Source organism: Falco biarmicus, chromosome 1, assembly GCF_023638135.1.
Source record: "Falco biarmicus isolate bFalBia1 chromosome 1, bFalBia1.pri, whole genome shotgun sequence".
In the NCBI taxonomy this organism is placed as follows: Eukaryota; Metazoa; Chordata; class Aves; order Falconiformes; family Falconidae; genus Falco; species Falco biarmicus.
The window spans coordinates 31,334,377-32,333,644 of NC_079288.1; the positions used below are offsets into that span (position 1 = coordinate 31,334,377).

A 999,268-nucleotide genomic window follows, 5' to 3' on the forward strand; every position below is an offset into this window, starting at 1 on the left:
AAATTATTATACTCAGTCTTACTCTACTCCATTGCTATGAATTTCAGAAGCATTTTTTCCTGGGCAACAGGCTAATCCACGTAATACATTTTTTGCGTAAATGGTCTAGCTAAATAGGGTTTCTAGGGGTTTGTTAAAAGTGTAGTATATAAAATCCTCTTTCTCCCTGCCTTGCCTAGGGACTCTGGACCACAGGTTGATTCCTAAGTAATCTAAATGCTCGTTCTTGCTGATGAACCCATGTTTTCAGCATGTCCCATATCTAGTTGTCTGTGTTACTTTACTATTCAGCAAACCCTTCCCTGGGAAGGCCAGGTGTGTGCCTACCGTAACTTTAGCTCGACAGACCCCGCAGCGCAATGCAGGTGAAGCACGGTGATAAAGGTACAGGGCCAGCACGGAGAAAATGTATAGGTGCCTCTGGCAACGGCTGTGCCCACACTATATAGTCTGCATCTGTCCTTTTCCTGAGCTTCCCCCTTCCAGACCGACAGGACCCTACTAAAGCCCATTCTCCTGCGTGTAATCCGCTGACGGAAGCGGTGGGTGGTGGTGATGCTGCGCATTGTCCCCACCCCGGCCAGCCCTACCTGTGCCTGTGTCCTACCCACCAGCCTGCCTTCCACACGCACTGAAGTGTGCAGCGGGGAAAACACGCGGCTTCTCCTTGTCCTGGGAAAGATTAGTGCGCAGCTGTTGAGAAAGACTATCTTCAGCTACACCGCAGCGTGGGAGGGCTTACATGAGGATGGCCTGGGAATCTATGGATCCGAGACCTACTCCTTACACATCCATTGCAGTTTTGAACCCTTTGGAGGCATCTGACATAAATTTCATTAAATGACCCGTTCAAAACTGGTTTTCCTGTGGCCCCGCAAGCTACTTGTCACTAACAATTTACCTCCTTTCACCTAAGAAATGTTAAAAAAGAAAAGAATACCATACAGTCAAAATGTAGTTGTCAGATTTTATTTTAGTTCTGTTAACAAATATATTCAATGCAAAGGCAAACTAGGAGCTATGTAATTACCAGAGGCGCTCTCAATATAGAAAATAGCAGATCTCATAGTTAGGTATCATAGAAAGCAAAATTATTTTTTATATCCTGAAAAGACATTCCACTTCAGGCAGGAAAAACTAAAAAAACCCGCAAACCCACCTATCTAGAAATTCAATAAGCCAAGAGCCTACAGCAGAATAGCAAGAGTTCTGGTGCCACAGACTTATCTCTCTGCTCTGATCTTTGTGGCTAAGAGGCGCTCACACGAAATGATGAAGCGTGAGGGACAGTTTCAAGCCTCACTCCGTTCCTCTTACCCTGGGTCAGCTGTGGATCTCAGGATGCAATTTTAACAGCTGTAATGGTTGCCTGTGGCTCACAGGTCAAAGCCAGAGCGCAGGGCAGCCTTGCCTATCTACCTGTTTTGCATACCCTAATTAAGCAAGAACCCCTGTGCCATATTTACATCCATGGATAACCCTCCATCCCTGGAATGACCCTCTTCGGGCAATACAATTTGTAATCACTTAGGAACCACACCGCACAGACAAAACAGCACAAAATGTCCTCAGTGGAAAAAGCTTTTAGTCGACCATCGTTTACATTTTCACATGGGCAATTCGGAAAAAATAGAAGGTATATGTGCAAGAAAAATATGTTTGTTAAAAACAACAACAAAAGATAACGGAAAAAGCTCAGAATCCAAGTAATTGTTCTCAGAACCTACTCCTGACGCTGTAGCAACGGTCTGTCTCCTGGAAGCACAATCAGTTTAATTCAACCGTGCAAGGAAAGTATGACTAGGAGTGTGCAGGGAAGGTCTGTGCAGCTCGGAGCGAGAATGGCTCCATTCTTGCCAGTCACACTAGATGAATAAAGACAATAGGGAAGGAGAGGGCCAAACCAGGAGGTCCACAATTACACAATATCAAGTCCCAGGCCTTGCAAAAACGTTACCTTAGCGATAGAGAGTAAGGAGCAGAGCAATTACGTAAGTTTTCCGTGACCCTGGAAGAAGGATTTCTTCTCCTTTGATCTCTCTGCAGATGCATGCCATTCCCAGCCTCATAAAGCAAAGGTTTATGGTGAGGTTCACCATAGTGCAGCTCTCATAACAGATCTTCCTACCCACGTTATGTTGTCACTTAAACAATGGAGGAAAAGCTTCAGAGAGTGGTTAGTTGCTCTCTTTGTTTATCCACCAAAACCAAACAACGTACAACAAATGGTAGAAATTATGAAAGCAACAGTATTTACTCACGAGTTTACGGTTAAGAAACCAACACACTGTCTTCCTACTTTATGCTGATATCAAGAAGGGAGAATTCATAACACAAGCCTGTCTTTACCTCCTTCCTGAATGACTTGACCAATGGCTGTTTGATTTTGTTGTTTCAGAAAACATTCTTTCTTACATTCCATTAACTGCTCAAAATCCTGCCACATTTTAATTTGCTTCATATTTGGCCCGTGACTTTCCCGTACAACTTTCTGCTTCTCTCGCAATTTCTGTAACAAATAAAAAAAAATATTCGATTTCTGGAACAGTTCTACGCCACAAAAATTGTTTACATAGGCAGCTTGGAATGCCAAAGATTTTTATATGCTACTGAAATGTTGTTTTGTTCAAGTTGATAACGCTCCCTGCGAGTGATAAATGCATTAACACCTGCGACTTGGATCTTTGTATGGATTGACAACTATATCAGTGTTTTGAAACTCTGATATATTATTTAAGTCTAAATAATAGTTTTACCTATTTGCGAAGTTATGCTAAAAATCTGAGATCACCTCCATATAGAGCTCTTGCAGTATCAAGTTGCAACCCACAACAGATTCATATCATGAAATTATAAACGTGAAATCAATGTTTTACTATTAAACTTGCTACTAATTATTAACACTGGCAGCCCAAAACTGTAAAAAATTGCTCACAGACTGATGCATAAAGAAGGAAACTAATAAAAGGAAGATGTTCAGTGTGAATTGGTAAGCCTAACCTCGTCCGTGCTGAGCTGAGCTTCATACGAGATTAAAGATGGACAACTGCTTTTAACACTGCTGCGCCGATGATCCCCTGGCCTTTAGTAACAGCAATAAGGCTGACAGGCTCGAAATTTATTGTCTTCAACAGGTTGCTTTATATACAACATAAAATTTGAGCTGGCACAGTTTGTTATGCCCATGTTTCAGTTTCTTATCCAAATGGTTTTCAGGGAATGTGCTGTCACGTTAAGCTGTTTGACTATCTTTTACAAGCGGCTCATGCTACACTCTGCAGAAAAGCAAGCCCTGAAGCGCAAGCCTGATCTCTCTGCAGGGTATTAATTACCAATGCCAGCAGTAATGGAATTTTCTTTGTAGGCTGCAATATGCTTTTTATAAAAGACTGACCACAGCCTTTAGTAATAAGCCCCCCCAAAAAAATGAACTGTACAACGTTTTTACAAGGTAGAAAATATTCTTACCTTCCCAAGGTTTTCTTGTTCAAGAATAATTCGTGTATACTGTTCTCTAAAGGAAACATAAAATAATTTTATTGTGATTTTTTTTTAGTTCAGTGTAATTGGACAGAATGATGCAAGCACTGGAAATTATTAAAGTATTGGGAGGTTCATAAGTGAGACAGAAGAAAAAGCATGAAGAAACCTTTCTGACATTGGACAGCATATCCTTTGACATCAAGGATCAGATCTCCCCGATTCAGTTGTGCAGTTGGGAAAAGTGATACTGGATAAGATCTCTTACATTTTTGAAGCAGGCATGATTACCACTCCTTCCAGCTTGAAGACAACAGCAAGATCATCTAGATAAGATATACTGGATCCCTCTTTATTAATACATTTATCCTGCCAATATTCTGAGGTTAGCCAGTGGCCTTATTTGTACAAGTGTCAGAGTTTACAAATCCACAGCCCTTAATTGCTCTGAACGCAGTGTTAGAATGAGTGTGAAAATAAAGGGATGAAGGGGAATAGTATTTCACCCCAGGTTTGGCAAATCCAATGGGTGCGATGGAACCGCTGTGCATTCCACACTTTCAGAAAACAGACGTCACATTTAGGTGCCTAAATATAGGCTTAGAAGCATAACTGTTGACATTCATTATTTAAAAACTTGGCTGTACACCTTTGACTGTAACAAGTGGCTGGATCACCTTCTGACATATGCAAACTTGCTACATGAAACCTGACAATATAAGATGCAAACCATAACGGCATGTTTCAGATCCATTACTATGTACTTATTTTAATATTTTTTTTAAAATGTGACAGTAAAAAACCAAACTCTATACTGATTCACTTGGGAAAAAAATAATCAATGATTGTATTTCGTGTGACAGGTATGTTTAGAGGTTGGGAGTTTGCTTGCGGAATTCAAAATAACCCAGCTCATCTAAAGACCTTTCCAAATGGCCCAGGGCAGAAGACCTTCGCATAGAGAAATTCTAATTTCCAAAAAGAAGTATCAGCCTTCATGAGAGCTACAGGAGTGTGAAGGTGTGTTGGAGTGTGGCGAGCAGCCACGCAGAACCAAGGCGTTGTGTTTCTTATATTCCTCCCATTTCTACTCAGTACTCCGGGCTTTCGACTGGAACACTTGGGCCCCTGGCCAGCTGGTGCTGCCTGCCATGCTCCCTGCAGAATGAACGTGCCAGGAATGAAGCCGCATTATTTTATGATCCCTCGCTCTTGGGCAATTCTAGCCAGAACAAATCAGAGCCGTCTTGAGGCTGCTCCAAGCGCTGTGCTGCACAGCTGATCCCTCGCAGTCCTCACCGAATCAAAGGGATGGAAAGCCACACTTAATCTTCTTGTTTCCACTGGCACACAGCAGATGTTCACACACACATTTGGCCTCAAGAACATATATTTTTTAAAGTAGAGTTTTCAAAGTAATCATCAGAAGATTAGATGTCTTTCCTAGTAAGTTTTTCTTTACTATTTATAATGATGACTGGAAAGAATGCAACTTAATAACTTCCATTAAAAACCCCGCAACTTTCTATTTTTAGAGAAGAAAATTATCTTTTCACATTCCCAAGAAGTGACTCCATGTAACAGAGAGTTTATATTCAATAAAGAGGGTCAGAACTAAGACATTTTTTGTTCAATATGTTGTCAGGAAAGTACTGTTCTATTTACGGTTCATTTTTACTCCGTTTACATTCCAGCGCCTGCAGAGAAATACATTCACATTCTAAAAGGATGTCTAGAAAAAAAAAATCACCTCATTTTACAAAGATCTCTGTATTGAACTTTGTTGTAATTCATTTAAATGTGATGGGTCTGTGACCTCTTACAGAAGGTCAAAAGTGTGTATAGTCCCTGCAAGAGGATAATTTCCTGAGCTTCTGTGCCCATTAGCGAGTGAAACGGGGACAGCAGGGAGAGCGGTAACGCTCCATTCACATTCCCCTCCCCATACCTGGAATTACATAGCTGGGCTCACGCTTAATTCCAGCATTTGGCTTTGACGGCTTGTCAGGGTGAATACTGACACTGTGGGTGTTCGTGTCACAAGTATTTCAGTAGGAGCACTTTTTGCTTAGCATCTGTGAGTAAACTCCGACCCTCCCCTTCCCTGTGAGGCCGTACCAGTACTGCGCCAGCTGCCCAACCTGCGTTTCCTCGCAGCTGCTTGGCTGAGCTGTGCTGCTTTTCGTACTAATGAATATTCACGTCATCACTAAGATTTTTCTCACAGCCACTTCTCTTTTCACGCCTCTGCTTCATTTTGCTGTTTCCTCATCTTTCATTAGAGAAATATTTTATCTCCCACAGCCTTCCATTATTTTGTGAGATGGAATAGGAGGTTTTCTAGCCTCCACTCACTTCTATCTCCTTGTCCTTTTCTTCTCCCACCCTGCCATTAGTAGTTTCGATTCTTTTCTTACTCTTGTTTTTCCCACATTGTTTACTACACAGTGTTTAAACATTTTCATGCCTCAGATCCTTGCAGAAGGTCTCTGTGATGACTATTAATCAAGCACTTTGTTTCCTAGTGATCTCTGGCTCACCTTCTAGAAGAGCCGGAGACGCAGCTTCGCTGGTACAAGTGCAAGGTGCATCAGGACAACTTCTAGCTTGTGAAAGATCTGATGGAGGAAGACAACCTCATCTCTCAGTGCCTCCTGAGGGAATCCCTGGAGTTTTCTCACTCAGTTTGACACATGGCTATCCCTGCCACTGGCCCCAGTTCCAGAGCCCATAAAATCTTAATCGCCCACTACTGCCTTTTTTCTCTCCACAATGAGTAAGAAATTGCCTCTGGTCATACTGAATGACATTTGACTGATTATCAATCCTACCGATTAATGGTGCTTCCCTCATTGCCTCCACTGCAACAGAAAGGTCCAGAAATTACTCTGAAAGGTAAAAGGTCCTAGGAGGACAGATATCTTGGGAAATTAATTTATTCTTCCAACGCTTTGAGAAGTGACAGACTACTGGTTCTCCTGTCCTGTTGTGATGTCAGCATGCTGGATAGTCTGAACCTTTCAAATGGAAGATAGTATGATTGTTAATTATCTAATTTAGCAGTTTTATCTTTGCTTCGCCACTCAGTCACGCTTTTAAATTGTTTTGTGAATGGGACAAATTTGTGATGCATTTTGGCACACTGTACAGAAGACTGTACATGAAGCACAGCTCTGACATGACAGATCACACAGATCTCAAGCGACAATCTGTCCCGTCGCTGAAATACAAATGCAGACATCTAAGAAGAGGCCTCCCATCAAGGAATTACATTGCTGTGGCTTTTTAAAGCCTAAGCTGTGGAGATTCCTTGGCACAGGAACGACTACACCTTTAAGGAGACTCAATCCTCCTTCAAAACATCAGTGTTTTTCACTCTTTCCATTTGTTAAAAAAATAGAACAAAAAGACCCTTGATCAAACCAGGAAAACATGAATTTTAGAACTACTGTTCTGATAAATATTTTCATGACTGAGACAAACACTGTGGTGCAAAAGCCAAAGACCACTTTGTAAAACTAGTGACAACAATTTAAGCTTGTTTATTTTGTTGACAGCTAAGATCTAAGATATTTTTTTCCCCAAAAATAAAGCTAGCTGGAAAACAGGATTTCTATTTCATGCAGAACTCTGAAATTTTGAAAAATTAATTATAAAGAATAAACCCCAGGTATTTTGACACTTGTACCGTAATAGTTTTAAATGTTTTGATTTGGATTTTCCTGACATTTAATTTTGATGGGGCTGAACCAGCTGGTTGACTTTATTGCCTGAATTTTGTTTCAACTTTTATATTGTATTAAAAGATTGAAGATTTACAAAATTTTAAACAGGATACTTCTCCAAAAATATTTATTGTGCAGTAAAGTGTAAAAAAATCTCTATGACATGGTAACATTTAGACTTCTTAGCACAGATAATTAACCCAATACATCATTCTCAGAAAAAAATTCAATCTTTGGCAGGACTGCGTAATTTAAAATAGAAAACTACACCCAAAAAAATCATCAGCTCAATTCATATCTCTCCCTACCAGGCAAAGGCAAGAGGTCCTGAAAAAACTCACAGCATGAAGCAACTGTCTTTATATGGAGTAAATTAAACTGAGTGTAAAGATGAAAGTTAGGGTGATGGTACAGAACAGTATTCATTCTACTTCTAGTAAGAACTACAAATAGGAGCAAACCAAAATCCATTTATGGTGAGTAGCTGCAGCCCGCCATTCCTGTACCAGTGATGGCAATCACTATGATACTTGAAAAAGAGGAGCAGAATTGCCAGAAATGGCCTGAATCTAAAGGTGGCATGTGGTTGCTTTCCAAGAGGTAGTAGGTCTACTCCCGCTCGCCGGTGTCTCGGGGAAACCTGGCAGAGGCATTGTGTCTGGTCGAGCCCCGCTGCCTGCAGGACCCAGCTGAGGCACGGCCTCTCCGAGCTTGGGCCAACAGGGGCTGCAAGTTAAAGCTGCTCTCTGGGGCCTATAATCTCCAGCAGGAAGGGAAAATCTTTTGGTATGTCTGAGAGAACTCGTAGGTTTACAGCAGTATATACTGGAATTTGAGATGCTTATTTTTAGATTATTATAGCGTTTCTAAATTTATCAGGTGAACTCCTCCAGTTCAAATGCCAGTGAGAAAATTCCTGACTTCAACCCTAGTTTATGAATATCCTTCGAGTTAACACAAAGGAAATGCATTCATACACTTACCGAATTGCCTTTCGTCTCTCCTGTGGGTCTGGGGAGACATACGCCTTCATTTCTTCTTTAGCACGCTGCAGCTGTATTTCTAGAGTCTATGAAAAATTTTCAAATTTAAAAAATAATTTTAAAAATAAATAATTTATGAATAATTAATAAATAAATTAAAAATAAATATATTATAATGGCTATTCCATTTCACAGTGAACAACCTGGTCCCTCTTGTGATCTTACCCTTTTCATGCAGTTAATGTAGCGGTAGTTGCTCTCCTCCTGAGCACGCTCCTCAAGAAGTCCTTTCACTTCCTGTAGTACAAGGATAAGATTTCAAAGAACATCGTAACTGCGAGTCCACAGGAGATGCCCTGTGTTGCTATATAAACCACGAGAGTCCCTGATAGAAACAGGTATAATATTAAATTGATGATTTCTCAAACGTTTACGTAATTTGGGCTTTACAGAACTGTCTTTTAAAGAGAAAGACAATTGATTTATTTTTGGATTTGCAGTTTCAGTCACAGTTAGAGATGCTAAACGACTGTTAATAGGTGCTTATTAATATGACTGACTTCTAACGGACACTTCCCAAGTGCTGCCAAGACTCTTGTTCCTAAGCACATCTTAAGTGCTAAATACAGTTGTGAATAAGCATTTCCTGGCACACATCTAGCAAAAATGTCAGGAGCTACAGACATGTTAATAGTATGTTAATTAGCAATCAATAATTCTATTGAGGAGTATGGAGATAGTGAATTAGTCCCATCTCTAAATGATCCATACCAAAAAACCCCAATAATCCAAATGGTATTCATGTATTCTGGCTCACGGAGCAGTTGTCAACTCCACAGCGCTGTCACTATGTGATTTTCAGACCATCAGATGGAAAACTGAATTCTGCTGTTCAGCTGCAAGAGTTTGCCAACGCTCATGTCCAGCTTAATCAGTGGATGTGATTGTCATGTGTTAGAAAATGACTAAGATTTGTCTGCCAAGAAAAGCAGCCCTGACGGCTAGTTGTAAAACAGTTCTTACGGGGGGTCTACTTTACATTAGGTTCACCTACGGATTCTTTTATTTTGCCTGGATTAAGCCATATGAAGGTACTTTTAGTATAGGAAAAGAATTATCTATAGATTCACCCATGCTTTAAATGTACACCTTTTTTATTTTGAAATAGATTCCTTACATGGGCAGGCCTTGAAAAAAATCAAGTCCAGACAAAATTCACAGAAGGCGATCTAGTGAGATAACGCAGATTCATGTAAACATATTAATACTGTCCCCACCTTAAAAAAATGTGCTGGTTGAAGTACCTCCCCTCCTAAAAGCCCTATACTTCACGTAACGCATAAACTACGTACACACAAGCTCTTAACTATACCTATATGGCTGTATTTTTAAAAAAAACTTGTATGCAAGAATACAAGACAGTGACATTTAATGAAGTGTCCTTGCCATTAATTTCAGTGCATTAATTATCCATTGGACTGCTTGTTAATTTAATGGATCTGCTAAACGCATAGAAAGATTTGTCTTGATAAATTAAGCCTTATGGTCAAATTCTTTCCTAACAGATTGATTTAGGTCAGCAGAATTTCTAGCAGGTGCATTTTCTTTTACACCATCCTTGCTATCAAAACCAGATGTTGTTGGATAGACTGATGTACCCCTGAGTTCACCGTTACTATACGGAGCAGGAGATGGGTGCGACCGTAGCTCGTCCACAGCAGCTTCAGGCGTGATTTGCATAGCTGTGGGTCACCATCAACTCATTTCCACCTGAAGTGGATTTGTACTTTCCATATCCCGAGGGGAGGCAGGGAAAATATTGTACCATAGTGAATAACACGTTGCACAGCATCGATGAATGTGCATGAACAAGCCGCCGCCTTACCTGTTCCAGCGCAGAGCGACTGCTCTCTAACCCCGCTGCACAACTGTCGTATTGGATTTTTTTTTCATCACATTCTTGAGTTAATTCCTTACGTGAATAAGGGCAAAAGGGTACATAAATGAAATCTTCAATCGACTGACATGTGACATTCAGGCTGACTGTGTTCTTGTCAGCCTCACACATCAACCTCAGCTATTGGCACACTCACAGGCACTTAGATAAACCTAGCAGGCACACGGGTATTATTACACACAGGGAAGCCACTAGCCTCCACTCGCATACTGGAGGATCAGCTGTATACACCGCAACATAGCGTGCAAATTTCCTCTTTATAGCCACATCCATAGCGTTAACACGGTAGGTGAGTAAGGCAGCGTTTGCAAGAAGAAAGGAAAAATAATTATAGAGATTAAGGAAGGATTAATATACTTGCTACCTATGAAAAGCCAGCTTCCTCGTTGTACACAGCAAACACCTGAGCTGGATTTCATTTGCTGACACTTTTAATAGAACCATTAAAAGTAAGTTTACTGGAAATTTTGTTGGTAGATAAATGGATAGCTCTGCTTACTTCTGTGGCAATGAGCCAACTTAGAGCAGCCCTGGACCTGAATGACTCTTTTTTTTTTTTTTCCCCCTCAGCTCTCTGTAAAATTTTGAAAACAAATGGATAAATCTCTTGTTCCTACAGACTAATATAGGACTCTGATCAATGTATTCAACTCTCAGGATGAGATATTATTTGCAATCCATTTAAAAAGGAGCACGCTAGTTAGTGCTGAGGTGCAGAAAAAGCTTGGAAACCAATTTGAAAAGCAACTTTGCTATGTTTTGAGCCATGATTTTTCAAATTTTCCCCTGGTGTAGTGATTTTTTTAATTGTTATGAAGGACAAAGTGCACTGTCAGCTTTTATGAATTCCACTCTTTAACATGTTGCCTGTTCCAAATCCCTGTTGACCCATTCCACTATTTCCAGCTTTCCTTCAGAGCTGATTATGTCCTTGCACAGCACTACAGAGATCTGTAAATTCAGACTTATTTGTGATTCTGACTTTATTTACATAGAACAAGAGAAGTGTTTCTACTAACCTGGCACTTTTGACGCAACTGTCTCAGTTCTTTGATAACAGGAGCTAGGCTTGCCTTCTTCTCTGCCACCATAGTATTCAGTTTTTTTACCTGAGAGGGGGACAAAATAATATACATTAACACTGTGACACTAACAGTACATTTATATAATTAGGAATGTGAAAAGAGAGAGAAGTAAACCAAAATAATGGAGAGAAAAAACATGGGATGAAGCCTGAACTATATATAACGTAAGTTCAGGCCTAATTAACGAAGGGAAAGAGCCCATCTTGCAGTGGGGTCATCGCCACAAAGGGGACAAATTCTGCTCCTGTTGTTCGAACTGTGAACACCACAGAGAAACCCAGAAGGCAGGAGCAGGGGAAAATGAAGGAGTAGCATAGAGGTAAGAAAGGAAGAAATCTGCACTGAGAGAAAGGAAGAAATCCTTACGAAAACAAAGAAACCTGCATAGGTTAAATAAAGTTTGAAAAAGCTAAAAGTCACTTTAAAATATTTATACTGAAAATTCAAATTTGATCCAGCTTTCCATTTGAGACTCATTCCATTTTATATTATACCACTTTTAAAACAAAGTGCCCTAATGATTTCAGAGAATGTTATTTTGCTCTTTGCTATTATATAATATTTTCAAATTAGAAATTCAGGTTCTGTTTTGCTTCTATGGCTATGTGGGAAGTTAAATTAAAATGTGACAGACCTAAGGGCAACTGAAAATTAGGCTACAGAGAAAAAGATATTTAGCTCTTTAGGCATATTAAGTATTTTTTTAACAAATGCTTAACTCCAGTGATTTACAAATATTTAGAAAAAGATTCTGTTAAAGATCAAACCGTTCATCTCTTTCAAATAATATGCAAGAACAACTATGAAACCACTTCTGAAATCACAAAAAGGTAAAAAACCCCAAAGATGACAAGACTTAATATCCCTAATGCTTCTGAATGGGAGGAAAGTAGGATTTATTTTTTTTATAATTCTAAATTTCTTCTTCATACATTAAAAGAAATGCACATTTTAGGAAACCTTTCCAAGATTGCCTTTGCAGATGTAAACAGTTTGAAATTTTTTAAATATATAAACATAGATTAAAAGAAAATTAAAAACCCAAACAAAAATATTAAATTTGGTTTTATATGCTGAGGAACCAGGTATTCAAGTTGAGGAAATACAATAGTTAAAGACAAAAATCACCATTTCAGACATGTTATTTAGTGTCAGGCCTTTCATTTCATCCATTTCACTCTTCACTGCAGATACTCTTTCCAGCTCCTCCTGGGTGTAACTATATCCAGAAATACCTTTCTTGTCTTCAATAGCTTGCTGCAGACACAAAAAATAAATGCTGAATGCGAGTCCATTAATAAGTAATATGGCAAATTCCTTCACAGAGCCAAAATGTTGTAAGAAAGCAAAAAAGGTGAGTACTGTAATAAGTTTATTTTAAAAGTGCTTAATAGCTGCCAGAAAAACTAACTTTTTATCTAGTACCTGTACAGTAGGATAATACACTGTAAATACACTACTTGGTGATTGAAAGCCCAATGACATTAACAGAAAGTTCCCACAAAGTAAAGTGGGCTTTAGGTCAGGCTCTGAAGTTCAATGTGTACGATCCAGATAATTATTTTTTAAACAACTGTCAAGCAAAACAAAATAAGTATTGTATTCATTGTAATAATACTAACACATGTTACCAAATCCTAGCATTACATTACATAAACTTTACATTTAATTGTATGTTGATGTAATGGTCTTTAGGGAACACTTGCTCATCAAGTACGTAAGGAGGGTATTTTCTGAAATCTGAAAGCTAAGTGTTGATTTGTGCACCCACAATTTGTTAAAAAGAAAACATCCTTCCTTAAAAGTGCCATTTATCTATGAACTCTGAGTCCGTTATCCTCAAAAACCTCTTACAACCATATGTTTAAGAAAAGATTTGTCTCTACTGATAGCTACCGCTACCACGATGGAAGCATTTTGTAGACTTTAATAGCAGTGTGTAGTTTGGGAGTGCATTATGCCCAGGGCTAGAAAAGGTGTATGTGACCTACTGGGGAAAAGCGTGCACTTATCTGGTGCTAAGGACTCTATGAAGTCACAGCTCTGCAGTTTTATTAGAAGGTATTTTAGAAAAGGTCAGGCTTGAATGAGAATATACTGTTGACCATGTGCTCACAGAAAAACTTCCAGTGCTTTGCCTCTGCTGTGATTTTTCTGTGAGTGTATGTTCATTATCCTGTTGTAAATAAACACTTCAGAAGTGTTTATTCACCTTCCTTCTACTTGAGTAGCAATCATGAGAAAAAGCTCTCATCCTACTGCTTAGGTGCTTCTTTCTACCCAGGTAGCACTTCTGGTTTTACTTTTAATTAAACAATGAATGCCCTATTGAAATACCAGAACACCATCCACTGCATCTATGCGAGTATCTTTCCAAGGTCTATCCCATGTATTCTCAGTTTTCTTTTCATAAGGAAAATACTTTTCTGTTTAAAAACATGAAGTTATGTACATATAACACCACAGACATAAGATAAATAAAACCAAAGTATTTTGATAATAAGAATAAAAGTAATGGAAGAAAATACTACAGCAATAGTATTACATTTGGGATGCATGTGTATTCCCTGAATACTTACAGTTACAGATAGCAAAATCCTTCTCCTGCTGTTCTGGCTTAGAAAAAGCATTCATCCAGTTTTAGATTTGTTGCCGACTGTAAAACGCATTTTCTTCTAAATATTCTGGGGTTAGAATGTTTCCTTCCTGCCTGCCTTTTTTTTTTTTTTTTTTTAAAGTACCATTCCTATATATGTTGCAGCAGTAACCTGAGTCCTACTTGCTGTTGATAACTTTCAAAGCCCTTACTATGTATGTGGATACCAACAACTAATTTAAGAATCCAGCCTTGGATTCTCTCTAACTGGAGTTACTGAAGATTTACCACTGCCTTTAAAAAGCAGGGTCAAGCCCCTCAGGCTACAAAGAAATTGCAGAACAGTCGTGACTGCCTGTGAGAAGCAGTTGCTGAACATAAAAAAGCAGCTTAGCGTAGTCAACAGGCAAAAATAAGTTTTATAGCCTAATGACTCTTTTACTAATGACAGCAGGAGAGCTGAGGACAATACACATTAGAATCTAACAAAACAATATCCATCTTACTATATAGCCGTTACCAGGGAAGGCAGGGTGATGGACTGTGGGAGCAGTAAATGCTTGCATTACCAACTGCTGCTGAATGGCCTCGTGGCGCTGTTTTAGAAGTTCCTCTGTCCTCTGGAGGACACCGTACTCAGCTGTAATTTCTGCTATTTCCAGTCGCTTCTTTTTATAAATTGTGTTCTTGCTCCGGAGCTTATTAACATAGTGTTTAAACTGGAAAGAGAGGGAATAGAAATATCATTTAACGTAAAGCAAAAAAGGGCCTTATGACAGGCCGTTGCTATATAAAATGTAATTATCCTATTTGGACTGCATATTGAAGATTAAGTGTTTAGAACAGAGCACTGGAATTCAGGATTCCCAGGGTCTATTTTATTTTTGGCTCTGCATTTGTTCACTGAGTGAGATCAAGAAAACCTGCTCTATTGCTTTCTGTCCCAGCTCACTCATTTGTAATAGTGAGATCACTCCGTTCTGCTTGCCACCGTTTGACAGTTGGAAAAGCAATTACTCTTTGCACAATGTTGTGAGAATCATGGATAATAAAAAAGTTAATGTAATAGTAATTTGCACTTGTAAGAGAGCACCACGTCAGCAGTGCGCCCCAAAGAACTCTGCAGACCAAGGGACTTGATAAGAAAGTGCAGAAAAGTTGGAAGAGGAGAGGGCATGGGAAAAGATGATTGTTTTTCTTAAATGCTAGTTCTCCGTGGTTACAGGGTGATGTTCTCCTCCCTTGATTCTTGCAGACCTAACTGGTATCACTGGCTAAGTTTTTAAAAACAGGAAAACAAAAGCAGAGTCCTTGCATAGAAGCAGAGAAATGCAGCATCTCTTTCATTCAAAATCTAAAATACTAAAGATTTTGTATTTTTATTGAAGACTAAGTAAAATAATACATATTCTTACAGATCAACAACAGCCTTAGCTAATTCACATCTGAATATGTGTGTGCTCAGTTTGTAACACATAGGGAATACCAGGTCTTGACACAAACACAGTATTTTTCTTTGCCTTAATGTTTTCCATCTGCCAAACAGGCTTAGCTCTTACTCTTATATTTTACACGAGAGCTATGAGGCAAATGCCAGTCACAGCTCAAAAATGCATTCAGATCCAGAGATGGAAAGCAAATAAAATGTATTGTAACAAATGATCTAAGAACAGGCTTCAGAATGTTCCTTGATGAGGAGGGGTTCAGCATGTGCAGAGTGAGCATAAAACGGGGAGCCCCCAAGAGAAAATAGGAGTCCCACTACCACTGACACAAGTTTAGAACTCAAACATAAAAGAGCTTTGGTTTGGAAATTTACATTCCTTTTTCTTTTTGCAAAATTATGCCTCTCCCTTCTAAAGAATAAATCCAAAAACCCAATGTGACCACAGCCTAAGAACCCCCAGAGTAACTGTATGTTCTATAAAAAGTGTCCTGGGCAAAACGCCCAAAATGAAATCAACCCTGTTCATCTGCCATCCTGTGCAATATCTAGGCCAAAGCTGCTTCTCTCTTGCTATGCTCCAGAACTATTTTTAAAGCCAAAAGCTATAAACGTTTTTGGTGAAAGAACAAACCCACAAATTACTCAATGTGCTCTATGCAGATTGGACTATGTGTGGCTTTGGAATACCATTTTACATTGCGCGTACTACCTAGGACAAGGATAGACAAGGTCACCTAAGCCACAGCGCTGCACAGCGAAGGCAGTGTCGTTACTGTCACACTCTTTGTTATATTATTGGCACGCTTAATATAGTATTAGCAGAATTACTTCTTTTGCATAGCAAATTCAAGTATGCCCTCTAAGTTAATACAAAAGGCTCTTGGTTTTTTAATTGCTTAGACAATATCAAGTTTTCAGTGATATTCAAGTGCACTATCTCTCCTGATGAGAATTTAAGGGAAGCACAGCTGTCTGTCTTTATCAAGGAGTTCCTGAGATATTCCATTTGACCAGTGGAATGTAATGAAGAATGATGTAAAGGATTACTCTCCCTTAATATGTGACCACATACAGCTATCAAATCTGAATGATTTTCTGTCAGTTTATCCCAGGACGAAAAGCAAACGATTATTCTCTTGACTTCTATAGCTACTTTTAAGGCCTTGAAAATAGCTTGAGTGGGCGGTATATTTGCATATTCAGTATTCAAAGCATAATGTATTTTACAATGAAGTCAAAGGATCTTGTTGATTAAAGAACAAATTCCACTAATGTTCTATTATTAGTTGATTAAGTTAGGACTTTATCATAAAAATTTCATCTCAAACAAACCACAAGTTGCTCACACTGACAAGCAAAACCTGTTCATTTCAGGAGATGGATGTCTATCTTTCATCGCCATCTCTGGCTTTTTAAAAGCAAACTTAACCTTTCACATAGCTTTTATTGCAGCAAAGTAGAACAAGATATAAACAACGTTACCAAAATGATAGTAGCTGTAGAAAATCAATCAATATTTTGGCAGAATTTTCAAAAGACTTCATCTTCTACTCAAAAGCAGCCCAGATTAGCCCCCCAAAATCTCACTGACTAAAAGCTTCTTTTGTTCCAGGGCCAAATTCAGAGCTGGAGTTATTAGATCTGACTCCCCTTAAATCAGCAGTTTGTAGGCATCTTATGGCAAAATTAGGTTTCTTCAGCCTAAAAGCCGACAGCAATTCCGTAGGTTTCCAAAAATTAAAAATAAGCTTCCTGTAAAATACCAGCGCTATTGTTTGTGTAAGCATTACTTCTGAAGCTTTATACTCCCATCTATATGTAGCTGAAAAAAATCAAGCCTTTAAAATGCTACACAAAATTGTATTATTTTACTGCAGTAAAAGGTCTTTTAAAGAATTTGAATAGTTCACAAAAGTAACGTTATCTAGCTACATCGCTTTAAAATTAACTACCCAAAAGGAATCCATTTTTGAGCAGCAGCATTTTCCCATAGACCAGGTCAACTGCTCCCTGCGTAGACACTCAGCATGCTCAACCTACAGAATTCCCATGGATCTGTCAGTGCCCACAGCAATGCACCATTCAAGGCCACGTTCACTAGTAAGCTTTTCTTTCTCAAGCAACTTAACACAAATAGTTATTTAAGCTTCAAAGATTAAATGCCTGGACAAGAACCAAATGCTGGCACTGAGTTAGCAGTTAAAGTAAACAAGCCTGGAGACCCATGTTTGCTAGCCGAGGGAGAGCCCCTTGAGATACGAAAACTATCCAAATGAAAGCAAAGAAAGAATATGCTTTTTCACTTAGATATTTTTATGGGTGACCATAACATAACAAGCGTGGAATCTAGATTTTGAAATATTGTGAATGAAAACAGGACTTTGATCTCTCATCCAATGTCCTGCAGCATGCAGTATCTAGCATCCCGAGGCAGATCTCCTGGGTTATGTTCCATTTTTACTGAAAGAATCCAGCAATGCTAGCACTTTATGCTTCTCCACTCACTACAACCTCCAAGAGACTGCTGTCACCAGATTCTTACCACGCTTCTGTGAAGCGGCGACAATTCTAAATAGAAGACAATCGAATCACAGCTATTAAAATGGCTTCTCCAGGACCATACAGAGTGTGGCAGGTTACCCCCCTCCAGGAAAGAAGATAAGCATTTCACCACATGCTTCAGTGCTCTGCTGAACTGGGATCAAAGCCCAGCTCCAGTAATGCTTAGTCTTACGCCTTCACTAGAAGTCCGTCGTTTTGTCTCCTGAAAACTAACATTTGCCCCATGTGAAGTTTCATAAGGTTCTTATTCCAAGATTATCATTAAAGGAGAAAATAGATAAGCTTGTTTTCAGAAAAGAACAAATCCCAGATTAATCCCTCACTTGCAAGTCAAATCTTCAAAAACAGTATTTTATGGATTACTGTATCAATTTGATTGTGTTATAGTAATCAAAATATTCTTCACCCAAAAGTACTACAAAAAATAATTAACTGTAAAAAAAACCCAAACCCTTTCTCAAAAGCGTAATCTAAACAAGGTTCCAAATCAAGTTTTGTTAATAAGGTTATTTGCATAAGCACAATAATTGCAGAAAATATTAGCTGACTATCTCTATTTTTATTAAGGACTGAGGAACAGATGTTTTAATTTTCTGACTAGGCCAATTAATGGGATACAGACTGTCCAAAGTATAAAAAATCAGTTAGGAGAAGTTCCTCATCATGACAGATTTTCAGTATTTTTTCCTAAGAGGCTCTAAATTTAAGCTAGTACAGCCACTGTTGGCTATAGTTCATAAGCCATACATAGAAGAACAAACTTCTAAAAGATCTGAGCAGTATCACCTTAATCTATTAAAATGAAAGTATCCTACTGCTTGCTCATTGGACAGATCAATCAGGAAAATTCATTAGCATTAAGCAGGGTATCTCTTCTAGGAGTGCTTGCTTCTGGTCAGGAAAGAAGTATTAAAGTAGCCATTACTAATAATTTGGTTCAATCATAATATCTATAATGAAAACTCATTTTCAGTTACCACTGAAAATGCATAGATCAATAAAGTTGATGATTTATTCATGCCAGTGGGTGCTGAAAGAGCATTCAGTTCAGCTCAGATTTGTCTGAATCACTGAATATATTTGGCTTAAATGATGGTTAACTTCTTATAGCAAAAAGCTTCTGGCTTCTGTAAGAATCTTACCGATTTGCCACTTGTATTCTCACAGCTCGACTACCAGCTATGCTCCTATTTCCATGTGCATGGAGCCTTTGACAGACAGGAATATAACCGTACCTAGAACCGTAGTGAAAAATTAAAGAGCACATTGATAGGATAATATAGTCTGGGTCCTGGCTTAAACCATTTAATGTTGAAGTTGTGAGCTCCTTTATAGCTGCTCTCTCAAAAATCCATCCATCTAGCTGGGAGCTAGATAACTGTTTCTGGTGGATTCAGATGAACCTGAGTTTTAGAGGAAAAGTGACAAGATCTATGGTCCCAGACTGACTGATTTCTCTGTTTGCAAATTAAAACATTTTTTATATTGTTTTAGCAGGGGCAGGTAGGCATGGATGAGCGTTTGCATGAAAAAAAATTAAACTCCTTATGTAAATGTATATGCAAAACTCGCATATCTGTTAACAAACCAGTCAGACTTTCTATGTGCCATTCTCAAAAACATATTCATTTCAACTCCTGTAGCTAAGCGCAGCTATGATACATTCTATTCTGATACCTTGGGAAAGTCTGGGTTCTTGGGGCCTACGCTGAACTCTGAAAAGTACAATGCATTGTGTAAAGAGCTAAAAATATCACAGCTTTACCTAGGATCACTTGTAATTGAACCATCTAGCCTTCTAAGTGTCAACATTTGATTCCCTAATTTTCAGGATCTGACAGCTGCAGCTAGGAGCCTGCCAACTTTGCCCCATGCTCGTTGTACTTTGTTTGAAGTGCTTAAAAAGATTTCATAATCCCTGAAGCAGACCATTTATGCCTATTTTTTTGTGTTTGATGTACATGAATTGGTTATTCCCTGCTGTTTCTTCTAAGTTCTGTCTAGCTGCACAACCTCTTCAACCGAGTTGAATGCTGTAACATTCCTTTTTACGATTACAGAAGAAAGCAGAACGCTAGCACCTAAAAACATAAGCTAGGATTGACCTTTGGGTGAATGAAGTGTTAAGATGACCTCAACTGGAGACCCAAATACTGGTATGGGAGTGCAAGCTAGGAAGGCATGGATTCTTCGATTGCCAAGGCTTGTGAGTGCCATGATGTAAGAGGATACAGCAAAGCGAGACAAAGAGAAGATGAGAAATCCTGGGTATAGGAGAGAAATAGTTTGTTCATTTAATGGTAGCATTTAGATAGGTTAAACATAGCAGGATTAAAAGCCCATTTTAAACTGAAGACAGCAAAGCTATGTGTTAAAAACTCCTCTTTCTTCCGTTCTGAAAATGGAGGAAATGTAAAACGTGTGCGACTGCAACCAGAAAGCATAAGGAAGCTCTTGGTTGTCAGAGGGTGCACAGTGAAGGTCGAATGTACAACCTCTTTCTGTCCCACTGAACATACGTGTTACAAGGGCGACTCACCACTACATAAATCATGATTTCCTTTGGTATTGGCTCAAAGCTGGAGTAACAGCACTGAACCAGAAAATACAAATCTAAGAGCATAATGTATCAGAACCAAACGTATAGCAAAAGGTTGTCTGGTGAGTGATAAACTGAGATTTTTACTGATGAGAAAGAACCTGTTCACTTCACTTTTGCTTCATCACCTCTTCCCTGCCAACTTACTTGTCTCAGCTGTCAGCCCTGCCTTCTCACCACCTCGGCTCTGAAGCAGGGCTGTTTCTCTAATATGCATTTGCAATGACTTTATGGAGATACAAAACCTGTAGCACCAAGGTCCTGTGCAGCATTTTTGGCAGCAGGCATTTACAAAAGAATTAAATACCATTATCTCTGTTTTCCAGATGAGAAAACTGCAACCTTTGAAAAAGAATCAAAATCCTCAAGAATTCAAATCTTTTCCTAGTTCTTAGCCATACAAAACACTCTTCTTAATGTTTTACACTGGTGCCCAGGAGTACCACTACAGTATACCTAATGAAGTAATAAACAAGAACAGGACACAGATCACATATTGCCATCTTCCTTGGGCCAATGTGCAGAAAGGATTTTACAAAACAGGAAATGCTTTTTATGGAAAGACTAACACTTTTTATTTTAAGCTGATGGCTTTGTCCAATGTGCTCAGTCATTTATCCTTCACTCCTCAAAATGAAGACTTGAAAATATTTTAAAAGTCACAAGCAGAACATACTTAGACAAAAGGAATGCAGCTTATGTTCAAAACAGGTCTTGTCTTTTTTCTGTCTTGTGCCTCTTCCTTGTATCAATTAACCTGAACTTTTCATTAAGTCACTTACGAGGTTCCACCTTATGAGGTTTCCCTCCCAGCCTGTCCTCCTTGAATTTCTATGGATCAGAATATGTTGTTCCCCTCAAGAATGGGCACAACATGAATTATTTCTTACCTTACAGTGCATTTGCACAATGTAAAACATATGTTGCTGTCTTGGTAATGTATACTTGTCTATTAATTAAACGCTTCTTTCCCATCACATGTCATGAAACACAGATTGTCTGCTTTCTGTTTTTATTTTTACTTTCAAAGTTGTCAAAGACTCTAGCAACATGCCCACTGAGGTTGAAAATCTTATACTGGAAAGAAATCTAATGCATGGTTGTCTTATTATTGCTACCTATGGAATGTGGACAGTGTGTCACGGTAAAAGAAATCAACATCTTAATTTTTCAATGTCTCTGTGCCATTACTTCCACCTGTAATTTTCATCTTGATTTACAGAAAAGAAAAAAGGCAAGAAGGTGCAAGTGAAATCCACATGGATTCCATATTGCACAGGAAGCCTTTATGCATAGGTGTACATACACATTTCAATACTTGCTTTACTCTTTAAGACTCCTCTAAAAGCAAAATGCTTTTCGTGGAGCAGGCATGTCCTATGGGATCAGGAAGGGAGTTCCTTCTGCAGACGGTGTTCTCTGTATTGAGTTGTATGTAAAAAAAGCACAGAAACAGACAAAGAAAGCAAAGAGTGTTAAATGACAATGATCAGATAAATGATGGCAGTGCAAACAAAGACAATATGTGAGGGAATGAAAAGATATACTAAGTCAGAGAACGATGCAGCTAAAATACTCTTTGCTTCAGTGATTCTGCCTGTAAGTACACTTAGCAAGCTTCTCCCAAACTAAGAGAAATTATTGTCTTAAGTCAATTCATTTTGCTGACAAACCACTACCCAGCTGCAGCAGCCTTATTGTTTGCGAACTTCTGAAGAAAAAGCTGCTTTGAGAAGTACAGCCTCAAATAGAACTCTGCCGGAGCTGCATGGATTGTGTGAGTCAAAGTCTGTCTTGCAGCTAAACTTCAGGAGGGTCTAGGATAATATTTTTAAGTAAAAATTTTTGTGGGTAATAAACACAACAGGACTTAACTGCATTTCTGATAATTGCTGGTATTAGGCTTTATGATCTTATATCATACAGAGAATGGACAGTAACGCAGATTTTTATTATACATCAAATAATAAAATTAATCTCCGTGACTTACCACTTGAACTCCTAATCCCTTCATTAGTCCTGTCGACTTTTATAGTAAGTTATTTCCCATCATACTACTATGACAATACTGATGTTATTTTGATTCAGAGTCTGGAATATTACAACAGCCCAACATTAAGTCCTCATACACCTTGCAATCTGTTAGGTACAACTGAAATTAATAATTTGAAAATAGCTACAATTCAAGTAGAGTTGCATTATAAATACTGAAATGCATTTGGAAGCACCGGACAGCACTGTACTATCTGCACCATAAAAAAAAAGAAGCCTTCAAATACGTTAATTTTGGAATTTGATAACAAAATATGTGCATTAAAACCAACAGGGCAATCTGTTGCAATGCTGAGGCCATGTAGTTTGACAACATACTATAAAAATGGATAATGAATGAGCAACTGTAGAAGCAGTTATTGCAACGTACAGTTAAAAGAAAATTGTGAGTTAACAAAAATTGATCTCTTATATTTCATCTTCCTTATATCCCATTCTATTGCATACCTCATCCCCTTTCAGAACTTCCGATCCTTCTAACTCCTGGGCCTGAGTGGTCTTCTGTAACATCTGCCTTTCAGTGTTGGACATCTCTTCCTTAGCAGCCTGAAGTTCTTCTGCCTTGGCTTCCTTTTTCCGGGAAATTATAGATGCCTGCACAGTCATTAAACATGCATATGGATAAGTAAAGTAAAAATTGCCTTGTTTAATCATTAGTGAAATGTAATCCATTAAATTTCAGGCATTGCACCACTGAAACCACATTTTAACTGTCAGAAACTGATTTTCATTAAGAAATGTAAGCATGTCTCACTGCAAAGAAAAAAGCATCGATTATGCATTAGATCCAGTGGGTTAAACCACAACTTCAATGAAGTTGATTGCAGACTCCCAACTTTTTCCAGTACAGCCAAGATTTCAAGCACACACTTTCCTCCCAGATTCATGTTGATACATTTTACATTTACATTTCTTCACCTCATTTTTTCATTTTCATTGAAGAAAAAAGGTAGGCATTTTAGCTGCTCCATTTCTTCTGCTTAGTCCCTTTTTGTGCATATGTAAGATACACCAACATGGCTTAACTGGAAAGTTATCCAAGATTTCACAAATGTCATAATACAGATTTTTATAAACTGCAACCTACTCCAACCTACAGAAATATGTTATACTAACAGCAGAACCAAGCCACTAAATCTTGGCAAATAGTTAGAAGATTATGAATAAAGCAATACAGTACAGAAATAGTGTAAATTACAGATATTTGGGGTGGGGGGTGGTGTGTCCCAGAAGATAAAGCATTTTTTAAAAAATAATATTTTATACAAGTCAGGATATTTATTAGTACCTAACATTTGACCAGAAGCTAACAGATTTGGGAACATAAGTATACATTAGTTCAGAGGGCGGGAAGGCATTTTTACCTTGCCAGAGCATACTATTTAAAAACATTTTAAAATAACACAATGCATTAATTTAGCTGCATGTGCATTAATTTGGAGGCATGGTTGGTTCCTTCATATGAAAGGCAAAACTTAGGAAAAAATGAAGCAAAATACACACTGGCTTTCTCACACTAGATTAAAAGGACCAGCTTTTTTCTAAAAATATATCTAACAGTTCTGCTGGGGTAGTATCTCAGCTCTTTTGCTTCATGAGATATCTGCAGTGACAAATTGTGGTACAATATATATATGATTATTTTGTAAAACAGAAGCCAGTCCCTAGCAGAACAAAGACCACCATATGCTTTCAACTCACAGTCACGACCTGAACATAATTATGTCACAAGCCAGTTGGTCTTTGGTACCAGCACATTATGTAGCAGGCTTTTCTTTCGGGAAGCAGAGCACCTCTTACCAAACAAAATGGTGTGTTTCATATTGCATATGTGATTGAATTGCAGTATACATTTTTATCCCCATTTTTTTCCTCCCACTGATACATTTTACTTAAGCCTTTTTATTTTTCAAACCGTCACCATAAGTATCATCATGAAAAACTTCAATAAAATTAGCAGCGGTACAGGTTGCCTGGGCAAGAAATCACATCTCTGCGTAAGCTCTGAAAATCTCAAGAGTTCATAAATCCTTTTTATAACTTGTGACTTTACTAAGACTAGAAGACCAGACAGGCTATTTCATAGAAAGCCTATTTTATAACCTCAGGATGAAAAATCAAAGAATACCTTCTTAATAGATATAACAGGAAAAATAGCATGTGGTCAAACACAAGCAAGGGATGTAACTGAAAGCAAGCCTTGCATCCAGGTCTGACTGCAGCATCAGCCCACATGCTGCCTTTTAAGAATCTGTCCACAGCTGGAGCTTTCCTGAAATAGCTCCTCCAAAACGTTCCTTCCAGAATTACTGTGATGCAGCTGAAGGGCAACACCTAACAGCTTAAGGACAGCGGTCGATACAAACTCACCGATGTTGACTGAAAGCAACTGTTTGACTCAGCCCTAAGCATATACATCCAACAGCTATTTATTTTCTTTTTGTCCTCCACTATTACATATTTCTACTGATTTATGCTAAATAATTAAAGAAAAAAATCAGTATGTAAACCAATCAATGACTGAAATCGCTCTACTACTTCTACTTAAAAAATGTTTTGTTCCTTTTTACCTGTTGGCGATACATGGAAAATTTACTATCAGTTGTCTCATACTTCATCATTCTTTTCTCAATAAGCTGATTAATTTGTGCATTTACTTCATTTATCTGCAAGACAGAACAGAAAACTAAGGAAATGGAGCATTAATTCTTTAACTTCTCCAAGAACTAATTGCTTTGCAAACCAGATTTACAATCCAGATAGTTCCATTTTTAAAACAGAGAAACAAACCCAGAAACCTCAATGAGTCATAAAGTACTGGAGAGGAAAAGGCTATGGTTTGGATTTCCAGTTCTGTGCGTTTATGATAAGGCAGAAACATGACATTAGCCCTGAAAAATGAAGTAAACTGGTGTACATGGAGAAAAAATGCATGTGAATTGGCACAGACAGAGAAAAAAGACTGGTATTGTCACATACTATGTGAAAAATGTCATTTTATCAGTATTAACTAAAGTTCCTTTTCACTCAACCATTTATCAGAAGTTTTAAGGGGACCAAATAAAAACTAAATGCTATCAAATTTCCAATGAAATTTCTAAAAATGAAGAGTCACAGACCATCATATTTCCAGCTCTATGGTACCTTCCTTCCACTGCCACAAAACGCACTTGCTTGTCCGCAGTCTCAATCTGTTGATCTTCATTCCAGCTGAAGCTTTAGAGCCTACTGCATCTGGAAACTCAGAGCTACACCAGTGTACTGATGCCAGCTTTTCCAGTCCTGACATAATGCTACACTGGGACTCTCATCAGCCATGGAAACCACAGCCCTAGCAACCTTCCTTTAATTCTCTGCTAACTAGATGAGTGCTGATAAGCAAGCAGTGTAAATATGTGCTGAAATCCAATGAAGTCCAAACATCACGCAGGTACAGCACTGGGCATTATCCTGACATTTCTATGAGCAATATCCGTGTACTCTGCAAGTATTCCAAATAAAGTGCTCAAGAGGACTAAAAATGCTCCAACGCCTGAAAAAAAGATCTGTAAATTCTATTCCTTTACAAAAGTGGTAGAAAAGGCCTAAATTTGAAGACGGCTAAGAACTCCCTTCTGTGAATAAATGTCTCGTTTATACATTATAAAATGCATGATAGTAGCATGCTCAGTGCAATTCAGCTCCTTTTAAGAAGGCTGACTTTAAAAAAAAAAGGCTAAGGCCATGCTGTGATAACAGATAATAAAAACATACCATATACTTAGCTCTTAAGAAGAAAATACTTCCAAAATATAACAAATTAAAAGGTTACCTCATGGAAAAAGAGGGGGAAAAAAAACAAACTTGAAGCTTTCTAAAATACCACCAAAACCCCAACAATACCCTTGGAAAAAGAAAGGTGCAAAACATGGCTTTAACTATGCCTGAAAGAAATAACTGCAACGACAAATATTGTTTTGATTAGAAGAAATAAACTAGGAAAGCAGAGCTGAATCACAGAGCTAGTTTATTATTTCAGACCTAATCTACCATTTAATAATGCTGTCAAATGAATCCAAAATGGCATTAGGCTGTCACTGATTTTACTTTCACAAAAGCAGTCTTAACCTTAGAATACAACATATTCTTGATGACACTCGACTTCTGATTCTCACCTAATCCAAAAAAACTGCGGGCATGTCTTTATTACGTTACTTTGGCATGCTCTGCGTGTGAACGCACAGGCTAGTATGACGATGGAGTTGCTAAACCTCTCTCTGCTCCAAGACACAAGAAGAATGGTAGATGGCCTCACGCCCATGGGTAAATCATTCTCTAATCTATTACAAATACTGTTTCCTCATCATCTGTATTTCACAGCAAAGGCCAAGCTGGAGATCCTAGGACTATTAAAAACCAAGTGGTAAGAGAAGGAGAAGACATTCAGACTGAGCAGTGTAACTAGTAGTATGTAGGACATCTTCCTACCCTGGCTAACACTGATGATTATGATTTACAATAGAAACACTAATAATTAGCATTCCTCTAGATTCTTCTAGAACACAATACTACATATTTAATCCTTCATTTAGGATTATGCAAATATGAAAACTTCATTGAGTAAAATATATAAATGTACTTCCATGGCAACAAATCCCTCTGCACATATTGGATATATACTACAAATAAGGATTTTTGCTCATTCTAACACCACTTGCTTTTAAATTCTGAAAAAATCTGGAAAGCTAAATCGCGTATTTGATTCTCAAATGTCCTTTGGTTTTACCAACTGAAACAAACAATGCAGACCTATTCCAAACACTAAGGAGTTCTCAGCCATTGCACATTGATTAAGACACGATATTGTGAAGATGTATTGCTCGGAGAATGTTGTTCACCGCTCCATAAACATTCTCTATATATTGGTATAAACTCCCTCAATGAAAAAATCAAATCTTTAGCGCTAAATTAACATCTCTGCTGATACCACAGCAAATTGCTAACACAACTTTCTAAATAGCATTTAAGGGTATGGTTGGGTTTGGGGTTTTGTTTATTTTTATTTGTGTTTTTTAAAAAAACAAACATCTGAGAGTTTGCATTTAGTGATTAACACATCTTTTGTTTTACAACTGAAGGGATCTTCCTTTGTGAATTAAACATTTTCTCAAGGATATAAAATAGGGATAAGGAAACTACAGTGTACAAGAACCTTAGACTATGCTATGGAACACAAATTGAGCATGACCTTGGCCAATTTACCTTGATTTCAAGTACATTGAGATCAGATTGACTCATAGCCGGCTCTGCAACCACCTTTTGTAAGATATATGTTGAATTCTTCTTACTTTCAAGCTCTCTAGGTATTTTTTCAGTAACCAGGTATGAATTGAAATTTATCTCCTCTTCTAGTTTCTTCATTAAACCTTAAAAATAAATTAAATCAGTGTCTATAAAAGTAATGTAGTGGATAATTAAGTTTGATCTCGCCAACACATTACAGTAATTAGCAGCAGATGATAACAGCAGCAACATAACATTTGAGTCTTCTTTTCAGCACTCAAAGAAACAGGTAGTTACTTGATTTAGAATGTTAACCTGCATGTTGAACAATATAATACGTATTATTATCCATCTGTATCTCTAACATATAACCATTAACTCCTTGACAGATTCATCAATAAACAAGTAAACCCCTTCTTACATGAAACTAACTGCATCAGATGCAAAATTCGACATGCAGTATTGATGTAGAAAGCCATTAACCCTACATGTGTCTCATATCAAGATATTTGATTCTGTGTTACTTTTTTTTTGTGTTGTGAATTATGTTCTTCTGAAATTTTAGAAGTTAAGAGCTAGACTTTGGTTGCTTATGTGCATGCAAGATGAGGGGCAGCAAAGCATGCCACAGTTTTTTTACAGTTGGGCCTACTCACAGATTGCATAGGTCATTGTTTTGTGTGAATTACTTCATCTACAGACAGACATTACCTCAGAGTGAATCCTTTGTCTGTACAAAGATCTGAATTTGGCCTAGCTCATGTATAGATTTGTTATATCCTTGGAAATTCTTCCTTAAAATAAGACTTTATTCCAATCCAGCATCTAAAAAGGCCTTAAAATGAGCAGATTTTAATGTATACCTACTTTAAGGGTCTTTCACATTGCTGGAACACTTATAAATTGCCTCCCTGTAAATAGCAAACTATTTTTTCTTCTAAGAACCAGCATTTAATCTCAGGACAATATATATATGAGAATGCTGAAAATAATAACAGGAAAAAACAAGACAGAATTCTTGAGTAACATCGAAAATTCTGTTGAGAAAAGCAACCCCATTTAACAAGCCTGATGCACACTGCATGTTACCATGCTTACCATGATGTGGCTCTTGCAAGGTGGAGTAATTTAGCCTCTTTAACAGATCATTTGTAAATAAACAATGGTACATACAGATAAGAACAATGCACAGCTAGAAAAATGTGACAGAATGAAATAAAGCATCTGTTTAGATTACATTACACAGTCTTCCACTGACAACAGGCAGTTTAGTGCAATTACTCCTCCCGGGCCCCTGTGCCAAGGACTACAGTAAGATTTGGAAGTCAGATGAGAGTGGGAATAGGTATTTCAGAATATTTTTCATGATCTAGGTGACTAAAGAGTAAGTATCCTAGATACTTTTAAAAACTACTTGCTAGAGTTGTTGGGGTTTTGTGGGGGGGGAAGGGAGGGTGTCTCTCCATATTTGAGAGAATATGGTACTGCAATTAAATGCCAACAAAAGCAAGAAATCCAAAATCTCTTTTTCACGTACTGCAAAAGCAGAGAAAAGCTTGAGTACAGCTGTACTCTAATGTTGCTGCAATAGAGGGGATAGGAAAAAACGGAGCTGAAAGTAGGGGGTTTGGTTCTCAGGCTAAAAAGCCCACTGACTGCAAAAAGGAAAAGGTCAGAACAAAGTGAAATACAAGCCTAGGAAAAGGGCCCCCCGTTATTCTGCCACTATTCACCTCTAGAAACACTATACTGATAAAGCCTCCTCACCCTCTGCTCCCAGCTCAGACTGAAAGGAAAGCGACTTGGTTTAGCTGCCAGAGAGGAAATAAGCCATTAGTACTTGAGAAAGCCTCAAGAACTGTAAGAAAGAAAACAGACCCTAGGGAAAGCAGTGTTAGTAACAAAGTCAAGTCAACACAAACTAAAAATGAGCTGGAATTCCTCTTTTCCTGCAGCTTAGTTTGTTGATCTCTGTGTTTATGAAATGCAACACTACCACACAATCTTTCCCCCTTCGGGGAAAGGTCATTTATCTTGTGCAAAACAAACAGCATCAATACTGGTTTCAGAATGGGTAAGCAGAGTTACTCCATGGATGCAATAGCCATTATGTATGTGGCACAACAGATATACCCTGAGAAACACACCTGGACTTCCTGAGAGAGATTTCCCACTTCCTTCTTCCAGAAGAACTCGATTCCAGTCTTCCTCAGCCCACAACAGAGCTGGGCAGGAGGGACCACATTTTATGTATCACTAGAAATCCACCACCTCTGCAAATGCAGCAAAGCTTCCCACGTACACTGTGAGCTGAATTAACACCTCAAAACTGACTAGGAACACAACTCCCAATTTGGTATTTATAACCAAGATTTTTGGTGTGGAAATCAAAGTGATATCAATTAAATTATTCTGATACTAAATATTAACATTTTTGTTTAATCAAACAAATTTCTTGTTTTCCTCTTAGTAGGAAAAAAATATATATCTGCATACATAGCCTATATTTTATTTCTTGTACTCCAGTTTTCTTACAAAAACGTACATGCCTAAATAATCTGTTGTAGATATGACACTAAACTCTGGAAATAATGACACCTAAACAATTACTGTCATAAAAGTACATTTGAACCGATTGACTTCACAGGGTATAACCTTAATCACTAGCTAGATTCTGGGATAACCTCAGAGCTACTACCAACTTCTTTTAAACTGACTGGTTCTGCATCATGCCTACTTTTGATGGTGCAACAAGCAACGAAGCAAGTTAAAACTTGACATCTTGACAGGGAAAGACACGATGTCGTCAACATCCCTCATGACTATACGCAGTTTCTTTCCTAAACACTTTTGATATATTTTTTCCTCCTGTACAATTCAACATATGGAGAAGTAACTACCTAAGAGCTTTTTTTTCCTGCTTAACAGAACCTTAAAAAAACAAAACACAGGGCAGCTCTTGGTTGTTGTTGTTTTTCAGTGAAAAACATTCTTCTTTCAAATTCCCAGGCTAGAGGAAAGAAAAGCAAGCATACTTTAAATCTTTCCATTACACATATAAATTCTGTTTTTAATGTTTTAACATTGACTTATAGTTACAAAATCTACATACGTAAGCCGCACAGAAAGTCTGGCTCTGTGCCCTAAGGTTATTTTAGCAAGGTTCTGCCAACCACATATTTACATGTGGAGAGCTATTAAGAGCAACTCCTCATGTTTTCCATTCAAATTTTATTATTATTATTACAAAGAGAGGGATGGGAGAAGGAGTTACTTAGTGCTTGCTCAGTCACGTAGAAAAGAGGCAATTTTCTCTGCATAATTCTGCTAATGGATCTAAAACTTAACTCACCTTGTGCTCAGATTCTTACTTCTTTTCCCTCTACAGGCTACCAATTGTGCATCCTATATCAAAACCATTTGCAACAATAACTGGGTTTTTTTTGGGGGGGGTGGTGAGGGGGGGGAGAGAAAAAGAAAGAGGAGCACTCATTTTATAGACTATTTGCCAACGCTTTGTTTAGTATCACACAGGAAGACCGTGACAAAGGCACATCTAGGATAGAGGTTCACATGGCATTCCCCTACATCAAAGCTTTCACTTCCCTTTCTGCAATCATCCTCAGAGTACTGAAACGATTCCCTCCCACAGCTTCCAATGATATCACTTCCAATTCCCCTGTATTAAACAGAGGCCTGGGACACGCAAACACTAACAGATTATGATCAAATCACCCCTTTGATATCACCTGGAGAAACTAAAAAGCTTCCTCAGTTTGCCATTAAGTTATGCTTTCCGTGTTTATAATTATTACTGATGCTCATTAAAATCTCTCTGACCTTTCAATGTGCTTCTTGAATTCTGGTCGATGGACACCGTGTTGCAGTGATGGACACATCAGACATAATATAACTCTCCTACTCCATTTTCTTCCCTAAATAAATGCATGGACAGCACCAACTCTCTGACACTGGGAGCTCCAGTTGTACCATTCTACATGATGACCCACAAGTCCTTTTCAGAGTTACTTCTTAAAGAGTCCCACAGGCTGTAACTACATTGCACATACCTCATTCCTAGAGGAATACCGTGTCACCTGGCTATTCCTTAAAATATATACTGTTGGCATTGCCTTGGCTTCTTAAGTGATTAAGGCCACTTCGAATCAACAATAAAAAAAATATTCAGTCATTTCCCCAAATTTCCCCAAAAAATCAAATCCCCAAAATGATGAAATTTATTTCACCTGGCAATTTCACCAGTGATAATTTGCTATTTTCTCTCAGGTATCTGATGTAAACACTGAACAAGAGAGCGCCAAACACTGATTTCTGTATGTCCCTATTAGAAACATCCACTTGGTGATGATTCCCTGATTAATTTTCTTTCTAAAACTTTCAACAGACTCCTTTCAATCCTTTTAACAGGGGTCATGTTGAATTTTTGCTGCCTTGTTTGTTCTTCAAAATGGGCTGCAAGTTAAGAGCCAATGGTCTTAAAAAAGTCAACCATAGTAATACAATTAATCTCACTAACCAGACTTGTACTCTCATCAGAGATACCAAGTTCACTTAAAAGTGCTTTACCCCTGACCTTGCATCAATTGACAGTGACTTTATAATAAATGAAATCATTTAAAGATCGAATTAAAAGTTCCACCCAAGCCATTCTCCTCTATCAAATAAATCTATAACTAATTGTAATGTGGTCTGCAGCACTGGTAGACATCATTTAAACCTGGGGATTTTAGGGAAAGATAGTTCTGTGGAAAAGAAAAATGTTAATGTTTTCATTCAAATGGATTATTTAAATAATAGCATCCTAAATTTCTGTTTTTCAGCAAGTGTTCAGAATGACTTAAAATAGACATCTGTACAAAGCAACTCCTCTGACTGGAATCTTTGAACTTCTCAGCGCTCTAAATCTACTACATATTAACTTAATGAAGTGTATAAATTACACATTTCACTGTTTATCAACAACACAATTATCTTAACACATTCTTTTAATCAATATTTTCAAGCTAGTCATCCACTTCTTCATATTTCTGCCAATAAAGTGAACAATAATGTCCTGTAAAATGGACAGAGATCAAGAATTTCAGTAATTCAGTTCACTTTTTGGCATTAACAATTTGTGTTTGTGCCAGCAGAGATATTCAAAGCAAAAAGATGGCAATCTTGCTGAGGAAGCATGAGCTAGGTTATTCAAACTAGTGGTCAGTGTTAATAAAAATACTATTCATATCCAAACCAAAAATACCACAAAAGAAAACCCAGAAACTGCAAATTCATGTTCCTCAGTGCTACCAGCAGCTACTGCCTCACTATAGTTAAACAATACACTGCGTAGTACTGAAGTTCGGAAGGAGTGTACTGTGGAAAACAGTATGATCAATTTTAGTCTGTAAAACATCTCATAATGATCAACTGTTTTCCAAGATACAATACAAAGTCTTCTAAATACTGTATTTCTAAGAGTTAAAACCCTACTAACCATAAGCTGTATTTTTCTGGCACACCTAAAGCAGACTGATGCTAATTGCATGTTAATGATACTCATGAATACGTGCTAGTTGCATTCCTTATTCCTTAAAGAGTTTCTTTACATTTCTTTAAAGTACTTAATCCTAAATTAATTATAAGATGAAGTAATCAAAGCAGCATGTATCTGTAACACAAACTAAAAAGCTTCTACTCATTAACAACAACTTTTATCATTTTATCTTGCTTTGGAAGTTAAAAGCAGTATTAAAAATGGAAGATAACTGTTCTAAAGGGAAGTATCTAACTTCCAGTGAAAATCCACACCTACCAACCAGCCGTTGAATTGTCAGCATACAAACTAAACTGATACGAATAGGCAGCTGAGGTATCTAGCTACAGCCAAAGGGAATTTTTAAAATAAAATAAATTGTGCTAACTGTAGACCAAGAAAGCTTTTAAAATAAATGGAATCCTATTCAGTGCACTGTGGTCACCTAATTTCAATTATTTAAAAAAGACAGTTGGCATTCTGTAATTGTTACTACAGACAGTGTCTTTGTAACTGCTATGGGGATAAGCAATTACAAAACTAAGTCCTGAAGTCTTTATTTGGGCAAAATTTCAACAAAAGTTTTCTTAAGGAATGACTCCAAGTTTTTCGGCAGAACATCTAAACACTTTTTTTTGTCCCCTGCAAGCAGGGCTCAAGATAAGGAAATTAAATACATTAACTGTATCTGTATTTTCATCTCAATGATTAAATGACATATTTACTGGCTTTTTATTATGTTACCTTTACTTCTGTGAACTGAACCCATGAAGTTTCCATTGGCCTTAAAAAAAACTCAGGAACTGAAATAGAAATGTTGACACAGCTTTGCTGTATAAACTCTCCGATAGCTACTGCAAAAATGGAAGAGTTATAAAATCCATTGCAGGTCCCTTTGAGTAAAGACGACAGTTCAGATACTCTTTTATTTCCATTTGTGGTTCAGTGGCTGATGAGCATCGTAAAAAAAATGAAAGTAAAATTACAAAGTAATAACAACACAATGTGGTGGTGACTGAAAAAAAAATTCTGTTAACTCAAAACAGCTGCCAAAGCAGTTATGTGATGCAACTGGAATATTAAGTGTAACTGAAAGAGTAGGGAAATGACTGACTTTACTAAGTCATTATATATATCACCAATAACTATTCAGAATCTATCATTTTTGGCAGCAAGTTATACATATAATAAAAATCATTCTAGGCCATTTTTCTTTTGGTTTTTGGGGTTTTTTGGGTTTTTTTACACCACAGCAACTTAGAATGCAACTGGAAAAGACCTGTGGAAAGGACTGTTCTGAGTCTCACACCTTCTCACTAATTTACATCCAGTGAAGTATTTCCCTATAAATCAAAGTCAACGCCTGTAGGAACAGCACATAAAACCTCTATCAGTCCTGTGATGGTACTGATATCCAAGTGCAAGAGACAAACCAAGAGGGGTTAAGTGACTTGCCAAAGATCACATACATCTGAAACACTTAACCCTAAACTGACTCCCCGTTCTGTTGACAAACTGCCAGGCTAATCCTTGTTACAGTTCCTTCAAAGTGATTAAATGATCAGAAACCTAGAGGCTGTCAAATTGTAGCCTTTGGAGGCAGTTATGCATTTACCTAGTAACTGCAATTCCTCCCCACCTGCTGTATTTATAAATGATCTTACAGTACTAACTTACTCCACAAGCTGTATAATTTATTTTGCTGAGGTTATTTGCAGACAGAGATATCCCTGAACACAAGGAGAAGCAATCTTGCTATTACTAATGTAACACAGCGACATACAACTCAATCAGCTACAGTGGTATAATGAGAACAAAGTATTTTAATATGTAAGCAAATATATTCATGTATAAATATATAGGTTTCAATATATAGATACATCTAGTATCTATAATTAAACTAATAATATAAACATAATCATATATAAGTATGTGTGTGTATAATCCATAATCTATAAAAAAACCTTAATTAGGAAGTAGCTTTATTTTTGGTACCACACAAAACTACAACACAAAATTGCACTACAATTAGAAACAGCCCTTAGAGCTTTTCAAAGAAATATTTTATAGAAGGTAACTAAAAGAACTAGAAAAAGCCTACATGAATAAAACATAGTATTCAATGTATTTGTACATTCATTGAGAAAATTTTTAAAGAAGCCATATTTCACCAACGCCCAATTACAAATATAAAAGGCATAAAACCTTAGAAAAGACAAACTCCTGATTTAGTAACAGGTTTCTGCTTTTTCCAACCCTTTGTAGTTCCAACTGCTTTTTTTTCTTACAGAGTATTACAGTTAGTATTCAGTATTTAACTGTTTTAGTATTTTTTAAAAAGTGGATCTCAGAAATACAACTGATACCATCTTCCCTTGTGATTGTTTCCCTGTTTATTTGGGGCAAGGCATGTTCAGCTTTAGGATCCCCAGCATGTGCCTTTAGAACATATTGAGTACTACTTACTTTCAGGTTTTGAATCCACTACTGCATGATGCATCTCTTTCAGCTGGAGCTGTGCTCTTTGCAGTCTCTGCTCTGCATGGAACAACTTTTGAAAGACAATTGGACACACTTTGTAAGCTTTGAAATGCATATTCAAACAACTAAAACAAAAGAGTATCAAAAAGAATCCCCAAAAATAAAAAATGGTAGCTATAAGCATCTGGTGATTCCCTGTTTCACAAGGGAACATGCCACAGCAAATTTTCAGCGTACTTGATATTCCTTACTGTTAATTGAGGAAAGTATTCTTGTACTCCTGAGCACTATTTTCTCTATAGCAGAAATTCATTACACAATTTTTAACCAAAAACACTGAGTGGCTTGAACATCAGAAAAACAAAAAAGAGATGGCAAGCACCATAACTGCAGCAGGTGACTATCCTTATGCTGCAGTTCTTGCAATGCAGCCGAGCTGTCACAACAATCCACTGCCCAACTTGAGAGCCCACTGGAAAGCTTGTTGCCAAACAACATCCAGCTGATGAGCATTTTTGTGATTTAGAGAGATGTGTACTAAGAACCGAAATTAGCTGGACATCACTTTCATTTGACTTGTGGTCTCACTTGGGTCCAAGCAAAGACCCATCCCCTTGAAAGCCTACCGATTCACACAGATTCCACATCTAGATACAGACTGCGATACTAGAAATCTGGGGTTTCCCCTTTTAATACAGTGTTGAAGTTTGTGCTACAGAATTTGGTGAGAAGATGCAACAATAGGGCACTGGATTTTATTGAAGTATCTTGTTTTGACAACATAGCTCAGGAACAAAACCCACCCTTATATTCAGATGTCAACTGCTTCGAGGGCTTCCCAGGACATCATTTTTGTCAAACTCTGGGAACAATATGCCAAGGTTGCTCTGGAATACATATTCCCTGCACCCAATGAAAAGCTGAGGTACTGGCTGTATTACTCAGCCCCTGCAATCTTAGTGCAGCTGCACAGAGATACAAATCAAACTAAGGAAACATTTGCTCACTACCATAAATATAAAGAATTATCTTAGGGTGCTACAAGAGTAAGTCATGGAACATTTCCTGGGACTGCTAAATGATGATGTCAGTGGCAGCTGAGGCAGCCAAGTACCTTGAATGAGGTTTTCCGAACTTGCAGGGTCAAGCCTTTTCCCTTAGAATGTACATATATATGTTGAATAGGATTGAATTTGCTAGTGTTGGGAGAAACTGTACTGTTTTTCCTGAGGTACTTTTTAAAATGCATGATTCCCAAACAAACGTCAACAACCATTTATTTTAACACGTATGCTTTTATGTCAGTACCTGATTTTTTTGTTCTTGTTTCTGTTGAGCCAAAGATTCTTCTCTCTCTTTTTCTAAGCGAAGCTGTCTTGCTATTTCAAGCATCCGTTGATGATTTTGTACTGTCTCCACCTACAGCAAGTGGATAAATAGTGCATGTTACTGTCAGATATTTGAGAAATACATTAAGGAGATCATATGTCTCACAAGCCCACTTAGCACTTCCCTTCCATAGATGTTACTACTCAGAAATGACAGCAAAGTACTGGACTCAAGATTCTTAAAAGCTCTGGACTAAGGCCTAGGCAGATTCCCTGTGGGTCAGTTAGTTATTCGATTCCTTCCTAGACATACAGTATGTTTATCTTAATCCTTGTTTGCATTCCAAAATCAGAGTTGCAAGCCAAGTATTATGACACTGAAACGTAACAGTGTTACTTCTCCTATTACCCTCTTCTTAAGACGCTCTACTCTTTTGATGAGTTGATCTTTCTCCTCTTCCATTGCACTGATGTCCTAAAAAGCAGAAAAAACAAAGAAAGAAATGTTAATTTATTTACAATATAATAGGGATTGGACTAAATACTATTCAAATTAATATGAAAATGGAATTTTTCTCTGAATACACTGAGGCAGTTATAATTTTATTGATCTATGATCAGAACATCCAAGATTCCAATCTCTTCTCTCTGACTTCCCCCACAGTTCCCGCTCTCTTTATGCTAACATTCCCTCATCTGCATCCTTGAGTATTAGTGTGAACATTTAAAATAAAAGCAGGTTGATTTCTCTAAAATAAAAACAAGCAAACAGAAACAACCAAGGAAAAATCAGCATGAGTTCAACATTTGATGCAGTGTAACATATGTTCGTAATGTTACCATCATTATCCACTTCCTGGCAGACAATTTTGCATGAAGTTGCATAGGAGAGATGTTTGCTGGCTTTTTTTGTATTAAAATTGTGTTCAAAGACACACTTTCTAGTGCTAAAACACTTAACCAATTATTATTCTCCTTTAATCCTATTTTACAACAGCTGGACTCCACAGACTAAGTTACAAGAGAAAGGGAACTAAATTCTCCAAATGTAGACCTTATCTCAACATTTGCTTAACTCGTCTATATGTCTTACTGGAAAGCTGTACACATGCTTAAATATTTTGTTGAAAGCAAATATCCTTACTTCACACCTTAGCCACACAGGATCATCATTTTTGTTGACATAAGCTCTTAATTCATTCAACACCCTCTGAAATTACTACCCTACGTCAGTGAAGCAAAAGGCTTTGCATCAGTTTGCATTCAGAGGAAAGGGAGTTCTAATATTTGAAAATCATGCTGAATGGAGTCTTGGCAGCATTGTTTCCCAACCTGCTTCAGAAAGCTCAGTCTTAAGCACAAGTGAGGACTTTCTCATCTGTTTGCCAACAAAGCAGTTTCAAAAAGGCAGCTGCAGTGCCTACCAGCTCTGACCTCTACAACTTGCACACTGTAATGAGGCCACAAAACCAACAAAAATATTCAAGAAAAACCTAAACAAAAGTTCTGCGATTCTGTCAGAATTTTTTACCCTTCTTATTTCTGCAGTAGATAAACCAGATGTTCTCAGCTGCTCACACTCCTTATGTAGGTTTTTAAATGCTTCCATCAGTTCTTCATACTACAAAATGAAATAAAAACCATCTCTGTGTCTAAGGATTTTCAGATCAACATGTTGCTTTGCTACTAAGACAGTAAATACAGAAATAGAAATATGGTGAGAACAAGAATTAAAGCCATTTTTTCATCACAAAAGCTTGTCAACATGAAATAATAAAAAAATAACACTGAATTATCTTGCATTTGAAAGTATGCTCAGAAGTTTCACAATTTCTTCGGTATTTTCACCTCTTCCCTTGGAATACATAGTGTATTTCCAAAACAGGAAGATAAGATGTTATCTGAAAGGGACAATGCCATATTAACAAATTATTCTCTCTTACTATAAATCTGTGCATATCACATATGTAAATTTATCAGCCCAACAAGGAAGAGCTTGATCTAATAGCATGCTTGATTGAAGCAACGGATCTTAAATTTATAAAGCACTGAGCTTCAATTCAGCAAAGGAATCCGAGCACACACCTGACTTTACATGTGAGAAACAGGTTTGACACATTGCGTAATCATGCCCTCAGTATATTACAGAGATTGATATATGTAGTTCGGTAGTTAGAAAGAAGTAGACAGTGTGCTACTTCCACACCAGTATATTGCCCACCAGTAATCTTAAACTGAGAGGCAGTGTGAAAGTCTGTGTGGGTAGAGAAATAACAGGGGACAGAAAGAGTTTAGAAATATGGATAGGAAATAAATTTAGATTCAACTTGGGGAAATGCAAGCTGAGATATAAGGAAAGATAATCTCCACAGAAACAGCCACTCAATGAGATGGAAAAATCTAAAAAGAGAATATCAAGTCATTTTTTACTTCCTGGAAAGAGCAATTGATATAAATGTTGAACACAAAATGGCAACAGCAAAGGCCAGTTCAAACAAAGGCATCATATCCTGAGCAGTGAAGCAGCAATTCTATTCTATAAAACCCTGGGGAACCAGCATCTAGAATGCTCTGTTCATTTCTGGTTGTTTCAATATCAGGCACACACCAACAAGCTGGAATGAATTAAAACAAAATGGGAATAAAATGGCTACTCAGAAGAAGATAAAGTAATAGAGAAAGAGCTTCATTAAATGGCAAATAAAGGTATGACAAGGTATGCACACGCTGGACAATGAAGAGCAAGTTACAAAAAAGTAGGAGTAAAGACACAACTGGCCTGCATTATATCACTTAGGCATTATAGAAGTACTTTAACAAATAATCAAATAGCAGGTAGTCTCTGAGCAACTGTATTCACAATTGCTGATGCCCACAGCTTTCCTTTGTGTGGATTCTCTTCCCTCTTTCAAAAGGGGAGCTTAGTAAGTCTTTTCCTTATAGGACCACAAAATTTCAAGACCAGTGGCAAGATTCAAACAAGGGCATAGCACAGCTGGCCGATCATAATGAAGGGAAGGTTTCTCACTTTCAGCAAATAAAAGCTGCAGCTATCCCACATGCACCCGAAATACGTGACACACTCAAATGACCAAAGAACACCCAGGTTCCTATCGCAGAAAGGTTCCTGGCACCTGGGGGCAACTCACTGATGACCAGACAACTAGATTTGTGCCTGAAGTTGCTAACTTTTTAAACTATATACTGCAGCCGATCCGATGTCTAAATCACAACCCAGTTGGGAAGGTGGCAAGTATTCCCAGTATCTTGTTTAAATAATTTACAAGAGTACATTTAAACTTCATCCTATACACCATAAAACTGGACCATGTTCTACGACTTCCAAACTCTCATATTTGAAATATTTTCTTAAAACACACTATTGCAAGTCTGTATCTAAATATTTAGGCTAAATTCTTTAATCTATTAGATTCTCAATATTTGCATTGTAATGTTAAATTACTTTAAGGTACTATATTACCATAGCTTCTGTTTTGAAATAATCAGCAAGGTATTAATTTAATAAGATGGTTATATTACTGTAATTCCAAAAAGGAACACATCTTACCTAATGGAAATTATGGGAGTTGGATATTTATACATACTAAGACTGCGACATACTGAAAAACCATACAATCTGCATTCCTTTCTCTCTTTGCTACTTCTGCTTAGTTATTCCAGGTTATAAATCCAATATTGTTAGTGGTAACAGAAAAATAAGAGGTTTAGTCAAGCTTTAGTCAGACTATACAGCTTTGCTGGTACACAATTAATAGACTGAGTTACCTGTTACAAACATTCAAAAACACTGTGATTTTGCAAGTCACTATGTATAACAAAAGGCACAGAAAACTGGATAAAAATGAGGTAAATATGTACCTCATAATACAGGTCTAAAACCATAACTTTGATTCACTTTAAGCTTTACATTTCAAATCCACCCAGCCTGACTACCTAAAATCAACATTTAATGCTCACAAAAGAAGTGGAAACATAATGAATAGGAATGTCAGCTCAGGAAAAAGAAATATTTTACTTTTTCACAAAAACATAAATGTTTGAAGCAGAAGTGGGATAAGGCTGATACAAATATTAGGTACTAAATACTATATAATCAACTGACAATTAGGAGACGTTGGCTTTTGGTCATAACGTTTTCTGGACTAGTTTGAAGTTGTAATTTATAAAGTTAAAAATATCCTTTTCATAGTTCATATGGAAGAAAAAGTGTTTAATAATTAAGAAATAAAAGCCTGTCTTGGCCAGCATGCCTCTGAACATTATTTAGCACCCAGTATTTAATGGGCTTGAAACCTTTAATTCAATGCTACCCATTAACATACAATTTCAGGGTTATTGGAAGAAAAGTGGTCAAGACATGCATTTCTTCTTAGGAATCTTTGCTCACCCTTGATTCCAACATGCTCTTAATATAACTCACTTGAACACATAGCTCAACAGTAACTTCCCAGTTCATTTATCCCTCCTATTTGCACTTTAATTAATGTAAAATGTTGGCATTCATGGAAAACTGTACCTGTTTATTGACGTCAGCCACAGTATCATCCTGTAGAAACTCCGCTGGCACTTCTAATTTTACTAAGAAACGTGCCAGATAAGCTCTTTTCTTGAGTTCATTGGTCCTCTGAAGAAGCCAATGTAAAACAGGATGAATTACAGGTTTGCTTCCAGTGACTAACCCTTGGCGAAATGCACTCCTATATGAAAACAACAAAAAGAAAATACCAATAAATCTCGTACTAAAGAACACTAGCTTGGCACAATCTGCAATATTTTGACATTCCCCCTCCACTTGCTTAATGATTTTATTAATGTTATGAAAAGAGAAAACATTCATGATGCCGGTTTGCTGTTTATGATCCCAATTCTGCTACCTTGAGACAGATAGAACCCCCGTAAACACATCGGAAGGCTAAAGCCAGCAACAACAACTCTTCCTTTTCTGCCTTTATTCCCGAAGAGTATCGCAATGTGGGAAGCGTGTAGGTTTTCTGGACTATAACCTGGCGCAGAAGGGTGCAATCCAGCCTCGGGCGGGTGGTTTGAAAGGGACGGGGACGGGACTGACCCTCCAGTCATGCGGCACCCTCTCCTGGCTGGCTCCGCAATAGCAGCGACTGCAGCGGGGACTGAGGGCAGCCTACACCCGCCGCAGCCTTCTGCTGCCATCCGCTATAACATACACTCCATAGGCACAAGGCAGGAGCTGCCTTCAAGGCGTTACACGTACCCACTGGGATAGTCGAGATCAAAAAGACACACAAGTACTGAATTGTAAACGGTAAAAGATGTTTTACCGTGATCTGTAGACAAAAAGATACTTACAAGTCTGATATACTTCCTGGAGGTTTGTATTTAAGGATACCAAGAAGACTCAACATTCTTTTAGCTGTCTGTTCCGGCAGCTCTTCTCTAATGTCAACAGCATGCTAAATCGTTTTAAAAAAAAATTTAATTATCCACTGTTTGTCCAAGTCATGTTAATTAACTAGCAACACTAAAGGAATTGACTTTATCCATGTATCATGGTATGTCAATGAAATTAGATGCTCCATACAGAACATACTTTTTATCACCAAACTTCAATTCTCTTCTAATGGATTTTTCTCCAACGTGTGTATTCAGGTAAATTTATTTGAGGTATACATTCTCCTGGCTCATGGCACCTCATCTATGTACACGAGCTGATTACTTCCACTAAGGAAGTCAGCTATCCTAGCACACCAAGGCACACATATCTGCACCCCCGATGTATAAACAATCCCTTCTGATCTCACACACACTTTTGGTAGCCCCAAAGGAGAGGGATTCAATATCAATTGCAACAGCTAAGTCATGAGGTTCAGTCCTTGATCAGTTCCTACCCTATGCATGTGTGCAAGAACACAGCAGTTGTCCATATGAACCAAGGTAAGACCTGTATCCTGATTCCACAGAAAAATATACAGTTATGTTTCTGGGGGACAGGGATCCAGTACCCCTGGCCCAAGAAACATTTGCTGGTTTGCCAAAACACATAGATGTATAGACAGAAAGAATTCTTGCCAGGCACATTTATTTCCAGGAAGATTCATACAAGCTATTCTGGTAAACCAAACACGCCACAAGATTATACAGAGCCAGGCCTAAATAAAAGCACATTGATGTGTCAAGCCCATTTAAGATGCTTGTGATTACACAGGCCTGAGCAGCCCTGATTGCCTTCCTTACCTTTGGGTCAATCTCCCCCAGAACATCATTGAGCAGCTGCAACAACTGCACTGACTCTAAGGAGTCAAAGGTAATTAAATTGTAGTTCTTCCTGAAGGGCTCTTGATTGAGCTTCTCAACAATGAACTGGATTTGCTCACTCATGATCGTGTCCTGGAAAAACCTCTGCAGGAAAGACAGAAGAGATGTCAGGAGGCCTCTGCAGGGAGAGTGAGCCGGGAGCCGCCGGGAGGGTGGCTGGAGGCGCCCCCGAGGCGGTGAGGTGCCCCCGGCCCACGGGGCCCCGCCTGGCCGCCCCGACAGCCCCACGGCCCAGGGAGGAAGGCCGGGCCCCTCACGGAGGCGGCGGGGGGAGGCGGCGGGGGGAGGCGGCGGGGGGAGGCGGCGGGGGGAGGCGGCGGGGGGAGGCGGCGGGGGGAGGCGGCGGGGGGAGGCGGCGGGGGGAGGCGGCGGGGGGAGGCGGCGGGGGGAGGCGGCGGGGGGAGGCGGCGGGGGGAGGCGGCGGGGCCGCCCGCCAGCTGCAGCGCCCTGAGGCGGCGGGGCCGCCTCGTCCTTCCCCCCCCCCGGCGCGGACCGGTGCCGGGCCGCCCCGGACTTCCCGCGCGCGCCTCCCGGTTACCCTGGTAACGATTGCCCGGACCAGGGCAATGGCGTCACTTCCGCAAGGCGCCGGAGCGGCTGGAAACTGCCCAGGGGCGGCCGCGCTTGCGCAGAGCGGGGGCGGGGCGGGCTGCGGGGCGGGGCGGGGCGGGCTCGGTTCGGTTCGGTTCTCCCGGCGGGTCCCTGTTCTTTCGCTTGTTTCGCTGCCCTCGCAGCCTGCAGCGGCCAGAGGAGAGGCAGCGCGCAGCAGGCCGCACCGGGAGGCCTTCCGGCGACTCCGCGACCTGCCCCGGCAGCCCTTCCCGCTGCGCCGCTTGGCCAGCCCGGCGGGCCCTGGGCAGCTGTCACCCGGCGTGTCCAGTGTCCCCCCGGCTTCCCGCCCCCCATTGGGCAGGGATTGGGATTTTGATGCCCAGCTTCTGACCTGAGCCGCCGGGCCTGCCCTGCCCTGCGCGGCGCTGTGAGGCAGCGGGGTGGGCACAGCACCCTCGCCAGACGCCGGAGGGGTTTAGCCCCCGGGCAGGTTCGGGGGGCTTTGCGGTGTGGGAAGCCTGGCTGTGGTGGCGGGGAGGCCATGCTGGGGCCTGTGCTCAATAGGCTGCGGCGCTCGTGGGGCTCCTTCACAGCACGTTTCCTTGATGCAAGGAACAGCAAAAATAGGTTTGAGGTTCACCCTTTCAAGTATATACTTAGCTTTGCGGTTTCTTAAGAAGGAGGCTGCTGTCGCATGTGTAGGAGATGTACAAACAGATTGATGCAGTTACCCAATTAAGATTTCTGGCAGTCTTTGACTGTATAAAGTCAGTATAAAGAATATAAAGGGATGTCATGTGTGGCTGATGTACGTATCAGGTGTACGGTTACTTCGTTTCTTTGAGACAGAAAAATGCACAGAGGATCCTGTGCCAGGTCCTGTGCCCAGGCTTCACTAGGGCAAACAGCAGATTTATGCCCTCAGGGTTCAACATCAGTTGTCAGTGTGCCTCAGAGTAGCAATAAATATGCAGTGCTAGCTATGCTAAATCTGAAACGAGGAGAGGAGCTTCAAAAATGCCAAGGAATCAAAAATAACTATATATTAAAGTGAAACTTGTTTGTGAAATGGGTATCTCTCAATCTGCAAGTTTTTTGTTGCGGATCTTTCAAACCCCGTGCTTAGACCTTAAATAGGTGGATTTTGGAGCCTCTGCTATTGTGATCAGCTTCTTGGATAGTCTTAGAATCCCATGTGAATCCACAGATGATGGATTAAAATATGCAATGAGTCATACTAAATTGGCGCCAATTGAAATGCACAGGTTGTAAATCACTGCAGAATTTGACTCAGTAAATAGCATGTAATACTTTGCAATTCTAAGCACTGCGTCTGTCTTAGGTAATCTCCTTTTTTCTTTCTGAGGAACAGAAAATGCTTCATAAAATACTAATCTACTGGTCTTCACGGGAAGCCTGAAAAGTGACACTGCACTGGTGTCCTAGCTTTTAACTGGCTAAACTCAGCTACAGAGGGGATGGATGGGTTGCTTGTGGTTGTGCATGAAAGCTGTGGTAGAGCCAGGAACATAATCCAAGTCTCCTGACTCCTGGATTTGAACTTTAAAACTAGCTCATGTTTCCTTTGTGCTTTCAGTACGTATACTGACCTTTAGGAACCGTATTTACCTACAAGTTCCCAGAAGAGATCTACTTTCCCTTGACATGTTTTCCTGGTATCAATTACGTTTTTCTTCTGATGAGTATTTTGAGCATATAGAATACACAGAGAGAGCAAATGAAAACGATGTTGCCTGTAGAGGCCCTGGGGGCCAGGTCCTGCTCCCTGTAGACTGCCTTAATGGGTAATAGGAAGCAGTTGGTGTGGGTCCCTCACTTAATGCTAGAGAAACACCGTTTCTGTAAATACCCATACACATCTTTTCTTCAAACCTCAGTGCAGAGGAGAAAGCAATTGTGCCAATAGTGCTGAGGATGGAGAGGGATCTGTGCTGGGTATGGTGGGAGAGTGCTGCTCTAAGATTCTCCTCTACATCAGACTATTTCAGTCTCCACACCTTGCAAGAAGCAAAGGACCGCTCCCTTCTTATATCTCTGTAACATTAAAGAGGTGACAGATAAAGAAGAGGAAGGAAGTCTGAAAACTTTAGGAAATGCCAAGATAAGGAGAAAAATAACATGGTGAGATTGTTTAACTCTGTCACAGTGGAAACCCATGAAGCCTAATTGTTCTGACTCTTGGGGGGAAGGAGACCTCCATGACCAGATGTCATTAGAATTGGACTGTACCCGTTTGACAGCTCAAGTGATTGAAGTCAGGAGCAAGATCATACGTTGGAGCCCAGTTCTATGGGACTTCCCAGCTTGGGGAAAGTGTGGGGGAACCTGTGTCATCATTAAAGTTGTATGTTTTCATGATCGTTTCTTCCAACCATTTTGTGCTATTCATAAGTGCAGCCCAAAATAGCCATATTGCTACCCCAGGCTGCCTGCCTGCTGCTTGGTATTTACAGTCTGTAGTGGCATCAGAATTTTCAAACTTACTGCTTAAAAAAAAATAAAATAAGGCTTAGCTCAATGTCTTGACCTCTATATCACAACAGAATCTTCACAGACATAAAAGAGATAATAGATTTCAGTGCAACCTTGGGTAAATATTACAGAAAGCATTTGGGATATTTGTTTGATGCTTAACTTGTTTTAAGTTATCTTAGTTGGAGTCATGTGGTATCTGGATCAAGTCTTACAGAATCAAAGGCCAACGTTCATATATGTTTGTTGTATAATTCTTGGGGCATTTTCCAAATTCCCAAGTTAGTTTGCATGGAGAGTGATACAGGGTTTCAAGCAAAGTTTCCTCATGACATGAGAGTCATTGTAACAGTTCAGCCCTATAGTTCCATACAGTTCTCTGCATAGGGATTTTTTTTTATATTGCTTGGGAAAGGCTTATGGAAACTGCTTATTGAAAAGGCATTATGCAGAGGCAATGTGCAAAAGAAAGAGAATGAGCCTGCGAATAAACTACCCAGAGCTCTTCAGATCTGCAGGCATGGCTTCATTACTCCCTCCTGAGTTCCTCCTCCCTTTATAGCTACTGCTTTGTGGATGACAGCCTTATAAAACTGTGAGTGTGCTCCACCATGGAAGCCAGCAAATCAAAACCGTGCTCCGTGGGCAAAGAGAGATCACCTTGTATGGAACGTGGTGGGCAAGAAGATTAATACCTCCAGCCAAACCGCCAAGATTAGATCCTGTAGTGGTTTGACCTTGGCTGAACACCAGGTGCCCCAAAGCCACTCTATCACTCCCCTCCTCGACTGGACAGGGGAGAGAAAATATAACAAAAGGCTCGTGGGTTGAGATAAGGACAGGGAGATCACTCAGCAGTTACAGTCATGGGCGAAAGAGCTTGACTGGGGGAAATGAGTTTATTACAATTCAAATTAGAGTAGGATAATGAGAACCAAAACCAAAACTTAAAAACACCTTTCCCCCACCCCTCTCTTCTTCCAGGGCTCAAAGAACCAAAACCAAAACTTAAAACCACCTTTCCTCCACCCACCCTCCTCTTCTTCCAGGGCTCAAATTAACTCCCAAATTCCCTGCCTCCTCCCTCTGAGTGTCACAGGGGAATGGGGGTTGCAGTCAGTTCATTGCATTTCACCTCTGCTGCTTCTTCCTCCTCACACTCTTCCCCTGCTCCAGCATGGGGTCCCTCCCACAGGAGACAGTTCTCCATGAACTTCCCCAATGTGAGTCCTTCCCACAGGCTGCAGTTCTTCACACATTGCTCCAGCATGGGTCCCTTCCATGGGGTGCAGCCCTTCAGGAACAGACTGTTCCAGACTGTGTCCCCATGGGGTCACAGGTCCTGCCAGCAAACCTGCTCCAGCCTGGGCTGCTCTCTCCACAGGGCCACAGGTCCCGCCAGAAGCCTGCTCCAGCACAGGCTTCCCAGGGCATCCCGGCATCCCCCTGCTCCGGCGTGGGGCCTCCCCGGGCTGCAGGTGGATATCTGCTCTGCCATGGGCTCCATGGGCTGAGGGCACAGCCTGCCTCACCGTGGGCTTCACCACAGGCTACTGGGGAATCTCTGCTCCGGCGCCTGGAGCCCCTCCTGTCTCTTCCTGCGCTGGCCTAGGGGGCTGCAGAGTTGTTGCTCTCACATAGTTTCGTGCCTCTCTCCAGCTGCAATTTGTTGTGCAGCTTTTTTTTTTGCCCTTCTTAAATGCATTATCCCACAGGTGCTGCCACCATCGCTGATGGGCTCAGCCTTGGTCAGCGGTGAGTCCATCTTGGAGCTGGCTGGCACTGGCTCCATTGGACACAGGGGAAGGTTCTGGCATCTTCTCACAGAAGCCACCCTGTAGCCCTCCCCCACTACTGAGACCTAGCCATTCAAACCCAATACAGAACCCAAACAGATGGAAGATGTTAAGTGAAGACAAGCATTTAGGAAGAGAAGGCAACACTTCTGCTTTGCTTATGCAATCTGAGCCCTCCTGTTTGATTTTCTATTATAAATATTGTTATGTGAATGTACACATAGGTCTGTGTTACATTAAAAATCAGTTTCTTTGTGGCAATTCTAGCACCTAAATGCATCCCAGGTCTGTTTCTGATTCTTACTTGCAGATTTTTCAGTTATTATGTAGCAGGATTTTGCTTACTTAAGTGTCACTAATACCCACCATGGCAGTATGGACTGTGATCAGCAAAAGGCTAAGGAGTGATTACTGATGTCTCAAAAAATTAAGCCTGTTTGTGCAAAATGTAACTTGTTCCTGTGTGCTCAAGCATTTAAGACAATAGGGACAGCCAAGAAGCCTATCTGTTTCTGAATGTTTTGTCATGACTACAGCCGTAGGTAGCATCCTAGGTGATTTAAAATGCTAAAGGATTAGAAGAAAAACATTAGATCTGTATTGTAGAGTTTGTATATTTTGCACCTCTGTGTTGGTCTTCTGTTGCAGGAGAGAGAACCCTGGTCCTTTTGATCTGGGTCTAATGGATTCTGATACAAACTTCCTGTCTTTCAGACTGAGCCTGAGATTTACAGGTCCCACCTTCACAACTCTCCATCTTTACAGCTCCACCTCCTGTCTTTACAGTGTCAGATGGTAGCCTCACACCTCCTCTTCGACCCCCCAGACCAGATGCAAATAGTTGCCTTTGCAGCACACTGAATGACCAGCGCTGGCTTGTGTGTGGTTCTGTAGAGCAGGAGAGACTGCAGCCAAAGTACGTGCCATGTATTGGCTCTGCTGGGAGGAATAGTGACTTTGCTACTCCTTTTTTAATCCCATGACCTGATACGAAGCCAATCTAAGACCATACAGGATGGTGTCACATGCAATGTGAGATAAGAAGCTTGAGATCTCTGTGGCCATTGATGACCCAAAAGCTTGCATTACCATTGCCACCCCTGCAGAGTGGGTGTTGCACGCATCTGCCCAGTCCAGAAGTGCATTACACCTTCTTTCCACTGGTGCAAAGTGTTGGGTGGTGAAAAGTTTGGCCCAGAAGAAAGTCAGCATGATGCTGGCTTCCATCCATTTAGCCTCATCTCTACAGTTGTCCCAGTGTTTCTTCAGACTGGCTAAGTCTGCTAGTACTGAGGAGAACGGCCGTCAACAGAAGGTGACAAGAACAGTGCTGAGCAACCCGTTCTGGAGCTTCGGGGTAAAATTCGGTGCTTTTTCTGTGAATAAACCAAAGGACGTGGCTCTTCAGGTAGTTCCTCATTCCATCAACCGCCATTCTTTAAATGGCCTGTGGTACCATTTCATACAGGTTCCTGACTGTGCCTTTAAGTGGAGTGGCCTGGGAAGGACGTAGGGGTGGAAGGAGACAGCACTAGGCAGCTGCATTTTTTTCAAAAGCCAGTGCCTCACGGGAAGTACTAGCAATGGATGTACAGGGCTGCCTGGACTCCGTGAGTCAGTACAGCTCTCCAAAATACGTACGCATCCAGAGTCCTGTATGCGGATGTGTGCAGATTGTCTTCTATGCAACTCTTGCTCTGTCTATTTGGTAAGTGGATGGTGAAAGGATGCTGTGTTGTACCCGAGGAAGCGTTTCTTGTATTAGTGGTTGCCTGGTTACAATGTAGCTTTCAGCACTTCGAGTTTTGTGGCAGCAAACAAGGTCATTAATCTGGTGGTAGACCATTCTTGGGAGACAGGTGGTGTGGGAACTTTGTGGTGGGAGTGTAGCATGGATTTTTATCTAACAGGGTGGGTTGCTTGGACATAGTTAACTAAGCTGCCTCTAAAATCCACTGTCAGTTTTGTTTTTTGCCATGCTGTCTGGTTTTGTTTCTTGTCTGAAAAATCCAAATAACTCCACTGAATAATCTTAGATTTACACCACTGTTTCTGAGATTAGAGCCTGCTCTGTAGAGTCTCCTATTCAGGGTCAGATGAAATAGTGAGTCACCCTTTGCAGCAGATTTCAAGAACAATAAGATGTTTTAGGAATATACAATAACTGATTGCCTCTAAAGGGCAGATTTTCCTCTTTGCTGCCAAACTAGGGCTGTTCTCAGTGATAAGTGTTTGCTGAACAAAGTCTGCTGAAGTTCATGAAGTTGGTTTTATTCTCGTGGGAAGGCTGCAAGCCAGGACATTGAGCACACTGATCCCAATCTCACAAAGAATCAGGTCTGCAGGAAATTCAAGTTGCCTTACTAAGGTACCATACCCACCTACTGGTGCTCAGAGCTGGGTTCCCACTGCCAGTTTCCAACAATGTGGTTATCCCAAAGCACTGTTCTCCTGGAAAAGGCAGAAATGCTGTTATAATAGACCATACTAATAAAGGATCACTGATCAGTTGCTTTATATTTCTGTTCTTCAGGTACTGTTTTATCCTCCTCCAGAACAGTTTGTTGTTATATTGAAATGGTGCTAGCTCTTGTGGCTTGTTTTCCAAAGCAAACCTTTTATATCAGTTTTGTGTTGTGTAGAAAGTATCTTCTGAACATGGTTTTTCAAAGTTGATGGTGTTTTTATGAGTTAAATGAGCTAGATGACTTTCCTGTCAGCTTAAAAACATTTGAGGCATCCTTCCTCCTTTTGTTAACACACTCAATGCATGAGAAAGTGAAACCATTAGGTCAAGGTTTTCATAGTAATCAGCCTAAGGCACAAAAGATAGTCACTCTGGAAAGATAAGGATGAAGTATTCTAAGCTCTCGTAAAAAACAAACATAGAGAGGACACTACCATTTGGGACAGAAAAAGTCAGAGTCTAGGTACACAGCAACGCAGCATGGGTAAAAGTTTTTGGATGACCTCAAGTCCTGTTGTGGTTAATTGGTGTTTCACAAATGGCATCTGAAGGGCCAGGATGTCACCTCATGTAGTCTGTATAATTTAGGATGGAAAACAGAAATTTTCTTCATGCATATATCAATTCATTTCTGACAAAGCTAGAAGTTGCGAAAGTGAAAACAAGGCAGACTTTGGTCCAGCCGTGCATGTGCCTCACACTAAAAAGGCTCTCCATTACTTAAAAATGTCCATCTGACTTTTATCTTGCAGTGCATTTTGTCCAAGGATGATACAAACAAGCTGACCCATTTTATTCTTATGGGCTTATTTGTCCTTTCTGTTTTATCTGGCCAGTTGTATAGTCTTCATTCACAGACTCTATCAGGAGACGGATGAAATTAACAGCTCAGTTCGCACTAGTGTGAAGGGAGTGGCTTACACAAACAACAGGATCTGGGATACAGCAGAATACGCTATACCAGTGCAGGCAAGTCTTAATTTAATGTCAGTCCTGTGTTCAGCTTCCATTGATCCATCTGGTTGCTTTCCTGACATGACATGTCTGTATCCTGCCATTCAATGTAATTACATTGGAGATAGCAATGCTTAAAGCCAAATCTTCCCTTCCTCCTTTAATATAAGGGGTGTGTGTGTGTGTGGTGTGTATGTGTGGAATATCATGTCTTATGAAATTTCTGTGGTTCTATTTGTTACACAATTTTTACATAATCAATTTATTATTTTGGTAGTAGCAAACCTAGGGACGGATTCACTCTGGTATAGCTGTGCTAAACACAGCAGTGTTATTACCAGTTAATGCTAGTATATCTTTCTTGGTTGTGATGCCAGTTAAAAAGAAAAATAATCAGCACCTTCCTGCCTCTGGCTGCTCATTCCTTCCCAGAAGATGTCCCTACTTTTCCTGTTTGAGCCGGGTAAAATCTGGATGTCTATCAGGGGAAGATAGAGCAGGAACAGCCTTGTTGTCCTTTCAGGTGATATTCTGAAATAACTGATTTCTGAATGAAGTATGTGAAATTTCAGTCAGGTTCATGTCCTTTCCTCCATGTAGGGGGTAAACTCTTTTTTTGTGATGACCAACATCATTACGACAGAGAATCAGATTGAGCATACCTGCCCTGAGGTAAATATATTTTGTGATTTATACTTATGATGCATGGAACACATGCTGATGTAAGAGGGGACTGTCCTTGGAGCAGTCCAGTACAAGCAAATACTGTTGCTCTCTATGCCTGTATCTAAGCAGCTAACACGCAAGATCTCATTTAATTGCTCCTTTTCTTTCTTGGGGAGTCTGCTGGCAGTTGTGACTTCGCCTCTCACCAATGACCTTGCAGCCAAACCTATCTGCATCACTTTCAGAAGGTGATGACATTCAGGCCAGTGATTGCTGTCCAGCTTCTCTGGTATTGCTGCTGCTCTCGAAGAAAACCTGAAGGAATGATGGAGCTACAGAATTTCTATCAGCTTCTCTGCTAATCTGGTGCTTTTACTACTACTGTTGCTCATTCCTACGTGTCCCCTTCCTTCCTTTCTGTAGATCAAACCTGGTTGTCAGATGCAGCTCTCCTCTTCATTTGGCTGGCCTAGAAGTGGGACCTTGCAGAGTAGTTCCTGAATACAAGTTGACTTTCACTGGCAAAACTATATGGGACTGTTAGTAAACAAAGAATTTAAAACTCCAGTATAGAATTTATCGTGCTTAATAACATAGGAGAGAGTGTAAAAAATGGGAAAAGATACAAATAATAAAGGAAAATGTTATTGTAAGCATGGAAAGGGATTTTTTGTTGTTTTTGCAGGTAGCTGAGCCTTTGTCTCCTATAAGCCAGATAATTAGTAAGGGTTATACCGGTTCTGCATTGTTATTTTCTCTTATTATTTGAGAGTTATACATTGAAACTGAGTAAGGCTTTGTACCTAGGTGTGGAGAGGGAGATATTTGTATTGCTCTTTTATGTAATTTTTTTTCCAGTATCCCTTTGTCAAAGCTATCTGCTCTTCAGACAAGTCCTGTGAAAAAGGGAGTGTAGATATCCACAGTCATGGTATGTAAACGGCATTTTCAGATTGAAATACTTCGTCTTGTGTACTATCTTCTACCGCATTTTTGACCAGTGCAGCATGTGCAAGATCCAACCGGGAGAACTGCAGTACAGAATCCTAAGAAATATCTGAGAACATATTTTCCAAACCACAAAACTGAGTTCTTATCAGTTTGTGTGTTCCCTTACTAAAAGGAGAAACAGTGAGAGGGAGCAGAGGAAGGGGAGATGTGAAGAAGAGTATAGACTGGTGTGAATGAGGGCCAATCTTACAGTCACTCCCACTGAAGCCCATGACTGCTTAGCAAATGGAGTGATTGAAGGATCTGTAACACCCCTATGATGATTAGGTAGTTCTCAGAATAAGTCAGGGGACTTGTGTCCTGTGTTGGGACCAGTTGTCCAGAAGGCATCATACTGTTTTCATCGGCTATGTGAATTCTTTGTAGTACTGAGATTCCCTGAATTTGGGCTGCTGGCTGGATTAGCACTTACCCTGATAAAGACTAGACACTCACAGAAAATACTGAATTTCTAGGGATGCGGAAAGAGTTAAGGTTTTCTGACCACTTTTATGTCCTTGTTTAATTTGCTCATGTTGCTGAATTACACTTCTGACTGAAACAGTTGGTTTCTCGATTTATCCCAAGACTCAGATATGTAACTTTATATAAAACTGTGTAGAAAATTACTTCACCCTCAGCCAAAACAATGACAAGCACTACTGACCCAAGAAAATGGCTAAATAAGGATTGATGAGGTGTAGCAGGACTGTGGTTTGGGTAGTTTGTCCTACAGCTTCCTCCTATAGAAAGCTGCAACAATCTGAAATGTCAAGCTCCCTATCTTATATTTGAGGAGGAATCCACTGATATGTTGAAACTGTCTCTAACTGGCAAAAACCTCTTGTCTTTGCTGAGTAGAGCTTATTTCTTTACAGGGATTAAAACAGGAAGATGTGTGAATTACAATGCAACTACTAAAACCTGTGAGGTCAGGGCATGGTGCCCTGTGGAATCCATGGAAAGCCCCCCTAAGTAAGTGAAAGAGATATCTCCATTTTTTTGATATCAAAAGAAGAATTTAATTTGACAAAGTAATGAAATTTTAGGGTAATCCCTTTGCCTAGGCACATGTAGGTCTCATGTATCTTCTTTGTAGCCATACTGCTAACACTTATTATAATGTCTAAATAACTTACATCTAACAATCTGTCCTGGTGTATGATTCTGCAGTGAAATCATAGCCTCCAGTCTGTATCATCATGCAGCTGCCATAGAAACAGTTTTAGATGTCACAGGCTCATCTTCAGTTTACTAGAGGCATTTGGCTCATTAATTCAAATGTCAAGGAAAACGTATCAATGTAAGATAGGTTTAATCAGAGACAGAAATAAAAAGTTTTTTAACTTGGGGGTTTCTTCTGCAAGGCTTAGGGCTCTATGGTGTAGAAGTTCCTCGTGGGTTCATTTATCACAGTGAGGTTGCTTCCACCTCCCAGAAAAGTAGGGGCAGATTGGTTATCTGTACATTGTGCTGCAGGCTAGTGTGTGGGGATCCACCTCAGACTGAAGAACAGTCTCTCCATCCTCTCTAGGCAGATGATGACAAACTCAGTGCTGGCAATCTGCAATAGTGAGCTGAAGGCAATCCTAGGAAAATGACTCCACAAAACAATGCTGCTGTGACCTGGAGAGTAGGATGGAAGGGCCTCATAGCCATCTTTTTTTTGTAAGCCCATGACTGTAGTGTTCCAAGATAAGAATGTTATCTTTCTATCAACCAGAGCATGAAAAAAAAAAAAAAATACTTTATTTCAACTGAAATGATGGAAATCATACTCTAAGAGAGCAAATGATAAGCAATTTTAGCTCCTCTCAACCACCTTTGAAATACATCTGTAAGAAACTGGATCAATTATCACTTTTATTAACTCATTGCTTTTAAAAGATAAAAGCACGATTCTATGTGTATATCCCATATATGGCCCTAATTTGGGGTTTTCTGCAGACTGAGCAGTTTTTCCACTGCCAGGTCCCCTCCAGAGCCCACAATGCCTCCTACAGGTCCTTCTGCTGAGTTTTTTTCAGCTCTTCTAAAGGAATTTCCATTCCCTTCCCCTGCAGACAGAGTTGTGATCTGAAAAAGTCTTTGTCCTCCAACAACAGGAAGGCTGTAACTGTTCATACAGCATCCGGGAAAGATATGCATGAGCTTCCTGGGTTAATAAAATCCTAGAGTTTTTTTATAAAATTTCAGTGACTGCCAGTCATTTTTAAATGTCACACTGCGTAGGCTCACTGCTGCGTATGTTACAGAGGGAATTTTGCTTTTAATTACATCACTCAGCTGACACATTCTGTCTTGTTTCCTAACCTTCCTCTACAGCGCCAGTAGTCGGTCACTACCAGGGACCAAAAATAACAGATGAGAGGTTTGATCCAAACCTCTGATGTATAAAGTTCCTTCACAGGTTCCATTGGCAAGGAAAAAATGAGGAATCACTAAAAAGCAAAGCTCAGTGTTTATTTTCTACCAGAACAATACATAAACCCAAGGTCACAGCCCAGGAAGCTTTGCCATCTGGTTGAGATACTGTGGTAGCAATGTTGGGCTTTGGTTACACCCATGATTGTCTTTATTGTCCAAATTACTTCGAAAAGTAAGTTTCATGAACTATACTGGAGGCCTCCTTTTCCTTCCCGTTAGTTATGGCAGGAGCTGAACAAAGCCGTTGCATGTTGGCAAGGAGATTCTTTTATTTTTGATTGTTCATTTCTGTCTGAGGCAGGGCATGGCTGTCAGATTAGCTGGCTGAAGGACAGGTGTTTACAGACCTTTTTCAGAATAGCTTTGGATCAGATTCCAGATGCTTCCCAGTGGGTGAATTATGGAGATTTCTCACATTATAAGTTAATTCATTTTTAGTTCTTTAAAAATGAACATATATTATTAATGTCTTGACTATTATACACTGAAACTCATCAGTGACTTTCATGTCCAGCTATCATCCACAAATGTTAATTTGGTTTGCAATCAAGTCTCATTCATTGACTTGGTTTAGAAGACACTCATGAGAAGTCTGGATGGGACCAGACTCTTCAGCAGTGCCCAGCAACAGGACAAGGGGCAGCAGGCACAAACTGAAACACAGAAGTTCTATCTGAATATGAAGAAAAACTTCTTTATCTTGAGGGTGACAGAGCACTGGAACAGACTGCCCAGAGAGGCTGTAGAGCCTCCTCTAGAGACATTCAAAACCTGCCTGGATGCGATTCTGCGCAACCTGCTCTAGGAGAACATGCTTTAGCAGATTTAGCAGGGGGTTGGACTAGACCAGGGGTCCTCAAACTTTTTAAGCAGGGGGCTGGCATGCGGATGAAGTGGCAGGCAGTCATCTGCGGCTGCTTGGTTTCCCCCCTCAACCCGTGGGGGAGGGGGGCAGGGGGGTTCTGTAAATACAGGGGGCCGGACTGAGGACCCTGGGGGGCTGTATCCAGCCCATGGGCAGTAGTTTGAGGACCCCTGGACTAGACGATCTTCAGAGGTCCCTTCTCACACTGACCATTCTGTGATTCTGTTAAGTCCCTCCTGGAAGCTGCATGTCATCCAACTAATGTGCTTCTTGTCATCACAGATCTCCAATGCAGCTGCATTACTTCTAAATACAATGACAGGAAAAATACTCCCTGCTTAGAAGCACTGCACTGTCCCTTATGTGGCTGACTGCTTTGAAGACTGGGTTTCCCCCTTGGAATGGCTGTCTTGATGAAAATTAAAATAATCCTGGCTCATTCTGAAAATAGAACATCACCAATATTCTAGTTCAGCATAGTCCCTATGCTAGACAGACAATGCTAAAAATTATATCTCTTACTTTCCTATAGCCCTGGCAAGTCCTGGATTGTAGCAGAGGTTGTCTAACACAGTCTAGGCCGAGGTTACCCAGCTGGCAATTTGTGGACAATTCCTTCTTTCCTGCCACATCAGCTTCAGAGAAACCACTTTTTTGAGGAAAGGTCAGACTGGCAGCCAGCTCTCCATTATCTTTGCATTCCACCTGCACATTTAGTGACACAAACCACTACAGGGGAGTTCCTCAAACCAGTATCTTCTAGGAAGGCAAGACAACCTTTGGTGATGTGATTGACACTCAACTTCCAACGATATCCTCTAGGATTGAGTGCATGGTTCATTCTTATACTCTTACTAGCTGTGCAGCTCTAGTGTAAATGGCCAGCTGCCTGTGGGGACCAGCAATGAAACTGCCAATTCATTGTGCATAAATCATCACCTGTCAAATAGTTAATTTCTTATTGCTGTTCTATAGCAAGGTTTATAGGAGAAGTCTCTTGAGGTCATATTTCAGCTGCATGTAGAGATGCCAGTTAGGCCTGACCCACACAAACAAATGCAATAAAAATTTATACCTAAAATTAAGAAAGCCACCTATATCTTTCTTGATCCCCTGAGCCACCTCACTCCTTGCATTTCAATCTGTTATTCTTAGCAACATATTCCTCCTACTGACAGCTTTCCAGGTAATAGTAAAGTAGCATAACTGATGTATTTAAGTAAAAGAAGATAGTTAATTTGATGTTCCTTTTTTAGGCCTGCTGTTCTGAGGAGTTCTGAAGACTTCACTGTGCTAATAAAGAACAACATCCACTTCCCAAAATTTGATTACAGCACGTAAGTGCAACCATTCCTCAATGCTTTCTAAAGACTGAGTAGTTGTGCTCTGAAAAAAAGATTATATAAATTGGCACCTTCTTTACTCAAAAAGGCTATGCATTCAGGTATGTGGCTACCTGAGCGACAAGTATCAAGTTTCTGTAATTCTTTAGCCCTATTAATCCTTCAGGAACCAAGAGAAATAAGGAGAGCTTGCGAACAGAACCTCCCAGCATAACTCTCTTTGTCTCATGCACTGGACAACAGAATTGTTCATTCAGATATACTGGTTTATGTTAGGGTAAAATCACTGAAATGTAGCACAACAGATGTGTGATACAAATTACAAGGTGAAAATGTTTCATTTTCACAGATAAAATTTTGCTGGTGATAATGTCCAAAAAGTAAAGAATTCATCTTGGTACCCAAATCCCAGTTAGGGTTATATAGATCTGGTAGCTACAAAACCAAAAGCTCCTTTACTTACAAACTGAGTACATTTAACACAGGTTCTAGTAGGTGTGAAGTCCCTTACTTGTACCTGTAGCTGCTCCAGCTTGTTTATAAATTCAAACAGTTGTGTGTATATTCTTCACAGACTAAATTTTCCACCAAATGTAAATACTTCCTGCACATACAACAAGATAACTTCCCCCTTCTGTCCAGTTTTCCGTCTGGGAGATATCCTTCAGGAAGCCAAAGAGAATTTTTCTGAGGTGGCAGTGAAGGTATGTGATACCACTTTTTTTTCACACTCGGTGTTAAAACATTTTCTTGATTCTTTTCCTGCATGTTTTGCTGTCTGTCATATAATGAAATTGTTCTAGGTTTAGAAACTGGCTGTGTGAGAAGCAAAGTAACGCCAGCTTTCAAGATTTAAATGTGTTTAACATCTCACAGGATGTTGACATAGTTGATATTATTGTTGACAGAGTGGATGGTATTTTGTTAACATTGTAGCTTGTAGAGGCCCTTTTACAAAGCACAGTGTATTTGAATAGTTCCTATACAAGGCTGTTGCTTGTGGTCATCTTTTGATTCTACTGAAGCAGATCCTTAATCATATTGCTGGGGAAATCATCCAGAAGTCAGACTGACACATATGGCAGCTTACATTCAGAGTCAAAAAGCATTTATTTTTGCTGTTACATCTTCACTCTGTTCTTTAGGGTATCGAGCAAAATGCCCTTAGTGCAGTACCCAGCCATACCTCTAGAAAGTCGATATTGACAGATGGGTAGAACAGAAGCAGAGGCAAAGTGTCCTGCCTAGAATGACCACCAAGCCACGTTTATGGATTCTCAGCCTGGCACAGTGCATACAAGATGAAACATTTGGACTTGGTGCTGACAAAACTTAGGCTTGCACTCAGGCTTTTTGTTTGAGCCTATAGGTAGTTTAAGGCAACAAAATGACTGTCACAGTGTATCAGCTACATCCACACTTGTGCTACTAAGAGGAAGAGAAATAGACAGAAGGTAGGAAAGGCCTGAATGAATGGTATCTTCTAGCTCACGTGATGAAGTCACTTCAACAGAAGACTGCTCAATTGGCAAACATTGCTTATGAGTTAGCATGTCTATAGAGGTGTGCCCCTGCCAACGGCATCCCTCAAATCTCCGCTGACTTTAACAGCATTTTAGCCCAGGCAGCAATCACAGCACTAGTCCCTAAGCTTACTGTGTCTGTTTCTAGGGAGGAATTATTGCCATTGAGATTAACTGGGACTGTAACTTGGACAGATGGTTTTACAACTGCCGTCCAAAGTATGGGTTTTATCGCCTTGATGACAGAAAAACTACTCCTGGATTGCACTTCAGGTAAAACAATGTTATATGAAGCAAGTAGAATGTTTTCTGGGTTGAAGCAAAGATGTGATGAGGTGTGAAGAATGATGACTTGGAATGACAAGGCATTTGATTCTCCTTCTTCACTGTCACGTCCTTAACCTGTGTTACTGCAGTTGTATAGATGTATCATCACAGTCATCTTCTAAGTGAGCATGTTTCTATTGCAGGAGATTTTATTTCTGTGTTGAAAGGCCTAGAAATTTCCAACAAGTATTCCAGGAGCTAACACACAGAATAGTTTGGGCAGATTTCACCATATGGCAACTGAGGCTTGAAACTACCTAAACTTGTGAGTTTCCCAAGGAAATTAACACAAATAAAATAAGAAAGTGTTTTTCTTCCATCGGAGTAACCCCACAGTTCACTGAATCAAGATTTATTCAAAAGCAGATTAGAGCTGTGGTTCTGTGTGCATATAGATTTATGAGAAATTTTGACAAAAAACCTTGAGGTGACTCCAGTTCTAAATAGTTACACAAAGCATTTATCAAATGCTTATCAGCATATTTAAAGTTGTCCCTCAGATCTCGGTCAAAACTCTTGTGTAACAACATTCCTTTTTTTGACTCACAGCATGATTATTATTACATTATAGGTTTTCATACATTTGTGATGCTAACATGAGTGCCATAATTGTCTAGGAGCTGCCAGCATATTCCAAAGCTGCATTGTGCTGGAGATGTGCAAAGACAGAACAAATAGGTGTTCCCTCTGACCTGGCAACCACAAGCAAGAAGTGGGGGAGATTAGAAGGAAAAAGTAAGACAGTGCTGTGAGGCTGAGGCCACCAATCTTTCTGCTGAATATACTTTTGTAGGTAAAGCAGTTTCTGAGAAGGCTTTTAGAAGGCGGCAGTGGAGTGGTTTTGAGCATGTTTACTGTCACATTAACTGCTGGAGTCAAAATGCCAAGAATGGGTTTGCCCAAAATTTTTACCTTTTAAGCATCAAAATGCCAGTCTGTAGCACGTTTATACTGATTATACTGAAATCTCTGCTGAAGGAAATGAGCCTGGTCTGAGAACACAGGCTGCTGGGAGAGTGTGCGTGATGCCAGATCACATCCTGGTGGCCTGTCTCTGTATCTGTTAATCAAGGGGTTTATTGGCAAAGAAAAGTCATTCTCTAATGTTTCCAAATTTAAAAAAGAGGAGTAGAGTAGTTCAGTGCAGCAATTTAAAAAGCAAAGGCAGTGAAAGCTGAAGAGCAGTGAATAGATTGAGCATAATACTATTTAAAACAAGCATGGATGTTTTGGTGAAGAGCATGCACAAACCCTGCCACACTGTTGAGCAGGTGTATGCCAACTTGTATAAACAGAGCTGCTGACTGCAGAACTACCCAAGTGAGTAAGAGGGGGACAGCTAGAAATGATCCTACAATTAATATTTCAGGAAAACTTTCTTGACATCAGTGACATGTCATAAGAATGTAAAATATTATGATACCCAAGGTCCATCCAGCCCAGCATCCTAAAGCTAATAAAGGTCAAGAACAGGTGAACATTTGGGAAAACAGCATAAGAAACAGGGCACATACAGAGTGCTGCTTCCCCTGCAGTCTAGCTGTCCTGGAAGTCAGGAAAGCTACTCTGGACAGCTTATACCCTCTGTCTGCCTGGAGCCCTATCGATTTCATCTCAGTTCCAAAGGGAATTTTGTGATAGACTTACATGGAAACAGGCTTTAGCCTTCCAAAAGAAAAGAACTACTTGAGGTGCAAGAGAGCAAAGCTGCAGCCAGTGGTCAAGAAAGCTCTTAACAGGTCAGCTCTGACCACAAAGCTGTTACAGAGAAGGCTTCTACTCCATCAAGAGCAGATGTGAAATAACCTCTACCCTGAGGGCTAGAGAAAAACCTTTGATCTTGGAAAGAGTTAGGAAAACTTTCAGATAAAACCTAACTGACCTGCAGGCTTCAGAGGCTAAGAACTGGCCAATAAAACATGTCTTGGTCACAGACTGTGGAACCATTCAGCACAGGAAAAAGAGCATTTCATGTCTGTGCTAGCAAGGAGAAAGCAGAACACATTATAATCTGTTTTTCTGAGGGACTCACTGCCTTCGGAGAATACAAATCAGATCATGGTGAATGGGAAGCAAATGATCGCATGATCTAGAGAACTCTGATTGAAAGCACTCTGAAAGCCTGCCAAACTTAGCTTGCAGTAGGATGTGCAGGAGAGAGTGGAATTGACTAAAAGCTTGCTCTAGGCTGGTTTGTTAGCATCAAAATGGCAAAGCAGAGTAGCAGTGACTGAACCCAAAGAGAAAGGAAAGGAGGAAAATGTATTTTTCTTAGATGTCTCTGTCATCTGAATGAGTACCTAGAGATGCTTGAAAGCAGAGGGCTGAGATGATGACATTTATGCCAGACTTATCCTCTTAAACAGTTTACACTTTTGGTACTTGAACAGGCAACAGCTATAAAAAAATTTTCGATTAGCAATGACAGAGTGGTCTGTGAGTATTCACCACCCCTGGAACTGACCTTCTGTTTCTTCAGCTAAGCAAATTCCTATTCAAATTATTTACCTAAATGAAGAAGGACAGGACTCAGAGATCAGTAGAGTAAACCAATCAAGAAAATACAGCACTTTAAGTCCTGGCAGCATGTCTGAGGCAGAAAACATACAGGTCTTGTTATCAGAGATTGGATATTAGTACTATTGTGTGGTTTAGTATGTCTTTCAGTTTAATGTAATGATTTTGCCAGTACTGCCAGCTTTTCATTGTCAGATTTAAAAAGATCTCTTTGTTCCATGCTCTGTGACTGCTTATTGATCCATAAGCTGATATGGGCTGTGCTTCAGGAAGGTTATGTTCTTGACAGAATAAATTGGAAGTTAGTAAATGTTCATATGATTCTCACCACTCCCTACTGGTCGAAGAATAGAAAATGATTGATACCCAGCATGCTGAAGTGCACTCAGGAGTTCGATTTGGTCTTGGATAACATGATATGAAAGCTTTCAGAGCAAGGGCATGCTTGTTGCCAGCTCTTCACATACACTTGCTGGGGTTTTCTGTCTGCTTTACCTGTGATTGAACTTCTTTCTGCAGTTTCAAGTTCCAATTTGAATTGAGACAGCAAAACACTCCTTTGACATTAGCTGGATTTTTGATTTGTCTAAATCTCTATGTATGTGTTAATTTAGTGTCGACTGCCAGGTCAGATGCTGAGCAAAATACTGTTCATCAAGCCTCAGCACCTTCATTTCAGAAGGCTGAAAGAGCTGGAGGAAGAATGGAGAAGAAGTTACACCTCTTTTTGTGTTCTGCAGCCTCATGGCATTATAACCCCCAGGGAAGCTGCACAGATCTTCGTTTACTCTTTTGCAGATATGCAAGGTACTACAAGCTACCAGACGGGAGGGAGCAGAGGACTCTTTTCAAAGTCTATGGAATACGGTTTGATGTCCTTGTCTTTGGCACAGTAAGTGCAATTCTTTTTCCTTGTGGAGGGAGAAGAAAGTTTGCTATTTCCACAGCCCCACTTCTGCCATATACCCCTCTCCTCTCTCCTGTCCATCATTCTGGAATGGAAGTCATGTCAGATAAGTAGATCTAAACTGAACTGAGCAGCATAGGAGAACAAAGCTGAGTATGAAATGGCAGGGCTGGGAGAGAGGCAGAATTTTTGTTTAAGACTGAGACAGTAACAACTACATCATGGCATGATGTTACTGTCATGAGCCCCATGCGTCACTGCTGTTTCCCTCTTAAGTTGTTTATTCTCCCCTGCGAATGTCTTAGATGGTCTAAGAAATTTTGGGATTGATTGAATTGCAAAGAGGCAACAATACATTGTGAAGAGACAAAAAAAGTAAAGCCATAAAGTTGAATGAATGTTTACAGATCTTGCCTCACAGTTATTCTTTTCTGCTTTATTTAAGGGTAGAAAATTTAATGCCATTGAACTCATTAAGAACCTTGGGTCCATGATATCCTACATTGGTTTGGTAAGAGACTTATTTTTAGGGTTAATAAAACCAGTTCTAGAGATACAGTCTCATTAAGAATGTGGAATCACTACTTGCTTTTTTTTTCATGTGCAGGTTGCATGGGCCATTGAATTTGTTCTTTGGGTAGGTAGTTACTCCCACTTTGGCAAATCATCATTCTACAAAATTTTCAACAGGAAAAAGTTTGAGACTATGCTGGATCCAAGACAGGTAAAGAATGTAAATTGCTGCTCTATGGATACAAAAATGCAGCTTCCATGTAGCTGTGCACAGCATGCGCTGCATGAGTGCAGTGGGCTGTACACACTGCCTTGGCATGGAGAAGTCACACCAGCTCTATCAGGGAAACTTGCAGGGAACAGTGATCCCTCTAAACAGTACAAGGATGTCATGAAAGGGTTGTCCATGAAGAGAGCATTGCTCAAAGGCTCTTCCCTGCCAACTTCAGTTGCTTCTTCCTGTTTTTCAAGACAGTAACAGTTAATTTTCTGGGCTGCCTCTAATAATCTCCCAGCATTTTAGACATGCATTTTTAAAGGGTGAAGAGTAGAGTACCTAAAGGCTCTGCACAACCACACTCCTACAGTTAGCTCCATACCATCTCTTCCTGTTCCCTCTGTCCCCGCACTTCCCCATGTCCTTGCTAGCCCAGATACTGGAAATACAGGCCTTTGCAACATGCAGTTGCAGGGTATTGTTAGTGGAGTACAGGTTACAGAACCCAAGCCCTGAGGTCAGATCTATGCTTTGTTTGTCCCCAGTTCTCCAAGTATCTCCAGCTGATAATGCTCATTTCTTCTGCTGCACAGGTGCTGTATGTGTCCTATATTGATGAGCCACATGTTACCTTGATAAAGATGCCTCTGAAAACAAGCTTGCAGCATGCTGAAGGCAGTATTGTTGAGGTAAAGACAAGACACTTAACCTTTGGGATCCTCCCTTTGGAAGGGAGAGCTGAGGGATGTCATTCCAAACTGATCTGGGTTTCCACCATCCCCACACATGCCCATATTTCCAGATTAGATTCTCAGGGGCTAAAATAGATTCCCATTGTCTGCTTCAAGTTAATAGGTCCTGTGACCAGAGGATGTCTTTTCTAGAGTCAGCTAAAAATTGCTGCTTTCCCATGGTGGGTATATGCCAGTGGGAGTGCGTTGGTGTTGAAACAACTTGTGAGGTGTTGATTCGATTTCGCTAGGGTGGGCGCTGGCAACACAGAAAGACAATCCTCCTCCAGATCTGCTGATCTATCATCATTATCCCTATTGTGCTGTGTCAAATGAAAAAGCCAATGGTGAGGATCACTGTTGTAAATTCTCCCTGCAGTTGGATTAAGATAATGCTGTTTAATTTATGTTGGGAATTGTTGCAGAGCCACCCTGTGAAATTCTGTGATGCTGGCAGCTGGCGCACCAGCGAGTCCAACGAGAACCATGATAATGAAGAATCTGAGCTGGGGCAACCTCTCAGACAAAGGGCCTCTTCCCCAGATGGCCAAAAGTGGTGCTGCTGTGGCAAATGCCGGCCAACACCAATGTACCATGAGCAGCTCTGCTGCCGAAGGAAAAAAGGGCAGTGCATCACAACCTCCTATGGGTTTCAGCAGCTGGTGCTGTCCCGTGACACCCTGAAGAAAGCCCTTCTCTACAAAGACCCCTTCATGGACCTGATGGATGATGATATCAACAACAAGCTGCGTCACCTTGCTTATAAGCAATACATCCACTGGCATTTTAGCTGTTTTGATCTAGAAGACAGAGCCGTCATCCCAAACTGCTGCAGGTGGAAAATCAGAGATACTTATCCCAAAGCAGTCCACAACTATACTGGTTTTAATATGGAATGAGAATGTAGCACAACTTGAGCTCACATTGTGCCTCACCTTGGGCATTTAAATTTTGTTTTCTTTCACAGAGCTTTTCTTATATATTAAAAAAAAAAAAAAAAAAGAATAGAAAGCATGTGACTTACCAAAAGCTTCTGTAGTACAGCTGAATTCTTGTATACTGTCTTTGGAGAGGCACAGTTGTCTACTGCTTAGCATAGAGGAACAAATACCTTGAGCTAAAGTGCTTGCTTCTGCCTTTGCTTCATTCTGCAAGTCACCCCATGTGGTTCGGAAATGTAGGCTCTGGGACAAATTCTTAGGGCTACATTTTAGTAAGAGCTTCCAGGTCTTCTGTCTTTGCACTGATACATACCAGAATCACAGCTGAGTCAGGAGATGACCAACACTCTGAAAATAAGATGGAGCCAAGAGTCATCTCAAAGCATGACCCCTGAACAAAGAAAGTCCAAAAGAGATAGCACTTGAAAATGTGGTCCTGAGCATATTTTCCCCGTGGCACCTTTCTGCAGCCCTGGATCGAGAGGCTCTAGAAAGAAACACTGAGCGTGTAGTTTCATAACTCACTGTTGAAGGCCTCAGGGTCCATCCAGATTAAACAGGCCCATTTTAGATTACTTGTGACACAGACAAAGCATTTTCTGAAAAGCCCAGGTGTTCTCTTGGTATTGCTCCTTTTAGCTTGAACTTAGGAATTACAATGAAAAGTACTTTTACTGTCTTTGTGTAATATTTTCAGGCATTTCATTCATACTCATTGAAACTGTAATGTTGGACTTTGGCCTCCTGCTTGCTCTTCACTTCAAACAGGCCTTGCATCGTATACCTCCTCCTATGGAACTTGGCACACTGTGAGTTGCTTTGTGCTACAACGCGTAAGGCCAAAGTACAGCCAAGGAGCAGCAAACTCAGGGTAGATTTACCCTCACTCCAGCACCTTTTCAGTTCTTTCTTTTTGTTATGCTCAGCATGTTCTATTTTTGTAGAGAGAAGGTGAGAAGGATTGTAACATGTATATTCTGCACTCCTTTCTGAGCTAACCCAGCAGTTTGCCATTTCCATTTCCCAAATATATGTTAAGATACATTACTGTCAGCTATATTTGTATTTTCAATTGTAATATGCATTAATTAACGTTCATATTACAGCATCTTATGTATCTAGAGAAGAAAAATATTACAGTTGGCATTAATGCATTCCTGTTCTGAGACATGAACTGACTCTCTGTTTGGAAATAATTACACTGAATGTTCACTTAACACTCTGATTTTAATCTCCTTTCACATTTGTATAGGTGTTCTTCCTTATCCTTTCCCCTTTTTTTTTGGTGATTTCAGTTTTGACTGGTTGTAATAAATAGAGTGTTTGATTTATCTATCGCTGGCTCGAAGTGTCTTTATAGTTTTGTACTGTCTGAAATTCCTGCTGCCAGTTTGTCATTTGCTTCATCTCTTCCCATGATGTACCTGCTATTATGAGAGTTATGGTGATGTTTCTGAAATAAGCACTGTGTTGGACAGCTCAGCATCAGGCGGAAAGTGCATGAATTAGGTGATGCAGAGCTCTGCTTTGATAGCCAAGATTAATTCTGTGGGTGGGAGGGTGACAGTCTTACATATGCTTCTGCTATCTTTTGCAGGCAAAGCGCTCTCTCCTTGCCCTGAGCTGGCTATGAGTTACATCTTGGTCCCCGCCTGAGGTCATCTGTCGAGCTTCTCTGTCAGACTTAGTAGCCCTGACTCAGCACAGGGCTGACAGCAGCAGACTTCCAAGGAACAGCTGACTCAGGTCTGGAGGTGAAAAGCTCCCCCTAAACTTGTTAACAATGAGTAGGGGGGGGGGGGGGGGGGGGGGGAGGAGAGATATCTCCCAGGTGTAGCAGCTAGGGTGAGAGCATCTCCTCACGGTGACTCGCTGCCTGCGCCTCCCAAGGCCATCTCCAGGCGCAGCAGAGCTGCAGCAGCAGGAGGCCTCAGGGCAGAGCCTGGCCCTGGCCGTCCCGGGCAACCCCAGGGGGGTGAGGGCGGCGGTGAACCCCCCTGCCCTGCCCACAACAGCCTGGGGACAGGCTGCAGCGGCTGCGGGCGGCCGCTGCCGCCTCCTCGGCCGCGGTCAGGCCCGGCGGCTAGCAGACAACCGAGAGCCGGATCCCGTACGAGCCCCGGGGCTGCGGGAGCGCTCTGCGGGCTGCTCGGGGCGCTGTGGCTCCGCGGGACCGCGGCAGCCGCTGCCCGCTGTGCGGAGGCTGCCGCCCGCCCTTCCATGCCGCCGCCATGGTGTCGTGCGGGGCCCTACACAGCTTCCTCTTCGAGTACGACACCGCCCGCATCGTGCTGATCCGGAGCCGCAAAGTCGGGCTTATCAACCGCGGGGTGCAGCTCGCCATCCTCGCCTACGTGATCGGGTGGGTGAGCGGCCAGGCGGGCGCCGGCCTGCGACCCCTTTCCGCCGGGCCGCGCTCGGGGGAAGCCCGCAGTCCCGCCGCAGTTACCGGCGTGGTGGTGGGTGGGGGGTTCGGGGCGGCTGCCGTGGGGGAGGAAGGGCTGCCCCTCGCTTGGAGCCGCCGGGGGCGTGGAGCTGAGGGGCGGCTGCCGTGGGGGAGGAAGGGCTGCCCCTCGCTGGGCGCCCCCGGGGACGTGGGGGCTGAGGGGCGGCAGCCGGCCGCCTCCCTCAGGGTGAGGCGTGGAGGCGGCTCCCGCCGGCCGGGGCCCCCTTTCCTGTCAGGGGGGCGCGCGCTGGGCTGGCTTGGCGGGAAGCGGCCGCCGCCGTCGTGAGGGGAGGCCGGCGGCGCTGAGGGGAGGCCGGAGCTCGCCGGCGGCAACCTTAATGGGGGTGGTAGGGCTGCTTAGAGCCAGCTGTAGGCGGGACAGGACCCCACAGGAGCAGAGACTGTCCCGGCGGGTCCTCGTTCGCCCAGTGAGGTTGTGCACAAAAGAAATAATTGCACCCTGCCAAAAATTTCAAAAATCAGAAAGGAGTTTGCTAGTCCTGTGACCCCTGTTGTAGGGAAACACTATGAAACTATCTGGACTAGCCCTTTCAGGTGACACATGGAAAGTGGAGGAATTTCCATGGCCTGTGCTGGTTTGCAGTACTTTATCTGGGTTTTTTTGTTGTTGTTTCTTTCTTGCAATCCATCTCTTGCAGCTGGGTCTTTGTGTGGGAGAAGGGCTACCAGGAAACAGACTCTGTGGTCAGTTCTGTAACCACAAAGGTGAAAGGAGTAACGCTGACAAATACATCAGCCTTGGGAGCCAGGATCTGGGATGTAGCTGACTATGTCATCCCCCCTCAGGTATCAATCACTTTCACATGCCCTGGGAGGGGTTTCTAACAAATAGCTACCGCTCTGCCAAAGTCCACTGAGGTCTGGAGCAGCTTTGGCTCCAGCATGGCCTTGATAAGACAGAATGAAGCAGCTTTGCTTTGTTGTGGATCATGCTGAGCACCTGCGCCACTAACCCTGGGAAAGCTGTTTTCAAGAGAAGTGTCTCTCTCTGTGTACTTATATAGAATCATAATATAGTTTGAGTTGGAAGGGACCTTGAAGACCATCTAGTTCCAGCCCCCCTGCCATGGGCAGGGACACCTTCCAGTAGACCAGGTTGCTCCAAGCCCCATCCAGTCTGGCCTTGAACACTGCCAGGGATGAGGCACCCGCAGCTGCTCCGGGTAACCTGTGCTAGTGTCTCACCTCTCATAGTGAAGAATTTCTTCCTTGTATCTAACCTAAATCTACCCTTTTTCAGTTTAAAGCTGGTCCCCCTTGTCCTATCACTACATGCCCTTGTAAAAAGTCCCTCTACAGCTTTCTTATAGCCCCTTGTAGGTACTGGAAGGCTGCTATAAGGTCTCCCCAAAGCCTTTTCTTCTCCAGGCTGAACAACCCCAACTCTCTTAGCCTGTCTTAATAGGAGAGCTACTCTAGCCCTCTGATCACCTTTCTGGCCTCCTCTGGATTCCTGCTAACAGCTCCATGTCCTTGTCATGTTGGTGGCCCCAGAGATGGATGCAGTGCTGCAGGTGGGGTCTCACAAGAGCCAAGTAGAGGGGGAGAATCAGCTCCCTCTACCTGGTGGTCACACTGCTTTTGATGCAGCCCAGGATTTGGTTGGCTTTCTGGGCTGCAAGCACACATTGCTGGGTCATATTGAGCTTCTTGTCAACCAAAACCTCCAAGATTTCCTCCTCAGGGCTGCTCTCAGTCCATTCTCTGCCCAGCCTATATTTGTACTTGGGACTGGCCTGACCCATGTGCAGGTCCTTGCACTTGGCATTGTTCAAATTCATGAGATTGCATGGGCTCACCTCTCAAGCCTGTCAAGGTCCCTCTAGATGACACCTCTTCCCTCCAGTGTGCTGACCACCCCACACAGCTCGGTGTCAATGGCAGACTTGCTGAGGGTGCACTCAATCCCACTGTTGATGTCACCAACAAGGATGTTGAGCAGCAGGCTTCAGGATGAAGTTGCAACGATAGCCACCTGTCCTCTTTCTTACTGCTTTCTAAAGCAAACAACTCAAAGTTAACTTGTTGGCAGAAATCCCAGGCATAGCCTGGAAGTCACTTGATCCGGAACTGAACAGGAGGTATTGCTATAGTTACTGATTGACTGTGTCTGTGGGAATCTGTGCTGTGTGGGTAATATGTGATGGCCTTCGGGGTTGGCAGGTACAGCCAAGCTTCTAGTTGTGGGTCACTCTGTCTACATGAGATGTGGTGGAGAAAAAAGTGACAGATTTAGCCAGATTTTGGCTGAGTGATTATATTTGCTTATCAGTGGAGCAGAAGCAAACAACAGATCCCAAGTCATACAGATCTGAAAATAATGGAAGTGGAGCTCCCTGAAGAAACAAACTAGGACTGGTCAAATTTCTAATGGGTATATTGGAAGGAAAAAAAAAAAGAGGAGCGTGGGAGTTGTGCTCAAACTTGCAGCTGGAGCTTTATTTCTGCTGCTGCCTTGCAACTCCCCTGAGGACCTGTGAGATCTCTATTTTCATATTGTGAATGAGGAAATTTGGGCCAAGTGGGAGGACAGAAAGGGTTGCTAGTCCCACAGTCCTTCCTCTGCCTGAAGGCAGCAGCATCAGGCAATATGTGTGGGAATCTGCTCCTTAAAGGTGCTACATCAGCACCATCCAAAGCAAGTTGCCTCTGTGGGGCTACCTGGGCTCTGTCAACAAAGACATTTGGCACAGTGCCTTAGATATTCTTTGCAAGATGTTACTCTTAAGTTTCCTTCTTGTTTGGCATGTTCAGGAGGAGAACACTGTGTTTGTAATGACCAACGTGATAATCACACAGAACCAGCACCAAGGCCGCTGCCCAGAGGTAGGTACAGGATCTGCTTTAATTCTACCTTGTGTGAGTGGGAGTGCAGGTGAGAGTTTGTAGGGTTTAGTGTAATTATTGTTCCTCTGCAGCTTCCAGATGATACAACAGAGTGCAAGGTGAAGAACAACTGTGTTCCAGGATATGTCAGCACCCACAGCAACGGTAAGAAACCTGCTGCAAGGGCTCCTTTCAGTCTGTGTTGTGATACCTCTGTGTTGTGCCTTTCCTCCTGTGAAGGAAGCAGCATTTCACTTCAGTCCCTTTGTTCTCATTCTCTCACACCTAAGAGAACTGAAACCGAAGCTTGGATTTTTCTTCTGGGGGAAGGCAGACTGGCTTAGACTGCGTTGGGTCTATGCTGGATAGATGTGTGCTTTGGTGAGCTAGCAAACTGTAAGGGTGTTTTCAAGACCTCAAGTCCATGAAGCAGTATTTCACATAGATGAGGATTTGACTCAGAAAAAGGACCTGGTGCTTCTTTCTCTGAAACTGCACTACAAATTGTAATGGAAGATAACAGGGATCTTGGTACTGGCACTTCACCTCTGAGCAGATTGCTCTCAGCTTTCAGCATGAGGCGGTATCACATACTGCCTCTGTATTTTTGCTTGGTGGTACCTCCATTCACATGTCTTTCCAGGCATTCAGACTGGGGAGTGTGTACCATACAACAACAGTGTTAAGACCTGTGAAGTCTTTGCATGGTGCCCTGTGGAGGATGACTATCATATACCCAAGTGAGTGCTCTGTCTTCCTATTCTGTGGTGGCCCTCCTGAGAGGAGGCTAGCAGTACGCAGCTGATATTTCTCCCTACGAGTTACTATTAGGAAAAGCTGAAGAGGTGATCACCAAGGGCCCTGCACAGTCCTGTTTGTGTAAATATAAGTAGAACTTACTTACTTTTTCCTATTTTTTGTAGGCCAGCGTTCCTGCAAGGAGCTGAGAACTTCACCATTCTGGTGAAGAACAACATTTGGTACCCCAAGTTCAATTTCAGCAAGTAAATAATGTGGGGGGCATTGCACTGCCTGGTCTCCTGGGCAGAGGAGCTGGAGGAGTGGAAGAAGATGAAACACATCTTCTCTCTCTGTTCCCCTGTAGGCGAAACATCCTCCCCACTATCAACTCCACCTACCTCAAGAACTGCGTCTATGACTCCCAGACAGATCCCTTCTGCCCTATCTTTTCTTTAGGGAAAATAGTTGAAGCTGCGGGGCAGAACTTCCAGGAAATGGCTGTGGAGGTATTTAGCAGACTCTGCTCTTGGGCCTCAGCTGTATAGAAGAGGAGTGGTAGCTGGCTGTCCTCTCAGCCTTGTGGTGTGAGCCACAGGATAGAGTGGCTGCAGAACAGAGAGTGCTGCTCTGGCTGGAAGGACTGAAGTAAATTCTACTTAACAAATATTTGGCCTTGCCTTGTTTGGGTGGGGTTGTGTGCAAGGCTCTTCTGTAGCAGGGGGAAAGAGTGGGACTGGGACAAGGGCCTGTAAATCGGGCTCCTGGTCAGCAGAGAGCCTAGTGCTAGGCTGGCCGGACACTTGAACTGCTCACCTTCTCTACTCCACTTGGCAGGGTGGAGTCATGGCGCTGCAGATCAACTGGGACTGCAACCTTGACAGAGCTGCTTCCCACTGTGTGCCAAAGTACTCCTTCCGGCGCCTCGACAACAAGGACTCTGCCCACACAGTCTCACCTGGCTACAACTTCAGGTAACGTGACTGTGGAGGGCACCTGGTGTCCCTGAGGCTTGGTCTGCCGCTGGCACAGTGTTCCAAGCTGCCTGTACTCCTCTGGCAGTTGCGGGTAGTCCTTGGACTTTCGATGGTGCTGTAAAACTTGGAGAGTTTCTCTGATGCTGTAAAACATCGAGCAGGTCGGATCCTTACTGTGCGCAAACCAGAGCAGAGCGGGAAGGTCAGTGAAGCTCCGCTGACTGAGCCTGTGTCCAAGTCCTATTTGCATCAGCATTCGGGTGACTGTTTGGGCCAGCCTCCTGTGGCAGGGCAATGTGAAAACTGTTTCAGGGTGTGCTGATAGGGCAGTATTTGAGGGGTGTGGGGACGGGAGACTGAAGCACTTTCTTTGCTGAGCATGAGGAAAAACTAACTTCTAGAAAGTGGTTGAAGTGTCAGCTGAAGACCAGGAGTATCCTTCCGGCATACACCCACCATATACATTCTGGCCAGTATGGATAGGTCCAGTACCTCCAGTAAAACCACCAGTGCAGAGCCAGGTAGCTGGTTGCATCCAGACTCAGAGCTATAAAAATATGGATTGGCCACCTTGCCAAGATCCTTGCAAGAGTCCTGCTCGTGAGGAAACATAGCTTGGGGCTATGCTTCTTTCTAGAATCACAAACTGTCATTTAGCATGGGATATCTCTTTTGGTGGAGTTTCAATGAATTCACTGAAGCTGCTGTCATGCAGACAGCACAAGCGTGTGTTTGGGACGTGTCAGGCCTGCTGGTATAGGGAGTGTCACGTGAGACTGGCTGGAGGACATTGCAGCCTGGCTGGTGCAGGTTCTGACCAATCCTTTCTCTTCTCTTCCACTTTCTTCTCTGCTTCCTCCTGGCTTAGTCAACCATGTGGCAGCGTAAGTCTGATCTCACTTCTTTGTTCTCATCCCTTTTCCCTGCGAGTCATATTGTGCGGGACAAGCCTTGGCGTGCCGGGCAGAGCTGTGCTGTCTCCCTCCCTGCCTGCTCCCGGTCCTGCCCTCTCGTGGCTGCCTACACTCCTGCAGCCTCCCGCTTGCCTGCCTTGGGCGGGCCGATTCTCGTGTGTAGCTGAATTTCTTCCTGTCCTGCTCCACTACTAAAGCTAACTTTCTCCCCTTCCTATGCTTTGCAAGTTTCCTGATTTGGCTTATGCTAATGCCTGTCTTAAATTCGCCTGTTCTGGACTTTTCTCCTGGGATGTGCTTGTCTGCATAAAATCTCCCTCTGTCATTTGGAGCTTGTCTCTGGAAGTACCAATGTCCAGCCCATCCTCTTGGGATGGGGGGCACACCTAGATGTTGCATGAAGCAACCTCAGAATTTCCAGCTAAGCTCAAACCTAATCTTTTCTCCAGGTTTGCGAAATACTACAAGGATAGTAATGGCACTGAATCACGGACGCTTGTCAAAGCTTATGGCATCCGCTTTGATATCATAGTGTTTGGGAAGGTAGGTTGACATAATTCCTGGAAATGTTGTGGTGAGGGCTTTCAAAGATGATGAAAAACATTCACCCTTGTAACTGTCTTCTAGGCAGGAAAATTTGATGTAATTCCTACTGTGATTAACATCGGCTCTGGCTTCGCGCTGTTTGGCGTGGTAAGTGACACTGTCTGCACTTGGACTAGATTCTGATTAGTTCCACAATTCTGAGGTTCATTGTCTTAAACTCTTTCAATCTCCACTAGGCAACAGTACTGTGTGACATTGTTGTTCTGTATTGTGTGAAGAAGAAATACTTCTATCGGGAGAAGAAATACAAATATGTGGAGGATTATGAACTGGTAAGCGTCAGTGAAGGTGGAATGAAGGCAAAGTTGCTTCCTTCTCTAACTCTGGGCGAGATTCTGAAGCAGGATGTAGAAAGTCCACATCAAACAGGGATTTCGAAGCACAAGCTCTGAGGAAACTTTGTCTTCATCAGAGAAGCTAATTTTTACCTCAAAGCTGTTGCAGAGAGGAGCACTAGAAACAAATATTGCCCTGTTTCCTGGGCAACCACTCTTGGAAAGCAAAATGTATGTTCAAGAACTTGTCATGCTCCCACTGCACCCCCTTTTTTGGGTTGCAGTCCTTGGCAGTTGCCTTCTGAGAGCTGTAGACAACAGCTCTGTCTCCATCAGATCCTTCCTTCTTGGCTTTTGGGCGTTCCTGTTTCTAGGAACGAACCTATTCAATGGGGGTGGGTGTTTTCTGAGACCAGTATGGTGACAGCCACAGCTATGGCTCCCTGCCGGATCCAAATGATCTGTTTGGCCAGTAGAAGGATTTAGTGGCACAGCAGGGTTGCTTGACTGGTGCTGAGGGTAGATAGAGCTCAGTCCTGCAGCCCTGTGCTTGGTGGGAAGTGATGCTGCAGAGGGTGGATTTCTGAATCAAAACACCTTGTGGCACTGGGAAAGCAATTTCTAAGTAACGGAGAGTAGCCTGCCCTGCGCCAAGGGTTTTATGTGAAAGGGGGAGAAAGAAGAGTTTTCTGGCAGAGGATTGTAATCTGTGATCCTTGCAGGGAGTCAGCGAGACATACGGAACAAACTCCTGACCTCCTGCTGCTGCTACAGCACCAACTGCTGCTGTAAACTGCTGCTGTGAACATTATTCTGACCTTGCCATGAGACCCACTCCCCCCTCCGTTGGAAGGAAAGAGGGGAACAAGTCTGAGGAAGGGATATTCTTCACTACTTTGCTACTTTTGCTGGCTGGAGCCAACCCCCAGGGAGAACTGGGTCTGCTCCTTGTCTGCTGTCCTTCCAGGTTAATTGCACTAAGCACATGGGGAGAATTGTGCATTTATCCCAGGCCTCTGCACCAGCTAAGCCTGGGACAGGGACTGCTGAGACATTGTCATTTTTGACAGTCCTCCTTTCCCTGAGCTCAGTGGTAGCAGAGAGTGCAGGGTAAGACACAGATTCTTCCTTATGGTGAACATGGCTCCTGCCAGGTGTTTCCTAACCTTGGGAGAGCAGGTCCTCGCTGTTGTCAGCACTTTTCCTTGCCCTGAAGGATTGTGATGCTTAGCTGAGCCTGTGCCTACTATTTAATTGTGCCTCTGAGCTCCAGTGGCCAGAGACCAAGACAAAGAACTGTGGTTCGTATTGTGCTATGGTAAATGGGCTTACTGGATACAGATTATTTTTTTTCTGTTTTGATTGATTTTTATGGTACTACTTTAAAATTTACTTTCTTTTTAAATAAACTATTACCATCACTCAGTCCTCTTAGAGTCCTGCAAGTTGGGTTTTGCTTGTTTATTTTTTCCTGGGGCACATGAGTGTTAGGGTCTGTGAACTGTCTTATTTTACATGACTCTTGGAGAACTATCCAAGCCACTGCTGCTGTCTGCTTTGCATGATTCTTCCAGCAAGAGCACTGCTGCAGCTACAGCTTCTTCTGACACCTTGTCTGTTGCTTTAAAACCCTATTCAAGGGAAAAGATTTGCAAGTGAGAGGCCAGGGTTGGTTAGCCTAGCACAGCCTTAGCCAAACGCTGGTACCAACTGCTCAGAAGAACAGATCTGTTATTCCCTGGTGTACCTCTCATGCTTTTCACCACCACACACCCAGACCCTCTATCTGGGCTGCTGCATTTAATGGGTTTACATGCTTTAACTTAAGTGAATTTGTTGGCTTTCGTCTTCACATGGCCTTGAGCATCTCTAGATCACGCTGGCACGCGAGGTAGAACTCTTCCCTTTCTCTGAACCTTTTCTAGTGTTTCAGAGCACTGGAACCTATTCCATACCTCCAGCATCCTGGCTGGGGCTTTGCTGCCTTTTTTCCAGCAGCGCTGTGGGTTTGCTACAGCATTACCATTCTCTTTTATTCTTTATTTGCCTGCTGCTGAGCATTAAGCTGAGTCCCAACTCAAACGGTGCCTTTCCAAGAGTCAGCACTCCAGGCTATGCATGTGAATGGCTCTGTTTAGATCATGCAGTGGCTAAAAGCCACTCTGGTCTCATCCTAGCCCAAGATCCCCAGTAATGGTAGAGCACCAGACTTCACTAACATAGAAAGGTGGTTTCAGACTCTTCTTCCAACGAGCAAACTCTCGGAACTTGATAAAGACCAGTCAAACAGGATAATGGTTCCACTTGATCAACTAACTCTGGGTTTGGTTGCATGTCATTTATTTCAACTTGTACAGAGAAGCTTGAACAGCTGTGTGGAAAAACACTTAGTTGTTTGGGGTTTTTTTCCCCTTTCTTCTTAGGTAATATAGTTTAAAAGTGGTAAATACACAGTATTTAAACTTGGTACACCTGATAAAGTTAAATGCATAATAAAGGGGTAGGGATGAAACACAAGCCTTGGTCGTTAAACAAACAGTATAAAAATCAGCAATAGTTCAGGACCTTAGAAAAGAAACAGATCAATTAATTGCCTGATAGGTAAGAGGGGACCACCAAGAAAAAACTACTCGGACAAGAGGCCTGGTTTCCCCTTAGCACTTTCCTGTGTGCTTTCAGAGCCAAAAAGGCTTAGTACCCAGCGTTAAGCCTACCATCAGCACTGGGCTTGCTTGAAAGGAAGGGAGTTGGGGAAATCAAGCTATAGCCCAGTTCCAAGGCACAAGCAAAATGTTTACTTCACTATAAGAAAAAAGCTAGCATTACTACTAAGGAACAGCAGCTAGGGAACTGAGCGGGTTTTTATATACAGTACAGCTTCTCTAACAGGTCATGCATTTAGCTAGATCTTCCTGACACAGCCACACTTCATACTTTCAACAGAACTAATCAACAAGAACAACCTACATCAAATTTCCTTCAGAAATGTGCGTTTGGCTGCAGCCCTGCTGGAGCTGGCACTGAGACAAACATGCCGGAGGGCGCCTTAGGGAAGTGCTGAGCTTTAGGATCCTTACGAACCAAGCCCGTGGTAGCCTGTGGTAGCCGAGACACTGATCTATGATAATAGCTGAGGCCCAGTGACTGTGACTGGGCGCTGAGGAACTGGTACAGCTTATGCTGGTTAGAAGCTGCATTGCACCTGGCCAGCCTGTTTGGTAAATGTAAACTGCCTCGCTAGGCACCTGACAAATCACAAACCAGAGATATGCAGCACAGAGCATCTCTACAACTCACCTTTAACAAAAACACACCACACACATTACTATGCACCAGCTACAAATAATCAGATCCCCTATGGTTTGCAATTTTTTTCTTTTTCTTTTTCTTTTTTTTTTTTTCCCAGAACAAGTCCATTTACAGGGTAGGAGAACCAAGCTGCCCACTCTCACTCATTTCCACAATGAAAAGTTTAGGAAAGGAGGAGCAGGCAGCTGTAGTAGTGCTGGCACCCATCACCTGTTTGGTTTCCCCACAGCTGAAGCTGCAGGGCTTTGGCATAGCCTCGGGTTAAAACAGGAGGGAAACAGTGCGTGTCTTATGGCTCCAAACTCCATAGTACTGCTCCTAAACCAGCAGCCTTCATCACTGGCTTTGGAAAGAGGCCACCAGAACAATGTTCTGGTAATAAATTGCAATTTAGGGGAGGCATTGCTTCAAATGATCAAAAGATGTAAGGGACAGTTTGCGTAGGCACCTGCACACTTGCTAACACTGTCCTGGCTTTAACAAAGACCTGTCCTAAACAGGAATTACCAGGCCAGGTCTGACTGCAGCAGGGCCAAGGACCTCGGCGTGCTGCTTCTGCTGCCCGAGATCAAGGACAGGAGGACGGTCCAGGGTTAGCAGGCAGAGATCTTACCATTAATCACAACACTTGGGTCTCTCCCAGTGCCACCTTCTTCCTCAGGGCAAAGAATTAGGCCTTGGCAGTCCCTTACACACTTGGGACATTCGAATCCTCCCCCTCTTTTGGGTACACCATCATTTAAAATGCCTCGCTCAAGGTCACACAACAAATCAGGCTGAGAAGAGGTCAGACCTTCTCCCTCCCAGCCCCAGGCTCCATCCACAAAACAGCTGTACTTACCGTGATGCCTTTCCTCACGCAAACCCTGACTCTTCTCCAGCTCACCCACAGCCTGCTGTTCTCCAGCTTTGTCGGAGCACAGCAAACTTGGGAAAGGGACACCAGAGTCTCTCCCACCACACGATAGATTATTATTTTTTACAAGCACCACAAAATAATCAGAGTAATCTGACTGAAGGTGAAAGAGCTCTTCATAAGAAACAATCCATGAATTAGGTATACACTTAATTTACTAACAAGCCTCTGATCCACAGGCATTCACAAATTACTGGTAACGAACTTGCAAAAAATACATAGCATTGGCCCCAAAATCCAGATTAAGAGTTTGGAAAACAAAAGTTCCTTTGAAAATTACTAGCTAATCTAAGTATTTCATTAAGATCTTAAATTCTAAGCAAGCCCTAAGTCTATACTTAAAAAATAGCGTAAGTTGTATTATTTTTAATTGTAGTAAACCATGTAATGTACATGGAAGTGAAGGATTTTACCCTGAATTTTATATTTAATAAGATATCTACCTAGATCAAGTAAAAGATTTATAAACAAACTGCTGTTAGTGCTTCCTCTGCTGTTCAAAACAAACATTCAGCTAAACACCACCTTTCACTCGTATGTCTGCAGCAAAAATAGTTCAAACTGAACTTAAGCCCTTAAATACCTTTTCCTTTCATACACTGAATACTCAACTTACCAAGTCCTAGTCACACCTTAGGAAAGGTGTTAATTACCTTAGGAGGTAATTAACCTCCCTTTCTGAACACCCCGAAGATGCTGTATAATACAACTCGGCTCACAAAGGTAGGCATTCTTTAAAAAGCTGAGAAGGTGAGTTTTTGCCTTGTTCCCATGCGGTTAAAAAGGCGTCAATTAAAAACAAACCAGAACTATGAGAAATAGATGCAACATTACTTCTGGTAGGTCATGAACTCTCAAAGTGTGCATGTGTAGTTTTACTGTCACATATGCCACTTTGCAGAAGCTTCACCATTCTGTGTGTGCCCACCACCTATGCAATGGGCGTACAACACCCCTGGGGCGCTGGCGCTAGTCCCCAGAAATTATCTGACATTAAACCCAGGTCAAAGCAGATCCAAATGCATTTTTGTTTGATGGTTTGGTTTTGCTTTTTTGTTTTTTTTTGCAAAGCACTGTTGCTGCTCAACGCGATAGCTCACCTCTCTGCTATCAGCCAGTGCCTTTCCCACTTGAAGTCAGCAGTCCAAGCAATCGGAGATGTTCAATGCTTATGACAAGTAGTTGGATGTCTTATAACATGCTGCTGTGCAAGCTCTACATCCAGCATTATACTGAAATAGTGCCATGTCATGCTGTGTTTGGTGGAGGCTCTGTTAACATCGCTCATCCTCAGCTGCACACTTTATTATGTGCCCCGGACCAAGTTGCTCAACAGAACCATAAAGTTGATGTTCATGAAAGAAGTTCCTCCTCTCCCACATTGGGCAAGTCGTTGCATTTCATATTATCTTCACTGCCTTGTTTCCTGCTTTAAAAGGAAATAAAACAGTTGCTGAGGGACTCAGAGAAAGGCAAAGCAGACGAGACACCAACATCTGCCCCTTCCCTGCCACGAGACCTTTGGGACCCTGAGCACATGTCACCTCCCCCCAGCACCCCTGTAACAGGCTGGAACTGCCGTAAGAAGATGGTTTTCAGCCCATCAGAGCAGCAGGATATGCCACATCATAAAAATCATCCCATAAAGTGGTTATGGGTCAGGCAGAGGGGGTGTGGACACCCCAATCGTGGCCCCACAAAAAAGATTCAAAGCCCAACTCCTCAGATTATCCTCCTGTGCTTTGCAGCATTTTCCAGAGCATTAACACAAGCTGCAAATATCCTTTTGGGTTGAGGTGAGGCGATGACACTTACGGCAGCAGGTTCCCGGGGGCAGACAACGACCGCTCTTCCCTCCTGCTCCCCTCAAACGGGTTCCCAAAGGATCGCTTCCGGATCATGGTTTTAACCAAGATCTGCAAGACCAAATGGGAATTCATCAGGGACACTTTTCTTTCATTCAGGAGCAACAGGAACACCCAACCCTCGTGCCCAAGCAATTAAGAAAACCAGTGAAAACAAGTCAAAGTTCTCTTTTCTTAAAAAAAAAAAAAAAAGGGAAGAAGGAAGTGTGTTTACAAGTCTCCAGGTGTTTCATACAGGGGCTGTATCCTTGTCTGAAACCCACGGTGCAACACGCAGCTGAGAGCCACACTAGGTGCGAAAGGCTGGAAAGGAGAGCAAAACCAAGCCTGGGAAGATTTTCTCCCCTCCAGAAGCAGGTTTTACTGATTACTGCGTCCAGTACCTGCAAATTCCCAGTTCCTCATGATTACCTGGCAGAAGAATTCATGGAAAAAGAGAAGGGAAAGAAGGAAGCAGAATTTTGCCATAACATTTACCAGAACCAAGGTGAAAAATTGGCCGTTTGTCTAGCTTTGGCTGCAAAATACAATATTACCCAGCATCAGCTGCAATTGGAGACTGCTGTGTACAGAGCAAGTGTTGGGGCTCTTTCCAAGCATCTCCCAACTTATTTTGCTGATGGGAGCAGAGAACAGCATGAGCAGCACTTGACCCTGCCTTGGCATCTACATCCTGCTCTGGGGACCTCCGGCATCATTTTATATCGCTTCTCATCCCTCTGTGCCTCATTTATCTGCTCACGTGGCGCACCGAGAGCCCTTACATGTCTGAAATGCCCATGGCAGCAAGGTCCCGTGGGGAAAGGCATTTTACGTGAGAGCTGAAGCCACGTGAACCTCATACTCGAGTGTTAATGCCTGCAGGTGGATGCACAAAGATCAGGCACTGGAGGGTAATTTTGAAGAACAAATGCAAATGGGAAAATACAAGATCTGCCTGGAGGTGTTGGCTTATTTAAGAACCAAGAGTGACAGTAAAAGTTCATGTGCCCTGAACTGTGTTAAATACACCTGGATTTTCAAACAGAGCCAGGAGCACTGAGCCGTTCTCTGCTGCATGGCAGCAAGTCACCTCTGAAAAGAAGGGGGAAACCCCCTCATCAATGGTGATCCCTTTAGAGCAAGATCTGCTCTTTTAGCCTGAGCAGTGCAAGGCACATTTGCATATTAAAGTATCCACAATTGAAGAGACTTCTGCAGGGTATGATAATGGGAGAGAGCTCTAGAAATGGGGCCAGAAGTGGGCACAGCCATGAGACACAAAAAGGGGCTTCAAAGGGAGACCTGGACTTCAAAAAAATCACAGGCAGATAACACCATGCCAGGGAACTGCAAATGATCGCGTGCTATTTCTCCTAGCGTAAGTGCTAGCAAATAAATCATCATGCTCAAAACCCAAAAGGATTTCACTTTACCCACAGGGCAGGGTTACACTGTGGTTCTCACCACTGCAGTGGGTTGCAGAGAATAAAAATATGAGCTTGAAAAGAGATGAGATTAATTCACCAAGAATAGCTCCAGGTGGGGGCTGGCACACGCTGTGGCCCAGATAAAATCTCCATCCTGGGAAGCTCCCGCAGCCCCTATGGCCAGATGGGCAGAGCAGGACAGGAGCTCCTCGTGCCTGGCCAGAACACCCACTCCTGGCTGCAGGCAAGTCCTGGATTAAATGCTTTTTTGCCCTGAGCAAATACAGTGATATTTAGGCAGCCAGCTCAAGCGTGGAGACTGCTCGTGGGTCCCTTTGAGACCACTCTGAAATATTCCCCCACGCTGCAGGGGGGTGCACTCCCCCTCCAGCGAGGTGCTGAGACCCAGTCTTGCAGTGATTGTTTCCAAGAGAGGGAACGTCTTTGCTCCCCTCCTGCCCAATGCTTTTGCCCTTCAGCAGCAACCTCCAGCTGTTCAGGACTGCCTCGGGAGGCAGCGTGGACCCCAGTGTGTGTCCACAGACCATCACCTCCCCTGTACTCACCACGGTGGCCAGGCTGGGGATGTGCTTGACCGAATTTTCCACCTCCTCCTCCGTCACCTCAACGAGGGTGCAGTTCTCATCCTCTGTGGGCAGCAGCTCCGCTCCGTTCTTGGTGACCCAAGGGTGCAACTTCAATTAATAACACAGCCTGTCAGGAACGATTTCCTCTTTTTCGTAACTCAAACAACACAAGCCTGGCAAACGCATCTCCTTGCCCAAGCTATGGCCCCTATGTGCTCCTGAAGTACCAGGGAGCAGGGGAGAGACATGTCATCTTGCCAGCGAGCCAGCTCACCCTGGCGCCGCCAGGAACATCTCAGCCCGGAGCAGAAAATGCCATGGTGTGGCTCACTCGGAGCCAGTGCTGGCCCCATCTACACAGCTGAGCAATCATCTTGGTGACCTACAGCACTGGCCATCTCATCCGGGTTTTAGGGAAGATGCCCTGTTTTCATTCTCATCTTACAGATGAGACAGCACCAAGAGGCAGGAGTGATTTATTCCAGACCATACATATGAGCAGCAGTGATGGGGAGACCCACCGAGCCCTAGTCTGGGACCTGGATTAATCCATGACAGAAGGCAGAAACTCCTCTTTCTCCTTGCCCACACACCTGGCATCTTGGGCAGCTGCCGGAGGAGCACAAAACGGTTCAGCAATTCCCCCGCAATCCTTTCCCCCTACCTTAGTCTCCATTTTCTCAGCTTCTCGCCCCTTCCAGGCTCCCACAGGGGCGGAGGACCAGAAATCTCCTGCGAAAGGCTGTTGCACAGTACTTTCCTGGTAGCAGAGGAAATACTGTACTCAGGGGATTTCCTTTTGCCTGTGACTTCTTGTAGGCACCAAAGGTCCCAAAGCTGAGCAGGTCCCGGAGCAGGGGAAGGAGCTGGGACTTACCTGCCCAGGGGCCCTGGGCACAGGGGGAGGACCTAGCCTGGCGCGATCAAACTGACTCCCAAAAAAAGCCGAGCAAGGAGAACCCAACAGAAGAGAATCCACAGCCAACACCAGGGGGTTGGGTCAGTACCTTGATTTCTGGGACCGAAATCCTAGATTCAGGATTTTTATCCAGCATCCGTGTAATCAAATCCTTCAAGAAGTCTGTAACTTCTGGCCTAAGGAAAGGAGAGGGGAGATGAGATGGGGAAGGGGATGGATGCTGCCCACTTTCCTCACCCCAGTGCCAGCCACCGTGGGCTTTCCCATGCGGGCTGAGGCTGGACCCCAGCCCTGGCAAGGATGCAGCTCTGGGTACTTGTGCACCCAGGTGCACAACCCAAAAAAAACCCAAAATCCAGGTTTCCTCCCCAATCTCCCCAGGGAAGCAAAATATCCCCTTCTTGGGCAATCCGAAGTGTGATGCCATGTGTACAGGGCTGCTCCACCCAGGCGAAAAGCCAACAGGCAGCAACTCTTCAATTTCAAATGCTCCTTCTCTGGCAGCTGCAAACCAAGAGATGTTGCCTTCATGTTTAATACAAAGGAAGTTTTCTGGGGCAGAGGGCCAACAGAAGGGCTCAGAGACTGAGTTTTGCAAAACCACAGCCAAGCAGATCCAGCCCCACCCAGGCAGCGCTTGAGAAATGGCTCAAATGAGCTTTTAAATAAAGGCTGGGGGCTCGGTGGGGGGATTGAGTACTTACTGGTCTGGGAACTCCAGCGTTTGGGTCTTGATTTTATTGTGTAAACTCAGGATCCTTTCATCCATAAAAGGGCACTGCCGTGAAGAAAAAGAGCAATGAGAAAAGCAACAACCTCTGTTAAGAAGCGGCAATGGGGCTTCAGTCCAGCATGGGGATCTCGCAGGGTCTGAAAGAGCAAGGACCCAATTACAGGGAAATACCAGAAGATTTCCTGTTATATCAACGTCTTCTTTGAAACACAATGAAAAGAAAATTGACTAAGAATGACCAAATTACTACAACAGCTCCTTTCTTAAAAAAATCTGGCCAGGGACAGAATTTTTTCCCCAGGGAAAAAGAGAAACACGGACGTTCTGGCTGCACCCGCTCTGTGGACAGGCAGAGGTTTCCCATTTCCACCCACACATCCCCATCTCCTCTTGGCATTACCCAACTGCTCAAACAGGGGGGCAGGGTGCAAATCCCACCACGTTCCTGGCATGTGGAGGCACACACCAACCCCCCCTAACCACCAACAGCACCAAAAATTCAATCTCATCACCTGCCCAAACACGAAGCAGTACAGTGTGATCCCCATGGCCCAGACATCCAAAGCCTGCAGAGCGAAGAAAGCATAGTTAGATCTGCAATGGACATTGTGTACAAGGAAGATTCATCTGAAAACCCTCAAGTTGCTATTAAATACCTTTCCAGAGAAGATTTTCCTGGTTTCTGAGAGTGTCTCTGGGGCCATGAAGGCGGGGGTACCCACTGTGTTGGTTAAAAGGGCATCAGCTCCCTTGAACTCATTGCTCACTCCAAAGTCAGCAATCTTGATGTGCCCGTCTTCCCCCACAAGGAGGTTGGAAGGTTTAATATCCCGGTGGATTATCTTTTGATAGTGCACTGCAGCCAAAGGAAAAAACAGCGATTCAGCAGCGCCGTCAGTCTGCAGCAAAGGAGCCACAAAGCCCCTGCATGGCTCTAAGCCTTTCTGCTAACATCACCACCAGCCCCAGCTTCAAAAACCTCTGTGCAATAGCATGAGCCACCAGAAATGGCACTGTACAGCAGCAGAAAGTCCAGCCCCAGGTGTTTAAAAAAAAAAAAAAAAAAAGAGAGAAATCCCAACTTTTTTGCACAGATACTTACAGTATTCAATGCCCTTGATCAGATCCTGGAAGTAGAACCGAGCCTGGTCCTCACTGAGAGGTTTCAGCGTTGGGATTTCCATCACGGGGCTGCAAAGGCAAGAGAGAACAGACCTCGTTCCCCATCCAGATGTGTCGAAACCTGTCCCAGAGGCTTTGGCACTGGCTGGCACCAGCATGCAGCCCCAAATGCAGGCACATACAGGGTGTACACAACTGCCACTAGGTTGGGTAGATGCTACCCAAACCCTGGGAGACCCACCATGAATCTCCTCATTGCCTCTGCGTCCCGTGCCCGCCTCAGGTGGCCGAGCTGTGCCACCCACAAACCCATCTCACGGTCATGCTTTAGGAGGTTTAGATCTGGAGTTCAATACTCACCCTTGCTTCACCAGTTCAAACACTGAAACACAAAAGAGAAGGTGATTACAGATCACTTACAGGTTGGAGCTCCTGCGAGCACAGTCTCAGCACAAAAGCCATTATTTTAATGACAAACATTCTAAAAATAATATATTTTTTTAAAAAGGAGATGCCATCTTATGCAAGGCACATTGCATTTTGGTTGCTCCCATTTTTAGTTAAGGGGATGGTACCAACTACCTTCTCAGTGCTGCAGCTTCAGCATCATGAAGTGCCCCCCCTCCCCGGCACCCCAAACCCCTCAGTTTGCCTGTGAAACCATAGCCAAGCCCCCACTCCGTGCTTGGCCATGACGGTATCGCACACTCCTTCTCTAGTACAGGCTGAACATAAACGATGCAAGAGAAATGCCTCCTCCAAAAGTGTGTGTATTTACATCAAGCAAGCCACTGCCGTCTGCAAGCCAGGTTGGGAAGCGGCTCATCCATACCATGGATAATTAACATGTGCCTTGTTCTCAAAGCCAAAGAAATAAAGCTACTTTCTAGCAGCCTGGCTTCAAAGCTGAGAACATAAATGCTGGTGCCTTTCATGGCAAAGCATGTGCTGATGTTGAATTAAAGCCTATAAAGTGCTATAAAGCACTCCTGTCTCCTCTCTGAACCTGGAATGGATCCCACTTGCTCCGACCATTAGAAGGGAGTTGCTCCTCCAGCACATGCAGGCCACACCTGTTCCAGAGCAGAGACTCAACCCCACACACAGACACCCCGAAACATGGGGGGAACCCTTTTCCCCAGCAAACTCCCATCCTGCTGACACCCCATGAGCGCCACAGAGCAGTGGGCAGTTACCCATGTACAGGTGGTCCTCGCTGGGGTCATCCAGGACCTGCCGAAAGAAGCAGAAAGGCAGTTAAACAGCACCAAAACCCCTTGCAAATTAAACATTGTGAAAGATCTTTTCCAACCTAAATGATTCTATGATTTTTTATATAGCAGCTGTCTCAGTCCTGCACCATCTGCACCACCAGCGAGGTCTGCGAATCTCCAAGCTTCTACCCACAAGGGGTGGGGGAAAAAAGAGGACAGAGATATAGCTGTACTTCAAGGAAGTAAATATTTAAAACACACAGGAAGCATCATCTGACTCATGATCCAAATAAACTCCAGCCTGCACATCCTTAGTTCTTGATTTTTGGACCGTTTCATGCAGGCAGTGGGCGGAGGGCAGAGCGGCTGTACCGCAGAGCTCGCAGAAACACCAGTTCCTCCCCAGACCCCATCTGAGCACTTGTTTCTTCCAAGGAAACAACATTTTTCTGCATTTCCCTTTCTGGGCAAGGAAGCCAAAAAATCCTCTTTTGGGAGGTGGGAATGAAAAACCTTTTAAACCAGGGAAAGCACAAGTCTCCCATAGGCAGGACCTGCCACGGCCAACCCAGCCCTGCTGTGGTCGCTCCCCTCCACCCATCCCAGCAGCATCCAGGCTCCTGCACACTCGGGCTGGTGTTTGGAAAGGGGCTGCCTGGTGCTCACCTCCACCAGCTTCACCACGTTGGGGTGGTCCAGCTTCTTCAGGATGGCGATCTCCTGGTAGACCTGCTCGATGGGCCCCTTGGGCTGCAGGCAGCCCTCGGAGGCAGCTTTGGCCCCGCGGGGCGGTGGGCGGCCTGTGGGAAAGGGAAAGACGGGGTGTCCAGTCGGGAATGAGCCCCCGTGGTCCCCAAAGCATCCCCCACCCTAAAGCTTTGGTGCCACTTACGGGGGAAGCCTGCCTGTCTCATCAGCTTCTTTTTTGAAAGAACCTTCATTGCCTGAAAGAGGGGAAAAAATGTGGGATTTGGGGCAAATCAAGGATAAAATGGGGCCAGCAGAATGGGGCCAGCAGGGAGCTGGGCAGGGAGTCAGCAGAGGGGATCCATCCCCATCCCACCCCCTCCACTGTGAGCTCCGAGGCCGAGTGCTACTCACATAGTAGGTGTTATCGTCTTCGTTGTAGGCCAGCTTCACCACCCCATAGGAGCCCTATAGAGGGGCACAGCCATGGGGGACCAGTTAGGGACAGCCCAAAAAAACCCCCAGAGCACCAAACCGGGCTTGTTCCCAAACCCAGCCCCACCCGGATCCCCGAGCTGGTGGGCGATGCTGGGAGGAGCGGGGCATACAGTCTGGCATCACACTGCTGGCAAAGAAAGGCTTCAAATGCCCCATTTCATGGGAGGGAGGGGGAATGGTGAAAATTAATGGTAATTAAAAAAATTTCAATTCAATCAGCACCACCCAGAAGAGACTGGCGTCGCAGCGAGGAGCTGGCCAAGTTGCTGTGGCAAGTGGCTGAATGTGCCGCCTCACCAGCTGGAAAGCAAAAGTGAGCCCACTGCCCTGCTACCCTCAGTCGCCCCATCCCACCCCAAACCCGGCCAACGCTCACCTTCCCAATCTCATCCTTCAGCTTGTACTGGTTGAGCTGCACACAGTCCTGCGGGGAGAGAGGGGCGGTCGGAGAAGAGCCACGAAACCACTAGTGTTTGCTCTCCTCCTCTTACATCTCCAGCAAAACTTTCTCTGCAAACTCACCCCCTACTCCGCTCTGCCCGGGCGCTCGCTCGGGGCTGGACAGCTTTGAGCCATGAGCCATAAACGCCAGCCGCCCGGCCATGCGTCGGCGTGTTTATAGATGGCTAATTACAAATGTTAACGGCTGGGCAGGCAATATTGTCTGCTCACGTGGAACAAGATCGCACGGCAGGCAGGCAGCAGTGGGGATCAGCGGCCAAGAGAGCCCCGGGGAGTTTAACACCGGTGACCTGGCATTGACTATTTTTATTTTTAATGGGCAAAGCAGCCACTTGTTGCCTGTTTGCTGGCAGGCTGGGGGCAGGCAGGGCCGTTTTCTCTTTAGATCTCAGCAGGTTTCTCTCTTTTTTTATTTGGGAGGGGAGAAAAGGAAAATCATGGTATGCCGCCAGGTCCCCAAGAAACACAGCCATGAGAGCTGGTGGCATCTGCAAAAGGCATGAAATGCGGTGAGCTGCGGGGTCCCCCTCCTCGAGGGCTGTGCCCCCAGCCCAGGATGGACCAGGATATCTCACCACCTCTGTGGGGTTTTATCCCAAAAAAACAAGCAAGAAGCAAAGCCACGGAGAGGGTGAAACCAGGAGGACGGGGGCAGGAGGACTGCGGGAGCGGTGTTCATCCCCCTCACCTGCAGCCCCGTGATGGACACGCGGTTTGACTCCACCGTCGGCCGCCGCGGCAGGCGCGGGGAGGAATGCGGGGACGTCACCGGCGAGTAAGGGAGGGACGGGTAGATGAAGCGTTCGTTGGTGCCATCGCCAGCCCCGGGTGAGTGGGCAGGCTGCGACCGCTCCTGCAGGGACAGCTTTCGGCCAGAGAGGTGCAGCTTTGCCCTCGGCTCCCGGCCATCCCCGAAACCCTCGCCACCGGGCGCGTTCATCTCCTCCTCGCTCGCACTCCCTGTCGCGTCGTACTCGGTCACCACAATGAGTGAGGCCATGCTGGGGCGGCAGGGGCTCAGCGGCGGGGGGTCCTGCAGCACCCCAGGGGCTCGGTGGCCGCAGCCTCCATCACGGCAGAGGGGCCGTGGGGTGGGCAAGCTGCTGGGGACGCATGATGGCATGGTGCGACCGACGGCCTCATCCCGGCCATGCTGTGATGGGGGGGCATGCCTGCAAACACAGAGCAGCTCAGCCAGGCTCCCTCGGCAAGCCAGATGTCCTCCCGCTGGTCATTACTCTGCAGATTAATTTATTCGTCCCATAGGGGATGGTAAAGCCAAAGGCGGTGGCACAGGATGGCACCGGGATGTGCACCCACCCTGCCGTGGGGCAGACCCCTGGCAGGGGCCAGCCTCAGCCCCAAGGCCACCACCACTGCTCCTTCCACGCCCTTTATTTAAATGCCTCCAGGGAATAACCACCCCAGCACCTCCACTACAGAAACACCCCCAAAAGGGGCATTTTACAGGGGCAGGATCCGGCCCTGCACTCTACCAGCAAAAATACAGCTCAGTTCCCTGCTTTACTGCTCAGTCCTGCAGTCGGAGCGGGCACATCTCTGCCACCCCCCACCCCCCCAAATGAAGCAGCTCAGGGGCACGGGGACCCACTTACCAAGCATGGGGTGCAGGATCAGCCCCCCTGGCTCACTGCCTCCTCCTGCAGCCCGTCATTGCCAGCAATTTCTCTTCCTCGCCCCAGGTTCCCTACAGCCTTCTGTGCAAAAATACGGTTCCTGAACCGCGAGATAAATAAGAAAACAATTTTGTTAGCAACAAAGAATTCTTTAAAAAAATCACATCATTAAATAATAACTTTAAAAGGGGAGAAAACAGTGTTAATTCACATGTGACAGGTGCTCTGCAGCAGCCAGGGCAGTTCGATGGCTGGTTGGTTATAAACCATCGCTCTTCCCTGCTGCGACACCGGTGCTGGTTTTAATTTCTACGTTAATGAGTTGCTGCAGAAACAAGCACAAAAAAATATCCCGAAACAAACAGCCCAGAAGCAGGAGCAAGGTTTGAGGCATTTTTCTGCCTGGTTCCCACACCTCAGCGAGGCGGCCGGATAAAATTAGCTCCACTCAGCTCCATTGAAGTTTCTGCGATGCCCCCGCAGCACAACCACTCTGAATCAGCCCAGCAGAAATTATGGGTCAAGTACAGAAATCAAATCATCTCCCCCTTTCTCCAGGCTTCACAATGGCCTAATTGCTGTTTTCAACACCAATCTATAAACCGGAGCTTTTTTGCCTGAGCGGGATCAGCCCGGAGCTAAAGCCGACCTGGTGCCGCTTGCTGCTTCAAGGCGCAGAAAAAGGCAGGGGATGGGAAGGCTATAAATAAGCCGACGAACAGCAACAAGGACAAACTATTTCAGAAACGCTGCGTTTCGTGGGGCTGGATCTGCTCCTGGCTGGGGCTTTGCTGGGCAAGAGAGCCAGGAGCTGCCAGCCAAGCCAAGCAGGGGCATCTCAGGCATCGTGGCTGCAAAATTCTCTCCCGCCCCCCCAGTCCCGGTGCTGCTGGCGGCTACACTGGCGTGTTTTAATGCACTCCCCAATGGATTAAAATAAACAGGCAGCCCCCCCGCCCCAATTCATCCTGAACCCGCAGGGATACATTTTGAGGCCAGTTGCTGTTTGCCTGGCTTGCTTTGGGCGCCCTGCCAGTGGGCACGTATAAATAGCTGTCCCCCAAAGCCGGAGCCGATGCCGAACACCGTGCCCTCTACCCTCACCGTGCACCGCAGCCACACCAAAAAAGGCAGCTCATCAGCGCGGCCCCGGGATGAAGCCACCCCAGCATCATCACCGGCTGTAGCACCGGTCCCCAGCGGTGGCACAGCACAGCCAGGCATCCCATCCTGCCCTCAGAGCATCACCTGCGTCTGAATTTCCGAGGGTTCACACCAATCTTTGCTGGGCTAGAGCAACATCGAGTTACAAAGTCTCGGCCACACTTCAGAGCCGAGCATGCCCTGGCCAGTGGGAGTTAATTGGCTTGACCAGGATAAACATATCAAGGCTGATTAATTCAAACAAGCTTCCCCGAGCTCTGTAAACAGGCTAAAAGTCATCCAAGCACCTTCGTGACATCAGCTGGGGTGAAAAATCGAAGGGTTTTTTCTTTGTGTGTGTGTGCAAAGGCGCTGGGCATGGGGTTTGGCCAGCCAAGATGGTACCTTCCCCAAGAGAAACCCAAAAGTGGGATCCCACTGTTGAACACCGCCCCGAGGGATGTGGGATAACTGCTAACGATAATGCAGCCAGTTCTCCTTAATAAGCACACGGGGAGGCTGAGAGGAGGAGAACAGCTGTATTCCCAGCCAGAGGAAAAACTAAAATAGCTAGAATGTGGGAAATAAACCCAAAGAATGAAAATACAGCCCAGGGGCTTTGGTTTCACCAACCCACCCAGGTCCTTGCCCAGGGAAAACTGGCGCATTCTGGTGTGAGCTCTAGCAGATCCTTATGTAAAAGCGAGCAGCACATGCCCACAAAATCCTCAGGAAATATAACAGCCTAGTGTATAGGAATGATTTATCGGCACGGCTTTTGGCTGCAATCCATATATAACCCATAGCGGCTGCGGCAGGATTATCGAAGCAATCAGTCTCGCATCTAATTCAGCAAGGAGAAGGATATTAAAATGAAAAGAGGTCTGTGAAACCCTGGCAGTGGCTCTCTCTCTCAGTGTCCACGTGGCTTAGCAAAAACGAATGGGAGTGAAATCAGCCCCCACGAGGGTGAAGTGATTTTTACAGCCCCCTCCTTTTGCACCAGCTCTGCTGTGGGCGTGTGGTCCCTGCCTGGTCCCTGCTGGGATGCGGCCACCTCTGGCTGGGAATGCACCGACTGATTTCAGAGGGTGCAGAGGATGAAACCTCACAGCCAGCACTGGCTGCTCAGATTTAAATCAGAGGGTGCAGACACATTGGCCTGTCCTTCCCTCCCTGGAGCTCTTTCTCTACGCAGGTGCAAGGCTGATTTTACTTGCAGAGGATCCTCCCCCCGCTGCCACCGATGGTCTGTGGTTAAAAGTTAACTGGGCCAGTGCAGGGGGGCTGTTATCGGCTCGTGCTGGGCAGAGTCCAGTGGCTATTTTGCTTTCCCTGGTCACGGTCAGCAGTGGAAGCACCAGTGCCAAGAGCGGTGTCATCTGCAGCAACGGGGGCATCGATCACAGTTTCCCTTCCTACGGGCAAGCGCAGACCTTGCCAGAAATATATTAGTCACTGTAATATACAAAGACCATATGCATCCCCGCCTGACTTTTAATGGAAAAAAATCTCTCAGCAGCTTCTCTAGAAGTCAGAGGACACCCAAAATAACGAGATACTGGAAACTGGCACCCAGCCCCCATCTGTGCTGGGTCCCTGTGCCCGAGCAGCAAAGCTTCCCATTGCCCCCAGGGTGAATGGAAGAGCCTCCTGCGCTGCCTGGCCCATCCAACACAGGGATTGGAAAGAAGTGGGGAAAAAATGGAAAGCTGGGCTGATAGCATTGTAACAGCATGAGAAACCCTGTGGGAGGTTTCAATAGGAGTGAAAAAACATTTTTACCAAGATTTTTTATAATCTTGATGATACTACCTAATACTGCTTAAAGTAACATATAATGAGCATCCCAAAGGGAGTGTAAGCTCCGGGCACAGCATTGAGCACAGGCCGGGATGAGCTCAGGGCACCACCATCACCTTGTCCAGCGCTGGCAAGTGGCTCCTGGCTCTCCAGGAATCGGCTCCAGCCTGTGATGCCCATGAAAGTGGAAACGGAGTGGTTCTGTGCTTTGTGAACACCACTTAAAAGACATTAGGGCTGAGTTGAAAGCAAAACCTCCTCCCAATTACCTCCGCGATCTGATAACTGCGCCTTCCTCAGAACAGCACTGGTGGCTCAGCCCCCCCTTGCAGCGCTCTCAGGGATGGGCTCTCAGGTTTTAGTGGCTGTTTTTCCCAAAACAAAGTGCTCATGGAGAGGGTCAGGGCTCCTTCCCCCAGAAGGGCTGCCACTCCAGTCGGGGGCCCTGAAGGCAGCTCCAGTGCCCACAGCCACCGCACGTCCAGTCCCCTCCCCAGCATGGTCCTAAGGCCCTAAGGACAACCTGCTCCTGTCCCCAGGGATGGTTTCTTCTCCTGTCACACTGCACAGCCGCTTGGTCAGCCCACGGCTCCATTGCACCCGCTTCCTACGATCAGCCTGCACCTGCTTTTGGTCTTTACCGTCACCTTCACAGTGCTCCTCCGTGTCATGCACGTGGTGGCCGCGTCCCACCTCCTAACCACGCTGGGTCCCTCGCAGCGACCCAGCATGTGGCTTTTCCTAACGGGACCTGTCCCCTGTACACCATCACTCCACCAGCTCCATCCCCTCCATCTTCTGGCCTCTCTCTTGCCTCTTGACCTTAAAGCTCCCCTCCTTTTCCCAGCCCCACGGCCTAACTCACCCCAGTCCCCCAGCTCCGAGCCCTCCCCTCCCCGGGCAGGAGCCCCGTGGGGTCTGCGGGACACCCGGTGTGGCGGGGCCGGCCACTAGCCTGTGTCCCCCCCCGCGCCTGCGATGCTGCCAGCCCGCCGGGTACCACCGGCGCGCGCGGGCGGCCGCAGGGATGGAGGGATGGATGGATGGAGGGATGGATGGATGGAGGGATTCCTGCCGGGCCCGGCCGGCCTCCGCGCAGCTCCCCGCAGCGGGCTGGGGAACCACCAGCCCCGATCCTACCCCTCCCCGCCCAAATCCCTGCCCGGGCCGGCGGCCAGCCCGCCGGGAAAGCCCCGCTTGAGGAGGCGCCGGTACCTGCTCCAGGGCATCCCCGGCCCCGCCGCCCACGCCCGCCGCCGGCCGGTCCCTCCGGGCGCGGCTTTGTCTCCGCAGCCGCGGGAGCTGCCCCCGGCCGGGCCCCCCCGTCCGCCCCCGCGGCACCGACCTGGCGGGACGCGCCGCTCCGCCGGCGGGAGGGGGGGGGAACCCGCAGCCCCCGCAGCCCCCGGCGCGCTGGGCCACCCGCGGCCGCACGGCGCCGCCTTCGCTTTCGGTTCCGCTCCGGCGGCGGCAGCGAGGGAGGGGGGGGGGCAGGGAGGGAAGGAGGGAGGGAGGAGGGAAGGAGGAGGGAGGGAGGGAGGCCCCGCTCCGCCCCAGGGAAGGGGAGGTTTCCCCCCGGGCAGCAGCATCCTCCCGCCCACCCCCCCATAAGCCCTTCTTTCGGGTGTTTTTTTTTTTTTATTTTTATATATAATTTATATATATATACACCAATTTTTCGTGTGCATTTTCCCTCCCCCTCCGGCGAGCTGCGCTGCCCCACCTCGACCCGTAGCGCAGCCGCGGGCTGCAACGCCCCTGCCCGGGGGGTCCCACTGTGGGACCCCACATCCTGCCCCCCCCAAACCCCGAGGGACACAACCCGCAGCATCCCCCGCATCCCACCCTCTGAGGGACACAGCCCGCAGCATCCCCCCGCTGGGGCTCGGCCCCCTGCCCTCGTACACACCCTCAATTTCCGGAGTGGGGTCAACTGGGGCCAAACTGGGTGACCTGCATCGGCTCCAGCTGGTTGCCCGACACCTCTGAAACCATCGCCTAAAGGGGGGTTTAGAAACCGGTTGGTTGGAAATGGCACTGCAGCCACCACTGGGCCACCGCGGCCATCACTGGGCCATCACCGCCACCGAGCCGCAGTTCTGCAGTGCGGGGACAGAGGCAACACTCCCACTCAGACACGGCCTTTACCTCCCCGCCCGGCATCAGCCTTTGGGGACCATCTCTCTTGCTTTGTCTGTGCTCCTCGTTCAGTTTGTCACATTGAGCACATCCCCATCCACCACCATCCCCACTTTGAGCTCACCTGCAGTTTTCTGATCGACTCCACACGGAGCAACAGCTTCAACCTTGAGCCCACGCGAACGCCACGCCGGCACAAACCCTCCTCCTCAGTTTGCGTGAAGATGCACTTGTGGGCACCACATACCCATTTGTACAACTCCCCGGAGCAGAGCCACGCTCCCGTGGGAGCTTTATGGATAAACGCTGCTATTCTGACCAGGATCTTCAGAGCCACTCTAGAAATCAGGTTTTATGCACCTCTGGTGAAATCGTAGGTGCTCCAAATGTTTTATGGATTGAACTCCTCAGCGCTGATAAAACATAGCTGAGCGGGGGCGAGCCACCAAAACCATCATTCCCACCTCACTGGGTTACTCTTCACTGTTAGGAGACTTCTTAAAATCTACTTTTTAAATTATTATTTATTTTAAATACTATTTTAAAATCAAAGCACTTACCTGCCAACAGCCGCCTTGCAACGCTGATTAACGGGATGCATAAACTAGCACTGGACGACCCTTGTTTCAACCACATCTTAGTGTTTTCTGAAATCTTGACATTCTCTTCCTGCCTTACCCGGCTGGGCTCCAGAGGAGCCAGGTTTAGGTCTGGTTTTGCTTTCTGGTTGCTAACAGCGCCACGGCTTAATCTAGCGCTTCCTGGCAAGGTATCTCCGAGCACTTACACCAACGATGTTCAGCTTTTATGTTGTCCCAAGGTGAAAGGACTGGCACCCCCGGCCCCAAGGTTCACCCACAAAAGGTTTACACCCACAAAGTGCAATCCCATCTGTCTTGAAATCCCACACTACATCCAAAATTATTTTTTCTTCCAAAACGAGGATCTCATTGCTAGAAGTCAACAGCGGCATATCAGATACCGTTAGCTGCGATCTTCATTTATTCACCCATAAAACCAGAGCAGGTAAGTTATATGCAGGGCCTACGGGAGAACATACACAATAAAAACATTTCAGCCGGGCTGGGACTTTTGTTTAGTGCTCTTTGGTCTCCTCAGCCACTCTGCTCAAGGCCACATGTGACAACAAGGCTGGGACTTTGCACCATTAGACCTCTCCAACTGAATCCATTTTTTTCCCCCTTCTGCCAGCACCATCTGTTTCTACAAAGTAAACAGCGACTGGAGACAGGTTAAACGCAAGGACACATTTTAAATGAGGCTCCCCATCCCATACCACTTAAAACAAGCACAAAGGAGCTTTCGCCAACATTTTCCACTAGTTTTTTGTTCCCCAGTGTTCATAAACCCAGCATCAATTCTGAAAAATGTCACTGCTAAGAACAGATATTACTTAATCGTGACTGTGCTACTCCCCTCAGCGTGTTTATAATGCAGTCAAGAGTCTTTCTTTTCCCCATTCAATTCTTATTCTTAATTTCAAGTATGGAATAAAAGTGAAATGGGTGGAAACCTATGTTTTCCCTTAAGTCATTAACAACAAAATGCAAGTTTGTTCAATAGAAGACCATGATTTATTGGCAGTTATTTTGAAATACAGATGACTGACTATAATAAAAAGACATTTGTAAAGAAACAGGAAAACAAACAAATCTCATCTTTACGTGCATCACTTGAAGGCATTGATTAAGGGGACACCATGTGCCGGCAGTTCCTGGTGCAACTGACGGAAGAACATGGCACATTTGTTCCTTTCCTGGGTCTTGCCTAGGGTGTGGAACAGCCGGGCTTGGAAGTAGAGAACGTCTCTGAGCTGCTCTTTGCTGTCCACTTTGGCAAAGTAAGTCTTGGCTTCATTTAGATTCAAGATCGCAGATTCCAAAGCTGTGGAAACAAGGGGGACAGTCATATTTCAGATAACGTCACTATAATAACAACTCCAAGCAATATAGCTCAGTTCTAAGGAGCCCAATTATACATTCTTTAGCGTTTCAAAACAATTTGTGTCTTAGCAACATGGTCTTTCAGTTTCTGTTATCCAGCCTTTGCTGCAAAATATGGGTGTGAAAGTATGGGGATACACAAGATTCCATTACAGACACCGCATCTGTTGAATAACTAATTCCAAATGAATTTTGCTGTCCAGTAACTAGGTAACACGTTCTGCTGTATCATTTAAACTTTTTTAACAGTGATCACATAGCAGGACACCAACATATATGCTGGTTAGCACTTCTCAACTTCTGTGAGCAGTTTCAGCGAGGAGAATTACTCTTCACGCTACCTTCAATCTTCTTTTGTGGAGTGTAGGAAGCTGCAGAAGCCACCTGACATTTAGCCACCAAGAACATGGCACGGCCTTTGTCGAGGACAGCTCCGTGGGCCAAGACAGGTTCTATCGCCATGTGCAGGATGTTCAGGGCTTGCTCAGGAATGCCAAGGATCAGCTGAAAGACAAACACTTGCTGGTCTAATACTGGAATCCACTGGTAAGAGCAGCTTTTTCAGAGAAAATCTACGTAAGGCACGTCTGTTTCTAGTAACGCAATGCACTACAGACAAGGACACAATTTGTTTACCCATAATCTTAGTTTAAATCAAAAAGTAGAAACGAGCTGCTCTCTGAAATGATTAGGCACAGCTTCTCCACTGCAGTCAGTGCTGACAACCACAGCCCTGCCAGCTCTGAATAAACAACATAACTGAACTCCATTACAAGCATTATTTTTAATTCAAACACACGCCAAACTGTGCTACTAGAAAGCCAAAATGCTAGTAGAAAAAATAACTGAAGAAATTAAGGCGGGGCAAATTTATCCTTGCCTGCTTAATTATATGCAATAACTACACATCTTAGTGATACACACGAAACTCAACTTTTATTAACTTCCTCAAAAAACATTTTACATTTAGACTATACTTCTTCAGAATCAATAACTCCAACAAGGCTGTGTTCTCATATCTCACAGGAGTAAAACCAGCATCCAGATCCCCAAAATAAATGCTGCCCTGCAGCCCTGTGTGAACACCCATCAGCCATACCTGGGAGAAAGCCAAGTTTAGCACCGTTTCCGAAGCCAAGTACTGCAGGCTGTACTCTCGAGAAAGGGCCAGAGCCTGCAGCAGGACTGGCAACGCTATGGTATGACACGAAGATCTCCAGTAGAGCTCTGCTATTGACAGCAGCACGCTAACCAAAAGAGGGGGAAAGAATTACAAACGGTTTTCTTCTGATGAAAAATGTCCACTTGTTTCCCAAACAATTATTCCATCTATAACGGTATCGATTTTATTATGAATTATACTGCTGCATATACAATAAATTTCAATTACACCCTCAAGGGGAGATGCCACCAACATACAAAAGATTAAATGACACTGTAACTACTCCAAAGGTTAGCACAAAGGTGCAACTACACACATGCACTTCTATTTCCTATTTATTTTGGTTGCAGTGTTTCCTTCTTCCCTAGGTCTTCAGAGAACTTTAATTATTACCTGTTAGTTTACATACTAAAAATGACTAGGTTTCAATTCCACAATATTTTGCAGATTCCTCCATATCATGATCAATAAATGAAATTATTTTGTAATCTCAAGATCACAGTAGGTAATCTGAGGACTAGTGAAGTCTGAACACAGACAAATGGAAATGGCTGATTCTAATCACTGCAAAGTGGCTTCAATACTCTGAAAATCAAACATTCTTACCTAATCACCATCTCGGTGTTCTTGATTTTCTGGCAGTGGATCAACAATTTCTGCAAAAGTTTGTGTGCCTCTGACATCTGATTTTGGGCTTTCAATACAATGGCTTTTCTGCCATGGTAGAGAGAAAACATCACTGATCGTATTTTTATTTTAGATACAATTCTGCTCTTCAGAACACAGCAAAATAGGTCTCTGTTTTGTGACCTCTTTCTTGTAACTCCAGGATGGCATTCTGACGAAGTATACACACTCTATAGACACCAGCAGGGGGAAAACCAGCTACTTCTGATTCCAACTGGACAACTCACAGGCAGAAAGGATCAAACTCATAAAACAGCTTTAGATAGAAAACAGGGATTGCCAAAACCAAAGGCCAAACAGGCAGCAGAAGTGGCAGGTCATGCAAGCCAGAAAGCACAAGTAATTATTTGTAAGAAAAACAGATATGAGGTAAAGTAGCCAAAATTGGCTTGAGCTAATAAATGGATTTGAAGCAACAGGGAAGGAACGAGAACAGGGAAATAAGAAACAAATACCCAGCAGCAGGGAATGTGTACAAATGCCCCAAACCCAGACACTGAGCAGAATATTTAAAGACCAGGGAAATCACAAATAGTCCAATTCCAGAAGGACAAGCATCAGGTCCCACAGCTTGAATACTGTTCTTCCGGCTTGCTGGCGTTGGCTGTGGTTTTAGGTGTTTTGCCTCATTGAAAATCAACAAGAAATTGCTTTTAACAGTAAGTCGTTTCTCACACTCACCAAATAAGTTTTAACCCTACCTATTTCTAATGTGTCATTCTCATTTAGAAACAAGAACCCATTAAGGTGAGAGAAAAATCATATTGTTCTATTTTGTAGATGCAGAAACCAGGACACAGATGAAGACACTGAAGCTCAGACCAGGCTGAGATCCCTAGCTACCTGACATAAAATCCTGCTTTAGGCTTGGGTTTCAGTACAGCAGATTTTGAAGAAGTATTTTGTGTTCTCACAACAGATCTACAGCTCTAGAGTTAACAGCAACTTCAGCAGCGCTATTCCAGTTCTTAAAATGTCCAGAGAAAACAACTAGAAATTATTGCTGCAGGACATACACTAATGGAATAAGCACCACAGGTTAGACAACGGGACTGTAATCAGTTCTGGAAAGGGAAGAACATGTAAGCACACGTGACTGCCAGCAATCATTCCACTAAATTTTTCATTATCTTCGTGGGCCACACCTGCAAGTGTGTGCAGATGAATGATTTCTTACCTGTATACGCCTTCAATGCTGTTCAGTGCTGTAATTCCTGCTACGAGAGAATCTGCTATATGGTATCTGCCATCATTCATGGCTCTCTCAAACTGTATTTTCTGATCAAACAGCATCCAAAGCTAGACAAAGAGCATCCAGGAACACGTTTTAGAAGCAGTGCCTGCTCATTTTCCAATCCTAAGTTAAACTTACTTTCTATTTCCCCTGTGGATATTTATGTCTAGACACAATTAACTCCACTGTCCAATTACTGGATTTACTAATTTACTAAATTACTGTCCTCAACGGAAATGCTCAGGTCTTGATTGATGTTTCAATACCAAAGCTCACCTATTTTACTGCATTTGAAGTAAAAAAGCTCTTTTAAATCATTACTAATGCTTTGAAACAGTAAAGTTGTTCTGTAGTGAAAAGGACCAAACGATATTTAACAGAACTTTGGACACGTCAGTGTAAATACTGCCTCACAGACTCATGTGTTCATGTGTTTCCCAGAGTGACACAAAAACTGGCCTATTTCAGTTATTTCTGGATTGTAATATATCAGAGTAAGTAGCACTAATTAAACAGAACTTTGAAGCTCCAAATCAACGCAGAGCATTTAATTCCTGTATGTGCTCACGAGGGAGATTTATATTCCTCTGTCAATGACATTTTTATTTAAACAGCCTTTTCTTAGGAGGCTATGGTGAAAGAAAGGTCTCACCAGCCTTAAAACAGCAGAGGCATCTTTTTCATGCTTTTATAGGAAAGTTTATGGTGTACAGCTTCGGTGAGGCCATGAGCCAAGTGAAATTAGCAAACATGTAGCCCAAGGCATACAGAGGGAAGAACTCAGATGCAATGGAATTCAGATCTTACTGTATAATAGTCTACAGGCTAAATTACAAATATTCTACCTGTGCATGCTGACTGTTGGGAGGGAATCTTTCCTCTAGGTGTTTCAGTATTTCAGAAGCAGCTGCAAAGTATCCCTGCAACACAAAACCACCCCTCTGATTAGTGTCTGATCAGTGTACGCCAAGGCAAGCACCACTCCCCTTGATTTCAACACAACCTTCACGGGAAGAACCTGCTGAGCAAAAATGCTGTATTGCCTTCGCCCCCAACGCAGACATTAAAGGCAGAACAAAACACAAGTCAAGTCTCGCGCTCTCTGTCAATAACACCCACGCATCCTCCCAGCCAAATGACATTTTGTGCCGCTAACCATAAAACTCACCTGCTCTGCATGTAGCTCAGCCAGGTGACACAACACGACGGCAAAGGACTCTGTGTTATTCTGCTGAACGCCCACGTTCACGGCCTCCAGACTGTTCATGCTCAGCAACGTTTGGGCTTGTTGAAGTGCCATGGTGCTTGTGCAAGAGAAACATCGTTTAACTTTCAAGCAATACAAAACAACCATTTTTAATCTATTGTCTTTTTATGACAACAGCCTACGTTTTCTGGTAAGCTGGGGCCTGTGGGAGAACGAAAACTTGTAAAACAACTGCTATCCAGGAACTCTGGACTGTGCAGGCACGTCAAGCACGACATGCTGAAAGCTGCTCACAGTCTAAGCACAGAGATGCTGAGAATGAGGGCACAGGAAAAACTTAGCATCTTCTTTGCCCCTACTAAATGGAAAGTCAATCTCTTCTCCAGTATGAGTTTTAAAGGAACACAAGAGAATGGAAATAATTGCACTCAGCCTGGATGAATCAGTCTGATTGCTTTATTTTAGTACGCTGGAGAGACACAGTCACTTGTTACACCTATATAAATAACTCAAAATGCATTATGTGCTAACAAGAACAGTGAGCTAACCTAAGAGTTCAAAAGAAACAAAATACCTGTGGCCGTATAATCTCCAAATGGCAGTCTTCTGAGCTATACTAATATCAATAAGCTCTGACAAGCTGTGTTTCCAGTGCAACAGATCAGAATCTTTTAAGGCATCCATTAGTCTGTTGGCAGCCTTTCCTGCAAAAGCTCTTTGCTGAACCAAGGACTGTATTCCCAGGGAAGCAAGGTACTGGGAAGAAGGGAAAAAAAAAAATACTGACAGCATTGAAAGACAACAGAGTACACTACACATGCAAATTACACCGGAGCAAAAGTCCTAAACCAAGAAAAAAATCCCAAAGAAAAAGACACGATGTTATTCAGCACAAAGGAACACTGCTCCAGGCATTTCTTTAAATACCCACTTATGCACACCCACACATATATGAATGCCATTTTGTTAGATGAGAAAGGTAATTTCCACTCCCCCACACAGGAGTCTTGAAGAGGATGATGATACAACTTGTACCTGGATTTCTCCAATGATGAAACAGCTGTGAAAACACAGAGCCTTCCCTCCCTTTCCCCACCAAGTGGCCAAGCCTGCTCTCATCTCCCAGTATCAGCCGCTTCATTCCTTTTAGAGCAATTCTCTTAAAGAGACTGCGGGTCTTTGGGAAGACAGAACTAAACAGTGACAGCCAACAGACTCAGGGCACAAAACTATCGAAGGGAAGGGCTGCCTTGCAAAATTTCACAGCCGGGACCGAGCCGTACAAGTAAATGTGTTCAAAGCCCTGCCAGAGGCATCAGCCCTGAGTTTCACGGAAGCGGAGGCCTAAGAACCTCCCCTGAGCACCAGCAGATTGTGCTGCAGGCCTAAGGCCGAAACAGTGCCCGGGGCCAGGGCAGTTGCCACAGAGAGGTCTTCTGCCTGAAAAATGAGCAAGTTAGAAGGAAAACCAGTGAGCCTTGCAATAGTGCACTGGCATTAAAGCACCTGAACTCTGGTTTGTTAATGTAAAGAATAAAAATCATAGAAATCACTAGATTTTGGAGTGTTAAAACAGATTTGTTTAAATTCACTTACAAGTTTTGAACGATCCAGTCACAAAACCCAATACCCTGCCATGCATGCTCCACTTGCCACACGTGTTTGTCCTAGAGTAAGGTTAAGGATATATGAAATGGACTTACTGGCAAACCAAAATGTAAAGATTTGTTGACAGAGTGCTCCAGCAGAACACAGCTATCAAATATCTTCTGCTCCAAGATGTACAGCCAGCTCTAGCAAGGAACAAAAGTTAAAAATCTCACTGTAAACAGGTGATGGCTGCAGCACTTTTAACTTCTCTTACTTTTTGCAGAGAATGCACAAAAACTCACTGGAAATACAAGCCACTCTTCAGAATTAATCTGACACTAAGGAAACTTATATTAAATGCTGCACAGCAAAATATATCAAGAGTGCAGCTAGGCTGGGACACGGGCTTGACAGCAGTCAGCGCCGGAGGTTCAGGGTAATGCACAGAAACCCCATTATACAGTTAACTGTGGGAAGCAGCATCTCAGGAGTTGACACCATTGATGGCAATTCGTTACACCAATAATGCTAATTATAGAATAAAATACAGAGAAATTAAGTCTCTCCTCCTTCCTTTATGTTTGCTCAAAAGAAAGCTGATTACTCATTGAGAATCCAGCAGACAATAAGGAAGAAGTTTATGAAATACTTTGTCTCTTGAAAACATGTAAGACTAAACTTCGAGCTTAGCACTGCAATCTCAGCACTCTGGGATCACACCTCCTGTTAAAGAAAGCAATCCTAAATTGCCACAACACCATCCTGTGATTTCCCTACAGTTCTTTGCTCTGTTGACCCACCGGCCAGACAGTCATATTTAAATTACTGAGGCATTTGATGAGATACTACTGTAAGAGTAGTTCTGCAACAGTTCACTGAGCCAAGGCTCAGATAGCAGAGACAAAGGTGACTTAACCTCCCCCCAGCACAGCTATCTTACCAGGCAGTGCTGCAGGCAAACATGGTCATTAGACTCCTGTGCAATTCGGATGGCTTCCTGAAGTGCAAGTTCAGCCTGTTGGCTATCAGCAAACAAAAAGGGAGAACACATCAGTATTCCCACAGTGCTTCAAATACAGCATTACAATACAGAGGAATATTGATCTAAATTATGCACATTGCACTGGGAAGACAACTGACATAACAGGCTGCTAAGAAAGCCTGTACTTTCTTCCTAGCACTTCAGCAATCTATCCTAGCCTTGAGGATAATAAGCCAGACAGCCTCTGCAAGCCAATACAAAAATGCAACTGTAACCCCTAAGCAGGCTTTCAAACCCTGTCTGTGCCAATGTGCCAAGTTCTTGTTTGAACGGGGGCAACATTAAGCAGCTGCCTGTGTAGAAAATGTTGCTGCTCTCAGTTTTGCAAATAGCCTTCCCATCTCCAGGCCTTTTACATGATGCATCCAGGCAGCAGTCAATAAACGCAAATCATAGATGGAGAAGGGTAAGCCAGCTTTATCGACAGAGTAACACCCACCCCTATGGCATTTTCCAATTAAAAAAGCTCAGATAGCTTTTTTATTATTATTATTATTATTCTCTTTTCAGATCATCAACAATATGCTGATTTGCATGTTAACAGAAAACCAACCACACTTTCTTGAGAACATAGCTGAAACAAGGCATTTGCATCCACTGACCTTTCTGAGGTCACAGAAATGTAGCAGTTGAAAACTTAAGTACCTAGGAAACAGTTGCAACTGGGCACAGACAAAGTCAACTCTTACCCTACTGTAGATAGCTCAGTTATTATGGAAACTAAATAAATGTCAAAATAAAACCAAACCAAAACAAATCAAGATTCCAAGAAAATTCCAACCCAACTACAGCCATTATTAAATTAGACAAAGTCCTTTCTTCTCCTGAACAGATTTTCAGAATTAACAAAAGGTCTACCTATCAGCATTTACGAGGTGCCCTAAGATGAATTTTAGTTGTGTGTCACAATATATTAACTTACTAATGGCCAAACCGACAGTGCAGTGCAGCTAGGTTCAGAGCAGCGTATCTCAAACTCCGACCGTAACCTTCATCCCCGTTGCTTTTGCTTTCTGCTCCAGTGAGAATTAAACGGTCAAAATAATGAAGGAGGCTGTGTGTTGAACTGAAGACATCTTGCACTCTGAGACTGTTTAAGTAGCTTAAATAATGCTAAAAATTGAAGCAAAATCAGCTTTAACTATACAGAACTATTAAAACACAGATTTTGTTTATAATTACTATGTAAAGGTTGCCCAACAAGTGCAACTGTCAAATACTGCATGGCCAGGAAAGCGCTTGATCAGAAGTTGCAGCAATACTGATACTACCTGTGCAGAAATTCTGTAAGTCTCGGATAAAACTGATTGTTTTCCCTAACAGGATCTTCCAAATGTCCCATAGGCCAAGATCTGGCCATCAGAATTATCCCACCCAGCCTGAGATATCCACATAAGCAGAATCCCTGTATTTATGTGCTAAGGGAATGGGGAACGGACTGCATCTGCACCCAGGGAGATACTCAGAAGCACAAGCACTGCATCCAAATGCCATACAGATAGAAAGGAGATAGTAAAACTATGTATTTTCTTCTTCCAGTGAGACCTGGGCAGCACAACCCTTTATGTCAGCCAAACAGAATACTGGAGGGGACTTCTGGAGTTGTGAAGTCCACCCCCTGCTATGGCAGCCCTTTCAAGGATATGTCTCCAAATGGGAGCAAGGAAAACCCTGTCTGCCTCAAGCCAGGGCTACTGGGAGGAAGAGTTAGAAAATACAGCAGGAAAGAGTTCACTGGGAACTCATGGAACTTGCTCAAGAATAAGTTGTCAAGGGACAAAGCAAATGTTCTCAGCACAGGTCTGGAAACAACTCTCCACGGGAGTTGTCTATTGTTTTCAGTATAAATTGCTATTAAGCACCAGAAGTAAGGCAAGCAAAATCAACAGATATTGCACTTATTACTGATTTTTAAACTATGGGAGTATGAGGCCTGAAATTTTTTAGGGAAAGATGTAAAAAGAAGTAAGTTTTAGATTTAGTTCAACAAGAATGCACTCACATAGTCTCACCAAAATTAAGAGGATTATATCTGTGCATAAAGCTAGACATGTGGTGAAGTACTTAGCTTAATTAAGGTTTCTGTACCTTAAGGAGTTTCAGTCTCAATTACTAAGCATTTACATGCAACTTGCTCACATTCTTATCATTGGCTTATATTTCAATATAGAATAAATTACTCCCAAATAATCCCATCCTAGAGATAAGAAATCCCCTTACAACGATTTTGGATGAAGAAACAGATACTTACTGCTTCAGCAAAGTCTGGATTAAATTTTAACAAATTGTTCAATTCCTTTTGTAAAGATGCTGGAGTAAGAGCCTTTGTTTCATCATTCTTTAATAAAGAAGCCTGGAATAAAAGTTGAAAATTAAAAGTAAGATACTAAGTAACTCAGTCTGGAGGGTTACAAATGTATTTTGATACATACTTGTCAGTTTGTTATCTGCTTGGAAAGAATATTAAAGAAGACTTTGTAGCTCTGCAGTGGCAGTTCTGTTCTATGCTACATTATAGCATTCACTTTCCAGAGATCAGAGAGACCATGTAAAATAAAAGCTTATTCAAAGGACTCTTTTCAAGGTACTTAAAAAATTCTGTTCAAGTTTCTCTTTGAAGAACTACCACAACGGATTGCTCACTGGAATTACCAGTATCTTCTAAAAAAAAAAAAATAAAGAAATCGGGAAACGAAATAAAAGTAAATTCATAGTTTGCTTCGGCAAGTAGATCAATTCATAAAACATTACAATGATCTAGTTACTAGAATAAGTATTACTGAATAATAGACTTCAAAATTCAGAACCCTCCGGAACATCCCAATTCCTCCACCATATTCTAATTAGGAGGGGAAAAAAATTTATACACACCAGTAACAGATCCTCTACCTAAATCACACCAGCTAAAACACACAGTATAACATCAGCGCAGTTAAAATCCATATGTTGCGTCAGACCACTGCGGTCTGTCTTGTCTTCTCGTTCAAACCCATTTCTAACTCTGCTCCTGTATAAGGGCTCCCCTACTCTCCATGCACACGTTTATGGAGGTTGAAGTGCCAGCAGCTGGAGCTAGATCACTGAGGTCCACGTGCCTGTCATGCTAGCGACTGCAGGGGGGAGCACAGCTCTGCGCTGGAGAGAGGGTATGTGTGGCTGTGGGCGAGCATGAGGCTGGACTAGGCAGAGAGCAGGATAAGCAGCTTGAGAGCCAAGTATTGAAACAGCCATAGGACTGGGCCTGGTACATTTCTCTGAACGAGACAACTGGATGAAGTTCAGGGCAACCAGGAGGTCCCAAGTCAACGGATGGAGAGAGACTGTGGGGCCACTGGGTCAACTGAGAGATGCACTTGTAAGTGTCTCACATGTGTCACATCTTTCTGCTGGAGGCAACTAGAGACAAGACAATCCAGGGGCTAGTTACTTGACAGTAACTAGAAACTGAGCATATCAGCCTAGTTACTGGTGGAATCAAGAGAGAGAGCAGCTCACGTGAGAGCGTACGTGTGCATATATTTCATGCTAGTGGACCTTCATCCTCATCAGCCAGAGGGGAACAGGATAACAGACAGCATGCTCAGCCTCAACGCTGATTGCACCCAGGGTCACGGAGCTGCAGGAGCCTAGCCATGATCAGACTACTGGATTCAACAACCCCTAAGAGTAAGGAACCTATGGCACTGAAAAGTTACTTTTGAAATGTTTATGAAACATCACGCATTATACATATTTTATTTTTTTAGCAAGCCATTATAAGCACGCAGTGCGTTTACTGACATTTGTGCTCGTGTGTATTTCTGCCCCATTTTGTATTTACCAGCTGGAATAATCAACAAAACTGCACATTTCACAGACATCAAATCTGAGGTGAGTAGTCAGAACAGAAGCGACTTTCTCTGAATCAAATACTATCATGTGGTGTACATGTCTAGATAAAACACTTCTAGCCCCAAGAGCTCATACTGAGAAACTACATGCAAGGTATCAACAAATCTTCAGCAGATCTAAGAAAACATCACGCCTATCACTGCGGATAAAACTGAAAGTGAAATTCATGTTATGGTCCATTTACTCAACTTTATTCAGAATTAACATACCTGCTGAGAAAGAAAATACTCTGCTTGTTTCTGGGAAAGAGGCCCACTGCAAGATATCTCTTCTTCCCTGATAAGAAGCACTCTGGTTAGAAACAAGGGTAATAAAACAGAATACAAGGAAAGACATTTTATCAGACACCACACTTTTGCTTTATAAATTTTTAAGAGATATTATTGCTCAAAGCATGAAAGGAAACTAGAAGGAGAAAACTCTAAATGAAGAATAAAATCTACTACTTCGAAGTTAGCAATCCGAATGATTTCATACAGTTTGGTTGTAATCTTCAACCTGCAGAGATCAGTCAATATGAATGTTACACTAAATACACGTGAAAACCCAGAGGAAAACTGCAGACAGAAGATTTGGGGTTGACATAATCAAATGGCTTTGCTCAGTTTTTCCTTTCTTCTGAAGATAGTCACAGTGAAATGAACTGGCACTTTGGCCACATACATCACTCCAGAAAACAGCTGTTCTGCAAGAGCAGATAGAAATTTATTCCACGGAAAGACTATAGCACACAGCCAGACTCCAAAAGCTGTGAACTGAGTCATGCCATAGCAAAGCATGCACACACACAAGTTTATATAAAGACAGTTTAGAAAGTACATTTTAAATATATAGATACACAAAATGCTTTTAGGATTATTCTTAGTGGAGCACTCCTTTAGCAGGTGAAAAGTCTCAATATTCGCTTCTCATTTTTACATAAAAAAAGACACGAGTTCTTTTATTTGGAGAAGGGTGAAAAGAGAAACCAAAACCATCAAGCTTAACTTTTTCTTAGCGGGCAATCTTTCCTTGGTGGAAGCTAAAGTGACCTCGCCAACAGCTTTAGCACACCCAGAGAAGTCGTTCAGCAGTGGGCTGTGCAGAAGGAAACTGGCCTTTAGCCTGTGATTCCTTCCGTGAGCGTGAGAATGGTACTGCCATCTTCCAGGAGACACTGAGCAGAACCCTTACAATTTACAAGTGTTACCACATGGTGGCACCAAGGAAACGGAGAGGCCACCCAGCTCTGCCAGGGTGCGTGAGGTTTTAAAAAAATACACGAAATTATAGTACACTACGTCTCTACACCGCAGCTGAAGTTAATGACAGGACACGCTCAGGGCCTAGATGAGCATTCGTGGAGTTTGGAAGGTTTAACAGGAATAGCACATTGGGCTGGAAAAAGCTTAAGTTTACTCTGATGTGTACAGACGTAATCTAAAATAAGACCAATTCTCTTAAGTGGGAAAGACTTTAATATTAATATATCACCTTAAAGGTACATCAAGTTCTTCTTTCTCCATTTTCCCCTCCAGTTCCTCTGTATTTGTCAGTTCCATATCATTCTCATCAATTCCATTTTTCTTCTCATCGTTTTGAAAGTACTGCTGAAGTGCAGTGTAAAGTTTATAGACCTGACTAAAGGAAAGCTTATTGTATGCCAAGATCATATGGCGCAGAAACAGACCTGCAAATGAAAACATCTGTTACAACAACTGTCTGTAAGGCTGCTGTTTCAGAGAGGAGACTAGAAATCATAATAACCTGAAGCTTAAATTGCATTATTTAATTTCCCTTTATTGTCTCATCTCAGCCTACCAATTCATAAAACTCAACTTCATGGAGTGTAAATCTGGTATTAATTTAGTGGCAAATCTCATGGACTATTGGATCACAGAAAAAAAAATTAAGATCAGGAAGAACTACACAATATGCAAAGTTATTAGTTAATATGAAACATCTGAGTAAGTCAAAAATCATGCTATGTAATCTTTACAACTCTCCAAAAAGAAAAACAAAAGCTGTATCCTGAATGAATTACACCAATGACAGACATCACACCAAATATAGCTTATGAATAACAATTAGTTACCTACTACACTTGTTTTATGAACTTCTGGCTCTGTCCCTGTAAATGAATCTGAAAGGTCATCAAAAAATTGCTCCATGTCTTTCAGTTCTCCTTCTGCCATAAGTTTCAGCCTAAACAGGGAAAGAAAACCACTTTTTTTAGGATATTAATAATACGCATCAAACTATTTTTTTTTCTATTTCAGGTATATATGAGTAAAAACAAACAGAAACAAGCCGTAGCTAATTCATTAGGCCCAGAAGGTTTTTATATTCATGAGCCAAATCAAAGCATATCAAATATTGAGACAAATAATAATCAAGTTTGGGTGGGGTTTTTTCCTTTTTAAACAGCTCTTTTAATAAAGGAAACAATTAGAAAAGATTGTTGTTCTTTTAACAAAGCAATTAGGAACCCAATATAGACTGATTTTTAAAACTGTTGCTGTTTAGCGAGTGAGCTAATATCGAAACAGATTGTTATAGTTGAATTGAAATAACTAGAGTCCAAAATAAATTCACTAAGTATTTATTAAGGCAGGAAAGCAAAAACAGCACGCTGGGTGGCCGGGGAGTCGCAGCTCCATCCAGGCTCGCAAATTCCGACAAGTAACACAGCCCTTTTATCCTCAGCTTCAAGACCAGTTTAAGCAAACAGTTATGCTCTCAGTCCCGTAGCAAGAAGCTGTATATTACAAAACTAATCTATTTTTACACTAAGGTCTAAACAAAGACAAAAGTTGTCATAGTAACATGAGATTACGGTTTAACATTTGCCTTGAGAAAGTACATCTTGCAACCTCATGGTTAAATCTTTTCTCGCCAGACAGAATGTTCTCAAATCTGTTGCAGCAAGATCATTCCTTTTGTTAAAACCCCATTTGATCAGCAAATTACCCTTAGTTACTTATTACACAGACCCCCTGTATCACAGCAACTTTAAAACAGACAGCTTTGATGTTCCGTTTGTGTGCCTTTTAGAACTTTAGAACTAAGAAAACTGTAGAAATACATTTTTACTCCAAAAGCCTGACTTTTTAAACTATACATTTAACACATCTCAGAGCACTTAATAGAACTGAGAGTAGATATAGATAACACAGAGCATGCACTTAACGGCTTCATCATCTTTCACTGAAAAACGGGTTGTAGCGGCGGTGTTCTCATGTTTCTGACGCAGAATACAGAAGCCACCAGCGGGAAGGGACTGCAGTTTCTTCGCCTCCAGCAGCAGGGAAGCCTGGCTCACTGCAACTTCGTGCCTCCCTCCGCCGCGGGGGCCCTCAGCTGCCCCCCACCCCCGACCCGACACCCCGATCGCAGGCACCCGGTTTAAGGGGTTTCCGAGGGCGGCCCCGGAGCCCACCTGATGTGCACGGAACTGGCCAGGTGCGGGCAGGACTCCTCGATGGCCTTGCGCAGTCGCGACAGCGGCATGTCAGGGCCCTGGGGAGGAGAGCGACAAGTCGCGGCAGGTCACCACGCAAGCGGCTCCTCGGCATCGCCCTCCCCCCCCGCCTCAGGGCCAGGCCCGGACCTGCAGCAGCGGCAGCAGCAGCCGGTTGAGCCGCCGCCGTTCCAGCAGGCCGAGCTGCGCGCCGGCGCGGCCCAGCTCGCTCAGAAGCACCAGCAGCGCCATCTTGTAGGGGGTGACCCAGTCCTTGATGCCGAAGACGTTGGCATGCACCACGCCGTTGGTCATCATGGGGTTGAAGTAGAGGCTCTCATGCACGCTCGCCATGGCGGCGGCAGGCCGCGGCCGAGCCGCCCGCCGCCCGGGAGACCCGCCTCGACCGCCGACCAATCACCACCGCCACCACGCGGGCCGCGCCGCGGCCAATCAGAGGTGGAGCTGTGCGCCGCCGCTGCGGGGCCGGCTGGCGCGCCGAGCCCGGGGCAGACGTCCCGCGGAGAAAAGGTTCCGGGGGCGGGAAGCGGGAGGGCGGCGGCACGTTATCACCCCCGGCCTGGTGGTGGATCACGCCTTGCCCTTTGGTATGGGGCTGCACGCCGCTCCCGCCGCGGCCTGTGGGGTCGGCAGGGCCAGCACCCGAACTGTGACCCCACGAGGTCCCCGCGACCCTTTGTGGGCCTCGAGGAAGGCCTGATGGCCACCAGTGCCATCCCAGGTGGCTCGGCCCCACGTGTACCGGTGAGGACAGCCACGCTGAGAGCCCACGGCGTTTCTCTGCTGTGGGGTAGGCCATGGGGGGATGCACAGAGCCATATGGGGAGGCTGATCTGTGCTCCGATGCCAGCAGTTGCTTGGCGCAGCTGGAGACCACCACAGAGTGACATCACTCCTGTTCCATGGGGTGTCTTGCAAATTAACTGCGATGCAGTAAAGATATTTCCTTCCACACATAGGTTTTTATTTTCTCAATAATTTGTTAAAGGACTTCATTAGAGCCTCATGTTCCCAAAGAAAATGCTCCAATTATTATAATAGTTCTCATTTTTGTAAGTGAGAGCAAAACAAAACTCCGTATTATCATACATCTGCATGTCCCCAGGGATTTCAGTTGAGCTGTTCCTGATTCATGCCTGGGGGTGGCGAGAGGAGGAGGAGGCAAATCAAGCATGGAGTAATTTTCTAAAATACATTTACATTTCAGAAACTTAACATTGTAGTTAGTTGTTGCTGGCATAATTAATGACACCTTCCTAGCCCTCAATGAACTAATAATACTCATTGAACGGTAGCTGAATGTAAAACCTGGGAAATAACTACAGTGATTATCTTATAAAGGTCAATTTACCGATGTTTCCTGACAATGTAAGTATGACGGCTTGGGTGGAAACACTGAACGGGTGGAGCGGCTTGGCGGGGAGGAGGCGGGGTGTGTGAGGCAAAGGCCGGGCTGCAACCAGCATCTGCAGAAGTTGGGAGGAAGGAGGAAATGACACATCTGGCTGTCCTGTCCCTGTGTTCCACTCTGAAGCCAACACGGGAATGCTGCTGGCAATCCACCCCTCTGAGGTACTGAGAACATTTACAATAAGCTTTTTAAGCACATTTACATAAACTTGCACACCTAAAAAGCAGCCCTCCAAATAAGCAGCAAGAGATTCAATTCAAGATTAGGTAATGCAATTCAAAAACTCGTCTTTTATCTTACCTAAAATAGGCTGAAGCCCCTCAGTAACTGAGGCCTGAGCTTACAAAGTGTGAAACAACTACCGTCTGCATTTGGGGATCCCTGCGTTTTCACACAACACTGAATCTATCAAACCGAGCCTCCGTAACCTGAAAACCTTCTCAAAGGTAATTTCAAAGCACTGTGTATCTGGTTTAAAAAGTGAATACTATAATGATTGTTCCTATAGGTATTAATATCCATTCAAAAATTCCCAAATAAGGCTCAGCAATTAACTTTTTTTTTTTTAACTTTACTATAACATTTTGCAAATTGTTACATTAAATGAATATTCCTGGTAAGAATCGCTTCTCTACCTCGCTTTCTCGTGGTGTGTAGAACCTTGGGGGATTACTGAGCTGCAGAGTCATCATCACTTGTTATTTCATGGCAGAAGTAAATGGGACATCTAGCATTAATAGATTTAAATCTTTTAATGCTTCTTTGGTAGAGTCCAGAAGGGTCAGTGAGGGCAAGTCTTATTAATAGATCTTCTGCAAATGCTACTTTTCAGCTACAGAGTAGCTGGAGGAGTTAAAGACCTTTGTTTAAAAATATTCTATGTTAGGCTTGGTAACAATCTGGTTACAATTTAGACACCTTAAAGCATTAAAAGTGATCTCAAATCACATGTTAGAATGTGATTCATCAAGATCTGCCCAAATGAAGGTGGGAGTGTCAACTGCAGCTGCCAGCAGTCACCAGATCTCAGCTCTGTCAGGCCCACGTTACTCCCTAAAACATCTGTGTTTGGGAGGATTTCTTGTTGGCAAGTCCTTAGTAGAGCTAAAGGAAAAATTGCTTTTTCTCAGTTTGGCTCATTTGTTGGACAGAGATTTTACCCCACGTACAGTGACTGCACAAGGAGCTCCCATGCTTTAATGTAAGACTACTGACAAAACTATGTGTACAATTTGGTATTTCAAGGGTGACTCTGGATGGGCAGAGTTTAGGTGACACATAAGTTTTTAAAAACCAGACTGCACTGTTATTTCTTAAGGTGTCTTAAAGCAACCTCTTGCATGAGAAATGTGAGAAATGTGCTGCTTGCCTGTTCCAACATGGTATTCACAAGGTCTTTGTCTGATCTTTTCATTGCTTTGACTAAAATTGCGAGCTATTATTGGGGGGGGGGGGGGGGAGACATTTTTTATTAAATAATGTGTAAAAGTTCACAGCATATCAGAAGCTTTTCAAAGAGCATAAGCATTTCCAAAAAGAGATAACCTGATTTGAATTAAGGTATGGTGTCAGTGCAAATCCAAAAGTTGGGCTGCGCAAAGATTCCGCTCTTGATGCTAAAGCTGTCCAGTCTGTGCCATTCTCGTGGCAATTACATGCCAATTATTTATTTTTTTCACTCAGTTCTTGTATCGAACTTGCTCCAAAAACAGACCCTTCCTACAGAAACCTGTTAAGATTGCAATGTAATTTAACGTAAGACTACGGACAAAACTACGTGTACAATTTGGTATTGTACAAAAAGCAACCTTTCTTATGGGTAAATTTGATTTGTGGTCAAAATTTATTTTCAGCAGCTTTTGTTCGTTGCTCTTTCTGGCAAAGGTCTCCTTTGTTCTGGGGGCTCTCAGGGAAAGCTTTCCTGAGGACTTGGCTGGATTTGTATTGTTGGGGTTTCTTTAATGTAATCTTCTGGTTTAAAGCTTTCAGTTCTTACAACCTATGATTATTATGGTTTATATATATATATCTATCTCCCATTCACAGCGTAGAGAAAGTACCAACGGCCTCTAGAAGCTAGCTGGAACTGGATTTTTAAGTAACAAACCCCATTTTCTGTTATTTAAAGATTATTGCGGAAGGGCTTGGTCGAATAATCAGCACTTTGGCCTCTTCCCTACAGCACCGAGGCTTTTAATTCTCTCCCGGACACCCCCCTGTTTGTACGCTGAGGCGCCTGGACCCCCGGCCGCCGCCGGCCGCCAGACCCCGAGCCGGGCCCCGCCTGCGCCGGCCGCGTCACCGCTGCCCTCAGCCCCTCGGCGGGCGGTGTACGCCGCCTCGATACACAGGCAACAACCCCAAACAACCCAAACCCGTGAGGTAAAAGTTCTCCCTTATTTCGGTGACATCACCTCTAACGCACCCACAGCCGCCACCGGCCGCTTCTTCACCGGCCTGAGGGGTATTTTCGTGCCCCGCCCACCTCCGCCACCACACAGGCGCTTTCTCTCCTCCCATTGGCTCCGCCCGCCTGCTGTCGGCGGGGAGCAGCCAATGGGACGCGGCGCGGCGGGAAGGCCCGCCCTCCGTGAGGCGGCCCGCCGGAGCGCCGAGCAGGGCGGGGGTCGGCGCCGGGGGTCGCCGCGGCGGACGGCGCCCGGTTGAGGCGGCGGCGGTGGCCGGCGCTGGCGTGCGGGTGGCGGCGGTGAAGCGGCCATGAAGGTGAAAGGGCGGGGGGTGTTCCCGCCGCTGGGAGAGCGGCTGCTCCCTCGCTGCGGGGAGGGAGCAGGGGGGCGAACCGGCGCCGGTGGGACGGGCTGTGCCGCGCCGCCCTCCTCGCCTCAGCCCGCCGTCCCCCCGCGGGCTTGCCCCGTTACCGAGGGACGCCCGGGCCGGGGGCCGCCTTGCCGCGGGGCTCCGGCGCCCCTCGCTGACTCAGCAGCCGGGCAGGGCCTGGTGCCGCCGCCTGAGGCGAGCCCCCGCCCGGGCCGCGCACTGCGGCCGCTGTGGGTGGCCGGCGGCGGCTGAGGGACCGGCGGAGCTCCGGGCGGGACGGTGCGTGGGGCTGGGCCCGTGAGGGGGCGGCGGTGGGGAGCCGGCCCGCGGGGGGCGCGGCGGGGCCGGTTCGCTCCCTCAGGCGGTGCTTGGCGCCCGGGGCTGCCGCTGTGCTCTCGGGCGAGGGCCGGGGGCTGTGTGACCGCGGGTCTCCCGGTTCGGTGGGTGCCCAGGGGCGCTCGAGCCCCGAGAGCGCTGTGCTTCGTCTCAGGGTGGGTGCAGAGGTGGAATTCCAGCAGTACAATTAAAAAAATATCCCTTCTGCTGCTCTCCTCATGGTCTGCCACCTTTGGTAGCATGTCCCGCTCGCACAGGTGTGTCAAGAGCAGCATACAGCCCCCCAGCTTCTTGGGGTGGGGGTCATACTGGGCTGAAATTCTCCCTTAAAGCCAACAGCAAGAGCAGGGAAGTTCAAACGTGGTATTTTGCCCCTATAGGATGCACATAAGGTATGGAGGGAGAAGGTAGCTGATGGCAGCATTAGAAGAGACTTTGGAAGTGGTGACTGATGTCGTTGGAAAGGGTTTTGGTGCAGGAATTGGCAAAATTTTAATTCACCCTCAAGGGAGGGAGTTTTTGGTTTAGTGTGTGTCACTTGTGTTGGTGCTTTTCAGCGTGTCCTCATTTCTTGTACAGAGTAATAAGAGTCTAGACACTGTAATTCAATTATCAGTTAATGACACGAGTGCATAGAAAGAATCCACAGCTGACTTAAGTAGAAAATTAATGATCCCCAGGTTGCCTTACCTTTCACCTTAAAATGACTGCTTGGTAGTAAGCGTAAAGAGATTTTCTGTTTGATACTAACAACATTCACATATCCAAACAGGTAACAAAAATTTCCTAAGTATGTATTTGTTTAGTGTTGACAGTGATGTCTGAACAGTTGTTACAGGCTCTTGAATAAAGTAACTGTAAGAAGCAGGTGGTAAACTATGGTGCAAAGGCTGTGGTAGCATCTGTTATGTCGTTTTTGTCCTCATGTGTACCTGTTGTTGCTGTGACTCCCTGAAAAGCCTGTAGTCATATAATGAAGTAAGTTAAATTCTGACAGACCTTTTTGATTCATTATTTTATTTTTGTTATTTGTACGTGGCTATTTTAAAATCTTTTAAATGCAAAGCTAGCACATCAGTTTTCAAGAATATATGAAGAATTAATGTTTCTGCAACTGGCAACTTTCCCTTAAGACAAAAGGAAATATTTTGTAAAATTCCCGAGATTTTAAACTGGGAGCTCTCTTGGTTTAAGTAATTGGTTTTCAGAATGTATTTCTGGAAAGTTAATTACTCTTGCTTAACAGACTAGGATAATTATGCATAACTTGTTTTGTATAGGAAAACCTAATACTGATCCGTTTCCACATTTTGTTATGGAAAAGTAGAGAACAAGTCTTAGCTTGATGATGGTTTAATGATCACAGCTGTCTGATTACGCAGTGGACAGGCGCCAAGTGTGGATCTGTGAGAGCAGCCACGTGCTGGGGCTACTGGTGCCTTGGCTGGAGGTCAGGGAAGGGCCACTGCAGTTCATCCCCCTTGAACTCCCTTTGTAGGAAGCTTAGGGAGGTTTTTCTTGTGTGCTGGGGGTGCCCACTGCGTGGAGATTTCTTGTTATGCCTGGGATGAGTTTTGCTCTTGAAAGATCTATAAAATTAGACTAGTGAATTTAATTTGTTGCATGTATATTTGATGTTACAACTGCCCAGTGTTGCGTGTTGTGCAACTTAGAAGCAAAATAACCAGCTGTGTTCGCTATTTTGCTGGATTGCAAGACTTTTAATGTCAGCTTACAACAGTAACAGTGAAGTGCCAGGTTTGTGTGGGTTGCAGAGATGCTTTTGATGTTCCATACTTGAAGCACTTGTGTAAAGGTGGTGTTGCAGGACATGTTTGGTCCTATGGCATTGTTTCTCACAGCTGCTCGAAACCAGAGCGAGGACTCTTTTCTTACCTTTTGTGCTCAGTGGTTTGGTAGGAGACATGCTGGCGTCTCCCCACTTACTGTGTTAAGTTCCCACAAATGTAACAGGACTGTGTTTGGTTCAGGGGAAATGTGCAATTTAATACAGAAATTAGTCTAGTTACTACAGGAATTAAGGCAGCAGCATTACTGAGCTGAAATGCCTGTTCTGGTTTAGGTTTCACAGCAAGAACTACAAGTTTCAAAAGCAATTATTTTATGTCTTCATGCTTTGGAAAAAAGGGATGCTGCCCTGGAATGAAAACCAGCACAGCTCTAACCAGCGTAGTTAAGAAAAAAAGTATGAAAAAAAAAATTGTGTTTAAAGGCTGTTGTGCTTCCTTTCAGAAAGAACCTGATGTGATTGTTTGCCTTTTTTTTTTTTTTTGAGTAGGTTTCAGTGAGCCACATGACAGTGATTAAACATGTGACCTGAACAACTTGGGAGTCCAAATTCCAGCTTTAAAGTAGAATATGCAATTTTGGTAGAGAATGTAGCACTAAAGGCTTTCAGGAATAAAAAGTAGCAATTTACTTAGGTATTTACAGTTTTTTGTAGTGTTTTAAGATTAAATCATGTGACTCAAAACTGAAATCCAATCAATATAGGATAATTTCATTTAGAGTTATTTCAGTTTTTCTTGGACATTTTGTAAGACAACAAGACAGCAGGTTCAGGGGGGGTCTTGAAAAACATTGCCCTCTCAGAGAAAATAGACTGCAACTAGTTTCTAGTGAAGATTGGTTTATTACTTTCAAGTTTGAACACACAGAAATTTTTTTTTAGAGAGAGTTTTACTGTGAGTCATACAAGAGCAGGATTAGTTCTGGAGAAGATCCTGCAGGGGACAGCTCTGCTCTAATTATGATAAATTGTTGTGTTGCTGCCTGTCATCGTTTCAGGTTTTGCCTCTCACCTATGACTGGCTGTTAGTCCCTTCCTTCTTTGCTCCACTATTGCGTTACCTCCTCAAATTCCTTACCCTTTTTGTGCGGGACTCTGCTAGAAAAGGAGTTATGAAAGCAAGCGCCTTGTGCCTACGTTAGCCTCGCAGAAGCAAATCTTACCTACTTTGGTTTTGCAGCTGAGAAGTGGAGATTATTGGGCTGTTATAGGCATTAGTGTGCTGAATTCCTGGTGCTCCCGGGATTCAAGCCACATGCTTTTGGGATGATGACAGATGGAGCTAAGTAGCTCTTCACTAGCAAGTCACATCTGATGTGGGCTTTCAGATATTAATTTTCCTTTTTTTTTTTTTTTTTCTTTGTAAATGTTTTCAGGCGGGAGCTACTTCCATGTGGGCTTCCTGCTGTGGATTGCTGAATGAAGTCATGGGTACCGGTGCGGTCCGTGGCCAGCAGGCTGGCTTTGGGGGAGGTGCTGGCCCGTTCAGATTTGCACCGAATACAGACTTCTCAGCATATCCGTCTCCAGCTGCGGCGGGCGCTAACATAGTTTGCAAAGCCTGTGGACTTTCCTTTTCAGTTTTTAGGAAAAAAGTGAGTATATTTCCTATTACATAGTGTTTTTACTCATATGAACTGATCTGTAGGCATACTGGGAGATGAACGTGTATTTTTTTCCTTAGATAAGGAAACCCGAGGCGGATAGCCAGGCACTTCCTCCCTCCCTTATTCTGAGGTCACAGGAAATTAATGTCAGATGGGATTAGAAGTTAAGAGGTCTGATGTTCATTAACTGGTGACACATTGAATGTGGTCTGCCCTAAAAATGAGTGAGATATGTGGTTTAGCTTCAGAGTTTTAAACCTTAAAATACATTTGCTTTTGAAGATGATACCAAACATAGTGGTTGAGTACTGGAATGAACAAATCGGGTGGTGGAGAAGCTAAAAGCTCTCAATATAGTAGCACAGCTTCTTTCTGTGAAATGCTTGAGTAATTCTGTTCATTTCCTAAGCAGGTGTAGTTCTGTTGCACTGCAACAGCCTCTCACTTCATTTGGAGGCAGGTTAGTAGGTTAATGCAGCTAAATAAAATTGAGATTGTTAATATTATTTCTATGTGTCATGACTGTCCAGCATCATTGTTTTGTCCACACGGTGACCTAATTCTCTGCAGCTCTCTCAGATAAACATGAAGCCTCTTTCCTCAGTTCGTGTTCCTTCAGTTTTCCCCTTCCTGTGTGTCCTGTTGTTTGCATGGCAAAAACTTCATTGAATTAAGCGCTGTATAGGATCATTTTCTGAAACTAACATTAATTTACCAAAATCCTGAAAAGCTTGGAGCATTCGGATTTGTTCAGTGGATGAAAGTCTTGCCTGTTCTAGCTTTTGTATATTGTAGGGAGTCTTTTGAACAAAGCTCTGTTCAGAAATGGCATCTGGGCATTTGGGAGCATTTACTTGCCACGTGATTCATCACGTTTAAGGCTACTTTGAATTCTTTGAGTCAATTAAGAAGAAGTTTGTTCTTTAGGGTTTGGGGATTATACTGTGTTTTACATATGTGAAAAGAGCAGTGCCACTTGGTCTATTCAAGACTATTTCAACATACCATAAAATTGACTGGCTTTCAGTTTTGTTTATTGTCTAAACTACAACTTGAGTACTTTAATTTGTTTATTCACAATGTTTTTCCACTGAAACCTCAAATCAGCTTGCAGCAGTGCTACAGAAGTGATGGACTGCCTTGGAACATCTGCAAAACTATTCGACAGGGCAGTTTTCTAGACTTAAATTCTTAAAATCATATATGTCAAAACTGACAAAGGAAAGACCAGTAGTAAATTATGTAGCCTGGAGAAGGAAGGAGCAGGGTCTAGATTTGTTTTCTGTACCCTGCGGCTGAATGGTTGTTTTCTCTTTCTCCTTAGCACGTGTGTTGCGACTGCAAGAAGGATTTTTGCTCAGTTTGTTCAGTCTTAAAAGAGAATCTTAGAAGATGTTCCACTTGTCACTTGCTGCAAGAAACAGCCTTCCAGCGACCTCAGTTAATGAGATTGAAAGTAAAGGATCTGCGTCAGTATCTGGTTCTCAGAAACATACCGACGGATACTTGCAGGGAGAAAGAAGACTTGGTGGATCTCGTGCTGTGCCATCATGGATTAGGTTCGGAGGAGGACATGGACGCTAGTAGCTTGCATTCATCACGGTCACAGACTTCGGGGTTTTTTACTCATCCGTTTTCTATGTCTGTATCAGTGTCGTCTCAAGGAGAACTTGCAAACAGAAGGGAAAGCACAGGAAATGGAACACCTTTACGGGTACAATAATTAATGTGTGGTTTATGGTATAGCATAGCTTCTTTTTTTTTTAAATTGGTAATGCATTGCTTTGAAATAAAATGCCAACTGGTACGGTTTGGGGTGGCAGGAAAAATGCCTTTTGTAATGTTCTGTTTTCAGGAGAGGTACTAGATAAGAGTACTAGTTTAGTTGATAGAGATGACTTAAATTGATAACCATCAGTAGCAAAGGAAACTTCATCATGTCATTGTCATCTGTCATCAGTTTGGTTTAAAGGAAAATGTTTTATAAGGAATAATGTGTTTTTATCCTGATTTAGTTTCATTTTGTCTGCAGGGACAAATGGAAACATCTTCTATAAATAATGAAGAAGAAGAAAGTGCAGAAGAGCAGGTGAGAGATGAACTATCCAAAGAACAAATTTTTGTCATGTGACACCATGAAGTGTGTAGGTCTCTGTTAACGTGTAGTATCACGCCCTAGTTCTTTCAGAGTTGGCTGTGTCTAGCGGTGCACAGCTGCATACACTTGCTTTAAAAAGAGTAAAACTTCAGCCAAGCTGCTGCAGCTTAATGTAGCACCAGATCTGGTGCTCTGAACTTATTGAGGCAGTTAAAAACGTACAACTGATGTGTTTCAGACTCCTGGATTGTCCAGAAAGCGAGCGAGGGCATCTTTGTCCGATATTTCAAGTCTGGAAGACATTGAAGGGTTGAGTGTTCGGCAGCTGAAGGAAATACTTGCGTGTAATTTTGTCAACTACTCAGGATGCTGTGAAAAATGGGAACTTGTGGAAAAAGTGAGCAGACTATACAGAGAGAGTGAGGAGAACCACAAGACACGTAGGTTTATATTTTATTCTCACTTCCTTCAGACTACTTCTTATTTTCTAGTTTCCGGTAGCTGGTTCTGCCAACAGAAGGACTTGGTATCTGACCTGGTCTGCTTAGCTGGGACAGCTGGGAAGTGGGTTTTAACAATTGAAGGTACAGGTAGAGTAGTTGAACATGGTTCTGGTGATTAAATGAAGCTTTCCAGGATTCTGCTGGGGTTTTCTAAGGCTTTTTTTTCCCAAGCTCGGAGAGCTCAGCTTTCATGGTGAAGGTAAAATTGCACAACTGAGAACCAGTTCCTCAGCGAACATGACACTTGGCACCTCCACGTCCTTTATTAGGTTTCACGGGGCATTGGGGAGGGAGCTGCTCAGTAGCCGTCAACAGACCAAAGCAATTCAGGTCTTTTACTGCGGTACAGAATTAAAAGCTACAGTGGCAGAAGTCCAAGTTCAAGTGGTTTGGTGTTGGTCCATGTTTTATGATCAAGTGGTTCTGTGGCTGCTGCTCAGTGACGGGTATTGTTCTGCCTGCTGTTACACTCAACAATGAGGCTGTGTGACTGTAGGACAGCCACAGGCTGATTCCTGGGTGTAACGTATAATCTGAGGAACAACTTTTTGATGTCATTACCAGCTGGAAAAGGGCCTGCCTGGCTCGCCATTCCTGTGTCCAGCAGCCAGGCTGTACAGAACAGGGGACTGTGACTCGAAAAAGTCAATAGCCCTGGGCCGCTGCATGGCCGCTGCAGGACCCACAGTGCGGTGTGAAACAATCGGCTCAGTGCTCAGTGTGTGGAGGGGGATGGGGAGGGTGGGGGATGGTCAGCGAATGTCAGAACATGGCTGAGGTGAGGCCCTGGGTTCAGTCATGGCTTAGAATTGAAAGCCTGGCTGAAATCAACCTTCAAGCTTAGGCATCGGTTTATTTATTTATTTTTAAACAAGATCTGGCAGAACATTTGGTTATTGATAGGGGACAGTGGCTGTTGGCAATGAAACTTGACAGGTTTTATTCAGTTCTGCCACATTTATGGCCTACTTAAGGCTTCCACTTCCCAGGCTGCTTTATTATTATTATTGTGTTTAATCCTCTGAGGACAGTGTGCTGGCAAACAGAGCAAGCTCAGAGATGGAAACCCAACATGCTCGGAATTCTAACCTAGCGGGTTATTTCAGTTACTATGTTCTGAATTGGAAATGCTCTTGGAATTTAAAGCATGAAGCCAAATATTTCCAATGTTCATTTAGGGGCTTCCTAGTTCTTGTTTCTTTTGCTTTTTTGAAGAAATTAACTGTTGTGAGCGGGAAGCAGCACTGCCTGCTGCTGAATTAGCTGCTCTGTGTATCTTAGCAGTTGCCCAGCTAGAACCGAGCTGGTTTCCCAGGGCCCGAGTGCCTGACCTCCCTCCCTGTTGGTTTGCAGAGGGTGAGAAGATGCAGCTGAATGAGGACGACGATAACCTGTGTCGGATCTGCATGGACGCCGTCATCGACTGCGTCCTGCTGGAGTGCGGCCACATGGTCACTTGCACCAAGTGTGGCAAGAGGATGAGCGAGTGCCCCATCTGCCGACAGTACGTTGTGCGGGCTGTGCACGTGTTCAAGTCCTAACCCCACTGTGGGTGGCTGGAGTCGCCCTTCCAAGATTTCTGAGGGCAGGAGTGCGAACCCCAGGGTGTCTGTCAGCTTTGTAGTTCTCAATAAACGCAGCATTTTGAACATCAGGATCTGGAAGTTTGTGAAACACTTTTCTACAGCGTACCGGACCCTGCGCTTGGGCAGTGCGACACGATGCTGGTGTGTGCAGTAATAGCGCTGCCTGATGCTACCTTACAACCCCCAAACTGTTTGAGTCAAACTGTTTACACCAGTTCTTGCTCTCTTCTGAAGAATATCACCTCCGATTATTGCGTTCAGTACCCAGCATCTGGTCAGGAAACACCTCTGCTTGACCGTATTAGCCTGTTACCTTGTCTAGTGCATTAGAAGCAATGACTATCAGTTGAATATTCAGCTTTTATGTAATTATAGAATGTAACTGTTCTGACACTGTCCCTGCAACAGTGTTAACAGTATCAAATAACGACTGTAGACAGCACTGCCATTAACTGTACCTGCACAAAGCCCTGAAGCAATCTATTTTATATTTTATGCCAATTGCTTCCTTCCAAATGTCTGTTGTTACACACGTACTGTCTGGGCCCTCCTCTGTACAGGTACAAAAAGCTTCATTGCTTTGCAGGGCTCTGCCATGTGGCATCCAAATACCAGTTACTTAAGTGTTTTTTAGTTTAGGAATAAAATATTTTTTTAAGAAGGGGTATAGTAAACCATACTATTGTGATCCTTAATCTGCTCATGCCTATTGTAACTATTAATGTGTGATGATTGTACTCCATGTGCCGACAACCTGATGTTACTGTGAATACTAATCAGGGTGATGACACGATGTGCTGCTGATATGTGGAATGTACGGTGTTACTGACCTGCACTGCAGAGGGGAAACACAGCGTTTGTTCAGAGACTTTTCATGTAGGCTGAGCTTCCTGGGGGCTGCGGTGCTGCAGGCAGTGCCCCCAGCGGGGTAAAAGTGCCCTCTCCAGCAAGGATGTCCAGCTGGGCCTTGGGGGATACCTGTGACATGGCCGGGGGAGGAACAGCAGCTGGGACAGCTCATGTTTTGGGGACAGGATGCCCATGGCCAAGCTGGTGTTTAAGCTCACTGTAAGAACAGGAGGCTGCCCTGGCTGGTTATTCTTTGAGCAGGGTGGGTTGATGGCACTGCAGTTGCTCCTTGGAGTTTCCCACCCGCCAGGAAAGTGCCAAGGCCAGGTTTTGCCTGGGCTGCAGCCCCCGGAGCTCTTACCTCTGCCACGCTCTCCTGCCTGTTCCTCATCTTCTATGTGAAAAATTCAGCTGGCTTGAGAAGGTAGCTCTTGCACATGAGATACACAGCCTGGAGCTGCTGCTGGTTATTTTTCAGAAGGGAGCAAACCTCTCCATGGCTTCATTTTTTAGAAGTAACTTTTTAATGGTACTTAATTGCTGGAGTCTCTGTTCTGTGGGTAAGCTAATGAAGAAAACCATACCCTATGTGTTAATTCCATGCTGATAATTTCATTAGCCACACAAGCTCAATAAAGATTTGTGATGGGCTTTCTCAGCCTCTGTCTCTTTTCTTACCCAGGGGCAGGAGCACTGCTGGTTACTCAGCCCCAGCTTTAACATTCTCTGAGCCCCTAGCACTGATCCGGGCAGATTCCAGCTGGAGGAAGGTCTCTGGGTGTATTTTATCCCCTCAGCGAGAATGTACTGGAAAATGCTAGCAGAGAGGCACAGGACACAGCCCAAACGCAGCCCAGGAACAGAAACCCACAGAGCCAGCGCCTGTTTTTGTACAATCGTTTATACAAATTCAACAAAGGTAAAACTGCATCAGGAAGGTCTACGAAAACAACACCGTACAACAATGGCACTTATGAATGCAGAATTTTACAATCAGGAAATAACCATGTTATAAACCTTAAATGAGAACTCAACTCACACTTCAAAGAAAGAGAGACTACGTTTGACCATTTATTCTACTGCTGGACTCACTGTATAAATTAATTTTATATTGAGTACAAGAGCTCATGCTACAGAGTGAAACCCTCCTATGTGCAAAAGCTGAAATTGGATTTTTTTTAAAATTTTGAGAAAAAGGTGATTTCTATACAGATAAAAGTGTTTTACTTCAACTATAATTTACACCTTATTTCCACAACATGCTTATGTCACTTCTGAAGTATACAAAGCAGGATATAAACTTCCATTAAAACATGCTTTAAGTTGAAAGTATTAACCTACTTTTCCTGACCTGGGCACGTTTGTAGATAGATACTGTCTACGAAGTATAGGTTAAGTTCTCGCCTACCATAAGTAAAGATAAAAATTGGCAATCAAAACCGAAACACTGGTAATGCATTCAAACATTGCATAAATAATTTTTAAACAATTTTTGTACAAAAATAGTTCTGCATAATGTAAGATGTAACAAAACAAAACGTGTTAAGAAGGCAGAAATGCAGTGCGTGGTCCACTTTAATGACACCAACTTTTTTTGTTGTTGTTGTTTCAAGAAATGAAAAGCAGAAATCAAATTTACACTACCAAGCACATGCTGTGGTACTTTAAATAACAGTATTTCTTGGAGATCAGTCATCTTCCGGGTGTGAACAATTACCATCAAATAACAGTCGCCTTATGAATTTGCATAAGAGCCAGTGCAGGACATCCCAGGTAGACTGAATTAGTGGCACAAGTCGAAATTCTTAACATGGGTAGTTTCACGTTGCTCTCTTCTCAACAAGAGTTGTAAAATCCAATCGCGGTATTTTCCAATATTCCAAGTTCCCAGTTGAAAATAAAATCCCTACGTGTTCTTAGTCCCTTCCCCCCCTCACCCCAGTATTTACACGTGTCCTTTAACTAACTCAGTTTTTGCAGAAGTTTTTCTTCCACTTGCCCAAACTGAACACTTACTGACATTTCTGCGATGAACTGCTCGCAGCCCTCTTTTGTCACTTGCTTGCAGTACCTCAGGTCTATCTGGCAGATGTTTCCACAGCGTTTGAAGTAAGACAGGCACTGGTCAGTAACCTTATTGCAGTCTGCAAGAGAAAAACCAAGGGGGAGAAGTTTAACAGTGCGCCTTGGTTTGCTGTCCAGCAGGTTGGTTTATCCTGACTGCTGTAGGTCCTTGCTGCCCACCCTGTGCTGCCAGTGAAATCGCCTGGCCAGCTCCATTGCCCTTCTCTGATCCCCGCAACTGGTGTAACCACCGTGATAAAGCAAAGCATGCCAGATTCGTGGTGGTGTGAAATCCCCTGGGAGGAGGAGCGGGGTGCAACGCGCAGCACCAAGCAGGAGGCAGCAGCTGGTGGAGTCCCCGGGAGAGGCCAGGCAGCTGCGGAGTCCCAGGGAGAGGGGGGCGTTACACGGGGAAGAGCTGGGCAGAACCACTCCCACCCAGGAGCGTTTCACTCAAGTCTAACACCAACAGGTGATTCCTGCGCTCCCCACCTCCCCTGCGCTCGTGGTGCTTACCTGATAAATTAATTTCCGTTAATGAATCCCGCGTGGTGGTTCCAACCGCGGTCAGCAGGTTAATAGACTGATCCGTCACATGATTACAGTAACTAAGATTGAGTTTGGAGAGCAGAGGCATGTGCCTTATGATCAGCCGCAAAGAAGCATCTGTGATATCCAGGCCAGCCAAACGCAGCTCTACTATGTTCCGTAGTTTACTCCGGTTGTCGATCTGACCTGGAAAGCGGAGGCAGCAGGTCACTCCCACAGGTCTCACCCCGTGTTGCAAACATCTGCAGATCTATATGAAATGCACTGTGACACACAACACTGCTGTCCTAAGTCAACTTCAGACGCTTTTGCCTGACTGGAGCTTTGGAGGGGACATCAGCATGAACACTCGTCTGTTTTTGGAACAGGCACGTGGACAAAGCCACCTCCTGATTTCAAAACCAAAGGGATGAAAGTAACTGCAGGGGCCCAGCGGAATTACAAGTCGGGAGTAAGCAGTAGGCTGTGCAGTGCATGCCAGAAAGCAGATCTGATTTGCTCAAAATTTCACCTGAGCTGATATCCGGGCGAATGTGGCATGACCCACAGAACTGCTCCTTCCCTGAACTGGAAGAAAGTGTTTCCATACTCTCTAAAGTACACCCGTTGCAGCCTGAAGAGAAGAAAGTCAGACAGAAAACTAGCACAGTGGCTCAGACGACTGAGAACATCACTCGTTATCCAGTGGCTTCCAGCGAGGAGGTGTGGCAAGGCACGACTCTGACCACCTCGCGCATCAGCAAAGCCTGGAACCCCACCAGCGCCAGCCGCGGGGGCTTCTGCCCGCTGCCTCCAAGGGGGACTAGCAACAGAAGATGCCGCAGAGCGGCTGGGACAGGTCTCTCGCGCGCCTCCCGCCCGTTACCTGGCCGGTTATCTGTGGGTGGTGACAAAAGGTCTCTCATTTGTGCGTCTTTCAGTCCTTCTGCCCACTGCACGTCCAGGGTTCGGAGTAAAGGACAACTGGAACTACAAAGTGCCGACACTGCTATCCATGAGCACCCTGATAACAGCAGGTCTCGGAGACCTGCAGATACAGAAGAAGTTGGAGCATGCGGCCTACCCAGAGAGACATCCACAGTGATCTCAGGCAAAGCCCAGTCCCATTCTGAGGAACAATCCCAGCACTCCAGGGCAAGCAGGGGCCCCGGGAGCCACCTCCTGCCCAGCTCCCCAGCTCTCCCACCATCTGGAGCTTCATCACTGTGGGTGACAGCAGACCCCCCCCACCCCCGGCTAATCACATCAGCACAGGCACTTGCCACAGCACCATGACCTGTTGACAAAGCCCTGCCCCACATCAGTTCACCTAGCACCTCAAGTAGCCACCACGGAACACATTTCTGGTCCATTTTAAACCTGCCCATACTTCATTCCTACATGTCTACTCCTCTCCTGGGATAGCCCAGATCCCTGTAGACTTTCCTCCAAGACTGCAGTTTAGAGACAAACTGGTTTGCTAAATTCGGTGGTCAAAAAACATCACTTACCTGGCAGTCTGTTGATAAGCCAGCTCAGCTGCTTTTTAGATATATTTGTCCAGCTAAGATCAAGGGTTACAGGCTGTCTCCTAATAATGCCACTAAGCATAAGTGGAGTGATGGATTTACAATGGTTTAAATCTATTTTGGTCCATAATCTTTTGTCACAGCACCTACCCAAAAAGAAAAAAAAAAGCCAACAGCACTTAATTTGGCACTGGTTTTGATTTCTGCAGACTTTAAAAGGTGTCATTAAACAGCAGGAAAAACTACAGCATTTAACTGAAAATAGCAAAAATCAGGCTGAGCAATGCTAAGATAAGCACAACAACACACAGCACTACATGGGTTTGGAGTTTCTCCATCAAATACATCAGGCAATAAAGCATGGAATTATTTCCACAGAATTACAAGTGTCACCAACTTTAGATTACTAAAATCCGTTTTCTAGCCTGAAGACAAGCCACGCCTTCTTGCTTACCTTTTGAATATAAACACTGCTTTTAAATGTCACTGTCCTGATTTCCCCTGTGCTTTTGTTACTTAAAATACAGTGAATTTTGTTTACTTAAAATACAGTGAGTTTTGTAAAACAGATCCCCCTGCTCTCCTGTTCTGTGTGTTTGTGTTACTCCTGTCAACGCGGCTTACGTGTTTTTATGCTCTCTTTATGGTTCTCGAAGGGCAACAAGCAGGAAGTCCTGAAGAGTGTGCAAGATTCTGCATTTTCTCGTTTTCTTCAAAACCACCACACGTAAGTGGAAAAGGCATTTACTAGCTTTCTGTGACACCGAGAAGCCCACAGAAGAGACACTCCACACACATCATCTTGCACCGAATTATCAACCTCTCGAACTTCCTGTCACTAGACTGTGCTAGAAAGGAGCCTCTGTTACGATCTGCCCATCTGTGTGCACATTACAGTTGGATTTGAGATGACAGCCAACTCTACTGCAAGTTCAGTGAAACATAAATCTGTCCACTAACACTTCCTGCTGCTGTACAGTCACCGACTGTGTCAACGTTCACACTCTGGTACCCCGAGCACCCAACAGACACACTGAGTAAATACAATTAACGAAGGACTCATCCATCAGCTCTGCTGGTACGGAACACAGCGAACAGGACCGCTCTCCACGTACCCTCTGCAGGGAAACAATCAGCACAGCCCTCTTGAGGAGAACACTGAGGGCACGGGAGATCTTCGCTGTATCTCAATAGGTATTTAATAGCTGCACTGAACAAACAACCGCATTAGCAGTCAGCAAGTCCTGGGGGCAGAATGACACCAAGACTTAGCATGACCTAGACTGGCTGTTCCAGCAGCAAGAATGCTGTGGTGTCTAACTGCAGAACAGGCTGCTCTGGGGCACTACAGCCCTGGCAGGCTGACGCCAGGGCTGACACACACACAATTCCCATCAGAGATGCTGGGAACACTGCTGTTTCTGAGAAAACACCAGAAGACATGCTACTTCTCCAGACACTGGTGGCCACCCCTTCTCCTTGGGCTCATCAGAGCTTCAATAACAACCTGCACACCTCTTCTAGGAGAGGTTAGTGCCTCCAATCGCCCACTTCCCTTTCGAGCCCATCCCGCTACGCGACAGGCCTGGCTCAGTTTCCCATCCTCCTTACCATCTGTTCCAGGTCTTGCAAACTCTCATACAGATGCACAAGTCTCTATGACTGAGGTAGCTAAAGACAGCCATCCAGACTTCCCTCTGCATCACGTGGGCTGCCCCGTCATCCAGGGGGAGCGAGTCCGGAGGGGGGCTGATGGGAGGTGGCCGGATAACGTGCCGTTCCATCTGAATGCATTTGGGAGGAGAGAGCGAAGGCGGTGGCCGGGTTACTCCCCGAGGTGTGCTTCGCAGGCTGGGGATGAGCTGGTGCCTCAGCTCCCGGGGAGTCCCGTTTAACCCCTTGCTGAACCTATGGAGTCTCTCACTGTTGTTCAAAGCACGCTTAGGTTCCTCATTCTCACTCTCAGGTTCAGATTTGATGGGTTGGTGGTTCTCATTGGCAAGGCTGTTCTCGGTTTTTTGGATCTCCTGGTTAAGCTCCTTGCTGAGCTCCTTGCTCAGTTCCTTATTGGGAAGCCGCCTTTTCCTCCTCATCTTGAACTTCTTCTTGTCCCTGGGCTCGGCGCCCTCCGTGCTGGGACCTGCGGTTGGCGAGCTGGACCGTGACTGGTCACTATCCTTGGACCTGGGAGGTGCTTCTGGCAGGTCATCCTCTGGCTCCTGCTTGAGGCGCCGCAGGGGCTTGATCATGGCAGTTCGGTCATCTGGAGCCTTCCATGATCGCCGCTGAAAAGGAAAAGACAAGGGTTGACTATTTGAGCGAGAACATACTCAGCGATACTCCACACGCTGATGCTCCACACAGGCAGCCCTGCCCGGGGGGGTCGGGCTGCCTGCCAGCACGGGCCTCACCCATCTGAGCACAAGGGGTACATTCACCGGCCAAAGGTATCAAGTTCAAGTGCCATCATGGGTGAAGAGTCCAGCTACTGGCTCTCCGGACTCCAACCGAGTGATAAATGCATTTATTTACCATGCATAATCCTGCAGATTTAAGGGCCTTACTCATTACACAGTGGACAATTTACACACAGAAGACAAGCAGTGTACTACAGACAGCTTTATCCCCAGCAGGCCAGAAGAAACCAGGCTCGGGACACATTCACTGAGCACCCACTTTAAGCACTGCCTGCCATGCATTCATGCCCAGTGGCCAAAAGATCAGTCTCTGAAACCTCCCGAATCGCAGTCACCGCCTCGCATTGGGGCTGTGCTGCTGCACCCCTTATTGCTGGAGACTCACAGCCTTGTTTAATGACGCTTTAGCTGCTGCTTTACATCTTACTAAAAACTCTGCCTTCTCAAGCTTCCCCCACCTCTGGTGCATGGGGAAGAACAGGGAGCCTGACTGACAGGTGTGACACTGCTAGAGTGATGAGACCTCACGCCGACACAATCTCCAACACAACGCAGGCTGACAGGGGTCAGCTGGCACCTTCTTCCCTGCCCCGGTCACTGTTCAGAACAGCAAACTGCACTTCACTTGCTCACATTAATCAAATCTCTCTTTGATGCACACCAGGCAGAAGTGTAAGAGATGTAGGGACTAACACCAGGGAAGACTTCAAGTCTAATCTGATCACTACAAGCAAGAAAGAAGCCACCAACTGTTAAAATGAAATAGCTCTAATAAGACAAGATCTGGACTGGCAAGAAAAGGTTATATCAGAAGGTCTATACTTTTGCAATAAACTAATTGGATCAAGTCAGTGGATGTGCTCCTATGCTTCAGACTGCGGCACACAGCAGAGAAAGCTGAGCATCCTGTCTTTAAATTAACATATTATAAAGGAAGAGGTCACAGGAAGTTAATGACAGGTTAGAATAAAAAAAAATTACATCAGACTACTGGCAGCTTGCAGCATCCCTCACCCAGGGTACTGACGAGCGCTCAGTTTAAAGGTATCAAACTTCTGTTATCGTGCCAGATTGTGAGAGGTAATCAATACACGTGTGCCAGGTCATCGCTGGCTCCCTGGGGTGTCAGCAGGGGACCCCAGGGACGTGTTGCAGTACAGGCTGCCAAGGGGCTGCGTGGCAGGGGCAAGATTCAACGACACAGGAAGAGCAAAACATCAGTATAGAAAGAGAGTTTTACTCCTTGGGCCATCAGGACACAGCTTGCTGCTCTGTTTTAATATGGGACACCAGAACAGAAAATATAAAACCAGACACTGCAGCTAAGCTATCCTGGAGTGTAAAGGTTTCCATGAGAGACATATTCTGTAACTTCAAGACATAAACGGGATAATAAAAATGCCTGCAGTGACACAAGGACATGACTGATAGAGAAACCGGCTCACCATTCAGCTCACATGAGAAGGGATTAAAAGGGATTGAGAACACGTCTATTAAAAAGGCAAAGTACCTTCTTCCTGAAGATTTTGTCTTCTTTTCCAAGTTTTAGCTGTTGGAAGAAAGAAAAGTAAAAACCCCAAAACACGACATCTGTTGTGCTGTCTGGTGAAGGTTTGGTGATCCACAGCGCCTTCCTCACACCCTGCGGGGCTTTCACGGAGCAATTCAAGCCATCCATAAACACTGCAGTGAGCCCAAAGGGATGGGAAAAGGAAAACACGGCCAGAACGCAGGTATGTGTAAACTGGTATCGTGAATTTTGCACTCTCGCTCCACCAAAGCGACCCCAAACCCTATGTTTATTGCACTGCCTGTAGCATTCCCACTGTCGAGCCCTGCGGGGCGGACTGACCACCACTCCTTGTGAACTGCACACGCAATACAAAACCAGCCACTGATCTGGATTTTAAAGCCGTGAGCCGTTTACCCGTTAGACACATTAAATCTAGGTCCTCATTTCTACCTCCGCAAACCAGCATTTCTGTATATCCCAAGAACCGTATCTTGCAATCCACATGACAACTCGGTGTCCCCGCCTGGCCCAAGAGCTCTGACTGTCACTTTCAGGGAAAAGCTGTCTACACCGCTGTTGTGAGCAGCTCCTCCTCTTTGCAGGCTACAGGAGTCATTTCTAAAGGTCCTCTGACGGGTTAGGAGTATCGTACATCCCGAATCAGCCACAAAATAAGCTGCCGTACGCCACCAAGTGGATAGAGATAAAAAAGGTTCCATTAAAAATTGATTTTCACCTTGTTCCTACTCCAAGCATCTTGTCAAGACTTTTCAGTTAAAGTGGGTTTTCCAGTATTTTGAATAAAACAACAGCCATAGCCCAGTGTTTTCAGCCTCTGAACATCAACTGAAGTGTCACTCCAAACTACTGTCCTGTTAGACTAGCAGTTTTCAGAAAGGAAGGTAAAACATCACAATTTCTTTTGTAACAATCTGGGATCTCAAGATGAGCTATAAGCCAGAAGGCAAGAGACATCAGCCCCAACCAGCCCACGCGCATCTGTGTAAGCACATGAAAAAGTGTTTTGTCATACCCGCTTTCTCATAGTGGGTTCCTGGGGTTTCTCAAATTTCCTTTTCCTCCACAGATGCACTTCATCTGACTTTCTCCTCAATATTGAGTCAACTTGAGTCTTTTTGGAATGTTCCTCCGATTTCCGCCTGGGAGTTTCTTCGCAATCCCCTTTCCGTTTTGCAGCATCTGTTACTTCCTTATTGTCTCTGTTAATTTTCTGTTCCTTCAGCAATGAGCCTGGGAGATTTGATGCGTATTTGAATCCTGGTCCGCGCTTTTGCTTGTACGCCAAAGAGACACAAAACACAAACAAACTTTATATCTTATGCCTTTCTCAGCTCTTTGTCTAAGCTGCCTCCACCACTCCAACACTGGTGGGTTGATCACTTTGTAACAGATAAAATGATTAACGAGGAGTTAGAGTAGTTTCAACCTTACAGAATCACAGAGGAGTTTGGGTTGGAAGTGACCTTAAAGATCACCATCTAGTGCCACAGGCAGGGACACCTTCCCCTAAACCAGGGTGCTCCACGCCCCGTCCAGCCAGGGATGGGGCATCCACCCCCTCTCTGGGCAGTGTCTCACCACCCTCACAGTAAAGAATTTGTTCTTAATATCTAATCTAAATCTGCACTCTTTCAGTTTAAAACCATTACCCCAACCCTTCTCCTGTCACTACAGGCCCTACTGAGAAGTCTGCCCCATCTTTCTTATAAGCCCCCCTTTAAGCACCGAAGGGCTGCTACAAGGTCTCCCCAGAGCTTTCTCTTCTCCAGGCTGAACAACCCCAACTCCGAGCTTGTCTTCAAAGGAGAGGTGCTCCAGCCCTCTCATCATCTTCGTGGCCGCCTCTGGACTCAATCCAACAGGTCCATGTCCTTCTTATGTTGGGGGCTCCAGAGCTGAACACAGTACTCCAGGTGGGGTCTCACAAGAGCCAAGCAGAGGCGGAGAATCACCTCCCTCAACCTGCTGGTCATGCTTCTAACCTTCACAAAGTTACTTTTGTAACTACACACTTGCAAGTGTCTGTCTCAGTTTGCAAAGAAATAATGCTTTACTAACTCCAACAGACACTTCAGGTCTAGTATAATTGCTTCTGGGGTTTTTTTTGGTTTTTTTTTTTAAAGTATTTTCATCTTTGAAATTAACATGCAGCCATGCACAGAACTAACCTAAATATTCCCCAGGTTTGGGTGAAGTGTTGGTACATGGAACAAGAATACAGAGATTATTAAAGAACAGAAGGCCATTAGTTTGTTTCCTTCAACTCAACTAAATTAAGCACAAAATCAAGAGGTGGTATTGGGCAAAATTGTATCTACAAGCCAGAGGGAACGTTTCAGATTTTGTATCTCATTCCAGCACCACTTATTCCCATTAAACTCACTTTTCCAGTTTTCCCTGCATGGTTGCACTTTGGACACTCCCAGCAGTTCGGCAGCTCATCGTTAACCACACCATCCGATTCCTTCACCTGATGAAAGAGAGGCACAACTCAATTCACAATTGTGCTGCAAAAAGCTGCAGAAGTCTATAGGCAGATCATTTAGAAGCATTTTATACAGCTCAGTTTTCTCTGATCAACTGCTGCCCTCCCAATGGCTGCAGAAAAGAAACCCAGATCACCACAGGTGCTGCACCATCCTTGGCCATGCACAATTACCCCTTCTGATGATGTCAACAGGGCAGGAAAGCATGCTGGCCAAATCGGTGTTTGACAAAAGGGTTCATGTCTGGGCTTTTTACAAAGGTCAGTGACAAATCCCAATTAACACAGGGATAAAACCCAAAACAACGAAAAACACCCCAACAACCCAAGCCAAAACCCCCAAAACCCAGGACTGTAATCATGCCATCTCCAAATGTCCTCCCACACCACTTGCTGACAAAGCTCAGTCCCATCCTGTCCCCCCCCCCCAGGAGTGAGGCACAGTCCGATCTTTTAATAGGAAGAGATTTTTCCCATACACACATTCTCACATACATTAATACTGTTTGGCATTTTTAGAAGCAAAGCACCCTGCACTGTAATCAAGTGTTCCTTAAAATACTTTTCTTTATGGATCAGAACTAGCAGTCCCATGCCTCCAGCCTTCAAGCCCATGTGCCAATAAAAATGACAGTTGCCAAGTCAGCTCGAGAACAGGCACTTATACTCAGAAGACTGGACACATGAAGGCATTTTGAAGGTTTCACACACCCACAGATACCCAGCTAGTGTAAGGAAAAGAAATGCTTACTACTTCACTACCTCTGAGAGACTGTGGCATTTTGCTTTTTGAAAGAGAAGAAGCACACTCAGTGTTGTTACACTACGATAAAACACAATCCTGCCCTGCGCAGTTGAAAAGCTGCTGGTTTCTGAATTTCGATATAGGAGCCCACATTACTTTCCAAACAGGAGATAGGCGTTTCTGAAAAGACATTTCTGTGAATGAAACTGAGGATGAGAAGTGGAGCTAAGCTAAAAACACCCTCCGCACAGACACATACGTTCACTGATGGCACATTCAACATTCAGGGGTTTAGTTATATATTCAGAAAAAAGTCTTAATGGGGGAGAAAGAAAGGTTGATTTATTACTATTGCAGACAACAAAAACATGCTATGTCAAGAAAAATAGCTGGGCACTGGCATCAGCAGCACAGTAGCAGGAGATCTGCTGATACAGGCGGGGCAGAGATCGGCAGATTTTTCATGTTTCTGAAACACTTCCTCCTCTCTTTCCAGCTCAGCAAAAATGTACTAGCTGTGCAGGAGGAAGCCCCTGGGTTTAGGGGAACTGCTTCCTCAAGTCCCTGAGCCAGACAGCAGCCATTCTAGTTTCACCATCTAGCAAGAGTGACGACATGTCAGTCTCTCTCCGCAAGTCTTCTGAAGTTAATAAATGAGTAAATGAAGTGGGCAGAATTTAAATACTGGTTTTATCACAACTGTGTGCCTTTGAACCTTCTTTCCCATGGTAGGTGTAAGATACTCCAGGAGCTGTTGTATACATCTCTGCCCCAGGGGAACAATTCCTGGCCCAAGCTCAAGTTGGGAACAAGTTATTTCCCGCACTGAATGTAGAACAAATGCTACTGAAGGGAAAACAGTGCAGCTCTGTCCCTTCTGTGAAGTTTAAGGAACTGAACAGATGTGAGGAACTGTAAGCAAACTAATTAGACACACACAGACCTGCCACTGAATCTGTCCCAAGCCTTTCAGGCTGGGTGGGAGCCAGTTCTGAGTGTTTGCTACAAACAGCAGGTGGGTGTCTGAGCCACAGCACGAGGCCATCTTCAGAAACGTACCTGAGGTCAGTAACTCAGGAAGTCTAAACATGAGACTACACTACTGTAAAGTCTTCTTGTTAGGGATATGGAGACCCCAGGATGCTGATCTGACATCACTGAGCAAGAGCCGTGAACTCTGGTAATGCCGAGACCGTAATAACATAGGCAGCAAGACACACCTGAGCTGAAGCCATGGGCAGCCGCGCAGCTGTGCTGCAAAAGGTCTTTGTATTTCTGCTGTTCTGACAAGGCACCTGAATATTCACCGTGTCCCATCACTATCACTATATCCACTTAAGGTGAAAAAGAACAGGCCCCTACTGGGGAAAACGAACCCCTCCTTAAGGGGACAGCATCAGATACTGCCCTCACTCACACACGCTAACCAGCATTACTAGCAATTTGAGATGTAGCAAGAAAAACTCATCAATATTGGTTCAACTTTAATGCTAACAACAAAAGGCAATATTCCTCCAAAAATCTCACTAGCTCCCTCTGGGAACAATGCACAGTACCAAGACAGTTTCATAAGAAACTCCAGCAAAATGAGCATTTGTGTTGCTATTGTATTTTCAAGGAAAGAAGCACGTCAGAAACTTCCCATGACACTTCTCAGCATATGGAACATCCTGGCTGTCCTCAGCGTGGATCCAGCACAAGCACCTAATGTGCTCTGGTACCCAAGGCTTCCCCAGCAAGAGGCACCCAGAGAAGCCCCTCAAGGCTGCAAACATTGTCATGAGCACAAAGGCACTGAGCTACCCTTAATCTCCCCAAAGAGATCATCCTCTTGACACTTTTTTTCATGGAGAAAACCCACCACAAACATGTACAGCCAAATCAGGAAGCTGGAAGAAGATGGACTTCAAAACAGGAACAACCTGCCCTGGAGTACTGATGAGCTGCTGCATGTGCCAAACTACTCCACGAGCTTTGGAGATGCACCTTGGAGGAATTCACTCCACATGGGAGAAGTCAGGAAACAACACTCCTCCCTTCACTGATCCAAGGTATTCCAGTCTCCCCCAAAAGTACATTTGCCAGACATTTAACTGGAGATGACCAACAGCCTATTCACCAAGCAGGACAGGAAGGGACTTTCTCTTGGTGGACAGCAGAAGCAGCTGCCCTGGGGCTGTGGCTGTGTTCAAAGGCACTTCCCAGGAGGACTATTTACAGGCTCCAGCCTCTGGGCTTAAGCTCCTATCAGGGGCTTGAGCAACATGTAAACATGGCAACAGATTTTTGTCTTGTGGAAAATCATAGAACCTGGGAATAAAAAGTAAGGAGGGAACCAAGGGAGAGGCTCTATTTTCCTTCTGCTGTTCCCCTGCGCATCTCATCTTGCCTTCCATGACAATTCAGAAATCCTACCAGCACCCTTTTTCCTCAGTAAATAAGCAGTACCAGTTACCTCACGATTTCAGCTCAACAGAAGCACTGAGAAATTAAAATACAAGACACACAAGGCACACTGTAAATTTCCCACTGCTTGATTTTCACAAACACCCAAAGCAGTATCGCTCCTAGTTACCAAAACAGCACTCGGAACACCACACATGCATAAAAGAACAAACAGCACTTGCTAGATTTCACAGATCTGACCCACATCCTGTGCAACTAGTCCCAAATGTGGTATGGGGAGAGGAAACCATACTGGAACTGCCACTAGACAACAATTGTGTTCTCCAGACTCAGACACAAATTGTCACTGGCACTGCAAAGCAAGAGACGGGGCAGTGCAGGGCACTTTCAGGAAGGACTGGAATAGCAAAACAGCAGCTACAAGCCAAAATTGAGGTATCTCTGAAAATGAGCAGCTCCTTCCCTTGCTTCACCAGCCCCCAAAGCCTTGTTTTAAGCAGAGCCAAGCAAGCAAAGCTCCCTTTCAGAGCCCATCTGTGGCAGGCAGGAGCTGTGAGCACCAATTTCATGAATCGGGGAGACAGCCACAGTTCTGGTTTGCCAGCTACCCACTTTCTGCTCTAATAAATGACACACACAGAGCTCGGTGCAATACTATGCACAGCGCAAGAAACATGAAAGGCCAGGAGAGCATCACCCTGGGCCTGCATAAGGAACATACCCCTCCTCCCAGAGATCCCAGAAGGGCCAAAAGCTGTTTTCTGGGGCATGGTGTGTCAGAATACATTTGCTTTGGCAAATCACTTTAACCATAAACAAATCAGCAACAGGAAATGGCTGATCAGCTGAAACAAACCAGCTTTGGAGATAGGCAGCTTCTAAATGCTAATACAAAAAGATATGCCCAAAATGACACTTTTGTTATCAGCAAAGAATATAGCTGCTCACAGGACTCAAGTCAGCCAAAGGTGAGCACTCTGGCAGCCTGAAACTTGCTCAGTTTGTTCTCTAGAGCTGTAGTCTTCCTACTGCAACATTTGCTCATAACACCTTTAAAGCCACCAGCGGAAGGCACATCTGTGCCTGGACAAACACAAACAGCAAACTACTCGTTTGTAGTTTGTGGGACACAGGACGGAGTTACTGATACAGAGATTGTGACTAACATCCAAAAGTACAGGCAGATTTCTCTGTCCTCTTGAGCTACCCGTCCCAACTGAAAGTCCTCACTTCCTTAAAACGAGGCAAAAAAGAAAGAAAGAAAAAAACAAAACAACCCCCCGCCCCAAGACATTTGCATGCACACACACTTCAGAGTCTTGCTTACAGGGGATGCCGTTACATCAAAGGATCCCTGCCTGCCCGTCATGGCTGCGTGTGCCACAGCTGTCACACTGCTTCTCACACCAACTCTTTGCTCACTTGAGTTTTCAAAGATGAAAATGTGAAAGCTTTCCAATTTCTGTGCACTATTTTTACATTAAGGTGGTAATTACTCCAGTTTGTTTCCAACATGTATCACATCCTCGTACTCACCTTAAGGCATCCTGGGTGTATGATTTCATTACAAATGGAGCATTCCATTAGCATGAGATTAAACTTGCTCTCCTCCTCTTCCACAGTGTCCTCTTTCCCAGCTTCTCCGCACACCAGACACACAGCAGTATGAGGCAACACTGGCTGTTTACACATATCAGAAAGAAGTCTTGATCAGGACATGGAAGATGTATGGAAACAGAAGAACTCAATGTGCATTTACAGTATTCTCATTTCAAAGAGGAGATAATAGGGATTAACTGTGCAAACTGCTGAAGGCTCCAGCCCAGCAGAACAACAAAGGCAAGAAAAACTGGTAACAATCAGGGCTGGGTATCCAGACCAAGCATCACAGGACATGTTTCATGGCACGAAAATGCCCTCCCTGCAGCACAGATTCATGGGGCATCCCATCCCAGGGATAGAGGGAAATGCTTTTTTTTGTGGGTCCCTTGAATCTGTGTGCTGACAAGACATCGGCATGCAAGTCACTTCAGTGTACAATGGAAGGGAAAAGAAGCAACCTAGAACATCACTGTTCACATCCATTAAGCTTCACAATCTGACTAGCAATTTGGCAGCTCCCCTATTTTACAAGCAGGGCAGACAGATGTTATGGGACCCAATCCAGGTCTCACAGCAAGTACAACAGACCCAAGAACAGACCTTTTCCTGACTGACAGTCTGTTACCTAGGGCCCTGCTCCCAACCCGAGCACTGCAAAAAGCACTGCATAGGCACTTAAAAAGAGAACTCTTCTCCTGCGAGTATCACAAGTGGGAAGCACACTGATTTTTTCCTGTCTTTTGCTGAGGCAGAAAGGGAAATGCAACATCTCACTATGTCACCCATGTCAAAGCAGTGAATGCCAGTCTAATTAAAAAGCCACCTTTGTGCTAATGAGGAACAAACTTCTGGTTTGCAGCAATAAGGTATAAGCCTCATTACAAGAAAGAAAAGGAAGATCCTAGTAAGAAACTGGCTGTAACATGAAATGCAATCGATTAGGTTGCAAGTCCTTAACTATCAAGCAGCCAGAGAGATGTGGCTTTTCTCGGCAAGGATCTCTTAGTAGGTGGAGTGAATCAAATCCACAAACAGGTACTTGCACACCAAACCAAATCTATGCAGCAACAGTGCATCCTTTGGCAAGTTTCCAATAGGGAAAAACCTAGCTATAGTAAGCCATTCCAGAGCAGCGTGCTGCCCCACACACCAACATCCGATACACATTAGCTATGGCAACACTCTCCTGCTTTCTCATGCCAGTGCTTACCCACGCTCCATTTTAAAAACACTTTGCAAATACTATTCCCACCCTTCCTCCAAGCACAGGATAAGAATCCCCAGGATTTCATTCCACCAGCAGGTAAACCAGAGACAAGCTAAGTTGTCCAGAGCCATAAGGGCTCTGTCCACTTGTTTTGTCCGATCTCCCATACAACAAGTATTTATATCCGAGTACAAGAATAAACATCGCAGGAGCAGTACAATTTTTCTTGCTGGGAGCAAGGGTGTCTAGGGAATCTCCCCCGTGTCCCAGCTAGCTCTGTCCCACAGATGGGCTGGAACAGCAGCCATGCTGTCACAACTTGTGCGCCCAACACAGCACCCCACACTCCCTTCAGACCTATTCACTGCGGTATGAAGTGTCCCAGGCACTCCCGTTTCCCTTCCTGATTGAACTAGTGATGCAGAGGAGCTTCCTTCCTCTGAACAGCAGTACAGGCTCTCTTAAGGCTTGTGAGTTTAATGAAAGTCTGTGTCTAGTTAATATCGTCAATGTTATTAACCAGAGGAAAGCACAATCCCAGAACTGTAGGGATCATTACTTCCACAGAGCTGTGTTTTGGAGTTTTGTTTTTGGCTGAAAGCTGTTGGATAGGTACCACATATATTACCCCTGCAATGTTAGCAAACGTAATGAACAAGAGTAAAACTAAATGGATTGATTACAGAAACGTAAAGCACCCTTAAAAGTTACAATAGTACAACTTGTTAATACTCTATGCTTTTGCCGCTCTAAGAAAGTTTGTGATATTCCCCTGCTATTTAGACCAATGGAAACCTAAGAAGGGCAGAGATGTCTTCTTCAGTGCATGCAAGGGTGGGACAAGTAATCAGAGTACCCTGGCTACCAAGCTCCGTACTCTAACCACAGCTTCCGGAAATAAAACTGCAGATATTAAAAAGAAAAACACGTCTTCATTAGAAGATAGGCGATGAGAAGGTGACTTGACTCAGCAGAAGAGAACCCAGTTCATCTCCAAAAGGCTCAGCCCATGTTATCAAGAGTGAAACAGCTTAGTACGAAAGTTTCCTTCATCAGTCAGGACAAGAAAGCACACTGCAGCCCTAATTTAATCCCTCCACTAAAAAGGCAGCATGATTTCACTATTTCTTGCCCCTGGAGAATAGTAAATTCTTCATCCATGCTGTTCAATTCATGCCACACTCCAGGAAATCAAATGTTCAAAGAAAAGACACTTGAGCTGCAAAAGCACTCTGCAGAAAGGTAGATATTCTATGTACTTTACTGAAAGATCCAGCAGAGCTGAATCCAATCCTCTATGTCAAGAACAGCACATGGCTTAGAACAGGACATGGAGTGAGCTACCAGGAGCAACTACTGGAAACCTTAAGTGCTTATCAGGTTTTTTTATCAGTGTCAGACCAAGTCATTTAAAGCCTCCACTTCAGTCTCCTCATCAGAATTAAAGAAAAAACCAAAAACCTAAGTGAAAGAAACTGTAACAAGAGTTAAGAGAGAAATCAGTATAGATGGGGTGATATTTCAGCTATGAATAAACAACATTCCGTTCCTTAAAAAAAACAACAACCAACAACAACAAAAAACAGCAGAAAACCCAAACCCTTAACAACAGCATAAACAAGACCTTCCAAACAATTAAGATAAAAGCTAAAGCTAATTTTTACCCTTGAATGGGGGCAACTGAGGACATGAGACCTGAGGAGCAGCTCTGCAACATTCAGCGTGAAAGCAACAGATTCAAAAGCTGTTTGGACAACTTAATGGAAGATTCATGTGTCAATATTTGTTAAATATCAAGCTATCACTTATGACTCAAGAAGCCTTGAAGCAATGTACCACCGGAGCCCAGGCAACTGTCTTCAACTGCCTGCTTGCTCTGTTCTGATGTTCATCCCCTGACAGCCATTTCCAGTCCCCGAGGAAGACAAGACCCTGGCCTGAGGGCTCTTTTACTCATCTGGATCAGACCCTCCACTATATGCCTAGGTAACAGCAAACAAATTGAAATTCCTATCTCCAAGTAGCCTGGGGCTGGGGTCACCAACACCAAAATCTTGAAGGATGCCAGACAAACATTTCTCCACATCTTAATTTGCTTAAGTAGTTAAGATGGTAAGGATGGTTGCAAGGCAGCTTTTCTCAGGAGAATCAGACATCCAAAGCAAACACAATTCTTCTCCCTTTGCATTGGAACTTCCCACTCTTCCCCTTCTCACCCAAATCCCAAAATTTCAGTGTGATCTGAGCACCAATTCCAGTGTACTGATAATCTCCACTTCTATATTACTGAGAATGAAAGCTGTGCTATTAAGTTTTACGGCATTCTGGTTTAAGATTTGGTGAAGATGAAAAGCGATAGGAAGAAGAGGTCTGAAGTGAGAGGGCAGGGATTACACTGTTTTGTCTGATGCACTTTAGAGACTACTCAGAGCAGAGTTCTCAGTTTCACACTTTGTCACCAAGAGACACAGATATAGGGATCTCCAAACAATCCGTAGCAACAGGTACACTTACTGCGATACACTGCCTCATAATGCAGGACTGTTTCATCCTGCCAGGTCCCCCAAATTTCTTCATGTCTTTGCAGAAGTGACACTCGCCACACTCTGTCCGCAGACAAGCCTCGCACTTGCGGCATCGCGTCCTCCTCCGACGTGCTCCAGCGGTTGTCCGATTAGCTGCAAGCTTCACCGCAGAAGCAGTGCCCAGTTTCCCTTTGGGCCGTCCGACTGCCCTGTTCTGAAAAAGCCAGACACACAAGGTTAATCTCACATCCCACTTACCACCTATGCTAGAGAACTTACTTGGACAGGAGTTGTACACATCTTAGACATAAAACTGACAGATGTATCAGATCTACACACAGATGGGTAATACTCAGCAGATGCATACAATCACTCTTATAGCTAAAGGAGTTTCATCACCTTTTCAAGAAAAAATGCATTGTAAAAAGACAAAGAAACCAAGGCATAAATGAGAGATCCCAAGCCTCTAACAAGCCTGCTTCAACAGGAGGGCAAGGAAAATCAATTTACGCACAGCTCAACGCAGGACTAAGTCCCAAGTGACATGCTTGGCTTAGGTCAAGAGATGATGTGCGCCGTTGCTGAGCTCTGGGCTAGGGAGCTCTTCGGATTGTGCCCCAAGTTAAGCCAGAAGGTCTGCTTTCCTCTGCTGGAAATGGAAGAATCCAAGGAAGCAGCAAATTAATTTTGAGGTCAGGTAGAACAGAGAAACACTCAGCAGCAACAGCTCAAGCCACAGCAATCTCCCTTAAAAAAATAGGAGACTATGAACTACTGCCAAGTGATAAAGTAGGAAATAAAACACAACTACTACAAAACCCTTCCAAAGTAGCTCCCCTCATATCCACTACCAGCAAGTGCTCAAAAATAGAACACTAACTGATGCTATGCAAAGGCTAAAAGGGGCATCCCAGGTCTAGCTTTCAATGACCTTCAAGACAGAAGCTAAAGGAGCAGGAAAAGATTTTAAATGATTAGGTTAACTGCAACATATTCACCTCTGGATATCTAAATTTCATGTTCTCATCAGAAACTCCCTGTTAATACACAAGAACGTAGCGCTCAAGCCAAACATCCCTAAATACCATGTAATTGTATAGGGCTAATTACACAAGAATTGGCTTGGCTCATTCTTACCACTGACAGCTTTCTCCATAAAGTTGATAATAATAGGACGGCAAAGCTCATCTGCTTTAGCATTTATACCATTTTTCCACTTTCTGCACCTCAACATATGCCCAACAGACCAGCCAGTTTCACTTTCTGTTCCTGCTGAATTCTGGGCAATCCCCAAGGCAGGGGCAGGTTGGCTATGGAATGCCATGCAGAATTTCCACTGCAGCTTTTAAAAGAAAGGGTATGGAAACATTCTATTTGGTACTGCAAAAGCTTCCTTGAGTGTCCTACTATACAACCTTGAAGAAAAGCCACATCGCCACATTTGATCTCCCTCCCAGCTGTCCTAGCAATGCTCCAGTGACTTCCTCTAAGATGCAGAAAAGTGCTGATATTTTAACAGTGCCCACCCCAGGAACCTCAGTCCTGGCAAAGCAGAGAAGCTAGGAGCTAGATCTCTTCACTTTCTCTCCCACAGACCTACTATCATAACTGAGGTGGGAGGAAACATTGCTTAATTGATGAGGTTACACAGATTTCAGCAAGTTTTAAATTATTCTCCTCCAAACAGTTGTGGGTTTTCTGCTTGCAGGTTGAATCACACTGCTGTGTGAACAGGGACAAGTGTAGCTTCCTTCCCATTGGCAACCACACCTGACACCTGGATTTCAGCCACTCTAAATATTTACCTTTCAGACCAACTTTTCAGTCTCTAAAGGATAAAGTCAGCTATGGCAGGACTCTGCCTCTAAAGGCAACCTAGGTAAGAGATAACTTCCTTTCTCAGCATGAATCACTCCTCCATTCTCCCTATTAAACAGTCTCCCTCCACTAGCGAAGGGAGGGAGAGACACAAACCAAAAAGGCTAGACACCAGTGGGAACAAGTTAAACCAAAACACGTACAACAACCTGGGCCGTTCCCTTTTGCCAGCAGCACATAGAAGATTCCACATGAGCACCTGACTCCTTCCCACTAGGTTTGAACAGGATTAAGTTTTTTTAAGGCAGCAAACGACAGTTACAACACCGTCAGAATGGTCTTTTTAAAATGCAATCTCTTTCAAGGAAAAATCAAACTCGGTACTTTTCCAGCTGAAAGACAACTCCTGACTCTGCCACAGTAATACGAGCCAAGTCCTAATTCTGAGGACAGTGTCTTAAGTGCCAGGACACTGCAAAGATACAAGCAGTAAAAAAAAAGCATGGCTTGAGTGCTGAATTTGAGAATCCTAACAAAAAAAAAAAAAAAAAAAAAGGCAGGAAGGTGAAGGTACAAGGACAATCTGAAGCCAGACTACACAACTCCGATTTCCTTACCAGTCACCAGCAGACAGCAGAGGTGGCTCACTGCGATCTCACCATATGTAACATTTCTTAACTTGCCCAGACCTCTTCACTGCTCATGAGGAAATTCAAGCAATTGTACTAGCTGGGTTTGCACTGATTTACCAACCAACCAATCCTCAATCCAAGCCACGTTTTCACTCCAGGATGTCGCAGCCAGCAAGGTTAGAGAGGCCTTGCCGGAATTCCCACTAGTATCTAGTTTCAAGGGGCTCCAAAGCGGTCGCTTAAAAACCTCCACAGAAGAAAATCTGGCCTGTGGGTTGCTATCCCAGAAAGGGGCTGGGATTCAAGGGGGTGGACGGAGCCTCCAACATGGCTTGGGGTTTATTTAGCACATGGCAGACAGCCAGATAAATTCCAGGTTGATGTTAGTGAAGAGATGCTGCAGGATTTCCAGCTCAGACTGCAGTTTTACAACGTACCATCCCTGGTAGCCAAACTAGGTAAAGATTTCTGTCCCAGCTCCTGTTCCCATCTCTGTCCTGCAATTTGCCACCCTCCAAGCACAACTCTATGGAGCTGTCTTGCAAATACTGAGCAAGCGGTAGGGAATGGCAGGATTCCTTGGTTTTACGACAGCGGCCAACAAACAGCAGCATCAGGACTCTGTGACACACTAAGCCCTGAACTACGTTCTGGACCAATGTAGTCTCCCAGCTGTGTAGCAGATTCTATCATCTCCTTTCCCAAGGAGATGAACTGAGACCCACAAGCACAGCCTGTGCCTGCTGACTCTGCAGTCCCCAGCAGCCACCTCTGAGAACTGTCAAGAAAAGAAAGATGACACCAAACTTGAAGAGACTTTTTTGCCTGCCTGAAATACCATCACAAGCAATCCTCTCCATTCTCCAGCACCTCCACAGAAACTGCGCCCGTACTTCCCTGGCCACAGCAAGAGTCTTCAGAAGAGGGGTAGGAAGATGCTGAAGTGATGACAACCACTCTCCCAAGCTCACAACAAAGACTGTGCAAGCAGCTGCTGAAACATACCAGGATTAATATACTAAATACTTACCCCTACGACACTGAAACCTAGAAAGGTGGTCGACTTGCACTGCCTCTAAAACAAGACAGGTTAACAAAACACCCTGGGGTTTTTTGTGGGTTTGTGCCCCCCCCCCCCCCCCCCGGATTACTGCTATGCAACACACTAAGTTAACCTACTCTTGGCCATGAAGCAGACGCAGCATGGTCTCTACAGCATCCAGGTGCAGAGAGTAAACTTAGGCCATCAAATGTAATACACTATGAACTACAAAGACATTTACAAATCAAGAATTTGGGGTCACTCCCCCCCACCACAGTGGTTAAACACACTGGCTCCTCAGACAGGAAAGGGGACAAATTTGCAAACTGATTTTCAGAAGTGCTAAGCTCCTCCAGATCCCAGCAACTTCAACAGCACTCCAGGTGGACAACAATTAGGGGACTGGGTGGGGTAGTCACCAGCAATTCAAGTCTCTCAACAGGGCTGGGTAGATCTGGGAATAAGCCCAGGTATGACACTTCCAATTCTAAACAATCCCCTGGGAAACGATAGCTGGAAGAATTGCTACTTGGAACATTAGTTTATCTTGGCTACAGACAAACATTTGGCTGCTGGGAAGTTTTCACTGCCTGCTTACAGGTACTTTAACACACTTTTACCATATGTCACTTCCCCACCCAGCAGTCACCAAAAAGCCACCCACCCAGGTCAACAGAGTCACTAAGGGCCTCTGCCCTGAGCACAACTCTTACTGTAACAGAAACACAACTTTGATGTTTACAGCAACAGATTTCTAACCTTCACAGTTGCAAAGAGTAATTCAAAAGACCTCAGGTAAACAAAAATACCAAGAGCATCAAGCTTTGGAGATAACACTTCAAGAGCTATAAGCTGTTAAACGCATCATTAAGTAGGTGCTGATGGTCCCCAACTGCTATCCCTCAACAATCGGGCTCTGTTGGAACTGTCACCAGGCAACTTCATGTGAACTCCTCTGCTCTGGAGAGGAAGATCAGCTGACCCTGCAATCGAGTACAGGAGGAAGAAAAGTTCTAGTCCTAAAAGCAAGGCTGACAAAGCCTGCAGCCCAGAAACAAGCTCTTCTGCAAGCAGCCTTCACCTGGGCACGGGTCTCATTCCACCACTCAGCTTCAGTGACCTGCTTAAACTGCTGCCAGCAGCACCATACCATTATTTCAGACTCAACATCTCCAAGAAAAATCCAGGGACATGCGCAGTGCCCTTCTGAAGGGCTTATCACCTGGCTAGCTCAGTGAGACCCTGAAGCACTTCACCTCCTAACCAAGTACAATCTGAATAGCTTATGTATCCACCACATAAATCTCTCCAAGACATCTTACATGCATGGTGTTCATTGCTTCAAAGTGCTGCGCCACATAAATATATCCCTTCATTTGCAAGACAGGGGTGATTTTTTCTGTAACACATGGACAGATTCCAATTATTCTGATGTGCCATAGTTTGACCAAGTCCATGCAACTGCATCAGCACCGAAAGAAAGATGAGGACCCAGGACTTCCCAGGTGCCAGTCCTGTGCTTAGACTGGTACTGCATCCCAATATAATTGTTGTAACGGACTTAGAATAGACACATTTAATTACCAATTACTTTATAACATCTGATAAATAAACACTAGGAAAAAACCAAACTAACAAGCCACACACATGAACCCACAATTCATAACCGTTGTCAACTGAACACCACCCTAAACGTGTTGGGGTCACAGGCTGATACCGGGCACTGGAAAAGCTCACACAGTGCCACAGCAAAGGCTTCTGGTCAATTATTTCCTTGTCTCTTCCTGTAGCATCAGAGGTGAGCAGACGTGGAAGAGCATTTTTCAATTCAAACAGGGTGGAAGCTCTGAAGGACATGGCTCCCTGCTTGGTGCCTAGGGCCAGCAAGCAGCAGTGTCCTCTACTGCTCCAGTGACGTGTCCCTCTCCTAGCCTCCTGGGCACGTAGTTTTGGCCTTCCTGCTAAGAAAACCAAACTGACAACGACCAGCAGCAGTTAGACCAACTACACACATACCAATGCACTGGTCTAAGACTCACCAAAGTCATTTAACCAGAGGTCTCTAAAACAGACCCTGTCATTAACTCTACATTAACCCTGAAAAACAGGGACTGGCATTAAATTCCCTGGCAAGCTGACAGCCTGCTCAACACACAGAGCCTTGCACTAGATAATCACAACCAAGTCAACAGTTCTTCTGCATTAAGCCCTTACATCTCTTCAGTGATTAATAAAAACCCTTGTCAAAGGCAGAACTTAGAGGAAGAAAGGACAGGATGAATGGACTGCAGATTTTAGTGGGGACAAGGAAGATGTTACTTTTAAGACAGCACGAATTACACTTATGCCAATAACATCCTTAACAGCTTTATCAACTGAAGAGTGCAAACCAACATCACAGATCTAACATGTCTGACTAAAGCATATCTGCCCCAAAGTCTACACACTCAAACTCCAGGAGAATTGTTTTCCTCTAGCAGTGAGGGTTTACAAGAGTCATCACCCATCATCAGCATACGCTCCTGCCAGGGTGGAGGTGTCCTGCAAGGCAAGTCCAAGGTCCCCCATTAAGCAAGCACCATCAGAGGGAAAGGGAAGGCAGTGGAACTTTTCCAAGCCCAGCCACCTCCAAACAGTATTAATCCTCTCCACAGGTTCACTGCCACCATCTCCTCCAGTTCACACCCACAAGCTTTCTCATCCTCTCCTGCAAAAAGCAATTGTAGCTCCTAGCGACCACTTCCAGGTGACCATGCAGAGCTCCACTACTGAATAAACAGATCAATTTCCCACAAGTAAATAGAAAAGTTTATACCTCACAGATTCATCTGGCCATTAGTGACACTCCAGCAGCCCTTCTGCCAGCATAGTTATGTTGTTTAGGGTGTGATAAACTGGCATGTCAGTGCCAATGCAAGTACCCCTGTTTATTTTCCTCTGCCAGCGAGGAGGTAGAAGTTAGGCCTAGGGGGTGGAATAAGATACATTGGCAAAAATATGCTTTTGTAGATAAGCTGCATCCAAAGTAGGAGCTCTTAAAAAGAAAGTCACCAGGAAGTTATACAGACTTGGGGGCACCTCCTGCAATTGCAGCTTTTCTTCTTATTGCTACTTCAGGACAAATCCCCCTTCCCCCACCCAGGAGCATTTTCCTCAGTCTGTTTACACATGCTGAAGCGTCACAGTCAGAAATCAACTTTCTTCCTACCGCAAGCAGCCCAACAAGGCTGGTGGGCTGCAGCAGGGTGCTGCCCTCTGCACGACCAGCACCAGGCAGGACACATGCCCTGGCACCCACACGCTTCCAAGCCCCCAGTGCTGACTGCAACTGCTGTAAGTGCAGTAAATCCTGCCTGCTCTCATGCTGGGAAACCTGGCAGCCTTTTTGCCTTCTTAGTTTAGATGTAAATTAGGGAAAGAAGAATGAAAGTCAGGAGAAAATTCTGAGTGACAAAACCTGCAGCTCCTACCCAAGCACTAAAGTTGTGCTGTTCAACTCCACCTGTAGAGCTGAAGCCTTTCACCTGTTACATACCAGAGACTGCTGTAGTAGGAAAAGCTATGTGATACAATTTGACACATCCTGTGCAGAAAAATATAGCAGCAACATGTTAAAGCAGGCACGTACGAAAAATACAGTTGGATCCACATGAGGTGTTTTACCACCACAAGAGTTTTGAACAAAAAGAAAAACACTCCACAGGTCTTTGCAATGTAAGTCACACCATTGTAATCTAGGATCAGACCAGGCCTGTTAAGAAATCCCACAAGAAGGATTTCCACTTTCTTCCATTAATTTCTGTTTTAAACTATGAAAATATGAAAACGCTATCAAATCCTCAGGTTTTAGAAGAGTTGAAGAATCCCAGAATGTAACCAACTTTCCAAATTCATCCAGTAAGAACTAGCACCTCCAGTAGCAATTTCACAGCTGGTACAATGCAGCTGAGACCAATCTGCTCTCCTACGATTAAGCTCTTTTAAAAAAAAAAAGCGTACAGTAATCGCACCAAGACGTAGATGCAATTGGAAAAGGCCTAGCATAGGACAACGTTTAAAGGAAGGGGGCTGGGACTATTAACTACCAGGTCTGGGAGTTGAGCAGTGAAACAAGCAGCAGCACAGGCCTGCACGTTCACACAATCTGCAGAATTAAGTAAAGGCTTAATAAAGTTACTCATCCAAGACCCGTCTTAGGTTCTTGGACTGAAACTACACCAGGCCAGTGCAGCACATTAACATCTTTCTTAGGGTTTCTGTGCCAGATCTGCCATCCCTGGGGAGCACCCAAGCACACCACCACTACCACCATCCCCCCCAACTCTTTTTCAGCCCTTTTTCAGCTTTCTTAGTGCAATTATGAAGCAAATCACAGTAAAGTTACTAGAAACGAGATGGGTTTTGGAGGACAGACTCAACACCTGGCCTACGTAGAAACTTGTCTCTAAAAGCAAATTATTAGGCTATTTTGAAGAGCAAAACACCTTGAGTTATGAACAAAACTATCAAGTTTATGTTTAAATTGCATACACATGTTTAATGCTATTCCTGGTGCATTTTTAATTGCTTAGGCAGTTCTTAGAGAGTAAAATACGCAATCTAGAACACATGTTCTGGATTATTTTTCACAGATTACTTCATAAATTTAAAAAGTTTATTCTCCTTCCCCCACAGGGAAAAAAAACAACCAAACACACCAAACCAACCAACCAACCCACCTTCAGAGAATAAACCCTGAAAGTATTAATAAAAGTTCTCTTTTCATTTCAGCACACATCCTTCTCTTTATTCTACATCCCTCATCCCTAGGAATGGAAAGGAGGTTTTGGCTATAAATCAAACTAAGACAAGCTCAGCATCAGACTCTCTCCTGAAGTCCTGCAGCCCTCTCAGCTATTTGAGGAATCTTATTAAAAAAAAAAAATAATAATTCTGGAAACGACAGGGAAAGCCCCCGAGAGGGACAATCGCACGCTCCAAGCGCGTTCGCCCCCGAAGCGGCGCGGGGCCCTCGGAGGTGCCGAACTCCCGGTGCCCCCGGGCGCCCACGGCGGGCGAGGCCGTGCGCCCCGGGCCGGCCCCCGGCGGGAGGCTCCCGCGCCCCGCTCCGCACCGGGCTCGGCGGGCGGCACCGGGGGCCGCGGACACGCCCGCACCCGCGGAGCCGCCGGGCGCAGCCCCACGGCGGGCGGCGCTGCCCCGGGCCGGGCTGGGGCCGCTCCCGACCCCACATTGTTCCCCGGCCCCGCTGCCGGCGCGGCTCGGCGCGGCGCTGCCCGGCCCGGCCTCCTCCCCTCCCTTCCTGCTGCAAACTTCGCCGCCCGCCCCGGACCTGCTCCGGCCCCAGCTCGGGCCCCGGCCCCGGCTCGGGCTCCGGCTCCGACTCGTAGTCCTCCTCGTCGGCGCTCGCAGACATGGCCATGGCTCATGGTGGGCCCAGGCGGAGCCGAGCTGACATGGCTGGAGCGGCGCTGCTGGCGGAGCCCCGCTCCCCGCACACACACACACATGCAGGAGGAGGAGGAGGAAGGGGGGCCGTGCATATTCATGCCAGGCAGCCAGGAAGGGGCTGGCCCTGCCGGCACGGCCAATCGCGGCCCGCTTGCACAAAGCCGGCCTGCGGGGACAGCGGGGACAGCGCGGCCGCTCGGCCGGGGCAGCGCCGGCCACCTCGCCGCGGCCGAGCCCGGCCGGGGCCGAGGGGGCTAGGGGGGGCTTTAACGCCCCGCTGGCAATTAGCCCCCTGCTGGTAATTAGCCCCGCGATCTGCCGAGGGGGCCGGCGGGGGCGGGCCGAGGCTGGGCCTGCCTGGGTGTGCCGAGCGGGGCTGGGAGGGGAGGGGATGCGCGGCGCCGGGATGCGCGGCCGCCCGCAGGGTGCACGGCGCTGCACGGGCTGCCGGAGACAAAGGAGCGGCGCCCAGCCAGCCAGCCGCGCCGCCCGCCCCGCCGCCGCTACCTGCCGCCCCGCCGCCCGAGGGACGGGGCAGGGAGCCTCCATCCCTCGGGAGGAGGAGGGCACCCAGCAAACTTCGCGGGTTCAAGCGGCAGAAGCAGCGCTGGGGGGAGATGGGACACGAGGCCGCCCGGCTCCCGGAGCTGCTCCCGCCTGGCCTCACGCCGCTCCCCGGGCAGGCACCCCCGGGTTTAGCTTGCTCCTGAGGAACCATTTCCAGCTCTGCTCTGCACGGCCTGAGCCGCCTCTGGGGTTTTACAATAAAACATCCTCCCTGCACTATGAAATGTTACACATCGGTCGGTTGAGGAGCTGTTCGGGACCCACAGCAGGGCCAGCACCCAAACGCAGACACTGCCTTCTCCCTCGAGAGCATGCAGCTAAGGGTCAAGACACACAGGCCTGAATTTGAGCACTAAGAATTAAATTTCCCATTGGATTGATGGGCCTGCTTTCAGGGGAAATCCCGGTTCCATTCAAGTTGTTAGGATTTTGCCTCTGGGTCCTACGCCTACAACACAGAATTAAGCATGAGATTAAATATTTGCATGTGCTGAGCAACCAAGAAGCCATAAAGCAGCACACCTAATGGTCCTTGCATCAGGATTTTTGCCAAACTAGTTTCAGCTCGATTCCACACGTCTGAACTATCACATGGCCATAGAAACACCTCAGGTAGCCCAGAAGAGGCAGCAACAGGCAGGAGCTGGCACAAGAGCCAGCAGTAATGTTGCCTTATGCCCGGTCACAGCCCTTGTGACACCCCGATCTACACAAGGCCTGGTCGCTGAGGTTTTAAGTAACAAAACACAGTCAAACTTCAAACACATATTTACAGATGACTGCTGATAAAGCCAAGTGGATCATGTCATTATGCCCTTTCCTTATTTTCAATACCTTAAATATCTGTTCTTTCTTTGCACTTCTGTCCTCTTGCCAACTGGAGCTCACGTTACGGGTACATGATGGTACTCTCCCAATCCTGCTCATCCGTGATGCCAGGAGCCAAGCGTTTACTTGCAGCACACGATGGGGCTCTCCAGAACGAGACTGGGTACATTCAGCCTATCTCCTCAGGTTTCTCTCTTCCCCCCATTGTGTTCGTACACAACCGGGAGCAGGAGCAGATGAAAGCTGAGGCACGAAAGGCATGTGCCTAAGGCCTTGGCTTTCAGAATCACAAGGTAGTATCAGAATCCAATGTTTTCTGGAGGAGAGAGGAAGGGGGCGATGCGTGTCCATGACAGGCCTACAAAGGACAGCTTTAAACCAGGCAGCAAGGATAACTGACACGATTACAGCGGTGTTTGTGGTTCATTATGCAGTTGTCCGCCAGCAGAGGCAGGAGAACAGATGACATCCGGAAGGAAGATCCCTGGTCCCACACCTGCCTGTGGGCAGACCAAGTCTCCACTAGCCTGTAGTGATTCCACGTAACCTGGCTCACACTTGTTCATCCCTCCAGCCTTTTGGCTCCATAATCCAGAGAGGAGAAAAAAATAACTTGTGACATCCCCCAAAGACAATCCACCAGTCACACCACAGCGAAATGTCACTCACAGCAAATAAAATCATGACATAGATCGCCCTACTCCTCTCATCTGCAACGCACGCTAGCACTCTTGATATTTGCATCAGCCTCTCTGGGCTGCAGCAGGTCACCAAGTGTAACCCACATCGAACCTCACTCCTCAGCCAGCCCTGCCACGGGAGAGTGTGTTCCAGTCTGCTGCTTACAACAGCAACACAACTGACAAATGAGCTCTAATTATGAAGCCTGTGTTAGGAGTGAAGACACACATGCCAAGATCTCAGAATAATTTCTAAATGCTAGGTAAACTTTGCCAAGGTGGCGTTTTAAAAAAAATATGGATAGGATATGATATAAAACAGCAAATTGGGAATCAGTGGGGGTAAAACAACACAATAAAATAACCTTTGCTGATTATAATTGCTCTCAAAAAATCTCACCTTGTACAAGAGCAGCTAACTGTTCAAAGAAATACTTAATACACAGAAAGAACTATTAAGAGAGCATTTTCCAGCTCAATTTTTTCAGCTTGTCTACGCTAGAGAACACTAAATTACAACAAATAGTCAGCAACCCTTGTGTGAACAGTGTATATTTGACTAGCCTGGTGCAGTTTACATCAGTTTAGAAAACAAAATAAGCAGCATTGACCCCAGTCATGCCAGTATTGGCATAACTGTGTCCATACTTCAGCTTTGCGTGATACAATTCAGTAATAAATAACATCCTTAATTAAACTCCTGAATGAGCCTTAGTGAAAACTGCATGAAAACAGACAGTACCTTCTATTCTGAACTGCTGCTTTGATTGCACCTCACCTGAAGTCATATATAAGTCTCATCAATATCATAATCTTCTCCACAGAAACCAATTATGTTGTCACAACTGAGACAATAACCTCAAGCGAAGAATAAACAGCAGGAGCAGATGAGTGCCAAAGAACCAGATTTTATTCTCATGCAAATATCCTGAAGTAGTAAAACCAAGATGGGGGGAGGATGAGTACAACCCCTGCACCTTACTCACTTGCTCCTGAGCATATCTTGTACCAACAGATTTCAGTCACTGCTACCAGTGCTAAACAGGACCTGTGTTTTCATATTAGACACTGGAGTTTAAGAACCTACGATTCTCAATATGAGTGAAAAAAAAATATGTGGCACAAACACACCTTTGATTTAACCTTGCCTTGAAACTTTTTATGCATTTTTATAGACTAGTATATTTAGCGGGTATTAGAAAAAATACATAGAAACAATTGGAAAAACAACCTCAAACTGGTTTATATGCAAGTCCTTGAAAAAAGATCTGGTGATTTGAGCTTCTGCTGCTTTCTACAGGCCAGCACATGCTTTTGGAAAGGAAACCCACTGAGATGTTTATGAATCATGATTATTGACCTGTATCAGAATAAGAGAGTTACCCAACAGCTTTCTAAGGTTTGTTGTTTTGGTCTAAGTGTCCATTCACATGAAATACGATCTTAACTGTTGGGCTTCGGCAAATTTCATGACACTTTTCTCACGAGTTCTAGCCAGTATTTCAGTCATACTCTGAACACTAGCAGTGACATTCTGACAACCTAAATATCCATCCAGTATCATCATGCTACCACTACCTACTATCTGTTTTATCTGAACTATGACATAAGAGTCATCATCAGATGCACTGAGTATCCATCACAATCTCTTTAATAAACAACCTGATTGATCAACCTTAGATGAAATAACTCATGACAAAATAATACATTGATCACTCCCTCCATGTAACGCCTGCTGCACATACTTTCCCTAACCAGTACCCAGCACAAGAGAAGCAAAGGCAGCAAGCGTTGTACGACTCTCTCGTGAAGGATGACAACTGTGGACTATTACATGCAGTAGTGGAGCAACACCCAAAGCAGTGAGAGCCCAGACAGAAGGTGCTGACAGTAACTCACTCTACCTCTCATAAGCCTTAAAGACAAAACACCACCACCACCACCACCACCACCCAAACCCAACACCCTGTCATCTCAGAAGTATAGTGAGTAAGGCTGCAGAGTAGTAAAACATCAAGTTCATCTAGCTGTGGCATGATTGGGACTCTCCATTTGGAAATGAAAAAATCCTGCCATGCTTCCTTCTTCCACAGATCCTTAAGGCCACAAAGCGCTTCCACAGCACAGTTTGTGTCTTCAAGAGCCATGTTCTGTCAGCAAATGCAAAACCTAGTGAAACAGGTTCCTAAGAAGATAAGAAGTGACTGCCACGCTGTGGAGGGACATGCAAATTGATGTGGCTGCTAGCTGAGTGGATTAACCATAATATATAACCTGCTTTCCTCTAAGTGGCTCAGTGCACTCTGACACACAGGACAGAACGCTGTAAGACAGTCAGTTGTGTCCAACATGTGGGTAGCAGCTTTAAAACCTAGTGACCAAACCCAAGCATTTAGTGGCAAACAAATGGTAACCAAAGGAAAAGCTGAAGTATAGCTTGCCTCGTGAGAGCTCAGGTGCTCTGCTGTCACCTACAAGCCTGACTTAGATTTGTAAGGGAAACATCCAGGACAAACAGCTAAACCACGTTAAACTACCTCTAAAGCTGCTTCGCTTTTATCAGAATTTATCCGTATCTTTTGTTGTATTTGCTAATTTTCAAAAAGCAGAGCACTTCTGTACCTCTTCTATCTGGTCTGCTAGTGCCTGCAGGAAAGTTACAAAGTTGAAACAAGACCTCATTTATATTCTCAGCAGACTTTAATTTCAATGTGCTAGGGAACTAAAAGGAAGCCATCTTCTCAGGGACAGAACATACAATTCGATTTTGTTCTGAAAAGTGCACGCAGGATTAATGTCCATAATTGTGCAGCACGTACTGTGGCATGACAAACGCCTTCCCCATTGCTCTGCCAATGTGCTTCGATCCAGAAACAAAACTATTAAATCTCAGATACGTAACTCAAAGCTTGAATGGTTTTAATGTTGGGGTGGGCAAGAGCACAAGGATGCTGGAATACTTAAACCAGGTTCAAACCCTAGCTTTTTGTTTGGTTCTGTTGGCCAACTTGGCCATGGATATAGGCAAGGTCCTGGTGATAAAATCTGAGACCTGCCAACTCATTTCACATACACTGTCTAAGAAAAAGGTCTTAAGACTAAAGTAGTTCTCATGAGCACTTTTACTGTCATGAAATAAAAAAGAAAGCTGCTATCTTGAAAAATGGCAGTCAAGATGGAGTTGAGAAAAATTCATGTTACTGAATATTCATGCATATGACAATGGGGAAGAATACATAAATCTTGTATGATACTTGGAGCACAACAGTTTGAAAATAGAGATGCTTGTTCATTTTTCCCAACCTGTTCAAATTTCCACTCAGAGTCAAAATGGCTCTAATTTACCTGTTTGATGTATTAATCACATAAAGGCATTGGTCAGATTTCAAAGCAAGTGGCTGAGAGTTGATAAGAAGGGAAAATATTAAGTCAAAGATGGAAGATTAAGACGGTGCTCATTCAAGTCCCTGCTATTTATAATTACTCCCTGAAGGGACACAATATTTCAAGTACAGCCTCTTGAGGTGAGAAATAATCTGTCAAGTCACCAGGCAAAGCTTTTCGAAAAATACTGAGGCAAGATGCAGTAAAGCTCTTTGGGCATGTTATGTATGATACACATACACCAAACCCTGAAACTCCTCTGGCCTGCATGGAGTTACCACCGAAAGGAATTTGTCTTGAGGACTAATGTTCATAAGAGACTGAAGCAGCACTCGAAAAAATAAACAAGTCAGGCAGGAAGCTGCCTTCCTCAGCAGCACTGCTCCAGAAAAGCAGACACTTGACAAACTCCCAGTAGCTTCAACAGCTTTTACTCCTTTGCACAGTACCCAAAGTTGTCTTCGGTTCTGGTGCATCAGGTTTTTTCCTGTTCCCAAGTGTAGTTAGCAGGGAAAGGGTTTAGTTTTGTATGCATACTGCTACTGTGGGAAGTCCCCTAAAAAAAAAAATCCCCCAGACCTCAGCTATGTGGTTTTGGTTTTTAATAGATTTGTCAGGAACCAGAACTGGGATATTTTTCCGAATAAATTTCAGCCCGTCTACTATTCTACAGTGTAAAAGAACAGAAAGTATTCAAAATTATTTAAATCGCTGATTCCAATCACAATTTAAATCAATAAAGAGAAAAACAAATTTAAATTTATTTTAATCCTGATTTTCTTTTGTACTGGAGTTATTTTCTGGAAGAGAAATTAATTATTAGCATCTGATAACAACCAAGAAATGTCTGATTTGCAGTAGATTATAAACTTTATAATCAGGACTTTTTAATCAACAAAAAGGATTCACAATACATACATATTTGTATATGCAAATCTTCTTGCAGACTATTGGCATTTAAAACTGTTGTTGACACCAAGCAGAGTTCAGGCAGTGCTGTGTGAGATCACTTCAAACACCTTTAAGCTGGTGCCTGGCAAGGATGAAATGTGACAGTTTAAATCCCCTTTTTGCTCCTGAGCCACTTGGAATGACTGATGTAAAACTTATTTGAATCTCAACCAGAAAAATACATTGTACACAGAATTGTTTTGCTGTCTTTCTACCCTCCCCCTTCCCACATTTTTTCCGACACTAGGAGGACTCGATTTTTACTTTATTTCTTAAGTGCTTGTTTTTAATTGTCAGTATTTGCTTTCTAATCCATTCGTATTCCCACAGGAAGTACCCTGAATAGATCTCCAAGGACTGGTCTGTCTTAGGGAATTTGGCAGAGTTTTACCACTGCTACTACGAGGAATGTTGCTTTCCTGGTGGTAGCCCCCGGGCAGGCTCCTGAAACTGATGCTGTTTTGATGTTGTGCCATTTATACGTGCTCAGATCTGTTTCAGACACCATTCTGGTTAAAACACTAATTGCTGTAACTAGTACCTCACTGCTCTTGCTTCTCTGGGTGGAGCTGGCCTAGCGATAGCTATGGTAGGAATTCTTAGTAAGCAAGCAAGTAAAAACTGGAAGTATTTATTTAAAGGTTTTCAGGAATGTTCTTTGTCCACCTAGCACCTCTCACCCCGAATTTAAAGAAAACTTAATGTAAAACAATGCTCAACACTTCGGAAAAATTACATTCGTTTGAAGTTTACCGAAACACTTGAATTTATGCTTTTACCCCCTAATTTCTGCACACAATCAAATTTATTGTGTCCACTGATTCTTAGTCCATTTACTTACTATTTCTTAAGTTTGATCCAACGCATAGTGTTAGAAAAATGCTCATAAAATCGGAGTCACACACAAAGGAGCTCTATTATTAAAAGGTGGGACATCTTCTTCCCTTCCTAGCATTTTTAATGTGAAACACCATGAAAAGGGAAAAACATTCCTTGCAGCAGACACTGAGTGTGTCCAGGGTCCTCCTGTGGGCTCCAGATCTAGAGATGGTGTCTAATACCACTGCCTTTTATTTTTTTAAATATAAGTTATTTCTAAGAACCTAACGCCCTTTCCCCCACAGTTGTCTACTGTTTTCCAAGTGTGTCATTTAGTTCAGACTATGAACAATGATCAGAAATCTTATTAGCAGCCTAAATCTATTTATGATATGTTTATACTCACTTGTTCTCATGCCAACATTGTCCATTAGCTTAAATAACTCTTTTCCTCCCCTCGTGCTTTTACTCCTTGAAGTACTTACACAACAATCACCTCCCCCTTCAACTTAGTTGTGCCATGCTGAACCAGACATGTTCTTCTAGTTTCCACTCTTAAATATTACATCTTGAATACTATATGTGGCTGTGGAGTCCCATATCCACCCTCATCTCAAAACTACCTATAGTGGAACTAGAATAGAGTGAGAAAAATGATCAAACATATGGTATGGCTTGCGTACCAGAAAAAGATTGAACTTACTAGTGTTTTTCAGCTTGGGAGTGGGGGAAGACTGAGAAGCACTAACAGGGACGTAAAAAAAAAAAAAATATCATTGACAGCACAGAGAAGGTGAACAGAGACCTCATTCAAATTTCTCGAAATGCATGATATAGCGGGCATGAAGTGTATTTATGATATTAAGGGACAGATCTGAAACAACTTAAGGAAGTACTTATCTACACAGAGCTTTATTAAACTGCAGGGGACACTGCCACTGAATGCTCTGGAGATCAAACAGATCAACAGGTTCCACAAATTGTCAGGTAAATTCACAGAGGAAAAAAAAAATTCTACCAGGGGACACTGAACACAAAAGATATAATTTTCTAGCTCTAATTGGGAAGATAGGCAAAGGAAAGATCACCGTATGTCTGCTTTGTTTTTACAACACTTCCAACAGCTGTGACTGGTCACCATCAAAACCAGAACACCGCACTACAAGGACTGCCTGGTCTGATGGAGTATGACTAGCTCAACCTTCCCTCAATCATACTAATCAGCCTTTTGCTCTGCCTCTCACAGATCAGTTCTTATGAGAGAATCTTTCTTTTTCAGATATATGGATGTATCTGTAGAATTTTACAAAAATATTTCTAGTAAAAATAACGGGGTAAAAAATAAACTGCTCTAAGACACAACTCACTAATGATTGGAATCAGATGCTGCCCGTGGTAACAGAAAAATAGAGTCAAAACCCCAGAAAGTCCCTTTCAATGCTGTGCCCACCCACTGCCACCCCGCAGTCCAAAAAACAACAGCAAGAAAACCCAGCCCGAGAGATGTCTTCCTCTTTTTTTTCTTTTTTCTTTTTAAATTACCACTTTTTCTTCCTGGTTCTCATGCACTGATACATAGCTATGAATGTTATTTGCATTGCCAATTGCAGGGAAGGTTGTTTGTTTTTTTTTAAAAAAACACATCATAATCCAATTAAAATTTCAGTTTGTGGCCTTTACTAATTAATAGTACTCTTTTAAATAAAAATATTACCATTTCCTTGTTCTACTTCTCAAGTTATCTTCCCTTAAAATCAACAGGTAAAAATTACATGAAAAAAGCACGTGACCAGGCATCAGAAAAACAGCCACAGATTGCAGCATTGTTAACCAGCCACTGAAAATTACAGCTTCATCTTCTGCTCACAGCCAGACCTATATTATATATTTGGACACTTGCTATCTTGACAAATGCAGTGGCTTTAGGTTTGTGCCAGGTAAGAGAGATGAGAATCTGGCTCATAGTCTGCATTTCTAACTTTTCACAGAACAAGAGAGTCCAAACATATTTTAGTTCTTTATAGCTGCTCTTCATAGACAACTAAAGATCTTTATCACAATAAAAGCAGAAGGCACTGCCATAGAGTGTAATTACATGCTACTATAGTCGACTGTTGTCTTCCAGAAATAGGAACTTGTTTGAAAAATGCATGGTTTCTGCTTGGGCCATACTCCGAGTTCCTTAAATAAAATGCTACCCTTAATCCCTGTGCAGAGAAAATGGGAACTCTGGTATTGTAGGGCTGAGCAAACCTTGAAAGTGGGCTTCCAGATCTGGCTTGACAGTAGTCAGCTTTGTGCACCAGTGATTAGTGATGTGTCACCACAGTGGAAAATCAGGTTTAGGCCCTGCTCTCTTTTCACACCACCCAGAAGTTTATGTCCCAGGGATGGGGAAGGAGTGAGTTTGTCAGGATTATTTCTCACTCTTTAGTCACTTAAGAATCCAAAATTTCAAGGCAGCACACCCTATGGAGTGCTTCCTTTTGGCCAGCAGACTACCACTGCAACCCCCCCCCCCCCCCAAGTAACACTCAGCACTGCACCAAGTGAGGACAACTTACTGTTGCACAACCCCCCAGCAAGGGGACAGGGATGGGGTTTACATTTCCACAGCTGCATCCATGCTCAGCAGCCAGCTGGGCAAAACGTGCCATCTAGTCTGAAGGTACGTAAACCATCAGTCAACCATCAGGACAAGAAGGTTTCAAATATCCGCTTGGTCCCACATTCCTTGAAGAGGCCTAAATTAAGATCATTGTACATATCCTAGGATTGCTGGGAAAGTCAGACTGATTATTAAACAGAGACTTATTTTCAAAATGGATTGTTTTCTCTTACTCTAGAGCTAAAAAGAAAAAGGCAGGTTCTTGCTTCTTGTGAAAGGGCATTTGCCAAAAAAAAAAAAAAACAACCCAAAGTGTCTACAGGAGTGTAATTGTTGTGCTAAGTAATTATCAATACATTAGTAAAAGTACGAAAGACTCAAAAAAGCTCCATAAAGATGAGTACATATGATCTGGAAGAGGTGCCTATGAATTGCACACCACTCCTCTATTGCCATAAAATAGTAACAGTTCATACATTTTACTACAAAACTTTCTGCTGAAGGTGTCACAGACCTTTATAACCATTAATTTCACCTCACAACCTCCCCAGATGGGAAGCACCATCTCCATACAGAAAAGCTCAGGGAACAGAAATGTGCCATTCACCTCACGCAACACAAGGAGGCTGCAGCAGAGCTGGGAACGAACGCAGACCCTTGCCTCCCATTTTGTACACTAACCACAAGATCATCAAATGTCACCCAGTTATTTTATCTCCTCACAAAAACATTTTTGATCATTACTTCTGTTTCTTTTCTCAGCGAGTAATTTTTTTTTGACAGAGAACTGCAGTATAACTGACAGCACCAAATGCCTTTAGAAAAGGTAGACGGGAGCGACGCAGCACAACAGGGCCATGACATATGGACGGTTCTTCCGCATACTTAGTTACACCTTATCCACTGTGAACTGTGATTTAAGGTGAGGGAACACGTTCCTTCCTTAAATCCCAGAATTTCACAGTCTTCAAGCAACCATTTTGCAGTACAGAACTGCACACACTGTTGGCACGTCACACTAACAACACATAAAAAGAAACTGTGACTCAATTTTAAAGGGAAATATTTGCTGCTTCGAAAATAGTTCAGATTATTAAAGGCATGTTCTTTCTAAAGCAAGTCAACATAACTAAGACCACCCTTCCATAACCTGGGTTATTCACACAGATTAAATCATTCCCTGTCTCTGCTCCAGGGATCTTTTACTTCAGTAAGAGTTCTCTCCCTCTGCTCTATGCTTTTCCTGCTCCATCCCTTTTCAGTACTTGCCTCTCCCCTCACCCTGCTCTCTTGCTGTTTCTAGTTTCTTCCCTTCCTTTCTTTACAGTCATTTCCATTTTCTTTGAAATGTTTTGGCATTTAATGCTGGCTTTATTCTTCCTTCTCCATCTGCTGCTCTTGTCTTTCTAAAGCTCTTCTGGAGCCTTCTCTTGGGAGAAAGCAAGAGCCACGTTTTCCATTTATTGCCGCCTCTTTCTGGATTTCAGTTCGCTTCTTTTTCTTTATGGACTTGGAATCTGACAGTCCTCCTCTCCCTGGAACCTGATACAGCAGCTACAGTGTCATCTTACCAGCCCGCCCCACGGTAGCTGGTACCATGCTGTATTGTATCTGCCGCTCCCTCTGAACACAAGTATCTCAGGAAAGGCACTGTTAAGTATTTGCCATTTCTCCTATACACTGCAAGAGCAATACTACAGAAAGCAGAATTAATGGTAGGTTTTACTCCCCTGCCTTGTGCTCAACACTTCTGGAGTATTCTAGCCATGGAGACTTGCTCCACCAGCTACAATCTAATTTAAAGGGAGTGTCCTCGTGTCCGTCCCCCCATGTCCTGTTCCTCACCCCCCCCCCCCCCCCCCCTCAGCATTTTCTTCTCTTTAAAATCTTCCATTTAATTATCAGGACTTGGAGGGCACAAAGGAGAAATAACCAAGCTTAACTACTAACACTGCCTTCATACAAATCTCCCCTATATTGTCTTTCTAACATATTTTAATTTGGGACTCAAAGGCTCAACCCTAAGACATGTCTTCTTAATCTGCTCACTTCAAACAAGGGAAATAGCTGTAACTCGTAAGATGACATGGACATTAGAATTAGAAGTGCAACAAACTAAAAGTGCAACAACAAGCTTTTTTGGGGAAACACGTGGCCACATCTGCATGTGTACCTTTTAACTAAAGCATAAGACATGATACAAATTGATCACTGATTAAGCAAAGTAAGTATGAAGAGAATGATGGATTCTTCTGTTATAAATTTTTTTTATTGCCAAACTTCAGTCTAAAACCTGACTTTCTGTGAAAGTTTTCCTCATGTTTGTTATTAGTCAATGTATTTAATTGTTTGTTATTGTACCTTAGCGCTGGCAATGATGCCTTCTAAAAGATTCTGCTTTCAGAAAGGCTAAAGGAAAATAAACACTAGAAAAGTTAAAAAAACCCCAACCTTGCAGCCAGCAAGATGGACTTTGCAAAGAGGGATAAGATTTAAGTCACAAAAAAATACAAATCTTTTACAGTTATGTTGCCAACGCACAGAAATAAAATATAAGAAATGAACCATGTATCAAGGATTCCAAAATAAAGTGAACAAGAACATTAGCAAATGCCAAAGCTTATAAAAGCCTCTAAACACAAATATCCTCACTTCTACCACATGTTCAAAAGATATAACATAACAGTCAGTTGTTTCTTAGTTTTGTTTTATAGTTTCACACACCAGCTTTCCTCTGGTCACAGAGATTTTGCTTTATTCAATGCCTGGAGTATACTTGACTGATGAATGAACACCAGCTATCAAAGCAGTGGAGTGGACAACCCGACGCCTATTCCTCTCAAGGCTTTCCACTGTTGTTTTTAGACAAATAAATGTTATAAACCCAAAGCATATTCCCATGGAATTATTACAAACTAAAAGGGAAATATGTATTGAACAAGATACAACTGATCTGAAACATGCTCAGCTAAAACCCAAAAAGAAACCAAGAAGGAACATGATACGCTCATTCTGCCCAACTCTCCTCTGGCAGTTTGATGTTTATGGTCTCCTACTTCCCATTTGAAAACAGCAAATTCTTGTGGCTAAAAGTGATTATATGCAAAGCCATGACAAGTCCACCAGCACAAAAAGTGAGAACAGTGAAAATAATTCACGCAGTTAATTATTTGAAAGTTATTTACAATGATAACAACAACAGATTTTCAGATAGAAGCCCGATTTAAGCTGACCGACCCTTTCAGCATTTCTAAAGAAATTATGTATTATAAAACTAATTCAGTGAAAAATGAAAGTAAAAATAGAAGCAATGAGACATCTTCTAAATAAGCAAAGCTGCTTTTACAGCATGCTGAATAACTGGAGTGTGGTAAACATAACACTGTTATAAATAACACCCAGCCTTTTGACATTATTCTTTAGTTAATTATTTCAAACTCTTTATAAGCATTAATGAAGCAAGCTTCATGGTTCTCCTGCAAAGTGAAGAGAACTACTCTCATATTTAGGAGGAAAAATGAAGATGCAGGGACAGAAAACAACCCTCCAAAGTTAAAGCAGTACACTTACAGAGACAATTCAGAAGATCTCATGGTATAAGAGAAAAAACATCCTCTCACCCAAATGAGAGTGCTTACTAAGTGACCAGTTTGTAGGATTTACACATCATTTAATTTTACACAAAACGTTGCATCAATATTTTTAGATTTTACCATGACTAATAAATGATCAAGACATACTAAAGTTTTACACTGATAAGTAAGGCCCAAACAAATTATTTTTAAACGGAAACTCTTAACAATTTCTCCCTGCTGAGGCACTTTTAAGTGCTGCTTCAAGACCTAATCATAAAACCATTAAAAATAACATTTCATGTTAAAAATGCTAGCAGCTGCCAAAGTACCATATACAGCACTTTGCCAGATTATAGATAAACACACACCAAGACCTAGCAACAATGATTAGTAAGTAATTATGTCTCATTACCTTTGTGGTCTTCTTAGGCCAGCTGACCACAGGGACACCCGAAATGGCAAGATTTTGGTCATCATCAGCGTGCTCCTTCAGTATGTTCTGTTGCAAATGAAAAGGCCTTTATTAATCAGAGAAACAGTTCTCCAACCAGAGCGCAGTCTCAGAGAAGACAATACTCCACTCTGATGAGAGTGACAAGATCTCTGCTGACTTGTTACATCTCTGCAAGTTACTTTTGCTTCCAAACTTCCAATTCACACTGAAACTGTTGCACCTGTCATTAAGATCAAAGTTGTAAATTTTCTTGCAAAACAGACAGCAAAATCAGCCACAAATCACCTCAAATATTACAACTTCTTTAAAAATGGTGTGTCCAAAAGACTGGTGTTTTTCCACTGGTATCAGTCTAATACTAATATCACCTCTCCCTTTAAACTGCAGCTCACTAAATCCCAAACGACCCCACCACGCACCACAGTTAACACCTCCTCTCTTCATCAAGTCTACAGAAGGTCTGAGAAGCATCTAGGCTCTGCCACCATTATTTCTGCAGTCACAGGGCACCAAGTGTGTAGTTCAGAGCAATCCTCAGATGCCTGAACAGTCAGGTAAGTCAAGATACAGAAGTGTGCACTGTAACCTTTCCTCTTTTTGCACATGGCAATTCAAGAGCACCGTCATTTCCACTGACGTTCCTTCCACACTGATGGGCAGCGCAGAGCTGTTGTAATCTAGTTCACTTTATGTGATTGGGTAAGGTGTTCAGGTTGCTGAGTATTCACTAGGAAAGGATCTGACTCTTGACACTACAGCATTAAAGAAAAAAGATTGGTCTCCCCTCCCTTCCACCCCCACCAAATCCTTTTGCTTTGATGCACTGTCCTAGAAATTTCATGAGTGGGTTGCACTGGCTTACACAGCTCCTACCACTGTGAATCACTCCCATGACCATATAAACTCAACACAGAGGTGGGGAAGAATCCTTTTTAAGTGTACTCAGTTGTGCAGTTGGGAATAGTCTGTGCTTGCTCCCCATGACTCTCTATGTACTTGCTAACGTAGCTACAAGCCCTTCATTTGGAGTTCAGGTAGCTGAAAAAGACAACAAATGAAAACAAAAACGAGTCGGAAGGAGGATTCTGCTATGCTGCTGAAAACCAAAGCCCAAATAAGCACTAACAGGTTAAAGGGGGAAAAAATGCTCCAAAAAAACCGAACAAGAACTGCAGGTTGGAAATTACATCCTGACAGAATTTAGGAGATAACCCCAGACAATGAAGTTCAATGGTGTTGCTCCCTAGTATACAGACTTCTTGAAAAAAAGCTTAATTAGACAACAACGTGCACCAGGCTCTGTCAGTCTCCAGTGTAGAGCTTTAATAATTAAAAATTTCACACACTATACAAAAAGAGCTTAAAATACGGTAATTGTTTTAATAGGAAGCGCAGCTGGAATTCATCTGTAATCACCCAACTAAAGCCCAGAGTACGATGGCATGTTCTATGCCCCAAGAGCCTGAGCAGGCAGACTAGCGACTCAACTAGGGTTTGGATGAGTGTCCCTGGGGCTGGCTTTCCCTCCCTGGAGCTCAGGCAACCTGCTGGATTCAGCCCAATTCCCCAGCCTGTGCTTAAATGAGACAAGCTTTACTAACAGACACTATCGCACCAGCACAGTGCTGCTTCTTTCAGAAACAATCATACCAGGAAGGTTGTTTCTTGATACTGGTTAGTCCAAAAGCAGCACCAACAACCAAAAAAAAAAAAGCAATACCAGTACAAGCCTGGTTTTGTCAGCCCAGCACTGTGGCTGCACTCAGGAGCTTGCATAGGCACAGCCTGGCTGGTGAGGAATAAAACACAGCTTGCCCCAACCTGACTGTGATGGAGAGTCTGTAGCATATCTCCAGCCATATACTCTCTTTGAGTGTAACAGCTAACAACTTTTACATACGGACTAGTCATTAGCAAATTAACTCTTGGCTGAGCTAAGGCTAAGTGAGCGCCTCTTTTCACATTTCCTTTTTATCTTGAAAGGATGATCACTGCATTAACTGAACTGTGACCACATTCTGAAAGTTAGTTTTCATTCCTAAAAATGGAGAGGTCTTTTGTATTCTCATAGCAAACCCAAGATTCTCCAGAACAAGGCAGCAGCTTGAGAACCATACAAACAACGAACAAGTTAATCCCTCTTTACTTTGCTATTCCAAGGTTTGAAATCTTGTAAGACAGAAAACCTTAACATTTCCACTAATGATTGTCAGAGACTCCAAGTTCAATAGAAAGAGGAGTATATTCCAAAAACCTGGCAAGATAACGAAGGTTTCCTGTTATCATATATATCATGTGAAAATATTATCCAAGAAGAGATTTAATACTATGGCAGTTTATCATCTTAGCCAGCTGAAAACAATGGGTATCTCAGCAGCAGAACCATAACCAAGCCACAGCTGTGGTGACTGTAGGGTCAAGTGTCAGTGCACAACAAGCTGGAGGAGGCAGACTTTTTGTTCACCTGCTTAAAAAAAAGAAGATAAAGAAAAAACATGGGGCTGTAGTTAGACAACGTGATGCTCATCCTGCACAAGGCTGCCCAATTCATTACACTTGAAGGCTGTGGTGACAACAGCAGGCATGGAGGAAAGAAACTGATTAAGTATATAAGAATTCAGCTTAGCCATTAATTTCAAAAGCACAGCAAGGAATGACTCCCCTGAACACATTCAGCAGAGGGAGTTTTTTTTCCTCTCATCAGAATGAGAAGGGGGTAAGATCTTTTGGCAAGAAAAAGAAAGAACATATTTCAGTAGATATCATCTGTCTTGCACAAGAATTTTCTCCTGCTGCCAAGGAGTTGCGGATATTTGACAAACTCTGTTCTTCAAACTGAGTTTCTTTTGCCCTAATGGACTTCCACAGACCCTTCTGAAGAAGAGCAGCATTTTTGCTTTGAAGTGGGGAAAATCTGTGGCATTTATTAGCAGGCAGATCTCAGAACCCTCTTCTCCAACAGCAGCAAAGGAATTACCATCCTGCTGGTAACACAACAGAAACGTTGTGTGCTGAAATCAGAGACTGCACACAGACAACTATCAGTGGCAGAGTGTTTAATGTGGGATGCAGACTGTCACAATCAAAGGTCTGCTCAGCTTTACCTGCCCTGTGATGTGGGGTGCAAACTACACCAAGGAGTAAGATGGTTACCTCTATGCTCTTCTTCATGCACAAGTCCATCCCAATTGCATCTTTAATAGACTGACATACTATTTATAATAGATAAACATGAAGTGGAGAAGCTACAGGATGAGACTCTTCCAAACCCCAAGGCCACTATCTAAGTTAAATTACCTCTCAGTGATTTTTTTTCCTCTGCCTCTTCCTCATCAGTGTAGTTACTTCTCTAACAGTTCATCCGCTAATTAATTTTTAAACTGGGAGCCGGAGTTGTTGCACTGTTTCGTATTTCATCTCAGGGCATGTATATATGGAAAACAAGGTATGGCTGCAGGCTGCATGTGCCTCTGACAGTAACACCAAGAGCAAGGATGTGAGGGCAATGGCTGCAGTGTCTTCTGGCTGCTGACCCTGCCAATACCTACACTGCCAAGCCCGCTGTCCTTCCGCAACCTGGGTCAGCTGAGCACTCTCAGGGAGGGTATGTTTACTGTATAACAATTTCCCCCCACGTTTGCTGCACATACAGCTCACACAGAGCCCATCCGCAGACATTTGGATACAGAGACTATTGCATCTCCTCGGCTGATTGTACAGATGCCATCTGCTCTGGAGTGAACGCTGCTGTCAGTAGAAGCTTCTTTGGTGGTGAACACAGGTCTCATGTGATACACTGCCCATACAGCAGAGCTGCAGCTGACAAGAATTTAATTCCTTGTTTGAGCTGAGGGAAGAACTGACCCGCTCCCCAAGTGAGGCCTGTGTTATGCTCTGCAAATAAGCCTCCCTTGTGCTGCTGCACTCCATCGATCATGATGATAAATGGGTTCTCAATCTGCAGAGGCATTAGCTTGGCACTTCTGGATTGCTGTGTCCCCACTAGATAGTCGCAGTTAGTTAGGAAGCTTAGATGACATGTAAGGAATTTACACAGGCTTAGTTTAGTTCTTAGTCTCCCTTCTCATAAGGAAAATAAATTACTTCAAAGAGTCTCACCTACTTGACATTAAATAGCTGTATATAGCTGTAGTTGTGTTTACCACTAAGAGCAGTAATCCAGTCACCCATCCTTTACTGTATTCTTGCTCAGATGGGAAAGCATGGATTCCTTGCGAGTTACCCTGATTTGCTCTGTGAAACTTCACATCACTGAATAAAACCATTTCCTTTCTCCAGTTTAATGACCCATATCCTGTTTTCCAAAAACATTATCTTATTGAAGCACAAAGACGGACTTGAATGTCATACAGAAAAGTTCCTGAGTATATTTCATTAAGGAATAAAACTGCTACAATAAAGACAGATTTATTTTCTTCAGGAAGAAACCTGTTTAAGACTTTCCAAGCAGAGTAAGAGCTTTCAGACTTTCTGTCAGAGCATGTTCTTGCTATGCTTTTGTTAAAAATAACCCTCAAATGAGTGCACTAAAAGGTACTTTTAATAGGATGCATTATTAATACATCACATGCCCAAAAGTCAGGCTGCCCATGAAATAAACCTTGTGAACACAGCAGAATACAGTCACAGCACATATGTATGAGTTGCCAGAGCTTCTTCTGCAGGATTTCTGCCTCCATTCAGTCACACAGATGACTGGTGCTCTGGATATTCATCAGGGTAAAGTAAAGCTGCCAGGCTACTGCTCACTCTATTGCTACTGTCATCAGCAAAATCCCCACATATTTTCTGTATAAGTTGAAATAGTAGTAGCAAAGTAAGAGGAAATATGATTTACTGGTCAAGTTGATAAACACCATTCCAGAAAAACTGACTGTATTTCTTCCTCTGCCATTATGTCTCTGTGTGACACAGGGCAAATCTTGTTAAATCAAGTTTCCACAGGCAGTCATTAATTGTATATTCCTACTCTTCCTCATGTCTGGCTTGGGATCTAGATGCTAAAGATCAGAACTTTGGTTCTGCAGAAATGATAAGCAATTACAGTTTCAATACCATTAAAACTACCTTTTGTGCCTATTGTTCTTAAATAATGCTAGCTTCTTTGAAAATCACACCTGCGGCATGCAAAACCAGTATCCAGAATTATGGTCACTTTTATCTTAATCTCTTCACACTCTAGTTCCCTACTGGTGCACCAGAGATGATAACAGCTCATCAATTACCACTTATGAAGCACACGCCTACGGTAGTGGTATCACTGGGATCCCCAAGGGAACACTTGTATCACAGTGTTCAGCTGTGGGTCTGAACAGTATGGTGTACCTAACACACACTAAAGAGAAAGGATGGAACAAAATACTGAATAGCCGCATTCTGCACACCAATACAGGAATCCTGCAAGGACCATTACACTAGATGTGTGCTCAAGGGGCTGAAATCAGCCACTTGGCAGCTTTTCCATCAGCATGCTCTGTCCTTTGAAGGTAGAAGCCCTAAACATACACTGATATACTTGCTTTTGATTTTTTTTGTAAGTCAAATAAACTGAATAAAACAAACTTTATGCTTTGATATCACATTGGTTACAAAGAGATGCTTTTGCTCCACTGCACCGTTCTCTACCATGTCAACGAACACAGCAGCAGAAAGGAGTAATGGGTTGTTGCATCCAGGGTTCCAGACCTAGATGGGAATGGGACACACCTTGTCAGTGGCTGCCTCAGACAACGTGCTGATGAGCAAAGAAGGGAAGGCCTGTGCTGCGAGTCCTTGACTCCACCCCTGAGTTGAGAGGAAACGTACTCAAGCAACAATTCATACAAGTACAACTCCCCCTAACTGTCCCAATTCCTTCAGAGCACCCAGCAAGCAGATTATGCAACCATAGGGAGAGTTATGGAGGAAGCAGATTATATGGGCTTTAATTTACTAGTCGCATTGACTCCCATTCTCTGAAAATTAAGAGCCGCCTTATATGTAGGTCAATATTGTAAAAAGGATGGGCAAGAAAGTTCTTTAACAGTTCTTTAGACATTGTTCAAGAAAAGGAAACCTTTTAGAAGGTCTTGCTCTGACTAATCAGTCACAGGCTCACCAAACATACAGAGGTGATTCCAGAGAAAACAATTCTGTAGCATGCATGATGTTTAGATGTGGTCATGGGGTCTTTAACCAGCAGGGAACCATAAATATCCAGATGTTGGGCTACATCTTGATGGTTACAGTGTGTGCTGGCAAGGAAAGAAAGTCTGGAGGCAGGCAGTTATCAAGGGAGACGGAACATCAAGACTGCAACTCTGCAAGATGCACAAAATAAACTGGCAGATGCCCACTAATACCAATTAAAGCACAGTATCACTGAAAAGGGCATGGCTTGTGCCTTTTTCTTAAATGTCTGTTTGCAGTTCTCCATCTCTGTAGTTAGTGAATCCACTGCTCTGGAGAGGAATATAAAAACATACTCCTACACGGTGCTTTAAACCAGATTCACATATGGTATCTTGCCACGTTCTACTAAGATGTCTCACGGTGCACTGGAGTATGTCATCAAAAGAGCATGCACGATCATATTCTAAACATCTGCACTGTTTATTATGCATTGCACCCCTTTCTGGCATTTGAAGAAGGGCTATTTTATTTCTAAGTGACAACTGGTCTGTGCATCAAGCTTGGAAAAGTAATGCTACCATTCCTTCTTCTTTACCACAAATTCAACTCCTGGTCTTGAAGCTTCATTTTGATTTCTGATTAGAAGACAACTGATCACAAAGCAAGCCAGTGAATCTACAGCCACAACTTTGGGCATATGCGTCCACTTTCATATACAGAGTGGCTGATTTTGCAAGAAGAGACTTTCTGAGCTCTTGTGGTTTACCAAAATGAGTGCCGTGTATCACACTTCCAGGCTCCAAGATTGTGGAATATGGTTCCACTGCGCACTGCATATGTTCAGACTTCTTTAACTGGCTTTGAAGCCTTTTCTAAGCAGCTGTTACACTACTTACCCTAAAAAATAAAGGCTCCCCTTTTACCATATAAACATGTATTTTTCCCCTCAGACTGTTGCTTACACAGCTCTTGTGTAAAGAGCATATGTAGCTGAAGAATCACACTGTACACAGAAACAGCACAAAACCAGTAGTCCAAACACAAGACCATGAATCAGTACTCACAGTTCCAAATCAGGCCAAATTGCCATAGTACCGGACATGGAGGACGGGGTGACAATTTTAGCCTTGTTTGAAAAATTCCAGCAAAATTGCAAGAGTATGCTGCTCTCAGCTTTGTTAAACAAAATAATTAATATGCCTGGTTTATACAATGTGAAAACAAGACACAGAAGAGCTAAGCCAGTAGTCGAAAGGGATACTACAGATCAGAGGCAGGGCTGAAACTAGAAGCAACAAGGTCATACTGGTCTTCAGGAGGAATTTATCCCCAAGTCAGATGGGGTACCACTTCCAGTATACTAAACATATAAAGAGAACTTCTGTCACTACTGAATGTTCACTCCTCACACCATCTCCAAAAACAGTGTATTGTACCAGCGGAGAATAATTATCAACCTATAGAGGGCAATGGAGGAAAGGAAAATGAAGAAGGTGAAAGAAAAAAAAAAAAAAACCAACTGAAAACATCAGACAATACATCTTCTAAATTACAATCAAGTATTTACATTTTGTTTGTGTCACTTAATAAGGTATACTCCAGAAAGACACTAGACCACAAAAAGGGCAGATTAAGACTATAAACAGACTTTTTGAGGCACAATATTTACACTAGGACATAACAGGTGCGGAACTATGAGAGGATTTAAACTTTTGGCCACTACTGCTACAGTCAGATAGGATTGCATCAATTAAATCAGACTGCAAACAGCCACCTCCTCAGAGCAGACATGGCTTTTGTTAGAGGCATAATCTCCCTCTCTGTGGCATACCAGGCTGATATGAACTGGTCACTACACACAAGCTGCCATCCCTCTGCTGCAGAGCTTTGCTTTATGATTTCCTGCTGTCTTCTGTGCCCACAGAATACAGTTTGTGTGGATCAACAAGCTATCACACCCACCTTCATGTCCTCTAGGAGAGCCTGCGGATCTTCAATGCCTTCTGGAACACACTTCTTGTTCTCTGGGAGAGATTCAAGCTTTTCCACCAGGGCTTTTAAACCCTTCAGTTCAAATTCCGTGAGGTGAGTCCATTTGGTTGAAACTTCCGTAGCTGGAGACCCCGTTGGTGTTTTGGGATAGTCCGTGGGGGTCGTTGATTTTACACTGTCATCCGACTCATTTGACAAAGTTCTTTTTAGGTACCTCATTACTGTGGCTTTTTGTTTTCTTCCTGCACCTTCTTTCCCTTCTGAGTGTGTGCTGTTGGGTGAGGAGGAGCCATCCACCAAGGATTTGGAGTTCTTATCCAAGCTGTCATCCTTCTCCTCCTGGATATGGGCATCACAAGATTCTTCATCCATGTCTAACCACGAATCTGAGGAATAGCTGTCTGTGCTGCGTTTTCTTTTTGCATCTGAAAGTTAGAAAAAAGAATGCGAAAGTTTTACCCAATGTAACTCTTAAACATCTCTCTACCACTGGGGCTACATGCTGCCTATTTAAAAGCGCACTGGATAATGCCTAGTGAGTAAATGACAGGAATGGGCTTTATTCAGCTGATTTTTAATTTGGGGGGGTTGTTTGTTTGTTATAACACTGGTTTTCATTAACATCTACTCGTTCAAATGACTGGGAAACATTTAGGGAAAAATTATGCTTTCTTCAAAGCTTCAGTCCTCTATGCCTTCAATTAAGAGTAGGCAGAGCTCTTAAGTCACACACAATTAATTTTCCCACAAATCCAAAAGAGACCAGATTCAGCAGCCCTACAGCTTTAAGAGGAGAGTTAGCGCAGAAAGAAGAGGGGAAAAATGATGGGAGAAAGCACATTAAAATGCTGTACATCATCATTCTTCCAGAAATTCTGCACAGCATAAAATCAACTTCTTAATACTTTTCCTCTTTGCAAGCAGTGTTGGGAAAACAGGAACCCCCACTTGTTACTGCATGAATCTCATTGCTCTCCTTAGACAGTGGATTACTATTATGCTTATTTTATAGACAAGAAGCCTAAACACACTGAGAAATGCAGGGACTGCCACAGAGTTACATGATACTGTTTTTCTTAATGCCATCCCTAATACATTCTAGGTACTCCTCAGGAAAACTTAAAGGCAAGTTTCTGAGTCTGAAGGACTACTAATCTTAGTTTTATATTAAGTTTCTCCCTAAAAACCCTGTTACCCAACTCCATGCAATCAAGCAGTGAAAGTAATGTAAGAATACTAGTGGCCAAGGTTCCCTAAAGCACACATCTTTTCTTATTTATTAGACACAATTTCCTTTACTAAGTGAACAAGATTGAAAGCAGGCTAGCAACAGCAGGAATGTCTGTGGAAAATACGGTTAACGCTGGCAACACCCGGTTCAGTCAATGTGAATTTTAATACTGGCTGAAACGGGTATGAGATCAAGCTGCAAACAAAAACACTTTGCGAAGGAAACAGAAGTCATACAGAAAAAGCGGGTGAACAATTAATGAAAAGTTCCTTTCACAGCTTTCATGCTTGCAGTGCAGTAGCTTTGGATTAGGACAATGTGAATCATGCTTAAGGAAGGATTAAACGGACATTAGCGAAAAAGCTCAGCATCCGGTTGTTTAACAGCGTGGTTCAAAACAAATGGTGAAACCCAGTTCCAAGCTGGCAAATTCACCCTTATCACAGTGAAGCTCCTTGTCTCTTGCATCGTCTTATACCATCTTCTTGTAAAATATACATATTACTTTTTAGCTAGGTAACAAAGATGCAACAGGCAGTGGCAGAGTAACTGTCTGAGGGCAGCTTGTCTAGCTGCTTAGCTTTGCAGTTTCAAATAAAACCTCTGTAAGGCCGCATGCACCTCTGCGTGTTAAGTGTCCAAGAGATACCACTTGGCCACTTTATACTTCTCAGGGCAAGTGTGCTGTTGCTGTAGTGTCTGCAAAAAACAAAGTATGTCTGTCCAGCCTACTCCTTCAGCCATATTTGCATTCTTCCTCAGAACCAAAATGGCCATAAAATTACTCCTTAAAGACACATTTAAGCTGAAATGCCTGTGAAAAGATGGCAGTCACAAAAAGTACCAGCTACCAGCAAGGCTGGTCACAGACAAATCCAGCTCCAGCCACAGCGCAGGGTAACCTCCTCCCTGCACCCCTCCAAAGAAGCTTCACCGTGAAGAAGTAGAGCGCAGTTTATTTTGTGTGCCGAGGTGGTGGCATGCAACGCTCCAAAGCAGCTCCTCCTCTCTGGTCTGTGCTAATACACCCCCATACTTCTCTTAGAAAAACAAACAGGATTAGAAAATATCTTAACCAGAACATTTAAAAACCACCAGGTTATCCAGTTTTTCTTTAATACTGTTTTTTTCCTTTGTCCACAGTAGCTAGCACACTTACCCACCTCAAAGGGCTATATAATCAGCTTATGTCATTCTCCCATTTTACAGCCGAGGAAACAGATGCTTGGGAGAAAGCATGATTTGCTCGATGTCACACACCCATCTAGGGAAAAACCAGGAATCAGAATCCAGGCTCTTGGATCCAGGGCTAGAGCCCCTTCTCTAAGCCACACTGTCTGGATGAGCTATGTTACACTGACTGAAGCATAAAAGCCTGACCCAGATGGGAGAAGATGCCAGTGATAAAACAAGAAGGTACACATCCCTAAGCTGCCAGGACAGCACCATTAACAGAAATTGGTATAAATCCACATGAAGAAAATTATGTTTCTGTCTTCCTATGCTGTGACTCTGCTGAACAGGAACTAATGGCTGTAACTGGGGCAAATCACAAGCGTAGATAAGGCCTAAAGAAAAAGAGAGATACCACATTATGGAGGTGTGAATTATTTACTCCAAGTAACACTCTGGTGGTGCCAAGAGAAAACAGCCTTCCAGAGAGATCTCCACTTTTTGTCTCTTGCTCTAACCTACAGAAACAAAAGGCAAGAGAGCAGTGGAACACCACAGCATAGTGGGGGCCTATTCCCATCAGAAACAAGCACATGGGAGGCCAGCAACTCTGTTCTGCCAGCTGCCACCTCCTCCCTACCACCAGCTGTCTGCACAAGAAAGACCCTGCTGTGCCAGCTACACCTGGGTATGGACAGACAAAACCCAATCCAAATCTAACCTCAAAATGAACCATCACAAAACAAGTGCCCTGTGGCCTGTTCTCTGCAAGCCTGGCAGTTACAGGATGCCTTGCTTAACTTTACCTTTGGGGACAGGGCTTGCCGTTAAGCTCAAGTGTATCAGTCTGTTCTGGAGCACTAGGGGATTACAGTACTGTTGCACCATCAGATTAAGAGCAGACTGCTTTCAAAAAACTGTATGCTACTGCTGCTAATTAAAAAAAAAAAAAGCGGCCAAGAGAATCAATAATGGAAGTGCAACTTCAAGGTGAGGAAGGTTCAATTTTGTGTTTTCAAGTGTTTGTTGTAATGCAACTTCTCATGATTTTTATTTATTCATTTTAATGAAAACAGTATCTGACAGAGTTACTATGCGGTGAGTTGAGGCCCTCATAAACGTAACCTGCATGTACTTTGTCAAGAAGTGCATTTTAAGCACTGTGTTACCAGGGTTCCACTGACTTTTGATGTCTTTGGTTTATAAAGTCTCTCCATGGAAAAGAGCTCCTGCTAAGTGCAACTGTGGTTTCTTCTTCCGAGTCAATGCACCAGCCAACACCAGGTTACAACTCCAGTTTCAGAGTGGTTATCCAGTCTGGGCTCCCATATGAATGAATTAGTGAAAAAACACCTTCAACCCTGTCTCCATCTCAAAGCAAATAAAACCAGCTCAATCAAACCAGTCAGTGATGTAACTCCATGAAAAGGAGCAGCAGCACAGGCTTGACCACAGGACAAAGCTAGAAATATCCTTTTTTCTATAGCAGTTCCCTGTGGTTCTGGGTAAATCGCTTAACTCTCCCCACAGTTAGCCACTTGTACAAGAAGGATAATTATACACAGCTTCTTTCCTTGCCGAAAACAAAGTTGCTGTATTACAGAACTTAAAAGAAAGGGAAGGGGGCGAGGTATAATTATGAAATCTTTCTAAACTCTTTTGAACAGTCCAGCATGTAATATCTATTTGCCATTCCCAGCTCCAAACCCTGACACTGTAACTTGGCAGTAGCAATTGCTATTGGTCTGCTAAAGACAGCAATGTCATTTTTATTAGCAGCAAAAAACCTGAGCATACTGGAATTGTATCATTGCACAGAGCACCCCACACAGAAATCACTCCGTACAGTCTAGTGTCTGTCTATCATAAGCACATCTATCTGTCCCCTGAGAAGAAGTGGGGGGGGGGAGGGGGGCAGAGACGGGGATACATGGCTCCTTCACCATGCCAGAGGGCATGTATCTTCTTCACCCATCAGGCTTAACATACCAGTTAGAGCCATCCTGTTAAAATTTTAGCAAAGGGAATCTTAAAAAGCTGCAGGCTACAGAGAAAGCGTATTTCTGATAGCCCAGTATCTTCTCCCAATTACTCTTTGTCAGCTCACTCTCAAGATACATATCTCACTGAAGGTCAACTGTGGTTGAAAACATCCAGTACAGACTCATTCATGATAAGAGTGAAAATAATGAAGACACATCCATCCCAAAACCATGCATGTTCAAATCTAGTAGGAAACCCAAATAGGATCCCTTTCTGATTTCAGCTGGCAGGACAAATGTCACAGTTGAGAGGGACAAGGAAAGGCGCGGGGGGGTGGGTGCGGGTGGGAAGAAAGAGAGCTTGTGTGCTTTTACAGCAGCCTGTGATTACTGTCATGTCATCATTCCCCTGAGTGTTTGCCCTTCTGCAGAAGAGATCTGAGAAAGAACAGTCTTACACACTAACTAGGAGGCAACTGCCTGAAAACTCATTCTGGGCGTGAAGAATGGGAAAGGAAGCCACGGTCATCATCTTCCAACTCATTTAGAAGTGCAGACATTTTTATTTAGGTAGCGGGAAGACTCAAGGTTTTAGTCTTGCCTACACTGAGGTGGGTGAAGTTCTGTTACTTGAGCTACTTAGAAAACAGAAATACAAAGAACAACGTAAGCTGCTATACTAGCATACAACTATTGGGACAGAGGTATCGCAACACAACCACAGCAATACATTTTCATGAGTAGGCAATGTACTCTGAATCTAGCGACCTTCACATAAAAGCAAATAAATACTATGTAATCAAAACATGGTAGTCTAGAGACTAATGAGAAGTCTAAAGACATCCTTAAAAACACAATTGCTGATGAACTCCGCTTTCTGTGTTCTCCAAAGATGTTCTAGATCACCACAGTCATCTCCCTGTTTTGCACAGAACAGAATCTCTACTAATCCTGTGAGAACTACCACCTTGTGAAACCCAGAGACCACAAGCAGTGTCCTGTGCTCTCTCTGGTGATGTCCTCCTTGGCTAATAATCAATTGTGGCTTCTCTGCTTCTGAGAGCCAGTAAGACCACTGTCTTAGAAGGCATGCAAGAAAGCCACACAACTCAAGGATGAAAAATAGCAAATCCTAGCACCCAAAAGGAAAGTAAACTTTTAGAACAAATCACATCAAAGAGATTATTTTACAAAAATATGAAGATTATTCAAGATAAATTTCTGAAAACGAATACAAGGATATGAAGAATTTTTTTCTTAAATCAAGGACAGAAAACAAATGTATTGAGGGGTCTGCAGAGAAGTTAAGTACTTTGTTTCATTACTCTTTAAGGAGAATAATGGGAAATTACTATGTCAAGGGACACTCATGGGAAATCAAGAAATTGCTTCCAGATAGAGAAGTCTCTAAGGATGAGACAATTTAAGGACCTTAGCAGTTCTGAAGAAAAGCTTAAAAACAAAATGGTGGGGTTTTGAAACACTGCCCTCATTTGGATATCCTATCCCACATCAGGTGAATGATATTAAAATATGGACAACGCAGAACAAACAAGTGTAATTCAAGGATTACATTTTGTAGAGATGTGAGTCAAGAGGCTGGACGCTAAGACCAGTTAAAAGAAAAGACGAGGAAGTATTTGAAACAGTATTATGCAGAACAAAGCAGAACAGCTTTGTAAAGGGAAATAATGTACCTTTACTCCTTTGAACTTAGCAAATGCCAAAGTGAAAGATCCAGTAGATACAGTAGATCTTGGCTTCTGAACCACAATCTCCAGCTAAATAATTATTTTAAGGTTAAGATTCTGCCAAGAAATAAAAAGCAAGTTTCTGACAAAAAAAAAAAAAAGTATACATCTGTTTCTCCTGGAGAGAAAGGCCCTGCATGTCAGTGTCAGAGATTTTATCAACATGCTAATACTCTGAAGTCAAGAGATAGCAGGCAGGTGGATGAACTACACACTGTCAGTAGATATCACTTTGGTAAGCTGAAAGTACCAAGCCATTCAAGATAGTTACAACAGCTCCAGATCTGCCCAGCCAGACACTCCCAGCACCTACCTCAACTTGGCACCCGCAGCCATGCAGTAGGGCTGCAAGTCAGATCAGCTCAATCCTACCGATAACAAATATATTCATTTTTCCATAGGGTTAATTTTCAGTCAGATCACTGAACTGATTCAGCTCACAGGGCAGCTGCACAACATCTAGAGTCCATGAAACAGAATAGTCTTCTGAAAGCAGCATGTTTCTCACAGTAATTTGGAAAGAACTTAAGACCATGCCCAAACAACAGCAAAGCAGTTTCATATTCACTTTCCACTAGGCCAGCAACTGAAGCCACCACAGGAGACAAGACCCTGACCATGTCACCACCAAACCACTTTCCAAACAGCTAGGCTCCTTTTCCTGATGCCTTTGTAGCTGGCACTCTTTGGGCATGCAAAACAATCCTCTTCCCTTTAGACAACGGACATCTATGTTCCCAGTGTGCTTCTATATGATGTGACTATCTCTCAGCTAGTAATTGGACTGAGGCACATTTTGTGGGGATCACCAAACCATTATCAGTAATGACTGAGTTGGGCGGGAATTCACACTGGTGATTTAGCGGGAAAAAGTCCCATCTCAATATCCTGAACCATCCACTCTCCACACCTAATTTGTTCCAAAACCACACCTCAGCAATCTGGGCACCCCCACCCTGCCCACAGAACAAGCCTCTTTCATGCCAGTGGTTCAGACAACAGGAGGTTGTTCCTTATTTTCTAGTTATCAGAATGTTGTCACTGCTTTACAAAGAGTTGATCCAAAGGGCTAACTTGTCCTTTCCTCTAGGACAATCTTACATAATGAGAAAAATTCCTCCACACAGAGTTCCTGCTTAACTAACCCTTCTGATCAGGGTCTCACAGAGCTAAGAAGAGACACAAAATGTGAAGCACCCAAATTCCCAGTGACTCCAAAAAATTTCCCTGGCCTCACTACACAATTAGCTTCCTCGAGTTACTCTTGGTCAGTAAAACTCACTGGAGAGTGACACCTGCCCATAACTTCTTCAATCCCTTCTACTAAAATTATGCTAGTAGGTGATCATTTCCCTGCTCTGTCCAGAACCCAGGGCAGTTCCAACCATGCCAGGTTCACTCCAAGTGCCAACTCAGGGAGCAGGAGGCACAGACCTTGCTCCTCCTCCAACTTAACATGTTCAGATTTAGCTGGTGCTTGTGCTACTTTCAGCCATTCTGCGCTTAAAAGCAGGGAGGTAACATGGCCTGCTGTCTTGTCCCATTAAAGGGGGGAAAACAGAGGACGGTTCAGCAAAACAACTGGAATCCTCACACACTGATGTAAAGCTCATATCAGTGCCAAGGTAACACCTTCCTGCTTCAGGCACATCTATTTGTCTCTGCTATGGTCCATTTTCAGCTATTGTAAAGGTTTCTTTGACCTCCCTACACTTAGGTTATAGATCATGTAGATTTGTGTAGATGTTTACTTGGTTTTGTTATTCTGCAGAACCAGAAGTCAGTCACCAGAGAGAACTAAAGTAGAGATTAAAGAAAAAAAGAGAAAGAAGCCAGGTTTAGTGACCATAACGCATTCTGTAGAGGAGACGGTCCATAAAAGGACTAAATATCCATCTCACCAGAGCAACGTTGCAACGCACACATTTCTGGCTACTAAGGTACTGTGCCAAACACAGCAGTAAATCCTCAACTGTTTGGCAGATCACCTCAACAGAAACATTACTGAAACCAAGGAACAAACGCATCAAAAATTATTTTTCTGGGATCCACTCGCTAAGGGAACACTCAATAAATATAATTTGAAGTAGGCTGGTACTTCATGGAAATGCTTAAGAGTCAAAACATTCCCCACCCCAAAATAAAGAAACAGTTCATTAGAATGTCTACAGTTCTCCAAATCAATTTATAACCCGCTTTGTAGAAACCAAAGCAGTAAATAGCCTAAGGTGCTAGCATCAGTTCTGAATATGCACTCAAAGGATTCACTCACCAATTAACATTGATTCTTTCTGGTACTCTTTGCTGAGGTGGCAGCGCTGGGTCACACAGGACACGTATCTCTCCAGAACATACCAGCACATTTCATAGTAGAAAGGATAACGGAATTTGGCATGCACCTGAAAGCAAGATCAAGACTGTCAGTCCATGGGGAAAGAAAAGAAGTTTGCAGCACAAGGGCCAGTCATCATTCTCATCATGTTATCAAGAGCACAAACAGTATGCAGGAGGGGGAGGGGAGAGAGGGTGGGAGCCGAGTGAGATGTATGCCTTCAGCATACAAAATGAGGAGACTGCCTGCCTGCCTGCCATGATAGCATCATTTCTTGGTTCACTAATTTGTATCCTCTTGGGGTGGTGGGAGAGGAAAGGGTTTGTGTTCTTGTGAAATCATGAAACTGATGGATGGCCCCTACGGTATTATTTACCTACTGTATAAACATAGGGTGGTCACATACAGATGTTAGTCACTAAAACTCAAGTTAAAATAAAGGTGGGGTTTTTTTATTTTTATTTATTTTTTATTTTATTTCCTAAACACTATTTTTTTCTCAAAATGGCAATATTACCTAAAATGAGTCAAGCAGAAAATGCAACTTTTTCAATTATGGTCTTCACAACAATTTGATTAAACAAATGAACACACAAATTCTTAATTATTGATAATTACATGTTAAAAGTAAAAACCCCTCATGTGGTTTACACTTAGTATTTTGGTAGCAAGTTAGCTTTTGCCACAAACAGAACAGAAAAGCAGGATTTTGACAAAAGATCCTGTCAAGCTGTTACTTTTTCTTACATCTCAGACCTGTTGTTCTCACACAAAAAGCTTACGCTCCAACACTATTTGTGTGATTATTTCAGATTCAAAAGAAAACAAAGTGGGTTTCCTTCCTTTTCAGCATAGTTTTCTATCTATGGGAGGTTACTGGAGGTTACCAAAGAAGAATCTGGGAAGCTCCTAAAATGCAGGAACGCATGTATTTTTATTCTGATTTGTAAAAATGGATGCCACGCATCTTGCATGCACTTGTACTTACACTGTACACTTCTTTCTCCTGGTGGCACAGAAATTTGCATTTTGCAGGCTTGCATGCATGCATTGCACTGGGATTATAGGAACTGCTTTAAGACATTCTATGCATATTAACAGCTCACCTAGCCAAGAGGTGTCCACCCACTTTTAATGAAAAACTGAACTGCATCAGAAAGGAGCATTATCTTAGGAAGCTCATTTTGAAAAAAACAAAAGCTCACCCCACCTCAGATCACTCAAACCCCCAAAGTCTAAACAGAACTGCTAACCCAGCACCTGAAAACTCAGATTCAGCTCTGCAAAGCAGGCACTGTCGAAACATGTGTGATGATAAAAGCATCCACTTGAGCACAGCAGTGACTTACTAGAATGCCTGTATTTGAAAACTGTCCCCAAGGTGGACAGTCAAAGAACTTGCCTGTGTTTCCAGGGCACAGGAAATGCAAATGCTTTTAGCAGTAAAACAAAATGTAACAAAGGGAAAATATACTGTATTGCCCCACTAAACATATCACAGTGTACAATTTAAATACTCCATGGCAATTCCTGAAAGTTAAGATCTCTTAAATTCAACACAAATGTAGCTGGCAAATCTGAACTGTATGTTGCTATGGGTCATGCATCCAGCCATGCCGCACCTTTTCAAACGTTTCCCTGTGTCATTACAAAGCACACATACCAAAAAGAAGAAAAACAAAAACGAAAGAAGGCAAAAACCAACCAACCAACATCCCCCTAAATGTGATAACATTTAACCCCAGGGCCTTTCTGCATCGGGAGAAGATTTTTCCTTTGGTTTAGTTATTTGTCATAAAGAAGAGATCAAGTCACTTATCACTATTATGGAACACAGGGGAAATTAGCCATGCTAAAATATACGCTAATAAAGGAACTCAAATTTTTCCAAGAGAGCACTGCAGGAAACAAAATTTGCAAAGAATTGACTTACAAACAGGAAGCCGCCTTCCACCCCTCAGCCTTCAAAAGGTTTTCAGCCACATGCCTGGGAATATTAAAGACATCATTGCTCAACATTTGTTGACAGATTCTGAGCTTCACCAAATTTAGTTGTTACCAATGTTAATTCAATGTGAAAGACAAGGCAGTAATGCATGCAGTGCTCCCATTATGTATATCAATCTTTAATATTCAATTTGAGTTCCTAATTGCCTCACTATCAATGTTCCAACCCACAGCAAATCCCTCCATGCCTCTGTAATTCACTATTTGCCTGAGAAGGCTCTGCTTTTACAAACCTTCAGAAGAGCTACCGTATGTAGCAAGAGATACTGTGCAAAGATCTACAGTGCCTTTTGCCAGTAAAGCAAGTCTAACAATCCTTTAAAAATCTTCTAAAGTTTGCCTTATGGAAAAGTATAGAGGAGTACATTCTTTATGACATCCTTGGACATTTATTAATTATAATGGATGGGAACTGCGTTATGTACACGCCCATACTTCTTCCATTGTATACTTATGGTTAAATGAACTCTTACAGGGAGGGGGGAGGAATAAAAGAAAGAAAGAAAGAAATTAAAAATGTTCTGTGATGAATTTAAAGTGTAATATCTGATACAGACACTGCCAGAGGACTAAACTCCCCACCAGCAGGGAAATACACTAGATCATCTAATAGGCATTTCCAGCTCTAACTTCTGTGATTAATAATTTACAATCCACTGAATAAATTTTTTAATTATTCCTGTACAGTGAGAAAAATCCTCTCTGGAATACGATCCATTTCTTCAGTTCAAAGTGAAATTATTTGAGAGGCTTATAACCCCCTCCAAAAACAAAACAAAAACCCCTAAGTAAGGCACACATCTTCCTTAAGAAAGTATTAGTCTCTTCCACAATGGCCATTAAAATCATTACAAACTCCACTTGTGTTTAATCAATCTAATCACAACACTGAAAACCAATTTATGATTATTTACAAAAACTTTAATACATTATCTTACATTCCAGCAAACAAAATCAGTAGCAAACACCATCATCTGTGAGTGACCACCTTACGTATATATTTTGAGCGCTTTTGTCCCTGTCCCCACAGAAATTTTTTAACGCAGTTAAATTTAGATGAGTTGGGAGTAAGTTTGACACATTCTTCCTCTTCAGTAATACAGAGCTTAACATCCCTATGCCAAGATGATGAATCTCTGCATGGCAGCCAGCTTTGCAGTTATTCAAGCTGGTCTAGCAGAGCACTAAACAGCTTGGCCTATTTGACTAGCTGTTAATTGGCCTCTAGGAAAGCCAGACTGCAAAATGAGAGTCTCTACAAACTGTAAGGCTGGAGAATATTTGTTTACCTCAATTGCACATTAGGAGCTGTTTCCAACAATAGACATGTTTTTTATTACTCCTTAAAACTATTTTTAAATGGCTATAACGCTCTTAAAAAGTCTCCCAGGGATATAAGAAATTAAGCTAGAATAAGCATGACAAGTATATAAACTAGGTAATTTTATCAGGCTGTAAATCAGCATTGCAGTTTCAACCATGTATTTATTCTTGTCTTAGCTGCTAAGACAATAACAACTACACCTAGCATAAAAATGACTTTGAATATCAGCAATCAAAGATGATTAAGCATTATATAGCAGGTTTAAACACAGTGAAACCTCCATAAAATTGCTCTGTGCAAAATGAAAAGGGGAAACACACCTGTATTACACTTTGATTTGAGTGTGGCAAATTACTTCGTCAATCACATCATGTAATTTACTTCTGTACTATACACAATGGAAAGATCGATACTGATGAGAAACTCATTTGCAGTATGTTCACACTGGCAAATTTGTGTGAACTACATACTGTACTGAGTCTGCTACACTAGCTAGTGTATGAATAGAATTATTTGTACAAAGTAGTTACAAAATTTGATTGGCAAAGCAAATGAAGTAGTACACAGTAGAATCCTATTTTGAAAACATTTAGTCCTTCAAGATTCCTGCATGATATTTTTAGGTGGTGGTGGTGGGTGTTGTTATTTCTAAATAACAGTATTGACTTTCCTGCCTTTTATCAAACTTCGGTATGCCTTAGTTGCACGGCTTATATTTTGTTTCTGTCTAGAAATTCCTGCTATTCAACTGTTCACACAATTTTGTGATTTTATGGCTGCCTACAAGCACAAGCTTGCGAACACAGGTACAGGCTGTGCATAACACGTTGCTAGCACACAGCAACATACAAGCACTGAAATTATTTCTATGAAGTTGTGGAACTTCTGGGCTGTTGGCTTTAATTAGTGTGGGGTTTTTTTAAACACTTAAATATTTTTGGAGGGGAAATGATAAAGAACTACACAGACTTTGAAGAAAATCTAAACCAAAACTGACAAGAGTACAGGTCTGATTTCAGACTTCCAAAAGTTGTAGTATCCCTTTCCAAAAAAAAAGGTGACAGGACATTTTCAAAGAGGCAGATACCCAGCTCCCAGAACCTCCCCACAGGATCAGGGGGCTAGTGAATTTTAAAAGGCATTTCAATGTAACTGGCTGGTAAGTTCCTAAAAGTTACCAACATATCTGACTGTTATGGGGAATTCTGCCTCCTGGTATAAAAGCTTAGGAGATCAAAGCTGTACCCAGCTTCCCAAGGAGAAGGGCCTGACATGAATCACTACTGAGCAGTTTACAACCCAAGGTATGTGATCTCAGGTTGCTCAAGTCCTGTGGGAACAAACGCTCAGATTTTATGCAACTTCAGGAAAAAACTTGTTTCCTTCCCATTTCCATTGATGTCTGTGGGGAAGATTACTTGTTGCTGGCACAGATCCTTCCTCTCAGTCTCCTCTTCCCCATTCTCCATGCAAGTTGCCTGTGCTAGCATCCTTCCCAGCAACAACACACCCTCCCCTTATACACCTGCAGCATACATATCCGGCATATATTGCTAATTCGTCTCTACACTCACTCTGAAAACCTTCCCACGCCTAGCACCTCTGTCTAGCCACAGTGGACCCCTTCATGCTTCTGCCATCTTAATTTTTTCCTGTCCATGTTCCTTTATGCTTACTTAGAGACACTTGACATTCTAGCCTTGGGACACCTATTCAAAACCAGGCTGAACTTCGCTCTGGTCTTGACCTTCACTTCTGCTCTCTGCTACATTCCCTCTGTTCTAACTTCCACAATTTCAGCTTTTGTCTTCATCTCTCTTCCACTAAGAACTCATTTTTCTGCTTAATATTCCTTCTCTTCATTAAAATCACTCCAGGAAACCAACTGCTCCTACCACTGTTCTGCAATGTGAAGATTTACCTTGTACCCCCTGCAAAGTAAGGGACACTGAGGGAAGGACACCCTTCCTCTCCCTGAGTCAAAGCAATATTTCCAAACAACATGTATTTGCTTCAAGCCTATGCACTCTCACTGCAAAGAAAGCAATTTGGGGTAAAAAACCACTTAGAGCCAGAATTGTACCCTCTCAGAGGCGAACAACAGTGAACCATATCGATGTCCAAGACATACCATTTTAAGACTTTTTAGTGAACAATTGCAACTTACTGACATTTTGCCAGCCCAAATCTCCATTAACACCACAGCTGACACCTGTGCCAGTGGTTTACCAGCACTGTCTCAAAAAAACACCTCTAGAACAGTCAGCCACAAAACATCCCCATCTGAATTGGCACATACCATGGTCCATTTTTGCATCAGAAAGCTGTGATTGCCTTGCATAGTTTATTTAATAGCCTATTAAAACAGTGGCGCTTCCTTCAGATTCTGCTGTTTCATGAAACTGCAAAGTACACGATGAGTAGGGACGACTAGGTCTCCTGTTTATTAATCAAGGATAAAGTTTTCATTGCCAACAAAGAGGCCACACAGCAAACTCCTCCAAGATGTTAACACTCTTTCCATCAGGTAGATGCTACAGCTAGATGAACATCACAATGTTCAGATTGATGTCCCACCCCAGATTCTGTTTCAAGAAATTCTTGCATCGTATTAAATCACTGCAGAAGAAAATCCTGCAAAGTACAGAAGATGTCGTTTCACACACAACTTCTGTGCAGCTTTGTCAGTTCAGCTGTGGACAGCAGAACCATCCCAGTCCCACTAGCTCTCCAGGTTCAGGTATCCATTCCAGGTGTGCACAGAGATAGGCAGGGGGTTACCAGAAGTACTGGTACAAAGGTGTGTAAAGCGCAGTATGTTTTTGTGCAAAAGGGAAGGAAGGTGTTTTATGGAAGTTTAACAGGCAGGCAAAAGACACAGAAGGGACAAGTCCGTGGGAAGTAGGGAAAAACAGATGAATAAAACCCACTAAAAATAGCCAGCATTTGAAAGTCTCATGACTTCACATTTACCTCGTTTCAACAACTGACACGGAGATCCCATCAGTTCTTGTTTGTCAGAAGGGAATACGAGGGAGCAACTATGACAGATCATAGTCACAAAGAACTGTTCAGTTAAAAAGAGAATCAAGTATCCTTACCCTTGTTCTGTCCTCAATTTCATAGATGCGAAGCTGCATGGGAACATTAAAGCTATGCAGGATATTTCCACCAAACACCAGAGAATCTACTGGAGTATAAACGGCATGTATCCACCCTAGAGAGGGAAAGCAAAGAACTGAGAATGCCTCATGCTATGTAGTATTACAAAGCAATTTATAATCAAATTTTAACAACACCCTGAATCCCGTTCTGCGAGGGGACGAGAGGTTAAAGCAGTGAAAGGTTAAATGCTATGCTCATAGCCACACTTTTAAGACTAGTCATAGCAGAAGAATGGCATTTTATGATGTACAGTCTTATAACCCTCTGTAAATTGGGTTCTTCTGTTTATTCACAGAACAGTTACAGTGTTTACTGAGAACACGCAAGCTTGTGACTCAACCATATCCGTGACTAAGAAGTAAATTCAGTCTGTGCAATACACTTAGCTCTCATATGTATCTACTGGCACCTCCAGTAGGGTTGCAAATCATGTTAGCAGCGGTGGTGGGCTAGGGCTGTGGAACTGGACTGAGTCACATCAAACTTCTTTCACACCAGCACCAAAGCACACATGTTCAGATGTCAACAATTTCAAATTATTACCAGGCCTCCTTCAGAGGTTAAAGTTTCATATCCTATTATCAACTTCCTGAAGCAACAGAAAAATCTTTTTCACTGCAAGCCTCAAGTTAAGGGATTTAACATTTCTAGTACTGGAGCTGACAAGACTTCCAACCCAATCCTGCAAGGGACTGAACTCATTTCACAGGCTCCAAAGCAAGGGAAGAATTTTCTCTCACAATGAAAATCCAAGCATAGCAATTCAGGCAGCCACACACCAGCTCTTCTGCTTCTGTATTGTTTGCTTGGTATGTCAGCAGCTGAAGGACTGGCTATGCAAGACTGTAGCCTCTGATCTCTGCAGTGAAAAAGGAATTGATCTTGCTAATGATCTGGGACCCACAGAGACCTGACACTTTTTTTTTTTCTTCTTTTTTAATGAAAAGCATTACAATTTATAAACCAGCAGACAGCAAAGCAACATAGGGGGCAGTCAATTTTCTCCTAACTGTGCAGTACTTTCCATTAAAGCTGTGGCAGCTCTCCTTCACTTCAAGATCAGTGAGGGAGCAGGAAAATGCTGTTCAGCCTAAAGGGTTCTCCAGCTATCAGCCACGAAAGCTCTCCTCCACAACAATCTTTACACTGTAAAAGCCTGCAAAGCTGTATCTGAGAAGTCCTTGAGCCACAGAACTGAGCCTTTTATTTAAGGGCATATTAGTAGGAGAGAGCAGAAAGGAAAAGAAAGGAAAGCACTACAGTTTTCTCCCTGGAAACACAAGCTCACCACTCTGGATATATTTTTCTGAATTTCAGAATCACAGAACAGTTGAGGTTGGAAGGGACCTCTGGAAGCTCAACTCCTCTGCTTGCACAGGACCACCTAGAGCTAGCTGCCCAGAATGACATCCAGATGGCTTTGCAGTATCTCCTAGGATGGAGACTCCACAACCCCTCTGGGCAACCTGTTTCAGCTCAGTCAGTTTACGGGTCTGATTCCACATGATAAATGTGACACATATAAAAAAGCAGGTGGCTCATAGCTCTGGATGCTTTCAGCATTATTGCATGTTTCCTGCTCCAGTTAGTATCATTTCAGTTAGAGTCTCACTCACAATAATCCAGCCTGTTTATTACTTCCAAATCAAGAACAACAAATTAGAGAGGAATTCTTTTTTCATGTAGAGGTAGAACGGCAGCTATATACATCAACACTGTAAGAACTCTTTATGGTTGAAACAGTTCACCACCTCACATGAAATAGATCAGTCTGTACTAAGAGCAAACTATTGGAAAAATAAATAATTTTCCTGATCCTAGTCTCTGGGAAGGAAAAAAGATCTAAGGTCAATGAAGTTGGGGCCACTGCTTCCATTAAGTAATCAAAGATTTATGTGGTTGGGGGAAAGAACGGAAACCACATGCTGAAGCAAATCTGTTGCTGGGTCCCCAAAACCAACCTACAGGACAGGTGCTGAAACAGAAGGTCAATTTGTGTGACAATTCACTTTAATTGTTGGTTTGAGAGATGAAAAATATGAAACTTGAAAAAGTGAAATGACTCGTCCATGGCCACACGACTGAGTGGTGGCAGAAGACAGTCAGAAACAGCCAGTTATCAGCAGAACATCGAAGAGTCCTCACTGCTACATCCCACTGCAGTTCTCTCAGCACAGATCAGTCAATGTACAAACATACTGGAGCTGGCAGATGCATCAAGTTATTTTAATGGGATGATCAATGTAATTCTAAATACAATTTGTTATTGAGTATTTACAACTTCAGTAGAATGAGTAATGGAGCTAAAACCCGGCTTTCTAGTCCTATATGAAAGGTATAAAAATATGTATAAGAAATAAAATGAAAACCCATCAATGCAGGTGTTGCTCAAGTGTATGCTTTTACTACAACCACACAGTAGCTGCCTCCTACAAACTGTATTTTCTCAGTGAAAATTTCACAGTGGAGTGCAGTTGGTTTCATTGTTTCTTGCTCTCTGGGTTTTCACTCCCATCACACTTTCCCTGTCCTCTTGACTCTGCCCCCACTAGATGCCAAGGGTCTTTGTGTTAATAACTGCTACATTTCTGTGATAGCAGTCCGAATATTTTGGGGAGAAATGTGAAAGGATCTATCACAGGCTTGAGCCAATGCTCCAAAAAATGCCATCTCAGACATGACAAACCCTCAATAGAAATATTAACAAACATGAATATAGTTTTGATCCTGTATTGTTGAAGAGCTGGAGGTACAAACTGAAAGTCCTCTGTAAAGTATCTGAGACAACCTCTGGTTTTGCGGATAATGTATATAATTCCCTACTTAAATTTATAACCCAGGCCTAAACTCATCTTACAAACAATTAGTACTTTCAACTCCTACCTTCTGACTAACTAAACATTAGGTCCTTCAAGATGCACACATTTCTAACAACAAGATGGAAAATACTGCTTTTTATGACACAGTCCTCAATAACAAAACCTTGCAATAATGAAGCACTAAAACCCATCAGGCCTGGGAAAATAAAAACAAACTAGAGACCAAGCAACAAACAGGAAGTCACTAACTGTAAAATGATTGGGAGTAAAGTTCCTACCCCTAGCCAAAGAAGGGTATAGGAGGATTTCCAGGTATAGCTCAAAGATGGTCAAGGATGATGTCTGTAGGTACCATCCCTTCACTGTTGAATAGTGCTGAGCTAGGCACACAGCTAAGCCCCAAGGAATCCTCAGATCTCCAGCAGTTCATGTGGTCCCATGTGCAGGATCCAGCTCACAGCCTCACTACCAGCTACAGGACACAGCCCTGTCAGAGGAGTCACCTGCTCCTAAGATAGATACGGGCCACTCAGCTATATAGCGTTTTTCAGTCACACTGCATCCCAAAATAGTTTCAACTTGCCTGAGGAACATACGCGCAATATTGAAACTGCAGAGACATAAGCACCAAGAGGTGTATTCCAAGGACGTAGGACACTATGGGCAAGATTAGACAAAACAAGATGGAGAATTGACAAGGTAGAAAACCAGAGGAAGATTGGCATAGACATTACAAAGGAAAAAAAATAAGAATCTCCTGTTCTAATATTAACAAGGCTGTGTACAGAGAAAAACTGAAGAGGCCAGCACCAGAAAAGTAGAAATAGGAAGAAACAAGAGATGAGCAGAAAACAGGAAACTGTTTCCATGAGGGTAATATATTGTGGAAATGAGCTCTGGGAACAGATAAGCTTGGATGGCTCATTCAATTCATTCCCACAGCTTAGATACAAGCACGACTCAGAAATAAACTGAGGAGGATAAATGTTCATTGTGACCATTTGCAAATAAGAACACCCACCTCCTAAGCTTCCCAATTACAAAGGTTTTTAAAGAGGAAGATAGACCTCCAGAACAGAAGCAAGCTGCCTGTATGCATAAAACAAAAAGGATGGCCAAGGGGACTGCTTTAACATCATCCACACCAACATGTCCCATCTGCCCCACCTTCAGCTATGCCGTTACTTTTTTCCAGATGAATTGACAGGCTGTTGACATGCACGATCATGTCACTATGCTGGACAGCCCGTCATGTCTGCTCACGCATGTCTGCATTTTTCAGCTCTCACAGCAAAAACTTGCCACATAGCTACCAATACAGACACCTCTGAAACAAGTGTCATCAATTCTCTCTTCAGTGACCGCTTTCTACTATTTACATAAACCCTGGTACTACTGCACAACCCTGTATGGTTCATGGGTTAGTCCAAGACAGGAGATAACATCTCTCCCCTTGGTAATACTCTCAAAAACTGTAATATTCTTTAAAAAAAAAAAGGCAACACAGAATAAAATGCTATAACTTTAATTTTATCCTTAATGAAGCACTGGAATAACATCAGAACAAATGGATTAAGGACTGAAAAAGTCAAAAGTCAGTGGAATAAAATATTGTTCATTTTTGGCTGAAAGACACAAACAAAAGCACCTGCTAAATATTCTCTAAGGCTACAATTAAATCCTCTAGATGAAAGAAAGACATACCCTGTGTGGCTTCAAGGATTAGTCACGAACTAGAAAACTCTTCCTCATGGGTGACCAGTTTCAAACCAGCCTGTGCTGGCAGTGGTAATGACTGAGTGAACGTGGAACCAGCCTGCCCTTCCTTCGCAGGCTGGTCTTACAGCTCACGGCTACAGCACACCCTCAGTGCAACACAACGGCCACTGCACGGTCCTGCCCCGTGAGCACAGTACTTCAGACCACACACCAGCAACAAGCTCAGCTAAATGGGGACAGATGGCTTTGGGAGTACAGACACTGTATAGTCACTGTTCACAACCCTCATTTCAAGCCTCAACAAGACGACTGTCCGTTCACTTATGGGTTTTATTTCAGTTCTTGGTGATTTATGAGTATTTTCCCCCAACACAATCCTAGTTTCTGAAGGCAAGCCAACACTGAGCAGGAATTCTGTTCAGGAGGCTCAGAAATACCCTCAGCTGAATTACAGTTACAAATTATTCCACCACTCCTAAGATGCACTTCAATATTTAGATGTTATCATCTCTAGTAAATCAAGAAGGTAAAATTAACAGTAACAAAAGCTTTTCTGAACAGTTAAAAGAAAGATACAATCTCATTATCTTTTGAATTTTATAAAACAAGTATTATTAAACATTGCAAACTTGTTAGAAGATTTCAGGGGCCTGCAAATTCCTACTGTATCTTCAAGGATGCAATCATCCATCTGAGAATAATAGAAGAGTATTAACTTATAAAGCTAAGATGCAAACAGACTACAAGCTCCAAGCCAAAACCATGGTACGTCTGTTTTCATTAGTAACTGAGCAGATATTTTGCTATGTGATATAGAAGGCATACATATTTTCCTGCAATGCTACAGCAACTTGGGGCAGAAAAGGTGAAATATATACGTCTCAAAAATAAAAAGTGACTGAAGAGATAACCTTAGAGTAGGCACTGCTAGTAAATGAAACGTTATTTCTCTCACCTCAAAAGAAGAATGATGACATCATAGTAGTGCCCACAACCAAATATACCAAGGAAACATCATGTTTACATTTTAAAACAAAACAAAAAATTACTAATTTTGCCCTGGTAGTACAAGTAATACAGCAACTCTCAATCTTACATCATTTGATAACAATTAGGTAGAGCACTGCAGAGGAATAGGACTAAAAATCCGACATTATGCTGTCATCTTCTATCTGAAAGCAGACACTCAAGGCAAAAAGCTCTCCTCTCTGATCCTCTTCGTTGATCTTCATCACTTGGTCCCTAAAGGTTCCAGCATGGAGCTTCCATTAATGTCAGTGGAAACTCCCAAAATGTGAAAAGCTAACAGCAACCAAAAATAGCCAGGCAGCTATGCAGCCCTAGCACAACTCCGTGCAAAAAATTTACCAGTCAGATTTTAATAGCCTGTCATTCTCCTTCATATAAAGACTATATGCTACCTTCTGGCCCCATCACATAATAATTCATCAAATACTGACTGGCATAGCAGAGGTGACCTAAGACCGCACACTCATAATAGGCAGAATCCTACTGATAACCACCAATACAATATTTGAAGCACTTTGAATCCTTGCAAATAGCTGCCTACTGTCTAGCATAGAACATCTCTTTCTGTCCACTTGCCTTCCTAAAAACAGTCACCTAAGAAAAGTCATTATTTCTTTGCATTTGACTGGAAACAAAGTACTTTGGAGGACTCTCATGTTACCATAATCACCACAGATCAGCAAGAATATTTTGTTAAGACTGTGGCTCATTCTTCAGCTCTCAAGAAATTAAGAGAGACTATAATGGCATGTTTCCATGTCAAAGGCCCAAAGTGCATTATAAAGAACATAAGAAAAATTAAGCAAAACAAACAGCTTACTCCTCAGTGGAACAGGGCCAACTCCAAGCTGAAACACAACTGTTATAAAACAGCACGCAGCAACAGTAGCGAGAAGTTTGAAGGATCCAGAAAGAAACACCATGCCCAGCTGACAGTAAGCTACCCTGTCTGGATTTTGATCATGAGAATGTCTAATAAATCAGCACTGCAAAAGTATTCTACAATATCTAATGGCTGTCCATTATTCAATTTTCAAAAATAATAAATGCACAGTGACTTCTTGGCCCATTATTTTATAGACCATGTAGTGGTCTGTTATTGAGACCATTACAGTCAGATTTAACAAATAGACAAAAGCCACTCAAAATGACCTGGCTACTTGAGGATTTGTGCTCCCCCACAAACATAGCTCTCTAAACTGCCAGTTCACACAGAGCACATCACCCCGTCTCTTCAGTATCCTCACATTAAAGCTACATATTTGGAAAGCCTACAGTAAAAACGCCCATGCAGAGTCAGCCCAAAGACATACCTGCTCATGTGTCTACTGCCTCTGACTGGCAGCAAAGGATTGGAAAAAGACTGTAAGAAACAGGATGATGACAGTAACCCTTGGTGGTATTAGCCCTCTTAGGCCAAAGGAACCAAAACCCGTATGTTTGAACACTTTTTTAGACACACCACACTGCAAACCCTGGAATCACATTGTATCCACTGTGAGCGTGGCAACTTCCTGGGAGGTCAGAAAAATTGGTCTTCACAAAAAAAATAGAAAAAAATCCAAGTTTAGCCATGTTGTGGCAGTAATAATCCAGAACAGGCTCAAGTTTGACTTTTCAAGACACATGATTACACTTTTACTTCACAACACTAACAGAGACAAATACTGCAAGACAAACTTTCCACAAGAGATTACTAGTTGGCCTGCTTTTGTATGTCCCAATTTTGCATGTGCAAACTCTTGAATTTGAAGTGCAAGTGTCTACATCAAGCACATATACACATGCATGAAAGAAAAGGTAATTTTTTTTGAAAAAGATATCTGGCAGGAAATTGAGAAAAAAAATAAACAAGCTTAACATATTTCAAACTACTGCAAGATCTTGTTTGTAGAGGACAACAGGGAAGGAGGGGAAGGACACGTCAGAGCTCCATCACTTACAATCAAAATTACATACTCAGCAGGACTAAAAGACTCAAAAAAGCAAGTGGATTGGAAAAGGATGAAGTTTTCATTTTGTCTATGTTTAGTTTTAAGCTTTGGTTTAGGTAACAACAGTGATATTTAGGAGTACACAAGAGAAACTAACATGGTGTTCAGAGAATCAAGACTGAAGGGAATTCAATGCATAATGCACCACTTGAAGAAAAACAAGTGCAAGGATAGAAGTAAAAGATGGTTTACAGAGCATAAAGACTGGAGTGGCAGGTGAAGGGCAAACAAGGAGAGATAAAAGGTTCCAGTGAAGTTATGCAGTGATGTAGAAGGATGTACTACATTTTCATACACCAGTTGCAAAAACCACCTCTTTGAGCATCTTCAACACTGACAATCAACTCCAATAGTCTTGCTTTCACCGGTTTTCTAAAGAAGTGAACATTTCACTCCCTCCAGCACCTCTGCTGACAAGTTGTTGGTTACTGTTATCTCCAGCACCCACTGGTGGTCTCTGTTTTGAGACTAGAAGGGCAGGTGGGACAATCTTAAAAGGAGAAGCACTAAAGATATTTAAAAACTGGGTAACACGTTGGCATTAACGTAGTGAGCTGTACTTCATACAGGCTGTAGGGGAGCAATCAGGACATAACAGAACAAGTGGCTGCATACAAGCCAGAAACATGTGCCTACAGTAATCCTGAGCTGTAGAATCTGAGGGATGCTGCCCAAACACGGGTTCTGTGTGTTCCTAGTGCAGTGATCAGACATATCTAAACTACTTCTCCATAACACCACCAGAATGGATTCCCAGCAGTTCACTTCACACATCCTCCCTGCAAGTCATCACTGGATACACACACAGTACAGAAGAAAGCTACAGCGCAAATAATACTGAACCTCTAGATTTGATTGTGACTGATTAAATTTTGTTGTTTCCCTACTGAGACAGTAACCGAGCACTGAGATTATGCTTTTCCTCTTCCAGATCATCACGGTCTATTCAGGAAAGAAGCTAGCAGCACACTCTATAAAGAATTTCCCTTCCATTTGGCATACGGGTCAGATATGCAGCATCCACTGTCCACTATACCAGAGTAAGATGCGTTACCTTGACCAGATTTCATCTGTGTTGAACACTTAACCATATGAAAGATTAAACATTGCTGATAGTAACACACACAGTGCAAACACCCCAGGGCCACTCTTTACTAATGTCTTCCTGCATAAGGACAAGTTGTCTCCCATGCTGGGAAAACAACAGTCAGATTTCTACAGGGGGGTCAGAGGGAATAATCTGCTGACACAGGTAGCAACTATAGCTTCCTCCCCTCTTGAACCTTCAGCTGTTTAAACATCTTGAATCTACACCTGGCCATAAACCTCATCATGGCACAATGTGGTATATTTCTCAATCAACAATTATGCTGACCTAAGTTTAAACAATTATATTAATGGAAAAGGCCAGGTTCCTAGTTGATTTTCTCATTTTACTGCAGACTTTACCAGATTTGATCATCCTTGACTCATCAGTGGGAACCAGTAAAGTGGGAGGTGAGAACTTGTAACAGTGCATCGGTTGTTTGGAGAAGTCTTATGGGGCCATCAGGAGTACAGCCTGGCTCCTACACAAGACCCCCCCCCCCCCACTATCCCTCAGCATCCCAGCAAACCTCCCCCCACTCCATCCTTTGGAGGCAATCCTAAAATGCTGCAAGATGCACCTTGGCCCATACAGAATGACTCACTATGCAGACAATACTTTGCTCAATTTCTCTTTGATACCACAGCTGTGATCATGCCTCTCAGTACGTTGCAGGATTAGAGGCACAGGTAGAAATTAACTGGTTTAAACTTAATCCTGAAAGGATGATGGCAGTGATGGAGAGGAAAATACCCTGAGGCCCTGGTGAGCACTATAATTATGCCTTCTGTAAGAGTAATTCCCACTCTTGTCCAAGTGGTCTGTAGTTTCAGGGATTTACTGGATCGACTGCTGATCCTGGATTGTCAGAGAAACCTTCATTCTCCCACAAGCCTATGATCTCACTCCCTCATGTGTCTTTTAACAGTCTTCTCTACCTAGTTCACCCTTACACTGCTATGGTATAATTACATTTGTAGGACCAACCCCCAAAATTACTTGAAAACAGGAGCAGAGAAGGATATTTTATGGAAAAGGCCCTTTGCTGAAATGTTCTCCATTCACAATCCAGCTAAACACTAGCTGTATCACTCTACGCTTATGTGACCAGACCTGTAATTAAGTTAATTTTCCTCATGGATGAATTGGGGTTGGTCAAGAGTTTATCAGGCTCAGTTGAAAGTATGGGACACACCCATTACCAGAACCTAAACATTATGAACACTTGTAAAATACATACAAAACACATTCAAACAGTAACTAATGTGATATGCGCACAAACCAGGGCAAATAGGTCACAGGAACTGACCTGTTCTACACAGCTATGCTCAATTCGCTGACCTAGAACAGCTTTCAATTAGGCATTCCTATACTTCCAAAACAAACACAGAAATAGCACCCTTTCACATAAATAAGAGATTTGCAAATAAGTTTTCTAAACAACACAGAGCAGAGGAAAACACCTTGAATCCATGAGGTGCTTACAGAGAAATTATTCATATATGCCTTTCAAATATTGCATAGAGCCTCAAATGTCTGAGGTACTGGTGTTTCTGTACTTTGGGCTTTCCTAAGAAAACAGAAACTACAGTCAAAAACCACATTTGGCATCACTTCACTTCAGCCACCATGTTGCAGCTGTGTCCTGTACAAGCTCCCACAACTTGCTGTATTCCAACTGCCGATCATGACTAAACTAACATACAGAAAGTCTTATTCATAGGAGGCTGTTCACAGGGGAATGAAGATAAATACAAAGATGCAGTAACAGGATCTAAGCAAACAGCGCAGGCACATTCAAACACCCAGTTCAAACAGTAACAGCACATTCTGACCTGTTTCAAGGGAAGACCTAATTCCTTTAATGGATTAACTCCTCCACTCTCAAAGTCATTTTGCCTGTCACCTCCCAGGCTGATTCTTACCAAATACTTAAAAATGTGCAAATTTTTTGCCTTCACCTGATACCAACAATGCTCCCTAGTTGGCAAGGACACTGTCACTGTCTTCACATCACCTGCATTCTCTCTGTCTCCAGGGCTAAAAAAAATAATAATATCATCTCCACATAGTAATTCTAGAGCTGACAAACCACCAATCTGTCTTTCTGTCATGTAGAAATGCTACTTATATTTATTTCCTTGGTAAGATCCACTAGACAATGTGTTATATCATTATAAACAAACTTATAGTCCCACAACAGTCAAAGAAAGCAAAGTCTCATATCATCTTAAATGAGGAGTGTTACAAATTGCACCATCCTTAACCCAATTTAGGTATGAGCAGAAAGGGCTGAAGCCACCAGCCTGCAAAGCAGCAACTGTTTGGTTGATTTGCAAGAAGAGCCTGAATCATGCAACACAGCTATTGAGGTAGGCAGTAGTGTAAAAATTAAGTGTGGCTGGGCTACTGGAAGATGTCCAGGTTTAGCACAATCTCCATCAGCAGAAATTCTGAAGAGTTACGGCAGTAAAATAAACTTATTTCCCCAAGAAGCAACCCTGAGGGAGCACAGCACCTGCTCTTCCATGTACTAGAATTTCCATTGAGCTCCATCAGGGAACCGAGACCCACCTCTGGCTACAGAGGCAAAGAAGCAGGTTACTGAACTGCAGATAAAACCTGCCAGCACAGTTCACAAAACCAGTAAAATATTTTTCCAAGAAAGCTAACAATCACAAAAGTAAGTATGACTCTGATGAGATGTGGTGGACTGACAGCCCCAGAGAACCAAGTCCTCTTTCTTTTTCCCTGGTATAGCACAAATAATCACTGCACACGCTTCCTCACAGTACATTTTTCATCAGTCTGGGATGGGTCAATTTCTGGAAAATTAGGCGCGTTCAGTGCCTAGCCTTTCTTTCACCACAGCAAATAAAGAGGTCACTACAGGGTTTATATGTGAAAAATTGTTTTGCAGAGAACTGTTAGTCAAACACAATTCCAGTGATTCCAAAACCAGTTAGTTAACAGGCAATACCTGAAGGAATGAAGAATGTATAGCCTTGTTTCAGCTCAATTCTTTGGCATCGTTCCACCCTGTCTCCCAGAAAGATATCACTTTGCTTTCCTGAGAGAACCCATTCTTCATAAAGTTCTAGATTCTGCAGAGTAGGCGGAATCAGCCAGAAGATCTAAAAATAAAACAAAGATTTAACTATCATCAACAGTAAACAAAAACAAATAGCTGAGAGATTCCAACAAGGTTATCATGTGTTAAACAAATGAACGTGTAACACCAAGCCTGCTTTCTGCATAAAACACGTGTTTTCCAGGTGTTGCACACAGAAGCAAACAGCAGCAGCAATTAGTCCATGTACTGGAAGAGGCAAGATAACTGCCAGTTGCCATCTCTCTTCCATGAAACATCTTACTCAGAAGATGTCTGCAGTTTACTTTCAGTTCAAAACAGTGCATTGGTATAGTACAACTTCATTGGACTATACAGATGAACAGTATTCGTACCACAAAGATGTTCAATCTGCTGTATTTATTTCAGTTCCCACCATAGGCTGCCTATACTACAAGTGGGAAAAGCAACCTACAACAGTAAAGATGAGAATGTAGCCATAATGCTGTGTATTTTAATGCTTCTGTATCCTGTGATATTTTAGTTCTGACATAGCGTGCATGTGCACACTAAAGGAACAAGGAATCTCTAAAAGGAAACAGAAGCCCCAGCTACAGAAGGAGACTTGTGAGGGCACTCTGACACAACAAGGGTACACACAGCCACATACTCACTGCAAGACACTTCTAAACCATGCAGCAACATCACGCCTAAAAGCACCACCAACAGCAAATAACACATTTGATATTTCAAATAAATCACTCATTTGTTTCACAAAGGTGAATGGTGTCCTCCTAGTTCAGCAAATGTACATCAACAAAGCTAGCCAAAACAGACTAATCACTGCCTAGCTGCCCCCCTCCTCCAAAAAAAACCACCACCCCACAGTAAGAGAGAAAAATAAAAAGAAAGTAACCCCTTCCTTCCGTAAGAGACACAAAGACATAAAAACAAACATGAAACAAGGTTCACCTACCTTTCCCCCACGGAAAACGTGATACCACACTGAAGTGCCACCAAAATCAATATGAAAATCAGTGAAGCATCCTTTCACACTCATCAAACAGTACCTGTAAGCAGAGTGAAGGGCAAAAATGAATCAGGCTGAAACAGTATTTAATTTGCAGAGTGTGATACTGTTTCCACCAATTAAGTCTCTGCATTTATAGTACTGGGATTTGTCTCATGAAGTAACTATAACTAGGTTTCTGCTGAAAAATGTTTGAGTTTGCTATTCATACAAACGGAATGAAAGCTTTCAGAGTTAAGGAATGGAAAAACATTAAAAGTTATGCTGTTCAAAAATATTTCTTATGCCACTGCCAATCCCTGGGGTGATGTTTAATGCTCTCCTTCACCACTTGAGATTCATAACCTTCACCAGAAGTTGTACACAAATTGTTTCAAAGCGCAAAGTTTTGAAAAATCTAATTTGCTTATAAATTCTCCTGAATGTTCTTTACCTACTTGCCACTAATGCCATTTTTGCAAGGATTGGGGGACAGAAACCTCATTTGGCAAATTAACTCCTTTTTGTTCACATTTCTAGGCATTTCTGCAACAAAATACATAAAGGAACCAGCTGGCAGCATCATTAAGTATCAAATCCACTATTTTTTATGCCGTCTTGATTTAGATATTCAAAGCAGTTTAAAGTCGGCATCGCTGGAAAGAGATACAAGAGCTCTCATCTCACTGCATGAATCTCAAGCCTCCAGCCACCATCTGTAACTAATGGCCGAATTACAGCCGCCCTTCTCACTATAGGCACCTTTGCAAACGCAGGAAACACACACCACTTAACCCACTAACCTCTTTTCCTTGTTCCGGTCTCCGTTTCATGGCCTTTTTTTTTTTTTTTTTTTTTTTTTGGAGGGGGGTTACGGAAACAGTACCAGAACGGGATTTGCAAAAAAAAATAAAAAAGGTTTCGTTTAACTGTATCTTTTTCTCATCACATTCAGGTAGAGAATCTCAGCAGTATGCAGACGGCGTGCAAAAGTCCCTCTAGATGATAGGCTGGAAAGGACCTTACCATGTGTCTGCAGAAGGCTGGCAAATCAGAGAGACTATAGGTACATAAGAGCCCGCTGCCTAGCAACCACATCCCGAGCTGGAGTTGACAGAATGATACGCAATGCTGTCATGAAGACAGTCCATTTGTGGGCTTCAAAAAAAGGTCCTATGCCTTCATCTCACAATTAAAACCTCTCCTTGTGCAATTACACGTCTCTGCTCTTGCCCACTCTGGAATTATTATTTTTTTTAATCCTTCAGAAGCAGGAAGAGAGCTTTTTCTGCCCCTGGGGTATTTCAGATGCTTCAAAAATCACAGCTAGCCAAGAAGCTGTCTAGACTCTCAATATGCTCCATTTCAAAATATAAGTCCTTCCCTCCCAAACACTTTTTTTTTTTATTTCTCCTTTTATGTTTTCTCTACCAAGATGTTGTTGATTACAAGTCAGATAGAATTTAAAAACAATAAAAGAAGCCCAGAAAGGAAGTTGCCTTTCTTCCAGCCAAACTGCAAAAAGTCACAGATTGAATAATTGCTCATAAAAAAACCCCAAAAAACACCACACAACAAAACATGGAAATTCTCAGTTTGTGGGCAGTGTTGAATAGTAGAGGTTCATGTTATTTTAAAGTCAGAAAATTCAAATCCTTATGGAATCAATTATTTTCAGTTTCCAAAAGGTCAGATATAAAATACATCACACTAACAAAAATTTTCTAAGACAGTGCTGCCCACCAACAGTTACCCATTCATATTAAGAAATTCTGAAAGAACATAAATGGCCTGAGCATTAGCCGGTTTTATTTATTCCTCAAGTAGTCAATAATCTAAACTCGAAGCTGTTGATCTGTTTGTGTTCGGAAAGGAAACAGGATTCTCTGTCAAATCAAAGTGCTTAAAATTTAATTTTGTGAGAAAACACCAAGGCAGATATAACTGAACATGCAACTCTTTTTCTTACTTGTTTTTCCCCATTTTCTCGAAACTCCTCTAAACACCACAATTTCCATTCCAATAAAGGTGGTTTTAGTGAAAGAGCCACATATGGTGATTAATAAAAACCTACAAAGCACTTGGAAAAAAAACCAGTTTTTCTTTCCATCCACAAATGAGCTATGCCATTTAATTTCTGCTGTTAATCTTACAGGCCTGCTTTTGTCCAACCCCAACAGCTACCGAAAGGCTCAGGAGCCTGAAAAAGCGATCTTCCGCCATATAGTAATCTCCCTTGTTGCCAGAGTCTGGCACAATGCCTTTGCATTGACCTCTACAGCTTCCTCTTCCAATGTACACCGCAGTCACATGGTCCCAGCACAGCTCCATGCCACAGCTAATCTTATACACCGCTCAGCTCCAACCTCAGCAAGCAGCTTCTCATCACTAACAGCTGCTAATTTGGGGAACGAGTCAACTTTTCAGTTTTTTCCATAACAAAACAAAAAAAAAAAAAAAGGGGGGGGGGGGACACGGGGGACACACAGGAAGAGCCATAACACAGCATCCATGTTGAAAGAAATCTATAAACTACATCCCACTGCATGCTCTGGTCCCAGCTTTCTGCCTTCAGCGCTCTGGGCCAGAGCAGGTAAAGTGGCTTACAGGAACACAGTCCCAAGTCAGGCATGGGAAGACAATCTAACTATAGAGTTAGACACTAAAAAACCAGGCAACGCAAAAGATGCCCCAACTTTAATCTTTTTTCACAACTGCTACCAATCCAATCCCTGCATACTCCACTTTATCTCCCTGCACAGCCTCAGTTAGGGTTTTAAAACATGCAGCTGCTTGTAATCTGTTGTGGGGGACCTTCCCTTCCCCACTGAAGAGTTTGTTTTATGCTCTTCACAAGCCTGAAATTGTTTGAGTTAATGTATCATTATTTTGGAGAAAGGGTTTGCAGTGTGGGGGGAAGGGGAACTTTCCCCCCAGAAATATGGGGAAATTTGTAGAGAAACGATGCGAAGAAATATGGAGTAACCTGCAAACTCACAGGGAAGAACAAACACAGAGATCTCCAAAAAAGAGAGATGATACAAATGAAGCTAAACCACTAAGCGAACACAGAATAGCTGAGAACATAGAAACAACACAGAGACACCGCTCCAAAAGCCAGCGCAGATACCACACTCCCAGGCAAACCCACAATGCACTCGCCACGCATAGCTACAAACCCGCAAGCAAACAGAGAAACAAAGACAGCGACAGACACGCCGGGATGCGAACGCACACACGCGCAGGCACACACACACGGGCAGGGGAACGCAGAGGCGCAACGTACATGCACATGAACTCGGGGGAGACGCGCGAGCACACGCAGAGGCAGCATTACCCTGAGCTTAGCTCCTTTTCTCTCGCAATAGGTACAGCGCACCATACGGCTCTATTCCCTCTGGCATTGCGAGGGCTCCCCTGCCACTGAGCTCAGCCCATAAACCACTCCCAAACCCCAGCAGAGGCTTCTGTTTTTTGTTCGGGCCAATGAGAAAAGTATAGCTCACTCTTCCTTCCTCCCAGGAGCAGCGCCGGCTGGTTGAAATCCCTAAGCCTGAAACCGAATACCACAAACCCATGAGCCAACTGCAAGTGCCAAACCGGGGAAAAGGAGCAGGCCCCGCTCTGTGCATCGCTCTCTCCTCTCCCCAGGCGGGAGGGGTGCTCCCAGGGGTCGAGCGAGGGAGGCTGCGCCCGTCCCTGCCAGCATGCCGGCACCCCGGGGTCCCCCCTCTCCCAGGCCTCGCCTCACGGCATCTGGAAGCGGGAGCTGGAAGGACGCAGCAGGAAACAATAGCTACCTTTGGGCGACTCCGCACGCTAACGGCCTGACCCGCACCGAGCAACACTCCCACACTGGGGCCCTGTAACTGAAAGCCACAAATTACGCCGCAAGACAAAAGAAACCATTGTCACCCGGGAGACACGGGGCCAGCCCGCCCGGCCCGTCTACCGCTCCACCCCCGCCCCGCTCGGCCACCCCGGCCCCCGCAGCCAGCGGCCCCCCGCCGCGGGGCTCCCGCCGGCAGCCACCGGCCCCTCCTCTGCGGGGAAGAGCCCCGGCTTCTCCTCAGGGAGGGCCCCGGTTTTCCCCTCAGGGAAAAGCCCCGGTACCCCCCTTCGGGGAGGAGCCCCGGCTCCTCCTCAGGACCCCAGCTGCCCCCTCAGGGATGAGCCCGGGCTTCTCCTCAGGGAGGGCCCCGGTTACCCCTTCGGGGAAGAGCCCCGGCTTCTCCTCAGGTTCCTGGCTGCCCCCTCAGGGATGAGCCCGGGCTTCTCCTCAGGGAAGGCCCCTGTTCCCCCCTTCAGGGAAGAGCCCCGGCTTCTCCTCAGGGAAGAGCCCAGCTTCTCCTTAGGATCCCAGCTGCCCCCTCAGGGTTGCACCTGGGCTTCTCCTCAGGGAGGGTCCCAGCTCACCCCCTGGGGAAGAGCCCCGGCTTCTCCTCAGTACCCTGGCTACCCCCTCAGGGAAGATCCCGGGCTTCTCCTCGGGGAGGGCCCCTGCAGCACCCACCTCCAGCTGCCGAGGCCGGCGCTGCCCACCTTGGGCCCCTCCAGCGCCCCGGCCGGGCGGGCCCGTGCTCCGGCCGCCGGCCCCGCAGCCGCCCCACGGCACCAGCGCACTCGGCCCCGTTCCCCACTCAGGAGAGCGGGGCAACCCGGCTCTGGTCATTTTAAGTACAAGCAGACAGCCTACCAAAACTAAGTAGTCACTAATTATTACACAACGTGCATGAACCAGGCACTTCAAAACTCCGGTTCCTGCCTGGAGTGGGTTACGGGCTGAGCCATCAGACAAAACACACCACCCGAGGTAAAAGCTCGCCTATTTTCCACCATGCTCCAGAGGTTTCATAAAGCGACTGCAAGTGCCTCTCACAGATCACACCGGGCCCAAAGCCAGCGGCCACGCTTTCCCCATGCCACCCATGTGGACAGTGCCCCCACCACTCATGCCACCACCACCCGTGGGGGCAATGCCGGGTGCTGGCCAGCAAACCCAGGCACCCACAGCCCACCTGGAGCAGCAGCGTGCACCCAGCGGCCCTCCCAGCCTGACACAAGCCTGCTGCACTGGGGAGATTGCTTCTGAGCTTTAGGAATGAAGAGGCCTCTGTTTTGGTGAGAGTTTTTTTGGTGTTTTGTTATTTTGAGGGGGTTGTTTTGGTTTTGGGGTTTGGTGTTTGTGGATTTTTTTGATTGGAAGCTTCAATTTCTGAGAAGGCACCCACCACTGCAAGGAAAAGAATCAAGCTGCTAATTCACAGCGCGCCTGCCCCTGGAACAGCATTTTGGTATCTGTGAGAACGCAACTCCTCTCTCCTCCTTGTGACATGGCTGTTCAGCTCCAGGCTCACCACAAACCAAGTCCTCCAAGCTCTGCCCAAAGGAGGATTTGAGACTAACGCACTGACTTAAAGACATCACCTTTTATTTACTTTGCTAGCTTGGAAAGTTTTAATGGGAACTTGTGCATATTGGTCTAATTTTCTTGTACTTAATTATTTTTATAGAGCGGTTTTGTATCAAAAGCAATTCACAAATGGCATACCAAGTGCATACGAATATCCCACATGCATAAAGCAGTGCCAGGTTGCGTTACGGGACCTGCAAGCTCCCTCAATTCAAAGGGCAAACTCTGTCTCCAGGGGCACACCCTCAGCTTCTAATTAGACCACAGCTCAGCAGAGCATTTTAGCATCTGTTTAAATCCATCCCTACTTAGTAAAGGAATGAATAGAAAGGAATGGATGTCTGAATAACAGCCTAGGAGAGGGAAAACAGGGCTAAGTACATGGTAACAGAGCAGCATCCTTCTGTGAACAGCTAGATGCTTCATACAAGATACCACTTCCTTAATTGAAAGCCAGCAGCAATATAAAGACCTATTATAGCAGTGCTTAGATATTTTAAGTAATAGGAAGAATTTTGAAGGCAAAAAGGGTGTTGTAGTGGCTGAGGCTTTCATTTTCATTTGTGCTATAGCACAAACATTACCAAGTTCTTAGAAGTTCCTGTTACTATTTCTATGGCCCTCATGACCTGGCACAGTAGCTGTTTCACTGCCACTGGTTTGCAAATAATCTTGCCAGGCTAAAAACAAAACCTAATAAAGAGGAGAGTAATTTCATCAGGGCTGTTTTGATAAACAAGAAATCAAATTACTACTTTTTTTTTTGGTTGGTTCAGGTTCAGCTGTATCCAGATTGCTTCAGTCCTAGTTGAATTTAAACAGAAACCTAAACCTGAGCTTGTTTTGAGCTACCTGAAAATGGTCATGGTGCACCATGATGAAAAGCAGCAGTTCTGAGCCCAGTTCAGTTTCCTTTTGTCACAGTTTCGTACCCTTAGGATTTGCAGTACCACAGGCATCCGAGGTGCTAATAACAAACTTCTGCCCCTAAAAGCTGATATTACAGCAGCACTGCCTTTTCCTCCTGCCCTGCCTCCCGGTTACACAGCATGCTGCTCACTCTTAGCCAGGCTCCTGTTTGTGAGGCCCTTCACAGAACTCACACCCAGGGATGTGAAAGAGGGGGAGAGGCAGGAGCAGGCTTCCTCGGTTGCAATGAGCTGCTCGCTTTGCTCACCCAGAGTCCTGTGGCCCTGCACCTTGTGTGAACTGCAGAAGGGGTTTGTTGATCCCACTGCTATGGTTTTTTCACACGTCTGCACTGCCCTTTGGTTGGTGCAAGCATTTATGCAGCCATGTGGTGGTGGTTTGGACGGCCTGAAAAGTAACCAGTTTTTCTTCATTTCTGAGCCAGTTTTCAGCCAGACCAGTCTCCAGTCCAGATTACTCTGCAGCTGCACCACAGCATGTACTAGCAATGAGGATGGGACAACATGGGCATGAGACTGGTTTTTTTCAGGGGCAATGCCAACTTATACCAGTTTGAAGTTTGTCATACTACAATCTCGGCTAGCCATCCCCTTAATTTCTCATGTTGTCTTACGTAAGAGGTAGTACTTGGGAAGTTTTACACATTTTTTGACATAAACCATTTCCCCACTTAATTCATTCCTCTAAGGCTCCTATTAGGTAAGTAGTCATTTACTTACAGACAGAAAAATAACCTCATTACCCAGAATTTTTTGAAAAAGTTAATGGTGCAAGTCCAAGTGAAAGCCAGGGCGGTCTCCAGCGCGTGTAGTGCTCCTGGTAACCGAAGCAGCACAGCAGATGGAGCGTTCTCTAACTTCACTCCCAGCACGGAACTTGACGTGCAGGAGCCAAGACAGACATTTGTGTCTGGTAATGCCATCTGTGTCTGCAAAACCACAACGCTTTCGCTGGAGTGCTTTTTGTTTGTAGGGAACACGTTAATGGTGGGTATCGCATACTGCAAACTTAGTATTATGAGAATGCTAAGAACAAGAATGAAATGAAACAATCCCATTTCTGAGCAACAACAGTCATTAATAAAGCGTATGAATATTGACGATTCGCATAAAAGAATGGGCAGCATGAAACCAGTGACAGCACTGACATTTAGCTCCACAACTGAACATGATCTCTTCAATAAGGGCTTATACCTTCTGGGTGCTCACAGCAATAGCTGTGACTAGTATCTATACAGGAAAGGGTCAATCTGAATTTCCAAAGATGGAGAAAGCTAATCTTTTGAGGAGTTCACATTCAAACTGGGCAAGTTCATGGAAGAGAAATCTCTTGATAGTCACTAAGCACTCAGAAACTACTTCCATCTCTGGACCGCCCCTGCCTGAACTGCAGACAGTGGAAGTTCAGAAGATAGTTTTAAGGGATGGCATTATTTTATGCCCACACTGTTCTTACACTCCTCCCAGGGCATCTATGACAGCACCTGACAGAAGACAGGTTACCGAGCACCACAGATCTTTGACCTGATCCAGGACAAACTCTCTTGTGCTCCTGACCATCACTGTTTGTTATTGTTTTATCTTTGTTGCTGCTTCAGACTGATGAGGGTTTCGGGCCAATAGTGCTGTAAATCAGCTTTCTCTAGTCTTTATGCTTAATGAGGCTCACTAGCGAGATCCTCACCGCTCCAGCTGCATCACCCTTGCCTTTAACTCTCATGTATGGTAAGTCCTTTTCCCCACATCAACCTCTATTGTCACTTACAGTCTTACACTGTTTAGCTTCCCTCTACCTATCACATCTACTAGTTTATCAAGCTGTCAACCTCCACCTTCACTTTGCCAGTGACAGCAACCTCAATGGCTCTGTGTCTGCTTCTTCATCAGGCATCTCCTTCCTTTCTACCAGGCCATCCCCCACACATGGGAAAAGCTCCATGTCGGAATCTGTTGAATTGCTACTTCTCTAAAATCCCTCTTTGAAACCTACCATCTGGCATTTCATGATGCAAGTAGTGAACAGCAAGAATATACTCTGCTTTTTCTGCTAAATTCTGTTAGTCATGTTGCTACCTTATCCTTTAAATCATCTCTGCCTTGCTTTGTTTACTTGCTACGGGTTTTTTTTCAGCATCTGGAGTGTGCCTGCTCTAGGAAAGGGATCGTCGTCTTTACTTCTTACCTTGTACAATCCATGAATCCTGAAGCCCTGAATCATGATCCAGTTTCTCAACTCCAGCAGATTATATAGAATGTTATTTAATTAACTAACCACTTGGGAAGCAAGTTGCCTGGGTTCTATTTTCTCCTCTGCCACTGGCTTACTGTGTGACCTTAGGCAAGTCACTTAGGACATTTCCAAATGCATATGTGAAATTTGGCACTCCTATCCATATCCAGTTACTCTAACAAGCTGCTCACAATCTTCAGAATGATAGACTATCTTTAGCTTCTACTGAAACAACAGTGCCGAGCATATCATAGGACCAGGCTTCCCCATGATGCCTGACACAGAGGCTCATCTATTATGGAGACCTTTACCTTCCAAAATGTTCATTTTTTCCAGAATGAGAGTAAACGCTGCATATCACTTTCTTACTGCATGCACCTTTGTATATGTTAGTACCAATCTATTTTAGACATTACAGTTTGGAAAGAGTTTTGAATGATTTGCAAAACACTAGAGGGTCAGTTCAACAGCAGAGCCCGGGATGCCACCAACATTAGGGCTGACCAATAGAAAACACCTCTGAAACAGAACCAGCAGTGAAGGGCTTCCAGGACTATATGGTCTTCATCAGCCATGTAGGTCAATAGTTCTTATATCATTAACAGTAACCCCTATCTCAGTTGTACTAATGCATATGAAACTGACAGTGCACATTTTGAGGCCCCCAGAATCGTTCCTTTTTCCAATCATCCTATAAAAAGTTTCAAGAAAGACATTCAAACAGAAGAAACAGAGAGGTGGGGTTATGCTGTCACAACCTGCCCACAAACTACAGCTGAGGTAGGCAGAAGCAGGACAAACTGCTCTTGTGTTCAGTCTCAAACCTGCCCCAACGGGGTCCTCTGAAACACAAAACACAGCCTTGTATCGTCAGCCCAGTATTTGATCTTGCTGTTGAAGAAGTCAACTGAAAAGTAAACTGGCATGAAGGGCCGTGACAGAGTTTCTGGGGAGACACACACCTATTAAAAACAGACTTCATTTCACAAAACATCTCTCACCTATTAACTTTTCAGCCGTTAGTTGTTTAGAACCCGGAAAGGATCTGAACTCAGCCTACAGAAAGACTGCGACTACACTGTGTGAACTATATGACATTTCTGTATCCTACAAAGTGATTTCTTTGGGTAGAACTTTTGGAGAATTTACTATTTAAGTCTGTGAAGAATAAAAATGAACTTTTCAAAGAGATTTGATTAAAAATTGTATTCAGCAAGATGTAAAAGGAATTAAACAAGGCAGTCAAGAGTAGAGCTTTTTAAAGACTTAAACAAACTTACTTTTTCACTTTAGGGTATTTCATCTCTGAAATAGCATTGGTAGCATCCGTCTGTCTGTCCTTCAAATGCTGTGGCCACATATTATCCACCCAGTCGACTAAGTCCACCTGAAATCCCCACCAAAATCAACTGTTAGTTACTGAACACACGGTAGGATATGCTCTTTTGGCTAAAACTCTACAGCAGCAGCAGACACTCACAGGCAGCAAGAACCTTGCTGTTCATCAAAAGGCCTACAGACCCAACATGTTAACGTACATCACTTCATCACCACAACTCAGCCCTTTGCAACACAGACCAAGGAGAGTTTTTGCAGTCAATTTAACTGGGTGCAAATTCTGTGCTATGGGCACCTGTGAGCACCTCCTCTTGCAGCATCACCTGCTATTGGCATGCAGAGGCATTTTTGTAGCCAACAGTCTAGAAATTTTATGAACATTAAAATACAAATATAAAAGAGATTATACCATTCCAATACCTTACATTTCAAGGAACATTAACACTATTGTTCTGGCCAAATTCTGATTTGAGTAATTACATTATCACCTATTGTGCACTTCATTCTACTTGGGTATAAAATTCACCAAAGTTCTTGTCCACAAGCCAAACTTTTAGGAAGTGGGGGCAGAAGGAAACAGCGAAAGCTGAGCAATTGGAAGCATACTGCCAGCAAGGTGAGGAAGAGACGGAAACTGAAGATTGTTCAGGGCCATTGAAACACAGCTGGATGCCGGAGCATGAACTGCAATCTGTCCATCACAGCTACAGCAAGGACAAGCCTGCGACTCGTTCCTTGGTCTGCTTTATAATGGAGCCTGTGCTAGATATCCTTAACACTCCCTTCTGGTTATGCAAGTGGATCACATGTGCCAGGTTTCAAAACATGGGAAAACAGCAGTCAATCACCTTGGGAAGTCCAGCAAGGCAGGCTGTAGTGCTGTGTTTGGCCACAGTGTGGCTGTACGTGCCGACCCAGCCGAAAAAAACGCGACGTGTGAATGAATCTCCATGGCTGGGTCACTAAGCACCGCAAGCCCTATCCTAGATGTTGGTGACAAAGCTGTCCTCTGACTGCGTACAGCAAGACCTGAGAAGAATTCCGTCGTGGTGAGCCCCCCACTTAGCCTCCTGACTGCTACATCTTTTTCGAGGCCCAGCCAAGAATGTTATCCCTATCAGTCAACTCCACTGTTTGTATCCCCAGAGGATTTTCATAATAGGGCAATTAGCACATGAAATTCTTGCAGATTGGGGCTGACCCTTATCTATTTCTCCATCTGCACCAGGTACTGTTGATAACACACGGTACTTTGAGAAGGGGCAAAATGAGATAATGTGCAGCCAGTGGAAACAGGTCCAATTCCATGAATATCGCATTTGTATGTGAAAACAGAATTGATGGTTACTGCCCTCATTCTGAAACGATTCCACATCCTGATATTGCAACCCACAGTCTTTACACAACAGGGAACGCAAATCAACTATTTCTACTTTACGTGGGCTCAAAGAGCTCTGCAGAATTCAAGGGAACCACTCATACAAATATAGTATTTGACTAATATCTGACTTTATGTACTGCACTTCCCTTCAGCACCCACTGCCCCAGCACCCTCTGCCCTATTCCCAAGTACCTAGCGGGAATGCAAATCTCTCTCAGTGAGATCTAAATATTCCTGGGTTTACACACATTGTGCACTCGGGCCATATTAAACAGATACAAAGTATTCATTTACACATGGTAGCAGGTACCTAACTGCATTTTTCAGTTCTGAGCACCCAGGAGATTTGCACAGATGTTTCAGAAGCTCACTGAACATGATGTGCTTGGGAAAACCGGGATCAGCTGAACACCAGAAACTCCCCAGAGCACTTCCAAACTGCCCACTAGTGTCTGAATGACAGCAAAAACCTGCACAAACTTCTAAATTATGTGTTTAATATTCAATCTGTTACATGTGTGTAACAGACCACAAACACCTACTTAAGAATTACTTCTACAAATCAGCAGTTAGAGCTGCCATCTATTTTTGACCTGTTTGGGCAGAAGTGTGGTGTTTCTATTGTCTGCATAGGCAAGACATGGCCCCAGAGAAAAACCTACTGGAATAATTAGAATAGCATTTAGAAACAAGGAGGAAAGTGTCTGAAAGCAAAATGTCATAGAGCTGCAGTTTCAACCCAGCAGTGCCTTGAGCATCCAGCAGCACAAGCAGATACAGAGAGAACAAGCAGCACATGCGTTCTACTTTTGAGAAGTCCCTTTGTTCCCTGATCACCCAGGATTGATGCCCAAACCCTCTGCCGTGCGTTGGAGGAGACACTCGGATACCTCCGAGGCCATTTCCGCCATCACTTTGTGTCACAGAGCGGTGGCTCTAACCCTCACCCACACACGGCTACATTTTAGTGATAAATGAAATCATCCTTATTAATAAGGTCACGGTTTCACTGCCAGTGACTCCATTGGGAAACAAATCACAGGAGTCCTCCACCTTTAAAAAACGTATACAAACCTAACCCCCTCCTCTGACACTGCCAATTCTGACATAGCAGTGATTATGCTGATTTAATTATGTACAGATTTCTACATTTAGTACACCTGTTTTCAACTTTTTTGCTTTGGAGCCCCCCTGAACATTCTTCAGTTAATAGGAGGGGTTCATATATAAGGAATTCAAGCTTCCTGATAATTTAAGCTTCCTTAGAGGAGGAAAAACAATAAATAAGTATTTAATTTTGAATAGAATTTCCTCTGAATACCTTGAGCTGAATTGGGTATCTGTGCAAATTGCATGATTAAAGAGTGCATCAGGTACCTAATTCCTGTAAATTGTTCCACTCTCAAGGAGACCAACTTTCTACTCGGGTAAAAATGAGATCCTAAGACTAGACGGACAGGAGTCACAGGTACTTCACATCACCTTGTTTAAACTCCATGTTTTATTTCTTACAAAGCAACCAGTGACTGGGTAGAAGCTGATAATAAACACCATCACCACAGGAACCCTTACCACATTGGGGCGCTTGACAATGTTCTCCAGCTTTGTGTGACTGAACTCCAGGCTGATGACATTGTAGAGTTTTTCACGCTGGGCCTCTGGTGTTTCATAGTATCTCACAAATTGAGACATGCTCATTTCAACACCCTTCTGTGTGTTCACATCCATCACGTCCACTATCCGTCGGCTTCCTGCAAACACGCAGAAACAAACTCAAAACATCTGCCTTGGCTTTATTTTTTTGTATGTATGTTATAATATATATGTATATATTCTCAGCGACTGTAGGAAAACTTATTAGAGGATGAGACACCAGCATCAGCCCCTCCACAGGTTCTGAGCAGCTCAGTGAGTAGCAAACTAACTTGGAACTGGACTTTTTGCCCAGTATGACACTGAACAAGTCACCTGGTGTCTCTTTGCTTCACAGAGAGTAGTTTCCTCCTTTACATGAATTGACACAAGCAGAAGTACATTAAAAGCTATGAAGAAGTGATATAATACGGTAGCAGGGGGCATGCAAGACAAATAGCTCTCCAAATCATACGCTGCAATTTTCTAAACATCCATATGCCTCTCAAGATGCTTTCACTCATGTACAAAAATTATCCATAAAGTGCAAACTGCCTTGCATCACCGGATGCTATAAAATGCTGAACACCTTATACAGATTGCTGAGTATTCTCAATTCCAGTCATCATCTGTGGAGATGGAAGCACTAAATGCCATAGAAGAGTGAGCCCCCACTCTGGATCTCCCAACAAAAACTACAGGACATACTTTCGGCTTCTCGAGTGGCAGACATACAAGTCTCATTAGCACCAGAATGTTGAACAGCAGTTTTAGTCGAGCCTTCAGCTTTATACAGATTAATCCACAATCTTCTCTTTGGCCAACTGGAAGGTTTCACCTCTCCCAGCAATTTCATCATCCTAATTAGCAGTTCATTTGTGTGTGAGCAAACGGGAGCCCATGAGAGACATGCCTCATTTCCAGGAGAGAAGGATTCCAGCAAACAAACCCACAATGCTTCCAAAAAATTCACTCCAAAATAATTTTCATTGCTGAAGAAATAGCTCAAAATAAATTGCATTAAAACAAAATGGAGGGCCGATATAAACCATCAAAGGGAATTATTAATAATTACAGCACCTGGCCTATTGTGTGCTTGGGAGCCGTATTTCAGCAAGAATGATAGTTTGGATTGCATCACTCCATTAAAAGCATCCTTAGCTACTGATAGCAATGGCAGTGACAGATGTGATAATGATTCTGGAAAGGAACTCAAGACCATAAAGCTTTGTAATCAAAAAGAAAAATTTATACAGTGTAAATCTGGAACAGTCCCACTAGCCTGTCAGTCAAACTCTTCACTACAAGGCTGGTGAGCAGGATTGCATCCTTGGGCAGAGCTCAGGACCCTACCGAGTGTTGCCACCTTGAGGCAGGATGGGGAGAAAGTTCAGTTAATGTGTGAAAAAGCACAAGAGTCCTTAAATTTGGTATTTGCCTGTTTGAAACAACCTATATAAAACCTAGTTTTGAGTTGGGAGTTTTTTTGTTGTTAAATTTACTATCTAGGGGAAACAGTCTTTTCTCAACTCAGTAGGTTAGCAACTGGGGTGAAGAACTGCCCTGAATAAAATAAAATAAAACCAGCCCCTGAATAAAAGCCAGCCTGATTTCTGGCCTCCAGTGCCTGGGGATTAAAGCAACGGCTACAGCCTAGGGGGGTTAAGTACACAGACAGTGAAAAATTATATTGGAAGGGCTGCATAGCAGAGTCTGGGATCTGCCATATTATAGTCTAGGTTTGATCTCAGCTTTGCTGGAAGCGACCTTGTACAGCCTCTCAATTATCCCTTCTGAAAGAAAAATCAGCAGTTACCTGATGAATTAAAAGTATGAGGCCCAGTTCAATAGCCGGTTTGTTAAATGTACACGATTTATCAATTACGGGCAGAAGAGCTAAGATTTGAATTGATAGTCTCTTGACTTCCAAATTAAAGAGTAATTTGAGGGGATGTTTTTCTCTTAAACCACAGTACTATCAAACAAGCCCATACATAATGATTCCTGGAGTACCGCTCACAAAATCTGAGATGTATAATTACACGTTAACAGCCTTGTGCTCGCTGCCCACTTCCTAGCAGTTCTGGCTTACTGCCAACTTTATCTCTTCTTTCCTGAAAAGATTCAGTTCTTTCTTCTATCCCCTGCCCCTAGGAGGAGGTTAAAAAACATCATCCAGAAAGGGAGACAGGTAAAGAGTAAGTGAAAGAAGCATACAGAGGCTCCAAAAAGCAGTGGCAGGCACAGAGATCTCAGGTCAGGCTGGATTTCTGAATATCACCAACGCCTGTGTTTTCCTTGATATACCACTTGTGTTAACCATTTCCTAGATATCCTCTTGCCACACTCTCACCCTGTGCTCTAAGAAGGGACCCCTTGCAATCAAGCCTGATGCAGCCCCCCAAGTCCCAGCAGGACCTCAGAGACCCTGGCAGCCTCTTGCCCTCGTACAGACCATATTCCTCGCTTCAGCTCATTACTTGCTGCACATGGATTAACATATACCTGGATCCCTAGCTGGCAAAGAGCACCTCTTATTGCTGACATGGGAAGGCTTCAGTGCACCATGCATCACCTCTTCTTTGGCTTCCCAGGATTTTTTTCCAACATAACTGTTGACTGAAGAATGCCTGGACAGCACAGGATTAAGAGGCATTGTTTCCTCTCCCGCAGCAGATGTGACTCAAAGGCAAAGTGGTGATGCTAGGGTTCACTGGAGGGGATTTTACAGCCTAAAGCAGAAACATCTTCCTCCTCTAGTGCTGCTTACTCATCAAGCACAAGTGAATCCCCAAAGGATCACAAAGACAGTAACTAAGAAACAAGCTAGCGCCATCTTTGACAAGAGGAACAGACAAAAGCAAGAAGGAGATGGAAGAATCAGTTGCAGAGATGTAAACTGGAAAATAAAATCAATCAGGAAGAGCTACTTAAGATCTATGCTTCATTTGAAACCTTAAAAAAAATACCAAGTTACTCCAGCCCGCATATTATTAAAATCCACAGTAAAATTAAGGGGAGGAATAGCACATATAATATCTGTTCCCTTTATTTACAGGCCTAGTGACCAAGATGCTGTAAAGGTTTTAACACATTAAATCCTATAACATTGCTCTATGCTGCAATATAATATTTTTTTTTTTAACATAGAAACAAACACGTGGAGGAAAAATGACTTGTGCAGAGTCCCTGCCTCCCACTGCCCACCCTCTGTAAGGTGGTTTGGTACAGAGATTTGCTCCTCTCTGTTCTGAGCTTCTTCACAAAAATACTTCAAGAGCAACAGGGAGGCAAATGTTGTCCTCGAGTCAGAAAGAAAACTGCACTGCACGAATGCAACTTACATAGGCACCTTCCCTGCACCAGCAAATGCTTTCACAAACCACAGCTGCACCAAGTCCACCCCAGAGACTTCAGGGGTGACGGGCTCCAACTCCAAAGTCATTCCACAAAGCTCTTGTCAAACTCCCCTGCAGAATTTGCACCCATGCTTTGCTTCACGTACAGAATATTGTAATGATTTTCCAGAGAGGGAACAGTGAATGGGAAATTTTGGGACTACAATAATCTCCTCTGGGGTCCAACAGTTGACATTTCCCATTTCTAAATAGGCGAAGCACTGCTTTGCCCTGCTTTGATGTGAAACAGCTTCAGACTTGCATTACCCGGGGTATCAGCCTCCAGGTTGCAAATCAGCCCACCCTTTCCCCTGATGTGGATCTGGCATACCCGGTATCAGGGGCAGTGCAAGCAAGAGGTGGTCCATAAGCAAAGCAAACATGAACCACACAGTAGAATATGAGAAATGCACAGGATGTGAATCAGAGGTGAAAATTACACCAGTGTGTTCAGGCTGTTGTCTCTTCCCCAGCACACCACTGGCAGAAAAAGGTACAACTCTCCCACCGCAGAGGAAAGACGAAATGTCCTTTCTGTAAGAATGATTATCAAGCCTGTCCATTAAGAGGATCGAGCTACCTTGGGGAAATATTTTAACCCTTTGTGATCAAATTAAGATCTGTGCCCAAGGTACAATATAGTGTGTACAACCAGAAACCAACCTCAAATGCCAAGGGTCAGGCCTGCTGGTCCTTTCTAGTCTTTATGCCTCTTACTGGGAAAAAAACCCTTGGTTTGTAAAGCAGGATTTTTGGCAGGGCCTTAGGAAATCTGCTAGCTTCACTAGCGGGTTAATTGTACCTAAAGACTGAGGCTTTGACTTGCATCCCAGTTAATCCCTCCAGAGCTCCTGGAGCTGGAAAGCATGTATTCTTCTGCTACCCACAGGAGACTATTATGATATCCCATACGAACCGGGAGGGACATGAATCAGAGCAAAAAGCCCTTGCTCAAGCGGAGCTATTCATGACATTCCCTGCATTTCAGACCCAGGATAAGAACAACTGAAGTTGGGAGAGACGTGGCCCAACCCCGCTGCTCCCAGATCCACCAGAGGGCACAGAAGAACAAAGGGAAATAAGCAGAGCCCAGCTCGGACACTCCCTCATGCCTCTCCCAGTTAGTTTTCTCAGCCAGCATTTTCCCCAGCACAGCCCAGTCCACCATGAAACAAATATCCCCAAGCCACCCAGATCTCCCTTTGCAGTGCTCTCTGCCCTTCCCCTTCACCTCCTCCCCCCAGGGATCTACCCTCCCCAAGCACAGCCACACTGGATGCATAGCAGGGGCCTTTCCAGTGGGGTTAAATTATTTCCTTCTTATGGAGATGTAAAGCTACAAGGACCTGACAGACACCGTCCCCCTCCTTCCCCTCTTCGGTGCCTGCAGCTTTATCATTTGGTATAAAACTGCCAAACTGCAATAACCCATGTTATTAGTTTTTTTCACGCAGCAAAAGGTAAGGTATTTAGAGCATATCCACAGGAAAAGTGTAGGCCTGCAGAAAGTCTTAAGCCTTAATGCTACAGGACTAGATTAAAGAGAGAGGCTCAAAGCAAATAACGTGTTTTAGTGGCATTATATAGAATCAATTAGTATCCTTAAATCTACCCAGAACATAAGCTGTAATTTTCAGTGATTCTTTGAAACGTCAGTCAGTGAAAACCACACAGGAAAAAAAATTCGTGTACAAAGAAACATTTTATTTTTAACGTGTATACAGTATCCAAATGCATTAATCTATAGTATAAGCATACTCCAGGTAGCTGAAAAGACAAAGCTAGCACACAAAGAACAAGTACAGATAGGAAAATAATACAGTTCCAAGGGAAGCGGGAAGGCATATAACTTTGTTGAAAATCTTATGTTTCATTTATCTATCAAATCTATTTTAAGAGCATTGATCATTTCCTAGAATGCCTCAACATAAAACATATTTAACAGTAACAGATGAAATGTAGGGGAAATGCTATAAAAATTAAATAACTTCATGTTAATAGCATCATTGTATTCTACGCTATCAAGAGCATCTCTGCCTACTAAGAATCCTACAGAAACTAAATTATTTTGCCAAGTGACATGTTAATCTGGCAATAGCAGAGTTCTTTATTTTTCAAAAGACAAGTACAAAGAAGCATTGATTGGATCAGTGCAATCTATTCTCCTTTTATTTTTAGGAAAACTGCCTCTGATGTAGAGCCACACCCCTCCATGGAAAGGGCAATTTCGGTTTTCATGGCCTTATTTACATTGTAAATTCCAAGATATACTTTCTCAATGGTGGAAAGAAGAGCACAGAGGTGCCCAGGGCACCTGGCAACACATGACAAAGCCCAGCCTGCAACCCAGCATCCAGTTCCAGGGCTGGAGCTCCTCCATCCATGCACCGATGGATGCCTCTCCATCAACGAGAGGGTCTGGGAAAGGGCTGAGCTGACTCACAAGCTCCCTGCTCTTCGAAAGTCTCGTCCCCCCTCTCCTGGCTGTGCAGCTCTCACCGTCTCTGGCTTTGACCTTGGCACTCCTCTGACTTTGGGGCCAGCAAACGGAGGTTACAAAACCTTTCTGGTTTTCTAGTTTTCTGCCGACACTGTGAACTAGATCAGCTCACTGAGGGGTTAGATGGGGACCAAAGCTGGACTTGGACTTGCAGAAGGACCTCAGGAACAAAAGCCAGCACGGCACAAGCAGGGGTGGAAGAGCCAGAACTAGAAGGGAAAGACTGCCTCTTCCCTTAGACTGCCTTTCTGCCCTCCTGAAATACCATCATCAGCCCATAATGAGAAACACCATGGCCTTGATTTTTCCTTGGCAACTAGGAAATGGAAGACCTTCAATTCCACTACCATTCACATTACCAATTAATGTGTGAATTATATCAGCAACCCTGCAGCTCTTCTTTGGTCTAGGCTGATTTTTAAAGGTATCAAAGGGTTGACAACACCACCACATGCCTAGTATCCACACTTTAATGAGGACATCATAAGATGTATATAGCTGTGATTACATCAGACTTCCAGAACATGCTGATATTAATATATATTTTAGGTAAAGGCATAACTATATTGGAAAGCCATTTTGGACTAAGGTAAATGATGACACTATAGCATAACAATCACCCAACCACCATAAAATATTCAGGATTTTGGGTGTTATTCCTCCAGAATTTCTAGTTTGGATGAGCTAAAGCAGAGGATGCTTATTGCAAAAGAACAGTGTGACTACAGGGAGTTACTCTAAAATAGCCGTTCTGGTTAATTTTCCTATGTGGACAACTCATTTTTAAATCCACTTGTAGACAGAGGCTTTGAGATGACCATGACTACATCAACCCATCAGTTCTATTTCACTTTCATGCTTTGACATCATGGAAATACATTCTTTTGAGAGGTTGAATTTTTATTATAACGTTCATTCCAAGCGGATTTACTGCTGTTTATATCTGGACGCGAACACGACTGTTTTTAGCAAAACTGTCCCAGTTTAACTAAGATTTTTTGAAAGAGTTTGACTGTGTTAGGCAAAGGACAAACTTAAAGAGAGCTCAAACAGGAAGCTCATCTCTAAAAATAGAAATGGTTCTACTTCCAAAATGGTAAGTCAGCGGACATGCTAAACATAGGCAAGCGAGTGTTATAATATTTCATTTTTATTTCTAAGACCCAAAAAAAGGCATCTAGAGGGAGCATCAAATACCTTCTTTTTAATTATTTTCTTGCACAGAAGCCCTAATCGTGGATCATGGCTCACTCACCAGGCACTCTTCTGATGCATAGCTCCCCAGTGGAAACTCATGACAGACACAGAAGGCTATATCCATCAAGTTTTAGACCAGCATCAGTTAGTGCTGAGAGCTAAACCAGCATTTAAAAATTTATAAATTTTATATATATATTTTCCTCCTCCTTTCTGTAAGGGAGGAAGACTGTGTGTGTTTTCTGCCAGTTCAACTTTCTGAGCCACCTTACTGCAAGAAAGAGCAAAGCCCATACCAGCACACAGGACGGGGGCAGGAAAGCAATGCCAGAGGTGGGGAGAGAAGGAAGAGAATGAACAGGACACCAATTTAGACTTGCTTAATTGGTCTGGCAAAAAAAGCAAGTTGTTAGATGCAATGGGTAGCGCAGGGAACAGAGACACAGTACCTGGGCATGTAATAGCTGGCAATAGCAAAAACTAGATGCCAGTTTAGATGACAAAAAGATGGCACAGCACCAGAGCACACTACTGGAATTAGAGGGACAAGTTTCTCTTTCCAGTCTGTCAGGAACACGGGGTAAGTTTTAACCTCTCTCTGCCCTAGGTCCTGGTTTCATGACACAAACTGTTCACCAATACTCAAGAAACTGATGAGGCTTAAATAATTTTTTTAAGCAGGGTCAGCCCCCTGACAGCTTCACAGCACAGTTCCACAAACACCAGGCTAAGGGATGTGCATCCAGCACCAGTGCTGGCAGCTGCTGTGGGAAGTCATAGTGACACCGAACCATAGCCCCGGCGTCCCCTTCTGACATCACAGACTGGGGCTTTTTTCTTAAACAATAAGCTATTTATGAGGCACAAACCCAGTGCGTGTTCAATGAAGCAATGGCCTCTGAAATTCTGCAATACACTACTTTAATAGAGAGATTTCCACTTTATACGTGCACTGCTCCACCTTAATATTGGTGGATGCCAAAGTCCCAAAGAGTTACTTCAGAGCTGTTACAAACCAATTTTCAAAAAATGGGGTAGAGCCCTCAGACTGTAGGAAAATCACCGATGTAACCTTCACTTGAAAAAAAAAAAATCCATTCAGAAACTCTGAAGTCTAGTTTCTAATTTTAATTCTGCCCAGGAGAGAACAGAGTGCAGCTCCACAACGTTGCAATTCTTCCCAGCCCTGAGCAAACAGGGAGCAGTTCAGAAATCACATTACACTGTCTGATCAACATACACAACTGCTGGTGTCCTACCACGAATTAAAAGATCCCACGATAAACAAACAAAACCCCACCTGTCAAGTCCTACTGGTCCTGCTTACAGCAAAGTATGTTGATCCCCCTATCATTATTGGTTCATGGTTGATAAGAGTATCCTAATAGCACTTGCTCAAGTCTGGAAGGATTTATCTGTACTTCCTCACAAGCTGCTACGCGATTAGGGAGTAAAATGAGTTCTGTACTGTACAGTAGCCTCATCAAAGAAAGAGGGATACAAAGGAAACAGGAGAGGTCGCTCAAGGGAAAAGAACGGCAAAAATATAAAGACAAAAAGGATGAGCCAGGAAGTCTTCAGTGCTGTCCTTGGAAAAAAAAAAAACCTGCTAGACAGAATCGGAGTGAATCACTTCAACAAAATACAGTTTGTTTTGTGGGGTTTTTTTCTAATTGTCCAGATGTTTCCTCCTTGTAGTTCTCACATTTAAAAAGAAATGCAACCGCTAGAAGTCTGGCCAGCTCACACCAACAGTACTTCTAAACCCCTTTGTTGATAAGCATTGGTGTGACTCCATCCTAGCTTAGAGGCACATGGAAGTTACCATTTCAGTTGGTAATACTTATTTGCCGGTTTTAGTTGAGGTCTGACTTAGCAGATTTCCCAATTACAGAGAAGCTCCAGAGCATGAAGCACATTGGTAGTCCCAACAGCATGACTGTGAGGACATTAGGAACTTGATTTTAAAAACAAAGTGGTTTTAAAAACAAGTGGGAGATTTTTAAATAAGTTTTGGCTCCAAAACAATATGATAAAGGAACTGTTTGTTTTTCTAAAGACTGGGTCTTAAACACACGCTGCTGTAATACTGCAAATAGTCTTATAACACCTGAGACAAATCACCAGCCTTGACATACTCTGCTTTCCAATTTTCCTTTTTTCCCCTTGAAAAAGTTTGTACCCAGGTAGATAACTCAGCTCCCTTAAAGCACAGTTTGGTTTTGTATCCTCAGATTAATGGGAATAGCACTGACACGCAATTATTTTACAGTCGCTTGTGAGGAGCACCCACACTCAGCCTCATCCTGCAAGGATCCGTCCTTATCTCCTGTCTTCAAAGTGCTCTTGGATTCTCCTGCTCCTCTCAGCTACCACAAAGATTTAAGTCTCCCATGGACCTGAGTCCCTTGGTGAATTTACGGTGTGACTTGCAGGATCCAGCAACTGAGGTACCCTCAATCTGAATCCTCACAGGCAGAAGAACACGTTGGCAAGATGTATTTTATAAAACTACACAGGCATTGGCCTTCCAAACCGCAAGAACGAGGACGCTTTCATCACCTCAGCTTTGGTTAATACTCCAATAGTCCCACTTAAATGACAAGGAAACCAGCAGAACCCAGCGAGTGAGCCAGTCACCAATCACACCATGGGGCACAAACCCACCCGTGAACCACACAAGAAGTCTTACAATGAATGGAAATATTTCATACAAGTACCTCCCCTCCCATCAGATCAGTGTTGACTGTTCTCTCCTGGAAGAGCCTGGTCCACTGTGTTTTGAAAAATGCATTATTTGGACACAAGGACAAAGCAAAGCCCTCACTGCTTCCTCCTTACCCCTCCACACAAGACTCTCGGAGATCGAGCAGCTAATGACTCCTGACTCAGCTCTTCTGCTCTTCCAAAGGTGGAGCCCCCATTCAGGGGACAAATGCCCACGCAGGGGGAGAACCATACATCTTAATCAAGACTCGGATGCAAGTCTGCGGGCAGACTTTTGCACTTCCTTTGAACAGCCTGTTTCACTTTGTGAAGCACTCCTTACAACAGCCTTTCTCTAATAAACCTCCCTCCTAAGTCCTCTCGGTCTCCAATTTCACAACTTCCTTGAAACAAATGGAGCGTTGCTCTATAGAAAAAGTAACACTAAGTCCCTATTCAGCAGAAATGATGGAAAGTTTTCTGAACTGCAGTGTGTGGCTGCTTTGTCCTCCTTTTGTATCCACACGGCTAGTTTTCTTTCACAGGATGGAGAACTGTACATTGATTAAGACAAAATTTCCCCTACTTGCCCGCAGACCACACTATGAGCCTCTCCACTTGCTTTATAGTTCGATGTGTATTCAACCATGATACAATTTTCAGAACAGATCAATTTGAGAGGGGGAGCAAACACGCAGGAGGAATGAACCAAAAATCACTAGGACACAGTTACTCAGAGACAGTTACCTGGTTCGCTTTCAGCTTTTTTGAGTAGCTACTAACAAAAACCTGAACACATTTGCACAGCCAGCTTGGGAGCCATTGTACTAACACACCACAAGAAACATATCCTAATGTAAAAGAGATGTTGTATGTAGTCTCTGCCCTCCCTTCTGCCTTTACCCACCTGATCAGCAGGCACCACCACAACTTTCTCTTCTGTGGAGACACCACTAATGATTCTTGGTTCAGTATTAAATGGAATTTATACATATGTATATGGATACATCTATAAATCTGTGTACAGTTTTCAAAATATATATATAAAAATCACATTTTATAAACCCAGAATAATCATTACGTACAATGTTTGCATCTCTTTCCGTTCCCCTTTCATTATCGCCTACTTCCAGAAGCATGGAGCACAGGGGTTCTTGTCTTTCTGTGAAGCACCTGCCATGTATGTTCTCATTTTAGCTGGAGTTCTTGGGGACTACAGCAGCAGAGAGATTTAACGGGACAAAAATGGCTAGATGAAAGATACAAAACCTCCCATAGCTTATGGCTGTTACGTACACATAATGGGCAATAAACCCTTCTGTCCCACCTGAATTTCAATTATTTCAATCAGCCTGCTTAATTAACTAATAAGGGAGCTTGTTCCACCCCATTGCAGTCCTCTGCACTAAGAGGCCACGGCCCACCCCATTCAGTACATCATTTACAGTTTCCAGGAAAACTGGAAACTGAGATTCCCCAAATTTTGTACCCCACGCCGCACTGAACCTGAGCAGATCACGTCACCTTTCAGCCTGGTTCCCACCTGGGAAAAGAAGGCCACACTATTTAGTGCGCACCATCACACCGTACAACTGCTGTTACTCTTACAATGAGCAAAATGCTGCGATGCCAAACTTCAGAAAGCTTGCTTAGGTCTCTCCCCTCTGAAAAAACCCTTAACAGGCAGTGATGTACTCCTCTGCAGGTCTAATTTCTTCCACTGATGTTAAAGAAAGCTCAGTTGCTCACTTCAGTGTGGGACGATGAAGTCCTTAACATCTTATTCACTTAGTGAATAAGCCATGAGCAGATGTATGATGGCACACAGAATCTCCTCCGGAACCAATACTTGTCAGCAGCACAAGGAAAGGCTGACCTGCATTTGCAGGGCCAAACTCCCCTATTTATAGGGCTTTTCCCTAGCAGACGTGTGGGATTTAATGATGTAATTTATTCTATTATCTTTCTCCACTGACACCATGATTATAAACTCATAGTTGAAGCAGAGACCTTCACACGTTTTTCTTTAAACACTCAATTTGCCGCTGAAGTTTTTGGCTCAGCTCCTGTTCTTTCAGTGTTTCTAACGAGAAGGCAAAACCCAGCAATAATCAGATATCTCTTCAGCTACTCCCAGCAAAGAAAGCAACAGGATATGTAAAGCCTTGGGTTTCCTTTCACCCTTTGTCTTGGAGATCAAAGCCTGCCACCAGGTCTTTAAAGACTTGACAGAACCACAGAAATCAAATATTGAAATGATCTATTAGGTCCCATCTTCTGCATCACCTCCTTGGGCCAGGGGAAGATCACTCTCTGCAACAGCTTTTGGAGCTTTGCCATGTTTGCTTTTTACTGCCATACCTCACTGCACCAATTTTATCCCAACTAAAAGCTTTGCTGCTTTCAACTTTACTTGGGATTCTTTATACAAGACAAAACCACCAAAGCCTCTCAACACAGCAACTAAATGAAGGGAATCAAACATCTTCTGTCCGTGTAAGCATTATGGCCCAGGCCAGCTTGCAGCATCAGATTTTAATAGCAAAATACATGACTGATGATACAGTCTTCACTGCTCCCACGCTTACTTTTTTTAATTCTATAAATAAACCCTTAGTGAGTTAGTTAAATAAAATCAATGAGTGAATTGATGTCAGTTGTTAGACCACCCCAGGAATAGTGTAAGTCCTGTACTTGCACTGTTCCCACTGATACAATGCCTGGCTGGGCACGGTGAATTCCATACAACAATGCTGCTGATCCTACAGAAGTGACGGCTGTGGTCACAACTTTAACCTCTTCAGCCCAGGGATCACAATAACTGAAAGTCTCTTTTCTTTCTGACAATCCTCAGCATGTTTTGAAATCTCCCCTTTTGCCACCAGCCAGGATTGCAAACTCAACTTCGGGGGTGTAGAATACACACCCTAGCACACAAAGCCACACCAGCCCCTAGAGAGAGGAGGCGATGCACGTTACAGACCCTGCAGCACTGCTTAGGTTTATTTAGTGGTTTATTTAGTTTATTTAGGTGTGAGTGTAAAAGCTGGGATTTGGTGGTGATAGACTGCCAGCCTACGGCAAGCAAACTGAAGAGAGGTCAGCTAAAAATAAAAAATAAAAGCAAATACAGCCAGACTAGCCATTAGAGTCTAGATATAGACACCCCAGTTGTGCAGGGACTCCACACCTACCCGGGGAGCTCCTGGGCAGACTGTGACAACCCAGGAAGACAAAGGCAGTGCGGACATCAATTACAAGTCAAAGGGCAAGACACTGCAGATGCCACAGAAAAGCAGATACTCTTTTAAATTCAATCAGTGCTGACCCAAGCAAACCACTAAAAAAAAAAAAGTAATCAGAGAAAGAGAAAGGGGTTCAGCTCAGACTGATAGACTGATGCATACATTCATGTATGTTTCCTCTTTCTCTCCCCTTTACATGGTTCATAGCTTCCAAAACTACTCAGTGCTCCCTTCTTCAGACTGTATGATGTCCGTGAAGAATAATATAAAGACAAAAATCAAACAAAGGAAAAAACTGAATGTTTTGGCTTTCTGACATCAAAGACTAAAGCAAGTGATTGCATTTGCTCCTTGAACTCAGGAGTAGCCAACACTAGAGATGGTCAACAGTGACCACAGAAGCCCTGGCTTTCAAACAGCTTGCTGAGCAGGGCAGTTACCTTTCTCCTTGCTCAGTCCTAGGTTAGCCTTGGCAAGTGTACTTGATTTGTTCCTCGGTGTAATTAGCATAAAGCATTCACAGAGGTATGTATGTATGTATGGAGATTCAAGAAGACATATCTGGGAAAACACACTTTTTCTTTTCTGCCCATCTGTGACAGACACCTCTCCATGCTGTGGCCCAGAAGCACTGCTGGCAGAAGAAGCCATCCCAAAAGGCCTGGAAAATATAAATTATTCTGTATAGCTGCCTCTTCTGGGCATGAGCAATAAGTCACTCAGAATCACACAGTTGGAGGAAAAATGTGTAATAGCTATCGTGCTGTCCCACCACACTTCTGAAGTGTTTCTGGAGACCGTTGTGACTTCCACTTACATGGCCAGCAGCCAGGGAAAAGGACCAGGGGTCTGAGAGTCTCCCCAGCAGCCCTGGCTGGGAGTATCCTTGAGATACACAGTTTACTGGCTGGAAGGCTGACTCTAGTTACAGAGAAGAAATGGACAATGGGGATAAGTTCTCTGAACTTCTGAGAGCCCCTAAAAAAAGGGACTAGGAGAACATGAAAGAAAGAAAAACAAACAAGTGAAGATACTATGCAAATCTAAAGACAACAATCACAAATGTGCAAAATGTTTTGGAATAAAACAAAGCCCCAATACTTACTAGCTACAGTTGTGCACTTACTTGTTTTTTAAGTAGTCCATATGCATATACTAACCCACCAATACACCAGCATGACATGCCAAGAGTGAAAAATAAGGAGCCCGCAGAAATAACACTTGCCAAACTTCTAGTGCAGATGTGGCAGATGTTTAAGGAGACATTGAGAGAGCCAATGACCCTCAATCAGATTTTAAATCAACTTATGAAGAGATGACAGTGACATTCTGTCCTTCAAAATTAGCCATCAAATCTACCTTAGACACAACATTACAAAGCTTAATAGCTATTAAATTACAACATTTTTTCTTCTTTCAAGGGTTGTCTCAAGTTCCTAAGCAGACCAGCATTTCCTCTCCACTTCTCTGTTTGTATTCTTGGCTCACAGCCATTTCAGACATCAGACAAATTCCTACTGCTGAAATTAATCCACCGTCACAGGTTTAAAGAGTATCCACAATATCTTTTGTATGGAGGTAGGAGTCTAGTTACAACCATTATTCCAAGTGTGTGGTTTAAAGTGTTTGTTCTTTAAAGTAAAGCTACTGTACAGGAGGGGTGTTTCATCCACACACATTACACATAGGTGCACGTTCATGCACACTAATGTGCAAGTCATAAACAGTAGGTCATAAACATGACCAAACTAAATTACAGTTGGTATCTGCATTTTTTTAAACAATGAAAACAAAAAGATCCAACAAGCCATGACAAAGTTTCTTTGGAAGTCTGATGAAACACTAAAAAAAATAGACACTTAAGCCCAAGTAACTGCAAATGACGATCAAAAAACCCACCTTTTTTCCCCCTCCTTATTATTGCCACAGACTAGAGTCTTCAAAGGGAGAGTCAAAAAAGCTAGGCTACCAACTGTTATTTCCTTGGGACCTATAGGTACTCAAATATGGAGATGATACAGCAACCACGCTAGAAAGTATGGGTTCAGAAGAATTCGAGACCAACCACTCAGTAACTTTCTATGGAGTTTACGTGCTTTGGGAAAACCCAGCACCATCTCTTTAAAACATTCTGTAACAAATGTGTTTCCCCTGATTCGAAGAAGAAAAGAGAACAAATGATAGGTTTAAATAGCACCAGCATACTATAACCATCAGCACTTAAAAACCCAACAAGTTTACACATAACACAACTGTTTTCAAGCTATGTTCTCTCTATAACCACTCCCACACACATTCAGATGCAGGGAGTTATGATCATTCCATTTCACATTTGAAAAACATCATTCCCTTCCCAGGTTCAGCAAAGGCGTCAAATAAGTTTTGAAAACACTGCACTTCAGAAACAGAAACACGGATACCTGGAGGTTCAGGCAGGATCTGAGTCCTCTGCTAAAAAAACGCGGGGACAATCATAGGAGATATTAATAAAACAAAGACTCTTCACCTGCTTTATCTGAGCATTAGATTATAAGCGTAATATATATTAACCTAAAACTAGAAAAAATTATCAGCAATGATATGCAATATAAAAATTGCTCACCATGTTTCCTGAAGTCATTAGTAGATAATTTAGAAATTTGGCATGGAGGCAGGAATTGACCCTGTGTGCTCTCAGTGTCGATGTGGCTCTTACGTACAGCACAAATTGCACAGTGACAGAAATGATTTGCCATAAGAACCATGGTTTTTCAGGTGTAACTCACAGATAAATTCCCAAATATTTTAGATCTCTTGAATCAAAGTTTCCACCTGTGATGCCAGAAGTCATCAACTGTATTAAAAAAAGAACAGGTGACCATGTTCTTGACCACATCACAGGCTCAGTACAATGACTCCAAAGGGAGTTTGTCCAAACACAAAAACAACCCACAGAAAAAAAGGACCCATGATGTATGGTGTCTGGATTGCTGAACCAGCTGTGAGAAACGGCATACTTTATGTAAAAGTTAATCTCAAAGTTAATTACGATTGTTATTTCTGCTCCATTGTTTTATAAATCTAATTTTATTTATAAATATCCTCCCACTTCGCTAGCCATGTAACACAGGAATCTCCACCCCCCTAATACTTCAAGGGACATCAATCTCGAGGAAATGCAACTCCCACACTTTGACTGTTATTCAGGAAAAACAATGTTGTTATGCAACACTATGCTGTTCCAAAACATCTCAAAGTCAGACCCTCAACTTTAGCAGTTTCAGAGACAGAAATGGAATTTTATCAGCTCTGGAACAAATTCACAGAAAACTGCAAACAGGGTCCAGATAATTACAAGGTTTATGCACAAGACTCCTCTGCAGAAAAAAGAGATACTCCATACCTATAAATGTGCACATGCAGGTATTTAGGAAATCCATAAAATTCAGGACTTCCAAATACCCTCATATCTTTTCCTAATTTAACTGCAGATTGACCAACAGAAATGCTACCAAATAACACTTCCCACTCCACTTCCCTAACATTTTCTGCCAAAGAAGTTTGGGGCTTCCCCCCCTGACCCAGACTTAGAAATGGTCATAAATCAAGCAACATTGCCAAGTTTTGTTTGTGAAGGAAGGTTATCAGAGATAACCCCTCTCTCACAGATAACCCCAAGTGAGCAGAAATGAGGCATAAGTTCCTCTCCCTTGTTTTTTCTTAACTACAACTTTTCCAGACTTGATATTCCTATTGACCATTAAACTCAAGAGTAATTTCCAAAAATTCATCTTTCAGAATGCCGCAGCTGGGCTGACTTAAAAGATTAACTCCTGCCACAACACAGGTAAATAAAACCAGTAAATTCTAGATAGCGAGAATGCAGTTAAAAGTCTCTGTGAAGGACTGCAGCAGCTAACACATCCGAAACTCAGCCAGCTCCACAGCAACAACTTCACAGAGTGCAGTATCACTATTCAGTAACAATTTCAGATAAACGATAAATAACACATCCATCTTCAGTAAAAGCAGATTTCAAAGAAACAAACAGTATAACGTCCTACTCAAAACGTAGCTTATCTTAGAGTTAAAAAAAACTTATTTTGCAAAAAATTGCTAGGAAACATTTGATGATGACAGTCATCACTTCTCTGGTTTATGTCTTATCAAAACAGCAGTTTGCAAAGCTTCGTGTTCAGTCTCTCTTAGCAACCTTTCCTCAAAGCACTGACCTGGCCTGACACTGATAAAGACTGTGGGGAGAGCACAGGCAAAAGGTGATATGGTTCCAATCATACCTTTTACAAACAGACACTCTACAACAGATTTAAAAAAAAAAAAAAAAGGAACTCAATCAATAGAGCTGCCACTTTCCAGGATCACAAAAGTGTATGTAGGACACCTGTTAAAGTCAAAAGCATTCCCTCTCTTTCAAATGGCCAATTATCCAGCATGAGATCAGAGTCCAGTCAGCACAACTACTAATTAGGGTTCTCCCAGCCTTTTTAATTTACAAATCGCTTCTCCATGCCTTTTCCCAGGTTCTGAGAGTTATCACAAATGTCTACAAACACAACTGGACAAGTATTTCAAAGCAATTCTGTTCTGTATAGAGTTAATCCAATGCATTCAAAATAACTTACCCACTAATAGCTTCACATCTCTGACGGTGAAATCCGGGTCAGGCATTCTGTAATTAGCAAAGAAAGCAATGTTAAATACCATCAAGATAAGTATGGGTACACTTTCGTTAACATAATAAAAGAGAAATAAATGTATAGTGCTCTTTGTCTGTAATGCAGTAGGTGGACTCAAGCAAGGCCCCTCTGAAGTGTGGACAGTGCAAGTTTTAATGACATACATAACATCTTGGCATTGGCAAGTGTACAAAAGTTTCTCTACTTGTAATGGAAAAGGAGAAGAGGTGTCTTTTCAAGCACTCTGCAGCACTGGAGTGGCAGGGAAAGGAGGGGGTTGGGGACAATTTCAATAAAATCCTAAACCTTTACAGCTTGTTGCTGCCAAGCCACTCACAGTGGTTTGCAACTGGTGGTACCTCGCATATATTCCCCAAGGTGAGCATTATCACATTTGCCAGTGGAAGCAAACCGAGGCATAGAGCAGAAAACCAACTCATTCCAAGTCCCATCTTTCAAGCACACACTGCTTGAAAATAAAATACAAAAAATAATGAATTAAAGCCTCTTTATTTTAATGACTGTTCCAAGCCTTCTTGTCTGGCAGAAGACAACCTGGCTGTATTTGGTGGGTAGGGAAATTGTTGTTTGATTTAATTTGAGCTAATTCAGAGCTAAATTAAATGGTAGCATAATTGGTTCACCAATGTTGATGCATTTATATGATCACTTCTAACATAGGCAATGTTTTAGGTTCAATGTAAGTAAACAATACCCTTAGTACATCTAGTGAGTTGTACATGTCAGGTAGAGAGTAAAATTCTGCAATGCATAGACTGGACAGAAAAAGAAAACAAAAACAGTAGTGGGGTTTTAAAGCTGATTTGCTTCATCTTAATGACAGTATTTCACACTTCACATAGCAGAAAAACTAAGGAATTGTAATGAGAAACAGCCCTGTGGGACCTGCCAGGTAGGCGCTGTGTCCCTCTTGTACTGCCCTGGGTTGAAGATAAACAACTTGCTTCTGGTCATAAAGGACTTTTGACATAATTCAGTTAGAAATCAGAACAATCCAGCCCATAGGCAAGCTTTTAGAGCAATAGGTTTTACTATTAAGAAAACACTGAGAGGTAAACTAAAGGTAAAGTTATGCATCTACTATCATGCATATATCTTGAGAACTATTTGCAAAATTCTGTTTGCCCCCTTTCTTTTACCCTTATCACCGTCCTCTGGTGGGATGTGGAGGCTGGACAATATCTTTTGTTAGTTCTCCGCCAACCCTCAGATCTTTGCGTTTAGCCGCGAGGGCCCCACAGCTTTGGAATTCACTCCCTCGCAGAATGAAACTGCCTGAATCTACTGACCTTCAGGGTTCATTCAGAGCTCATCTTTTTTTCCAAACACTAGAAAATCAGAAGTAGGAGAAGGATGAACTATTTGTGGGCAACAAGAACATGCAAGGCTTATCTTCTAACGACACAGCTTGCCTGGATTTTATGTCAGACATGTAGAACTTTTTCACATTTGTATAAATCCGAATAAAAATCAACAGCCAAGATGGAGAACAACCCTAACCCAGATGCATACATGCAAATCCTGTCTTTCCAAAAGCTCCAGCAGCAGCAGACAATAAATATTTCTCAAACTGGAAGAATACAGTCCTAGTCCTCCCTAACGATACAATTGCATGTTCAGCTCTTTGGAGAGCACACCTAGCATATCCTTGGGTGTTTTCTGTGCAGTCTCAGGATGTGCGACACATTAGAGAAAGAGTACACCAAGGGAAGAACTCCAGGCTTGAACACAGCAGGTTTCCAGTTCAAGAACCCATTTTGTAGTTGGGTTGCCTTGGGAGGACCAGCTTTAATTCAAACCCATTCTACTGGCTGTTGAGACCATAAATGACAGTACTTCTCCATCTCCAGCACCACCCAGCAGAACTGCCACACTCACTGGTTTGCTACAGCACTAAGATGGCCAAAAAAAGAATTGTTTTTCTGAATGTCACCAACCTTATACTAATCAGTAAGTGTTAGTTCATCTGTTTTCCTGCATATAAATCCAGAATACCAACAATGCAAGAGCTGAGCAGAGAGGTTTGGTTTTAATCCCGCTGCTATGCAATTTTCAGGCAAATGCATTTTGCATAAAACCACTATGAATGCTTCCCAAGTTTTTGTATATCCTAAAAAAACAGTGACGAATATATAGTGGGGTGACTTAACACCAAAATATAACTGACTGCATTTGAGATTTTCAGCATTCTGTTACATACGAATCACGTTGCCTCAAAAAGAAAAGAAACTCAAACACCTTAGTGTGCACTGGGTGCAAAGTTGCATTTTAGTAAACATTTAAAGATTTGCTAAAGAAGTCTCCTATTCCAATCCTAACGGGGACGAGCTCTGGCTAGCGTACATATCTGACTAACCACAACACAATGCAAGATGACCGCTGTCCAGATAAAAGAGACAAGATCTCTCCAAACAGCATTCTCTCCCAAGTTACAATCCTGGAAACAGACAAAAAGCCCTTTGAGAAAAACAGCTCCTCTTCTGCTAAGAGATCACAGGTGGACATCCCTGCTTCTAGCCATACAACTAACAGCTCACAATGGTCAGAAATACACAGGAAAGCCGTTCTGGAAGTTTCGTTACAATAATTTTCCCTCATTCATCTCATTCCTTGCCATTTCGGAGTACCTCCAAGCACAGTAACCAAACTGTTCAGCTATGCTTCGTGCATCTGCCAGGCACAGACATGCAAGCTGACTGCTTAACAGCAAACAGAAGTGGAAGCACATATCATCCGTTATTCAAAACGTCAGAAGTCTAAAAATCATCTTATATTTTATAGACCACTGTATCTCAAAAGTCACCCTACCTATACATGGATCGCCTAATCTACCGTATCACAATACACCCAGCCTCCTCTGAATGAGAGACCGCAGCGCTAGAAAGACCCAGTAAAGCGTAATTTCCTCCAGGGCCTGAAGTGGAACGTAAGGTTCCCGAGTCTCATCAGTAAGTGACTCGGATCCAAAGGCAAACTGTCTAGTCTCGCTCTAGTGATGGAAGACGGCAGGCTCTGACACTCATTAATTCAAGCAGCAAATGTCAGGATAGTAAGACTAAAGGTTCTCAACATTTTGGATCACTTAGGCAGGTGTCAATACTACTTTGATCTTGCTGGAATACAACGCACGCAGCATTTATGTATCTACATATCCACAAAACTCATATATTGCACGCCAGCTACTTTTGACAGATACACATAAGAAGCAGAAATGTAAATAAAATTAAATCATGTTATCCTGCAGAGTGCCAAATAGGAAAGTTTGTTCATGCATTTCACTTCTGTCATTTAAAATACCCATAAATTACATTTCCAGCCTTCTCTCACTCTAGTGACATTTATGCCCAAGTGTGCACAATTCCTTTACAACATCATTTCAAACTAATAAGTCATGCTCATTTAAATAAAAAATATTAGAATGTTGAATCTTCTACAAGAGACTACTGATTGACAAATTCTAGTATTTCAATCCCCCAGACCAGTCAGTATTCAATGATTCAGCAGAAAATGGAAATATAAAAACAATTCATCCAACCATCTCTGAAATGGAGAATTCAGCTGATTCCATACAGGAACTATCCAATGCTCATGTAACAGATAAAATTTGCTTACTTTTGTCAGCACAGCAATTCATCAAAAATATCCTCAAAAGAAAAAGCTTCAGTATTTTTACTCTCTTCTCTGACAATGAATTCCAGCTAGAGGAAGAAGCTGCACATGATGTGTGGATGGCTCATGAAAAGGAGAAAGGGCAACAGCCCTAGAAAGGAGCAAAGATGTCAGAATAGTATTAAAACGATACCAGCAGTCAGCTGGAAACTGAAAAGCTGGCTAGTCAAGCCTGGCTCCTGAAACTATTGTAAGCTCATCACAGCAAACTGAAACACATATCCCTCCTTCAACTCCCCAAAGCATTAGTGAGTGACAGACAGTTGGGTAAGTGACTCCCAAACTCTTGCTTGTGGATTAGTATTTACTCCTCTTCCACCTCTTCACAATCCAGTTCAGCATTCAAAAGATGCATTATCCAAACTGCCACTGCTGCAGAACTCTAATGAAAATGAAGGTACGCAGCATGCAGTCCTGCTACTTCTTCACTTCCAATGCATGTTCCAAACCTTTTCAATGGTCTTCTTTGAGGCGTGGTCATCACATGGATTTGTGCTGTGTGCATACATGTAAGCGTGTGAAGCCAGGTCCTGGTTTTTGCCTCAGCAAAACCCAGCAGTACCTCTATAACCTGGCCTGCTGCACACGTGGCCTGCAACCATAGAAGGGGCTGGTACACAGCCAAAGCCCCCCCTTCTTCCAGGTCTTAAGAAACATCATTACTGGTGGCTTCCAGGAAGGAAGAGGAATAGGAAGGCTGACTGCAAGTGCATCTAAAAAAAACACAACTTGAAGAAAATCAAAGCAACACAGGACACAAAAAAAACAGATTACTCTTTGCACGATCCCATTAGCTTGAGGAGTCTCTGAACCCTTGGATCAAGAAAGACCAAAGACCACTCTCCAAAGGCAACATCACAGCAGGAGGCTTCAGTGAAAGCACACAGCTAACCGAAAGTGGAGGAGAGTGACAGGTGGCAGCTCTCCAGATTTTGGGCACAGGGACAATAGGGAAGCCAATAATGATGTGTGAGCTGAGATTTGAGTGTTGAAATGCCTAAGGTGAAATTGCTCATTACAGAATCCTGAATAATGAGCAATCAAGAAGAAACAGATACTACATCTTGTGGTTACAGACACCAAGAAACAAGGTATGTTTGTGAAGGGTCTTGTGCAACATCTACACGCCTCAGGCAGCTCGAGTTCTGGAGGCACCACTGTCTGGTACAGGCAGCCCCAGGAAACACTGGTCCCACGCTGGGGTACTTGTTATCCACCTCCAATAATGCTCTGCCATCTGCAGCTGAGGATCTGAAGCCCAGTAATGTTTGTGTCTGCAAGATAAACTCTCCCTTCCGCACTTCTCCACTGACAGAGCAGAAGCTGAACAGGTACCATTGGCACAGCACGAGCTGAAACATCTCCCTAGTTTTCTTCTTGTGCTGGAATTTGTGAACTTCCTTATACACAGGAGGAAGATCTGGCTGCTAGGAAGGTGCAGTAGTATCTCTGGCTCCTAAACACTCCTCAGTTTCACAGAAGAGCTGATGGTTTCTTCCAGAAGAAATTATTGAAGCTTTTATCACTTGCCCTTTAGAAGCAGCAGTTCAAAACCAATGCATATGGAGAGAGCAGTTATCTCAGATGATTTTCCACAGGAGATACGGCCTTCAGTTGACTCCTCCAAGAGAAGCATCTCCTGAAGAAATAAACTGAACAAAAAAGTAGCAACAACCTTCAGCTAAAAAAAACCCTTCCTGCCAAGGTGGGCAGAGAAGCCAAAAGAAGGGTCAGGAAAATAGACTCTAATACAGCAGGGAAAACCATTTCAGGAGGGAAAGCTGCTGTATTTGGAAGCTGAGAGAAAGCAAGGAACTGGGATGCCAAGTTGGGTGAGTAGAGTGGCGACCACAACCCTTAAGGAAGCAGGAATTTCCTGTAAATAATAAAGCTCCTGCTGAAGCAAAAATTATTTAGTTTCAGGTGATGGTTACATATCCACATACATTGTAAACGTACATTCAGAGAAGCACTCAACAGAGACGTCACTGGCTCTCTAGGACCTAGGCTGGCCAACAGTGTCTTAAGTGAACATAGAAAAAATGGCACTTTAAGGAAACTCAGCTGAGAAGATAAACAAGAACATGATTAATCAGGAAAGATGATACTATAGTCATCATAAGCTAAGATTAAGGAGGTGGCTTCTGCAGGTTAAGCATAATTAAGCTATGAACAGGGAAGACTTCTCTCTGCTTCTCAGATTTTCATATGAAGGTTATACTGAAGGTTGTACATTTCGGAAACATCAAAACAGATGCTTTTGGATCCCCTCTTCTACACAAACCTTAAGGATCAATGCATTCCACCTGACCACACCTTCTCTCGGATAATACAGCAGAAAAATTAGGTTATTTTTCTACAACACCAAATAGGAGCATAGAACTGTTTAGGAACTGTAAAAAGCGAACAGCCTTTCCCACTTAATAGGTAGATTTTCTGCCTATCTTCTAAAACATTACAGAATACATGCACATTTTCATCAGACAGTTAGGATACAATCTAGGAAAGGCTTTGCATAAACAAATAAAAAAGTGGCATTGTTTTTTTTTACAAGACACTAGACTAGCAGAGAAATACGGGGCTTAATAATCAACTAAAAAAATATCCCAGTACAACATAATGGTACAACAAAATAAACATTACTGTAATTACTACTGAGTACCTCTTAAGCACTTCTTGTTCAGAGTTCAACATTATAAAACTATTTTACTACATCATGAGAAGCATCACAGCAGCTCCTATTCACTCTCATAGTAAAAGGACCTATGCCTCTCAAATACCCCAAGCACTGCTTCTCTTTCTGTCCTTAAGTTATAGCAGGGTGGCTTGATTCTTTTTAATTAAATAATTGGGATTCCTCAGTTCCCTCAACTTTGAGGTGTTCCAGCTGAAACTGAGCAAAGTAATTACACTTTCAGAAAATTAGTTTTCCGTCTTTCAGATATTATCAGTTATCCAGTCCTAATTTCCAAAAGTACCAAGGAACATTTATCTAAACTATGGATTATGTGACTGATAAAGTATAAAATTTTAATATTTATCTCTTAGACGCTGTTACTTTTGCAGATAAACTTGCAGGATTTTCTTATTAAAATACCAATCCTTTATGACTGGACATTAACAAAATGCAACCTCAAAAAGACTCTAATAATACCACATTTTAACTAGACATTATTAAATATTTACAAAGCTGTAACATTCTGAAGAGATACAGTTCTAATGGAAAGTGACAGGCACCATTAAAGATTCTACCTGTAATACAGAGAACAATTGAGAAGTCAGAAATTGAAAGGAAGTTGTTCTGTCATTACAGCATGGATTGGATGCAAGAACCTTTGAATTTTATTCCTAACTTTCATCACTGACTTATTTTTCATTGTGTAGTACCATGCTGTACGCACTTAACTTTTACAGACTTCATTATCTGCTTATTTATAAGTGGAAAATAATCATTCCTCTTCTCAAGGGTGCTGACAGTCTTCCTAATTGCAATACATTTTGACATCCTCAAAAGAAATATCACATACAAGTGGAAAGCATAATGGTTATTTTATAAAAGCATTTATTAATCATCAAGATTTGGTTGTAACTTACTTAATTCCCAGTCCATCCTTATTTCTGAAGATAAGGGGAACTCTGAGAGCTTCTCTTTGCACATACTCAAAAGTAAAATCTGTTGGAATAATGAATAAAAAAAAATCCAAAGTCATTTACAATGGCATTAGCACCTCACATTACATTTTCTCAAAACACCCACCATTTCCTTTTTCTCGCCAAAGAACTCCACTATCACTTAAAGAAAAATATAAAGAGAATGCATATTTTAGGTCCAAACCGGAAACCAAATGACAGACAATGCTCTCCCAGCTGCTCTCTATTTTTCCTGTTCAGTGATGCACATAAAATAGAATCCAGTCAGAGTTTGTCAATTAAGGTCTGAGTTGAAACAGCCAGGCTATAATGAAATACCAAATGAACAGTTAAGACATAATCCTAACTAAATTACTGCAAATCAGCCTAGTACTCCTGGGGCAAACGTAGTTTAAACTCTATGTTTAAGTTTATATACTTCAAGCTATACATTTCTACTTTGGAAAAAACATGTTTTCTTGTGAGCATTACCTGCATATAGCTGAAAGCCCTGATGCTGTGAATAAATAATTTTCTTTTTGTGAGGGTTACTGTTACTTCCAACAAAGTATTTTTTTATTTTTTAAAAAATTAATCAGAAAGGTAACTGCAGGAGTTGTTTCACAGAAATCTTATACCGCTCTCGCTGCTTAGGAAGATGGTGAAAAAGTAGTTTTTTGTGGGGAGTCACAGTATAACACTCGATCAGCCCAAAAATTAAACATAAATTTGTTATGTTAGCACTGATCAGTATCACCTTGTTGCTTCACCCTGAGGATTACACAGAACTGGACCTTCCTGGGCATTTCTTTATGCAATGGTCTGACACAATAGCAGTGATTTGGGGATTAGAGAGGAAGTTACAAGGCAGCGATTTGGGTGAGCCATGCCTACAAAACCCCACACTCCATTTGAAGCCTTCTGCCAGCAAAAGAAGAGGAATTCCTGCACTGGCCACATACTGTTTCTATAGCTCTGCTATTCCCCCTTTCTTACAGGAAAAAATTACTTTTATGTAGCATCCATATGCTACCTTAAAATGGAAAACATTGTTTGCCTCTTCAGCACTACAACACACACTACACGCTGCCAAATACACTATACACATTATCTATTAAATTCAGGTGCACACAAGTAGTTTAACTTCTCCAAGACCCAGCCAGCAATGTACAAGCTTCCTGGGAGAGCATGAGAACCTCAGACCCGAGCTTATGTCAGTGATGCTTCATTGCTACAAAACCCCATACTGGACAAGGGCAACAGAGGCGAAGCTCCCGTGCCTGCAGACACATTTCCCTCTGCTTTTACAACTTTTTCTTTGCTGTATTCAGTTAGTAATTACGACAAGTAGAGATATAATATTCCTACTTAGAGTTACCAAATCAGAGCACTGTAATTATCCATTTACAAAAACATTTAAATGACAGAAACTTTATCGCTACTAGTCTCAAAATAAGGGTAATGAATACTTCAATTAACTAAGGTTACCAAGTAAGTATTTCTGTACCAGAGAAAACTTTGTTTCTCATAGGCATTCCCATGAAAACTATTGGCTTTGGGTAAACAGAGAAATAAACCACAGGTATTTTTTAAGGACACTCATCCAAGACAGAAAGTCAACCGACATCAAGAATAGTACCGGTGGAAGGAGCAGAGGCAGCTACATAGCCTAAGAGACTAGAGAACAAGTAGCTATGACAAACTGCATTCGAGCCAGAAATCACACCACTGTCTTGCACACCTCGAGGAAAACCAGCCCACATTCAGGGGAGTGTGTGGGGGGTGTGTGTGATCAAAGAAGAGTAATCATTAAAAACAAAAACAAGGACATGGGAAACAATTATAAATAAATATATCACAACCTATTTCAAGTATTCATATAAACTGACTCTTTTATTCTTACTAACAACTGTCACTGTTTCGCCTAGATTCAATTCAACTCTTGGATTTACAGAAAAGATAAACCAATAGTAAAAATAAAAACAGAGCAAATAGGAAGGCAGATCGTTTCTTCATAATGCCCTAACAAAGCATTTAAATCCCTTGTGGGGCTGAACAAAGCAGACACAGACCACAACAAAATAACAAAAGACACTCATTTATTTCCAAGTTCCCTAGAAAAGAGAAAGCTTCCCAAAGATTTTAGAGCTGCTGAGCTTGGAAAGCTGTGGATTGTACTATAGTTAGCATGTAGCAATGGCAACCACTGGAGTATTTGGAAGATGAGGGTAGAATGCAATAATTTTCTGGAAAATTAATTAACATTTTCCAGCTAAAAAATAGGTGTTTGTGTTTTGTTTGGAGGAAGAGGGGTCAGGGTTGAGCTTATCTCCTAAACAAATACCTTCCTAAATAAGATAGGTATTTAATTTCTCCACCACATTAACTTTTCTAAAAGGAGCTTAAAATGCTCATGCAAAACTAAGCCTAGGGGAAAAAAGGAAATTTTCTAAACTAGATTAGTGGCTCCACCGCTGTAGCCATTTCAGGAGGATTACAGGCAAAACTCCTCTTTGCTGAGAAAGCCGGCTTAGAGGGTCCTCCGTGAGGCCGAGTTTTGGTGATAGCCGTCTGGGATTCGGGATCCATTTCACCAACGCTGCAGCAAATAAAGGTGACTGGCAAACACACACACAGCCCGCTGGATTCAAAGGTGACTGGCAAATACACACACAGCCTGCTGGATTCCTGGGCAAACCTTTCCCATTTTCCTTCCTGCCAGGCAGCCGTGCTGCAGAGCTGAGCTGGTCGCCTGCCACTCCATAACTTGTCACCTAAGCAAACCAAGTCACTTCGGGGAGGGGAGCGGTGTAATTTAATAGATGATAAAGCCACAAAGTAGTTGTTGACTTTAAAGTCTCCAAGCCTGGCCAACAGGCTCATCAATTGCATCCTCTTGCAAAAGGGGTCCTGGATTCACTAGGAGACGGGGAAAGCAGGGGTTTCTGCCGCGTACACACACACACCCGTGCCAGGACCAAACTCCCGCACATCCCTGTGCTGCGCTTGGGGTCCCGGTACCGGTGCAATGTTGGCAGTGGGGGAAGGGGGGGGCGCAAGGCGCAGCCATCCATCACCCCGCCGCTCTCCGGCTGCGGGGGGGCCGGGGCAGCCCCCCCGCAGCGGTGCGAGCTGCGGGGCCCCGGGGGCAGCAGCCGCCCCCCCACCCCGCGCTGGGCCTGGCGGCGTCACCGGATCCCCGGGCAGGGGGCGCGGGCGCGAAATACGAACCGGCGCGGAGCTACACGTGGAGGCGGCGGGGCCGCCCCCCGCCCCCCCCCCGCGCAATTACCTTTGCCGTCCATGGCATGCACGAAATCCCCGTGATACATTTTACTCTTTAATTTCTCTTCCAGATTGAAACTCCTGATGCTGACAATTTCCTCCACGTCCGAGACGTCCTCGTGCTCATCGTATCGCCTTCTGCCGATAGATCGCTAGAAAACAAACAAACCAACCAACAAAACAAAGCCACATTGTGCGGGGGGAAAAAATAATGGGGGTCGGTGGGGAAGGAAACGTGGGGATGGTGCAGAAGGATTTGATAAACAGATTCTGGGGGAAATCATGAAGACGGCAAAGCAGAAAGTGAGCAAAACCTGGACCCGACGGAGCCCCAACACAGCTGCATGCCCAGCCTTTTCCATCCCACGGAACCGGTCAGGAATAACAGGTGTTTGGCTGAATAAAAACTAAAACTTGGGCTGCTGTGCAGGAGCTGCCGTGCGGGCGAGCAGGAGACGGGCGCAACTCGCCGAAAATTCACCCATGCGTTTTGCAACACCGGCAGCCAACGCTCGTTAGCAACGGGATCATTTTTATTATTATTATTAATTTTTGCGCGTGAATACAAGATAATTTCTCGGGGAAGAGAAGGGGGGTGGTGTGAGCGTGAATCATTTAATCCGATGCACAGCATCCAGGTTTCGGTATTTACATAATCCGAGTGTTTCCATAGTCACACCGGAAGCCGCGGTTTAAAAACCGGCTCTGGCCGTATGTACCGCGGTGGGGAGGGATGTGCGGCCCCCACCGCCGAAAGCCGGGGGGGGGGGGGGGGAAAGGTTCGGGGTCCGCGGGCGAGGGGCAGCGACGAGCTCAATGTAAGGCGGAGTGGGGGGGTAGGCCCGGCGGGGGCCGGTGCCGCTCCCCCGGGGAAGTTGCCGTGGGGCCCCGCGGCGGCCGCGCACAAAGGTAGGTGCCCGGTGGAGCGGGGTTTGGGGGGGTGCCCGGTCCACCGGGTGTCGCCGGTGGTTCTACCCCTCTCCCGGCAAACCAGCCCCGGCAGCCAGCCCCGGGCACACGCGCGGCGCAGCAGCACAAACCCTCACCCACAGGAAAAAAAAAATTATATTCTCGTCCCACCCTCTCCTTCCCCTCGATTAAATTCCACCCCCTTCCCGGTGCCTAAGCTGCTCTCTTGCAAACTTAAGGCGCTCGGCTGCCTGCGTTTTACATGCATTTCTCCCTTTGCAAACAATTAAGCAAAATCAATTACAAGGCACAAATAGGAAAGAGACAGAAGCCAGCTACACACCAATCTTCTTCCAGAGTCTTTCTCTGCCTCCATTTTTTGGAGAGTTTCATCACTTAATTGTCAACAGTTCCTGTCCTGCATTTTTGGCCCAAATGGGGAGGAGGAAAAACAAAAGCCATCCAGGTCTCTCTAAAGTTTTGCAATTTTGCACCAGCACTTTTTTTTTTGGGGGGGGGGGGGGGGAGGAGGGGGAGGGAAGGGGGGCGGCGGCGATGCGCTTTGCAAAGTCCTAAGGAACCATTTTCAGGCACTGCGTGCGGAGCGGGGGCGCAGGCGTCGCAGTGCCCGGAACGTAAACAGTGGCGGGGGTGGGGGTGGGGGGGGGTGTCCGGGGCGGCGGCGCGGTATCGGCGCTGGGCCGGCCGGTGGCCCCGCCGCCGCGGTGGCAGGTCACGAGTGCGCGGCGGGGCGCGGCACGCAGGCGCTGAGCGGCAGCGGGGCAGGGGCGGCCACAAAGGCGCAGCGGCGCCCGGCGTGGGGTCCGGGGGTTGGGCGCCCTGCGTGGGGTGCGGGGTCCCGCTCCCTGCTTTTTGCCGGCGCCCAGCGTGGGGTGCGTGGAGGCAGGGTGCCGGGGCCCCTGCGTGGGGGCCGGGGCCGGCCGAAAAGTTGGTCGGTTCTGCTCAACCCGGGGGGGTTGGGGTCAGGCAGTTTGGAGGACTCCTGTGAAGTGGCGAGTTAACGTGGCAAACGCTGTAAGATACTAGTAGGCAGCGTGCACGGCCGGTTACCGGGTGTTGCGTGAAGCAGGCAGTCCCGCAGGCGCGCGGTGCGCCTCTGGCCCACGTGCAGCCAGCCGCGCGGCATGGGAGCGGGATGCTCCAACATCTGCCCCGACATCTGTCCCCTGCGAGCAGGTTCAGGGTCTATCACGTATCACTTGGTGTTAAAGTACAATCGCCTTTGTAATAAGCACCTACAACGGGTACTTAGAAATCGCGCGAAAAAGTAGGTAAAAATCATAGAAAGTAGCTGCGGATACGAAATTTGGGTTTAGCGATAGTGCGGGTGTCTGAGCCTGCCGGAGGGTCTCGCTCCCAGAACACCAATTCATGCCTACTCTGACTTGATGCTGAGCAAATATTGGGACCCTCTGATTGCAATAGTGGGGCCAGAGTGCAGGTTTTGAACAGCCTCCAGGTTGCAGTGTGGCTCCTCTCTCCAGTGACATCCTTTACCTCCTCTCAGCACATCAAAGCGCACCTAAACCCAGGGCCAGGGGCCGAAGGCTTTGGCAGCACGCCTCTGCTTTGCTTTCTGCAATTTTTGAGATTGACATTGAGAATAAATGTGTTTCTACCTTCGGTATGGTGCGTGTTCGCTGTTATCTCTCCTGGGCCAGCAAAAACTGGGAGTGCTCTCATCTAACCAGTACAAATCTCAGGAGTAAATTCCAGGCTGTCTTTCCCTGGCTTTACTTTTCACATCAGTTAAACAGAGACTGGAAATAGGGCGTTTTTCTTTGTTGGTAGAAGCAGACAGGAATAGCAGAAACCTACCCGCGTAGCATTCAGTTACCTGTTGCATACCTAATTAATCACATTCTAGGTACTAGATGAAATGTATTAAATATTATGGCAAAGATAAAGCAAAGATATGCCAAAGATTAAAATTCAACTCTGCAAGCCTTGCTGGGCATCTCTTTGGAAAGGTCCATATTTTAATGAACCATGACATGTGGATAAAGGCAGAATAGAATTCTAATTTAGGATTTAAGGCAGGAAAGGACAGAGTTCCAACTTAGGATGTAAGGCACTGAGCTTCTCCTTCTGCATTTTGCAGAATCTTGAAAAATCATGTAATCTTCCCCTAACATCTCCCTATTTGCAGATGATTGAACTTAATTATTATATAGAAATGTGGTATAGGCTATATATTGAAGTGTGGATTCCAGATGTGTGTTCCAGCAAGTGCATTATTAATGCATAATCCTGAGGAGATGTATGCATATGTTGACCTTTCAGCCAAGATTACTCAATCTTAAAATTAAATGCATGTGTACATCTGTAGGATTGAGGCCAGAGTACTTGTACAAGATAAATGGATGTTACTAGAGAATCATCAGACAAAAACCACGTAATCCATCTATTCCACAAAAGTCCACCAAAAAAAGAAAGAACAGAGACATAAAAGAAAATCAACTCATTTTTCTAGACTTTTTTTTGGGGGGGGGGGACATGAGCAATCTGAAACTGTTGGTGTATCAAGCAAACTCACCAAGGACTGTATTAATCACATACACCTGGAAACACCAGAGCACATTATAGAAATATGGAAGTAAATATGTTTCAGAAACATCACAACTTTAACTTATAGACCTCAAAAAATAGAAACCATGTTTTTAACCTTGTTTTAAGACAGAAATTATTCCTATTAAGCTATGATTGATTTTACCATCGAAATAATACTGCCTCAATAACAAAAAACCTGTCTCAAACTTGAAAGTGGGGGGAAAAGGGGGGTGGGGGTAGTAGGCTGTGGATGATGAGAATATCCACAGCTGCACTGGACAGGATAAAAACATTTAGAAGCAATATTAAACCTCCATGCTTCAGGACGCACATGAAGTGCTGGCAGATGAGGGTTGGCACTCATTTACCCTCTAGGCAGGGTACACCACTGGTTTCCAGCAGTGCCCAAAGCTGGGCCCTGTCCAGCAGAGCTTGGTATGGCCAGGGCTGCTGCGAGGCTGGCTTTCTTCACAGCCAAAAATACGGGGAAAAAATACTTCAGGTATCCTGTCTGAACTGTATTTAAAAACAAAAAAACAACAACAACAACAAAAAAACCAAAACAAAAAAAACCCACTTAAACCAAACCCCACACTAAAACTTTTTTGATAGATGTTAATGTAACTTAAATTATTTAAGATCTAATCATGCCAATGTGCTGAATCCTGACCCTGTTAGCTTGAAACTAGGAGCTGTCATTTAATTGAACTTGTACTGCAGGGCTCATGCTAAAATAAGAACTAGAGTGCTATGCTTGGGAAGGCTGCATGAGAAAATGGGTTAATTTCACCCCTTCTGAGGTTTCAAACATTCCCATTGGACAGAATGGACTGAAATAATTTAAAAATATCTTTAAAAATATCTTTTATCCTCTAAGATCTACCACTCTATACATTACCATGGGTTAAGACAGAAGGGTAGATATTTAACCATTTCATAGTTTTATGAAGGAAGTTAAAAATTGTGTAGTTTTTCTAGACATGACAGATCAAAATGTTTCCTCTGCAGAAATTCCATCAACTCAACGTTAAGCTCTACTTGAGATGAGATTTGCAGAGATGCTTGCCTTAACCTCCCTGCTCCTTGGGACTGCTGACAAACCTTTATTGCCTTTTGCAACTTCTACTTCTGATGTGTTGGTTGTAATGCAGATCTGCCATCATTTCCATTTTGTGGTAACCTGATTTGGTTTTGGTACAATAACAGGAACAAGTGGAAGCGATGATTTGCATGTGAAGCTGGAAATATGTTTTAGAAAAACTGCTCTGCAGAGGGTAAGCACCTTTGCATGCTCAGTGCTGTATGACATTAATCATACGGTACTCGGTGAACCTATTCTTCTTACTCAGTCCTCCTACAGAAAATAGAGAAGTACATTTTTAGCAGAGAAAGAACTATGAGTATCCTTGTGGCTGCATACAGATTTCTCAGGGTCTTCTGGAAAGAAACTTGGACTTCTGCCACCTGTTCCAACTGTGTTAATGCATAAATGATCCAGAGAATGGGTTGACATTACCTCTAATTAGGGGTAATAACAGCCTGCTGCTGAAAGAGCTGGTTCCCTTTCTCTTGCATCTATATCTCTCATTTCTCCCGCATTAGGTCTAGTGTTCGTGCAGCCACAGGGTAGGTCAGTTCGGTGACCTGATCCAGCAGAAAACTCACCCGTTAAGACAAAAATACCTATTTTTTTCATTAGATCAATTCCATGAAGCTCTGTAGCCATTTGATCGGTGGAGTATACAGGATGGAGTGGAGAGGGGGGTGAGATGAAGGAAGAGTGCAGGACTACACCCTTTTGGTGGCCTTCCGCAATTGCACTGATCAGAGGTAACAACAAACTACAGCTTTGAACTCCAGCAGGATTTCAGAACTCCCCGAAGCATTTCTGAGAGTTAATTAAGCATGACTGACTCTTTTTGTTTCAGCTAACTAGAGTGGCAGTATAGAGGTGTGTAATAATGAGTAATTAGAGTTGCAAATAAAATCTGTCCTTTTTAGTTTGTACCTCAGAACAGAGCTGGAAAATGGAACATAAAGGGGGGAAAGGGTACATGGCTGCAGTCCTAATGTTTTAGTTGCAGAAGAAGGGTTGACCTTTGATTTGTTTTCCGGTTTAATAAACTGATTTTTTTGTTTCTGATAGGAAAGGAAATTATGCTTATTTCAAAGCTACAGCAGTGGGGTTTGGAAGCTTAAAATTACACATGGCTTTGGTTTGGAAAAGTGGATGGAATGAGATTTCTTTACTGATTTGGCAGGTCCTTTTCTGTACCGTTTCTTTGAATGAAATACGAACAGTACATCAGTGTGCAATATTGTTAAATCTTTCAAAGCCTTTCCCGATAAAGAGGAATGGGATGATGGACAGAAGAATAGAGAAACAGTAAGTTCAAAGACTCTTATTTTAATACAATTATTTAGAAAGACACTTGAAGTCCTTCTCAGAGGCATGTATCTTGCAGTTTTGTTCTGTTTTTGTTTTTTAGAGAAATATGATTTTAGGGAACAGGTCAAGACCTTCGTATTACTTGTGCAGTAGTACTCAGTTACAGTTCAACCACAATTTTGCGCAGTAATGAGAAGAAATAGCGAACAATCAGTCTTGGTTATGTACATGTATGTAAACATTTTTCATCGCTTATGAGCAGCAATGCAGAATATTTTTAAACTTATGATTCCACAGAAACTATATGCCAGAGACTTGAGTGTTTGCTTGAGACGAGGAGGAAATTTCACATTACTGATTTCTGATTGTTATCATATCTCCCGAATAAAATGTGGTAATGAAATCACAGTATGGTCGTTACTCATTGCTTTGCAATGTGGTGCTCAGACTTAGCCTAAGGCATCAGTGGGAGATACAGAAAATGCTGATTGTGGTGATGAGGTCTCCTGGTGTGTTTCTTTTAAGAATGAAAGCACACTGAAGGAGGAGTGGTATTTTAGAATCATAGAATCACTTCGGTAGGGAAAGAGCTTTAAGATCATCGAGTCCAACTGCAAACCTCACTAAACCACCACTAAATGCTTAACTTACGCTGGACTCAAGTGGATCCTACACAGCAGTACTGTCACTCATAAAAGAAGGTGGCAAATACTCCATGGAGTCACTTACACAACAGCAGAGGCTTTTATGGAAAGACTGTAAGTCAAACTTACTCTTCTACAGAGACGCTTTAATGCCCCTATAGATAGAAATCTAACCAAGTTGTTCATAACAACAAATAAACAGAGACGACTCTGGTTATTTCCTGAAAAGGGAATGAGATCAAATCTAAGTGGTGAGAAATGGTGGTTTCAGGGAATGCCTCTGAAGACTTGAAATCGTTAAGATTTTTTTCTTGGATGCTTTAACTAACTCTTTTTTTAAAAAGAATGCCATGTAAATGGAGAGCGTTAAGCGACCTGTGTTGGTGCAGATGGTCGTTACCTTTGCTGTGCATAAGTAAATGAACGACCTTGCAAATCAGAGGAAGGTGTGAAGGGAGGAACAAAGCAAAAACATTAAAGACAATGTGCCCCATTTTTCTGACTTGCAAATAGGGTGGGCAATTTCAATGCAGTAGAAAATCACCAGTGCTTTTGATTTCTAATGGAGCAAGCATTGCAGCGATTCAGCTGGTATGTGACCACCCCCCTGCCTGTAAATAGTACCAAGTATCCTTGTCCAGTATTATTTCTATTGTTAAAACTGCATTTTTCTTACTAGAAATCGACGGCGACAGGTTTATTTCTTACACGTCCCTTAATTCTCCAGACCCACAAGTCTGACGTGGCACAAGCACTGTCTCGTCTCACCTTTTCAGACATCATCTTCGTAACTGTGCCATGTATTTGCTACGGAGTTGTGATCTACGCCTTTTTCCCTCTGTAAAACACAGAAAATTATGGTTTGAAGGGTTTGCATGAGCGTGGTCAATAAAAAAAAAATAAATTTCTACACTGGCGTATGTATGTGTTGAAAGGTTCTGCTTGATCAACTTGAGATCAAGTGCTTGCTGATAAAAAGCGAGTTTAGCAGGAGCTCTAGGCCTACAAAATGGTTCTGAAACCTGGCCTACGTGATCAGCAGCTAGGTGCGGCCACTTGAGCGGGAAGCGAGGGTGGGTGCTCAGACCAGCAAAATTTATTCTTATATCCACGGGATCTTAAGCTGCAGGTGAAGTGTTTTAAGCTGTCCAGGAGGGGAGGCTGGAGGAGGGAGAGGCGGTGAGGGAGCTAGGACCCCCATCCCCTTGTGTCCCACCGCCGGACGGAGGCGCACGAACTGCCTGAGGGACGACACGCTCCTGTCAGCGCCACTCCAGCCCTTCCCTCGGCGCCTCACCCGCCCCGCCGCCCCGGCTCCGGCTCCGGCTGGGCCTTGCCGCTCACCTCAGCGGCAGCGAGGCGGCCGCCCCCCTCCGCGCACCTCCCGCCTCAGGCTCCCCCGAGGGCTGCCGGGAAGCGGCCGCAGCTGCGCGGCCAGGGGGCGGGGCCTAGACGGGCCGCCCAATGGGGCGGGGGGGGGCGGGGCCCGGCGGGTGGCGGCGCGCAGGCTCGCGGCGGCGCGGCGGCAGGCGCGGCCCCAGCACCGGCAGCAGCCGCCGCGGCCGGGCGCCATGGGGTGTTAGCGCAGCTGGTGCCCTCGCTCTGCGCCGGAAGGAGCCGCCGCCGCCCCGTGCCTCTCGCCGCGCTGCCCCCCGCCGCCCCGAGCCCATGAGCCTGAACGAGCACTCGATGCAGGCGCTGTCCTGGCGGAAGCTCTACCTGAGCCGCGCCAAGCTGAAAGCCTCCAGCCGCACCTCCGCGCTGCTCTCCGGCTTCGCCATGGTGAGCGGCCGGCCTTCCCCCGGCGGGCGGGGGGCCCTGGCGGGCGGCCTGTGGGGAGCGGGGCTGCCGCTTCTCTTTTCTCCGACCGGGGCTGCCACCCCTCGGGCCGGTGTTGCCGCGGCGGGGCGGGGGGGGACACAGGCGCAGACGGCGGCGGTGGCCCCCCGGGGCGGTGAGAAGCGGGGCGGGCCCTGGCGGCGCTTCCCCAGGGCGGCGGGGCGGGCTGGGGCTTCCCCGGTGGGCCCCGCCGGTAGCTCCCCTGCGCGGAGCTGGCGTGCCGCGCGTTGGACCTGCCGCGATGCCACCGGTACCGGCGGGGGGGCTCGGCGGGGCACCGGGGGGGCTGCGGGCGGGCGGCACCGGGGGGGTCGCGGCGCAGTGCGCTCCCGCTCTGCCCGCACCGCCGCCGCGCACGTCGTGCAGAGGCGCGCAACGGCAGGTGTTGCACCGGGGCCATTTTTAGATAAATTAAGAAAAACGGCTGATCAAAGTCGCCGGTGGCCCTGCGGCTCATCGCGTCCGCCGGTCGGCCGTCGCTTGCAGCGGCAAGTTTTCGAACCTCATGAGGAAATCTCGGGTGCTGCTTCGTTTGGAGTTTTGCGCGTGTTTTAGAAACAGGGTTTTTTTGTTTGGTTTTGGGTGGTTTTCTTTTGTTAGTGCGTTTTTTGCCTTCGGGTTTGATAAAGAAACGTCGTCAGGTGATCCGAATCGTCTCCGGGTGATCGGGATGGCCTCGGAGCTGATCCGAATTGTCTCGGAGCTCCGTGTAGATTGAAATTCAGTCCCGTGTAGGCTCGGTCGGATGCCGGTCCTCCGGCGCACCGAGCCGCTAACTCTGCTTCAACTCCTCTACTGACCTGCGCTGACAGCGCTCCGGGGCTGTGAACACCCAGTGGTACAGCCCTGACTGACTTTATTTGGATTTTTGCCCCGCTTTTAGCACGGTATTTTCACCCCGGGTTACATTCTCCTCAAGAGCCATTATTCGAATGGGAGGATGCTGTTTGAGAAATGAGCGGCGGGTGTGTAGCAGCCTCCTGACGGTCAAATAAATGTCACCGGCCTCCTTCGATGGCTAAAAACAGACGGTAGCTCCTCAGGGGTGGTGGGGACTGCTCCTGGTGTGACTGACAGGCGGCTGTGGTAGCGCTCTGTGTGAGTTATTCTCCTTGGGGAACTGCTCCTGCTGCTGCATTTTCCTCGTCCGCCTGATCTCCCATGTCCCAGCTGTTTCTTGAGTCAGGCTTTGACATGGGGAACAAACCCTGTAGCTGATCAGTTTGTAAATATTTTAATCCAAGAGAGGTTGCATCGCCTTTAATAAGAATATTACTTAAAAGTCGTACTTAATCTATTAAATTTGGCTTTTCTCTCAGTACATGCTATGTGGATTCTCAAAATCCCAGGAATGTGTGAGGTGAGGTGGCTTCTCCTTCTTTCTAGTTCTATAGAAGAGTTCGAGGTGTCAGTGCTCTGCAGTTGGAAACCGCTGCTTTTGGATTTACGTTGTTTAGGGTATCTCAGGAAAAAGCGACTTTGTTCTAGAATTAACAGAATGTCTAGTTGCCAGGAATGTTACGTGTGAGCATTTGTTGTATTTTAGTTTTCGGGAAGTTGCCCTTCTAAGAAAATTCAACTTTTTTTCTTCCTTTAACAAGATCATGCAGGAGATAAAACTTGTAGCCTGTTGGTTTTGCTGTGACAGATAATCCTCTAGCTGAGACTTCCATCTATTTTCAGAAGAGCTGACTTAACTTTCAAGTATTTTTAGCTTTCTTTGTAGTAACTTTGCTTATCTTTTAAAATTGTCCTTCTGCCTTGAAAAGCAGGGCCATCTTTCTGCTGTCATGCCTGTGCATTGTTTTATAAATTCAGCTTCTTTGCCGTTTGATATATGAACAATATGCTGCTAAAGTATAATCTAGCCTTGGATCTAAAGCTTACAGCAGCAATTAAGCCTCATTGTTCCTCTGTTTTCCCTATAGACACAAGGAAGAAAGAGCCTAAATGACATATCCTGGACCAACCAGCAGATTTATGGGAATTGTCGGGATGGAATGTGCTCTTTCCATGCCAGCCCCATTGATCCTTGATCTTTAATTAAACAGTACTTGCATCCTCTAGTAGAAGCTAAGTTTATTCCTTCAGGGTTGGTTGTGTGCCCCCTTAGATGATGCATACCGAAGTCAAGAGATTGCCCAAATGCTCCATCAGGTTTCAAAAGCAGAAGTGTTACGCTTCCACAGACAAGACAGATTAAAAACCTGGTGTACAATTAGTTTTGTTCTAGAGCTACACATCACAGTTTGCTGCTGTGTGTTAGCTTCAGAAGCGGTTGCAGGGTCTGGCAATTGCAAACCTGTGGTAGAGCAAAGCTCCCATGAGTGAACTTGAGCGTTTACTTTGTGCAGGTTTCCATGGATGCTATCATCCAGTGCCATATGTCAGAGCAAATCTATGAAGTTTATAATCTTGCACTTCGTATGCTTTTCCAGATTATGGGGCCAGCAAGTAATATCGATCCCCCAAATCGTTAAATTGTAGATTGTAGGGTAGGTGTAGTCCATGAAAGAATGGAGGATTCCCTCCATGTGCTGCTGGAGGCACCGAGTATTTCTCACTTCTGTGTTATAGATCCCACATACTGATGTATGATTTTTTTTTTTTTTTTCCCTCTCCAGTCCTGGCTTTGTTTTTATTTCTTAATCCAATTTATCTGAATGCTGGAAATATATTTTGCAGATTTTATTCAATATTGCAAGCAGTAGCTCCATCCACACCTACAGCAGCAATATCAAGAGCTCCAGCGCAGACAGGCTGCTGGCAGATTATTTTTGTTTGAGCAACTAAGCTGACTTGTTAGCATCATTTTGTCACCAGGGTTGCATCATGCAGCAGTATGACAACGTCACGATACCAGACTCATAAATGATAGGAAAGTTGTTAGATCCTAATAGTCATAAAACTGGAAAATTCAAACATTGTCTTCCTCCACCAATTAATAGCTGTGTCAAAATACCTGAGCCTAAACGATGTGATCTAAATTGCACACTATGGTTGGCTTTGTTACATTTAGGATTTGGAGGATGCTGTTTCATTTAAATGCCTCTAATGATTCAGGCTGGCTAGACTGTTGTCTACATGGTAACATAGACACTTCAAATCCTGAATATTGTCAAAGAATTGTCAACTCTTGCCTTTGAAATATAGCTAGTGTGGTCTTCTGAAGACAGCTTCAGTCATTTTGTAGAAGACTGACTGCACTGATAAATATTTATATAACTGGTTTCCATAATAACAGTTGAAGTAGGTAGGACTCGGCCCCACTGCAGTCAGTGCTGTACAGATACTCAAGAACAGCATGGTCCTTGTCTAGGAAAGCTTACTCTGCGGTTCCAAATACTAAAAAGGATCTCTATAGAAGTTGGTTTTAGCTGTATTTAACTGGATTGCTGGTAGAATAACATGTTAACAGCAGCATTCTGTAACCTGCAGGAAAGCATTGCAGACCCAGGGTCATGGTGGCTGCTGCCACTCACCTTTATATCGCTGTTGCACTTCATGCTTGGAGCTGTTCTCTGAAGAATCTTCCCCTGTATAAAAGGTTTCTTCTGTTCCAGTTGTGAAAGCAGCATTTTTATTGCTGCTTTGAACATCCCTGTCCCAAGGTTATAGACAAGCAAGGCAGCGTGACTACTTGGGGCTTGTAATTTTAAGCATTCTCTGTTTTACAGCAGCTGTCAGTGGCTGCTGTAGTTCGGAGGCTGTAAGGGTGATTCTGAGATGCCGTTTCTCCTCCCTGCTGTGCCATCTAATCTGACCTTGTACTTACTGAATGTATTTACTGTAAATAGCGCTGTGTAGCAATACCACCTTCTTAAGATGCGTTTACTCTGATTACATGGGTATTGTCTTTTTACACTGACTAGCAAACCAAAATTAACTCATGTATTTGTATTCCAGTGTTGGCTTTAGCAAATATTAACGTGTTTGACCATTCTGCAACGTAGTCTGGAATCTCGACTCTGTGGATTAATCTAACATAAATGATGCTTACTTTCTCTTCTGTATAAAAGCTGTAATGATGATTATTTTGACTTCTCTTTTTTAATTGCTGGTGGCTGACTGTGGCTCATACAGAGTCCTTATGAGTTGTTTATAACTCAGTGAATGGTGCAGACACTGTGAGAGCCTGGCTCTGTGCCTCTGTCTCTGGGAGGGAATAGTACAGTCAGGAAAAACAGAGACTGACCACCCGGCTCTGGAGCAGAGGAGACAACCGGAGGAGTACTAATTTCCCGTGATGTCATGACACCCATCTCATCCCTGCCTTCCCTCTGGTCCCACCCAGAGGCAGGCAGTGGGGTAGAAGATGGGATTTGTTACTGAAATACTGATGTGAGCCTCAAGACTTCGAGAAACCAGATCTATGCGCATGGGGTTTTTTTCCTAAGTGCAGCATGTGCTACGATGAGTCCCTTGCACGTGTAACTGTGGATAGCTAGATGTCGTCTAGGCTAGTCCTAGCTGCAACAAGTGAAGGTAAGAAAATATTTTTGCAGATAGATGTTGAGGGAAATATTTCAGTGGTCACCGTGCGCTATTTTACCTTGGTGTGTGTTGGTCCAGCAAGGCGAAGGTGTTGTACCACTGATACGTTTCTCCAGGTGAGATTCACATCCTCCTCTCACTGCGTGGATGGATCTTACAAAATGAAACAGTGATGTTTGATCAACACAGTTTTCTTATAAGCCATTCCTGACATGCTAGACTGTATAAAACTTGTCATGTCCTCCTAATCATTCCTGTTTGGGAATGGTAGCTGTGGCCAGGGAAGGGGAAGTGAGAACAGTCTTGTAAGGGTATACAGATCATTCTAGATTTGTGTTCATTAAGAAGGGGTTGGTGTCTTCAGTAAAACTGATGGTTGAAGCTCACATTGTCCTTTCCGAAGGGATTTTGCTTCTGTGAGGCAGCTAACTGCATGACTGGTATACATAGTAAGAATGTGATCATCCCGAGAGCCAGCCTTTCTCAAGGTATTCCATTAAATAGGTCATTATGAGGTAGTCTATATTTAAACCTAGTAACTTCTAATAAGGTTGGTGTCTTGCTCTGTGATTCTTGTCTGAATCTGTCAGATACAAAAGACAGGAGGGCACTTGCGACTGGAGCTTTAGGCTGGTCAGACAGCATCTGTGGGGTGCGGGAGACAAATCTACAGCCATCCCACCCTGGGGGAAGCCCCTGGTTACAGAACATTGGGCATCTTGTGGAGAACTGGCCACACGTGTTCTTCAGAACTATGATCAGCAGCAAGGAGTTGGAATTGGCTGTGGCTCTGTCGGGGTTGAAGCTGATTAAGTTGGAAAGCTCTGAGACGCTCGGTTTGCTGCTGTTGCTATTACGCGTGCTGGCAAAGAGCAGTTATGTTTTTTCCTGTGTTGAAAGTCTTGAGTGTCAACATGACCTGCTGCATGGGCGGTTTTTACTACAGTTCTTCCTTTCATTTTTCTTCTGATTGTTGTCTGTCATATTATATTTTCCCTGGGTACTTCTTATTTCAGAAACCCCTATCTTAAAACAGGAATTGAATTTGAAGCTTGCATTATGCTGAAATTAAAACCAATGTAAGTAAAACCAACATGCTGTCTAGTAGCTTGTAAAACTGAGAAGTAACACTAACATTTGAAGCAAGTTGTTAAATTCTGTCCTGCTGCTGTGGTAAAAATGAACAAGTGACAAACCAGGAGAGTTGCTTATCCTGCAATTTCAGTTGCAATATGAGCTTCATTTGCAGCTGTGTGTGTGACTGGTTCTTTATATTGTTGTTGCTGGTGAAAATTGTTTTATTAGCGTATCACAGCTCGCTTCTTGCAACGTGGTGGAGTCAGTATTTGTCAGAGGTGCTGTGTAAGTGTTCTTATGGATAGAAACCTTCAGAGTATGCAGGATTTTGATTTTCATTTAAAAGCAGAAGCTCTGGTCCAGTAAGACACGGAAGCGTTATAAACAAGTAAGTGACATGAACTTATTGCAGGATGTTGAACTTTAAACGCAGATCCTTCTGGAGGACGAATTGTTACATTTCTTGCGATATTGTAGTGTTTAGGCTGCCATGACTCTGAAGTCCAGGACTATCAGAAGCTTTAACATGGTTGTGTGCCCAAATTCGGTTATCTTTTGAAAACATCTGAATGCCCACCTTTGTTAGGCTTATGAGAACTCCAGTCCTGTATCCTAATGTCATGAGTCCTTTTAATTTTGTGAAGAAGCTGTATTTCAGATCTGTGGCTTTGTCAAGAGCTGTAGTAAATCTGTCAGTCCTATCTGCAGGATGGTCTGAAGTTAGTTAGCTCTTCTCTGAGCCAGGGATTAAACCAGGTGACCTCTTGAGGTGTCCTCCAACCTGCCTTATTCTGTGGTTGTGCAGCAAGGCAGGATGCTTGCAGCATGGTAGCTGCACAGTAAAAATCACGTGGCGAGTGTTCAAAGGAGCTTTGAAGGTGGTGAAGGAGAAGGTGCTGAAACATGTTGTATTGAATATTGCCCTAAGGGTCTTCTGAACTAGCATAGAAACCTAACAGAGGCTACAGGAAAATAATCCTCTTGCACAGAACATCAACATGTACCTATGAGTTGAGGCTTTGTATGGATTTGGATCGTATCAGATGACCTCACCGGGGCCCTGTTTTTGCAAGTGTTCCCTTACAAGAGCAGTTGTGATCTGTACGTTTTGAAATCGCAGCGTGAGCAAAGGATAGAAGAACGTCTGATGCTTTGCGTCAGTGTTTGAAAACAGGCACAGAGCCTCACAATGAAAAATGGAGCTTTTTGAGGTGTCTGGCTCAAGCTTGGCCCAGGAAGTAAAGAACAGAGGCTTGCAATTGAAAAGAGTTGGCAGTTTCTCTGCTAGTTTACAGTGAAAGGGTTCCCAAATTAGCTGCTTTGGCAGTTTGAGGAGACAGAAAACATTAACTGATTTTTCACTTATGGGTCAAGCTGGAGTTATTTTTGTGAGGCATGAACACAAGGAGGCTTTGCTGTGCCCCCCTGGAAACTTCCACCAACTTGAGCAGACTTTTAAATCCTTCAGGCATTCTGCATCCTACAGCCTCCCCAAAAGTCTCCATTTGAAGTGAGTTCTGAAGCATCTATTAATACTGAATGGGCAGGAAAGAGAAGGTTTTGAGCACCAGTGTGAGTTGCAACTGCAACTTAGCACACTTTGCTTACTAGTGTCTCTGTCCAGCTTGTTAGCTTCAGCGTCATTATTCCTGTCCTCTCTGTGAACCCATGAGAAACTCTTATGTGTTTTGTTCCTTATGTGCATAACTAATAGGAAGTATTTTTCCAGCTGCTGTAGTCTCCCAAGCAGGAAAATCGTGATGCTTTCCCTTAAAGCAGGCAGATTTCTCTCTTTTAGCATTTCTGTTATTAATTTTGGTGTAGGGTCTTTCCTGGCTCAGCAGTTGATGCTAGTAGTCTTCCTTTTGATTCCAGTCACAGAGAAGAGGTCATGTTGCTTACTGGCAGGATGGCCAAGTATGACCTGAACAACTTCAAGTGTCATTCCTGATACCAGGCTCCCTTGGTGGAGCGGTGCTGGCAAGAAAACTACTGTGGGAGGGACTGAGTTGGGAGAAGGTGCGGAAACTGGTCCAGGCGGGCACCTCCTTGCGGGATGCCCTGCTCCCTTCTAGGAGTCTCCTTTGGGAGCTTGTCCTCCTTGGTGCCTTACAGTATGTGGCCTCCCTCCTGCAGCTTTCAGCTGTGGGAAGGTGTATCCAAGGCTTCAAGGTTAGGATGGCTGATACCCTGCTTCTGCCTTATTTACACCTTGTTAGCATCCCAAGCTGGGAATAATTGGTGTAACTTGGCTGCCATCTTATCTGGCACATGTTAGAAAACTAGTACTTAAGCTACCTTTCAGGTGATGTTGATGCTACCCATAATTATCCCTATAGAGAGAGTACACTTGGAATTACAGTAAGTAATTGCGTGGGATGATTTGATCTGAAGGAAGTTACACCCTTCCTGCTTATGGGGTAAATTGTGGCAAGCCTTAAATAACAATTACAGTCTTGCTGGATTTCAGAACCTTCTTCTGAGAGATGATTTGGGGCCCACCTACACAACAAGTTTCCTGCGCAGAGCAGGTCTGTGTTAATGTATTTGTCAGCCATACAAACTGAAGCTTGTGTAGCTCAAACTCAGGTTTAAGCTGTCTCGTCAGTGTATAATGGTTGTAGGTACTCCTGGGGTCACTCCTGTAGGGAAACACCCAGCAATATTAAAATTAAGTCTTTTTAACTAAGGAAAACTTGGGATTTCTGGTCTGGATGTTTCCTTTTAATAGTTGTCCCTGTGATGCTATCTAGGCATAGACCTATCCGAGTATCTGAATGCTGCTTAAATTACACTGGTTTCTTGCAAGATTTTTGTTTTGATCGTGTATATAATTATAGCCAAATCAGAAATGGGCACATTTAGATTAAATGTAATTATTTAGCATTTTTGAGCTCAGCCTAGGCTGAGAAGAGGAAGAAAAGGTTTCTTCTTGATGATCTATTGAAATGGGAAGAGAACAGTAGCTCCAGGACAGTTGGTATGCTGGAATTATGAGAATCTGACTGAAGTTCAGAATCAGATGCTTGATATCATCATTAATCAATGTCTTCATGTAATAGAAGTATAAAATGTCTTCAGTATTTGGTGAATTAAATATATCAGTTCTTAAAATAAACTTCATCTTGTGAAGCTCTTTAGTGTCATGGTTATGTTAACATGATAAGTACAAGGAAGGATTAAAAATACCTTGCCATGCTGGGTGGTTTTGAGAAGTATAAAATGAATCCTTGGTGGTGAAGAATTGCAGTTTTTCTATGAAAAACACAGGAAGCCCAACATCCCATGAGTACACTGGGACTTAAGAAGCAATCCTGCAGAAGAGAGACTTGACGCCTGAATGTTTATCCTCTCAAATGTGAAGTTTCCCAGGGTTGAGAAATAGTATTTTTAAATCTTTGAGCAAGAATTGCATATGCATTAATATAATTTCTTGTTGAGTTTCTTGTAACACTTGGAAACTGCTAGTTGGCTGGGTGGTTAGGCTTATGACGATAAAAGCTTTCAATAAAGGAATTAAAATATTGGCAAATGTCCTTGAATGCCTGCTGAAACATGTCTGAGCAGAACCCTTGGTTGGCTTTAATATAGTTTATGTTTTAGCAGTTAAGAGTTCTGGTGTCCTGGAACTTGCTGGTTCTGGGAGCATAAGAAGATGGGATCCCGGACTAAGTGTAGCTTGGCTCAGCTCTTGCAAAATAGTGAGGTTTGAATGGTCTTACTGGTTTTGCAGCTGTCTTTGGGTCCTAGTTTCTATGTCTCCCTGCATCCATACTACCCACACTTCATGAAATATTTTTCCTATCAGCCTGATGAGAACTGAGGTGAAATGTATGCTGTGGGGTGAATGCTGTCTAAACCATTCATAGTGGCATGTGGTCATGGGCTAAACCTGTATCGCTGGGACTCAAAAAAGGCGATTTGTTCCTACAGGCACTGTGTTGTATGAACTGGTTTAGTCATCTTTTTTGAGAGCAAACTGGTGTGTTACAGAAGAGCCAGGCTCATAGCTTAGTGGGACCGAGAGCCTGAGTTCCTGCTACATCAGCTTCCTCCTCGGTTCCGTGGGCCTGTGCCAGCTTTGTTGTTCATCAGAGGCGTTGCAGAAACAGCTCAGCTCGTTAAGCTAGTGGAAGAACACCACTTAACCAGGTTAGCTTTCGCTAGGCTAGCAGGTGGAGTCATTTCACCGAAGGATCAAGAGGGAGCAGCCAAGATGCAGAAGGGGCTGGTGTGGATCAGTCTGTGCTGAATGGCAGCCTCTGCATCTTCCTTATATGCTGTGGATGTGTTTGTATTTCAGATTGCTGTTAAGATTATTTTTTTTCCCCCCTCTGTGTTGTAAACATTTTTTAAATTAGATCCTTTCAGAAGGAGCACTGAACATAGAGACAGCGTTGTGTTATTCCCTCTTTGGAACTGTGCTTTGTCTGAAAGACAGTTCATCAGGAAAGATTATTTTTCAAGAGAGCTGCTGGGATTAATGTCACTCATCAATTGGACATGCACGAAACCACCTTGACAGTTTTAAAAACTGTTAAAAGGCATTCTAGTTCATTTTCTTTATCAAAACTATTTGAGCTGGGTTTATGAGTTTCCTAGGGCTGTTGTTTAATGCTAATTTCTGCTCCTTGAGCGCAGGCATACAGGGAGATGTAAGTTTATGAAGGGCATGGCTGCATACGATGGTGGAGCAGCTTCATGAGATGGCACTGCTTACCCAAAGGTGAGTCTAGACATAGCTTCCAGAGTTAGTAGTTGGTGATGTCTGGAGCACTCACTGGTACCTTTTCTGGGAGACTGTTTGCCTTTCCTCGGCCTCTAACGGGCCTGTTTGGCTGCCATGGACCTTGTGGAGACTTTCATGTTTTGAATCTATGTTATAGAGTCTGTTTAAATACTTATTTTATGTGAAAGGACATAGCTGAGAGCCCCATGGAAAGGTGATCTTTCTAATGAAAGACTCCTGCTCTTCAAAACTTGGATATCAAAACAGATATCCAAGGAGAAAGGGCTACCAAGACTGTGATGGGCAGTCCGATGCCTTTGCAGGCTTTCATGTTACAGATGCTTCAAAAGATGTGATACAATATTAATTCTACATATGTATGGGACACACAACATTTCCTAATACCCAGCAAAATTTATAATCTATAGTGAAAGATCAAAAGCTGCCTCTACAATATAACACAGGAAAGAAGAAATGTTTCCCTGGAAGAGTCCAAGTATGCTGATCACAAAGTTCAGCTGTTTTGTTGGGATGAGCTGGAGGTGGCAGGGTGGTTGTGCTTTTAATAGCTTTTGTGTGTACAGATGGTTTGCTCTGCAGCAGAACAGTAAGACTAAAGCGGTGGCCTTTGCTTGGTAGCTCACTCCTAAATTTGGACCTAATGAAAAGGGTGCAGATTGATATGAAGAGAAGCTTAAATGCAGAGTATTAACTTTGTTTGGATCAGATGATCTTCTGGAAAGATAATTTAAACAAAGTAAACTATTCAAATAACAATTAACATAAGTAATGGCATCTCTTTTCCTTTTCAGGTGGCTATGGTAGAAGTTCAGCTAGACGCAGAACATGACTACCCTCAAGGTCTCTTGATAGCCTTCAGTGCCTGTACTACTGTCCTTGTTGCAGTTCACCTTTTTGCACTTATGATAAGTACCTGCATTCTTCCAAATATCGAGGCTGTTAGCAATGTGCATAATCTCAACTCTGTAAAGGAATCTCCTCATGAGCGTATGCATCGGCACATTGAGCTCGCGTGGGCGTTTTCTACTGTCATTGGGACTTTGCTCTTTCTTGCAGAGGTGGTGTTACTGTGTTGGGTGAAGTTTCTTCCTTTAAAGAAGAAAACTGATACGCTCCAGAGCAACAGTTCTACCATCACATCGGGACAGGCAGCAGCCATTGCATCAACGTCTATTATGGTTCCCTTTGGATTGATTTTCATTGTGTTTGCAGTCCACTTCTACAGGTCACTGGTGAGCCATAAAACAGACAGGCAATTTCAAGAACTGAATGAACTTGCTGAATTTGCACGGCTCCAGGATCAGCTGGATCACAGAGGTGATACTATCTCCTCAGCTGTTACCCATTTTGCATAAACCTGTACTTAAAGAAAATAAACCCACTGTTCTGCTTCTGCCTCGTTACATTGACTTCCCTGTGGATGAACTGGTCAAACTTTGTTGATTACTCGTTAAAGAGAGATTATAAATGTTCTAACCCTTTTGAGAGGGGAAAAAAAAATGTTGTTCCTTTCGTAAAATTTTTGCTGTCTGACATCTGGAGGAATGGATGGTGGGGTATGCTTGCGCTGTGCGTGCATCCCTGCTTTTGTGAGCGCTGTCTAGATTGCTTCTTGTTACTGCTGAACTGGCTGTATAAATACGTAGGAAATAACATTGTAAATTTGGGTATGTGGTAGGGATGGGTAGAGAAGCTTTTTTCCCCCCCTCTCTTTATTTGATGTTGGCATTTACTAGAAGATACTGCTTGTCCAATCCATATTGCGTGGCATGATACAAATTACTTGGGATATGCAGCAATTAGCACTCGGTTCGGTGCTAGCGCTGTTCTTTCTAGAAAGCCTGACAGATGGTAGAAGTGAAAGCTTTCCCACATTTTCCCCAGTATGTTTTGCTGCCAAGTAATTATTACTTGACTGATTTCTCCAGCGCCTTTTTGCCGTGGCAGTTACACGTTTCATAACTTGCTAAACACCCATGACTAGTCTTACTGCGATGTGGTATGGCCACATGAGTAGGAATGAGACTCTACTCTTCCTTGGAAGAAAATAAAAGCAATAACTGTTTTAAAGTTCTTACAAACTGGCACATATTATCTGGAGAGATAGATTTGCCTGTTTCCCATTTAGTAATCTTTTTTTAAAAAGAAGGAACTAGATGGAAATTATTACTGGATAATTTTTTTGCTTGAAAATCAGAACCACTGCTGTTTTTTCCAAGCCAAAGTAGTAATTATTTTATACTTTTATATTAAAAATGTATTTTTAATAAATCCTCGGATGCAAGCAGCGAAAGGTGGTTTCTCTGCATTGGATTCCCAAGTAATTACTTATGCCTTGGTCTTCCTTGTTTAGGAAAAAATCTTCTCTTTGCTGAAGTGTTGTATTTAGTAACTTGTTACACGTTTTTTGCTTCCAAAGGATCTGGAAGATCACTTTTCTCTCTGTATATTTATTTATGAAAGTAGGTTATTTGTAATTAACATTGCTGCTTACTTGCAGACACATGCCTGTGACAGCAAGGCTACTGTGTCGGTTTTTATTTCCTCTTTAAGCAAAAACTTCCATTTGGTCTGTTAGATAAGAGGTTTGTCCAAGAAGGATTGCAGCAGTCATCCTGGGTTGCTTTCAGTAATTCTAGCTATATCTAGAAGCAGAATTTTTTGGAATGCAGTTCTGTGGAGCAGCTTTGAGTTTTAAGGGGTGAAAGCTGTTTTTTGAACACAAACTGAGACCATTTTCAAGTCTAATAGAACAAAACTTGACCTCCCTATCGTAGCTAACACTGAAATTGAGAGCATTGAACTTAGGCACGCGTGAATGTGACAGTGTAGTGGAGCTGTACTTGACTGAGCCCGGGCTGAATGTGGTCTCACACCCAGCCTCCATCTCAGGTTATCCCAACATATTTACAAACTGTCGGATGCATACAGGTAGGGTAGCAGGTGTGTTTACTACAGAAGCAGCCTCATGGACTTGACTGATTTCTCATGTCAGCACACCACAGTGGAAAGTGTTGACAGGGTTAACCTGTGGTGCCTTTGTATTCTGAAAAATCACTTTAAAAAATCTGTTGGTTTTTTTTCCCCAGCAGCATTCTTGGTTCACAAGCAGAAAACAGCTTCCCGCTTGCTGTTTTCACAAGTTTTTCTGACATGCAGAGGCCAAACTGAATTATCTCTAGCTCTGCCATTATATTATGCTTCAAATATATTCTATTACTGATGTAAATCTGCTGATGGTGAGAAATGTGACTGCAGTCCTACAGGTGTTCCTTCATGGAGCGCTGTAAGGATTATGCTAGTAAAGGCATTAATGAAGCAGCATTCCAAAACACAGCATCTTGGTAGTAGGCACAAAATGTACTTCCCATCCTTTCCTGGAATATTTGTCCTGTCCTAAAGGGGGGGAAAAAAAAGCCTCTTAAAAACCATCAGTAAAGGAAGAAAACCTGACTCAGTGTTCATGCTAGAGCAAATGGTTGAAAGGGTGCTGTCAGGCTTAAAAATTACACTTTCTCCTGAATTGTGTATTTAAAAGTTAAAATGTGTTTTTGAAACGGAAGTCCATAAAATGTGTTTTTCAAGTTTATTCTGTAAGTTACTTGCTTTCCTGGATAGGTAGCTGAATTTCTCTTTTATTTTGTGATTCTTTTACAAGGTGACAGAAGTGAAGTGTAGGGTTTGTTTTTTTTTTTGTTTAAGAAATACAGAATTAGAAGCTAGTGGGACAACCTTATTTTTAACTTTCTCAAGCTGGTAGGTTCTGAGCTAATGGTGCTGTTATTACAGCTGCTTTTCTGACTATTTTCTGCACTTTAAGCCATGATAATCAAGTGTTTTTCATTTTCCACCTGTGGAAATGGTCATGAAAGTTACACCTTGGGCAGTCTTGTAACTGTGTGCCAGAGGCAGTGACCAGACCCCAAATACATGGATCTGAATTTTAAGAGTGCACTTAGAAATTTTTTTTTATTCCTTATTTATACTAATGGTGTTATGCATTTACCTCAAGCATTTTAAACATTGGTTATTGTATATCACTTATTTAGATATAAGATACTTTAATGAAATAAAATGTATTCAGTTGTTGCTGATTATTTGTTATCTAGAGGCCTAAAATATACTTGTTTTCTCTGTGTCCTGTATCTCTTCAGCTATACTGTGCTAATCCTGTGTATTTCTGAAGATCACTTTAGTGTGTTCAGTTAATCATTTCAGTCATAACATGAAGGTAAAATTTCCTGTTCACAGACAGGTGTAAAGAATATAATGTAATTGACAGGCTTTTCCTCCTGTCAGCACTGCTTACATCTTGGGACTAAGTATGTTGCATTGTTATTCTCTCCAAGTGCTTAAATAGAAAGGTAGGTTATCTTTCAGCCTAGAAAATGAAGAGTCGAGGCACCAAGTGAACTGTACACAAGAGATGATGCTCAGAAGCATGGTATTAATCAGGTGAACTAATGACTTGCCCACTGCCAGCTGCAGTGCCACCTTCCTTTGGTCTTGCGGGTGCTGCAGATCAGTAAAGCCCCGCAGCTCTGGGGGAGGGGGGGGCAGGGGTCCAGCTCCAGCACGTGGGCTGGCTGAGGAGCAGAGCCAGGGTGAGCTCTGGTGCACTGCGTTCTCAAGGGTTATGGAAAACGAGCAGAGAGAGCGTGTAAAGTTGTATGGATAAAAATACTAACTGAAACATGGTCTGATGTACCTTCAAAAGCCATCTTGGGTCACAGGTATGTATCAGGCTGTGTTGGGGGGGGGGAATGGGACAATTATTAATTATCTGACTACTTTTCTAGGGCTTTGCTTTTATAACACGGAAACACTGCTGCTTGTCTAGGGCAGCGTGAAAGACCTGGAAACCTGCAACAGGAGTGCAATTTCTTTAGAGGAGGAATAAGTCAGAAGAGCTGGGCAAAGAGTCAGTGTCCCCCAGAGTTTTTCTGCTTGTGGTGGTGTCGTGTGTGTGTCCCAGCTTTTTTCCCTTTCTTTTCCAAAATGTTGGGAAGAGGCTTCTGAGCAAAGCCACCTGCAGAGTGAAGCATACGTGAGCAGCCTTGAGGGAAGAGTGAGGCAGATGACACGATGCACCACAGTGTGGATTTGAGACTCAAATGAATAAGTAAGCCAGGATAGTGTTCTTATCTTACATCTTTTTTTCTTTTTTCTCTTCAGCATCCAGTTATTAATTCTGCCTGTCCTCAAACATCGCCTGGGCCTCTGCTAGAACACCATCTGGATCAGCTAGTTCAATCTAAATAAAAAGAATACAAATCAGTTATGCAGTGTAATTGAAGAAGCTTAAGGTTTTATAGATCTTGATTACTTGAGCATTAACAGAGACTCTCCCATGTATCAGTACTTCAGTTTATATTGCAGCCTTTCAATTACTGTTAGAAAAATTGCTACGGTTCCCTAATTTTATTAGCATGTAGAACATCACTTCATCTCCTTGAAATAGTTCTGTGTGGAGTGGAATCATTCTCCTTTACCGAAACACATTCTTAAGACAAAACTGGATTTGATTTGTAGCTTGGTGCATCTCGCCTCTGGTTTTAAAAGGTAATTGCAGTCACCTGAGTGAGCATCAAAGGTCACATGAAAGCAAGAGTCTGGAGTCATAACCTGCTTCCAGCTCAATGCACGTTCTTGAGAGAGAAGTGCTAAAGGTCTGCCAGGAACTTGCAGTCTCTGACCTGCTTTGTGTTCTGCTGCTTTCAGGGGGTGGGTGTGTGCATGTGGTGCTCCTCCAGGCAGATGATGTCCGGTCTTTTTCTCATTTATTTTGTTACGCTTTCTGAAGTCTTGGCTTCAATAATTGTAACAGCAGATGTCCCAAGTTCTCTGTGTTGTGCAGTTATGTTCAAAGTCTGCCTTGGTGCAACCCCATCATCTACAATAACTGGCTTCCTTCAAAGCTTGTGGCAATCACGCTTTCTGTCCTGTGCATGCCCACCCTTTGTTCCTTCTACCTGCTAATGAGGACACACAGTGATGCTTCCATGCAGAAGCTCAGATCCTCACCATTAACCTCTTGCAGGTGAAAGCTGACTATTTAGTCTTATCTTTGGTTTTGGCAGTTCCTAACATTCGCCCTACATGTACTTTTCTCTAGCAACTGCTTGCAACACTAATTTGACAAAAGGTTTATGAAAGATCCAGAGTCAATTTTTTCTCCTTTTAACTGTTACTTCCTTCATATTCTGAGATCAATAAATCTCTTCCAACAGAAAGCGCAATAACAGCAGTGAAAGTTGATGCTTTCTTTTGCTCATAGCACAGAAGAAAATTGGGTCGTAACTGGGTCTTCAGGGAGCTAAATAAACTAAGGCTTGAACATTCTGCCTTAGTGAAAAATGACAATTCATCCCAAGCTGTTGGGCTGGGTGGTTGAGGAGGCTGTTCTTGGGTAACCTTTGAATATTTTTAGCTACCGAAGTGCTGCTCCTTTCACTTTTTTTGTAAAAAAAGAGATTGTTTTTCCCTGGTGAGTATTTGGTGTTTATTATTCTGCACTGCCGCGGGTGTGCCTCATACTTGCAGGATTAGCTGCCTTGTCAAAAATGTCTGTGCTGAGGGCCCTTGCTATAGAAACCAGATCTGAAGAAATAAGGGAAGTGAAGATACAACAGCTGTGAGCTTCGGTAGGCTGCATGTGCCCAGTATCATTTACAACAGCCTTGTCCCTGGAGCAGCGGAGGAAGGCAGGCAGCCTTACCTGCCACGTGCTGTTCCCTGTGTTCCTGGAGCAGAGCTGTGTGCTGTGGTTCTGCAGCGTCTCCAGTGTGGTTCTGCTTGGCTCTAAGCAAAGAGCAGCTTCCCCACCCATATCCTGCAGAAACCGTCCCTTGGAAGTGCGATGCCTTTGTGTTGCATGCGTGTGGCATGCGGACTGAGGTGACTCCAGCTGAGACCAAGCTTTTGACCAGTTGTGTCACTGGGAGCTGTGGCTGTTCCCTGTTGACCCCTATCCCCCTCCAAGGGCACAGAGCAAGGGACAGGCTCTCCTATCCTCCGGGTCCCACACCGAAGTGATGTGCAAGGAGCTGGCAGCTGCCAGGCCAATGGCCCAGCATGTCTGTGTGCCACCGAGTCTGGGAGGGGGGCAAGGACTGACTTTTCCTCTGCAGCCTGTGTCATTCTGAAGGGAAAAGCAGAGCAGAGGATGTTGGCTCTCGTAGCCACCTGTTTGTCCACCTTGGGGCGAGGTGGGAAGCTACACGCACCACTCCACCCACAGGGCTGCTGGACACGGCTGAGCCCCTGACTGGGGGTGTCCGGGTGAAGGAAATGGCTGTTAGCCCTCTGCTGCTCAGGCTCCAGTAAGGTCTGGTCAGCTTCAGCAGTTTGGCTTGGTGAAATCATTTGGTTTTGACGCAAATCCCACTATTGTCTTTACCTCTATTGTCCCCATTTCCTTTGTGCTGCTTCAGGTCTCTAAGCAGCTCTGGTGCATGAGAATTGCGTTTTTTCAGATGTAGCCATTAGGAGGTTCCGGCAGTGGCTGGACGGGCCATTTGTCCCTATGGGGCTGTTTAGGACACTGCTGGCCAAAAGACTGAGCACACACCCTGTAAGCCAGGAACCCCATGGGGCTAATCACTTGAAGAGTGAAATGCTGCTTGGAGAGCTGACCTGAGCACAGATTAATGCAAACATCACTAGCAAAACCAAAATTTCCAAACAATTACCTTTGGGATTGGATACTGAGTAGGGGCAGGAGCTTCGTCTCTGCCAAAGTCAATCAGAATTCCACATTTAGGTATATCTGCTGCCCAGACACCTTCAAACAACTGTCCCTTATCCAGGTAGAAGAATTTCCCTGGGCCGTGCTTCTTTCCATCTTTCCAACCTCCTTCATACCGATTTTCATTTGCTGCAATTAAATACATGAACAGACCGTGAAATTTGCACCATTTCATTAAAAGACTACAAACAAAACCAATCAACACAGTAAACTGACAGAAGAGGAAATCACCTGTTTGGCTCCTCTTGGTAATTTCAAGGGGGCTGTGGCACAGTGTGTTGTTTTACTTTTGTGGTGCTTCGTTTGCTGTTCTGCAGAGGGAGAAAAGGCTGTGGAAGGAGCCCCTGCTTGCCCACTTGCAACAAAAACTGCATTCACCTGCTTTGTTCTCACAGCAATACTCATTTTTTGCTGATCTGCAGAGTGATTGAGCTCAGGGTAAGGAGCTAGTCACTGAGTCTCTTTACAATATGAAAAATTACAGGACACAAGTTTCAGATTTATCACTGCAACAAATCACACAAATCTTTGGCTTGAAGAGGTTTGCTTGTCTGGGCAAGGAACAGCAGCACTGACTGTTGTCCAGTCAAAATAGTCTTTATTTTAGATAATACTCAGGGTTATGTTTTTCCTCAATGAATTACAGGGCAAGAATTGCTGTGAGTGTCTGAACAGTTCAGGCAATCAGTTACAGACTGTTTTTCCAGCTGTACTGCGTCTGTCAAGTTGAGAGAGATTTTTGGGGGATTTGCTGCTCTCCCGGAATCCATCCATCCCCAAAAGGGAAAGCAGAGCTGCAAGGGGAAGAGAGCAGCCTCATCCAGGGATGCTAGCTGAGAAGTGGAGTCATACCCACAGTGATGATGGGGCTGGCATACATCCAGGCCACCCTGCTGTCACCAGGACAGTTCTCTGCTGTCCTCTTTTCCTACATAGAGTGTTTCTAAGCCAAAAGCTATGGGGATTTCTGACCAAGTTAGTTAGCGGAAATACTTCTGTGTCTCAGCCAAACTCTGCCATTCTTCGTGGCAAGAGGTGGCCAAAATACCAGATCACCCTGCATGGTGCCACAGAGGTAGCCGGGGGCTGCCAGAACACCATAAGGGAAGAGGAAAAAAACAAAAATGCTTCTAGAGAGTGTGGCTGTCAGACTTTTCAGGCAGGGTCTGGTTTACAGGTTGGAGCTGTGGTGGTGGTGATCAGCTTGCATCTGGCAGCGTGCTTATCTGTGACACCAACCTGCCCTACCCACTGCTGGGACCGGTTGGGCTTCTGCTCTCCAGCCATCAACAACTCAGAAACCACCAAAATCATAGACCCTGCACTGTGGAGCCCAGCTGCTCCCATCCCCTCTCCTCCCAGAGCATCTGAGAGGCTGCATTGGTCGCCGCTGACATCTCTGCAGACATGTAATGCTCTGGTTTAAAAGCCATTTCGGCAATGGGCTGTAGCAGAGGTGGCAAATCAGTGTGGTGCTCCCGGCCAAGCTCGCCCTTGCCGGGCACACTGCCACTACAAGCAATTTAATCTTGAGCTGCAGCTCATCGTGACCTCCACCAAAGAACTCCTTTTCTTTCACCATTGCAAAGCTGCCGGCACGTGGGCACACTTCCAGCGGCTGAGCTGAGTACATTAAGCTTGTGGGTATAAAATAATTGCTCTGGCTAATTTTAACCAAAAGGAATCCAGCTCATAGTCGGATGCAAACTATGCTGGAGGCAACTGGGCTCTGAAATGGTGCATCAGCCACAGCTCAGCCCACAAGGGCTCTTAGTTTATAACTAACGGTGACTTTGACAGGAGCAAAGCAGGTCAGTGGAAGGAGTTACCCCCGGAAGTGGGTGCTGATTTTATCTGGATGAGCCATCAGTTGAAAGTGACTTTGGTCAGAGTGAGTGCAGTTGTGCATATGATGTGCAGTGAAGGTCGTGCTCATTCCTCCCAGCTGCTTTGCTTAGCTAATTACTAGCCTTGAGATCACTTTCAAGCAAAAAAATAGAATAGATTAATAATAATATGGAGATAGTATTTCTTCAAATGTTCCTGGAATGCAGTGCCTTGTGTTGCAAAGGACTGGGATTCTTGGCTTCAGAGAAAAATGTGTTAAATTCCAAGCAAAATAAGGAGAAAAAAATTTCCAAATTTCTATTTTTATGCTGAGATTGCCCCCAACATTCCCAATCCATGATGTATTTGGTGTTATTTCTGGGAAGGGACCGTGTACTAATGAAACCCCTGTGTTCACTCAACTTGAGCCAGTGTCGGAAGTAAGGGAGAGGATAGAGTGAACTTTGAAAGAAAACTTTTTTTCCTGTGCTGGAATTGGTATGCAGCAGTTAGAAAGTATGTCTGGCAAAGTGCCTGGCTTGAAAAGAGAGATCTGCTCTTCTCTGACCCAACAGTATATTATCTCTAACCCTAACCATCCCAGTCATTTAAATGTAAATCACAGCAAAAATAAGCTTTCATGCGTGTGGGCTTGAGCAGCGTGGCGCTGGCCTTTGCAACAGCCTGTGCTGCCTCCAGCTCCAAACAAGGAGGGGAGGGACAACACGAAGCAGCTGCAACCCTGGTGGCAAGGCTTCAGCAGAAGACGCAATGCAGCATCCAGAAGTTTGGATGGCAGAGACATCAGAGAGCAGGACAACACCTAGTATGTTGAAGGGGGCGGGCAGACACCTGGAGTGAGGGCGGTCGGTACTTACGCAGCCGCAGCATCCCCTGCCCACCAGGCTGGTCCGCCAGCCACTGTCCCTCGTAGATGGACCCGTCCCAGTAATACATCCGTCCCCAGCCGCTCCGCAGCCCGCCACTCCACTCGCCTTCGTAGTGCTCACCAATGCGGTAAAAAGTCACCCCATAGCCCTGAATGGCAGCACAGAGACGGCCGGTTAGGAGCCTTTGTATTGAAAGGGGTTGGTCTTCAATTTTGGGACATTACGTTCTTGACACCTACTCCTTTGTTTATTACTTTCAAGCATGGCTGCTGGCAGCCCAGCTCAGTGGCTGTTCGTGTGTTGAAGGAAACAAGAAGTAGTGGTATGGGATTTTTTTTTTTTTGGCAAATTGTTTTATTCCCACGATAAAACCCTGGTTTTATATCTCCATGTGTTATTATTGGCATGATTGCTGCTAATATTTAGCCAAAAGCAAGTTTTACTAGTATATAAACCTGCCTGGGGATAGGCAGCTTTAAAAAGACAAGTGTCTCAACATGGGGATTTCATGCCTTCTAACCCTGATGATGCTTCCTACAGCACAGTGTGTCCCAGGCCAGATAACTCCATCCCTTGTCCCTGGACAGAACAAAAGTCTGTAAGTGATGCTAACCATGGAAACGGCTTTGCCTTCTCCTCCATCCATACCCCCAAAGAGGTAAGGTCCTGAGCAGCCCCTTGCCTTGCTTCCTTCCTCCTTCACAAGAAAATAAAGCCAGCCCTGAAGGCCACCTGTGGTGAGACCGGCAGGCACAGGCAAGGATGCCACACATGTCCCTCCGCAGCTGGGCACCAGGCCAGGCTCCTGAGACAGCAGGCATCACCCCGGCGGGGCAGGTGAGCTCTGATGTTGAACTCTCTCCACTCTTTGTTTTCCCTCCTCAGGCTGCCACTGGCAGGTTTGGTTGGTGAACTTCTGAATTAAGACTGCTGGGTGTGTGCAAGCCAGGGACCCCAGGAGGTATTTGTCTTATGTGTATGTTTGCCATTAAGAGAAGTCCAGAGGTATCCCCTATACTGGGGAGCGATACCAGTAAGAAATATTTACATATTACTAATGAGTTTTCCCATAGGAATAAAGTATTTATTTATCTCTGAACTAAAAATAAAATCAGTTCTGGAAAGAACTGATTTTTCTGAGATTAGTTTTATTAAACTGCATGGATGTAAAGGGGAGGCTTTTGTAGAATTAAAAAAAAATTATATTTGGGTGTCATTATAAATCTTTCACCAAAGCTCAGTCACTCAAAGTATATCCTCAAAGAACAGGAGGGGAAGCTGCCTCCAAGAGACTGGAGCCACAGAGCTGCACACCAGTTAGAAGCGTAAGAGGCTATTAATTTAATTTAAGAGCATAACAAAGGCAAACACAAGGTTTCCATTGGCAGATCAGAAAATGTTCCTACAAGGATTTTGCACATACGATTGCAGTCATTTTTACCAGATGACTTCCTCATTATGTTCCCTTTAGAAAAACCAGTGATTTATGTGACAGGCTTAATTTCCAAAAGAACTCAAGTTATTTGTCTAATATGCTGTAAAACTCCCAGAAGGTACACTTTACTGCAGTGCTTGTAGTACAGGTTCCTCCAACTGCTTCAAGGATAAAGAGGAATGAAGGAGATGGGTGGGAAGGATTAAGACATAGGATACGAAACCTCTCACCCTGCTTGGCTGAGCTGCAGGTGAGTCTGAGCAGTGACCACTGCTCTGCAGCAGCTGGTAGGAGATTGAGGCTGTAGCCTGGTCACCAGCGGATAGATGGAATGAGTCCCTCTCTGGTGGGGAGACAGCAGGTGACGGCATGTTCTCGGCCACATTTGTCTTTTTATCAATAACAGATTTTTACTCTTGAAGTTTCCTGGGCTTTCTGCAGGTTCAGACTAAGATTTAAAGAGAACCCAAGGCTGGAGGGAAGTCTGCTCCTTTAGCTACTGCCTGGGGTCACACTGCTGCTTCCCTATTGCTGACTGTGGGACACAGTGCAACTCCTGCAGCACCTGATGTGGCAAAGTGCGTAATGCCAGGAGCAGCAAGGTTGGAGAGGGCAAAGGGAGAGGGCTTAAATACCAGAGCTTTTGCTCTTACTTTCATTTCCTTGTTCCACCTATTCATTTCCCAAAAACCCTTCAATTCAGCCCCAGTAGTGAAAAAAACAGTATTTTAAGTGATCTTTTTGTACATGTGCATCCAACTCTTTCCCACATTTTGGGGCACACTGCCTCACCACTAGCACACGTAGGAAATCTCACTTACACATTTTTGGTCGTTTTTCCACCAGCCTGTGTAAACCTTCTTGTATTCCTTGGTTACAGGGTCAGGAATGCTGTATGAGCCATAACCATCCCGCTTCCCAAACTTCCAGTCACCACTATAAATGGCTCCAGTGTGTTTCCATACCTGGGTGCCTTTACCTGTTCAACAAGCAAGAGGAACAATGGGGAGACCATCGTGGTAATTAGAAGGGTTTACGCGGCTGCCTTCCTGCAGCTCCATCCCTGGCAAGGTGATGCTCTCTGCACCAAGGTAGGTTTATGTCTTGGATTCAGTTTAGTTTCCTAACTCGGAACTATCATTAATCTTGATCAGGGGCTTTCTGTGTGGCCTTTGCTGAATGCACTGAAATCTTTCCAAACCTCAGTTTGCTGCTTGTAAACAAGCCTGTCCTGCTCTGGCTGCTCAGGGCTCCATCAGGGTCTCCTTCCCCTGCTCTGTTTCCTGCAGCACCCACCACAGCTTGAGGATAAATTAATATTCCTGAAGCCGAGTCAGGAGCCAAGAGAGCTCCAGGGACTGTGCAGCCAGAGCACATGCCGGTGCATGGAGCTGACTGCAGCTGGCTGTGTTTGCAGAGGATTTTTAAACATCTATAATCTAGGTATTTTGGGTAATTGTCCCTGAGTGTGTGCAGCAGCTCTTCCAGTTACCTACTAGAAATATTTCTGAGTACATTTTTGCATGACATTTCAAAGACAGATACACACACACACACATATATATAGTCATACATGAATAAATAGTCTTCCAGGAGCATATACAACCACTGACCACTCCCCACCCCTAGGAACTTTTGTAAAGGCATCTAAATGGGTACATTTTCTCAAAATGATCTCTCTTACCATGTTTCAAGTTGTTCAGCCATTCTCCGGTATACTGATCCCCATTTACGGCATAGACTGTGTGTCTTAATCCACATTTCTGTGCTTTCCTGTCCCATTCATGCCAGAGAGGCTCTGTAGCCCTTGGGTATTTCACAATGGGCATATTGTTTGTGGCTGGAGGTGAAAACAAATGATTGTCAGCAATAAATCAGAGAGAAATTACTAAGGCAGGTGTGGGCAGAGCAGTCTATTCGTGAGCTATGTTTTAATATGTACCCGAGTCAGTAATTGATCTGGCTTGGCAGGGGTAAAATAGAGATATAACTAACAGAAGACAGCTAAAAATACTGAAGTACAAACCAGCACTACCTGAAATCAGGCTCACAGCACAACCTGGCCTTTTAGGAAATGTTTAAGTCTCAGCAGGTCAGGTCTGTGGCGGGCATCAGTCTCTGTGCCTGCCAGAGGTCTTGGGGAGCCCCGGGAAAGGCAGCCCCTTAGCCACACAGCCAAAACCCCTGCTGGGCTCCTTCCCATGGCCACTCCTCTGCCAGCTCTGCGCTAGGTGGGACCAGTCGTTTAAGCAAATTAGAAAATTATTTGTTTGCTAGGAAATATCTCAGGAGCTTGGAAAGCATTCACAAGACAGAACAGGTCAGAGAGTTGGCCGGTGTCCCTGGGGCCCACCAGGAACTGAGACGCTTCATACACCCAGCAGTAACATAGCTCAGGCTCATCTACTGCTAAAAATAAAAGTCCTGCAGGTGTTTTGTTAAAAGGGGTCAAACCCACAACGTTTCTATCTACCAGGAGTCTGCAGAATTGCCCAGGGCAGGACAAGTGCCCATCTGTCAAGCAAGCTGCCAAGGAGGTGACTTCTGAAGTGATGTGGGTTTTAAAGCATGAACAGCAGGCAGGGGGTGACAGGCACAGCAGGGGCATGAATCGGGTGTCAAAGGTCTGGAGGGAAAGGATCAGCATCAGACAAAAGGAGGGAGAAGATACTTTGGCCCATCAATACAAAGAGGACAACGGCGGAATGTGACACGTTGAATTTCTGAGCACTGCTGGTGGATTGGCTTGCCATTCAGTGGAGTGGGAATGCTGGCACGGACTTGGGGGTGAGAGCGGTCCCCTATAAACCATAAACACCAAAGGTGGCTGTAGAACCACAAAGCAAGTTTTGATGACCACCACCAACACCCAGCGCTTGGCTGGAGCCCAGCGGCAGGGGGGAGTGGGATGCTCTCCAGTTTTGTCTCCTGGGCTCCCCCTTCTGTCCTGATCTGCTGGACCGAGCCACACCGAGGGATTTTGCTGCATCTCTCCCTGCTCAGCAGAGCAGAGCTCCCGTTGCTGCTGGGCTGCAGATGCCAGGGAGTCCGGCGTGGGGGAAAGCATGGAGCTTGGGAGCACAGGTACTTTGGCTCCTTGCTAAGGACCATGAGCTAGAAATTGTAAATAAGAAACTGTAGTTATCGTTCATCCTCAGTTCTCCCTGTAGCTGTGGGGAATAGTAATTCAACAGCTATTTGGGGGCATATTATTGCTAAAGAAAGTATTTCTGTGTCCATGATGAGCCTTCCTCCCCACAATGCAGCCGTGCTGTGTAGTGCTCCTTACCGTAGGGCTGTAGGGAGTGTGGGCAGGCTGAGGGAGTGCAGGCAGGGCCAGGGGAGTGCAGGCAAGGCTGGGAGACCTTCCCCGGGCACTGCATTGTGAGCTCAAACCCAGGCAGCGGTAAGGGTTTCTGCCAGGCTGTGGTGGGAGGAGAGGGGCTGGAGAGTGGGTTGCCAACTGGTCGCTCCCCCTTCAGCTGTTGAACACAGGTATCTGCTCCACCAACCTCAAGATGAGGGGGGAAGGCAAAGACCACCACACTGCCAACCCTTGAAGCAGATATTTTGGGGACAGGGTTGCCTGTGAGGGCAGGGGAGGATTTGGCAGCTGAAGTTCCCTGGCCATGCCACCTCCTGGGGACCATTTTGGTTTGAGGACACCAAGGGCAGGATCTGTCCCTTGGTATGATGGAGTCACAGCCCACTGCAGAGGATGTTTTTTCTGCAATGCAGGATGCACCACAGCTGCTAAGTTCCTCCCTCACTTTTGGGTGCCACAGCCCCAGGAGAGGGGGGCTCTTGCCAATATTTGCCAAGGGCTGGGAGTTTGCAGGACACAGAGCCATACATTGCCAGCTCACTGCTGTCCTCCCCTTGCTGGGGAAGCAAAAGAGCTGAGCTACAGCTATGTGCATCCACCCACCCTGACACCAGCCATAACCTCCAAGCAGCTCACAGCTGTGAAGTCTCCTCACTACCCCTGCCAGATGGGAGCATCACCATCCCACCACCACATCTGACCATTTCTTCAACTCAAAGCTTAGGATTTAAAAATCTCAGGAGGGATTCCCCGCCGCAGGAGCAGCCCCAGCCCCCCACCATCTGCTCGCCATGCCCTCCGAGGCACAGCCCACGTGGAGCACCCAGTGCAATGCAGGCTGGTATTTTTTATTTGCCAAATCCCCTTCCAAATTTACAACAGCAGTGCCACGTTTGTGAAAGCGATAAGGTAGTTGGTATCTTTTACCAGCTGGTATCCCCCTGGATGCTTCTAGCCACCTGCTAGAAGGGTGTGGGAGGCTGGCAGCAGGCAGCAGGGGTGCAGAGCCACTGGGGCTGCAGCTCTCGGTGCTGACGGCTAGAGGCTGCTGCTCCCATGCGGCTCTGCAGCCGCTGCTGCGCTTGGGGATGAGGATCTCATCCCCCAGGCACTGCTCTGTGCTCTCACCTCAGTTTTGCCAGGTCTCTGGTAAACCGCAGCTTTAGTTTGCGTGGCTCTGCTGAAGAGCGTTTTTTTCCCCTGGCTCTTCGCAAAACTTCAGAGCAACGTAATTTAGCTATGACTACACTTTTTATCCATCTTACATCTTAACATCATGAAGAGCAAGGTGGAAAATACACCTGGCTGCATAGAAGGGGCTGCTGACTGTCCCTGGCAGTGCCCTGCCTGCCACCGCACCGCATCCCGCTGTGCAGCCTGCCCAGCAGCACCCTGCCTGACCGTCACCCAGCCCCAAGGACACCCCGGAGTGAGACCACCCCTTGCACTGACTCCTGCCCCACGACACTGGCACCAGGGTCCCTCTGCCGGCACCCTCCGGCGCAGCTGAGCCGTTCCCAGCCGCTCCGAGCAGAACGCTCAGGGTGCCCTTTGCTGCTCCTCCCCAGTGAGAGCAGGGTGCCAGGGCAGGGACGGGAGCCAGCGATGGGGAAAGGCCACGCACTCGGTTTGCAAAGCACCCTCAAGTTTGGCCCGTGTCCTCCTGCTGCTCCGCACCCCGAGAGCCACCCGGCAGACACCAACCTGCGCTGGGTGCCGGTGTTGCATCGGCAGGGTCGTCATAGCAACTCTGCCAAACTCCTGCGCGAAGGGTGACGGGAGTATGGCCGGGAGAGCTGGAGGACCGAGCTGGAGGACCGAGCGGCTGCGGGCGCAGAGGGATGCTGCTGGAGCACGGGCTCATCCTGCAGGCCCCATGGGGAGTACGAGGGATGAACAGAGCTGGGCTCCTCCGCGGAGCCGCCAAGTGCACACCGCTCTGAGGAGCTACGTGTCTTTAAGGATTATCCAGCAGAACATAAAATGCTGGATTTTAAGCAACAAGTGTTTAATCTCTGGTTGTTTTTTGTAGAGGCACAGCAGCTGAACCTGGAAATGAAAGTGCTGATTACAGTACAGATGGGTAACAAATCAGCCTTGCAAATGTCAGAAGAAAAAGGAGAAACCCCCTGAAAATGCACATCAAAGGTCTTAGAAGAGAAATCTGAATAAACCTGACACTAATTCCCTCATCTATTACACTTCTTCCACAGCGTCTGTGAGCAGGGATTGCCATTATGGCCTTGTGGGTGTCTGCAATAATCTTCCCTAATGGGTACTTAACTGCACATTTCAAGTATGAAACCAGAGTTCTCCTATGACTCCCATGAGCCAAATGCATTTGTTTATTCTCATCCTTTTACCACATTTTTTGTGCACAACACGGCAGGCTGGATGGTAAAAATTTTGAGGTAGGTGGGGAATCTGGAGTTGAAATAAAGCACCTGCCTCTGCAGAGGTGAGATACAGCTTGGTCTTCCCCCATGGGTGTTTGTCTGCCATCTTCAGTGTTTGTAGCGCTGAAGGTGGTTAAATGCTGTGCCCACACTTGCATAGGGCAGAGGGTGTGCGTAAGGCGATGGTGACTGCTAGGGTAATGTGCAGTTTTTGCAAGCAGGGAAGGATCTTTCAGGTTTGATGTTGAGTAACAGTAACAGGGAATACAGCAAACAGTGAAAGTGTAAGGCTGCTTCAGCCAGGACTGCCTCTGCTGCTGTCAGTATGGGCAGCAGAGGAAAGACCCCTCCTCCATGGAATTATTCCAAGTGTGAGCATGACTGAAGGCAAATATTCCATCTCCTGTGACATGCACGAGGAGGTCACAGAGCAGGAGGAGACAATGCCGCTGCCTGGGAAATCAGATGGAGAAGGCAAATGAACTGGAGGGAAGGAAGAGGTGCTCCACATCCAACATGCAAGCTGGTGTGGAAATGATGGAGGGAGACCTGTACTGTGGGAAAATGCAAACAGGAATTTCTGGTGCTGGATGAGATTAACTGGGAAGATGGCAGCTGCTGGTGAGCAGGTCCTAGCATCTCCTTCCTGGCTGCAGGGGATGGTGGCTCTGCATCTCCCTAAATCCAGGGTTATAGTAGAGGTGGAATGCACAGACTTCTTTAAGCAGGAAAACCAGACAAAAATCTATGGAAGCTGACCAAGTTAGGAAATTTATACAAGAGAAAATATTTCCTATTATTAAAAATGAGATGAGATGTTCAAAAAGGATTTATTCACACTCATTCACGTAAATGCACTCTGGGTTTGGGCAGAGCCTAAGAATCACTGAAGACAACCGTTCCTGTGTTTTACTGTGGCCGGTTGTGTGGGGCTGGAGTGGGGGACAGGCGGCTGTTGAGGAAATGAGAAACCCATGAGGGAGGAGAAAAAATGCTTACTGCAGCCCAAAAACTACAGCCTTACATTACAAGCAGAAATAGCCCCTTCTGGAAAAATATTAATTATTTTGAATATTTCAGCCCCTATATTGCACATTCTCACTTAACTGAGAACCTGTCAATTAAAATAATTAGCTAATTCAGACCATTTCACCAGAATACTTTTAAACAGCACAGGTTGTCCAAGGTTTTTGAACTGCAAGTCCAAACTATGTATCACCTAACCACAACTTCTACTGACCAGAAGTTACATACATATTTGAAACTCAATATGTATTTGAAACCATTTTAGATGCAATAAAGATTTTAAAAGGATTAAAATAATTTAGCCACAAATAAAAATTCACAAATTGGGACTGAAAACTGCCTCTGCAAAAACCTCTATATCTGGCTGGCAACGGAGGGAAACACTTGGTGATGCTTCTGTTTCTGGGTCATTTATTTTAAATCCTTCTGCTGCCGGTCTCTGTGCATTTATTATTTTATTTCTGTGGTCCTAGAGTGGGTTATCAGCACTGGGTGCCCTCGCAGACCCTCCCAGCCCCATCAAGGAGGCTTCACAGAGCCAGTTAATTGGGCAAGGGGCTGTGCGTGATTCCCATCTACAGTTTTCTTAGCCCAGGTACAAACTTCTGAATTATACTTAAAAATTTTGTCACTTGTTATTATAATTCTGTACCTTTTTGTACTACAAGGGTACAGAGTGGGTAAATGTAAGTATATTCTTCTCACAAAAAAGGGCAAAATTAGACCATCTTTAAGAGAAACCAGTGGTATTTGCAGCTTTATCAGAAAGTTCTTTTGACTCACTGAAGTTTTACTTTAAAAATGCCTTTCCACTATGTGAGAAGGAACCCTGTTAATAAGAAGTGTGGATGATTTTTGTAAGGGGTGTCAGATATGTAGAATATATAATTCAGTTGAAGTGTGACACATAAACCCAAACTGACCCAGAAATACCCTAATCAAATCCTCCTCCTCGCCCAAGAGCAGTCATTTCCAGGCACAACATTGAGGCCACTATGAAAAGTAGGGTCAAAATCCAGGTTATGATGGTTTGGGAAAAGAATTTGGGTTTTCCTTGATGGAATTTTCCTTGTTCCAGCCTTTCCAGCCAAAACTTGGCCCCAAATCTCCTTCTTAGCTGTTTTTTTAAGAAATTGGTTTCTTGTTTTACTCTCACAGACATTGATCACTGCCACTGAGGAGCACCAGCAAAGACGCCTCCACTGAGGAGTGAAGGGGCCTCAGTTCTGTTGCTGTTTTTACCGTTGCTGCTTCAGTTGTCTGGCATTTGATTAAACCTTACATTTATTAAGACTGAAAGGAAGCTGTTAAATCGATCAGTGTAAATTATGCTTTAACTTAGCCCATTATACTGCCAATACAATTCTTGCAATGGACTTTTAGCTCTCCATTTTTTTTCAAGTTGGACACACTGAAGGGCAAACAAAACAACGGGGAGGATGCATGGGGAAACATGCCCAGAAATACATTTGTGGAGCAAGGTCCCATGACATACGATGTGCCTTAATTTTTTTCAGTTTAAAGAGTAAGATTTTTTTAAAATTAAAGAAACCCATAAGACCTCAGTATTCTACATCTGAAACCAGTCATTTTCCCAATGAAAGGAGACAGCTACTCCAAGCTGAGTTTGCTCTCACAAAGCTTGGGGAATCACCAAAGTGAAATGCCCAAACCAACTGAAAACTGTCAGAATCAATAATTCAAGTTTATTCTGGGAACTTTGTAAAATAAAGAGAGAAAAAATATTTAGAGAAACATATGTTGGAATTCTTTAAAGGTGAAGAATGTGACAACAACATACTGTGGAAGTAGGATGCTCAGATGTGTGTTTTATTGCTGCTATATTCAAAAGAAAAGCCAGAGGAAGAAGTGGGAGTGTCTTGGACTTGGACCAAGCATGTGTCAGGTTTAGCTGGAGGAGCACAGAGTGGGTGCAGCATTGAAGCAGCTTCCCCACCACCCTGTTTTTAAGAATTATTATTAGCAAGATTGAGGAGGAACTGAAGTAAAAGGTTTGAGATGTAAACTTCACTGTTTGACTTTGGCTTAAGAGGCAGTTTTGTGGGAAAGTACTTATTTAAAACTCTTCCCTCCTTTTCACTAGGAGCAGCTCTCCCAAAAGAGAAACCATGTTGGTTTTATGTCTAAACAACCTAAAGTAAGAACCCCAGGTTATCTGAAATGTTCAAGCATTACATAGTCATGCAAAGTGAAATGTTGAAGTCGCTGAAGCTGACACTTAGGAGATACCCTCTCCCCAAGAGTTTCTTTTGCTGCAGATTTACAGCTAATGGTCTCTATTTAACTGCCTGCAACCAGACTGTTCAAAGGTAGATTTATGATATTAAATAGTGAAGTTACCCAAAGCTAAGAATTATTTACTGCACAACTGGGCAGTGCTTTGCAGGACCCTCAGTATTGTTTTAAAACACTCAGATCACAGCCCAAAGATGGAGGCAGATAGATTTGGCCATACCCAAGCTAATGCCTCACTTCAAGCCCTCAGCTGATGAATAAATCCAGGCTACAAGATGAATCAGCAGGACCAATTTCCAGTTGACACATGTGCCAAGGATTTTATTTCTCATGGCTTTTCACCACCTGACATTAGGATAGGGACTCATCCACATTTATATTTTGTCCCTTTCTCTTTGCACTGTGCTGGGAAGAATTGGTATTCCTAGGACAGGGGAAAAGCACCTAAGGAAACAGCCTCAGTTATCGTAAGAGAAAAGAATGAATGGAATCTGTGTTCAGAAATAGTCTGGAGGGCGAAGGAAAGGAGCTCACGTGTGGCTGTACACGTACTCGAACAAAATTTAACACCAACAGAACTAACAGTCACATTTCACTCTGCTCCTTAACTTGATTTATTAACTCCATTTCTTTGATATGTTTTCTGGCAGTGAATGGTCGATGAGTTGGGGATTAATTAAGGTAAAGGCAAACCAGAGATTCTGTATTTGTAGATTTGCTGGTAAAGGCCTTAGAAGTTCTCTGGCAGCAAAAGCCAGCCATTAAAAGGCTGGAAGGTTAGATCTACAAGACACCTAAAAAACATTCTTAAAATAATCAATTTCAGATGAAAGGCACCATTCATCATATGTTGACACAAGTGAAAGACACGCTTTTATAGCTTTAAATCTAGCGCAGCTGTCATCTGCAGCAATCCAGAGTGATACAGTGATGCTTGGAAGCAGGGAAGCGAGCCCTCATGAGCCTCCTCCAGGCCAGCAGCCTTCTGCTGGGGGCAGGACAGAGACCAACTGACCAACATCATGCTTAAAAGCAGATGAAGAAGGAAGAGCCTGCACAACGCTACTGGCCCTGGTAACACAGGTAAGAGCGTGTGGTGCTGTTGCATGAAGACTCTGGCATCTATCTGTACATTTTAACTTTTGGGGTAAGTTTGGGTAGGTTTGGGTAAGTGTTTAGGGCATCTACTTCAAGGAAGCCACAAATGCTTTTTAAAGAAGCCCCTCACCCTGCACAGTAGCATTTCTTGCCTCTGTAAAATGGTAAACTGAATCAAAATCTCAGCTAAGCTGTGGGAGCAGAGAGAGGGATGGAGACGTAGTCAGACAGGGCAACTGCCCTGGCTTTGTTTGCTATGGTGGGTAGGGAGGCATCCTTGAACCTGAATATGAAAACTGCACATGACTAATTAGCTGTTGACCAAAGAGCATGTGTGGTTTGTTTGGCAGGCCATGAGGAAAGATAGGCAGAAAGAATAGAGGTTCTCCTGAGATAAATCAGGCTTCAAAAACAACGCAGGGCTGCGAGAGCCCCATCCCTGGGTATGCACTCAGAGGAATTTACCCTGTGCTCCAGCCAACCTGCAGAACCTGCTCCTAGGACAGGGCAGGACAGGTGAGGTGCAGGAAGCCCCAAGTGCCAGCTGCACAGAGCCCCTCTTCTGTCAGGGGCCAAGGGGCAGGAAGCTGCCAGGGCTCCTCTGGGCTCTTAAAATTCCCTCTCTAAATCCTTAATCCAGCTGCTAAAAGAATTTGCACTCCTGTAATAGGCCAGTAAGGTCTTTGATTGTCCATTGAGTGCAACAGGTGCAGATATTTAGGGGTAAATTTTAGTCAGATAGAAAAAATGAAACCTTAAACTATATTATTCCTACATATCTTTTCACAATAAGGGAATTTTAACTATATTTTTCTTCTCAAGATAAACATTTAATCCAGACAGGAAATGTAATGCGCAAAGATTGGATTTGTAAAATGTAATTTCTGTAGGAGTCACTCCTGGAGACAGAGAGGGACACTGACCAGCACAGCCTTACCAGACACAACCCCTGCTGCCCCTTCCAGCCATCCCTTCCCCACACCCCTGGCCTCAGGAGCGGAAAGATCTGACTTAGGTCTGCAATTTTCCACAAGTATTGCTGGGAAAGCCTTCTGTGTTAGTGTACACCCTCTTACTTATTGCAGGGTCTGCATTAAGGAAATTGCCAATTTGAAAACTTGGTACAAGGTTAAATGCATGTATGTTCATAAAGATTTTTTGAGCCTCTTCCTTCAAGAAATCTAGTTTTGGAGCATGTTTTAGTTGTTGTAGAAACAAAAATTGCAAAAAAGCCTGAAAACTGAAAGAGAAGTTGATAGTTAAATAAACAAATGCTGAGAATGTGGATGTGAAAACTTAAGTCACTCTGGACTACAGCGTATGACGTGTATTACATGATTATTTTATGACCCCTAACCCAGAAATTAGATTCCTTTTAAAATTGTCAGATTAATTTAAATCTGCAATTTCCATTCTTAGCAAGTAAAATTGTATACACTATAATAAATAATCTAGTTCTAATTAAAAAAATAATCACTGTTATCTTACCTTGCTTTGGTTTTATTCACAAAGATGTGATTGAAATAATGAGACTATAAAAACAGCTAGAATCTCCCAGGAGGTGGAAAGAGATTACAGGTAATTCTGAAATCTTTAGTAATGGCACAATATTAAATACTACTAGAACCAGCTGTACAGACAGCCGTGCTACACTCACATTATTTGGGTTTAATAAAATTCTCTTGTGTTTTGTTTTAAAGTTTAATACAGTTTTCTTGACTGAATATTAATAATTAGCATGTCTTAGTTAAAAGACCTTGAAAGAAGTATTTTCAGGTTATTATTATTTACAGCCTCAACATGCAGAAGAATTGTTCTTTGTAAAGAGGTGTAGGGAAGAGGTAGGAAAGTTTTGAATAAAGATCTGGTGATCCCTTGGTGCGGGGCTGCTCCAGGAGAGCTTGAGGCTGGCATGCTCTGAGTGGGAAATGCGTGATATTTCCCCTTTGTGCACACAGTGCCCGCTGAAACGCAGACTGGGGCCCTAACAAACACGTCATCAGGCTGCAGAATTACAGCCCAGGGCAAAGATCCACGTGTGATTTTAAGAGCTTTCTTCTGTTCTTTTGAGGCTTATAGCTCAGGAGTGAAATTAATAGTTTTATGGATTATTTACAATTTACAATGTGTCCTGGAAGTACCTCTTCCTGAATGTCAGGATTGACTCAAGCTGTCCTGCAAAGGTTGAAGTGTTTTTACTATAATGTTTTTACTTAAAGGAAATAAGAGGACATCCACAGAACCACCTGCTCTTAAACTGACCATTCCTGCCAGCAGTGCAGACTGGGATATTTGCTCTGGCCATGTGCAAATCACACGCGAGGCTCACACCCCCAACTAATGGCAGCAGTCCCCCTGCTTTTTGGATCAACCTGCTACTGCCAACCTCCCTGAACACCTCGTGACCCACCAAGCAAACTGGCACCCTCTGGCCTGGATTCACCCAGGTCTGCAGGAGGGTGTCAGCACCCCAGCCTCCACTGAGCAGGAAGTGGTTAAGATGTAGCTGCAGAATGTGCTCAGTTTAGAGCGTGATATAATGAGCAGAGGAAGCCCTAAACAAATGCAGCTACATCTTAGGGGTGGCTCTGTGAGAAACCAAGCTGAGACGGCAGAGTAAAGATGGAGGGATTATTTTCACATGGGAAGGAAAAATAATTTTGTGCGTAGGGAATACTCCAACCTTGTGATGAACTGGAAAGTTTCAGCATGTATCCAGCACAGAATTAAAGCTGTGATTTGACATGCGATTCTTCTGTAATCCAAAATACAGGCTTCCTGTAACATAAGGTCCTCTTGCACAAGATTGTGGACAAATGCTGCAATCTGGGGAAAATTTAATACAGACATAGTAAACTCCTGTGACATTTATACTATGTTTACTAGTTTATTATTCTACTTCAAGATTATCAAGGCCTGCCACAACACATTTGATCTTTGGACAATCATGGACCTCTCTGGAGGAGCTGAAGGGACAACGCAATATCCCTGTGGTTGGTGGTTCTTAGATCAGCAGAAATCCCCAAACACCACAAGTTCTGAGCAGGTTTCTCTGGAAAACGAGCACAGAGGCAGGCAGCAGGTCATCGCCTGCATTTCAGGTGTCCACCCACACATGTATGAAAAGGGATATGCATACCAGCCCCCACTCCCCATTTGCCAGCCCTGCTACCAAGCGAGTTATTACCCTAATAGTAAAAAAAAAAAAAAAAAAAAAAAAAAAAAAAAAAATATCAGGAATCTCCTGATCATTTTCTCTTCCTGGCATCAAACGCCCGCTGTGGCCCGGCCCCCGGCAGGTGGGCTGTGCGGCCGCAGCCCAGGTGTGCGCTCGCCTCAGCCAGCAGCTCCCTCTGAGGGGACCGTCCCCGCGGCTCCGCCAGCGCCACACGGAGGGCGTTCGGGTTTAATCTCCGCCCGCGGTCCCATGGAGCGCTTCCACAACGCGAAGGGACCGGCGGGGGGCGCGGGGCACCTCACGAAGCCACCGGGAGCGCCCGCAGCGGGCCGAGGCGGGCAGCCCTCGCCTCCGGCGGGCGGAGGACGGGGCGGGGCGAGGCGGCGCGCGCGCCGCCACGGCGCCGCGCCCAGCCCCGCGCGCGCTGACGTCAGGGGCGCACGTGGCCCGCGGGCCCGGGTGCGGGCTGGCGCCGGCGGCGGCGGGGCGGGCGCCGCGCCATGAGGCTGCAGCTGGAGCGGTGCCGCGGCGAGTGGCGGGAGCTGGAGAAGGAGTTCCGGCAGCTCCAGGTGAGGCGGGGGGCCCGGCGCCGCTCATCGCCCCCGCCTGCCCCGCCCCCCCCCCCCCCCCCCCCCCCCGACTCCGCGGCCGCCGCTCCTCTCGCGTTGCGCTGCCATCCCCGGCTCGGCTTTGCACCGCTTTGCTGCGCGGGGCTCGCCCCGCGGCTTGCCCGGGCTGGGAGGGGGCCTTGCAAGGAGCGGGGGACCCTTCCCACCCCGGCATAGCGCTGCCGGGGTGCGGGACGCTCAGCCCCGCCGCGCTGCGCCCGGGGGGCGCCCGGGTGAGCTGTGCCCGGCGGGGCCATGCCTGCACGGCGCCCGGTGCATGAAGCACAGCCGTGCGTGGGTGCGCATCCCTGCACAGCACCCCCGAACAGCCGCCGTGCCCTGGGAGCCCTCCAGGCAGGTGCTACGAGCCTGCGGGGCGCCCCGCAGCAAAGCACGGCCGTGCCCCGGGGCCGTCTGATGAGGCAGCCGGGGGGGGCGGGCCGTGGCTCCCCCCGCTGGGGGGACAGTGGGGACCTGGTGTTTTTGTGTGCCAGTAGCACGGCACGTAGATGCAAGTATCACCTGTGCTGCCAGCATCTCCTGTCCGCAGCTTCATTCCCAGCGAGGGGATAGGAGGATTTCAAACGCTGCTTTTCCATCTCACAAAAGTGCCTCTAGGGACAGCAGGACCTTGGAGCAGGGGCTGGGAGCTGTTCCTGAAAAATGCAAAATGCTTCGATCTCCAGAAACCTTCCTTTCCCTGTATATCATCCATGCTGCACCTGTACACGTGCTTGAAATCTTCCAGCCACTCTGCAAACATGAGAGGCTGTTCTTGCCCTGCGTGGCTTTTAGCCTCTTCCAGGCTCTTCCACACAACGGGAGCTGCAAACAGAAGTGAGCTCGTTGTCTTAATTAAAAATCAGTTCAGGTGGTCGGTTTGTTAACAGGAGGAAAGGTGGTGGTTGGGTGCTGGGGTGAGCACCAGCTGGCATGGGTTTGTTGATCACTTGGTTCCTGTACGTGCTGCTTAAGTCTGGCCTAAACCACAGCAAAATATAGCGACTGACCCCTGCCTCAGTTTCCCCATCTGTAAAAGGAAAGTAGAAATGCCACTGATGGGGTGGCAGCTGCTGGTGGCACGAGGTGTCATTGCCCAGGTGAAAAACTGGAATAACGTCCATGACCCTCACGTCCATGATCCAAGAGTTTCAGGGCTTACACATGGAGTTTGTACCTGGACATGGTGTTGCAGAAGAGGAGAACGTGGTGCTGTCATGAGGACGTGACTGTGCTCCAGCCCTGTGAGATGCTGGTGGTGCTTAAATGTGCTTTGGGGGAAGGTTCTGTGCTCCTGAACCAGACTCAAGTCAAACCGTGATGTGTTAAAACCCAGCTCTTCAGTAAGAAAGTACTTTGATGTGGGTGTCTGCTTGTGCTTGCCCTTGCACGTGGCTTTTTGGACATACTCACAGCATCTTTTGCTCTTGAGGAGCCTGGTTTTTCCAGCAGCAACTTGACCCCCCGCATCCCCTCCACACCTGCATCACCCCCCTTCAGCACCCGTTTTGGCTGCCCTGACTCTCATCTCTGGCTGGAGGTACTGGTCTGTGGCTGCTGCGGCTCACATTTTGGTGGAGCTCCCTGTTGGTGTTTTCCAAGGTACTTTGGTCACCACCACTAAAAGTGTGTCTTGTGCAATGTCAGCAGGGAAAAAAAATTGATGGTGGGCAGATATTTTTTGTGCGTCAAGGGCAGTGCCAGCCCCGTGGGGCAAAAGGATCCCGGTTTCATTGCGCTCCTGCCCTGTCTTGTATTTTAGAACTGTGTTGTAAGTTCTGGGTCAGGGGCTGTGTCCTCCTCCTGCAGAAGAGGACCTTGGACTCTGGTCATAGCTCCTGCCCCAGACGTGCTGGGTGGCTGGCACAGGGCTTGGATTTGGGGAGCGCTGACTTGAGGGGCTTCGAAGAGGCTGATGCTGCCACTGAGCATCCCCTTGGGGCAGTGGGCACCAGTTGTGAGATGGGGTGGGGGGACATCCAGGTTTGCAAATCACTTCTAACCAGCCACATCTGCAGTTTTTTGTTGTTTGAGTTGCAGTGCCTTGTCCCTGGAGCAGCAGCCTGAGAAAAGAGCTTGGGGCTGTGGGGCATTGCAGTTGTGGGGCAGGGACATGGGAAAACGCAAGTTGCCTTGCAACAGGCTGTTAATTTAAACCCTGGGTGTGAATGTGTAAACCAGATTTTGATTAGGAAAAAGCCCTGCCAGGGCTCCCCATAAATGTGCTTTAAGTCCTGCAAACGACTAAGTGCTGACCACAAGCAGGGCTGTTGCAAGTGCAATGGAAAACAGACTGTGGGGTACGTACAGAAAACGTAAAGCAGTTGTGGCGTGGGCCAGAGCTGCTGCCCACCCCTGGTCCGTGGGCAACGAGGCAGTGCAATTCCCATCAGGCAGTCATGGCCCCCGGCACCGTAAATCTTGTAAACTGTGCAGAGACAACACTGACAGCTCTGCTGGGAGCTCTTTAACTCAGGGCAAAAATGCTCCTGTCCTGGGTGCTGGGGCCTTTTGTTTTTCAGCACGTGTTTCCTACCTGGAGAGAGGGCTGTGGCCAGACCTGACCCTCCAAGCAGGTATTTGCCCTGTGGGTTATGTATGTTAATGTAAAGACAGTGCTGAAACTCCCTGTGGGTCCCCTTTGTAAGCAGTTGCCTCTTGATGAATAACTTCGCTACTAGCAAACATTATGTTATTCTAAGTCCCAGCGTCATTTTGAAATCGTTATCCTGATGTTTTTGGCTAGTGGTTGAATTTACCAGCTCTCAACTGACCTGTTTGCGTTTCCAGTAAATACTTGAACACTTTTTTGGCAAAGAGCTTCTTACATCCTTTGAACCAGCCTTTTAGAAGATGCTGTTGTGTGACATCTAGAGAAACAAAATGAGTTAGTGTGCGATCCAGGGAGCCCTGAAGTCCTGCCCGTGCTAAACAAAGCTAACCCAATCCTGAAACGATGAGACCTGCAGTGCCTGAATGTGGTTAGTTTGGTTATTAAGGTTTTTTAATTGGATACCAGAGCTTGTTTTGCATTGCTCTTGTAAATAATGAACAGCTACCAGCACGTCCTAAAGAGGAGGAGAGCAAAGATTCATTTTGTATGGTTTTGCCACCATGTTTATGCTCTGGGAAAACCAGGGCTAATTTTCTGTGGTCCTTGATGTGCCGGTAGATAAAGCAGCCATACAAATAGCTGTTTAACCTGCGCCTTCTCTTGGCACTAACTCTGCAAACTCTTTGTTTTCCAAGGCATAGATGTTAACATTTGCCCAGAGGTCATTGCTTGGTGCCTGGTTAGGTCTGAGGTCTCCCTGCACTTGAGAAGGTGGTGAAATCATTGCAAAGGGCAGAAGAGCAGAGCATGTTGATTCCCGAGCAGAGGCGCCTCTGCAGTTGGTTAGCCCGTTCTCGTTACGGCCAGTCAGATGCTTACTGGGGGGTTCAGGGGATCAATAATCTGTAATAAAGAAGTTTCCCTTGAGGAACATCTAATGCCCCAGGGAGGAGATGGGTTGAACCAGAGCATGGGGCAGAAGGTTGCTTCAACATACATGGGGTTGAGATGGCAGCGGTGGCCCGGAGGCATCTGAACCCCCAGGCATGGATTTGTGGCTGGTTTTGTGGTGGTGTGGGGATTTTTTTGTTATTTGTATTTTTTTCTCCTCTGGGTCTTCATCTGTTGTCTTCTTTCCCCAGATTTAATCTGGCTGTGAAGTTGGTGTTCCTGCTCTGTGATTTGGCCACCCGTTTGATGGGGACAGATTGGGATCGAGCTGAGGATTAGTGGCTTTGTTACAGGGTAGGATGGGAATGAGGAGCTCCTGAGCGGGAAGGCTTGTTAGAAAGAGAAAATGAGATGAGCGTAGAGAGGATGCTCTTCCTTTTGCAGGAATTTCATTATGGTCCATTTAACCCGTGCTGGATCTGCACTTGTTTGCAGGGGTGCCTGCTGACTCCCCAAAACCCAAGGGTTTTGCTTGCTTCCTTCAGAGGCGAGGAGCAAACGCAGTGTGTAACCTAGAAGGGCCCTTCCTACTGATCATCCCCTCTTCTCCTGCAGGAAACACACAAAGTTTACAGGCAGAAACTGGAAGAAGTCACCAGCTTGCAGACAGCCTGCAGCAGCTCCATACACCGGCAGAAGAAGACACTAAGGGATCTGAAGCACAGCTTGCAACGGTAATGGGAGACCTGGAGGGTGGAGGAGGCAGGGACGGGTTGTTTTTCCTTCCCAAAGGGCTAAAATGTTTGGATTTTTAGCATTTTAATACACAGTTTGTGTTGCAATGCTAGTTTTGCTCATTACTCTTGAGTCGTCTCCATCTATAACAGCCAGGTAAAATGATGGAGTCCTGTAAAGAAAGAAGATGTTTGAGGAAGCCTGTTTGGGTCCACATCCTTGTGGTCCGTGCCGTGTGCTGCAGCACTGCACAACTTTTGGTCCTCCTGTTTTGCTAGGTGAGCAAAGCTTTGCTCCATAAGCCGTGTGCTGGAAGAGTGGCATCAATCCTTGAAACCCGAAGGTGGTACCTTACTCCTGGGTGGGTTTACAGGAGGTAGCAGTCTCTGACTGCTCAGCTGATCCCCAGGAGCCACAGGCTAAATTCCTTGTGTACAGGTCTGAGCACACCATCTCCAGTGCCGTGGGTTGCTAACACCGCTGTGCATTGCTCTGTTTTGCGTTAATTGGTAAAACCGCAGTTTGTCGGTAAATCATCAGCTATGCGCTGTGTTACATCCTGAAACACTTCATGCCTGAAGAGCTGCAGCCTCTGCAAGGGCAGTGCCTGAAACCATGCGCAAAGTTCCCAGAGTGGAAGGATTTCCTGCAAAAAAGCAGAATTTTCCCTAAGTGCTCTGCTAGGAAGAAGTAGACGATCCTGTCACTGCACTGAGCTGAAAAGAGAAGCCGATTTATAAACCAGCTGCTTGAAATAACTGACAACAGTGAAATAAAATCGTGGCAATTCAAGTGGTGCTGCAGAAACACAGGAGCAAAGCGCGTGACGGCATCAACCTCCCACAGTTAGCTTTTTAACGGCGTGGATTTTATGGCAACATTCTTTTCCTTTGAATCAAAAGGAGGTAAAAGCACAAAGGGGAATCTCTTTGTTTCTGTGTTCTTGCAGGTGCAAGCCTAGAGCAAGTCCTGAAGAGTTTGCCCTCATTCAGGAGATCAGCAGCCAGATCAAGGAGAGGCAAAATGCCTTCTTTGACATGGAAGCCTACTTGCCGAAGAAGAACGGGTGCGTGCTTCACCGGCAAGACCCGCACGCTCCAGGGGGGGCTGGTGGTTTAAGCGTTCACAGCGGTGTTGTTCCCGAAGGATAATGGGCATGTTGAAGAAATACATATAAAACGAGATTAGTCATAAACCTCTTGCTGAGCTGCTGCGTCAGTTGTGCACAGAATTCATGAGCTGGCAGTGTATGTAAATGTGCTGTGTGTAGGCAGTGCAGGTTTTCTTGCTGAAACAAAAGTAACCCTGCACTGGTGAGAGATCATGAGATTCACTGTTTCACACGGATGTTCTCCTGTGCTAAATTTTTAAAGACTAAATTAGCACAAAATTTTTTTTTTCAATAGTGTTTTCAACTGACTTAAGTCATACTTAGCTTCAGTTGGGGTTGCTAGGACAGATTTCTTTCACTTGTCAAAGGCTGTGTGACGCTGCAGCCCCTTGGGAATTTGGATCAGAAACTTTTCTTCCAGTTTCTCCCCGTTATTTTGGATTTTGGACAGTGCAAACTACATATCTCACCCTTAGACTGTAGTGCAGAAAAGGGACCAGAAAGTAAACTTTTTCACTGACTTCTGGGAAATGCTGAGCAATCTTTCCACATTTAAATTCTCTTCTATAGTCTCTCTCTCCAGTTTGCTGTAATTAAAAACCAACAGCAAACGTGGCTTAGGCAGAGACACCAGTCTCATCAGCTCCAATCTAGGTCATCCTGTGGTGTTCAAATAAAATTACTTGCTTGGGTCTGCTCTTGTTTTTTCTCTTCCAGCTTGTACTTAAATCTGGTGCTGGGAAACGTGAATGTAACTCTCCTCAGTAACCAAGCGAAGTAAGTGAGCGTTTCCCTGCCTACGGATTTGGGTTTCCCTGGGGCCAGCTGTGGGAATGGGCTGGAGTCCAGAGGCAGGAATGGGTTTCTCATAGATCCGATAAAAGATGGAATGTTGAGGGTGGGCAAGTCTAGACCATGACATGGGGCCTGGAACACTTAGTGTAACTGATGGATTCAGTCTATCACTTGCTTTTAAGCCCAGCCTGTTGCCTCAATTTGTAAGGGTTTGGTGGTTTGGCTTTTTTTCAATGAAAAATGGTATTGCAACTTTGAGGCATATGGTGCTCTAGAAAATGGATTTTTTTTAAATTTTATTTTTTCAATCTTATCATGCCAGCTGAGAAACCAGCTCTTAGGGACGTAAGCCACTGTCTTGCAGCATAATAGCTGTGCAGCCTAGATGGACCCTGCAGGCAGAACGCTGCTTTCGCCGCCATGCACTCGTTTTCTAAATGTTTCAAGCAAAACCTCTGTCTCTGGGCTTGGCATGTGGATTTATATCTGGTTTGGAAAAAGTGGAGCCACCTTCCAGTAAAACACCCATTTGTGTTTATAAACAGTGGCTGTTCCCTTCCAGATTTGCCTACAAGGATGAGTATGAGAAGTTCAAGCTTTATCTGACGATAATCTTGTTACTCGGGGCTGTCGCCTGCAGGTTTATTCTCCACTACAGGTAAGCTGCGTTTTTACTTTTAGTGAAGTATTTGGAATAAAAATGTGCTGTGTTTGAACTAACTTACCTTCTGTGAAGGACAGTGAGACGGGCTCTGGCAGCTGGGCAGCAGGACAGCTTCTGCACCTCTTCTTCAACACTGGCAGGACCTGTATTTTAGTTACTTGCTTTTCCTTGTTTAACTTTTTTTGGAGTCTCTTGTAACTAAGAGAAGTCCAGCATCGTGTTTCCTGATCTGTTGGTTTTCTGGCATCATGCTGTGCTTGGGAAGTAGCAGTTGGTTGTCCCAGGCAGGGACCAGCACAGTGCTGCAGCGATGGGGTTGCGAAGGCAACAAGAGAGGATTTGCATGAAGTGATCAGACCTGACACGTTATCTCTAGGTTGTGATAAAATGCCTGAGCACCAACAAGCTTCTGCTATTCAATTTTCCTTTAAAAATGGGAAGGTGTTGGAGCTAGGCGCTTCCGCTGGGGTCTCTGCAGGTCTGGGTGAATGCAGGATCATACCAGGGAACGATGCTGCTGTATGTGGAGGCTGCCCCATATCCCCTTGGATTCAGGGGGTTGTAAATGGCAAAATAAAGTTTTGGGTTCCCCCCCCCCCCAGGGTGTAATGCTCTTCTGCTCTTTTAGTTGATTGGATTTATATAGATCTTATGGAATCTCCTCATTGAATTAGCCTGGAAATGCCTCTCTAAATTGGATCATCTGCTGCTTCCATGGTGCTTTCTCTCCTTCAGAAGGAATTAATGTCATCTCTGCATACCTGCTTATCGGCTCAAGATCTGCAGCGTTGCATCGGGAGGCACTTCCCGGAGGAGAGGGCTGAGCCTGGCGGTGCTGCCAGTGTGTGCAGTTCTGCATGTGGGGCAGAGACGTTCAGGACTTGGGGCTTTGTGGCTGTGGCCTCATTGGGGCAGGTGTTTGCTCGCCTAAGGGGAGGGATGAAAAACAGGGATTTTTTTGGAATGTATTTTTATAATTAACAGAACTTTTTTTTTTTTTTTCACTGCATGTTTTTTCTGTTTAACAGGGTGACAGATGAAGTGTTTAACTTTCTGTTGGTCTGGTATTACTGCACACTGACGATACGGGAAAGCATTCTCATTAGCAATGGATCAAGGTACCGTGCCACCTGCAAAAAAACTATTTAAAGCATGAAATGTCCTTAAAAGAAAAACGAGCAACAAAAGGGGATTCAGCTTGGCACTGGAGCCCAGCAAATATGAGATGCTGATGCCTCTCTTGTAAAGTTTCTTGTCTCCAGCCCCCTCCCCGGTTGCTTCCAAGGGCAGAAGTTTGAGGGGGAGAGGAAGGTGCAGTTCCTGAAAGTGCATAAGCTCTTGGTCCAAAGTGATGGGATATTTTTGGTAGCTATGGGGTGGTTGTAGATATGGTCTGGGGTGTAGGTGTGTGTGTGCTTTTGGTGAAAGGAGCAGCCTGAGGTACTAGCTCTGTGCAACTAGTTGTATCGAGGGAGAGTTGGTGGTTGGGGGTTAACTGTATACAGAGCTGGGAACACAAGTAAAACCCTGGGATGAGTTAATGGAAAGTTGATCTTTACTCCAAACCCTCGTTTCTTGGTGGCAGTCTTTAGTAGGGGTACCCTCAGGCAGGGTGCTGAGGTCCTGCCAATTGCTCCTGCAGGATCTCCCTTAGGTCTGAGTCAAGAAGTTGCTCGAGTTTGCATTTGTGTTTATATTTTAGCAAGAACCTGCTGGCTGCGTGTCCTCGGCAGCATTCACTACATCTCTTCCCAGCTGCTGGCTGAGTGGCTGCTGCAGCTCCCTGTTGCATTAATTAATTGACTTGTCTCATTTGCTACCTTTCAAGCAGCTAGCATTGCATTAGCCCAGCTTCCCGCACACATCCTCACTCTGGATACTGCACAGAGAACTTGTACGCTTCCTTGTAACAGTGCTTGTACAGGGGTGGACCAGCATGTGTGTTAGTGGCAGGAGTCGGTGTTGTCCTAATAAACTATCAATATCTAATGATCGGCTGGGAGCAGCTCATGGCTCCGTGATTCAGCCAGTTGCTTCCCTCTCTGAAGCCAGATGCTTCCATGATCTCCTTGAAATGGGGCTGGGAGGGTTTCTGGGAGTCTTGGCATTGCTGGCTGGATGCTTGTGGTCCCCACTCCTGATGCAAGAGGGGGTTTGTGCCTGGAGGCCGGCACCGGTGTGGCACGTGCAGTGGGAAAATCAGGGCCTTCCTGCTTTGCCAGAGGGGCAAAATCTTAAAGATGGGTGGATTTCTGGGAGCTGCTTGGGGACACAGTTCCCAGCATTAATGACAGGCAGCAGGGATGCAGCAGTCTCTTCTCTAAGTGTGGCTGTCCCTGGGGCTGCTGTGGGTGTGATGTCTTGTTTTGGGGTGCTTGCCAGAGAGGGGGGCAGTGCTATGGGGCCAGAGGTGAAGAGGAAAGAACAAAGTGTGGGGATGTAAAGTCTCCTGCCTGAGGCCAGTAGAGAAAGGTCCGAGCCCAGGCTGCATCCACAGAGGTTGGTCACAGTGACTTGGGTGCGTCTGGTGTTGGAGGTTGCGCACCTCTGGTCGGAAACACCTCATCGTGCTGGCTTAGTTTCCAAGGCAGCACCATCCCTGGGGCAGCTCTTCACTTCTTGATTCTGCCTCACTACAGCCTTTGCTCACTTCACTGTCATTTTCTGAGCCTTCTGCAGCATCTGTGCCTGAAAGAAACAGCCACCTCATAGGAAGGACTTGGAAACGTCACTTATTGGCATGGCACGGAAGAAAGGGTGTGTGGGCTGAAACTTGTGCATCATTAGTCACCGTGGTGCCTCACGCTGCAGGGGCTGCTGCTTGCTGTGCTGGAGAGCTCGTGGGAGCACGTGAGACGTGCCCTAGTCCTGAGCCTCCCTCCACCAGTCACAGATTTGTGGCCCCAGCTAAGCCAGATTGCCAGGACAGTGCTCCGTAACACTCCTTTTGCTTGAGTTGAGCTATTTTGTTCCCTGTCCTTCCTTTTCCCTCGGGTCAGGATAATTTTTTGTCTGTAAAGCCAGAGTTACAATGCTAAAATCCACGTTTCTCATCTAACTACCACATTTTTTTCTGTTCAGGATCAAAGGCTGGTGGGTGTCTCATCACTATGTTTCCACATTCCTGTCTGGAGTAATGTTAACGTGGTGAGTCTGCTCTTGCCTGCTCGAGGTGCTTCAAGCCTGTTTCACAGTGTTTGCATCATCTGAGCATTTAAATCCAGCATGACCGCAAAGCTGTAGCCACACAGGCACATGGCAAAGCATCAGACTTGGTATTTGTCTGATGTTACAGATGTTTTCAATGATAAATACAACGCTGCATGTTTGTATTTACATTGCTGATTTAAAAAAACAGAAAGAAACCCAAACCGTAAGTCCTAGCTGCGCTGACAGTAGCAAAATCTCTGCAAGTCTCCCGATTCCTCTCTGTGTAACTAAGCAAACAAGCAGCTCTTAGCTTTAGAGGGAGGACACTACAAATTGAACCTGTTTGGTGCTTTTACTGAACCCAGATTACAGAGTATAAAGCCAAAAATGCAAGTTACCTTCCAGTGGGTGATGGTGTTGGTCACACACCACAGCGATGAGCCCTGCACACAGCCCCTGTGCAACCTGTCTCAACTTTGGCATGAACTGATTAGTTCAAAATTATTTTAAAATGGCAAATGTTTCTGCTCTTGAATCTGTGAGGGGATGACAGTGACTAGAGCAGAAGGTCCACCGTCCTCTGTCTGTCCTGAACTGCCCTTAGGATAAGGAGCATGGCCACCACCTGCTCCGCCACTTGGATTCTTGATGCAGATGTTGCTGAATGGCCTTGATTGCTGCCTAGAGAATACTGCGATAAGCAAATAATAAGGGGCAGGGGGGGCAGCACTTACACATGTTGGGAGGGGAAATCCAATCTATGAGAGCGTTTCCTATGTGCCAGAGTTGTGATGTGCGGCCGTAGCACCCTCTCTGGGCTCCCAATGGGGTGGAGAGGGCTGGGTACCAGCTGCTTGCTTCATTTGCTAATGGGATCCAGCTTGGCGGTGAAGGGGGAGGGCACAGCATCATATGCTTTTTATTAAACAAATAGACCTCCTTTGTATTTTGCTTTCAGGCCAGATGGACTCATGTATCAGATGTTTCGCAGTCAATTTTTAGCATTTTCAATATTTCAGAGTGAGTATATTTTACCTTGCTAATTCACAGGATAAAATAGTTTTGTATCTTATGTGCTGAGAAAAAACCACCTCTCCTTGGTAAATACCAGCGTATTAAACTGTAGGAATATAAAGACAGCATCCAAATATGCAGTGTAGAAATACAAACAACTAAATGCTATTGGATTAAACATTATTAAAATAGTTTGATACGTTTATCATACCACTTGAATAGCCAACGTGATGATGTTTTCTCTCTCCTCCAGGTTGTGTTCAGTTCCTACAGTATTATTATCAGAGGGGCTGCCTTTACAGACTCCGTGCTCTGGGGGAGAGAAACCACTTGGACCTTACAGTAGGTGAGGTTTTCTGCAGTACTTCCTTTGCAAAGTTTTTGCCTGGTTTTTAGATGCAGTGTTGGCGAGGGGGCTCTGTGGCCTTCCAAGGGTGAGCTTTGCAGAGCTGCCACCCCACTGCCCGTGTCTGAAGGCAGGAAGGGGAGCGAGACTTTTATCCCCCTCCTCAGGCTCTGTGGGTCAGGAGCAGAGGGCTCTGAGTTTTGTCAGCTTTTGAGAGGATTAAGATGGAGGTTTTGGTCATCCCCATCCTCCTCCTCCTCCCACTACCACACTTTCAAGTATGCATTTTGAATTGGTTGGTTGTTGCAGAGCAGGACGGGAATAGCCCTTACTGGGTGGTCTGGGTGGGGAGGGCTGCAGCTCTTCTGTGCTCACTGTGCCTCTTCTGCAATCCAGAAGGATTTCAGTCCTGGATGTGGCGGGGGCTGACGTTTCTCCTTCCCTTCTTGTTCTTTGGGCACGTAAGTTGTTGGGCAATCCTGTTCCTCCCCCTGTGGCGCGGGGCCTGGGAGGGTCTGCCACTGCGGTTGCAGCACCATAAGAAGGTGCTTTGGGTCACACATGCATGTGGCAAATGTTTTGAAGGGTTTCAGGGTTGGTTGTTGTTGTTTTGTTTTTTGCAAGTAATGAAATTGCTTCCCCCACCCCACTCCCTTGTAGTTCTGGCAGCTATATAACGCAGTCACGCTTTTTGGATTGTCGAGGCATGAGGAGTGCAAAGAATGGCAGGTACGTGTTGGTTCTGCTCAGAAAAAAAACAGACGGGGAGAAGGGGGTGTTTAACCACATCCTTAAAGATATTTGAGCATCTGACCCCATCTGAGCATCTTGGGATGATGTGGTGCAGAGCCTGTACAAGAGAATTCAAAATAAATGCAAATTACTGTAGGGAAACTTGTACCCATGGGTGACCACACAAACTGAAAGGCAGAGTGTGTAGGGGGAGGAAAATACATGTGGGTGAATCTCTCTCCATATTGCTCATGTACATTTAATAGCAATGGCTGCTGAGCTGCTGGTGGTTCTTTATGGCTGATCTATGGGTCACCTATACAAAAATATGATGACCAAAAAAAATGATGGCAGTGAATCACTTCAAAAACGTGTTACCCACTTTATTGCCCCACTTTTAGGGATTCTTCCACTTGTTTTCTTGGTTGCTGTCACCCATTAAACACGTTTTTTCCAGCTGTCCTGTAGATTCAGGTTGGACCACATCATGCATGCAGTGGTGCACGTAATCAGATGGTCTTTATTTTGGTCGGATCTTGCTGTAACTTCTGTGCTCACTTTGTTCAGGAGGAAAACACTTTCCCTCAGAAATGTGGCATTCCCCCACGCTGGTGCGACTGCTGTTTGGGCTTGTAGCATAATGTTAATCAATTAGACTTAATGATTTAATTTTACTATCTGGTGGAGTCTAGCAGTGTTGAATACAATCCATGTTGTAATATTAAGAAGTAGTAAATACTACTTAAATGATCATGATAAAAATATACTTCCTGTTAACCCACACAGCTGGCTGTGTGGCTGTATTGGCTATGATCTACTCTCCTCGGATCTCCGTGCTAATGGATCCCTGGATTTTCCAACCAAGCCCCATCAGAGCTCACTTAAATGTGGCCAAAGCAGTACCCTCAGCTCTCACTGGTTTGGGGTGTTTTTGGTTTTTTTTCCCCTTCCTCCCCTCTCAGGTTTTTGTGTTGGCTTTCACGTTTCTGCTGCTCTTCCTCGGGAACTTCCTCACTACTCTCAAAGTGGTGCACACTAAACTCCAGAAAAACAAAGATAAAACGAAGAAGCTGTGAACCCCCACTCCCCGGCATGCTGGCTGCCGTCCCTCTACCCGCAGCAGGCTCTGGCTTTAGGACGCATCCTGCTAAACCCCAGCTACACAACGGACAGGCTCGGAAGGACTCCTCTGTCCCCGTGTTTGGTGAAGGATATGGACTCTGCCAGCACAGACTCAGTATTAACGCAAGCATGGCTCTCCAGTCTGCAGTCCTGCTATTTATGTATATTTAAGACAAAACGTGTTTGCTTTTGGGGTTTTTTTTTCTGTATATAGAGCAGCATGTACCTGCCTGGTGAAGCGCCAGCACTGGGAGAATGTGGGATCTACTGTAATTCCGATTCTGGAATGATATTTAACACTTCCTGGTTTTATTATTTAAATTCTGGGTATTGGATTTGCAAAGGTTTATGAACACTCTGCGTTGATCAGTGATACAGACTGAATGCTGTTTTTAAAGGCGTGTGTTTGTTTAAGACATATTTTCAGTGGCAATACTAACCTGTATGTACTGTGAAGAAAAAACCCCAACCCATCTTTGTACCATACTGCTGCTATATACACTTTTAAAAAGCTATTTAAAGAAGAGAAATCCTCTTTTGAAAACAAAAACCAAGCAAGCAAAAGAAGTTTTTAAATGGCAGAGAAGTCTGCTAGCCCTCTTCCAGGGAGACCAGGTCATCTGTCCAGGCCTGGAAAATACCTAAAATAAACCGTTCAATATGCAGCTGCTTCAGCCCCTTTTTAATAGCAAATACACTGCCCGTCGCATTGTTTTTTTGAGACACCCTTCTGGAAAGGGAAGGACAGGTTCAGCAGAAATATTAAAGACTTTCTGTAGATGCTGCACTTGTACCAGTAATTAACAGAATGTAAATGGTCATTCAGGAGGATGGCAGAGGACAAATACTGAGTGCTGTCCTGCTTAACTCCTTGTGCTGCTTGAACTTAAACTTATTCATATAAGTGTCATTTGGGTGCTGTAACGTCTGTACCTCCTGAGGCCAGCTGCAGGTTTGTGAGCTGCTTCAGGCAGCGTCCTTCGCACCGGTGCAGGCTTCTTTTGAGCTAGCACAAAGCCCAAACTGGGCACATGCTCTGGCAGAGCGGGATCTGAAAATGGTGCCCTTCTCCCAGTAAGCGTGCTCGTGAAGGGATACATATGCACCATGGACTTGGAATGGTTTCATCTGTTCTTCTGTTGCTGCAAGGCTAGCAAAATGACAGCGTCACTGTCCTGTGGGCATAAACAATAAATTGCCATTTGCATATTTTGAGCAACTTTCACACTAGCTGGGCTGTATCTTGCTACAGTAATTTTTGACTTTGGCACACCCTGTGAGGTTTTGTTGGGTTTTTTAATCCTTTGAACTCTCCATTCATAATTGTTTTGAGAGTGGTGCTGGAACCTGCTGGATCTGAGCAGTGGGGACCTGGTTCTCCAGGGGTGTTGAGTTCTGCACGTGGTGAGTAACTTGAGTTCTGCAGCATGAGAAACTCATAAAAAACCAAGAAAGATCCGGCCCCAGAGCTGAGGGTAAACATGGTAACTTCCTGTGCGTTGTTTCAGTTTCATGCTGGGTAAAGGGATGGGTGGTTCTGTGTCTTTTTACTGAGAAATGTCTTCGCGTGGAGAAAAGGCTGCACAATTCTTCATTGTTTTTCTGTAGTCAGAGATGTGCACAAACTTGTAACTTTTTTTTTTTCATTTCCATTTTTAACTTGTAGGGATTCACAAACCTTAATTAAATGAAAACAAGTTAGGGGAAGAAAGAAAACAAAAGACTTCAAGGATAAAGATCTCTTACCCTGAGTGTAAAATAATAGCTTGCTCCAAACCAGTTTTTCACCAGCTGGTCACGTAACCAGCAGAGGATAAAGTTGCATGAAATATGGATGATGTACAGTTACCAGGCTCTATATGTGCAATATTTGTCTATTATTAGACTCCTGGCGTGCACTGCCTAAACTTGTTGGCAAAATGTTGTTTCTTCTTACCATTACACAAGTTCTGTGTATTCTCCCTTAGGATGGGCTGCAGTTTGCCTTACGCAGAAAACTTTCGGCAACACCTGTACCGCACAATCCTCCTTCCCCCTCATGGGTTTGGTTTATGATGGGTACAAACTAGCAATTGCTTCTGAAATCTGAGATCTCACTGCATGGGATGTGCAAAAGATGAGAAAATTTGCGGCACATGTATTGGTTGCACAGTCGGAGCAGCCCTCAAACTGACACCTTCATCACAAAAGGGAAAACTTCAATTTGTAGAAGTAGAGAGGTTTTCATCAGTTAATGAGCATGAGTCAAGTATTTCCCCTAGCATGCACCAATATTTGCATCTTTCATGTATTACATAAGCTATATAAATTTATTGTAAAACTGACTTTACATTACACGTAGTAGCTGCCTGGAGTACTTATAACTTTCAGCGCTGTAAATTAAATATTTAAGACAGAACTTCCATTTCTGTCTCTTCATAGGTGCCCGATAAGCTACTCTAACCAATTGTTCCAAAAGATGTGGCTTTTCTGCTTGAAAAAGACAGTAAATTGTAGCTGTAACATTCCACAATTATTTTGCAGAGGGGAAAAAACCAAACAACATGAAGTCATATAGTGGCAGCTGCTGTTCATTGCAATTTAAATAGAGTCCAAGACCTGACTGCTGGTCATTTGCAGTTAGGAGCCAAAGCCAGATGGACAAAGGCATGAGCATCAGTTAACCTTGATAAAGAGCTTTGAAAATTTTATGAGGGCAGTGCAATGAAAGTGCAAAAAATATTAAAAAATACATTTTAAAATAAACATTGTTCTGGGAATGCAAACATAATGAAAAAAGCGTCTTTGAAGTTAAGCTGGTTTTAAAAATCTGGATTGCTTGGCTGTTGTGCAGTCGATGCTCTCTTGCAGTCCAGATCATAACACTGAGCACACTGTCCGTTTCTTTTGGCGCTTGGCTTTTTTCATGGCATTCAGTGCAATGATTGTTGCTTCTTTAAAAACATTTTCTATGTTTTCACGACATTTTGCTGAGCACTCCAGATAAATTTCTGCATTGATCTGCTGACAAACTGCTTCCCCCTGGGAAGAACAAAAGGTAAGAGGAGATGTAAACCCAAACTGTGAGAGAAGAAAGGCGAGGTGGGAAAGAAAGGGAATTATTTGGTACATCTTCGTATCATGAGGTCAGGGAGAAAGAAGCTGGCTCTGAGTATAGTGCTAGAATGTAAGTGGCATTGGTAATAAACTGAGGTGCTGTTAAATAAACTAGTTTATTTCCCCCTATGTTGATCTAGAGCCTGGCCTAACAGTTCAGTATTAAGAGTCTCTACAGATGTAGATTGCTGATCGTGTAAAAATATTCTCAGTATTAAATTTGTTTAAAAGAAATGCTGAGGTAGATACTTAAGTGAGGTTAAGGTCTCTACACGGCAATATTTTTTGAGGTCTGACCTTAACTATTACATGATGTCACCTTTAGTAATGAATGTCACATGCAAGAGCAGAATCTGGACCAAAGCCATGCCTTATTTTGCTGGTGCACATGCAGGAACCCTGACTTTTGCTTTGGAGTGTCACAAGGGCTCAGCTGAAATCCTCCGATACAGAAATGGGCACCTGCGCTTCTCAGTCTCACCCAAACGCATGCAATGCAAACAGACTAGAATCAAACATTTGCATGCAGTCCTGGCTGTGTGAAATCACTACAGTGATTTCTTACTTTGCTAGTGATCTTTTTATTGTCATTGCAGTCTGCCCCCAGTTTTGAATGCCTGTGAGCCTTGGAGTGTGAATTCCAGGTGTGCAACCCACAGCTCACAAACTGCATTTATCACGTTATAAGCCCTTAGAGTGGGGTCACTTGAGCACTCAGGCTTCTATAGGGGGATTTTTCTTCAGCATATTTAAGCAGTTTGTCTCCTTCCAGTTGTTTGCAAGCTGCAGTGCTGGCAGATACTGTTCAGCTCCTCTGTGCTTGGCATTGGAAGCATCGTGTCGCGTGACTCAAGATGCCATCAGCTGTAAAAGACTGAGGTAGTGTATATTTAAGGGAAGAAAAACCAGGCTGGAGGGCTCAAGCAGGAGACAAAGTTTGTACATCGTGTGGGCCCTGGAATGTAATCGCATGAGACGTCAGCACTCGCCAAAAGTGTCTGTTGCTTGCTCTGGAACTCATGTGTGAGGGTAATGAAGGGCAGTTATTAATGCAAATGAGGGACAATCTGCATCTGCTCACAAAGCAATAGGATGGGGATCTCATCTTGTGTGCAAGGAAGACAAGCCAAAAGTCCCAGCGAGGTTTAGTGGTGATGCAGTTACAGCTTCTTTTCATGCTGTTTAGAAAAAGTACTGATTCGTTCAAGGGTTTAGTACACTTAACCTTGTTCCCTGGACTTGCGCATCAAACAGTTTGAAAGCTGCTGTTCTTGCTCTGAGATGAGATGAGAAGGATGGCTGTGTAGTTTAAAGAAAAAAAATTAAAAATTGGGAGACCAGAGCAGAAAGGTCTTGTATGACATGGGACAAGTTGTTCCATCATTGTTTCTCCTGTGCCTAGGGCAGCTATGCCGGTGATGTAACACTACTTGTCTCACTGCATTGAAATCATTTGATAATATGTAAATAATTTTTTTTAAGATCCCTTCTAGAGACTTCAAAGAAAAGTCTCTTATGTTAGAGAAGCCTTGCAGATGTTTTTTCTATTATCCTTGAAAGGATTTATTTTTAAAAAGGGTTTACGAAACACATTTTTTTCCAGAACAGTCAGTATTTTTAATCCTGTAATGTATAACCTAGCATCTCCAGTCTTTATCACAGTCCTGATCAAAGCACCAGTGATGGGAGCAATGTATGCTAATAAAAATTATGAAGGAGGGAGTCCAACAACCTTGTTAAGACTTACAGTAACAACAGTAATAACCCAGCTGTGAAAGAAAACAAGAATGAGATGTAATGAGCATAGAAGGCATAGCTAGTAGCGTACTTTCAGTCACACCAAGATACCAAATTTCTCTTTACTTTAGTTCTAAAAATGCACCACTTCCCAAAAGGACTTACAGAAACCCCTCCAAGTGCTGACTGTCAATAATTTATCTGGGCACTGTGATCAGCTAGTTTTGAAGCATCTGTGACTGTACTGGTGAGGAGCAATGCTGCTGAAGTAAGCGTGCTTTCTCTCTTGCAAAGAGGACACAGCTTTAACTGCACTTGTACTTACCTGGTTGTAAGTAATGGGTTCCTGCTTAGAAGCCCTGAGCTTGCGTAACTGTTCTTTGTCTTTCCTAAGGTCTGTCTTGCAGCCGATCAGTACAAGCGGGACACCTCGGCAGAAGTGATTCACTTCAGGATACCACTGATGGTAGAAAAAAAAGAATCTTTTATATATGCCGCTTGCTTTTTTTTTTTTTCCTGAAATCAAAACAATAAAGCCAAGGAACTGAACCAGCATTTAATATATGCTGCAAAAAAGTCGTTAATCTAGTGGCAGGGACCCAACATGCACTATTTACATTACAGAAATATTCAGAAGTCCTACCTAAAGTCAGCTGATTTATAAAAACATAGGTGGCATCTGTCGCTATGCCAAAGTGCTTACTTAACATCTGTTTAAATTCAGAAGAGCTCCTCTGAAGTTGTATTTAAGAGCGGAATTTGGACCGAGTCTTGCTTTGTTTTGCTGGTGCAGTGTACAGGAATGTCAGCTGCTACTTTGGAGCATTACAGAACTCCTAGTACTGGCAAGTGGTTGCCTGCATCCCTCCCCTGTAGTTAAATATGCATGTGATGGAAGTAGACTTGAATCTAAAATGTTTGTGTGCAATGCTGGTTGTGTGACATGGCTACAGATAAAGCAGTGATTTCACTGCTGGTGTTTGATCTTTTTAGCGTTTTAGTGTGCTGCAGAGCTGACCCCAGTTCTGAGCCCTTAGGAGCTGCGGAGAGGTGAGCTCAAGGTCTAAGGTCTGTGACCTGCAGCTCAGTGCGTGATGAGTGATCTGTGCATCTACACGCCCAGGGTACACGACATTAAAAGCGTCAGCTTTTTTAATCTGACATCTTGTCATGTATCGGGTGCATATAATTTGTTTGAAAGGTTGAAGCAATTACAAAAGTCTCTTACCTTAGCTGCTACATTATCATAGCTAGTGGGGTTCATGACATCGTAACAAATTAACACGACGTTTGTGTTCTGGTAAGAAAGCGGTCGTAGCCGATCGTAATCCTCCTGCCCTGAAACACAGAAAATGTTTTGGATAAAAGAAATCTCTGTCCTTAAGCAGTATGATGGGAATATGTAAAGATACATGTTTGAAATCAAGAACAATGGCACTGTAATTGCACAGACTGCAGGTTTTCTGTACTTGTAAAATTCCTTCTCTGAAGTGCAGGAGAGTCCTTTTCACTAACAAGTAAATAGAATATAAAACATGTCCTTGGCAAGTTTTAATAAAAAGCCTGCTTCGTCCAAGTACTTAGAAGCACTTCAATCGCCGATCGCTAAATTGCTGCTCAGAAGCAAAATCGGCAAGAGGAATTTGACAGTTATCGATTAAAATTTTTGCAATTTGGCAGTAGCTCCATTCTCCCAAATACATTTGTACGTGCGATGCTGTGAGAAGTAGAAATGCCATATTTGCTAGACACAAATGCTGAAGTAAAAATCTTAGTAGTAAACTTGCTTTTCCCAGCCCAGTGACCTGAGAGGAAGCAGCGATTAGCACACCGTGCCTTTAGCACCGCTGCTCGCTGTAGCAGCATGCACGTGATTTTTACAAGACATGCTGCAACATGAGCCAGGCTTAACTGGTCTTTGAAGCAGGACTACAGAGCTCATCTTAGGGATGCTGCTGAATTCTGGAAAAGCAGGGGATTTGTCATACTTCTTATGAGGGATATTCTAGCACGTGATCTGACAAGAGGAAGCCAATTTACTTCAGACCTGTACTCCTTCCCCTTGCCATACATATGACTTCGCAGTAATCACCGTGCCAGGGTCTGAAGAGGTCTTGCTTTGAAAGATTAAGTTCAAAAAGCAGTAATTACCAGATATAGGCAATCCCTCCTGGATAAACCATTACTCAGTTTGTTCGAGATATTTGTAAAAACAGGACTCTTGGGTTTGGACCATTCTGTATTGGAGCTTTCACAAGAACAGTGTGCTCTGTGGGTGAGGTGCAGAACAAAGAAGGACTGATTCCCTCAAGGTTTAATCCAGAAATAATACACAACTGACAAAATTATCCATATTGTACAAACATTCAGAGCAAAGACTCTACTGCTTAGCCCTACTTGTTTGCAACTGATTTACCATCTTGTTGCTGAGATAATCCTCTAAATGCATTAAACACATCAGGTGCCAAACTTTTTTTTTTCTTCCTAACTTTCTCTAGTGCTAAGTGCTGTGTATGATTTTCCCTGTTCAAGTTCAAGCCTCTGAGCTTCTACTAATGTAGCCTGTAAAAATCAAAAGGTCTTCCAAGTTATTGCTGGCAATTTGAGGCAGTCAGGACTGTCCCATTGGAAGAAACGTGTTCATTTGCTTGAAATCAGAACATAGAGTTAAATTCATACTCTCCTGCATGGGATAACAGAAGAGGTGTCTGATGTGACACAAATATGCTGTATCGCAAGTCAAAAACTATAGATATGCCCCAGTGAACTGCTGCACCTTCATCTTCAGAACTAGCTGTGCAGTTGTTTGGGTTTCTTAAGCAAACTGAGAAAATAAGTGCATGAGAAAACGCTGCTGAATAAAATGTGGCTCCATGCACATTTGGAATTTCAAATACAGAGCACCAAACAAGGTATAGCGCAGAGACCACAGGGGGAAGGTTAGATGGTAATTGCTTAACTTGTATGATGGTCGGATGATTGCAGCACTCACTTGGAAGGAGAGGAAGCTGTGCTATAAGAGCTCAGATGCAGTTCTTCTGTTGCTGAGGATGTAACAGGACCCAGATCAAGCTGTGTCTAAACATTGACGTCCTTCTCACCGAAAACAATCCCTTTCACCTCCTGTCCTTAAGTGCTGCTGATGAAATGCAAGGAAGGGCCTTGGGAGACTATTTCTCTGTAAAGCTGCTCAGTCTGTGGTCAGAGCTAATTTGGCACAGATTTAGGTCTTCTAGTAGAAGAGTTTTAAAATGAAGGAACAGGGGTAGACCTAAGCAGTAACTTCATGTATATGCAAAATCCCTGAGTGTACTTCATCAAGCATAGGTAGCTGTATTCTTTCCCCAATTAAAAAAATCATGCTGTGGAAGAATCAGGTAAATATATGCCTACATGTGAGTGTATCTGTGACTCTCCTCCGCTTTCCTCAACTCACTGTAGCATCGGAGACCTTGTCTGTTTGTTTGTTCTTGAAGAAAAAACTTTGCCCAGCTGAATTAACCTAAAATTTGCTAATTCTTTGCAAAGACCACAGTCCTGCATGCCTCTGTGACGTGTTGCATAACCCACATTGCTGTAGTTGGGCCCTGCGGTGGGGTGGTACCTCAGGCAATGGCTGAGGGCGAATGGGAGAAGAAGTGAAACCACAGGTCTCTGTCTGACATGCATGTTCACCACTGCTCTTCCTCACCTGTTTGCCAGTTTGCCACCAAAGAAGTGCCAGCCTGTCCACTGCTTAGTCTGTAAAGGAGCTCAGCACCCACGTCATTGCCAGGAGAGGGTAAAGGACAAGAGTCAAGACTCGGCAGCCTAGGAGCCTGCCAGGACATGCTGCCCTAAGGTACAGCAGCGCTGCCCATCGCCGCCAACGGGTACGGAAGAATGTAATATCCTGCCAGCCGGTCCAGAGCAGCCTACCGCTTCCTGCGGATGGCCGCATGTCAGCTGCAACTCCACTCTCGTGGTTCAGGATTGACACGGAACCTGCAATGGCAAGCCCTCACAGGCACACAGAAAGGCACCTAATTATCTTTGATTTGTTATTCTGCAGGCTCTGTGGGCATACCACGGTTATTAGCTTGCCAGTTATGATTTTTCACTACTCACTTTAAAAAAAATTGGGAAACGGGCATTCTGGGCAGTTGAAGAGGACAGTAGAAGAGTAGAAATCAGTAGAAAAGGACGCTTGGCGGGGGGCACACTTCAATTAAAGCTGGGGTTTTTTTGTCTTCCTCAGGCACACCCTCCTTTTCAAAGTTCTGAAAAATTATTCTTACATATACTGGCTTTTAAAATTTCTCTTAAGGCCTCAGACTGCCACACATCTGTCATTACAGACCTGAAAAACCCCGCTGCAGGCTTCATGTGTGCTTCCTGCCAGTCAGAGAGCGAGCACCCACAATGATGAGGCATTTACTTCCTCCTCAGCCTTCCACGCCCAGCAGAGCTCTGCTCTTTGGTCTGAGAAGTCCTGCACTGAACAGCATCAGAAATTGAACCTCGTGTCTGAACTGCCAGCGAAAGCATCAACACTGCTCCCGTAGTATGTAAAAAAACCAGAGTTAATTTACCTCTCAAGGCCTTGGCCTCTATCAAGCACAGCAAGAAATGGAAACTTTTAATTGAATAAGCAGCTGCAAAGCCTGTTCGCAGACGAGACAAATGATATTACAAAGCCTTTACTCACTGCGTATACATACCGCCAACTTCCTGTGACAGCAAGAGGTGTCTCTGACAAGGAGGACAGAGTAACATAGTATAAAAGTCTCACAAAAGTTGTTTTTCTAGCCTATTTTAGACTAACTTATTAACTTCGTTTGTTACCAGAATTCTTGTCAAGAAAAAAAAATAACTTTTGTAGCTTTAAATGTTTGATTCTTAGGTTCTTTGTGTCCTTCTCCTTCCCTAAGGAGGACAAGCTCAAACTCTCAAGCTGCACTGCACAGAACTTGAGAATACAAAGAATCCTTCTACCTTTAAACAGTTACACAGTTTAAACAGAGCTGAACCTGTCCTTCACCCTCCCATGATGCTGAAGTACATGCAACTGTTGCGCTTAGTAAGATCCTAAAAATATTGCAGTCCTTTCTGCAATGGGTCCATCATGAAGATCCTGTGACACTTTTTAGGAGAACTGCTTTGCCTTCTCTCCTGCACTGCTACACAGCAATTAGTTGAAGACCTTCACCTCAGAAATAGTTTAGCATCCTTTTGATCACATTTAAATAATTTTATGATAATTTGAATGATTTGGGAACCTTTCAGACTAAGAAGCAAAACACAAGCTGTCTTAGGATTTTAGAGAAGAGCAGGGCCAATTCAAGCAGTTCAGTAATTCAGAAGAGGACTCATAACACACGGCCAATATGGCTGCACCACTCCACTTCCAGTAATAAGCTGTTATGTTTAGACTCCTCTTTAAGCTGCAATTGCTGCTGTATGCTTACCCCAGAGCATCATCACCCAGCTGAGAGAGAAATTTAATGAGCTGCTGCTGCATGATATGACAAAAGCAAGTCAACATAGGGAAACACCGATTCCAAAACTGCATCTCCCGTGCTGCATCCACACAGCAGGACAGGAGCTCTCCTGTCTCCAGAACACTGAGCTGAAACTCCGGACAGTCCCCTTGTTCTTACTGCACAATTTGAACTCAGAGGACAGGACCTAGCTCTTGGTCCTAGTCCAGACCTTAAGGAACTCAACATCAGTTTTCTATTATTAAAAACAGGATGGGATTAAAGTATGTACTCAGGTGAGTTCTTCCTCTAGTGTAACTTCCAGCTTCAGAAAGAGGATGAAAAGCTGCTTGAATTACAGAGTATGATACAGATCTGTAACATTAAACTATGTAAGCAGCTCTGAAAAAGAACAAAAACTCAAGTCTTTCTCCATCCCAAGCAAATGCTTTAACCAAGGTGGCAATGTCCCCCCTTTCTCCGCACCTCATAATCTTCATGTGTCTCATGCAAAGCAAAACAGATTTAATAGGAAGGGAGGAGACAAGTGTCAGCAGCCTCTAGCAACTTCTAGCCTGGTGGTTATGATGCTGTTTTGGGAGGTGAAATATGTTTGGTTTCAAGGTTTCCAGACGAGAGATGGAAAGCAATTGTTCTTTCATGGCAAAGAGCTCTACCAATTACACAATAATGGTATCTCTACTTCCTGAATTGTCTTATGAGACACAAAATATGTCCCAGTGCTCTTATTTATAGTTGTAAACTAAATGTGGAAGGGCAGAATGGTAGATGCTTTCTGCTAAAGTTGCACACCTGAACAAGGAAACAAGGTAAAACTGGAGCCAAACTTTTTAGCAGGGCCTGTTGCAGTAGGACAAGGGGTAATGGTTTTAAACTAAAACAGGGTAGATTTAGACTAGATGTAAGGAAGACATCTTCTACAGTGAGGGTGGTGAGACACTGGCACAGGTTGACCAGAGAGGTGGTAGATGCCTCACCCCTGGAAACATTTAAGGTCATGCTGGATGGGGCTCTGAGCCACCTAATCTAGTTGAAGGTGCCTCCATTCACTGGGGCAGGGTTGGAGTAGATGGCCTTTAAAGTTCACTTCCAGCCCAAACTATCCTATGGTAAGCCACCAGTGCCCAGTTCAGCAAGCACTCTTGAGGCTGCTGGCAGCTGTAGGTCTTGCGCAGAGCTGAACTCCCTGCATGATGCAAGAAGCTGAGCACTTATGTCAGGCTTGCGAGAGTTTAGTGCTGCATTACTGAACCTGCCCTACGTACCGGCATTTCTGGATCCAGCCCATGTTCTTTAAAGCCCGGAAGAGACTCGAAAAGCAAACGTTGGAAGCTGCAGCACGGTAATGTTAAATGAAAGCCAGCCATGTTAACAAGAAATGCGTGACAGGCAAAAATGCCACACTGACAGTGAACAAACACAAAAACTAGACAAGTTCACTGTGGCAAGTCCTTTGTGCCACCACAGTGTATTAAGGAAATCCCTCTTTGGTTGCTTACACTAGATTTCAGCTCTTCTCTCTTCCTTTAAGACTCAAACACAAAAGCCGTGCCATTCAGTAGAAGCTACATTATCCAAATCTTGATAACAAATCTTGACTTGAGAACAGTAAAATTGACACAAGAAGATATATTGGCAAATTGGGTACTCAGGATCTTACTATACTGCACTAAAGATTAGCAATAAAATTCACTTCTAGATTAAAAAACTTGAAAATTATCTATTCAGATATCGTGTACAGTTTGCAAAAAGATAAGCGCGTTTTACTACTATTAAAAATTAGCATGGACTGCATTCAGTTCTTATTTATGTTGGTGTAAATTTGGAACAACTCCACAGGCTTGAGCAGAAACAGATGATTTACAGAGCTGAAACAGAGCATGTGTCAATTTTAGGGCTCATTTAGGAACGCAGCTGGATAACAAGAGACTAGGTACTTTGAATTAAGTTGAACACAAACCATTTCACAAGTTCCTCAAATGAACCCAAGCAAACTACCAGCATTTTCAAACGGCTTTTACTGCTACAGCCTTTTTATTCTGAACACAAACCAGCCTTTTTCTCGTTCGCTAGTCGATCACACGTGGCAGGAGATTAAAATATTTTCCCAGTTGATTGTATTATGCTTTCCATCTGGGAAATGGGTTTTAATACCTTCAGATATGTTCGCTATCTGATGCGATTTTCTCAATAAACTGGGTTGTTAAGATAATGAACGAATGCAGGGCCAGCACTGCCAGCAGACAAGGGGCCTCTTTTTTTCTGTCATGCACATTTATGCTTGCAACAGGTAACGGTTGTTGATTTGTTTGTACTTTAACCTCTTGCAGCCTTAACCACGCTATCACGTTAAAAGTACGCTTGCATAAAAGCAATTTGAGAATATGTCCAGCTTTACAGCCTTCAGGTATTGGTCTGGTTTAAGCTGACATAGCAACAGGTGCTGGAACAGAAATACAGGCACGTTCACAGGACCAACATTTTACACCGGTTGAAGCAGTTTGTGCTTGTTTGACTGAAATTCCGAGGCGCGGGGGCCGGGCTGGGGCTCAGCACCGTGCCCTGTGCCCTGTGCCCTGTGCCCTGTGCCCGCACCGCCGGGGCTGGTAGCGGGGCCGCCCGAGGTGAGGAAGCCCTTACCTGCCGTGTCGTACAGGGTCAGGGTGACCTCCTTCTTGCCCACCGTCACGCTGGTAGTATACTTCTCGAAGACGGACGGCGCGTATTGCTGCAAAGGGAGAAGCAGCTGCAGGCAGGGGCAGGCAGGCAGCGCCGGGCGGGCCCCAGCCCCCGCGCCCCCGGCCCCTCACCTCGGGGAAGGTGCCCTTGGCGTACACCATCAGCAGCGACGTCTTCCCGCAGCCGCCGTCCCCCACGATCACCACCTTCAGCTCCCTCCTGCCCGACGGGGCGGCCGCGCTGCCGCGGGAACCCGCCGCCGCGCCCTCGGCCAGGGCCCCGTTGGCCGCCGCCATGGAGCGGAGCGGGGCCGGGCGGGACGCGGCTGCCCCGGGCCGCCTCAGCGCGACAGGCGCCCCGGGGCGGGCAGCGCCAACTGCGCCCCGCCGGGGGATTGGCCGCGCCGCGGGCGCCGCCGCCTCAGGTGCGTCAGGGCCCCGCCCGGGCCGCGCCGCCGCCTCACCACGCGGAGGGCCCGGGGGTGCTGCTCCCCCGAGCCCCCTCGGCGGCCTCGGCCCCCCCCGGCGGCCCCGAGCTCCCCTGGCGGCCTCGATTTCCCCTGGTAGCCCCGAACCCTCCTGGTGGCCCTGAATTCCCCTCGGCGGCCTCGAACCCCTCGGTGGCCCTGCACCCCTTCGGTGGCCCCGACCCCCCCTGCTACCCCGAGCCCTCCTGGTGGCCTCAAACCCGCCCGGTGGCCCTGACGCCCCCTGCTACCCCGAGCCCTCCTGGTGGCCTCAAACCCCTCAGTGCCCCGAGCTCTCTCGGCAGCCTTGAACCCCTTCGGTGGCCCTGAACCTCCTGGTGGCCTCGAGCCCCCTTGGTAGCCCCAAACCCCCCTGGTGGCCCTGAATCCCCCTTGGAGGCCCTGAGCCCCCCTGGTGGCCTCAAGCCCCCCCCCCCCCGGCGGCCCCAAACCCCCTCGGCAGCCTCAAACCCCTCAGTGGCCCTGAGCCCCCTCAGCAGCCATGAACCACCCACCCCCCCCGTGGCCCCGAATTCCCCCGGAGGCCCCAAATCTCCCCCAGCAACCCCAAGCCCCCTGATGGCTTTGAACCCCCCCAGTGGCCTCAAACCCCCTTGGTAGCCCCGAACCCCCGCAGCGGCTCCAAATCCTCCAGTGGCATCAGCTCCTCACAGGCGTCCCTCCCCACAGCCCCGTCCTGCCGGTGCCACCAAGGCCTCCATCCACCTGGGGCCGCTGGGCCTTGTGCTGCCCACCCGCCCGCCATGCTACCCACGCTTGGGTGCTCAACCCCATCCAGCAGCTGTGGCACCAGCAGCCTCCCCTCCCCGGCCTCCCCAGTTCCTCCAGGGAGGCCCTTTGGATCTCAGGCTCTGTCTTGGTTCACCCCAAGCCACCAGCAGCTGAGAAGACATCGTCCAGTCCATCCTCAACATCTGCAGCAGTGGATCCCCATCATGATGGCCAAGGGGAGAGCGTGCAGGGCTGGCCGTGGTGAGGGGGAGGCAGAGACCCCCTCGGACACCCCCTGAAATGCCTCTTGTTGCTGGCACCTGGAGCAGCACTGACTCTGCCTGTATTCTGCTGTATTGCTTGAGCAGGAGCCGACAGCTCTGCTCATTGTGTGTTCACCAGTCCCAGCCCATCCAAGCTGAGCTGCAATGAAAATAAACTGAAATTTTACATTTTAATTGTAGAGATGTGGCGGTCACAGGCACCTACTTGGCATTGTTTTGTAGCATGGAAGGCAGGGGATCACAACAGCCGGACACACTGAGCTCCGACAAGGTCAGAGGAGTGACACTGTGTTCACATCAGACCTGCTCAAGTGCCAGTCTACCACCATTCTGCACAAAAAAAAAAATATTTCTTTCCTAGCAGGGGTCAAAAGTGTGCTCCGTCTCAAATAAACCCCGTTAGCTCTTAAGAAATCAAAACTGACTCTGAAATCTTTGAAAATACCACTTGTGGGAATAGCAACAAACCCCCAAGGGCATGCTTGAGTGTAGCAAGATCATTTAATTCAACTAAGGGGAAAAAAAAAAAAAATCACAACTCGGGTTTGTATTTTCTCCTGCACGGTTGTGTCACTAGATGGCCTTCCAGACCGAATGCAAACAGGACTGCTCTCCCCATCTCTTTCAAGGAAAACTGCTTTGTGCAGAGGGCGAACAAAAGCTAGAAAAGGGTATTTTGGGGATGGGGGGTGTGTGTAAATACCCAACAAAGTGTCATATAATTAAAATAAAAATAATAATGGTAAGAATGATAATAATGATAATGATGATGATTGTGTAACAACAACAACAATAATAATAAAACAACAACAATAACAACAACAACAACAATAATAATAATAAACCAAATTCACACCTATTTAAAGCTAACCATTTTACAGAGGAAAAAGTTGATGCAAGTATGTAGAATACACAAGCCATCAAAAAGATGCTCTATGAACCACAGTCTTACTTATCTGGACCACAGTAAAAGCTATCAACTCCTGTTTACTGGAATGGCTGAGGGCATTCCAGTATCACACAGGAATGAATGGTCCAGGAAAGAATTGTTTTACCCTGAATTAATTTATTTGGGCCTAGCTCAAAAGCAGCGTCACACTATGTATGATATGATCAGCAGATAGACTCAGTAGTCTTCCTGTAACTGAATACTGTAATTCAGGCGGGTTCTTTTCAACTCAATTATTGTCATAAAAATTTTTTTGGGGGATAAAAGTATTTTATGGGTCATTGTTAGGTTGATTTTTTTGCTTTTTTTTTTGTTTTTTTGCAAGCCTCACAAAACAACCTTTACATTTCTCACAGCTTTGTCTCCTTTTAGATTTTATAGTTAAGGAAACTTCAGATTTGTACACCTTTAGATTTGGGAGGAAACAATGTAAAATGAGTAGATTATAAAATCAACTGTAAACACTCCAAGGACTGTTTTTAAATAATGGATGTTCTATTTGTAGTGAGGTAATTTAGTATTGATGAAATACAGCATTTCAGTGTCTCAGTTACTTATTTTTAAATAACTGGTATGCAGTGCTTTAGGCATATAAACTCCTGTGCAAAAGGTAAGCGTATTTTGCTGGCTGTGAAAAAGTAAAATCCAATATGGAATTCTGCCACTGATTTAAACTGAAGAAGATTCAAGCCTCTATTAGTAAAATTCAAATCTAATCATTATTAATTGTAAGTGTCCTCCTGCTTCTGTTTTGGCCTGTATATTGATTTTGGCACAAGTTCTGTTTCATCAAAAGCTTACGCATCTGCAGCTCAGGAGTCAATATGCGTATAGAGATTTACAGTGAGTGTACCAAAATCAAGACTTTAATGGGGTATGGTAAATATCTGTGTTCCAGTCTTGTTACCGATTTGTCACTTCACGATTGCCAAGGAAAATAATTGGAAGGAGCGAAAGGTTAGCACACTGCCTAGGAAAACTGCTGGAAGTTTAGGATTTTTAAAAGATGCTTTAACACTTTAGATGGTATTGATGGGTAATTCAGGTTAGTTTTGAGGACACCCAAAACCCCCTCACAGATTAGGTTTAATATTGAGGCTATGGCTTTTTTACAATACAGGGTGATGACATAAGTTGATACTCCCGTTTCTCAGAATACCGAGCCTGGGGAAGAGTGCTTACAACCTCCTAAATGGTTTTGGTACAATGGAAGAACCTTAAGGCATATCCTTAGCCTGACCTCCTAAGGAAACACCACCAACGCACCTGTGCTGCCTCTCTTTGTCCCTTTGTGATGTGCTTGAAGAAGTCAAGGAAACTGAGTTTTAATAATGCTAGAATTGAGCCCGTAAGTTTTGTGACTATCAAGTCAAATGAGGGAAGAGAAGCATAACTAAATCCTCCAGCTCACAAAATATTGTTTTAAATATGTTAACAGACTTGGCAAAATATTCTGGTTAGCTATGTTCTTCTCTTTGGAGGAACTCTGAATACTGTAAAAGTTTTACGTTTCCAATCAATTAAGCTCTGTCGTAGTGCATGCCCTTAGGCTAAGCAGCATGGCTTGCAGTAATACTTCTAATGGAAAATACAACTGTTTTAGCTAACCAGCAGGGGCTCAGACTACTCGTACTTCCTTGTAGCCACAATTGTAGAGAGGAGTTACAGAACACGCCATCTGCTGTATACTGATATTATTGGTTTATATGGTAATATAAACTAGACAAGAATGGGGACCTGTTCTTCCTAAATGTCTTTAGAACTTCGTTTTTGAGATACACTTAAAAATTTTCTTCTTGATAATACAGACCCCAGCTTTACAAAGACTTAAACATAAACTTAGTAAGAACGAGTAGCCCCATTTATGTCAAAGGTAATATTTATAAACTTAGTTAAAACTGTGCATAACAAGACAGAGCCTTAAATATTTATTTTTTAACATTACCAGTGATATTAATTATTTGTGTTTTCAGCAATGAATTCCCACTACAGCATGTACATACAGAGCAAGAGACAACGCCCTGGAAATACAGACCCTAAAGAACAGGACTTACCATCTAAGTAGAATGAATTTCTCATAAATTTCAGCTGTCACACAAGGACAACATTTGTTTGTCATGTGCACAGACCACTGCACACACAAAGAAGTTATGGGTGACAATATCCAAAGAAGTTATGGGTGACAATATCCGTGTAAGAGGAGAAGCCTATGACAAAGCTAGGTATATATATACTCAAGGTAATTCAGTTTGTTTACAGAACAACTGTACGAAACTGGTTTTTCAGTTGTGTTTTTGTTCACAGTGCCAACACTCTCTTTTGACCTTCACTCAACCCTGGAAATATCTTTTTTCAAAATCAAAGCTCCCAGTCTCCTCAACTTTCAGCTGCTTCTCAGTATCCATTTCTGTAGTGTTTCTTGCTGTTGCTCTTGCATATGCAGAGCTCTGCCATCTGGTCCTCATGGCCTGATATTTTACACACACGCCCCCACCCCGAAAAATCCCTTGGGCCACATGATTCACCATCTATTCAAACCTTGCCATGTGCTTGGTTTTTGTGTAGTAGCTCCTACTGATGTAAATCCCTTGTTTCATAAGGGCTCTCAATTGCCTTTTTCACTGGAGGCAAGGTGGCTGTGACACCTGCCAGTTTCCAAGACATTTAACCCAACCTAAAACATTATTACATTGTTGTTTGGCTGAGTAGGAACCGTATTTTTTTTTCCCAGTGGGAAGTGCTGCCAGAAAGGTATTAACTTTCTAGACTATTAAGTAATGTGGAAAAATTATATTTCAATAAGAAAATTTCCTTTCTGCCTTTTCATGCCTTCGGAATATAGTTCCTGTTTCACTTGGCTCAAGTAGCCCATGCACTAAATCAGTGCAAAAATCTGTCAATAAACTTGACGTAAAATCTGCCCAAATGCTACCACAGAGTTCAGAGGGCTGTGAAAGAAAACAGGACAATGGTCTGCAACAAGGAGGTGTTAGCCAAACTGGACACAGAACTCATCAAAATCAAGCAGTGAATATTCAGGCACTTTGATGTAGTTCGGACAGGTTTTGTTCATAAACCACACACTGAGTACTACCTAGAGAGCAGCTATTTATAGGGAACACATAGTGTTTCTTGTGTTATTTTCTCTGGTATGCTTTAAATCAGGGATGCCAACTATGTGGGCCAGATATGGCCTACCTGATATATGTGTGGCCAACGTGGTGTATTTTGAATCTCATCTTTCATTAGAAACTAAGTTCTTGACTTTGCAGTTGTGGGGGGAAAAAAACCCACTTTACAAATTTGAAGAGTGTGTAAATCAATATGGTAACGTCACAGCTTGATACAGTAGGTGCTTAAGGGTAGTTTCAAGTTTCTGTTCCTCACTAAATTCTCAAGCCAAATTGTGAATTCTCAAGCCAAGTTCTGTTGTAAAAAATGGGTAACACAAGGTTAAGATCATCCCATCCTTTTCTGGAACATCAAACACAGTGAGTGACCTCTGAAAAGCATGAAATGAACAAGCAAGTGTCTGCCAACACCACCGTAACTTTGCCCCCACGGATCTGGGCAATATGTGTGTCTCCCAGATGTGCTGGCATGGCTTCACTGAGTGATGGGGAGGATTTTGTCAACACAGGCTGACAGAGCTATCACAGTGATGCTGGATCTCATCCTCTACCTCTGTGCTGAGAAGTGAATCTGGAGATTCGCTGGAGAGAGAGGGATTCAAAATGTTTTGTTTCAGATGAGATCTGCAGGTTGTGTCTGCGTTGGTAGCTGTGGTTGGTTTTACCATGGGAACAGTCAAAAGCAGCAGGTTCATGAGCGATGCACAGGCTTGCTCGTGCCTGAGTGAGAGCACAGGGCTCTGCTACAGATCTGTGTGAATTTATCAGCATCAGATGCTCTTCTGCATCCAGATCTGCAGCAGAGAATAAATCCCATCAGGAAGTAATTTTGGGAAACGTGGGGAAAAGAGCTGTAAATAGCTTTCCTTGCAACACAATGTGTTTTTACCCAGTATCCAACCCATCTCTTTAGTATACAACACTAAAATCCCTCTGGCTTATACCTTCCTGTGTTTCCATTACCCAGCACTCCACCCGACCCAGCAAGCATCAAGATGTTGGCGGTTTTTTTTTTCCAAATCAGAGTGCTCTCTGTAGTATCTGCTTGCTTCAAATTACTTTTCCCTTCTTCTCGCCTTCCCAAAGTATGTAATTCCTGGTGGAGAGAGATATTTTAATGTACTTGCTGGTTTAGAAACAAAGGAGGACTGAAACCTATAGGCATATTTATTAAGGTGAACACAGCACCACAGCCAGGAGTTGTATTCAGCTCCTTTAGTTTACACAGTAGGGGTAAGTATGGGGTAGGTAGGTCCACTGTGGGTGGTCAAATCTGGGTTATGCTCCCCAAAAACTGGTTGGTAGGTTCCACTAAACCTGAAATGTGTGGAGTTGTACTTTTTTTGTGAGGCTTTTGAGAACCTCAAGTTTAAGTGATCCCAGGTTTTTGCTTATTAAATATATTTTCCACTATGTGAGCTATAATGCAACCTGAACAAGCACGTGTTTTTCAGCTGTTAGAAGCCAGGCTTTGATCAACACTTCATTGCTGCATTGGCTATGCAATAGCCATCACTCCAGCACCTGGCCCAGGCAGGAAGCTCTCAAATCTTTTGGACAAATGTGGGGAAACAGGGACTATTCATAGGAGGAGAAAAAAGGATAGCAAAGTAGGCTGTAAGAGAGACAACTGTGGATGAAACAGGCAGGCTTTTGCTGAGTAACGTATGGCACTGACATTAAAGGGCAGTTAACATGTGAAGTTCGCATCCTTCCCTCTGATATTTGTGCAAACTTCCTACAGGAAGGCAGCAACTGCAGACTGAAGAGATGATAACAGCCTCTGTTTATATCCCTATGGGAAACACCATAATTCCTGCCCATTTTTTCTTGAGTGCTAGCTGTACAGGGAGAGCTAAGCGGGAAGCATTTGCTCTGTCCTTGTCTGGCTGGGAGAAGCTCATACATAGGCATAGAGGTTTGGCAGGAGCCAGAAAGGTTTCTGGCTTGTCAGAGCATCACTAGACAAAGGACAGGCCCAGACTGAATTTCTCTCAGACCTGAAAGTAGCCATTAACCCAGCCAGAGCAAAGCCTGCAAAGAAACAGCGATGCTCTGAGAGCAGGCTAATTAATAACTTCAGGCAGTGGAAATAAACCCAGTTGTAATTGTGTCATGTTTGCTTTAGAGCTGTGATTTTTGGCCTGGGACATGTCTGTGGGAGCTGGATGGGTTGATGGTGCAGTGGCCTGGCTGGAGGTCCTTGACGGGTTGGGAAGGCATTTGAGCAATCCCGGCGGTGGCATGGTCTGGTGTGCACCGGCACGTAGAGGGCAGCAACCTGCCGGGGCTGCTCCAGCCCACAGGTCATCCATTGCCAAATGCGGACTGGCGCGCTGCCCTGTGCGAGCTTGACACCACTGTCCTTGATGGCATGTTTCCTGTGCGTTTCTCCCTTCCTACACATATTTCACCATTCCTGACTCTCATCACAACAACAGGCACGCTGTCAAGTTCCCATTGCTTACCAGGATTAACATAGTAGCTCTGATTTCTTAAGGCAGGGAGATTTCCTAGTTAAAATCATTCTAATTAAACTTGTGTCTCTCATAATGCTAAAAATCCCGCTGTGTGACAGGCTGCTAAATCTACTTGTAAAATGTCAGTGCATCTAGACCATTAATGGTCTTAGGAGTTTAACAATAGTATAGACAGTTCCCGTTCAAAGATACAGGACTCCAAACAAATGGAAGGAGGAAGCAAATATAGCATCCTTCTGAATCAGACACCTTAGACAAAAATCTGCCAAGTACAAAACACATCTGGCTGCATATCTGTCAAGTTTTTTATTGGCCTGAAATACACACACACACAGCGCCCACAGCAAATTCTTCCTGTAGATTTGGGTGGGCATCTGTTCTCCTTTTAGGACTCAGTTTTGGAGCTGGGAAAAAAAGTGTCCTCAGTCGACAGGCCTCCAAGCAAGCCAGGGCTGGCCACAAAGGAGGGTGACAGCTGCACGAGCTTTAAATCCTCTCCCCACCCTCCCGTACAAATGTGCCCCTCAATCCTCTGTCTGGAAGAGCTGGAGAGAGGAACATATAGCTTCCCTGCTTCCCTGCCAGCTCTAACTGGCAATTGCATATTCGGCACTGAGACCACAAAGTATTTTTTCATGTGGGCAGCTGAGCAGTGGTGGAACTAGAATCTCATTTGGTCACAACCCCCCCGCAGATGTTCATGACACTTTTTTGCTCCTCCTTATGCAACATGTCAGGCATTTGTGATAATTTACTGCCGCAGGAACCACTTCCTGCCGCACGCTGCTAGCAGCAAGTCTTCCCGGGCTGCTGGCAGGCACTGTGCAGGGAAAAGGAAAAACAACGCACAGGGGAAGGCATAGGGAAGTAAAGGGAACTCTCTTCTCCATCAGCAGCTCCTGGAAAAGAGAGGGGGAGAAAAGCAGCAATGGCTTTGCAGATCTACTGGAAACGAACTTCAGTTAGGAATTAGCAACGGCCTGCCCTCTTCAAGGTTGAAACAAAGTATCTGGAAACAGTATTTTAATTTAAGACTTACCTTGTAAAAAAACAACAAAAGCCAAAGCAAGTATAAAAATAAATAAGAAACCAGGCAAAGATAAGAACAGAGCCTGCAGGAATCAAGTCTAAACAAAAGGCAGGGGATATGCAGCAAGAAAACCACAAATGGCAGGGGCTGAAATGTAAAACCTACAGTTCGCTGCTAAACATGAAAGATGCTGTTGTATTCCACACCTCCTCTTCCCGGGTGTAGCCGACTCCACAAGGTGAAGGGCAGTAATGAATCAAGCTCCTTCCCTCTCTTCCTGTATTTTCTATTCAATTATTCGCAGGCTGTGCAAGTTCTGCTTTATTTCCCCTCTCCATATGCCGCACTCTCCTCCTGTTTTTTTTTTTTTTTATTATATTCTGAACTGTGCATTTGGCCTCTCTCCCATTTCTTTCTCCTCAGCGCGTGCCCCCCTGCTCTGCTAAGATCTGCTGTCTTTGTAACCTCCGCTGTGCACATATGCTGGCTCTCCCTCTCCCCCCGCCCCCTGCCACCCCCTGCTTCTGGGCCATCAAGTGTCCCTTCGCTTCACTCCAGCATTTTTGCCAGGGGGCCCATCAGCCAGCCAGAAAAGGAACAATTTTGCGATGGCCACCGCTCCCGTTTTCACGCTGCTGGCTCCTCTCCACCGATCAAGGGGAACCCACGTTGCTCCCCTGGTACAGCTGATTGGTAGCAAAGGCAGAGCCTGGCTCTGCAGCTGCTTAGCAACTGGGAGCTGCTGTTATGCAGCAGCCTAGAAAAGCAATGGATGGCACAGCATTCACTAATCCTGCACGTTCTGGCCCACTCAGCTGAAACCCAGGGCTTAGTAGACCAGCTGGGGCACTCCCAACTGTCCTGTCAAAAAATAAATCAAGATGGGGATCCTGAACTGCAGATTTGAGAACAATGGCAACAATGTCAAGGGCAAAACTGTCTCGGTCTTGTACGTGATTTGTATCATATCAGTTAGAAGAAACTGCTCTGATTTGTAAACTAAACTCATTCATTTGATCTTTGTCAACACTTTTCTGGCCGCAACATTTTATACTCCATCACTTATAATCAGCACCATCCCTGTATGCCTGCATTTGTTACAAAGACTCATAGGTCTCCAGCTACCATCACACCTAGACAGTTTCATGACAGCTGTCCAGATACACAAGTATTTTAATGCACAAATATCCTTTTAGATTACTTATCTGTATCTTCATTTCCTTTTGATGTAAGCTATATGAGTGTCCACATTCTCCAAATGGTATTTTTTTTTCTTAAAATTGTACTGTTTAGGCCATGAAGAACTGAACTGTTCAGTGATTTGATGGCTTTAGAATGTTGATTAGAATTGCCCATCTTCTTATTTCATTATTTTTATAAGCTTGAAAGTATTCTAAAAAATAACTGGTTGAACATTCTAAGGGGATCATAGGGTTTCAATAGCAGCTGCATTTCAATAGGCAAGAAGCAACCCAAAACATTCTGCAAGTCAGGTGTTGAAACAGCTTCTTTATTCCTTTATAGCTTGAGAACGATTAGATCTCTGAAAGCACTACCTCTCATACAGAGGTGGCTTTGTCATAATACCAGCAGAAATAAAATGAACAGACACAGTTTTAAAAGAAACCGAAAAACCCCAGCCCTGGCAAACATCCAGCATGTCCATCAAAATTTGTATGGATCTTAAACAAAATAAATGTTTGTTCCACCACTGGGTATCACCATACATCTCTTTGCACCCAGGCAGCCAAACACCGCAGCAGACTAGTAATTCCCTGTCATTGTTCAATGCTTACATCCCGTGCATCCTGAGAGCGTGCTGGGACACCAGTGAAATCTGTCAGGAGGTTGCTGATTTTGGCTGAGAAATTCCCTAGACAGATCATCTGCTGTTCTTAGGAAGAAATGAAAAATTTCATGGCAAAAAAATTGAACAGGCAAATACCCTGTCCATATTTCTACTTAATATTCCTTTGATATTCTTAGCCTGGTTTCCTAAAAATAAAACAGTCTAACATGACTGTTGTTCTATGTAATTTTTCCTCTCCTTCCTCCAGTCTCAGTCAAATTTGGCAGTGGGGTAGAAGTCCCAAACATATTTAGGTCTTGAATGAACAGCTGAGTAGAGAATGTAGTAGAGGCACCACCCTGGTCTTGGGAAAGGCAGGCAGAGCTGAGCCCTTGCGCATACCAAGGGGCCGTACCGCTGCCCCATCAAGCTCCCAGCCAGCACATTACCCCTCGCCCAGCCAGACAGGCTCAGCAAGACTGGCAAAGAGCTGGAAGATTTGTCAGGGGACATTTATGGACACAAATCCATGGGAGACCAAGCTTCATGAGTTTACCTGCCGAGAGAAACTGTTTTAAAAAACTGCCAGGTTTGGAGGTAAATAGTAACATCACTAGTAGGAGATTTCCGCAAGAGGGCTGATGTGCCATACCTCAATCCCTGCAAAACATTTATCTGATTATGAGTAGGAGATTGTAAGAGCAAGAAGGCATAACCAAATGGATTAAAATCCATTAAACAGGAAGGTCTCAAAATGCAGCTGTAACCACTGTGTTCTAGAGCTGTCATCTTTCTTTACGGGTCCTGCTACCGTTTTGGGCTCTATGTTATTTTATGGCTACGTTATAGACACCAGGGCAGGCAAATGCTGCAGTGTGCCTCCTGGCTCCCTTCCAGCTCCTAAATTGGGCTTTCTTCCCATGGAACTGAGGCGTGGCAAGGATGGCGTACATCCAGACCTCCTCCTGACACAATATTGACACTGCTGAGGTGTATACGCACCCGGAACCGGGAAACTCCTACAATGGAGACAGAAGCAGTTGTTTATCTGGAAGAAAATACAAAAACATTACCAACCAAGTTTATAGGTGACACTCAACAGTGGCAGGAGGGGCTATAAAAAAAAAAAAACAACCAAAAAAAAAGAGAAAAGGCCATTGCAAGCAGCAATGCTGTCTAAGGATTTGTCCTTTTCCAGAGGGCCAACTGTAAAGCCCTAAACGCAGAACAAAAAGCACAAACCAACAGTACGGTGTCCCAAGAAGGAACAGATCTGAGAGTATTTTGGGAGCCGTCTTGGGAAACCAGCTGAATGTGGGCTGGTGTAATCCCTGGATGCCTAACAGAGACATCTCAGCCAGGAGGGCTGTTGGCACGGGGTATGACTATCGCTGATAGCCGATAGCTCTGTCCCCTTCTGCCCAGATCAAAATGGGAAAAATCTGGAGTGTTCACAGGGAACTGCAACAGGAACGATTACAGGATTTGTAAAGATGGACCCGAGGGGGAGCTCTGCAAGTCTGCAACGGGAGTGTTAAATGCTCAGTTGATCAGCCTGTACACAGCTACATGGGGACAGAAATCTGGTAATGGAGCTCTGTCAAGCAGCCCGAGATACAGCAACATCCAGAAACTGAAAGCAGAAACTAGGGCAAGTTTAAAAAGGTTACTTTGATTTCTAGTCTGTCAGGTAGATTTCGAAGGAAAGCGCTTAGTGACTCTTATTTTAGTCTCTCTCACAGCCCATTTAAAAATGAAATTCTGATGTTTTTCTAAGATGCAGGTACGCTGTAGTTAAATTCTTTCAAATGAGGAAAAGCGACTAATTCACAAAAATCTTATGACCTGCATAATGCAGGAAGCCGAACCAGATGAACCTACGTCTCTTTTGTCCTTTATAATACACTAATCTAGCTTCCTTGCACAAGCAGTGGATTGTGACATGAAAACCTTCAATATAAAGGATTCTGGGTACAAGCCAGTCTAAAACAAAATGTTGTAAACAGTCACGATCATTGTTTGGCAGAACAGCTGCATATTTTTTATTTCACTTTGCCTCTCAATCTAATTTGCTCTTGTTGCAACACTCCGCCAAAGAAATTAAATCACTTCTTATTGATAACAGACAGTGAAATAATTAGCATAAGAGTTTTCCACTCAACAATGCAGGGGAGGGACGCTGTGGGCAAGAACAAACCCCTTTGCTTCAAGAATGTGCGCAGAGTCACCACAAGCTGTTCAGAGAAAAAAAATTCTTCTCCCGCCCCCCCCCCCCCCTCCCCTGAGAGATCTCTTTCTTTCTCTAAGAGTCTCACCCAGTAAACCAGGGTCAATCTAACACAAGTATGAAAGTCTGGTTTGACCTTTCTGGGATTTAAACATGCCGTACCAGAACATTTAGCTTTTCAGATACAAGGTTCAGCCATGAAACCACCCACTCTGAGAGCGCAACCAGTCTCAACTGCCTCAGTTGACTTTTAAAACTATATCGAGCATTACCAGTCATTTAGAAACTCTGAAAAACGGAAAGAAATGTGCAGCTCAGACTTACAAAAACAATTTCCAGAAGTGCTGAGGACCCACACAATTCACTGGGTCTGCACGGTGGGCTCGCTGTACGAACGCCTGCTGCCCCAGCAATTTCTGGCCCTGGTTCTCACGTACGCCAGGCACACACGCTTTAGGACCTCTCCCAGCTGGAGCAGCTCATGGATTCTACCATCGGGAACGGCCGTCCTGAACAATGATTAATTGCAGACAAAGATCATAGTCCTGGAAAAATACGCAGAGAGGTGCAAGTACAGACAAAGCTGTCTAAGCTCCCACAGTATTATGGTCTGGCTGAATCGTTTCAAAGCCTACGTTAGGGCAGAGCTAGCTTGCTTCAGGGTTAAACAGACCAACGTCAAGGCTTAAATGCAGATATTACTAATATCCAAATATTTATTTAAACAAATTTTAAATCCCGGGACAGTTAAGAACCGATGCTGTTTAAACCTGCCGTTTTTTTTTTTTAATCACTTCACGTGCTGACTTAACTCACTGATGCAAGCTGCAGAAACGTTTTTACTACAGTTCGTAAAACCCCTGCAAACCAAGCACAGATCTACACCGCCCTTTGATCTACACGTCGCCTGATTCGGCCATTTCCAGGCAGCTGAAACGCTTTCCACCTCTCCTGAGAAACAGAGGAGCATTTTAATGGTGTTTAGCTAAGAATAACGTCACCCTTTCTTCCAAGTTGACTAGCAGATTATCATGTAAAGCGATTGTAAAGCGGGAGGGCTGCTGCAGTGCTGGCAGCAGCCAGGGCCAGGCGCTTCCCGGCGGGCTGGCCGGAGTCGGGACCCAGCCCGGAGCGCCATGGCTGCCGCGCCGCAGCCCCGCCACGGGGGCACAGGCACCGGGTTACAGCCACCCTGGCAGTGCGGAACCTTTTTTTTTTTTCTATTCCCCTCCATGGAAACGTGTTATGTTTTGTGAGGACGGTTTGTCGCTTGTTCTCGACAGAGCCTGACCCGGTGAGGACCGAGGGGGGGGGGGGGGTGGGGGGGGGGGGGAACAAGGAACGAAGGGATGAGCGTAAGCCCTTCGCGTCGTTGCGAAAGGCGCAGGCTGCGGTGCCTCCTTCGCGGCAGCACCCTGCTCCCTTGCAGGAAAACACACCTGAGCCTCGGCACATACCACAGCACAGGTTTTACAAACCCACGGACCGACTGGTCCTGAGCCGCAGGAACTGGCGGGCAGGGCGCACCCTGCCCGGCACATGCCGCTCCCGCAGGCAGCCTCTGCCAAGCAGCCACTTACCTTCTCCCTCCCACAGGGTCCGCAGGACGCTCCTGCTCTAGCCTTACCAGGGAGGCCACCTCTCTACAAGTGTTTGCTTTTCCTCCCTGTCCTGCCCTCTGAAGTGGTTGCTCAAGCCAGGCTTTCCTAGCTCACCTAATCTGGGTCTGCAGTGGAGCACAAGATACAATTCCCCGCAGAGCACAGCGAGGCTTGTGAAGCTCCGAAATAACCCCCACGCCTCCACCCCAAGCGAGCTGCAGGAAAATCTGCTCGGGGAAAAAAAACCAAAAACCAACCAACGAACGACAAAAAAAACAAAAATTAAAAAAAAAAAAAAGAAAGAAAAAAATAAAAAGCAGCACATGTAACACCTCGGACGGCCATGGCGGCTCGCACTGCAGCACGGCAGCCGGCTCCGCGCCAGCCCAGCCGCGGGCCCGGGGAGCTGGGCGCTGCAGGCCGGCCGGGCCGGGCCGCCCCATCCCCTCCCGGCTGCGGGCGGGAGGAAGCAGGGCAGCGGCTGCCCCGGCGGAGCGGCTGGGCGATGGCGGAGGGGGGAAAAGCCCAGGAGGGCCAGGAGAAGGAAAACAACAAAGAGCCATGTGACGAGCGGCGGGGAGCGGCGGCCGCGCTCCCCCCGGCGCGTTGGCGGGGCGCAGCAGCCCGCTCCAGGCGGGGAGGCTGGCGACGCCGCCCTGCTCCTCCCGCAGCCAGCGCTGCCTGCTCATTTGCCTGTTTTCCCCCCGCCGCCCCCCACAGCCGCCGAGTCCGGGGTTTTGTTAGCTTTTTGTGGGCTTTTTTTTTTTTTTTTTTTTGGGGGGGGGGGGGAGCACTGTTGTTTGTTCCTCTTAATTTTTTCTTTCCCCCCCTCTGCATTAGGCTACTTTCATCTTACGGTATTTATATAAAAGGCAGCGAGCGGGAGGCTGCAGCGGGGGGCAGGGAGGCAGGCGATGGGCGGGCGGCGTTATTTATAGGCACCCAGGGTTGGGGCTGCATTATGCGAGCTGCCTTTGTCCTGCCCGCCCGGCCAGGCCCCCCCGCTCTGGCCGGGCTGGAACGACGCCAGCCCCGCCGCCCGCAGTGCTGCCTCCCGCTGCTGCAGGGCGCTCCCCGGCGCGGCCATCTTGTGCGCGGCAGCCGCGGGGAGAAAAAGCCGCCAAGCGCCCCGCTCCCTCCTCGGCTTCGCCTTCCACAACCCCTCACAAAGCGGTGGGGGAAGGGGGGGGGGGCGGGAAAGGGGGAGAGAAAAAAAAAAAAGGGAGGGAAAAAAAAACCCCAACAAAAAAAACCCCATTCAAAAAAAAACCCCATTTCCCTCCAGTTTTTTCTCTCCCCCCGCCCCCGCCTCGCCGCCGCCCCAGCTCTGAGGAGAACGCGGCGCCGAAGGGAGAAGCCATGATGGCGGCTGACCCTCACACAAGCATGGCCGCGACCGGGAGCGCCCTGCTTGCCACCAGCCACCCCTCCCGGCGCCCGGGACACGGTGCTTCCGCAGGCTTTCACATAATAAAACCACCAGACTTCGGCGGGGAGGCCATTTCATGGGCTGGGTAGCTGCACTAAAGCACAACTGCTGTGAATATCAACTGCGTCACGGCTTCTCCAGCTGTAAAACTCAGGCTGCAAAGGGTCCCTCACTTGGAAAGAAACACCCTCATTTTGGATTTACTTCCAGACCTCCTTTTCCCCCCCTCTCTCCAAGTCACTGCCTCTCGGTATGAAGGATTTTACAGTGCTTTTTAGTGAGACATCCGCCATTAAGACTCACCGTCTTGAAAAACGCCCCCCCCCCCCATTTTGTTGCCTTTTTTTTTTGATCTTCTGTAATTAGACGGATAAAACATGTAAGGGATCCCCACCACCACCGCCTTTTCGCCTTTTTTACAATCAACTTCACATCTTAACTGTTCGCAGGCAGATTTTTTTTTTTTTGTGCGTTCCATTTAACAACCACGTAACGCCTGCAATGGATTCACGGCGTCTCTCCGCAAAAAAAAAAAAAAAAAAAAAAGACACCAGGGCAGCGGACGACCAAGCGCTTTATGCAGAAAAGAGAAATCCCTCCCTGAAAATAGACGTTTTCAGAGACGCTGTTAGATGTATCTGAGGAGAAGGAGATCGCCACCGCTCACACAGACGACATTAGGATCTTTCTACCCAGGACAATAACGTTAGCCGCACAGGCCTGGTCTATATGTTTCTCTGCAAGGGCAAAAGGGGTTTACTTACCCGCGCACCATAGTTGAATGCAGCTCTGAAGGTGAAGTTGTTACGCTTTTTAAAAATAACGGCTATAAACATATACGATCTGTATCACCACTTCGCTCGTAAGTTTGCAAGTCAAAGCAGATCTTGTTAAGATAGTTTACGGATCTTTGTATGACAGTGGTCTAGCATCAAAAAAAACCAACCAACAACCCCAAAAAAAGCTATAGAAAAAGTTGTCTAGCTATGTTAACGGACTGTACGCAGCGAGGACTCCTACTCGAGGCTTAAATCTACCTTCCTGTGGCAGATTTACCCTGTACATAAAAAGGACATTCAGTGTTTTTCCACAGAGCACGCAGACACTAAAAATATTCTCCTATATAGTTTTAGGCTGCACATGTTAGTGTGAAAACACCTGGTTAACATTTAATGGTTGTAAACAACTTTCAAGCATCTCTTATCTAGGTATTTTGCTTTATAAGTAAAATACTGGAAAAAGCATAAATTGGTTTAGGTAAACAGACAAAAACATAAGACATGCAAATGAAGGCTTAGCAATAAGGACCACTTCAGTAACATTAACATGAAAACTACACTTAGCAAGGACAGAATGGATTGGGTACTTACAATGTAAGAGGAAAAAAAAAAAAAAAAAAGCTTATCATAGTCAAATTGCCTTTTTGACAGATTCACTATTCCTATGGTTATTATTTAAAACGTTACCTTGTAAGCACCAAAGGAGTTAATAAAAATGGCCAGGAATCAAGTGTTTAATACAGGAAATACTCTCTAAAATTTATTGTTCGGTCATCAGAGAGCTGTACAAAGCTTAAAAACCCACAAAATAACGAAAAAAAATTGAAAAATAATGTATTTACTTTTTTTTGGCATTCGAAATTGTTAACTGCTGACATAGGGTGTGCCATGACCTAGTTACACAAGACAAAGATGGATCCCGAATCATAAGGGAAAAAAATCCGCATTTTTTTTTTTTTTTAGGTTTTTTTTTGGGGGGGTCAAATCTTCCTTCTTCAGTGAGTCCTCTAAGCATGGTGCCAGACTAACACCACCCCGAGCGCTCCCCGCAAGTGGACGGTGTGGATTCACATGGCGGATCCCCCTTTTGGAACAAAGGAAAAGCCCAGTTGGCCATTTCGCTCCATTGCAGAAAAATGGCTGCCTGATCTGTTGGCCTCTCCTTAGCTGTCTGCTGAAGGATGTTTTTACACCGCCGTCTAATAACTCAAGCCCCATGGAAGCTGCTCGCCCATTGGCTGCGGCCGCCCCGCTGCCTTTAACCAGCCAATTGCCCGACCGCGGCCGAGCTGCCGCGGACCGAGTGCAGCCGCGCCATGCGCCCGCCGCGCTCCGCCCGGCTCCGCGCCCCGGCGAGCGGCGGGGGGACCGCGCCGCCCGGCCTTTAATACCTAAAACAAAATGGAAGCTCCCCGCTGATTGGCTGCCGCCGGACCCGGACCTTTAATAAGCAAAACTGCTTCCCCCCCCCGGCTGTGTGTCGCCGAACGGCAGCACCACCAACCCCCCCCCGCCGCTACCGCTTCTCTCTCTTCCCCCCTTCCCCCCCCCCCCCGCCTTCTCCCATCGCTGCTGCAGCAGGGCGGCGGGCTGCGCGCTCCGCCTGCGGCCACCCGGTCCGGGTTCGCTGAAGTCTTACCCCTAAAAAGAGGAGAAAAAAAAAACAAACAACCTAGACCAAAAAAACCCCAACAACCAACTTGTCCCACCTATAGGTCCATCTTGTTTAGAAACAGTTTGCGCTAAGGTAAATGCAGCGGGCAGATTCCACTCGCCCCCCCGCATGCCGTTAACCCCGGGGCGGGGAGGAAAAAAAAATAAACCCACCCCGGCGGCGGCCCATGCGGCGGCGCGCGGCGGCGGGGCGGCGGCGGCGGGCGGCCGCGGGCCGGGGGCTGCGCCGCGCGGCCGCCGTGAATGTGCAGGCGGCGGAGGGCGGTTAGGCGTTCGCGGCGCTCGCAGCGGTGTATTGTGGGAGGCCGCCGCCGCCAGCAGCGAGCACACACAATATGTGGTGGCTCGCAAAAACGGGAGGCAGGAGCCTGGCGGCCAGCCCGCGCCGGTAACCGGCCCCATGTGAGACGGGAGCTCGCCTTTCGCCGCCCGGAGACGATCGGCCGCCGAGCGCGATGTCTTTCCGAGAGATCAAGGCGGGGGAAAAAGCCAAGCACCCTGAAGATCATGGCAAAAAGCAGAGTTCAAGTGAGATTGGGTCTTTTTTATTATTATTTTTATTTTTTTTCTTCCTCCTCTCCTCCTCCTCCTCCCTCTCTGCCTCTTGTCTGGCTGGGGTGGAGGGGGGACCCGGCTGGCGATTCCCCCATTTTAGGGCTCGCTTCGCGGTGGATTTCCTTTCTGCCTGGGTGTGTAGAGCAGGCGGCTCGTTTAAAAAAAAAAACAAAACCAAAAAACAAAAAACCCACCCAAACCGAAGAGGTCTTTGTTGAATGTTTTGTTTTAACTTTATGGTTTTCCGTGGATTTTTTTTTTCCCTTTTCCCCTTCCCCCTTTCCTTCCCCCCCTACCCCCCCGTCCAGGTTGGATCAACGGAATGGAGAACAGCACGCAAGCCAGCACTTCTGTCGAGAAAAGAAATCACCATTGGAGAAGTTACAAGTTGATTATTGACCCGGCTCTGAAAAAAGGACAGCACAAACTCTACCGTTACGATGGGCAACATTTCAGCATGCCTGTGAGTGAAGGCGGGGGTCGGGGTCGGAGGGGGTGTCGTGGGTTTCCCCCATTGTGTTTTGCCCCCCCGCCGACTCCGTTTTACCGGCGGTTTTGGGAGGTGGGGGTCCCTCCGGGTCGTGGTAATCCCTGCCATAGCACATGTGTGTAGGAGAGGGGTTCGGGGGGGACACACACAGCCACCAAAGTTACCGCCACCTGACACTGTGTATTCAACTGTCAGGAGCCCGAGGAGCCCAAACCTGCAGCTTTATTTCTGTGTTTCCAATCTGTGTGCATTTCTCAGCAGTATTGCAATTTGACACGTGTGTGTATATGTGTGTGTGCGTGCTTTCCCCTTCCCTTGAGACAGCCTGTGCTTTCTTGGGGTTTATTTTTTCTTTTATTTGTGTTTTAAATTTCAAGCCCTGTTATTGCTGGTTTTGTGCTCTCTCTCCTCCTCCTCCTCCCAGAACTCGGGAATCGCTCCTGTGGATTGTGTCAGGGATCCCAGAATAGGGCGAATATGGACCAAAACTAAGGAGTTGGAGCTGTCTGTCCCCAAATTCAAGGTACTGCCCTGACTTTTGGGTTTAGCTCTGTGTTCTTGTTTATCTGGGAGTGAAGCTTCAGTTTCAAGTAGTTTAATGGACCGTTTAAATGACAGTCATATTCCTATTAACATTATTATTTGGCAGACTGTTTAACAACAATCTTCTTTTATAAAGATAACGAGAAATCAATGTGTCTGCCTAACGAGATCACTTGAAGGTTTTGGAGCTGTGTCTTGGGGGCTTCTCGGGTAGGGGGGCGGTGGAGGGGGCCTCTCTGCTGACGGTACAGCTCGAAATACATGTCTGTAGCCCGGAAAGGAGCCAGTTTCAATGAATGGCTGCAGCGGCAGAGGCTCTGCTCAGCTCCGGGGTTCATCCCAGAGCCTTGGAGGCAATTTTTTTTCCCCCCAAAGTTTGCAGGATGCTTTAACCGTCTCCCTCCTGTGTCATCCTTACGCCCTCTCCCACGCTCGTTAACAATGATAATTTTTTTTATCATGTCCCCCTCTCCGTCCTTGTGCCCGTTTCCAGATTGATGAATTTTACGTGGGGCCAGTGCCTCCCAAGCAGGTCACCTTTGCCAAGCTGAATGACAACATCCGTGAAAACTTTTTGACCGACATGTGCAAGAAATATGGTGAAGTGGAAGAGGTGGAGATTCTGTACAACCCCAAGAACAAGAAGCACCTGGGCATCGCCAAAGTGATCTTTGCCACTGTTAAGGGAGCCCGGGAGGCCGTCCAGCACCTTCACAACACATCTGTCATGGGCAACATCATCCACGTGGAGCTGGATACAAAAGGTGAGGGGGCACATTTTGGCCCCGTGCGTTTGGGGTTTGCAGTGCCCCTCTCCTAAAACGAGAGAGTGTTGCAGACCATAAAGACCCGGTGATTAAAAATACGAAGGGAGTGCTCCAGTTCCCCCTTCGAGCGGGTCTGGTTTCTGGGGCCTTTGCAAGTCACGTGGAGCCAAATGTGTTGTCTGTTGCTAGGAGACAGCCCTGTAATTTGCAAAATGCTGCCATCCTGCCCGTGTCCCCTGCCTGGTCCCCTGCTCTCTGCCCTTGGAGCCCTCCCGTGCACCCACCTCCTTGTCCCAGGCTGCCCACCTCCTGGGGCTGCCGGACCCCATGGCACCTGGTTTTTGCAAACTTTGGATTTTTGGGCAAACCTTGGGGGGGTTACCGGGACCCACATCTCTGTGTTCTGGCGGTGGCAGCAGCAGGGCTGGGTGCTGTCCTCTGCGTGCCTGGCATTTCATTGATACTTAGCAGCAAACTGGAAGCTGGCAGCAAAAGAGTGCACACGCAGCACTTGTCAGTGTGTGTGCGAGTGTGTAAGTGTGAGACTGTCTCTTAAAGTGACAGGAGCTCTGAGTCCGGGAGGTATCCAACTCTCAGCCCCAGACCCAAGCCCTAGGGAGCCCAATAAAGCCTCTGGAAGTATGAAAGCATTGCATTTCACTGCTTTGTCTTTTCTCTTTCCTCCAAGTGTGCTAGTGGAGGGCTTTGCTAAAAAAATGCTTCTGAATTTTAGAAAACGTCTAAAGCTGAGGTGGTGTCGATCGGTTGCTGCTTGTACTTCTTCATTCCAAACATGGCATTTCTAGTTTAAAACTGGCTTGCTGCACTCTTTCATGGGAAGAGGACATTGTTAACACTGTTTGCTTAAAAACGTGGGTATTTTTGTTCTGTATTAAAAGGTTTCAACAATTTAGTGCACAAGCTATATGGCAGTTGGTGTGCTACATGTGGTAAGAGGGTATAATAGGATGTTTATTGACAGTGATCACTGGTAGGAGAAAAATCACAGTAGTAGTAATATAATAGTTTGTATTGTGAGCTAAGCTTGACCTTACATATGTATACTTTGAAATTCTAGTATCATTAATGTTTGCAGACAGGCTTCTCCTGCTTACTTTGAAATTCAAAGGTAAAAATTACATTTAAGAACAAATTAACCATTTGGAGGTTTAATAATGGAAGCTAAAGCAGGCTCATAAGTAATGGATGTCTTAATGAGAGGCATTTTAAACAAGCTGATTGTACTACATTCCTACTTGTTCTCCATTTTTATAAACTACTCGGCAAGTCTTGAACAGGCAGCTGTTCAAGAAAGTTAGCTGTGCATCAGGGAAATGAGGGGGTTTTATGCTTCTGTTTCTTGGGAGAAGACATTGCAGTCTTAGTTTCAAATTGCATTTTTGTTTTGTTTGCCAGCTGTATACAGGTTTTTTTTCCATTGTTGCATCTCTTTCATTCTGAAAGAGTGAAACTGTCAGTGTGCTATAATCTGTCACAATCAAGTAAAAAATGTTGTTCCTAAAATAGCATCAGCAGGTTAGGATGTTCTTAAAATATATATACATAGTTTTCAACACTTCTTTCTAGTATTCAGCTTTTAAAGAGAATGAAAGGTTGGTCAAAAACTTTATTTTCATAGTCTAGCAAAACAAATATTAGGAGCAAAGGTGTCATTTTATCTGTCTGGCCAGAGCACAGGCCTGGGAATCTGGAACTAATAAATCCAGTCTTCTCATCTAAGACAGGCTAGTTTAAAGCAGCTTCTCTGCCTCAGTTTATCTACAGAATGGACACATTGAATCTGTCCTTAGAGAAGATAGGTGGGAATCACTTCACATTCATAAACCTCTTTGAAAATGAAATTGTAACTTTTACTGCATTATACTGGGGATCCAGGAAGAATTCTGAAACTTTGTAGCAATTACTGTATATTTACTTAAGCAAGCCTAGCACTTCTATATCCATGGCATTGTAGTCGTATGTGGGGGCGGTGTGTGTTAATATTTCAAGTATCTCTTCAAGCTCTTGTAGTGAAGAGATCTATTTTGTCATGACTTTAATTGAAATAAATCAGTTTACATAGTTGAGGATATGGCTCAAGACTTTGTGAAATGAGATTTGATAACCAAATAACCTCATCTGCAGCATTTATTCAAGCTTTTCTGTTACACGGAATTGTGCTAAGGGGTGCTTTGCTTTCACATTGCACAGAGTGATTCACAGGGAGTTTTATTCTTCGAAGGATGCCACTGAGCACACCTTAAACCAGGGAAGGGAAAAAAGGATCAGTAAGTGTCTTTTTGGAAAAGCAGCATTAATGATTTTGTCCTCGGCATTCCCATGCATCATGTTTGCATTAGTAACAGCCAGTTTCTAGCAAGGTGTGTTGGGAGAGCTTTCTGAAGCGGCTCTGGGTCTTGGCAGAGGCTTGTCCCTTGGGTGAGAGTTTCACTTCTCAAATCTGAAAGCTATTTGCTTGGTGCTTTGGAGAGGAGGGAAACTGCTGTTCTCCAGAAAGCATGGTAAAGAGCAGAGCTGCCAAGCAGGCTGAGAAAAGGAAAAGGATTTTAGAAACCTTCTTGTCTTGGCTGCAGAAGGGAGTATCTGACTTCACTTGCCCAGCAGATGATTTTAAAATGATCCTTGTGAGCCTCAGGGGTGATTCCTGCTCCTCAGTTGCACAGATGCAGCGGGCTGGGAGTGGTAGCAGGGTCGTGCAGGTGTCAAGAATATGTATTTTTACATAGACTGTGGTGTTTGTGTTTAACCAACTCTTCCATTGTGGTCTGTGCAGGTGAAACCCGCATGCGATTCTACGAACTGCTTGTTAATGGTCTTTACACTCCTCAGACCCTTCCTGTAGGCACCGAACAGGATGTATCACCAACTGTGAATGAAACTCTCCAGGTATGTTTGCTTGGCTTTTTTTTTAAGAATAACTTTCTAGAAAATTCAAAACAAATGCATCATCAACGTTAGTGTTTTAACACTTTTAATTTAGCCCCCTTTTTTTTTTGTCTTGTCGTAGTTTCAGTGGATGTTACTAATTCATATTTAAATATAACTTGCTCATAATTGCCATAGCAAATGTAACTCTGCGAATGCAGTGCATGTGGCTAATCCGTATGCCGGTGTCTGCATAGATGGTAAGTGCTTTTTGTCTTTCTGAATGAAGAATGCCTACAGAACCGACAGTATGTGCCCTATTAACATTAGAAATTCCTGCAGTTTGGAGTGGATCAGATCTGTCCCTGAGATGAGATTATTCCCTTGAAGTCAGGGGGAATGATTTACAGTGGTACATTTGACCTAGTGTCTGCAGTATGTAATCCTTAGTGTGTATGTTCTTCAGCCTTGCTTAAAGGCTAAAAGATGGAAGGTGTCTGTGAATAGTGGCATCAATTTTCCAGAATCTTAATAAGTCACTGGAATGAGTTGTTAATAAAAGCAGTGGACAGAATTTCTGAGGGCTTCTGGTGTCTCTCGGTACTTAGGGTACGATTCTCTGAATGGCTTTGTACATTTACTTGCTCCCTTGTGAACCCCACTAGGATGAGGGGGAAGTGAAGCCTGTTCGTGTGAAGTCATCAGCCCTCTTGGGTTTTCTAAATGTACTTTGGCTCCCGATTGTGGCTTAGGAACCCACTTTAAGGCATCACATTTGAAAGAGATTTGGCAGAGATATTTTTTTTTCCCTCCTCTCTGTTTCTCTGCAGTCTTACGACTTCTTAAAATGCCATAATTTCATTAATTCTGTGATCAGATGTTTTCAGGACAGGTGAGAGCTGTACATTGAATGTGAAAATCCTGTTGGTCTGCAAAAACAAAATTCTCCTCTTCTCCCACCAACCACTCCAACTGCAACAAGGCAAAAAACACAGTATCCTTTTAACAAAATCATAAAGAGGCTAGTTCTTCCTTACCTCCCAGCAAGGTGTTTTTAAAGACAGGAGGGAGGCAAGTAATGATTTTTCTGGGAGCCCCACTGTGAGCAAGGCCTGGCTTTTCATTTTTGCCGGTTACACATCTCAAAAAAAACCATGGACTGATTGGTTCATACTCCTTTTTCAAGGTCCACAGCAAACCATTTAATTGATGGTATCCCCCAAAGTGGTCCCTGCTGTAATTCTCTTAAAGATTGTTTCTCTAGTTACTGTGTTCATGTATTATATATTATATTATTATCCTGAATAGATTTCCTCCCCCTGCCCCGCCAGTTACCACCAAAATTATTACTTTGTGGGTAACTTCAACTGTTTGCATCATGTTCTTGTCACTAGCATTGCCCAGCAAACTTGTTTGCTGTTGTATCTTAGTGAAATACACCTGATACTTGCTTTCCCCCTCATGCAGAGCAGCAAAGACCTGACAGTTCTGTGAGCCGCAATCCCTGCCTCCAGGCCATATCCAAATCCCACTGAAAAACAACCCTCATCACATCTACACCAAAGGTGCAGAGATGTGGATTTTAGCAAGAGGCACATGGCTGGTTCCTGACCCTTCCTATAGGTTTAAGAACAGCTGAGGAAGAAACTCCTGATGTCCATGTGGTCATGGTCTCTAGGGGGTCACACCAAGAGCAAGTCCATGCTATTGAGTGGGTGAGGTGCGTGTGGGCATAGCTGGGAGGTGAGAGCTCAGCTTGAGTTTGATGGTGCTGGCGTGTTACAAGCAGGTCGTTTTAAGGGTTTCTTTACCTACCAGTGCTTGTGAGAGGAGCAGCCTGCCTGTAGTCTCACCAGTTCGCTATCCTGGTGTGCTTTTGGGGAGCTGGAGCTCAGTCCAGCCTCTTTTGCTACCAGGAGGGTTCTCGCTGAGCTCTTGCTTTGCATTATGGAAAATTGATTTTGGCGCTGATGATTAGTGTGGCACTGTTATGACTCAGCAGAGTCTGAGTTGGAGCAGGGCTGCTCCTAGAAACCCCCTGAATGTGCCTATGAAGTGAGTTGCAGAGCCATTACTTTGCTGCTCTGTAGGCTTGTAGGGTTTCAGTTTCAAATGCCATAATCAGTAGTGCTCTACCTGAGCGTTTGCCTGTGACAAGGGGTTTAAAAAGGTGTTTCTGGCAGTTGAGAACTTTTTTGTGCTTTTTATATGCGTAGTCTTCTCCCTTGTTGTTATAGATGAATGTTTGATGGGTCAGCTCCCTCAGCTGGACCAACACAGAGCCCTGCTGCTTAGGTTTGGTTGCAGGACTGGCACTTTGCTGATTTGTATGGTTTGATTTGTTCACAAAAGAAGACAAATGGATAATTTAATGTCTTGGAATTTTCTTAATTATCATTCCTATTTGCAAATTAGACAAGCCTTATGTAGTTGATAAGTTGAAACTCTTAGCTAAAAGAATTGTGTTCACCTGATGCTCTTGGGTATAGCTTTTAAGGAATACTGTTGTATCTGCCTTCTTCCTCCTCTTATAGACAAGTACCACTTTGCTTGCCTTTTTCTTTTAAATGAAAGGGGCCTGTTAATAATGGATAATGATTTGTGTTTTCAGGGATGCTGTAACCTTTTTTGTTTGTTTGCTTGTTTCTCCCATGGACATCTGTGCAAACTCCTGGGTACTCCGCTCCTCTGAAAACCAAGCAGATTAGACAAGTAATTTTTTAAAAGTGTGTGTTTAGGTGTTTTTTCTCTCTTCTGCTTTTATAGTTGACGGATTCCCTGAAGCGCCTGAAAGACAGTAACCTTTCTTCTGCGGGATCATCTGTTACCCCAAACAGCAGCACACCGTTTTCCCATGACACAGCCTATTCCAGCTGTCGGCAAGATACCCCAAACTCGTACAGCCAGTTTACCCCACAGTCCCAAGGAACACCTCATACCCCACGGTTAGGGACGCCGTTTTCCCAGGATTCCACCTATTCTAGTCGTCAGACGACACCTGTGTACCATTTTGGGCAGGACAGTGGGTACAAACCCAGGAGACACGAAACAAAATTTACAGACGCCTACAACCGTCGACCAGGACATCACTATGTTCATAACTCAGCAGGTGTTTACCGAGGGACAGAGCATCAGTTTAGTACATACAAATCCCATCAGCAGGAGCCAGTTCAGTTCTCTCACACTCCTCCCCTGAGCCACTCTAGTTCTTCGAGCTACAAATCTGCCTTTTCTCCCTACCAAGCACCAGCTGTATTTCCCCAATCTGATGAGCAGCAGTTTCCCCAAACTTCCAGGGAAACTGAGTACCGAAGACCTGCGCCACCTCCTACTGAGATGGTTGTTGAAAGCAGCGCTGCCACTAACATCGATTTTGTCCCAGTGAAGGAGAAACAGGAGGAGCCTCCGCCCTTGCCCGCTTCGAACACTGCTCCTGAACCGAGCACAGCATCCTTCTCTCAGACTCCAGAGAGAAGCGAGACCCCTGGCACCCCCACTATGGAGTCTGAAATGCAGCATAACAGTTTAGACTCAAGGATTGAGATGCTCTTAAAAGAGCAGAGAACAAAGTTACCCTTTCTTAACGAGCATGACTCGGATAATGAGATCCGAATGGAAGGTAGCCCTATTTCCTCTTCTTCTTCCCAGCTTTCTCCCATCCCAATGTACGGTTCAAACTCTCAGCCTGGTTACAGAGGTCAGACGCCCTCCTCACGCCCTTCCAGCACAGGCTTGGAGGACATTAGCCCCACGCCATTACCTGACTCTGACGATGACGAGCCCATCCCTGGGACGGCTCCTCTGAGTCAGAATTCCCGGGGGACATCAGAGGCCAGCATGACTCCCATTGATCAGCTAAGCAGGACCTCCAAAATTGAGACCTCGGAGGCTAAAGAAATGGTGCCTGGTGACCAGACTCCAACATCAGAAAAAATGGATGAGGTAAGTGAGCTGGAACTGAGTTACGAAGCTCCATGCATATCTCTAGAGCTGGACAGGGTGGGGAATTGTACTTTTCTTTTAGTGTTGTTAGAGCATAGGGTGTCTGGTGGTTTTTTTCTGTTACTCAAGGCAGCTGGAAATGAGTTAGACGTGACACAAAGTGATGGTCTTAATCAACTTGCCAGTCTCCAGCTTTCCTTGTTTATAATAGCAGCCTGCTGCAATTTATAGCTTCGGGAGAGCTCAAGGACTGCACGAGCCATGGACGCTTGGCCAGTGCTTGTGCTGTGTGAATGTCCTGAGTGTCGATGGACACTTAAGCCACTAGAGGAGTTAACTGAGCGCTTTCTGCCATGGCTTTGGTCCCTGAGCATGGGTGTGCATGTATGCACACATTTGCTTAATGGGGCTTTCATGTTACACTGAAGTATTGAATGTATACTTTGTTTGATAGCTCTCCAGCTATTTATACCATCTGGTTTGAATGGGAGACAGTTGCTGGGTTTTAATACTTGCTTTGCACAGTTGAAAGGGGGAGGTAGTTGGCTTGTGGGGGATGTGCTCCACTGAGTCTTCCAATAATAGAGTGGAGCTTGCTGCCTCTGCTGGGGCATTTGTGGCTGAAGGGACAGCGAGAGCTTAACAGTGTGGAATGGTGCCAGCAGACAGAGAAATTACGTTGCATGGTGTGTCTGTTTGGGAGGTCTGTTGCAACAAATGTGAGTATCGCTGCAGTAGATGTGTTGGTTCTCTTCTGTTGTGTCAAGGAACAGTCAAAATACAGATCTTGGCAAATGCCAGACCCTTTTTCTCCTCAGTATTTATAATAGTCATGCCAGCAGATGAAACTGCTGTCCCTAGTGTGCATGAACTCTGCAGTAAGGGGACTTCAGCCATCCAAGAAGGCTGGTCTTTTGTAAGTGTCCCGAGTGTGGGAGATCAGTTTAATTTCTCATGAAAGTTTGCTGGGGTTAAGCTGGCAGAGTGGATTTCCCTCCAGTGGTCTACAGTTGTGACATTTTCACCCGAGAAGTGGCTGCATTTTAGGAGAGGAGGAGCTGCTCCTGTAGCTGTGGGCTTTGCAGAGTGCTTAACTGGAGGAAAACCACTGCAGCAGTAAGGTAGTGCAGGTCTCAGTGCTAAATAGAAAAAAAAATAATTGTAACTGTACTGGATATTTTGTGTTTTCTACATGCCTTTCCAAACCTGCTTGTCCTTGCAGTTGCCAGTTTATAGAAATGATTCAGCTGCTTGAGGTCTCTCATTCATCATTTAGCCTGGCCTAGGCTCCCCTCTTGGGAGGCAAGTCCCTGGCCGGTGGGACCTGATGATGTATTAATTAGGAATGGAATTTTTGATTGCTTGAGCTGGGTCTGGCAGGCTTAAGAGGGGATAACTCTCAGTTTGTTTAAAAAAAAGCACAAGGAAGGCATCCCTCATCTAAAAAAAACACATGAGGAAGGCTTCCCTCATCTCCTTGCCATTCTGGGCTTGTATCTGCTGTCCTTACTCTCATGCAAGTGGGTTGCAGCCAGTTCTGAGCATATTTAGGAAGATGAATGAATGCCAGCACGGTATGTGGGGTCAGGCACTTTGGGTAGCTGACATCAGCCTTGGGGGACTGGCTGGAATGTTATATTTGTGGGTTGCAATATGGGGCAGAAGTGTGCTGACGTTGAAGCCCATGTTAAGTCTTTGTCTCCCCTTAATGAGATGCTGGTGTCAGAAGTTCGCGCTTGTGGTTCTGTGATACAAAGTGATATAAATGTCTCTATCCTCTGCAGAAGTCAGAAAGGTGGTAGCAGGGTCTCGGTGCAGGTCATTGCTGCCTTAATTGTCTCCTCCCCTCAAAGAAGTTTGATGTTTGTTGTTGGAGCTGTTTATGCAACCCTCCTCTTGGTTACAAATCACACTAAGCTATTCTGGCATGTTGGAAAAGTTGCCTGCGCCTTTCATTGCTCCTTCTGATGCACAAAAAAACATCTCCATGTGTTTTTGCTTCCTTCCCCCGCCCTTCTTCCCCCCAAGTTTTTTGCTTTAGAAAAAGGCTCTCCTGGCTTCCCTCTCTTTTGCTGAAGAAGCAGAGCTGAACAGTGACTTAACATAGGCTGAAATTTGAGCTGCAGCTTTCCAACTGAGTTAGAGAGGGGCATTGACTCTGTCTAAGGGCTGGAAAGCTGAACCTCCAGCTTCAGCCTATTGTGATACCGCTATTCAACTTCCAGTCGTTCAGAGAATCCTCCAGCAAAACAGAAGGAAGGCAGATCCCGAGTATTTCTAGTGACTGTGTGGCATGGGGAGCAGAGCAGCAATGGTATGTTAGTGTAGGGAGGTCTCCTTAAGAATCATAAGGAAGCAATAAAGCGTAGAGTTTGAACTTCTTATTTACTTCATATTTGGCTCTTCAAGGGTCAGAGCAGCCCCAGGCCAGCTCTCTTAGAACGGGTGCTCTAGCTGGGAAAATCTCAGGACTCATAAGGATGCCAGCAAAGTTGCAGGGAGGATTTTCCTGAGACAATAGGTGCTTTTCAAGGACCTACTCCTGTTTCCTGTCAAAACAAGCATGATCTTTGTCAATGATCGCCAGTATGGTAACATTTGTTCCATAGGTGAAGCGCTGTCAGATTGTCAGGCAAGTTAACCACCCCAGACTTGCCATAAATAAAGGAGGTACAGCCAAGCCCCAGCAATTGCTCTGATTTGTCATGCAAGACCCCGGAGTTTGGTTTCAAGATCCGGTATGATACTCCTAAGCCAGAGCTTGGCAGGGAGTTCGGGTGTGGGAGGGGAAGGGCTATGCATCTGTCTGCAACACCTAACTACGACTAATCTCAGAGCACTGATTATGGTTTGCAGAGAAAGTCCTGCTGAGCTTAGCCAAGGGACGAGCACTGAGAGGTGGAAAAGAGTGGGATGTGGGCAGTACGAGGTAAGAGGAGGAAAGGGATCCTTTACAAACAAACAGCACTACCTGTCAGCCAGGGCAACAAGGCAGAGAGGGCTTTTTCAATAAACTTAGAAGATGGCAAGGAAAGGAAACAGCTGAGCTGCTTTGTTATTTTAGGAAAATTTTTGAGGATAGCAATATACAAACTTTCCTTCCTATGTTCTTGAGAGATAACAAGGAAAGAATTGTAATTATTTTTTTCACAGGATCTTTGCTGTTTCAGAAGTGCAAAGGTTGAGTAAGTACAGTTTGATGTTTTGACATCCCATTTGAGCCAGGTCTTGTTGCTTTGCTTGTTACAGGAAGAGGCCTTGCCTGTGTGTGCTGGGGAGGGTGACAGGATTGTAACAAGTCACTTTGTTGTATATTGATGATGCCTTTCATGTTTCAGCTCATGAACGTTTTAGTTTGTGTGTGTAGCCAGTGTGTACTAGGAAGACCGTATGACTGACAATAGTATTCTTTGAGATTTATAAATACAGAGGTACATTTTAATTGTGGGATCAAGACTCCTGTCTTCCTGGTAGTTTGGCTAAGCGCCTAGTTACTGTGATGGGAGGGGTGCTTTAAAAATGCCAAAGATAATCATAAAAGTGAAGATCCTGAAACATGAATGAGGTGAGAGCAGTTCTTGTGCTTGCTGTGAGTTTTAGCAAATGGTTTGGGGAGCAAACTGGAAGTCACACAGTGCACAGCAGCCCTAGAGGCCATGAAAGCTGCTGCTGTCACCAGCACCTCTCAGTGTTTGTCGGCTGTTGCAAATGTTTTTGATGCTGAGCTGCCTCTTACAGGACAGCATCAGCATCCTTGTGACAAGCTGTGTGTGTGTGTACAGCAGATCCTCTCACGGTTACCCAGGGAGAATTTCTGTGCTTACACATAGATGAGGTGGGTCAGGCCCAGTCCTGCAGTGAGCTCTGCTGAAGTCCCTGAGGTTACATCTGGGCTGAATTTGCACTTCATGTTGAAGTATCTTCGGGTTCTTGTGTGGTCACGGCCAGAACTGGAAGAAATTTATGCTGAAGTGTCATATTGTCTCTCTGGAGCCTTAGCAGGATGCGATGATATTCTCCTCAAGACACTGCATCGTGCCTTGTGCTGCTCTGTGCTGCAGCATCCCGTACGGACTGGGCTGTGTTTCAGTAGCTGGTAAATGATTCCCCTTTCCTACAGAGCGAAGTTCAACCTTTTAGTGGTCACGAGCACCTGTGAGAGAAAGCAGTGCCCCGATGCTGTCCAGGCAGCGAGAGGAGCTGCAGGGGGTTTCTCTGCCAGCAGTACCTGCAGTGGTTGCCCCAGGAGCAGTTGATGCCCCTTGGAGTTGTGCTGTGCAGGAGCAGGTCAGTCTCTGGCTGAAACAGGATGCTCTGCTCCTGCACCCTGTTCCCACCTGTGGGTTGTGTGGGTTCAGAGGCAGCCCCATGTTCCTGGGACATTGACAGTGGGTTAGAGGGAGCCTCCTAAAGATGAACCCAAACACACTCAACTGGGGGATGTTTCTGGGCTGGAGAGTGCAGAAGTGATTTATTCAAGGTAAATGAACATTAAGGTTGAGAAGGTAGAGTCGTAAGAGCCAGGAAATTTGATACCTTGGTTTCCACAGTAACTGTGCAAGAGCCCTTATGCCCATAAGTAGCTGTTATGTATGTATAATATATATGGGTACACCTGGGATCCAATTTACAGCTAGAGTGGGATTCATCATTTCTGGAGGGAGATGGGGGGAGTACGTGTGGGGAATGGTTGTTCTGAATGTATTTTTTTAATTGAAGAAGGGAGAAAAACCCAAGAGCTGTGATTTATGCCCAGTCTCATAAACACTTTTTCAAATTTTCCTGCCTCCTGAGCTCTTGTGAATGTGATCATGCCTGACAGAACCGGTTCCTAATGGAAACTCAAAAAATAGGTATACGTTATGATCACAAATTTCCAGAAATGTAGCCAGCCAATGCCCAGGCAGCAAAGATTTGGATGACTGCTGTGGTTTTATATGTGAATTACACCAGCCATGTTAAACCTGTGAAATTAAAATGAGTGAGCTGCTTAAACTGTGGGTTCAGTTCTGCCCTCTGACCCATGCACAGCAGCAGTGAGAAGCCACAGGGACTTCAGGGGATCTTGTGGAGTTCAAGCTTGCTCAGAAAAGAAAGGCAGCACACAAATCCCTCAAAAGGTGATTTAAATGCGACACTACACTGGACCCTTTTGAGAGCTCAGAGATCTGTTCAGCCTCCATGTCCAGCGGAGGGAGCACACTGGGGCAGGACTGCAGCCCTGCATCATCCTGGGGATGCTCAGGGCTGAGAGTCGGTTCCTATATAACCTGGTCAAGACCAAGGTAAGGGTGTCCTGGCTCCCAAAGCAGTGGAAATGCAGGAGGATATTGTTACGTTACCTCTTTTTCCAGAGCTGATACTTGAAGACCACAGGCAGGGACTGCTTCCTTTACATCTGATTCACTTACCACATGAAAACCTGCTGCTCCTGCAGAAATGTACACAAAGTAGGGAAGTTGCTTTGTGTTTGCTAAGTTGTATTTTACTTTTGACTTTTTGTATTCGGCTCCAGAGTGCTTGCAAGGCAGGTGGTTAGCAGAGCAGAGGTCTGGACCAGCCAGATGTGTTCAGTATAGGAAACAGTGAGAGGTAACAAGCCTGGTGTGGTTTTTGCAGTCACTTTTTCAGAGCAGAATTGCATAGGATTCACCTGGTGTTCCTGGTCATGCACCCCCCTCATATGTGTATGCTCATGGCGGGGGGAGGGGGGGAACTAAACAGAGAAACACCTGACTGTTTGTGGTTTGGGTTTGTTGGATACCTGACAGCTTCAGTAGAATGAGAGAACATGCCTCTTGTTGATAACAGCACTAGAAATGGTGAAATGCTCTGGAGTGTAACTGAAAAATAGAAAGCAGGCTGTGGTTGGGAGGCCGAGTGGTTCTTTCACTCTCTTTATACCAGGCCAAGACTTTGAGGCTTTTGCATTTTGCATACCTAATAGAGATGACATTGCCGTCCCTTTTTATAAATCAGTTGTGACTATACTCTTGCCACTAGCTCAGTTTGTTCCCTACTTTGCCACCAGTGACTTTCTGTAAATTTTCAGTTCTTGGTGGACTGGGTATGTATAATTGAATCTCTTGTTAATAGGTAGAGCACTACCTATTTTGTGTTTATGTAATCTATAGATGCTCTGCTGCACTGGAAACTTAGATCCAAATTACAATGTTTAACCAGAGCATATAGCTTATGGCAGAATAATATTTGCAAGTCTGAGCTCTGCAGACCATTTACAGTTAGAGCGCCCTTGGCATCTTCTTTTTGCTGCTTACAGAGTTCTTCCTATTCTTTTCAACACTTGTGTTTTAGCAGTGATGATATCGAATGTTCAGATGTCATAAATGCAGGCTGTGAAGCCTCACATTGAAATGACACGTTTTCCTTGCAGTTTCTCCAACCCATTATCATTCTAGTTGTGTTTCACATCTGATGGTTGTGAAAAGTGACCAAGGGAGAATGCAGATAAGTTACTGGATGGCAGCGTGTGTTGCAACATGCAGTGACACTGAGAAAATGTGCCAGTGTTTAGGTAATCAGTAGAAACATTGAGAAAATAATTGCTGTTAGCATATTGTGCTAGCAGCCGCCAGAACAGCACTAATTTCTGGGTCTGATTGTGAAGAAGACGGAGCAGCCGCTGTGTTCTATATGTGGCTGTGTCTGACACAGAGCAGTGAACAGACGAGCACTTATTCAAATTTTTGCTGGCTGTTGCCTTTCCTGGAGTCCTCTAAATAGATACAGTTCACCAGTAGAACGGTTTTTCCGTATACATCAATTTTGAGTCCCATGACTTTGCCAGCCCCCTTCTATTGCTTTTAATTTTCGGTTTGGGGTACTTGTTTGTACCTAGTGAAGATGGGGCAAAACTCAAAACGAAACCTGTGAGTTCGTTAACTCTGCTCATCACGTACCTGCCCACGAGGGCTCCTTTGACCCAGACGTGTTACTGCTGTCTCAGGATTTATTATGAAAGTGCAGAGCTTGCTTTTGGAAATGCCCATTCATCATGATAAAAAGATAGCTCAGATTTTTCAGCTTGTTTAAAAACAAAGTCTTTAAAAAGAAAAAAAGGTAAAAAAAAAAAAGTCTTTAAAAATGTTTTTTATTTGTTTAAAATAAAGCCAGTGACTGCTTTTGCAAGGTTCCAGTGGTGCAGACAGGCATGGTGAGGTCAAGATGCATGTAAAATAGCAAGATGGCAAACTGGGGTTTCTAATTTCTCCCCAGGTTGGAATAGGTTCACTCCTCTGGGTGTTGCAAAAGTATTGCTTCAGGAGCAGTTTGAGTAAAGGAAGTTGTTCGCGGCTTGGGCTCCAGCAATCGCTTTTTGCATAGAGGGCACTGTGCGTGCTGCGCAGGCACAGCGCAGGGAGGAAGCGAAACTGCTGCTCGAACTCAAAGCTGGGAGAGTTCTAATGGTTTGGAGGGTTTGGTTGCAAAAGGGTCTGAGAGCTGTAGCAGAACTTCCAGTTTTCACTCATTGAGACTTGGGTGCTTTGACTCAGGTGCTTTTGAGTGGCATTTGGATTTGTTGGCTGCTCTGAATGTGTGGGTTTGTGGAGTATGTGTTTATGTGGAGCTGATAACTGTGTACTAAGTGCAATTTATTGCACACCTTTGACCACCTCACCTGCGTTTTGCCCAATCTCTCTTTCTCCATATCAGGCAGTAAGTCAGGGAGATCGTTAGGAAAAAGGCTGTGAGAATGGTGAGGAGGGGAGGAAGAGGAGAAGCAGAGATGGTCTCACCAGGGTCCAGTCCTTCCTATCTTTCCCCTTTGCTTGCATCTTGAAGCATTCAGGGTGGGATGTCCTCGGGCTCACCACTGCCCAGATTTCCTGTATCAATGAGTGCGATGGCATGGAGCCTTAGGAAAAAGAGGGCTGAGGATTGTGCAGGTTGGGTGGTGTGGAAGAAGGGCTGGGTTTGGTTTTTCGTGGGGTTGAAATGGCCCTTTGCTGGCCTGATCAAGGAATTGGTTGTTTGCTGGTTTTGTTGATGATGTGGAGTGTGAATTGCTTTCTTATATCCAGATTTTTCCCAAAAGAGCTGTTTTGCAGTGAGCGATACAGTTTTGTGCTTATGTCCAAGTGGTGTGCCTTCGTGCCACTATGCAGGATTAACGTGCATTGCCCATGTTGGGGAGGTGTTCCCTCTGGAGCCTGGGGAGGGATTGCTGAAGTAGGCAGCATCTTTCCAGGTTTCCCTTCTCCTGGAGGAGCTTGTTATTTCTGGTGCCTTGTGTGTCCCAGGCAAAAAAAAAAAAATAATTCAGGTGATAGTGTTATTTGATGGAAGCAGGAGCTGGTTTTAATGTTGGTGCTTGGCTCTGGGGACACTTTCCCAATCCAGTCCTTGTTGCTAAGTGGTTGCCAAATGTGGCATTTTGGTCCGCAGATGTGGCTGGGAGTTTCCAGTGCAGATAATTGAAATACTGTCTTTGAAGGACGCAAATAAATGCGAGCAACTGTTATCATGGTGCTACAAGTATTTTGCACTTGTCTGGGAAAAAAATTACTTGGAAAATATGAAAATCCTTAGTACTGCATAAAATTATTCAAATTACAGTAAAACATGAAGGGCAATCTACTGGTTGAATACATGCCATGGAGATGTGTGTGAAAGGATGCATTTTGACAAGAGAATCTCAGTGAATTTCTTTGCTTTTTAATACAATGTCAGGTGGGATGCATCTCCCAAAATAAATCGGAAAAGTGGTAACAGCACATGGTTTTGCAAACTTGAGGTGTATTCGAGGTCAGTGAGAGCTGGCAGGAAGACAGTGTGAGTTTGGTGACAAAAGGCAGCCCTGATGGAGACCTGATGCTGGGATTGCTTTTAAATTTGCTGGGAGCAGGGAGCACCCAGCCTAGCTGCAAGACACCAGAACTAAGCCGTGATCCCTGCCGGGTTGGATGCTCAGACTTCAGCTTGAGGAAATCTTGTTGTATGACTCTGTCTTGGCTCGTTGCTGGGGTGCATGTGCTCCAAAAGGACTGTGGCACAAGGCTGCAGTTAGGGAGGTGCTTTTTGGCATGGCTGTTGTGGGTGCACAGTCCTTTGGGGGAACGCCAGTTGGCTTTTGCAGCCCAGCTCGGGAGGCTGTGTATTGCTCTGGGGTTGTGGAGAGAGGGGGGGAGGCAGGCGAGGGAGACATGAGGAACTGCACTGGTAGGTTTGCACTGTTTTGGGGGGGTTAACCACTGTGCGGTAGGTGCAGCTTGCACATGGCCTCTGTCTTTGCTCTGGAAGGTTTTGTGTGGGTCTGCTCTCAGTGTCCAAGCTGAAGAAAACCTGAGCTTTACATAGTACCATGCCTTTAATAAAGACTAAAAATCAAAAGGGCAGCTCAATAGTGGTCTCTAAACTTCTGAGTTGGGATGGCGATGGTGTGAGGACTAGATTTTATTGCAAGTGAATTGGGGGCTAAACATACAAACTGAGTTGTGAGAAGGATGAATGTTGAACCCATGTTATGACCAAGTTTTTGAAGTATTTTTACCATTTTGACTGAGCTCTAGTATCAAGAGTATCGCACGGTGTAACTCTGTTCTTACTGAGGCACAACCTTAGTATCACATCCAGTGAGATGTATTGATCATGGTATGTGGTATAAATAAGCAGTGCCATGTGGCTCTGGTGCTTCAAAAGGTGCTGAGGCTAAACCATCCTAAGCAAAAAACTATTATTTGCAAACCACCAAGCCAGCTGTTCCTGTACAACTGCTAAAAAAAAAATAATAATAAATGCCTGTGCCTTCCAGCTGGTCACCTGAATCAGCAACTGCATGAGCACAGAGCTGTGTTTGGCTGGTTTTGTGTCTTTCTCACAACTGTTTCACACAGCTCTTTAAATGAGTAACCTGCCTTTCCAAGAGTTCATATGTAAGTTCAAACTAATGAACCAATCTAATGGGAAAGCTGCTTTAAAAAATAAAAATGACCGCTGTGTGACTGAGAGTGGTTTAGTATGTCTGCTCAGGTACGGAGAGATGCTGTGCTGCGGTGTGCTTCTGTGGGGCTTTGCACTCATCATTTTGCCAAAGCTCTTTAAAGCAAGCATTAAAGAAGTGAGTAAAGCTGTCACCAACATGGGGAGGCCTGAAAGAGCCTGAGGGCTGGGGTGGTTGGTCCGAGGAGCAGAGAGCATGGGGGACCTGCCACTGGTGGCTGCTGCTGAAGGGCTCTGCCCATGTGCCTGCAGCCCTTCTGCTTGAGCGGTCATCTGTAGTAGCGCTTGATTATGGTTTTGCTGCAAGAGAGAACGGAAAGAGACTTTGGACTAACCCATGAGTAAGCAAGGAAAAGGCAGGTTTTACCTTTCCTTGGTTGTCTGTGGTGTTGGGGGTTATTTCTTCTAGGTTGCTGAAAGACCTTCAGTGGGAGGTCAGAGCAGTCAGTGCTGTGCAGAAACCCCACCAACAGCCAGGATGTATGCGGTGGTGCTCCCCTGGGGTCTCTCTGCTACTCATGACCATCAGATTAGGACACGATCATGTTCAGTAGTTGTTGGTGGACCCGTCTTCCACAAACATCTAATCATTTCTTAAACCCATCTGCACTTCTGAGTCTTTGTAGTATCCTGTGGCAATGAGGTGCATAGCTGAATTTTGCTCTAGATGAAAAGTATTTCCATGTGTTTGTTTTCAACCTCCTGCTTGTTAATTAGGCGACAGGTGGGAAAATCAGCGTACTTTACCTCTTGTCTTTTTTTTTTTTTAAATATTTTATGCCTGCACAAATGGCCGTGGGAATGCAGCCCAGCCGTTGGGTATTTCCACTCTGGTAATTTAGAACAGTTGTGGTTACACAATTTATTTTGCATATAGTAGGGATAGTTTAATAGCAGAAGTTTGGTATCTTCTAGAAGGCCATGAGAAATGTCATGTCTTGCACAGAGATTATTTTTGTTAAGGAATCAGTCAACAGTTGGCAACCACAAGGGTTGTGTTTCCATCACCCAAGAGAAGTGGTATGGGGAAAAAGTTGCCTTTCCCTCACTGAGCAGGTTTCGGAGAGGGACAACTTGGAAGGTGTTTCTGGCTGGATATTGCTTTAGGCTTTGTCTTAGAGCGAGGAAGATTTTTATTGTTTTAATGAACATGTTATGTACTTCAGCAGATGTGCTTGATTCTCTCCTTTCTGACTGCACTTAGTTGAATCAGAATACAGCAAGAGAAGGAAAATCTAAGCAGGAAATAAAGCGGTGAAAAAATAAAGATGCCTCCAGAGAGAAGATCCGTAAGAGAAGAGAAATGTTACCAAAGGGGAAGTGTTTGTTGCTGGCCTCACCCTTACTTTTGAGGAAGAGCATCTGTACTCAGCTGCTTTAGCTGTTTGAAATAGGCTCCTTGGAGTGAAGCGTCACCGGCGGTCTAGCTGGGTTTTAATGCATCGACGGCACTTTGCTGGGAAGGACTTGTTAGCTTGTGTTGTAATGCTCAGAAAATGAGTGGAGCCTGCTAAGCTCATTAGGGTGCCAGTCATCATTTGTGGCCACTGCTGCAAAGGGCTCGCAGTCTGGCCGAAGCCAGTTAGAGGTGTTTTTGTCCTGTGAGCCTTTCATTCCCCGGGGTCATTCTGTACTGCTTCTTCCCAGCTGGCCTGGAGCACTTGCACCACCTGCGGTGGGGGCTTCATCCGAAGTGGTTAATGCTTTTTGTCAGACGGTCAAGATCAGATGGACTGGCTGAATGGTCTTCTGCAGTAGCTTTGCTGGGGATTTCAGAAACACAGCAGAGATCCTGTTGTCCTCTCTTGGGATGATGACAGTGGCTGTCTCCAGAACCGGAGGCCACAGATTTTTTTATTTGAAAACATACTGTATTGCCACCGTGACTGCAGTCAGGATGCTAACGAGGTCCGGAAGACCTTATTAACACAGTGTTCCTTCTTTCATGCTTTCGTACTACTTCTTGAATAGTTGGTACTGGGATAGAAGAGAGCTGCTGGGAGGAGAGCAGTGCTGTGTCTGTGTGACCTCCCGGGCCAACAGTGGAGGACTCATGAAATCTCAGCAAAACTGTTCAGGAAAGGGAAAGGCTCACATAAAAATCAGGACTTTAACTCTTTCCTTTTGTTTGTTCCACACTTTCTGGAAAGTAAAAGCTGTACTTTGGAAAAGGCTTGTTTGGAAGGGGCTGTTCTAAGCTACCTCCATCAGCTGTGGGCTACAGGTTCCTGGGTTTTCTTGTGCGTGCCAAAAAGAAGTTAGTCCTCTTTGCTTCCCAGCCACTTGAGCAGATCAGGACTGTGCCCTAGAAATTCAGGACAAGATAAGCTCAAACTCTGAGAGAGGGGAGGGAGAAGCCAGGCTCATTATTTGAGATGCCTCTTGAGAAGGAAGGCAAGTGTCTGAACTGCTGCCTCAGGATATGCTAATGGCACCTGGGTCTGAGAGCAGACGGCAGCCAGCAGAAGAGCATTAAAAGATGATACTGATGCATGATCTAACAAAAACTCCTCTTGTTTTTCTTTTGTCTGTTGTCCTTCAAGACCTTGATTCCTACATTTCTGCCCTCCCTTCTGAGGAGACTCAACGTTGCATGGTTTACATTGCAGGCATCCAGGTCTTACAAATGAAACTGCTGTTGTACTAACTGGAAGTGCAGGGAGCACTGAAAATGCTGCCATAACTGTAATAGCCACGTGATTTCAGATACTCGAGGGTATAGTAGTAGTATGTAAAAGGGGAAGACTATCAAACTGTCCTAGTTCTGCTGATTAGAAGTTGTTCAAATAAAGTATGTGTACAACCTAGTCTTCAATAGGCTGATATCAGCTGGGAAGCTAGACTGTTTTCAAAGCTTATCTGCTTGCTTATCACCTTGTTGGTAGCAAGATCTGAATTCATGGCTTCATTTGACCTAAGGTTTAATTATGAGGGTAAGCTCAGGGGATGGCATATGAGCTCCTGCCTGGCACTGAACTGTAAGGTATCTGTGTACTCTGCACATGCAGTTACTGCTTTTTCTTGTTTTGTTTTATTTATAGGTGGACTCTGATCTAGTATTGCCAATTCCCTTTATCTTTGATTGTAAAGTACCTTCTGCTCTCTAGAAATGAGGGTGCATTTCTGCACGCCGGTGTGAAGAACAGAATGGAGCAATTCAGAATCATTTGGGAAATGAATTCTCCATATACAGTGGGATTTCTCCAAAATTCCATGGTTTGCTTTGCATCTTTAGGGAGGGAGATGCTGCCTTAAGCTCTGCATCTTTTGTGTGTGGACAGACCTTAGAATAATATCTACTGATAATAGCTGAGATGGCAGAAAATGACAGAGAAGCCTATTGCATGCTTACTGCTGCCTTTCTCTTTTTCAGAGAGACTGTTTAGTTCCTCTGTTGGATTTGGCTGGTTTGTTCCCAGGACTCTGCACCACTGAACCTGGTGTCTGAAAAGGGCTTTACCTGGGTAAAGCCAGTCTGGCTGTATGAAAGTCTTTGGGAGAAGCAGAGAACATTCCCTGACTAATTTATCTGTAGGGGGTATTTTCTTGCCACTCTACCATCCTTTTATGCATGACTTAGCTTCCCAGTCGACTAAAGCCTTTGAAGTTAGATTGCAAATAGCTCTTCAGCTATCCCTTCCCCCCATCTGAAATAGGGAAACCAGAACAACCATTGCTGTGGAAAGAGCCTGCCTTGTTACATGGCTCCCCAATGTTAACACCCCTCTCTCTTTTCCACCTTCCTTTTCCTTACCTCCTCCTCCCCCCATAAAGAAACCTTTTTTCCCCCTTAATAAGATCTACTTAAGACTTGAGGGAAAAGGCCATGGTTCCATAAGATGGTAAATCCAATTTTAGGGTGTTTCATATGTGATGAAAAACACTATGGTCGCATGACACAGCCCCTGAATTGGCACACATTCGCCCTGCCAGTTCGGATTTGTTCACATAATGCAGAAGGGACGACTGTCCAGGCAAGCTTTGCATTGGGGCACGCATGGGCTGCCCAGGCATCCCTGATCTTGGGCTGGGGGCCAGTGACTCCCCCGCCTCATACTCTCACTGTATTTTGTGATCTGTCCAGTTGTATGTTCATGTTTGTCTCCGCTCAAATCTATGCGGTCAGGGGGTCTGGAAGTCTCTGCATTGATGAATGTGGACCTAAAGGATGTTATGTTAGCCTGCATGCTTCCTAGAGCTGTCTGCAGGCACCAGTGAGTCTCTTGTGCATGCTGGAAGCCCAGGGGCAATATCTGGCATCTCCAAATAGCTCTTCTTCAGCGATCTTGCCAACAGGAGCAGTGTAACTGCATCATATGCCATGAAGCTTGCAGTTCAGAGCCTCCTTTCCCTTTCAGAAGAGAGAAAGATCTGAATTAAGCCACCCCTTTTGTGGAAGGTAACACACTTGCTAAAAAACAGAGCAACCCCCTTGGCAAGTTATTGCCCTCTTTGCCAGTTTACCTCTTCAGGCTTTCTGCTGAGGCAAATCTGGCAGATGTTCATCCACTGACTTAATTTATGGCTCTGATGATTGCTGCCCTAGGAAGCTCTTGCAGTGGGCTCTTGACAGTCATGTTGAAAACTGAAGTGTGGTGCTCTCTTGGCAAGAGAATGGATTTTTGAAACTACTGAACATTGGTGGAGTCTTCTCCCCTTGAGATCACATTCTCAAGTTGTCTTGTTTCTGAATCAGTGAAGATCTGGTTACCTCCGACCACTAACGGCACTGCATTTGCTTCCCATCTCTGTCCTCTGCTTCTTGTAGAATTATCTGTCCTTCCTTGGATTGCTTGCTAACTAAAAGAAGGGTTTTATCTCATGGTAATGCATAGAGGCTCCTGAATGGGTGCTTCTTACTCCAGAATGCATCTCAACTTTTGGAAAGAAGAATCCATGCCCTGTTTGATACAGCCACTGGAGAGTCTATGTACAGTCAAGCAAAAATAGCCTGAACTCCTGTTCAATTGTTGCATTAATTTTCTTTTATTTTTTGGTTTTGTCATGGACCATTTCATGGCCTATGTCTAACATTCAGGGGCTTTGCTTTGGGAAATACTGATTGAAGCTACTGTTCCGTTCCTTTCCTTGGAGACACTGATGTTATTCCACTGTCCTGCAGGGAAAAGGCAGAGGATAATCCCCTCTGGAGTCTGAAATGGTGCACTGAAGTGTCGAGACCCATCTCTGATGCTCAGTGCATCAGAGGGCCTGCAGGAAACTGGCAGTGCAGTTTTACGTAAGTCTGGGATGCTGTCTTTGGCACTTCTGCCCATCATACAGGAGTAATTTCAGCTCTTTTTGTCATCTTAATTCACTAGATTTTCTAATGATGGCAAGGACCATTGGGCAGCCTTCCAGCTCTCCATCTGTCCTTAAAAACACAAGTTGATTTACTTATATTTCTAGTGTCAAGAAACATTGGAAGTGAGAGAGGAGACCTTTTCCCTTTGTAAGTGTTAGCTCTGTGTGCCTCCCCCTCTTGAGCCTTTCCTGCCGTGTGCTGAAAGCCCAGGTGAGTTCCTTCCTTGCATCCTTCCAAATCCCAGCTTGTGGCATCTCCCCATGTACAGGATGGTCTAATTAGGGACCAGCACCTGAGGCAGCACATTGGGAGATGCAAACAGGCACCATGGTGGCATTTCCTCACCCCTGTCCCCCTGTTCTGGGACTGATGGGGACGTCTGGGGAATTCTCCCTCTATCCTTCTGTGGTCTGAAGTATCAACTTAAAAGTTCCCTTTTGACATTAGAAGAAAAAAAGAAAGTGGTGTAAGTTCGGCTGGTGTTTACCGTGCTGTATGTTTACAATGAGTACTTCAATATTATTGTCACTTGTTTTACTCGTTGTGCAGCCCTGTAGGCGTGGGGAGAATTGTCTGTGCCAAAGCAGCACTGCAGGTAAAAACGAGACCAAAACACAAGCTGAACCAATAGAGTGTATGTGTCAGGTAGGATATTGGCATCTTAAGAGCTTGAATTCTCTTTTTCAAGTAGCAAAAGATACTTTAGCAATTGATAATGAAGAAACCAAAACACCCAAGTAACATCTCTCCTTCTGGGAGAAATCCCTGCTCCATTGCAGCTTTTTTGGTGCCCCATTTTGTGGGACACAGCAGTGAGTCCATTGCCCTGATCTGTGTTTTGCTCTGCTTTGTTTACAACCTTTGCCTGCGAGTTAGATTTGCAAAGTGCTGTATAAATATATAGCTATATAAAAATCTTGCAGTCTTCAGCTCTTGAGGTAGAAATACATGTTGCTGACGATATTTATAATCACTGATCTGTAATGTTAATCTTTCAATTTGCCTGTTACTGAGCCGGGCATTTTATTATAGTACAAATACACCTGAAAGCTGTCCCAATTAAAAGCTGCTGTGATTGCAGTTGCTTGCTCTGACAGTAGCAGGAGGATGGGTACTCTCTTAGATGCCCAAAGGAGGAGGCAGTAAACAAACTTCAGCGTAGATCCAGCTGCAGTGGTGGTGTGCTGGCTGACATGGGCCACCACGGGTGCTGGTGACAGCACAGTTATCTGGACAGGCTTGAAAGCTCACCTGGGAAGATGCAGGCAGCTCTGTGGGGTTTTTTTTTTTTGCTGCTGTAGCTAAACTGCTGGCAAACCAGCTTGAGTAGCTCTGCCCTCCCGTATTCCCCTTCTACAACACCAGCAAAGTACCACCCTTGTGTGTGTTCTTTCAGAGGGAGATAACTATAATTATAGTTAGCAAAGTAAAAATATTTGCATGTATTGTAACTACAGTGCTGAGTCTGCCTTGTTCATGCCTGACACTGTGAGGTGTGAATGCTTAGCATGGTCCCTCTGCCATGTCATCGTGCCCGAGTGTTGTACTCCCAGTAAGCAAAGAGGGCAGTTCAGAGGCCTGGCTCCTCTTCACGTGCTTTGCCCAGAACATGGGGAACCTGCAGGCTTTTCTTTAGCTAAAAGCAGATTGAAAATGAACTTGGGAATACCTCTGAAGCCCTCACTTTGCTCCAATATGTAGGTTTTGAACAGCCAGAGGTATTTCACTCTGTTAGCAAAGTGAATGGTGGGATTCTGTGGGCCTGAGTTGAATGTGTTGGTTTGTTTTTTTTTAAAGGAGCTTTTCACTGAAATTGTGGCTTTGAGGAAGAGTTGCAGGTGGCTGGTGTGCATCTTCAGGCTTCCTTTTTGTTCTGGGTGATGGCGTAAAAAATGTGGCAGGTTTGAAATGTCTCGTTCTCTTTAATATGCTCTGCTGAAGGAGTCTGGGAAGGGAGTTGTGCATTAGAGAATTTGGGCTATTTTCACCCTGGGATCACAGTGTATCACACTAGGGCTGTTTCTTTTGTCAAACGCAGAGCGTGGGCAGCGAGGAGTGCGGCCTGAGCTCAGTGTGGGGAAGCAGCCACAGCTGGGGAATAGGAAGTTAGAGGGACCTGGAGTCTGTTCTCGGCTCTGTCAGCGCCTTGGTGTGCAACCTGTTTGGTCAGTTGTCCTCTCCCCCTCACGTCCGAAGGGTTTTCTTTCCCTACTTTTTTGTAAGGATAAATGTGAGACTTGCTCACGTGCGAATTTTTTAGACCCTTGGATGGACTTAATCCAAAACCAAGTGATGACTGTTTGACCAGGTGATGAAAACTTTTTATCCAAGAGCCACTTCTGATTTTAATTCTAGCTTTATTGAAAAGCTGCTTCTTAACATTTTATATGGCAAAGATGTGCAGTATTTAAATACAGAGTTTTTGAAGTTTCAGGGCTTAAAGAGTAAATTTTGTTGTTCTTTCTGGTTTCTGCGAGTGCAAGTTACAGCAGGCTTAAAGGTTTGCTACTTCTTGCAAGCATGGGATGCTTCACTTTGTTAAAACTAATGACCTTGCACTGTGCAGCATGCCATTGATCCTGCATTTCATTATTTTGATGCACCAGAGCTCAGCCAGGCTATGTCAGAGTAGTTGCTACATTCAGTGATAGAAGTTCCCTACCTCAAATATAAGCAACTTGGTACCCAGCAGAAGATTTAAGGGTACCCAGCAGAAGATTTAAGTGAAATTAGCTGTAAGCTGATGGTATTCAAAATGCATGTTGAAATTCTGAGTAAATTCTTTATCAGATGGCCTTTTTAAAAGGAAATGAGAGCATGTGAAGTTCCTCTGCTGGTAGGAAAGGTAGTGAATGGCATGTATGATGAAGTTCCCAACCACTGCCATGCTGTCAGTGCTCCTCTGGATTGGGGAGAGAACAGCCTCTTGACATCGGGAAACTGCCAGTTCTGCATGCAAATATTAGGATGTAGATTCTTTTTTCTGCAGGTATGAATGTTTGCTTGCTAAATGCTGGGTATTGCTCTGAGAGAAGACCAGCACCCTGCATTCAGTGGCTCTCTACCCTGTCACTTAGGCTGATCCAGGAGTGAGATCTCAGGGTGTTCTCCTCAACTGGAGAGGCTCTGCCTGTGCTAAAACGCGCTGTACCGGTATTAAAGGTGGCAGTTAGCATTTTGGGTGAACGATGAACGAGGCCATTTATAACCAGTTGCACTGATGTGAATCTCTCACAACAAATTTGTGTCATTAAAACACCTTTGGAAAAATGTGTCATGCATATAATTAAATACCTGTTTTGCTAACTCTTAATTAATGCAAAGTAAAGGTGGCAACAGAAATTAATTTAGTTGGAAATGGCTTTTCTCTGTGGGTTGAAGGGAGGTTTTCTGGAAGTGTTGTGCCAGATGCCCTCAGAAATGGACAGGTGAACTCCAGGACTGATCGACACAGCTTTTTTGACAATGATGGCCATGACATCCTCATAGCATTGCATATACTATATATTGGCTCACCTTTTTCCCCTTGTGAGAGCAAAGGGGGAGGCCAGCTAGAAGCTGGTTTCTTCGAGAGGACAATGTATAGCTATTTTTCATCTCTACCCTGAGAGGTATTTGGTAGCAACCACAGTACATCCAGGTTCAGACAGGTGAGTGAAAAAAAAATCCATGTAACAGAAGATCTTTGTATGTCTCCCCTTGGTTTTCTGTTCTGTACCTTGATCTTTTTCACTCAATTGGCGCCCATGTTTTCCCCCTTTAGATATGACTTTCCTGTAACTGCTCATCCACTTTAAATATTAATTCCTCTTAACTTTGTTCAAAGACTCCTTGTAGATTATCCTCTCTTGGTTTGACCTCTTTCCTAACCTCGTGTGTTCTCCTCCTGCCTCCCCCACCTTTTTGATCTGTTTCTCCCTGCCTTTTAATGTCTTTCTCTTTCCCTTTCCATCTTGCTTGGGATAAAACTGGAGCACAGACTGTGTTCACTGTGCAAGTGCAGGTGAGTTGTCAGCGCAACATTGTAGGAAGCAGGAAATCTGTTACTGCTTCCTGCAGACCCATCTGAGCACCAGAAGAATTAAAAAAAAAAGAAAAGACAAAAAATCTTTCGGTCGTCAAAAAATGCTAGTTATTGCTTTAGCAGTTCTTATTTCAGCTTAAGTAAAAATAAATGCATGTATGGATGAAGAAAGCTGCTGTGCCTTACAACATGGAGTCTGACTAGTCCTGCCACCTCTGCAGTTTCAGGATCAGCTTTTTCTAGCTGATATTTCCTTCAAGAGGGAAAATCAGTCTCATTTATCAGGCAGGATTCTTTGGTACTGAGACTGAGTAAAGGGCTAGATGGGACTGGGCTCTGGGTGATGGGCAGGAGCGTGCAGGTCACCTATGGCAGGACTGGCTGAGATGGGCTGTTCTGGGCTGGTGTGGTGCTCCAGGAAGAGATGGCACGTTGGCTTGGGCAGGCACTTTGTGACTGGGACTGTGCTCATCAGAGACTGGTGTTAGATGGCCCTAGGAGGGAGCAGGATCCTGCAGGAAGGACTAGTGGTCAGGGAGGATTTGTGGCTTGGAGCTCCCTGTGGCACTGCCTGGTGCTGGTGCTCCACTGAGACTTCGTGGTCGACTTTCTTCCGTACCCCATTAGATGAGGGTACTATGTGACTAGGAAGCTGATTTTGTCTATCTTTGGTAGCCTGAACACTCCTGGCTTCCTATCCAACACTGACCTTTAGCATTATCCAGCTTTTGCAATTGGAGCCATTGCTTTTAACAGTGCCTTTTGTGTTCACTGACTGAAAAATGGGGTCTGTTTTGCAGGAAACTTGTTTACACCTGCCACAGTCATCATCTTTGCTCCTTTCACTGGAGCTGCAGTAGTTGAAACTGCAGAATGTCCTCTCATTCCCCAGCATCCTCGGTGTGGGACGTGACTGCAATAGAACAGCTGGGGAGAGGATGGAGGGTGTGAGACCTACTTAGAAGTGTTAGCCAGATGTGGACAGCTCAAGCAGGAGGTGCTACGATTTGGCTTTGGAAAGACTCGAGTGCAATAGGTTATTATTCCTATTTCTTTTTAGCTATTCATTTTAGGATTTACAAAGCAGCCCTCGGAGTACCTCCCTGCGTGTACAGATGCGCTAGAGCAACTATCAGGGAGTCCCCTCTGCTACCGTTAGCAGGGGGTCGACAGCATTCGCTGCAGGGTTTGCCATGCTCATGCTTTCAGCCCTTTTTTGTGGGGGTAGACCGTGGTCTCCTTGTTGAGCTGAGGGGTTGGGCATTTTCAGACCACTAAAACTGTGAGTGGGTTTCTGGGGCGACCCACAAGGTGCTTGAGCTGGTGTGTTCATGCTGCAGCAGAAGAATGCAGGGAAGCCAGGGCGAGGGGAGGTGCTAGGACAGGAGGATTTGCAAAGTTGCTGTTGCAAGCGTTGTGCTCAGCCTGCTCTCTGGTGGTAGCTGCTGTAGCAGAGATGACCTTTGATACAACACGAAGCATTTGGTTTGATTTGGATAGTTGTGGTTGCTCAGTTTCATACAGCTACAGTTCATAGCAGAGTCATCAACTCAGCTCTTTTGTTCCCTTACCCCCGTGCGAAATTCACAGGTTAAAAATCAAATTACACCAGCTTCAGGATGAGAGCTGTCAACAAAGCCTGCTTCCCAGCAGCTCTCCCCGGTGCAGGTTCTCCAGCGTCTGGTGAGAGCTGAGCTCTATTGCTCTTTTCTTTCAGATTGGGGAGACAAGTAGGAGGGCAGATAGAGAGGCACTTGCTGGCACAAAACATGGAAGAAATTAACATCTTCGGGGTCTTCAGTCAGATTTGGCTGAAAGCAGCCAGCAAGTTCCAAAACTCTTTCCAGGATTGAGATACAGAGAGGCACTTAAAGGTCACTTGATCATGATCTCTTACTGCCTCAGCTGGGCTAGAACCTGCAGCATCCAGGACAGGCAGGTGAGCTCTGGCGGAGGTGGAGCATCGCTGCTGTGCTCTGGTCTGCACTGGTGAACATGGGGATGCTCTTTAGATCAGCTGGTGGCAACATGCGAACTGTTTGGCTTTTTTGTGTGAAGCTGTTGTGAGGAAGGAAGATAAACTGTCAGTGTGCTGGGTATGTCTTCCAGCAGTATTTGGTTGCTTTATTTTTTATCAGGATTTGTTTTAACAATATGTGGGAGGTGTGACAGTCACACGTGTGGTTTCTTTGTGCTGGAGACACCTTCAGGACTGAAGTACCTGTAGGACATAGCGTGCAGGTGTGACCATTTGCTGTTGGGGATGGGGCTAGCTCATGAGCCTTTCCTGTTTTATGAGACCTAATCAGGCAACTTTGAGACTTGAGAGCAAGCAGACACCCTCAGTTTTAATCCAGTTTCCATCCCTTTGACAGTGGAGGTGGGACATTGTTTTAGCATTTTATATAACGTATTTCTTGTGGCTGGTGAAGTATTCATTTTGCCCAAGAACCTGACATATGCTGTGTCTTTGAATCCCAGCATTTATGATGCTGATGTTTAAAGGTAGTTTAAGTAGATTTGGGGTTCTTTTTTTGCATGTGAATTGCTGTGGTCTAGTCAAGACAACTTTTAGCAGCAGCAACCATGTGGAAGTATTGTCTTCCCACAATTAGAGGTTAAGAGTTGACAGCAAATGAGCCAGGGATTATAATTAAAAACCAGGGTAATTCTTTGTGTGTGGTGAAAACTAAGGGATAAAAATTCATGGTGTAATGCACCTGTCAGTATTACATGCAAGTAAGAGATAATGTATCTTGCAGTGAAAGATACTTGGATTGTGTGTATTGTGCTGAGCATGGGAGCAATTCCTCCTATTCCATAGAAGCTGAGGTTTTTGTTCAGTTGGTGCTGATGCTCTTTTAGAAGGCTTTTACCTCTCTGCTTCCTGAGGTCTGACGTGGAAGAGAAAAGCTTCAATAGGCACCAGCTGCTCAGTGGGCCCTGTCTTTTCAGAGCATCGCTCACTTTTCTCCATTCCCAATTAAAATGTGTGTTAAACTTAGCTTTTGTTTGAAGCAGCCGGTGCTGTGGTATTTAATGTAGAACGAATTGTGCTCCTCACCTCTTCTCTCTCTTTTGTCTCAGGGTCAGCATTCTTCGGGGGAGGACATGGAAATCTCCGACGACGAGACCAACCCTGCGCCCATCACAAGCGCAGAATGTGCCAAAACCATTGTGGTGAACTCCTCTGTCAGCAACACAGCTGTGATGGCCCCATCGATTCCCCCCATGCCACCACCAGGATTCCCTCCTCTTCCTCCTCCGCCGCCTCCACAGCCAGGCTTCCCTATGCCTCCACCACTACCTCCACCACCTCCACCCACTCACCCTGCCGTCACTGTCCCCCCACCTCCGCTCCCTGCCCCTCCTGGGGTCCCTCCGCCTCACATCTTGCCTCCGCTTCCTCCGTTCCATCCTGGCATGTTCCCTGTCATGCAAGTGGATATGATAAGTGTCTTGGGCAACCAGTGGGGTGGCATGCCAATGTCCTTCCAGATGCAAACTCAGATGCTGAGCCGCATGATGCAGGCACAAAACACGTACCAGTATCCACCTTTCATGACGGGTCGGATGCAGTTTGTGAATCTTCCGCCCTACCGCCCTTTCTCGATGGGTGCAGCTCTTGGTCGTGGACAGCAGTGGCCACCACTGCCCAAGTTTGACCCATCGGTTCCACCACCGGGTTACGAGCCGAAGAAGGAAGATCCCCACAAAGCCACTGTGGATGGAGTCCTCCTGGTCATAGTGAAGGAACTAAAGGCTATCATGAAAAGGGACCTGAATCGGAAGATGGTTGAAGTGGTAGCGTTCCGGGCATTTGATGACTGGTGGGACAAGAAGGAACGTCTGGCAAAGGTAGGCTTTCCTGTACCCTCTGCTGGCTCCCAGGGAGACCCGTGGTTAGTGCTTGTGGCCAGGGCATAGGTGGTAAGCAGGGGTCTAGAACTGACTTTAAAAAAAACCCTGCTTTACCTTAAATGTTATGGTTACTAAAACAGAAGCAAAAAATAAAGCTGTGGGATAGTTTTTCTGTGAGAAAGCTTGAGGCTGCTGAAATTAAATGGGAGGCATGCATGTCTGTGTCCCTCACCTGGCTGCATGCTGGTCTTCGTGCTGAGGCAGGTGGCTGGACTATGTGCTGGGAACAGCAGACCTCAGCCTGCAAATATCTGGAAGGTGCTCAATCACTACAGGCACCTGCCTTGAGTCAGATTAGTATGTACCTGGGTATTAAACTTGACTTATTTCCATGGTGACACTCCATATATGCAAGCATTTCATGCTGCTTTGTCATCAGAACAAGCACAGGCTGGGAATTTTAGTCCTTCCTAGTCATTGATGGAGGTGCCCCATGCAGAGTTGTCTGTGTGGAGCCATAACTGCTCACCCAGGAGGGGGAAGTGCTGCTCTGTCTCACACCGTCCCACTGATTTGAATGTGAGCCTGAGGAAGAAGTGTTTGGTTTTCAGTGTAGTTCCTCTGCTTTGCGGTGGATCTCCTCAACCACTTCAGCTGTGGGGCCACATCAGGGCAGCCCTGTCTCTGCAGGTGACCAAGCACAGCTCGTGCCTTGTAAGGGTCTCGGAGAGCATGGTTCATCTTTGGTGGTGCGTTGCCCTAGCCAGCCTGCCTGGCTGCTCAGTTCGTTCGATGGGATGCCCTGGCCATGCTGGGGCATGATCTAGGAGGTGTCTGCAAACAAGCTGTTTTCCAGAGGGCTGTAGTGTCCTTACACAGGTGTCTGAGGAGGAGCATTGCTGCAGCTGCTGCTGCCCCAGGACATGGGGCTGGGTGACCTCCTGAGTGTTGCTGCAGCCCCATGGTGCATGTCTGCAGACTTACCCTGCTGGCAGGGCTGGCACAGTCCTGCTAAAAGCTGAAGTCCACCAAGCAGTAGTCACAGGATGAGGCTAGCTGCTTCTACAGACAGGGCACGTACACATGGGAGAGTCCTCTCCACTGTGCTCCTTTCAGGAAGGCCTTCAAGGGGGGCAGGGGCCTGCTTTTATACCTCAAAAGTCTGGGGTTATTCCCTTCCCCTCATCTCCTTTCCCTTTTCCTCCTCCATAAAATTTGAAAAGTTTAGCTTTTTTTTTTTTCTTGGTGGTCTAAGGCACTGCTGGCTGCTTCCAGGAAGGGGTTTGCAGGAGGGGAACAACCCCAAGATCAGGAGACAAATGTGCAAGGGCTTCTTGTGTCTTAAGTGGAAGCTAAATTTTAGCTCCAAAACCCTAAAGTCAGGTGCAGCAGGAGTGTTTGAAATGACTAAGCCTCCATTTTGTGTGCCCCAATTTGTGTGATGAGATCTGTGGGTATTTCCAGTTCTCTGCACTCCTCCCACCTCCCCAGTGCATGTACACAGTGGCAATTAACTCAAAAGCTGAACATTGGCCAAATACACAAGGAGTTCCAGGGATTAGTTAAGAAAACAGCTTTGCATGAATTGTCTGATCCTTTCTCAGCCAATTTAAAGGGTACCTCAGCCAGCGAACAGCTCTGTGATCTAATGCGTGGTGAATTTGTCACTACCAAAAAAACACTTAACACTACAGGAAGGTTCATGCAAGCCTCAAAATTACTATTACAGTGAGTTATTGTAAAAAAAACAAACCCAAAACCAAACCAACAAACCAAACCACAACCTGCAGATGCATTTTCTGTTTCAGCTGCCAGTTTTCAGAGCAATATCTTTACCACCTGCTTTTGTAGGCCAATTGCGTGTTAACTCTAGTGCCTGGGAGAGCTCCTTGGCTTTCCAGGGAGGTTGGTAATGCTGCTGCTTAACAGCTGGTTTATGATGGTGTAATTTGCTCTGGCTTAGAGCTGGCTGGCATGGTGTGCAGCAAGAAATCCAGTCCCTCTCCTCCTGACTGATGCTCAGAGCTTCTGCCTCCTACCAGCGAGCACGTGCTGACACTTTTGGAGGAGACCCTTGAATTTCCAGGGCAGTGAGGGAAACGGATCCAGCAAAGAGTTGCAAAAGCAGCAGCTAAAGTACCCAAGAAATTGTTTTAAATCAGACATCCTCAGTGAAGAAGCAGAAGCAAATCAAGGCAGATCTTTGGTGGCTGCTTGGGCTCTTTTATATCCCAAGCTATGGCTGGATTTAGCATGTTCCTCCCTCACCTGGAATTTGTAACCCACTTTGGGAAGGGAAGCCGACTGTACCACAGCAGCTTGCCACAGTCCTTGCCACAGGTTATGTTAGGTGTTAGCAGTCTAATTGAAAATAAAAAAATTGCTGCATGGAAAAACACTTGTGCTTTCTGTCAAGGAACAGAAATGCCAGAATCATTGCTGCTTCAGGGCATTGCCTGGAGAAGCCTCTTCCTAGGCCATGTGTTACTGCTGCTTGCAGAAAGATCTCAAAGGTTTCAGAGCATCCTTTCTGCTAGGGCTGGGCACCCTTGGACATTGGTGTGGGACACAATTCCTTCTCAGTCATAAGCTGCCTGCCTGCTTTTACTAAAGGAAAACAAAATATGAGTATTCAGTTTAAACTGTACCTTCCTGTTGCTGGTGTCTTTATGCATATGTGAGGATGAGCTGACTGGGCTCCTTGGTGGCTGCTGGAGATCAATTCCACACGTGCTTTGCCATCACACTGATTTTTCTAGAATGGACTGAGACCTCCAGGCACTGTTTGAGCTGAAATGACCCTCCAAAACAGGCCCTGCATCCCCATTTCTTCCCTCCTAGTGGTTTTAATTGGAGCTCCTCGTATTTTTCCTTACTGATTGACAGTAGTGAAAGAAATTATATTATTTTCAGAGGTTTGGAAGTATAAATAAGACAACATATGTGCTCATTTACATATTTTTTTTCTTTAGAAATAAATGAGGCAGATTTGTAGGGAGGGATAATGCCTTTTAATATCTCCTATCCTTGGACCATCTAGCTGCAGCAGCCCTCCTGTTATTTCACAGGAGAGATGGAAGCACATCTTGGAAGCTCATGAGCTCTGCCATATGCCAGTTCCTGCAGTAGGTTTGCCCCTCTTCAGTTGGAGGCTTTGGGGCTCTGCTATCTCCCTGACCTTCCCCAAACATAACAGGCCAAAGCCTTGTGGTTTCTTTTTTCACCTGACTGATGGACAGTGTTCGAGTTTAATAGGACAGCAATATTATCTGCACAGTGCTGCTGGCAGCCACTGACCCTTCAACGAGGCACAAGAAGGCAACACATGTCACCTCCTGCGTCTTGGTTTCTCTCTTTTCTTTCTGGTTTTTGGCCGCTACATTTCATCAAAGGAATTGACTTGGGCAGCTGGTTGGCTACAAGAAGTTTCATGCCATAGGTAAAAGGTGTAAAAGGCTCAAGGGTAAAGCTGGTACCCTAGGTCAGGCAGGATGGAAAACGTATGGGGTGAAAGCTGCTGAGGAGCGCCTGGCTAGGGAAGGCAGCACGAGCACGTACCGTGGACCTTGTCTGCCTGAGCTAGAGGAAAGGCTGTTCCCTAGTCCCGAATCTAATGATGGGGTTTAGGTTTGAAAGCCTGACTAAGATGCATTAAGCAGAGTGCCAGGAATAACCAGCCATCCCTGACCACAGAGTGCTGCTGCCTGGATTCTCTGCTTGATATTCCCATTAGTCTTGTCCCTTACTAGCAGGAGAGCTGAGCTTATGCTTCCTCTTCGGTGATTACAGCCAGCTTCGGCAAATTAGCTCTGTTAATGGCTGTCAGAGAAACTGACTTTTAGGTGGTGTTATGCCACTGGCTGATGTGCGTGATCATTACCTCCAGCGCCCTTTGCTCAAGAGCATAGCATGCCATCGTGTGTGATGCGATGCTCTCCCCAGCTCGTCAGCCTCTCCGTGGCTGCAGACGTTTGAATTCCTGCTCTTCCTTCACACCTCAGCTCTGGTGAAACAGGATTTGTTGTGGTTGAGCAGAGAGAAGGCTGTGTGTCTAGTTACTAAGTGTGGTAGACCCTTAGGTGTTTTGCTGAAATATTTTGATTGTCCCATTTTCCAGAACTGGAGCCCTTGGACAGGTTTTGTCGACTTGGGCTGTGGTTGCTAAGTGAGCACAGGGACATGTGTGATTTTTGACTGGTTATATTGTGTCTTACACAAAAAAAAAAAAAAGAAGAAAAAAAAAAAAGAAAAAAAAAAAAAAGAAAGGTCTTCCCAACTAGAAGGTTTGAAGTTGCTTTCAGTTATGTGTGTTAGCAAATGAAGGCAGATAGTGCAGCATTGGGTTGACTTGCCTGAAGCATGCTTGAGTTATTTGGAAGAGGTTTATATGTAGCTCTACTTCTCACGTTGCTGTGACCAGACCGGCTAGGCTCCTGCAGCGTTTGGGGGTTAGGGGGTGGTGACTTATCCCAGCTCCTTGGCTTCCCTTCAGAGTTCAGGACCTTTGTACAGTAGCTCCTTGGCACTTGGTAGCTCCTGTGTGGAGGAATGTGTTCTCTTGGGCTGTTGAGTCCTGGGTTCATGCTTGCACCTTTTCTTCCCCTTTCATCTTTCCTTTTCATGGCCTTTGCTTCTAGAACCTGCGTTGTGTTCTGGCAGTTTGGAAGGTGGTCACTGTGGTCCTCACATCAGGCACTTTGAGAGACCTGCCGTGAGCCACAGGGGCTAATAACCCTGTTTGTTTCCCTCGTCCTTTACTGTGAAGGACTTTGGCCCATGTTAGGCTGCATGCAAAGGGAATTGAGATGATGTTTTAAAACACACAGCAGAGAAGGCAGGACTGTCTGCTCGGCTACCTGCCAGCTTGATGATTCCAAATGCCAGATCACTTAAGTGTCCTGTGCTCAGCCACGGTTTTGGGAGTCCCAGCAGTTTTGTCTTAACCAGTTTTGGTGCCTTGTGCAGGGAAAGTAACCTCTTAAAATGCAAAGGGGAGAAGGCTTCTCAGAGGTGGAAGGGTCTTGTTATCAAGAAAAGCTCTTGCACCTTCTCCCTTTCAAGTGTGTGTGGCCATGTAGTGCATCTTCAGATGTCCTTGCCTTCAGAGAAACTGATGCCTGGGCAAGGCAGTGGTATTTCACAAACCTCGACTGTCTAAATGGTTCCCAGGGTTTGTGTGCTTCACAGGAAACTTCCCTTCTGAAGTGTGCTTTCTCTGTTGCAGGCATCTCTCACTCCAGTGAAGTCTGGAGGAGAACTGGAGGAAAAACCAAAGCCAAAGGATCGAATCACATCTTGTCTTTTGGAGAACTGGAACAAAGGAGAAGGCCTGGGATATGAGGGAATCGGCTTGGGCATTGGGTTGCGAGGGGCCATCCGGTTGCCATCCTTTAAGGTAAAAAAAAAAAAAGATTTGTCTTCATTATGCTGACACTCCCTAAAGAAGCATTAGGACAGAGCTCTCTAGGTTTGTGTCTCAGAGCCCTACAGGCTGTTAGCCCCACTCTCTGCACACTTACGAGGTTGCTTCTGACAGCATCGCTCATAACCCACCAGTACGCTGTAAGAGCAAGGATCCTCTTTCCCAGCCTTCGCTTTTCATCTGCCGCTTGGGTGAGTTGTCTGTAAAGGATCTCCCTGCTCTGCAAGGTAAACGGGCTATTTGCCTGTTTAGGATACAGCATTTCAGCATGATTCTGAAAACATGGTTATGCTTGTAGAGCTTTACACAGGTATTTGTTTGCTTAGGGCAGCTTGCAGTTTGGCAGCTGAGTCTCACCTGAAGTTTGGTTAAAAGTGTTTTCTGCCTCGTGAATTTACAGAATCAGACTTGCAAGCATAGGGTCACCTATTTTAATAAGCATTTGCATAAAAATTGAAAAGTATCTTTAAAAAAGTGTAGGATAGGAGGAGTAGAGGGCTTCCCTGAAATCAGGATTTTGAATATGTAGAAGGTGCAAGTAAAGGTTTGGGATGAGTGATTCTGCAGTCTTTATTTAGAATAAAACTTGGTTTGAGGTTCTTTCAGATGTCATAGGCTTAGGCTGTCTTTCTGTTCTGCTACATCTCAGACACACGGATTTGTCAAGAGTTTTCTCTGTCATCTTCAAAGTACCTGGTGATGACATGCACCATGCTGGTACCCAGAGTGTTTTGATGCAGATTGAAGGAGTATAATTTCATTCACAGTGAAATTCTGTTTGTCAGCAAATAAAGGGATCAAGAGCTGGGAAGTGGCCCTTGGTTTCTGGGTGTAAGTCACCATGGCAAAGTAAAGCAGTAGCAATTTGCTTAAGAAGTTGATTTCTGCTCTTTCTAAACTTTTAGAAATGCTAATTATGTCTTTTGTTCAGGTGAAAAGAAAGGAGCCACCTGAAGCTGCCTCAGCAGGAGATCAGAAGAGAATCCGGCCTTCTACTTCTGTGGATGATGAAGATGAAGGTTTGCAAAGCACGTTTGTTTGAAACACAAGAGCAGATGCAAACCACATGCAAGCTGAATTCTTTTAAACTTCACAGCAGTGTGCTCACTTAGTTAGACACAGAGTCAAGGATCTGAGCCAGAGCCCTTCTTCTCACAAAACTCTGTTCAGCTGGGAGATGTCTCCCCTGGATTCAGTTACCTTAAATCCACTGGTGGGAAATTTAGGACCCACATTTTATGACTGACCCATAACTTATTTTAGTTCTGCTGATGCAGACCTGGTCACCCAGTAGAGGGAGCTCAGATGAGTTCATGGACCGTTCTGGCGGCGGGTGTGCGGCTCACTGGGTACGCTGTGGGAGAAACCTAAGAGACAGTTTGCCCTGCGTTTGATTTTTAAAACCAAAACAAAGTTACTTGCCAGGAAAATCTATTTGAAAGTAATTTAGCAGTTTTTCCTGGAAGCAAGGAAGTGTAGAGAATAAGACAAAGCTTTAAATACCCTTGGTTTTGCATAAAAACATGGATTCAAGTTAGTTGTACTGTTGTGCATTGGTTGATTCAGACTAACAACTGGGTTTGAAGCCAAAGTGTAGAAGCAAGCAGGGTTTTGTAAAGCACTTAAATAAAACAGAAAGGCATTAAATTTGGATTGCCTGTTCTGACCTCGGCTGTGCCATGTCTCCTAGCTCCTCTGCCTATCACTTGTCAGCTCTGGCCACCCTCCTTTTGCCATCCTTGGCATTTCAACACCCTGCACCCAGTCTCACCCTTGCTTGTACTGTGAAATCAATAAGCCTCTCTAAGCCTGGGGACCTGCATACCACATGGGCACGTTACTCCTAACTTTAGTCTTCCCAAAGAGCAAGTCTCCATTGTGTAGTCAATGCTTTCCCTCCCTTGCAAGGTATTTGATAGCAATTTCCTGCTTGATTTTGCTGACCAGAGTCGGAGAGGGACAGGGATGCTTCTGATACAACATCTGACCTGTCGAAGAAGGATGCAGAAGCAGTGGGGCTGAGGCGGCGACCAGCGAGGCCGCTGGAGCTTGACAGCGAGGGAGAAGAGGGAGATGAGATGTCAGGGAAAGAGGAAGAATCCTCCTCGGAGAAGGAAGAGGAGCAGGAAGAAGAGGGAGGCCTGGTGAAAGCAGCACCCGGCAAGGTGTGTTGGTTTGTGGTTGAGGTTGTGAATGCTGTCTGTCATCAAAAGGGGCTGGGAATTCCAGATGCCAGAGGTACCGTCTCTAGAAGATGAGCGCTGCTCTTGGGGTCTGTCCTAAGAGAACTGCTGTCAGGTTATTCCCTCTTGGGGTTCTCTGATCAGCGCCCCTGAGAGTTGCTGGTGGCTACTGCAGTGACAGCCAGGTCTCAGTCAGACACTGTTCAATTTTGGCAATGCTTTCTCGCGAAGGAGGAAGAGGAGGATGATGATGATGAGGATGATGAGGATGAAGAGGATGAAGAGGATGATGAGGATGAAGAGGATGAGGAGGAGGAGACAGGCATAGACACAAGTGACAAGGAGGAGGAGCAGGACTCCGAGGAGGGTAAGCAGTTCCAGCAGAAGCAACAAGCATAGCCTTTCAGTCAGGTGTGGTCTCCCTTTTCCACTTGTGAGTTGATTTTTTTATTTGTGTGCCTTCTTTTACTGAAGGGCAGTTTTATACAAGATAATGCATACAGGTATTTTTAAATGTTACATGCAAGGCTGCCATGATCCATCCATCTGTGGGTCCCTTTGCAGCCCTTGAGAGATCTCAGCCCAACTTGACAGAGGGATGGAGGTCTTAGATCCAGCGAAGTTTGCCTTTGGTTTATGAAACATGTGTGACTGGGAGGAGAAGGGACCGGATTTCAAACAGGGGTGATTTAGCTGCTAATAACTTTGTCCTATCAATCCATTCCTGCTCTGGAAGGTGGTAGTTTCAGCATTTTAAAGCTGTGTATGAAGGCAGCAGACAATCTTAATACAATTCCAGTCAGCATTTTAAAGCTGTGTATGAAGGCAGCAGACAATCTTAATACAATTCCAGTAAAGATACAATCCACCAAGAGACCCACATGGGCAAGGTGCCAGGCAGCACTAGCTCTGCTTGTGGAACTGCCTGTTGTATGGTGATTTTTGTTAGCATCCGAATACATGGATTATAAGCTCTTAAAAAATAAGTAAATTGGGAGGTGACTCCTTCAAATCCACATGCTGCTGGTGATGCTGTTGCTGTGCCATTAGAAGGGATACTTGCTCCTCTAGTAGACCCTGATTGTCTAATGAAGTCAGAAAGTGGAACTAATGGATTTATTCTTCTTGTAGATATAGCAAGTCCCTCGTCTTCCAAGGCTGAAGTTGAATCATCCGATGAAAGTGAGGACTCCTCTGAATTTGAGTCGAGTTCAGACTCAGATGATGAAGATGAGGAGGAGGAGGAGGAGGAGGAAGAAGAGGTGGCTGAAGATCAAGACAGAGAAGCCATGGTTGCTGAGACAGAGCATGAACCCGCTGGTCATGAGCTTCCTGATGATGAGAGGGAGACTATTTTGGAGCTGTATCCTGTGGATGACTACATGGATGCAGCAGGCTTGGGACTCACAGAGCCAGCTTTGGCAGTGAAAGATGAAGGCATGGAAGAAATCAAGGCAGGAGAAAGTGAATGTGGTGAAGTCCCAGAGGCATCTATTGCTGCTGAAACACTGAAACACTTGGTTATGGAAAGAGACCAGGAGACAAAACTTGCGCTGTCTCCCATCTGTAGGCCAGGTATGCTCTTCCATGTGGTTTGGCATTTTTTTACCACGTTTCCAAGTATAGTATTCTCACAGCATCCAGTATGTGTGGTTTTGTCTTCCCCATGTTCTCTTTCTTCCTACAGTCTTGGCTCTAGCCTAGGGGTTATCTGTACAGGGAAAGAGATCTGTGCTGACTTCCATTCCTCGTAGGGAGCACGCTACACAAGCCATCTGCTACTAAAAATACTGTGGTTATTGTATCCAGAATCTTATCCTGGGCCAGTTTAGTTAGTGTCCCACAGGAACTAGATAGTTGTCATCATCTGAGGGTGATTGGATGGTGTGGTGGCTGAAGTTCCAGAACTGTTCTGCTAAAACAGAAAGGAATCTGTGCTTAATGAGTCACTACTGGCTTTCTCTAGTTTTAATACTGAAGCAGTATGTGACTGGGAAGCTGTATGGGGCAGGTGAGTGAAGTATCAAAATTGTATCTGGTTCCTAATATTATTTGTGGGGGTTTTTTTGCTTAGTTCTTTCAAATGAGTGATCCTTCCTGATTTTCTGGAAAAAGGAAATCAGCTTCATTCAATACAGACCTGTGTTTAACCCAAAGGAATTAGAAACCTTTTACTAGAACAGGAGTGAGATGCATAAAGCTTGACAAATTCCACAGCTTAGGGGGAATTAAAAAATTTAAAACAGGAGCCAACAGGGAGAGCACATCTATTGTGGCCTGCGGTGTGAACCTTGGGCAGGGCGAGTGTCTGAGGACTGGGCAGTATTTTGCCACTTAGCTGGATATCCAGTCCCTGCACAGGCTGTCATAAAATCTGCAAGTCATAAAGAGGCAAAATGTTAAACTGGGCAGGGAAAATAAGGAACCTGTTTTGCACAGAACCTTTCTAGAACAGGTCAGTGTGCGGAAAGGACATGCGCTTGGGGAGACCTGCATTTGGGCACCTTGACACGTGGAATGAGCTTTACAGCTAAGCTGTGGGAACAAGCCTGAACCGCAGCATTGTTCTTGTTCAGCCCAGCCTGGTCATACAGGAGTTACAGGGATCAGACCTTTCTCCGGTGACTGTCTGGTTCATTCAGCACAAATGGGGAACACCTCCTTCCCAACTCTTCAGGGGCTTTCACCTTCTCTTGCTCTTCCACTTGAAAATGTTATTTTGAGCTGCCTAGTGAGATTTACTGTTGATTCCTTGTGGCCCTGGCCCTATGGGGGTAAATAGACTCCAGACAAATGAGCCTGCTGCAGAGAGAGCAGCTTATAAATTACCTCATTGATACCATCTGAGTGTCTCCTCATTCATTACGAGGGCTTCCTGTTCCCTTCATGTGTTGTTCAAGGGTGTTACTCTCCTCCCTTCACTGCTCCCTCCTTGGAGAGCTGAGGGTCTTGCAATTAGTTTACCTTCCCACATTAGAAAAGCTGATAGCTTGGGGCTCTGACAGCTCTCCTCCAAAGTCCTCACCCCACAATCTGCTAATTCTTTTTATGTCTGTACAAAAGGTGGTCAGGGGTTTTGAAAGCAGAAAGCCTTTTTTCTGGCCTGTATCATAGCTAATCCTCAAATTAATAGTGCGGGTTTTTTTATGGTCCATTAGGAATGTCTGTGGTAGCGTCTAATTATTCCACACTCTGTGCCTCCAAAATGTAAAGCATTGGAGTTTTTAAAGCCTCCCAGTGGAATTGAGCTGTTCTGTAATTGCGGCATCTTAAACATGCCTTTACCGGCAAGTGGCGAGTAACCCAGTGGAAGCAAAGCTCCTGACGCTCCTCTCTTTTCCCCTTCTCAGAGGAAGAGTCTGAACCCACTACCATGCTGGAGCCGGGGATACAGGAAGGTCCAAAGCCTGAATCTCAAGATGAGGAGGAAGCGCTCTGTCTTTCAACTCCAGTTGGAGTCTTCGGAGAACCTCTGCCCACTAAAAGCAGCTTCTTCAGCAAGCCTGATGACAGCAGCTTAGAAGCTCGTGTTAAAACAAAACTACCCTCTGCAGCAGAGGAAGACGACCGGCTGCCTCGCACGCCTGGACGGGAGGTGATGATCCATGCAGAGACTGATACTCTTTTGCTTCCAGCCCACAAGGTGCCATCCTCCATGCTTCCCTTACCATCGACTCCCGGTAAGGAAGAATCTTTAGTCCCTCCAGAAAAGTTCCCTGAACAATTAATGGTGACCAAAACGTCCATGGAAGAGGAGATTCCTAGGACTCCTGGGCGGGACATTTTGGCCAAGTCTTCACACCCCCTTGCGAAGTCACAGAGCACGGACACTGTTCCAGCCACACCAGGAAGCGATGCTCCCCTTACGGGAAGCAGCTTGACCCTCAGTTCCCCTCAAGTTCCAGGGAGCCCCTTTTCCTACCCATCTCAATCTCCTGGCATTAACAGTGGCATTCCTCGGACTCCTGGGAGAGATTTCAGTTTCACGCCTACTTTCCCAGAGGCTGGTGCTACCATTCCTTGCCTTCTGTCTGGCAAGAAACAGTCAGAGGATGAGCTAGACGAGAAACCTTTTAAAGAACCTCTTGGTGCTTCCCTTACGATCAGCATGAACAGTGTTCCTTCCCCTATCCCCTTTGCCAGCCCCCCACAAGCAGATTTCCACACGGACATGGGTTTGCCACCTGATGAGCCAATACCCGTAGCAGCCCTGCCATGCATCCATGGAGATGGAAGAATGCCCATTGAGGAATGCAAGGCAGAAGTAAAATCTGTTTTGCTCTCGCCAGAAGTACCCACTGGTGCTTCTATTCTTCCACCCCCACCACCTTCTGTCCTTCCCAAAAGGAGGCCAGGTCGGCCAAAACGGTCACCACCTTCTGTCCTCTCGCTGGATGTGTACCCGGGCAAAACCATAGAACCACCTCCTGTGCCAGTGACCTTGGTGGAAAGTGCTGTGGGCAAAGAGCTGTTGAGTGGACATCCTGATGCTTTCTATGGACTGAAAGACCCTGAAGCCGTCACCCTGGACTTCAGGAATGATGCTTTCCATGAGAAAATAGCAGCTGAGACAGTTGCAGAGAAACTGCCATTTAAGGAACTGGAGAATCAGTGGAATGAAGACTTCAAGGAAGAGGAAGCTCACGGGAAACCTAAGAGACAGTGGCGAAGGCAGAAGAAGACGCCTGAGGACCTCCCAGCGATTCCTTCCCCTGAGTATTCCCCACCCCGGCCTCAGTTCAGGCCACGCTCCGAGTTTGAGGAGATGACCATTTTGTATGATATTTGGAACGGAGGCATTGATGAGGAAGATATCAAATTCATGTGTATCACATACGACCGCTTGTTACAGCAGGACAATGGTATGGACTGGCTCAATGACACCCTGTGGGTATTCCATCCTTATATCCTTTCTGACTGGCGCTCTGCATTATGCGACACATGTAAGATGCACGAGGTGGTCATTGTGTAGGACTTGCAATGCAGAAGACTTCGGTTTGTTGGTGGAAGAAGCATTTGCTTACTAGAATAGCAATTGCTTATATCAGCAGGGAATTTTAGACGCTTTTATTCCCTGAAGCTGCAATACAAAAAGTATTGCAGAAGTGGCTGTTCCTGCTGCATTTTCAATCTAGGACTGCAGGGAAAATCTGTGTGGACCTCTTCTGGGGAGGTTTCCTTGCTAGTTTGAGAAGCTTCTGTCCGCATTTAAACCAGACTTTTTTTTTTTGCAGCTTGCCCATGGAATTTCTAGTCTGCACATACAGAACTTGGGGCTAAAACTTGTTGTAAAAATAATCTCACCATCTGTGCCCAAAATGATGAGTTAGTGGTGCTAGCAGCTTTTAACTTGCTTTGAGTTTGAAATACTAATAAAAGCAATGGTTTCTAAGCGGCACAACAGGGACAGACATGGCCCTGGGCTGGGTGGGGGAGCATCTGCTAGTGCTGCAGCCAGGAGCACGGGTAGCACTGGCTGGGTCTGCTGGGGTAGGGTCTGGCCCCATCCCCTCTGTCCCTGCCCGTGGTCTGGTGCTCAGCAGCATAGGCTGTAGCTTTGGATCTGTGGGAGCACTTTTGGGACACACAAGCTGTCTTGGAACAAGGCTCTATGTGTGTTTGGCCGTCAGTAGTGATCTCCTGAACAGAGCCTAAAAAGCTGTTCTTGTAACCTAAGAATACTCTAGTAATGTTTTTAGAAAGGGTGTATGTATGGGTTTATATGTTAAGGACAACAAATGCACCACCTCATGTGTTGCTAGAGATTGTGTGGAGTTAAAATACCTCATCCCTTACTTCCTGCAAAACACAAAAGCAAAAGCAAAAAAGGCCAAACCACTTAAAACACTCAGTGGTATGATAATAACAAAAAGCAAGTGGTGCTCAGTGCTGAGCTGTGCATTTTTATCCTTTCTTTTGCTGCATCTCGAAGAACGATGTGTAAGATTATAATTTTTTGCTTTTTCATAGCAGCACAATAGTCTTGAAATAGATTTGTTTAATTGTTTAAAAGGAAGTGTTCTAAAAGGGTGATGAAATGCATCATCCCCAGTAATTCTCAGTTGGTGTCTGCCCCATTCAGAGAAACAGTTCCATAACCAAACCAGCTTCAAGGTGGGAGTAGTTGGCCCCGCAGTGGTGGGGCACCGCAGCCAGCAAGGGGCAGAACGGGATGGCGGAGGGCAGGGCTTCCCTGGGGCTGTGCGCTTAAATGTGTTCGCAGCTGACAACTTACGGATTGGAAATATTTAAAATCTCTTTCCCTGTTGATAAGGATTATTCTAACAGCAAATTTACAGTCACTTTTTTAAGCCATTTAAAAATGATCTTCAGCCAGCTGCTGGTTCATCCCATGCTACACCGCACGGTAGGCGTGAAAGTCCCTGCAGGGTTCACCTGCTTTGCAGCAAGCTCACATCTCAGCGCTCTGGTTTCAAGGCCATCACTTCTTGCTTTTGATGCTCCCTCTGCTTCAATTTTCTGGTGTTGAGGATAGGTTACGACTCACAGGGAGCATTTTTGGGTAGATCTCAATTGTTGCAGGCTTTGTGACTTGTGGTTTTGGGTTTGAGCTGCCAATAGTACAGCTCCACTGTCCTTCCAGCGATGAGCAGGTGCCTTCTGCCTGCTCAACACTGTGAGTCCTTGCCAGGCCAGCTGCAGGTTTTCTTGACTGATGGGGACGGTGGGGTTTGAAACATCTGTGCAAGGTCTTACCCTTCCCATCAGGGTCTGAAGGAACTCATTTACCAAAGCCGGTGGAGAGCAGCGTCTCTCTCCAAGCCCTTTGGGCTAAGGAGCGTCTCTCGTTCATCTGTGTTGCTCCTGGCCCTGGTCGGTGGGGATGATTGCTGCCGTGAGATCAGTGCGGTGTCTTCAGGGCTTCGGGTGGCTGCAGGGGGGTTCTGGAGGCAGAACAAAAGTGTGTCACTCAAAACAGAGAAAATGGTACATCCAGATGGCTGGGCAGCTGCTGTCTGTGTACGTAGTGGGTACTGTGGGAAAATCCTTTCTCAAACAGTTTTCTCTTGACAGCTTAACCTTTTTAAGTTTAAATTTTCATGATCTCTTTACTTCAGTTTCCAAAAGCGTGGAGCGAAGAAGGAAAGACTGTGCTTGGTTTTCCTGTAGGCATGTGAGCTTCAGTGGTGTTTTTTTATTTTTCGGTAGTATTGTAATTTTTTGCAACCCCCCCCAAACCTTCCTAATTTTCCAAACTCCTAGCATTAGCTCCATGTAGCTGTAGCAGGTTTTGTCTGATAGCCACTGCTGGCTGTGTTTCTCCTTAACTTCTTTCCACCTACTAGTTTTTCTACTCCAAAGAAAAAGAAGCGGGATGATGGGATGCGGGAGCATGTGACGGGCTGTGCACGAAGTGAAGGCTATTACAAAATTGATAAGAAGGACAAACTTAAATACCTCAACAATAGCCGAGCTTTTGCAGAGGAGCCTCCAGCTGACACGCAGGTGAGGAAGTGTCCTCCGCTGACTGCTGGGGTGTGAATGGGATGTCATTTTATATGGTGTCATGCACAGTGGACGCTTCCTGCCTTTTGGCAAGGAGGGAGGTGAAGCTGTTGCTATGCCTGTGTCGAGCTGGCCATCCGGGAGCTGCTAGGGAGGTGTTAGTGTTTGATGTGGGATGGTTTAGGAGGCCAAGCATTCTGTGCTGATGTGTTGTAGCACAAGGGATTGCTCGCAGGGAGGCTGCAGGCTGTTGGGTCCATCAGGTCAGCTTTGATCACCCGTTTGTTCTCAGGGTATGAGCATCCCTGCTCAACCTCATGCTTCCACGCGGGCTGGCTCCGAGAGGCGGTCAGAGCAGCGCAGGCTCCTCTCCTCCTTCACTGGGAGCTGTGACAGTGACTTGCTCAAGTTCAACCAGCTCAAGGTAGGTTGCCCCGTGGCTTGCTTCTTTGCCTGGGGACTGGTTGGGAGCAGGCTAAGGCTGGGGTGGGGACCTCCTGCCCGTTTGGTCTCCCCTTGGTGATGGCCATCTCAGCCTTGGGCACGGCTGTGTGTGCTGGAGGGCTGAATGGCACCTGGCTCTCCTGTAGTACGTGTGTTATTCCATGTAATACAACTGGATACAACAACTTACTATGACATGTAATACAAATAAAGAACAGGAATGGAGCAGTCACAGGGAAAACGTGACACTTAGTGTGCTCACTTGTGAGAAGCAAACACTAGCTGGCTGGCCCATGGCTATAAATTAAGTATATGACGATTACAGGGCTTGAGCCCTAGTCAGAACCATCAGGGTTACGCAGAATGGAGACCGATGGCCTCGAAGGGTCTGTCTCCCCAGCGTATGGTCAGTGGTAAAAACCCAAGTGCTGCAACTCTGTGGGACCTCCTGTGACCTCCGTCCTGCCTCAAGATAGAAGGGAGCTAATCAGGTTGGAGCACCCCAGCACTGCGTGTGGCTTTGAGCGTGCTGCAAAATGCTGGACCCAGGGACGGCCTTTCCCTTTCTGTGCTGTGGCTAATTCAGGGTTGGGGTTTTGGTGTGTTTTCTTTGTGCAGTTCCGGAAGAAAAAATTAAAATTCTGCAAGAGCCACATTCATGACTGGGGCCTTTTTGCTATGGAGCCCATTGCAGCTGATGAGATGGTGATTGAATACGTGGGTCAGAACATCAGGCAGGTAAGCTGGGCTGTGGGTGAAATCCGAGCAAAAACCAGCCCTGAAAGAAGTGCTCGAGTGTGACAGTGGGGGTTGGAATCCCTGCTGTAAGGTGTTAGCTGCGTCAGCTAGGCGGAGGTTGGCGTATGAATTGGAGGTACAAGGGTGGGATTTTCAACAACCTGTACAAACTAAGCACTCAAATCCTTAGGAGATAAGCTCTGAAGAAGCCCATCCTGAACTTTAGTGTTTTCAGTTAGGGCTGCCTTCTCCTGGCGTGTTTGGGGTCCTGCATCTGCTGAATGGCACAGGCACAGCTCAGTGTGTGGATCTCTGTGTGTAGATCTCTGCTCACAGATCACTTCTGCAGCGTGTCCTGACACTACATGTGGGGTTTTCTGCAGGTCATTGCTGACATGCGTGAAAAGCGATACGAGGATGAAGGCATCGGAAGCAGTTACATGTTCAGAGTCGATCATGACACCATCATCGATGCCACGAAATGCGGAAACTTTGCCAGGTTTATTAATCACAGCTGCAATGTAAGTATCAAGTTTTAGCATGTAATTGTACTCTGACATACTGATAAACCCGCTGAGTCCTTGCTGACTTTGATTGAAGCCATGTTCAGAAGTAACAGAGGGTCACAGGGTTATGATTAAATGTTAATGAGCTGCAGCAGATCAAAGCAGAGTCTAAACTAGCATAAAGATATGTAAGACACCTGAGAAATGAAACATGCAGCGAGACAGTGCACTCAGAATCCTCCTGACTGTGTCGGAAGACCCTGATGGACACTGTTCAAACATACCTAACAAACATTTCCTTAAAACAAACCAAATTTTAGCACTGTTATCCTGTGGGAATGGTCTCCTTGTAGTGTCCACATGGGAAAAGTATTCCCTGCCCCAGCAGGCAGAAGAGAAGCTGCTTTCCCCTCTGCTCTGTGCTGCGGTCTATACCCAGACTCAGCTGCTTGACCAAATTATTAAGCATTAGCCTGTGACAAACTTGGTGGAGCATCATCCAGGCTCTTTTGCACCACAAATATCCATGTTCTGGTCATTTCGGAGGAGCACAAGCAGGGCTGTCTGTTCTCTGGCTTCATGCCTCCCTCTCAGCTTCCTCTGGGTCCGGCCAGGCTCTGGAAGCATGGCTGAGGCTGGCTAGGGAAGGGACTGCCCTGCTCTGGTTTAGCTTGGAATAATTGTGTGGAGGCTAGGAAGCCATGGCCATGGGGAGCCTAAATCATTGCCTGTTCTGTCACCCTTGCAGCCAAATTGTTATGCTAAAGTGATCACAGTGGAGTCTCAAAAGAAGATTGTCATCTACTCCAAACAGCACATCAATGTGAATGAGGAAATTACCTATGACTACAAGTTTCCAATTGAGGATGTAAAAATCCCATGTCTATGTGGCTCTGAGAACTGCAGAGGAACCCTGAACTGAACTCGAGGTTTCTCGTCACACTTGCACCTTCGGCCATGTCAAAACTGTGGTAACCAGGTGTGGTTGCACTTTGCCAAAAAAAGAGGAAAAAAAAAAAAAAAAGAAAAAAGGAAGAAAAAAAAATTTAAAAAGGAAAAAAATACTAAAAAAAAAATAAGAGAGGAAAAAAAAGAGAAGAAAAAAACCAAGCAAGTTTCGCACTTCTGCCAGGATCATGAATGAAAGCAAAAAGCGCACATGCTTATGAGGACTGTTCATGTTTCAGGTGCTCTTTCCTTTTCAGATCCAACACGCACACAAAAAGGTGACTACCATTTTGTGGCATGGTCTATCCAAACACTAGCTTCTCTGTTCAGTCCCTACATTAATGCTCCATAATGGGATAATGGTACCTTTTTTTTTTAATTGTTGTTATAAACCTTCATCTTTTCATAAATGCTGCTACCTTTTTCTCATCAGTTTTGTTGGTTGAAAAAGACATTCAACGTTTAAATGTGAAGCAGAGACTGAAAATGCCATATAGGATTTGTTGGGAGCTTGATTGGCTGAAATTGCACAGATTTCTCAGAGTAAGCTGTAAATAAATGTAAGGTTGATGTTACAGAGCAAGCCAGAGGCTTGAGGGTGTGTGAATGGGTGTGTGCGTGTGCTTGGGTGTGTGTATGTATGGAGATATGCCGCAATGAGACTATAGGTGAACTGTCCTGCCTTTTTGTTAGGGATGAGCCTGAACAAGTCCCCTAAGCCAGACATCCTGGGGAAGAGTCAGGTCAGCCACAGACCTCAACTTAGCGCCTTAGGCTTGCCTCTCGTTTTCATATGCCATGCTGGTATGTTGGGGAATCAAAACCTCTGCACCCGTACGTGGAAAAAAAAAATACAGGGATACTGCAATCACTGGGAAGAAGTTGAGTCAGTTGTGCAACTGTAGCTTCGTGGCACGGCGTGTGGCCTTCAGGGATGCTTGTTTCTTGGAGAACAGTTTGTCTCACATGCAAAAAAAAGGCTGAGGCTGGAAACGAGCAGACAATTCAGCCCATGTTTGCGCTGTAGGAATCTGACCCTCTGTGTAAGCAGACACGACCGCCCACGTTTGTATCGGGATTTTCTTTCTGTAGATGGGAGGCAGGCTGGTGTGTGTCATTAATTTTTCTCATTTGCGTCTGCATTTCCCTGCCCTTCCAGCATGTTACGTAGAGTATTTGCTCTGTCCTTGAAAGTGGGAGATGCCTCCTGTGATAGGAACGAGCTGTGCCGTGCCGCTCTCCTCCCTCTGTTACTCAGTAACTTGGCCTGGGGTGGTCCCATCCCTCCAGTAAGAACACAGTAGAAGTGTCCCCAGGGGTAGGCTGCGGGAGCAATCCTGTTCTCCCCCATCTACAGCCTGAAAATGAATGCTGCTTTAAATTTGGAAGGCGTATTTGGAAGTTATTTTTCGATATATTTTGTCCTTGTAGATGTGCTGAGGTTGAAGGTTGCAGTTCTTCGAGAGGTTCCACTTAAAAATGGGGCAAACCACCAAAGAAATAAGTCTTTGGATGGGGTCTGGAAATGTTACATGACTGTTCAGGTATAGACAGGATCAGTTTCTCAACTTGCATTGAATTTCTCCTGCTTTAAAAGTAGAGGTTAGTTGTACTAAAATCTTTTTCATTGGCTTGTAAGGGGAAGTTGCAATGTCGTTATGAAATAGGAAGATAAATCTGCATAACTAAACATCATCTTCCCGCAGAACAAATTGCACAGCTGTATTCTTGTAGCCTTCCAAAATCAGTGATAATTGCTACATGACCACAGCTCCACAATCAGAGGTTACAACCTTGCAAAAGAGTTTCTTGGAAGTTTTTTCAGCTGTTCCGTGGGAACTGCCAGGCCTGCATTGCGGAGCGGAGCTTGTAATGTAGGTTAAACCTCTGCATCTGAATTTCTTCTTCAGACAAAAGGCCTGAAAGAACAGGAACACACAGACTGCTACAAGCTGCCTTAATACTGCCTGTATTTCTGTCTGAGGGCAAGGAAATAGTCACTGAGATTGGACAGTCCGTAGTCTCATCTCTGTTTTTGTTTTGCTTCTGTTTTGTTGTTTCCCCTGCTCCTTATAAATCTCTCCAGCAATTGGGTAATGGTGACCCAGAACCTAAAATTGAGAAGCACAACGAGTTTCTGTCATTGAACATAACATGGGTTGTAGCTGCAGCAATGGCAGAAGCATTTGGGAGTGAAACTAGCTGCTCAGTTTATTTTTTATTTTTTTTCTAAATAAGGTTCATCATGTTGTGTTGACGCTGCAGTTGGCATCTCTGCAGCTTGGCCTTTTACTTTCAAAGTTTTGGAAATGCACAGAAGTTTCCTGTGTTTCAGAACTGAAGCCCCTGCCTGTGGCAGTTCTGCTGATGTCCTTGGCTGCCTTCCTCTCCGGTCCATCAAACCAGCGCATCAGCAGGGTTTTGTGAGGGCAAAGACACCCCAAATGGCCAAACCCCTAAGTAACTGCTGACAGTTTTGTATTTCCTGGCATATCTGTGTGCTCTGGACAGGATTAGCCCCTGCAGTTTGCCTTAATCTTTGTTGAGAAGAGGTGGGGAGGCAGGTCACTGTCTTCTGAAACAAGACGCTACAGGCTGGGATCCTTCTTTTTTAGGAGCACCAGAGGGATTTGGGTGCCAAAGACCATGAGCACCTAAATCACTTGGGTAATTCAAAAACTGCCCGTAACCCATCCCCTTTTTAGGATCCCAGAGAAATAACAGAGTTTTTGGAAGAGCTGAGCTCCCAGTAGCCCCCCAGGAGGAGACGGAGCTGTTGGACCCGCAGCACTTCTGAAAAATCACGTTGATCTGGTCTCAAAGCCAAACCTGAGGCTTCTCTTTCCTTCTCTGTAAATCCTGGCTTGCAGAGCCCTACCTGCACAGCTTTTGTCTCAGACTGTGGAGCTGCCCTGTCCCCAGAGCAGGTTGTTTTACGGTGGGGATGAGAAGTCTGGTTTGGTGATTTCCATGAGCTGCCACAGTTGCCTGTGGCTGCCCTGTCTCTGCAAGCCGGCAGGATCCTGGTGGGTCAGGGGAGCCCTGCAGCCACAGAGGGGGTTTGGAAGGCAGCCCTGCAGAGAGACGCCTTCAAATCCCTCCTGGGTACCCTGGCTCGTACTTTGGAAGTGGGGAGAGGAGAGGAGAAGGGCAGGAGGTGTGAGATTCACACACCAGCCTGGTCCGGACCCTGCATTCGCCTCCTGCGGTTGGTACAGGCACTCTGGCACCCCATGGAAACGGCAGCAAAGACTAAAAATCACAAACCTCACCAGCACGTGCTGCTTGAGAGAGAGATTTACTGAACTTGGTTTGTTTGCTGAAAAGCCTGTCCCTGGTTTATTTTCACTGAAATTAAAATCTAAGACAAAAAAAAAAGAGAGACATTGACTCTGCTCCCCATAAAGTTGTATCTCGCTAGGTGAAATGACCCGAGAGATCAGTGCAAAAGTTTTGGAAATGTACCTGAAATCTTTAGTTTCCCAACGTGAAGCTGGCTTGGGTTCAGGGTGCAGATGCCTCCGCAGTTGGCGTCGCTCAGAAGCGTGCTCTGTGCTTGCAAATCCCACCTGCTGCTGCCCGGCACCGGCATTTATCTGTGCGGTTCACATCCCTGTTTGCAATCTGGGCTGTGAGTATCGGGGGGGCCAGGAGGGGAAGGGGCTCATCCTGCAGGTATTTATATTGTATAGAGCAGCTTATTTCTACAAGGAAAAAAAAAAAACCACAAAAAAACATTTTTAAACTCCGACAAAGTATACAGTAGTTTCAGTTCCAGTTTTTGTGACCTTTTTCAGGGATCATTTCAGTGCATTTCTGTATAAAATAAAAATTTAAAGGAAAAAAGGATTTTGAAGTATATTAAAAAAAAAGCATCTTCTGTACATAAGCAAACTCAAGAATCTTCTCTTCAAACACTGTTTCTTGTAGAAACATGTTGAAATTTTTTTGCTGATTTCTTTGTACTTCAAGAGCATGTAAATAATTTATTAAAAGTGACTATTGTAATTTGGAGTTCTTTTTAAACAGATCCCAGCTCTAAATCACATCGAGGAGATGGGGAGGAAGAAGGACTAAGTATAGCAAAGGAGCTGGTGGCATTTACAGCTTGTGTCAAGCTTTGTATAATGTAAATTCTGTATAAATATGTTTTTTGTCAAATAAATAGATGGAATTAGAAGCATTAAGAAACTGAAGACAAAAAAATTGCCAAGTCAAGGCTTCTTCTTCCCCTCCCCCGCCCCCAGTCTGAAACCTAATGTGCAAAATCTATTTATTTCAAGCGAGGAAATGTGTACAGTCTAATAGACAACCTAAAATGTATTTAAGCAAGTTTGCAACTGGATTTTTTCAATTTAATATTTGTTTTGTTTTTATGAGTTTCCTCCTTAATTGCCACTGTAGTATTTGTCCAAGTGAAAAGAAACACATCGTTAACGGACACTCTAAAACAAATGGGCAGTTTTAAAAGCAAAATGGAAGAACATCGGGCTCCCAATCCTTGCAGTTTTCTGGTTCTATAAACAGGTTGTTTTAATTCACAGTGTGAAAATAAAGGGCCTCCTTTAAAAGGAGGCAGGTAAAATGGTTTGCAATAAATGAAAAAAAAAAAATATTTTTTTTAAGTTCCTTAAAAAAAACCCAAACAACTCTGCTTTGAAGATTTAGGATTTCTGCTTTTTCTTTTGTTAAGCAAATTTATAAATTTAGGGATGTTTTGTGCATATAGAATCTGTCACCAGTATGTATCTTGTTTTGAAGAAAGTGTTTTTGTTGTGGATGTGTCATGCTGTATATATTTGTTCATATTTTTGTGAATTGAATACTATGTACCATTGTATTATAGTAACTTTTATAAAGCAAACCATAAATATACTGACTTTTCTTACAGAAAAATTATGTCGTGCTTAATGTATAGCCAGGGCAGCTTTTCACTTTCAGACCTGAGCTGGGAACCGGAGAGCTCAAGGAACCAGATCCAGAAAGAACACTCCAAAGAACTGATTTTCAGCAAAGTTTACTGAAAATAGTAATTCTGGTGGGCAGAAAATGACTTGAAGCAACATTATATTGCACGAAAGAAATGCGTGAGTGATTTAAGTTTATATACTTAGCGAAAATTTTCTTCTTACTAAAAATCCTGGTAACCCTTATGAGCTGAAGAACGGCCAGGTGCTGGCGCCCCCCCCCCCCGCCCCGGGCTAGGTGTCCGTAACCCTCCACCCTCGGTGGTGCTGCCTGGGCAGGGGGGCTGCCCTGCTCCTCCAGCCTCTGCCTTGGATTTTTTCAGAGTTCACTTATTTATTTTTTAAATTATTTTTATTTTATGGAGGCAAAAGCCCGTACCCTATGAAGCAAGGTGTTAGCGTTGCTGGTTCGGGTGATGCTGTAAGGCTGATGGGGCTAGAGGCCTTCTGCTTTATTTCTTTTATATCGGTTTATTCAAATCTGAAATGAATTCTATTACCTGTGGTTTACAGGAGGGGGGGAGCTGCTGGGGTTTGATGCGGATGAAGGCGCAGCCTGGAGCCACGAGCCCCCCACCCTCCCTGGCTGGTGGCTGCCGCTTCTGCAAACGCTGCGATGGTCGGCGCGGCTTCTCTGGGCTTGGGGAACAGAGGTACCTGGAGCAGAGCGGGATGGAGCGGCTGGTGGAGGAGGAAATGGAAGAGATGGGAAAGCCTGGGCTTCCCGGCTTAGTTCTCAGCCTGGCAGGGCTGCCGTGGGGCAGGGGGCAGCCGGGGCTCAGCCTGGTGGGCAGCCAGATGGAGCAGGGGCTTGGGCTGGTGGAAGGGCTCGTGCCCGAGGAGCCTGTCCCCAGCCAAGGGCTTGGGCTGCTTGGCCTTTGGGCAGCTGTGACGCTGGGAACGTGGGGAGCAGCGGTGCTTACAGGGGAGGCAACGTGCAACAGCGGGGGGACCCCGAGATGCTCTTCAGCAGTCGTGTGCTGAGGCCTGTGGGCCCCCCGGGGAGGGTTTGACCCGCAGGTGCAGAGGGCTCCCCGTTAACTTACCAGGCACTCAGGCTGTGACAGAAAAGGCTTTTATTGTGTTGGTGGGGAGAAAGTCCCCTTGCAAAGGACAGTGACAATACTGTGATGTCCAGAGGGGAGTTTGCACATGCAGCTGGGATCTGAGCCAAGGAGTCGCTGCCAATGCCAGCAATTGCTTCTTGAAACACGGGAGAGACCCCAACCCTTCATTAATTCAGGAATTTACAGGTATTAGAGTGAGATGCGTTGCCTTGGGAAGGCTGAAATACGTAAATTTGATTGAAGTCTCATTCCATAACGTTATAGCTACCCTAAACCCATGTGTTTAAGCTCGGAAAATTCAAATTCAAGATTGAGTCTGAAAGCAATTAAAATAATATCTTACAAAATGAGATGCAGAGAGGCAAACGCCTCCATGCTTTCCTCTCACAGCTTCCCGCGTAGCTAAAATTAACAGAAAACTTTTGATAAGACTAAATTTAAGCACTCCCCGTTGTTTCTTCTGTCTTCCTCCGTAGCTTCGTGTCTGTGGCACGTGCCTTGAATCTGCCCTTTGTTAAGCACTCGATGGTTTGGATCAGATTAAACTGCTTTTTTAAGAGCGTTGTTTGCTATTTCCCATGCTCCCTCTCCTAAGAAGTCACGGGAGGGCAGCGCCGGGATAGGTGTTGAGTCCTTGTGCATCTCCAACTTGGCAGCAGCATCCCTGGGTGTAGGACACTTGGGGCTGGGCTATTTACCAAAACATCGGCTGTTTGTGAATCAGCTCGTTAGGGGCAAGGGCAGCGTTTTCTGCCATCCTCTAGATGCGCTTGGTCTCCCCGTTGGGCTCCAGGACGGTCAGGTTTCCTCTTGCGTCTTGATCCATTTCTATTGCTTCAAACAAAGACTTGAAGTTCCCGGCACCGAAGCCCTGCAGAGATGACAACGTTAGGGATGGAGGGGACAGCAGGGGGGTCATCAGCTCGGAAGGAGCTGGGGAAGAGCACCCCAGAGAGCTGGCTGGGTGGGTGGTGGTGCTGGACAGCCCTGAGGTCTCAAAGCCACAATCGTTGTGAAATCTGCAAACCAACCTGGTGGTTATGCCGCTGGATGACCTCCAGGAAGACCGTGGGTCTGTCTTGAACTGGTTTGGTGAAGATCTGGAGCAAGTAGCCTTTCTCATCGAAATCCACCAGGATTTTCAGTTCCTGGAGAAATGAAACTGGGTGAGAGCTTGTAGACCCACAGAGGAGCAAGGGGATCCCTTTGTGTCATACATCCCTGCAAAACACTTTTGGGAGCCACCCAGCCCCGGGCAAACCTTTTCCCTCGCGGGCTGGTCTGACTCACCGCCAGCTTGTCAATATTCTCCTTCACTTTGATTTTGGCAGTTTTCAGCCTCTCCCGTAGCGTCTGGTAGTAGTTGGACGGCACATCCATGAACTGCATGCCCCGCTGCTTCAGGTTGTTGATCTGCAAGGCAAGGGAGACCCCGGTGTGGGCCAGGAGTGGGTTTGTGCCAGGAGGGTTCCCTGGGACGGACAGTGCCGGGGGCAGAGCCATATCTGCCCATGACACTGGCCAACCTCGCACATGGGGACCTGTCCCACCCTCTCGCTTTGGGCACCAGGAACGGGAGGGCCCAAGGTGCCCTCTCCAGACAGTGCAGAGAGTTGGCCACCATGCAAGGATGCTTCATCCCACCCTGACCCCCCCATAACTTTTGGTCTGGAGAGGAGCTCAAAACCAAGGGCTCAATAGGAGCTGGGTTCAATCCAGAGCAGCCCCCGCCCCAGGCAGAGGTGGGTGATGTGCTACGGGCTGCTCGAGCTCCCCGCCGGCCAACCGCCAAGGACAGCACGTGCCATCGGGGTCCCTGCAGACCCCAACTGCTCTAAGCTGGAGGGGTGGGCATCTCCCAGCAGCTCGCAGGCAGATCCCTTCCCATCTCACTGGGCAGTTAATCCTGGTTGTAAGTCAACCACGGTGCAAAGCTTGCTCAGCCTGCCTGTGTCCTCACGCCCCGATGGGGGGTCATAGTCCACCACCGTGCTGGGACGAGGACTGTGCCTGGTGGCCGGGGTGAAGGCACTGGGGCGGGATGAGCTGGGGCAGGGGCCGCGGGGCTGCACTCACCGCTGAGATGATGTCGGAGGTGTTCAGCGCGATGTGCTGCACTCCGGCCCCTCCATAGTAGTCAACATATTCCTACCGGGAAAAAAACGTCACCACATTGGTGTCAGTGCAGCCACAGTGTGCAAAGGGCTGGCTGCGGGCTTCAGAACAGGAAAGCAACATCAGCTCCGGGACACCACGAAATGAAAAAAAAAGACACAACTGGTGAGATCGGGGTAAACCAGCTCCATCCCAGTGGCCTCCCCAGGGCTCCACAGCCCTCAGCAGACCGAGCAGAGCCAGGGCTGCTTTCCCCCAGCCACCTCAGCACAGCACATCTGCGCTGGCATCGAGTCGCTGACCCCTTGGTCCTTCTCCTCCACCAAAGCCCTGCCCGAGGTGGTGGCAGCCCAGTGGATCACCCACCGACATCCCCTCACCTGAATCTGGGATTTCTTCTTGCCAAGCGCCGGCTCGTTGATGGGCATCTTAATGGTCTCTTCGTAGTTGGTGACCACGATGGAACGCAGGGCACTGAACTCGGTGTGCAGCTGCTTGTCATCCACCGACCAGAAGCGGTGGAACAGCAGGTTCTTCTGGTACCTGCCCAGGCCACAAAGGGCACAATCGAGTCCCCTGCTCCATCCCTGCGCTAACGAAGCTCCATCTGCCTTAACTAGCCTCAGCCACCACCGTTGGAAGCGGCAAGACCAGAGGAGCAGCGCTGCTGCTCCATCCCCCCTCCCCAGCCCTCCCCACTCTCACCACTCCGCCACTGGGACCATCTGGAGGTCAGGCTGGTTCCCCACAACGTGGTCGATGAAGTTGAGCTTGGCGCTCGGTCTGGGGGAGGAATACGGGGGTGGCTCTAAGCTGGGCTCGGAGGCTCCCCACAGTGCGGGGGGCTCCGGGTAAGGCAGCAGGGACCTGTCTGGCTCCTTGGTGGGACATTCCACTGGCACGTGGTGGCAAAGAGCTGGGCAGGACCCTCTGGAAGGTACTCACAACTTTGGCAGCAGGGGGTCCTTGAAGAGGGGCGGGTGGTACCCAGGTAGGAAGAGGCCCTTGTAGTTGAGCTTTTCTATCAAGGTGTGGGTGGTGTCACCGTACTGCGAGAGGAGGGGAAGCAGTTGCGTGGTGGCCTCGGTGTTTTGGGGATCTCCTGGGTCCATCCTGGCCCCACAGACCCCACTCAGATGTGGGGGCTCAGCCTCCACAGCCCCCCTGCCACTTACCGTCTGGATCACTGCAAACTTCACCTTCCCAAATTTGTCCTCCTCCACCCAGGGCTCCTTCACCACCACGGCTCCACGCTCCCTGGCTTTCTGGGCAGAAGGAGAGAGACCTCCCATCCTGCCGCAGCTCCCCTGGGCTGGGGGGACACATCCCAGCACCTCCCCACTCCCACTGTCATTTTGGGGCTCCGCAGGAGGGGTTGGAGGGACTGCCTACCTGCACGATGAAGTCGCAGTCCTCCACTTCGAAGGCGATGTCCTTCACCCCATCACCGTGCTTCACCAGGTGCTCCCCCATCTCTGCCCGGAGCAAGAGCGGCGCACGCATGAGCAAGGACGCTTCGCTGTGCCGCGGCCACTTCCCGCTCCATCCCCCACTGCACCACCTACCCTCATTCCCCGGGTTGAGAGCAGACGAGAGAACAAACACGATCTGGCGAGGAAGAGGAGAGTCAAGGGATGGGGACGTGGTGGTGCAGCTGCAGCCCCAGCCCGGCACAGGCACCGCAGTGGGGTTCAGCGGTGCCTGCGGGTTTCGGCAGCACCCGCGTGCCGACACCGGCTGCTCCTCCGCTGCCCCCCGCCCTGGCAGCAGCACCTCTGCGAGGTGCACCAGGCCCTTACCTTGTCCTGCCTGATGGCGTGTGACACCACCTCCCTGCTGCCCGTCTCCAGCCCCCGGTACGCCAGCTCCTCGAAGCCCAGCTTGTTGCAGTAGTAGGATGCAGCCTGCGGGCAGGTGAAACCATGATGCTGGTGGCCCCCAGTCCCACGGGGCTCCCCCCCGGCTGGGGCAGCACTGATAGCCCAAGGGGAGCAGCACCACGGTGTGTGCATGTCACGTGTGTGCAAGTCACACATGTGCGTGTGTGCCTGGGGAGCAGCTGAGCTCTGGCAGCCTGGGAGGAGCAAGCAGAGGCATGGAAGGGCCCACATTGGGGAAAACCCCCCAAATTCAGTGGGAAGCGCTGCCTCCGGAGCCCTCCCACACACAGGTGCATGGCCATCGGCGGGCGGGGGGCTGCACCCGGGGGAACGTTTCTGCTGCCTGTTCATCCGTGAGGCTGGGCAAAGAGCAGCTCAGGTTGAAGCAGAAGGGTTTTTAGCTTGCTGGTGGCCTTTTAGCAGCCAGAGGTGGATAGCTGCTACCACAGTGGTCAGCCGGTGACCTGCAGCGTGTGCCCGGTTGCATTTTCCAGGCGCCTCCCACTCCCCGCCTGGGCAGCCACCCCTGACCTTGCGCAAGGGCCCGCAAGGCCATCGGCCAAGGACCGTGCGGTGGGCACAGGCGCCGAGCCAGAGCCAGGCTCTGGGATGCCAACACGGCCCCAACGTGGTGGGCTGCCGGGACAAACCGCCCCCCTGGCAGCCAATAACCGGAGCGTCCACCCTGTGCTGACGCGGCGGGCGCCACCACGCCACGTGCACCACGTGCACAGGCTCTCACCTGCTTGGCATTACCGACCCAGAAGGTGATGGAGTGGAAGTGGATGAAGCGGCCTCGCAGGGGCTAAAAGGAAGGGGAAAACAAGACTGAGAGCCACCGCCGCAGCCCTTCCCGCAGCGCTGCGGGACTCTGCGGCAGGGAGAAGCGGTGGCTGTGGCCCTGTGAGCGCATCTCCTGCGGATGTGTCCGAATCAACCAGGTGAAACCCCGGCTGCTGCCCCCAAACAGCCACTTTCTAAAGTGCTTTAGAGCCGTGCTCCTGCTCCACGCCTGGAAGGTGCAAAGACTGCAAAGGCTGCAGTCCCGGTGCTCCCAGCGCTCACCATGAGCAGCCCCCGCAGCAGCTGCCCACCCACGAACCAAACTGTGTTAAACATTAATTCTCCTGCAAAACACTCTTACACAACTGCCAGGACCGGGACAAATCCCCCGTCACTGTTCCCTGCCGCCATCCAAGCCGCAGCGGCCACCACTTGGCTGTGACACCCACCCACCATTAGGGAAACGCTTTATGGGGGAAAAAGGTGGCAAATAGGCGCAGCGTTGGGTAAGAAATATTGCAATAAATGAGGATTCTGCTTAGGCGCTGGGGTCAGCTGGGAAATACCCATCATCTCCCATTTGTCGCTCCCCTCCCAAACCAGAAAGAAAAAGAAAATGAAAAAATTCCTGTTATTAACGCACGGCCTGTGTAGCCCAGCTGGACAGCGGTTTTAATTCTGATTTTACCAGGTGATCAAGGAGTAGGGAAGGAGGTGTCATTTGCACCGACACAGCTGACCCATTGCAGTGGGCAGCGGGGCAGGACCACGGCCACGGAACGGCTCTTACCTTTTCACCCTTGTCCGTGTAAGACGTCTAAATGAGAAAATGAGAAAAAGAGAGATGTTAGCGGGTCGGGAAGGTACCTCTGTGCCCTGGCAGCTCGGATCCAAAGGTCAGTGCCCAAGGAATGGCTCTTCTACACGACTTCCAGCAGAGTCACCGCAAAGCCCAAGTCCAAGCAGGGATTAAGCCCGGTAAAGCTCCCGAGATATCCTGCACTGCCGAGCCCTGGCCCGTTACATGAATCCCCACCTGCTGCCCCTCACCATTGCTGTGTCCTGGTGCCCCGGGAGCAGCAAAGGGAGCGCCAGGCCGGCGGGACGTTTAATATCACGGCGGGATGGGGGAAGCTCCTCCTCTGCCCCACCTTCTCCCACCCCCAGCCCCAAGCTGCACCCAAGCGGGTGGCTTGGCAGGGCCACGTCCTGGGTGCTTCACAGCCCTGGCTGGGCACAGCGGGTTCGGCGTGGCAGCAGTGACCCCACGTGTGCCCAAGTGTGCCAGCATGTGCCAGGACACAAGGCTCTGCGGTGTGGGAGCCACACACTCCCCCCCCCCCCCCCAAAGCCTCCCGGGCCCCACTGCGTGCTGGGACCGGGGGGGGTGATGCAATGGTGGCGGCACATCACCCCCCAGCCCACCCACCTGCCCCTGGGGACGTTCACCCCATGTGGGGGGGCACATGTCCTGTTGGGGCCAGTGCCAGGGACGGTGTGCCTTGTGTGGAGCCGTCCGTGTCCAGGGGGGCCACCACGCTCACCAGTGCCGGGGCACCGGGGAGCACCGGGAGCAAGCGCGGGGGTCTGGTGGCGGGGCTGTGACCCTGCTGCCAGGCTCCCTGGGGACACGGGGGGTCACGTGCCACCCCAGGCACAGGGCACAGGCTGGGGGAGCCAGCAGCAGGGACGGGGCACCCCAGCACAGTTGTATGACCCCACAGCAGTGACCTGCTCTGCCACTGTGTCACCACCAGAGCGGTGTCCTCCCACGGCACTGCCACTGGGGTGTCACCCCATGGCATCACCACCGCTGCATCACCCCATGGCACTGCCACCGCGGTGTCACCCCATGGCATCGTCATTGCTGCATCACCCCATGGCACTGCCACCGCTGTGTCACCCTATAGCACTGCATCTCCCCGTGTCATTGTCACTCCGTGCCACCCCCATGGCACTGCCACCATGGCGTCACACCACCCCATGACACCATCACTGTGTCACACTCACGGCCCCGCCCCCACAGTGTCACCCGACGACATCATGACCGTGCACCATCCCCTGTCACTGCCACCTCCGTGCCACCCCCAGGGCACTGCCCCCAGGGCGCCGCGTCACCCCATGACGTCATCACCGCTGCGTCGCCCCGTGACATCATCAGCTCTGCGCCACGTGGCGGCCCCGCCGCTGCGTCACCCCGCGGCGCTGCCCCGCCCCTCCCGGCCGCTGCGTCGCTGGTGCCCGCCGGCCCGGGCGGGTGGTGGCGGCCATGGCGCAGCCGGGCGGGGGGCCGCCCCGTCACCGTCAGCGACGTGCAGCAGCTGGTGCGGCGGAAGGACGAGCTGGAGGCGCAGATCAAGGCCTGCTACGAGCTGCTGGAGGGCGTCAGTGCGGGCCGGGGCCGGGGGGCTCGGGGCCGGGCTGTGGGGACGGCGGGAGGGGTGCTCAGGCCCGGGCCCGGTTAGGGCCGGGGGAGAACTCAGGCCCGGGGCCGCTGGGGGGGCTCAGGCCGGGCCCGGGGGTCCGGGGGGGGGGGGGCAGGCCCGGGGCCGGGGGAGACGGAGAGAATCACAGACCCGGGACCGGGGGTCCGGGGAGGGGCTTAGGCCCAGGCCCGGGGGGGGGAGGGGCGGCTCAAGCCCGCGGGAGGGGGGGCTCAGGCCCAGGCCCGGGGGGGAGCTCAGGCCTGCAGCCCCACGGTCGCCCCTTACCCCGCAGCAAAAGGGGCGTGGGGATGCACGAGCCGCTGGTGGACGCCGAGGGGTTTCCCCGTGCTGACATCGACCTCTACCAAGTGCGCACGGCCCGGCACAACGTCATCTGTGAGTGGGGGCGAGGGGGGCCTCCACTGGGGGGTACAGCAAAGTGGGGGCCCCTCTATCGGGGGGGGACATGGGGGGGCCCCTCCATCAGAGGACAGCTGCCCGACCGGGCTGTGGGGGCTGCCTGCGGGCTCCTGCAGCCGAATCCCCCCCTCCCAGTTGCAGCCCTGGCACCGGCCCCTTGAGCCCCCAGGCAGGAGCGGGGGCAGGTGGGCTCCCTGCCCCGGCTGCTTTGTGGGGACGGCTTCGCTCAGTGCCGGCAGCAGCGGGGTGGGCTTGGTCAGTGAAATGCTTCTGTCCCTGTCGTGTTGCAGCGGCGCTGGAATTCTGCTGCTGCTGCTGTGGGGGTTGTGGAGTGCAGCGAAGTGCTGTGGGGTTTGCAGAACAACCTCCGAGTAAAAAAGAGCAGCTGGGCATTTATGGCATGCCAGGCTTACCCCGTGCCCTGCCTTTGGGGGTGGCTTTTGCCCCTGATGGCAGAAAGACTTGGGTGCTCAGTGATTTCTAGGCGGTTGGGGGCCTCCGAGCCCTCCGTCTTTGCATGTTTACAGCAGGTTTTGGGTGGTTTTTTCTGTCTTGCTTCTACTGATACGCATCTGTGGGGCCACGTGCACGGGGCTGGCAGCAGGACCCAGCAGATACACCAGCAGAGGTTATTACTCGGTGCAGCTGAGAGCCCTGGACACCCAAAATACTGTTCTCTGCACAGTCACAGGGCAGAGCACGTGCTGAGAAAGATCCCTTAGATATCACCCGCTCCTGCTCCCTCTGTGCTCATGGCTGCTCCCTGTGCTAATGTCACCCGCAGGTTTGCAGAATGATCACAAGGCCCTGATGAAGCAGGTGGAAGAAGCCCTTCACCAACTGCACGCCCGGGAGAAGGAGAAGCACGCCAAGGACGAGGCGGAGGCGCTGGCCGAGGCCATGAGCCAGAGCCAGAACCTGCCACAGGCTTTTGCCAAAGTGAACACGGTGACTCCAGGATCTCCTGCAAGCATCTCCGTAAGTTGGTGGGGTCTGACAGCTGGCGGGGAAGGCTTCATCTGCACCCAGAGAGAAAACATTGCAGATGGCTTTCTCTGTCTCTTAATAATAAATGGGAATAAGTTGGGGGGTTGATTAGGACATCTTCCTCCCACCCTTTTTTTTTTTTTTTTTTTTTGTCACGCTCAGACATGCTGTGAATAGACTAGTCACTGTACAGTGGGAGGAGTACTCCTCAGCTGTGTCATTGCACCGCACAGCTTGTACCAGGCCTCACTGACCATTCCAGCCTCAGTGTTTCTCTTCCCATAGAAGAGGGCAGAGGAATGAGCACTTACTCCTTTCTAAGGGTGTGGAGAGGGTGTAATGTAATTCAGTTGCCTGAGTGGTGAGAGGAGCAGTGTCACAGCACATCTCTCTCCCTGTGGCTGGGTGAAGGGTGATGCTCCAGTGGTACTGCCTGTCTTTGAAGAAGGCAGATGCTCATCTCTCTTCTGTCTTTGTCCAGGGACTTCAGGTGGATGATGAGATTGTGGAGTTTGGTTCTGTCAATGTAAACAACTTCCAGAACCTGCAGAACATCGCCACAGTGGTGCAGCACAGTGAAGGGGTGAGCTCATATCTGCTGCAACTGCATTCTCTTGTCTGTCTCTGTTAGCCACAGCTTTTTTTATGGAACTTATAGATCTCTGGGATCATCATTTCCACATGAGAGTGTTAGATTCAGTCTGTGCCGTTGTAGCCTTGTTCTCTCACAGCATTGAGCTAATTCTTGCTGGATAGAAGAAAGCGGTGTGTGGTCTTTGCTGTGAGCATCACATTGTCTGTTCTCCCCTGGGGACTCCCTGCAGCAGCAGGCTGTGTTGCTGTGCCACCCTTGTGGACTGGCCAAAGCAGCTGCCAAAGCCATCAAATGTGTTACAGTTGAAACACAGAGATCTCCTGGAGATATCTCCACACAAAATGCTCTCTTCTTTCAGATCTAGCTGCAGGGATGGGAGTGGGGCATGGCTGAAGAGCAGCTCGTCTCTGGGCCTGATGTTCTTCCAGTACTTCAGCAAAAGAAGGAAGACTAGGCTTGGTGATGGGCTGTTGTCATCTTTTTTCTTTTTTTTTTTTTTTTTTTTTTCCTCCCTTTCAGAGACCCCTGAGTGTGACTGTGATCCGCAGCGGCAAAAAAGTGCACGTGGGGCTGACTCCAAAGCGCTGGGCCGGGAAGGGCCTCCTGGGGTAAGCTGCTGTTGCGCTCACTAGAACGGAGGAGGCTTTCACCCAGCTGGGAGCACACTGCCTGCAGCAGGGCCAGCTCTGCTTTGCTCTCAGTGTGTGTTGCTGCTGGCTCTGATGGCCTTCACTGGGGGGTACCAGCTGAGGGCTGGGGGCTGAGAGTTCCACACAGCAATGTGGGGAGGCAAGTTGCATCAAACACAAGCACTGGGAGGGGGGACTCGGTGGCTAGTTTGTCCAGTGGAGGAAGGTTGTGACAGGTCTGATTCATCCCACGTCAGATCTATGCCTGTTTGAGAACTGAGATTTTAACGTTTCCTTCTACCCGCTTCTTTTTCAGCTGCAATATCATTCCCTTGCAGAGATGACTGTTGCTTGGAAAACAATAAAGCTGAAGCTCATGCCTGCTTTCTTGACCCTGATCTGGTTTGAAAACTTCTCCACGTGTTCTTGCTGAAACAAACATTTCAGAGGCCGTGATTTCTAGGTGCCAGGCTTGCCGAGTCTGAAGAGATTCTGAGAGCAGGGCCTGCCTGCATTTCAGGATTGCACTGGTTCAGGAGTCGCTTGCGGAGTTGCAAAATGTGGCTTCTCATCTCTTACACCTTGTATCAGTATGGAATGAGGCTACAGAGGGACCCAAACTTCACTTGACACAGGCTCTAAAGAGCATGAAGTACTCTTACTTGGTGATAACAGAGCGTTGCCTTTCCTCCCCCATAAAATTCCTCACCCAACATCTTGTAATACACGCTAAGAACTCCTGGAGCACTTTTTGGTGTCTGTAATAGTAGACGACAGTCAAGAAATATGCAAGTTTGATATTTTATCTCCCCCGTGTTACCGCAACTTTTGAAGTCACTAAACATGACGAAAGAATTTTTTGAATGCCTATAATTATTTTAAGTTAATGAGATAAGGAATAGGGGGTTATAATTCTACTTTGGTTTATTTTTAGTAGCTTGTATAGTCATGATAAAAGTACTCCTAATCTGCCTTCTTTTTCTCTTTTTTTAAATTTAAAAAATTTGTTTATTTGTGGTAGTTGGTTTTAGAGTGTATTAACTCTTTGAGGGGATTTTGGGGAGGACTTTTGTTTCGTTTCCAGTTGAACTTCAAAATACTTTCCCAGAACAATAAAACTTGAGTAGCACCTCTCCATTCTTGTAGAAGTTGTTATTTTGGGCAGTAACTGTGGGCTCAGTTGGGTGGGTTAAATGCAGATCTGCACAGACACAAAACCCCAACCTTCCAGAGCTGCAGGTAAGGTGCAAGTCCTTTGTTAGCGCTTTAGGAGCAGGTTGCAGTGTAAGTAACCTAACACATCACACATAATGAGTGATTTCATTATAATAGTTACTAACCAGACCTGAAATAGACTGAAAAAGTGGACTAAACCCCAGACTTACAAGTCACTCACCCAGGGTCTGTGTTAAACTGAGTAGGTTTACTCCTTTGATGTTTAAAGCGTTTGTGTTTCAGCATACAGGCCAAGAGAGCACAGGCTCACTGAAATGGTAAAGCTTCCAAGCAAAGCTCCTTGCTCAGTGATTCCTGCAGGCTTTGTGGCACTGCGGAGGAAGCATTAGCTGCAGCAGCCCATGGCAGTGGTCCTTGGACGAGATTGTAGCTAGATAATCCCTGTCAAACACGGTCTCACCCTGGTCTTTCAAGTAATTTTGAAAGGGCTGAAACAGGGCACTGTTCTCCATCTCTTGAGGAATAACAGAATGGGAGGTGTTTGGCGACCCTCTGTCGCACGTGCATCCTGCCTCCCTTTGCTAGAGCACTTCCGAGGCTAAGTCTGCGCTACTGAGCTTCACCAGGCGCTGTGACCTGTAGAGGAATGAAGCTGGGTTAATTAACATTGTTAATACACAGCTGTGGGCTGGCTTGGGGTGGTGGGTTGGCTGATGTGGATAAGGTGCAGCTGTGGCTGGTTCCTGCTAAGTAGTTAAATAGCTCTAAGGTGTATGGAAGAGGAGCAGCTAATGATGAGAGACCTGGAAGAAGCAGAGAGAGAGAGTGCCCTGGAGGTAGGAGAGACAAGGAGAAGGATGCAGCAGAGACAAGAAGCAGGGTGGACTGGCCTGAAAAGGATGAAAAAACAGCACGAACAGTAGATGAACTGTTGAAACCTTGTGGGGGATTGGTGGCTGTGCCAGGGCAAGGTGTGGGAGCTGCTTATTCAAGTTAACCTGGTGTGGGTTGGTAAAAGCCTTGTTGCAGCTGGATAGTTTTGAGAGTGCTGTGACAGTGACCCATGAGAGGCTACTGCGTCTCCTAAATCCCCTGTGAAATGGCACTGGAAAGCAGTGCGATGTCCCTGTCTGCAGTTCCAAGGTAAGTACCCCCGTGGGGTCGTCCTGTAGGAGGGCTGGGCCTCTGTGTGGGACCACAGTGCCAACAGACTTGGGTTAAACAAGAATTTTTCCGTGCCCATGTCAGGTTTGGGAGCCTTTTTGCAAAAGGAGGGGCGTATTTGTAGGTGTTGCTGCAGTTTCTAAACAGGGGACCTTACCCATGTCTGCAAGCTGCCCCTGTATTGTCCCTGTAGGACAGAATGTAGGTGTAAGTACATGGATAAATGTACTTTTTTTGATAAATGGGTATCAACTGGCAGCTGAAATGTCACACTGTCTATGGGCTGGCCTTGGCCACGAGTGCTTGGGAAATATGTCTGGGTGTCCCAGCTGTGACCAGCATTTACCCAAGCTGCAGATGAATCTGGGTCTAGGTAGCAGTCCAGGAGAAGACAAAGCTTACGGGACGCATCCTTCAGGGCCTCTGCATCTGTGCCTCCCGGGATAAAATGACCTAGAAAATCCCGGCTTTCTGTGCTGCTCCTGAAATGGGGTTGGAGTGTTCGTCCAGCCCCATCAGCCAGGTTAATTCCTCCTCTCGGTGAACTCATTTCCCTTTCGGTGTGGAGAGTGCCTGTGTGCTCCACAGGGCTCTCAGCTCTGCAAGGCTTTTGCAGAAGTGTGTCCCCTAACCATGTCCTGGCCACTGTGTCTTCAGCCTCTCTGCTTCAGTGTCCTAAGTGGGACAGGTTGAGTGAACCCGATGAGTGTAATAAACACGGATTACGTTGCAAAACCTACTGTGGATGGGTAAGGTCTGAGCTTCTTCCTCGGACCACTCTCAAACCTCTGCATAGGACCAGAGCAGAAGAGCAGCTGCTCTCATTTGGAATAAACAGGATTTCCATGCTGGAGAGCAGAGGTGACTCCCTGTACCGTCTACAATTGGGGAATGTGGACTGGATGCTGCCAGTGGGAAGAAAAGCACCGTGTCTGAGCAAGCGTGATGAGCAGGTGCTGGCGTGCTGAGCAAGGTGGCAGAGATGGGGTTTACGGACCGAATCCCTGCTCCCGAAGCCCTGAAACTCCCCTGATTTGAAGCAGCAGGTAGAGGAGGATTTGGGAGCAGCCGTGTTTTGGTGACCCCCCTCTGCGCAGCATCTTCAGGTGGAGGAGATGATGTGAGCACGAATTCCTTTCCTCTCCCAGCAGGGTACAAGGCTCTTGCTGGGCAGAAGGAAAAACAAATTAGATGTAGAAATTATTATTTGAGTGTAACAGGAAGGCTGAAAACAGTGTTGGGAGCACTTGGAGCCGATTCTCTGTGGTGCTGAGGGTGTGAGCTTGGAGTGATCCCTGGGGACGGGGTCCCCTGTGCGAGGGCCATGCTGGCAGAGAGCTGGGGACGCTGGGGGGACCTGGCGGTGGTTGGAAGCTGCTTTTTCTCATTTTGATTCTGCTTGTCCTGCTCAGGGGTGCCACGGGAGCAGAAGCTGCCTACACTGAACTGGGGGGTGGGGATATGGGGTGAAGATCCCTCATCCCATTCCCTGGGCAGGGCGAGGGTTTGGTCCCAAAGGGATCTGGTGATGCCGAGAGAGTCTTTGTCACAGCCGTTGGTAGGATTTGGGCTCGGGCAGGGTTGAAGGGCTGAACGTGTCGTCGTCGTCCCCCCCTCCCCCCGCTACCAGATCCCTGCTTTGCGCAGGGGGGCTGCGACACCTCTCCGTGGCAGCTGGTGGGACAAGGGGTCCCCTCCGTCTCTCCTCGTACAGCCGCCCCCCCCCCCCCCCCCCCGGGCCCCCCGGCGGTTCCGGGCTGTCACCGCGGCCGTCGGTTGCGGCCGTTGCCTGGGAACAGCAGTTGGATGCAAACAGAGCGGGAGCGGTGTGAGGGTGAGCGCGGGGGGTCCGGGGGGGGGGGGGGGGGCGCAGCACGGGGCAGCTGGGGAGGCACCAAGGCTTGGAAGGGGCTTGGGAACAGCTCTGTAGTGACCCCGGTGAGACCTGTGGGGCCACGGCCATCCCTGAGCACCCGTCCTGCCTGCTGGGGCCAAAGGGAGGGGGTTCCCCTTAGGGCCCCCCTTCCCACCGCTGTGAAAGCTCCTTGTGCGTGAGGTTTCGGTGTTGGCACAAATCCAGACCCGTGAAGCTGGAGATGAAGCAGGTGCTGCCCAGGAGCAGCCCTGCTACTTGCACAGCCTGTGACACAACCCCATCCCAGGGACAGCGTCGGTGCCTGGGGGAGCCTGAGCTCAGCTGGTGTCCCCGGGGTGGTGCTGGGCTTGCTTGCACCGGGCAGGAGTGTCGCTGTCGCTGAAAAGGGGCTCTGGGAGCTGTTTCCCAGCTTCACAGGTGCCTTTTCCTCCTGCTGTGCCCAATTCCAGGTGCTTGTGCAGCCAAACCCTGAGACGGGCAGGGAGTGTTTCAGAGCATCTCCACGCCCCAGCACCCCGGGAAGAGGGTGAAGGTGCAGATGGATGGTTCATGTGAAGTTACACCGGAGGAGCCAACCCAGGGAAGAGCAGGAGCAAGCAGCAAGCCCAAGGAGACATCCCAGGATGGACACACAGCTCAGGAGACCGTGCTGGCTGGGCAGGTGAGGACAGTGCCCACACAGGGTCTGTAGGCAGGTCCTGATGGGAGTGGAGCCCCCACCTCCAGGACCAGGGGGTAGTGTCTCCTGGATATGGTTTCTCCCAAGAAGATGTCCCCAGGGAGGTGGGGACCTTGCCAGCAGGGCTGGGCAGATGCAGCATCTCTGTGTAGTCTCAGCCCAGCCATCAATATTTGCTGAGTACTTGGGCTGCCTGGGGGTTGTGTGAGCAGAACAGAGGCCAGAGGGAACCCAGCCTGGTCCCCGCGCTGGGTGAAATGTTATCCTGCCCTCGGAATCAGAAATGAGGTTTGTATCGTGCCTGAGAGATTGCTGTAGGAAATCAAGTAGCCCCATGGGGAGAGGCAAAAGCTGATGTGGATCCCAAGAACAAGATGAAGTGGCCAGTGCTCAAACTGGGAAAAGCCTGTCCGGGGGCTGCTGAGAGCTCTGCCACCCCGGTGCTATTTAACACATTTATTAATAGGCTGGCAAGGGGCCGAGGGAGGTGGTGGTGGGAATTTTGCCCTCACTTTCTGTCTGCTGGGCAGCAGAGCGGGGATTGCTGCAGAGCCCTTTGCACATCTCAGTCCCAGGACTTGATTCCCCAGTTTTTAACCTGTTTGCCGTTGCTCCCTCTCCACCTTGTGACCATGTGCCCCACCGCAGCAGTCAATAACCATTGCACGGGGGATAGTCAGGGGATGGACAGCAAAAAAGCCAGACTTTGCCTTCGAAAGACCTATAGGTTAGTTTTGGAGGAGAAACTCTGGCATCTCAGCCCAGGTGATAGGAGCTGTCTGGAAGAGGTGCTGGTGTGAGACAAAGGGTGCTGTGGAGGTGCAAAGAGGGCAAGGTCAGATGTGCAGGAAGAGAAGTGACTGGTGGGGAATTTTCCATGGCATTTTTTTTCCCCTGGCACATATCTGTAGGAGCAGAGTATCTTGGTATTGGAGCCTGCCTCAAGAGTGATGTAGGTTGGATCGGAGACGTGCTGGGGTGCGTTCCCACTAACCACAGGGCAGCCCCTGGATGGACCAGCCCAGAAGCCAGCATCCACTGAAACCTCTCTCCCTTTCCAAGGTGCCCCGTGCTGCTGCCAAGGAGAAGGAAGGAGCACCAGAAGATGCTGGAGCAGATGCACCATTGAGTCCCCTGGGGTCTCCTTCAGGGATGGAGATCCCAGGCACTCTGCCCAGCACCTGGGCTGTGAGGCAGGACACAGCTGCCTCAAGGACTGCCCTGGGGAAAGATGCTGCTGGGCCATCATGCCTGGAGGGTGCTGGACACCCTGGACCACCTCCAGCACCACCTCGGTCCCAGCAGGGCATTTCCAGCCCTCGCTCAGGCTGCAGGGAGCAGGAAACCCAGCAGAGGAGCAAGGATGATGATGATGGGCATGATGGCTCTGCCAGCTTGGTGTGGGCAGCTGTGCCGGGGATGCTCTTCCAGCAGGACAGGCAGACCAGCCTTCACCCCCTTGTGAGTACTAACGGGCACAGTGCCATCATGATGGTCGGCACAGTACCTGGTGCTCCTCCCAGCTCTTTTCCAGCACTCCAGAGACCTTTTGTGGTTTCTTTATCCCGGCTGCTAAGAGCCAGGAGCCACCTCTTCCCCGCAGAGCCTGTCCTGGGTGTTTGGCTACAACAGCAGCCTGGCTGTGCACAGCCTGATGGATGGGGAAGACCGGGTGCTCCTCTACGTCTCCTCCCACACGGTGGTCATCCATGATGTCCTGGGGAACAGGCAGTACCACCTGCAGGTCTGGCATGCATCCCCCACATCTCCCTCCTCTTCCCCTTCTCCCAAACTCTCTCCCTCCCTCCCTTTTCCTGGTGCTCAGTGCTTAGCGGTCCCCTATAACTGAATTGAGGAGCAGCCCATACACGTGCATAATTTTGCTCACACGCCTGTTGTAATTCCCAAAGCGTGTTTGTAGAAGGCACTTTGTGTTGGACTGTGATGGTGCTCACGAGTGGCACGTGCAGCGTGGCCCCCTCCTCCCTGCTGGTTCTTGGCTCCGGGAGCTGCAGCCAGCGCCAGGCACAAGGATGGGGTGATGGGCTCGGGAGAGCCTGTGAAAAATGAGATGCAAAAGTTGGGCTGGAGGGATGGGAGCGGAGGGCCCTCGGGAGGGAAGACAAGGGGATCTCAGAGCAAAGCAGTCTGATGAATGCTTTGAAGAGCCACTGGGTCTGAAGCCTCCAAGGCACTTTGCTGCTGCTCTCTCCCCAGGGCCACACGAATGTCATTTCTTGCCTGTGTGTAAGTGAGGACAGGCGCTGGGTTGCAACTGCCGACCAAGGGCCAGATGCTCTGATCATTGTGTGGGACTCCTTCTCTGGGTAAGCTCCCAGGAACCTCCTCCTTGGAAACCTCCAGTGTCCGGTAAATCACTTAAGACTGACTCCAGTCTCAGCCAAGTGTGACATGGGAGAAACAGGGGGACAAAGTAAATCATTAAAGGAGCCAAACCCAAACAGAGGGCTTCATTATCCTCGCATCACCCAGACCCATAAGACACTGAGATGGGGCTGAACTCCCCCAGACTAAATACATCATGTCTCCAAGCTGTAGTGTTTCCTTAAGAGATCACTTGTGAGTGATTGTATCTTGCATGAGAGCTTGCTTCTCAGAGCCATTTACCTGGGAGGAAGGGATGGAGAGGAAGTTGAGCATCAGTCGCAGTGCTGGCTGCTCCTGCAGCAGCACTGGCATTTGCAGACTCCTTCCCCCATGCAGACTGGGGTGGGCTGTGTCATAGATTTCACCAAGCAATTGCCTTGAACCCCCTGTACTGCCGTGAGCACCCACGGGGCCTCTGTTCCATAGGATACCGGTACGCACCATCTTCGAGAGTCACCCAGAGGATGGGGTCGGTGCTATTGCTATTTCCCAGGATGCGAAGTATCTGGCCACCATTAGCTCTGGTACAGTGCAGGTAGAAAAAATATCTCCTCTTTGACAGCTTTGCAGGGTGGATCCCTGGAATTTTTTCCTAGTGCAGCCCAGGGGAGGGGGGATTAGGATGGGGAGAGCAGAAGGGAGGTGGAGTGGGTTTGCAGAGTGATGGCTTGGTTTTGCTGATCCATTGGAAGACAGACCTGGATTTCATTAAAGTAAATGTTGCAGAGTTGAGAAAATGGATCTTAAGCTTCTGACTCCAGTGCACTTTAACTGAAGCAATTTCTAGTGTTATTTCCTGAAATCAAGTGTTCTACTGCTGGTTTTATCCTGCTCCACCACTTTTATGCCCCACCATCCACTGCAGCTGGAAAGAATGGGGTTCACCTGGCTCCCCCGAGCTTCCAGAAAGTCACAAATGTCCCTTGGGTTTTCCCTTCTCTGCCAGAGAGTTTGTGTTTGGAAGTGGACTTCGCCCACGGAGAAACCCATGTGCAGCACAGAGCTGAAGCCTGAGTTTGGGTACCAGGTGGGTGACCGCAGCCGAGGGGTTCAGAGGAGCCTGACTGGGCTGGACTGGGCAGCCCTGTTCTCACCTGCTCACCCATGCCCCCCCCCAGTACAGGGCTGCTGGGCAGATGCTGGCTGAAGATGGGAGGCAGGGTCACACCCCATCCCTGCTGTGCCCCAATGCAACAGAGCATCTTGGGGATGTTATTGGTGCTCCTCCACTGGCTGACAGGCGTGGGATGTGGAGGGGACCCTGGTGGGATGTCCTCCACAGCAGCCCTGGCACTGCCCTGCGCACAGCTCTGCTGTTTCGCTGGGCATTTGGCCTCTGTATTCAGTTCAGTGCGGGTGGTGGAGCGGGTTTTGGATAAAAGCAGATGTTTTGCATGAAAGACTAAGCAGAAAGCATTGCTCAGCTTGGTGTTAATGCGAGGCTCACCTTTTAATTTCAGGATTATGTCATTTTTAACCCTCAAAATCCCTATGAATTTGTCAGCAACAGCAAAACCCAGGTGATATTTTACCTGTGGGTAAGTAGGGACGTGGGAAGCCAGATGTGCTCCCACAGGGCTGGGAGGTGGCACGGGAGACCGCACGCTAGCAAAGCAGTGTGGGCTGGGGGCCAGTTGTCTGCCCCCCACTGGGGTCACGCCTGGCAGCTTTGCCGCTGCCCTCCCCCCTCCGCACTCCCTGCCCTCGCTAGGCTTGAAGGTGGCCTGGGCAGCACATCGCTGGGGTTGGTCCCAGCTGTGGTAGCGATGTTCCCTGCCTCTCCCACCCCTGCCTGCCCATGGGCCCTTTGTGTGCCTTATGCCAGCCAGTAGTTTTTGGGAAAGGGTGTTTTGTGCTCTCTGGAATGTCTTGGAGCCCTTCTGCCCTAGAAGCCCTGCTTTGGTCACCACAGTGTGGGATCAGTGCCCAGGTGATGGGGGGGGAGACACGCTGGCACTGCAGGGCACGGTTCCAAAATGCTTGTCCTGGACCTTCTCTCTGCTTTCCCCAGGGCAATGCTGGTTTGCAGTATGGAGCACCACTCCTGAGCAGCCAGGTGAGTGCAGGGGGGACCAGAGCATGTCACCCTCTTGGCTTTCCTCCCTTCCCAACCCTTTAAGAAAAAACAGTGGCTGTGTCCCCAGCCTGCCCCCCTCAGTCTCCTGAAGGGGCAAGCCAGGATTGCCTGAGCTGAGGTCAAGAGGGGCTCTCTCTCCTGGAGATGTCCCACTGCATCTTCTCCTGGGGCTCTTGCCTCTGATGGTCCTGCCGTGGGACAGGGAGGGAATGTCACACGAGGGCCCAAGCAGAACCATCTCTGCTTGAAGAGGGGAGATCCAGCGCCCAGGATGAACGCAGAGCCCTGCTGCTCTCTCTGCAGACCTTCAAGAGCACGGTGGGACGCTTCAGCCAGTCGGTTTTTCATTTTAACAACTTGCAAGCTCTGACGGGCACCTCGGCCGGGAAGCTGGTGGTGTGGGACACGGTCGGTCCCCACATCCCCTCCAGGGAGCTGCGGGCCAAGCCGCACAGCGTGAAGGCCATCAAGTTGGTACCGATACAGAAGGACAGCCTTACCGTGCTCAAGGTGTTTGAGAGGTAACGGGACGGCAGTTTTCCGTAGCTGTAGGGTACAATCCTTGGACATCTCAGCCGTGAGAACGGCAGAGCTAACGCTGATGAACTACAGCCACGTGCTGCAGTTTTAAGTCACTTGGCAGCATCTGAGGACCAGGGAAATTCATGCAGGAAAGGACTGCTGATTTATGAGTTATTGCTGCGGCTTTTTCCAGCAATGAATTTAGCTGGAGGAAAAAAAAAAAAAAAAAAAAAAGGATTGAAAACTCGTGGTGATGTGATGCCAGCTGGGCTGGAGTAGCTCGGACACTGGGCCACCACGGTCAGGGAGCATGGATGAGCCTTGCTCAGCCTCCTGGCCTTTACCGGCAGAGGGAGCAGACAGCCACCAAATGCCTTGACAGCCTTGGGGACAGGGCAGGGGACACTGCAGAGTCACAGCAGAGCCTGGTGCTCTCTGCACAGCCCTGGGCTTGCCCCCTGCACAGCTGTGTGGGGCTCTTCCCACACACCATTGCGGAGAAAAGGGGAAGCGATTTGTTTCTGTCCAAGGATGCTATCCAAGAAATATTTGGGAGTTCTCAGTCTGTGTTGATTAAAGGCTTTCCCCTCCTTGCAGCTGCATAGTAACAGGTGATGTGAAAGGTCAGGTTAAATTCTACGATGGGCAGCTGCGGCTCCTCACCTGCTACAGCCACAGCAAAGTGGGTTCCATTCAGTCCATCTCCTTCTCCAAAACCCCTCCTGATCCTGCTGGGGAGGCACTGGGAGGATCAGGAACCACCTCCTGCATTGCTGGCAGCCAGCCCTTCATCACCAGGTGAGTGCCCCTTCACAAACACAGGTCTTCTGCGTTTGCCCTGCAGCTTGAAAGCTGGGGAGGTGTTTGGCTGGAAGCTGCCCCGTGGCCTTCTGCCTCAGCTGGAAGGTTTCAACCCTGGACCTCTGGGCAGGACAGGGACAGGGAAGGAACATGCCCCTTTATCCCCCTTCGCCACAGATTTTTGAGTATTGGTCCCACCTGCCCACCAACAGAGAAGCAGCAGGCTGTCTTCTGGGCAGCCCCTCTCTGTCTGCAGCCCCCAGGCATCACCCAGGGGCTGCGAAAACCCTGGTGGGCTCCAGCACATCCTAAATTCTGAACCTGATGTGATGCCTTGTTGCGGGTGAGGGAAGCATTAAGACAGGCACAGGGATGATCAGCTGGTCCCGGGGTGCACAGCTCCTCTGTCACGTACCCGGCACACCAGGCAGTGCTAATGCTGCGCCTCCAGCTCCCACTGGGCCCCTTAATCCCCCCCTGCAACCCCTCCCGTGGATGGCTATTTCCAGTTAGATGTTATCAAGGCTGGGCAAGCTAATTGGGGCAGTGGTGGTGCAGAGATGCCCCAGCGGTGCTGGTGCTGGGTTGCAGCACACCCACTCATGAGCTTGGGACAGCCCCAGCCTGCCTGCCAGCACCTCGTTCCTTCTCTGTGTGATGTAGCTGTGCCTGAGGATTTATAGGGAGTCTGCAGGCCAGATGAAGCTGTTCTGTGGCTCAATCCAGCCTGCAAACCATATGTCTGCCACTCCTGTTAAGGCTCTCCTGGAAACGTCTGTTCTCAGCCGCACATGTTTTCCAAAGAGCCATGTGGGACAGATTCCTCTCCAGCCTGGAGCAGCGCCCTGGGGAACGGTTTAGTTTTCCCTGTCAGTCTCTGTTGTCTCGTCCTTCTTCCTGGGTCACTGCTGCAGCTCCCGCTGCTTGCAGCTGCTCTGAGCAGCACAAAAGGCAGGAAACTCAAGGGGAAGGCTTGAGCCTGCTTGTTTTGCCAGGCTGGTGGGATTGGGTATGGCTGAAGACCCTAGCTAAGGCATGCAAGAGACACAGCATCCTTCAGCGTCCGCACCAGATGTGCATAAACTGATGGCTGTCATGGGCCATCTAGCAAAGAGGCTGGCTCCCGCTCATGCTGCTGATGTGATGCAGCCACTCGTGTCTGTGCAGTGCCTAGGTCTTTGCACAGTCCTCTTTTGACCCTTTAACTGGGCCCAGGTTCTCAGTCCTCAGGTGGACTGATGATTATATGCGTGTTCTGTAACGTGCATAATTATTCAGATGTCTAGCTTTACACATCACCAACGATGCAGTGGGATCCTCTTTGCTGTGTTACGGTCAGTGCGGCTGAGTGGACGGACAGGCAGCTGCTCTGTCTGTGGTGCGGGACTGAAACTGTCCTCTGACCTTGTCCGTGGCAGCATGGTCAGCATGGAACCATTGACAATGGTGGCATGGAGACATGTGAAAAGACTATTCAGAGTATCTTCAATTGCTCATTTGTCCATCTCACGCACCAGTGACTTGCAAATGGCAAAAGCTACCCAGATGTCATTCATCTTCTGGCTTGCCTACCCAAGTAGAAAATGGAACTGGCTCCAGTGTCTGCCCATGGAGATTTACCAGGTCGTGAATACAAAGTGCCACCTGCCTTCCAGGTCAAAAAGTGTTTGCATATTGCAAAATTTAAGTGATTGTCCAACTGAGTTTCCAAAAAGACTAGTGTGTAATATAGCTTGGAGGGACATGAGCCAGCTAGTCTGATTCATCAAATTCTGTTTCTCTCACACTAAACAGGAACTTTATCCTTTCAACCTCTGATGCAACTGTGCTCCATGTTGCAACAGATAGGGCAAACTTTGAAAAAGTCATGGAAGAGGCGACGAAAGCTGTGAATGCCATCGCCTGTCACCCCCGGGAGGCACTCATTGCGGTGGGGAGTCACTGTGGGCTGCTGAAGGTGTGGGACTACCAGCAGCCTCAGTACCTCGTCAGCAGGATATTCCCCAAGGCTGGCATCCAGTGCTTGTCCTATGACCCCAAAGGTATCCTGACCTCTCCACGTGCCAAGCACTGGGCTTCCTGGGAGGAGCAATTGTGGGGTGAGAGTTTTCTGGCATGCCTTTCAGGTTATTTTCTGGCTGCTGGTTTTACTGATGGAAGCGTTTACATCCTTGATGCCATTTCCCTTCAGTCCAGCTGCAAAGAGTTCAAGTTCTCTTGGGGTCCTGTGACTCATATTAGCTTCTCTCACGATTCGGAGTACCTCGCAACCGCTGTAAGCTTGTTTTTTCCTCTCGGTGATTTACATGTGTTGCTCACGGTGCAGCTTTCAGTGGGACTGGGAACTGCCGGCCATCCCGTGAGGCTCGGCGGAGTGAGTGGTGCGGAGGGCTGGCCCTCCCCTGGGGCTTCATGACTCTGAAATGCTTTTCCTGGCTTGAAGAGTCACTCTTGCAAAAACGTCACCAGCCACAGCCGCTCCACAGACCTGCTGCTGGCAGTGTCCCATCGCCGACTTTAGTGACAAGCCGTAGCTCTGCATCCATCTGTAGGAAGGGCTGTAGCAGGGGTTTCTTCCTGGCTGGTGCACTGCAACGGGGGTTGCTCCCTTGGTCCCATGTCTCGGTGTGTAAGCATTGAGGGAGTGTTGAAGCAGTTCGGCACAGAGGTTTTAGCAACTGGTGATTATCTGTGCAAAGAAAAAGATTCTCCCTTCATGCATGGATGCGAGGGCACAGCAGTGGGAAGCATCTTCCTCGTGATTTCTGGGGAGTCACCAAACTTGATCTATTGCCCCTCTGCTGTGACAGCACAGCAGGCAATGCCTCCAGCCAGTTAGGGTGCTCCGGCCAGGCTGAGGACCACTGCTGTGCTGCCCTTGGGAGTAGCTGCCCCAATCTGTCTGACCCAATGCTTTATCCTGGCCGTGACTCTAACCCTCCTGGTGGGACTCACCAAACTGGAAGGGCTGAGCTAAGCCCAGAGGGGACGTGCTGAGCTGTCTGCTGCCAGCCAGGGGTTGTGCCCAGGCATTGTGGCTTGTTGACCTTTGGCTGTTGTTCCAGGATGAGAAATACTCGGTGACTGTTTACAAGAGAGTCTGGCGAAATGGGAGAAGATGCTGGGAACACCTCGCAGGGCTGCACTCCCACTACAAACCCATCCGGAGCATCCTTTTTGGGGTCCAGTTGGACAGCAACAAGCCCAGGCTCCTGAGCCTTGGGGAGGACCGGCAGCTGGTAAGTTGATGTGAGAGTCTAAGGGGCGGTGGAGATTTGTGGTTAAAGCTGGGGGGCTGGACAGGGGTATTGAGGGAGACTCAGTCTTTGGTTATGCAGCTCCCAACCCTCCCCCCACCAGCTCTGTCACAAGGGGGTTGTTTCTCAGCCTGGTCTCAGGGCAGATCTGCCCACGGTTCAGGGCTAAGACTCTGCTACTGTGGACTACTTGCTCTGGGGGCTGCAGGAGAAGCTAGATCCAGTCAATCCGCAGGGTCCAAGATGCTGGCAGATCACAGGGGAGTTACTGTGTTTCCTTGTCTTTCCTCCAGGTGGAATATGACCTGAACAGCAGCAGCAAGGACCACCTGGTGGTCTTGCACAGGGACCGGGTAGAGCAGATTGCTGTGCCCCTGTGCTTGGCTTGGTACCCACAGCTCAGCACCGAGTCCTTTATCCTCACTGCCAACAACTGCTACAAAATGAAGCTCTACGATACTACAACCAAAATGTGCAGGTGAAGGAGAGGTTCAGGTCTGCCACTACCTGCGAGCCCCACCCTGGCTCTATGTTCTCCTCTGTCTGATGTCTGCCTTACTCCCACTCGTGAGCCTGTATCTGCCCATCTGTGATCTTGGGATGACTCTAGGGCCGCCAGGTTGCTCCATCCTTGTGTCCACTCTGCTGTTAACTAATGTATCATCTAGTTAGGTTGTGGCTGCAGGTGGGTCTCAGTCTGCCCAGCACCTTGGGCTTGAGACACAGCAGTTGGGCATCAGGTAAAGAGACAGTATCCCACATGAGCAAAGCACAAGGACTGAATGATCCCTGAGCCCTAAATTCCTCTTCTATCCCCAGTGTGATCCCTTCTAGCCAGGGACTCGGCCCTATCCTGTCCTCTCAGCCAGTGATACAAAGTCTTTGCCACCACCATACCTCCCCATATCTACCCATCCTCGTGCACAGCACACTGTTCAGAGAGGGGAAAGTGCTTCGCAAGCCCTAGAATGGATGAAAATGTTGTTTACCTTTAGGAAGACCCTTTTGGGACCGACTTATGGCTCCCCATTGGAGAAGATGCAAATCCTCCCAACAACAAACACTACGGACTCCCAGAAACACTATCTGGTGTACATTACAAAGGACAAGGTACGGAGCCCCAGCTGTACAAGAGCCCCCACTTGTAAAGGTCCTTTGGGGAGGTCCTTGGGGTAATTTCACCACAGTCAAAACTATGTGTGGGCTGGTCCTGCCTGAGAGCTGAGCGAGGTCCTGGGAGGAGGGCGCAGCACTGCCCCAGCGTGCAGCCCTCCCCTGGGTCCCCCAGCCCTCCTGTGGGACCCCCAGGCCTCCCAGGCTCCCTCTTTCCTTCCAGGTGGGCTTGCAGATTTTACCAGTCGATGGCAACCCCCACAAGTCCTCAGCTTTCATTTGCCATCCGGGTGGCGTCTCCAACCTCGCTAGCTCCTATGATGGGCGCTACGTCTTTACAGCGGGGGGCAACGACTGCACTGTTATGAAATGGGAGGTCAACCTAAAGTGAGTACCAGAGGAAGGAGAAAGGAGTCTTGTTATGGCTTTCCACAGCTGCTTGGCCAACGCAGCTGAAGCAAATTTTCCCCAGCATTTACATTGAGAATGGGGCTTTTGTCCCAAAAGGTCTCTGTTTGTGTCCAGAGGAGTTAAAGCCAGGTGTCCCAGCTATTTCTGTGGTTATCCCGGTGTAGAGGGCAGTGCCCCACTGATGGGGCAGCACAGCAGGAGGCTGCGCGGGTAGTGTTTCTTTGCAGGGCTTTCTTGAGCACAGGTCCTTTTGGGGCAGGTGGCAAAGCAGCTTTACCCTCTTCCCAGGCCAACAAACCACATCTGGCAGCAGGGGTCACAGGGTGGAGGACAGGTCCCAGCACTCATGCAAGCAGAAGAAAGCAGGAGACCCACCACATGCCGAAAGGGGCATGAATCAATGCTGGCAGCATCTCTGCCCAGTCCTGGGGGCTGCCAGCTCCCAGACACCTGGCCTGCAGCTGGGTTTGTTACCAGGGGCTTTGTGCCCTGCATTCACACCGGGTTTTCAAAAGCCCTAGCTCAGCACCTACAGACAGCTTGGCATGGTGGGCATGTGCCATGCTGGGGGTGGTGGCCTGGTAGTGGGGTCAGCTTAGATCGTAATGACCCGTGTGGCCCCAAGTAGCTATGTGGGGTGGCAGCTGGAACAGGAGGGATGCACTCTGGGGGGGGCTTTTCTTCCCTCTATGTAGCCACATAGTCAATAGGGGGATTAAACCAGCAGAGCTTGCAGGTGGTGGCCATGAAACCTATAAAATACCCTGGTCTGGGAAGCAGTACCCAAATGGTAGGAAGCTGGGCAGAGGATTTTTTTGGGTCCTTGTGAGGGCCTGGCCAGTGTGATGGGAGATTGTCAGGGTTAGGCAGGGGATCAGAGGAGCGGCACTGGCTGCAGGAGGAGTGTACAGGGTGGTTGCTGATACAAAAGTGTCCGCTCTCCAAATGGGATCGGCCAGCATTTGCTAGGAAATCCCCCCAGCATTTGAAGACTGGATTTAGGACAAGCCACCTTAATCCTATAAAGCTTTGCTTACATGAGTAAATGGACTGCAGTAAATGGGGTGGCTGGAGGACTGAAGGCTGCTTTTGCAAATGAGGATTTCCAGGCTTTGGCATGGAGTGTCAGTGATAAACCCTGCCAGGTTTCTTCTGCTTCTCTCTGCAAGTGTGCAACTTCCCTCTGCCAATTCCCTTGGGCAGTGGTGCCAGACGTGTGCTCCCACATGGCGGGCAGGTAACACAGCAGGGGCAGGATATATATTTTGGTTTCTTTGTGTGTCAAGGACCAAAGCTGCTCGTTGCAATACATGGGCAGGGCAGAGGGCTCTCCCCTTGTGAGCGAGGCTGCAGAAGCCCAGTAGATACACATGTACATGGAATGGGAGCAGGCAGCTGCGAATGAGCTGAAAACAGTTGAGGCGGCACAGAGCAAGCTTCACCTTCACCCTTCAAGGACTGGGAAGGGATCTTAGCCTGTGCCAGAGCTAGAAAAGATAGATAGCATCGTTTGGTCTCTGTCAGTCTGTGGCTGGGTTGCTTTTTGGCCTGCGTGTCACCCCACTAGCACAGAGCACATCTCCTGGTTTCGGGCAAATCAACCCCATGGGAACTGGCTTTTAGCCCTTGCTCCTATTTTCATCTTTTGGAGAGCACCTGTAAAACTGTTGCCCCGCACCTTCCTAGGACAAAGGCTTTGTGGTTAAGACATCATGTGCTGGTCCTGCATAAAACATTTTTTGCAGGTACTGCTCACTCAGAAGAAAGCCCAAAAGGTGCTGAGCCAGCTCACCTTCACGTGCCAGAACAAAGGAAACCTGAGTGGGAAAGCAATGGGCTTATTTATTTTCTTTTCCACTTCGTGTGGCTTAAGCAGTCGGGGGTCAGGATAAGCGACATTTTAAGGAAGGCAACAGAATATAAATGATCCTTCTTTATAATGGTTGGCCAAGGTCCAGGCAACATTGAATTTCTATGTAATTTGTTTTCAGAGCGAAGCTCTTGATGAGCTAATTATCATTTTATTGCTGCTTCTGGCATCGTGTGCATCTCCACTGTGTTTAATACCCAAATAACTTAATTATGAAAAAAAGCGTGAAGCTTGCAGAAAACCCAGTGGAAGCAGTACTACAGAGGTGTGCGTGAAAGCTGCAGCCTTGCTGCCAGGCGTGGGGTATTGTGTGGCAACGCTGCGCCATGACTGTGCTACCAGGCTTGGTTTCCTTTTTCATTTGCACAAGCTGAACAGATTCTTTTGGCTCCAACTGCCTATGAAATTGAAACAAAGAGGTGGTACCCCGACACTTTCAGTTTAATGTAGGCTGCACCTGTGCCACAGTCACCCGCCACAGCAGAGGAAGTAGAGTAATGAATTGCACTGAGTTATTGGGGAAGAATGCGTTAGGTCAAGGAACAGGGAGCTTAGGTTTGTGTGGTTTATTGCAGACACTGAGCCCCAGCCCTCTCTGCATGTTTAAAATGCTGATCTAGCTAATTCATCTCCCTCAATATCTCTATAAGGAAGCAGAAAAGCTAAATGCCAGACACCAAGCTCAAGTCCATGGAAAAGCTCCTGGCTCCCAGCCCTGTGCTCATTCCACTAAACAAGAGGACCATTCAGTAATAATTAATTCCCACACTGTGCTATTGTATGTAAAACCTGGGTATGAAACATGCTGTAGAAGTGCAGGCTGATGATAAAATAGTACATGGGTCAAGGCAGTGCTTTTCTTTCCTGAATTCTGAGGCCGAGGGATTTTATTTATTTATTGAAAGTGTCTGTGAACAACAACTTGAAAGGGAAATGTGAAATCTCTCCTCACATGAACCCTTCCTGTACCTTCTTTTCTCTGCTTCTGCCAGTGCCTTGGATGCTGCTGCTTCCCTGGGTGGGGAGGACTTGATCCCCTTCTACAATCTACTGGATGGTGGCAGAGAAGGCGAATTCTTCAGGGTAATTATGCTCATCATGAACACTGTCTGGTGACATCTGGCTGGAGTTTAAGATTCATTTATACAGGCCTGACATTTCTTTATTTTTTGTCCAGCTCGCCTTTAACAAGCAATCTCATTGATATGGCTGTTAGTCTATCTTAAAAGGAGCCTTATCTTCCGTGCCTGTTGGTAACTGAACTTTACAGTATTTTGTTTGAATCCCTCACAGGAACTGGAAGACTATTTTTACTATGCACAGCTGTGCAGCCATGGTATTGATACGCTGGAGACCAGGCAGGTGTCAATGCATATTCCCTTGGAGGAAATTCCTTCTGTAATGAGAGCAATGGGATTTTATCCATCAGAGGAAAAGGTTGGTCAGTTGTTTTTATTGTTGTTATTAAAAGAAAAAAAGAGCAAGACTGATTGCATTTACCAAGTGTCCTCAGGGCCAGATTCTGACCATTGTCATGCTGGATGGCTCCAGAGTACGTTTCCTGGCTTCCGATTTATTTAACCTGGTCTGCATCGATATAGTAGTGGTCAGAATCTGGCAGCAAATTCCTCAGAAAGTAGTGATTCCTCCTGAGAGAGCTGGGCAGCTGCAGGGACAGGCTGAGCAAACCTGGAGCCCCATGGCTCAGAAGTGTTCAGCACAAGGTGACCTCGGGGGCTTCTGGAGGTTGAGTGCTCTGCTACCACTGCAGGGTGGGTTTCTTCAGAAGGTGAAGCAAGAAACTGAGCAAGTTAATGAAGGAATCTTCCTTCGGCTCCCAAGGGCAGCAGCCTCCAGCTTTCCATGGGCCAAAGTACCTTGTGTGCAGGCAGTGATGTGCTTTGGTTTCTCTGTGACTTCAACTAGTGACTGAGCTGCTTCATGTGCAGCGTGGGGTTGGTGGGCCGTGGGCTGAGTCCCTCCAGGTCACCCTCTGTGTGTTCCCAGCACGGGGGGAATGTCCAGCTCCATGCAATCACTCATTTGGACATCGACAGAGCCTTTTTTTTTTTTGTTCTGCCTGGGCCTGATGAAAGAATTATTTTAGATGGAGACAGCAGCTTTTATTCCTACGGAACTTAAAGCTCTTTCACAACTGATAACCTCAGCAGGAGTCTCTCTCAGCTTGCCTTTCAGATTGCAGCAGTAGAGCTTCCTATCAAACATTTCTCTAGAGCTTTTTAGCTTCAAATTTTGCAGCAAAGACAACTGATTTAATAAAGGTGCTGCTTCTTCCCCTTTTGCGGCTGTTTCTACAAGGCAGTCTGCAATTGTATACAACTCTTGTTTGTAATGTTATAACCTGGCAAAAGGGTAATTAAAGTACTGGATCTGATGCAAGGAGATTTAAATAACGACCTCTTTGCACCAACTTCGACACAGAAGGGGTTCTCCCAAGGGAAGTGGCGCATCACTGTGCTCCCTTCATCTTTCTGCGGAGGAGGCTGTGCTCATCTCTGCCATTGCACAGGAGCCCCACAGGCTGCTGAGACGGTGCTGTGAGTCAGTGTCACCCCATCTGCCCAGGCACACTGTCTGCCAGGAGAGCCAGCAGATGGGAGGCAGGACCTTTGCCGCAGCCACCACCTACCAGGCTTGCTTTGCAGCCCCTGCAACCAGCAAATGTCTGTCCGAGCCAGGGCTGCTTTGCCCTTGTGTCAAGCTGTGGTGTTATCCCCTCGTAGTTTGTTAGATCTTTTCCTTGGGTTTTTTCATTTTTGCTTCTTGGTGATAGAGAGAACATATTCCCCTGGAAAATGTTTCTGGAAGAGTAACTGTTAAACAGCCCCCCCAGCCCCAAATCAAAATTAAAACAGGGTTTCAGGCATGGAAACAGAAGTGGTAAGCTGTTGTGAAATCAGGCAACCTACAATCTGCTTCCTGAAGCAGGCAGGACAGTATTAAAATCCAGAGAGAAAGTTCATCTCTCTCTGGAGTGTTTAATAAAGAAAAAGCAGAAGGGCGAAAAGGCAGCTTGGGCTCACTAGCAAAGCTTTTGGGATTTGGCGTTTTTCTTTCGTAGTTCAATGGGGCTGACATAAAACCTGATCCCAGATCAGCCAGAGCTGAGTGAAAATGACTGTTATCGCCTGGTGTGACATTTGTTACAGGAAAAATATATGGCTGAGATTTCCCTCTTCCCTGGGCTTCATTCAGTGGAAAAACTTGTGACACAAGGACAAAGGCCCAAGGCTGAATGCAAAGTCCTCCCCAGAGAGATCTTGCCCCAGTTTCCCTTCCTGGGAAGTAGCAGGCTTGGGACATGTTGGCATGGGGAATTCTCCCAGCGTTTCTCTGCTGCCCGTGTATCTCTAAAGGGCATGAGTACAGCAAAGGCACAGAGCAGATGCTGCTTTTCGGACACACATCTGCACGGCTGCCAACTGGACTGACTCACAGCACCAGACTTCAGCAAAACCGCTGGTATCCAGCACAGCCAGTGCTTGCCCTTTTGCCCGAGAGCAGCATGGTCCAGCTGTGCAGGATGTCAGCTGCACTGAGCAAACTTTGGGTTTGGCTTGTGCAGTGGCAGAACCGCACCAGACACGCATCAGACAGGGCGGGGGGCAGATTAATTATGCTGACCAGGGTATGTGTGTACTGTGTGCAGCCTGGTTATGTCAGAACTTTCATGCATGTACTGCTGTAGTGGGGTGGTATATTTACTGCTTTGTGGTTTGTCTGCCCACTGTCCCCAGAGCGGACACACAGCTGTGGCAAAGGTACTGGTAACAGCTGCAAAGTCACCAAGTGCTTAGTGGAAGAAAATAAGAGGAAATCCAAAATGACTAGTTATCTGCTACCCCCGTCTTTACCCAATATCGTCATAACAGTAAGCGTGTAACTGTTAGCCATGTCCATCCTCTCCTGATGAGGGCTAGCTCATTACTGGGATGTGGTTGTGGCATCTGCGGTACCAGTACGTGCACGAGTATGGTACGCTGGCAGTCATGAGATTGGAAAGTGGCCTGATGCTCTTCACAAAGAAACCACGTAATGATCTGTTTTGCTTTGATCTTTAGATTGAAGAAATTATAAATGAAGTAAAATTCAGCAAGTATGTGGATACTGGAGAACAAGTGACAACAATCAGTTTTGGGGATTTTATCAAACTTTATATAAATCATCGACCCGTGTTTGGCTTGTCAATGAAAAGAATACAACGAGCATTTCAGGTTCTTGGTTATGATAATGAGAACGGAGACAAAGTTATTGACAGAGGAGACTTACTGTTGCTGCTTCAGCACAGAGGTGAGTTATTTCTTTTCTAATATTAGTTTTATGCTTGCTAGTTCTGCTTTCAATTTCAGAACGTATTCACTGCAGCAAAAAATTAATCTGGAACTATAGCTTGGTAACCAGGGCAGGCGTGCGGAGCCACCTGTCGTAGGATTTTAAATTGAATAATCACATCTATTGTCTCAGCTGCACTTCTTTTACTGCTCTGGAAATCTCTGCTGGCCTGAGGTATCTTGTCAAATGATGAGTACGGATCTTGGCAAATTGTATCCTCCTTTCAGTATACCCTTACGTGAATCACTGCTCCCTCCTCCAGTCACACCAGCTCTGGAAAGGTAGTATAAAACTAAAAAAAAAAAAAGGGGGACAAGAAAGGAGGGATGAAACTGTTCTACCCAATGTTGTCTATTTATGAATGTTCGCACCGTCCCTGTAAATAACTAACCTTTCTCACACTGGTTGAATCCTCAGTTTCCAAGGATCTTTGTGGCAAGGAGTTTTACCAGGTGATGTACCGAGTAAAACAACATTTCCCTTTACCTGTCTTAATGCTTAGCTGCACTTTTACAACAGGAGCAAGACAATGGAAGTTAGTTATTTACCTCTCTATGGCATTGGCTGTAAGCATATTTATATACACCTTTACAGCGTTCTCCATGATTCAGCTGAACTAAACCATCCCACCTTTTCAGTCTTTCACACATATTCAGAGCATGAGTTGGCCGCTAACTGGGAACAAGTGCTATGCCCAGGTTATTCCAAGGCACTAGATCAAGACTTTCCTGCACGTCCTCTTCGTCCTCTATGTGGAAAAGGCTACAGCAGGGCTGCGCGGACTGTGGTCTGCCCTGCACCAGCAATTCTTTGGTGGGAATGGAAGCTTGAGCCCCTGCAAGGGCAATGTAGCCTAAAGAGCCATCTGCATCAGAATGTCTCCCTTTGATAAACATTTTTGCCCCAAACCCAATATGCAGGAATGATTTTCCTTAGAACTGAGGTTCTCTCTGTGTGTGGATCATGCATTTTGATCAGTGATGTGTATCTCTACCTCAGAGAAGCCGAATCCTCTTTCAAACTGTCCTGTTTTGTTTGTACACTGTTCTTGTTTGAGTTGCCTTGAGTTCCATCACCATAACCCAAGAGGCTGGTGTGGCTTTGTTGTGTACAGGAGAGCGTATGACAGAGGAGGAGCTGGTGCAGTGTCTGAGCACCCTGCTGGGCAGGCGTCCTGGGGAAGGAGGATCTGGATCAGGCACCTATGATCCCTCAGGTACAGGATTAGCATTCCACACAGCACAGAAGCAGGATTGCTTCAGTTCCCAAAGAGGATAATTTAAATTGCAAACCCATTACCCTGTCAGGCCAAGAGCTGTCAAAAATGCTCAGACACGATTGCAAAAATAGTCATAGAGCTCAGATTGTCCTTCATCCATGCAGCAATTGCATGGGTGTATCTAAAAATAAATGGACAATGAAATATAACTGGGACCCGACAAGATTACACTGCTGTTTATCTGATGGCTTGGAACTGAAATTAGAAACACATAGTGAAAGGTTTACAAGCCAAAGTCCACAGGCAAAAAGGAATCCTACAATATGCAAATTACAGTGTTGATTTCATCCAGGCAGCAATGCCCATTGTAACGGAGCTGTTGCTAACTACTGCATTTGTCTACAATTTATGTCCCAGTCTACACCAGTCTAGAACAGCAAATTGCAGCATTGATTTCAGCCAGCTGGCACTGCTCATTATAATGGGAACCGCCAGTAAGCACCACAGTTTTGTACGATTCATGTCCCAGTCCACACCAGAACAGCATCTGGTTAGGGCCGTTGGCAGTGGGCCACATGCAGGGAAGGTGCATCTCCAGAAGGGAACTGCCTAGCACTGCAAAGCCACTTTGAAATCCCTGGATTCTTTGGGATCCTAAAATCACATCAAATCGCCGAAGTGTAAAAGTTGGCCCCTTGACCCCTCTGAGGCAGGGAGCGCAAGGTGAGACTCGCAGCCTCGCGATTCGATCCCCAATACAAATGCATAAAATACTAAGCTAGTAAACCAACACTTTTTCATGATTACTTCGTACATCTTTAAAGGCATTCCATCCACTTACTGCAGCTTAAAAATTTTACTGATCTGGAAAGCCATTTTTACATCACTGTTGTGTTTTGTGCTGTTGTTACTGCTCTCCAGGTGCAGCAGCTTTGACTGAAGAAGGAATTCCAGCAGCAATCACAGCAGAGATATTCGCTGCTGACATTCTTGGCTTGCCTATTGCTGAACCAGAAAAAAAGAGCAAAAAAAGAGATGAATCGTTGATCTACAAAGACTCTTTATCATAGCTGCCTGTTTTCTATGCATTCCTACTTTCCAGTCTCCTCAAATACCTGCAAAATTTGTATTTTGTGTTTATTGTGTTTATTACAAATTACCGTTTGTAATAAGTTTGCATAGTTTCACATTAATCAAACTCTAGAACAAGCCCTAGTTTAGTGCATGCCACAAACCTGTGAGATCAAACCTATGCAGGGATGCGCTGGGGTGGCTGTAAAGAATGAAACAGATGGCCACCCCATCCTTGGCTGGAACCTTCTGAGAATTCATTTCGGGCTAGTTTATGCCAGATGCAGTCTATTTTCGTTACATTAAGACAGCATTTATTTGTGAAACATGACAGCAAAAGAGCAATGTAAAAGTATTGTATTGATTAAATACATTGATAAGTGTAGCGTACGAAATGCTTGGATAGGTTAGAATGGATTTGTAATGATAAATCCAGCGGACCTCAGTAAAGAAAGGAATGCTGTGTTATACATTAAAACCAGGTTTCCATTTTGGCCTTTAAACCCCATCTTTTTTCTTTCTGAAAGTAGCATTTCCAATTAGTAGTGTAATACCAATGGGACGGCATCTTACTGTGTTTGTATAAACAGCATAATGAGGCTGATATAAGTTGCTGTAGAAAGATCAGTGAAGTGCTGTTGAACACGCTTCCTTCTTTACATCATCCTCAGCATCAATTTGAATAATAATGTAGGCCCTTAAGAAGTGTTCCTTTCGGTGGCAATGTTTTTTAAACAGAAATTGCTGTTATGTACTCTGAAAGTACCTGTGATTGTACAATTAGTACAAACAGCAAGGTGTGCAATAGATGCAAGTTAAGGAAGGAGTCCAGCTGTACTGTGACCGCAGTACACCGGGTATGTGACAGGAGAAAGTTTCTGGAAGAGGCTCTCTTTATTAACTGATATTTTCATGCGCTTCTACAAATCCGCGTTGGAGCAGATCCTCTGCTACTTAAAACCTGCCTAATTTCACGGAAATTACTGACATTATTTTAGGCAGTTGAAACACCATACACACACACACACAACCCAAATAATCTGCCTATTGCAGATTTATTAAGTATCCTGTTGAACGAAGCAGCTGCTTTGCCCAACAGGAAGCATTGCTCATCCCCACGTCTGCAATACTGTCACAGCGACTTGCACAAGGGCTGGACGGTGCTGTCTCCCGGAGCGGGGCTCTGCTCCGGTATCCCTGCACCGAGCTGACGCCCACCGGGTCGGACGTCTTTCACCGGGGAGCTCCCCGGAGCTGCTCCGCACCGCCCGGCCGGGGAGCCGCGCTCCCTGCCCGCGGGGTTCCCCCCGCCCTGGGGCAGCGGGCCGAAGAGGGAGCCGCGGGGCCGGCAGCTGCCTCGGAGCTCTCCCCGGCACAGGCACCTGGCCCCGGGAGGGGCTCGCCCGCCGTCCCGCGGCGGCTGAGGGGAGGCGGCGGCCCCTCGGCGCCGGGAGCAGCCTCGGAGCCAGGCGTCCGGCCCGACCCCTTCATCCCTCTCCCTCCCCGGCGACAAAAGGACACAGCCGGCCTCGCTGTCCGCCGGTCCCTCGCCGTCCCCGTCCCCTCCCACCGGCGCTCCCCTCACAGTCCCCGTCCCGCGCGCCGGCCCCTCCCCCCGCCCCGCGCGCGCGCGGGCTGCCGGCGGCGGCGCGGGGCGCGTGCGCAGTGCGCGGCCCCCGGCGGGCGGGCGGAGCCGAGCCGCGCCGAGCCCAGCCGTGCCGCGCCGCGCCGAGCGCAGGGAGCATTGTGCGGGCGGGCGGACGGACGGACGGACCGACGGACGCCGCGAGTAGCGCCGCATTCCCCCGCTGAGGCCGCTGCCGCCGCCCCCCCGCCCCCCCCAGCAGCATGTCGGGCCGGTCGGTGCGGGCCGAGACCCGGAGCCGGGCGAAGGATGATATCAAACGGGTGATGGCGGCCATCGAGAAAGTGCGCAAATGGTGAGCGGGCCGCGCCGCGCCGGGACCCCGCGCCCGCCCCCCCGCAGCCCCCCCGCCGCCCCCCCCGTCTCCCCCCCCGCCCTTCCCTGCGCCGTCCCCTCCCGGGGCTGGAGCTCGCCGGGCGGCCGCGGGGGGCGGGGAGCCGGCGGCACCCAGAAGCCATTTCGCTCCTGCGAGTCACATGAAGGCGGCGGCGGCGGCGTGTGAGGGCGAGAGGCGGCTCCATTGTGCGACCGAGCCCCCCTCCCCGCCACCCCCGCCGCTCCCCGCCGACCCCGGCCCGCCGCTCCGCCGAGCCCGGGCCGGGCCGTGACGGGGGGGGGAGGGCGGGGGGCAGGTCGGGACGGGCCCCTCCCCCTCCCGCCGCCCCCTACAAAGGGCCCTGAGGAGCGGGCCTGGGGCAGCGCCGCCGCGGCTGTGCGGAGATAGCGCTCGGAGAAGTGTTAAATAAATAACCCAGCACGTCAGAAATACCCCCGAGAAGCTCCCGAGGGTTGGTGCCATGGCTCGGGCCCATTTATTGATTTATTTCGCCTCCCGAGCCCCCGAGGCGCGCACGTCAGCGCCCGAGCTGAGCGGGATCGGCTCCCGCAAACGCTCCGGCAGCGCTAAATCCCCGGCGAAGCGGGAGGGAGCGCCTAATTGCCGCTGGAATTTGTTCTAAATTATATAATTAAAGGTTGTGCCCCTAGTGAAATAATCCCCTTTTGTTAGGCCTTAAACGTGCTTTGGCATTTTCCCGCTTTTGGTTTTTTTTCCCCCCTTTCCCCCCCTTTTTTTCCCCCTTTCCCCCCCTTTTTTTTCCCCTTTCCCCCCCTTTTTTTCCCCTTTCCCCCCCTTTTTTTCCCCTTTCCCCCCCTTTTTTTCCCCTTTCCCCCCCTTTTTTTCCCCTTTCCCCCCCTTTTTTTCCCCTTTCCCCCCCTTTTTTTCCCCTTTCCCCCCCTTTTTTTCCCCTTTCCCCCCCTTTTTTTCCCCTTTCCCCCCCTTTTTTTCCCCTTTCCCCCCCTTTTTTTCCCCTTTCCCCCCCTTTTTTTCCCCTTTCCCCCCCTTTTTTTCCCCTTTCCCCCCCCCTTTTTTTTTTCCCCTTTCCCCCCCTTTTTTTTCCCCTTTCCCCCCCCCTTTTTTTTCCCCTTTCCCCCCCTTTTTTTCCCCTTTCCCCCCCTTTTTTTCCCCTTTCCCCCCCCTTTTTTTCCCCTTTCCCCCCTTTTTTTCCCCTTTCCCCCCCTTTTTTTTCCCCTTTCCCCCCCCTTTTTTTTCCCCTTTCCCCCCCTTTTTTTCCCCTTTCCCCCCCCTTTTTTTCCCCTTTCCCCCCCTTTTTTCCCCTTTCCCCCCCCTTTTTTCCCCTTTCCCCCCCTTTTTTTCCCTTTTCCCCCCTTTTTTTCCCCTTTCCCCCCCCTTTTTTTCTTCCCCTTTCTCCCCCCTTTTTTGCCCCCTTTCCCCCCCTTTTTGCCCCCTTCCCCCCCCTTTTTGCCCCCTTCCCCCCCCTTTTTTGCCCCCTTCCCCCCCTTTTTTGCCCCCTTCCCCCCCTTTTTTGCCCCCCTTCCCCCCCCTTTTTTGCCCCCCTTCCCCCCCTTTTTTGCCCCCCTTCCCCCCCTTTTTTGCCCCCCTTCCCCCCCTTTTTTGCCCCCCTTCCCCCCCTTTTTTGCCCCCCTTCCCCCCCTTTTTTGCCCCCCTTCCCCCCCTTTTTTGCCCCCTTCCCCCCCTTTTTTGCCCCCTTCCCCCCCTTTTTTGCCCCCTTCCCCCCCTTTTTTGCCCCCTTCCCCCCCTTTTTTGCCCCCTTCCCCCCTTTTTTGCCCCCTTCCCCCCCTTTTTTGCCCCCTTCCCCCCCTTTTTTGCCCCCTTCCCCCCCCTTTTTTGCCCCCTTCCCCCCCCTTTTTTGCCCCCTTCCCCCCCCTTTTTTGCCCCCCTTCCCCCCCCTTTTTTGCCCCCTTCCCCCCCTTTTTTGCCCCCTTCCCCCCCTTTTTTGCCCCCTTCCCCCCCTTTTTTGCCCCCTTCCCCCCCTTTTTTGCCCCCTTCCCCCCCTTTTTTGCCCCCTTCCCCCCCTTTTTTGCCCCCTTCCCCCCCCTTTTTTGCCCCCTTCCCCCCCCTTTTTGCCCCCTTCCCCCCCCTTTTTTGCCCCCTTCCCCCCCCTTTTTTGCCCCCTTCCCCCCCCTTTTTGCCCCCTTCCCCCCCCCCTTTTTGCCCCCTTCCCCCCCCTTTTTGCCCCCTTCCCCCCCCTTTTTGCCCCCTTTCCCCCCCCCTTTTTTGCCCCCTTTCCCCCCCCCTTTTTTGCCCCCTTTCCCCCCCCCTTTTTTGCCCCCTTTCCCCCCCCCTTTTTTGCCCCCTTTCCCCCCCCCTTTTTTGCCCCCCTTTCCCCCCCCCTTTTTGCCCCCCTTTCCCCCCCCTTTTTGCCCCCCTTTCCCCCCCCCTTTTTGCCCCCCTTTCCCCCCCCCTTTTTGCCCCCCTTTCCCCCCCCCTTTTTGCCCCCCTTTCCCCCCCCCTTTTTGCCCCCCTTTCCCCCCCCCCTTTTTGCCCCCCTTTCCCCCCCCCCTTTTTGCCCCCCTTTCCCCCCCCCCCTTTTTGCCCCCCTTTCCCCCCCCCTTTTTGCCCCCCTTTCCCCCCCCTTTCCTCCCCCCTTTTTGCCCGTCTCGACACACCCCCCCTTTTTGCCCGTCTCGACACCCCCCCCCCACCGTCCCCTTTTTTCTCTTATTTTCCCTTTTATTTCTGCTTTTGTTAGGAAAATCAACATGAGGTGTTAAAACAATGCAGTGCAGTCACTGCAATGTTCTGCACGGTTGGTCCAAGGATTTTTGGATGGGATAAAGAGCAGTACCGGTGTGACTCCAGAGCAAATCTTTTTCTGCCAGCAAGTTGACTGTTCAGCAGTCTTTGTGCATGTATCTTAAAATACTTCCTTTAAACCTTTTTGAAATCCGTGGGGAAATCCCTTGTGTTTAATATTAATCTGCGTAACTCGGCTGTTTTGAACCTGGTAAAATAAGGGGACACTCTTATTGCCATCCACACCTAACACTTTGCTTCCCTTAAAAGAAGAGCAAAATACAGAATTAAATACGTGGTTGGGTGTTCGGGTGAAATGGATTGTTGTGTTTTAAATTGCCTTAAGCACACGAACGGGCCTGTTGGCTTGAGCTGGACAAAGAACTGGGACGTGTGTCCAGTAACGCAGGGCACGAGATGGGGATTTCAAAGAATCCGGCCATTGTGTAGGGAGCCAGAGCAGCCCCAGCACCGCAGTTCGCTTGCTTTCAGGAACTCTCTTCTACTCGGGTGGTGTTTTTAAGTGCTGTTTGCTGACTGGTGGGCCGGCTTTGAAGGGTCAGAACAATGTGTAGCGCTGTGACAGGACTTTTGTTCCAACAGGAGCGTTGTGGGATGTATGGCGTGACTGTTTTGTCCGTAGGTATTTCATTCACGAGTGCAGCGTACTTCCTTTGAATCCTAGTTTGTGGATTTCAGAGAGGAGTAGAGGCAGAAGCTTGGCCATTCAACAGAATGTCTAATTTGTTGGGTTTTTTTCTTGGCAAGGGCTTTCTTGTCAGTTGCTATGGCTTCCTCTATAAAACAGAAATCTTACAGTATAAATAGATTTTTGTACGTTTTAACCCTCCTGAGAGACAACTTGCTTTAAAGGGGTCCTGTACAGAATCATGTGATGTTGATTGCCATCAGAAGTATTCATATGGCTTTTTGTGTGTGCATCTCGCAAGTGTTTACGTAAACCATTTTTCTTATTTTTAGAGGAATTGTAATTTGAAGGTGCATCTTATGATTCTCTACCCACCCCCCACCCCCCACCCCCCGCAGTCAAGTACAGTGGGAAACGAGGAGGAGAGATTCTGTGTTTTGTGGTTTAAATGTTTTGAGAAGACTTGGCTGGTTTAATTGAACTTTACACACTAGCAATTCCTGCATCTTCAGAAGAGCCACATAGACAATTTCCAAGCGTGCAGTTTCATTTGCATAATAGGAGCAATTTGTTGCCATCCACAGCTCTTCTGTGGAAATGCAGCCACCGAAGATTAAAATACCGTGCATCCAACATTGCATAGTGCAGAGTTTTCCGAGACTTGTGTGCTCGGAGCGCTGCGTGCCAAGGATGAGTAGAGAGGCAGGCTGAGCTGTAAACTCTTCCGAGCAGGACCGTGGCCCCGGTGCATGCTGTCCAAAGCTTTATTGATCTGTGAAGGTGTGCAGCAGCCTTGCAGCGCAGTATTACTGAGAGCCTGTACTGCCATGTCTATGGACGTGCCTCTTGGAAAGCAGTTTCCATCAGTACAGACTTTGTTCCTTAGAAAATTAGTGTTCTTAGACAGTGAGCCCTTTGATGCAGGTGCCCTATCTTCATGTGTGTTTGCAGGGCGCCGAGAGCGCTTCTGGTATTACTGGAACTTAGTAGTAAACAGTGAAGTTGTAACATTTTTATCTTGAGATTAACGTAACCCTATCTCCTTTGTTTAAACCACTCTCATGAATGAACATCTGTTTTAGAAAACATGTAGCACGTGTCCTACAGAACACATGGTTGTGTAGTATTTGTGTGGCAGAAATGTTAAATTTCCACAGCTAAGAGGGTAGTTCTTTCTTTTTAAATGTACTCACCATTTCTCTTTCAGTCTATTTTAACAAATGCTCTGAGATGTTTATCTCAATGAATTGTGAAAGGTACAGGGTTGGTTTTTGTTTTTAAAGATTGATGGGTATGTGTAGATTGTAAATGGGCTCTCAAGAAGTGAGAGGCAAAAACTGTTGTGGTCTCAGCCAGCATTAGAAAAATACTGGCAACTCTTGTTTTATAGAAGTCTGATGTATTAAATGAAGGAAGATGCAGGCTTTTACTAAAAGACAAGTGATGGGCAGGGTACAAGTGTAAGTGGTAGGACATCTTGGGAGGCAGTGAAATAATTTGTGCATAGCACTGCTGAGCTTTTCGACAGCTGGGTGGGCATGTAGGGGTGGAGGTATGGTGTGGCTGATGGGGATGGGTACCCTGATGCAGAGAAAGCACCAGGGATGAGGAAGGCTCTTTGTATTGCCTTGTCTTTGAATTGCAGTATCTTTGCAGAAGTCCTCCAACCTCTTTCTGACCCATCAAAGCCCTAATCTAGGGATAGTGGTAGCACGTTATGGAGGAGAGAAGTGAACCTGGACAGCTGATGGAAGCACTTACAGAAGTGCTAAGTTTCTATTGTGGCAAGGAATGGGCTGTAGAGCCAGGCATGACTTGGGACTTCGCTTACAACAAAGTGTGTTGTGTAAAGGTGGAGGAGTGAAGCCACCACAGGCAGTGTTACCTGGTACCGCTGCTTGGGATCGCTAGCGGTGGCCAGTTAGAGGAGAATTTCTAGACGATGCTGCTGTAGCTTTTCTGTTCACAGTCTTCATTCAGACTTGCTAAAATATTTTTGTGTGGTATGTAATGCTCTGAGATTGACCCTCTGCAGGTTTTGCTGCTCATGCTTCCTTCTTAAAATAGGCTTTCACGTGGAAGAGTGGTTATGACATAGAACTTCTTAATGTGATGCCTTTGGAAAAAGGCTGTTTGCTACTACCTTATTGCCACCCTAGTTTAGTCTGGCTACAGTGGCTGTGTTTAGCTTTCCGCTAAGATTTAGTTCAAGTAGTGGCAGCTGATGTAAAAATACCCAGTGTATGTGCAGGAGCTGTACTGAAGTACTGTAGTGGCCCAAACATGCTCTTACCATGCTTGAATTATAATACATCTCTTCTGGCTCGGGATTATTTCTTTTTGAGCCAAGATATGTTCTCTGGCTTCAGTGGAAGTTGGGTGGATGTTAAAGGTAGGGTTTTGTCACGTGTAAGCCGTGTTTCCCTTCTGTAAGAAAAGGTGCATGTTGCAACGTGGAACCTAGGAGAACTTGCTTAAGAACATGCTGGCCTCTGTAAGTTAAAGGGGACTCTTCATAATGTACCATATTTAGATAAACTCAGAGAGAAGGTGTCCTTAACCATTAGTCTTTGTCTGTTCATGCTACATGGTATTTTATTGTATTTGCAGCATGGTCAAGAAACACTGTGTCTGTTTGGGGCTACTTCACATTAGTCACTAGACAAACACCTACATAGCGATAGGCGTGCTCTGAAAAGCAAGCCTGCGTTTCAAAAAAATATTTTTTTGTGCATCTGATAGCACTTTTTGTGTATAATAATGGCATTTTCTTTCCCATTCCCCTTTCTCCTTTGCTTGATCCCACAGGGAGGTCATAATTCTGTGATTTTCACCAAACTCTGTTGCAATGCAAGTGAGTGTGATGTGATAAATTCAGCATTATGACGTCACTTCGTGATCATCAACAGAAGATGGGGTATGTGGGAGCCAATCCTTGTGTAAATACAGATCACTGTGATAAATGATAGTCACGGTAAAAGGCCAAGTGTGAAAGCCTTTTCTCGAATGATAATATATTGGCAGTAAAGGCTTTCTGTATCTGTGCCATCCAATGTTTCTAGCGCTCGCTGCTTCTGCGGGAGCTGCCTTGACACTTTATGTATAAGTGTAATATACACTGTTGTGTTTGCTCACCGGTATATTACTTTTATACATGGCATTTGATATTCATCTTTGGAGCTTTAGTGTTAACATACAAAATATAAGTATATTTAAAGAGTCTTGGGCTATTTCGAATGTGGAATTGAGATATAATTATCTAAGTTCTAGGATATTAAATATGCCTCAGGCATGAGCAGTAAAGAAGTGTTGCTACTAATGCTTACCTTACTTATCCTTGTCTGTCCTTTAAATGCTGTACAGATATGGTTCAGAATTTAAAAATGCGCTAACACAATTTCAGATAAATGTAAGGGTTTGTTTCTGTTGCATTCGTTAGTTTCCGAATTTACTATAAGTAAAATATTTAAGATTCTTTTCAGTGTGGAAGTTTAAAAGAAAAAAATATTATTGTATATGTTTTAAGTTTTGCCATTTTCCAGTGTTGTTACTCCTGAGTCATTCATGGAGGAACAGGAGAGGTTTGAAACCAGAAAAAAGGGTTTTTTTGTAAAGCTATGGACTTTGTCAGCAAGTGAAGTTGGTAGTTGCCACATTTTTAGCCTGATTAACTCTCGGGTTGGTGGAGTTCCATCACCCCCCTTTTCCAATTCACCAGTCAATATAGAGATCAGCCTATATAGTACAATGGGGGATGGTGCAATAAAAAAAAAAATTGCCTTGTGATTGTTTAAAAAGATGGAATAGAGTTACAGGGGTAGAATTCTGGTCAGTCTTGGGATGAGTAGGTTCAACAGCAGATCCATTTTACAGACAGGAAAACAGGTAGAGAAAATACTTAAGGTTTCACAACAGAATGGTCACGAGGGTTCATTAATTCCTCATTCCTACTCCGGCATTTGGTCAGTGAGAATATTTTGTGGCTTGTGCAGCATTTAGCAATCTTACTGTTATGGGCAGCATCAGTAAATTGCCAATTCTAATTAAATTAAAAGGGAAGTCCCTGATCAGCAGGTTGGGCTGGTGTCTTTGCACAAAAGATAAAAAGTAGAAGCGGTTTTGGGGGTTTGGGGTTTTTTTGTGTTTGTTTGGTTTGGTTTTTGGTTTTCATTTTGAAATGGAAAGGCAGTAAGTATTACAGATAATACTTGAAGCTTTATTTGCTGTAAACATCTTAAATGCTGCAGTTATTTTGCCCTGTTGATCTTAAATGTCTGAAAGTCATTATGTTTCTTTGTTAACAAATTTGTGTTTGTGCTGCTGCTGATTTTATTAAGTTTTAGGGGAGGTTGTCTTCTTTTTTCTTGTTAATACTTGTATGGTCTTAAACCTTCAATACTGTAAATGCTTACACATGTGAAGTATTTGAATAATAGCAGTGTGATGTTGGGTTTTTGTTTTAGCCATGTTTGCAGGACTGGGATGTTGGTGTACTTCCATCACAAAATATCCTTATCCCCATTGTTGTCTGAATTACTGTGTATTTAATTCAGTGGAAAAAAAATCCCTATAGCTGAGGGTTATCAAAACTTAAAGTGGTACTTAAGAAGCTCAAAAGAATTAAAATGTCAGGGCTAACTTTAATACTAGAAGGAAAAAGTTACTAATATAGGTTTCCTCCTGTGTTCTACAGTCTGTCCAGTGAAGATGCTGTGTGAGGCTGCTTTGAGATGCTAACAGGTATCTTGAACTTTTGGTTTTCCAGTGCAGCATCTCTAAGTAATATTTTGCTGTAGGAAAAGACTAAAATCTTGATTTTTTTTTTTTAAAGCATTTATTCACCTCTCCCCACACCCAAAACAAAACCCCAGTAGGTTTTATTTCCATAATGTCAAAGGTTTTCCTAAGTAGAAATAAGTTTAGTTTGTCTTGTATCCTTAAAAAAAAGAAAAATTATATCATGATCATCTCTTCACAGTTAAGTATGCTTTCATTATTGACATGCCCTCATCTCCACTGTCATTTTTATCACATCTAGCAGTAGAGCTCCAAATCAGCGTAAAATTGGGTTTTGACATACTTTAGCCAGCTAGCGTACCCAAATGGATGTATCTAAACACATTGAGGAAGAACTGTGCTGCAGGAAGAGCAGTGGGAAAGAAATGAATCTGAAATAGTTTTGTACTTTAATTAAAATATCCATGTGGACAGATCCAAAACTTATCAAATTGTCATATGTAGCTTCCCCCCCCCCCCCAACAGGAAATTGTCTCCTCTAAAGGGAAAACAAATACGATTGGCTTTAGTAGCTAAAACAAATAGTCAGGAGGATGTTTGTGGCATTTGTACAATGTGGCTGCTCTTGATTTTGGAAGCCCTTTCTAAAAATGGAGCTATCACATATATATTTGGAGTCACATGCAGCTTCTCCCATCCTGCAAAGAATATTAAAAAAAAAAATCTATAACTGGATCCCAAATCTATTATTTAAATGTGTTTTTAAAAAAGAAAAATGCTTGAGATCTCATGCCAAATTAATTTCAGATGTTCCTGACTACTTAATGGAATTGGTCTTTGTTGTTAACTTTTAATCGATCCATTTGCAGAGCTATATTACAAACCCAGGAACCAGCAGTGGCAATCTGTGACCTGAAAACTGATCACAGAAATGTGATGAAATTTCTCTGGCATTGTGGACCTTCTTTTAATATTCTGATGTAAAGAGCTCAAGGAATTAATCCCTTAAGTGTTCAGCATCCTTTCCATCTCTGCACTCTATGACTGAGTGACCCCCTAATGTAGTGACGCCCTCCAGCCAGATTTCCTTCACAGTTTGTCAATGTCATGACTTCATGGCTGGCTGGCAGGGGTCTGTACAGAGTGCTGCAGGTTATGCTTTTTCCCTCTCTGATAGCCTCAGCCTTGCTTTTTTCCAAGAGAGCTAGGCTCGCCAGAGTCTGAATTCTGCATCCCGGCACATATTGCTACCAGTAAGGCTGTTGGTTCTAAGGCTGGAATTTCAGAGCCGTCTGACAGGAGTGTTGAGTGAACGTTAAATTGCTAGCAGCAAATTTCTACCCAAAAATAAATCTCAGATGGTCAAAATGCATTTAGATTTCTAATACCATTAAACAGCTTCATGACAATCAAAACACACTGGTCTGTCTAAAACCTCTTCTGCTCTCTAGAAACTTCAAGTGAAAATTGTAGGCATTTAAATCTGCTTTTTCAATAGCTGTTCTTCTTAACTGTTTCTTCAGTCCAGATCTTATGACTGCTACTGCAGTTACTCACCTAGTCAAGTAACAGCCCTGAGAAATCTGGAGGTTAGCAGTGCTCTTAACAAGTTTGTGAAATGCAAAGAACAATTTACACAATGCAGTACTAAAGACGATGTAATAGAGATCATCCTACTTAATAGCCTATTTAAATCCTTGACAACTTACAATAGTAGGTCACTTTCTTTTGAATCCTAAGTTTAACTTTAACTTCTCCTGCGTTGTAATTTTATAGGGAGAAGAAGTGGGTGACAGTTGGCGACACATCCCTAAGGATTTACAAATGGGTACCAGTAACAGAGCCTAAAGTCGATGATGTAAGTATCCTGCAGATGTCTTGCTTTTTTCAAGATGTAACACTCATGTTTAGGGAAAGGCAAAAGAAATATGCTCATTGAGCCTTTAAGCCAAGACTGGTGTGGATCTTGCAAGCATTTGAATAGAAGAGCTCTAGGGAAATGCTGATCTCTATAGAAAGTGGTGTTGATGGTTCAGTGAGTAGCTGTCTTCTTGGAGTCAACTTGGATTAATTCTCAGATAACTGTTAAACATTCGGCTTGAAATGGGTTTTTGAAACTGTAATGTAATAATTGGGAGGCAGGGAGGAATGTAAGATGACGTTTACTTTTCCCCTCTTTGTGCCTGGTGCTTTAAAGAAAAGTAGCTGGTTTGGAACTGTGCGGAGACACTCTCCGTGTGACTCTCTGTGTGTCACTGCTGTTTTGCTCAAAAATAGGTGCAAAACACTGAAGTAAGGGTAGGAAAATCCTGTAGAACTGAGATCACTTGTAAGATGACCAGCCCAGGCAATACAGCAGACATGCTTCTCTTGTAATGTGTGCTTGCCCTTGGTTAATGTTTTGTGTATGCCTCATGTTCACGTTCTTAGCGTGCACTGTTCATGTGCCATGATACAATCATGTGGCATGAAAATAAGTGTATAAATCGAAGTTGATTGGGCTTACAAATTATTTTTCGAAAGGAGCATTGCTCTCATTTTATAAATTGAAATACTGTTACAGAGAGCAAACTAATCCATAGTACCACAGTAAATTAATGATACAATAGAATATATATCTGAAGTTTTGTACTCCTTCCTTGGGCTGTCATGTGCTTTTACTTTATTTGAAATACAAGTTAAGACCCATCTGGAAGAAAACTACCATGTTACAAATGTGTAAAATGATGGTTTTCCAGACAAGACAGTGTCATGGTCTTGTCTTATTCAAAGTCCAAATTCAAGACCTATTTTTGATTAGCATTGGTTTAACTGAGTTTGGTTTTTTTCTGGACCTTTGGTGGGTTGTACCACAGATCTCAGTGACTGTCAGAGTTGTGGTAAACCTCTTGTATTCTTCCAGTGCTTGAGCAGCATCTCTGTGGAGTAACCCCTTGTGAATCAGGAAACCTTTCCTGGTTTCTTTACAGATACTTGTTCATTTTTTCTAGTTGTCAGATGTTGGGCCTTCATTTTATTATTTATAATACATAGGGAGGGAAGGCTGTGCTATTTGTGTGAGAGAGATTTAGGATGTTTAGGCTCATGGCTTCTGAAAATTGCCTTCCTGCAGTTAAGTATGCCTGCATGATGGGTGCCATGGAACTTTGAAATAGGATTTCTAGTGAGTTTCTGGATGAATTTTCAAGGTGACTGCTGCCTTAAGTCAGACCCTCTGTTACGAAGAATGAGTTTATATAAAGGTCTCTATGTGCAAACTTTAATTGTACTTTTTGAGCCATAATCTTTAGGTTTAGGCTCTAGATTTGTTGAAATTGGGACACTTGTTCAAGACCAGTTACTTCAGTGTCCTACAGTCGCATTCTGTTCATTACAAGTAGAGGCAGTTGTGCAGCTGCAGTTGTTGCAGGATTGTACTCATAAGGTTTTTGTCTTTTTGCTCTGGAGGTTCTCACTATTAAAACAGGTGCACATATTTTAAGAATAAATCTCAGGTAGGGGTCATCTTGGCTATTTAATTATGTTGTGGACATCCTTTTATATCTGATTTTATCCACCTGTGAAGGAGCAGATACTACGCTTGCTTTTTACTAGAATAGGAGGATGGGATCTTTTTTACTTCTTCATATTTCAAAATGGAAGTTGTCTTTGATTTTTAGCGAACACAGATTAGATTACTTACCCCCTCACACGTTGTTCCTAAGACACTTTGACATGTCTTCGAACCAGAATTAGCTAGGCTTTTTCCTCCTACTAGTTTTGGAAGGCTGTTTTAGGACCTCACTGCTTTGATGGTTAAACCTTTTTTTAAAAAAAACTTCTCAGCTGAAATTGCTTGCAGTCATTTTCAGTATTTTTCTTGTGGCAAAAGTGTCTGTTTTACCTTAAATAAAAAAAACCAAAACAAAACAAAAAAAACCCCCGAACTTGAGAGAGATTATGTACCTTCTGAACTTCTGTTTTTCAAAGGTAAAGAAGTCCATGTGTGTTCACCTCTGTTTCACATATTAGGGAATAAAATATGGCTTCTCTGGAGTAAAAACACAATTTAAAATTAAACCTAATAGTCTATTTAAAATAGAGGGAACGGTCTTTCTGGGTATCACTTGTTGAATTTCTTCTGCAGTCTTAGACAATATTTGATTGTGGTTTTTGTTCCTTCCCTCCTTGGAGGACACTGTCTTACCTGAATGGATGGGTTGCCGAGCATTCTTCCTAGAGTCAGGCTTTTAAATGTCTTCTCAGCAGGCACAAAGGATCCTCCAAAAGCAGTGCAGCTGGCTCTTTCTCCTATGAGACTGATTACGTCACCTCTTAATTGAAAATGCTGCATCCCTTAGCAGGCGCAGATTTTCCACGTGATGGATGCCACTGTCTCTCTTTGTTTTAATGCTTGCAGTCCATACTGTTGTTTGGTCATGAGCATGTTGTGACCTATTGTTCGTGTAGGACTGGCTTGCTTATGCTCTTTGTTTTAGGCCAGTCTGATTTTTCTTGAGCCATCTTTTAGTTTTAATGAAGCAGCAGCATTAATTATAGAGGAGGAGGAGGTCCCTGCAGTGTTGGTCATTGAGAAAGAGGTAAAAAGTGTTAAAATCCTAGCTCTGTTATTGTTCCTCTTGCACATGCCTGCATATTGTCTAGGTATACAAGTTTTCTGATATGAAAGGGAGAATGTGTTGAGTTTTGTAGCCATGTGTTGATGTGCATAAACTATACAGTGAGCAGAGTTACAAGCTCAGAAATAGGGTAGTTTCATGAATCTTAGCTTGTCCCTTTTCCCACTGTAGCAGGGATTCTTTTGACTTTGCTTTTGTAGCTCCAAATTTGGACTGAGTACAAAGTTAGCAGCCAGTACCTCCCAAGTTCTATGACTCAGTCTCAGCAAGCCATTTAATCATCGTGCCTCAGGTTCCCTGTTTGTAGAATGAAGGGGTATTGAGAACTTTTGTACTTTTTACAAAAATTGTGCAGTTTGAAGGTGAAAAACATGTTTAAGTTCTAAATGTTACTAGAATTTCTGGATAAAAACCTATATATCCTAGTGTTTTGTGTCATGAAGAAGACAATTAGAAAAACAGCCCTGCAGTTATTGGGACTAATGCGTTACTGATGTCGGTTGTTATTACATTGGCTTTATTTCTCACTTGAAATTAAGAGATGCTTGCAGAAGTAATGAGTGGGAAGGGTTTTGTATTGCAACATGCACTTCTGTTTATGGTGATATTCATTTGTTTGCGGTGCCTTCTGTTTTTCAGAAAAATAAGAATAAGAAAAAAGGCAAAGATGAAAAATGTGGCTCTGAAGTGACCACTCCAGAGAACAGCTCCTCTCCGGGGATGATGGACATGCATGGTGAGTGTGAGAAGGTCAGCCCCGTTACCGTACTACACTGCTATGAAAGTATAAGCTAATGGTGTCATGTTCTCCATTGCTCAGATGTATGGACAGTATGTTTAAGTCACAGTTAAAACAGCATCAGATACTCATTTGGTACTTTGGACTGCTGTAGATGTACTAGTGGTTGTTTAAATGCCTTTTTTATTTGGGCTGCGTGTGTGGGAAAAAAATGTTGGTGGAGCAAAATATAAAAATATCTACTATTCAAAATACTACATTCAGATGAACTAGTGACTGTTGAGTTTGACCAAAAGACCCCAAAGCGTCAGTGGCACCTACTAATATTTGTGCAGGTTTTGTACTTTTTAACTCTGTAGGTGATTCAGGTTGAAAGAATTCTGCAAGAGCTAAGAAAGTGAGCTCTGGTTCTGTGGTGTCTTCCTTCTGCTTCAGCTTGATGAAATTAACTGGTTAAGAAAACTTTTTTGCTTGCTAGTCAACTAGTCAAGCACTATTAGGTCAATTCTGGTTTTTGTTGGTTGTTTTTGGTTTTTTTTTTTTTTTTTAATGTGAACTGTTGAGTGCTAACTTAGTGTTTATTACAGAGAGGCTTGCGCAGCTCAGCTCTGTTCCCATTTTTTACTCTCTAGGTGTTTGGATAACAGTTACAGATGAGAATGCAGCACTATTTGAGCTGATAAGAGGGGATCGCTTTTTAGTGGGTTGTAAATTTTTCATTTCAGTTTTATTTGCATTTGTATTGCCTCCTGGTTGGTTTTTGCAGTGTTCAGAGCAAGAATGGTCTTGCAATTAAAGGACTGAGCAGGATTTTCACGGATCTGGGTTAATTTTTGACCTCTTTCAAACTTCTTAGTTTTTGCCTTGATCAGATTATTTACTTTTCTTGTCTTGTTTCTCCCATCCATGAGGTGAATATACTACTTGCTTTTTTTTATCATATATCCCTTGTGGTTTTTAGCCATACTGTACAATTTCATGATAAACTTAATCTGATTAGACTTCAGGCTGCTCTGAAAAGAGGTTGTTCTATCACCAGCTATGTGTTTCTGAAGTCCTTTGGATGTAATGATTGTTCAAATGCAGGGGGAGGTAGATTGAGTTGCATGCTAGTAATTTAATAATGTTTTGCTGTGTTAATTGTCTTTAGGGAGCAGGAACTTCCCTCTTGGTTACCTATAGTAATAATATTGTGGACAACTATCACTTAGAAACCATTCATACTGGGACTGCATGTCACATTTTACCTTGACAGAGTCTTGTTGAGGGGTTTTGGTGGGTTTTTTGACCTTCCAAACACACTTCAAAAACGATCTGCTTGTCTGAACATTGTAGTGATGCGTATCTGTAAATCTGCAGCATGAACACTTCATTAGGCCTATGTTATATGAACTATAAAATGAGACTGTCACTTCAACTGATCTGTTTTACTCATATTGTAAAATTCTGGGTTCTTTAGGACGTGATCTCAGTAAAACACTCTTCGTTTTAACGTATAATATTGGAGCACCTTTTTTTAAGTTTTCTGATTTTTAGTAACTGCTAGAAAACTCCTTATTGCAGCATAGGCTGCAAGAGCAGATTGTGGTGGTGTGGGAAAAAGTTAGATGTAATGTTAGTCTAAAAGCTTGGACTTGATCCCCAACAAGCTAGACGTTGTGCATTGTCAGGAAAAATATGGCAGAATTTCAGTGGTTTTTTTGTCTTGTCAAATTAGACTTTCCTGGTTTTAACTCTTTTGTTAACAGATGACAATAGCAACCAGAGTTCGATAGCTGATGCTTCTCCAATAAAACAAGAAAACAGTAGTAATTCAAGTCCAGCACCAGAACAGAACTTGGCAACACAAGCAGACGGCACTGAAGTCAAGTCTGACGAAACTCAGGCAGAAGCAAAGGAGCAGCCTGGTTCAGAAGGTAAGCTGAAAAGACCATCTTCAAAGCCAAACGAAAATGCTACCCTTTTGTGTATCATTTATTTACTTATCCATTTTAAGAACTGAATAATAACAATTAGAAAGAAATGGTTTGTGGATTTTCAGCATTTATGTGGAAATGGGCCATGATCTCTCTGGCCTACTGGTGATCCTTCCATTCAGCTGGAAAGGTCAGATTGACATTTAGGGCCTTTCCAGAGAAAAAATACTTTTTTTTTATTGTTGTCATAATCTCAGTCTTGAAAGAAGAAATAATTTAACATCATCTTTGAAATGGCTGCTACTATGTAATCACACAAATCCTGCAATGTGTTACTTCTGTAGACCTGAGAGTGTTTGTTAGCTACTGTCACAGTAAAATAGAGGTGAGATAACTTTAAAATTATTTTTTTAATTGTGTAAACTACAAACTTGCTTTTTTCTTAAACCTTCTAGTTAGTTATTCAAAAGTTAGCTTTGAATTCTGTCCTAATTTTCTAAAAGCATTACAGGATTGTACTGCAGTTGCGTGCAGATTAGAAATACATGTGGGTTAAGAGATTGTTCTGAACCTTGCTCTTTAAATGGTATTTTGGGTAATTGAAACATGCTCTGTATTTATATTCTTGGGAAGATAACTTTCTTCATCCTATTATAACAGATAAAAGATGTCCTTTAACACCATTCTAATGATTTGGTTGCAGAATTCTTCCCATAGCAAAGCAATTAAATTATGCCCTCCTGATTTAGTTCTTAGCTCAGTAGATCCACTAACCAATTTAAATTTAGAGCTTTTATCTTGGTAATACTGGAATGGTTAAGTATGTTAAATGTTGCCGTTGTTAATTGGGGTTAAGATTTGACAACTGAATCGTCACCAAATTGAAATAAATCAGAAAGACATATCCTTCCAAGAAAGTCTCCACTAGCATTTTTGGTCACAGTAAATGGTAAGGATTTATTTCTAGGTCTAATATTGTCTGAACCTTCTTGTGTGAAGTTGTTACATAGCATACGTGCTCCCCTGACTAAATTTAGGTTCAGGGAAAATCCTGCCAAGTTCTCTGGATTAGTTCCAGAGCCAGTTACTGTAAAATGAAAGGCAGAAGTAATCGCAAAAAATACCTGTTATTCATGTGGGGGTTTCTCTATTGATTACATGCCATGTTTAAAAATTTATTCAATAGTTATTTACCTACCAAAGTGTTACGATCAATCAGACCTCTGGAATTGTGACATTATGCATCTGCTTAGGGTTAATGACCTTGTATTCCTATCTCTAATTACTACACTGAAATCAGGGAGGTTTCTTAAAGTTAAGGGACAGTTTGAGTGGTCAGAAATACCTAAAGTGGGCTTCTTCAAGAAAACCGGTGCATTCAGAACATTCTGATGCGTAAAGAAGTTGAGAATACAGATCCCCTTGCCCGAAGGTCAGCAGGAGCGTGAGGGGTAGTAGTCAGCAGCAGCTGGAAGAGCAGACAGCAGCTACGGGCTGTCCTGGAAGCTGCTCCAGGTGTGTTTTTGTCATGGGGAGATGGGTGCATCTCAGAGTGCTCCTTAGCTCAAGCCGCAATGTATGCTGAGGCACACACACTGGAAATTGAAATAAAAAATTCCTTCTGACCCTTGGGACTTGTTTCTTTGTCGGCATTAACGTGATTTGCTGGTGAGACATGGAAAGGAAGATGATTCTGTCTTGAGTTTGCTGAATGTGGTCTTCAAGACTGCTCATCGTAGAGGGTCACTTTTATTTTGTATTCTGTCAGAGAAACTTCCAGAAATGCTTGTGGTGCTTTTTACACGGTACACCACAAAAATATTCACTTACTGGTGATGTCTTCTTCATTAACCAAAGTTGTCCAAGAAAATTTTTGATTATGCATTTCTCTTCATCTATAATAAATGTATATGTTTTTTGGATCAGGGACCTTTGGAGAGATTACTTCATGAAACTTGACTCCATGCAATCTTCTGACAATTCATTTAACTCAAAAAGGATTTTTAAATGAGGTCAAGGAATGAATGGGTTCCAGTCCTTACACTGTTTTTGATGTGGGTACTGGAGGAAATATAACTGACCTTTTACAATCAAAGGGCTTTGGTTTTGGGTGGTGTTTATTTTTGTTTGGAGTTTGTTGAGTCTCTGCTTCTGGATGTACTGTGTTTAAACTTCCAAGGGTCTTTTAAGCTGTAAAGTTAAAATGTAAGTGCCCATATCCCCTCTTTGAGTGAATGGGTGCTTTAACCCTGAGCCCGTTATAAATCTTGCTTTGGGAGAGGGAGAAGGGTTTAAATCAAACAAACAAAAAACCGAAACCAAAACCCTGTGAAAAGTGAAAGCAGGTAAGAGCGATAACAAGCTGGAAGACTTCTCCACAAGTATGCACCAGAATTAGAAATTCTGCAACTCTAATGGTTAAGCTAGTTTGCTGAATTTCTAAACTTTATCTTAAAAGTAGTATCAAGCAAAGAAGTGGATTTTAAATATGTGGCTGAATTTTGATCCCAATAACTTTATTTTCTCTCCTTAGCTACACAGTTTTAGATCCACTAGTTACCAGAATTCAGCCCTTTCTGTGGCTGCCTTTTACTTCTGATTTGAGGCAAGTTTCCTCGGGGTCACCCGAGTTTATGTTGAACCTTGTTTGCTGGCAGGTTGAGGTGGTTCTGAGCTGGAGGGTGTGCGGGAGCTTGGCTCCCTCTAGGGACTGATCCCAGCGGTTGTATTCCTCCAGCAGCAGGAGGGCAGAGGTCTTCTGGCAGCAACCCGTGGCTGTGCTCCTGGAGTTTGAGCTGAATTCTTTATAGTCATACAGCTGTGATGGATGTTATCATTAATGGTTACACGTGGGTGAAGTTCGTGTCTTCGAGATGTTGCTAATGAGAAGACATCCTAAAAGCTCCTGCTGAATGCTTTCATTTATTTGTTTAAAATTGTTTCTTCAAATTTCAGATACCTCGGATGAACAGAATTCACAGTCTTCAATGGAAAATTCCATGAATAGTTCAGAGAAAGCAGAAATTCAGTCCTCTGGAGAAAATGATATAATTACAGAGGCATCTAAAAACTCTCAGGTAACTTTAAGCACAAAAGCCCAATTACTTAGAATTTGGAAAAGAGTATTTTTACCAAAAGGCAAGTGTAAGGAGGCCAGTTGTGTATTTAGACTCATTTCCAAAGTCAAGGACAGTAAAGCAGCTGTAGAGTATTAAATGTACATGTGTCTGGTTTTGTGGTTAATCTGATTGGCTTCTTGAATTTCACGTAATTTGCATGGTAAGACTAGGTTGGCCTGATGTACTTTTCAGTTTGCTGAACCGGTCTGTGTTAGTTTTGTAAGGGAATATTAAATTTTAATGTTGATAAAGTGCTTGGACTTAACCTGCTGGACAGGCTCCTTTGAGGACCATTCAAAAGTAAAATACCTTGTAGAGAGGTAAATGCATATAGCAGTTAGGAAAGTTAATTTTTGTAGATCCAGTGGACGAGACGTTTGGATGTTTAGTTACCAGGGTACTGAAAAAATTGTGGGTGGGTGGGAGACAGGCATTATCCTTGCAGTTGTCCCCCTGACACAGAGATCCTCAAGCAGAGCACTGCTCAGTGCCTTGGTTTTCCTTGTGGGTGGGTGGTTTGTTTCGGTGCACACCTTGCACTTTCCAAAACCTTGCGCGTTCTGTCCTGTAGAGATTGCTTTGGCTACAGCAGGAGAAAATTCGTGTGCACTTGGTGCAGGTTGTGCTCGAGTGTGGAGCTGAGGGAAGCCCAGGTATAACCATGCATCAAGGCTGTTGCTTGGAATATTCACTGTGTTTTTTAGCCCGGAACTAGAATTTTGCCCTTTGTCTGTAGACGACAAGAAGTGTAAAGAAGTTGAGGTAAGATGCAAGTAGAAGAGTGACTTCAGGAAGCAAACGCACTCGGTCATGTCATTCTTGCATCCAGGGATGCTTTGTATTTTACAAATGACACACCAGGGGATTTGTTCATGCTTTTTTTTTTTGTTTGATGTTTATGGTGCCTGAAATTCAGAGCAATGATAACATGGTTGTTTTTCTTTTCCCCCCTCATTAAGGACTCTGAAGGAGTGCCACCTTCTAAAAAGATGAAAGTAGAGGCTTCCCAACAAAATGTTGAAGAGATTTAGACTATAGATTTTCCTGGTCAGTTTTTATGTAAGGTACATCAGTGGGCTTAATTATAGAACAACCTTACTTAAGCATCTTCTCTTGGATGAGGACAGAACTCCTAACTTTTCAAGTTACCAAGCAAAAATCCAAGAAAGCCTAACAAAGGTTTAACTTCTCAGACACTGAAAACTTTTTCCTGTGAAACAAACATTGAGAACTTTTAAGTTACTGTCTCTGAAATGGTTGGAGTAAACAACTCAGGAGGGGTCTACGCACTGTTTCTAAAGTCAAAATTACAATTATGTTGCTGCTGTATTATTATTTTTTTTTTCATTTCTCTATTTAACATTGTAAGATATTTAAGGATGGTACAGGTCAGGTATTAGCTTTCATGTGAAGTTCATTGTTCTGGCGTGATGTCTGCTTTTGTTTTGTGCCTTGTGTTCTGAAAACAGTGCTAACTTTTAAAAGTTGTTTTGCAACTGTCTCCTTTGCAAAGTGGCCTATGTTTGTATAATGCCATGTAGTAAAGCTTTTTCTTTTTTTTTCTCTTTTTTTTTCTTCTTTTTTTTTGTTTTGGGTTTTTGTTTTGTTTTTAATTTTTAAATCCCTGGTGCTTAAATTTTTAACAAATACAGATCAGGAAGCCATTTTCACTCTTGGAGTCCAAGGAGAAAAAGGAGCTTGATATTTTATTTTAGCAGCTATAGCGGAGATCTTTTATTGAATGCATGGCATTCGCAACTGTAAATTTGGTCTTCTAGACACTTAACTTCATCAGAAGTTAACATGATCTGTTTACCATTTATAGTCCAGATCTGAATATATACTATAACACAGCAGTTAAAATACTTCACGTATTAGGTCCAGATCTCTGTACTGGGTACAACTTGCTTTACAGAAAAGTTCCACTATGTATATAAATAGGATCAAAGGGATTGATACACAATGAATTTATTTTCAATTGGTCTTTTTTGATATCATGTTTTCACAGAACTGGATTTCATTGTACTGTTTCTTTAGAAGATGTTTACTTCTGTGTTCCAGGTTAATACTGTATTTGGGGGTTCTTTTTTTCTTCAGCAAGTCTTGTAAATAAGCCTTGTTGTTTCCATAGTCCCTACATCACTATTTGAAATGTGTCTTTCCCAGTTACGTTGAAGTGTGCTAATGCTCAACTTGATTGATAGGCATGAAGTACACGCAACTCCCTTCAAATCCACAGCATGCAGGAGTGCAGAACCGTCTGCGTCAGGTTGTAAGGGCTTGGTCTTACTGGGGGCTTTGTACTTCCAGGGTGAGCTCCTGGTGTCAGTGGGAACTGCTTATTTCTCACTTCAGTACACACGCAGGCGCATACGTACATATGAATGTACGTACATATTGCTGGATCGGGCCCTTAGTCTGTCTTCTCTTCGTGCGGGAGATGGAACTTGTAATTTAAAATACGATCTCACAGCAATGAAAATGGTTGCATATAGTTTGTAAGCAAAGAACTGTAAATACTTTTTTAAACGAAAAGGAATTGCTTCCAGTTGATACATTTTCATAATTAGCTCATCATTAGGATTATTTAGTTCTGAATTCTCCAATAGTGAAAATGGCTTGCGTTTAGACTACTGCATTGCGTTTGCAATTACCACTTTATTATGAAAAACAATGGGGAAGTAGGGGGGAGGGAATAGAGGGAGGGAGGAGTGGGGAGCCAATACTGACCTTCCATAAGATGTTTGTAGGATCGAACTCCAAATAACATATGACACTCAGTTTCAGAACCTTTATGTTGAAATAAAACTTTTTGGATTTTAACTGAATAAAATTTGATTGCAAATCATTCATGAAAGCAGTGTGCTCCCTAATAAGTTTTTGGGATTTCTGGTCTGATCATGAAGTCCATTAACATTCTGAAAATAAGGAAATGAGGAGCCAAAAACTGTATTTGCACAATATATGCAATGAAACGGTAGAATTCTCTCTTGAATTGTGTGTATGCCTAAAATGTGGATAACTGGTCAATGACAATTGATTTGTATGTATATTACATTCAGATTTAAGTGATATTTTGTGAGAAGTTCTATTGATATATTAAATGGGCAAATCTAGAAAGATTCAAACGTAAAAATATTTTTTATTTACTAACTTTGTTGTTTCTAATGCTAAAACAAAACAAATCTGATGCCACCTTTGACAAGTAGTCATGTTTACTAATCCCTATCTTCAGGTGCATCACAGCAAGTTTTAAATTTTAATTTTGTAGATGTTTCCAAGGGAGTAAATAGACTTTTCATTTAGAAAGTAATTCCTGTACTTTAGGAAGAAATAAAATATATAAATAGCACTAAAAATACCTCAAATTTTTCATTAGATAGAAGCATTTATTGGCATTATTGACATCAACAGGTTTAATTATAAACTTCCTTTTCTCTCCTGTGGCTTCTGCTCAGAACTGTTCATTGTTCTGTGGCTTACAAGACAAGGCATCATAACCATATTCCTAGAGGCTTTATTTCTAAAGTAGTAACGCTTTATTTACAGCTTATACAGAATACATTCAGAACTTGTGTTTTTTTAACCAGAGATTCTAGTGACAACAGACAACTGAACAAGCAGATAGATTTGGGTTCCTTAGACCTGCTATTGTCAGTCTCCGAGGGAGGAGACTTTGACATTATCTGGTATGAAGAAATCCAAAATAGTGTATAAGACTGTTATTAGTCTTTTTTTGAAGTGCCTGATAACATTTATGGGCCAACGGATGTGATTAAACACATTTTAATGCCAGAAAGTACAGATGGGACCAAACCAGAACATCAAATTCAAATCGAGCTGAGGTTTGAAACTACATCTAAATCCAGCTTTTTTTGGCTTGGACCTATCTCTACCAGAAACTTGTTTTATGAACTCACTGTAAAAGGGTTTATTGAAAGCATTGAGATGCGGAGCAGAAGGAGAGAGATAATTTTCTTCGAGAAGACTGAAAGTTCTCATACAGCTAACGTTTTAGAAATAGTGCAAATATCAAGAAGTGCTTCCTTGCTACAATGCTGAATGTTGGAGCTTCAGTTACAAATAAATACAAAAAAAAGAAAGAAAGACAAAAAAAAACCAAACCTAGAAGCAAGCAAGTAAATTAGCTGAGTTTGTGGAACATGTGGGAAGGCCTTCCGAATAAGCGATTTACTCAGCCAAACATTTTATAGCAGAACTATTCCTTGGAATTTTTATGCTTGGGAAAGTAGTTGTTAAACATTCCAAAAAGTGCTGGCACTTACAAAACAACAAAAAATAATCAACAAGGCAGTATAAAATATTGGTTTTGGGTGGCTATCTTCATACATAAACATTGTCATGTTTTGGAATGTTCTTTATATCTAAGGGCCTGTTAGAAGATGTAAAGAATTTTGTTTTCTTCAGTACCTAATCGTTTTCCATCTTATGATTTGTGTGTGTGTGTGTGTTGTACAGCAGTATAATTTTTCACTTATTTATTCCATCGGTAGATATGGTTTGTACAATGTACAATGGTTTCATTTCAAAAATAAAATAAATCACAACATGAATGCTGTGTGAATACTTTTTATCGAGAAACTTAATCTGTTTGTTTTTTTAAAAAAATTTACAATAAATTTCTGTTTTTATAATTGGTATTTTTACATGTGCGTTCTACGGTGTTATCTCATTTGGTGACGTGTATAATAATGATTCACCTTTGACTGGACCAAAGGTGTCTTGATATTGTAGCAGTTCACTGAGTAGGGCGGGGGCAGTTTGTTGTTGTAACAACAACAAATAGATAGATAGGGCCAATGTAATTACATCAGCCTGCAGAATAATTTAGTAATTTAAGGTGCTTACTGTTGCCTTAGTACTTGGCCACTGTGTTGTCCAACTTAAATTGGAAGGAGGAGGAGGGCATAGTGTGGAAACATGCCTCAGTTTGGAAACATGCTCGAGTCTGATGCTAGCAAGGGAAAAAAAATACCTCCTTAAGAGTTTTGGAAAGATTCTTTACATTCAAGTTGGATATAAAGTGTCTCGCTTATTTTTAGTGTTCTGTGTGCTCTGTCCCAAAGTAGCCTGCAGTTTCACAGACAGCTGAACTGGTCTGCTGGCTCACTGCTACCAGAGGGGCAAGCCACAGCCAGCTTGCCTGCTCCCAGCTTGGTTTTGTTGCCTCCCTTGCATTTACTGGGGTGCTCATAGCATCCTCTCATCAAACACTGAAATTTGCTAATCTGGGAAGAAAATTACCCATTTTAGTTAGTTTTTTTTCTTCTCTGGTTTAGTGACAAATCAGCAGACTTACATAGAGGAATTATAGATAGGGTGGAACTGGAGAGAGAGAAAAGAACAGGTAGAAACAAGGATGTAATTCAAGATAGGTCTGGGAAGGAGAGGTCTCTGAACAGGTAAGGCTGGTGCCAGTGAAGGGTAAAGGAGTGAGCAACAGTGGAGCCCAGCAGCAGGGCAGGGAGCTGGAGGTTGGCCCTGTGGTTTGCCTGGAAGCAGGAGTGGCAGAGGAGCCAGCGAGGTGGTAATGGGATGGGTGGACTCCCAGGGGCACCATCCATCCGCCCGACAGTCTGAGGCTGTGAGTAACATTCCTTGAGCTCTTGCGCCTCATCAAAACACAAATGCTTATCTTCCTGTCTAGATTTAGGAGGATAATCTCTTACCACTAAGTGTTGTGGAGTACACTGTGGGTATATTTTTAAACAGCTTGAATGTCTCTGTTCAGCGCGTGTTACGCTTGAATTCTAAGTCTGTAAACAGCTGTCTCCTCCTGTGCTAAAAGCCTTTGCTGTTGAAGGAACATCATCAGAAGATGGTGGCCTACGTTTCACCTTGCGCTGCAGATTGCTAAAAAGAAACGGTAAGAAAAGCATACTCGAGAGGGGCTGCTGTGGCCCTTAGTGTTTCTCTGTGCCTCCTAGCATGCCTTACTGTGGAGGAGGAGAGGATAGCCGGGAGTCTTGACCTGTTGCTGATCACGTAAATGCTGATCTTAAAAAGGCAAACCAAGAGGTCTGTCTCCAGAATAACTGGATTTATTTGAAGGGATGCCTCTTCCCTTGCATCTGTGGTATTTGCACTGAGGATGACTAGAGGAGAAAACCCCAAACCATCAAATGTTAGTTACAGCTTCACGCTGCTACCCCTATTTAAAATGGTGGTTTGGTGTACTGCTAACTCTTAGAAAATTGCATTGCTACCTAGCAACTTTATTTTAACAAGTTACCCCTCCTCATACTGGAAGAAGCGAGTGTGGCTTGCTCATAATTTTGTGAGGTGAATGTATAAGCTGTTGTCATGGAAGTACTGTATACAGTGCTGTTATTCATGTGTGTTGTGATTATTCTTTTTAGTTCAGGTTTAGTTCTTTACAAATGACATTTAAGGCTTAAAATAGATACTGTAAAACTGAATGTTGTTTTGAAATGTTTTTTGGTTTTGTACTTAAAGTACTCCCAATCAGAATGTCTGGGTAGCATTCTTTTTCTTTTTTTTTTTTTTCCTTGTTTTTTGAAACCAACATTAATATAAGCAATAGCCAGCTTTCAAGCTAAATATGATTGTGGCCTTTTCTTAAGAATTTTAGTTGTATGTGATGCTAAGAGCTGAATGTTAGCCTTGACTTCTAAAGATTTCTAACAGAGCCTTCACATGATGTGACCTTGCCTTACTGCTCCTTTCATGTGTAGGGAAGTATTTGACTTACCATTCCTCCCCTAAACGGTGACCCATCTTGATTTCGCCTTCTTTAATGGAGAATATTAGATCACTGCAAGGGCATAATTGTGATATTGCAGGAATGTCTCTTCCTTCCCTGCCCGAGACTTGCTATTTCGATCTCTTGAGTTTCCCTTATTTCTAGTTTTACAAAGCAGAAAAAGTAGCATGTGGCAATTAAATGTTTGGGGTTTATTTTCCCCTCCTGAGGATGACTGTGTAGAAGAGCCTGTTTTTTTAAGTATGACGTCCTAGAACTGAGACAATATAAGCAGTTTAGTGTAAACACTTTGGAGTATGTCACCAAGAATGCTGTCCTGGTGATGGAGGCTTGCTCTACAGGGCAAGCTAGAGATCTTTTCCCTTGACTTCGTATGTACGTAGATTTTTGTGCTGTGAGCTGCTGTTCTCTCCCCAGACTAACACATCTGCTGGGCCTATTGCTGTGCTTTCATGTTGGCCTCCAGGATCCATTGCTTCCTTTATGCCTCTGAGAAGGATGAAAGCTGATCTTTACTACTTTCCCTGGAACAGTTGTGCTTGCTTTCCACACACCGCCAAGCAGGTATGCGGGTTGGGTGTGAGCCACCGGGATGGCGGCAGGAGCTCCATGTCCCAGCGCCTCTGCGGCCATGGGTGATCCCTCCAGCTGTGTGCAGCCCGCCTGCTGCAGGTCTGCCCTGGCTTCTTACAGGTTGCTTCTGGAAAATAATAAGCAATTGTACTGTATTGAAGGTAGTTGAAATCCATGGACTTTATAGCACTTCACTTCCTGACATCCTTCAGCCAGTTCTGGGCTGTCCTCTTCATCTTCTCATGCCCCTATGAGTCCCTGAAGTTTAGGGATGTTTCTGAAGCCCCTTGACGATGTTCTGCTGGATGGAAGTGCCACACTGGGTGGCTTCAACCCGTGGCCCAGGAGGAGCAGGGACGGCACCGGGGCCCGGGGCCTGGCGGCAGCGGTGTGCCCCCTGCCTCGGTGAGGTGATGCCCGGCGGCGGGCCGTGCCCGAGGGGCAGGGTACAAGGTGGCGGGTGTCACTGCGGCCCAGAGCTGCCCGGGTCGGGGTGGGGAGGCGGCGGGGCGCTCCTGCCCTCGCCCCTGAAGGCGCCCTGCTGGCTGAGGGGCGGTGGGCGAGGGGAAGCGCTGATGGCGGGCCGCGGCTCTCCCTGAGGGAAAACATCCCGCGGCGGGCGGCTCCCTGTGGCCTTGGCGGCGGGTGATGGTGGCCGGCGGCTCTCCCCGAGGCGACGCTACCTCAGGGGTGGCGATGGCGGGCCCGGGCTCGCCCCCCGGGAGGCGGCGGGGGCGGGCGCAGGCCGCGGGGCGGAGCGGGGGCTCCGGCCCCTTTAAGCGCGGCGGGGGCCGGCCCGGGGCGGAGCGGGGCGGTGGCGGCGCAGAGCGGGCGGCGTGCTCGGCCGGCGGCTGGCGGCAGCGGGGCCATGGCCGCCGACGTGTTCATGCGGCCGGCGCGGCTCCTGGGGGCGGCGGGGCCGCTGTCCCCCCGCACGGAGCCCGATGAGGACTCCTCGGACACGGACGACGGGGGTGCTTCGCCGGGCGGAGGGCGGCGGTGCGGGCCGCGGCGGGGGCAGCCCCCGGGCCCCCAGATCATCCACTCGGGCCACTTCATGGTCTCGTCGCCGCACAGCGAGCACCCGCCCAAGAAGGGCTACGACTTCGACACGGTCAACGAGCAGACCTGCCAGACCTACCAGTTTGGGGCGGCCCGCGGCGGCGGCGGCGCCGGGGGACGCCTCAGCATCGACGCCTCCCTCACGAAGCTCTTCGAGTGCATGTCCCTGGCCTACAGGTACCGGCTGCTGCCGGGGGCCGCGGGGCGAGGGCCCGGGGCGGGCCCGGGGGGGCCGAGCGGCTCCAGGGTGAGTCACGGCGGCGGGGAAAGCCCCGGCTGGGCGGCGGCGCGGGGACCCGAGGGCGCGGCGCGGGGCCTGAGGCGCTCGGCCGCGGCACCCCCGGGGGCGGCCGAGCGCCGCCGTTGGGCCGCGCTGTCGCCGTGTCCCCGTCCCCCCCCCGTCCCCCCCCCCCCGCGTGGGTGACCGTGTCGCTTTTGTTTTCGGTGCGCTTTGGGATCCCGGCGGGCGCTTCCCGCAGGCCTGCGAGCGGCTCCCCCGCCGCGCACGACGTGGGGCGAGCGGCCGGGCTGTTACGGGGTGGGAGCGGGGCCGTCCCGGCGGGGGGCGCCTCGCCGCTGCGGGCTCCGGGGCACCGGCAGCGCTCAGCATCCCGCGGGCAGGCGTGGGGCTAGTGGGGACAGCCCGTGCTGAACAGCCTCGGGAGAGACCCTTAAAGGGTGCAGGGAACCTTTGTGCCCTGCTCGGCCTGAAAACCGGCTAATTTTTCTTCTCTCTTTTTTTTTTTTTTTTTTTTTTTGTTCTTCCATTTTTTTTCTAAACCCACCCCCCCCACCCCCCCCGCAATTTCATTTTTACAACCAATTCGGGATCTGTCATTGTTCCCTTTGTTCCGGGGGCTGCAGCTGGTGGTAGCACTTCCAGGGTTTATCTGCACCTTTTTGCTCAGACTTCAGCTTTGCTTTTCATCTCTTTAATAAGGCATTATATTCACATTTATTCCCTTTGTCTGTCATCCAAAATGGAGGCAGAGCTATGGAATAGAAATGTTTTGAAAAGATGTGTGCCTGCTCGAGTCTTTTGTTCCGTGTGATATAGCAATAATTGGATCTAATCTGATGTTCTCTGTTGAGCCTATTTTGGAAGTTGATTAAAAGGCATGACGGAAAATGCCTCTGAGCATATCAACGGAAATATTTATTTTCATTTGTGGGAACCATATTAGCTTGCTAGAAGAAAATTAACTTTGCCCACCCCAAATTCCTCTATTTAAGTATTACTCAATGAGGAGGAAGCAGTAGAACTATCTGTTCTGTACAGTTAGGGCAAAAATGTAAGTAATCATCTCATTTTGTTCATTTTTACCAAGCAATTTATTACTGGCGAGAGACCGCTTGTCAGATAAGGTGCGTTCAACAGCAGACATAAATTCTTTGTGTTTACAAAAGGAATAAAAATGTAAAACTTAACTAGAAATTAACCAGGCTGCCTTTGTTGTACAAACTGAGAGGAGCATGCAAAGGACCAAGTACTGCAAGAAGCAGAACTAGAGTTCTCTTGCGTATCTTCTCATCGGCCTCTATCAGCTTTAGTTTCTGTTGTGCTGCAATTAGTGTGTCCTTTGGACTTTGAAACATCTAATGCAAAGGAATAATTCTGTGATACTAATCTGACAATACTGAACTCTGATATAGATGCATAAATTGAGCACCGAATCTGTTTTAGCAGAAATAATTCTACCCTGCTTGTTGATGGTAGTATGAGGCAAGGTGCAGAAAATACCTTCTTAGACGCTACCAAAGGAAAGCATGTTCTTAATACTTCTGTACATGGATACCTTAAGGTTTGCTTAACTGCAACCATGAAACATTTTGCCCAGATTCAGCCTGCTTACTTGCTGGCTTTGTGATGATTTTTTTTAAAAAAATCTGCCTAAGAAATTAATTGTAAACTTGGGTCTCAAAAGGATTAAAATAATTTGAAAAGTCTAGTGTGGGGTGATGAATGTGGGTATGAAATGAGGAGTCATCACCATTTAACAAATGATTGATAAAGCACGTAGGTCAAACCTTTCCACCTTAGATTTGATCTTGGTTGGCTTATGGGGATATTTTCGTTGCTGTTGCCTCAGCTGTATCTTTCCCATTATTGTCTATCTGATCTAGCACTGACAAAACATGCAGTTTCTGTGTTTACATTTCTCGTACTGCCTTTGCCTGATAGAAATTCACTCTAGAAGAGGACTGGGGGATGTGGAAACCAATGCTAAAAACTGTAAAACAAAAAGGTGAAGAAGTGTGGGTTTTGCTTTGTGGCTGTTGCAGAACCAGCAACCAGGGCGTGAGTTAGCTCATCGTGTTTCTATAGCTGGGGTGATGCAGTATGTTAAATACAAAAACAAGGAAGTTGCTGCAACAGAGCTCTGTGTGTAATATTTATTGACACTTGACACCCATTGCTAGTATTTCAGTGTTTAAAGTTTTAAAAAGAAGCATGTAATTGTATGGTATCCATTAGCTATACCAATGAGTTAGAATGCAAAATTTTTCTAGATTACCTAAGTCATTGCCTAGGATGGTTTATGCTGAATCACGTTCGTGTTGGGATGCACAGTGTGGCCTTGGGCTCTTTTAATTGTGCTGTACATTTTTTTTTTATTATTATTTTTAATATGGCTTTGTGCTGTTAACTGTCAAACTTTTTATGATATAAAAGCTATTTCTGAACACAAGGGAAGCGATTCCCTCTTGCCTTTGAGCAGTACAAGCTAACCTGATTTTAATTTTCATCATAGCTGTTTCAGTCACGTATCCAGTTGCGCAGGTTCAAGATCCTAATTTCAGATGAGCCATTTCACAGAGGAAAAAATGCGACCATAGCATACTCCCCTGTACAGTTAGGAAATTGTTTTAATCTTCTAAATCAATAAGTTACTTATAAACACTAGGGCTTACCACAGGTATCACGTGGGCTGTACTTTACCTAAATGTCACCCGTTTTTCTTACAAGATTGACTGTGGGAACTATACCACACCGATGAAGATAAAAGAACGTTGGCTTTCCTCTTTTAGCCCCTTCATCTCAGCCCTTTAAAACAATGTGACCTTGCAGGTCTTGGTGTGTGCAGGTAGCTATAATTGGCAGTCAGGACACTTTAAAGGCAAAAAGATTTTTTTAAAAAAAAGTGCTTTCTGAAATGAAAATGACCTTTGACACTGTTCATTGTAATGAGAAACTATGCTAATGTTTATATGCCTTACAATGGTTATTAAGCAGAATTAAGTCAAATGATACATAATCTCACTATATAATTTACTAAAGCCCTTTAAAAACTTTACAATTATCCAAATAATTACATTACCCGTAAGTAGCTTCCCCAAACTGAATTGTGTTCTGAAATGTTCTAACCACAGCATATCATGAAGAGTTTGGGTTTTTTTCTGAGATTGGAACAGAAGATTTTTTTCGCCTTTGTATTGGAGCGCTGTTGTCTTCAGCAGAAGAGTAATGTTCAGCTCCTTGTAGAATGCAAGATGAAGGTTTATGTGAAGTGAAAAATTATGCTCTGTGAAAGGGTGCTGTGAACTATTCATTGCCCTAACAGGCTGGAATATGGGGACATTAGACTTCCCTGTGGAAAGCTCTGCTTTGGGAACAGTAACATATAGTTTAAGGTTCAAAACCTGAAATATGCACTTGGAAGTGCAGACTGGCGTGTTCTGAGCGCTGCACGTGGAGCTCTGAAAGGTGTGCGTAGGAATCGGCAGCGTTGTGCTAGTTTATCTCTGGGGTTTTGATGCTGAGGTGGTGGAGAGGTAAATCGTGCTGGAAGGGCTAATGTTATCACGGCAGGGAGTGGGAACTACAATGTGTTATTCCTGGAGAAAGTAGATGTGAGTCGATTCTTTAGTTACTGTCTCTAGATGTAAAATGGATAAGGGACAGGGCAGACTTCAGCTCGTACTCACCCAGTGTGTCTTAGCCATGCCCTGTAAAGAAATAAGAGGTTGATGAGGCTCTGGGAACATGCAAGACATTAATTTTCTTTATGAAGCTTCCCCTCTTGTGCAGTGCTGGGGGGCAGTCTCTGCAGTTGAGAGAATGGGCTAGTCAGTTGTGGCTGGCCATGTACCTCGTGTAAACAAAGCTGTATTTTAGGAATTATTAAAGATACTGCTCACACGCAGTGTGGGTGGTGTTGTTCCTAAACTTCTGTTACATATTATGTCAGTCGATGTCCGTCTTAGTGGTAGGGTATGGTAGGGTAGATGAAGATGACTCAGTGGGCTCATTTATCATTAAGTAGCCTCAGAGTTCTCTCACCTTCTAAGAAGAGCTTAGGGAACATGCCAGGTGTTGTGCTTTAGGTAAGAGTGTTAACATTGGCATAAAATACTTGTCTAAAACCTTCTGGATCCTGCTTGTTGTAAAGCTGTACAGAACAGGAGAGTGGAGCCTGGGAACTGTGATGAAGGCTACCTTTTGAAAAGCTTGCCAGGTCATTTCTAGATCTCATCTCTCCTCTTTAGCAATATGACCCCTTCACTTCATGTAGATAGAAGCCAAAAATATTCCTTTCAACAGTGGACTGACATTAGGGATCAGCTTGTTTCCAAAGCACCTTTGCCACATATTCTTTATTAAATGCAGCATGTGTTTTGGGAGGTTCTTGGCGATGGTGAGAGCAGGTTTGAGATTAAAATCTTCCAGAATTTAGTTGTACGTTTTACATGCTGCTTGTAGAAACTACTCTGATAAAACCACCTATATTCATCCTATGAATCAAGGTTAACTTGAGCAGAGTTGTATTTGTGGTTAAGGGTCACTTCAAAGCAAGAGTGTGATATGAATCAGGACATTGTTACTGAGCCTCTTACCTTGCTTATGTCATATGCTTGATATAGTCACAAGCTTTTAAGCTCTATGTAAGATGCACTTTTAAATTCCACCTTGACAACCTTGAACCTCAGAGAGGTTTGCAGGAAGATTGCTGAACCGTTCTCATTTCAAATATTCATTTCCTTTGCTAAAGCAAACATTTAGTAGTGGTGATGTGAGAAGGCCTTGATGGAAATTAAGGTTTTGGTGTCTTGAGGGCTACACATGACTTAGAGGAAGAAAAGACAAATTCTGTGGACAGAGATTTAGATATAAGGACAAATTTTTTTCATTCTGCTCATGGTTTTTTGGTGGCTCTTCAGGTCACAAGCATTTAGTGGTGTGTGACCTGTGTAAGGTGTTACTACAGAGGTGTGATACATGGTAGTCACATTTTTATTAAAAAAGCACATCTTTGATAGTATCTTTTGATTTAGTATTTAATCTACATGTTTTGTTGTAGTTCTCTTGTCTTGTGTTTTCACACAGTAAACAGATGTTATTTTCTGGCTTCAATTTAACATGGATTTCATAATCATAATTTTTGATGGGTTGGTGAAATAGGGAAGAGGAGGCGAGTTTGTCCTCATATTGCAAATTCTCAGTAAGTTGTGCGTGGTTGGAGAAAAGCTTGGCTGAACTGTGAGATTTGGAATTACTTGTAGCGAAGATTTTGTGTTACGTGATTATGATGTGCTTTCAATGAAGTCGAGTTCGATGGCAACAGAAAGTAACACTTTGATTTCCAGATCTCTCCCCCTTACCGGTTTTAATTTCTTTCTGCCGAGTGGCAAAGAGGAATTAAAGCCAAGAAACCCGAAATTCAGGTCTTAGCTTTACTCATGTTTTTCCACATGCTCCTTTAGTAGGTCAGTGAATCATTCTTGTTTGTTACTCTCCTGGCGGGGGGGGGGGGGAATCCATTCTTTTGGAAGGCAGAGTTGATAAGCAGCTGTTCAAGTGTCCTCTGTGTCCTTAAGCTATGATTAGTCTTAATCAAACAAAGGGGTATCTAGCGATACAGCAAGCTGGAAAGTGGTGGGGAGGAATAAAGGGAGCTTTGTAGACATACTGTGCTGATAGCCAGGCATTTCAGAGATGTTGGAGAGGCGTTTTAAATTTGCACAGAAATTGCCAGGCTTGAAGTAGAGAGTGAACTCTCCAAGTTCTTGTGTGCAAGTGGAATTTTTCCCCCTAATAACAGTACTCGGAGATCTGTTGCAAAGAAGGAAGAGTTGAGAGGGCAAGGAGTGAGGCCAGAAGCTCACTGGAATTTGGAATAAAATAAGGGGATCTTTGAGGAATGCATTGAATGATTTAGAAGGGCCAAGATAAAGCCACATGGTGGGCTGGATGATGTTGATAGAGGAGGCCACAGGGATGGAAACAGGAAGATGAAGAAGATACTGTGAATTTCAGTTCAAACAAATGACCTTTCAGCTGCCTGGGTGGGTTTGAGTCTGGGTCACTAACTTGCTGGGCACGTGTGAGCGAGGAAGTGTTCAGCAGCAGGGCTGGATGGAGTGGCAGCAAGGAAAGGGGAGTCTCTGAGAATGATAGGGACATTGTGGAGAAGAAAAGAGATTGGAGCTGTACTTGGAGGAGATCTGATCAAAAGGACAAAGGTGAATGGATAATGATGAGTTGGGGAGGAAAGAGGGCGCAGGTGTAGTGCTGTTCAAGGCATGAGAAATAGGTATGAAAGGGAAGATGGTCTGGAAAGTAAGGGTAGGTGGTTGAAGGTGTGGCTGGAGATGAAGTCCAGTGTTTCTTCATCACTCCAGTATTTCTTCCTCGCACTTTGACTTGTGATGGGAGAGTTAGATTGGAAGATAGATAGAAGAATTCATGAGGGTGTCCCTGATAAAGGGAGAGAGTGAGCGAGATGGACCCAGGTACGGAACTCATGGATGATTGTGCTGTAAAATGGGGGCAGGAGAGCTGGGGATCCTGGTTAGGCTCCTCTAATGCTGCCTTGCTTCCTTTTGCTGTCAGAGAGGAAGGTTTGTCTTTTTAAAATAAAACAATGGAAAAAAACCTTGACCAGTTTAGAAACTTGGACCAGTTTGGGTTTAATCTGGTATTTAATTTTTAATTAACAGACTCCAGGCTATATGCTTGCTACTTCCTTTCCTTTGTATGCAGAAATTAATTACATTTACAGTTTTCCTCATCTGTCCTTTGATATTTTGTCATCACTGGCACAAGCAGTTTCTTTAAAGACAAAACTTCTAAGCTACTTCTGAGGAAAAAGACGACCTTTCTAAACTCTTTGATGGCTATAGAAATATTTTACAGCTTTCATACAATTTTCCTTTCACTCTGGGAAGGAAACCTTTACCATGTCTATAAAACAATTATGAAGATGATTAGGAAAAGTACTTGTTTCAGTTGCCTCCAAAGAAAATAGAGGCGGTTCTTTGACAGTGATGGAAAAACGTGAATCTGATTGTTTTTAATGCAAGCTAGAGTTACACTATTGTCACAAGTTTCTGAAGCAGGAAGGCTTGAAACATGGCGTTAGGAAAAGCTAGGTTTTCCAGAAATTGCTTCTAATAGTTTTACTACTAGAATAGAAATTCTAAACATGGTCTTTTCAAAATAATTTTTTGTTTGTTTGCTCAAATGGGAGTTGGAAGGTCATTTTTGATTGTTTGTTTTGAACATAAAACATGCTGACTTGGTGCCATTCATAATATAATTAATATAGACATCTCTTTGTAAGTGAAGCAGTAATCGCCATCGGAAATGTTCTAGTGTGCGTTTGCCACAGCTTATTTGCTTTGTGACACAAGCACAAAGCTTTTCGCTAGCCCTTAGTTCCTTGGCTTGTTGATCTTAGATAAATCAGTTAACTGCTTTTTCCTCCCTTTCTCCCCTCGAAAAATGACCAAAACAGTCTCAACACTTCAGAGACCCAGATGTGTGTATTGGTCTTTTTGAACGGGGGAAACAAAGGCATTAAGTTCAGAACTGAGGTAGTGTAGGAGCCTAAAGGGAAGCCTTACCACAGATGACACTTTAGCTACAATATAAATAATAAAGGAAAGGAGACAAATGCAAGATTTAGGATGGGAAGAGGAAGAAGATATGCCAGCTTACTGACACCTGTTAGAAAAGCTACTGGCCGTTGTAACTGATGAGGAACCATACAGATGCAAATTACAGGGTAATAAAGCCCAGGCTGGTACTTTTAATGGTAATCGTAATGCTTCTGGAAGGCAGTGTGCTGCTGACTGCCTTTGGCATTCACTGAACTGCCTGTGAAAAGCACCTGCTTCTGCCGTGACTGGTAGTTGTGGTTCTGAGAAGCATCATCACTCTCCTCATGCCGTCACCAAGGAAGCCTGAGTATCTGGAGCATCAGCTCAGGATTGCCGAGCCTGTTGCTGATGGTGGCCTTCTGGAGAATCTAGAAAACCCTCCTGCTTTTAGAACCCTGGGAGCTATATTATTCATAGAGGAATCTGGATTTTTCATCTGTGGAGAGTTGTTTTGTTGGGCTTGGAAGTCTAAAAGGCCTCAGCTTCCCTGAACTGTCAAATGCTTAATTGCCGCATGAGATGTGGCTCCTTTCTGCAGGAGAGATCTGTTCAGAAGGCGAGTGTGACACTCCAGTTAGCTGAAGGATGTGCCTGGTAGGGACCCATCTTTACCCTGCCAGCATGACTGATGAGGGCTCCTCGTCTGCGTTTTTTCCCCTTGGCCTGATGCGCTGCAGTTGCTGCCTCACTGTGTGAAATGCAGTGTTGGACTGAGCAGGTGTTTCTCTACTCCGGCTCCTGTGGGATATCCTACTGTAGTTCTCATACTTGTGACAATCTCTTCTAGGTCTGTTACAGGCTTAATGCCCCTGAGGAGCAGTGTTAAAGGAAAGCCTGGATGACACCTTGGCTGGTCTGTTGTGGTGTAAATGGCTGGCTGCAGGGTAATCCCCATTCCCTCTCTATTAAGCATATTTCAGTTTGTGCTTTAAGGTATTCAAACTCTGGGTGCGCCTTAAGCTCAGCAACAGTTACCTTTGTGAGACACCACTATTTTTAAAGTCGGGCTGTACAGCTGTGCTGTCAGATGACTAATAGAAAATGGGAGGGGAGGGGACTGTAGCAAGCCATCTAAGCCCAAGGCACAGTGAAATGATTCCTTCCCTTGGTCAGTTATCAGCCCGTGGCCACAGGTACAGAGCCCAGGGTGCTGCAAGTGGCTCTCGGAGCCGCTTTGTCTCTTTTGAAACTAAAACAAAAGGTGACAGGCCAGATGGGAAGGGCCTGCAGGCCACCACTGGGATTATCATATGGCAGAGTATTAGTGAAAGAATCTAGTTCTCTTTAATTAGTGATATGTAAGTGTGTTTTGGCCAGACCGCTGCTGACCTACAGATAACCCTTTTGACATGACACATTTTGTGACATACCATGATGCTAGGAAAGGAGCTCAGTTGTTTAAGTAGCTAAGCATGCTACTTAATGAATAGGACACTTTATTTTTTTTCTTCTAAAAAGCAGAGCAATAATTTAATAACTTGTTAAATTTTAATGACTTGTTAGACAGCTTTTTGATCCTTGGTTTTGTGTTCACAGTACATTACAACAGTAACACACAGTTAGAGACTCTGCTCTACTTCTAGTTTAGCTGATGGTGTAGCGCAAGGAAGCAGTGGATGCTGCAGTCCTTTTTGCTATATGTAATGCCTTTTCTTACTTGAATTTTTTGTGTGTGGAAATATCTTGCTACATACAGGGAGAAATACTTTTTTTTTTATATAGTGGGAGATTTCTGGATTTCCAGAGGCATCTTTATTGCTCTATATCACACCAAAGCAAGCAGAGGATATCTTTATGGGTAGAGTACCTATGTGGTGTTTGTGTTTCTCTTCAATTGCAGATTAACAATATTTCCCTATGCATTCTCCCTGTGATTTGGGAATCAAAGGACAGAATTTTCAGGGGACGGTTCAGAGCAGAAACAGAAGACCTGAGATTGTTTTCAGCTGAAGGAGCAAAGGAAGAAAGCTTGGAGATCTACCCCCTTTAGTGCATGAAGAGTTGGTCTTCTGCAGGAGCATGAAAAGCTTCTTCCATCTCAGCTGGGAGACAAAAGGGTAGTCTTGTCTTTGCTGGTGTTAGGTGGGGTTTACTTGTACTAGGGTTGGCTTGTGAATAAGAACAAGGATTGAAGAGTTGAGTCTTAAGGAGGGTGACCGAGGGAGTAAGAAGATCCAGATAGCCTCGCTGTTGTGTAATAGGTTTGCCCTTCTTGCGAAAGAGGATTGCCACTGCTGGTTTTGGAAGTGAGACAGCACCTGCATTGCTTATACTTGGGGTCTTGCAAATCTGGGGGGAAGGTGGCAGCTTGCAAGCCTGCTTTGGTCTGAAGCCTCTGTGTGGCATACGTGTGGCCCTCTGCACTGCTTGCCTCCTATGCCCTATGTACCCTGCTGTTCTAAAAGTGTCCTGCTTATGTGGCTGCTTCAGAGGTAGCTGTGTCAAGAGCTTGTGTGAACACCAGCACCTTACTGCCTTTAGAATAGCCTTGATAGATACGGGAACTTGGTCCTGGGGCTGTGTCCTGCCAGCCTGGGTGCAAGAGGTGTACGAGACTGTTCTGTCCTGAAGAGTTTGTGTTGCTTCTTGTACTACTGCCTAGAACAGATCTGCAGAAGCGTACATAAACAGGATGAGGCCTCATCTTTTCACTGATCGTTCCAACAGTGAAGCCTGTTTGTCCTCATATGTCAGCAGGAGATTTTCTTAAGTGATACGTCTGTGTAACAAGACCCAAGCAAACATCGTAGAGGCATGAAGGACACTTTTGCTCCTGGAATCTGTCAAGTTCATTGTTTTCAGAACTCCCTAGCCTGGGTTGTTTACTTGAAATCCTGGCCTCCATTTCCCTTTGTGGCGTTGTTTACTTTTCCCTTCCCTCAAGGTCCCATAGTAATGGGTGCTCTGCCTGCAGCAGTTCAAGGGCACGTCAGCTGAAGTGACCTTGGCCAGCATGGCTATGAGACTTCTAGCAGGGCTGCAGCAATGCGGCAGATCTTCTCTCCAACAGCCAGACCACTTCACCAGCCCATGTGAGCTAGTTGTCCAAAACATTCGTCTTGTCTGCATTGCCCTGTCTGTGCCAGGGGCTTCATCGCCTTGGCAGCAAAATTCTAGTGTAGGGCAAGGGTTAGACTCAGACCATCAAACCAGGAGTAATGACAGAGCCCAGGCCTGAGCGATGGTGGTGGTATTGTATCTTTGGAGCAGCTGAAATGAAGTGTCATTGGGGTTTCACAATAGACCTAAAAATAACTGAGGCCCACTGCATTTAGTTACCGTCTTGCAACTGTACATTCATGTCAATATACGTGTGAGCCATGACAGGCTGTTCTGCTATATTTGTCTTGCTGCATCTTGCATCCAGATTTTAGGCTGCTGCGAAATCTATTCCTTGTCTTCACTATTGACGGCATTCCCAAAGGGATAGGAACCAAATGGAGCGTGAATTGTGGAAGAGCTTTTCAGTTCTTTGTGATTCTTCTTTGAAGTCTGTGACTGCTCTCCCTTATCTTCTTATTACGCAGATTTTTGCTTTTGGTGCTATGACACTTGGTCTAGCCTGTTAGTAATTGAAAACTATTACTTTGCAGTATGTCAGAGGCAGAAGTGATCAAGAAAGTAAGAAAAGGAAAGGCATGCACTTAAAAAGGACAAAAAAAAAAGTTTAAAAGGAAATGCCTGGCAGCTGTTACAGACGTGCCAGTGGACGATCTTGTTGCACTAATGGATGTGGATATTACCTGCTGCCACCTTTACCAGAGCAAAGAATGATTTGTTATTTTCTAGGATGGTTGGTCTTTGCTCATTCTGATGAGTTTCTGAATCCTTGTGTAGAAGCTGTAGCTGTGTGGGTAAGATTATCCATGGCAAGTCAAGCTCTGCTAATAATACTTACAGTGACAACTGCCTGCATCAGGAGAACTTGGGGTGCTTGAGTGAGGGGCAACACAACGAAGTCCTAGTTCTGAGAAGCTGCGTTGTGGATTCAGGAATGGGCTCTGAAATTTGCTTGTCTGCAGCATGTAATGGTCTGGATGTTACATGTCATGCTTCTCACGTTAGCTCATTCTGTGCACTGTCCAAAGAAGGTATGAATGTTTCACTGTATATATTCAAACTCCTGCATATTAGTATCTGCACAGATACTTCAGCTTAGTCCAGCTTTCTGTTTGGTTGGTAAACATCTGTCCCTGACAGGATGGAGGTTGAGAGAATTTGAATAGAAAATATATGGTGGCATGCCAGATGTGGGAAAGCATGAAGCAGCGCAAGGGAATGAACTACTTGCTTTTGCTTTTTATAACACAGCTTTTGAGGGAGGGATTGTAGTGGGGAGGAACATGCACGTGAGGATATGAAACTTTTAGAAAGGAAGGACTAAGTCAAAGGATTTGGATATTGTTGTGAAATACTTAGATCTGCAACAGAGCCAGAGAAGTTCTTTGCATGTTGGCAGCTTATTCCAAATGAGCCTTGTGTTGGGATGGGAGAACTGACTTGATCAAAGATGCAGATATCCTCAAGGAGGAAACTGCACTTATTTCAGATAATAAGCAACCATGTTTGACACCTAAAACCTGTTGGAAATAGAAAGCAGAAATTGCAAAATAGCTGAGAGCCTGAAGTAGTCTAATCAAAAGCTGGGGCATCCCGGTTGTTGCAGTAGTCACCCTAGTGACTGTCCTCTAAAAATGTCGTTACCCCTCCCTTTTCAAAGCAGAGACCTGCCAAATCAATACATGCATTCAACTCAGGTGTGTGTGTGGGAAATAAGTGTCTATAAACATAGCAAAAGGAGAAACAATGTAGTTCTTCCAGTTCACTTTTAGGGAATAGGTTTGTGTAACAGTTAATGTCACTTTCCTTTACAGTTGAGCGGGGCTGTAGGGGGCTGGTGGTTGGGAGCTGGAGGAAATGTCATACCAACATGCTCACCCTGGTCTCACTCTTCCCCAAGCACCTGCTTATGTCCACTGCTGGAGGAGGAGTACTGGAAAAGCTGGACATTTAGCCCAACCTCTATGGGTGTTCTTCCAGTTCTTGATAAAGCAGGCAAGGTCTGGTGCCAAGTACTAGAGTGAGCTAGACATTTTAGTATCAGCTGTGAAAAAATTCCAGGCAGCACTTCCACTGTTTGCTCTACTTTTTTTTTTCTTTTTTTTCTAAATAAGAAATTTGTCTTTTGCTTATAAAAATTACAGCTTTAGAGCATGCTTGTTTTATAGCTTTTGCTTGGTACAGAAATGTGTTTTCTTCAGCACAGCACGGGGCAGTATATATTAGCGGCATTTGATGTTTGGAAGGTGCAGATAAGCCCAGTTCGTGTTGCTGCACAGCTGCTTTCTGTGATTCCAGCCTCGTTCTGTGCTGCTGCTTTCCCTAACCAGCTGTCTGAAGGTACTGGGTATTCCGCTGTATTATGAAAGCAGAGAGCCAGTATGTTTGTGACTTGAATGACTCTGTGATCTGAGTCATATCTCCTATGACAGGGGGGTAATCTGTAATCAAACTGCATGGCAACAAGAGGCATTCCTATGTACTGGTCTGTCTCTCATGCTGTGTGAAATAGTTAACCCTTCAGAGGAACCCTGTGATTAGATTTTGCTCATTTACTTTATCAAATCAGCAAATGTTATTGAAGAGCACAGCCTAACTTGGAGACTCTGTAAGTAGATGCACAGAAATCTGCAATAAAACCCAATTCATTACTGTTTCTCATAAAGTTTTGGTCTGTGAAGGCTGTTGTTTAGGAGCCCAGCATGGATCCCATCTGTTTTCAGTACCCAGCCGTACAAGTAGAGCACTCAAATCTCCAGTAAAAATCTTAGCAGAGCTTAAGGAGCCTAAAATTTTTATTAGCAGTTTTTATTAGCACATTAGTAGGCTTGGGGTCTGACCTCTGCATGTGGTGATTATAGGCTGTGTGGATATAGCAGGCTTTTTAAAATGGGAGGATAGATCATAGGACGTTTAGAGAGATTGCTTCTCTCTGTAGCAGTAAATGTGTAAGAAGTGTTATTTAACTTTCATTTGAGCATTCGAAGGGACCCAACAGAGTGAAGGTTGAGGCTGGGTTATTGTGATTTTGGCACATGGGGAAAACATGGTTCAAAGAGGAGACCTGTGTGAGGGTCATTTAGGGATGGGGTTTTTTGGTTTGTAGAAAGATTCAGAAAAGTGCTGGTATTGCTATATGCTTTACTCAGGAAGTCACCGCTTGCTTTGGGACGTAAACCATCTCAGTCCATTTGAAAATGTGTTCTTGGAAAGGAAAGGGGATAAATCAGTCCAGTTGTGTCTTTTGACTAGTACACAGGTGAACAGCATGGGAATTTCTGAACTGTTTTGCTGGTAGGTATTTAAGCATGGTGGCTACTGTGAGCAAAGGAATGAATTTGTAAGGTTATATTGCAATAAAACCAAGGTCTGTCTTTGACACTCACTGCATATAGTGAGGTTAAATATTCCTTTATAAAGATAACTGCTGTGCAACATGTGTCAGTGCACGCATGTCAACCACCACCATGACAAAGTAACAACCTCTGCTTTTCAGCATGACTGGATCCGCTTTCCTGAGGACCAGGGCTGATCTTCCACCATCTGTGTGTGGGAACCAGGTATCTCCCATGGCCTGTCCAGTGCTAAATGGGCAGTGAGAGCCATTTGGGAAAAGTGTGGGGAGGATTGTGTGTCACGAGCATTAATATGCTCCCCCCGCCCCATGTCCCAGTTAATTAAGGAAGGATCACTCACACAGCCTTCCCTGCAGCGCTACAGACAAGTTTCCACAGCTCCTGTGTGAGCTGGCGACCCAGAGGTGAAGGTCTCTTTTTCCACTCCTCATTCTCTGAAGGCTGAACTTTTTCCTAGGAGGCTGTGGTCTTGGCCCAGTGAATCCCAGGGATTTTCACTGCTGGGCTTTGAGCTTGTGGCTGCTCCTGTAGCAGTGGCAGGAGGAGCTGCCACTTCACACTGTGTTATGTTCTGTGGGATGTTATGAACTGTGGGATCTTCCCCAAGTGAAGGGCTGGTGTTGGTGAAGGCATCATCAATGCATTTTTTTGCCCTTCTGTCCAACAAAGCTCTAAATAGAGGCTTTTCCTCTGACACGTGCATGGCCTTCTAGAAGTGTTTCTATTTATTTATTTATTTTAAGCTCCCCCCCCCCCCCCCCCCCCCCCTCGTTCCAGTCTGGTTTATGTTAACTCTGGAAGTGGTTTTCTCCCTGTGTTATCTATCTTCGAATTTTTTTTTTAATTTTTTTAAAAAAATCTTTCACCAACCTTACTTGTAACACAGCAGTGCCTTTATTATACTCCTGTCTTTGGTGTAGTTTCTGGTTCAGCTTTTATGTAAACTTGGAATAAACTGTATGTGCAGTTGCAGCCTTGAGTCTTTAATAACTGCATTTGGTAATAAGTCTGGTGTTTTTCATGCTGCAGGGAGCTGGTTGCAGACAGCTGGTATGAAGGCTTTGTGTCACAGGGGGGAGAGGTGTGGGAGCCTCTCTTCTTTTGAAAACACTTCAGTTGCTTTTAGAGTAAGATCCCTGAAGTCTTGCAGTGTATTTATAGGCTTGTAATGTGGTGTAGAGAATGTTACGCTATCCTCTGTGGCAAAAGTGGGGGTTTCAGGTTTCTCAGCCTGTTGCGCATGGTAAACAGCTCTGGGTTCCTGTTGGTATGTGTGCTGCTCAGAGAGCTGCGCTGATCGGCCATGCTGATACGGTTTGTTTAGGTTTTTCAGAAGCTCTGTGTGTAAAAAGTCTTTGAACCATAATTTAGGTGCTTAAAACAAAGTCCCAACTCATCACGTCTTGCTCAGTTTATTAATCTAGGCTAAGGCCTTAACATTCAAAAGGATCCTGATGTGTTCGTAGCTCGCTGTACAAGAGGCCCTTGTCAACAGTTGTCCTTTTAAATGAGAAGGAAGGTGCACTGGGCAGCCATACCAGTTCCCGATCATCTGTATCGGAAAACAGCTTTTGGATGAATATTCTGATTCTGAGAAGGCTGATAGAAAGCCAGCAGCAGAGATCGAGTTTTAGGAAGAAGTGGAAAATTTCAAGAGACTGTGAAATAAGCAAGTAGGAGCACTTCCCTTCATATTGAAGCTGCTCTTAAAATGACGCTTTTTACTTCTCACCATGCATGACAGCACACAGGAAACACTTCAAAAACTACAAACCCCAAATGTATTGATCTGATGTGAACTACTTTGTTGATACATTTATTAATACGACGTGTTGCTCAGCATCATAACAGTTGATAGCAGTAGGAAAGTTCCTCTTCCTCCTTAGCAGAGGTTTCATAAGAAAAGATCGCAGTAGAACTTAACACTACTTGCAACATCATATATGTGTGTATATATATATGTTTCCTTTGCCTCACCAAAATGTTCTGACCTTTGAGCAGCAGGGAGGCAAGATGAGGAGGAGGAAGTACTGGAGAGGAGAAGGGGTGCATTGAAGTGTGGTGGCTGTTTTCTGAAAGGGAAGCATGCAGCGGGGAGGGAGCTGAACAGAAAGCTGTTGGTAAAGATGATGCAGTGAAGAAAATCTTGTAACTCACAGCTCTCACTGCTGCTGATCATGGTGTTAGTTACTGGTGCACCATTGCGAATTACAAAGTCACAACGTATATTAAAGCTAATGTTTGTCTTCAGTTCCTTTCAGGCAAAGAATAGAGCATGCGTTCCCTAAATGAAATTTCTCAAGCTGGTTGTGTTAAAAATATTTTTGACAACTTTGTGGATGATGCTGGAGACTCATCTTCGGTCAGTCTGACCCAGGGCACGACACTGACTCGGCTACATGAACCTTGCAGTCCTGGCACCAGAGCGAAGGGGAACTGGAGAGGGGGTTGGATTTGGAATTTTGCATCTCTGGTAGCTTGACTTCAATTCTTGGGCTGCAGCTTGCTGGAGGAGAACAGCTGTCTGGCATTCTGTGAGCAGGTTTCATGCTTACTGCTTTGAACACAGAGATAACATGATCGTTTTGTTACAAGGGTGAGTCCTTTAAAACAGGAGGCATTAAGCTACGCTGCAGAAAACATTAAAAAGAATTGACTTCCTACCCTCTTACCCAGCACTTTCTGTAGGCAGCACTGGTAACATCTCCTGTACTTAAAGTGGCCCACAAATCCCCACTGCGTAACTGTATTTTTGATAGTTTTAACTGTTTGATCTGAACTTTCCCATGTCTGAACCTATGCTTTTTTGGATGAGAAGCTGTTCATAAGCAGTTAAAAGTGATTTGGTCTGTTCCACTAATAAAACTGGAAAAAAATATATTGCCTAAGTTTAAAAATAAATAATCAATGTTTCAATCATTTTTAAAGGTTATATTACCCTAAGGATCAGAGCAGGGCCTTGAAATTCAGTGAGGTGGTGGCCCGTGTTCAAGTGGAGTGCGCTGTCCTGCGAAACTGTTTTTAAACTTGGTGAGATTATAATTTTCTAGGAAACTGGAGGTAGCAAGTAGTCAAAGCAGTGACTATAGAGGTGGTCAGAGCATCGGCCGGAGGTCCATCTGGCATGGTGGGAGATCAGGAAGGGGAACTGGATGCAGTTTTGCAGGCAAAGGCAGGCATGTCATCTCACACAGGCCAGATCAGAGAATTGGGTAATGAAATGTTAGTGCGTCTATGCCTCTGTTTCCTACCCGCAAAATGAGGGTGAAAGCACTGCAGAAAACTTGTGAGGAATTTGTTAAGATTAAGTGATCATCTGTAAATCAAGGTGTGAGCACCGAAAAGCTAAAAGCATGAGAGGTCGTCAATGAAAGTGCCAAATATTCAGGATGCGCTGCATGCCATTTACTCTGTGCATGGAGGCTTAGGATATGGACGGATTGCTTGATCCTCTAATAAAGGCTTTTCATAATAAAAAATGTGCAAACATACCTACATATAAATTCAGGTGCTTCCTGCCTTTTGTAGTGATATTTTTCCTTTTATGTAGGATTTAATTCAGAATTAAACATGCATTGTTGTTCACTTCAGCTGAGATTTGAACTCCCCTGTATAGAGTCTGTGCTAAATTTATACAGTGTAGGTTCAAGCCCATGCTTAAATCACTAGTTCTTACCTTAAAGGAACCACCCCCCTTTTTTTTGTTTTTTTGGTTAATGGGTTACTTAGAAATTGTGATAATTTTCACTTTGTATGCTTTCCACGTCTACATCTAATCTTCCAGGAAAACTACAGATTGTGTCTTTTAATATTCTATACCAGAATAGAAACTTTGACTTGCAGTGTTTATTTAAACAAAAATCAGAACAATTCCCTGTGGAGTTTATTTTTTATATAGCAAGCCTCTATTACTGCAGAAGTTTGTAGCTCTCTTAATTGTAAGATTTTTAACAACTGACAGTGTTTGCAATGATGCTTTCTTCTAATGGAAGGTTTGAGGAGACCTGACATTTTTGCCCACAGTGATATCTGACCCACAGATGTGTTCCTAGCAGACCTCAGAAGTAGTTTAGAAAATACGAATTATTTAATGTTTATTTGTAAACAGACAACGCTTTTACCATGGAGATAAAAATAGATTCTATGTTGTCTTGAATTCTGTAGCCAAGTGGGAGAAAAGTTAAGACTGCTTTCTTCTTTTTCATTGACCAAACATGAGCTGAGAAACAGCGATGCCAAATAAAATGATAATGCAGGTGCAGGTCAGCTCAGTTTTTACAGTGTTCCCTTCATACTATTTTCATACTGAGCATGTTAAAATACTTAATAAATTATTCTGTCATGCTGGTAAATTCACCAAGAGCTGGGGAATGTGTAAATTGAAATATGTAAATCTAATCCTTGCTAAAACTGACTCTTGCTGCATTTCTAGTATGGGGCGTGTGACTGGGATATGATCGGCTGGTGGTCTGTCCTTGCTTTGCCACTGACATGCTTTGTGGCCATGGGGGCTGCTTTCCGTCCTGGTATTTCAGACTTGGGCAAGTGAAAGTGGTGGTATCTTGCCTCTGGTCCTGGATCTCACAGCATTGTGGAAGTCCTGTATGTCAGTGTCTTCATTATGGTATATCTGGTAGTTCTTTGAAGAATCTCTTGATTTTTGGCAGTTGAAGTATATGACATTTTATGAAGTTCTAATGTTTGTAAAATTACAAAGTGTGTGACCTTTGTAGATGGGCAAACACAAGGACAGCAGGCATCAAGGAGAGGTTTTGCCTGAGATTTAGTGGTAGACGGTGATGGTGAGGCCCATTTCTCAGCCTTTGACCGAAATATTGGTGGCATTACTTAGGAAGCTTTTTCTGGTTTCTTGTTGTTTCAGTTCTGTAGTAAAGTGAGTCAAGAAAAATGTCTGAAAAGCAGGAACATTTCTGGAAATATTCTTTGATTTCTGTGTGGAAATCAGAAACTGTCTAAATATTCTGAGTCTTTAAATGGATACTGGCTGAAGGACACTGTAGCCTCCAAGTCTCCTTGGTATTTTTACTGTTACGTTCCCCTTTGCTCTGTGATGTTTCAGGGCTTTTTACCCTTTTGTAACTTACATGAAACCTTGCTTCTCTTGAAAGCATTTCTCCAGTGGTCCTTCCCAGCTGTTGCAAGCTTTCTTCTTCATGGAGTAGACCTTGGCCATGCTAAAACTACAGCGCGAAACTCCTTTCCTTGATTGATTTAATGGTGGCATGAAAATCTGTCAGTGTAGGTGTGATAATGCTTTCAAAACACGAGTTTTTCAGCTCTTGCTTTTCTCTGGGGAGGCTGTGGTACCTTGCCTTGGCAAAGCACGGGTCTGCTGGTATAAGCCACGGTAGTGCTCAGCATGCCACAACTCTTACTGGGTCCTTTCACATGTTGCTAGTGTAGACACGGTCCTTGTCAGAGCAAGAGCCCCACACGCTGCGAACGTTCCGTTATGCAAATGAAGTTAAACTTCCAAATTTTGCTTAAAATAATGTTCAGTCTGTAAAATAAATAAATGAAGGTTTATAGTGCATTCGTTGGCAGGAATGTTTGCCTCTGGTGTAACTACTGCTCTTTTACTTTCCAGTAGACCTATACCTCAGCCTTCCCGGCTGAAATCAACCTAGATAACAGGTTCTTTGGGCATGTGTTGTGATTCCAGTTTGCCAGTGGATAACTTTGATTTTTGGGGTTTTTTTTTATTTTTCTAACACTTCTTAATATGATAGAGGAAAAAATGTTTGTCCAAATGGACTAAAATTAGTATCGCTGTCCTCAAGATTGAAGTATTATTTTTAAAAGGAGATGAATCAAACAGTGGGGAGGGTTTGGTACTTAACTCCAGCACAAAGTTATTTATTGTACTTAACTCCCCCTGTCACTTGCGGAGTATGGGCAATATAACATCCCTTCACAAACCTGGAGTCTGCTGCCTTGGGAGGATTTCAGGTAAGGAGGATGAACTAGCTAACCAAGAAAATGAGCTGCCCTAATGCTTGCTTTTAGAATAAGCACTGCCTGGGATTAGTATCCTAGGGCTGCAGCTGGGATTAATTTTGTAGGTATGAATAGTAAGATGCTAAAGTGTGGCCTCCTCGCAAGTCCTACATGCACTCACTCAGTGTAGAAATGTTTGTTTCACTTGCCTGCCTCTTTGCTCCAGCACACAATGCATATAATCTGATTCTCTGAATGAACCTTTGTTTGGGGAAATACTGTTAGTTTTGGCTCTTGAAGAGCTGAGCTGACAGGCCCAACTCCCTAACAAAACAGATTGGAGATTAGAAAACAAACTAAAACCATGCCTTCAAAAAAAAAATATGCTGGGGAGAAGCCAAAAAGTTCCTTTTCTGTGTTGCTGAAAGAGCTGATCTATTTAGCTACTGTAATATCAAATCAGATTTTTTTTTCTATTGCTTAAATTAAGAGCCTTATTACCATCACCTGAAATAAAAGGAAAATTCTTAGTCCTCCTCAAAAAATGGTGTGATCATGTACAGGAAGGGATCTGGGAAGGCACAGAGGAGTTAGATTTTGAGGCAAGAGTTAACAAGGCAAAAAAGAGGTCTTTTAGCACCTGTAAGTAATACCATAAAGGGTAATGTGAATCTGTTAACTAAAAAGGAAAACAGAATTCATTTCTTTAGGTTGTTCCTGTAAACTGAATTTACAAAATGCACATTTGAAAACAAAATAATTTGCTTACAACTATAGTACACAAGATGCCTATGGTCTATATGAGAAGTGATTCCTGCAGGTCTGCAGTAGCTGCTTTTCCAGGTATCTTTGCTGTGTTTGCTGGAAATATATATTTGGGCGTCAGGGTCAGGCCTGTGGAATCCGAGCTGCAGCGCTCAGAGGTTTGTTTAAATTCCATGTACGATAGATCTAGGCGAGGTGCTATCTGAGTGCAACAGGAAAAAATAACTTCTCCTGAGATAGAGAGCCAACTCTAGCCAGAAATGTTCCTTGTCCCTACATGTCAAAACAAGTGAAAGATGAGAGGGTGGAAACGAGGGTTTTATGTGCAGAGTACGGTGGTATGTCAAAAAATCTGTGTCCGGCTTCTAGTGCTATCACCCATACACTTTGTAGCTGTAATTAAGTCTCATTGTTTCCTTATTTTTAAGCAAGAGTTCATGCATTTCTTCCCTCGTAGGGCATTTTAAAGAACTCTTATTTTGTGAGTGTTAAGTTCACTGCAATTGCAAGACAGCTTGCCAGCTGAAATTCCTCGCTTGGGCAACATTTACATGTCATGGTGTGGAGAATTATTTTTTTTCTGAATGGGGGAAGGGGATTTTTCAGGTTGGTATTTACAGCAGAGTCTTCCCTATTGTCTTCTACTAGAAAAGGATTTGAAACAGAATCCTATGGTACTGTTTTGGCAGTTTCTGAGGTAGATAAAAAAATGGGGAACTGCAAGTTGAATCAGAAACAACTTAATAAAGCATTAGAGCTGTATAAAACCCCCTAAGTTCTACTGTACTGTGCTAGATAGTTTCTAATTAATCAACGTATTCAAATTCAACGTATTAAGTAGAGGTCATGTAAGCTGACCAGCCCAGGCTTCTGAGATTGTCTTGGGGGGAATTTATCTTAATATTTAAAACTCTCCTTCCTTGCCACTTCAGTGCTCTTCGTAAAAGTCGGTGTTTCTTAAAATGCAAGCATTTCTTAATGCTAATTATTAATGAAAAAACCCCCAAACTTCTGGGTTTGCACACAGATAAATGTCCACTTCTGTCTAAATGCAGAGGGTGGTTCTGTCACATGGTTTTATGCTGACCGAAGGCCATCTTAAAATCTTCTGATTTAAGGGAGGAGAACAAGGGATTCTTCTGTTGTGAGTCATCTTATATCAGAGCTCATGCTTCTACTGATATCGGCAGGAATTTTTCCATTGAGTTTATTGATGGAATGGTTTTTCGGCGTTAAGGAGAGCTACTGGTTTAAATTTTGAGTCATCCTAGAAGCTGTGAATGCTGTCTCACTTGTCCCATACCTGGTCACCCATTTGCCTTGTCCCTACTGAGTCAAAAGCATCACTATAATATCCTGTAAGATCATTCATTAACTGCTTTTCTAGATAATGTTTGTTAGCCATACACTTAAAATGCTGTTCATTGCTAATCACCAGTGGAAGGAAACCCTTTAACTTACAATCATTACAAAAAAAAGAAATCTATGGGGATGAGAATGGAAGAACCCTCCATAGATAATGTTTGCCTGTGTGTGCCTGAAATGCTTTATTTTGGGTGTTATTAACATAGAAGAAAAGATGAGATTCTCGGAGGCAAAACTTTACATAAAAATGGACATTGCCAGTGTAAAATCTGTTCTGTACTGTGTTAGAATACATGCTTTTCCCTAATTGCATTTCAGCTGATTGAAGACAAATTTTAAAATCAAACGTATTTAAGGGGATCGGGTCACGTTCTCACAATGGACATCTGTTTCTTGTACTTTGCTGCAAATCTAGTGATGTTTGAAGCTTTGTAATTGTTGTTAAAATACAGCTGCTTTCATTGGAATTTTAGAAGTTGCTAGTTGTGTTACTCTGACAGATCAGTTCTGCGTTCTGTCTTGCCTGCTTGGATCTCAGTTGTCTGAGGTAGCTCCTGAGCTGGGGAAAAATCTGTAAAAAAACCTGTGGGAATGGACTCCAGCCTCTCTTGGCATATCCAGGGCTCCTGGATGAAAGCTGCAGCGTATGGAAGTAGCAGCCTCCGTTCTCTGAAAACACTGTGACTCTTCCAAGGCACGTGAGGGCCCCTGCATCTGAGGGGAATTCCAGTTCTGTTGGCTGTTCAGCTGAAGCTTTTTTAGTTGGTTTGCTGTGATTGAATCACTTGAAGACATTTGGTCTCAGGAGGTGGAGATTTCTACATGGGAGACTGAACTGAGCTGCTGGAATGTATTGCACATTATCCACCAGATGGTTTTCAGCCAGTTTGATTTGATCTGTGTTTGATAACTATGAAGATATGACAGTCACATATTCCTCCAGCATTGCCTGTGTGAGCAGGCACATCCCGGGTAGCACAGGCTCTGCTTCTGGTGGCAGTGACTGCTGCAGAATGCGACCGAGAGCCTAATTCCCTCCGTGCTCCTCTCCCCGGGCACTGTCTTTGCAGCACCAACATGCTCTAGCTCATGCCATGGCTGGTGTGGATGCAGCTGTCCCAGCTCGTACCATGCAGTATTTGGTCCAAGCCATCCCTGGGATGCTGTCCTCCTCCCCTCTTTGGAGCCAGCCCTCCTGCAGGGTTGCAGCAGCCATGTAGAAAGAGCCGGGACCATGTGTGCACTGACGTTTTGTGCTCGCAGGTACATTGTGACCATCTAGCTGGTCGGCAAATTGCTCTGCGTTTCTTGTAGGAGTCGGTGTCCCTTCAGAGACAGGGAGCTGACAGGAGCAGCAGCCAGTGGGTGTCTCCATTTAGGTTTTTTTGTTGTTGTTTTGCAGCTTTAAAATTTGAAGATGGGTTTCAGTCAGGCAGCTGCTCTCAGTCACAGTGTTATTCAAAGTAATTGGCTTTCCATTGACGTTGGGATTTGGAATAGCATCTAAATATTGTTGTCAGCTTCATGCTGATTCCTCTCTACTGAGGTTAAAGTCATTTCACTTACAACCTCAAGCTGGACTTGTGCTTTGCTCCCATGGGAGCTAAAAATAATAATTATTTTAAGACTAGGTTCTTAATCACTTCCTTCTTTTGATGCACTACTTTTGTTTAGCATTTTGTAAGAATGTAATAGAAAATGTGTTAACTATTTGTGTTTTAATTCCACAGCAAACCAACTAAAAAGGCAAGGAGTGTACAAGAATTAATTACAGTTCCTTTCAGGTTTTTTGGTAGAAAAGCATTTGTTCTTGTTATTCTAAGTGAAGGTTATTAGAGTTTTGCTGCTTTGGCAAACCATCCAGTCACACAGAGCTGTGAAGAGATGAACATTAAGCTGACAGATTTCTTAGTCAAAGGCATGTGGGCATTTTGTCAGTGTTGGTGATGCATCAGCATGTTAATCTCCTGTCTCCAAACTGTTAATGTACACATGAAAAACAGAAGAGGTTGTGTTTTAATCTGGGCTTAGAAGGAATGGTAAATCAAGGTACACAATGATTTTGAGGCAGAGCTGGCTGTGTGGTGATGAACACTGTGAAGATGATGAGATGGTTTGCAGAGACGGGGAAAATATTAAACAGATGGAGATCCACTGTCTGCCCTGACCCACAGCAGCTGGATAGCAGTGAGGTAAAATACTTAATTTGGAGATCTCTCCGTAAACTGCAAGTCTTGAAACTTAGAAGTGGGGGTTTGGGAGATGTATTTCAGTGGCATGTGGATGCAGTAGTGTGGAAAAAAATATTAAAAAAATCCAGAAAGGCTTTTCTAGACTTCAATGAGCGTACAGAGTGTGGTTGTACTGAGTGTCTTAGAGCTCAGCTATGGAGAATTACACAAGTACATTAATATTTTTTTTCCCTATTCCTTGCTAATAGTTCACGTGGTTTACTGTTACTTCCAGTCAGTGGAGTCGGTTGCTGCAGCAAGTCTACTTGCCTTAGAGGGAGCCCATGTTATATTTTGTGTACCAGCTTTTGTTTATTCTTTATTTCTTCTCAGGCACCGGAATTCCAAAGGCTGCAGCGGAGCCTTCTAGCATAGCCTAGTGTACACCCTGCAGGGGCAGCTGGGCCAGCACAGGACTCAGAGGCTTGTTGCTTGGCTGCTGTGCATTGTCCTCTTGGTAGAGTAGCTACCTGATCTCTACATCCACTTCCCCGTGCGTACAAAAGCGGAACAGTTTTATTTTTAAGAGGATGAGGAGAAAAAAAAAAGTATATTTTTACTGTTGGCCACCGCTCATTTGATGGTGATTTACCCTATTGCTACAAATGGCATTATACGTAGTAGTAGAATTGAAAGGGCAGAGATGGCTTTTCTTTACCTGTCACTTGGCTGAGGTTTGGCATTTACTTATCTGTCACTGTCACGGTTGTGGGAGTACCTGAGCGGTACCAGCAGTTGTGGTGCTAACAAGGGAGAAGAGTAACGACGAGCCAAATAATTGAAGAAAATGGTAGTTTAATATCCTACTATTGGTAGCTCTGGCATTCTGGCTTCTGTTGTGTAGGCTGTGAGGACTTTTTACTTGTTTATAGTATTACAAGTTTTCTTTAAGAAAGCTGCTATCAGGAGGTTTCCCAGACCAGGTGGGAAACTGGGAATCAGCAGTTCTCCAGCTTCAGGCCTCCCTCTTCGTGGCCTTGGGCAAGCCAAGGGAAGTGCCTGTTGCTTCTGTAGGATGTACTTCCTATTCTCACAGTGATTTTTAGAGCTTAAGTGTAAAACAGGGTCTTTAGAGGAAGAATAATTCAGTTCTTTGAGTTAATTTGTGCTGCATGTGTGATAGCAAATATACGGTGCCCTACCACAGGCCAGTTCTAGTCCATCTTTCCAGTGCCACTGCAATTCATGGTACAGGTCACTCCCCACTGATCAAGTGCTTGGTGATCTTTTCTGAGAGGGCACCGTTGTTGGAGGTGACATTGCTCCTGTTGCTCATTTGTGTGCTCTTCCCTACAGAAAACCTTCACTTTTTGACCTGATGCTTGTAATGTTCCAAGATGAACCTGTTGCCTTTGCATGTGTTACTGTATCAATTGCAGTTGGTGTTGCTGGTCTGCTTCTGGTGTAGCAAGGATGGACAAACAGCATAAGGACACACAAACTTAGGAAGATGTATGGCTAAAACCACAAAAAATGAGAGAGAGAACCTGGGATAGGCACAACAATTATACTTTAATCTGTGGCTTGACATTTACTACATTATGAATATTTCCTACTTCCCCTGCTCTGTCAGTAGTATGGATTCATAAAGGTTGTGTTTATATAGTGCTTACTGGAGTCCCCGTTACTTCTTCCTTTTTCCTTTTGTCCCCTTCCTACCTCCCAAGATTGTTCATACATAAGCCATTTCTCTTTCCAGCCTTCCCTTTCCTTGGAGAAAAATTACTATTTCTAGCCTGTTGGTGATTCTTTGTGCCCAGCTGTGTTTACCAGCATTGTAGAATTGGTGGGTAACTTTTTGTCTTGGGCCAGAACTGGCAATTCAGTCTTCTTTTCCAGTGTTACCAGCCTGGAAAATCAAATGGAACTGTAGAAACAAACTTGTTGACTTTATCCAGTTCCTCAGCAAAATTTAAGCCAAAACTATATGTGGCCAAATATGCAAAAATCTTTCGGCCAGGTTTTGGGCTTAATTTTGAGCAATTTTGTTCTCAGTTGATGGAAGCTCATCAGCTGGCATTTGAGAAGGTGGGATACTGGCAAGGAGGAAAGTGTGGGTGAAATGAGTTTCAGTCCTGCTGAAGATATTTGTGAGCTCAGTTGTGACAGTTGTTAGCAGGCAGATGAGAACTTGAGTCTTGAAAACTAGACTTGTCTCTGACACCTAGGTCAGTATGCTGTGGACAGCATATAGCGAAAGTTGTCACTGGCCAAGCATAGCTCATTGCACTTTTTTTTTAAACTTCTTAGCAGTTTGGCAGTTTTAGGGGGGGTGCTTGTCTTGGAAGGAGTGGGAAGAGAAAAACTGAAAGCAGAATGATTTGTTATCTGTTTTGTTTCAGTGGAAAGCTGGTTTCACCAAAATGGAAAAATTTTAAAGGCTTGAAGCTTCAGTGGAGAGATAAAATCCGTCTCAATAACGCCATCTGGAGGGCATGGTACATGCAGTGTAAGTATTGTGCTTGGTTATGTCACTTGCTATAAAATATTTTCTGAGAGGCATACATTTAAGAAGCAAGGGAATTGAAATTACTGTCTAATGAAAAGCTCAAAAAAATCTGCTTAAGGGCCAGATGTCTCAGAGGCTGGTATGGCAGTGCCCTTGGGTCACTGCTTGCTTAAGAGGCTGCGCTGAGTGGTCCAAGCACAGCCTGAGATCTCCCCATTTCCTGCTGGTTATCTGGAGGGAGCCCTAGCTAGATTTTTTTTTTTTTTTTTTTTTTTGCCACTTGCCACTGAAGTGACAGAGCACTCTGTGGAGCCTGCACACAGTGTTTTGTTCTTGTTTCAGACCTGGAGAAGCGCAAGAATCCAGTGTGCCACTTTGTGACTCCGCTGGATGGCTCTGTTGATGTCGATGAACATCGTCGGCCAGAGGTATGTAAAACCTGAGGAACAGACTAATGAGCTCTAGAGTTTATAACAAGACTTTCTAGTCCGCTAGATGCGAGAGCAGCATAGCAAGTCTTTGCTCTGTTGTCTTTATTAAGAAGGAACCATTAACGTAAAGCAGGCTGAACCCATTTTTGTAAGTTTATCACATTGAGATGATCAAGGTGCAACTGGAAGGACATTTGTTATCTATGTAACTTATGCCTACGTTCTAGTTTAGTGAAACCTAAGTCATAGAAGTGCAATTTGAATGGTTAAGATTTTGACAGCCACTGCTGCCTTCTGGCTGGAGATTGCTGAAGTCAGTGGGAAAACAGTGTGACGACTGTTTTCAGGATTGCATCCAAGTGACCTTGTGAGAATTTTCTGTATTTTATTTAATTGATGAGATGTGGTTTCAAGACAACAAGCAATTTCTTTTTCTCTGTCAAGGTAACTTCACAAAAAAAAGTGAATATGGCTTTGGGCACTTTAATTTTTGTGCTTTTTTAAAACATAAATGAAAACTAATGTCAGCCCACTGGCTCCTTGCAGAAAACCAGTGAGGCCCTTGATGTAGCAATATGTGACACTCCGTACTGCATAACTCTAAAATAATTTATAACTCAGAGGAGTTCCAGATGAGTTTGTGGAACTGTCTCAGGGCTTTGAAAGAACAGTGTTGTTTGTGTTGAAAGATGACCCTCGAACACAAGAAAGTTGTGTTATGGCTCTCATGAGTCTGCTGTCCCCAACTTACACACTGCTATCCATGATACATAAGACCCACATTGTTCTGATCCTTTTGTTGCTATTAGTATGTGGCCTGCAAGGGCACGCTTCTCCCTCAGCTGGACATCAGATTTCTGTTGATTTGTGTCATTCTTAACAGCGTGTGTGTGTGCATGTTCATGTAACCTTGTGAAATTCTCTTTGCCCATCTTCTGCAGAAGAGGCAATTGCATGCTTTATACATTATATTCAGTGAATTAATTTTAAGGGCTTCCCCCCCACCCCCCATTTTTTTAACTATTGGTTATGGTTGAGCTGATGTGTGAGATGCTGACAGTGCAGTCAGACATCAGCTCTTGTTTGTTGTGGGAAAGATGAGGTTAGTACTGTCAGATTTTCTCCGTGATTGCTGAACTCTGGGACAGTGCGGGCTGCTGATACGTGAGCTCAAACAGAATTAGCGTGCTTTCTTTTGCATTTTTTATGCCTGAATATTTGCTTGGGAATTTATTGAACATTCAGCCATTATGTGATTCTGTGTAACTCATGGTATGTGTTTGTGTTCTCAGGCCATTGCAACATGGAAACGGAGAATTGAAATAGTCATCAGGGAATACCACAAATGGAGAACATACTTCAAGAAAAGGGTCTGTTGGTTTACAGAGTGAAAGTAGCTTACTTGGAACCTGATCAGTATGTTGTTGCTTTTTGAGTTTGATGTCACTTTTGCTAGCATGCAAGAATACTTAAAATGGATGATAAGCTAGTACAGGCATACTCATCTGATCAGTCCCACTTAACTAAAAATTATTGTGCAGGACTAATTGTGCATGATTGGGTCTTATAAATTTTGCAAGATCAGGTCTTCTACTGGCATGTGCGGGACCTATTCTGACTTTAATATCTGTTTTGTTCTCCTTTTGCAGTTACAGAAACATAAAGATGAAGATCTTTCAAGTTTGGTCAGGGTAGGTATTACCACTGATAAGTGGCAACATTTATGCTTGTAGAAGCTGCAATGAGTAACAAAGTTGTAACATGCAGTAGTTTGCATTGATTAAAATCTAAAGCATCTTGCTTAAGCCTTAATTAAGGTTAGGCACCTTAATGTTTTTCTGCACCTTGAAGACCAATGTCAGATTTGTAGCTGAAATTTGATGGAGGAGAATTGAATGTGAAGTGCAGTGGCAGAAGAAATGAGAGTCAGTACTGGGTGCCCAGAAAGATCAAACTCTTTGAGGTTTGGCACATTATTTCAGCTGCTTATGCCTTGCTTGTATAATTGGATCTGTGAAGATGTGTGTGCTACATGTTGCACATCTTCCTGCTGCCTGCAACATGGGCAGTTAATGTGCCATGATCCTAAAAAAGGCAAGACGTTTAAAGGAACATGTGTAAAGGTATCACTAATGAGTATGTCCCATAAAGCCATCAAATCTACTTTGGGCTTATAAAATGATGATCGGAAGCACTGTTCTGATTTTTTAATATTTTTTTATTATTATTTTTGGAGCTAAGCAGAAGTCTGGATCTGTTCCAGTTTCACAGAACTCTCAGCTGTTTTGGCTGTGAGCTCAAATGCACCATCATCATATAGTGGTATAGTTACCACTGCATGTTGGCTCAGCCACAAGAACCTGATGGTGTGTGCTTTTAGCCTGCAGCAAATGCAAGGCAACGCAATTTACCTTAGCCTGTAGTGAAGGATGGGTAAGCCAAGTCACGTTATGTTGTATTTGTCATGGGCTAAAAGTGCCCACAAGAATATCAGCATACTTTGTGCAAAGTCAGATTACAATTACACTTCACTGCATTTCAGAGATTTAGATACACTTCAAGATAGGAGTTGTTTGCTTTGAGTTTTTGCTGTGCACGTTATTTTAAAAACTTTATTCAGACCAAGGGATCATTAAACTGTAGATGCAAAAATAGACATATAATCAATGAAACTGGAAAGTGTTGATGAAGTTATTAAGTTATTTTGTCTTGTGTCCTTCTACTCAACACCTGCTTTTTGGGCAAAAAACTTTACCAGAGGGGTGTGTTATTCTACTGAAGTTTTCTGTTGTTGCCCAGATCAGTGAGCTGAAGTTGTTGGTGTGTTAAAAGTACCACTGATCTGCTTCAGGCCATTTGCATGGCTCCTAAAGGAGAGGTTTTTTTCTCTAAAAATGTGAAAAATGAAGACTGTTTTTATCTATCTGTACCAGACTGCTTTAGCGTTGTCTAGGCAGCCTGACTTTTCTTCCTTTGCTTTGGCAGGATGATGATGTGGTTCTCTGGCAAAAAAGAAGGTATGACAGAGAAACCCCTGTCCCTATGGAGGAAGGAAGCCTTTTGGATGCAGATATGCTTATATCGGAGTTCACCGACACCCTGTTCTCCACACTGTCTTCACATCAGCTGGTTTCCTGGCCAAATTCCAGGGACATAGGTATTTGTTGGCTGTTAGCTATGTTGCAGTGGGAACCTCTAGGAGAGGTCTGCTTTGTTGCTTTGCTGCTTTTCTAATCGTGCCTAAGAAATTTATCTTACTTTGCTGTTAGAGATCAAAGTAGGTCAGAGGGTGTAGCTGTCTTATGCTTTATAGTTTATGGAATCCCAGTTATTCATCCAAATTTAATTTCTGTCTTAGCTTCTTATGTGCTGCTCCTAGCATTGTCCTCTAATGTTGCTCTGAATAAATCTGTAATGAGTGGTATTTAACTTTATCAGTGGTGAAGGCATTATTATTTATCTCAAAGTATATATCTCTGTGTGTGTATTTTTGCGGAAGTGCATATATATTTTTCTTTGGATATGTCCCTTAGAACAAGTGCAAGTCGCATCTCCTGTAAAAACAGTCCCAAGAGCTGTACAGTTCTGTCAGATGCTCTCTGACTGAAGGCTGTGACTGTCTAATGGGACAGCAGACATTCACTATGCATCATCGTTGCTGCATGGGTGTCTAAGCTATCTGAGCAACTCCAGAGGAACTGTGCTTTATATGAAGTGTACTTGAGGAAAAATGAAATGGATCCTAGTTTATTTTAAAAGACTGTACTATGAGCTGTGGTGGTTCAGGTTGTGCTTCCCAGCAAGTTTATGTATTGTGCAGCAGGGGCAGGACAGGAGGTTTGGGAGTAGGAGGCATCCAAGCTTGGCAATCCCCCATTAGTTAGAGCCTTCGGGTTTCACCTCTTCCATTTTCCTAGTTGAAAGTTTCATTCCCCAGTGACTTTGGTTTCAGAACTGTGCTGTAGTTTCTGAAGAAAAGCAGATGCTCAGTTCATTTCGGCAGCAATTTTTGTGCAAACATCCTGGCCAGGCCTGGCTGTGGAGTGTGTGTTGGTGTTCTAGCCAGATGCTATATTCCTACTGCTGTTACTGTGCAAATGATGTGAAGCTAATCTAATCTGTCTCCTGAATTTTGCAGCACACTTAGGAAATGCTGACATGATTCAACCAGGGCTTATTCCTCTCCAGCCAAATTTTGATTTTATGGATACTTTTGAGTCTTTTCAGGGTAAGAATCATATGTATAGTCAATTAATTTCTTTAGAATTGCAGTGATTTATGAACTAGCTTTTAACAGAAGATGAAATGTTGCAGATACCTACTCTCTTTAGAAGGCAGGAGATTTGAGTGAATGGTGAATAACACTCGATACACGTTTTCAGTGTTCATTATTTCAAGCAGATGCATATGTGGGTAGGCTCCCTTGTTACTGTGACCCCAGTCCTTTTCTTAATTGGGTTTGAGAGTCACTTAAGGATTCCAACGTTTGACCCATATTGTTAATTTGCCTTTCAAAAGAATTAGCATTTAGACCTTAAGTCATTGAGTGATTAAAGGTAGAACATCAGACTTGGACAGGGGAGCTCACAGAATGACTAAGGTTTTCCCATTTAACGCTTTGTTTACCGTGGAATGTTTTCTGGAACTCTCAAGAATTACATATGACATTAAACTACTACTGACAACTCTGATGGTTACGGATCTTCATGGAAGTCAAAAGTCACATGTGAGTTTGCTGGGCCTGTACGCAGTCTGCATCAGATAACTGGTTTTTGTGGGACTGTGTTGAGAATTTGCTCTTGGCTATCCGCATGTAGGTGAACCTTAAACAGTGGACTGAGTTTTGTATTGTCCTCAGCTTGCATGAAAGTTGAAGTCTTCCCTGAAGAAATCAGTTCCTCTGGAAGGCAACAATTCATTGCTCAGTCAGCAACAGTTGTATGAAGCAAAAATCTTGTGGGTTCATTATTTGTTAAATAATATTGATATTCCTGTGAATTTTAGTATCTAGAAATGCTGTACCTTGAGTATGAAAAGTAGAAAATTAATAGGTGACTTTTCATATTTCAGATATATTCATGCCCAGTCGTTCCAGTAATTATTTTCCTTCTGTGTCTGCTGTCAGCTCAGCTACAACAGACAGCAGCAGCCATTCTTCCCAGGTAAGAGGGTTCTTGGTGTTTGAAACATCCTCATCTCAGACACGTGCGTCCTATGAAGACTCTCTGACACGAGCTCTGTCCTTCTCAGAAGGAGTTCAGACAGGAGTTTGAGGGGTCACATCTGAATCTTTAATATTTTTCTTTTCTGTCAGTCTCCTGTCCTGCCGTCGGGTTCCTTGCCCAACACACTTCCAGCAGGGAACATCAGTGATGGACTAATTGCTTCCTCAGTACCTGCTCCTGTCATTCCCGATGTTGGCACTGACCAGTGTTCCAGCATTAGAAGTGGGGGATCTTTCATCCAGTCAGCGGACTTTACTCCCAGCTCGTCTCTCAGTGGGCCACAGACTTTCATGCCAGTGTTTCAGACGCCCTTGCCACTGCTTCAACCTGCCACACAACAGCACCAGTCCCCGATGCCTGCAGTGCCTCTGAATTCGAGCTTAAGTTCTCCACCAGCTGCGTTTGCTGCACCAGAAACCCAAAAGTTTGGCCTCTGTGAATCTACGGTTATCACCCACACAGCTTCTGCCACGTTGACCCACAACGCCCCTGCCACCACCTTCAGCCGGAGCCAGAACCTTGTCCTGGCCACGCAGCAGCCGGGTGCAGGAGTGCCCTGTAACCTGGCTTTCCAGACTGCTGTCCTGCAGGGGCAGCCCCGGCCCCAGCTGCAGTCCCAACTGACATTTGCACTCCCCAAAGCTGTTCCTCTGGCCACTGCTGGGACAAGGCCCAAACAGTCACAAAAAATAGTGCCTGCTCCGAAGCCTGAAACAGTGTCCTTATTGTTAAAGAATGCCTTCATCACCCCAGGTGAGAAGCGCTGGTGGGGTGATGTTTTTCTTTTCTGAGTAGGACTAGCAGGAGGGAGAGACCTTCTTGCTTTTCTTGGTTTACATAATAAGTAAAAATAGAGCTTCCTGAGGGTGTCCAAGGAACCCCTGAATCCACTGTGGCGTGGCTATGCCGTTCAACGGGATGCTGTAGACTGCTGCAAGGATTGGAAGCAGTTCGGTTGTCAGTGCGAAAGGGGGTGCCTCCTTGTAAAATTTGTGCTGGGCTGTATAGATGCATCAGCACATGGGATAACTAGAGCTCTCTGCTCCTACCCTATAGAAACTTTGAGTTTGATGTTTAATGCTGTTCCGATTTACTCTGCCCCTCAGAGCATTCAATCACAGTAGAGTAGGAAATGGTAAGGAGATAGCATGGGATGGAGACTGGCAGAATTGCCCTTGTCGTTGACTCCCTGGACAAGTCACTACGCCTGCCTGTGCATTGTCGCACTCTGTAATACCAGGGTACTGGTGTACATCCTTGGGTAATGCTTTGGATGTATTTTGATGTTTGACTTGGGTGTGCCTGAAACTCTTCCAGACAGAAACTACTGTGTTGGCTACAGAGCACCTGTTGAAGTGAACCACTGCACTGGTCCGGATGGAAGTGTGGCTCTCATCTACCATCAGTGCTCCCTAGCAAGACCAGGGTGATGAGAATCAGTCCTTCCAGTGGAGAAGGACTAAGAACCAGGTGGGGAGAGCTGGAGATCATTGTCTCAAGGAATCTTCAGACTTGGGATGCTTCAAGAGCACATGGTTTTCAGTTCAGAATATGAGTTGCTAACTCATATGCAGGGACCTCCACATTGGATGTGATTTGGAGCCATTGGCACTGCACAAGGCTAAGAACAGCAAGCGTGAGCAGAGTTCTGCTTGCAGTGTTCCATGTGGGAAAGCTCAAGGCTAGAGCAGGACGGGCGGTATGCTTTTTCTAGGGGTTATTGCACGCTGTTTTTAGACTTGTGCTGGCTGGACACCAAGTGACTTCAGCTACCTGAAATGTGCAACAAGAATTCGGAATTCAAGAAGAACCCTGCCTGGAGGAGTATTGTTAAAGAGGCTTTATGAAGGAGTAGGTGTGTCTGCCAGGGCCTCGCATTGTGGTTACCCACCACTAGAAGGGAAAAAAAATAATTAAAATAAATCATCACTGCTCAGGAGTAGAACAGACCCAGGGATCTAATTCTGGCATGTCACTGGGAACAGGTTGGTCTGTGATTAATAGCACTAGGGTGTTAATGGCAGCATTTCTGTCCATAGTGTATTATAAAATGAGAGTCCGTGTACCTTCAGCAGTCATGACATGCATTTCTTATTTAGTAAAGCGTTGTAGGCAACTCTTTATTTTCAGAAAGCCTTTGCTCCTAGCTTTCTTAGTGTTTTCTCGGTTGTTCCTCACCCCATATATCACTTTCCCAATGCTTCATCAGTTACCTCTAGACTATTGCAACAAATGGCTTTGTTTCTCATCTAAATTTAAAGTTGTTTCTGTTTTTCATTCCTAGTAGTGGCACGTGTTCAGTGCTCTTAAACTACTGGGACACTCAGAGATCAAATCCACAATCTTGTGTAAAGACCGGAACTTTATTTTTGACAATAGAATAAACAGCAGTACTTGTAACTGAGGCATTTATGCTTGTCACTTGTTCAGGACAAACAAATTGCCTCTTGACTATAAAGCAAATTGTATTATAACCTGTGTTAGCAAGGGATGTATAACATTTACTGCCCCGTGGTATAAGGACTGAAAAATCAGCACAGATTGTCTCATCCAGGTGCAAGACTTCACATGGGAAAGAACTCTGCTATCACCACTTCACAATAAATGTTCTGATTCTGAAAGTCTGCAAAAGGTGCATTTGTAGGGTGGAAACATGAAAAATGTAAAAGAGCATCTAAATATGTGCTGATTGTTACAGTTACCCAAATCTGGAACTCAGAAATACCATGTTTGTATTTGTACCATGTTGTAAGCACCATTAATGCACTGGTAAGAGTAGGCTCTTCAGCTCAACAGAGATGTCGTAAGTCCGGCTGAACATCAGTGAACAGTGGAAGGGCTGTGATTCCAGCTTTATATGCGGGAATGCTCAGACAGAGAATGAACTCCCTGTATCAGAGTGACAGTGCTCTCTGCCAGATATACCCACGCAAGGGTGGGCTGACACAAGGTTTGTGCAATCCACAGGCCTTTCTGATAAAGATTATACAGAAACTTTGGTTGATCCAAAACTCAGTTGCTAGTCACAGATGATGCTGTAGGGGAGAGGACATTCGATATCCTGCGCTGTCTCCCTGTTCTGCTGTGTGTCCCCTTCAATATCCTGATGCTAAACTGCAGAGGGGTACATTGGCAGTGCCTGAGCCATTGTGACACTTTTCATACGTCATGACTTTATTAGTACAAAGGAGAATCGAAGCCAATACAGGCTAGAATGAAACTGAGTAAGTTTAGTTTAGCTTTCTCAAAACAGCTGTGTCTTTGCATGATTCTTCTCTTAGTAGCAATATAGGATGGTTAATCATGTTCTCTCTAAAGCCTGGGCAACAACAATGTCAGTTTTAGTGCCATGTTATTAACTGTACATCTGCATTGGTTAAATTGAGATCTTAACACATTTATGTTAGACTTCAATGCTTTAGTGGTGAAGAAGCTTTAGAGCAAGGATCCTGATTCCTGTCGTGGAGGCAAGTCTTCTGTACAGACTTTTTTTTGAGATTTTTTTTTTTTTTTTGTAACTTTGTGGAGACAACTGGTGCTATTCACAATTATCTCTAGCTGTCTAACAGTGCAGAACTCCTGGTTCTTTAGCCTATTTTCTGGAACTTTAGTGCTGATTCCCAATCACATTTGGTTGTCTTGTGCTTGTGTGTCATGTAAAGCAGCTGTAAAATCAAACCAGGTAGTGAAAAAAGCTAGTAGAGTGATGAGGAAAATAATTTCATATACATATACAAGGAAGCTGAAGTACTGAATATGCATCCTTTACTTGGTTTCTGTCATTGACCCTTTCTGGGTCAGCAGAGGAAGCCTGAGATCTAAGAAGTATGGATGGGAGAGGAGAGGTGAAGGTGATCCTCCTTCTGTCAAACCCAGCTCTCTGATAGAATGAAGACGCTTTGCACCTCCCTAATTTACTAGGTACCTCTGTAATTTCACCTTGTGACAGTGATGCTGGAAGCCTCAGCAGTAACTGGTGTGTTAAAGAGTCCTTTGTACTGGATTAATGGGATTGAGATCAGAAAACCGGTGGCACTTTGTATTGCAATGATAGTACCAAATAGGTGCCCATTAATCCATTCCCGTGTTTAATGAAAAGTTATTATATACAAAATAATCTCCAGCTTTTTTTTGTGTCTCATTAACTATTCTAACTGAATTGTGTTCTTCAGCTGCCTTTCAGGGACAGTCCAGAGCTGTGATTGTAACTCCAGCACCTTTAAAAAGAGAGGGGATTTTGACGCCAGCCACGTCTCAGTCTGATGTTGCAATTGCACCAGCTGGAATTGTCAGAGTAAGGAGAAGGAAAAAAAAATATATTTGTTTTCTAGGCCTGTTATTTTTAAGTAGTTAGAGCCGTAATGTGCTCAGGAGGGTAACCGGTCCACTAAATCTCACCTGTTACCCAGCGTATGCATTTGTGCATTCAGCATTATGTTTGCTTGGTTTTAGCTTAGCTACTTTATGGGCCTGGAAGCATTATCTAGTCTTCACAGACTCTGTTGCACAACAGTAAGATTGCAAAGAGGCATGTATACACAGTACTATGGATGGGGATGGTTTGTGCTTTTTCTTAATTGTGCAGAAGCTATAAGGAACCCAGGATGCTCACCTTTCCATTTACACATTGGAAGGCGTGCCTTGAGTATATGAGTGGGTTTCCCAATATGTTGTATGCAGGAAGATGGAAATAGATTTTAGTATATTATGCTGTTAATGTGTTGTAATACTGCTTTAAGTTATGAAAGGATGCTGGTCTCCTGCCAGAAGTCTGACTTCAGTGACTGCCAATTCCTTATATATTAGCCCTTGTTTCGTGTCATCAGATTGTTAATCATGTGTTAATTTGCTACTTTTAGTGAAAGGCAAGGTAACAAATATCTCTCTCTCTTTCTCTCTCTCCCCCCTCCTTTCTCCCATCCCTTCTCTTCCTCTGCCCTTCTTCCTGCTCTCTTTTTTCTTTCTCTGTTTTTCTCTGTGCTATTTCTATGCTGTTCCCAGGCTCCCGGGGTGACGGAGTTCCGTAGTAACATTGTGGTTGGTCCAGCACAGCGAGCACCAAGTAGTCAACAAACCCAGTCCACAGTCTCACATCTCTTCTCTCCTAGTGTAGTCCAGGATGCACTGGTGAAAGGAGAGCAAATCTCTTCCCACAGTAGCAGTTCACAAGTTCCCTCACCTACACCTAGTAAGTTAGAAAGCTGCAAGCATTCTCTCTCCCCTACACATGTTAAGTGTGTTCCCATTCATTAGGCAGGGTGTAAATTGGTCTTGAGGATCCCTGGATAATTTTTGAAGGAAAAGCATTTTAGGCCCTTCTGCCCTGCAGCTTCAGTTGCATCCAGTTGTGTACCATTTTTGTCTTAAACTACTGTGCAGCGTTCCCACAAACTGCGAGTTTGTGCTTCCTCTGAGTGGCTCCTTTCTAAAAAGATGTACTGTCATAGTCACCAAGAAATTCAGCCCGTTTGAAAAGGCATCTGTGTAGAAAGTGCTGAATAGGTTTGTTGTTCAGTATCGTAACTATAATTTTGGTTGGAAGATCTCAGACACAGTCCTTGTTAACCGTAGGTAAGTGCAAAGACTTCTTTTGCATGCGTGTTGGTAGAGCAGTATCTGGGCTGGTTCTAGAGACGTGCTGGTTTTGCTGGTAAATGGCTTGTAAGAGTTACCATTGTGTCCCAGGCCATTAGAGCGTGAAGTGGGGGAGTCTAGCAGGATGATGGAATTGCAGCCTCCACGTTCAACATGCCTTTGCTGAAGTGCGCACGTGTGTGAAAGGAGTATTACATATTGTTGCTATTTGGGATGTATTAGCCTTGTGCCATGACATACTAAGCTTTCCCAGCAACTGACGTTTTCTAGCTTGTGGTTGCTGCATCAATGAATTTGGTTGCCAACTGCATTTCAGTTCAATTCTGAATAGAAACTTCTCAGCAGTGACTTTTGCTACGGAAAGTTGCTAACGTGACTTGTCTTTCTTCCTTTATGAAGGCCGAGACTGTCAGAATTCAGGCCAAGCTTCCCCCTGCACCTCTGAGCAGAGCCCCAGTCCACAGTCTCCCCAGAACAGCTGCTCAGGAAAACCTGCCACGGACCCTAATATGGCTGCATTAAAGGTGTGTGCCCTTTCCTTTGAGGTGCTTTTCTTCTTTTCTTCGTAGCTACTTGTTTGACCTGTTGTCTGAGCATGGACTAGAAAGTTAAGCTGTGCTTCAGGAACAGCGGCGTATTTGTGGGCTTAGCTTGCGCTGCATCTGTGCTGCTCTGTTCAATTCAAAATGTCAGACTTTAATAATTACTCTGCTTCTCAGGCGGGTGTCATCAGAGGGGCCAGGCCTAACCGCACCTCTGCAGGTCCTTATGGTCATGACAGCAGTTCCTGCTGTGGCTCAACAGGAGCATTACGACAGGCCTCAGTTTACTTGGTGAAAGGTTTCAGGCTTAGTTTTCTAAACCATGGCTTTTTGCCATTGTTCTGTTGGGGCTCTTCAGTCTGCAGGGCTCTGGCCATCGCTGGAGGGGGAGTTCTTGACCTGCTGAGTTACTTGCATGTCTCCAGTGATGCTATGCTGCTCCACAGAGAAGCAGCTCCACAGACTCTACAAGTTACAGCTGTAAAACACTTCGAGAATTATTGGGGTAAGAACTCGGCGGTCTAGAGATAGCATCTGAGCAACCTGGTCTGGTGGAAGGTGTCCCTGCCCACGACAGGGGGGTCAGAACTAGATGATCTTTAAGGTCCCTTCCAACCCAAACCATTCTATGATTCTGTGATCAGAAAGCTGGCTGTACCTTGTACACAAGCTGACCTTGTCAGAACACTTTCTGTGATCGTGTGAGAAACCTCTCCACAAAAAAGCAGCCACTGCAGGACAATCAGCTGTAACCCTCTCGTTCATTCTGTTGTGAAAGGGAGTGTTACTTCACCATTTTGCAAGTGCCAACCCCTTTTTGGCTTCTCTGTATATACCCTATGAGGTGATGTCAGCTTGATCACTACTCCCAGGGCAGAAAGGTAAGTTTAAACACCTGTAGCCTGTGATTGCACTCAGTTCTAGTTCTGTTGTAGAGGAGAATCAGCGCTGCCGCTTCCTGAGCATGCCACAAGTTACTCATAAAAGTTTGCAGTTATTTGCTTGGCATAAATGCTTGCAATCAGTAGTTGCAGCCTGTTCTTGCTGCTAGAAGCAAGTTAACAAAAGAACAGATTATTAGGACTGGCCATGGGTGGGAAAGTGGCCACTAGATGGAGGAGTGTTCTTAAAAGTAAGGACAGTGCGATGAGATGGGCATAATAGCCGTTTAAATTCACCTGCTTTGACTGGAATTGCTTTGGATGTGTACCGTCAGTAACTCTTCTGTAAGACAAGAGAAACAGTGATGTTTGCCAGTCTCTGGATGTACGTTCTTTTGTTCCTCTGCATCGTTAGTTAGACTAAACAGTTCTGTGTTACTGGGTAATGTTGGTTTTTTCAGTTTGGCAAAGCATAGAGGGCACAGGGGATCTCAGTCCTGCTCTTCAACCTGCATTTTCTGTGGTTTTGGGCAGCCACTTCACTGCTTTACTATGTTGTTTTCCTCCATTATAAAATGCGGTAATGGTGAGCTACCACTGGAAAGCCTAGGTCTGCCAAGAATGCTTTCTCAAAGTGCAAACTCTTTATTTTTTTCCCCAAGAATTTTGGCGAAAACAACTAATAAGTTTTTAATGCTGCAAATGAAAATGTAATTCATGACAAAGCCTTTATCCTCAGGGTTGGCTAGAGTTGTAGATTCTTTTTTTGTTTTTGCCAGACTGCCTGTTACATCAGTAGATGTTATCTATACATTAAGAATAAATGATACAGATGGTTTTATACTTAAAGGCTTCAGTAAGATCCTAAATAATTACATGCTTCAAAAACTGGAATTTGATTTCAGAGAAGGAAATTTTATAACTGTCTTAAATAGGAATTTTTACTTTACAAAGAAAACCTGCAAGGTTTGGAATTGAATTTAATACACTGGATGCTTCTTTTTAATAACTTAAATCATTCTTTGCAGTTTTATAGTCATGTGGCTTTGACTGGGAAGACTATGAATGCCACAATTCAAAAATTACACTGTGAATTTGAGTAGCTGAAATAGTCATAGCAGTAGAATGGTAAAGGAGAACAGCATAGACTGAGCTAATTTTATTTATGCAGAATCGAAGAATGAAGCATATTTCAGAACAAAAACGAAGGTATAATATCAAGATTGGTTTCAGCACTCTGAACAGCTTGGTTTCAGCCAACTCCAAATTGGTAAGTAATTTGCTAGCAGTAACAGTTTAATAAGGAATATAAGAAAAAGCCGTTCTAAAAAGATTTGTTAATAGATTTAATCTCTTCACTGTTGACTGAGAACGCCAGTCAGTCAGTCAGTGAAGATATATGAACTGAGGGACTTGGAAAGGGAATGGTGATAAATCCATGGCTTACAGTCAAGAGAGTGCGTGAAAGTGCTTCAACTTTTGGACACTGTTGTTCTGATGCAGCTTCAAACATTGCACAAGTCTTGTCTGATGGGATGCTGCAGCTTTAAAGCCAACCGGGAAAAAAGCAAAACAGATCTTTGTAATCCTTGCTCTAGGGACCCCAGTAATGAACATTTTTGTTACACTTGCAGCATAAGATGACTTTGCATTTACTGTTATGTCATCTTTCTTATGCCATACTGGCTTTTTATACCCATTCTGGATGGCTTCTGGTCCCCATAGCTGGACTTAAAAAAGCTGTGGTCCAGCCAGTATTTGTAAGCTTATTCTGCCTGAACCATGAGCCAGCTGGAAGCCGGAGGGATGCTGCTGGTACAGTGCTGGGCCTAGCTTAATATACCTTGATGTTTGACCCGAGCTAATATACCCACCTGTGAGCACAACTTGTTAGCTTAGGCTTCGTGCCTTGCTAACCACAGCTGTGCTGCGTTTGGTCAGCTGAGAGCATGGCAGAGCAACCTTGTGTGCCTGCAGGTACTGTTGAAACACGTCAGTGAGCCAAGGGAGGAACAAAAAAGACCAGTGAAATTTCTAAAACTTTCTCCACTGATGAGAACTTTACCTCCCAGGAGGAGTCAAGAGCCTGGCCAGTTCAGATGATTTTGAAAATCCCTGTAGGAACCTTTACATTTAGCATCACCCTGCTGCCTTTAAGAATTTGGCTGTGTGCCCACAGCCTTGCAAATGTTCTCAGGGCTTTCCCTGCACACACACACACACCGCCCCCCGTCTTTTGTGCATAGATTTAGAGAGAAAAGAAATCTCAACTGACCTCTCATTGTCAAATGACTTTATCCAAATTAAGAACGTATTCTGGCTACACTGGTTAACTTAATTCACTAAATTGAAATCAAATTAATTGAAACAGACTTGTCTGCACAACAAAATTCTGAATGTCCTTTAAATCCTTTAAATTTGAAACATGGAAAATATGAAAGCTTACTATGGAGCATGTTGATTTGTTTACATGATTTATATCATTTTATACATTTAGGCCATCAGTTGTCAGAATTTCACTTACTGACTTGGATAGCCTATGTGAAGGGTAATCAGTTTTGAAAACTCAGCTTTAGTAAAATGTTGGATTAACTTATTTCTCATATACAGGGTTTTTTAATTTGTTCCTCAAAACTAAAGAGTAGTTAAAAAAAGATCTGAGACATTGTTTCTATCTTCTTTGGTGATAGCTAGGCTGTGTTACCTTCTGTTTAATAACTTCAGGTTTTCCAAACTGAACAATCTATATTGCCAGCTTCAAACAATGCTTCTAACAGCATTATAAATCTATCGGCAGATGTAGCACATCCTTCAGTACTTAAGTAAGAATTGCAAATATTTTTAAGAGTGTAGGTAATGAAATAAAAAAATCTTAAATTACTAGAATGCTTCTTTCAACAAATTAGCAAAAATGTAATTTGAAAGAAAACAACCGCTGCAACCACATTTCTCTGTAGCAGTGTGCTAACAGAAGTCAGAGAAATGAAGTTTAGTATTATCTTAAATGTTTCACTCTGCCTATCTGTGTGCTTTATCTGCTTTGGCACACAGCAAAGGAAACTTAAGCAAAGGTGCTGAAATGCTTTTCTGGGTGTTACAGCAAGTTAGGGGCAAACTCATCAGTTTAGCTTTGTTCCAGAAAGTGAGCTCTATGTTTGTGTTTGGTCTAGATCAGCCATGCAATCACGCTCCAGAAAACAGTAGAATATATCTCTAAACTACAGCAGGAAAGAACACAGATTCAAGAGGAATCCAGGCGCCTTCGGGAAGAAATCGAGGAGCTAAACGCTACCATCATGTGAGATTTGGGGAGTTTTCTGTAATGAAGCAAAGCAGCTTGAATGTTGCTTTGGCTAACAACAGGGAATATTTGTCTCAGGTGTCATGCCAAACGACAGATGGGTATTGAACGGTAGTAGAGTTGCTACCAACTGCCAAACAAAAAGCATGGTTGCTGTGGGATGGGGTTGGTAGTCAACCATGTGGATTCAGCAAGCTCTGAGCATGAATGCACAACATCAGGTCAGTTAGAATAATTCTGAGAAGCAGCCAGTGATGACTTTTTTTTAAAGCTATGCTCACTGGGTGATCAAACACTTACTCTTCTTGATGGCTTTGCTGCAGTTTTCTTTCCAAATGCAGTCGATTTTTGTAGGAAAATATAGCTGAGTGCATATGACACAGGACTTGGAATGAAGGAGCTTGCTGCTAGCTGAACATAGCTCTGATATGTCACTTCACCTTCCTGGTGCCTCAGTTTCCTTTGGGGGTTTACAGTAGTTAGGCACTATGGCAAAGCATGCTGAGAACCCCAGTGGTTTTTCTTTCATCTACAGAAGTATTAGGCTGAGGCTTTATGTTAGACTTATCAGCAAATCAAAATATTTTTATTTTTCTTTAAAGGGTTGATGACATTTCTTTGGTTTTATTTTAGATTGATCTGTTTCTTAAGACTCTCTGTGCCTTTTTCCTTTGTAACATTGCTCAGGAGTAACTGTAAATTTTTCCTTGGCTCCTGGTGGGCCTAATTGGATGTCAAAGCCTACTTTGTTCTATGTTATACTTTGTTTTCAGTTTTGTTGCTTGTAATAAGAAGTGTGTAGCAACTGGAGGCATTGCTGTGCTGCAAAATTGATGGGAAAACAGTATGTATTCCTGGCTATGTTACATTTGGGGGGGGGGGAGGTGGGGGGGTCATGTGCTGGGAAGCCAACTCAGTCAGGGTTACACACTTTTCTTTCGCTATAACTTAGTCTGGAAAAGAAGTGTGTCTTTTCTGGCGGGGCTTCTGACCTTAGAACATCTTCTTCTCAGTTCTTGTCAACAGCAGCTCCCTGCTACCGGCATTCCCATAACACCACAAAGATTTGACCACATGAGGAGGATGTTTGATGAGTATGTGAGAAGCAGGACCCTGCAGAACTGGAAGTTTTGGATTGTATCCTTTTGTATCAACTTGCTGAATTGAGATTTGGTACTAACATATTTAGACCCAAGAGTTCTGGATTCCGATGCTGTGACTTTAAGCCGGGTTATTCAGATAACATATGTTTTCAGTTTTCATTCCCATCTGTATGTAGATATGAATCCTTGCCCTATAGGTGGTCATGGGGCAGAGCTTGTTCACCTTAAAGCATGGAAGGTAACTTGAAAGTAAAATGCAATGCAAAGGCAAGGTTTTCTTGGTGGGTTATTGTGCTGCAAGAAATGTTTAATGATCTGCTTCTGTAACGGTAGCTCTTATAATCTTGGGAAAATGGAACAGAGAATAACATTTTGGCAGAAAAAAATTATTACAAACAATTGCTGAAGCTGTTGCAGTTTTAAAGATTTGCAAGTTTCTCTTTTTTTCCCCTCTTGTATTTTCTTCTTTCTTTTTTAGTTTTCTGTTTGTCTTTTGTTACAACAGCAAAACAACTTAGTTTCTCTTTGCTTCTCTGATGCTAGCAGCTATGTTTGTAAGTGAATCATCATGCAGGGGGTTGAAAGACGCAAACAGAATGAAACCAAATTAGCTGTGTTTGTTCTGAGCTGTATAGACTTAACTAGTTTGGATCAAACATTATTAGCTTGAGTCAGTTCAGGGATATTAGTAGTCAGCAATGAGAAGTAGTGTTAAACTTCCCTTTTCCCATTAAACTTCATATGTTCATATGCATATTTATTTATTTATTAAAATATGTATTTATTTGCACTTTATATTTTGTATGTCTGTGTTCTGTGCTGGCTATTTCCCTCTAACTACCTGGATTGTATGAGTATATATGTGCCTGCTTGTGGACGCATGAAGTACAGCATTTTTAATACTTTGATAAGTGAAAATGCTTTATTTGTTGTTTCCTGGTTTATGTTGGCCCTACAAAGACACTCCCCCTTTTAGCATCCTTTTAGGAAACAGTTCTTAGCAAGGTCTCACAGAGTCTCTGATAACTTAGAGCTGGTGTAACTGTGGAACCTGTGGATTCTACAGCACTATTAACTCTGGAACAATTTCAAGTGAATTACAAAAGCAGAAGTCTTTTAAGATAAAAATGAAAATTGTTATTTAAAGACAACTCCAGACAGGCTTGTTGATTGGATAGCGTGATTATTTTGTGCTGCTCCAAGATGTTGAATAGCTTCAGAATTTGGAAGTGAGACACTTCTAGAAAGTGGCAGATGTTATTAGGGATGAAGATGCAATTTTGGGTAACTGAATTTTGTAGTGTTGGGGGAAGGACAAAGGCTTTTGTAGCTGGTGGAAGAGGAGGTTGACAGGCAAAGTAACGTTCCCAAACTTGCCTTCACAAATCAGGATGTAACTGTGATGGAACAGTTGTTATAACAGCTGGATTGAATCCTTAACACATGCTGACATATTTCAGAATGTCTTGCAATAAAAGCTGACAAGGTCCAGGGGTGAGTGCTAATAATAAAAAAAAATCTCCTCCTCATGAAATGACTGTAAGAGGGGGAAGGGCAGTTTTCATTACAAATTTGAAAGTATAGTTTCTGTTGCATATAGGAGGGAAATGAGTAATCTGGTCTTGGGCTACTAGAGATAACCCAAGAATAGAATACTCTTGACTATTAAAATATAGATAGTATCAATAGACTATCAATACTATGTTGTTCTTCCAGTTACTCTGCGAGTCTATAAGGGCATGTAAATCCCTTCAAGAATTCCAGGCAACTGTTAGACCTGTCTTGGTTGTCAGCCACAGTGAGAAAGATGGGGGTGTATGACAATGCTGAGATTGGTCTGGGCCATATTCTCACATGCTGCTGACTGTAGTCAGGAAATCTCATCAGGAGTGACATGGTAAAACCTCAGATTCTGAGCCTTCAGATGAGCTTTATCATCCAACCAGCTTCTGAAATAAATGTACTTGTAAGCTGGAATCTACTTCGTGAATTAATGTGGCAACATTATAACAAACTGTTTTGAGTTCAGATATTCCAGGAAAGCTCATCTGAAGACCTGGGAGCTGGGGCCAACTGAGGCTTGTGGTGGTGCTCTGTACGTTTTCATACACTACAGACTAAGAATTCTGTCTGCTCCTTCTCTGCCGGGAAGGTTATTGCCAACTCCAGGCCCATCCTTCCACTCTGTGACAATAGAGAGCTGAAAGGAAAGCCTGACAGTCCTCAGCTTGCTACTGGTCTGGTCCACATAGATGCAGATCAGCAAGTCTGGTCCTTGGTGCGGGAGTCCTTGCCACACCACTGATCGTCTCTGAGAATATGCTTATGTACTTTGAGGTCTTTGTTTAGCTGCAGTAGCAGAGAACTTGAGTGCTGAAAAATCTGCTTGAGAAATTGGCTGAATGCTTTTACTGCTGGCCTGTGCTGGACTCACTATTGCCAGGCCAGACTCATCAAAGGACTCTACCTCAGATGCATCTGTGGTGTGCTGTGCTAAGTGATATGGTCACACCAAAGCTTCAGTATCCTTTTGCTATGAAAGCATCAGGGTTGTATGAAAAAGGTGGCAATGAAGAAATCGGACGACTTACATGTACATAGAAATGTCAGATACACATGCACTTACAACAGGGCCACAGTGCAGTTGGTTTGTAGGAGATCAGGTGAGTTGTATAGGGATTTTGTAAGAAATAATGAGTATCACTGGGAACTGAGGTTCACTTTTCCTCTGTCTTAGTGTTACAGATTTCAAAAAATAGTTTTTGAAATGTTGCAGTCCCTCTATAGTTGAAGTCCATTTAGAAGGCTGCTGTTGCCTCTGCAGACTGAGCTGTAGTAGCCTTTCCCATGCTTCGAACTCCTCCTTTGTTGTCTCCCTTAACATTTGATGGTTTGCAGTTCAGCATTATTATTAAGCCATTGTTTGAGTCCTTCAATGGGATGGTTTCCACAGCAAGCTTTAAGGATCTGGATCAAACTGCAATGGCCTGGTTGGATCAACACTGTTCTCTTCCTCTTCTGAGGCCAGGCAAGTGAAGTTCTATCCAGCATTTATTCCAGATCATAGGAAGTGAGACATTATATATATACCATTTCTTGAAAGTCACAGGATGACAAACAAAGCACATGATGCTGAATATGACTTCCAGTTCCTTTTTATTATCTCAGTGGAAAAATAAGAACCTCTTTTGACTGTGAAGATGCTTGGTTACATGCTTAACAGTGAACACAAAAAACACCCAAATTGTTGAATGTAGATACTAGAATTTAAACAGTCTCAAGCTGCATTAAAATTTCAAATACTTGAATTGCTGTAAGTTTGGCAGTGTGATTTCTTTCTCGCTATGAAGGAAGACTTCAGAGATTTGTGTTCAGCTTTGAAATGACCTTCTGTTTGGGCATGATTGCTCGAGCTTTTCCCCTTGCAATTCAGCAAGTATTTACATTGATAACTGCTGAGTGGTGCTTTCTTTTGTAGAATTAGTAAGCGTTTTGGCTTGTTTCGTTGAGTTTTTTAAAGTTCTAGATCTCCATTCCTCGTTCCCTGAGCACAGTTCCTGCATGTCTGTTGTTTATTGCCATCACCGTGTGTGGAGGTCTGCATGTTTTGCAGAAGTATTTCCATAATTCTGTCATGTGTAACAGCCTTGCATACTATGCTGCATGGATCTGTTTGCAGTCAGACTCGTGGTTTTGCTTCATACTTTTCTGACTCTTTTTTTATAGTGGTACTGAACGCACTCCGGCATCTAAGTACGACCACCTCAATTCTGTCAGATCCATCGTGCCTGCCAGAGCAAGCCGTTGAGGCAGTTAACAAGATGAACAAAACAGCTGGCGAAACCTAACCAAAGACAATGAGTTGCTTATACAAGGGGTGGAGAACCAGCCAGCCTGGTAGCCTGGCAAGTCTCCTGTCAGTTGGTGCACTTTAGAAAGAATTCTCTCCATCACCCGAGATGTTGTTCAGGACATCTGGCTTTGCCTTCAGAATATGTGGAAGTTGTCAAAACGTTTTGATTTCTCTTTAGTGCTGTGCTGTACTCCGTTAAGTGAGAAAACACCAAGCTCAGGTAAATTTAGCAGGTTTGAGTCCTGCAGGCAGCAATAGATCTCCATCAATGCAGCATGCATCTATATGCAACAAACCTATTTCTATGAAACAGCTTCAACTACTAAGTTCTCTGAAGTGTAAATCTTGTACGCCAAGGGATGTTCTCTTAAAGGAGAATTATACTTTCAATTTTGTGAAACAGAATGTGCTTTTTATTTTGTTTTCTGGTATTCAGTTCCATTTGTTTTACTTGAAAAGTGAAAATTGTTAAAAACAGGATCATATTAAAAACCAAAGGAGAAGAAAAATCTGTCAATGATGTCAACTTGTGGCAAAAATACTAGAAATAAAATCTCAGGCTATGTTTTGTGTATTTTTGTTTTAATGAGTGTATCATTGCATATGATCGGTTTCAAGACATGCTTTATTTTCTAGTAAATAAAGTAGCTGATTTTTATTATTTTTCCTGATATAGCCATTGCACATGAGTAGCAGGCTGTGCAGTAAGTGCAAGAAAGCAGTTTTAGATTGCATAATTCTGCAATTAGGATAGACCATGTATTTCATACCCAATTAATCTATGAACTGTTTTCTTGCACTTTGCAGAGTTCAGCTGCCTTCCTCATAAAATGTGCACATATAAAACACATCCATAGATAAATATTGTAGTGCTTCAGAGACAAGAATTGAGTTTGTAATGTTAAGAAATTGGCTTTTTTGTTTTCTCAGAAACTATATCAAACCACATGGACTTGTAGTCAGTTCTTTGCTGCTTCGTCTTTTTTGATTTTTCTTTTTGTCTTCTATCTGAAAAACCTGAAGGACTTCGCTAAGTTTGGTCTGTATAGGAACAGTATGTTCAACGTGAATTATAAAACATATAAAAATGTTTCAAACCTGAAATACTGCATAACATTTTTCTGCGACAGTCTCGGCGAGTACTGTGCTCTCCTGCAGATAAACTTAGGCCTTGTTACAGCAGTGACAGCCTGTTCGTCCTGGGACAGTGCTGAGATACTCATTCCAGCTGACTGTTCATAGTCTGGAATGATCCTGTGACCCTTGTGATTCCACTCATTGCTTGATTCTGGTTCCTAAGAGCTATGCAAACTGTGGGTAACATTTCCCTTGTACCTCCTCTGAGTAGTTTTCCTCCAGTTCCGAGAGCTGGCTGCCTGGAGGCGATTAGCAAGCTATGACAGAGCTAAAATGAGGAGCAGCTAAAACATTTGGGCATTGAACGTGCTGAAATGGGGTCTGTAGGTTCTCCTTTGGGGGACACAGCTTTTTTCAGCATTGTCCTCAGTCTTCTCTTGGTGGGCTGAAGTTTAAAAGAAACAATAGGCCTGGGGAGTAGGACTAAGCATGGGGAATATTTTTTCTTTCAACTTTGTCCTGAGATTTTGCAGCTAATGGCTTTCATCGCAGAGTTCCTTTAGGTGTGAGTAGGACTGTAGCAAGAAGAAAAGCAGGAAAGGTTAACCCCGGGGTCCTCTCCCTGAGCAGAGGGTACTGTGAGTTGAGGAGCTGGGGGCTGAAGGGGACTGCTGGGGGAGACAGGAGCCAAAGGGGAAGACAAAATGGCATGATCTAAGTAGCAACACGCCTTTCTGTAGCTGTGCAGACAAATGACGAGATGTTCTCTCGTTTTTCTTTTATTTTTTTCCCCCAGTAGATCTGTCATATCATTTCAGGTTTGTGGCACATGTGAAAACCTGTGTCCCCGTGAAAGAACCAACAAGAATCCAGGCTTCAGCTAAGGAATAGTTTGTTGAAATAGTGTATAAAGGTTGTCATAGTAATTAAATAGTAAGTAGATTTCCTGGAGGGATCCATATCTAGGTCTTTCGTATGTAATATTGTAATCAGTTAAGCAATGTTCTTTGGGATGCATCTGGATAAAAAGCATTGAATAAGTGTAAATTCTTTTTTTAAATTAGCGCTTTAAATCCTCCCATTTTTTATCATTGATTGTGAACTTGATTCCAGTAAAGTCATTTAACACTGTGATTAGCTGGGGAGTGTCCCTCAAGTTTTTTACTGGATTATCTCATTGAGATGCGTAGTATACTATACCTACATGCATATTTGCATGTTAAAAATATGTATCCAGTTTTCTAGAAAGAAACCAGTAGGCAACTTGTCCAAGAACAGAATCACTCCTGTGTTTGCTGTACTTTTCAGATTAACAAATTCTGTAATGCGTGCAGTGTGGTCTCTTGCTTGTCAGGCAGTGATTGTGCTTGATTTTTACCGTTACCAGTATCAATGACATCTCAGTTCTCACTGAATGGATTTGGAAGCTGAAAGGGACCCTAAAGGAATAGGGAGGAGGTAGTGTGACTGAACTGCTAAAAATTTTGTTCATTTGCAGTTTTTATCTGGATGTGGATGGAAAAACTGCTTATTGCACCATGAGCTGGTTACAATTGGAGGGAAAGTCCTTATTTTAATAACTTGTGGTGGAGAAACAAGCTCATAGCACTATGAAAAGACTGCAAATCTTAACATAGTAAAGAGAAATAAGTCAGAGATTGCTTACTTAAGCAAGAGTGTAGGAGGGAGGGAAGGAAAAGTGAAAAGATGCTTTCCAGGTAGTGCAATTACCAGAAATGATGTGGCTGCTTTTGAAGCAGTGATTCAGTGTATTGGTGTCACCCTATTATTGCAAATCAGAGCTGGTTTTATCAGTCAGCCTTGTGAGAGGTGTGATTTCACTTCATTTGGAAACATGGGAGGAAAAAGCTGGTTTATGTCCCACATATGCACAGTAGAACTGCTGAGGATTGGTATGAAAAGAGATCGACCACGTTTGTATTGATGTCTGCATAGTGTTCCACTTTGGCTTATATTTGAACTCCTTTGTCTATCTTGCCTCTCGAGGAGTCTAAATACTGTATTTCTTTTTTTAAAAAAAAAAAAAAAAAAGTTTGGTAACACTTTCTCCCCTAATTTAAGCAGTCTAATTTCCTCAATGTCACCAAAGTATACTTCAGCAAACAAAACACACAGTGCCTGTAGTCTACACAGAGTTGCAGATGATGCACATCTGTCTTCAGTGTATTGGTGCTAAACTTTCAAAGAATCTCCATGTAATTGAACACTAGTTATATTCCGTCAAATCCAACACATTTCACTTGATAAAGGAGCGGGTAGGTAAAATTTTTATGGCTTGTGATATGCACAAAGTCAAACTGAGGTTGTCTGGTGGTTCCTTCCGATCTTGAACTCTGTTAATCAGTATATTGCGGATGGCCCCCAGCCCAAACAAATTTGGGAGGACTTGTGCGTTACCTGGTGTACCTGTTAGGCTTGAACGGCGCTCCCTGTTAGCGGGAGTGAGTGGTGAAAGTCTAGGAGCAAACTAGAACTGAAGGAATTCATGGGTAGTAGGAACAGAGACAAGTGGATGCTTCATCTTGACAGTCTGATCGCTGCACAAAACCAAAGGATTCTTGATTAATACCATTTGACCTAATTGGCATGTTCTTCCATGCTTTTCTAGACCCTTTGGGAAGACTTTCTTGAAGAGAGGCTTACTAGAATGTTTCCATCTGTGCCTTAGATCTTGGCATTAGTGTGTGCATTTGATTTACCTGAAGTCATACATTCTTCCCCCGGTACAATGCTATGTGGAAAATTCAGTGAATTGACGAAAGGGGGGCTTCCCTGGGTTTTAAGAGGTTTTTATCTGCGTGGCATTATTGTGTCCCACTGAAACTGAAATTGTGAGAAACCGTGTGTGTGTGTGTGTGTATGGGAAAAATTGCGTCTTTCCTGCTGACCTCACCATCCTCTGCTCCCAAGTGCACAAGCACATACACCCACATGTACATACTGTCATACCACAAGTTTGACAGAAACCCATTAAATATGCAAATGCTGAAATCTCTAAATCTGGCTTGAAAAGACAAAGGGCTGTCACATTGCATTGAAAAATAGCATCCCTTTACTTTGCATATTCAGAGTTTTTTTACATTCTCTTGAGAGTGTGTGTGTACACGTATGGTAGAGGTGATGGGGCAGGTCATACTTTGTTTTGTTTGCTTTTAAAGCCCAGAACTCCTTGAGAACAGGAGAGGGAAGCTCACTGCAGAAATGTTCAGTAAGATAATGCTTCTGTGTACAAATTACTTGAAAGCTATTTCACTTCCTCTGTTCCTGGAGTGGATAATTCTTGCCTTGATGTTGCCAACTAGAAGATACTGCTGAAAATAGAATGGGTTGTTCGCTATTTCGACCTTTTTCTTTCTTTCCTTTTTTGTTCTTTCCCACCTTTATTGCATGGGAAAACACCGGAAATCAGAAGGCTGATGATACCTGGTTTAGGTGCTTTGGGGATTCAGTCAGTCCACTAATCCTTGGAGGACTATAGACAACTGTTGATGACTTTTAGGAGGTTTGTTTTGATTATGTGAGATAACAGGAGTTTTCCTGTTACTCCTTCTCAATTTATACGCTTGAGTTTCGGAGGAGATCGTTTGTTTGGGTGGTTTGTTTTTTTTTCTTTCAGAGGGCTCCAATATTGTTCCCATAACATCAGTAAAGGCCTCAAGTTTCCTTTCGTTTCATCCATGGTTGGATTTCATGCTTATTTACTGCATTAGAGCAGAAGCGGTAGTACTGAATTGTAGCTTGATCCGTAAAACTTGATTCAGTTACGACAAAACACATCTTGGGTATATAATAGAATGAATGACTTTCTAGCCATTGCCTGAACTGCTTTTATATCTGGACTTTTCCAACATGAATAAGATTTTGAATCAAAAGATATCAATGTTAGGAACAAGGCTTTTAATTAACAGTACAATGAATAAGTTGCTCTCTTTCTTCTTCTAACCTTGTATTTAAGTGTTTTCAGTGAATGGAGTTCATTCTTGTTAAAAAAAAAAAAGGCAAAAAGAAAATAAATAAAGCTTGGAGGTATGAGGACTTCAGGTTGTGCTCTTGCTTTGCATAGGTTTCCTGTTCTGTTGCATGACACAACTTCTGTTGTGCTGTTGATATGTAGCACTTTTCAGTAGGTCTGTTAAATTGTGCAATGCATTTTTTTTATATTGACAACCAAAACAATAAAGGTTATTTTTTGGAAGAAAGTGGTTGTAATGCCTTTATTTTCTAACTGAATGTGGGGAAACGGTAAGTGGAATTGTTCCTGAACAGGCACCAGCACCTGCCATCCTTTTTGCAGCTCTGAAAGATGACAAGGGATCATTTCCCCATTTAGCAGTACTGAAGTTACCCGCTGAGATTTGTGTGTTTGGCTTTCCCATTGCAAGGCTCATGTCCTCTGCTGCGTTCTGAAGCTTGGGCTCCTCTTAAGAAGCTCAGTGCATCCTTGGGCCTTGGCTGAAAGAATCATCTGACTCTGAGCTTACTTGGAGCTTACAGGTGATTTCTTTTTCTCATGCACTGGCCACCAGGCTGTGTTTGCTCTCTGCTGCGTTGTTCCCTGTCTCTCCAGAGGAAACATGATCCAGATTAGCAAAAATTGAAAATTACCTTCTGTAGTCAGCTCTGCTCTCCTTCACCGAAGCAGCTTTGAGACTGGGGATGAACAGGTGGGCTGAGGTATCATCTCCACAGGTCCAGGTGTCTGCAGAGTGTACATTTTTCTTCACCCTCAATAACCAGTGAGCTTGCTCTTTCACATTTTGCATAACAGTTTTCCAAATGGATTGAAGTTCTGATGTGTTCCTAAGGTGATCAGAACCTTGTTGTTAATGATACTAAGCATAACAGTGAGAGCAAGCTCCTTCAACAAAACTAAACAGGCAAACATCTCTATTTCTGCATTTACTTCTAACAGGCTAGTAATTCAAAGGTAGCCCTGGTATTTCTCCAAGAAACAAAAAACTCTGGAGCCTGTAGGGGCTGCGCCAGTGCCTTGAGCCCTGATGGTCCTATTTTCTTGCCAGCTTGGATGTGGGGTTCTTGGCTGACATGCTGCCTGGATAGGGGACAGAGCAGCACTGAGGTTGGATAACACGGTATTCCCATGGAACTGATGTCAGTGTTCAGTACTGAGCTGCCAAAGTGCATTTAAAAAAAAATGAAATGACATTTCATCTTTGCCTGCAATGAATAATTTTTGGTTTTCCTTGGCAGGACACTTCAGTTCTGTGCTTCAGTTATTGCCTCACTGGTATATTGGATTTTCTTGCATAGTGGAAGCAGCATTGGGTGACTGAGACTCTAGGTGAAGCGAAAGGTAATAGATGAGTGAAAAGAGGGATTTTATTTTGACTCATTGCACAAGAATAAATGCTGGTTAATCTCCTCCTAGTGACTGATGGCTTTGACATAATACAGCTTATGAGAACTTTTGATGAGTCAGGCCTGCGGTTCCAGGAGAAGGTACAGAAATTTTCTAACTGTGTGCATTTTTTTTTTTTAAATATCTCTAGCTTAATGTCACCTAAAGCATTCTGGTGGGGAGGCAGCGAGTAACAGTGCTGTTTAAACAGCAATAAACCAGCCTGACTTTACTCTCAACCAAGCACTGGAGGTGGCCAGTGTCACTGCAGTGATGCTATCAAACCTGTCTGGGAGGAAGCTGCGGCGGCAGAGCTGTTTCTAGTGCTCTAGAAACACTACTGATGTATGTTGATTTTTGGGGTGATTTCAGTGAGGCTGGTGTAACTAGCTGATGTGCCAAAAGACATTTATAGAAATGGCTTATTTTTGTGGCTGATTTTGCTAACCCTATGCTCTATGGAAATTACACCAAATGAAATCACTGCTGTAAGGGAATTGGCAGTCAGTGGGTAAACAGCTCAGGGCTCTCTTTCATCTGTAAAAGAATGGAAAGCAATGTTCATTAGATGTTTAATGTTTCATTTTTTTAACCTTTTTTTAACAAGCTTATCTCTGCCTATTCTAATCCCTGAGGACTTTCTCCTCCTGAGTGTGCTCGTCACCAGGAGGTGGGCAGACAATGGATAGCTGGGTGTTGGGGAAGTTCCTTGTGTGCAAACACAGAAGAGTCCCCGTTGTCATCCAGAGAGACGTTTAATGTGTTCCTGACTCAGAACAAGGTGTGTGGATCGCAAACCCCAATACCTTTCCATCACAAAATGAAAACAAACCCACGAAAGACTAGACTTGTCATGTCCCTAAGTCCTGCTGGTGTCTGCCCTTTTGAAACTTCCTGCAAAGCCCATCCCCGACTTTTCCACCTCAACATTCCTCGTAGGCCTTGAAAGCCAACAGCTTCATTTTCAATAGGGATAAATGGGGAACTGCTTGGCAAGAAAGCTTTGCCGGTGACCACCTCGTAATCCCAGCAGCGATGCACCATGTGGCGCGGGTGTCTCCCCCAGCTTCCCTCCAGGGCTGAGGAGGATTTCTCCGAGCCCTGATGATCCTGAAAGGCTACAGATCCGCAGATGTTCTCATGCTGTTCTGCCTGAGGCTGGCAGCCTTCTCCTCAGGACTGAGTTGTTGAGCCTGTCTGTGAACGCTCAAGTCATCTTCTTAGAATCCCTGGATTCAGTGTGAGCTTTTGAGCACTCTGCCTTGGGCACGAGCAGCAGTGGTCCTGGGAGTCTCTTGCAAAGGAAGCCACGTAGTGACCTCTGCATTAGGGCTAGCGTTGGCGCTCCCATCTTCTCTTTACTGTGCAGTCCAAGCTCAGTCATCCAACAGGCGACTAACATGTTTAATGCCCCTCCTCCCTTTTCTGAAGCTACCCCATCTTCTCAGAGAAGGGGGAAGAGCTTTTCAAAGAAGCTTCTATATGTGCCTGAGGTTGGCAGGGAACCAGCTGTGCCAGGATAGGTGGAAGGACAGTGCCTGAGCAGCTGCACATCCATAGGCTGCCAACAGAACCTAAAGAAACTCTGTCTGACACCACCAGTGGCTGTTTGCTACGTGAGCTTCCAGAAATACGCATAATGCAGATGTCAGAAGTGCTTTGGTGATACAGCAGTGTCACTGTGCGTCGGACTATCTACAGTTGCTGTCTGTGTCTTGTTTACCTAGCCCTGCACTTAGATTCTCATTCTGACTCCTCGGGGAGGTGCTGGCCATCGCTTCCTGACCTCGGCTCTTTGATGTCTGATGTTCTGGCATCAGCCAGCCCATCTGCCTTGCTGCATCTCCAATGCTCATGGCAAAGCACCGTTCTGATTCAAGCATGTGTGAGGAGAACGGTGGCTTGCCACAGTTTTGCATCAGCTTGTGCCTCCCTGCTTCAAGCGTGTATCCCGTCTGTGTAAGCTCAGATTTGGGGCTGAGCCTGCAGGGCTGGCAGTAGAATTCTGTGCCCCTGTGGGGAAGAACAACTTTTTCAGGTTGCTCTTCCCATGACATGAATCAGGACAGATCATTTGACTCACTGAAACCTCTTGTTTGAGCTTCTGAGGAACTCTTTTTTTTTTTTTTTTTTTTTTTTTTTTTCTGGGAAAATACTTTCTTTTAGCTATTTACGTATTCAGAAGGTGAAAGAAAAGATGTGCACGTGGGAAGAAACCACAGCGAGTGGCCCTCTGTAATCCTCTGGTTCAGCAGGGTTTAAGTGGTTTGTGTCAACCGTTGGAAGGGTGACGTCTAAGCCCTCAGGATGCAAATATCACCCTGCTCATAGTGGTTTGCTGACCCTACCTGATTGGGTCAGCAGATGTTGCTTCTGCCCTGGGGATACGCGCATCCCGAGTCAGTGATCCTTTTCCATTCAGTCTTCTTTCTCTATTAAAAATGAAGGGCATGAGATTGGAATGGCACCTGTCGGACCCTGGAAAAAAAAAAATTGGTAGACCTGCAACTAAGTGGAGTAATTTGAGAGTGAGCCTCAGCCACCAGTGTGGCTTCTTCTCATGGGGGTTTGCGCTGAGACTGCCAGGCCTGGCAGGTGCCTTTCCGATGCAGAAGATGTCATGAGAAGATACCAACCTTTGATCTCACGGTGCTTGCACGGGTCAGAGGGGTGGTTTATTAAAGCGTTCTTTGCATTCACGATGTGCCAGTGCGGCACTTGTGTTAACAGCAGAAACCAGGGTGATGGTCTCGGCTCTGCCCGTAGCCTTCTGCTTGTCACCGCTATGTAGCATCCCCACAGTGGTGTCTCAAATTGGTTCCTTGTGGGGGGAATTCTTCCCCTGGCTCCAGCAAGGAGCTTTGTCCCTCTGTTCCTCTTGGGAAGCCGGAATGTTTTTCTCAGACCCCCCTAGACTGGTGCTTTTGGGCACTGGCAGGGACTCAGGTGATGTCAAGAAATCACTCCTGGAGAAGTCTGGGCAGCGTGGGGCCAGTTCTCCAGCAACGAGGGGAGGAACACGACAGCTGCCTTGGCATTGAAGGCACGGTCCTGAAGAACCCCCCCAGCCGAAGGGGGAGTTAGGCAGGGATTTTGCCTTGAGAGGATTCGATAGGAGGATGAAGGAGATGAGCCAGGACCAAAATCCCTCGCTCCAGCTCCTCTTGGGCTTTTGACAGCCTCGCAGAGAAGGAGCGCTGTGCCGCCGGGCTGCAGGGGCTCAGTCCAGCTGCAGTTCCCTGGATGTTCGGAGCACAAAGCTGAGTATTCCTGAGCATCACAGCTGTGTGCTGGTATGGACCACCATCATGGACACAGGGGATGGCAGGAGAAAGAGGAGTAATACTTTACTTGTGATTTAAGTGGGTGTTTCACATCAAATTATTTATTTAGTATCAGTAAATAATGTTAATTTTCAGAACCAATTTTTTTAATAGATAAATAATTGTTCATTTTGGAACTGATTCTAATGCTTAGACTGGCTTGAACTTTGTATGCTAATTTAGACTAAAATAATTTTGGTATTATTAACCTTCCTATTATTTGGGACAATCAGGTCTTGCTATGAAATAAACAAAACCAAGTATATGGCAAATCCTATTGCTCCTGGACCATATGAGTGTCTTTGCTCTGCTGCCAGCTCCAGGAGCGGTTGTTAGCTCAGCCACGCTCCGGTGTGCTCGTTGTGCCCAAGCTAATCCAGCACCTTTCCAGCAGAGCTGGTGCTGGCTGTGAACTGGGAAAACTGGTAAATCTAACCTGGGCTCTGGAGCTGTGTTGCAGAAGCCACAATAATTCAGCCTTCAGAAGCCAGGGCTGATGAGAAAATAATTTACCTACTGGTGCATCCAAAGGAGGAACCAGGTGGGAACTGAAGAAACACAACTGCTTCATGTCTATGAATGAAATGGGTGGGAAAGGAGGGTATGTGGTCTTTCCAATTTTTTTTAACAGAAGGAACAACTAGTTCAATTTTCTGTTTAGTATAACGCTAGGTTTTCAGTGCAAAAAAAATATTGTAACAAAGAATTACACAGTAAAAAGAGAATCCAGCAATATTAGTTTTATAGAATTTTATTTTAATTCAATTCCAGGTTCTATCCAAATATAATGACAGTGAATACTAAAACCATTCACCTACTAAGTAGCAAATATATCATTCACCTCTTTCAATATTGAAATATAAAAATTAAAAATCTGAATAAATAGATAAAAAACTATAAACCCGCTTAAATAGATTTATAAAAATAGATGTATTATATAAATTCATAAATACAATTCACTAGCAGAGAGAGAAACACCAAATCAGTTTACTGACAACCTTTTGAAAATCAATTGCAAGACAAAAATACAATGTTAAAATTACTGAAATCATGCTTTCCTGTTTGCTTATTTATGTTATGATTGGTTAATTAAATCATTCTGACATACATTAGTCCATCCTTTTTATATGCTGTTGCAGATAAAACAGTATAAATAGTTTTATAATAAATACAATCAATAACTTAAGACATTAATCCTTTAAATATTAAATTAAACTAGATTCTATAGTTATAATATGTAGAATAGCAAGCACATTATCAATGTTCAGTATCACACTGATCACATAACTACTGATGGGTCACATTTAGCCAAATTTCTAGTATCATATTTTTTCATCCTGACATATTACATTCCTGCTCAGTACATTTTTGTTGTATTTTTCATAAATTCTTCAAACTTCTGTAAAATCCACCAGATGTACCTCTTCTTGTCTGCCGTTTTCATGCCCTGGACTTGGCTGTAATCCATCTGTGGAAGGTTCTCGTTCTTGCACGTATAAGCCGCAGCTCTTTCAGTCAACGTCACATTGAGTTGGTTGATACTTGCATCGACGAGCCGAGTTAAATTCTTACCACATGTTAATTCTATATCGCTTCTCAGGTTTTGTAACGCGTTGTAAAAAATGTGGAAAACACAGCAATCTGCCTCAAAAGCCGGGCAGCTGGGTATGTTCTTTACCATGTCTTTGGCTGGGGAGTCAGCGGTTATCCAGCTCAGGGTCTGGGGCGTTACAGAGCTGCACACGTTCTGTAGGGGGGGAAGAGGAGAGAGAAATTATTAATCTTTCGGTTTACATCTTTCCTGGTAGTCGCTTCACGTTTCAATGTCTAGCGCATACACTCCTATCTTTCAGTTTGGGTGGGCTTGGGGTTTTTTTATTGTTCTATAGCTGTATTAACGCCTACACTGTTTTTATCGAGTGGGTATTGTGCACGATCTGTGGCCAGGACTGTGCAGCGCTTTCTGTCTTAATACCTGCTTGGCTTTGGTTTTGGCTTTTCTAAGTCTTGGGGTTTTTTTTCTTTGTTCTACGGGCAAAATTTACTCATGCAAGAGGTTTCCTTTGGCCTGAGCGTGTTTTCGTCTGTTTCAGCAGAGATGGTTTTGATTTCAAGAATGATTTCAGGGGAAATGTTTATGTTGATTTTTATCAACATACCCTTGGGAACATGCTCCCGGGAGTTGACATTCCTCTGAAGCATTGACACTTGGGTTCAAGTGTCCACCTCCAAGGAAAGGATAGGTGAGCAAGATTCCCAGCAGAAGTGCTCCTGACTGCCCTAGTACTAGGATCAGACTGAAGAGCAAGGCAGTTCTCTCCATGTTTCCAGTGATCTAACTAGTTTCCTCCAAAAAGATGCCTGCTTCGAGCCCGACGTGACTGAGGAGACCAAGAAGGAACAACGCCTTTAGCCTGGAAGATCACAGCTAGCAAATGACTGAGGCGAAGTCACCCAATCTTTCCCCGGCTGTCCCAGACATTGCTCCAGCTCTGCCCTAAAACAATGCAGTGGAAACGCTTCCCTTCTTGTATGGAATACAGCAGAGAGACTATTTTAGGTTCTAACCCAAATACTTCTTTTCTGATGATCTTTCTAGTTTTTTCTTGTAATTCAAGAGGTACCGCCACAGACATAGAGACAACAAATGCAAAATAGTATACTTACGTAGCTCTTCAACAAGGCAGTTGCTTGCCTTTCTATCACTGATGCTAAGGGCTTTATTCTGGTAGTAAAATGCTTCTGCCTCTGTCCTGTTGTAGTTTTGCTTTCTTCCAAGACAGCTGTTGGTGCCAAGGAGCCCAGGGGAACCAGTGAACAGAAGAGGAAGATCACAAAGATGTTGATCTCTGCTTTCAAATGAAGAGGAGGAAGAAAAAAAAAACAAAAACCAACAACCAGAATACGATTAGTTTCAAGCCTCCATATTATTTTTGCAAAACTTCCTGGGTTTAGGTTAAGTCGTACCCACCTGCTCGGCGCTTCATGGCAGGTACGGGGAGCAGCTGGCTTGGCTGAAAGCTGCTGGGTGTTGGTGTTCAAGCTGCTAGGTGCCTAGAGTGCTGTAGATGTGGACAGCCGAGCTGCATTTAAATACCATGGAGTTTTGCGTCAGTGGCTCCCGCATGTTGGTTTTGTTGTTTTGGGGGTTCATGGGTTTTTTTGCTGGTGATAGTCTGGGGTTTTTTTTTAGTTTTTGAAAGATTACATCAAAAGTTGGTTCAAATGCGTCTTCGCTGATTGTGATCTAGGTGCAGTTTCAAACTGACACAGATGGTGTCCTGTATAATCTATCTGATGAGGGGTTCAGGATGCTGGGCTTAGCCATCCCATCTAAATCCTTGGGCTCGTCAAAATGTAGGATTTAGAACATAAACCAGGTTTTTAAGACGTGGTTGGAGCACGCAAGCACATTATTGGTGCCCAAAGCCAGCAACCTTCTCCTGCAGGGCCAACGTGGCAGTGGGCTAACGCGGGAGGTGAAAAAGCCACTGAGGGGCTTGTGTGCAAGGCAGGTCAGGCTGACACAGAAATCCTTTTGCTGGATGTCTGTCAGATTCTGTCCCCAAGGGGTGACCCCTTCACGTAACCCAGAAGAGGACGTCCAACATCCCACCTCCCCCTTTCCATCGCCTGTCTCTCCAGCTCCCCTGAGGCTGTTTTCCATTTCCAGTAACTGAATGCAGGAAATTCTCATACACACCAAAACTGGGAAAAACCATTCTTAGGATTCCAAGTATGAGGCTGTGCTCAGAAGAGGACCTGCTGAACTGATCGTTGAGGGCAGAGGAAGCCCCTATGAACATGCCTTCGTGGAAATGCGAAGTGACACATACACACTTGTACTTCCCACCTCTGTGATAAAAGATATGCCTGGAAGGTGGTTAGAGATTCAGAGATGAATGCATGTCAAGTCACCAGAAAACTTCCAAGGAACATCTTGATGTCAAAAATAATTGGTCCTGCTTTCCATACAAAATAATCTGTCTCGGAAAATAAAAAGCTTGGTGTGCGCATGAGCTCCTCTGAAGCACCTGGCGACTGTCCTCTGGGCTGAACCGATTCCCAAGGCTGGAAAGGGGAAGGGATGCTTCCCCTGTGCCGTGTCACACTGGGGTCCCACCAGCCTGTAACTTCAGGCCTCAGCTGTTTGCTGGAAGCTGCAACAACGGAGATGCACGGAGCATGGTTCTGGCGCGTGGAGGAGGGAGCCCCGAGCAGCCAGGCAGAGGCACGCAGCCATCCCACCATCCCACAGGGATGCAGTTCTTCTTGCACCACCCATGTTCCCAGCACTAGGTAATACAAAGATAATAACAAGTTATCAAGGCCTGTGGCGTAAGGCAGCAGAGTGCTGGTGAGGAACCAGTAAAGGACAGTTCTGGCAGACGCTTTTTTTTTTTATTTGAGGTTTTTATTGTTATTTGGAGGTGAAAGAGAGAGAGAGGTTTCTTTGTGCAGGGTGTTCTTTAGGAGCATCCCTACAAAGCCGTTGATGGGTAGTGATGGCTCCTTTCTGGCAGAAGGGTGATCTTGGAGGGTTGCTTGTTTGGAAGCACCAAAAAAGCAGTGAGGTGTGTCTGGTCAGTGCCCCGCCGTGCCTTGCAAGCTGTGTGGAGGTGCGTGAGCTTGCACCTATGAGAGACCATTGAGCATCGGGCACTGCCAGCCCCCTTCCAGCTGCTCTAGATGGATACAGCCAGGGAGAACAGGCAAGGAATCGCAGCCAGTCTTTCTCCGAGAGCAGGGAACATCTCTGTGCAGCGCTGACGGCAGCAGGGCCCACCTACAACTAATACAAATAAGAGAAGCAGCATTCTTACAGGTTGGCTTTTCCACGAAACACAATTCAGCCACTGGTAGTGCTTTTTTTCAAAGATTTTGAGAAGATTTGATTTCATTTTCTACTGAGCTGAGGACAGTGATTTGCCTGGTTATTCCACTCGGTGGCATGCCGCTATCTCTCAGCGCCTGCATGCTCTGCACATCCTTCTCTATCTGTACCGGGCTGTGATAAGCTGCTGGGCTGATAAGGGAGCAGATCGGCATCTGTCCTGTAAAACCCAACCTGAGTGGAAGTTCGGCTTTCCACCACGTAACTGCCAGCTGCCACAGAGCATCTGCAAGTCATTTGGTGAAGTTTTGCTGACACAGGCTGCTTGGCAGGAATTTGTAGCCATTGCCTCAAACCTGTCACCAGGAAAGGCAAATAAACCTCAGAGCGTGGAGACCTGAGCCTGACCTGAGCTGTGGCTTTTGTACGTGGGGCTCCCCGGCTTTTTCCAAGTGTAGGAGACGGTGTTTTTAGCAGTGAACTTTGTTTTCCGATGGCCCTCCAGGCAAGTGAACAGCGGTGCTTTTACAGCTGACTGAGAACCTGACTGCTTCCTCCCCGAAACCTGAGTGACACTCAGGATGTAGATAAGAGAAATGGCAAATGCCATGCCACAGGTCCTCGGCCAGGGGACAGGGCTGACGCTGCACCCTGCAAATGCTGCATGAGAGCACCTGCTCCTTCCCTGGTGGGGAACAGCCCCTGGAACACAGGGCAAGGTCTAGACATCCAGGGGTTTATTCCCAGCCTGGAGATCCTGCTGCCGTGCCAGGCTCGCTCTGCAGCCCTGCTTGCCAAGCTTGGTTCCTGGTCCCCAGGGTGTCTGTGTCCTGGTCCCCAGGGTGTCTGTGTCCTGCCATCTCCTAGCAACAGGCCACGTGCCACCAAGGCAGGGAATTCCCTGCCAGGCTGGGGCTGATGGCAGCGCCTGGCCGCTGCAGCCTCTCGGCTGCTTTTCGGCAGCACTTGCGGCACCTGGCTCTGCAGGACTTTCCCTGCGGCCTTGGCAGCTGGGTAAGGAGGCTGGGGGCACAGCCATGGGACGTGGCGGGGGGCTGATGTCTGTCACTGCCTCTCCTCTCTCCCTCTCTGCAGAACAAGTCCTGCTCCCCTGCACGCAGGCATCCCCGCAGCGGCCAGCCGGGGCTGGGGATGAGGGTGGCTGGGCAGGATGAGGCCCTGCCGCTGGGCGAGGAGAGCCCCGAGGCACTGGTGGAGCTGCTGAGGGACCCGCACAGCCCCTGGGCCCCACCGCCGGGCTGCAGCCCCCAGGACCAGCACCTGCGGGAAACAGCTGTGCTGGCGCCTGAGCTCATCCGCGGCTCCAAGGTCTTGCAGATCCTCAGATCCCTGCAGATCGTCGGCAAGGGAGTGAGTGCAGCCCGTAACGCTACCCACCTGCAGGCCAGAAAACCATGTCTTTCTTTTGGAGGGGGAAAACATCCTGGGACAAGGACACCTTCCCCATCCCGGGGTCTTCCCAGGTTCCCAGTCTGCAGCTGGGGCAGAGCTACCCCCAAGTGTGTTGCACTAATCCATGTTACACATATGTCACGTGGCTCAAGGCTACATGTCCATGTCACCCTGGCCACAAGGTGGCTCAGGGACGTGTTGGCCAAACCCGGCCCTTTGCAGGTGGAGGAGGTTGACGAGGGTCTGTTGCAGTTACAGCAGCTGGAAGAGCTCATCCTCAGTGCCAACCACATCAGCAGGATAACCTCGGCCAACCTGCCCCGGACACTGAAGGTGAGCAAGCAATGCCTTGGGATGGCAGGATGGGGCAGGAGGTCCTGTCTGGGAACACTACGCAAGCCAAACAGCTTGAGGGAACAGCTCATTGCACAGGGTGTTTGTTGTTCCCTCTATCCCTGGCAGGTCCTGGAGCTCTGCTGCAATGCTGTGGCTGATCTGCAGGACCTGTGCGCTCAGCCTCCTCCAGAGCTCCAGCACTTGGGACTGGGATACAACAGGCTGCGTGGCCCTTCACCGGACAAGTACCTCACTGCGACCTTCTGGTAATGCCCCAGGCTGAACGTGGGCTCCTGGAAGGGAGGTGGGCAGGTGTGTACAGGTGACCTCAAGCTATCAGGGTGGCCCATGTCAGGAAATCCCAGCTCTGCAGCGGGGTTGTTCCTTTGCTGTGCCCACTGCCCACACGAAGCAGTCTGTTGTTTTCTGTCTCACGCTCGGAGGTTGTCTTGGTCCGTGGCCAAGGTGTGGAAGGGGAAGATCACCTGGGAAAACACCTTGACACCCTACCCACCACATTTCCCACATCCCTGGGCAGCTTCCTTTCCCCATGCCCTTCCCAAAGCCCCTGCTGGGAGTCTGCCTTGGGAGGGATGTAAAGCTTAGGCTGCGTCACCAAGTGATGGGAGTGGAGTGGGTAATGGATGCTAAAGAAACATGGGTTTGAGGTGTGGGGCAGACTGGGAATGGGCCACGTGGCTCAGGAATTTGGAATTGGCCTCTTGGGGTTGTACTATTGGATTCTCCATTTTGTGCTTGGGAAACACGATTTTTGTGTCTTTTTCTGGACCAGGGCAGTAGCTCTCTCTCCGCAGAGATGTTGTTTGCCTCACCTTCTTCTCTGGGTTCTCTCCTTAGGCCAAATCTTGTCTCCCTTGACCTGAGCTTTAACAACTTCACAGACCTGCTGGGGCTGGTCTCCCAACTGTCCAGTCTGCAGAAGCTCCGCATCCTGGTGCTCCAAGGGAACCCACTGGCTCTCATTCCCACCTACAGAGGCTTCCTCGTGGACAGCCTGCCCAAGCTTTCCATCCTTGATGACACCCATGTAGAGCCTGAAGAGAGGTGCCGGTTCCACGGTCTGGCGAGGCAGCCAGGTGAGCCTTTGAACCCAGTGATCTGCGAGGTGGTTTCATCGTGGTTAATCCAGGAGTCCTCAGGGCAAACCCTGGCTCCGGTATTGACTTCCTTCTTGCCTCTCCTCAAATGGAGATCTTTCTGTCCCTTTTTACCCCGCTAGTACAAGTGGGGAGCAGGCAGAGGACCTGCAGCAGTGTAGTTGTTGAGGTTGTTTTAGTTTTAGGTCCAAAACCTGCAAGAACAGTCTAGTCCTAGCTGTGCCTCGGTGTCATGGCCTGCTCCCATCTTTGCTTGTGAGATGCTGTCTAGTTTCAGACCGCGCGTCTGCCCCTTGAGCTGCTGAAAGAGGAACTTCTCCACTGGAGAAGATGCTGACATGGGTGTTGCACCATCTGCTTGAAGTGATGTCACCTCCGCTGGGTGGCACATCCCCGGCTGGGACGAGAGCAGGGGGCTGGGGACACGCGGGGGTGGGAATCCTCTCTTGATGGCCCCTACCGACTGAGTTTATGCCCTGGATGTGCTCTTTGAAGTCGAAAATGTTAACCAGAGAGGCAAAGTCACCAAGCCAGGAGATGTTTGCGTGGCTTTGGAGTGACCCCATGTGGCAGTGGCTTGTCACAGCGTCAGCGGAGGGTGGCAGGGAGGGATGCCAGGTGTGGGGGGGACAGCATCCTGGAGACTGCCACTTGCTCTGTACCTTCCTTGCTCTGGAAGGACCATGCTGCAGCTTCACAGCAAGATTTGCTTCTTTCAGAGCTGATCAGGTGTGAAGCACGAGTGGTTGTGAGTGTCGGGGAAATCAAGGGAGTCCCCGATCCCAGAGCTCTCCAGCGGCGGGAGGTGGGCTCTGAGGCTCCGCTGATCACCTACAGCTACTGTGTAATGTACGAGTTTGTGGAGGGAGAGGAGCTCGAGGACGGTGGCAACACTGAGGTTTGTGCTTAATTCAGCTCCTGAAAGCAACAGGCGGCGGGTGGTCACAGCAAGGGGGACTTCACCTCCAGGCTGTGGGGCGAGGCCATTTGTAATGGACCTGGCACGGGGGGCAGCAGTACTGGGGACAGAATGCACATGTGGCCACATCCGGCAGGACAAACCCCTGCAGCTCAGGTCACCTCTGGGGGAGCCCAGCAGCGCTCTGCACGGGGGAGCACCCACAGCCCCCCTCCCGCTGACTGCGGCAGACCCCTGCCCGGGCGCTGTGCCTCTTCCCACGATTCTCAAGCACCAGTTTGGTGAGGAGCGGTGGGGGGCACTGGGGGCTTCACCCTGGAGAAGGGAGGCTCAGGGGGGCTGATCGCTCTCTCCAGCTGCCTGAAAGAGGTTGCAGGCAGGGGGGTCGGTCTCTTTTCCCAAGCCACAAGCGACAGGACAAGAAGAAACAGCCTCAGGTTGCTCCAGGGGAGGTTTAGGTTGGGGATTAGGAAAAATTTCTTCACTGAAAAGTTTGTCAAGCATCAGAACTGGCTGCCCGGGGAGATGGTAGAGTCACCATCCCTGGGGGTGTTCAAAAAACACATGGATGCGGCGCTGAGGGATGTGGTTTAGTGGTGGGCTTGGCAGTCCTGCGTTAACGTTTGGACTTGATCATCTTAACAGTCTTTTCCAACCTAAATGACTCTTGGTGAGGCTGGGCTGGGGAATGGGATTCCAGAGGTGGCTCTGCCCCCTGGTCCTGATGCAAACACAACCAGCCATGCCCTGCCGAGATCCCTCTCTATTCCAGCTAACAAAAATCCATCAGAGTCCCGTGGTGGCCACCCGGCATGTAGACAGCTCTGCTTCTGCTTGGGGCACAGGAGAAACAGGGAGGCAGCAGGAGCCTGCAGCCACAGGAGAGCCCAAGGCCCATTCTGGTAATTAATTTTATATATATGTGTGTGTGTGTGTGTGTGTGTATATATATATATATACATATATAAAATAAATCTCCTGCCCCACTGCTCAGGGCAGGTCTGTGGCTCTGGCATGTGGTGGCATTAGGTCATCCCTCACAGCACCAGCTGCAGCTGGGCTGTTACTGGGACTGGTGGATAACAAATTGGCACCAGTCACATCCCAAGGGTCCTTCTGTCCTTGGGAAGGAGGGGGCTCTCCCCACAGCTGTTCTCTGTCTCTGCACAGCAAAGGTGTTTGCCACCCCTGGAAAGCCCTGGGCGGACACCATCGACTGCAGCTACAGGAAGGAGCACACTGCCAAGGACTTGGTGGGGCTGAAGTCCTACCTGGAGGCTGGAACGACTGTCTCAGTTGTGGAAGAGCAGGTGAGCATGTGGCAGAGCTGGGTGAGAGGGGAAAGAGCTGCTGGGAAGCCCAGCAGTGGTGCTGTGCTCCTTCTGGGAGGCAGCCTGGGGTGGCGGTGACCCTGGGTGACAGAGGGTCCTCTGGCATCCCAGCCCCCTGCAGCACCAGCTCCTCTTCCCCAGCAGGTGCTGTCATGGCCTGTCAATGCTGATCCAGAAGGAAATGCAGTCACAACTAAAAAGGCAGGACGGGGGCTGCAGAAGAACAGTGCCAAGGTAGGGTGCTGGGAGCGAATGATGTCCGAATAACATCTGAGTTGCAAAAATAATGACGAGGGAACACGAGCCCTTCTCGTCGTTCAGTCTGGCATGTTGGAGAATCTCGCCTCCATCCCAGAGCTCTCACCGAAGTCCCCTCTTGCTATGGGAGGAAGGCAGCAGCTGCCTCACACACATCTCGGTGTGGATGCAGTGGTGGGCAAGGGGCTGGCTGGGTGTTGCTTGCTGTCTGATAAAGGGACCCCCACCTTCTGCTGAGGCTTGTCCCTACACTGGTGCCCTGCAGGGTCCTTCACCCAGGGACAAGCAGAAAAAGAAGAAGCAGGGGAAGCCACATGAACTCCGCAGTGACCCTCCCATCCGAAGGACCCTGGGCACCACAAGGGTGACCCTGGAAGCCTTGCTGGCCACCGAGGACCTGGTGGCAACTGTGTGTGACTTTGGGATCCTGACCACCGAGCAGCCGCTGCAGACCCCAGGTCTAGAGGAGAAGGTAAGGACCGTGGCCGGGGGCAGGGCACTGAAGCAGGGCTGCCAGGGATGGGGGTCCAGCTACCCTGCCCCGCAGCCTGCTCTGCCCTCGCTGGCCTGGGCATCCCTCCCACCCATCCATCCCTCAGCTCCCCTCTCCGTGAAAGGGGGCTGAACTAGCCCTGCCTAAGCGCCATCCATCGCTGCAGGTATCGTTACTTAATGTTGATATTAGTAATAAGTACTGTTACTTTTTATGGGCCTAGGAAAATAGATGAGTTTATTTTTCCATTTGAGAATATGAAAGCAACCACTCGTGCTTCCTCTGGTGCTTGGTCTCTCTCGGCATGGCAACACGCGCCAGCCCTTTTATTTTCCCAAATTCTTTTCTCCAAGCAGCCCCTCTGCTGTGCTTCTGCTTCCCCCCACTCTTTCCTCCGCCCTTGAAATCCCGGTGGCAGAACCCAGAGGGTGACGACTGTCACAAGACTGAATGCGGGCAGTGAATTTCAACACAGCCTGACTCTGGCAACATCTTTCTCCGCAGGATGAGAAAAAAGGCGCAGACAAGAGCCAAAAACCAAAAGCAGAGAGAGAAAGTCAGGCCAGCCAGAAAACCGCAGCGTCTGCCCGAGGTGAGGGAGGCTGGAGCTGGCTGGGCGGCGTGTGGGAGAGCAAACAGTGGCTGGTGGCCGTGCCAGGCTGGAGGTGGCCACAGGTCCCTGCCACCCTCCCAGCGCTGCGGCGCGGGCGCTTACTCACATCCTGAGCTTTGGGCTGTGAATGCATCCATTGACTGCGGGGGCTGTAAGCTCAGGCTCACGCCCTGACACCTTGGTGAATCAGTGTCTGAGCAAGCATCAAGGGTGGGCTGCTGCACCTACCGGCTCTGCATGCCGGGGGGAGAAGCAGATTTTGGGGTGAGAGATGTGCTGCCCGCTGCATCAGCTGCCAAGCATGGCCGGTGGTGTGGGCTGGCGCGGGCAGCCAGGGGCAGCGCTGTCTGGGATGCGTGGTAAGGTCCTCATCCATTTCCTCACATCGCAACGCCCTTTGCAGAGGGAATTCTTGTTCTACATTCTTTCAGATTTAGCGATGAGATGCACGGAGAGCCCCAGGTACCCCAGCCAGCCCGTGGCAAGGCTGGGAGCAGACCCCAGCCTGCTGGCACCCATGAAGGGACCACCCCAAGCCCTGATGGGTGCCCCCAGCCCCTCCCCAGCCCACAGCCTGCTCAGCCAGCAGCGTTGCCTCATCTGCTGGAGGCAAAAAGCTCACCCTGCCGCTTGCAGGGTTTTTTTCCAGCAATCTTGTTTTGACTACAAAAACAGCAGTGCCAGCACATCGGAGGAGCAATGCAAGAGCAGGAGGAAGTGGGGGAGGGAAGGGGTGGCAGGGTGATGCTGAAAAGCTGCTGAGGGGTCAAGGAGAGCACAGAGTGGGCCAGCCCCCCCCGCCCCCAGCACCACTCAGAGGAACCAAAGGAGCCTTGTGTCCCTGCTCTGGCATCAGATTTAGTTGCTAAGAGTGGGATTAACCTCCTTCCCCAAGACTTCCTGGCTGCTTTTCCGTGCCCCCTCACCCACGGTGAGGTCCCCCCATCTTTAGGGAGGCTCTCAGTGCCCTGCAGTCCTCAGCTGTGCTGGAGGAAGCCTGCCAGCCTTCCCAGGACAGAAACCTCCTTGGATTATTGCTTCCCACAAGCAAACCTTCATCTGCAACACACACTCAGCCTGCTGCTGATGCAGGGAGCTGCCACTGAACAACCGAAGCTCAGCCAGGGTGTTTTTCTACTTCCTTTGCACCCCAGTGCCTGCGGTCAGCATGCACGCCACAGGTCCCCTCTGCAGAACCAAGCCCTGCTGCAGGGGGCTGCACGGCCACGAGTGCTGGGGGGATGCACAGAAAGCTGCAAACCCGGAGCCATCAGGACACGTGTCCCCTTATGCCTGTGCAGGTGGAGGCTGGCTGGCTGCACCATGAGGCCACCGGGTGCAAGAAGTGCCAAAAAACTAACTGCCCCCCCTGGTTTGGTGCAGGCAGCGGTGGCCCATGGCTGTGTGCTCTGCGGTGATGCACAGCTCTGACTCATATGCACACCCCGGTAGCAGCCACGGTGACCCACACGGCTAGGGGGGGCAGGGGGGCTGTGCAAGCCCCCAGCTGTTCCATGAGTCACCAAATGGCACCGGGGCCGTTTGGCACTTGCTCATCACCTGGGTACCATGTCCCACCATGTGGTACCCCATGGTACCATAGGGTACCATGTCCCACCATGTGGTATCATGTGGTACCATAGGGTACCATGTCCCACCATGTCCCACCATGTGATACCGTATGGTACCATGTCCCACCATGTGGTACCATGTGGTACCATAGGGTACCATGTCCCACCATGTGGTATCATGTGGTACCATAGGGTACCATGTCCCACCATGTCCCACCATGTGATACCGTATGGTACCATGTCCCACCATGTGGTACCATGTGGTACCATAGGGTACCATGTCCCACCATGTGATACCATATGGTACCATGTCCCACCATGTGGTACCATGTGGTACCATAGGGTACCATGTCCCACCATGTGGTATCATAGGGTACCATCCATGTCCCACCATGTGGTACCATGTCCCACCGTGTCCCACCATGCCCCCCCTGGGGGCAGTGGCAGTGACCATGGAGCAGCAGGAGGATGGCTCCCAGCCCTCGCACCACTGCAGCCATGCATCCAGCAGGGCTGCGCAGGGACCGGCACTCACATCTGGGAGCTGAGGCCAATTTGCATCTCTCGGTGGCCAAATGCACACAAATAATCCGGCCTCTCAGAGGATCTGGGATCCTTTCCAGGCAGCTCAAAGGGGAAAGGCAGCAAGCTTTGTCTCAAGCAGTTTGCCCGGACATTGAAGGGTGTCTTCGGAAGTAGCCTCACATTGGTCTTGTTTTACCCCCCGCTTCATTTTCCAGGAGCTTTGAAACGATTTATTTCTGCAATCTGTCTGTTTTTGGAAGAATTACCGGGGAATTCAGAAAGGAAGGCTGCGCCCAGACCAGCTGCCGGCCCTACGATGCTCTTTGGGCTCCTGACCCAAAGTCATATTCAAATAGATTTTCCCCCAAGACCCATGGGTTAGTGGTGACACCGTGTCACCCCTGGCGCGCTGGTGCTTCCCTCTGCCAGGATGGTGACGGGTTTACTTCTTTCCACAGGAAAAAGGAAAACCAAAACTGCTGCAGAGCCAGAGGGGAACTGGGGGCTGCCGCCCGTGCCACTGACGGTCCCGTTCCAGATGCAGCTGCTTCGGTGGCCCCTAGCAGCCCGTTTGCAGAGCCCGGAGAGCGCGGCCGTGGGAAACAGCCGGTGATGTGGCTGTAGCAAAAGAGAGCGTGGGAAATAAAACCCATGGGATGGGGAAGTAAACCCCACTGGGATGGGGGAATAAACCCATTGGGGTGGGGAATAAAACCCACTGGGAGGGGGAATAAACCCACTGGGATGGGGGAATAAAGCCCACTGGGATGCTGTGTGTATCCTGGTTTAGCTGAACCTACAGAGCGGGGAGATGCCACACCTGTGACTGTCCTGGGGTGCTGCTGAGCTTCTGCAGGAGCTGGTGCTCAGCGTGCAGGGTGGGCTGTGCAATGTTGTAGTGTGCAACATGGGGTGTGGAGGGTGGGGTGTGCAATGTGGAGTAAGCAATGTTGCAGTGTGCAAGGGGGGGTCTGCAGGGTGGGCTGTGCAGTGTTGCAGTGTGCAAGGTGGGGTGAGCAGTGTTGCAGTGTGCAAGGGTGCGTGTGCAGTGTGCAGGGTGAGGTGTGCAAGGTGGGGCACGCAGGGTAAGCTGTGCGGCGTTGCAGTGTGCAACATGGGGTGTGCAACATTGGATGTGCAATGTGGGGTGAGCAATGTTGCAGTATGTAACGTGGGGTGTGCAGCGTGCAGGGTGGGGTGTGCTGTGTGTACAGTGTGGAGACCGCAGAGTGGGCTGTGCAGTGTTGCAGTGTGCAATGTGAGTTGTGCAGCATGCAAGGTGTGCAGTGTGGAGTGCACAGGATGGGCTGTGCAATGTTTTCGTGTGCAATGTGGGGTGTGCAGTGTTGCAGTGTGCAATGTGGGGTGAGCAACGTTGCAGTGTGCAACATGGGGCATGCAGGGTGGGCTGTGCAGTGTTGCAGCGTGCAACATGGGGTGTGCAGTGTTGCAGTGTACAATGTGGGGTGTGCAAGGTGGGATCTGCAGGGTGGGCTGTGCAATGTAGTGTGCAGTGTGCAGGGTCGGGTGTGCAGTGTTGCAGTGTGCAAGGAGGGGTGTGCAACGTCAGATGTGCAGTGTGGGGTGAGCAATGTTGCAGCGTGCAACATGGGGTGTGCAGCGTGCAGGGTGGGGTGTGCAAAGTGGGCTGTGCAGGGTGGGCTGTGCAGTGTTGCAGTCCGGGGTGTGCAAGGTGGGGTGCTCCTGTGCGCGGTGCAGGCTTGGCTGTGCAACGTGCAGGGTGCAGTGCCCGGCGGCGCGGGACCCGGTGCGGATGCCCGGTGCCGGTGCGCGATGCGGTGCAGCACGGTGCCGGGGCGCTGTGTGTATGCCCAGTGCCGGTGCCCGGTGCCGGGGCGCGGGGCGAGGCCCCGGCAGGGGCGGGGAGGGGCGGGGCGGGGCGGCCCGGCCCGGGGCGGTGCTAGGCGGCGGCGCGGGGGCGGCAGCGCCTCCCGGTAAGTCCAAGCGGCGGCTGTGCCGGCCGGGGCGGGGGTGTGCGCCGGTGGCACCGCGGGGCGCAGGGGCGGGGGCTGCGGAGCGGCCGCAGCGCCCGGGGCCGGCGGGGGGAGCCGCGGGCCGGGGCCGGTGGGTGGCGGCGGCGGATGCCGGGGCGGGTCGCGGGGCTGCGGCGGCCACGGTCGGTGTCCCGGTGCCGCCATGTACCGGCGCCTCAGGGGCCTGGCCCTCTGCACCGGCTGGGCCGCGCTGCTGGCCGCGCTGCTCTACATGAAGCAGGAGGCGAAGCCGGCAGCGCCGCGGGGGGCGGCGGGGACCGGGGGCCGAGCCCGGGCGGCGGCGATGGGCAGCGCTGAACCCAGCCGGTGTTCGCCCAACCTGACTCTCGCCAACGCCTCGCTCGCCCTCCCGGAGCTTCACCGGCTCTTCTTAACCTACAAGCACTGCCGGAACTTCTCGGTCCTGCTGAAGCCTTCCCGGTGTAGCCGGGAGATGTTCCTCTTGCTGGCCATCAAGTCATCCCCCATCAACGTGGACCGGCGGGTGGCCATCAGGAACACGTGGGGGAAGGGGGGCTCCGTCGGCGGCAGGAGCGTCAGGCTCCTCTTCCTCCTGGGGCGCTCGGAGGCCAAACCCCAGGTACAGCCCCTCCAGCAGCTGCTGGCTTACGAGAGCCGGGAGTTCGATGACATCTTGCAATGGGATTTTGTGGACAACTTCTTCAACTTGACCCTCAAGGAGCTGCATTTCCTCCGCTGGTTCGTGGAGGATTGCCCGCACGCCCGGTTTGTGCTGAAGGGTGATGACGATGTCTTTGTCAACACTTACAACATTGTTGAATTCCTCCAAGAACTGGATCCCAAACGGGATCTCTTTGTTGGGGATGTGATCCCCAACGCCCGGCCCATCAGGAACACCAAGGTCAAATACTTTATTCCAGAGCCCATGTACAGAGCCCCCTTCTATCCTCTCTACGCGGGTGGAGGGGGCTACGTGATGTCGAGAGAGACGGTGTGCCGCCTCCAGAGCACCGCTGAGGACATGGAGCTCTTCCCGATAGATGATGTCTTTGTGGGAATGTGTCTGGCGAAGATGGCAGTGACCCCAAAGAACCACGCTGGCTTTAAGACTTTTGGGATCCAGAGACCTTTCAATCCTTTCGATCCCTGCTTGTACAAAGAGCTGATGGTTGTGCACAGACTAAACCCAACGGAGATGTGGATCATGTGGACGCTGGTGAAGGATGACAGCATTCGGTGTGCAGTGTCAGTAACGCACAGCTACAGAAGGGGCTGGAAAAGAAGCTACTGATGAGCACGGCGGGATTGTGACTGGTGACAGATACAGGGTACTGAAACTAAAAAATCAGGTTGTGGTAGAAATGTGTCCTCTACTAACAGTACTTGAGCCATAGGGGTTTGTGTTGCAGCAAGTCTTTTTTTCTGTCGGTGAGTTACTGACACAGTTGAATTGCCCTGGGGTGGGGATGGGGCCGGTGGCTTGGTGAGATGTGGTGTGGGGCTGGGCTCGGTTCCTCCCAGCCTGACTGGGGCCAGGGGGAAGTTAGAGCTGCCGCAGGGATGTGAGTGAAGCTCTGTGGGCTCTGCAACACAGGGGCGGCTGAATTCAGCCTCGTGTAGGAAGGCTAATGATGACTTATGAGTGACAGAGCACGAAATTACTGGCAGGGGTGGAGGAAAGCCCAGTGTGTGCTGCTGGGTCCACAGCAGTGCAACTTCGCTGTTCCAGCAATCCCACAGGTCCTACCGGACAGCAGGAGAAAGGGAGTGGAGTGGGGAAGAAAAAGCCTCAAAAATACATTGCCTTAACACAGCACGATGATCCAAGGGTCTGGGCTCTGACTCAAGCCCTTTGGATTTTACAGAAGCTTATTACAGGTTTACTTGCACTGGAAGCTTTTGCACAAATACTTTCTGATTGGGTTTGAGAGGGGCAATATGTCTTGAATAATTACAATGGTGGTTAGAGTGGCTGTAGCTTTTCATGTGGTGTGGGGAGGTGTTTGGGTTGTTGTAATGTTGGATATCAATAAAATACAGTTTTGAAAAGTGTTTCCACAGGAGTATTCTTGGGTCTCCTGAAAGCTAAGAGCACTAAAAGCCAGAGAAGGCCGAGAGCTGGTGCTGGGTATGTATGTCAAGGAGTCATTGATATTAAAGAGGATAAGGTTATGTGGAAATGGATACTTGCCACTTCCTTTCCTGTGGGCAGCTGCCGTTCTCTGCCCCTGTCCAGGCAAGATGCATTGATACAGAAACAATCTAGGAGTGTCCTGGAGTCGCCCGTTTGAGGAAAGAGATCAAATATGAAACTTCAGATTCAGTGATACTTCTGTGAAGCTTTTCAGCTTCGGGGTGTTTTGCTGCTAGGTCAGGAGCTGCTGTGCTGTGTGTGAGTGGGAAGCAGCCTGGAAATTTTAGAAAAAGGCAGTGGGGTAGAGAGGAAGTCTGTGATTACGGAAGTTGGCACATTTTGTGCTGTGCTGTTGCCATTGCTGTGTGTAGTGCCAGCAGCGCAGCGTTCACTGCCCACCAGCTGTGAGCTGGAGCTTTCAGAGTTGCCTGGGAAATGCTTCCAGGTGGTCCTTGCCTGTACTGCAGGCAGAGAGACTGAGGAGATCCTGAGACCAGAGGTGTGATGAGCTGTCAGGGCAGGCTGGCTGCCTTCCAGTGGGGTGGTGTCAGGCTGCGGGACTCCTGGCGGTACTTGCTGCCTTGGCTTTCTATAACACCCGCTGTAGTGGTAGCTTAGCCCCACGGTGTGACCCAGACTCTTACAGCAGGAGTTACCACTCTCATGCAAGCAGTTTCTGTGCCAGATGTGAGTAGGCGTTTGAAAAAATTGCTCTTGCAAGAGGTAAGCCTGTGTGTGTGTGTCCATCCTCAGTGCAGTCTTGTACAAGCTGCTGCCGTGTCTTCTCACTGCAGCCCTAACAAGGATTAATTAGGTGTACTAGCTGTACCTGAGAAATTATCTACATGTCGTTTCAGATGTGCTGGCTTTGTAAACAAGGCCGAGTATCAGCAGCAAAACCTAGCTCCTGGGCACCACTGCTTGTTCCAGAGAAGAGGCTGGACAGAGCGTGTACTGCGGTACCCTGTGAACTGCTGTGGCAGCATTTTTCTGATCCACTAGATGATTCCAAATGCCAACTCAGTAACATAATGTAGAGTGTGATGTCATGTCTGTTGTGGGCTTAGGTGTATGGGCTAACCCCCAACAGGCAACTCTCACTTCCCAGTAAAGGTGTGGGACTCTTTTTCCATCCCATTATAGAGGTGATATGGAGCTCCTCACGCTCCTCACTCCCATTTTGACTGAACTTACTAGCTGGCCCGTCACAGCTGAAGGTTCGATGTGTGTGGGTACAGCCTGTGTCTTGGGAAGTAAGAGCAGTGAAACAAGCGGGGCAACAAGGTGGCTGGGAGCAGGTTCTGACAGGGAGAACGCGTTGCTTTGCAGGCTCCTGTAGCAGTGCTTGTCTGCCTTAAGCTGTATCTCTGCCATGCAAGCATCTGAAGAGAGTTATTGTGGCATCCTGCAAGGAACACAACCTGTACGTGCATTTGGGTCAGTGGCTTGGCAGACTTTCTTGAAACTGCAGCACGTAGCAAATTAGAGCAGTTGTGGTTAGAGGTTGACCTGAAGTTGCATTTGGCTTGTGAAGGCGTGGCTGTGCCACTGCTGTAAATAATCCTCTCATAGTGGCTTTTTTTCCTAATGCTCCAGCCCAAAGCTGTGTTTGGGACCTCCTGCATACTGGCACAGCAGGCACTGGCATCTTCCTGTGAGCTGTGCCTTCCACCTCAGATACAGCAGCACCCAGTGAGGAGCAGGAGCAAGAAATGGTGGTTTACTAATTCCTTTTCTACTTAATCTATAAGTGTACAGTGCTGTGCAGCTCAGATTTGCATTTGTTCAATAGACAGGAAGGCTTATGCTACAGCTGAAAAAATTCTTAGTCCAGCACAGCTCAATTTAGTAACAGCAACCTCGACACACGTGTAGCGCATCACATGCTCATTTGTTGTGAAAAATGTATGATTAATGCGTGTTTTCTTACAAAACCTGACGAATGGGGATTATCTGACTCAAACCAGCAGTGATAAAGTTCTAGTGGATACTATTCTACAAAGGATTCTACAAAGACTGCTCTAGAAAGCAACCTCAGCTTAAGTTTATATTGTCTATACAGCTAATACTACAAATTTCACATTAAGCTTGCAAAAAGAGACTTGAAATTATTTTCCTGAAGCTCATGTTGAACAGCATTCAAATATGTAACGCTTGCTTTTGCTCACTGCTTTATAAAGAAGTACACAGCAGTTGCCACAACGACTTTGTTTATAACCACAGTATCTTGAAAATCAAATCTCCCTTTGCTTCCTGGGGAAAGCACATGCATATTTAGTGGTGACTTTTGGGTGAAAGAGGTGGCTGTACTGAACTGCAGAACTCCACTAAGAACCTGGGTCACTCCACAGAAAGTTCTTAGCTTTACAGCTGAGATCTTCTCTTGATTGCAAATTTGATGCAGCTGTCACTCAGCTCCGTTACAAACTTCTAAGTTCAAACAGAAAACAGCGCTTAATGTCTTACCCAAATGAGCATAACTTGCAACGAGATGCTTTTGCACAATTTAATGAAGGTATCTCCTAACAGACGTCATTTACTTCACAGCTTTAAAAATAATTACTTTTAAATATTTCTTCGGCTGATACCTAGTTAGCCTCTCAGAGAGCGCTCACAAACTATCAAACAATCCGTAGGACCCTCCCAGCAGAGAGACGATGAAGAACAAGCTATCCTTGATAGCAATTTTCACATTTGCATAGTTGAACATTTCAGTAATTGAATCCATAAGTATTACAAACAAGTTACAAACAAGATAAAGGCCTTTCAGATACTTGGAATTGATTTGTAAAGCAATCCTGTTGGGGGGGGGGGGGAATGGAATCATAGGCTTATTTCAGCAGTTTCCCACTATCCCACACTTAAAAGTTTGGGACCTTCAGTTTGTGATTGACTGTCACATATTCTATCGTGACTCTTAAGTTCCTTTCAGTCCTCCCGAAGATAAGGGTCCTCACCTGCCTCTGTACTTCCTAAAATACCCTGTGGCAATGAAGATTCCTCTCCTTGAGCTTTTATGAGCTCTTCTGTTTGAGCTTCAGCTAATTTGGTCTCTGCTTTCTGGGAGAGCTGTCGCACTTCTTGCACCTGCGATTTCACTAGCTGAATGTGGCTGCGGGCTGTCACGGAGGCTTGGTCTGCACCTGAAATGTAATAATTTAAATACAGTGGGTTAGAGGAGCACTCAGCAAACTTTCAATTAAGGAAGCAACTGTCTATTAATTATCACCTGCTTTGCTAAGTATTTTGATGGCTCTTGGATGGTATTAATGCTAAATGCATTTACAGTTCATTTCCCTTAAACATTATGCCTACTTGGACATTTTTTTGCCACCTTGAATTCTTCCCACCCAACTGGGTTACAGCCAGCGTCTGACCAGGGCAATCAGCTTGTGCCAGTGGGTTTGAGAACTAAGCCTAGCCATCGTGTGCCAGAAACTTTTAGTCCTTGGCCTGTCTTGACACATACCAGCCACAGGAATAGCTGTGCCACTGCTGAACTGTGAACGCTTTCTCCTCTCATGCTCCTCCTGATTCTGTGTCTTTTTCAGGCACTTAGAGAGTGTCCCTGTGTACTCTCATTGCTTTCCTCCCCTTCTCCCCTCCAATAACTTTACTGAAGTCAGCTGCCATAACTCAGAGTTACCAAGTCTCTGCACTTTCTGTGAAAGTGTGTATACTGTGAGAAAAGACCAAAATTAGTATCTTTCCTGCATGAAAGTGAAAATAGTCTCACTCTTTTAATAAAAGTGAATCCAACTAGAAAGACCTGCTAGACCCCCTAGATAGCCTTATTTCTGTGGCTCCTAGAACTGGGTTTGAATGTTGCATTTAAAAAGGACTAAACGCTTCCCTCAAACCTGTTTTGGTTGGTCTTGATCTAAACTGCATGTGAAGTTTCCAGGCCTAGTTCTCGGAACGCTTCTACTGGACCTGTAGCCAGTAAAAGAATGCAAGTTCTCAGCTTCTCTAAAACCCAGGCACTAGTTGTAAGTTGGTACACGAATATATATTCTGTCTCTCTCTACTTCATTCTCATTCAACAAATACTGCCTAAATTCTAGGGGAAAGAAATTCTTGGTATTTCTGCTTGTGCTTACCTGATTGATATGCAGCTTCTGCTGCCATTTCTGAAAGACGTAACGCTGTCATCCAGCTGGATTCCAGCCTTAGGTATTCCTGCTGTTTTGTCGTCATCTAGGAGTCAAAGTTATTACTTAACTAGATGTAACAGTATCTGAATGCTTTTCCAAACAGTGCCTTTGTGAAAAGGTGAGCAAGTGAGGTGAGAACTTTCTGAGCAGAGTTTTAAGAGACAGATTGCTGTCTGAATTGTAATTTAAAAAATTGTTTGTAAAAAAAAATTTGTAAAAAAAAAATAATATCATCTTGATTGCTTACATCAACTCTGGCTCCTATTACCACCTGCCAGACTGCATCCACCTCGTCTGAATTCATTTTCCCAAGAAGATTTGCATATTGCTTGTAGAGAGACACCAGTGTATAAACTGCCTGCAAAGGAATCATTTCACACAGTTACATGACAATCTGTGTATCTCTGATGTTGTCTCAGTGTTAATTAGCAAAATTGCTGAATGGTTCCAAAGATGCTTTGTTCTCCAGTTCACTGCAATTTTGGAGGCACTGACAGTGTTTGCTGCCTGCCCACAGCAGTGCTGTGGACAGCATCTCTTTATATACTTGCCATACTAATAAGGAAGTAAACTGGAATGCAAATACTTTACTCAAATTGGCACTTATTTATAAAATTACAGCAATATCTTCTTGATTCAGACTTAAATATGGCTCACTGAATTCTTCTGATGAAACTCAAATTCATGGCCTTAGAAATGGGCACAGAAGGTAAATAAAATACCGAAGAATACAGGTGGTGTATCCTACTTAGTATGCAGGTATCCAGTAACGGTTACAAGTTTCTTTAGCCCCAATTCTGAGACATGGGTCGTTTCAGCTTAAGTTCAAGCTCAAAGCAACAGCCTAACACCGCTAAAAATAACTTCTGTGTTTGGTACAGTAGAACAGTGAGCCCTATCCCACTGTTTCCTAGGGAACTGACATCTCCAACCCCCCACACCTCTTTTATTAAAATTCATAAAAAACTGAAGTCCATTTTAAGTACGGTTTAACAGGTGTAGTTAGTGCCAGATAATTTAGTATTGCCAGTACTGACTTGCTAGCAAAGTGCGTAATCTCTCAGTTTACCTTTGTATACTCTGTCAATGCTTCAATCAATGCATACGTTGTTTGAGAGAGGAGTGTAGAAGTACTGTCTGTTACCAAGGAAACTGCTCTTTTAATCAAGGCATCATTACTGAGAGAAACTGAGTTCTGTTTCTGAAAGACAAGACATTTGCATGAGCTTTTCACTGACTTTCATATGAGTGTTATTAGTAACAAATAACTAAGAGCACCAGGGTTAGCTACAAGGTTGGACAGTCTAATTCTCCCTGCTATTTTGCCAGTGTAAAACAAGGCAGCTGTTTTTTGCAAGGTGTTATTAAAGGTAGACATTGTCTTTCTCATTTCTTTTCCTTAACAACTTTAACAACAGACTTAAACACCTGGGATCGCCAGGAAGGAATGCAGTTCTGAGGGCGAGTACCCGTTTGTAAAATGCTAAGCAGGTGGTTTTGAATATTAAACTGTTTGCTACATGTCTCTCACTTCGGATATATTACCTCCACGACTGGGACTGCACACAACGCCACTCCCAGCCCCATGCCTGCCATTTGGTGCCATCGTCCATTCATGCCTGAGAGGCAGCGCCTAGGAATCCTGGCCAGAACAGGGAAGCTTTGTCTGGAAATGCAAGAAGCAAAGTTAAGTGCAAGAAATAACCAGTGTATGGTAGGAAATGGGTATGAAAGAGGAAAAGAACACCTAGAAGCTGCTCTAGGTGACCTCATCTCTACCAGGCTTCTGTAATAAAGATGTGTAATAGTGAATTAGTAAGTTTAAACTTATTATTATATATAAGCTTATTAAACATTAAGTTTGTTTAAAATTCTATTACTTAAGTGCAAGAGAAGAAAACAAACATAGCGGGTTATTAATCCTTTGAGAGCGGAAATGTATCTGGTACTATCATACTGTTAATATTTAATGATAATGAAAAACAAATTAAAAAGCATGCTTAAAAGTGCTGTGTGGTACATGCAGGTGAGCAGCAGGACCAGTAATAACCTGCTGTGACCCAGCGACACTTAGGGCCTCCTGCAGCCAGTTTTATTTACATGCAAAGTTGTGTAAGTGCCCATGGGCCCAGGGCCTGTCACTGAAACACTCGAGCAGAAGAACAGCAGCACCCAGTCATGAGAACTTTTGTCTTGTACAGCAATTTTCTGAAAATAACGAGTCACTTTTCCTTCTTCTGTACTTTGAAACTACTGAGCACCAGTGGCAAGCGCTGTATGTGTATCACAACTCCTACTGCTCGTGCTATCCCACCGTGGCATCTGGAGGCGGAGGAGGTACGTTACGGCCATTTCGGTGGCACAGGCTGCCGCTCCAGCCGTGGCTGGCTCGATTACAGCGGGCAGAAGGCACGGGCACGGAGCCGCAAAGGCCCTCAGCGGCCCGGAGCCGAGGCGGGGGCCTGACTACAGCCCTGTCGGCCGCGCCCGGCCCGCACCAGCCCGGTAACGGCCACCCGGGTGTTTGCCTGAACGCCTGCACCGCCCCCGCTCCGCCGCGCCCTCGGGCCCTGGAGCGGCGGGGGCCACCGCGGTACCTGAGGAAGGAACAGCAGCTCCGGAGCCACCGGCTGCCCGCCGCCATCTTGGGACAGGGCGGTGCGCCGGACGTGACGTCAGCGCGCCGGGGACAGCGGGAGTTCGGAGCGGGCGGGGCTGATTTCCCGGCGCGGCGCATGCGCAGGGTGTGGGCACGTGCGGCGGGGCGCGCGGGCGGCCGTTGGCCGAGGACGGGAGGGGCGCTGTGAGGGCGGCGGCAGCCTGAGGTGGCGGGCGGGTGGTGGCGGCTCCTCCGCCCTGGGGTCGGCTGCTCCGCCGCCCCGGTGGCTGCAGGTGTCGGCGGTGCCTGGGGACACGCCTTGATGGGTCTTGGAGGCGGGAGTGGTGTTGGGAGCTCTCAGCTCGGGCCGTGCTTGGCCCGCTCCTCAGTGTGCCCTGCTGGGAGGCACCCGGCAGGCCAGCCCGGCTCAGCAGAGCGTGGCCCTCAGCTCTGTCTCAGGGCATCAGCCGGGCAGTGGGCTGAGGGTGTGCTGACATGCCTCCCACAGGTCCTGCGCCCCACCCCGGTTTAATTCTTTGTTTTTCAAGAGGATATGATGCTGCTCTGGGTTTGGCTAGTCCCGCACTAGTGATAATCCCCAGCTTCTCCAGCAAAGGTTTCCTGTATAGTTTCACATGAAAGGCCCTCGTTAATTAAGTCTTTTTATCTATAGCAGAAATTCCTGTCTGTTCTCTGTGAGAATCAGTTTACTCAGCGCTGTTTACTTTTACTGAGGCAGTGCTGTATCACAGGCACATATTTTGGCTAACTCCGTGTTTTGAGCATTTGTTGAAAAGTGTTGCACACTTGAGAGTGCCAGGTAATAGCCCTGTAGGTAATGTGGTGTTGGTGTTCCCTCATAAAACTGTAGGAAAAGGGAAACGTGCTGGTTTGAAATGTCTCTTTTCAGGACTTCTGAAAAAATGACAAGTAATTTCTGTATCTCTGCCTTCACACCTTTAATAAGGCAGAGCTGAACAAGGCAGGACTTGTTTATTTGAGATGTTGGTCATGTTTGAATTGTGTTGCATCCTTCCGCTGTGCTCGGCAGACTGCCATGCTCTCAAAGTGGGGTGTGGGGTGAGAATCTCAGGAGAAAACTGCTGAGAGGGTTTTAAATATTTCTGGGAACAGGGGCAAGTGTCTAGGAGACACAAAGAATCTGCAAGAGGCAGAAAGACTAGTAAAGTGCATGTATGCAGGTGTGCAGATTTTTTTTTTTTTAAATCTTTATTCGTACATAAGAAAATAAGATTGTGATTAGACAGTAACGAAACAAAACGCTTGCAGAGTTGGCGCAGGAGGAAGGGACCGCCATTCTGTGTGCCCAGCAGACGCGCAGGACGAGCTGCATGGTGGAGCCAGTTGCCTGTGGCAGCAGCGGCAGAAGGGGAGCTCTCATTTAAGCACCAAGAAGTACGTGGTCCAGCCGGCGAGCAGCAGCGCCCCGACCAGCACGGTGTAACTGAACAGCACGAAGGCCAGCAGCTCCTTCAGCACCTTGAGAAAGTGGACGGCGAAGGAGTCCGGCATGGTTCTCCCCGGCACTGCAGCAGGTAGGGTCTCTGGGGCTGGCTGCTGCCCTGCTACTCCCCGCTCTGTAAGCAAAGGGACAGGATAAGTCTTTCCGAGCAAGGAAACTGCAGAGCCGACAGGGTGGCCCTGCTGTGGGGAGAAATGGCTGTGTTCAGGAAGGTTAATGGCCACCTGTCCTTCTAAGAAGGTTGTTAGCATCACTTTGGACTTGTATGTGCTTGCTCAGAGTCCTGTCCGGGGTTGCTGAGCTGCACAGTGTTGGAAAGGAGTCCAGCAGCTGATCAAAGTCTCCAAATTAGGACTGGTAACTAAGCAAATTAAAATACAGACACACAGGCAGTGGACATGGCTGTGTCAGTACAGGCCAGAAGCCCTTACAGAGCCCAGCTGGCTCCTGGTATCTTTCCCCCTGTGTCAGTGTTTGTGCATCCAGGAAGCTTCACGTTCAGAGCAGTCGCTGATGGTGCATTACCAACACTGTGTTCTGATCAAAGTGGTCAATTTCTCCAAGGAAGCCACCATTAATATTTAATGATATAATTGCATCTAATGGAGATACTGGCACAAACAGAGCCATTTGTTTAAGAATGACGAAAAGTGGAGCTTAAATACAAGTTTGCACAGGCAAATATTTATATCTCACATTAAAAATAACCTTTAAATGGGAGACACGGTATAAGATGCTTTAGAATTCATCTTCTAGCTGTATTTTAAAGTTATACTTGCACATCGTGTTAGAAGCGATTGCTCATTTGTTAGTTTAATATAAAATCTGAACTATTTCACAGAAGTTGTTGGTTCCTTAGAGTTAAAGCTGTGAAGACCTGTCTAAACATTCTATTACCTTTCCAATTTACATGTTTTTTTGATTTTGATCATAACTGTGCCTGATCAAAAATAGCTACACTCTTGGTCAAGCACATAAAAGGAATTTTAAACCAGACTTATGATAAAGCTAACTTAGAAGGATTATTTATTTTCTAAACAGTCTAAAGCCAGCTAAAGTAAACTGAATTCCCATCTTGCTACTTGGAATATAAAGAGCTCTTGTGATAAAGAGTTCACTTTTTGGTCTTATTAAAGAGTTCAGTCATTTAATTCTGAGCTTAGGCACATGTATACGTTACAGAAACTATTGCATTTTAAAACGAGCCATGGTTTCCCAGTTGTTCAAAGCATTGAAGTTTTCTATTTATAGGCTTTACATGATTTCTTGTTATCTAAAAAGATGTTAATAAAGAAATAAACTGCTTACCTAGGTAGATGATGGGCTCTACTTTGTAAAGTTCCTATTTCTCTCTAGTTTTGTTCTGCAGCTGTCCCTTGAATTTCTGGCTCCTAAATGGTTTGTGCTGTAGTTTGATCCCCTTCTGATCTGCTCGTCTGAGAGCCAGGAGTAATGAGGTTGTGTTTGCAGCCCACATGAGGACTAATGCACTAGGTGTGGTCAGGACCAGTTATTGTATGACATAGCGCCTTTGCGCTCTGTGCTGCACGGCAGTACAGAGCATGCCAAATAGCTCCCCTTTCCCAGAGCGCTTTTGTCAACAGTATTTCATGAGTTTAAGCACCGTGGCTTAACGTTACCAGGTCAAAACCTGCATTTGTTTAAATGTGGGGGGGGTTCCTCTAACAAAGAGTTGTGCCATCTTACACTTCTTATTCTGCAGTTATCTGGAAGGCTTTTGTGCCTCTTGCTCATTCTCTGAGAACCCTGTGCTTCTGTGGGCCACTTGGGGAGGAGGGTGCTCACATACAGCTGGGCATCGTCCCAGATCGGTGGCACATTACAGGATGGAACTGTGCTGGCTCTTTTTTATCAGAAGAGAGTGAGCACTGAAGATAGTCTAGTTGGTGCACTGTCACTAGTTCACTGCTCTAGCTACACCCTTGCACATCCAAGAAGTCATCCATACCTTTTAGTGAGTGAGCACTGTAACTCCTTCTGCAGCAAGGGGGTGGGGTGGAGAGAGGTAAGCTATATGTTTATTTTTAGCAAAACTGCTTTCTGATAATGCTATATGAAAAGTGAAAGTCCTTTGGGGTGGAGGTTAGGCAATGTTTTCTTTTTTTGCTTGTAAATCAGACAAATGCAGACAGCAGAGAGGAGGAATAGTATGTACTGCAAATCAAATCTCTTACCTACAAAGATATTATGATGTAGAAAATGGCCCCTTAATTTAATTAGGCTCTCTTGTTATCAAATTATTACCCACATGGTCAGCAAGGCCTTAGACAGAAGCAGAACATAATCAAGCTGCTCAGGAAGCCCGTTAAGTAGTAATTGCTCCTCCAGAGAATCGATCAACGTCAAGATGGCTTTTATTTTTTGTTGTTGGTGTTGGATAGTTCCAGGAAGAGACTTTGCTGAGGGTCCACATGGCTTTAGCTTGCTGCTGGTGCAGGCTGCGGTCTGCCAAAAAATACACTGCATTGTTGATCAATCAGAGTTTGCCTAAGTATACAGCAAAAAGTATTTTCAAAATAAGTTTTGCCTCTAGTGTAACTAAAACCCACAGAAATTTGCTGGTCCAAGTGAAAGAGTAAGCAAGCTGTTGAACTGATTCTTTGCATAGTTTCCTTTATTCATTTGTGGTGTAGTTTTTACAGGCCATAACCTGAGTTCACAAACTAGCCTGATCAGTGCTATTAACTTCCTTGTGATTAGTTCAAATTTTAAGATTAAAAAAAATGTATCTGGAAATTGCAATAATACAAAGACCCTCAAGGCCAAGCCAAGGGCACTCCCTAAGGATTGTGCTGAATCACATTATTTCTTATTTTTCTCTGCACAGTAACATCTAATTTTTGATCCAGTGCTACTTCCATTTTCTTTTTAAATTCTGTGAAATTGCCTACTTCACAGTGGAACTGTGGAAATAATGCAGAGCAAGGCAATCCACGTTTGCTCCTTGCATCACTGTCAAAGCTGCAGCATGTTTTGTTTTTGTAAGACAAATAGACAAGTTGCCCACCCACCTGGTCTCCAATCATTAAAAATGTACTTTTCTTTAGAAGTCAGGAAATCCTGTAAGTATTTCTGATGTAGTATGTTAAGTGGCAGAACAGAATGCAATTAGTGCATAAGCCTAAAGAAAAAACATCCAGATGTTAGAAAAATAGTTTCAACTTGTAATTCAGTTATCCTGGGGCATGGGGAGAAGGATACAGCTACCACAATGTAGGGGTTTATTTTATTTATTTTTGTATTCCAGAGAAAGAGAGTGTGAGCAAACACGTTCAATCAAAGATCAAATACAATTTTGCTTTATTCTAATAAGTAACCTGAAGTTAAACAGACAGAGGGGCTCTGTGAAGGGGCCGATTTGGCAGAACTCAACCTGGCAAAAAACCAAGAGACTGAACCCACAGTCATAACTGCTTGGAAAAATGAAAGGTTTTTTGGGACATATTATGCATAATGCAGGATAACTAAGATCAGAAATGTTTGCAAAGAGAGTGATTTAAGGTGTGGGGTGGGTTTTAAGTTGTTCTTAAGAGTGAAATGCAGTGTGAAACAGAGTCCCCAGTGGTTGCTGTTGAAGCATGTGGGTATAGTGACAGTGAGCAGGCAAGGGGCTGAGGTGTAGCAGCACAGGCACAAGCCATGAGCCCTGGTCTGCCTTCCCAGCCTTTGGCACTTAGCAAGGCTGAGTCTTTTGGAGCCAGAAGCTGCCTCTTGCACACACTGGCTCAGCAACACCAAAGACCCAGCTATAAAGACCATGGAAAATTCCATTTTCTAAGTCTGAGCTCTACAACAGCTTGTGGCAGCAAGTACAATTTATAAACTGAACAGGGGGGTGAAAAAAGTGTCTGTTTCAAACCCACTGTTTACTAGGTCACTGACCTAGCTATTTTTGGCCTGAGTCTCACGCGGGGAGTGTTTGTGTGTGTCTTCCAACACAAGCTCTTGACACACTGATGTAATTCATACTCTGGAGTAGCCTTCCAGAGTCAGGTGGGTGTACCTAGGACAAACAAGCCACCTCACACCAATCCCTTGAGAGAGTGATTGAATTTAAAGGTTCAACTGTCTCCCTCACACTCTGGATGCATTTGGTTGTATTAGTAGTCACTGCTGTTGACATGCATGTGGATAGTTTAAGGTTTAGCTGTTGCTGCAGGAAACCCAATGAATGCCTTGGCCAGAGCACACAGGACAGCGGACTTGTGTGGCCTACAGGTAACTAACTGTAACAGAGAGCTTGTTGGAGTACAGCACCTGCCAGTGCATTATTCTAGATGCCTGAGAGCCACAAAGTTTCTAAACCTAAAAAAGTTACTTCTTCCCCTTCACAGCAATTCTCTTTCCGTTGTACAATCAGACGCCAAGGATGTGAAAAAATTTAGCTACTGTGGCCTGGCCCTTGCTGCTGTCTGTTGATGTGAATGTGCTGGAGCTGGGGGAAGCACAGATTCGTTGGTTTTCATCAGAAAGATGAGCAGGAAACTGAACCCTGGGTACAGATCTCTGACAGAAACAGATCCAGTGCATTGATGGAATGTATCAGGCACCAGAGAGACAGACAGACTGGGAACACTGGTATGAAATCAGGAACAGAAAACATCCTGCCTCCTCAGCACCTGAGGAGGGTGAAAAGAAGTAATCACATCTCCCACTAAAATGAAACTGAGAGAAAGAAAAGAAGCAATTTGCAAATAGAAGGACCAGGGCAAACCCCCACTCCCACAGCGCTCATTTGCCATTTCAGACCACGAGCAGGGATCTCTCTTTCTTCCACTGTGTATTTCGTTTTTAGTGCCTTTCAGAACTGCTTGTCTACTAGGAAATTCCACAGTCAGAACAAGTGCAGAGAGGGATGAGGGTAATTGCATGATGAGCTGGTCTTGGGAGAGCTTCTTTCACTGTCATATTTTGCTGACGTTCAAGCAGCCATGCCAGAAGACATCGCACAGGGCCTCTCACTTTCACTGTCTCTCGCCACAAACCCTAGAAAGGGGCAGGCTCCAGTTTTTCCATCAAGGATTTAATCCAGCTTGTTCCATTGATGAGTTTTGTAGTGGCAATGACATATTCTGTGCCTCCATCTTCCATCTGGGACAGAAATCGCAGTGCAGCAATTTCTGCATACGTTACACCTCCCAGGAAGAACACCAGAGTGACTCGGTTCTCACCGTGTTGACCTGTGCATTCAGAGAAGTTTACAGGTTGTTTTAGTTTCATTTGTACACCTCCCATCCCTGTCAGTCAAACTCAAAATGTCCTAAAACTAAACTAAAGATAGCAGCTGAATTAGAGGAGAAACCTACTGGGTGGAATTCCAGACTGGGGCCCAGAAATGCAGACTCTACTCCCAGCTGTGGCGTCTCTTTGCAGCAAGTGCTTGTGCCTTCCCAGGCTTAATGCTAGGAGCGTGATGCTGACCTTCTTTCTAAAGTGTTACTTAATAAAATCACAGTGGAAGGTTAGGGTTTATTTTAGTACCCTGATGAAAAGTTAAACAAATGTACAACTCCACAGTGCACGTGGTACTGTCCATTAATGGAAGGCTGAATATGTGACTGGATGTTTTTAAAGAGGCCAGAAAGCTCTCTGTAAAAATGGGTTAGGTAGATCTCCTACTGCAGTAGGACAGGAAGATAAGAAAGATGCTGGACTCTTCCAGCCCTCGTTTCAGTTTGCCTCATTCCAGCCTAACAGAGATGCATCTCCTTTTAAAGAATGGGAAAACAAAGCAATACTTACGCTTTTTCTGAAGGCCAGTAGGTAACTGCTGTCTCTCTTCAAAATGGGGACCTGGCAGCATCTTTAACACCTCCTCTATGCTCCGCCACCCTGGCCGAGCCAGTAGCTGTGCCAGGCGTACGCTCAGTGGAGCATAGCCACTGTACACATAGGAAATATCGTTTGGGTTCTGCAGGAGAGAGCAGAATGTAATCAGCAGGTGAGTGCTACTTCATGCTGCAAAACAGCACCAGAGAAATTTTTAAAAAAACAACCAAACCAAAACAAAAAGGTTTTCCTGCTGCACATAATTCTGTATTGTTAGATGTAATGTTCACTGCTGAGGCCCCTGTTTACCTGTTCGTTAACATCATCCATCCATAAGCGCAGGGTTTTTCTGATCGTTGGGTAGTTATTCCTACCACTTGTCTGAGGTTTCAGGAGTCCAGCCTTTTCTAAGTTGTTTAAGGTCAATACATGTTCATAGCCATAAGTCTGCAATAGGAAGAATTCACCTTTAATACCATGTCAATAATCCATGATCAGTGTTAAAAAAAAAAAAAAGAAAAAGAAAAAGAAAAAGGCAAAGATGCTAGTTTAAAAAACTTTTTTGGTTAAGATCTATTTGGGGTTTAAATCACAATAGTAAAAGTGAACTGATATAAACCTCTCTGTATCTACATGTTGTAAATCATATATATGCACCTAAGTCATTGCTAACAGCCTAAGCAGAAGCCCCAGCGCTCCAACTGTACATACTGGAAGGCAACACTACCCATGTATAAGATATGTCTGTCTAGAATGCAAGTGTTGTAGAGCTGAGGATTTAATGTGAATTTTCTCAGAAATCTGTTGATCCTAAAGTTACAGCCCCACCTGGAGGATCTCTCTTTTGTAATGGTCCAGAACCTTCTGCTTCAGTCCACTATTGCATACAGATTGCAAGCAAACGAGACGTAAGATCTTGATTAATGGATGTTTTTGAGCTATGCAGTCTTCAATGTAATTGTTAACCTATTAAAAAAACCCAACAAAACAACATAAGCTGTTATTTAAAGACCTGTTAAAATGTCTAGAAGACCTGGAAAGAAAGATCTAGTTTTGCCTAGTATCTCCAACACAGCAAGAAAGAGGGTGCAGCTGCTCTCCAGGCAGCTCAAGACCACCTGTAAGACAGTGATCCAGCACTGGTTCCACCCAGCGTTTTTCTAAAGCATGTGGGTTCCACAGCCAGTACCTAAACTTTGTCTGAAGCACTGAAAAAATTCTGATGAATGGTGTTCAGTCTTTCACTGATCCCTCCCAGCACATAGTGCCCCTGTACCAGTCAAAACATCCCAGCTGTATACGGACAATGAGAGGTAACCGGAGCCCAGCAAAGCACACAGTACACCACCACCTCCCAGTACATTCAGTGACCTGAATTCAGTGATCACTACAATCCAGTGATTTCAGCATCACTGGAATAATACTGCAGATGTGCAAGGAGACTTGTGAGAATTCACAGCCTTGACACTGGAAGGAGACAGACATCACCTATATGAGATGTTTCCTCTCTCTCTCTCAAAAAAACAAACAAATGGAAAAAACCCCAGAGAAATATGCTGGAGTTTTTTTTGAAGACATGAGAGTCACTAATTGTCATTATCTACTTACCTTGTCTGTGTCTATTCCAGACATGAACTCTTGTTCCACTGTTAAATTATCAAAGAAATCTTCAGATGCTTTGGGAAAAGAATGAAAATCAATACAATAGCAACTGACAGCTACATTTTTCTACATTTAACATTTCAGCAGAGATGCACCGGATGGAGCAAAGCCAATTTTTGCCAAGCTGAATGATGTCCATCCAGCTGTCTTGCATCTTGCTGTATTTAAATTAGTCAGCCTATTGAACACGTACTCACTGGTGATATCTTTGATGAGCTCTGCAATGGAGGTGTGGTTTGCTAGAGAACTTCTTGCTGCCTGCATGTGTGGCAACTGTGAGACAAACTGCTTAATCTCTCCAACGGTTTTCGCGTGGTGTCTTTCCTAAAGAAATCCGTTGCTTAGGTTAGGTCCTGCTCAGATGAATAACACCAACCTGATTATTTTGTTGTGAGAAAGTTTTTTGCTGTACTCACTGCAACAGCAGATACCATTAGAGATATGCAACCTTTTAGGCAAAAGACTTCAAATGCTTATGCTAAAGTCACAGCATTACCTGCAACAGCACTTTGATCATTAGAAGAGGCAGGATGTAATAGAACAGGATCATTAGACTGGGTTTTTTTCCATTGTACCAGTATTGCCAATTGCTTTTCTCCACCTTTGTCTGACTTCAGCCATCATGATCTGCTCCTCCGTTTCCCTACCAGCAAAATTACCTTTTCCATGCAAAGATGAATTACTTTGCCAGCTGCCAGTAAACACAGAGCTCAAGGCAAACGCAGTCAGAGACGGGGGACGCTTCCCTTCAAAGCAGTAGTGAAAGGTGCTGAGGAACTGGGCTGGTGGGGCCTGCGTCCCTCGCAAGCAGAATGCTGCCATTCACTGTACCTGGCTGTAACAACGGCCCAGGTTTTGAGCAAGGATCTGATGAAGCATAATGCGGACTCCAGCTTTCAGAGCAGTCCAGAGGTCTGTATTTCATTTGCGCTACTTGCCTCTTGCTGTAACTTGGAATAAAAATAATAATTTGACTCATGTGAAGGATTTAAATGGGCAAGTGCTGGCAGGAGAGTGATAATTAATGATGAAACCTGCAATTTAATAAGGCGTCTGCTGCCAATCCGCTGCTGTTTCATTATCACCTATTATCTCTGACAATTTCTTAGATTTCCTTTTTTTTTCTTTCCTTTAACAACCAGTATGAATAATCCATCTTTAGCACTTTCAGCACTAATATTGCAGTAATAGATATGTACTAGGAGATGAGGCTGAGCACACAGTATTTTGGTTAAGGTACTGCTACCTCCTCTTAAATGTGGCACCAGTGAAGAGGCAAAGAAAAAACGAAGGAAATACAATCAATGTGACGAGTTCTCTTGAGAATCACCATGAAGTGTGAAAGCAGAGACATGGGATCTCTCTTTATGAATCAACAGGATGTTTTCAAACAAAACCACAAACATACCCCGCAACACTCTCCAGCTTTGTCTAAGGTGACACATGAGCATGAATTTACAGCTCAAACCTCCTGTAAGACAACTGTCTTTTTCACTTTCCTGTTGTTTTTTACGCCAGTTATACTCTGTGAACGTACACTTTGCAGTTTCAGTTCTTACAGCCTTTTCTCTGCATCCTCAGTGAATACAAAGGGAAAAAGACCCTGGAACCTAGCTCACAGGTAACAATAGCGACAAAGTGGAATTGATCAGTAGCTAAAATTAACCTTTGGCCTCTTGCAGAGGGAAACAGCACTTGACTGTTCTGCAGACTGAAGAAAGTTATTCCCATTATGGGAACTACAGGCTCACACAGCAGAAATGTGGTTAGGCTAGCTCCGAGCCAAGCTTTTAACAGTGCGGATAGGAAAACCTCCGCAACAGAGGTGTGGGGAGAAGCAAAGAGAGGATCTGTAGTACTACAGGATTCTTAAGAGGAGATTTGACCAACACCTACTCAGAACAGTGAAAGTGGAGCTAATCTCATCCCAGAGCAGGGGAACAGACTGGAGTGGCTTCTGAAGACTACCTGGTTTTTCTGTCTAGGGGATTACTCCATGGCAACAGCTCGAGCTGCCAGTCACAACAGCCCGGCTGAATGCAGACTGCGACTTAACTGATGGCAAGAATGCCCAAGGGATGCACAGTTGGATATGGGCCTCACCTCAAAGGCTGCTGAGATGATCTTGGCTTTCTTGCTCAGCACTGACCCCACAGCATTGAAGTTCTTGTCTCGGATTTCAGCATACAGCTCTTCAGCAGAGTTCAGCTGGAGCTTCTTGGGTTCTGTGGGGAGATCCTTCCCACCCTCGCCCTGCTTCTTTGGGGCAAACTTCTCAGGAGGGAGTTTCACATAAGCTGAAATGCAGAGAAATAGTCCTTATAAGTACTGGAACTTCACCACCAGAAGTTAAGCAGGCTGTGGAAACGTGTCCCTTGAGCTGGAAACAATTCTGAGCAGCAAAGCAAATACAAATGCCCAGACAACTCAGTATGTGTTAGTTAAGGAGAGTCTCCTCGTACTCACCCAGGGACCTATACAAACATACGTGATCAGAACCCCAGTGTTAGCCACCCTGCTTTCAAAGAGGTTTGGAGACAGGATTCCGGCCAGTCTTCAGTACAGCAGGAAGGATTAAAATCCATAAATGCCTCTCTGGAGTTTTCCTTACTACCTGCTGAAGAGCAGGAGAAAACTCTGAATAGCCTTTCACAAACTGTTCCCATCCCCTCGGCGCGGCACACGAGCCAGCCAGGCTGGAGGGTGAAAGCACACACTAACAGTTCTACTCCCACACCGTATGTTCTGTGTCACTGTGTCTGCACCCGGCTGACATCCAAACTACACCCATTCAAAAAGCATGCACTGTACTCCGCTCCCTATTCTAGGCAAAAAGAGAGCCAGAGCTGGTCTTGGGACTGGACCATCCCTGCACTAAGTTCAGGTGACCGGCTCCCACATCAGTCATTTAGTGAAGCAAAAACCCACCTGACACACTGCAACCTGCTCCAGCATGCCAGAGAGCTCCCCCTTACCCAGCAGTACTCACTGTTCTGAATTCCATAGATTTCATCTATCAGCCCTTCATACGTCAGCTGCGTAGCTAATGGCGTCAGCAGATCAACATTGCGGTCCAGCAACAAGAGCGTATCAAAGACGGGAAATATCGAGTTCTGGCTTCCAGGGAACTCACGCTTCATCCTGATCATCATGTTAGCCACGTGCTGAAAATAAATCACATTGGTCTGGTTATGGTGCCTACAAGTACGTGCACCTGCAAGTATGGGCTGCATAATGTGTGAAGGAAGAGAATGGCAAGAGGTACAAATGGGCTGACAGATGGCAGCAGAATGAGGCAAAGAAAAAGTCCTTTTCTGCTGCTCTCTGCAGTTTAGCAAGGCAGTGACTGTGCCCAAAGCACTGGGTTCATCTCAAACTGCTCCCTCATTACAAAAGGTACCAATTAAACTGTAGGTTAATCAGAGAGAAAAGGGTGAGTTATAGGGAGACATGAAAAATCTAAGGCATGAACAGTAGTTTATGCATTTCCCAATTGATTCAGCCCTTCTGCTACCAACAGAGCAGCTAAGTGTTAAAACTCCACAGAAAGAACAACTGCTGAAAACACGAAGGCTGTGTACCTATAAGCAAAAAGCACATGAAATCAGACAAATCCTCCTGACAGGAAGCCTCATGGAACAGCAAAGCTCATTCTTTTGGCCAGAGATGACAAAGACCTGATGGCCATGACCCTGAAATTCTAGTATGACAAGAAGGGTCCATGACTGGATTCAAAAAACCCACAGGCGCATTTAACCAAACACTCCTTAAGGCAGTTACAAAGAACAAGATGCATTTTTTCAGCAACAGCATTCGCCTCACCCGGGCACACTCGCCCTTCCCAAAAATCTGTGGGATGGTTCCGTAGAGAGCCTGCAGCGTCATCAGCCCCTTTGCCGCATGGTACAGACTCGTCTGGTCACTCTCCAGGTAACATTCCTAAAAACCAAGAAGGATTCCCAATGGGAGGTGTCGATTTGGCACAGCTGCTTCCGCAGCAGAATGTGGTCCATGTGACCAGTTCAGAGGAGACATATGCTGGGGAAACAACTACGGCTGTTGGCAAATACACACCTTATCTGTGCTGCTGCTGTATTAAAGCATTTGATCGGACCAGCCACTAATATTTTTTAACTCCACACACTACTCCCAGTTTGATGGGGAGAAGTGAGAGAGCCAGAAAGTGACTGTAGAAAGCCTCTCCCTCTAATTAGGCTAATCTGAGCACACAACACCTCATCGTAGCTGCGACAAGCAGCTGCAAGCCCTGATGCGTCCTCTGGGCTACATTTAATAAGGCAGAGACGGCCAAAGCAGCTCTCAAACCTTTCTGTCCCCAGACACAGCACTCTGAGAAGGGGATACACTGCTGGTATGTGCCAGCTGTTAATACTCAGTACAGCTTAGCGTGCAGGATTAACCATTGTACACGGCTCTTTGGCTGTGTGTCGGCAACAAACTGCGCTGGCTCTTTGTAATGACTAAATATTTTAAGCCTCACGAATACTCGATCTGTGAAGATAACAGCAGCAGTTAGAGCTGGAGGAGCTGGGGTGCAGCTTGGTGCAGTTTTCCTTCAGCATTTAGTCAGAAAACAGCCAGAGAAGTTCAGGCTCAGTTCAGCACTTGGGATCAAGCCACGTCGGCTCTGCAGGGCCTTTCCCTGCTGCGCAGGGCACCCACAAACCCTCCAAGAGCCTCTGTTCCAAACACCAGCAGCTGACAACAAAAACACCGAGTGTTTCTCCTCGAAGAGGAGCCGAGTGCTTACCTTGAACGCACTCTCAGACTCCATGGAGAGCAGGTCTCCGTCGAAGGGTATCAAGTCCAGGCTGTACTGCTCTCGGTGGATGAAGGACCCCAGCACACCCTGCTCCTTCAACCACTGCTCGCACAGCAGGCTGCGGCGCGGCACGAAGAGGATGTGGAAGTCCCTCTGGGGAGAACGGCCTCTGTCCTCCCTGGAAGAGTCACAGGCAGGAGCACAGCAAAGGGTAACTGGGCTGCATGGGTGACCAGTGCAGGCAGTGGGCTGGGAGCACTGAATTCCAATGAAATGGGAATGCTGCACTTGGTTGTTATTACCAACTTTGTATTTCAGAATGGGTTTTGCCCAGCCAATTTCACAGCCACAGGGTGTTCACAGCCACAGGACAGGTGCTGTGACACCAGGGCGAGGCGACTCGGTTTCCCTGCGGTTCTGCAGGAAGGTTTTCCCTGCAGTTCCATACAGGAGGGCTGCTCAAAGCATGACTCGTGCCACCTAATTAGAAGGAACACAGGCGTGTGCCCTCAAGTGACCCCCCCCCCCTTCCCAAGGCATCTCCCACCCTGACTGCAGCCCACCGGTGCTGACAAACCACGTGGCACTTCCAGGCCAGACCTGTCCCCTCTCTGCGGTGGGGGCCCAGGGGACGGAGACCCCCGGGGCAGAGCACACCTGAGCACGTTGTCCGTGATGATGTCCATCAGCTCCAGCTTGGGCCTGACGAAGAAGATGATGTTCTTGACATCTGCCTGCGGCAGGCGGCCCGGCTTGAGCGTGAACATCTTCTCCACCTCATGTTCCTAGGTGGACACGGCGCTCAGCGCCCGGACACGACGGCCCCCCCCCTTCCCCAGCGCCCCCCGCCGCGCCCACCTTCAGCAGCGAGTACTGCGCGATCAACCCGAAGGGCCCGGTCAGCGACTCGTCCCACACGATAGCCTGCGGGAAGGGGCAGAAGGGTCAGGCCCGAGCCCCGCCGCCGCCCCCCCGGGGCCCCCCCTCGCCCCCGCCGCTCACCTTGGAGCCCGCGCACTTATCGAGGAACTCGCGCAGCTCCCTGCGCCCCGCTTCGCGCAGTGCCGTCAGGTTAACGCGCCCCGAGCTGAGATGCGCCGCCATCACCACCCGCCGTCTCACGTGACCCCCGCCACGTGACCCCGCCCACCCCGCCCCCTGCCACAGCGCCCCCTGGCGGCCTGAGCGCCCCCCCCCCCCCCCCGTTAATCCATCTCCTTACCCTGCAGCCACAAGGCAACATTCCCAACGGGACCCAAGCGCATGGAAGAACACACACCTTTTTTTTTTTTTTTCCAAAATAGAACTTTAATATATATATGCATATATACACACACACTATATAGAAGCGGAAAGAATGAAAAAAAACCCGGGATGTCCCACAAACAGTTTTAGGTATGCACAACACCCGGGTTTCTACCCCGCCCCCACCCCCCGCAGCAGCTCCCCTTCTTACCTGCCTGTGAGTTCACGTTTCACACCGACATCAAACCACAACCCAGAGCTCATGTTTGCTGAACAAAATCAATCGCAACCAAACGAGGAAATTAAAATAAAGGATGAAATATTTTTCAACCCAGTCCAGTGTCAAAAAAAAGCTTAAAAATCTAAATGTACAAATTCAGCCTTAAAATGGTTTAGTGCAAATATGAAAATTAACAGCATAATTTTAAGGTATTTAAATAAGCTTTAATATAGCTATATTGCTTCATTCCTATACATGTTTTTTCCATCGACAGACACAACAGCATGGGGGCATTTCTTGTTAAAGAGTAGGGACAAACCCAGAACCTGGGAAGAAACAGCATAAAGTCATTTGTTAAATCATGTATTTATATTTCACTTCAGTTTATTAAAAGGAGATAGGGTATTTATTAGTGGAGGAGCAAAATATTTATCAATTTACTGATTCTGGAGTGGATGGGCAAGGGGAATGGGAGCAAGGGGGCCAAGAAATGTTGTCCCTTTTCCTGACATTCAGCACAGACAAGTGCTGGTGGTATAAATTGTCCAATCGGGGCACACAGTGTCCTCCTGGCCACGTGTGGCATTAGAAGGTCTCATCATCATTGCAGTCGGCCGTCCAGTGCCCAAACATCTCGCAGGTATCGCAATAGGGGCGTTCCTCTCTCCTGCTGCCATGGTAAGCTGAGTGGGGTGGCTCCTCCAGCATCTGTGCCTGGGTCGGACAGTCTTCAGTGTCGTGAAGATCAAAGCAGCCGCAGATGTCACAGAAGAGACGAGGCTTCTTCTTTGACAAGCTTTCTTCCTCACTGCAAGAACAGCACCAGCACAAGTCAAGCAGGGCACTTCTTCATAGAGGAGAAAGGCCTGCCTCCCTGCCCCGCACTGTAAGTTGTCTCGTAATTACTGAGACCAAGGAAACACCACAGTGGTCAACAGCAAAAAATAATTATAAAAGCCCTTCTCAGGTTTTTCTGACATCTTGACTACTTTGCAGGACCCCCACAATCCCTTACATTATAATATTTACCAAACTGCTTTGTTTGTGTAAATATTTGCACAAATGCAGACACCAGTCAAAAAAACCCCCACATGTAAACTAGTTTCTCTTTTCCCTTGAAAGGAGAGATATGAAGTCACAATGTATCAAATTGGTTTTAGTTCTATTTCTCTGGACTGGATCTCCCCATCCCAGTGCAGCTACCTGCCTCTTGGGAGCACAGACTCTTCTCCTTCGGTTGGGAGGAGCCAGACTTGACCAAGACTGACCACCTGTATGTTACGATACTTCAGCACTTGTGATCGAGCTACAGAGAATCATTTTGCACCACCAGATACACCATAGTCACGGACCTAAACCCAAGGCTGGTTCACTCATTAAGTTCAAGAGAAAGTTCTGTTTGTCCTTCCTGACAGCTGGAATCAGGCTGTTGCACTGTGCAGCTAACAACTGACTGCTACCACCAAAACACAAACCGAGGCTTCCTTTAGGATTTATACCTGTCATAGTTATTTATCTCCTCTTCATTGCCATTGAGGGCTGCTTCACACATTCTTTGTATTTTCAAGTTCAGTTCTTCGTTTCTCCTTTGCAGATCTACTATCACTGAATTCAGGAAGTCGATCTGTGACAGTCAAGAACAAGGACGGTTGTCAGCAGGTTGGGACTGCACTTCAGAGACAGCAAGCGACAAAGGAATAACCCTCAAACTGACATGCGCAGATCTGCATTAATTCTTACCACTGCGTCGCTGTATTACAGAGAGCACCTGTGGACACTGATAGAACAAGGGACAGGAGCTTCCCAAAGGACCCCTGAGACACCCAGCAGGATTTCTGCCCAGGGAGCTACGTCCTTCTGCCCAGCCAGCATGTCTGACAGACATCAGTGGGTCCCAACCCACCACCGATGAAGTTCTTTTTCTAATGTTATGTTTTGAACATAAATCCAGCTGTGTAGTTCTGATCAGAACAGCGTCTCTGTTCCCCTGAGCCTGCCGCTCTGGTGGATACTCTCAGAGCTATCCCAAAGAGGATAGTGGGCACTGGAACAGCACAGCACACCCATCGGCATCTCCGAAAGCTAGAGAACCACAGAGATCAGCAAGCCAGCACTGCAGCAGCACTGCTGAATGTAATCAAGTAATGCTTGGCAAATTAACATAGTGAATAAAATAAAGGAAGCCAAGAAGTGGAACAAACCTCGTGCTGATTGGAAGGAAGGGTTGCCATCAGCAGGTGAGTTGAAGGATGCAAAAAAAAAAACAACCAGAAAAAGAGATTGGTGGTCAGTGTATGTTAATTACACTACTTCTGACCTCTGTACAGACTAGGAAGGATATTTTTTAATCAATATGACCAACATTAGTGATCTAACAGGGACTTTATAATGAGCAGAAGGTGCTTCTGTTGTAACCGTGTTTCCCAGGCATTTGTTGTCACAGGCCGCACTTCTCATGTTCATTATGATTATCATTCTGCTTGGTACATGTTTTTCCTGTTACCAAGCACGTGACAAATGAGCAATGTCTTTGCTCTGCTGCTGCCAACCTTCACTCAGAGTAAAGTTCTGCAGTTAAAAATGAGCAAAGATCAGTATTTCCAACAGCAGAAGTTTAGAAGCAGCATGGGGAGCTCGGGTAGCCCACTGCCCCAAGATGGCAAGCACCACAGATACAGGTGGGCAACGCCTTACTCCTTGTGCGCATCCAAGCAACCTTTGGAAAGAACACCAAGGGGCAGCTCCTGCGTGTGCTCTGCTGGGCTGCACCTCACCAACAGGCTGCAGGTCAAAACTTGCCACCCCTGCTGCCCTGCTTGCCTTCTCATGTTCCAATAACCTGAACTATTTCTCCAGTATCACTCATCACTTGATTCTTAGTATTTACTGTCATAAAGATTTCCTTTCAGAAGCACAAGGTTCCAAGATAAATCTGCCCATTATAATCCTGACGTACAAAATCTTGTAGAAACTGTTTTTTGAAAAATATTTCACTGCCAAGACACACCGCTGTTTTAGCATGCTGATGTCTCAGATCAAGTACCTGCTTCTCTTTTGCAATTTCATCTTGAAGTAGATTAGCAGCAATGTCACCTTTAAAGAAAAAAAAACAGACAAGGTATAATATGAGGCATACAATGGCTTAAGGCAGAGACTGAAATAATGTAACAGTCTCTAGTCTCCAAAACATCTTATTCTCGTTACTTCTAATCACTCAGTATAAGCTTCGGTATGAGGGACTTTTCTGGGGAATTGTTTGACCACTGCATTGCAGAAGCATATTCGATACTGTATGTTACTTATTAAAATACAAAAAATGTATGTATAGGTGACAACTAAAGTTCACAAATCTCCTAAATCACACATCTCTAAAGTTGCAGAGATGAGCCTGTAGGACGAAGCTTAAGGAGCTCAACATAAGGTAAGCGCGAGTGTATAAAATGTGGGACTCAGTCCTGTGCTCAGGTAGGCGGTTTTGTTACGATGCCTACATGTTACTTTGCAGCTCCAGCAAGGAAAATGAAAACCAGCCTGAGAAAGGCTCTTGCACAGAAGCCACACCCATGAGCAGGATAAAGTTTTACAGCTTATAAACACGTTCCATTTCAAGTCGAATTGCCCCCCACCCGGGTGAAAATGGGGTTAACTGGCAATGTCAGTAGCTTCCACGTTTTGCAGCTGGTCAGGCTTCCTTCATTCAAATCTCATGTGTGTTCTGCAACAGGAAAGTCACCTTTCTCAGGAGGTTCAGTTAGTTAAGCCTCCTTTTGACTATCTGGTTAACAGCTGCAAAAATCTACAAGATCAAAGCTGAAGGCACAGAGGCAGCAGAGAGGTACTCTCTTTTACCTGAGGAGCTTGTTACAGTTAAAGGCTGTTCATTGTTTTCCTTGAGCTTTTGCTCCAAGTTCTTCACTTTTTCCTCAAGTTCCAGTTTGTCAGACTCCAGTGACTTAACCACTGACTGCAAGGTTTTTGCAGACGCGTTTTCTCCACGGAGCACTGTGATCTGTAAGAATTATTTGAGAATGCTTAGATCTTCCAGAACAAAGTCAGAGAACCAAGGCGACATCCTTAGTAGAAATGGCTAAATAGCCACCAAAAATACATGACACGAGCCACCAAACTAGGCACAGGTATCTAAAGATTTACTTCTAAGGTATAACTGGGCTACATTAGTAAAGAAAAACAACTAGCTAACCCTTCAGTGGCAAGCATGCAAAGCTATATGCTTCTAGCCATAACTTAATCCAAAATTCAGAATCATCCCACTGTTCTTTATTTACCTCATTTCTGAGTTTTTCCAGTTCCTCATCTTTTTGTGTGATCAAGGCACTAGTAACGCTGATGGATTTTTGTAAAGATGCTCTCTCTTCATCAATTTCTTTTTTTAATGTTGATTCTCTAAAAGAAAACCAAATACAACCAGAAATCATCTAAAGAATGGATTATTGTAGTTGCCTAAAAAAGTTTAATTTAATTTCAAGTATTAAACCACTGTAAGAAGTGGTTCTTAAAAAGCATATTTCAATTCTGTATTTGACCAAGATCTTATATATGTATAAATATTTCAGGTGTTGTAACTGTGGAAACAAAGCAAAAACTTTACCTAGGTAGTACATGCCAGAATCTGCAAATCATCGTATCCATTTGAATTTAAAGAAGCAAGTTAATAGACTGGGGAGATACAGGATAAACAAACATGTTGCACAATGTTCCACAAAACCTAACTGCAGAGTTTTGTTACTTCTTGAAAATTATTAACAAGCAACAAAACATACATGCAAAGCTCATTATACAAGTTGTCATGCAAAGCATTGATGATGCTGGAAATATCAGCTGGTCCTCACTAATTTCAGTGACATCATTATTTCCTGAAACATGTACTTGGGAGAGTTTCTGGGCCTTTAACAACTACTGTTTCAGCACAAAACCATGTGGGATTTGTTCTGCTTCATGCAACAAGAGCTAAGAAGCAGACACAAACCCCTACTGTGTACCTATGTCCAGTTTTCCCAACCTTTTCAGTTGATCTAATAAGAGATACAACTTCTGTCTACAATTCCTGATGATGTCCTGACAGTCATCTTTAGGCATGGTAACTATGACATCCTCACACTGATGCTAGAGTCTTCCTCATAGGGCATGCAATGCACACAGATGAGTAACTGTCCTCTAAAGTGAGGACTACTGCTGCAAAAGTTCCCTACAAGCTGAAAGATTTTTGTTTGGTTTAAAAAAAAAAAAAAAGAAAAGAAAAAAAAAAGAGAATGATACTTTAGAATCTATGTTTACTTTTCTAAAATAGAAACTTGCTTTTCAGTGCACCAGGCAGCGCCCAGCAGCTGTGTCGCCTCTCTGACTTCTGTGGGTGTAGCCAGTTTTCTACAAAATTCCACGTGTCTCGGTTTAGATGATCATGGTCTCACCGCCACAGCAGTGAGCTGCTTCTCTTTGTGCTAGCTGAGAGGGCTGAAGGGAAGCTCGGCTGCCTGAATGCCTACCCACTACACAAAAAGCACAGAGTAGCCAATACTTTGAAGATACCAAATAACATTTAACCGTTTCGTTTAAGTAACTAAACTACACTCCACTCTCGCAGGACTGTTCAAGACATCAAGGGCAGAACACACCCTTGCGTGAGGATGCTCAGTGGGTAGGGGATGGCTGTGAAATTCAAACAGAAAAGTTTTCATAACCATAGTATCTACAGTTAGTGAGAGCCACGATACCCAGACCATGAAATACAATAAATCTCACCGATTCAAGATAAATAGGAAACTCAACAATGAGAGCACAATTAATGCAATTCTTTCATTGTTAAGATTATACTTGCGAATGGAAGCAGCAAGTGGAGAATCTGGGGTTTAGAAAAGCTGATGCAGCTACCAAACAAGAACCAAAAGGTTGATTTTGGTTTTGGTGTATTTTTACAATGAGAGAATTAATATAAGCAGAAACACAACAAATTGCAGACTGCACAATCGTGCCTTCAAGTTCAAGTTATACTCCTGCTAATAAAAACCAAAAGGGCAACAGCATTTAATAGACCTTCTTGCCATCCCTGATTCAGCAAAGCACTAAGAGCACGACATCAATCTCTGCGTCCTTCTGCAGGATTACATACATGCTCTAGCCTAGCCCATGCTTTACATGCCTTGCTGAATTGGGTCAAAAGCACGGGAGGGCTGGGGGGTGGTGGTATGGGGAAGAAACATGCCACCAAGGCACAGGATACTGCTGACGGAGCAGGGCTGCACTCTCCAATCCACAGAGCTGCAAATCCAGCATTTACTGGAAAATGCACGTGGAAGTTGCTGCTCACAAGCTCTGCTGTACCCAAGACTTCTGAGTTTCCCTTTGCGATACACGCAGCTGTAGGAGGGCAGATGGAAACCCCAGTGACTCATCTCACGCTCAAGAGCTTGTTATTTAGTCAATGTTTCCACTTTTTGGTCAGATCTTTGTCTTAGAGATCAAGACCAAACATAGGCTTTTTGTAGAAATATGATTAATTAATATGCCATTTAATGGGCTTGGTTTTAACCACCACAAGCATTTAGGTGACTGAAAAAAGCCAACAGTTTGTGAGCATATAAATATTTATTTACAAATTCAATACAGGAGTCTAGAATACTATAACACAAGGGGAGAGAAACAGGAGAAGAAAAGAGGAGTGAAAACAGGAGCGGGGGAAAAGGTCCCTGTACATTTTTTGTTTTTTTCTCTTTTTACTTTTTTCTTTTACAGGGCAGTCTCTCCAGGAGCCATGCTCTACAGCTCCTGCTGGAGGCCCTTGAGAATGTGGAAACTGGAAAACCTACGAATATGGTAGGTACACGTCACTACTTACTTATATGTTAAGTGTGGATCACAGTTCACTTCCAGCATCAGCTGGGAGCCTGCCCCACTGATGCTCTCAGCTTCAGTATCGTTGGTAGTATGATTCATGTGTGAGATAGCAAACATAAGGAGCGTATGTTGAATGTGAAATAACTACATAGTGATAACTTGCAAGAAAAATCCTGTGGAAACTATTTATTTTATCAGAGAAAAAACAAGTAAGTTGATTAGGTGAACTTAGAACTTTTTTCCTGTCAATTCAAGTCCAAAATACCTGCTTGCCAGCAGGGATTAAAGAAAAAGAACAATAAAAATGACTTTGTCATTTCACACACCATTTTAAAATCTCACTTTCTTGAGGAGGTTAAACCATGTTTTAAGCAGTGTGTGTAAGTCATGGGAGAGAGAGGGTTTTTTTTTAACGTTAAAACAAAAAAAAAAAAAATCACCCAGATTCTTCCCTTACTACAAAAATAAGAAATTCTAAGAATGAAGCAAATACCTTAAAGTGCTACTGGGTAAGCTTTAAAAATGCAAGATAACAAGAACCACGTTAGAAACATGGAGTAGAAATGCAAAATACTGTAAGTAAGAACTAATTTTGCACCAAGGGGCTTTTTGTTTTGTTTTGGTAAAAAATATAGACTTTTAAAATATTTTTTTTATATATATATATAGCTGAGTATTTTACAAAACAAAAGCAAGACACCAAGGGACAAAGGCAGCCAAAATATGTACAACAACTTTACTTAAAAAAAAAAAAATTATTTATTGTAACGTGGATAGACTTTCTTGAGTCTTACCATTAAAGACACACAGATATAGCAAAGGAAGCAAGGGTAGGAAAGGGAAGAGAGAGGAATGAAATGAGTATCGATAAATAGCGCAAGCTCAAAGACAGTAAGACAGTTAGCAACCCACAATGAACTTCATGAGCTGAAGTAACATAGAACCCCCCCTAGATTCATAAATAGCAAACTCCTGTCACTCCTGGCCGGACTAACTCAGAGAAGGAGTTGCCAAAATAGAGGAAGAGAATTCTCGTGGGTGGAAGGGAGGTGAAAAAACTACCGCTACAGATTTGACCTCATTGAAACTGAAGGATATCTCTTTTCCAGTCTCAAATTCTTCAGACAAAAGGAAGAAATCATTGCTTGTCTCATCACCAACTTCAGTGGAATTTGGGAATTTATAGAGAGACTTTTAAAAATTTTTTAATTAGCTCTTCACTTAGCCTAACTTTTTTTGTTATCAAATAATATTGTATGCTGGCATACTTTGACCCTGGTGGCCTACAGTCTGCTTCAGGGAGGCCAACTGTTTCTGTTCCTTATTTTAGCCTTTCTATTGGAGTTTATTCAACACTGTTGAGGAATGTCATTAAGCCAGGCACAAACTTGGGCATCTCAGTGTAAGCGACTGAAGGTAATGTTAAAATTCACTTTAATGATTTCATAATTATCCAAATTATTTCAGGCAGCTCACTCGGAGTAAAAACAGGAGAAGGGAAGTCAAAGTCACACACCTTTCTTTTCATAACTTACTACAGAATTTTTCTTTTAAAATTATGCTATAAAACGGAACTGCTGGCAAGTGTTGAATGAATCTGGGCTCCCCAGTCCTTCCTTTCCTTAAGTGACTTTCAGGAGTTATGCTGTTTAAAATAATGTCTTAAAACATGAAATATCAGCCTCTAAAGAGCATTCTAAGCTGTCAGCAGAAAGAAATATCCTCCTTTTCCCTCCCTTCCTCCACATCAAATATGCTGGAGATGATCCTCAGCTGGTGTAAACATACTAATTACTGTGGATGTCAAATGGTCTTTACACCAGCTGAAGATTTCCCTCCTTCTCCCTCACCTCATCTTAAAAAAACAGCTCACACTTGAGCTGTTCTGTGCAGCTCAAGGCCGAGAGATGCAGTTGGTCAGGGCTGAAGGTTCAGCGGTTCCCTCACCCCTGTGTGTGACAACCCACCAAACCCTCACCTTCTCCGAGGAAGCTCTAGCTTGTGTAACACCCTACGTGCCTGCTGTCGTCTAGGAGGGTGTGAGATATAACAGAGCATGACCCACCTCTCAAATAACAGATTATTAGAGGATAAAAAAGGGATCAGAGCTCAATACCGAGTAGTGAAGGATGTGCATAAATACCAAAGTGCCACTCACTGTTCTCTGACTGTTACAAATTCAGGAAATGTAATAGGGGTTTGTTTGTTTTTCCTGGAGCACACTTGGTGTCATGGGGAGCTGTGTCTTTTTCTAAGGATTTACGTAACTACTTCTGAAAAGCCCACATTTTCCTAAAGACACTGAGGCACTTAGCCAATTAGCTTTCCACACACATACTGCAGAAAGTAAATTTTGTAGCTTGGGACCAGGTCCCTCCCAACTCAAGATCTTCTATGATTCTCTGATTTATTGAACACCACAGTTCACAAATGGATGCCCCAGTCACCCAGGACAAATCTCCTGGTATTTAAAAACAGTGCTGAATGAACTGCAATAACTACTGCCACAACATCCCAAAATTATGAGAACAATCCATTCAATGCTGAATAACTGCTGCTTTTCTATTTTTTTTTTTTAAAATAACAATCCTTAGCATTGCTGTATTTTTCCATTAGTCCTTGAGAACTTGACGGGTCAGATCTGTATCCATGCATTTTTATCAGACTAGGGCACAATTCAATATTCCAGAGCAGACTAAAACCAAACATTAAACTGAAAATGAGGAGAACTGCTACAATGCAAGAGGTGCATAACTAAACAGGAAACAGTAAATACCACTGCTTACATTAATAGTTACATTTTCTTCTCACTTTTAATAAAGAAAATGTGGAAGATACCATCTATAATCCAACGTGTGTAACAACCTCAGCACTTTTGAACTATGATACAATAGAAAAGAACCGCTTTCTCAGCGGTGCTTTTGTATTACGTTTTCTGGAGGACTGTATAGTTAAACACACGTCAGAAAAAACAACTTACCTCTTTTTCATCTCTAATAACTGGTTATTGAGTACTGATCTCTCCTCTTCCAGCTAAAACACAAGTACAAAAAGACTGCAGTTAATACACAAAGGGTTGTTCCCTTGGTATAATGTATCAGAGCATTGTTATCGTCACAGATGTGGGAGAGGCTACAGAGCCTAAAAACCCCCTCAAAGTAATCAATGTTTTACTAGGACAACACATGGACACAAACACAAATAGTTCAGTGACTAAGAATATTAGTTAGTGAGAGGCTATTACTGTTTTAGATAGTATTTTCACATTCTGTGCACACAAGAAGTGTGAGGCTAGTACTGCCTGATACGGTATTTCTGGGCCCCGTGCACACCAGAGCCATAAGCCTTCGGGTGCCTGGCTATTAAGTTTAGCCCAGTATCAGGGAATTTCTGGACTAGCTGTTGTTCTGACCTGGATAACTGTACTACTGATCTGTATTTGTTACTGTACCGTTATTCAGAGATAAATTATTGATCCCTAAAGCTGTCAGTCTGGTATTTGTTACCATAGCCTGAACCCGTAGCTCGGGGGGGTGGGGGGTGTCACCTTTTTAAGCCCTTACAACTAGTAAGGCCTTCAATTGAAAATATTGTTGCTGCAGGTTCTTGGGGTCCAAACTGAAAGGCACGTGTAGGTTTAGGAAAAGCAAAACAAAACCACTGACCACAACTTGTGCAACAAAATTGTACAGGTCCACCACAGAAACACTGGGGTAACTGAACTTCTGATAAGGTTAAGAAATTTAGTATTTTTCAGGCCAATTAATTATTTTTTATCCTCTCCTCCTTTCTTCTTACTCAATGGCCAAACTCAGCAACTACTGCCCTGTAGAACTGCTTACAGTAGTAACTACCTGTGCCTTGACTTGAATGCTGTCTCTGTTTAGATTTCACAAGCTTTCAGGTTTCATCTTCAAGGTTAGCAAGACATACATTACTAACGGAAACCTCAGAGCCCCAGCAACAACAGCAGACAGTCTCCTACTGACTAAACACCTCCAGCACTTTGCAGACACTCAGGTTTGGCACAGACGGAGTATAAAGCAAGTTCCACTGAGCAGGAAGGTCATCTGCCCACCTCCAGTTCTCAGCTAACCGCAGCTCACCTAGATAAATTGCCTCCTCCGTATTTTCGGACAATTTACCTTCTCCTTTCATGTATGGCAGAGCTGTTAAGCCTTCCAGGTTTAAGATTAACTGGTATAATTTTGCTGGTGCTTAATTAGACAACTTTATTGATATGAAAAATAGATACTGGAAGGGTATAGAGAGGCTTACATTAAGTCTTAAAGCAAATCAGACTGTCTCTTTCAAGGGAAGTGACCACTGTAAGACTACAGAGCAGCCACAGTACTATGGGGCTATGACCAAATTTTTCCTGCAGGCAAATCAAACCCAGCAATTTCCCCAGCAGCACGAAGTATACCCCCTGCTTTTGAGAACTTCTGTCTGGTTCCTACATGGAGGCAGCCTGTATGAACTCCTTACACCTGCACTGACCGGCGACAAAAAAAGAAGGAAAAAAGAATACAAAAATTCAGAGAAATGTTTCACTTGTAAATCCCAATGAGCTGCATGCTATTCAGCCACCTCTCCAGAACCACCTTCTGGCATCTGTTTTATACAGCCCCTCTCCTCCCTCAGGCTCACGTTGCAATTTTTTGTGCTTCATACTTTCCCAGCTGTTTTTTTGGACCACTTTTCCTCTACCAGCACTAACATTCCTCTACGGTCACACCATGCAGAATTAACCTGGCCATGTTCCACAACCAAATCGCTTCGTTTCACCCTAGGCTAGCTTAACTTCCTGGCATTCCTGCTCTTGGCTGCCACTTGCAATTAGAAAAACCTCATACTGACAGTACTCACCCTTTGCTCCCCAGAAGCCATCTCCACCATGCTCCATGATGCTCTCCCCCTGACCTCAAACACATCCCACCTTTTTATTGGTTACTTTTAGGAAAAGATTGTGGTGCCTGTTTAACTTGGAAAAATCCTTCAACATTTGTGGAATCCTCCAAGACTGTGAGCACAAACCTTGCAACTCTCCTCCCTTTCAGTTCCCCAGCTGGCTGTGGAGAGACAAGTGATCTTTGTACAGACCATGACAGAAGAGGATTTAAGAGAGAAAAGCAAGGGACACGATGCAGGGGGGGTTGTGCAGCTTCTAAACCCTGTTGCAGCCACACTGAGTCATGGATCAAGGCTTGAGCAGCTTCATGGTAGAAGGGGAGAAAGGACACCCCTTCTCTCATCAGTATTTCTCCAGCAACAACAAGGCTCACTCTCTCATTAGCCTCGGAGCAGACTTCTCACATACCTTTAATAAAAGATGGACCAGCTGAGCTAGTAGATATTTCTACACTTTGTCCAACAAAGTTAAAATGCCTGGGCAGGTCTGAGGCTCACAAAATGCCAGAACAAATAATTTGAAGCCAGAAAATTTCCCCAAGCTCAGTATGTATCTGAATGTGAATCTTTAATTAATTACAAACAGCTAATTATTTATGGATCGATACAGAAAAGCACCCCTCAGCATCTTTAGTATAAGACACTTTAACCTTTAGATGTCAGGATAAATCATTCATGAAACAGTATTCATTAATTTTGCAAAGTGTGTCTCATGCAGCCACAGATTCACTAACCCAATCGACTAACACACTTGCTAGAATTTATATAGTTACCATAGCGACTGCTCAAAATACTTAAAGCATATGCTGGCTACCTTTCTTACTGTGTTTTAATATGCACATGCACAGAAACTCGCACAGGCTGAAACTCTGCTACCTCCCGTGCTTTCCGCCCCACTGTCCCATTTCTCAGTATCCACTGCATAAAACGCAGCTCCAGGAGCAACGCTGCTCTGTGCTAAACCTCTTCATTGCTACCACGGACACTTTGTCTCTCAAATTTCATTGAGCAGTTCTTTGTAGAAGCCTTTTTTCTGCTCCCCACGGACAGCCTGAAGCAGGGAGGCCTGAAGCATGCTGCAGCATGGTGCCTGAACACGGGGTCTGTTCGCCCACGTGCCGGGGAAGCAGAGGTGGTGGTGGGATCCCCGGGTCTGAGGCAGGGCTGCCTGTGTGACGGCCCTCAGGGCCTGCTGGCTTTGTTGCCATTCCATTAAGAGAACTCAGCAAGAGGTAGAACGAGGGGACTGCAAACGCAGGTTCTGAAGGAAACACGAAAAAAAGTCCTGCTCCTCAGGCTAGCAGCAGGTTTCCACCAGGACGAAAAGGATGGTTAGTACTTGCCATGCTCCAGATGAGACAGGGAATGCTTTTTAGGATAACATCTGCCTCCGCCCCCAAGTACCCAGCCAATGCGACAGCCCTGGGCAGGGAGACCGCACATTTCACCACAGAGAGCCGAGCCATACTAAACTGAGAAGAGCTGCACTCATTAGTTACGTGACACTGAAGCAAACCTGCATTTTAAATGACACCATTTTGCCAGAACAAAGCTCCCTGGAATACCAAAGGCCTCTGCCAGTTTTTAGGAGGCCATGCAGATCACCAGACCTAAAGACACCGCAGCCCAAATATTACACTTAGGAAATGCAACAGATGGCATTCCCACGTTTCCAAGATTCAGATTGCACCTTCCTTGCAGGAGAGGACATGATGGAACACAAATGGCTGAGGAAGGCACACGGACTGTTTCTCCGAGCTCTAGCAGATCTTCCAGATCTTTGATGTCGGAGCCGTGTACTCAGGGGCAGAAAAGGCTGCCGTGCAAGCGAACGGAGAATATTCCGGTTTGCAAAGTGACTGACTAACCCCTGTGCCTCACAGATCACAGCTGTCTATCCTGGCAATGAGAGAAGGATCCCTGCGGACAGCTCCACAGCAGGCAGGATGCAGACAGCGGGATTCCTTCACACGGTCACCTGGACACAAGCGAGGCCACCGACTGAGAGCACAGCGCCCACTGCCAGCCTGCGCCTCAGGGCTCGAGGGTCCCTTCCCTCGGGGACCGGCTACGTACCACAGGCAGATTTGACCAACATTGCCGAATCCTTTCAAGTTACAACTCTTTCTGAAAATAACAGGTTACCTCAAAGATTCTGAAATAATTTAAGAAAACATGTGGGAGTGGGGCGCAGAGCTCCTGCTGGCTGTTTAGGATGACAGCCTTCTCTTACCATACCGCTACTCAGATGCAGCATGAGTCAGTGGTTGAGCCCACATGTCTGGGACTCTCGTTAATATCTCCAAAGGCTCTTTAGGATGAAGGACCTCGGGCATTACTCCTGTCAGCAGCTGAAAGGATTTAGAAACTGGCCAGAGCTGTAGTCACCCATCCTCAGCATTTCCAAAGGTGACTCTGGGGAAAAGTCAGCTGCTTGGCTTGAAATGTCCTTGTTGCAGGACGGGAGAGATCTGTTCCGCTGTCCCTGGGAACAGGCACACCCCTCTCCTGCCCAAGTGCTATCTCAGGAAGGCAACACATAAACCCGTGTCTTTGTGATCTTGCTTTTGGACAAGATCTTCCTTCATGGTGTGGCTGTCACCGGAACTGCTCCGCAAGAACAGAACCCACCATATTTAATCAAATTTATCTTTTGGCAAGTACCAGTGTTACAAGCTGTGTAACTAAACCCGTACTTTTAAGATTCCAACAACGTGTTCAAATATAACAGTGAAAAATCAAAAATAAAATTTAAAAAAAGTATTTTTCTCCCCTATAACTACCATCTGAAAAATATCCTACATCGGTTTGGTTCTAGTCCTCCAATACCCACCACCCGCCTGCAGCACTCTTCACGTACATGCACAGCATGAAGTTTAAGCAAGCATACACGTGCATAGTGCTTTTTAGAGACAGAGTCCAACCAAGTAGTTTTAGATGAAATACATCCTAAATAATTATTTTTTTTTTCAGTGGGAAGGGAGAGCAGGAATAAGGAGAAGAACTACATAGCTAGATTTCCTTAGTACTGGGTAGATGGATATTTCCACGGTTGTATAACAAAATTACTCCCGACAGAAATAGCAAGTGTCTGTTAATACATTTGGCTAAAGCGTATTTAATTTATGCTTATTCCCCAGCCTCCTAAGTATCCTTCACAGGTTACGTAACCTTCTGTTAGCCTGCAGTTCTAACCTCCCAGTGCAGGTGGCTTCCAAATTTATTTTAAAACCTTCTCAGAGCAACTCATCTTTCAAGCACAAACATGCAGTGCAACGTCACCCAGGCATCAGTGGAAACAGCACATGCAGCGCTTTTACCCCAGATGAAGAAACGTTCCAGCCACTCTACCTTCTGATGACTTGTGACTTCGTCTCTGCTCCTGCCCAGCTCCTCGGCAAGTTTCACGTTCTCCTCTTGCAAAGCTGCAAGCTGCTGGGACTTCTGAGCTGCTGCCAGCTTCAGCGCTTCGCTGCGAGGACAGGGAGTGCATCGTTACCATAGGAACCAGAGAGGCAAGAAAAAACTGTGGGAGAGATTCAGCTCCACAGCTTGGAAAAATACATCTAGGTCACGTGTCTAATGCCATCTGCAATAAAGGTGACAATCTACACCTCAGGCGCACAGTGGCAGGTTTAACCCTGAAAAGCAGCAGCAGCACAAAACCTCTTTTCCTTTAAATGCATCAGATACTCCCAAGAAGCAGAAGGTAAGTTCAGGCTGCCAGTTCCGCAGGCTTCTGATGGCAAGCAAACGCTTGGATTTAGAAATACAGGGCAGGGTTTCACAAGTGCTGGCAAGGTTTATGGCCTGGACTTTTAACAGGAGAAATGTTTTTTTGAAAAAAATAAAGGGGGAGTAAAAATGGAAAAAAGAGTGAAAAGGTGGAAATAAAGGAAAAAAAAAAGGCAAAAAGACAAAAAGGAAAAGGAAAAAAGAAACAAAAATTAAAAAGAAAAAAGCTCATAGCTCCACTTATTTAAATACTCCCTACAAGGTCTGACATCCAAACATACAAGAACGTGCTGGATCACACGAGGCAAAACAGGGAAGTATCTAATCTGCTCCATTATTTTAATAGATACAAAATTGAAAACAAGACAAAACAAAAACTGAATTTAAAAAATGGATTTGTAGGTTTCATTAGCCTATGTTGCTACTAGGATGTGTGGTTTCCTTTAGGTTTATTTTCGACATATTTTTTGAAAAAAATACTTTGCATGCCTGCCTGTAACACAAGTGACTAACACAAGTTTCCATAAGATTTGATGTCTTTCAAAAAATAAAAAAAGATATGCTTCATTTCATTAAACAGTCATTTTTATGGCTGTGTTTTGTTTTCATAAAAAGGACTCTCAGTACTCCTACACGCCAATATTACAGAGTTAAACTCTGACTGGAATATTAAAAATACTTTTCTGACTGTAGGAGGCAGAAGGACCTCTAAGTCAAACTTACTTAAGCACTTTAAGATACAAGGACTCTGTGGTCTATTATTGGGCACATTTAAACAAAAGGAAGTCCGATTTACTTTTGAGTTCAGCATGTAATAAACTAAGGTTTTCCAACCATTTCTTCTGTCTGGTCTCACCTGGACCAACTCCCAATAATCCAATCCACCTCGGCCAGGTGAAACAGGCTGGCTCACATCGCTGAATCTCCATTCAAATTATCTTGGTACCAATCTACTCATGGTGCAGGCACACACCTATTTTTAACCATGACTTTGCTGAACTGCGGCACTAAACCAGTTTTCCTCTTTTTGCTTTTGGCATTACAGTGTAGGTTCAGGGCGTCACCAAAAAAGCACAGAAAATACGGGGGTCACTTTGTGTGAAATGCTCCCGTGTTTAGTGCCAAGGAACTGCCTTCTCAAAGGTGTTCTCTCTCCCCACATGACTGCTGATGGAGAAATGCCTTTTTTCAAGCTAATTCCTTACTCTAATTAAACCAAGGCAACACACAAAATAATTATGACAACAAAGATTAATTAAAAAACTAGACAAGCTTCCACCTATCCACAATGTCTCACACCACTGACGATTAGAGACCACATTCAGCACGAGTCTTAAGATTAACCTTAAGAAAAAAAAATAAATTAAAATACCCACACAGTCATCAGGATCATGAGAACACCTTTCGGTGCTGAAGATTTCAAGCCAGTATCTTCTATAAATAACTTCTGCTTGACAACTTAAGAGTCTAATATATTTTGTCTTTCCACGATACCAGAGCTACTAGCTCCTTGCTGCTCTAACCTTAGAGCAACTAGTCTGGAAAGAATTCTTTTGCTTTGGCAATTCCCACAAGCACTCAGGCAGGTAGGAATTGCTCATGGAACGAAATCCTGCCTTTCTCAAAGGAGGCTGCTGTCTATACAAGCATGCAGATTTTTAAAAGCAAGCAGCCCAAACTGTCAGGCATACAGAAACTTAGCATTAATTCTGTGTGCTGACTTCCTTTATGCCCTGTCTTCACCTCAGAGCAGTGGTTAAGAGCTGTCACAAAATGACTTATGGAACTAACCATAATAATAATTAGTCGAAGCTGTTCTTAGCTCTCAGTCCAGATTTCAGCTCTCGCTCCGTGAGTCAAGAAATCCTTCTTGGAGTGCAGCTGGGAACGGAGCTCTGTGATTTAATGCCTTACATCTCTGGAGCTGGGGGACACACAGCTACTGCAAAGTAGCAATAACTAGGATTTTTATTCACAGTGGCACACCAAAAGCTCTGATATAAAGTAATTTGCCCTGTGGAATCTCATGGTATCAGATGTTTTGCAGTTAATTTGTTTCTGTACAATGTTACACATCATTAGTTTGTAGTATGTAAGAGGCAGTTTCTCACAGGAAGCATCTCAAATGATAAGTGATTAATTCTGGTTTTACATACCATATATAGCATTTCTATTGTACCAGTTAGAAAATAAATGCATAATGGGGCAAGAGGAACAAACCGAATAAAGCCATCAATGAAATAAATAATGACTACATGAATGAATAAAAAATGAATAAATGAATAAAGCCATCAATGAAAAATAAAAGCAGAACCAGATTTTCTATAAAAAAAGATAGTTACAACTCCAAGTGTACTTGTAATGAAATTCAGAGTTTCTTCATAAATAAACCTTTTAAAATAATCTAGTGCCCTCAGGTGGCAGAACTCCATGCTTCCTCCGATGAAGAAATTATTTCAAACAATGCCTGAAGGATTTGCTTCAATACCCTTCAGCAATTTGGGAGCAACATTCTGATCTCAAGTTTTATACATGTCAAACTAATATTTTAATTTTGACCTCATACCTGCTCTATAAGTACTTGGAGAGGTACTGAAAGATGCTTTCTCAAAAATATGTAAGGTGAATGAAACTACAAAGGAATGGTTTAACAGATTTAACATTGAAATACTTACAATTCTTTTGTAAGTTCTTCCACCTTCTTGTTCTCCAGGTTTAGAAGCTCTTTTGATTTATTAAGTTCCTCTTCATTTTTCAGGCTGTTTTGTTTAAGCATATCCAACTTAAAAAGGAAAAAAGCCCCTTGTTACACTAATGAAATGATACAGTTCTTAGGTGCAGCACTTGGAAAAGATATTCAAAATGGAGGCCCGAGCTGAGCTGTTGCATCTTTCATCCTTAAATTAATTCAGTCTGTTTATACTGACAAGCATTTGTCTAACAAAAAACATTATGAGACTTTCTGCATTCAAGTCAAGCACCACAAAGAATTCAAAGCTCACTGAAGAGCAGCTCACACTAATCTCATGTACATACCCCAACATAAAAGGTAAAGCTCCAAAGCACCTCCACTTTAAATCTTATGCAGCTCAAACCACTTTTTTTTTTTCTTCTTTTTAGATTCAATGCTTGTTGCTAAACTCAGCTGTTCCCTTGATTTTTATTCCTCTAAGATAACGGATAAAGAGTTCTGCTTTACTGTACCTGAATTTCTGAGAAACAGGAGGCTGAAAGTTGCGCTTGCAACCATAAGAAATGAATTCCTTTCAGAGATCTTGTGGCATGGAACAAATTGTTGCATGTGGATTTACTGAGCGTGCCTTTACCACACACACACCACCAGCTTGCAAACATTTGTTCGCATTCAGCGGCACACTGCATTACATAAGTGATAATCTTCAGGCATTCTCATGGCATTACAGGACCCTGTGGATTATTTTTTTTTTTTTTTTTTTTTTTCAATCTAGGAAGCAAACCCCTGCCATTATTAACGTCAACGTTTTTAATTCTCGAGTCATCAGATCTCATTGGAAATCATTACTGCCTCGGCACAAGCTGCAGCACTTAGCTTAGCCCAGCTGTTCACTACCCGTTGAGCTGCACAAGATGAGAGAGCCATCAAAAAGAGGCCACAGGTTGCTCAAGATCTGCAGAAAAGATGCCACTTCCACATTAGACTAGATACTCTGGGGCAAAAAAGTGTGAAAACACACAACTGAGGACACACACCCCTTCTCTGAACCCTGAGGTATCGTAGAGCCGTTGGAGGACACAGACCGAACTAGAGGAACTGCTGTACGCATTCCAGCATGAAATTCCCTGGGACTGTCATGCTCACACGTTTGGATAGCACAGAGTTCAGTAGAATTGGCACCCTGTCAGACCACAATTCTGACGAAAGGAAAAGTGGAAAAAAAGAAGGAATGCTAACATATGCATGGCAGGATCGCAGGGAGGATGGACAGAGCAAGGAGTGCGTTATAGGTAAGAAAACGGAGCGATGGCTTTTGTTGATTAGGAGCACTGTTACTCAGAGCTCTGCAGCACTTCATCGGAGCGTGAAGCTGCACCCTGTACTTTCAACCAGGGAATTGAGGCACAGTGTGGTCATGTCCAAGCAATTTGTCTAAAGCTATACAGCACGACTGATTAACCCACATCTCCAGATTCTGCGATCTGCAAAAGCTGCTCTAGCATCCAGAATTCCTATTCCATAATTTTTTTTTGTTGCTGCACCAAGATTGAAGGGACATGACCCCACGTGCTGTACGGTATTTGAAATCACATACAAAACGCAGAACACAGGTCATACGGCTATGTAAAGCACCTAGATTTTCCATCAATATGCACTCATCTAGTAAGTTTTCACAAGCCAGTCAAGACTGAGTATTGTGGTGGGAAAATGACAAGAGTTCACTCCTGCCTAACCTAGTTCTCTGTCATTCAATAATTGCTCCTTACAAACTAGGCAAAACTTTTCATATAAAAGCATTTAAATGTGATTACTTCATTCTGTAGCTTCTCATTTGTCTGTCTAGAGTTCTCCAAACAGGCCAAAGTTTCAATCTTTTCTTTGTGAATGGCATCCTTCTCTTTGGTCACCTTCTCCACAGTCTGGAAAACATCTTCTGCCATTTTGGCAGCCTATATATATATAAAGGGGAGTGGGGAGGGGTGAGGGATAAAAAAAAAAAAAGTGTTACCAAAGGGACCTCTGAAAGCAAAAGATGAACCACAATACTTTATGCACAGCTCCATGGTTTGCCAGCTGCTTTCCAATTAAATAAGGACTTCAACTGGGAACTTATTTGCATTTTGAAGCTGCATAAAGTATAAAAATAAATGGACATGAGAAGATTCAATTCCATGCAGAAATAAGATCATAACCCCATGCTTGTATCACCACTGAGAAAGCCCCCATTTCTTCCTTTTTAATTTGTGGATTTCTAATTACCACCACTGTGATTGCTCTTTGACCTCTAAACCAATTTAGACATAGTAGTTCAATAGGTATTCACTTCCAACAGCCTGCTCTATTTTCAGAAAACATGAAATTTATAGAAAGCTGTTAAAAATTTGGAAAATAATTACAAATTAAATAGGAGATAAAGCCAATTATCACATTATTTCAGTGTTCGTCATTATGCCCTCATAAAAGGAAGTATTTCACAAGAATATTAAAATGCCTAGGTAGGCATAATACATTCCTATAGGATATCTTGATTCCAATTTGTAAGGAATTGTAAGGAATTTGTAAGGAATTGTTCCCCAAGAACCAATCTGTTTAAAACGCGCAGCAATGAAGTGCAGAGAAGAACCCGCTGGGTTAGTGCTCAGTATTAGTATAACCATACTCGATTGTTCAGCTATGGGTTTCAATACCTCAGTTTTTTGCGCTACTGTTTGGGCCTGGAGAATCTCAATTTCTTTTAGTTTCAAAGCCAGTTTGTTCACCTCCTCCTGCAGCATCTGAGTTTTGCCCTGAGACACCAGCAATTTGCCAGAGAGGTCACTATTAGTTTGTTCTAAAAGTGCTACTTCCTTGTGCAGTTTATAATAATCCTTGGAGAATTTCTCCTTCTCTTTTAGTATTTCTTCCTTAATGATGACCAGACTCTTCTGTTCAGCAAGCAGGCTGTCGTTTTCCTGAAGTAACTTTATCCTCTCCTTCTCTGTCACCTCCTGCCTGCGTTGAAGATCATCCAGCCTCTCAGAGACACAACTGTGCGCATCCTGGAGCTCTGCTTTTGATTTAGACAAGGATGCAAAGTCACTCCGCAGTCGCTCCACACTGGAAGCAAGCTGCTCTATCTCTGCACAGAGGGCTTCTTTTTCTTTCATTATTTCCAGCAGTTTACTTTCTGATTTTTCTTTCTCCTGAACTAAAAGTTCTTTCTCAGTCAGAAATACTTTATTTTTCTCTCTCAGCTCTTCCACCTCCTTCTCCAAGAAGCTGAGGTTGCTTTGAACTTCCGTATGCTCCAACAGAAATGATTCCTTCTCCAGCTTCCTAGCTTCCCTTTCTACCATTAAGTCTTCTTTCATAATTGCAATCTCCTCATTTAATTTCTGACACTTATCTTGCAGTTCATCCCTCTCTCTGGCCAGCAGTTCCCTATCGGAGGAACAGCTCTCCAGTGAAGATGACAGAAGCTGCTTGGCATGGGATACAGCAGCCAGTTCATTTTCTAATGTTCTTTTGGCATCCTGGGCCTCTTTCAGAAGATCTGAAAGGTCACATTTACAGGCCATTAGCTCTTGATTTTCTAGAGTCTTCTTACTTAATTCTTCCTTGAGGGCTTCTATTGAACCTTGGAGCATGGTATTCTCTTGGGCCAGAGCTCTCTTGGCTGAGATGTCCAGTTCACGTTCTTTCTTCATAGCAGAAACCGCATTTGCAAAAGACTTGCTTTCATCAAGAAGCTCTAAGTATTTGTTCTCCAATTCATGCTGCTCTTGGAGAAGAGCTTCATTGTGCTTTTCAAGTTGCAATGACTTAAGAAAAATGGATTCCTTTTCTAAATTCAATTCATTTATTTTCTCAGTAAAGACTCTCTCGGCAAGTACAGCATCTGCTGTGGCCTTAGCAAGCTTTTCAGTAATTGCTTTATTTTCATTTAAGAGTTGCACCCTTTCAGCCAGAAGCTTTTGTTCTGATGCAGAAAGAGCCTCTTTCTCTTGAAGTAACTGAATACGTTCAGAATTGGCTATCTCTCTTGAGGCTTTCGTTTCCTCAAGCTGACAAGAGAGACTAGCAAGGGAATCCTTCAGCTCCGTGTTGTCTTCCATCACTTTTTTAAGTTCTTTACGTTCCGTCTCTAGCTCTGTTTGCATCTCTTCTGTTCTCACTTTCAATGCTTGGTTTTCACTAACCGTACTGTCTAAACTCACACGCAGCTCTCCCATGCTCTTCAGGAGTGTCTCCTGCTCGCACTGCAGACTCTGACTTGTCTGCAATAGACTGCTCATTTCATTTTTTAAGGCGATATGTGCATTTTCAAGATCTGAGTGTTTACCTAGGGCTGAATCTCTCTCTGCTGTCAGAGCTGACACTTCTTGCAGGAGGTCTCTTTGGTCTCTTGCCAGGGCCTCACAAGAGCTTTCCAGCTTCTGAATAACATCATCTTTGCCTTTAACAACTGCATCTTTCTCTTCCAAAAGTTTCTTCTGGTAATTCTCCAGTTGTTCCCATTCCTTGATATGTTTCTGACATACCTCGTCCATGGTATCTTTGTCAGCTTGAAGTTCTTTCACCTGTTGGAGCAAAGCTGCCTCCGAAGACTGGAGAGCAGAATTTTCTTGGGTTATCTTCAGAAGGTCTGCCTGTGCTGCCTCTATTTCAGAGAGTAATTTGTTTCTCTCAGAAATTAGTGCTACCTTTTCTGTGCTTTCCTGCTGGCTTTTGGCCTCAGCTTCTTCCTTCTGCTTTAGGATTTTTTTATTTTCTGAATTGAGTTCTTCATTTATTGTCCAAAGTTCTTCTTGCTCTTGTTGTATAAATGAAATCTTTGATTCCAGTTCTAGAAGTTTTGATAACAAGGAATCTCTCTCTAATTTTAAAGTATTCCCCTCCTGTGCCAAAGTCTCTTTTTCTGATATCAAACCCCTCATCTTGTCTGACATTAGTTCAATTTCTTTTCTGGCTGATGCTAACACAGAGCTTAAGGACTAAAGAAATAAAGTTGGGGAGAAGGGAAAACAAAAATGAAGTCAAGCAGATAAATGAGAAACGTGGTTTAAGGACAAACAGAGCAATTGTAATTTAAGTTTTAAAAAAGTGTATACACTGACACACAGTCCCTAAGCGAACTCAACTGTTGACAGTCACCCTGGGTATTTCATTACGAAACACCCACCATCCACAGGAAAACTTTTCAGTGGTTAAATAATAATAATCATAAAAAAATTATCGTGATTTGAAGGTTCCTCCACACAAGATTTCATCTCGGTTTTAAAACTACTCTCAACAAATTTTCTGAATGTAAATTGTTCAGAAAGAAGAGCCACAGAATGATTTCATGCGAATTAAGTGATTAAAATGCAGGGAGTTACATTAATACTGAGTTTCAATTCTCAGATTCACCTCCTATAGATGATTCTCCTCATGATTCTGACAAAAATATGTTGTCATAACCCGTTTAATTCAAAACACCACATCAGTGGTGTATTTAGTTAACTTGTGTGCCAATTTATACACTTAATACTTTGCTAAAACGTAAACCAAAGACTACAGCAAATAACTAATGAGGGATGAAATCAAGCAGTGATGTCAAAAAAACAGGAGAAAAACATTACTAAAATCAAGCTACATACTAAATAGTTGCACGTAATATGGGATAATACATTTCAAGTATGAACAAAATTTCAGGTGGATAATCAACTTAAATGATATAGTTCACAACAGATTGTAAAATCCATGCATTTAAAAACCAAGAAAATCACATTAGGCTCCAATTGATTGATCTCTGAACATAAAATGTTAACATCAAAGAACCATATTTCACAGATCCTTGTGTGATCTAGCGCAGACCAGCAGTTAGTCCTGCATGCTTCTTGCCCCTAACCAATATTAATCTACCCTGGAAAAGTTAAAGAAACACTGCAAAAATCTGATTATGCAATGGTGAAGCCAAGTAAAAAGCAGTGATTCACTGAAACAGGAAGATTTAAACTTTAAATTACTTGCAGAGTAACAAAGTATACATACTTTGGCCTGTTCTGCTTGCTTTTTCAGCTCCTCAGCCTGTATTTCCAAGTCATTGTTTTTCTTTTGTGCAATTTTCAGTGCCTCTTCTGCATCCAGCAAGTTCTGCTTAAATCCTTTGATATCTGTGTCATGTTTAGCAATCATCTCAGAAGTTTCTTTTTCATACTTCGCCTGAAGCTCCTTATACTGATTTTGGCTAGTCTCAATTTGCTTTTTCTGGTAGAAGATAAAAACAATTGGAAGACAGTTAAAAGAAGCAGTGGTACAATATTCTGCACATAGTTAGCCAATGCTTTTAAAAGTTGTTCTTACCATGTCCGTTAGCTGATCCTGCATACTCTTCAGTTCTGCTTGATGAATCTTGAGAGCTTCTTGCTGACTCTGCTCAGCTTTCTGTGTTGTCTGCTCCACATTTTCCTGAAGCTGAACAGCCTTTTCATTTGCTTTTGTAAGCTCAAGTTGTATTTGCTCCAACTGCCTAGAAAGACCAAATAAAAGAACATTACTTTTTGCTGACAGCAAAACAAGCAGAGGTGAAAGCCTCTAAATTATGCCCAAGTTTTACACTCTGGCCAAGCATTTCAAATGAGAGTTTATTATTTCACATATGGAGAACGTTCTGCTAAACTACATATACATGAGTGAGACCGAGCACTTGCTCATGTGCAGAGCAACACAGCTGCCAGTTATTTTGCCCCCCGTCTGGGGTTTTGTAAAGGTAAAGAACAACAGTTCTACGTACTATTTTTATTTGAAACAAAACACATTTTCCCTTGCTAGACAAAAATGTGACCCAAGTCTTTTTTTATATATCCCAATAAACCACACTTATCAGGTAATCAAATAATTATGAAGCCCAATCACAAAACAGTAGATTATTTAAAAGGTCGTTTACTCTGGGCAATGAGAAGCATACAAATTTTGCAATTGCAAATGTTAGATGCTCTTCAAATCACTCTGAGGAGTTTTGATTAATGTAGTTTGATAGAGTAACTTCACTTGTCATATCAATGTGACACTCAGGAGCATCTTGTTCAGATATTTACAAAAAGATAAAGCAAGAAGCCGGAATTGCAGAATTAAAGGATTAATGTGAAAATGTTCTGACAACGATGGAATACCTTTCTTTTAACCGGAGCTCATCATTCATTTTCGTCAGCTGGGCAGAGCTGTCTCCTGAAGACTTCATGATCTCTGCAATATCATTTTCAAGTTTGGCTTTAGCTTCAATCAGTTGCTGTTCTCTCTCTTCTCGCTCTTTCAGTTTCTTCTCCATCACTGAACAAGACAAAGGTTGTTAGTCTAGTCGATTTAAGAGAAAAGGTATGCAAGGCAAGCTAGAAGATAGTAAAGAACTACAAAAAGAGCATTATTGATGCTGCAGAGTTTGGAAATTACCCCTTTAAAATTAAAAATTATGGTTGATTGAACTTTGAACTGTAGCAAAAGGTAAATAACTCTTCAGAAATAGTAAAAAAGCAACTAGTCAAGAAACCTTTCTTTCAGAAGTGATTCACTTAACTTTAGGCCATGAGAAGTGGATACAAATTCTACCGTATCAGAGGGTAATTAAGCAATATAATAAGAGAGGTATGCATACCTTGCAGGTGAGACAACTCACCAGCTATTTAGTAGAGCGGTGGAAGACAAACAGTGCAAGCAACATGAAGCTTCAGTGAAAAAATTACTCAGTCCATGGAAGGCAATACCACCAAGGGCAAGAGCAGCCCTTGGGATGACTCCCACAGTCCCAACAATGCTTTGCAGTGCTCGCTTACAGGGTGCATCATCATTCTTAATTTCTTCATGCATTGCTTTGAAATGGAAATGCACAACTAGAAAGATGCAGCAAGAGTCCCTCCTATGAGACAGGAAGGAGGAGATGACCAGGCTAACGTACGGTCTTTTTGGTGTCCTTAAAAAGAAATCCACTACCTATGGGCAAGGCTTCTGTGAAGTACCTATCTTACGTTTGTGATGCTTCAGTCTGGTCCTCAGGCCTTTGTCTGGTATCTGACCAGCACCACAGCATGCTTTTGTCGCAACATCAAACAAGAATTTAACTACTGATGTGGAATACACTCAGCAGAAAGTCTGCTGCCTTCCCGCGCAATGTATTGCCTTAACATTAGCATCACCTTGCTGGGTCACTACGCAGTGCCACAAAAGCTGTTTTCTGCCCAGAAAAAAGGCTTTCTTTTGAAGGCATCTGCATTTGTGAAAGCATTACATACTACAGTGTGGGGAGCTGAGCAGGAGGCATACAGAAGCAAAAAGCTGATGCATTTTGCAAAACATTCCATTTTATTAACTTCCTTACCAGTTAAACTAGACTTCAGCTGTTCCAGTTCTGAAGACAAGAGTGCAAACTGCTCTTCTTTTTGGTTTAGTTTTTTAATTGTTTCTATGCAAGTAAAATTTTGAAAACAAAGTTAGTAACTATTTAGATGCAGAGAATTCCACCTACTTGCAAGGTATATTACTCTTCAGAAGAGAGGTTGTAAGTAACCCTGTCCTTTCCATAGCTGCTGAAACCGCTGTACTGCCAGGTGTAAATTTGAAAGTGCATGACAAAACCCCTTTATTTTGCCACATTTGTTTTCTGCAGCTTTTTAGTTCTTCGTTTAGTTTAGTAGCAGACATACCTTGCATAGTTTGTTGAACGTTTTCTGCTTCATTAGCCGCACTAGTAAACTTTTCTTTCTGAAAAATGGATAAAAACCTAAGGTAAGGTTTGGCAATAGCAGTGTAATTCAACCACTGAATTTATATTAGGTATTTTTCAACTACAAAATAGAACAGTCTTCATGCCTACCATAAATAGATCTGAAGTTTTTAAATTACAGTTTAGCATAGATACATTCAGCCACTTAAAGCAAGATTTTTCCCTTGCCTTGATTACAAGCAAATCCCTAAACATTCAAAGTAACTTCTCCATCACCAAGAACAGCAGGAGAACTGCAGCCAGAGAATCCAGTGTAGGAGATGTGATTTCTGGGTTTCAGTGCAAGAAGCTACCCACGCTGCTCACAGGCTGCACAGTGGGCATCTGCAACCCTGTGATCAACCTCATACCAGTATTTTCCAGTTTTACCAGCAGGACGAGATGCTAGACAGTGAAGAAACGGGAGGATATTGAGGAAGATAAGCAAGACTCTTCCACCAACTTAAAATATTTACTATGGCCGTGGAAAGAGATTATGGCAGGGACAGCAAAACCTAAAAGCACATCTTTTTGTTACTAACTCTGATGTAGTTCCTCAGGAAAATCCCACCCAACTACAGAATACTTGCAAATATTTGCAAAATGAGAAATCAGACGACAAATGTCTTCAAAAACCATTTGTAAGGCGTGTACAGCCAGCACGAATTTGTGCAACAGTTACAAGAAAGAGCCACATGTTCCTTAATGAGTAGTCTCACAGTGCTTTTGGTTTAATATTTTATCTGAAATCCATAAATAGATGAGTTCTACTTAGATAAAACACCTGCCAACACAGAACACAGGTGAAATGCTCTTTTCATTCCGAGATAGATCCTGTTAGTCACAAACCCTTGCCATCTTTTCATGAATAAAACAGCTTTGGAAGATGTTGCTCAGAGTTGATCCACAGATTTCAATTACATTCTCACCATGAAAACCAAAATCCAAAGGATAAAGTCAAAATTTTTGAGTATTACTCACCATAACTTGAAGTTCCTTTTCCAAAGAATCTTTAACTTGATTTACTGCACTCAAGTTTTTCTCAAGGTCAAGAAGCTTTTGCTCTTTGCCCTGCAGTTCTTTGGCCAGATTACTAGCCTAACAAAGATGATGAAATGGAGTAAAATAAAATTACAAACATGAATGAAAAAATAGGGAAATTAAAAGGCGAATCTGAAAGAAATAACTGGAATATTAAAATCACTGTAAGATTAAAAAAAATGAAGAAAAAAATGTGTGATGTGTTAGCTGAGTGAAGCTGATTTCCACTGATGACGACATACATCACGGTACTAACTACATCTTGGAATATATCTGAAATCATCGAAATTTAGCTCTCTTGGAATTAATGGTGGAAACATTATTTAATGGCAGATATTTTTGAGTACATTCAAAATTTCAAAACAAAGTTACAGCATCAGTTGAATTAGTAGGTTTAGGCGTTTATTGTTTTAATTTTAACTGATTAATTTAGCATTTATGCTTCAACTGGCTATTCAGACCAATGCACATAGAGGGATATAATTTTTCAATTACATTTATATTTCAATATAATTCTCCGTACCACACCCAGGGGTAGTGCAGAAACCCAGCGTGACCTCAAAAATCGAGTCAAAGGTCTCCAAACCATCTGTGAAGGGTTTATGAAAGCTATTTCCAGTTACCTTCTCACCGCTCTTAGAATTAGAGCTCTAGCTTGTCAGGTCATGCATAGACTGGGGAGGTGGGACAACCCCTACAATGAAATGATATCTTAACACTTCTATTCCTAGCTGCAGTGGTGGAACAACTTTCAAGTACTGAATGCCATGCTGTCAATTTAAAAGACAGATGTCATCCAAACCCAAGAAAAATCTTGGTAAGATACATCACATTGCAGTCTGTGCTCCAAAAATGCTGTGATGCAGCGCCTAACACCACCACTGCATACCCTTGTCTTAAAGAAAAGTTCCACCCAGATCATTTTTGCTTTCTTTTGGTTTTAATAGCCTCTTCCATCTTCTTGTTTGACAAGAGGCAAGGTAGTGAAGGTACAGAGGAAACATTTCCCCCATGAGCCCCAAGTTGCTTTACCTGAATACCTCTATCACCAAAGGTTAAAATCTTAAAATGTGTGGATTCTTCTCCCAAATAAGCCAAACCAACTTTTCCATAACACAATGCTTTCGGCACAGGCATGCCGAAGCCTGCAGTAAGGAAGTGCAGAAGATTTGTTTTTCTTTTTGCTTAGTGGTGCAGACCAAGCACTAAAAACCTGCTTTCTCTAAACCTCCTCAGATGTTACTAAGATTCAATCAAACTAGTTTGTTCTGTGATGTATTTGCCATAGCAGATTAGAACAGTACAAATGCAAAATAAAAGCAAAGTAAAAATAAAAGGATGGATGTTGATACAAACCTTGCTACTTCCATCAACCTTTTCAGTCTCTAAATTCTGAATTTGTTTCTCAGCTGCCTCAAGCTGCTTGCTAAGTTTCTGGATTTCCAATTTACCTTCAGAATTGGCTTTCTGAAGTGCAGCAAGGTCCAAAAGCTTTTCTTCAGCAGCTTTGATCTGTGGTGTAAGACTATCAATAACTTTGGTTTGTTCATTGTACTTGGCTTGCAGTACCTCTAGCTCCTTTACCTTTATCTCAGCTTCCTGTAATTTGTTTAAAGTGTCTTCCATTTCTACTAGATGCTGATCTTCCACACTTTCCAGTTTGGTCTTCAGACTTTCCAGGCTTTGCTCCTTCTCCTCTGTGACCGCCAACAGTTTTGCTTTCAGCGATTCGATCTCTTTCAAATGATGAGATTTTTCATTTTCCTGCTTCAGTTTTAAATTTGACATTTCATTTTCATAGTCTAATTTAATCTTCTCAATCTGAGTCTTTAACTCTGCAAATTCTGCTGTCTGAGCCCCTACACCTTTGCTGAAAGAAACTTTTAGCTCTTCCATTGCTTGCTGATGGGAGGCAATTGCAGATTCCAGCTTTGATTTCCACAGCTCTATGACATCCGAGTTCTCCTTGTTGGCATGATCCAGCTTAGTTTTCAAGGATTCATTTTCTTTTGCCATTCTCTCATTTGAAGCTGAAAGTGACTTGATCTCTTTCTGCAAGGCTTCTTCGCTAATTCCAAACTTCTCTTTTAGTGAATTCATCTCGTTCTGATGTTCTTTGCTAATTGCTGCCATTCTTTCTTGCAAAGAACTTATTTCTTGTAACAATGACAGAGAAGTGTCCACATCATCAATGTGTTTACTAGACTCTAATCTCCCTCGAAGCTCAGCTACTTCTTTCACCCGCAATGCTAGATCTCTTTCTAGTTCCATGATGCGAGATTTTTCAGATACCGTGGCCACCTATGGTTAACAGCGTTTTAAGGAAAGAAGAAAGATTATAAAAGATAAGTTTCATCCAAAGACACTTAGGCCTCACTGAAAAGAAACCACCATGTGTTGCAAACTAACATCATTAGTGTATTCTTACCAGCATTTTGGATTAGAATACCTTTGAATTTCTCTGTGAACTCCGATTTCTAGGGAAATTTTGAACCAGCCTTAAGAAAAAGCAGATGATTTTACACAGAAGGCTGTGAAACAAGGCCAACTATTGTTTCCCTTCTGGATAAACTACTGCTTTAAAAAAAGGAAAAATGTCCACATCTTTGTATTACATGCATATCATACTCTCTAAAGGTGGAATTTAGTTAAATGCATTTTTCTGAGGTTGTCTGGAAATAACAACTTGTTTTAAACAGCTTACAGACTATGCTTATATATATTACCAGTGTTTAACAAAATGTTTCTCAGAACCATTTTAAAGAAGGCTGGGAAAGAACAGAGAACCCCGAGGTCTTTATTTGTTAAAATAATTGCTTCCAAATTAATTTCATGCCAGCTATGAAACTGTCAGAGAAAAATATAAACACGTTTTTCACCTACAAATCCTTAGAAACTCCTGCTACATCCACTCCATCGTTCTCTGTGAAAAAGCGTCCTCACATTATCTGAGCTTTTCACCCACTATTGAAGCAGCTTGTGGTAGCGAAAAGCGTGCAGAGCTACCTCAATAATTTCTAATTAGGAAGTTACTGTTTCAGCCTCCTTACTATACCAACATCCTGGAAAAGATATTACTTACCTGCAATTGCTCTTTAAAAGTACTTATTATAGAGTACGTTCTTGGGTTTATAATATTCGTCCTACCACAACTTCACGAAAAGCTCCATGTGTGAGCATGAATATAGATCTCTATATAACTATCCTTAAGAATCGACATCTGCTGAGCTTCTGACTTGGGACAAAGTATGTCCAGTAATATTTTGGCAGGCTACAGTATTACGAATGCAACAGGGATATCCATGAAAAGATTACATCATGGGTGGAAAAAATACCTAAAAAGCCACTGCAAAGCATGATTTAGCAAAGTAAGTAGTACAACAACTACTTAAGACCTCAGAAACCAAGTCTCAAATACTAAATTTGTGTTAAAAGCACTGGCACCGTCAATCTTACTTTTTTGGGATTCAATGAACTTTGCTACTTCTAAAATGAACGACTGAACATTCCTTTGTGTCAATTCACAGTCCCATTTGCTAGTTTTGACTTCAAGTTTTAAGACATCTTACCTGAATTCTTCTGAAGAAATGAGTATATATACACAGGCATACACACACACACAACACTGAAGCTCAAAATTAATGCTAATTTTTAGTGTTCCAGCTATATCTATAGCAGGTACTGATCGTGGCAGGAGCAAGGATCTGTTTCAGCATGTGTTATACCCAGCAGACTGTGTCATCAGAAATCTTCCACAATACAAATCAGTCTTGTTATTCAAATAGTGAAAACCATTACCCTAGTGTCTTCTAACTCCCTCTGGAGTTTGTCAGCTTTGGTCTTTTCAAAGAGCAGGCTCTGTTCAAGCTCCTTAATGCGGGCATGCTCCAGTTTGGTCTGCGTCTGTTAGTAAAAAGGGAAAGGAAGAGAACACAACGGTGCCACCATCACATGCCAGCACAAGAGGAGGGAGCCACATGCAGGCCGTGCTGCCAGATTCTTCTACCAATGATGAGCAGAGAAGATGCAGTGGATAAAATGAACAGGGAAATGCTATGGATGAGAAAGATGGACTGAAAGTGTAAATGGACATGTAAAAAAAAAAAAATTAAAAATGTAAAAAAAAAAATCACAAACGAAGAAATACGAACAAAAAAGTTTCATGCAGCCGAGTAGAAGTTATTTATCAGTACATGAAGTTTTCAGCACAAATTAGAATAGTTATGTAAAAAAATACATATGTGTATATATCTCTATACCTGTTCTGATAGGATGATAAGACCCTTTCCTTGTCATCCCGCTAACTTTTTTCTTTAATGCATTTGGCTTATTTTAGAAGTTATTCAGTTATTAACCAGGGGACAAAAATTCATCACTGAAGCTCATGTGACAAATCAAAACTTTTTGTTTTTTTTTTAATAGTAGCTGTACCTCAAGTCTCAGCCATAAAAATCCTTCTGGCCAAGACCTGGGAACATTAAGGTTCATTTGTCACTATGGTATGAATTATTTGAATAGAAACAGAAAGAGAATGGTTGTCTATAATTGCAGAACCCTCCTAGGTTTTCCCCCTCCTCCTCTTTCAGGAAGGAAGCAAGCAACAAGTAAGATTCCCCAAAACCAGGCAAAAAAGCAAATCGGTCTGGTTTCTCTATAGTTACTGAAGTCTAAATACATTGAACAAGAGGTGGAAGTAAGGAGAAAAAAAAAAAAAAATCTTTGTAATTCTAACAAGTTCCTAAAGAGCAGCAGGAAGCAGATGAAACTAAGTGAGCAGGCACCTCCTGCCTTTTGCTTACAAACAGGCAGATTTTTTAGCAAGAACACAGAATATTGGATATTCTGGCTTGATACCCAGATACCCCCAGAGGGCCCACAAGAGAGCTTGAAGTTTGAGAGATGCAGGTGAAGTCCAGCAGCTAGTTCAAGTCTGACCTGCCCCTCTGAAGGGCGGAAGAAAAATGGAAAAAGAAATATAGAGGTAGGAACCAGGTGCCCTGCCTATTTCTGAAGTGCTGAGATTTTACTATTGGATCAACCTTGACAGGTCGCTGTTAGGATAAATTTACTACAAACCAAACTAAAAGGATTATGAAAGTCTATTGCTGCTTCATAGTGTCTTTTCCAAAAAGAGCAGCTTTCCAGGGTTTGGCCACATTGAGAGTAAGGTGGATGTCCAGAAGAAAACCGAATGAAGTCGAAGATGTGTTTATTAACCGAAGAAGTTGCAACCATCAATCCTGATGAAAGTTTACACAGCTTAACCACCACAGTTAATCTACTGCGGAACAAAGTAACACAGTTAGCCCCCAAGCTCTACAAACTACTATAAAGAGAAGAGAGAACTGCAAGGTGGACAGCCACCCATTGAACACCAGATTGAAAGAATCTGAGAAGGCAGGAAGACACATGAATAATTCTGAAGCCACACTGCTGCCAAAGCCACAGCGCAGCAGTGCGTGCACAGCTGGCAGGACGCTGCTGCCTCTCTGATCTTTGTAATATGATATTTAAAAATCCCTACAGAACTGTGTTATTTATAGAGTGCCAAGCTGATTAGAACTGCCTCCAAATCAGCCGCAGCAGTTAAAGATCTTACGTAGTCTCTGCAGAGCAAGTGGGATGGGGATGAGCCTCTTGTTTTGCTTCAGGCCTGTTCTCCTCCAAACACAGTATTGCTTTGACAGCATAAAGTTATCTTCTTCCCCAAAAGCATCCAGACATCTGGCAGTTTCATTTTTTTGAAACATTTTTCCATGAAGAATGGCTGTGAAAAGTTGGCTACTTTACTATGTAGTTAGTAGGTCCAAAACACTAAAATCCATGAACACTAAAAGTTGCTTCTTAGATTTGTCTTTTTTTTTTTTTTTTTAAATTCCAAAGCAGATTTGTTTCTCTATCAGCGGAAGATCTTCAGTGTATATGGGGAATAAAACCCCCACGAGAACACAGATCACTGGTTTTGCCTCCCACAGCCTTTGAAACTGGAACTAAATATTCTAAGACAAATAATATTTTGTAAGTGGCTACAATTCAGTCCCCTCTCTGAGACAGGTTAGTATTAGTTCTGATCCACAACAAAACTGCAAGACTGAAAAGTAATCTATTTTTAAAAATCAAATATTCATACCTTCCTTGCTCTAATTCACCAAAGGGAGCTATTAAAACCCAAGAAACCCCAAACCTGAGAGTTGCAGAATTCTCCCTGCATGACTTTGCAAAATATGCTATCTTTTTCAGGATAAATTTTTCTATATTACATAAAATGCAAAACACTTTGATCTTTAATTTTATAGACATTGCTCTACTACTGCAAAGATTAGATATACCATCTGATTCCTGAGGTTTTTTTAATCCCATCTCATATATTACAAAGGGAAATAAGTTTAAATCCTACCAAAATGGAAATAAAAGATTAAAAAAACCCCAAAACCTCCGGAGATCTTTGCTGGACACCTTTTTCCCCATTTAGGGCAAGACAGATTATCCTTTAAAGAAGTCTGATTTCCAACGGACAGGCTCCAGTTTCCCTGAGGTAAAAATCACAGCAAAATTTTGATTCACTCAAATTTCTCTCCCGATCATCTATAGAGAAATGTCTAAATGATTATGTTTTTCTTTGAGGAAACCCAGAGCACAGTAAACAGAGAAGAGCAGAGAGAACTACAAAAAGAAGAAAAGAATTTGATTGCAAACCTTAACTCAGATGGAAAAGAAAAACAGAAAAGAAAAAAAAAACACCACAAACCCAACCAAAAGTCCAAAAAACAAAAGAAGCATCTTCACCTTCTCCAAAGCTTTGCAGCTGATTAAGTGACATGGAAACTGGACGAGACTTACTTTGCCTTGAACCTTACAGAATTCCACTCAAATAAACTTCAGAGACCAGTCATCAGCTATTTTCAGCACTTGTGTACTCTATCTCCTCTTTCATTTCCAAATAAACCTTACTGTTAAGTTCTCCATCTATAGGGCAAATGGAAATTGTGCTGAAGCCATAAATGCTGATAATTAGTTCTAGGATAGGGGCGAGATGACCTTCAGTTCCTTCGTGCTGGGATAACAATCACAGGACACCACGGAGATGACGAGGCATTAGCCTAAAAACTAAGTGCTCACCCACTTCTCTCCTTTACAGAGTGAAGATGTCCGTTTTTTTATGGAAAAAATCAAGAATAGGGAAATCGGGAGTAAAGATAGGATTAAACAAGGAGTGCACAAAACAAGAGAAAGGAAGGGCACATGCAGATTTACTTCTAACACACCGTGAGCCTGATTGGAAGCCTAGAGGAGACCCCAGATCGCTGAAGTAGCTTCGCAAAAGGGACACCTAAGAATGCACAGCAGGAAACCAGTTTTAGTCTCAAGAACTTCCTATCTCGGCTGGGGACGCAGCAGAGGAGGGAGCCTGGGATAAACCTTCCTGAGTCCAACCGAAGAGAGGGCTTTTAAATTCCGCTATTTGGAGCTACGGAACCAAGAGGGCTGCTTAAACATCTTGTACGGCAGTTTCTGTTACCCAGTACCATATATTTTCCCTACGTAATTCAAAGAGAAGCTACAGGAAGATGCAGTAAAATCAGACAGCTTTGCACACAAATTCTTCAGGTGTTTTAATCACCTCTCCCCTTAGCATTTCATGCTAAAAAACCAAGACAAATAAGGGGAGGTGGGGAACATACCGATTCTTTTTCCTCAGAAAAATTCATCGGCTAATTGCATACTGCATCTATTGAACAGCAGCAGGAGCTTGTAGGAAAGCATGTGGGATTTTGTGAAGAAAGCAATTAAAATCCTACATTTAAATGAAAGACATTTCCAGATCCTGGACAGTCATTTCCTACAAGCTCCTATACTCTTCGATTAGTTGCCAAGGTTTTGACCCTACAGAATTCTCATGACACATTCGCCCTCTCTTCAGTTAATGGGGATTACAACGTTTAGTCATGACACACATTCTTTTCAATAAATGTTGTAATTGCTCTGAAAGCAACATGCATACAAATACTAGAGTCAATGTTTCAATAACAGATTATGCAGTTAGTGAATAAGTATAAGCATTTTCTGCACACAATCTGTTAACATGGGATGTCTCTGCACATTTAAGTGCCCTCTTACATTTTCTGGGTCTTCCGAAATCTGCCTCTTTCGCTATCAGTAAAATTAAAAAACAAACAAACAAAAATATTTCACCTGCAGACTTAGCACTATCATTCCAACACAAACAACAGGATACATTTCATTATCTTGAATTCAGTTTAAACTCTTGAAGTTATGCAGCTTGACAAACCAGTTTTTAAGATGGTTTGCCATGGTTATTGACTGATTTAACAAAAAACAAAAAATTAAAATTTTCCATGGACTAAACAATAAAAGAAGCATTCTATAAAGAGTCTAAATAGGTATCTTAAAATGAATGAAAGACTAAAATAAAAAAAATGTTATATGAAATGAGTAATTTTCATAAGGCTAGCACTTTAATCATAAATGGTTCACAGGAACACAGTTTGTACTTTACGCTGTGCAAGAAATTCCAATATTTTCTGATCAGACAGAGTAGAACTAAAAAGCATCTTGCTTTTTCATTTGAAATTTGGTATAAAAACTGGCGGTGCTCAAATAGCTGAGAGTAATCCTTCATTAAATATTTTCTATTCTGATTGTCTAGTAACATACTGGTTTTAGCCCAGTATTATAGGTATACAAACAGTAGAAAGATGAAAATTGCACACAATTGCTATTTAGATTTTGTGTGCAGTAACTCTCAGGACAAAACATTCTTTGTTATCAATCTTCCCTTAGGAAAGCACAGGGATTATTCAAAAAATTGATCTAAGAAAAACAGGTCTAGGCTTCAATATGAATTTTCAAAGGCATAAATATTAACTTGCAATTTCGTAACTTCAAAATGCTTTTTTGTTGGAGGTTACTTTTAATATCAAAAGGTAGAATTTTCTATTAATTAATTTAATTACTCTAAACAACAACAGCCACTCCACAGTACAACCCCTTGGCTAAGGTGTGTAACCGAATTAAGGGTGCAATCCTGTAGTTTCAGGACGATCACCTTACTCAAGGACTGCAGAACTGGGAATCACTTTCATGTGCTTTGCATATGCTTGGACTGCATCTATTAATCATTCCTGCCCTTCTCTCCTAGAGAACGGTACACTTAATCTGAACTGATTGCATTTCTGTGTCCTACTATAGACCCTGTTTACAAAGCTGGAGATATTTTACCTCTAGGTCTCCTTTGGTAATGGATTCTTCTTCCACACGGAACTGAAGGTCTTCAACTTTCCTGTGGGGACAATGCATTAAAATTCAGGTAAAGAAAATGCTTTCAAGCTCACTTTTCAGTGGAAATCAAAACTACAGTGACATCATTCTGATTGCACCGTGCCAGAAACACGAAGGAGAAATCTCTCACAGGAAGCATCAGAGAGAAGGAAAGCCACTGACTAAAACACAGCCACTGACAAAGGCAGGCATCAGTCTTCCCGCAGCTCTATAAAGTATTTTGTTGTGTTTTCTGATGAGTTAAAAAGAAAATCTTTTTTCAGTCATCATTGATTCTCTCGCTCTTTCACCCTTCTGCATGCCATCAAAAGATGGGACCTAAACGAACAGTTGGATTTCACATTCTGTATATTCTACCATTCACTAAGAAATAGCCAGCAAACTTTGGACACATCCGATATACCCACGAACCTTCTAGAAGTGCGCTGGTCAACTTGCATCGAAACTGTAGCATAAACAAACATATGTTAGGTGTCAAGATGAACTGTAAGATGCGGAAGGGGAGTGCAAGCAAGAACATTGACTTGCCTTGTGTGGAAAAATGACTACAGCTATAACATTAAGGAAATTTTAGGGTAAAACCACAGCTGCTACTTCCAGGGTGGACTGTGGTTGGTACACATGGAATCTACTCTCCAGTAGCTCCCCAGGCCACAGAACCTGCAACCTCAGCACGTGCTAAGAGGAAGGAGCAAGCTGGAGACCCAGCAGCCAGGCTCCATTGTAGTCCCTGCAGTAAGGGGAACTTGATGGTACCATGTGCTGTCCGGTAACCTGGACAGTAGCTGCTGAACAGGGAAGATAAGGGAAGATGTCGGCTGTTGAAGCAGCAACTGTGGTGAAATAGCCTTCCTCAGATGAACTTTGCTCATTGTAATTTCATTGTAATATCAAAGCACACCTCCAACCCAAAGCTACCCACCTCCAGGGTATGGCCACCCCTCACTGAGTACGCGCTTTACTGACTGTACCCTTAAAGGTAAAGCGAGAGAATTCTACATCTATCAATAACAAAAGTACGTATGACTGGAGTCACTCAAGTTTCACCTAGAAGTAAAGAAATAATAGAATAGTAAGTTGGGAAAGGGAGAAGTTAGGGAAGACTCCATCGTAACTGCTGGGATCAGTCAATGGGCTGAGCCCATCTTCTCCCCCACAGGGATGCCTACCAGTTAAGACCCATACTCAATATGCACTTAATTATTAACCCCAGCTGGCTTTCATTAGTGCTTAGAAGATTTTTTGTGTGTACTACATCACGCTTGTTCTTGCAGTCTGTGTACTTGTCCTGGTTTCTGCTGGAAGAGTTAATTTTCTTGGTGGCTAGTGCAGTGCTGCATTTTGGATCTGGTGCGGGAACAGTGGGGTTGGGGACTTTTTGGTTTCTGGGGCTTGCCAGTGGGAGGGCTGGAGTGGCCCGGGAAATGGGGAGGGGACACAGCCACGACAGCTGACCTGAACTAGCCAAAGGGTCTAGTACCATACGGTCTTCCATACCACGGGACATCACGCTCGGTACATAAACTGGGGCGGGTTGGCTGGGGCTACTGATCGGTCAGCGGGTGGTGAGCAGCTGTATTGGCCATCACCAGTTTTCTTTTCTCCCTTGCCTTTGGATTTCATTCCTCTCGCCTTCTCCCTCCTTTTCATTGTAACTGTTATTATTGTTCTTTTGTTTTTATCTCAATTGTTAAACTGCTCTTATCTCAACCCTTGAGTTTGCCATTCCTTTCTGATTCTCCTCCCCACTCCCCTGGGTGAGGGGGGAGTGAGTGAGTGGCTGCGTGGCAGTTAATTACCAGCTGGGGTTAAACCACGATGGTACTATCAACAGCAATCCCAAACCTTAATGTGTCACGGATTTGTGGAATAAAAAGCTCTCAGCTGAGATCTGTTTTGAGTTAGTTTCCAGAAACTTGAATAATTGATCTGACTGGTGAATCTGTCCCCATGAATCCCTGAAGAGGACAGCCGAGTCACCCTCCGCTCCACGTGCTGTCCAGTAGAGTCCCTGTAGCGAGCTCAGACAGGCTGGTCGGGCACAAGCATCTCCTCTTCCCTGGGATGTTGGCAGACTAGTCAGACACAAAGGGCTGGGGGAAAACCTCCTCCTTAATGACACCTTGCCCATACAGGAGTCTTAGAATGAGAAGACAGAGGTGAGAAGCTACTATCTGACTGAAAAATCTGAATAAGTTATTTTGTCCCTCCCCTGATTCTGTTATACCCCAATGAACAAGGGGCCAAATCGCCTCCTTTTCCCCTTGATGCTTTCAACATTTTAAGATGCTGCAAAGAAAGAGACAAGCACGTCTTCTTTCCTTTGAATTACACACACTGCTGGTGCCTGCAGCTTGGCTGACAGATGTAGAAGAGAGTTACAAGTGATGGAGAACTAAAATAAAAGGACACTAAGAACTTGGAAGGCAGTGGGTCTCACCAGTGTGCTTTGGGAGACAGAGGATGAGAGATTATTTGACTTCAAGTCACTGCTGAGACTGACTTGGAATACATATTACAGAGAGCCTTCCAGGTAAATAAGCCTAGAAGGGTTAGGAGGCAGGAGAAATATTACACCGCTGAAGCCATGAATATTTTCCGGGCTGTAGGACGTCACTTCAGGAATGGGTAGCAGGCGCAGAGCGGCACTGTCACATTGCCTAGCCACACACTGAAGGTGAGCCCAAGGCCACGGAGGATTGCAGTAGAACAGACTCCCACTGACCTGGCAATCAGCGAAAGTAGGTCCATAATCAGGCTACGCGAGGTGCTGCAAAGCTGCTTTATCTTTTTTTTTTTTTAATTTAAAACCCCACTGCATTATTTTGTAGACCATATACAAATAATTCCAGACCTAATCTACTGCTTGTTTTGAAAGTTCCACTAGAGTGGCTTTCACAAAAAGGCAGCATGAAAATTATGAATTTACCATTGCATTTTGTCATCTGTTATTTCTCGTTTTAGGCAGGCCTTTCAGAGAGAATGACATCTGACTAATTTCAGGGGTGCACACAAGCCTACAAGGCAGACTCACAATGCGTTTCTAAATGACTCTTGCTTTTCAAAAGCATTCCAAATCCACCAAAACAATTTATCAGATTATTTCCTCACCTAACCTTGACCCAACAATTTATCAGGTTATTTCCTTTCCTAACCTCATCTTACCTTGGTAATCTCAACTCTTTTCCTCAAATGGTTATGAAAGGGAATTAGAAAAGGCATTACAATTAACAGCTTTAACAATTTTCCTGTAAGAGACAGACTCCACCTAGAAGCACATGACTAACAGTAATAAACTATTCACAAGAGAACTAAACTGCAAATTCCTAATCCAACTCTGTCAGGAAAAGAGATTATCAAAATTTTTGTTTGGAGGTGAGAAGAGTGTTCCAAGATGATCAGGTATGATCCATTAATCTCATATGGGTAGAAATAAAATCCTTCATAACAGAAAGCAATACTAAAAGGAATGAGTTGCATGAAATTCAGCTATAAACAACAGTTGCAGCCTCTAAGCAAGTACTTTCTTTGACATTCCCTCTCCAAATTTAAGACATGGCCTTTTTAGTATTCATTTTAAGAAACTACAGTACGATTTTACACAATAATTTCCCATATCTGCATTATTCAAAATTTGTTTCATACTTGAAACTCACAACATTTGCTTTTAATGCAGTTTGTTTTTAACAGTTACACTAACGAAGACAGAGTTGAGTTACCTTTTCTCTTCCTCAAGCTGATTGAGAAGCTCCACTTTCTCCCTATCAGCAGCCTCCACCATAGCTCGTAGCTGGTCCATTTTTGCTTCCATCTCCAGTACATGCTAATCAGTAGGAAGAGTAAGAACAAAATCTACTAAGTTGGGCAATACGTGAATTTTTTCCAAGTTACATATCTGGACCTCAGTAATCACAATTTGGTAAAGTGATGGCCAAAGGGACAGGAACGTTATCGTAAAAAATACATATATATAAAAAGATTGTAGAGATGTATAAAGAAGTTCAACAAAAATGAGTTAAATGAAGTAGATCTGCTATCTCATCAAGTCAAAGCACCCACAATGAAGATCTCACAGGTATGGACTACTCTAGTTTTAGCACATCACCTCTTACTCCCAGATCTTTTCAATAAGAAAATGCAATTTTGCAAATGAAGTCAATTGTATTAAAGCCTCTATGTTAAACACAGCAATACCACTCTTACCCGATCATGTCCATCACGAACAAGTGCTAATTCCTGCTCTATTTCCCCTACATGACTGGTTGCTTTCGCAACTTCTGCCCTCTCCAGGTCCCTTTCTGCCAGGAGCTGTTCAATGTGTTGCTGCTTCTCCTTCAGTGCCTCCTGTAGGGCTGTGGTACCAGAAATTTTTCTTGCATATCTGGACGATGTTTCTGTCAACTTCACAAAGCAAATACATTAAAAGTCATTCTGTATCAAGTGAAAACAAGGGCTATCTCCAGACTCTACAAATATTGGGTTAGTAAAGCAAATGCTTCCTGTGACTTACTGCACCTTCTCCCTTTACATTTAAATGACTTCATTTTCCAGAACGTAACAATGGCCATATATGTGTAGTAAGATTGTTTCATAGCAAACAGCAGCTAGTGTGTAGAAGGCAGAAGCCTTGAAGTGAAAACAAAAGGCTGCCCGCAATCTAACGCATGTTTGGAGACTCACACAAAGGCTAGCTCATTATGTTTCTAAGCATCTTTTTGAATTCAACAAAGAAAGATAGCCTTTTAGCAAGTTAAAAACATTGTGCCTCCAGTTATTAAGTCATCACCTCAGGTCACCAGCAACAGTTAACATTTTTAAATGCTCTATCAAAAGCTTTTGGAACTCCAAGTAGCATCTGGCATCTCTACTATGGCAATAAAACATCCAGGATGAAAAGCATTTACCTTGACCTAAAAAGCCAGCTTTACAGTTAAAACCTTTTGAGGAACAACTGGTACCTGATTAAAACATATGTTTATATCACATGGAATTAAATTACCTCTGGAAAAAAATCTGCAAGATTAAACTTTATAGATAAAAATGAATCAATCTGGAGAACTGTAGCTAAAATGAACCTTAGGGTTTTCCTTGACCTTGCATGATCTCTGCCTCACTGAATGGAACCAGTGTCAGTGAAAATTCAGCATGGCCCTGTCTTCTACTTCCTCAAGAGTTTCTGAGCTAGAAGGGAAAGCAAATAAACTGAAATTATGTGGTAAAAGTGAGCAACAGTTGTGAAAACACCAAGAAATGAACAAAAAAAATTAAATCCAATACAGCTTTGAAAACTGACTTTAAGCTTAACAGCTCTGAAATTTGTCTAAGTATTAAACGAGAATGACATCTCAGTTAAAGCCTTATTTAAAACAACAAACAATACACAAAGGCTTGGTCTTCTTTTATGTTAACCTCTAGTTCTGCCTAATAGTATTGCCCAAGAATAGGAGCATGTTTCTTCGCGATCTTTTCAGAGATCAAAATGCTGAAGAGTAGCTGCCACACACAGTCTGGAAAGCTGGCATTGGACAACATTTCCAAAAAAACCCGTAATACGGATGTATTTTCCTGTCATCACAAAACCACGCTTCCCCTTCTGTTAATACGATTGCTACACAATCTCTAACCTTTCTACTCACAGCCTTGAATGATATGTCTACAACCCACTGCAAATGCTGGACCAAGTGACTGAAAAGGCACACGAGACAGAACAAAATATATCCCACTTCAATGCTTAGATTAGTTGTTTCAGACCCTTTCAGTTTCTAGAAGATATCTCATTCTAGAATGCACTACTTTTTAACAATTCTAGCTCTTAAAGTCAAACTTGACTTAATGCACGATTCCAAAAGAAATCTGAAAGGTTTCAGAGAAACATCAACTTCCTTCAGACTTGGAAATACAAATTGCATCAGACAGCCCTCTTAAATCATTAGATCACCTACTCTGACAGTTAATTTTCTTACACAGGAAGATGAAAACAGTAACAGCCCTGAATAATTGAGAAGACTATGTAAGAGTCCAGCTATTTCCTGATAAAAGTTGAATTTTACTAGAAATTGAAGCACGGAAAGTCTGCTGTATCAAAATTGATTTCTGGAAATCTTGTCTCTTCAGCAGCTTAACTTTTAAAGAAGCGACAGAATTATTTTGACAGTGCTTTTAACTTGAATAGTAACCAAATGTTCACATTGCCTGAGAAAGAGAGTTGGAAGAAAGCTGGAATTTTAATTCCAGAAATAATGGATTACAGAAGATTTGTATTTTATGGCCTAAAACATGAAAAGCCCTGGGGCAGAACACAGATTTGCAAAATAAGCAAATACACTGTAGACATTTACAAAGTGTAACTGCACTCTCTTGCTGCTTAGGGTATCATAACGTACAGCATAAAACGTAGAGGTCTGTATTAAAGCTTCATCAGCTCACAAAGTCACTATATATTAGTGTAAGAATTTCAAACTAGAGGGCACATTGCAGCTACAAGTGCAACTTCCAGAACAGATTAAGTAATCAAGTCCCACTGTTTGTGCCAAACAAAAATCCGTTACGTCTTTGGTGAGACGGTATTAACCTTGTTGCCCTGACCAACTGTTGACCTCTGTTCTCTTGTAATCTGCTTCAGTTTTGAAGGGCCACAGTAAGTCAGCTCTCTCTTCTGCACCTGCTGGTCAGTGGGACAGTATGCCAGCTAACCTGCTCCAGAGCAGTGGGAGTGATCTCCTTCTAAGTAGATGTATTTACGTACTTCAGTATATTAAAAAAAAAAAAAAAAAGGGAAAAATCTAGGGTGACTGGGGGGGGGGAAATCAATTCTTTCTATGCTTTTAATTGCCTTAAAAGAGAGACTTTTTAAAACTCAGCTTTCCCAGAAGACTTCCGTTTTACTGCTGCAACCCAAGATTAGGACATTTATGTAACAGAGCAACTTTAAAAGAATCCATAGTAAGTGTATTAGGTGGAATTAGTACTGTGTTAGAATTCACCTCAGCCACTGTGCTTTGCAACATTTAGCCTTTATGAATTCACAGGATTAAAACCAAATCTAAAAGAAAAGAAAGAGGCTTCTTGTCAGCAATGACATGACAATTGCTACTTCTGTATTTCTCAGCCGACTCATCTCTTTGAAAGTAAAAGAAAACCTTTTACACTTCAGACAATTTGAAGCTTCCTGCTTAACAATACAAGTTTGGTCTTTGGAAGCTTTAGTGCACACCAAATCCTCACACGCAAACCCCGTATGACAGAGGGAGTGCTAGGAAAATGAGCAACTAAATGGGGATTCCAGTCAGAGAACACTGATGCCTTTTCAGTTTGTTGGCATCACAAGCCTCTTTCTTACTGCAATAACTCAGTTAGCCTGAATTAACTGGGTAAGCTCAAATATTCATATATTCAGCTACTCTTCAGGGCTAGCTAAGATTTCCTTCCTTCATGCATGCTTTGAATGAAAAAGAGAGCACAGTTCAATGTATATTGTGCTCTGCCCAAGATCTGTTCTAGTCTCAATTTATGCAAGTAGACCACAAGCAAGTGCTGTGTGGATTCCTGCTTGGGAACGTAAAGCATGCAATAGAAAAAGAAGCTTACTAGTCCTGTACGGCTTGGCTTGCTGCTTACTGAAGATGCCACAGAACTGAGAGAGCTCAGGGAAGATGCACTTGGACTACGTTTCAGGGCTGTGGGAGTTGCAACCATTTTTCGCACAGTTGTCTTCGCTTTTGCTGGTGTGGTTGATGGGAATCCAATCTTCGTAACTTTGTGGACTGGAGCAAACAAACCGTATTTTGGCTGACATTGAAAATACCTTTAAAAAAGCAAAGCAGACAGATGAGAGTACCAAATTAACTTCTGTCTTTTCAGATACATAGTCTGGCTTCACAAAGAATTCTAGATCGATAGTCTGAAAGTATTAAAGGGCAGGGTAACAGCTGGTGACAACCTAGTCTACATTAGATTGCAATTTATTTTTTTTTTTAACACTAGATTTGGAAATTTGAAAAGCTGAAACAATATGATTGTATCAGACTTCCGAAATTCAACACAGCTAGAGCTCCGTTTCCTAAAAACTCCATTCAGATACAAAGTTTAACATGCATAGCTTTCCTTTTCCATACATTCCTCTGAGCTACCAACAAGCGTGATAGCATAAAGTTAAAAGTAAAAATCAGGTTTTAATTAAATCAAACAGTTTTGTATTTTATTACATACATACCTATATATGTATGAATATTTGAATATATAGAACATATACTCTTGGTTATATATAAACAAAAGCCATTTAAAATTTTAAGTTGTGATCACCTACATTAAGGTGGCACAATCCTTGTAAAACTTCTTTTTAATGAGTTAAAGGACTGTACCTTAGCGATGTGAATTAATGCTTTCTAGATGTGGCTTGTTGGAGGAAGCAGCTATACTGTTCCCAGTCTTTATCATGAAGCAACTGTTGGTATAGGAGCTTTCAGCTCCTGTGACGCAGGAGGATTTCCCTTAAGTTCAGCTGTTAGATACCCAGAGGTACTTTATTAACTGAGCCTTCATTCCGAGCTGAGAAACCAAGCACACATTCAAAAAGCAGGAAATTGTGTTTTCCATTACCAGTCTATGAATAGAAGTCACATGGGAATAGGAGAGATCAACTAATCCCGTGAATGTGGGATTGATGCAGACTTTCAGAGATGTGTAGGCGTAAAATTCAAATCAGTGTCTAACAACCCATCACCACCATCAGCAGACACTTGGGTTTACAGCCTAACTACTTCCCTTGATATAAAGTTTCATGTAAGATATTAAAAAAGACAGAATAGAGAGATGCAAAAATCTTTAAGGTGGCTGCTACCTGATGATAGACTAACCTTGTTCCAGCAACAGCTCCATCATTCTTTCCCAGAGGTTCATCCAGTTCTACTCCACACCATTCTCCTTTAGCAAAGTCAGTTTCTCCCAAGAAACGCACGACTCCAGCTTTTGTTCCACCAACCTAAAGCAGTAAGACACATCAACTGCATTTACTGCATATCCAAATTAAAATACCAAATAGAGTGAAAAAACTTTCAGAATAATCATGTTGACGAAGCACATTTCTTATTTCAAGCTGTGTATCCTTTTCCTACGAGTTTGTTTTAATGTTGAACAGAACTTCACAACCAAATTGTGTACAGAAGGGGGAAAAAAAATAAAAATCACTTCCCTAGCGTTTAGTTCTGTACAATTTGGTATTCAGGGAGTTCTTCATGACTGAAGGCCACAGTTCTATTAGGTGACTTGATATGGCTGTAAGATTAAAAATATAACAAGACTCAGTATTATAACCAGCATACTAAATGTAATACATTTGTACTATAGTTTCACACAATTTCTATCAGCAAATAAGGATTTCTAGGAACTGCTTATTTCTTTTTCTAATTCTGTGAGGAAAAGTAAAAGAAATCAAATGAGAAAAAAAGTCTTTCATATTTTCTCTAGGGAATAGATCAGATCAACTACATAGTACAGCCCTCCTGCATTTAAAAGAACTGATATAAAGCATGATGCACAGCACTTTCTAAAATTGTAGATGCAAACAGCTTTTCATAATGCCTTAGGGAGGGAAGAATTAAATTAAATGAAGAAGCAAAAGGCGTTCAGTGTGGCCAACACTTGCCAAGAAGGGCCACAAGCCAGAACTGCAGGATTCTTGCACATCAGAATGACAATATACTGTGCCCTATTTTTGTGAAAATCTGTTCAGCCTGCATCTAGCATTATGAAAACAAGCAAACCTTAATGAAAACCTCTTAAAGAGAGCCTCTGAAATCAACAGGGACATTTACAGGGCCATTGTTTTTTTCCCCACTTGTGTTTTCCAGCACATATTATACAACAAGGAATATTTTGTAGCCTTGGCAGAGAGGTTGGATGTAACCTGCTAACACAAAGACTTTTCCTTTTTATGTACTAAAAAGTAAATTAGGATTTCCTATAATTTTTACATTAGACATTTTATTTCTTGGGGGGAGCTTCCCAAGATCAGAAAAGCAACAAGCTTCTTGTGCCATAAATTAAAATGCATGATCACAGTACACCAGATAATTCATATTAATACATTTTGGAAGTGTTCACACAAGAGGTTAATTGTGACGAATCAGGGAATGGAGGACATTGTCTTACATGAAAGCACTAAGTGTCCACAAAGTACAAAGCTAGTGCAAAGTAACTGCCACACACATTTGTGCTCATCAACTTCCCGGAGCAGACAGCTCTGTTAGCAATGCAAGGCTTCAGCTGATGAGAAAAAAATAATCAAACCCTAATCCACACAAACCTCAGAGAAGCACGGAAGAATAATTAACCCTTTTTGATATTACCGAAAGGAGAAAGCTGACAGAGACATCTTTTGTCAGTCTTGAAACAATGTTTAATCTGCAGATCACCTTTATATCTTGCTTTAAGTGGCACTGTAGCAAATTACTCTTCATGGAATAAACACACATAAAAGTTTACAGTTATCATGACTCAGCCTAAGATAGTAACTAGTAGAATGCTCGGTATTTGGTGTTCTTGGCAGAGAACCAACACACTTCCCCTCTCGAAAAACAAGCATGAGTACTGTCTTAGAAAAAAAAAATTGTAACTGGCCAAAACAGCCACATGGAATCCAAATCTCCTCCGTGGCACAGCGACAGAATATATAACGTTTGTCCAAAGTATTTCCTGGGAAGAACAACTCCTTATGTCAACACATCTTATTCACCCTCAGACATAACCTACTTTTCCTGGAGGATAAATATTGTTAACCTAAGTACAAACATAGAAATAAAATTTAACTGAGCTGTGCAAGAGAAGAATACGCATGCACGTCTGCTCTATCAGTCCATACTAGGTCTTCCAAGTTGTCCTCCTCCTTATTCCTTTTCTGGCAAGTTTGGGTGGTTGTTTTTTTTTTTCTTTAAAGATAAATTTGGATGCCATCTTTAGGTGGAAAGGCTGGTTAGTTCTGTGCGTACTGTTCTCCTACCAATTTTGTACTGTTGTCTGCCTGAATAAACAGAGTTAAATCAAAAGAGGCTGTAAAAAGCCCATTAAAGAAATTAGACAGGAAAGCCAGAACAATAGCCTAGATAAGGAGCATCCCTTTGAAGACAAGAGTCAGGTTTGTCCTTGCACAGAGGGATTCCTCAGGTCCTTTTACAGAACTGTTTAGCCAGGCCAAGGAAGTTTATTGCAGTTTTGTGGAGTGGTGGTGGGGTGGTATTGTGGTTGGCGTTTTTTTGGGGGGTTGGTGTTGGTTGGTTGGTTGGTTTGTTTTAATAAACAACCTAAGTCAATTGTGGCTGGAAAGCTGCCCAGTGGAAAAGGACCTGAGAGTGATGGTCCACAGCCAGCTGAACATGAGCCAGCAGTGTGCCCAGGTGGCCAAGAAGGCCAACAGCATCCTGGCCTGTATCAGAAACAGTGTGGCCAGCAGGACTAGGGCAGGGACCATCCCTCTGTACTCAGCACTGGTGAGGCTGCACCTTGACTATTATTGTGGTCAGTTTTGAGCCCCTCACTACAAGAAAGACATTGAGGTGCTGCAGCATGTCCAGAGACGGGTAACAAAGCTGGGGAAGGGTCTAGAGAACAAATGTGATAAGGAGCAGCTGAGGGAACTGGGGTCACGTAGCCTGGAGAAAGGAGGCTCAGGGGAGACCTTCTCACCCTACAACTACCTGAAAGAGGCTGCAGGCAGGGGGTTTGGTCTCTTCTCCCAAGTAACAAGCGACAGGACAAGAGGAAACAGCCTCAAGTTGTGCCAGGGGAGGTTTAGATTGGGGATTAGGAAAAATTTCTTCACCAAAAGGTTTGTCAAGCATCAGAACTGGCTGCCCAGGGGAGCGGCTGACTCACCATCGCTGGAGGTATTTAAAAAGATGCTTTAAATACCTGGAGGTATTTAAAAAGATGCTCAGGGACGTGGTTTAGTGGTGGACTTAGCAGTGCGGGGTCAATGGTTGGACTCTATGTTCTTAAACAACTTTTCCAACCTAAACAATTCTGTAATTCTGTGATTCAATTACCATAACACATACACATAAAACCTTTCCATAGGAAAGTAAGGGGTAAGCAAGACAAGAGCTATCTGAAGCACAGTAGTGGAAAAGGAGAACTACATGCAAAGACTCCCAGAGACAGGAAAAAAAAAATTGCAATCTCTTCCCTCCAACTCAAACTGTAAATAAGCTTTTGGGTAAGTAATGCTAGCTCCAGGATAATACAGACTAAACTTGGGTGCAGAATATTTGTTCCTTGTTATTTCATACCTTTGCCCTGCTCATCTTCCCCATTTAAGTAAAAAAATGTATGGCATTTATTTTGAAGACACTGCATTCAAATCACAAACCAGGAGGCTCAATCTGAAAGAAAAGCTCTGGCAATGACCAGTGCCCATTGGACCTGCTACCGCAATCACAGTGGAGGTGCACGGGACTGCAACCCAAGGCACGGTGGGAGTGAGCAAATGGAGGAATTCATATCCCGAGAACATATGGGGATGCACAACGTGAGATCCCCAGCAGAAACAGCAATGTGACTAGTCTTGTAACCATGGTATCAGGGTTATTTTAAAACAAGATGCAAGGAAGAATGCCAAAGAATTTTTGGTTTTTTCCAAACTTAGTCAAGCTTCTTTGAATAACTGGCTACTACATTCTGCTTTCTGCAAATATTGAAATGTGTATCCTTACCAATAGCAGGAATCAGAGTACACTGTCACAGTAAAGCACTCATAGCATCAACAAAGGTCTATACATGTAGTTTTGTTCAGTTTCAAGCAAAAGCCTTTTAAGTCTTCAGCTTTAAAGACAGGGTCAGCATTCCTCTCTAAAGCCTGAATCTGCTGAAGACTTTCAATCATTCAGATACCTGCCTCAAACAATACATTTATCTCCATCTGCAATTAAGCACTCTGCATGTGACCTACCTTGAAAGCATTTAAAAAAATAATCGCTTATTCCCATGATAGTACAATGTGAGGTGCTACTGTATAACACACTATAGTAAAGGCTTCTTGTTGCATAAAAGTTGCCATATACAGACTTACACTTAGTGCTCTAAAGGGGAAAAAAGATTAAGACATGATTACACTAAACTGTATATACCAATGTGAAAAAATAATTCTACTTACAGTATAATAACATGCATTATAGAATTATAGAAAATTATTACAAATCCTAATCAGAATACTAGTGATAAATGTAATAAAAAAAACAACCCCAGATCAAAAGACTAGTTGCATTTGCCACCAGATCTACTTCCCAGGGTACATAAAGAACTACAAAAAAAAAAAGGGAGGCAGCTTCTAAAAGAAACAGGAAAAAAATTTATTAAAGTTTCTAAAAGTTATATGGAAAAATGGGGCATCACTACCATGAAGACATTTTTCCATGACCTTCATTCATGCTAAGGCAGGTCACTAAATAATAGATCAGAGAAAAGAGCTGCCAGAGCTTTTTTCAGTCAGTTACCACACTCAATATAGTCAAGCTGTAAAATACAAAGCAATGATATGCCAGAGAATCTAGGTTAGGCTACAGGTCATTGTGGGGTGAGGAAATTTGCTTGGCACTCACTAGTGTTATGTCAAACACATAGGAAAAATGATTTATTTCCACATCAAATTTTAACTAAGCTCATATTAATTTGTTGCGATGTAAAGTGAAACAGCAAAATGGGTTTGTAAACCTGAAGCAGTTGAAAACTTCCTAATGAAAGCACATCAGGACAAGCTCATCAAACTTTGTGAGAACCTTTGCAGAGCCACATTTCCAAAGATAAGCAGAAGTAGGAAACAAATAAACTAGTGTAATCCAGGGGGGAAAAAAAGACATGGTCTAAAAAAATGAGACCGCTATTTAAACAGCATTCATTGAAAAATACAGATGTCTTTGAAAAGAGGATAGCCACTGTCTGAAACTTTGTCAGTATAACAGTATCACTTACTTGGAGCAGCTGAGCAGAGTTAAAAGGTGAATAACAATTGCTCTGTCTCCCCTTCTGCCTGAGCACGCACTTACGGTGACTCTTGAAAAGGGTATTTCTGTGTTTGTCACATAGACACCCCCCCATTTTCAGAACCATTCAAACTACAGCACCCATATATGCAACACTTGAAAAAGCACAAAACATCCAGGCAAACAAATGGCATCTTTGAAAAACTGGGATCTACTAATTAGAATCTTCTTTCTCTTGTTCCTCACAATTTAGAGGAACTGTTTCCAGCTGGCAAAAGCAGTTGGATTTAATCAATGTGTTCACCCATTCAAGGCCAGAGAGAACCATCAGATCATCTCCTCTGGCTCTCCTGAAACAGGTCTTTACATTTCACCCAGCTGCATCCGTCATTAACCCTGTAACCCTACTGAGCTAAGCTGTATATGTGTTGATGTTTTTAGATCAGAGCTGATAGCCATCAGCAAACATGCTTCCACTGACGGTCTATTTTCATAGTTAATCACTCTGTTGTTATAAACATATTTGAATTTGAAATAAAAAAAACCCCACTGACTGTGGCTTCTAGCCACTGACTCTCATTATGCTTTTATTTGGACGATGATAGAGCTCTTCAGCAACTGGCATTCACCATGCAGGAACATACATTTTAAATAAGGCACCTTAATTTTTCCCTTCATAAATTAAACAGATTGAGTTCTTCAAGTCTTTTATGGCAAGATACTTTCTCTTGCTTGAGTCATTTTGCAGCTGTGTTCTGAATCCTTGCCAATGGGCTTTTCAAATAACTGAGCATGTAACTACATAGAGTGTGTGATACTGACCAAAAGCACGGTCGGCACTGCTTAGAGCACAGGTATTTTCGTTGCTCGTCCTGCCACATCAACTCACGAACTCCCCTGCAATACCTTTAGCTCCTGGATCTTCTTTAGTCACTAGTCAGCTGCCCATGGGTGGTACGCAGCTTATGCCCTCATTCTTAGGCTTATAAACTCTGCCATTGAAGGCAAAATGCAACCAACAGCTTGAGCTGGTGGAGATGAAACAAGCAGCCCCTCTGGACTGCTCCATGGACATTGTTATTTACCCCTCTGACTATCCAGTGATTTCATCAGGAATGATTTACAATTACTTCCAGAGCATAGTATGAGATGAACTCAAAGAAACATCATACTAGTGACCATATCATCCAGTGGTGGTACCAAGCAATCCACTTTTTTTTTTTTGTTGTTAGGGAGGTGTGGGTGGGTGTTTGCCATCCACTGCCCAGTTCTTGAATATATGCATAAAGTCCAATGCTAATTTTGAAGTTAGATAGCGTTCAAAATTAAAATAAAAAAAATCAAAAATAATAAAAAAGTCCCACTACACAACATTTTTTTTCATTAAATCTATAGTTTTAAAGAAAGTAAAACGTTTGACAAAACTGCTATGTTTTAGTTTGTCAACACCTGGTTCTTGTCAGGTTTTGACTGTCTTTTTTTTCTTGATACTAGACAGCCCAGCTTCAGATTATCCTATTTCCTTTTAGAAATATCTTTGTAGCACCCAACACTTGATCAAGGCATTCTACTAAACTTTAAACCAGCCTCCCTAATTCAGAATTCTGAAACCAGTAATTCTGTGAATAGCAATTAACGATGTCAGTTTTCCTGTGGCATCAGGTATTATGGTCGAGTGACTTTGCCATCTAAAAATGCGAGAGTGACTACTGCTATTTCTGTTGATGGGAACAGCGTTTAGACAAGAACTTGATCATGTGGATCCTGTGATAAGCAAAAATGAAGGCGAATTGCAGCTTTGCCAGAATTGGTGGCCAGATTCTCTACCTTCTATCGGGCTATCTGCTTCCATGAAACTTCTAAGAACTCATGTTTGAAACCTCCACATTTCTACCCAATTTGGCTGCAATTGGCTAGCAAGTTCAAAAGCCAGGTCCAAGTGGGCAGAAGAGCTATGACACTCGCACTGACACAGCACTAGCACACAACCCTTCACTTCCAGGAAAAAAGCACAGTTTAATAATTAAAAATTATGTGCTATTGAGGTTCAATTCATTCAATCAACTTGTTCAGTCACAAAGGAAGCAATAAAAAAACCTAACAGCAATTTCGTACTACGAAAGCCACATGTGACTTCAACACCACAAAAAAAAAAAAAAAAAAAAAGCAAAGACTAAAATAGGTAAGTAAATAAATCGTCCTTCCGCCCATCCTGTGTAGAAATGAGCAAGGACAACATGTTCCTGGATATCACTCCCCCCGGAAAGGCAGGGGTAGGGGAAGGGAGACAAGGAGTCCACTCACACACGCATACACAAAATCCTAAACCAGCCTTGCATGCACAAACTATTAACAAAGCATTTGAAGTTACTTTTTGCTGCCATTATATCCCAGTAACTCACATGCAATTTTAAGTTAAATAAGGAGCTGCCAAACCACAATGACTCACAGTTAGAAACAACTCACACCTTGCTGCAATGAGATAAATTTAACATCTTGTTTATCTGTGAACAGACAGGTAACAAACTGAAATCCTGAAAAATGTTTAAAAGTAACATAAAAGCTGTGGTTTGCACAGAGAAAATCACCCAGATAATGAATTACAAAGCCTTTGGAATTAGCCCTTATCCTTCAGCTATATTCTCATATATGTATTTCATGCTGTGGCAGCCACTTTGCACGCTAGTCTACATTATCCTTTACAGTATCCAAAACACTATGTCTAAATATACATACATAAATATAAAAATTACTTTCACCCTTGACTTAACATGACAAAGCCATCAAAATACCCTACAGTCAACTCAGCTTAAGGATAAAGCAAAAATGTGATTGAGCAGTTAAACATTGTGGTGCATTTGCAGTTACAATAAACAAGGCTGGGGAGAGGACAGCCCCAGAAGAGTGCGTAACAATTGCTTGTTCTCAACTTCCAAGTTTTTGTTCCTTTTCCATCCTCGTATGCAATCGTGGCAAGATATTTTTACATTGCTTTAACTGTAACAATGCCAATGAATATTTGTTTTTCTAGCAGTTAAGTACTGACTATAGTAGATTTTTAAATAGACTACACTCAGAAGTGCATTTCCTATTCAGAATGTTACAGAAACTAGAAAATGGAAAACTTAAAAAAAACACATTGAAAATGCAGGATCACTTCTAAAAGGAGAAACTTCTCCCTACATGTGAGGTTTCTTTTCCCCTTTGTTGCTTTCAAGAGCCCTGGAATTTAATCAGTTGGCAGTCTTACGTCATGTTTACTTGGAGATAGGTTACATGGGTGGAAACCGAATCTGACAATAACTTCCTACCAGCCTCTGCCTATTGCATCACTAAAAAACATAGTAAGAAGTAACGAAGCAAGTAGGAACTTGCAGCGAGCTGTGTAAAACAGAGAATAAGAAGTCAGATGTTACTCATGCATAGAGAATAACTCTACAAAAAGGCCACATCAGCATATGGCCGTAAATCTCGTTTGCAACCTTTTGTGAACATATGGACGGAGGCCCAAGTTACAGCTTTACAGCTCAGCTCCAGAAGCATCACATTTGGCAGACCGTGATGAAGCTGTAACTGGTTAAATGAATGAAAGCACTTTAATCCCTTGAGAAGACTAAGGCCCCTTAGGCTGATCAGATTTTTATTTATTTATTTAAAATACAGCATCTGGTCCCTCCAGGAACAAGCCTAAGATGCTCTCAAAGCTGCTTCAACTTCTGTTAGGTGCAATGGTTTTCACACAAAGCAGGTTTTCCCCTTTCATTTCAGCAAGTTGAGTTTGGTTGGTTGGTTAGTTCAGCGGTTTTTGTTTGTTTTTAAAATCAATTTTGCATTGGGCTGTGAAGAAATCATAAGTACTTGCAAGACCAAGGCAAACAGGTTCTCTGGCTGCACCTCAAACAGGAAAGAGAAACTGGCTTAGCCTGAAAGTAATTTGTTTTCTGAATTAGTTTTCAGTTATTCTTTCCCCATCTGATTTGGTACCTAAGTGACAATACCTCCACAGGCACAAGAAGGGACCACTTTCTGCATAGGAATTCTTATTCATACAAGATTCAAAATGCTGAAACTGTAGCCTAATTTTCAGCAGGCAAATCAACTACAGTCTGTTAAAGACCTTGCACTCTGTCATTAACCCAGTAAAGGCTGGACGAGTGCAATGAAGGAAGTGCAGATTTCCACATAATTTCCTACTTTAAGCAATCCCCAAATATGAGACCAGGCTGCTCAGAGTTAATGTCCTGTTTCTAACAACTAAATCATATCCAGATTCCAGAACACACTTCAGATGTTAAGAATGAAAATCATGGTTAATACAGAGCTATTTGAATAACTCTGCATTAATAAATTCTCCTTTGGTTCAGCTGTATTATTTTTTCCAGTAAAAGTTATACATCAGTGCACCAAATGAAAACTTGGGCTGTAAGGAGTTAATATCAGAAACCACAACTATTTAAAGTATGTACTTTATCTCCCTATATTTTCAACATTTCTACATATTAACATGAAGTATTTTCAGGTACTTGTTAGTCAAAGGAAAATTAGTGCTCAGCTTCAAGTCAGCTAGGCAATTAAATACAGGCTTGCTGAATATGGATCAAATATACCAGGACTTGAGGGAGACAGATTTCTTATCAGAGATCTCCAAGACAGCAGAGGTCTTGTGTGCTGTTTTAACCTAACTGTTTTTGAGAAGAAGTAAACAACAGAAATCTCTCCTTTTGCACTGGAACATCCATACGGGGATATAATACTTCAGCTCATGGATTCATTTAGTTTGATTTGCTTTTGATTTACTTTGACTCCTCCAGAATCTCAAGAAAGAGAACTCCAGAAAACAGGACAATGTGAATTCTTCCACAATTATTATATTTCCCTTACGGACATTGATGTCTACCACGAGCTATTTTTCTGATGTTTATAACTTGATTTAACAGTCTGGAATATGTCTTCTTCAAACTAGTGGGGGAGGGGGGGGAGGAAGTTATAGCTGACTGTTAGAGCAAATCTACCTCAAGTATTTTTCTGCAGGCATCCACAGGAATATAGCTAACATATTGCACACCTTGAAGCACTATCTATTTTGATGTTAATGAAACTTTTTTTCATATACAAGGTCTTTTGCAAAAATATGTTTTCTGCCCCCTGAAAAAGCAAGCCTGCTTGCTTTTGCATCTTTTCATCTTCACATCTATTGCACTGTAAAGCACAACCTCACATGAGACATTCTAAGCAAGCCTGCATTTCAGAATATATAGGTGATCACCTCACAACTCTACTTGTTTTTTTGCAGTGGTGTTTCTTTTCTCTGACAACCATCTGAATGAGTGTCCTGAACACTTAGTTTGTACATAACCACTGCTCTTCCTAATGTTATCTCAATTAAGGAATGATCCTGTACGGTACCTGTCTTCACATCCAAATAAGTCAGGGATTTGGACATTGGAAGCTTCCTTTATTAAATACTAAATCTGTATTTTTTTTTTTAAAGACATCAGTTCTCCCACAGAAGTTTGGGGGGAACTTTACATATGGGACAATGTAGTGTTAGGAAATTCTAACTTTAAGTACACAAAAGACTGGTGAAACAACTAGAGATCGAATGAATAAGAAAACAAGTTTAAGACATTTTTTCTATCCACACAAAACAATACCAACCATGTACTACAGCTTTAATCATCTCTTCAAAATTCCTTTGCACGTACAGCCATTAAACTACCTCATCCCAACACCACTGGTTATGACCATCTGATGCAGTAGTTTGCTGTGACAGAATGCAGAAGCAACTGTGAAAAGCTGACAGCTGCTTTTGATGTAGAGGAATAGTACTAACGTCTCAGTAGGAACTGAAAAATTTTCCAACAAAACTTAGCTGTTGGGACACATCAGTTTGTCAAGCCTGAAATGCTTTGAACCCAGCATTTCAGGTTCAACAAACTTGTGTCAAATTTACATTTGTGTAATGCAAAAATGAAGCTGAGATGAGATGTAAATTGGTAAATGCATTTATCCAGCATTTAAACAGTTTTCAGAATGGTAACTTGGTTTTTGATAACCCAGAAAAGAAAAGCTGTATGATTTTACCTTTTTTGTTGAAGGAATCATCAAAAACAACCAGTTGCCAACCAAAAAAAAAGATAAAATAATTGAACAGATCAATTCAAGATAACTCCTATTAAGTACGTTTTAAAATCACAGTTAGAGGAAAAAATGTAACAGATTTAAATGCTTCAGTGTAACACTCCACACCCCAAGATCACATACTAAGATCAACAAAGTTGAGCCACATCTAAAGTCCGTTCCAGAATGTAATCTTAGCTGACGAGCTGTGTCTTACCCGTCTATGAATTTGCCCTTAAGGACATACTTTTCCAGTAATGTATTTTAATAAGACTCCCAAATGAGCTTTTGTCTATCATGAATTCATTGTTCTGCTGAACTGCAATTCCACACTGCTGGAGGCTCACCGTTTTCAAGATGCAATTCTCTGCAGTTGTTTTACCTGTATATCCATAATCATCACAGCATTGTTATCACTAAGAACCTTCACAAAGCATTCAACAGCAGTCAGTCCAACCTGCAAGAACTTATGGATGCGTACAGCATTTAGTTGCTGGAGTTCTGCAACGGTATGGTCAGATGGGAGCATGTCTCATGGCCATGACACTACACTGTCACTTCAAAGGGAAATTCTATGCTGAGGCAAGACTTATACATTCCATCAAGCCTCTAATCCTCTTGCATAAGGTATTACTGAAAAGTTACTGCTGTCAGTATAAATAAAAACCAAACGACACGGAGCAGTCCAGTTGCATTTGTACCTTAGATGGAGAAGGAATGGCTAAGCAAGCTACAGTAAGTGACAGGTCTTTCACAACAACTGGTGGTAGCTGTAGGCTCTGAGGACCGTTTCCAACAATTAGTCAGCTCAGTTCTACAGTCCATAGTGCTGGACAGGAGTTCAGTGGCAGAGAAAAAACATACTATTAACAGATGAATGGATTATTCAGCCAAGTTTACTAGTATTTGCAATAACCTGGCAATTTAAGATAGTTACACCTGAATTTTTATTAGACATGACATCAGCAGAGCCTGGGATCTACTAAAAAATTATCATGGCACCCCAAAGGGTTAAAAACGAGCAGACAAGAAACCTGTCATTAACATTCATATTCCTGTGTATGCATTGTCTTATAGTGGGATATAAATTACAGATACACATCACTGACATGACGTGCTAGGAATTGCCCCAAAACCTCAAACTACAATTTGATGATTCAACAGGAAAGACTTAAGGCAAACAGAGGAAGTAGGGAGGATGAAGTTTAATGTGTTCTACTTAAACAGAATTTAGGACCTTACTACTATCAAACTGGCACTTGCAATACACTTCTGTAATTTGCACTAATAAGACACAGGAGAGTGATGCCTTCATAGGCATCAGATAATTTTCCCACCCAGAGAGGACATCGCAGAAGATCTCACAAAGATCCTTGAGATACAGGCAAACAAATGGTTAAAAACCCAATGCTGACTGGAAGACGACAGGGCTCTAGTCTCTGACAGAAATAGCCAGGGATAAACGGTAAATCTTTGTTTCCATTGCCACTCCAAGAAAATGCATCTCAGCCCAACTCCAGCTGTCAGCCAAACCCTGCCCTCACTTTACCTTAGTTTCCTTCACACTTTCTTCAGCTTGGCCCTATGTTTTAAGCTGTCTTTACACAGAAAGGGGAGTCAAATTTGTCCTTAAAAAAAAAATAATTAAAAAATTAAAATAGCAATCCACCTTCACTGTGGAATCGTTATCTGGTGGGGCAGTGCAAGACAAACCATGAAATCCATGAGACTTCTTCTACACAAGATTCTTACAATAACCCCAGAAATGCTTTCTACGCCAGGGTATTCATTCCTGTCCTTGTTTTTACCTAATAGAAATTTAAAAAATTATATTGTAAATAAAGAGAGATAATATCAAAACAACAGTAAGACAATTCTTCAGCTTAATGACACACACACAAGTAATTCAGACCTAAAATCAGATCTGTGTTATCGCAATCGTAGATCTGGTGGACATACAAGTATCATTTGCGTTATATTTAAAGGCTACATACACAGCCTTTACATAAAAGGACACAACATAAACAAGGTACCACCAGCTTTCTACTGCCTCTTCAAGCAAAAGCTAGTGTTTGAAGGCAGTTTCCCACTTTTCTTAGTAGGTGTATGTCAAATCAGTTATCAAGCGACCCACGCTCTATTACATTGATCCAAATATAAAAGGTATACAACATCATTATTTAAAAAAAATGTTTAAACTAACAAAACTTAACTCCCTTTTAAAAGAGTGAAATGATACATCAGCAGAAGCATTTATGGTTCTAAATATCAGAAGGGCAGCCAAGTACCATGGCATATCACCAACAGAACATGTAATTCCTGGGTGATCAGTGGCATTATGTGGCTACTTCTGTTGCTGCCTATCACCACTCAGGGGAACAATCAATTATTGAACTGATAGCTTTCTAAAGACATGGCCCTGAAAAGAGCTGCATGGAAAACTCACAAGCTCCATTTTTATTTGGTATGACTGCAGTTCTTCAAGGTATGGAAAGATAAGCTACAAATATGTTGTTAAATAATGAATTATTTTTTTAAAACATTAGCAAAATATAATAGATTAAAACCTGCCAAATTAACCATTTTATCTTGGTACTGCAGAGATCTTCCTACGGCATGCAAAGCTGCGTGCAAAGACCTTGTCTACAGAGTACACTCAACGAAAAGAAAGCTAGAGCATAAATTTACACTACCTTGACCAAGGAAACAGTAGTAAAGTTTTGAATATTAGCAGAAGTTACAATTTCCATCAATCAATCAATCAAAAGCAGAGACAGAGGCTGTAGGGGAATCTTACCAGAACTCTATCTCCAATTTTGAGCTCCCTTTCTCCCTTCTTTAGTGATCCAGCTTCAGAGAGATTTGATATAGATTCACTCGCAGTTTTTGAAAGATTGCTAATCTGAGGAGTTGAATGTTCCTTAGCAGCAAGTGGTGAAGTTTTTTGTGGAATTCCTGAAGGGGGAAGTGCAGCAGTGGATGAAGACACCATACTAGCAGCCGATACAGAAGTTGGTGATGTAGCTCTAGAAGCATGAGCTCTTGGTGTACCATTGGCTTCATCTTCTGTCAGCACTTTTCTTGTCAATTTTGATGGTCTTGTAAATATTCCCCTCAAGGGTTCACACTGGAAATAGCGAACTCCAGCCACAGAGCCATCATTCTTACCAATGGGTTCATCCAGAACAATCCCTGCCCACTGTCCTGGAGCAAACTGTGTTTCACCAAGGAACTGGATAAAGCCAGGTTTATTTCCATTGACCCAAACACGCTCCCCAACTCTGAAATCATCCACAAACTCTTCATGTACATCTGCAGTGGTTGTGCTGGAGGTCTTTTCGTTGGAAGCTGCTTTTTCTGCTGGAGCTGGAATCAAGCACAGTAAGAATGCAACAGGAATTAAATACACTAATATTCCAGAAAGTGTCATTACTTAGCTTCAATGTAACAAGCATTTGGAAAAGCACGATTTCTACAAGGAAAAGGACAATTCCAAACTTTCTTACTTATGAAAACACTGTAATCTCTGGAATACAATAGTTCAAAATCTAAGGACAGTGACGTTAAATGCATTTAATACAGGTTTTGGTAAAGATCTTGTGAAGATTACAAGTCTTACCTCAGAAAGACTTACATTACCTACATTTTTATCATGATAAGATTTCTTCAAGGAAAGCTGCCTGATCACATCTAATTAGTAACTTCAGATTTTTGGCACGTTGTACAAATTACTTTTATAGACCAGAATTACAAGCGAAAATACCTTGGTGTAAATAGTAAAAATAGTGCATACTCATAGCTTTAAAGGTACTTTTTGTTAGAAGATGAATAAGGGAAAAGTTAAGATATTTAAATATTCTTTTACCAGCTGCAACAGATGCAGGTGTTTTCAGCAATGTACTCCCGTGCTTGATGGTCTTTGAAGGAGCCTTAAGTCCACTTGGCTTTAACATACTCATCTTTTTGCAATAACAGTGTCAATCCTCTTTGTCTGTAGCAACTATCTTTTTCCAAACATGGATAAAATATATCATTCGAGTTTTTCCAATTCTGGAATAAACCTGTACATAAAAATATTAGACATGAAACAAAAATCAGTATTTTAATTCCTGCAGAAGAAATCTCTATACATACACATAGCCTGTGTATGAAATGCAGAGTAAAAGACGCTTCACAAAAACAACCATGAGCATTTCCCAGGACAGCATTTCCAATTCCTCATCTTTTAAAGGCCATTTGCTATTAAAAGACACCAAGTCTGAACCTAAAACATCAAAATAACTCACTTCACTGAATGCTGCTGTATCCATCTTAAGCTTTAATCTAAAAGGTTAAGAAAAACAGAGCCCTTAACAGCATTACTAACATTACGCATAGATATAACCATTCTGCTCAACTTACTGTTTTCAGTCACATTTTTCAAGTGTTGCAATATCCCAGCAAAAACAACTTGAGAACAGAGAACGAAGGACAAGAGAAATTGTGAGAACCAGGAATTTCAGGATAAAAAGAACAAAAACTTTAAGAGAGATTGGAACTGGAAAACACCAATTAATCAACAGGGTCAGGGGATGACACCTAAAAAGCAAACATCCACCTCAGCTGTGTGAGGTCTTTTAGATCACAAGATGCACTGGCTCACAGTCCCCTACACAGTGCCCCAGCTCCGCTCCTCTGGAAAAAGGAGGAGGGACTCTTCCCTAGTTGCTAGGATAGAGCCCTGCTCGAACTTGGAAGCCAGCAACAAGCTTTTCAGGGAACTATGTCATGAGGGGTTTGCCACAGAAGGCATCTTCCTTCTGATGACAAAAGCTTTAGAAAGGCCCTTTCATCTATAATGAATAATCTGTGGGGTTTTTCTCAAATACAGATTCAAAGCCAAACTGTAACGTGACTGGTCTCCCCCCATCTTCAAAAGCATAAACTGTTCTGCGTGAGCACAGCTCGGCTCTTTGCTAAGCTTATACACAAGGCACTGACAGAACAGCTATGTCCACTTAAAAAAAAAAAAGCACACATCTAAACAAAAGCTTGAAGAAGAAAAAAAAAAAACTGAAACACAGACATGTAGCAATACACTGTTTGCTCAACTGTTTGCTCAGAACATGACAAACAAGAGTGGTAAAGCAGGTCTCAGTCCTGCTGTTCACTCAGCGTTTTGGCACCAAGCAGTACACAGGCACGGGCAGAAAGCTGGCCAACTGCACACCTCCCAAAGCCGGGTGAGCACCACTCAGGTACTCATGCTGGGTGTACAGTATGTTCAACAAACACTAGCGAAGGAAAAACTGTTATACTACAAGGAGGAAGACCAAAGATACAAGCCAACCATGTCTTTCTAAGTTCTACCCTTCATGTATTATTAACAGCCAGCACATAAGTGTTCCTAAAAAACAGTTAACTGTGGGAAAAAAAAAAGTATCAGGCACACTGCTTTGTGAACCTCAATACCAAAGTGAAACATTTATGCTACTTCAAGATTGGCGATGCCAAATTAAAGGCATTTTCTAAGAAGTCTGCAAAAATGTTATACTTTAAAAAGCATTAATTACCACCTTGGATGTATGATGTTTGTCTGTAAGTTATGTTCCATGACAACTCTGAAGTAGCACTGTGAAGATTTCTGAACATTTTTTCTAGCATTGCCAAAAGTATGTCACCCACCCATCTGCAGAGTTATGACGACTGAAGAGAAAAATTTCTCCATTGTTTTTGCAAGACGTATGCCAGTTTACTGTTAATTTTTTAAGTGGGAGCTTTCATGTTCATGAACTCAGCTCTCTGAAATCAAAGCATAAGGATATGCATGAAATATGACTAAGCCATGAAAGAACTGGGAGGCACACGGTTATACAGAACAACTACAGGATCACGTAAGATGTCACTTTGGACACAACGGGAACACTGTGGGGTTTTTTTTTCCCCTTCTCCTACCTACCTGTCCTCCCTGGTAAATCTGAATGCATCATATTTCCTCAGCTTCTGTTTTAAAAATCTTCTAAAACTGCACTTTACTCTTACACACTGAGGACTTGAAAAGCCTTCCTTTTCTCTCTTACACACTACCTACCTATTTTTCCTCAGGCTGCAGTCCCTATTCCTTCCCCTCCAATTCCAGGATCTCCATGCATGCCTCCATTACCTTTCTCAGCTCATCAAAATCCACGGAACAGAAAAACTGTACACAGTAAAGGACTTGGTCCAAACACAGAAATGCGAGAATTATCAAGGTCAGTTCTTTTTAGTTCAGTCTTCTCTGTCAGTGCCAAACACCAAATTTATGGAAATTCAACCACCTTATTCGGGCCAAGGCACATCCTCCTTAAAAAAGATTGTCTCCCAAAATCAGGAGGCTAGATGCTGTCTTACAGTATTCTGCTATTCTTTTCCACATACTACCTCTTTTTTTTGCCCCCAAAGAGCATTCCAGCACTACACAGGTAGTAACATGTATATTAAAAGAAAACAAACACTAAATGACCCCCCAAAATCACATTTTGCCAGTTTAAAATAATTACTTATTAATAGATGTTTAACAAACCTCTGCTTAACAGTAAGTCAGAATGTTCTAATATTGCATTTCTTGGCTCCGAGTACTCATTCATGTTTTAATCTTGCTCTCCACAGTCATGGGTTATATATTTGCTGTGTCATTTGCTTTTCTCAACACACAGGCCTTCAGCTAGGCCAGAAGTAACACCAGCCCTTGTACCTTGGTTTCAGAGTTACTGAAATTGTACCTTAATTTAAAAAAACCTGCTAAAATGTAGACAATGCAGTTTGGTAAATTACTGCCTTATTGCAACAGTGAAAATGCAACTTTTGGTCTTAGAAATAGACAGGGCCTTTACAGTAGCATTTCCTAACAGAATTCATAAAACACTGAAAGTGCATAAATTTGTATCAAGTGATCTTAAGCATTACACACTCCAGCATTTCCTAACAGGCTCCAGATGTCAATTACCTCATTTTAGTTCTCATAAGAGAGAGCAGCAGCCAGCTACTTGTCTCCATTTGTTCCCTCTCCTTCCTTGAATCTGTCTCAGCTTTCCTTAAAAAGAATCTTTATAACCAATTGGCAATAATGTTAACTGTAAGTTTCTCTAAAGATCCTATCAGGAACCTAAGGAAACGCCGAGAATCTGATAATATATACTATGTAAGTGTTCAGAAAGCCACAAGTTTTTCCAATATCATAACCGAGCATTTAAAAAAAAAAAAAAAAAAAAAAAGAGAGAGAGAGATATTTTAAACACAAGCTTTACACTTGTGCCATTACTGGGAAACATGATTTCATACAACATGAAAATGTGTTACATTCTTGAATAAATTGCAGATTTATTGTATGTGTGTTGACCACTAAAAATTTTCAAACACTGACATGAATCCTTGCATTGGCCCTTTTAGCTGATAATATCCTTATTCTTATTTACCTTTTACAGACCTCTTAAGTAGTACATGGATCAAAGCAATCCATAAGTAACAAGTTAAGAACCATTGGTGTAAGGAAATAAATCCTACTAATCTGATAATAAATATGAATTCTGTTGGCAAGTTGAAATAAAAATAAATAAATAAAATTTAACCACATAACCCCAAATTAAAAAAGCAGAGTATTTTCCAACTGTCGAAAAAGTAATTCTTATAATGAAATGAAAATAGCTGTCTACCACTGTTTCTTTCAAGACTGTATTTTCAACAGCTAGTACTCCAAAAAGAACTAAACCATAACTAAATAAGAAATCAGGGAAAAAAGTTAAAGCCTCAGCTCATGCTACTGAAGAACCCTATAGTCATGACAAGAATAAAATAGCACCAAGAGTTCTTTAAGCTTAGTTGACATCTGACGAGCATGCTGCCACCAGCAGGCTCTCCTTCAGGACAGCTAGTGCCACAGTTAAAAGCAAAACGTTTCAACTGATGAAACATTTGAAAAAATGGCTCAACAATTTAAGCAAGAAACGTTTGCTAACATCAGTACTTGCCAGTACCACGGAACAGATGCAGTGTTTCCATGGATAAAAGCAAGTTGTCTGTCCATTTGGTTCGGAAACAAAAGGACATTCTAAAATAGAGCAGCATAATGTTTGAATTGACTCAAAACGGACTGCATAATCTCAGCCTTCTGCATGCAGACACATGCAGCCTGACTCTGTGCAGTGTACTTTGAGGCTGGAATACTACTCCTGTGGTTTATCTGTATAATAAAGTGAAACAATTGTTTAAATCAATGATCATCCACTATCAGTCATGCATGAGTTCTTCAAAACATTTCAAATGAAAAAGATTTAATATTAAACTTGGTTAACATTATTAAGAGATTAAACACTGTTGGAAAATGCCTTTCAATGCCAACACATTTCTAAGCTCAAAAAAAGAAACCACTTCAATTTGTTAACGCTGCTAAGCATACCAGTGCTTTGCAAAAGACATAAAGGCTGACAGATACAGAGTAAATATTCTAAAAGGGCTGTGTAGAACAGATGACTGCTGAAAATCTCACAGATTATATGCAATCCCTGTGGCTGTCAACTACTATTTATCTAGAAACAAATTCTGGCCATATCATTAAGGAAATATAACATGTACAAAATAAACCAGAAAATTCCTTATATAGAAAAGTGATATGGAAAGCATATCTCAAAGGCCACCACAATCCAGAAACTTTGATTCCCTGCGAGAAAAACAAACTCACCACATGAAGCACTATGTTTGAGATAGCTGCCTGAACAGCATTTCTTAAATATCTGTTTCATACCCTTTATGCCCATACCACTATTGCTAAGTTTTCAGAAGCCCATGAATCATTTCTCAAATATCCTGACAATGATTTAGAAAAAGTAACCTGGAATTTTGAACTTGGAAAGTTTTCTTCTCACAGTTACAAATGCCTACAACTCCTAAAATTATTGCTATCTTAAAACTTTAAAGCATATAAGCATCTTCTGTATGATTCAGATCTTGTGCTTATTACAGCTCTGAAAGTTGTATTCACGGTCTCCTGGGTTGATATTACATTTCTGTAAAAAGTGAGCATATATATATATTTCCAAAAGCAATTACAATAATGCTTTCAGTTGAATTTATAAGCTTTTGAAATTCATACATATTTTTAAAATACAACCGCATTTTGGCTTTAAACAAAATAAATGCCTTCATGCTGCACTGCTATTTGCTTCTTGCTACCTCCTTAAAAACATTTCTGTCTATGCCAGAATGTGCCAAATCAGAGACTAACTTCAGATAGGAATGAGATTAATTCAGCCACAGCATGTCCACAGCCTGACCAGACTGGGACATACCAACATCTTTACTGAAGCAATTCTGGATGAGTTAGACACAGCAGAGGGATATTGCAGATCGCTAGCCTCACACACTCTCCCTAAAAGGCATTTTATGTTACCACCATCTTGTTTTGTTTCCAAGGAGGAATACAAATAAGGTATCTCTGCTACTACTTATTATGTAGCCAAACTTCCCATGTTTTGGGAAACTGCAATGTCAGCACATCCAGAGTGAAAGAGATGAGCCGCAGCCTGGAACGATAGTCTTCCTGAACACGATGCCTCCTCTGACACATTCTGGGTCTATCGGAGATATTTCATACTGGCCAACCAAAAAGACCAAATCACCATTTTGAAAGCATTGGATTACAATGAAATAATTCCACAGCAAACAATATGCATTGTAAATGTCACACTAAGCTTCAGAGCAAATTCTGTAACAATTACAAGTAGTTAAACCAAAAAGATTTATTTGGAAGCCTTCATGCATTAGCTTATAGAACTCCTCTTGCGATGATGCAGGACACTTTAAATTCCTAGCCACTTACTACTTAAATACAACCATTCTGGAGTTAGGAATTCATATCAAGGTCAATGCATTTAGCCACTGACGCCGTTACTGAAATGGTAGGTGAACTTCTCTCTGAACCTAATGCTCATGACTTTGTGCAATTCAGCACGTTTTGTCCGCTCCAAAGCATTTACTGAATGAGTAGCAAGTTCAGACTGAGACAAGGCAGAAAGCACTGTGTGCATTTCAGAACAACGCAAGTCACAAACGGCAAATTATTACGGTGCTGATGTAACCTCCTCTGCCATAGTCACAATTAAGCCAAATTGATTACCTGAATGTTGCGCAAGAATTTGACTGTACTGTTCAGTGATTAGGCTGTGGGATTACAAAGGCATCTTCAGGTCATTTAAGTTGAAATGAATAGAATGTAAGAAAGAATTTATATATAAAACAGAATTAAGATTTTAATATTTAAATAGAATAAAGGTTGGCATTTGGGAGTCTACATTTGATTACTCACTCAACACACAGCAATCAGAAAAAAAGGAGCATTTAAAAACAAAACATCGTTTTTATTTTGTCTCCCAGAAACCATGCATTTTGATGTCAATTAACCAAGTAATAGGATGATTTGAATATATTCTTCAGATACACCACTATCATAAGAAAAGACACTAAAATAATACGCATTATTTATTCAATGTTTAGCATGCTAAGTGCCATCAGATCATATTTACTTGGCTTACTAGATGCTCTGATTACTGCCAGCATCAAAATATATGGTCTGGTATGTGCCTATCAAAGCAGTGTTTTGTACCTCACTTTTAAAGGTAGAAAAAAGTTTGCATTTACAACTCCACTGATCAGGGGAAAAAAAAATATTTTAAAAAAGGAATCTAGATCTTTCTCTCAGATCTGTTGTTTGCACATACTGGTATAGGAAATAAAAATTTAATAAGAAAATAAGCAAGAACATCGCCTAGTTTATATAGGAACATTCTTCTTATGACATCCTACTTCAGCTCGTTCCAGCCTAATCCAATATAACCACCACATGAATTCTAGAGGGGTATACCCTTCACAAAGGCAAACACTCATCCTACGTGAACCAGAAAGCCTCAGTTTCTCAGAACGTGTTCTTAACATAAATATGAATTTTATTAGGGACAGACTCTTGAAGAAATGCATCTCTCTATTTTAACTAGCATAACTACTAAATTAACAGAATGAAAGCAATCATTTGCTCTTCTGAAGTGTCTTCAAAGTCACTACCAGGATTACTCCAGGAAATTACTGTTGCATGAGAGTTTTAGTATATCTGTGGTCTAACTCAAAACACAGTTTGCTTTTGCTATCATTAAAAGACAGAACCAAAAGCTTATAAGCTGGGAAGTATGCCCACTGACTGGTATGACACAGCTCTTTTGACAGTGTCATTGATTTGATGAACATAACTTGAAACAAAGAGTGGCTGACAAATTACTCAAACTGAAACGTATCTGTACGATCACTAGCAGAGGTCCTGAAAAACCTTTCAACTTTATTTTAGCAGGGATTTGTTTAGATAAACATTACTTAGTCTGAAGCAACTAGTTCAGTGAAACAAAGACACCCAGAGAATATTCAAAACAGTCCCAATGCTGTAACGCAAGCACTCTGCCTTGTCATCACTCATCCCACTATCAAGCAACCACAGTATAAGGACATCCCCATAAATAGCTACTGGTTTTCTGCAACTTCTAAGAGTGAATCTCTGCTTCCTTAAGAACTCAGAAGACACTCCTACTTTCCTGTACACTTAGAGGGACTGGGGAAGAAGAAAGTTTGTTGTTTGGGAATCAATCCAAACACCCCACAATGCTGTCCCTCATTAAAGGACATGGCTAATCTAGAGCTCAACCAGCAAATTTAGATTTATTTCTTAACTGAGACAGTAGATGCTGCAATTCTACGTCATGGAGGTGACTTGGACTGTTTTATGTGTGAGCTCACAAATCCACAGCACACTCAGGACCAGAGACTTTTAAATTACCTTTCAACATCAGGACTTTTACGGTAGCCAGGCCTGCATATAAATCTACTTCTCCTTTGATTTTGAAACTGCTGGGTAATTTCAATTAAATAAAAGGCAGGAGATTTCTAGAAAGTTAAAACAAATTAAAACAAGTTTATATCCTTAAAAATTTCACAGTAGGCCAACCAATTAGAGACATGTGTTCAAATAGTCTTAACCTTCTCCCAATGACTTTAGATCAGACCAACTAATTTGTGAAGCAAAATGGAAACCCAAAGTACTATCATCAATACACTTGATAGCAGCAGGTTACTGGTATGTTTGGAGATAATATAAAATGTGAATATAATATGGTTAGGAAGGCAACCATTACGAGACACAAATCCACTGAAAATTAGAGTTTTAGTGACGTTGCTAAGTTGTTAAGTAAGACACGTAGCTGTTTTTCTACCCTGGAGAGTGCAGGATATTCACTGCAAACTGGTTAAACAGAATTCTCTCTGCATATGCCTGGGAAAGGAAAAAGGCACGATAAATTCCTGCAAACTAAGAAACTGTACTAAGAACAAGATGAATCCGTTCGAAGCCAGTAAAAGGCTTAGGACCTCAAACCGTCAGTCAGATATCACAGCAACGCTATGAGGAAAGTAATTCATTAAAGCTTCTGCTCCACTTATGGATTTTAATTCTGCATCAAGGACATTTTAAGCCATGTCATCTCGTAATTCTAGAACTTGCTATGCTCATTCAGATTCCTAAGTGCCTCAAGATCCTCAGTAAAAAAATATACCATTGAAACACAAAGACTTAGACTGCTGAATATGAAGCACAAGTAAGAGAGGATGTCTGTAACAGTAAAAAACTATTCTGGGCTAGCAATTTGTGAGTAATTTTTTCTCTATGTTGCTACTTCTAATCACAGTCTGCTCAATTCTTTAAAAATATTCCCATCTCTAATTAATAAGGAAGAGCTGAAAACTGTTAAAAAGCTTTAAAAAAAAACAACAGAAAATGTGATGCAAACTAACTCATCAAGTTGCCATTGTACACACGCATTACAAAAATGTTGCTGTTATAGTCTATTAAAAGATCAGAAAGCACATGATCCTCCTAAGCACACATCACTCTCCACAGAATGAGTCAAGGATTGAGAAGCAGAGAAACTTTTCACCCAAGAAAGTAAATTATTGCCACCTCTTCTGGTAAGCCCACTATCAAAACTTACTACTTTCCCTATGTTTTTCCAAGGAAATTCTTGCTTTTCCCAAAAGCCCTCCATTTTGATAACAAGAGGAGTAATTTGTTTGACTCTCCACACTGACTTCTGACCATAGTGATCTTCAACCATCTCAGTTAGCGCATTCAGTCCACAATTACAATTATGATTTTGGAATAGTAGAGCATCAAGTTTAAGTTATTTGGGATCTAAAGTTTAAATGAGAGTTTGAGAAGGAAAATATCATCTCCTGTATCAAAACCAAATTTATATAAACAAAGACACAAGGCTTCTCCCTGATACAATTAAAACTGAAGCAGCTGAAACAAAGATGCTGCTTTTTATAGTAAGAATTTAATTTTGATAGACTTGGGCGAAACTGTAACTGTTTCGCACTCTCTGAAAACATCAAATCAGCAATCCCTTTTTAGCCCTCCATGTTCTTAGCCTTTTAAATTAGCACCATGACTGCTACATGGCTGGCATATAATAAAGTAGAAGTACAAACACAGAACTTAAGATAAATATTGCTGTGATTGAGTAGATGCTGCTGCCAAGCAGAGAAGCAAAATGAGTGTCAGATAAGCTACCTCTATCAAATACCGAGTTTCTCTCTTTGCCTTGCAATTTCCCCTCAAAATGCGCTAAAAAACATACACAGTAAGATTATAAAGATCAGGAAACCTGAACGGCTTTTAATGGTGTTTCTCCTTGAAACAGTAGAGTGAAGACATGTCTTATAAATTAAAAGAACGCAAGGTATTCACCCAAGAGTCTTCTGTGTGTTTGTACAAACAATTGATGAGAAATTCTAGGTGGAAAACAGTCAGGCTGGTGCTAAGGTAGCAACCTGAACAGTCTGTCCTTAGATACATTTTCTAAATCCTTTCCAGCTTTTCAGAGGCTGGCAGCTAGGTACCAGATCTGTGGGTATTTCTAAGGGTCAACTATACCACTGTAAGTCACACAAGTGCAACATCACTCTGCAAAAATAAATGCATGTAGAGAACAGACAACCTGGACAAACACAGCACAGGCATATTAGTGGATGTTTGAAATCATCAGGGACCATGCTGCTGACAGAGCTGGCATCAGTTCTGCTGGTCAAGAAGAACACACTGGCTGCTCCAGCAGAAAGTGGCAACTAGCGGAGGGCAGCTGAGATTACAGCTAATGCAGTATATAATTGCCTTTCATTAAATAACAAAACACCATCCATTTGAGGCATTTCTAAACATGCCAGTCCAATAAGGATTCCAGTGCGTTACTTTTTATACATGCCAGCAGAGCCAGTAGTCCCTAAGGAATGCCAAAAGATTAAACAAGAGCTGCATTCATTCATGGTCATCATGTTCAAACATTAGAAAACTTGCATTCAACATACAGAGTTAACATTTGACCTGAATGTTTTAGAGAGAGAAAGAAAAGCAGTTTTGAAAAATCATATTGACAAGACAGATCACTCCACTTCTTTTGAAGCAAGACCTCTTTTGAAATATTCTCAGTCACTCCCAAGAAAAACTTTAACAGGGCTAAAGGGAGAAATGGCACAATACTAAAGGAATTATCCAATCAAAGTAAATAAAGGCTGTCCTGGATATTCACATTTAGAAGATGGTAAATAGATACAGCCTATAGCTCAGACAGGAAACCTACAGGAGCTCTAGGAAGTCATAGCAATCAGCATATATGAGCACTGCTCCTTCCTACAGTATAATCACATAAGGAAAGAGGTTGTTTATTGCCTACACTATACCTCCATGATGAAGACACAAGACAGCTCTTTTTCTGCCCCTCACAAGAAAGTTGAGATATTCTCTTTAATAGAAACCATACAAATTACATAAAACTATTTTTTTTCCCAAATAAATTCTCCCTCCCTCCCCTAAAGATACAGACATTTAAGGTCACATTTCCAAGCTTTTCTGCTTCAGCCAACACATTCCTCTCCATTCAATACACAAAGCTTTAACGCATTTTAGCACAGACAGAAAATCTTGTAGCATGTATACATGAGAGGAAGAGAACCCTGAAGTCTTGTAATTTTAAACCAACAAATACTAATCCTTTGCACATTTTTCAGTCATTTCATATTCAGTATGTAAATGAAGAAGTTTGGTAGCTGAACACTTTTACGCTCCATAGACTAAGATACATGGCTGTTGTGGCCAGGGAGGGAAGTTTTCCACAACAGTATCTAATTTGCTATCTTGTTACATGTTGTAGCAGGTGCACACAGACACACACTCCAGAAAAATCACTCCCTGACATTGCTTATTTCAGAATTATGTCCGTATTTCTATTCTTTAAGTAAAATTCTTCGCAAAGCAGCAGACATAAAGGCATTCCCTCTTTTGTACCTTTTTCTTCTTCCTATATGTTAATACAGATACAACATGGTTTAAAATCTTTCTGCTCAAAGACCTCAAAGCAACCTGTGAACTTCCATACAACCCTACCCACTCAGCACGCTGGGTAAGTAAGAGGTGGGGAGGAAAGAGTCTTCGTTTCACCGTTATGTTTTTAATCACAAACGTATACCGTCATAGACTGAATCTTCTTCCCCATGCTATATTTTGGAAGAGATTTTTGCAGCCTTGGCTTTCTTTTTTTTTAAACACACGCACAAAGATGATACAACGAAAAGGAAAAATCACTCCTGATCTTAATACAGCAGGAGTCACATTAACATGTGAGCATTAGCAACAATTACCTTGTGCCCCGTGACAGCAGAGACACAGAACAAAGCGAACCCTGAATCGCCTTAGGTAGCAGCACCAGCGATGTAGCGGGAAGCAGGAGCGGCATGCAGCATAGCCTTTGCCTGGGGATCCCACAGGTCTTACATGGGCTACAGACGTGGCAGCAAACTCTGGCTGAGCCACCTGGAACCATGGGGCAACACCGGAGCAGCTCACCTGTAAATCAGTGGCTTTGGAAACAACGCAAGCATGGGGAGCAGACATAAAACCCAGAAGAGCCAAGGTAAATGATAAGAGAAATCGTTAATCAGTAAAACATCAGCCTAAGCGTGGAACGCTGAGAACTGCAGGTCAACATTGACCAAGAAATACCAATTCCCCTCAAGAACCATCCACTCAAGCCACCAGTGACCAAGCCCAGCGCTGCACCGTCCAAGGGCAGGGCTGGAGCACAGACTGCACCCGAGACCCTGCCGTCCCTGCCCCTCCTCACGAACCACGAAGACACCTGAGGGCTCCACGCCGCGGCCCCCCGATCCAGGGAGGAGGCCGTGCCCCGCACCTGGCCACGGCCCGCCCCGCTCTCCTCACCAGCCTCCGAGCTCAGAGCGCAGCTGCCCCGGGAGCACGGCGGGCGGCCAGCCCCGTCCCACCGGGGGCACAGCGGCGGGCGAGCCGGGCAGAAGGAGCCCAGCAAGGCCGAGCACAGGGCTCGGGAACCGGCCAAACCGGCTGCTGTCACCGCGGCGCTGGCAGGCCGGCGGGGAAGCGCGGGCACGTGCGGCGGAGGCCAGCAGCTCCCCGGAGGAGGCGGGCGGGCGCCCCGGCTGCCAGGACATCGCCTCACCCAGCCCAGCATCGCCCCGCCGGCACCACCCGCGCCCCGCTGCCCCACACGGGGTCCCTCAGCGCAAGGTCCGCCGGCGCCGCGCCGCCACCGCCCGTCCCCTCACAGCCCGCCCCGCCGCCGCCTCACCGCCCGGACGGGAAGCGGAGGCCCCAGGGCGGGAGGTGCGCGGTGGCTCCCCCCGCCCTCAGACGGCGCCGCCGGCCGCCCGGCACCGCCGCCACCCTCCCGGCGCGGGCCCCTGCAGCGGCCTTACCGCTGCCGCCTCCGGCTCGGCGCCGCCGCCTTCCCCGGCCGCCGGGCGCAGCTCCTGCCGCCGCCGCCTCCCCCTCCTCCCTCTGCAGCGGCGCCTCCCCGGCTCGCAGGGGGCGGGGCGGGCAGACAACGTCTGCGCCCGGCCGGGCCCGGACGCTGCGAGGCGGGGACTGCAGCAGGGGAGCGGCGCCTCCCCGCGCGCCCCTTCCTCGCTGCCCCCCGCTCTCCCCTCGCTGCCTTTTCCCTTTGTCTCCCCCCCGCTTTGTTCGCCCCGGGGCAGCCCGCGGGGGTGGCCGCCGCCGGGCAGGGCGGGAAGCGGCGGCTGTCCGCAGCCCGCGGGCTCTCGCTGCCATCGCGGCTGGCAGGGGCCGGGGGGGGGGGGGGGGGGAACATGCCGCGGGGAGCCCCCCGGCCCGGCTGCCCGCCCACACGGCTCCGTGCCTGGGGTCGCCCCGGTCCCGCAGCGGGGAGGTGGCCGAAGCGCCGGCAGCGGGGACCCCCTGGGAAAGACGCTGCGGCAGCAGGCAGCCGTGAAGGGGAGGGGGGACAGGGTGGGGAGGTATGAAGCACATAGCTCTTAATGGATGAATAACTTCACTGTCTGCTTCTTTTCTCCATTTTCCTTTTGTCCTCGTACCCAGAAATTATCATTCCTTCTCTAAAGTACTGAATATTTTAATTTTCATTGTGTCCCTGAAGCAATACATGAGAACCTGGCGTCACGCCGTTGCTAAAGTTTAAACAGCTGCAGCAGTAGCTCCAACACCATCATCACACAATTTAATAACATTTCCAAGGCTGAATCGAACAGCTCTGCTCCACTTCTTTACTTCTTATGAATAGGCAGCAGAGCCCAGGCAGAGCTGGCCCATAACTGCTGAATTCATCACAAAGCAAACCTCAGTTTGCACCCTCACAGATCATTTCATTTCTGCATGATACCATTCAAACAAAAGGGTGATGAGAAAGCAGTTCCACTGCTGGAGACTGACTGCAATTTGTGTTTCATTTTGGCTTAATTCTTTGGCATTAATCCAGCATGGTAAAGCACAAAATGGTGTGACGCAATCCCCCAAATAATAGGTTTTAACTAGATCAGCTTTTAGCAATGTTTGTTACAATTTCACTTCCTAAATGTTAAATAGAATCTCTTACCATGGCCACTAGATGTTGAAACAGATACTCAAATCCATGGACAGCCACCCTTCTTTCTCCCTGCAAAATTTGATAAAAGTTTCGCTGAATAAGGACTTCAGGATTTAAACACTCAATTGTACACAGAAGCACAGAGCCAGCAAATGATTACTTAAAAAAACCTGACCCTGCAGCTCCTACCTATGGAAATATTCCCTAACACAAAAACTGCAGTTAGGGTAAAAACAGAGTCTCAGACTAACTTTACAGAACGCTTCCCCAAAATACCTACTGCTGCATAAGCTACAGTTGTGAACCTTTGTGCTTGTTGCTGGTTTCGTAGATATGAGCTTTCTGTACTGATCTGAGGCTAATATGGAGTGTGTTTTCCTCCAAATGTATAGTTTTCCATCGTTTTCCTTCATTAGTGTGATTTTTTGTCTCACACAATTTGTTCCCGTTATCAGTAGTGCAGTTCAATGCACAGCATTTAAAGTTTTTCATAAGCAGTATGAGACTGATGTAGCTACCATAGAGCAGAGCAATTGCAAGTCAGCTTAATATTAAAGACAGAAACTAAGAGTTGCAGCTTTGCTGTTTTTGTAGAACTCTTAATAAAGTGCAAGCAGTAACAGTGGTGAAATAACAGACAAAATACAGTCCAAATGCCTAAGCAGCCTTCTTTACCGTCTTGCAAGGCAAAGCTAAAAATGTCCTGCAACTAAAGCAAGAATTGAGAATCATGTCACATAGACCAAAAGCTTCTACCTACGAAGTGAATATGCCATTGGTTTTTCATGTAATTTCCTAGTGGAACAGAACCATAACTTCAAGATCAAAGTAATCTTGTAGGAAATAAGGGAGTTAAGTCATCCATCATTCAACCAGCATCAACCTTCATACTATGAAAAAATAGCTTCAGAGCAACTGTAACTTAAGTTCATCCCAGTTCAAAATAGCTGACAGCTTCTGTGTACCAGTCTGCACTTAGATGGGAGATACATGCAGACTCTTGACAACAGTAACATCCAGTTAACGTTCACATCCAATTTGTAGCAATCATTATAAAAAAAAAGATGCCAGTACTATAAATCATGGTACTATAAAGGACTAAATATGATTGCAAGCCAGAATATCTTTGCTTCCAGTTCTAGTGGCTCTTTTCTGAACTGCATAATCACATCAGTCAACATATAATATATACACATTTTCATAACTCTGTAAAACCAGGAACTGCTAGATGCTCCAGGGCAATTCAGGATGCTGACATAACTACTAGCATCCTGGCCACAAGTATAAGGCCCACTTTAGAATTAAAATTGTTCTCTTCAGTAATGCGGGAACACCAGCTGAAATTGTTTCTGCCTTTTTTCAGATCTGCGAAGGGTCCAACATTATTGGACCTTTTAGTTTTTAATTTAGCTTTCCAAACAGCTAAAACGTTGTTCTTTAAGAACTGCATTTAAGGCTATCCTGACTTAAGAGATGCATTTTTATATTCAATGGGACATACCCACACAAGTACGAAGATTTTGGGTATAAGATTTTTTTCATTTGAATGATCTCTTCAATGTGTACATTTAGCAATTCCTACACAGAACTGATGGACACACCTGCTTCAGAGAAAAGCAACTAATAGCTTTTTTTTTTTTAATAACAGAAGTGCTGCTTCGGAAATCCCAGCACAGAAACACTATTATCTTCTGTACTTGTTTCTGGTTTTGCAAAAACACCACAGGATTCCCCTCTCCCCTTTTAACCTGAGTGGTACATTTTGCTCATCTATTTACAGCTTTATTGACCCTAAAGAGATTTAGCACCCTGAAGCTTCACGCTTACTCCTAGTATTTCTGGCCTTACATTCGTGTCTCTGAAACCAGCAGTCTTTGACTGATAGTTTACACTAGATGAAAAACTGCCCTTTTAGCCTTAATTATCATGTATGCAACAGTTAAAAAAATATAAATAATCACAGCTTAGTGGATTGAAATGCTACAAGAAGTCTTTCCATTCTTAATGTAGTGTCTTCCTTCCCTGGATTGTACTACCCTGCAGCAGTACATAAAAGCTCTGCAAGTCCTGCAAGTGTTGTTGGTGTGCTACACAAATCAAGCTTTCATCCAATTTTACATTATTCGTTCTACCCAACATAGGTAAAGCAACAGAGAACAGTACCCTTAAACAGACATTATTTAAAGAATCCTTTCTGCATGCTCATTTAAACAAGGTACTTAATTTAACAATAACATTCATCTTGATTGTTTCATTTCATAGATAACTGAAAAAACAGCCTATTCAAAAAGACCATGCAAATCATTCTACCACTTATGTAAATACCAACAACAGCTGAATTCTCACCTACAGAGAAGCAAAGCAGTTTTTTGTTCCTATTGAGAGTGCCGAGTTCTGAAAGTAAATAATTTTTTATTCAGTCATTGGATGACAGCTAAATATATGTTGTAAAAAAATCTTATGTCAAATCTTTGTTGCTTGTAGTTAACTGAAGTTTAGGAAGTATCCAACTGTCACATATTAGTTACCATGTTATTAAATCCATCCTGTTTGTAAGCTTCTCCAAGGATCGACACCAATTCCTACCTCTGACTCATCCCTTCCCACCCCCGAAATCTAAGTATGACTCTACAATGTATTCTTAGGAACAGCATCAATCTTCAATGGCATTTACTTACCAGAGGCAGCACAGCCGTGTTACAAAATGAAGGTACTACGGAGTTCCATGGCAACTACCAGTGCATTTGAAACACTTTAATTATATTTGAGCTTTTTCCTCCTCTTCATTTTTCCTTTTTTTCCCCCAGCTATCCTGCTTTACACAGTTTGCAGTAAAAATAATTCTTCTTAGCAGCTAACAGGTCTTTCAGATATCTTCTAGAATCTCTGCTATCTCTCTTTTCATGACATTTTAAAATCTGTGAATCAGGTTATAAAAGTATGTTAAAAATTAAAATCTTCTTAAGAGACAATGAGCCACCTGACTGATACCCTGAATATTTTACACAGATCAGGCATTTTTAGATGTGCACAAGCATTTTAAAATACTGTCACTGTTCCAAATGCTGTAAACAAACATGACTGCTATGCCAACAGGAATCTGTGGGGAAAATTGAGTGATGCCTGCTCACGCTATACCCACCTCATTACAAATTTTATTACTCATTCATTTTAGTAAGCTCTAATCTAGGTTATTATGCCACACCCATCACCATGGGAATGTGACTTAAAAGCAGAAGAAATACTTTGCTATTCAGCTTTTTCTCAGACCTTGTAGTGTGATCAGATTGCAGTTTCAATATACAAAAGCCACTTGAGTAGTTACACCTGACAGATTTAAAAAAAAAATAAAAAAATCAGTAATTACAAGGATCTTCAGTGAAGCAACAATATATAGCACTTGATAGGAGCAGTGAAATATAAATGAACAGCAATGAATCCATTCCTAACCACGAGAGAAACAGCAGGGAAAACTCCCCATTCCTAATTAACCATGTCTTACAGCAGAGGTAAATACTGTAGGAGTTTTTACTTACTGGTTCTGCTCAATCTTCTTCAGAGCATTACCCATACCGACTACCACCACCATAGAAAGGACAGTTTAAAAGATAAGATTTAACAGAACAGTTAAGAGATACCTCTGAGTGCCCAGTATTTTGCATGATTACCCCTATTTCAAATTCATTACTAAACGCTAAAAACAAAAATTATACAGTTCCTGCCACAGGCTGTCCACTTTTCTGAGATCAAAACACATGCATTACAAAAACTGTATTTAAAGAAAAAAGAAGCATTACAGGAACTTTTATAAGTTTTCTTTACAATCTGAAAGGCAAAAGAGTAACAAATGAAAGCATTCTATTCCCAGCTCTGTTTTGCTTTACCAGGTAAGCAAAGAAATTTTTAGGCTAACAGAGGGTAACTTTTGTTTTAACATACGGGTTATATAGAACAGTAGTGAAAAAAGGTTTGTTCTGACAGCCTCAGACTTGAAACTAAACATCTACAGATGTTTAAGATGGACAGAATAAGAAAAAAAAGAATTCTCAATAGATGGTATAGGTGGTCTAAATCTAACAGTTCACACTTTGATTCATAACAGGATTCAGGGACAGCCTCTAAACACCATATCCAGCCAGCCCAAACGCCAGGCAGGGCCTGGTAGCCCAGTGCCTTCCATTAAGAGCTCCAGGCAGCTTTCAGCTTGACGTTTTTCTAGTCCCCTGCCGGCAGGCTACTGAAGTGCCTACTTTTGCCTATCAATAACGAACTCGTCCTACAGATTTTGACTATATAGGAAAATGTTTGTACCACCTATTTATTAATTATATTGATATCATTAGGAAAAAATGAGCACTGGTATCAAATGATACTTGACTTACCCTCAAAACCATATCTGAATAAGACAGACAGGGATAATATCAAGACTAAAATGAGCAACTCTAAACATCTGCTAACAATTTTGCAAAAGAAGCACAAAAGCAATATAAAAAAAATAATTCTGAGCACACAGGCAACTCTGTATTTACAAAAGCCTAGAGTCTTCCATTATGTTAAAAACCAAGACTTTTAAATGGGAACAAACACAGTTGCGGGAATTTTAATTCAAGCGTGTATGCAAGTGTGACAGCACGGGCCACGTGCTTTGAATAGTAGCAGACTGCAGGTGAAGGACAAAAACATTTGCTGACTTGAACAACCAGTCAGTCCAGTCACCTTGGACAAAAATACCAGTGGATATAAAACGTGGACCCAAACACAGTTCATTCCTGCCCCAAGCCCCCCAAATAATATTTGCTTTAAATACCACAAGACATCATCTTCCAAAAATGAAAAAGCTCTGTATCTCCAAGTAGTTTGTGTGCAATAAACACAAAAGCGGCCAATATAAAATGCTGAACAACTTAAAATTAAGAGTATTACAAAATTAAGATTTAATATATTTAAATTAGAATTTACTGTTACATTAAAAGCCATGTTGCTGAAATGACTTCTCTTTACCCTTACTCTTAATACCTTCAGTATAAACCTTGGAAGCAATAGTTAACAGCTAATTTAATGATAAGCCTGAGGATTTGTACAAACATGGAAGACTTATCTATTCTGATCAATTAGGTGGAAGGGTGATTTGACTTTACTGTAAACATATAGAGCACTAAAGGGTAACATAGCATATAAAGATGATTTCTACCTTGCTGTTTCTGTAAGCAAGGCAGAAGCACTAGGCTGCATGTCCTACTAAAGCAGCAGCATTTCATAACAGCTATTAAAAAAAGATCTTCTAAGGTGTGGAGAGAGAACTGCTTGTTTAAAATATGAGCACCTCAACACACCCAAAAGGTGTGTACACTTGAAATCATTACCTCATGCCCTGCATCACATTATTATCCACATGTGAATGATGCAGCACACAGCACATAATGGCTTATGTAAACTGCGATTACTAGCTTTTAACTCCATGGGTGGAGGATGCATGGAGAAAGCTTCTCAATAGAGATGTCTTTGTAAAGCGTGCAAAAGCTGGAAGCAACGTATTATTACCTATTCCTGCTACAGAAAATAATACTATTTCTCCTATAAAACATGGGAAAAGAAGTGCCTTTCACTTTAGCATTACAATGAACGTTTACCTTGACCATTGCTTTCCAAACGCAACCAGATAAAGTGAACTGGTGTATGCTGCAAAAAGTTTTTTCAGCATCTCAGAAGACAAGCAATTCATATACACAGACACTTCGGTTTTCCCCTCCTGTAAAGTTTAGAGAAAAAAAGTAAATAAATGTAAAGGCTTTAACTACAAAAAACCCTGAGGTTCTCTTAAATATTCAAATGCAGAGTGTACTAATGTATTAAAAGATTCTTTTGGAAATATGTAGTACATGCAAAGCTAGGAATTTTAAAGAGTAAGTTCAGTCTCTTAAAGTTATCTTATCAAAGAATCCTTTGAACATCCCCCCTTCACCAGCCTTTTCTTAGACACTCAAAAATACTTGGGTTTACTATGCCTCTCACTTGGCAAGACGACTTCTTTTTCTGCATTTATGTAAGGACAAATGCTTTACCAGCGCCAACGAATACTGTTAAGGCAATCTAGTACTCCCTCTGTTGGCAATGCAACTGATGTGCAGTCATTTCACCTACAGTTCCCTCTGAAGACTATTAAAGAGAAGAAGAAAAAAAAAGTGTTAGAACAATTAATCAGCAGAATTACATGTTTTTGAACTTTCAGATGTGGGCAATTCTTCAGATTATTAAAATTGAATAGTATAGCAAACATCTATTTATGCAGATAAAATAGTTTTCACAGCTTTTTGATTATGAAATCCAGCAGCTGTGACCCTTCCTAAAATATTTAACTTTATTCATCCTCATTTTAATCGACTTGTTTTTCTATTTATCTTCAGCAGCTGATTTACAAAAATCTGCAGTTTGACAGTTTAGGACTCCAATTAAACATCTTTATATAAAATTCATTTATTAAACCTCTGTACACAACAAAGAACACGTATGTACAGCAAGTTTACATGAAGGATGATGTTACAAAAGATACAGTGGTAATTAAAACTGACCCACGTAAATAATTTATAAAAATACCTGAAATGGTGAAGATAATGCTGGCAATCCCTGATTATTTTCATCCAATTGTCAGGATTTTGATGTGGGGAATCTTAATACTAGACCTTCTTAAAAACATTCTGAATATATTAAACTTATCTACAGGATAATTAGCAAAATGTATAAAGTATAGATTATTTTACAAAGGACAGATATTAAAAAAAAAATCACCAATCCACCTGAAACTCAAGGACAATATAAATCTCAGCCAAAGTAATGAACAGCAAACCACAATCTCCTCTTTTCAGAATTTCATGTATTGGCAAGTAAATCACTCTTAACAAATCAACAGTCCTGTTATTCCTTAGTGGAAGGATGCAATCTGGGAAAATTCTTCTATATTTTCTGGCCACATCGGTGGTCCTCATCAGTACAGAAAACGCTGCACCGATTTCATTTCCAAGGAAGAACAGGGCAGACCTGTATTTGTCAAGATTTTCTCCTTCCCACAAAAGGATGAGGAAGGTTATCAGAGTTTGTAAAACTGGAGGAAAGAGAAGGAAGCAGTGATTTGGACATAATGGAACAAAGGAAGACCAGTTAAAACGAAGTCTTTTTCTTTTGCTGGCTTCTTGGGGAATTTTTTAACACGCTTCTTATTCGTAGATAAACACCTGTTGATTCTGCCATATTTTCAAATTCAAATGGTGTTATTCCTGCAGCAAACTTGCTCATATCAGGAACAAGACTAGAGTTTTTTGCAGGGGATTCAATGCTTGTGACCATTTTATTATCACCTGTATTTTCTCCATCGTTAACCTCACGGTCAGGACCAGGTATTGTGCTGTTATCCAGCAAGCCTTCAGAATCTGTATTATCAGGATCTTCTTTTAAGTTAAGTAAACTATCTTCTGGATTAGAACTAGTTATAGAATGTTCATTTTCTGGCATCTGTTCACTGATATCAGAAAAACTAGATTCCACTGTAATCACCTTATCAGATGACCTTACTTCTGCAACATCTACTTCATTCCTAGATGGTGACGACGTAACAGAATTTCCAGTTAAAGGTGTATCAACAGGAATATCAGAGTCACTGTTTGTGCTTTCCGCCTGCTCTAGTGCTGCCCAGATTAATCGCTGCTGTTCCTCTAGCTCTTCCAAGGTCAAAGTATCCTCATCCATGACTGAGTCCACTATTTTTGGCTGTGGAATATCACTGGAAGGATTCAATGGTGGAGTAGTCCTAGGAAGAAGAGGGCGGGTGGGGGTTGAAGGTTGAGGTGGTGTAAGATTTTGTGGAGGTGTTCCTTGTGGTAAAGGAGGAGGAGATGACATCAATGGACGTCCTGGTGGCAGTGGAGGTTGGAACTGAAAACTGTTAGGAGTTTCAGACCTTTGTGACACTTCCAGATCTAAAAAAATTATTAAAAGACATGTATTAGAATCTGAAGTTTGACTAGGACAAGATTCAAAGTGCCGATGTTCTGATTAACTAGCAGACTGAATGTCTTCTGATCCTCGGTTTTCAGATGAGATAAACTTTCTGAAGGTTTTAACATCCACTGAAACTATGATTTTGGGGATTTTAACCCTGCTAGCTATTCAAGAAATAAAAAAATAATAATAAAAAAAGATAAAACACTCTTGAATGTATGAAGAATAAACATATTCCACACTGAGACACACTGAAGGATTTCCTCATAGGAAATCCAAAAGGAAAGCCAAAAGTTCTCCAGCTAATCTAACATTTAAACAACACTGTAAGTCTTCCCATGAGTTTGATTGATTTTTAAGAAGTTGTGAGCTTGTAACTTCCTATGTTATTTCATCTAAGTATTTAAGGATTTGGAGGTCTCCATAACAGAAAACTTTCTTTAGGATACAGCTGAAATAAAGAAATTAGGATTTGTAATCTAACATTCCAATTGCTCTGAGCACACTTGAAACCTCCTGCATGGTACTGGAAGATACAACAATCACAGCAGCAGAGGTGGCTTATTGTAGACAGGCCCAAATGTAACTGACACTGCTAGTGTTATGTTAGAAGTTACTTGTTTCTCTTTACGAACACTGACATTTCAGTTCAGAGCAAGTTATTTTGAAAATAACAATTGAAACTAGGGAAAAATACTGCAGAATAACTATACCAGAATCCAGGTCCATGTCAGCTGCTGGTACCTCCAAATTGTCTTTTGGTCGTTTTGCATTATGAGACCTTGACTGAGATGCAGCCCTTTTATTACTAGATTTTGGAATTGGCTGAAGAGAAATTACCCAGGAAAACAAAAGAAATTAGTATTAAACTGTGCAAAGTAACACTTCCAGCTATAAGAACATATTTTAAACATTTTCATAACTGTACAATCATGTGGTGACCCAGTGTGTAAACTAGATACTTAAGTTCAGTTTTAATGCAACTGAACAGAACTTTATTCTTGTTCAGGTTCAAGTGGCAAAAGACTCTCTGTTCCGAACACAGGATTACAACCAGCTTTCCACCTGGACACCTAGATCTTATGAAACCATCATAACTCAAGTACTGCAGGTCCCTTCCTGGAAGGCTTAGAATTTACTGTTTAATTCTGTGCAGTATTACACTTTGGGACTGAGAGCAGAGTATACATCTTCCATCCTTAACTAGAAGTATCCTGCACTAGATAACACTAGGCTAGAGTCACATTAGAGAAGACCTGAGAATGATACATAACAGGTATCTGTAATAAGATCACTAAATCATGACTATGGCAAGTAAGCTTTACACTTAATAGGGAATTCTGGAACTAAGACCATTTTTAGGCTGTAAAAGCTTATAGCAACATTTTTTCACAACTGTTTATAAAATACTGCACAATTGGGATCTGCTTATATTAACTGAAATAATGGAATTTGTCCTAAAAATGAAGCCCCTTTTTGTTAAAACAGATAAGCCAAGAACCAGCATTTCACACCTGATAGTAATAATAAAGTCTATTCCCTTGTGCAAAAAAGAAGATAGAAACAAGAGATCATCTCTGGCTACACTAACTACAAGACAACTTTTTTTTCCTTGCAAATAACAATGAGATATACTCACTGCATGATAGTTAGAAAGGTAGTTTGCAAAAACATCCTTCTGTTGAGATGGCTGCATGGGGATGGAACCAAATATCTGCCATTCCTACAGGGAGAGGAGGGGCAGGAAAGAGAACTTATGTTGCATATAGCTGGCTAATAACACAACAGTAAAATGTGAGAAACGCTGGCAGATTAACAAGCCAAGATGAATTCAAGTTCTCATCAAAAGCCTCATTTATCAGAGTAAATGGATCTTTAGGAGAAATTTCTGACAAACCAAAGTACTCTCACCTGTGAACACAACCAATGCAATGAACTATGACTGGGTTGTAGGAATAATAATAAAAAAATCATCACCTTTACAAAACGTTAGCCATTTCGCAGCTATCTTGTTAACCATTTCACAGCAACTACTCTTTAACACTTGTAACACAACTGCAAACTTTCCCTTGAAATAACTGTTCAGCTGAAAAAGGCTTAATTTGAAAAAAATGTTACTTTTTAAGGAAAACTGAAAAAAACTTGAGGACAGAACTTTAGTTAAGAATACTGAATGAAGAAACACATTCAGAGACCACTAAATGGGCAAACATAAAAGCGTAAAAGAAAATGTACAGGTACTTCTTTTCAATACACTTGCATTAACATCAGTGATGAAGTTTACTAACAGCAGGTTAAAATGCTTTTGAAAACAAAAGTTCAGCATCCACCACCGCCACAGGAGACCCCTCGTGCACACTGTTCTTAAGAGGACACGCACTATGAGGGTATTCTGGTACGATTCATTTGTTGTAGCTGTAACAGAGCTTCCCAGAGGTTGTGCACTGGTCTGATGTAGTTTTCTATCATTTAAATTATATTTATGATAACTCCCATAGTAATTTTCATATTCCAAAACCATTCAGAAAATGTATACGTATGCAACGAACAGGTATTAATGTTGAAGTTTTGTGTTTTAAAAATAAATAAATAAAATAAATCAAACCCCCCTTCTAGGCTCCTGTTGGTCTCTCAATAGAAATAATCACTACAGAAGCACTATCAGACCCTATCCACAAGAGCTGTGACAGATATCAGACAGATGGAAGTCACAAATACCTCAAGAACCCCACTCCCAAACCAGGTGCTTAAAAATAAAAGCCTGTTGAAAGAAAATGGTCAGATGCACAATACAAAACCTTAACTTTGGCTAAAAGCAATGAATGTTACTCAGTTTAGAAGGCAGAGGATAGCCACTTACATCTGGGATCCCACTTGGAGTGGATATATTAAAGCCTGGATAGTTTATCAATTTGGTGACATCATAAGTAGTGTGTTTTGGTTGGCAAGATCCTTCATCTTCTGTTCCACCATCACCTATAACAAAATATAATTACTATTGATGCCAATTAACATTATGGAAAAAAACCACTAGATTTAAGGACAGGGTTTTGGTTTTTGGACTCTAGGTATTGATGAGAGGCTTTGTGACGCACAAAGGCAGTAAGTGACCAAATCTATTAGATACATGCATGAAGCTTCCCCAGAAACCTAACTGGGTATTCGTACTACTACTACTTTTCAAGTATCGTTACTAGCTTCAGAATTTGGCACCAGGATTGTTCTCTGAGATTCAGCATAAATGCTGGTCATTAATAAAAAACTGGTGAATTACTTGGTAAATTGGGTTTCAAGAAATGTATTCTTCGCTTGCCAGCAGTCTTCTTTTATTATGTAAGAGTAAGTTACTGAACCTTTGAAAGTGTTACAGTTTCTTTCACAAAAGAGAAGCTTATTAAAAAAAGGAAGAGGAAATCTGACTATAAGCTACTTGCAAGTCTTGCACAGTTTCACAGGAACTCCACGTTCTAGTAGCAAGGATTGATTAGAGTGAAATCACACTGCCAAAGAGTCTTCATCTACACACTGCAAACATTATAGAAGTTGTTTCATTGTCACATCATAGATAGATGAAAAGGGAGTATTTTTAGATGCCTTTAGAAAAGAAAACTTGATTTACAACTTTTTCACTCTTCCATGAGGAAGATGAAGATTTACCAACTAGATACTTTGCCTTCTGAATAGGGTGCAGCCAGAGAATAGCCTGGATACTGAAAACCACATTCCTGCAGCACATTCTTTACCTTTTCCATCGTAAAGTGCAAGTCCAGAGTGCTCCATTTCAGCCTCCTTGAGCCAACCCGGAGGATAACCCAGCTGACGCATGCGATATATAAACGGAGGAATACTCTTATCTGTGACACCAAGTGCATCTTGAAGTTCCCCACTAAGAAAACAAACAGAAAACAAGATGTCCTCCAGTAAAATCCATAACTGAGTTTTGAGAAAAGGAAGTTATGAACATTTTGTTGAATTTTAAACTGTCAAGTTAAAATAACTTAGTTTTAGTTCAAACTATGTTGCTTGACAATTCCAGATGTAACAATTTTACATTACTCTGATGTTAAAGATAACTTTTAACACTTGCATTTCTCATATGCTGAAATATTTAATGATAATTAATTCTATGCTGAGAACAACTTAGCTTGTTACTTCTGATTCATGGCCTTAACTGTAGTTACCACAACAAAAAGGGTGGAACTTAATGCAACACTAAATTTACTGGTGATTTCTTTGGAGACTGCTAGACATATTATGATTTTTTAAAAACATTTTTAATAGAGAGAAAAAGAGAGGAAGGAACACTCAAAGCTCAAAATTTTCAGAATTTTGCACGCATTTTTAGATCATTAAGAACATAATGTATTTGCAATTTGAGTAGTCAAACAGTAACATCTGTCTCCCTACGTTAGGCATGGGGAAGGGTAGGACTATTAAGCTAGCAAAGAGTTTTCATTTGAAAAGTGTATGTACAATTTATTAAAATCTTATTCAGCAAACAAATTCAAATATAATACACCCATAGCTAAGATAGTAGATGGACTTAATAGAACTTCGGAAAGTAACATCTGGCAGGCACTCCAAAGGCAGAAAAGGTATTCCAGAAAAGCAGTGCAACAGCTAATGGAAGGAAAAAAAGATACCTAATTACTCCCGGTTTAAATTTTCCAAACCTCTCTTCTACTTCTTCTGCGTGATAACGCTGCTGAAAATTCTGATTGCTTGCTTCACCACATGCTTCCATAAACTCCTTTCTCTTCTCACTTATACGAGCTGCATTTCGTGGCTTAAAGATAATACAATTGGGAAGTTTAGATTTGTACAATTTATATACTCCTTCATCCAACATAAAACTGGTATTCCTTGCCCTGAGCACACTTAATTGTTTATCACATGGACACGTGAAACAGTTGTAATGAAAACCACAGAGCAAAAACCCAAGAGTACTTGCATTGGATCTGGGAACTACAAAACAGGAAGAAAGACTGTTCTAACTGAAAAATGGCCCTCCATAAATTAAAGGAGACATTCAAACCATTACACTACAAAATTAATTTATATTCTGATTTAGTATGTTAGAATTTATAAGTACGAACAGCATAATCTAATCAACAGAGATGAATAACTATTTGTGTACATCCTGACCCCAATGCATCTAATTTTTTTTTTTTTTTAAATGATGCAGTTACAATGAAACATTTCTTGGAGAGCAGCTGCCTTTTGAATACTGATGTACATTTACCTTTGGACAGTCTTTCATTTGATGGTCTTCAGAACCACAATTGAAACAATGCGGTTTTGGCCTGCTTAAAAAATGCACAAGAAATTAAGCCTGAAAATAATTTTACAATGTTAAATGCACTTAATTATTTTAAATCTCATAAGATTTTTAGACTTAGATAAAACTGTAAGCATTGCTTGCTGATTTCATATGCTGTCTTCTGCTTCTCTTAAATTGACTGCTTAATGTTAATCTTCAAAATAGAGTAACAGAATATTATTTATTTCACAGTAAGAACAGGAGAAATGAGAAAAAATGTGGGCACAGCATTGGGGGTGGGGTGGGGGGAGAACACATGACAGCATGTGGTGAGGAAAAGAAAGAAAACCAAAATTAGAGTGGAAAAGTCATACTTCCAGGCAGAATGGGGCATTTATATGCCATATAATACAGATCTATTCCTTTAAGAGGGAACAGAATAGTTACAGAATAATTCAGGCTGGATCTCAGGAGATTTCTATTCTAGTCCCTTAATCAAAGCTGGGGCAGCTGTGAGATCAGACCAGGTTGCTCGGTGGAGACTGCATAACCTCTCTGGGCAGCCTGATCCAAGTTTTCTGCCATAAGGGTGGAAAAGCTTTTCCTTATAGCATGCTGCAGATACAAAAGCATTCACTGAAGGATTTCTGCTTCTGATTAAATACGTAAACATTCGCTTAAGACAGCATCAATAAATGAAAAAAGTCTACACACTAAAGTTTATACTATGCCCAAAGGAAGGAAAGTGAAGATGTTAGAACAGTACTTTTACTGCAGAGTACAGATAAGGAACCCCTCAATTTAACATGTCTGTAGTACATTAATACCTCTTTTTCTATTTTTATGCTTGTATTATCACAAGTCTGATCCTTTTTACGATACTGAGATCAGTTACCAGTAGAAACAAGTAGAAGAGCATGACGACTACTTTGGAAAGTCCTGGTCCACAGTTTGAACAAGTCATACATATTGTGAAATTGTGCACTGAAAACCTGGAATGGAAATGCAGCCTGGTTTCAAGTTTAATTTCCCTTGTAAACTCATACCATGGCAGCAAACATTTTCAACATTACAGGGTGGGGGGATTAAGAAATTCCAAATCCCGATCTCTCACAAGATTTTAGAGAAATATTTTTTTTTCCAAATATTTGTTTTTACCGAATTCCATGGGAACCAGAGGTGAGGACAAAAGGGTGACACAAGAATGAGCGTGCAGGGTAACCCCCAGACACACATGCACACACTCCAACCTCTTGAAGCCTCTAGTAAGATAAAGCGAAGCATGTCTTTTGTTTCGTCTTTATGTAGTATTCAAACAGAAACCTTCTGTGGTGATCCAAGTATTTTATTACCATCCCATATCACGAGCACAACCCTTCAATCTGCTTTCCATTCATATAGTACTATTTCTAATCAAACCAGATTTCAACTCAGCATGCCCCTTTATCTTTGAAATTCCCACTAAAAGCTTGCCTGATCTTTACTGCATCTGAAATGAGTGACTTCAGATGCTATGAAGACCACACAAGCTGTCAGTTGGAAACTCAATTCGCTTTACTTCTTACCTCCCATAAAAGCTATAGAATCAACTCTCGAGATCAGTCTTAAAAGTCTATAAAATAAGTGAGACAGGAGTTGTTCTACAAAACAGTAAGAATTATGATAGTACACCAGTGCAAGGATGACAAAGCAATCACTAAAAAGGCAAGCAACAAAAGAACCAAGTATAAACCTCGGAAAGTTTTCACACATTGATTTTAGATCCTCCCTAAAGAAAGTCAGTAAACAAGAGAGACCTACTGACTGCAAAGCTTGGCACTGGCTCATTTAAATTAAACTTCTTGCTCAAGTATGTTCAAGGGCTTCTTATACTGGGGAGTAATCACAGCGTACATCTGTACTTTTCAGCTCAAAACTTTATATTGAAGAAGAATACAAACCTTTTTGGTTTTACTTGTATTTCTTGTCCATCTAGGGAGAGAATCTGGCTGAAAACTTGCTGATATCTTTAGATTTCAATAAGGAACTGCTACTGGATGAAGCAAAATTTCAATCTTGTTTAAAATATCAGTGAAAACCTAACAGTGCTTTAAATATAATACTGACTCTTCCGGATTAGGTTACAGATGGGTCCTTGGTATGAAGTTCATAGTATAAACTGTATCTACTATAAAGTGTTTGCTAAGATGGGCTTATGTTGTTTCCTCCTACCCAATTTCTACCTAATAATCAATTCTGTTTTTTATGAGCACTTGCTAAAACTACAACCCTCTTGTTTACAGGCAGAAGTTTCAAGCTAATAATTCTGAAATGCTTCACAGCAATCTTACTTATATTTTGGTAGAGATTCAAAAATATAACTCACTTCTCAAGCAGGTGGAGACAGGTCATATAATACTACTTGTGTTTGCTTTTGGACTGCAATGTGTCAGCTGCTCTGCCCATTTGTCTAAAAATGTGTAAGACAAGAGGGCAGCAAGGGAACCGGCATGGTAAAGACTAAGGGGTTCAGTAGAGTTCAGAAGCACAGCAGTTTCCAGAATCTAACAGTTGCTTTTAAAAGGAAAAGCAGATGCCAGAGACTAGTCAAACTGACGTGTTAATTAAGTGCAGTACTTGAGTCATTTAGAAGTACGGTACCCGACATACCATTTCACTCAGAAGTAAGCACTATTTTAGGCTTAATGTCAACTGCGGGGGCTCTAAAGAAAGATGCAGTAAGAACATTTTAAGAACAGTATTAAAGCTAAGCTGGCAGACTTTAGTCACACTTAACTTGGCATTTTAGGAGACAATCCTGTTAGGCATCTACTTCCTTCATCTAGAGGTTGGGAGATTGTACAAATACCATTTGGAAAACAGGATTGACTTAAAGCACTCTAACAGAGACAGCTTTCCAAATATAAAATTACCACACAGTGCGTACACAGTCAAAGGCAGGCACAAGAAAACACAAGTTAGCCGGTTTAAAAATTGGAAATTTTCATTCAGATACAAGTAGCTTTTTTTAACACTAAGAAATTACCTTTATTACAAGCTTGATAACTAGATATTGCAGAAATGAACGGTGAAAGTGTTTCCTGTCCTGACCCTTTCTGGGGCAGAAGCAATACTGAAAAACTGGGGAGATAAGACCACTTGAGAAACTTCTTGTCATGGAGGACTACAACATTAAAAAACACTTTTCCCAACATTTCCCTCAATCCCATCTTTCAAATACTGGCTTTAATAAACAGGAAAATCCCAACTTAAAAATGAATGCAAGTTAAGAGCATTCATAATTAAATTTTATTCGACTACCTTCCCTCTGGCTCCCATATTTGGAAAAAAACACCTTACAGCACATTTGAGTTTGCCAAGCCATTTTCTTCTCCCAAACAGCAGATTTTATAAAGGGAAAAAACTTATGCGCATCTGGAATGAGCGGTCATTTCAAAAGTAATTACAGACTGGCCCAGGAAACTCCTAAAGTTGCAAGACCTATTTATGGGAGTAAGGCATTCACTCTTCCCAAGCACAAGCCTTCTAAAAATCGGCAAGCCAATCACATCAGAATACTTATCTATTTTGAGTAAAAAAGCCATTAATGACTCATTAAAACTATTTATCTGTAAAGACTGATATGTTTTTGATAGAAAAATACAATCTACTGAACAGATTTTGAGTTCAATTTACCGAATGGCAATCTTTGGATTTGACAAACAGAAAAACCACTCATTTTATTAAACAGGATACTTAGGTATTTCCCATCCTTCTGTCAGCTGTGGATTCTCATTTAATAAAGGCTGTCCCAGTTTATCAAGACAAAAATTGGTAAAATACAGAACACTTCCTACAACCTGTAGAAAAAAAGTCAGAAAATTGTCAGAAATGTGTCAGTATTTAGGTCAGATTGGTAACATTTATATAAATTTACACTGCTTGAAACACTTCCAGGTTTTTCCCCCTCCACTCTGTTAAGAATTTACAAGTAACACATGCCCACACCTGTACAATTAAGTATTTTTTCCATTGATGTAGCCAAAACATGCTGAAGGTAACTGCTATTACACTGATAAATTAAATTTAACACAATCTTATTTTAACGGTGGTGTATATTGAATACATAGAATGAAGAGGCAGACCTACCATTGAAGAGTACATAGTCAAAAACTTACACTAAAAGCTTCTTTGATTTTTTTAACAGAATTCGAGCTTGCTGTTTTACAGTCCTCTTCCAAAAGAACACTGGAGGGCTGACATAAAAGTACAAATAATTATTTAAAAATAACAGTAAATAGCTCCTAAAGTACGTAAAAGGCACAGAACGTGCAATACAGCTTCAATTCTTTCATGAAAGATTAAACAGTAGGATGGAGATGTCTACATTAGTCATAATGCTTTCCAAGTCCAAAGTATGACACAGCTTATTTCTAACGTTTTCTTGGATTAGAAATATGATACATAAGAAAAATTTTATTCTTACGTCAAAAGCTAAGAGAAAGATGGAGAGGGAAATGTGCCATGTCACCTTCAAAGTGAATGCTAAAAAGTGAATATTAAGTAAAACTCAAAATTCTAAACTAAGACAAGTGGAAATTTCCAGATTCTGGTGCTCATCTACACTCTTAGATACACTCAAAGTTGGGCCAAATACTATCATAAGAGGATACATTAAGTTTGTACCTTATGGTCTTTTCTTGATTATTTAAAGCAATTTATTACTTTCCTTTTACAGAAATTTCATTAGCAACAATTTTAAAGAAGCATTTTCATGGGCAGAAAGGATATTTTCTTTGTCCTTGCCCTCTATTCTTGGAACAAAAAGTTACACATTTATTTGATAGTTACTTGATTTGCAATTAAACAGGAAAAACATGTAGAATCCAGTTATTAAGCAGTGTAGTATTTCAATATTCCCACCATAAAGATGCAAGAGAAGGAACACCTAATACCAATTTGCTTTCAAGTACCTGTGGCTTAACATTGAAGTGTGTTTTTTCTTGTTCATCTCTTTTCTGCTCTTCGTATTTCTGAACTAAATTAAAAACAAAATCTTCAATTTCTTGATGATACTGCCTGTAACAGAGTGAAGAAGCATACAGAGACAAAGATATGAGCAAGACTGAAACATATACCAAACGTTGGGTTTGTTTCTTTGTTTGTTTGTTAAGCATTTACCATTTACTAAAGAACTTAGAAAAGGGGCAGTCAACTTCTTTCCTGTTCTCCCCCCAGCTCCCACCAACATGAATGCAATCCATTATTAGAGAGCATCCTAATATTAGTGTGGCAAAAAAATAAACTCAAGAGGCTTGGAAAATTTAATTTACTAAATTTACACACAATACTCATGAAATTCAAACTGCTGTTCTAACTCACTCCAAGATCCTGGAAGTCACACTTTATTTCATGATAAAACCAGATACTGCTAATGAAAGCAACAGACCTGCTGTTAGACTGCTCATTATCCTTTCTCCCCTTCAAGCTTAACAGGTTTATGATATTGAACAGAATATATGTCCATCCTTTGGGAAAACACTAACATATGCAAACAACAACAAAAAGAAATAAATCCCATTTCAGGATTGCTTTTTCTTGGAAAGTACTTACTTAGAAATGACATTGTTCATAAATAAAATCTGTAACAGAGGCCCATCAAATTTGGAATTTTCCACTGAAATTCCACTAGAAGAACAGAACAGAGACAGACAATGGTTACAGTATTAGCTTTACTGTCAATATTCCCTATCTGTTTTATCACAGCAAAGAGTGTGTACTCCACAGAGAGAGGAAGGTTTGGCCAATGCAAGTTCTGTCCTTTTAAGAAGTTCCTAGTCACTTAAACAGAAAGCATCCTATTTCAAGCAATGCAGGTTGCCTGGAATGATGCGGAAAGAAAACAAAACAGAACACCACACTACAGAAATTTTCTTCAAACTATAGCCAACTCTTATAAAATCTTATAAATACAGATCTCTTTATTTATTCAATTATTTTAATGGACTAGTTCTCACTGCTGAACTTCACAAAACCCTGCTTCCGTAAAGGGCTCGTAAGTTTCATAAACAGATAGATACACACAAATAAAGCTTGCAGCAATACAAACTAAGTTGTCCATGTCAAATCAAAAAGACTTGTCAGGAATGAGAACAGCATTTTAGAAGCCCAACAGCTGAGCAGGGACAGGGACATAGAAACCAGGTTTCTAAAAGATGTGGCAGACACTGTTACCTCAGGCAGCTCTTACCTCAGACAAACTCTATTTCAAACACATATAGGTCATAAGAAGTTTTTAAGTCAGTGTTAACATACCTAGGACGAGTCAGGATATTCAGCTTCCTTTTAAGTTCCTGATGTTAGTTTATTGTTAAGGAACATTACTTTCTTCAGAAGACACAGACCCAAACCTCAACTAATTAAAGGATCAAAACAAACAAGAAAACACCTAACAAAGATTCCACAGAATAATGAACGGGGTTTCAGACTTTCCTTTTCACTGCACAGAGGATTACCTACAAATCCACGTTACTGAAGAAACACAATAAAATGCAAAAAAAACCAGCTCAAAAAACCCCAGGTGAAAAAAGAGGATGATCCAGATAATTGATAATCTGCAACAATCCAGATAATATAAATTGTTAAATGCACTATGGCTGAATTGTCGAATTTATAGTATGTCTGACTTATAGTATGTTATTTTAAAAATACAATCTTCACCAAAAAAGTCAACAGTAGGACACACGTACTTGTGAATAGACAATGAACTATAAAAAACATTTCAGATTCTACTCTGCTGCAGCATCAAACGCAAAAACCCTGTAGGGTACCAGTCACAACTTATCACGTTTAGTATTATTTCTAGCTCTGTTAAAAATTTGATTGCCAAAGTGAACGTACAGCTCTTTCTTTTCCCTAAAAAGACAGAAAGGCGCAGGTCCGGCGTCAAATGTTTTCACGGTCATCCCAGCACTCAAGAACTCAACTACCTCCTTTGCTAAGTGAAGCGAAGCCGGCACGGACCTGCACGTCCTGAGGAAAACAAAATTTTGAGGAAAAACGAGCCGCCAAGGCGGGAGCCGCCGGGAGTTGCCCCCTCCCCGCCAAGCTCAAATCTCATTATCCTTCAGGGCGCGCCAGGGGGAGACGGATCGGGCCCTCCCCCACAAAGGCAGCGGGCCCAGCCCCGCCGAGGTCCCCGGGAGGCGGCCCCCAGCCCCGGGAGGGCCGGCGCCAAGGCTGGCCCGGAAGGGAACCGGCAGCGGGAGCGGCGCCCCCTTCCCCCGCCCCGCCGGGCCCTCCCCACAGCAGGCCCTGCCTCTCCCGTCAGGATATTCTCCGCCCGCAGCCGCCGCACCGTCTCCTCACGGTCCCGCAGCCGCGCGTACAGCTCATCCAGGGCCTTCTCAGGCATCTCCCCCTCCTCCTCGAAGTTGAGGCGCGACGATGGCGGCGGCCCGTTCTCGTCCTCGAGCTGCTCGAAGAGCTCGCGGTCCCCGAAATCCACCTCAGCCGCCATCTTAAGCTGCAGCAGGAAGGGAGGGGCTTGGCGGGGGGGGAAGCTGCCGAGGGGGCAAAGGGCAGTGGCAGCCGCCGCTCGCAGCGGGAAGCGCCGGGCGGGCGGGCCCTGTCCCCGTGGCGGAGCCGAAGGACCACAGCTCCCAGCATGCACCGGCCGCAGCCCGCCGCGGCGGCGCCCGTCCGCGGGTGCTGGGAGCTGCAGGAGGCGCGGCGCGGCCGGGCGCGGTGCCTGCTGGGAGCCGCACGGCGGGGGAGCCGTTCACTGCCTGCGCCCACAGCGGCCTGCGGGAGACAGCGGCCGCATGGCGCCTCTTGCTGTGGTTGCTAGGTTTGTTCTTCCGCGCCGGAGGAAGGGTGGGAGAGAAAAAAATAGGGCAGCAGCAGGACGCAGGACTAGAGTATGTGTAAGCAGGCTCGCACAGCCTTGTGCATTTAGCGCTCTTGTAGTGGATCGTGTGAGCTTGTGTTACAAAAACTTAACACACTTTCCGGAACTTCTAACGAATCGACCAGAGTGACTGAGGAGCGATTCAAGTGCAAGGCAGATGCCCAGAAAAAACCAACCCTCTGAGGAAGCAGCGCAGTAATCCTGTGTAATGCTGCAGCAACCACCTGTCCCTTCTGCTGGGTGGCGGAAATGCAGACTTGGGAGAATCAATGAACCATTTACTTATGGTAAATATAAAAAACCCTCACATACTTATGGTTATGAAGTAGTAGCAAGGGGCTCCACCATCCTACCTTCCCCATATCGGTTTGGTTATCCCTCTCTCCTTACTACAATTTGCAAGTTATCAAATTGCCAATTAAAAAACAACAACAACAACAACAAAAAGAGTTCAGCACTCATCACCGTTGATTTGTGCTCCATTCTGCAAATCTCCTCAGCTTAGGAAAACCCTAAATCAAAATCAGCAAAGTACTATTTCTGACGTCTCACATTATTATTTTTTTTTGACATCTCTAAACTAGCTTCCTGACAGCATGGCCCAAAAGACAACTTAATATTAAATAAGACCTTAGAGAAAAAATGTCTTTATTATTAACCAGGTTTTTTTGCACTGGATTATGTGCCTATTGGCCCAGACTGCTAAATAACATCTACACAATGTTTCTTTCATGTTTCAAGAATTGAAAATAACTGTACAAGGTTAAAGTACAAAAGTACACAAGACAGTGGACACGAAATATCCATGTATGAGTTCATCCCATCTGCTGCTTGGTTTGAAAAGTAGAACTTTAACTAAAAAATACTGTCCTTCTATAGTTCTGTCAAGTTTAATGGAAGTGGGTATAACCTGATAACAACACTAACACCAGTATCACTGTTCTGATATTTACAAAAAAATTGTATTTTTCAATAAATTAAAGTCAATGCAACACCCATGCAAGCTAGAGTACTAGCTTTTTGGTGAACAAGGACCCAACATTTGAACAAGAACCTTCCATAGTCCCAAACTTTAAAACTGCCTTTTTTTTTTTTCAAACTGCATCCATTCCTCGCATTGAAGATGTAAACCCCAATCCCATTCCTCTTTGCGTATGAGTCTGTGATCTTGCCATTTCATACTGTGCATCTAAATTTCTGAAAACCTCTTCCTGTTGTTTCAGTGTTTTGTAACTCTCTTCATCAACCGAACTACAGCCTGCTTCGTCCTCGCTCTAGAAACAAGACAGAAGAAAACAAACATTAGTTGGGTAGGAAATGGTGTTTTCATATATTACACGTGCCCTAAATTATCATTTTGCTTAGTTGCTTTCAAAAGCTAGTAAGATTTGACTTATTTGGTTTTATTGCTGGAACATTCTAGCATAGCTTTCCTCTCACTGTCAAGAAACATGTACAGGACACCTTCATCCAGTTCCTTCTAACTCATCAAGTAAGTGTCTCTCAATTAACCTGTCTATACAAAGTAATACTGTTTTATCAATTATGAATACTGCTCACAGCTACCACTGTTACAGATCATAACAGTTGTCTTGTTAGCCAGAAACATAATAAAATTCTAGAATTTTAATTGAATTCAGATTTAGATGCTGCTTGTGAATTCTAGTAAGAAATACTTAAAAGCTCTTAACTACATCAGGTAGTATCAGGTTAACTTAACATCTTTACTTGTTAAGGTATACTTTGAAAAAGGGAATCATTATCCTACAATTAACAAAAAAATTACATATTCAGAACTTTTTACCTTAATGCCCATCAGTTTTCTGAATTTGACATTTTGGTCCTTGTTTCCAAAATTTAGTTTTTCCCATATTTCTGCAGACTGTGATTTATCCTGTATGAGTAAAAAAATAAATATTATCACCTTTTTACATCAGGCTTCTCTTAGTATCACAATTCAGTAGCAAGCGAAACAGCAGTATTAAAAATGAGCCCATCATGTAGTGCTAGCACAGCTGGAATTAAAAGGTTCCCAAGTCACATCTGATATTCCTGCAGCACCCCCACAGACACTCTTTGTGAGGGAAGGCCACTTAACCATAGGTTTCAAAATGGAAGTATATTCTCCACTTGGGTAGACTGTACTCGTTTCCATAAAGTTTGGAAACCTTGTCAGAATGAATGCTTAAAAAATGATTTGCAGAAAAACAGATTTGCGTATTAGAATTAAAATACACAGCTCAATTCAGGAAGAACTGCTTGAACAGCATTAATGTTTTTTCTTCCCTCCCTGCCACTACCCATCAGTGCCACGTGAACCAGTTTCAGTTTTTCACATCTTATGAAACAGTGTGAAAAGCTAAATAAGCTTGTTACGTAACAGATGCACAATGATAATCTAATGTAACAAACACTTCCATATCAGCGTCGCACATCAAAAGACAAGAACACAAATACAGAAGCACAAATTTTTCCATAGTATCAGCAGACAAACCCTGTAGTCAGATCCAGTGACTTTCTGAACAAGTAACTGCCACCAGAGCCTTTTTTTATTTGGTGGGCTGTATTTCACTAATTGCAAGAGCATTTATTTGACAAAGCATAAAAGTCTGAAGGCTTCTTTGTACTTATAACTTTTGCTAGTTAATAATGCATTACTCCACACCTGAAATGTTACTGCAGACTTGGTTTTGAGATCTGGAATTGGACGAGGTAGAACAATCAAATGAAAAATCTCTACAGTCACAGAAAGTTATGAATTACAGTTTCTATACCTTACCCATCACTTTTCACTAAAAAGATCACCTTTATTTGATATTTAGTTCCAAGTTGTAGGCAAACTGACAAAAGCATCATCAAGATCCAATTTATACCTCTAATATTTCATGACATTAGGGGTTTTCCTGAGGCTTGTGTCACAACCATTTGTCACTGAAGGTCTAGTTATCTTAGTCCTTTCACTCCAAGTTCTACCTTGGGCTGCTATTAATAGGGAACTTCATAACAGGTATGAAAGTCATTTTGCTGCAAATAATGTCAATAGAGCATCCTATAACTTAATGAAGTTTTAAGTTTAAAGAAAGTAAGGAAAGACAACATTACCCCTTCCTTTTTGCCTTGCCAAAGCATCTTCCGCTTTTTCTCCTGCTCAGCAAATTTCATTGGATTCACTGCTGCTGGGTTATAATAGCTAGGTACAGCTATTCCAGTCTCTGCTAGTGCTTTTGCTTGTAGTGCCGCCATTTGAGCTGCCATTGCTATTTGAGGAGTTACTTGTGTTCCCGATGCCAGAAGAGCAGCAACGTTAATAACGGACCCTCCAGTGGCTGCAGCCGCTGTAGAAGAAAGGTTACTTGCTATCAGACAATACATTCAGACCTTTTGGGGAGGGGAAAAAAAAAAAAAAAAACCCAAAAAACAACCAACCAACCACCAACCCCATCCCCTTACCAAACACCACAATCAAAAAACCCCAACCAAATAAACTAAAACAGAACCACAAACATTTCCTTTAACCAGAAATAAATTGAAAACATCCAAATAACAACTGCATGATAAAAATACATGTTATTTGTAAACTACTGGAGACTCGTTTCTTAATTTTAGTAAAAGATAACTAGAAGTGAAACTAATGTATCTCATGCTTCTAAATAGCCCTGAGCTGGTAATAACTTTCAAACTCTTGCTTAATGATGCATAAAGGAAGGTCCAATGACCATCACAAAAACATTTACCAGCCTAACATATAACATTGTTGTTGTACACTCTGTAAGCTATAAGAAATTCTGACTATTTTTGCTGGATTTTTTTTTTTGAGGGTGTGTGTGTGGGTTTTGGTTTGTTTCTGTTTTGTTTTTTCTTTTAACCATTTCCTAGTTCTAGCTGCCCTTCTTATATATGAACCAAGTTAACGATTATACAAAGAAACATGATGTGCACATCTGTTGGACAAGACCGTAACACTCAGCACATAAGCCTACACAACTTTCACTCACACTATCGCTTAGCAATTAATGTAATATACATGGACTACCTGCAGCCATTTCCTGTTGTTTCTGCTTTTCAACCATTTCTTTTTCTCTCTGTTCTTGCAGTTTCTTTGCTCTTTCCAGTCTAGAAGTGCGTGCATGAGAATAAAAATATTTAGTCATGCAAAATCAGCAGCAGCATCTTATTTATGTCATGTATCATTAAAATAGTAACAATTTCTGACCTTCTGGCTAGTGCTTCCTGGGCATCCATAGCTGTATTTCGTCCCCGAAAAGGTGGTGGACTTGGACTCCGGCTATGACTCCTGCTGAACCTTCGGGGCTTTTCAATTCTTTTCTTTCGCTCTCTGTAACCAAATTTAAGAGAGTTGCTGTAACAGTGAAGGTGCGTATATACCTTAATATTTCATACATTATTTGATCACAACTCTGAAAAATTGCTGAATAGTTTGGGGAGTTCTCAAGAACAGCTTTCACAGATTGTACTAGAACAGTGTAACAGTCACACTCGCCTTGTAACAGACAGAGTTAAAACTGAGGATTTCCAACTAAGATGTAACAGAATGTGTAATTCTGGGCATTTGTTTACCCTCTTAAACTTTGTGTTTAGAACAAACAGATATGCTATAGATATTTTCATTCTAAAAACTGACAAGAAAAAAACATCATGGAACTTTACCATAAAGTCAATGGCAAGAAAACTGTAAAATGGATCAAGTTACAAGAACGCCTTAAAACTGTAAAAGGTCTCACATCACTACAATTATATTAAAATGAGCATTTTGAGGAGGCCTGATTTAAAAATTGGCATAGTACTCAGGGAAATCACTATTTCTCTCCCCTCTGTACACTCTTCACTAAATGTGCTTTGGACAACTGTTTGAGGAAGGCTATCAAGCTAGACATGAGAGCTCGTTTAAACACATGATTTGTCTCAGGTTTGCTCTTGGGGACAGTACTATGCACAGAATTATGAAGCATGCGTTATCTGGAGCCTGACAATCTGAAAAGAACCCAGTTAAAATGTATTTTTTAAGCAAAATACCAACATATTCCATTAAATTATCCTTCACTAGCCTTCTCCCCACCTTCTCATAAGCATGACTTCTACTGGGGACATATACATCTAATCCCACCTAAGCAGCAGCTGCTCAAAATTAACATCTACATTTCAAGAGATAAGGGTTTATCCCTGTTTAAGCCTCTGATGTTTTCAACAAAGATGTCACAGATACTGGAAGTGTCCAGCAAAGCTTAAATTACAGAAGATATCACTTGCATTTTTCCCAGATCTGCCATAAACCATAAGTTGAGATGCACAAAGATGTTTCTGCAATTTTATACTTAAATGTTATTAGCAACCATTTGAGATAATAGCTAACTTCAGATAATAGCTAACTTGACAACAGCCACTTTAAATGGCATTCAGATATTGTTTCTTCTGTTTGCAGCTTGGGCAGCATCTACAAACACCATGAAACCTAGATAGAAGTTATAAAAAAAAAAAAGATATCCTTGTTTACATGACAAATCTGGTAGAATACAAAGGAGGCAAGACTTATCTTTTCATAGAAGATGACAAGATGCAGATTCAGGCACTGGGAAGTGACAGATCTGCATTCCTGAGATAAGATGTAATGCATGTTTCAAAGATACCTTCATTTTTCCCCGTGCTGACTATTGTAGTTTGGTCTTGTCTTTGGTCTGATGCTTTATTGCACTGGTAAACATCAAGGAAATAAATATTTGAGCTTTTGTATTTAAGTATTTCCATTTGAAACAAGCAGATGGTGTCATGTTTTCCACCTAGCACTTAATTAGAGCAATGCCACAAAAGAACTGCCAGGATGGTCTACATGCTCACAGAACAAAAGCTTAATTTAAATGCTACTGAGGACAAATCACTTGAAAATGTGAGCTTGAGATTATGCAAAGAACCATCAAGAGAAAGTCAGGCTCTACTATTTACAAATGCTTCTGTCACAGCCTGTTAAGTGTGACACAACAAATATTCCTTTCATAAAGGAGGGAATTCATTTCACAGGTGAGTTTTAACAGGGTCAGTTTCCACATCATGTTTATTTGGCTCTGAAGACTTCCTTGAGGCTTGCCCCATTAATTCTCTTTCCAAAGGCTTCAACTGAGCCCAGAACTCAATGAAGTGTTCTAGTCTACTGTTAAAAAAAAAATATCTTACACCTCATTTTCCTTCTCTAAGATTTGTGAGACAAAAGTGTACTTAAAAGAAACAGATTCTTGCAGTATGTCCATCACTATCCAACAAGGCATATTTCCAGCTGAAGAGATTCCTAGGCTAGTGACTATCCCTCACTTTTTCTTCACACATTTGCCCTTCTCTGTTTCAGGTAATTTGAATTCCACTGCAGAAGCAAAACACTATTCTGGGATGCAAAGCTTTCAGGGAGCCATTAAACACAAAATGTTTAAAGTGACTTTTAAAAACAGTAAGTGCACATCTCCTATAATAACCAGAAATAACAGGGAACTGAAGCCTTACAATCATGCTGAAGGTGGCTTAAATACCATTAGATGCAAATAACGTATACCAACTGAAGACCCAGCTCTACTCACCCCAGTAGAAAGTTTGATAGAAAGTGCATGCCAAAATAAAGTACGAGACAAACCACGTAATTCAACTACTTCTTCAGAAAGATAATTCTTCTTAACAGTTTCACAAGTGATGTTGTAGCATTACACGAGTGTGCTGGATTCTTAAGTCTCCAATGATCCAGCGTAATGTTGAGTAGTCATAACCAACTTCTACACCCTTTAAATATGCAATTTAAAATACTCCAGTGAAAATACTATTAAATGAACTGGAACACTGTCAACACCTTCTTGGGAGGTCTGAAGGGACACCAATTTGCATTCAAACTACTACTTTCACTTTAAACAAGTAGGAGGGAGATACACAAACTGTAGTCGTCACATTTTAGCTTACTCATTCAGAAAATCCTACAGAACATTAAGAATGCAATGGTGACACGTAGAAGCAGACTTGGAACTCTACAACAAAATGATCAGTATTGTAAAACATTAACTTCTATACAGGGATGAAAACCTCATCTCTAGCACAATCCAGGTTAAGCATGCATCTCAACTCTGTCAGACTCAGAATAAGCCAGTATGTGTCTAGCTGCAATGTTTCAATATGCGCTTCTAGAATCTAAGGAAGAAATGGAAGCATCCAAGATCAAGAGAAAAATATTCTCATGTTGAACTTGACAAAAAGAAGCTGGTAATCACTTAACACAGAATAGTACGTTTAGATCAGAAATAGTCCATCTGACTTAAAATTCACCTGAACACTACACTGTGCCAGTTCACAGACAAGACAAATTTCCAAATTAACTTCATGGAGCTGATCAGCATTAGCTTCTGATCAGTGTATCTGCTCTGACAGCCAGTGATGCCCTGTTAAACTTCCCATTTATGATATATACACAAAGTACTATCAATAGTATTTTTGAAGTAGTGCTTTGCCAACCACACTACTCGTGTTAAGCACACGACTGGGTTAGTTCTACCTTATTCTTCAGTTTTTCCTCACTTAAATATCCTATTTAAACTAGTACATTCAGTTACAGTATAAGAAACCAAAAAGAGCTTGAACTGTGGTAATCATTACTACCCAAAATATTAATTACTTTCCTTCTACTTTATCAGTCATAAGTTCTAAAATGATGGTTTTATAAGACACTCATGAAATAACTAGTTAAGTATTTCTAATTGCTAACAAGAAACCATGCTACGTAAAGCTGAGAGTGTGAGACACTTAAGCTGTCTAGGACAAACATTCCTGTATGTGTATGCAAACTACCCAGTCCTTAAACCCACTACATCAATACAGCTGAGAAAAAGACAAACACATATAGTTACACTGAATAGACATTAACTGGCAAACCTATCATTCTTCTATACATCAGCCCATCACAGAATATTCTACCAAACATCATCACTAAGCATATACAGAAGTTAACACTTACCTGCTTCTGCTCCTAGTTCTGCTTTTACTTCTACTTCTATGTCTGTGTCTAGATCTTGATCTAGAACGAGATCTTATTCGTCGTTTTCTCTCTCTGCTTCGAGATCTGGATTTTTTCCTATCACGACTTCTACTACGATGACGTCTGAAACACATGTCCCACATTCTTACATATATTCTCATGTTTAAATTCAGCTTCCACTTAAGGACTTACATACAGGTTTGTCACCACAGGGCAAAATGCATCAGGCAGGGTGGGGAGACTGCAAACTACACACAGAAGAGTTCAAGACTGGAACAGTTTAAGTTGTAAGACTAGGAGATGAAATGGAAAAGGAACCAAACACTACCACCAGCCACAAAGTGATGAGCAAGTTAAACAAGAGTTTCACACTCATCAATACAGCCATTTAGTTGTTCATTAAAGCCTACACCCCAAAACAAATACACAGCCACACTAATCTGATGCAGAGTTTTAAATTCAAGGCAACAAAACTCTCCTCCTCCCCATAACATTCCAAAACCTTAGGGAAGAGATGCCCAAATGAGTGACACACAGTTCCTCAGCTGAAGGTCATTCCTTGCTATCATGTTTGCTACAGATCCCTCAGCTATGAGCAGAGCTGGCTGACGAGTTCTGGCAGCAACTTCTTTGACTCAAGCAACTCTGCTACCATAGAATGTGCTAGGTGGCCTACCGGGCGTGGAGGCTTAGACAGCACTGCCTCTGTGTAAGTTCTTGATTTAAGAGGTAAAAAGCCCTGACATTACTAAAGGTGTGTTTTCTTCCCTGTCACTAACAATTAACATTCGATACAGTTTATAAGTTTTCTATACTGCGTATACCAACTATAAACGTGAGACAGATCACCTATATAAAGCCTTAGATATGTCATACTTTTACTCAGAACCAGTCTAAAACTATTTAAGTAGCAGCAAATGCACTATCCAATGAAAACTGGAATATGCAATATAAATTGATCCTTTAGAGTCAAATTAGATTGGTATATAATTCAGCTGTACTTCAGAAGTCTACACAAATTCCAAACACTGCTTTTGTAAATGCACTTAAAAGAGAATAACATGTAAAACAGCTTACCTTTCACGAGACCTGGATCTTGAATGACTCCTCCCTCTTGATGATTTTCTCTCTTTGCGTTTATGTCTATCCTCACCATTTTCAGATGAATTTAGGCTATCTCTTCCCTTATCAGAAGAATGTTCTTTGTCATTGTGGTCTTCAGATTTGTGCTTCTTGGAGGACTTCTCTTTGGATTCATGTCTTCTTGCCTGTTTTAAGAAGAAGTTGGTTCTTTCAGGAAAATAGTGCAACAAAGAGAGTTAGTATGGGTATCAGAAGATAAAAAATGATAAGTTGTGATGCAACATTAGTAACCTTAGGAGTGTGACTCAATCATGAGCGATGGCAGTTTTACCTAATGCCACCAACTAACCAAAGATGCAAATGCACGCTTAATTTTTCCCACTTTTCCCTCCTCCCCGCTGTCTATAAAGGATTTCTAAAGCATCCATCAAGGGATCTTTACAGTGTTTCCACATAAGGGTTCACAGCATTGTAACAAAACCAACTGTCATTCTCATTACTGCCTTCATTCCAAACATATAGTAAGTACCTATCTTTACCTGACAATTTATGAATATGCATATATATACACAAACACTCACAGTTGTAGTAAATATTTAATATTTGCTTAAGCCTACCATGTAGAAAGTTACTAAAACTCATATATAGTTGCAGACATATACTACTTTGCTTTTAGAACTAAAAGTTTTCTATCCATCATTAAATAATTTTTTAAGCAAAACTCTCCTCAGTTAGTAACTTCCAACAGTTTTTAAAAAGCAAAGTAGTAAGATATACGGTTGACATCCCATTTTTAGTATTTAAAACTAACATGCATCACTTTGAGACCTCCCACAGTAGTTTTAAATTAAAGATATGCTGCTCAACTATACCGCAATTTCTTCCTGCAGTGCCTCTTAAAAAAAAAAGATTCCTTTTTATAGCTGCAATGCCAAAAATATTTAGCAAGGTCAGGCTTGATTTTTGCCAGTGTTTTCCTTAGAGACCAAGTCATGACATCAACACCTTTTCTTAATATATCCAGTTTATTTTGAAATCTTTCTAGCAGAAAACCATAGCCTACTTAAGTCTTATGTTTAAATAACATTTTGTTTCAAGTCACAATTTAGGCATGATATTTTTTTTTTTAGACTAAACCCCAGTTCTTCAGAAATTTGGGGCGGTTTTTTTCCTTATCTAAATCTGTTATCTACTCAAAGAAAACTTTCCTATAATCCTAACTTGCTCTCAAAAGTCTGGCGAAGATGCTATAATTATTTTACACCCACTTATCCAAGCCTTTCTAACTCTTTATGAATATATATCAATTTCTAAACGTATTTGATTATAGTGCTTCAAGTATACAATAATACTAGATTTTTTCCTGTTTTTACAGTGTTTTATTGTTAGCTCCTTGAATAACCAGTTGTTACATAAAAACACATCTGAAGTTTGGATGTTACCTGTATGTTAATTTTGAGTATGTATTTACACAAGTAGTTGTTCCGGTATACATATTAGAAAGAATTACTGATACTCAGTATTTAGTCTACAAAGAAAATTTTATTCTTGCAAATGAATGAAAACAGTTAATCTACTGTGGGATGTTATTCCTCATCTGTTCGTTCTGTGAAATTTAGGAACTGCTAAATAAATTGTGTAAGATTAGATCCAACAACATGGCAAAACACTGGATGCAACTTTAAGCAAGGACTTTTTTTAATCATTAAAATCAGATTTACAAGGGTTTTTTATATCATATCTTCCAGACACACACTTAGTAATAAACCACCATTATATCCCATAACGGATTTAAGATATTTTTAAGGGAAATATGAATTTGAATTACTAATAGTTACCTTATCATGAAGTAGGCTTATAATTTTGCTATCTGAGTCTGCAGCGTCTTCAGTTCAGTCTCTTCGCGCATTAGCACGCTGAGTATGATTTATTATAGAAATGTTATCATGTGAGCTAAACAATATATTCAATTTCACAAAAACTCTCCTAGATTATTTTTTTCTTAATCCTCCTTTTTCAAACAGAGCTTCCATTGGAACAGGGGAAGGAGATGTTCCTGACCTAGGTTAGAAGTTAAAAAGTCCCTCATCTGACCCAGCCTGCTATTGCCCCACATGGCTTAAGCTTCTTTGTGACTACTTCGACGCTCCAGGTTTGCTTGTTTCATCTCTTCTCTGGTGCGTAAGCCAGTTATTTTCAAGGTATTATTGATGCTGTCTCTTCTCACTCCCCTACATACACACACACACACACACATTTATAAAAAAAAAAAAAAAAAAAAGAGACAGCCCTCCGAAATTTTTGCTGCTACTGTCATGTTTCCAGCTGACTCAGCTTGTTTGTCAAGCTATGACAGTCTTTACAATTAAAGGATGCAATAAACAGAGCTCAGTCAGGTGGGGTATTATTTTTAATATACTTAAGTAGATGGGTATGTATCATTGAAAGTCCTGAACACTGGCCAGGAATAAAGGCACCCAAGGCTTTTGGTTAATGGAAGCTCTGTGAAAGTCATCAAGAACACCATTCTACCTCTCCACATGAATTCTTTCCTTTGGCTGTTTCCAGAAAAAAGAAATAATTAAAGTTACTAGTTTCTGAAAGCTATAAAACTATTACCTTGTCAACATGATGGCTGCAATCATGCTTCACTATGAAAGGATCTCCATATCCATTTTTAAGCTTACAAGTTTCCAATTTATTGTACTTACCATAAAGTCATTTATATAGGTTTACACATATGTACATTACTACAAGATACTTTTTAAGATGTATTGTACAATTACCTAAACGCTACAAAGTGTTAATTACCTCTTTGCTTCTGCTCCGGCTTCTGTGTTTTCTTCCTTCAGCATCTGGAAAAGAAAATATTTATTGTTATTTACCAAGTTATGGAGATCAGCTGGCTGTCACCTTTCTAGTTTTTTCAGTTATTCCAGCCCCCAAAGTCAAGAATAGAGATTTAGAAAACAAACAGCACTATCCAAATATCTACTGCAGAAAGCAACCTCTAACTGTTACTCAGAGCTCTTTGCATTTCTTCAAGCTAGCCCATGTCATACTCCAGTGTCATTCTTCAGCCAGGTAACCTTATTTTTGTTACAACCATGCAAAAATATCCCAGTCTAAGCATACCTAATTAAAATAAAGACAGAGTAGTATGGTTTTCTGTTTGGTGGTGTTTGTCATTCCCATTCCCTGTCCCCCAATGCCCTGAATATTACCTGGACCTTTTTACTTATCACTTCTATCATTAAAATTGAAAGGCTTCAAAATAACATATTCAAGATACAAAACCAGAATTAGAAGCTTCTTTTTCTCCCCAATTCTAAAAAGTTATGAGAGCTAAATCCACATATTTTTTTCCAAAATGTTCTACAAGCATGCACCAGAACATTACTATGCAACTTTGCTTATATGAAGATCATACCTGACTTCCGTCTTCTTTCCCTTGACCGTGAGCGTGATCTTGAATAATGATGCTTTGATGTTCTGGGAGAACTAGAGGCATCTGATTGTTCCTTTTTCTTCTCTCCTTCTGGAGAGGACTTTTCTGGGACTACTCCATCTCGTTCCGTATCACTACCCTACAAGAGGACAGAACGTTTAAACCCAAAAAACTTAAGTTTTGTTGTTTTTCACTCCTATATACTTAGTATTTCCTCTGAAGACACACTTAAAATTATGTTCTGTAAGACAATCTCCTGAGTAGCCATCTCATTATTCATTAGGCAATAGCTTGATAGACTTCCAGTGAACTGTGTAACTGCATAGATTGCTTTTTCAAGACTTTAATAAGGAGAACTAACATATAGCAACATTTTGCTCTCCCACTACATTAGACTGTACTTTTTCCATGCACTTTTGAGTAAGACTAAACTCTGATCCAAAGTTCCCTCTAAATGGTGTTGTTCATAGGTCAATTACCTTTTAACATTTGCATGACTAAGATTACTTAACATCAATGCTGTCCCAACAGAGCTAAATCACCTCAGAAGTTAGGGCATTACTGAGGCAGAGCACAAAATCCCCACTGTAGTTTGAAGGACTGAATGAGCTTTGAAGATAAACAAAATTAGATATACTATATTAGTGTTAGACACCTAACTACTGCATAAGGGAAAACCTCAAACAGTATCTCTATTAAAAAAAAGTGTATTTGCATAAGAGTACACACAGGTCACATTCACCTGTCCCAAGAATTTTTGTATCATTTTTCTTAATGACAAAAAACCAGATGCTCCCCCCAGTCTTTCTAAACCCTGGCCTAGGAGGACTAAACCCAGAAACTTATCTTGTGTAGAGTAATCAAGACTGCATTGTAATTCAATGATGGGAAAAGTAAATGTGTACAACATCCATGCAATGCAATGAAAGAAACCGAAAAAGTACACACTGAAAAGGTGAATGTGCTCTCATTAATGCCTTTACAGATTCACTGGTCTTTCTTGTTCTGATCATGTAGACAGTCATGATCAAACTTTCTGAACACTGTACAGATGCAGATGACCTCACTGACATAATTTGGCCCAGAAATGCTATTAATGAAGACAGTATAGTATAGCTGAGGACTTTAACTTGCATGCTTTTCTACCAGCTGCCCTTTTATTTGCAAACTAACAAGACATGTCAAAACCTCTCAAATGCTGATTTATATTCATGACTTTGAAAACAGAGTAGCTAGTTTTTCTTAAACTACAACAGATATTACAGCTTGTTGCTAATATATTGTGTATTAATGGTAGACTTTCTTCATAACATGCTACAAGTAGATGTTTGGACTTAGATTTCACCTACTGTTTAGTCTGCCCAATTCCTTATTAATTTGCCTCTGTACAAAGATACATCTATAGTAAAATCTCTCTTTAAGAGAGATAAAGCAGCTGTTCATTTCTCCATTCACACGGTATACTGATATCTTGTTCAAAACGCACCAGCATGTGGACAACAGCACTGACCACTTAAAGCGCATTCACAGCAGAACTTTAACTATAGCCTTAGTGACACTTCTGAATACTACTTGTAACCCATCCACCATCCTGAAGCCTTTAGGGCATTAGATAGAGCAGGAACTGACTCCTGTTTGTGACCTTAGACATCACAATTCCTTGCCATTCTATGATTATCTATCATCAATGTGCTCGTTTACGCCCCCCTACCTTCTGCTCAGTCCCTCCCTTCCTTTCCAAAGGACTCAGCCAAAAGTTTGAGAAATTTTGAGATTTCGATACATTTACATTTCAGTTACTTGAAAAGGATAAGGAGAATACCAGCTAAACAGTCTTAAGTTAACTGCATTTTTAAACATAGTACCCAAGGGAAATTGAGCCCACCGCCACATTTTCCAAGGCCATCACTCCTTATTTATACACATTGCTGCTCATTACTGCCCTTGTGTACTGCACCTTAGAGAAATCTCTCAGCTCTACAAAAAAAGGACAGCAAAAAAAGGCTGACAGACTTTAAGGAGACTATTCTCAGTTCTTAGATTGGCCACAAGCTCATGGGTTTCCTTGAACAAGCTCCTCGCCTACTTACTGGTTTAGGGGAACCTCACAGATAGTGCCTGTAATCTAGGTGCAAAACTACAAGTCCGTAACTCTTCCAAGTCCTTTTATAGAAAAATGTATCTCTTAACAGGTTAAATTATATAAATCGAAAAAAATTATCCAAAAAAACTATTTTCTGCAGAAGTTTATGGTCCTCTTCTTCTGTTTCACCACTGGTCAAACTTTCAAGACAAGAACTTTAAATACCAGATAAGACACCACAAAGTACTCAAAGTCAACTTTGAAAAGTTTTTTCACTTTTGAACCTGGTTTGGGAGTTTGGTGGGTTTTGCACTCAAGACTATTTAGTAACTTCAAAAACAAATTAACAACATCGGGTTTGATAACTCCTCTTATTGATTCTTCAACTCAATTATGGGAAAAACATCTTCAACTGTTTCCAGGCCACACAAATTTTAAGAGAATAAAGCTATGCTCTTAGGCTGTGTATGAACATAAAGACAGCGATAACTACAGCAGAGGCGTTTCCTATCGATATTGACTATAAAAACCGGAAAATGATAGCAAATAATTAATCACTGAGTGTAAGAAGACGCTGAAAATAACGGGCCTGTGACCCCCTAACACAAAGAAAAATAACAGGCAAAGAAAAGCCACACGAACGAAAGCTAAGCGTGGCCCAACCACCAAATCGATAACCTCCCTCCTCCCCTCCCAGGGAACCTGCGCCCCAGAGTCCCTCTAACACCCGTTCCTATAGCCACAATACTTCTCTCCCCAGTCAGGAAACAATAAGGCCTCGGTCACAAGGCCTCTTCGCTTCTCTCCAAGGCCAAATAAATGAAACAGAAACTTCTGGAAAAAGGGAGAGAAGTAATGGGTGAAAAGCGGCCACCCCCTCCCCGAGGCCCATCATGGCGCCGGCAGGCGAAGGAGCGGTGGGCGCCATTTTGTCTCTCCGCGCACACAGCTTCCCGACCCAGCCCTCCCCATCTCACACGCTCTTCCCTCCCGCCCCGTGGCGGCCCCCTGCCCAACTCGGCTCCCTCCAAACACCCCAGCAGCGAACACCACTTACCGCCATGACCGAGCGCCCGGAACGGTCGCTCCCCCTCAACAAGTCCTCACAAGGGGCTCAACCTCCCTCAGCAGCTGCGGCCGCAGCGTTCGCGAGCCGAGGCACACGCCCCGCCCTCCCTCTCCCTCCAGGCGCCCGGATGTAACAATGGGGCGGGAGAAGGCGGTGCGGAGCGAGGGAGCCGCGGTGCATTCTGGGGGCGGGAAGGATTAGGCCGTGTCTTAGCAACGGTGCTGTTCGCGTTTGGAGGAAGTTTGGCCCACGCCGCGGCCCGCAGCCGTAGCCGGGGCTCCCGCCAATTTGAAAGCCTGAAGGAGCTGAGGAAGCGCGGTAGTGGATTGTCACTGGTTTCTGGGGCTGTGGTGAGGAGGTGGGAAGATCGGTTGTGGGTCCTGTGGGCAGGGTTGGCCGCTGCGCGGTGGAGAGGGCTTTTTGGCACTGAATTTCTTCCAGCTTTGGACGCGAAACCTGTTCCCACCAACCTGCGTTCGATCGGGCCCGCTGGGGACGTAGGCTGGGAGCCATATTGCTCTTGCGACTTAACTCTGTATTTTATAAACGCGGAGTTTGCCTTTAGGCTTATTGTACCACCCTTCCTCCTAGACGCAGGGATCACGATAGAGTATTAAAATCAATAATTTGTGTGTGTTCATACAACTTTTTTACAGCTCTCTGTGTTACAGCATATTCCTTAAATGTTTAGCACAGGTAAACATGTGGAATGATATCGAAATTTTTGCAAATGATGACACAGGGACTGGGCGGCTCCCTGTAGGTTTAGGACAGGAGTGTGGAACTGCATTGTACCAAGTGGATACACTACTTCGGATCACATCCCAAGAAAAGGTAGAATTCATCAGAGCTGAGTCTTTTTCTTAATAATTACCTGAGCTCCTTTGTCATATTTTCTAAAGTGTTTCAGTTACTCTCTATAACAAGCTTTTTCGTCTTAGGTCTCTGTTAATCCGCAGTTGCATGCATGCAGCTCAAGAGGTGGCAGTATTATTGCTGTTGACAGATCGATAGCAGTTCTTGACAGTACTGGGCAGTCTCTTCAGATGCACATTGGGTTTGGTAAGCTCAGTCCTTTGGAATTCCACTGGAAGCTAAAACTAACTTTTCAAATGTGTATGTTAGGTTTCCTTATGAAAATATAACAAGTGTCATTCATATGTAACTAGCTTGTGAAAAGATGTGTTATAGTAAATAAGTAATAAACGATTGCTGGTTCTTTATACAGTTAACTAAGTATTTCTGTGCAATTTAATAAGAATGCTCACTAACTTTTTACTGCAATGAAAATAATGGCTACCAAAACCACACCCTGTATGCCCTTTCCTGTACTTCGTTTAATCAAAATAAATAATTTTGAAGAAATCTGGGACACTGTATTGCCCAATTTCTGTGTTTCAAATATGAATATCTATTAATAAAACCCAAATCTTGATATTTGAAATTTTGCCATGGAACTTTTCAGATACTAATGTGGATGTAGTTGGTATGTGTCAAGAAAATCAGTTTCTTGTGGTTGGTGAGAGAAGTGGCAATTTCCATCTTATTCACATACCATCAAAACAAACCTTGCTAACTAAGGTACAGTAATTTTTCTGTTCTAATTTTGCTGAAAAACTTTTGTTCTCAGAATTTCTTTGCTACTTTTTTTTCTCTTCCAAATGTCAAAATAGAAACATTCTTGTGTTTTGAACATTTCTTCTAGTTTGAACAAATTTAAGTGACACTTTTGCTCCCATAAGTAACAAATAAGGAAATTATATTTAGGAATGGCATGTATAAACAAGAACCCATTCTTCATGAAAGAATAGGGTTTACTGTTTGAACTGATGATCAGTATTTCTAGTATTTTCTTTTTTAAAAATAAAATACAGAGTAATAGTCTAATAGTTTTTATGTTGATTCTGTTTTAGATTTTGGTTGAAAAATCTTTAAGTGAAAAGACCTACTTAAATCTCTTTATTGAAAAAGATAATGCAGATGCAGGTAAGAATTTGATTATTTCTGCCCCCTCCCCCCCCTTGTCTCAATGTTTGTGATTTTGTTGCCCTTTAATATTAATCTCTCAGGGAAAGAGACTACAAAATAAATAATCAGATGCAGCTTTACTTTGCATTGTAGACGTTAAACGCACTTTTCTTAATGCTTTCCTGTAAAGATATTTAGCTCTTATTAATTATTTTACAAATGTCATAGAAAACAACAAACATTCAGAACTCAAAACCTCTTTCTATTGAGACTGTGCTAAACATATGAAAATGCTCAAAAAGGAAGGATTCCTTCTTCTGTCAATCGGACTTCAGATTTTAGTAGTTTGTGTGCTTCCTAGTTTTGTTCTGTCACAATATAATGTATTTAAATGTAGTTTTGTCATGAAAACAGAATTTGCAGACTGACAGATGCATAGAAAAATTATATTTCAAACAAAACTCTAAGATGTACAGACTTATTCTACTCTTCGTTGAAAGTGATGGAATTTTTGTTTCAAATTGGTCTGTTGGTCAGATTATTTTTTTGTCAGTTATTTCACTCTTCTATTTATAAGCAAGTACTCTCTTTACTTACTCTTGAATACTTAAGTTTGAAATATTTGTATCGGGATTTTTTTTAGGTATTTATCATATGTTCATTCTTACAAACAATGGATTCTTCTGCATTATGTGTGTTCCACTTGCTGAAACACAGGAAGGTAGGATGATCTTCCAACCACTTGGGATTTACATTTGAACAGGGAGAGCTGTATTAAAAAAGTTTTTCCATGTCTCTTTCTAATAGGAATAAGATATTGAATTGGGATTTTCTATGTAATCTTAGTTTATTTTTAAACGGAAACCGATATACAAACTAGTTCTGTAATAAAACTGTTTCTGTATTCTTCATATAATTCCTTCAACTTAAGTTTCTCTGAATCAGTGCTTTAGAGAGAGAGTACTGAATACTATGGAAGCAGGATTTTAAGCCATAACCAATCTTAGCTGTACTGAAGGATATTGGGAATAATGTACATTTTTAATGCTGTATAAGTATAGTCATTAGTTCATTAGTTAATTTTCTGTAACTCAGTACAGTGTTGAATAGAAATAGACCCTGTCAAAGATCCTGGCAAAAGTGGTTTTCAGCATAGTTGGATTAGGATTAAAATATTTTATAAGACATTTAGCAGGGTTTTTTTCAATTTTGGAAAAGTTTATTTAACTGAATTTAACTGATTTTTTTTTTTTTGTAGCAATTGACAAGATGGATATATTTACGGGAAAGCAAGTAAGAAATACCTGCTAACTTGTAACATATGTGTTAAGTGAAGAGTTTGTAACAAAACTTGGTTCTGTACATTTCATGGACTACTTACCCATTTATTATTATAACTCATAATTGCAATTATCACTTTTTCTGTATATGGACAAGTGAGCAGTTCAAGGTTTTATCTACTAATGGTATGAACAACTTTTTTCCTTCCCCTTTTGTTTGCTTTCCCTTCTTCTACCTCACAAGTTACAAGGACAGATAAAGACAGCTTTCATTTCCACAGAAGAATATCACAGCCTTGGCTGTCAGGATTTTGTGCTAACTCACTTAGTGAACAAAATCCATTTGATAATTGTGGTAAGTACTAAGAATGGGTTTGTAACAATTTTGTGATCAGTGAGGGTGTTTTGATCTGCCACAAAATTTATTTCTAGCTGGATTAAAAAGAAGATAATAAACTTTTTACACTAAGACTTCTTGTCTTTAATTTCCTTCACTGTAAATTTAAAGTTTATCAGTTGTGCAGTCTGTCTGTAGTTTTTCTTGCAAGGAAATAGCTGTTGTCATTTCAAAACTTGCACTGTTACGATGGACAGGGGGAAAATATTTTCAGCCTGGATGCATGACCTTAGTAAATCACTGTGGTTCCTAGCCTGTACAGGCTAGTCTATTTACAGTCTCTTCCTTGAGCTCAGAGAGAAAGTTAAAGTTTGCAAGACTCTTCCAGTCAGGTTCACATTCAGCAAAGGCTTGCAAAGGTAACAATTAAGGTCCCAATTCAATAAAGCCCTTAAGCATGAATTAAGTACAGGAACTAATAAAAAATAAAAATATAGACATATTTTGAAATGTTATTTTGGACTAGAAATGAGTTTTCTCAGCTGATTGACTGAAGCTTGTTAAATTCAATGCAATTTTTCTCAGTAGGTTCAGTGTATGTTTCATTCAGGTTTTATGTTCTATGAGAATAGAAAGTGGATATTTTGAAATATGGCTTGTTTTTAGAAAAGCCAAAAATGTTTGGGGATGTTGACTGTTAACAATTACCATAGTAAATGCCAATCTTGAAAGGAGACAGGAAAAAGGCAAAATTAAAAATAAATAAATGTATTTTTCTGAACATCAGCATTCACCAGGAATAAAGTTTAAGTTAGTTTTTCAGCTTTTTGAGTTAAAAATCAATTGTAGAAACATGCCTGTCAATGGCCAAATTTCTAATGTATAACCCCATTTTGCTTTGCCTTTACTTATAGGGTAAAGGTGATTATGTACTCTCCAAGTGGCAGGTAGACACTACCAATAACCTGGTGTCTGTTCGAAGTTTAGCTGATTCAAGTCTGATCAAAGGTAAAAAAAGTGTTTTTTCTTTTTATAGACAAGTGTGGAATTCATATTTAATTGCAGAAAATACTAAGACATTTTCAGTTATTTCACTGTTTTTAGTAAATGCACATAGACCAAATAGAATGCTCCTTGTAAAGGTACAGCCAAAACACATGCCTCAAAATTGTTGAGTTTAACTTGGATACATATATCACAACTCTATTTAAGCTAAACTTTTCACAGTCCTAGGAAGTTCCATGAGGTTAAACATCTGTAGGTTTCCAGTGCTTAGTTGTACATTTTAATATGGTTTTGCTTCAAATACATTTCTCGAGAAAAATAATAATTTTTTGGTGACTATGGATATTTTTTAGATGCAGTGAAGCTTCAAGTTCTTGGCAATCTGCTGTTTGTTTTAGATACAGAGGTATGTGTAATGATTTGGTTTAGCCTTTATTTTACAGTGTTCTTGAACCATCTTATAAAAATACTTTTTAAAGTAATAGCTTTAAAATATGTTTTTATAAAGTAAAGATTATTATATTTACAGAGGATATTGATCTTGCTGTGTTGGTTTTTTTTTATTCTACTCCTAGTCATTTAAGCTATGGAATGTGAATATTCTGCTCAAAAAAGACAAAAAGTGTCTTCTATGAAGAAAATATGAAAACCATATCTGTTTTGTGTTTGGTTTTTTTTAATCTAGAATATTTTAAGCATGTGGGATGTTTATTCTCTTACTCTAATTTGCGATTGGCCTTTAGTACATACTGAAGAATTTCTTCTAAGTACAGAGTCAGATTCTTCTCCAGTTTTATGGTAAGTAAAGAGCCATAGCACCAATCCTGAAAAGTGAAAAGTTCTCTGTCATTTCAGGAAATGAGCCACAAACACTTTTTTTCCTGTGGTAGTGATTTTTTAGAAATCTTTGAAATCTTTCTAGTCAGTAGCATAAAATAGTTGGACTGTAGGTGTCCTTAGTTCTGTGTTGTAGAAAAGAAAACCTGGACACTTTCTACATTTTCTTGGTTTATCTGTTACTGTTAAGGAATCTTGCATGTAACCTGTATCATTTAAGAAATACTTGTCTAAAGTCAGGTCTATAATATGGCTTACAGGTCTGATGTTATAAAAAAAGCTACTCTGTCTTTTGGACAGATAAATAGCAAGGTGTTCATTCTGCAGATGTGATACAAGAATTATTTACTTTAAAAAAATTAAAAAAGTATCTGTGGTGAAAAACAACAAAGAATTTGAAAAACAGGATGTTAGTTACATCCTTACAAACAGTTAACAAAATGTGGCCTTGAGGAAAAGAGCAAACACCATAAATAAGTCAAGCTAGAGCACAAGAAGATAAATTCAAGGAGAACCAAATGGTAATGAGACTAAACAGAAAATTACTGGAACTATTGTAAACTACCCTAATTAGCATACTAAAAGATCCACCCTCTAGCAAATACCGACCGACCCCTACTGAGGAAGCCCCCTCTCCACTCCACGGAACATGCACAGTAAAAACAAGAACACTGTACCTTTAAGTGGAGGTAATTGTAAGAACCAATGGAGATTAAGTGTGACTAAATGTGATTGTCAACGGTTATTCAAAGGGTATAAGAAGTTTTACTATGTGTTAAGAGGTGTGCTAGCTTTGTGGGTCTACCACCTAGCATCCATCTCTGTGCAGACATGCAATGACAAGTATCTCGACCCTGTGTGTGAATGGGCTCTTGTACACTGGGTGAAGAACCCAGATCCGGGATGAGAGATGGAGAGGCCAAAATTCTTATATGTGTGTATTGGTTAAAATGCAAAATAAATTAATGGCAGTTAAGATCAGAAAACAAGACTCTTGGCTCTTTCCACTGCTCTGTACCAGTTTAAAAACAAGAACTACATCCATGTGAAAAGCTTAAAAATGTCAGAAATGTGATTGTATGCACTCTGCATGCTAAAACACTGTTATTTTTGGGTGTGCTATAGGGATTTAAGAAGTACTAGTTTCCATGGAAAACTAAATTTTCTAAAACGCAGAAGCAAGAATATTTCACAGTTTTAACATAACATTTATACAGTATATTTTGCTTCTTTTCTTCTCTTGTTCTTTAGGCAAGGGCTTGCCAATGTTAAACTGATTGTCATGACAGTACCAAATAACAAACAGGTATAATCTCTGTATCTGTGTTCTGTTCCTTAGTTGTTATGCAGTCACTCAGAAAAAAAGAGCACGGTGGGTAGGAAGAAAATAAAAGGAGATGGCTAAATATTTGGAGTGAACAGAATTCTCAGGAGCTCAAAGTCAAAACTGAAGTGTGACCACCTATATATTAGGATATATCTATTAGGATATAGCAAGTGAGGGACTATTGTGATGTCTTATGGTGGTGACCAGTGCAAATGGTTGGGTTTTTTTAATGGATTGTTTGGGGTTTGTTTGTTAGCTTTTTTTAATGGTAGGCAGATGGGAGAGAGCAGCAAAATTTACTATTGTCTCATATATCTTCAGATTTCTTTACAGCAGTATCTCTGCTGTATTCAGCATCTACCTTTAAGTAAAGTCAGCAGAGTTAACTGAAAGAGAATTTCAGTTTCATGTAACTGTACAGTTATGCATAATTGTATTATGTCTAATTATACATAATAGTCTTATATACAGAGGCAACATCTATAAACTTCATTAAACTTTCTCAAATTATAGACCTGCTTCTTCATAAAACCTTATACTATTCCATCTAACTCCTTAAGAATCCAGAAATGATTCTGCAAACATCACTCTGTCACCAGTGTATGAGGGGGGAAAAAAAGTTACTTGTTTCTTTTCCCTTTTTTTTTTATAGATGAGAAGTCTAATGGTTTTTGCATTGCCCACTATGCAAGTGCTCTATTCTTTGGAAGTATCTATTGTTTCTTCGCTTGTTCAAAGTGGGATTGACACAGTATGTTTAGATGATTTTTGTTGTTGTTTTTGCTGTTCTTTGAAGAAATGTATTTGTCTTAATATGTATAATTATTAAAGAGGTGCTGTGTTATTCTTCTTAAGTTAGAACCAATTTGTGCTAGGAACTGCAGGAACTATACAAAGAAATGTTAAATGATAGCCCCAAAGGATGGAGAAAAATAATTTTAGGCCCAGGTCTACTGCAGTGTTTAATACTACTGCCAGTTGTTCTTGCTGCTGAATACTGTATGAAGTTTTAAGTTCTCTTCCACAGAAAAATGCTCTGGGTTTATTTGGGAAATTTTTTTTAGATGAGAGAACAACTTCTTTTACTGTTTAAACTGCTTCCTTCTAAAGACCTTAACAAAAGAAGGTAAAAAAAGAAAGCAAGAACTTTATGAATTAGCAATGTTATAAAGACTGGTAAAGTGGAGTGGGGGTGTGAGAGGACACCAAGTTAGAAGTCTAAGCAGTAGCTCTTCATTGGAATAGTGAAAGTGTTTGTAGTGGATCTGATACACAATAAAATGCAAAGCTGATGAAATTGCTTGCCTTGTATGAAGCACTTGACAGAAATGATCATATATGCAGTTACATAGTGGAGAAAATAATGGCTAATAAATCCCTTTTCTTTGATCTGAGATGATAAAGTTAAGGTGGGAAATGCCAAGGCATGTATTGCCTTTGTAGAATGTAGCATAGAGATCAGATTCTAAATGATGTGAAGATGGATACAGTGTGACCTGGTTATTGTTTGGACAAAATGAGAGTGTAATTTTGAGGAGATGATTCACTCAATGTGAACGGTGTACTGATGGTAATTCAACTGGGATAGCAGAGTACCTTCAGTCTTCAGTTAAGGCCCTGAGAAATTTTAGATAGTGCAAACTGTCCAGGAAGTAACTTGCTAGGTTGTTTGGCTTTTTTTAAATGCTTATCTGAGAGAAAGGCAATAGTTTGTTTCTAGATTAAGAAACACTTAATGCATTACAGTTGTGCTTTCTTACAATTGATTTCCCATACCACCTAACGATTTCTGGTATTGCATGCTACAGGATACCATATACTTCTTGGAAGGAATTCATGCAAAACATGAGATGTAAGATAATGTTTTGTTTCTTACTAGGCCATTATTATATAAAAATGGCAGACTGCTTCTAATTATAGTTGTTTCATAGTTCACATAATTCCCTCTCTTCCTCAGATCCTCTGAAGGCCCAGTTTCTATTGTTGTGATGAGAAGTTTAACTGAAGCCTTGCCAGAAAATAGGTAATGTTTTCTATGAAACACAATTTTATTATTATATTTCTTATCTGTGGTTTGGCACTTATGTTGAAGTAGTATACTTAATTTCATCCCTAGGCTAAGTCGCTTACTTCACAAACACAAGTTCACTGAAGCAGAGAGTTTTGCTATTCAGTTTGGACTAGATGTTGAGGTAAGTTGTCTGTTCTTGATAAATACATTTGGAGACTAATTAGTATAACTGAACTTAGGAGTAAGGATCTTGCCCTGTAGTCCAAGGGAAAGTATTAAAAATATTACCAATATAGAGAAATGTTACCTTACAAAGCAATTTGCTATACTTGAAGGCTGATTCAAAAATAGATGACTACGTGGTGAACTATGTTTTTATTTACAGTAACTAACAAACCTTGCAATGAGAAGTGGTGTAGAAGTACATCATCTGATCAAAATAAGTGCAGCTAGATCTAGAGAAGGCACATTTGTCCTTTAAGTAGCAGGAAGCACTGTTGCTAAAAAAAATTCAAAAAAGAATTGTCACATGCATTTATTAACACATAGTCTGGCTTCATTAACTGATTTATTCAAATAATGCAATTTGAATATTCCCTCTGCTTTTTTAAATAAAAAAACAGGCCTAGCTGGTAAGATAAAAAGATACCATGATTGTTAGGGACTAATTTGTAGTGCATTTCTGTAATGAAATCATTCAATGTAAGTGGACACACTTTATCTCAAAAACATTGTAAATGGAAGCATAGAGTTTTCATTTGAAGACTGTCTGCTTGAAACTTAATTGCATCAAACTGAAAACTGTGTTTCTTTTTTAAACAGCTTGTATACAAAGTGAAAGCAAACACTATTATAGAGAAACTAGCTTCAGCTTCTGTTGGGACTTACAGTCGTGAAGTCTGGCTGGATCTTGTGAATGAAGCTAAAGAAAATTTGCAAAAAATTCAAGTATGTTTCTATTTCTACCCTCTTTCTCTAATAAAGTAATTCAAATTATAAAGGAGCTTGAAATTAATTTTAGTTGTTTCCTTATGCAAACAGGATAGTCGGTTTGTTGTGGATTACTGTATAAATGCTCCATGGCCGCTGTATGAAGCCACTCAAGAAATGTTGAACTACGCTAAAGTCAGAGTAAGGGGTTTTATTTGTTTAAATTGCTTATACTTGTCCATTCCTATTACATGATTCTGTACAACTTGAGATGGGGGACATCTTCAAACCAGTTACAGTCATTCAAAAAATAAATGCATTTTAAATTGTATGAAGAAGGAGCAAGGCTTGTTCCAACATCACTCTTGCTTTTACTTAAGGGCAAAAACGAGCTTATAGTTTCATTTTCACATCAGAAAGCAGGTTTTAGTTTTGAGTAGTAGTCTTTTTAAATCCCTTTTAACTACTAATTTTAGGACTAAAAGCTCAAAATGGTTCACCTTTTCTGTTTTCATTATTTTAGTCTTTCCTGTCTTATCAAAGAGTATGAGAGAGATACATATTACCTGTCTGATCCTGCATGTAGAAATCCAGTCAGAGTCTAACACTGTGAAATACAGACTCCAGTTTACAGAGATACTAAGTTTTTTCTTGTATGCTTATTAAATTTGTAGTACTATCTGGCATGTTCTGCATAGAGTTGTCAGCCTAACCATTTCATGTATTTTTTTCAGATCTTGAAGAAAGATGATAGAAGCATTGCTCCATCATGTGATGAGGCTCCAGTATCCATAACTGAGGTGAGGGCAAACTCCTTGGCCCAAGAGTATCTTATGATAAACAATTACAATGTAGAGTTTTAAAAACTGCTACTGTTGAACTTCTTAAAAGTCTAGCCGAACTTATATTTTGTAGTATGAAAGAGAACCACAGTAATGACAGATTTCAGAAATAAGCAGCTTCTTCAGTCATAGAAGGAATCATTTTCACATGCTTCAGAAATTAGAGGAAGAAGCTTTCTTAAGTGCTTTTATGTATTTAATTTTGTTTCTAATTTAGTTCTGTTGTATACTGGACAGGCCTCATCTGCCTTCAAGGAAAATCAGTGTAAAGCTTGAAGCATCTGAGAATTTGGATTAATGCTTTATTAAACAAACTTGCATATGTAATTAACTGAAACTCTTGTAAAGTCTTTCTTTTCCTCTGTTCTTCCTCTTTGTGATTGTTATTCTAATCATCTAATATTACTGTTCAGTAAGACAGATATTGACCTAAATCTCTTGTCTGCATTTTCAGGTATTGAGAGCTCAGGCAAGGCTTACAACTTTTTATGGAGCTTTTGGATCAGAGAAATTCAGGTTTGTTTCTGTTTGCTCATTGATTTAGAGTCAGTGTAATTGTAATGGTTAAGTATGTGCTATTGAAATTAAGAAAAAAGTTTTTTTTTAGTTATTTAAACTTTAAACCCTTCCTTCTCTTCCTGAAGTTTACCATCCTCTACTGTGGAGAAGGGAGAGTACAGAGAGGTTGAATTATCCTGTATGTTGAAAATTTATATACCTTTTTCACATGCACTATCTTGTATAGATTTTTTTTTTTTGTTTAACATATATAGGAGGGGTTGTCATTTTATGCGTACACAATCTAACACTACTGTTGTCTCTTACAGCATGTAATACTACCTAGAAAAGGTTTGAGGTCTGTTGTCCCACCCCGCCCAACTCCTTCAGTATTGACATACAACAATAACAGAGTTTCTTTTCCTCCTCTTGCTTCTAGTGGTATTGCTTGGACAGAATTCTTGAATAACAAAGATATTTTCAAGAATATCCTATTTCAACTAGAAGAAGGAAATTTATCTTGTGCGCAGTACCTCTGGCTTAGGCATCAGGTGAGATGGCATAGGCATTTCCTTGGTATTTATGGAGGGTGTTAAGGTCTCTGAAATTTTCCAGCCTTATTTAACAGAATCAGACCAATGCAGTTATAAAACAGCTCCTCAAAGAAGCAGAGGTCTATGGTAGAATCTCATCCATCATCACAATGATTACCTGTTCACCTAGCTGCTTAGAAGGCTGAACTTTTTATTGATTTAGGAATAAACTGGTATTTCTGATGTCAGAATGCATATTTTGAGGTCTGAAGGACAACAGTTTTTTGATATATTCTGTGGTGGTTATAATTTTCCATTCACCTTATTGCAAGCAGAGCTCTCAGAATTTTTAAGTGGATGTTTGCTGGCTACCTTAAAATCCTTCAAAAATAATCACATAGACTCCTTACTCTGAATGACACATTCATAATGGTGGCTATGGGCTATTATATTCTTCAGTGCAGGACTTTCAGGTCCATGACTGTTGTTTTCTTAATAAGACAGAACTATAGAGCAAGTTGTGAAGTAATAGGACATGATCCTTCCACTGCAATTTGCAAAGAAATTGATTCACTTAGGACTTGTTTAAGAAGGCCAAGCTGTAGTTGTTCTGAACAAGGCTATATTTTTTATAAAATTCCTGTCTAATTGCTGAGATTTCCTCTTTGTGTGAAATCTATTGCTTCTGCCTATTAGTGAAACAGCTTTACAAAGTATCAGATAAACATATAATTCATATTATCTGTAATGGTTCTGTTTAATATTTCAGGCAGATTTTGAAAGCAGTTTTGATGAGAAAATGCTGGAGAACTTGCTTAACGCCATCCATTTCACTGTTCCTTTGAAGGAACTACATTTGTGGCTTAAAAATGTCGTGGTTCCTTTCTTAAGAAGAGTTGTGCCACAGGGACAGGTAAGACTGACTTAATAAATACAAAATTTGTTTTTCTTAGGCTAAGGTAGTTTTACTCAGACCTACAGACTTATGTCAGAACCTTGTTGCTGCCTTTTAAAGACATTCTTTTCACTACAGTTTATATTTTAAAATCTTGTAAAAAAAATTTCTAATCGCAAATTTTGCTTTGATAGATAGCATAATTCTACTTATAACTGTTTGGTTTTTTTCAGAAAATATTAGCAAAATGGCTGGAACAAGGTGCTCGAAATCTTGAATTAACTGACAAGGTAAGTCATACTGCAGAAACTTTGTGTGTCTTGTGTTTCAATATGTGTAATGTAGTTTGCTAATACCAATTCTTTTGGACAGGCAAATTGGCCAGAAAATGGACTCCAAATGGCAGAGCTTTTTTTTACAAGTAAAAATCAAGGTGAAATGGGACTGACAACTTTTGGCCAGTGGACTCCTTTGGTAAGAAATGTAGCAAATACAAGGATTTGCTACTAAGAGACTTTAGAACATGTGCTCCATGCTAAAGTTGAAATAGATGATAATTAGGTCCCTGTTGGTTTTAGTGAAGACTGACTTAATTCCATGAAAGGAAGGAACTCAGTTCAAGTCTTCTTGGGTTTAAAGATTAAAAAAAAAAAAAGTCAGTGCAACCTTAATACCCTTTAACAGATGTACTAATAGTCTAAATATGAATAATATTCTTGAATACTCTGTAGCACACAAATAAGCCTGAGTACTACAAAAGACTTAAATTTCATTAAAGATACTCCTTATGAACTTAAATTAGAAACATGTCTCACCTCTGTCAAAATTTTTGGAAATTAACTGCGATTTGCCACGTGTTATGGCCTGGAGAAAACAGGTATTAAAAATCAGCTAGCTGTAACGTTATAAATGCTGAATTTGTGAAAACACAAATTCTGTATGTTATATATCCTAGGTATAATAGCACCTATAAGAGTGGTAGTATGAAAGTGGAGAAAGATAAAACGCAAAGCTAACCAGCTGTGCATTTTAAAAATTGGAAATACTGACATTCTAGTTAGATCTCCTGTCTTAAACTTCTGAATGCCACACTCAAAGTGCATAATGGAAGGAAGAGAAATTTACTCCAAGTCCCACTTTCAACATGTACTTGATTTTCATTGTTGTATGCCATATAAAGGTAACATTTCAGCATGTATATTTATAAAATCTTCAAGACTGCAAGGCATCAACATTGTTTGTTAGGTTTCTTGGAAAACTGCATGTAAAAGAGGGTTCAGACTCCAAAGAAAATGTCGGCGACGCGTTCATCTTATCAATCATTAAGACTTTTAGGGAATGAAACACTCATCCCTCTTCCCTGTGCAGGGGCTACTAGCGCATTGCTGTCTTTATATTTAGAATCTTTTCCTAATATCTTACCAGAATCTTCCTTGCTGCATTATAAGTCAACTACCCTTGTCTTATAGCAGAGATGTGGAGAATAATTTTTCTTCGTGTTTATGACAGCCCTTTAATGGTCTTGAAGATTGTAGCAAGTCTTTTATGTTTCACTTCTAAATACTGTTTCAGAGATGTGACTGTGAAGAGGTACATAGGTTAAAGAAGCTGGTAAATGATTTACAAGAGCTGATAAATCTGTACAGAAAATACAACTGCAGGCTGGCACTCTGTGATTTTGAAAAGGTAATTCTGCAGACACTTCAAAAAGTGCTTTTGAGTAATGGATTGTTCTGAGAAGGAAAAAAAATCTTGTACCATGCGATTTTTAAGTCAGACAAAAGGGGAATCCTGGTGGGGAGTGGTTGTTTAGACTTGTGTTCATAAGCTGCTAAGACTATTTGATATGTTGTGTTTGTTACAAATTTTGTTTCAACCATTGGTATAAATACATATTGTGACAAGATACTATAAGAGGGTTAAACATGGCGTAAACTCCATGATTTGCAGTTCATTACAGATGGTATACTATGGAGCAAGCATTAGCAACAGAGCAATTATAAGTACAACTGAACAATAAGAGGCTTTGTAAAAGAAAGCTTTTATTTGAGTTAAAGATGGATGCTAGTTCTCAAAATAATTTAATTTATTTCAATGGACACTGGATGCTGAATTATTTCCTAGAGATTTAAAGGATCATGTACTAACAGGTGCAATGTTCTAACATGGCATGTTCTGCTTGCTGCCCAGGAAAATGCAACTACTATTGTGTTTCGCATGGTTGATAAAATTTTGGCACCAGAGCTTGTCCCATCAATTTTGGAGAAGTTTATAAAACCCTACCTGTGCGAACATAATCTACAAAAGGATGAACTCCTTCTACAGTATATAAAGGTATCCATATTTTCTTCTTTTTGAAGAAAGCTATTTAAACATGAGTAAGCAGAAAACAAATCTGCTGACCATTTATATTTACACTTGAATTTTAGGACCAGTTTTCAGATTAGCTTATCCTGTCAATGAACTTTTTGATAGTTACTATTTCAGTAATAAGGCATTAACAGATACAAGGGAAGATAGCCAAATCTATGCCTTAATGTAAAAAAAAAAGTTTAATTTTTGTTTCTATTATATACCTATCTTTTCTGATTTAAAATATCCTAATAATTTTTATCAAAATATACAGAATTTGCTGGAACGTTGTTTCACCCGGTCTACTTCCGTATTTGAAACTGCATGGGAGGCAAAGGCAATAGCTGTCATTGGCTGTATCTCTGATACAAATGTAAGTATATTTTATGAAACAGGCATCAGGTGGCTCTAATGCATCAGTTCAGACTGAAACACATAATTTTTATGTAAGCATATGAGTACACTTTTACATGAGTGGTAGGAGGAGGAACAAATAGAATACTGTCTTTTTATTCTATTCTGGTAATCTCCCATGTGATGTTCTTTGCTTGAGAATTTAATTGTAGTTTTGATGTCAGCACTTGGAAAACTCACCAACTTTAATATGTATGAAACTCAAGCTCTACAATGTTGTAAATTACTGTAAGCATTTTCTAATCTAAACTGACACATCTATTATGAAAATGAATTCCCTTTATGCAAGTGAAGATTGGGCAAGGAAGTAAAATGCTTGTCTAAATGAATCAATCACATGTGAACAATACTTCAAGAGATTACCTTGTAACTTACTTTGAAAATTAAGCTCTTCATGTTCCTTTTATAGCTGAAATTTGATGCAGTTCTACAGTTAATGCATAGTGCTATGGTACCGTGGAGTGCAGCAGTGGAGCAGCTGGTGAAACAGCATTTGGAAATGAATCACGTCAAGTAAGGCAACATTCACAGTCTATGCCTTGGTTTTGTGTGTACTTTCAAGTAGAATTCTGTTTTTGCAGGAGAGAAATACTGTGTATCTGATGTAGTATGATGATTAATAATAGTCTAATTTCTCCATAGAGTAAAGTTACTGCAGGAAAGTTACCGACTGATGGAGATGAAGAAGCTTTTGCGAGGCTATGGGATAAGAGATACTAATCTTTTAAAGGACAAGAAGATGATAATGGTAATTGATCAGCATTACTCTTATTTCTGTTAAACAAAAATCTCTACACTTACCTGCTTGTATTTTAATGGGGTATTAGAAGCCAGACTTTTCAAAAAATCTTAGCAACTGGTAGCTCCCACTTGTTACCAATATCCATTTTTCTTGTCCTGTTGGAACATGGTTTTTGTCTAAAAGCCTACTCTTTTTTTTTTTTTTTTTTTTTTTTTAAATTAACAGATTAGTTTAGCCCAACCTGATTAGCACAGCACTGATAATATAGTATTTTCTGTATGGGGGAGGTGGAAAAAAAAAAAAGAGGAAACTAACAAAATGGAAGGCTAACTCCTCTCAAGACTTCAGATCTGGTTTCTCCTAAAGTCACAGTGAATAATATTTGGTGATATTTTTAAGGGTTTTGTTGTTGTTTTGTTTTTTGCTTGTTTTTTTTAGCATTTCCCCTCTACTGGGGGAAAAACATGAGTATTTCTGGAAAAACTCCTTGCCATCCTGTGGAGCCAGATGAGTCCCCTGAATTTTTAGAGTTCACAGGATAATTCTCTTTCCCAAGCCAAATCATCTCCCAGTTATGCTTTAGACAAGCCTTCTCTAGATCCAAGTTTTAAACTTCTAGGTAACTTGCTTGGTATGAGCTGTACAATCATGATGCAGAAATAGTGTATAAAAATTAATTCCTTTGTTACCTTGTACATCAACAAACTAAAGTTTGTATCTGATCTCTTACAGAGGCTAGTGAAATACATTCTTAAACAAGATACCCCTACTTCTTTGGAGGATGCTCTGAAAATTGTAGCAGCATATATGTTGCCCACTGTGGAAGTCTACATTTTGAGGATGATAGATCTGATTGACAAAGAAAGGGTACTGAAATACTTCATGTCAATTGATCTCAGAATTTAAAGACACTGAGGCCTATTTTCAAAACAGGGACAAGTTGTACTACTTGCTGAAATCTTACGCATGGTTTACATAGAATTTTTTAAATACGGTTCTATTAATTGTACACATAACTGTCTATACTTAACATTGAAAATGAGACCTTTGTCAGAGCTTTAAACACCATGAGCCACCTTCATTTGTGGCAAAAAAGGATGAAAAGTATGACCCACAACATACAATACAAGTTTGGAATTCAAGTCTACATATTTTCACATACTACTGTTGCTACAGTTGTTTTGGGGCAAGTTGCTTTCTTGCCAACAAAAAAATAAATATATCCTTCTGAGACATGCTTTCTTCTGATGCACCCATACCCCATGAGTACAGACCTGCCCCTTTAGTATTGAAAGCACCTGAATGTTGTCTTTGAATGTTTATCTGTTGGTATGAAGTTTTCTTCCAAGTTAATTTCAAGTCCCAGTTTAACAAAAAACTCCCTGAAGTTATCTTTAAATTATATTGATATCCTAACTAGAAACATCTACTTTTGCTTGCTGCATTATAGTAGGTGTGATTACCCTTATGTCCTGTGGCTGTCCCTGGTTATTTTATTGAGATCTCTTTAAGCTGAAGAAAAGGAGGTTTTTTGATTAAAGGAATCAAATTAACTCCCCTGCAAAACAGCTTTTCTCATGTTAATGTTTGTTCTGACTTATTAGCACATGGATTATTGATAATCATACTGTTTTAAAAACATTGCATAATTGCCATTTAACAAAACTGCATTTTAATTTGCTTATTATAACCCTTAGTGAGTAAGCACATAGATTTTACTGAAAGCCTTACAGATTTATTAAAAACTATTCAGGGACTTTAAGGAAGTCATATCATAGCAACTCTATTTTATAAAGAGATTTGAAATTCATCCCCAGAATATTAATCTTACCCAAGTGGCCATCATGTAACCATTGTATGAATTGCTTTTCCAAAAGTAAATGCCCTTTTCTTTTGATTATTTCTGGTTTACTTTTTTTTTTTTTTTTTTTTTTTCCCCCCCCCCCTCTCTCTCTCCCCACCCCACCCCACTCCAGGGAGAGGAATCTCTGACTTTATTAAAATCTCTGGCTCCTGCTGAAGCTGAGAAGGTTGCAGAGAGATTGAGTATGTGGGGAACCCTGGTATTACAGAATAAAGCAGATAACCCTGAAGAGGTACCAAGTCATTTGACATTGTAAAGTGTGTGCACAAATAATTCAAAATACTATTCTTATGCAGATGCTTAAAAAAAGGTAGGGGATGCAAATGTAAATACTGTGTCTTCCAACAAAAAGGAGTGATGAACTGGTGCTGCTTTGAGCAACAGGTTAGCCTAGGTAACCTCCTGAAGCCTCTTCCAGCTTGGGTTTATTCTGATTCTGTGCACTATGTAATATTTTTGTGTTATTTTTAAAGGCATCTCCACACAGTGGCATGTCTATCTGAATTCAATTAATAATTTATAAATCTTGCTGGATTATTACACCTCTAGTCCTATCTATTTTCCTGTTCTTTCTTTAGTTGCTTGGAAAACATCTATTTAAAAACTGTAGGTGTGGCTTTGCCATGCACCAAAGTGGGTTGAAGCTTCACATGTGACAGTATGCATTTCTGTCTCACAACCCCAGAAGAGAATTTTTGTTAACAGTTGATTTAGGGAGTTATTCTGGGCAAGGGAAGGACAAACAAAGGGAGAAGGGTGGATATTTTCAAAACTCCTGTGAGAGCTAACAGACTGTGTGGAATATGTACATATTACAGCTATAAAATATTTGCTATTTCTGTAAAGGATGCATATATGCAATAACTTTGTTTCCTTCTTTTTCAACTAGTTTTATCTTAGACTTGGTAATTGTTGCTTTGTAGACATTTGTAGAGCATTGCCTATTAATAGAGTGGAAGCCTGAGGGTTGCTGTCTGTTACTGGCAACATTTTGACCAAACAGAGTATTAACCTCTTCCTTTCTGCAGCACAAAATGCAAATGTTGATGACTAAGACACTCGTGGAAATCCTTAAATTCCTGTTCAGCCTACAAAGAAGTAAGCCACAACTTTAAAATCTTATGTTTTGTTTGTAAATGGAGGCAGGAAGTAATTGTTTTTCATCTCCAACAGACAATCCTCTGAAAAAAGATGAATGTGAAGCAAACCTGAAAATGTTTGAAACACTTGCTACCCTGCAGGTAGGTATCTTTATAGTTTTAGACTGCTTTTGATTTACTGTAGTTATTATAATTGTTCTTATAACATGGATGATATTAAAAATTAATTGTATTTACAACTTGTATGCAAAGGTTGTTTTTATTACTGACTTCAAAGAGATTCTAAGGCTCATCAAGCAACTTTAAATAGTACCTGGGAAAGTTTCCAATGAGTAGAATTCAGTTGTCCATTTAAACCCAAAAATTAGATACCCTCTCAGAAATCTTAATTGCTTCAAAGATTTAGTAATACGGTACTGTAATATTTTATTAAGTTCCTATCATGGTTTGTAAACTTTAATTATTTAATGCAGCATTTGAGCATGCAATATCCTTTAGGGTTTTTTTTATTTTGCTTTACCTACTGTCTAGCGATATTCTCTACTTTATTACATAAATCAGTTGGTAGACACTAGTAAAGTCAACTTCATACTGCAAGTATTCCTCTAAGAATGAAACAGGAAATAAACTTTTTAACAAAAAAACCCGCAATATTTTTAAAAGAAGTTACATGAATACAAATATATAATTTTTTTGTTGTTGTTGCAGGAAGATTTTGATATTTTTCTTTCAGTTGAAGAATTTAGGAACCCTTCAATGATGTCTAGGCTTCTTGAGAATCACATAAAAGCTTATGTAACTGTCAGATCTCTGTCAAAGTCTAGAAAAGTGCAAACAATTAATTATAATTCAGAAGATGGTAAAACCAAGAACCGTTGTACTGAATCAAGGTTGCACAGACTGGCTGTGCTCCTGCAAAGGTCAGAGCAAGAACTGGGAGAAAAACTGGTCTTGAGAGCACTAGATGCTGGAAAAGTTGAAGATGCTGTAAAAATATGCAGGTAAAACTGCAAAGGTTTTCAAGATTATAACTTTTAATGGGCTTTTCTGCACTATTTCTGATACTTTGCAGAAAAAAGTAAATGTAGAGCAAAGGAAATCATATTTTGTTTTAGGTTTTTGCCTAAAAATGAGTGTTTAAGAAATATGTTTATATTGCTTGTATGCAATACTGAATGTAGAGTGAAGTAGCTGTCTCTGAAAATGGCCATTGGTTTTTGCCCTAACGTGATTACTAAGTGAAAAGATTCCCTACACTTTTATAGGAGAGATAAGTAAGGCATGATATTAAATGACCATTATGAGAGTTTCTCAGCTTACACAGATAGAACTATAGTACACTGACTGTATGTACCATGTCATAGTTTCTAGCTGGTCTCTGCCTCATGCCTACCTGCCCCCAAAAGAGACCAGATGAAAATATTAAATATAATTTTTATTACTAATGTGTTTTATGTGCTGCAGTATATGTCTCTAAGGTAAGCTCCACTGTAATTTTTCACTTCAGTCACAAAAGTTTTAGTTGCAGTAAGTCATATAGGTGAAATAAGTAAGAGAGAATTAAATAGTTCGAACAGAATGTAGCCTTAAGCAAAAGCCCTAAAGACTAGTATTTTTAATATCCTTTGTTGTTGTTTTTTTATTAATAGGGAGTTCTATGAAAATCACGCTAATGAAGAAACAGGGAAGCTGCTGTTTTCAGCATGTCAAAGACTTTGTCATATGTTGGGAGCTGATGTTCCAATGATCGCTCCTAATGACATGAATCTTCCAGCAGTGATCTATGAAATGGCTTGCCAAGCAGCTACAGTATGTAGTCCAGGTAATTACTATTATAATTTATTTGTGTTCGTATTGGGAATCCAACTTCCCAAGCAATATTTAATAAACCTGAAAACAAAGTGAATTTCTAGATATGCCTTTGTAAAAGTAGGTGCTGCAGCAAATTGTTTCCTTTTAAATAGGACCTTCCAGTCCCAGTATGCTAATGATCTTAATATTTTTACAGATTTACTATTAGATTGTCTAGAACTATGTAAATATACTTTGGTTGCCAAGGATGCTTACACACAGTGCCAAATAGAAAACTATGGATTTACAGCAAAGGTATTTTCTGCTAACTTAAATACATTTTTATTAACATATGTGATGTCTTGGTTGACTAAATAGTGTTCACTGTACATATTTTTTATTTTCTCCCATTTCTCCAGCAGTATTTAATCAGCTTGTTTAAAAAGCAAACAACAAACCTCCACCCCCCACCCAGCTCTACAAATAAAAAATTTCCTGAATATGTGTGTACTTCAACATAAAGAGTAAACTGGTTTGAATACTAAACACAGTGCAGCTGTGACACAAGCAAAAGTAGCATTCTCAACTTATGTTTCAATGTAGTAAATCCTGCTAATGTAACTGAAAATAATAATTTTATTTAATAGCTGCTGCCAGGACTGCTAGTGATTGTAAAGAGCTGACTTTATAAAAGCTTTTTTTTTTTTTTTTAATAGGTAAAATAATGGCAGGAAGAGTTTGATTTTTAAATGCATGTATTATGTGAAGGCATTCCCAACAGTTTTGTACAGCTTTAAGATGGATCAAGTTCTTGAATAGCACCTTTGTTTTTAGTCCAGGTCAAGCAGTGCTTCAGGCTGCTTGAAATGAATGGCCTCTTACAGTTTGAGTGGAGTAGATCAAAGTGGCTAGGCAAGCATATTTATGCACTGAATGTCATTTTTCAAAAAAATTATCCATTTGAAAAATGTTTGCTTATAGTATTTGGCCAAGAATGTTTATGAAAGCCTCCATTAAAATAATTAAGAATGCATTTTGGCTGTACAACTAAATAACTGCCACATTAAAGAGAAATGTGGCCATTCTAAGTAGGAAACATGTTTAATTCTACTAGACATTTAACAGAAAGTAGTGTAGTAGAATCCATTTTCAAATAGAAGATCATGTTCCATTCCTGTATTCAGAAACTGGAATCTCTTGTAACGCTTAGTTTGTTTAATAGGCTTACTAGCTATTATTTTTATTGTGTATACTTTTGACAATATTCTTATTTAGACAACATCCTTTGGAGGAGATAAAGATCCTTATGAAGAGTGGACTTATGATGACTTCTTCAATGAAGATGGCATAGTTCTAGATCCACAGATAGCTCTTCCAGTTGCATATGAGACTATCTCTTCTCTTCTGCCTGTTTGTGGTAAACTTGCTTTCCTGAACATTGAGTCAATATAAAATCTGTATTTTGTATTGATTTTTGTCTAGGTATATAAATAATGCAGCACTTGTGTGGAAATTACCACCTCAGAAATCTCAGTTAGACAAACTCACGGAAGAAATACCCATTGGAGGGGTATAGAATGTAAAGATTACTGGGCTTTGTTCTGGTTCAGGAAGAATCTGAATGACAAATGTCTGAAGACATGGAGAATGCTCTAGAGAAGTGTTACTATAAACTTGCCCTGTTCTTAGGATCTTCTCTAGGCATCTTCTGGTAGCCAGTAATGGAGAGAGGATTTTATTGAGATTAATTTCAACTTATTCTAAAATGATTGTCCTTGTATTATATACCATTGTAGTTACACACAAGTTTGAAAATTTCAAGTATTATAAATAGAGCCTACAACATTGTAGGTACCGAAAAAATACACTTTCAGCTCTCTGAAAGAAGCACTGCATATTTTAGAATTATTTATTTTTAATACTACTTGATGTAAATGCTTTCTTTCCTAATGTGTCACTGGTGTATTAAAAAGCATATAATTGCAAATACTGTTGCACAGTGCTAAATCTACCTATACAGGACATGCTTATTTGATTGATTTGAATACATTTGTTACCTTCACAGCTTAAATGTTTCTGTTGACTGTCTCATCAAGACAAAGGCATTTGTACACAAAGTAGTTACTGAAAACTGTTGGCTTGTATCCCTTTGTGTGTTTCAAAAGATATTCCTTCCTAGGAAATAACTTCTGATCAGGCACAGTTAAAAATAGCAGTCCTGGCTCCTAAAGTTCATGTGTCTTTATTTCATGTACTGTCCCTGAAGTACAGTATTTTTAAGGTACTTCCAGGCTTCATAGTGTTGCTGAGATCTTGGCACACTGCTGATGGGTATTTGTCTGTCTTTCAGAGAACAAGCTGTATCCTTTGGACTCTACAAGCCTGGCAAACGGTGCATTTATTAAAGGTACCATAATGGCTGATTCACCACACTAATAGTATAAACCAGACCACTAGAAAATGTGAGGTTTAAATTAAACCTACACAAGCATGACTAACTCGCAGTTTTTTTAAAGAGGTGCCTAGAAGTTCCACTTAAAGCCATATTCTAGGGGAATAGCTTGGTTCAGCACAGAAGACACCAGTTTGGATGCTAATTGTTATCATTCAGACATGATTTTGAGCATTTGTCAAAGACTGTACTTCAGGAGTTCTACCACTGTGAGCTAGGATTCATTACAGGCCTTCCAAGAAGATGACCAGCTTTGCGTTTTTGAACTAAAATAGTGTATTAAAAGCTCTGAAAATTTAAGGTTTCAAAGGGATCTAAAGCTGATCTTGTGTCTTAAATTTAATGAAGAAAAGGGAAACTGCTCTGATATTAATTCCAAGAACGATATGATTCATATAAATATACTAATTATTTTCTGGTGTTGTTTGTTTTGGAAATATATCACAGGACAGAACCGTCTGCTGCCAGCTAGAACTCCCATCTGTGCAGTGCTACAGAACCTCATGGAGTGCAGTCAGTGTGAGTTGGCTTTGCGGGTCGTACTCTGCTCGTTTGGATCCTGTCTTCAGCATGGTATATCAAATAACATGGATTTTTCCCTGAGTGAAAAGGTATGGCAAGGACAATGCTGAATTTTGCTGAGAGTGAATCTTAGAAGTATGCCAACTATTAACAAGTTTAGAGTAGTTCTGTAAGAATTTGATAGGTATGGGAGAGGCTATCGCTGCGACCTTTTAAAAATTACTACCATTTGATCAGATGTTGGGTCATTTTGTGAAAGGAGTTGGTAGTTTCTTCTCTATTTTCCATGGTCCTCTGTTTCTCTTTGCTAAGTATGTTCAGAACTAAACTTCTAGTCTCTGTAGGGAGGCAAGGAATAAAATGAATGTTAATAACTGTTTATTATGTTCTTTCAAATTGTTTGATCCTTGGTTAGTATGGGAAAAGTTGCAAGTAGAATATTCAAGAAACTCTTCTCGTTCAAAAGCACTTGGAAACAAATCCTTTTTCTATCTAGAAGAGATCTTTACAAGACCTTAATTAAATCTGAAAATACATTTGCTGTCATAAGTCATATTATGTGACCTATCACATGACAAAAGGAGTTGAAGGATTAGAATTTATTTTTAACCATGTGCTGACTGCCATTTTTTTTTTTTTTTACAATAGCTACATGATGGCAATACAATAGCTGAAACCAAAAGCTTTCTTGTTGCTATGAAACAGAAGTGTACTTCAGTAATTTTGACCACTATCCTGACCTTATTACACAAGGTAAGAATATTCTGAAAAGGATAAGAGTGAGCCCCTTTCTGCTGCCCTGTCAAGAAAGGAGCTTCCCTTCCTATTGCAGAAGCCTATTCTGAAATTGTCAAGTGGCCAAATGCCACAAAACCCATGCATTGTGGAAAGCTTCTCAGAAAACCATAGCAAAGGTGAAGGGAAGTACTGAAAGCATTGCAGTGGCAGGAAGGGACTGGGTTCCACAACCTTATGTCTCAACACCAGAATGGGGCAGGGGAGGGCTGGGTGGCCTGACAGCTTTGTCTTCTGCAGTCCCAGCTGCCTCACCTCCCCCACAGCCAGAGCATATGTTTCTGAACAGCCTTTGCACAGACACCACCTTGGTGGCAGCCACGTGTTGTAGCCCTGCTGTATTTGAGCCTCTTAAAGACAGTGGCTTTTTGATCACACACTATTTGCTTCTGCCTGAAAGGTTATATAGAGTGGGAGCTTCATCTTTGAGGGATCCTTTCAGAACTCCTAAATTATAATAATGGCCTTTATGATCTGTAGGTATCCTTTATCTAATTTTCAATCCTGGTTTCTTTTAGATTTGTAGACTTCTAGTTGATGGGAATTTTTAAAACAGCTGTCTGCAAAACCTACAATATACCATCTTCTAAGGCAGTTTAGACTAAGGAAAGATACTTTTAGACTGGCTTCAGTATACTTCAATTTTTAAGTTCTAAACCTGAAATGCATTCTTATTCTCATATTTCCTCCAACTTAAAGTCCCAACACACCTCTAAATTACAGAGTACTTTTCAAGTGTTATACTTTGTACAAAGAGACCTATTAAAATAAATTCCTAATGTTTATAATTTTCTCTTTTTTTCTTCTTCTCTTTTTCCTTCCCCCCAACGAAGGTGTTTAACTGTCGAGACATAGATCAGAACCTGGCATTGGGCTATTGCACAGTTTTGCCCAAGGAAGATATGTTCAATAAGCTGTGGGACGTCATAGACAATACATGGCAAAATTACAGAAAAGTTTTGGTAAATTCACAAGGGAATGTATTTCTTCAGCAAATAGAGATTGTTAAAGAGTTTCTTTAAAAAAGATGTCAGCAATATCATATGGAAGTGCCATTATTAAGGCTATAGCTCTTTGAACATGTTCGTCATTTAGGGCGCCACTGAGAGAGAAGCTACCTCTCTTTGCCACAGTGTAAGATTGTGCACAGGCAGTTGCTGTAAATAGTTAGCGTGATAAAAGTCCAGCCATTATATTACCTCATCATGACTTATTCCAAAGCCTGAAATTGTTTATTTCAGGTCCCATCATAATTTATACCCACATTATATTTTGGAAAAATTGTTCTCTGATAGCAGTTGTCAAGAATGGAATGAGTAAATAAATACATCTATTAAAATATAAAGGAAGATGGGAAGTAAGGCACAACAAAGAAATGGGGAGAGACAGGATCATAAATTTGGAGAAAAGATGATGTCTAAAAAATACCTTTTGTATTAGTTTCACTAGTACCATACTAAGAATATTTTTGAGGAAGAAACCCAATTTTAAAGTAGTTTTGAACTGCTGACTCAGGAGGTGGGGTGATCTTGGTGCTACCTTCTGTGAGGTTTGTTTTTCATTTTACACACTTGTGTGATCATGTATGAATTGTTTTAAGTTCCTCTAAGGATTTAGACCTTGGGATTCCAATATTCAGATTTTTTATTATACTTTTAGACATTTCCCTTCTCACTCTTTTTAGGCAGTAGCTCTGATTGGAGCACAGCTTGCTAACCAATGTGGTGAAGCAGAAGAAAAAAAGAAATTCCAAGAATTGGTTACTGATGCAGAATGGGGTATCCAACTTGGTAAATTTGGTGTAAGTTTGATTGATTGATTTTAGGGTTTTATGAACTGATGAAATGTCAGTATGTTCTGAGATATATTGTGACTTCTAGTTTTCCAATTCCAATGTAAGGAAAGTTGGGGGTTTGTTTGGTTTTTAATTTTTCATTCTGCTTGTCTGCTTACATAAACCTCAGAAACTTGAGATACACAATAATTGAGGGTGCTAAAAAAGAATTTTTAAGTGCTTAAGTATTATTTGGCACAGGGCACAGTCAGCAAATGCACTGCGTTTTCCTGCTCTGAAAGTGTCTGGATTGAAGGTTAACTATATAAGGAATTAGTAGAAGGTTAACTATATAAGGAATTAGTCTTGATATTATCTAAAAGACTTCTTTGGGAAAAAGATAAACTGTTTATTTATCTGTAGATTTCTTTCGAGACTGTATTTAGACAACCAGCAATAAGGAAGAAGGAACTCATAAGAACACTGGTACAAAATCCAAAAGTGGACACAGATCTCATATTGAATTACTGCAGGTAATAGTTAAGAAAATCAATTGTGCTTAACTGTTGCTGTAATAATAACCATGCCTACTGAAATCTATTTTGGTTTAAATAGATCCCAATTAATGTAATAGGCAATTGGCGGGGGGTGTGTGTGTGGTATTTTTAAGTATTAATCAGAATGCATACTGGTCTCTGGTCAATTTATTCATAAGGAAATATGCACCTTGATGACACCAAAAGTCACAGAGAAAATAATATTCTGTCCTCTCCTAGCACTTTCATGCTGGACAGTGATGCCGCACTGCAGCTTTGCATTGAAACACTTCTTCTCCAGAATGCTAATACAAATCATGTTGAAGATGACTCTGCAGAATACAGCAAGAAGCAACCTCATTCCACATTACTAGCTAGAGCACTAGAAATTATTCCTCTACTGAAAAGTACGAAAGACCTGGTCACTAGCCTTAGTGGAATATTGTACAAGGTAAAAAAGAAAAAAACCAAACAACCAAAACCCCCCACAAAAAAAAGCACAACAAAACAGGCAAAAGGAATCCCTGGAGTATGCATCCAGTCTCAAATACTGCACATCTCTTGAATGACAGATTAAAAATTCCACGAAAATTTGAAAAGATTGTATTTTTTCATATTTTGCAAAAGAATGTATGTAAGTTTCAATTTTCTATTTTTCTAGAAGAAAAAAACCCAGAGCAACATACCTAATTTTCTTTAAAGACAGGTAGAGTCTTTCTTCCCACTTGCCTTAAAAACAATCAGAAAATAATCAAACTAAAACGTCATTTCTAAGTACCATACCACAGTGGAAATATTTCAAAGTGCGACATTTAAAATAGATAGGGGCAAAAAAAAATATATCTTGAGGGTTTTTTGTTTGCCTGGTTTTGTTTTCTGTTGTTGGGGGGTTTAGGTTTGTTGAGTTTTTTGGGGTTTTCCTCCTCATAATTTCGTGTTTGGTCTTTCTGCAATAACCTGACAATTTTTTTAGGATTTAGGACTATGTAGTGGAAGTCGGGGGGGGGGGGTGGGTTTTGGTTTTTTTTTTGAGAAACATGCTTATATTGACATCACACTGAAGAAACAGTACAGTTGGTATTAAATTTGGGAAAAGTTAAGACAGTTGTATGCTTTTATAAGAGAAATCTTTTAAAATAGATCATTATTTTCAACAGCTTGATCCTTATGACTATGAAACTATTGAAATTGTCCTGAAAGCGATGCAAAATGCTGATGAAAAGAACACCAGTATCCGGCTAAATCAGGTATGTCCAAATATATTGCTGTTACCTTGCTAATGGCATTTCTATTCTACTTTGTCTATTTATTAGTGTAGCTATTCAAGAGTCTGTTAAAATTAATTGAATTCTTCTATCCACACAGCACTCATTCAGAAAATGGCATTTAAGAAGTAGTGATCTCTAGCTATTTCTCAGCAATGGCTCATAGCAGGGATAAAAATAAAAACTACAGATATGCCAAAACATACAATCTATGCCAAAAAAGCCTTATGGCTCCAGGACATAAGTGTGTTTACTGGAGGGGCGGGGGGCAGGGAGGGGTCAGGGAGGAATATAGTAGTTCTGTGGGGTTTTTGCTTTTTTCCTTATTTTTTTTTCCTATTTTTTTTTCTTTTTCCCCCAGGCTTTGAGCCTTCTCAAGCATCTGGAATCTTACAAAAGAATTTCTCCACCAGTAGACGTAGAACACCAATATGTTTTAGAGCGTGTGATTCCCTTATCTCCAGCTGCTCAAACCAGACTGCCCTTTCATCTGATATTCTTTAGAACAGCACAGTGTTTCTGGAACATTATATGTATGTTCAGTGTTTTTCATGGCTAGATATATGTATAATTCTCTGCTATCTGTGAACTTTAAAGTTCTACTGTATATATTTTATATTATTTGGTTTTCTTTATTAATACAGTTTTCATCCCAAGTACTTCTGAAAACAATTGGGCTCCTAAATTGCTACTGGTGGGGTTAACTGGCTTTCAGTGGAGCTAAGATGATACATACAGTGCAGAATTCTGTCCTCCAAGTCTTTTCTTAGGACCTTTCAAAGACCAAAGTAATTCACATATCCCACTTCCCAGGCCAGTGTGGATAATTAAGATTATATTCTTTTTCTCCTAGTGGAGGTCTGCATCTAACAATAAACTGAAAGTGCTTAATTTCATAGAGAAAGCCGCAAGCAGACTGCGATAATATCATAGGCATCTGTCTCTTTCCTTTCAGCTGCAGAGCTCAGTGAGGAATCCTTCCCAACACTTCTATTGATTTCCAAACTAATGAAGGTAAAGTAGCATCTTAAAAGAATTTATTTCAAAATTATCATTCCACCACCCACACCCACCCCACCACCCAGGAAAAAAAAAGAGCTTTTATCTGTCTTTTGCATGATGTTGTCCTCAATTTTGTCCTCACTATAGAACTTCTGGCAACTCTTATCTACTTCAATGTTTTTCTAGGTTTCACTGGATACCTTACACATGTCTGCAGCTCGACATGTCTTTGAAAAAAAACTGAAACCAAAAATATTTGAAATGAGGAATGCAGGATATACATCGGTTGTTAACAAGGAAACAACTAAAACTGTGCAGACGATTCAGTCATACCTGCTGTCTATAATTAATCCAGAGTGGGCTGCAGCTATTGCTCACAAGATTGCACAAGAATTTCCAATAGGTAAAATGCATATGTCATGTAAAGTAACACCAGGAGGAGAATAGTTTTGAGAAAAGAAAAGCTAGCTTGTGACCAAACATTTGTCCAGTATTCTTGGATAAAACCCGGGGAAGTTTGAGAATAAAAATGCATTTGTCTCCTACATCAAACTTTGAACAGTAGGTTAGAAAAACAGCCATTTCATTACACAGCATTGCTATTACATGCTTTTTTCTCTCTTTTTTTAAGCCATGTTTTCTTGCTTAAAGTTTCTGCATGTTCATACCATCTTCAAACATGTTTATCAGCAAAAACAAATATTTCAGCCAAATTCAAGCTAGCTTCTCTTTTATCTGAATCCAAATAGATAATATTTTTTGCTCTTCAGGCACAAGAGTTTTCCTAATATTTTAAATAGCTTCTACTTTTTTTTTTTTATTCTTTAAAATCAAATGAATATACTGTATACTGTAGAAAAGACTAATGAAAACTTACTTTATTTACTTCTCCCCCCCCCCCCCCCTTTTTTTTTTCCTTTTAAAAAGGTCCTGACTATGTTCAGGCATTGAAATTCTGTCTCTCTCTAACTGAGAAATGGCTAAAGAATACTACAGTTAAGGTAACAGTAAACTGCTGGAAGACTTGTTGTATAGTTGGGTACTTACATGAGCGTTTTGTCTTGGGTGTTTTGCGTAGTGGCATCTAAACTGTACCATAATCAACCCTGATATGGGAAGTACTTTCTTTTGGGAATGTAACTGTGTAAGTGACCCCCTCTGAAGAACCCTCTCTGTCCAGTAACATTCTTCTCACAACTAGTAAAAATTAGGCTTACAGTTCTTGTACACTGGACAAAAAATGTACGCTTTTAAGGAAGAATAATAAGTTCTTTCTTGTGTTGTATGCATCTGTTCCCACTGTTAAATCAATAGCATTATTAACTTTTAGTTTGAGTTCCAAGATTCTCTAGCTATTTATAGTAGTATGTATAAAGAAAATCTGCTTTAAGTTGATTCTCAGGCTAATTTTTAAAGGCTTGGTAGGGGAAGGTGAATAAGAATCTCATCCTTGCTTATAAATATTAAACTTGCTAGGGAGTTGTTGCAACACAATGAATACTAGATAATTCTCTGATACTCAGTCACATCTTTACACAGAAATGTGCCAAAATTAAACTAATTCTAGCAGCCAGAATTTAATATTAAATTTTTTTCTTCTCCATCTTGCCTCACAATGTCTTAATTTTTTGTACTGGTGCATATTTTATTTGGCTTTTTCACAACATACCTTTGTTTACAATTTTTTTTTTTTCAAAATACATTTTCTCGCTAGAGCATCATGGTTGATACTGTCTATTTACAGAAAAAATACCTGCAGATACAGGTATGGGGATGCATCTGAAGAACAGATCTTGCTACTCAGTTCACTGTTTTAGGCTGCAGAAAGTTAAGATGATTTTTTCTAGTGCTTTTGAATAAAAGGACATTGTTTTATATAAAACTGTTGTGTTTTGCTAAAGGATGACTCACGTGAAAAAGCAGAAGTCCTACAGAAGAAATTATATATTCAGTATAAGCTATCAGCAACTGAAAATGTTCTAATAAAGCATAACTTGAACACAGGAGAGCATTTAAAAGCTATTGGGAAACCAGCAAATCTTATCATTTCACTATACGAACACCACAGTATAGACCAAAGAATCCAAAATCCAACTGGTAGAGATTATCCAGGTGAGTATCCATAATCTAGTTTCAAAAGAGCAAAAAGAAGTTCTTTAAAAAATGCTAAGTTTGTAAATATATCATCTCTACCTATTTATGTAGATATCCATATGGCAGCTAAGGAGATAGCTGAAATTAATGATTTGGATATGAACAAAATTTGGGATAAACTGCTGGATAAATGGCTATGTCAGAGTATACTGCCCTCAGAAGTAAGTCATCACTGGAGATTTGGTTTTGTAGAAAAACGATTGATTGCATAAAATATATATACTTTTATCACTGGTCGAAAGACTAAGTTTTATTTTGCACAATTTGCCTTTAGTGCTTATGAATCTATTTAAGATGCATCTGAATTCAGACTGCTGATAATTTCAGTACCTTTCTAATATTGTTGCACACCACTGTTTCTAGTGAGAATGATTTGAAATGCTTTCCCTTCTCTCTGTATAGAGATTAAAATCTTATTTTTGGTGCTACGGTAAAGGAGTAAAGGAGTTGTAAATATATTAGCCTCATCAAACAATGATTTGAGAATCAGAAATAGAATTAGTCCTCTCCTGTTGCAACTTGGGTAACAGAGAGTTAATTGCTGACTATGCAGCTGGATGAGAAAGAGCAGGGAGCAGGCATTGCCTCTGCTTCAAAAGACCAGTTAGCAGGCTGAGGAATGGCAGTGGCTGCCAAGCATACAGTTAAATAAAGAAAGGACTGATAAAACCAGAATTCCTTTCCTTGGCTGCATTAGCAGGGGTGCCCAGCTTTTAAGACAGGGTTTAAGGAAGTCCATGACGCAGCTATTTATCCAAACAATTTAGAGAATTCTCACAACTAGATTTTCATGTCTTTTTAAAGAAAAATCAAGAAATCTTTGGAGATGTAGGAGAAGATGAAGAACTCCGAAGGTATGTGTGTTGTCTTACACATAATGCGATGAATTATTGTTACTTTGCAAGTTTAACTGTATCTGGCTTTTTCAAGAAACTTAAATAGTGTGTCTGATTTGGAACTCACTGCTGTGTTCTTATTTTTACTTTCTGGTGACATCAGTTTCAAATTGTCAAATACTTATTTAGGCAATGAAATGCCATTTGCAATAACTTCACAGATGCAGGTAAGTACTTGGAAGTATCTATTAGGAGGTTTTCTCTATACCCATAGAATCTCTTATCCTTAATCTCTTTTTGACAGGGAAATATATTTACATTTGAATAACTATTAGTACATTGTATTTCAGTAGCTATGCTGTACAAAATAAGTAGTAATGCTGTACAAAAATGCATTTTTGCAGAGTTATATATCTACTTCAGTCGTGCCCAATGGATTATAGTTCAAGAATGCTTTTCGTGGTTACAACATCTACCACATCTGTAAGTTTCTGAACTCTTATTTTAGCTTGCTACTTATAAAATTTTTACCTCTTGCTAAAATCAAGTGGTGTCTGCTTAATTATATGGGTTTCAATCTATGGCCTTTCTGTTTTGGATGGTTTATATACCTGTATGAGCTCTACGTTTCTCCACCCCACACCTTTGGAGTAAAACCGTGGTGTTTGTTGAATTTTGCTATTGACTGTCAAAAGCAGCCCTTGACCTCTGGATTTTCTAGATTTGTTGTTGATATTGTCCAAAAATAACTTCATTAAACGCTTTCTAGAATGTGCTTTAGGCAGGTGTAATGCATTGGTTTGCTCTGGGTGGAATTAAAGCAGAGCAGTAAAATTGTTTTAGCATAACTTTAACCTTCAGTCTTTCACACTTACTAAATGTATTTGTGATACTACATTTCAAAAGTATTTTTCTTGCTGCATTAATAGTCTTAAATCTAGAAAACCTTCTGGTTTAGCAGTGTTCTTTGAAGTTGACATATTGTAACTGGTTGGTATAAAAGTTGAAGGTGAACCAGTCTGTTATTTAGCATATATTTCTACTAAATGAATCAAAACATCTCAGAAAGGATCACATTAGACATCTGTAACACTCTAGTTGTTCAGCCAGTTGTGATTTTCCAATGTTGATTTTTTTCCCCCCCTCAGCCGATTGGTGTTACTCAGTTGACATTTGCTCACAGGAGCAGAGCACTGAAGTGTCTGCTCTACTTGGCAGATACCAACACTGTGGAATCACTCTTCAAGAAACCCATTGAGAACGTAAAGTAAGATGAATTTTCCTTAAGGTGTTCCATTTAATAATGTTGTTTTGTTGGTCTTCAACAGCCATTGGAAAAAAATATGTGATATTTGGAGAATTATTTTTTACTGATCTGTTTTTTGAGTTTTAAAAATCTGAGGAGCATAATTAGATCTTTTAACTTGACTGTAATGCAGTCCAGTACATCACAGTCCTAATTTGTAAACCTGAAAGTAACATAATAGTACGTGGAAAATACTTTGTTCCATTTTGCATAGATTGTGGTTACTTCTCTAGTAACTGAAGCATTTTCTCCCACTTATGTATATAGTATTCTGTTCATCAGAGTTTGGAAAGGGCCGTCTTGCAAAGACATAGTCTTCTGCAAAAATAAGGAACCAAACCACTGTAGCACAATGTTGTTTCTTTGAAAATATCTGTAAAACTAACTTCCTTACAATAGATCTAGAAAAGAGTTTCTGCTGGTAGTCTGGAACTGGGGACTTTTTAGTGGAAAGTGTTTTTTTGAGAGTATACCATACAAATAGCTACACACAGGTTTCTGTAAATATGCATTATCTGTGCATGAATGAAATTTTAGTTGTAAAAGTTACAGTAACTGGTTTATCTTTAGAGATGATCCAAAGCATCCATCATTCAGGTGAATGAGGTTTCCCTAAGCAATTGAAGTTTTTTACTTCATTAAGGTCTCCTTCATAAGTACAAATACAGTCTACATTATTTTTTCCTTTTTTTTTTTTTTTTTTTTAAGCAACAGAAGAACACTATTCCAATATCATCCTGAGCTTGATTACAGTGATGATCATACTATAATTCATATAAATATCATTAACTCCTGGGTTTGGGGGGACTTTTTTTACAGGTATCTTCTAAAATGCTTCATTTATCTGGCGGAGTTTGAAATCTTGAATATTCCATATACTTATGAATCATTTCATAGGAATCCTAAGGAAGGAATGATTAAAGGGCTGTGGAAAAATCACAGCCATGAACCCACGGTATGATTTTTACATCCTTTGTAAATTTTTGTTTGTTACACATTGTGTGAAATGTACACCTTTCTACCTAGCATGTGCATTTCTAAACAGATGTTGCTCTAATGTACTCTGTCCTATTCATACACTACTTATTATATGCTACTCACAATTATATTGAAAGATACCAGTGAATATGCAGTTACCTCAGAGACTCCTCTTTCAGTGACCAAAAAAACCCTAATTTGTTGATTTGTTGACAACGGCCCATCACATAATTATTCCCTAGTACTTGCCCACCTTTGTGTACCCTGACCTTGTCTTGCCTGGGAAGCAAGATCTTAGGTGCAGAAGCCTTTCTTTTTTTTTTTCTTTTCTTTTTGTCTTTTCTTTTTTCTTTCTTGTTGTTGTTGAAGATACTTGGACTCATAGCTCATACTTTAATATCAATACAATATTAATAGGATACATCTTTAGAATAGCCATTAGTTACTTATCTAATACGCCAGGGATAGGTTTTAAGTTATACTCTGCTTAGGAATTTGACTTTGACAATTACTTTGTGTTCCTGAGTATGCTTTGTAAACAGCTAACTTAACACTGAAGATAAGGGCAGGTAAGTGAGATTTCCAGGTAGACAATAGGATATGACAAAAGAAGTATACTCTTCTATTAATTTATAGCCATAAAATGGAAGTGATCTGTTCTTATATACACATGCTAGTCTAAAATTTGAAAATGACAGATAAAAAAACCTTTATCCTTCCTACAATTACAAAATAAAGTGGTAACATATATAGGTGGGGGTTTTGGGTTTGTTTTAATTCTCCTCACGTGTAGTAATTTTGAAAGTGGCTTGGTTGTGGCCATTCAGGAGTTAAAGATCTAATTAATGCTGTAAAAATCTAAAATTATGCTGGCAAGCAATAAATGTTGGAAGATCATGAAGGAATATTAAAATACAGTGTCTTTGCTCTCCTTCAGGCTGTTAGACTGGTGACAGAACTTAGTCTAGAATACAAAGTATATGATTCCCAACTGTGGAATGGGCTTCTACAGAAACTCCTTGGTTTCAATATGGTAAGAAATTTTTAAGTATGAATTTCTGCAGCGAGATGAGAAAAAGGCTTTCTTTGTCCACTGATTTCTAAAGAATGGGATAGCTACATCACCTATAAACTTACTGTGAGCAATTGTTGATAATTTACGTGGTTACTTTGGGGTCCGAGATACTGATGAAACTTTTAGAAATTTGTGATTTAGCAGTAATGCTTGAGAATTTTGATCTTAAACATTTCTAGTTTTATTTTTTTAAAGGCACAAAGCCTTTCAGATGGCAAGAGTAAATCCTACAATAATTTTGAAAATTCTTCGTGTTATTGTAATTTTACAATGTAATATGCATATTTTTGTGTGCAAATATATACACATATGCACAGACTGTGCATGTATGTGTATACATGTACACACACACACAAATATTACCCCTAAAATGTATGTATTATGATAGTAATCCTGATTTTTGACATTCAGAATCTTAATTACCTCTGATTGTCAAACTTCATGTAATGTTGCTACAGCCTAAGGTGGAAAAAGATGTTGTATCAGGAGCTGGTATTAAAGCTAGTTTTAATCTAATGAGATTTAGGTACTAATAGCAAAGAAGGTGGGATCATAAATTTTTCAGCACCAGTTGTATTAAGACTTCCAGAAATCTTGAGTATTTGTTGAAACAACCATATGCTGCTACTGCTTTTGATAATTTAATTTATTGAACTATAAATCATATTTCCACATGCATCAGTTATTCCTCTCAAAGGAACATCAGTACCTTTAGCAACTGTAAGTTTGCATCCTGCAGACAACAAGTGTAATGTACTTCTGCAGATTATTGCCAAATATTCAAAAACACTATAGTATTTTATAATGATTTTTTTTCCAGATTCAATACCTAAGAAGAGTTTTGATAGCAATTACTGGGATTCATTCATTATGGGAGGTAAGAAAATATTCTCCAGCTCCTAATCTTTTTCTTCACTTAACAGGAATTTAGCATCATATTTATTTGTGTATGTGAATGGCAGCCATCTGCACCATGAAGTGTTACACATTAAAAGATTCTTTTTGATTTTTTTATCATAATGCAGTATGCAAATGAGTATTGCTATTAATCACTGAAATAGCATATTTTGCACTTGTGGCTCCTTCAGTAAACACTTATTTAGAGTGTTTTGTAAACTTAGAAAGAATGATTTTGCCATCAGTCAAAACATGGCTAAATCTTAAAACTATGAGATGAAGAAAGCAATGTTAGGGAATAATTCATCCAGGATAAAAAGAAAAATTGACAGGTTTCTTCCACCTACAGTAGGTCAGGACATCTGTGTTTACAAGTACACTTAATTACAACTGTATTTGGCTATTACTTTAAATCTTTGTTGTCAACAGATTCCCAACTTCAGTCGAGCTTGGCGAAGTGTTATTCTGTCACCATCTCTCACAGGTAGGGTTGTTACTATACAAGCATGATAGCTAATAACTTGATTATGTATTTACTTTATCATCTCTTTTTTATTAATTAGCTTCATGTCCACCAAGTCCTAAACAGTTAGAGGAATGTTGCCAGTGTTTTGTGATTCTGCTCAGGTAAGTAGGTGGAACATCCTGCATTTATATTAGTTTGAGTGGGAATGCCTGTTTGTAATTTCTCATCCAGCAACCTGCCCTGGAACATGTAGGGGAGCTCTGAAAACTGGGGAACCTGAGGCATGAGGAATAACCTTTTGCTGCTTGTGGGAAGGACAGAATTATACATACCCGAGCAAGAAATTCTGTGCTTGCCCAGACTGTTGACAAACATGCTGTTTACTCAGTACCCCTGGCTGTTGAAACTGTACTGGGAACTGCTCTCTGAATTGGGAACTGCTTTCTGAACTGGGACTCAGCAGCACAGACTGCCAAAACCCGATATATCCGGACAGTCACTGTCCCTATGAGGGGTGTCTTTTCCTGTCCTGACTTTTTTAAAGGACTCATGGTCAAGCCTAAAAGTCCAGTTAATATCTTTCTTAGCCCAAAATATAGCACGTTTCCTAAAACATTAACATAGAGTCTAAGAGTGAAAGAATTTATTTTCCTACAAAGAATAAATCTGATATGGCAAAAATCTAATAGCTGCATATTTATAAATGTGGGTAACCTATGGTATTAATGTTCCAAAACATTCTGTACATAAACCATTTTGTTTTGCATTGGCTTTACTATGTAAAAAAGCACAATAAATCATTATCTTATTCACCACGTGCTCTGACTTGCTCACAAGAAGAACCAGAGCTCAGAGAGCCTGACTTGAACCAAAAGTTAGTTAGGAAATACCAGAAAGGGATCCAGCTGAAGAATGTGCCTACACTACTGTGCATGTACACATGTACAAAAGCCTTACTCTGGACAGGTGGACAACATTTCCCCCCAAAATAAGGCCTTGGGTGTTTAAAAAGAGAGGCTGAAGATGGGATTTTTTTCAAACTAGAAAATGGTCATGCACTTGTATTCTGTGACACTTCAAGTCACGCAGCTTGGCTGTTTCTGAAAATAAGATGAGGTCAAAATGTATTGTTCTATCTGGCCTAAAAATCTCCATGCTGTTCTGTTGACAGTAGTAAGCCATCTAGTTATATATATCGTAGCCAAGATCTTCACTCCTAATCTTCTTCTGAAGGTGTCCTGTTCTGGCTGACTTGGATGTCATTGGAATAGCTAAACAATATGCACAGCTGGACCTTCCAGCTTTTACTTTGGGGTGCCTGATGCTGATTCCTGAGTCTGAGAAGCGAGAGCAGCAAATTCAGGTAAGTTTTTTGTTCTGTCTGTGCAAGGGAAATGTCTTTAAGCATGTTATGTTCAACACAGGCTGCAAGAGATGGTAACTTATAATACCAACTTATTTAAATATGTCACTGCTGACAGCTGCTCAGCATTTCTCACCCACAAAGGCTATTGCTCTGTTGCTCTGAGTTTGTCCTTCTGAAAGGGATCATGTGAACCCTTCCTTTTTCTTTTCTTTTTTTTTTTAAAAAAGCAAAACCAGCTGGCTTCAAGTCATCCCCAGTAGCTTTGTCATATGACTTTGCCTTTTATGAATTTGAGGATATTTTGTGCGTTCCCACCCATTAAACTGATGGGAAAGAAAAATCAACAAAACCCAAGCCATAGCCATATACCTGCCAGAGCAGCGTGAAATTGATGATAATGTATATAATTGCTAAGGAGCACCCAGTGGTCTAGTTTCACAGCAGATTGTAGGAAAAGTACTGAATCCTACTTTAGAAAAAGTGTTGAAAAAACAAAAAGTGGTGAAACCTCCTGACTTCTTAGAAAGATGCTTGATATGCATCACAAGTTCTAATGTAAACCTTTTGCTGTAAAGCTATAGCCTCACTATTCATGTATCTTAAGTTTCCTTTCTCTTCTCATTTGCTTCCAGAAATTTATACTCAGCATTGTTCTCCCAGAAGAAGCATTATAGGCTGTTCCCATATTTGTCATGAGCAAACTGGCACTAGTAAAAGCATCTTAAATTCTTAGACTGCCAGTCACTGAAGTTAAGCTCAGAAAAATTTTCCCAAATTGCAGCATTAGTGTAAGACATTCAGCCTTCTGGCAATGAGTCAAAAAAAATCTCTTAATAACTACAACAAAATACCCTTTTGAGAGTTAAAAGGAATGAGTACTACTCTTTCAGTCAAACACCACAGATCCTGGTTTGATAATTTAATGTTTGTACCTAGAATTTAAAATATTAATTGTTCCTTAATAAATTAAATATTTGCTCTGAAGGGAGAGTTTCTACTTTCATCATTCACAGAATATTAACATTTTGTAACTTATTTTTGCAAGGGTTTCTTATCAACGTGTAACACAGAAGCTGTGCTGCAACAAATAGATGAACATATGAACACTGGAGAAGTAGTAGTGTTTGCTTCTCAGGTAAATAAATAAAACTTATTTCACTTGCCTTTGACTTAGAAGCATTTTTGATAGGTAAGTGTACACAAAACCTTTTTTATTCTCTCCCCTGATCTTGCCAAGCATTGACACAATGCACACATGTAAAATATAGCAACATTTGCAGGGATTTTTGCATTTTTTATTCATGCTATGCAACTAGAAAACCTTTTTGTATACACACACAGTGCTGTGTTATAGGCTGCCCCTATGTGCGGGACAGCATTGTTTGCAGCAGTACTACTTCATTTTTCTAAATGGATGTTTTAAGCTAAAAGGCCAAAGGGCTTATGAAACTGCACTCTCTCTTGCCTTGCTCTGGGTTGCCTTTCTAAGGGCAAGTTTCTTAACTCATTCCCCTATCTGAATCTGAGATTAGCCTTCATAAAATCTACCATTTTGTAGTAATAAAAATAAAAATCCTGCTGTATGGTAAGTCCAGTAAGAAAACTTGGAGCTCTTTCTCTTCAAAAGTAAAATTTCTTATGTTTACAGTATTAATACTTTTCCATTACTAAAATTTAAATCTGTAGATCAGATCTTTGGTTTTGGACAGTATCATAAAGGAGAAGCTATATGAAAAATTCTTGAAAACTAAGTATTTTCCACTGTTGAAGCAACAACTGATGAATACTCACCGAATCAAAGAACTGGTGGATTATTTTGCAAAAAAAGACTGGTAAGTTAATAAAAGGTAAAACAGCTGATGCATTACTGATAGTAATTACAGAAATTTAGTATCTTCTTTATTTTATTTTCATTTATTTGAAGTCATGGAGATTTTCTAGTACTTAAGTCTCCAAGAATATTTTTAGTATTGCTATGTTAAATAAATAAAATAAAAATCCCACCTCACTACTTTGTATACTTAGGATAGAGTTTTACAGTGTTATTCAAGCCAAAGTAACAGCTTGTTGAGCCTGCACTGGCAAGCCGATCAAATGCAATTAAAATAGAAGTAACCTGACCAAAAAAGGAAACATTTAATTGCTTCACTATACTTTCAGATGTATTCAGCTTAGTGGCATCATAGACTCATAGCTTTGGCAATAAGAATGCTGAAGAAATAAATGAACTGCCTATACTCAAGGGTTAGGAATTGGTGGGTTTGCCACTAAGCTTTTCAAGAGCTACAAATACCCTTTATTTTCCACGTAAATAAAAAAAGGGTGTTGCTGCTGAAGCTACCTGCCAGGCAGTTGTGCACTTTCATTTCAGACCCCAAATACTTGGTATTGCAAGTCACTTTGTTACCAGTTATCCTGCAGTCAAAATATACATATATTTATATCAATAAATAACCATTTAAATTCTAGTATGTATTGGTTTTATTAACAGCCACAGGTTAAATGCTAGGCTTGTCGTGTTTTCCTCTACTGGGAAATGATAGGACCCATCCAGTTTAAAAAATGTGGGCTCATACTTTATTTTTCCGCTTCAGTGTATATAGTCTAAATTCTTGGCTTTATAGAGAGCTTAAGTTGACAAAGTTGATAAACTTTTGCCTCCTACAGCATTGATGATGCAACAGCCCTAATTCAAGAATATCAAGAGAAGTGTGGAAATCCTACTCTGGCAGACATACCATCATCTGATCTTCTGCAGGTAAAACAAACCACTTTTGTACCTCAGGCAGTATTTTCTCCTTTTTTTTCTAAACTAAGACTCACTTAATTTTAGCAAAAATATTTGTTAGCAGAGTTACTAATTCAAATAATTCATTTCACTTAAACAAAATCTGTGTCATGCTAAGCCCTGTACTTTTACAGGTCTTAGATTATATCCCATTTTCCTAAGCCCTATTATTCTTGTACCTTCCAGATGTATCTGAATGGATCAGAGGAGATGGGCGTACTGGAACTGCCGTAGATAAAGTCTTGATTTACCCTTTTCTTTTCTCCCTCTACTGGCAAATGACAGCTGTGCATTGAGAATGCTCATAATGGTGAAAAAAACTCAATGTTCATTTACCAAAAGCTACCCTGAGCTTTCCACTTTAACTGTTCTAGGCTGCTTCTTCTCCATACTTTATCCTTATTGAAACAGCTTAGATTTACAGCAGAACTTCCTGTTTCTGTTCAACAGTAATGTTCATATTTAGCACTTTGATTTTAGGAAGGATTAAAGTTTAAGTCTGCTGTCAGGATCACTCCAAGATTTCAATCACACAGACATAACCTTGCATATTGTGATAACCTTTTTAAAAAACTGTTAAGTGGTGTACTTCATGTAAAATAACCTTTCTAGACAAACTGTAATTTTAACAAATGAACAGACTTATGTATCAATTCTGGCCTGACAGTATTCTATAAAACTTCTTAATAATAAAGTTGTTGGTAAATTTATGTTCCACCCAGTCACTAACCTTCCTTGAATAATGCATGTCAAGGTTTTCTTTGCAACTTTGTTCTTTCTGTGTGTCTGCAGCAGGATAAAGCAAGAGGCATGTGTTTGCATGAAGGAGCACTTAGCCAGAGCTTCCCGAGATAGCAGGCTGAAATGCTTGGGCTTTTTCTAAGGTAAAGCAGGGGTTTTTTTGTGTAGAAATAAGTTATTTAGTCAGCTTATGACACAGAAGTAAGGGTTCTAGCTGTTCCCTTAAGTTCTATGGAAAACAGTTAAACTCAAACCCTCATGACAAATACTGCACAGCTGCTTACATGGATATTGCACTGGAAAGTCATAATATAAAGGCCAACATCTGCAAAGGAAACAGGCCACCATTCTAAATGTTATTCAGTAGGAAAAAAAAAAACCAAACCTTTTTTTATTGGAAAGTTAGTAGTTAGGAGAAAGGGGAGCTGTTAAAATACATTCAGTTCCCTGCAGAGTCATGAGAACAGGAGAGCCACAACGTCCAGTCTTCTTGAACAACCAGTGTTTTAGTCTTCAGTAGCAGTATGAATGTCATATGGAATTACATTATTTAAAACCTCTATACATGGAGCAAAGTGTATATGCACAGGTAGTGTCAGATGTAAGCCGTAAATAAAATAAAAGCCTCTCTTCACTTTGTACAGATTTAATGAGACCATAATTTATTAAAGCACAGTGGTATTTGAAACTGCTTTGATTATAAAAAGACTGAAATTAACTTTCCCCAGTGAAATTACTACTGGCAGTTATGAGTTAATTGTAGTATTATCAGAATCTATCAATCCTTTTTATTAATTGGGAATGTTAAATTGAGAAAATTAAGTATCGGCTGGATTCTGAAGCAAATGTAACATGGCCCCAGAGCCTCAATGTTTTTGGTAAAGCCCTTTGGTGACTGACTTCTAAACTAGAGCATCAGGCATTTTAAAAGCAACTACAACTGCTGCACTTATTCCCAACAACAGTTCATAAAGCTTAGTTTTTCTATGAAGTGGAGTTTATTACAACATTAAGGAACAGTATTTAAACAGTTATTTTAATGGAATATTTTACAAATCAATTCATACAGAGAAAAGCAAACACAATGTTGTTTCAGAGTTATTACCAATAAGCTACATTGTTAAGCTGTTAGCGAGTAAGTGTAGTACTGTAAACTAGCAATCAAGTATTGCAACTTGCAGTTCAGAATGAGATGGTAAAAATACCACACAAGCAAGAATATTTTTAAGATTTTTTGTACTCAATTCTTTCTACTTTCACATCATCTCCAATTAGTTGATAGACATATGTAACTACTGTAGAAGCCTGGATATCCATCAGCACAAATGAAGGAATGATGTTGCTGGGAAGAGAGGAAAAAAAATCATATTAATTATGTGTATATAATCATCTTAGCAGTGTATCACCACTACTTAACAGAAATCACTCTAAGAAAAATGGATATGAATTTTGTAAGCATAATACCTCAGATCTGGAGCTTTAAGTATTTCACTCTCATCTGTTTCAGTGAAGGAGCTTTAGCAATTACTATCAACCCCTCCTCTCCCCAACATTTACAATGCAAATATTAACCTTCATGAGTTTTGTAGCTCAGTTTTGTTATCAAGAACATCCCCAGAGATACTTCCCATACTTCACTTACTTCTCTAAGGCATGATAGGCTCCCGTAGCTGATCCTGGATTGATATAGAACTTGTTTTCATGTTCAAATGCCTCAAATTTATGTGTATGTCCTGAAATAAGGATGTCCACATCAAATTGCCTTTGTAGCAGTGCCAGGCTGGCCATGTCACCCCAAGGAATAACCTGATGGCCATGAATCAGCCCGATTTTGAACTGTCCAACAGTTACAACTTTCTGTTCAGGATAATTCAGGTTCTAAAAATAATGATAAAAATCCAAACACAGATTAGATGTACAGATTTATACTTAAAACAACTCTGCAACACCAAGAGAGAGGGGAAAGCTTATGGAAATACTCAATGTAATCGGTGCTACTGCTACAACATGGGAGCCTGAAAGCTGGTTTTATGAACACTGGGCAGAACGTGGTAGGATGCAAGGAACTTCAAAGATCTACCAACAGCAGGTCCTGTTTGCCAGAGTCCTAGACATAGCCAAGTGCACAACTTTCATTCATACTGACGACAGATGAGACCTTGCTATGCAATTCACACTGCTGACTGTAACCCCAACTCTTTTGTCCACTTGCTTTCCACATGCTCTTAGTATTCTATAACCTCTGTTTGCCCACTTCTTGAATTAAAAATCGCCCAAATGTCCTCTTATTTCAAAGACACACAAAAAATGTCATTATCAAAAAGGATAGTACCTCATCGAAGTCCCCTCTGACAACATGAACATCCCCAGCCAGAGTCTTGAGGTAGTCATAAGTGTCCTTGGTGCAGAGGTTTCCTGTGCAAAGGATGTGTTGGATCTTTCCTGGAACCAGCAGTTTTTTGAATTTGGCTGGGAGGCTGTTGCATCGATGTGGAATGTGAAGATCTCCCAGTACTAACACCAACTTAACAGGTGTCATGACAGGAAAGAAAGACCATTACAGATACTTATTAAGACAAGAATCATCGGCAAGCAGAAAGCATTGCAATGTTTTCTTCAGTTTCGTAACTTTGCATTTTGATGTAAAAGCTACTAAAATAAGAATGAAATGGTGATGGAACATGGCTATATTGAGGGAAAACAAGGGCCCTTACTAACAGAACATCAGCCAGAAGGAGGCCTTACAAACACAAGTCTACAGATATTTTTTTTTATTTTGTTGCTGAAAGCCCTTGTGAGATATGCAGAACCAAAATGTGTTACTACTTGATGTATTTTACACAAATTTGGGAACTACCATAAACTATCCCACTTTTTTACCCCCTCCTTAGACAGCCAAAAAAAAAAAAAAGGACATCTCAAGCATACATTCTCAGGCACAGACTTGGCTAACCTGTGGCCATTTCCCTTTAAAACTCTTCAAGTTTCTTTCTAATTTAATTAATTTCTGTTTTCTTCCTTATATATATATATCTCTGTCTCTATCTAAAAAAAAAAAAACAACAGCAAATTTGCAAAATGTGTTAATAGCTGACCAGAATAGGAAGGTTGTTCAGAGTCCATGTTGTAGGAATCACTGAACAACAGAGTAAGACTAACAGTTTAAAAAACAAACAAAATAAAAAAAAAAAACACCACAGGGCACTGCAGAGAAGATAAGCCAGACTACTGCACACCACGTGTTCCTATTACCACTTCTAAATATTCATCATTTCAGTACAATAGATGGCAAGGAGAATACAAATGTAACGAGGGCTTCAAAATTAAGGATTCTGATGAAGTTAAGACCATAGTTTAATACCACAGGCTTTAAATCTGCAAATAAAGAAATAAGTGCAAGCAACATAGGAATAAATTAATTATGCAAAAAGGGCATGAAAAGCTCTACAAAGCATGGAATGTTATGCCACTATACTGTAAAAACACTGGATCTAGAGACAGTCCTCCCTGTTAACTTGATTAATAACTCCATATTAAAGAGAGTTTACCTTCCAACCATAATGCTTTGTTAGTAAGACAGATCCTAAAATGACAGCCATGAGATGCATTTGTAAAAGGCACAGCCCAGATATATAAGCAGTAGTAACTATGTTAAGAAATTATCTTTTTTAATATTTGGTTTTTATGGTTTTAAGCTATGCAGCTATCTTCATGCTAACAGTCATCAAAAAAGGCAGAGGGAACTTGAGTGGCTTTTTTGTTTTTGGGATGGGGTTGGGTGGGGTTTTTTTAGATTAAGAACATCTCAGTGCCATCATCAAAGCCATGCATCTTTGGAGAACAGATGGTTGAAAGTATTGGTAAAGCAATACAAGAATTTTTAAATCAATGAGCTACCAATTTAAAACTAACCCAGAAGAGAGGGGAAAAAAAATCCAAAAGACACATTTTTGATGGTCTTTCAAGAGTTCCCAGTGACAAATACCCTTACTAGCATCAGTCTAGAGATGACATACTTGAATGCAAGTAAAAGATGGGTGACAGGTGATTTTGATTATTTAAGTAATTTTGATTATTAGTGGCAATGGATAGGTTCTCTTACTGACACTTAAGGGACTTCGACATGCAATGCCAGTTATGTACTTAAAATTTTATTAAACATTACTGCCACTGCAAAGATAACCCCACTGAAGTCAGCAGAGCATGTGCATTCGACAAGACCTTGTCCTTTGCTGACAAACTGGCAGGCCTCATATTTTCCCCCAAATCACATTTGAGCTTCCATTAATTAAACTCTGCAAGCTGCAATAACAAAAACTAAAAGCACTGAAGTGTGTTTAATAGTCACAGGTCTCTGCAACATGAAACAGTGGCAAAGTATATTACAACATCTGGTTTTTACTAGGAATTTAGGGGCCATTTTGAGCACGGCTTGAACAGCAGCCCCTACTTATATACCATGTGACATTTGTATCATATAGTGACATTAACAAGCCCTTACCACCAGTGTTAGCAACAGCCAAGAGGAGTAAACTTACTCTGTGCCCAGCCTTATTGGAATGAAGAAGTTGATTGCAGACAGGAGGGAATGAAAAACAGGGTGAAACATGATCAATGTTAAACAAAAGAAAGCAACAGAAAAGAAAATATAGCCAAATGAATAGGCAAATCATAATTATTGTTGATGTTATGAAAGAAGCGTTAAAAAATAAAACAGAATTAAATTAAAAACGGGCTCCTGCGCGCAGTCGCCGGCGGCAGCCCCCCAGCACGGCCTCCTCGCCGCGGCGGGCCCTCAGGGGGGCTTCACCGCCTCAGGGGGGCCTCGCCCCCTCGGCGCCCCCCTCCCGCCCCTCCGGCTACCTCAGCCCGGTACCAGACGCGTTTCTGGCCAGACACCATTCCCCGAGCGCACGCCCGGCACCACCGCGCAGGGCCGGGACCCGCCCGGCCGCCACACCGCACCGCGGGGCACTCCGCTGGCCCGGAGGACGCGAGGCTGGGGCCGGCCGGCGCCGGCCGGCGCCGCGCTGCGAGCCCGGCGGGGAGAGGGCCCTGGGGGTGGGGGCTGGGCGCCCCCGCCGCTCACCATCCTGCTCGGCGCCGCGCTCCCTCACACCAGCCGCTGCGGCCCCACCCGGAAGCCAGGCCGGCGCCAGCCACCCGCTACGGCGGCTCCGAAGGGCCAAGCCAGCCCGAAACGCGTTTCTCGGCGGCCACCACCCGTAGCTACATCCGGGGCTCTGAGGAGGGAGAGTGGGCACCTCCCCTCGCCCGCAGGGAGCGCGTCCCGCCCTTTCTGCCGCTGTCGTGTGAGGGGAAGGGCGCGGCCATGAAGTGTGTTATTGGGGGGGCTCATCTCAGAGGTACCCGTGGCCCCAGGGGAGACAGCGAGCCGGGGACAGAGGGGTGTATGTGAGAGAAACAGGCACCCCACAGCGGGGCTGTCTCGGGGCGGCAGGGCCGGCATGGGGGTGCGTGACTGGCCTGCTGGCAGCCTGTGGACCCTGGTACTGCCCTCCTTGGGCTTCCCCGGGGGGGCTTTGAGACGGTGCAAAGTGGGGCACAAGCACTGGGGGCCACAGCACAGCTGAGGACCTGCCTCATCCGCAGCACAAAGGCATTTTTGCGGGGCGACATGCAGCCTCGGGAAGTTGTTCAGGTCAGAGAGCAGGGGTCTGGGTTTGTGGTGCTTTGTGGAGAAGCCCTGTCTTAGCTGCGCGCTCCCATGTGCACGCCATTAGCCTTCCAGAGGCCCAGCGAAACCCCCTTTTGCACGGCATTTCGTGCAGAATGCTCCGCTGCCAGTGCCAGGGTGGGCAGAGGCGAAGTTTGAGACCTGCTGCTGGTTTCTTTTGTGTTTCTTAAGGCTCCATCTTTACCGATTGCCAGCTGCTTACCGCTAGCTCAAACTTGTTGCCATCTGCAAAATGAAATTTTTAACTTTGGTGGTGTTTTGTCTGATTTGATTGAGTTCATTTGTGGTGTCATCAGCTCATGCCAGTTGCTGCAAAGGGACAGATGATACCTGAGGTGTGCCTTCTCAGAGGCAGCTTCCAAAAACATGAAGGTGCTACTAGAAAGAGTAATGTTTTCCACCATGTCATCAGTTTTCTTCAGAACATGTAGGAAATTTGTCATGTTTCCTCTTAAATTATTCTGAAAAAAATGCAGTATAACTTTTTTTAACTTGGAATGCATATTACACTGTTTTCTTTGCCTGCTAGTGTTCGGAAGAGCAATACATGCCATAGCACGTATTAGCGATGAATTTTGGTTTGACCCCGTAGAAAAAGGTGTAAGTTAATTTGATTTATTGTAATTTTTAAATCTTTCTTGGAAGTGTAGTATTTATGTTACTGGATATTGTGATGTTTTCCTGCAGGTACCCTTCAGTCTGAATTACATTCTCGCTCAGCTTTCTCCACTTCCAATATGGACAAATGCCATATTTTCTGTAATTGTAATTATGCAGATTACGTCATGGAAGATTGATTTCTACTCTGCCCCTAGTATTCTTCAATTTTTTGTTAACTATGCTGAAGCTTGTCCAAGACATCCAGATTAATAACAAGGGTTTTATTTCTGTTGTCATGGGTCAAAAGGTTTATGTTTTGTACCACATCAGAAGCTTAACAACATGTTTTTGTACTGGTATGACTCAACAGGAAGAATATGTCCATTAATACACCTCTGACTAATCAAACAGCATTTCCAGCAGAATCAGGGTTTTCTCTAGAAGTTTCTTAAAGTGATCAGCTCTCCTTAACTTGCTGGGAGGCTGGAAAATCAGAAGGGGAGATAATGTCTTTTTATACCTGAAGAATTTTTGAGGTGCTATTAGTGTCTTTGCTCATTTTGCGCGTATCATGTGGATGAGTGTACAGAAAAATTGCTACAGAATAAACTCTTGTCCTTCAAATGCCTCAAATGCAAGTTGAGCTGTGTTTAGATAACTCACACTTCAGGGCCATTTAAATGTCTGTGGAGTGGATTCCTATGCCTGTGTTGTACCAGTGACTTCTGACAAGTAATAGGGAAGGTGTTAAGCATGAACATGTTTGTACACATAATGCATCTATATTTATTTTGAGATGTATGCATTTAAAGGTTTTGTGGTTTAGGTATGGTACTGAAGCAGAGAGATGGCTCTTTTATTCAAGGTTTGGTATGAAGTAGTTTTGAGTTAATGAATTACCTGTATTTCCAGCTTGCCTTAAGATCAGTGAATTCTTCAAGGTCAGCATATGCATATGTCTTCTTCTCATCTATGTTTTTTCAACATTACTGCTGGACAGCTGTGTCTCAACCATGTCAGAAGAAGAAACAGTTATTCCACCCATATAAATTGATAATTAAGGTACGTTTTAATGGAAAGTTATGCACAGCTTTGTAAGCAGCTAATTAGCCCGGATTCCAAATGAAATTATAGGAGGAGCCTCATAGAGGTATATGCATGGCTCTAAACTCAAGCACTTCTGAGCAATTCTGCAAAAGAGAGCATTAGTATTTAATTATTTTTAGAAGTTGTACCTCCTGAGCTGTGCCCAGTGGTTCCCAAAGTCTGAACCAACTTAATCTTGGGGTGAAGGAATACCACATTTCTGCCTCTAGAGTGTTTCTCCTGTAACCTTCAAAAACTGTGCGAGCCCGGAGGGCTTTGACCAGTTGTTTAGCAAACAGATCTATTGGCCAGGTATTGGAATAGTGGGTGAGGACAGCAAGGATAAGTACTGGAGTACTGGCCACCTCAGATTCTGCTTACAAAGCAATTTGGAGAAGCCAGAAAAGCAGGAGCTTGAGATAAACTGTAGGGAAATTTGCAAAATTGCTTGGTAACATCTGCACTAATTTTTACCTTTTTTTTTTTTTTTTTCCAGTCAGTTCTTCCTATATTTAGGTGTGTAAATGTGCTGGAAAGGAATGTAGAAAAATGCAGCATTTATACAAATATTTACGATCATCACATAACTTTTCAGCTTCTCTGCAAACATGGTAGGTTACACGTAAAGTGACTTTACAGAAACAACAGCAGTTTAGATCAACAGGGCAACACAATATTTAGTGTAATTATTAACTGAATGTTATTGATGGAACATTATGCCAAACACTTGTGGCCTCTTCACATCATAACTTATATTCATCATGTGCATCACCTTGATAAAATGAAGTTATAGCAGGCTTTATCAGACAAACATGCTTCAGTTCAGGAGTTAATGCATGCTATATATTAATTGTCAGCCTGCTGCTTACAACATTTAGATTAGGCTGGAGTAAATACTGAAAAAACATACGTTATGGAAAGGGAGGGGAATCACATTTTGGCAGGTGTTTGAACTAGAGGATTTACTGGGTCTTTCCACTTCTAGTACTTGCAGTTCTTCAACCCAGTAACAAGTCTGACAGCCTCAGTCCAGCAGAACACCAGGTATATTCATTGGCATTAGTCTCTGCAAAATTCATACAGAATCAGCATTTATCAGCATACCTTGCTGAGCTGTGCTGTGTAATAGGTAGTTGCTTATATTATTAAAAATCTATAGCTTTTATTACTAATAATGAGATAATGTATCAAATTAGTTTCACGGCAATTAGGCTGTCTTAGCTCAAGCTTATCTAGAAATACATAGAGATCTGTAGGGTTTGTCTTTTGTATTCCACCACCACTTGTAGTATTATACCAGTTAAATATTGAAGCCTTTTTTTCCCCTGCATTTGTTGCACTTGTTGGCGTTTACTTACTTCATGCGGATTCTTAAAAAACTCAGCTGCTGGAGGAGCATAACTAATGGGATGAAAGATGTCTTAGATGACAGGTTAATTCAGCTTTCTATTTGTGGGTGAGTTATTTCCACGTAGATAGTCACTTGGTTACCTTCTGAACTGAAAAAAAAACCATTTAAAATCACAGCCCATCACTGATTTTTGTTCAAATCCTTTATACTTAGGTGTTGTAAAAACATATAATCTGATGTTTCAAGAATGTGATCCGTTGCAGGCTGTTTTTGCAAAGCACATGTGTCCGAACATACTTAAAGTCCACTCCAGGTAATGAATGCAAAAATAGTTTTTCTGAAGAAAAAAAATCATACAAGAAGCAATACTGCTCTCATAGTCATTAACACTATCAAAATCTGATTAGGGCACAGTCAAAAATGGCAAATTCCTAAATCCTGTGTCCTAGTGCTTGATATTTTCACATCACAACTTAAGAAATTTGGTTAATTCTGCCATTAATCCTACTCAGTCTAACCTTGAGGGGCATGTAACGTATAATTTGAATTCAGGCCTTTGAGCAACTTCCACCTATGACAAATAAAGTGGTGCTCTGCTTTCATAGGCAAAGAATCCAGTGGTAAAAGTACATTTTAATAAAATGCAGTAAGGCAAAGTTCTGCTTTGAAAAGCAGCCCTTTGGAGGAATCCAAGGTACGGCTTGTCATTGCAAGCAAAGGCAAATAACAGTTAGGCTGGACTTTTCCTGACAGCATTTCTATTAAAAATGTTTCTTGTGCACAGGAGCTGTTGTCACAATAACCAACCATTAAAGCATCAAAGGTGTATAAAGATATCTCTGTGTAGATACTATGCACTGTGTTTATAAAAAGATGATGCGGCTTTCAAAACTGCAAGCTTTAGAATAAAGAGTACAGGATGCCAAGGTTTGCTCAAAACTTTGATATATACCTATAGAGAAGTAGCATATATTTATATATAAAAGTCTGATTTGGCAGCATACACAGGCATTAAATATAAACAAATTTGCTTTCATAATTACTAGTTGTATTTTTAAATTTCTTATGTACCTATTGCTATATAAATCAATCAAAAAGATAGAGCACACTTCAGGGGATGCACATTTCAAAGGCAGTTTTTCAAGCAGTATTGCCAAGTAACAATTTTAATTTCTAATGTAAGTAACAAATGCTAGCTAGTAATTTGTGGCAGGTAGAATTATTTTAATGCTGAATGAAATTTTATAGGCTGCTGGCTGATATAATGATTCACTTTCCGACCAGTCAAGAAGAAGTAACCTTATCAGTTACTCCGATGAAAGTTTGTTTCAAGAGTTACACTGAGGAAGACACTGGTAATGAAATTCAAACTATGAGACCATATTGGGACTTGAAAACAGGTGAACTAAAGGAATAGCAACTATCGCAACATAAAACGGAGAATGCATTTTATGGCTGAATGAGATTTTTAAGAGAGAAAATATACAGAGAGATATTTTAAGTCACACTGCCACCCTCTAGTGTTAATATATTTTAAGAAAGTATGTTTTTAATAACATTTTTCTGGTGTCAGTGGCAGATATCAGACTGAGCAGCCAATTGAAATAAATTATGCCACTTGCTGTAGGCTTGAACAGAGGTAATTACTGTGCTGCAAGAGCAGAAGCATGGCAACAGACAGGAAAAAGGAGATAATTTTATGTTTTAAAAAAGAACTATTTAAATCTGAATATCATAATTATAGAATTGATATCATTACAGAGTGTATTTTAGTATAAGGGCAATACAATATGTTAGCTGGCCTAACGCTGTGCACTGCCATTTTCAGATCTCCATCTGAGATGGAGAACAATCTAGATTCTTGTTGTGTGACTCAAACTAATTATAAAGATATAATTGTGGTTTTGAAGTATAGGTTCTTGTATATCATATAATAAAGGGATGCTTTTCATACTTACTTATGACCAAAGCTGAGGATAATGACCTAGAAAAAGGTGACTGCCTAGAGCGTAGGGGTGGGGATTGTGCTGAGAGCAGGCTGAAGCAGGGGAGAGCAAGAAGGATTAAGTGGTGGAAACTGGAGTGGAACAGGTAAGAAATGACTGAAAATAGAAAGACACTAAAAAGTTTACATTTTGAATGACAAATTTTGTTATTTTAAAAACATACACTTACAAGGATTATTGTAAGAAAGAAAGTGAAAAAAATAGTAGGTAAAAATTGAATGAGACACCAAAAAAAACAGTCAAGGAGAGAAAGGAGGAATTACAGGCATTGTTGTTGTATAGCATGTGATGCAGTATACCGCCTGCAGCAAATGTTCTGTATGCACTGAAACAAAACGTGTCCTTTGAACATATCATCTGGTGATGGCTTGGGTTTTTCCTCTTTCAGGGTTAATTTTCAAAGAGAAATTGCACCCTCTGCCTAGACTTGTTTCATTTGCGTGCGGTAGGCCTTGCCTTGCAGAAGCTGGCACATGTGTTGCAAGTGTTTATTTCTACAGTTTTAAGGAACTTCACAAGTGGGGGCTGAGATAAAAAAAACCTCTTGAGCAGAGAACAGAAGACTGGGAATAGTCTGTAATACTTTGTTAGCAGCCTGGCTTTGGAAGGGAACTGGATAGGTGTGTGCTTTTTAGGCCGCTGTAGAATTACCCTGAATACCTCTGAGACTGTAACACATCAGGGAAGTAGCCTCTTACTTTCTTTTCACACACCTAGTAACAACTAGGGGCTAGTCTAATGGTAACAAGCCAAGCGACAATTGAATACCTGAAACTGAAGAGCCCATTTCCTGTTGCCACTTACATATCAGGAAGAGATTATAATTTAAAACAAAGAACCTAAGTCCACCTTCATTGTCCTCTGATTGTCAGCAATTATGATTAATCTGTTAAAGTCATGTGGCATTTTTGTCTTCCCATCTATGCAACAATAAGCAGCTGGTAATACTATTTGCAATGAATGCCTGTAGCCAAAGCAGATTTGCCAGAACATCAGCAGGTATCAGGTTAGATCATGCAGTGGAACATAAAATAAGATTGTTAAAAGCCAGTTAAATCTCCATAATATATTGTAAATAAATTGTGGATTTTCTTTAACTTAATTATGAAATAAATTTAGATAAGCAAAACATTTATTACTGTTACTATAAAAATACAATTATTTGTTCAAATGGTGCTGATGTAAAAACTTCATGGTTATAATCATAGTTTTGTTGAGTTCAAACTTAATCCTTTTGAGTCCTTGACTTTTTTGTTATTTTACATAGATTTTTCAAAGACAATGCTAACTGAAATACAACTAAACCCAGATGAATTTGACTACTTTCAAGTTGGAGTAGATTCTGAAGTGACGTTTTGCCTTAAAGAACTGAGGGTAAAGTAAGAATTTGTCTTGAAAATAAAACATTTCACATTAATTTGCCTGACTTGACCAGGACAATGCAGAAAGGTCCCTGCAGAACAGCCATGGGAATTGTTCTGCCAGGCCTCCTGACCCGCAGCGGTATTTCACTAGCTGGTTGAAGACTAGCTTTAAAACCCAGGATCTTTAGGACACTGTGGAGGCCCCTCACCGTAGCCTTTGAAAGGCAAGCGAAACATTTTGAAAACAACAAAAATGTAGTTTCACTGCTGGGCAGACACACTGTTCTGGGGAAAGCATGGTGGCCGGAGAAATTCTCCCTCCAGAAGCTTTTTTAGCAAAACTCCAGGTGGGGAAGGCAAGAAATGTGTTCCAGAAGCAGTAGAATTTTACCCTTTTTTTGCCAGTAAACAACAGCTGGGATAAACCTGGATTCTAATATTAATCTTCTGTTTTTAAAACAGTGCTTAACCGCCCATCCCTTCTTTTCAGGGACTACTAGCATTTTCAGAAACTACCAGTGTTCCTGTGTCAATCCATTTTGATGTATCTGGAAAGTATGTATCGGAACACACCTGACTAGAACTACTGCAGTTACAGCCCTACAGTGGGTTTTTGTCTGTAGCTTACTTGATGAGTATTTAACTGGAGCAATAAAACAGATTTTCATTTTGTGCCAAAAGCTGTATTTCTAATCTGCGATACAGTGTTAAATAGTTTGTTATGACGCATGAAGCATTTAACAGGCATCAGCATGACTAAGCTAGCCATGCTGACTAATGAGCACCTATAGATAAAGTTCCCTGGACACTTCAGGCTCTCAGTCCAATGCATGCAATGATTTTATTTAGGAGTCTAAAGAAAACAATACATTTGCTGTTTAAAATAGAATTTTAACAGTTACATATTCAAAACAATAATTTGACTAAGTATAATGTTGGATACCAATGTATAAATGCTCATTGGTGCATTTAAATCTGTAACAGGCAGCCATCTCATTTTTCAGCAGCAAATACATGAGATTTTCAGCTTTTCAGAAAAGGCACTTTTTAATCATGTATAGAATTGCATGAGCTGTGTTTTCTCCTGCAGTACCTGTAATGACACATGCTGTTTAGTGTTTGAATATTTGTGTTTAGACCAGTTGCTTTCAGCGTTGAAGATACGGTGCTGGAAGCCAGCTTTATCTTGGCTACCTTGTCTGAGGCTGAAAAGGAGACGGCTTTCCAGCAGCCTCCTGGCTTTTCACAGCAGTGGGAAAGGTAAGGGTGGGCTTCAGGGGTGGGTAAAGGGAGACAGATGGCCTTAAGAGGATGAAAAATTGAAGCTTAATGTTTTCCAGCCAAGATTTAAGATGGAAAGGACATGATCTGCGCATTCTTGCAGGGTATTCATAGGCATTGTACGCATCCTGGTGCCTGTTCATAGGAAAACTGTGAACTAGGCAGGTTCAGGAATGTCTTAACATCACAGGCAGCAATAAAATGGTGCTACAGAGTGCCCTCTGTACTAGCTTCTGCTTCCCTTCATCTCTGGGGTTCTGTTGCAGTAGGAAGGGAAGATACTTGTTGAGAATCTGCTCTAAAGCCACAATGCTTTTCATCAACAGAAAATAAAGCCATTTAACAAAAACACATAAAAGCCAGTTACTAAGCTAACCTTCTCTCTCCAATCCAGCTCAAAGACACACACAGGTAAATGTGAAGAAACCTCCATGGGTAAAGGCAGCAACGCAGCAGCAGCTGCTTCCAAAAAGCCACAGTGGAATGGAAACACACCCAACACTGGGTCAGCAAAACCTCCAAGTCCTTTGGCAAAACGAGAGATAAAAAATACTGCCAGAGCCACAAGAACAGCCATGACCAAGGCAGAGGACCATGCAGCGCTGGAAGGAGAGGCAACAGTGTCTCATTATCAGAAGGTAGGGAGGCTCCCGGTCCCATTTACAGCGGAATTACCTCAGCTGAGCATTAAGTGTAGCCCGGGGTGTGTGTGTGTGTGTGGGGGGGGGTGTTACTACATGTTGATACTCAGCTCTGCACGTGGTGTTTCAATGGAACTGGCTTTCACAGTAGCAGAGCTGACAAAAAATGCCACTACTGTGTCTCACTGTAGCGCTGGAAATACTCACAGGTGGCAAGTGTATTTTTTTACTGACTGATACAGATTTTGAAGTGGCAAAAGCTTTAGAAATAATTAACCCTGAAATTCTGTATCACATGCAGTTTCTTACTTCTACAAATGTTGCATTTTCCAGTTTCACACCTTATTTTTTGGAGCAGTTTCCTGTAGGAAGGATGCCATCAGTCACACCTTCCACAGTTTAGCAACAGCTAGTGACACCGAAGAGGATTTTGGCAACATGGAATGCTCCCCAGTTCTCTAGTGACATGAAGTGTCTGAATCCAAAAAAATGCTCTTGAGGATTGCCTTGAAAGATAAAAATGTATTTGACATGGTAATCGTGGAGCTGTTTCTACTTTTAGGAAGAAGTGTAGTTGCAATTCTTCAGCAAGTTAGAACTGGATGGAAACTATTTGTACTCTGAGGTTGTGTGGTGAACTGCATTTCACAAATACCGATTCAGGTAGTCCAGAAAGTGGAAATCCTACGCAAATGGTAGGATTCTTTTTTTTTTTTTTGCCTGGTTTTTGGTTTTGTTTTTGGGGGGCGGGGGGGGGGGGGTTGCAAGACAGATACAGGAAAAGGACAAAACTCAATTCTGTACTGAGTGTTGTAGCAGTTCCTGCTCTGTCAGTGCGGGTTAAGTGTTTATTCACTGTTTATGTTAACCACCAGCACCGGTCACTCTAGAACTGTTAGCTGCTGTCACAATGTAATTAAATTTAGGTCATGATTGACTAGCTTGAGAATTGTGTGTTATGCTTTCTGTAGCTACACTGCTCTGGCTGTTCAGCTCTCCACTACCTTCTCACTGGAGAACACAAATTGCATTACCACTCCAGGCAAATTAAGCTGCTGTTGCAATGTTAATGAATGCTAGAAAAATTAACCCATCACTGCTGGCACAGCCAAACACATTACTGGTATGGAATAGCTGGTATTTTTACAGAAATGCTGCAGCACTAGCATTTCACTGAGCCTCCAGACCGGTACAGATGAGTTTTACAGTGTCATTCAAACACAGATTTGAGAATGGTGTAGGAAAGTCTAAACAAAAGCCCAACATCCCAAGTTACAGTGGCTGTGCACCTCTGAGCCACCAGTGACATCACTGCATTAACAGACAGGTTTTGCAGTCAACTTTACTTTAAAAAGCACATTTTAGTATAAATACTATATTTATTAAATATCTTTACAATTCATTTAAATGTATTTACAGAACTATTCCTGCATAAGTTATACCTCAGACATGAAATTCACATAATTGCCTCTTAGGTAAGCATAGATGATAGTCTCATTTTAACAACAACAAAAAAGCATCCTCATTAGATACAGACTCAGATTTGCTTCATTATTTCAGCTATCTTTGTAAGAAACTACTTCATACAGTCAGCTTCTACACACACAATCTGTTTTGTTGTTTCCCCCTAACCTCCCACCCCCCAGAGAAAAGTTGTCCATTACCAAGAGATGGAGATTCCACCACAAAATCCTTCACATTATTTGCCAGACCTTTGCCTCTCCCTTCTCCTTCACTCACTCAGAACTGTCTGGTCCCAAGATCTGTTTTTTGGTATGGCTGAAAAAAACCCTTCTCCATAAACACAAAGAAAGTACATTTAGAGGGAAACTGTATGGTGCAGGTCTCCCAAAGATAGCCATAAAAGTAGCAAGGAACCACAGAGTTTTTCCAATTCACCACATCTCAGCCCTGTTTTACCCAAATAACTGGTAACACTGCTGCAGAAATCCCAGCTCCTGCCAGTCCCATGAAGTTACGTGGTTACTGGTGTAAAAAACCTTCTCCTCTTCCTTCAAATCACTGCTCCCAAACCACCAGCTCCTGATAACCAACAACAACCCTCTGCAGCAGCTGCAAGTCAGCCCGTGCTCTGCTCATGCATGCTTCCATTTCATGGAACACCCTTCTTGCATGTTCCTCTTGTGAAGAGTCACAATAATCTAATTCCTAGGAAGTGTTACTGCTTCATGCATCATTTAAAATTATTTTGATAGGCTGGGCCCTGTCATTTCCTCTTCCAAAAATCTGTTGTGCGCAGACAGCTTAAGTTCATAGGAAGAAATCAGGTTTGATATGTTTAGAGTGCACATCTTAAAAAAAAAAAAAAAAACAACCAAAAAACAAAAAAACAAAAACACCAAACCCCCAAACAATCAAGCATGTGACAAAAATATCAATTCTTTATAATACAGTATTGCTTCATAAACAGATGGAAAAGCTATAAGCTTTACTGGTCTTTGGTGTGTCCGGTGAGGGCTAAACTCATGACTGGTAAATCAAAATCCAAATTTGTTCTTTATTTAAAAAAAAATCATGATATGAGGCAAATGGCTTTGCAGATAGAACGGGTTTAGCAGAGAGCGCGAGGCTTGGCCCTGCACCCAAGCCTCTGCGCTCAGGGGGTTCCAGACCCCGGCCCAGCAGTGGCACAGCATGCACGATGCCCCGCAGGGGGTAAGCACCTTCGCTGTACTCGCCTGGCTGAGCCGCATGCGGCTCCCCATGGATGGTGCTGGGGGGAGGGGGGGTGAGTGTGCTGAGAACAAGGGGTCAGAGTGCAACACAGCCCAGGTCTACAGGGGCATCATTTTAAGGTAAGCTCAAGGGAAATAATAATTGATCAAATCTGCTCTAATCAAGAAGCGTGAGAGTTAAATACTGGAGAATAAAATGTAAAGACACCCAGATCTGAGAGGGAAAGGCCCCTCCCAAATGCTAGAAACAAAGCCCTGTACTGCAGCGTGAATACATTCCTCCTAACGAGACAGCTAGGTACAGCTTGTTCAACTGTAAAAAACAACGAGGACTGACAGTTTGTGCAAAGTTATCCACCACTCACTGTTCCATGTATCGCAAAACTCATTAAATTTTTTCTTCATTAATATCATCCTCCCCATACCCTCACCAAAATAATATTTTGGTCAAGTTAGGGTAGTTAAGGCATTTTGACAAGTAATTACAAGGTGATTTAAAATAGATAGCTAACATTATGCCAATTTAGGAATAGCAGATAAATTACTGAAGAGCTTCCAAATTAATCACTTATTATAAATGAAATGCCTGTTACAAGCATGATGCATTGAAATATAGTAAAATGACATGTACATGGTACATGTTAAATGACCTTAAATAAAAGCTTGACATAGTTACGCAAATATACAGTACAAGTCCACAAAAATTCTTTAAACAAGTTGAGGTAACCTCAAACTTAAACAGTTTTAATACAATAAACCAGGTAGTAAAAATCTCCTTTTGAGAGCAGGTAAGATTACTTACTGACCAAGTTTAACTGCACTCACCTAAACAGCAACATTACCCGACTTTTTATATATAAAAACATGGCTTTAATTTATTTCTACATACTTTTCTACCAGCAAAAAAGTTAATGAAAAACTGACCAAAAATATATATATCTTTACATGTATCAGCTTTTTGTATGAACCTCAGGAAAGAAAAAGGAAAGCTTGCTGGAAGAAGGGGAACAAATGTGAGCTACTCTAATTCAAAAGGAAATGTCATATTGCAAAGTGGCTGTTAGATAACTGTAAACATCATTAAGGTTCATTCCGAAAACCCTAAACTTTAGTTACTGAAATGTAAGTTTTGCTGATTATTCATTAATAGTTTCCATTTCCGTACTTACTGCTGCTGCCACAGCATAAGATAAGGATCGACTGGACTTCAACTGGTGCAGCATATTCTGTTCTACACAAGCAAGAATGGCAATCATTAACACAAATTACGTTTTGTTAATGACAGAATTATCTACCAAAAGTGAAGACGTTCAGAGTTGAGGATGACGCGTTCCTTGTGCAACCTCCTGCCGTGGCATCTGCGCCACATCATCCCATGCTGGTGAGGTGGGTTAAAATGCTGAAAGGACCTCAACTTTGGCCAGCTCGGCTTTTTGAGACTGAATTTTTGTTTTAAAAATAAAAAATAAAATTAATTATCCACAGCCAAAACATCCAGATACCAGGCCCATTATGGACGAATGATCTGCAGAACTTTTTAAGATCACAGTTAAGCACCTGAAATCACAAAACACATTTGCATCCATATAACTTGAACTAAGTATGTTTTTTGAAATCTCGTACTAGAAAAGGCTCCTAGGCTGACACCATGTATGGCAAGAGCAGAATGTTTACAGCAGTTATAAACCTCCTGAAAACTGGAGCTTAGAAACACGAAACCTCAGCTATCACTGTAACAAGACTATGCTTATGAAACTGTGTTCTGTAACATACCCTTTTGATGAATAGTTAACGCTTCTAGTAAATAGATTAATATGCCCTCGCGGAGAGGTTCTACCTATTGGATCTAGTTTGAAAGATGAGAAACCAATTCTACTCTTTTGAAAGTCACATTTCAAATGCAGTAACAACGTGGGATTGATCCTCCCCCTTTTAAGGACAACGACTAAGCTCTGAAAGACATGCTTCAAGCCTTGAGCTTCTTCATTTCTTGCTGGCAGACAAAGACCAGTGTACTACAAGAGTGGTTCTTAACAAGGACTTCAGCTGCATCTCAAGACAGGCAACGAGCTCGAGAACCGGCTGCTGTGAGCAGCCGCAAAGGAAGAAAGCAATCCTGCCAGCAGGAAACCGTACATGTGAAGCTAGGAGCTCAGGGGGAACGAAATAGTCAGAAGCTGACACTCCAGGCAGATCAGTCTGTGTACTCGGCTACAATAGAAAGAAGGACGGTGATGTCATCTGGTTTTCCCCCTGTAATACAAGAAAAGTAAAATTATTTCATCCTACCACAGCGGGTCATCTTATCATCTATGATGTTCCCCCCATGCAAAGCGCTTTAGAAAATAAGTTTAAATATTCAAAACCTGTTTTGTGTAGACAAAAGAACTCTGCTTCCTCCATCTCCTTTCCAACAGGCAGCTGAAGTAGCAGTGACACCTAGCACAGCAACCGAGCACTCTCCCTTTTAAGCTGTAGTCAGACCACAAACTACTGGGAGTAGCACAGAATCCTGAATGTTGTTGTTAGCCGGCAGAGCAGAAAGCCTGATTTCTAGCAGACCGTTTATTTAACAAATGTACAAAACCCCTGACAACGCTTCGTTACGCACAAGCTGCAATAAAGCCGGTATCTTCTCAGGAATTTCTACCGTAAATCATACACGTCTTTAGCATCTTCTCCAGCACTGTATTCCCAAAAGCTACTTAACGCACTTAGTTGTCACTTTTCAAACCTCAACAGCTAGAGCAAGATACTCAAACCCTAGAGAAACGGCTTGGAGAAGAGCTATTTCGTTACGCAAGAAGGCACAGCAGCCCTCTGGGCTCGGGAGATCGGCAGTTTCATCACTGAAAGACGGAGCTTTGCAGCAACATGGAGCCCAAGCTTTACACCTATTGTCTCTACCCTGAGGAAAGACACTTAAGGGTCCTGCAGGGACTTCTGCCCTCCTGACAGAGGGATAATGAGAACATCTTTACTAGCAGAATGATACTTATTTATTAAAAGAAGAAAACGTGTTTGATAGGACTCTGGACTCTGCCAGGTGTTAGCATCCTTCTAAAGCACGGGAAGTAGAACCAACAGAGAGGACAGGGATGCTAATGGTACAAGGGTCAGAAATTTTGACCAAAATTACCTCAAACCCACTGAAGGGTGGGCAAAATCCTGGCTAAAACGCATCAATAATAGAAGACCTTAAAAAAACAAACCAAACCAAAAAAACACCCCAACACGCCCCCACCACCACCCAACCAACCACAAAAAAAAACAAACAGAAAAAGCCACCCACGCCATCGAATCCAAGGAACAAGTCAAGTACAGCTCTCTCTCCAAGAACCTGGATAACTTGTATCAGGCAGGATTCCTGGGGCAGGAGCATACATATTAGAGGAAAAAAAAAATTTAAAAATCAGAGTGCTGTGTTCTCTGTGTTCCAGCTGCTTCCCCACAGGAGGCTTCCGACCAGCCGGGGCCTGGGATGACCTGTGTCAGGAGCTGGGGTCCTTGCCAAACCTGGTGCGCTGGCTTTGGCGCTCTACTGCCAACCGCATTTCTTAACACAGTTTTCCTATCAGATTTTGCAACAACAGAACTTCACTTTGCTTAAGATTTCTCAGAGATAGCAGGAGTGGGAGGAGGAGGGTGGGGGGGAAAAAAAAAATTATCTTCTTACCTCTCACATTCAATCCATTGTCACATGCAAACTGTGCAAACGGCGACATGTAAGTGGGATCATATGCCAGCTCATGAGCTTGCTCAGCGATGCTTCTTGCAGTCTGCTGTATACTCTCATAGTTGGAGTTCTAAATGAACGAGGAAAAATGTTTATTCTTGAAAGAAAGTCCACTGGTCATTGTTTTGCTGATGCATGTCAGTTTGGAGATCCCTGACTGCCAGACATCTCTCTCACAGATTAGGGCAGTAGCTACCATTCTCTCTTCCAAACTGAACCCTCACCACCTTTCAGGCTTTGTAAATTTGGGTTAGAACTGCAAATCTGCACAACTGAGGTCCAGGCTTCTGTTCCCTACCAGCAGCTCCAAGACTTGCTTTTGGAGGACTTACAGAATTTAAAAACTTAGAAGACGAATATTCCACATAAAGAGACCTGAAGGAAACGGGTTATTTGATAGCTGTGCTAGCAGTTCACACTGAAAGACCCATCCTTCCCGCACAAAGCAGGCTCTGCTGAAGCAATTGCATTTTACCCTGAATGAGAAATCTCTCTTCTCTGACCCTCATACCCAAACTGCCAACAGCACACTTGGGGAGACCGGGCACTTTAAAAATCACATGGGAAAAAACCCGTATTGAGCAGGCAAACTTTCTATAGACCGCAGCATTTGAGAGCCATTTTTTTTTCCCCATTTCAGTAACTCTGCTGCTTTATTCCAAGACTTTTCTTACTCAACCCAACATAACAGGACAACCGCTGCTCTTTCGGTTTGTAACTATTTTAAAATGCCTTGTCATTTGAAGAGTCTTCCCTGCAGTCTGGGGAATTAGCAGGCATTTACATCATTAACTTCTGGCTGAACCTCACGGGGAACTTTAGTGCCTTTCCCAAACACACCGAAAGGTGGAGCTCAACTTTCTTCCACACGGGAATTCCAACCCCAGTGTGCTCCCAGGCCAACCTTACCCCCTCCCTAACCTTACCCCCTAACCAGGACAAGGAAGGGGGGAGTACAGCCGACAAGAGGTGTGAGCTGGCTACAGCATCAGCAACAGCCCTGCGGGCAGCGACCAGCCCCCCAGCCCTAGCTGTTACACCTTCAGTGCTGTCAGCACCTTTGCTAACCAGATTAAAGCCTCTGTGACAGCCTGTGCTCACATCTTCCATTTCAGACCAAATTATGCACAGGGAAGAGGGGAGAGCGATCATGGGGAATGCAGAGAGGGGGAAATAAGAGCCTGCCTGATGCGCCCAGGCCTCTCAGACATGTTGTCTCTAAGGACCCAGTCTCTGTCTGACACCACCTTTCTGTTCTGTAGCTACAGGGTAAGAGCACGCAAATTTTTTTAAACACTGCACTATAATTCTACATGTTAACCATATTTGCATTTCATAACAAAACAGTTTCCTCAGGAGGTTATACATATTGATATCTCCTAAGCACACTTTCCTTTTTGTAGGTAAATAGCCTTAAGCTAAGTGTTCTCATCCAAATTAAAATATTTTAATACATTATTTAAAAAAGAGCATTTGTGGTCACTAACTTGGAAAAAGGGCCAGGAAATTTTTTTTGCAGAACATTAAAGATTTTCAGGCGTGCACACAACCTGCAATTCTGACAGCCCATACTACTTTAGAATTACTAGTTTATAACCCTTCAGAAAAGCTTCAAATTATTTTTAAGTACACAGCTCAATCCTTCAACTAACCCATGAGAGAATGCTGTATTTTTCACATATATTATCTACAACCTGCAAAGACAGATCAAATACAGTGTGTGCGAGCAGCTGGCCAAGGGCAGTGCCTGCTACTGATGATCTCCCTCTTTCCCCTCCCTCGTTAGTGACACGGGACCAGCTGCCACTCGGGACACTTATCCCTGAGCTGCTGCTTCTGGATTCAGCCCTGTGCAGAGCCAAGAGAGCGCTGTGGGGTCGGCACTCCTTCCTGCTGCTTACACCTGAAATGTCTGAAACTGGAAAGTCGCTCAAACGGCAGCGCTTTGTGTTGGATCTTTTCTATAAAATACAAAAGTTACATGCCTAAAGAGTAATGGCAGTAACTATAAGGGAGAACCAGCACAAAAGATGTGACACAGAATACACACGCTCACCTTCAGCTTTTTTAACTCCTGCAGAATCATGTAGTCAGGCATGTTGTCAAACAGTCCGTCTGTGGCAGTCAAAATAATGTCTCCCAGCTGGACATCAAAAGAGGTACTATCAGCAGCATCGGGGCTGTGAAGATTACAGATATGTTAAAAGAAAATGACCCCAGCAGCATCGGGGCTGTACAAGTTACAGATATCTTAAAGAAAAGGACCAGCTTTCACCAAGACACCAAGCAATGTCAAACCAGCACATCAACAGCTTTTGTAATTCACCACTGTTAGGTGTTTTTCTGCAAAAGAAAAGAAATAATCGCTAACCGTGGAGCTTTTTTCACCAGGATGGCTTGTCAAGAAAGCTACAACAGAAGAACTGTGATTGCAAACAGGTAATGTTCCAGCTATTACACAAAGGATTTGCATTTACAATTCCCAGATGAACAACCCTGCAAACTAATCCGCTTCACAAGTGTATCTCCATGGAAACCATTAAGTAGAATGGTGGCTCAGGGCTTCCTTCTCACTCATCCTAAATATGTAAAAAAGCTATACTTGAAAGGACAATTCATAACAGGACTGGCCAAAACACTTCAGGATTCTGAATCACTTTCTAATGCAATGGAATATGAAACATGTCTGGAAATCGCCACCAGGAGACCACAGCTGGTTGGTCTACTTCTGTCTAATACATTACACAATACCAGGAGGAGAAAAATATCTGTTTTGGCCACAAATATTGCTGCAAACTCCGAGTCTCAGAAGCAGCTTAATGACAAATGCTTCACTTGTAAAGGTTCTTCAGGGGTCTTTAAAAGGGAGAAACTACTGCATGCCGTGCCATCTGACCATGCCAATGACCAGAAGAGCTACTTTGCTCAACTGATTTGTAGCTTCAGGAAGGTTAATGGAGTTAAGATTGCCTGCCTATTCTCATATATAGCCAAATCTAACATTTAACTGGGACAACAAATGAAATTAAAAAAAAGTACTGGAGAAGCATTTAGACAACACGCATGAGTACTAATTAACGTCAAGAACAGTGCAGAAACTAGCCAGAAAGCTATAATCATGATTCAGAATTGAAGTGTGGGAGCTCATTTATCTTGTGCTTTCTTTATTATGTGATGACTCAGATTGCTTTGCTTTCCTGACTTCCACTGGACATTATCAATTATCCTTCTGCTTTTTGGTTTTTGTTTTCCCATGGATGACACAGAATCTCAGAAAAATTAAGATTTTTACTGCTCTGGAATTCCAATCAATCATTTAATTTTAGTCTAATTAAAAGGTTAAATTAGTTAAGGGTTCTAATTTCAGAGTTCTACCCTAGCTTCCTCTCTGTAGTCTTATGATGAAGTAATAAAAACACATGCAAGAATGGTCAAGAGTTTCAACAACTTAACCAACATTTTCAAGAAGAGCTATTTTGGCATTAAAGTCATAACCATTACTGCGTCGGCTGTAATATTTCATAGAATCACAGAATCATTCAGATTGGACAAGACCCTTAGGATCATGGAGTCCAAGCCTATCAAAAACTTCACGTGCCTACTGCACTCCCTGCAGACTATGGTCACTCTTCGAAGAGCCACTTATCTTCCTGTATTCAGATGAGGGATATCACTTTAATAAGTGTATAACCATTATTTGAGGGCTGTATTTTAATACTTATTTGAAAGCTGGTTTTGGGGGTTGGTTTTAATTTCATATGACTGGCAAGGCTTCACAAAGTCAGAGGATGCATCAGCCTGACATTCTTAGGGGAAGACACAAGTACAAGTCTGCCTTTGAAACAACTCATTTCTGCGAACAGATTGTCCTTTCCCTAAAACTCTCGTTTCCCAGCTTGGTGTTCTGCCAACCAGTTTTTTTGCTCGTCTTGGTCAAATACAATATGCCACGGGAAACACAGCTATTTGGAAACACGAGTTAAGTGTCACATGTCCCTCTGCTCTATTCTTCAAGTACTCGCTACCTTGCTGCCAAGATATCTAAATTAGCGTACTCCAAACCAGTCCCAAGAGAGTACAGACAGGGACTGGGAATGAAAGCTGCTGGTAAGACAAGCCACTCACGCAAGACGACCAGCGCATATACCAGCTCCAGGCTTATTACAGCAGCTTTACTGAGTTACATCTTTCCACAGATCAGAACACGCCGAGTGCATGCCACAGACTAAGGGGATATGCCGTCATGAATGAATAATCATTAGCCCAATAAATTCAGACTGGGCAACGGTGGACAAAGTTTGTCAAGTACAAGGTGAGAAATGTTCACGTTACCTAAAGACAGGAGGGGGGACAGGTATAAGACCCTTTGGTTGGATAAATGCCTAAATCCCACGTGCTACGCTGTGCTATACAATGAGCACTGCAGCAGCAAAACTGCAACCTTTTGGGAGCTGATCACATATACAGATTAAAAATTTAAGTTCCTTTCCCACCTTACCTGTCACTTAAGACAACCCCTTCTGCTTCTGGTGGAGCTATTGACAGCTGGAACGGAGTGTTGAAGTAATGCTGCTGCTCATCAGATCGATGTACTACTTCTCCTCCTCTGACTACCAAAAATCCAGAATCTCCCAAGTTGGCTGTATGTAAACGATGACTTGTTCTGTCCAGAACTACTATACAAGCAGTACTGCTTCCTGGAAAAGGAATACGGTAACTGGAGTTAGCCTTAGAGAAATTGCTTGCTCTTCCATCCATTTGATTCATAGTCAATTTTTCAAAGCTTACAAATCAGAGGAAGTGGAAATAGTAACACCAAAATTAATATACACTGAAGGTAGCAAAATGCTAGAAACTTTGCAACACAAACTATGATTTTTGTACAGAACTCACTTTTCCTGCTTTGATTTTGGTAAACACATTATGCTGACAAATACCTGTTTTGTTCCACTTTATTTACAGTTTTCCATCCCACCGTATGTCAGCACATTCTGCTATAGGACTGGATTTACAGAAGTCACATAAAATACTGAAATTCCAAAATCATTGAGATAATAGAATTCTAGTAGCATCCATACAATGCTAGGTGCTCTCCACACAGTTTCACTCATCAGCTGTAAATAAACCATGTTAAGTAAAGAACTGCTTGCAATTAAGTATTAGGTAATATTGCATTACTCTCGTCAGAGCATTAGAACGCTTTTCTTTATCATATGGCTCTGTAGAGCTATCTTTCTATTTTAAAAAGTAATAATCCTGTCCCATCTTCAGGATACTAACTTCACAAGTTTAAAGAAAACATGTTTCAGAGACAAATACTATTCCAAGTTAAAGACAGACAGAACAGAAACATATCTACTTGTGAACCATGCTCAGAACTATCCCAGCTGTGCTTGAGGGCACTTAGGCATTCTTGATTCACTCGCTAAGCAGTAGCCACCAACTGTGCTTGGTTGCAAGCCACAAAAATAACTGTCCTGCAAAGATACCCACCCACAGACTAAGCCCCTCACAGCAAACGGCAATCACTTCGTTCCTGCGAATAGGACAGCACATCAGGAACTTTCATTGCTGAAGAGGGTGAAATACAGCTAAAGCATTTCTTCCTGCCTCTAACGTTAAGTCCCTATATCACTGGCTGGTGAACAACCTTTATCTCCTATCCTAAGGTTCTTCCAGTAGGAGCTTCCAAGCACAGCTACATGTTGGACAGACCACAAGCTTGCAAAAGCTAAGCTTACAGTCAGGCCTGCTGGTGCAGAAGTCCAGCTGGCTCTAGGCATCACCTATTCCAGATGCTTCCCCTTCCCAATATAGGGAGTTCCCTGCAATACGCTTGTACTGAATTTGTCCTCTAGTGGATCTACAGGACCTTCTCCACTCTTACTGTATGGTAAGTCAAAGCAGTATCTTCGGAAAAAAATCAGATTTTATATGTGACAGCATCCAAGATAGTTCTGCAATACAAGAATAGTGTTTAAATAAATGGGACAGTTTCCTCCCATTTCAGTTTTGCTCCAAAACACTTGCTAGATGCAATTGTGATGAACCAAGTATCAAGACCTGAAGCACAACAGCTGGGAAAACTTATTGCCTAATGAATCCTCCTTAATGAAGTCCTCTCCCTTCACTTTATTTTAAATAAACTCCAAATGCTCACTGCTGTGGTAATTCCAGGGGTTTATTTCTACTTCTAAAAACACTGTTCTCTGTTGAAGGAGAAACACTAAGGATCATTAGTTTCAAATTCTAACTCTATTAGCAGAGTGTAACTAGGAGGCCATGTGTGGAATGCAGATCTTGTGACTCAGCATATGCTGCTTTTCAGAATTCAAAAGGTCAAGCCACGCAGGGCTGCCTGTGTCTACAAAGCTGTTGTGAGAGCTCTCACCAGTGGCCCACTTTGTAGATCACTTACAGCTACATCTGCTTTGCACAAATAAGCACTATTAAACATGCAAAATCCTAATGTAATTAACGGCCACTGCTATTTTAGTGATACTTAAGGTCACGTCTGAGGTTCAAACCTATTCTTTCAGCATATAATGCAAGAACATCTGTTCCAAAGCTCAGCAGACAAGTTAAATATAGCTTACACAGCACTCTTCTGGCATAGAAGTTTAAGGTCAGGTGAGAAGCATGCATAGCATGCAGGGTAACACTTTCTTGGTGCATAAGAGGTCACATGCCCTTTAAAAAAGTACTCTGCTTTCAAGGTTGTCAGCTGAGGCCAAGCATTGCCTCTCGTATCTGCTCACCACTCCCAGGGCAGCTGGATGCCCTGTCTAAAATCAAGTTTGACACAAGATATGCTAAGCATCTACTTTAGTTTCCTTTAAAAAAAAAAAAAAATCTGCAATGACACACACACACACCCTGCCCAATAATTATAAAAATAATATAAGGTACCAGTGATAGTATGATACAAACTACTTCAATCAACCAATTAGGTTAAAGTTCATTGGACATAAAAGGCAAGAGGAGCAGTAAGGGATGGAACGAGCAGAACTGCATCCAGCTATCGTCAGAAAATGTTTTTGCTCACATAGCTTAAGCAAAAAGCCACAATCAGCCATTAGGAGTTTCCATCAGAGAACAGTTATTTATACATGTGTCACAGAGCATGAGCACACATGCCATAGCGTGTTCTACTGCAGAACTCATTTTGCAAATTCTTTGCAAGCACTGGTAAATTACCACCCTTCACACATAAAGGCTGTTTGCCTTTTATTTTGTTATATACATATATGTGTACACACACACACTCACTCAAACACACACAATAAGGATGCTACCAAGACAACTACATTTCTATGGGGTTTTGGTTAATTAAGAGAAGATAACCGCCTGCAAATTTGTTGTAGAAGCTGGCAATAGATTTAAGCAACCTTGGCTAAGTATATGTCTAGGTAACAGACAACACAGACCCAGTCTATACATTTTTGCTCTCTTACCAAGCAAAGGTACTTTGTTCTGCAGCAGCTCACAATAACCTGCGGTGAGAATCCCAACAGGATTACTTGGTACAAACCGTCCTTCTTTTACTAAACGTTCACATGTTCGCATTAGAGTCCCTGAGAACTGAGAAGGGTCAACCCCATAGTCTCTCCAGCCACCTACACCATCTGCTACCCCTAGAAGAAAACAGAAAACAAGAGTTATACGAACAGAAATGGTTTCCAAAACAAGGGGGTTTATTTTTGACATCACTTAAAAGATATTCAGCAACTAAAAAGTAGGATATAGCATCTGCTTGAAAAGCATTTTTGATTAAGGAAAAAAAAAAATCTAAGCATTTGTAAGGTAACTTCTGACATCAGCTCCTGAATGAATCTCTAAGTATAATCTGAATTTCTGAAAAGAGGGTAAAAGTCTACTACCGAGGACTCTGTGAGGAGGACAACTTCACTAGAGAACAAGAAAGGGGGGATTTGAGGGAGAAAGGGGTTCAACCACATTAACCTTTGATTGGCCCATTAAAAAGGAAGAATTTTTATTATTTTTAAATACGATGGCTGTTAAGATTTTAACTAGTATAGAAATTACAAAGAAACTCTTCCCACTATTCAGTGGCCAAAGTCTTCTTTCTCAAGCTCCCTGCTCATATTAAGGCTAACACTTTCTATCTGATAATATAAGTTTTAAAATGAAAATTTAGTTTCTACAGAAAGTGTGTTCAAAAAAAAACATGTAACCAACACAATGCTGGGGCCTACCCCTTCCAAGGGCTGTGGCTTACAGCTGCAGCCAAGCAAGAGAATGAAACCTGATGACAATCCAGTCAATTTTCAGTCATTCAAAACAACCTAGATACAAGAAAACCAGACCAGGTCCACCAAAGCTTGGGAAGCTTCTGAGCAACCATAGAGGCAAACAGCAAAGATGCACATAGAAAAGGGAGGTGGTTAGAGGGAGACGGGCAGCCAAAGCAATACTCTGCCAGCCATCTGGCTGAAGTGTTTTGAACTTCCTCACCTGGCCTCAACGATAGAAGTAAAATACTGTCTGAAGGTATTGTTTACCAGATAAAACTATTTCTACTTGGAAATTGTTCCAAAAATCTTTTTGATCCTCAGCATGTGAGGGACTAACCATTTCAAGCACAAGCTTCTGTAACATAATAAAGCTAAAACAACATTCGTGATAAAAGCACAACGAGCCAATTTCACGAGCCCAGACTGTGCTGAAGAACAGCAGTCTCCTTGGAAAAATTGCCACTTAGCAAACGCACAAAAATTTGACTGAGAAGGTAAGTTTGCCTCATCTACAAATGCCCTTCACATCAGACACCATCTGAAACTGAGACGGAAGGTTTAGAGCCGACCTTGGCACGAACTATAATCTGACAGGAGGTTATAGCCAGATTCTGAGCAGCCTATCAACATTAATCAGATTTCTCCCAAAAATAGTGCACAACCTTTTAGACACCTGCTTTGTCCCTTTGCTTTCTTAGAAGAAAGTTAGAGAAATGCAGATCCTCGTATCCCCCTCTTCACACCAGACCTTGGGAAGAAGCTACTGCAAAAGCAACCCTGGCATTCTCAGAAACCCCTTTTCTGGTTTCTTCAAGAGCAAACTAATCCTCTCTTTACAGGTCACGCAACTCCAGGTTAATATTGGATTAACCCTTTGCTTTCCGCTGCCAGGCAGGCAAGTCTAGAATAAGAGATCATGGAAAAGTTCTAGATCTTGAACTTGAAACACAAACTAAGCTTCAGTTCAGATGATGGTTCTTGCTTTACATGATGTTACCAGGCAAGACTGTTTTTTCCCTTGAAGATGAGCACAATCCAGATGTACCTTTGCTAGCTGAATACAGCATTGCTTCACTGACAACAGGGTTAATGCAATGGAAACACAATGTTTGACAAGTACTGTCCAAAGATTTTGGCTCCCAAGGTGGTTACAAAACAAGCTCAGCAGAAGTTACAGAGTTCCCTCAAGCGACCAGTAAGCTGTTTTTGCACTAGTTTTCTTGGGAAATATTAAACAGAAACACTACAGCATTATCACTGGGTACAAGAAAGCCACCACAGCAAGCACCTGATAAGGTTAATTATCAAAACCTACTTCAATATTTAAAGCAAAAATAAAAGAGTATGCCACCTGATTTTTCTTCGCTCATTTCTTACTCCAGGCAGGAAATCTGAATCCGTGATCATGGCAGCACACTTCATACTCCATCTTGAGCCATGAAATGGCTTTGTCTGCCTTCCTGTCTGCTTTTTGCAAGCTATAAACAGCTTCAAGTACATTCTGCCAGTGCCTTCCAAAACAATCACACTCTAGACTGTCCACACATACACAGGTCCTCCACCTTAGCTTTGTACCAGACTTAAGAGAAGAGCTCGTCTGCTTAAGAATCAAGACAGCTGTACATTCCTTCTCCATCACTGGCACAGAAGCAAACAGGACCATCCCGTTCGTGAGCAGGCCCCGGCATTCACTTTCACTGCAACACCTCCATGACACCTCACCAGCTCATCAACCCGTGTGCCACTGCTCATATCTATTTCTTGTCCTTGCCCAAAATGGACAAAGTGGGTTTTTTTGCAAAGGTTTGTTGAGTTGGGGTTTTTTTCCCCTCCCCTCTCTTTTTCTTTCTTTTTTTTTTTTAAGCTGTATCTCTTAAAGATGATAGGTAAGTTCATTTAAGCTAAATGACCTTGTTAGCTCCCAAAGCATGGCTCACGGACACTGCCAGAGCAATCAAATGCTTCCTCCTGCTCCAGCATGCCAGGAATTACTGCAGCCACCCAGATCAATGGCAGCACCCAGGCAAAGCACATTCAAGAAGCTCTGTACTACACAGTGCCACCACCTAGGAAATATCCACATTTATTGTTTTTGTCTTAAAAGAGGATTTTTACATTCCCTAGGATCTTTAGCCATCCTGTTCTACCTTCGGCATGGTTTTAAAATAAAAACAGTATCTTTACATTCTACATTCTCAACAAAAACCAAACAGTTTTATGGGAAAGGAATATGTGACTTTTAAACAGACTGAATAAACCACTACTGAACCCGATGACATGTAAATGGGAACAAAGTTTAAGAAAACTTTGTGATGTTTGGCATACAGCAAACAAGGAGCAAAATGATTTGTGAGACATTTCAAACCCCAGAAGTAGCAAAACCTGAAAACTCAACTCATAAAAATGGACTAGGCTTTATGTAATAGCACATTTCCCCTTTGTCACTAAAGGAAAACTCAAAGGTACTGCTACTGGCAACATCACTGCCAAGGAATAATGCCAAGCTCTATTGATTTATATTATCTTTGTTGTCATCTAAGGCAAAAAAACCCGTGAATATTCAAAACAACTACTGTTTTAACAAGCAAAAAGATTACTCAGGTTTTCATTTTCTTACTTTTCACCGTAACACACTAAATATTGTCTTCCAGTATCCACCATTTAACTTAAAATAACCATCTTACAAAACAGGAATCACAGGGTATTTAAGACAAACTGCATGGCTCAGAAGAGTTGCTGAAATTGAACCGTACTCAATCGTTGATTTTTTTCCTAAGCTATTCAGTAAATGAGAAAATTTAATAGCAAGAACATTTCTTTGAATATTCCTTGTTCAAGCCTATGCAGAAATTACACAAATGTCCGCGTGACACTGTGAAATGCCTGCAGCTGGACGAACCACCACTGTAAATAAAGTAATTGAAAATTTCACAATAAATTACTTCAAAAGAATAATAGCTTCTCAAGTATTTAACCATATTACGGAGATCTTTCAGAATCTTTGAGAGTTAACAGTCCACTACATCGCCTTCTGCTGGAAAATACACAAATACTACTGCCAGATTAAATACTTGCTGCATGTGTCAGTCCAAAAACTGGCTCCTTCTAACTTCTTAGAAGATTCAGTGTATCAAGATGTCTCTGAGTGAGCTGTAAGGAAGTTTTAAGACAAAGCACGAGTGACTGATGGTGCAGCACTGAAACCGAGCAAGTGAAGATAGTGGCACTGAAACTTGTTAGAAGTTTATTGCAAAATTCTGAAAGCACCTGGGATAAAATGACAGTTGAAATGCAAATGCAAAGTTGTTCTGACTGTGAACACATAAGGTTAACTGCAGAAGCCCAGTTAACAGCCCACCAGTGCCAAGACTGGTAAATATGTGATTATCACCACACACTTTTGTAGGGCAGATCCAGATGTTTTACCTACTTCAGAGCAAACAGGAACTAAACAGGCTTAAAGTTCAGAACAAAACAACAGTATTAATCAAACGCTGTTTAAAATAAATAGTATTATGAGTGGAAGTTCTGACAAAATAACCTGCCCACGGTCAGAGCCCAAACGTATGACCCTGTCCCAAAAATCTCTTGAAAGATGGATACTTTCAAACGTTGTGTCAGCTGAGAACAATAATCACACACAGAAGCATTGGGCAGGCACGAGCGTGCCAGCAGGAATTGCTTTTGCATACGACCACAATTAACCTGCTGAGACATTCCACACATCCTACTGAACTTTCAATTTCTTTACCTGAAGTAGCAATGAATCACTGATAAAAGAACATCAAAAGGATGTATTTGCAACTGAATTTTTTTTTTGCATCAAATACAGAAGGCTACAATGGTAACAAAGAGCTATCAGTGGCATTACACGCGTTTGAAATACAGCACCTAGTATCCATCAACATACCAGAACTGAAATAAACTGATAAGATTTCTTGTTTTATCAGCAATGAGATAAATCACACACCTAGGTATGTTCTCCATCCAAAGCAAGTCACATGCTCAAAGCCAGCACTAACTCTTCCAGCAGCTTCACCGGCAGCGGGTACGGGATGACAACGGTATAACCAAATGGTGTCTATGCCCCCGCGCCCCAGGTTCTGGCAAAGAAATAGCCTTGTTAAATACAAATCTCTAAAGGCAGATTGTGTGTGACTGATGACTAGTTACAAAAGGAAAGGTTACTTACTCACACTGTGCATTTTAGAAGTTCAGAAGAAAACCTTAAACTACCCTTGCATGAAACAGAAAGGTACTGAAGAGTAACTGGCTAAGTGATTGTAAGGAACAAAAAGCAAGAGGCAAAGTGAGCGATGATGTCTTAAGAACAAACTGAAGGAGGAACAAGGAAGTCAAAACATTAAATTGTGCATCTATTTCCCAGAAAAAGCAGCACTTCCATCTTCCCCCCCCCCCCCCCAATACACTGTTGTTCCTGAAACAGGTTTTTACCACCAGGTAGATCTCTTACCCATTTTATTTAAGTATTTAAGCCTCAGAAATAGCTCAGTGGATTTGGGGAGCTACAGGAGAATGCTAAACTATCATTTATTTCTGCAAGTTTTGTAAAAACCTCCCCACATAGTTGTCACTATTTGATCTCTCAAGGTGTTGAGCAACCGAGGAACTTGTTTTCGTAGCTGGACTGCTACTGGTGGTTGGCACTTCAATGATGAAAAGGGGTAGGTACCGTGGGCAGACATCAGCCCAGCTGCACTGAAATTACTTACAGCCTGAAACATCTCAGGCTCACAACATTAATAGTGTGGATGAACCAAAGTAAACAGCGGGAGATTTCTGCAACATTTCATGCGACATAGGTATGATTACAGCCTCACCTACTGTATTGTGTTCAGCTTTGTTTATTTCCTTCTGTGATTTGACAGAACCTGCTTTTCGCTCAAGCCAAGATCTGCATGAGTGGAAAACTGTCCACTACCACCAAGTATCAACAGCACTCAAAATTAAAGTAAGTGTTGAACTGCAAATTCTGATCAGAATATGTAGCGTGCAATGCCCTTGCAGGAACTGTGGTAAAGAATAATAAGATTTAAGTTTCATTCTCAGAAAGGGAGCTACCACATTTCTAAGAGGTTACACTCAATGCTACTTCAGAACAGCTCTGCTGACATTGGGATTAGTTGTATTGACAAGACTGTCAGTGAACAGGATTGTTAATGTTTCTCAGTCTGTAGTTTCTCCACAAACAACAGTACTGATGCTCCCATGTTAAAAAGAAAATTTCATTTGGTCTATTACAAGCTAAGATACATACATGATTTTTTTTCTTAACTGCTTACTCCCTCTAACAGGTCCAGAGTTGCCCCAGTGGAGTAGGTGAAAGGCTACTCTGAAGCAAGCAAACAACTTGCTTCCTTCAGCGTGATCAATTGTGATAAGGCAGCAATCTCTTTAACAGGTATGATACCAAATAAACCACTTCACATAGTCTTAATTGACCTTCAGGCATCAAAGTAAGAATCCCTTCCTCCTCTACAGTTGCCAGAACAACCTTGACATTTCATCTGCAAATCCTTTTAGGTTTGGTAGCTTACTTCCCTTGATGACAGCGAGACTAACAATATTTCAGGGGCTTTGTCACTCTGGACTTCTACGTACCTCCTATGTAGGCTGCTGAGAAACAATTTTCAAATAAAGTGCAATTCCTTTCAGTCCCTGCTCCCCCCTACCCCCAGGGAGTTGGGAGGGGGATTAAAAAAAAATAATCAAGATTTGCAGCAGATAGAACAGTTGCCAAATTTTAAACTTTGCAGTGGACAAACAGTACCCTGCTGCCAGACAGTTTTTTCCTACTACTGCTGGGGGACAGAAATAGTTTGGAAGACTAGTCAAGTCACACTGGTTACACCCAAAGTTCTACCCAGCACAGACATTGTATAAGTGATGCTGTCACGGGATGCGCATTGGTTGCTGCAATGTTTCAATTATGAGTCACACAACAGCTTGGAAAATCCATAAAAAACTAGCAAAGACATCAGAAGCCTGATAAGGCAGAAAAAAAGCAAGAAAAGGCAGATCCTACCAAAAGAAAAAAAAAATCACTAGCATGAGACATCTCAATTTATAAACAAGCTTCAATGTTTACTTTTGTTAGATCAGTGCTTATGTAAATGTAAAAGTGTTTAAGTTGATTTTTAAGATTTGCGTTTTGCTCCCCATGCACTAAAAATTCTTGCATGCTAAGCAGGAAAAAACAAGTGTCAAGTTTCTGAAGAGTTTTGGGTTTTAGCTTTGAAAAAACAGTATTTCTGTCCTCAAAAGCTACACAGGCATGCCTTCAGATACAAAGTAGTACACAACATCTACCAAGTGTCAAGAAGATATTAGATTATTCTGAGGATCTGGACAACCAAGGCACTGACAGTGAACATACAGAAAGGTACAATATGGTACAAGCAGCCGCAAAAAGGAAACACAGGCCAGAATTATAAAGCTCCAGAGATTAGTATTAGTAGTAAAGCCATTTCCTTTTCCTCAGAGTGATCCCAAAGGAAACACTCTGGTTTCTCTCTGTGTTTAGGATGGGAAGAAAACATGCAAATTTAAAAGATGAATCCCTGGGGTTTTGTCTTATTTTTACTTTTGTCTGGGATGTAAGCACAGCAGTAACAGGCCTTGTCAAGCCTTTAATAATGAAGGGAGGACTGGAAATAACATGAATCCTCATAAGCATTCTGTTGATCTTACACTATGAAAGGATAAAGCACAGACTAGAAGACACTGTTAAATTTTAGCCGTTAGACTATACGGTATACATGTAACAAAAGCAGTGTTTAGCATTTTCGTATTTGCTATAAACATGCTGCCTAGTCAACTTTTGTTTGACCTAAGAAATGAATCCCCAAGCACTCATGCCAAATGGCTGGGAGTAGCTCTTTCACTGTTACACCACACCCATTTCCATCCCACACAGGCATGCTTTCCATATATTGGTTCTAGAAAAGACTGGCATGGAAGAATTTTCAATTAATGATCTGGCATGGCTTTGTCACTGATGACTACTAGGGCAGAGTAACTAAGTGATATGCTTTAAATCTACTGTTGTCTAAAAGCGCCCTTACTGCATGTTGTGTTCACTTTAGCTGAAACCACATGAGCCTCTTCACTACTAACTTAAAAATTAAGCTTGAACAGGAACAGCTCAGCTCAGCCAGTTTTGCTGAGGTGCAGAGCTGGGCAGGTATTGAGCTAGTACAAAACTTAAGAGGCTCTTTAAAAAAAAAAAATCATTCAGGAACCTCTGATTTGTGGTAAGAGCAGGAGCAACTGAGGGCTGGAAAACACCAGTGCTGAAACTTTCTGCAGCAGTGTAGAAGAGCTGGTTGAGAAACAGAGGGCAAAGAGATGATTGTAGTAGCAGAAACAAGGAAAAAACTGTGTCTGTAAACCTAAGAACACAGATGAAGAAAAAGCATGGAGTTAGACCACAACAAAACCCACCAAGAACGTCACTGTTTGCAGAACGTACAGTGATCTTGCTTTTTGGTATGTATATTAGAAAAGCAATGAAGAGCTAACACGAAAATAGCTTTACAGGGGGAAAAAAAAAAGCATCAACACCAACTGCTTTTCTATTTAAATTATTTTCTTCTTCGTACTTAAGACATCCTGATCTGAAGCCTTCTTTGCTGTCTGATCCTTAAGCAGAGTTATAATTCTGTTTGTTTTCAAGTTGCCATGAAAATTAATGCAAAGATCAACTTGGAAATGCAATTCGCTGTTGACTCCAGCAGGAAGACAAGCCAAGCTGTAAGTCCACAGATGGCAATTACCAAATACGGCCAAAAAACCCTAAACATGATCAAATGCGTCTAAATCTACCTGCCTCCCCATGCAAAGACTCCACCTATAAGTAAAGGAGATTCTGCATTTCTCTTATGGGCAAACACTGATTGCTCATTTTTTTATCAGTGCTGGCCTGGTACGAACTTTAAGAGGCAGCCAGCCTTAGTCACATGTTAAAGTAAGGTCGTCCAACAGCTAATTCTAACAGAAAAAAGTTTCTCTGGAACAGGCACAACAAAAAGGGTGCAGAGTATCTAAAACACATCGACCGATTTTCCACACCTTGAAAGCAGGAGCATCACCCTTAGAGTAACAGTTCCCTTGAGAATAATCAGCAATAACTGTTACCTAGCACCAAGCTACAGCTTCCCAAAAAACTATCTCAGCTATATTAAACGACAACCAAGTTACAATGACAGCACCGAGTTGTGAAGAATCACCAAGCACCGTCACACCGTGAGATACTGCAGTGCAATCCCACCAGCTTTAAAGTAAAAAAAAAAAAAAAGGGCAGGGGGAGGAAGCTTTTATTTTTTTTTTTTCCTTAAATGTCAAAGTTGTGGTGAAAATTTCCTTCTGTCAGCTGCTTGAAAACTAAGTTTTGCAGAGTGTCCGTCAGCCAAATTCAACCTCGACTACAGAGGAAAAAGGTCAGGCACTGTCAAAAGCAATGCTGCTCACAAACTGGAGATGCCATTGATTATCTATAATTATTCACTACTTCTAAAAATCTGAACACTTGAGGTTCATTTCGCACATGAATCCGCAGCAGAGAGCGTCACCAGGGTAGAACCAACCCTGAAATTGGAAGTTTGACATTTGAAACCGGCCTCAATGTCACTTTGCCTTTCACTTGACAAGGACACAGCACGCGCCGAGACCGGGAAGTGTCCCTTTCCATCACCTTTTTCTGTGGAAATGCAGCACACAGACAGGGGGCTCGGTTAGGTTTTAAAACGATGCAGAAAGCGACCTACAGGAGCCAGGCCTCGGGGGCACCCACAGGTGAGGCAGGGCTGGGCCCCGGCCCCCACACACCGCCCCAGCCCGGCGTAGCGGGGGGGGTGTCGTAGGGCAGCAAGGGGATTCCTTTGGAAAGGGAATAAAAGAAAATAAAGGGGGAGAGCCCTCGGAGCTGGCATTCACCGGCGGAACCGGCTCCTTTGTCTGCGGCCGCGAGCAGGGCCCCGGCAGCGCTCACTCACCCAGCACATCTGCCGACCGGTGCCGGGCCACGAAGCAGGCGTCGTCCCCATAGCACATGCCTTTCTTGAGGATGCCCTTGCGGAAATCTTTGCCGAAGCCACAGCTGGCTGTCACCAAGCTGTAGTCGCGGGAGTCCGTCTGCGAGAGGCCGCCCAGGACTGCCCGGGCCACCAGCCTGCCATAGGAGAGCACCGAGAACATGGCGTGGGGCGCCCAGCAGCCCAGCGCCAGGAACGCGGGGAGCCACCGGCGCAGCCGCCTCCTGACCTGCGAGCGCCCGCCGCAGGGCGCCAGCCTTCCCCTGCCCGCCGGCCGGCTCGCCTCAGCCCCAGCCCCGCCGGGCCGCGCTGCCCCTCCTCGGCCCGGCCCCTCGCCCTCCCGCCCCCCGCGGGGCCGCCTCGCCCCTCCGGGCCGGCTCCCGCCCTCGCCCCCCGCCGCCCGCGCTGCCCCTCACGCCCCGCGCGCCGGCCCCTCGCAGCCGGGCTCGTCCTTCCGCGCCACCCGCCCCCCCCCGAGGGGGGCTCCGCCGCCTCCCCGGCCGGCCGGCGCTGCCCCGCGCAGCTTCCGGACGCCCTGCCCGTCGCGCCGCGAGGTGGCCCGGTCAGAGCCGGCGGTGCCCGCTGCGCCGCCCCCGCACCCCTCCGGCCGCAGCCGCCATCTTGGCCGCGCGTGCTGAGGCCCCGGCGCTCGGCAAAGCGAGCGGAGCGGGCGGGCGGCGAGGTCAGCCCCGCCCCCGCCCCAGCGCGCCTGCGCGCACGCCGCCGCCCGCCCTCATTGGCTGGCCGCCGCCTCTCATTTGCATCTTGCGGGACAATAACAGCGGGCGGCTCCCGGCAGCCCCCGCGGCGGCGCGGCACGGCGGGGTCGGGGTTGGGCCCTCGTGTGCCCGCGCGGGGGGCACCGGCGCCACCGCCCCCCTCACCTCCAATTATCCCAATTACGCTTTCCACAGTGAGGCTGCGCCTAACCCAGATCCTTGCCCTCCACGCCCGCATCGGGCCGCATGTCTGGCGTGCTCCAAATAACTCAAAGGGACTCGGTGGCCGTTTGTACTTTCTGGCTATTAAGGACGGTTATGTGAGTCACACCACGCAAAAAAAAAAAAAAAAAAAAAAAAATTAACTCTTCCTGTTTTTCCCTGGCGGGGTGCAGCTAGGGATAGAGGTGGCTTGCTGTGGCACGTGATGTTTGTGTGGTTTCTGTGGGGATCCATGAAAGTGCAGAGCGTTCATCCATCCGTTTTGGGTAAGGGCCGTGAAATGCCAAACCAAACCCTCCCGAGAAGGCCACAGCGTGCAGTCATCGTGTAAAAACCACCTATAATTATTTTAATTGCAGGTGGGCGTGATACAAAGGCGGCCAGCCGGCTTTTAGGTGTTCCCCCTGGACGACTTCAAAGCCACTGACAAATTCAAGGCATCAATGCTTTAGAAGACCCACCACCAGTTCAAAAAGACTCAATTCCTTGTCTTCTGCTGCTCAGCTTTCCGTGCTGCTCCTGGGCGTGTGGAATGGCTTGTCCCTTCAGAAGCTCCTAGCAGGTAGCCCTGCATAACGTGCACAAATGAATTTAACGCCTCCCCATACACATGTGTGAAGAGGCTGCTGCTGTGTTCTACAACCTGAGATGTGTAAATAACAAAACAATAGACAGGTGTAAATAAAGCAGATGTGGGGGTGAAACCTGAACCCCAAGCTGACTCCGGTGAAAGCAAAAGCTGTGCAGCATGTGCTCCACAGTTCCAACCCATGGGGAACATTAACGAAGCACCATCATTACAATAGCGTTAAGGGACAGCAGGCATTTCACTTGCTGTGGATCTTGACAGAGACTAGAGACAGATTCCTCCCCTTTCTACTGCTAAAGGCTTAAGCAATGCATGAACATTTTCCAACTAAAGCTGAAATTGTATTCAAACTTATTACAAAATTAATCTGACCATTAGAACAGGGAGAAGGAAAGTGCAGCAAACACAGAGAGCAGCCCAGGCCCAGCTCTGGTGAAATAGGAAAGTGCTGCAGAGCCGAATTTGCCAACATGCTGGAGATAAGGGTGTGCTGCTGCCAAGGCCTGTCCGGGTGTGTGGGATGACAAACAGTACTTGCAAGATAGCTCTCCTCAGCAGCAAACATAGCAGCCTCACCCTGCCCTGTATCTCTAGGAGGAAAGGAAAGCACATATTTTCAGTTTCCCCCACAGAGTCATTCTTTCCCTCCCCTCATTCTCACTCTTCTTCCTCCTTGTGCAGGTCCCTGCAAGGGTAATTCCAGCCTGGTCTAACCCCCTTTTTTTTAGGGCAGCGGACTGCAATCCTGCCGACAGGGCCAGGGTGCCCTGAGGCAGCTCTGGTTAGCGCCAGGGGATCTGTCCGACAGTGGCTGGGTGTGCCCTGCTTCTCAACCTGGGATCCCACACACGTTTCCAACTAAACCCAAGTTCTCAACACGTTTCCCAGAGCGGGAGGGGATGCTCTCCAGACCGCTTTGCCAATCAGCCATGGCTCTCAGATTAAGAAACTTGGTATGAGTGCACAGCTGTCAAACAGACTTGGTGGAGCACGACTCCGTGTTTCGATAAGGGCTCCAAAGCCAAGGCACACGATGAGCTGCTCAGACTCTTCCATCCCTGCTCACCCACCCAGGTCTGCCCAAACAGCCAAGGAAGACTACCTCATTTAAGTGGTAATTAGTAACCTTTGCTGAACTCTTTCACTCCTGCATGATGATGCGGTACCCAGATGAAAAACTGCTATTGGTTTTCATTCAAAGGATCACTCAGCTCCTGTGAGACAAAGAACAATCATTTTTAATGAAATAGGACAGAATTGGTTTTCCCCACTGTTCACTATCAGCCCAGATCTTCCTGTAAATCCCTCCTGGTACATGCCCTGCTGCCTCACTCAGTAGTATTCTTGTACCCTGAGGGTCGATAATCCTGCCAAGTGATATTTATTTAAAATTCTCTCAAATGCACAAACTTGGCACAAAAACTGGAGCAAAAGGCATCCCCTGGTGACTGCAGCTGGGTGGAATCTTCCCACCTCAAAGTCCAAGATCCATTTACATCATTTAAGCTGCAAAACAAAATGAACTCTTCCTGCTCGGCTTACTCAGACAGACTAGTAAATGCAATGGGGAGGGCTAAGCAGAAGTGCTGTACAATGCAATCAACTGTTGAAGGCACAAGCAGGTTTTCAGCTCATATTAAGACTGATTCACTTGTAACTGACGTCAATCCTCCCTCCCTAGTATCTTAGCCTTGAGATTGGAGTATGATAAATATTACCTGTAATGCCATCTGCTGTACAGAGACAGCCCAGGCTTCTCACTATTTATTTAAGGGCTAATGTTGTGCTAGACCAGAATGCAGTTTATTTCAGCCTGATTTGACTTTGTTTTTTCTAATTAAAAATGCCTGTCCACTTGAGTTTTTAAAGTCATCTGTCATAAAAAGATCTCTTTTGAAAGAGATCTGTCACCTTGAAAAGATGAAGTTCAAGATAGCACAGTTAGCATCAAACAGAAAACTAATGTGAGAAGTATGATACCAGTCAAGATGCTGCGTCTGAAGACAGCCATCTCAAACGATGGGTCTAGGGGAACTAGGGACTGTTGGGGCTCTTGCTGTATTGAATGATTATACTGAACTCTGAAGCAAGTGGAAAAATACTGAAGAAATAAGACGAGGTTACGGCCAGAACAGTGGGATGAAGAAAAAGGAGCAAATTGCAGATGTTTGCTCAAAAGCAAGGCCAACGGGACGTGATAAGAGGAGCTGGGAAACCGCAGAAAGGAGCCTACGTGCCAGAGAAAGCAGAAACAGAAATCTTCCCAGTAAACAATTGTTAACCAATCATATTATTATACGCTTGTAAAATAGCCAACCACATTATTGCACGCTTATAGAATGCCTTATAAAAGTCTACCTGGTTTGTACAATAAACGGATCAGATCTTGAACTCTGTGAGTATTTGAATCTGACTCCCGCTCGCCCGAAATGCCCGCAGCATCTGGTGACCCCCGACGTGATCCGATGAGGGTCGACAGGATCGGTTAAAAGTCAGGAAGATTCATTAAGGATCGTGTTACAAGCTGCGGAGCCGGCGAGGATCCTGCTGCCAGCGGAGAGAGAGCTGGGCGCCCGAAGAAAGGCGGAACGTGCACGGCTGACCGGTGAGTCAGGAAATTTAAGCAGGATGGGAATCACTGCATCAGTGGTGGAAAAAGCAATCGTAGACAGTTTGATGAAACTGGCAGAAAAAACTGAAACGCCAGTCTCACGGCAGGCAGTAGTTGATCTGCTATGTTGGAGTTGCCGCCGTGGTTACCTTGCTTCTACGCAAGATATATATAATAAGGAAACATGGAAGAAAGTAGGAGAGGACTTATGGGAATCTGTGCAAGTTGGGACTAAGGGGGTAAAGACTTTGGCTCGCACGTATCGAGCTGTACGGGGTATGGTCGCGCAATTACCACCCTGGTGTCCTGAAAAGGAACAAGCGGCGAGCAGCGGCGTGCGGCCCGGCAGGCCCCGTCCCGGCCGCGGTTTCTCTCCAAGGCGGCACCCCCCCCCCTCCACCCCACCCCCGCTCCGATCGGCGCCATGGCAGTGCAAGCGGCCAAGCGAGCTAACATCTGGCTGCCCCCAGAGGTCAATCGGATCCTTTATATTCGGAACCTGCCGTATAAAATCACAGCGGAGGAAACGTATGATATTTTTGGGAAATACGGACCTATTCGACAAATCAGAGTTGGAAACTCTCCTGAAACAAGAGGAACAGCTTAAGCTTCTCAAGGAAAAATACGGACTTGATTACAAACCCCTCCCCCCCCCCCCCCCAAAAAAAAAAAAAAAAAAAAAAAAAAAAAAAAAAAAAAAAGAAAAAAAAAAAAAAGAAAAAAAAAAGTAAAAAGAAAAAAAGAAAGGAAAAAAAAAAAAGAGAAAAAAAAAAGTAAAAAGAAAAAAAGAAAGGAAAAAAAAAAAGAGAAAAAAAAAGTAAAAAGAAAAAAAAGAAAGGAAAAAAAAAAAGAGAAAAAAAAAGAAAGAAAAAAGAAAAAAAAAGAAAAAAAAAGAAAAAAAAAAGAAAGAAAAAAGAAAAAAAAAAAGGAAAAAAAAAAAAAGAAAAAAAAAAGAAAAAAAAAAAAAAGAAAAAAAAAAAAAGAAAAAAAAAAAGGAAAAAAAGTGCTTCAGATGTCACCTACAAGAAATGCGTTTCTGCTTTGAACTAGCTTTTGAGCCTTTGGGAGTAAACTATACGGCTATAAATCAATCATATTGGGGTTGGTTAGATAAGAAGTATAATGACACGAATTTTGGCTTTAGTGATAACTGTACCTGGTGGAATACTACACTTGTTAAAAATATGTATTTTTTGCAACAGTTGATTTACCGTTTAAATGTATCAATTTATTTACCTCAACAAGAATTGAGGGTGGTTGAGGGATTTATTGAAACAAGGTCTGTCTATATTGTTGTTTGTTATTCTTTTGTTACTTTTAGTGCCTTGCCTTTTACAATGTTTTCAGAGCTGTGTGGAACGCAGTATTAATGCTGTATTTAAAAAGAAAGGGGGAGGTGTTGGGGCTCTTGCTGTATTGAATGATTATACTGAACTCTGAAGCAAGTGGAAAAATACTGAAGAAATAAGACGAGGTTACGGCCAGAACAGTGGGATGAAGAAAAAGGAGCAAATTGCAGATGTTTGCTCAAAAGCAAGGCCAACGGGACGTGATAAGAGGAGCTGGGAAACCGCAGAAAGGAGCCTACGTGCCAGAGAAAGCAGAAACAGAAATCTTCCCAGTAAACAATTGTTAACCAATCATATTATTATACGCTTGTAAAATAGCCAACCACATTATTGCACGCTTATAGAATGCCTTATAAAAGTCTACCTGGTTTGTACAATAAACGGATCAGATCTTGAACTCTGTGAGTATTTGAATCTGACTCCCGCTCGCCCGAAATGCCCGCAGCAAGGGACCTTCCAAATCCTAGCTGTCTGAAATCCTGGAGAGCTGATGTATTTTGTGCATCAGTTTCTCCCACAATTCCTTTAGAACCTCACCCAAGTCATCCAGCTTCTCTATAAAATACAAAATATTGTAGCCTGATGGCAACTCTGACTTTCAGTTAGTGGTAAAATTGTTTTGAATGGCATCAAGCTGAAAATACATATTTAGCTCAAGTAATGCACATACAAAACTGCTTCCTTTTAGGATCGCCTCCTCATTTTAGAATTTTAAAGTAACAGGAATTATACCACATTCTAGAGAAGCTCTTTCATGATAGTAACTCTGTTGAACATTTTTCATTACTAAAAACTTCCTAACACTAAAACCTGAGTCAGTCAAAAGCCTTGTATACGGTGTGTGCAGAAAAAGCAGCACACATTCAGCCAAATAGCTTGAACACCTCCACCATAATTTATTAAGGCGTGGTTATTAAGCTAATTCTACTATGAATTAGTTTAAATTTTCAAAAAGAAACTGTTTAATCAAAAGGACACGTGTCCATGGGCAGAATTTCTGTCATTGGCCCACTGAAGAGAAACATGTTGACTTTGCCAGTTTACTCACTCAGATTTGCATGTTTGTAGCTACGTGCAGGACAGATACTGGTGCACTGCCCTGAAATCTCCAGTGTCTTTTGTTCTGAGAAACAGCAATAATTTTAGATGTGTGGAAGAAAATGAAGCATTTAAATCTCAAGTAATTTTAAAAGGGAAGGGCTGTAGTGAAAGTTATATAGTTAAAAAATAAAATGTAACAGATCTATTAAAATAAGCTTGGATGAGAAACTGAAATGTAAGTAGTGCTTTCTGCTTAGTCTTAGCATTTCATAAAAGACATCTGTGTTAGTTTTATTTGTGTTTATAATCAGTTACTTCCCCTAGTTTTACTCTGCTTGATGGGACTTAATCCTGCCATGTTTGGATTGCAAATGCCACACTGTGATGCTTAAACGCACATCAAAATCTCACTGTTCAAAATATAATTAAAAATACTAATACAGTAAATCCCTTAACATGTTTTTTAAGAGACAGCTATCTATTGCATCTTAAACTGCTTGAGTTTTTATTTTATAGGACCTCTCACATGAGGATCACAGTGCCCTTTTTAATTATTAACTCACTCATGTTGATAGGATAAATTAAAATCTCTGTGATGGAGAACATGCATTATTTACTAATGTCCTCATCTTGTCCTACACACTGCGGAGTCGGCTCTTTGGAATCTGCTTCCGAAGTGTAACACAAGTGTGTTTTTTGTGGTGGTGGGATTTTTCAAATGTTTTTTCTTACATTTGGCTTTTGTTTTGCCTTTCTTCTCAGTATGACAAAGGTGGGGTTTTTCTATATTCTTTATGTTTCTTTCTGCAGGGACTTCACTTACTGCATCCTGTTTGTGCATACATATTTCTGGAGAGGTTTCATGACTTTATGGAACTATCACATCCTACAGTTAAGGAATTCAGAGTTAGTCACTTAATCATTAATAAAGAGGAAACTTAAGTGACACAACAGCTGTGTTCGTCCTATTCTTCTTTTACAGCAAGTATTAGAGATGCGTTTAGGTGAACTACTGGTTTGAGTAAAGCCTTAACTTACTTCTGAAAAAAAAAGTCATGAGAAAAACAGATGAATTACATTATACTTTGTTATTGAACAGTTGACCAGTTCTATTTCAATGGTAGATGCAGTAAGAAATAATACCTCCTTCTTCATCCAGTTCCTGCCCACATGCATTCAGGATGCAATCTGTGCTTGAGAATAGCTCGCAGATTTCAGCACGGCTTGTTTTCATCTAGGAATCTGGTCCCCTGTGTACCATCAGCTTTGCAAAGTAATTCTGGATGCAGAAATAATGTATTAAATTATATTTTTCCCTTGTGCATTGTCAACGGCCCTTTTTAAGGATTTTAAACACAGAAATGCATCTAACAAGTACGGTTGCTTTAATATTAATTATCTCATGACACTGCAGTTGAACAAGTCATAGAGAAGACTGAACATGACCCATGATGATAAACAATGAACTAAGCAGCGCTCTACCTCTGAGCCTGCAAACTAAGTTCCAAGTTTCAAAATTTGCAGGACTTCTAGGTAAGAGAAACATCTTCATCCTTGTTAACAGGCCAAATGTAGCGTATGAGAACTCAGTCAAGGAAGTTGAAGGGACTGTAAGCCCCTAGGTCAGCTTCGCCCAGGGAGAAGTCTGACCTCCAACACATGGCAGCAAACGAAAGAGCAGCCACATGCTCAGGCTGTTCCATCCTGCAGGCTTGCCTCTCCCAGCTGTGACAAGCACCACAGCAATTAGAAGTAAAACTCAAAAATCTGTTTTACTTTCCCTCAAGAAAGAGGATGTGGAAATTTCACTCACTTAATAGTGACAAAAGTAAAGAGCTTCACTTGCCTTTTAACAGGCAGGAAAACAAGCTGCCTTTACGCAGGGGACTGTTGCCTGCCTAAGGCCTCCTTGAAGCTGCAAGACTTCTAACGGCTGGCTGCAAACAGGTCCTCGGCTGACTTTTGCAGCCTATGCCCATCTGCTTTGTTAAGCAGGGCCAAAGACACTAGAGTTTTCACAGTAATGCACCAATATCTGTACTGAACACAACTGAGAATATGCAAATCTGCACGAGTAAACTGGCAAAGTCACCACATTTCCCTGCTGTGGGACAATGAAAGATACTGTTTTTTAAAGATTCCCACAATTTCCTCCAAATAGAGGCATATATTCTTATCTACGGCTGCAGCCAGTCCTGGCACAGCCTTAGTGAGAAGCTAAAAGGAGTCATCCTATGATGCCATTTTTACAATCACTTTTCAAAATGGAAGTGTCTTCAAGCCTGAAAAAAACCCCAACACCAACATCATTTAGGAGACGTTACTGAAAGGAAATGCATGAATTTTTCCAATTTAATCAAACTAATCTCAGAAACTGCTAAGAAACAGAGGCTAAATACATCAGTTCTTCCCCAAGGAAGAAGGCAAATATAGTAACTTTGGGCTACATTTCTTTTAACGTAAGGAATGCAGAACGGAGACCCAGGTGAGACTACTATTGCATGTAAGGCATGCAGAGATCTGAAGGACAGTGGAATACACTGGATTCTCACCTTCGTGTCATCATGTCCTTAGAAGAATGAGGGGGAGGATCCATCCAAGGGGAAGGATGACTCCAGAATTTTGCCATGCAACATGGAGCTATTACAAATCCATCCCAAGTCACCAGCTCTTTGATAATATCAAATGACCTCGGTAGCCTTGTACTATGTGAGGCAGACAACAGTGTGTCTTGCATAACTCATCAACACCTTTGTGAACAATTGGCTCTCATGCAGCAAAGTGTGAAAAAGTAACAAAGATGTTGCATGCACTGTGGAATTATTTCAGTTTTGAACAGAAGAAGCTGGAACATCTCTGAGGTACTAAATTTGCATGCCAGCATGAAGTCGGGTTGTTCAGACTTTGTAACCGGCACAGGGAGCAGTCAAGTGTATTTAATGTAAAAGACAATGTGCCCTCTTGTGGTCTCAAGGCTTTTGTTGGCTTCCCTTCAAGACGATAGGAATTAACCTAGTGAGAATAAGAAACACTGTGTTAACAATGCACTTGTCAGTTTGATGCAGGGACAAACATTGTAAAGTTGCTTCTGATCAGATAATGCAGGACACCGACTTCAGCAAGTTTAAAAAGTAATCTCTTGGTTGGAACTGCAGCCTGGATGTTAACATTTGTAAGATGACTATAAGGAACCGTGATCATTTAGTCACTCTAGCTCAGTTTTGCCAAGTAAGTATAAAACCAGCTGTTTTATTGCAAGTTTACAAAAAAGATTAACTAATGAATATGCACACTGAACATTAAAGACCCATGGTGTTTTCAAAATTGGTAAGACTTTAACAATTAGTTTAAGAAAAGTATATTACTAGAAACAAAGTTGCAAAAATATGCTACACATGGAAATTTATAGCTCAGGAGGGGTCATTTCCCACATTTTTTCTATCACCTTCCAACAGCATTTTTGCCCAAACCACGTATGTGGCTTGCTTACACTTAAGCTACTATACCTTAAACCTTTCCCTGTTGCCCTTGGCTTGGTACCAAGGGGCCATGGCCACCCAGACTGCCAGTTTCTGAAGGGGCTGGGTGGCCCATGACCACCACAATGGCAGCAGTGAGGCGAGCGTGGTGGCCTCACAGGAGGCCATAGGCAGCCAAAGGTTGTCTGGTTATAATAGGCTGGTGTGCCTATTTTATAAATGTGTATTATTCATATATTTATATAGAATATAAATTAATTTATAGTCTATATAAATATATATAATATTTATAAAATATAGATAATTTATAATTATAAATTATAAAATTTATAGTTATAAAAAATAGGCTGGTGTGCGGCCTCACCCCAAGCGTCCCTGCACTGAGGGAAGGTGACAACATCCAGGGCCTGGCCTTGCCTCGCCTCAAGTGTCCCTGTGCTGAGGGAGGTTGGGAACAGCCAGGGCCCAGCCTTGCCCCCAGTGTCCCTGTGCTGAGGGAGGCTGGGAGCAGCCAGGGCCCGGCCTCAACCAAAGTGTCCCTGCGCTGAGGGAGGCTGGGAGCAGCCTCGCCCCGACCTCTACCCCGCCACCCGCCATAGCCACGCGGCGTCACAGCCCTTCCCATCGTGCCCCGCGCCGCAGACCCCTTGTTTCCCGTGATGCCCTGGGGAGGGGCGGGCCGTGCCCTTCCCGTGATGCTTCGCGCTGCCTGGTAGCCGCGCAGTTGGTAGGGCGGCCACTATGGCGGCGGCGCAGAAGGTTGGGGTCTTCCTCATCATCATTCTCCTCCTCCTCCTGCCGCCGCTGCGGGTAGCAGAGCCGAGCGCGGAGGCCGCAGGCAGCGTGGCGGGCCCCGCGGCGCCACCGGAGACGGGCCCTGCCGCCCGGGCGCGGCCCCGCAGCGCGCCGGCCCCGGTCACGGACGGTGGGTGCCCTGCGGGGCGGGGTCTGCTGGGCACCGGCGGCTTTTCCCGGAGCAAGGGAGGTCCTACTCGCCGCCTTCCTCTGGCCTTCGTGGGGCCCTTGGCCCCCGTATGGCTCCCGGGGCTGGGACAAGCCTGTACGGCAGCTGCCCGGCTTCTCCTCGGGGATTTACCGGGGCTGTGCGGCAGCACCCCCCTCCAGCCAAGGCTTGGAGCCTCCCTGGAAAGGCAGGCTCAGCAGCCCCTACACACACAGAGTCCCGTGGGTCGGCATGCCCACGCAGCACCCTGCTCTGAGCCCACAGGGCAGAGCCTGGCCTGGCTGAGGGGATCCAGACTCTCCCTGCGTGTGCTTGGAGAACTCCACTTACTGAGCAGATTGCCCCAAGACTCCTAGTTCAGCCCCAGCTACCTGGATATGTAGCAGTGCTATGGCAATATAATCACAGATTGTTGTTGTGCTGTCAGAAGGTGTTGCCCACTGTCTTCTGACTGGCAGGTGTTCTTTTATTTACCTTTTGATTTCCCAGCCTTGATGCCATCAGTTCAGCTTCTCTGCATTACTTGCCAAATTAAACATGTTCCAATGTGTACCTCCTTAGGGAAAAGCGACTTAAATCCCTGATTTCAGAGACATAACCTTGCAATCTAATCATCCATGTTTAAACTTGTCTTGTTTACAAGGTGAGCTAAGGATTCCCATGCTAAACCTCGTAACAGAACAGTCAGAACTTCAGAGATTCCAGGAAATACCTGGATACTGTTCAGATGGTCAGAGAACATGCAGGAGGCCGTAGAGAAATGGGCAACAATCAAGCTGAAACAAAAGAAGTGCTGTGCTATTTTAAAAAAATGAATGTTCTTTGAATGTCTTGCCTATGGAGCACTGGTTTTAATTTTCTTCCTTCTGTGCTGTTCTTAAGTCTGGATTTGTTACAGAGCTGCAACTTTCAAAAACAGTTTGGTAGAGTAATGCCTGTTCTTTGAATTTATAGCCTTGAAAACCTCCAAATGTTTTAAGAACTTGACAAATGTATTTTGTTGAGGCAGTTTACAGTATTGCTAGCAATTACTTTCTGTATCATTACAATATTCCACAGGATCTAAAGACAAAAAGCAATTTCAAAGGAGTCAACTATGGTTATGTTAGCACATCAGGAAAATATATTACTGGACCCTGGGACATGCTCAATACTTGTAAACATCTCTGCTCTAGCAAAATGTTTATTCCACCCCACCCCCCCGCCCCCAAAGTTGAAACAAGCAGATAAGCATACCTTGTTTCTATCTCTCCTTTCCCCCCTCTGCAGGTCTTAGTATGTTTTTCACACCTTCAAAATTCTTAAGTTGCTTTTTTGATTTCACAGGGAACACACCATCAGATTTTAGTATACCCTTGGTTTTGTTACTGTGTTCCAAATAGATCTACTAAGTAGCAGAAAAGATGGCTTTTAAAAATTACTTGGAAAAAAGCACGTGACTTTGGATATAGACTTTTAACCATTGTCAAAAATAAGGCAAGGTGAAAAATGAAAGTGTTAGGGAACATGCTGTAATGTGTAAAGTTCCAATTCTAATTCTAATTTAAATCTCTCCTCCAGTTGCCAAGCTGTGTGTTTGTGATCTGTTGGTGGCACAGTGTGATGTAAATTGCTGCTGTGACCCTGATTGCAGTGCAGATGATTTCAGTCTCTTTACTACATGTTCAGTTCCTATTGTCACGTAAGTGGATAAATGGCGATATGAAATACAAAAATCTGATTTGCTGCATGCATTTGTAAGGGCTCTGTCCTCTCCTTTTACCAATTCCTAACTCCCCTGGCATCCTAACTCCCGCTTGCTCTTTCACCAGTCCTTCCTGCATTAGGCCTGTAAACCTTTGCCCCTAACCAGGCAGAACAACAAGTTGGCCTCCCATCCATTTTTCTTGCACTTATTCTTTCTTTCCTAAACTCCTGCTTCTTGCTTTTCTCCTGTTTCATTGCGCTGCTATGGGCACTTAGGTGGGGGAAGAATAATGCATCTTTAGACTTTCATCAATATAATGCAGTGTCTACATGTGAAGAAAACTGATACCATGGGACCATCTGGCCACCTCTGTAGGTCATCAGCAATTTATCAGTAACCTCTTTCATTATAATTTATTGTGTCAGCTAGAAACTTGATCAATTCAGGGCATAATGAGGTGTGAGCATTGTTCTGATCTTAGTTTTACAAGTCAGTGTCCAAACCTGCTGCCTCACTGCCAGTCAGTCATTTTACAAACAGTGAAATGTAACGTTATATCAATAAAGCAATGCCAGTAGTGGTTTACAGTTTATCTGAAAACATCTTCACCCAATTTTATCTTTTCAAAAAGGAGTTAAGAAAGCTCACTTCAAAATTGTAATGTAAAAAACTTCTCAGAACAGTAAGTACAGCTCTTCAACCCACCTTCTGCATAAATCATGCCAATCTGAACGCTGGCATTTATTCTTGGTGCTTTGAAATTTGAATTAGCAGTCATCCCAGACTGTGGTTTCTTATTGTTCTTGCATACAATGACTACTGCTACCCATGTATAGATATTTATATATATCAGAAAGGTCTAATCAACGCCTTCCTGAGTGACAGTTTAATTGTCTCAGGTGACTTTTCTGTCTCTGTCAGCTAGAAATGCATAAAATGAAGTTGCATTTCTTTCCCTAAGTTCTTTTGTGTAAAGTGTTCATTTTGCTTGAAAATCGATGGGATTTTCAATGACTGCAAGTATTGTGGATCTCATTATTTACATCTAGATTTATATACATTTGCATAATTGTGTTAGTTACTGAAAGGGTTTGACCAATCACAAGTAAGAGGCTATGCAGTCTCTGAAACAGCAGAAAAAGGGTGCTTGATTTATGATTTGATCCTACTAAAAAATGGTTCACCTCATGGAAAAGTTTAACTCCATGCTCAAGAAGTCATTTCTAAAAAAGTCATTTCGCTTCTTCAGTATCTGCCCTTGACTGCTTTAACCCTGCCTAAGCACCAGTTTCACAGTGATCATCATCTTGTATTTCTGGCATGTAGGACACAGCAGTGCTCTTCAGGGTACGAACTGGAACATTCATTGTGCAGCCTGCTGCAGGTCTGGGCTGTTGTTGGTGAACCCGTGGCACATCTACAAATACTTTTCCTAGATTCGATGGCTTATTTCACCTCCCTCTTTCTCAGTCTGCCATTTCTTTTACAGGTACCTCAAGTAGGACTTTTTCCTGCCCTCCCCCCAGGCAAATATTACTCCAATATTCACAAAACTGACCTTTTTTTCTGGTCTGCATGCCATCACGTTACTCTAAAGGTCATACTTCCCACTTGTGTTGTATAAATAAAAGTGCTTCTGAGCTGTGTATGGGCTGTGGCGCACCCTGCATTTGTGGTGTCTCGCACCATCTGGATCCCATCCAGCTTGTCATTTTAGTTCTAATATTACTACTGTCAGGTTCTTCCCTTCCCCTTGGTTTGTCTCTTACCTTTCTTCATGTTCCTGCTCACACTGTTTCCTCTCCTAGATAAAAAAATGGGAGAATTCTCTATTATTTATTACTAAGCACACAGTGTAAAACAATATAAGGAGGCACGATTGTTATACAAATTGTACAAAAAAGTGTAATCCCTTTCATGCTTTTTTTGATGCTGCCTCAATACATGAAAGGAACTTTAAATATGGTCAACACTAACTTCTAAGGGATCATTGATTTTGTTGTTATTATTATTGTTGTTTGCAGAGGTGACAGCCGTCTGTGTAGTCAGAAAGCTGCTGTATATTCACTTGATGTTGAAGCAAATCCACCAGAAAGGATATTTAAATTAATTGACCAAGTCAATCCCAGTGTCTTCTGCATTCATGCTACAAACTGTAAGTGGAGTTGTTGTCAACATTAAGTGTTGTGGTGTTGCTATTGTAAGGTACCAGAAACTAGAATTAGAAGTAACTAAACCTGTCAGAAAACTGGTTATTCTGTATGGTTACAGTCCTTGTGTTGTGATCCTTTCACTTGTGAAGCTATGGAGTTAAAACATCTCATATTCTAACTCAGTCTCTGTTGAAAAAAAATACTATTTTTTAGATTTTTTAAAGAATTTAGCATCCCAAATAAATTAGATCTAAACTTGTCTCATGGGAAATTGACTCCTTCCCAATCTGTTGCTGTAACTGTGTTGTAGTCACCAGTGGTAAAAATTCTTTATGCCCAGCTTTGAAGTGACCTGCAGGGAAATAAGAAGCGATCAGTACCATGTCCTCTTAAATTATGACACTGCAGTTGTCATCTGAATACTTAGCATGGACACTGTAGATATGAATTGACATGTCTTTGTTTTGAAACATATGCTGTTGAAACCATGATTTTGAAAGCAAGGGGCTTACCCTTTTCTTAAGTTTTAAGTTTGTGCTTTCATGCATCTGGCTGAAGTGATGAATTAAGATACTGCCTAAGCTTTCTCTTAAAGAAAAGAGAAAGCTTTCTCTTAAAGAAAAGCTGTGTTAGTATTTTTTTATCACTGAGTTTTTGACAACTCCAGAAGGAAAAATTGTTACTAAATACTGTTTCTGCATCTTTTATCCTAAAAGTCACCTCATTCTTCAAAATGTTTTGACAGATGAACAAGCACTTTCCTTCAGTTCCCCTGAAATGCCTACTTCTGAAAATTTTGATCAATTGCTTAAACGGTTTGGAAGTGCTGCTTTCAGTGCTGAGCTTGACAACTGGAATATGAACACAGACGCTCAAAATCCTTCTGATGTAAATGAAACTTACAGATATGAGGTAAATAGTTATCTGATTCAATTAGTATTAGATTGTTCTATTAGATTATTCCATAGAAGGACAAGTGAGCATTGTTTGCATCTGCTTTTGAAATGATGCGTTTTTTTCTGGAAAACACAAACTTTATTTTGGTCTTTAAATATAGAAATGTATAAGTAAGAACTGTAGCATTTTATATTAGCTTACTTAAAAAATGAACTAGTTTTTTAGGATCTTTGAAAAGTAAGTAGCTTTTTGCTATCATAAACATCAAGCTGTTAGCAGTGGCTTAAAAATTGATGCACAAAGACGGTATTGACAGATATTGTGGAAATAAATACCAATTTTATTCAGATTTATTGTTAATACAAATGCTCTAAAACTGAAACACCCTTATATACTTGAATATGTTGTTTTATTTGGCAGTATGGTGTTCCTATACAGACAGTGGATGCATTTCTAAGACTGCCTAGTCCGGTTGTCTCTTCTTGGTGCTCTGATGCAAATCCTGCAGGTTGGAAAATGCATTTGAATTCCAGTTTATTTGTTTTAGAGTATACTGCTCTGACTTGAGCATAATCAGGCAGTAAATTGGCACACACACAAATGTAAATTCACATAAAAGTTCGTGTCTTTCAAATAGCTTCTGTTTCTCTGGGGTGTTTTTAGACATAGATTGGAAGTTGTGTTGCATCTATATTAAACATTCAAAGTTAGATGTGTAATCCTTGAGAATCTTGTTAATGGGTTGTTTATCCAACAATAAAACATCCGATTTGGCATAATTGGTTTAATAAAATAGTACAAAGGTGTCACCATGAGCGAAGAGGGTATGACACAAAGCAAGACCTAAGCAGACAGCCTTTGTAAGATGTCCCTTTGGCTGCAGGCTTGAGCTCTATGTTATAACCTTTCACAAGGTTTCCTGAACATTGGTGGGGAGGTGGGGGGGGGAAGCAGCCAAACCCACACACCTGCATTTTCCAAACCTCACTGTTATTATTAAATATGGTATCATAAAAATCGTGATGATGACCATAGGAAAACTGAAGTCTCTGGTGAAAGAAAAAAATCTTATGAGATCTCAAAAATGAAGTAATAAATCTTCTAGCTTTTATTAAGCTTCTATTGTTAAGAAGTAATATTTTGTCTCATAGCATTTCTGGAGAACTTAAGTGTCATTCTATAGCTTATGTAACACCTTATCTGCAATAGTTATTATGTTTAATTTTACTTTTGCTTATACTTGAGGTTCTTATATTGTTTCTTATTTCTACTTTTCACAGTTAGACTTTACTTTCCTTCAGTAATACTTTGTGACTTTTTTTACAGGATTTTTAGTAAACCAGGCTACAAAATGCACTAGATCAGTAAGTGTGGAAAAATGTGACAACATTCAAGCAGTTAGCATGCTGTTCTACATCAGCTCCAGCATTTTAGCAGTAAGTATGGTTTGAAACAGTCATATAGCTGACCATTGATATTACATATCTTTTTGCATCTACAAAATTAAGTAACTTGTATTTATTAAAGGATATGGTGTTTTATTTGGATTTTTAAATTGTGGGTTGGGGAAAAACATCTCCCTGTGCAACAGACTTTTGTATAGAAAGCCTTTGGAAATGTTTTTGCTTCAAGCTTTGGTAACAGAAGCATTTACTGTTTTCTGCTTAGCCAACAAAAATAATACTCTGTAAGAGAGAAGTGTGTGTCACTGAGCTATCACTTACCACAGTGGCAGCACTTCTATGCTTTTGTGCATGTTCAAGCTTTTCCAAGAAGCTTGTTAACAGAGTGCATAAGAAGTCTGGGTTTTAAAGAGTTGGTAAACCTTTGTACTTAAAGAAGAACCTGTAAGGTTTAATCCTCTGCCTATCTATACCTTTCTTAGAAGCATCAGGTTTTAATAGTGAGGTGTTACACGCAAATGCTAAGATTTCCGTACACTCCTCAAAGAGCATGACCTTTTACCCCACTAAGAGCAAATTTGGTTTTATCCAGCCTACTACCAAATCCACTGTGGTTTTTTTCACAACTAAACATACTTTTTCATTCCTTTTTTAACTGGAGGATGTCTTAAATATAAATAAATCCTCTTTACAGATATTCAGGAAGACAAAGAAATCATGCATGCAAAATTGAAACTGAAATACATAGTACCTTAACCTGATGGCTTCTTTCAGAAGCTGAAGGTCATCAAGAAGCAGGATTCTCTCCACCATTAAAATGTTTTTAATTAATGTGATTATTTAAATTAGTTTCATTAGTACTCGCCCGTGAGTGACTGATTAAAGACCTCTTCCAGTCTCACAGATTCCAAAGCTATCAACATGAAAGGAAAGCCCACTAAGTAGTTCATTCTCACAGGTGGGATCATTTTCCTTGTCATTGAAACCCGCAAAGGGCTGCTCAGGAATATTAGCTTTTGATTGTCCTGCTGTGGAAGAGGTAGAGAAAACTGCCTCAGAAGGGTTTTGAGTGTTTCCATGTGCACCCAAAACTAGAGATCTTGGTAACTGCAGAACCAGAAAAGGTGTGCCTCAGGACAGGCTCCAAGCCGCTGAATGTTTTTGAATTAAAAGATTAATTCCCCTTTTTCACTAGAACAGTACATAACACGTTACCCACGTGCTGCTTGCCAGTTACAATGGCCTAGCTTAGGAGAGGTCAGCTTTCTGTTCAAAGTACATAGGACATTCAGGAAAGATCAGGTGCAAGAGCTGGAGAAGGCTGAATAGATAGATGCCAGAGGTTGTCTGTAGGAAGCTCCCTTTCCCAAAGGGAGCTCAGGATGGAATGTGACAATAGAAAAGTGCCTTGATACTGGGGTCAGGGTGGTCCTAGGGCAGAGCAGGGATCCCTTCCAGTGCAGTGGGTGGAGTTGGCAGCAAAAGATATGGTGAAATGTTAACCCAGGGAGGCTTGCTGGGAGCCCCCTGAGAGAGGACTGGTACACCAGTTCTTCCAGAGAATCCCATCATTATAAGCCCATACTGCCAGGCTGGGCAACTTGAGTGATACGAAGGTCTGGATAATTGTTGCAGTTAATCTCCGCTCTCTCCCCTGGCCTGTCCAGCAGATCCAAGGGGCATTGGGGACGCTTGGAAGCCTCTACGAAGATACTCATTGTGTGATGCTTTATGCCATGGGTAGCATGTACTGTGTAGCTGCCAAAGCAACATGCTGCTGCTTGTCCCTGCTTCCCTCCCTGGCTGGTGGGAAGATGAGTCAGTGGGAGGCAGCGGTGAGGCTGGAGTGCTGTCTGCCAGTGACTGACGCGATCAGTCACCCCAATCACAGATAAATAGAATTTGGGGAGCAGTGATCATTCCCTCTGCCTTAGTCAGAAACAGTATGCTTCTCTGAAGGGCGAGTCTAATCTTTACAAGCACTTCTCTTCATACAGCTAATTCTGATGGCTGAGCTGTACCTCAGGATGTTGATATAAACGTGTGTCAGTGTGTGACAGACTTTACCTGCATCACCTTCAGGTCTCCAGCTCATAGGAGTGTGTTCTCTGCTGTGACATTAGATGAGCAGACTGGTCTCTGTATCCCGTCATAATTCTGCAGAACTTGCTTCAGGGTCAGAATCCAGTTTTTGGTCCCTTCCCGAAGATTGTGGATTGAACACTCATTGGGAAGTCACAAAAATAAAACTTTTGACAAGATGGTGCTCTGTGTGAGTATGTTGCAGGCCTGATTGATGACCTTGGTCTGACATTTCTGCCTTCTCATGAAAATTGGATGGAACTTTTTCAGTGGGGCAGCTGTGCACGTGTGCATGGCCACATGCTGTATAACAAGGGTACTTGCTTCTTATTTGTTTTGAGACCTTGAAACTGTGAACTCAGTACTGTCAGAACAGGACAACAAAAGCTCTTCATTTCTTTGGGTACTAGCAGTCTGTCAGACTTTGAATAGTTAGAGGTGGTTTTGCACAGATCTGCAATAGGAACCATGTTCTCTGACGCCCTCAGTAGGTTAAACGCTACGATGCACTGTAACACTGATGCCATGCTGAGATGCCTTTTTCAGGCCACCTTTCTGATGCAAGTAAACTTTTCCAGTGTTTCTTCTTAGTTCTGAGTTGCAAATAGAGTGTCCAAGGGAAACACTAGATTCATCTACTACTTACTAAATGCGTTGTGTATTTATTTGGAATGTAATTGAAGCTACGCCTGATGGAAAACTGATGGAAATCAGTAAGAATCTGCAGTTACTGTTAGAGGAAGATAACTGGACTTTAAGATTTTGCCTACTAGCCACAAAGAGCAGCAGGTGTTTTCACACTACGTGGATACTGTGCTGTATATCCAATCACTTCCACAATGTAATGTTATTGGAATGATAAATAGGCAAAGCAAGTTGAGCCTTAACTGCTTTACTTGACTTCTACTTGTAATAGGTCATAACCTTTACTATTGTTTGAATTTGTGCTTTTCTTCTTCTCTAGGTGCCCAAATCAAGTCACATGGTAAGTATCTGTCTAACTTAGTTGGAAGAGCTGGGAGCAAAATTCTTAGTTATAGTCACTGGGAGTTTTTCACTGAGTTCATCAGAACAGGGACTTTATCCATAATCTTTCCAGTAAAAAAATGCTATTGTTTGCTGTTTGCTATCAGTAATGCTACGTAACAACTCCAAGATAATATGCTACCTGCACATGTTTATACTGCATACATTCCCCTCATATAAAACTCTCTCTCTGGAAATAACTGTCTAGTTACTTTAAAATTTAACCTTTTGTTGAACTTCAGCAATACATGTAACAATACATGTGACATAGTAGTTGTTCAGAGGATTATTGACTGCTGTTTCTGTGGGGCAGAACCCGGAAGGGTCACAAATATAATAATGCAGAAAAAGCCAGAAATAATTATACACAATATTCAGAAATGACATTGTTTTTTTCAGGTTAATATTACTGTCCAGTCCATAGTTGTCCAGTCTCTGAATGGAATGCGGACTTTACTTAATAGTAGCGATGCCCTCAGGCTCCCTATGATTTCGGATGAACTATGCATAAATATAGTTCACGGGGTACGTATGAGAGTTCTTTTCCTCCTCATGTGTGATGGAAAGCATGTATGCATCAAATCACTTCTGATTCACAAATTGCAAAGATGTGAGAAAGGCCTTGCACAGTTTCCATATACTGTGACAACTCCAAAGCAAACGTGACAGGAAAAACACTGACTTTGGGATAAAACAGAGTGTTTTGCAACAAAATAATAGCTATATGCAAGGTAACATGGAGACAGGATGAAACCCTTTGCTATGATTACTGTGTTTCTGTGACATAACAGAAAATAATAGCATGAGTTTAGAATCTGCATTATGCTTGGGAGAAGATGACTTCAGGCACAGTGATGGCAGAGACAAAGGCGTACATGGTGCACATCACCTCACCTTTTAATCTTAAGTAGATGAGCAGAAGAGATGTATCAAGAAGTCAGTTTTGAAGAGGCTCCAGCCTCCAGAGGATATAGTATATCTCTACTATGTAGTTAAATGTTTCTTAAGCAAGGAAGAAAGAAAACAACATTTGCATAATTTTAAATTCCTATTTTCTAGTTTCATACTCTTATGTATTTGCTCTAATTAATATCTAAAATGTTTAATTTTCAGGTGAGCTATCACATTACATACACAGACACAGGAGAAATAATAGAAGCAGCTGCTTCTTTTGTTTTGGGGGTAATTAACAAAGAAGTACTTTCAATACAGCAGAGCTTTGAAATCAGCTTTACTCAGGTAACTGCTAGAGATGTTACAGATGACTTGTTGAAAGACATTTAATTACAAAACTTATTAAACTTGAATTGGAACAATTGTTAGCAGTAAGGTAAAATATAACTTGCCCTGGATACACAAATGAGGCAGCATTTCAGAACCGGGCAGTAAAGGCCTCCAAAGTCTGTTTGTCATGTTTAGAAGACTCATCTTGTGACTCTGTACAACTGCATCCAGTGAAAGCAAAGCTTGCCCCAATGTTAGAGAACTGTTCCAATCTTACAAAGCAGCCTTACTACTGTCATTGTTCAAGGCGGTTAATAATCCTAAAGTAACAGAAATATTTCTGTGTTTCCCAGACGTTTCAGCACTGGATAAGAACTAATACTGTATGTTTGCACTGCAGGTCAATACAAAGCCAGTTCCCCTCAGTGGTAATCCTGGTTATGTTGTTGGACTGCCTATAAGAGCGGGCTTCCGGCCACAAGGATATCCTTTCCCTGTTGAAATGTTGTTTGCAGCACTTGTTCTGGTCCATCTTCACAAACAAATCTATAAAATATTATCGGTTCTTTACCAAAAGTAAAAGTGTGGTTTCTTGGCTATGTTTTAGAAGGAGCGAATGACTCAGTTCTGACTGCAGTCTCCTGGGATTTTTTAGTGAGATAGATTTAGATCTTCATTGTACACTGTAGTGCTCTTCACAATCTAAGAAGAGTCTTGAGCTATTACAGCATTTTCAGATATATTTTAAAGATATGATTAAGGATTCTTTCTTCATGATATCAAGTATTGAATTTGCCTTTAACTGTGTGTTACATCTGGCATCATTCAGAACATGAACAAATATGGTCAACTTACCATTCTGCAAAGTACATCCCACCAGGACTGTCTGGCAGCACAGGGAGCCAGAATCCCAATATTATTTGGTTATAACATGATATCAGGCTGTAAGTTACGGTAAGAAGGTATTTCTTTTTTTGTTATTTATTTATTTAGTGTTTTTAATCCTCTGACAACCCTTTCCATTAGGATCTGTTCAGGTATACATCTGTAGGAGTATTGCGAGTGGAGCATTTAATTATAAAAAATGTCATTTAATTAACGATGGTCTTTCTCTTGAAAAGATTGTGTAAATTAGCAACTGTAGCCAGAAGGCTTGTACAGTGTATGAGAGCAAGGAGAAATTACTACTGTGCCAAATTGATGGATTTTGCTTTAACTTACCTTTTTTATTTTTTTTTTTCTTCCTGGAAGAATTACAGCAACTATGAAATGCCAGCCTTTGGCTCAAACCCTCCTAGATTTACTGAAGGGACAGAGCTTCCCTGAATATGTGGCCTCATTTGGAAATTCTCAAGCCCAGGATGTGCTCGACTGGGTGCCGATAACTCATCTCCACACCTCAGAACAGGTGAAAGTTACACCACTACCACCACCCCTTCACTCTTGCTGTCCTCCCTCCCAAGATCTGTACCTGTACTGCAGCATCAGCTTAGGCTTCTCAGACATACAGGGAAAATAAATGCAGAAACAAATTGGAGGGAAGTCCTCCTGGAATGTTCAGAAATGAGGAGTTTCATTCCTGCTGTAGAAGACGGGGTTTACTTTTAATGAAGCTGGTGCCCAGGCACCTCAGTTATGGATCAGGACAGCGTGTTAGGTACAAAATGAGTTCTAGCCACAGTTTAGAGTCTTGTTCTTCAGATGGGATGAAGCGCAATAAAGTAATAGATAAACAGATTAAATAGGTAACAGATAAAGTTAAATATAGTAAAGATAAAAAAATAAAAAAATAGGTAAGAAAGAAAAGATCAAGAGTGAAGCAACAGAATTAGAGTTTCTTCTTGGTGCTCTTATGCCAGATTAGAGTAAGAAAGCAAGAATCCTTTAAAGCACAGACACAGTATACTCAGGTGACCCAAACACTACATTTAGCCTTAGCATTTTCTGTACGAGTCCCTTTTCCTGCTGATGCAGCACAGTCCCTGCTGCTGGCAGTAGGCAGTGCTGCTTGGCAGTAGCTGAATGACAGCACCCCCTCAATGACAGCTTGTATATAGGTTTCTTGCATGCTTTTGCAACTGAACAGTGAATGATTTAGAAACTTCACAGTTCAAGAAGAAATACCTAAAAATATTTAAGATTGTAGGCTTCAAAATTCTGCCGTGGCAGAGTTAAGGATTTTCTACTATCCCAGTGATATTATTAATTAAGTCTTCCTCCTAAAAAGAGCCACCTCAGCACTATCACCAAGAGCCAAAGTCCTGCCTGAAGTGCAGTTACAGAGTCAGTTTGTCACCTGTGAAGGAACTGTAGGGACACCCCTGAGCCAAGGCTGCGAGCACCTGTGCTGCAGCACAGTCCAGGGCACAAGTATGGTGTAGTTGCTCTGGTAACCTCCTGGAGCAAGCTTTCTGGGGGCATTCTGCTAGTTTAATATGATGAATAATTAATGTGGTTGCTTCTTTATAAGTCAGACAGTGAGAGAATTTGTAACACTTTTCAGAGCTCATGCCAAATACCAGTATCGCTTGAAATAGAAGTGAAGTGGACTAAATATGGATCCCTAGTCAATCCACAAGCCAGAATAGTGAACGTTACAGCTACAATCACTACCACCACATTGAAGCAGGTATGTAATCATATTACAGGATTTAAGATAAAAAGAATGGCTTGACAGAGATGCAGTTAATCTCTTTAGATAAAGGTAGCACTTCATATTAGAGTGTATTACACCAAACAGTTTCTGTTCCAACTCAAACACAACAGTGGGCAGCTTGCCAAAACACACTTCAATAAAAATCTGTACATCACCCATGAAAAGAAACATGGAACTGCATATAAAGAAAACACCACTTTTTACAAATAACTGAAAATATTACCCAGGCCAAACAAAGGAATATACATGTGTCCTATAAAGAGAAGACTGAAGCTAATGACCATTTGTATTTTCATTGCAGCTTCCCTCAGGAAGGGAAAAGACTATTCCTATAACAAGTTCTGTTGTTTTCACTGATATTTCTTCACCTGCAGAGCCAGGCTATAAAGCTTGGCCCACCATTAATGTCAAGTTACCCTTTGATTTTTTCTTTCCATTTGTCTAAGGTAAGTATGCATTAAAAAAGAAGCTATATTTCTGCCTTTTAGTCCATTTCCTAAAGCAGTGAGATTTATCTAGTCACTGTGATCGGCCATCAGTTTAAGTTGTAGATGCACTGGGTTAAAATTGGCCAAGAGAGAAGGGGTGAGCCCTTGTGAGGGTTCTCAGAAGCTTTAGGGCAGACACACACACTCCTAAACACACATAAAGTGGAAAGTTCCCAATTATACCTCTCCCAAGAGGAAAAAAGGTTACAGTATGAACTAGATGGTAGCTCTGGCTGGCCAGTCAGCACAGGTACAGCCACCAGCCTCCCATGGATGCTCGGAAGCAGCGCTACTCTGAGCTACCTGCCTAGCAGTGTGGAGGCAGGGGGGGAAGGGAAGAGCACAGGGACACAGTACAGCTCCAAAGGAAAGTAGGCTTCGTTATCTGTGAACAGCGGAGCTAAACTGTTAATTAAAGTAATCGTGCTATTAAATAAGGCCTCTGCTTTCTCTATTTTTGTAGATGAATAAACTAGCTTTTTTTTCAAGCCATTCGTTAATTACTTTTCTTTAAAAATCCAGTTAAGTTAAACTTTCAGAAAAGTTCAATGACCCTTCCAGCTGACTGTGGCTGAAATCAATTGGAGACACCTACTACAGTCAACACCTTTCAAAATTCCCACTTACTGAATCTCACTCTTCAGCTGTAAAATAGTCTATCCACAGGGACCTTCCAATACCTGGAAAAGTTCCCATTGTGTCAGACACCACCCTGGTTCTTTTAGTACAGAATTTCTAATGGCTTTTCTGGAGTCTTAACTGTCCCCAGCAGTCCACTCACCTGCATCTGTTCTTACATATTCTATTTCTTTCATTGTATTGATTTATGAGCTGTGGAAACAAAAATTTCATAGCCCAGTGGGCTGCAAATGAACACTTAAAATGGAAGAGATGAGAGAAAGCAGTATCAGAACTCGAATCTGCTGCTGAGAACAAGGCATTGTTTGACGTAAGATGGCACATGTTTGCCTCTATTTTGGTGCCGACTCAATTGTCAACTAAAGGAGTGGTATGTTGGTATTTTTGAAGTGAATGTTATATAAATAAAAGTGGCACAAGCAGCAACAGAAATGAGGAAACTACCAACAATATGAAAAGAATGGTTGGCAAAGAAGAGATTTACTAATGATGAACAGTCAACTTGTGGAGAAGAAATGACCTTTTTGGCCTGAGTTCTTCTCATTTGAACTGCAAGTTTCTACAGGGTGTTGCAAACAAAGAACATTATCATAGAAAAATGAAATTATTTAAAATAAGTGGTACTTTTGTGGATGTATAGCTTGCAAAAGTGTGTCTTTATTAAATTATTTTGCGTGACTGTACAGCTGTACAAGAAAGGTCTTGTGAGATCAATGTTTACAGGGAGTATGCATGATTAATTTTCCAATAAAACTATTTTTGCAATCCCAAGATCTAATCAAAGTGTGGTCAAATAGAAAATGTTTATAGACAACACTATACAAGAGAAAGCAAAGAGACAGGAAAACCTTTCAGGTCAAACTGATAGATTTCAACACTGCACTCTCCAGGGCAAACTTCCCACCTTGGAAAACCGGCCTCCTATTTTGGCTCACTGATGAGTCCATGCTGCTTTAATATATTGTTAAGCCTCTCAATTTCTTGTTCCTGTAGGAGACAAAAGTCAAATCATTAATATAGCTCTTACCTTAAAATACTTTCCCAGGTTCTCACAGATCTTCCCGCTGCTGTAATCTATCTCATGCTGCAGTAAAACAGGACAACCTGGCTAAAGTAGGACAGAGGTAGCTGTCGTTCCTTGGCAAGAGAGGCAGCTAAGGGAAGCGCAGGCAGGAGCAGCAGGGCTTGTGGTTCCTCAGCCCAGCTTACCCCACAACTTTCTGATGAGGAAACCAAGCCGGCAGTGGCAACCTTGCAAAAGGGATCCCAGGCCAGCTTGTCCTGGGGGGCAGCCAGCAGGTAAACCTTGTTTAAATTACAAGTGTTTTCTTACCTTTTCTACACAGCTGTGTTCCAGTTGTTCAACCTTTGTCGCAAGTTTCAGGTTTGCTTGCTTTAGCTTGGACACTTGTTGTTCAGAGCGGGTCTTTACCGATAAAATGATTCCTGTGAAACAATTCACAGTGGATTCGTTTTACAATGCAAGACAGCCACGAGCAGGAGGTTAACAGTACACAGGCTCTGTATTTGAGCAGTTAAACGTGTTCCTCTTGAGCTCTGGTTCTGTCCTCTTCCACCACCCTTCCCAAGTGCTTTTCTTAATGAGGAGGGTTTTAAATTAGCCACCCCAGGGATCTGGATACCAATACTCTGCTGAGAAGAGGCAGTCTGGCTTCGGAGCTGAATTAATCAGTCAGACCGTCATTCAAATCCTGAATTTGAATTCACTCCCTTGGCAGAGCCTGGGGGTTGTGTAAGGGTGTAACCAGCCACTTTGTTGTCACAAGGGGCTGTGTTTTAACCAGTTTCATGTAGTCGGGAGCCTTGCTCTTAACAGCAGGCACAGGGCTCGTCCACCCCCATGGCCGATCGCTCCGGCCCGGTGGAACAGGACAGGGCACATCATCTGGTCCGTAAGGCTTAGGCTTTACCTCGTGCAGCTGCAGCAAGGGCACGCAGTGTCTCCTTACAGCAGAGGTGTCACTTCTCCACTGAAATATTGTTAGGTTATTATATGTGAACCCAGCACTCACAGTAAAGGCTTTTTTTTTCCCCCGCACTGTTTTTTTTGGGGTTTTTTTTGTGTGTGTAGCTTGACAAGAGCATCGAGAACATCACGTTCTTCCTACCCAACAGAGCTCTGCTCCAGCTGCCGACAGAATGATGTGCACAAAGGCAGGCACTGATGCGTGCCTGTGCTTCTAGCACTGCAGGCAGCAGCCTTGGGGTTTGGGGGTTCATTTCTCTGGAGACAAAGCAGCGATGCTGCTTATTTGCATTGATAACATCAGGCGGTCCCCACCTGCCTGAAACCCGGTCCCTATCAATCAACAGTGACGGAAGGCAGTGAACCGTGCCTCAGTGAGACACAATACCCGCGGCTTGGGGCAGCTTTTCTTTGTCCCCTTTGTCGTTGTTTGGTGAAAAGCTTAGGGGGAAAACCAGGAGCACCCAGGAATAAGGAGATTTACTTGTAAAAGCAAAACTGGTTTTCTGCTGTACAGCACTGAAGTTCCCGTGGCTCACGCAGCTGCACATGAATCCAGTTTCTCTCTGACTTTCACTCCGAACTAGAGAGCCACAAGCTGCTCTCGTATCTTCCCTCTTCCTGGCCACTGCTGCCATCAAAATGGCAGCCAGGGGCTGCAGGTGATGGACATGGTCCCAGCTATCCTTTCCTTTTATCCCAACTAACAAGACATGGAGCTGCATCAAGCACAGAGCACCCACCAAAACTGCAGGATATCCACCAAAATTGGGGATAATCTCATTGCCACATTTTTTTCAATTCCAAAATTCTTTCCCCAAGAAGGAAGAAAATGTTTCCAGCTACGCTTTCTTCAGAAGTGTCTGAATTTACAACCATTTGCAACAGCTACAATTACCACAGCAGTCAGTGAAGACTGACTTGGGGACATTCTGTATTCCTCTTTTTATAGCAAACCCTTTGAATTCAAGCAAGAAAGATCCAGAGTGAGATCATGACATCCTCTGCAGCATCCCTGGAGGAGATGATGGAGTCACAGCAGAATATCAGAGCAGTAAAACCTACTCTGCTATAGAAGTAGATTCAGGAAGGCAGATTTTTACTCTGTTCCCCTGTTAAAACATTGTCTAAAGGATCCTCCAATGCAAACTTCAGATGGGAGCCATCTCCCTCCAGGAGAGAGGGATGCAAGAACAGATTATGGGTTGTTTTTAGGGGAACATGCCTGATACTGCTGTGCTAAAGCTGGGCATCTCCACTAGCCCGGGCCAGCTACCATGCCCCCATCACCCACGCATTATACCAGCACAAGCAGCAGATTATTGCTGCTCCAAAGAAATTACAGCCTAATTAAGGCCACACTCCAGCAATGAAAACCGCATGGGTGAAACTCCATGTTCACTGGAAGAGCAAGACCCTGGGGTCTCACAGTTGGCTTTGAGAAGGGGACAAAGACACGATCCCAGATAATTCAGGCAAGGTCAGTGAATCCAGCCCATGCACCAGGGAGAGCTCCTGACTGGCCATGCACACCTACCATTGATAATCCTGGCCACCCGCCACAGCCGCAGGAGTATCAGGAGCCCGACAGCTTCAAACTCATGCTCCCGGAAAATGAGGACAACGTCGAGGATGAATGACACGACGACGACGATCCCGTCCAGCACTTCAAACTTGTGGTGGAAGAACTCCCAGCGGTAGACAAAGACTTTAAACCCCACCTCAACCAGGAAGATGGTTAAAATGGAAAGGGAGAGGTAATGGAAAACCTGGAAAAAGACAGTGCAAGTTTAGGGCCAGGGAACCCTCCTGTGTGCACATGAGCAGGGCAGGGCTGGAGAACCTCCACCGCTCAAGGGCATGTCGGATTTGGCTCTACAGGGATTATCCTGCTCTGAAGGACAAGCAAAGCAAGCGTGTGGCAGCCAGCGGCTTCAGGTAAGCCAGATCACGAGGGGTGAAGACAACCAGGAGAAGCGTGGAGAACATGATTCAGCTCTGCCACAGCCCAAGGAAACACCAAGCTGCTGCACAGCCTGGCACGAGCCAGGCCAGGCTGGCCCCCCATGCTGCGGGGCTGTCACACAAGTCCCTGCAAGACCTTCGTATGCCTGCAAGTGCCAGCGCGGCAAGGCTGAAGGTCCAGGTCCTGCCTTGCCCAGTCATCCTACCCAGCAGGCTTTGAACCACCAGAGAGGGAAATCACACTTTGTGTTGACATTTCTCTGCATTTTACCTTTGGGGTTATATTATATTTGTCCGGATGGATGATTTTCAGGTCCATAAGCAATTCCCCCAGAACCAACAAGGCATCCAGGATGACCAAGCAAACAACCAGGATCTGTCAGAGAGAAGAACCAACATGAACACCCTCCCAGCACAGACAGATCAGCAAGAGGAGCCGATGTGACCTTCAGCTAAATGTGCCCCAATGCCCTGCACCCCCAGTTCAGCTGGTTTTATTTCATGGAGCTTTCTGTTGCTCCCATCCAGGACTCCCACCCCCGCAGCCCCTGGTTAGTGGGTTATTTCTGCAAAGTCTCACCCACACGAAACCGCCTGGCTCCCCACCAAACCCAGCCACTTCCCACCGCTTGGCATGGGGGGGTCTTCTGGAGTGCACATGCCTCTGCTGGTGCCGCAAGAAGCGTGCACCGAGCCTTGTCGCCGCTCAGGAAACATCTGCACCTGCTGCCGATCGGCTTGTTTCTGACAGGACAGCTCAGCTCGTGAGCTTGGTGCTGCTCCCAGCCCGCCTTCAGCTCCATCCCACATCAGCTTGGCTGTCACAGGCGCTTTTGGCCAAATCTCACTCCCATCTCCCTTTAGCCTGGGTTCATTCTGCCTCACCTGAAACCTGTGGGAACTGAAGAGCTTTTTCATCATGTCCTGGAAGGAGATGCGGCTCCTGGTGGGCTCCAGCTTGATCTCCGAATCTGGCTGCTTCTCCCCATTCTCCCCAGCCACCTCCTCCTCCTCCTCCCATTTCTGATAGTCATTGCTCCACTGCACGGGGTCATCGCCCACCACTGTGAAGTGCTTCAGGTACCTGGACATGACTCTGGATCAAGCTGGCATCACCTTGCCAACGTCTGCAGGACAAGAGCAAAGTGTCACCACTCCTCTGCAGGCTGACCAAAAATGCCAAATCTCCCTCGGTCCCCCGCAGCAAGCGTGACAGTGACGCTTCGTTCAGATGAGACGGCCAGTGTGGATGGGCCCTGCTGACGGGAAATTGCTTAATGGTGGTGCTGCTTGTTTTACATCACCTCCCACGGTGTGGTGTGACGAGGAACCCCCACCAGCCTCCTCGGTGCTGTCTGCACCCTGTGGTGCTGCTCTAAAAGGAGGAACTTCCTCGCGAGGTATTTCCAAACATCTCAAAACAAAGCATCGATTACAGGAGAAAAAAAACACACCAGCCCTTATCTCGCATCTCGTGATGTGAGAGGAGGCAGCTGCTGATTTCTGTTGGAAAGAGCCATTGTGTTTCCGGACACATGGAAAAAGCTGTTAGACACTGATCGATGGAGGTTGTATTGGGCAAAAGCTGGAAGCAGGTGATGCCCTCCCCTTTGTCCCTCATCCCCTCCACGCTGGGGCAGGCTGCTTTTGGTGGGTTTGAGATGAACCCTCCGCTGCGCTCCCAGCGCTGCCCTGTCCCTGCAGGTGGCTGCAGCTGCAGCCCAGCTGCCCCCAGGCTAACGGGCACCCTCGCCCTCCAGCCAGGCCACCAAGCTGAAGAGCAGCCACCATTTCCCTTCGTTAACATCAGCGGCCCCCCTTATTTCAGCCTCTGCAGGCTAACCAAGCAGGTGATGCCTGCACCCAGCCTGGCCGGCGGGCGATGCTGTCCTCCCCCATCCCCTCCCTGTGTCCCCTAGAGCTGACCTCACCCTTGGCCATCCTGTCCCATCCCCGCAGGCACCCAGCGAGGGCCAGGAGCCATCCCAAACCTGCAGATGATCCCAGTTGAAGCTCGGCACGGAGAACAGTGGCAGGAGGGGCTCCATCTGCACCCTTGCAGCCCCACCAGCTTGCTCTTCCTCTCTGGGCAACCTGGCCAGACTCCCTGGCCGCCAACCCTGCCGAGAACCGCTCTGGCCACCGGCGGCCACGTCCCCATCCCATCCCGGCTGTCTGTGCATCCGTCCTTGGCCAAAGCCACCCGGGGAGCTCAGCACAGCTCTTGGCCCGCTGGAGCTGCCGTGGGCCTGGCCGGAGGGCTCCTTGGCCGCGGGGTGCTGGGGGGCCACGCTGGGACCCGCTCCGGTGGTACTGGAGGGGACATGGACCTCGTCGGGGATGGAGATAGCCCCCCGCTGGGGCACAGCGCCAGCACCTTCCCCCCGCCGCTCCCGGGCGCCGAGCGGAGCCCCCGGAGCGCCGCCCCCTCCGTGTGCAGCCCCCCGGCCGCAGCGGGACGGGCCCGGGGCTCGCTGGCGCCCGCAGCCGCCGCCGGGGGATGGGGCTGCCCGGCCTCCCCGCACCCGGGCGGGACCCCCGAGGGGAAGGACGTGGCGCGCCCCCCCTCCCCCGGGCCGGCGCTCACCGGGCCAAGCCACCTTCCCCCCCGCCCCGGGCCCCGGTACCCGGTACCGTGCGCGTCCCGGCTGCGCCCGCCGCCCTGCGCCTGCCCCGGTGCTGCAGGGCCGCCCCCGGCCCGGCCCGGCCCCGCCTCCCCCGGCCCCGCCGCGCCCGGATAGCTCCGGGGGGGTCTCGCAGCCCCAGCCCCCGGGGGGTCCCGCTCCGACATTTCCCGGTTTCCCAGCTTCCCCCGCTCAGGCTGGCTGCGAGACGTCCCTGGGCGGGAGCTGCCGGAGCCGGACGGAGTTTCAATTTTTTTTGGTGTTGTTTTTAAACTTTTTTTAATCAGCCCCACCCGACAAAGCGAGCGGGCACCCAGGGGAGGCGTGAATTCGGTCTTGTGCCTCTGCCGAGGTCCGAGCTGTGGGGCATGGAGGGGTCCCGCATAAGGGGGTGGGGGTCTAGGGGTCTAAAGTGCAAGAGCTAGAGATCAGGCCTGGATTAACCTGCCTCCAGTCACAGGCTCCTGTTTTATCAGAAAGCCTCTTCTCCCTTCGAATTCCCTGCTGCTTTCCAAACACAAGCCAGTTTGGGAAGCATCCCAAGCAAACTGGGCTGTCAGGTGGTTCAGGGACCCACCAGTACCACCCCGCTGCTGGGGCAAACCTCAGCTGCTTCTAATTCTCCCCTAACAAAGAAACACCTCCCCACTGCTGCGCTCCTAAAGCCTCGAGACTTTGTTTCCTTAGAAACAAGTTGCATTTCTTGGGAAAGGCTTCCTCCCGGAGAGTGCCCAAAACTTTTCCTGGGAACCTAAAATTTTCCAGCACCTCATCCCAAAGTGCACAGACCCTCCTTGGGGCGATGGGGACCCAGCACAAATCACCCACCCCCATCCCTCAACCATCACCCTGAACCCCCTACTTGCAGTGATCAGCTGAGCACCCAGGAGTAGGACGGCAAAGCCACAACCCTGAACCCGCAGCAGGAGTTTTATCCCATGGGTTTCCAGCTAATTCAGGCATTTTGGTCTCAGCTGACTCCAGTTAAGACCAACGCAATCAGCTGATGGTGGAAGGGACCAGCTCGGGCCTGGAGCTGCAGGTGGGAGATCTGCTGAGAGCTCAGCGGACCCTTTTTGGTCAGGAGCGCAGGTTTTAAGGAGAAAACACAGACCAGCTTCTGTTTCCCCGTGAGCTGAGCCCTCCCCGCACCAGAACCAGCACCAAATGCGAAGCCTCATTGTCAGAACTTAAATAAAATCCCAATAATCTGCATGTGCCCACAGAGCTCCGAGGGGCCACACATTCCCCGTGTCCGCCAGGTGCCCTGGTGGTCTAGCGGGACAAGATGCCACCAGCAGAGCCACAGAGCTCTTGGTGAGGACCAGGTTGGTGCCAGGGTGTGATTTAAGGGTAAAATCACTGTAAACCTCTTCCCAGCCCACTGGCGGGTTAAATCCTGGTTTCTACACTTCCCACCGAAACAGCACGCTGTTTCACAAGCCCAATCCATTAATCTCAGCCTGAGCCGCTCTGCTCTGGGATAACGGGAGTCAGGACCGTGCGCCTGAGCTGCAGAGGGTGAAGCCCATGGGCTTCCCAAAGCACCAGGGCAGAGCCTGGAGCCCACCCTCAGCACCAGGACCGGGACACCCCCAGCGGCTGCTGTGCCCCCAGGATGGGACGTCGTGGGCTCACAGCGGTTAAATTCCAGTGTATGAGGGACTGAAGCTGCCGGGTGTCACCTGCAGGCAGAGGGAAACAGGGGCAGAAGATGGCCAGAGTGAGGAAGGGCTTGGACTGCATCTTACACAGAAAAAAAGCTTTTTAAACTTGAACACAGATGCCCGTGAAAACAAGAAACTAGAAAGGTGTTTTCTAACACCGCCCCCCGCCGAGGCATAAGCCCCTCTTTTCAACAGAAGCGGGAAGGCTGGATAACCCGACGGCTTGGGAAGAGCTCGACCTCAGGAACTCAGCAGCTCCCTCAAATCCCTGAGGAGAGCACGCTTTGTCCTTTGCAAGCCACAACGTTGAGTGGCATGGTGGCACAGCGCATGGGTAGCTCAGCCCACCCCTAGCACCCCCCACCAGCCCCTCACCCCCCCACAATGCCCCAGCACTTCGGCTGGGGGCGTCCCGGTGCTTTGCAGTGCACGGGGGCCTGATGCTGCTGCACCCTTAAACGTTCTTCCCTAGATCCAGTCCTCATTCCACAATTAATATCATTCAGAGGTTAAATTTGGGTCTAAAGTACATCGTATGCATCAGGGGTATGTGTGCCCAGAACTTCTGCACCCTCCCACTGAGCCCTGAGCACCGCTGGGGAGCGAGGCTGAACACTGCACCCAAAATTAACGTTGTTGTCAGTTGTCAAGCTCCACAGCTTCACTTCACAACACGGGCCCGAAAGCCACAATAGCACTGACACATCCTAAAGCAAGCCAGGGACAATCAAAGATGACCTGTGCTAAAAAATAGCCTTTCCACAGCTAGGTGGGAGGGAGGACTCTGTCCATTTCGAAGAAACTAAAGAGAAACACCCCACTATGTATAGGGTAATGCCCAGACCCATAGATAGCGCATCTTACCGCTCCTTTACAGAGCAACACGGTTCTGTTAGACTTGGGCAACGGCAAAGGGCGCAAGAGGAAGAACAAAGAGATCTTGGGTTGGTCACAACTTCCCTGCTGCCTTCTGCGGAGCCCTTCAGCCCTGCCTGCTGCAGCCCGCCCTTCCAGCGCTGCCAAGCTCGGGGCCAGCAGGGCTGCGGGAGAAGGGCCTCCATTCCACGTGTAAACCAGGTGTTCCTCCAAGTAACATCACAGAAAAGCAATAGGAATGGGCATCTCCTGCTCCTCTCTGTCTACGGATGAAAACCCCCAGCCCCAAGTGGGTGTCAGACACCCTTCCGCACTTTCACTCACAAGCCGTAGGGTGCTGAGCAGGTTGTCTCCACCCTGCCACGCACCCTGAGCAGCTGCGGGCCCGGGGTACGTGATCCACCCCCGGGGAATGCAGCCAAGCAGACAACGCAGCCCAGAGCAGGCATGTGTGTCACAAAAACGGCATTTGAGGAGAGAAAAAAAACCCAAGTCACCGACGAAAAAGGCATGACATGGTGACAGGCAGGGTGGCTGGCAAGCTACGGTTGCAGAGATGGGTTAATGCATTCCTTTAGGTACGAGTCATGTGAAAACTGGCTCCACATGTGCTCCATTATTCACTTGATCAATAAAAGACAGCAGGTGACTATTTTACAAGGAGGGAGAAACATTACAGAGCTATAAAGAAAACCACAATTGTGATTTAAAGGGTGAAAGTAAATTTGTGAGGAAGCCTCCAACAGGCAATCTCTGACACCTAATACAATGAGCTCATCAAAAGTTACCAAGAGGTTGTTCGATTGTCGAGCTTGGGGGGTAGGTAGAGTAGGAAAAGGCTCTTTGATCTGGCAGGGAGATAAATGTAGAAATAAAATCAATGGCTGGGGGCTGCCCAGAAAATGTGTTCTTGTCAAAAAAGCTCTGCTCACTCCAGAAGAGAAGGGGAACTCACGCGCTACGTGGGATGCCAGAACAGAGCCGGTGGTCTCTCTAAGCTGGGCACTGCAAGTCCTCCAGGAGCAGGCTCCACCACACCCCTGACGCTTGGCGCTGCAGCCAGTTCAGGCCAGGCTAGTTAGTGATGCTGAAGAAACCACGTCATCTGACATCTAAAAATCCTGCAGGATTTCCCACAAGGCACGCAGGAGAGAAAGCAGCAGCAGAAGGAACACAGACCAACAGTGCACTGCATCCCGGACAAGGCAGCACGCTGCCCAGAGCCCGCATCACACCTCATCCATTACCCTCGAGGCAACTCGCTGCAGCTGGTGTACACCAAACCTTGCGAACAGCAGCAACAGCAAGTTTACTCAACTTCCCTTCTTTGCTAAGAATTTAGGTTTTTAATTAAAAACTGGAGGAAATCAGTCTTGTCCTTTTAAGTCCACAGTCCCAACAACACCGTACTTTTAAGGCTAACCTCACTTGAGGTACACTCAAGCAGAGAAGTGCACGTCCTCCCACATGCGTGCCACTGGAAACTGCTGCCGCAACACAAGCCCCGGCCCTTCGCCACCCTGGCCCAAGCCAGGACACTCCTCTGGTGAGAGGCTCCTGTATTTAAGGGCAATAGATATGTTAAAACTCCAGGAGCAGATCTAAATCCAACCCTCTTGTTTAAAAACGTGCCTCTGGTGCCTGTAGCTTAGACAAATCCAAACCAAGAATTTGTGGGTTTCCAGAACAATTTATTTATCTAAGTCAGGTCCTCTGATAGCAGTAGTGTATACGTGGTGATAAACCGACACTGAGAAGATTTAACAATTTCTTCATTTAATAAGTGATTTTTCACTACATGGTATTGTACACTGTTATCTGTTCAAAAAAGATTAACAGTTTTTAAAAAACAAGGTTCTGTGAGAGATTTATATAAACCGGCGACAGAGACCAACACCTCTGGCTGGCTTACCAAGCTATGTTCCAGGTTTCTTTGTAGAACAAAGTCTTTAGGCTAAAACACACAAAACTGTCCGGGCAGACCTAGAACCACCGCCGCAACTTCCAGCTTCGACACTGGCTGCCACTGGGTTGATGCCGCCGGAGAACGGTCCCCTTGAGTGACCGTACGGAAACTGTACAAAAATGTGTGTTTACTTTGACTATGAATAAAATAAACAGCACAGCATTTCTACTTGCTATTTCAAGTCAGGACTTCCTTTTATCTCCAAGAGGAAGGCGTCAGTGGAAGGCCCTGCCAACTCAGTATGGTGGGTCGTGTACAAACAGTTTTCTAAGCGAACTTTGGCTTCAGGAAAGAGACACAAACACTTAAAATAATGGCTTTAATTGTCATTTGAAGTATACGGAGGGGGATGTGTCTGAATTAAATATACATCATACCAGTGATGCTGGCGGGGCTGAAGGTTATTTCTAATGCTGACAGCAATAAAACCAACGTGTACATGACAAGACATTAAAGGAAAAGCAATCCCTTTTAAACAAAATTTAACGTAAAAAAAGTTCACAGTGGTTTGTATAAACAGTATGTAATTTCTGACAGTACAAATTTCTACTCTCACAGCACACTAGTGCCCTCTTTAGATCCTAAAGAAGAAAACAAGCATTTACACTACTCATTGTACAGATTCCGAAAGTCAGTTGTACAATTACCCAGAACAACAGGATAAGATGCTGTGGAGTGTACAGCTGTAACACCAACGAAAGGTAAGTTTAAAACTCTTTTCCTGGGAGTGAGAAAAGTCTGTCATTCGCTGTTACAACCAGCAAATGCCATTCATCAAATCAAAAGGAAAACCACAAACACATTATCTATTTTGAGCAAGCTGAACAGTACACATTACAGTTTTAAAAATGGAGGTTATATACTATAATACAAGTCCCAACAAGGCAGCGCCAAAGCGACTATTTCTTTGCTTGTTTTGTGATCATACCCCTGGGAGGCGTTACAGGTCTGCTGGAATTGGGCTTCTTTTTCTCTGCAGGTTTCAAAATCTGAAAAGATAGTTCCGTCATTTAGCAAAAAGTTTTAGCTTTCTTCCAATTAATTCACTAGTGAAGGTATTATACAGGTCATCTGGACGAGTCACCAATGTGCCAAGAAATAAATGTGTTTCCTACTCAGAGCTATGACAGAGCAGCTGATCTGAGCACCCATGCCAGTGGGAGCAGGCTAACAGCTAGTAGCTCTGCTCGGATGATTTAATTCCAGGGTAAACCAGCTCATCTACTCACACCAGCACGGGCTTATCAGATTTTTGAAGACCTGAGCGCACTCACAGAACCCTGTCTGCATACAGTATCTGTAAATACCTGAAACAAGCATTATGGCTTTGTAATAGTCAAGCATCCATTCAAAACAGAGCAAATTTAAAGTATGACTACTCTTAACTAGGAGGTGAAACCTTCAGATACCATACCTGAAAGGAGCACATTAGAGTTTCATCCACACTCATCATGGCACCCGCATTATCAAATTCTCCACAGTAATTTGGGGCAGAAAAGAGAGTTACCAATTGCCTTTTTGCAAAAAACTCGTATCCATCTTCAACAACCTTTAGAGAGGAAGCAGAAACATTAGACTGGACAACTTCTTCCTGCCAAGGTGCAAAGCAGCTTTAACAGAGCCAGCAGCTGAAAAACTGGCTCCATCTAAGGAACAAAAGTTCCAAACTTTTACACCAAAACAGGAAGACCATCGCAGGATCCAGTTCAGCAACAGAGCCCATTAGCAATGAGAAAACCAGGATTCTGCAAGGTTCAAGACAATCTTGTTCTGGAATCAGAGCCACAATTTTTATGTCTTAAGAAAAATAACGGTCATTACATGGCTTGTTGAACATTGGAACAAGCTGTTCAGAGATAGTGTAACCTCAGTCCTTGCAGATGTTTAAGACTTAGCTGGACAAGATCCTCAGCAACTCAGGCTTACACTGGTTTGTCTGGTGTTGAGTACACGTGTGTAGGGTTGAACCAGACAACCACCTCCGGTCCCTCCAAACCTAAATCATTCTATGGTTTACCATACAAAATTGAAATACCTGATGAGCTCTACATATGAGATCCAGGTCATGTTTATGGAGAAACTTAGCAACCACTTCAGCTCCAAATGTGAAGGACACTCCTCTGTCATTTTCACCCCAGCCTAAGACATCCTTGTCAGGGTCAGACCACAAGAGATCACAAAGTAGACCTTGATCTGGTACATCAGTGGGGCGCATAATTCGTCTTATCTGTTCCATTGACTGAAGGTCTGGTGACAAACCTGTTCAAAGTTAAGACATGGGCAGTTCACGTTTTAGCCCAACTTTGCTCTCCAAGACTGAGGTATTAATTAAAGACAAAACAATTTGTATTCAAACTGATTCACCATTGCAATTTTGCATAGTTCAATAGCAATATTAACTGACATTTTTTTAATCCAGCATTTGTTTTAAAGCTTTTGTAACAGAAGACAAGTCACTTTCTAGAAGATTTACTGGAAGCAAGATAAGCAAAGCCATTTCCACATTTTACAGGATTACAAGAATCTCACTAATATTTTGCAAGTGCCTGTTAAAAGAGCTGTTAAGTAAAAGAAGCAATAATACTAGAAATCACAGGGTATGTTTATTTTAACAATCAGGCCTAGCAAAATGAAATACAGTATCAAACAGACTTCATACTATTTTTCACTGATAGGTCTCCTCAGGCAACTGTAATTACTTGCAAGTGATAAAACATTTAAAGTGCAGTTTGTATTTTCTTACTTCGAAAAGTTGCACAAAGCAGGTATCACAGAGTAAGAGAGCCAGTTTCTACAACTGAAACTCCAAACTCCTCATGTTGGATGGGGCTTTGAGCAACCTGATCTAGTGAAAGATGTCCCTGCCCATGGCAGTGGGCGATTCTACTAAGCAATCTTTAAAGGTGCCTTCCAACCCAAACCATTCTATGATTCTATGAAAACATGAATGTTTTCAGAATGTACATAAAACTCCTAGTCATGTAAGCCTCAAAAAAACCTCTACAAGGATTCTGTACACAAAAGGAAAGGCTATTCAATAGGCCTTCTGGTACTGAAGTTACAAAGCTGCCAGCTCAACAGTTCATAGAACTGATAGTCATCAAACTCAACCCTACCTCACAGAGGAACCAAGGCAGAGAAAAATCCCTACAGTTTTGAAGCCTCAGCAACATAAACATGAAATTGCCCTGACAGATACTAGAGTATTACAGTTTCTCAGATATCAACTAAGGAACTGTTACTTACCTCCGTGACAGCAGAATATTTTCTCGTCCACAATAGCTGCGATTGGTAAACAGTTAAAACAGTCTGTGAAGGTTTTCCACAGCTTAATATTGTATCTTCTCTTACCTAGAAGACATTTTGGAGAAAAAACAATCAATATGCTTTTCTAACACAACTATAACCAAGCTAACACGGCTGCCTTAAGTCTGCTAAGTCTTGCAAAAAGTTAGCATTAAAGCCTAGATACAGTTTATCTTCTATGATACCCACTGACATACTTTATTGCCTCTAACAAAGTCGCAAAGGTCTCTTCCAGTGTTGCAGAGTACTCTGAGGTGGCTCTGAGGACAGCACAGGTCTGTTCAACAGAATGATATTCCACTGTTGGCAGCCAGACTCTCCAGTCTCAACTTTACTTTGGAAAATTACCTCTTGGAGAAGTTGATCCATTTCAGAAAATCTTGCCATTTGCTGTTGTCTTCAGGGGAAGACAGCAATTCTTAGAAAGCATATTTTCTGTGAAGTTCTGCTAGTGCTTTACCACATAAAGTCTCTCTAGGCAAAGAAACAGGACTGAAAAATGAAAGCGCTGCAGTTTTACTTTCAAAGGGACTCTCCCAACAGATATGAACCTTGAACATTTGTGATATATGACTAAACCTGTGATTAATCTCCAAGGAGTCAACTCTGAAATACCACACATCTTTGTTTCCTCATTGAAGGGGAACAAGACATGGAGAGTACATCTTGTAAGCTACAAGCCAAGTATGTCCCACAACACAAGTTGTGGGAATGCTTCAGAGCACAAATTAACAGTTTAATAAATCCCGATAATGTAGAAGAGATTAAGTCACATCCTTTGAAACATGAACATACACTTCCACTTCACAGCAAAATTACTTGCTCTGTTAGTGTAAGGTCTACATATAGTCTGTCATAACAGACCTTAACGCACTCCACAGTGACTGAGCGGACACATTAACTACCTACTAACACTGTGTTTGTTCTAAAGACATGCTCATGGTGCCACATGAATACACGCACATTTCTTCATTAAAAGGCTGATGCACTGGTTCAAGTAACAACTTCTGCAGCTGAAGCCACCTACTGAAAGAACAAGTATCTGGTGCTCAACCCAAGCACACATCACATGAAGGCTTCACACACTTTGCCCCATTTGTGAAAGGAAGTTTCTGCCAAAGTAACAGCACACAATACAGCAGGACTGCACCCAGAGAAGGGCAAAGTTGGTTTTTTTGGTTTTTTTTTTTTTTTTAAATTACAGAGTTACAGGTCTTAATATGAAGTAGGCTGGAAGCACTGTAACATAACCACAGTAAAGACCAGCCCATTCACCAAGTTCAGTTACAACAGAGGTGAACTTCTGTAAAGCACATCAAGTAAAATCTCCTATGAGATGACCTTATCTTAAGAACTTCAACAACAGGAACCAGTGAGAACTGTTAGTTAACACAGCAGCCAATAAACAAAACTACCCACTTACATGCTGCTTTGTACTGTGAGGATCAGACTCCAACAGGATCAGGGAAGGGACACGTTTCCCTTCCTAAAATAGGCCAAGGGCCCCCTGAAGTGCACAAAGGGAACTGTGAGGGAAGAATCCCCTAACACTGCAACACTAGCACCTCCTACAATGCTTTCCCAGGCCAAATATGCACACATCTGTATTACTTACATTCATCATAAAACCCATAAATTCTGTTGATGCTGGCACACTCATGGTTCCCTCTGAGAAGGAAAAAATTCTCTGGGTATTTAATTTTGTAGGCCAATAGAAGACATATAGTTTCTAAAGACTGCTTTCCTCTGTCAACATAATCACCAAGGAACAGGTAGTTGCTTTCTGGTGGAAAACCTCCATATTCAAAGAGTCGAAGCAAGTCATAGTACTGTCCGTGGATGTCACCTGTAAAGAGTAGTCAGAAACAACATGTAAGTGACCCTTTGCTACATTCTTTGATTGATGTGAGAGAAAAAACAAATGAATGATGCTTCAGAAAGTAAGAGACTTGTTAGATACTGCCTACAACATACTTAAAAATTAGTTCATGTATATAAAATTATCACATTCTCAAGTTTGATGTCTATGTAAAGCAACGGTTAACTGCACTAATATGAAAGTATGTAGCTACTTAAAAATACTGACACATGTAAAACAAAACCAAGATGCCAAGAAACCAACTGCATATTCAAATGAAAATCTGACATCCAGTTAAATCCTTTACTTGACTAGTGGCTCTGAGATCAGGAACCTTTACCTCATTCTTCAAATTTCCACACAGCATTAGTAATACTGACGGAAAACTGGCCACTTGGGGAACGTGCTCTCCTTTGTACCAGCTGCGGTGTTTTCTTGAAACACTCAGTAATTCAAATTCTAGCAGTAGTCGTATTGAAAATGAAGTTGGTATTTCTGCCCTAGGTTTAAATCATGGTTTTGTTTCTGACAAGCAGAACACTGCATCATGATTTTAGACTACCAATGTTATAAATATTGAACAAGGTACTTCAATTTGAAGTAAATCCTCAGTGTTAGAGGAGGATAAAATACTGTTTGCTGGAAGCTTTTAGAAGTGCATTTATTGAGGCTTTTATTTTGACAAAACTAGACATGTACACGTGTGCAAAATGAGCATCACTGCATACAAGTACGGTGAAACCAAACTAGAGAGCAATTCCAAGAAACTGGGGAGAAATTTAAGTTTCCAGCAGGATTATTTTAAAATACTGTCAAACCACTGTTCAACTCTGAACAGCAGCTACAATAAACTACTGTAGTTCTCCTTTGTTTCCTGTTGTTCACAGTCATGACTGGCCCAAATATTTCACTGATTCAAAAATTCCTTTCCAAAACTTTGTATGAATCACCTCCCCGAGACAGCTAACAAAACTAGGCCAGTTACTTTTTGGGTTTGCATAATTTTGGTCCCCACTTCAATTCCTACATTTGTTACCTCCTCCCAGTCCTCTGCCCTAAGCATCCAGCAAGGTTTTATTTTTCCTTTTGCTACAATAATTTATTAGTTCCACTCTTAATAAGTGAAAGCAGCATCTGGCATTTGTTCTCTGCTTAAGGTCTGCATTTATCTGACACCCACCCTTAGAGCATTCAAATCAAAATCACAGTACTCACCGCATATTTTCAGTGGAGCTTCAAGTTCTAGTAGAATAGGCTGACTCAGAAAGATTTCCCTGGATTTTAAGCACAGTCCTCTAATTTCATTTTCTTGCAGTTGGACATTTTTGCCTGGTTTTGATCCTCGCACTGTCAGAAGGAGCCAGAAGTCAGTTACCAAAATCAACAATATCCCTGGTGTTCTTTTAAGAGCCTGACTAAATGCCAGTTTAATACAGAATGAGAAGATAACAGGGTAGTATCAGTCTGCTGAGGTAAAACTGCACTGCTGTTACCAGAGAAAGGGTGGCATGTTCTGTTTCAGTTGTATGTTACTTTCATTTAACAGAAGTCATGGCTTAACACTTCCCCCATTAAATGTCACATTTAAAATAGCATCCATTTAGTTCTATTTAGTTATAAAACCCATCTTGGACAATGTGACTGGATTTTTTTGATTTTTTTTTTTTTAAATGAAGCAGCTCTACACTTGTTCTCTGGAAAGCTGTCTGAACTTGAGAAAAGGAAGTCCCCCATTTAATCATCAATATCATAGCTCAAACATGTCGGCTTCCCTAAACTATCACATAACCTTGCCCGACAGATTATCTAAAACAAGACTACAGTCCCAATAAATACTGTGCTGCCCCCCATCCTACACTGCAGTTCGCACACATGGAAGAAAAATAAGCCTATGATTGGCAGGTCAGAACTATACGCAAGGAAACATTTTTGGATCACAACAAAACAGCTCTGATCATTGCCTCTGAGCATAGCAAAAACAAGCTAGTAAGAGAGCTACACCTCCCAGTCTCAGACCATTTCCCTGCCCCACCATCACCACTTCAATCTCCCCCACTGCAACAACTCACAGTAATGGGTTCCGTTAAACATCCATCAAAGTTTTCTTTCCCAGCCTGGACAAGGACACCAGCTTGGCTTGAACAAGTTCCTACAGCTACCAGCACAGCTTTCCCTCCACTTATCTATCACTTTCCGATTTATGTTGTCCAGAAATACAAAGCACATTTCTATAGCAGCAATGCTGTAACTATGACTAAATTGCATGCAACAGCATTTAACAGGGTTAGAATAAGACTAAATTAAAAATTGTGACTATGCCATTATTGGTGAGGCTTATTATATTTTTATTTGGTGTCAAAACCAGTGACAACATGCAGCCATCTACAACATAACCCATTGGTTAGCCATATCAAAGCCTCAGAACTTTAGCCTCAGATACCTGGAAACACTCTGGCAACACCTCCAGAAACAGAATCACTACACCGGTAGTTGCCTAGTTAGGTAACTTACTGTATACAACTCATATGGCACTGAGACTTAAGAATCTATACTCTTACCCACAACGGCTTGATCTTTAGTTTCAAAAAAGCAAGCAACAAGCCCCAAATGCTTTCAAATACAAGAACCTTCCTGAATTCCTAAAGAACCTTTTAGATACCATTTCAGTCTAATTCCCTTGACACTGTTTAACCTTAGAGTGAGAAATGTGGAAGCCACCAATGACTCAAATCTCTGTACTGTCACTGTGGGACTTATATGAAATCAAGTGAGAACTGCAGTAGGAAAGGCTGGGGGTGGGTCGGACAGGGGGAATCCTTTGGGAAGGGAAGAAAAAGGTTGTGTTCCAAAGGGATTACAATTTCTCGTTAGTACAGAAGACTCCTACTTTTGTGCAAGCTTCTGATCCAAGAGTGGGAAACACTGTTCAGTTACAGTGAATCTGATCTAGACCAAGAATAAAACAATGATTGGGTAACATCCATCCACAAAATCAAGTGACACTGGATGCAATTTCTGCCAGCACTTACAGTGTCACTACCAAAACAATTCTACCCTGCACACTGACTCCCAGAGACCCTAGCCATGGCAGCACAGGCTGCCCAACAAAATAATTGACAATATCCTAAACCACACAACCTTTCCTCAAACAAGCTTCAAAATTAAACTTCAGTTCAAATTACAATGTATACTGACTGTGACATTAAGTTAATGGTAGGTCAAAAGTCATGGCTTTAACAATGTTATCTTTCAAACAGTACATGCTCCTTTATTATTCACTGCCTACGTATTATTACTCAAGACTGACATTACATGGCAACACTGGAAATACCACTAAACTTCATGTCTTCCATTAAAATATTCGAAGTAATGAAGCATATAAACGAAAGTTAAATCTTTGTCACAGCAGTTTATCATGCATGAGGCTTTTCATCCACACAGTAATTTTTTCATCCATACAGTAATTTTCCAAACGCTCCTGAGCAATGAGCAAGTTACTCGAAATACCAAATACCCCAAAGCAATAAAGAACAGCAACTTATAGAATAAAGCTATCAGCTGGCTGAATTATAAATGTTAAATTTTCCCTTACTCTTAAATTTTACAATTCACCTTTGTTTTTGAGATAATATATTTGTATTTAGTTTTCTGAGAAGCCAAAAATCTAACCTTCCACGATTTGGTCTTGTTAGAAATTGCTAAAACCAAACCCAGTATCTTGCATCCATAAATTAAAAAGTATTAAATATTATACAGCCTATGTAATGCACTGAGTCACTAAAGCTCATGAATAAAGCATGAGCATTCATTTTTGCTGAAGATTAAATTAAAATCTGAAAACTGACTGTTTCATATACAAGCTTCCTATGTTTCTCCAATGTATTTTCATTGAACCAGTATAATCTCCATGCAGTTTTAGTCATCCGCTTGTAGAAAAAACAGATGAAAGTGCTTTGGTGCTCACAAACTCACTTGCACAGACACCAGAAGGATGAAGGAACAGGACAATTTGATTCAATTCCATGGCACGCTGCTGGCCAACGACATTTTGACTACTTTCGTCCAACATGGAATGAGCACAGAATAAATGGGTGTGTCTGGAGTCTTCTAACACTGACCTATATATCCTGAAAAGCTAGAAATATTATTTTTAGCTTAAGAAGAATCAATATGCAGAAGTGCATGTTGGTTTGAGAAATCTGTGTTTTTAGTGCAAGGATTTTCTCATCCATGATGAAAGAGCTGGCAAGGAAACACAAGATGTTCAGTCTGAATGACTTCTTAAAAGGTTTCTCCGAGTCTTCAAGTTACTTAGGCCCACTAAGAAAGGCAAAAATAATCTACTTTGAAAAATATGTTGTGTCTACAGTTTTTCCCTGCTTTGGGCCAAACCAAGGCAGCCTGTAGATACCAGACAGTATAATATTAATTGGCAGCATGGTCTTCCAAAGAGGGTCCCCCGTGGAGAGTCGGCCAAGTCACGACAATCACACCAATATCAATATGGCTACATGCCGTGCTCACTTTATTAAACAGGTCATATTTATAACTTAAACCAACTGCTCACCCGACTTTACACACAGGTGATCGGATAAAAGTCTCTGGGCCATGTGGGGGTCCGTGTCGCTGATTGGTGGGCATGCTGCAGGCGCCTGATCAGAGTGTGCCGATGAGAGTGTGTTGATTTCGTGGTTCCCAGGACTTGCTCTGCACCTGGTTTCTTGTTTGTGCATAGCTTATTTCCTTCTCCCACTGCTTGTTCCCAGGACAATTTAAAGATGCTTTGCAGCTTCAACTAACAGGCCTGGGTTGTCCAACCCGGACAATGGTAACATATGTGCTCAGTCCTTTAAAAATCCCTCTACAGTCTTAAAAGTCAAGAGAGCAGCCCGATAGCACTGTACATGCCCATTTGTTCTTTCAATGTGTAAAGAACATAACCTCTCTCAGAAATGACAGCCTGAAACTGACAGTGGAACAAGCTAAAGATTAACCAGCTGAGGAAAAATATAATTTGAAATGGGCAGACTTTTATTTGTGTTTTGCCTCAACATACTGCTGCACTATTTTCAGACAGTAATATATTCCCACCCTTTTTAACACAGAGATACTCCCATTCTTAAATAATTTTTTGAGAGCCTGAATTTCAATGTCCAGTCTGGGCAGTCTTCTAACAAGGAAAATCATCTCCACTGTACAAGCATGAGAAGTTTTGGAAAAATTAAGTTCTCCACTGGATGGGCACGAGTACAGCAACAGTACTCCCTCCCTGGAGCCCGGATTATCTCTGCAGAGGTACTGACGTGAAAACATGTTGCAACTATGAAAATTAACATTGCTTTCCAAGACAAGGAGGAGAACTGCTGGAAAGCAACAACAGATACCAAGTCTAAACCGAAAGTGTATTATTAACAGAGGTGAGTGCAGTATGACAGCCGCCCAGCAGAGGGGGAAAAGGAAGTAAAAGGAAGGAGAGCAAGAACTTAACCTGTCATTTTGGTCAAGAAAACAGAGCTACTACAAGGCATAGCTGCAGCAGCCAGGAGTTAAAGCACTGCTTGGCATCTAGGATAATTTCTATACATTCCTCTGTGAAGGATAAACGGGTCAAGAACTGTGGGGTCAAGAACATACAACAGTCAGAAGACCACACGCATATAGACTACAACAGACTTCTACACCGCATCCCATCACCTGCGTTTTCCAATATTCAGTTTGATGCCAAACAATCCTTTACCAAAGGCAAATGCTACTGCAAAACTGAGTATATTCCTCATTCAAGGCTAATATGAAAGGGACAGATACTTCAGAAAGCATTCAGAAATAGCAGAAAATCCAAACTACTAGAAATTTCAGTGATCCAAACATCTCATTTTCCTTCAGTGCTACATTAAAAGAAGCAGTTGAAATGGTGTCAACTGAAGCGCTAGAATCAAGTTCTCATACAGAAAATGTTTTAAAGAAAATAGGCTGTCAGCAGGTCAGTTCATGTTTTGGCTTATTAAACAAGTCTCTCAGTTTTACCGTATTTTACATTAAGATGTTCACAATCCTAGAGACATGTCCAAAAATACTGCAGGTTGTTTTTAGTCTTGTTTTTAGCAGTTCCTGACAACAGTTTCACATTCAGTTTTGCACCACAGACACAAAGGGAATAAATAACTTGAAAGTGGTTGATGTAAAAAAGGTTTTACTTTACTGCAGGCACTACCAACTTTGATCAGATCATTTCAAATTCAAAATTGAAACTGAAAAGCAACTGCTCAGTGCCTGAGCCTCTAAAAACAAAAAGTTCTAGTCTACTTTTAGTACGACAAAAGTTCACAACAGCATTACCAAAGAGAAGATTCTGCATGACTGCAAAACTGGAATGAAAAAATTTCATCTTTTAACATGCTTCCACACTGGACAGAGCTATTAGCAACATGTACTCTTGCCGATCACAAATACTCAGACATGACAAATTCCTCCACTTTGCTGACTGAGCAAACACAGAATTTAACTGACTTATCTGAATCCATGGCAGTGATAGGGATCTAGTCCTTGCCTTCCAAATGCAGAGGTATTTCCCATTATTAGAACCACAGCAGAAAACAATTAACATTAAGCTACACAAACTATGGAAAATTAATAGTTTGAGGTCAAAAAGTGCTTCTTGTCTATTAGAAGCTTTGTCATACCATCCCAACTCATCAAGGGAAATCTGACATTTCAGATTAACATCTGTGAGAATCAGACAAGACGCTTAGCACAGTACATGCAGCTAAACAGCAAGCAAACCTTTAGACCCAATTGGTGCTGTATTTAGCAGAAAGGTGAAAAAAATAAAATCAGAGAACTGCACTTGTAAGAAACTGTCTTCTCTGTTGTCAGCAAAAGTTTATTCACACTCTAGCTCAACTATTTTTAATAATGGAATGACCCCCTTTCCCCATTCAAAGCAAATTAGAAAGAATATTTCTTTGACAGCTATACAACAGGCTTTACTGGGAATAGAAATCTGTGGGTGTATAAACAGAAAAGTCTGGAGGATTTACAGTATTTTTGCCGATTTTTGTGCACAAAGCAGGATTTCAGCTTTAAGAATGGCTACCACCATACTAGCCTCACAAGGCTTTAGCCGAAGCAGCTTTCATTCATTACTTAGCTTCTTCCTTAATAGCATCTGCAGAGGCTGCAGCACAAAAAAGATTTTCAGAAACTTCTTTCAACTTGGGTTCCACTTTCGTATGTTGAAATTGCATTATTTCACTCTGCCATTTATTGTTACCATAAGATTAATACATTTCAATCTTGTTTTCTAGATGTTACTATGGGCTCTATTGTCAAACTAGACCCTACCTATCTGTGAAAAGCTGCCAACACACTAGATGAAGGAAACTGATAAGGGGCTCAAGTAATGGGAACGTCATCTGACATGACACAGAAACAAAGTCATGCTCACAGGTAGGGAATCCTGGAATTTGTCACTCATTCTTCACCTGGACCCGAGCAAGAATTCTGCCATCTCCTGGAACTCTATCCATGACCATACAGATGCCACCGATTTTTCATCTTACAGGGATCTTTTCTATTACTTTCTTGTCTACGGGCAGTATTGACTTAGCAGACACGCAATGGCAAAAGCTCAGAACCACAAAGTTACTTACTACAGTACTCCTCCTAGAAGGAAAGTAATTCATTCCCATGTTTGCCCCTTCTTATTCCTCAATAAAATTAGTTCCATAAATATTTGAGCCTTTATCGACTATTAAGAACATTCAGGACATATTTCAATACTCAGTGCAGGATATTGTCATTTACTATACTTTAGAAGCCCTACTCTTATGAAAATTATTGTTAGTACAGTTATTAAAAGTGACAAAATTAGACAACCTGTACCCATGAAATTGTTCCTAGCAGAACACAACCCTCATTAGTAAAGAAGTAAAAATATAAATTCAATTACAGCAAAAAAAGATCAGTATGTTCAGTGTTCTCATTGAACAGTCTTCCAAGGTTCAGAATAATGTTACTGAAAAATGGTTTTTGTGATATTTCAATGCCAAATGGCTCTGTACTATAAGCCTCTGGCACAAGACTGACTCTTCAAATAGTTACCTTAGAATGAGAAGGTGAATATATACTTCCAGATCTTTAAATAACAAACTAATGATTTCAGCTAACTAGTCTAATGTGGGTTAGTAAAACGAACTATTTGGGGGAAAGTAACAATAAGACCATTTGGTCAGAGAAATCAGGATAGACAGCAAGTAAAAGCCCCTCATAAATACATTATTAATACCCTATATTAAGAACAAAAGTGAGAGTAATTTATTATTTACCCTTCACTTTATCTCGACCATTAGATTAGATTCACTACTGGCATAGCTCTCTTGGTCTATTCCAACAGTGTAATGCTAAGGCATATTACAAAACACAAATACCGGCTTAACTGTATTTTCTCTCTGATTTGAATTATTTGATCAAGCATCTCCTTAACACTCAGGTTTGTTATCTTTAAAAAGGAACGGATAAAGCCCCTGTTCATATCCTTTGCATTTTAGTAGTAAAATCACCTAAAGTTTAGCTGTTACAAAAATATGTTAAGTATACAGTTGAAAGACAGCTGCAATGAAATACCAAATTGTTCTAAAAATTAAAGCTTGCACAAGGATTTGGGCAACTCAGTTTGTTAGTAAGCTGATTATTAAAACAGATTTTGCAGTGTTTTCATGCTTGAGCATGATTTTTAATCTGTGTGCAACCCTGTCTGAAAAGGATCACTTGAAACAGAGTTCTGGCACAGGCACATCAGACTTCATATAAGTAACATTATGTGCTTGTTCTAGCAGAACCACACTGAAAAAAGAATTTATTGTTTGCTCCAAATCTATATAGTATGTGAATCCTCACACATACTTCAGCTTTTTTTCCCCCTCCATTTAATACTATGCAGATCTCCACCTTGGAAGTTCAGGCCTGTCACCAATCTAGCCGGACCTTAGTAATTTCAGGGTAAAGAAGAATCAAATTTTAAACAACCTAAGAGAATGGCATTTACACAGTAATTCACACAATTTAGCACTATAATTTGATAAAATGCAGTATCATTTTGCCTCTTCCGGGGGAAAAAAGTATACAAATGACAGACTGCCACAAAGGTCAATCATTACTCTGTCTGGCAAAGATGTTTGCAACAAATATTTAATAAACAACAAAACCAGCACTAGCATAGGTTACTAACACTGGTAATTGTTTTAAATATTGAAAGACAATCATTGCCTGAAGGAATCCAAAATCCCAGCTGAAATGTCAATAAAGGAAAAAGATTAATTTCAGTGCTGGCAGCTGATGCAACCTCAGGTAACATCTTTAGTTGCGTGAACTGTCTTCTTAAAAGATCTTGTCAGTAAACCTTCCAAAGCCCAATTTACAAACTCTCCTTCAAATGTTTTATACTGATATAAGCTGGGTATGAACATAACATATTGACATAGTACATCTTACTAGTTTTTGAAACTTAAACAAGAGAAATAATTCAACATCATTCAGGTCTCTTTCTAGGATTATCTTATTCCATGTTTTTGATATTAAGAACTTACACTTGGAGAAAACTGCGTTAGTAACACTGGGGGAAATCAACTAAGAATTGTAACTAATACTTGCAGTAAAACTGATCATGTATTATTAACATGTCACCAAACATAAGACATACAAGACCTGACACCTGCAAACTGCACTACTGGAGTTTCAGGAAAATCCTGGTCTGAATTTATAAAGTAAAAACTTTAAATGATTTAAACCAGAACAGCTCAAATTGGTAACAGACAAAACCAAAAACAGAGAAAAAACCCTATTTAATTTTACTTACTATAGTTCAACAATCCTGTAACGCAGCTAAAGGATTTGTAACTCCAAATAATTTCTAAAGTAGCACAATAGTTCCTCTGCCTGATCTTCTGCTATCCAAACCATTACACAAGCAAAATATTTTAAGGGTGCAATACAGCTGAAAGACGTTTCTTCACCATTTGCCTCAGCAACATCTCAGATGACTTCGTGCCAAATAGAAAAGTTTAATCCCTGACCAAGCTCTTCAAGCGCAAGTCCAGATAAGGCGCCTGCCCTGACATACATGAAATGAAGCTGGATCAAGCTAGCTTCGTTTCTGAATAATTATTATTTTCCCTGATGCCTGGAAGAAAATGTATCATTAGCTACTTCTCAGCCTTTTGCCCTAAGAAAGATTAGTCCAAAATCCTAGTCCGGTGCTGACCCGTGCAACTGAAGGGATGATGCTGAAGGTAGCCCCTGCAACTTCTAGGTTTTCCTTTGATTTATAAACTCTCAAGCAACTCTTTTCAACCCAAAGCACTGACAACACAAGAAAATAAGCTCTTCCACAGACCGTCTGAAAGGCCGAAACCCGACCCTCTACTCACACCTAAAAAGTCACCATATGCTACGAATGATGAGCCAAAGTCCTATGGTAGCATTAATGCAAACAGCTAATCAAAGCTAAACCCACGATATCCTCAAGTCTCCTCCCGACTTTCTGAAAAGCTGCCTCAACAGACCCTTTAAACACGCTAGGTCTTATTTCCAGAGCCCCACGACTACTCAGCCAAGCACAGAGCCCTCGTACATGTGCGGAAGCTAAGAGAAAACTCCAGGTTTTTTTTAAACAGTGCCCTACGTAAACACTCCTAAATGAAGCACCTCCTTAGAGCTGCAGGGGAGGAGGAGGGCAGGCGGCTGGTCCAAACACTGCACCGGGCGCACAGAGGGGACCGGAGGGCACAAACAGCTCGGAAACACAAGGGCTGAAGGAAAAGTTCGGACTGACAGGCACAGCCGCCCGGGGCGGCGGCGGAGGCGAGCCCCGGCGAGACAAAGCGCCTCGGCGCCCCTCCATTTTGCCCCCCCGACCTCACCGGGCAGGCAGGACGCCGTGCATCACCCACGGCGGCGGCTGAGGCGGGACCCCGAGGCGCCGCACCGGCGGGCTCCCGGGCACCGGCTCGGCCGCCCCCCGCCCCCCTCCCACCATGGCCCCCCGCCCCGTGCCGTCCCCGACCCTCACCCTCCAGCAGCCGTTGGATGATGCTGTCGATGTTGAGCTTGTCTATATCCGCCATCGCCTCTCAGCGGCAAGGCGGACCCCTCCCCGAGGCTCCCCCTCCCTCCGCTCGCTGCTTGGCCGGCACGTCTCCCCTTGTTCTGGCTCGTTTCTCCCCTTCCTCCTCTCCTCCCCGCTCTCCTTCTTCCCTCTCGCTCTTCCCCCTCGGCTCCCCCGCTCGATCGCTGCTCTCGGCAGAGACCCAGCCCTGAACAAAATGGCCGCCGTCTCCTCAGCGAGCTCGGCCGGCGCACGGATACTGCGAGGGGGAGGCGGCTCACCGGGAACCCTTTACAGGCCGGGCGGGAAGCGCGGGGCGGGAAGCGACTCGCAGACGTGCTGCTCTCGCGGAATCCTTCCGCTCACGGGAGGTGAAATAGTGCGGCACTGCCGCCACACGGTACCGGGGCGGTCACAGGGTTCGGCCCGGCCTGGCGAAGCGCGACCGTGAGCAGGGCCAGAAGGGCGTTTGGCGTCTGCTGACGGCGGGGGGGCGGCGGCTGGGGTCGGCCTTCTGTCAGTACAGCCTCCTCCGGGCACCCGCACGGAGGCTGAGCTGTGAGGCGACGGCAGCTTGGCAGGAGGCCGCGGGCGTGAGGGGTGCGCTCCCTCTCTGGGGATCCACCGCTTCCCCAGCCCTAGAATAGGGCCAACAGCACCAAAATTACACCTGTGGCCGCCATCTGCCTCACGGGTGCTGCGGCCTGAGGAGCCATGGCCTGCGGGGTGAGTGGTGGGACCTGGGAAGGCAGTGGCGGCCCCTTCCTGCTCCCTGCGAGCCCTTGGCCTGGTTGACCTGTGGCCTGGCTCGCAGGGTGCCCGCTGCTGGGTGCCCGTGGCCAGCTCGCAGGGTGAGCCCGGTGGCCCGGCTCGGAAGGTGAGCCCGGTGGCCCGGCTCGGAAGGTGAGCCCGGTGGCCAGCTCGGAAGGTGAGCCCGGTGGCCAGCTCGGAAGGTGAGCCCGGTGGCCCGGCTCGGAAGGTGAGCCCGGTGGCCCGGCTCGGAAGGTGAGCCCGGTGGCCCGGCTCGGAAGGTGAGCCCGTGGCCAGCTCGGAAGGTGAGCTCGTGGCCAGCTCGCAGGGTGAGCCCGTGGCCAGCTCGCCTCGGGGCCACAAGCTCCCGGCCCCGCTCACCCACCGCAGTTTGTGCAGCCTGAGCAAGCCCTTCGGCTCCTGAGCGCCTTCAGATGCGTGGGTCTCGCCCTGCAAAGGCTTCAAGAAATGCACAGCACTTTGAAATACTTAAGGACAGAGAAACAGCCTGCACTTTCAAGAGTGTCTTGCTCTTTTTGTTTCATGCTTCTGCTGTTACTTTATCCCGTATGTAGCTGCACCTTGGCTACCAACGGGTAAATGAGGTTCTGCTCATAAATTGGATGGCATGGGCAAGAGAGATGGGCTGTGTGGGCCCTCCTCACAGTTCCGTTTGCTTCTCTGAAATCTTGTTTAATTGCTTATTGACTCCTACTTTAATTTGAATGGCTGGCTGTGACAACCTCTTTCTTCCTCCCCTCCCTTCCCCGCGTGAATTGCTCCCACTATGCGTGCCAGATTCCCCCTGCCGGCAGTTATACAATACTCATAAAAGCTTGTTACCGCGGTGGGGCCCAAGCAGAGTTCAGCTTCGTGAGGGCGATAAAGCAAAGGACTTGCAGCCTCAGCACCCTTAGATCTGGCGGGAGGAAGGAGAGAAGAGGATGCAGAGTCTACCTGAAAGGCAGGCGCTTGCCCGTTGCAAGACGCAGCTGCAATGCTTGACTTCCCCGAGCGAACACTTATTGTAATGAGCATGCCCAAGCTGAGATGCTGATCTTAGTCACGATGGTGTAAGCCCAAAGTAACCCCGTTGAAGACAATAGAGTTACTTCAGATGTACTTCATTGTGACAGCCTTTGCAGATTTACATCTATTTTTGTTCTGCACCTTCCCAGGGAACAACACCCACCCCCACACCCACCCACCCCAGCTCTTTTGCACCAAATCCTTTCTCATTGTGTGGGCCAAGTTCTCTTGGACTTAACTGAGTTATTTGAAAAGGGGAATTGGTCCAGTGTTTCCAGAGGAACCTTCCTGCCCTTGTTTTCTTTGCTGGAAATATCTTCTTCTTAACCTTCAGCTGTTACCCCCTCTCCAGGGCCAAGTCCTTTGAGGGTCTGAGCACCTTTAGTGGGGTGCCTTTCACTCCTGTTAATGCTGGGGAAAATGAGGTGGAAGGGGAGAGCTCAGCACCTTCTAGGGTGCAGACTTCACTGGGAACACCCTACTTCTGGAAGGAAGGATCCAGCCCTTCAAAAGACAGTGGACAGGGCAAAGAATATATCTCACTTGCTGAACTGTATTAGGCAAGGTCCAAAGCACCGTCAATTCTTGTTAGAAGAGGCTTAACCAAGAGGAAAGGAGAGAAGTGACAGATAAAGGTGAATCTGTCCAGGCCCCATCATCACCTTGATAACCAACGTGCCTTGCCACAGCTCCACATCTTAACAGAGGCGGCCAGTGCTTGGTGTCCTGTTTGGAGGGGGCTGTATTTTTGCACAGTCTTTTGCTCTTCCATTTTTGCTATGTTACCATAAAAAGTAAGGACCCCCAAACAGCAGTAAACTCCATGACGAGCCAGAGATATTAAAATGCCATCGCAAAATTATCTTTCTAATAAGCTAACTTTTCTCTGCTGGAAATAACAAGCCTCACCCCACACCAGCTTCTCTGATTAGAAAAGGGACCCAGCCAAGGTGTTATAAATATCCTGAAATTGTTTTGTTCTCCAGTGTTGCTCACAGCAATGATTTATTTCTAGAGGGGGAACAGTCAGGGAAATCCCTTTGTCCTTAAATTCTGCACACAGGCTTGAAGCGTTCCATAATTTTGAACCTTATGGTTCATGTATTCCCCCTCTTTCTATTTGTCAACCATTTGCGTTCTAGTTTGCTAAATACATCATGATGTACGGTTGATCTTGCTCAAAGCTCTGAGGCCTTTGTGGATTTTCCTCACCACCACCACCCCCCGCCCCCTTCCCGAAATGCCACAAAGAAATCACCGCTTTGGTCACATTCCTTGGAAGCCTCCATGTAAAATATTTTCCCCGCTGATTTGTCCTCACTATCTCATGCACATGCCACTTTGTTTATTGTACAGTTGCTCATAATCTGGCTATGTTTAAAAATATATGTTATATATAAATACCCACCTACATACAGGAGCAAAATAAGGAGCGTTTGTTTCATTATTGTTCTGTACATATATATATATACCTAATATATGCACACACATACATCTATCGTGTGTATAATATGATACATATATACACTATATACACACACATGCACATATATATATGCAGATAATAATGAAATTATTTTATTAAATAATTATTTTATCCCTGTATGTAGGCGGATCCTAAGAAATGCGAGTCACCCACACTTCCCCTTGCCTTAGATTACATATTTACTAAGCCCATGAAATTCAACGTGTTTGTGTACATTTCAAACAAAGATCTACACGGGCTGTTCAAACACTGCAAAAACAAGAGTAGGTGACTTGTGGGTCTAATATTATTTTTCCAAACTCAATACCCAGGCAGGATTTAGATGTTTTCGTAACTCCTACTGTTTGCATCCAGATTTCCTTGTGTTACAATCAAGATAAAGCTTTTATGCATGCTTCTTGCTTCTGATGATGAAAATATTTTGCTGACCCCCAAATTTCAGATGCTGCGGAGTTTGGGGGTTAGACGGTGCCAATTTGTGAGGCAAAAGAAGAGCAGCTGGAACGTGTTGCGAGGCTGATCTGGAGACGTAGGGGTTCCTGTCCTGTTCAGAAGGGAGCTGATGACGCACAGGCAGATGTTTTCTTGGTATCATATTTTATTTACAAAACATACAGTGCAATGATCTCCCTCCACCAACAAAACCTGCCAGCTGCAGGCAGGCAGATGCATTGTGTGCGACCTGGCGAGGAGGCTGGCTGCTGCTCCTGAGCCTCTGGCTTCACCTTGGGGCTCACCAAGGGCTCAAACCATGTGCAGAAGCCGAATGCAGCTCCATTCCCAGACAGCCAGCAGCGCGATGCCTGTTGGAGATTTTGTCGTGCTCTCTCTTCTCACTGGTGTACCCTGCACACCCCAGCCAGGACTTGATTTCCACCGAGCCAAAGGTTTCAGTCTCAACGGCTGGCCTCTGTCTGAAATCTCCCACCAACAGTTGCTGTCAACAACGGGAACAAGTCCATCTCAAGTTTGTTCAAGTGACATGTTTGACAAAAAATGGTAAAAGATTTCTGCTTCAAAATTTTTGAGACAGGCTATTTGGACACGGGCGAAATGTGATTTGCCATTCCGTCCTTCCTCCTTTTTTTTTTTTTTTTTTTTTTAATAAAGTAGGTGTACTTTATGGGTTTCTGATGAAAGGTATTTTCAAATGGAAAAATGTTCTGTTGCTGAGTTTTGGAAGGTTCATACTTGCAAAAATACTTCTAGTAAAATTCTTCTGATATAAAAATGTCCTAAGCCACTTTTTTCTAATGTAGCAGTGACCACAACAGGATTTTTCCTGCTATAGCTACTTGGATTAAGAAAACACAGCACATTCCACCCTCTTGGTGAATTTCTTACATGAATCCGACTTTTAAGGCTAGTCCAGGCACAAGAGCCATTATGATGTGTCCTGTCTGTGGTCGAGCATCCCTGGGCAAGCGTGGTGGTCATCTGCTGCGTCGCTTAGAAAAAGAGAAGAAACAGCGCGAAAGGAGGCTTTGTCTTACTTTAAGTGGAGAGCAGCAGTAGCAGATCAGTTGACATTGCTTTGGGAAGGAGTGGAGCCCCCGTCTTCCCCTCTTTGGTCAGGAATCTCTATGCTCCGCCAAAACCTGAGTTTCATAACCGGCTAGAAAGTTCTTGCGGGTTTCCATGGGGCTCAGCTGAGCTGTTCACGGGGTGGGAAAAGGAAAAACTGGTGTCAGCCAGTGCTATACATCCAGCAAAGGGATTTTCAGCCCTTCTTCAGCTGCTTTATGGTGGGATGAGCATATTTTTTGCCTTTTCTCTTTGTTGTGCAAGGGGAGAGGCACTGGGGAGCAGGGTGGCTCCCTGCATAGCTCACCTCAGGCTGCCTGGATGTGGTTACAGAGGGATGTGAATTGACCCATGGTGTGGAGCAGACCTTGCAAGACAAGCAGAGGCAACTGCTTCTCAGAAAGATGAAGTGGGATATTTTTGTGTAGCTTCAGCTTCACACGGCTTGAAGAAAACACTTTGCGGATGTTCCTCAGTGCATTGGCCAGAAATGCACATTAGCAGCCTGGGACGCGGCTGGTTTCTTTGCTTCCTTTGATTTTACCCCAGCATAACTCTGCTTCATGGATGACCTGCTTCTCTAATTAAAACCAATGAAAAAGGAGCACCAGGAGGGCTGCCAGAGGAGTGGAAAGTGGAAATAAGATGAAGGTCTGTTGGTTTGCTGTTGGTCCAAAGGCTGCTCTGCCTGTGTGGACCCCAGTGGGAGGCGTATCACTGAACACAAGATGTGGGAGCGAGAAAGAGATCTTCCACCCACCCTGGGATTCCTTTGTTCTGCTGGGGATTTTGAAATGCAGATGCAATATGTGGGAAATCCCCCATGCAGGTACTTGCAGGCTTCCCAAAGGCTGCTGCACCAAAGCCTTCCCAGCCCTGGGACAGGTAACAAGTGTTCAGAGAGCGGTGGCTTTGCTGATCCAGGTTTTGTTTCCCCTTACGCTCCTGAAAATGCAGGACAATCCCACTGACAGCTCTTGGACACCTGGAGTTTCTGCTTACACGCAGCATTTGAAAACGTGGTCCACTGTGGAGGTAGCTGCCACGTGTGCTGATTTATTTGTTTCTATTCTCACCTCCTCCTTGCTGCTCACTGCTCGTGAGCCTGGCAGATTTTCAGGAGCCGAGCTCCTCTTACATAACGTTGCGCCAAAATTGGTATGACAGGATTCGGAGGGATCTGTGGCTGGAATCACCCTTGATCCCTGCATTCCCTTCTGGTTTGTCTGCACAGCTTGGGCATGCCATTGTGAGCTGCTGCTTTGCCCTGGGGCATCCTTTGCCTTTGGCATCCCTCTGGACCAGGGGTGATGTGGAGGATGAGGTCTCTAGCCCTGCTGCTCGGTGAGGGATGCCTTTGCCGCAGCCACCTGACAGCAGATGTGGTCCTGTGCTGGCTCTCCTGGGCACGCAGCTGCTTACAAGCACAGCATCTCCCAGGTCCCCGAGAGAGCGTAGCCAGAGTTCAAGCCTGTATAATTAATGGTAATTATCCAGTTGAGAGAGTGGGTACGAAATGGATTTAACTCATCTGAAATCCTCTGAGTCACACTGAGCTGTGCTCTTCGGTCAACAGACCTGCACCTGCATCCAGAAGATGCCTTAAGTGACTTGATGAAAGCCTCTTTCTCCTGGGACAGTCTCTCCTCCATGTCACGGGCAGCTTCAGCTGGGCAAAGCCCACAGCACCCCTTGGAGATGACACAGGGGCTCAGCCCAGCAGCAGAGAGGGAGACCTTGTAGATCACCAGCACGCTGGAGGGCTTGTGGAGTGCTCTGGGGTACACCCAGTGGAAAGGTGCTCGCCATAGCACCCGTGTGCTTTGGGTGCTGCTGTGAGCCCTGATTTAAAGCAAATGTGACCTGTGTAGATTCTATCCTGCTCTGGGTCACAGCACAGACAGACCCAAAGTTCTCTCCCACGCCAGTCTCCTGCCAGCTGCCTTTGGTGATAAATCATCAGTGTTTCAGATTGGATGTGGTGATAAATTTAAGGGCTGCAAATGACAGTGTACGCAATAGTGTTTTTTAGCCAATAAATTGGGCATTTATGTAAATGCTTCCATACATATGTACGCTGTCAGGCGGCAGGTGAGACAGGAGAGTCAGAAACATTAATCTGTGGAGAAAAGAGAGCCTTGGAAACTTGCCACTTTTGTTCCAGTCTCTGTTCTCTGGGAACTCGATTTTTCCCTTCTTTCCCTCCATGTTTTACTTCACGTGATTTTTTGCCTTTTAAAAATAGATGCCTCGTTTGCAGTAAGAACACCCTGTGTGTGTTTGTGCGGCGAATGAGATTCAGCCCAGTGCAAGACTGGGATCGGGTGAGGCTTCAGCATTGCATCAGCTTGGGGTCAGCCAGCTGGACATGGGGGCTGACGTGAAACTTCTGCCTCAGAGTGAATGGCTGTGGGCACGGGCAGTCTGTTTCTTCCATATAAAAAGAAGAAGAAAAAAAAAAAGGTTAGAGGAGACATTCACTCTGAAGCCGGAACAGCTTTGGTTATTCAAGGGTGAATTTAAGGTTCAGATGTTTCATTACATATTGTTACTGAATTCCTATCTGGCCCTCCCGTTCCCTTCCAGAGGATGCTCGTCACCGAGTTTGGTGGGTTTGGGTTTATTATAAAGGGGGGCTGCAGAAATTAATGTGCTTTGTGGGAAAGGGAGAGGAGTACGAAGGCAAACTATGGGCAGAGGCTGAAACCTGAGCGTGTGTTGCCTTGGACAATCATGGCATATAGGAAAAGGGGACACATGTTGTAAAGCAGAGAGGGCTCTACCGGTCAGCTCAAGCGCTCAGCGCTGTTGTGTCCGATCCGGCTGTGGCAGAGGGACTGGCCTCACACTTCCATTCAGACACACATCATGCAGGACTCACAGCCAGCTGCTGAGAGACACCCCCGCTCGGCCCATCGCCGCTGAGCTGGTGCAAGCCAGGATGCGCCCAGTGACAGCAGCCATTACATCAAAGCTGGAGCAGGGAAGAGACACCTCATGCGGGGCTCTGTGTTCCCAGTGAGGATCAGACCGAACCTTCTCATGGTACCCCCTGACACTCTCCTTGATTCAGCACATGCAACTTGGCCAAACCAGCTATGGGGACAGGCCCCCTCCTGTTGCACACAAACAGGAAAAGTGTATTTTGAGGCCAAGAGGCAGTGTTTTAGAAGGAAAGTAGTTCGTGTAAGTGTGCATGCCTGAAGGTTTATCTGATGATAACTTGCACCACCATAGCTTCTCCTGTATACCTCCTCGTGGGACACTTCTCAACACAACAGCTTCTTCCCAGGTAGTTCAGCCTGAAACACAAGTGTCTGGAGATGAAGCAGGAACATCTCCAGAGATGGAGAAACCCTGCTGGGGGTCAGAGAAACCCCGTGCACCCACACTGCCTGCTTCTCTACAGCCTCCACTGAAGGCAAAAGCCTTGGTGGCCTTGGGCTCAACTTGCACTCCTTTTCCGATACCGTTTGACTTCCCTGCAAAGAGTTCCCTCCCTCCTGATCTTGCTGTGAATTTAACTTCCCTGACATGGGGTGAGGAAGGGACCAGTGAGAGCTGGGTACTCCTGGGTAACTCCATGCACCGCTGGATTCACACCACAAGCTCCCCAGGAGAGGGGCTTTGCTCTGGGCAGTGCCTACATGGGGGATGCTTCACCCCAGCTCCTGGCTCGGTGATCCCACTCTGCTGAGACATGCTACCTGTGCCGCTTCTCCCAACACAACCTCAAACAAGCACTGAGTATTTTTTTTTCTTGGTAGCATGTAGGTCACTGCAGAGCCTTAGGGACCTGACAGCTGACATTCATCCTTGGTTTTGAATCCATGTGTCAAGCTTTCTGGAGGCAATAGAAGTGCAGTTGCTGGTGAGACCGACTGCCTTTTGTGTGGCTTCAATTAAATGTCTTTCTTGGCATGGGATAGTTGCCAGGGCTCTTTTTTTTGTTGTTGTTGAAAGAAACAGTTTTATTTATATATATATATATATATGTATAAAGTCCCACCTGTTTTTTTGGAAGGGTTTCAGCTGGAATGTAACGGATCCCATCTTCTTCTATAGAAAGGTGAGCTGTATTTTTCAGCTGAACTTTTCTCCCTTTTATAGCCGTGATTTGGCACATGTGAGGCATAAACAGCGGCAAGGTCACTGCCCTTCCCCAGCCGAGGAAGGAAAGCCATGGCACGTGCCCGGGCCAGTGATACAGGGGCAGCTGCTGAGGACAAGTCTGGGGGAGACGTGAGCTGTGGGCTGACCCGCAAGACCTGTTCACTGTTGGAGTTTGTGCAGGAGCCCTGGAGTGGCTCGAAGACACCGGGAGACACGTGTCCTAGCTGCTGCGGGGACTGCCTTGCTGATGAGATGCCTTCACAGCTGTGACCTCTGGAGAGGACCCATGGGGATGGTCATGGCAGAGCACGTGCTTCTTCTTCCAGCCTTTATTTGCTTTGTCTTCGCTGCTCTTTCAACCGAGGTTAAAAACAGCTCTCTCTCTAGCAACAGTGTGTGGGCAACTGGTTAAAACAAGGCAAGCAGCCACCATTGTCTCTTTCTTTCTTGCTGCACCATTTTAAACTTTGGTTGCTCAAATGACTGTTTCCAAACCTGGGTTTCCCCCTCCCTTGCAAGCCATGCTGCCTGGTGAACCTTGCATTGTATCTGGGTGCTTTGATACCCACTGCCGTCTGCAGAGGATGAGGCGGTACAAGTCAGCAGCTCTTCACTACAGTGTTACATTGCTTGACCACAGATGCATTTAAATTAATTTACTTAATTATTTTTTTATCAGTATTGCACTTATTTTTATTATGCATTTACCTATTACCAAGTGTGCATATAGCAGTCTCAGCCCCAGCTGGTGAAGTGACCTGCCCTGTCTCACCTAGATGCGCTCCTTCCAGCAGCAGCAGGTGATGCCAGAAATGCAGGAGCCACAGCACCTTGGCTCAGTTTGACATTGGCATGAGCAAGGAGATGAAGCCCAAAGGTGTGAGTCACTTGGTGAAACTGCAGTACCAGTACCGCTGTGAATTCCCCAGTGACTTAAAACTGGGGCAGAAGGAGGGATTGGAAATCCCAGGGGTGTGAGCAGCCAGGATGATGAGAACACAATCCTTGTGTGCCAGGAGCTTGGCCATGCCAATGAGCTCATTTCTGTTTGGTGTTTTTTTATTGTGCTCTGATTAATATGGAAATTGTCATATATGCTCAGGCTGGGTGACAACACATCCTCATGCATTTGCTGATGCTGCTCTGGAAATGCCTTTTGGGCTGCAGGGTGTCCCTGGCTCCCCTGGGTTGCAGTGGGAGCATGAAGTGATACTTTAAATCCTCTGCTTGCTGCTCCAAAGTTCTCCCAAGCATGGCCTTTAAAGGTTGTGCCATCAACTGTGTGATTAATTAGCGCTCTTCTGTTTCACTTGTTTGCTGATGATATTCAGTGATGTGACTGAAACTCACCTCCCAGGCTGGAGACAGTCTCAGGCACTGAAACAGGCTGGACATGTATTTTTAGTAAAGTAGTATTTTCAGCTCAGGATTTGAATTTTGTGGCGATTTCCTCATCCCTCTCTGAGTCACACCCCAAGTCCTTTCTGTTGTTTATTGCAGATGTTGAATGTTACAATCATCCGGGAGTTAAGTGCTCATTTTTTGGAGGAAGAAGGAAGCGAGCAGCAGGATGAGCGCTCACTGCTCATCGGCACCTGGCATCCAACATTATGGCAAAACTTCCAGCGAGCTCCAGTTTATATATATTATTATAGAGGTAATGTATTGGAAAAGGCACATAGCAGGCTTTAAGGCCATTCCACGTTACTGCTTGGCTCAGCTGGAAGCGGTGAGGGATCAGCCCCGGTGCCCTGACCTGGAGATGAGCACAGCAGGGCTGGCTGTCCGTCCGTCTGTCCAGCCAGGGTCCTGCGGGCTTATCCCAGACCCCAGAAGCAGCAGGCTCATGTACCGGGGGCTGCAGCACTGGGTAGTGAGCCAGGGTGCCCTCCTCTACTGCCACTTCAGCTAATATTCCTTAACGTGGTTTCTTGCCTCAGCCTGCAGGCAAGGATTTAAGCCAGAAACACCGTCAATCAGTTTGCCCTGCCAGCATCAACTCACCTTGGAGGTGTCAGCCCTGCAACAGTGCTTAACTCACGATGCGCCTCCCCAGCTGGATGCTGGCACCCGTCAGGGCTGCATCCTAAAAGCTGGTACCCTGGGGTTTCCCTCCTTGCCTTTACACTTTACACAGATTTCCAAACTCTGCACCAGTCAACAGACATTCAGAGCACCGAGAAGCTTCAACACAGGGATGGAGCAGGGGTCTGTGGGCTGCCGGCACACCGGGCTTGTGCCACAGTGCCAAAAGGGAGCAATGCTGTTGTGGTTTCCTATTTGCCTTCTCTACTCTGTGCCGGGGCAGACTTGTGTCCCCTGGCAGGACCACCTGTGTCCGGGGAGGATGCTCGCTGCCGGAGCAGAGGAGCTGCTGGAAAATCTCTCTTGGAAGCCCAGCAGTACCAGTTTACTGCAGGCAGAGGAGAGCAGGCTGAGCCCTCACCATTAAGCAACGCTCTCTTCCCGCTGCGGTGCGTCCGTGCTTAACTTGCCATCGGTCAGAGAAAGACAACACACGTGGGGACGAGTGTGTGTGGCAATGCGGGGCCTTCCCAAAGCGTCGGCTCTTGCGCTGGACTGGAGCGGCAGATCTGGAGAGGGCCAGACGGGCTGTCGGGAGCACTGAGCATCAGACACCGTGTGGCCTCTGGAGCTTCAGGGCTGGGTTGCTTCTCCCTGGGGGGTGCATCCCAGGACGTAAAGCCCCCATTCCTGAAGCATGGGTGTCCACAGTCCTCCTGGCGTGCCCGGGGTGAGAGCAGCAGGGATACAGGGACTGTCTGGCAGCAGGGCCATCCCTGCACGGTGCTGACTGCTGGTTGCATCGTCTCACTCAGCCCCAGCTTTGGGGACACCAGTTTTTGCCAGAGAAATGGGTGGGACTCCCTGCAGAGCCCAGCTGGGCAAAGGTGCCTGGGTGCTGTCCCTTCCCACCTCCTCCTGGGGACTTCAGAGCCCGTTGGGCCATTTTGCAACCCAGCAGAGGATTTCCCGCTGGCGAGGGCTACGCCTGCCCTCTGAGAGCAGTGTGTCCAGCTACGTCCTTTCCTCCTCCTGCAGGAGCAAGAAATTGGACAATGAAAATGGAGCTGATTGCTTGAGAGACGGCACGGCGGCCTGGGGCCAGGGGATGGCACAGCGCAGCATTTTAAAACTGCAGGTAAGTGCCCAGTGGGATATTTTGCCAGCTCAGAAGGAGGTGGGAGAAGGCTCTGCGCTGCGCCGGGGAATACGCTGCACAGGCGGGTTTCGAGAAGCAGCACAGGTTGAGCTGGTAAATTATGAAATGCCACACTTGAGGTCTGTTATATAATGTCCCTTTACAGAACCTGGGAGCTAAATATAAAAGAGACTTACGTTTGGGGCTGGTGTAAAGCGATGCTCCAGAATGGGGTTGTGTGGGAAGGAGCGCTCTGCAGCGCTGCGAGAAGCGGAAAGGCTTTCGAGACCCTGGTTTCACTCCCAGCTTCCATAGCTTGTTTTCTCTGCAACCTTGCGAAAAGCATTTACTCCCTGGGTCTCAGTTTCCCTCCCTTTAAATCAGGAACAGTAAAACCTCCATTTCCTTGCAGCTGCATTGTCAAGATTAATTCATGTTTGCAAAGTGACCTGAGAATCTATAGAAAGCCCAACAGTACATCATTATCCCGATCTAATCTTGGCATATAATATCAGCGGGCCAAGTTCCCCTCCCACACTGGAGGAGAAGGGGTTGTGCCAGCGTAGGTGAGGGGAAAATTCCAGCTGAGACCATTTTGTTTTCTTTGAGGAAATTCCCCTCTTGGTTAGCTCTGAACAGAAGGATCAGCTCCCACACAAATCGGCTCATGCCGAAGTGCAGAGGGGTTAATGGCACTTTTGGATGGCTCGTCCTGCCTCTCCAGGATGCTGATGGTGATGCTGAGCTCCCGCAGGACCTGCTGCTGCCTCGCTGGCTCCTGCTGCTCCCAGGTGACAAGGCTGGGAGCATCTCCCATGGGAAATGCAAGCAGGAGCAGAGCAAAATGCCCTAAGTGCCAGGATCCAGCCTGCTTGGCAGTGATCTGGGGCTGTTTCACACTCCCTCAGCTCCTGCCCTCTTCCGCTGTATTTCCACCACTGAGCCCAGCGTGGCCCCCAGCATCCTGCTTTGCTCGGAGGATGCTCCCTCCTGTCCCTGTTCTCCATGAAATGCTGGGAACAGCCTGGCCTATCTTCCTTCTTCCTCTCTGCACGCAGAGAGAAGACCGCAGATGCTGGACAGTCACGGAGGAGCTAGACTGGTTTTCAGGTCAGGTGTGACTGTTGGATTTGGGGGCTCAAGGAAGCCAGGCGCAGACTGAAGGAGAGCTAAAGCACGGGATGTCAGAGGAAAGCCTGGCGAGGGTGAGCAGGGGATGGTGCTGCCACAGCCTAGTTCCTGCAGTGATGGAGGGATGCAGAGATGGAACTAGGATCAGCCTCGTTCAGCTTCTCTGCCAGCGCAGAGACACCAAGGGGCAGCTAACAGAGGGCCTGCCCCAGCCCGCAGGACCGGGGAGCAGCTCACCTGAGCTCACAGCGCTGCTCATTTCCCCCCGGAGGTGGCTGACATCCCATTCATGGGTTACCTGCAGACGGGAGAGCGAGAGACTGCTCCATCCCTTGTCTTTTGCTGGGACAGGGATGATGCAGAGCATCGTGGTCCCTGAGCGGAGGCTGAAATGGGGGTGTAGGAGCCCCAGGAAGCCTTGTCACCCCCCTTGCAGCCCTCCCCGCTGTGCAGTGCCCATTGGGAGCCGCATTTCACAGCCCGTGTCTGGCTGCATGGCTGGGACCTGGCCAAAGTGGATGCGCAGCCCCTCCAGGTACGATGTGTGGTTTCTTAAAACCACCTGATCAGCCAGGCCTGATCCTGCACCTGTGAAACCCATCCGAATTGCTGGAAAAAAATGTTTTCTGACAGGATGGAGATTTGCAGGGGTGTTGCCAAGCAACTGGCTCAGCTCTGCTGCCTCCTGCTCCTCTCCTCCTCCTGAAGAGTGAGCAGGCAGGGGATGGCTGCATCCCTGCATCCCTCTGCCCTGCCTGGCCAGGGCAGCCTGCCTCTGCCTGCCTGGGGAGGTACCACTGGGGAAGGCAAGGACCACTTGTGGCTGGTGCGCCCGGGTGCTGCTGGCCGGTGGGGGTGACCGCTCCTGCACGCCCAACCCATGGCAAATCTCCATCAGCAGCAGGGTTAGAAACAGGCTCTCTCTTCCAGCCCTTCTCTGAGCTGTGCAGCTTCCCTTTGAACTAGTCCCAGGAATGTGTGCTGACACACCGAGCAAAACGCTCAGGAGGACTCATTATAACCCGACTTTGATTAGTGCCACCTCTGCATTTCTTTGGGAGTTGCTTCGCATTTACCCTAAGAGAAGTTGGCAGCCCGAACCCTTGGGATCTTCTTTTCTAAAGCTTTAATTTAAATCAACTCTTGGGCAATAAACTGCCGGTTACAAAACTCAGCTGATGTCCCTTGTAAGGCCTTGGACCTGCAGCCAGGGCCATGAAGCAACGGCTGGCAGGAGGGGAGGCAACTGATAGCTGCGATCTTGCAAAAGATCAGTTGCTGAGTGAGTGGCAATAAAGAGCAAATCCAGCCAGCTTGTAGAAATGGCAAATGGGCCAGACTGCTGAGAACAATCTGTTCCTTCTCTAGAGAAGGGCTGTGGTGCTGGCGATGGGCTGGGCAAGGGGCTATTCTCAGTGTGAGCTGCTCTGAAATTCTGCTTCAGAAAAACGGCAGGGCCGAGACAGGCTAATTACCAGGAGACATGTCCTAAATCAAATAAAAAGGCTGCAAGTGGCTTTGCCAGGCTGACTCTTCACCAGGGAGGTTTGTGCTGAAGGAGCCCTGCTCTGCCTCGTCCCACAGACCTGCTCGCTGCTGTGTCCAAAGCTTTCTGCTCCAGCAGCACAGCTGCCAGGCTGATGCTGGGGCAGGGAAACCCTGCTGATCCACCTCAGGTCATCCGCCGGCCTTTGACTGTGCACTTTACTGTCTCGTTCCATCACCTACTTAATCGGGCATTAACGTCACAGAAGGAGAGCAGTTGGTGCACCCAGTTTCTTGCCCAGTGCTGCAATTGCTGTTGGAAGGGGATGCCCCAGAGTGCCCAAACCTCTCCCATCAAGGCAAAACCGGGGCGACAGAAAGGTCTGGGACTGTCTATATCAGCATCGTGCTGGGCTGGACCTGGGGTGCGCTTCCTCCAGGCAGATTTCTTTCGCTTGTCCTGCTTTCCTTGGGGCTTGTGGGCTCCCCCAGGATGCTTGCCTCCTGCGCCCAACCCAGAGATCAAGTGGCCTTCATTTGATTTGGAAAAGAAGAGTAAAAGGAGATAAAGTGAATAGAGATGGTACAGAACACCCATACAGCAGTTGAATTAATTGCCTTTAAATGTTAATTCAAAATAGTTTCCCTGAGTGATATATAGGCAAATCCTCAGTTGCTTTAAGCCACTTGTGGAGCGTGTTCCACTAATCAGGTGTTCTTAGCCCCGATCAAGAGCATTGCACGGGATGGTCATCAGGAATGATTAATTGGAAACAGCTCTTCTAAAACAGGCTGTACCTGCTGTGCTCTCCCATGCTGCCCAGCTCTGCCCAGAGCTGACACGGAGCCGTTGGGGTCTGTGGGGAAGGGGCTTTCCTTCCCGACTCCCCCTGTGATGTGCTGCTGTCTCCATGACAAATCAGTCTCCCACCCCTTCTCCCAGCGCTCTCCAGCTTGATCCGGCACGGGGGGCTTCCAGCACAGCATCTAGATTTGCCAACAGACTTCCCTGGGGAAGAATGGGATCTGGGAGGGCACAGCGGGGATTTATTAGCTTGGCTTAGCCATAGCCAAGTGCCCTGCCGGACTTTCAGGCCTGTTGCATGGCACATCCCACGCCTGAGCAAAACCCCTGCCTCCTGCTTGGGTTTGATGCTGTAAAATGGCCGTGTCCCTCCAAATCTGCTGAGGGAACGCCAGCCCTGCTAAGAGTGTTACTTTGTGCAGTTTTGCTTACATCACAGGCAAAAACCCCCCACGTCCACACAGAGAGCCCCGTTCCTGGCCAGGCAAGACCCCGCGTGACAGCAGCTTCTGCCGCGGCTTTGTCCTTGAGTCCGTTCTCTTCTCTTGCTTTAGCTAAAATCTTCCCACAGACAGGAGTGCTTGCTGTGTGCCAGGTTTGACCTGAGGCCAGTGAAATTTTCAGAGTTCTTTTCTTGCTTTCAGGCAGTGGCGCATCCTCAGCTATTTTGCTTCTGTGTTTTCCCACCCGTGGCGGCAGCTTTGGAGCAGTAACTCAGCACGGTGTACCTGCCGCAGTCGGAGGTGTCTCTAAGTTAGCACAGAGAGGGGAAGGAAATCCATGTTATTAGGCTCCACTGGAGGGGCTGAACCTGCAGTGGGAAGAAGTTTTGCTTTCCCAAAGTCAAGGGCTGGGAAACTTGCTCCTAAAATGACCCTTTAAAAAATAGCGAGTAATGCCACAAAGGAGTCAGTTCACTGCTGGCAATCACATTTTGCTTGGTGTTAGCAATTCAGAAGAAGCCCATCTGCAGGAAATTACCATGACAATTTCCTCTTTGGAATTACAGCTGTAACTCCTTTTCACTGTAATGGAGGAGGCAACCAACATCCTCCTCTCCCCTCACTTAATGCCAATTACTCTTAAAACTTGAAGCCAGGTACCCATACAGAGCCACCTCTACCCCATCCTGCTGCCCAGAGGCCGTCGCTGCTGCACTTGCAGGCTGTCGGGAAAAACACCCCGGAGGTGAAAACCAGCTACTTTTGTGCTATTTTGTCATCTCTAACGATGGATAGGCACTTGTTATTTTCACACTGTAAACTTTCAGTGTGAGAAGGCTGTTCTGCTGCATGGTTGTAGAGTGTCCGGCATATTTGGCTCTGATTTTGTTGAGGTTTAAAGTGTTAAATCAGGTAAATAGCATCAGATGTTTGCAGTGTTGTTTCAGATGCCGGGTGTGAAAGCCTTCTCTCCTGGAAGGGTGTGTGCCGAGGAAGGGCAGGCGAGAAGAAGTGATACTGTGCAGGGAGAGAACGACTCAGCGTGTGACGACTAGATGGCGTGTATTTTGAAAGAAACATTTTCTCTAAGAAACACGTGGAGCAAAACATGCCAGCTCCAAAAGCTGCAGGTCTGCAGCTCTCAATGTGTTTGCAATTCTTTTAGGACCAAAATTGGTCTTGCCCATTGCAGGCTGGTGTGGTTCATGTAGATATTAAGACAGCCATTCACCAGAGGAAAGAAGGAAAAACCTGAGTAGAAAATGTGCTCCTGGGAGGCCATTCACAAGCCAAGCCTTGGTAAGGTGGCACCACGAGGCCAAGGTATCACTCCAGGTCCATGGGACGATGCTTAGCAGAGATGGACCTAGCGTGTGACTGAATTCAGGACCTCTTCTGCGAGGTTTTGCCATCATGCTGCTGCTTGAGAAGACCTTACTCCATCACCAGCTGCCTTAGTGCTTGTCAGCACCTTCCTGCTCCTCCCAGCGCTGCTGCTGGTGCTGGCGGGAGTTTGATTCTGATTTAATCCAGGATTTTAGAGGAGGGAAAAAATAAAGTTTTGACAGTTCCGTATATAGTCCTCTGACTCACAGGTTTCACGTGTCAAACGCTGAAGACGGGTTAAGTAGAACTAAGTTCTGGATTTGTTATAAATAGGCATTAAGTAACATGAGTGTATTACATTTGCATGAAAATATGGGCCTGATCCTCTAGCTTACCCCAGAGATGTTCTGTGACATCGATGGGACGCTCCAGGTTGGTGAGCGGAGATTGGAGCCAGCCCAGCTCTGGCCGTTCCCTGCAGCCTCTATTAAACTGGACCCAGTGAAAAAGCGACGTTGTTGCTGAAATTAGGAAGGATATGCGCTGCTTGCACAGACAGATTAAAATCTGGCCCTTAAAACAGTACAAGCAGTTTAATTAGACCCCAAATCTGCAGCTGAAGGAATAATTTCTCCGTGTCAATCGGCGCTTAAATGTACCTGTTAAATCGGGGAAGACGGGTTAAGGTGAAAATTGCATAGAAAGTCACTTTTCTTTTGTTTCTCCCCGAAGATGGAGATTTGTTGGATTCAGACGTTACAGACGATCTCATCCTGCTCCGCTTACCATCACAGACAACGAAGTCACCCTCATTTGGAGCAAGACTGACAGTTGAGTATTGTTTGGGTGAAAATGGCCCCCTTTAATATAATAAATGCTTGTGCAACAAGTGTGATGGCCACTGACTACCAAATCAGATCCTTCCTCAACAGTTTAATTTACTGACTTCTTCTTTGCTAAACAATTGAGAATTGGTCCATGGAGAAGGAACACAAAAAGGACAGGCGCTGTGGACTGTCTTTTGAGGCTGGACTAGTCCAAGCGAAGGGAGAGCAGGCTTTTGAGTCACCCAGTGGCATTGTTTCTGGAAAAATAATGTCCGCCCCTGCATCTCTACCTTTATTCTGAACTGGAGCTTGGGCCCTATTTCTGCTGAGGGTGAAGAGAAGCGAACCAGAGAGGAGGGATCTGCAGTATGAGGCAGTCAGGGCCACCGAGACAGAGTGACAACCTCATCCCTGGAGAGGTGGGGGTTATTATCCCACGGAGCTGTTGATCATGCAGGAATGGGATGAAAATCCCTGGGAGCTTCCCCCAGCCCCGCCGGGAGCCTCAGGCTTCAGTGCCTTCCCAGCATCGCTCTGCCCTCAGTTGTGATTTTTCTTACCTAGTGCCACATTCTGCTTTCTGCCATGAAAATCATTTCCAAGTAAATGCATCCTCAGAGCCTGTCCGTCTGGCTGTGAATTAGCCTGGAACTGGATGGCTGGCTTGTTAGCTCATCAGAGTCCCCGGGATAACGGCAAAGCGCAACCTCAGGAGCGATGTGCTGGCTGGGGATTTTGCTCATCGCCTTGAACTGGCCGCACCCTGCAACCTGGGCCGCAGATGCCCTTTGCTCACCTTCAGCACCTCCTCTGTTCCCCTTCACCCCAGAGCTGAGTAAGCAACACCAGGTCTACAAAACACAGCCCTGCTGCAGCCTCCAGTGCTGTCTCGTGCTTCTGCCCTCCAGGGATCTCTGGGTTTGCCGAGTCCCTGGGAAGGAGCTGGCCACGCACTCCAGCTTATGAGGAAGGGATTATCACAGCTCTTGTGACTCAGCCCGTGGCTCCCGTGTGCTTCCCTGCACGGAAGGGAGAGAAGCAGGCAGGAATCCTCAGTTTGTCCCCTCTGCCGGGCTGCCTGAAGAGTCTCTGTCCCCAGGGACATTCCCCAGGCCGGCAGTGCCAACCATTGGTGCTGTCCCGACGGCAGGCATCTTGAGGGTGTCTGGATGCTGAGGGCAATGGCAGTGAAGTGGTGATTGCAGCCTCTCCACAAGGAAGACAGGTAGGAAGGCCAGGGAGCCGGCTGTGGGGCCGGCAAGGAAGGGAAAGCAGCTCTGTGGCCCCAAAGTGCTGCTGGGGATGGTGAAGCCCTGGGTGCTGCTTTCCAGTTGGAGCAAAAGGCTTCCAAGTCCCAAATTACGGGCTGATTCAAACACCCCAAAGGGAAGCAAGAACGGGTAAAATGTGGGTTTCTGCTTGCTGTGGACATGCAGCCAGGGAGATGCTGGAGCACATGCTTCAGGGCTGGCTGTGGGACACGGAAACCACTTGGGTCTGTTTCGCGTGGGCTCCCAGCACTGCCCATGGGGTGGGTGGGGGTGCCCCGGCCGCCCCCTTGGTGACAGTCACAATGGAGACCCCATCCATGCTGCGGTGGGACCTGGCAACGGGGCCAGTGCCTGTTCCACAGAGCCTGGGGCAGGGAGCAGGGAGCAGGGCTGGCTCCCTGCCAGGCTCTCCTCTCTCCTGCACTTCCCGTGGGAGGCAGGGGGCTGCTCTTTGGGAATATCTGACTGCCACCGTGGTCCCATCCCCTGGCTGGAGAGGAACCGCAGCACCCTGCGGTGGGGTGAGCAGCGCTGGGGGCAAGAGGGGAGCCCGGGGGGCTGCAGCAGGGCTGGGGGGGACCAGCGGTGGGGGTGAGGGCTGCGTGGTCAGCCCCAGCGCCTTCCCTGCCTGCGGCGGGACAGGGGCTGAATCCAGGCGATATCCCCCACTTACGCTCCCCGGGGGCTCTGCCCGCCGGCATGGGGGGCCTTGGCCTCGCCGGGATTTCTGTGGAAACCCAGGTACTGGACAGGGTGGAACAGCTCAAACCATCTGTTCTTCCCCTACTTATAAACTCAACAGGAGGAGTGTGTTTTGCGATGACATCACTACGGATGCTCTCCTTTTATTCATCGCGCAGCCGTCTGTGATGGTTTCCTCATGTGCCAAACACGCGAGCGGGTGCTGAGGGACGGGCAGGGGGACACAAACACCCCCTTAACCAGCGTTTCATTTCTCCCCTTGGGAAGCAGGTCTGTCCCCGCAGAGGCTCCATCATCCCCTTCCCGAGGCGTCTGCAGAGCAACCAGCAGAGTTAGCTGGAAGAAACGATGGACTCCAAGGTATAAAGTGAAGCACAAACCCAAGGTGAACTTCTCTGCAGGTGCAGGTCTGCCACGGGGACCTCCCCTGCAGAAATAAACGTGGCGGTGCGGTCAGCCGGGCAGGCGGTGGGGAGCCAGGCTTGCTTTGGCCAGCAGTGTTGGGTGGTGGGGGGACTAATTCTGCAGCCCTCCTGTGCTGGGCACGAAGCTGTGAGGCGGCTCGGCAGCTCTCATGGAGTTGGTTTGGATGACTCAGTGTTTTGGGTGGTCAGGCATATTGTGACGTCATGAATACTGGGTGGCAGCGAAGAGCTGAAGGTGGTGACAAACGGCTGGAGGTGGTGGTGCCATCCACCCGCTCCCCAGTGTCCAGCTCTGCTGTCTACCGCTGCTGGTCGTGTTTGCTCAAGTGACCAAGCTCTCCCTCCCTGTGGCAGTGGGGAGAGCCCTCTCTGGAGCAGAAGGTTTTGGACGTGCCCGCGATGGAGAAAAAAAAGGTGTCTGAAGCCGAGTTCAGGAGACTGCAGAGAGAGTTTCAGAGAGCAGCGGAGAAGAGGAAATCTTACGGTGCCAACGTGAGGCAGCAAATGCAGGCTCAGGAGTGAGTGCAGCTTTGTGTTTGGAAAGTTCCTCCATGCCGAGATCTGGGGACCCCGGTGCTGAAGTGAGGAGGGGTGAGGACTTGCTCCGGTATTGCAGGTGGGATGTGCTAAAGGTCATTTGTTGTCGTTGTGTTTTTACAGAAAAGAAATAGCGTCGCTGACTCAAGAACGCAAAGTGGTGTTATTAACGCCGAGCCAGATCCCATCCCCAAGAAATAGGATGCGGGATGAGAGGAATTGTACGGGGCTCCAAGGCCTTTTGCAGACCAAATATCAGTGTGATTCCCTGATTAAAGACAGAAAAGCCCTGTTAGCGGAGCTGGACAAGGAGGTAAGAGCATCTGGAGCGTTCCCTGGCTGAGCACGGTAGAGCAGTGCAGAGTCACAGAGTCAACCCTATGTAAAACGCACTTGGTTCAGGCTTTGGAATATAATGCTGCCTCCTGGCAAAAACCACAAGACAATGCCAAGCGGGCAGAGCCAGGCTCCCATTCAAGTCAGCACTGGCTGGAAACGTAAGGTCTGACTCTCAACCACCTTCTTGTCCCACGGGTCTCTGCAGCTGCTCTTTGACGGCACGCGCCTGCCTGGGGTCACACAACATCCCTCTGCTTGTCCCTTGAGGGTTTTTTTTTTCCTCATGTAAAAAAAAAAAAGACAAAACTGGAACAGTCAGTTGTGCTGCCTGAGACATGGGAAATAGAGGAGCAGCAACATCTAAGGGATGTCCCATCACTTCTCCTGAGGACAGTCTGGTTGGGTTTGGTCAGTGGTGGGGTGGCATGCCCAGGGCAACCCAGGGCTACAGAAGTGACAGGTCCCTGCAGCTTTCTGCTCTGGACAAGCCACCCATGACGGAAGCCAGGGAACATGCTCAGGTGGTTTGCAGGTGCTAGATGTGCTGTAGAGTTTTCCGCAACAGGGTTAGCTTTCAATCAGGGATCTCTTGGCTGAGTCATACCTCTCCCACCTGCCCCCGGCTTCGTTGTTCTCCAACTACTTCGCTCTTCTCATGGATTTATTTCCTCTGGCAGCTGCCCACTTCTGACAAAAGTTTTCCTCCACTCATTCCCAGGGAGTGCTGCGCAGACCCCTGTCTGGCCAGCACTCTACCCCTACCAAAAAGCCACCCTCCTTGCCTCTTCTGCTCGGCACAGAGTGCTGCTGTGCCGCCTTCAGCACCTGCTGAATTTCCCTCCAGAGGCAGCTGCGTTTCCTTTGCCACACAAAAATAAACCCATTCCTAGTTACAGCGTATGTTTCTTGAGTGTGCAGGGTGGGATCCCTTGGGATTAAAGCTGCCGCTGTAACTGTGAGCTCCTTAATGACATGGTTGCTGTAGTTCAGGTCAACAGGGTATTTTCTTTGGCTAAGTGTCCTGCCAAGAGTCCAGAACGTAGGGGTGGAGATTATACTGACTTTTTTTTCCCCTGTCTTTCTTTTTTCTAACCTGTACGTGCAGATACTAGAGCTGGAAAAAAAGACGGCGAGGCAAAACCGGGCGGCAGTGAAGGCGAAGCAAGCAAACAGTAGCAAACAGCTGCAAAAGCAGATTGAGACACTGGAGCTGCATCTAAACAACGTAAGCAAACATTTTGCAGACCTCCGGAGACCATGTGTGGGGCCACGCTGGGGCCTGTGTGCAACCCCCTTTTTGGCCAGGACCAAGTGTAATGCTGCAGATGCATTTGGTTGAGACAAACTGCATAAAGGAGGAGCTGGCTCGTTCCTCTGGCCTGCTTGCTCCCAGAGTATCTCAAAGGCTCCTTCAAGCTTGGTGAGCCAAATGCAGCACTTTGGGCCATGCCAAGAAGCCTGAGGGTCTGCACCTGTTTAGTGATAAACCTGAGCTGCCTGCAGCCACCTTGCCTTGGACACCACCAGCTCCTGGTCTGTTCCATGATCAGCCTAGCCTGCTGTTACCTCCCCTGTCTTGGGGAGGGGGATAGTACAGGAGCAACTTCAGAGAAGAGATTTGTCCCAGCCGTGGTCAAGGTCTTTCAGCAGAAACCTGACGCCCCCAAGTCCCACACCAGCTTCAAACCTTTTGCTTGCCTCTCCCCAGGTCACCGTCCATTTCCATACCATCCTGTCCAGAAACAAAGAGCTCCGAGAAGAGATTGAAAAGCTGCAAATCCAGAAAGCTCTTTTGGGCAAGCTCTCCTTGAAGCTCCATAAGAAGCTGGCTCAGCAGAGGAGAAGGATGAACACTGCCGCTGAGCAGTGCACACAAGGCTACAAGCAGCGGTACGTGGCCTTGTGAACCCTCTGTGGCAAACTTGGCACTGGTGGGCAATGCCAGCGACGGGTGTCGATGTAAAGAGAGGCCATCTGCAACTTCAGAGAGAGGATGCACCCGCTGTTGTCTAGAGCTGGGTGCTAAGGCTTTGGTGCTTGGTCAGTGCAGGGAGACCGGTACCTCCAGGGGGGTTTACTCCGCCTATGCCAGATGTTTCTCAGGATGTGGTGAACTGCCCTATGGAGCAGCCTCTTTCCCCCCGAGTCCCATCTCAGCCTGCATGGGAGGGTGCAGCAGACCTGGAGCAGAGACCAGCCAGCTCCAGGCAAAGTGAGCTTGGCTGCCACAGCTGGGTGCTGTGTCCGAGTACAAACCCCCAGCCAGAGCTGTGTTAGCTGCTGCTGGCCTCGGGCTAACGCAGCTGCATCTGCATGGGAGCCGGCCAGCGTGCACAGCATCACGTGGGTTTTGCTCGGCCAGGCACAGAGATGCATGGGAATGGGCAGGACTACAAATCCTTATACCTTCCCGTGGTGTAACCTGCTGCTCTCTGTGCTCAGGATGGGGGCTCTGGCAAGGATTGCAGCCTTGAACAAAAGACACATAGAAGACACAGTCCAGCGCAATGTTGAGCTGCAGGAGCAGAAGCGTGCCCTAGAAAAGGAGAACAAACTGAAAAACTTCATGCTGACCAAGTGCAGAGATCGCTCGGAATTGGAGGAAGTGGCCAAAAAGAGAAAAGGTACCAGATGAGAGAGAATACCTGCAACTGGTAGCACAAGCCAGGAGTTGGCAGAGTTGCCCAAGGGGGTTGCGTATAGAAGCTTATGGCTCTGCACCCCAAAGGCGGGACCTCTCCCCATAGCTCTGCACCCCAAAGGCGGGACCTGTCCCCTGCCTGCAGGCTCCTTCACCCAGCCTTCAGCCTACAAGTGGAAAGGATGAAGAGTGATAACCAAGTGAAAGCACCCAGCATCATGTGTCTTGGGGTGCCCTTGGGGCAGAGGGAGGGGTGGGGAGGCAGGGAGCTGCCCCTATGGCTCCTTTTGTCCTCTTGGGGAAGGATCCCACCGTGTTTGCCCCGTTCCCATGAGGACAGGGAGCTCCCTGCTTAGTTTTGGGTGAAATAAAGACACTCTCTGCCCCTCTGGCCCCAGGCCCCACGCCAAACCTCAGGGCACCTGCAGGGAAAGGCTCTGCAAAGGGAGCCCTGCAGGGACACGCACAGCCAGGCCTCTTTTTCCATCTCTCCCTCAGCCCTGGAGACAGCCCAGTGGGCCAAGCAGAGCCAAATGGAGAGCTTCGAGAGCCAGGAGGTGGCTTACAGGCGCCTGCTGGAGCTGGCAGAGGACGGGAACTTTGACCGCCTGGTGGATAACTTCATCGAAAAGGAGGGGAAGAACTTTGCCTCCTTCATCTACATCACTGAGCTGAAGAACGAGATGGAGAAGATGAAGCAGAGGATCAAGGATGTCCAGGTCTCTTCCAAGCTCTTCATGTCTGCCCTTTCTCAGCTGGTGCTTTGGGGCTGGCGTGGGTTTTTTTCCTCTCCCATGTGTCCGGCCTCGCTGCTCACAGCGGAGCCCAGCTCACAGCCTGCCACACGGGTGGGATTAGGGGAATGCAAAGCGGTAGCCCAAAATAGAACTCCCACAGACAGAAGGCTGTGTTCTCAGAGCTAAAAGTGTCTCAGTGCTGCCACCGTGTACCCAGCAGTATGCAGGAGGGCCAAGAGCTGCCTCGGCCTTGAGTGGGGCTGGCTGGAGTGAGAAGGGGGGTCATGACTTGTCCTCCTGCCCTGGGGACAGTGGTCCCCAGAGGGGTCAAGTGGGATGTCCCTGCTCCCAGGGTGGAGGGATGGTCCCCAGCCTCTCTTGGGCACATCTGGTGAGCATTCAGCCAGTATGCCCTCCATGTGCTTGTGTTTACACAGGACGAAATTACGACCCTTATGATGGACCGGGAGGACGCAGAGACGGGCAACTTCCATGTCCTGCAGGAGCTGGAGGTATGGCAGCCGGGATTTCCCTCTGCCAGGGCAGCAGAAGCCTGTGTGTCCCGGCATGTGTCCTAGCGAGTGTGGTCCCGTCAACACCGCTCTGGGCAACGGCTGGAGAGGCATGGGCAGAAAAGGGCCCTGCATTGGCTTTGGCAGCCCTGTCTCCCAGTGCATGATGAGAGGGTGACTGCAGGGCTTCTGCCAGCCCTGGTTCTCTGGCACCTGGGGCCTGGGCTGTGGCATGGGGAGCTTGGGATCCCCTTCACAGAGCCTTTCCCCTGCAGGGATGGGAGCATCCCACAGCCCCTCCTGGGCCGCCTCCAGTGTCCGGACTGGACTTGGCCAGGACTTGGGGGTGGGGGGGCGCGAGCAGGGGGCTGTTGTGACACCTGGCAAAACCTTTGCGGATAGGAAAAACTAGCGGAAACCACGAGGGAAGCCAACTGGTGCGAAGAGAGATGCAAAGAGAGCAGCAGAGTCCTGGGCCAGATCAAATGTGGCGTGGAGGCCCTTTTGGAAGTAATCGGTGGCGATGCTACGAAGACAACGGAGCAGCTTGGAGAAAATGGGCAGATCACGGATGGGAATCTGACGCGGATTTTAGGTGGGTCAGGGCTGCCCGCCTTCGCTTGCCACATGGCCCAGACCTTGTCTGTCCACCCCCTGCTTGCCCCGTGTTTAGATTGAGCTGGTTTCCTGCCCCCACCCCGTCATGCACGGGTGTCCCTAATGGGAATTTGCGATGCCAAATCCCCAGGAAATTCAGGAGCCAACCGGGACGTAGAACCACCCCGGTGGACCCCCCAGGCCCCCATGTTGGCTCTGGGTGTGGGACCCAGCCTTGACCCCTCGCCCCTGGGGAGCCTGACGGCACTGCCTGGGGGGAATCCATGGGTCCTGTGCCCAGCAGACCGCCGGGGCGGCGTTTGGGCAGGGCCCGGTGGAGGGGCCCTGTGGGACAGCATTCCCTCCCACCCAGGTCTCGTGGAGAAGGAGACCAACGAGCTCCTGCTGATGGAGAGCGTCCTGCGCTACACGCGGGCTGAGGGCTCGCAGCCGGCCCAGCCCTTCGCCAGCCCGCTCCTGGGCACCACCAGCCCCCCGTGGGTGATGGATCGGGCCCGGCTCTGCCCGCCGCCCCCCGCCCTGGACAGCACCCCCGCCGACATCGCCGCCTGTGAGTGAGGTGGGAGGGAGGGGCTACGGCCAGGCAGACAGCCAATCCACAACCCCCTCATGGCCGCCTGGCCAATCCCCCGCTGCCACCTCTCCTCCCCAGCCAATCCCCACCGGCCTGTCCCACCCCACCACATCTATAAGGCCTGTGCCGGCAGACACGGGTGTCCTTTTCTTGGGCAGGGGAGGTGCCGCTGGGCCACGGGCAGCTGCACCAGCTGGTCCTCCAGAGCTGCGAGAAGGAGCTGGGCCACGCTGCCGCTGCCGCCAAGAAGGGGAGCAAGAGCCTCAAGGAGTGAGAGCCCGGCACGGAGGGATGAAATAAACAGTTCCGCTCCTCAGCTGCCCCTCTGCTTCTGCGCCCTGGACATCCTTCCATCTCCCAACACCTTCTGCGGGCTTCAAAAGCTTGCCGGCTGATATTTCGGCACGGCTTGGCCCACTGCTGACAGCAGCCATGGCCGGGGGTGGGAACAGCTGCTCTCCGGCGGGGGGGCCGTTGCCGTTGCTCAACGCCACGCGCTTCCCGCAGCTGGGCATCGCGGGAGTGGTGCACCGGGGACATGGTGACCACAGTCCCGGTCCTGCACCATGCCTGCCCGAGGGGCTTGGTGAGGCCACGGGGGGATGCAGAGCGGGCTCGCGGGGCTTTGCCTGCTAAGCTGGGAGAAGCCGGCAGCTCTCTGCTGCCTGAAGGAAAGCTGAGCTCAGCGCTGGTCCTGGGCTGGTGGGCGAAACAGCCTGTTTGGCGTGCACTGAGCTGTGGAGCTGGGCCACGCTGGGAACCGAGGAGGCAAGGGGAGGGGAGGGCACGCGAGGGTGATGTGCACGGGCCGGGAGGCTGGGGCAGGGGGGTCTGGGAGGGCGCGGGGGCTCCCGCCGGGCACAGCCGCACTGCGCAGACACACTAGAAACTGGAGCTTTGGCCCTATTTCTGCTGAGGGTGAAGAGAAGCGAACCAGAGAGGAGGGATCTGCAGTATGAGACAGCCAGGGCCACCGAGACAGTGACAGCTTCATCCCTGGAGAGGTGGGGGTTATTATCCCACGGAGCTGTTGATCATGCAGGAATGGGATGAAAATCCCTGGGAGCTTCCCCCAGCCCCGCCGGGAGCCTCAGGCTTCAGTGCCTTCCCAGCATCGCTCTGCCCTCGGTTGTGATTTTTCTTACCTAGTGCCACATTCTGCTTTCTGCCATGAAAATCATTTCCAAGTAAATGCATCCTCAGAGCCTGTCCGTCTGGCTGTGAATTAGCCTGGAACTGGATGGCTGGCTTGTTAGCTCATCAGAGTCTCTGGGATAACGGCAAAGCGCAACCTCAGGAGCGATGTGCTGGCTGGGGATTTTGCTCATCGCCTTGAACTGGCCGCACCCTGCAACCTGGGCCACAGATGCCCTTTGCTCACCTTCAGCACCTCCTCTGTTCCCCTTCACCCCAGAGCTGAGTAAGCAACACCAGGTCTACAAAACACAGCCCTGCTGCAGCCTCCAGCGCTGTCTCGTGCTTCTGCCCTCCAGGGATCTCTGGGTTTGCCGAGTCCCTGGGAAGGAGCTGGCCACGCACTCCAGCTCATGAGGAAGGGATTATCACAGCTCTTGTGACTCAGCCCGTGGCTCCCGTGTGCTTCCCTGCACGGAAGGGAGAGAAGCAGGCAGGAATCCTCAGTTTGTCCCCTCTGCCGGGCTGCCTGAAGAGTCTCTGTCCCCAGGGACATTCCTGGGGCAGGGGGGTCTGGGAGGGCGCAGGGGCTCCCGCCGGGCACAGCCACACTGCGCAGACACACCACGCCAGCCCAAGCACCGCTCACACCAGCGGCTGGGTTTCCTCTTGCCAAGGGCAGTTTAATGTGGATGCCATTGACGCGTTCCCCAAGGGGAGAGGTAAAGTGTCCCCCCGCCCCCCGTGCACCCCAGACAGAGGTGATCCTGCCAGCCCCAGTGCCGAGCGTGGGCTAGTCCTCTTCACCGTGCGTAATGATGTGGACAAGGTTTTTGTAGTCCAGGTTGCCAGAAATGTCCGGAGGGAAGGCTGCGAACATCTGATCGACCTGCCGGGAAACAAACGGGTTGAAAAGGCAGCGCAGAAGGGCTTTGTGGCTGGGGGTCTGTCGGGGTGGAGGGCACAGGAGGCTGGCGGAGGGTGGGAAGGAGCTCGTACCTCTTCCTGGGAAAACCTCTCGCCCTGCGTCATCAGCATTTCTTTGATGCTGCAAACAAGAGCACGGTGAGCACCAGGGAGGCCTCGGTGAGGACACCCCCCTGCCCCCCGTCGAGGCACCCCTTACTCACTAGGCAGATTTCAGGCCTTTCCCCTCTGGATCGAACACCTTGAATGCATTCAGGATTGTCTCCTCCGGGTCAGCACCTGCGGGTGACATGGCCACAGCCGTTGGAGGTGGCGGTGGAGGAAGCCAGCTGCAGCCTCCTGCTTCTCCCAGCCTTTGGGGAGAAGGTGAGGGCCAGGCTGGGAAGTGGGGGGCCCACAGGAATGCTGACCCTGCAGCTGGGACCTCGACCGTGGGTGGTGGCATGTAGAGGAGCAGACATAGGGCCATGGTGTGCCCACAGAGCAGGCGGTGTCACCACCGCCCTGGCGTCCGGCAGCTATCTAATCTTTTGGGTGTATTTATAGAGCTCCAGGCACAGACTCGTGGGGCCTCGTAGCCTTCTGCAGATCTGCCGGGGGGCTGCGTGCCTTGGCTTGTGTAAGTGATACAGGGTGCAGCTGGATGGGCCCCTTGGGTCAAACCCATGCTGTAGGTAGGGCCCTTGCCAGGGTGGCACTTGGTGGCACCGTTGCTGTCAGCAGGCTCAGAGGCACTGCAAGATCTCCTGGCCCCTTTTTTCTGGAGGGACAGCAGCAGCACAGCCTGTTGGTTTTTTTAAACGGCTGTGGAAACTGAGGCATGGGGACCTGCTCCTCCCCCGCAAGCGGCTGGGGAGACATGGGATGAGATCCAGCTCTCTGCATGGGCAGCCCCAGCCCTGCCTTTGGGACTGTTGGTATGGCAGGTTGGCACGAGTTTTGGGGTGCAGGGACCTGCCTGGGGACAGCTGCTCAGGGTACATGGCGCTGAGTTTGTCCTAGCTGTGGTGCCTTGGGATGGGGAGGCGGGGGTAGTGCCCAAGGCCACGATTTGGAGGACAAAGACTGGAGCTCTTGGGGAGAGGGGTTCTTGCTGGTTATGGTCCCAACAAAGCCTCTGTCTCTGGGGGGGGTCCCTGTGTTGCAACTGGGAGAAGGTGGCACTAAAGGGTGTGGGAGGGGTGGGTGAGGGAGATCATTTCACAGGTATCCCCGGGTTGTCCCTAGGTGTCACCTCTTGGCCGTGGCGTGGGAGGCATCTTTGCTCTGACCCACTCCCCAAGCTCTGCACACCGCAGCATGGCAGTCGGTGCCACCTGCCTTTCCTTGAGCAGCTCCCATCTGAGGCCTCCAAGGAGTCTCTGATGGGTCTCGCCTGGAATGGTGATGGAGATCCTGGGAGCTGGGTGGCCTCCCCATGTGGGACGGGATATTAGTGATGGTGTGGGTGCCCACCAACCCCGCCAGCTTCCCGGGTGCCCCCTCACCTTTCAGTTTCTCTCCAAACATGGTGAGGAACACAGTGAAGTTGATGGGGCCGGGTGCCTCCTTGATCATCTCATCGATCTCCTCGTTTTTCACATTCAGGCGTCCTAGGGGAGAGCAGCGTTGGGCGACTTGTGTGTCCATGTCCTGCTGCAAATTCATGCAGACCTCTGCGCTCCGCTCTACATACTGGGGGCTAGAAGACACAGCACAGGAGCCTTCCCCTGGAGGATTTTGCCCCCAGCCGAGGGAAGCGGCACAGCCCTGGGGAGCCACCTTTGATAAGGAATGGCAGTAGCAGAAGCGATGATGGGAGAATCACGTGCTGGCTGAGGGTGGGTGGGCTGGACATGTCCAGCTCTGGTTTCTCGGGCTGCAGGATCACAGCAAAGAAGGCTGCAAAGGACTGAGCTGTGCCGCTTCCCTCCTGCACGGCCCCATGGATCAGCCTCCTTCAGTCCTCCTCAGAAGCTGTTTTGGGTCAAACCCACCAGCACTGTGGTTCCCCCTGGCCCCCAGTGCCAGAAACGAACAGGACTGAATGCCTGCGTCCTCTTCCCTGAGCTTGGGGTGTCTTTGGGACTCCCCAGCCCCATCGCTGCTTCGTGCTGACCTCCACGACGGGAGAGCCAAGGTTGCAACTTCAGAGCTTCCTACAAACCCCGTCAATCCCTGTAACGCCCGTACACCCAGGGATGCTGTGGGACGGGCACAGCCAGGCAGGGAGCATTTGGCTGTGTGACCCAGGAGCTGGCTCTCTCTGGTACCTACGGGATAAACCACCCGCTGCTGCAGGAGCTGCTCCGAGTCACCCGGCGTGGGATCTCACTCCCTAACAGAACTGGGTTTGGATCAGGCAGTTTCCAGCAAAACAGGAGATCCAGTTAACTACCGGGGCTTGGCTAAAGGGGGGCTCACAGCTGGTTTCTCACTTAGTAAGTCTAACGTTGTTGAAGCTCCTGGGGAAGGTCCTAAAAGGGGGCTCACCGAGTGCAGCAAACGTGTCTCTCAGATCTGCCTTGTTGACGAAGCCATCCCGGTTCTGATCCATGATGTTTTAAAGCTGGTGCCGGTGGCCACCCTGTCCCTGGAGTTCACGCCAAGGGGGCTTGTGGGGTTGGCCCATGTGTCCCAGTGCTGGCTGGTGGCCGGAGGCCATCTCCTCTGCCACAGACGGCTTCTGTGCCCTCAGCCACGTCCCTGCACCTCAGGCTGCCATTGCAGGGGGGCTTGGGGGCATCCTTCCCTTTCCTTGCACTCCCTCCCTGCATCCCCCTTCTGCTGGCAGCATCTTTGGGAGCTCTGGGAGGGTTTTATCCATCTCTCCTTCGTGTTCAGAAGGTTTGCATGTTTAACAGCTTGTTCCAAACAGACTTAATTTAGCATCTTTGCCTGATTGAGCTCCATTTTCACTCGGACTGCGGCAATAACCAGGAGGATCTGCCCAGCTCAGGGGTCTGGGGAAGAGCTGCCACCCACAAAACCAGGGGCTGGCTGGGCCGGGGACAAGGCAGGTCACGGGGACGAGGATGGAGAATACCCCCATCCCTGGGCTGTGGCCTGTCCCAGGGATGTGCCCCGTGCTGGGCGCGGGATGTGGCCCCAGGACGATGCAGCTGTGCTGGCCTCCCGAGCCAGAAATAGCAGCGTTATCTGCCATGCGCACGCCCAGCCGCACCGTAGTCGAGATAATTTGGGCAAAGCAGTCAAAAAGGCAAATTAATTAAAGCGCATGTGCTAATTGTAGGGGGCATGTGCCTGAAAATAAGTAGCCGCGGCAGAAGCGTGGCCGGTGGGGGGACCCAGGCACCCGGGGGCACCGAGGGCTGAGGCCAGGCACAGCTCAGTGCACGCGCTGCGGGAGCTGCGGTGGGCACCGAGGGGAGGCGGAGGGGCGCTGTGCCCCCCGAGGCGGCTCAGCCTGCGCTCCTGTGCCCCCCTGCGCCCCCCTGTCCCTTAGTGTCCCGCTCGGGTGCCGCCCCAGCCCCCGCAGTGCCCCCCGTGCGCCCCCGCCCCGGCCCGCTGGGACGCGCTGCAGCGCGGCGGCCGCCGCCAGGTGGCGCCATTGTAGCGGGCGCGGTGCGGGCGCTGCCTGGTCCCCGGCGGGGCAGGGAGAGGGGAGGGGGCAGGGGGAGATGGGAGGGCAGGGAGAGGGGAGGGGGAGGGGGAGAGGGCAGGGCAGGGAGAGGGGAGGGGGCAGGGGGAGATGGGAGGGCAGGGAGAGGGGAGGGGGAGGGGGAGAGGGCAGGGCAGGGAGAGGGGAGGGGGCAGGGGGAGATGGGAGGGCAGGGAGAGGGGAGGGGTCGGGGGAGATGGGAGGGCAGGGAGAGGGGAGGGGGAGGGGGAGAGGGCAGGGCAGGGAGAGGGGAGGGGGCAGGGGGAGATGGGGGAGCAGGGAGAGGGGAGGGGGCAGGGGGAGAGAGGGCAGGGCAGGGAGAGGTGATGGGGCAAGGGGAGAGGGAGGGCAGGGAGAGGGGAAATGAGAAGGCAGGGAGAGGGGAGGGGAGAAGGCAGGGAAGGGAGAAAGCAGGGAGAGGGGTGAGGGCAGGAAGAAATTTGGGGAGAGGGGCAGGGAGAAAGGGGCAGGGGGAGAGGACAGTGTGGGGGGCGAGGGCAGGGAGAGGGGCAGGGGAAGAGGGATGAGGGGAGAGGGCAGGGAATGGGAGGGACAGAAGGGAAAGGAGCAGAAGGGGGAGGTGCAGGGAGGAGCGAGACAGGGAGAAGGGTAGGAGGGAGAGGGCAGGCTGCCATGAAGTTACAGCAGCCGCGGTGATGGGCTGCCGTGCTGTGCAACACTTCAAACCATTTGGGAGAGCACGGCACAGAGGCTGGAACAGCTGGTGCCCCGCTACGGAGCATGGCTCCTGCCTCCCTGGGCCAGGCAGAGCCGGGCATCGCTGGCATCGCTGGGCTGACCCTGGCCTCTCGGCTGCAGGAGGCAGAGACCCTGCTGCAGGGGGCACGGGGTAGGCAGGGGAGCCCCTGCCAGGGTCTTCCAGACCCCAGGACCCAGCTCCGCTTGGTGACAGCTGACAGGGCCATGCTGCTTCATGGGATGGGAGCAGGGCTCCGGCAGTGGCCCTCTGGGTCCCCATGAGGGTCTTTCTGCTCTGTGCCCCGGGCTGAAGCTGGGCCCCAGCTCCTGGCCAGCCCCAGGACCTGATGGCGCTGCTGTCCCTTGGTGTGGCGCCTGCCATCCCCCTGCCCATCCTAAGGCTCACCGTCACCGTCACCGCTGGCCCGTCACCGCTGGCCTGCGCCAGCATCACCCCTCAGCCACCTACCGGGGCCAGATCACCGCACAAAGGACCTACCATGTGGATCGCAGATGTCAGGAAGGAGAGAATAAATTAATGCCTGAAATGGGAGTATGCTGAAATCCTTTTCTTTTCTTTTTTTTTTAAAGTACACAGAAAAGCCCCTTCCATATTTTAATGAAAAGCCTTTCAGAAGAGGAGGCAAGAGGCTGCCATTTACAACGGGCTATTGTCAGGCGCACAAAGCAAACCCTTCTGGAGACAAACTGATTTATTAACCCGCACCTCGCAGCCCTCCCCCGGGCGGGCGAGCCCTTAGGGGCGGTGGGCGGTGGGGCCGGGCTCCCCCTGCTCCCCCGGGGTTCCCCGGGGTCCAGAGGGACGCTGCCCAAGGGGACACGGGGACACAGGGGGAGCAGGGATGGAGGGTGCTGCCCTGCACCTCTCCATCCCTCTGTGTGGCACAGGGCACAGCCCCTCTCCTCTTCCTTACGGCTCCCATCGATTTAATAGTGATTTGGCCAAACAGAAACATTCCTCCAAAGCCCACAATTTAATTTGCTCACCAAAGATGCCGTTAGATCTATTTCTGACTTACGAGCAGGCTCCCCTGTTCCCTCAGCAGCAGAGTGGGGCAGTGATGTATGGGCATAAGATCAGCTTTGTGGGTGCGGGGAGAAGGTCCCCTTGGTGCGACCTGTCTCTGATGGTGCCCAACAGCAGATACCTGGAACATCTTGGTCATGAACAGATTGAGCCATCCCCAAGGGGAGGACACCTTGACACCTTGGCATCAAACAGCAGAAACCAACTCTCACCTCAGCTAAGAGCATCCATCCCACCTGGGTTTATTGACCCACCTGTAACCACCCACCACCACCACCACCACCACCACCAGCACCACCAGCACCACCCCCCAACCCCAACCCCAAGCCCAAGCCCAAGACCAAGACCAAGCCCAAGCCCAAGCCCAAGCCCAAGCCCCACCCCCCCACCCCCCACCCCGCCCTGTGCAGGGCCCTGAGAGAGGGATGGAGGGATGGAAATGAATTCCCCTGGAGGGATCCCCGCCTTGCACAGCTGGTGCTCTCACTGCTGGCTAATTGCAGCCTCATTAAGCCAAAGGTGAGACACTTGCCTGGCACCACCAGCAGACCCAACCTCATTACAAATCTCAGTGCCTTCCAGGGGGCTCAGGTTTTCTGGTTTTTGTGGTTGTGGGGGCTGAGAGAGGATCTATTTATTTCCAGAGCAAAGCTGGGTGCTTGACTTGGGTGCACTCCAGCAGGGACAGTGCAGAGGCTGGTGATGGTTGGGGTCTTGGTGCATCCATGGAGTTTGCTGTTGATGCCAGTGGTGCTGAGGTTTCAGCTGAGTGTTTGCAACTGCGTTGGGCTTCACCAGTTCCAGGCGGGCCGGGTGCTTTTGTTGCTGCACTGTGAGCAGGACCTGCCGTGGGAGCCCACTTCTCCAGCCAGCTCTGGAGGTGGGGAAGGAGCTGGAGCGGGGGTCTTGGGAGCGTCCAGGCTCTCTCTAACACAAGCCGTCTTGGCTCTTGCAAATCCTTTCTTTGAACTTTGATTTTCTGTTCACTCGTTCTTCTGCCTGAGGCGTTTTGCAATTGTGGGATTGTGAGCAGCTCTGAGTTTCTCTGACTGGAAGAGATGAGAAAGAAGAGATCATTTCCTAGCCGCTTGTGCTACAGCGTGGTACCAAGGTCACTTTGGGTGTCTGCCTTACCCTTTTGGACAGTTTTCCTGGTGCCGGTGAGCTTCAGATGGCGAGAAGGGAAGGAGCAGACCTGTCAGAAGCACCCGCAGAGCCGGGTGCGGTTTGAAGGCTACTCCTCTTCTTCAGTATCTTCTGAACTCCAGCTATACTTTTTATTGGAATTCCAAGGGTTCTGCAAAATGCAAGTAACGTCAGCAGGATGATACCTGAGCTGCCAGGTGGGGCCAAGCCCCGGGATGGGGGGGATGCTGTTCTCTCCCCAGCCATGTGCAGGGAGAGGCTCCAGTGCCACAAGAGCCACGGCAGTGAGAGGAGCCAAGAGCTTTGGGGCTGGGATGGTGGAAGACCCCGAGTGACAGCTGCAGGAGTGCTTGTCCTGGCTTTGCTGGCATCCATGTGCACGGGTAGTGGAGGCTGCCGGGATGGCTGACCATCTTCCTCCAGCCCCTCCAACTCCTCCACTGGGATCTCCGCCGTGGCAAGCGGTGACGGGTAAGATGGGAGGAGCAGCACGCTGGTGAGCCAGGGGGCTACTGCGTGCTGCCCTCAGCCTCCCCGCAGCTTCAGAGGCAAAGCAGTGCCCGGGGCTGGTGAGCCTGGGCCAACGCTGCAAGGCTGCATCCCCCTCCATGGGGGGGGGGGGGGGGGGTGGGCAGCTTGCCCCACGCTGGGCCTTGGGGACCAGAGAAGGGCTGTGGGTTTGTGTCACCACCTGGCAGGAGCCCTGGGCTCTTCCATGCGCAGAGGCGTGCACGTGTCTGCACAACAGCTTGGGGTGTTACCTGCTCCTTAGCAGGAATATTAAAACGCTGCACTTGCTTGGTCTGCAAATACCCGCTGCAAAACGTACCCGAAGGGGCAGCTCAGCCCTTCTCCGCTGAAAAGCGAGTCACGGCCGGTGATGCTGGGGTCCCTCTGGTGCAAGCACGGCGGGAGGTGGGTGGGGTGGGGTGGCTGCTTGCCCCTGGGCAAAGGGAATTAACACTCAAAGCTCAATTAACATTGCATAGTTGGTTTGACAGGCTGTGGGGCAGAGGTGGGAAGTTATTCGGGTTGTTTTGGGGTAGGAAAGCTACGGGGGTATTTCTTGGCCAGGTTTTGGTAGTGCCCAGGCGCTGCTGGCTGCTCTCCGATGAAGTTGGTCAAATTCTTCCGTGCCCAGGCACGTTAATTTAAAAACAGAGCCCGAACGTGGCCTGGACGTTGGGATTTTTCCTGGAGCGCGTTTGCTGGAGCAACTCCCACCAGGGTCAAAGGTGCTGGATGTGTCAGGTTAAGGGAGGGCAAGAGAAAAACCCAGCCCCCGCTGAAAAAGTTTGACGGGTGGCTGCTGGGTGGCCGTTTCCCACCTTCCTGCGGCACTGGGTGTCACGGAGCCAATTGCGGCTGGGAAAGACCTTGGAGACCCTCAAGCCCAACCGCTGAGCCGGGTTCTTAAAGCGCTGCTTTAAGAAAATACTGATTTATTGGGGGGGGGGGGGGGGGGGGATCGTTGCGCCGAGGTGCTGCGCCCCTTCCCCGGCGAGGTCCGGCGGGATCCCGGAGCCGGGGGGGGGGAGTGTTCCGGTGCCGGGGAGGGGGGGCGGCCCGTCCCTCCCCGCGGGGCGCGGCGGCGGGCGCTGCGCTGCGCTGCGCTGTGCTGCGCTCCCCTCCGCGCCGCTCCGCGCCCCTCCGCGCCGCCGGGCTCCCCCAAGATGGCCGCCGACGTGGGATCGATGTTTCGGTACCGGACGCGGTTTGATGTCCGCCGGCTCCAGGTTGGTGGCGGCGGCGGCGGCCGCGGGGCTGGCGGCGGGGGGGGGGGATCCGGGCGGCCGCCCCCATCCCTCCCGCCCCCCCCCGCCCGCTCCCGCCCTCCCTCCGCCCGCCCTTCCCCATCGATAGGTATCAGAAATTGATCCCCGCCGCCGCCGCTCTTTGTTCGGCGCCGCCCGGGAGCATGGAGCAGCGCTAGCGGCGATGGAGCCGCCCGGCCCCCGCCCCGCCGCCCCCGAGGTGACAGCGGGGCCGGGGGGGCGGCCGCCGCTCCGCCCCGGCGGGAGGGAGGGAAGTTGCGCGGGATGAAGTTGCGGGGAGCGCGGCCCCCCCGCGCCGCTCCGCCAAGTTTGTGGCGGTGCCCGCCCGCGGAGCGCAGCCGCAGGTGCCCGCGGGCCGCCAAGTGTCCCCGCCGCCTGTCGCCCCCCCCGCCGCGGCGGGGCCGGCCCGCTCCCCGCTGCCCGGGGCCGGCGGGGGCGCGGTAGCCCGGGGCGGGCGGAGCGGCGCCGGCCGGAGCCCCGCCGCGCTGCCATTGTTACCGCGGGCCGGGGCCGGCCGGCGGCGTGCGGGACCGGGGCGGGCTGCGGCGCGGGGGCGGGGGGCGCCTTTGTGGCGCTGGGCAGGTCCCGGCCGCCGTGCCCCGCCGTGGTGCCCTCGGCGGTAACGGTAAGTCCTTTGTTAACGCGGGCGGGGGGAGGCTGGTCGGGGGGTGCTGGCAGCCCGTGACCTTAAATAGGCACCGCGGTCGCGGGGAGGCGGCTAATTAACACAATAGCTCGCCCAGCGTCATGGGATGAAACCCAGCCTGGCTCTACTACAGAAGCCGAAAGGCTGGTTGACACGGACATGAAATGGGTTCATCCCTGTAGGATATTACGGAGTTTAAGACGTAGCACGCTTCGTAGGGGAGTAAACAAATGGGAGTGCGATTTCTGGGGCTCCGGTGCTGCAGCAACAGTTCCAGCCTTTCATACATTTTGGCTTTGAAGCGGATCCCGTGCCGCATCTGTGCTAGGCGACCCGAAAAGTACCGCAGGTAGCGCGGCCGGCCGGCTGGCCACGACTGCTCAGCTCGGGCATTGTGGCTGGGCAGGATTAGGGCGCTCGGCGCCGGGGCTGGGCAGCGTTCCCCGCTACGGCACGCTGGGGACCTGCGGGTGCGCGCAGACCGTTATGGAAAGGCAAAACGCTGGCGGCTACTTTTCCGTGGGTCTGTGGCAGGGGGAACTTTGCCGGCGGGGCCGGGCGGTGGGCAGCCCTCCATCCCGGTGGGGGGGGTGGGGGTCGGTGGGCAGGCTCCGTCCCTGCCGTTCTGCTGGACCAGGTGGCTGTGGCTGGGTGCAGAGCGGGAGAGGGAGCGGTGGGGATTGACTTCTGGGCAGGCTTCGTCGCCTCGCCGGGATGATGGTGGGAAAGGTGACCTTGTGCCAGCTTGGCCTAATGCCCTCTACTTAAAAAAAAATAAATAAAAAAAATGGGGGGGGGGAGGGGTGGGGAACAAAAAAAGATTAAACAATCCATTCATATTCTTCAAAGAGTTTTCCCTTTTTTTTTTTTTTTTTTTTTTCTCCTTCCTTATTAATGCATGTGTCTAAGCAGCTCTGCTGGCCTGGGGCTAGCTGGGAATGGCAGAGTTTGAGCAACCCTGATGAATGGTGGGCATATGTAAAACATGTAGATAATGTGCTACTCAGCAGCACTTTGATCGAAACAGCGTTGAGCCTTTTTACAGCAAATAGTCTCGGAAATGAGAAGAGATAAAATTCTATCAAAGATAATACCAGACATATTTCACTGGGTTATGAGATTGTTTTATTGTGTACATTACTAATGCAGTATTTTTTTTACAGCTTTCTTGTATATAACAGTCATAGTGGGATTCATACCTTTATAGTTTTTTTGTGTTTTAATTTGCTCTCAGTTTATTATGTTCCGGTTAGCGTTGTATGGATTACACGCTCCGTGTGCCGGATGCTGTTTTCATCTAACCCATTCCGTGTTAAAACGGCAAAAAATGGGAAGAGTTGTGAGCTGCTGATTTGGGATAATAAATACAACCGCAAGTGAGGGGAGAGAGACCGATTAGAGCCATCTTTTATAAATGTCTTCACATCTCATTATGCAGATGAGCTCTGGCTATACAGCTCCAGCGTTTGGTTCGTCAAATAAAATGCTCTTCGTTTTATTTCCTGTAATGCAAATGCTCTCCGCGTGCCGGAGCAGAGTTGGGCAGAAACTTCGGTGGCGGCTCCGCCGGATGGCAGTGTGCCGGGAGCCTGGGAGCGTGGTCTGGTTGATGGAATGTTTTTTGCTGTTCAAAGTTTAAGGGAGAAAAAAAAACCCACCACAACCCACAACTGTGGATGTGATTAAAATATTACAACCTTATGATATTCTGAAGTGCATAAATTTTACATCTCAGCTACAGAGGGAGTTTAGACATCCATTAAATGATATGACAGCTTGACTTATCTAAATGTGCTATCATTTAACAATGTGTCAAAATTCTTCTTTATATAGACGACAGCAGTAAATAAGCTATCAGTCCTCTTGGCTGAAGTCTAATTCCTGCAGCTTGGACTAATAAACTTAACCGCGCTCGTGTGGAGCAGCCTGTGGGCAGGATAACCTCGGGGGGAGGCCAGGGTGCTTTTGGGGCTCTGGGTGGGGGGCACTCAAATTCCCCGGGTCCCACGTGGGATTTTTTGGGCTCTTACGAGGGAGAGACTGGTGGGACCTTCCAGTTTTCTCCAGCATCTCCAGTACCCAACACTCTCCGTTCCCACCCCTGCTTTGCAGAGGTGGAGAGTGGGATGGTGCTGAGGTCACTGTGCCCAGGGGCAAGAGGGGGGAGCCCGGGGGGGCTCTGGGTGCCCCATCTCAGGGGGGTTTTGTCTTTCCAAGTGGAATCTCAGGGTTTATGCAAGTGCAGCCTGTGCCCAGGGGCAGCTGAGGAGCGCTGTAGGTTGTGAAGGTGGTTTGTGCTTTCCAGTGGCTCCGCCGAGTGTGGGCAGCAGAATTGTCCCGCTTAAACAATTAATATGGATTTAGGAGCAGTGGCACTAATGAAGCCTGGTTCTCTGCAGATGTCTCATGATTGGGTTATCTGTTGTCTGAGAATTGTGCGCCTCTCTTGAGAGGTTCCCAATGCCCAGAGCATTCGTGATGGTGCTCATTGTGTGGATTCTCTACTGTTTCCTACTGAGGCTGTGCTCTGTAGCCTGTCTCTCGGCAGGAACACTGGTCATGTTTCTTTCTTTCACCGAGGAGCCCTCTTCCCTTAGAAATCTAGGACTGTGGTGGCTGGAAATGCTTGTCCCTTCCATGTGCCGCCAAGGAGGTTCAGCTGAACTGACCACCAAAGAAAGCACAGCTGATGCTCCAGCATGGCCCATTAAAACCTTGGCAATGGGGGGACTTGAGTGTCTTTGCATGTCACCATCATTGACCGCTTTCTGGTGTCCCCTTCCTTGACACCTCCACCGCAGCTCCTTCCTTGAGAGAGCCTGAGGTGCAGCATCCACCCTGCATCCCACTGTTCCCCCTAAATCCTTCATTGGGAACAAATATTTCTAATGTTTTCAATTTACACGTGAAGGGGAGGATGCGATGGGCCATGTTGCTGGTCTCACCTGCTGTTGGGTCTGTGTTGTGCGTTGGCAGAAAGTCAGACAGTGAAGTTCCTGAAGTGAAATGTGGGGTTTTGTGGGGGTTTTGTTGGTTTTTTTCTTTTTTTTTTTCCTCTGAATAATTGAGACGCTGCCAGACAAGAAGAGAGCTGCAGAAAATGAGAGTTTATCTTTAGCTCCACAGCTCTCACTTTAGAAACTGGTGACCCCAATTCCAGCCCGAAGAGTGACTTCTTCCCTAATTAATAAATCCATTAATTAATTGTGTGTGTGCTGCAGCCCACTAGAGATGTACACGCTGGCCTCCTGATCCAGTTTAGTGGATTGTCTCTGTGGCCTTGGAGGGGGGGTGCTGTAAAAAAAAAAAACCCACCAAAAAACCCCACACGTTTGTGACCAAGAGGCAAATAGGGGACAGGGATGGAAGTATAATTTGATTTTGTGGGACTGGAGGGAATCGGCTCTTCCGCCTCCTGGTGGGCTTTTCGGCTTGTAGGTGGGCATGGGGGCAGCAAGCAGAGCGCTGGGGGCTGCTATGCCCCCCAAAATGGGAGTGAGCATGGAGGGGGGGTTCATGGAGTACTTTGAGGCAGCTGGGGCAGTGGAGGAGCCCCTGGCATCAATGCCCTGTGTGGTTTGATGGCGAGAGGGGAGCAGTTTCACTGTGGTCCCTGGGCTGCGTCGTCACCTCCCGCTGCCTTTCAGCCATGAGTTTGGCAGGGCTCAGCAGGGCTCGTGTGCTGCAGGTGGAGCTGAATATTAAAATGTTTGGTGATCCGAATTATTATTTATGACCAGATTAAGCAAGCAGTACACTCCCAGCCTTCGAGTCCTTTAGGAGGTACTTGCTTAACTAGATAACCTCGGTGGAGCATGCAGAACTCGCTGTTCATCTCTCTCCATATGTTGGCACAGGAGCTGCTCCCTTCAGTTAATTTTTCTTTCTGTCTGCAGAGACTTCAAATAAAAATGCAGGCATAATTGTTGTGCATGCCAGTCCCATAGCTACTTGTTTTCTCTGCTGAATGGAAAGTTAACTGTTGGCAGAAAAGCACTGTCTTTCAATGCAGGAGGCTTTGCTTGTCTATGATTTGGGGGCTGGAGTGGCCCGTCTGCTCCCCTGTTTTCCCTTCCTGCCTTTGCTGGTTGGAGAAAAGCAGTGTGTTTGGGTTCCCAGGGGTGGCTGTGTGTCCTGTGGGACAGTGGCGATCCTGCTCCCTTCCTCCCTTGGGTGCCGGCATAATCACGGTGCTGTACATCCCTGGCTGCAGGAATTCCCAAGTCTTGAATTTCAGGGAATTATCCCGGGAGCTGCTGACACAACATGGCAAATTGAAAATGCAGGGCCATTGTTTGCGGGGAGGGAGGGTGATGGCAAGCTGCAGCATCCTGGTCCTCAACAGCCTGCCTTGAAACGAAATTAATTTAGGGTTCAAAAGTGACGGTGTGTGCGCTCCCCCTGCCAGAGCTCGAGCCAGAAACACCAGTGCAGCTCGCTCGCTCTGTTAATGGTGTAGTAGATTCCCTCTTGGATTGGAAAAGGCTCATGAGAGGCATCCATTCTACCCAAAAAGCCTGGGTGAAGTTTCTCAGCACACTTCGTACCATCCTGCTCCTATTACCGAAAGATGTAATTCCCCAACTTGGGAGATAATAAGCAGGTATTGACTTCTGCTGGGGTCATTATCAAGATTTATTCAGTCAATATGGCTTCTTGGGTCAATAAATCTTGAGGTTGATAAAGGAGGAATATATACTTGCAGACTTTATTAAAAACTTTTCCCCTTTCATAACACTTTCTTGTGTGTGTTGCACTAGGATCTATGACTGAGTTTTCTTTAATTACTTTTTTTTTTTTGTGTGTGTGTGTGTGGTGCAAGCTTTCTTGCAGCTCTTGGTATGTCTTGCCAAGATGGCAAAACCTGGGAAATGGGATTCGGCCGTGTGCTGGGTCCGGCTTGCTTGAGATTGCTGCCCTGCTAAGAATCCCCCTCTCCCGGCTTGGCTTTGGTGATGGGGTGGGGGGCTTGGGGGGAGTGGGGGCTGCAGGTGCCTTAGCCCACCATCTCAGGGCTCGGTGGGTGGGGAGGATGGGGCTGAGCGTGGGGCATTGGGTTTTTCTGCGGGACGGTTTAAACTCAGGATTCCTGTTCCCAGCCCACTGTAAAAAAATAAAAAGGGATCGTGTCCCCTTCCCTATCCCAGGCTGAGAAATCTCAGTGGGTGCAAGTGATGGAGTGAAACAGCTGGGATGCTCTGTGCTGGGCTGGGCACTGCCCCAGCACCCGCTTGCTGGCTTGGGCAATGGCTTTGTGCCTCAGTTTCCCCAATCCTGGGCCACAAGGGATGAAGTACACTTGCAGACCAGCGTTTTGGGGCAAATCAGCCCCAAAAGGGGCCTGGCAGCATCATGGCAGTTGTGCCTGTGCCCTGGGTGCACGGCTGTGTGCTTGTCCATCATCTCCCGTGGTGAAGAGCCCTGGGAAGGGCTGCGCGTGCTGTTTGGGTTGCCCGTGCGAAGGAAGGATCTTGGGGGGCATCTCTGCGGAGAGGTCCAGGCTGGATCAGTGCAGTGAAGAAGTAGCTCTTGGAGCCAGCAGGCCACCAGCCACAGGGGGTCATTGGCAAAATCTAACCAAAAGGCTTAGGTAGCCTGGAAAGCTGAAGTGCTCGTTATTTACCGCAGTGCTTGTTAATTAGCAGGGGTGCAGCAGCATCCTCCCCTTCCCGGTTGATCCCAGCAGATCCCAGTTTGGGGTGGAGGGGGAGCCCGGCAGGAGGGGGCAATATCTGCTCACCCCAGACTTGCATGCAGGAACCTCGTCAGAAGGGCAGCATGCAACGATGGGCAACTTCAGCTTAAATATACTCATCTGTATATTTAATACGATTTATTTTGGCTGTGTGTGCTGAAGAGCTGCTTTGCAGTATTCCCTCAATTGGTGTTTTTTTCTTTCAAGCTGAGCTTCCCGATTTCCCATAGCTGAACAAGCCGACACCACCTTCCAAAATGGTTTCAGTGTGGTGTGGTGTTTTTTTTTTTTTTTTTTTTTAATACAGCCTTGCTGTGTAATTATTTTTTTGACTACTTTGGTGTAGCACTTAATGATTTCCCCAAAGCTGCAACAGGACCCCAGAGTATTGATTTAGCCGCAGTTTAAGCGACTTGCTGCTAACGCATGGCCGTTTTAATATTAATTGCTTGGTGTGTGCGTGCTAGCTAGTTCTTCTGCAACGCAGATTTCTAAAAAAGTAAATAACCAATTTGAACCCCTTGTAAATATTCCTCTGGTGGGAGCTGTGCCGTGCGTCAGCCGCTCTGAGCACGCTGCTGTTGCCTTTGGTAACGCTTCTGCAGTTTTACACCAGAGTCAGGACCTCGGGCATCCTTTGTTTTCTTCCGTCGGGATAACATAATAAAATATTACCTGGTGCTGGCAGTGGGTCTTGTAATGTGTGGTGTAAGCACAGCCGCTCACTGGAGCCGCAGCCGGTGTGTTATTGCTTAGCCTGGCTGCAGAGGACATCTATTCTTTATTAATCACGTCGACAGGGAGAGCTGCCTTGGTCTGCAGCTCTTGGAGCGCTTGGCAAACATTGCTTCATCCCTGGGAGCTGGGTAATTATTACCCCACATCCCTCCTGTTTCTCGGCCAAGGGGGCAGCGGTGGGGTCCGGCGGGGGAGCGGTGGGCTCTGCCCCACAGGGGCATGGTTTGGGGGGGTGGTGTTGCTAAAACCCTCCCCCCGTGATGCTCGTCTGCAGTACAGCTGCATGTGGTGGCTAGGGTGGATGATGGCAAGGATGATGCCCTCCAGGAGGAAGGCTCTGAGGGACCCCTGTGCTGTGGCTGACCGCTTTCCCTGGTGGGGCAGAGCATCGTGCTGGGTCCCGCGGGGTCCCTTGAGCAGCACCCTTGGGTCCTGAATCCAGCGCCTGAGTTGCTGGTGAAGGCTCTTCCATGGGGTCTCTCCCCCGTGAGCGTTTGCTGATGCCGGAGCGGGGTGCCCTGGTTCCCTTCCTCTGGCATGGACGGTGGGCTGTGCTCTGCTGATCCCAACCAGCTGCCCCCAGCCCTGGCGGAGCAGGGGGGCGCCCGGGGCCAGTGGGACCCAGCCCACGGCATGGCTCCGGCACGTGTCCTGGCACCCAGGATGGGGCAGTCATCCAAGGCCAGCAGCTTCGCCTGCTCCGTTCTCTGCTTGGCACACGCCACAGAGCTAGCGTCTCCTGCCACTGCACTTTTCTTTCAAATAAAAGCAGCTAATTAACATTATTCTTTAATTATTGCCTTTATCAACAAGGGGTCTGGTTTATACCAGCAGGATAGTCGCTTTCCCTTCCACTACCCAAGCGAATGCTTCAATTCCTGTTGCTTTTGAAATGAATTTGATGTCATCTGCCCATTGTCACTTAATGGGGACACTTGGGTAATGATTGCGTGCTCCAGCCCTGTTAGCAGCACTGCGAGCGTGTAATTTAGCCCCTTAGGCAACGGTACTTTTGAAATCTCTGGATAGTTTTGAACTCTCTGTTCTTAATTAAATATGCAATTTTTCACGGTAACCAGGTTAATTCTTTTGTGTTGTGTTGTAATACTGTTAGGAATTTTCATAGTTCTTATTAAACATTATTCAGGCATTGTGAATTCCATAATTAAAAAAAATGAAAAGAACAAAGCTTGATTCACTTCTTTCTTTTCCCTGGTTAATTTATCAAATGAATTTTGCAAATTTTTCTTTTTCTCCCCAGACAGCGTGCCAAGTGTTTTAAAGGGGAAGGATTTAATTGCTCTGTAGGGATTGGTTGGTTATGAAGGATTTGGCTGTTTGATTAGTAAACCCTATTGGGAATGGTTTAATGCTCCATGATCTTAAAAATTGTCTGATTGTTAGGCTCTCCAAGGATGTTTTCTCTTTTCCTTATGTACGGCAACGGCTTCGCACAAGTGTGATTATTAGATAGCGAGGAGGGAGCAGAGGGGTGGATGGTCGGTGCTGGGTGAGCCCGTGTGCCCTGGCAGTGCCGAGGGAGCCACCGCAGCCCCCAGAGTGGTGGTGGTGGTGGTGGTGATGATGGTGAAACAAACCAGTGGTTGTTTGTGTGCATCCCTGCAGATCATGGGAATGGAGCGCTGGCTGGGATGGGATGGGGCTGCTCCTATGCTGGAGCCTGTGCTCAGCTTCTTTTCCATGACTTGTTCCCCAATATCTACCTTGTAATATAACGAAATTATACAGAATATCTGATTGACCAAGAGGCAAAACCCTGCTGCGTTCTTCATGTTGGAATCACTCTGGTATCCCACTGGGTGGCATCCCTGTAAGGATGCTAAAGTGCATGGGCAGGTCTTGCTGGGGGACATCCTTGCAGCCCTGGCTTCAGCTGGGCAGGACCCTGCGTGAGGAGGAATGCGGGCCTGCAGCCTGTGGGGGGTTTAATCCAGGTCCCCCATAGCTGGGGGGCTCATAGAGCCCCGGTCCAGGAGTTATGTGGGCAATCACCCTGCTCCAGCTGTGGCGCCTGAGGATGTCCAGCCAGTAGCCTTGAAGTGAGGAGGCTTTAAGAAAGGGAAAAACAGCACAAAAATGCTCTGCTTGTGTTTTTCGCTGGCAGGGCTGGTACCCGCTGCCCAGTGGCTGCTGCTTTTTTATTTCTCCCACCCCTGCATACAGGGAGCTGTGCTCTGCCCTCACGCCCCCAGCCCCGACGCCTTCAATTTTGGATTCAGAATCGAATTTGGATCCAGAATCAATGGAGGTGACGTCTGCTCACTGACGTCAGGGCCCTGGGGACGGGCTGTGACTCGAGACACTTCGGTGTGCTGGGGAGAACACGGCTCTCCAAAATCCCTGCTGGAGAGGAGCCCAGGCTTTGCTTCTAGGGTGGCTGGGGAGCATCCCTGTGGGTGCTGCCCCTGCCAGCAGCTCTCTGTGCTACTTTTATAATTTTGGACTTAATGTCAGGGGAGAAAAAGTCACTGTCTGGTGTTTTTAGCCATACCGTCCCAGTTGGGGTCCCCTGGGTCCCCCTAGGATTGTGGGGTGATGGATGGTAATGGACTCAGCTGGGACTGAGTGCAGCCAGTCTGCGGGGGTTCCCCAGGGTTATTTGGGCTTTAAGGAGGGGTCAGAGAGTCATTAAACTTATAAATATATTTTGGTTTAAGAGAAGAGCCATTGTTATCATCAAGCTTGGTTTCTGTGGTGCCGTGCCAGTTTTTCCCCATTCTGGTTCAAGCCTCTTGTGTCCAGTGGGATCAGGCTGGTGCTGCCTGCAGCCAGGGCAGCACCTGGGCAGCTTGGGGTAGAAAATAAAGTGTTCAGCAGTGTTGGGCAGGGAGCCTTTACCCCAAAGAGCATGAAAAGCTGCACTTAAAACAGCTGCTTCCCACCAAAACTTGCTGGAAGATGTTGATTTGAGGCTTGGGGAGCCAAGTGATGCTGCTGTGGCTTGGCCGGTGGCAGTCCTGGCTCGCGCTGGGTGCTGGCAGTGGTGCTGAGTCGGAGCCTGTGGTGAGGCTGGGGCTGCTCCACATCCTGGGTGCCTTTGGGTGAATGGTTTTTTTTTTTGGGAGGTGGGTGTCAGCCACATGCAAGTGCCCAGGCTTGGTGCTGGGCAGAGCTGAGCCTGCTCCATGCCAGCTGGGTGTCGCCTGGGCATGGTGTGACCCTGGGGGAGTGTCGCCAGCCCATCAAACAAGATCCAAGAGGCAGCTCGCAGGGTAATACCAGCGGTGGCATCAACCCATTGCCATGTCTCCATCACTGTGTTGAGCAGGTGGGTGAGGAATGCAAGCGGGGATTAAAAATAATAATTAAAATTAAAGAAGAAGAAAGTTGCCCATTGCTCCGTCAGTTTTCCTGTTCCTCCATGGCTGAAGAAGCAGCAATGCTGGTGTGGCTAAAGCAGTGATGCAAGCTATTTGCTCCATGAATTTTGCTTGGCAGTGGTGGCCTGGCAGTGCCGTGCGGAATCCAGCAAGTAATGTAAAACACAAAACAAACAAAAAAGCCCCCAAAACCTAAAATACAAAACCAGAAGAAAAAAAATAAAAGAGGAAAAAAAAAAAAAAAGGGCTACACACTTGCAAGGCGAAGCTGAGCAGACGCCGGTAATGTATTCCCAGGCATGACACAGAGTGGCAGCGTGTCATGAACCGTGTCCCCAGGGACCCCTGGGTCTGTGATATTGGCTTTAACCCCCACTGGCTCTGGCCGGGGCGTAAATTCATCAGGCTTACGGGTATTGCTCTTGGACTACTGAATAATTTACAGTTGCAGAGCCCAGCCAGGTTCAGGTCATCGGGGTTCATGGGTTAATAACAGGTTTGGTTTTTGTTGTCAGCAGCTGCCTTGATAACATATGAAAGAATCCTATTCTGTTGATTAGATTTTGAAATGGATCAATTTTTAATCAGCAGAACATCTGACTCACTCAATAAGAGTAGCGTGGTGGAGACAGGACGAGGGGCTCGTTATTTACAGGATTGTTTGTTTTTACTAATACGCAAATTCTCGCAGGGGCTGGAGCCTGCCACCCGCCTCCCCCTGCCCCGGCTCCCCCAAAATACATCTGTGGGATTATCCGCAGCTTCGCACCAGGTATTTGATTCCTCTACTGATTCGGGAGGAAATCCATCGTGCTGTTTAAGAGATCCGAGGGCACGCTGAAGCTTTGATTTAGCTATCTGTTATTATCGATGGAAAAAACATTTACTTACCAATCGCCAAATCTTATCTAGAAAAGCACCTTGGCGTGCTTGGCTCACCCCTTCCCCAGCATCCCTGCATGTTCCACCCCCCAGGGCCACCAAGGAGCACCTTCAAGATGAGCTTGTGGGTGCTGGGAGAGCAGGGGACAACCTCTGGCGGGATGTGGAGGCGTCCTGGCCAAATTCCTGGGTGCGAGCAAAGTTTCAGAGGGAATAACTTTGATTTCCTCACTAATACTAGAAAAGCTGGATCTCCCTGAGAAGTCAAATACTGGGTAGGGGCCTGGGTAGGTGCTTTTTAAATTTTTATATATATATAATATTTTTTTTTAATTAGTTAGGATACAAAAAGAATCCCAGACTTGCTTTTGGGATTGCATTGCAGTATTGCATTGCATCTTGACAACTGCATGTGTTTCTTTTTGTAAAGACATGCATAAAATACTATTTCTTTTTTCTTTTTCTCCCCCTAAATGCAATCCGCTGGGTCAAAATATTGAAGCAAGTGTTAACAAGCACTGAAAATGAAAAACTTTTTTTTTTTTTTTAGTAACAGAAAAAGTAAAATTCTTGTAAATACAACTTTGGGAAGAGCGTCACTGGAGTGCAGGTGACGCCGTAGTGGCTGGCTGGGGACGGCTGTTGCTGGCAGATATTGGTATGGATAAGAACTCGGTTGTGATGGTAATTTGCATAGTTTTGCCCTGGGTGCTTTGGGATTTCACTTTTAAGCCTTGTGCCTTCTGGCAGTCTCCTTAACCTAAATAAATATTTTCCCTCTTGCCACAGATCAATTAAGATCATGGCTACGTGGGGGCTCACTCCTGGCAGGGTTTTTTTCTCCTTTTTTTTTTTTTTCTTCTTGAAACGGTTGTCTTTTATTTAAAATTGGGCGTATTTATGAATTTACATATGTAGGTTTTTTGCTGGTTTGCTGGGGTAGTGGTTTAAGCACCAGGAGAAGCGTGCTGAGCCTCTGGCCAGTGGTGGGGATGCCAGCGATGGGATGTGAGCGTGGGGATGAGCTTCCAGCTCCCGCTGGGTGCCGTCACTTATTCCGTCCCCGTGTCCCCCGTGTTGACTGATGTTTGGCCACAACCAGCCACGCTCTGAGGTCTCCTGTGGGACTTCACAGCTCCTGGTGTTCTAACAGTGCCATAAGCCCAAGGGCTTGTTTCCTTAACATGGAAATAGCGCTGCAGGTAAGAGGTGTTTGCAATAGCTTATGGGCTCTTGCGCCTGCCAGCCGGCATGGGCGATATAGCAATTCCTGCTAAAAACATCACCAATATCAGAAGGTTAAATATGCATATTATATCATCCCTGGCGGTGTTATTTTCAGGAGAGCAATGGGCGTCACAAGTTCACGACTTTGAAATTAGGTTTATTTTAGCGATGGCAAACGCACATCTCTGTTGAGCGTCTGCTGGTTATTTTCTGAGAAAGGTTGAAAGAAGAACATTTTTGTGAAGAGTAGAGGGGCAGCTGACCTGGTTTTTATTTAATAAGAGGTGCTTAGAAGGCATCGATGGAGATGATCAGTCTTCAGCGTCGGGCAGTGGGGAGCTGCTCAGTCCTTGTGCCTGAGAAAGGCAGCGGTTCCTCTGGTAACTTATTAACTCTCAAAATTGCCCTTGTGTTTAGCAACTGGGTAAATGAATTGCTGATGGGTCCCTGAGTTTTAATGTCATTGCCCTGGCCAAGATTGACCCAAAAGACTGCCGGGGCCAGTCCTGCCGCCCCGCGGGTGCGGTGTGGTGGGAGCCAGCCCCACCGGTGGGTTTGGGGATGGTGCTGTGCTGCTTCGCCTGCAGCTTCAGGGCATGCAAGGAGTTTTGCAGCTCAGGGTTCACGTTGGGTCTATGAATCTGTACTTGCGCCAGTCCCAAGGCTGGCTGGTGCAATCCTCCGTCTGTTGCTCGAAAGCTGAGCTGGTTTGATCTAGAGCTACTGAGACCACCACGTAGTCCTGTCCTTTTTCCTCCTTGATTTTTAAGCTGTTTATCTAGATACGAAGCTCCAACAATTTTAGGCACCACAGGGTGTTTGGGTTCATTGGCTTTTGCTAATGGGGTACCTGTGGATTGCCTTTTGGCAGCAGTCCTCTTCTTCTTCCCCATCCCTTGGCTATGTTATTAAAGAATCCCCCTCCAACCAGCATGCATAACCTGAGCCTGGAAGGGTTTCTGTGTTTCAGTCTTTTTATTTTTAGGCCAATAATTAAATGATAACGGAGCCCAGCATCTCTTTATTTAAAGAGCAGATGGAGCATCCTGAGTATTAGCACGGTCCTGGCTCTGACAGCGCCAGCGAGTCCCGGAGCTGGGGGTTTGGATGAGCCCCCCAAGGACTGCGTTATTTGGCCAGGCAGCGGGCAGCAGCGCTGTGGGTTGCTGCTCAGCAGCCGTGCCGCCTCTGCCACGCCAAATTACAAGGGCATCCTTAGGTAGAGGTGAACCAGGATGCTTTTCTGCCCTCCCTTCCTATCCCATGGCTGGATCCCCGTGAGCTGCTTGGAGAAGCACTTTTGGGCTCCGATGGGTTGTAACTCCTTTCCAGCTGTCTGAGTCGGTACAATCCGGTGCGGCTGCTGTGGGCTCAGCCGGGTGCCAGTGGCTCTCCCTCCATCCCGCCTCTGTGAGCAGCCCACAAGCCATCCGAGGAGCTGCGGCTTTTACGGTTATAACTGGTGTGGGGTTTTTTTTGGTGACAAGTGTTTTATAATGGATAATCCCAGTCTGCTACTTTAAAAAGCTATAAAAGAAAATAGCGCAAGCACTGGCTGCTGAGCTTGCCCGAAGCTGGCTGCTCCCTCTTCACCAGCGCCAGCGCGGAGCCGCAGTGATGCATTTGGGGCTGCAGCTGCCGGCGCGGAGGGTCCAGATCAATCGCCAACAAAATCCCCGTCTTTCCCCATTTTTTCTCGAACCGGCATCACCATCTAGCAACCGTGTTGTTTACCTCCCACACTGATGTCTCATTGAAATACCCTATTTTTATTTTTTTCTTAAGCAGCTACAATTGATAATTTAGCTGTGGATAAAGCAACCTTAGAGCTTTTTATTTCTCAGAGGCCAAACATTGATGTTGTGTGAAATGGGAGCTTTGAGGAGGCTTTGTATGGAACTTAGCTTCCTGAAAAATTTATTTACTGCGACTGTGATCTGCAGGAGCGAATTGATGTTTATCTATAGTAGTTCTTGCCAGAAAAAAAAATGCATAACTGCACTTTCTTGGGAAGCCTTGAAAGGCCTTTTAAATAAGTGTCTAATAGTAGGCTCTCAATAGCAAACAGCCAGCTTGATAGACAGTATACAGTATATTATTAACTATAAGCAGGCTTAATCTTTTTCTCATGTTTTAGAGAATGCTTTATAACCTTGTGGCCAAAGAATTCATGATCACCAGGTATTTGAAGCTAAGCAAAATTATACTGGCTGTTACTGCTGGGAGATCAATACTGCTGGGAAGCGCGCGAGGCTGCGAGCTCCTGCTTGCAGCCCGTGTCCTGGCGCCAGCTGCTCCCAGGCAGTCCCAGCTGCGGAGCTGGGATTTAGGTGGCACATCCATAATGTGGAGGTCTCCTTGGAAGAGGGATGCTGAGGGAGAGAGGAGTATTTGTTTATTCTCTATTGCAATTGCCCGGTGGGAGCTGGGGGTCCTGGCAGCGTGCTGGAGTGGTGCGCAGGTCCCCACGGAGCTGCATCAGGGGGCAGGATTTGGGTCCAGTGGGATGGAGCCAGCTCATCTGTGTCTTTGCTGAATGTGGTAAAAAAATAGCAGAAGTTTTCTGGCTGGCAGCGTTTGCCACAAGACAAGGGCACTGAAATCCCCGGCGAGCATCCGACCACCACCTTTGCTGCTGGTCAGGAGCCTTTGCTTGCTCCAGGGTGATCGCTGCCACGTGCTTTAGTGCCCTCATTTGCAGTCATGTTCTTCTGCTTTTCCTGCCTGCGCTGAGCTGGATCCTGGGAGCTCTGGCCAGGAGTCAGGGAATCAATAGATGGTTAAGGTGATAAGTGGCTTTGCTAAAAACCAATTTTGCAAGAGGAGTTTGCAAAGAGGTTAGCGGAGAGGATCAGCATCTGCACCCCCCAACAGCTCGCTCCGGCCAGGAGCTTGCCTCCGACCTGAATTAACCTGGGAAGCATCCTTGGTGTGTCACGGCCGCTCTTCTGCTTCTGTAAATCCATGTGGATCCTACGGGAGCGTGGACCCAAGGAATAAGTTGCCTTCCTCCAGAGAGAGCGTTTGGGGAAAATCAGAAGGGTGAATGTGCCTGAAGGCAATATAAAATTAAACAAGCAGAATTTGTTCAGCTGATAACTTCTAGCCAGTCTTGGAGCCGGCAGCTCTGCTGGCATCACGCTGGCAGTATTTACATAGGGATGAAATGTTCCCGTACGGCTCCTCCGGCGCTGCCAGGTCTAAGCAGGCTTTTCTTTTAATCTCCACCACAGCTGGCTGCTGCTTCCAACTCTGTTTTCCCTTCAACAGACACAGTTGTCGTGCCCACCGTTGAGAGGATGCCCAAGCCCATTTGTGGTGTGCTTGCTGCTTTTGGTACAGCTCGGTGGTGCTGGTGGGACGGTGCTGTGCGGGGACACCCTGCTGCCTCCCGGCACCGAGCACAAGTGCCCCCCAGTCTCGTGTCCCTGTAGACCCCAATTGCATGTTGCTGCAAGAAATGGATTTGGGAGGAATGGTCAGAAATAGGGAGGAACAGATCTTAGGGGTGTTTCCCCAAAGCAGTTTTGACCACCAGCAGCTACTCCATGGTCTTTTTGGAGGAGATGAGGCTGATGGCGCCTCAGATCTTCCTAACTAAATTATGTCTCTTCCAAATGCAAAATCTCTTTGCACATGTGATGAGTCCCTTAGGACACAATCCAACTTGCTGGTGTCTTTATTTGCTATATCCAAGGGGTCCCAGCTCCCTCCTGGGACTTTGCTGACCTGGTGCTGGTTTCATAGGTGGCTCCTTGTCTGTGTGGAAGTCCCCGAGCCCTGCCTGCTCCTCGGGGCAGGCTGCTTGGGGTGTTTCTGGTGGCATGCCTCGGAAAAAGTTGGCTTGGGATGCAGTTCATCGGGCTGGTGACTTATCTGAGGGCATTGTAACATTCCTCTGGTTCATACCACCCCTTGTGCATCCTCCTCTCCGTTGTGCCCGGGCTGCAAGGTGACAAAGGTGTGGGCTTGCCCACCTATGCGTTTGGTTTTCTATGGGCAGAGACCTGAGTTGTTTTTAGGTTTTCTGGCATTTCTCAGGCTTGACTCCTCTTTTCCCACCTACTAGGCTGGGGATGTCCCCACACTCTGACCTCTAACCTGGGGCACTGGGGCACTGGGGGCTGATGGTGGGATGAGCTGGCAGCAGCCATCCCCTTGCCACGGTTCTTTATTTTTCCTGGTCATCAAGTGGAATTTCTCTTTGGCCGGTGACCCCAGAAGGAGTGTCATGGGATGCTCGTGTGTTTTTCTTGGGCTTTGCTTTCATGCCGTTATTTATTACTATGTTGCTTCATTACACAGCCGCAGTTTGAATGCTGTGGCTGAAACTACCTTATTATTTTATCGTTTTTAATCATCATGGGGAGGCTGTTTCTGGATGCTGATTGATGGAAACATCTTATCTACTCTAGTCAAAGTGTCTCCGCTTTGCGTGGTAATGAAATAGTTTGACACTTTGACACGAGTGGCAAACACTTTTCCGACGATGCAAACAGTGGAGACTTTGATCTAGGTGCAAACTGGTTTCATTACAACAAACACAGCCCCCTTTCATCCGGAAAAGAAGATAAGGGGTTTCAATTGGTGTGAAGCAGCAGCTGCTTTTAATGATTTAAAAAATAAAAATCAGGGGAAAAAATATAAGAAGAGTTAAACTATTACGTGATGTTATAAACTAGCCCCAGTGCCGTGCAGTGAAATAAGGTAGGCGTAAAACCAACAATACAAACGATAAATGTGAAAGAATCCTCCTAGAAACTTTCTCTTATGGGAGATGTTCTGATTTGGTTTTCCCAGTATTTCAAGCGAGAGCATCTTCAGAAGTGCCTTTTTTGGAGAAAAAATCATCCTGTTTTTCATAAAAGTGATGTTTTCCATGGAAAAAAACCCCACTTCTACTATTAACTTTTTTTTTTTTTAAATGAACTGTGAGAGCAGGCAGCCCTTTTGGGGACTCTGTGGTTTGGTGCCAACGCAGAGTCCTGCCCCGTGGCTGCATCCAGGACAGCTCCAGGAGATGCTGGGGCTGTGGTGGGGTCTGCAGGGCAATGGTCCCCACTTCTCCATCTCATCATTTCTCTGGGCAGTGGATGCATCTTTTCTCCCTCCCTGATTTTTCTGCTGGCCAAGCCTGGAGATAGTTTGAATCCTGGTGGGAAGGCTGGAGGGAGGAATCCCAAACATACTCCCAGGCTGACAAAATTCTGCTCAGTCATGAGCTTTTCTTTTTCAATATACAATTTTGAGTAGAAATGGGTAAAATTCCTCCCTGGCATAACTCCATTGGCATTGGGCTGTACTATGCCTGGATTTGGCACAAGTAATTCTAATTAACTGAAGCAGCACCTTCTATCTATTTTGAGTGTCGAGTTTGGGCACGAATGCCCTGTGAGCAGCTGAAGAGAATTTGTGATGTGTGGAAATTGTTAGGTTCAGCAAATCCTGAGGTTTATATGAAGGTTTTCTCTTCCCATTCTGCTGTACAGACAGGAGTGGTGTCAGCCGAGGTGCTGTGTTCGGTCCTCTCACTTCGGGAGTTTTGCTTTTAACTGTTTTCTCAGAAAATCTTTTTCCTTTAAACGTCTTGGACTAGGTGATTGTTGTAGGTCCCTTCCAACTGAACCATCCCATATCCCGTGTCCCATCCAGTGTCCTCTCTCCAAGCCACTGCTGCAGCAAGCACAGCCTGGCACTTGGAGTGGGATGTCCCTTAGGAAGTGTGACACCATGGGATCATGTCCCCTCTCCTGGCAGCTCATCCCAGGGCTGAGGCACTGGGAACGGTCCCCTCCCTATCCATCCCACCCCATCACTGGCTAGGATCCATTCCATCACCATTCGCTGCCACTGCAGGCTGTGCTGGGATGCCCGCTGCTGGGGACCCCAGCACTGGGTTTGTCCCCTGCCTTGCCCTCGAGCATTGTCCCTCAGGATGTCTCTGCCCAGATCCATAGGGCAAGGAAACATGGAGGTGGTTACGCATGGACAGAAGCACTTAATGTGGTGCCTTCTTAATTAGAGCAGCAATTCCTGCTCCTTGCCCTCATCCTGCCTGCTCCACGCCAGGGGCTGGAGTGCAGTGAAATCCTCCCTGGGAGATGCTGTATTTGGAAATGACAGGGGATTTGGGCTTAATTTTAGCCAGAACATGTGGCTCATTTTTAGATGCTTCTCAAGTCACGGTGGCTTTGTTACAGTCGAGGAAAGAGGGGGAGAAAAAAAAAAATCCCCCAAAACCTAGAAAGGCGATGCGGTTTAGATGGTATCTCTCCACAGACTGAGTTACGGAATTTAATACAGGGAAGCTTTTGCAAGTTGCCCGGTCTGCGTTGGAGCACAGAGAGTCTGCATTTGAGATTAAACCTCACATTTCATTTTTATACACTGTGCTTAATCCAATAATGATTCTGTGTTACAAACGGCAATAATATCTTTCAGCATAGTTAATCAGAAGAGACTTAATGCTGTCACTATTTATTAACCTTTGTTGAAAAGCAAGAAGTTTTCTTACTAATCTCTGATTGTTGCTCTTGTCAGGCTCTATCAAGTGCAAACCAGATTTGGCATTCGTTACAGCGGGAATGTTGCTGCTGCATTCCCTGCTGTCCGCTGCATCCAACCCTGTGTAGGGATGTGGTCCCATACAGTGCATGGGGGATGCTTTGGGTGCAGGGGGGACAGGCTGGCTGGTCCACTGTCTCCTATGCCCATACCTGCAGCTCCTGGGTGGATTACAGCCTCTTTGCTCCTCCAGCCGCGCGGACCCTGGCACAACTTTGCCCACCTCGGGGTTATTTTTTGGTTGTGTGACCTGTGTTCCTGCATCCAGGTCTGCCCATCCCTGGGGGCTGTTTGAGCCACAGACTCCTGGCATGGGGAGATGCTCTGCTGGCTGGGTGGCACTGGGACAGTGATGTCGGTCTCTGACGGTTTGTGGGAAGTTAAGTGACTTCCAGCAGCTTCCCCAAAATCTCAGAGACCCCCTTCCCCACTGCTGCCAGCACCCATGCTGGAGGGAGGAGGGTGTTTGTGAACAGGCTGAGGGGTTTTGCAAGAATGTGGTGGCAGGGGCTGAGCCGGGACATGTGGAGGTGGCTGGTCCCTTGCATCCAAAAAGGCATCCCTTGCATCCGAAAATGCATCCCTTGCACCGAGCATCGCCCCAGCCCCTGGCAGAGGCGGGCAGGAGGATGCAGGCAGCGCTGCCCTTGAACCCACAGACCTGCGCTGGTGCTTCCCAGGACAGCTCAGGTGGCTTTGCAATGCCAGGAGCCAAAATGTGGGTTTTGAGGAGGGGGAGCGGTGGACGGCGCATGGTTTTTGAAGCTCCGTGGTGATGAAAGGTCAGTGCATGAAGGAATTTCAGCCTTCGATATTCTTCCGTTTGTCTCTGGTTGCAGGGAGGCCGGTGTTGGAATTTGCTTGTAGGAGCACCTGGAATTAATGAGCCAGCTTGGTGCCGTGCAGAAATCGATTCTTCCTGCATTAATTGTGCTGTGTTCAAGCTTCGGCTTTTTATTCTGAATTATGTAGTTACAGGGAGAGATGTCTCTCTTCGGCACAGCCCTCAGTCCTGTGGGGAAGGGTCCTTCTCCCTGCGCCCATCCTGCCTGGGTGCGGGCAGCACATCCCACCTGCCCGCCGGCTGTGGGACAGGGATGCCCTGCACCGGCCAGAGCTAGAAAACCAAAAACCACCACAAAAAATAAACTCCAGGTGTCTGCTATCTTCCCCTGCAAGCCGCCAAATGAAGAGACTGCAGGTGATGGTCAGGCTGGGTGTGTGTCTCACGGTGGCCAAAGCCACCAGCACCCACCTCCATGGCAGCGCTGGGACCAGCTCTGGTTTGCCGTGGGAGGTGGGGGGCTGGAGCGGGGCAGGTCTCTGCAGAAGGCTGGCATCTCCTTGTAAGTGGGTTTGCAGCAGCTTTTGCATTTATTTGCAAGTTATTTGGCATTTAATGGCCACTTAGTTTTATTTCTTTGTAATGATTTGTGATGTCTGTAACCAAGAATCCATGTGGGTGGAGAGCAAAGTCCCCCAGACCCTTGGGGCTTCAGGAGCTGGTTTGGAAGAGCAGGCGTTGCTGGTATTTCTTATTTTTAGGGTGGACTAGCATCGAGCACTGTTCCGATCTCAGCTCGAGCACTCCAACAGGTGCAGTTATTTTACGTACAGCTACGAAGAATCCCACTTTGCTAATACCGTTAAAGCCTAAACATGGTATTTATATTTTTAGCAAATTGTTCTTTATGGTATTGATTTACATGTAATGTAGTCCTTGCATGAATAACTACCATAAATCTGGAAGCATTTATTATCCGAAATAGCTGCGAACTCAGTCAAATCCTTTATTTGTTAGACGTAATTATGGAGCTTAAACTGCAAGGTAGAAAGTAAAATGTAAACTGTGTTCTGTGACCAGCGCAGAGTTTCTGCCAGCCAGCACATTGATCTGTGATAAGAGGTAACGGTTAAGATAATTTGGCGAAATGAAAAAGTAGGGAATAAATTACAATAAATGGGATCTTTGATCTGGCCTGTCGATATTGGGGATGGTGCCTGCCTCTGCCTTCCCTGCCTAGCTGGAGAAATTAACTTTTGAACTCGATGGCTCCAATCTTTTTCTCCTGACTTTCATCCTTCGTGCTGATGGGCAGCGGGGACAGGCACTTATTTGTTATCCTGTTGATACTGAGGCCAGAAAAGCTGGGCTTTGTGGACACAGGGCTTACAAAACCAGCGTAAATCTTGTTTGGTGTTTGTGAAACGGTGATTGTATTAAAAAAATCCCAAGTCTTGAGCCCTCGCTGGTGCTCTGTGCCAGACGTGGAGGGCTGGAGTTCGGAGGGCTGGAGGGTTTCTTGTTCTAAATTTAGCTATTTAAAAGAAGATTATGGACTATCTATTTGGGACTTTTAAAAAGGCTTTCACAATAACTCTTGGAAGCCTGATGCCTTTAATCCTGAACTTCAATTTAAAATAAAGAAATCTTTTCAACTCCCCTCTTTCCCCTCTGCCATCCCACTATTCCAGACTGAGGTTCGTTCCAACTTGCTTACAGAGCAAGATGTACTAAGCTCTTTTAATTTCTTATGAAGATATTTATTTTTTAATAGAAAGAAAATCAAGTCAACACTCAAGAGTATACACAGCAGTTTACCATGATAGGAGGAATGAATCAGTCTATAAAGTTCAAAATGTACAAAGAGGGAAGAAAAAAAAAACCCCACCAACCCTGACTGATCAAACACGAGGCTCTTCTCTGAGATGTGAAGATAAAAGCCTTTCCCTCTGTGAGCTTCTCCACTATTGGCAGCCAGTGGGATCAAGATTTTTTTTTGTTTTGTTATGGAAAGCTCAAGATAATTAATGTTGTTGAAAGAGGACCATGGGGTTGGCGTCTAGCAGGCTAGCCCCCGAGTCTGGCATCTTGTGAAGCAGCACAGAGTTGGGAGGGGGAAATGTTCCCCATCGAGGGAACTGCCAATTTAACGGAGCAATAAATAATACCGAGAGATAAAAAAGAACGGTTAAAAAGGGATGTGGTGCTGCTGTTGCTGGTTGAGCCTCTATTCCCCGGCTCAAGCTATGAGAACCGTAGTTTGGGACCTGGCAGCGTCCCACCTGGCATTACTCCTCCGGATGCTTTTGCAGGAGCAAAATACGTGCAAACTCCTCCTGGATACTGGGAATTAGCGAGCAAGGCTGTGTAGACCTGCTTGCTGCATGCTTGATCTCTCTAGTCTCCTAAAGCTCGTTTGGATTTGTCCTGTTACGGTGTTCGTGTTAAATCTGCCTGCACTAATAATCAATAGACGTATGGTCACCCAGGCTGTTTATGTATCTCCTCTATCAAAGCCCTGACAACACGAGATCAAGATGCGAGCAGGCAGGCTCATACATCGAACGCTATTTAAAAAGCGGGATGAATTAATTACGCCATTAATGACTGGGGAAAGACTTTAGGAAGCTTCAGCTGATGGCTTGGAGCCTCGAGCATGAGGCAAACCTAGTAGGTGGTATCTGGTGGTGCTTCATCACTGATGTTTCAGCTTGCATCTGGAGGATGCTGTGGTCCATGGTCCCCATCTGCATGAGACTTGACTGAAATTTGTAGGGTGTGATGAGTCCCTGCAGATCTGGCAGGGAATGGACCAGGGGAAAAGATATATCTAAATGCCCTCGTTCCTAGGAATGAGGGCATTTAGATATATCTTTTCCCCAATCCCTTGGGTCCTGCATCAACACCCCTGGCCAAACACCATCATGGGATGATACATGACCCATGAGCTGTGATGGTCCCCAAACACGACCAGTGCCCGGGGCTGCACTGGCATCACTGGAGCAGAGTGGTCACAGCTGGATTTGCCCCATCCAGCTGTTTGCTCAAAATTGTGTTGAATTATTATTATTTTTTAACTGCTTTGGGGGCTGTCTCTCCTTTCCCAGCCCCCTTCGAAGGAGTCGAGATGGTACAGTTGATTGTCCCGTCCACCACCACCTTTTTCTATTCCAGTTATTTATTATGCAGCATAACCAGAATTGCTCTTAGACAGGACTTGTCAGCTCTAAAAGACACTGACAAATTTTATTAGTTGACAGAAGGGTAGTGGAGTTTTTGTTTTTTTCCCCTCCTGAAAATATTAAAAAGTCATTTTAGTTTAGAAACCTAATTTTAATTTAGTTAGGTTTTAATTTAATTTAGTTTTTAAATTCATTTTCCGGCAGAACTCAATTTTTCAAGTGTAATTTGATGCCGTCAGTGGCTATAATGTTTAATGTCCTACCTATAAATTGCAAGGATGGCTTTAAGATGATTTACAGGATTCAGGGGGATGAAGTAGTCTCCTGGCCCCGCATATGGGCAAAGCTGGAATGAAAATGGTTTTATTGTGGCAGCCACGGCAGCCGATGCTGTTACCTACAGAAAGATGGGAAAACCCTCAGTTTTCCTCCTGGCTTAGTGCTGGCTGGAGATGGATAGAAGAGAGATGGGGTCTGTGCTGGGTGGGTACGCTCTGGTGATATTCCTGGCTATCCGTGCTGGGATGAAGGGGTACCCCAGTGAAGGCAAAGGGAGGTTGGGATGGTGGTGTTACCTCACAAACCCATCTGCTTTCCAAAAAGCAAGCTGAGCCCTTTCTGGGTGTGGGGTGCAGGCGACAGCTGACCACTCCGGGGGGTGAAATCAGGGCAGACCCTTGGAAAATACAGCATAATCACATAATATACCCTCCCAGTTTCATCCATCTAAGCATTGCATGTAATTACTGGAGGAGAGAAGTCTTCAGACCATGTATCGAACATTATAAATGGGGATAAGATGATTCTGGTAATGGCTTAATGAAACAGGGGAGGTAGTTGCGGCTGTCTGCATGCATCTTTGGGCCAGGGCCAGATTGACTTGGCAAAGGAGGAGAAACCCCTTGGTGCTTCAGAGAGTGTGGCCGTGGGGAGGGTTTGATTTTTTTTTTTTTTTCCTCTTGGTTTTGGCTTTCTAGTAGCAGCAGTTGGCTCCTTTCATTACCTGGGGGATGTGCTGGCCCCTGGGAATTCTTGCCTGGTGGAATTTGTCTTCATTTTTTGGTAAAGCTGTGGCCAAGCTGTGTGTTCGCAAGTGGGAAGGGAACATCTGGGGGCATCTCTCAGTGTGGGGTCCGGGGAGCCCGGCAGGGGCTGTGCCTGCCCAGGTGTCACTGAGGGGGGCAGGTGGTTTTGGGCAGGGGTCGGTGCAGTCATATCTCGTCTTGTAATGAACTTTGGTGCTGTTGTGGCGTTTGCCCTGCTGTGATCTGAGATGTGTGGTTACATCCAGACTGGGTGCTCAAGGAGCAGGTGCGGTCCTGTCTCATGCTGCAGGTGCTGCTCATGGCTTCAGACCCACCATGGGCTGTAGAAACTTACGGAAGTTGCAGTCACCTCCCAGAGATGGTCAGTGGGAAGCAGGGGAGGGGTCTCTGCTGGCTGTTCAGACCCCAAATCCATCGGCTTGTGCCAAGTGGGTGTTTCTCTAACCATACAAGCCCTCACCCTAAAGATGTGTGCTCCCAGGTTGCTGTGCTGGACAAGGGTCTCCATCCTGGAGGATGCAGATAGAAGGAAAAAGCTCATCCACATGGAGAGGTGCAGCCTTGGACCAGAGACATGCTGGGACCTCCATCCTTGGAGGTCTCCAGAGCTGACCGGGATTGTGGCCCCAAGCATAGGGTTGGGCAGGAGCACTCCAGCCATCCTCCCAACTGGCACTTGTGTGGAGTGGGATGTGCTGCTGGCTTCCCACCTGTCAGAGCACCACTGGCCTGTCATGTGTCTGGCCATGGTGAGCTCCATGGTGTTCATCGCCACTGGCCCACGCCACGTGCCACCAGGCAGGGAGCCCCGCGCCTGGCTTCCTGCAGGGCTGAGTCTGGTTCTTGATGTCCATCCTGCTCAGTAACATTGGACTCCTTCGGTTAATTTTAACACAAATGTTGGAGATCTAAGTGTGTTAAGAGATACTCCAAAACCTTTCATGAAAATGAGCCAGAGAAAACCACGATTGTGCTGTATGGAGAGAGGGGGCGTGAGCAGAGTCATCATATTAGACACTGGAGAATCCACGTGGGAGCTGTCTGCTGTAGCCTGGGCTGTGCCACCATTCCCCTGTGCCACCATCCTGCCATGCCACCATCCCCTATGGCTTCTCCCGGTGTCCCCACACTGACTTTGGGCTCCTGCCTGGTCCAGATGCTGCACGGAGGGGTCTCACCATGCAAATACCCCCCACGTTCAATCCCAAGGCTGACGTGCCAGCACCAAAGGTGAAATCCCAGCGCCCTGCTGGGGTGCCCGTCTCTCCCGGCAAGATGCCATCGCTGCCTGGCGTCCCCCAGGTTGTCATGGTTACTGACGCATGGGACCCCAGAGACCCGGCTGGGAATTAATGGCAGCCCAGGATAAAGGATTCCTGTCTCGGCCGAGTTGATGGATTACATTGATGTGCCATTTGTCATACCGTAATTGTTCTGGCAAATGTAATACCCACTAGTATAAACATTGTGCTGCTTTGCTAATAAAACTGAAAATAGGAAGAGAAAGGATGATGCAGTGTTATGGTCAGTTAAAGAGACACCACCTCTGTGCCGTGCCGGCACCGGGGGCTTCTGCCTGGAAACCCGCCCCGTCCTGCCCTCTTCATCCATGGAAAGGGGGCAAAGCGACCGGTGGGATCCTTATGGGATGCAGGGCGGCTCTCGGCATCACTTCGCCCATTGCTGCCTTTGTTTGGGGGGTCGGCAGACACCTTGTTTGCCCCCAAGAAGGGCAGGTGGGGACCCTGCGGTGCCCATGCTGGGAGCTGAGCAGCACATTTGGTGTCCGAGGGTGCTGCTGTCTCCTTGGCAGGGCTTTCTAAATGGGGGGGACTTAGGGTGCGGTGGGTGCCTGCCCCTGGGTACCACCCATTTCCCTTGTTTTGGGGGGGCCCAGGGTCTCCCCTGCCGTACCGGCTGCTGCTGCCGGCAGCAGCCGGTGCCCAGATCCCCAGGTAGTTTTGCTTTCAGACTAATCAGCCTGTGGATTAGGAGCCCAGCAGGGATTTCAGCTGGGGCTGAATTGCTCATCCTCCTGTGAGCGGGTCCCAGTGCTGGCCCCGCAGCAGAGGTGATGGAGAGGGCTCGGGGAGCTCCTCCAGCCACCACCGGTCCTCACCGATGGAACCCTTCAGGACAGTGAAGTCCATCATCCCTGCAGCTGCAGCTCAGCTGGGCGTTGGGTCATGATGCCATGGCATGTTTCAGAGGACAGGAACATCTCATCCCTGCCTTCTCCCATTTTTCTGGCACAGAAAGCTATGGTGATGAGGGTGAAGAGGAAGAACAGCCCCCCTCGGTGCAGCCTCCTCAACCCCCTCCTAAATCCTGGAGTCGTTCAGAGGCATAGTGGTTTATACAATCGTATCTCCAAATGTTTTTAAAGTTTCTGGTTGACCTGATTCATAGGGGGGAGGAAAAAAAAAAAAAAAAAGATAAACACCCTTTCTGTGTTTGCAGTCATATGTAATTTTTATCTCTTGACCTTTAAACGTAAGCAGCAGTAAAATGAAGAACTATGGCAGTCATTTAACACCCTGCCTGTACTAACTGGTTTCTGCCTGTGAGCCGTGGTTTTAAATTGGCTAATGCAGAATACTTGCAGAGCTAATAATAATTCAGATTACTCCTGTCAGCTATTCCGGTTTCATGGGTAATTTAGTAGTTGAATAAATTTTTAAAAAAATTCATTCGTTCCCATGCACTGTTATGAATCAGTAGATGGTTTACCATTGGCAGCAGTAACTGTAAGAAGATTTAAATTGCTACTGAAAAGGATTTGAGTGAAGGTAATGTTTTATAATGTTCTAAGCCATATGCACTACTTTCAGGCCTCATCAGTTTTACATTGATTCCTAGTGAAGTGTTTAATTGCATCATGAATGCAATATAATTCAGTTCTTTTTGCTAATATGGTATATATCTCAAAGTGATATACAGCACTGACAGTGAAGACTCAGGATTTTCTTCAGATTTTAAAATATGCATCTGTGTGTGTTTGCACGCGCGTGTAGGCATCTGTGCATGGCCGGGAGCGCTTTTCTTGGGGTAACTTCTGGGCTCTGGGTTGGGCGCTCGGTGCTGGGACCTGCGGGCTCTCCTGGCACATCTGCATTAGCATCAGCAGGTAGGAGGTCTATACATAAATTTCAATATTTCTATAAAAATATATATATAAAACGTGCTGATCTGACAGCGTGACTACTCTGATCTGTCTCTTGACTGATGCTTAGCAGCAGCTCTGCTCCAGCCCCGGTGCTGTTTCAGTCCATCCCAGCACTGCTCACACCCGCAGCGGGCGGTAGCATCTCGGTTGGAGGCGCAGGCATGATGCTATCAGAGCCTCGTGGGCAGCGGATTAAAAGAAACACACTTTCATGTTAACGCGAAGACAATTTATTTGAGTCCATAAAAGAGCTAATTAGGGATGCGGCAGATCGCTAACTGTTACCCGGTCGCTCTGCACCAGCAGCAGGGAGATGCGCGCTGGCGATGCAGCTCCGGAGCCAGTAATCCTGCCATAAAGCCCGTTCCTGTCCCGCTGCCAAGCATGCTGAGCCGTGCGGGATCGGCTGCGGAGCCACCGATCTGTGCCCGCTGGTGGCCCTGTCCTGGCCCTGGTGCCCTTCCCTCCCTCCCCGATGCCACTGCGCCCCACGGGGCAGGGACCTTCCCTGTGCCCCCCGCCACCTCCCTCTTATTGCTTGCACTCGTTGCAACTTCATCAACTAATTAAGGACAGGGCCCTGCAGAGCCCTTTGTCGTCCTGATGGGGAAACTGAGGCAGGCTCAGTGCTGGCTGGGGTTGTCCCATGGGAGGATGCCAGCTCTCAGCCGCAGCAAAGCAAGCATCCCCAAGCCCTGCTGTAACCCCCACTTGCCTGGCTGCATCCCACTGGCTCCTCAGCTTTTAATTCCCAAATTGTCACAGCTTTGCAAGGAGAGGAGCCCCCAGAGCCCCCAGGGACGCATCCCTGGGGAGCGGGTGCTGCTAGGCTGCTGCTGTGCGGCTACAGCTTTTGCCTTCAGGAATCTTGTTATTTTGAGTGAAAGAGTTTATCCCTCAGGACGCAGCACCCTTTATTTCGGGTTGCATCTCGCCAGCGCAAGCGGGGAAATCTTGCCCTGGCTGTGCCCCTAGTAGGGAGCTCAGCCCAGGACTGGGGGAGTCGTGGGGGAGGGTGGAGAGAGCAGGATCTGCCCCCCCCCCCCCAGGTTAAGGCTCCTCCTTGGCCGCGATGCTACCCACCCGGCACTGCTGGGGCCGGGATGCATGCCGGCGGTAGAGCCTAATGCGATATCAAAGTCACTAACATGATTACGCTTATATATCATATTAGGGAAAATGAATACTAATTCAATACAAACTACTAATTCAGTAGAACAGAAAATTGCTGAGAGAATAGAAAATTGCTGAGCGTGCTGAAGCTGAGCGTTGCTCGAAGGAGATACGCTGCCTGCCTCTCTCCATGCTGCTTTCTGCAGTGGTTGGTGGCACAGTTGGCCAGGGCGCACAGAGCATCCCTGGGTGTGTGCCGATGCCAAGCCATGGAGAGGCTCCGGAGATGCTTTGCCAAGGAGCTGGGGTGAGAAACCCCTCTCTGCTTTCGAGCCTGAAGCTCACGGCCAAAGGTTGGGAGATGTTAGGTGGGACCTGTGGGAGAACTGAAGTAGAAGAGCAGGAAAATGGCTCCAGGTGCTGGAGGCAAGGGGGAAATAAAGCTGGCGTGGGAGGGTGAGCCTTCCTGCCGGGGCCATCTGCCCCAGCCGGAGAAGTCTGCCTGATGAAACCAGTATGTTAAGATGTTTTTCTAATGAGTGCATCGTATTTCATTCCTGGGCGGGTGCTGAGCTTGAACTCGCCGAGCTCCAGGGGAGTATCCCTGTCTCAGGGACCACAACGCTGACCGGGGCTTCCTGTGGTCCAGCCTTTCTCCTCAGTGTAAGCTCTGGCTTTCCTCCTCCTCCTCCTCCTGGTAACGTTTCTGCCTGGGGACGTTCCCCCTTTGGCATCTTGGATGCACTCCCTGCACCAGTTGCTGCTGCAAACTGGCTGCGGAGTCTCTGGCTCCCTGGGACAGTCCCCGGCACCGCAGCTGCTCCCAGTGGCACTGCTGTGGGCTTGTGCCGGGGGCTCGGGAGCATCGGGGGCTTGGTGAGAGGCAGCTGCTAATGCCGAAAGTACGTGACAGGCTCTTTGGTTTAATTGGATTTCTCTTTCAAATTATGATTGCTTGTACGAATTTTCAGGCCACAACGTTTCCCAGAGCCACGCAGTGTCCCTGGGTCGTGATGGCTGGCTTGGCTCTCCATCCAGCACCACGGCTGGGGGACCCCGTCCTGGCGAGCTGGTTGCACAGTGCAGGGGACCCAGATTTCCATAATTTACTTCTGAATAAGGAATTTTCATTGTAATTTAATGCATTTACGGTGGGTCATCTGCACTACAGGGGCAGAACAGGGTCCATGGTGCCCAGCCCTGCGCATCCCCCCATCCCACGCATGCACGATGGATGTGGCTGTTTTTGGAAACGCTGGGTATTTACCTGGTTCAAAGAGAGCTGTAACTGGGGCACACAAACGTTTCTGTACTAATATGGTAGGAGAGTCTTATTGTATTAGCAATTTCCCATCAGATCATGTCATATTAGTATTGTATTGTATTAGTATTTGTTTTCACTAATGTGATGTGAAAGTTGCTAATATGATAAGACTCCTGCATTGTATAGTGAAAACAAATATTAATATGATAGGATGGAAAATAGCTAATAAGAAACTAAGTTGCTAATCTGACGTGATGGATCTCCTAAAGGAATTGGTTGTAGCTTTCCTGTACTTTTCCAGAACCACCTTCAACCCCACTCAGGGGCAGACGGGGAGGCAGCAGCACTGACATGCAGCACTGGTGGATTTTAAAGGGACAAATCCACCCGGAAGGTGAAAGCATCTCTTTGGGGCTCAAATCCAGGCTTTCATTGGGTGGATGGGGATAAAAAAATCCCATGCTTATGGGATAGCCCTTGCGTGCCCTTCCCAAGGGTCCTGAGGCAAGTTGATCCCTGGAAAAGTGGAGCAATTATGAATTTAGAGGGAGGAGAGCCATTCCTCCGGTGGGCTGGAGGCCACCCTGAGCTGTGGTTACAGCACAGTCTTAACTATGATGAGACATAACCAACAGTTTCCTAATATTTTTTTTTATTATTTTTTTTCCCCAGCCACCGGAGCAAAATATCAATTTCTGACATGGAGAGCCAGAGTAGGTGAACCAGAGCTAAATAAAAATAAACATTAAACAATTATTGGAATTTAGGTTTATTTAAAAAATCAGCAGGGTTGAGGGAACGAGCCACCTATTAGCGGGGAAAAAGCTATTGGGCTTTTTAACAACATGCTGTTTCTTGGCGGAGGCTGGGATTTGGGCTGTGTGCGCAATCATGTTATTGATTAAAGATGATGTAGCAGCAGCACAATTATATCACAGTTTGCGCTCACTGCGGTGGTACCGTTGGCCTCTCATTTGTCTGTCAGAGATTGGTTTGTTTGCCTTGCCCTTCCCGGGTGTCGCTCGTAGCTCCAATGGGTCAGATCCCCCAGCACTGGCGGAGGATGCTCGAGGCGGATGGGGACTTGGCTTGGGCTGGGTGGTGCAAATGTTTTTAATTGCTTCCCATTCCCTGTTATTTTTGCATTTAATGCAGGTTTGCATTTAATGGTAATTTCAGATTCTGCACTGTCAACCACAGTGATGTGTATGACAGGGGCCTCTTGTATTTTGGGAAGAAGCGAGCTGCCCGGGGTGGATCTGGCGGCACTCACCCTGCACCAGAGTGTCTGGGGTTTCCTGGAGGCTGGGGTGGATCCAGCCCTGTGCTGCTGCAGCTGATGCTCGGGATTCTGTAGTGGGCAAAACTACAGGGAAGGTTGGTTTTAAAGCGTTTCCAGAAAATTCTGCACAGGTATTAAGAGGCCAAGATAGAGGCGATGCTGAACGGGGCTGCGCAGCGCACAGGAGCGAGCTGATAGCTAGCGGGGAGCGTGCATCTTCGAATCAGTCTATAATGCAATCAATTCTGTATATCCCTAGTGAAACAGCAACATTTATTTAACGTCTTTTATAGAGCAGCTGAGTTTTATCACAAATCACATTCCATTTCTATTCATTGGGGACCCCTTGAAGGCTAAAACGCACTTACTTTCCTCCAAGGAAGTTTACCAATTCTTCAATAAAGCCCCATTTGCCTCCGTATGTAAAATTGACACATTTATTGAATATTAAACATTTGCTGGTTGCTTCTGCACTTCTTTCGACTTTATCTGCTGCCCTTAAAAGTCGTTAAGGGAAGGATATATCAAAGTCGCAATAAAGGCCTGTTTATGGATGGAAAGGGGATGCTCGAATCCGCCGGAGAGGCTGGTTTATCCCGTTCAGTGGCTCCATCCTCGGAGCAGCCCTCTTTCCTCTGCTGTCTCCTGGCAATAACCATTTGGCAGCGGTTTTTCCTCTGATTGTTATAAAGGATTTTCTGTGCATAAAAGCTGTTTCATGGCGGGTGCCAGTCGGGGTTGTGCCGGGTTGCGAGGGATACACTTTTCTAACCTAGAGTCAGTTGAGCTAATTAGCAGGAGGTCCAATAAAACAAGTTTTTCTTTTATCACTGTTACTAAGTGCTGTTGTAAATCAATTAAAATGTATTCTAGTAATTCTGTTTTTCCTTGGCGACTCTGTTTAAAGAAATACCGAGCTATTAACAGGATTTTGTGTATGTTTGCGTGGATGTTTATGGGAGAATATCGAACTGTTGCTGTTGAGTTCGGTGCTGGGCAGTGAGCGCAGGAGTGTGCCCTGCCCTGCTTTCTTCCCGCAAGCCATGCGAGTCTGTGCCCATTTATTTGGAGAAGGATGCAGGATTTTTGAAGGTAGTAAGGAGGGAATTTTCTTTTCCTTGAAACAGGGATATACATGCCAGTGGTTTTCCTGATTATTAATGGCTAAAGATGCAGCTGTGCCCTTTGAGTGTGTTCCTGGAGGTGTGTTTTGGGGAGGATTAACTGGGGAGGATGTGAGAGCGATGCAAGGTGGTTCAGCAGTAAGTGGACCTTTAGGTCCATTCCCTAAAGACATCACAGCCTCTGTGCAGTGGGAAAAACCTCAGTGGCTGGAGAAGGAAAATTTGCCAGGAGCAAAAAATTGGAGATTCACACCCTTTCTGCCAGCCATCACTTCCCTCTCTCTCGTTCCTCACCTTTTCTCTTCTTTAATTCACATTATTTTAAGCAGAAATTACAAATGTGGGCCAGCCTGCTCTGCTTGATGGATAATTTCTCCCAGGCCACTGGCTAATTGTGGACGCATCGTTAGCTGAGGAGGTGGCTGCCCAGGTGGTTTCACTGGCTCTTGAGTACCAGCAGAGCAAAACAGCCCTTTGCTGATGGCCAGCTTGATGTCCCAGAGCCCCACCTGCTTGTGTCAGCCTGTCTGGCAACAAGCATCTTCCTCACCATGGGTTAACTCCTTAGCTCCATGTAGGATTTGTTTTGGTAGCATTTGGGAAAAATATCCCCGACCCATCCCAGTCCATTGGCTGTGCTTGCAAGGAATGGACTTGTTCAATGAATACCTTGCTGAGCACCAGGATGGGACCCAACTGTGATTTTTTTGGTGGTTTTCCGGTTGGTTTTTTTAATGTTACCAGCAAGATTAAGGAGCACTAAATTTGAGATTTAGGGGTTGCTTGGTTGTTCTTAAGGATTTCATTTTGTCCCTCCTTTGGAGCAAGGCGGCTTGCGCGCTGCAGGGCTGCGGTGGGCTGCGGGATGGGGTCTGGCTTTGTGCTTTGCTCTGATTGCAGCTCCACCTCTGGATGCTGAATTATAATGTCAGGTCAGAAAATTAAGCTCTCAGGGCTGAGACACCCCGAATTATCCCAAATGAAAGAGCAAACGGGTGTGCAGAGGAGCCAGCCCATCCTCGCAGCAGGGGTGGATTTTCGGGGCACTTGTCCATATTAATTTATAAAAGAAGCTGGCATAATAAATGTCACCTAAACACAGCTCCAGTAAGCGTAGCTCATCTTGAGTGTATAATAAAAATAATTTACAGCTGTCTCTTGGCAGCTCCCGTCTCACTGCTGACCGGGAGGAGAAGCCCCTTTGCCGGGGATCCCACTGCCGGCACGACCCTCGTACCCAGCAAGAAATACCTGAAAGCAGCTCCCGATACAAATAACCTTTGCAGTGCACCAAGAGGCTCTTCTTTATGGGTGAGGGAAAGTGCTTAAAATGCTTAGAGGGAATAAACAGCTTTTAATGAAGTTACATTGCCACATAATGGGTATCATAAAATTGCCTTCATAGTACAGGGTCCCAGGATGGCTTTTATTATCGACTGAGCAGGAATCCTGTCTGTAAAGCTCCGGCAGCTGCAGAGAGGAGAATGCAAAGTCTTCTTAAATTACCTGATTGAAATAACCGGCAAATATTCTGCTTTGCTGCTTTGTTGAAGGCAAAGCAGCCTTTGGGGTGGTCTGTCAGACCTGGTTTGCAGCTTCTGAAGAACACAGGAGTTTCATTGCAGCAAAACAGATGTTCATCTTGTTTCTCTATCGGCTGTTTGATGAGAGATTTATTGCTCTTCTGCTGGGCTGGAGCTCCTCTGCTGCGGAGTCTATTAGGCAGCCCGGGAGCTGGCGGGGAGCCAGGGAAGCAGCGTTTTGATGAAACCCATGAAAAAGCCTCAGCTTCGAAAGGCGCCAGTAATAATGCATCGGCTAGACTCTTCGGATCGGGCGATTGATTGCTGTGATTTGATTTATTGATCAATACCCTCAAATTTGGCGTCTGAGAAGCTGAACTAATCTTTAACTGCTGTGAACATCTCTGCCTGGTGGAGAATTAGAGCTGATAAGGAATGTATGAAAGGAATCTGAGCTTATCTTAATCACACAGTGCCCCGGCGCTGCCTGCGCCGAGCCGGAGTGGATGTGTGCAGAACACAATCACCAGGCAGAACAGAGCAGATCTATAAATTGATGGAATTCAAAGCCTCCAGCATCGATTACCATTATAACAAACAGTGGTGCGCTGAATGTCTGATTATTTTTAGACAAAGATTCTGTGCTCTCAGCAGCAATTTTGCTGATGCTGTCACTGTGTCAGATGTCTGTTGTTGATTGCAATTAGATGCAATACAAAAAAAAAATATTTAAAACTATCTCTGCCTATAGTTTTATTTCCACTTATTAAATCTCCTCCTTTGTTTGCCTCCTCCTAATGTCTGCAGCTGGATGAAATATTGCATTACCAGAAGAGATCTCTTATATTCAGTTGGGTATAATCACTTTACAGATCATTGGATTATATCTGATATGGTTCAGATAATCCTGGGGAAATGTGGGACATTTACTCTGCCTTGCTTAAATGCGCCCTGGTTTAGGATTTTGAATGCAAATCTGCATAACATTTGGGTTTCTGAAACAGGTCTGCAATGCTCCCAATGATCTAATTCTATTAAAACACTAATCAATTCCCCGTGACGTCAGTCCACATTCCTGCCAGTGTGGAGCACTAGGTCCAACGTGGATTTATCCTGTCCTTTTTAAACAGCTTTTGGAGCTGCACAGCATCAGCTTTAATGTTTTAAGGAATGAATTCCCTGGAGCAGTGATGGGGTGTGGGCAGCAGGGAGCACGGCAAGCTGGGTGCCGTGGTTTGGTTTGCCAGGGTTTGGTGTGCCAGGATCCTGCTATGGCCAAGTGTAGCCATCGCTTTGCTGCTTTCCCATTTCTCTCCAGTGCTGGTGCATGGCTGAGCGGCCACGTTTGGGGCCGTTCGGTGCTATGGGAATGTCTCTGCCGGGGAAATGTGGCTGGCAAAGGGCAGTTTCTGAGATGGTTCTTCCTGATGGGGAAAGCTCTTTGGGAACCCTTGGTGAAGTCCAAATGAGCGCCAGGGGCTGTGGGGCCACCAAGGGATGCAGAGGCATTGGGACTGGAGGCTGGGGGTCCCTGAGGACCCCTGTTGGACCGGGCTGGGTCTGTCCTGCTGGGTGCTGGGCTGTCTCTCCGTACACCGTGGCAGTGCTGGTGCCAGATATTTAGGGAATTTGACACTTTTATTTGAATCTAAGGAGGGGGGACATGGGCTTTGCCACGTGGCTAGGTGCTGGCCGTGGCCCAGGCCCTGACCTGGCCGCCGGGGAAGCGGGAGGTCTCCTCTTGAACGTGACCTCATCTTGCGCAGACACGCACGGCTCCGGGGCTTGATGGAAAAATGCACCGTGGCGGAGGAGTTATGTGCTGCTGGCAGCTGGTGTTTTCTTTCTTTGGGAAATCTAATATATTGATTAGCTTTCTTCAGAACAGCATCAATAAAGCGTATAATGGCATGGCTGGTGCCTGCGGCGTCTCCTCCCCTGGTCTGAGCCCCCCTGGAGCCGGGAAGGACCTTGGCTGCTCTGTGTCAGGCTCTGTGTCCCACTGGCTGCTCCTCCCTTTCCTGGCAGCTGTGGGCCCTGTTCTGCCCGGCAAACGTGCTTGGCCAGACACCCTGGTGCTCTGGGGGGAGTTCATCCCGGGCAGCCTTTTTCCTGCTCCTTCTCCTCCCATGCCATGCCTCTGCAGCGCAGCTGCCACTAGCTTTGGCTCCACTGGCTCTGGCACGGAGGCAGTTGGCCAAATCCTGGCAAATAGCTCCAGGGTCCAGCAGTGCCAAACCCTGGCAAATACCTCCAGGGTCCGGCAGTGCCATGGGGCATGGCTGCGATACGATCCTGTCCCAGTCACCCCGTCCCTGGGCAGCGAATGTCACCAGCAGAGCCACCCATCACCCAAGGTGGTGGCACTGGCAGTGGCACATGGGCACCATGCCAGGAGGCTCATTGCATCCTGGGTCCCTTCCAGGAGCACATGGATACTCTGCCCATGCCATCGTGGTCCCCAGCATAGCACGGACCCTCCAGCTGCAGCCTGGCCCAGGATTGCAGCTCCAGCCCTGCGGTCACGGCCAGGGAAGGTGGAAGGAGATAGCTTTTCCATTAAAGTGTCTAAGAGAGTTTAGAGAGCGGTTTATTGTTGTTTTTGTGGTGGGTTTTTGTTAGTTTGTTTTTTTTTTTTTAAGCTGATTGATTGCAATAATGAATGGAGCCCAGAAATCAGCTGGAACAGCGGCTCGAGGCCGGCTGCTGGATTTAAAGTCCTGGTTGGCTTCAAACCCTCTGAACTATTTCAGCTTTCATCTGTAAAATATGCAGAGAGCAAGCGGGATCTTATTTAGGGCTCTCCCAAGCCCAGATCTCCCCTCAGATGCCAGTGTCTGTAGGAGCGGGTGCCTTGCACTTGTCAAGAGCCCTATTATATACTGCTGGCTTATTTATTTCTTTGTGGTTCACTGGAGAGCGAATCCATCCAGGGCGATGGCCCATTCGTGCGGCAGGTAAAGGCAGCATCATTCAGGATTGATCCAACTTACAGATGTTTTTATTTTTCTTTCAAGTCTGGTCCATTTGTAAAGGGCTGGAGGAGCATCCTGGTCCCCCACTGCACCGGGGTGGAGGTGGCTGGGCTGCATCCCACCGGCTGGGAGCCTGGAAGGGTTTTCTCTGAGTATCTTGCTATGAGCTCATTTCAGAGAGAGATTTTCAGGGGAAATTGACAGCTGATGACTATGGGAAGATGTTTTCAAAAGGAGAAACAATTTACAATAATTAGAAATTTATAAAGTGTCTTTAAACATGGTGGTAATAGGGATAAGAAAACACTTGCTGCAATGTAATCAGTTATTAGCAGCTGATCATTTATCTCGATGGATAGTTGCTGCTGGTACATGAGACACGTGATAAAAGGACTCTTGATTAACTAATTTGAATATCTTTTGAGAACAAATTCTGAGTTCTCTTTTTTCTCCATTGTAACGGATCCGTACATCTGCGAGATAAACACTGAATGAATATGGTAATGAATATTATTCTGAAAGTGTAGTCCTCGAATGCTACCATCGCCCTCCCAGCCCTGGCCTTGGGAAGCTGCTGTAATAGATGTAATAAGGAAGGAGCCTTAAGGAAGCTGGCCGGGAGGAGCTGAGGCTGTGGGATGTAGGAGAGGCGGAGGGGGGACAGGGATTTGCCAGGGAGTTTGCAGGGATGTGGGGTCCGGGAGGGCAGGACCAGGCTGGCCCCCTCCATCAGCCCCTCTTTGGCCTCCAGTAAGGAGTGGGATGGCAAAACACCGGGGTGGTGGAGCTGCCTGCGAGCAGCTGCCAGCACGACACATCAGATAGCATCCCTTGATATATGTGTGTTTTTTAAAAAACAGCCTTTTCCTGTCTCGCCAGGAATGGAAATCTGATGTGTGTCTCAAATCTCTGCCCTCTGCAAGATCCCATTACGGCTCTTTTGATAACGTGCTGTAAACCCCGATTCCATTTGCGATGCCGAGACCTTGCAGCTCAGTATCTCTGCGCTGCGGGACCGTGGACCACGGTGGCCCTGGGATGGTCCCTGGGGTGAGCAGTGGCAGCAGTGGGGACCGAGCAGGGATCGGTCCAAGGATGCGGCTGCAGGTGTGCGAGCACGGCACAGCCGCAGCGGCTGGGAAGGCACGGCGAGCCCGGATTTCTCTTTTCTGGCACAGCGAGCAAAGGGAGGAGGTGGCTGCTGGGTGGGTTACATGGGGTCCGGTCCCAGCCCCGCTTGGTTTCTCCGGCAGCTCCGGGCCTTTCGTGCCAGCCGCCTGACCTCGCTGGCAGCTCGGGAGCAGTTCCTCCTGCCTGCCAGTTATTCATCCTCAGCCGCTAATGGACTCCATTCAAATGCCTCTCCCTCCTTCCCCCCTCCCAAATGTTACGATTCACGGTCGTGGCTGAGAGCAGATCCCTTTCGGCTGCAAGAGCCCCAGATATTTTATATCTATGCATCATTTTCTTTCCAGATCCCAATTTTTCCCTTCTCTCCCCCTTCTCCTTACAGCTCTATCCCTGCCCAGAGCAGGTCATGGCTCTGGCTCCATCACCCCAGTCCCCTCCCTGCCTGGCGAGTGATGCTGAGGGACCAGGGGGCTGGACATGGCTGTGCCGGCAGGGGTGGGAAGGTGATGCTCGGAGATGTGGGCACTGCTCCTCCTTGCTTGTATTTACTGCGGCGAGGAGCAAAGTCCGCGTAGCTGTGTATGCAGTTTACAGGTAATTAAACTCAGCTTGGTGAGGATTTAAACATTAATATTGATGCTAAAGTTTTTAATAAAATATAGGGAGAGAGAGAGAGAAAGAGGTATTGATTCCTATAGGCTTTTTATTTTTTCTTTTCTCCTGCTTTATTGTCACAGGGAAGGGTTGATATATTGGTGAGCATGAAATAAGGATGTCCTGTGTGGACACGGGGGTCTGCAGATGAGGACAGATATGATCCCAGAAGGACAAGCTGGGGAAAACTGTTAGGAAAATGCATTTGGAATTGATCTGTATGGCGAGGCCATTCCTGACCCATCCTCCTGGGCTTCCTCTGTGGTGGGCACAGGCTCAGCCTGGTGCTTGGGGTCAGCATCTTCTTCTTGGGAATGGTGCTGAGCCTCCAAGGTTTCCCATCCCCTTCTGCATCCCATGTGTTGCTCTCCATCACAGCTGGGTCAAGACACAACCCCTTGGACCACGCTGCCAGCATCACTCCCATTCGCAGTGTAGCCTCAGTGGGTCTGGGATGGGGGTCCCTGAGGTCCCCTGGTGTCCCTGTGCCACTGCCATCATCAAACCCCCTCCGCAACCCGTGTTCCTGTACCGCACCAAAGGCTGTTAAAAAGATGCTGACAGCCATTTTTCACTCCCTGCTTCTCTGTATACACACAGGACTCGGGTTTATCTGCTTTCTCGCCAATATTTTTTTATATAACAGTGAAATATTTATTTTGTCCAATAAAAGGCAGTAAGCTTGCAATCTTGCGCAAATTCATTTCAGACTGGGAGCTTCGTTGTCTGGATTTTACACGCGGCAGTGACCCCTGGTAATTGGCTCCATACATCTCTAGCATTGCGGATTTACATAAGGCATAGGGGCTGATTGATGGCCAGGGTCACCCCGCTTGCCCCGTGGCCCATCTAGCAGGGGATGGTGGTGGTGGCCACCCTGTGCTGGCTGTCATCCTGCCCCGTGTCCCACCGTGACATGGCCGGCTGGTTTTTTGGTGATGCCAGGGCAGAAGGAGCTAGTTCCCTGTGATTCAGGCTGTCACAGCTTAAATCCCTGCAGTGCCGGGGTGCGAGGCTGGCTTCACGCCAAGTGTGGCTGTTACCGTCCTGAGATTTTGGTGGGACATGAAGACGGAGCAAACCACAGGTCCTGCAGCTGGAACCAGCTGCTGATACTGGCACAGGTGGTTCTTCCCATTGCAAACACAGTTTGCCCCCAAAGTGCCCGTTTTGGGAGCTGGGTGGGGATGCTCAGGGTGGGCAAGGTGGGGGTGGGACGTGCATTGGTGGTGGCCGGAGCTCAGGGCACAGCTGAGCCCCATGCAGACACCTCCTGACCTCTGCCACCAGCACCTCAGCCCCCAATTTATCAAAAAGCAATTAATAGCCTCCTCCCCAGCTCAGGTTTTATGGTTTCTGTCCCTTCCCGCCGACTGCAGGGCAGTAATTAGAGTCTGTCTAATGAGGTTTTCATGGCAGGGATACGTTCTCTCACCCCATCTCCCCATCAGACAAAGGCTTTGCCACAGTTTATGGTGCCAGCGTAAATTTTTTCTGGCTGTTTTCACTGCGATACAAGCCAGATCGGGACCGGGGTGTCCCCAGGCACGGCCGGGCTGCAGGATTTACCGGAGAGCACCCGACAGGTCGCTTTGCATCACATCAACCCCATCATTTATTTTTTTTTTTCCCCCATTCCACCAAAATTAAAAAGCCATCTATATCTTAAAAACCTTATTTATGAACACTTAAGCGTAAGTAAGTCATCGTTGGACGGCTTCTCTCCCCGCTGATGGATGTAATCTGGCACCAGGGTGGACCGGGAGGGAAATCTGGCAATACAATATGCTGCGCTTGACTATTTTGACACTCGGAGTGTGATGTTTTTTTTACAGTTACTGATGAGCTTATGGCACTGCTCCTTTTGGAGAAGCAAGGAGGAGGCTGGGGCTGAGAATATTGATTAGCGAGCTCCTGATTATCTCAACAACCCTCTCGGCTTGCCTTTTCTTTTGCGGGGAATACAGAATTTCTTCAATTATTCATATAAACCCCCTTGTCGATATTACCAACGCACCGTGGCTGCGCGACGCAGAGCAGAATCAGTCCGGGGGAATTATATTTTGCAACCTTAAAACCCAGCCCTCCTAAACCACCTTTATTTTATTTTTCTTTCCCCTCTTTGGTTTTTTTTCCCCTGTCTCCTTTTGTTTTGTTCCAGAAGGAGCTTAATTCTGTCGCTTTGGTGCTGGCAGCGTGGTGGGGGGAAGGCACACAGTCTCATAAACATTTAATTGAACTCAGCCGGGAATTTAAGAAAAATGTTACCTGAGGTACAGGAGATTTGCTGTTAGAGAATTAACTCGGCAGGACGGCGGATTTCCCTCCCTGGCAACTAGATTTTTGAGAACCATATAGATGTAAGTGACTAACAAGAAGGGAAGCTAATTAGCCACAAAGACAAATTAGAGCCCCTAACCTGGGGGTGTGGGGATTTCTGGCTCTCACTGCCTGCGGTAGCTCCTTTGAATGGGCAGGGCTGGGTCCTGGGGTGGGGATGGGGGCTGCACAGGGGGATGCAGCATCCGCCTGGATGCATCCTGGCAGCGCAGCAGGAAACTTTGGGTTTGAAGGCGTTTATAAAAAGCAAACATTGAGCATTCGGCGCCGAGATGCTGGCACCCAGCTCACAGCCCAGATGGGGGGAGATGTGTTGTTGGTTGTTTTTTTTTTAAAAAAAAGAAAATGTAAAAAAAGATGAGAAGGGAAAAAAAAAGAGCAACTCTAAAATAGCTTCCTCAGAGGCCATGTGGGGAGGGGTGTTTTCTGCTTGCCTGGGTGGGAGGAAAAACTGGCAGCGTTATAGGGGGATGCTCGAAGGAGAGGTGGGCAGGGAAGCAGGTGGGATCTGCCATCGCCCCCATGGTCCCAGGCATGATCCCAGCCCCTTCCCACCCCGTCGGCTCTTGTGGGGTTGCAAGGGGAAGGGGAGAGCCCTGGGAGGGACAAAGTGGACCCAGCTTGGTGTGGCCGAGGCACAGAGTCACTGTCCCCAACCCCTGAGGGGGTTCTATAGCCGATAAAATCCATTTGCTTTCCCTCCCCAGCTGGTCCTGGGTGGCCCTTGTGCCACGTTTGGGCAGGGGTACAGGCAGGGCCCTTGTGCCAGTGAGCTCCCTGATGTCCCCTGCAGGACACCAGGGATGGTGGCCCTGTCTGGAGAGCTTCCAGGCTGGGGAAGGAGCCATCACTGCTGTGAAGTGGCGTGGTGTGGCCAGGAGGTGCCACAATGTGGCCAGGAGGTGCCACAATGTGGCCAGGAGGTGCCATGGTGTGGCCAGGAGGTGCCATAGCATGGCCAGGAGGTGCCATGGTGTGGCCGGGAGGTGCCACAATGTGACCAGGAGGTGCCATAGCATGGCCAGGAGATGCCACAATATGACCAGGAGGTGCCACAATGTGACCAGGAGGTGCTACAATATGACCAGGAGGTGCCATAGCATGGCCAGGAGATGCTGCCATGATGTGACTAGGAGGTGCCATGGTGTGACCAAGAGATGCCACGATGTGACTGGAAGATACCATGCATGGCCCAGAGATGCCACAATGTGGCCAGGAGATGCTGCCATGATGTGACTAGGAGGTGCCATGGTGTGACCAAGAGATGCCGTGATGTGACTGGAAGATACCATGCATGGCCCGGAGATGCCACGATGTGGCCAGGAGGTGCCATGGCATGGCCAGGAGATGCTGCCATGATGTGCCCAGGAGGTGTGGTGGTGTGACCAGGAGAAGCCACAGCATGGCCAGGAGATGCCACACCGTGGCCAGGATGCACCAGATGAGGTTGCAATGGGCGATCTGAGGAGGAGCTGAGCACCAGGCTGTGACGACACGTTCCCAACTGACCATCTTGCTGCAGAAGGCATCTCACTTCATCCTCCAGCCTGCCCCGGGTGCTCCCCAGCCCTGTGCCCCTACCACATTCCCGGAGCCTTTGTGGATGCCTTGGCTGTGGTCCCTGATGCCATTGAGAGATGCGTTGCACTTTAGGATACCTCTTCTTCTCCCCGGCTTTTTAATGCTCTCTCTTTGGGGGCTGCTTTCTCTGCTCCTCTAATGTGCTTCGATGGAAACCCCTGGAGAGCTGCTGGTACTCTGAGCTTGCCAGCAGCGACACATTAGGATCTGTCATCTGCTGAGCATTACCTGATTTTAAATCTGTCTCTTTGGAGCTACGGAACTGCATAAGAAAATATTAAAGTAAACAATAAGTGGATTTACACAAATGCGACTGATTTCCATATTTTTCATCACTTCATTTTATTACTGGGTTTACTGATATGCTCATTTATTTATAGGGCAATCCAGTATTGATTCATTCCGATGCACTATGCATAAACACATAAAAGAGAGTGATAACAATAGGAATACATTTTCAGTCTTTTAAATACTGCATTTTTTCCGATAGTCTTCATTAGATCCGCTATGAGAATATGAGCTATGTCCTTTGGGGAGCCCCAGTCTGTTCCTCTGCCCAAGTGGCACTGGATTTATGGGGGTGTAAGGGAGAGCAGGATGCGATTCCTGGCTTGGCAGCAGCTGCTTCCTTGGCTCTGCCACCTCCCTCCCCCCCGGGTATTTTTTCCACAGGAGGTTTTGGGAGTTTTTATCCTAAAAGGTGGATTTTGCTCCCCTGAGGATGGGTTTCTGAGCTGCCTCAGTGCCAGGCAGAGTGGGATGGACACCAGAGTGCTGCCGCTTCTCCTGCGGCCAGGCGCACAGGGCCCTGGGGGCTCTTCCCCCCCTCTTTTTCTCTTTTTTCTCTCTTTTTCTTTCTTTCCCTCCCCCTCCTTTTCCCTCTCTTTTCCCCCCTTTTTAAAATACTTTTCCCTTTCCCTTCTTCCCTCTCTTTTCCCTCTTTTCCCCCCCTTCTCCCTTTCCCCCTCTTTTCTCAAATTTTTAAAAATACTTCCTTAATATATTTTTTTCTCCACAAAGCACACTTTTCAGCCCTCCCCATGAATATTAACCAGGGAGAGCAGAGTGCTACATCATCTGCGTCACGGGAAGGAGCCCATAAAAGCGCGGTGATGAATGGCGAGCGTTCCCCCTCCGCTCCTTCTTGTAAATGGGAAGGCAAAAAAAAAAATTCATTTTGAAATATTAACCTGGATGGGGACGGATGGGCTTTTCGGGCCATTTCTCTCTGCCATTCCCAAATGCATCTCATATACATTTAGGCTCCTGCATCCTTCCTATATAATTTTTTCCTCGAGGAAGGAGAAACAGGGCCAGGAGAATAAATTGTAACTGCAGAGAATAAGCCCAGCTTTTATTTCCCCCCCGCTCTCCCCCTGATTAGCTAAAGGGCAGTTTCTTTCTCTCACCAAAAGCTGCCCGCCACCGCAGTTTAATGGCAACAGCTTGAGACGGACAAAGTTTGAATATCCTTGCGACGGAGAAAAGAGCAAAGCGAAAGCCCTGCTAATTACAAAAGTTGCTTTATGAAAGATAATTCAAAGCAATAATTTAGCAAACATAATCAAGTAGCGCAGATGGGGATTTTGATGAATAGTTTGCAACATGCAATTAGCAGCTCTTGCAGTTACATATCATTAACCCTCAGAGCACAAAAATTATTTTCTCATTATTAGATGAAAAGGTAAAATTAAGCTGACTAGACAGTAAAGGAACAAACTACAATTAATTACCTTCATTTATTACAGTCATTATTTTAAACTTATTTTTTTTAGTCTGATAGATAGATGAAAACATCTAAATTAAAAGTTTTGTTCTGCTAAATGGGAGGTGAAACTTGGTGATGCTCGGGGTGCGCCCGCGTGCTGGGGCCAGCCTGGCTCCATCCCAGCTCCATCCTGGCTCCATCCCGGCTCCATCCCAGCTCCATCCCAGCCATCCTGAACCCAGGGACCAGCGGCAACCCCTCATCGCCCTGCTTCATCTATGCCAGGGATGCAGAGCCCTGTGCATCCCTGCCCGTCTCCTCTGCCAACCTGGACTGCTGCCACCAGCCACCCAGGGAATTTTGCATATTTTTTGCAGGGCAATAATTTTGCAGGGAAATAATTTGATGGGCTTGCAAGAAATCCAGCCGTGCTGGGAATTAGCCTGCCAGGGTGGCATCTCATGCCAACGGTCAGAAATGAGCCTGCTCCTTCAAGCCGTGCTGGGTTCAATGCTGAAGCCTTTCGTTTCAGTGTGCACATCGGTAGCAGATGGTTTGGAGTTGCCAACTGTCAGCAAATGCACTAAGAAAATAAACTAAGAAAAAATAAAGGAAAAAACATAAGAAAAAAACCCCAACTAAACCAGCCGGGAGAAAAAAGGTGGATTAAATTCTGTTGGTGAGGATGGGAAAATCAGCTTGGAATACTTTCCTGGCATGCTGCGTTGTGGCTGGAGGCTGTAGCTCACCTGGGGACCGGTGTCGGGAGGAGGCAGGAGGATGCTCGTAGCTGGCAGGGGCTGGCAGGGCTGGCGCTGATCTGGGGGCTCAGCCCAAGAAATCCTGTGGTGCAAAGAAGGGGAAGAGCTCGGGCACCTTCTCCCAGAGCCAGCCGGGCTGGGATGCTACGGAAAAAAGGGGGGAAAAAATAACCTAATGAGCTGAACGTTCTCTGACTGCGCTCTCAGGAACTTTGCCAGGGCGTCATTGAACTTGTCAGGAAGTATTACAACAAAATTAAGAACCAGCAGCAATTTTCTTGCGTTCAGGATCCTATGCTTTATAAAGTAAATTATTAATGCATTTTTTTTCTCTGTTAAGCAGTTATTTGCAGCAGTCTTGGTATATTTCTCATTAGAAATAACATCATCTGAAGAACTTATATTGATTCTTTTTTTTTTTTTTAATCTCTGAATCATGAACGTGAACAACATATTTCTATGATGTTCCCTTTAACTAGAATTCTCAGGCTTTATTTTTATATTATTGATCTTTTTGACATGAATTGCTTTTTTGCCTTGTGAAAACGTTGCGAGCTGCTTCTGCCGTCGGAGGAATGGGCGGGGGGTGCCGTGGAAGGAGCTGGGGGACATGGGATAGGGTCTGCCCACGTGCGATGGGTCTGTACAATGTGCAATGGGTCTGTGTGGGTGAGATGGGTCTGTGCGGGTGTGTGGTGGGTCTGTGCGGGTGCAGTGGGTCTGTGGGTGTGCAGTGGGTCTGTGTGAGTGTGTGGTGGGTCTGTGTGGGTGTGCAATGGGTCTGTGTGTGTGTGTGTGGGGTCTGTGTGGGGGTGTGTGGGGTCTGTGTCCATGTGCAGTGGGTCTGTGGCTGTGTGGTGGGTCTGTGGGTGTGCTGTGGGTCTGTGTGGGTGTGCAATGGGTCTGTGTGGCTGTGCGATGGGTCTGTGGGTGTGTGGTGGGTCTGTGTGGGTGCAGTGGGTCTGCGCATGTCTGTGATGGATCTATGTCCACATGCAGTGGGTCTGTGTGGGTGTGCAATGGGTCTGTGTCCACATGCAATGGGTCTGTGTGGGTGTGTAGTGGGTCTGTGTGGGTGTGCAATGGGTCTGTGGGCGTGCAGTGGGTCTGTGTGGCTGTGCGATGGGTCTCGTGTGGGTGTGTGGTGGGTCTGTCCGGGTGCAGTGGGTCTGCACATGTCTGTGATGGGTCTGTGCATGTGTGATGGGTCTATGTGGGTGTGCAACGCATTTGTGGGCATGCAGTGGGCTTGTGGATGCATGTGCAACAGGTTTGTAGACGTGCAGTGGGTCTGTGCATGTGTGCAACGGGTTTGTGGGTGTATGATGGGTCTGTGTATGTGTGATGCGTCTGTGTGAGTGTGCAATGGGTTTGTGGGTGTGCAATGAGTGTGCATCTGTGCAATGCGTCTGTGCGTCTGCAGTGGGCTTGTGCATGTTTGTGCAATGGGTTTGTGGGTGTGCAACGTGCGTCTGTGCATCTGCAGTGGGCTTGTGCGTGTGAGTGCAATGGGTCTGGGTGCACGATGGGTCTGTGCATGTGCAGTGGGTCTGTGGGTGTGTGCAATGCGTTTGCATGTGTGTGAAGTGGGTCTGTGCATGTCTGGTAGGTTTGGGCATGTGTGCAATGGGCTTGTGCAGCTGTGTGCAACGGGTCGTGTGTGTGCATGATGGGTTTGTGTGTGCAACGGGTCTGCGTGCGCGTGCGTTGGGTCTGTGAGTGTGTGTGCAGTGGGTTTGTGTGGGTGTGCAAGGGGTCTGTGGGTCTGCAGTGGGGATGTGATGGATCTGTGGGTCTGCAGTGGGTCTGCCTGCATGTGTGCAGCAGGTTTGTGCATGTGCACCATGGGTTTGCAGGAGTGTACAGTGGGTGTGTGTGATGGGTCTGTGGGTGTGCAGTGGGTCCGTGGGTGTGCAGTGGGTCTGTGGGTGTGTGTGGTGGGTTTGTGTGGTAGGTTTGTGGGTGTACAATGGGTCTGTGTGTGTGTGCAGTGAGAGTGCAACAGGTTTGTCCATGTGCAACGGGTCTCTGTGTGTGCATGATGGGTCTGTGCTTGCACGATGGGTCTGCGCACGTGTGACAGGTTTAAGGAGTCACTCAGGAAGACAGCAAAGGGACCCTGGCAGGAGGTGGGGGCTCCCTGGCAGGCGGCTGGTGCTACGTGGGGAGTCCAGCCCCCATCACCCAGAGCTCTCCTCTGGGACGCTGGCTCCCTCCTAGGCTCTCCCCCCTCACTCCTCCACCACCCTCCCGCTTTCCCTGACTTCTTTACACGTCAGCAAAAAAAAAAAAAAAAAAAAAAAAAAAAAAAAGCTAGGAAAATAGCGAAGGCTTGAATGAATTTTTTCATCAGTTTTCTTCAACATTTGGGGTCTCTGCTGCTGCTTTCTCCCCCGACAGCTGTTCCTCTCCGCTGAAAAAGAGCTCATTTGTGGTTTACTGCCACCAGTATTTAGATGGAAATAACCCACTACTTATCCTGCACTTGATCTCATGGATATAAGAATAAACTCACCGCCGGTGCAATGCAAATCCTGTGCCTTTGGAGAGGAGACGTTCAGACAGTGGGTCCTCACCGCCGTGCCGGGAGGAGGACCGGCTGTGCCGGGGGAGTTTTACCATTTTGTCAGTCAATTATAATAATATTTCTGCTTCCAAATGTTTGAAAAGTTGGCTTTGGAAGGTATAATCATGGCACAGAGGCCAGCCTGACAATAGTAATTAATTAGGCTATTACGCATTCTACAGTGATAATTGCTTTGCTGGAAAGTCACCAGCCATGAAAAGGACCCGGCGCGCAAATGTAATTTATCACACGGCGGCAATCCCGCGCCGCTGCCGTGCCTCACCTTGAGCCCATGGATGTTGCAGAGGGAGACGGACCGGGGAAAAAAAATAGAAATTAATAGTATGTCGATATATAATGTGGAGGCAGAGCTTGCCACCGGCCACCAAGGGCTTTGCGGGCAGAGGGAGAGTGGTTGGCGGTGGGTTTGCCATCACCAATGGGTATTGTGGGGATGGGGGGAGCAGGGGTGATGCTGCCCTGACCCCACTGAGACAACGCTGCTTGTGGGGATGTTCAGCTCCCCCATTTTTAGCCATTTTCTCCTCTTTTTAGCAGGATGCTGGTGATGTCGCCCTCCTGGCTGAGGGCACAACAGTTTGGTCCCGGCTTCCAGTTCCTCCCTGCTGGCACAGGTTGGGCATGCATGGTGGGGCAGCCATGGGTGATGGAGAGGTGACGGAGAGAGCTTTTTGCTCTGCACCCTTTGCTTGGTGCCATCTCAGGGCAGATGAAGCTCTTCAGAGCAGCTCGAGCAGGTCCAGGCATCCTCATCGCCCAGCAGCAGAGCCGTGCCAGTGGGCTGTGCCCTCTCCCTTCCTCTCCCATGCAAAGTCCAAAGGGTGTGGGAAGTGGGGAGGGTCAGGAAGGGCTGATGCCGTGGAGCACCCCAGTATCACTCTGCATCCTTACAGACCCCCCCAGCAGGGCTCCCCGTGCCACCCCAGTGCCACGCTGGTGAGTTCCACAGGCACAATGCTGTCCTGCTGCAATACACAGGCAGTGCCACTTGCCGTCTGCTTGCTGCCTCCCTCCTCTCTTCCCCACTTTATTATTATTATTTTAAAGCACCCTGAAGCTAAGTGTTTTTACAGAAAGCTGAAGAAAAGCCCCCAAATTCCTCCTCTGCTGGAAAAGCGGCGCCGAGAAAGTAGGTTTGTGTACGAGACGCTATAAAAAGCCCAGCTTATACAATTTTAACAATAGAAAAATGATCTTTGTGCTCCAGTGCCTGCGAGCTTGGAAGGAGAAGGCGGTTTGCTCAGGTGGCTGCTGGATTACAAATGAGCGGTTTGCTTTGGGTTTGAATGACAAGCAATCACAATCCAGGCTGGCAGGGCGAGCCGGGAGCTCCACCGGCACGGAGGGGATGGGTGGAGGGGAAGGATGCTCTGGCGCGGGAGCTGCCACCGGGCTGAGGCATAAAGTTGGGGCTTTGTTTGGTAATTAGCCCATCGGTGGCTTAAAGGCGGTTGAATTGACTAGTCCACTGTTGGTAACAGTGTGTCTGCCAGCACCGAATGCAGGGTGGGCACCTCTTCCTCCCTCACTGGATGGTGTGGGCGCCCAGTTTGGATCCACCTGAGTGTTTTCCAGCTGGGAATGAGTCAATTCCATCCCCAGCTCCTGCACCCGGGATGGCGGGGACACAGAGGTCTGTGTGTCCCACTGGTGCCCCATCCTACCTGCTGCAGCTGGGGCTGGATGGGCGGGGGTAGCAAGGGGACCCCCAGCAAACAAGGTGGGCAGCAGTCTCCACCCCAAGGTATTGTCGCGCCTTGAAAAATTAAAGGGAGTAAATGATTCATGCTCATAAATGTTGGATGGGAGTGCGCAGCAGATTAGTATGTTGTTCGGTTATTAGCAATGCAGCATGCTGTCTCCCCACCGCCCAGCCAGTGCAAGCATCACCATCACCCTGGCAGCTGAGGGGGACAGGGATGCGAGCAGGTGTCCTGGTCCTGGTGTGAGCATCGCTTCTACCCAAGGCGTCGTGCTGGGAGGGTGGCTGGGGAGGGCTGTTTGCCGGATCCGACCCAACAAGCACAACAACAGGCAGACTTCTTTATTTCTTATTTAAGCACTGACATTAAATTATAATTTTCATTTACTCAGAGCGCATCAATGATTTAGGGCGACGTGACATGGCAGCGGCGCGAGGAGTTTAGCCAAAGGCAGCGAGCGGCTGCACAGGGCACAGAGCGGGCACAGAGCCGTGGCCGGGGGGGGACCCGTGTGCTAGGGGTCACGAGTGGCACTGGTCCTGGTGCCCCGGCAGAACCAGTTCCCTCCTCCGAGCTTGTCTCTGACCCCATTTTTCCATCTCCCTGCAGGTGATTGCACTTAGTAAGAGAAGCAAGGAGGCTGAGACGGCTTTCCTGAGTGTTTACAAGCAATTAATCGAAGCTCCAGGTAAGCAACACGGTGGCGACCTGGCTGCCTAACGAGTTGCGTGCCGGCGCCGGTGCGGAGAGGAGCCGGCGAGGACCGTGGCAGCGCTGCTGGCCCCATCCCCGCTGCGGCTGGCATCAACCTCGGCTCGCGCATGGTGCTCTGGAGATACCAGCCGAAGAGAGGAGTGGAAACAGCTTTTGCCATCGCTGTGTTTCAGCCCCTGAGCCAAATGCATCTTGACATTAGGAAAGGAATACATTTGCTCAGCCCTTGTAATAACACTGCGGCTATCCCCAGTTGTCTTTTTGACGGTAAGTTAACCGAAACGACCGAGCGCCAGCTCGCAGCACGGCTCCTGGCACCGGCCGTGGCTTGGGGACGGCTCTCCCCGTTTCACCGCCAGGCCGGGGTGTACCCCCCGTCTGGGGTGCCGCTTGCAGTCTGGGGAGGGGGAAACCGAGGCACGGGGCAGCCCTGAGGCTTGTGTTGGCAGAGTCGGTGCTAGGGCTGGGTGAGGGGCTGGCACTCCCATCCCCGCTGCTCCGTGCTGGGGGCTCTGCCATGCTCTGAGCTGGGGGGTCGGCTGCGCTGGGCATAGCGTCACAGAGCATCCCCTGGCACAGCAAGGACGGAGAGCTGCAAACAGCTGAAGATGCACAGAAGGGCTCCTGCAGGGCCACTAATTCATTTTCCAGACATTTAGGAATAACAAAATGTTTTAATGATTTCTTAGGGGAATTAGGGAGACATATTTTTGTCCTCATTAAATTTTCTCCTGTGCTACAAGAACCAAGTGTCAGCTCAGTTTCCAGAACCCAGTTATCTTCCCTCCCCACCTCCGCACGCCCACCCACCATGCTTCTTCTGCTTGCACACGCATGCACATGGATGCGCACAGGTGCACGCAGGTGCACACACATGCACACCCCAAAACTGCTCCCCTGTGGTCTCTGTACCCCTCATCCTCCCCTGTCTGTGCTCTCCCACAGCATCCATCTCGTGCTCCCCTCTCCCCCACTCCCCTCCTGCTCCCCAAATCCTCCCACCCGGCGTTTTGTCCCCGTCTGTTACATGTCCGTGTGTCTCTCGACAGGCGAACTCTTTGTGGAATACTTTACAAGCGCCACATAAGTCCTGATTCGACATTTTTTGCTTTGAATGGCTGCTGTCAACACAAATCTCTGGCAGAGACTGTAACGGAGCCTGATTGCTCAGCAAGTATTTTGATAAGTGAGCTGGCTGTGTGTCTGTAATTACGGGAGAAAACCGTAAATCTTTTGGATATTGTTCACACAGATGTGGCATGAAGGGAAGGGGGGGAAGCAGTAAAATGTGTTAAAAGCATAATTAATGTCATTGTTGTTGGGGATGATTTGATTTAAGGCTGACTTTGACTCGTGGAGGGATTCATAGGGCGCCGGTGGATGTGGTTGAGCAGGTTGGGATGGGGTGGCAGAGGAGGTGCTGCCCCGGTGGGAGACAGCACCGCAGATGCGCTGCGGAGGTGCTGTGGATGCACCGTGCATGCACATGGATGCACCGTGCATGCACCACAGACGCACCGTGGGCGTTCCATGGGTGCACCGCGGGTGTCCCGTGCTCCGCTTGGAGCTGGGTGGCAACATGGAGCAGCTGTTAGCCCTCAGCTCCAGCACAGAGCCCTCCACCAGGCTCTGGCACAGGGATGAGCTGCCAGTCCCCAGGGGCACGAGTGCTCCCTGGATCTGTGTGTGCTCAGGAGAAGGTGATGAGGACCCAGGACACCTGCCCCATCCCACCATCCCGTGGGTGCCTTGAGCTGCTCCAGTGCCTACGCAGCAGATGTGTGCTGCTGTGGTCGGGGTGTCTGGGGGCGGGTCTGGCGGACCCCCTCCAGCACAAGGAACGGCTCCTGGCCCTACTCCCCTGTGCCAAGCTGGGGACACCAGGAGGGACCCCTGCCCACCACCCATCCCTACTGCAGCATTACCGGTGACACTAAAGGACAGCCAATAACGCCAGCTAGTGGCAGCATTTATTATATATACGTGTGTGTGTATGTGTATATATATATATATATAATATTATATATATAAATGTATTATAAAATATATATAAGTGGGTGAACATATGGAGCAATAGATAAGCATGCCTGGGCAGCAGGTTCTGCCTTGTGGCTGGGACTGGCTGTTTCCCACGTGAGCTGGCCATGCTGGCCGTGGGCGATGCCGTGCCACAGTCCCTGGACATGCAGGAGCTGCAGTGGGCGGACACAGTGCTGGAGGTCCTGTTTTGGCACATGCTTCTCTGGCGTCACCCATCTGTGCTGCCGGTGAGTCACTGCTGCGGCGGGGCTCACAGCTGCATGGCTGCGGCGTCAGTGCCATCGTCTCCTCTAACCTGGCATGATGGGGGCCATGACCTACGGAGGAAGGGACTGTCCCCTGCACCGTGACCTGCGTCCTGTGTGGCTCAGAGCGTGGTGGCACGTGGCATCCATGGCACCTTGGTGTGAGCAGATGATGTGCTTGGGTTTAAGTGCATCCCCTCTCCAGCCCAGCACCAGGAGGGTTTGCTCAGCAGCAGCATGAGCGTGGTGCGAGCATGGTGTGAGCATGGCACGAGCTTGGTGCCCGGTGCCGGCAGCGCCTTGGTGCATCCAAACACCTCGCCTGAGGTGGTGGAGCCGGCCCCATGGCCAAAGGCAGCGCTTTCCCAGTGGATGGACGGTGTAGTTTTATCACAATGCAATTAATCCAGCCAGGCGTTTCGCATCAGCGCTGCCCCAGCTGGTGTAGAAAGTGGAGTCAAAGCACCACTTGGGTTTTTTCCCTTCTAAAAGCTCTGCTCCCAACCATTTCATCCTGGGATGTTGGCTCCAAACAGGGAGCAGTGCACTGGGGGATCGCCCCAGCTGTATTTCAGCAGTGGAGCTGCAGCTCATGGGAGGGAAAATGCTGACCCGAGGAAAATCCTCAGAGCTTTATTGCTCAGGCCAGTTCCTCCCGTATTATTTCTTATCACGAAGGTGAGAGGAGTTGCCGGTGCAGATCAGACAGGGCCTGCCCCAGCATTTATCCCAGCGGAGGCAGCTTGCAGGCTGGCACGGAGCCTTCTGCCAACACCCCCGGGGCTGGGGGAGTGCGGGGGGGACCCCTGGCCCCTGCAGCCTGTGAGCTGGCGCCCCGGAGCACAGGGTTTAATTAGCTGTATTGTTATCTCAGCTCATGTACTTACGGGTGTTATTAATGGCTGTGAGAGCATCTAGTCCGGTTTGGGGCTGTGCCGCATCACCGCAACCCGCTTTGATGGCACATTCCTGTATCCTTGGATGGGGAACCAGCCTGCAGGATGCCAAGCTGTGACATGCCATGAGCTGAAGGATGCTGAGCCGAAGGACGCCACGAGCAGCCCAGGAGGGTCCCAGCCAGAACCGAGTCCCCCTTTTCAGTGCCAAAGCCAGCAGCCTGCTGGCTGGGCTCAGCACTCGCCTCTGCATGCATCCCTGTGGCCAGGATCTGGGCACAAATCTTTTATCCTGGCATGTCCTTGGGGTGTCTGTCATGTCCAGCAGAAAAAAGGGGGAATGTTCCCTGCAGGGAATGATGCTCCAGGGGCTTTCAGTGTTAGCATGTGGGGTCCGTCAGTCGCTGGTCCTGCAGGGAAGATGTGTGGCGGGTCCTGCAGTGAGACCCTGCACCCCACAGCAATGATGCTGTAGGATGGGAAGGCAGCAGCGGATCGGAGGGAGTCCCAAAGTCCATCCTGGGGGACACGTGACTTGGCACCACTTGTTTGCAAGGAGCATCCGTGCTAGGCATTTACAGTGAGGATCACAGGCCAAATCCTGCATCTTTTGGGCAGGTTCATCCTGACGATGCCTGGTGCTGCGGTTGGGCTGTGCCAGCGCAGTCCCGGACCACCCTGAATCCTGTGGCATGGCCAAGGTGGTGCCAGGCCCCCTCCATCCTGCACCACTGCCATCTCAGCCAGGGACTCACTGAGCAGAAGAGCTGCTCTGTGTCCTGTTCGGAGTGAAGGCAGCCCGTTGTTTGATTTTTTTCCATCACCGTTATTATTTTTTACCCTTGGATGCCTGCCACGCGTCCGTGCCGTACAGTAGCATGCCTGGCTCCATCCCACTTCCCTGTTTGTCTAACTTTTTGACCCTGGAGAATTCAAATCTATTTTCTTTCCTCTTCTTTTCTAAAAAAAAAAAAAAAAACAAACCAAAAAACAAGCCCCCAAACCTATATTAACCTGGCTCAATAGGAGGCATTTTCTTGAACTTATTAAAAAATCCAGACTTGTAAATTAATTTGTTCATGTTGTACAATGGCAGTGCAGATGGACTCATTAGCATGCACACAACAAATAATTATAGATGAATTTTTAGCTGGCCTGCTTAATGGGCTTGCTGGGTTAATTATGTCAATGTATAATTACATCAGCCCTGGGAGACATAATGGCACACCCTGCTGAGCAGACACTAGCTAATGATGGTGTAATGCTGACAGAGGGAAGACGGACGGCTCTGAATGCACCTGCTTACCTCGGCACAAACCGCCATTGTCTGCGCCCAAACGGGCCGGCACTGGTGGCACCGGGGCCACCGGTGCTGCGGGTGCCACTGGCTTGCTCAGGCAGGTGATGCCCCATGCAGCCCTGCTGGCCCCTCCATCCCTTGGGGCTGGCGGTGGAAAGTGCTGGATCAAGGGGTGTCCCCATGGCACTGGGCACCCCACGGGGTTCCCCAGGGCTGGAAGGGAATGTGCTCTGGTTTTCAGTGGAGGCTGGCAGGGAGGGTGGGCAGAGGGCTGGCGGTGGGCATCCCTGCCGCTCACCGCCGCATCCCGTGTCCCACAGACCCCGCTCCTGTGCTGGAGGCTGCCCGGAGCCTGGAGGACCGGCTGCAGCAGCTCCAGCGCCTCGAGCCCGAACCATCCCCCCTGAAGGATCTCAGCCGCCCCTGGAAGAAACACCCAGAGCTCGTCGGCACCAAAGGTACCCCCAGCACCAGCCGCCAGCAGATGAGGGTGGCAGTGGCGGTCCCCAGCCGGGTCGCCCCATATGCCTCTGAGGATCCCTGGGATGCAGAGGGGTCTCAGGGGCAGGAGCTGTCTCCTGGCCCGTGGTCCCCAGTGGATGAACTGTGTCCTCCTGCAGAGCACAGAGAGGGGACGTCGCCAGCAACTGGACTTGCAGCAGCGGCCGAGCCCCCGTTCTCTGGCGTCGACGGCAAAGCACTGTGCACAGAAACCTTGCTGCAGAGAAATGAGGCAGAAAAGCAAAAGTACGTGAGTACCGGGGACGGGGTCATTTCAGGGTACTGGGGGAACATGTGGCTCTGTCCCTGCTCCTGCCACAGGGGTGTCTGTCTGTCCTTCCCTCTCCTCCTTCCCTTTGCGCCTCCTTTGCTATCCAAGTTGAGAGCAGACGCATCCTGTCCAGAAACCTGGGACAGTCTCGGGCACTCTGAGCATCCCTGTTTGTCATCCCCAATCCCAGGCAGTGGCGGGCACGGGCAGAGCTGGGGCAGGTCCCTCCTGCCAGCCCCTTGTGCCATCTCCCCGACACGTGGCTTTGGTTGGACAAATGGGTTAAAGCCAGGTTGGGCGAATGAACCTCATTAAATGGCCTTTTAATTTGGAGGCTCCCGGCTTTCTCAGTGCCTTCATTGTTATTCCTTAACACGCTGCACCGGGAAACAAATGAGGAATCTTTAAACCCTAAATTGCAGATCTCTGCGAGTAAGTTCCTGGCAAGTGCAGGCTATAAATAATGCAGAATAACTTTTCCCTGATTGCTTCCCCCTCCTCCAATTAATTACAGGCAGGGGTGGGCTGCCATCCCCGCCTTGGCAGAGGGGTTTCAGCTAAAGGGATCAGGGACTGTTTTCAGACCCAAAGTGAATTTTTTTTCCACCTAGGGTAATAAATTCCTTAACATCAAGGGGTAACACGGCTTGGAAGGTGTCCCGGCATCCGCCGGTGGGTCTTTCCCTGGCATCACCAAGCGATGGGGTAGAGGAGGGGATGCAGCCAGGGGGTCTCCATGTGCCCGTGGGGGGCTGCAGGGTCGGCCCAGCCGTGGTGCTGCTGGCATGTTGCTGATGCCCATCTCTCACAGGGGACTGCAGGAAGCACAGGTCACTTTGGCTGCTCGGCTGGGGGAGGCAGAGGAGAAGATCAAAGTGCTCCACGCAGGTAGGGGGTGGCCAGGAAAGGGGCTGCCAGCCGCAGGAGGCCAAGCCCTCACCCCGTGGCTCACCCTTCTCTTCCTCTTCCCAGCGCTGAAGGCCACCCAGACGGAGCTGCTGGAGCTGCGGTGTAAATACGACGAGGAAGCTGCATCAAAGTAAGTCACCAGCGGTGCCCGGTCATGCCCGGAGGCTGTTGGCATGCCTGAGGCTGAGCCAAGCTGCTTGTGGCAGCACCAGGACATCCCCATGGTGCTGCTAAATAACTTGAGGAGCTGAGATGCTTTAAGTGACCGCAAGAGCATCCTGAGTCGCAGGGGTCCCTATATCTAAGACGCCTGCTCATGCCCTCACCTACAGCGCAGGCAGGAGCCCTTGCCAGCCATGGAGGGCTGTGTCCGTGCCTCCGTGCCAGCTGACGCCTCTTGCTTTCTCGTCACAGGGCAGATGAAGTAGCCATGATCATGACGAACCTCGAAAAAGCCAACCAGGTGAGCCAGGAGCTGACTTTCTAGCTGGTGCAGGGCACATATCCTGCTCCCCTTCCACTGCACTTGGCTGTGGCCCCTCCAGGCTTATGGGTTTCACCCTGCAGAGCCCAGATGCTGCACCCGCCGCAGCACCCTGAGCATCCTCCTGGATGGATGTCTGTCCCCAAAAATGGTGGCCAGATCCCAGGACTCGGAAGCCCTGCAAAGGGGGCCTCTGGTTTCCTTCACGCAGCAGCTCCTCCAAACCAGCCCAGTGGGACTCCCTGCCCCATGTTGGGGGTCACTGGTGTGTTTGGGCTTCTGCCAGCTGATGTTTGTCACCTCCAGCCTCTCACGGGCATTTCAGGGCACAACGCATGCCACCCTGGTGTTGGTCTCCATTCCTGTTAATTAGTTTCATTCTGAAAATAGAGGTACAAATAAACACGCATGGATAATAAAAGAAGCTTAAAGAGCAATTTGCATGTAGATATGGCTCTTTGGGTGGAAGAAGGCAGTGTCCTGGAGGTGGTCTGTAGCCAGTGCCCAGGGATTGGGATCGGGAACTACATTAGGACATGGGGAGCTGAAATACATGGTGGGCTGCTGGTGGTGGTGGTGGGAGCAGGATGCTTGGGAGAGACACGAGTCTGTGTAGATCCTGGAGCACCACCGTGCCCTGTGTGTGCTGGGATGAGCTGCGGGTGCCTTGCCTGATGTGCTTTCTGCTCTCTTGCAGCGAGCAGAGGCGGCGCAGAGGGAGGTGGAGAGCTTGCGGGAGCAGCTGGCAGCCGTGAATAGCTCCCTGCGCCTGGCCTGCTGCTCCCCGCCGGGCGCTGCCGGGGTGAGAGCACCCCTCAGGGCCGGGAGCACCCCATCACAGCCAGGAGCACCCCTCAGGGCTGGCAGCAGCACCCCATTGCAGCTGGGAGCACCCCATCACAGCTGGGAGCACCCATTTGGGGCCAGCAGCACCCCATCATGGCCAGCAGCACCCTGTCACAGCTGGGAGCACCCATTCGGGGCCAGCAGCACCCCATTGCAGCTGAGAGTACCCCATCACAGCTGGGAGCACCCATTTGGGGCCAGCAGCACCCCATTACAGCTGGCAGCATCCCATCACACCTGGGAGCATCTGTCACAGCCAGGAGCATCCCACTGCACTTGGAAGTACCTCGTCATAGCTAGGAGCACCCCATAGCAGCCAGGAGCACCCTGGCATGTTCACAAGCATCTCGCAGCATGTAGGAGCACCCCATCACATTGGGGAGCACCCACCACCTTCAGGAGCAAGCCTGAAATGCCTGTGACTGAGGTGGTTTTCCACCATGGGGTGGTAGCGTTGGCCATGCCCTACCTGCAGCCCCAGCCTCCCATGGGGTTGGGGGACATGCACCCCCATAGCACCGAGCAGATGCACCTGGGAGACCTTTAAGGGGAGAGAAAAGGTCTGTCCCTCCCCAGGGCTGTGTCACCCCAGGTCCCCATCCCACAGGACTGAGCCCTGGGCTCACCTGCTGCCCATGGGGACATGTCTGACAAGGAGGGTGGCCCTTGTGCCCATGGTGGGTGGCTGGGAGCTGATGGTGTCCCCTCTCCCAGCAGGACAAAGTGAACTATTCCATGTGCTCAGGGTCGAGGCTGGAGGCGGCTCTGGCTGCCAAAGACCGGGAGATCCTGCGGCTCCTGAAAGACGTCCAGCACCTCCAGAGCTCGCTGCAGGAGCTGGAGGAGTCCTCTGCCAACCAGATTGCCGAGCTGGAGGGGCAGCTGGCCGCCAAGAACGAAGCCATCGAGGTGCGCCCGCGGGGGCTTGGGGCTTGCCGGGGCGGGGGGACGTGGGTCTGGCCGTGCCGGGCGTGCACCAGGAGCCGGCTGCGAGGACTCCCCCCCCTCTGCTCCGCAGAAGCTGGAGGAGAAGCTGCAGGCGCAGGCGGACTACGAGGAGATCAAAACGGAGCTGAGGTATGGCTTGATCCATGCCTGCTGCCTGCCTGTCCCCGGCCGGCCGGGTGCCGTCAGCACCCACGGCACACTTCAGCAGCCGTAACGCTCGGTGGCTTGATGGCAGCAAAAAGCCGTGCCCGCCGAGTCACCCACCTTGTCTCCCTCCCAGCATCCTGAAGGCGATGAAGGTGGCCTCCGCCAGCTGCAGCCTTCCCCAGGCAAGTGCTGCGGCGTGTGCCGGCATGCTCGCCGGGCTGTGGCACGCGTGCCAGCCCTGCCGCCAGTGGCTCCGCCGCCCTTTCCCATCTCGGCTTGGCTCCTTGCAGAGCATATCGAAGGCAGAGGAGGCCCTGCTGCTGGGGAAGGAGGCTTTCTACCCTTCCCAGAAGTACCTGCTGGAGAAGCCCAGCCTGCTGGCCAGCACTGGTAGGGTTCCCGGGTCCTGCGGCATCCCTGGTCCCATCAGGAGCCTCCCTGGGAATGTGGGCAGCAGGGTCGGATGCTGCCCCAGCGGTGGGAAGGAGCCCGCAGCTGGCAGGGGGAGGACAGGGGGTGGGAAGCCACCTGGGGAAACGGAGGCAGGAGATGCTTTGCTGTGGGGCTGTGCCGGAGCTGCCGGCTGGGGGGACTCTAGTGCGTCTCCCTTTCTCTCATTCATCTCTAGAGGAGGATCACTCCGAAGACGAGTCGGGGAAGGATTCGCTGGGCATGGAGCAGCCGTACCCATCCCCCCAACATGCCCCGGCAGACGAACCCACCTCCCCCACTCCCCTCCCACCTCTTCCCGGTCCCGGCCTGGCTCCTGATGGCCCCCAGACTTTCTCACTGTCCCCCTTCCCAGGGGGCGAGCGGCTGTCAGGAGACCCCAAGGCCCCCCACCCACCACTGCCTGCCTACAAGAATGAGAATGCCAGTGTGGGGCCACCCTTCCCCTCTGCCTTCTTCGGGGCCAAGGGCAGTGCCACGCACCCTGGCACCGCGCCGGCTGCCAGTGCCACCAGCCCGCCTGGCGAGCCATCCGAGGGCAGCACCAGCAGCTCTGCTGAGGAGGAGCAGCTGGACACAGCCGAAATCGCCTTCCAGGTGAAGGAGCAGCTGCTGAAGCACAACATCGGGCAGCGGGTCTTCGGGCATTACGTGCTGGGGCTGTCGCAGGGCTCTGTCAGCGAGATCCTGGCCCGACCCAAGCCCTGGCACAAGCTGACGGTGAAGGGCAAGGAGCCGTTCATCAAGATGAAGCAGTTCCTCTCCGATGAGCAGAACGTGCTGGCCCTGAGGACTATCCAGGTGCGCCAGAGAGGTGAGTGGTTGGGGTGGCCCCAGCCGATGGGTCCTGCCCTGGGATGCTGCAGGCGGTGCTGTGGGATCCCCTCCCAATGCACCCCGCTTCACCCCGGCAGCACCCCAGGGTGCCCCATGCTGCGGCAGGGATGCTCGCCAGCCCGTGATGTGCTGGCAAGAGAGGCAGGGATGCGCATGGAGTCACCGGTGACACTTAGGGATTGTCCCTGGTGGTCCCCTCACTCACTGCAGGGTGGGACGGAATCGGCTGCTGGGTGGGATGGAGCCCAGGCAAATGGTAGCAATTAACAAGAACCCATCATTGTGGAAGCTGCATCCCCGGACGTGCTTTACTCGTTTATTCTGACAAGTGCCATTTAATTATTCATTAGGCTGTTTCATAGCGTATGAATCAATGTGCTCGGGAATATTTTGTTAAAATAATGAAGTTTTAATGCTGTGGGAACTCGGCGCAGTGTTGGCACCACCATGAGATGGTAAAGCCTGACTCCAGGGACTGTGGCTTCTGGCCCCATCCCAGTGGTGGCAGCAGTTGTGGCTGGTCACTCAGGTCCCCATGGTGGCACAGGACTGGGGGATGCAGGTCCGTGGTCCATGCATCTGCTTGCATTTCAACCCAGACAGCTCCAATTTATTCCCTGGATCCGATCCAGCATTAACCCTTCACCTGCACAGGCGAGAGGGCACAGTGCCGAGGATGGGGGACGTGGTCCCCGTGCCCATGTCTCTGCTCAGCACCCTGTGTGCCGGTGGGGAGTGTGTGCTTTTGGATGGGGCAAGCAAGGTGGCTGGGAGATGCTGTGCCGGAGGCGAGAGCTGGCAGCCAAGGCTACTAGTGCTCCCCATGCACTGACTAGTGACTAATTGGGAATGACATTTGTCTTAAAACCAGCATCCCTAAAATAACTGAACATGAGGAGCAGTAAATACTTCCTGACGTACAAGTGGAGCTTGTAAAACCAGAGCCGGTGACAAAGCTGTTATTCTGCCTCTTTGATCAGGTAGCATCACGCCACGGATCAGGACGCCGGAGACTGGCTCTGATGATGCCATCAAAAGCATCCTGGAGCAGGCAAAGAAGGAGATCGAGTCACAGAAGGGAGGTAGGTGTCAGCATGTGGGTGGCTCCAGGGGTGCCCAAGCCCTTGCTCTGCCCCTGTGGGAGCAGCACCCAGAAGGGTGCCAGCAGCTGGGTGCTGCATGGCTGTGGGTCCCACAGCATGCTGAAACACCTGCAACACTGACAGCATCTGGCACGGGGGTCTCTGCATCCCCTAGGGAATGTTAGCCAGCCCCTGCCCAGCCCAGCACTCGTGGCACAGTCCTGGCCAAGGTGGCCCTGGGCTAACCCTGTGGCTGGCTGGGAGCCGGCACCCAGGATGGAGCAGCCCTGGCGGGGCCAAAATGAGCTTTTTGGGGGACATTTCTCCTGCTGAAAGCCACAGAGGAGGTTTGAGGCATGGTAGGAAGAATCGTTGGTAAATACTGTAAGGGATGGAAGACTCCCCATGCAGCAGCATTTGTATCTGGGCTTTTGGAAACTTTGGATCTACCTTTTTTCTCCCCCCTGCCCCAAACCAGATGATTAAATGAGGATGCATGATCCATCTGGCATGAGGAATCATTACAGCAGCTGCGCTCGCAGTCAATTACAAGAAATGAAATACATTAAAACAGGTAGTCTGCTGAGAAAGCAGAATCCTGGAGAATTAAATTAGACAGGAACGGTGGAAAAACAGTCAGGGAAAACAAACATGTTTGTCTATTGCCGTTGTTGGTAATGGGATTTACTTTGCAATCGTCAAAAAGGCAGCTCGCTTTGAGCTGGGGGGGGCGCAGCTTTTGCTTTGGGGGTGCTGCTTGTTCTTCTGATCTGCACCTGCTTGATGGATAGCACTCCAGAACAGATCGGGATAAAATCCCTTTTCTCCTGCATTTTGAATTATGACCACACGGTAAAACGGTGCATGCTGCTCCTTAGGGCTCCCCTCACCCCTTTTCTTTGCAGGGGAACCCAAAACACCATCAGCATCGCAAACAGTGGCCAACGGGACAGGCGGCAGCAGCTCAGAGGACGCCATCAAGAGCATCTTGGAGCAGGCACGGCGGGAGATGCAGGCACAGCAGCAGGCGCTGCTGGAGATGGAGTCAGGGAGCAGTGGGCGCCCCGGGGATACATCGCCTGCCGAGCGCTCCACGCTGGCCACCGTCAGCCAGAACATCGTTCCGACCTATGTCAAGCAGGAGGAGGGGAGCGGGACCAGCCCTGGCCCCCCGCAGACACCCCTGGCCGTACTCTCACCTGCTGCCTTTGTCCAGAGCATCATCCGGAAGGTGAAGTCGGAGATCGGCGATGCTGGCTCCTACTTCGACCAGCACTGGGCATCGGAGCGGAGCCTGCTCAGCCGACCCTACACCTCTGTCTCGCCTTCGCTCTCCTCCTCCTCCTCGAGCTACTCCAGCATGGCCAACGGCCGGGGCTGGCCACGGGGCGAGCCCAGCGAGGGTGGCACCAATGAGGACGAGCTGCCACCAGCAGACGATGAACCCCACCGGCTGACAGAGATGAAGACGGAGGGAGCTGGTGCAGAGCCAGCAGCTGGTGGTCGTCTCTCCTACTACCCCACCTACGTGCCACGGACCCTGAAGCCCACCGTGCCACCACTGACACCCGAGCAGTATGAGATGTACATGTACAGGGAGGTGGACACGCTGGAGCTGACTCGGCAGGTCAAGGAGAAGTTGGCCAAGAACGGCATCTGCCAGAGGATCTTTGGAGAGAAGGTAACAGCTTGGAGAAGGAGGGTCCACTGTCCCCTCTGCTCTGTAACCCAGATCCCAGGGCACACTGGTGGCCTCCACCAGCTCTTTCCAGGGTCCCCGCTCTCCCTGGTGGGTTTCCCCGTGGAGGATGCCAAGTCCTCAGGGTCTGACCCAACCCCGGTTGGTCTCCCAATGACCACCACTGGGTTAATGGCACTTCCCACCAAGAACACCCTGTCCCCAGTGCAGAGCCCTGTGGGGACCATCCTCCCAGCCCACTGGGTATCCCAGAGGGACCCACCAGAGTCACAGTACCCATGGCTGGGGCCAGGGGGTCTGGACATACCATGGGGCCACGAGCATGGCAGTGGGTGGCAGCCTGCTTCCCCTCCCTTGAAATGGGGACGGAGGGCAGGCAGCAGCCCAGCACAGAGGGCAACATGCCCTGGCCCCAGCGGGTGACACCTACATGGTGCATAGGTGCTGGGGCTGTCCCAGGGCAGCGTGAGCGACATGCTGTCGCGGCCCAAGCCATGGAGCAAGCTGACGCAGAAGGGTCGGGAGCCTTTCATCCGTATGCAGCTCTGGCTGACTGACCAGCTGGGCCAAGGCATCAGCCAGCAGCCAACACCCTCCCAGGGTAAGTTCCGCTGCCGTCCCCGTGGTCCCCATGTGCCATCAGTGCCCCCGGTGCTTCTGCATCCATCCCCCACATCCCAGTGCAGGGCGAGTTTCTCCTGCTTCCCACCCCAGCGCCGGGAAGATCTGCCCATGCCACCGCCAGCACCCCAACCCGCACCCCAATCCTGGGAAGCCCCTTTCATCCCCCTCTGATCCATCCAACTCATTTTGAACCCCCTTAGTTGGTCACTGTGGCAATTTAGGGCTGTTACACAGATCCTCAAATATTTTGTCAGAAATGGGTTTTGAAAGTCATCTATTTTTTTTTTTTAAAAAAAAAAAAAAAAGGAAAACCACAGCAGAGTCTTTGGCTTTGTGCCTGGCATAAAGTAGTAGCTGGGTTTTTTATATTAGTGATGTTTTCTCTCTTTAATTATTCCACTGGCACCTCCCATGTTGCTGTAGCCACCAGAGAGAGTTGGCTGGCATCCCCCCTCTCCAGAGGGCAGAGCGGCAGGCATCCCCGAGATAACCTTCCTGCGCCTGCCAGCTCCCTGCTGTTGTCCCCTCCCGCCGTCCCTGCCGTCCCTGCTGACCCCTCTGCCCCGGTGTCGCGCAGCCAGCCCGGTGGAGCCCCAGCCGTCCCCCTCGCCGCCCCCCAGCCCTGCCGAGCATGAGAAGGGCTGCCAGGAGCCCCTCACCCTGGCCTTGGAGAGCAGCAAGGAAAACCAGCAGCCCGAGAGCCGGTCGACGCCTGCGATGGGTGGGAAGACGTACCCCAACAGCCAGGGACCTGTGGGCATCCAGGAGATCGTTGCCATGTCCCCCGAGCTGGACACCTACTCCATCACCAAGAAGGTCAAGGAGGTCTTGACAGACAACAATTTAGGTGCGGACCCTGTCTCCGCCTGGGTTTTCGTGAGCTGCTGGTGAGGCTCCATAGATGCATCACCCCAGTTCCCATAGCCGCAGACTCGCCTTGGTTCGCTGCGGGTGCCTGGGGGGCGATCCCAAGATGCTGGGGAGGATGCTGGCCGGGAAACAGGGTGTACCCACTCTGCAGAGGGACTGTAGCGCCTGCCTCGCTGCTCTGCCCCACTCTAACCACCTCTGCTTCTCCTCCGCCAGGCCAGCGGCTGTTCGGGGAGAGCATCCTGGGCCTGACGCAGGGCTCGGTGTCCGATCTCCTCTCCAGGCCCAAGCCGTGGCACAAGCTGAGCCTGAAGGGGAGGGAGCCCTTCGTCCGCATGCAGCTCTGGCTCAACGACCCCCACAACGTGGAGAAGCTGCGTGACATGAAGAAGCTGGAGAAGAAAGGTGAGGGTCAGGGCGATGCAGCCCCACCGGGGTGGGCGTGCTGGCCGAGGGGGGTGCTCCTTGGGCTGGGGGGCGAGCGGCGCGCAGCTGGGTCTCCTCTCCTGCAGCCTACCTGAAACGTCGGTACGGGCTGATGAGCACCGGCTCGGACAGCGAATCCCCCAGCGCCCGCTCCGAGTGTGCCAGCCCCAGCCTGCAGCCGCAGGACCTCAGCCTCCTCCAGATTAAGAAGCCACGGGTGGTGCTGGCCCCAGAGGAGAAGGAAGCCCTGAAGAAAGCCTACCAGCTGGAGCCCTACCCCTCCCAGCAGACCATTGAACTGCTCTCCTTCCAGCTCAACCTTAAGACCAACACCGTCATCAACTGGTTCCACAACTACAGGTACGGATGCTCCTGGGTTTCGGACCTCTGGTGGTGCTGTGCCACCAAGGTGGTGTCACTGTTCCTCTTCCTGCTCTCCCAGCCCCTCTTTGTCTAGATGGAGAGGTGCAGACCCACATGTGGTCACTGGAGGTCCTCGGGTGCAGAACTGGGGGGGATTGCAAGAGGGATGTAGAGGTCCTGGAGCATGTCCAGAGGAGGGCAGCAAAGCTGGTGGGGGGGGCTGGAGCACAAGGCTGATGGGGAGCAGCTGAGGGCACTGGGGGTGTTCAGCCTGGAGAAAGGAGGCTCGGGGAGGACCTTCTCGCTCTCTACAACTACCTGAAAGAGGCTGCAGGCAGGTGGGCACAGTCTCCCAAGTAACAAGCAACAAGATGAGAGGAAACAGCCTCAAGTTGTGCTGGGGAAGGTTTAGATTGGAGAAAATTAGGAAAAAATTCGTCACTGAAAAGGTGGTCAAGCATCAGAACTGGCTGCCCTGGGAGGTGGTGGAGCCACCGTCCCTGAGAGTTCAAAAACATATAGGTGCAGTGCTCAGGGACATGGTTTAGTGATGGACTTGGCAGTGCTGGGTTAACGGTTGGATCAGATCTTAAAGGTCTTTTCCAACCTAAATGATTCTGCGCTTCTATGCAGCCAAAACACTGCATGTGCTTTGGCTGGCAGCTGGTCAGGAGGTGTTGACCACCTTGACCAAGTAACGCAGAGCATCTAAAGAGGTTTCCATGCTCATGTCCACCTGCTCACTGGTGCAGGACACCACTCGCCACCCAGCAGGAGCTCTATGATGGGTGGAGAAAGGCCTTATGGAGGCTTCTGAAGCACAGCATCCATCCCCACAGCAGCCTGACCCCAGGGAGCAGCACAGGCTTCATCCTCAGGCAGCATTGCAGGTGAACGCATGGCTCCTGAACCCTCCCCAGAGCCACACCAAGAGCTGCCTGCTCTGAGTCAACAGCCCAGGGGATGGGCTGTGCCCCCTCCCCTATATAAACCAGTATTAAAAGACATGTAAGTGCTTGTGTCGAGGCTGCAGAGCCTCCAGCTGCCTCCAGGTCCCCCTGGGCAGCGTGAAGTAGATGGTCAATATTTATGGGAGCTGGATGAAGTTACTTGTGTGAAGCCATCGTGTGGGGAGTGCAGGGGAGAGCTTGAAAAGTCAGGCTTTTTGGTGAAGCATTGACTAATGGGGGTTTGAAACCTACGACCTTTCCCCTTGCATGGTTCTAGGAAAGCCCCTCCTGCTCTTGGTAAACACAAATGCCCGAAAATAAACCTTTGAAAAATTTTGTATATTAAATAACAACAACCACAACAACAAAGGTAGTGGAAAACACTTGCAAAACTGGCTCCGTTTGGCTGGAAACAGCCCAAGGTGTTGCAAAATCCGTTCCCCGTGCTCAAGCAGCAGTTTTTCCTCCAAAAAAATGTTTTGAAGGCTGTCAAAGTGGGGTTTTACGTCTCAGGCGATGTCATCACATTTTTCTGGCTGAAGATGCTTGTCCAAGACATGTGGTGCCCGCAACACGGGGCGATGGGTGATGGTCACCAACCCTTTGTGGTTGTGTCCCGGCAGGTCACGGATGCGCCGGGAGATGCTGGTGGAGGGCACGCAGGACAATGACACAGACCCAGAGCAGAGTGGTGGGGCAGCCGTCCCCGGGCGCCGGGCCCCCCACAGCCCCGATTCAGACACCGAGGACCGTAAACCTGTGTTTGGGGGGGGGCGAGCACCCCTGTGCCGCGGTGCCCGTGAAGGTGAAGGAGGAGCAGGGGGAGGCAGGTGGCTGGGGCCGCCAGCGGGACTCACGCAGCCCAGCCGGGGCGGCCGAGGGGACCGGACCTCCCCAGGAGGAGCGGGGGGCAGCCCCCCATGCAGCTGCCCCCAGCGCCGGCAGCCTTCCACGGCGGGGCGGCCGTGCTGGTGCTGCCGCCGGAGGACCCGCACCACCACCGCCACCGCACCCCGACAGCTCCCAGTCCTCTGCGGGCTCATCCCGTTGCAGTTTGGAGGTCTCCCCAACATCGCCCTCAGCAGCATCCTCGCCTGGTCTCACCGGCTCGGCCTCACCGGGGCCATCCTCTGCCGGGCCGGTCTCACCGGCACTGCCGCCAGCCCCCGGCCCCCGGCTCAGCACCAGCGTCCAGCGGCGCCATGAGAAGATGGCCAACCTCAACAACATCATCCACCGCCTGGAGCGGGCTGCCAACCGTGAGGAGGCCCTTGAGTGGGAGTTCTGAGCCCCCCTGCCGCCCTAAATATATATATATATATACACCCCCACATATATATATATATTTTGTTAAATGCAGCACGCACCAAGAGGTGACATGTGGCCAGCGCCACGGAGGGGAGCGCCCATGGAAAGGGGGGGCCCCCACTACAATGCCGCCCCCCTCCCCGGCTTTGTTTTAAATGTGAAAAACTGGGAACAATTTTAGAAAAGAAAAGAAAAAAAGAAAAAAAAAAACAAACAAAAAATATTTATAGACCTCTTTTAGATATTTTAATAAAAGGATACTTTGGAATTTATTAACAGCTTAAGCTGCTTTGATATTAAAGATAGCTATAAAATCAGGATGATGTAGCAGTCGTGTCATTAAATGTACACTGAAGTCTTGTAGTTTGCCACTGGATGAGATTAAAAACAAACAAGAAAAAAAAAACAAACCACAGAAAGACTTACTGAGCAAAGCCATCAAGAAGCACTATGAGACTGACCAAATTTAATAAACTCTTGCCGAGCAGTTTCCACCTCTGTCTGTAAGACACTGCATCGCTTCTGCCCCAGCCAGAGACTGCGTCATAGTCCCTGAAGACTCTAAAGCAAAAACCCTGATGCCATCGAGTATGTATTTAGTTCTGGTGGTTTATGTTTTTTGAAAACCTTTGTAACACAGAATGTCCCGTGCGGTTGTATATGTTGTAGAAATGTCTGCAATAGCCTTCTGGAACAAGATGTAGCATGGTCCGAACGCCGTCCTTCGCGCTTCCTCCAGCCAGTGACCAGTGGCAGCCCTGATACGGCACAGCACGGCTCCTGCCAGCTCCCCAGGAAGAGAACAAAATAAGGCAAAAGCTATGCAAGCAACCTGTGCTTGTGATTTTGGGAGCGAGGTGGGAAGAGGTACCCACATGTGATGCTCGGGGATGGCTCTGGCTCGCTGGGGATGGACATCTATGAGATCCCGGTTCCCCACGTTCTGCCATCGTTTGGGAAAGAAAAAGAGATGAAGCCTTGGAGCTTTGCCCCTGGGGCACCAGTGCTTGGGGACGAGCATCCAAAAAATCATGAGCTGCCTACTCACAGGGGGCCAAACCCTGCTCGGGGCTGCTCCCAGCATCACAGCCAGCTCTTGCGGCTGAAGCACTTTTCCCTAGGGAGAGTGCCCGGGCAGGATGAGCATCCCCTCATTGCAGCCATGTCCTCAGACAGGGGCTGCCGCTGAAGCCAGGATGAGCCCCAGGGTGTTGTGACAGGCTCCTGCCTGAACTGGGCAAGCTCAAACCTGAATTGGGCAAAGTACCATCAAGCTTTGGCTTTGCAGGGCTGACCCTGCGCAGGAGCTCAGCAGTGGCACCATCCTGGCGTGTTCCCCGCCGCCTCCCTGCCCCCAGCACTGCCAGCCAGCTTCTGCTAATGAAATGCCTTTAAAAGATGGGGGGTGGCCAGTGCTGGGCTGGTCTGCCCTGTTCCCTGCCCGCATAGCATCAGCCATCACCCACCAAGGCCACCACCGCTGGGAGGGCTCCCCCGCCAGGCTTCGAGGCTATGCATTGACTAATTTTCCACTGTATACATTTTTATCAGAATAGAAGGTATTTTTATATTTGGGTGGTAGTCGATGAGCGATGCTAAAAGTGGCTCTTGTGAAGGCACAGCTCTGCTTGCCCGCCTGCCCTGCCCCAGCAAGCCCCAGCTTGCCCGCGGCCGCTCTTCCCTTGCCACCGCGCTGCAGAAGGTCGAGGCGCGACCATTGACTGCTCGTCTCCGTCATGTGCTAGCAGGAGCTTTAGTGGAACGGGATTTGAGGAAGCACTTAGGATAGTCTTGAAGACGGCAATCCTGTTGTATTAAAGCTAGCGGGACATACCAATCACGTTTTTGTTAGGCTCATGTACTGTACTTCAAAAGTTTCTATGAGATCGATGAACTTTGTTTAACAATTTTGGAAGGAACAAGTTCTGTAAAGAGCCACTAAATACAGAAGTTGGATACGACTCTGGCCCTGGGGTGTGTTTTGTCTGGAGGCGGCTGGGATGGGAGCTCCTCAGCTTCGCGCAGCGCCTGGGTTGATGTTGGCTCCCTTGGAAGTCGCAGCCTTGCTTTGGGTTCGTGAGCTCTCACTGCCATAAATTATCTCCTGGTGGTTGGGGGGGGGACGGGGGAGAGAAGGGGTGTTCAATGGGGCTAGTCCAGCTCAGGGTATGATCCTGCCCTGTGGAAGTCCTGTGCTCATCCCTGCTGCAGGTTTGCTCCTGCCCCCAGGGTAGCTCAGCATCCTCCAGCATGAGGTTCGGTTCAGTATTGCGGGATGGAGCCACACCCCAGCACTTCTTCAGAACTGGCCATCGCCAGGCAAGCTTGCAGCTTCTGACACGAGGCAGGGCTGTTTGCATTTGATGAATTAATAAATCCATATGTTGCGTATCTGTTTAAGCTTGTTTGTCAGCTAACATGTTGGGAAGGATTTATTTTTAATGAATATCTGAATGTCTGGAGAAGCTGGGCTGGCTGCCATGGAAACCAGCATCTTCCTCTGCAGCCGACTGATGGGGTCACGTTAACCATCTGGATGCTGCGGGTGTAGCTGCGCCTGTCCTCGGTACCGCTCCAAATGCTGAAATACGTAGCAGGGTGCCATGCCTGGCTGGGAGCAGGGCTCCATGTTCTGCAGTGCTCTCAGCAAGCAAGTGACCCCAGCTGGCTTCATGCCTCAGTTTCCCTAAGAGGCGTTCCCCCCCTCCCAACCTGCTGCAGAACCCCACTTCAGCAAGAAACTGGGGTGTTCATGCAGGTGGGGTATTGCGGGCAGGCACATGGGGTCATGTTGGCCATCTCCTCAAGGGCAGGTTTCCCGATCCCTGCACAGCACCGACACCTGCCCTGGCAAGAGGATAGATATTTTGTCCCTGGCTAAGACCTCTTGGCAGAGGTCTGGGGATGTCCCACCAAGAGCACAGGGCCACCTCGCCATGGGCACCCAAACCTGGTTGGCATCACGCAGTGCAGCCTGTAACCTGGGGTTTGGAGGGGTGGTTGTAACATCCCATTAAGGCTGTAATGCACCAGCAAGTCATGCTGGGGCACCCAGTACTATTTCCACCAGTGAAACTGCTGGAGGGTTTTGCTCCCAGTCTCCCAGCTCTTTTCCAATGCCCAAACCCCATGTCAGTCACCTGTGCCTGGCTGCTTAAGCCATCAGGGAGGGCAGAACTGTGCTGTCCCTGCCGTGGGACCACCCTGGCACTGAATCGTGATATTCTCAGGGTGGCACCAACTCATCCCACCCCTTCCTTTCCACCCATCCCACCCATCCCTGTGGGCAGATGTGGGGCTCCAGGCCACTGCAAATCCCTGGCACTGGCCGTGTCCCACTCGGTGGGGACAGAAAGGGAATGAAATTGTATAGTTAATTCCTACCTGGGCCCCCCTCCCCAGGGGCTTAAAGGTGCAAACAAGAACCAGGGCCAGAAGGGAATTTCTGAAACAACTTTTATTGTAACAAACAAAATCTGGTGCCTGTCCCAAGGGGTCAAAGGGAACCAGAGCCACCCAGCCCAAGCCTGTGGTGCCCTGTCTGCTCCCCCCAGACCTATGGTAGGTCATCCCACCTCCAGGCCAGCAGCTTTAGTGTTGATATAAACCACTGGGGGAAGAGAAGCACCGGTATGAGACACCAGCTTCACTCTGGTTTAGCACATGAATCATTCGACACGCTCCGCTGCTGACACATATGTTCCTGCTCACCACCGCAAGCGATGCTTCCCCTTCACAAGCCAGCCTGGGGATGATGCTCTGACTTGAAATATCCACCCGGCGAGGCAGTGCCTGCAGTTTCTGTGTTCTCCTTGCATCTGTCCCCTCCATGGTTTCACTGGCTGGGCTGCAAGCAGCCATCACCCTATGCAGAACACCCAGGGCTGGGTATCACCAGCTCCCCAGGCAGCTGGGACATGCCGTGCCGCTGCCATTAAGGAAGGACTGCGCTCACTGATATTTTCATTTGCAAACCACATCCTGCTGGAGCAGAGGGATCTGGTGGAGCTCAGCTGACCTCAGCCAATCACTTGTGTTGGGCAGGGAGGGGAAGGCAGTAGCAGGCTCCCCGGCTGTGAAAAACGGTGCAGAGGCTCAGGTGGGTGACATGCCATCAAAATCCTCCTCCAAAAGCATTGCTGGTGCATGATCCTGCTGCAAGAGCATCAAGAGGCCCTACCAGACCCAGTGCAGTGGCTGATTCTCAGGAGGCATCAGCCAGCAAGTGGTTTGTAGCTTGCTTGCGCTGGATGGGCCACCCCGCACCGAGGCATGGCCAGTGGCATGCACCCCTGCAAGATGCCTGAGATCACGAGATGCCTGAGAGCTGGCAGCCCCAGCAGCCCTGGGATTTCATGGCTGGCTGGTGGCACGCTGAGCCCAGCTGCCACCAGTGCCAGGCTGGCATTTCACCATCACAGAGCACACTGGTGTCCCTCAGTGCTGGGCCCTCTGTGGCACCATCAGCAGGTGTCCATCACAGCCATGGACAAGGCTGCACATCCCAGAGTGAGGAGAGGACTGAGGCAGCACCAAGGATGATCATCGGGTCCTGGAAGGTCCCCAGGGCTCAGCCACCTCTCAGGGCCGGGGGCCACGCCGCCTCTCCAGCCAGTCCTGCCGCAGCTGGGCCACCTCCCGGCCATACTGCTCATGGAGTTGGCAGAAGGTGGACAGGCTTTCCGCTGCGGCCACTCTGGCACTGCCTGCCTCACTGCTTGATGCCCGCCTGCGCGGTGGCAGCGGTGGTGGCCGCAGGTTCCCCTCGCTATCGTGCCTGGTGCAGCCAGAGGCACCGGGCAGCCGGTCCGCTCCCGGCACATTGTTCCACACTGCGCAGCCATTCTCCTTTGGCAGGACAGTGGGCAGAGCCGGCAACCGCTCTGGGGACCGCTCCAGCCCCATGGGCTTCGGCTTCCAGGAGCCGGGCAAGCCCTGGCAGCCACTGCAGCCACCAGCTGGTCCCCAGCGCATCTCCTCCAGCTGCTTCTCCAGTGCCCGCACCACCAGGCGCATGTAGTCAAAGCTGGCTCGTGAGAGCGACTTCACCCACGACTCCATGGCAGCCTGGCTCTCTGCTGCCAGCACGTAGGTGCGGGACTTGGCACCGCCAAAGCGGATAGCAAAGGAGAACTCCTCGGCTGAATCACAGAGCTCCACGGTGCAACCCTCCAACACGATGACTCCCAGCGGCTCCCGGCTCTCCCGCTCCTCAAAGTAGAAGAGCATGTTGCCCTTGAGCACAAACCAGCGGCGATGGTATGCCGTGTGCCGCTCGCCGCGCTTGTAGAGGAAGCCAGTGTTGTCTGCTGGGGAGTCACAGGTGGCATAAAAGGCCAGGCTCCGCTCATTCAGCTTCATGGCTCTGCACCCTGTGGGGACAGAGGGTGCTCAGCCGCCTGCCCACACACAGAGTCGGGCGCACCTTTAATTGCAGAGCAATAAGCCGCCAGCTTTTTGTTCTCAGTGGCACCAGCCCTGGCGCCCAGGAAATGGAGCCAGCAAATAAACAGCCCGGAAGAGCCGGGATAACCCTGCTCCCAGCCAAGGTGCTGCATCCAGCAAGTGCTGGGTGGGTCGGGGCTCCCTGGGGAGGGTTTTCCCACGGAGGAGTCCCCGGCTGGGCTCGTCCCTGTGCCCCATGTCACCTGGTGCAGGTGACCTTACCACCAGCGCCGTGTTTGCCATGTCAGGGCACTCCTCCCCGCAGCACGCAGGGAGGGTTTATGGCCTGCACCGCAGATCCAGCTGCTGCTCCAGAGAGCCATGGCCATGGACCCTGTCCCCCAGGGAAGGCCACCTCTCCCTTGTCCCATAATCACAGGTGGCCTCGCCGTGCCAGGCTTTCCACCTACCTGGATCCTGCCTCTAGCTCCGGTCTCTGGCAGCCACCGGCATCAGCAATGGGTGGGGAGCGGTGGGAGCGCTGGGTCCAGGGTCGGCCGGTGCGAGGGGACCGTGGGGGCTGGCACCCCAGTGCCCACCCTGCGGCCACGAAACGCCCGTGGGTGTCGCGGGTCACCGTAGCCTGATGAGCACAAGGCGGACATGCACCAGGATCATTATTTTCCTATGAAGCCACCACGCAGGGTTCAGGGGGATGAGATGGGGGGTCTCGGGGGGCCGGGGGCAGCGGGGACCCTTGCCCGCAGGCAGCTTGGGGTCCTCTTTGGGATCCCCAGATTCTCGGGGACTATGGGGAGTGGGGGACCGCCCTCCCCCGGTACCGGCAGCCCCGCTCCCGGTCGCTCTCGCCCGCTCAGCCCCGCTCCGCTGCGCCCCCAGCCCCGGCCCCTCCCCGCTCCCGGACCCGCTCCCGGACCCGCTCCCGGACCCGCTCCACTCCCACACGGCCACCTTTGTCCTCGGCTCCCCGCCGCCCCGGCTCGGCTCGGCCCGGCCCCGGCGGGCGGAGCGCCGCTCCCGCCCGCCTCCGCCGCCACCGCCCCTCACCGCGGCTCGGGGCAGCTGGGGGCTGACACCGCGCCGGGGATCGGCCCCGGGGCTGGGGGGGCTGGCCCCGGGGCAGGGAGTCTTGGCCCCGGTACTGGGGGGGGTCCTGGCCCCGGGGCTGGGGGGTCCTGGCCCGGGTGCGGGAGGTCCTGGCCTCGAGGCTGGGGGGTCCTGGCCCCGGTTCTGGGGGGTCCTGGCTCGGCCCAAAGCCCTCAGCGTGTCATAGCTCTGGGCACCGGGGCTGAGCTCCAGCCACTGGTGGAGAGATGTGGGAACATGGATCCACATGGGGATATGCATGGCCATGGATGTAGGCATGGGTGTACACATGAATGTATGCAGGGATGTGCATAGGGATGTAGGCATGGATGTGTGCAGGAATGTATGCAGGGATGTACACATGGATGTAGGTATGGATGTGCACTTGGATGTATGCATGCAGGGATGTGCACATGTGGGGATGTGCACATGTGCGCATGGGTGGGAAACCTGAGAGCTTGGTGCTGAAGGTAGCTGCACAGCATTGCTGGAGATGAAGGTGACAGGGCAGAGATTGGCCTTGCATGGGTGGGAGATGCTGCAAGGGACCAAGCTGCAAGTCCTGGCTGCTCTCCCGAGCTTTCAGCCATACCCTTGGGCCAAAGCAGACAGGGACGAGGGTCTCTGCCTTAGTGCAGAGGGAAAGAAGAAACTGAGGCAGGAGCTGAGAGGCCTGGATGGGCATCTGGGGGAAGGTGACAACTGGCACAAGGAGCTAGAAAGCAAGGGGTGACGAGCCATTAGCTGGGTGCTGGAGCTGCCAGGCATTGTGCAACTGTGTGGGCAGAGACCGTGGCCCCCTCACTCGCTCCTGACAGCAAACACTGCATGGCACTCAAGCTGCTGATGCGCTTTTGGCCGGGTGGCCAGCGCTTGCCCCATCCAGGCCAGGGGTGAATAGGTCCAGCAGAGCTGAGCACAGGGGCCTGGGCTGGCTTTCCCGCTGCCGGTACCCACATCCCAGGGCAACCATAAACCTTTTGGCTGGGGGAAGCCTCCAGGCTGACTTCTGCTCTTGGTTGGCCTTCCACCCTGAAAGTGTCACCAGCCTGAGGACCACCTTGGCAACGTTGCTGTCCTTACCATGTCCCAGCAAACACCAGCGTCAAGGATTCGCTCTCCTTATCGCTGTCCCTTTCCTCCAGTTTCTTCGTTCCCCTGCTGGGCTGCATGGCAGTGTGTACATTTTAGCAGACAAGGTGTTGGCGCTCATTTTGCAGGCCCCCAGCTAAGAAATCCTGCCGTCTGTGACCTCTGCCACAACCACTGCTGCCCACAGGTCGTGGTCCCCACTGCTCCCCACCGTAGATGCCTCCACCACCCTACACGGCTGCTCGGGGCTTTGCAATCTTCTGCTTGTGGCAGTAGTTTTCAGTTCACTGAGGGTTTTCCCCCCTATCACCTGCAGACTTTCTCTTTCAGACTACAAAAAGGGTTTTAAACTAGCACTAAAACCATCGGGGCTTTATCTTCCCTCCTGAGCAGAGCGGCCCTGTTCAAGGCCACCATGGAAAAGTCTTGGGTCTCCCTGCACCGCTTATCTCCCTGCCTTGCTGAGAGGTGCCTTTTCACACGGCAAGATTAGGAAGGGGAAGGACCGTGGGGAGAAGCAATATCTTTATTAGACCAGCTGGGGTAATTGAAAAAGGGAAGCCCACACTCCAGCTCTGCCTGTCTTTGCTGGGACTCCAAAACCTCGACTGCTTCTTGCAGCCCCATCAGCCGGTTTAGCACGGCGGCCGCTTCCCAGGGAGCCCTTTGGAAGCTGCTTTGGAGAGCCGCCCCAAATCCTCAAAAAACACCGCAAAATTCCCCCCTGGGTTTTTGCTTCCCGTTGGGTCTCCCTTGGGACAATCGCGTGTTGCTGCACTGGCTCCACACTTCCCCTTCTGAGTGGCTCCGTGATATTTTCCCTGTTGTTCCCCCAGTAGCCCCCCAGCAAGGAGCCCAGAGTCTGTGCCTCAGTTTCCCCTGCCAGATCTTGCTGGGAAAGGTAAGAAAATGAATTCCCGTGCTGAGTTTGCCTGACAGCAGGGAAAACGGAGACAAAAAGGGTCTGAAAGGAGGTGAGGGGCTGCCGGGTGCCTTTCTGGACGCGGGCTGCCTTGGGCCTGTGCTTCCTGCTGCTCCCATGACTGGTGAATTGGCTGGTGTGGTTACACAGCGGCGGGTGCTTGATGGCTCAGCGAGGTGAGATGGGGAGCTCTGAGTCACCCAGCTCGGTTGGGGGCCTCCTGGAAACCTCGGGGTGCTGGGTGGGTACAGAGGGGCTGCTGGATGGGGGATGAAACATGGATGCACATGGATGAGAAGGGGTGCGGGTGTCCGTTGTCTGATGGCCCCAGTGGGCCCCAGGGCCCCCAAATGGCCGCGGAAGCTGTGCCCCGGGGTTCAAGGTGAGCAAGCTGTGACCGTCTGGGAAACCGCCGTGTGGGACACTCCGCGGTGCGATGCGGGGTGCGGGCAGCCCGCTCCCGCTCCGAGCCCACGTCCTCCGCGGATCCCCCGCCTTGGCAGCCCCCTGCCCCCCGCCAGGGTGGAGGGTGGGCAGGGCAGGGGGCACATCCGGGCGGGCCGGGGGCGCAGGCGTGGGCGGGGGGCGCAGGCGGCGGGCGGGGGGCGCAGGCGGCGTGCAGCGCGGCGGCTGCCCGGGAGGGGGCGGCTGGAGCCCAGCGACGGCTGCGGGCAGCCAGCCGCGGCGCACCCCACCATCACCACCCTGCCCACCACCACCACCCAGCCCGCCACCTAGCCCACCGCTCTGCCCACCACCCAACCCATCACCACCCAGCCCATTATCACCCGCTCCATCACTCCCCTGCCCACCATCACCCAGCCCACTACCACCCCCTCCACCACCACCCCGCCCACCACCACCCTACCCACCACCACCCAGCCCAGCACCCAGCCCACCACTCTGCTCGCCACCCAACCCACCACCACCTTGGCCATCATCACCCCCTAGCCCACCATCACCCATCACCCAACCCACAACCCAGCCCACTAGCACCCCCTCTATCACCACCCAGCCCACCACTACCCTGCCCACCAACACCCAGCCCAGCACCCAGCCCACCAACACCCAGCCCTCTCAAGGGGTGCATGAAAACCAGGCTGAGATTTGGGGGGGCATTGCCAGCTGAGAGCAGGCCCCCATAGACAAGAATTTCCAGATTTCATCCCCCAGACCCTCTTCGGGAAGGGGGGACAACGACCCTCATCTCACAGTGGGATGACAGATGTCACCTGCAGCCGATCACATCCCACTCAGGGGTGGGACAATGCAGATGTGCAGCTTCCAAAACCACCACACACACCCTGAAAATGAAGTGGGCCAGAGTGCGGGAGTTAGGGAGAAAAGTGGGAAGGACACTTGGAAGCTGGTTAAGGCTTTTACGAAGAAGAAAGCCGCAATGGTTAAAAGCTGAGCCCAGTGCAGAGCGGAAGGGAAGCGGTGGCATGTGTGTGTGTGCATGTACAAGGGCATCTGTGCCGCTCTGCATAAACAAACAGAAAAAGCAGAAGTCAGTGGTAGTGAATTAGCAGTTAGAGACTGTAGAAAATTCATACAGGAAGCAAAACAAAAGAGAAATCTCAGGCCACGGGGACTGAGAGGGCGCTTTTGAAATAGATGGAGCTCATAAAGCAAAGTGTGCAATAGCTGCGAGCTGGGACAGCCACCCGTGAGAAGGAGGGCAGGCACCAGGCTCTGCCGACTGCTCAATCTCACTCCAAAAAAAAAAAAAAAAAAAAGGGCAGAAGGTGCAATTATGCATAAAGCAACGGCAGAAGGAATTAAAAAGCAGCTTTTAAGGTAAGATTTTATCATGTCACCCACTCCCAGCGACTTCCCTGTGGGATTTGGGGAGGGCTAGTTGGATGCAGAGTCATCTGGATCCCTGAAGCAGATGATGCCCAAGGGGAACATGGGGTTATAGCTTCAAATCTGGTCTGGGGGGTTGGTGGGGCTGGAGGGGGGTAGCAGGTCTGTGTTCACACCAGCAGCACCCCAGGGCCAGTCCCCGAGCCCAGCAGCAGTGGGGGGTTCCCATTTCAGTCTTTTCCTCATCAAAAGGAGATGGATTGGGATTGGGAATGGATGGGGTGAGCAACTGGGGTGTATTTCTAAGTGTCACCGAGGATGGAGCCTGCTGGTGGTGGCACACAGATGCTGGTTCACAAACAGCTCAGTGTGCCTCAGCCCAGTCTCCAAGGGCAAAATCCTGCAGGTTCCACCTTCCCAACACCCACAAATCGGTTGTGTGGTGTCTGTAAATGCCTGGGTTTCCCCGGCTTGGTGTGCTGGGTGAATGCCAGCCCCTGGGCTGGGCTGCTATGCTGTGGCTCTTGCGTGCCCGGTGTGAGCGGTGCCTGCGGGGCTGTCTGTGGAGCAAGGAGACCCCCTCTGTCACTGGCACTGCTGCTGCCTGGGGGGGGTGAGGTCCCAGAGGAGCTCGCAGGACAACCAGTGACAAGGGTGGGAGATGTCAATGGGCCAGACGTGACGGTACAGACCACAAATCAGCCCTTTCCTGGAAAAAGGTGCAGCAAAAGTTTATTGTCTTCCCATTTCCCATGGCTCACAGGGTGGGTGTCTGCAGCTCTGCTGTGCTGCCCCTGGGACGGGATGGCACTGGGGGGGCAGCAGGATGGCCGAGCCTGGCCCGGGTACACCCACCCCAGTCCCCAGCCCTGCTTGGGACCAGGACACTGTGACCACTCTGTCACGGCTGAAGCCCTCACCCACGGTGCAGGACAACTGTGGGCCCAGTGGCCTGATCCACTCCTGCGGGGTGCGGAAAGTGCCCTGCGGTGCCTTTTGCAGCCCAATAATTTCCTCGACTGAAAGGCAGAGGAAAATGATGAGAAATGGGGTTTCAGATGGTGTCTCGCCCACTGCTGCCACCACAGAGGTCCCCTGGGTTCCAGCCCGTGGAGCCGTGGGAGGATGCGGCCCGGCAGGAACAGGAAAGCGGGGTGTTTTCCTGCACACACCCCTCCTGAGCCCCCAAACCACCCCATGCTCCGGCTCCCTCCCGACCCCCGGGGGACTGGGACCGGGGATGGGGGAAAGAAAAGAGGGGGACCGAGCAAAAAATTGTGAAAGTCATAAAACCTAAAAAATAATTTAAAAAATAATTAAATAAAAATTAAATAAAACCCACGCCCCCCACGAGCGCAGCCGGGCTGTTTATGCCGCTGCCTCCGCGGGCGCGGATGCGATAAGATAAAGGCACCGTCGGGGAGGGGCGGCGCGGAGCGGTGCGCACCCGCGGAGCTGCCGGCGGGCCCCGGGCGGACGGACAGGCAGACCGACGGACGGGCGGCACGGCCCCTCCGCCCCGCCCCCGCGCAGCCTCCGCCCTCGGCCGCGCCGCTCCGCTTTACATAACCCGCCCGGGGCCGGGGTCCGCGCCCCGCGCCGCCGCGGCTCCGCTCGGCGGAAATGCGGAGCCGCCTGTCCCGGTTTCCTGCCTGAGCCGTGCCGTGCCGTACCAAGCCGTCCCGTCCGCCCCGTCCGTCCCGTCCCCGGGCGCTCCGCCGCGCACCACCATGGGCGAGCGGCAGCCGGACGCCTTCTCCTGCAGGTAACCGCGGGCGCGCAGCGGGACCGGGCCGGGCCGTGTCGGGCTGTGCCTCTCAAAGCGAAAGCGGCGGGGACCGGCCGGGCGGGAGGAGGCAGCGGCGGCCACTCTCCGGTCGCAGCCCCCGGAGCTCCCTCGGGAGCCAACCCGCTGCCACCGCCGACCCCAGCGCTGCGGCTCCGGGAGCGTGATCCCCCTCCTCTGCCAGCCCCGAGCCCTTGGACCTCTCCCCATGCTCCCCGCCCCGCACCCCTTTTTGTGGGGGACCACTCTTATCCCGCCCCCCTCCCTCCGGCTCCCCCTTCCCGGGGGCTACGCTCACCCGTGGCGGTCCCGTCCTCCCAGCACCTGGCTCCCCCGTGGGCACTCCCTATCCAAGGGATCCTGTTCCCCTGCGGGTGCCCCCAATCCTGGGGACCCCCATCTTGCTAGCACCCCTTTACCCCAGAGTATCCCCCTCTTCTGGGATCCCTGCCCCCCTCAAGGTCCCCCGTTTCCCTGTCCCTGGAACAAGGGTCCTCTGCACACTCTCCCCTGCCTGCCCCCAGACCCCTATGGCTGCTGCCATGGAGGCAGCCCCTCTTGGAGGGTGCAGGACCCCGTGGGGTGATGCCTGCCTGCCCCAGCTGCCATTGTGGGGTGCTGCCCTGCCCGTGCCCCATTCTTCTCTGTCCCTGTGCCCGCTGCAAGCGCCGAGCGGAGGTACCAGCCAGAGCCTGACAAGCAGCTCCTCTGGCTTTCTGCTCCCTGCAGACTTTGTTGGCTTGCGAGCGCTGCCTGGCTTGGCAGGCACGGGGGCTCGGAGCACGAGGCCGATGCACCGGCAGACAGCATCCCAGTGGCCTCCCCGTGCCCTGCCAGCGTGCCCAATCCTGCTCGTGCCAAGCCCCAGCGGAGTCACCCACAGAGAGCCCAGACCCGCTGGCTCTGACAGCGGCAATAACATGGTCATTGCTGCCCGGGCTGGGATTTACTGTCAAGGAAACAGGGACGAGTTGTCAAGCTGCGATTTCGATATTGTTGTTGCAAATTGCTTCAAGATGTGGAGTTGTGGGCTGGTGGCCTGGGGACTTTTTGGATTGCTGCATTTAGGTAGGAAAAGCAGCCGGAGGAAGAGGTGGCCGGCACGGGGAGCTGGCGCTGCCTGCTCTCGCATGTCTCCAGCTGCCGTCGGGCTTTGCTGGCAGGCTGTAGGAGTGGAGTCTAAAGGCCTGTGAAATTGCTGGCAGGTTTCACTTTGACTTCTTTGGGACTAGATCAACGCCTGGGATTTCTTTTCAACTTGCTTTTTGGGCAGGAGAGCCTTGTCCCTGTGCATTCTCCCTGGCTGCAATATTGCTTTTATTTTCTCTTCTGCCTTTATGTATTTATTGCCTCTGAAAAGATCTGTTTTGGTTTCACCAGAGCCCGCAGGGCAGTGGGTCTGCCAGCACCGTAAATCGCACCGGAGGGACTGGGGTGCAAATGCCGGTGGCTTTTGAGGGGTCTTACATCCTGCTCACCCAGGGCAAACCCTCCCCACCCACACATCGTGGGGCTGCTGGGGTCTGACAGGCACAGCGAAGACGTCAGGACAAATCCCAGCGGGTGAGACGAAGTGAAAGTGCAAGAGCTTGGTGCTGGCGGGGGTTTGCGGTACCTCAGCGCTGCCGCAGCTGGGTGAGGAGGAAGGGCTGAATCCAGCCCTGGGGGGCCTTGCTGTGGTGGGGAGGGAGAGCCAGGTTGGCGGCGAGCTGGGCTGCTGGCTGCTCCCCCTTGTCCCCGTGGGCGAAGCCGGGGACCCCCAGCCGGCTGCTCCCCCGGGAGCGCTGCCTGCGCCCTGTTTCTCCCACGCCTACACCACAGCGATTCATTTCATGCAACAAAACAAACCCTGTTGAAAGAGGCCACCCCACTGCCAGGCTTTTCCCCGCAGGCAATGGGTGTAGGAGAGCATGATGGTGTAAACCAGGGTGCAGGGTGCCAGATGCCACGGTGATGGGTGCCGGGGTGAACGGGAGCAGGCAAAGGGTTTCTGGGGAGTTGAGCTGGCCACAGTGGCTTGTCCTGGTGAGCTTCTGCAGGCCAAGAGAGCGTGGAGCTTGTGTTTGGCCTGAGATGGGTTTGGGTTGGGCTGTCTCCATCCCATCTGTCCCAGCGGAGTGATCAGGGGAAGCCATACGGGTGGATTTCCCCTGGATTTCAAGTGCTGTAACATCACCCACGTCCCCAGAGGTCTGCGCCACTGCTCAGCCCACGCAGAGCTGTAGGTTAAGGCCAGCTTTGGCCTTTCGTATAGCAAGCTGTGTAGTGCCAGGAGGTCAAATGAGAGGGGGGTGCATGTCCTGTGAGAAAGCAGGTATAGGAGAGCAAAATCAGCCTCTCCAAACCTCCCAGCTTTTAACGTGATTTCCTGAGAAAACAACCTGTGTGGTCGTGCGGTGCTGGGGGTCTCTCCAACCTGCTGCGCTGTTCCTTCTTCATTTGTTGGTTTGGCTCAGCCAAAGCAGAGAGAGGGAAGCTCCTGAGACACCCTGGGGTCCTCTAGCTTGTGTGGAAACAGCTGTTGAGTTGCAGGGAGTGATGGTGCTGTGCCGTCATCCTCTATGAGACTCCAGAGAATCCACACCACTGTGGGGGGCTGCTCCACTCAGTGAGGAGAGCAGGACAGTGCCGGGCAGTTTCTGCTGTGGGTTGTGCTAGCCTGAAGCACAGATGGCCTTGGCTGTTTTATAGTGGCGCTGTAAATATGCGGGTGCTGTTTTGGAGGGGTGTGTGTGTGTGATAGGGGCCCTGTCACCCTCCTTGCCACCCATGGGGTCCCCATGCTGCTCTGGGTATGTGGGCTGGGGCTTTCTGTTCTGCTTGGGAGGGGGGGCAGGCACGGAAATCAGCAATATTTACCCCATTGGTGAAAGCAGGCTGCTGGAAGGGAGAAGAGGCTGGGCTGAAGGGCAGCAATAAAACTTCATGGGACTTCCCATGAGTGTGGAGTCAGAACTGCTTTCTGTAGCCACAGGCAGGGGATGTGCCACGAATACGTCATGTTGTGACCCAGCTCAGAGGAGGGTGAAATTGGGGTTCTCCCATCTGCCCCCCCCACCTTATCCCACACTGGGAGGCTGCAGCCAGACCCTTTCTCTCCTCTCCCCCTGCTCAGCCTTGCTGAGCGGCTGCATCTCTGTGCCTACCCCCGAAATGGCCGCACTGCCCTGCTTGTCCCCCTCTGCACTCTCAATCCAGGGTTACATCCAGCTGGTCCTCCAGCGTCGGCTGCCCCACTTCCTGAGGGACTGGGATGCTGAGAGGGGCTGCACCACCACCACCCTGGGGGTACACTCCACATCACCCATCCCTTGCAATCCCACTCCCGGTGGGCTGGATACCCGGGGACTTGTGTCCCCCTGAGCCTCCCTGGGGACCTGGATCCCCCCAAACCCCCTACACCGGATGCTCTCCCATTGAAAAGTGCTGTTCATTGTAACCCAGCCTTTTATAGCTGCCTCGCGAGAGGGCTGTGGGGCCGTGCCAAGAAAGGCTGCTGCCGGCTCAGAATAGCTCTTTTCATGGAGGACATCCTGGGAAGGAACAATGTTCCCGCTCTTGGGATTGTGGGAACTTTGTATTTCTGCCACTCGGGAAGCGGGGAGCTGCAGGGCCAGCAAGGGCGTCTCCCAGACCCTCACTTTGCTCCCTCCTGAAAATAGTCCTCGGGGTGAATTTTGAACAGCCCAGTGCTTATAAAAGGGAGCTGAAAACACCGCCAGCTGCTTTTCCTCCAGTTGGGGAACAGTTGTTTCTGGGAGAGTGGCATATAAATCAAATTTCCTATTTACGTTGCTGGCATGCATTTTCCTGGCGTGGAGAGTGGCGGTGAGGAGTTGGGGCCGGTTTCATTTTCGGATCGTGGCGTGCTGGCTGTGCTGCACATGCTCCGGGGCTGCCTGTGCGCGCACGCGAGTGGGGCTCGCTCAGCTTGGGGCATGGCAGCGTGGTCTCTGCTCCGTAACATTTCCCTTGGAGGCTGGATTTGCAGTGCTGGGTGCTGGAGGGTGCCCTTCTCGTGCAGCTGCAGCCCCCTGCATGGCTGGCTGGGGGTGGGCTGGATCCTGCAGCCCCTCCGTGGTGAGGCCAGCCGGCTGGCTCCCAACTGCTCATCCTTCAGGAGTTGGTGGCAGAGCCGCGGCGCTGGCTCCCAGCATTGCCCTGGTGCTGCTCGGTGCTGCCAGCTCCTCTGGCTGCAGTTAAACAACAAATGCATTTACTGGGATTTTTACTACCGTGAAGGCACAAATAACCCACTGCCAGATCCAACCCCTGGGTTACCGTCCCGGCTGGTGCCAGCATCCGCTGCCGCAGCGATGCTCACCAGGTTGGGCAAGAGTTTAATGAAATCTCCCGGGGGCGGCTGGGCTGCAGGGCTGGATCCTGCGCAAGCTGGGGCTCACTGTCCCAGCCCACATCAAAGCCAACCCGTGGCCGGTCTGTCCCGTCCCGCTCTTCCTCAAGCTCCTGGCCTAGCACCCCAAAACAACCCCAGCACCCAAAACCAGCCCCAAGATGGGGTAGGCTGGGTGACGTAGGGCTCTTCCAGCAGCTGGGGGGGTTGCTAGCCCCCTGCATACCAGCCAGCCCATGGTGTGTCCAAGGGGGGGTTGGATTCTCCATTCAGTGCAAATTAAAGCAATTAGCTGTTGCGACAAGTCCTTCAGCTCAGTGCTGACCTGCAGGATGGCTGGAAGCTCCATGTAGGAACATACAGGGTGTAAGGGATGCAGATGTAAATTCTCCCTTAAAGCCACTGGCTGCTGAATTGTGGCATCATGGAGCACAATGGGCTGGAGCAGGGAGAAGCCCACCCAGCAGCGGGCACTCTCATCCCTGTGGCATATTCCTGCAGAAACCTGGGGCTGGGTGGAGGAGCGGGATGCTGCTGTGGTAACTCAAGCATAGATTCATCCAGGATAGCTGTTTCCACGTGGGAAGTGTGCCGGGCAGGAGCAGGGAGGATGGCATTGCAGTTTGTGCTGGTGCTGGCAGAAGGAAGTGCTGGGGGTGTATTTCCCATCGTTGCGCCGTTTGGAAAAACCAAGTTGCTACTGGAGATGGCCTTCGGCTGCTTCCCGCCACGTGGTGCAGGCAAAGCACAGCTTTTCCCGAACTGCAAACATCTCCCGAAGCCAGCATGGAGCCAGTCTGAAAACCTGGAAGATGAATTCCCTGTCCTGGGAATCTCCCACCTGCCTGAGGAGCCATCCGCATGGATGCCCTGCTTCCTTCTGCATTTTGGGGGAGCATCCCGCCAAGCGTGCCGGCAGTGTCGGTGGCCATGGTGGCAATTCCCGGGTGTCGGGAGGAAGCGGGAGCACAGCCGGAGGATGCTGAGTCATCGGCAGGCTGGTGGTGCTGATAGACGGCGGTACATGGGGGCCCTGCCGGGGGATTCAGCCGGACCACGGCCAGGCGCATGCCCAGCACTGCCGCAACACCGGCCAGCCCTGTGCCTTGGGCAGCTCTTCTGAGAAGCTGGGCCCTGACGAGGCTGGCGGGGGGCAGATAACATCTCCCCTTGCCTACAAACTTCACAGGACATACTAGGAAGGGCGGCGGGTGGGCAGAGATAGAGGTTTGCTTCCCAGCGTTATCGCCTCCCTGGCTGCAAACAAGATCCACCGTGCCGGCACGCTCTGCATCACCCCGCTTGCTTCCTTCTGGCCCCTCTTCATTAATTTTTTTTTTTTTTTTTTTAAAAAAAACCACAACCTTTTCCTCCCCCTGACAACTGCAATCACTTTTCCTCTCCTCCCAGCAGCCAGGGTGCTGCTGCCAGGTGGCTGGAGTTTTGGGGAGGTGGCGGTACCTGTGCCAGCGCAGCAGGATCCGGGTGGGCTGGCCAATGTTTCCTGCCTGAGCAGGGTGCAGGGCCCCGATAAGTGTCGCGGGCGAGCACGAGGTTGAGTGGTAAGCGGTGCGGCACAGCCGGGCTGGCCATGGGGAACGCCGCTGCCAGGCGCAGCCAGGCACGCTGGGGCAGCTGCACGTCAGCCATGGGTGCTGTCAGATTGACCTTGCAGCAAAATCTGCTTGAGGCAGACATATGATGTGGTTTGCCAGAGCCCGACAGCCCCTCGGTCCCGCAGGCAGCAGAGCATCCCCTGGGGACATGTGCTCATCCCTGGCTGTGCCGGTGGCATGGTCACGGCTCCCCAGGCTGGTGGGGCTGGGTGGATCTGGCAGGCGAGGCAGCTCCATCCCTGGATTTCTGCAGCTTTTCACGTTGTTTCCTCCCCTCCTGCCCCCACTCCAGTTTTATCAGCTCTGTTGAAATAGGTCTCTGGAGGGAAACCCATTGGCGCGGCGAAGCCTTGGCAGGAGCAGAGCGGATGTGGCCTGGCCGGGTGTCCCCGCGGGGTGGCGGGCAGCTGCAGGCAGCTGTGCTGGCAGGAAGCCGCGCAGACGTCCCACTCCGGGACCTGCCTGTGCCCCACCTCGCAGGTGGGGAAACTGAGGCACGGCCCTGCCAGGTGGGGACAGGGATGCAAGGTGCTGCAGCGGGGCTGGGTGCTCGGGGTCTTGCATGGCCACTGCCTGTGCTGGGTAGTGGGCCGTAGCGATGTTCATGCGGCTGTGTCGCTCACCGGTGTGCTCCTGGTGTGCCCCCGGGCTGGCTGTGGCACGTCCCCATGCTCTGCCCTGGTCAGCAGCGGCTTTGACCGGGGCCTGAGCTAAGCACGGCATGTCCCAGGCTGTTTGCCCTGCGGATATGCATTTGGAGCAGCATATGGCCATGCTGGCCGGGGGCTGCTGGGGTGGGGTGGTGGCATCAGGGTGTTGGGGCTGCCGTGACACCGCTGGTGTGCTCTGTCTTGCAGTGCAGCCACCTTGCTGGAGCCACGGCAATGAATGGGCACGCTCTGCCAGCCGGCACGCCAGCGCATCCCCGGGGCTGGCATGAGTTCTGCGAGCTGCACGCCATCAGCACCGCCAAGGAGCTGGCGCGGCACTACCTGCGCTTCGCCACTGAGCACCCGCACCATGACCTCCTGGCCGCCGAGAACTTCTCGGTGCAGTTCACCGACCTCTTCCAGCAGTACTTCTGCCATGAGGTGAAAGAGGGCTTTGCCATGAACCAGCTCCGCATCCTGCCCACCGGCCCGGCACGGGATTACCGGGAGACGCACCGGCGGCACACAGATGCCCCTTTGGGCACAGTGGCCACCAAAGCTGAGGCAGAGCCAGGCGTCCGCCCCGAGCAGCCCAGCCGAAGCCCCGAGGCTGCCCCGGTGGGGCTGCACAAGTCCTGGAGCTCAGAGGAGCTGGCTGGGCCAGCACGGCGGCCCTTCTCGCTCAGCCAACTGCGCAGGAGCTGGCGCAGCCTCTTCCGACGCCGTTCCTCCGATGCCCTCCCCGGGGATGGCGATGGGGAGGCTGCGGCAGAGGTGGCTCTCAAGCCGGGACTGGGCAAGCGCATCCTCCCGTGGGGACTGTCGCGGGAGCAGCCCCCCGAGGTGCGCAAGGAGGGGCTCCTCAAGTACGGGCTGCTGGACGAGACCTCCCTGGACAGCGGGACACGCTGGCAGCGCTGCCGCCTGGTGCTGCGGCGAGCGGGGATGCCTGACAGCGAGGAGTACGTGCTGGAGCTCTTCGACCCGCCCAAGGTAAGGACCTGCCAGCTCTTGCCCATTTCAGCTGGGTGATGCTGTGGGTCACTTGGCAGCAGGTTGGGGACAATGCCAGGGTGCCGGCACGGGGAGGAGCACTGCACCGCTCATCTCGAGGGTTTCTCACTGTGAGCATGTCCGGGCACAAGCCCAGAACCCAGAGGGGTTTGCTCTGCCACTGCTCTCCCTCCACCGCAGCCACACAAGGCTGCACCCTGTTTATGGAAGAGGAGAGTGGAGCCGCTGCTGCAGGCTTGCATTTGAAGGGTGGAATATGCTGTGACCATGTGCCGAGAGTGACGTGTGCGCTCATGGTTGCAATCGGTTGAGATGCAATTGCATCCAACCCTGGGGTGTCCAGCTAAAAGCAAAGCACTTGCCTTTGTGAGCTGAGGATGGAAGCTGGTGGCCTCCATCCCGCTCATTCCCAGCCCCACGGACCTGTCCCAGCAAGCAGGGGGGCACCGACTCGGGCAAACCCCACGTTGACCCCATCCCTGCTGTGCCATGGCTTCAGCACCCAGGGCATCTGCTTGCCTGGGCAAGTTGGGAAAGGAAGGGGGAAAACAGAAACTAGGCTCTGTGCCTTCCTCTGCTCCCTGTGGGACCTGTAAGGGAGTTTAATTTTATTTTTGTAAGTACTTTTGTGGCTAGAAATTCAGATCTCTGCTGCCCCGGGGAGCTCCCGTGGTGCTTAGACGCCGGCTGGAGCGGAGATGATGCAGGATGTGAGTGAACAGGGAGCGATGCGGGGGGAGCTGTGGTATTTAATCTTTAAAAAGACAGTTCCTCCACATGGCAGGTCTTACGCAGGCGTGATGGGATGTTTTTTTTTTCCCTTTTTCCTTTTTTTTTTTTTTTTTTTTTTGTGTGCTCATTTAACTTCGATGACTAACTTATGCTTTGGAAGGAGGAAGGCTCTGGCAGAGCTGGAGCCTTGTCCCTACTTTGGGCTGTGTTTGCTGCTCACCGTGGCAGCAGAACTAGGGAGCAGCTGGCTGAATTCCTGCTGCTTCCATCAAATGACTCAGTATTAAATATAAAACAAAACACCAAAAAAAAGGAACAACAGCAAATTGTAAAATCTGGTTTTGCTCCATCATGTCAGAGATTGCAGTTGTTTGTCCCCACGGGAGTGTGTGTCCCCATCCCTGGGCATGGGGAGGGGTCTGGCTCCAAACAGCATCACTTTGGGGGTCCTCGAGGGTGCTCCCAGCAGCCAGGCAGTGCTGCTGGGTGCTGGCATGGTCTGGAGCCCAGCTCACTGGGATGGCAGTGGGCACATGGGACCCCACCACAGGGAGCACCCTGGCAGGTGGGGAGGGGGTGTTTGGGCTTGTGCTATTTCAGGTGCTGCTGCCAAATTTGCTGCCGGCTTTGCTCCGCTGCATCCGCCGTGGCTGTTGCCCAGACCTGCCCTTGAGGCTTTGCAAAAGCCAGAACTAAAGTGAAGCAAGGGAGTGCCCTCCTGGGGGGGCTGTGCTCCCCCATGCTGGGGGACTTTAGTAGTCAGGGCCAAGCACACCCTTCCATGGGCACCCCCCCATGCCCCCACCACCCAGGCACCAAGCCCCTGAGTGTTTTTATAATTTTTTAATTTTTCCCTGTGCACAGTATGGATTTGGCCACCTCCATGCCCAACAAGATCCCTGGTGACCCGGCACAGCCACAGGGCACAACTGAGCCATCCTTTCTGCCAAGCCTTTTCCCTCAAAAGCTGTTGAGCGCCGAGCAGGGAGCAAAGCCATCGCACCGCCAGCACTTGCACATGGAGCAGCACCCTTATTCTGCAGGATGAGCCCCTGGTCAGGCCCCTGCTGTGTGCTGCCTGCCCCAGGATCTGGTGCTTGCAGACACTGCTTTTTCCACCCTCTTTTTTGTTTTGTGTTTTTTTTTTTTTGTTTTGTTTGGGTGGTTTTGGATGGTTTTTGTTTGGTTTTTTGTTTTTTTTTTTGTTTTTCCCCCACTCCCCTTATTCTTCTCCCCGTAGCCCCTGACTGCCTTTGACCCACAGGCAGGAGACATTTAAAACAAGACTTTTCCTAAGCACACCCAGCGCTCTGCAGTGTTACGCCTTGCAGTCTGCATCAGATTTCTGTCCCACGGAGATGTCCTGGTGAGTCCCCGTCACTTCGAGGCCGGGGGACCCCGTGGTCCCCGGGGCCCTTGAGCAAGGGGAGTTTCTCAGCCAGGTCCGTGGATGTGGGGGATGTTCCTCGCTGGATTTTGCAAGTCTGCGGAGCAAATTGCTTCCTGTGCAAATATTCTCAGGGCGGGTCCTTCCTTTTTAATTAACTGGGCCAGGGCCAGATCCTGTCGTCTTTACAGCAGAGTCAATCCAGCCCCTTTCCCAGTAACTGTGGTTGGATTCTGGGGGTGGTGGAAAGCACCCCGCAGTGCTAGGGAGTCCCACTCCCCAAACCCAGCAAGGGGTGAACTGTGGAACAGTGGGAACAAAACAGCTTGTTGGTTTGGGGGGGTTTGGTTTAGTTTGTGTTATGTGGGTTTTTTTTCCTTCAAAACAACCAACTAGTAATGAATAACTCCCTAGAGAAGGTGGTGGGCAGCCCCCTCCCCTCCATCCTCCAGCCCCAGGGTGCTCACAGGGCTTTGCTGCTGCCTTTCACCCATGTGGTAGATCTATTCCTGATTTTAAGATGTTGTTGATCGTCATGGAATATTAATGGTTTTAAATAAGCAACGGTAAAAACAGTCCTTGGGTGCTCTCATACCCGGCTGGTCTCTGGACTGTTAGACTCGGTCACCCTTGAAGTCTCCCTGGAAGCGCCCTCCTCTTTGCCCTTTCTAGCCTTTAAATAATAAGATGCCAATGGAAATCCAGCTCAGCTGCATGGCTTTACAGCATCTAGCCGAGCCCCCAAATATTCAGCACCTTGCAATGGCCTTGGAAAGGCAGGGTGCGTGGCCAAAGCCGGGTGGCCCCACGCGTGCCCCACTGCGGCTTGGCCATTGCTCCCTTGCTTTGCTTTTGGTAGTTTTTCTTATTTTCTCCCTACTTTCTCCCCGGTGCACTCCAGCAGGGTCTCTGAGCCTAATCCCGTAACGTGCCTGGCATCAAAGGGAGCAGGGCGCTTTGAAGAGCCCTAATCCCATTTACTGCTTGGGTGGCTGTGGCCAGCGCTGCGCTGGGTGAAGGGTGAGTGTCGGCGAGCCATGCTGGAGCCGCCGCTGGCGGTCCCTGCGGTGCTGCCTGGTGTGGGCATTCCGTTCCCTAGGCACATGCTGGTCCCACCAGAGCTCCAGCCGACCGAGATGGGCCTTTTGGGCAGAGGGAGCAGCTCGCTTTCCCATGCTTGCAGCTGCTGCTGGGTTGGTTTTGGCATCGCTCCTTCCTCCCTCCAGCACTGGAAAAATGATGTTGCAAAGGAATGATCTGGAGGCGGTTGGAGCCGGAGTGGGTCACAGCCTGGCCGCAGGGCACCAGTGGGCTCAGGGCACCCAGTGTGGGGTGAGGGGCACCCGGACCCCCACCCTGGGGACACAGCAGGGGGTGTCGGTGTGCTGGGGAGAGGAGGGGTGCAAGGATGCGATGCTACCGACCCATGCCGGGGTGAGGTGATCATGTTCTGTGGCATGAGGCTGCTGGGGCCAGACCCAACAGCAGCAGGGCCATCCTGATGTGCAGAGCTCCTGGAGCAGGGGGGATATCAGGGTCTCTATAATCTACGTATGGCTCTACACATACATGTGTGCGGGAAAACCAGTGAAACCCTGGGTATGGTCCTAGGCATGCAACCCAAGTGGATTCTCTGATGTTTAGTATGAGGGTGATGCTTACCAGTCCTCCTTGCTTCCTGTGGAGGAAATAAGGGCTTTCTCCTCTACATGCCATTTGTTCTCATATAACTTGTAGCATTGAGTGGCTCTGAGGCCCCTCCACCTTCCTAAATTTAAGCCAAAGCTGGCAAAACAGGTTTGCGTGTTTTAGAACAGCCCCGCGGTGTTTCAGGGCTGCCCTGTTCATCGGCTGAGCCCCAGCCCCAAGTGCCTCTATACGGCCAAATCCTAAACTCCATGAAAACTGATTTAAACGGAAATGTCCCAAGCTGTTTCTGTTGACCAGATGTTTTTACAGGAAGGGGAAGGGAAATGGGATTTGCATTTGTGCTGGTTTCTTTATAGCATTTTAATGAAATCCAGTGCATCCAGTAAATTGATGGCACGCCGAGATGAGCTGGAAAGACTCCTTCCGGTGAAAACCCATGGTGCCTGTGTCGTGGCTCATGTGTGTTCAGCCGTGGCCGCAGGAGCAGCAGTATTTTTATCTCAGTGCTCAGTGTGAGACTGCTTTGACTTTTTTTCTCTCTTTCTTTTTCCCCTTCCTTTCACCTGAAGCGGGTTTCTGAGAACTGCCACCTCCTGAACAAGCAGGTCCCGTGCCGCTGAGCTCTGATTTTCAGTGCCTGGGGCTCTACGTGGCATGGGGTGGGAGACATCCCAGCGTTGCGGTCTCCATTCCCATGCCAGCTCCTCCTGGAACTGCTTGCTTTGTACCTTCAGGAGCAACTGGGGCTGCTCAGACACAGCCTTAAGTAACTCAGCTGAGGATATATGGAGAGGCAGTGGCAGAGGGGGAGCCCACAGGGATGGAGAGGCCAAATTTTGGGAAGGCTTGACCCAGCAGCAGCAGCTGGTTTTGCATCCCTATCCCAGGCAGGGACTTGAGGAAACCCCCTCTTCTGCAGCACAGTGCTTTGCTTCAAATCCAAAGCACATTTCCTCTTACTAGTGACCTATAATTATGCTTAAAAACTGGACACACCAAGTTGGATGTGCAAATGCCCTTGTCGCTGCTGCAACCCCGTGAGCTAATTTGTTCCTTTATTCCTGCCAAAAAAGATACAAAACGTTTTTTTCCTCCCAGGGTCCCCACGAGCAGAGCACCTGTTGCCTGCAGGCTCTGGGTGCCAGTGATGGGAAACATCTCAGTGTCCTGTTGTCACTGTGGCCCAGGAAGCGCATGTTTGTGTCAATCTGGATCCCATCTGATGTCTTCCATCCTGTGAGCCAGAGCAGGCTGGATCATGTGTGCTCCTACCCTCAGCCTCGAGGTTCGCCCAGGGGCGAGCTGACTTGCACCACATGTTATTTTCTCTCTTTGTTGTAATAAAAATGTTAAACAATCCCAGCCTGGCAGGGTTGCTGCCTTGATCCTCCAGCCAAGAGTGACCCTGTTGCATTGTCCCTTGGTGGCTGGACATGAGGCTGGGACTGCATCCCCAGGGACCGCATCCCTCTCCCTGCATCCCCAGGGACCGCATCCCTCTTCTGGCATCCCACTCCCGGCATCCCCAGGGCAGGAGCTGGGAAACCTGCTGTGGGGTAAGAGGTTTGTGATTCCCTCAGGAGAGGCAGAACCATGCCCAAAGTGGCACTGAAACCTGCCTGCGGATTTTCACCACCAAGCAGGGCAGGTAGCGCATCCCCTCACTGCTCTGCTTTCGGCACTGCACCACTTGCTGTTCTTCGAAGGCGCATGGGGCTGGGCGTCCTTTCGGCTTTTTGAGATTTTAGTGGTGACTTTTTCTGGTTGTTTTTTTTCTTTTTTTTTTTTTTTCCCCTCCTCTTTTTTGGTATCGCAGAGTGAGGGCACACAGGGGGAGGGTGATGAGACAAAAGGTTATTTGTCATTTATTAACCACAACTTTTTCCATCCTTGGTCATGCACGGAAAAAACACTTTTAGCAGTGTAACCACAGCCCCGGCGTTAATTGCTGAAGAGCAGAGTTTCTTATTTTGGAAACTGTGTTGCTGGGATGGAACTAGCCAGGGCTTGATTGGGTTGCAAGGAGAAGGGTGCAGGACAGAGCCCCAGCCTGCCACTTCCCCGGGCACTGGGGCTGTTGGGGTTTGCAGGAGAGGGGCTCGGAGGGTTGCCTTTCTTATTAACCCCATCCTTTAAAATCCACCCCGTGGTTTCTGGGGTGCAGGTTGTCCCGTTGCTGTGACCCCCCCAGCTCGTGGCAGTGATGCTCACGGCTGGGGCAGTCTCCCTTGCAGGGATGCTGCAGAGCTGCTTGGGTAGGAAAGTACCACGTACAAGCTGAGAAGTGAGCAAAAAATAGCAATATTAAGAGAATCACAGGAAAAAGGACTGGAAAAGCGCTCAAGGACTGTGCTGCTTCCTTCCAAGAGTCTCACAGCTGGAGGTGCAAGGGGCTGTGGGGTGGTGGTGGGTGCTGGGTCCCGCTCAGCCCTGGCAGCCAGTGCGAGATGCCCAGTGGTATTTTTTGGGTGGTTGCCTCTTTTTTTTTTTTTCTTTTTTTTTCTTTTTTTTTTTTCTTTTTTTACATCCCAGGATGTGGTTGTTTCGAGGCTGAGTGCTGCTTCTTTCAAAGGTAAATATTTATGAGAGCCTGTGCAGGCAGCACGGCGTCTGGAAGGATTCATCCCAGCGGAGGGGGCTGAGCTGGGGCTGATCCCACTCCTCCCTGCCAAGCAGCTGGTCCCAGCTCTGACTGATGCCAGTGATGGGCATTGTAATGTCCAGCATCACCTCAAGATGATGTTAAAAATGAAGCATTTTGGGCAAGGTCTGCTTCCTTCAGCTGTGCAGGGCACAGCACTGGGCAAGGGTCAGGTCCTGCTTTAGGATCAAAATACCCACCCGGGGGGATCAAACGCTCCCACTTGGGCTCTTGGAGCTCTTGCATCGTCCTGGGTGATGCAAAAACCTTGGGTGATGCAAAACCAGAGCACACCCTGGGGACTGCAGGGACCCTGTGGGGACTGTGTGGGGTCGGTGCTGGGGACCGTGCACCCCCCAGCCCTTGGGGGCCAGGCTGTGGGGTCACACTCCCCGGCTGCAGCCGGCTCCTGCTTGCAGCAGACACCTTGTTTACTTTCCGCGCTTGTTATTTATTCCAGGAAATTATTAAAGCAGCCCATGCTGGAAGCGAGTTTGGCTTAAAATAAATAAAAAAAATGTATAAAGGGGGCTGGCAAATGCCGCCTGTTTACAGATCCTGTTTATAAACTCCCATCTTCCTAAACCCTGCTGTGAATGTGAGCCGCTGGCCTCTGTGTTTTGGGGTGGTTTGCAGGGATTTGGGGAGGAAAGGCATTTGTGCAGAGCTGGTGGCTGCTGCCTTGCTTGGTGGAGGTTTATCAATGCATAAAGAGGGGCAATCAGCCCTGAGAATGGGGTGGGGTTTTCTAGTCAGACACCCCCCCCCCCCCCAGATCCCTCCCCAAAGGGTATGGATTTACCCAGTGGCTTTTGGGGTTGCGTTTTGCAGCACCCCAGGTTTAATTTAAGAAGAAATAGGGACTCAGTGGAGCAATGGGGGATCTGGGCTGTGTTTTCTTGTGTTCCCGTTCACTGGCGATGGGAACAGAAGGTGCTTTGTGCCCCGGCCGCCCCCAAGCCAGCGCTTCAGGCCGGCACAACGGTGCCTCTTGTCACCGCTGAGCCCGGTCCCCTCGGGGATGGCTCTGTCCCCTGCCATGAGCTTTGGAGATGCTTAGAGATGGAGTATCTTGGAAACTCTTTTGTGCCTCTGGTGTTGGTGGTTTGAGGGTGCTGGCTGGGGTTTGGGGTGGGCAGAGAGGGGTGTCGAGAGAGGTAATGGCCGGGGTCCACAGGGAGCTCAAGCTTACCCAGCAGCCCACAGCGGGGATCACCTCTCATGTTTCTCTGCTTAACAGAGGCAGGAAACCTCCTACCTCCAGTTCCTCAAGGCCAGAACAGAGAACCCCATGGTAGTGCTTACTGCGGTTGTCAGTAGGTTTCAGAGTGAACAGCCTCTACATGCAGGCAGAGAAGCGGGAGTGTGCCATCCTGGAGCCCTCCCCAGAGAGCTTTGACAGGGCAAGCCCAGACAGGGGGGCCCTGCAGTGGGCACGGGATGCAGGAGGCACATGAGAGGCTGGCGGTGTGCAGGGAAATGGCCCAAATCAGCAGGGTCCCAGACCCCATCCCCATCCCCGGCACGGGGCTGCCTGGGGTGGAGCTGTGCGGGGGGTCAGCCGTGGGGCAAACGCCCAAGGAGGAGCATTGGGATTAGCCACACTACCAGCAGTGGGATGAGCTGCTGGTGGACAGACATTGGGATTACTGTGCTGCAAACCTGCAAGGCTGAACACCGGGATTAGCCATGGTGCAACTCCCTGAGGATGAACGCTGGGATTAGCCATGGTGCAACTCCCTGAGGACACATGCTGGGATTATCTATGGTGCAAAATCCTCAAGAACAATCATTTAGTTTAACCATGGTGAAAACTCCCAAGGACAAACACTGGGATTATCCATCATGCAAAGTCCCCAAGGACAAACGCTGGGATTACCCATGGTGCAAACTCCTGAGGACGATTGCTAGTACAGCAGACACTTTGCACCCTCCAGCACAACCCTTGGTGCCCACCCCAGCCCCACTGGACCCCTGCTGCCCTGCACCAGGGCATTGTGTTTCCCCTCCAGTTTGCCTGGCATCCCCCGGGACAGGGCTGTGTGCCTCCATGCTCCTGGGAAACTTCACAAAACTCCCCGGGGGCTGTGGGTGCAGGATGTGGTTTTACACTGGCATAACCCAGCACCCGCACCGCTGCAGACCTTGGTGGCTGTCATCTGCCCATCCACCAGCAGCCCGGTGGGGCTGAGCCATGCTGGGGTACGCTGCAGCTCTGGCTGAGGTTGTGCCTTGCAGCAGGGGTACACAGTGGGCTCCATCATTTACAAGAAGCGACAAATCTCGCCCATACCCATTGGGGACTTTGCACAACGGCTTGCAGCGTGACTCAGAGTGGAAGCGAAATTGCTGGCACAGGGAAATCCCCAGTGCATGGAGGGGCCGACAGCAGCACCCTCTGCTCTCGAAGGATTTACTGCCATGGCCATGCCACTGCCATCATTGTTGTGCCACCACCAGCAGCACCATGCCCCTGCCATCATTGCTGTGCCACTGCCATCAGCACCATGCCACTGCCTGTCATCTCTGTGGCACTGCCCTCCTCACTGTGCCACAGATGTCAATGCCATGCCACTGCCATCATTGCCGTGCCACCAACATCATCACCCTGCTGCTCCCGTCATTGCTGTGCCACCACCGTCATTCCTCTGTCACTGCTATTGTTGCTGTGCCACCACTATCACCATGCTGCTGCCATCAAAACTATGCCACTGCCATCATCCCCCTGCCACCGCTGTCATTGCTGTGCCACCACTGTCATCCCTGTGCCACCACTGCCTTTTCCAGCAGGGGACCGGGTACTGGCTGAATCCACTGGGAAGAGTGGGTTGGCTCCGGCTCCCTCCAGTGCAAACCAGTGTTGCGGGTGGTGGCAGCGCTTTGGGGACCCAGCAGAAATCGGCTGAACTTGGGGGTGTCTGAGTGGGTGGTGGATGCCAGCACCCTGCCAGTGCGTGGGCGCCACTGGTGCCAGTCAAACCTAGAGGTGCCGCTGCTCCCGAGCGTGGGCGATGTGGCGGTGCAATTTCACTCTCGTTCTTGGAAAGCTGGCTGCCTTCCTCTTCAGAGTGAAAAAGTTCTCCCAGAATTTGCAGTGTCCCCTGCGCATCCGTGCGGGTTGTGCTCCTTACAGCAGCAGCTCAAAGCGGCACAGTGGGAGCTTTCCTGGCATGCGTGCGTGGGCTGGGAGGAATTTTGCTTCCAAAAAAAGAACAAAAATCCAAAATAGCCTTGTTGGAGAGAGCCAGGGAGACCCAGTATGCTCAGCCAGCCCTCCCAAACAGTGGTTTCCCCACTGCTGCTCCCACATGGAAGCATGGAAGGCAAGTGACAAGGTGTCCGTGCAGGGTGCTGGAGGGAGCATCGCCGTGGAAGGGGCAGCGATGCTCATGGGCATGGGCATCACGCACTGGCCTCACGTAAACACAGGTAGTAAAGACAGTGGCAGGTAAAGGAGCTGCGGTGAGAGCTGTTACGGGGGGGTTGCAAGGAGGAAACGCAGCAGCTCCTCTCCACGCCTGCGACACCCGAGTGCAGCTGTGACCTTGGCCTGACCTTCAGCTAGCGCTTCTGGCACAACCACAGCGCCAAGCTGGTGTCGGTCTCCTTCCTATATTTGGCAGATTCTGGCAAACCCCACTTTCTCCCGGCTGCCCTGCCCTCCCAGGTGCGCGGTGGCCGCAGATGCTGTGCCGGCACTCCCCGTGCTGGGCTGGTTCTCCCCACGCGGCGCCGGTGCTCCCTGTGACACCCCATGGGGACTCCCTGGGGTTGGAGGTGCAGTGGGATGTCCTCCCTGGGTCGAGCCGTGGGCTCTGGCAGGATGCTCAGGGCAGGGAGCAGGAGGGAGTTTAATCCTGGGGGTGTTTTCCTCTGTCTCCCAGTTGGCCCCATGTCCCTGGCCACTGCGTACAGCTCTGGTCTGGCTGAAGCTTCATATTTTTAAACTCTACAAAAATCCCCTGCAAAGAACAAAAATACAGATACTGGGGTTCAGCAGACTGCGGGTGGGAGGGTACTGCTTCCACGCACTGAATCTAAGTAGGTGCTGAGAGCTGGTGTGGATCCTCCGTCCCCAGCCGATGGGACCGTCACCCCCATCGATGTTCTGGTGTCCCCAGCAGTGCCTGGCCACTGTCAGCCACTGCAGGGGGAGGCAGTTCGGGGGAGCTGGGCCACATCCTGCTGCCATCAGCCCTGTGAGCCACACACCAGCCGTGTCACATCCCAGGATGGCTGATTTTCATGGCAGGTGGCAAGACGGGGGATGCCACAGTGATGGCACGGTGGCAGCTGTGTTCTGAGGGCTCGGGAGTGCAGCTTTATAGGGCATCCTGTCCCCGGGAGGTTTTGGGGGGTGCTCAACCACATGCTGGGGTTTCTTCCCTGTCCACAGGATCCTTTGGGGGAGCGGTGGGGTGAAGTCTGCAGGCTGGGAGCTGAGCTGGGGCAGCATCCCAAGCACCTGGAGTATCCCATTCCACCCCATCCCGAACACCGTGAACATCCCATCCCACCCTGAGCATCCTTAGCACCCCAAGCCAAGCCTGCAGCTGGGGGTATCCAGCCCCACGATGCTGTTGTGGCACCTTTCTTGCTAAGGAGGAGCCCGTGGGTGCTGGGCGAGCACGCGGTGTATTGAGTGTGCAGTTTTGGTTACCGAGAAATCCCTTTCTTGGTACCAGCCACCATCGAGCAGGGCATCTTGCGGTCAGGTGCGGCAGTTCGGGGGGTGGGGGCACCGTGCCTGCGGTAGGCACTTCTCCGAAGCCAGACTGGTTTTTTTGGGTGCCGTATCGCTCTGCTGCATCATTTCCTTCTCCCTTTACACTCCCCGTCTGCACTTTTCCCCAGGAGGGGCGCAGGGGGCTTCGCCGAACTCCCTTTTCTTGGAATTTCCCACTTCCTAGGAAAGCGGGAGGCTGACCCCAAGGCTGTGGTTGGGATGTATGCCGATAAAACCGGCTGCACCGGCAAGCTTGGGGACGTGCCGGATGTCACAACCCACGTGTGGGAAAGCAGCCAGGACGGGCAACCCCTTTGCTTTCTCCCTGCAGGACTTTTGTGCAGGATGTGGTTATTTTCCAAGGATGGCAAAAAAATAAAACTCCTTCGGGATAAAAAGCACCGGTGCCACCATGGTGGCTGGCGGCGCCGTTGGTGACAGTGATTGCAGCAGCTGCAATCACTGTTGCTGACGGCACTGGGGGTGCTGCGAGCCACCGCGGTAGCACCAAACCCATTACACGATGCTGTTCAGCAAGAAACTTCTAAGAACTTTCTTTTCGGTGCAGCTTGGTGCTGATAAGGGCTGGTCCCTCTCACGCTGTGTTTCCGGCCCCAAAGTACACTGAGTCCTCAGTTGAGAGTGTCGAGGGAGGGAGGAAAGAGGGGGGGATGGAAAAAAAAAATATAAACTAAACACGGTTTGGTTGGGTGACCACAGAGAGTGCCAAGTCCCGGGTAGGGACAGTCCCTGGTGAGGACCCCCTGGGGGTCCCACAGGTGGTTGGGGACAAAGGGGGGGTGGCTTTGCCATGAGCATCACAAGCTCGGAGCAAAATTCAAGCCCTTTGGTTGGCAAATGCCATCATGTGGTGGAGTGCCTGCAGCCCAGCGTCCTTGCGGGGACAGCGGCGGCCGTGGATGGGAGAGGACTGCTGGAGCCGGCACAGGGTGCAGCAGCCCAGCCCGTGGGATGCTGAAGGTGCCGAGTGAATCACAGCCAGCCAAATTTTTGTTGTGCCAGGCTGGCAGGAAGCCTGGTGCAGGGGATGAGCATGCCCAGCACATACTGGTACTGGCGGGGCTTTGCTGGACTCAACAGGGTGGCTCGCTTGCAGAGCCGTGCGTTTGGCTCTGGCCACAGGGGTCAGCGTGGAGGGGTTGGCTCCATCGCCCAGCACCAGCACAGGGTCCCCCAGGGGCATTTCGCACCCAGGAGGGTCACTGGCACCCCGGATAGAGCCCGGTCCTGGCGGTGGCTGGGTGGGTGCCACGTGCCGCAGCCTCACCGCAGTCAGCGGCTCGTTTGCCGGCACACAGGGCGCGTTGGGGAGCAGAGGAACTGAAAGCTGCTGGGAGGGGTATTATTAGCCTTTATGGAAGTGTTTGCTCAGCGTTTTGTCATGTGCCTGTGTCAGCGCCAAACTGGCTGGGTGGCTGCGGAGAGCTCTTGGCACGCCACCACCGCGCGCGCCGCTGACCCCCGCACCCACAAGCAGGGTGCTCCCTGCCTGCACCCCGATTTCCCCATCAGTGCACACAGTCTCCCCAGAACGCAGCGCCATTCTGGGAGCCCCCTTCTCCCTCCTCTCCTCCAGCCATCCTTCCGCTGCTGGGTCCTTGGGGCCACCAAAGTGGGTCCCCGCTCTGGGTGCTACTTGGCCCCCCCTGGGGTGCCCTGTGTCATGCAGGGTATTTCCTTGCCACATGGGGTATTTCCTTGCCAGTGGGGTATTTCCTTGCCAGTGGGGTATTTCCCTGCAGAGCCGGGTATTTCCTTGCTGGCTGATGTGGCTCAGGTGGCTCCTGGCAGGCTTGACCCCTTCCCAGTGGAGCAGCGGGCGGTGGGGCAGTGTTTTGGGGTGCAGGGGTGTTGGGACTCAGCTCAGCTGCTGCGCTCCCCTCCGCAGGGCTCCAAGCCGAAGCTGCACGCTGCCTGCTCTGCCGTCCAGGAGGTGCGGAGGTGCACGCGCCTCGAGATGCCCGATAACATCCACACCTTCGTCCTCAAGGTAGGGTCTGGCTGAGGGGGGGTCCAGAGCCAGCCCCACGGCCTTTCCCACCCTCCGGGGTGCACGTGGCCGCTGAGCGCTCCCGTGCCAAATTTCGGTTCCTCTTCCCAGCCGGGGAGGGGGTGCACAAGGGGGGATGTGGCATGCAGGGTGGGGGATGCTGTGCCCTGGCTGGGGTCAGGTTTGGTGCCCAAGTGCGGGGGGGTGGGGAGGGGGATGCACATCTCTCTGTCTGAAGCCCCTGTGTCCCTGTCTGATGTCCCCCAGGTCACCAACACCACTGATGTCCTGTTTGAGGCAGGGGACGAGCAGCAGCTCAGCTCCTGGACAGCCGCCATCCGGGAATGTGCGCGCAGGGGGTAAGCGCCCGGTGGATGTCCCCGAGCCTGGGGATAGGGACAGCAGCTCTGTGTCCCCCAGAAACGTGCTGGCTCCGCACCGCCAGTGCTCAGCCTGGATTCTCCCGTCCCCGGCAGGTCTGACACGGGTGACCCTGAACTCCTGGTGTGCCGGCACCCTGACCCCACGGCTGCCAGCCCCACCACCAGCACTGACACTCTCAGCCAAGGTGAGCAGTGGGGACACTTGGGGGACCTTGGGGACAGGGCATCACTTGCCGGGGGGTCGCTGCGTCCTGCCGTGGCTGGCTGGGCTGATCAGGCATCCCCAAATGGCATGGCAGGGGGCAGAGCCAGAGGGCAGGGGGATGGGGGGAATAGGCAGGGGTCCCCACTTCCCTGGGGCACTCATCCGTGTGCCCTAGCAGGGGCGACGCCGGGGGACCCGGGGGAGGCGGCAGGGCCGAAGATGGAGCAGTTCCTCTCCTCCTGCCCCTGGTTCCATGGGCCCATCTCCCGCGTGAAGGCGGCTCAGCTGGTGCAGCTGGGGGGGCTGGAGGGCCACGGTGTCTTCCTGGTGCGGCAGAGCGAGACGCGTCGCGGCGAGTACGTGCTCACCTTCAACTTCCAGGGCAGAGCAAAGGTACGGGTGGGAGAGGGTCTGGGGTGGGAATCTTGCAGGAGCCCCTTGGGCAGACCCCCCGCCATGGCATGGTCCCTGTCCCATTGCATCCCACCCTGGGGAGATGCTCTCTCCTTGCCTGGTCCCTGCCCTGATGCTGGCAATGGGCTGGCAGCCCCATCCCCGCTCCTGGGGGGCAAAACCCCCTGCAGCAAGCAGGGCACTGCAGGCTGGGGATGTAGCACATCGTGCTAAGGCCATTTGTCCCCTCCCCACCCCAAATATACCTGTGCTCCCCATCATCTCCTCCAGCAAAGGAGCCGGTGGAAGAGTAACAGGTCTGTACTCCTCCCTGCAGCACCTGCGGCTGGCGCTGACGGAGCGGGGCCAGTGCCGCGTCCAGCACCTCCGCTTCTCCTCTATTGTGGAGATGCTGCACCACTTCCATCGCTACCCCATCCCGCTGGAGTGCGGGACAGCCTGTGACGTCCGTCTGTCCAGCTACGTCGTCGTCCTGCCCCAGCTGCAAGGTAGTTGGGCATGGAGGGATGTTTCTACGGGTGCAGGGGTGGGGGGTCCATTCCCAGCGGGAGGGTCCCCGGGGTGGATGCGGATGCCCTGGGGCTGGGAGAGCTGTGCCCTTTGGCCACAGCGTGGGGTGGGGAAGTGGAAGGATCCGGGCAGTGGCACAAAAGGTGACTCCCAAGCTCCTGGCTTCCTCTTTCGAGAAAGGAGAAGCTGCCCCAAACCGCCAGCCTCTCCTCGCTACGGCTGGGAGTGTGTGGGATGCACCCCGGTACCCAGAGCGGGTGCAACAAGGCAGGAGCATCCCACCGACCAGCCATCTCTCCCCTCCGCCTGCAGCTCCTGGCTCCAGCAGCACGGTCCCTCTCCCCATGCCCATTCCCAGCTGGAGCCCTGAATTCAGCCTCGCCCCCACCGGCTCCACCTGCCCCCGCAGCCCCGATGACACCCCCCCCGGTCCCCCACCGGAGCAGATCTTCCACCTGGTGCCGCCACCGGCAGAGCTGGCGCAGAGCCTGCGCCCAAGCAGGGCAGCCATGGTGCCTGGCACCCGGCACCGTGATTCGGACTACGAGGTAGAGGCGCCAGGCCGGGGCCACGTCCGTGCCATCGACAACCAGTACACGCCGCTCTGACGGGTGCTGCGCCGGCACCGGGATGCACTTTCGGGTGGAGAAATCCCAGAGACCTTCCGGGTATCCCATCGAGAGAAAGAATGTACCTAGTTTCTTCCTTCTGGTTAGGGATGATTATTGTATTTTTGCAAGGAAGGGGGTAATTTTTCACTCCAGTACGGGTGTGCTCCCTCTCTTCGGCCTGTTAAAGGGCCTTTTATTTTTATTTTTTGTTATTATCAAAGCTTTCTCATTACTGTTTACACACCGCTCGTGCCTGCATCCCTGCGTGCCAAGCATCGCGCTGTCGGGCTCGGTCTCACACCTGTCCCTGACACGACAGTGCCCAGCGAAGGAGCCAGAGTCTTGCGTTACACTCACTTAATTGGAGAAAGGAAAAGAAGAAAAAAAAGGAAAAAAATAAAAATTAAGAAAAAAAAGAAAAAAATAATTTTTAAAAAAGTGGATTATAATTTCATCAACCAGTTGCTGCTCTGGGCCACACACAGGCGAAGATGAGCCCCGTCCTCCTGTCCCAGCACCCTCCTGTCCCAGCACGTGCTGCCGCTGCCGAACGCACCAGCAAAGCCCGACTTGCCGGAGCTGAGCTCCCACGTCGGGTGAAGATGACGATTGTGATCAGAGTTTGGGCTTTGTTGTTAAATAAGGCAAAAACTGGCTTTTCTTGTTCTTCTTTTTTAACCTAGCACAGTTGCAGTCACTGCCTGCACCAGCTGGAGGAATCCTTACACCATTAGCCTTGCTAATTAAGATGTGAACACTAACTGCTCCATCATTAATAATGTCACTAGCTGAGAACTAACACGGAGACTGACAGCAGACCGCTCCTCCTGGTGATGGAGGCATTTTATCCTGGTGATAAAGGCGTTTTATCCCGGTGATGGAGGCATCTTATCCCAGTGATGGAAGCATTTTATGCACAATCTAAAGTAATTTTGTTTTTCCCCAAAAGATTTTTTTTTCACCTTGCCAGTGCAGGTGGCTGCCCACCCCACTCTTGCTTGCCTCCCCCCCTGCCCAAAACACTGTGTAATGAGGAGTGTGGGGGTATTTTAAGCTATGCAACAGCCTCTGGCAGGTGAGGGGGGGTCCCTTTGGCATACTCCTCCCTACCTGGAGGAAAAGCCTCTCCCAGCCATCTCCCCCCAAGCCTGCAGAGGGGCTGCGCCCCCCGGCATGGCTTAGGTAGAGGAGGCCGGAGGGTCACAACTCGGCGGCTGGAATTACACACACAGCGGGCGCTTCAGCCTGTTCGCTGCGCGCATCTCACCCTAGGAGCTTGCACAGCGAGCCGCATGCCGAGCACTGCTCCAACTCCTGCAGGAACAACCGTGCAGCCACCAAATCCCCAGGGCTCAACATCCCCCCGTCCCTGGCAAAGGGAGAGCAGCACCGGAGCCAGGAGCTTGGCTGCGCCCCAACTTCCACGGCTGCTTCCAGCCCTGGTGCCACTTTACCTGGGGCAGCCAGCGCGGCCACGCTGGGAGAGGAACCACTTCTTAGAAGCTGCCGTTATTTTAAGAATAAGGAAGGAGCTGGAGCCCTTGCGACACACAGGAGGGGATGTTCACAGAGTTCAACTTCCAGATTTCTCAGCGCAGCCGGTGCGACACTCCCTGGGATTTCGGATGCAAGACTCGCCTTGAAATTGCTTTAGAGGAAAGCCTTTTCTTTTTATTTCCCTTGAAATGGCAATAGAGGTGGGAACCCTCAGGAGCGTTAACGTTTAGGAATGAATTTACAAGCACGCAAACACAAAGCCTCCTTGGGGCCAAGCTAGGGAGTTTTGCAAAAATCCAGCCCCTAGGCAGGGCTTTGCTGTTAAGCCTGGTGAGCCCAGTCAGTAGTGGAAGCCCAAGGAGCCCAGTTCTGCTCAAGGTCAAGCACTGAAGATCATGGTGCTGTGCTGGGCTGGCCCAGAAAGGGCCGATGGAGCGCAGGCAGGAGCCAGGACCAGGCAGGGCTAAAACAGCCAGGGCCAAACACAGCCCAGGGAGCAGCCGTGAGAGCAAGTCTGGTTTTATAAGTAGTAGTCAAAGTACAAGGGCTGGGAGAAACAGGATACCATCGGCTTGAGAAACCATTTTGGATTTGCGTTTTGTGCCTCCTATCCCTTGCCTCATTCCTCTCCTGGGCTGTCTTTGTGCATTTAGAGCAGGCAAAGCCTTTCCCCCCTGTGCCTTCTCTGTTTAAAGCAACTTGAGAATGGGTGCATGGGGAGGAATTCTCTGTTTCGGGGGGACACCAGCATTTCCCGGCACTCAGCACATGCCGTTCGTTGCACACTCACTCTTGAAACCGGAGCATTAAGAGCAAATTGCACTGGCCGGTTGCACCTCCAGCACTGCCAAACCCAGAGAGGCTGCTGGAGAAACAAAGCCAGCCCTGTCCTCAGCTGGAGCTTCTCAGCCATATCCGCATCCCGTTTTCCTCCCCAGAGCAGCACAAAGGCTGCAGCGAACAGCAGGAGTGTATACCGGGGCTGCTTTGTGCCAGGCGAGTCAGCTCCCTCCATTGCTAATAAATAACTCCCCGTGGTCTTGCGTTTGTGGGGATGGAGAAGGGAAGGGGAGGAAGCAGAGCACAAGCTGTCAGCTCCTCTCCTTGCTCGGTGCACGGTTCCTGGAGCACGCACACCTGGGAAAATGCTTGCATGTGCTAAATCTTGCTAAGGTTCAAAGAGCTGATTTTTAGTCCTGCTGAGCTGCAGGCAGCCACATTAAAAGGAGGCATTCCCCAAAAGATGAGGTGGTCTCACCCAAATCACCCTATGCTCAGAGCATCTGCAAGGAAGAATGGGCTGGGAAAAGGCATTGGTATTCACAGCCGGTGCAGCCCTTGGCAGATCAATCCGATGCTGGTGCTGCTGGGATGGGTTGTTTTGGCGCGCTGGGGCTTATTGTTCAAGCGCCAACAACTAAACATGCACACACGTGTGGTATTTTTAACCTGCAGTTTAATTGCAAGGGGTTTCTCTGTAGTTGAAATGGAAATTGCTGTGCTTGATTAGCAAAATATCTGAGTTCATTATCACCCCGTCAGCCTCTTCCCCTGCACAGACAAACTCTGGTGGATGCGAACGCCCATTCTCCCCACCAGTGAGTGGTGGGAAAAGTCCGATTATTTACATAGTTATTTAATAGTTATTTCCATCTCACACCTCACCAAGGTGGCCACGGGCTGGCCAGCCACCCAGCTCCACCACCTCCCCACCTTATCCTCCGCTCGGACCTGCTGTGGTCCTGACCCCAGCTGCACCGAGACCCGAGGTGGGGTGGGGGGTGGCCTATTTCCCCAGCTCCTGGAGGACCGAGTTTCAAATCCCGTTTCTCCTAGAAAGCATCTGGCTTGCAACCCAGGTCAGAGCCTGACCTGCAGCCCTACCTCTGCTCCTGCCAGCGCACTTGGCGACGTGAATCCAGCCCGTAAGGTACAGCAGTGGGCAGAGAGCATTAAGCCATTCCATTCCTATGGAATATAAGAAACTTGATGGAATTTTTATGTTCTTCTAATAACTTGGAAAAAGAGCCTAGGACTTTGCAGGTTTAGTTCCCCAGCCCATGTGGGCCTTTATTGGCATTTATGAAGGATCAGCAGAGTTTTGGGAGGAGGGGAAGCCAAGGGCAGACCCCCCGCACAGCTGCAGGTACAGCCACCTCCTGGGCTCCCACGGATGAGAAGGAGCATTTCCTAGAGTTGAAATAAAGTCAGACGTGACCACCGGCTTGTGCCTTGGCCCCGGAGCCGGGCATGTGCCACACCAGTTCAGATCCAATGTAACAAAGCCAGGACGCCAGTGGCAGCACTGGCCGGTACCCCATGACTGCTGCAGCCTCCCCAGGACAGGGCTGCCCCATTCCAGCCGGCACGTGGGGACAGTTGGTTTTGGCAAGATGCCGTCACTCTCTGGGATAGCAGGGACCTGGCTTAGCGCAGAACCTGCCAGCTGGGTCCAGCCAGAACTTCCCCCCCATCTCCATCTCACACCTGGGAAACCACTTGCTGTTTGCTGGCAGACCCTCCCCCTGGGTGGCCTCTGCCTGTCCGGAGGGGTTAGTGGTTCTGAAGATCAGGACATACAGCATTATTTAACCTCTTCATCCCTCCCTCCCTCCTGCACCCCAGCCCTGAGGAATGGCAGCAGGTTACCAAACACTGACACCACCGCCGCCTCACCCGTCTTTTTTTGCATTAAAACTATTCTGGGGCAAAACTTTGTGGAATAGGTCCAGGTGTAGGGTGAGGCCAAAGCTCATTTCTTACAGCTCTGGACCACAGAACGCTGCTGTCATCCAGCCTGCGCAGTTTTATTCTTAACAAGCATATAAAGCCTTGAAATCTCGACTAACAGGTTTGAGTACAGTATTCCAAATTTTAATTTAAGCTGGTTCGATCCGAACACACCCAACCTTCGCCAGCAACTCCAGAGGCCGGGAGGAGACTGTGCGTTCTCTAACTCAGCCTTTAGCAGGATGATTAAAGCCAACGTTTTGTTGGATGAGAAGCATATTGATTTGAAAGTTCTACTTTTCACCTGCACAGAAGAGTTGTTCTTGTATAGTAGGTTTTTCTATATATTGTTTCTGTATGTACTGTACAAGTAACTTATTCTTGAATAATGCAATTTTACCATAATATAAAAAAAAAAATTCTGCTCTTAATAAACTGTTTTTAGAATTTTTTTTCTCACTTTTAGTCTTCAGTCTGATTCCCTCTAGGTGCCTGGATGCTATTTTAGCAGATAGTGGTTGCTAAGACAGGAACCCTCCCTCAGAAATGAAAAGCAAGCCAACAGCCTGGGCGAGCAAGCTGTTCCTTCTCAGAAGGTTCATTCAGGGAGTTCTGCCCCAAGTCACCATCACTGCGACACCTCATGCCCCCTGCTGCCCACCTCAACAAGAATCCTGTACATTTTACTGCACTGCTGGCCTGGAAGGATTAAGACAGAAGCTGCAACAGTTATTTGTATTCCCCTGCACGTTTTTCACCAAGACACAAAACACAACATTAACCACTGTCCAGGAAAGCTTATACAGTTTACTTGTCCCGCTTCTGAAGTGCAGCTATATTATAATCCAGTTTTAACCAGCATCACCTTTTGGTTAGCCATCAAAGATGCCTGCACCATACAGAACTGTTCAGTGATAACAAGCCTGTGCCTTACTGGAGGAGGTGGTAGCCAAGTGCTTTTTCCTGTGCTTTTCCCCCCGTCTTTTTACCATTTTGCTAAGAAATGCTTACTCTGGTTTCTTCCTTTCTCCAGCAGCACCACTGACTTTAAACAGTTTTATCATCTTAAAAGCCTCGATGCCCAGTTGTGACATCTTCTGTGACATCAGCCAGAATGGTGTGAAGCTAAGGCATTAGGGAGTCGATCTGAAGACAAGGAATGTTAAATACCTGCACCAAACTTCATAGAATCCTAGAACGGTTTGGGTTGGAAGGGACCTTAAAGACCACCTAGTTCCACCCCCCTGCCACGGGCAGGGACACCTTCCACCAGCCCAGGTTGCTCCCAGCCCCATCCAGCCCAGCCTTGAGCACCTCCAGGGATGGGGCACCCACAGCTGCGCTGGGCAGCCTGGGCCAGTGTCCCACCACCCGCACAGTAAAGATAATATCTAACCTGACTATCCTCTTTCAGCTTAAAATTATTACCCCTTGTCCTATCACTACCCTGCCCTTCTGATCTCGAAAGCTTTCCCTGATTTTTGCAATGGCCCTGCAAGTCAAATCGGAGGGATGTGGCTTCCTGGTGGGGGGCACACACACGACACGGCAGCAGCACACAGCAGAAACACACGGCAAAGCTTACCTGATGCTAAATAAAACAGTCGCTCCAATTACAATTGAAAGCTGGAGAAGACATTAAAGTAAGATACTGGTAAAAACAAGACACAAACACTAAGTAGGTCAGTTTTTAAAACTTTTTTTATTTTTTAATTTTTTTTTAAGTTTTTATTTTATATTATCTACAAAGTAAAAGTTTTCTTAACTTAAAAGTTACATCACTGTCTCACGATAGTGATTATCTCATCAAACGTGATTTATAAATAATAATTCATCAGTTTGACGATTAGAATTTTTTTTTTTTACTGAACCTGTTTCAAGTTTAGTTAGAAGTAAAAGGGATCTCCAAGTCTTGATTTTTAGTGATAATAGCAGCAAGAATCACTCTTGTTACTTCTTTTGCTAGCTGATGAGTTCATAACTTTGAAGGGTCATTAAAAAATAAATAACTTCCAGTTTTCAGCAAGCAGAGTTGGGGCACTTGCAGGACTCAGATACAGTGCATGGAATTATGGAATAGCCCACAAGTTCCTAAATGCCTCTACTCAGTCCGAATCTCTCCCACTGCAAGATGAACTGTTAGCATTCCTAGTGGATGTTACAAGAAATCAAATTTTTTTTTTTTTTTAAACAAAATAAAATGAAATTCTAGTTTTCTGTGCTTCCAGTTGGCAGAAGCAGTAGAAGGAGGGTATTTGGCCTACAAAAGGTATCCAGCCTTTCAGTTATTCCAGATGAGCCTTACAACTGCTGTTGGTGGTGGGCTTGTACTGTAAAAAAAAAGTTCAAATGTAAATAGTAAATTGGCAAGCCACACAACAGTTTGCTAGTAAAGTGGTCACAGGACAACTACTGAGCTGAATTTTTTTTTTCCTTTCCTTTTTCTCTCTCTCTCTTTTTTTTTTTTTTTTTTTTTTTTTTTTTTTTTTTTTTAAGAGAACAAAACAAAATCCTGCATATCAAGATGTCCTTTGGATGCTTTTTTCCCTACTTAAACCTTCAGAAAGCAGCCTTGTTCTGCTCACACATTCCCCAAGAAACAAGATCAGGTAACTAGTTCACTACAGAAGTTTAGAGGCTGTTTGGAAATGAATTATAAAGAAACCTAGGTAAGGTTAAATTTAAAGTGGAAAGAAATCATACAGCACCTACTTTTCCCAAAAAGTAAAGCTGCAGAACGTTACTCTGAATTAAAAGATTAGATTTCAGTTGTCACTTTACTTCAGTCATTAGAAGTTTAACAGCCCTACCCCCAAGCAACATTTTCACTCCTATCCTCAAGACCGATCACTTTAAATTTAATAAAACCTCAGAACATTATAAACAGGCTACACAGAACAGTCCATCCCCCACGGCAAAACCACAGCAAAACCTGAAAGAACACAGCCCCACAGTGCCAGTGTCCGCATAGTTATCCATTTCTCTACTTCAGCTAGAGAGAAGCAAAATCTTTACTAAATTAGCTAAATCTCATACACTTATCTAGCCTCGCATTTGGGCTGGCAAAGTATAAATGCGAAATGCAGAAACATTCTGCCTTCAGCATTTTCTTCAATTATTAATTTTTTTTTTTAAGTCTTTTCCCCAAATCTGGCTCATAACAGTTCTCACTACTACGACCTGGCTCAGTTAAGGTGCAGGTCTCCCGGGCACACACTCCTCACCTGAAGGGTGCGTCATATAGGGGAAATGTGTTGTTGTCGAGACTGGAATGGGCTGTAGTGCACTTTGAGCGATGGCGGCTTGGGGACCACCAGGTGGCTGTGTCGTCATTAGCATCATTGGAGCATGGGCAGTTGGGTGAGAAGGAACCATTCCTGACTGTACATGAGCCTGAAACAAAGAGCTCTTTAGTATAATGGTCACAAGGAGGCATCACTCCTGGCCACATGACTGTCCAAAGTTTTCTCCAGCTGTACCAGTAAATCCAGAGATTTACTCCATTTTAACTAGATTAGCTATAGGGATTAAGTCAGAGATCTTAACACAAAAATAATTAAAAAAAAAAAAAAAGAAAAAAAAAAAAGAAAAAGAAGGGTTCAAATCCTTATTGCTGGCTCTGAGTCACATTCTCAATTTTAGCCATATGGACAGTGAGCGCTGGGAGAAACGGCCAGCATTAAACAGTGGGATATTTAAAAAAAAAATCAAAAAGACCAAACCACAAAAAGAAAAAAAAAAACCAAACCCAAAAAAACTCAGCAACAAATCTTCAGAACATTACTGTTAGTAACCTAGATCAAAGCACTTCCTATGCAGAGAATGCAGTGGGTGCAGACAGGACCCTCATGCGCACTGGCAGCCTGGCATCCCCTCCTCAGCTGCTCATTACACAACTCCCCATTCCTTCCTGACTCCCCTGCCCCAGAAACCACTCTCTCCAGTGACCTGTGCCCACGTTATCGTTCATCGAAGCAGTCATTCTAAGATGAGTGATTTCATCCCTTTATACTGTTAGGTCAGCTTTGTTCTGTTTCCAGTTAAGCTCATCACAGTTAAGGTCCTTGTGTAATCCGAGCAATCATAGTTAAGTCTCAGCGGAAAAATGGGATTAAGCTTTACAATGGCTGATCACCTTCTGGCAAACAAGTTCAGTAACTTGTCAGTTGGCTTCTTTAGCTCAGAGCAGTTCATGACTAGAGGTCATCAATTTTTTGGTTTAAAAAGCTAGTAAACACTAGTTTCTTAAAAGCACAAAATGTTACGGAACTCTTAGAGCTCTCAGAATGTTTCTCGTGGAGGGGGGAAGCATGTGTATCTAAGGTTTGCTTTGTCCTTCTCCCATATCCCATTAACAGAGCACTACGCTGCAGTCATTTCAGCCTCACAAGTTTCACAGGCCAGTGAAGACAGATAGCAGGTAGTGGCTACAATTTTATTTCTTAAAGACGAAAGGGTTACCTGACTCATCACAGACATTCCTCAAACTCCTTATCAGACTTGCACTGTATTAGTAGCACTCGAGAAGCCTTTAAAGGCAGGAACTGCAATTTAAATCTCACTCTTGCTCTAAAAAAAGGCTTAGAAGATAAGGCTGTGAAACAGAAATACCTTTCAGGATCAGCACCATTTTTACTTTGACAAACATGCTATTATAGCAGCCATCACTATAAAGCAGCTATTCATATAGCAGCTGTATTCAATACACACATTGGATAAAAAAACTTCTGCGCTGGCTTGAACGCTTTGCAAATTTGGCAGCTGACAGTACTCTGTAATGAATTTTAAAGTACTGTTTCTCAAGTGAGATAGCTAACAGCTCGAGGTTCATCTGATAACCTAAAGGGAAATTCAATTGATCCCCTGTGTTAGCCTAACTGAAATCCCTAATACATGGTATTTCAGAATTGTGTTCAGAAGTTGGAAATGAGGCTGCTAAGAAACTATTAAATCCAGTGATTAGTTTCCCCACAGTGGAATAATTACATGCATTTAAAATTTCTTACAGAACTGTAGTTATTCCTTCATTAGAGATTTTTGAGGGAACTACTTCATTTTTGAAAAGTCAGTTAGTTTGGTATAAATATCACGGACTATAGATTGCAGGCTCCATCCTAAAAAAATTACAGAAGAGACTGCGTAAGTCAAATAACGAAAGGGAAGGCAGGCTTTGCGTGCAGTTGCTAAAAAATCCCGACTGTGCAGTCAGTCCTGACTAAAAGTTGCATCTGATTTGCTTTAGCGAGGTTCGCTTATTAAGTGCTCGACACACATAAGGAAGGCAACGGTCACATCCTGCAGCACAGGCAAGGCCCGGCCGTGCCGGGTACAGCACAGTTCAGATAGTTTTACCTTTAAGCTGACCTTGCAACAAATATGTTTCGTGTTTCAAGGCACGGCACTGAACATACCACTAAGCCAGGAGCTCGCAGCAAGACCCTTCCGAAGGGTTGCGTGTGAGCTCCCCCAAGAAGCTCTACAGCCCAGGCATTCACACCAGCGCCATCACACCGGGGCACAGCCAGTATCTTGTTTCTGGCAGAAACCAGAGCCTGGGAGGATATGGCAAGATGCCACATCAGCAGTCAAGTTTGGACATCCTCTCCTTATCCTCCCACAATATAAAAGCAGAGAAATGAAAAACCTAATGGAATTAAAAAGCTAAAACCTCAACAACAATAAAACAATTCCTAAATAACTATTAATTCATTGGCTTAACTGACTGTCCCAGGGACTGAAGCAAAGATTTTATCAGAATTCTGCAAGGGACTGGACACCTATTAGGCTAACCTCCCTAGCTGCAGCTAGTCATGACATCCCAAACTATTGTTAACCTTTACGAGAAGACATAAGCCAGATACCAAATCCTTGGTCTGAAGAAGAAATTGTGCAGGCAAATTACTGATTAACTCTCCGTTCCTTGACGAAGTACACTAAATCCATGAGATTTAGTAAACATCAGAAAATCTTTGCAACACTGCTTTACACAGAGCTCTTGATTAATCTGTCATGTGCTTCCCTTCCCAAAATCCTTTTTTCACTGAGTTGACCACAAGAGAGCAGTTAAGAGAAGTGGGTTTCTGATCCTGAAGCAAGGACTGTTGTTAAGTTGCCCAACAATCACTGGGGATCTTCTGCATAAGCAGTTCATTTAGAACCACACACAGACACATACACACACACGCACACAGGGGTTTCTCTTTCAGCAAGGATTGTCTTGCAGTTATCTAAACTGAACCTCATCTGTCTCCCATCGCAGTGCCTTGCTACTCCCTAGTAATCCTGCACAATATACTTTACTGGATGTACCTGTATAGATTTAACTACAATGCAGAGCCTAAAACTGCCACCAAAAGCAACAATTCAGCCTTCCTCCACTCAGCTCTCGCCTCCAACATTTCTGTATGCCAGCTCTTCCTGTGATCATGCAGTGAACCCGAGCAGTGAACTGATTTGACTGAGAAAGAGCCTAAAAAAGGGGGGAGGGGAGGCACACTTCAGCTGAATCATGTCCCCAGTCTGGTTTGCTGCATGGCCAAACAGTTCTGTGAGCAGAATGGTGGGACAGGACAAGGGTGGGAGCCGGGAACTGGGAAGAGAGCTCAATTTCTTTCAGTAGCAGTACCAGCTTAAGATGTCTTCATTAAACTACAGTTGCAGATGCACTGGGTGTTGGAAGCTGAGGTCCAAGTATCTTGTAATATTCTAAATAAAGGCAATGTACAGACAGAAACCTAAATAACACGACAGGTAGTCTGTGCTGAGAGGTGACAGAATGGAAATCACTTCAGCAGGCCCAACTGTCCTAACTTTGTGGCATTAAGACATTTAGTCTTGAAGGTTGTTAAACTGTGTTTACCTGGGGGACATGGGCCATGTGTGGCGGATTGGTATATGCAGGTTGAACATGGGAGGGATGAATGGTGAAGACTGTTTGTTGTGCTGTAGGAAAACTATTTTGTGGAGACTGCGTATTGGAGCCTGGCGTCATGGAAGGTGGGGTTGGAGCTAGACCTGCGTGGTAAATTGCAGACTGCTGTTGTGGGTTTGCCAGGTGGAGTGCCTGAGCAGCCTGGTGCTGATGATGCTGCAAAAAAAGACAGAAGATCATTTAGGTTATGGTCTAGAAGCGAGAAATGTTTATTCTGTAAACTAGCATAAGAAAGGTTCGCAGAACTGCTCTCGATAGTGAACGTTTTAAGTGGCAAATCTAAGGATCACCACACCTATGGTCACAAGGAAACTCATTTCATTTCCACCGGGCTAGTTTTCTTCTTGCACTAGCAAGTCATGAGAGCAGGAGTCTGGAAAATAGAGCCTAGACTGCCAGGTAAAAACAAGGAGAGCCTGCCACCATGGAGCTGGATACACTTCACAGTTGCACTTAGAAGCCCAAAGTTACTACCAGTAGGTAACTAAGGCATGCAGCACTATCACGAGGCCTGTTTTGTTTTCAGCTGCTTGTCTTTGACAAAATACAGTCAAATGCTTCTCAGCATTTATCTGCTATTTCCAGTTATAACTCCACTTTAATGAAAGCTCTGACAAAATTACGATCCTTCCTTAATCATAATACGGAAACAAGCTGTACCTCATCCCCTGAGATGGAGAAAGGAATGCCTGCATTCTGATATTGGTCCTTACCAACGAAAAGGGACTGCCAAAGGTTTCCCTGCTAGCTTATCTAACGAACTATGTCACAAGCTTACCACCTCTAAGTCCTAGCCACTGCAAGCAGAGAAAAACTAAGTTATATAGCTCTACTTCCTTCCTTCCTTCCAGAAAACAGAGGGGAATCTAGACAAGTCCTGCATGAGATCTGTCACATGCAGTTTGTCTGGGCAACTGCTCCAGTCTACCATTTTTCCTCTCAAAGAAATCAATGTAGTGATGTCAAGCAGCAGATAGATGCAATGTTAAATACAATTTAAAGCTATTCACTCCCTTAAGTTCTGTTACCTGCACGGGGCTAGGAGCAGGGTGGCTTCCAGCATGTTGGCTTTGCTGCTGGCCAGTTGGTGTGGCAGAAGGCTGAGGATGCGGAGGATGCGGATGCAGGGTAGCATTAGGGTGGGCATACTGCTGGGCAAGTGAGCCAGTAGAAACTAGGATGAAAAAGAAAAATATTTAACAACAGATACAGTACATGCATCTCATCAAGTCACCATGTATACTTGAAGATTTCACTATGTTTCAAACATACTATAAATATATTCCCTCCCCCTTCTAAAAAAAAGAAATTATCTTGCAAATAGCTGAGTATCTTACCTTGCTTTTGTGTAGTTTGGTTTTGCAGGAAAGTCTATAAATAACCATAATTAGACAGTTCATCTTCCCTAGTTTGACAATGTAACAGATACTACATAGAAAAAAGCAGTATTTCATCTTTTGTTTTGTCAAACAGACCAGTTTAAAATATCAAATTTGTCATTTTCATACAATTTAGTTTTTCCTGTAATATACTTTTCAAAGGTGTTATAAGCCATTTTTATTTCCACCATCCAAAAAATTCTTTGGCCTTATACCTGGCTAACCTCACCATGCTACTCTTCTGGAAATTGCTCACAGTACAGTCAGTGTAAAGTATATACACTGCATGTATGCTTAAGAGCTATAGGCACACACAGCATATACATAACAGCTGAGAAAACTGAGGCTGCTTGAGCATCAAATTTTTTTGCTAAAGCCAGTATCTTGTACTGAAATAAGGTATCTTGTAGTGAAATAACGTATCTTGCCTCTCGCCTCAAGGCCAATTACAGAGTCTGTTCTGACTCACCACCATTCTGTGAGCTTCTCAACATTGCCATTAAATTCTTAATTCCTTGAAACAGTAGCAAATAAGGTACCAAACTCAGAAAAAGGAAAAAAACTTAACATAAAACTTTCACACCAGCGAAACCACATCTGTTGCTACAGCCATACCAGTCTCCAACAGCAAATGAACATCAACAAGTTCCTCCTTGAGGAGTCCTGCTCTGTTCTGCCTCAAAACGGGCCACACCAAATTGTTTTGTGGTTTTGTTTTGGTTTGTGTTTTTTTTTTTTACTTCTGAGGGAACCTAACAAAGCATGAAAAGCCATAATGATAGCAAATCTTCCTTTAAACACAAAGCATGCAACTGGAAAGCAAGACCCTTAGAAAATGAAGATGCTTTGCCTGTTCCCTTGTATTGCTTTTACGTCTTGTGCAACCACCAGCCCAGAGTTCACAACTGCACTTCTGCACATGACGATGCACACTACTCTCTCCAGTATGACAGCTTGTCAAAACCCAGGTTTGTTCTGCTGACAACAGTGCTAAAAGACAAACCAGTCCAAGCAAACTACCAACCTGCTCCAGAATCTTCCCTGCAACCGCTTCTTATTTGGTTCGGTACTTTTTTGTCATTCTGACTGAAGTTAATTACCTCTTACTATTTATCAGGTTACAGCCTTTTTAATGGGGTTTGTATAATACAAGAACTCCACAGCCAGCGATGCCTGCAGCATATCTCTAGAAGTGACGGGTTTTCTAGTGGTGTTTTCTTGCCCTAGTCAACAAACCTGAAAAGCAGAGCACAGGGAGAAACTTCGAGTGCACCTGTTAAGCTGCAAGCACCTGCCCCACGTACTGACAGCTAGTGAGGTGTGTTGTCTTTGCTTTCGCAAGGAACTGTTTGCTGCAGCTTCAGAAGAGGTTTCACTGTGCTGGGCTATAAGTTCATGAATACACAGATCCGCCTGAATGTATATAAAGGATGAAAGACAAGATGGGTGGAGAAAACAGACAAAAACGTAGCTGCATCTGAAAGCACAATACTATTCAGCAAAAGCAAGCTGCAAAAAGACAACAACCCCACGGTGCTCTGTTAACCAGCCCTGACACACTACTACCCTGTGCAAATACTTGTTTTCCTCCAGTCTGGCTTGCTCTAAAGCTTACAAATACTAGTTCTGACATACTCAAACTCACTAGAACACACACAGACTGTCTTTTTGCCTAATAGAGATTTCTCTCTCCTGTGCAGGCCACTATGAAGGTCTCTCCTTTAGAAAATAACTGCCTACTATATTTAACTTCATCCCGCCCTACTATCTTGAAAGCTCAACTAAATATTCACTGAGCAAATGGTCTAACAGTGATGTGCACTACAGTTCCAGGCTATTAATGCAGATGAACTTCATATACCTTTGCAACCCTAAATTCTTGCAGTCTGGAGTTGAGCCTAACATATTTATGCATGAGCATGTAAGCGTACTTAAGCACGAGTGTACAAGCATAGTCATACGTTGTAAGCGTTTCTGATTGAGAGGGGTTTTGAAAACAGCTCAATATTTTCTATGCACACTGTGAAAACCACCAGTATTTTCTGCAATAGCACTTTGTTACCCTTTCAAATGCAAGGAAAGTATCTTTTTTCTTTTTTTTTTAATATCACTGCTAAAACTTATTTTGGAGCAGCATCCCCACCACTCTTCCATTTGACTTTCAAACATTGCTCCTTCTTACAACAACTATGTGAAAATTATCAGTGGAAACACACTGATCATTTTTACAGTATGAAGTTTACAGCTTCCTACAGTAGGAAAATTTTTCAACCTCATTATTATACACACTCTGAAGAAGGCCAGAAGTTATTACCTCTGTCAAAGTAACAGAAATAAATGCATAGAGGGATTAACTTGCTTGCCAAAGGGCATGCTACCAGAAATCTTGCCCAGCTCTCATCCCACTGCCTCAGCCACGGAGCTGGCACGCCTGCCTACAAATTAACATCCAACTCCATTCAAGAGGTTTTAAAATGTATATGAAAATTAATTCCAAGTTGTAAGATATTCAAGGCTTCCCACATCCTGCCACATTGCTTGTTAAGAGCCCCTGAAATAATGTGGTACTCCCTTAAACCATTTGTGCAATTCATCTTTCATTTCTTTATAGCTGAGAGAACAACAAACTAAGTTATTCTGAAGCAAGTACATTATACAATAAAACTTCACAATGAAATATTTCTCTCTGAAGAAACCAGTTAAACCAAGGAATAGTACCCTAAAGAATAGATACAGAAATGGGAGGAGGATCAAGTTTTTGTCATAGTAGCAGCTCTTCCATAACCATCTAATATCTTTTATCCATAGCTTTGCATTTAAAGTACCAGATTTTTTTATACTGAAGTATTTTTATTTGCCTAGCTTCTCCTCTCTCCCATTTTTTCTTAGACAAATTACTCAAATAAGCTCTAGAAGTCTGGTTAAAACTACTTCAGATGCTGCTGCAAATTATGTTTTAATAGTAATATTAAAAGTGCCTTTCAAAAAATGTTATTTGGACACTTATCTAAATCCTGTACAGATACTGCATACAAATCAAGAAAGGTTCAGGATGAGTGGCAGCAAGTCTGAAATACATGCCCAGATCTTTGTTAGTTCAAAACCAGAGTTCAACTTCAACTCGAGAAATGTAAAGGTTTTCCATGTTTATTTAGTGCAATTAATAGTTCATGACAAGCCAATGAAATCTACGAGACCAACAAGCCTGTGAAAGAAGTCTTGCAAAACAGTCATGAGAAATTCACCTGCTTGGCCATAACTAAAGCACTTTCACTGTGACTTTTTTCAAGAATTTTTGCCTATTCATCAAAACAGCTCACTACACATATCAAATGGCGAACAAGATTAGACAGGAGGTGAAAAAAAAGAAAAGAATCACCAATTATCCAGCATTTTCCCCCATTGTCAGTACTTTGGAGATCTTCCAAAAGGCCATCCAAGAAAGTGCTGAGAAAGCTCTAAGAAAGGACAAAACAGCTCTGCATATCTGCTTGCTGCAAGTAACCTCAGCACATGCCAGCAAAAATACGCTATTTTTCTTACCCTTTAGGCCTTAGGTTCCTCTCCCCCCGAAATATTCCCTGGGCTAACCTGCTTCACTTCAGCATCCTTCTGATCAAGTCAGTTCCTAACATGAAATATTTAACTGCACTAACCTTGCAGGGATACACAGTGAAGAGAAGTGATTCAGTAATGAAGTGAGCAAAAAATATCAGATGGATTGAATTACTGAATTCAACTCTACAAAAGTACAACCCATTTTTCTGAGAGGCAAACAAGTAGTAGTAGCCATCAAACCCACAGAAGGAACTGCAATCAAAAGAGGTCAGAGCAGCAGAAATCAAGCAGAACTCCCAGCTACAAGGGTATATGCAAAAACCATATAATGTATTTTCTTATTTTCCCTGGTAGGAATTTCAACGCTGCCAATGGTGGTCATCGTTGGTCATCGTCCAAAGATGCACTGAAGAGCCTATTTTGAAGAACTGACCAGTGAACAAACTTCAAAACTATTGCCAGACCCAGTAAGATGGTGAGGATAACTACATTTAAAAGACCTGAATGGTAGGAAGCAAAGAAATAGCAAATGTTTCTTTCATAATACAAACATTTAAAGAAGTCATTTTAAACAGGTAGAGTGGACTTCACTTAAGAGATTATCCATGAAAGGAACGAGCTTATTAAAGTTATTTCAGTGCACCAAACCAAGACGCATGAAAACAGGACAGGTCAGCATCCTACAACACTAGTTCATGCAGAACCATGTACAAGAAACACAGGAAGTCTGTTCCACAAGAGATTTTTGGAGAACAAAGGGTATTTCTCACATCCCTCTTGCATGAGCTAACTCAAAAAAAACCCAGAATAGTGCCTGGCATAGGCTGCATGGACTTGCAGACAGACGCAGGAACAAGCCTCACTGCAGGACAGGAGCAAGTATGAAAATACCCTGAAACTGCAAGCCCTCCTTTCCCACATCTTGGGTGACAGCTACAGTTCATCCTGCAACCACACACCCCCAAAACCCAGCTTCCTTAAAGTGCTGTAATGAACACCAACATACAAGGCAGTGTTTTTTAGTTATCTGCCTTTTCCAGCACACGTACTCAACTGAAGTCTGTATTAGCTGCTCTGTACTGAGAGCACGGAGAACGTCAGCCCCTCTCCCATTGCTTACACTGATGCAGGTCACCAGCAACACCACACAGGAGCACCGGAGCCAGGTAACAGTAACTGGTAATGTTCACCAGCCACTGAGGAAGCGGTGGATGCTATGCACTGGCAAGGAGCCCTCAGCTAGTCACTCTCATTACAGTAACGACAAGGTACATTGTTGACAGCACTCCTTCAGCGGCACCAAAGTAACGCTACAGAAAGCTGCCTTCACTGCAGCTGCAAGTTATTTCCTCCCAGGGGCTCAGAACTTGAGCCACAGCTTTCTGAAGAGATGAGGCACAAGATACTTCTCCTTTTAGGAAGCCGATTAACTTGCCAAGTTTTAAAAAATCCCATTTTGTATCTCTGTGAAAGAAAGGGAGCAAGGCAGTTCACCCACGTTTTAAGCAGAGGCTATCCACGTGCAGTGCTCACTTCTGGTTGCAGAGGAAAAGACTGGGTAGTAAAGTCAGATTATTCGACATGCAAAACACATTTTAAAAAAAAATGACAAATCAGTTTCCTGTGGTCATATAAATCTGTTCAACAGCTTCAACCCCCCCAGCCATTGAAATGAACCTTCCTGCGTTTTCCACATACTGGTTTGGTGCAAGGAAACTTATTCCCTCAACACGTCCCATTCCTTTAACATCTGTTCTTTAGAAAGTGCTTTTCTGTACAATCAAAATTAGTACAAAAAACCCAACTCACTGGCAAAGTAGAAAGAAGGGCCTGTCTCCTTGCTGTATGGTATTTTGGGACATGCTGAATTTGGGAAATAGAAAGGTAAATTAGCCTCTTGCCACGTGCATACTTCCCGTCTTCTGGAAAGGTCAGCGTCATTTTTTTTTTTTGAAGATTGTAGAACCATGCAGATATTTTTATTTACTTAGGTACTATTAGAACTGGATATTTAGCTTTACACGAGTGGAGATGAAATAACACAAGTCTCAAGTAAGCCTTCCTTCTTAACTGTGATACTGAGGTCTTCAGTTCTTAATTAACACAAAAATAAACCTTATGTCAATTAATGGTCTATTACAGTCCACTGTAATAAGAAGGTTAAGAAGTAATTACACTAGAATAGAAATTGGCCCCTTTCTTTTTCAGCTATATCACTGTCATTCTTAACAGTTCCAAGACACCTTTGGTGACTGGTTCACTCTTAGTCCCTGGAGAATCCTCTGAAGTTTATATTATATCCACCATTGTACTATCTGGGCAATAGAATTTACGCTACTGCTGAGACAGAAACCAGATAAAGTTAGAGACAACACCAGACCAGTAAAACATATGCAGAAGGGGAAAGGGGAAGGGAGAATGGGGACAGGAATGAGAGCACAAAAAAACAGGAAATGCATCTGTATAAAACCAAGGTCTGGTTTTACACAAGTTTGTTTTTAAACACAAAAGTTAAGTTTTTCAGAGGACTCCGGTTATCTGAAAACACAGGCAATTCAGCTACATGGCAAAACTAGCACAACTTCATTGTCATAGGAATGAATATATCCACCCTCTACTTAGATAACCAAATTTTCTACTAACAGCACAAGATAAGTTTGGGTCTTTGTGTGACACAGACCAAGCAGTCAAACTGCAAACCATGGCCAGCAAACTCTACCAGCCCAGTGATACTGGTTATCAGGGAGATCACACAGAGCCAACGCTTTGAGACAGACAGTACATTCTGAAACCAACGTGCAGTTTAGCAGCGTAAGAACGACAGCTCCGCATTCAGGTATGTGCATGTGGCAGTTAAAGGTGTGTGTACTGCTCTCTTTCAGCAGTGCCTGTATTTCAAACTCTCCTTGGCAAGGACATTTAAGTGGCTCACGGCTCCAGAAGTTACGAGCTGTAGTGTGTAATAGCTGTTTTTAATCGTCTGGCTGGTAGACGGTAAGATAGATAGTTGCTTGAACATTGTCCTTCCCAATTGTGTTTTGAGGGGGAAAACCCAATGATTTAAAACACTCCTTTGTCACACGTTTAGATGGGTTTACTGGTGACACGCAGCTCAGCTGCTCTGCTTCTCTTGAGCTCTTGTCAGCAGCGGGTTGTGAAACAGAAGCAGGACACCGTAACGACTGGCAAGGAAATCCCAGAAGTGCAGAAATATCCCATTAAATAGCATTAGATAAAAATACTTTTCTTTAAAATGGAAGAGTGCTTAATCAACAAGTGGAGGTCACTAGGTATTTTGGATTCAGCTATCTCTTCACCAGAGAGGAAAGAAAACAAACCCCCAACTTGCGGCAGTGAGGGCAGTCCACTTAATGGATCAACAGGCACTTCTCTTCGCTGGCAGGCAGTTACTACTCGCCACAGACTTTCAAGTTGTCCCAAACCATTAGTGAAGATGGAGTTTCAGATCTCACCAGAAAACATTTCACACCTTAAGAATACTCCATCAGCAGTGCCCCCCAACCCCCACGTCTCGGTGTGGCTGTCCTTGCAGACATCTTCTCTCTACCACACATGCAGGAAAAAACAATCGGGTGAATTTTGCAAGAATTATCTCAAAGAAAGCACTAGTACCTTGAAGGATAAAAAGGCAGTATAGCCCACTGAATCCTGATATCAATGGGGGAAAAATAAATCTAAAAATAAATAATAATTAATAAAAAATAATCAGATAGCAATTTTAAAGAGACAAAAGGAAATCTGAGAACTTGTTTGAGCAAGTGCTCCAGAAAACAAAAGCAGCGGTGGTGGTTGTTTCTCAGGAAAGTTGTTATTCTGTACTTTCAAATCAGTTTTGCGAACCAGAATCAAAGTGCATTGGTATATTTAGTTCAAAGATACCTTGGGTAAACTTAAGATTCCCAAAATAACAGAACATAAGTTACGGGTATGCTCTTATAGTCACTCAATCAGATGTGAACGACTCCAGCACGTTGTTCTTTAGCAGTGCACTCCATAAGCAGCTTATATTTATCACCTTAGGCATTTCTACATTTTTCCCAAGCGTTCACACATCGGCAAATGGAAGCTGAAGTGAATATGTTACAGATGGACACATTTTGAGGAAACACAATCCGTCTAGGCAAGGTCTTCAAGTACTCGGCACAGGGAAGACTTGCAAAAATCTGAACTGAGTGCTGCACTACATCAGAAGTCATTTCATGTGTAGCTAACTGTAAACTTTCTAAGTTAAGGGTACATTTGAGCCAATTCATGTTCACTAGGCAATAAACACGTCTGTACATGGCAAGAATATACTCTTTAAAAAAGTATCTCATATGGAGTTCATGATCCAGCTGGGTTCAATGGTTTCAGTAACAAGAATTTCAAGCACTTGATCTTTTACTGGGAAGGTGAGAGAGTATTTAGAAGAGTCACCAAGTAGCTACTTGAAAGAACACAAAAGGACATGCAGTTTCTGTTAAATTAGGTGTTCTTGGAAAAGAAGTATTTAATTACATGGCAGGAAACACCAAAGAATTCTCGTTTGACCCAACTTAGTTGTTTGCACTGGTATGTAATCACATACCTACAACAGACAAGCTGCAAAACCAACACAAAATGAGATCTAACAGTTTTAAGTTAGAATATCAGTGAAAAAACTATACAGACATCTGGTCAAAGCCAACCAAGGGACCAGGCTTGTACTTCAATGCTGCAGAGCCCACTGGTTACAGAAGATAAGGATGGTGCACAATGGGAAATTGCTAGAAAGTCACATGCAACCATTCTGAATCAAATCTCAGATTATCTCATGTTTGGTTTTATTTTAATTAGGATTTGAGAGGAGAGTTTTCACCAATAAAGGTCTGAAAGCCTTTGATCATTCACTTTATCGGAATTCTATTTAATCTAATGAAAAAGCAAACAGAGGATCTGTTTACATGGACACCTCAAGCACAAGAGTTGAAAAGATCAAAGTAATACAATTAGCAAGGACCTGTGAGAGAAAGACTTAATCTCTACAAGTAACTTCCATTTCAGCTTCAGTACAAATGAGCTAAAGTGTTCTTCCTCCAAGTGTCAAAAAAGGATTCTCTATATTTTTTTGTTTCTTAGCTATGTTACCACAGCACTGCAGAGATCTGACAGGATGTTTTCAAGTGGGTAAGACACAGTCTTTTTAAAATCAGAATTCATTTCACACTAAACTTCAGATTCTTAGCCTTGTAAGTTTTCATGACACATCATGGACTTCCATTAAGTAGCAGTGTAAAGCTAAGCACCGGAAAACATACAAAGATGTCTAAAGGTACAGAAAATCTTTTATTAGAATCTAAGTCAATAATATATGTGACCCAATAAAAATCTTCCTCAGATGCTATAACAAGTATCGAAATGCCACGTTTTCAAGAGACCATCTGCTGTTTTGACATTTTATGACAATTTCCAAGCCTTCTAGCAACCTTGATTCTATCTCTTTCGACAGCATGTTTTGCAGTGAGGTTTTTTCCTCTGAATTGGGCATTGATTTATCATACATTTATAATGCTTTAGAAGGTGGTGGGTTTTTTTCACATTTTACTTTGTAACAAGGTAACCCACATTTTCAGCACTTCACTGTATGTGAAATATGCCCATCTGATAATGCTGGAGACTAATTGTCAAAGTCAGAGCAATACATGAGCTGTTTCATATACTTATTCTTGACTTACCAAAAAAGAAAGGTAAGCAACACATGTTTTATTTTGCTTAAACAGCAGTGTTCATACTGTTAATAATGCTAGTAGTATCATAAAGACAGCATTTCACTATTTGTCAGAACTAAAGTCAGGTTTTGAAACTGAGGTCATAGCCTTGCAATAAAACAAGTCCTAATTATAATCAAGAAACAATCAAGGGATGGTGTGTCAAGAGCATCAAGAGAACTTGAACAAACTTCTTTCAGCAGGTATTCTTTAGCAGCTCCCAGGTTGAAATTTCATCTTGGTCACTGGCATCCTACTGAAATCAGCATACTTGAGTTTTCATTTTAACCAGGTGGCTCAGTTTTCAATGCTCTGCTCATCATCTTACAAAATATAAAACACATCTACTGGTGTAATCTGAATGATACCCACGTTTGAAGCTTGAGATTAAATACATCCCTGCACAACATAAGAACTTAAAAAGTTACATATAACACAAAACGTTTCCTACCATACATAGCATGCGTCTGTTCATGCGCACCATACTGTGTTGCAGAAGAAGATACTAAACCAGGCTGTGCGTGTGTTGGTGGTGCCATCATCCTAGCGTTGCCCTGTATTACAGGGCTATAAACATGAGGATGCTGCATTCAACAGAAATAAGAAAACAGACAGTTAATTGGAGGACTATTACAAAGAAACTAGTGTCATCTAAACAATAATTATGTACTTACAAACAGTAACAGCTTGGCCTTACTAAAATGCAGAGCAAACTAAAGATTTCATCCTATCACAATTAACCCAATTGTTTCAAAAAAACCTAAGGACATTATCTGCAGTATGCTAGAAAATGACAAAAACCACTGGCGTATCTAATTTTTGCCACTCTCATAACATACTAAGCTTATGTACATAATTATATATGTACCCAATTACTTATGTACATTTCAAAGTCCTTGAAGTAAGAGAAGTACATCAAATAGTTTATTTTTAGAACACATAACTAGGAGATGTCCTGGCCATGACTGGAAAGGAATTCTTCAAGGAGCTAAAAAGGCAGTATCAATAAATGCCAACTTCTAGACTGACCTTAAAATTAGTTACATGCTCTGAAGCACATTACACCACCACCACGTATGCTCCAGAACACAGAAACTGTTCAAAGTGACTTCTAACGACTAGAGACAATACGGTATTTAGGACTGACCCTCTTAATTATTCTCATTATGACTTCTCACGTACACTGAAAGGACTCTTACCTGAGACTGGTAGTGTGGCACATGCTGCACAAGAGGCTGATTAGGAAACTGTTGGGGACTATATGCAACGTATTGTGTTGAATAAGCAGGTGGTGTAGCTACAATTGGTGGGCCTGCTGCTGAGGCAGGATGCATCATGGTGCTCTGATGATGTTGGTCTTGCCGTTGCTGTGGCATATTTGGTACTGCAAAGCAAAGAGCGCCTCACATTAGAAACACAGGATGAAGAATGACGATCTTCCTGAAAGGTTTTACATTGCAATGTCACTGTGACCCAGTGGAATATCCTCACCCCTCACCTTAACTACGTATTGAAGCTCTATCAAAAAGGAACAGCACAAAAAGGAGTTCCTCCAGGAAACATGTGATTTTCATCACTGCCTTTGAGTCATGTATATGACAAGCTCGGGCCTACTTTTTTTGTGAAGGAAGGAAGACAGAGGGAGGGAAAGACTGAGAAGAATCAGTAACGGAAGAAAAAAGGTTGTATCAGGATACCCACATTAATCAAATTTGATCCTGTCCCCTTCAAAAGGTTTATTTCACCCTCTATGGGAACAACTCAGCAACAGTTCCATCAGCTGGAGAAGCTGAGTCTGTTAAAATTACTTGTGCTTATGACTGAGAGGAGCAGAATAAAAGTCCCCAGGCAGCCACAATCTGAGGCATTCACATCTTTTAAGCTCTGTGCTACCCCTTCGGATAGCACAAAGCAACTTTTAGGTCACAGTCAACACTGAAGGGGACAAATGAACCTATAAGAAGAAGGAGTAGGAATAATTAGAAGGAAGAAAGATTAAGAGAGCAGAGCACTGTGGTGTGGGACTACCTGAGCTATCCTGGTAAGACGACCAACTGAACCACAGCAGCAGGGCACTCAGAACAAACTAATTCAGCCTACTAAGCAACAGGGCATGAGAGTTCAAGGTGAGCTTCAGCTTGCTGCAGTGAGACTGCAACTAATAACTATGCTAACTCAAGCACCTGTAAATTCCACTGCAGTGTGCAATGTAGACAGACCCCTCAGAGAGAGGAAAGGAGGGAAATGTTGAGATGTCAGTAAATTCATTCAGTGATGACTGTATTTACACTGCAAATCAACAATAGAAAAAAAGTAAATACAGGATGCAACTTGAACAGAGTAAAGGCACTGAACTTTAACCCATGCAGCTCCTTCAGGACTATGCTGCACACAGAACGGATATGCAGAAAGTAATGAAATTTAGAAAAGAAACTGAGTATAGGAAAGCAGCCTCACACAGCAAGTGAGTACACAGCAATATAGTTTTGATTAGAAAAATCAGTGTTACCAACCAAAAGATTTCATGGGTCAGGTCACAGTAAAGTTAGTGTTTCTTAAAATAGAAATACATTGCAGGTTTTTGTCTTCCCTACATGCATAAAGGCTACTTGTTTGTTTTCAAACAGCAGAACTGCTCTTTTAAACAATTTCTTCCTCCAGTGACTGGAGCTGCAGCACTGGAACCTATCATCATGACCCACTGTATAAAACTGCAAGAAAGCACGCACTGTGTAGAATTAAAGCATTATCTGAAACATGACTATAAAAAACAAGACCAGCATCTTTGTGCTCCTTCGCTGCACTGTGCAGAAAAGAGTGCATCTTGCCACACATGTTCTCATCTCCATAGCCACAGGTGTCACTTGCTAGAAACATAGTATTGTTAGTCTAGCTGTTCAGTTGCTGTTGCAAAAGGACTGCAAAAGAACAAACTAGAACCAGCAGCAAGTGCTGTCCAGAAGAGTAGCACAGCATATTCTTTCAGAAGAAACAGCCATCCTGCTTGTTGACAAAAAATACCCCAAACCTCTACTAAAGTACCATTCAGGACTCTGCTGTAAACCAGCGCAGAAAAAAGTTCCCTTTAAACAAACCCGTAACATTCATGAAATAAAGGAGATGACCAGCTTACCCTCACATTCCAAGTAACAGACATTTTCCCATTTGTCAAATCAGATTCCAGACCAAGCAACTCCCCATTACTCAAACTTATCATGTTTTGGCTGAATTAGTTTATCTAGAAATGCATTAGTATTTGTGCTTACTTCCATTTATTAAAAATAGCATTTAAAATATCAATCGAAAACAAGTTAACATGGGATTAGAAAATACACAAACATTTGTAAATTATTCATGCTGCATGCAGACTAAGAACCAAACAGGCAGTATTATTCTCACCTTTACCTGCTCTATATGTCTTGGCTTGGTTCACTGGCATGGGCGTCATAGGAATAGGATACAAAGGCTGAAACAGAAGGAGTTGAAGCTATGACATTCATTTAAAAAGTGAGTGTGTGTTGGGGTGGGGGCCCCAACTCAGCTTTGATGTGTTTTACTCTGTTATGTTACATGATTTAGTGAACTCTGCCTAACCTATGATATTTTCTTGGATCGCTGTGATTAAGTCTGCGTGTACAAACAAGAAAGACAGTATGGTTCGCAACAATCAGTCAAGTAATGCTACTCACTGCTACTTCAAGCAGTGTACCAAATCAGACAGCTTTATAACATTAGTTAGATTTGAAATTCTAGTAATCCCTACAACGACCAGAAACTAGTGGGACACAGCTGGAAGCTAAGGATGAAGAAACAGCTGCTCGAAACTCAAGAGTGAGAGCACGCTTGGAGGACTGGGGAGGAAATCTGCACAGATTAACAATAAATGTGAGTAAGAGCTGCCGGAATTTACAAGTGTTTAAGACTATTAGAACATCTAGACTGAGGGACCACTGGGAAAAGTCAGTATTTACATAGCTAAAACTAAATCGCACCCATATTTACAGAAGTAATGTAAGCTGTACCGTTTAACTGTTTTTTAGATCTCATAAGTCTCCTCAACTTGCTGACAATCATAAAAAATGTTAACAAGTTTGCAGCATATGCTGCACTTTACCTGCACGCCTGGACTCACTGGAACTGGGTACATCATATTTGGTGCAAAACAGACAGGCTGAGTGTACACTGGGGTTGGCTGCTGATGACCCACCATGGAGGGGCTAGGTTGAGCTTGCGGACGAGGGGAAGTTGGTGTAGTAGAAGGTTTCGGCTACAAACAGAGTTCAGCAATGCATATACAAGGTTAGCTTGATTACCCTCCTAGTAAAAGGTCTGCTTATAAAGATCTACTCAAAGGCAATGTGAAATAGTACCAAATAACTTACTTGAGCAAAAGATCGAGGGTTGAACTCTTTTGCGTTGGGATTAAGTGTTGATTTTCTAACTTGCCTAAACATAAAAAACAAAAATGATGTTCAGCATTACGCTTTTACAAGTGTATCTGCAGAACTCCTTAACAGTTAAAAATTTAAAGATTTGAAACATCTCATTTCCATCTGTGAGTCAGAATTTTGAGAACTCAAACAAACACACAGCATGCAAAAAGCCAGTCTTGCTGACAGTACTATTACTATAATTATCCATGAAAAAAGTTTTCCTGCTGTTGATACTACAGCTCACATGACCCAGGAAAACATTTAAATAAGCATTTAGATAGGAATTAGGCATCAACAGGACCAGAGTTCAATATGCAGCTCTGCCACCGACTCACGAGATGACTTTCAGTACAGTCACTTCACCTGTTCCCTCTGTGTAACAGAGGGTACTTAGATCAGGCATGTAACCAGCAAGACATTACACATTCATAACAGCTTTTTCTACAAACTGCTAAATGCTAATAACAGATGTGCTTATTCTAAAAGGCATAATTACTCACTCAGAAGTATCTTTCTTCTCCTCTTTATCCTCTTTATCTTGTTTATTTCCAGGCCCAGATGTCTGTACACCTTGTGAAGTTACCTCAGGCCCTCGCTTTTGCTCAGAACTATTACTTATTGAAGGAGAAATACTTGGACTATTAGGTTTGCTACTGCCACCGTTAGAATTATTATTACTGCCAGTTTCTATGATAGATTCTTTAGGGGTTGATTCTGTCTTTTCTTTAACTACATCTCTTGATTTTTCACCTTCTCGGGTTTTGTTTAGCAGCTGATCCACTGCATCTGAAGAGGAACTCGACTGTAACTGAAGAAATACAAGGAATATATTCAGTAAATTGATGTACCGAACTAGGGAGAGACAATCTAATGCTATTACATACAGAGTATGATACAGTCCCACAGACCTCAATCATCTGGAAATGACTATTCAAAACATAGGTTTACATTTCTATTAGAAAACAAATCTATGAACATTGACAATATTTTAAGCCTACACTGTGAAGGAAGATCTTCAGTGACTCAGCTGACCTGTATGTTGACTAGGAAGTGACAGGGAAGCTGAAGACAACCCTCTGGACTCATCCCCCTGTGTGATTTAACAGTAACACTTGAAAAGCTAACCTGAGTTAATAAACCACTATAACCAGGAAACAAGTAATATGAATTAATCTTCAATTTTCCTCAGCAAAACCCTTCATTTAATTTGGAAATAGCTCTTCCGTATGGAGTGTAAATGTGATAATTATTTGTACCCAACGATAAAACAGCTTCAAGTTTTCAAGTTCTATTTTCAGCATACAGTCAATATGCACATTTACATGTATTAGGCAATTGTACTAGCAAGAGTCAGCATTGATTTTATACTATCTAGCATGGATTCCTATAGATATTTTCATAAATTAAGCACAAGTAGTAAGAACCTGTTTTGCTGTTAACCTGTGCAGTGTATTCAATTCATTAAAATAATCTGGATGCACACGAGAACTGTCATACCATCAAGTTAACATACAAAGAAACTTACCCTGAAGTCGTTCTTAAATTTCTTTAAATCATCAATCTGTTTTCTATGTTCTGAAACAATTGGAGATACACCTGCCAAATAAAAGACCAACGTTGTCCCAGTATTTCTAACACAATTTTTATATGCAACCCCTACACATCACTAAGTTTGCAAAAAGGTAATGCTGGCATATCTACATGATACAATTTCATTTGTAATTTAGTATAATTCCATGAAGTATGTGTATGAGCACACAAAAATACTCCGTGAAACCACGGCGTTACATAACTGACATCTCTATAGTCCTAACGCATCACACCAAGGCAGAAGCCCTGAGGTGCAGGGACTGCAGAACTCAGCTGAACACAAAAAAGCATGCAACAAACCCCTCAAAACCTAACATGCCAGCATTTCAAGACATAGCAAGTAAAGGTGAAACCCTGATGAAGGTTAGGTTTACTGTTGGACTCGATGATATTAAAGGTCTTTTCCAATCTATGATTCTGTGACTCGAAGTTCAACAACATGAAAAGATTCTTTCGAGAACCGAGTGAACAAACAATGCTGCAGAGAAAGCCAAATTTAGGGCATAATAGGAAGAAGCACAGTTAGAAAAAGCTATGCTGACCACGATGCTCAGAAGTATTGTGAGCATAGCTGTAAGGAGAAACACTTATTCAATCTAAAGGCAGCTAAAAAACAGCTTTGTGAGCAAGAAAAAGAAGGGGCAGGGGGGAGAAAAAATAATAAAAAAAAAAAACCAAGTGAAAAGAAATTACTTCATCCACATGAGCATCTTTATGCTTTGTGTTGACGAAATGAGTCAAGGACAACATTTAAAATTGTAGGCCTGCCACTTGACAACTACATGACCAAATTTCACCTGTAGAACACCCAAAGTCAGACTGCCTCCAAGTCTTCCTTTAAATGCTAAGTAGTCAATATAGCAGGTTTAGTGTGTGGAATTCCTATGTTACTCAAGTATATATGAAAGCTTTTGATACAAACCTTTGCTTTCAGGTTTAGGAAAACTAGGAGAAGTCTCACTTGGCTTTATATTCTCCTTGTTTCCAGTTGCAGAATTTTGCCTCTGGTCCTGAAGCCTAGTATCTTTAGCTAGAAAAGAAATTGCCGAAGTTATTCTCTTATACACAATTCAAACTGACCAAAGAGAGACGGCAAGATAGAAACAGGAGATTTAACCATGCTTAGCTTACAAAAGAAAAACCCTAAGTTACACATTTTCTGCTACCTAGTTAGGGCCTGGAGGGTTATCCTCCCCCCTTCCCCACCTTACAGTCTTTAAGCCAAATGAAAGTCCCAGTCAAACACATTCCTCTCATCATACACAGAGATTAACTAACTAGGCTGAAAAAACTATAAACTGAGGGCAAATTATTTTCAACAGTCCAAGCCCTTCATACAGAATGCTACAAAGACTTGAGAGTTCTTAAGACATTTGACTGTGCTCTTGCATGTGAGGCTTTTTTCCTTCCTTTCGCTATGCTCAAAATATTCTTTGAAACTAGTGGCCTATGTTTCTTTAAATTCGAAAACAGCCAGGAACCCAGTCTGAAAAAAATTAATAATCCTTAAGTCAAACACCTGTAAGAGCCCATACTCCTTAAAAGGCAGAAGAAATTAAGCATATAAACTTATCAAAAAGCCTCTCTTTAACCTTAGTTTAAAGCTAACATCATGAGAAAAGGGGAACTCGCTACACAGTAAAATTAAATGTATCAGAAGTTTTCCCATCATTTAGAAAGCAGCTTTGCTCTTTCCAGGCCCATTCGTTGTTAGGGATTAGGGAAAGGGAGCAATTGCAAGCTGGCAAGGGTAACTCACCTTCGCTGGAAGGGGTGACTGCTCTGTTGGATGCAGGGCTGGCAGGTGTAGGAGAGGCAGCTGGAACAGGCATGGCAACAGATTCAGTGGGAATAGTACCAGGCTGAGAAGGCAGAGCTGGTCCCATAGGAGTGCTGCTCTGCCTTGGAGACCTAGGCCTGTGTGTTTTAGGGGATAATCTCGGAACTAGAAACAAACAGGAGAAAATAGTTATAGGATAAGTTTCCTCATCTGTTCAGCAGTTTGCTTATTTTTAAAATGACTAAAAACATGCCTTAAAATACTTAGTGGAACATGATATAGTAATTGAAAGCCTGGTTACCTTTCAGGTACATCTCCTAGTTCTTTAAAACGCAGCATTTCAGACAAGTGGTGTGATTTTTCTGCAGATTGTCCCCTAATACATATCCCTGCCCTGTAGTCCCACCATGAAACTGCAATACGCTCCCCGGCACCCCAGTAGTACAACTACAACAGCTCACATTAACACAGTTTCAGGCAGAACAGAAAAGGTGGTCAGGTCTCCATTCAAACAGATGTAAAACATTTTTTAAAGGGCTGAAAAAAACACATCCATTTTACAGCGTCCTCTTTTGGAGGTTTGCCAGCTGGAAAAAAAACAACATAGCCTATTGAAAGAAGATTACTTGATGTATTTTTTGCCCTTCTGTTAAAGCAGCAAGGAAAGTTGTATATTCTTTAAACCGTAAGTTGTACCTCCTGCTTTCCTGCTCATCCCACTGTGGCTAGTTAGTTGCTTTACATCACATATTAACTTCAAGTGAGCGAGGAGAAAGAGAGATAAGTCATTTAACAGTCCTACTTGCATGTTAATAATATATAAAGTGGGGGGTGAGGCGGGAAGATAAATCAGAGATAATGCCAGAACAGAAGAGTTTAAATCTTTTCCACAAGGCAACACATCTATGGGGGGTCTAATTCATACCTTCTTTCTGGAAAATTCGCTCCCACTACACTCCTCTAGAATTCCAGCACTGCTAAAAAGTATCAGACTTCAAACTGTCACTCACTTGCCCTTCCAATTCAAGAAAGCGCCCAGCTGCTGACAGCTCCCTAGAACACAGCCTCAACTACAAAAGCTCGAGACTAGGGCTTGTGTAACAAGACAAAATCTTCCAATTTGAAGTCAAATATTAAAAAAAGATGTTAACTGATTCAAAAAAAGAAGAGACACTGACTACATCTGCTACTACCATACTCAAACACAAAATGACCACTTAAAACCTGCGTAAATTTTAAAGGAAAAATACATCCAACAACTTGAATATCATTTCACCTTCTCTTTTAACACCGACCCTTCCCTATTCAAACACCTCCTCCATTTGTAAAGCACAAACCAGTTACACTGACATTAACTAGATTCAGTGATGCAACGGAATGTATGTAACTTCTCTTGTCTCCTTCAATAACTTTCCTGAAAATTACTCAACAACTAATTCCCACGTTTTTCCTTCCTTTTGTTGCATACAGCATCTGACTTCACCTCTCTGCAGTTAGGACAATATTGCGCTTGAAGGACCAACCCACCAACTATTTCACTAAGCTATCTGGGAACATCCTTCTCTTACTTCACCTGAGCAAGCTAAGTTAGCAGACCAGTGTTTATGCAGAGCCTGAATTGTCTAGAAACGCAGTATTCTGCTTAGCATTCACACTCTAAAGTACCCCTGGCAAGCCATCTGCAATAAGCCAAGCTTTACCTACCCCCACTGACAACTGATGACCACGTCCCACCTGAAGGGCTGCCTCGTGCCACTGCAGTAGTAGATGCTTCCCCTGGTGCATTATGAGATACAAATTCTAAGCCACTTGAAATTGTACCCCTACCAGTAGAGACTCTGTGACCTCGAGGGTGCCGTTGTGCCTTAGGAGACATCCGTGGAGGCCCTGAGAAAAAGAAGACAACCCCACACAATAAGTACTTAACGTCCATCACTAAGAGTCCCCAAAAATACTATCTGTTTTTAAAACTGGATTTCATCTAATAACTCTCAATAAGGCAGTAATGGAGTCAAGCAATTTACACTCACATCGACTAGAACCAGGGATCCACGAGACTAAAAAGGCCAAGCCATTGGTCCAGCCAGACTACCAACACGCTCATCACCTTTCTATGACAGCTCACGTTCATTGCTATTTAGAAGCTTTATCAGAATTGAAACAAGTATGCAAGTCCTGGATTTGTAATATTTGAATCCAAGTATCCAATATTGCTTACTGCAAAACAAGCCAGAAAGGTTAGTGGCCCAGCTCCCTCTGGATAAGCACAGTTCCAGGCTATCAAACATTTTCCAGAAAAGAAAAAATTTCCATCGCTTTTGTCAGGTGGTCAGTGATACCAACCATTTATTTACAGAGTAGTCACCACTGGCTGACCAATGCTCTTGGGGAATTTCAGCAGAGCATTCTGCACCGAGGCTAAATTGCCTGCAGCAGGTCACAATTCATTTACAAGTCAGCAAAACTGCAACTAAACAAGTTATTGTTATCCCAAGGTTCAAGTCATGCATGTTTAATGCCAGAAGCTAGAGTCGTAAGTGAATACAGTAATTCTGAACAGCAATTCTGAACAGCTTACACAGCTGCCACAGAATAGTTATACTCAAGTCTAAGCAGCAATATAGTTTCTACATCCTAACAAACATTTTCTTTACAGTATCAAACTTAAATGTTGATACTTCAAAAGGAAAAAAATGTGTAACAGAAGACAATCTGGCTGATTACAGTTATTTTTTAATGTAGGGCAATCATAGAGAAAAGTTCAGATAATGGCTTTCTGGTTTCAAAGTTCTAAAATATCAAGTACCTCTTCTGGTTACATAAGTCTTTAAATGTCAGCCTCTGTTTTAACCATGAATCTAAAGTACACTTCAATCCAAATTACATACAGGCAAGTATTTTAAAGAATACACACACTTTCCAGCAATCCTCTTCTAGTAGTAGAAATTAAAGGTTGCAGTAAGCAGCAGTTCACTGCATGACTGACAAATCCATTGCAAGTGCTAAAAAATAACCGAATTTACATGTGGATTCTCAGTATCTTATCACCTATAACAAGCTCACATTGACAAACTGACAGCAGCACATCATACAGACATGCCTACTACCATCCACTTTCTGGTTATGGACCATCTTGAGCATTTATCAGGCAAGCTGCAGAAGTGTTACTGATTCAATTAGCAGGATGACTGTTCTCTCTCCTGTGGCTCCAGTGGAGCCAACTACAGCAGAGACTGCAAGTTTCCCGTGAGTTTAGTACAACCAGTTTTCATTTTTCCAGGCTTGCTAGACAGTGGGGTGTGCAGGCTAGTTTTTAAGTGCACTTAAATAAAGTAAACCTAGAATTTTAAAATGTGTTCCTTACTGTACCCTCAGAGGACAAACAAATTTAGCTCCGAGAATTCTGCATACAGTTATGGAATACTCATGGGTTAGCCTTTTCCTGCGGATTATTGACTGCTGGGGAGCTGACTTATTGTTCTGCCGCAATGTAAACAGATCTAAAGTTCTCTACAGATTTGCCTTTGAAGCAGCTTATCCTATCCCATTCCACAGTGCACTTCTCTGAATACAGCATTTTTATTATTATTATTGTTGTTGTTGTTGTTTTTTTATAAAAGGTAATTCAATAATTTAGTTAAATTTGAAATTGTTTTTTGTTGAACAACTGTATTAAAATTTTGGTATTTTATATGAATTTATATTCCTAAAAATGCTCTCTAAAGTTATCAGGTCCTGCGTGTTGCTGTGGGTTAAGACACTGAGCAGCGTTTACAAAGCTGAGTTTATTTCGTACCAACTTGGGAAATTTCACAGCTTTATTTTGTTTTTGTAAAGTTCTTCAAATAAAAAGGTTAATAGAAATAGTCTGATAAACTAAAGTTAAACACAAATTATAGGTTAAGTAATGAAGAGGAAAAACAATTTTGTAATTAAACTCACAAAGGAGTTAAACAAAGACAAACAAAAACATGAACAAATCGTGGTATTGTACCTTCTGAAGACATGCGTTTAGGCATAGTAGAGACAGGAGCTGGAGAACCATGAGCAGAGGGGTGAGACGGGGGCCTGGAGGGCCGCGAGGGGGGCCTGGAGGGCGGCCGTGTAGGGGTGGCTGCCCGAGGTGGAAGAGAGTTGGGACCTGACTGGTAGCGAGAAGGTGGGCGAGAGGAAGGAGATGGGCAAGGCGATGGCCAGGGAACACCTGACAGAACAAATGATATGAAGGAAAGTATAAAAACTAAAGAAAAATTATGGGGAAAAAGGTCAACAGAAAAAAAAAGTAAAATATGACAAAATGATTTTTCATGTTTAACCCTTTGGGGATAGATTAGTTTATTTCTGCAAACAATAAAATAAGTCTCTGCAAGGTTATCTCCTCCACTTCAGGTCAAATTTAACATCTGAATGTCACAAACTCCCCAAAGGGTTAATTAGGATCTACAAATACTACTAAGGAATAGACAGTAAAGTTTGATCTGTTAGCCTATCATATATATGTTCTACAGCACACATCACTCTTGACAAGGTCCTTAAATAGCTACCAGAGGTTCTCAAACAGCGGTTCACATATAGTATTGACTATACAAACTGCTAATTTCAAACCAAATGATGAGCAATATCACTTCTAGGAACTGTATCTTTACAAAAAACAGCGGTGTTCAGTGTCTGAATCCTAACATTTATGCCTTTATCAGTTATCTGAAGTATTAAGGTAGTATTTTAATCTAGGATATAGGGTTCATTGTTTCCAAAACAAAGAAATTGAATTCACAAGCCATTCTGAATGTTTTAGGTATATGATGTTCATTCAGCAGAGTAAAAGGATGTCAGAAACCACAAAGACTACAAACAAATCTCCAGGTTAGCACTGTTTGGGCAAGACTCAGTTGTATATCCTTTATACAGCTGACTGTGTTTAAAAAGGAAGTCTCACTTACCTTCAGATGTTTCTCAGACTTCCTCTCCAGATAGAGGCACTTGAGTATTTACACATTTTTTCATTTATTCGCAGCAATCTCATGTAACAGCATTTTTAACTTATAAAAATAATGCCTCAAGGATAGGCTACTGCTGAAATCCATCTCAAAAAATGGTGTTCACTTTATGAAACACCAGTTCCTGCTATACAGTGCCTAGTGATGTCTGTTTATAAACATTACCCATGTGTATAGCAGGAAATACTCAAATAGCTATTTGGAGAGAAGGCTGTTGATTCCTTTTCCCCTAATGCTTCTCTTACTTTCCCAACAATGATTTTTTTCCCCCTAAATCATCGTAAAGTCAGCAAATTGCTTTATTCTATTTTGTGGGAAACTGAATCGCACCAGAAAGGACAGAGTGATGCTTCCTCGGCTGCCACCTCCCTTTCACTAGGTGTCAGCATTGCTGCTCCTCCACGCGGAGCTTGGCAGTAGCAGTACATAAAGCCATTTCTAATCTTGAAAACCGCATACTGCACCATCATCTAAGACAAAGGTGTCTGAGAAGGAAAACAAGTGACATTTCTGCTCTGCAAAGCTACAGTGCAGTCAAATGCACATTCCATTACGAGTAGGTCAACCCAAAGCAAAATTGCAACCTCTGTGTTAAATGATGAACGCTAACCTAGCTTCTGAAACACATATCCTAAGACCACACCATATGCAGTTTCAACATAATTAGACAATTGACTGCAATTTCAAAAGGCACATGCATTTAGACTACAGATACTTGCCTCCGTTAACTACTCTCTGATCTGCTCCAGAGTTAGGACTGAATTCTGAAGTATGGGATCCAGACCTTGAAATTGGTGGGCCTGATCCAGACTGGCCCATCCTTGACGAATTTTGTCTTCCACTTCCCCAGGACAGGACATCTCTGTTCCTCTGTCCAGGTGGAATGTATTTATTTTCTCTGAAAGACAGCAAATTTCTGTCAGTGTTAAGATGGAACTGAAAGACAATGAAAAGTACTTGATCCAGCGCTCTGCTGATACTTTCTATCTTTCCTAAATCGAGCTAAAGGAAAATTCTAAATACTATCAGATGTTGACCTAAAATTCACCTCATGAATTGGCTTTTGATACTGACCACACAGTCCACTTTCTATGAGCCCACAGACACTGAATGATTTAGTGCTAATGCCTGAAATTCTCCATGACATACCGAAACCACCGGCCTTTCCTGTAATTTGGTATGAATTCACCACAGCGACATATCAGAATGGGGAAGTCTGTTTCACTACAGAGATAATACAGGGCCAGGCAGAGGTGTACAAGTAAGCCTGAGTGCCAAAACCAGCACTGTTTACACAAGGTTCCTAACCTAATCAGCCCTGCTGAAAAAGCACAGTTTCAATAAGTGAATTGCTACTGTACCAAAATATGTACATAATTTAAATAAAAATACTATTCATAGCATATGCAAGTACCTAGTGTTCACACCATGTCCTTCTCGTTCATTAGCATTTCTCTGAACAGCAGTATATTTTTCTTCTTCTGTTCTTTCATCATTTTCCAAGGCAACCCGAGCTTTGTATTGGGCACTTGATTCAATTTCCTCTGCTAATTGAGTTGCTCTGGCTTCCCGTTTTAAAAACTCTTCTGAATTATCTCTTTCTAATGGCACCCTAAAAGACAACGGAAAGGAAAAGAATCTCTGAAATGCATTCAAAAGCACAAAGAAGCTACAAAAATCACATAGCATTAATTCTAACCAAGTCAGGGTAAAAAAAGCTTACTTTTAAGCCAGTTGACTTGCTGTCTTTTTTAGTATAAGTATGTCAGTATTCCTGGACTGGTTTGATACTATTTGCAAGTTCAGTTTCATTTACCAGCCTAGAGAGCTGAGGTCTGGGTACAGAGCTTTTCCATACGACTTGCAAAATCCCCAGTCCCTAAAGCTATGCAAAGGCTCCAACTTTTAACAGGGTTAAGCACACGACTAATAAAAAGCCTTAGTCTGTTGTTTATCGTATGGGACCAAGTCTAAACTTCTTTAGCTATTTACACATTCCCAATGGACACAAGAGTCCCCAATTCTACTGAAATTAGAGTTACATGCTTAATCCTTTGATAATTCCAGCCACAGAATTTTAGCTCTTCCTGTTATGAATAACTGCAGAAAAGACAAATGCAATACGTTAGAGTACAGGACCAGAAGCCCATGACTCATATGCCATGTCCTAGGACCTCAAAACCATTAATTCCATGTATCTATATTAGGTAATAGCATACTGCAAAAAGCATACACAGCTTCCTTAGGAAAGCCACCAAGGAAGAATTCAATGCACGAGCAATGAAATACTGAAGAAGATAACCAGAAATGGACATCATACCCGGCACTTCCTTCCGTTCACCCATGGTTTGCATTTCACCTGTTCCAATTTCTGTTGAAGTACCAGGTTTTATCAAAGAACACTCTGGTTTCTCCCTGATTCTAATTTTAAGTTCCAAAAGTTGTTTTATCCAACCTTCCTTTAGAATAAACTACACAAAAATACAGAACACAGTTGAGGCTTGGACCATGCTATGCTGGGCATTGTATAACCTCACTACTGCAAATATTTTGAATAATGTAAAAAAGAACAAAGAAAGTAGGTGGAGAGAAAAACCAAGTATGAAATCATATATGCAAGGTTACTCAAGTATTGGTGGCATACTTGGAGTATGAACTAGGAAAACAAGTGGCTTTACCAAATTCCAAGCCAGCACTCAGCTACTACATCACAAGTTTTCCCCCATGCACACATTTTTACTGGCCTTATCAATGGTAACTACAAGAATATTAAATTAAAACCTTACCCTTCAGCGTAAAGCTTTGGCTCAAATAAGATATGCATGAACACAATGCATACAAACCTTAAGTCACGGGCCTCGCTCACCCTGTATTAAGCATACGCACAAGAAAGGAGAATACCCAATACATCCTCATCTATTTAAAGTGACTGGGAAAAAAAAATGAAGGTATGTATGCAGTAGCACTGATGGCAACCTAAACAAGCAAAAGAATGATTTTGCATTTCCTAACAGGGAAAAGGTCAGTAAAGATGAAACAAAGGGGATGGGCAATATGTCATTGTTCAGAACCCTGGTGATAAGAGAAGAATGTACATCAGCTGATCAACCTATTAAAACAGTACACTTGCTAAACCACAAACTTGCACCTTTATGAAGTTTGACAAACTATACCTGCTAATGCTTAGCTCTAGGAAGAGAAAACAAACAAGAAACCCTGTACAATCCTTCAGTTGTACATACAAGCATTTAGCTACACTGCTGCGCATCACACTTGGAGAATCAGGAAAAGTCTCCCAGTTTAGCAGACTGATAATGCAAAGTAAGTTGCTTGACTAGGAAACAATGGAATTCATTTCAAGCCACCTTCATGTTTTTAATCTGTTTCCATTAATATCCATAAAGCAGAAAGATGGAAGACTAAAGTTCAAAAGTACAAAAAGTACTTAGAGCAGTGAAGTATACGAAAGAACTTCCCCAGGATTCAAAGGTAAGCCGATTAAGACACTTTGATTATCACCCTGTTACAGGTCTATTTTAACAAAACAGTACAAATAAAATTGTTGAACCAGAGACCTGTAGACAAGTGCTCCAATTCTACACACAATTATCAAAATACTCACTGCAATTCCTTGACATTCAAAAAATCAGTTTACGCTTTGCAAGTTAAAAGAGTGGGGAAACATTAAAGATGTTTCACAATGGCTGAACATCTGCAATTGATTTGTTTTGCAGTTGCAGTTAACATTATAGCTGCAGACTATTGGGAACAGGTCCACACTGCCAAAGTAGCCAGAGCAGGCTTTATACCACTTCTACATTCAAGTTGTTATTATATTGCAACTAAAACTTTAGTTTAGATCTGGACAAGTTTGCTGAACAAGTCATCCACAATATACACCCTCCCCCCTTAATTACCAGCAACATTTCAACATTGCAAAATCTACCAGATCAGCTGCCTCAATAAAATCAGGACTCAGTCGAACCGTTCTGCTAGGTTAAATTCAAACTATAGGTATAGCAGCTATGTAAAGACAGTTTCACAGTTTGATATTTTCCACTCTATTCATGAATGTTTTCATAAGAAATAAGCATTATTGCATGCCTAAATTCAGAAAATGTTGCAATGGGAATGAACTGCGCCCATTTAAGGGAATATATGATGATCACTACATCTAACCATTCACAGAACACTAGCAAGGTTTAAGCACTATTCATTCATTGCTTTTTCAGTTATTCAATTCCACAACTTAGAAAGTATGTAAAATTACCTTCAGAATATAAAGTTTGTCAAACCAGGGAGAACATTAAATACAAATCTAATAACAAAATATTTTGGAACTTACGTATAAGAAGATAAACTGCTGTCATAAGTTGATACTACACCATAATTTTCTTCATTGTAACGAAACATGTCATTGGGATCCCATCCATTAGACTAGAAGAAAATGATGCTTGTTTTTCAAAATGACATTGGAAATACATTCCCTTTAAATTAAGGGCTGATGGCAGAAGTTAAACCTTTTGCCCTTTTTCCTGGGCCTATGAATTCACTGTCCAGATAACAAAGTTACTAAAGCCACAATTTATTTCAGGGAACTTTGTTCATCAGATGCACAGATTTTTACCTTCAAAAGCAGTGGGTTTTGTTTGTTGTATTTGTGTTGGTTTTATGAGGTTTATTTTTAACTCTGTACTAGAAGATTACTGGCTAGCAAGAAATACATACATACATGAATGCTTTTTCCAAAAAGTGCAAATTGCCACTTCTGAACGTTAGAAGAGTCCCTTGCTGTGGCAAGTGCTGAAACTTTTCAAATGCACTACTAATGCAATTATCTGAGATACACACACCACAGGCAGAAGACCCCCTGTTGATCTGCACAACTTCCCCACTTTAGTAAAACTGCTATTACTGCATTCAAGCACAATGATAAATGTTTTGAATATTTTATAAAACACTGACAGTATTAAGTATTCTAATAAATCTCAGCTGTACAATATGTACACTAAAATTGACAGGATAACTGTTCTACCCAGACAAAGTTAATATGCTCCACAGTAACATGACTAGATTCTCCTCTAATCAGTAATATTATCTTCTTTAACATATTGCAGTCTGAATACCTTACTAAAAAGAATACATGGTTGAGTAAAAGCTGACTGCTATGATATATAAAGAAACATCATTCGAGACCATACTCTTCATCTAACAATTCATAATCCACTGAGATTGTATCTGTGCTTATTAAGTTGTGGGTCAGACTTCCATCAACTTCCTTCATCTTAGCTCAGAGACAGTTAGCTAAGCACAATTTCGCCATAACTTCCAAATGCAATGCTTGTCAGACAGGAATGCTCTGATTAAACATAAATCACTTCAGTGTATTGCTGAATTTGGAGTCCTTAATAAAAGCTCCTCTTTCAGCCAGTCCATGAGTCAAACATGTCCCCTACCACAGCAGCTGCCATTTGTCAGTATTTGCCAAAAGTGGCATTTGAAATCCTGCTATTCTTATTCAAATTGTAAAAAAGTACTGTGGTAGCTGCTAGCAAATACTGAACATACACCCATACAATGCAGGCCAGCAATTTTAGACAGAAGTTCATTACTAGATTGAAATTAAGGAATTGTTTCAAGGCATGTCCAGAGAAATAGGTTATTTTCTACAGACTATTGGAGACAACAAAAGCATTACTTACAACATCTGTCTCTAATGCCTCAAGCTCCTCAGTGGCGGTGGTCTCTCCTCCATCCCATGGTTCAAGATCCTTTTCCTTGTGTTCACCATTCACTTTAGCACTGATGGCTGAATCAGTAAAAGCATCTACAATGGAGTGGGGAGGGATGGGGGTGAAATCAAGTTGGTTAAGTACAGGAAGACATACACACTAGTTATCTGCGGAACAACCAAATACAGCTGAATTGCAGGCACATTAAATATCATTCACCTCCTCTTGTAGTTGCTGTGTTCAGTAGGACTACATTAGAAAGGTGCCTCCTTCATACTTAGAATAACTAAGAAAGTTCAGACTAACTTCTAACATGTTGAAGAACCGCAGTGATTACTTTCAGTTATTTCAAAATATTTTACACAAGCTACATGTATGTTGGGGAGGGGGGGACGGGGACTATCCCCATTCCCCTAGAAAACCCTAGACTTGTATAATACACTTTTCCAAACAGCCCACAAAACTGCACACTAACATATTTTGCAAATATCAAAGAAGCATGAATGCAACCCAATCCCATTCCTCGAAGTATCTCAATTTCTTCTATTTCCACAACTTCTCAACACACCAACATGCACGTACACACTTTTACTCCCTTTGCAGCGTAACTCAATTACCCATTAGCTTGGTGCATCCGTTCACTGTGACATGAACAGAGAAGTCTTCTTTCCTACAAGAGCTTTTTCAAGCAGCAGCTTAGAACATCACACAGCAAGATTCAGAAACTCTCTACCTCTTGTTCTCAACAAGATATGAAAATAAATAAGCAGCAAGTCTGCTATTGTTTATAAAAATTATAAAAACTTACATAAAAAAAATAAAGATCATGAGCTTTTATTTTCACTTGTTCATGTTTCATTCAAGCCAGACTTAAGAAGGAATAATACTAGAATATTAAATTGCTGTGAAAAAAAAGGTACAAAGCCATTCATCAAGGAAGCCAAGCTTTTATATTTGTAAGCAACCAGATCTCAGAGCTGCCATACTTAAACAGAAGGAAATTTAAAAAATAAAATAAGCTTTTAAAAAGTTTATAAATAAATAAATAAGCCTAAAATAAATAAGCCTTCAATCTAGAATCTCCTACTATCATTCTGCTGATAAAATAAGGAGCAAACATTTCAGACCTTTAGAAAAGATGAGCTCAAACCACCAGGCAGTGTCAGATATGGAATAACGTGGCTTAAATTAAATTTTGGCAAGATGTACAATCTTACTAAGAAAAACAAACTTTCAAGCCATCATGAAGAGTTCACAACATATGAAGTTGGCCACTGATGTTACAGTTTTTAAACAATCACTGAAGATTTTTTTAAAGAGACTGCTGACAGCTTATTCCTGTTTTACCCAATTTCACGGGGAAGTTCTGCACATATATTGGTATGATCTGTCATAAAATTTAACTGTGCTTAGGCTGTCTAACAACATTCAGCACTATCTCATGAAATGCTCGCTCAACTCATATGCAAAGACCAAAGGAACTATGGGTAAGCAATTAAGCATTGTTAATAAGCTTATATGAAACAAAATGTTATAGAAGATGTATGAAAATAAAGAGTTTATTAGCTAAACATTCATTTCAAATACAAAAGAATCAGTAAAATAAGAAAAGAAAGCCAAATGAAAGAAAGACACCTAACGAGGCACACCACTGTTAGGGCTTGTGAAATTGCAAAAACCTGCATCAATCACCTTGCGAGATGTCACAGGCTGCCAACCAAAGCTGTGACAGCACCCACGCAGCTGGAGGTTAACACTTTTCAAGTGACATCGTATTTTAGCTCGTCACTAAATGCAATGCCTTTAGCAGGCAGGTTTTGGGATTACTTGTAAACCGTTCTGAAATGGAGTCATTGTTATCGTTGTACTACCTGCGTGCTGATGCAAAATTTCAGTTGCATTTTCAACTGTTCAGAATAGGTAAAAATCAAGGGTGAGAAGAGAAGTCACCAACTAACTGCAAGATACTCTAAATGATTCTGTGAAGTTATGCATGCATGTTTTATAGTGCCATAAATGTGCGAGCAAAGATAGTAAGTTTCCGTTATATATTATGGTAACAAAAGCATTATGAAAGGCAAGATGCAGAGACATAGAGTGACTGCCAAAAAAGTTACCTGTTTCTGAAGGAACTACAACAGATATGGAGAGAGAAAAAATTGGAAGACATCAGATATAAATACAGGTGGATTTTTTCACATTATATGGTTGAATTCAGGCTAAGCTAAACTCTTTCAGTCCCTCTCACAGACATATTCAAACTGATTATACATCTCCCAACTTGCAAAGATCATTTCCACAGTAAAACCTCAGCAATGTTCCCACCTAGTAACAGCCCCATGTACCTCCCCGTTTTGCTTCCCAAAAAACCCCCTCCAAATAGCCTTACAGATTTCTAAGGTATACCAACTTGAAAGAAAACGTCTCTCAGTTTCCCTTCACACAAACAGCTTTTAAAATATAGTATAACAGAAGATATGTTTAAACATCATCTAAAACTACAGTAGTAACAGTGCTACCTCAATTCACAGTTAAGTAGTAACTACAGAGCACATTTAAAGGGAGGCAAAAGTCAGGCTCTAATATTTGGAAACTCTGCATTTACCTGATCAATACCCTGTAGCTACACTGCCACCACCCAGACAGACCAGTGCTGCTTCTGTGCCAACCATTAATTCACTGTCTCATGTTTGGTCTGCTCAGATTGGACATTTTACACTAATGCAAGTTGGAAGCTGCTTATGTCACTTCAGAAACTGCGAAACTTGCTTGTGCATTAGTTCACTGGGAGTAGAGGGAACTCTTCTCCAATGAGACTCGATAAATATGAGTTAGAAGGACTGATGGCAGCACCTGATGAAGGTAAACTTCGGTATTTCAGAAGGATGTTTCCTTAATTTCTATTAAATTACTTCAGACAAACTCCATACACAACTGTGCCATTCTGGATACTGTAAATAAAATACTAGCTTAACAAGTCTTATCTACTCAACCCACTAATTTTCTTATTTAAAAAGCCACATAAACATTTAGCAGAGTGCTGTTAAAAATTATAATGATACAGATGAACTGGGGGAAAAAAAACCTCAAGTCAAAACAAAAACTCCACTAACAAATGCTACAGATCTGAGTAAAATGTGCACAGTCAACTAAGTTTCCCAGCAGAATCCAGTATTACATGGCGCACACAAAGCTTCACTGCTCTTCATTTCTCTCTCACTTTAGAATGAAAGTCACAAGTGAGACTGCAACATCAGTTTAACCTCTACAACTCAAAAGAAAATCCACAGTTAGGAGAAATTCAGGCTACAAAGGCAGACCTCTAGTCAGACAATATGGTCTCATGAGCATTGAGGCAAAGTTTAAATGTAGCAGAACAGTACCTCAAGGCACAGATCACTATTTTCCCGGAACAAACAGCTAGAGAGGCACACGGGACACCAAGATTAAAAATGCAGCAAGTCAAACAAGACTTTACCAAAATTAATGAGCAACAAAATTGAGACCATATGTAAAAAATTCTACAATTACTTGTTTCCAAAACAAAAATACTGCTCTTAAGATTATTAGTAAAGTAGAACCTAAAACATGAACTGCTGCTCCAAGCGCCTCTTGGCAGAGTAGTAACAGACAAGACACTGACTGCACAAGCTCACCCACCCCCTTTATCTGGTGCCTCATATCTCTTAGCTGTTGAATGCACAATTCACATGACACCTTGGCATGGCCAAATTTTTAATCAATTCCTTTTCTACATGGTAAAACTCAAGTTAAAGATCAAATGAAAACTGGTCAAACAAAGAGACTGAGCTGTAACACTCAATTAGCCCCCACTGCCTCTGTATCTGCTTAATGTGACATCTCCTAACCAAGAAGTTTGATGTCAAAGACCTCGTGTCTTGTTTTAAAGCCTGCTAACTGGGGAAAAAAAAAATCCCAAGGACAATCCTATGCAACAGAAATTCACATTAAGTAAAGGCAAACTAAATTTACACATTCTAAGAAAAACTCAGCTTGGGCACATTCTGCCAGTATGTGCTATTAAATGACTTAAAGAAAAAATTGCCAGAATAGAGCAATTAAGAGTCCGGGTTTAATTAATTTCAGTGTTTAACATGCTTGTTTTCACAAACATATTTTGAGCTACTAATGGTGAAGAGCACAAATACGCAATTCAGTGCAACTCTGCAGTTCAAATGCTATTAAACCAATCGGCATTATGTGCCAAACGCGTTCATGCTGCACGCTGCAAGCTTTGATCAAGTTCAGCATGACCCATAGTAAACTGAGGTTTCACCTTAAAGGTTTCAACAGTAAACTCTCATTTGTTTTGTAACTACTTACTACTGATTTGAAACATTAAAACCAGTTACCACCAGTTTTGCAGAGCCAACATTTCCTTCCTTTGTTCATAATATGCCTACCGCTATTCCTCTTCCAACACTTTCTCTGGAAGGATGCCACTTTCAGTGCTAATTCAAGGAAAAACTTAAATAGCCAATTCTCTTCTGCCTTTTTTCATTGGATTTGTAACATTTTTCTCAGAGCGCAGTAATGGTGCCAAAAAACCAATAAAAACATTGTAGAAGCCTTTTACTTTAACAGTCGTTATGATGTTGAATTGTCTTGTCTTTCAAGAGAAGCCAAGAAGGCACTCTGAAGCCTTACTCAAATTTGAATCACATGCAAACCAGCACTGTCGACAGATCAGCGTTTAGGACTACAGGAAACACTGCTAGAAGCTTGCTCTGCAGAACACAGGAGAAATACAATTTTCAATCACGCAGCCCAAGTTAATCTAGCAGCTACCAGATCTAGGCACTTCACCTTTGCCTCAGAAGGTGAAGCAGAAAGACAGGCTAACATACAGCCCAGGATTCCAACTTGCATGTTAGAGCAGATTCTGAGCAGTCGGTTTCCACTGCCACATGCAGAAAACGGTGCCTGTCCCTCTTTAAATGCAGACAGAATAGTTTGAAAGGGGAATGATGGATACAATACAATTTCACCTGAGTTTTCCAATGCATGTTTCATTCATCAGCCTGCCTGTACTGCAAAAGCCCTAATTCCACAGCAAGAGATCCTCAGGTGACTCCTTTTCCATTCCTTCTGAAGCCTTACAGGAATCTACATGAGCACGAAGGTCTACGCAGATTGACAGAGTGGCAAATAAGGGCCCAAGAAGTAGGGAGAGATTGATTTTTTTAAACATAAACTGTTACAACGTCCCTATCTACACAGATCTACTATTTCTTCTCCCAACCCTTCCAATTTCTACAATCTGGGCAGGCACCACACCCCGTCTCCACCGTTGCGTCTAATGGTGCAACGTCATGCTTGGCACAAGCAAATCTAAGACTGCTGCTTCCAGACAGGGTGGTTTCACCCACCCCAAGCCTCTGCTGTCGTTACCTCCCCTGCACTCACACTACTGATGTAGCTACAGGATGAATTATCAGCTCACGGCTCCAAAGCTGCACAAGTATGATAGCAATGAAAGGTGCCTGGCAGACTATTTCAGAAGGTTCTTTCAGACACAACTGTATTCTCCACTTTTCTGAAAGGAGAATCCATCCCATTCCCTTTCTCCCCACCTGTTGCTCTTTTCCAGTACTCTTCCAGTCTCTTCTGTCCAGCTTGGTCATACAGGCAGACAATGCAGCTAAGATCTCTGCTATTCAAGTCTGACGGTAAGTCAGAAGATCAAGACTCACAGTCAGGAGCACCGTTTGCTACGCTCCTCCAGCTCAGCAGCAAAGCAAATGCCAGAAAAAAAATCCATAGAATTCCAGATACTTATACTGAACCAGGAAACCAGGATGCACTAAAATTTCCAAAACAGTATCTTTTGCAAAAATGAAGTTTACTTCAAGGCCTCCTCAAAAGTCTAGTAGTCTCCTAAGGAGTAGGAGAAACTACTCACACAGACCCCAAAAATCCCTACTCTAGGTTAGCCTCTCCTATGGCAACTGCTTGTGAAGCATCCTTTTGTTTGACTACATTTTTTAAGAAGTGAGAGCAAGCTGCTTTCCAATCAAATATGTTCAAATTGTCTAGTAACTTGTCTGTGAAAGCCAAAAATCATTAAGGGCTAGGCAATTTAAAAGTATCTGTTCCTGGATAAGTGCAACACTGTCAAACTTCTCTGGGTACCAGCCAGTAATCATTTCCAATACAAAGGCGGCAAGGAGCCATCTTCTCACCTAGGGGTTCAGACTCAGTGAATACACAGGCTTATTGACTTGGTACCATGAAGACCTGGGTTTATTTGTAAGAACTAAAGGTCAGCAGTTCCTGCATGCATGTTCATACACTTCCATTCTTTTGAATCCTTGCTTATTTAATATCCCATGAAGCAGAAAGCCCATCATTGCTCTAATTTGCAGGTGTGCTCAGAGACTAACTTACGCTTTCCAGCGTCATTCCAAGATAATACGTTTTTGAGACAAAATGGAAAGCAGATTAATCTACCTGCTATGAGTTACTAAGTTTTGCAGCCTTCCCGTTAATCTTGCTCCATCTATACAGCCTGCTTTCAGGTCTCCTCTCCAGCTACTTAAGAGGCTTAGAATGAAAGACATTCCACCTAATAAAGTAAACTGAGCAACTGTTCAACCTGAAGCAGTCATTTTCTTCCAGAAAACTTCCACTGAGTAATTATTCTAGAAGTAGTAGTATATTCTTCATTCTGTCTGCTCAAAATCTATAAAGATTGGGTAATGGGAGAGCCCAGTTTGCATTTACATTAAAGTGATGTTCATAGCAGACCCATTACGAAACAGCTCTCGTGTGATTTAAATTCAAAGTCCCATCCTGAACCTGGAACTTATCTGCATTTCAATGCTACATTTGCTCTGACATTATGCATCTTCTTCTGGGAAAAGCAAATGCCTTGAAACAACAAGCCTCTCATTCTTCAGCTTTACATCAGGCAAGAACACATGCACGTACAAACACAAGGTGAAAAAAGAAAGATCTCATTAAATGTCCACCAGTCTCTACACATCTCTAAGTCACTGCTACATGGGAATAAAGCACATGCATTACAATAACCACTTAGCTCCCAGTGATAGTTGTTGATTAACCTGAAAATGTACAGATCCGCAATTTCACTCCGTGGCACAGAAAGCTATGTATTAGCTTTTATTCCTTAGCCCAGCAGATCAGGAACATAAACACAAAAACCCTTGAGATATGCTGCCCAAAAAAAACCTGCAAAGGAACTAGAGCTGTCTGACTTATGAGCCTCTTAGGTTCTAGAAAAATAATTAAGGTCTTGGAGGTCAGACACTAAAAGAAATGTGAAGGCTGCCAGGCTGCCTGTAAAATCATTCAAATCTGACAGTTTCAAGCCATGTCTTCCAGATTTTAAGACCACTATCCTGCCACCTCACTAGGTTCTTCTGCATTTTTGAGAGCCTGACCTACAGATCTACAAGCAGTAAAGCAGAAATTTAAAAAGACAAATAGTGGATTTTCTAAGAATTTTTAGCTTCATTTGCAGTAGTATTTTTAGAACATTTATATGAACGCCTGTTGAGAGACAAATGTTACTTAGCTAAATATAGACTTTATATATACGTATCAACTAGAACAATAACCTTTTTATAAAGAATTTGTGTATTCATGGATTTTCATATAGCATTTACCAGACTAATTTAGAAAGATATTTACAAAAACAAAACCAACCTCCCTCAAGATCTGTAATATGTTTTGTAACACCACTAAGGATTTGCTTTCCAGACACCAAAACCAGCCACTCAAAGCAGAGCACCCTCACAAAGGTTCTACAACCCATTTTCAAAATTTTGATAACTTTCTGATTTCAGGAGGTGCTGAGCATCCACTCTTTCCATTGACTTTAATGGTATATTTGGATGTTCTGCACTCATTAAGAGTCTAAATGTGAACTTTAGTTTTTGGATCCTAAAGCATCTACTTTGAAAAATCTTGACTTATGATCTTAAGATACAGACAACTTTAAAAACCAGTGTACCTCTTCTCGCATAATTGGTATCCATATCCTTAAAATGCACCATAACAAAATCTGAAGACTTGAACAAGATACTCTCCAGTATGTCTTCACGTTTTGGCCCCAAACTGGATTCTGCAGTTTTCCGATGAGCAGCATCAAGCACTAAATCACACTATTAGAGACATAAACAGAACACACTAACTTAATACATAATAAGCTACTCTGTAACTTCGCATACTTGCAAAAAACCAGGCTTTTACAACAGGTTGCAAAAATGAGTCTTCTTGTGTAAACCCAGACATGAATAGTCAAAATCATTCATAATAAACATCCAAATTTTAATCAAACATTGATTATTCAGTATTAGGATCTTTTAAAGTAGGGAAGAGTCAAAATTAAAAAAATTACCTTAGGACTGTAGGTTTTAAAAACTCCTTCATATATACCACCATTTTTCACCTGTACTTCACATTTGGATCCCTAGAATGCAAGAAAAATGAAAATACAGCTTTCTACCAGCCTGAGAAATTACAAATCTTATTTTTTATGAGAAAATCTGAGAAATTATAAAAATCAAAGATTTATTTTTTAGATAGGTACAATGTGTAAAAACACAGCTCAGTTTTTAGTCAAATCTACTCATTTGACATTTGCCCATTTATAAACACGCCACTGTGTTCTGCAGATGGAAACAGCTGAGTATGTACCAACATCTGTTCTGAAGGGATGCAAAGACACTCACAGAAGCATATTTGGTACTCACAAGAATCCTGACCAGTTAATGCACACAAACAAGCTTTTTGGGGGGAGAGGCGGGGATGGAAATCTATGCATATGTGTGGGTACAAATAAGGATGAAGTCTTAGCCTGGACTCAAGCAGATGTGGGACAGTCCACCTTACTTAATTTTGGCATGTCAGCACTTCCTTTAATATCTGGCAAGAAAGGCTTTCATTCCCTGCACACAGACTCATTTTTATTTATCCATAACCTCTCTGAAGACAAAAAAAAAAATCAAAATATGACCAGTGCACCTAAGAAATTAGCTATGCCTCTGCAAATTGTATGCGAATCTTTCCAAGCCAAAAATACAGAATAGCTGTTACTGTGATTCTTTAAAGCTCAACCTTGGCAAAAGACGTCTACTGTTGAAGATTAATATTCACTCCATTATATTACAATTAGTGGACTAGTTAACAATTCTCTGTCACCATAGAAACTGTTTACCCCCCTTCCAAACATGAAGACTTACAACAACTGATGTAAGTATGTGAACCATTCTCATGTTTGCATAGATGCCATCGAAAGAAATCTGGAAAATAAAAAAGACATCATGAATATAGGAGAAACATTTGTAACAATTCAAAAAGCCAGTACACCAAAAATAACGCAGGCTCTCACCAGTAAGTACTAGTTCCTAGAAACATTGGTCCGAAACCTTACTCAGTCAATATACATAGAACTGAGGTCACATGAGATTTCCAGAGGACCCTTACCCCTTCTCTGATCAATTAAAGATCTGAACACCCTTCCAAACAGGATAAACATCTACAGAGTGCCCCTAACCACTCAATAAGGAAATCTCTTGCTGGTTGGGTGAAGCTTGTGTGCACAGACTCCTAACTGAAAAAGCCCTGCTAACATCCCTCCCTGGCTTAAGAGCCATCAACAGGATATGGTACTTCTGCTGTAAAAGTAAAAAGGTGTTTTCAGGGCCCGCTGAACTACATCTTTTCATCTAACAGACCTGATTACATGCATTAACAGAAGCTGAAGTCATCAAATCCTGGCGCACCAAAGAGCTACAAAACCTATCATTAAATTAGCCAAAAGTAATTCACTGCAGTATCAGAATCTGAGATCCTACACTAGAAGAACTGCCCAAGTATCACCCAGGTTGCTAGATGACATGCTTGCTTGCATAAGGTCACATGAAGAGGCAAGGGTGTCTGTGTTTTGTTGCAAGGTCTGGTATCTCTCCCTGTCAACTTCATGCTTGTGAAGAAAAGAGATGCTGAAACATGCAAGGACATCACCATATTTCGAGATTTTTAACTGACAACATATCTGTTAAACTGTCAGCTACTTAATCTACTTACTCCTGCATGTTAAGCCACCTTCCTGGTCTGCAAAGACATGTTTTTAAGGATGCTCCTATGGTAACAGTAGAGGACATACAGACTAACACTTTGATAATGTTTAGTGTTTGCGTACGACCTTTTTCACCACTCTTCCTCAAAGCTTCTTTATTTTTACTGAAGTGTCTTGAGGTCTTCAATAAATGTTTATGTAAGCAAACTATAGTCCTTTTAAACCTTCCTACTTCTGCCCCATTCCCCAAAATTAATCATCTTGAAAACCGGGCCAATAACAAATTAGCAAATATTTGATTAGGGCAGTTCAAAGATCCACTCTTTAAAATCGAGAACCACATCTTTAGCTTTGATAAAATTATGTTCTACAAGCTACACCTATACTTCAATAATATATAGCCTTGACAGCAACTAAATGTACATTCAGGTTACTGATAATATTGGGTTAGCTATTTCATAGTAAAGCTAAACAAGACTGTTATTTTTGTTTAACTAAATGCTGTTTTACTGTCATCTGTTTAAGGGAGAAGCCAATATCAGAATCTTCAAATAGGAACTAATTCAGAAGCACTGCCTTAAGTTAAATGTTACCGTATCTACAAGTAGAATTGCAAGAAAATGCAGAAAATTTGTAGCAGTGTAGTCAAAAGTTTAAGTCAGCCTTCCACCCTTCAGCCTCTCAGGAGGCTTAAATGAATGCAAGATGCTACATCTTTAGAAAAGCATACCTCAGTCTAAAATATTCATCACAATATCCAAAGGAAAAATTGAGAGACTATGCCAGTATTAGCTGTTCTTACACTGATACTTGGGTTCACTGTACATAAGTTATTTCCTCACATCTAGAAGCGGTACAATGAGGGGGAAAAAAGCATATACTTACTGTAGGCTGAGGTGGTCCCTTGCCACTGCTCCGACCTCTGAAATTAAATACATAGATGGGATACAATTAAAAGAACTGCTGAAACTGGTAAATTTCTTACCAAGTAAGAATTCAAAAACCCATCTTAATTTAGTGTTGAGAACGGGATCAGAGAAAAAGAGCACTCCTCTAGAGCAGAACTTGACAACTACAGGGCCCACGGCATTGACCCTCCAAACTACTGACCTACAAGCAAGTAACACTGGTTAGTAGGCAATATTACCTACAATAAAGGACAAAATGAAGAAAATACTAAGCCTATGTCATTATAAAAAACAAAACAAAACAAAATAATGTTATTACTTATGCAGAATCCTGTAACTAAATCAAATTCCAAAACTTACTGGCATACAAAACCAAACCCCATTCTCAGGCCAATCCCTACTTAGCACAGGGTCCCCCCTCTAAGACCAGAGGCTCAATATATCGTCATCATCTGTCTAAGGGCCACCCAAGTAACTGCCCCATGCTGCAAGGTCCAGAGGAGCCCTGATAGTTAAGGCCCCACCCACAGAGCTTGCTTAGAACTACTACCCACAACCCAGCAAGTGCAACTGGTTAAGTCTGTCCATCCCCTTGAAAACTTTTAATGTAAATCTGTCAATACATAGCACTTGGGACATTTCAAAAAGCTTTTAAATCAACCTCCAAGTCCCTTGCAAACCGAGATGTAACAGTCTGCACCCTCCACCTTAGACATCTGAGTGCCAACAACAGCCCTGCAGCTAGCTAGTCTGCAACAGCTACAATTCTTCAACTTTGCTGGTCTGCCTTATTTCAAAGCTACTTCCTTGTACCAAGAAGTCCTAATTTCAAACATTTATCAGTTATTTCGATCTGTATTATGACGACTTCAGGAATGCACACTGTAATGAGAGGCAAAATGAAGTCTTTATTAAAAAAAAATATTATTTTTTTAAATAGACCCACCTTACAGGTGCACAATCCTTTAATTAAAGAGACCCAAAGAATCATGTGTATGTTTCAAAAGAGTCAAACTCCGCTGAAATCTAAATCCAACTGAACATCAACTGCATTCGATTGCTTTTGAAAACACTATGCTGTGGTTTAATACAACCTTGCTCTCAAAACAACATGCCCTTATAAATAGGGCTCATGAGTTAGTCAAGAAATCAAAGACATTTCTCTCAATGAACATAAAGATCCCGCTGATAAATTCTGCAGAAATAAGCAAGTCCATCAGAGAACCATAAAAGGCCTTAATGAAGTAAAAATGAAAAACCACTAAACTATCACCTGATTCGTTTAAGAAAACAAGCCTCTGAAACAGAAACGTGGTCTCATACAGCATCACGCACACCGATGGCATTTGCTGATTGGCAACAACGGCAAATTTCGGATGTCTTGCTGACATTTTCAGAATACTTGCAGAGCACTAATCTCACAAAAAAAAAAAAAAACTAATGTAAATAGCCTTTATTTAATTATCTATCAGCCTTAGCTTCCCATAAGGCAGTTTCACAGCTTCAGGCTCACTCTGGAGACAAGCAGGTCTCACCATTTCCTAAGTCTGCCATTTGTCAAATGGCTACCCATAGCACAGTGCTGAAAAGAGCTTTTTGCGAACCTGGAACATAAATTTTGCATAATATTCAGATGAACTATCCTCTTCTTTCAGAAAAGTCATTTCACCAGATGCGAAACACACAAATAAAAGAGAGGTACAGGCCAGTTCTGATTTTTCCTTTTATTACAGTCAAAAGTGTCAACAACACAGTCTTTCAAAGAACATGGCCAAAGTCAAATGATTTCACCAGTTCCCTCTGTTGGTCTCAAAAGATTTTAGAAGATACTCCTTCCTACATCAGCTGTAGAAATGGTCAAAAACGAAAGAGATGTCGTTGAAATAGAAAGCGCTCCCACTTTTAGTGACAAGTATTCTTAGAAGTTAAATAACTGGGTTGCTAGAGTTGTCAGAAGCTTGGAGTATTCTCTTAAGAACCTAAGTGTTCTAGATTTTTCATCTCTTACCACATTTCCAAAATTACTGTTCCTACCCACGTTTCTTTACAAAACAATCTGATTGTGTGCATCCACACTGGCAAGAGGTCCTAACTTCTACATCAGACCAAGAGTTAAGCTACTTGCAGAAATTCTATATGCTCTTCTGATCTAACAGGTGTCTTTACAGACCTGACCTCTTGTTTTCCAGCTACAACTGCTAAACACAAACGATCAGAAAAAAAGGAAAGACATTCACCAATTCTGTCAATGCTACAATTCAATTGAAACTGTGTATCTTCTGCTAAAACCAAGGCCATTGGCTTCAGGTTTATATTCCAACAGGTGAAGAAGACTCAAGTTCAAACCACCCTTTGACATATCTTTGATGCATCATACAAAAAAAAAATTCTAGGACCTTTACAAAAGCAGAAAGTAGATGGCCTTTACTAGAAGTCTATCACAGTTTAAAACAGGAGAGTAACACTAAGAAATGGGGGTGGGGGAAACTAGAAGTGTCAGCAGCAATTTGGTACTGCTATCTAAAACCACATGTTGATTACAGTAAGTATAGTAAATAAAAAAAAAATACATTTCATATTGCAAAAATGGGGATAAAGGCAGGCCTGGGAAAAGGCACACCAGCTTGGCAAATCCACTTGTAAACTTGTAAGCTTTGAGGTAGCAAAGTCACAAAGTCAGAAAAGTGCTGCACCAGACAAAGTAACCACCAAGCAATTAAACTTAGTAGCCAATTTATCGCATGCCAGCAGTCACACCTTAAAAGTGAAAGTCTCTGCAAGGGCTTAATCCCAAGCCCTGCTCAATAAACATTTCCCCCCAGCAGCAACTTGCAATTTTTTTTTCTATTTTTATGAGCATTTACTGTCCTACTCCTTAGCATCCCTCACCTCCCACCCTAATGTTTACATGCCACATAGAGCATTTGTATAAGCAAAACAAGGTCACACATTTATATTTTTCCAGTTAAGTGAAAACTAAGACAAGGGACACAAGCCTTGTCTCTGCAGCAGCATCTTCACTTTGAGACTAAGAAACAAATGTAACCATACTGCAATTAATGTCTACAGCAGAAGCGCACCTACAAAGACTGTTGTATTTAACAAGAGTTAATAGATGTTTCTGGAGCACTGGCTGACATTACTACAGCTTTGAAAACAAATTTACAGGATACTCTAAAGAACTTTCATTACAAGTGCAGAGAGCTGGTAAAGCTTTCTTCTAAAGGAGAAATCAGAAATACAAAGTTTTATTTAAGCGCACTATTTGTCTATGTAAGTCAAATAAATCAAAACTGTCAAATTAAGATTACACAAGAAGTCCTGCAGCATTGTTTTCTGTAGTTTTTCCCTAATACTAACATTAATAATGTCAGCCTCTGTCTTCCTACAAGATGACAACCTCTGTAGTGTCTGAACATGTAAGTAATCTGACTCAAGTCTGACCCAATGCCCATCTGTAACCTGTTGATGGACTTAAGTCACTGAAGAAACCTTCTTCACATACTGCCATGAAATCAGTTGTTAAATAACAACTACCTCAAAAGTGGGTATATAATATCATACTAAAGTCCATTAACAGTGATAAGGAGAGACCTGCAGGTTACCCATTCATTTTGCTCAGCAGTTTAGCACGGTTGTATTAAACCGACATACACAAACACGTTAGAATGAACTAGAAAAACTCTGAATGACACTAGTGATCAAACCTCCACAACAGTCACTTCCATTACATCGGAGCACCTCTGCACTCAATATTCCCAATTACTTCTGTCTGAATAGAATGGACACCTCCTCTTCTGCCCTTTACTTAAGCCTTTAGTTAGGGTAATAAAAAACATCAAGGAAAAAGGAAAATAAAGAATAGACCAGAAGTGTTAAGCCTCAAAAGCAAGCTATGCAACATGGGGTCATTTCAATTTTAATTGTTCAATGGGCAAAGCCATTTTATAAAAGATGGTAACTCACGATATTCTTAAAGTTGAGTCCCAAGTCCAGTTAGGCAAGAAAGTTACCAAATAAGAAGGAAAAAGACCTTCTGCCACAATTGTAACTAGACAAGTAACCACCTCAAACCTAAGTAAGAGGTGTTTGCTTCAGACAAAACAACAATGGGGAAAAATGAATAACAAAAAAAGGATGCAGTAATTCAAGGAATGCTGGGACAGATGCAACTTCCCATCACAGGACAGCTAACCTTCCTGTGCTTGTATAAAAGCAAAACTGAACTAAACCACAAAAAGTAGATGTTAGATAATGTTTTGACTAGCAGGTTTGTGTATGAGGTCTACGTTTTCTCCAATTACAGCTCAACGTGCTACTGGCATCCCCCCCTACAGCCTGACTTCCCATCTGCCATATTGCACAGGCAGTTGCCATTAAACAAATGTAGCATTTCACTTAGTGCCTCCTCATACAAAAAGGTATTCTTGTTTTTTCTTCTTGCACACCTTTAAAGATACCTTGATTTGTGATGTTTCCTCTTAATGTAAAAGAAATTAATATCATGAAAACAAATACTGGAATGCTTTATTTATTCACACAAGATTTTACCTTTTCTAACGTGAAATACATATATCCATCATTACAAAACCATGGTAACAAACATAGTGAACAAAGCTGACCCTCCACTCACTATCCAATGTAAAAGGACCAGGTGCTTTGCCCAATTAAGTCTTACAGTAATAAACACACAGCAGAAAATTGGGTCCAGTACAGTTATTAATAAGTTTTCTACCCAAACCTAAGCATCTAAGAGCAACATAGCCATGAAGAGTAACATTTTCCATCTCAAGAAGATAAGAAAGAGAATGCTAGTGCTGCAGGGAAATGAGCTGCTAGGAAGAAAGCTTGGCATAAACTGGAGATGCTTAAGTTTCTATTAAATAATATAATGCTTCAAATCTGAACCAAGATGCAGGCCAGCTAAAAAACAATTTGGGTTTTTTTGAACAGAGAAGCCACTTAGCTTTTCATTTACATGAACCATCTTTGAATTTGCACTCCCATGATAACAAGACTTTTCTTTAGGACAGCAATAGAAGTTCTCTGAAGGTACTCCATGGGGTTCCACCAACCCAGGGGCTGGGATTTTACAGACCCCTCACTCAGAAATAACTTGAAAAATAGATTGACAAAAAAGGAGAACGTGAACACCTCTGAGGGAACATGCCAGCTGCCTAACAGCCCCACTAGAACTCCCTAAGGAGTTTTGAAGTGGAATTTATCCAACAAAACTAGAAATGCAACACTGGGAGGAGAAATCCAATGGCTTTAGTCTTAAAACTCGGAGAGAAATAGAAGCTCACATTCCCTAATCTACAGAGACAAGTGCTGACCATCCTACTGAATTTAAAAAAAAAGCTGTAGGTTTTGTTGCCCTTCACGTTAACCTCTACAGTGCCACTATATGTTGGCAGGGATAACAGTTTAGCAAAGCACAGTAAACATGAGGTTCAATCTAAACAGCCATACGTAAAAACTATTAAATCATTGCAATGAACTACTGAGGTATTATTGTTATTATTTAAGTTTATTTTGCCCTTTCCAATCCTAGCAAAGCTTTTCCACTTCCAGTTCCACAGACTGGTAACAAAGCAGAACCGTATTTCCAGTGATGCCCAACAATGGGACCGCTGCAAATTCTGTTTTATTACCAACAAAAACAACGCACAAAACTGCGTAAGAATTAAAAGTCAAGGAGTAAGACGAATAAAACTTGAAATGAAACTGCCCTGAGTGACTATGACCTTCAAAACTGTTACTGTCCTGCTCTGATTGTTTGTTAGGACCCCCACAGCACTGGAAAAGAAATCACAACACTAGAAAGTTTATTATTTTTTTTTCCTTCCTCTCCCTCAAAGATGGGTGAATTTGTGTAGCTAACGCTCTCCGAGGAGGCTCAATCTTCCAGGAGCCAGCAGGGCCTCCGCAGCGTGCGTGGGGAGGGGGAGCCGGGCAGCAGCCTGCGGCAGCACCCCCACGGCTCGCCCCCCACCCCGGCGAGAAAGTGCAGCCGCGCTTGGCACCACCACCCAGCGGCGGGGCCAGCCGGCGCTGCCGCGGCCTGCCCGCCCGCCAGCATTTCGATTGCGATTTAAATAAATTGAAAAAAAAAAAACCAAAATTAAAAAAAAATATTTGGATTTAGATTTAAAAAATACAGCCCGGCGAGCCGGAGGTGCTCCGCCGCAGGCGGGCCTCCGCCGGCAGGCACCGGGCAGGAAGGCGGCTCCGGCCCCCTCCCCCGCCCGGCCCCGCCGCCCCCCGGCCCCGCCGCCATCGCGGCCGGCACCTTCCCGCCGCCGGCCCCCCGCGCACGTGCGGCCGCCGGCCCCCGCCGCCGCCTCCTCAGCAGGCGGGTCACGTTGGCCCGGGAGAAGCGGCGCCCCTCGGCCCCTCCGCAAGGCCCCGGCCAGGCCGCGAGGGGCTTCGCCCGCCACCCCGCCACGGAAAATGGAGGGCCTGCCGTGCCCTCCGCCGTCCCCGGCCGCCTGAAGGGCACCGGCGGCGGCCTGGCCTGGCGGCCTCGCCCCGACGGCACTGCGGAACCGGCGGGTCCCTCGGCGGGCCTGCGTGCGCCCCGCCCGCCGCCATGCCGGCTCCCGCCCCACCGGGCGGAGCCCCCCGCGCCGGGCCGCGTCCCCCGCCATGCAGCAGGCCCCGCTCCCCCTTCTCGGCCGCGCCGCCGCCCATGGAGGCCGGTGCGGGGGGGGGAGGGGGGGGGGGGGGAGCGGGGGGGAGCGGTGCCCGCACCGGGCTCTCCGCGGCGGAGCCGGGGCCAAGGCCGGGCCCGCCACTACCGCGCACCCACCTGCCCATGTTCTGCCTCCCGCCGCCCGCGGCTGACGGGAGGCCGGGGCCGCCGCCGCCACCGCCGGGGGGCTTGCGGTTGTTGCCGGCGGCCTGCGCCGCCGCTTGCTTGAGGGACATGACGAGAGGGGAGAGGGCCGGGGGTGCGCGCCGGGGCTGAGCGAGGGCCGGTCCGCGGGGCCTCGCTGCGCTGCCGGGGCCGGGGCGCCGCTGGCTCGGCCGGTTGCTCCCAAACAGTGCGAGCGGGGCGGAGGGAGCGGAGGGCGGCGCGGAGGGATCCGCGGAGGGGGGGGGAGGGGGGGGGGGGGGGGGAGGCCGGGCCGGGCCGGCGGACGAGTGGAGCGGCGGGGCGGAGGGGAGCGGCGGTCACCCCCGCCGCCTCTCGGGCACCTCCGCGGCGGCAGCGAGAGGCCGACGGGGCAGGGGGGCGGCGAGGCGGCGGCGCCGGAGTGGGCGGCGGGCGCGGACTCTTTACGGGAAGTCGGAGGGCGCCGCGGCGGTGCTGCGGCGGGTGAAGGGGCGGAGGCGGGGAGGGGAGGGGGACACGTGAGGCGGCGGCGCGGGACGGCGGCAGCTCCCGCCGCAGCTCCCACCGCAGCCCCGGCCCCGCTGAGGGGAACGGGCCGGGCCCGGCGGTGCCGTGAGGCCCCCGTGGGCGCAGCCCCCGCAGCCTGCCCGCGCCTTCACCCCGAGCCCGCGGTAGCCGCAAGGGCGAACCCGTGCCGGTGCCAGGCGGGCGGACACCCCTGGCGCAGCCGCTGCGGCCGGGCCGCAGGCCCCGGGCCCTGAGGGGAGCGCTCCCCCGAGCCCGGCGGCGCAGGTCCCGAGGCTGCGGCCTGAGCCCCGCGCCGGCGCGCCGGCCGAGGCCTGCTCGGGGCAGACGCTGGCGAGGCCCGGCCCCGCTCGCCCCCTCCCCATGCCGAGCAGGAGCAGGAGGCCCGGCAGCGCAGCGTTCAAAAGAAACCAGGCAGCGGGAGGCACCGAAATAACAGAAAAAATGGCCGAGCCGCCGAGTAGCTGTGAAAGGCTAAAGGGAGAGCCCTCGCACCCCTGAGCCCGCTAGCCAAGCTGCAGACCGTTTGCTGCATTTAACCACAGAGATCCCGAGCTATCACCAGTAAACACTCGTACCCCCGTGCCCTGCTACCCGTGGAGTCAGCTGCAGTAAAGCAAGATGGGGCCAAAGGGAACGCCACGTTCCTTGCAGACAACCCCTCGGTATTACAGACACTCTGGAGTGTGGAGGGTTTTTTCCCCCCTTACATTGTAAATTTTAATTCCTTTAGGCTGCAGCATCACACTGACAGAGTATTTGAGCCCAAGATGCCAGTTCTCCCATTGCTTCATGTTGTTACCTCTCCACCAAGACCAGGCTTCCTGCAGAAATCAAAGGTGCAGGGACTATTCTGCCTTTCTGTGTTTGTGGTGCCTGCTTTATGCAGAGCAGCGGTTTCACCAACTCATACCAATACATAAAAATAAAGCCTGGTCTGTCCTCTTACCAAAAAAAAAAATTCTATGTACATATAGGATTAGTAAGAGCAGATGTAACTTGAAAACCAAGAGCTAAATTGATTTATAGCCATGGTTACTCAAAATGCTCAGAGTTTAATCTATTCATAGAAATGCTCTAGAAATCCCACAGGATTCAAATGTAATAAAAAGGAGCAGCGCTCTTAGGCAGGCATTATTTATACACCTTGCTTGTAAAGCAACAGCTTTCCCATGCAGTTGGAAGAGTTGTGGCTGGCAATGCACAATGGTATAAAGATAACCAATATTTAACAGCTTTCTTAAATTAGCTTTTTTCCCTACACTTTTGACTGTTAACCTGCATGTTTTGTTTCACCTTACAGGCCCAAATAACCTTGTGGTTAACACATTATTAGCTAGATGACAGATACTAGCTGAAATGGGCTCAGCACAAAGACTTTTTCCATTGAAAATACTTCCCCTGAACAGAGCCAGCGGTTTTAAGGAAACTACATTTTTCAATCACTCTAGTGAACTCACAAGCCACTTAGTTATTTCACAGCCACAAAACCAAGAAGGATATCCAGGATTTCTGCAATCCAAGAGTTTCTGTAGGAGACACCAGCACCTGCAGAGCTGAAGACATCTCACACTACCACTGGCACAAATTTTAGGACCATTTACTGTTAAAGCAGAAGTCTGTTTTGCCCACATGGTGCGATAGCCTCCCTCAGGTTATATTAGTTAAGAAAAAGACCTTTTAATATATACACACACACAAAATCCACTAACATAAAAAATTGTCTGCATTTAACCAAGCTCCTTAGGGTACTTTATAGTATCTTATATATCTTTTGGTTGGTCCTACTGGACCTCAAGCTGAAGGCCTCCACGTGCTGTCATGCTAGGAGAAATGCAGCGGGAAGGGAACTTGAAGAGCCCAATTATGCCTTGAAACTAACTCAAATAAGCTATAGCTAGCAAAGATTACTTAATCATGTGTTTCATCAATGTGCTCTGCATTTTAAAAGAACATTACCAAGCAAGAGCACAAGGAAGCCTGACAAAAGGCTGAGCGTAACATATCCAGGTCACTTAATAGTTGGGTTTTTTTCAAAGGACATTACTTCAATGCTTTTTCAGCTAAGAATGTTTACAGTGCACAGCAATTAGTCGCTATTTATGTGGCTAAAGGTTAAGAACTATTAAAGAGCCTGCAGTGTTTTGAAGTGGCCGCCATGCTGCGGGGTCCTGCTGGCAAAGGTGGAGCCCTTGATATTCAAGGATGTCAAAAATATAGAAATCAACTTCCATGGGCAGAGATGGTTTCTAAGACGTAATATGAACATACTAACCTACATTTTAGGATGACATTACATGCATGGAAAGCAGTGTATGAATGATACTCGTGATCATGTCTGCAGTAGTGACTCAAGCACAGTTGCAGTTTGACTTGTTTGCTCCTTCAGTGTGTCTTTGTTTTGCTAAGATCTGTTTGTCTTTCACTGTGCCTTCCCTTTATTGTTTGTTGAGCATCTTTGTTAAAACAAACAAAAACATTAAAATGAAAGGTAGAAGTGACCGAACTAAAATAGCTCTGGGAGTAATGACCACCAGAGAACCTACGGGTTGGTTCCCAGCAGCAGCCAGCTTCTTTGGTGGCCACCAGTGCAGACACCACTCCTCACCTTTCTGTTGTGAGCACAAGTCTGCAGCAGACTACCCAAATTTCCAGCGTAATGGGATTATACTGCTGCTAGGGCACATCCTTCTTTTTACTTCTATCTACGTATACTGCTCTTTGATAACCTGCCATTCCAAATACTCTGTATTTATTACTTCATGGTTTGGCTCTATCGATTCTTCACTTTTTTGCTATTCTCTACCATTGTAGCTACTAGTTTGGTTGCCAGTGCGGTTGTGACAAAGGACAGCCGACAGCAGATGCAGTGGTCTAGCTGTAGAAACATTCAGGAATTAAAGTCACCTGCTCCATGGTCAAGAAAGAAAAGCAACAATTTCTAATGGAGAATCACACTCTGTTTTGCCCTTTCTGTCCACGTTCCATGTTAGAGCTGCTCTTTTTCAAGGCTCCTATTTTCATTCAGATTTGTGATTACATGTGCAGGCTGTATTTACATATGAAGGTGAATGAGTCTGATAACATCATTACTTACCAGGAAGTGCTACGTGATGTAACATTTCCTTGATCTAACCTGCTGTTAGGTGTTGTGCTCTCTCTCTTGAGCTACCCAGGGTGATCCTCAACAGCGTTCAACAAGACAAAGCATGTGTGCCTACAGAGGGACAACCGACATGAGGCACTCAGCATTTTTTCTAAGAAAAATCAGCTGCTAGAGAAGCTCACAGAACTGAGTATTTCCACACATGTTTTCTCTTCCCTGAAGACTGCTGTTATTTAGTTCCATTATCCCTAACCCTCTTCTTGGACACTAAAGCTTTGCGAACAGTGCTGTGGGCACAGGGATCTGCAAACACTTGGAAAGACATTAGGAAAACAAATCAGGTACTCTAACACACAAGAAGCACTTCCCAGAGAGATACTATACTGGCTCATCAACAAAGCTGCCATCAGTTTTAACTGGTGGATGCGCAACCAGCCAAACTAGAAAGGGGTACATACACAACAACAAGCAAAAACAAAGCCCAAGCTCCAAACTGACCAGGTGGGACAACTGCTGCCTACCTCTGCTTTTCCTCCCCACCCTAGTCTCTGTGCAGTCCTGCAGCCCCTCAAAGGTAGAGCTCAGTTCCAAGAAGAGACCAGCTCCGTCAGATACAGTTTTTGATCCACATACACACTTTTATATCTATTTCATCCCATTTTCTCTCAGCCCAGCAGCTCAGTTCAGATAGGGCACAGATGATAGATGTGCCTGCCGAGCCATGTGTGCCAGCTGCTTCTCCTGCAACCAACAGCAGAGGAAGGGAAACGCTAGTGTCCATGGAGCTCAGGAGAGAGGTACAGAAGTGCCAGAGCTTGTTTTACCTATAACCAACATTTTAATGAACCTTGCTCTCAATCTCCACTGCCCTCAGCCTCTAAACAAGGATGTTTCCTTCCTCAGGCAGCAAAGCTCCAGGACCTGTATGATGAAGCTGTAGCTTCATAGCAATAGTTTTAGGACAGAGCTGCAAATGGGGAGACACCAGCTCTGCCCAGCAAACTGCCAGGCAATCTTCAACCAAACACTTCATGCTTTTAGATTTCACGTTTTTACAAAAGGGCGGGGGGCGGGGGGGGAACCCAGCCTAGCGCCTGCTAAGCAGCAGCAGCACACAAAGCAATCGTTATGCCAAGATTTAGCTCTTAAATCCCTCAAGATCTGGTGCTCACAGAGCATAAACAACCTTTGCCTCACAGCCTCGTTGAGCGGTACCTCCATGTTTCCCAAGCACAGCTACACAGACCCACCAATACCCATCCTCTCCCCATCCCTTTGCTGAGACAGGCATGCCAACAAGAAAGCCAGTTGCCATGGCATTTTTTTCCCCCTACAGACAGATGTCCATTAAAAACCAAGTCAGCCTCAGGTTTGCTTCAGAGAGCAGCTTTCAGTTATTATTACCAGCCCGCAAGGAATTTCCACTGTGCCCCTTCACCTCAGATGTTTCAATGCACTTCAGTACTAATCCCTGGGGATTAGAAGAAAACTACTACAGAGCAGGCACAGGTACATTCAGAGGACAAATTCAGAATTATGATCTTGTTTTACATTTTTGGCAGATGACTACCACATGACCACATTTGGAAAGGGTTGAATTTGTTACCTCTGGCACTCCTTCCCTTGTTCGCTAAGACTCTGTGCTAAAATCATCAGGCAAATTGGATGTGAGATGCAGAACTTTTCCCCTTCTCTGACATGTTGTACCTGAGGCTCCCATCTGGGATTTTGGCTTCAGGAGGAACCTGCCTGCCCCAGCCAGGAGCATCATCTGAAGTTCCATCTGCGGAGAAACAACTGCCACCCCTCCGCATGGGAACCTCAGGCAGCCTCTGCAAGCAGGGCCAAGCCCTTCCAGCAAACACACATGTCAAGGAGCGATATCTTCTTCCTTGGTTAAAAGGCCACATTTTTATTTAAGGTTGGAAAAAGAGCTTAATGGATTCCATACTCCCCATCAGCCCATCCTGCCTGTGGTAGGAGCCAAGGGCTTGTCAGAGGTGTCCCTTGGGAAGAGCAGGAGAGCTTCCTACTACAGTGCTGGCAGCACATCACCAGCATCCCTGCAGGGTTAAACTTTGGAGGGAATGATCAGATATTTTCATTTGGACCGTAACAGCACTAAATGCACAGGAACTAGATGCTCAAACTTTACAATTAAATTAGTTTTCCTTGCTAAAGCACCGCAGTATTAAGACAACTGGGAAAGAAATCCCCCTAGTGATGTCCAGGGAGGGATCTCCCCTCTCACATCGGGGTCTAAACCTGGCAGGGCTTCTAAAGTGTTCTTCGTTTAGGCTGTGGGACTTGGGAGACATAAGCCTTCTGCGTGGGAGCTGACATTTTGGAGCCGTTATTGCAGCTCGGAGCCCTGCATCCGGGCTGGCTCGCACTGAGTTTTCCACAGGAGCCTGGGTCTTCCAGGGAGCCAAGTACCACCGCAGCCGGAGGAACGGCAGCTCCTCGGAGCTCTGTACAACGGCCGGGGCTGAGCACATACCCAGATGCGGGGTCCCGAGGGAGCGCTCCCTTCCAGGCTCAGAGTCGCTTCCCAAGACAAAGCATTTGGATTTCTCCTCTCGATTACAGCTAGCGCAGCTGCAAATATGATCAAAAATATCTAATCCTCTTAACTGCTTCTGCAGCTTGACTCCAGTCGCTGCAGAGGAAAATGCTGTGATTTCAGTGTACTGCCTGCATTCCCACCCAGCTGCCTATAAACCTTGGCTTTCACACCACTGTTCATTCCTCCTCGTTGATTTCTTGGAAGGAGGAGTAGGTGTTTGGCTCCTTGTGATGAAGCTGCAGGGGTTTGTCAGCAAAGAGTGGAGGCCAGGAGCTCCCGGGTCCCGGGGCTGTGCTCATCTCTCAGTGCTCCATCACTGAGTGAACAGGATCCAGTTGGGATTTCTTCCTCACTCTAGTAAAGCCAGAGCACATTTGAAAACTGCCAAGGAGAATTGCTTGGAAAAAGTTCTCTTTGCTCTTCACACAACCCCTGCACTAGCAGAGGGAAACTCTTGGCATGGCTGTGCTCAGGCAAGAGCGGCCGGCTCCCCCTGCGTCAGCGCAGGGCCACTGGGTGCGGCAGCATCCCTGTCTCCTGTGGAGAACTCCAGCTCACCCACCTCGCTCAGCTGCATCTCCCACTCGGCTCCTCCAGGCCTCGCAGAAGGTTTTCCAACTGGGACTCCACACAGACCATGGATTCCAGCCAACAGCACTAGGAGTTTCTCCAGCCTATGTTAATTCTGCTTGGACTAGGACTACCAATAGCGTCAAGAAATTGTTCTAGGGGATTTAGTCACGTTTTATATGCTAAATGGATTTACTGTGGTTTTATTTTAGGTTTACAGAGCTCAGACACGGAGACCACAAAGTTGCCTTGGAACCTCACCCACACCTGTAGCAGGGGTGTCCCACCACCCCAGAGAGGAGGATCCCACCAAGGCAGGTTTCCTTCACGTGTTTAAGCCCCTCTGCTTTCCATGGCAAGGGACATGCTTCTTCACCTAAGATCATCACACATCAGCAGAGACTAATAAATATCACAAAGTCACATATAAATAGAGACACAAGGGAAGAGGGAGACTGGAAGGCAGAGGCACGTAAACAGGTGCCAAGAACATCATCTTTGCATCCAGGAGAACAAAGTCCTACGCTGACATTGCCCTCCAAGGCCATTGCTGCCACACAGGGACACCGGCTAATAGGCAAGAAAAACAACCAAGTTGCAGTCTACCTCCAGAAAAGCCCCCCTTACACCCAACAAAGGCAGCCCAACTACTTGGCCTGGGGCAGCTGGGGGGGATTTGGGGAATGCTTTGCCACCTCCACCAGCATTAGGTGGAGCACCCCCAGCTCCCTGCCCTGTGCAGGCTCCTGCACACCCCCAGGCACAAAGGGGCTTCACAGCTCAGCTTAAGCACTTCCGAGAGCACAACTGCTTCAGCAGCATGCAGAAGAGAAGCATTGCCACCAAAGTACCACCATCAGATAACCAGGAATGTGCAGGGCCCAGCACCAGAGACCAGCACAGCCCCATGGATCTCAGGGTGGGAATGAAGCACATGCTTAACACAGCACAAGCACAATGGTAGCTCAGCCTCACCCCCCTGCCCTCCAGCCCACAAATCCAGCTAACCTCCACAACCACAAAACACCACTAAACCTGAGCAAAAGACCAAAATCTCACCCTCCTGGTGAGCTCAGATGCTCCTGCTCAGAGCGCAGCCCCACCAGTGAGCAGCAAAGCTTTCCACTGCCACCCAGCACAGCTCAGGAAACCCCCCACAAAGAACCCCACCAGCACCAGCTCCAACAAGGCAGCAACCCCTCCAGGTGCAGCAGCTTTATAGGAGCTGTTGGCCCTGAAGAAGGTTCAACGAGGACCAATTTCCTGGTGGGGAAGTAAACATTGTTCTCTCCGAGGTGTTTGATGTTTTTAACCAGCTGGGTATGGAAGGAGTTTGACTCTCCAGCTCCCTGTGAGAAGGTGGAAGGAAACCATGCGAGTATCTTGAAGTTTGTTGTCTAACTCAATTAACCAATTACTTCCAGGTCAAGAAGGAAGGGGCAAAGCTATAAATGCTGCTTGCTACTATAAATAATGTTTGCTCAAGGGTGGTGCAGGAGTGGGAAGTTTTAGGCGTGGGGTTTAAAATGGGGCTTGAAATAAAAGCAAATACCAGGAATTGGTTCCTGCTTTGAGCAAACCTGTCGCTATTTTGCTGTTGCCCCTCGGAGGCTGAAGTGCTCTGATGCACAGAGCTGGCTTTTGCCTTGGGAAATGCAGGAATTCAGGCTGGGCAATGAAAACACAAATGTCCCTCCTGTGCTGCAAAACTTCCCTCCAAACACTGCTGTCCTGGTGTAGGATCTGCTGTGGGCCAGCTGGATGAGCCTGCCTTTAAAATGCAATTATTAGACCAAAATGTCCATTTATGTAAAAAGAGGACTTAAGAAAAAAAAAAAAAAAAGCCTAGGAGGAATCGATGTGAATTTCTCAGAGCTCAAACGAGAACAGACAAGTCAGTTGGTGCAGATCAAGGCAGGAATTTTCCACAGGGCCTTAGGGAATTGGGCTCTGGTGAAAAGGTAAAGGGAGCAGAGAGCGAGTGGTGGGATGGTAGCGTGCCCCTTGGAGGGGCCTGGGCTGGCATAGTGCAGGCAGAGGGAGCACAGCGTGGCTGTGGGGCGCTCCAGCTGCTCAGACAGATGTGCGTCTGCAGGGTGACTCTGTGTCTGCTCTGCCCATGGCACTGTGCAAGGTATTTTCCAGGGCACAAATCAGGGAGATGTCACTTCACCCAGCATCCTAAAAAAGCAGAACCAGAATCACGGAGGGGATTAATTGGTGTTAAGGGACAGGCTCTTCCCAAGGGGCAAATTAGCCCACCAGAAAATTAAGGAATCCCTGGAACAGTGTGAAACAGAGCAATGTCAGCCACATACCTTGCCCCAAAGTTCGGTACCCACGGCCAGCCAGGCTGTGTGCAGGGGGCTCTGCAGGCTGCTGCTGGGCTGGCCCTGCGTGGGCTCATAGAATCCCATCAGCAGAGGGACTGTGGGGTGCTGGAGCTCAGGTGGCCACACCTGAGCACACATGGGCGCTGCATCCCCCTCCCACCCCTGGTGGATCCTGCTCAGAGCTTGGGCATGTACACTGTGGGTGCTGGAGGTCCGGGGAAACCCACCTCACCGTCCAGTCAAGCCCCACGAGCAGCACTGCTTTTGTCTCCTGCTAATCTGGCCTTTGCTGTTTGCTTATGGGGAACATCCCTGGCATGGAGCGGTGACAGCTGAGCCCCAGCTCACCCCGAGCTGCCCTACATCTATTTCCCTTCCAAGCAGGGTGGTACGTCCCTTTCTGTCCCTGCCGTCCCTCTGGCTGTGGGTGCTGCTTCTCCCAGCTGATGAGAAGCCATGCTGACCCATTGCCCCGTCTGACCGCCTCTCTCCAGCCTCGCTCGGGAACAGCTGCTGGAGTGAATCATTTCAGCATCCTGAAAAGCACAGAGGACTGTGCCAAGCGTTGTGCGACTTCTGGCTGTCACTCTGCTCCATCTGTGTTTCTCCCTGGCCATTTTAAGTCCCATAGCCTTTCCTGTGGTCCCCGATGACCTCTCATGAGCAGGATGGTGCTGTTGCCACAGAGGTGCAGAGCAGACAACAGAGCCTCTTGGGCCACCTTGGGTGTTTTCACAGTTACCATCCTGCCCACGTATGTAGAATCACAAGTTATTTTGCTGTCCTGTTCCCTCTCTGCCAGCCAGGGACCTTGTGGAGAGAGGGAACAGCAGGATCCAGCGAGGGTCACCGAACACACTGGCCATGGGTAACCCTCTGGGGGAGAGTAGGGCCCCTGTTTCTTGCTCCTGCTGGAACATCTTGCCGTGACTGCCATGTCACTCAGGTGGCAAGTGCCAAGGCAGGCTT

The 999,268-nt window shown here is 45.0% G+C and overlaps 37 protein-coding genes and 1 long non-coding RNA gene across 135 annotated transcripts; 18 read left to right on the forward strand and 20 right to left on the reverse strand.

The window, feature by feature from the left end:
* Positions 1-955: 955 nt before the first annotated feature.
* On the reverse strand, positions 956-43,712 carry IFT81 (intraflagellar transport 81). Its single transcript, XM_056355723.1, has 18 exons — positions 43,325-43,712; positions 42,440-42,543; positions 41,631-41,811; positions 38,625-38,714; positions 37,503-37,568; positions 37,074-37,184; positions 35,751-35,835; positions 27,728-27,891; positions 25,057-25,152; positions 22,934-23,080; positions 14,396-14,545; positions 12,359-12,487; positions 11,165-11,254; positions 10,074-10,160; positions 8,414-8,485; positions 8,189-8,274; positions 3,469-3,514; positions 956-2,509 (listed from the first exon to the last, which is right to left on the reverse strand). The coding sequence occupies exons 1-18, from the start codon at positions 43,466-43,468 to the stop codon at positions 2,327-2,329; spliced, it is 2,031 nt and encodes a 676-aa protein (XP_056211698.1). The 5' UTR covers positions 43,469-43,712; the 3' UTR covers positions 956-2,326.
* A 6,049-nt stretch (positions 43,713-49,761) lies between these two features.
* Positions 49,762-66,969, forward strand: P2RX7 (purinergic receptor P2X 7). Of its 2 annotated transcripts, XM_056342648.1 has the most exons (13): positions 49,772-49,954; positions 51,550-51,682; positions 52,268-52,339; positions 53,192-53,264; positions 54,202-54,298; positions 57,872-57,952; positions 58,533-58,662; positions 59,630-59,754; positions 63,124-63,217; positions 63,678-63,743; positions 63,840-63,956; positions 64,556-64,651; positions 65,119-66,969. In XM_056342648.1, the coding sequence occupies exons 1-13, from the start codon at positions 49,830-49,832 to the stop codon at positions 65,590-65,592; spliced, it is 1,683 nt and encodes a 560-aa protein (XP_056198623.1). In that variant the 5' UTR covers positions 49,772-49,829; the 3' UTR covers positions 65,593-66,969. The 2 variants fall into 2 exon arrangements, with proteins under 2 accessions (XP_056198634.1, XP_056198623.1); XM_056342659.1 differs by lacking the exon at positions 52,268-52,339 and having other exon boundaries at positions 49,762-49,954.
* A 533-nt stretch (positions 66,970-67,502) lies between these two features.
* On the forward strand, positions 67,503-75,863 carry P2RX4 (purinergic receptor P2X 4). The gene is made up of 12 exons (XM_056342672.1): positions 67,503-67,996; positions 68,740-68,887; positions 70,856-70,927; positions 71,020-71,092; positions 71,571-71,667; positions 71,851-71,931; positions 72,033-72,174; positions 72,503-72,639; positions 74,006-74,099; positions 74,184-74,249; positions 74,339-74,434; positions 75,160-75,863. The coding sequence occupies exons 1-12, from the start codon at positions 67,866-67,868 to the stop codon at positions 75,190-75,192; spliced, it is 1,170 nt and encodes a 389-aa protein (XP_056198647.1). The 5' UTR covers positions 67,503-67,865; the 3' UTR covers positions 75,193-75,863.
* An 897-nt stretch (positions 75,864-76,760) lies between these two features.
* On the reverse strand, positions 76,761-95,939 carry CAMKK2 (calcium/calmodulin dependent protein kinase kinase 2). 8 transcript variants are annotated; one of them, XM_056343588.1, is made up of 18 exons: positions 95,441-95,939; positions 89,775-89,895; positions 88,847-89,330; positions 88,073-88,120; positions 87,613-87,666; positions 87,404-87,455; positions 87,178-87,311; positions 86,494-86,530; positions 85,658-85,679; positions 85,278-85,366; positions 84,832-85,031; positions 84,688-84,741; positions 84,147-84,220; positions 83,531-83,618; positions 83,188-83,283; positions 82,503-82,631; positions 80,478-80,578; positions 76,761-80,091 (listed from the first exon to the last, which is right to left on the reverse strand). In XM_056343588.1, exons 3-18 carry the CDS (start codon positions 89,279-89,281, stop codon positions 80,016-80,018), a joined length of 1,689 nt encoding a protein of 562 aa, XP_056199563.1. In that variant the 5' UTR covers positions 89,282-89,330; positions 89,775-89,895; positions 95,441-95,939; the 3' UTR covers positions 76,761-80,015. The 8 variants fall into 8 exon arrangements, with proteins under 8 accessions (XP_056199563.1, XP_056199582.1, XP_056199573.1 ...); XM_056343607.1 differs by lacking the exon at positions 95,441-95,939 and adding an exon at positions 95,005-95,029; XM_056343598.1 differs by lacking the exon at positions 95,441-95,939 and adding an exon at positions 94,651-94,674.
* A 513-nt stretch (positions 95,940-96,452) lies between these two features.
* ANAPC5 (anaphase promoting complex subunit 5) lies at positions 96,453-111,531 on the reverse strand. The gene is made up of 17 exons (XM_056349415.1): positions 111,247-111,531; positions 111,076-111,155; positions 109,732-109,841; positions 109,131-109,326; positions 107,867-107,933; positions 106,018-106,119; positions 104,689-104,879; positions 103,665-103,746; positions 102,838-102,927; positions 101,709-101,890; positions 101,096-101,231; positions 100,773-100,847; positions 99,871-99,992; positions 98,613-98,720; positions 97,944-98,091; positions 97,186-97,348; positions 96,453-96,785 (listed from the first exon to the last, which is right to left on the reverse strand). The coding sequence occupies exons 1-17, from the start codon at positions 111,448-111,450 to the stop codon at positions 96,571-96,573; spliced, it is 2,271 nt and encodes a 756-aa protein (XP_056205390.1). The 5' UTR covers positions 111,451-111,531; the 3' UTR covers positions 96,453-96,570.
* Positions 111,532-115,090: 3,559 nt separating this feature from the next.
* Positions 115,091-124,746, forward strand: RNF34 (ring finger protein 34). 2 transcript variants are annotated; one of them, XM_056329278.1, is made up of 6 exons: positions 115,091-115,252; positions 118,829-119,047; positions 120,384-120,773; positions 121,092-121,148; positions 121,396-121,597; positions 123,014-124,746. In XM_056329278.1, the coding sequence occupies exons 1-6, from the start codon at positions 115,247-115,249 to the stop codon at positions 123,199-123,201; spliced, it is 1,062 nt and encodes a 353-aa protein (XP_056185253.1). In that variant the 5' UTR covers positions 115,091-115,246; the 3' UTR covers positions 123,202-124,746. The 2 variants fall into 2 exon arrangements, with proteins under 2 accessions (XP_056185253.1, XP_056185263.1); XM_056329288.1 differs by lacking the exon at positions 115,091-115,252 and adding an exon at positions 115,365-115,585.
* A 232-nt stretch (positions 124,747-124,978) lies between these two features.
* KDM2B (lysine demethylase 2B) lies at positions 124,979-250,909 on the reverse strand. 10 transcript variants are annotated; one of them, XM_056329215.1, is made up of 24 exons: positions 250,870-250,909; positions 250,294-250,363; positions 243,020-243,164; positions 239,692-239,770; positions 232,354-232,400; positions 214,626-214,804; positions 211,615-211,721; positions 201,730-201,823; positions 200,664-200,817; positions 188,972-189,087; positions 182,480-182,606; positions 174,041-174,495; positions 165,905-165,991; positions 143,127-143,351; positions 139,340-139,483; positions 134,550-134,637; positions 133,180-133,448; positions 132,144-132,182; positions 129,828-130,501; positions 128,199-128,362; positions 127,574-127,735; positions 127,220-127,321; positions 126,676-126,894; positions 124,979-126,239 (listed from the first exon to the last, which is right to left on the reverse strand). In XM_056329215.1, the coding sequence occupies exons 2-24, from the start codon at positions 250,306-250,308 to the stop codon at positions 126,058-126,060; spliced, it is 3,873 nt and encodes a 1,290-aa protein (XP_056185190.1). In that variant the 5' UTR covers positions 250,309-250,363; positions 250,870-250,909; the 3' UTR covers positions 124,979-126,057. The 10 variants fall into 10 exon arrangements, with proteins under 10 accessions (XP_056185190.1, XP_056185182.1, XP_056185174.1 ...); XM_056329207.1 differs by lacking the exons at positions 250,294-250,363; positions 250,870-250,909 and adding an exon at positions 244,265-244,515 and having other exon boundaries at positions 133,180-133,440; positions 134,551-134,637; XM_056329199.1 differs by lacking the exons at positions 250,294-250,363; positions 250,870-250,909 and adding an exon at positions 244,265-244,515.
* A 97-nt stretch (positions 250,910-251,006) lies between these two features.
* Positions 251,007-265,779, forward strand: ORAI1 (ORAI calcium release-activated calcium modulator 1). Its single transcript, XM_056350019.1, has 2 exons — positions 251,007-251,307; positions 262,477-265,779. The coding sequence occupies exons 1-2, from the start codon at positions 251,194-251,196 to the stop codon at positions 263,038-263,040; spliced, it is 678 nt and encodes a 225-aa protein (XP_056205994.1). The 5' UTR covers positions 251,007-251,193; the 3' UTR covers positions 263,041-265,779.
* Positions 265,780-265,924: 145 nt separating this feature from the next.
* MORN3 (MORN repeat containing 3) lies at positions 265,925-275,413 on the reverse strand. Its single transcript, XM_056350006.1, has 5 exons — positions 275,269-275,413; positions 274,406-274,563; positions 272,138-272,297; positions 269,377-269,561; positions 265,925-266,939 (listed from the first exon to the last, which is right to left on the reverse strand). The coding sequence occupies exons 1-5, from the start codon at positions 275,411-275,413 to the stop codon at positions 266,871-266,873; spliced, it is 717 nt and encodes a 238-aa protein (XP_056205981.1). The 3' UTR covers positions 265,925-266,870.
* Positions 275,414-287,283: 11,870 nt separating this feature from the next.
* TMEM120B (transmembrane protein 120B) lies at positions 287,284-300,969 on the forward strand. 3 transcript variants are annotated; one of them, XM_056335917.1, is made up of 12 exons: positions 287,284-287,432; positions 291,532-291,650; positions 292,601-292,717; positions 293,480-293,539; positions 294,120-294,215; positions 295,250-295,339; positions 297,303-297,368; positions 298,330-298,391; positions 298,639-298,731; positions 299,128-299,192; positions 299,392-299,464; positions 300,426-300,502. In XM_056335917.1, exons 1-12 carry the CDS (start codon positions 287,364-287,366, stop codon positions 300,500-300,502), a joined length of 987 nt encoding a protein of 328 aa, XP_056191892.1. In that variant the 5' UTR covers positions 287,284-287,363. The 3 variants fall into 3 exon arrangements, 2 of the variants coding, with proteins under 2 accessions (XP_056191892.1, XP_056191883.1); XM_056335908.1 differs by having other exon boundaries at positions 287,288-287,432; positions 299,392-299,460; positions 300,426-300,969; XR_008821432.1 differs by having other exon boundaries at positions 299,128-299,460; positions 300,426-300,969.
* Positions 300,970-303,137: 2,168 nt separating this feature from the next.
* On the reverse strand, positions 303,138-314,005 carry RHOF (ras homolog family member F, filopodia associated). 2 transcript variants are annotated; one of them, XM_056335930.1, is made up of 5 exons: positions 313,709-313,973; positions 313,539-313,626; positions 306,647-306,756; positions 305,744-305,878; positions 303,138-303,606 (listed from the first exon to the last, which is right to left on the reverse strand). In XM_056335930.1, exons 1-5 carry the CDS (start codon positions 313,871-313,873, stop codon positions 303,442-303,444), a joined length of 663 nt encoding a protein of 220 aa, XP_056191905.1. In that variant the 5' UTR covers positions 313,874-313,973; the 3' UTR covers positions 303,138-303,441. The 2 variants fall into 2 exon arrangements, with proteins under 2 accessions (XP_056191905.1, XP_056191914.1); XM_056335939.1 differs by lacking the exon at positions 303,138-303,606 and adding an exon at positions 304,826-304,980 and having other exon boundaries at positions 313,709-314,005.
* Positions 314,006-332,046: 18,041 nt separating this feature from the next.
* On the forward strand, positions 332,047-385,567 carry SETD1B (SET domain containing 1B, histone lysine methyltransferase). 3 transcript variants are annotated; one of them, XM_056326660.1, is made up of 18 exons: positions 332,047-332,676; positions 333,012-333,166; positions 333,618-333,716; positions 334,230-334,500; positions 337,298-337,410; positions 340,156-341,331; positions 363,708-364,478; positions 369,706-369,876; positions 370,835-370,922; positions 371,851-372,068; positions 372,318-372,453; positions 373,218-373,661; positions 375,437-376,990; positions 379,387-379,553; positions 379,846-379,977; positions 380,616-380,735; positions 381,119-381,256; positions 381,990-385,567. In XM_056326660.1, exons 1-18 carry the CDS (start codon positions 332,604-332,606, stop codon positions 382,161-382,163), a joined length of 6,000 nt encoding a protein of 1,999 aa, XP_056182635.1. In that variant the 5' UTR covers positions 332,047-332,603; the 3' UTR covers positions 382,164-385,567. The 3 variants fall into 3 exon arrangements, with proteins under 3 accessions (XP_056182635.1, XP_056182636.1, XP_056182637.1); XM_056326661.1 differs by having other exon boundaries at positions 372,327-372,453; XM_056326662.1 differs by lacking the exon at positions 332,047-332,676 and having other exon boundaries at positions 333,039-333,166; positions 333,571-333,716.
* Positions 385,568-388,215: 2,648 nt separating this feature from the next.
* HPD (4-hydroxyphenylpyruvate dioxygenase) lies at positions 388,216-394,157 on the reverse strand. Its single transcript, XM_056326663.1, has 14 exons — positions 394,052-394,157; positions 393,792-393,818; positions 392,961-393,023; positions 392,138-392,242; positions 391,904-391,946; positions 391,731-391,813; positions 391,514-391,603; positions 391,284-391,387; positions 391,044-391,121; positions 390,719-390,881; positions 390,300-390,371; positions 389,514-389,636; positions 389,255-389,371; positions 388,216-389,094 (listed from the first exon to the last, which is right to left on the reverse strand). Exons 1-14 carry the CDS (start codon positions 394,052-394,054, stop codon positions 388,984-388,986), a joined length of 1,182 nt encoding a protein of 393 aa, XP_056182638.1. The 5' UTR covers positions 394,055-394,157; the 3' UTR covers positions 388,216-388,983.
* Positions 394,158-395,178: 1,021 nt separating this feature from the next.
* PSMD9 (proteasome 26S subunit, non-ATPase 9) lies at positions 395,179-399,193 on the forward strand. Of its 2 annotated transcripts, none has more exons than XM_056324505.1 (5): positions 395,179-395,385; positions 396,632-396,825; positions 397,316-397,417; positions 397,949-398,037; positions 398,375-399,193. In XM_056324505.1, exons 1-5 carry the CDS (start codon positions 395,271-395,273, stop codon positions 398,400-398,402), a joined length of 528 nt encoding a protein of 175 aa, XP_056180480.1. In that variant the 5' UTR covers positions 395,179-395,270; the 3' UTR covers positions 398,403-399,193. The 2 variants fall into 2 exon arrangements, with proteins under 2 accessions (XP_056180480.1, XP_056180489.1); XM_056324514.1 differs by lacking the exon at positions 395,179-395,385 and adding an exon at positions 395,667-395,823.
* Positions 399,194-400,354: 1,161 nt separating this feature from the next.
* CFAP251 (cilia and flagella associated protein 251) lies at positions 400,355-423,529 on the forward strand. Its single transcript, XM_056323162.1, has 25 exons — positions 400,355-400,377; positions 400,592-400,599; positions 402,046-402,224; positions 402,768-402,935; positions 404,016-404,125; positions 404,270-404,414; positions 404,557-404,697; positions 405,171-405,280; positions 405,768-405,876; positions 406,288-406,368; positions 406,802-406,879; positions 407,353-407,397; positions 407,722-407,939; positions 408,538-408,738; positions 410,536-410,783; positions 410,868-411,016; positions 411,807-411,980; positions 412,292-412,476; positions 412,994-413,108; positions 413,335-413,498; positions 416,385-416,475; positions 416,686-416,829; positions 419,475-419,683; positions 420,813-420,961; positions 421,886-423,529. Exons 1-25 carry the CDS (start codon positions 400,355-400,357, stop codon positions 422,032-422,034), a joined length of 3,393 nt encoding a protein of 1,130 aa, XP_056179137.1. The 3' UTR covers positions 422,035-423,529.
* A 179-nt stretch (positions 423,530-423,708) lies between these two features.
* Positions 423,709-447,079, forward strand: BCL7A (BAF chromatin remodeling complex subunit BCL7A). 4 transcript variants are annotated; one of them, XM_056343187.1, is made up of 7 exons: positions 423,712-423,975; positions 430,196-430,304; positions 433,901-433,982; positions 437,383-437,479; positions 439,231-439,398; positions 442,354-442,475; positions 443,477-447,079. In XM_056343187.1, exons 2-7 carry the CDS (start codon positions 430,270-430,272, stop codon positions 443,546-443,548), a joined length of 576 nt encoding a protein of 191 aa, XP_056199162.1. In that variant the 5' UTR covers positions 423,712-423,975; positions 430,196-430,269; the 3' UTR covers positions 443,549-447,079. The 4 variants fall into 4 exon arrangements, with proteins under 4 accessions (XP_056199143.1, XP_056199133.1, XP_056199162.1 ...); XM_056343168.1 differs by lacking the exon at positions 443,477-447,079 and having other exon boundaries at positions 423,709-423,975; positions 442,354-443,470; XM_056343178.1 differs by lacking the exon at positions 430,196-430,304.
* A 3,547-nt stretch (positions 447,080-450,626) lies between these two features.
* On the forward strand, positions 450,627-504,190 carry MLXIP (MLX interacting protein). Of its 3 annotated transcripts, XM_056330142.1 has the most exons (17): positions 450,628-451,074; positions 477,856-477,962; positions 478,305-478,390; positions 479,686-479,763; positions 480,043-480,084; positions 481,379-481,550; positions 482,532-482,621; positions 483,464-483,555; positions 483,708-484,371; positions 487,791-487,912; positions 488,620-488,806; positions 489,613-489,737; positions 491,808-491,906; positions 493,807-493,934; positions 494,951-495,074; positions 497,939-498,068; positions 498,767-504,001. In XM_056330142.1, the coding sequence occupies exons 1-17, from the start codon at positions 450,704-450,706 to the stop codon at positions 498,886-498,888; spliced, it is 2,739 nt and encodes a 912-aa protein (XP_056186117.1). In that variant the 5' UTR covers positions 450,628-450,703; the 3' UTR covers positions 498,889-504,001. The 3 variants fall into 3 exon arrangements, 2 of the variants coding, with proteins under 2 accessions (XP_056186123.1, XP_056186117.1); XR_008820547.1 differs by lacking the exons at positions 493,807-493,934; positions 498,767-504,001 and having other exon boundaries at positions 450,627-451,074; XM_056330148.1 differs by lacking the exons at positions 487,791-487,912; positions 488,620-488,806 and having other exon boundaries at positions 450,627-451,074; positions 498,767-504,190.
* Positions 504,191-514,425: 10,235 nt separating this feature from the next.
* Positions 514,426-522,907, forward strand: LRRC43 (leucine rich repeat containing 43). The gene is made up of 12 exons (XM_056348588.1): positions 514,426-514,521; positions 514,603-514,878; positions 515,143-515,253; positions 515,383-515,522; positions 516,115-516,353; positions 517,094-517,258; positions 518,049-518,195; positions 518,464-518,603; positions 518,769-518,858; positions 519,148-519,363; positions 519,886-519,967; positions 522,543-522,907. The coding sequence occupies exons 1-12, from the start codon at positions 514,426-514,428 to the stop codon at positions 522,695-522,697; spliced, it is 1,857 nt and encodes a 618-aa protein (XP_056204563.1). The 3' UTR covers positions 522,698-522,907.
* A 1,161-nt stretch (positions 522,908-524,068) lies between these two features.
* B3GNT4 (UDP-GlcNAc:betaGal beta-1,3-N-acetylglucosaminyltransferase 4) lies at positions 524,069-528,542 on the forward strand. Its single transcript, XM_056362408.1, has 2 exons — positions 524,069-526,917; positions 527,052-528,542. Exon 1 carries the CDS (start codon positions 524,242-524,244, stop codon positions 525,349-525,351), a length of 1,110 nt encoding a protein of 369 aa, XP_056218383.1. The 5' UTR covers positions 524,069-524,241; the 3' UTR covers positions 525,352-526,917; positions 527,052-528,542.
* Positions 528,543-528,686: 144 nt separating this feature from the next.
* DIABLO (diablo IAP-binding mitochondrial protein) lies at positions 528,687-533,032 on the reverse strand. The gene is made up of 6 exons (XM_056362420.1): positions 532,946-533,032; positions 531,894-532,014; positions 531,418-531,549; positions 530,596-530,706; positions 530,295-530,391; positions 528,687-529,337 (listed from the first exon to the last, which is right to left on the reverse strand). Exons 1-6 carry the CDS (start codon positions 532,990-532,992, stop codon positions 529,123-529,125), a joined length of 723 nt encoding a protein of 240 aa, XP_056218395.1. The 5' UTR covers positions 532,993-533,032; the 3' UTR covers positions 528,687-529,122.
* A 4,633-nt stretch (positions 533,033-537,665) lies between these two features.
* On the reverse strand, positions 537,666-547,792 carry VPS33A (VPS33A core subunit of CORVET and HOPS complexes). Of its 3 annotated transcripts, XM_056345726.1 has the most exons (13): positions 547,668-547,792; positions 547,524-547,589; positions 547,323-547,450; positions 546,654-546,843; positions 545,705-545,821; positions 544,872-545,046; positions 543,986-544,179; positions 542,080-542,206; positions 541,829-541,896; positions 541,049-541,186; positions 540,530-540,667; positions 540,194-540,362; positions 537,666-539,631 (listed from the first exon to the last, which is right to left on the reverse strand). In XM_056345726.1, exons 1-13 carry the CDS (start codon positions 547,767-547,769, stop codon positions 539,438-539,440), a joined length of 1,806 nt encoding a protein of 601 aa, XP_056201701.1. In that variant the 5' UTR covers positions 547,770-547,792; the 3' UTR covers positions 537,666-539,437. The 3 variants fall into 3 exon arrangements, with proteins under 3 accessions (XP_056201701.1, XP_056201711.1, XP_056201721.1); XM_056345736.1 differs by lacking the exon at positions 547,668-547,792 and having other exon boundaries at positions 547,323-547,367; positions 547,524-547,588; XM_056345746.1 differs by lacking the exons at positions 537,666-539,631; positions 540,194-540,362; positions 540,530-540,667; ... (1 more) ...; positions 541,829-541,896; positions 542,080-542,206 and adding an exon at positions 542,213-542,832.
* Positions 547,793-548,332: 540 nt separating this feature from the next.
* CLIP1 (CAP-Gly domain containing linker protein 1) lies at positions 548,333-629,759 on the reverse strand. Of its 12 annotated transcripts, none has more exons than XM_056326225.1 (27): positions 629,079-629,759; positions 626,719-626,775; positions 623,458-626,366; positions 609,336-609,531; positions 608,268-608,836; positions 594,236-594,360; positions 592,968-593,184; positions 589,584-589,781; positions 589,100-589,203; positions 585,321-585,381; positions 579,879-579,983; positions 577,437-578,381; positions 576,021-576,137; positions 574,981-575,038; positions 574,656-574,739; positions 573,457-573,613; positions 572,648-572,813; positions 572,336-572,551; positions 568,135-568,272; positions 566,304-566,410; positions 563,245-563,365; positions 557,963-558,015; positions 552,417-552,534; positions 551,980-552,139; positions 551,174-551,223; positions 549,630-549,754; positions 548,333-548,938 (listed from the first exon to the last, which is right to left on the reverse strand). In XM_056326225.1, exons 4-27 carry the CDS (start codon positions 609,427-609,429, stop codon positions 548,716-548,718), a joined length of 4,311 nt encoding a protein of 1,436 aa, XP_056182200.1. In that variant the 5' UTR covers positions 609,430-609,531; positions 623,458-626,366; positions 626,719-626,775; positions 629,079-629,759; the 3' UTR covers positions 548,333-548,715. The 12 variants fall into 12 exon arrangements, 11 of the variants coding, with proteins under 11 accessions (XP_056182200.1, XP_056182222.1, XP_056182191.1 ...); XM_056326247.1 differs by adding exons at positions 550,332-550,337; positions 584,199-584,231 and having other exon boundaries at positions 623,458-629,759; XM_056326216.1 differs by having other exon boundaries at positions 623,458-629,197; positions 629,511-629,759.
* Positions 629,760-629,906: 147 nt separating this feature from the next.
* ZCCHC8 (zinc finger CCHC-type containing 8) lies at positions 629,907-644,243 on the reverse strand. 8 transcript variants are annotated; one of them, XM_056326248.1, is made up of 14 exons: positions 644,037-644,243; positions 643,580-643,711; positions 642,293-642,367; positions 641,653-641,758; positions 640,858-640,935; positions 640,436-640,539; positions 638,641-638,706; positions 636,683-636,746; positions 636,084-636,226; positions 635,184-635,326; positions 634,301-634,416; positions 633,080-633,163; positions 632,154-632,265; positions 629,907-631,418 (listed from the first exon to the last, which is right to left on the reverse strand). In XM_056326248.1, the coding sequence occupies exons 1-14, from the start codon at positions 644,072-644,074 to the stop codon at positions 630,604-630,606; spliced, it is 2,076 nt and encodes a 691-aa protein (XP_056182223.1). In that variant the 5' UTR covers positions 644,075-644,243; the 3' UTR covers positions 629,907-630,603. The 8 variants fall into 8 exon arrangements, with proteins under 8 accessions (XP_056182223.1, XP_056182224.1, XP_056182226.1 ...); XM_056326249.1 differs by having other exon boundaries at positions 636,683-636,743; positions 644,037-644,242; XM_056326251.1 differs by lacking the exon at positions 643,580-643,711 and adding an exon at positions 642,995-643,035 and having other exon boundaries at positions 636,683-636,743; positions 644,013-644,237.
* Positions 644,244-645,219: 976 nt separating this feature from the next.
* RSRC2 (arginine and serine rich coiled-coil 2) lies at positions 645,220-660,420 on the reverse strand. 3 transcript variants are annotated; one of them, XM_056326267.1, is made up of 10 exons: positions 660,277-660,420; positions 657,119-657,275; positions 656,500-656,543; positions 653,683-653,873; positions 652,585-652,728; positions 648,802-648,924; positions 648,622-648,701; positions 647,691-647,923; positions 646,393-646,482; positions 645,220-645,862 (listed from the first exon to the last, which is right to left on the reverse strand). In XM_056326267.1, exons 1-10 carry the CDS (start codon positions 660,280-660,282, stop codon positions 645,683-645,685), a joined length of 1,248 nt encoding a protein of 415 aa, XP_056182242.1. In that variant the 5' UTR covers positions 660,283-660,420; the 3' UTR covers positions 645,220-645,682. The 3 variants fall into 3 exon arrangements, with proteins under 3 accessions (XP_056182242.1, XP_056182243.1, XP_056182244.1); XM_056326268.1 differs by having other exon boundaries at positions 653,683-653,895; XM_056326269.1 differs by lacking the exon at positions 660,277-660,420 and adding an exon at positions 655,527-655,604 and having other exon boundaries at positions 653,683-653,895; positions 657,119-657,215.
* Positions 660,421-660,489: 69 nt separating this feature from the next.
* KNTC1 (kinetochore associated 1) lies at positions 660,490-701,936 on the forward strand. Of its 4 annotated transcripts, none has more exons than XM_056326176.1 (64): positions 660,490-660,646; positions 660,980-661,122; positions 661,230-661,350; positions 661,754-661,869; positions 662,202-662,274; positions 662,900-662,977; positions 663,515-663,549; positions 663,781-663,891; positions 664,788-664,881; positions 665,232-665,284; positions 665,564-665,676; positions 666,967-667,021; positions 667,695-667,793; positions 668,851-668,894; positions 669,000-669,065; positions 669,159-669,234; positions 669,876-670,001; positions 670,095-670,184; positions 670,718-670,783; positions 671,280-671,341; positions 671,763-671,874; positions 672,626-672,769; positions 672,985-673,041; positions 673,124-673,225; positions 674,324-674,437; positions 674,942-675,085; positions 675,378-675,476; positions 675,927-676,030; positions 676,160-676,265; positions 676,992-677,126; positions 678,236-678,355; positions 679,152-679,221; positions 679,297-679,364; positions 679,932-680,224; positions 680,873-681,045; positions 681,232-681,329; positions 682,290-682,431; positions 683,365-683,421; positions 683,914-684,077; positions 684,637-684,741; positions 685,617-685,745; positions 686,468-686,584; positions 686,981-687,090; positions 687,334-687,544; positions 688,251-688,340; positions 688,720-688,891; positions 689,314-689,372; positions 689,547-689,763; positions 690,288-690,361; positions 691,262-691,472; positions 691,566-691,675; positions 692,319-692,368; positions 692,755-692,833; positions 693,499-693,617; positions 694,476-694,611; positions 695,572-695,667; positions 696,530-696,586; positions 697,036-697,090; positions 697,170-697,233; positions 698,306-698,435; positions 699,484-699,573; positions 700,125-700,270; positions 701,106-701,196; positions 701,413-701,936. In XM_056326176.1, exons 2-64 carry the CDS (start codon positions 660,991-660,993, stop codon positions 701,458-701,460), a joined length of 6,678 nt encoding a protein of 2,225 aa, XP_056182151.1. In that variant the 5' UTR covers positions 660,490-660,646; positions 660,980-660,990; the 3' UTR covers positions 701,461-701,936. The 4 variants fall into 4 exon arrangements, with proteins under 4 accessions (XP_056182151.1, XP_056182163.1, XP_056182160.1 ...); XM_056326188.1 differs by having other exon boundaries at positions 660,985-661,122; XM_056326185.1 differs by having other exon boundaries at positions 660,490-660,638.
* A 1,010-nt stretch (positions 701,937-702,946) lies between these two features.
* VPS29 (VPS29 retromer complex component) lies at positions 702,947-707,207 on the reverse strand. Of its 2 annotated transcripts, XM_056326272.1 has the most exons (5): positions 707,057-707,074; positions 706,506-706,517; positions 704,300-704,491; positions 703,610-703,845; positions 702,947-703,309 (listed from the first exon to the last, which is right to left on the reverse strand). In XM_056326272.1, the coding sequence occupies exons 1-5, from the start codon at positions 707,057-707,059 to the stop codon at positions 703,192-703,194; spliced, it is 561 nt and encodes a 186-aa protein (XP_056182247.1). In that variant the 5' UTR covers positions 707,060-707,074; the 3' UTR covers positions 702,947-703,191. The 2 variants fall into 2 exon arrangements, with proteins under 2 accessions (XP_056182247.1, XP_056182248.1); XM_056326273.1 differs by lacking the exon at positions 706,506-706,517 and having other exon boundaries at positions 707,057-707,207.
* A 41-nt stretch (positions 707,208-707,248) lies between these two features.
* Positions 707,249-716,943, forward strand: RAD9B (RAD9 checkpoint clamp component B). 9 transcript variants are annotated; one of them, XM_056326258.1, is made up of 11 exons: positions 707,249-707,333; positions 708,195-708,265; positions 709,178-709,327; positions 709,848-709,962; positions 710,916-711,015; positions 711,951-712,102; positions 713,976-714,082; positions 714,563-714,627; positions 715,210-715,332; positions 715,748-715,991; positions 716,328-716,943. In XM_056326258.1, exons 1-11 carry the CDS (start codon positions 707,300-707,302, stop codon positions 716,454-716,456), a joined length of 1,290 nt encoding a protein of 429 aa, XP_056182233.1. In that variant the 5' UTR covers positions 707,249-707,299; the 3' UTR covers positions 716,457-716,943. The 9 variants fall into 9 exon arrangements, with proteins under 9 accessions (XP_056182233.1, XP_056182239.1, XP_056182235.1 ...); XM_056326260.1 differs by having other exon boundaries at positions 707,270-707,304; XM_056326262.1 differs by having other exon boundaries at positions 707,293-707,333; positions 708,353-709,327.
* On the reverse strand, positions 716,744-740,072 carry PPTC7 (protein phosphatase targeting COQ7). Of its 2 annotated transcripts, XM_056326271.1 has the most exons (7): positions 739,696-739,886; positions 734,652-734,784; positions 729,881-730,060; positions 726,925-727,123; positions 724,483-724,606; positions 722,367-722,496; positions 716,744-720,943 (listed from the first exon to the last, which is right to left on the reverse strand). In XM_056326271.1, the coding sequence occupies exons 1-7, from the start codon at positions 739,744-739,746 to the stop codon at positions 720,885-720,887; spliced, it is 876 nt and encodes a 291-aa protein (XP_056182246.1). In that variant the 5' UTR covers positions 739,747-739,886; the 3' UTR covers positions 716,744-720,884. The 2 variants fall into 2 exon arrangements, with proteins under 2 accessions (XP_056182246.1, XP_056182245.1); XM_056326270.1 differs by lacking the exon at positions 734,652-734,784 and having other exon boundaries at positions 739,696-740,072.
* A 926-nt stretch (positions 740,073-740,998) lies between these two features.
* Positions 740,999-754,200, reverse strand: LOC130146346 (uncharacterized). Of its 3 annotated transcripts, none has more exons than XR_008820871.1 (4): positions 754,165-754,200; positions 748,818-749,277; positions 747,409-747,544; positions 740,999-742,478 (listed from the first exon to the last, which is right to left on the reverse strand). It is a non-coding gene; the product is annotated as an uncharacterized LOC130146346 (long non-coding RNA). The 3 variants fall into 3 exon arrangements; XR_008820867.1 differs by lacking the exon at positions 754,165-754,200 and adding an exon at positions 750,109-750,240; XR_008820868.1 differs by lacking the exons at positions 747,409-747,544; positions 754,165-754,200 and adding an exon at positions 750,109-750,240.
* TCTN1 (tectonic family member 1) lies at positions 750,392-766,290 on the forward strand. 4 transcript variants are annotated; one of them, XM_056332359.1, is made up of 15 exons: positions 750,392-750,669; positions 752,269-752,389; positions 754,420-754,550; positions 755,294-755,460; positions 755,866-755,953; positions 756,772-756,881; positions 759,895-759,915; positions 760,356-760,481; positions 761,070-761,195; positions 761,581-761,663; positions 761,994-762,134; positions 762,432-762,588; positions 763,684-763,809; positions 764,138-764,282; positions 766,009-766,290. In XM_056332359.1, exons 1-14 carry the CDS (start codon positions 750,486-750,488, stop codon positions 764,279-764,281), a joined length of 1,725 nt encoding a protein of 574 aa, XP_056188334.1. In that variant the 5' UTR covers positions 750,392-750,485; the 3' UTR covers position 764,282; positions 766,009-766,290. The 4 variants fall into 4 exon arrangements, with proteins under 4 accessions (XP_056188334.1, XP_056188318.1, XP_056188326.1 ...); XM_056332343.1 differs by lacking the exon at positions 766,009-766,290 and adding an exon at positions 764,788-765,646; XM_056332351.1 differs by lacking the exon at positions 766,009-766,290 and adding an exon at positions 764,847-765,646.
* On the reverse strand, positions 765,599-771,693 carry HVCN1 (hydrogen voltage gated channel 1). 3 transcript variants are annotated; one of them, XM_056332377.1, is made up of 6 exons: positions 771,550-771,693; positions 769,801-770,042; positions 769,187-769,291; positions 768,488-768,719; positions 766,297-766,409; positions 765,599-765,950 (listed from the first exon to the last, which is right to left on the reverse strand). In XM_056332377.1, exons 2-6 carry the CDS (start codon positions 770,005-770,007, stop codon positions 765,885-765,887), a joined length of 723 nt encoding a protein of 240 aa, XP_056188352.1. In that variant the 5' UTR covers positions 770,008-770,042; positions 771,550-771,693; the 3' UTR covers positions 765,599-765,884. The 3 variants fall into 3 exon arrangements, with proteins under 3 accessions (XP_056188352.1, XP_056188362.1, XP_056188343.1); XM_056332387.1 differs by lacking the exon at positions 771,550-771,693 and adding an exon at positions 770,907-771,469; XM_056332368.1 differs by lacking the exon at positions 771,550-771,693 and having other exon boundaries at positions 769,801-770,802.
* Positions 771,694-775,841: 4,148 nt separating this feature from the next.
* PPP1CC (protein phosphatase 1 catalytic subunit gamma) lies at positions 775,842-792,568 on the reverse strand. Its single transcript, XM_056329926.1, has 7 exons — positions 792,278-792,568; positions 782,428-782,559; positions 780,970-781,200; positions 779,295-779,399; positions 778,084-778,307; positions 777,463-777,597; positions 775,842-777,037 (listed from the first exon to the last, which is right to left on the reverse strand). Exons 1-7 carry the CDS (start codon positions 792,330-792,332, stop codon positions 776,948-776,950), a joined length of 972 nt encoding a protein of 323 aa, XP_056185901.1. The 5' UTR covers positions 792,333-792,568; the 3' UTR covers positions 775,842-776,947.
* A 136-nt stretch (positions 792,569-792,704) lies between these two features.
* On the forward strand, positions 792,705-819,955 carry CCDC63 (coiled-coil domain containing 63). 4 transcript variants are annotated; one of them, XM_056329897.1, is made up of 12 exons: positions 810,394-811,620; positions 812,639-812,728; positions 813,148-813,311; positions 813,454-813,643; positions 814,775-814,894; positions 815,378-815,559; positions 816,112-816,293; positions 816,809-817,029; positions 817,485-817,559; positions 817,962-818,154; positions 818,530-818,727; positions 818,910-819,955. In XM_056329897.1, the coding sequence occupies exons 2-12, from the start codon at positions 812,717-812,719 to the stop codon at positions 819,023-819,025; spliced, it is 1,653 nt and encodes a 550-aa protein (XP_056185872.1). In that variant the 5' UTR covers positions 810,394-811,620; positions 812,639-812,716; the 3' UTR covers positions 819,026-819,955. The 4 variants fall into 4 exon arrangements, with proteins under 4 accessions (XP_056185890.1, XP_056185863.1, XP_056185872.1 ...); XM_056329915.1 differs by lacking the exons at positions 810,394-811,620; positions 812,639-812,728 and adding an exon at positions 792,705-793,039 and having other exon boundaries at positions 813,155-813,311; XM_056329888.1 differs by lacking the exon at positions 813,148-813,311 and having other exon boundaries at positions 810,387-811,795.
* Positions 819,956-820,449: 494 nt separating this feature from the next.
* MYL2 (myosin light chain 2) lies at positions 820,450-824,452 on the reverse strand. 2 transcript variants are annotated; one of them, XM_056329946.1, is made up of 5 exons: positions 823,285-824,452; positions 822,300-822,404; positions 821,016-821,091; positions 820,885-820,933; positions 820,450-820,774 (listed from the first exon to the last, which is right to left on the reverse strand). In XM_056329946.1, the coding sequence occupies exons 1-5, from the start codon at positions 823,346-823,348 to the stop codon at positions 820,679-820,681; spliced, it is 390 nt and encodes a 129-aa protein (XP_056185921.1). In that variant the 5' UTR covers positions 823,349-824,452; the 3' UTR covers positions 820,450-820,678. The 2 variants fall into 2 exon arrangements, with proteins under 2 accessions (XP_056185921.1, XP_056185910.1); XM_056329935.1 differs by lacking the exons at positions 822,300-822,404; positions 823,285-824,452 and having other exon boundaries at positions 821,016-822,288.
* A 4,413-nt stretch (positions 824,453-828,865) lies between these two features.
* CUX2 (cut like homeobox 2) lies at positions 828,866-897,969 on the forward strand. The gene is given in 21 exon segments (XM_056340946.1): positions 828,866-829,042; positions 878,708-878,786; positions 883,614-883,751; positions 883,914-884,040; positions 884,877-884,953; positions 885,038-885,104; positions 885,389-885,437; positions 886,156-886,260; positions 887,019-887,213; positions 887,323-887,381; positions 887,533-887,581; positions 887,690-887,789; positions 888,028-888,663; positions 889,667-889,768; positions 890,674-891,449; positions 891,909-892,068; positions 892,669-892,938; positions 893,178-893,366; positions 893,474-893,747; positions 895,324-895,465; positions 895,467-897,969. Coding segments are annotated over 21 exon segments (4,179 nt in total). The 5' UTR covers positions 828,866-828,979; the 3' UTR covers positions 895,989-897,969.
* A 1,481-nt stretch (positions 897,970-899,450) lies between these two features.
* Positions 899,451-902,517, reverse strand: PHETA1 (PH domain containing endocytic trafficking adaptor 1). Of its 2 annotated transcripts, XM_056326740.1 has the most exons (3): positions 902,366-902,517; positions 901,864-902,036; positions 899,451-901,380 (listed from the first exon to the last, which is right to left on the reverse strand). In XM_056326740.1, the coding sequence occupies exon 3, from the start codon at positions 901,367-901,369 to the stop codon at positions 900,590-900,592; it is 780 nt and encodes a 259-aa protein (XP_056182715.1). In that variant the 5' UTR covers positions 901,370-901,380; positions 901,864-902,036; positions 902,366-902,517; the 3' UTR covers positions 899,451-900,589. The 2 variants fall into 2 exon arrangements, with proteins under 2 accessions (XP_056182715.1, XP_056182714.1); XM_056326739.1 differs by lacking the exon at positions 902,366-902,517 and having other exon boundaries at positions 901,864-902,311.
* Positions 902,518-906,069: 3,552 nt separating this feature from the next.
* On the forward strand, positions 906,070-948,911 carry SH2B3 (SH2B adaptor protein 3). Of its 8 annotated transcripts, none has more exons than XM_056356015.1 (8): positions 906,070-906,314; positions 914,937-915,722; positions 928,789-928,890; positions 929,158-929,249; positions 929,367-929,458; positions 929,654-929,871; positions 930,209-930,380; positions 930,715-931,413. In XM_056356015.1, the coding sequence occupies exons 2-8, from the start codon at positions 914,964-914,966 to the stop codon at positions 931,008-931,010; spliced, it is 1,731 nt and encodes a 576-aa protein (XP_056211990.1). In that variant the 5' UTR covers positions 906,070-906,314; positions 914,937-914,963; the 3' UTR covers positions 931,011-931,413. The 8 variants fall into 8 exon arrangements, with proteins under 8 accessions (XP_056211990.1, XP_056212016.1, XP_056212024.1 ...); XM_056356041.1 differs by lacking the exon at positions 906,070-906,314 and adding an exon at positions 907,735-908,088; XM_056356049.1 differs by lacking the exon at positions 906,070-906,314 and adding an exon at positions 907,791-908,088 and having other exon boundaries at positions 929,657-929,871.
* On the reverse strand, positions 936,924-989,433 carry ATXN2 (ataxin 2). 15 transcript variants are annotated; one of them, XM_056355875.1, is made up of 25 exons: positions 989,173-989,433; positions 982,339-982,375; positions 980,615-980,674; positions 979,771-979,842; positions 979,384-979,534; positions 971,358-971,482; positions 970,001-970,092; positions 967,070-967,267; positions 966,375-966,553; positions 964,653-964,862; positions 962,363-962,545; positions 960,638-960,823; positions 959,801-959,908; positions 958,814-958,884; positions 957,789-958,096; positions 957,238-957,301; positions 956,970-957,122; positions 956,261-956,321; positions 954,055-954,239; positions 953,307-953,439; positions 948,918-948,971; positions 943,200-943,345; positions 942,100-942,327; positions 938,465-938,633; positions 936,924-937,570 (listed from the first exon to the last, which is right to left on the reverse strand). In XM_056355875.1, the coding sequence occupies exons 1-25, from the start codon at positions 989,289-989,291 to the stop codon at positions 937,542-937,544; spliced, it is 3,321 nt and encodes a 1,106-aa protein (XP_056211850.1). In that variant the 5' UTR covers positions 989,292-989,433; the 3' UTR covers positions 936,924-937,541. The 15 variants fall into 15 exon arrangements, with proteins under 15 accessions (XP_056211850.1, XP_056211830.1, XP_056211896.1 ...); XM_056355855.1 differs by having other exon boundaries at positions 956,255-956,321; XM_056355921.1 differs by having other exon boundaries at positions 936,924-938,633; positions 956,255-956,321; positions 962,486-962,545.
* Between the last annotated feature and the right edge of the window lie 9,835 nt (positions 989,434-999,268).

What these genes read in the sequence shown, in the direction of transcription:
- KNTC1 (XM_056326176.1), top strand. Translation starts at nt 660,991, where the DNA reads ATGTGGAATGATATCGAAATTTTTGCAAATGATGACACAGGGACTGGG. An exon ending in ATATATTTACGGGAAAGCAA is followed by an intron (nt 663,550 to 663,780) that starts GTAAGAAATACC and finishes CTACCTCACAAG; the next exon opens with TTACAAGGACAGATAAAGAC. An exon ending in GAAGATGAAGAACTCCGAAG is followed by an intron (nt 692,369 to 692,754) that starts GTATGTGTGTTG and finishes GCATTTTTGCAG; the next exon opens with AGTTATATATCTACTTCAGT.
- PSMD9 (XM_056324505.1), top strand. Translation starts at nt 395,271, where the DNA reads ATGGCGCAGCCGGGCGGGGGGCCGCCCCGTCACCGTCAGCGACGTGCA. An exon ending in TGGTGCAGCACAGTGAAGGG is followed by an intron (nt 397,418 to 397,948) that starts GTGAGCTCATAT and finishes CCTCCCTTTCAG; the next exon opens with AGACCCCTGAGTGTGACTGT. An exon ending in GCCGGGAAGGGCCTCCTGGG is followed by an intron (nt 398,038 to 398,374) that starts GTAAGCTGCTGT and finishes CTTCTTTTTCAG; the next exon opens with CTGCAATATCATTCCCTTGC.
- CCDC63 (XM_056329888.1), top strand. Translation starts at nt 811,698, where the DNA reads ATGGTGAAGCCCTGGGTGCTGCTTTCCAGTTGGAGCAAAAGGCTTCCA. An exon ending in TGGAGCTGCATCTAAACAAC is followed by an intron (nt 814,895 to 815,377) that starts GTAAGCAAACAT and finishes GCCTCTCCCCAG; the next exon opens with GTCACCGTCCATTTCCATAC. An exon ending in AGTGGCCAAAAAGAGAAAAG is followed by an intron (nt 816,294 to 816,808) that starts GTACCAGATGAG and finishes TCTCTCCCTCAG; the next exon opens with CCCTGGAGACAGCCCAGTGG.
- PHETA1 (XM_056326740.1), bottom strand. Translation starts at nt 901,369, where the DNA reads ATGAAGCTGAATGAGCGGAGCCTGGCCTTTTATGCCACCTGTGACTCC.
- ATXN2 (XM_056355849.1), bottom strand. Translation starts at nt 989,291, where the DNA reads ATGTCCCTCAAGCAAGCGGCGGCGCAGGCCGCCGGCAACAACCGCAAG. An exon ending in TAAACGCATGTCTTCAGAAG is followed by an intron (nt 962,546 to 964,652) that starts GTACAATACCAC and finishes TCTTTTTCTCAG; the next exon opens with GGCCTCCACGGATGTCTCCT. An exon ending in ACCCTCGATCTTTTGCTCAA is followed by an intron (nt 957,123 to 957,237) that starts GTAAGTTATTTG and finishes CTCTGTTTGTAG; the next exon opens with CCGAAACCTTCTACTACACC.
- MLXIP (XM_056330142.1), top strand. Translation starts at nt 450,704, where the DNA reads ATGGCCGCCGACGTGTTCATGCGGCCGGCGCGGCTCCTGGGGGCGGCG. An exon ending in CTAATATGGCTGCATTAAAG is followed by an intron (nt 489,738 to 491,807) that starts GTGTGTGCCCTT and finishes TTATTTATGCAG; the next exon opens with AATCGAAGAATGAAGCATAT. An exon ending in GAGCTAAACGCTACCATCAT is followed by an intron (nt 493,935 to 494,950) that starts GTGAGATTTGGG and finishes TCTTCTTCTCAG; the next exon opens with TTCTTGTCAACAGCAGCTCC.
- IFT81 (XM_056355723.1), bottom strand. Translation starts at nt 43,468, where the DNA reads ATGAGTGAGCAAATCCAGTTCATTGTTGAGAAGCTCAATCAAGAGCCC. An exon ending in GAGAGACGAAAGGCAATTCG is followed by an intron (nt 3,515 to 8,188) that starts GTAAGTGTATGA and finishes TGTTTCCTTTAG; the next exon opens with AGAACAGTATACACGAATTA. An exon ending in AACAAGAAAACCTTGGGAAG is followed by an intron (nt 2,510 to 3,468) that starts GTAAGAATATTT and finishes TATTTGTTACAG; the next exon opens with AAATTGCGAGAGAAGCAGAA.
- B3GNT4 (XM_056362408.1), top strand. Translation starts at nt 524,242, where the DNA reads ATGTACCGGCGCCTCAGGGGCCTGGCCCTCTGCACCGGCTGGGCCGCG.
- CAMKK2 (XM_056343588.1), bottom strand. Translation starts at nt 89,281, where the DNA reads ATGCCATCATGCGTCCCCAGCAGCTTGCCCACCCCACGGCCCCTCTGC. An exon ending in ACTGCTTCGTGTTTGGGCAG is followed by an intron (nt 84,221 to 84,687) that starts GTGATGAGATTG and finishes TCTTCACGGCAG; the next exon opens with TGCCCTTTTATGGATGAAAG. An exon ending in TCCCCAGCCTGGCCACCGTG is followed by an intron (nt 80,579 to 82,502) that starts GTGAGTACAGGG and finishes TTGGTCTTGCAG; the next exon opens with ATCTTGGTTAAAACCATGAT.
- CFAP251 (XM_056323162.1), top strand. Translation starts at nt 400,355, where the DNA reads ATGTCCCTGTCTGCAGTTCCAAG. An exon ending in TTTATCCATCAGAGGAAAAG is followed by an intron (nt 416,830 to 419,474) that starts GTTGGTCAGTTG and finishes TTTGATCTTTAG; the next exon opens with ATTGAAGAAATTATAAATGA. An exon ending in ATTGACAGAGGAGACTTACT is followed by an intron (nt 419,684 to 420,812) that starts GTTGCTGCTTCA and finishes AGTTGCCTTGAG; the next exon opens with TTCCATCACCATAACCCAAG.
- ORAI1 (XM_056350019.1), top strand. Translation starts at nt 251,194, where the DNA reads ATGAGCCTGAACGAGCACTCGATGCAGGCGCTGTCCTGGCGGAAGCTC. An exon ending in TGCTCTCCGGCTTCGCCATG is followed by an intron (nt 251,308 to 262,476) that starts GTGAGCGGCCGG and finishes TTTCCTTTTCAG; the next exon opens with GTGGCTATGGTAGAAGTTCA.
- HVCN1 (XM_056332377.1), bottom strand. Translation starts at nt 770,007, where the DNA reads ATGTCCAGGTACCTGAAGCACTTCACAGTGGTGGGCGATGACCCCGTG. An exon ending in AATATAATATAACCCCAAAG is followed by an intron (nt 768,720 to 769,186) that starts GTAAAATGCAGA and finishes GTCTTTTTCCAG; the next exon opens with GTTTTCCATTACCTCTCCCT. An exon ending in AACACAGCTGTGTAGAAAAG is followed by an intron (nt 765,951 to 766,296) that starts GTAAGAAAACAC and finishes TGTCTCCTACAG; the next exon opens with GAACAAGAAATTGAGAGGCT.
- MORN3 (XM_056350006.1), bottom strand. Translation starts at nt 275,413, where the DNA reads ATGCCCATTGTGAAATACCCAAGGGCTACAGAGCCTCTCTGGCATGAA. An exon ending in GGAAAAACGACCAAAAATGT is followed by an intron (nt 272,298 to 274,405) that starts GTAAGTGAGATT and finishes GCTGCCATTCAG; the next exon opens with GGCTATGGGGTGACTTTTTA. An exon ending in CTCAGTATCCAATCCCAAAG is followed by an intron (nt 266,940 to 269,376) that starts GTAATTGTTTGG and finishes CTTTTTATTTAG; the next exon opens with ATTGAACTAGCTGATCCAGA.
- LRRC43 (XM_056348588.1), top strand. Translation starts at nt 514,426, where the DNA reads ATGGCAGCGCCTGGCCGCTGCAGCCTCTCGGCTGCTTTTCGGCAGCAC. An exon ending in CCTGCGGCCTTGGCAGCTGG is followed by an intron (nt 514,522 to 514,602) that starts GTAAGGAGGCTG and finishes CCCTCTCTGCAG; the next exon opens with AACAAGTCCTGCTCCCCTGC. An exon ending in TACCTCACTGCGACCTTCTG is followed by an intron (nt 515,523 to 516,114) that starts GTAATGCCCCAG and finishes TTCTCTCCTTAG; the next exon opens with GCCAAATCTTGTCTCCCTTG.
- PPTC7 (XM_056326270.1), bottom strand. Translation starts at nt 739,897, where the DNA reads ATGTTCTCGGTGCTCTCCTATGGCAGGCTGGTGGCCCGGGCAGTCCTG. An exon ending in GAACAAAGTACCTTTGCTTG is followed by an intron (nt 727,124 to 729,880) that starts GTAAGAGAGCAA and finishes TTCCTTTTCCAG; the next exon opens with GAAGCAGTACTGCTTGTATA. An exon ending in CAATGGATTGAATGTGAGAG is followed by an intron (nt 720,944 to 722,366) that starts GTAAGAAGATAA and finishes CTTGTATTACAG; the next exon opens with GGGGAAAACCAGATGACATC.
- SH2B3 (XM_056355984.1), top strand. Translation starts at nt 914,448, where the DNA reads ATGTGGCCTGGCCGGGTGTCCCCGCGGGGTGGCGGGCAGCTGCAGGCA. An exon ending in TCCACACCTTCGTCCTCAAG is followed by an intron (nt 928,891 to 929,157) that starts GTAGGGTCTGGC and finishes GATGTCCCCCAG; the next exon opens with GTCACCAACACCACTGATGT. An exon ending in CGGGAATGTGCGCGCAGGGG is followed by an intron (nt 929,250 to 929,366) that starts GTAAGCGCCCGG and finishes CGTCCCCGGCAG; the next exon opens with GTCTGACACGGGTGACCCTG.
- P2RX4 (XM_056342672.1), top strand. Translation starts at nt 67,866, where the DNA reads ATGGTGTCGTGCGGGGCCCTACACAGCTTCCTCTTCGAGTACGACACC. An exon ending in TCACCTGGCTACAACTTCAG is followed by an intron (nt 72,640 to 74,005) that starts GTAACGTGACTG and finishes TCTTTTCTCCAG; the next exon opens with GTTTGCGAAATACTACAAGG. An exon ending in ATATCATAGTGTTTGGGAAG is followed by an intron (nt 74,100 to 74,183) that starts GTAGGTTGACAT and finishes ACTGTCTTCTAG; the next exon opens with GCAGGAAAATTTGATGTAAT.
- RNF34 (XM_056329278.1), top strand. An exon ending in GAAATGGAACACCTTTACGG is followed by an intron (nt 120,774 to 121,091) that starts GTACAATAATTA and finishes TTTTGTCTGCAG; the next exon opens with GGACAAATGGAAACATCTTC. An exon ending in TGAGGAGAACCACAAGACAC is followed by an intron (nt 121,598 to 123,013) that starts GTAGGTTTATAT and finishes GTTGGTTTGCAG; the next exon opens with AGGGTGAGAAGATGCAGCTG.
- PPP1CC (XM_056329926.1), bottom strand. Translation starts at nt 792,332, where the DNA reads ATGGCGGATATAGACAAGCTCAACATCGACAGCATCATCCAACGGCTG. An exon ending in AGCTCCACTGAAAATATGCG is followed by an intron (nt 781,201 to 782,427) that starts GTGAGTACTGTG and finishes TACTCTTTACAG; the next exon opens with GTGACATCCACGGACAGTAC. An exon ending in AATATTCTGCTGTCACGGAG is followed by an intron (nt 778,308 to 779,294) that starts GTAAGTAACAGT and finishes AACTTTGAACAG; the next exon opens with GTTTGTCACCAGACCTTCAG.
- SETD1B (XM_056326660.1), top strand. Translation starts at nt 332,604, where the DNA reads ATGTCTTTCCGAGAGATCAAGGCGGGGGAAAAAGCCAAGCACCCTGAA. An exon ending in GGCAACATTTCAGCATGCCT is followed by an intron (nt 333,167 to 333,617) that starts GTGAGTGAAGGC and finishes TCCTCCTCCCAG; the next exon opens with AACTCGGGAATCGCTCCTGT. An exon ending in TGGGTCAGAACATCAGGCAG is followed by an intron (nt 380,736 to 381,118) that starts GTAAGCTGGGCT and finishes GGTTTTCTGCAG; the next exon opens with GTCATTGCTGACATGCGTGA.
- TCTN1 (XM_056332359.1), top strand. Translation starts at nt 750,486, where the DNA reads ATGGCGGCGGCGCAGAAGGTTGGGGTCTTCCTCATCATCATTCTCCTC. An exon ending in GCATAAATATAGTTCACGGG is followed by an intron (nt 760,482 to 761,069) that starts GTACGTATGAGA and finishes TTTAATTTTCAG; the next exon opens with GTGAGCTATCACATTACATA. An exon ending in GCGGGCTTCCGGCCACAAGG is followed by an intron (nt 761,664 to 761,993) that starts ATATCCTTTCCC and finishes ACTGTGTGTTAC; the next exon opens with ATCTGGCATCATTCAGAACA.
- DIABLO (XM_056362420.1), bottom strand. Translation starts at nt 532,992, where the DNA reads ATGGCGGCGGGCAGCCGGTGGCTCCGGAGCTGCTGTTCCTTCCTCAG. An exon ending in TAATAGGAGCCAGAGTTGAT is followed by an intron (nt 530,392 to 530,595) that starts GTAAGCAATCAA and finishes TTTGACTCCTAG; the next exon opens with ATGACGACAAAACAGCAGGA. An exon ending in AGAAGCTGCATATCAATCAG is followed by an intron (nt 529,338 to 530,294) that starts GTAAGCACAAGC and finishes ATTACATTTCAG; the next exon opens with GTGCAGACCAAGCCTCCGTG.
- HPD (XM_056326663.1), bottom strand. An exon ending in GGGTCGGTAATGCCAAGCAG is followed by an intron (nt 392,243 to 392,960) that starts GTGAGAGCCTGT and finishes ACCTGCCCGCAG; the next exon opens with GCTGCATCCTACTACTGCAA. An exon ending in AGTTTGCAGTGATCCAGACG is followed by an intron (nt 391,388 to 391,513) that starts GTAAGTGGCAGG and finishes CTCCTCTCGCAG; the next exon opens with TACGGTGACACCACCCACAC.
- P2RX7 (XM_056342648.1), top strand. Translation starts at nt 49,830, where the DNA reads ATGGATGTACAGGGCTGCCTGGACTCCGTGAGTCAGTACAGCTCTCCA. An exon ending in AATACGCTATACCAGTGCAG is followed by an intron (nt 51,683 to 52,267) that starts GCAAGTCTTAAT and finishes TCCTCCATGTAG; the next exon opens with GGGGTAAACTCTTTTTTTGT. An exon ending in TGTAGATATCCACAGTCATG is followed by an intron (nt 53,265 to 54,201) that starts GTATGTAAACGG and finishes ATTTCTTTACAG; the next exon opens with GGATTAAAACAGGAAGATGT.
- TMEM120B (XM_056335908.1), top strand. Translation starts at nt 287,364, where the DNA reads ATGAGGCTGCAGCTGGAGCGGTGCCGCGGCGAGTGGCGGGAGCTGGAG. An exon ending in CTGAAGCACAGCTTGCAACG is followed by an intron (nt 291,651 to 292,600) that starts GTAATGGGAGAC and finishes GTGTTCTTGCAG; the next exon opens with GTGCAAGCCTAGAGCAAGTC. An exon ending in CTCATTAGCAATGGATCAAG is followed by an intron (nt 295,340 to 297,302) that starts GTACCGTGCCAC and finishes TTTTCTGTTCAG; the next exon opens with GATCAAAGGCTGGTGGGTGT.
- RSRC2 (XM_056326267.1), bottom strand. An exon ending in GGAAAGAAGACGGAAGTCAG is followed by an intron (nt 656,544 to 657,118) that starts GTATGATCTTCA and finishes TTTCTTTTCCAG; the next exon opens with ATGCTGAAGGAAGAAAACAC. An exon ending in GGCAAGGCAAAAAGGAAGGG is followed by an intron (nt 646,483 to 647,690) that starts GTAATGTTGTCT and finishes TTACTCATACAG; the next exon opens with GATAAATCACAGTCTGCAGA.
- RHOF (XM_056335930.1), bottom strand. Translation starts at nt 313,873, where the DNA reads ATGGCGGCGGCCAACGGGGCCCTGGCCGAGGGCGCGGCGGCGGGTTCC. An exon ending in GACCCTGTACGACACGGCAG is followed by an intron (nt 306,757 to 313,538) that starts GTAAGGGCTTCC and finishes TCTGTGTTTCAG; the next exon opens with GGCAGGAGGATTACGATCGG. An exon ending in ATGATAATGTAGCAGCTAAG is followed by an intron (nt 305,879 to 306,646) that starts GTAAGAGACTTT and finishes TTCTACCATCAG; the next exon opens with TGGTATCCTGAAGTGAATCA.
- VPS29 (XM_056326272.1), bottom strand. An exon ending in TCAGAGGGGACTTCGATGAG is followed by an intron (nt 703,846 to 704,299) that starts GTACTATCCTTT and finishes CATTATTTTTAG; the next exon opens with AACCTGAATTATCCTGAACA. An exon ending in GCCTATCATGCCTTAGAGAA is followed by an intron (nt 703,310 to 703,609) that starts GTAAGTGAAGTA and finishes CTCTCTTCCCAG; the next exon opens with CAACATCATTCCTTCATTTG.
- CLIP1 (XM_056326247.1), bottom strand. Translation starts at nt 609,429, where the DNA reads ATGAGTATGTTAAAGCCAAGTGGACTTAAGGCTCCTTCAAAGACCATC. An exon ending in GAAGAACTTACAAAAGAATT is followed by an intron (nt 563,366 to 566,303) that starts GTAAGTATTTCA and finishes CTGTCCTCGCAG; the next exon opens with CGAAGCGCTGAAGCTGGCAG. An exon ending in AACTGTAACAAGCTCCTCAG is followed by an intron (nt 551,224 to 551,979) that starts GTAAAAGAGAGT and finishes TTTTCTTTAAAG; the next exon opens with GTGACATTGCTGCTAATCTA.
- MYL2 (XM_056329935.1), bottom strand. Translation starts at nt 821,281, where the DNA reads ATGGCCCTATGTCTGCTCCTCTACATGCCACCACCCACGGTCGAGGTC. An exon ending in AAAGGCCTGAAATCTGCCTA is followed by an intron (nt 820,934 to 821,015) that starts GTGAGTAAGGGG and finishes TCTTGTTTGCAG; the next exon opens with CATCAAAGAAATGCTGATGA. An exon ending in AGAGGTTTTCCCAGGAAGAG is followed by an intron (nt 820,775 to 820,884) that starts GTACGAGCTCCT and finishes GTTTCCCGGCAG; the next exon opens with GTCGATCAGATGTTCGCAGC.
- RAD9B (XM_056326257.1), top strand. Translation starts at nt 708,032, where the DNA reads ATGAAGGTGCTACTAGAAAGAGTAATGTTTTCCACCATGTCATCAGTT. An exon ending in TTGACCCCGTAGAAAAAGGT is followed by an intron (nt 708,266 to 709,177) that starts GTAAGTTAATTT and finishes CTGTATTTCCAG; the next exon opens with CTTGCCTTAAGATCAGTGAA. An exon ending in CATATAAATTGATAATTAAG is followed by an intron (nt 709,328 to 709,847) that starts GTACGTTTTAAT and finishes TTTTTTTTCCAG; the next exon opens with TCAGTTCTTCCTATATTTAG.
- VPS33A (XM_056345726.1), bottom strand. Translation starts at nt 547,769, where the DNA reads ATGGCGGCGCATCTCAGCTCGGGGCGCGTTAACCTGACGGCACTGCGC. An exon ending in ATAAGTGCGCGGGCTCCAAG is followed by an intron (nt 547,590 to 547,667) that starts GTGAGCGGCGGG and finishes CCCTTCCCGCAG; the next exon opens with GCTATCGTGTGGGACGAGTC. An exon ending in GCTCATCAAAGATATCACCA is followed by an intron (nt 541,897 to 542,079) that starts GTGAGTACGTGT and finishes CTTTTCCCAAAG; the next exon opens with CATCTGAAGATTTCTTTGAT.
- KDM2B (XM_056329199.1), bottom strand. Translation starts at nt 244,297, where the DNA reads ATGGAGGCAGAGAAAGACTCTGGAAGAAGATTG. An exon ending in AAGACTCTGGAAGAAGATTG is followed by an intron (nt 243,165 to 244,264) that starts GTGTGTAGCTGG and finishes TTTGTTTTCTAG; the next exon opens with CGATCTATCGGCAGAAGGCG. An exon ending in TACATTCTTCATTCCTTCAG is followed by an intron (nt 189,088 to 200,663) that starts GTATTGCCTGTT and finishes TTCCCTCTCTAG; the next exon opens with GGTGGATACATGCCGTTTAT.
- BCL7A (XM_056343158.1), top strand. Translation starts at nt 423,884, where the DNA reads ATGTCGGGCCGGTCGGTGCGGGCCGAGACCCGGAGCCGGGCGAAGGAT. An exon ending in ATCGAGAAAGTGCGCAAATG is followed by an intron (nt 423,976 to 433,900) that starts GTGAGCGGGCCG and finishes GTAATTTTATAG; the next exon opens with GGAGAAGAAGTGGGTGACAG. An exon ending in GGAGCAGCCTGGTTCAGAAG is followed by an intron (nt 439,399 to 442,353) that starts GTAAGCTGAAAA and finishes TTCAAATTTCAG; the next exon opens with ATACCTCGGATGAACAGAAT.
- ANAPC5 (XM_056349415.1), bottom strand. Translation starts at nt 111,450, where the DNA reads ATGGCGAGCGTGCATGAGAGCCTCTACTTCAACCCCATGATGACCAAC. An exon ending in ATCCAGACTTTGCTGAAGCA is followed by an intron (nt 104,880 to 106,017) that starts GTAAGTATCTGT and finishes TTCAATTTTTAG; the next exon opens with CATTATTTAAGCTACTTAAA. An exon ending in AACACCGAGATGGTGATTAG is followed by an intron (nt 98,092 to 98,612) that starts GTAAGAATGTTT and finishes TCTTTTGGTTAG; the next exon opens with CGTGCTGCTGTCAATAGCAG.
- ZCCHC8 (XM_056326250.1), bottom strand. Translation starts at nt 644,198, where the DNA reads ATGGCGGCTGAGGTGGATTTCGGGGACCGCGAGCTCTTCGAGCAGCTC. An exon ending in GAAGGATGGGAAATACCTAA is followed by an intron (nt 638,707 to 640,435) that starts GTATCCTGTTTA and finishes TGAAATCTAAAG; the next exon opens with ATATCAGCAAGTTTTCAGCC. An exon ending in TTTAAACCGGGAGTAATTAG is followed by an intron (nt 635,327 to 636,083) that starts GTATCTTTTTTT and finishes TTGTTTTCTTAG; the next exon opens with TGGGGAACTTCAAGATGCAC.